General features: G+C 41.6%; 8 protein-coding genes, 9 long non-coding RNA genes, 3 other non-coding genes and 3 pseudogenes across 108 annotated transcripts, besides 82 other annotated features; 10 read left to right on the forward strand and 13 right to left on the reverse strand.

Moving 5' to 3' along the window:
* Nucleotides 390–891: an enhancer, noted in NCBI's record as "H3K4me1 hESC enhancer chr3:184463957-184464458 (GRCh37/hg19 assembly coordinates)". NCBI's record gives its function as "activates a minimal SCP1, AML or CMV promoter by ChIP-STARR-seq in primed H9 embryonic stem cells {active_cell/tissue: H9 hESC(primed)}" and the evidence as "EXISTENCE:reporter gene assay evidence [ECO:0000049][PMID:30033119]".
* Nucleotides 10,610–27,376, reverse strand: LINC02069 (long intergenic non-protein coding RNA 2069). Its single transcript, NR_110043.1, has 3 exons — nucleotides 27,201–27,376; nucleotides 19,541–19,690; nucleotides 10,610–12,874 (listed from the first exon to the last, which is right to left on the reverse strand). It is a non-coding gene; the product is annotated as a long intergenic non-protein coding RNA 2069 (long non-coding RNA).
* Nucleotides 27,377–27,480: 104 nt separating this feature from the next.
* LOC105374253 (uncharacterized) lies at nucleotides 27,481–34,965 on the forward strand. Of its 4 annotated transcripts, none has more exons than XR_924790.3 (4): nucleotides 27,481–27,855; nucleotides 30,197–30,259; nucleotides 30,388–33,740; nucleotides 34,816–34,965. It is a non-coding gene; the product is annotated as an uncharacterized LOC105374253 (long non-coding RNA). The 4 variants fall into 4 exon arrangements; XR_007096196.1 differs by having other exon boundaries at nucleotides 30,388–32,661; nucleotides 32,856–34,965; XR_007096195.1 differs by having other exon boundaries at nucleotides 30,388–34,965.
* Nucleotides 32,022–32,316: a silencer, noted in NCBI's record as "tiled region #13352; HepG2 Repressive DNase unmatched - State 12:CtcfO". NCBI's record gives its function as "represses a minimal TATA promoter and a strong SV40 promoter by Sharpr-MPRA in HepG2 cells {active_cell/tissue: HepG2}" and the evidence as "EXISTENCE:reporter gene assay evidence [ECO:0000049][PMID:27701403]".
* Nucleotides 35,330–35,830: an enhancer, noted in NCBI's record as "H3K4me1 hESC enhancer chr3:184498897-184499397 (GRCh37/hg19 assembly coordinates)". NCBI's record gives its function as "activates a minimal SCP1, AML or CMV promoter by ChIP-STARR-seq in naive H9 embryonic stem cells {active_cell/tissue: H9 hESC(naive)}" and the evidence as "EXISTENCE:reporter gene assay evidence [ECO:0000049][PMID:30033119]".
* Nucleotides 44,689–45,189: an enhancer, noted in NCBI's record as "H3K4me1 hESC enhancer chr3:184508256-184508756 (GRCh37/hg19 assembly coordinates)". NCBI's record gives its function as "activates a minimal SCP1, AML or CMV promoter by ChIP-STARR-seq in primed H9 embryonic stem cells {active_cell/tissue: H9 hESC(primed)}" and the evidence as "EXISTENCE:reporter gene assay evidence [ECO:0000049][PMID:30033119]".
* Nucleotides 66,205–66,254: an enhancer, noted in NCBI's record as "active region_20914". NCBI's record gives its function as "activates an Ori minimal core promoter by ATAC-STARR-seq in GM12878 lymphoblastoid cells {active_cell/tissue: GM12878}" and the evidence as "EXISTENCE:reporter gene assay evidence [ECO:0000049][PMID:35858748]".
* Nucleotides 66,315–66,514: an enhancer, noted in NCBI's record as "active region_20915". NCBI's record gives its function as "activates an Ori minimal core promoter by ATAC-STARR-seq in GM12878 lymphoblastoid cells {active_cell/tissue: GM12878}" and the evidence as "EXISTENCE:reporter gene assay evidence [ECO:0000049][PMID:35858748]".
* VPS8 (VPS8 subunit of CORVET complex) lies at nucleotides 66,387–306,835 on the forward strand. Of its 28 annotated transcripts, XM_047447821.1 has the most exons (51): nucleotides 66,728–67,010; nucleotides 67,966–68,049; nucleotides 70,005–71,102; nucleotides 71,343–71,665; nucleotides 78,766–79,006; nucleotides 80,384–80,452; nucleotides 86,910–87,040; nucleotides 88,870–88,963; nucleotides 92,935–92,967; nucleotides 93,919–93,973; nucleotides 97,461–97,466; nucleotides 103,292–103,416; nucleotides 104,157–104,243; nucleotides 106,721–106,788; nucleotides 108,078–108,231; nucleotides 108,335–108,394; nucleotides 109,932–110,039; nucleotides 114,206–114,286; nucleotides 117,118–117,288; nucleotides 121,097–121,171; nucleotides 122,245–122,280; nucleotides 123,167–123,257; nucleotides 123,703–123,749; nucleotides 124,937–125,026; nucleotides 140,331–140,377; nucleotides 148,924–149,146; nucleotides 152,786–152,875; nucleotides 155,142–155,193; nucleotides 167,740–167,782; nucleotides 169,202–169,274; nucleotides 169,576–169,695; nucleotides 174,348–174,419; nucleotides 179,083–179,202; nucleotides 180,815–180,871; nucleotides 182,672–182,754; nucleotides 183,801–183,885; nucleotides 184,691–184,789; nucleotides 190,467–190,556; nucleotides 194,418–194,464; nucleotides 211,595–211,742; nucleotides 218,689–218,778; nucleotides 220,892–220,934; nucleotides 225,870–225,973; nucleotides 236,787–236,868; nucleotides 237,233–237,315; nucleotides 248,204–248,284; nucleotides 250,553–250,722; nucleotides 253,917–254,082; nucleotides 278,557–278,610; nucleotides 302,700–302,780; nucleotides 306,097–306,835. In XM_047447821.1, exons 5-51 carry the CDS (start codon nucleotides 78,854–78,856, stop codon nucleotides 306,244–306,246), a joined length of 4,287 nt encoding a protein of 1,428 aa, XP_047303777.1. In that variant the 5' UTR covers nucleotides 66,728–67,010; nucleotides 67,966–68,049; nucleotides 70,005–71,102; nucleotides 71,343–71,665; nucleotides 78,766–78,853; the 3' UTR covers nucleotides 306,247–306,835. The 28 variants fall into 28 exon arrangements, 24 of the variants coding, with proteins under 24 accessions (XP_024309194.1, NP_001336221.1, NP_001336227.1 ...); NR_146113.2 differs by lacking the exons at nucleotides 66,728–67,010; nucleotides 67,966–68,049; nucleotides 70,005–71,102; nucleotides 71,343–71,665 and adding exons at nucleotides 66,387–66,446; nucleotides 147,455–147,633; nucleotides 176,650–176,704 and having other exon boundaries at nucleotides 306,097–306,825; XM_024453426.2 differs by lacking the exons at nucleotides 66,728–67,010; nucleotides 67,966–68,049; nucleotides 71,343–71,665 and adding an exon at nucleotides 66,387–66,446.
* Nucleotides 68,548–68,637: a silencer, noted in NCBI's record as "silent region_14970". NCBI's record gives its function as "represses an Ori minimal core promoter by ATAC-STARR-seq in GM12878 lymphoblastoid cells {active_cell/tissue: GM12878}" and the evidence as "EXISTENCE:reporter gene assay evidence [ECO:0000049][PMID:35858748]".
* Nucleotides 68,648–68,697: a silencer, noted in NCBI's record as "silent region_14971". NCBI's record gives its function as "represses an Ori minimal core promoter by ATAC-STARR-seq in GM12878 lymphoblastoid cells {active_cell/tissue: GM12878}" and the evidence as "EXISTENCE:reporter gene assay evidence [ECO:0000049][PMID:35858748]".
* Nucleotides 139,035–139,084: an enhancer, noted in NCBI's record as "active region_20916". NCBI's record gives its function as "activates an Ori minimal core promoter by ATAC-STARR-seq in GM12878 lymphoblastoid cells {active_cell/tissue: GM12878}" and the evidence as "EXISTENCE:reporter gene assay evidence [ECO:0000049][PMID:35858748]".
* Nucleotides 160,800–161,461: an enhancer, noted in NCBI's record as "NANOG-H3K27ac hESC enhancer chr3:184624367-184625028 (GRCh37/hg19 assembly coordinates)". NCBI's record gives its function as "activates a minimal SCP1, AML or CMV promoter by ChIP-STARR-seq in primed H9 embryonic stem cells {active_cell/tissue: H9 hESC(primed)}" and the evidence as "EXISTENCE:reporter gene assay evidence [ECO:0000049][PMID:30033119]".
* Nucleotides 161,462–162,122: an enhancer, noted in NCBI's record as "NANOG-H3K27ac hESC enhancer chr3:184625029-184625689 (GRCh37/hg19 assembly coordinates)". NCBI's record gives its function as "activates a minimal SCP1, AML or CMV promoter by ChIP-STARR-seq in primed H9 embryonic stem cells {active_cell/tissue: H9 hESC(primed)}" and the evidence as "EXISTENCE:reporter gene assay evidence [ECO:0000049][PMID:30033119]".
* Nucleotides 166,265–166,828: an enhancer, noted in NCBI's record as "NANOG-H3K27ac hESC enhancer chr3:184629832-184630395 (GRCh37/hg19 assembly coordinates)". NCBI's record gives its function as "activates a minimal SCP1, AML or CMV promoter by ChIP-STARR-seq in primed H9 embryonic stem cells {active_cell/tissue: H9 hESC(primed)}" and the evidence as "EXISTENCE:reporter gene assay evidence [ECO:0000049][PMID:30033119]".
* Nucleotides 323,641–324,141: an enhancer, noted in NCBI's record as "H3K4me1 hESC enhancer chr3:184787208-184787708 (GRCh37/hg19 assembly coordinates)". NCBI's record gives its function as "activates a minimal SCP1, AML or CMV promoter by ChIP-STARR-seq in primed H9 embryonic stem cells {active_cell/tissue: H9 hESC(primed)}" and the evidence as "EXISTENCE:reporter gene assay evidence [ECO:0000049][PMID:30033119]".
* Nucleotides 325,217–325,424: a silencer, noted in NCBI's record as "fragment chr3:184788784-184788991 (GRCh37/hg19 assembly coordinates)". NCBI's record gives its function as "represses an EF-1alpha promoter that drives an FKBP-Casp9 reporter gene in an ReSE screen in phorbol 12-myristate 13-acetate-treated (for megakaryocytic differentiation) K562 erythroleukemia cells {active_cell/tissue: K562(+PMA)}" and the evidence as "EXISTENCE:reporter gene assay evidence [ECO:0000049][PMID:32094911]".
* Nucleotides 329,337–329,837: an enhancer, noted in NCBI's record as "H3K4me1 hESC enhancer chr3:184792904-184793404 (GRCh37/hg19 assembly coordinates)". NCBI's record gives its function as "activates a minimal SCP1, AML or CMV promoter by ChIP-STARR-seq in primed H9 embryonic stem cells {active_cell/tissue: H9 hESC(primed)}" and the evidence as "EXISTENCE:reporter gene assay evidence [ECO:0000049][PMID:30033119]".
* Nucleotides 331,059–407,281, reverse strand: C3orf70 (chromosome 3 open reading frame 70). The gene is made up of 2 exons (NM_001025266.3): nucleotides 406,849–407,281; nucleotides 331,059–337,784 (listed from the first exon to the last, which is right to left on the reverse strand). Exons 1-2 carry the CDS (start codon nucleotides 407,042–407,044, stop codon nucleotides 337,228–337,230), a joined length of 753 nt encoding a protein of 250 aa, NP_001020437.1. The 5' UTR covers nucleotides 407,045–407,281; the 3' UTR covers nucleotides 331,059–337,227.
* Nucleotides 334,388–334,889: an enhancer, noted in NCBI's record as "H3K4me1 hESC enhancer chr3:184797955-184798456 (GRCh37/hg19 assembly coordinates)". NCBI's record gives its function as "activates a minimal SCP1, AML or CMV promoter by ChIP-STARR-seq in primed H9 embryonic stem cells {active_cell/tissue: H9 hESC(primed)}" and the evidence as "EXISTENCE:reporter gene assay evidence [ECO:0000049][PMID:30033119]".
* Nucleotides 334,890–335,389: an enhancer, noted in NCBI's record as "H3K4me1 hESC enhancer chr3:184798457-184798956 (GRCh37/hg19 assembly coordinates)". NCBI's record gives its function as "activates a minimal SCP1, AML or CMV promoter by ChIP-STARR-seq in primed H9 embryonic stem cells {active_cell/tissue: H9 hESC(primed)}" and the evidence as "EXISTENCE:reporter gene assay evidence [ECO:0000049][PMID:30033119]".
* Nucleotides 358,002–358,296: a silencer, noted in NCBI's record as "tiled region #10617; K562 Repressive non-DNase unmatched - State 9:DNaseU". NCBI's record gives its function as "represses a minimal TATA promoter and a strong SV40 promoter by Sharpr-MPRA in K562 cells {active_cell/tissue: K562}" and the evidence as "EXISTENCE:reporter gene assay evidence [ECO:0000049][PMID:27701403]".
* Nucleotides 406,687–406,906: a silencer, noted in NCBI's record as "silent region_14972". NCBI's record gives its function as "represses an Ori minimal core promoter by ATAC-STARR-seq in GM12878 lymphoblastoid cells {active_cell/tissue: GM12878}" and the evidence as "EXISTENCE:reporter gene assay evidence [ECO:0000049][PMID:35858748]".
* Nucleotides 407,327–407,466: an enhancer, noted in NCBI's record as "active region_20917". NCBI's record gives its function as "activates an Ori minimal core promoter by ATAC-STARR-seq in GM12878 lymphoblastoid cells {active_cell/tissue: GM12878}" and the evidence as "EXISTENCE:reporter gene assay evidence [ECO:0000049][PMID:35858748]".
* EHHADH-AS1 (EHHADH antisense RNA 1) lies at nucleotides 417,122–446,176 on the forward strand. Its single transcript, NR_038990.1, has 7 exons — nucleotides 417,122–417,205; nucleotides 431,541–431,659; nucleotides 434,161–434,230; nucleotides 434,724–434,937; nucleotides 435,357–435,907; nucleotides 437,053–437,161; nucleotides 445,908–446,176. It is a non-coding gene; the product is annotated as an EHHADH antisense RNA 1 (long non-coding RNA).
* Nucleotides 429,431–429,955: an enhancer, noted in NCBI's record as "H3K27ac-H3K4me1 hESC enhancer chr3:184892998-184893522 (GRCh37/hg19 assembly coordinates)". NCBI's record gives its function as "activates a minimal SCP1, AML or CMV promoter by ChIP-STARR-seq in primed H9 embryonic stem cells {active_cell/tissue: H9 hESC(primed)}" and the evidence as "EXISTENCE:reporter gene assay evidence [ECO:0000049][PMID:30033119]".
* Nucleotides 429,431–430,480: a biological region, named in NCBI's record as "H3K27ac-H3K4me1 hESC enhancers GRCh37_chr3:184892998-184893522 and GRCh37_chr3:184893523-184894047".
* Nucleotides 429,702–429,996: an enhancer, noted in NCBI's record as "tiled region #8302; HepG2 Activating DNase unmatched - State 1:Tss, and K562 Activating DNase unmatched - State 5:Enh". NCBI's record gives its function as "activates a minimal TATA promoter and a strong SV40 promoter by Sharpr-MPRA in HepG2 and K562 cells {active_cell/tissue: HepG2 | K562}" and the evidence as "EXISTENCE:reporter gene assay evidence [ECO:0000049][PMID:27701403]".
* Nucleotides 429,956–430,480: an enhancer, noted in NCBI's record as "H3K27ac-H3K4me1 hESC enhancer chr3:184893523-184894047 (GRCh37/hg19 assembly coordinates)". NCBI's record gives its function as "activates a minimal SCP1, AML or CMV promoter by ChIP-STARR-seq in primed H9 embryonic stem cells {active_cell/tissue: H9 hESC(primed)}" and the evidence as "EXISTENCE:reporter gene assay evidence [ECO:0000049][PMID:30033119]".
* EHHADH (enoyl-CoA hydratase and 3-hydroxyacyl CoA dehydrogenase) lies at nucleotides 444,845–508,270 on the reverse strand. Of its 4 annotated transcripts, none has more exons than NM_001966.4 (7): nucleotides 508,170–508,270; nucleotides 502,635–502,738; nucleotides 489,511–489,683; nucleotides 483,653–483,764; nucleotides 472,357–472,461; nucleotides 458,637–458,978; nucleotides 444,845–447,708 (listed from the first exon to the last, which is right to left on the reverse strand). In NM_001966.4, the coding sequence occupies exons 1-7, from the start codon at nucleotides 508,241–508,243 to the stop codon at nucleotides 446,447–446,449; spliced, it is 2,172 nt and encodes a 723-aa protein (NP_001957.2). In that variant the 5' UTR covers nucleotides 508,244–508,270; the 3' UTR covers nucleotides 444,845–446,446. The 4 variants fall into 4 exon arrangements, with proteins under 4 accessions (NP_001957.2, NP_001159887.1, XP_047303596.1 ...); NM_001166415.2 differs by having other exon boundaries at nucleotides 508,047–508,270; XM_047447640.1 differs by lacking the exons at nucleotides 489,511–489,683; nucleotides 502,635–502,738; nucleotides 508,170–508,270 and adding an exon at nucleotides 481,049–481,079 and having other exon boundaries at nucleotides 483,653–483,701.
* Nucleotides 462,571–462,620: an enhancer, noted in NCBI's record as "active region_20918". NCBI's record gives its function as "activates an Ori minimal core promoter by ATAC-STARR-seq in GM12878 lymphoblastoid cells {active_cell/tissue: GM12878}" and the evidence as "EXISTENCE:reporter gene assay evidence [ECO:0000049][PMID:35858748]".
* Nucleotides 499,387–500,788, reverse strand: EIF2S2P2 (eukaryotic translation initiation factor 2 subunit 2 beta pseudogene 2; annotated as a pseudogene).
* Nucleotides 507,431–507,493, reverse strand: MIR5588 (microRNA 5588). Its single transcript, NR_106712.1, has one exon. It is a non-coding gene; the product is annotated as a microRNA 5588 (primary transcript).
* LOC124900548 (uncharacterized) lies at nucleotides 527,789–537,078 on the reverse strand. The gene is made up of 2 exons (XR_007096203.1): nucleotides 536,131–537,078; nucleotides 527,789–534,545 (listed from the first exon to the last, which is right to left on the reverse strand). It is a non-coding gene; the product is annotated as an uncharacterized LOC124900548 (long non-coding RNA).
* Nucleotides 535,190–535,269: a silencer, noted in NCBI's record as "silent region_14973". NCBI's record gives its function as "represses an Ori minimal core promoter by ATAC-STARR-seq in GM12878 lymphoblastoid cells {active_cell/tissue: GM12878}" and the evidence as "EXISTENCE:reporter gene assay evidence [ECO:0000049][PMID:35858748]".
* Nucleotides 536,313–537,512: an enhancer, noted in NCBI's record as "BRD4-independent group 4 enhancer chr3:184999880-185001079 (GRCh37/hg19 assembly coordinates)". NCBI's record gives its function as "activates an origin of replication core promoter dependent on BRD2, P300/CBP, MED14 and CDK7 cofactors, and independent of BRD4, by STARR-seq in HCT116 cells {active_cell/tissue: HCT116}" and the evidence as "EXISTENCE:reporter gene assay evidence [ECO:0000049][PMID:35650434]".
* Nucleotides 536,313–537,793: a biological region, named in NCBI's record as "BRD4-independent group 4 enhancer GRCh37_chr3:184999880-185001079".
* Nucleotides 537,087–537,793: an enhancer, noted in NCBI's record as "H3K27ac hESC enhancer chr3:185000654-185001360 (GRCh37/hg19 assembly coordinates)". NCBI's record gives its function as "activates a minimal SCP1, AML or CMV promoter by ChIP-STARR-seq in primed H9 embryonic stem cells {active_cell/tissue: H9 hESC(primed)}" and the evidence as "EXISTENCE:reporter gene assay evidence [ECO:0000049][PMID:30033119]".
* Nucleotides 537,144–537,283: an enhancer, noted in NCBI's record as "active region_20919". NCBI's record gives its function as "activates an Ori minimal core promoter by ATAC-STARR-seq in GM12878 lymphoblastoid cells {active_cell/tissue: GM12878}" and the evidence as "EXISTENCE:reporter gene assay evidence [ECO:0000049][PMID:35858748]".
* Nucleotides 537,182–743,315, forward strand: MAP3K13 (mitogen-activated protein kinase kinase kinase 13). Of its 8 annotated transcripts, XM_047449193.1 has the most exons (16): nucleotides 537,182–537,248; nucleotides 539,738–539,864; nucleotides 545,834–553,508; nucleotides 682,718–683,277; nucleotides 691,668–691,851; nucleotides 697,666–697,857; nucleotides 702,010–702,168; nucleotides 704,121–704,279; nucleotides 705,508–705,616; nucleotides 717,771–717,880; nucleotides 719,968–720,084; nucleotides 721,047–721,184; nucleotides 727,196–727,982; nucleotides 731,547–731,617; nucleotides 734,453–734,750; nucleotides 736,576–743,315. In XM_047449193.1, exons 4-16 carry the CDS (start codon nucleotides 682,803–682,805, stop codon nucleotides 736,675–736,677), a joined length of 2,901 nt encoding a protein of 966 aa, XP_047305149.1. In that variant the 5' UTR covers nucleotides 537,182–537,248; nucleotides 539,738–539,864; nucleotides 545,834–553,508; nucleotides 682,718–682,802; the 3' UTR covers nucleotides 736,678–743,315. The 8 variants fall into 8 exon arrangements, 7 of the variants coding, with proteins under 7 accessions (XP_047305149.1, XP_016862945.1, NP_001229243.1 ...); XM_017007456.2 differs by lacking the exon at nucleotides 545,834–553,508; NM_001242314.2 differs by lacking the exon at nucleotides 545,834–553,508 and having other exon boundaries at nucleotides 539,746–539,864.
* Nucleotides 537,344–537,633: an enhancer, noted in NCBI's record as "active region_20920". NCBI's record gives its function as "activates an Ori minimal core promoter by ATAC-STARR-seq in GM12878 lymphoblastoid cells {active_cell/tissue: GM12878}" and the evidence as "EXISTENCE:reporter gene assay evidence [ECO:0000049][PMID:35858748]".
* Nucleotides 566,421–566,470: an enhancer, noted in NCBI's record as "active region_20921". NCBI's record gives its function as "activates an Ori minimal core promoter by ATAC-STARR-seq in GM12878 lymphoblastoid cells {active_cell/tissue: GM12878}" and the evidence as "EXISTENCE:reporter gene assay evidence [ECO:0000049][PMID:35858748]".
* Nucleotides 586,847–586,906: an enhancer, noted in NCBI's record as "active region_20922". NCBI's record gives its function as "activates an Ori minimal core promoter by ATAC-STARR-seq in GM12878 lymphoblastoid cells {active_cell/tissue: GM12878}" and the evidence as "EXISTENCE:reporter gene assay evidence [ECO:0000049][PMID:35858748]".
* Nucleotides 617,189–617,338: a silencer, noted in NCBI's record as "silent region_14974". NCBI's record gives its function as "represses an Ori minimal core promoter by ATAC-STARR-seq in GM12878 lymphoblastoid cells {active_cell/tissue: GM12878}" and the evidence as "EXISTENCE:reporter gene assay evidence [ECO:0000049][PMID:35858748]".
* Nucleotides 617,809–617,898: an enhancer, noted in NCBI's record as "active region_20923". NCBI's record gives its function as "activates an Ori minimal core promoter by ATAC-STARR-seq in GM12878 lymphoblastoid cells {active_cell/tissue: GM12878}" and the evidence as "EXISTENCE:reporter gene assay evidence [ECO:0000049][PMID:35858748]".
* Nucleotides 617,989–618,048: an enhancer, noted in NCBI's record as "active region_20924". NCBI's record gives its function as "activates an Ori minimal core promoter by ATAC-STARR-seq in GM12878 lymphoblastoid cells {active_cell/tissue: GM12878}" and the evidence as "EXISTENCE:reporter gene assay evidence [ECO:0000049][PMID:35858748]".
* On the reverse strand, nucleotides 671,629–673,064 carry RPL4P4 (ribosomal protein L4 pseudogene 4; annotated as a pseudogene).
* On the forward strand, nucleotides 696,440–696,540 carry LOC124906361 (small nucleolar RNA U13). The gene has a single exon (XR_007096328.1). It is a non-coding gene; the product is annotated as a small nucleolar RNA U13 (small nucleolar RNA).
* Nucleotides 706,208–706,408: a silencer, noted in NCBI's record as "peak4968 fragment used in MPRA reporter construct". NCBI's record gives its function as "represses an SCP1 promoter by STARR-seq MPRAs in K562 erythroleukemia cells {active_cell/tissue: K562}" and the evidence as "EXISTENCE:reporter gene assay evidence [ECO:0000049][PMID:32103011]".
* Nucleotides 710,824–725,524, reverse strand: LOC124906312 (uncharacterized). Its single transcript, XR_007096202.1, has 3 exons — nucleotides 721,253–725,524; nucleotides 714,942–715,086; nucleotides 710,824–713,066 (listed from the first exon to the last, which is right to left on the reverse strand). It is a non-coding gene; the product is annotated as an uncharacterized LOC124906312 (long non-coding RNA).
* Nucleotides 727,272–728,471: an enhancer, noted in NCBI's record as "CDK7 strongly-dependent group 2 enhancer chr3:185190839-185192038 (GRCh37/hg19 assembly coordinates)". NCBI's record gives its function as "activates an origin of replication core promoter dependent on BRD2, BRD4, P300/CBP, MED14 and CDK7 cofactors, with strong dependence on CDK7, by STARR-seq in HCT116 cells {active_cell/tissue: HCT116}" and the evidence as "EXISTENCE:reporter gene assay evidence [ECO:0000049][PMID:35650434]".
* Nucleotides 728,100–735,532, reverse strand: LOC101929018 (uncharacterized). 4 transcript variants are annotated; one of them, XR_007096199.1, is made up of 4 exons: nucleotides 735,439–735,532; nucleotides 731,264–731,368; nucleotides 730,705–730,805; nucleotides 728,100–730,570 (listed from the first exon to the last, which is right to left on the reverse strand). It is a non-coding gene; the product is annotated as an uncharacterized LOC101929018 (long non-coding RNA). The 4 variants fall into 4 exon arrangements; XR_007096198.1 differs by having other exon boundaries at nucleotides 731,264–734,723; nucleotides 734,944–735,532; XR_007096200.1 differs by lacking the exon at nucleotides 735,439–735,532 and adding an exon at nucleotides 734,944–734,982.
* Nucleotides 734,249–735,448: an enhancer, noted in NCBI's record as "BRD4-independent group 4 enhancer chr3:185197816-185199015 (GRCh37/hg19 assembly coordinates)". NCBI's record gives its function as "activates an origin of replication core promoter dependent on BRD2, P300/CBP, MED14 and CDK7 cofactors, and independent of BRD4, by STARR-seq in HCT116 cells {active_cell/tissue: HCT116}" and the evidence as "EXISTENCE:reporter gene assay evidence [ECO:0000049][PMID:35650434]".
* Nucleotides 743,316–743,821: 506 nt separating the features above from the next.
* On the reverse strand, nucleotides 743,822–753,256 carry TMEM41A (transmembrane protein 41A). 2 transcript variants are annotated; one of them, NM_080652.4, is made up of 5 exons: nucleotides 753,064–753,256; nucleotides 751,049–751,202; nucleotides 749,375–749,536; nucleotides 748,844–748,982; nucleotides 743,822–745,978 (listed from the first exon to the last, which is right to left on the reverse strand). In NM_080652.4, exons 1-5 carry the CDS (start codon nucleotides 753,180–753,182, stop codon nucleotides 745,758–745,760), a joined length of 795 nt encoding a protein of 264 aa, NP_542383.1. In that variant the 5' UTR covers nucleotides 753,183–753,256; the 3' UTR covers nucleotides 743,822–745,757. The 2 variants fall into 2 exon arrangements, with proteins under 2 accessions (NP_542383.1, XP_016862926.1); XM_017007437.2 differs by lacking the exon at nucleotides 749,375–749,536.
* Nucleotides 753,238–753,377: a silencer, noted in NCBI's record as "silent region_14975". NCBI's record gives its function as "represses an Ori minimal core promoter by ATAC-STARR-seq in GM12878 lymphoblastoid cells {active_cell/tissue: GM12878}" and the evidence as "EXISTENCE:reporter gene assay evidence [ECO:0000049][PMID:35858748]".
* TMEM41A-DT (TMEM41A divergent transcript) lies at nucleotides 753,370–758,965 on the forward strand. 3 transcript variants are annotated; one of them, XR_924792.3, is made up of 3 exons: nucleotides 753,370–753,991; nucleotides 757,665–757,804; nucleotides 758,484–758,965. It is a non-coding gene; the product is annotated as a TMEM41A divergent transcript (long non-coding RNA). The 3 variants fall into 3 exon arrangements; XR_924793.3 differs by having other exon boundaries at nucleotides 757,665–757,787; nucleotides 758,484–758,713; XR_007096201.1 differs by lacking the exons at nucleotides 757,665–757,804; nucleotides 758,484–758,965 and adding an exon at nucleotides 754,165–755,377.
* Nucleotides 760,483–806,809, reverse strand: LIPH (lipase H). Of its 4 annotated transcripts, NM_001438652.1 has the most exons (11): nucleotides 806,644–806,809; nucleotides 798,923–799,026; nucleotides 788,986–789,353; nucleotides 787,792–787,900; nucleotides 781,705–781,806; nucleotides 778,292–778,381; nucleotides 773,363–773,530; nucleotides 771,288–771,383; nucleotides 768,631–768,742; nucleotides 765,745–765,918; nucleotides 760,483–763,098 (listed from the first exon to the last, which is right to left on the reverse strand). In NM_001438652.1, the coding sequence occupies exons 3-11, from the start codon at nucleotides 789,271–789,273 to the stop codon at nucleotides 763,011–763,013; spliced, it is 1,227 nt and encodes a 408-aa protein (NP_001425581.1). In that variant the 5' UTR covers nucleotides 789,274–789,353; nucleotides 798,923–799,026; nucleotides 806,644–806,809; the 3' UTR covers nucleotides 760,483–763,010. The 4 variants fall into 4 exon arrangements, with proteins under 4 accessions (NP_001425581.1, NP_640341.1, NP_001424958.1 ...); NM_139248.3 differs by lacking the exon at nucleotides 798,923–799,026; NM_001438029.1 differs by lacking the exons at nucleotides 781,705–781,806; nucleotides 798,923–799,026.
* Nucleotides 791,533–791,622: an enhancer, noted in NCBI's record as "active region_20925". NCBI's record gives its function as "activates an Ori minimal core promoter by ATAC-STARR-seq in GM12878 lymphoblastoid cells {active_cell/tissue: GM12878}" and the evidence as "EXISTENCE:reporter gene assay evidence [ECO:0000049][PMID:35858748]".
* Nucleotides 806,819–806,898: an enhancer, noted in NCBI's record as "active region_20926". NCBI's record gives its function as "activates an Ori minimal core promoter by ATAC-STARR-seq in GM12878 lymphoblastoid cells {active_cell/tissue: GM12878}" and the evidence as "EXISTENCE:reporter gene assay evidence [ECO:0000049][PMID:35858748]".
* Nucleotides 809,050–809,725: an enhancer, noted in NCBI's record as "H3K27ac hESC enhancer chr3:185272617-185273292 (GRCh37/hg19 assembly coordinates)". NCBI's record gives its function as "activates a minimal SCP1, AML or CMV promoter by ChIP-STARR-seq in primed H9 embryonic stem cells {active_cell/tissue: H9 hESC(primed)}" and the evidence as "EXISTENCE:reporter gene assay evidence [ECO:0000049][PMID:30033119]".
* Nucleotides 817,168–817,781: an enhancer, noted in NCBI's record as "OCT4-NANOG-H3K27ac hESC enhancer chr3:185280735-185281348 (GRCh37/hg19 assembly coordinates)". NCBI's record gives its function as "activates a minimal SCP1, AML or CMV promoter by ChIP-STARR-seq in primed H9 embryonic stem cells {active_cell/tissue: H9 hESC(primed)}" and the evidence as "EXISTENCE:reporter gene assay evidence [ECO:0000049][PMID:30033119]".
* Nucleotides 817,782–818,395: an enhancer, noted in NCBI's record as "H3K27ac hESC enhancer chr3:185281349-185281962 (GRCh37/hg19 assembly coordinates)". NCBI's record gives its function as "activates a minimal SCP1, AML or CMV promoter by ChIP-STARR-seq in primed H9 embryonic stem cells {active_cell/tissue: H9 hESC(primed)}" and the evidence as "EXISTENCE:reporter gene assay evidence [ECO:0000049][PMID:30033119]".
* Nucleotides 836,710–837,609: an enhancer, noted in NCBI's record as "OCT4-NANOG-H3K27ac-H3K4me1 hESC enhancer chr3:185300277-185301176 (GRCh37/hg19 assembly coordinates)". NCBI's record gives its function as "activates a minimal SCP1, AML or CMV promoter by ChIP-STARR-seq in naive H9 embryonic stem cells {active_cell/tissue: H9 hESC(naive)}" and the evidence as "EXISTENCE:reporter gene assay evidence [ECO:0000049][PMID:30033119]".
* Nucleotides 838,755–839,374: an enhancer, noted in NCBI's record as "H3K27ac hESC enhancer chr3:185302322-185302941 (GRCh37/hg19 assembly coordinates)". NCBI's record gives its function as "activates a minimal SCP1, AML or CMV promoter by ChIP-STARR-seq in naive H9 embryonic stem cells {active_cell/tissue: H9 hESC(naive)}" and the evidence as "EXISTENCE:reporter gene assay evidence [ECO:0000049][PMID:30033119]".
* Nucleotides 839,375–839,993: an enhancer, noted in NCBI's record as "H3K27ac hESC enhancer chr3:185302942-185303560 (GRCh37/hg19 assembly coordinates)". NCBI's record gives its function as "activates a minimal SCP1, AML or CMV promoter by ChIP-STARR-seq in naive H9 embryonic stem cells {active_cell/tissue: H9 hESC(naive)}" and the evidence as "EXISTENCE:reporter gene assay evidence [ECO:0000049][PMID:30033119]".
* Nucleotides 839,994–840,612: an enhancer, noted in NCBI's record as "H3K27ac hESC enhancer chr3:185303561-185304179 (GRCh37/hg19 assembly coordinates)". NCBI's record gives its function as "activates a minimal SCP1, AML or CMV promoter by ChIP-STARR-seq in primed H9 embryonic stem cells {active_cell/tissue: H9 hESC(primed)}" and the evidence as "EXISTENCE:reporter gene assay evidence [ECO:0000049][PMID:30033119]".
* Nucleotides 840,106–840,155: an enhancer, noted in NCBI's record as "active region_20927". NCBI's record gives its function as "activates an Ori minimal core promoter by ATAC-STARR-seq in GM12878 lymphoblastoid cells {active_cell/tissue: GM12878}" and the evidence as "EXISTENCE:reporter gene assay evidence [ECO:0000049][PMID:35858748]".
* Nucleotides 840,196–840,595: an enhancer, noted in NCBI's record as "active region_20928". NCBI's record gives its function as "activates an Ori minimal core promoter by ATAC-STARR-seq in GM12878 lymphoblastoid cells {active_cell/tissue: GM12878}" and the evidence as "EXISTENCE:reporter gene assay evidence [ECO:0000049][PMID:35858748]".
* SENP2 (SUMO specific peptidase 2) lies at nucleotides 840,516–887,772 on the forward strand. Of its 3 annotated transcripts, NM_021627.3 has the most exons (17): nucleotides 840,516–840,735; nucleotides 844,335–844,390; nucleotides 852,633–852,766; nucleotides 853,179–853,245; nucleotides 854,986–855,076; nucleotides 860,551–860,719; nucleotides 863,468–863,571; nucleotides 865,872–865,966; nucleotides 866,828–866,879; nucleotides 867,566–867,629; nucleotides 868,785–868,961; nucleotides 871,701–871,832; nucleotides 873,520–873,723; nucleotides 876,047–876,126; nucleotides 878,219–878,303; nucleotides 880,519–880,614; nucleotides 884,003–887,772. In NM_021627.3, exons 1-17 carry the CDS (start codon nucleotides 840,635–840,637, stop codon nucleotides 884,063–884,065), a joined length of 1,770 nt encoding a protein of 589 aa, NP_067640.2. In that variant the 5' UTR covers nucleotides 840,516–840,634; the 3' UTR covers nucleotides 884,066–887,772. The 3 variants fall into 3 exon arrangements, with proteins under 3 accessions (NP_067640.2, XP_005247747.2, XP_005247748.1); XM_005247690.4 differs by lacking the exon at nucleotides 871,701–871,832; XM_005247691.4 differs by lacking the exons at nucleotides 840,516–840,735; nucleotides 844,335–844,390 and having other exon boundaries at nucleotides 852,694–852,766; nucleotides 853,213–853,245.
* RPL34P10 (ribosomal protein L34 pseudogene 10) lies at nucleotides 860,796–861,095 on the forward strand (annotated as a pseudogene).
* Nucleotides 896,318–896,536: a silencer, noted in NCBI's record as "fragment chr3:185359885-185360103 (GRCh37/hg19 assembly coordinates)". NCBI's record gives its function as "represses an EF-1alpha promoter that drives an FKBP-Casp9 reporter gene in an ReSE screen in K562 erythroleukemia cells {active_cell/tissue: K562}" and the evidence as "EXISTENCE:reporter gene assay evidence [ECO:0000049][PMID:32094911]".
* IGF2BP2 (insulin like growth factor 2 mRNA binding protein 2) lies at nucleotides 897,351–1,079,263 on the reverse strand. 38 transcript variants are annotated; one of them, XR_007095624.1, is made up of 17 exons: nucleotides 1,079,004–1,079,263; nucleotides 1,077,374–1,077,434; nucleotides 952,520–952,568; nucleotides 950,833–950,884; nucleotides 946,920–946,983; nucleotides 943,576–943,848; nucleotides 941,278–941,412; nucleotides 930,012–930,134; nucleotides 929,517–929,652; nucleotides 926,762–926,890; nucleotides 912,562–912,630; nucleotides 911,507–911,623; nucleotides 906,315–906,389; nucleotides 903,624–903,755; nucleotides 901,246–901,359; nucleotides 899,563–899,844; nucleotides 897,351–898,808 (listed from the first exon to the last, which is right to left on the reverse strand). XR_007095624.1 is itself a non-coding variant. In XM_017005557.3 (16 exons), the coding sequence occupies exons 1-16, from the start codon at nucleotides 1,079,179–1,079,181 to the stop codon at nucleotides 899,752–899,754; spliced, it is 1,791 nt and encodes a 596-aa protein (XP_016861046.1). In that variant the 5' UTR covers nucleotides 1,079,182–1,079,263; the 3' UTR covers nucleotides 897,351–899,751. The 38 variants fall into 38 exon arrangements, 31 of the variants coding, with proteins under 31 accessions (XP_016861046.1, NP_006539.3, NP_001278798.1 ...); XR_001739984.3 differs by having other exon boundaries at nucleotides 946,920–947,001; NR_138486.2 differs by lacking the exon at nucleotides 926,762–926,890.
* Nucleotides 899,986–900,873: an enhancer, noted in NCBI's record as "NANOG-H3K27ac-H3K4me1 hESC enhancer chr3:185363553-185364440 (GRCh37/hg19 assembly coordinates)". NCBI's record gives its function as "activates a minimal SCP1, AML or CMV promoter by ChIP-STARR-seq in primed H9 embryonic stem cells {active_cell/tissue: H9 hESC(primed)}" and the evidence as "EXISTENCE:reporter gene assay evidence [ECO:0000049][PMID:30033119]".
* Nucleotides 906,341–906,539: a silencer, noted in NCBI's record as "fragment chr3:185369908-185370106 (GRCh37/hg19 assembly coordinates)". NCBI's record gives its function as "represses an EF-1alpha promoter that drives an FKBP-Casp9 reporter gene in an ReSE screen in phorbol 12-myristate 13-acetate-treated (for megakaryocytic differentiation) K562 erythroleukemia cells {active_cell/tissue: K562(+PMA)}" and the evidence as "EXISTENCE:reporter gene assay evidence [ECO:0000049][PMID:32094911]".
* Nucleotides 942,690–943,889: an enhancer, noted in NCBI's record as "P300/CBP strongly-dependent group 1 enhancer chr3:185406257-185407456 (GRCh37/hg19 assembly coordinates)". NCBI's record gives its function as "activates an origin of replication core promoter dependent on BRD2, BRD4, P300/CBP, MED14 and CDK7 cofactors, with strong dependence on P300/CBP, by STARR-seq in HCT116 cells {active_cell/tissue: HCT116}" and the evidence as "EXISTENCE:reporter gene assay evidence [ECO:0000049][PMID:35650434]".
* Nucleotides 943,545–943,722: a silencer, noted in NCBI's record as "fragment chr3:185407112-185407289 (GRCh37/hg19 assembly coordinates)". NCBI's record gives its function as "represses an EF-1alpha promoter that drives an FKBP-Casp9 reporter gene in an ReSE screen in phorbol 12-myristate 13-acetate-treated (for megakaryocytic differentiation) K562 erythroleukemia cells {active_cell/tissue: K562(+PMA)}" and the evidence as "EXISTENCE:reporter gene assay evidence [ECO:0000049][PMID:32094911]".
* Nucleotides 967,473–984,008, forward strand: IGF2BP2-AS1 (IGF2BP2 antisense RNA 1). Its single transcript, NR_126326.1, has 8 exons — nucleotides 967,473–967,709; nucleotides 970,662–970,805; nucleotides 976,340–976,754; nucleotides 978,654–978,825; nucleotides 979,159–979,295; nucleotides 982,680–982,806; nucleotides 982,908–983,091; nucleotides 983,894–984,008. It is a non-coding gene; the product is annotated as an IGF2BP2 antisense RNA 1 (long non-coding RNA).
* Nucleotides 979,135–979,635: an enhancer, noted in NCBI's record as "H3K4me1 hESC enhancer chr3:185442702-185443202 (GRCh37/hg19 assembly coordinates)". NCBI's record gives its function as "activates a minimal SCP1, AML or CMV promoter by ChIP-STARR-seq in primed H9 embryonic stem cells {active_cell/tissue: H9 hESC(primed)}" and the evidence as "EXISTENCE:reporter gene assay evidence [ECO:0000049][PMID:30033119]".
* Nucleotides 981,972–982,823: an enhancer, noted in NCBI's record as "H3K27ac-H3K4me1 hESC enhancer chr3:185445539-185446390 (GRCh37/hg19 assembly coordinates)". NCBI's record gives its function as "activates a minimal SCP1, AML or CMV promoter by ChIP-STARR-seq in naive and primed H9 embryonic stem cells {active_cell/tissue: H9 hESC(naive and primed)}" and the evidence as "EXISTENCE:reporter gene assay evidence [ECO:0000049][PMID:30033119]".
* Nucleotides 982,824–983,675: an enhancer, noted in NCBI's record as "H3K27ac-H3K4me1 hESC enhancer chr3:185446391-185447242 (GRCh37/hg19 assembly coordinates)". NCBI's record gives its function as "activates a minimal SCP1, AML or CMV promoter by ChIP-STARR-seq in primed H9 embryonic stem cells {active_cell/tissue: H9 hESC(primed)}" and the evidence as "EXISTENCE:reporter gene assay evidence [ECO:0000049][PMID:30033119]".
* Nucleotides 986,044–986,543: an enhancer, noted in NCBI's record as "H3K4me1 hESC enhancer chr3:185449611-185450110 (GRCh37/hg19 assembly coordinates)". NCBI's record gives its function as "activates a minimal SCP1, AML or CMV promoter by ChIP-STARR-seq in primed H9 embryonic stem cells {active_cell/tissue: H9 hESC(primed)}" and the evidence as "EXISTENCE:reporter gene assay evidence [ECO:0000049][PMID:30033119]".
* Nucleotides 988,226–988,275: a silencer, noted in NCBI's record as "silent region_14976". NCBI's record gives its function as "represses an Ori minimal core promoter by ATAC-STARR-seq in GM12878 lymphoblastoid cells {active_cell/tissue: GM12878}" and the evidence as "EXISTENCE:reporter gene assay evidence [ECO:0000049][PMID:35858748]".
* LOC124906313 (uncharacterized) lies at nucleotides 997,497–1,010,586 on the forward strand. Its single transcript, XR_007096204.1, has 2 exons — nucleotides 997,497–1,000,814; nucleotides 1,010,063–1,010,586. It is a non-coding gene; the product is annotated as an uncharacterized LOC124906313 (long non-coding RNA).
* Nucleotides 1,004,162–1,004,456: a silencer, noted in NCBI's record as "tiled region #9603; K562 Repressive non-DNase unmatched - State 15:Elon". NCBI's record gives its function as "represses a minimal TATA promoter and a strong SV40 promoter by Sharpr-MPRA in K562 cells {active_cell/tissue: K562}" and the evidence as "EXISTENCE:reporter gene assay evidence [ECO:0000049][PMID:27701403]".
* Nucleotides 1,008,762–1,009,056: a silencer, noted in NCBI's record as "tiled region #5696; HepG2 Repressive non-DNase unmatched - State 19:H4K20, and K562 Repressive DNase matched - State 14:Gen5'". NCBI's record gives its function as "represses a minimal TATA promoter and a strong SV40 promoter by Sharpr-MPRA in HepG2 and K562 cells {active_cell/tissue: HepG2 | K562}" and the evidence as "EXISTENCE:reporter gene assay evidence [ECO:0000049][PMID:27701403]".
* Nucleotides 1,008,762–1,009,513: a biological region, named in NCBI's record as "Sharpr-MPRA regulatory region 5696".
* Nucleotides 1,008,810–1,009,513: an enhancer, noted in NCBI's record as "OCT4-NANOG hESC enhancer chr3:185472377-185473080 (GRCh37/hg19 assembly coordinates)". NCBI's record gives its function as "activates a minimal SCP1, AML or CMV promoter by ChIP-STARR-seq in primed H9 embryonic stem cells {active_cell/tissue: H9 hESC(primed)}" and the evidence as "EXISTENCE:reporter gene assay evidence [ECO:0000049][PMID:30033119]".
* Nucleotides 1,022,068–1,022,125, reverse strand: MIR548AQ (microRNA 548aq). The gene has a single exon (NR_049838.1). It is a non-coding gene; the product is annotated as a microRNA 548aq (primary transcript).
* Nucleotides 1,023,527–1,024,027: an enhancer, noted in NCBI's record as "H3K4me1 hESC enhancer chr3:185487094-185487594 (GRCh37/hg19 assembly coordinates)". NCBI's record gives its function as "activates a minimal SCP1, AML or CMV promoter by ChIP-STARR-seq in primed H9 embryonic stem cells {active_cell/tissue: H9 hESC(primed)}" and the evidence as "EXISTENCE:reporter gene assay evidence [ECO:0000049][PMID:30033119]".
* Nucleotides 1,024,028–1,024,528: an enhancer, noted in NCBI's record as "H3K4me1 hESC enhancer chr3:185487595-185488095 (GRCh37/hg19 assembly coordinates)". NCBI's record gives its function as "activates a minimal SCP1, AML or CMV promoter by ChIP-STARR-seq in primed H9 embryonic stem cells {active_cell/tissue: H9 hESC(primed)}" and the evidence as "EXISTENCE:reporter gene assay evidence [ECO:0000049][PMID:30033119]".
* Nucleotides 1,027,873–1,028,725: an enhancer, noted in NCBI's record as "NANOG-H3K27ac-H3K4me1 hESC enhancer chr3:185491440-185492292 (GRCh37/hg19 assembly coordinates)". NCBI's record gives its function as "activates a minimal SCP1, AML or CMV promoter by ChIP-STARR-seq in naive H9 embryonic stem cells {active_cell/tissue: H9 hESC(naive)}" and the evidence as "EXISTENCE:reporter gene assay evidence [ECO:0000049][PMID:30033119]".
* Nucleotides 1,033,308–1,034,205: an enhancer, noted in NCBI's record as "NANOG-H3K27ac hESC enhancer chr3:185496875-185497772 (GRCh37/hg19 assembly coordinates)". NCBI's record gives its function as "activates a minimal SCP1, AML or CMV promoter by ChIP-STARR-seq in naive H9 embryonic stem cells {active_cell/tissue: H9 hESC(naive)}" and the evidence as "EXISTENCE:reporter gene assay evidence [ECO:0000049][PMID:30033119]".
* Nucleotides 1,034,293–1,034,793: an enhancer, noted in NCBI's record as "H3K4me1 hESC enhancer chr3:185497860-185498360 (GRCh37/hg19 assembly coordinates)". NCBI's record gives its function as "activates a minimal SCP1, AML or CMV promoter by ChIP-STARR-seq in naive H9 embryonic stem cells {active_cell/tissue: H9 hESC(naive)}" and the evidence as "EXISTENCE:reporter gene assay evidence [ECO:0000049][PMID:30033119]".
* Nucleotides 1,038,312–1,039,205: an enhancer, noted in NCBI's record as "H3K27ac-H3K4me1 hESC enhancer chr3:185501879-185502772 (GRCh37/hg19 assembly coordinates)". NCBI's record gives its function as "activates a minimal SCP1, AML or CMV promoter by ChIP-STARR-seq in primed H9 embryonic stem cells {active_cell/tissue: H9 hESC(primed)}" and the evidence as "EXISTENCE:reporter gene assay evidence [ECO:0000049][PMID:30033119]".
* Nucleotides 1,040,992–1,041,883: an enhancer, noted in NCBI's record as "NANOG-H3K27ac-H3K4me1 hESC enhancer chr3:185504559-185505450 (GRCh37/hg19 assembly coordinates)". NCBI's record gives its function as "activates a minimal SCP1, AML or CMV promoter by ChIP-STARR-seq in primed H9 embryonic stem cells {active_cell/tissue: H9 hESC(primed)}" and the evidence as "EXISTENCE:reporter gene assay evidence [ECO:0000049][PMID:30033119]".
* Nucleotides 1,043,670–1,044,563: an enhancer, noted in NCBI's record as "NANOG-H3K27ac-H3K4me1 hESC enhancer chr3:185507237-185508130 (GRCh37/hg19 assembly coordinates)". NCBI's record gives its function as "activates a minimal SCP1, AML or CMV promoter by ChIP-STARR-seq in naive H9 embryonic stem cells {active_cell/tissue: H9 hESC(naive)}" and the evidence as "EXISTENCE:reporter gene assay evidence [ECO:0000049][PMID:30033119]".
* Nucleotides 1,049,518–1,052,802: an enhancer, noted in NCBI's record as "VISTA enhancer hs1976". NCBI's record gives its function as "enhancer in: pancreas[3/5]" and the evidence as "EXISTENCE:transgenic organism evidence [ECO:0001131][PMID:17130149]".
* Nucleotides 1,053,190–1,053,691: an enhancer, noted in NCBI's record as "H3K4me1 hESC enhancer chr3:185516757-185517258 (GRCh37/hg19 assembly coordinates)". NCBI's record gives its function as "activates a minimal SCP1, AML or CMV promoter by ChIP-STARR-seq in naive H9 embryonic stem cells {active_cell/tissue: H9 hESC(naive)}" and the evidence as "EXISTENCE:reporter gene assay evidence [ECO:0000049][PMID:30033119]".
* Nucleotides 1,053,692–1,054,191: an enhancer, noted in NCBI's record as "H3K4me1 hESC enhancer chr3:185517259-185517758 (GRCh37/hg19 assembly coordinates)". NCBI's record gives its function as "activates a minimal SCP1, AML or CMV promoter by ChIP-STARR-seq in naive H9 embryonic stem cells {active_cell/tissue: H9 hESC(naive)}" and the evidence as "EXISTENCE:reporter gene assay evidence [ECO:0000049][PMID:30033119]".
* Nucleotides 1,056,829–1,057,330: an enhancer, noted in NCBI's record as "NANOG hESC enhancer chr3:185520396-185520897 (GRCh37/hg19 assembly coordinates)". NCBI's record gives its function as "activates a minimal SCP1, AML or CMV promoter by ChIP-STARR-seq in naive and primed H9 embryonic stem cells {active_cell/tissue: H9 hESC(naive and primed)}" and the evidence as "EXISTENCE:reporter gene assay evidence [ECO:0000049][PMID:30033119]".
* Nucleotides 1,061,787–1,062,329: an enhancer, noted in NCBI's record as "OCT4-NANOG hESC enhancer chr3:185525354-185525896 (GRCh37/hg19 assembly coordinates)". NCBI's record gives its function as "activates a minimal SCP1, AML or CMV promoter by ChIP-STARR-seq in naive H9 embryonic stem cells {active_cell/tissue: H9 hESC(naive)}" and the evidence as "EXISTENCE:reporter gene assay evidence [ECO:0000049][PMID:30033119]".
* Nucleotides 1,077,266–1,078,129: an enhancer, noted in NCBI's record as "H3K27ac hESC enhancer chr3:185540833-185541696 (GRCh37/hg19 assembly coordinates)". NCBI's record gives its function as "activates a minimal SCP1, AML or CMV promoter by ChIP-STARR-seq in primed H9 embryonic stem cells {active_cell/tissue: H9 hESC(primed)}" and the evidence as "EXISTENCE:reporter gene assay evidence [ECO:0000049][PMID:30033119]".
* Nucleotides 1,079,069–1,079,299: a silencer, noted in NCBI's record as "fragment chr3:185542636-185542866 (GRCh37/hg19 assembly coordinates)". NCBI's record gives its function as "represses an EF-1alpha promoter that drives an FKBP-Casp9 reporter gene in an ReSE screen in K562 erythroleukemia cells {active_cell/tissue: K562}" and the evidence as "EXISTENCE:reporter gene assay evidence [ECO:0000049][PMID:32094911]".
* Nucleotides 1,079,311–1,079,580: a silencer, noted in NCBI's record as "silent region_14977". NCBI's record gives its function as "represses an Ori minimal core promoter by ATAC-STARR-seq in GM12878 lymphoblastoid cells {active_cell/tissue: GM12878}" and the evidence as "EXISTENCE:reporter gene assay evidence [ECO:0000049][PMID:35858748]".
* Nucleotides 1,079,991–1,080,080: a silencer, noted in NCBI's record as "silent region_14978". NCBI's record gives its function as "represses an Ori minimal core promoter by ATAC-STARR-seq in GM12878 lymphoblastoid cells {active_cell/tissue: GM12878}" and the evidence as "EXISTENCE:reporter gene assay evidence [ECO:0000049][PMID:35858748]".

Consider the following 1,144,803-nt stretch of genomic DNA (forward strand, 5'->3'; position numbering starts at 1 on the left):
CTGATTGTTTCCTATATCCTCTGCTGACAAGTGTTGAGGGTGTGAAATAGAGGATATCATAAAATAGAAGCAAGGCCCATTGTGAGGCGACAAACAGGACTTTCAGATCAGAAAAAGCCAGGTGCTTGCTGTCAGCATCAAGACCTCCAGAAGTAAAAAAGAAGACATTCTTGGAGCAAAAGTAGAATGGACAAAAAAAGTGCTTTAGCACACTGCTTGGAGTTTGAAAACATTTTTCTCCACTTAAACAACCCTTCTGTCATTCCTTAGAGGTCATACCTGAAAGCCAAAGAATCAGGCTGAGGCCACATCATTGGGGTTGACAGCAGGGGTTCTCAGTTTATCCCCAGGGGTACTGGAAATGAATTGAATGTTGCAATCTTGCTACCGCGGGGCCTGTAAAGCACTCAGCCCACTCCCCACCCCGAGCACCCAGGGAGAATATTTTTAGCTGTCTTTGTAATACCCACGCAAATTGTTCTCCTCCTTGTCCACTTCAACCCAGTCTCTTATTTTCTAGTTCCCACCCCTTCTTCACGCCACCTCCCCATTCCACCCCCCAGGCCAGGAGTCTGGAATGCTATGGTGTTCCAGGCCCCTGAGTCAGGTGCAGCTGCAGGGACCAAGGTAGGTTTTGGCACCTGGGGAGAGGGGCAATTCTTGATGGCTGAGACTAATGGGATTTCCAAGACAGTCATGAAGCAGAGATAGAACCAGTGCCCAAGTCTAGGTAGGACAAGCCAGGAAGGATGTACTGGAGAGCGCCTGGGGCCAAGAGGGAGCCCGTATCTGGGGCAGAACAGAGCCATGGACACTGAACGGATGAGCAGGCAGTGCCTTGTGCGCAGCTCTTCTGGCCACAGGCAGGGCATGCGTCTAGGGCATAAGGGCCAGGCCAGGGGAGAATGTCCTCAGCTGTATGACTCCCTGGCTCCACACTCTGGCCTTGATGCAACTTCAGATTCTCCTACTCCAGTAATGCACTGGAACCTGCTTTGTCGATTTGCTGAACTCGATGCACACACCTACTCTCAACTCAGTAGGTTCTTCCCTCCCTTCAAAGGGCCTGTGATCATGGTAAGAGACATTCCTGCCACCTACCTTAGCCCATTGGTGCCCCACTAGGGGGACCACCTCACCCGGCCTCCCTGCTTGGCTGGGGCAGGGGCTGCTGGACACTTAACTCGGCATCAGGCACCATGCCCATTGAGACCTGAGCTCAGACAAACAGAAGGAGGCCAGCCTCCAAAGGATGGAAACCACTTATCTGCACAGAGCCAACATTTCCATTAATTTAGTACACTGAGACCTTTTTTCAGTGAAGTATTTAAAAAGAAGATGAGGCCGGGTGCGGTGGTTCATGCCTGTAATCCCAGCCCTTTGGGAAGCTGAGGCGGTTGGATCACCTGAGGTCAGGAGTTCAAGATCAGCCTGGCCAACATGGTGAAACCCCGTCTCTACTAAAAATATAAAAATTAGCTGGGCGTGGCTGTGCATGCTTATAATCCCAGCTACTCTAGAGGCTGAGGCAGGAGAATTGCTTGAACCTGGGAGGCGGAGGTTGCAGTGAGGGGAGATTGCGCCACTACACTCCAGCCTAGGTGGCAGAGTGACACTTGGTCTCAAAAAAAAGAGAAAGTGAATAGAATCTGTTTTTTGGCTGTGTACGTTAAGGAGGCACACAAGCAAACTCCTAAGGTTTGTCTGATTGAATATTTCACTTTACAGTGTATCTTCAGGTCACACCAATCCAGTCTCTGGCAGACCACTGGTGTTACAAGGCCATAGGCCTTATTTTAAATTATTATTATTTTCTATTATTAAGCAAATTCTTATTTAATAATAGAAGCAAATAAGTGGTCTGATTCTTTCAGGCCTAGGCTTGTGAGCCTGTGTTAATTTGCATGGTTGAGTTATTCATGCTGTATTACAATCTAGTCTATCAATTTCTTTTTTTTTTTTTTCAAGACAAAGTTTTGCTCTTGTCGCCCAGGCTGGAGTGCAATGGCACGATCTCGGCTCACTGTAACTCTGCCTCCCAGGTTCAAGTGATTCTTCTGCCTCAGCCTCCCGAGTAGCTGGGACTATAGGCACGTGCCACCACTCCCGGCTAATTTTGTATTTTTAGTAGAGATGGGGTTTCACCATGTTGGCCAGGTTGGTCTCAAACTTCTGACCTCAGGTGATCCACCCGCCTCAGCCTCTCAAAGTGCTGGGATTACAGGCTTGAGCCACCATGGCTGATCTAGTCTATCAATTTCCTACACATTTTCCCCTCCAGATTGTCATTAATACAGAGTAAATTAAAACTCTAAACCCGGGGGTGGGGAAAGGGGGTTAGAATGGGATTTGAGAACTGAAGGATGATCTCTCTACATCTTGCCCCAGTGTCCTGGACCCCAAGAATAGAAGAAAGCAGACATTGCCGCTCACCACTCACTGTTCTCAACTCTAGAAGGAGAGGAAAATGGGAAGATAGCACAGATAAACACACCAACTCCACCCAAATGACTCAAGTGAAGGCGCGTCTCAGAGTCTTGTGTTTTTCTGAAACTCAAGGCCTGCACAAGGAGGAGAGCTGTCCAGCTGCCTGTGCTCGAATGGGAACTTCATAAATCTCCAGAAAGCCCCTGACCCCTTCTCTTTTCACTCTGGCTCTATTTCCTTCTTTGCTGAGGTCCCCATTTGTCAAAGCAGAAGGGAATTACATCAGTCAGTTTTGAATCAGTCAAAACAGAAGTAAGTGGACAGCCTTCTTTGGAAAGGAAGAAACAGTGGTGGGATTTTTTTTCTAACCACCCTCGACTTATTAGGCAGCACAAAGCATGCTAGAGAAGGGTAGCCAGGAGTGTAAAGTACATGAAGCGGCAGCAATATGAACACTGGATGGAAAAGGGGCTGGGTAGGAAAGCAAGGGCTGGGACTCAGCCTCATGGTTCTCCCTCTCCCCCTGCAGGTGAGAAGAGACAAGTTGAGAGTCAGAAACAGCAGCTTAGGGATGCGCAGGTGTGAATATGTGTGGCTGCTGGGGTGCACATGCACACACTGATGCAAGTAGTAAGTACTGTGTGAGCAAAATTGGCTTCAACAGAAAGGAGTCCAGGGTAAGAAAGAAAAGGTGGATGAAGTAGAACCAGAAAATACGCTGGGGCCAGGAGCAGTGGCTCATGCCTGTAGTCCCAGCACTTTGGCAGGCTGAGGCGGGAGGACAGCTTGAGCCCAGGAGTTTAAGACCAGCCTGGGCAACAAAATGAGATCCCTATCTCTACAAAAAATAAAAAAATTAGCTGGACATGGTAGCATGTGCCTGTGTTCCCTGCTATTTGGGAGGCTGAGGCAGGAGGATTGCTTGAATCCAGGAGATTGAGGCTGCAGTGAGCTGTGTGATCATGCCACTACACTCCAGCCTGGGCAACACAGAGAGACCCTGTCTCAAAAAAAAAAAAAAGAAAAGAAAAAGAAAAAGGAAAGAAAGAGAGAGAGAGAGAGAGAAAGGAATAAAGAAAAAGGAAGAGAGAAAGAAAGAAAAAATAAGGAGAGGGAGAGAAAGAAAGAAGAAGGAGGGCAGAAAGGAAAAAGAAGGAAAGAGAAAGAAGGAAAGAAAGAAGGAAAGAAAAGAAAGAAAGAAGAAAGGAAGAAAAGAAAAAGAGAAAGAAGGAAAAAGAAAAAGAAAGAAAAAAGACAGAAAGAAAAAGATATTCTGGGCAGTAATAATGATAATGATAACAATAACCATTAAGGAAAATAATTGATGAACATATGCTGCATCCATTCATTCTATATATACAGCATGTTCTAGATGCTGAGGAAATGGCAGGAAATAAAGTGTCTGCCTTCGTGGAGCTTATGTTCAGGTGTAATATATGTCAGGCATGTTACACACATTATTGCATTTATGGACCATATGAAGTGATTTCTATTATCCCCATCCTTAAAATGGTGAAACCGAGGCACAAAGAATATTCAATAACTTGGTTGAGTCTCACAGACACAACCGAGTAGCGGAGCCAAGATTTGACCCAAGTCTGCCGGACCCCAGAGCCCTTGCCTCTGACCCCTCTAGCGGGACACATCACCCCTCGCTGGCAGGAGCACACGGATGGTGCCTGTTCGGGCGTTCAAAGGGACAGACACTCTACCAAGACCACAGAGGTGTCCTAGAGCAGGGGGCATGTCGCAGAGGACCAAGACGTCCCACTTTCTCTGTGATTCGAGCATGTGGGCCAACTCCTGTAACAGAGGGGTTCTGCATCTCTCTCATCTTTCTCTCATTCTTCTCTCTGTATTTTTTTCATGTCCTGAGCTAAAGCCCCACTTGTCCTGCCTTAGTTATTAGAACTTGTTAGAAAGACCATTCTCCCTCCTGGAACCTCCGTCTATCCGTCTGTTAAAAAGCAGGATTGGATTAGTTGGTGTCTGAAATCTCTTCTGGCTCTAGAATTCTGTTATTATGGGGAAAATTCCATTTTGGTATTTCCTCCCCTCCCCTGACCAGGTGCCTCTTCTGGAGAGAATCCTCAGCTCAGCGGATGTTCCGAAAGAGGTGAATGCCCAGGGGAGCCTTTCCCACACTGGTTCTAAGGATTCCCTTGCAAGGATCCTCTGATTTTCTATGGGACCTTTCCTTTTGGGAAACAAGAGTCCTTGAGAGCCTGCAGCTCCAGAGAGAAGCAAGCCTGGGCTTGGCCTCTGGATGCAGAGGAGGGGCTGAAGTTGGGGGAGAGGCTGCTGCCGGTCAGGATGGAGCTAGTCCAGGCGCTTGCCTGTCCTCTTGGACGTACAGAGCTGGGGCAGTCCCAGAATAGTTCTAGAAAAAATGAGCCTGGGAGAAGTGGAAGGCAGTTGGGGCCAATCGGAGGCCCCAAAGTCAGCACCCAGGAAAGCAGGTACAGTTCAGGCTGCATGGAGGGTGGGTGGGGGGCACTCTGGGAGGATCCAGCGAAAACATCTGAGAGAGAAGGGACATGTTACCAAATGGTAACGTGCTACTCATCAAGGTGAGACGGGTCCCAGCTTTTCACCTTAACCCTGGCTCGCTTTGCATTGCCTCGTGGCCCTTCTGGCTGGTCAACCGTGCTAATGTGAGCTTTGTCAACTGGGAAGGTGACGCGGCCTCGTGTGATCCAGGCCGGCCCCGTGGCTAAATGCAGCCAGGGTCCCTGATAAGCTTAGGCAACTTATTAAGTTACACAGGAAAAGTCGAGATGGAATATTAATTCTGCACACCTCTTCTCTCTGCCCGGGGAACCTGCCTTCCTGGGTTTTGGTTTTCAAAGGCTGAAATAGATATGGAGATTTCGCACTTAATTAAAGGAGAAGTGTGCTCAATTCAAGTCTTTTCAAAACCATTTTGGTTCTGAGCTCAGTGGAGCCAGTGGAGACCCAGTCACCATCTGGCATGAAAGGTGTTAACTCGGAGTCTCCGGTCAACTCTAGACATCAGATCCAGAAACAAAGAGAATTAATTTCGGAGGCCCCCTCAGATGCCCCTCCTCTCCAGCCTGTAAGTTGAGAGCCTCTGTATTGACTTGCTAGGTATTAAAAAATTAGGTCTGAGAGGTCACCTGCGATGCAGAAGACCAGGTGCCAGAGCTCACCCAACAGGCCAGGATTATCTTATCAGCTAGGCTGATAAAACTCATGAAAGTCTGGCCATAAGGAACAAATATTTATAAGCCCAGCACTTTTCGGTCCACAGCAGATTAGGCACAAAGTGTGAGCAAGAGCAGAGGGGGGCTGCTTCCTGATCTGAAACTCCCGGGGTTCGTCCTGTCTCATTAAGGAGAATGCATGTTTGAAAGCTGAACTGTTTAGGGGACACTCTCTCCTCTATCACATGACTGCATGCCAGCCTGGTGAGGAGGAAACTATCTTTACCTCCATTTTACAGTTGAGGACACTGAGGTTCAGGGAGGTCAAGTGACTTGCCCATTCGCTCAGCTAGGAAGTGGAAGTTGAACACAAGTATTCTGACTCCAGGCCTGTGTGCTTTCCACAGGCCGGTGGTGGCCTGGACTGGATCTCACTTGACTGTCCTGTAAGTCAGCAGCTCCCCAGAAGGCCCCTTCATTGCCCTAGTCCCAGGGTCACAGGTCCAGCTCCCTTGGCAGAGGAGGCAGGACAGTATCTCATGAAGAGATAAAAAGAGTGACCCTCTCAGCTGGGCGTGGTGGCTCATGCCTATAATCCCAGCACTTTGGGAGTCCAAGGCGGGTGGATCACTTGAGGTCAGGAGTTCGAGACCAGCCTGGCCAACATTGGTGAAACCCTGTCTCTACTAAAAATACAAAAATCAGCCAGGTGTGGTGGTGAGCGCCTGCAGTCCCAGCTACCCTGGAGGCTGAGGCACGAGAATGGCTTGAGCCCGGGAGGCGGAGGTTGCAGTGAGTCAAGATCATGCCATTGCACTCCAGCCTGGGAGACAGAGCGAGACACCGTCTAAAAAAAACAAAAGAGTGACCTCTCCAGGGATGGTTGAGGGAAGCTGTAAGATAGCCCTGCCCCCAATGACAGGCAAACCTGGAGTCTATTCCTGGAGTTTGCAGTTGATTCCTTTGGGCCTCCAATTCTTTCCTCTGTATTTATTCTCCCTGGGAGAGGAGATTAAATGCAAATGTATTTGGATGAATGGCCTGTGGTGCCTAGGAGGCCTACTGATTGGCTTCCCTCTTGTGCTAATTGTGGAGAGGGGTTGGGTGGAAGCTGGAGGAAACCCCCTCCCTCGGGGGCCTGGGTTTTCTCCTCTGCCAAAGGAGAGGTTGACCTAGATGATCTCAGGGGTCCTTCCTGCTCTGACCTCTCAGGCACAATCTCCTGGGACTGGGACCCCCGTAGGCCCTTCTCTTTGAATCCTCAGCAACGGGAACGGAAGTGTTGTGGAGGAAGCAGCTTCTACGCTAAGAGGAGAGGCAGTGAGTAGCTGGGTCAGGAAGCAGCCCAGGTGGGGGCCTGGAGGTGAGTGCAAACATGAATATGCCAACCTTGTTGGAAGGCTGGGCTGCAAGAAGATAAGAGATGAGGCTTGAGAGATAAGCAGAAGCCAGATCCCAAAATGCCTTCTAAGGCTGTGTCAAGGAGCTTGGGCTTTATCCTGAACACAATAGGGAGCCAGAAAGGAGTAAAGGCTAGGAAGTGGCATGATAATGTTTGTGTTTTAGAATGTTTCCTCTGGTGCAAGTGTGGAGACTAGATGGGGAGGGGGGTGGGAGAAGGAGAAGGTGGTGAGAGAAGAAGGTGGTGGGAGAAGAAGGTGATGGGAGAAGAAGGTGTTGGGAGAAGGTGGTGGGAGAAGAAGGTGTTGGGAGAAGGTGGTAGGAGAAGAAGGTGATGGGAGAAGGTGGTGGGAGAAGAAGGTGTTGGGAGAAGGTGGTAGGAGAAGAAGGTGATGGGAGAAGGTGATGGGAGAAGAAGGTGGTGGGAGAAGAAGGTGGTGGGAGAAGAAGGTGGTGGGAGAAGAAGGTGGTGGGAGAAGGTGGTGGGAGAAGGTGGTGGGAGAAGAAGGTGGTGGGAGAAGAAGGTGTTGGGAGAAGGTGGTAGGAGAAGGTGGTGGCAGAAGGTGGTGGCAGAAGGTGGTGGGAGAAGAAAGTGATGGGAGAAGGTGGTGGGAGAAGAAGGTGATGGGAGAAGGTGGTGGGAGAAGGTGGTGGGAGAAGGTGGTGGGAGAAGAAGGTGATGGGAGAAGGTGGTGGGAGAAGAAGGTGTTGGGAGAAGGTGGTGGGAGAAGGTGGTGGGAGAAGGTGGTGGGAGAAGGTGGTGGGAGAAGGTGGTGGGAGAAGAAGGTGATGGGAGAAGGAGGTGGTGGGAGAAGAAGGTGTTGGGAGAAGGTGGTGGGAGAAGAAGGTGTTGGGAGAAGGTGGTAGGAGAAGAAGGTGATGGGAGAAGGTGATGGGAGAAGAAGGTGTGGTGGGAGAAGAAGGTGGTGGGAGAAGAAGGTGGTGGGAGAAGAAGGTGGTGGGAGAAGGTGGTGGGAGAAGAAGGTGATGGGAGAAGGTGGTGGGAGAAGAAGGTGTTGGGAGAAGGTGGTGGGAGAAGGTGGTGGGAGAAGGTGGTGGGAGAAGGTGGTGGGAGAAGAAAGTGATGGGAGAAGGTGGTGGGAGAAGAAGGTGATGGGAGAAGGTGGTGGGAGAAGAAGGTGTTGGGAGAAGGTGGTGGGAGAAGGTGGTGGGAGAAGGTGGTGGGAGAAGGTGGTGGGAGAAGGTGGTGGGAGAAGAAGGTGATGGGAGAAGGTGGTGGGAGAAGAAGGTGTTGGGAGAAGGTGGTGGGAGAAGGTGGTGGGAGAAGGTGGTGGGAGAAGGTGGTGGGAGAAGAAAGTGATGGGAGAAGGTGGTGGGAGAAGAAGGTGTTGGGAGAAGGTGGTGGGAGAAGGTGGTGGGAGAAGGTGGTGGGAGAAGGTGGTGGGAGAAGAAGGTGATGGGAGAAGAAGATGGTGGGAGAAGAAGGTGGTGGGAGAAGGTGGTAGGAGAAGAAGGTGGTGGGAGAAGGTGGTGGGAGAAGGTGATGGGAGAAGGTGGTGGAAGAAGAAGGTGGTGGGAGAAGGAGGTGGTGGGAGAAGAAGGTGTTGGGAGAAGGTGGTGGGAGAAGGTGGTGGGAGAAGGTGGTGGGAGAAGGTGGTGGGAGAAGAAGGTGATGGGAGAAGAAGATGGTGGGAGAAGAAGGTGGTGGGAGAAGGTGGTAGGAGAAGAAGGTGGTGGGAGAAGGTGGTGGGAGAAGGTGATGGGAGAAGGTGGTGGGAGAAGAAGGTGTTGGGAGAAGGTGGTGGGAGAAGGTGGTGGGAGAAGAAGGTGGTGGGAGAAGAAGATGGTGGGAGAAGAAGGTGGTGGGAGAAGGTGGTAGGAGAAGAAGGTGGTGGGAGAAGAAGATGGTGGGAGAAGAAGGTGGTGGGAGAAGGTGGTAGGAGAAGAAGGTGGTGGGAGAAGGTGGTAGGAGAAGAAGGTGGTGGGAGAAGAAGGTGGTGGGAGAAGAAGATGGTGGGAGAAGAAGGTGGTGGGAGAAGAAGGTGGTGGGAGAAGAAGGTGGTGGGAGAAGGTGGTGGGAGAAGAAGGTGGTGGGAGAAGGTGGTAGGAGAAGAAGGTGGTGGGAGAAGAAGATGGTGGGAGAAGAAGGTGGTGGGAGAAAGTGGTGGTGGGAGAAGAAGGTATTGGGAGAAGAAGGTGGTGGGAGAAGGAGGTGGTGGGAGAAGAAGGAGAACCCTATGAGGAGGCCGGGCGCAGTGGCTCACACCTGTAATCCCAGCACTCTGGGAGGCCGAGGCAGGTGGATCACCTGAGGTCAGGAGTTCAAGACCAGCCTGGCCAACATGGTGAAACCCTGTCTCTACTAAAAATAAAATAAAAAATTAGCCAGGCATGATGTCGAGAGCCTGTAATCCCAGCTACTCAGGAGACTGAAGTGGGAGAATCGCTTAAACCCAGGAGGCGGAGGTTGCAGTGAGCTGAGATCACACCATTGCACTCCAGGCTGGGCGACAGAGCGAGACTCTGTCTCAAAAAAAAATAACAAAAACAAAAACCAAAAAACCCTATGAGGTAGAAACTCTTATTTTACAGATGAGAAAACTAGGCTCAGAGAGGCCAGGCATCTTGCCCTGGGTCACACAGCTGGCGAGTGGTAGCACCAGGACAGGTGTGGCTCATTCCAAAGCCCCTGGCTGTGACCACGGGCTGCCCTGCCTCCTGAGATGGCCATCAGCACACACAGTCAGCCTACACTCTCCAGTGGCAGGAGGCGTTCTGTTGGTCAGCTTCCTGCAGCAGAGGGGCGTGACAGCAGTCACAGAACACGTGCCATGTGCTGCGGATCTCCTCAAAACAAGCTGCAGGTTGCATCTGGAGAAGCGTGAAGGCTTTGGGAGTGTTTGGGCTCCCAGGGCTGGCTCATCCTTGCCTGACATGGGAGGAATAGAGCTGGGTCTGGGGCGGGCTCTGGAGCTCATGACCTGCCCCATCCTGCTCTCATGTGGAGGAAGCCTTGGACTTTCATGAGCCATTTCCTAATCCAAGAGAAGCCCAGAAGTCACACTTTCCAGAGGCTGGAAAATCTACTAGTAGCTCCTTCACACTTCGCCTTTTCCTAAAGGGGAAGCAGGGCCCTGTGTGTGGGCCAGGAAGGGCTGGAGGGCATCCCAAAGTGGTTAGAGTCAGGGCAGTGCTCCCTGAAGGCTGGGCTGGAGGAGAAGGGAAGAGTCTCATCTCTGATCCCCCAAAGTCGCTGGAGATGCTCAAATGAAGTGGTAAAATTCACCTGCTTCTAGCCAGTAGTAAGAAGCAGGAAGGTTACTTTGCTGAGAGCCAAAGTGTACGCTTCTGATCTGGCACAGCCATAGGCAGCTGGGTAACCTTGGAAAAGTTCCTCCCCCACTTCCTGCACTTCAGTTTCCCCATGGGAAGAGGTGAGCCTTAATCCCCCCTTTCAGGCTGGCAGGCTTCATGGCCCTGGTCAGCCACCGGGGCCCATCCTCTGTCTTAGAGCCACTCTGGAGTGGGGCTGGTAGGTGGAGCAGCTCAGGGCCAGCACCCTGCCCCACCCCACCCTCCACCTCCAGCCTTATAAGAACACCAGCTCATCTGGCTTTGCTCTGTCAGTTGGAAGAAAGGGCTGGCTTACACCTGCAGCAGGGCACACTGATTAATTTATTTTGCATCACTTTGCATTACCTGGCTCCAGGGCCTCCAGCTTGACATGCAGATTTATGTAAAAGAGACCTGACATGCAAATGAGCCAGGCCTGTGTCTTGTTTCCGTCACAGAGAGGGCTGCATCACTGGTTCCTGGCCCAGCTGCTCTTCCCCAGGCCCACGGGTTCTCACAGCTGGTGAGGTGGAACCATGGGGCCGTTCTCCCTGTGCTGCCCCTGCTCGGAGCCCAGGCCAGGACAAACGTGCACTTGACAGTGAGGCTAGAAAAAAGGAGGTTAGAAATGCACCCTCCCCAACGAAAGTGCCTGGCTGTGGTACTTGACACAGAGATGAATAGAGAGAGAGAGAGAAACACACACAAGACAGAGAGAGAGGCAGAGTGAAGGGAAGGAGAACAGGATCCAGAGGGGGCTGGGAGTTCGGTGTGTCCCTAGAATATGCACAGAGGAGCGGGTCAGGGTGATGGACGAGCTCAGAGTCAAAGAGAATGAGAAGCCAAGGAAACAGAGGCCAGGAGGCAAGGAGATGCGGAAAGAGAGATGGGGACACGATGAGGGGGCTGCTGAGGGAGCGGGTGAGACCCAGAAAGAAACAGATTTCAGAGTTGCTGCGGAGGAATGAGTGAGGATATAGCAACAGCCTGCCTGTGGGGGGAAGTGAGGGAGGAGTTGGTGATGATGACAGCTTGACGCTTGGGAGTGGGAACCAGGAGCCACAGGCGGAAATGACGGGAGAGGAGTGCAGGGAGACACCCGAGCTGCCCTCTTGGAAGAACTAGCAGTGGCTTGGCTGCCGTCAGCGCCGCCGCCTACCTCCTAAACCCTTGATTTATATCCGTCTATCTATATTTATACACACATATCTACAGACATACGCACATGTATATAAACTACACAGGCACGCATTGGCCAGGAGAAAACATTCTGCAGCCATCAGGCTCTAGAAAGAGAGCTTAGGGGGTTATCCAGGACTGCAGTGTGTCTGTTCTAGAACAGCAAAGACTGGACTTTGCCTCTGCAGGCCCAGAGGAGAGTGCACACCCTGCCCCCTGTCTGGCTCAGCAGCCAATGCCCCTCGGTGCTAGGATGCTCCTTCCACACCTATCTGAGCCAGGGTCACCACTCTTCCTCTTACGAGACCGAGAGAACCAGCTAGTCCCCTGCATATGCACAATGTGAGCGGGAGAGCAAGCAAACAAGCAAACCAAAAGAGAAAGCAGAAAGCCCTTCTCGCTCCCCAGCCTCCTTTGTAGGGAAATTGACTTTCTGGGAGGAGGGAGCCCAGGGCAGGTCCTGGGTGGGTGGTCCTGAAGTGCAGTGGGGAGAGGGCTGGGAAATTTCTGTGGCTTTTGGATAATCTCTACTTTTCCCACCCCCCAAACAGGAGCCCAGGGAGTGGGAGGGACACATTTCTTTTTTTTTTTTTTTGAGATGGAGTCTAGCTCTTGTCGCCCAGGCTGGAGTACAGTGGCACAATCTCGGCTTACTGCAACCTCTGCCTCTCGGGTTCAAGCAATTCTTCTGCCTCAGCCTCCTGAGTAGCTGGGATTACAGGCATGAACCACCACGCCCGGCTAATTTTTTGTGTTTTTAGTAGAGATGGGGTTTCACCATGTTGGCCAGGCTTGATCTCGAACACTTGACCCCAGGTGATCCACCTGCCTCGGCCTCCCAAAGCGCTGGGATTACAGGCATGAGCCACCACGCTCGGCCAGGAGGGACATTTCTTAAAACCTAGGATGGTGGCACTGAAGGGGCCCTCAGAAACCCTGCAGGCCAGCTCCATCCTCCCCCAGGAGGGAACTGCGGCGCAGAGAGGCTAGTGTGGAGGTGGGCTGAGGGCCTTTCACTACGCAGCTCTGCTTCCTTGGCGTTAATGACCTCCCCGCCCTGTCTCTGATCCCCTGAGCTGCCCACATCAGCGCTGGGCACACTCATAGCTCCTTGGAGACTGGCCACTGTTTTCCCTCGGAGACAGATGACCTTCATACACATTGTGAAAGGTATAGGCCCAGACCCTTCTGTGCACATTTCACTGACACTGGAAGACCCGGGGCCCACCGTGGGTCACCTTTGCCGTCTCACTTGTGAATACCTGCCAGTGTCCCAGTAGATGAAGCCGACAGACAGCTCAGGCCCAGTGAAGGTGTGTCCCATGGGCCACGGGATCTCGCCTGGCAGAGATCTGCTTTAAGATGCCATCTCCAGGAGCCAAGGTCATCTCCAGAATCTCTCCCCACATCTAGAAATGAGATGTGTCTCATGTGACTGCCTGAGCCTGACCCGGTCTACTTGTTTCAGCCAGAAGTCATCTGGTGCCACTCTGGCCCACTTGTGGCGTGACCTTTGGGTCACTCTGGCCAGCCTCAAGGGTCACCTTTGTGTTAACCTCCAGCATAGTGGTTTTTAGCTTCTTGAGGTGAGAGACCCTTTGAGAACATGAATGAAGCCCCGTAATGCTGCCCAGATCCACAATACTTTGCACACAATGTCAGGAGATTCAGGGACTCCCAGAAGCCCTCGGTCTAGGACAGACCCAAGAGTCCATCTGGCATCTTTAGGCCTTGGGAAGCTGGTGTCCATGCGTGGAGGCCCCAGGACCCCACTCATTTCAGAGGCAAATCATAGCCCTGACAAGGTGGCATTCCAGGACACGTTCCACAGAAGGTCTTCTTTCCCCTTTTCTGCCTCAGAGATTCCTTTCTAAGCAACTGTTCCTCCCATGTTGAAGTCAGATCTCAGCTTCCTCCATCCCCTAGCTACATTTCAGGGCAAGTTCAAATGACATGCCATACAAAACTCATTTGTAGGCTGGGCGTGGTGGCTCACGCCTGTAATCCCAGCACTTTGAGAGGCCAAGGCAGGCAGATCACCTGAGGTCAAGAGTTCGAGACTAGCATGGCCAACATGATGAAACCCTGTCTCTACTAAAAATATAAAAATTAGCCGGGTGTGGTGGCATGCACCTGTAATCCCAGCAACTTGGGAGGCTGAGGCATGAGAATCACTTGAACGTGGGAGGTGGAGGTTACTGTGAGCCAAAACTGCGCTACTGCACTCCACCCTGGGTGAGAAGAGTGAAACTCCGTCTCAAAAAAAAAAAGCCTCATTTCTAGTTTCCCTTGGACACCCTCTCTGTGCCCCTCCCCAAACTCCCTTCCCACTTAGTCCCCTGAACCTGACTCCACTTTGCTCTGTCTCCTGCCAGGCTCAGCTGAGCACCAGGTCCTGAGCTGGCACCCACAGAAGAGCAGAGCAGATGACACTGAGAGCTGGTGAGTCCTGTCCCCTCAGCAGCCAGCACAGACGGCGGATGGCCCCATGCTCAGAAAAGGACCTCGGAGGGCACGAGTGGTGGAAGGAGCAGAGAAGCCTGGAGAGGGGCTGGGGCAAGGGGACAGTAGCCAGGCAGGGGATCCTCTCTGCGGATCCCAGACCCTGTTCCCCGCCTGCCTGCTTCCCAGGAGCTGTTGATGGAGGAAGTCGTGCACTCCAGGCTCTGGGCCTGGTTCGAGATGCTGAGAGGCCTCTGTGAAAGGGAAGACATGGGAGGGCGGGAATCTCTCGGTGGGGCAGGGCAGGGAGGGGGCATGGGAAGTTCCATGTGGAAGGCCCGGGACTCAGGGTGGGCCAGGGCTCAAAAGAGCGAAAGCAGCCCCCTCGGCAGAGAGGGGTCTAGCCAGCCCAGGGGGTGGCCCGGACATCCAAACTGCCTTGGATGGAGAAAGCTGTTTAATCTCCCTATGGAAATCAGGAAGTTGGAACCCACACAGCTGATGGCAAGGCCAGAGGAGCGATTTCAGAGGAAAGATTAAAAGAATTAAAGTCAACTCAGAAGGGAGCAGACGAGAGGGAGCTAGGGGCAGGTGGGGAGCTCAGGGGTTGTCTGCAAGGCCCCTGCACCCTGAACCCAACTGAGGGTGCTTCTAGGGGCAGGGGGTGGGGAGTCCTGCTGAGGTGCAGTCCGTGGGTAAGGGTTGACCCTGTCATCCATGGGGGATTCTGTTGGGGTGAGAGGGAATACCACAGGGGGCTGAAGATCTTGAGAGAGGTCTGAGAGGAGATAGAGAGAGGCCAGGAACACAGTCTAAGCCCAGATTTCAAGTCCAGGCAGGTCCACTCTTGGAGGCGGGGTGTGGGGAGCAGCTCTGTGCCATGGAGCCTGGTCCTCTCAACTATCCCTCTCCTCCAGGCCTGGAAACTCCAGCCCCAAACCTTCTGGCTAAGCAGGAAACGAGGGCAAGACATGCGTATGGTGGGTGGGTTTTCCTTAGCAGAATGTGTCACTGAGGCCACCTTGGGGCTGAGGGGCAGAAACAGGGGCTATTGTCCCAGAAGACCCCATGTTGAGGGACAAGGACAGCCTTCCGGGCAATGGCCTTGTATTGCTCCAGGTCCAGACCAGAGAGCCAGGGCCAGAGGGTAGCTGGGGCTCAGGCAGGGATTCTGGTGGCTCCTCTGCTCTGCTGTGTGCTCTAGCCACACACATGTGTGCACACACACGCACACACATGCACACACATGCATGCACACACAGGCACACACATGCACACACACAGAGGCACACACATGCACACACACCGCTCAACCATGCTTGCCTGCTCTCATATTCTCTCTCTCGCTCTCTCACACACACACTTAAACATACATTTAAATAACTTGCAGACGTATATTAGCAAAAACATTCCATCTGGGCTGGGATTTGTCTCATTGCTTTGAATTCCTCTGGGTCTTAACTTGAAAAAAAATAGGAAGAGGCAAAGATTTGACTAATGTTGGGTTAAGTTTTTTTTCTTTCTCCTTTCTTTCTTGGTTACTGACTGCCAAGAATTTATATTTGTAAAAGGAAAAGAATTAACTGTGTTGATTAAGAGGCAAACTCCCTGGAAATGTTCTCTCTTAACCCTTTGGTAACCTCTCAGCAAGAGATAGGAGGGTTCTCTGGCATGGGGCTTGACATCCCTGGGCTGGAGGCCCAGAACCTTCTGGAGGTCTGCTTCTCTCCCAAGGGAGCTTATAGAGCAGAGGCAAGCTGGGCCCTCTGGCGTGCGTGCAAGTGTGTCTCTAAGCAGATGCGTGGGTAAGTGGTGTGAGTGTCTGTGTGTGAGCGTGGGTACTGTGAGCTGGCGTGTGGGAGGGGGTGTGCGCATGTGTGCACGTGAGTGTGGTAACTGCCCACATGTCCCCTGGCAAATATGGGGTGTGCCAGAACTCTCCTGGGCTGCTGGCTGCAAGGTCAAACTCCAGGGAGGGGAGATAACCTTCACCTTGACCTAATTAGCGGAAACTGATTTGGCAGGAGGAGGGGACGTGTGGAGGCTTAGCACAGAACAGGTGAGCAGGCGCTGGGGTGGGGAGGCCTCAGCCAAGGAAGCAGGATCTCTCCTGACACCCAGCAGCTGTCGCCACGAGTATGCAGTGACCCAATACAGGGATCACCCTGGACGCTGGTCAGTGTCCCTGCATGGAGGGGTGGGGACTTCTCCTCTTTCTTGCCCACTCTCAGCTCCCCATCCCGTTTTCCTTCCACAGCTTCTCTGTCCCTCCGGAAGAGCCTGGGCTGCATAGCCCCCAAGGTAGGATAGGTTTTAGCATCAGAGAGGCTGAAGCCTCTAGAAAAGGGGTCTTCTGGAGCTGGGGCTGAGGGATGTGAGCAGGGAAAGGGTGTTGGGGACAGAAACAGAAGAAAAGAGGATCTTGCTGGAGGCTCCAAGCTCCCTGTGCATGCGTCCAACCTTACGGAACTACCTTTAATCCCCTGAGCCCCAGGCCCGGCCTGACTCCTCCCAGACTATTTCCCTCCACCTGGAAGGACTTTCTGTCCCTCCTTTGTTAGCCAATTCCTACTTGTCCTCCAAGTCTTAGATGCCACCTTGTCCAGGAAGTCATCCTTACCCCTCACACTTAGCTGTCTCCCTCTTGCATGACCACACCTGGGCATAGAGGCACTGTCCACACGGTGTGACCCTTATATCCTCTGTCTGTCTTTCCTACCGGATCCTGCACTCCTTGAGGGTGGAAGCACTGTCTTCTTCATCCTGAACTCCTGGTACCTAGTAGAGTGCCTGGCACACAGCAGGGGCCCAGTCAACACTGGCTGAGTTGAACTGAAGGCCTTTGACTGCTGAAAGGAGCCTTGTTAGTTGCACCATATGCTGTCATCGAAAGTGCCGTGCAGACACGCCCCCCACTAGAACACTGACCGTAGACTCTGAGATTATCTAAACATACATATATTTGATCCTCTCAAATTTTTTTTTTTTTTTGAGACGGAGTCTCTCTCTGTCACCCAGGCTGAAGTGCAGTGGTATGATCTTGGCTCACAGCAACCTCCACCTCCCGGGTTCAAGTAATTCTCCCTGCCTCAACCTTCCAAGTAGCTGGGACTATAGGCGCCTGCCATTACACCCGGGTAATTTTCATATTTTTTTGGTAGAGACAGGATTTCGCCACGTTGGCCAGGCTGGTCTCGAACTCCTGACCTTAGGATGATCCTCTCAATTTTCTGTGAGCTCCTCAGGGAAAAGATTCAGTCTTAGTCTTCCCCAGGGCCTAGCAGAGCATCAGACAAATAGCAAATGCCTAATAAATGTTGAATGAATGAAAGAAGAGCCAACACATGATAAATATCTAAGAACATACACACAGTGTGTATGTATGTTTCCACCTCTTACTGAGGCTGTAAGATGCTGTTAAGGGCTGGAGGAGAGAGAAGAAACTGCTATCAGAGCAAGGTTGAGAGGAGGGAAGAGTAACATTTGTTGAGCACCTATTATGTGCCATCACTGCCTCAGGCGTCATCCTCATCTTCATCCATGAGGAAGAGATACTTACCTCATGTTACAAGTAAGGAAATTGAGACTAAGAGAGGTAAAGTAATTGCCCAAGGTCACCCAGCTGGTGGGACAAGTTAGGCTTGGATTCAAACCCAGGTCTGTCTGATCCCAGAGTTTATGCTTCTCCCACTATGGCCACCACTACCATGTTTCATGAAGGACATAGGTACTGAGCAGAGTTTTGAATGATGAGAGGGACATGACTTTGTAAAGGAGGATCTCAAACCCAGGCAAGAGGAGAGGACCGAGAGTTCCCAAGAAGGATGAATGCTGGCTCTCTGCTTCTGTGTGACCAGGAAGCACCAACATGACAAGGAAAAAAGGCAACTGTGGAGGAAGGCAATACAGCAGAAAGCAGTCACAGAGGCCTCTCAAAAACAGACCTTAAGGCCAGGTGTGGTGGCTCATGCCTGTAATCCCAGCGCTTTGGGAGGCCAAGGCAGGTGGATCATGAGGTCAAGAGATCAAGACCATCCTGGACAACATGGTGAAACTCTGTCTCTACTGAAATACAAAAAAATTAGCTGGGCGTGGTGATGCGTGCCTGTAGTCCCAGCTACTCAGGAGGCTGAGGCAGGGGAATCGCTTGAACCCAGGAGGTGGAGGTTGCAGTGAGTCGAGATCACGTCACTGCACTCCAGCCTGGTGACAAAGCGAGACTCCATCTCAAACAAAAACAAAAACAAAAACAAAAACAAAAAACAGACCTTCAGCTCAATCTTGGCAGAAGGAGCCAGTACAGAAATAGTGCTTATTTAGTGGCAAGCACTGTGCTAAACACTTTGTTAATACATTTAACTCTTAAAACAAGGCTATGAGATGGGCCCTATTAGCCACAAATACAGATGGGGAAGTGAAGGCCCAGAAGGGTTAATAACCTGCCCAAGAGCACACATGGCTGGCTATTAGTAAACCTGGGGTTTGAACCCAGACAGTCTAGTTCCGGAGTCTATGGCCACTACACCAAGGAGGGAAAGTGTGGCTAAGGATGGCCTTCAACTGGTAGAAGTCAACATCAGTCAGCCTGGTGGGCTTGAGTTTGGGGGTGTGATCAGAGTCTGGTTGGAGGGACTGTCCCAGACCAGCTCCGTGCCTCTGTCTAGAAAGTCCAGAGGCATTCAGGAAGAGTGCAACAGCCAAGCTGTGGGCTGCCGGAAGATCGTGATCCCCACACATTGTCCTGGTCTTGTGATTTGCTTTTTGGGGGAAGAAGGAACTTTGTACCAGAATACTAAGAGATACTTTAAACCTATGTTCAAGAGAATTCTCCCTACTTTGGAACTTTGGGTCTGGCTTCCTGGGATTCCCCCAACATCTCCCCTAACCACTCCAGAGCAGCCTCCAGTCGCCACCACCACCACCACCCTCAAGCCAGAAGTCATTTTTTTTTTTTTTTGAGACGGAGTCTCACTCTGTTGCCCAGGCTGGATTGCAATGGCGCGATCTTGGCTCACTGCAACCTCTGCCTCTCGGGTTCAAGGAATTCTCCTGCTTCAGCTTGCCGAGTAGCTGGGATCATAGGTGCCTGCCACCACGCCTGGCTAATTTTTTGTATTTTTAGTAGAGACAGGGTTTCACCATGTTGGCCAGGCTGGTCTCGAACCCCTGACCTCAGGTGATCTACCTGCCTTGGCCTCCCAAAGTTCTGGAATTACAGGTGTGAGCCACCGCGCCTGACCCAGAAATCATCTTAAAACATTCCCTCAACAACCCTTTACCTTGATACAACACCTCATAGTCACCAAAGCATTCTTACATCCTCAGCCCATGGGTTCCTCCTCCCCACATCAGCCCTGGAAGGCAGGCAGCTCAGAGATTATTAAACCATTTTACAGATGAGGAAAATGAGACAAGCTTAGTGATGTTTGCAAGCCACATGGTTGGTGAGTCACGTTGGCTGCACTGTTAGATTTCAAGGCAGTGAGACCAGAAGGTAGCCTCGTATGGGGAGGGGTGGGATCTGGGTTGAGGCAGCCAAGGATTTGCATGAATTGGATGAGAGATCCCAGCTCCTCTGTGTCCAGAAAGTTTCACCTTGAGTCACCTGCCTTTCCCTCCCCGGGACACCGCACCTTCCCAACAGAGCAGTGTTGAGTCAGCTCCCCTTTTTCTGCCTCTCCGAGGTACTCTCAGCCATGCCCTCCTTCTGGCTTTCGTAGGATCTGACTCAAGATCCACTTTAGGCAGGCAGTATCTGTGGAACCTTCTCGTGTAGGGCCCACCTGTAAACAAGAGGAGGTGTTTGGAAATTATTCATGAAAGAAGAACACCATGAACAGCATTTGACCTCTTCAGAGAAAAGAGATATGCAAGTTTATAGCGGTAGTGGCGATAGTAATATCCAATGACATAACAACTTCAACAATTACACTTGCATTTCTTCCAAAGAGCTTTAAGCATTTTCGAGTTTATTGGGCTATTTGATCTCATAAAAGTCCCACAAATGGGTAGTGCTGGTTATTATTATCATTTTATAGATGAGAAAACTGAGGCCCGGAAATATGTCAGTGATTGCCCAAGACCTCGCAGCGAGGGAGGAGGGAGGTAGGGCTGAGTCTGTTTCTTCACGTCTCCAGGTGTTTCGTGTGTGGGACTCCCTCTTGGTGTCTGAATTCCTGTGAAGTAAGGTGTGGACAGAGGAGGTGGCTGGTGGCAGGCTCAGAGGATTTTTCTGCACATGGTCACTGAGAGACAGTGAGTCAGGCACCCTTATTTTGAGTTCGGTTTCCTCTTTCACTTCCCCAAACAATTTCTGGAGATGGAGTTCACTTGGCACCCGTTCTCAGATGATGAGCTGGGGGTATGTGCACAGCTGCCCCTGAAGGTTTTCGTGGTAGTGGTGATCTGGAAGGGGTGGATGCTCACATTCTTATCCTGAGACTCCTCCTGTTCTCCTGGTCTACCAATCCCCTCTCCAGGAGGGGGGTCCTTGCTAGCTCTGTCTGTTACCACGGCCTCCTCACTGTTTTTCTGACCTCAGTATCTTTCCTTTTTTTTTTTTTTTTTTTTTTTTTTTGAGATGGAGTCTTGCTCTGTCTCCCAGGATGGAGTGCAGCACCGTGATCTCGGCTCACTAGAACTTCTGCCTCCTGGGTTCAAGCGATTCTCCTAGCTCAGCCTCCCGAATAGCTGGGACTACAGGTGTGTGCCACCACTCTCAGTTACCTTTTCTATTTTTAGTAGAGACAAGGTTTTGTCATGTTGGCCAGGCTGGTCTCGAACTCCTCACCTCATATGATCCACCCACCTTGGCCTCCCAAAGTGCTGGGATTACAGGCATGAGGCACCGCGTCTGGCCTGACCTCAGTATCTTTTTCATTCAATCATCTCCATGACTGACCTTCCAAAAGCTCTCCCTCCACCTCTCAGAAATTGTCAGTAGAATCTCATTACTTCTGGCCTCAGCTTGGCACTCAAGGCCCCACCCAGTCAAGTCACAAACTACCTTCCCACCCTTGGCTCCTCCCTCTCATCCTCCTCTTGAAGCTTTATCTTCAGTTAGACTGGAGGATTTGCCTAGACATGCTTTGTGTTTTCCCAACTCCACAGTTCCCTTGGCTTGGAAAGCCACTCCCACCCCTCTGCCTGCTGGATTTCTATGCAGCCTTCAAAGCCCATGACAAATGTCACCTCTCTCATGAAGCCCTCCTTGATTCCATCATTGGAAAATGAGCTTCTCCCTCCTGGGATGTCTCACAGCACCTGGCATACAGGTCTCCACACAAGCAGTTCTCTGTGTGTTGTGGCAGTGGTGTCAAGATTTGGATGTTTGTGAAACTACAAAGACTGCAGGATTCGGCAATACCACTTGTGGGCATGTGTGTGCGTGTGTGTGTCTGTACGTGTGTGTGTGTGTGCGTGTGTGTGTGTTGGTATGAGGAGTGAGCACAGCTACATAAACAATTGTATGTCAGAAAGGGATGAGACACTTACTAGGTTTAGAGTGTGTCAATCACTTCAGTTCTGCCAATGAACAGAGAGCCAGATGTCTCTCTCCAAGGATAGAGAACACTCACAATAAAGACTATAAACACACTTGGGGGAAGAAAGAATGGAGAGAGGGAGGAAATGAACAAGTATGTATGGCTCATTTACTATAGTCCAGGCGCTGCGTTGGAGAGGAAATTTCATGTGAGCAGTGTGCTCACTTAACCCTCACCGTAGCCGAGAGGTAGGAATCTGCCCCTGTTTTGTGGTTGAGTACTGCTTTGGGCCAGGTTCTCAAAACGCAGGCTCTGGGTGTGCGGGGTAACTGGGAGCACTCATGGGCTGTCGGCATGCAGGGTAACTGGGAGCACTCACGGAGCAGCCCCGCTGGGGAGTCATGAAGGCAGGCTGGCACAGGAAAGGCTGAACGGCAGCGAGGCTGGTGTGCTGAAGCTTGGGTGGCCCTTTTAAGATGTGCCCCCATTGAGGCGATGGGATCCTTGTGCCCTCTGGGAGGGGGAAACCCAGGCAAGACGGCTCCCTTCAGCCAAGGGTGGTTCCTGGGGGGGACAGCACCCACTACACGTACACTGTGGATTAGAGAAACGCGTGCCCCCGCCACATGCAGACTGTCAGCAAGTGGAAGGGGCAGGGATGGAACTCCCTTCCACTAAGGGGGCTTCACCAGATTCTCCTGTTTCAAGGAGAAATAGAGTTTGGAAACCTCTCATTTTATAAACGAGGACACTGAGGCACAAAGCAGGGTGGTTGGTGCCTTGCCTAAAGTCATACAGATTTCATGTAACAAATTGTGCTGGTTAGGTAGGGGAGGATGCAGAGCTCACAGCACAGGTGAATACCTCCATCGCAAAGGCTGAACCAAATGCCCCGTTAAATCAGGAGACCTGCCTCTTTCAGCTTTGTTTTCTGAAGAAATCCCTTCCCAGGGGTTGAAGCCCTCAGGCTGTGTCCCGAGGCCTGGTGTGGCCTTCAGTCCATCTCCAGAAGACAGCATAGGCCAGGCGCGGTGTTTCACGCCTGTAAGCCCAACACTTTGGGAGGCTGAGGAGGATCACCTGAGATCAGGAGTTCGAGACCAGCCTGGCCAACATGGTGAATCCCCGTCTGTGCTAAAAATACAAAAATTAGCTGGGCGTGTTGGCGGGTGCCTGTAATCCCAGCTATTTGGGAGGCTGAGGCAGGAGAATCGCTTGAACTCGGGAAGCGTGGGTTACAGTGAGCTAAGATCACACCACTGCACTCCAGCCTGGGCGACAAGAGCAAAACTCCATCTCAAAAAAAAAAGAAGAAGAAGAAGAAGTCAGCCTGGTCACTCTTTGCCCATTGTGCACTGTCAGCTATGAGCGGAAGTCTGCACCTAGAAAGCTCCCAGGAAAAGAATGCTCTTCCCTCTTTCTGAAAGATTTCAGGTAGTTCTGGTATCAAATAATAGCAATGAGAAAGGCAGGTGTGGACTCTTTTGTTACTGATATTTTCTGTTACTGTCTGATTCTTAGTCACATTTTGCTTTTATTTTTATTTTTTTGAGAAGGAGTCTCGCTCTATTGCCCAGGCTGGAGTGCAGTGGTGTTATCTTGGCTCACGGCAACCTCCACCTCCCGGGTTCAAGTGATTCTCCTGCCTCAGCCTCTTGAGTAGCTGGGACTACAGGCACCTGCCATCACATCCAGCTGATTTTTGTATTTTTAGTAGAGACGGGGTTTCACCATGTTGGCCAGGCTGGTCTCGAACTTCTGACCTCAAATGATCTGCCCATCTTGGCCTCCCAGAGTGCTGGGATTACAGGCATAAGCCACCGCGTCCGGCTCTTACTTGTACTTTGGAAACATTGGTAGTGGGATCCAAGTGTGATCTTTAAAATAGTTAACAATCAGGTAAACCCCCAGGACACCGGCGTGGATGCTGGCAGTATGCTGCACCAGCGCATGCCCACTGAACATTACACCTGCTGGGCCCTAGAGGACAAGGTTGTGGTTCTCCCTGAGTGCCGCATGCTGGGGAAGAACCCTGGGAAGGGATTTCTTCAGAAAACAAAGCTGAGAGAGGCAGATCTCTTGATTTAACGGGGCATTTGGTTCAGCCTTTGCGATGGAGGTATTCATCTGTGCTGTGAGCTCTGCATCCTCCCATACCTAGCCAGCACAATTTGTTACATGAAATCTGTATGACTTTAGGCAAGGCACCAACTACCCTGCTTTGTGCCTCAGTGTCCTCGTTTATAAAATGAGAGGTTTCCAAACTCTATTTCTCCTTGAAACAGGAGAATCTGGTGAAGCCCCCTTAGTGGAAGGGAGGCAAGTGGGCCGGGCGCAGGGCCCCCTCCCCTGCTTTAGCTGGAGCGGCTCTCTTGTATTTGTTTATGCCTCCATACGGTTTCACTTAAACCCAGCATTCCTCAACTAAAAACAAAGCTTGGGAAGCGCCGAGCTGCATGTGGTATCTGAGGGCCCCTACTCACGGCTCTGCCATGCTGAGCTGTGATTAGGCGAATGCGTGAGTGAACGAATGAATGAATGAACAGACTCTGTGTTCCTAGCTAACAGAGGCTGGTTCCTGGTCACACCTGTTCTTGGGACAGATGGCCAGCAGTCTTGGGTAGTTCAGAAATCTACACAGGGCTAGACTGGACGCTCTCCCGACATCCCATCAAGTGTAGGGTTCTGTCTGTCTCCGCTGTCGCCACTGACAAGGCCTCCTCCCTTTGGGCATCTCGGATGCCACCAGGTATGAAGTGGAAAGTCATCAGCGGCGAGTCGCCCTGTGTTTGTCTTCTTCGGCTCTCCCGATGTGTTGACTCAGCTGAAAAAAGATACTGACAACAGCACCCCGAGTCACCGGCAGGCTTGGCAGAAGATTCACTGGGTTTTCTCGGTGTGTGTCCCGGGGTGTGGCACCAGGTCTGGCTCACGTCAGTTTTCTTCCATCACAGGGAAAGGGCTTCCAGTTTTGGCCTTGTCCTCCCTCCCACCACCCCTACTTCCTCCCTTCCTTGCCTCCTTCCTTTCCTTCCTCTAAGGCAGTGGTTCTCAACCTTGGCTGCACGTTGAAATTGCCCAGGGAGACTTAAAAATTACTGATGCCCAAAGATTCTGATTTCATGGTTCGAGGTATGGCCTAGGAAATAGAGTTTTTTTAAAGTTCCCTAGGTGATTCTAATACGCAGCCAAGGTGGGGAACCACTGGTCTGAGGACACGGAGTAGGGATCCTAATTTTAGCCTCAACCGTTTCCTAGTCTGCTGGGTTTGGAAAAGTGTGGGGCACAAATGTCTACTGGCAGTGGATGGAAGGAAAGGGAAGTAGAGAGAAACATACCTCACCCCCCATCCCACCTCACTACCCTGCGAGACTCAGGGAGGTCAGTCCTCTAGGGTGTCCAGTTGACAGCATATGACAGAGTGGAGAGGACACCCCAGGACACAGGGAGGCTCCTGTGTGCTGAGGGCATGAGGCCAACAGCCCTGTTCTGGAGCCTCAGGCACTGCAGTTTTGGGGTCTTCAAAAGGCAACGCCCTGGGTATGGGTGGCAGCGTTCCCACAGGGCAGGCCAGCAAACGAGGTGACCCTGGAGTGACTGTGGCAGCACGACATCAGCGCAGAGCCGCGTGGGGAGAGGGACTCTCGCTGACAGTCCTGTTCACGAACACACGCGGGGCACTCCCAAGAGGTCCTCCAAGTCAGAGTAAGCCTACAGCAGACAGAAACAAGCACAGTGAATTCTGGTCATTTCACCGATGGGAGCCCATCTGGACCTATGGATGGTGAGGTCTGGGGTCACAGATACAAGCCACAGTCATGAAACAGTCTGGTGGTGGCAGCGGTGCAGTAAGGTCCAGCAGACGTTTGCCAGCCTCCTCCGATGTTGCCTCCTCGTTGGGTCAGCCGCCCTGAACAGTTTTCATTCCATATGTTCACCAGGCAGTCAGGGTCTTCTTGACGCTAGGCTTTTCTGCATGCATGTTCTCAATGTGGAGTATTTGCTTTACTTCCTGTGCAAGTTTTCTCCCTTTTTGAAAAAATCACATTCTCTCCTAAATTAGAAAACCTCTTTAATTGTTAGCAGGAGCTGGGGTTCTGTTCCTTGCATGGACAATATCATTAAACATCGGAAAATAAACAAACTGGAAAAGCTTAAGACATTTTCAAACTCTTTGCTTCCCAGAGGGCGTCTGGGGCCCCGGGTGGGACAAGGTTCTGCTGGCCTGGGTTTATACTGTGTTGATAACTTGACCCCTCCAGCTGTGAGAAGCCACACTGACAGCAGGGTTGTTTTTCCTAAACTTCCCAGGACTGCAAACTTGTCTTGGGAGGCATAGGCACTGATTTGCACGGAGGTCTCCAGCGACTGCGCTGAGCTTCCTCCGGGGCGGAGCGCACGCTGGGAGGGGGCCGGTGGCTGTGGTGGCTGACGGCTGCTGTAAACCATCGCTGTCCTCCAGCATGACTACACAGGGCTGGGGAGGACAGGGGAGCTGTGGGAGGGGGCGGTGTGTGAGAACGTTTCTTTCTATCTTGCTGAAATGTGAGTCTAATGAAATGATGATGAGGTTGTGGCCTTTAAGCTCCATTGAGCTTCTTACGCATTGTAATTTTACCCAGAGTGGGTCCAGTTTTTGAAATGATTAAAACTATCGATTCCTAGGCCTGTTCAGCTTGAATCAGAATTCATTAGAGGCCCAGAGGTGAGGGATGTACATTTCTCCCTTGCTGAGCCAGGAAACAGACCCCATCTTGTGTGACTCTCCGGCTGGCGTGGCTGCCCCTGGTGGTGCTGGCAGACGGACCAGTAATAGGATCTGTCATCCGCAGAATAAGTCATGAAGGTCCCATCCATGAGTCCTAGCCCATTTTCTAGGGATTCTCCCTCATGTTTGAAGAGGGAGGTTCTCTATGTTTAATCTTGGCTCTATTTTCTTACAGGTATTATAAGTAAAATATCTTCTTCATGAAAAGAAACACAGAAATGTTCCAAAGTTTTGACTCAAAAGAATACTGGAAGGAGAAACTGTAGCTGGGAGGGGTGGCTGACAATGTGGCCTGAACTTGGCCTCCAGAACGCCACTTCTGTGTGGAAACAAAGAGGGGACTTTCCCTCTGATATTTGCTACCACTCTGCTGACTCCCAGGAGCACAAGATCGCTCCTTTAAAGCTCTATTCCAAGTCCTAGAGCTGAGATAGGTTAGCATCTTAAAAAGTAGCCTTCCTAGCCGGGCGCGGTGGCTCACGCCTGTAATCCCAGCACTTTGTGGGGCTGAGGCGGGCAGACCACTTGAAGTCAGAAGTTCAAGACCAGCCTGGCCAACATGGTGAAACCCCGTCTCTACTAAAAATACAAAAATTAGCTGGGTGTGGTGGTGCACACCTGTAATCTCAGCTACTTGGGAGGCTGAGGCAGGAGAATTGCTTGAACCCAGGAGGCAGAGGTTGCAGTGAGCCGAGATGGTGCCATTGCACTCCAGCCTGGGTGACAGAGTGAGACTTTGTCTCAAAAAAAAAAAAAAAAGAAAGAAAGAAAGAGAAAAGAAACATAACTATAGGGCAGTTAAGTCTATACACCTTAACTTTAAGAAGAAAGAAAGAAAAGAAAGGAAGGAAGGAAGGGAAAGAAAGAAAGAAGAGAAGAGAAGAGAAAAGAAGGAAGGAGGGAGGGGGAGAGAGAGAGAAAGGAAGGAAGGAAGGAAAAGAAAAGAAAAAGAAAGAAAGAAAGAGAGAGAAAGGAAGAAAGAAAGGAAGGAAGGAAAGAAAGAAAGAAACTCTGGGAGGGTAGGGCCTTGCTTAAGGTCACCTGATTCCCCGAGCTGGCGCCAGGGCTGCGGTGCACTGTGTTAGCTCTGAGAGGGGTGTCCCTGCCCACGCCAGCTCTGAATCTTGCAAGCCACTGCACCTTTTGAGAGTTGCTCCCGAACTGCCTCCTACACAGGTGGTTCCCAAGCGGTTCATATCAAGGTCCCTTTTATTATCACCCCCCCCTCCACCGCACCCCCAGCACCCGGGTTTGAAAGATCTGGCCTACCAAATGAACTGTAATTATGCAGTCATAATGACTCTATTTTCTCTCTCTCTTTTTTTTTTTTTTTATTAATAAAAGACATATGTGACACACCACTCAGAGCTTTCAGTGGGGAGAAAACGAGTTTCCCCCACTAGGTTAATAGAATTCCACCCAGAGGCAGACAGTTAGCAAACCACCTTCTCGGGCTGTGGCTGGGAATCGCGCTACACTTGACAGCCCTTTCCATGGGCCTCCCCGGCCCGCCTGCCCTCGGCCCCGAAGTCAGGGGAGACAGGGGCCATTTCAGCTGCTCGCGCTCGCTTGCCTTCCCGTCCCTGCCGGAGTCAGCAGACCCTGACTTCTGGAGAAGCGTTGCTGCGATGTGTCAGCTGCTCGGGGAGAGGCTGGAGTGATGGATTCCAAGAGCTGTCAGGAGAAAGGGTTTACGGTCAGTTAGGAACCGCGAGCTCCTGCCCGTGGAACTGCCGCTGGAATTTTAATGCTCTGTCTCCCTGTGTCTGGGCACTTCCTTCCCTCCTGGCCCCGCTCTTCAGGCATATGGAACAGGGCTCATGTCGGAGGGTCCCTGGGGAGATCCCAGGGCTTCCCTGGGTCCCAGTGTCACGGCCGAAAGCCAGAGGTGCGGCTCCGACAGGATGCGGCCGGCCTTCCTGCTGCGCTGGGCCTTGGCCGGGGCCCTTTGGCGAGTCACTGTCCCGGGCTCTCTTCCCCTTCATGGCAGCAGCCAGGCCCTCCCTGCACAGGCCTTGAAGGGAGAGGAAAAATGGAACGCTAGCCTGGCTTCTTGACTTCCTTCAGGCAACGAATCCATCTTGAAGGCCCACTGTGTGCCAGGCGGGGATCCAGGAGCTGGGGAAGCAGACGCGGCCCCTGTCCTCATGGCACCTCTTCCGTGCGGTGCTCCACTCTCTCCCCCACGAAAGGTAGACACGGAACAGGAAAGGGAAAAGAGTGGAGGCCGCCAGGAGGAAGATCTGCAGACCGGAAGGACCTCAGCTAAGAGGAAATGAAGGCCAGGCGCAGTGGCTCAGGCCTGTAATCCCAGCACTTGGGGAGGCGGAGATGGGCAGATCACTCGAGGTCAGGAGTTCGAGACCACCCTGGCCAATACGGTGAAACACTGTCTCTACTAAAAATACAAAAATTAGCTGGGCATGGTGGCGGGCGCCTGTAGGCCCAGCTACTCGGGAGGCTGAGGCAGGAGAATGGCTTGAACCCAGGAGGCGGAGGTTGCTGTGAGGCAAGATGGCGCCACTGCACTCCAGCCTGGGCGACAGAGCGAGAGTCCATCTCAAAAAAAAAAAAAAAAAAAAAAAAGGAGGAAGCAAAATAGAAAAACAGGATCTGAATGATTTGGGAGCCAAAAGGACACTGTACGTCCCCGGCTTTCTGATCACGGCTCACTGCAGCCTCAAACTCCTGGGCTCAAAGTGATCCTCCTGCCTCAGCTCCCAAGGGGCTAGGACTACAGGTGTGTACTACCAAGTCTGATTAGTATTATTATTTTTTCTATTCTTTTTTTTTTTTTTTTTTTTTTTTTTTTTGTAGAGACAGGGTCTTGCTATGTTGACCAGGCTGGTCTCAAACTCCTGGCCTCAAGAAATTCTCCCGTCTTGGCCTCCCAAAGTGCTGGGATTACAGGCATGAGCCATCATGTCTGACCACTTATGCCCTTCCAGAAAAAAAAAAAAATTCCCCTCAATTTTCTTAAGCTGCTTGACATTCTGCTGTCATTCCAGAGCCATCCTGGCAGGAAAGCTTTCTGTTCTTTAAGAGTTGCCTCTGAAAATGCAATATTCCCACCCCCACCATCAAAGGGCTGCTGCTTAAATTACATCCCCTAAATCCTTAGTAGGAATGCAGTCTTCTGAGAAACCGGGCCAAGAACTGGGGACCAGGGGAAACTCCAGAGGACATAGATGAGCCCCACATGCTTTCCCACCCCTGCCTGGGCTGCGCCCCAGTGGGAATTGTGCTGTGAGTGTCCTGTGGCCATTGTTAGCCACTCAGAAGTGGGATGGGGTGGAAGACCTTCCCACACAGGAAGGCGGGGCCGTGTCTCTTGCTGTCTACTGTATCCTCAGCACCTGGTGTTGAGACTGGCACCTAGTAGCTGTTCAATAAATGTTTACTGAATGACTGGAAGAAGGGTGCCTTTCTCTAGCCATTTCCTCACCCAAGGTGGCCTTTGACTATTCTAGAAGGGGCAGAAGGGAGGAGGAAAAAAACTCCTCTCCTCTCTGCTGAAGGCTTGCTCTGCCCCAGGCTCTCTGCTGTGGCCTTGTGAGGCGGGCACATGCATGTCCTCCCATCTCTTCTATGGCACTTACTCCTGCCTCTGGCTCTGCCCACTGCCTCCTCTCCCCTCACCGTCTCCTCTGACCTCCTCACCTGGCCTCTTTCCCCACAACACCACTGAAACCACTCTGACGAAGGGCAGGGGTGATGTCCTGATGAAGCTGCTGGGAAACCCATTTTAGTCCTTACTGGTGGTGTTGGACCCTGTTGAATCCTTCTTTGTTCTTGCACCTCCTTCTTTCCTTGATACTATCCTCCCCTCATTCCCTGCACCTTCTGACCTTGGCTCATCTGTCCCCAAATCTACATTTCTTGCCTAAAAATTACTCTTAAGCATCAGACCCTCTACATCCGATGATTTTCACCTGGAGGTCCCAGAGGCAATGCATCCATGACCAAACTCAGCACCTTCCATCAGCTGTTTAATTATAATATCTGATTTTCTTCTCCTTCTCCTTCTTCTCCACTAGACTATGAGCAATCTGATGCTAGTCCCGATGTCTTGGTTATCTCTTGTGTATCCAGCACCCAAGGTAAGCTCCTGGCATATGGCGGGCATCCAGGAATGTTGAAAAATGACCCGTACAACTTAGAAGATGCAGCCTCTACAGATCAGTTTCCTCGTTTTTCCCTGAAACTGCTCTCATCTGTTTCCCCGCAGGGAAGGAGCATCCCATGGCTACAACTCTCAAGCATCGAAATGGAACCTGTGAGAGTTCTTCACCCCACAGGGAACTCCTTCCACCAAACTTAGGGGAGCGAGAAAGGGGTTGTAAGGACTTGCCTTTGTATCTCCCCAGCCCCTGCACAGGGCTGGATTTGCATATGTTAATATGGAGAACTGCAACTATTTAATGAGAAGCAGTGGGCCACGTGGGTGAGCAGAATTCCTTAGAGTATTTTTTTCAGATGTCTTAATTCACTCTCTCTTTGTTGTATTTCAGCAGATCCAGGTATTTGCACTGAGTTGGTCCTGGTCCCCACTCCTGTCCCCCAAATCTCTGAAACCACAGATCTCATTAGATGCCAGGCTCAGCCTTGTGTTTGGAGGGTGATGGTGGGCGGAGTGCTCTGCCTACCTGGAAGCAATGCCAGGATGGCTGGAGGTAGCCTACTCCAGGCCAAGGAGCCCCAGCCCAGAGGTTGGGCGGGGACGTGCCTGAGGGGGGTGGGGAGGAAAGGATAGAATTCCAAAGAGGAGAACCCTAGATGGAGAGAGCCCTCTGGGCTTTCAGCCCTTCATCTGGGTTCCACTAAAAACACATTTTGCGTGTTTCTGTTGTTCTTAAGTCTGGGTTTATTTCAAGGGGAAAGTTATAAAGAGACATCTCTCCCTTTATTTCAACAGCAGCTTGTGCTTGGGTAGATTCTCATTTGTCTTGTCTGTCCTGCCTGGAGGTAAAAGGAGTAGGTTGGGGTGGGGGTCCCAAGAGGCCCCAGGAGACCAAGGCCTCAGGCTGTGCTTGCCTCCAGTGTGTTAGACCAGTAGGTCTGTCACAGGTTCTGACCTTCCAGCTGATAGCAACACACACCGCCAGATGAGAGACTTGGGGGGTTGAGAATGAAAGGAAGGGACTTGGGGAAGCACAGAACAAGGAGAGGCCTGGTGAGGTGGCCCCACCTGGGAAACATCCACAGACAGACAGGCAAGTGACCATCCCCATGGCTGTTTGAGAGCCTTCCTCTCTGAACCCAGGGCAGCATCTGTCAGGTAGCCACCCAAGTGAGGCAGGGTTTTGCCCAGGTCGGAAGCCAGAGGTAGCATCCAGTCTCCCTAAGAATTCAGGTCCCAATCCAGTCTGAGAATCCCGAAGAGGACCCAGAGCCCTTGAATCAGTCCATACCTCAGAGACACAAAGAAGAAATGTCAGCGCTTGAAAGGCCCTTAGCCGTGTAACCCACTGCCCTCATTTCACAGATGAGGAAACAGGCCCAGGGAGGGAAAGCTCCTTGCCTAGGGCACACAGTGGGTCAGCGATGGGCTGGTCCTGCAGCCCGGGCCTCAGTGTTCTCTGCACTTTTCTACTTTTCCACCCTGCTGCTTACAAGGGTAGGCAAATGGCCACGTCTCCACGGAGGGATCCAAGGGTGCTAATAAACATGCCCACTCATGGACTCACACGCATACGTGCACAGAACGTGTACACTGGCCCTCGGATCCCATCAGCTGAGCTTGCCAGGGCTCCCCCAGATATAACCTGGGTCTCTCCTCCAGGGTCATCTTGGGCATTCAGGCTCCAGGCAGATGTAGGACTCAGGACACCATGGTGGATGGTCCTGTCTGCACAGAGCTGGTGCCAGACACAAAGAGAACTTGAGGCCCAGCACCCAGGCCCTGGCCTTCACCCACCAGCGAGAAATTCTTGCAGAGCCCTCTCTTGCTCTGAGACGGGCCTCTGCAATGACTCAAGTCGACTTGCTTAAGAAGGACTTGATTGCCACCTGGTGGCCATATCTGACATCTCACCCCAGTATCACAGTCCATTCATTTATCAAAGATGTATTGAGCCCCTGCTGTGAGCCAGGGAAGAAATATTTACTCTTGTTGAATGAATGAACATCCCCTACCCCCAAGAAGAGGTCAGTCCACTGTAGAAGACTGATATGCAAAGCAACAGTTACAATACAGGCTGATTAGTGTAATTATAGAGGTGAGCTTAGGATACAATGGAAGCTAAAATAAAAGGGAGGGGGAGTGGGAGAGGGTGTTAGTCCAGCTTCTATGTAAGGAGCCTAAGGAAGATTCCACCAGGGGCGTGGGTTGACATGCTTCCCGGGGTATGCATAAGCAATCAATAATTACATTCATTTGTCTAAGAGTTTTCATTTTACCAAAAGATTGCACTTGCATTTCCCAGTTCATCCTCCCAGTAGCGCCATGAAGTGTGTATAATTGTCCCCATTTTACAAAGGAGGACACTGAGGCTTGGAGGAGGTAAGTGATTTGCTCCATGTCACTGTCTGGTATTTGATGACTATAATTCCCAAACTACTCCCAACTGAATCAGACTCCCACGGGGAGGCGGGTGCACCAGGCGAGGGTTACAGATGGAGGTCGACTGCCTCTGCCACAGGAGAGTTGGCAAGTTGGGGGTTTGGATGGATAAGCAGCTCTCTCCCATCTCCCAGACAGTGGAGCACAGTTGAGCTCTGGAAGCAGCACAGTGATGCGTGGTGAGCCTCAGCCGGCGCAAATGCAAGCTGGAGGGTCCTGGGTTCAGTGGCTATGTCACAGCCTCATCACAGACCTGAAAATGGTGGGCATGAGAGGCAGACGTGTAATTTCCTCTTTACTACCGCCAGTCATGTGATTACAGCCGAGCTCAGGAGGGCCGGGTGAGCATTGCAGAAAGGCTGTAGCTAGATAGGATCCCTAGAGCCAGAGCAGGGTTGGGGAGTGCAACTCTAGGAAAAGCTTCATTTTCCACACCCACTCCACTCCCAAACATAAGCTGAAGGTCCCAGTGAACTCCGTTAAAGAAGAATGAAAAGTCTGATGCAGCTATTTAAAAACAGGCAGGCGTCAAGTGGCCAATGGCAGTCGAGTGCAGCCGGGGCAGCGCTCGGGAAAATCATCCACCACCGTCAGCCCTGGAGAGGCAGACCTGGGGTTCCCCGCAGAAGCGGGTGCGGGTCCATGTAGGCTACCCCGTCATCTTTGTGCCACGGAGCTAGTTCATCACGGGGCCTTGCTGATTCCTTCCCCAGCACGCCTCAACAATCCCGCTGCTCTCCTGAGACCCAAGCCCTTTCACTCTTTGCTTAGAAGTCCAGCTTTGTTTCCAAACTGTTTTCCCTTTCTCTTCTCCCTACAGCCTCCCTTGACAGGGCAGCTTTAGTGTCCGTGCTTCCCAGAACCAGTGCTGCATGCTCACCTGCTGGACTCCCCCAGGATGTATAGACATCTCATAAGAGTGGGGGCTGCCTCTGGGAAGGGACTGGAAAAAGGCTAAGGGGAAGGAGCTCGGGGGCTGGCAAGCCCGGATGCGACAAAGCACCGAGGTGGGCTTGAATGTGAGTGGCTGTGGTGGGTAGACAGGTGGGCTACTGTGCACGGGAAGTTTAGGTGAGGGAGGATGTTAAGACTCTCCTGGGCTGGGTGCGGTGGCTTCACGCCTGCAATCCCAGCTCTTTGGGAGTCCAAGGCAGGCAGATCACTTGAGCCCAGGAGTTTGAGACCAGCCCAGGCAACATGGTGAAACCTGTCTCTACAAAAAAAGTACAAAAAATTAACTGGGCATGGTGGTGCCTGCCTGTAGTCCCAGCCACTTGGGGTGGGTGGGTGGGGTGCTGAGGTGGGAGGATTGCTTGAGCCCAGGAGGTCAAGTCTGCAGGGAGTGGAGATCACACCACAGCACTCCAGCCTGGGCAACAGAGTGAGACCCTGTCTGTGAGGCTCGGACTTAATCCCGCTGAATCCTCAGTGCGGTCCTCTAAAGCCATGGAATTGAGAGAGGTAAAGTAACAAGCCCACGGTCACAAACCTAGTAACAGTGCGAAGATTCCAACCCAGGCCTCTGATGCCATGTGGTGTTTTCGCAAGAGCATCTTTTGACTTTGCTAATTTCTGGACATCATGTGGAGCCTTCTATGAAAGAGTCAAATATTTGGGAAGGCAAACATCAAAGGGAGTTAGTGCAGGTATTTTATGTAAGCGGATCGCCCTGCGGTGGTGTCTGATTTTCCTGCCAGCCCTGCCCTCTCCCAGGACACACGTTCTCTGCCATGCATTCGCTTCTGTCAGTGCTCTCTGGAACTGCATTTTCCAGGACTCCGTTACTCCCCAAGCATACAAATGCCTCTCCTTCATTTTTTTCCCATTAAGCAGATTTAAAGAATGAACTCAGAATCTTGGCCACCATTAATTTCACAGCTTACAATTATTTGCATCTCCCCCGCTTTTTTTTTGTTTTTTTTTTTCTTTGCTTGAGTCATTTTAAAAAGCCCTTATGATTTCCTTTAATCCTTTTGGTAGAGCAATTCCATTCTCTTCTCTCTTAACCTCCTCTCTCCGGAACGCCCCCCCTCCGCCTGAAAGCTTTAAATAATGCAGCAAATTCTTGTTTCGTTTCCTTTTCTCTGTTTCCAGATGGATTTTTCTCCCCAGAACATCCCTGGGAATCATTTCTGTCAGATGCTTCACTGGATGTCCCTTGGTCTTTACAGCCATCTATCCTCCTTCTCCAACCCCCACCTCGAATTGCAACTTGCTATTTTAATTATAGTTTCTCTTGCCACACTTGGGTTGTTTTTTTTTTCTCTTCTCAGTCTTCTACCTCGCTTAGATTTTAATCCCTTCTTCCAGTGCAGAAAATTCATTAAGATTTCTAGATTCCTCCCAATTTGCTTCCTTGATGTTGAATAATTCTTAGTCTATGTATGATGCTGATTGTTCAGATGTTGAATTAAGTTGCTAAGCAGTGGGGCCAGGAGGCCCTGTCCAAGTGCAGACTGAACCCCACTCCGGAGTGGAGCTGGGGTGTCCCTGGGTCATCTGGTCCCTGCAGTCCTGAAGCTGGCCCTCTCTAAGACCAGACCTCGGCCCCAGTGCAACCAGCCACCTGTGCCTGCCTCCCTGGCCACCCGATGAGAGGTCCTGGGATTGTTTGTCTTCGGTTCCATGGATTGATCCTTGCAGGCTGGGCCAGGCTGGCCCTGACCATAAGCCACCTGGGTCACCTGCAGCTGTTTCCCAGGTGCCTGCTAGGCCTGCAGGCTGGGGCTGCAGTTGGAAATGGGTCTGGGCAGGAAGTGAAGGGGGAAGTAACCTGTGTGGCTGGGGAGTCAATGAGGCCATCGTGTGAGGGGAGGACTGGAACGCAGTTCTATGATGCATTCCAGGGATAAAGGCTGAGTTACTCACCACAGAGAGGAATCGCTGAAAGCTGCCACCCATCCTGTTTGGGCTCACAAACCTGTCCCTGTTCTGTCCTTTGGATAGATATATAGGTCACTACTGGTGAAGGTCATTTACTGTGGGAGCATGTCAACATCAACCTTGAGCCTGGCTCAATTAGAAACATGGGGTGCTCTGAAGTGGCCTAAAAGTCCCTGGGAAAGGGTGATCCATTTACAGCTGCTTAACCTGGGGCAGGTCACCTCACCCCTCTGAACCTCAGGGCTGATATGAGACAACGTGCATGAAAGGTCACTACGTGGGCAACGCTGATATTATGATGCAGGTGAGGAGACGCAAGAGGCGGCATTCATTCCTTCATTCATTGCTACCTTGTTGTTAGAGATTTAAGGCAAGAGACACAACTGGAAAATGGACAAAGGAAAAATGATTTTGAGGATCTAGAGGATAAGATAAGGTCTGAGATTGTCTCAAGTGGGAATAAAGGAAGTAGAAGGGAGGGTGGCCCTGTAAAGTCAGGCGACCTCTACCTCAAGGTGAGGAGGAGAATGCAGCGGAGGAGGCCCTAGAGGACCTGGTACAGGATCAGTTGGAGAAGTGGGAGGGGCAGAGGGCTGCACATTCCTAATGAGCTTGCCCGCTAATCCCAGAGGGTTGCTGCACTGGGAAAGCACAGGCGGAGACCTCCTAAGATGTCTGGAATATCAAATAACATGGCAGAATGTGAGGCAAATAAATGAGTCAAAAACTTGGACTCTTATAACTCTGCAAATAATTCTTTTTTTTTTTTTTTGAGATGGAGTCTTGCTCTGTCACCCAGGCTGGAGTGCAGTGGCATGATCTCAGTTCACGGCAACCTCTGTCTCCTGGGTTCAAGCATTTCTCCTGCCTCAGCATCCCAAGTAGCTGGGAGTACAGATGCAAGCCACCAGGCCCAGCTAATTTTTATATTTTTAGTAGAGACAGGGTTTCACCATGTTGGCCAGGCTGGTCTCGAACTCCTGACCTCAAGCGATCCACTCGCCTTGGCCTCCCAAAGTGTTGGGATTACAGGTGTGAGCCACCGCGCCTGGCCTCTCTGCAAATAATTCTGACACCTGGGAGTTGCACTTTGTATATCATGCTTTTATATGCAAAGGACTTGTTTCAGCATGTCTGTTCCACTTCCTTGAATAGTGCAAGGGCAGTGGCAGTGCCAAGGAGTGGCTTGGAGAGGTATGTTTTATGCCCCTCATCTTCATGAATCACCCCCGCCTCCCCCCCTCAAAAAAACAACTAAAAATCATGTTTTTGACATGGGCGGGGGATGTCTTCTTACTCTTATGGAAAATGTGAGTACAAGCCCCTTTAGAAAAATTACTGTAAAGCATCAGATGAAGGCCGAGTGTGGTGGCTCACGCCTGTAATCCCAGCACTTTGAGAGGCCAAGGCAGGTGGATCACCTGAGTTCAGGAGTTCGACACCAGCCTGGCCAAGACAGTGAAACCCCGTCTCTACTAAAAATACAAAAGTTAGCTGTGCATGGTGGCAGGCGCCTGTAATTCCAGCTACTCTAGAGGCTGAGGCACGAGAATCGCTTGAACCCAGGAAGCAGAGGTTGCAGTGAGCCAAGATGGCACCACTGCACTCCAGCCTGGGTGACAGAGCAAGACTCCATCTCAAAAAATAAAAATAAGATAAATCAGTTGAATTCTACCACAGCTTTGAGACAAGTCCCTGGCCCTGCTTCCAACCAGATTGCTGTTTCTAAGTTTCTCCCAGGCAGACACCCTAGAGTCCCAGCTCCAAAGGTACTCCGCAACGAACAGAGTGGCCAGGAGGTGCTGGAGGAAGGGAAAGCCCTGTGTGGTCAGGAGTTCACGGGCAGTGGGGATTTTCAGCTGAGCTGGACACAGGGAGGGCAGAGGCAGACTTCCCTCGGAGAGGAGGGCAGAGACAAAGCCTAAGGCAATGGGAGCAAGTCTGGCTGTTCAGGGAGGCCCGGGGTTGGTCTGCTCAAAGGGAGGGTGTCTGGAAAGGAGGAGTAGGAGGTGAGGATGGAGAGATGGTGGTGCCGGATCAAAGGAGGCGTAAGTGCTGGGCGAAGGAAGCAGATCTGTGTCCCTGAGCAGGACCCAGCAGGAGGCTTCCATGCCAAAGAAAGTTTGGGTGAAAATAGGATTTTAGGAACATTAGTCATATATAGAATAAACTGGAGGATGGGGGAGGACCAGTCAGGAAGGTCAGTTAGGAGGTTTTGGCTGTGAGTCCCGCATGAGATGTAAGGACCTAGCCTAGCCGTGTATGGCATAGAAATAAAAGAACAGGCCCGGTATGGTGGCTCACTCCTGTAATCCCAGCACACTGGGAGGCCAAGGCAGATGGATCACCTGAGGTCAGGAGTTTGAGACCAGCCTGGCCAACATGGTGAAACACTGTCTCTACTAAAAATACAAAAATTAGCCAGGTGTGATGGCGTGCGCCTATAGTCCCAGCTACTCGGGAGGCTGAGGCAGGAGACTCACTTGAACCTGGGAGGCGGAGGTTGTGGTGAGCCGAGATAGCACCACTGCACTCCAGCCTGGGGGACAGAACAAGACTCCATCTCAAAAAAAAAAAAAGAAAAAGAAAAGAAAGAAAAGAATAAATAAGGCCGGGCACAGTGCCTCATGCCTATAATCCTAGCACTTTGGGAGGCCGAGGTGGGCAGATCACAAGGTCAGGAGTTTGAGACCAGCCTGACAAACATGGTGAAACCCTGTCCCTACTAAAAAAAAAAAATACAAAAAATTAGCTGGACATAGTGGTGGGCGCCTGTAATCCCAGCTACTTGGGAGTCTGAGGCAGGAGAATCTCTTGAACCTGGGAGGTGGAGGTTGCAGTGAGCCGAGATCGTGCCACTGCACTCCAGCCTGGGCGACAGAGTGAGACTCCTTCTCAAAAAATAAATAGCCGGGCGCGGTGGCTGACGCCTGTTAATCCCAGCACTTTGGGAGGCCAAGGAGGGCGGATCATGAGGTCAAGAGATCGAGACCATCCTGGCCAACTTGGTGAAACCCCGTCTCTACTAAAAATACAAAAATTAGCCAGGCATGGTGGCAGGCGTCTATAATCCCAGCTACTCAGGAGCCTGAGGCAGGAGGATTGCTGGAACCCAGAGGTGGAGGTTGCAGTGAGCTGAGATCGCACCACTACACTCCAGCCTGGCGACAGAGCAAGATCCTGTCTCAAAAAATAAAAATAAATAAATACATAAGAAGTGAAATGGAAGGGACGTGGCAATAGGAGGGGGCAGCCTGAGTAGGAACACAGGAAGGTTACGAGGGGAAGAATGCCCCAGAAGCAGACAACATGGGGACTTGATGTTCCCAGATGCATTCCCAGAAGGGAGCTAGTTAGTTAGGCTGGTTAGTTTCTGCTGTCCAGTCCTTGCTTATGTGGCACAAGAGCAGCAGAGAGATTTTCCACAAACCTCCCCTAGGAGACGGCAGAATGAGGCAGGCAGGGGTTAATATGGTTTGCAAATAAACTGCAGATTAATCCTCAGTGGTACTTAATGCAGGGTAAAACGTGATAAATTATTCACATCGTACAGCGTAATAAGCAGGTTGACTCCGCGGCACCAGGCCTCTTGAGCTGTATTTTACACTTAGTTCGTCCTCTTGTTCCTCTTATTTAATCATTTTCAGAACACCTGACTTAAATAGGTGTTTCAGGTCCCATTTTTTTTCCCTGAAAAAATAAATTAGATCATAGATTCATCTCATGACATTCTGACATTTGCCATCTTCTTACATTAGAATAAACATGATTAGAGAGAAAGGAGCTCAGGAATTAGGCACAGGAGGAAGATGAAATACACTTTTCCTGAGGTTACCCCTTCTGGTCTTTGTGCATGACGGTCGTTGTGCAGAGAGGCTACAGGAAGCTCATTTGCATGTGGGATACAAACCGAATTTGTGGTTAATCTGAAGGAATTAAATCTGCTATTTAGGGCTGACTGAGATTCTCTCTCCCGTGGAGTTGGGTGTCTGGGTAAGAGGTGCTCATAGCCCTCCAGGGTGTCTGTAAAATGTATTAGATGAATGGGGCTTTTGTAGCCAAAAGCCTCCCACTCGTGGGCAAGCTTTCAATGGTCCCAGTCCGTGGCAGCCAGCTCCCCTAAACCATGACTTGATTTCTGCCCTCCCTTCCTCAGGCAGATCTCCCCAAGAAGGGCCCGAGCCCCTGGGCGTAGAAGGCTTTTGCGGAGGGACACAGATTATGGACTGAGGTGGGCAACATGCTCAGGAGGAGCATGTTGGAGGAGGAGGAGTAAACTCAGACAGCACTGAGACGTGGGAAAAGAGAAGCTCAGGAAGAAGAGGCCGTGTGCTAGCCCCATGGCGATGGCCAAAGAATCAAAGACATGGTCCCTGGAGAAGGCCAAGCTGAGGTGGAAGGTGTGGGTGCAGGGCAACAGCCAAGGGTGGGAATAAAGCTTTGGGAGAGAAAGTCAGGGATCGCAGAAAGAAAAAGGAGCCGGAAAAATGGGAAGAAGCAGAAAAGAGAATGAACGGCAGGAAGTGTAGGCAGCAGAGTCTCAGTCCCCAGCGATTCTGATGAACTAAGCTGAGCTAAGGGTAGATTAACAGCGTTGTCATCTTTCCTCTCCCAAGCCAGCTTCTTCAACAGGGTGCACGCACATGCGCGCGCGCGCGCACACACACACGTATATATAGTTTCTGATTTCTTTATTGCATCACTCTCTGTAAAGTGCTTGGCACACTCAAACTGCAAAATTCAATGATGTGCTAGGGGTACCCTCTCCTTTACTTCAAATTCCAGGCTCAGCAGGACGTTTTTGATGCTTAATTGTAAATATGAGACAGATGGGGACTAATAAGGTCTGCAAAATGCTGAGAAAGTGGTGGGCTCTTTGTGTCCCAGAAGTGAGGTTTCAGTCCCCTGGGCAGCCGATTCAGCATGTCTGGTGAGATTGGACAGTGGTTCTGACCAGGAGCTGTTCCTGTGGGATGGAGCCGAGGGCTGGGAGCCGTTTCCTGCAAAGGGAAGACTGGCAGCAAACGTTTAGAAGCAAGATTCTCATGGCTATCCAGCAATGACCTCAGACATTCCAGATTTCGTTGGGGGATGGCAGTGGCTCATATACAGTATGTTATGTAAGAAACCAGAGAGAGAGAGAGAGGAGGGCAGCCCACGTTTCTCAATGGCTATGGAAAGCTGAAAACACTCTGATTTTCATGATTGAGGCAAGAAGCATCTGATGCTGTTAACAGTGACAAGTACCAAAAAGAGTGAGAATTGCTGCAGGAAGAAACCCAGCAGTCTTTTGGGAGTCTGGTAGGCAGGTCCGGAGCTAAGGAAACATCACACCCCAGCCAAAGCTGAAGTTGCTGAGAGCACGAGAAGGGCTGAGCTGTCTGTGTGTTGCCAGGCTTGGACCCACCGCAGTCCCACTTCCGGCTTCCTGAGCAGTTTCATCAGAGCTTCCTTATTAGTCCTGCCTAGCAGTGGCTGTTGAGCCCAATGTCAGCAGCAGGCTCTGGAATATTGCCTGTCCACCATCAGCATGGAAGGGAGGCCCCCTGCCCAGACTCTCCTGGGCAAGATGGTGCTGGGGACAGCTGGCAGCGATGTGGAGGCCTGAAATGGAGAGTTCTCAGCCACGGAGGCAGAATGGCTTCCAGGCCCCCTTGCAAACACACATAGTGCAGCAGAGCCATGAACTTGGGGGAAAAGTTAAAGTTTGCACCACTCTCTCTCAGCACAGTTCTTCTGAATGTCTTACCTAAGGTTGGTCATTACTTCATGTGGTCAATCAAACGAAATCAATGTTTATTTAGCTGACATTTAAGACCAGCCCTCAAGGAGCTCACAGTCCAGAGAGTCCACTCTGAGGGACAGACAATGTAACTTATCATCTCGTACTGAGGTAAGTGCAATGGCAGATGTTTGAAGAAGGTAGAGAAATGGCGTAGAAGAGGGGAGAAGTGATATCTGAGGTGGACTTTAAGGGATACATAATAAAAACCAGCATTCCATGCTTACCACGTTCCAGACATGGTGCTAGAACCTTCCGTCAATGAACTCAATTATCAGAAAAGCCTGGGAGGTAGGTTCTGTTATTCCCATTTTACAAACAGACGCACAGAGGGCTTAGGAAAGCGATCCAAATGTACATAGCTAGTAAGACGGAAAGTAGGATTTGATGCAACTACATTTTTTTTTTTTTTTTGAGATAGGGTCTCAATCTGTAGCCCAGACTGGAGTGCAGTGGCAAGATCTTGGCTCACTGCAACCTCCACCTCCCAGGTTCATGCAATTCTCCTGCCTCACCTCCCAAGTTGCTGGGATTACAGGGGCATACCACTTACCGCCCGGCTAATTTTTATATTTTTGGTAGAGACAGGGGTTTCACCATGTTGGCCAGGCTGGTCTTGAACTCCTGACCTCAAATGATCCACCCACCTCGGCCTCCCAAAGTGCTAGGATGACAGGTGTGAGCCACCGTACCTGGCCTGATGCCATTACATTTGACTGCCTTTCTAAGATATTAAATGATGAAGGTGCCTTCCTGGGATAAGAAGTAGAGGAAAGCATGGCAGGCAGAGAGAATAGAATACGCAAAGCATGGAGGCGTGAGATCACATGGCTCAGTATTACAAGAACAGGAAGTGTGAGAGCAGGAAGGAGTGGAATGTGAGGCTGGAGAAGTAGATGGGTCTGCGAGGTTGGATTTCCTGCTCTTGTCATGGGGCATCACTGAAGGATTCTTAGAGACAGAGTCACAGGTACACGTTTAAGAAAGACCACTCTTGGCTGGGCGCGCTGGCTCATGCCCGTAATCCCAGCACTTTGGGAGGCTGAGGCAGGCGGATTGCTTGAGGACAGGAATTTGAGACCAGCCCGGCCAACATGGTGAAGCCATGTTTAGTAGAGGCCCTTCTCTACTAAAAATACAAAAATTAGTAGGGCGTGGTGGCCCATGCCTGTAATCCCAGCTGCTCGGGAGGCAGAGGTTAGAAAATCACTTGGACCCAGGAGGTGGAGGTTGCAGTGAACGGAGATCATGCCATTGCACTCCAGTCTGGGTGACAGAGTGAGACTCTATCTCAAAAAAAAAAAGGAAAAAGAAAAAGAAAAGAAAGACCACTCTTCGCTGCAGGATGACTTGGGTTGATGGCAGCAAAGGAGAACAATTAGGAGACTATCATAACAGTGACAGTGAAATCACTGGGTACTGTGCTAAGACAGTGAAAGGAGACATCTTTTTAACAGGAATTTTTGGAAGATCCAATCAACAGGCCTTGGTGGTAACTACATGTGGGGAGTAAGGCGGGGGAGGTGTAGAGGAAGAGTCCTCGGTTTCTGGCTTGGGAACTGCTATGGCCACTAGCAGGTTTGTAAGAAGGGGAAGGAAGGGAACCAGTAAGTTCAATTCTGGACATGCTGCTTTGGGGTGCCTGTGGGGCCTTCAAGTATGTGGAGAGCTGCAGGCAACTGGATATGCAGGTCTTGGTGGCCATTGGCCACAGCTCCCTCTTTTCTGCCCCATCCTGCAGACAGTCCCTCACTGGGAGCACAGTGGCAGGAAACATGAGACGCTGGGATCTGGCATTGGCACAGCTGAGTGTGATTAATGCAGAAGAAATGAAGGCGGTATTGGATGGCAACGAACCCAGACTCTGTTAGATGTGGCAGAAAGTGATCAAAGCGGATGGGATAAAGGTGGTAATGGATGATCAGAATATTCACTCCACTAGACAATGGGGATTCTTAAGTGAGTTGAAGAGAGGGGACTTCAATAAAGGCACAACTATCTTTTATTTTTAGTGTCAACCTTTAGTGTAATACAACAAAACTTGTCAAGCAGTTGCCTTATTCATTGACTCAAAGTTTATTGAACACCTGGTGTGTGCCTGGGCCTTTATAAGAGCTGAGGATACATCAGTGAACAAGACAAAAATCTCTGCCCTTAAGGAGCTTATTTCCTGGCTAGGGAGGGTGGGGAAACAAATGATAAGCAGAAGAAGAAATAAAATATATAATCTTTGGGTATCCACTGGCTTATACAACACCTTCATGCAAATTAGAAAAAGGCCACACTTGTGTGTGGGTGGAGGAAACCCTGTGCCAGGGCACACAGCTCGGCAAGCAGAGCCTGGGCTCACTCTTGCTTGGCAAGGCATCCAATCTGCACAGCTTTATCTGGTGGCCCCATATGGAACACCAATTGTCTGATGGAGAAAAATAAAGCAGGATAAGAGAGACAGGCGGTAAAGAGAGAAGGGTTGCAATTCAAAAGAAGAGGGTTAGAGAAGGCCTCCGTGAGAAAATGACATCTGAGCAAAGACACCAAGGGGATGAGGAAGCAAGCCATGTGGCTATCTGGGGAAGACTCCCAGGCAGTGGGGCCAGCCAGTGCGAAGGCTTGAGACAGGAGCATGCCTGGCTATTTGAGGAATGGCAAGGAGGCCAGTGTGGCGGGAGCAGGGAGACCAAGAGGAAGAGAGTAGGGGACTGGATGGGAAAGGCAGCTGGGGGCCAGAGAGTGCCTCCTAGGCCCCTGTAAGAACATTGGTATTCACTCTGGATGCCATGGGAAGTCTTGGAAGAATTTTGAGTAGGGAGCTACATGATTTGACTGACTTTTTACGAGCTCCATCTGGCTGCTGGGTTGAACATACTGTACAGGAGGGGAGGTGGAAGCAGGGGCTCACTGAGGAGGCCGCCGTGATTACCGAGGTGAGGAGTGATGGTTGTGCAGACCAGGGAGGTGGCAGTGGAGATCAGGAGGAGTGCTCAGATTCCAGATATATTTCGTAAAGCCAGCAGAATTTGCTGACGGGTTGGAAGTGTGGTGGGAGAGAAGGATGACTCCAAGGTTTCTGACCTGGACAATGGAAGAATGAAGTTGCCATTTATTGAGAAAAAGAAGGCTGTGGAAGGAAACACGATTGGGCATAACATCAAACATTTTAATTTGAGCACTGATTTGTGAACATGCAAAATGACCCTCCCCTGTAACAGGTTCTGACCCTGCAACAACTCATATTACAGAGGACAAAACCAAGACCCAGAACAACTTGCATAAATCTTGCCCAGCTCATAAGTGACAGAACCAGGGTTCAAACGAATCTGTCTGCTCCCACATCTGTGCACTTTGCCCCATACTGCATGGACTCAGGGAATTCCTGCTCCACTGAGGAACCCATAGAAACTAGACTGTGAGCTGTTGGGAGCCGAGGCTGTGTCTCACTCTCCTCTGTAGTCCCAGTGTTGGGATTTTGTTGGAGGAACCAGCAAATAACACTCCTCTCAACTTGATTTTGGAACCTTTGGAGAGACAGACACAGGAATCATGCAGATAGGAAGATCGGCTTTATTTGTTGATTGATTTATTATTATTATTATTTTTTGAGACGGAGTTTTGCTCTTATTGCCCAGGCTAGAGTGCAGTGGCGCAATCTCAGCTCACTGCAACCTCCACCTTCCGGTTTCAAGCGATTCTCCTGCCTCGGCCGCCCAAGTCGCTGGGATTACAGGCGCCCGCCACCACGCCCAGCTATTTTTTTTGTATTTTTAGTAGAGACGGGGTTTCACCATGTTGACCAGGCTGGTCTCAAACTGCTGACCTGGTGATCCACCTGCCTCGGCCTCCCAAAGTGCTGGGATTTCAGGCGTGAGCCACTGCGCCCAGCCCGATCGGCTTTATCTTTGATCACTCTGGGGTGGAAGATGATACCTCAGTGTGTGGCCACAGTAGGCTTCCTGATGTTCCCCTGACCAGGCAGAGCTTGGACACTGCAAGTCTCTGCCTGGAGCCTTCACCTGAAGAAGCAACGTGAAGCAGGTATCTGGCAGGCAGATTGGTTCTGAGAGAGAAAGGGAGAGGAAGGGGTTGAGCTTCTCAGGCTCAGATCTTCCTTTCAAATTCACTATCAGATAAATCCCTTCTCTTCCCATGGGGAGGAGTAGGGAGCGAGGCCAGTAGGGTTATTCTAGCTGCAGTCCTTCCCCATGGAAACATAAAGCACAGAAATGAAAGTACCCCCTCCCCCACTCCAGCACAGCCTGGCACACAATAGGTGCTCGGTAAGTGTTTACAGTTTGTGTGTGTGTGTGTGTGTGTGGCTAAAATACAAGCAGGCACTTCTACCTAGTGAACACTATAGAAGGCACTCTTTATACACATTCACTTCCCATTATTATCCCATGAGGTAGAAACTACTTTTCTTTCCATTTTACAAATGAGAAAGTGAAGGCATTGAAAGGTTTTGAACTTGACCTAGGATGGAGCCAGGACTTAAACCAGGTGGTTTATTGGAGTCAGAGTAGATAAGCAGCACAGGTATTCCCCTCACTCTGCTGTGCTGGTGATGATCCCAGGCAGGAAGGACATTATTAGACATTAGCACGAAGCGCATGGGAAAGCAGGCGAGAGAGCAGTTAATTCTGCCTAGAGCTGGGGTCGGGGCGCAGAGGCAGAGACAGGCAGTCACAGAAAGAAGATGAGAGCTGACTTGAGTCTTCAAAGACAAGTAGGGATTTGCCAAAGGGTTAAGATTAGTGGAGGGAGGAGATGGCATTCTAGGTGGAACAGCTTGGACAAACATCCTAGATCTGAACAGTGCTTGGGGAATAGTGAATGGACCAGATTGCTCAAAATACAGATCACAAAATGGCAGCCCACCCTCCAAAGTCAACTGCAGATGTGAGTTGTTTGGCGTGTACAGTATATACACATATTTAAGTTGTCTCAACATTTAAAAATTGAGTGATTTCACCAAACACTCTGGACTTTTGGCTTTTCTTGAAAAACCAGAAGATAACCCTAAGTAACGCTAGGCATGTATTCCCATATGGCCACCTTTTTTGAGCCCTAAGAAGCTGCTAGCTCCTTCAGATGAACATGTGCTCCCCAGCTGGCCTCAACCCCCACCACTCCCCAGCACTTCCATTTTCACCCATTTACTTAACTAGCCCATCTTGCTCCTATGGGCACTTGAGTTTGCAACCCTTGGGCTAGATGTTTGGATGAAGTTTTGAAGGGCCTGGTGTGCCATGCCAAAGAGGGGATTTGGGAGTCTTTAAAGGTTGTTAAACAGAGGAGTGCATGATGGGATGAGTACAGAAGATGGGATAGGTGGGAGAGAGATGGAAGCAATATTGAAATTAGTAGGCACAAGGGTCAAATGGTTTCTCCTGGAGAATTCTTCTTCAGGCAGAAGTAGTAGCAATTGTTCCAGGTGAGTCATAGTTCTGGACTGGACTTGGAGTTAGACAGCCTGAATTATTGTTTTTTTTAAAAAAAATTTTATTTCCATAGATTATTGGGGAACAGGTGGTGTTCGGTGACATGAGTAAGTTCTTAGTGGTGATTTGTGAGATTTTGGTGCACTCATCACCCAAGAAGTCTACACTGCACCCAATTTGTAGTCTTTTATCCCTCACCTGCTTCTCATCCTTTCCTTCTGAGTCCCCAAAGTCCATTGTGGCATTCTTATGCCTTTGCATCCTCACTGCTTAGCTCCCACTTATGAGGGAGAACATGTAATGTTTGGTTTTCCATTCCTGAGTTTCTTCACTTAGAACAATAGTCTCCAATCTCATCCAGGTTTCTGAGAATGCCATTAATTCATTCCTTTTATGGCTGAGTTGTATTCCATCATATATATATATGATATACCACAGCTTCTTTATCCACTTGTTAATTAATGGGCATTTGGGTTGGTTCCACATTTTTGCAATTATGAATTGTGCTGCTATAAATATGCTTGTGCAAGTATCTTTTTCGTATAATGATGTCTTTTCCTCTGGGTAGATACCAGTAATGGGATTGCCGGATCAAATGGTAGTTCTACTTTTTTAGTTCTTTAAGGAATCTCCATGCTGTTTTCCTTAGTGGTTGTACTCGTTTACATTTCCACCAGCAGTGTAAAAGTGTTCCCTGTTCATTGCATCCATGCCAATATCTATAATCTTTTGATTTTTTGATTATGGTCGTTCTTGCAGGAGTAAGGTGGTATCAGATTGTGGATTTGATTGGCGTTTCCCTGATCATTAGTGATGTTGAGTATTTTTTCATATATATGTTGGTCATTTTCATACTTTTTTTTTGAAAATTGTCTATTCATGTCCTTAGCCCACTTTTTTCTTTTAAGGAGTCTTGCTTTGTTGCCCAGGCTGGAGTGCAGTGGCAGGATCTTGGTTCACTGCAACCTCTGTCTCTCAGGTTCAAGCAATTCTCATGCTTCAGCTTCCCTGAGTAGCTTGGATTACAGGCATCTGCCACTATGCCCAGCTAATTTTTGTATTTTTAGTAGAGACCGGGTTTCGTCATGTTGGCCAGGCTGGTTTCGAACCCCTGACCTCAGGTGATCCTCTGGCCTCAGCCTCCCAAAGTGCTGGGATTACAGGCATGAGCCACTGGGCCCAGCCTGGAGGAATCTTTAGGGTTTTCTGGGTATACAATGATATCATCAGCAAACAATGACAGTTTGACTTCCTCTTTACTGATTTGGATGCCCTTTTTTTCTTTCTCTTGTCTGATTGCTCTGGCTAGGACTTCCAGTACTATGTTGAAGAGAAGTGGTGAGAGTGGGCATCCTTGTCTCGTTCCAGTTATCAGGGAGAATGCTTTCAAATTTTCCCCATTCAGTATTATGTCAGCAGTGGGTTTTTCATAGATGGCTTTTATTATATTGAGGTATGTCCCTTGTATGCTGATTTTGCTGAAAGTTTTAATCATAAAGGGATGCTGGATTTTTTTTTTTTTTTTTGAGACAGAGTCTCACTCTGTTGTCCAGGCTGGAGTGCAGTGTTGTGATCTCGGCTCACTGCACCCTCTGCCTCCCAGGTTCAAGCGATTCTCCTGCCTCAGCCTCCTGAGTAGCTGGGATTACAGGCATGCGCCACCATGCCAGGCTAATTTTTGTATTTTTAATAGAGATGGGGTTTTGCCATGTTGGCCAGACTTGTCTTGAACTCCTGACCTCAGGTGATCCACTGACCTCAGACTCCCAAAGTGCCGGGATTACAGGCGTGAGCCACTGTACCCAGCTGGGCTGCTGGATTTTGTGGAATGTTTTTTCTGCATCTATTGAGATGATCATGTGATTTTTGTTTTAAATTCTGTTTATGTGGTGTATCACATTTATTGACTTGCATATGTTAATATGTATCTGTATTAGAGGGCCTGTATCTAGAGGGCCTGAATTAAAACAGAAGAATGAATGATCCTCCTTCTTTCAAACACTGTTACCTTCACCTCTCCAGTAAGTTCCATCTGGTCTGTTTAGAAAATAAGAAAATGGGCTGGGCATGGTGGCAATCCTAGCACTTTTGAGACGCCAATGTGGGTGGATCGCTTGAGCTCAGGAGTTTGAGACCAGCCTGGGCAACATGGAGAAACCCTGTCTCTACAAAAAATGCAAACATTAGCCAGGTGTGATGGTGCACATGTGTAGTTCCAGTTCCTCAGGAGGCTGAGTTGGGAGGATCACTTGAGCCTGGGAGGCAGAGGCTGCAGTGAGCCGAGATTGCACCACTGCACTCCAACCTGGGCAACAGAATGAGACCCTGTCTCAAAAAGAAAGAGAGAGAGAGAGAGAGAGAGAGAGAGAGAGAGAGAGAGAGAGAGAGAGAGAAAGACAGAGAGAGGAAAGAAAGAGAGAGAGAAAGAAAATAAAAAGAGAGAAAGACAATAAAAAGAGAAAAACAAAGAAAGAAAGAGAAAAAGAGAGAGAGAAAGAAAGAACCAACGAACCTGGGTACCTCTGGCAAGCCACTTTAACTTCTTTGAGCCTCAGTTTCCTCCACTGTAAAACAGGAATAGCATTACCATCAATAGCATCGCATGAGGAAAGGTGTTTGAACACGTTTGTGGATGGTAGGGGTCCTAGGGAGTTAGAGGATTGCTGGGGTTGATACAGGAAGGCCCCACATGTTGGCTTGGCTCTGAGGTGTCAGACCTCTAGAGGTGGCACAAACCACACAATAGCTGTGGTTCCTGCTGTCCTGGGACTTTTAACAATGACACAAGCCACATCAAGCTGCTTGAACAAGAACATGTGCATAATGTTCTTGTTTCCACCCCATACACCCATGAAGTCAGGTGCAGGGGCAAAAGCCCAGGGTGTGGTCTGAGTTGGATTTGGCTTCTGGGTTTGGGGCAGGGCCCGGGGGATTCAAATCTCCTCTGTCCTGCACACAGCATCATGGTGACTTGGGGATGGAGGCTGCACAGTCAGCCTGGCTGTTTGCAGCCTCTCTGCTCCTCCCTCCCTTCTCTGCTCTGCTGCTCCCTCCCTCCCCCTCCCCCTCACTGTCTCCAGCCCTGCAATCCATCACAGCTCTGTGTCCCTGCCCTCTGTGACCGCGTCTCTCTGCACCACTACTTTTGCATTTTGATGTTAAAACAATATTTTACCCAATATATGACAGCACTTGGAGCCTTTGCAAAGGCCTTTCACATCTGTTATTTCATTTGATCCTCACCAGGTTGCTGTCAGGTAGGCAGGGAAGGTATTATTAGTGAGGGTGGTAGTCAAAATATTTAACAGCCCATATATGATGGGCTCAACCATCAGAGTGGATGCAGGTCTAGTGCTGGAGAGGGCCCTGGAGGCATCTTCTCTTAGTTATTGGAGCAAGGTCTGGGGGAGGGGGCACTGGCGTGGGGACCTGGAAGTCTGGGGCAGTCCAGTGTGGGTGGGGGCAGACATGAAGGATTCAGGGAAGTGGCTTTTTGCCAAGCAGTCTGGAAGCATTTCTGTTTTTTCCTTTTCTTTTTATTTCTTTTTCTTTCCTTTTTTTTTTTTTTTTTTTTTTTGAGACAGAGTTTCGCTCTTATTGCCCAGGCTGGAGTGCAATGGCGCAATATCTCAGCTCACCACAACCTCCGCCTCCCGAATTCAAGCAGTTTTCCTGCCTCAGCTTCCCAAGTAGCTGGGATTACAGTCATGCACCACAACGCCTGGTTAATTTTGTATTTTTAGCAGAGACAGGGTTTTCCCATGTTGGTCTGTCTGGTCTTGAACTCCCGACCTCCGGTGATCTGCCTGCCTCAGCCTCCCAAAGTGCTGGGATTACAGGCATGAACCACTGCGCCCAGCCTCTGTTCTTTTTGTTTTTTGTTTTGTTGTTTGTTTTTTAGCAGGATTGAACTGTACTAGTGCTTACCATGGTCTGTAATTATCTGTCCAATTGTGGTAATGTGGGAACCGAGGTCCAGAGAGGTGAGTAACTTGCCCAGGGTGCAGGATGAAAAGAGGGCCGGCGGTGAGGTCGCTGGACTCCTCAAGCAGAGGTTTTTCTGCCGCCCCAGAGTGCAGGCAGATGCAAGGGCTTTCTTTGTCACCTCCTTCTTCCTGACAGAACAGCAGCCTTGGACAATGGCGAACAGCACTCTTGAAATCTGATCCCGGACCTCACACTTCTCTCCACACTTCTGTCACCATGTCTTCTTATCTTCTCACTGTCTCCTCTGTCTCACCCTCATGTGTCAAGACTCTGCCCCTGAATTCCCTCGCTTGACTGTCTCCTTGATTTCTCCATGGACTCCCACACCATCTGCTAGTTAGTACCTTGCTGGGAGCAATTTCCAGAAACTCCCTGAGGCCCTGATTCTGCTCCTGAGCTGCCCATTGGATATCTCTCAGATGTCCTGCTAGCTACCTCAAGTCAACATGTCCCAAAGGGACCTCACCACCTTTTCCTCCCAAACCAGTCCTCCCCTGTGACCTTGCTATGCCTGTAAGTGGTACCACCGTTCTTAATCCTCCTGGACCACACGGACCACCCGCTGGCACAGTGCCCATAATGGCCATCCACCTGCTGTGGCCTAATGCTTTGGAGACCCCAGTGAAGATCAGTTCTGAAGTTGAGACTGAGGCTGGGTCTGGCTTCCTGCAGCCCTTGTCCTACCCTGAGATCATGACCCCATCTTCCTTTGCACTGGTGTGTTCATTTTTTTGTAAATATAATGCTATTTTTATTGAAATAATTCATATGTACTACTTAAAACCAAATAGTCCTACTAAGTATATAATGAAAAAACAGATTGCTCCCTGTGTCATTTCTTTTTACTTGTGATTACTACTCCTTAGAGGTAATTGCAACATTTTTTGCTGTTTCTTCAGGTATTTACCTCCATTTTTCAAATGCGGTAAATGGTAATCTTAGATTTTTTCATTCTGGACATTATCTATTGATTTTTAATAAAGATGCTGTCAATATCCCATCTGTATGCCTTAGACTAAGCTTGTCCAACCTTCAGCCATAGGCAACATGTGGCTCAGGACGGCTTTGAATGTAGCCCAACATAAATTTGTAAACTTTCTTAAAACGTTGAGTTTTTGTGTGATTTATTTATTTATTTATTTATTTTTGATGGAGTCTCTTGCTTTGTCGCCCAGGCTGGAGTGCAGTGGCACGATCTCAGCTCACTGCAAGCTCCGCCTCCCAGGTTCACGCCATTCTTCTGTCTCAGCCTCCTGAGTTGCTGGGACTACAGGCGCCCACCACCACGCTTGGCTAATTTTTTTTTTTTTTTGTATTTTTAGTAGAGACGGGGTTTCACCGTGTAAGCTAGGATGGTCTGGATCTCCTGACTTCGTGATCCGCCCTCCTTGGCCTCCCAAAGTGCTGGGATTACAGGCATGAGCCACCACGCCTGGCCTTTTTTTTTTTTTCCTCACCATCTATTGTTAGTGTTAGTGTATTTTATGTGTGGCCCAAGACAATTATTCTTCTTCCAATGTGGCCCAGAGAAGCCAAAAGTTTGGACATCCCTGCCTTAGACATTTCTAAGCAGCATTCTTCCTTACTTCTAACTGCCGGGGGCTGCATCTCTGTATCTGAAAGCTTCTGGGGTCTGCCCTCACAGACTAGACATACCTAGAAATTAATATGCCATCTCCCCCAATCCCAGCAGTCCTCAACTAATGGCTGTCAGGAGCTGGAGTATAAATACCTCAGCTCCCTCCCCCATGGGTGCGATAATTCCAAAGCATGTGTTTTGCCCCATTTCCCAGAGTTTTCCCAGTAAGATTAAGCTCCAATCGCCCACAGCTGTGCCTGGCTTAATCACACATTCTTTATTGGCTGTTTTCCCTTCCCTACATCACTTTCCCAACTCCCTGTGCAAGCTGTCCCCTGCATTTCCCAAATAAACTACTTAAGTCTCAGAGTCTGCTTCTGGGGAAACCCAAACTAAGATAACTTCCTTATAGGAAGATGAGGATTTACCTTCCTGCCAACTTCTTTCCCTGAACACATTCTCTTAATATCATTGTAGCATGGTTTTTAGTTAAATCAACATTCAGTATATACATTATTATGACTATGTAAATATTGCTTGCAACCGAGCAACATAAACTAGGATTATATTTTTTAAAAAAGCATTTCCCTTTAGAGTTAATAATACCTTCTTTCTTTTCTTTGCTTAGTTTTCTATGTACTTATCACTAATTTGTCCCCAACTCTCTTATAGAGTAGAACTCTATATAGTAAAATAAATCATGTTATCTCTATGTTCTATTATTTCCTTGGAAACCACTCCTGAAGCCTGGAGTTTTCCTGCTCCAATGTGGACTGGTTGCTTTCCTGGTTTGCTACGCAACTATTATCCTGGGGCTCCCTTCATTATCATTCTAGAAAGTTCTTTTCCCTCTCTCTCCTATATGAATTCCCCTATTGTCTGTGTCCCATGTCTTCTTTCATGATTTACTTTCTCTTCACGTCTTTTATGAGAATGGGTACATCAGAGACAAATTATTTGAAATCTGGAATGTCTGCAAATAACTTTGTTCGTGTTTTATTGACAATTTGACTTGCTAGAGAATTCTAGAAAAAAAATTGTCTCCCAGAATTTGGTGGAAATTTGTCTACTGTCTTCTAGCTTCTTCTTTTTTTTAAATAATTTTTAAAATGATTTAAAAATTTTTAAATGATTTATTTGGTAATTATTCCCCAGACTTTTCTCAGTTCCTCCTTCTGGAGCTCCTGCTTTTATTTGTTTCTATTTTACTTTACATAGTAATTTATTTCAAAAGTATATTTAATACTTACACATGTATTATTTTATTAGCTACTTTGTAATATGATTATACATTTTTGCATTTGAAATGCTTTATATATTTAATTCTGCAATTTTTTAATTTTATGAATTCTGTTTTTTACAATGTTATTGAGGTATATTTGAGTTTTATAAAATTTCCCCATTTTGAGTGTACAATTTAATGGCTTCACTGGGCGCAGTGGCACCTGCCTATAATCTTAGCTACTCACGAGGCTGAAGTGGGAAGACTGCTTGAATCCAGGGGTTTGAGACCAGCCTGGGCAATATATGAAGACTCCACCTTAAAAAAAAAAAAAGACTTTTAAATTCACCAAGTTCTACAACCATCACCACAAACAAATTTTAGAATGTTTCCATCACCCCAGTAAGATCCCTCATGCCCATTCCAGCATTTTTTCCCAGTGTATTCTGAACCCCAATCATTTGTAGGTGACCTAGTTTTTCCTCTCTACAAGGTTCTGCTCTTTATTTCTGATATGTTACAATGATGTGCCTTAATGTGATTTTTTTTTACTATCCTGGAAAATTTTCAAAGAATTTATTTGGTAATTATTCCCCAAACTTTTCTCAGTTTCTTCCTACGGGAATTCCTGTTATTCTGGCATTGAGCCTTCTGGAGTAATTGTTTGATGCTTTAATCTTTTTCTTTTATTAATTCTTTTTGTCTTTATTTGCCTTATTTTTAGGAGATTTTCTAGTTTTTTGTCTTCTAAACCTATACAATATTAAAACTTTAGCAATCTTGATTTCCAAGAGCCCATTCTTATTCTCTGAAGGTTTTTTTTCCATAGCCCCTGATATTGTTTCCTGGGTTCAATGGTTTTCTAGCCCTCTAAGGATATTAAATATGCCGTTTAAAATTGCAGTGAATTCTCTGAATTGTCTCTGCTTCGCCTGAGTTTTCCTCCCTCCCTGCCTCCCTCCCTTCGTCCCTCCTTCTTTCCTTCTTCTCCCTTCTCCACCTCTTCTTCCCCCTTTTTCTTCTACTGGGTTTTGCTTTAGATCCTCTCTTCCTTTCCTCACCATCCGTTCATATTGAAGAGTGAGGCACTGAAAAGCTCATTGAAATCTCTGTGTGTTGGGGCAGGGCTGGTTTAGTGGCAGGCCGCACCTTAAGGTTATCAGGTAGGAAGCTAATGTTTTACTGGGGATTCCCCAACCAAGGTCAACCAATGCCATTATCAACAGGTCTTTCTCTTGAGCCAGTCAGTTTACCCAGCAGGACCTTCCCCAGCCTCTTTCCTCTAGAATGTAAGCCAGGCTTCCAGAATTCTGGGCTCCCCCGCTTTCCCTTCCCATCAGAAGGAGTGGGTGATCACATTGCTCAAGAATGAGACTTCTGCCTGACCAACATGGTGGAACTCCCTCTCTACTAAAAATACAAAAAAATTTAGTTAGCATGGTGGCACGTGCCTGTAATCCTAGCTACTCAGGAGGCTGAGGCAGGAGAATCATTTGAACCTGGGAGGCAGAGGTTGCAGTGAGCCGAGATCACACCACTGCACTCCAGCCTGGGTGACACAGCAAGACTCCATCTCAAAAAAAAAAAAAAAAAAAAAAAAGAATGAGACTTTCACTTGATCATCCTGCTTTCTCTATGCTGCCTTACCTCTTCATCTTCCATGCCTGGTGCCTTCCCCAGATCCAGAATCTCTCCTTCAGCCTCTCCAGAGATTAAGCCTGTGTTTTGCAGGGTGGGATGAACAAAGCTGTTTGCCAGGGCTGGAGAGGAGAAGCTGACTTTCAGCTCATCCTTATGTTTGCAGCCCACTCCATCCCATTAACTTCACAGTTACCCATACCTCCATTTTCTAAACTCTTCCGTTCTTATTTTTTGTTGTTTTTCATGTCAAATTGGCTTCCTTTTTGAAAGCATCTCTGCCCCTTGCCTGCCCTGCAGCCAGCTTTTTTTTATCTGCTAAGTCAGTTAATACTCATCCAATGGGATCTTTCTTCCAAAATTCTTTGACATCATCCATCAGCTGTTGTCTTTTCTCTTGTTCTGATAGTTCTTGTGGGTTTAGACTTTACTACTTTACTGTCATTGTAGGAACAGAGTCAAACACATGGGCTAAATGTGCCAAGTCTAACCAGAAATTCTCTCCCTGTCCCTGCTGCCACACTCTTCAGCCTGACTCACGTTTCCAGCCTGGAATGCTTACTACTCCCCAGACAAACCCAGCTCTTCTTGGCCTCCTTACCTTTGCTGATAACGTTTCTGGAATGTACTCCTTGTCTCCTTTCCATCAAGACTCATCTTAGGGATCATACCCATGAAACCTCCTCCAATTTACCGCTGCTAGAGAAACATCTTGTCCTTTCTAAAGCTCATGTCATGTGCATGTTTCACCTCTCCTGAGGCACCTATGGTATGAACATCCATCGCTCTGCTATACAAGTTCTTTGAGGGAAGGGACAACAGCTTACCGTCTTTGAATCCTCTTCAGCCAGCAGTTGATCTACCTATCTATCTATTATAACAAGAACCATAAAAATTAAATGTCTGCCATAATGTGTACAGGCATTTTAACCACAATGGTCTCTAACACCTACAGTAATTCTACAAGGTAGGGTATTAGATTTAATTTTTAGATGGACACTCTAAGAGGTTAAACGACTTCACCAAGGTCCCATAGCCAGCCAAAGGCAGGATCTGAATTGAAGCACTGGTTTCTTTGTCTCTAAAGTCTATGTTTTTTATCCCAGCTGCTTTGTTTCAGTTATCTTTTTAATTTTAACATTTTATTGCTACCTTTTTATTTTTAACTTGGGTACTTAACATTTTTCTTTCACCTGTATATTACTCCTGCCACTCTGAAAGTGCAGGTGCAGTGTGGTTATTTTGCTCATTCCAAACTCCTGTGCCTAAAGCAAGAACCCTCAGCTTGGCCCTGTGGATCCATATCTGTCATTTATCAGGCATAATTGACATATTGGGTCAAGCAATTAGTAACAAATATGGTTAAGGGCATGGGCTCTGAAGAGAGGTTCAAATCCTGGCTTCTCCACTTACTAACTATGAGTGTGGGCAAGTTACGACCTCTCTATGCTTCAGTTTCCTCTTCTGTAGAATGGGCTTAGTAACGCCTGCAGTATATACGACAAAAGGTAATGGCGAGAATTAAATACATGTAAACTACTTAGAAGAGTGTATGGCACTTTATAAGCACTAATTGATGTTACCTATTGTAGTCACATATTTTGTCTCATTTAACTTACATTTTATACCAACCCTATGGAGTAAAAATTATTATCCTAACTTTGCAGGTGAGGAAGCTGATATGCAGATGCAAATTGAGATCTTCCTGACTCTAAAAGCATTTTCTTTCTTTTCTTTGTTTCTTTTTTCTTTTTTTTTTTTGAGACGGAGTCTCACTCTGTCGCTCAGGCTTGAGTGCAGTGGCCTGATCTCAGCTCACTGCAACCTCTGCCTCCTGGGTTCAAGCGATTCTCCTGCCTCTGCCTCCCGAGTAGCTGGAGTTACAGGCGTGCACCACCATGCCTGGCTTGTATTTTAGTAGAGACGGGGTTTCACCATGTTGGCCAGGCTGGTTGTGAACTCCTGACCTCAAGCGATCTGCCCGCCTCCGTCTCCCAAAATGCTGAGATTACAGGCGTGAGCCACCGCGCCCGGCCTAAAAGCATTTTCTTAACCACTGTGCTATACAGCCAGAGAGACAGATGATACTTGTGGACATCCTGCAGGCTGTTAAATGTTGGCGAGCCTACGAACAAGAAGACACTGGTCTGGACACTGGTCTCCAGTGCAACTCCAGAGAGGATGTGAGGGTATCATTACTGGGTAGGGATGTGCCACCCCAGGCTGGGAGTCAGGAAACCTGAGCTCTAGGCCTCCCTGTTGTGTGGACCCCCACTCTCTGTACCCTCCACTACCACCCCCAGGCCTCATTTCTCTCATCTTAGAGATGAAGGGTAGCACTGGCCTCCTGGGGCTCCTTGTAAAGGCTCCCAGCAAAACCAGGTATCTGCTGAATGCCAGCACCATCTGGTGGCCATGGGCCATAACCCAAGCCCATTGCTCCCCACTGCCACTTGGTGGCCACTAATGCCACCTTAGGTTTGCCAGGCATTTCACATTAAAAAAAGAATCATTGACATGATCACATGCTATCTTTTCAGCAACTTGAAGAGATATGTAGGATTTGGTACTATCTTTTCCTGACAGGAAGCTGGGGCCCAAAGAAATTGGGTAAATGGCATGGAGTCACATGGCAAGCTCACTGGCTGTCACAGCCGGGTTTAAAAGGCTCCGAAATTTTTTTTTGTTTGAGACAGAGTCTCGCTCTGTCACCCAGGCTGGAGTGCAGTGGCACGATCTCGGCTCACTGCAACCTCCGCCTCCCGAGTTCAAGTGATTCTCCTGCCTCAGCCTCCTGAGTAGCTGGGATTACAGGCATGTACCATCACGCCTGGCTAATTTTTGTATTTATAGTAGAGATGGGGTTTCACCATGTTGGCCAGGCTGGTCTCAAACTCCTGACCTTGTGATCTGCCCACCTTGGCCTCCCAAAGTGCTGGGATTACAGGCGTGAGCCACCACGCCCGGCCAAGGCTCTGAGATATTAAAGCTACCTATGAAATAGACTTTGCAGGCATATCGAGAATATACCAAGTGCAAGATGCATTACACAGGTCATTTAATTTAGTCTGAGCATACAACCGAGACTCAGTGAGGTTTAATTTACTCAGCATATAGGGTGTGACAGAGGCAGGATTTGAACCCCAGATTCTATGACTCTAACCAGCCCTATTTTTCTCCTCCTCAATGTCTGGGGCTGGCCCTGAAGCATACAGAACAATTAAGGCTTCTACCCTCCAGAATTCTGCAGTTCTTTAGGATTGAATCCATAAATTTTAGCTAGGCTGATAGCTATCCAGAATATAGACTTCATTTTCCTGCCTTCCTTGCAGCTAGAAATGGACCAATGGTAAGTAAGCAGGACTGGTGTATGCAGTTTCAGAAATTAAAGGGAGTGGGCACACCCTTCTTTGCCAGCAGCTTCTAAAACAACTCCCAGTGACCCTACTTCCTGGAAGTCATGCCCTTGTGTAGTTGCCTCCCCTGGAGTATGGGCTGGAGCTTGTACTTCTAACAGATAGAGGGTAGCATAAAACAATGGAAAGTAACTTCTTTTTAAAATTATTTGTTTATTTATTAGAGACAGGGCTTTGCTCTGTCACCCAGGCCGGGGTGCAGTGGCACCATCATAGCTCACTGTAACCTCAAACTCCTGGGCTCAAGCTATCCTCTCACCTCAGTCCCCAGAGTAGCTAGTACTACAGGCATGTATTACCATGCTTGTCTAATTTTCTTATCTTTTGTAGAGATAGGGTCTTGCTGTATTGCCCAGCCTGGTCTTGAACTCCTGGCTTCAAGTGATTCTTCCACCTCAGCCTCCCAAAGTGCGAGGATTACAGGTGTGAGCCACCATGACCAGCCAGAAGTCACTTCTAAGATCAACTTACAAAAGACTGTGGCTTCCATCTCCCTGACATTCTTGCTGGCTCTTCTTGCTTGCTCACTTGGATGAAGCAAGCTACCATGCTGTGAGCTGTGTTATGGAGAAGCCCATGTGACAAGGAACTGAGGGCCCTCTGACCAACAACCAGTGAGGAACTGAGACCCTCAGTCCAACAGCCTGTGGCAAACAGAATCCTGCCAATAATCATGTTAGTGATCTTGGAAGAAAATCCTTCCCAATTTGAGCCTGGAGATTTCTACAGCTTGGGCCAACACCTTGGTTGCAGACTTGTGAGAGACCCAAACCAGAGGACCCAGTCAAGCCATGCCCAGAGTCCTGACTTATAGAAACTATAAGATAATGCATGCTATTGATTCATGCCTCTAATTTGTTGGGTAGTTACACAGCAATAGATAACTAATATACCTTCTTTCTTCCTTTCTTCTTCCTTGCTAATTGGAAAATGGATGTGATAGTTGGAACAGACATCTTGGACAATAAAACAGACTTGAGGATTGAGGCCCTACATGGAGGAACAATGAGATAATAGAAGTCTGGGCCCTGACACCGTGATGATTTTGAAATGTCTTTCTTTCTCAGCTGACTTCAACCCTTCCTCTTTTTGTGTTACCCTTTTATGTAAACAAGGCTATGTCCAAGCAAAGTGGCGAAATAGGTCAAATTTGCCTCTGATATCCTAGTTGTTTCTGCATCTTCTTTACTCTTTCCTTGACATTTTCCTTGTCTAATGCTCAGTCCTCTTCAGTCCTTGTCTAATGCCCAGTCCTGCCTAGGATCCCCTTTAAAGCCCAGATCCTAGCCCTGGACATTTCTCTCCACCCTCTTCTTGCTATTGAGTTCTGGCAGAATGCCCAGTTCTAAGTTCAAAAGGCTGATAAGTGATGTGATTATTTGCTGCAGGAGTACAGGAGCAGTGGCAGGGGTGGGGCTGGAAGACAAAATAAGCAGATTTCAAATGATAACATTTCTGGAATTGTGAAATTATTAGAAAGAGAAATTTTTTTTTCTAAGGCTGAAAGAAAGAGGGATGAGGGAAGGCATTAGAATGAATGAGTGAATGAAAAGTGAAAGCCAGCCTGCTGTTGAGAATACAAAACGGTAGAGAATATAGATACTATTCCTTTTACGACTTTGGGAAGCAATTTATGATTCCTGAGTCCCTCTTTTTTTGTTGCTATTCTAGTAATGTTTGGATATAAAACATGATACTTGCTATAGGTCAGGAGAATTTGGCCTTTTGAGCTTCCATAATTTATTTCTATCATGGATCTTGTAAATGTTGTGTTTTTTAGTGTTGTCTTCCTGGCTAGGGATCAGGTACTGGCTTTCATTCATATTTGTGTTCCTGGCAACAAGCACTGTGCCTGGCACATAATAGGTACTCAGTCAATGCTGGAGTATGCTGTAAGGGAGATCTTTATTCCTCGATCCTGACTTTGGAAGCATTCTCAGGTTCATGCATGTGACACCTCCTTCACACACAAATATAGGCTGTCATTGCAGAATTTGTTCATTTATGTCACACAAATTTATGGAGCTCCTACTCTGTGCCAGGTACTATTCTAGATGCAAGGAGTACAACCATAAACGAACTAGACAAAAGTCTCTGCTCTCATAGTGCTTATGTACTGGTGGGGAAGACAGAAACTTAACAGATAAATAAGTACACATATGGTATGTTGGATGATGACAAGTACTATAGAAAAAAATAAAGCATAGGAGAGTGGTGACAGAATGTGGGGAGGATGAGAGTGGCTAGGGAAGACTTCCCGGAGGTGACTGTGGCAGGAGCCAGCTATACTCCCTAGAATTCTGTGCTCCTCTACACTCCCTGGCCTCTGTCGTAATAAAGCAGGGCTGGGTGGCTGGTGCTGGCCAATGGACTGTGAGCCGAAGGGGCGCATGTCACTTTCAGGCCAAGGCAATTCAGAGTCAGTGGGCTTTCTGCACCCCTCTCTTCTGCCTCAGAGCATTTAGAGGCCATGTGTTTAGAAAACAGTGTCACCAGATGGAAAGAAACTGGGTTCCCGAGAACTGAGTGGAGAAGAGAACTGCTCCTCATCTTCCTTGTATTTATTGCCCTGACTAATGCAGTGACATTTGAGCAAAGCCCTGAAGAAGGTGAGTGAGTGAGCCAAGTGGTTATCTTGAGAGAGGAACACCCCAGGCAGAGGGAACATGAGAGTGACAGCTGGACTAGGTTGAATCACTTACAGAGAACCAATTTTATGCCTCTCCAGCCTGCTTGGACATTTTGACTCAATGAAGTTTGCATATGTATACATGCAAACACAAAACTAAAGACTCCTGATTTTTAGATTAAAAACCCTGTACACCAGGTTTTGGTTTTGGCTTTTAAAATCATTATTATTTTCATTATTATTTATTATTTTTTTGAGACAGAGTCTCGCTCTGTTACCCAGGCTGGAGTGCAGTAGCACGATCTCGACTCACTTCAACCTCCGCCTCCCAGGTTCAAGCGATTCTCCTGCCTCAGCCTCCTGAGTAGCTGGGATTGCAGGTGCCACCACGCCGGGCTAATTTTTGTATTTTTAGTAGAGACGGGCTTTCGCCATGTTGGCCAGGCTGGTCTCAAACTCCTGACCTCAGGTGATCCATCCTCCTTGGCCTACCAAAGTTCTGGGATTACAGGCGTGAGCCACCTCATCCGGCCAAATTATTTTAATAAGCTTGATTCTTTAGAGTGATTTTAGGTTCACAGCAAAATTGAGAGGAAGGTACAGAGACTTCTCATACACTGCCTGCCCCAGGCACAGATGGTCTCCTCCACCAGAGTGCTACATTAGTTACAGCTGATGGACCTGCACTGACACATCATTACATCATTATCATCCACATCTACAGTTTACCTTAGGGTTCATTCTCGGTGTTGTACATTTTGTGGCTTTGGACAAATTTATGATGTTTCCACTATTATAGCATCATACAGAATCATTTCACTGCCCTAAAAGTTCTCTGTGCTCCAACAAGTTCCCTTTTTAAAAAAGGAAAAGAGGCCAGTTTATTTTGTGATTGTGAGCAAAAAAGAAATGACAAAGGCATCCATCTCCTATTCTCTGCCTTTTGCTCTCAGGAACAGACATTTTTTTCCTTCAGAAGAGATGTGGCTTATTCTAGATGCAGGGGTAATAGTGATGTCTGGGTCGAGGTCTGCATCCTTCACTCTTGGGGAGAGCTGGAGGCAATAGAGCCGGTGTAAGGACACCATCCAACTGTGGCAGCCCTCAGTGGCGCCCTCTTCTAGCTCCTGTGCACCCCGCAGGCCAGCCCTCACTGCTTCCCAAGGCTCTGAGAGCTCACATGCAACCTTTTTTCTCATTGGCTTAATTTCTCTTAAGACCACTTCACAAAAGCTCCATTGTAATCACTATCTGCTCAACTGCTTTCTCTTACTTACAAGTTTAGTAAACACAAACATTCTTCTGTCTAGGTCTTACTGACCTGTAGAAAGTTAACTGATGAATGGTACATTTTAAGTCAAAACATACTCTCTGAACCCCAAACATAGTAGAGCTTTTGGTACTCTTTCCAAAAAGAAGAAAATCATTACACTATTCTATATGGAAAAATTCCAATATATAAGCTGATGCAAATTTTGCCTTGCAAAAAAATCTCAATACCTGTGTTTAGATAAGTACAAATGAAACTTTAAGAAATTCCAGTATCACTGTTTCTCAAACTTGGATATCGTTCAGATCCTTTGTAAGGGGAAAAGATTCTCACAGATATCTAGAGTTAGCTTATAATTTTTTATAATGTTGCATACATATATGTGTATGTATATATGCAAACACAAAACTAAGAGCTCCTGATTTTTATAGATTTTATGCATCTATAAAACTAAAAAAATAAATTGAATACAAACAAAACTACCAAATGAGGAAATGCAAATCTACAATTTTGATTTAATATAAGGAATGATATTTTGCTGGAGCCAATATTCACATGAATATTGTAATACTGTGTGATGACTCAATTCTCCCACTACCCTTTGTTAGTGCAGCACACCACAATATAATTTGCCTATAACTTGGTGTGACCACATCATTTATTTTAAACATCATTCTCTGTTTTTTTTTCCTCACAAGTCTGTAACAATTCACTCAGTACTATTTGCAATCACAAATCCAGCAGTGAAACTGCATTCCCAGAATAATTATAAAGGGCTGATAAATTTATATAGATATTCCACTCCAATAGTAATCCCATACAGGTTAAAATGAGAGACCATTTCATCTATCATATTGGCAAATCTTTTTTTTTTTAAGATAAAATAAATGCCAGTGGGGGTGCGTGTGATGGGCACCACTGAGAGCTTCTGGTGAGAATGAAAACTGGCCTGACATTTCTGGAAGGCAGTTTGACCACGGGTATTCACAGACTTAAGAGTTTTCAAAGCCTTTGAATCAGTAATTCCACTTATAGGTTGCTAGCCTAAGGAAGGAAATAATTTTAAAATGTGGGCAAAGATAATGTGTAAGGATATTCATGGCAATGTTCTTGTTAGCAGTAAAAAATAGGAACTCCTGTATATGTCCAAAAATAGTGGAATAATGAAATACATGAAACTATATCATTAATAATTATGTAGCCATGACAAATAATATTTGTGAACAATTTTAGTGATGGTGGATAGTGCTCAAGATATAATAGTGAAAAAAAGAGGATGGATTATTAACTATATATCCTATAAATATATAGAATACACAACTAAATATTCTATGCAGTTCTATTATGTCACAAATGTAAATATACAAAGAAAAAGATCCAACGGATAAGCCAAAACTATAAGTGCCTTTTTCTGGGATGTGGGTAATTTCTGCTTTATTTTAAAATATTTCCTGAATTTTCCAAGTTTTCTACAATAAGCACACATTTTTTTTTATTATTATTAAGGCAAACAGCCCTGGAAAGGATAGCATTTGAGATTACTTCCTGCTGTGAACAGAGGTACATAAAAGGGCTGTTACTTTGGAGAGGTCTCAGAGTCAGTCTGGACCATCCTAAAATATTCTTTATTATAAGTTGAAATCTGCCTCTCTGCAACGTCCATACACAGGTCGTAGGCTTGCTTTCTTTCTACAGCTATTCAGAATAAGTCTATGAGTGTTGCAGAGATATTTCAAAAGGGTCAGTTTTTTAAAGTAATGGCAAAAACCGCAATTACTTGTGTACCAACCTAATAGCTACCTTTCCACTGCTCACCCCTATGACCCTGCTCTCCCCTACTTCTGCTAATTTCTTTTCCTCTGGATACTTTCAAAAGTTCTCTGTCACACAGGCTTTCTGGTCTCACCAGCTTGCTTATCCTTCTGTAGACAGTCTCTAGTTTAATAGCTTTACTAGAAAAATGTGATATTCAGAACCAAAGGCCGGTTTCCAGCCTTCTAAAGCACAGCTATCATCTTGCCACTCCTCTGCTCGAGTTCCTCTGGAGACTCTCACCAGAAGAGCAGAACACCCCAGCTTAGCGTGCAATGTCTTCCTGGATCTGGTCCTAGCCTTTCCAGCCTCATAGCCCACCACATCTCTAATACACACTACACCAGTGTCTTCAAACTATGGGTTGCTCTGCATCACTGAGTACTGAAATGAATTCAGTAACCAGCACTTAAAAAAAGAGAATAGAATAGAAAATACCAAGTTGCATTGTACACTCTAAGGGCAATTACTGTTTCAGCATATCTATCTATCTATCTATCTATCTATCTATCTATCTATAATGCACACTCACACATATGCGCATACTGTGTGTGTTTTTATACTAGGCCATGGCTGAAATGTATCTTTTTTTTTTTTTGAGACGGAGTCTCACTCTGTTACCCAGGCTGGAGTGCAATGGCACAATCTTGGCTCACTGCTGCAACCTCTGCCTCCTGGGTTCAAGCAATTCTCCTGCCTCAGCCTCCCGAGTAGCTGGGACCACAGGTGCATGCCACCACACCTGGCTAATTTTTGTATTTTTAGTAGAGACAGGGTTTCTCCATGTTGGTCAGGCTGGTCTTGAACTCCTGACCACCTGCCTCAGCCTCCCAAAGTGCTGGGATTGCAGGCATGAGTCACCGCACCTGGCCTGAAATGTATTTCTTACTGTGAGGGATGATTAAAAGAAGGTTGAAAGCCACTGGCCACACCACGGCTACATCAGGCCAATAACTAGTTCCCAAACTTGCTTTGTACTGCCTTTGATCCCACCCTTCCCTCAGCTAGGCATTCTCCCTGCTCTCTGCTACTGAAATCCTTCAAGGCCCTGACAAGATACCACATCCTTCCTTGAGTGTTTCACCCTTTCCCCCTGTCTGTGCGAAAATGGTGGTTCAATGTCTTTCTTTATATTACTCAAAACAGCCTGCCTTGTATTTTGTTATGTCTGTACACTGAATTCTTAGAAAATAAATACCTGGAGGACAGGGCAACACCTTCGGGTCTTCTGAAGGCCCAGAAGTCTAGTGAACCTAGCTGATGCTCAAAAATGTCTGCCCAACCGAATATTTTCTGTATCTCCTTCCAAGAGTATCTTCTGGTGTTCTTCCTCCTGTTTTCTTGACCTATATAGCCCCCAGCAGGCCTAAAATCTGTGTCCTGGGGCTAATGTTACGTACAGTGATGACTCTAGAAACCAGTCTGTTCTGAAAGCTTTCACCTTTCTTCAGGAGCGATAAGAGAAATAAGCATACGTTTTTGTTCATTTTTCAGATGTTTCCTTTATTTGAGACTATGTTTCTCCTGTATTTTTGGTGTTAAGATGTATTTTGGGGAGCAACACTGATGATATATTACAAGATAATAGTTGGTATTTTAGTATGTGTGTGCCTATTGTACTTATTTGACACAATAAATAGGCAATTCTGAGTTCATCTTTTAAAAAAAAAAAAAAGTTAAAAAAAATTTACTGGTTGCAAACTCCAAAAGGCAGGGAATCAACTTCCCTTCTGGGCTGGCTGCAAGTAAGTTCACTTTCTTAAAGGAGGAGCTTTCTCCTCTCACCTCAAGGACTGTTATTTATTTGTCTGCGCTACTCTTTCGACGTTTCCATTCTCTTGGTCCTCAAGATGTGAATCACCCATTTTTTCCGTAGGGGGGAAGACGGCGTATCTCTGGCCCTTTAAATAGGGGCGTGGTGAAGAGGCGCGGACCGCCCAGGAGGGGGAGCAGTGCGAGGAGGAAAGCGGAAGCGCTGCCCGCAGTGGTAGGTAGTGCGCGTGCGTGAGGCTAGAGCAGTGGGTGCGGTCACGTGGGCCGGCGGTCCACGGCCGGAATGGCAGCAAGCTCAGGTAACGAGTTTCCAGAGAGCGGGCCCGTGGAAGGAGACAGGATTGAGGGGCCGTATTCAGGGTAGGAGGAGAGCGCGCGACAGGTCTCTGAGCCTCGGCGTCTCCTCCCCGCGCGACAGCGGCGGGACCTCGGGGAGCGAACAGAGCAGCCCCTGACGGGCTAACCGGACCCGAGCCACGGGCCGGGCGGGGTTGATTCTCGAGTGGAGGGGCGTGTCGTACGTTGGCCCGGAACTGGGTCGGGCAATTTCCACTTACTGGTTCCAAATGAATGTGAAAATTCAAATGGGCTTAAGTAAAAAGGGATTTATTGGCTCCAAACCTGGAAGGGGCTGAGGTATCACTAAATCCAGTGACTCCGGTGATGTATTTGTGTATCTCTCCCTTTCTGCAAAGGGCCAGTAACCCCTCAGTTCCCTATCTACTTTGCGACTATAATTGCAAGCCTCATTCTGTCCTGTTACAGTCGTGCGGCAATTAGGCTGAGGGACTGGCGCGCCCGCTCCCCCGACTGTGAGCCTAGGCGGCGGGTGTCATGCCCCTCCCCACTCCCGGGCGGAACAGGTGTGTAGCCGGTCTGTCGGGCCTGGGAAACAGGTGTGGACCCCTTTAGCCTCCAGGGACTGATATCAAGGTGCCTGAGCCTGAGGCTTAGATGGGGTGTCCACCTCTTAGGATCGGTGCGCACCCTGTGAGGCTGGTTCCAGTTTGTCTCCGCGTGCAAGTTGTGCACCAGAGTGAGGGCAGCAGGGTGAAAGGTGGGCCTCTGAAGTTCGAGGCTACTCCTGTGCCTTGGCCAGTTCTTTGTGCTTGGCATCTGGGGAAGGAGGGAAACAGCTGCTCAGAGTGTCTGGGTGTACAAAATGGGGGTGCTTTACAGGAGGATAGGGTGGGAGGAGGTAGGATCGGTGAGAGGTTCCATGGCCGTGGGTTATCAGGAATAGCTAGCTGGGGAGCCTTCTTTAAATAAGCAGGCCCCCTCCACTTCTTAGATTCTTGTTAGAATGAATAGGAAGGCTTCTGGCCTCTGCACCATCCACCCTCTACCATACTCTACTTTCCCCTACTGAAAAACCCCAAAACCCAAGCAAAACAAGCATGGATGTTAGCTTGTGGTGCTAAACCTTACTCCAAATGTCTGCATTTGGGAGACAATTACATGTTAATTGTCTGTGTATGTCTATGTCTGCCTGTGTGGGTTTGAGGTATATCTAATATAAATGTGGATGGAGAATCTGCATATGTTTGTGTAAGACGTGGGTTTGCTCATGGTTAAATTTAAGCACAGAATAGGTATTGAATCCTCTGGCAATAGCTGGCCTGTTCCATAGAATATGCAATAAAGATAAATGGAAAAAAAATTCGTTGAACTACTGGGCTTTATATGGTCAAAGAGGCATTTGTGAGAAAATTCTTTCCAGAGCTCTAACAGAGTAATATGTTGATTTTTTCTTTATATTTAATATATTTGCTTCGTATCTGGACCATTGTCAGCAGATGGATGTTTTCTGTCTTCCAGAATATTGGGACATGTTGGTGATTCTTAGCTGTATCTCACTATTCCATTGACATTTCAACCAGTGTGACACAAAATGTCAGTTATGTATGTGAATGAGAAGTAAGATCTTTTGAATTTAATGAAGTATGTTTAACTTTGGATCTATTGATAGCTTTCATAGAGTTTAGATCGTATGTTCTCTTGATCCACAGCTGTAGGTGTCATCGGTACATAGTGGTAAGATCAAACTGTTGTATTCTTAACTGAATCTTGAATGAATATTTGACTTATCTTCACGCTGTATGACATTATTAAATGTGTTCTGTGTTTTAGCAAGGAAATATAGCTTTGCGTTGGATTTTTCACTGTTATGAATTTCTTAGGTTTACTGTAATAGCAATTATACTTTTTTAGTCAAAGATATTTCTGTTGCAAGTGACAGAAAATTCAAATGGGCTTAAGCTAAAAGGGATTTATTGGCTCCAAACCTGGAAGGGGCTGGGGTATCACTATATCACTAAATCCAGTGACTCCAGTGATGGAGTACTTGTGTCTCTCTCCCTTTCTGCAAAGGACCAGTAACCCCCAGTTCCCTATCTCCTCTGCAACTGTAATTGCAAGCCTCATTCTTCCTGTTACAGTCATGGGACAGTTAGGGGATATGTTCTGAGAAATGTGTGGTTAGGCAAATTTTGTCATTGTGCATGCATCATAGTGTACTTACACAAACCTAGATGGTGTAGTCTGCTACACACCTAGACTATGTGGGATGGCCTGTTGCTGCTAGGCTATAAACCAGCACAGCATGTTACTGTACTGAATACTGTAGGTGGTTGTAACACAATGGCCAAGTATTTGTATATCTAAACATAGAAAAGGTACAGTAAAAATACAGTTTAAAAGATTGAAAAATGTGAACCTGTGTGGGGCACTTACCATGGATGGAGTTTGCAGGACTGGAAGTTGCTGTGGGTGAGGCAGTGAGTAGTGAGTGAGTGTGAAGGCCTAGGACATTATTGTACACTACTGTAGACTTTTTGAACACTGTACACTTAGGCTACACTGAATTTATTAAAAATTTTTTCTTTCTCCAATAATAAATTAACCTTAGCTTACTGTAATGTAACTTTTATGTTATAAACTTTTTAATTTAAAAAAGTTTTTAACTTCTTTGTGATAAAACTTAGCTTAAAATACAAACACATTGTACAATTAGCTGTACAAAAATATTTTCTTTATATCCTTATTCTGTTAGCTTTTTTCTATTTCAAAAAATTTTAATCTTTAAAAACGAAGACGCAAACACACACATTACTCTAGGCCTACACAGAGTCAGGAAGGTCCCGGTGGAATGTCTTTAGAGGCAGTAACACATAGGGAACTGTCATCTCTTATGATAACAGTGCCTTCTGGAATACCTCCTGAAGGACCTGCCTGAAACTGTTTTACAGCTAATTTTTAAATTTTTAAATAAGTGGATGAGTACACTCTAAAGATAAAAAGTATAGGATAGCAAATACATAAACTGGCACATAGTTTATTATCAAGTATTATGTACTGCACATAATTGTATGTGCTTAGCTTTTATACTACTGGCAGTGCGGTAGGTCTGTTTACATCAGCATCACCACAGACAGATGAGTAATGCATTCATTACAACAGCTGTGACATCACTGGGCTACAGGCATTTTTCTGCTCCATTATGTGTAATGTTAGGGGACCATGGTTGTATATGTGGTCTGTCGTTGACCCAAAACGTCTTTTTGGGGCACATGACTGTATATAAATGCATAAAAGATGTGACTGCAGATGACTCCTGTGTTATGCCATCCAAGATTAAGCACCCTAGAATAAAGAGAAATTCCAGAAGTACCTTGATTGGCCACATAGGACCCAAGAATGTGATGTGCCTACTCTTCTGCTCCGCTAGCTAGGCAGATAGGGTACTTGATTGGCAGCACCACCAAAATCACATGGTTGGAATGGAGGAGAAGCAGTTGCCCTCCAGGAAAGGTGGCAGTGGTGCTGGGGTGTTTTAACCTTTGTTTTTTCCGTTGCAGTTCAGCAAGACGCTTCCAGTTACTTCCTGCTCTTAAAAAAAAAAAAAAAAAAAGAATAAATCTCTCATGACTCTATATCCTTCTTGACACCTAACCAAGAGAAATTGAGATGACAGTTAATTGCAAATTAATAAAGAAGGCCATCATCTACTCAGCCTTTACCTAAGTGGAATCCTGTCTTTTGCGCATTTAACTTACAAGAATTTACCTGCATCAGTCAGTTATGTGAAGAAGAAAAGGGAATATATTTCAGCGTACACAAGGCCCTTGTGCTTTTTAGGAGGAGTTCTTTGGAGCTGAAGTGGGTCTGAGAAGAGACATTCTCATGATAGTGGAGACAGTATTATAGAAGCTGGAAGTGATCATTTTTCTCTGTTATTTATTTCACTTATTACCTCACACACATATTGATATAAAACTGATCAATAAAGTTAGAATTTCTACATTATCTAGATATTTGTAGACTTCGTTCATATTATTGTTTTGTATATTGTGATAGGGGATTAGATTTTTCTTTTCTAGGCTGGAGCTGATTGTCTGACAATTCATAGCAGTAACTTAGCACTCACTGTATACAGGAAGGTCTTAGGCACTGTTCCTTCCCCTTACTTTTCTTTTTAACATTTTTTAATCTGTATGTACTTATGATCACTCTCCTCATTTAGACATTCACCAACAACAGAAAGAGAAACAGAGGGTTGGGCTTTTTCGTCGTGGCAGTTCTGGCACTGTGAGCTACAATTACCTAAATGTGCCTTCTTGGAAAGAAATTCCAGGGTCAAGTAAAGCAGCCCATCCCAGTATATAGTAATGTTTCTCTAAATAGGGTCTGTATCTAAATGAATAAGGTGAAAATTGAGTACCCTCAAAGTACCCCAAGAGGGAGTCATATCAGAGACTGACAAGCGGTGGGTCTCTCAGGAAGCCCCATACGGCCAGATCTTGTTTTTCCATGTTGGAACTGCATGGCGTTTGTTATTTTGAGCACAGGTGACGTGAACTGCTTGGGTGTGAGGCATGTGAGAACTGAGACATAGAACAGCAGCTGACCATCTCCTATTCTGTGCCCACTGTGAAGCAAGAAGTTATTGAGTGGAGGTATGCAGAATCATGAATCATGATTCATAGAATCATCTATATGAATCATTTCTTTCTCTCCTTCCCGTTGCTGAAGATAATAGATGAAATCCTGCAAATTGAATGGAAGTATGGTACATTTCCACTGTATTCATCTTGGCCTCTAAGCTGAATTAACGTAAAAGAACATAAAACATCTGAGATTGTGGGATTTGCATCATGTTATAAATGAGCTAAGTGATTTAAAAATATCTCTCCTAGATGCAAAGAATGGAACTTGCACAGATGGAGGCGTTTTGGAGTAGTGTAACTAACCATACTTTGTATTACGTGACCAGAACTGCTATTTGAGATTCTGGAAGCCAGTGATGCAGTCTTGCTTGGGTATTTACCTAGGGAGGGAGGGAGGGAGGGAGGAATGGGTGGATGGGTAGATGGGTGGGTTGATCAGCTGCTGTGTCATATCGGCACGGGGAATAGAATGGTGAACAAGGCAGATCTGGTCTTTGCTCTCTCATGGAACCTGCATTCCAACTGGGGGCAAGGAATGGTGGTTTAGACAATGAGGAAATCATTACAATGTGGTAAGTGTAGTAAAAGAGGAGAACGATGTTATGGGTGCATACTAACAGGAAACAGCCTAGTTGAGCAGGGCAAAAAAAGGCCTTCCTAAGGAAGCAAAGTTTTAGCCGATAGTTGATAAATATGACCTGCAGTGGTTGACAAGCTTGACTACATATAAGTAGTATTCAATTATAACTTGGCTTCTTATGGTATAGATTCCTATATGCTGTGAGTCAAATAATATCCTCTGGAGCTTAACAATTACAAGTAATAACACTGATAGATTTAATTTGCAACACAGATGTTATTCCTGTCTCTTAGTTCCTATGTTAATCAAACATTTTTCGAATGTCTACCTAGCTGTGCAAGCCAGTAAGCCCAGTGATGTGGAATATTCAAAGGAGCATGGCCCCATTTTTATTATATAGCTGGGGAGAAAAGAGTCACATGGTAAATTAACTAATGAATCAGCATGAGGAAAGAGCCAAGCCACTGTTTTAAAAGAAGACATGTTTTCTGAATTCAGAGGATGGTTAGGGAAGGAAGAGGTCATAGGCAGATCCAGTTTGAACGGTGCCCAGAAGGAAGAAAGGAAGTTAGATAAATGTAGAGAAAAAGGAAAGGAAAGGGAAGGTGAATCAGCTTGAGCAGACATGAAGGGAAAGTGGAAGCTATTCATGAAGGACTCTTAGTGCAAAAATAATAAATTCAATTGTAAGGGAAGGAGGCAGAAGGATCAGCTCGTGTGATATCTGGAGTCACAGGCTTAGAATTTGGGATTTTATCCTGGAGGCATTGGGAATCTGTTAAAAATAAGTCCACTTGTGCTGGGCGTGGTGGCTTACACCTGTAATCCCAGCACTTTGGGAGGCTGAGGCGGTCAGATGGCTTGAGCCCAGGAGTTTGAGACCAGCCTGGCCAACATCATCTCTATGAAAAATTCAAAAAATTAGCTGGGCATGGTGGTGTGCGCCTGTAGACCCAGCTACTTGGGAGGCTGAAGTGGGAGGATTGCTTGACCTGGGAGGCAGAGGTTGTAATGAGCCGAGCTTATGCCACTGCACTCCAGCCTGGGTGACAGAGGGGGAACCTGTCTCAAAAAAAAAAAAAAAAAAGTCCATTTGCCAGAAGGTAATAGAAAACTAATAGAAGTTAACCCACCATTGCATTTTATTTTTCCCTTTACAAAGCAAACCACAAAACAAAACAAAGGAATGAAGAGAAATGCTTGGATTGGGAAGGCCAAAAATAAAATTTGCATGTAATGTTGTACTATATCATGATTTTGTGATTGTTTTCTAGCATTATATAGTAAATAAAAACTTGATTCTATTTCATTGTAATGTGAAAAAGTATCTCATATGACACTTTTAGGAGGAAAAGAATGTCAGGATTAAACAGGATCATGGAGCTTGAGAACAGTTAGGAATAAATGTTTCCCAAGGTGAAAACTGGTGAAAAGCCAGGCATGGTGGCACAGGCTGGTAGTTGCAGCTACTTGGGAGACGTGAAGTAGGAGGATCGCTTGAGGCCAGGAGTTTAAGGCTAACCTGGGCGACATAGCAAGATCCCATCTCTTAAAAAAAAACTGGTGCAAGTTTAACTTGGCGTAATATAGGTCACACATTCTAGAGTTCTTATTCAGTTAGCCAGTGTCATAATTAAGTCATTGCTGTTTATATGGCGCATATCTTTTTTTAATGGTCCTTGAATCTATTAATTGGTTGGGAATAACAATTAAGAGGAAATAACAGAATTATCAAGATGTCAGATAATCTTATGTCTGAACTATTAAAATACTCATTTATCAGCACTCAGAAGAGACAGCATACTGGGTAATTATGATTCCATGACATGTATTTCCTATCAGATTAATCTGATTTCATTCTAAGAGAGACTAAGAAATCATGAAGCCTGTTTTGTTATGTGCAAGTACTCTCTGGTATGGTATCCTCTTAAGAACTATAAAAACACTAGCTCACATGATGGTTGGGTGAAGAACTAGTTGTAGAATTGCATCCCAGCAGGAATTTATGAGTGGTTCATTATCAACCTTTTACTGGGATAACATTTAAGGGATAGCTGAAGCAGGATCAGTATCAAGAGTGAAATATTAAGCATCATATAGTAAGCATTCCATCATTGGTGCATATATTGGAATGAAGGGCCTGCTTAATAAACACATGGGCAACACCAACCCACAAGGTAAGGGTTAATATTTCAGAATGTTGGATATGTGACCAGAAACAAATTAACTTATATTTATTAGTACAGTTGACCCTTGAACAATGCGGGGGTTAAGGGCACTACCCCCTCAACCAGTGGAAAATCTGAGTACAACTTGTGACTCCCCAAAAACTTTACTACTACTACCTACTGTTGAGCAGAAGCCTTACTGATAACATTAACAGTTGTTTAACACATATTTTGTGTGTTATTTGTATTTAGTTACAATAAAGTAAGCTAAAGAAAAGATATTAAGATTCTAAGGAAGAGGAAATATACTTGCTTTTCATTACGTGTAAGTGGATCATTATAAAGGCCTTCATCCTTGTCTGAACGTTGAGTAGGCTGAGGAGGAGGAGGAGGGGTTGGTCTCACTGTCTTGGGTGGAAGAGGCGGAAGAAAACCCACTTGTAAGTGGACCCTTGAAGTTCAAACCTGTGTTGTTCAAGGATCCACTGTCTATTCATTTCCTATTGTTGCCGTAAATTACCGTAAAGTTAGTAGTATAAAACAATGCAGATTTATTTTACAGTTCAGTACTTCACAAGTCTCACCCCAGTCTCACTAAAATTAAGAGATCAAGACGACTTCAGTCCTTCTGGAGGCTCTCGGAGACCATCTGTTTCCTTGTCTTTCGCAGCTTCTAGAGGCTGCCTGCATCCTTGGCTCCTGAGCCCTGTTCTCCGTGTTCAACGCCTGTGACATGGTGTCACATCTCTTTCTCTGGCGTTCTCTTCTGCCTCTCTCTTCCCCTTTCAAGGACCTTTGTGATTACATTGGACCCACCCAAATCATCCGGAATAACCTTCCTGTCAAGGTCTTAATTTAACCTGCAAAATCCCTTTTGCCATATCAAGTAACATATTCATGGTTTCTGGGGATTAGGACTGGCATTGTTGGATACCCTCATACTGCCTACCACTGGTAGATTCCCAGCTTAGGTACTTTCTGAAAAATTCACAGAAGCTGCTCATGTGAACTCTCCTTTTAAAAAAAATTTGAGCATGGTGACCTTTTGATTCACCAGGTCTCTTTGAGTTGGAAAAACTTACTGACTAAAATGAAGAAAGGAATAATTGCTGGTAAGTGACAAAAGAGGAACTTGGGAAGGGGACATAGTTGGCTTCACTAATAAAGTGTAGACTAATGTTGATGTTAAAAAAAACCTAAAACATGATTTTAGAATGAGTTAGTAACAATAAGACACTTCTGTTATAATTAAAGTTTTTATTAAGTGTCTCTGTTGCTTTGGTGGGGGCTGTACTAGTCTTAGACAAAACCCCTATCATTCAGCTCATGAAGAACTGCTGTGATATCCAGGATATCGTTCTGATATGCTTAGCACTGGCTAGACCTTTACAAAAATACTGGATTTTGTTTTAGAATCTTTAACTTTAGAAAACTTTGAAAATTTTGAGGTTTTAAATGTAATAGCTAATATCTGTTGAAAATTATGTCCAGACATTATTCTCAATGCTTTGTAATCATATCATTTGTTCCTCACAGGAGCCCTGCAGAGTAGGTAGTTGCATTTATAAGAGCCAGGACTCTCAATTTTAAGTGCTAAAAGAAAGGGGGAAGTTGGGAGAGTATATGTTGGTTTATGTAGCCAGACTGCCAGAAGGCTATGGGCAGAGCTAACTTCATAGAAGACTAGAATCTGAGGCTTGAATAATGTCAGAACTTTCTTCTCTACTTTTTTTTTTTTTTAGAGACGGAGTCTTGCTCTGTTGCCCAGGCTGGAGTGCAGTGGCGCGAACTTGGCTCATTGCATCCTCCGCCTCCCGGGTTCAAGCAATTCTCCTGCCTCAGCCTCCTGAGTAGCTGGGACTACAGGCACACGCCACCACGCTTGGCTAATTTTTTTTTTGTATTTTAGTAGAGACGAGGTTTCACCGTGTTGCTGCCCAGGCTGGTCTTGAACTCCTGAGCTCAGGAAATCCACCCGCCTCAGCCTCCCAAAGTGCTAGGATTACAGGTGTGAGGCACTGTGCCTGGCCTCTACTTCGTTTTTTTAGATAGGTTTCATGCTTGCTAGAGAATCTGTACCTAGAACCTAAGTTCTATCAATAGAGGTTCATCTCCAGTGACAGATGCTTAGTGTTTAGTTAGGTGTGTGTTAAGTGAATGATTTCTTTTCTGCAGAAGCGAGCTGGGTGGGGAATGTGGGATCTGCTCAGCCACATTATTCATTGTATAGAGAACAATGGAAATATCTCTTCCTCATCAGTTCCATTTTAATGAATCCTGGTGAAAGACTCTGGCTATCACATAATCCCTTATACTAAGGGATTTTTGACCATTAGCCTCTACGAGAACACATGGTTTGAAGGAGCCCTTCCCAGAACAAGAGACGCTGTTCTGAGCAAACAACACAAATGTCCACAATATTCCATTTTAATGATATAGAAATAGAGAGGTTCAGAAAAGGTAAACAAATTAACCAAGGTCACAGATAGGAACTCATAAAGTCCAGATTCAGACTTGATTTATTTATTTTATTTTTTGGGGGGTCAGGGGTGGGGAGAAGTGATTATTTCCTGGTCATTTCTAAGAAAAGTGGCCACAACAGCAGACCTAATAATAGACTCTTTGGCTTGTGTTCTGTCCACTTTGCCAGCACATTACATTGGTAAAAGGAGCTCAGTGAAATGAAGGTCAGAAATGGGGCAGGGTAGCTTGGTGGGATGATGTCTTCAGGGAGTGCCTGATCACCTGACACTTCTTCAGTGTGATATTGGGGTTCACAGATGCTGAATTGTTACATGGTCTTGGAACCTCTTAATAACTCCAGATATGAGATAAAAAGAGCTGGAAAAAATTGTTTTCCTTTCTGAGTTATTTTGGAAAGAGATAAAATATGAAACATTTTAGATTATTAAATCAGTTAAATATTATTTTCCTGTATGGTCTTTCCCACTATTTTTGAAAAATGTGTAAGAATAAAAGTTAATAACTATCTTTAGGAACCACTGAACGTGAATTAGATTGTGCATGTTTGTAAATAGTTGTTAAATAATTGCAACCCTTTTTGCTTAGTGGTACAAATAGGAGTTGAAAGACTTTATTAAAAAGTAATTTGTCATGAGCTAAGGTCTTTGAAGAAATGAGTATAAACATTAGTATTGCTACTGCATTTGGGTTATTGCAAAAGGAGCCCTATATTTAGAACCTGATGTTGGAAAGATACTTTAAAATGTTGCCAGGCAAAGAGTGGCCTCAGTTATGTGTTCTAGGAATGTGTTTGATAGTGTGTGTTTTATTAGGACACAACCCTATAAATAGAAAACCCATTTTCTGTAACGTGAAAGAAATTAGTCTGTATTTGGTAATATACCAAATAGTGTAATAGCTAGAAAAGTTGGTTTCAGCTCTTGAAAAGTCAGTTTCATAAGTCCATGATTTATACAAGGTAACTATTCATTTCTTTTAATATGATAAAAATGAAACATCAAAGGAAGTGAATTAATTATAGGTACTAAAATAATGAGCTTCATTAGATAAAATTGTCAGTGAATTTTTAGCATATTGTTTAAAAACAACTAATCTCAGTTCACTTTTTAAAAAATTAGTTATTTCAAGCCAGGCATGATGGCACATGCCTGTAGTCCCAGCTACTCAGGAGGCTGAGGCTGGAGGATGGCTTGAGCCCAAGAGTTGGAGGCCACGTTGACAATATAGTGAGACTCCATTTCTTAAAAGAAATTAAGTGGCTCAGTAATTACAAGTCTTTTTTTTCTGCCTTCACTAACATGCACAATCCATCTTTACTAACATACACAATCTAATTTACTAAGAGAAGCTCACTGCAGGGCAAGGGTTGGTGGTAGTGGTGTTTATACACGCTAAAGGCAGTATGTAGTTTGAAAGAGCTTTGCACTGAGAGTTTTGCCAGTTGTTTGGTACTGTGAAAAACATCTAGTTTAGGAAACAAAATGATCTTTATTATTATTATTATTAGGGCATTGTTTCTGTTTTCATATTTTTGCTTTATCCTAAACAGGTAAAGCTAATTGGACTTTTTAAAGTTGGGTCACTTGTGGCCTAATTGAAACACAAAGTAAAATCATTTAAAAGCAGACTTAATTATTAAACTTACAGTAATGTTTTCAGTATATTTTAGCTTTCTAAAAATGACAGTTTTGCAAGTAAACCAAATTATCTGTGATTTTTGATATAAGTGTGATCTATCATTTAGAGCTCTGAAATAATAAAAAGCTGTATAAGTTTCTAGTTTTCTTTAGTATTTCATTTCTCTCTGAAAATGTCCATGTTTCTCTGTGACTGGCTCTGTTTCTAGAAATCTCTGGTAGGCTATGGAGTTATTTTATCTTGGGGTCATTGTTGTTTCCTTTAATAGATCTGAACCCTTAGGTTTGCTCGTGTTGTATTAAATAGCTAGTTGTTCATCCTCAGTGTTTCTGCTAAGCTCCCAGAGACGTCTGTGGCCCTGTGCAGAGGCCAACAACAAAACTGGTTTATATGCTTATTTCCAGGGGAACTGGAGCACTACCCTGGGGTTTGGAATGTAAAGAAGGCATTAATTGCAGCTTTTGGCACCGATTTACCCTTATGCTGTTAGGTAAATAAATCTAGTTGGTACCAGGTCTAGTGGCTGAGCCTATTAAGTTATCACTATCACCAGTTTCATGACTTTGGGTGGCGGGCCACTTCCTAAAGTCCTTGAGCCCAAGTTAGCTGTTCCTCCTTTATGCTCTCATTGAAACCCTCTCCTAATAACATACCCTGTACCCCACTGTTAATTTCAGTTTGCCTGCAATCGGATGTTTAGGTGAAATCTGACCAAGTAAGTCTTTGGAATGTCCAATTGACAAGGAGGAAATCTAAATGATAGTGTTTTGTTTTGTTTTTGTTTTTTTCTTTTTTTGAAAAGAGATAATCATTCAGGTCTTCGTGAGCTAAGGCCAAACAAACAAAAAACACTTGCTTTGATGGACTGAATACTGTTATTAGAAGTAAATATGGAAAATGAACCAGACCATGAAAATGTGGAACAGAGCCTCTGTGCCAAGACGAGCGAAGAAGAGCTGAATAAGTCTTTCAATCTAGAAGCTTCACTTTCAAAATTCTCTTACATAGATATGGACAAGGAACTGGAGTTCAAAAATGATCTGGTAAAAATTTCAATTTCTGTCAAGTGATAATGTTTAACCAGTGTAGATTAGAGTATGCTTTGTGACCCAGAGACTCTAAGTCTGTCATTTTTGCATGGGTTAATAGGAGTCTGTGTATAATTTTTTTTTTTTTTTTTGGATACAGGGTCTCACTCTGTTGTCCAGGTTGGAGTACAGTGGTGCAAACATGGCTCACTGAAGCTTCAACCTCCTGGGCTCAAGTGATCCTCCTACCTCAGCCTCCCAAGTAGCTGGGACCACAGGTGTGTGTCACCACGCCCGCCTAATTTTTAATTTTTTTGTAGAGAGGGTCTCGCCATGTTGCCCAGGCTGGTCTCAAACTCCTGGACTTAAGCAGTTCTCCCTTCTTGGCCCCCACGTGTATAGTTTTATGAGATAACATTACTCTTCATTTGTATAGTCCATTACAGTTTATGAAACAATTTGATTCATGTTGTCATTTGAGCTTTACAACTCTCACAACACTCTGATAATCCATTGTATAGATGAAGACACTGGCATGCAGCTATGTAAATGACTTCTCAAAGTCACAGAGCCAGTGGTAGTTCCTTATCTTGCACAGCATTTTTTTTTCCCTTTGATTTAATATTATGTTAATGGGTTTCTATGAGTATGAGAATAACAGCATGTTGCTTGACCTAATTATCTCTCACCATAATTTATGAAATAACTAAGAAATGTGATGTCAGACTTTTGCTTATTGCTTATGACTTATGTCTAAACTTAGAAAATTAGGGGTTTTCTTAGATGTTGTTTTGTCATGTTTAAGAAAGCAGATGCAAAAGTCTTTCAACACAAGTTTTCTGGAAAGTAGGCCGGGCGTGGTGGCTCACGCCTGTGATTCCAGCACTTTATGAGGCCGAGATGGGTGGATCACTTGAGGTCAGGAGTCCAAGACCAGCCTGGCCTTATGATGAAACCCCATCTCTACTAAAAATACAAAAAAGATTAGCTGCTTGTGGTGGCACGTGCCTGTACTCCTAGCTCCTTGGGGGACTGAGGCAGAATTGCTTGAACCCGGGAGGTGGAGGTTGCAGTGAGCTGAGATCACACCATTGCACTCCAGCCTGGGCATCACAGCAAGACTCTGTCTCAAAAAAAAAAAAAAAGTGTTCTGGAAAGGGCTGTCAGGATAGTGCAGTTAGTGCATATATGTCCTTGATGGTAACTGAACGTGTAGATAGGAAAGGAAACCACTCTGTAGTCTTGACTTGATTATTACTGTGGATTTTTGAGTTGATCATTTTGGTGGTAAGTTTGTCTTTTAATTGATGGTGGTTTTAATCAACTAAAACCCCTCACAATTATAAGCAGAAAGGCATCATTTTGTGAGCACTATTTTTTTTCTTTATTTAGATTGATGACAAGGAGTTTGATATTCCTCAAGTTGATACTCCTCCAACACTGGAAAGCATACTAAATGAGGTAAGTGAATATTAATGATTACTGTCATTTTGTGTGTGGCATTCATCTTAATACTTTTTGGATTAGTTATCATACATGCACCTAGATGCGCACTTTCCAGTAGGGTAGCCACTAGTCGTGTGTGTCAGTTTAAAATTTAAATTAATTATAATCAAATAAAAATTTAATTCCTTGGCTGCACAAGGCACATTTCAAGTGCTCAATAGCCACGTGTGGCTAGTGGCTACTATATGGCTAGGGGACAGCATAGATAAAGAGTATTTCCGTCATCACAGAAAGTTCTCTTGGACAGCAGTAGTCTAGATTGTGAGCTTCTCAAGGGCATAAACCATCTCTTGTTCATCTTTAGGGTCTCTGTGCCCAGAACAATGCCTAATACTTGGCAGACTTTAAAATATATTTTATTAAGTGAATTGAGATGCAAAATTTATGTCACTTTTGAGGTTTGTATTATGTGTTGCTAATGGTTAAGTTGTCTCTACCACTGATATTCAAATAGCTTGTCCTCTGACGCTAAAGAACATCTTGCAACCTTATAATAAGCTTCATCACTCTTCTACATGAAGAAAACTAATCTTTTATAGTTTATCTTATGAATACCATTTCTAATGAAAAGTTTTTCAGAGTTTTGAAATGGTGTTATTCTTTTCTGAATTGGGAGATCAAAGGCTTTCTAAAGGGGCTCTGTGAGAGGACATGGTTGGTGAAGCACGCCTGTTTTATATACCCTGCATCTGCTGACAACCCTTCAACTCAGTCTTCATTTTTTAAAAACTTGCTTGAGACTTCCCTTGGAGGTTTTAGCTTCTAATTTGAGAAAGATCTTGCAATGTATAAATCTATTTCAAATCCGCAGTTATGTTTTCCAAAAGATAAAGACCCAAAAGTTCCCTGACAGAAAGGCCCACGTATACCAAAGCTCCGAGTGAGTTGGGCCTCTGTCTTTATTATTTCTTTGCCTATCCTGTGAGGGTTGTAGGCAGCACTTTATAGGATGCAAACTACTTTCTCTGTCAATTATGTCTTTTATTTTTCTTGTATGGCTTTTATTTCTATGTTTTACATCAGTTTGATGTTGCTGTTACTTTGAGTGTATTTTAACTTTGAATGTGTTCTAACTTCAGAAGTGTCCTATATGTTCTGTGTGAAGACTTAAGCATTTTTAGTTTTGATAAAGAAGGCTTTGGTCCATGAAAGAATATTCTGTTACAGTGAAATGTCCTTTATTTACTTTCTAATATAGAGGAAATCTTTCATTTAGAGGTGAGAAGATTAATTTTAGTCAGTTTTGTTAAAATGGCCTTAATTGCATCCTCATTTCAATTATTAAGTGTAAAATAAAAATAATCTTAGAGGACTGTGTATAAGGCCTTGTTTGTAAATTATTATATCAGCAAAGAAAATAATGCTCATGTGAATGAGCTGTGGTTCATAATGAAGGAAAACTGTTCCTGCACAACAACTTTCTTATCTGTGAGTAACAGTAAGTATAGTCATTAGTGGTTTACTAAGAAGATAACACTGTTATCATCCTCAATAGTAGTTTGAGTGTCTAGTGTATTTGGGTCATGGTGTTAGATGTTGGGGTTATAAAGTGCAATATGACTATCTCTGTGCTTGAGAAGGAAATGAGGCTGGGAACTGGCCAGACTTTACACCTCCAGGGAACCAGGCAAGTCGTAAGTGGAAGAAAACATAGTTCAAATTGTAGACCATTATGAAGACGATAAGGGGGCTGTGGGGAGTACTAAAGAAAATGACTGAAGGAAAAATGAAAAGGGCCGAAGTAGAAAACATAAATAAGACCTTTTCTCAGGATATGTGGATGCATATATTCTATAATGTTCATTAATATCAACCTTAAAGGAGACTGGGAAGAAATGGACATCCACTTTTTTTGTTTGTTTTTGTTTGTTTGTTTGTTTTGAGATGGAGTCTCACTCCATCGCCCAGGCTGTAGTGCAATGGCACGATCTTGGCTCACTGCACCCTCCACCTCCCAGGCTCAAGCGATTCTCGTGCCTCAGCCTCCTGAGTAGCTGGGATTACAGGTGCCCACCACCACGCCCAGCTAATTTTTATATTTTAGTAGAGACGGGGTTTCACCATGTTGGCCAGGCTGGTCTCAAACTCCTGACCTCAAGTGATCTGCGGGCCTCGGCCTCCCAAAGTTCTGGGATTGTAGGCATGAGCCACCATACCTGGCCGATGCTTTTTAAAGTAGAAATTTAGAGATTACTGAGACATCCTAGATCTCAGAATTTAGGACATGAAAGAATGTTACTAGGTATTGCCATCCTTTGAAACTATGCTTCTTCTGAGATTTTTAATTTTGAAATTCCATTCTTTAACTATAACCTTTTTCCCCTATTTCCTTCCATTGAAACTGTTTTTTGGCCTCATTAAGACCAAGTCTTTGACCCTTTCTAATCTCCCAGTTTCTGAGAATAGTCCTAGGTTTACTTCAATCCTGCTGTTGGATTGTGCAGCCAGAAATTTCTTTTGAACTTTTCATTGAAGTATATCATACATAGAGGAAGGTGCACAAATCATAAGTGTACAGTGTGGTGAATGTTAACAAACTGAACAACCTGTGTAACCAGAATCCAGATAAAGCAGCCGAACATTACTAGTACCCTAGAAGCTCATCTTGTGTCCCTTTAGTACCCAAACCCAGGGTAATTACTACTCTAACTTCTACCAGCATTGATTAAGTTTGCCTGCTTTGAACTTTATATAAATGGAATTATATAGTGTGTACTTTTCTGTTTCTGACTTCTTTCCCTTAATATTATGTTTTTAGATTTGTTCACATTGCTGTGTAAAATTCCTTGTGAATATACCTTTATTCATTCTACTGTTGATAGGTATTTGTGTAGTTTCTAATTTCTGACTACTATGAAGAGTGCTGCTGTAAAGTTTCTTATTAATGTGTTTTGGCATGTACATACTTACACACATTTCTGGTTTTTATCTGTTTTCATTTTGTTCTTTTTTTTGAGACAAGAGTCTCACTCTATCACCCAGGCTGGAGTGCAGTGGCGCGATCAGGGCTCACTGCAACCTCCTCCTCCTGGGTTCAAGTGATTCTCGTGCCTCAGCCTCCCGAGTAGGTGGGATTACCGGCATGCACCACCATACGTGGCAAAGTTTTTTGTATTTTTAGTAGAGACGGGGTTTTGCTATGTTGGCCAGGCTGGTCTCGAACTCCTGACCTCAGGTGATCTGCCTGCCTTGGCCCCCCAGAGTGCTGGTATTACAGGCATGAGCCCCTGTGCCCAGCTTTATACACATTTCTGTTGGGCATATACCTAGGAGGGGAATTAGTGGGTCATCAGGTATAGTTATATTCAGCTTTGGTATATATTGGCACCGTTTTTGAAAGTGGTGGTATTGATATACACTTCCAGCAACAGTATATGAGATTTCTGATTACTATATCCTTGTAAACGTTTGAATTTTTCTGTCTTTTTCACTTTCATTCTTAAAAGATTTGTAGTGCTATCACATCATGATTTTAATTTGTATTTCCCTAAAGACTAATGAAATTGGGTACTTTGACATAGGTTTTGACCGTTTGAATATCTCTTTTGTGAATTGCCTTTTCATATAATTAGCCCACTTCTGTCGTTTTATTTTTTAAGTGATTTATAGGAGTTCTTTATATATGCTAATACAAGCCCTTTATTTGATGTACATATTTTATCTTCTTTCTTTCTGTACATTACCTTTTCACTCTATTAATGGTTTCTTTTGAGGAGCACAAGTTCTTAATATAGTTCAGCTTATTAAAATTTTCCATTCGTGTGCGTGTGTGTGTCCTATTTAAGAAAATTTTTCCAATTCTGATGTTATGATGATGTTACCCTATTTTGTTCTAAAATCTTCATTGTTGTTCCTTTCATATGTAGATCTGTAATTCATCTGGAATTTTTTTTGGGTGTGATAGTGTGAGCTATGAGCCAGCACCATGTACTAAAAAGAGTATTCTCATCTGGTGTCACCTTTGTTATAAATCAGGTAATCATATAGGTGTGGATCTGAGTCCATTGGTGTGTCCATACTTGCCTCGATCTCACATTCTAGTGATTGAAACTTTATAATAGGTCTTGATATCTGGTAGTTTAAAATCTTCCAGCTTTGATGTTATTCTTCAAGATTGCCTTATTTATTTATTTATTTTTTTGCATTTTCATGTAAGTTTTAGAATTAGTTTATCAGTTCACACACACACACACACACACACACACAAATCAGCTGAAATTTGAAAGGATTGTGCAGTTTTTTTCACATCAGTTTGGGGATAATTGATACTTTTACTGTGTAGCAGTAGTTTTAAATTCAGTCTTGACATCTTCACTTCTTTTTTTCCCTTCACTTTTTCTTTCACTTATCCTGTAAGCCTGGCTTAATTCATCTGATCCATTTTCTTTAATTATGTCCCCAGGCTTTTTAAGAAAATCAAATAACATTTTGATTGACTCTCTTGTTTAAGATCTTGATGCTGCTGTATTTATTTCTGAATTATTTCCTTCCCTTTTCCTACAGCAATCGTTCCAATCTTTATAGCACTTAAGCAACATAATGTCTTATTGCCAGTCCTAACCCTCTTTTTAGAAGACCTATGTGTAGAGATATCTGGAAAGCAATGGTAAATTTGGACCTAAACCTTGAGAAATGTTGATGCTAAAGACACAGATTTTGGAGTCATTAGATAACATGGTTCTTAAAGCTATAGATATGGATGAGCTTACTCAAATAGGAAGTCCATGAAGTAGGAAGAGAAGATGAGAGCTTAGAATATAATCCTGGGGGACAATCGTATTTAAAGGTTGGGCTGAGAAGAAGCTAGCATGTGACTAATAGGAGGACACATAAGTTAGCGGAGAACCAGGAAGGAGAGATGTACCGAAAACTAAAGGAAAAGAAAGCTTCGAGATGTAGTGAATGAGCCAGGCGTGGTGGCATGCACCTGTAGTCCCAGCTTCTTGGAGGCTGGAGTGGAAGATTGCTTGAGGCCAGGAATTTGAGGCTGCAGTGAGCTGTGATTGTGCTACTGCACACCGGCCTGGGTGACAGGGAATGGTCAACAGGATTAAATGATGCCTGGAGAACAAGAACATGCTAACAGAAAGCAGGCCAGTGGATTTGGCTAGTAGCATCAGCAAGGTCGGTAGGAGCTTGTAATGAGTGGATCGAGGTAGTGAGTAGACATTAATCTCTCAAGTACATTGATTGGAAGTGGTAAGGCAGAAGGTAGTGCAGCTGAAAGAGACGGTGAGACATTGTTCTCTGATGTTTGTCACTCAGAATCAACTTGGGCAAAGCCAAGTTCCTCATCCTGCTTTATCTGCCATTTGTCTGCTTTCTAATTTCAGTGAGTAGAGTCACCTTTTACCTGGTTGTAGAAGCTGGAAACCTTGTACTCTTCTGTGACTTCTCCCTTACCTCTCCTCCCATCCGTACTCCTACTCAACCCCCCATTTCAATGGTAACCAGAGACGTTTGATTTTTTCTCCGTAATGTGTTCATCATTCCCTCTGTTGACTTCTTCTGCAGCTTCTTAGGTTGGGATCTCCCGTTTTTCCTTGATAGTGCAATAGCCCTCTTACTGGTCCTTAAAGTCTTCTTGTCTCGCCTCATCCATTCTTCATACTGCCCCACCTATCTTTTTAAAACATGGTTCCCATCATGTCTTTCCACTTCTTAAAAATGTCAGTTGCCTTCCCACTGCCTGCTATATATAGTATACTAAATATTCATTAAATGAGTACTGGTTATGTGTCAGGCATTATACTAGGCACTAGAGGTACAATGATGAACAAGATAGACATGGGCCCTGCTGCCATCTAGTGTAATGGCATATAAGGCTTTTCATGGTTTGGGTACCAGCTTATCTTTCTAGGGTCATCTCCAACTTCTGCTTATATCCTCCAGACATTTTGGACTACTACTTTTCCCATGGACAAAATCTGTATTGTGAAATCACTGTGTCTTTCTGTGCTGTTTCCTACCCAGAATGCCTTTCTGCACTGTTTCCTACCCAGAATGCCTTTCTGCTGTCTGCTTGTCATTTTTTTTTATAGTAGACTATTTATAGTCAGATGGTGTTTGTTTTCTTCAAATTAGCCATTGGCTGTTAGTTAACTGCTAAATCATCTGTAAAAGCTTGATTTTTAAGAAATATTCTACAGCTAACAGTAATCTGCATACTGCTCCTGCTTCTTCCTGCTACACGAAAGAAGTTTTGGGGTGACTTCTTTGTAGAGAGAAATAGCTGTCTAGAATTTAATACTAGTAATTCTGTATGGTTTCTTTCTGGTCAATAAGAATGCATGGAATAGAGGCGAAAAGCAGAAATAAGCACTTGTGTGCTCTGGAGAAACCCATTAATGCCTGACTCATTTCATAGAGTATTTGGATTTTGAATGTATTGATTTATCTTCTTCCAATTTAGACTGATGATGAAGATGAGTCTTTTATTCTTGAGGATCCTACATTGTTAAACATTGATACTATTGATTCTCACTCCTATGATACTTCATCTGTGGCAAGCTCAGATAGTGGTGACAGGACCAACTTAAAAAGGTAGGTATTCATGTCAATCATACTTGCTTACAGTTGAAGTATTCAATTGTTTCAAATGTAAATATTGTACTTTTTAAAGTACAATATGGTCTGTTGAAGCCTTGCATGGGAAGTAGAAGGGATATAATATCTTGAAAATTTTGGTACCATTAAGGAAGAATGTAAAAGGGTAGGTGCTATGACCACAGTCTGAACTCTCGGTAGGAAACCATAATGATAGCCAGGGACTTCTGGAAGCAGGAGAGCCCTTGGAGGAAGCACAGATTAAACCTGGCACAGTGTCTGTGGTGGAAACATGCAGCTTGGTTCACTGCCCTACTGTTCTGCCCACCCTCCCGCACCTCCCTGTCATCCGCATTCTCTAAGATCAGCCTTCCTTCATGCTCTTGGAGTGGGTTCAGAGAATCACAAAGACGATTAAAAATTCAGGAAAAGGACTTCTAACCCTAAATAACTTAAATTTGGGCTGCTTTTCACCTTCCAAGTTCTTGGAGAGACTATGAAAAGGAAAGAGAATTGGAGGAATCATACTATAAATACATTATTGAATTCACGTGTAACTTTAATATTGATAAAGTGATCTGTTTTTCTTCTTCTTCGATTTTGCCTGTGTCAATGTTCTTTTCTTTAGGTTATCTCTTATGGGATAGGGGCTGTTGCTGGATATGTTAACCTGTTCAACAATGTGTCCTTCAAATAGATAACTTAAATGTTTTTGATGATCTGGTCACTACCTGCTTAAAAGATATGGTATCATCTTGTTGCCTGCAAAATTAAGTCAGAACTCCTCTGCATGGCATCAGTCTGGGCCACGCTTACTGTTTTGACCTGATCTCTAAGCACTCACACTTCAGCCCTCCTAGTCTGTACCTTTTGTGTATGTGTACCCCAGACACACTGTACACCTTTACATCTTCATATTTCTGCCTGTGCTTTTTGCCTGACAAACTCCTAGTCATCCATCAAGGTCAAATTAGTCATCTTCTCTTTTCTATAGCTGTCCCTAATGCCCCCCAAATAAACAGAATTAAACTGTTCTTCATTTGCATTTATATGGCACTTAATTCATATCTCTAATATAACATTTATCCTTTAGAGTTACTTCTCAGCCCCTCAGCTATGAAATCCTTGACAGTAATAACTGACTTTCTTATTTTTGTATTCCCAGAGCATACTTCTAGTGATACAAAGTAGGTGCTCAGTAATGTTGGGTAAAAGTTTAAAAGTTACTTTTTGTATGAGGATGAGTAGAGGGGGAATTTGAGGAGGTGGTTGAAGATTGAGAGGGTGGTCATAGGAGAAGCAGCAGCACAGGAAAGGTGAGCAAGGGTAAGAAGGCAGTAGGGTAATGTAGACTTGCAGGCCGGAGGAGTGCTCTGTAGGCAGCCTTCTGGAGAACATGAGAACCTACTGCCGCATTCCCTAAGGTGGGCATGGAGCAGTTTGAATCGTGAGAAAGGAATGGTGATTTGATTCATTTTCCTGCTTGTGCTTCTTTGAGGTTCAAGGCGGGTTTAATACATTTTAAGGTGGGATTGTTAGATCCGTCATACCTCTTTTAGGAGATATACCTAATGCTAAATGATGAGTTAATGGGTGCAGTACACCAACATGGCACATGTATACATATGTAACAAACCTGCACATTGTGCACATGTACCCTAAAACTTAAAGTATAATAATAATAAAAGAAAAAAAAACAGATCTAACAAATTACATACAATGTTGTCTTCTGCTTTTTGTGCGTGTGTGTTTTCTTTCAAAGCTTTGGGACCTCTCCTTTTCACTATTTTTATCTGTTTTTAAATGTTTTTCTTTTTTTTTTTCAGGAAGAAGAAATTACCTGATTCTTTTTCACTTCATGGATCAGTTATGCGCCATTCACTTTTGAAGGGAATTTCTGCCCAGATAGTGTCTGCAGCTGTAAGTATTTTGTTCTTTTCCCTCAACTTTGTAACCTGCAATGGCATAATGAAGTAGGAATGAGCATAGAACAAAATACAGCACTTCTCTTGGCCCGAGGCTTAAGAAAAATAGAATCTGGCTTTCATGGTTTTTGTGTGATGATTTTTGACTTATGAGACATGGCTACACGTCTTGACAGAAATTAGTGCAGCCATGAAAATAAAGTTCTGCTCAGAGTCTAGGCTGTGCCTAAATGAAATATGGCAGCAAGCCTAAAATAAATACTATTTGCCTTTTCTTTAAATTCCTTTTCATTTAGTTGCCGTCTTGTGTATTTGTTGAGATTGTGTGCTTGTTTTTTTTTTCTCTTTTCATATGGAGAAATGATTGATCAGAATCTTTTACAACTGAATGATTTTTTTTTTTTGTAATTCACAAAAGTATTTTCATGTCCCTTATTTCATTTATTCTTACAACTTGGAAACTAGGTAAAGCTGTATTCTATTTTACAAATGAGAAGATAGGCTCAGGAAGGTGATATTAACTTGTCTTAGATCATTCTGTTAGGAGGTAGCAAGGCATTTATTCAAAATTGGGGTTTCTGGCTTCAAGTGTAGTGCCTCTATTGTGAAATGGAGGTGGCATTGGTGAATGTGGTCAATGTGTAAAATGGCTGGAACAGAGTATCTGTGGCCTTTTTTGAAAATTATGTAGAGCACTGGGTTAATGTAAACGATATTTAATGGTCCATAGACAGCAGAACTTTTCGTTTGACACTATCAGACTTTTCTTTTGACCCCAAAGCCCATAGTTTTATGTAGTCTTTCAATTTTGGTTTTCTGAGTACAATGTACAGATTCTGTATATAATGATAATGACAGATTTATACTCCAGGAAGTTTAATGTATTTTCATGTTCTTTTTGGGGCATTTAATTGGCATTTTGCATATCCAAGTTGGACAAGAAATAAAAATTTGGATTTTTCTTTTTTTTTTTTTTTTTTGAGACGGAGTCTCACTCTGTCGCCCAAGCTGGAGTGCAGTGGCACGACCTCAGCTCACTGCAAGCTCCACCTCCCGGATTCATGTCATTCTCCTGCCTCAGCCTCCTGAGTAGCTGGGACTACAGGCGCCTGCCACCATGCCCAGCTAATTTTTTGTAGTTTTAGTAGAGACACGGTTTCAACGTGTTAGCCAGGATGGTCTCGATCTCCTGACCTTGTGATCCGCCCGCCTCAGCCTCCCAAAGTGCTAGGATTACAGGCATGAGCCACCTCGTCCAGCCAAGTTTGGATTTTTCAAGAGGATGAGAGATTGATACAGAATTACAAGATACCACAATTGCACTTCAATGTTCAGGTTTATCAGAAAAAGCCCTTAGTGCAAATAACAACAACAACAACAAAAGTATTTACTATAACAATTGGGGTATCCTGACCTAGCTCATATATCATGAAGTGAATTTAAATAGAGAGATGCTCAAGCAATAGAGGAAACCTGGGCAATTGTTCTTCCTCTTTTAGGTGGAGAGTAACTCATATTTGCTAGAATGGGAACCACCTGTTGAGGATTACATTTCCATGACGTTTTCTGAATTTAATCCTTATGTAGGTGATGAAATTCATTCCTTTCAAAATCAAGATGAACCAGAACAGTCATTTGACCCACCTGTGCAGTTTTAAAAATATTTTGAGTAATGGAGACTGAGCTAAAACTCAGACTCTGAACAATGATTAGATAAATCTGTTATTTAAAAGGAGTTCTCCTTCCCCTTGAAGAGGAGGGGAAATTCTAATAAATCCCAGAGTGTTTGCATTCTGTTTTTATTTGATTGCTATGGCTGAGCTCCTTTGGTATGTTAAAATGAAAACTGCCTTTCCTGTGACAGTCATCATACGGTGCCTTCCTATTTTTGGATTACCAGCTCAATTTAAATTGCATGCTTTCCTGTGATGGTTGGTTTATTAACATGTAAAGCTAGTTATATTTTTGGATATTTCTCCCTGAATAATTGCTCAATAGTGCCTTCAGCCATGTGGTTAGTGATGTTATTAGGGCTGTTTGGGGCCTTGATCACAGTTTTGGGATTCATGCATGGAAAACACTTGGAGAGATGAAATTTTTGCAATTGTGAAGCTCATTTTTTAATTTGGGATCCTTTTCAAAGTAGTATGACATGTGACTATACTTTAAAATAATTCAAAGTAACTTTTTTTTAAGGATCTTTATTATTTTTATGATCAACTTGAAAATACTAGAGATAGCTTAGTGTAGTGTTTTTTTTCAAAATGCGTCCACTGTATAAGAATCTCCTAGGGTACTGATTAAATTGCAGATTCCTGGGGCTCACCCCAAACCTACAGAATCCCGAGCATACAGGCATCCCAGGTGATTCCCATGCATTTTGACTTTTGAGACCCACTACCCTCAGATATTGCAACACCAGTACTAAAATTCTGTAATCTCTACAATGCTTCCTAATATCTGTGTTTTTTTTAGCTTTTGAAGTCAGGTGACTTCTGATTCCATTATTCAGGTTCTATTTTGAATATAGAACAGACCTTCGAATAACATCATTTTGTTCAATGTCATTTTGTTATAATGTTAATGAAGAAAAAACAATTGGTTTAAGTTGTTTTGCTTAAAGTCAGTTTCTAAGAACTTACTGACAACATTAAGTGAGGTCTTACTAGAGTTTTTGACCTTCATCTGCTGTCTCATTTCTCTTTCCCTGTCTAGATGCAAATCAGTCATTTATTAACTATGTATTACATGCTTCTTAATTGTCGAGCATTATGTTAGGCATGTTTGACACACAGACATATACACTCAAAGTTGGATAGATGCTGCTATCCAGAGCATTGTGTGTAGCAGCCTTGCTCATTGCTTTTTTCTCCTGTTTCCATGTACTGGAGTAAGTTTAAGTGAGTGCCCAGGAAGCTCTACAGAGTTTGTTAAATAGAGTCTGTAGAGTCTGCCTTCTGAGAGATGATAATAATTGACCACGCTGACAAGGACAGACATAGAAAAGAAGATGTGTAAGTGATACAAGGAGCCTGTCCTGGGATTTGGAAGCTCTGAGTTTGAGATGTAGTTCTGCCACTTACCAAGTACCCTTTGTCAAGTCAGTTAAACTCTTGGAAATGTCTGTTTTTAAAATCTGGAAAATCAGAATAACATTGCCTGTTCTATACATCTCTCTAGGTCTGAGAATCAAGTAGTGTAATATCTGTATACGCAAGCTCTTTGCTGCTACAGTACTGTATCACTACAAACTCTTAGGGTTATTTAAAGCTATGTGAGCATAGAATTGATACTCTTACATATTTATTTGATTCTTCACATTTAATTTGATCCTCAGGACAGCTCACTGAGGTAAACAGTGCAGTATTTGCTATTTCTTTGAACAGATGAGGAGACTAATGTTCAGAAAAGTTAGGTGACTTTTCAAATGCCATGTAGTTACCGGTAAGGAGCTGGGACTAGTACTTCTTTATGTTTTAATTTCTTATGCTTGAGAACTGATTTAATATACCCTGTTGGGGTTTATTTAGAGGTTATTAGGTAATTGGTAGATAGGAAAGTCCTACTTAGTAGTAGAAACATCTTTAACATGTTTACTTTTCTCAAATCTTTATGTACTCCTACCATTTTGACCCCATAGTACTTATAGTTTATTCAAGTATAGAAAATGGAACATCTTTCCTCTTTTTCCTTTGCATTTCCATTATAATCAGTACCCTCCCTGAGGCATCTTACTTAGCAAAGGCACTTATATACTTAGTAAAATAAAACAATCCCCTTTCATGCCCTTTGTATTTTGTTGAGATATATAGCTTTTGTAATTTCTGTTAGTTGGGGGCAAAAATAAAGGTTCTACCTCTAATCTAAATTGATTTGGAGCAAGTATATGTAAAGCAAGAGCCATATACCATTTTCTGTTTTAAAATGAGAATATTTTTCAAATACTTTCTTTAAAATTTCATTTAGGACAAAGTAGATGCTGGCTTGCCTACAGCAATTGTAAGTATACTTTAACTTTTTAAAGGTAAGTTTTCTATTTGATTGGGTTTTCTTAGATTTATCATTACATTGTTCAAAATACTACATAAGTTGTTATGGTAATAAATTCACAAGTCATTTTACTGCCAGTAATCAGGTTTAACATTTATCCATGTTGAATGCTTTCTTTTTTCCTAATTTTTTGTTACTTTTTAGGCTTTTGTTTGAGAAGCAGATAATGGAGTAATATTAGCCTTCTCCAGGTTTATTTGTTTGTAGTACTACCCTGCCCAAGTAAATTTGCTTCTTCTGTGATTTGGCTCCCCTTCCACAAGGAATGGAAAGCATCATTTGATAGGATCACTTTGTGGAAAATAGTACATTTAACAGCTCTGGATTCCATTGTCAGGCTTGCCAAATAGAACTCTGTTGCAGTATTGTAGAGAACTAGGGGATATTGAAAGCACGCTGGTACTCTCTCTTCTTGTCTTCCTCCAGTGCCTTTTTAGCATTCCTTTTAGTCAGTCTTTGGTAAGGAAGTGGGTGAGTTTTGAACACTTTGGATGGCTTTAGGCCCCTGCGGATAAACTAGAGAAGTGTGTTCTCATCTCTTCCCCATGCCTCGTAGGAAGCTCTAGGTTGGGTAGCATAAGTGCCTCTTACTTTGCCTGGATCCCTGATTTTTTATTTGAAAGTTGCTTTAGAGGAAGCTAAGTGGCATGTTATTGCCTATAATGTTGAACATATGATATTTTGATAGTGTTACTCCTAGAGTAAATTTAGAGGGATTCTCAGAAATAAAATGTCCTGAGTTTCATTTCCCGTTTTGCCTCCTGGATGAAATTCTTCTTATTTACAATAGTTTGTATGTCATCTGGTGCCTAGAGGAAGGCAGGCCAACAAATTCAACTCTGATTATTTCAAGATTCTTAATGTAATGTCTTAAAACGTAATCTTCCCTTTTGTTTTCAGGCAGTATCCAGTCTGATAGCAGTGGGTACATCTCATGGATTGGCTTTAATATTTGGTAAATTTTTAAGTGCTTTCCTGCTTTTAAATATTAAGTGTCCTTTTGGGTTTTATAATGTCCTTTAATCACAGTTTATATAGTGTACTTGATTTTCTTGAACAAAACCAGAAAAACTTGAAAAGTAGCAGTCAGTATTTTTATAGCTAAAAATTATTTGCCTCACAGCTTTGTTTTGCTGCTTATTGCAAGTTTATTTTCTTCTTCATGAATTTATAAGCTATCATATCTATTGATCTCTCTGCAAACCTAGACAAAAAGAATAAAGTTGAAGGGAACCTTGGGTTATCATCTTGTCTGCCTCCGGTTGTTGGTGGTGGGGATTTTTGATTCTGAATCACCTTCCAGTAATGGGTATTCTAAAAGATCTTCAGGAAAACAGGCTTTCTCAGTAATTTTCAGGAGCTCTCACTGACAATAAGCTTTTTTAAAAAATTTCCATTGTAAATCACTCTAAACCGAATTTTTTTTGGCCTGTAATCACATTGCTTTCTTGGTTGAAAGAGAACTAGTTTTATTTGTATAGTAGAAGATAGTTGTATTTTCTCATTTTTTTCTACATGAGACTAAATGACTATAGTTTCATTAAACCTTCTTTGCTTTTGAATTCAATGTATGAGTAGAATATTTTGTTCTTTTTAAATTTAAAAACTGTTAGATTTTTGTGGCCGGGCATGGTGGCTCACGCCTGTAATCCTAGCACTTTGGGAGGCCGAGGCAGGTGGATCACCTGAGTTGAGGAGTTTGAGACCAGCCTGGCCAACATGGTGAAACCCCGTCTCTACTGAAAAAAAAATAAATAAAATAAAATTAACTGGGCGTGGTGGCGGGCGCCTGTAATCCCAGCTACTCGGAAGGCTGAGGCAGGAGAATCGCATGAACCCAGGAGGCGGAGGTTGCAGTGAGCCAAGATTGTGCCACCGCACTCCAGCCTGGGCAACACAGTGAGACTCCACCTCAAAAAAATAATAATAATAATAAACAAAAAACTATTAGTTTTTTTGGGGGGGGTCATTTTTAGTGTTCTCTTCTGGATATTAAGTCATTTCATCTCCCTTAAATGAAAGACTTGAGACACTGTATTTAGTAAGGAATCTACAGACTTCTATATGGATTACCTGAGAATACTTAATAGCAGAACCACGATTTGATTTCTGTGGGGCCTTGCATCCTTATTTACCATGGAAGTGGATAACTAGTTATTTTCTGTTGGTTTTGAATGATTTGGCTTACTATTATAAATTTTGTATTATGACAAAAGCTTTTTAAAATGTAATTGTAAAACCTAGTCTTTTCAAAGGTAATTGATTTAAATAAGAGTTTTATTGTTTGGGGACCAGAAGAGTAGAAACAAAATTATAATTCCCTTGAAGGAATTTAGAATTGATTGAAAAAGACTCTTAAAACCTATATAGTTGATATATAGTCATAGTAGAAAATATAGAAAATATAGATGAGCAAAAAGTTGAAGATATACCAAATCCTGCCATGTATTAATAATCCCTAACATTTTTGTATGTAATCTTTTAGTCTTTTTTTCTGTACCTATATATGTGTATCTATACACCCTCAAATGGGATCATGTTAATTTGTAAACTGCTTTTTATTTTAATGAATATCTTTCCATGCAGTTATATATTTTGTCTGTAACATCATTTTTAATGGCTATATAGTATTCTATTAAATGGATTCTTCCTAATTTACTTAATCATTTCCTACTATAAGACATTTAAGTTGTTTGTAAACATATAGTACTGTGATGAACATCTTCGTTACTACATTTCTGTGTCCATGATTACTTTTTTAGGACAGATGTTCCTAAAGGTGGAATTGCTTGGATTAGGAGATGAACATTAAGGACTTTTGATATGTATCATCTAATGGCCCCCTAGAAAAGTTCTGTCAGCCTGCTCTCCTATCAGGTGTTCAGAATGGTGGTCTTCCTGTGGGGCATAATTAATGTTAGATAAATAGAATTTTGGGAAAGAAACTTACGAGGTCATTTAGTTCAGTCCCCTTATTTTACATCTGAGGCTGCTGAGGATCAGAGAGGTTAAGTGAGATGCACAGAGCCAAGTTCAGCCAAGTTCATTGAGGAATGCTGAATCCTGTATAAGTGTATTTCCACTATTCTAAGCAATTCTGCTATCCTGAGAGAAAAGGAGGCAAATTCTAAGATAGGAAGAAAAGAATAAAAGAACTAAGGTGAATGAGAATAGATGATAATACATATATTTGTCAGCAGATTGCATGTTGATTTTTGGTTCCCATTTACCAGTACTCACTTCTCCTCACCTCTATCTGCTTTAACATCCCTTTCTTGTCAATGTTATAAGAATATGTGGAATGGCGTGAACCCGGGAGGCGGAGCTTGCAGTGAGCCGAGATCGCGCCACTGCACTCCAGCCTGGGTGACAGAGCGAGACTCCGTCTCAAAAAAAAAAAAAAAAAAAAAAAGAATATGTGACTGCTTATCATCAAACTCAAGTATAGCTTACTGCAAACAATTTAAAATGAATACTTTACAAATAAAAACTAGCAGAGGAAAAGAGAACATTGTCTTTTGATACTGTCTTTTTAATTTCCTTGGGCCTGGTTCCTGGTTTTTTTTTTTTTTAGACCCCAGTAGCTTTCTTGTAGATATGAGGAAATAATCTTTCATTACAGTCTCATGGAAAAGAAAGTATGTCTAAGTGAACATTTTGAGAAAGAATCATAATATTCTGGTTGTGCTTTGGGTATTAATAGTGTAGCTAATAAATTTTACTCATTACTGTTTATAGGAATCAGATGTTTGGACAACGTGTTTTATCAAATGGATTAAAATATGCTTGAAAGCCTGGCAACAAATGGCAGAGTAATAATACTATAAAGTGTCTAGAGGCCTGGGTTAGATCTCATCTCTGTTAAACATCTGTGTTGATCATAGGAGAAAGTGTAGCAAGAAGAGCTATACTTGTTTAAGTACTGAATGTTTCTCTTTGAAACAGAGGCCCAGGTCATTAAGAAAGAAACCATTATAAGTTTCTTGAAGACTGATGTTTATTGCCTCTTCTTAAGTAATTATAGGCATATAGTGTTTAAAAAAATATATTGGTACTTACCTTATACAGAGTCTTAAAAGTTCAAATCTTAATAAAGATGTTTCCCCATCCCAGGGTTCTTAGTTTTCCTCTTTTTTTTTTTGGTTATTAGTGTACTTCAGTAGATTATCTTTTTGAAATTGTTTTTGTTTTTATCTAACTTAAACATGGATTTACTTACTTTGCTCTAATGAGAGTATTATGGATTTTTTCCCATAACCCATAGCTGAGCATAATCATAAATACTAGAGGCATCACTTAATCAAATTTAGTATCATTCCCACAGATAACTAAAGCTTGTCACTTATATTCTTGAAATTTTTTACCTGCCTTTTCTTCGAACTTTTGAACTGATTTCTTGCTTTTCTTTATCTTTCTTGATCTTTTCTTCATGGATTCAAAAGGAAAAGGTATAGTAAGTAATTTTAGTTTGCATGAATGGTTTCTTTTGGTCTTTTTAATGTTGGAAGAGAATGCTACCAATTATAGTCAATGTCCTCTTACGAAATGCTTATTGAAAAAAACCCAGCTAATTGAAAAATTAGTTAAGTGGGAAATTGTGAAAAACTGTAAATATATATATACCTTCAATGTTTTAACTGAAAAATATAATTTTTAACTGAAAGTATATACATTTTCATTTTTCCTTTGATCTTTTGATGTAGTCCCAAACCTTTTCTTTGAGTTTGTATTTGCCACTTGGGTTCTGAAGTATCTTTTTTGGCATAAACTTTCATCATTAATGGGTCATGCAAGATTTGCCATTTTAAATTTTAAAAATGAGGTGAAAGCTTAAGCACCTGTGAGTCAATCAATGCATGCAAAATCCTAGATTTTAACAAAACTTTCAGTCTTTTCCTGTTATATTATGAACACCTTATTTTGTGACAGTTTTGTATAGAAACTCATCTTTACCAAGTTTTTCTAAATCATCCCATTTAATGTTCATGGAAACAACAGCTCTTTCTTTTTCACTCTGTTTCATTGGTTTATTTACTGTTTAAGTTTTAAAGTACAGTAACATTACAATGGCATGAACAGGCTTGGGAATGAATACAGCTGACTCATAGTAAGCATAAGCATTCTGGAAAATATCCAACTAGCAATGGGGATTCAGTATGCCCTGGCTTCAGTCAGTAAGCCTTACAGAGGGAAGGAGAACTTGAATTCTGTGAGTTGGTTTGCTGGAGGTCAGGTAAAAGTGCTTCTGTTGTTTTATGATCATCGATGAAAAATGTTTCCTGATTAGATCTTTTCTCCCTCGGTCCTAGAGAATATTTTAGTGTGAATAAAGGATAAGAAAAGGCTGGATGTGGTGGCTCACACTTGTAATCCCAGCACTTTAGGTGGCCGAGGTGGGCAGATCACTTGAGGTCAGTAGTTCGAGACCAGCCTGGCCAACATGGTGAAACCCGTCTCTACTAAAAATACAAAAATTAGCCAGGCATGGTGGCATGTGCCTGTAATCCCAGCTACTTGGGAGGCTGAGGTGGGAGAATTGCTTGAACTCAGGAGGCAGAGGCTGCAGTGAGCCGAGATCGTGCCACTGCACTCCAGCCTGGGTGACAGAGTGAGACTCTGTCAAAAAAAATAAATAAATAAAAAATAAAAAATAAGAAAAGAATAGTATTAAAGAATAGTGAATATTGGCCAATAAAGGTAGAGTTCCACACACACAATTAAACTGGATTCCTACTAGGATGTAGGTATTTCCTTCTTTGAGAAATAGAGGATTGGGCTAATTTTGGTATATGGAAAGAGTTAACAGAAATTCTTGAAGTATGTTCAAATTTAGATTTTAGGGCTGTTACAGACTTTGTACATTATTTGTGACTTTTCTTTGCTATTCAGCATATTATTCTTAAGTCCAGAATATGCTGAGGAGATCTACTCTAAGCAAAGTGTACTTTGAAAGACATGCTAATAAAAGATACAGATATAATTCAGGGCAATGCCAAATAGATGTGTTGTTTGTGATATTTGGCCTTCAAGTTATCTAAATTAATTGGTAAGCTATATTACTGTCATAAACAGTAATTCCTTGCATTTGTGCCATTTGGTGATTTTCTAATTTTTCATAGGCAAAACTCTTTGTCAACTCAGTGAAGTTTATAAGAAAGGTGATAGTCTCATTTCATATTTCTTGCCAGGGTAACCATTATTAAGACCCCTGCAATTTTTTTAAAACACAGATTTGACAGTAGTAACCAAATATACCTTTATGTGACTTTGTAAAGAAATTAGATATGCTGTTAATTTAATAACTTTTTCCAACTGTAGACAAAGGAGACTTCAGAGAGGAGGAGGAGAATAGAATTTTTCCTTTTAAATTCATGAAATCAAGAGTAACCTGGAGTGGCTCTCATTTTCACCTTCTGTCCAGGTCATTTTGTTCTTTACATGTATCCATGGAATTTAAGTGTTTTGAAGAGGTTTTATGTTTATTTTGGTCAAATATTTCCCAGAATTGTCCAGAATTTTCTGGACTACAGAATGTTTAGTTACTCTAGCAGGAGAAACCTCTTCAATAAGACTGCTTTCTTCTTTCCACAGAAATTCTACCTTTTCTGAATTTAGTCTAAATTATATAACAGCAAGTTTGTTAACATGGTACTATAAGGATAGGACATATGAAGAGGAGTGGCCAGGCACAGTGGCTCAAGCCTGTAATCCCAGCACTTTGGGAGGCTGAGGCAGGTGGATCACTTAAGGTCGGGAGTTCGAGACCAGTCTAACATGGAGAAACCCTGTCTCTACTAAAAATACAAAATTAGCTGGGCATGTTGATGCATGCCTGTAATCCCAGCAACTTGGGAGGCTGAGGCAGGAGAATAGCTTGAACCCGGGAAGCAGAGGTTGCGGTGAGCCCAGATCGTGCCATTGCACTCCAGCCTGGGCAACAAGAGCGAAACTCCGTCTCAAAAAAAAAAAAAAAAAAAATGTATGAAGGTACCAATAAGAGCTTGATAAATATCTTTATGGAGTCAAAGTAGATTACATTTGTTACACTGTCCATCATGTCTCTCACCATCACTGCTGTTTTTTTTTAAGTGTATATATGAATGTAATCTATAAATTAGTTTGTGATGAGCACTTAGTAATATTCAAGGGACACTGAATTGGTTCCTTTGTGCATTATCTTACTTTACTCATTTATTCCTCTTAGCAACACAGTGAGATAATGGGCATTTTCTACATTTTACAGATGAAGATAGGGAGGCTAAGTGAATTTAAGAAACATTCCTAAAATTACCAAGACATACTGTAGTTGTAAGGCTTGTAACTATCTGTGGGGTAGGGGTGGAATTAAAATCCAGGTATCTGGTTTCATAGTCATGATACCTTCTAAAGGAACATTATAAAAACAACAAATATATTGTAAAAAATCCAGAAAAAAGTTGAGAATGTTTCCATTAACAGATTTGTGGGCTGTAAATTTAATCCATATTGCAGGAATGGCTAAGATTGATAATTTACTTCCCTGTCTTAGCTAGTTGATGGTATGTGGGAACAACAGTCAGGAAAGCACAGTCATGTTTGGTTTTTAATCTACAAGTTATGTCCTTTTCCTTCCCTCATTTCATCCATTGCCACTCTTCTCTATTTCCTCTTCATGGCACCCTTATTCTCTTTGTTATCATATTCTCAGTTCTCCTGCTTATACTTCCTGTGCCTGAAATAGTCCGATTTAAAGTATGAACGTTGTTAAATTAGAAAGTAGTAGTGAGAGTCTTTAAGTATTGGTGAATCAGAACTCTGTGAAGTTTGGATCTCAAAGCAGGGACTACAAAGGATCTTCGCAGTATGCTGCTTAGACATCGCTCTGTGCCTGGAAGGCAAGCGGTCCAAACTCCAGGGTATGAAATTTCATACCAGCTCTATCTTTGTCCTCTTACTTTCAGTCCATCTGTTACCTATACATGTGACCCAGAGTAGAGGTATATATGGAATACTGTTGCCCAACCATCATATCATGACAGTTTGCAAATTAAGGTATGTGGAGAATCCACTAACTATACAGCGTGGTTCTGATGAAATAAGGATCATGCAAAACATTATTTTAGGTAGGTAGTTTTGGAAGAGCAAAATAAAATGTGATGTTATATTTAGAGTCAGGAAAATTATAGAATAAAGGGAAGTTTTATAATTTGGATTAAATCGAGGAAGGGTGAAAAAATTGTAAGGAGGAGAACAGTCAGAATGTATTGAAAAATATCTGTAGTTGTAAAATTCTAGATGTGAATAAAGACAGTAACTTTTAAAATACATCAGACCTTGTATATTTATGAGTTATTCCTTTTCAGTGTTCACCTTGGAAGGCTAAAATCCAAAATGATTGAAAAAAATAGAGTATTTTCTATGTGCTATGTAGTTATACTCATTGTTTCAGAACTCTTTTTTGGGAAGGAGGGATTACTATTTAAGTCATTTTATGAGCACAGAAAAGGACTCTTACAGTATTCACTCTGAATGGGCAAAAGGACTGACCTAATATTATTCCCTAGACCTGAGAATGAGTGACTGTGTCTGATAACTAGATTTACTTTTATAGAAGGAGAACTGGCAAATGTGAAAGCTATTCAGATGATTGTCAGATGCCTTCTAAGCACAAGGCATTAAGCAAGGTGCTTTGGGAGTGTTAATTCACTCATGATCTTAGCCCTCAGAGAGGTCATAGTGTAATAGGGGAGGTAAGACATACCCCAAAATTCACATGTAGATAATTAAGGGAGACACAAACAGTGCTGGGGAAGTTGCGAAAACTCCAAGTTGTGGAAATATGGTGTTTTTTGCATTTTTCTAAATAGTTAAATTTTGTAGGCATGCATTCTGACATTTAAATTTTTAATTTCATTGTTTTCAAGTGGGTATAATAATGAACTCTAGACAAAATAAGCATTGCCTAGGAGAAACCCTAGAGAAATTTCTTTTAATTATTAGATAACAGAATTTAATAAATATTTGAGTGCCTCCTGGAGAAATCAGAGGTGATTAAGGCAAGATCCTCGCCCTTATCACCCTTAACAAACTTAATCTAATAGATATTTGAATTGCTTGCTTTTAGCATATTTTGTTTGTTTGTTTGTTTGTTTTTGAGATGGAGTCTTTCTCTGTCTCCCAAGCTGGAGTGCAGTGGCATGATCTCAGTTCACTGCAACCTTTGCCTTCTGGGTTCAAGCAATTCTCCTGCCTCAGCCTCCCAAGTAGCTAGGATTACAGGTGCCCACCACCACACCCGGCTATATTTTTTATATTAGTGGAGATGGAGTTTCACTGTGTTGGCCAGGCTGGTCTCGAACTCCTAACCTCAAGTGACCTTCCCTTCCTCAGCCTCCCAAAGTGCTGGGATTACAGGTGTGAGCCACCGTGCCTAGCCACTTTTAGCATATCAAATTTTGATGTTTGAAATAATTTTCTGAAGCTGTTTAAATGTTTACTCTGTAATTTGCACCGTTAATTAGCTTAGTAAATTTTCTTTATGGATAATATAAATGTAAATTTCAGCCAAATTCTAAATTAAGTTTCTTGAGTTTTGAAGTTTTATAGTTATTTTAAAAGACGATGGTATTCCCGATAACTTTGCATCTTAAAAATAGCAAGAAATACAATTCTAGGATGAGACAGGTGACGGTTTGTTTAAGGAGATACAGATTACATGTGGATTTTTTGGCTTATCATTAGCATTTTTTATTATGCTTCCTTGTAGATCTTTTTTTTTTCCTGTATTCTTTTTTTTTTTTTTTTTTTTTTGAGACCATGTCTCACTCTGCTGTGCAGGCTGGAGTGCGGTAGTGTGATCTCAGCTGACTGCAACCTCTGCCTCCCAAGTTTAAGTGATTCTTGTGCCTCAGCCTCTGGAGTAGCTGGGACTACAGGCGTGGGCCACCATGCCCAGCTAATTTTTGTATTTTTAGTAGAGTCGGGGTTTCACCATGTTGGCCAGCCTGGTCTCGAACTCCTGACCTCAGGTGATCCACCCACCTCGGCCTTCCAAAATGCTGGGATTACAGGCATGAGCCACCGCACCCGGCCTTTTTTTTCTGTATTTTTAAGTGTCTAATTCAACGCCCAGCATCTGCTAGTTGCTCAATAAATATATTTAAAAATGAATGTGACTTCATTATCTGCTGCTTTTGATTCTTGTCACCTCCCAAGTCTTTGAAAGCATGCCTGTACTCGATGTATTTACTCTCTTGCATTTCCTTCACTTGACTTTAAAAACTGCTTTCTTTAGATCAGAATCAAGCTTTGCGACTCTGTCTGGGTAGCACTAGTGTTGGAGGTCAGTATGGCGCTATCTCTGCCCTCAGTATCAACAATGATTGCTCAAGACTTCTTTGTGGCTTTGCTAAAGGACAGGTAAGATATGAACCTCCTTTAATTCATAAGACAATGTTAAAACAAGATGAATTTACAAAAACTTACATCTTAGATCAAAGACCAAAATACGTGTTATGAAGTAATATGTTTGTAGAGCTAACCAGAGATTGCTGAATCTGAGTTTTGTCTTGTTCAAAATTTTACATAATTGTTATCGACTGACCCAGAGTCTGTAATTTTTTATATCCTAGTTCATGTGTCTATTTGAGTAAATAATTTTTGTAAACCAACCAGGGATGTTATATAAAATGTACTTCCTTACAGTCGTGTAAATAATGGAGGCTGCTTTTTAGAAAGATTCTGTGTTCCTGGATAACGATTTTTGCATTTCTTTCTTCTTCTGAAACTGGCATTAGATTATGGTTTTTTTATCTTCTGATTCATACATCACTAGCTAGTTTGGCAGTAAGCCTTTCCGATACTTTTTACTAGTGCTAAACAGATTGACTTATTAGAGAAATATCTTTTGTCTCTCAGTATGAGAACAACATTTAAAATCTAAAGGGAGAAGTAGGATGGGCAGGATGAAGGGTAAATGAAGATCGAATAAAGGCTCTATGCTTTAATGGATCTGCAACCTTTAGGTATGTTTTAACTTTATAGTTCTTTGCCTGCAATGTTTATAGTCAAGGAATAGATTATTCCAGCCAGAAGGCAGGATACTTAAGTCCAAAAAAAGAGCAATAAATTTGTTTTTGAAGCACTTAGTTGTCTTATAGATCACCATGTGGGATTTGGCCAGTGGAAAACTTCTAAGATCAATAACAGATGCTCATCCTCCAGGAACAGCAATATTGCATATCAAGGTAAGAGCTTTATTTTCTTTTCCTAATAATTTTTTTATTATGCCTTTGTGTTTATTTTAAAGTAAATTTCTCTATGTTGATGATCAGAGTCCAAAAAATGTATTTAACATGAAGCTGAACATTACCTTATAAATAGAATCCTCAACATTGAGCTGTCTTTTATTTGACTAGCCCAACATGATGTTTTTCCAGGTTAAAACTAGAGATGGGCTAGTATGGAAATACTCAGCTTCAAGTTGTATTGAAGTCTAATTGATACAGCGGCAAAAAGGGCAAATTGGTGTGTTGCTAGACTAGAGTTTGGCCATAAAGATGGGCAGCACCCTGCTGAAACTCATATGGAGCTCTTAAAAGGTCTTTTTACCTTTGTTTAGGTCATCAAAATTTTATTGCTGAGGTGGTGTGCTCTGTCACCCTTTTTTGGGAGTTGCCTGAGGTTCAAGGCACAGATCGTGAAAAAACCAAGGTTTGGATTATGTTTAGAAATGAATCTATTGGTTTATTTTCTTTCAGGCCTCTAAAGGGAAAGCATTAAGATCCTAGTCTTGGCTTTCTCCTTATAGGCCTGAAAAAATAAACTGACTTAGGTAACAGATTTCATTTATAAATACAATGTGAATGTTGATTCTTCCACGCTGTCAAGCCCATGTTCAGAAGCATAAAAGGTAAAGGATTATAACTAGAGAAGTCTAAAATCAGATCTTCTAGATTTTAATCATCTACACATTTTGTTGCTTAGCTCTGCAGAGCTCTGTCATCCGTAAGTATGCTTTTTAAAGTCTGCAAGCATCTGGAGTTTGTATGTCTGTATCTAAGTTAGTTACAAAAAAGTCTTCTGTGACAGAGCAGCGTTGAAGCATTTAGTAACAATAAAAACAACCAAGACAAGTAAAAGTGGAGAGAATTTCTTCTCTTTCAGAGCATTATGGCAAAGTATCTTGACCTCTTTTCATATGGCTTGTGCCAACTTCTAATATGTTATAGTTGTTTGTATATATGTCTTATCTCTCTTAGTGGATGAATGTCTTTGAAATCACAATCTGTTTGTCATTTATTTTTGTGTTTTACCCATAGTAGCTGCTCAATAAATATTTGATTGAAGGAAAAACTAGATGGTGGTGTTTATACAAGAGAAATCCTTTTGCAGAAAAAAAAATACTGGGAGAAAGAATAAGAAACAGAAGAGATAAAAGCAGAGAGAAAAGAGAAGAATGCAGTTGAGATAAATAACATATAGTAGGAGCCATTGTGTTGCTTGACAATGGTGATGAAGGTGGTACATGTAGATAATAACACTGGAGTAAGACACATAGGATTGAATATTTCTGAAGTCTTCTACTGACATCAGCCACTTGCATTTTAATACTCCTACACGTTGTTCTCCAAACTTAAGCCTGTATCTCATCAATAACAATTTGGAATTTCATTCTTTATGGATATTTATGTGTGTGTGTGTGTGTGCGTTTATATGAATACACTACTTTACTAATTTTTATGTACATTATAAAGCACGTACAAAAGAAATAGAAAATTAAACAGAAATACAAGTTCTGTTATTTTTCCTGCACTCCAGCGGACCATGTCATGCACACACCTAGGGTATATGCTTCCCACTCTGGCAACTGCTCATCGAGGCTGTAAGAGCAAAGTTGTGGGGCTTCTTAACTATGCGTGTGTTTGGGTCAAGGAAGAAGAATTTTACAGTGGCCTCCAGTACCTCAGCCATCCCTGACTGGGAACCTGAGGCGTGCTATTTAGGATGGTTCACTAACCTTTGAGTTTAGGGAGGATAGTCACTGTAAATGGTACAAGTTCAGTTTATTCCATTTTGTGTCATGCAGCATTGACCATACTTCAGGTCACCTTAGGACTGTCTGTCATTGTGAACATGACTTATTATTCTGAGTTTTCTAAGTTAGGTAGTGATAACTGAAGTATATGCTGTGGAAGAAGATCAAGGAGGTAGCACGTTTTGGGAAGAGTTACATATGAAAAGTTAAAATGTTTTAGATATAGTGGACTTACTTTTCAGCTATTCAGAAGACATATTCAGATAAGTTTATTTCTCAAAGATACCAAGTATTTTTTAGAGTCTTTATTCTTTAAAACTGGGCAGGTGTAAATGTAACCAAAGGATCTCATTTACTTAGTAATAGCAAGTTACAAAAAGTTATTGTAAGAACCCAAATAGAGAACTTTAGGGTTTTTAATCAATCATAGTTTGTATTTTTCTTTTATCGTGATGAAAGGTGGTTTTGCTTTTTGAAAGCCTCTGTTTTTTTAAAGATATTGGACCATTATTACTCTAAATAAAGGTAAGTTTGTAAGTTTAGAGTGATGAGCACTGAATCTAGTTTAGGTTATTTCAAAAGCTATTAAATGTGTATATTGTAGTTTTTCAAAATTGTATAATTTTTTCCTCCTTAATACTTGACTGTTTAAAAATGTACAAGAAAATAAATTCCTTCTCTGTTTAGTTTACAGATGATCCAACTCTTGCAATTTGCAACGACAGCGGAGGCTCTGTTTTTGAATTGACATTTAAGTAAGAGACTAGTGGACATTTGTTGACAAATGAAAAGACTAGCTCTGTTTTAATGATTTGAAATTGAACATGAAGAGGACTAGAAAGCCCCTGTAATTGAGAGTAGATTATGACTGTGTATTACAATTACCTGGGAAGGCTTATATTAATAGAACAAACAGAGTTCTGGGCCTGGTCCTCCCGAGTTTTATCTCAGTAGGTCTGAGTTGAGATTCTAGACTCCTACTCCCCAGAAGATTCTTATATGCTGTCAAGCTTGGGACCACTCTTCTGGAATAGCTCACTAATTTTGGTTTAGGCTCAAGGCCCAGTTGATTTTAATCATAATGGGCAGGTGTAAACAGGTTTTTAATTATCTTAGAATTGCCATGTTTGCTCTTTAAGAGCAAAGACTGTCTAGATACATCAAAGAACATTTAGGAAGCAGAGTTTTTTGAAAAGTAGAACATAATATTCATTGAATATTATGTCTCCATAAGTTCTTCAAGGTTAACAACTATCTTTGTTTCTTGTGTTTCTCATAGCTTCTAACAATGCTAAGTACAAAGTAATTTCTGAAAAAAACATACTTCTTATTCAGTTAATGTTTATTGAGCATCTCCTATGTGTAGGTATTTATCTAGATCCCAGAGTTATAGCTGTGAACCAAGCAAAGTTTCTGCTCTAAGAGAACTTACATTCTAGCTGCAGTAAGGGTAAGGAAACAGCAAACCAGCACGTAAATGAAATCACCTCAGATGGATGTAAGTGCTGTGAAGAAAACAAGACAGGGGATTGCACTAGGTTGTACTTGAGGATAATTCTGGAATGCCTTTCTCAGAAGGGGCAACATCTGGAAAAATAACTGAATGGTGAGCCAGTCAACAAATGCACAGATCTGAGGAAAATATTCCAGGCAGAGACCATTCAGACACAAAGACTTTGAGGTGGCCACAAACTTGGCATGCTAGAGCAATGGAAGAAAGCAGGTGTGGCTGGAGTGTGACTTTGTCAGGAACACAATAATGGGAGAGGAGTGAAGGGAGAGCCAGATCATATCCTTTTAAGACATGGGAAAGAGTTTGGATTTTATTTTTTATGTACAGTAGCAAGCCAGTGGACTGTTTTTGGCAGAAAAATAAATGAATCTGACTTGTATAATAAAAAGACCATGCTGCTGTCCTGTGGAGCTTGGATTGTTGGGGGTTAAGGAGGTAGGAGGTAGGAGGCTATGAAAGTAGTCCAGGTAGAGATAGTAGTGCCTTGGATCATTGCTAAATTGATTCTGAATTTTCAAATTGCATTTTCAGGAGAGTGATGGGAGTGAGAACCTGTGAATCTAGATGTCTGTTCAGTGGTTCCAAGGGTGAAGTCTGCTGTATTGAGCCTCTGCATTCTAAGCCTGAGTTGAAAGATCATCCCATCACACAGTTTTCATTATTGGCCATGGCATCCTTGACAAAAGTAAGTGTATTTAGAAGTTAAAACTCAGAACTTTTAGAAGCTTTGAATACCAAATATTTGAAAATTCCAAGGTCAATATTGAAAACATATTTTTCTCTTACAGATACTGGTCATTGGATTGAAACCATCCTTGAAAGTATGGATGACTTTTCCCTATGGCCGGGTGAGTACGTCCCTCCATCTTATTTGCCAAAGGAAGGACCATGTCAGGAGGTTGAGAGAGATGGCTTGCAAGGGGTGAATTCTATGAGATTGTCAGAAAACTAGACAGGATGAAAGTCAGTGCTCCAGAGATCGTTGGCTGGACTTGCCTTAAGGTGATCAAAGCATCATAAAGCTGATGACCAGCACAGTGTCCTAGGGATCATGAGTCTTGTACTTTTCCACTTTATCACTTTAAGCTTTTCTCTCATAGACAGCATACAGTTGGCTTTTGTTCTTAACCTTAACTTGACAGTCCCTGTATATTGCTGTCCTGGTACTCTGTGGTCACACCTAACTTCATGCATGGCATTTCCTAGCTTCATTCGTTGCCCTTCTGAGTGCAGTAAAATTCCCTTATCAGATTTAAAGTTGAAGGATAAGTTGATTTATTGAGTCCAAGCCCTGATTTTCAGTGTTTGAAAGATACTTGTTTTTACATGGCTGCTGTGCTGAGACAGGCTTATACTCACTGCCTGCAGCTTTGGCACTGAACTATGGATAGAGTAGACCCCACTGTAATATGCGCCATAGATTGCTATTACATGTGCTTTCCCTGGCTTCTGCCTCTGATAATTTACTTTGGAGGATGATACTTCCTAGCATGTGTTATTTATATCCCAGTTTTCCCTTTTTTTTCTTCTTGATTGTTTTCAGAGTTGTAATCTTCCAATGTATATATGAGGAGAGGTGTTGATAGGATGGGATGGAGAATGGTGGTACAGAACTCTGGCTGGTGCAGAAAGCGTTCCCTATGGTGAAGGAACTCACTTTTGTTTTCTTGTTGGTACCCTGTGTGTCTCTGGGCCCTAGGGGAAGCAGGTCTATCCTTTCAGATGGCAAAACTGGCTTAGATGGCCATTAACATTTGTTAGATTAGCTTCATTGGCGAATTGAGATTTTTTTCATGGTGTTATGTGTTTGCTTCTTTTTGTATGTTTTTATTGTTTTTTTTCAACATTTTATTATAAACATTTTCAAACAAAATTGAATTTTACATTGAATACTTGTATAGCTACCATTTAAATTCTATAATTAACATTTACTGCCCTTTATTACATATCTGTCCATCTACCCATCCCTCTGTCCACTTATCAAATTATATTTTTTATGTATTTCAAAGGAAATTTCAGAAACCAGTATTCTTTCCCCTAAATATTTAGCATGCATATTATTAGCTAGAGTTTAATACTTCTTTAGGTTTTTCCTTTGGTGTAGAATATACATACAAAGAAATGCACAGATCTTGAGTGTACATTTGCTGAACTTTGACAAATGCTTAACACTTTTGTAACTCAAATGCCTATCAAGATGTAGAACATTACCATCAACCCAGAAAGTTCCCTCATGATACCTCCCAGTTAGTTCTTGCTTTACTGAGAAATTGGGGAAAGTTTTTATCAAGGAACACTAGTCAGATGCTGTTTTTAACCATAGTTTTCTCTTTGTCCCCTTGTTTATTAACTGTGATGATTTTTTTTTTCCATCTCCCTACTTAGATGGATCCTTCCAGTGTGCCACTGCTGGCCTGGCACTTTGTAGCAGTACAAAATTACGTGAATCCCATGCTTGCCTTCTGCAGAGGAGATGTTGTTCATTTTCTATTGGTAAGTCCTAATATGACCATTAGAAAGCCTCTTACAATTTTTTTTATTCATCAGCAATTAATAATGTGTCAGAGAAATTTGTGTTACTATCCTAAGTCTTTGGAGAGAGAGTGACCTATTTAATTTTTATCTAAGGCTTTAATGATTAGCATCGGAAAATGGTGATCACTCTCAGCTACATAACTTCTCATGGTTTATTTCTCAGCTTCATTTCTTTGACTGACAAATAATTAATGGTATATGTAAATGTATAAAGATATGAATGTGAATATGTGTTAATGTATGTGCAACTACATATGTGTGTATTAATGACAGCAAGTATCATTGAGCACCTATTATGTCCTCTACACTGTGATGGGCACAAGCAGCAAAGGAAAGAAGGAAGTATACAACATAATTTCATCTTCCACACAGCTTATAATCTTGTTTGAAAAGCAAAATCAGTGTGTTCATTATTACTACAGAAAATGGTTTAAGGATTGAACTATGTGATGAAAATCAAGCTGATGTAAATTCAGAGTACAAAGTGATTAGTATGGACTAGAGAGAGTATTAATGGCTTTATGAAGGATATACTGCAACTACTGCAGGAAGGGTAGGTATGCATACTGGGGGAAGTGAGATGAACTGAAGTCACAGAGGCAAGAATGTGCCTTTGTATTAATAATCTCTTGCGTTTCCTAGCTCAGTGAAGCAAGTTCACCACTGTCCACCTAGTTTCTCCAGCCAGAAACTTACGAGTTACTTTTCAGTTACCTTTCTCTCTTCATATGTGCTCTATCACCAAGTCCTATTGACTCTACCTCCAAAAATCTCTTGAATTTCTCCTTTTTTGTCTCCCCCATTGCTGTTTCCTTAGTCTAAATCATGTACATGTCTAGCCTGGATTCTGCCATAGCTTCCTAGCTAGTCTCTGGCCTCAGTGCCTTTTACATATACTGTTGCCTCTGCCAGGAAAGTTCTGTGCTATCTTCTGTTGTCTCTGAGCTCATGATTAACATGACCTTCCCTGGCCTCTGAACTAAGTTAGTTACATGCATCTTTTGATAACATTCAGCACTTAAAAAAAAACAAAAGAGGGACGAGGTCTTGCGGGTCTCCAACCAAGGCCCAGGCTGACTCTCGAACTCCTGGCCTCAAGCGTTCCTCCCACCTCAGCCTCCCAAATATTGGGATTACAAGTGTGAGCCATTGTGCTTGGCCACATTCAGCACTTTTAAAATTACTTGTCTAATATTTTTCTTCCCCACTAGACAGAAAGCTCCATAACTCTAGAGACCATCTTTACTGTTATATTTCCAGCCACTAGGACAGTGCTTGTATATTGTAAATATTCAGTAAATGTTTATAGAATTAATGACAAAGAGAAACTTGTGGTGGAAAATATAATTGAATAGATGGGGTGGATTGATAGTAGGGGTTGGCACACTATGGCCCATGCGCCAAATCTGGCCAGCCGTCTGTTTTTATAAATAAAGTTTTATTAGAACATCCCCAATACAACATTTGAGAGTCCTATCTTTACTTTCAACTCAACACATTGAAATATTCCTTAATCATTTTCTTCCTAAACAGTATCTCTTCAAATATTTCTTGATTCTAAAATGTAAAGTCAGAAATGGGATGTTTCATTCATGTCCTTCAGTCTCTAGATCCAATATGATGAGAAGGCTTGTTTTTCCTTGAAAGTATCATCCCTTAACTCTCACTGCAACCAACCCTCTTTGTATAAACACCTTACATGTGCTTTATTATGAGAGAAAAACCTTTAATGTTTCTCCTCCCTTCTGTGTGTATTCTTTTTGCTACTTCAAGACTGATCTTCCTAAAATGTCACTTTAATCCCGTCTTTATGACTTTAATTACTTAGGAACCTGTGATGACTCCATTACCAGTCTAGGCCAATCATTATTAATCTAGATCAGGGGTTAGCAAGCTTTTTGTGTAAAGGGCCACAAAGTAAATATTTTAGTATCTGTGGACCATATATTCTCGGGAAACTGAGAAAGAGTAGGTGACTGCCCTTGGTCACACGGGTATAATAGTGGAACTTAGATATATGGCTCTAGATCCCATGTTCATTTTACCAAAAGATCTTTTCTTAAGGGAGAAGTGATTTAGTGAAGTGAAGAGGGGTCCACATGAAGGGCCCACATTAAGTGGTTTCAGATTTTTGTTAAGATATCAGGTGAGGTCACCACTGTAAGTGATGGGATCAGAAGGTAACTTAAAGGGAAAGACATCTATGATACTACTATGGGGAGTGTGCAAGAAAGCCCAGGTTGAATTGAATGCCATGAATTTCAGGTGGTCGGGTGTATCTTGTGCTTTATATTTCTTCAGTGTTCTGTTACCTTGGAGCAGAAGGGGAAGAAGCAAATTATAAGGATGACTGAGGATATAGAGTGTGTACTTATATACATATAAATAAAAGATTGACACTCAAGGTCCTTTTGGGAAATTTTGGGCTGCAAGAGTTACACAAGGGAACTTCAAAAAGTTTGTGGAAAAATGGAATTAAAAAATAAAAATAAATTTTATTTCTCAACATCAGCTTCATCTTGTTCAAGATACTTTTTAAAGTGATGATACCAGCCATATAGTCCATCCTAAAGAACTGAAGGTCTTGGGAATTTAATCATGCCAATGCAGTCTTTTTCACATTATTAACTAAAGAGAAATGGGTGCCCTTTATAGACTTTTTCTAGATTAGAAGACGAAAGTCACAAGGAGCCAAATCAGTACTGTATGGTGGATCGAATTGCTCTCAAAATTGGCCTTGTGTGATGAGAGCAATGAGCAGGAACATGGTTGTGGTGGAGGACTCTCTGGTGAAGCTTTCCTGGGCATTTGTCTGCCAAAGCTTTGGCTAACTTTCTCAAAACACACTCATAATAAGCAGATATTATTGTTCTTTGTTCCTCCAGAAAGTCAACAAGCAAAATGCCTTGAGCATCCCAAAAAACTATTGCCATGACCTTTGCTCTTGCCTGGTCTGCATTTGCTTTGACTAGACCACATCTGCCTCTTCATAGCCTTTGCTTTGCTTGTGCTTTTTCTTCAGGATCACACTGATAAAACCATGTTTTATCTCCTGTTACAGTTTTTCAAAGAAATGTTTCAGGATGTTGATTCCACATGTTTAAAATTCCCATTAAAAGCTTTGCTCTTGTCTGCAGCTGACCTGGACACAACTGTTTTGGCAGCCATCAAGTAGAAACTTTGCTCAACTTTAATTTTTCAGTCAGAATAGTGCAAACTAAACCAGTTGAAATGTCTGTGGTGTTGGCTGTTGTTTCTGCTGTTAATCGTTGATCTCTTTCAATTAGGGCATGAACAAGATGAATATTTTTCCTCACTAATTGATGGGTATGGTCTACAGCTGCAGGCTTCACCTTCAACATCATCTCCTTCCTTCTTAAAACGAGTTACCCATTTGTAAACTGCTGATTTCTCTGGGGACATTGTTCCCATAAACTTTTATTAAGCATCAGTGATTTTACATTCTTCCACCGAAGCTTCACCATAAATTTGATGTTTGTTCTTGCTTAAATTTTAGCAGAATTTATGTTGCTCTTTGGGGCTCTTTTCAAACTGATGTCTTATCCTTTTTAATGCCTCAAACTAGATCCTTTTCAGACATGTTATAACAAGTTAGTATGAGTTTATTTTGGTGCAGACAATTTTTGAGATCCATGCATAGTTTTTTCATAGTATACATTTTCCATGAACTTTTTGAGTCCTCTCATAATAATATCATAGTTCAGAAAAGTCTGGTTTACATCACTGCAGCATCTCTTTTTCTTTAATGGACTTTTGACTTCCTCACACCATGTCACCTTTCCTTTTTGTACTTTAATTATAGTCATTGATGTGATAAAGTTAGGTTGTTCTGAATTATAACAGAGTGAAAACTATGTCACAGCATTTGTCAGTACTGACAACTAGACCACCCCCAGATATGCCCTGCATTTTGGTGTAAATAATGGAACAAATAATTTTTTTTCTATTTTCATAATCATTTGTGTAATTATCAGTATTTTTGGCTTATCTACAGGGAATGGGATAATGGGTAAATGTGATACTCTAGGTGGAGTATAATTAAATATCTAAAAAAGTCCCTCAAACAGTAGCTGGTTTTTAGGTTGTTTTTATTTCATCATCAGGTAAAGAGAGATGAATCTGGAGCAATACATGTTACTAAGCAAAAGCATCTTCACCTATACTATGACCTCATCAACTTTACCGTGAGTATTATTCAAATTAAATATCCCCATTTAGTTCATGTAATTGTTCTGAATCTATGATATATTAAAGCTACCAGGATTTCTGCCAAGAATTATTACCTTTAAGATCATATGAAATATGGACAGTCCGGCACCGAGGCTCGTGCCTGTAGTCCCAGCTACTTGGGAGGCCGAGCTGGGATAGCTTAAGCCCAGGAGTTCGAGGCTGTAGTGCTCAGTGATCGCTCCTGTGACTAGTCACTGCACTCCAGCCTGGGCAACATAGTGAGACCCTGTCTCTTAAAAAAAAAAAAGTATATGTGTGTGTGTATATATATACGTATATATATGTATGTATACGTATATATGTATATATATGTATATATGTGTGTATATATATGTATATGTATGTATACACACACATACACACACACACACACACACACACACACACACAGAAAGAGGGAGTCCTGGTTATATTGAATAAACTCTGAATGTGGTGTGATGCCACAAATTATTGCCTTTCAGTCTATGTCCTGCTGAACACAGGCAGGATTAGAAATTTAATGTCTTGTTTAGCTCAAAGGGGAGTTTGGCTTCAGAAGAATTTAGGTGAATTTTTTGAGAATCATTGCCTTGCTTTCTCTGTAAAACATTTTTTGTATTTTTGAGCTTTGTCTTCATTGATTCAGCAGCTTGTGCAACCTCTTTTTTTCTTGCGGCTAAAAACTTTGCAGAGCTCTCTTTCTACCATGCATCTCAATCCTGAGTGACTTCTTGGTTTTTTTTTTTTTTGAGATGGAGTCTTGCTCTGTAGCCCAGGCTGGAGTGCAGTGGTGCGATCTCGGCTCACTGCAAGCTCCGCCTCCCAGGTTCAAGCAATTCTCCTGCCTCAGCCTCCCGAGTAGCTGGGACTACAGGTGCCCCCCCATCACGCCTGGCTAATTTTTTGTATTTTTAGTACAGACAGGATTTCACCGTGTTAGCCAGGATGGTCTCAATCTCCTGACCTCGTGATCTGCCCGCCTCAGCCTCCCAAAGTGCTGGGATTACAGGCATGAGCCACCGCACCTGGCCAACTTCTTGGTTTAAAAAGAGATTTCTTTTTGTATCAAATTTTATTTTTTCTCTCTCAAATGGTTCGTTAATTTTGAGAACAATGTAATTATAATATTTCTGGGTTCCCATCATTAATACATTTTAGCACATCAGTGTCTGGTGTCCAGTAACATTCTGTAGATGCATGAATATAGGCAACCCTAAATATAAGGCAATGCCTCATTTTTCTAATAAAAAGAATGAAAAAGTGCTTTTTCCTCAACTTGATAACTGTAATTTTTTAGGATATAGATGAAGTAAATCCTTTCTTTACATGATTTATTGATTTAGTTGTACATTACATTTTTAACTCGCAGACAGTTGTTTAGAAATAATTCTTTCTTCCATACACATTTTATGAAATAATTTTGTTCAGACTCTTAGAAGACATCAGTGTTGTCATCACCAGAACTGTCTTGTTGAATCATGTCATACAGTTTTTCAGAATTTATCATCATAATTTCTGTTTAAGATGTTTGAGATACAGTACTTTAAAAATCTGCAGAAGTGTATGTGACCATTAACTGCATTGTTTTGTAAATTACCCTTAAAAGGCTTATTTACAACAATGTCAACACTTGCAACGCTGCGGGTCTAATCTCAGGAATAATTACTAAACTTATTGAGGTTCATTTTTTTCTGCCATTCTCTTGTTTTCACCAGGTGACCTCTGAGAGTACCTAAGAACTAGCACTGATTAAGGTTGTATAAGGCTAAATAATGTGATTTTTCCCAGAAAATACTTTTTCTAAATAAAATAATTAAGAGAGCACCTTATAAGAGCTTTCTGTAAAAGATTTGCATATCAAACTCCCTGTTTTCTGAAAGATATTTTTTAGAGGAGGAGAGGGGAACAAACTCTTCCCTTAGAGTGGCTAATATACAGTAATAGAGTGTATTTTTTAGCATTTTCAACTGGTTATCTTTAATTGGACATTATGCAAATAATATCTGATGACATGGAATAGAACATACAAATACACCAGCATGAATACCAGAGACATAAAGGGCAGGGGACGCACTTCGTTCTGGCGACTTCTGAATTCTGATTGAGCAGATTTTAAGATTTATTTCTTGGGAAACGATTGGGATTGCCAAAAAAAAATTTGAAAATAAGAAATCTGATTTTATACATAACCCAAGAAATTTGTTAAAATGGCATCCTTCAGAAGATTTTTAAAGTTATTATTGTTAATACTTTTAACATTATAATAGTACTTATTAAAGAAAATTTGGGAGATACAGAGAAATAGAACAAAGGACTCTCATAATTTTAAGAGAGATTTTGAAGGAAGTAGATTGTTAAAATAGCTTCTATTTTAAAATATGTATTGTTTCAGTGCTAACAATTGTCCTCTGACCAGCTAGGTTTATCGGCTTTACTTTGTTCTTTTGTTTCAGCAATATCAGAAAAACTAGAAATGCAGAGTTTGTCATGATAATGAAGTCATTTGTGCCAATTGCTTTAAAAAATCTTTTATAAAAAACGATATGCTCTAATCCACCTACAGCTTTTAGTCTTCTTTTACACTATGAAAGTGTCATTTTAACATTTTCAAAAGTCAGTAGTATATTGTACCTACTGTTCTCTGGCCTGTCACTGAGTAGTTCTTGCTTTGATTGTGTTGCCATGTAAATTGTTAAATGGATCAAGTCCTCAATGTAATTTAATCGAGCAGCCAAGCTTTCTTCTTGACCCAAATGATGAAGCGGGTGTGGTCTCACTTTTGTTTTGTTGTGTGCTTGAATTACAGTGGATAAATTCACGCACAGTTGTGCTCTTAGACAGCGTAGAGAAGTTGCATGTGATTGATCGGCAAACACAAGAGGAATTGGAGACAGTGGAGATCTCAGAAGTTCAGCTGGTCTACAATAGCAGCCATTTCAAATCACTAGCCACTGGAGGAAATGTTAGCCAGGCACTGGTAAGGATAATCACTTATCTTGCTATCCTAGAAAATACTTTGATAAACTTGGTATTTTGTTATAGTTGTTTTAGAAATAGGAACTCTGGGGAGTTACCTTTTTCTGTCTTGAGGTGTTTCTTTACAAGCCACTAGGTTGAAGTGGGTGTGGATGTGCTTATAAGTGTTTGGGAATACAAGCTAAAACAATCATTTTTCTTCCCTTCTATTCAGAAATGTGACTTATTTTACTTAATAACAAAGAGTTTTAATTTTTATACTAAAATAATGACGTATAATGGAAAATTTGTGAGAAAAATTGTAAAAATCAAAATATTTTTAGAAAGCTTAATTTGGCAGTAATAAGCCTGATAGATTTAAGGGATAAATAACTACAGACAGGTACTCTATGAGGCTTTGGAAATATTTGGGTGATAATGGTAAAGGCTTGAACAGGTATGGTAGCTGTGGGTATTAAAAAACAAAGATGGCTTTGAGAGAAAGAAGATATTCTAGAAATAGGTGATAGATGAGATGCAGGAGCCTAGAGAGAAGGAGGACGCAACAAAGTTATGGCCTTAGCATTAATTTTATTGTATCATTAAGCAACTACAGTAATGGCCTTAAGCAATTTCCACAGATAGTTTATAGTTCAGTCACCTTGAATTGTGATCTCATGTTCCTAAACCACAAATCTTTAAGTAGGAAATTTAGACCATTGTGCGAACTTCCTTGGATAATTTTTTGAAAAAAATAGTAATGATGGTCATATTTAATGAGTGACTACAGCATGATGTGTAGGCTTTGCTCAAATCTCCTTCATATTATAACTTCAGAGCATAAAATATATATGAAAGGGTCTTCCAGCCTCCCACTTTAAAAACCAAGAAAAGTCAGAATAAGAAATGATAGTGTAATATAATTCACTAAGTGATAATAATAATTACTGTTCCATACTTTATTTTCTTGTGTTTGAATGGTATTAAAAATACTAGTGGACTTTGAACTTGTACTTTTAGCCAAGAGGGAGTTATGGGGAATCAGATTTACTCTCCTGCTTGAAATAACCCAGGAAGAGGAAGGAGAAGGAGAAGGGAGGGGGAGGGGAAGGGGGAAGGAAGAAGAAGAAGAAAAGTAAACAGCAGTTCTTAAGACACTGGACATCTGTAGTGATGGACAGCAATCTCTCACCAAATGGGGAACAAATGCTGTGAACTCTGTGATTGTCCTAGCTTCCAGCCTTGAGAGAGCATCTGGGCTGTGGAGGAACCCAAATGGAGCCTGGAAGACTCCATGATTTGAGAAGACAGAGCCAAGTTGCAGGAAGACAAAATTGGGTTGAGTTTGCAAGAGAGAGTACTGGAGAAAAGAGCACTATGAAAGAGTCCCTCTTGAGTGTTCCTCAGACTCCTAATCAGCAAATGCATAGAAGGAAATTGCCCAAGGACCAGGGAAGAGCCATTTGAAAGGTTTAGAGGGAACCGTATCTAGTGCTCACACAGGGCTGAAAACAGTGCTTGTTACACCAGCTAGAATGGAAAGCTTCATGATTCACAGGGCATTGGGTAGAGTACTTAGAGGCATCTTGCCTCATTAGGACTAGAATAAATGGCGCACTGGTCCCAGCTAACACATCTTAAAAGTAAGACCAGAAAGGATCAAACTGTTTCCAAATCACTTATCTCCTAGAAGAAAACACAAGAATATTAATAGGAATACAGAAAGATCCAGAAACCAACAAGGTAAAATTCACAATGTCTCCCATCCAATTAGAGATTACTAGGTATGCAAAGAAGAAAAACAACCTATAACAAGGAGAAAAATAAAAACTAAATCACACCTGACATAAATGTTAGAATTAGCAGACAAAGACATAGTAGTTATTATGACTATACTCTTTAGTTAAAAAAGTTAAGTAGAGACATGGAAGATATTTGAAAAGATGCACATCAGACTTCTAGAGATGAAAACTATAGTGCTTATAGATGAAAAAATGCGCTAGATGGGATTAATGGCAGATTAGGCAATACAGAAAAAACGATTCATGAATTTGAAGATACAACAATAGAAATTATACAAAATGAAACGCAGGAAAATAATTTTAAGAAATAGTATTAGTGAACTGTGAGACCACATCAGATAGCCTAATGTACGTGCAGTTAAAATCTCTAAAGGAGAGAAGAAATTGGAAAAACTAATGGTCAAAAACTTTTCTAAAACTGTAGACACACACATTTAAGAAGCTCAGTGAACCCAAGCACAACTAAAATAAACTGTATACGAATTGATCAAAATTAATGATAAGTAGAAAAATTTTAAAGCAACCAGTGGGGAAAAAAAGACACATTAAATGCAGAGGAGCAATAATTATGAGAACCCATTTCTCATCAGACAGTCAACAGTGATCTGTAAAGATTTAGAAGTGGACAGTGAGCACTTAAAGAGCTGCTCAACATCATTAGGTATTAGGGAAATGCAAATCAAAATCATAATGAGATACTGCTTCACACCCACTGGGAAGGCTATCATAAAAAAAAGAATAACAAGTGTTGGCAAGGATGTGGCGATATTGGAAGCCTCATACATTGATGGTGGGAAACTAAAATGGCGCAAATGCTGTGGAAGATAGTTTGGCACTTAATTAAAAGGTAAACATTGAGGCCAGGCGTGGTGGCTCTTGCCTGTAATCCCAGCACTTTGGGAGGCCGAGGCGGGAGGATCACCTGAGGTCAGGAGTTCGAGACCAGCCTGGCCAACGTAGTGAAACCCTGTTTCTACTAAAAATACAAAAATTAGCTAGACTTGGTGCTAGGCACCTGTAATCCCAGCTACTCGGGAGGTGGAGGCAGGAGAATCGCTTGAACCCAGGAGGCAGAGGTTGCAGTGAGCCGAGATGGTGCCACTGGACTCCAGCCTGGGGGACAGAGTGAGACTCCATCTTAAAAAAAAAAAAAAAGTTAAACATTGAATTACCAATCTGACTCAGAAGTTCTACTCCTAGGTGTGTTTCCAAAAGAGTTGAAAACACACGCTTATATAAAAACTTGTATATGAACACACATAGCAGTATTATTGTTAATAACCGAAGAGTGAAAACAATCTACATATTCACTAACTGGTAAAGGGATGTACAAAATGTGGCATAGCCATTTAATAGAATACTGTTCCACAGTAAAAAGTATGACAGCTGATACTTGGCTACAACATGGATGAATCTTAAACATACTAAGTAAAAGAAGACATGCAATAAGAGCACATTTTGTTTAATTCTATTCATATAAAATGTCCAGAAAAGGCAAATGTAATTTATAGAGACAGATGTACATTAGTGGTTACCTGGGTTTGGAGGTGGGAATGGGAGTGACTACAGGTGGGTACAAGGATCTTTGCAGAGTGATGATAATGTTCTCAAAATGGATTTTGATAATGGCTGAACAACTGTACATTTACTAAAAAATCATTGAATTCTGTGCCTAATGAGTGAATTTTATGGTGTGTGTTATATCTCAGTACTGTTGTTTAACAAAAGCAATTGACTGTTTAAAACAAAAATAATGTGTTGTGAAGTTTATGATCTATAGAAGCAATATATATAACAAAAATAGTATGTAGCGCTGGGATGTAGGAGATGAAAGTACATCATTGCAAGGTTCTTACAGTATATGCCAAATATTATTTAAATGTAGACTGAGATAAGTTACACATTGTAAACTATAATCACTAAAAAAGACGTGTAACTAATAAGTCATTAATAGTGATGAAATGTTAAAAAATATATTAAATACAAAGGAATTTTTTTACCTTTTTTGTATGTATGTTTTTCTTCCAGGCTTTGGTTGGAGAGAAGGCTTGTTATCAATCCATCAGTAGCTATGGTGGTCAGATCTTTTATTTGGGGACAAAAGTAAGCTCTTTTACTCTGTGAGTTGGTATTTGTATGTATCAGGGTAGTTGAGGCTGAAGGAGATTGCTGGTAAAGAGGGCAGTATATTGCAAAGTGAATATTGGTCAGCAATTATCCTAAACCCTTTGTGGTTAGGTAGGCATGATTTTTAGTTAATTATTTTTTTCCTCTACTTTTAGACATATTCTTTACTTTTGTTTAGGTGCTGGCTAATAGGATGCTTATTTTCTTGATTCAGAGATGTGCTTTTGTAAGCTTCCTTCACGTTTATGTTTTTATGACCAGGCAGCTACCTAATCATGGATATTTGTCATGTACTTAAGATGGCTGTTAGCTTAGATCAGCTTAGGATGCTGATTAAAATGTATTGAGGTATTTGACTTAGAATAGAATTGTTGGAATAGGAACTTTCTGTACCTCAATTTATCTCAGTTTGTTCCTGTGCTTTTTAAAAAACATGGAGAAACATTTCTTCATTATTAAAATTTAACCAAAATATTGCCAAGTCAGTAGAGGGAAATGAGCTTGGGCTTTCCTTGCTTCTTGTCCATGGAATTAACTCCTTCTTGGACTGTAGACCTTTAAATAGACTTACTCTTTAATGTGAGTTCTAGGCCAGATGCGTTGCCTCACACCTGTAATCCCAGCACTTTGGAAGGTCTTGGCGGGCAGATCACATGAGGCTAAGAGTTCAAGACCAGCCTGGCCAACATGGCAAAACCTTGTCTCTAGTAAAAATACAAAAATTAGCCAGTTGTGGTGGCAGGTGCCTGTAATCTCAGCTACTCGAGAAGCTGAGGAATGAGAATCATTTGAACCCCGGAGGTGGAGGTTGCAGTAAGCCAAGATCCCGCTGCTGCACTCCAGCCTGGGCAACAGAGCGAGACTCTGTCTCAAAAAAAAGAAAAGCGTTCTTGAAGACCCATTAGTAAATTCTAAGATATACTTCTAACTGTAGTATGAAATGTTTTACTTAAAGGGATATCAAATGAGATGTGGGACTAGGACAAATGTATCTCCCAAAGAAGTCTGTTAAGGGTGATCATTTTAATTTCCATCTCTTTACTTTCCAGTCTGTTTATGTGATGATGCTGAGGAGCTGGAGAGAGGTGAGTTCCAAGTAATTTCACATGTCAGAGTTACTGAATTGGTAGCTTCTTAACATTTCTGTTTTGACTTTTCAGAAGAAGATTATTTGGTAAGCTTCTTAATTTCAGAAGTGTACAAGAAAACCATTATAGCTGTTAGGTACTTGATTTGCTAGAACTGACAGTATAAGTTAGAATTAGGTTTGTCTACATATATTAGAAAATTCAAAATAATAGTGGCTTAAATAAGATTTCTCTGTCATGTAAAAGCACCTGGAGCTAGGTGGTCCGCAGCTCTTGTAGGAATTCCATAAGCTTAAGCGTGCTGTCCTGTTCCACCATGTTTGTCTTTGAATTCTGGTCTCAGGGCCATTTTATAATTCAGTATGGTTGCTAGAGCTCCAGCTGTTACCACATTTTAGGAAGGAAGAAAGAAAAATAAAGGCTGTCTCCTACCTCTTAAGATGACATCCCAGAAATACCAGACAACACTTCCACTTATCGTTAGCCAGAGCTCAGTCACATTGTTCCCAGTGGCTACAAGGTAGTCTTAGAAATATCCTTCAGCTGGTATATTGCTGTCTCAAATAAGCTTGGGGTTTGTTACTACCAAGGAGGAGGAAATCAATGTTGTGATAAACAACTAGCCATTTCTGCTACAATGGCATTCCAGCTATTTCCCCTTTTCATATTTAGGCCCCGTGGCTCTCTATACTAGCATATATAGTCATTATACTATCTAGTGCTTGAAGATATTATTTTTCTTTGAAACAAGATATTCACATAATTATTAAAATAATTTTAGCCACTAAGCAGCAACTTCTGGAAGGATTTTAGGTGGAATAGGAATTCTGACTGGTGACTGGTCAGACAAAGGGGCCTGGTTTCTCTCATTTTTCCGTTTTAGAGAGTGGATCATCTCCTGAAACAAGATTGTCTTACAGAAGCGTTGGCTCTTGCGTGGTCTTTCCATGAAGGAAAAGCAAAAGCAGTAGTGGGTGAGTAGGCAGAATTCCAGTGTAGTAGACGTGGTTCTCCTGGAGTAGAGGGAATGGTTAGTACTAACCACTCATAGGACACTTTTAGCTGAGTGTCGAAGTGTTTATAAACAGGATGCTAATTAAACCTTATAGACTTTCAGTTAAGAAGGTTAATGTGACAAATAATGTGACAAATAGAGGGTATAGAAATTAAAATGTCGCTTTTAAAATTATTTTGTAAGGAAATTACTATTGGAATGAAAGAGAAGTACATTGATATGCTATCCGGTCCAGTAGATTTGAGGTGTTCCTATTATGGTGTATTATCCAACATTTTGATAGCTAAGAATTGTTACAATTATACCTGTTGTTTCACATCTTATAAATATGAAACCAGACATAGTTTCACTCCTAAAGATGTGGACTAACTTTTGTTTTTTTGTTGGATTTTCCTTCTCTGCAGGATTATCAGGGGATGCCAGTAAGCGAAAGGCTATTGTTGCAGACCGGGTGAGTATTTTAAGAGGGTCTTTACTAGAATACAGTGCAGATTTGCTTTTGTCATTTGCCAGTATCTTTGGGCATGAGTAGATAAATGGCTACAATCTAGAAGAGAGTGTATTAAAAAACACACACACACACAGACACACACTTGGGGTCAGGGGTTCAAGACTAGCATGGGCAACATAGCAAGACCCCGTCTCTAAAAAAAAATAGAAAGATTAGCCAGGTATGGTGGTGTGCACCTGTAGTCCTAGCTACTTGGGAGGCGAGGCCAGAGGATCACTTGAGCCTAGGAGTTTGAGGCTACAGTGAGCTATGATTGCGGCACTGCACTCCAGCCTGGGCAACAGAGTGAGACCTGTATCTAAAAAAACAGTCAGGTTATAATTCCCTGTGTCATCTTGAATACTTTTAAAATTCCTTCTTAATCACCTTTTCTTTTTTCCCTTGCTCACTCTTTTATGAAGATAATAAAGTACATAGCCAAAAGACAGCAGGAAGGAGGAGGAAGAAAACCTGGGAATCTGGATTATTTCTGAACCAAGTAATAGCCCACAGAAAATTGACATTTGTTAGTTTTTATAAACTTACTAGTAATTATGAGAACTAGTGTATGTGCAAATGTTTGTGTTGCCCAGAACTAGCAGAGAGGATTAATGTTTTAATGTTATTATTAATTAGCATCAATATAATTGATGCTAATATTTAATATTGACCTTCTGTTCCTACTCTAGACTGGGCTGAATTAATTGACTATAGGATTCCCTCCCTTTTGTTGTGTAAATGCATTGGTAAAAATTATATTCCAAATTAGTATAAACATTTGTGGAAAACCTGGATAGAAATTGGTTACTCCTTAGACTCCGAATGATTTGCTCATCTGTGCTCTTTAGGGAAACACCTACAGCGAGGATTACTGAAGAACTTGAATGTTTCATTTCCTGAGCAGTATAGATGCCACTGAGGTCTAGAACATGGAGATATTTCTTAAGAAAGATTAGCAAATTAGTACTAGCCCTGAGACTGGAAGAAATGAGGCTAGAGTTTTAAAAAGTTGGTAAATAAAGCCACTAAAATTTTCAGTTAAATTTTAATAACAAATTCTAATTATGTATTATTTAGGAGAGCCACATACATATTGAAAAACTTTAGAGATATATTTTAATGTCTATGCCAGGCTGTTTTCCTTACAGATGGTAGAAATCCTATTCCATTATGCAGATCGAGCTCTGAAAAAGTGCCCAGACCAAGGAAAAATCCAAGTGATGGAGCAGCATTTTCAGGTACACATTGCATGTGCTTCCAGTAGACGATGCTCTGGATAGGTCTAATACTCCTCTTTTATGTTACTTGAGAATGTGACTTTCATTTTTGGTTAAACATTTTTTTAGTATTCAAAACTTTATTTCAGGGCTTGTAGAACATTCTAAATGATTATATTTTTAAGTAATGGGTATAAATGAGTAAAACGTTGTGGAGTGTTACTTAGCGCTTAGCTGCTTAGTGGCGTGTGGAAGGAAAGGATATACGTGTGAAGATCCTTTGCTGTAAACTGATACCTTATAGTGGCTGACATCCTGCTCGTCTAATATTTATGTTAACCAGGTTATTTAGTACTGCCAAGGTTTAAATTTAGTTCTCCTAGGAGCACCTATGACTTAAGAATAATAGATCAATCACAAATATATATATATATATAAAATATGATCTATAAAATATGCTAATGAAAGACCTTTAGTTTATCTTGGAACTTAATGAAAATGAAAGCCAAAGAACAATGTAGACGTGTATGTATTTATTATGCAGGTTTTACTTTCTGCAGTGCTCTCCAGTTATATTTGTTGCAAATTGCTGTTCCCCATTCCTACTACTCCCTTCCCTCTGCCTACCTCCTCTTTTAACAAATATTTGAGTGTCCAATACAGGGATCAGCAGACTTTTTCTAAAAAGACTCAGATAGCAGAGTTTAGGCTTTGCAGGCTACAGTGGTCTCTGTCACATCTTTTTCTTCCTTTCTTTTGTTTTTTGATTTTTTAAGCAACCCCTTAAAATTGTAAAGTCCATTCTTAGCTGTGAACAATACAGAAACAGGCTATGGGCAGGATTTGGCTAAAGTGTGCGTCCCGTGGTCTGATATGTACTTGGCACTGGGCAATAGTAAAATTTACATGATCTTTACTATCTTAAAGTTTGTAGTCTAGTCAAAATAATGGGTTTTTTTGGTTTACATTAATGGACATATTTAGAAGAAATCTAGGGATTTTGAAGTTCTAAAGAGTAGGCACAGGTCCTATCTTTTCATATTCTATTTGATGCTTGTAACATTGGAAGACAAGAATAGATATGGCAGTTAAGAGTTGGCTGGTATCAGAGAAGCATTTGGCTTCCTGAACTGTGCTGTTCAATGCCATGCTAGTGAGCTTCTGGTAGAGTAACTGTTATTACTCTGTTTGGCTGGATGCTTATTAAATTTATCAGTAGAGAAGGAGAAATAAGCCTAGATAAAGTTATAAAAATAAATAACTTAGGAAGAAGACATATGGTAGAAAGAAAGCATTTGGGAACAAAACTGTTTGGAAACAATACTTTATATATAAGTACTTGTGTATACCAATGCAGTATAGATAGAAAACTTAATATTTGTAACAAGAATATACCTATCACCAAGAGGTTGTAGGAACTCTGGCCTTTGGAAGGTATACTTTGTTGAAAAAAATCATCTAGTAGAAAAAGCTAGGAGGGGTGAATGGAATGAGTGTGTATGTGTGTGTGGAGAATATAGAAACCACAGTGTTGGGGGAAAACGTGGTAGAGAGCTTCTTTCTAAAAGATGAAAGGAACAAAGGTGACGTTCTGATGGAGAAATAGTAAAGAATCTCAGATACGGGAACTGTAGATGGTGGTTTCTGATGCATTCCTGTAGATGGTGGTTTCTGATGCTGACTGCAGAACGTACAGAGATGCATTACTACTAACAGATGTTAGTAGTAATGTGCTCTGTAACCATCTAGCTTCCTGTTAGAAGTCTCATTCTGTTGGTAAGAGTATCTGATAAAATTTTTGATTTTTCAGTGATTAGTCTCATAGGAGGTGAAGGAAACAATGGAGGGGACTATTTCTCTGGATTTAATTTTTACTAATGATTGGGGAAGTAGAAGAGATAGACCCTTGAGAGAAAAATTATCACTTTATTTTAACAATCATAATAATGATGAAAAATATACATAGCATGAGTCCTCTATTTCAGAAAGCAAATATCTCAGAAAAAAATATGGGCACAATCACATGGCTACAGGCTCCAAAAAAAGAATGGGTTCACAAGGAACAGGAAATTCTAAAATTTCAACCATTCAAGGAGAAAGTAATGTTGAAAGAAGGTTCTATCTGCAAATCACAGAACATCTATAAATATGGAGAAAGGCATATAACTAAAGATACATACCAGAAGTATCATGAACTTGTAAGACTGTCAGAAAGGAGAATGATATGGTCCAGACTGTGCCTACCACAATGCTGTGGAGTACAAAATAGGGATTTTTAACAAAGATTTACTGAGCACATACGATGTGCCAGATACTATGTAAAGTATGTGACATGTATTTTTATTCTCAAAACAACCTAAGGCAGTAGGTGTCATTTTTAATCCCCATTTTATAGATGAGGAAACAGGCTTAGAGGAGTGAAGTGAAGTTCCAAGGTAATATTGCAGTAAATGGTGGAGATGGGACTCATATCCAGGTCTTTCTGACTTCAAAGCCCAGTTCTTAGCTAATCATTGTATTATACTGTTATTTTAAGAGCAAGCACAGGGAGAAGATGAGTGAGAAGGGGTGATGTTAATAAATCACCAAGAATGAGAATTACAGCAAGCATCTAAACTGTTTAATACTTAACTGTGTGGCAGACACTGTTACAGACCCTTTATGCATATTTATTAACTCATTTAATTCTTATCATAACTCTGTAAGGTGGCTACTGTTACTATTCACATTTGTAAATGATGCCGAGGCACAGAGAGGTTAAATTATTTGTTCCAGGTCACAAAGCTAATAAATGAGAGAGCTAGAATTTGAATTCAAGCAGTGGGCTTCAGGGTTTACATCCAGACTGCCACACTATACCACAGAACAATGCTCCTCATTTTGACTCCATTTTCATGACCACAGAGAATGGTTTTAAAGTGGAAAAGTCCAGATAAGTGTATTAAAAAACTGAAGCCGACCATATGTAATGTGTAATATCATTATGATTGTTCAACTCTCAAGACCCAGTAGAATTATAACCCATGATACTGTTGAAACAATCTGGGCCAACATGAATAATTTGCAAGTAACTTTGCGTCAATTTTCAAATAAGGCATTCTTGATTAAGTGTGGAGTATATACAGGGAGACACAATTTATTCCATTCAGGAGGACAGTTTTCTCTGGAAAACGTGACCTTCAGTGCATTAGGATAGGTGAAGTGCATGCACCGTCAGCCACAAATCCGTTGTTTTGTTTAATCATATTTAATCATAAAATAATTATATAGGTTGACTTTTAAAGTGTTTTTTTTTTTTAAGTAGAGTGGACTTTGGAGACTATCTGCTGACATCCCCAGTGTGAATTGTGAAGGTTTTCCTTGAATTCATCTCAAAACAACCATGTTAAACTCATATAATTACCTTTTTGAAAGGAATATAAAGATAGTATATTCCTGGAATGCCTGTGACGTAACATAATTGATTTCATTAAAGCATTTGCCTAATTTTTCCATTATCTTTGTGGCTGGAATAGATTAGTAAATAGTAAATAGATTTGCAGCTAGATAAATATTTCTACCCAAAAATATTCTTTGGTGGCTTAGTATTAATTACATCCTAGGACTCTTTCATACCCAAGTTTTTATCATTGATTTGGGTGAAGATTTAGTGACTGGCCTGTCAAATCTAGGTAGCGCCAAGAATCAAGGTTCAAAGTGATCTTGACAAGAAAGTGCAATCAAAATCATCATGAGTTGAAATTTAATGAAGATTAACATCAAGACTTAGATTCATTAGATTGAAATAATCAAATTACGTGAGTACTGGATTGGGAAGATCTAGGTGGACAGGGTTTTAGTTGACCATAAACTTAGTATGAGCCAATTGTGTGTTAAGACTCAGATACAGGAAAGTACTGGTACTACTGGGCTGCCTGTTTGAAATAAAACTGCTAAGGCATTTTGTAGGCTGTTGATAAACTCAGCCACATCCCACAACTGAGATGGTGGAAGGTTTTAAAAACAACAGTTAAAAAAAATACTGGGTTGTTTAATCTGAGGAGAAAGTAAGTGGAGACATCCCTGCCTAGAGATGGTAGAAGGCTGTCCTATGGGATTAGCCGTATTGCTCCAGAGGGAAGGCCTAGTATATAGTGGGTGGAAATCAGGAGATGTATTTCAGTTTAAAATGACCTACTTATGATGTAACAGCTCTTGGATTTATGCATCTCTTATTATGGAATGTATTCAGATAAAGGCAGGATGACCAACTGATGGAAGTGTTTTTAAAACTTTTTTTTTTTTTTTTTTTTTGCTCAGTGGGAAGGTCTCAGATTCTGTATCTGTCTCAAGAAGCTATTATTGGAGACATAAGTAACCTCTAATTCGGTTAGTTGAAATTCCTATTAAGACTGATCTCTGTCACAGTCAAAATACTGAGAATTTGTGTTTTACCAGCAGGTGGCACCTCCTGCCTGCTGCCTCAATTTTAATCTTTACCCTTGGTGAGGAACCTCACCTTTTCCTTAGAGTCAGAATATGTAAGGCTATTCACTATTTTTGCTTTTCTCCAAAGATCAATCAATATTTGTCCTGTCTTAGTTATAGAAAATAACTTTTGGATCTTGTCACATTTTGGACAGGTTGTGGCTTTTATTTATCTGAGAAAAGATTTCAACCTATAATTATAATTTATTTGTATCATAATTATTATGGTAGGATAAAAAGGAATTACAGTGTTTTCTGTCTCATACATCTTGAGACTTGCCTTTTCTTCTGGCTTTCCTCATATGCGTTTATATATGTTCAAGTGTTTCCCACCCTAAAACTAAGTCAAGCAGCAAACAAATTCTTTTGTTTGCCTCACGCCGTCTCTAATATCCTATGCTTTCTTGTTCACCCATTCTTTATAGAGCCAGACATCTTACAAGAGCTGTCTCTGGCCAGGGATGATGGCTCACACCTACAATCTCAGCATTTTGGGAGGCTGAGGCGGGTGGATCACTTGAGCTCAGGAGTTTGAGACAGCCTTGGCAACATAGTGAAACCTTGTCTCTACAAAAAAAAAAAAAAAAAATTAGCTGGGAATGGTGGTGCACAGCTATAGTCCCAGCTACTCTGGAGGCTGAGGTGGGAGGTTCACTTGAGCCCGGGAGGTTGAGGTTGCACTGAGCCAAGATCACGGCACTGCACTCCAACCTGGGTGACAGAGCAAGACCCTGTCTCAAAAAAAAAAAAAAGAGTTGTCTCCATTTCCTTACCTCCTTCTCATCCCTTAACCTATTCCATGTCTATAAATTCTGTGGACCCTTTTATTTCTCATCTTACTGGTCCTCAGCAGCATTCAGCACATGAAGACTTCTTGAAATAGTCTGTCCATTTTTGGCTTCCCTGATATCATGCATTCCAGTTTTTTCCCTACCTCTCTGACTGCTTATTGATTCTCTTTGTTTATTCTTCTTCCTTTTCTTTACTTAACCAAGAAATGTTAGGATTCTTCACAATACCCTTCTATTTTTATATCAATGTTTGTCAAGATGTCTGTGTACCATTTACTTCAAAATCATTTGAAGATATTTGTTAAAAATGCTTTTTTTTTTTTAATTTCCCAGGCCTACTGAATCAGACTCTCTGGGATTGGTGACCAGGATTTGTAGTCAGCTTTCAAGATGTCCCTTAAGCACATTAAAGTTTACAAATCACTGCTTTACATTCTTCCCTAGGTGATATAGGCACATGGCTATCTAACCAGTGTTAACAACCTAGATTGCTCTTCTGAATTCTGAGGTCTATAGAGTAAGTTGCCCATTTACATTTCTGCTTGGATGTTTTGTAGGTACCTCAGACTCTGTTTCCTCACAAAGCCTTTTCTGAGGATTCCTGTGTTAGTGAGTGGATCCACCATGCACCTAATGCAAATTGGGTGATTCTTGTCTTTTACTTGTTCCTGGCTATTCTGCCTCCTGACAGTTTCTCTCATCTGTTTCCACCATGCTGTTAATTCTGCCACTATCCTAGTCTAAGTGCCCATCATTTCCCTCTTGGTATATTATAGAATTCTCCAAATCGATCTCTTTGTACACATTCTTACTGTACTTCATTTCATTTTCTACACAGCAGCCAAAGAGAAATGTATATCAAATCTAGATATGATGCTTTCCTAATTTTAAAATATTTTAAGGACTTCCTATTGTTTCTGAGGTAGAGACTAAATTCCCTAACATTTTCTAAGGCTCTGCATGGTCTACGCTTGCCTAACTGCTCCTAATTCTCTGTATTGCTGTTATACTAGAGTTCTTTCCAGTGTCTTAACATCCCTGTTCTCTCTTTACCCAGAGCCTTTGTGCACAGTGTTCTCTCTGCATAAAAAATCCTTTCTCATTTCTTTGTAGCTCAACTAGCTCTGTTTATTTTCAGGTCTCAGTGTAATTGTCCCCCAGATTAACTCAGATCCATTTCTTTCTAAAATACTATGCACTGAAGTCACTCATTCAATGTCAGTTTTCTGCAGCTAGCCTATGTATGTTTAGGGACCTGTGTAAGTTTAGGAACATGTCTGTTTTTTGTCATTGCCGTATGCCCAGCATCTGGTTCAGTGTCCTTGATAAATAGTTGTTGAGAGAATTTTTAAAAATATATGAACTTATGTTGTAGAGCTTGCTTTGAAAGCATGCTTTCAATTTAAGAGGTTTGAGCTAAGAACCAAATGTAGGACTTAGTATTTGCAACACATATGTCATAATGATGGCTCATGTGGTGTGCTGTATGCCTGATGGCTATCTTATTTAGTCCTTATAACGTACTTGAGGAGTGCTTATTATTTACCTCCATTTTCCAGAGGAAATAGACACACAAAGGGGTTGAGTAACTTGCCCAATATCATTGAACCGGTGAATAGAACCACCATAGATACACACCCAGGCTGCCTGGCTCAGGAGCCTCGACCCTGTACTGTACTATGTTTCATCCCACAGTTTATTCTTTGATAATCTCAGACCAATGTGTTGTTATGTAACTCACTTTGAAACAGAGAGGACTAAGTAATTTATGAGTTTTGGGAGGATATTGAAATATATGAAAAAGAAAATACAAATGAATTTTAGCATAACCATGGTAAATATACCTGAACAATTGACTGATTTGAGTTGCTAGCAGTGTTTTCAAACTAAGAAACCACTGCTAATCAGTTAACTGTGGAAACAGTATTTTGGGTTATTTTATTTTGCTATGCTTAATATATGTGTTTTTATTTGTTTTTGAAACAACGTAGAGGTATAAATAATGAGGCATTTTAATGCTGTAATGTGAATCAAGCTTAAAGGATTTGAAAAATAATATAATTTTAAAAGACCCTTTTTTTTTTTGAGATGGAGTCTCACTCTTGTCCTCCAGATTGGAGTGCAGTGGCATGATCTCGGCTCACTGCAACCTCTGCCTCCCGGGTTCAAGCTATTTTCCTGCCTCAGCCTCCTGAGCAGCTGGGATTACAGGTGCCCGCCACCACACCCAGCTAATTTTTGTACTTTTAGTGGAGATGGGGTTTCGCCATGTTGGCCAGGCTGGTCTCAAACTTCTGACCTCATGATCCACCCGCCTCGGCCTCCTAAAGTGCCGGGATTACAGGTGTGAGCCACTGCGCCTAACCTAAAAGATCTTAATGAAGCCTTATGTTAATCGTTACTAAGCTCTCCTTCCAGCTTCATTTCACATTTCTATGAGGGTCAGATAATTCAAGGCTATTTTTGTAGCAGCTGTAGGCATATATTTTTGCATTAAGAGGTAATGTCAAAGAGTGGACAGTGACTACAAGCCAAACACAGAGCGAGGCAGTAGGAGCTTTCCTTGTCTAACCCATACCTCCTCTGAGAAGATTTGAGGAGAGGAAAAGAGTGTTGATGTCTAGCACATTGCCCTATCCCTGAGGCTTGATTAAAGTGCTGGTTCTGAGGAGTCAGGTCTTTCCTAGATTATTTTATCATCATACCTGAAAGAAGAAAAGAAAAATACATACACACATATACATGCAGAGAGATAATCTAATCTATATTGCTGTTTGGGATGTTTGTATACCAATCCTGGGGATACCAGCTGCCTAGCTCTGGTAGCCTGTGGAGATTTATCTGTGTGTGTATATCTGTGTGTAGATAGATATGTTTATCTGTTTTGGTGTATGCGTGTATACATATGTATGTATATATAATTTTGAATCATTTTCACACAGTCAAGTTTTCCTTATCTGATAGTCTTTTAGAATATAAATTAAGAGAATTAGTACCATCGCTCCAAAAAGCAAAGGAATCTGCATCTGTTATTTCTTTTCAAATCATCCCATGAAATAGGGAAAACCAGAGATTATGTCTTCACTTCACAGATGGTAAGATAGTCACAATGCAATAAAATGATTTATTCAGTCACTCAAACCATTGACAGGCTCAAATTTAGGTTATCTGTCAGCTCAGTTTTTTATTTGTATATCCACATTGCCTTCTTTAATACATCTTAAATATACATGAATATCCGACAAGAGAAGCAGTCTTTTTTGGCCCATTATAGCCCATACATTGAAGAAGAGATTAGAGAAATAGTTACTTGTTTTCTTTTTTTTAATTTTGGAGACCCCAAATTCAGTGATTTCTTGCATCCTGCAAGCTTTTGAGACTGAGTAGAATATTCTTAATATTCTTAAAGCAGGTATTGCTCACAGTGTCTATCTCGAAAGCCCTTAATCTGTCAGCATCCTGTAGAGAGGCATATGTAGACCAGGTCTGGCTGTATGAACTGAGGGCTTTGCTGCAAGAGAAGGACTTGTTCTTTCCCATTCTGCTTTCTTTCAGGGCTCTCATGAGAGGAGCCTTCCAAATGAGTTTAGAGGGATATTATCTGAGCTTGGGCACCAGCTACTCCAGGTGGTTGTTTACTAGTCCGGGAAATGCCAGCTGCCCAGCTCTGTGGAGCAAGGCAACTCTGTGAGGATTCTGTAGGAAGTTGAGTCTTTGTGTAGCCCTTGCCAGTTGGGAGATGGAGAGCTACTGATCCCACTTAGCTCATTTTCAGGCATCTAAGAGATTGCCATCAGGGATTATCCACTGGACAATATAGTTTGTCTCTCTGTAATCTGATTCTGGGAAGCAAAGCTTAAAATATGGAAATAGATTTGGCTTTAACTAATACTCTGTTTTACTTATGGTTTTAAATGTTCTAAATTGATAAAGACCTGGCTTCTTTAAGAAGCCAGATTGAAAGTGTTAATTTGGATGGTTTTGCCTTAATTGAGTTAGGAACAGTTAGTGGCAGGCATAAAAAGTATGTGTATTTGGTTTTTTTAAAATTAGTGATTTTGTGATATTTGTAAATTCATACTCAGTTGCAAGAAATAATGCAAAGTGATCCCATACCCTTAAACCAATTTTCCCCAATAAGAGAACATCTCATGAAACTATGGTACAGTCGCATAACCAGGATATTGATATTGATAAGGTAAAGATACAGAACATTTTCATCACCACATGGATCCCTCATTTTACCCTTTTATAGCCACACCCACTTCTCTTCTGCTCCCACCCCCTCCTTAACCTCTGATACCCAGTAGTCTGTTCCTCATCTCTATAAATTATAATTTCAATAATGCTATATAAATGGAATCATAGAGTGTGTAACCTTTTGGGACTGACTCTTTAAACTCAGCATAATAATTCCTTAGTGATTCACCCAGGTTGTTGCACATATCAGTAGTTGGTTGCATTTTATTGCTGGGTAGTATTCCATAGTATGGATGAGCCACAGTTTGATTAACAATTTTACCGGTTGAAGAATATCTGGGTTGTTTCCAGTTTGGGGCTGTTAAAAATAAAGTGGCTCTAAACATTTCTGTATATGTTGCTGTGTGAACATGTCTTCTTTTCTCTAGGAGAAATGTCCAGGTTTACAATTGTTGGATCATATGATAGTTGAATGTTTAATTTTAAAAGAAACTGCCAAATAGTTTTCCAGAATGCCAGTACCATTTCGCATTCCCCTAGCAGTGTGTAAGTGATCCAGTTTCTAGTCTACATCCAGCATTTGATGAAGTCACTGTTTTATTTTAGCTATTCTGGTAGGTGCATAATGGTATCTCATTGTGGCTTTAATTTGCATTTCCCTAATGACTAATGATGTTAAACATCTTTTCATGTGTTTATTTGCCACATGTATATCTTCTTTTGTGAAATGTTTCTGCATGGGTTTTGCCTCTCTTCTAACTGGATTGTTTCTCATCATACTGTTGAATTTTTAGGGTTTTAATATATTCAAGGCACTAGTCCGTTATTGGACTTGGTTCTCCCAGTTTGTAGCTTTCTTTTCATCCTTCTTAACAGGATCTTTTGCAAACCAAAGGTTTTAATTGTGATGAAATCCAATTTATCAGCTTTTCCTTGTATGATTGTGCTTTTGAAATCAAGTCTCAGAACTCTTTGCCTAGCCTAAGATCCTGAAGATTTTCTCCTATGTTTTTTTCTGGAAGTTTTAACAGTTTTGTGTGTAACTTAAATGTGTGATCTATTTTGAGTTAATTTTTACATAAGATATGAGACTGAGGTCGAAGTTCCTTTGTGTGTGTGTATAGATACCTAATTGCAGCATTATTTGTTGAAAAGGCAATACTTTCCTTCTTTCCTCCACTCAGTTGCTTTACCAGCTTTGTCAAAAATCAGCTGGGCTTATATAGTGAATCTAATTCTAGGTTTTCTATTTTGTTCCATTGATCCGTGTGCCTATCCCACTGCCAGTACCACATAATCTTGATAACTGTAGCTGTGTAAGTCTTGAAATTGGGTAGACCGATTCCTCCTCCTTTATGAAAATTGCTTCAACTATTCCAATTTCTTTGACTCTCCATATAAATTTTAGAATAATCTCGTCTATATCTATGAAAAATCTTGTGGGAATTTTGATATAAATTACATTAAACACATCAGTTTGAGGAGAACTGATATTTTTACTATGCTGAGTTTCCTAGTTTTTCCATTTATTTCACTTTTTTTGTAATTTTTAGTATACAGGTGCTATACATGGTTTTTTAGATTTACGCCTAATATTTCTTTTTTTCTTAGCAGTTTTAAATGGTATTGAATTTCTAATTTTGGTATTCATATGTTCAGTAATGGCATATGGAATGTTTATTTTATATTCTGCAATCTTGTAGAACTCATTTATTAATTCTAGAATGCTTTTTGTAGATTCCTTGGGATATTCTATGTGGACACTCATGTCATCTGCCAACAGAGACAGTTTTTTTTTTTCTTTCCCAATCTGTGTGCTATTTTTTTCCTTTTCTTGCCTATTGCATAGGCTAAAACTTCAGCATTGTATTGAAGAGAGGTGAGAGCAGACATCCTTGCCTTGTTCCCAGTCTTAGGGTAAAAACATTTGATTTTTCACTATGAAGTATAATATTAGCTGTAGATTTTTTGTAGTTACTTCTTATCAAGTTGAGGAAGTTCCCCTCTATTACAGTTTTTCTAAGAGGGTTTTCATGAATGGATATTGAATTTTGTCAGTTGCTTTTTCTATGTAATTAATATGATCATGTGATTTTTTTTCTTTAGGCTATTGGCATGGCATATCGTAATGATTGGTTTTTGAATATTGAACCAGTCTTGCATCCTGGAATAAACCTCACTTGGTCATGAGGTATAATTCTTTTTATGTAATTGTGAATTATCATTCCTAATATTTTGTGAAGGACTTTTACATCTTTATGAAGAACATTGGTCTGTAGTTTTTTTTGTAATGGCTTTTCAGGTTTTTGTATCAGGGTAATACTAACTTAACAAAATGAATTGAGAAATGTTTGCTCCTTTTCTGTTTTGTGGAAGGGATTGTATAGGATTTGTTTTCATACTTTTTAAATGTTTGGTACAATTCTCTAGTGAAACCATCTAAACATGGAGATTTATTTTTGGGGGATTTTAAGTTATGAATTCAATTTCCTTAATAACTATAGGGGTATTCAAATGAGCTGTTTCATGTTAAGTGAGTTTTGATAGTTGTGTTTTTTGAGAAATTGGTGCACTTCATGTAAATTGTCAAATTTATGTGTGTAGAATTTTCATAGTATTCCCTTATTATCCTTTTGATGTTGTCAATGTCTATAATGATATCCTCTGCTTCATTCCTGATGTTTTCTCTTATTCTTTGTCAGTCTTGCTAGAAGTTTGTCAGTTCTAATCAGGAAGATAAAACACCTTAACTAAAAACACCAATTATATCCAAATTGCTAAACGCAATAAATATTTTTCAGATCTTGTTCATTCTCAATTCTGTATTAAATAGCAATGATTAGTTCTTCCTTCTTGAAAGCCTATATCCTGTAGATATCTGTGACTGTGTGCCCTTCTGATTTTAAACCCCAGTGACTTTTCCTGAATCAGTTTGTTTCTATCCTCTGACCATTTCATAAATATTGGTCTTCCTCAAAATGTAGTCCCTTTGTGACTGCTTTTCATCTCACTCTATTGTCCTTGGACAATTTTATTTCTATTCATTGTTTCCTCTGATAACTTAGAAATCTGTAATTCTAACCCAGATGTTTCAGATTACTATACTCAATTTCTTGTTATTCAACATCAAAGTGAAGGTGTTCCTCAGATCTGCTGTGGACCAGATTGTACTTAACTTCTTCCTTCTAACACCTCTTCCCACATTTCTTATGTCATCTTGTGACCTCTTCATTCAACCATCACTTAAACCAGAAACCTAGGAATTATAGACTCCTCTCAATGCCTTCCAAACCATGATCAATCTGTCACCAAACCCTATAGTTATAAATAATTTTGTCCACGGTTCTTTATACCTGTTGTCAGTACTCTAGTTTAGTCCACCATTTTTTTTCTTTGATGACTGTAATAGCCTTGGTTTCCAGTCTTGGTTTTTCAGATGCCCCCACCCTACAGTCACCATAGTGATCTGTCTAAATGTATGAATCTGATGATTTCACACTCCATTAAGCCCTACAGTATATCCATAGTACTTAGTACCAGGCCAGGCACTTAATTCCTTATTTTATGCCCTTAATTATTTTAAATATACTTTAAAATATAGTTTCTACCTGATAATTATATTATTTGAAGTCTTGGGGTATACTACTGCCCTTTATAGTTCCTCCAGACATTCTTGTATGGTACATTATTTAATGAAGTGTTTTCAAATTTTTTATTTTGAGCACATATTCAGTAGGACTTTATCAGTAGCTATTTTGCCTGTGTTTAGGGTGATCTCTGGGGAGTTTTTGAACTTGCTTCTTTCAAGTATCTGAGGAGTATCCTTTTTCAGGATCACTTTTTTTTATACTTTAAGTTCTAGGGTACATGTGCACAACGTGCAGGTTTGTTACATATGTATACATGTGCCATGTTGGTGTGCTACACCCATCAGCTCGTCATTTACATTAGGTACATCTCCCAATGCTATCCCTCCCCCAGCCCCCGACCCGCCGACAGACCCTGGTGTGTGGTGTTCCGCGCCCTGTGTCCAAGTGTTCTCATTGTTCAGTTCCCACCTATGAGTGAGAACATGCGGTGTTTGGTTTTCTGTCCTTGTGATAGTTTGCTCAGAATGATGGTTTCCAGCTTCATCCATGTCCCTGCAAAGGACATGAACTCATCCTTTTTTATGGCTGCATAGTATTTTCAGGATCACTTTTTATGTGAACCTCTTGGCTCAGTTGTTCTCATACTAAGGAGATAGTATAAATTCAAATCCCAGCTCTACCTGTAGACAGGGTCTTGATTACAGATTCTTGGTGAGTATAAATTTACCCCCTCTGAGCCCAGGCTAAGACAGACAAACTTCCTTGTCATCTTCCTATGCTAACAGGCAGATTTTTTTTTTCTAATTTCCTTTCATTGAGGATGTGGCTTTTTAAGAATCCCAGTTTTAGGCAGGTCCTCTGCTTCATTTCCCTCTGTTAAAAGGGTTTGAGACCTCAGCTTCTTTCTGGCATTAAAACCCAAGCTCTTCTGTGACCAGCAAACCTACACGATAGGATTGGTAACAGCTTGGAACTTACTGCTTTGGTTTTCAGTTCCCTTTTCACTTTTGGACCTGGGTATTGCCCTTACTATCTTAGGAGCTCAGCTATGTATTTTAAAAGATGTTTATTTTCTCTAGCATTTCTAGGGAAGTCCTCCTGCCACCAACTCCCCATTACCTAGCCCACTGTATTCTCAGTCAGGGTTGAGATTTGCTGTAGCTCTAACACTTTTCAAATCTATCATTTTACCTCCTGTTTTTGAAGAATCAAATCTACATGTAGTCATGAATAATATTCATAAGTAAAGGAAGCAGGATGGATCAGGGATAGCCCTATAATCCTTTTAGGATTGTAGGTCCTTCTTTAGTCACCTCTCTCTCAAATAATAAGAGTTCCTTAGTTTTGACCTTTTTATCAGACAGGTGTTAGTATGTGGAGCTCTTTTTCACGTAGTGCCTTCTCCCTCCTGATGAGATTTCTGCCCAGAACATAACCCTTCCAGGATTTTTAAAGGGAAACCATTTCCCTGTAGTCAGCAGAAAAGGAAAGAATACTGCCGAAGTTTGATGCTTGGTTACTTGACAATTTCCAGTCATAATAAGCTACTGTTTCTCCCTCAGACTCTTTCCATTGAAAAGGGTCAAAATTATGGATTATCATTTACTTGATACGTGTGTGTACATGATGAATTTAAAGCAATAAAAATATTATGAAACTGAGAAGTTAAATCAACGTTACAATAGCAGGTTTGGAGGATTGTGACAAAATATGGGCAACCTAAATCACCTGAGCCACCAGCAGGACCAACTGTATCCCGTTATCAATTTGATTTATTTGCTTATGGTTTTCTTTTTTTTGCGAGTTTTCTTTACAGATCTGTGAGACGAATGCATATTTTCACCTAGTATTTGTTTTAATGATATTGTAAACTCTTGATAAGCTTGTAAGATATATGTAGTGTTTTACTTAAATAACAAAATTTACTTATTTTCCCATGTTGTTGAATGTAATTCATATTTCTTTTTTTTTCTTTCCCATTTTCCCTTCCCCTCCTTCTTCTGCTCCCTCTGTTAGAAAGATGCAGTGAACACCTTAATGCATTAAAATAATTTTTATTCTTAAACATATTTAGGGTACATTTCCAGAAATAGAATTACTAGGTCAAAATGTTCTGTTTTTCAGACTTTGACACATAATGCCAAATTGCTTACCAAAAGCATGATATGAAGTTATATCCTCCTAACAATCTAAAAGCATCTTAAGCAGACCTGTCATTATCAGTGGACCACTGGACAGGGTTGTGGGGCTGATGCTTTCTTTATGGTTCCTCTACAGGATATGGTGCCTGTCATAGTTGATTACTGCCTTCTGCTGCAGCGAAAGTGAGTATGCGTTGCCTGTCACATTCAATTATTTTGAACCCAGGTAGCCTCTTATGTATAAGCCATTGCTAAGAATTCTATGAATTTGACTGAATAGATTTAAAAATATTAATTTATAGAAATTTGATTCTTTAACAGTTTTCAGTTCATTTACCTAATAAAATTAACTTCCCTAAGACAGATGCTATGGATATATCATTTATTTGTCTGTGTGGCAGGATATTGGAGATAAAGAACGTAACTAGCAAAAGAGCAATACTACTTAGGGGTTTTAAAAGTAAAAAGTGTATGATTCATTATATGTATATATATATACACACACACACGCATATATACACACACATATATATATACACACACACATACACATATACACACACACATATGTATACACACACACACACATTCTTCTTTTTTTGGTATATATACTTTTTTTTTTTTGAGACGGAATCTCGCCCTGTCACCCAGGCTGGAGTGCAATGGTGCGATCTCAGCTCACTGCAACCTCCGCCTCCCGGGTTCAAGAGATTCTCCTGCCTCAGCCTCCCTAGTAGCTGGTATTACAGGCATGCACTGCCACACCCGGCTAATTTTTTGTATCTTTAATAGAGACGGGGTTTCACCATGTTGGCCAGGCTGGTCTCAAACTCCTGACTTTGTGATCCACCCGCCTCAGCCTCCTGAAGTGCTGGGAGTACAGGCGTGAGCCACCATGCCTGGCCTGGTATATATGCTTTTATGAACCATCACTAGAACATAGTATTTTATACTATTCAAAAAAGGCTAGATTCATTGTGCTTATGCAGTACTATTTTTTGTTTGTTTGTTTAAAATAAATCAGTATAAATAAACTCTTGATTAGGCTTTGTTAGTTTAAATTGTAACTATATAAACTAGCCAACCTGGCTGGACGTGCTGGCTTACCCCTGTGATCCCAGCACTGTGGGAGGCCGAGGTGGGAGGATTCCTTGAGCCCAGGAGTTTGAGACCAGCCTGGGTAATATAGGGAGACCTTGTCTCTACAAGTAAATTTTTAAAAAATTAGTTGGGCATAGTAGCATGTGCTTGTGGTCTCAGCTACTCAGGAGGCTGAGGTGGGAGGATCGTTTGAGCGCAGGAAGTCAAGGCTGCAGCAAGCCATGATTGCACCACTGTACTCCAGCCTGGGTGACAGAGCAAGATCCTATCTCAAGAATAAATAAAATAAAAAATAAACCAACCAACCTGTGCTAATGCACAGGGTTTTTTTTTTCTTTTTTTTTTCCACACTAATAATGATAACCAGGTATTGTTCTAAACGCTTTACATTAATTTATCTAATTTTTGTAGCAATTTATTTTTATAACAGTGAGGTAGGGATTATTATCATCCACATTTTATATAAGATGTGCCAAAGCCAGAAAGTGATTAAGTTACTTGCCAAAACTCAGTCCCACAGCTTTTGGTGGCAAAGGTGGGATTCAAATGCATGAGTCTAGCTCCTGTGTTCTTGGTTTTAACCACTAGCTTGTACCACTTTGTAAGTGATAGAGAACAAATGTGAAGATTTAATGTAGATGCTCCCAAAACCCTATGCAGCATGACTTGGTTCATGAATTTATGTAAATTCTAGTAGCCTGATTCAGAAAAGGTTGGGTCATACTTTGAAGCATCAGTAAAGATTGTCAAGAGGGCAGTAATTTGCTATGTCAGACCTTTGATGAAGTCATAGATAGCTATATAGTAAGTTCTGCTTACTTGGGGCTCAAATTTATTCCAGTGTTTTAACTCTAGTGTTACGTAATTAGCAAAACACATCGTGTTTACAGTAGGGATCTTGTTGAGAACATTACTTTTTTTTTTTTTTTTGGAGACAGAATCTCGCTCTGTCGCCCAGGCTGGAGTGCAGTGGCGTGATCTCAGCTCACTGCAAGCTCTGCCTCCTGGGTTCACGCCATTCTCCTGCCTCAGCCTCCCAGGTAGCTGGGACTACAGGCGCCCGCCACCATGCCCGGCTAATTTTTTGTATTTTTAGTAGAGACAGGGTTTCACCGTGTTAGCCAGGATGGTCTGGATCTCCTGACCTTCATGATCCACCCGCCTCAGCCTCTCAGAGTGCTGGGATTACAGGCATGAGCCGCCGCACCCGGCCAAGAACATTACTTTATATTACACATGGTCTGCTTTATGAGGGCCTACGGGAGAAATTTCTTTCCGGTGTTAGGGCCACAAATACCTTTGTGTCTCTTGAATAGCTAGTTGACTTTTAGCTGATGGACAGTGATTGTGTAGTTAATCATTGTTTCCTAGAAAGCAAAGCGCCATGATATGTCTGCTAACCTGACCCTATCTTTTTCTAAATTAGTTTTCTCTTTACCTCACTTTCACACTCAATTCCTTGTTATATGTCCTGTATTTTTAAAGCAGCCTTAATAGGTTATGAATCAGTTTTACATATTCTACTTAACCCTCATAAATACAGTGTAAAGAGAGAAAATGTTATCCTCATTTTCAGATGAGGAAGTGGAGGTGTAGAGGTATTTCTAGTACTAATAAGTACTGGAATCAACTCTGATATTCAAATTGAGATAATTTATAAATGAGATGAAGTGAAGTGCCTGAAGGACTAAATTTTATTTAGAGTAAAACGGCTTATTTTTATAAAATGGACTATTTCTACCTAGAATGATACCTGACACAATATAGCTATCCAATACCTGATGGTTGAACTGATGAAGTAATTCTGCCTCCTGGTTTGCAGGGTGACTTGTGATCATTATCTTGAATACTAGAATACTGTCACAGTGACATAAAGTTGAAGTGGGCCTAACAGTTGTAAGATGAAAGATTATATAGGGAAAAAAATTGATTATGTTTTTCCAGAATATTTTGTTATTCCCTAAAATATTCTGGAGATAAGCTTTTCTTTTTTATATGATTTGGAAAGGAAATATTCTCTAACATTTATTTCACCTATTGACTGTCTGAGAATGCAATAATTTCTGTATTGAACCACAGCATATAACATAGAAGATAAAATCTGGTCTAGATTTTCACCAAATTAGGATCCATTTATTATTTCTTTATTTTTGTCAACTTCTTTCCTATAATTTTTCCTGATTCCTTAGCATGCTTTCTCTGTATTGTGTCAGAAACAAATACAATATTTGTTGTTGGAGATCTCAGAAATAACAGGAACAGCAGTCATAGTATATACTCCTCACCTCCAAGAGGAAGAGAATCCTTCCTCAGTTCAGCTCTTCCTGGTGCTTTTCATACCTCTTTTCTTTCTTCCTCCTCCTGCTCTTACATACACACTCTTAGGTCAAGGCCATGGACATTTTCCCTGGACCATAGTACAAAGAGCGTATGGATGGCTTCCCTTTCTCTCAATTCTGTTTTCTAACACCGAAGACTAGATTGTACTAGATCCTGCCTCTGCTTGGGAGAAGTTCCAGCATGTGTGTTCTTATTGTCTTTCTTTCCCTCCTTGTCTCTTTCCCTAATTCTACTCTTTGGGTTCTATTCTAATAGGAGAAAAAGCGGGAGGGCAGCATTCCTAGAGATGTAAGAAAGGTCGGGGCTGTGAAACTAGGCATTGGGTCAAACGCTCCCTCTTTTGTTCTAGGTCTGTGTTGTGCTTGTTTGCTTCTCACCATACTGGCTTTTCTTTTTCATCAGAATGTTAAGATTCTTCTATATATGGGCCTGAACTTAGAAGGAAAGATTGAATAAGCCGTTTGATCAACTTTAATTGTTTGCATCTAGGCCATCTTTCACTTCCCTTCTATTTCAAACATGCAATGACTAAAGATTTATTAGATACAAGAATTCTATGTTTAATTAAATAGTTCAGTCTAACCACTTAAATGGTAGAGTTTTAAAAATTTTTTTCTTAGAGTTGCCATAGATAATAAGGTTAAAAATGGTCAGTTCCCTATGCTAAATTGTAGCGGAGGATTGTCAGATGTAAGTAGCTTCATCCCAGCATAGTATTTTTTCTCCTTAAACTGGATCCTCTCTTTATACTATCCTTTTTGACATTTGGTCCTATTTATGTCTAAGGTCTTCTCTTCTGCATTTCCAAATTAGCAAAATATCTGTGACATTAACATTGCTTTAAGGAATGCTCAGATTTTGCATAATACAAACACAGTCTTACAAAATGTCATCTAGTACTCAGCTAGCCAATTTCAGGTAACTTCTTCCACTTCTAGATTCATTACTCACTCAATCCTGTTCCCCAGATTCCTTTTATATTAATGTCTTCTGATTGAGTATGTTGTTTTTATAGGCAGTCCTTTTATTTTCACATATTATATTGTTTCTTAGGTGGGTGAAATTATAAACATAATACATGCTCTGAAATTAATTTTAACTTAGTGGCACAACCATTATTACACTATAATCACTGTTACCTCATAGTTTCATAACTCAGATAATTCAGTACCCATCAGTAATATTAATTAAGCTAGTGGATATATGTATTCCTATTTATATTTAATAACACTTTTATAATGTAAAATCATTTTTACTATGTCACAGTAATCACATTTGTTTTTCTCTGTAGGGCATACTACTCAGTGTATTATGGACATCTTTCTTGGTTAAAATTTGGCATTAGAGTCTTTTGTAAATTACTTAATATCAGAAATGACAGGAATTCTGTTTTTGAAGACTTATACTTTATTTTCATAATTTGGTCTCTGTTCCACAATTTCATTTCAATTTGGTTTTGTGTATTTTTTTTTCAGTATTAGACAAAAGACACAATGTCTTAAGGCTTTTTGTGAATACTTCTGATTTGTCATTTTACCTATGCAAAATATAGGCTATATGTTAGCATATATATGGGTAGCCCTAATGTCAGTTTTACTTTGAAAATAGATCCAGAGTTTATGTAAACCATAATTATAATTTTGAACGTTGTTTAAAAATAGGGTTATGTGATTATATGTGAATTATATAGCAATAAAGCAGTTATTTTAAAAAAAAGCAAAATGGGTGCTCTATATGGATGATACCGACGACTTTGAGTTTATATCACTGTAAGGAATATCCACAGTTGTTAAGAAGCCATCGTTCCAATGGCTTGTGTTATGTATGCATCTGAACCAAAAATGTTTCTGTTAAATCCAAAGTGAACTTGAAGTAGTCTTTTAATTTGTTCACTCATGTTGTTCAACATCAGGACTATTGTTTGAGAAACAAAAAGATCTTAATTATCAAGACTTGTTGAGGAACTGGATGTTTAAAATTTTATTAGGGTGGTGCAAAAGTAATTGCAAATTTCATCATTAAAAGTAATGGCAAAAACTGCAATTACTTTTGTACCAACCTAATATCAAAGCTGGGGGAAAAAAGGCGTTTTTAATTTTATAATAGCTATATTGAGATATAATTCACATACCATAAAATTCACCCTTTTAAAGTATACAATTCAGTAGTTTTTAGTGTATTCACAGCTGTGTAAGTATCACCACATGCCTTTTTAAAGGAAATCTTTACGAACTGTGGTACTTGTATCAAAAAATAGAGCATTTTGAACATAATTTGTTAAAATTCATTTGAATTTTGCTTTTGCTTTTATAAATAAGGAAACCAGCCCACATCAACTTTGGATATATTAAATACCACTTGTATTTGGTGGGAATTTACTTGTTTGGTTCTGGTTATATATTTAGTATGGATTGGCAAGGGTTAGGATTGATGCCCTTGTTCCCCTTCACATACTTCTAAATTTGTAATTTCTTATAACCAAAGCAGCTCTTCACATTTAAAAAATTATGAAATCGATAATGTACAAAGTAAATTTAACAGTTGTCCTCTTTTTGAAGTTATAAATGATAAACTTCAAAAATACCTTTAATGTGAGTACTGTTATAAAGTGAAGTTTGTAGAAATATCTCTTTGGTCCTCTATTATTCATGATCGATTTTCTGTTACACTGGCCATAGGGAGGCTAAGCTTGAAATGGTAAACATCAATTTTGAAGTCAGCCCTTCTAGGAAACAAAGATAGCACCCTGGAGAATAGTGCCTAAATATAGAAAAAAATATGAGAGCTACAAATTTTTGTATGTACTTGTCTTTTTTTTAATTTTATTTTGAGATAGAGTTTCGCTCAGTTGCCCAGGCTGGAGTCGATCTCGGCTCACTGCAACCTCTGTCTCCTGGGTTCAAGCAATTCTCCTGCCTCAGCCTCCTGAGTAGCCAGGATTACAGGCGCGTGCCACCATACGCAGCTAATTTTTGTATTTTTAGTAGAGACGGGGTTTCCCCAGGTTGGCCAGGCTGGTGTCAAACTCCTGACCTCAAGTGATCTGCCTGCCTTGGCCTCCCGAAGAGCTGGGATTACAGGCATGAGCCACTGCACCCGGCCTAGCCTGTATGTACTTTTCTATCTCCCCTCTTTCCTGATGCACTAATAAGTATTCTCCCAGAATGATGAGAATTTGTCGTTGAATATAAAAAAAATTTTATTTTAAGGTAGAGATGCAAATAGGAGTTGCTGAGCCTTATTTTTCTTGCTTCTTTATATTATAGCTTCTGATTGGTTAAGAAAGAAACGTGTGGTTTTGCATTTATCTTAGCAGCATCACATGCTGTTTGTAAACAGGAGTGCCTTCTTAGTTAACTTTTGTAGCCTTTACTGAATTTTTAGCTCTCTTTAATTCTCTCCCCAAGGCTTTTTGTACTAAACTAAAATATATAATTATCTTTTTTAGCATGTTCCTTTTAACAACACATTACAGAGTACAAGGGCTTCCAAATCTGACATTTTCTTTGAATCATTGGTTATCTTGTTACTTTTTCTTTCTTACAGTAAAACTCCATTAATCTCTGTTTGTTTTGCTTGGCTAGTAATCGGTCATCACAAAAATATGATGAATTATTGATTCAAATGAAACTGACATGAAAATATTTTGATAAATATGAAATGGAGGGGAAAAATGATGTAAAATTACATTTGTGCATTTGAGAAAAAAATAAATGGCTGTGGATTTTCCCTAGAATGTTGCAAATGCTGTTAATTGCAGGGTGGTGTGGAGTTCTGGTGCAGTTGTAGCCAGTCTGTTTTCCATCTGTCCCCTTCCAGGACTTCAGATGAGTCAAAACCCCATCCTAGTCCTTTCAGGAGCTTCCTTGATGTTTTTGTGGAACTTGTCATGAAAGACCATACCTGTGAATAAATAAACCATTTACCACTTTCTACAATTGACATGATATACATATAAAGAAATTACACATTTAGGAAAAAGTAAATAATCTCAACAGGTAAATAAAATTCACACAGTTTTTGTATTTTTTAAAAAACAGAATGAACAAAGAAGTGAATGATACAAGGCAATACAATTTATAAATGAAAACATGGAAAATATTCAATTTTGCTGGTCATAAAAGAATTATTAAATTGTCAGGGGAGAAAAACCAAGTTTGCAATTGTCTGGTGAAACTGGTAGGATTATACATTGTGGGTGGCAGTGTCAATTGATGCTGTGATGCTTTTTGAAGATAATTTCATAGCACATTTCAAGTGCCACAGATTTTTTCATATCTTTTCACTTAAGATAAATTTCTAAAAGTTGACTGATTTAGGAATTAAGCCCTTCAAATGGGAAAGGCTTTATATGTAGATGTTCATTGTAGTATCACTTGAAATACTGGAAATAAGTAATATATCCAACAGTACAGGAATACTTAAGTATATTCTGATTTTTCAGCATATTGAAGTATTGTGTTAGACAAAATGGTAATTTTGAAGAATAAATAGCAACTTAGAATAATGCTTATCATATAATGTATGAAAACAGAATTCCGAATTCTGTCTGTGGTCAATATAACTCAAATTATTTATGGGTTGTTTCCAGAAATATGAAATAAACATTGTCGAGGTTGTTGACATTTAAAGTAATTTAAAACAATTTTTGTTTCTGCAATAAAATTGTTTCTAGGTTTATATTTTAAGGATTAAACATTTTTTTTCTTCTTCTTCCATGAATAATCACTAGCCAAACATTTTGGGATGCAAAGGGTTATAGCTAGACAAAGAAGCATATTGACTGCAGGTCAGCTAGGAATATTTAAATACCAAGAAGGAGGGAAGGATAAATCATGAGTAGTCCTTTTGTTTTTTTCCTACTTCATGATGTCCACCCAATTATCTGTTCCCATGTCAGTGTTGTCTTTAAGAAGCAATATGCCACAATAGACTGAGCACAGGATTTAGGCCGGAAGGCTGGGTTCAAAATCTGACTCTTTTGTTTGTTAGATATGTCACTATTAGCAAACAATTTATCTTACCTTTTCTGATTTGTTAAAGAAGTGTTGGGAGGATTAATTGAGATTTTATATATATGTATATATACACACGTATATATATATATATATATATATACACACACACACAAAGTTTTTGCAGTATAAAACTCTGTGAATATTATTGCCATTTTAAATAAACTCATGAGTAAGTTGAAGTAGGGAAAAGATGAGATATATTTGGGAGACTAAATTTAATGGATATTTGGCATGTTCCTAAAAGTTTTTCTCCCCCCCTTTCTGTTACAGGGATCTTTTATTTAGTCAGATGTATGATAAATTAAGTGAGAATTCAGTGGCCAAAGGAGTATTTTTGGAGTGCCTTGAGCCATATATTTTAAGTGATAAATTGGTGGGAATCACACCCCAAGTAATGAAAGACTTGATTGTTCATTTCCAAGATAAAAAATTAATGGAAAATGTGGAAGCGCTCATTGTACATATGGATATCACCAGCCTAGATATTCAGCAGGTGAGTTTATAGACAGTCTACTAACTTATGAAATAAACTTCATTCCTTTATTGATAACACTTACTTCACTGATCAGGCCTGACCCTGCCTTCTAAGAACCGTAATTATTTATTGAGCACTTTTTGTAAGATGTATTATAAACTTGTATTTGTCAATATATTTCCTAGGACTGTATTTAAGTGAAAGCTAGAATATAATTGCCTTGCAAGTCAGGGATTATGTTGTCTTCTGTTTCTTTCACATCCCCAGTAGCACTTGGTATAGAGTTTACATTTAGAAGTTGCTCTATAAATGCTTGTTAACTGATCCCTCTTTATCAGCTTGTTCGTTCACTAATATAATTTTCATCGAGCAAGTGACTTTCAACTATGGCTGCTTTCTCATGAATTGTAGAATATTTTTACCTTGAAAAATATGATGCCATTTTAAAAAAGAGCTGGTATGTATGTCCAGAGTTTTGAAATACAGAGCATGGTATATAACAGGCAAGTTATAGAACTTTTTAGCATGAATAGCCAGCCATTGTTTGATAAATACTTCCGCTGTATCTGAGGTTCTCACAATAAGTTATCTTAATTGAGTTTCTTGAAATAAGTTTCTTAATTGAGGTGCAGTATTTATTCTGGCCTAAGACATTTCACAATTTATTTTTTCCTCCTCCTGCTCCTCCTCCTCCCCCCCTCCTCCTCCCCCCCTCCTCCTCCCCCCCCCCCCACTCTCTTTTTTTTTTTAAAGACAGAGTTTCGCTCTGTCCCCCAGGCTGGAGTACAGTGGCGTGATCTTGGTTCACTGCAACCTCCTGGGTTGAAGCGATTCTTGTGCCTCAGCCTTCAGAGTAGCTGGGATTAAAGGCATACGCTACTGTGCCCAGCTAATTTTTGTATTTTTAGTAGAGACGGGGCTTCACCATGTTGGGCAGGCTGGTCTCGAACTTTTGACTTCAAGTGATTCGCCTGCCGTGGCCTTCCAAAGTGCTGAGATTATAGGTGTGAGCCACTGAGCCTGGCCCACAATTTGATTTTTTAATTCCACATTAGTCCTAATAATGAGCATGTTACTCCTGCAAAGGTGCCAAGCCCTCTTGAGCTTGAATATGGAAGACTAACAAAAGTCTTAGACCAAAAGTTTTTTGAAAGTGTGCAAAATCACATAGAAATTAAGGGTTTGGAAAAATGATTATTTTATTTCTGGAAGCTCTTTATGAATGGCTGTGAGTTTGCAAAGTAAAGCCAGATCCTGTTTTATACCTGCCTTTGTATTATATGGCTAATTTGGCATAGTCTTCATAGTCTTACAATAGGTCTGATGACTTGAGAGCATGTTGTCCATCTAGTTTTGCCTACCTATCACATACAGGAAAAAAATTTAATTTCTTCTATTTATAATACTTTATAACATTTTCAGTCTTTCCCCACTACCATGTAAATATACTCTAGTCTTTTTAATGTTAAACAACAATTTCAAAATGCTCCCCTCAGTTTCTTATGTCTCCATATCAAGACTTCTCCCCTTTTTCCTCCTAGGTTACTGCCCTATCTCACTCCTCCCAGTCACAGCTAGATTTCTTGAAAGCGTTGTCTAGGTTGCTATTTTCATTTTTTTCCCCCACTTCCTAACTCTTCAATCTTACTTTTACTAGAGTCAACAATGGCCTCTTTGTCCACTACACCAAATGGTATTTTTCAATCCTTATTTTATTTACTCTTTTAACAGCATTTGTTCGTTAATTCAAGAAGTGTTTACTGAATGTCAGGCTCTGAGGATGCTTCAGTATCCCTAGTGAACAAGGCTTGTCCTCTCATAAAGCCTAAATTTTAGCAGAAAAGTTTGACAATGAACAGATTAATGTACAAAAATCCAGAAAGTATTTCAATACAAGTATTATGTTAAAAATCAAACTGGGAAATATAGTAAAGAGATAATGTGAGGCTACCTTAGATTGGCTAATTATAGATAGTCTTTTTGAGGAGGCAGCATTGAGTCTTGGGAGCTGAATGACAAGAAGGAATCAGTAATGCAAAGATCTTGGAAGAGAAGATTGTTATAGGTAAAAGCAACAGCTAGCATTTAAAAAAAAAGGATTTTTGTCTCGGGTGTTCAAAAGGAAGCGGATCTGGAGCTTGGTACAGAGGTAGATCTTGCAGGGCAAGGTATAGATCTTTCCATTTTATTCTAAATGCTATGAAAAATCATTAGAAAGTTTTAAGCAAGAGCACCCTGTGCTTTAGGGGTAACAGAATCAGGGATGAGGGCCAAGTGCAGAGGAAGCAAAGAGGCTAGTTAGGAAGCTGGCCCAGGAGGTGATTCTGGCCAGAGATGGTAACAGTGAGATGAAGAGAGATGGCCTGATTTTGGATGTTTTAGAGATAGAATTGATTTGCTGGTGAATTGGGATATGAGGGTGTGAGAGTGTGGGAATGAGAGAATTTAAGGATGATGACTAGTTTTTGGTTTGAGAAACAGGGTGAATAGTGAGTGATTCCTTTGAGAAGATTGCAAGACTAAGGCAGGTCTAAGTTTGAGAGACAAATCAGGAGTTCTGGTTGGCCATTTTATTTTGAGATCACTACTGGACATTCAGGCGAAGATGTCGAATTAAGTAGTTGGATATATGTATGGGTTAGAGGGGAGGTTAGGGCTGAAGCTGTAAATGTGTTAGTCATCAGTGAAGAGATGCATGATCATGGTACTGGCTGAGAGGGGTAGAGAGGGAGTCGTAGGAGTCCCAGAACAGGCTTTTTCTAGAAAGACTCTCCCAGCACATCTCACTTCCATTTTCCCTCTTACCTCTCACTCCCTCTTGTCATTCTCCTTTGCCGACTTCTGCCCTTCTCCTCTTGCCACTGTTTATAGTATTATATAGCTGTCATAGGGACAGAATATAGAGTACTGTATACTCAAACTCATATCTAGTCCTCTTCCTAAATATTTTCTCTGATTTCTCTCTGTCCTTAAGCACTTCAAGCTCACTTCCACATTAGGTCCTTCATCCTCACTCTTGCTTCTTCCTACAGAATTCCTAGCTGGCACTTCTGCTTGTGGCTCACATATATCCATTCTTTAGGTCCCACCTTAAATGTTGTTCCTTTAGGGGTGACTTTTTGAATACTCCAGACCAGTTAGGTTAATAGCACTTACCACATTTGTAAATAATGAATTATTTGTGTAATTGAGTATCTTCCCCAAGTCTTAACTCACACGCCATTTTGTACCCCTACGTCCTTTTGCTGGGTGTCCAAGATCAATGTAAGTTCTATAAGGGTAGGGACAAAGTCTGGATTTATCTTATCTAACACTTTATTCCCAGTGCCTATGAGAGGGTCTGAATATGTGTTCAATAAATATTTGTAGAACTATTGATCAAAGGTAAAATGAATATAGAAAGGGGAAGGATAGAGAAGAAACAAAATTAGACACTGTGAATGTCTTAAAGTAAGCGTTGTACTATTAAAAGTAGTAATTTCACCTACAGCAGCTCTTACCCTTGCATTGTGTTTGAGTACTTGAATTTCAGTTTTTATCAGAGAAGAAACAAGAAAAATTAGGGAAGAGCATTCAAGACCTTTCCCATTCTTAAAGCATTAAGGAAAATAATTGGTGACTGAATTGTATGGACCAAGTGGCTTTTCCTTTTCACAGGTAGTTCTCATGTGTTGGGAAAATCGTTTATATGATGCTATGATCTATGTCTACAACAGAGGCATGAATGAATTTATTAGTCCAATGGAGGTAAGATACTTCCTAACTTGGATACGTAATTAATTTTGTCTACTAACTTTTTTCTCCTATTCTCCATTTGCTTTTAATAGTTTCTAGTTTTATCCAATTATTTAAAAATTCTTATATATTTATTGACCTTGAACCCATTTTAGCTTGGGGCTTTTAGATAGTCTTCAATTTTATACCTTCTGCCATTGCTTGCTTTCTTATCTAAATAAGTAGGTATTTAAATACCAGGGAACAATAGATAAAATTTAAATTAATGCTTGCTTGTTAGGCTTTACATGTTTTTCTCCTAAGAATTTTTGATACTGCAGTAACTTTTTCTAAAGATACGAAAAATTTATTTTGTATAATTATTTTATATAATCAATGTACTATTGAGTAATGCTATTTGTAGATATATTCTGCTGGGGAAGGCTCCTGAAAATGGTAGGAGGCCATTATTTGTTAATTGATCATTTTTCACTTTTACTGACTCAGAATTTTATAGCATTCATTCTAATTTTTTATTCTGCTTACCAAGAGAATCTAAAAAACATTTGGACTTACTTTTAGAAGAACCAAACCCCATATCTGTTTTCTTATTTGTTTTCAGTTTGATGGCAGAATAGTGGAGAATGAGTTGTAGACACATGTAGTGCCCTCCTAGCCCAATGCTTTATTATAGTGTCCCTCAAAAAAAGCAGGCCTCTGCCAAAGGCATCCAGTCAACCATTTAGCTAATTTATTGCTATCCAAAACTATCTTCAGTATTAAGAAGTCAGCATTCTATGATAGGTAGGCTTCTTTAAGCACATTCAGTTTGGTAGGGCGAGTACCCCTCTAATTCATAACCCTTCAGTTTTGGTTGCACCTCTCTTCTTTCGGTTAGTTTCTAAAGTTAGTCCCCCACCCTTCTACCTCTGGTTTTGGGGGTTTGGCCCTGATTGTCTGTTATCTCAAGGATTTTTTTTTGTCTTGAACACCTCTCGGCTGCTCCTTCATTAAGGTTCAGTAGTTCCCTGAAAAAGACTCATCAGCTGCCTTCTCAGTGAGGTCCAGTGCCTCCCTGCATGCCACAACTAAGCCACAATTCAGAAGAATTAATACAGTTTCTAGTTTTGCTCAAAATAATCCCTCAAAACAGATTCTATTTTGATGCATTCTGCATTGACAAGATGATTACTGTATTTCTGTTAACGTTGCTTTTGAAATGTTTGTTTTGCATGGGTTTTGTATTCCTCATATTAATAAAATCTGGTTTGCATTTATACTGATACATCTCAAATGGAACACTGAGCTATTGAGGTTACCTTGTTTTGTGTTCGAAGTGTTTAAAGTTTAGCTATTTTAGTACTTAAAGAGGTCTGAATTAAGAGAAGGTGTCCTGTCTCTTGAAATTGTCTAGATTTTTTAGAATGAAAGCGTGTCATCACATTTGAGATGACTACTATAGTCTCTGAAATCTTTCCTTTTTTCTAGTTTTGACTAAGGTAAGAATAGTGCCTTGAGTTGGGAGGAAAAACTTTTTCTTTACCAATTTAGGTCCCAATGGTGGGAGGTACAGGGAAAGGATTGAAGGCTTTGAATTCACTGACAATATACAGATTAACAGGAGAAAAGATAAGGATTATTCACATACGTGCAGGAACACTCAGTAATAAGCATCTCTGCTGAGTAGCCAGAGGTAGACGTTTATATACCAGCTTCACAAAAATGGGGGTAGCACGTAGTTAGGTCTTCAGTGGGAAAGCATGGAAAGTTCTTTTGGGCTTTTTGATGCTAATGGCAGCTGAATTTGCATTTCCTGGTGCTAAGGATCAGTTTTTTCCCAAATAGGAATCTCCCTCTGAAGGGGGAGCTAAATATTTGGGAGACTCTGCTTAAGTTTAGATGATATTTCTTTCTGTGGCTGCTGATTGGATGTTTTCAGTTTAAAATCATCTCTATTACCACTTTAGTGGGAAATCCTTTCACTTGCTTACTAGTTTTTAAAAGAATAAAGCGTTTAAGAACCAAAGGATACTTTATATCAAAATTATAATCTCAGATAAGCCCTTTATATAACTGGTATTTATTAAATGATTTTTTTCGGTGAGGAATATGACAACAGTGATTGTTTCTCAGTGAGCCTTCTAAACATTTCATGTACAGATTAAAGGTTTTCATATTTAATCTTAATGGTAAATGACTAATTCCATTAGCGAATGGTGATGAATAGCATAAGATTCTTATTTTTTAAATAATATCATTTGAGATGATGATGATTGTTTTCCTATTAATTTTAATGCAGAAACTTTTCAGAGTCATTGCTCCTCCTCTGAATGCAGGAAAAACACTAACAGGTATTTATTTTCTAAGCCTTAATTTTTTGCTTTCCTGTATTTAAGGTATTATTTAAATGTTACAAAATTGGCCAATTATATGTGTGCAGTGTGAATGTTGGTAATCATGTACAGTCATGTAACACCACCATAATCAAGCTGCAGAAGGAGCCATAGCTTCTCACACTAAAAAGTTTCCTCCTTCCCCTTTGTACTTGATCCTTTCCCCACAGCCCTGCTCTGGGCAGTCACTGATCTACTTTCTGTCACTATACTTCATGTAAATGGAATTATGTGCTATGTAACCTTTGGTGTTTTATTTCTTTCACTTTACGTGGATGAAGCATAATATTTTTGAGAGTCATCCATGTTGTTTTATGTATATTAATATTTTGTTCCCTTTTACCACTGAATGATAGTCCATGGATTGAATATACCATAAGCTGTTTAATCATTCACCACTTCATGGATATTTGAGTTGCTTTCAGTTTGGGACTACTATGAATAATATAATGCTGCTACAACATTTGTGGACAAGTTTTTTAAGGTTTTTTTGGGTTTTTTTTGTTTTTTTTTTTAGTTAAACTTTCTGAGATAATTGCATGCAGTTGTAAGAAATGGGACATAGAGATCCTATATAGTCTTTACATAGTTTCCCCAATGATAACATCTTGCAAAAATAAAGTACAATATCACTACTGGATATTCATATTGAATTCATATTGATAAAGTCAAGATATAGAAAACTTTCATTACCTCAAGTATCTCACCTTGTTCTCTTACCCTCCATTCCTGACCCCTAGCTGTAAGTTTCTTTGTGGACAAATGTGTTCATTTTCTTGGCCAAATACCTAAGGTTGGAATGGCTGGATTGTATGGTAAATATATATTTTACTTTCTAAGCTACTGCTATATGGTTTTTCCTAATGCTGTACCATTTCTCATCAACAATACTTGAGAGTTCCCGCTCCACATCCTTGCAAGCACTTGATACTGTCAGTGTTTTAAAATCTTCTTAAAACTTTGGCCATTCTAATGAGTAATGGTATTTCATTGTGATTTTAATTTTTATTCTGTGATCATTAGTGATGTTAATCATTTTTTCATGTGCTTGTTTAGCCATTCACATATCTTCTTTTGTGAATTGTTTAAATATTTAGCCCCCCCCCCCTTTTTTTTTTTTAATTGGTGGAGATGACCTGGGGTTGTCTTCATATTATTGAATTGTTAAAAGTTCCCAAGCTGGCCAGGCATGGTGGCTCATGCCTGTAATCCCAGCACTTTGGGAGGCCCAGGCAGGCGGATCATGAGGTCAGGAGTTCAAGACCAGCCTGGCCAATATGGTGAAACCCCGTCTCTACCAAAAATATAAAAATTAGCCGGGTGTGGTGGTGGGTGCCTGTAGTCCCAGCTACTCAGGAGGCTGAGGCAGAAGAATTGCTTGAACCCAGGAGGCAGAGGTTGCAGTGAGCCAAGATCGTGCCACTTGCCACTGCTCTCCAGCTTGGGCGACAGAGCAAGACTCCGTCTCATGAAGTTCATCTTATTAATTTTTTTTTGTCATTTAGGCTTTTGCTATTCTGTTTAAGAAATCTTGGAGCCGGGTGCTGTGGCTCACACCTGTAATCCCAGCACTTTGGGAGGCTGAGGTGGGCGGATCACGAGGTCAGGAGTTCGAGACCAGCCTGGCCAACATGGTGAAACCCTATCTCTACTATAAATACAAAAATTAGCCGGGCGTGGTGGCGCGTGCCTGTAGTCCCAGCTACTCAGGAGGCTGAGGCAGGAGAATCGCTTGAACCCGGGAGGCGGAGGTTGCAGTGAGCCGAGATCGCGCCACTGTACTCTAGCTGGGGCAACAGAGTGAGATGCTGTCTCAAAAAAAAAAAAAAAAGAAATCTTGGTTCAATTCAGTGTCATAAATATTTTCTCCTACATTTTCTTATAGAAATTTAATAGCTTTAACTCTTGCATTTAGGTCTATAATTCGTTTCGAGTTAATTTTTATAAATGATGTAAGGTAAAGTTCAAGGATTTTTTTCCATACAGCTATCAGTTATTCCCATAAGTCTTACCATTTATTGGTAAGATTATCTTATTTTCATTGAATTACCTTGACACCTTTATGAAAAGTCAAGTGACCATATAACTGTGGATGTGTTTCTGTGCTCTCTATTCTGTCCTATTGAGCTGTATGTCTATCCTTGTCCAGTAATGCACTGTCTTGCTTATTGTAACTTCATAGTAAGTCTCAAAATCACATATTTTAAGTCCTACAATATTGTTTTTCTTTTTCAAAATTGGTTTATCTAGTACAGATTCTTTGCCTTTCTATATAAACGTTAAAATCAGCTCATCAGTTTTTTTTAAAAAAGCTCATTTGATTTTCTTTGAGATTGCATTGATGCTGTAGATTAATTGGGAGAGAGAATTGCCATCTTAAAACTGTAGAATTTTCTAATGTATGAATGTGGTATGTTTTTCTATTTTTATCTTTTTAAAAATTAATTTTATTTTAGAGACGGAGTCTCACTCTGTCAGTCAGGCTGGAGTACAGTGGTGTGATCACAGTTCATTGCAGCCTCAAACTTATGGGATCAAGTGATCCTCCTTCCTCAGCCTCCCAAGTAGCTGGGACTACAGGCCACCATGCCCTGCTGAATTAAAAAAAAAAATTCTCAAGACAGGGTCTTGCTATGTTTCCCAGGCTGGTCTTAAACTCCTGGCCTCAAGCAATCCTCCCACCTCAGCCTCCCAAGTAGCTGAGATTACAGGTGTGAGCCACTGTACCCAGCTTATTTTGGTCTTAAAGTCACTTTGCTTTCCCCTTTTCTGCAGAAAAGGCAGCTGAGATTTTGATAAGGATTGCTTTGAATCTGTACATCAATTTTATTACTGTCTTAATATTACCAAATCTTTCAGTTCATGAACACAGCACATCTTTTCATTTTATTTAGGTCTTCATTAATTTTTTTCAATGATGTTTTGCAGTTTTTAATGTATAGGTCATATACTCCTTTTCCTCCTCCTAAGTATTTTATTCACCTTGATGCTGTTATAAATGAAATTGTTTCCTTAATTTTATTTTCAGGATTTGCTGGTGTGAAATAGATTGACTTTTGTATATTGATCTTGTATCCTACGTCCTTGCTGTATTCATTTATTAGTGCTAATTTTTAACTTCTTAGAACTTTTTAAGGAAAATATAGATGTCTTCTGCAAATAAAAATAATTATAATTTTTTCTTTCTAATATAGATGCCTTTCTTTTTATTCCCTAATTGGGCTGACTACACCCACTAATACAGTGTTGAACAGAAGTGGCAAGAATGGACGTCTTTTTGTTTTCCTGATATTAGGGGGAAAGCACTCAATATTTCATCATTAAATTTGATGTAGATGGTCTTAGCCATTTGATGAAGTTTTCTTTACCCAGTTTGAGTGTTTCTAACATGAAAGACTGTTGAATTTTATCAGATGCTTTTTCTGCAGCTATTAAGATTATCTTGTGGGTTTTGTCCTTTATTTTATTGATATGATCTGTTTAATTGATCCTGTATGTTAAGCCAACCTTGCATTCTTGGGATAAATCTCACTTGGTATATAATCTTTTAAATATGTTGCTGGATTCAGTTTGCTAGTATTTCTCAAGGATTTGTGTGTGTATGTTCATAAGAGATATTGTTCTACAGTTTTGTTTTCTTTTGATATCTTGTTATCAAAAGAATACCAGTCTTGTTATGAGTGTATCTTGGTATGTTTGCCTCATAGAATGAGTTGGGAAGTATTCTCTCTTTTATTTTTTGGAAGAGTTTGTGTAGGATTAGTGTTAACTTTTTTAATGTTTGACAGAATTCACTATGAAGCCATATGGGCCTGGGCTTTTCTTTATTGGAAGTTTTAAAATTATTAGTTGTTTTGCTCTGTTTTGTGCTGCTGTAACAGAATACCTAAGACTGGGTAATTTATAAAAAACACAAACTTACGTCTTACAATTCTGGTGCCTGAGAAGTCCAAAATCAAGGTGCTGGCACCTAGTGTCTCATGAAGGCCTTCTTGCTGTGTCCTCACATGGCGGAAGTTGGAAGGGCAAGTGGGAACAAACATTGTGTCCTCACTTGGCAGAAGAGTGGAAAAAGAGTGAACCCAGTCCATCAAGCCCTTTTTTACTACAGCATTAATCCATTCATGAGGGTAGAACCCTCATGACTTAAACACCTCCCCAAAGGCCCCCACCTCCCAACATTGTTGCATTGGGGATTAAGTTTTCAACACATGAGTTTTGGGTGCCACATTCAGACCATAGCACTAGTTTAGTTTCTTTGTTTGTTGGAGTTTACTCAGATTATCTGTGTCTTTTTGAGTGTTTCAGTAGTTTTTAAATTTCTAGACATTTGACCATTTAATCTGCATTATCTAATATGTAGGCATATAGTTGTTGATAGTATTCCTTTGTAATTCCTTTTATTTCTGTAAGGTCAGTAGTGATGTCTCTTTCATTACTAATTTTTGTAATTTGACTCTTCTCTCTTTTTTTAGTCTGTCTAAAGGTTTGTCAGTTTTGTTGATCTTTTCATAGAATCAATTTTGATTTCATGCATTCAACTTTAGTCTATTTGCTTTCTTCAGTTCTTTGGGTTAGAAGCTCTTTAGGTAGAAGCTCAGCTCTTTTTTTTTTTTTTTTTTGACAGAACAGGAAAATATTTTTAATTCTTTGGTTCAGGGCTCAATATCAATATATAAAAAGTAATAAAATCTGTGAGAAAGACTAACACCTTAATAGAAGAATAGACAACACTAAGGCAATTCACAAAAGAAACTTAGCCTGTAAACATTGAGAAAGTGTTCAACTTCATTAGTAATGTAAGAAATGCAAATTAAAATGAAGAGGTTTTTTTTTAACCAAACAAATTAATAAATATTTTTAAAAATCATACTTATTTCTTAGGGAATTGAACACTATCATAAACTGCTAGTGGGAGTAAAATTGGTTCAATCTTTCTATAGAGCAGTTTAGCACAATATATGTATCAGAAGCCTTAGAATTTTTCACACCCTTTGGAAGCTCAGCTTTTCAGGTAGAAGCTCATATTGTTGATTTGAGGTCTTTGTTTTTGTGTTTTTTTTAAAATTAAGTGTTTACAGCTACAAATATTCCTCAAAGCAATATGTTTTGATATGTTGTCTTCATTTTCATTCATCCTAAAGTATTCTGTAATTTCTCTTGTGATACTAGTGATTTAGAAGTGTGTTGTCTAATTTCCACCTATGTGTGAATTTCTCACATTTCCTTCTCATATTGATTTCTACTTTTTTTTGTGGTCAGAAAATGTACTTTTTATGATTTATATCTTTTAAGAATTTGTTGAGACTTATTTTATGACCTCATGTAAGGTCTGTTCTCTAGAATGTTCTATGTGCACTTGAGCATAGTAATGTGTTGAATGTCTTCTGTTGTTGGATAGAGTGTTACATAGATATCCGTGTAGGGAAATTTAAGCTTTCCCTCTGAAACTTTGAGTGTAAGTCTGTCGAAATGAATTAATAATAGATTAATGGGTAGAAAAAGGCATATACTTTTGTTAACATGCATAAATATGGGGTAATTGAAGGACTATGATTACTCAAAAACCCAATGAGGTACAGATGCATCCTTTCTTAGGGGTAGAAGGGAGATGGGGAAATAGGCAGTTCTTTTAAGGGGTCGTAAATGATTATTAGGGGAACAAATGGACCTGGGAGACAGAAGTTAACTTGTAAAGGATCCTCTTTGGAATTTGAATGATCCAATAATATTTGGATCATTGTTCAGAGGCAGACATTATCTTGTGAAAAAGCTTGTAGAGGTGCGATTGTATTCCTTAGGTTTCTTTTCCTCAGTAGATAAAGAGATTTCAGGGAAGGGATGGAAGGCAATTAATTGTGTTTTCTTTGGAGGGTCCGGTCTTAAGGTAGATCACATAATATCAGAGTAGAGCCTGTTAACTCAAAATATCTTTAACCTGTTAAAGTTATCTGAGACCTGTTAGGCCAGGTCTCAGTCTGTTTAGAAAGTTTATCTTGCCAAGGTTAAGGATGCACCCGTGACACAGCCTCAGGGTCCTAACGACATGTGTCCAAGATGGGCAGCTTGCTTTTATACATTTTAGGAAGACATGAGACATCGATCAATACGTTTAAGATGTGCATTGGTTCAGTCTGGTAAGGCAGGACAGCTTGAAGTGAGGGCTTCCAGGTTAGAAGTAGGTAAGAGACAAAAGGTTGCATTCTTTTGAGTCCTTGATCAACCTTCCACTGAATACACAATTTAGTCTGGCTCAGTGAATCTGCATTTTTACATAAACAATAGGGCAGAGAAAGAAATTAGATATGCATTTGTCTCCAGTGAGCCTCAGAGGGATGACTTTGAGTTCTGTCTGTCCTTTGTCCACAAGGAATTTCCTTGTGGGTAAATTGTGAGGGAGGTATGTAGCTTCTTATCTTTGTAGCTATCTTATTTAGGGATAGAATGGGATCAGGTTTGCCTGACATTAGTTCCCAGCTTGAGTTTTCCCTTTGGCTTAGTGATTTTGGGGTCCCAAGATTTATTTTCCTTTCACAAGTCTCTCCCAGCATATGCTGACCTTCAGTGACCCTTAATTTAAAATAATCTGCACACCATGGTGCCATATTTTGGGGTGAAATTCTCTGGGCTTCTTTGTCTGTTAGGTCTAGTTTGCTTATAGTTTTGTTCAAGTCTTCTTTTTCCTGTTCATCTTCTACTGATTGTTCTGTTTTTGAAAGTGGGATATTGAAGTCTCCAAATATTGTTGAATTGTCCCTCTCTCACTTTAATCCTATCAGTTCCTGCTTCATTTTATGTTGGAATTTTCAGTTCTTTGGCAGGCAGTTTAGAATTCTGCTGTAGCCTTCCCTTCCTGCTTGCACAGAGCTGCAAAGTCAGCCATGGGTTATAAATTAGGGCCTTTGAGAATTTCCCTGGGTATGTGCAAAGCCCTTTATATGCATACATCCTTTTAGCACTCCAGGAATATGTTAGAACTTTTCAAAAGCCCCGCAGATCTCCCGTTCTCCAGTTTTTCCTTTTAAGGTTTTTGGTGCACCACTTATTAGTCCCAACTACTAACACTGTCTCAGCCTGCTGTAATGTTGAACAATGGCACTGACTGTTTTCACAAATGTCCTGGGGATAGTGCTGTTCCCACAGAGTGAGTTCTGAGTTAGGGCAAAAAAAAATAAGCCCTGAAAATGGAGCTTTTAAGTAAGCTGCCAGATAGGTCAAATAGTGACAATTCGCTGAGGATGGGGCATTTGAGGGGCTACAAGATTGACACAGGAATTTTCTCTCGGTCCTTTGCCGGACTTGCAGCAGGGGCACCCTGTCTTCTTGGCCTGCTGCGCTCAGCCCCTTGTGGGAGGGAGCACATGAGCAAGCCAGTGTGGGATCCGGCTGGCCACTCCAAGTGCTGACACAGGAACAAGCTCCATGTGAGGCCCGCGGTCTTGAGGGGAATGCAGCAGCACCCAGACAAGGGTGCCCACGACCCTGAAGCCCCAGATGGGGTGTTAGTGTGCTAATTAGCTCTTTTAGTTTTACCATCCATAGCCTGATGGACGGCAGCATGTTAGCAGCTCGGTCGGCCTCTGGCCCCATTGTGTGGGGTGGCTGCCCTTTGCCAGCGAAGGCAAAAGGCCAGTGTAACAGCCTTTCTAGGTACCCACACTCGGTGGGTCCCCAGCTCTTGTCCAGCATCCAAGAAGAATGAGGATATGCTGGCAATTGAAGAGTGAGCAAGGTAGGGAGTTTTATTGAATGATGAAATGGCTTTCTGCAGAGAGGGGATACAGGGGTGGTCCCACTACCCGAAGGCGGGCAAGTCCCCTCAATGTGGTGAGTCTGGGGCTACTGTGGGCTCAGAATAGGGGAGGGGCAGGCTGTAGCAGTATTGGAAAAGGCAACATTCGATTGGTTAAAAGGCATTATTCAGAAAGAATCAACTGGGAAAGGATGTGCAGACAGAAACAGAAGTTCTCACTCCAAGTTGCAGGTTTCATCCGGACCAGTAATCTGGTCTTTCAGCCTTCAGGCTGTTTTTTGGCTTGAAGGTGGGGTTTCACAAGGGACCCGCCCCTATCTGCCTAGGCATTTGACTACCCCCTGTCGCTATCAAACCCACTGTGTTCCACTTGTTTTCACAGCTGCCCAAGTTGTAAGGCAATATTGGTTTTCAAAACTACAGTAGAGCTGGAGAAAGGGAGATGGCAATACATAAAGTTAAAACTCTAAAATTCACTGGTCTTCCTGAGATTCAGGCATTTTTCTGAATAAACATTCCTCAGATTATGGCAAATTTTTAGTTAATTTCAAGAGTTCTGAAAAAGCCAATTTGACAGTTTTTACCAGTGTTTGTATTGCTTTTATGGAGGAGATTTTTGCAGGTCCTTACTCCACCATTTCTGAGGTCTGTTTCTCTGGGTTTTGATTGTGTTCTGTTTGGTCTTTTTTCCTCTCTGTTTTTCACCTTGGATGATTTCTATTGCTCTTCCTTCATATTCATTTGCTCTTAACTCCTTCATGTCAATTCAACTGTTAAATCTGCTCAGTGATTTTTTTATTTTCAACAGTTATATTTTTCGGTCTAATTTCCATTTAGTTCTTGTTTTTGTTTTCTCTGCTGCAACTCTTCATTTATCTGTTGAAATTTTCATGCACTGAAACCATTTCTTTTGCTTAAGGATAATTATAATAGCGCTTTAAAATCTTTGCTTGTTCTCACATTTTGTTCATCCCAGGATTGGACTTGATTCACTTTTAAGAAGAATATATTTTATTTTCTTGGTTTTTCATGCTGGATAATTTTGGACTGTATCTGGATATTATGAATGTTACATTGTGTGGAGAGTATGGGTTCTCCAGTGAGTATTTTTCTCCATTGCTCTATCAGGTATTTTTCACCACTGAGTATCGTCTTCCATTGTTTTATCAGATAATTTTCTTGGTGGGCTTGAATTGCAAACCCTCTCTCTTGTGCAGCTCCAGTCTCTCCTCAGGTCATTTCTGGATGGCTGATCTGCTTTGATTCTGATCCACACGCATGGGTCAGGGGTCAGACAGTGATGAGGGTAGACAGAGTTTGGGGATCCTTCCTCTTTCTCTTTTCTTTGCAAGATTCTCCTATTTTTTTTTTTTTTTTTTTTTTGAGACGGAGTCTCATTCTTTCGCCCAGGCCGTTACTGCAGTGGCGCTATCTCGGCTCACTGCAAGCTCCGCCTCCCGGGTTCACGCCATACTTCTGCCTTGGCCTCCCGGCAAGATTCTCCTAATTTTTAAACTGTTTATGTTTCTTAACTTCACGTTTCCCTTGCCAGAAAGATTGTTGCTTTTTCTGTGATGGCCTCCAGCTCTGCTGTGCTTGCCACACAGACAGCACTTAGACCCAGGCCAAAAGCCACAGAGGTGGTAATTTACTTGTACAGCTAACTCCCTATCTCCGCTTCTCCAAGTGAAGGAACTCTCCACCAGAGCCCACGTGTTTCTCTCCTCACTCCAAAACCTTCAGAGAGGGAGCTCCATTCTTGATCCTGGTTTTTTGTCTTTGACTAAGCTGCTTTGAGTCTTTTTCCTGCATGGTGGTTTAGTAAATGGATCCACTTCAGATGTGGGCAGACAATTTGGGGATCTCTTCTTTGATTCTTTACCTTTTGGGATTCCCCAACTCTATTCCATATTCGTGGTTCCCTGACCTCACTTTTCTGATCGCCGCCGTGCCAGGAAGGTTAGGGGCCTTTCCATGCCTCCCTATGTGTGCAGTTCAGAGTACGCTTACCTCAGGGACAGGCCAGAAGGAAGGACAGTGTGGCTGCCTGTCTCTCCTCCCCCAAATGAGGCTGAAGTCCTCACCAGTTCATGCTTCTGCTCAGTCCTCAGCAACTCTTTGGTATCTTCAGGTAGTTACTTTCTGTATGATGTCCAGGTTTTATAATTTTTTACTGTAAGGGTGGGGGTGAATGAGTCATTTTATAGTCTTAACTTCCCGTACCTAATAGTAGCCCTGAACCTAATCTTTTTGAGGCAAAGTTGAAAATTGCCTTTCACATCTCTCTCTACCAGAAATGAAAGTGGAGAATTAAAACGTCTGAATGGAATTGATGATCTTTTATAATGAAAAGTTGTCTAAAAGAAGATATTGGGAAGAGAAAGGTTGTAGAAAATTAAGTACTGTGTCAGTTCATTTCAGCATACAATTTACTAATTACCTACGTATGTGCCAGACACTATTCTCGATGCTAGAAATACAGAAATGTCACATACTCTGCTCATAAGAGGCTCACAGTAGTGGAATAATGGAGATGGGTAAGTTAAACAAATACGTTTAGCTCTCTCTAGGAATATCGTGAGCTAGATATATTCTACCTGAGATTTCCAGCAAGAAAGGTGTGTAAATCAAAAAATGTCTGAGACAAGTCTCAATTTAGAGGTTTATTTTACCAAGGTTGAGGACACACTAGGAGAAACATACACAAGCTACAGTAGGATCTTCGGCCTGTGCTTTTTCCACAGAGGGTTTTGAGAACTTCAGTGTTTAAAGGGTAGAGAGTGGGCAAGAGGGAAAAGAGGAACAGTTAATTATGCATTTGTCTCATGCTCAGTGAATCTGCATTTTACAGAAGGTAATGTAATGCCCAACCTTGTTTTCACTAACCCTGTTTTTAGACTCTCCCTTTTGCTCTCGTAATCACCTAGCCTTGTTTCCACATGAATAGACTCCCTTAGCTGAGAAAGCTGGACGAGCTCCATCTGGCCCCCTTGATTTACAAGACATTAAGGACTCCTTACCCACCCCTCTTTCCTCAAGGAGTTAACCTGTGTAAGCAGATTGTCAACATATCAAAGGAGTCCAGTTAACTGATAAGGTACTGGAACAAACCATGTATGAAGTTCCCAGCATTTTGCTCAAAAGATAACACCATAAAGCCTTCAGTTTGTGTCCGGCGTAGTGCCCATATCTAACTCTTATGAAGGATTTAGAGCCCCGCACCTGGTACCTTGCTTTTTTTGTAACCATTTGTCTTTTAAATTGTTTGTTTCCCTGTAACCATTCGTCCTTTTAATTTTTTTGCATGTTTTTACTTCTGAAGAGTTGTTGCATTTAAGCTCCCCTCCCCTTTCTAAACCAAAGTATAAAAGTTAAGCCCCTTCCTCGGGGCCGAGAGAATTTTGAGCGTTAGCCTTCTCTTTGGCTGCCGGCTGAATAAAAGACTCTTAATTCGTCTCAAAGTGTGGCGTTTTTCTAACTCGCTCAGGTACAACAGTAAAGTAAACATAGAATAGAGGAAGAAGTCAAATATGCATTTGTCTTGGGATGGGCTGAGGAATAATTTATAGTCTTATCTTTGTCCAGTGCCTGTGAAGATCAGCTATTAATTTACATTGTCAGGGTGAGGGAGGCCAGCTGGGGAGACATGGCCTTCTATCTTGCAGCAATCTGTTTAGGAACCAAAGGTAGCCAGGATTTTCGTTTGTTTGTTTTTGTTTTTGTTTTTTACATGACTCAATTCCGAAGCTTAACTTTTCCTTTTGGCATAGTGAGTTTGGGATTCTGAGACTTTATTTTTCTTTCACTCGTGTTTATCTAGTTAGCCAATAAACATTAAGTTGTTATGCCATGCAGGTGGTGATCACCATGTGTCATACGAGTTGATGTGAATCAAATGACATTTGGAATGGAAGCAAAATGTAGTTATTCATACATTTGGAGCAATTCATGTTTACATGCACTAACAACATCACAGATTTTGAGTATTTGTGAAAGATTACTGATAAAGGCATACACTTGCTTGCATTATGTCCAGTATTCATATTACCAAAAATAGAAACTCCAGCTCTTCATTATTGCCAACCACAGATTCCCATCATCTGTGCGCTGTGGGCGTTCCCAGTCACTTCACCCTGTTGATGCTCCTGCTCCATTCTGTATTGCCCTTGACCCCTTGGCTTCAAACTTTGTCATATTATCTTTCTGATTTCTTTAGTCAGAGAACAGGCTCGTATCACAAGATGGCAGAATCTTACATTTTTTATGTAACTTAGAATAGAAAGGGCCCTAAAGATCATTTAGTTTAGTTCTGTTACTTTAAACATTTGGGAACAATGGCCTTTTCAGCCCTAGAGCACGGTAGGTGGTAAAAGTCCATATTACAAATAAGAAGACAGTATGGTTATGCCTTAACACTAATTAATTGGTTCTGATGTACAGTTCATCAGCTCATTGCCTGCCCTACACCTTCCCTTGGCCCCAAGTTAGTTAGGCCAACAGTACATAGATCTCTACCCTCAGATCTATTCCTTCTACATCTATCTTAGGGTAGCTTATATTGCTCTTGTGTCTGTGACAAGAATCTAATGGAAACTCAAAAGCCAATAAAGTGGTCTTAACTTCCTGTTATTTGGGAATATACTTACCTCACCTTAAATGCCAAGTTTTATTTTTTTGTTTCTACATAAAGATTATTTTTCTGAAAAGGTTTTGAGAGAAAATTGCTGAAGATACTTCTCTTTCTATTTTAGATGAACAAGTTGTTATGGGCAATAAGCTCCTTGTATATATTAGGTAAGATTGTTTTATTTATTCATCTGCATGTATGTTCTTTCTATATTTTTCCTATATTTTTAGAGATACTATGATCTCTTATCTATATAGTACTTTTAATTTTGCACAATTCTTTTATGTAGAGCAGTGGTTCTCAACCATGGATAATTTTGTCTCCTACTCCCTGGAGATGTTTGGCAACATCTAGAGACATTTTTGGTTGTTATAACTGGGGCTAGAGAAGGGATGCTACTGGTATCTAGTGGGCAGAGGCCAAGGATGCTGCTAAGCATCATACAATGCACAGAATAGCACAACAAAGAATTATCTGGCCCGAAGTATCAGTAGGGCTGAGGTTGAGAAACCTTGGTGTTGAAACCCGGGTTTTTTATGTTTACTAGTGACACCTATGTGGGATGTGTATTGTTTCTACATATGAGGGCAAGAGACTTGTTCAAATCATGAAAAAGTTAGTAACAGAGGTAAAACTAGAATGTTTATCTCCTGACTCCTGGAGCAGGGTTCATTCTAGTAGACTATGCCAGCTCAGAATTGAGCCCTGATAGAACTTTTCGGTAGATGACTATTTGTCAGGAAGGTGGCAGAACCTAGCAGAACATCATTTGAGCTCATATCTAATGTCAGAGTTAACTTTGAAACCTGTTTCACACTTGTTACATTGATTCTTTAGTGTGAAAGAAATACGCATTTACTTAGTGCTTTATCATCTGTACCTTAAACTCTTCAGGATATGCTGGTGTCCAGTTGTCTCCAGTCTAACATTGAAAATTGTAGTTTAAAAAGCTTTAAAATTTGCTCCCTCCCCGCCAAAAAATAGAAAAAAGGTAGACATGTTCAGATGACATTTGTAGTAATTCAGCTCACAAGGCAAGTCTTTAGCCATGAAGAAGGTTTGATTTGGAGGTAAAACTGTAGGGTGAATTTCTCTTCAGATTCTAATTCTCCCCGGTTTGTCCTGTCGCAGACTTCCCAGACATTTAGCCTCTTTCCCCATCTTTAATACCATTCTTAGAGACCCTGGTTTAACAGTATCTGAGAACGCCAGGCTTTTAACAGATTAATCATAGTATAATGGTGCCATTAGGCACCATCTTTCTAGACGCTGGGTATGAGGCCTTTAGAAGTCTGTCCTCATTCCTTCTTGCCCCTTTAATAGAGCATTGGTTTTTCTTAGGAAACATACGAAGAAACGAAAGCTCCCACTCAGTCACAGGATGCATTACCTCACCTCCATATCTGTTGCCCACATTTTCTAAACTGGGTGTCATCTTGACCTGCTTTGGAACTTGACCTAACTGACAAAAGCTGAGCCTACTTACAAATTGAACTAGTATCTCAAGTTTGAGAAACAATGTGTTACTCGCTTGAAAGTTATCCCCTTTACAAGTCACCATATCCATTCTCATTCTTTTCTTCTAGCTGTTGTCTAGCAGGTCGTGCCTATCCCCTTGGTGACATCCCTGAAGATCTGGTTCCCTTGGTTAAAAACCAGGTTGGTACTATTTTTATAGCCTTTTGACTGTTCTCCGTCTCTGGTTAAGACGCACTGAAGACAAATTGCAGTTGAGGCTTACACGTGGGTCAGGAGCTATCACCTGTTGCAGGAGAGAGCTTACACACTATTACTAAAGTCAATAATTAGAGCTGAGAAAGAATTTAAGAGAGAACTTAAAATACAGTAGCAATTTAAACTGAATTCAGCCTGCCTTTATTTTATCCAAATGAGAATCACTGCTTCAGCAAGATACTTTGTCAGGTGAGAAAATAATCAACATTTTTTTCCCAACTTGCAGGTTTTTGAATTTCTAATTCGCCTGCATTCAGCAGAGGCTTCTCCTGAGGAAGAAATCTATCCTTACATTCGGACTTTGCTACATTTTGACACAAGAGAATTTCTAAATGTATTGGCACTGGTAAGAGACAGTATTATTTTAAGGTGTTTTCAAAGAAGACAGAGCAATAATTTTTTGGCGGGGTGTGGTGGCTCACCCCTGTAATCCCAACACTTTGGCCGAGGCAGGCAGATCATCTGAGGTCAGGAGTTCCAGACCAGCCTGGTCAACATGGCAAAACCCCATCTCTACTAAAAATACAAAACTTAGCCAGGCATGGTGGCAGGTGCCTGTAATCCCAGCTACTTGGGAGGCTGAGGCAGGAGAATTGCTTGAGCCTGGGAGCCGGAGGGTGCAGTGAGCTGAGATTGTGCCTTTGCACTCCAGCGTGGGCTACAGAGAGAGACTCTGTCTCAAAAAAAGAAAAAAGAAAAAGCAATATTTTTTAATAGAAAAATCCCATAATTCTTATGCAGGTACAGTTTTTATGCACTAGCAGTAAGTCAGGGTTTCAAATGTTTAATTTTGTTGTGCTACCCATTTTTTTCTCTAGTTCCTTGCCTTCCTCCCTTTCCCTCTTCCTCCCTCCCTCCTTCTATCCCTCCCTCCTTTCCTCCCTCTCTCCTTCTCTCTCTTCCTTCCTCTCTCTCTAACACACACTCATCAAAAAGTTAAGGAGAACTTAGGGCCTGGCATACAAAACATGGAAGGGAGATGCTGAAGGAGATGCGGTAGTGATGATAGTAAAAATAGCTGGAGTCGAAATGGAACGCGGAAGCTTTTTGCTGAAAAAACACCTTTATACGTGTTCAATTAGAGATGAACATGTACAATTTGGGTGAGCCAGGTTGTCTGTGCAAATGCCCCTGGGGAGTAATTAGATATAATGTATCTTCTGAATTAAATGGTATTGTTGTTTTTTGAAAAGCTTTTGATATTATGGAAAATGCTTATAGTGTTTAGCGAAAGCAGCAGGCACACGAATATGCAAAACACACATATACACAGTATTTGGAGAAAAAAAGACAGGACGGAAATACACCTAAATATTAATAGTGATTAACTCTGTGAGATGAAGCAAATTTCCCTAATAAGCCTATACTACTTTTATAAATTGAATTATATAAATATAATAAACTATTAAATTATTTTAAAAAGGTAAGTACTCATGAGAAGGTTATTATCATTTGAATTGGTTTAATTTGAAAATCTGACATCAGAAGTAGTAACTTTAATTGCATAGAAAGAAGAGAGGGAGAAACTTAGAAGTCAGATCTAGTTGGTTTAGGAAATTTTAAATGTCCAGAGGGGAACATAAGGGTAGTTGGTGACTGGCACATAGGAAAAAAAGAAACAAGAAGTGATGGAGGAGGAGGTTTAGAAAGAGTGTTAGAGAAAACAAAGAACTTAATGTAATTTTTATTTCTTTAAGGGCTGTGGTAGCACCGAAACACATTTGGAATTATGCTGATGTCTGAATTATGACACTGGGATTTATAGTAAGGCTTCAAAACAGTCTCTGATTTGGTTGACAAATATTTGAGTGCATGGTATATCCCATGTATTATCTTCATTAGGGGATGCAGCCTTGGCAACAAGATATAAACTGCTTTTGTGGAGGAAGAGGATCCAGACTTGTAGATAAATAATTATAGCACAGTGTAATATATGCCTTAGGGGAAGTACAGGATGCTATAGGAACACTTAATGAGGGGCACCTACTGGAACGTTAGGGAATGTTTCTGAGATAAAATGGTGTCTACACTGAGTCTCAAAACATTAATAGAAGTTAGTCAGGGGAAGGGTAGGAAAAAACATTGTAGGCAGAGGGCTGAATATATAGAAAGGCCTGGAAATGAGACAGAGCAATGAGTATTCAAGTAATTGAAAAAAATTCAATATAGCTGCATCTTTTAAGTATAAGGAGAAGTACAGAGAGAAACAAATCCAGAGAGGTAGGCAGATACCGAGTCTTGCAACCTGCAATAAAAAATTTGGACTTCCTTCTTTTCTTCCTTCCTTCCTTCCCTCCTTCCCTCCTTCCTTCATTTTTGAGACGGAGCTTTGCTCTTGTCTCCCAGGCTGGAGTGCAATGGCATGATCTCGGCTCACTGCAACCTCCACCTCCTGGGTTCAAGTGATTTTCCTGCCTCAGCCTCCCCAGTAGCCAGGATTATAGCACACATCACCACACTTGGCTAATTTTTGCACCATGTTGGCCAAGCTGGTCTCGAACTCCTGACCTCAGGTGATCTGCCCACCTTGGCCTCCCAAAGTGCTGGGATTAGAGGCGTAAGCCACCACACCTGGCCAAAATTTGGACTTTATACTACAGCAGTTGGTAGCAATTGAAGCCTTTTAGGAAGAAAAATATATTAATTTTATACTTTAAAAAGATTCCCTTTGACTCTTGTGTCTTAGTCTGTTTGAGCTGCTATAACAAAATGCATAGATTGGGTGGCTCATAAACAACAGAAATGTATTTCTCACAGTTCTAGAGTCTGGGAAGTCCAAGATCAAGGTGCTGGCAGATTCTGTTGGTTTAGGCACACGTCCGAGAGGCTTCCCTCCTAATAACCATCACATTGGTGATTAGGTTCTCAACATGAATTTGGGGGCATACAAATGGATTGAAATGAGATAAGATGGAGGCAGGGAGATCTGTTAGTAAATTTTGTAGTAATCTAAATAGAAGATAATGGTAGCTTAAATTAGGGCAGTGGCAGTAGGGATACCAAGAAGTGTAAGATATTTTAAGAGGCAAATCAGCCTCATAAAGAAGAATCGGTGATGGAGGCCACATGTAGCCCCAAAGCCAGAAATATTTACTGTCTGGCTCTTTACAGAGAATGTTGACCCGTGGATTAGGAGGTAGCTTGCTATCATTATTTTACAGAAGCCCCATAGTAATTTTTGAAGTACTACAAAAATATTTTTTTATGTCCAAATTCACAGATGACTTACAACTTGGGTTTTAGGTCTACCTTTGTACTTCAGAAACTGTAATTCTCCATTAGTACATCTTTGCATATTATTCCTCTAGTAAACATCCATAATTAGAAGCATTTTTGTGGGATGATAATGGTCTAACAATGTGCCATTTTGGTGGCAGATGTTAACTACCACCAAAATAGTCATTAAGCATATCATAATATTCACACTGTGGTATATCACCACTTAATTATGTTCACAGAATCAAACTACCAATATCTGTTTCAAAGGAGTGACTACTTGCTGCCAAAAGGAAAATGGTGAAGGAAATTCTTTTTTACTTGCTGTCACTGCCGTAGTTTTTAAATGCATGTGTTAATTCTCCATGGTTTTGTATTTTAGTTGAATAGCATTTATATTAGTGGATGGTACCTTCCCTTTGTACCTGCAGAGTATCATCTCACTTTAGCAGGCAGGGATGGGTGTCTATGTATGTGTGTGTTTGTTGTTCTCATGAATCCGAAGATAGAACTGAGAGAGACTTTGTAGTCCGTCTTCCTATCTTCAGTCAGGGTCATATTCAACCCACATATACATCAGAATAACTTCTATTGAGCCTTCCACAGTAAGAGTTCCTACAGTCTCCTTGGTAACTCGTTTCAGCATTTCCCAGCTACCTGGCAGTAAAGCAGACTAGTTGAAAAAAAAAGTTGAGAATATTTTGTTTTTCTGTGCATCAAACAGGAGAAGGAAGGGAAGGACATACTAATAAGAGAACAGCATGAGCAAAGGTACTTTGGAGAAATTGGGGGAAATTCAGGCCCATTTAAAGAACAGTAACTACTCTTGTTTGAACAGGAGTATGATGTAGTCTTGAAAGTTCATGGCTGTGAAATTCCTTTTTATTTTTAGTCTACTGGGACAATGCGTAGTTCATTTTCTTGTTTCAAGGAAATAGCAATAAATTAGTGCTACGTGGATTTAAACATTTCTCAGAATCAAATGAACTAAGTGAAAACCATAGGAACTATCTTTAAGTCTTTCATCATTCTTATTGTTCAGTAAAAATTTTCATTTCCATTTTTTGATAGTGGACATAATCTCAATTTCTTCATATATACTATATGTACTAGGTTTTTTGTGACACGCTGTTACATATACTGACAAACAGAATCTGGTATTGTAATTTATTTTGATGCATGTTATGTTCAAAGTATTTTGGCTGTGCTTGATCAGTTACATAAAATAAAAGTTGCTATAGTTGGCAGTGTTTTGAGAATAGTAAGTAGGCTTGAGAATTTTAACCTTTTTTTTACCATAATAATTTTTAAAAATGCCTATCTTTGGACATCATTTTTCTTAATTGTCATGGAAATTGTGAAAGTTATTTTTATGACAGTTAATAAAATGTGTCTTAGTTATTTCCAAATAACAGACTGAATGATGGCTGAACATGTAGTATTTTATCCTTCTGTTCTCAAACCTTTGCTCCCAAATTACCTCTTTTCATTAGTGTTATCGCTCTCTTTTTTTTGCTTATGGACTTTGCCTTCCTTCCTTTCTCAAATTCTTATTTGTGATTTTTTTTTAAGTCTCAGAATACTGTGCAATATTAAATGCCATAGCTTTCTACTTGACTCACTAAAAATAATGTCACGCAAGGTGTATAAGACAAAACCTAATGAGGAATAGTTATCTTATTTGAGAAATTACTTGGATTTTATTAACAAGAATTTAATAACTTGTTTTCTTCTACATGTGCAAATAATAATTACTTTAAAAAATTTATTTCTCCCTTTTAGACTTTTGAAGATTTTAAAAATGACAAGCAAGCTGTGGAATATCAACAGCGAATTGTGGATATTTTGTTGAAAGTAAGTATTCAAAGAATACATGTCTTTATATTGATATTTATATTAAGATAGTTGAGCTGTTTTATAGCAGGTTATAAAATAATCTTGTTAAGTGGTTTCTTGGAATCATATCGTAAAATTTTATTACGGTGTCTTTGTTCTCAAGAGCTGAATTAAGTACTAATTATTTATTTTAAAAAATTTTTAGTGTATGTTGGCTTTAGACTGGGGACCGGAATAGAGGGCACTACTGTGAGAAAGGCATATGGTGATAATTGCTATGTTAGTATGATTACGTGTAATAATAGAGACTAACTTCAGAGTGCTTTGAGAAAACAATTAATATGGAGAATCTTCCTGTGTCTCATGCCAACTTCACTTTGTTGCTAAGGCAGTGCCGTATTCTATCATGGCACTGAGATGCTGGATGACACTTAAGAATGATTTGAGGCACACAGAAATGATCATCCCAGTATAAATCTAATTAGATTCAGGAGAAAGCTGTCTTGAGATTGATGCTGTTGCTAATGAAGAATGCAGGGAAAGGTTCTTTGCTTTTCCATCTGCATGACTTCAGGCAGGCCAGTTTCCTCTTGTAGTTGAAAGCTTAGAGTTTTTATTTTTGTTCATTTGGCTGTAAAGTGGAGGTTTCTTTCTTTTAATGTTAAATTATTTTGGACAAGACACCAGAATTAAAGTGTTTTCTAGTTGTGCATAACATCAATATGCTACATTTATAATAGTTCTGTATGTTTATATACGTTATTTCTTTTGAGCTATCAATTAATATTAATTTAACCTTGTAAGACAGGCAGTGATGATTATGAAAATAGGATTGCTGACCTGTCAGATGATGCCAGTTTGATTGAGTTGGCTAGTATGGAGAATTTTCACCTAGATTTATTCCCAGTCTTGTCCTCCTTTAATTTGTGACCTTGCCTCTCTTCTACCTAATACTCTTCCATGGCTTCCTATTGGTCATTTGGAATTGAGTTCTGCTGTGAGAGAAAACTCAAAATAACAATAGTTTAATTGTGATGGGAATTAATTTTTCTCATAGAAGTCTGGAAGTAGGCAACCTGGTTTAGTAGAGTGACTTCATAAACTCAGGGACGCAGATTCCTTCTGTCTTAGTATTACACTTAGTACGTGATTTCCATCTTTCCATCCAAAATGGCTGCTCCGGCTCCTGCTATTACCTCTGCATTCTAGCCAGCCTGAATGTAGAAAGAGATGAAGAAAATGTTCCCTCTCCTTAAGGAAACTTCTTAAAAACTGTGTAATACAATTCTGCTTACACCGTGTAAGGCCCCTTGGTTGGTGGGGGAGATGGAGAAACATAGTCTGTATTCTTGTAACCATGTGCTTAGCTAAACATGAGGAGTTCTGTTTTTCTTCTTCTTCTTTTTTTTTTGAGACTGAGTCTTGCTCTGTTGCCCAGGCTAGAGTGCAGTGGCACGATCTCAGCTCACTACTCCTGGGTTCAAGCAATTCTCCTGCCTCAGCCTCCAGAGTAGCTGCGATTAGAGGCACCTGCCACCACACCCAGCTAATTTTTGTATTTTTAGTAAAGATGGGGTTTTCACCATGTTGGCCAGGCTAGTCTCGAACTTCTGACCTCAGGTAATCCGCCCACCTCAGCCTCCCAAAGTGCCGGGATTACAGGTGTGAGCCACTGTGCCCAGCCCTGAGAAGTTCTGTTTCTAAGTTAGGAGGGAAGACTAGATGTTGGAGCATAAGTAATAGTTTCTGCCATACCCGTCTAAACTGTTGAACATCCAAGATCCCTCTATATATTCTGGTCCTGACTAGGTCTCTATAACTGGTCCCTTCTGTCATCCATCTCGTCATCCTACCCCACACACCTTGTATTAGGACCCTCAACCATATTAAATTATTAGAATTCACTAGACTCTCTGTGGTGTGTTCATAGTTTATGTTCTTTGCAAGGGTTTTCTTTCAGCCTGTCATGCCTTTTCCTTTCACTGACTGGCAAGTTCCTAATCATTTTCCAAGACTTAACTGAAATACCATCTATGAGAAACTGTTTTGAACGCTCTCCCACACATCTAGGTTGATTAGTTGCTCCTTGTCTGTGCTCAGGCAACACTTTATGCTTCAGTTAGCACACTGTAGTGTCATGTTTACATATTTTCTTATCTGTCTTATGTAGACTTGAGCTTCCTGAAGGTAGAGACTGTGAGGATTATTCTAATTATTATTATTATTACTGTTTTGGTCATTGTTTTAGCATGCCTAGAACAGATCCAGCACAATGCCTGTAACCCAGTAGATGTCAGATAAATGTAAGTTGGTTACATTGTAATTTGAGTTTAAAACTATACTAAGTTGGAAGAGTGATCCAAATGAAGAGAAAGCTCCGTAAGTATTTGACTATTTCTGTTGGTGACTTGCCATTCTTGTATGTTGTCTTGATAGTGTTTATCTTGCGTCAATGAAGAATGAGATTTTGAGATTATTTTTTTCATTTCTAGTGCTAGAGATGTGCTAATTGGTTAAAGTGTACTTGTGAGGGATCCGGTGAGAGGAGGAGTATAGGCAGTGACCAGAGAACAGGCCAGTGGATGTTATCATGTGTGCTGAATGGCTGCAGACAGAGGAAACATCTATTAATTTGTGACTTTTTACATTGCCCAGAAAATTTGTAAGCATGGTCTCTGAAATAGGCTAAAGAGAAGAAATGGAAAGGAAATGGCCTTTTGTAGGATAATAACCAATTAGACACTTGCTGAGTTGATGAGGGAATTCTCATATATATATAAGAATATATATATATGAGATAGAGTTTTTATAACTTGAAATACCCACATATTCTAATAATAAGTTTGCACTTGACAATTGATGATTACTGGACTAAAAGCAGAAAGGGCAAAAGAGAGGGATGCAAGAAGTAGGTCAAAAGCTAGGGAATGTTGTATAATGGGAGAAACCTGGTACTTTATCTTTGAATGGAGGGTGGAAGGAGGGAACTTGGAACTTTTTATAGATGTGTGAGGGTGCTATACCCTGATTTGTTGTAGAGTTGCCCCCATGAATTCAGCTCGCCCAAAACAGTACATAGTCTTCCCTCCTACACTTCTGCATTCTCTCTGTTAATGGCATCATTATCCCACCTGCCAATCAGGCTCAAAAAATGTCCTGTTTCATTGTTCCTTTAACCACATGTTTCCACACATAGGAATACTTGTCCTGTCCCCCCTGTCTCTGCCTCTTTCCATTTTCATGATCACTGCCTTACTTAAGAGCCCTTTAGTCTCTCCCTTAGACTCCTGCAGTCACTTGTATCTTGCTCTCCCTGCCTTCTGTTTCTTTCTTCTGTTAATTTTATCCCATGTACTGCTGACAGGATAATTTTCCTAAGCACAATACTGGTCATGATGAACTCCGCTGGTGGAACACGTTTAGTAGCTCCCCAGTTTTCTGTAGAATACATTCTAGATTCCTTAGGATGACATTTGAGACCTCATCTTCTCTTTTAATCTATAGTTTCCCTCTTCCTGCATGCTGCTGCATTCTAATAAATATTGTTGTTCCCCTTAACAAATGTGTTTTTCTGTGTCCATGATTTTGCTCTCACTCTTCTCTTTGCCAGGTTTGCCTTCTCTGTTGACATTTCCCCCTTGTCAGAATTTCTGCACGGGCTTTAAAACTTAGCTTAAAAGCTATTCTTCTCATTTCTTTTCAAATTCCCTCTCTAACCAGTTGAATTAAAATTTTCCACCGTGCTTCTGTAATCATTTGTGCCCTTATAATAGCAGTCATTATATTATGCCTTTTATTTAAGATGTTATGTCTTTTCCTTCTTGTTCCTAATTTTCTTAAAGACACTTATAGCATCTTACACATAGTGAGTACTTAGGAAATGAGAGCTGAGTTAAAGCCAGAGGAATGACTATGATTTGATAACTGTGTGTGTTGTTAAAAGCCTGTTATACAAAACCATGTCTTCAAGGAACTGCTTAATAGAAAGCGGAAGCCGTTCACTTCATTGGTCTGTGTGATAGCTGACTTCTCTGGGCTACCTTGACTCTCAGTTATCTTACTCTCAAACCTCAAAGCAGCTCTCTTCTTCCCTTGTTGATGGACAGATTTTTAGTAGGGCTTATTTAATTGTACAAGACCAGCCTGGCCAACATGGTGAAACTTTGTCTCTATTAAAAATACAAAAATTAACCAGGTGCGGTGGCACACGCCTGTAGTCCCAGCTACTTGGGAGGCTGAGGCAGGAGAATCACTTGAACCCAAGAGGTGGAGGTTGCAGTGAGCCAAGATCATGCCATTGCACTCGAGCTTGGGCAACAGAACGAGACTCCATCTCAAAAAAAAAAAATTAGTTGTAGAAGGATTCTCTAAGAATTACTGAGGGAAACGTGATTAATATTTCTTTGAAATACTACACTTTACATCTCTACCTCTTTATCAATTCAGGTCTCATCCGAATTGTGATAGAAATAGGCCAAAAATCACTAAAATGTTTTCCTCTCAGAGTATGCAAGTGGTTGTGCTTATTCTAAATGGCGTTGAATTCAATTGTTGCACAGTCAATAAAAGAATCTTTTTACGCGTCTTCAGTCATGAGGCTATCCCGTCTTCTAATTGTATTTTTTTTTTTTTGCATCAAACCAAATGGTGTATTGAATAAATGGTCTCCTTTGCTCTTCAGGTTATGGTGGAGAATTCAGACTTTACCCCCTCACAAGTAGGATGTCTCTTTACCTTCCTTGCTCGGCAGCTTGCAAAGCCTGACAACACCTTGTTTGTAAACAGAACACTTTTTGATCAGGTAAGTGTCTAGCAGTGAAAACTAAAAGGTTTTTTCCTGTTTACTGCGCACAGTTCCCTGGATTACACTGTTTCCTGATGTGACAGACTATTGGGTAAATACCTTATCAAGGAGAGGCCTGTTCAGGTTTTGGATCTAAGTTAGGGGGGTATGTGTATATGGGTGTATGGGTATGTTTTGTGGAGATTGGTTTACAGAGATTGTGTTCTCTCAATTATTCTGTTGCTCTGAATTGCCTAGAATTCGTTGCTCAAGAGTTTCCCAATTTAAGAATCTCCCCCATCTCACTGGTAGTAAGACTATTATGACCATCACCTGGAGAAAAGATTACTTTTGTACAATCTCAGTTTACTTACAAATGACTTTCAAGGTTTCTTGTAATCCCGCTTAAATAGCTATTTTTCCACAGGTGGCAAAGAAAATACTTTTTGTCTGGAGAAAGTAACTAAAAATGACTAACATTTTCTGAGTCTTCACAATGGCAGACATTGTTCCAAAGCTTTGTGTGTATGTTACCTTAGTCCTCTCAACAGCTCTAAAATAGGGACAGTTATCCTCCTTTTATAGATGAGGAAACTGAAGCCTGGAGAGATTAAGTAATTCATGTTAGGTCATACTTAGTGTGTTATTATTAGCAGTAAATATTAAGTCTTAATAGAGTTAGTATCCAAATTCAAGTGGCCTGACTCCTAAGCCCATGCTTTGCTAGGTCCATGGTATCGTATCAGGAAACTTAAAGTTAAGGTATATTGACAACACTGCCTTATAGTTATGTTTCTTTTCTCTCTCTATTTTTTTTTTTTTTTTTTTGAGACAGAGTCTGGCTCTGTCGCCTAGGCTGGAGTGCAGCAGCACGATCTTGGCTCACTGCAACCTTGGCCTCCTGGGTTCAAGTGATTGTCCTGCCTCAGCCTCCTAAGTAGCTGGGATTACAGGCACATACCACCACGCCCGGCTAATTTCTTGTATTTTTTGTAGAGATGGGGTTTCACCATGCTGGCCAGGCTGGTCTTGAACTCCTGACCTCAAGTGATCCGCCCTCCTCGGCCTCCCAAAGTGCTGGGATTACAGGTGTGAGCCACTGCGCCTAGCCTCTTAGAGTTATGTTGCCAGGCCGGATGCGATGGCTCACGCCTGTAATCCCAACACTTTGGGAGGCCGAGGCGGGCGGATCACGAGGTCAGGAGATCGAGACCATCCTGGCTAACACAGTGGAACCCCGTCTCTACTAAAAAAATACAAAAAATGAGCCGGGCGTGGTGGCGGGCACCTGTAGTCCCAGCTACTCGGGAGGCTGAGGCAGGAGAATCACTTGAACCCGGGAGGCAGAGCTTGCAGTGAACTGAGATCGCGCCACTGCACTCCAGCCTGGGCGACAGAGTGAGACTCTGTCTCAATAAATAAATAAATAAATAAATAAATAGTTAGCACACCTGCACCTGATGTTACATGTACTGGGTTAATCAGTTGGGAAGGTAGCCTACACCTGTGGTATTTGTTATGTCTGGGTGTGAATGAGTTGGTTATTTGAAAGGGTAGTTATTATTTTTATTATGAGAGTATTAATGTCTAGATGCTGATATCAAATAAAAAATACTTTTTCTTCGGCCAGGTCCTTGAATTCCTTTGTAGTCCTGACGATGACTCCCGACACTCTGAAAGACAGCAGGTATGAACTACTAGAACTCTTTTTGCTAAAAAATAGGAAAGAAGAGTAAGCCAGAAAGAATTCTTCTGTGCTAGACCTCACTACACATGAGGGGCAATTACTTGTGCCAAACCCTAATACGAAGTTAGAGTCAGTGGGAACCAGAAAATAGAGTGGATGATTGTTAGAGGTACATGTGTAAGAAGCTTATATCAAACTAAATTCCTAGGTAGACTGGATCTGTCTTGTATCTACCGTGACATCAAAGAAACTTCCCCTATTATATAGCAACAGCTAGGACTTCTTGTACCCTGCATTCCATTGGCATCATTAATCTGGTAACTACTGCTAGCTGCTGTGGTCCTGAAACAAAAAAGCTGCAGGGTCCTGAGTATTGACATACCTAATTTTTGAGAGTGCCCTAAAACCCCACTGCATTAGGGCTGACCATTCTGGAGACTAGAATCCACCTGTCCCTCCGCTAATTATCATGAGATAGTAACTGTTTGAGTACCACTTCTTTCTGTTCATGCCACTTTCTTGAGGTTGCCTTGAGGAGTAGGATTCTTTAAAAAGCATACCCACCATAATTGTGGGCACTAAGAGAGTCAACCCATTTTGTATTGATAGCCAGATTTTGTCAGGTAAGTAAACTACTAAAATTAAGTACCATGAGAGCTGTGCTGAAGTATGGCTTTATGGCACTGTGGTAATCATACGCAGCTGGGAAGTTGAGACTATCGGATAGCAACAGTGACCCCTTTATCCGCACAGCTATGGCCCAGTGACTGCTGCAGAGTATCCTAGGTAAAAGAACAGCTGGTAAAATTTTGGTTATCTCTTAAATTATATTGAATACAAATAGTATATGGGCCCCCTCATTTCAGCTGCTTAGTGTTGTAAAAATTAATTCTATGAGCTCCAATATTTTTGTTTGCTTTTTATTGTGGTAAAATAGACGTAACACATAATTTACCATTTTAACCATTTTTAAGTGTATACATCAGTGGTATTCACATTGTACAATCCTCATCACCATCCATCCCCAGAACTCTTTTATCTTCCCAAACTGAACTACCATACCAATTAAATCATAACTCCCACTCCCTGTTTTCTCCTCCCCAGCCCTTAGTAACTACCAGTCTCTATGAATTTTACTACCTTAGGTCCCTCACGTAAGTGCAGTCACAATACTCGTTCTTTTGTATTTAGCTTATTTCACTTGGCAGAATGTGTTCAAGGTTCATCCATGCCGCAGCATGCATGTATCAGGTTTTCTTCCTACTGAACAGTATTCCGTTGTATGCATATACTACATTTTGTTTATTCATTCATCCACTGAGGGCCATTTGGATTGTTTCCACCCTTTGGCTATTTTGAATAGTGCTGCTATGAAAAGCCCCAATACTTAATTTTTAAAAAATTAACATGTAAACATGGATACCAGCTGTGGATAGACAGATTGTAAAGAACCGTAAGACATAAAAGTGAGATAAAAATTCACTTCTTGAAAGATATATATGGACATTTTAGCTTAGCAGAGAGTCAGCTCAATGTCTAATAGGGCTTTATTTGTAAACACTGTGGCGTTCTTTCCATGTTTGGAAAGCAGAGCCATTTATCTTTTTATAGGGCTTAAATGCAGTATGATCAAGTTTATAATGTCAGTCTAACCCCTTCCATATGTGACAGCAAGCCAAAATATCATCAACTAAGAATACAAAAGAAAAAAATTAAATGTTATAGTCTGCATGGCTGAATGCACTCTTAAAGAGCTAGTAAATTCTCAAGTGTTTTTACTCATTTATTGTAAATACTCAGGTCCTTTTAGAATTGCTGCAGGCTGGAGGCATAGTTCAATTTGAAGAGAGTCGACTCATCCGGATGGCAGAAAAAGCTGAGTTGTAAGTTGTTTTGAGGCTGTATATTAGTTTGCCATAGAAATATTAAATTATATTTCTTTAACTTAAAGCTCAGTTTATTGATACATTGCTGCTTTTTTAATTAGGAAAGATTATACAAATAACAAAAAGCTAAGGGTGAAAATTTTTCCCTTTTAATTGAATTCTAGAAATTAGTAAAATTTGCAGAAATTGATAGGGCAGATATGAAACTTTTATATAATTGTTTAAACATAAAGTGAAATAGTCTTATGATGTTTTATTATTTTAGATTTTTTCTTTAATATTTCCATGTTTCATAAATTGTTGATGGTTATCTTAGATATATTAGAGACAATGCAGTATTTGACGTAGTAAATAAGATGATATGATCACATTGCTACTTACCTAGTATGCTGTATTTATATGACATGTAATTCTGAACAGAGGAACTTTATGTAAAATTTTTGTAAATTATCAATTAATATCTAACATATTCACTATTTCTTATGTGATACACTATTGTTTTAGTATTTCCTTTGTATTCAGCATTGAAATTTTTTATAAACATAATATTTAGCAGCCTCTTGAACCTATAGTTAAAGGTTAACGGCAAATACTCATCTCCCTTAGTTATTCACTGTAACTTTATTTAACAATAGAAATCACATCTACTATATTAATTTTTCTTTTTTTTCTTTTGAGACAAAGTCTCCCTCTGTTGACCAGGCTGGAGTGCAGTGGTGCGATCATAGCTCACTGTAGCCTTAACCTCCTGGTCTCAAGCAATCCTCCTGCCTCAGCTTCCGTAGTAGCTCAGATGACAGGCACATGCCACCATACCTGGCTTTTAGTTTTTTTGTAGAGACGGGGTCTTGCTATGCTGCCCAGGCTGATCTCAAACTCCTGGTCTCAAGCAGTCCTCTTGCCTCAGCCTCCCAAAGTGCTTGGATTATAAGCATGAGCCAGGACACCTGGCCCACTTTTCCTAATACTAACCTGTGTGCCAGAGCAAATGTCTCAAAAACCTCCCTGTTTGGTACACTGAAGTTTTTCCCTTTACATTCTAGCTATCAAATTTGTGAATTTATGTATGAAAGAGAACACCAATATGATAAAATTATTGATTGCTACTTACGTGACCCTCTGCGAGAGGTGAGTCAAGATACTGCTTTACTCTTTTTTCTTACTCAACTTTCCCTCTTATTGAGTACAAATAACTGTTGAGTAGAAATATTTGCGCATGTGTATGAGCCAAATACACATTGATAATTAAAACAGATACAGTTCTTGCAGTTTTGGAATGTATAATTTAGTGATGGAAACTGACAGTAAACAAAGTCAAATATGATTACAAATTGGGATAAATGCTAGGGAAGAGAAACCGAGTGCTACTTTAGAGGATGATGGGGAACTGACTTACACAGAGTAGCCAGGGAAGGAATTTCAGAGAAAGTGACATATAAACTGAGTTTTGGAATTTGAGAAGCCAGTGAAGGAAAGAGCCAAGAAGAGTGTTCCAGGATGGGTAACTGTATATGCAAGAGACCTGAGGTGGGGAAAATTGACATGTTCAAGGAGCTGAGTAGAGATCATATAGATGAAGTGAAAATCAGTATAGGTGGAGCATAATAGACAAGGGCAGGAGTGGTTTCTGCTGAAATTGGGAATGTGGACAATGGGATCCCCAAAAGCCAAAGTGTGATACTCCTTCATTAGGTCACTGAAGATTAATAAATTCAAACCAAAATTAATTAGAACTGATTTTTTGCTTCTAAGAGTCTACCCTAAATTTTAAACAATTACTCTTTATTTTTAGGGACAGAGTTTTCCATCAGTTAACTATCTCCAGATAATTTTTCATCTTCAGATAATAGATGTTTACCAAGACTGGTTCAGTTGGTAGGGACTAAATCTTGAGTGAGTGAATGAATAAATTATATTGTCTTGTGCTCTTCAGGAAGAAGTCTTTAATTACATTCACAATATCTTATCCATTCCCGGACACAGTGCAGAGGAGAAGCAGTCTGTATGGCAGAAAGCAATGGATCATATTGAGGTACTGATGCGCAAAACTTCACACTTCACCATCTGAACGATCATCTAACCCAAGTTAACTTTATGCCAACGAAGCAATGGCATGTATCATATTAAGTTGATTTAATTTAGGGTTGAAATCTTTTTCGTGTAATTATTCTACCTCATATTTGTATTCATAAAGTCTGTGTCACATGCAATCTATTACATCATGACTTCTGAAACTAGCCCATGTTCAATCAGCCAGTGACAAACTATTATTAATGCATTTTTACAAAGTTCATAGAATGATTCTGAGAGTACTGCTTGTCCTTTTTTCCTAATATGTGATGAGTGCCATTCCCTCCAATCATCTAATGGACTTTTAGAAAAATTACTGCAATGAGTTTTCTCTCTGATGTGTTTCTCTTCCTTATATAACAGGATGATGATTCTGACCTAGCTGTGGTCAGCTAATTCACTGATTTTGTTGATGCCTGCTATTTTACAGAGGATGCAAGTATTCACTTCTATTGAAACAAAAAGTTCCTATTAAGAAACAATGCTTCTAGATATACAAATAGACTACTTGCGTGATGAGGGCTGTGATCACAATGTGTTCTGAAATGGGACCCAAAAATCACTTCTTACTTTAGTTTCCTTATGTTCATAACATACTCCTTACCCCAGAATCCAACAGAACTAGCAGTTTTGTTGAAATCTCTTATTTTTATGTTTTATGTTATTTTATCTATTCTGTTTATTTCTGATGATTGAAAAAAAGTAGTAAGAAAAGAGGTAATCCTCTTTTGGAAATAACATTTAAACTGAGGTAATCCTACTTTTGGAAATAACATTTATATCTACAGAGTTGCTCTCATTCTTCTTATAGCAAGAGTCAGGTGGTGGATTTGGAGATGTAGTAAAGATACGATTATTCAACATGTTTGAACATTTTTTATAGATATGAAAAACTATAAGAAAGGATATGATGTGGATACTTTGTTTTAGTTCCCGAAGGTTGTAAAGTTTAGAAAGATCAGAGGTGTGAACAACATCTTCTTGTGAAATAACTGGCACGAAAGGTAGTATAGCCAGTCATGAGATATGTGGTCTGAAGTAATTTCCACACTGCTGTATATAGGATTGAGAACATGGAATATGTTATTTAGTGTTGTTATATTTCTGCTAACAACAAGATGAATATATCTTGGTAAAATAACCCAACAAGTCATTCTCTGATTTTGTGTTTTATATTTTTTCCCTTTAATCATTTAGTATTCTTTTTCATCCTCCTCTTTAAGTCTCCATGGTTATATTATGATTCAGTTCTCATTTCACCTCATCTGCATTATACAGTGGTTTGAGCACATGGATTCCAGACATCAAAAATGAAGCCACATCTCTGCATTATGTGAAATGTGATAAATTAATCAATGAGCAAACATTGCTCAGCAAAAAACTCAAGCTAGGGGAGCAAGAAGTATTTTTGCTACACAATAATTACTTTTGCTGACTAGTTTTTCCCACATCTGCATATTTTTTCACCTTGAACTTTTTAATCTCTTAAGGCCACAATGACAGGTGTATAAGCTTTTGTTGAAGGACTTCTGTGTCTTCAGTAATGTAAATATAATCAACATTAAATACATAGGACAAAAAGGCATCATAATGAAGTTTTCTGACAAGATACACTTAGTTTATAGCTTAGTGGTTCTTAACACTTTTTTTGAGACTCTAATGAAAGATTGATGCCTCGTAATATTGCACATGTACATAGATACATGATTCTGTTTAAAGTTTCAGGGATATACAGATCCCTGAAAGTCTTTCTTAGATGACCAATCTCTGGTTCAGATGGTTTTTTGAATATGAAAGATTTCATTAGATTGTGTTGACATGTTATATTTTGAAATTTATAAAGCATTCAAAAAAGTACATAAAACAAATGTATAGCTTAATTAAAAATGGAAAAGCAAACATCCTAGGTCCTCAACAAGAAATATGATATTTCCATACCTCCGACTTTTCCCACATATTCTTTTCTGATCACAGTTCTTTCTTCCCCCTTCCCCCACACAGCCATTATCCTGGTTTTTGTGACAGTTTCTTACCTTTTTGTATACTGTTACTGCATGTGCATGCATCCCTAAATATATGTTTTTGTTTTGCCTATTCTTGAACTTTGTGAAAATGAAATCATACTTTATTTTCTTATTTTTGCCCAGTATTTTGTTTGAGAAGATTTTACCTTTTGTTTTACATAGCTGCAGTTGATTTTTATTGTATAGTATTACATTTTATAAGTATATCACAGTTTATCCATTCTACTGCTGCTAGGCATTTCAGTTGTTTCTAGTTTTAACTATTAAGAACAGTCTGTTCACAATCATCCGTATATGTGCATCTTGAGCATAGCCACATACATTTCTCTAAGGCAGTGATTCTCAGTTTCATCCCCAAACCAACATCACAGCATCAGCTGAGAATTTGATAGAAATGCAAAGTTTGGACCTCCACCTCAGACCTCCTGAATCAGAAACTCTGGGGGTGAGGCCCAGCAATCCCCTACATTATTCTGATGTATGCTAACTCATAATCTCTGCTCTAGTGTATATAATTCCTAGTTAGTTGAGATTAATATTTTAAATTTCACTGGATGCCAGCACTGTATGAGAGTTCCTATGGACTCTATATCCTTGGCAGACTTTAAATCTTTCCCAATCTAGTGGATGTGTAATGATACCTAATTATGTTTTACATTTACCTTTCCTTAATTACTAATAAGACTGACAGCCTTTTCATATGTTTATTGGGCATTTAAATTTTCTCTTTTGTGAAGTGCCTGCTGAAGTTTTTTGCCCACTTTTCTGTTTGAAATGTCTCATACTTACTGTTTTGGAAGATTTCTTTATGTATTGTGGATGTTAGTCTTTTATCAGCAATATATATTGCAAATATCTTCTCCCATCTCCCATTCTGTGGCTTTTCCTTTCGATCTTTGTGTGTGTGTGTGTGTGTGTTTTTAAGTGGTCAAAATAATCATTTCCCCCCCTCTTTATGTCCTGCTTGCTTTCTTATTTCTTTTTAATCTTTGGCTCTGAGTTCCACCTGAAAGTAATTTTTGTGCATAGTATGAGATGGAAGTCGAGTTAAGTTTTTAGAATACAGATGCCCAATTTTCCCAGCAGCAATTATTTTTAAAGGTTGCTTTTTCCTGTTGCTCAGCAATGCTACCTTTGTGATGAGTATATCAAGGATCTATATGTGTAGTCTGTTTCTCTGGGCCTTCTGTTCCATTGGTCTGTTTGTCCATCTCTGCATCAGTACCACACTATATTTAATATTGTTGCTGTATAATGAGTCTTGATATCTTTAACAGAATCTTGGCTATTATTGACTTTTGATACTTCCAAATACATTTTAGAATCAACTTATCAAGTTCCACCAAAATTTTTTTAACTTCGTGATTATGACAGGCATTGCACTGAATCTATCAATAATTTTGAAGATAATTTGCAATCTTTACAATATTGAGTCTTCATATCTATGACTGTATGGTATAATCCTTTATTTAATATCTTCCTATAAAGTTTTATAGTGCTCTCTGTGGGGAATTTCCATCCTTTGTTTTTGTTTTGTTTTGTTTTGTTTTTTTTGAGACAGAGTCTCACTCACTGTGTCGCCCAGGCTGGAGTATAGTGGCACCATCTAGGTTCACTGCAACCTCAGCCTCCTGGGTTCAAATGATTCTCCCTCCTCATCCTCCCTAAGTAGCTGGGATTACAGATATGGCCACCACGCACAGCTTATTTTTATATTTTTAGTAGAGACAGGGTTTTGCCATGTTGGCCAGGCTAGTCTCAAACTCCTGACCTCAAATGATTCACCTACCTTGGCCTCCCAAAGTGCTAGGATTACAAGCATGAGCCACCACGCCCAGCCCCATCCTTTGTTATACTTACTGTCACAACTTCATATTTTTAATGCTGTTGTTAATGGCATTTTTAAAAATTTCATTTCCAACATAAGTATGTTTACTGTAAGGATTTTTATGGAAGTTTTCTTCTATTTCTACTATGCCAAGAGTTTCCTCATGAATGGATTTTGAATTTTATCATGTTTTCTTCCTTATTCTGTTTTTGTGTTAAATTTTATTGGTATTAAACCAACCTTGATTTTTGCAGATAAGTGCAGCTTGATCCTGATATATTATTTTTATACATTGCTGAATTTCATTTTTATTTAGGATGTTTATATCAATATTTGTGATTCAGATTGATCTGTAATTTTGTCCTATTGGGTTTAAGGTGTCAAAATGTTACTAGCCTCTTACAATGAGCTGAAGAATTTTTCTTTTTTCTATTCTCTGTTGTAAGAGGTTTAGTTAAGGCTGGAATTATTTCTTCCTTAAATGGTTGCTAGAACTTACCAGTGAGGCTATTTGACCCTACAGTTTTTCATATGGAAAGTTTTTAAACTACTCACTCAGTTATTTTAATGGTTAAAAATCAAATCAGGGTCAGACACGGTGGCTCATGCCTGTAATTCCAGCACTTTGGGAGGCCGAGGCAGGATGATCTCTTGATCCCAGGACTTCCAGACCAGCCTGGGCAACATAGCAAGACCCCGTCTCTACCAAAAAAAAAAATCAATTCAGGCTATTTCTTCTCAAGTCAGTTTATTAAATTATACTTTTTAGGAATTTATTTTGTCTGAATTTCCAAATTCTTGGCATAAATTCATTCATCGTAGCTTGTTTTTGAATGGCTACAGATCAGTAGTAGTGTCTCCTTTGTAATATTTAGTTATACCTTCTCACTCATCAGGAGTATTGCATTAAAGTTATGTAAACTACAGTTATTTGTGGCAGCTAATTATTATGAATCTACAAGTACTACCTAACACAATAATTAAGAGATACATTGTGAATGTTGCAGTCATAGTGGTTTGTCTGAGTTTTATTTAATAATACCTATTTTGGTCTACATTTGGTCTTTGTGTTTTAGCCGTGTATTGTGGTTGTGTTTGATCATAGTGTCCCCACAGAGAAGGTACAATTGGAAAGGTAGAATATTAGGTGACAGAAACCAAGTAAGAAGAGAGTTTTAAAAAGAAAAGGATAGTCAGTAGTGTCCAGGAAAGTCCAAGGGGAGGTCAAATTAAAAGTCTTATATTTGACAAATACATTTTATTAACAATGTTTAATTAAAAGTGGTCAACATTTTACTCTCATATAAAATTTAAGACCTGAAGTTTATTTCTTAAAATGCTTGCAGTTTCTAAATCCACTAGGCACCAGAAGTAAAGTTTTAAAATTCTCGGCCAGATAAATTACAACTATTCTTTCTCGTTTCTTCAAGTTATTACTTTAAGCTCCAGGGTGAAATGCATTGACAGGAAATTTGGGAAGCTTTTGCTCCTTCTGTTTCTCCTGCAGGTATCATGGCTGAAATCCAGAATTCTATAGTGCTTTCATTTTCTAAGAATTCTGAATTACCTTTCTTTAAATGAAATTTTGATTTTTTTTTTTACATGGCACATTTCTAATTTTGCTCATTTGCAAAGTGCGCTTTAAATTGAGGCCCTATATCAAGGTCTGCTGAAATGCAGCATGGAAGCTTGCGACTGTATTGAGGTAGGTAATCGTGCCTCACATCTGTGGATATGCTGTTTAAATGAGCCATTAGAGATGGCTTTGTCTTTTCCTTTAACTCCAGGAACTCGTGTCCCTGAAGCCTTGTAAAGCTGCGGAGCTGGTTGCCACCCACTTTTCTGGACATATTGAAACGGTCATTAAAAAACTTCAGGTACATATTGCAAATATATATTGGGGAAAAATATCTAGTGGAAAGACAATTATTAAATCGTCACCTAAGAAGTTTTGATTGTAGTGATTTCTTCAGTTGACATTTATTAGCAGTTTCTATTAGGTTGGTGCAAAAGTGATTGTGGTTTTTGCCATTTCTTTAATGGCACCAACCTAATACTGTGTGTGTGTGTGTGTGTGTGTGTGTGTGTGTGTGTGTGTGTGTGGTTGGGAGCAGTTGTATGATGATCTCTTAGTTTGGAAATGAGGGAGTTCATCTTTGTGCATACAAATATGAGCTTCAAAGAAGCATTTCTGGAACTATAATGTACTTATCCTAGAAATCCTAATCCACAGATCCTCCCTTCTCCCATTTTCTTTTGCTGTAGGATCCACAACCCCGTTTTCTTTTTTTTTTTTTGAGATGGAGTCTCGCTCTGTCACCCAGGCTGGAGTGCAGTGGTGTGATCTCCACTCATTGCGAGCTCCGCCTCCCGGGTTCAAGCCATTCTCCTGCCTCAGCCTCCTGAGTAGCTGGGACTACAGATGCCTGCCACCATGCCTGGCTAATTTTTTTGTGTTTTTAGTAGAGACAGGGTTTCACCATGTTACCAGGTTGGTCTTGATCTCCTGACCTCATGATCCGCCTGCCTCGGCCTCCCAAGGTGCTGGGATTACAGGCGTGAGCCACCACATCTGGGCCACAACCCTGTTTTCTTTGAGATTCATATTTATTCAAAACTTTGTCATCCTGAAATTGTGCTGTTTAGAATGTTTCTTGGAAAATCTTAACTGGAATACAGCTATATGCATGGTAAATATTGAGAAGCTCAGTTAGAAGTACTATTGAATGGACTGTTTAAGGTATTCCACTTACCACTTACCATGGCCGTGCTGATGTTGAGTTTGCTCCCTGTCATTGTAGCCACAAGTGATAGAGGCAGGGAATAGGACAATGACAGGGACATGAAGCACCACCCAGAGTCCTCAAGTGACATTAATAGTGGTTGGGAATAGCTGTGCAAGAAGGAAATCAGAGCAGTGAGTAGGAGGTAGCTGGCATGAGAGACAAAAATATGGAATTCATTCATTCGAACACTTAGTGCTGCTCTACTCTCTACCAGTGTGCTAGGCCCTAGGGACAGAAATAAGAATACAACCTTTTCTTAAATTTTTCCTCTAGAACAGAGAAGCACTTGCATAATTATAGTCCAGTGTTGAAAGAGCTACACTAGAGATATGTGAAAAGTACTGTAGGAACAAGAGAAGAGGGTGATGGATTGCGAGAAAGACAAGAATGCCCAGAGATCCCTAATCTGGTCTTGAATGCCTAATGTCAGATTTCCAAGCAGAGACTTGGGCAGGGCTTTCTTAATAAAAAGGTTCTGGGTATAAAAGCCTTGAAGGCATAAAGCAGCATGCATGTTCAGAGAACAGTCAGGTCTGTGTGAAGCATGACGTCAGCAGGGGGTGATGGTGGAAGTGGCATTAGGTTAAGCTACTAGTGATAGGCTGGAGGGGAGGAGCTAAACTAGAGGGGTTGCAAAATACAGCTTGGAGACAAATACGAAACGGTTTCACATGTGATGCTATGAAATTTAAACTGTCTTCTGTGTACTGAGAATTATTGAAGTTCTTTAAAGCTAAAGAGCAGTATCATTAGATCCATTTTACAGAAAATGAACTTCGGATAGCAGTGGGGAGAATGGACTGGAAAGGAGAGCAAATGGAGGAGAGAGAAGAAGGTCTAGGCAAAAGATGGAGAGGACTAGCACTAAGTCAGTGGCAGTTGGAGAGGACAGATTTAGGACATTTTTGTGAAGTAAAATGTATAGGATCTGGAAATCAGTTGAATGTGATGGGAGGAGTTAAAAACAACTCCCAGATATCAGGCTTGGTTGTCCAGCATGATAATGATGAGGTCCATTAACTCAAGAAAAAGACTCACCGATTAATTCAATAAATACCTGCTCTGGGCCAAAAACATTAAGTGCTGAGGATACAAAAACATGTAAGTGTGATCCTGCTCTCTAGGAAGAAGACAAATAAGCCAAAAGACAATTACAGACTAGCTTGATTGGAATGCTAATGGAGCCCAGGATACTGAAGTAGTACACGGAAGGACATGAAATCCAGTCTAGTGAGGGAGGGTAGGAGGAGGTTTCTACCAAAACTACTCTCAACCTCCAGAGCTTCTCTCCCCTTTAAAAGTCAGCACTTCTGGTAAATTTTGCCTGTGGTGGTGGCTGTGTTGTCATTGTCCTTTAAGATTTAAAATGATCACTTGTAGGATTTTCTTTTCTTTTCTTTTTTTCTTTTTTTTTTTTTGTAGTCTCTACGGATATTAAGAGACAGGCCCAGTAGGTGAATATAATGTCATTCATCAGACAAATATATAAAAGTAAAGTATGGGCGGGGCACAGTGGCTCACACCTATAATCCTAGCATTTTGCAAGGCCCAGGCGGGCAGATCGCTTGAGCTCAGGAGCTCAAGACCAGCCTGGGCAACATGGTGAAACCCCATCTCTACAAAAAAATCCAGAAAATTAGCTGGACATGGTGGTGGGTGCCTTTTGTCCCAGCTGTACGGGAGGCTGAGGTGGGATGATCACCTGAACCCAGGAGGTTGAGGCCGCAGTGAGCTGTGATCATGTCAGTGCACTCCAGCCTGGGTGACAGAGTGAGACCCTGTCTCAAAAAAAAAAAAAAAAAAAGGTCTGTTTGTGGAGTCTTAGACATTTCTTTTAAAGAAATGAAGTATTTACTTTATTGCATAGCTTTATAAATTGTGCAAGAATCCCACATAGATCTTACAAAGTACCTTTACTTTTGATGGCAAGAAATATGCCTCTGACCAATTGTTTTCAGAATTCTTAAAATGAAAAATTGCCAGAATGTTATGTTATAACTGAGAAGAAAGTCATGTAAAATAACACAAAGTGATAGTGAAAAAATAGAAAATCAGACTGATAAAAATAAATATATTTTTAAATCATATTTTATATTAATCTTTTTCATCTTTAAGAGTCCCCCATTTTTTACAGATAAAGTGTGAATTTGTCAAAAAATAAAAAAACAAAGAAAAACTAAACAATAACAATTTTTGCATAGGTTTCCCAAGAATTTAGAAATATTCATATTTTTGTAGTATTTGAAGGTTTATCTCATTTAACCCTCACTACTACCCAATGTGGAAGGCAGAGAAGATATTGCTGTCCTCTTTTTTTTTTTTTTTTTCCACATAAGGAAATTGAATTGCTCAGAGGATAAGTAACTTACAGAAAGTCACGTAAGTGAGTAAATGGCAAAAACAGAACCCAGATTTTATGGCATGTTGATTGCTAACATGTTGCAGTTTGATTGGCATCTCTTCTGTAGTTGTTGATATTCATGAACTTTTTTGGTGGTGGTTGTTAACTTGGACCTCAAACTCCCACCCTCCCTGGATGAACTATCTCACAGCAACCCATTGCCACAGGAGGACCAGGTTAAGGCAAGGTGAAACTGATCAGTGCATCCAGAGCTCAGCATCCACAGAGCAGTTCCAAGCACCTGCCACTCCGAGGGTCCTTGTGCTGGGAACAGCTCGAGGATTTGTCTCAGTAGAGGTCTGTTTTGGGCGATAATAGGGTGTTTGTGTTCCGTTTACACTGAGAAGTGAATGTGCGACAGTGATTAGAATTATTGAGAAGACATAACCTCCAGATGATTCTTTAGAATTTCTTAGATCTGTACAGAGGGCTTTGTGGAAATACTCAGATATCTGTGCATAAAGGGATAGGTTAAAGTAGTTCTTTACCATGGAATATTTGAAAAATTTGTTTTAATATTTAATTGTAATTTTTATTGTTTTTCTGTTCAGAACCAGGTTTTGCTTTTCAAATTTTTGAGGAGTCTTCTTGACCCAAGGTATGTTGACAAACTTTAGTCTTTCATTATATATATATATATATATGAGAAATAAAAGGAAATAAATAAAGTTACCAGCCCATGGTATCTAAATAATACAATTAGCTCTTAATTTTTTATATTAGTAGGAGCAACTGTTACACAGATAATGTGAAAATAGAAGATCTGAACGATAGATTATATCTTGAGATAATACTTTTCTTTCCATTTGAACATGAGCATATATGGTGAGTTCTCATGGGTGTAAATAAAATAATGAAGCCATGCCACAAGGACATGTTTCAGAAGAGTTAGCTTCCCCCTCCTGCCCTTGTTTCACTCTTGCCTACTCCTAACTTCATGTGGGTGATTGATGGTGGCTCTACTTTCCAAAGTTAACACTTGGTTCCCAGCCCACCTCTAAATGTATTACCTTTTAAACTCTGACTTAATATGTTTAGTTTTAAACAACTTCCTGATGGTGTGGGAAGGAAAGTTTAAATGTGTTTTTTCAACAGCTACTCTGATGTTTATATCAAATAAAAGCAAACTCAAGGAGATGATGAAATTAATAATGGATTTGTAGGCAAAGCAGTGCTGCATATGAGGTTTTAAAGTTTTGCTGTAACTACATAGAGTACATTGGGAGTTGAGGGCAGTAATATTTAATATCCTCTAAGATAGCTACTCTTGACTAGTAGTGTGCATCAGAATCACCTACGAAGCTTTTAAAAATTCAGATGGCTTGTCCCAACCCACAGAATCACTGGGAGTTGGAATATTTTGATGCACACCTAGAGTTAAGCATGGTTTACGTGTAATTTTCCAAGATGACATAGCTTTCATATCAGACATACAAACTTTAGGTTTCATTATAATATATGCTGGCCATTGAAAACAACTATTTACTTACGTTAGCAATTGTAATATCAGCTTTGGTTATTTCCGTGTTCTGTGAGATTTTAAAATACCAAAATACCAGTAATTTTGTTGGTTGTAAAATTTTTTTGAAAGCTCAACCATTTAAATCTTGAATAGGCTGTGGTACATTTAAATTTAGTCAAACGAATATGTATGTGTAGATGTTTACTAAAAGCAGACTGATTACAAAGCCCCCTCCACTTGTGTTCAAGACCTTTTCAAAGTATCTGTATTTTAATTCTCTGTCCTCAGATTATTACTGAGGGTAGACATCCTTTTTTTTTTTTTTTTTTTAAATTCCTATTAATCATGTGTATTTCCCTCAGAGTCAGTTCGGGCCCTTTTCTACTCCCAGAATTAACTGATGGAAAGATTTTAGAATTGGAGTTGGGAGTGGGAGGGAAGAAAGGAATGTGGGTAGAGGTAGGGAGAGCTGGGAGGGGGAGACATGAAAGTAGGGCAGAGGATGGAGCTCAGGGGAGGAGGAAGGAAACGCCAGCCCCACTTCTCAGCCCTTTCTCCAGAGCCTGCCCACCTCTTTTTCTGTGGCACAGTTCCCTCTTTTCCTCTCCCATACTTTTCCCAGTGTTAGATCCATTCACTGCTCTGCCCTTAGGATAATTTATTTTAATCAAGTCCTTTTCCTCTGCTATCCTACCTGGAGAGACTCAAGCAAGAACAACAGGGGAAGGTCAGCTTTGAACTTGGCATTTTCTCAAATGAAGTGTGGAAAGTGATGGTGACCAAGTATATTTTTTTATTTAAAAAAAAAAACAGTATTAGGTAATGTAAATATCTGTCAAAGACCTAGTGTTCTGCTTTGAGAATCCTAGTTCTTGGATTCATCATATTTTATCCTCTTACTTTATGTCTTATATAGGAGGTAGGCATTGATGTAGATTATGCTCTAAACTTTTTGAATTTGATGTTTGGCATTTCAATCATTTTTTAATAAAAAGCAAATACAAATAATATACCTGCTTTGGTATTGCGGTCACTATTTAAAATAAATATTACAAAAAAAAAGGCATATCACAAGTATCAAAGGTCTTCAATGGACAGTCTTGCTCCCTTCTTACCTATATCTAGATTTGAAAGATGTTAGTTAGGTAAGACCCTTTATGAGTGCTGTGAAAGTTGTTTTGTTCACCAGTAAACCACAGATCATTTTACTTGAGAAACAGGTATATTTTATTTCCCTAAGCTAACCCTAACCAGGATAATTACCTCTCACACATTATTCCTTTCCTGTCATATCAATTCAGGCGCAAGGTCCTTTCTTACCGACCTTGAAAAGAGTCAGCGTGCTCACAGGCCTTCCTCTCCCCTTCCCCAAAAAGTGACATGACCAGGAATGACCTCACTCTCACAGCCAAATTTCTAGCTTTACGTTTGTCTACCAGAAATTAAGAGCCTTGAAGTCACCAGCTTACCTTAGCTCTGCCTTTAAAAAGAGCTCATGTTTGTATTGATCTGCCTCCAAAGTATCAAAGACCGCGTGTTCTGCTTTGAGAGTCCTGATTCTTGGATTCATCATATTTTATCCTCTTACTTTATGTCTTCCATAGGAGGCAGGCATTGATTTAGATTATGCTCTAAACTTATTTTTGAATTTAATGTTTGGCATTTCAATCATTTTTATGTAAAGAACATTTTAAATGATAGTATCTCAAGCTAATCCATAAAAGCTTCTTTAACCCACAGTGTAAATAAATATATAATACTAGTAACATATTGAGTTCCGGATTGAGGGAGAGAAAGTAGGTTAAGAAGGTTGAGTGCCGAGGGAGTAAAGAAAAAAGAGGAAGTTCTCCCTTTCTTGCTTTGAGAGTGGTTGTTAGAAAAAGTTTTGATTTGTTTAAGGTCTGTTTTTGGTATCCTTTGAACCCTACCTCCACCCCATTCCGTTCCCTTCTTTCCAGGGATGCAGGGTACACACACTTCTTCAAGCTCTTTGCATTATAGGCACACTCAGATATAGAGTGTTCTTTATAGATGTAAAAAATCCAAATTACCTTCCTCCATTTCCCCATCAAAACTGTTTTCTAGTTGCTTTGTCAGTTTCTGTATTGTATGGCCCCTTTTACAATGAGAAATATATAAATGACATATGAAAACAATGAAGCATATAAAAGATGGGGAAAAAACTCAACACCTTTTCCTAATACAGTTGACCTCAAGGGTAAGAAGAAAGCGCAGAGCACATGGATTGGTTTATATTAGTCTCTGATTGACTAACTTCTCATTACATTTTAGCTGTTTTTTAGTGACCATGCTTGTTAACTAACCTAAAGTAAAGGATTAGAGTCTTTTCAGGTACTGGGAAAACTGAGGGAGTACAGAATACGGATATAGGGTCAAAACAACATCAAGAATAGGTAGACTGGCCCCGGCTAGCAGTTTACTTGACAGCCAACTGTGAAATATTTTTGCCTTTGTTTCTTCTCTTTTTGTTCTTTTTAAGCAATAGATATTTTTAACCTCCAGGTTTTTTCCGCCATGAAACTCCTAAAGCAGCATTATGAAAGAAAACAGTTATTTTGAGATGAGGACTGCTGGTGTGTATGTATCATCTCAGTGTTGCTTTTTTTGCTCTTGCCGCCAACACCTGAGTTAATAGGATTCTCATTCTTGTATGTATAGTTTATGCATATTTAATTTAACATTTACATGTATGGCCAGGCACGGTGGCTCACGCCTGTAATCCCAGTACTTTGGGAGGCCAAGGCGGGCGGACCACCTGAGGTCAGGAGTTCGAGACCAACCTGGCCAGCATGGTGAAACCCCGTCTTTACTAAAAATACAAAAATTAGCCGGGCGTGGTCACGCACACCTGTAATCTCAACTACTCAGGAGGCTGAGGCAGGAGAATTGCTTGAACCTGGGAGGCAGAGGTTGCACACACACACACACACACACAAACAAACATTTACAAGTATCAAGTTGTTTTTGAGGGGGTAGTTTTTATTTTGTCAACAGCATTTTTAAAAGGATAGGTCATCCAGTTGAATTTGTGTGGATATTTCTCTATGTCTTTACCCAGTGTCTTTATGTCATCCTTGTTATGTAAATAGTTTCCTCAGTCAAATTAATTGACCTGCAAAGATATTGGTGGCATCTGTACATAGAAAGATTAGGTAGTTTTAGGGGGAGAGGGGATTAATCCTCCAGAAGGAAATTACTTGCCTGAATTAAGGACAACAGCTTGGGAGAGAGGATTTGCATCCTCTTCCAATTATTTCCTTTGGGACAGCTGCTACGTAAAGCCCGACTCTACCCCCATCCCCTGGGTGCATTGCTGCTGGCCATGAATTCTCACAGGAGTTCTCCTGATGTGCTTACACCCAGCTGCAGGTTCCTTATGCAGTGGGGATGCTTAAAGGATAATACAAAAGGACACGTGTTTTTTGTGAGGCCATGAGCTGCATAAGGAGTAAAGAGAATGTGCAAGTATATTTATATTCTGAATATTTTCCTCAGTATGATTTTCCTGGTAATGTTGATTTAGCCTTTGTTAACAATATTCTGAAGGCCTCTGAAACATATAGTATGATTTTCCTGTAGGAAAAAAACACATACGTCACATTGTATCTGAAAGTCTTTAATCAAAGTAAAGTAAAAATTGAACATTGTTAAGAAAATGAGTAACTTTGTCAAGGAGCAAGATATAGATTATGGAAATGGTTATGCATTGGATTTTAGTTGAATCTGTCAGTGTTGCTGTGGATATTTTTGAAGGGACATTTTAAGATATTGACACTCAGTATTGAAATAATATATTTCAAAGTTAAAATACAAAATTAGGAGATTATATATGTTCATGAACTTTGACATATTAAAAAAAATACCTACTTCAATGAGTGCCTACAGTGGCCAAGGTGATTGTTAATTTGGCCTGGCTTACCCCTAGATCTTATATCTTTGGTTAGTATTTTGCTAGCAACTCAAAATCAACCTTTTAAATTGTAACACATCATCACCTCCTAATCACCAGTCAGCTCCTCTCTCTCTTTCTCTCTCTCTCTCTCTCTATATATATATGTTTATTACATATATATTTCTTTATTCCTTTAATCAGTACTTACCTATAATGAAATTTTTATTTATACTCACTTTTTCCAGCCTAAACCTCTTCTCTCTTAACAATTAATATCATAAACTCATTTATTTTATGTAGCAATTTACTGAGTAACTACAGCATACCAAGCACTTGACAGGCATGGGAGATAAAATGATGAATAAGACAGGGCCCTGCCTTCAGAGAATTTACATTCTAATGGAGGAAGATAGGCAGAAGCAGGTAATTATGTATAAGTATCTTAAATAAAATCCTGAGAGTGATGATCAAGTTTTCACTTTCCTTTATCCATTCCCACTCTACCTTGTCACCACACCGCGCAGAAACAGTTACCAAAATCTATAAACTCTACCTCTTCTCTGTCTCTTATATGTGATTTTTCTTCTTGTCTTTACCCCTACTGCCCTGGTTTAGGCACTCAACATCCCTCCTCTGGTTTCTTTTGCTGGTTTCCCAACTGTAATCTCCCAACAGGTTCTTCCTGCTACACGGAAAAACCAATTCACTGAGACCACAATATTACAGTAGAGAAAGAGATTAATTAACACAGAGCTAGCCACATGGGAGGTCTGGTGTAATAACTTGAGTCAGTTTCCTGGAGAACTCAGAGGCTGGGGCTTTTATGGATAATTAGGTGGGCAAGGAGCTAGGGAATGGGCACTGCTGACTGGTTGGAGATGAAATCATAGTAGTGTGGAAAATGGTCCTTACGTATTGAGTCTGCCTCAGTGGGGGCCACAGGACCACTTTAGTCATGAGTCCCAGGTCTGGTTAGAGTCAGAAGATGGCCAGAATGCAAAAGTCTGAAAACATCTCCAAAGACCAATCTTAGGTTCTACAATAGTGGTGTTATCTATAGGAGCAGTTGGGGAAGTCACAGATCTTACGATGTCTGGCCATATGACTCCTTGTGCAGCAAGGGATTATAGAAAGGCAAGCTAGGTTACAGTGGCTGGCTGCCATTTAGCTACACCTATATTTTAGCAGAATTCAGGCTCTTCCCATAATCCCAATCTTGTAGTCTTTCATTAGTCTTACAAAGGTGATTTTGGTCCCTGAGCAAGGAAGGGGTTAGTTTTAGGGGGACTGTTATCATCCTTGCTTCAAAGTTAAACTGTAAATTAAATTCCACTCATGGTTAGCTTGGCCTGCGCCCAGGAATGAGCGAGGACAGCCAGCCTATGAGGCTTGTCACAAGACGGAGTAAACCATGCTAGATTTCTCTCACCGTCATCATCTTTGCAGTGGCAGCTTCATAACCAGCCTGGCTTCCTTTTCCGTTTTTGAACAGGCAGATAATGATAATGTTCTCTGCCACTTTCTTAAAGCTCTTTCAGTTCCCATTACCTAAGGTGAAATCCAGTTTTCCTGGTATACAAGGCCCTTCTTGGTACAAAAGGATTCAGGCCCACCTGGCCAGCAGCATTTTCTTCTATCTTCCCATATCTCTTCTCTCCTTTATTCCTGAGCAGTGCTGACCTACGTGTTCATCAGGTACACTACACATTGCCATTCTTCCCTTCACATACCTGTTCCTCCCTCCTCATCCACACTGTTTTCTTGAGAGCAGTTTACTTATGTGTAATAATAGCTGTAAAGTCATTTTAGGGAAAAAAACTTTTTTTTCCTTTTCAGTTCTTAGTTTAGACACTCTACTGAAAGCAAAACTCAGATTAACAAAAGAAAAACAAGCAGAAGCTTATTAATGTGTGATGTACCCATCATGTGAGACAGGCCTCAGTTCAAAAGTGTCTCTCTCAAGGCAGTGGCTTAGAGGCTTTGCTTAAACAGTATTTTAACAAAAAGCCTTAAATCTTACATAGTGACAAGACAGGAAAGAGCAGTTCCAGCCTAGTAAAAGGTGGAGACGTGTGGAGAGATAGTAAAATCTGTTCCCAGATTCCGCTGGTACCTGCTGGTGCTTTCTCTGGGCCAATAAGCAAGTGATGTCTCCAGTAAAGAATGTTATGTCCTGCCATCAGGCAGATAGAGGCGGGAGCAGAGAGTTCCCCCACATTTTCATTGTTTTTAACAATCCTCAATATTTTGGGGAGATGTATTTTGATTGTTCTGTGCCCCCTTTGAAACTTTCCTTTCAGAAAGTTTCACATATTAAAAGCTAGGTGGGTAGCTCTGGAGAGATTTTGGGTTAGAGATTTTGACATAAGAGTTTGGCAGAGGGGAGAAAATCATAGATTAAAACAAGTGGAAAGGAACAAATTTGGGTACATTGTCCCATACCTTATTGAAACAGTCTTTTAGTCCTGAGAATTACTCTGTTCAGTTGATCAGTTATATCTTATTTCAGGAGGTGATGTTGTGGGCAGGTTTTTTTTTTTTTAAATCAAAATCAACTCTATGATATAGACAAATATATTTAGCAAGAGGCATGTCTGTGGGAGCAAAAGAAAAACAAAGGTTAATGTTTGGGGCAGTCTGTTAGCTTGTTTAATTCTGGAGCAGTCAGCTGAGAAGATTTTTATATTTGTTTTCAAAATATCTACAGTTGGAGTAAAAGTAAACTGGTGATTCTGACAGATTTTTCTGGATTGCTGTTTGCGTCAAAATTTCAGTGAACTTTTTTCCATAAATAATTTGTATGATTTCTTTGAAGTTTATATCAAGTTGTGTAACTTTAGCTTGCAGGGCTTCAGGGAAAGCACACTTTAAACTTTTAATGATTTCAAGTCAGAAAGGTAGGAGAAAAATTAGAAACATTAGTCTGGGAGTCATAGCCAGATATTGGAGGAAACTAAAAATTCAGGATTTAGTCCAGGTAATAAAAAAACTCAAAAACAGTAGACAGGTCTAGAATTTAATAACAGATGTGCTATAGTTTTCTTCTGAAACATAAGTTCTCTTTATAATTACCCCCATTCTTACTAAAGATATTTACAGTAATTACACTAATTTAATTATAAAAACCAGTTTTAGCCTTATTATACTTGGCCTGATCATTTGCATAAAGTGCAACAAGAATAGTGATTGGCCATATAGGCTCTTTTTTTTTTTTTAAATCTGCTTTGTTGGAATTTATTATAAGAAACCTCAGATTATACCTTTAAAAGACTCTACAGGCCAAGAATTCAAGACCAGCCTGGGCAACATAGTAAGACCCCATCTCTAAAACAAATAAAAATGAAAAATTAGCCAGGCATGGTAGTCACACCTATAATCCCAGCTATTCAGGAGGCTGAGGCAGAAGGATTGCTTGAGCTAAGGAGTTTGAAGTTAACAGTGAGCTGTGATTGTGCCACAGCCGTTGCACTACAGCCTGGATGACAGAGGGAGACCTGTCTCCAAAAAACAAAAAAGGGTCTTCAGGGCAGGAAGTCAAGCCACGGACTTTACCAGTAGTAAATCAGTGGCCAGCATAGTAATCAGATTTTACCAGTAGTACTTGGGTGAATTCATTTTTGCTTGGAGTCCCCAGAATATTCTGAGGTTCCTGGGCCTGTCAGAAAGTGACATTCTTTACTTACTGCAAGGCTGGGAACCATGTAGACATGGCACCAGGCTAGTTATTCTAAGGGCTTCAATGGCCCCTTAAAGTTAACCTTAGTTTCTTAAAGTAGTCTGAAAATACGACATCCCAGCCTGTATAGAATTAGAATGATTCAAATAACATTTATACCTGATGTGGTTATAGAGCTAAATTATTCCTCCTGTCCCTGAAATCATTAGGCTCTTATTTCTATTAGGTTATAAAGCTCATTTTTCCTTCCTACGTAGGAGAACAATATATACTTTCTTTTCATGACTATCAGAGAAATAACAAATTTTATTAAAATTTGAAAGATTAGTCTGGGTGAGGTGGCTCACACCTGTAACCTCACCACTTTAGGAGGCTGAGATGGGTAGATTGCTTGAGCCGAGGAGTTCAAGACCAGTTTGGGCAACACAGTGAAACTCTATCTCTATAAAAATTAGCAGGGCGTGGTGGTGCACACCTAGAGTCCCAGCTACTTGGGAGGCTGATGTGAGAGAATTGCTTGAGCTGGGGAGGTCGCGGCTGCAGTGAGCCATGATCATGCCACTGCACTCCAGCCTGGCCAACAGCATGAGATTCTGTCTTTAAAAAAAAAAAGATTTGAAAAGTTAGATTTTGGCATTTGATTATTAGTCAAACCAGGGAAGTGGAAAGTGACCAAATCCCCTACAGCCAGCTGTCTTAGATCTGCTGTTACATTAACGTGATGTGTCAGAGTCTTTGCTGTCAGGCAGTGATGAGCTTGCCTGCTTTGTTCTGTGCCTCTTAAAAGTTTATGAGGGATTGTGGCTGTTCCTATATGCGGAAATACTGTTAGCTATGTGGATCGTGGCGGTCTTGGTGGGGAGCAAAGAGACCAAGGATGCACTGGATTCCTTCTTGCCAGAGGAAAGTTTCTGTCTCAGTCAATGCTTGTCAAGTTTGTAGAGACCATTGTGTTTGTATGTTACAGTTTCATACAGATTTTATAGATACTGTCTTTACTACCTGTAATAATCACATTTAATGTATTTTTCAGGCAGATTGGAACATTCATTTATGTTTTGCTTAGTTGGCAAAACTAAGGATTACATTTGGCATTTTTAACTCACAATGTGTATGGAAAGCTGAAAGTTCAGCTTAAAGGCCTTGTGATTTGAATGACAACTATAGGGAAAATAGGGGTTTTTGTTGTTGTTGTTGTTGTTTGTTGCTGCTGTTGTTGTTTTTTAATTGAGACAGAGTCTCTCACTGTGTTGCCCAGGCTGGAGTGCAGTGGCGTGATTTCGGCTCACTGCAACCCCCACCTCTTGGGTTCAAGTGATTCTCCTGCCTTTGTCTCCCGAGTAACTGGGATTACAGGTACGCACCACCACGCCCTAATTTTTTATGTTTTTAGTAGAGATGAGGTTTCACCATGTTGCCCAGGCTGGTTTCAAACTTCTGGCCTCAAAGAATCCACCCACCTCAGCCTCCCAAAGTGCTGGGATTACAGACGTGAGCAACCACGCCCAGCAGTTTTCTGCTTTTTTTTTTTTTTTTTTTTTTTTTTTTACTCTAGCTTGTTGTGGATGATGTATTTGCATTCTCAGTCTAAAAGGTACTGGGTAGTCAAAAGGGGGCCACCACATCTAAGGACTGGATATATGGGATAGAGCAGAGAATTTAAGCAGACAGGATTTAGGCTAAGCCGAAGTGGACCTAAATTGTAAAAGCAATATATGAAGGAGATTGTGAAATCCTCTTCCTTAGAGAAATGGAAGATTAATCTAGACTGGCCTATTTAGATACAGTTTTTAGAGTGAGGGGGTGGGACTAGACTAGCCTTTAAAAAAATTCCAACGCAATGTTTATTTTCTTTGTCAAATGTTAGGAAGTCAAAATTTGAATGTTATTTATTTTTTAATTTTTATTTTACTTTAAGTTCTGGGTTACGTGTGCAGAATGTGCAGGTTTGTTACATAGGTATACATGTGCCATGGTGGTTTGCTGAACCTATTGACCCATCCTCTAAGTTCCCTCCCCTCGCCTCCCACCCTCCAACAGGCCCTGGTATGTGTTCTTCCCCTCCCTGTGTCCATGTGTTCTCATCGTTCAGCTCCCTCTTATGAGTGAGAACATCTGATGTTTGGTTTTCTGTTCCTGTGTTAGTTTGTTAAGCATGATGGCTTCCAGCTTCATCCATGTCCCTGCAAAGGACATGATCTCATTCCTTTTTATGGCTGCATAGTATTGCATGGTGTATATGTACCACATTTTCTTTATCCAGTCTATCATTGATGGGCATTTGGCTTGGTTCCATGACTTTGCTATTGTAAATAGTGCTGCAATAAACAATGTGTGCCTATGTCTTTATAGTAGAATGATTCATATTCCTTCGGGTATATACCCAGTAATGGAATTGCTGGGTCAAATGGTATTTCTGGTTCTAGCTCCTTGAGGAATTGCCATACTGTCTTCCACAATGGCTGAACTAATTTACAGAATTTGAATTTTAGAATAATTTTAATGTGGGCTAGACATGGTGACTCACACCTGTAATCCCAGCACTTTAGGAGGCTGAGGCAGGTGGATTGCTTGAGCCCAAGAGTTCAAGACCAGCCTAGGCAACATGGTGAGACCCCATCTCTACAAAAATATCAAAAATTAGCCAGCGTAGTGCCCCACACCTATAGTCTCAGTTACTCAGGAGGCTGAAGTGGGAGGATCACTGGAGCCCAGGAGGCGGAGATTGCAGTGAGTTGAAATTACAGCACTTCACTCCAGCCAGGACGACAGAGTGAGACTGTCTAAAAAAAAAAAAAAAGAATTTGATGTATGTTTTTCAAAACTGATATATATTTTTAGTCTTCCCTAGAAATGGTTCAGTTTACAGAGTTATAATTTGAAATGATTTTCACAATCTGAGTAAGAGTGGATATGTGCTCCAACCTGAATTCTGTAGTAGGCAGGGTTTGTGTGTGTGTTTCACAAGGCACACACATGCTTTCTTCTAAAACTGACAAAAGAAAGCAGTGGGTGTATTGCAAAGCAGATAGTTAATAGAAGACTAACAGATAGCTTTGGGAAATGGATATAACAAATTTATGTGCAAGACTGATAAGCAACAGTCAGAAATGGATGTAAATTCATTAATGCTCCAGCTAATTTATTAAAGTTTTGATTATATTGATGTGGCCTGATTATTTCCCATCAGACACGTTACTTCTCTCACAAATGAATCCATCAAAATCTATTCATCTGGGTGATTTGCTTGGTTTGATGCATATTCACAACTTTGTTTCTCGTAAATGGTTGTGTCAATAAATTTTCTGGAAAGAATTAAGTACTGTTATTCATACTTATGTCTGGTCTTAATTTGCTCCATAGTCTTGCATTTATAAGACATATTAACAGAAGTCTGATGTAAATGAAATACCAACAATGTGGCATAAAACACAAGCTACAATTTGGCATAAACCTCTGGAAAACACACTGGCTCATCTGAATGTGGGGAAACATTGGTTAACATTCCCATTTTCTTTTACCTAATAGTGTTCTCTTGAGACACAACCTTGATTCCTCTGATAATAAGATAAACCAGTCTGCATTGGTGACGTGTGTGGGGATTTTTCCCCACACACCAATCAAGCAGTTCTCTAGTGGGCACCAACTGGGTAGCCTACAATTTCACTCATTTCTGACACTATGTATCTGGAGTTACTGTCAGATCCTTGCCAACTGAAGAATCACAAGGTTCATAAATTTTGAAAGGAGAGCTTTATTTCAGATAAAGAGTTGCAACCTGCAAGGTGGCCATTCTACGGGCTGGGAAGTGTAGCCTCTGGCAGAAGCTGAAAATAAGCAGTTCAAGGGAGGGGTAAAGGGAATAGTAATTTACGCTGAGTAGAGTAGCTAAGTATATATATTCAGTAACCTATAGGAAGAGTCATGAATATTTATGAAAGGAGAAATAAGCACATGCACAATCAAGCTTCACGCCTTTTTGTGGGACCCGTGTTCAAAATATGGCAGCATTAGCACAATCCAAATGGGCTGTTTTCAGCCCTCTGATGTCAAAAGGTGAAGCAGATGACACGAAAACCCTCACTGCATGTCCTCTGCCATTCGGCAAAACAGTTGTGGAGGTGGTGTTTAGTGTTTAGGAAAGGATGTGTTGTGAAACTGGTGAGCTGTCACATTGAAACAGCAGAGGAGGAGCAAGAGTCTGGTCACAACCTCAGACAGTTGGCTAAAGGCAATGAAAGAATGAGCCATATGTTTTTTGTTTTCCAGAGCTGTTTTCTGTTTACTCCTTAGGAAAGAATTCTGGTTAAAGGTTAATAAGGGAGGGGCCTACTGAGGCATGTCAGACCTGCCATCCTGTCATGGCTGGGAACTCAATTTTTAAGATGGGGTCTGTTACCAAACTGAACCTGGGTCCACTTACCTGGTGCAGTAAAGCCAAACACCCACATTGAGGTTTGCAGTGAGAGAACGGAGGGCATTTATTTGCAGGGCACCAAGCAAGGAGAATTGGCAGTTCATGCTTAAGACCAGACATCCCTGATGGCTTACAGGAAGAGTTTTTAAAGGCAGGGGAACATTTCAGGAAAGCAGAAATTACAGGCCAAATTGCAAATCACTACATGGAGGTTTTATACATTGATTTGGCTTAAAAAGGTGGGATATCTTGAAGTGGGGGTCCTATATGGCATAGGTGGATTCAGAGATTCTTTGATTTGCAGTTGGTTAAGGAAGCAAGGCTTTGCCTGAGAACTTGGGGTCAGCAGAAGGAATATTAAGGTTTGGCTTGTGGGCGTGACTCTCTTCAGACCCTTTAGGAAGCAATCTAGAGCAAACAACAGCAGACAGAGCTCAGTCCTCAGGGGCCCCCTTATCTGAGTTCTGCATGACAGTGGTTGGCATTTTCCATCTGGTTGTGGTGCAGGTTTCAGAAAAACAACTCAGGGACATATGTTAAGATGTTATCTTTAATTTCTACAGGGAATCAAACATCTTGTGGCTCTAACCTACTTGGGTGGCTATTGTTGTAAGCTGTTTCTTTGTTATCAGGTTGCTCATTTACTTCTAAAGACTAGCTAGATGCCTGGAATTTCCCTCGAAGAGATTCAAGATTTTTCCTTATTTTCATGCTTGAAGGAGGGAAAGGTGTGTGGCAGGCTGCTAAGAGAGGCCCCTGCTCCATCTCAGTTTCATTAAGTTGGTTGGGGAGCTTAGGATTTTCCTTTTATTTCTCTTCCCACAGGCTTAGTCCCACAAAACTAGCCCCTACTTCAGGTGCCGAGCATAAGCCCCAGGCTGTAACCTGTGCTTCTGACCAACTAGGACTTTAAATCAGGATACCCTTGACCCTCCTCCGCAGGTTCCATTAATTTGCTAGAGCAGCTCACACAATTCAGGGAACACCTTACTTACATTTACTGGTTTATAATAAAGGATATTACAAAGGATATAGGGGAACAGCCACATAGAAGAAATGAATAGGGAGAGGTTTGTGGGAAGGGCCAGGGAGCTTCCATGCTCTCTCAGTGCACACTGCCCTCCAGGACCCTCCACATGTTCAGTGATCCAGAAACTCCCTGAACTTAGTCCTTGGGGTTTTTATGGAGGCTTTATTATGTAGACGTGATTGATTACATCGTTGGCCATTGGTGATCAAGTCAATCTTCAGCCACTCTTCCCTCTCCAGAGGTGTCAGGGCTGGGGTGGGACTGAAAGTTCCAGCTCTCTAATCACATGGTTGGCCCTCCTGACAACCAACCAGCCCTTATCCTGAGGCTGGCCAGGAGCCTCCAGCCCTCAGTCATCTCACTAGTATGTAAGAAGATAACACTTTGGAAAGCTTAAGGATTTTAGGAGCTGTGTGCTTATTATATCACAATATTATATTCCCACATAGAGAACTGCCGTGTCCCTAGATTTATCATGGGCTGCTTCTAATTTCTCCATGTAGGACTTTCCGATAGGATTTATTCCTAATTATCTCTGACTTTATAGCCCTAGTCCCTGTAGTTTTCAGCCCTCTATTCTTCGTTTTTGTGGGCGAAAGATTACCTAGGTGCCGAGGCAAGAGACTGAAGGCACAAACTGTTTCAGTATAATAAAGAAAATAGTTAAAATAAGAATAGTTATAATACAAATTAGATATAGAGATGATCATGGACAATTATCAATCATTATTATAAACATTAATCATTAGCTTTTAATATTACTCTTTGTTGCTTTACTAATATAACCTAGGAATAACCGGTGGGTATAGGGTCAGGTGTTGACGGGATATTGTGAGAAGTGACCTAGAAGGCAAGAGGTGAGCCTTCTGTCACGCCCACATAAGGGCCGCTTGAGGGCTCTTTGGTCAAGTGGTAACGCCAGTGTCTGTGAAGGCACCTGTTACTTAGCAGACCGCGAAAGGGAGTCTCCTTTCCTTGGAGGAGTCAGGGAACACTCTGCTCCACCAGCTTCTTGTGGAAGGCTGGATATTATCTAGGCCTGCCCGCAGTCATCTGGAGGCCTAAACCCCTCCCTGTGGTGCTGTGCTTCAGTGGTCACTCTCCTTGTCCACTTTCATGTTCCTCCCGTACTCCTGGTTCCTCTTTGAAGTTCGTAGTAGATAGCAGTAGAAGAAATAGTGAAAGTCTTAAAGTATTTGATCTTTCTTATAAGTGCATAGAAGAAAACGCTGACATATGCTGCCTTCTCTATCTCTGCGGTGGCTACCTAAAAGGGAAGGGCCCCCTGTCCCATGATCATGTGACTTGCTTCACCTTATCACTTAGAAGATTCATCCTCCTTACCCTGCGCCCCCTCGTCTTGTATGCAATAAATATCAGCACGCCCAGTCGTTTGAGGCCACTGCTGGTCTCCGCGTCTTGGTGGTAGTGGTTCCCCGGGCCCAGCTATTGTCTCTTTATCTCTTTGTCTTGTGTCTTTATTTATTACAATCTCTTGTCTCTGCACACAGGGAGAACACCTGCTAAGCCCCGTAGGACTGGACCCTACACGTTTTCCTCTGTTTGAAGGCAGTCCAATGTACTGTCTACATTCATTTCAGTTCAGTTCAATATATATTTACATCAGATTACTGAGCACTATTTATTATGTCTTAATGATGGGTAAACAATTATGAATGCAATACCATGGACTTTACAATGTGGTTGGGGACACACATACTTAAACATGATTTTCAAGTTGTGGGTGAGAACTAAGGTGGTGGTATACATAGGGAATGGCCAGTCACTGAACAAACTTCTGTATTAAAGGCAGTTATAAGATACAAAAAAAAAAAAGAACACTCTTTCTTTGGAATTTATAGCCAATTTGAGGAGATACTGAATTAGCCCATCAGCAAGTATTGAAAGTTCCAAGCAGCAGAATTTTTTTAGTTTATCGTTTACCCACCTCTGGTATCACAAAGCTCTTAAATTAGGGAAAATGCCCTGTGTCTAAATACAGTCTCTTTTTCTTTGACCCAAGCTTCTTATTAGTAAAAGTAGAAGCACTACTTACCATCACTTATGAATAATCACAAAATCCAAATTGTTCTTTCTGGAGTCCAGAGAGTCCCACCCTGTGGCTATTGATGTACTGTACATGGTTACAAGTGTGCCTGCAGACTGTCTCAGCTCTTGGGACAACCAGAGTCCCTTGTGAGCAATCTTACTTCACTACAGTGGACCAAACAAATATCTTATTTTCTGTGTGCCACAATATGAGAAAACCTGGAAACTACTTCTTTAGACCATGTGCTTTAACCTTTCTTCAGAACTGGGCTAGTTTTCCAAGCAATCATTGTTGTATCTTATTAACCGTATTCCAGTTATTTATATAATAATGAGCTTTAGTTGAGGAATTCCGAAGAGAAGATAGGACTCTCAGAAGGAACTAAGTTCTTTTGAAGCTAGAGAGAGGATGATTCTTAGGTCTCCAATGAACAGTTGATTTCCTAAGCAGCTACTTTCGGCCATCAGTAGTTGAGTGCTTGAGTGGCCAGTATGATGCAGTTAATACTCTACTTCCAAAACTTTTGTGTAGGCATTGTGAATAGCGGGCTATGTGAGTAGCTGGTGTACTAGGCAAATGAACCCATAAATATTGTGTATTTTAGTATTACTCCTTTATTTATTATAACAATAACCAAAAAAATTAGTCCTCACTATGTGCAAGACATTGGTTAGCTTCAAAAATTTACTACTGAGAAGATACCTGGTACCTACCCCTCACAGAATTTATAGTGTTTTAGAGAAGATAGATAATTAAAGAAGTCATTGCAATGTGATATGATTGGTGCTATGAAGAATATAAAGAAGAAACACTTACTGAGATTGGAAGATGGTTATATATAGTTACTTAGAGATCAAAGTATTAGGACTAAATTGGGTGGCTCTTGTTTCTTTTAGAATAAAACACAACTTTTGGTATGATTTAGAAGAGTTTCAACTGAATGTTACTTCCTTAATTATTCAACATAACCTGAGTAATATTACAACTTACAATGCCTCTTATGTAATGTACAGTTTGCTCAAGTAACCTAAATAACATTGAGACTTTCAATTCATATTTTTATCTGACCAGCAGGTAGTCCTAGTTTTAATGTAATGTGCTTTTTACTGGTAGCTTTTAATTATAGATGTGATTAAATAATGCTACAATTGAGTGTTCTCTTTATCTTTTATGTTTTTAGGGAAGGTATTCATGTAAATCAAGAATTACTGCAAATATCTCCTTGTATCACAGAGCAGTTCATTGAGCTGTTGTGTCAGTTCAACCCAACCCAAGTTATAGAGACTCTGCAAGTCCTTGAGTGCTACCGTCTGGAAGAAACTATTCAGGTGAGACGAACAATGTAAAAGAGACAAGAGTAAACTCTTCTTAACATTCTCCATTTGACAGATGATCAAAGACAAGGGGAAAAAATATATAATTTCTTTTTTAAACCTTATAAATTCTTAGTTGAGACATACTCCTGAAAACAAAAGTCAGATTAACAAAAGAAAAACAGAGGTTTATTGATATGTGCTATACCCATCATGTAGGAGAGACCTCAGTTCAAAAGTATCTTTCTCAAGGCAGTGGCTTAGGGGCTTTGCTTAAACTGTATTTTAACAAAGAGCCTTAAATCTTACATAGTGACAAGACAGGAGAGAGCAGTTCCAGCCTAGTAAAAGGTGGAAACATGTATGGGAAGATAGTCAGCTGTGTTCCCAGATTCCTCCCGTGCCTGCTGGTGCCTTCTCCGGGCCAATAAGCAAGTGCTATCTCCAGTAAAGAATGTATGTCCTGCTATCAGGCAGATAGAGGCGGGAGCAGAGGATTCCCCTGCATTTTCATTGTCTTTAACTTAACAATCCTCAATATTTGGGGGAAACATATTTTGGTTTTGTTCAGTGCCCCCTTTGAAACTTTACTTTTAGAAAGTTTCACATATTAAACGCCGGGTGGGTAACTGTGGAGAGATTTGGGTTAGTGGTTTTGACGTAATAGATTGGCAGAGGGGAGAAAATCATAGATTGGAACAAGTGGAAAGGAACAAATTCGGGTACATTGTCCCTTATTGAAACAATCTCTTGGTTGTGAAAATGGGTCAGTTTAGTTAAATAGTTGCATCTCATTTTAGGAGGTGGTGGTGTTGTAAGTGTGTTTCCGACAAAGGTATAGGCACATAGGCATTTAATAAAAGACATTTCTATAGAAACAAAAAGGAAACAAAAGTTAATGTTTGGAGCAGTCTCTAAGCTTGTCTCTCAGTCTGGAGGGGAGCCAGCTGAGAATATTTCAAGATTTGTGTTTAAAGTATCTATAGTTGGGGTGGAAGTAGGAAATGGCAATCGGACAGATTTTCCTGGATTGCCGTTTGAATGAGGTGTTCCAGTGAACTTTCTGTCCATAAATAAGTTGTGGTGATTCCTCCAAAGTTAATATCAAGTTGTCTAGCTTTAGTGTGCAGAGCTTCAGGAAAAGCAGTTTTAATTTCAGTGATTCCAAGTCAGAAAAATGGGAGAAAATGTTCAAATACTAGTTTGGAGAGTTGGTCAGATATTGGAGGAAACTAAAAATTCAGATTTAGTCAAATTGCAAGTAAATAATAAAATCTCAAAAACCGTGAGTTAGAATCTCATAATGTTTACTGTAGTTTTTTTTTCTGAAATAGTTTTTTCTCCAGTTCCCCCATTTTTACCAAAAATAATCAGAGTAAGTTCAATTGACTTGTAAAATAAGTTTAGTGTCATATTTGGCCTGATTATTTATATAAGTACTGCAAGAGTAGTGATTGGCCATTTAGGCTTTTTAAAAATCTCCTCTGCTGAAACTTACAAGAAATCTCAGAGTAGACCTTTAAAAGTCTCTCGTCTTCAGGCTGGGAAACGAAGCCATGGGCTTGCCATCATCAGATTTTACCTGTAGTACCTGGGTATACTCTTTTCTTGAGGCCCCCAAATATTCTGAAGTTCCTGGGCTTCTCAGGAAGTGACATTCTTTACTTACTGCCAGGCTAGGAACCCTGTAAGCACACCATCTTGACAAGGTACCAGGCCAGTTTTTCCAAGGCCTTTATTGCCTCCTTAAAGTTAAGCTTAGTTTCTTAAAGGAGTCTGGTTATATCTAAAAATAATGACATCCCAGTCAAAGCCTTGGTAATATAACCCATGTTTCCAATTTTTCTGCTACAAACAGAGCAAATTCTTACTGAACTCATGAAAATAACTATATTGCCATAGAATATGAATATTCAGTTTCTGAATTTGGGAAGGATCAGGTATAGAAAAAAGTAAATGTTTTAATTTTGCCACAAAAATATACTTTACCAAATTATTGTAATGCTATGAATAGCCACCGCCCCCCACCACCACCCCAGAAAAAAAATGTTTTCTTAACTCTGGAAAGCAACGTATAAAAAGTATCAGCAGTGTTTCAAACAAGTCATAAAAAATTTTTTCAGTCCAGTGTAATTATTCTTATTTTTCTTAATGTCAGGTTAGCAATTTTATGAGGCCAGGTTTGTTTGCTTTTTCCATTGGGGTTTGGGAAATTTTTACCCAATCCAGTGATAATATGGTGTCACAGTTGTCAGAAACCTGTATTCAAGAGTATTTGTTGCACTCTTTTTCTTTTTTCTTTTTTTTCCCTTCTATTCTTTTATTTTTATTTTTTTAATTTTTTTATTATACTTTAAGTTCTAGTATACATGTGCACAACGTGCAGGTTTGTTACATATGTATACATGTGCCATGTTGGTGTGCTGCACCCATCAACTCGTCATTTACATTAGGTATATCTCCTAATGCTATCCCTCCCCACTCCCCCCACCCCACAACAGACCCCGGTGTGTGATGTTCCCCTTCCTGTGTCCAAGTGTTCTCATTATTCGATTCCCACCTATGAATAAGAACATGCGGTGTTTGGTTTTTTGTCCTTGCGATAGTTTGCTGAGAATGATGGTTTCCAGCTTCATCCATGTCCCTACAAAGGACATGAACTCATCCTTTATTATGGCTGCATTGTATTCCATGGTGTATATGTGCCACATTTTCTTAATCCAGTCTATCATTGTTGGACATTTGGGTTGGTTCCAAGTCTTTGCTATTGTGAATAGTGTTGCACTCTTTTTCATGACCTCCTTGAAGATGCAACACTTTAGAATTTGCAAGGAGATTTCAGAAAAAAAGCGTCAAAATAAAGTAACTGTGGACAAAATGACTTAAAATGGCTGTGATTAAAGGCATAGTTGTCAAGGATATTTCGTTATTTTCTGTGGCCTACAACAGTTTAACATAATAACCCAAAATATGACTGATAACATATACCAAGACATAACCAGATTTCTAGGAATCTCATAGAATTTTGGAACACATATTAATAACACTATATACAAATTCAACTCAAAGAAACATGATTTCTTATGTCACAGTGTTTCCCATATAATTTAGCACATCAGATAAGCTGGTGTATTCTCTCTTTTTTGTATGCTTCAGGGACCCTCTGCAACATCCCAATATTAGGTTGAGGTTAAAAAGACTCAATTTTAGAATCTGAACTTTGATTTTGAGAAGCCTGTCAAACATGTCAAAGGTTTAAAAGATTGGATCAGAATAGGATCACAGTTCACTGTGAAATAATGGTAATTCGTAAGTCAAAGTCATAATTAAAAGGGAGACTCACATATGAAGTTACCTGTGTAAGTTTATACCTACTAAGTGGTAGCCCCTGAGATTGAACCCACATAGTCTGACTCTGTAGTGCATGCTCTTAATTGCTGGGATAAACTGCCTTTCCATTTATTTTAGTAAAGTCAGCTTTATAGAAATTGTTATCGATCAAGCATGATAGGAATTCTAACCAACTCAATAAGCATAGAAAAAGGAACATAGTAAAAATATTGAAAGGAGACCAAACTCTTGTTTGCAGACACAGATGATTAGTCTTGTTGTGCCATAAAACTTAATAGACTAAATAGCAGTTGAGTAAGTTTAGCACATTCATTGCCTTCATTCTCTTCCCTTATTTTCTCTTGTTTCTAAATGAAAATGTACAGACACACACGTTATTTTCTATAACAGATTAGTATGTTTCCCATTTAACATTTATTTTTCAGCTGTCATGTATCGCTTTTCCTTTGCTGTCAACACTCCTGAAACAGTTGCCTGTATTTTCTGCATCTGCCTCCTGAATTGCCCACACATACTTTTAAAAATGTTTAATTATGAAATATTTCAAATTTACAGAAATGTGCTGAATATCAATTATGTATATACCCACCAACCAAATTTTATAGTTAACATTTTGCCGTACTGGCCTTAGTTCTTTGTTATCTTATTGTTTTTGTTTGTTTATATTAAAAGTAGAGCACCCATTATCTGTCTTATTCCCCCCTCTCCCCTGAGGTCTCCACCATCCTAAACTGGTGTTTATCCTTCTGATCTATGTTTTGAATTTTTTCTATATGTGTATGTATCTATAAAATACATGCTAGTTTTATATGTTTTTAAAATTTCTATTAATATCATACAGTAGATATTTTATTATAAGTTGCCTTTTTTTTTTTTTTACCAATTTTTTTGTTTTTGTTTTTGTTTTTTTTGTTTTTGTTCTTTTTTTAGACAGAGTCTCTCTCTGTCACCCAGGCTGGAGTGCAGTGGCATGATCTCGGCTCACTGCAACCTCCACCTCCCAGATTCAAGTGATTCTCCTACCTCAGCCTCCCAAGTTGCTGAAATTATAGGTGCACACCACCGTGCTAATTTTTGTATTTTTAGTAGAGATGGGGTTTCACCATGTTGCCCAGGCTGGTCTTGAACTGCTGACCTCAAGAGATCCGCCCACCTTGGCCTCCCAAAGTTCTGGGATTACTGGCGTGAGCCAGTGCACCCGGCCACTTTTACTAAATTTTTAAAACATTTTTATACATGTAGATCTACTTCATTCATTTAATGATCTTACGGTAATCTATCAAATGAATGTGCCAATTTGTTTATTTCCCTGTTGGTAAACATTTAGATTGTTTCCAATCTTTTGCTGTTATAAACAGTGTTACAGTGTACATCCTTGTATATATCTTCTTGTGTGCCCATATGAGGGTTCTCTGAATAATATACTTGCAAATGGAATTGTTTAGACAACCAAGTAGTGTAGTTCTACTGATTGCCAAGTTGATTTCCAGATTGTTTCTATTCTCATCAGCAGTGTCTGATATTTGCTGTTTTTCACATCCTTGCTGATACCTAGTATTTTTAGTCTTCTTAATTTTTGCCATGGTGGGTATTAGTGATTACTCATGACATTAAACATCTTTCCATATGTTTGATGACCATTGGAATTTTCTTTTCTCTGAATTATTTATTCATGTCATTTGCCCATTTTTTCTGTTGAGTTTCTGTGTTTCTCTTATTGAGTTCAAGAAGTTTTTTCTGATTTCCCAGTCTCTAATCCTTTGCTAATTTTATGTGTTGGAGGTACTTTCTTCCAATTTATTATGGCACATCATTTAACTTGGCTTTTAGTGACTTCTGTTTTAGTTTACCATTCTTTAAGGCTTAAGTGTGTGTGTGTGTGTGTGTGTGTGTGTGTGTGTGTGTGTGTCTTATTTCCTTTCCTATTTTAATGGAATAAAGGACATTCTCTTTTATATATAAATTTTATAGTTCAGCTTCTTACATTTAGGCTTTTAATCCATCTGGAGTTAATTTTTGCAAGCTGATCAAAAGAAGGATTTTTATCTTCCACATGATGGCCAGTGGTCCATGTGGCATTTTATTATCCATTCCTCACTGATTTTTAATGCCATACTGCCATATACTAAACTCCCAAATATACATGACTCTGTGGGTTCCATTCTCTTCCTTTGGTTGTCTTTCCCTATATCCATACCACATATTTTAATTAATACAGCTTTTCAATAGATTTATTATTTGGAAAAAGAATCCTCCCTCCTTATTCTTTTTCTTTAAAATGCTTTGGCTATTTTTAGTGTCCTACATCTCCTAGTATTCCACATGAATTTGGAGATCACATTCTCAAGTTTCTTTAAAAGATACAAACTCTCTGGAATTTTGATTTATGAATACATTGAATTTATAGACTAATTCAGAGAGAACTGACATCTCTGTAGTGTTGATTCTTCTCTTTCAGGAAAATGTATGCCTTTTAAACTGCCTTTTCTGCTCTTTGGTGAGGTTTTATAGCTTTTATATAAGGTTCCTGCACATATTAAATTTGTTCATAGTTACTTTATAGTTTTTGTTAATATTGTACAAGGAGATTTCTCAAGATGACCTTTCTATATTGATTGCTGCTGCTGTTTTAAAATGTTACTGATTTTTGTACATTGTTTTCTATGGAGCAACCAGGAAGAATTCTCTTAAAATTCAATTTCTAGATTTTTATGACAATAAGAAGAATGGCAGTTTTATTTTAATTCCAATCTTGTAGTTTTTTCTTTCTTATTGGATGTCTAGGATCTCTAAGGTATTGGCGAATAGAAGCAGTGACAGTATGACTTCTAACCTTGTTCCTGATTTAAAAGGGAACATATCTAATATTTTACATTAAATATGGTATTTATCATAGGATTTTGGTAGATAATTTTTATTAAGAAAATGTTATCCCCCGTTTGAATAAGAGTGTTTTGTTTTTGTCATGATTCGGTGCTGTATTTTGCCAAATGCTTTTCCTGCATTTATTGAGACTATCATGTTTTTTTCCTTTGTTCTGTTAAACTGTTAATGTGTTATTTGTTCTAATAAACATTTTTTCTAACCTGTTAATCTTTTCAAAAAAGCTACAGTGGAGTTTGTGAAATCTCTCTTTGCTGTCATTTCTGTACTTTTTTCCTTTTTTCTCCCTAGCCTAACTGATACTTCTTTTTTTACTAATTAGAGATTTTGTTTATTAATTTTTATTAATATTTCACAAGTTGATTTGTAATGTTTTCATTGTCATTTTCAATTTTTTAATAATTATACTTGATCAAGTTCTAGTTTGTATTGTTAGTATGTATGTATATAAGTTAGCTTTTCTCCAGTGTGTATACCTAATTCAGGTGTGTAACATTTTTTTAAAATAAATAAATGAAAAAAATGAGTGAATTTGGTCCAGTTAGAACTCCCAAATGATCTACTATATGACTAGAAAGTCAGCTATTTGCATATTGTACTGTAAAATATCATACTAATAAGGTATAAATTCATTATTTATCATATGAGTTTTTTCATCCTCAATGGGATCTTCCCACTCCACAAATAAGATTGGTGAATAAAAATATTTATCTTTTTTATTTCCTAGATTACTCAGAAGTATCAACTTCATGAAGTCACCGCTTATCTATTGGAAAAGAAAGGAGATATTCATGGTGCCTTCCTAATAATGTTAGAGGTAACACTTTACTATGTTTCTTTCATCATATTTCTGTCTATTCCTCTATTCATTCATGAATCCATCTTAATTATGTTTCAAAGCCAGTTGCAGACCGTAATATATTTTACCCCTGAATATTTTTATCATGCATAGCATTAACTAGAGTTTAATATTTCTTTGTGGTACTTTTTTAAAAGGTAAAATGTACAACAGTAAAAAAAAGTCATAAATGTACTATTTGATGAGTTTTTGACAAGTATTTTTATATATATACCACAATCTGTTTGCCCATTCCTCCTTCAGGGGACACCTGGGCTGCTTTACCTTTTGGTTGTTGTGAACAGTGCTGCTGTGAACATGGGTGTACAAACGCCTTTGAGTTCTTGCTTTTATTTCTTTGGGATATATACCCAGAAGTAGAATTGTTGGATCAAATAGCAATTCTATTTTTAATTTTTTGAGGAATTGCCCTACTGTTTTCCATAGCAGCTATGCCACTTTACATCGCTACCAGCAACACTCAGGGGTTCCAGTTTCTCCGCATTCTTGCTAACACTTTCTGTTTTCTTGATAGTAGCCATCCTGATGGGTGAAGTGACGTAGCAGTTTTGTTTTGTTGTGTTTTTTAATATTGTCGTGTGGCTAGGAATAGATTAGGGATATCATATTTATATTTTAAAATGTTCCATATTGGCTTCTCGTTTCTTTCTAGCCATATGATTCTAAAATAAGCCAGGAAGAATCATCCACAGAGGCTTTGTGTAGGCTCTTAATCTCTTTTAATCTGTAAATTACTCCTATACCTCTTTCTTTTTCTTGCAATTTATTTGTTGACAATACCATGAACCTAGTATTAAGGAATAAATAAGAGTATTTCTGACATTGATGAGAGGAGAAACAGGAGATCTCTGTGGGGCATGAGGCCATCATTCATAAAGGTTTAGGAATACAAAGCAAAGAAGTATGGATGACCAAGAGAGTGCCAGCAGCTTCACTAGGGCTCCGCTGTGTAATATATAGGCAGGTCAGGCGAGAAACAACGGCTAGGTCCAGATTTGGACAGATTTTGTTGGACACGCTAAAGAATTGTAGCTAGTCTTCTTGTCACACAGGATCAAATAAAGGTTTTTAAGCAAGAAACGGATTTGATGTTTGTTTCATAAAGACTACGCTGGTGACTGTTGGGGGATGGAAGGCAGGATACAGAGAAGAGGGAGGTAAAACAAAGCAGACAATACTTGGGAGGCCATTGCAATGGTACAGGTATGAGTCTATGAGAGCTTGAACTGGGTGTGTCAGTGGCAATGGAGAGAAGAGGGATAGATTTGAGAAGTTATTGATCATTTGCATATGGTATGAGGTAACTGAGAGGAAGTAGTTGATGATTTTAGCTTATAAGCTTTTTACTCATAACCCAGTATATTACACCCCTTTTACTCACAACCCAGTATATTAGTCTCTTCTGTGTTGCTCTAGAGGAATACTTGAGGCTGGGTAATTTTTAAGGAAAAGAAGTTTATTTGGCTCACAGTTCTGCAGGCTGTGTTAGCATCTAGCATCTGCTTCTGGTGAGGACCTCAGGAAGCCAGGGTAAAGGAGAGCTGACGTGTCACATGGCATGAGAGGGAGCAAGAGTGGGGTTGGGGGAGGAGTGCCATGCTCTTTTAAACATCCAGCTCTCATGTAAACTGATAGAGGGAGACGTCACTCATTACCACAGAGGGGCGCACCAAGCCATTCGTGACAGATCCACTCCCATGACCCAGACACCTTTCACTGAGTCCCACCTTCCAATATTGGGAATCACATTTCAACATGAGATTTGGAGGAATCAAATATCCAAACTATATCACCCAATATGAATTGGATTCCCTTATCCAAAGTGACTGTGGTGGGATGACAGAAGCAGAGGTGGGCAAAATGAGTGCTACTTGATCTTTGGGTCCCTTTTCATACTGCTAGCTGTACTTTCTATAAACAGAAGAGTTTACTTCTGACTGACACTAAAGGACTGTTCTTAATAACCTTGTAGTTTTGAGGGGTTTACCTTTAAAATATGTTAATTCAAGTATTGGGTGGGTAGAACTATAAAGTGTTCCTTTTTAACTCCTATGTTCTTTTTATCTCCTAGAGACTACAAAGCAAACTTCAAGAGGTAACACATCAAGGTGAAAGTAAGTTCTTGAAAATAATTACAACATTTTTCATCCTTGGACCCCATGTTTTAAAAGATGTTTAATAAATTGCATTTATTATGTAATAATTACACTTGCATATATGCATAATTACTGTTTATTCATTTTAACATGGATCCAAATTTTAGCTAATTTTCAAGAGTTCACAACAGGAAATCATAGAAACCATTGTGGCTTTGTGATGTTAATTTTCGGTGGAGTTAAATATACAGAAAATTATGCACTGTTTGTTGGTTATCTTTTTTTTTTTTTGACAGGCTTTCGCTCTGTTGCCCAGGATGGAGTGCAGTGGCACAATCTTGGCTCACTGCAACCTCCATCTTCCAGGCTTAAGCAGTCCTTCTGCCTCACCCTCCCAAGTAGCTGGGACTACAGGCGTATGCCATCACATTGGCTAATTTCTGTATTTTTTGTAGAGATGGGGTTTCACCTGTCACCCAGGCTGGTCTCGAACTCTTGGCTGAAGTGATCTGCACACCTCAGCCTCCAAAGGTGGTGAGATTGTAGACATAAGCCACCACGCTAGGCTGGTTATCTTTTTGTTTATACTTTTGCTATAACAAAAGTATGGTTTAGTTATGTTTAAATGAGGTATATAACTAACATCCTAAAAATTAATGTGCCAAACAACAGCAAATCAGAGCTTCTAATTAGTAGGACATTGAACATAGCCAATGTTTCCAAACCGAATTTATACAGTTTTAACCCAAAGCAGTAAAAGTTGACAATTTAGTATCTTGAGTGGTTTTGTCCTCAGCAAATACAAAATTTTCATCATATTCCTTGATATTTCAAAAAAAATTATTTTAATAAATTGTGGTGGCCAGGCATGGTGGCTCACACCTGTAATCCCAGCACTTTAGGAGGCCGAGGCAGGTGGATCACCTGAGGTCAGGAGTTCGAGATCAGCCTGGCCAACATAGTGAACCCCGTCTCTACTAAAAATACAAAAATTAGTCGGGTGTGGTGGCACACACCTGTAGTCCCAGCTACTTGGGAGGCTGAGGCAGGACAATTGCTTGAACCTGGGAGGCGGAGGTTGCAATGAGCGGAGATTGCACCACTGCGGTCCAGCCTGGGTGTCGCAACAGAGCAAAACTCCATCTCAAAAAAAAAAAAAAAATTAAATTATGGGTAAAATATACCCTAACATAAAATTTACCATTTTAACTATTTTTGAGTATACAGTTCAGTAGCATTAAGTATATTCACGTAATTATATAATCATTACCCCCATCCACCTCCAAATTTTTTAATCTCCCAAACTGAAAATCTGTACCTATAAAGCAACAGCTCCCCTATTCCCCTCTCCTCCCAGCCCCTGGCAAATACCGTCTTACTTTCTTTTTTCACCATTCTTTTTCTGAATTTGATTACTCAAGTATCTCATATGAATGAAATTATATAGTGTTTGTCGTTTTGTGACTTGCTTATTTAACTTACCATAAGGTTCATAAATGTTGTAGCATGTGTCAGAATTTTCTTCCTTTTTAAGGCTGAATAAATGCCATTGTATGTATAGACCACATTTCATTTATTCATTCATCCTTCAATGGACACTTGGGCCACTTCCACTTTTTGTCTATTATGACTAATGCCTCTATGAGCATGAATGTACAGTGTCTCTTCAAGAGCTGGCTCTCAATTCTTTTGGGTATATAACCACAAGTGGGATTGCTGGATCAAGCATTAATTCTGTTAATTTTTTGAGGAATGGCCATACTGTTTTCCCTAGTTGCTGCTTCATTTTACATTCCCACCAACAGTACACAAGGGTTCCAATTTCTCCACATCCTTTCCGACATTTATATTCTCTTTTTTTTAATAGTAGCTATCCATATGTGTGTGAGGTAGTATCTAATTATGGATTTGATTTGCATTTCTCTAATGATTAGTGATGATTTTCCTGAGTATTTTGGCTATTTATCTACCTTATTTGGAGAAATGTCTATTCAAGTCCTTTACCCATTTTTTAATTGGGTTGTTTGTTTTCATATTCCTTGACATTTTTAAAACAGCCCTCCTGAAGATCAGGGAATCACTTGGTGGGTGATTTTTAGATTATCCTCTTTAACACACGTTTCTTAGAGACTCCTTGGTCCACGCATTTCACTAACATACCATTTCCCTAATTCTCTGTAGATTACTTACCTATATTTTTGTATTAAGGTCCTAGATGATAGGGTCTATGTTGTTTTATGATCATCAGGTATTACAGTAAATCTTTTTGGAACATCAGTGAACATTTGATTGACTTTGTTATATTGATAGTTCAACTGGACACTTAATTACCATTTTTGTACTATCAGTATGTGTTTAGTCAATTTGGTTATGTTTGTTACATTTTGTGGCAATTTTAAAATTTTAGTGTTATAAGAATAACTTTTTGTTTTTTTCTGGGGGGACGGCGTCTCGCTCTGTTGCCCAGGCTGGAGTGCAGTGGCGCAATCTTGGCTCACTGCAACCTCTGCCTCCCAGGTGCAAGCGATTCTCCTGCCTCAGCCTCCCGAGTAGCTGGGATTATAGGTGCGTGCCACCACACCCGGCTAATTTTTGTATTTTTAGTAGAGACGGGGTTTTGCCGTTTTGGTCAGACTGGTCTTGAACTCCTGACCTCATGATCTGCCTGCCTCGGCCTCCCAAAGTGCTGGGATTACAGGTATGAGCCACTGTACCCAGCCCCACCCCCCCCCCTTTTTTTTTTTTTTTTTTTTTGAGATAGTCTTGCTCTGTTGCCCAGGCTGGAATGCAGTGGCGTGATCTCAGCTCATTACAACCTCCGCCTCCCGGGTTCAAGCGATCCTCCTGCCTCAGCTCCTTGGGTAGCTGGGACTATAGGCATGTGCCACCACTCCCAGCTAATCTTTGTATTTTTAGTTGAGATGGGGTTTCACCATGTTGGCCAGGCTGGTCTCGAACTCCTGACCTCAGGTGATCCACCCGCCTCGGCCTCCCAAAGTGTTGGGATTACCATCGTGAGCCACCACACCCAGCCAAAAATAACTTTTCAAGACAATACATGAAAGACAGAAAAAAATTAAGAAGAGCATTCCCCCAAAATCACTACAATCATTTGCAGGTGGTATGTTTGCAAAGGCCAGTGTTTTGAATTCCAGTGAAAATAAATTTTCCAGAAATAGTCTCATGCCTGCCATCTACTTTCTTACTTTTTTTTTTTTTTTTTTTTTTTTTTGAGACGGAGTCTCACTCCGTTGCCCAGGCTGGAGTGCAGTGGCGCTGTCTCAGCTCACTGCAACCTCTGCCTCCCAGGTTCAAGTAATTCTTCCTGCCTCAGCCTCCCGAGTGGCTGGTGTTACAGGCACCAGCCACCACACCCAGCTAATTTTTGTATTTTTAGTAGAGTTGGGGTTCCACCATCTTGGCCAGGCTGGTCTCAAACTCCTGACCTCAGGGTGATCCACCCACTTCGGCCTCCCAAAGTGCTGGGATTACAGGCATGAGCCACCACGACCGGCCCCATCTACTTTCCTATTCAATTTTGATAGTGTGCTTAAGTATTTGGGAGGATTTGCTAATTGTGCTTTGTTCCTATGGGCTATACACAGACTACTAAAACACAGATTCCCCTACCCACTGCACAAAGAACGTTAGTCTCCTGAAGGAGACAGATAAGTAAATAAAACCTTGTAGTACCAGTAGAATGGTGTGTCATAAAAGGTACACTGAGAGTGACTAAGGTGTGTGGAAAATTACAGAACTATTTGTAACCCATAAACCAGTGAGTTTTGTGGAAAACCTTTGAAGAAAGACTTGAAGGATAAATAGGAGTTTGATAGAAGCAGGAGAAGAACCTTTTAGGCTGAGGAAAACATGAACATGGAAGTGCCTGACTAGTAATCAGCGAGTAAAAAAGAATAGGGCAACACCAGAGCTTGGAGGGTGAGATGAGCCCAAGTCTTTGCTCTGTTTACTTAGTGTCAGATCCTTACTTACATTCTATTTTTCAGAATTAGGAGTCCTTGGTGGTTTTTATGGAAGGGACTGATCTGTTTGAACTTGTGCTTAAGAGAACCCTAGTGACAGTATATAAGAGGATGAGGGAGGCAAGATTGGGATGCCAAAAGTTCAACTAAGAGACTATTGCAGTAGCATAGACGAGGTGATGAAAAGCTCCACCAGGGTAAAAGTTGTGGTCATATGCAAGCACAGAAGTAGAATCAACAAATATTCGCAAGTTATCTGAATGTGTGGGGTGAAGGAGAGGGAAGCACCAAAGATGAAGATTTATAAACTGGTTGACTTAAAGATTATGATTCCATTAACTTGGTTTGTAAATGGAGGAGGAGGAGCAGATTTGAAATGAGAAAAATAAGTTGGGTTTTGCACATATAAAGTTGAAAGTGCTTGCAGGACATCCATGTGGAAATAAATGTCTTAGGTTCATTAGAAAATTCAACCTGTAGATTTTGAATGGAATAAAGATTGGAGATGTGTGTTTGAAAGTTATGAACAAAGATATGAGAGTTGAAACAAGAATGGCTGAAATCATTGAGAAAATGAAGAGAGACCTAAAATAGCATCTTGGGGGAAATATCTACATTTAAGAAATAGGCAGAAGAAGAGATAGTATACCAAGAAAGGTGAATGATAATCTCTCTAGTAACTAATCCTTAGACAGATGATTGGGGATTTTCCATATTTCCATAGCATATTGAAATGCTAAGTGTGATGTGCTTTATCTGTCCTACGAATGTAAAACATTTCTGTGGGAAACTCTTATTTCACGGAATAATCTGTTTTTTAATCTATAAAACATTAGCATCAGGTTTTATTAATTATTATATACTAGAAAATGAAGGTGATGCAAAGAAAAAGAAGTTTAACTTTTCACAGAGGCTCTGAGATTATCAGCAACATATCCTTAAATGATGTTTACACTTTTTCTAAATCTAGATACCAAAGAGGATCCCTCATTGAAGGATGTTGAAGATACTATGGTGGAGACCATTGCTCTTTGCCAGAGAAATTCACATAATTTGAACCAGCAGCAACGTGAGGTAGGAGAATGACTGTTTAGGTATTTAAAAGCCTGTACTTGGCCAGACATGGTGGCCCACGTCTGTAATCCCAGCACTTTGGGAGGCCGAGACGGACAGATCACCTGAGGTCAGGAGTTTGAGACCAGCCTGACCAACATGGAGAAATCCCATCTTTACTAAAAATACAAAAAATTAGCCGGGCGTGGTGGCACATGCCTGTAATCCCAGCTACTCAGAAGGCTGAGGTAGGAGAATCGCTTGAACCCAGGAGGCGGAGGTTGCGTTGAGCTGAGATCGCACCATTGCACTCCAGCCCTGGGCAACAAGAGTGAAACTCCATCTCAAAAAAAAAAAAAAGCCTGTACTTGTCTGAAACTAGGAATCAGTTCTGTTTCCACTGCCCTCTCAGCCACCCGGGTTTAATTCAAGTGGATTTTAATCACTTCTTAGTGTTCCCAGGAGTAGGAGACTCCCGAAGTTACTATAAAGAGTGTGTGGCTTCTTTGTTCTCACCAAAGGCTTTATATTCATGGTTTGGCTGTGCTGCAAAACTTAAGGTGCATGAATGCTAGATGTGCCTGTTCTCTTTGGACTGAGATTTTGTGTATGCCATGTAGTTGCACCAGAGATAGGTCATCATTTATCATCGTCTCTATTCCCTGTGGTGAAAGTAGGCATGAAGAACTGGAGGAAAGCCCTCAAGGGCTACAGAGAAAGCTGAAGAAAGGTTAAAGAAGCCTATGGTGTACTAATTCTCAACCTTGGTTGCACACTAGAGTCACCTGGGGAGCTTTGAACAATTCCAGTACTCAGGCTGCACCCCAGATCAATTAAATTAAAGTCTCTGGGGATGAAACCCAGCCACCACCATGTTTTAAAGCTCCCTTCATGATTCCAATGTGCAGCCAAGGTTGGAACCACTGCTATCACAGATCCCAGATGGCACAAAAGAAGAAAACAAAACTGAAGGAGGTATCGTTGAGCAGCAGGTGCAAGGTGGGAGTTACAGCAGTGAAGCAGAAACTAAGGGGGCGAGATGTGATTTGATAGTTAAATTCTGCAATAGTTTTAAGAAGTAAAGTTGTATCATGATATGGCTTAACTCTTCGCCTGCCCTTCCAGGGCTCAGGCCTCTGACTTGACACTGGCCTCTTTCTAATGCCTGGGTTTTTGAAATGGGGAACAGGTTAATTATATATCTATATTTAGCCATACATGTTACAATGAAAACAATAAATCATGGCATATTTTCTGTTCTTCTGAGATGAGTAAATTTCTCCTTTAAGTTTTTGTCCAGAATTTTTCAAGGTCATAAATTATGAAACGTCTTTAGAATGTAAATTGTGTATAACAAGCCTAGTTACATAAATGTGATTGCTTTTCTTTATTAAAAGAAACTGTCTGTGAAATGATACATACTCATCATTTTTAAAAATCATGAAATATAGAAAGTTATGCAGAAGAATGGGTTTTTTTAAATTAAAATATATTCATCCTGTCACTCAGAAATAACCATCATTATCATTTGGTGAACATAACTTTAGATATTTTTTGTCTGCCTAGGTTGATATAATTTTAGTAAAATTGCATTAAATAATGCTTGCTTTTAAAAATATAGTACTCAAAAAATGTATGTATATTACTCAGCTTCCCATAGGAAACTTAAGTAAAACTAAAGAATGTTCTTAATTGATGCATAATAATTATACATATTCGTGGGGTTAATGTGATATTTTGATACATGCATACAATGTGTAATGATCAAATCGGTTACTTAGGATATCTGTCACCTCAAACATTTATCATTTCTTTGTGTTGGGAATATTTTGAGTCTTCTAGCGGTTTTGAAATATGCAATAAATTATTGTTTACTATAATCACCCTACTGTTTTGTTGAACATTAGAACTTATTAAAATTCTATCTAATTGTATGCTTGTACCCATTGACAAATCTCTCCTCATACCCCCACCCATCCTTACCAGTTTCTGGTAACCATTCTACTCTATTCCTCCATGAGGTCAACTTTTTTAGCTCCCCACATGTAATTCAGAACATGCGATATTTGTCTTTCTGTGCATGGCTTATTTCACATAACATTATGACCTCCCCTTCCATCCTTGTTGCTGCAAGTGTCAGGATTTCATCCTTTTTTATGGCCAAATACCATTCTATTGTATATATTTACTACATTTTCTTTATCCATGCATCTGTTGATTGACACTTAGGTTGATTCCATATTTTGGCTATTGTGAATAAGTGCCACAGTAAACAGGGGTGCAAGTGTCCCTTTGATATACTGATTACAATATATTTCCTTTAGATAAATACCCAGTAGTAGGATTGCTGAATTATATTGTAGTTCTGTTTTTAGTTTCTTCAGGAACCCCCATACTGTTTTCCAAAATGGCTGTACTAATTTACATGCTCACCAACCATGTACAAGGCTTTCCTTTTCTCCACATCCTCAGCAAGACTCATCTCTGATCTTTTCTATCATAGCTGTTCTAAGAAGTGTGATGTAATGGCTCATGATGACTTTGATTTACACTTTCTTGATGGTTACCGACGTTGGAAGATTTTTTTCATGAGCCTGTTGGCCATTTGTATGGCTGACATCTTCTTTTGAGAAATGTCTATTCATATGCTTTGCCCACTTTTTAATTGGATTATTTAGTTCTTTTTTGCTATTGAGTTGAGTTCATTATATATTCTAAATATTAGTCCCTTGTCAGATGACTAGTTTGCAAATATTATCTCTCATTGTACATGTTGTCTCTTCACTCTTTGGATCATTTCCTTGCTGTGCAGAAGCTTTATAGTTTAACATAATGCTACTTGTCTATTTTTTTGTTTTCGTTACCTGTGATTTTGAAGTGTTAGCTGTAAAATTTTTGTCTAGACCAATGTCCTGAAGTATTTCCCGTATATTTTCTTCCAGTAGTTGTATGCATGTGGGCTTTACATTTAAGTCTTTAATCTATGCTGAGTTAGTTTTGTATATTGTGAGATATAAGAGTCTAGTTTCATTCTTTGCCATATGGATATCCAGTTTACCCAACACCATTTACTGAAGAGGGTGTCTTTTCCCTAATGTATATTATTGACTCCTTTGTGAAAAATCAGTCAGCTACAAATATGTGGATTTATTTCTGGGTTCTCTGTTCTATTTCGTTGGTCTATGTGTCTGTTTTCATACCAGTACTGTGCTGTTTTGGTTATTACAGCTTTGTAATATATTTTGACATCAGGTAGTATGATGCCTATAGATGTATCCTTTTTGTTCAGGATTGCTTTTGCCATTCGGGATTTTTTGTAGTTCCATATGAATTTTAAGATTGTGTTTTCTATTTCTGTGAAAAATGTTACTGGTATTTTGATAGGGATTGCATTGAATCTACACATTGCTTTGGGTAGTATTGTCATTTTAATATTCTTCTGATCCATGAGCATGGGATGTCTTTTTATTTGTGTATATTCAGTTTCTTTCATCAGAGTTTTGTAGTTTTCCATATAAAGGTCTTTCACCTCCTTGGTTAAATGTATTCCTAGGTATTTTGTTTTATTGTTTGTAGCTCTTGTAAATGAGATTGCTTTCTTGACTTCTTTTTCAGATAGTTTGTTATTGGTATGTAGAAATGCTACTGATTGTTGAATGTTGATTTTTGAATCCAGCAACTTCACTGAATTCGTTTATCAGTTCTAACAGTTTCTTGGTGGAGTCTTTAGGTTTTCATATCTATGAGATAATGTCATTTTCAAATAAGGACAGTTTGATTTCCTTTTTTCCAATTTGGATGCCTTTTATTTCTTCCTCTTGCCTTATTGCTCTAGCTAGGATTTCCAGTACTATGTTGAATAACAGTGGTAAAAGTGGGCATCATTGTCTTCTTCAAGTTCATAGAAAAAAGGCTTTCAGCTTTTTCCCTTTTGGTATGATGTTAGCTGTGGGTTTTGTTATATATGGCCTTTATTATGTTAAGGTGTGTTCTTTCTCTGCCTAATTTATTGAGATTTGTATCATGAAGAGATGTTGAATTTTGTCAAATGCTTTTTCTGAATTGATTGAGATGATCATGTGGTTTTTGTTCTTCATTCTGTTGATGTGATGTATCACATTTATTTATTGACATGTTGAATCCTTGCATTTCTAGGATAAGTCACACTTAATCATGGCGTATTACAGTCAACCCTTGAACAACACAAGGCATGGGGTGCCAACCCCCTTGCAGTTGAAAATTTGCATATGCCTTTGTCCTCCTTCCTCATTCCCCCTCTTGTATTCATCCATATCTATTGTTCCCATCATTACGTCCATGTATACCCAATGTTTAGCTCCCATTGTAATTATGTGTATATGTTTATAATTATTATACATTTCCATTTTTATGATATGTATGATGCCATGCCAATAATGAAATTCCCATGGACTCATACTTGCTTCCTACTCTCCTCTTCACATACCTACTAATTTTAATTAATCACAGTGTTTTACCTAATGAAGGTTTATAACACATTCTTTTCTGTGTCTATAATTTCCATAGTTGTTTAACTTTTATTTAGGTAGATCATACCAGTCTTTTTGTTACAATTTTTTTATTCCTAGATTTTTATTTTTATTCATCTTTTGATTGGCAGCCTGTATTTGGACTTTTTTTTTTGTTTTTTCATTTAACTTGCTCTTTCTTCCCCCCAACTTTTATTTTAGAATCAGACAGTACATGACTTTTTGTTGTGTCTCTGCCAGGTTTTGGTATCAGAATAATGCTGGCCTTTGTTACCTAGATATATTGCATGGTGGTGAGGTTTGGAGTATGAATGAATAATCTGTCTCCCAGGTGGTAAGCATAGTACCCGATAGGTAGTTTTTATTCAACTCTTATCCCCCTCCTTCCTTCTTATATTCCCCAGTGTCTATTGTTCTCATTTTTATGACCATATGCCCAATGATTAGCTCTCACTTATAAATGAGAACACGTGGTATTTGGTTTTCAGTTTCTGCGTTAGTTTGCTTAGGATAATGGCCTCCAGCTCCATTTATGTTGCTGCAAAGGACATGATTTCATTCTTTTTATGGCTGCATAGTATTCCATGGTGTATATGTAACACATTTTCTTTATCCAGTCCACTGTTGATGGGCACTTTCTTGAGTCCATGTCTTTGCTATTGTGATAGTGCTGCAGTCAACATATGGTACATGTATCTTTTTGATAGAATGATTTCTTTTCCTTTGGGTATATTCCAAATGGTGGGATTGCTGGGTCAAATGGTAGTTCAACTCTCGGTTCTTTTGAGAAATCTCCAAACTGCTTTCCACAGTAGTTGAACTAATTTACATTCCTACCAATAGTATATGTAAGTGTTCCCTTTCCTCCGCAGCGTTGTGAATGTCCGCTATTTTTTGACTTTTTAACAAAAGCCATTGTCACTGGTGTGAGATGGTATCTTATTGATTTGCATTTCTCTGATGATTAGTGATGCGTAGCATTTTTTTTCATATGTTTATTGGCCACTTGCGTGTCTTCTTTTAAGAAGTGTCTGTTAATGTCCTTTACCCACTTTGTAATGGAGTTATTTGTTTTTTGCTTGTTGATGTAAGTTCCTTATAGATTCTAGATATTAGACATTTGTCAGATGCATAGTTTGTGAATATTTTCTCTCATTCTCTAGGTTGTGTGTTTACTCCATTGATAGTTTCTCTTGCTGTGCAGAAGCTCTTTAGTTTAATTAGGTCTCATTTTTCAGTTGTTTTTGTTGCAGTTTCTTTTGAGGACTTAGCCATAAATTCTTTACCAGGGCTGATATTAAGAATAATATTTCCTAGGTATTCTTCTAAGAGTTTTATACTCTGAGGTCTTACATTTAAGTCTAATCCATCTTAAGTTGATCTTTGTATATGGTGATACATAGTTCCCTAGTTTCATTCTTCTGCATATGGATACCCAGCTATCCTAGCACCCTTTCTTGAATAGGGAGTCTTTTTCTCATTGCTTATCTTTTTTTTTTTTTTTTTGTCAACTTTTTCAAAGCTCAGATGGTTGTGGGTGTGGGTCAGCTTTTGGATATGTTGCTGGATTTGGTTTGCTAGTATTTTGTTGAGGACCTTTGCATGTATGTTCATCAGGAATATTAGCCTGATGTTTTCTTTTTTCTTTTTTTTTTTTTTTTATTGTGTCTCTGCCAGGTTTTGGTATCACAGTGATGCTGGCCTCATAGAATAAGTCAGGGAGGAGTCTCTCCTCCGTAATTTTTTTGGAAGAGTTTCAGTAGAATTGGTGCCAGGTTTTTTTTATATGCCTGGTAGAATTTGGCTGTGAATCCATCTGGTCCTGGCCTTTTTCTCATTGGTAGGCTTTTTATTACTGCTTCAATTTCAGAACTTGTTATATTGATCTGTTCAGGGTTTCAGTTTCTTTCTGGTTCCATCTTGGAAGGTTGTATGTTTCCAGGAATTTATTCATTTCTTCTAGGTTTTCTAGTTTGTGTGCATAGAGGTGTTTATAATAGTCTCTGAGGGCTATTTTTTATATTTCTGGGGGTCAGTGTTAATGTCCCCTTGTCATTTCTGACTGCGTTTATTTGGATCTTCTCTCCTTTTCCCTCCTTCCGTCATTCCTTCCATCCTTCTGTCCGTCCATCCGTCCTCCCTCCCTCCCTCCTTCTCTTCTTCCCTCTTTCCTTCCTTCTTTTTTTGTTTTTGAGGCAGGGTCTTGCTCTGTCACCCTGGCTGGAGAGCAGTGGTATGATCGACCTCCCAGGCTCAAGCAATCCTCCCACCTCAGTTTCCCAAATAGAGTAGCTGGGACTATAGGCACACACCACCACACCCTGCTAACTTTTGTGTTTTTGTAGAAACAGGGTCTCCCCAGGTTGCTCAGGCTTGTCTCGAACTCCTGGACTCAAGCAATCTCCCCACCTCAGCCTCCCAAAGCTGGGATTACAATTGTGAGCCATCGCACCTGGCCTCTCTTTTTCTTACTAGTTAGTGGTCTAGAAATCTTATTTATTCTTTCAAAGAATTATCTTTTGGTTTCATTAGTCTTTTATCTGTTTTTTCTTGTCTCAATTGTATTCAGTTCAACTCTGATTTTGGTTGTTTCTTCTCTAGCTTTGGGGTTGGTTGGCTCTTGTTTTTCTAGTTCCTCTAAGTGTGATGTTAGATTGTTAATTTGAGATCTTTCTAACTTTTCGATGTGGGCATTTAGCACTATAAACTTACCTCTTAACACTGCTTTAGCTGTGTCCCAGAGATTCTGGTATGCTGTATCTTTGTTTTCATTGGTTTCAAAGAATTTCTTGATTTCTGCATTAATTTCATTGTTTTTACCCAAAAGTCATCCAGTAGGGTTGTTTAATTTTCATTTAATTGCATGGTTTTGAGAGATCTTCTTAGTACTGATTTCTGTTTTTTTAATGTTGTGGTCTGGGAATGTGGTTGGTATGATTTTCATTTTTTTAAATTTGTTGAGTATTGTTTTATAGCCAGTCATGTGGTTGATTTTAGAGTATGTGCCAGGTGGAGATGGGAAGAATGCATATTCTGTTATTATTGGGTGGAATGTTCTGCAGATGTCACTTAGATCCATTTGGTCAGGTGTCACATTCAGGTCCTGAGTATCTTTGCTAGTTTTCTGCCTCGATAATCTGTCTGATACTGTTAGTGGAGTATTGAAGTCTCCCACTATTATTGTGTGATTATCTAAGTCTCGTCATAGGTTTCTAAGAACTTGTATTATATATCTGGTGCCCCATTGTTGGGTGCATATGTATTAGGATACTTAAGTCTTCTTGTTGAATTGAGCCCTTTATCATTATTTAATACCTTTATTTGTCTTTTTTGTTCATTGTTGTTTTAAAGTCTCTTTTGTCTGAAATTAGAATAGCAACCCCTGCTCTTTTTTATTTTTTTGTTTGCTTGGTAGATTTTTCTCCATCCATTTTCTTTGAGTCTATGGGTATCATTGCGTGTAAGATGGATCTCTTGGAAGACAGCATACTATTGAGTCTTGCTTCTTTATCCAGCTTACCACTCTGTGCCTTTTAAGGGCAGCATTTAGCCTGTTTATGTTCAAGGATACTATTGTTATGTGCAGATTTGATCCTGTCATCATGTGTTTAGTTGGTTGTTGTGCAGACTTCATTGTAGTTGCTTTATGGCGTCAGTGGTCTATGTACTTAAGTGTGTTTTTTGTGGTGGCCAGTAATAGTCTTTTGTTTCCATGTTTCGCTTGAGGACCTCTTGTAAGACATGTCTGGTGGTAACGAATTTCCTTAGCATTCATTGTCTGAAAATGATTTTATTTCTCCTTTGCTTATGAGGTTTAGTTTGTTTGGATATGAAGTTTTGGGTTGGAATTTTTTTCTGTAAGAATGCTGAGTATAAGCCCCCAATCCCTTCTGGTTTGTGTGGTTTCTGCAGAAAAGTCCACTGTTTGCCCAATGGGGTTCCCTTTGTAGGTGACCTGCCCCTTCTTTCTAGCGGCCTTTAGTTTTTTTTTTCATGTTGACCTTGGAGATCTGATGACCATGTGTCTCGGTAATGGTCATCTTGTATAATATCTCACAAGGGTTCTCTGCATTTCCTGAGTTTAAATGTCAGCTTCTCAAGGTCAAGAACCTAGCAAGGTTAGGGAAATTTTTGTGGACAGTATCCTCAAATATGTTTTCCAGGTTGCTTGTCCTCTCTCCCTCTCTTTCAGGAATGCCAAAGGTTTGGTGTCTTTACATAATCTCATATTTCCTGGAGGTTTTGTTCATTTTTTTTCTTTTTTTCTTTGTTTTTGCCTTTATTTTTTATTTGAAGAACTGGTCTTCATTTTTTATTTGAAGAACTGGTCTTTAACCTCTGAGATTCTTTCTTCAGCTTGATCTACTCTGCTGTTAATTCTCCCAATTGTATTACATGATTCTTGCAGTGAGTTTTTCAGCTCTAACAGATCAGTTTGGTTCTTTCTTAAAATGGCTATTTCATCTTTCAGCTCTTGTATCATTTTATTAGATTCCTAAGATTCATTGGATTTGGATTCAACTTTCTCCAGAATCTCAAACATCTTCATTCCTATCCAGATTCTGAATTCTGTATCTGTCATTTCAGCATTTCAGCATGCTTAAGATCCATTGCTGGGGAACTAGTGGGGTTGTTTGCTGTTAAGAAGAAACTCTGGCTTTTTGAGTTTCCAGAGTTCTTTCTCATCCGTATAAGCTGGTGTATCTTTAATATTTGAAGTTGCTGTACTTTGGATGGCATTTTTTGCTTTTGTATTCTTTGATGCCTTTGAAGGTTTGACTGTGGTATAATGTGGGGTCAGTCAACTGTCTTCATTTCCGGAAGATTTCAGGGGGCCAAGGCTCAGCTCAGCACTACTGAGCTGCTTGTTCTAACCCTGAGTGGCTGAGACCAGGCCTATGGCTTTGTGCTCTGGCCCCTCAGGCTTATGTACTTGCTGCATTGGAGGAGCTGAAATGTTTCTGGTCAGCTGGTAGCAATGCTCCAGTGGGGGCTGCCAGCTAAAGCACTTTGTTGAGGCAGTGGCTGCAGAGTCCAGAGTCCATCCTTGTGTGTGTGTGCCAGCAGCAACAGCGGCATGACAGGTGCACATGCTTGTGCCAGCATGGACAGCAGTGGTGTGGGGTGTGCTGCACACCAGCAGAGGTGGGGTGGCAGCGTCTTCATGGGAGCAGGGCAGCAGTGGGTTCTTTTTTTTTTTTTTTTTTTTTTGAGACCGAGTCTTGCTCTTCTTGCCCAGGCTGCAGTGCAATGGCGTGATCTCGGCTCACTGCAACCTCCGCCTCCCAGGTACAAGCGATTCTCCTGCCTCAGCCTCCTGAGTAGCTGGGATTACAGGCACCTGCCACCACGCCTGGCTAATTTTTTTGTATTTTTAGTAGAGACGGGGTTTCACCATGTTGCCCAGGCTGGTCTTGAGTTCCTGACCTCAGGTGGTCTGCCCGCCTCGGCCTCCCAAAGTGCTGGGATTACAGGCGTGAGCCACCATGCCTGGCCATTCATTAATAAATATTTTTCCTAAGGTTTAGGAAGAACACAGAATTTAGAGTCAGGTAATTGACTGGCTGTGTGATCTTTGAAAAATTACTTAACTTCAGTGAGCCTCAATTTCATATCTCTAGTGAAGATAATACCTACTGTATAAGGTTATTATGAGATTGAAATGCAAAAATGTAAATGTAAAGCATTTAATAGTGATTAACATAATATAAATAAATGATAGTTTTTTTTTTAATCTCTTGACATGGTTGATCATGTTAACTGATACAGTTTTAACTTCTATTTCCTGGTCCGTGATGACTTAGGAAATACAAGATAATGCTTGATGTAGAAAAAACTTTGGATAACCTTTACTCATTTTTCTTGCTTGACATAGCTAAAGGAAATTGGGTGGGGGACAGCTAGTGGGGGTGCTTATTTCTTTATGCAGCAATAGTGTTATTTTAAACTTTGTCAGTGATAAATTTTTAATAGAGTAGATAAGAATCTAGCAGGAAGCTCTTTCCTGGCTTCTTTGAACCTGCCCTCCCCTGAGACACATAAGATTGCAGTTCCGAGGCCTAGACTTACTTAACAGTGGCCTCCTTACGTTTCCCAGGGCTTCATGATAAAGATGCCTGTTCTAGCTGTGGTTTCTGCTTTGTATTGTCTTTTTTTTTTTTTGCCCCAAATATTTCCATTTTTATTTTTTCTAATGTTTACCAACAAATGTATGTGAGAAGTACGTTTCAACCTGTAAAACATCATGCTGATGTTAGTTATTCTTTTGTTTTTCATTGTTTTCTTTGACCACTTTTCTTTTTCTTTGATTTTCTCTGACATTATAGGCACTTTGGTTTCCGTTATTGGAGGCAATGATGGCCCCTCAGAAGCTGTCCAGTTCAGCCATTCCTCATCTACACTCTGAAGGTAAGTTCTTCAGAATTCAAGTGACTGAGTCCACCTGTATCATCAGTCCAATATTTGTCTGCAGAAACTATCAGTATAATATCTTTTTCCAATAGCATATTCTTATGATTTTTCCTTAATGAAACCATATAGTATGGTTGATCTCATCTTTCATGTTTCTTTCTGATGTTCCACTCATATAATTTATCTTAAGTAATTGTAGTCTTTGTAACTTGTCAACAGTTAATTTTAAAATATCAAAGAGGCCTTGGTTAGCTAAGTTTCTAAGAAGCTATATAAATGCACTGTTTTTCCACAGACTTATAGGAAAAACTGAAAACTCTTATTTTAAACTAACCTTAATGTTAATATTTTGTTATAACAGCTCTGAAGTCTTTGACCATGCAAGTTTTAAATAGCATGGCAGCATTTATTGCCCTTCCATCAATCTTGCAAAGAATCTTACAGGTGAGTTAAAAGGGGTGAATATTAAATATTGATTTCAACTAACATTTTAGTTATATATAAATAACAGTGAATTGGGCTAATATTTAAATGGATCTCAAGCATAATGCAGCTAATTTTTGGCAATAGCTAAATATCTAAATATCTAACTTCCGACCCTCATTCTTGAATCTTTTCTGTCAGTTTTTTGGTGTGACTTTGCCTGACATAAGCTTGTGACCTTCAGTTAGGGCGTGCGGCCTTCAGATATTCCCTGTTGCCTTGGGATTCAGATATACAAGTTTCCTATTGGTTTGCTAACTGGGAGGGAGTTATCAGCTGATTATAATTTTTAGATTCCAAAAAGATAATCTAAAAATTAATACAGGAATTTCCTAAGCATTGGTTGTTATTTAGGCTTTCTAACTCATCCTAAAATTATTTTTGTCTTGAATACTCATCCTTGACTCTAAATTCTAGCTGGCTTTGTGTCCAAAGCTTTTGTAGGAAGCATTATTTTGGTTTGCTTCTTTCAACAAAAAAGCCTGAACCTTCTCGGCTTCATCAAAAGAGAACACTCAAAATACTCCAAGATATATTTTTAGAAAAAAACCTGTGAGCATTCTTGGGGAAACAACAGGAATTATACTTAGAATCCATTTTGTCTATCCTCACTTTATTCAGTATAGGCATACATGTGCATGCACCCCGCCCCCCTCCCACACACATACAAAGCAAACCGTAATATGATGCCATTAGTCTTTATAATTTTCAAATGATTTTTATTCAATGAAGAATGTTCCTGTCAGCTCTTTTAAGACTCACCAAGCTTGGCCGGGCGTGGTGGCTCACGCCTGTAATCCCAGCACTTTGGGAAGCCGAGGCGGGCGGATCATGAGGTCAGGAGATCGAGACCATCCTGGATAACACGGTGAAACCCCGTCTCTACTAAAAATACAAAAAAATAGCCGGGCATGGTGGCAGGCGCCTGTAGTCCCAGTTACTTGGGAGGCTGAGGCAGGAGAATGGCGTGAACCCGGGAGGCAGAGTTTGCAGTGAGCCGAGATCGAGCCACTGCACTCCGGCCTGGGCAACAGAGCGAGACTCCGTCTCAAAAAAAAAAACTCTACTTCCCATCTGATATTAAGCTTCTGGGGCTTTTCTGATAAAGATGACTACATCCTGTAGTCTTTGTCATTACATGGTATACTATCATTTAGAATACTTTTTTTTTTTTTTTTTGAGACAGTTTCACTCTTGTTGCCCAGGCTGGAGTGCAATGGTGTGATCTTGGCTCACCGCAACCTCCGCCTCCTGGGTTCAAGTGATTCTCTTGCCTCAGCCTCCCGAGTAGCTGGGATTAGAGGCATGTGCCACCACGCCCAGCTGATTTTGTATTTTTAGTAGAGACCGGGTTTCTCCATGTTGGTCAGGCTGGTCTCAAACTCCTGACCTCAGGTGATCCGCCCGCCTCAGCCTCCCAAAGTGCTCGGATTACAGGCATGAGCCACAGCGCCCGGCCAGAACACATTTTTACATGTATTATTTCATTTGATCTTAGCAATTATCATGTGTTGAATAATTCTTTGATATAGACTGCTTCACATATCCATTTTAAAGCTCATTACTTATGAGGTTTCTAATCATGTATAAAGTAATATCTCCATAAGGGCAGGAATACTTTTCCAAGTAAGTTATAAGAAATGAAATCATAAAGCCAAATGGGTTCTCTCTGTGCTATACATTTTGCTTTATATTGAGCTTTAACCACACATTATGATATGTAAATTATAACAAAAACATGTTTTTCTCTTGGCAAAAACATGATTTTTAAAATTTTTTATATTTCAAGACTTTGGAATCTAGAAGTCTCTTGATATTTGAAAATCTTCACTTTATTTTGAGTTATACTGGCATTCATTATAATTTTTTCTTATCATTTTCTATTTTCAATGGTTGTTAACTCCCACTAATCAGGAAGGTATGCTATTTCTTAAATTCCTCATTTGCATGTTTGTGATTACTGTAATTATGCTACCTTATATATGTACAGAGATTTTTATTTTTCAAGGTGCTTTCACAGATATCATTTCATTTGAAGCCCACAACAATCCCTTGAGGTAGGCAGGGCTACTATAAACATTTCTGCTGAAAAAAGAAGAAACTGAAGTATAGAGAAGTTGAGTTCTTAGCCTATCATTAGCAGCAGAACCTGGACCACCCCCTAAGTCTCTCACTTCCTAATTCACGTTCTTTTTTATTATGTCATGTGAGCTTTTTTTATTTGTTTATGTCCCTGGTCTTTTGAGTTCATTATTAATTAAATATATTAATTGTATGTTATGCTGTTTAGATGAAAGGCATAGTTCTGAACCCATAAGAGCTCTTATTTAAGAGACAAAAAATGTGCTGATACAACTATTCATAGGGCTCTATTCAAGTAATAGTGGCCACCTTTAGGATTATCTGCTCTGAATCCATATAGGATAATTGCCATGCCTACATTTCTATACTTAATCTGTGTAAGAGCAGAAGGAGCTGTGGGAAAGTGTGACCCTGCCTCCTGGGTCCAGCTGATTGACTCGGGGTGAGCAAATGGCCTAAACAAGGCCAATCAGTGTGCTTTCCAGGACATTTTGGAACTGAACTTGGAAAAGATCTATAAGTCTCTCGTTAAGTCTCTGGATTACATCAGGTACAAATTTCAGGAACGGACAGTTCCTGTTTTTCCATTATATGGACTGGAAGAGTGAAAAAGCATAATCTGTAGAGAGAAGGAGACGAATGTAGTAGACACTAAGAAGAGACACACAAATGGATACAATGCATAAAGAGGATTCAAGACATAGAGACGAGGAGAGGAGACCATGTGGGGAGAAAAAGCTGATGCACATGAGTCTCTCATTGTGACTCTTAAGACTTACCAGCATTCCTCTTCTTAGATCTGTGAAATACCCTAGCATCTTTACAATAATTAACTTTTTTGAGTAAGTTAGATTGAGTGGTATTTATGGCTATATATGACCAAAGGAGTACCAATAAAAGTATATACCTGAAACAGAGTAGGAAATTTGGAAAGATTTCCTGGAAGAGGAGATGTCTGAGCTGATTCTTAAAAGAGTCTAAGGAAATCAAGGAAAGAAAGGAGGTAGGATTATTCTATATACACAAAGACTTTGAGGTGAAAGCATGGTACTTTTGGAAAGTTACAAGTTTTTTAAGTGTGCTCAGAACATAGGATAAGAATAAAGAAAAATTACAGAGCTGAAATTTGAGAGATAGGCAGGGACTGTGTCTTTAATTGCTTTATAATTCATGATAAGGAGTTTGGATTTTATTCTAAAATCAGTTGTCATCAAGATTTTTAGCAGAGGAATGACTCAGACACAAGGGGAGGGGAGTAAAACACAGGGCTGAAAATGAGGATTTGGGGAAAGTCTGCTGATGGTATTCCCCGTGCTCCTCTTCCCCCTTCCAGCAGCCATCAGACGCACTCACTTCTCATGAAGGAGACAGAGGTTCATTTTCTTGAGACACTGAATGATCTCAGAGGAATAAACCCTAAACAGATTGGATGCTTCAGGTTTTCCTCAAGAAAAAGGCTGGCTAGCTGTCCTGTCACTCTCCATGGAGCTGCATCAGTCAGCAAGCCTCAGTTACACAACCAGGCCTTTCATTGAGGTTTAGTATTTCTATTATTAAGTACTAGAGCAGTATTAGATTTACAGAGAAATTAAACAGAAAATACAGAGAATTCCCTTTTACCCCTTCTCCCTCCCACACTCAGTTTTGCCTACGGTTAACATTTTTGTATTAGTGTGGTATATTTGTTACAATTGGTGAATTAATATTGATATATTATAATTATTAACTAAAGTCCATAGTTTACATTAGCAATCACCCTTTGTGTTGTACAGTTGTATGGGTTTTGACAAATGCATAATGTCCTATATCCACCATTACCATATCATACACTGCTCTAAAAGGCCCCTGTGCTCCACCTATTCATCCTCCTCCCTATGCTAATCCCCTGGCAACCACTAATTTTTTTTCTTTTATTTGAGACAGAGTCTCACTCTGTCACCCAGGCTGGAGTACATTGGCGTGATCTCTGCTCACTGCAACGTCCACCTCCCAGGTTCAAGAGATTCTCATGCGTCAGCCTCCCAAATGGCTGGGATTACAGGCATACACCACCGTGCCCAGCTAATTTTTGTATTTTTAATAGAGATGGGGTCTTGCCATGTTGACCAGGCTGGTCTTGAACTCCTGGCTTCAAGTGATCTGCCCACCTCTGCCTCCCAAAGTGCTGAGATTACAGGTGCGAGTCACCGTGCCCACACTGATTTTTTTTTTTTAACTGTCCCTATAGTTTTACCTCTTCCAGAATGTCATATAGTTGGAATCATAGAGTGCGTAGTCTTTTCATATTGGCTTTTTTCACTTAGCAATATGCACTTAAAGTTCTTCCATTTCTTTTGGGGGCTTGATAGTTCATTTCTTTTTATCTCTGTATATTCCATTGTATGGATGTTCCACAGTTTTGTCTATCCACATACCTATCAAAGAACATCTTGGTTGCCTTCCAGTTCTGAAAATTTTCAGTAAAACAGCTATGAACATTCATATGCAGGCTTTTTGTGTGGACTTAAGTTTTAGACTCATTTGGGTAAATACCTAGGAATGTGATTGCTGGATTATATAAGACTATGCTTACTTTTGTAAGAAACTGCCAAACTCTGCTCCAAAATGTCTATACCATTTTACATTTCCGCCAGCGCTGAATGAAAGTTCCTGTTGCTCCATATCTTAGCAGCATGTGGTATTGTCAGTGTTTTGGATTTTAGACATTCTAGTAGACGTGTAGTAGTCTCATCATTGTTTTAATTTGTAGTTCTCTTACAACATGTGATATTGAGCTTTTACGTGCTTTTTGAAGTGTTTGTTTTCTTGTTGTTGGGTTTTAAGGATTCTTTGTATATTTTGGATAAGGTTCTTTATCACATGCGTGTTTTTGCAAATATTTTCTCCCACTCTGTGGCTGGTCTTTTTATTCTCTTAACAGTGTGTTTCACACAGCAGAAGTGTTTGCTTTTAATGAAGTCTAGTTTATTGACTTTTTCTTCCATGGAATATGCTTTTGATGTTGTATGTAAAAACTCATCACCAAACTCAAGGTTACCCAGATTTTTCTCATTTGTTTTTTCCTAAAAGTTTTGTATTTTTGCATTTTACACTTAGAGCTATGATCCATTTTGTGTTAATTTTGGGGGAAAATATATGGTCAGTGTTGATTCATTTTTCTGCATGTGAATATACACAGTTGGAACTAGTTCCAACACTGCTTGTTGAAAGGACTGTCCCTTTCTCCATTGAATTGCCTTTGCTTAGTTTACCATATTCATATGGGTCTATTTCTGGGTTTTCTGTTCTTTTACAATGATCTATTTTCTATTCCTTCACCAATACCAACACTGTCTTGATTAGTTTTATAGTAGGTCTTAAAGTCAGGGAGTGACAATCATCCAACTTTGCTCTTCTTCATTATTGTGTTGGCCATTCCTTGTCTTTTGCCTCTCTGCTTTAAACTTCAGAAACGGTTTGTTGATATCTACAAAGTAACTTGCTGGAATTTTGATTAGGAATACATTGAACTTATAGATCAAATGAAGAACTAACATTATAACAATATCAAATCTTTCTGTTCATGAACATGAAATATTTCTCCATGTATTTAGATCTTCTTTGCTTTCCCTCATTAGAGTGTTACAGTTTTCTTCATACAAACTGTGTATATTTTATTAGACATATCTAAATATTTCTCTTAGGTACTAATGTGAATAGTATCTTTTTAATTTTAAATTCTAACTGTTGGTTGCTGGCATATTGGAAACCAATTGACTTTGTATAATAACCTTGTATCCTGTAACTTTGCTATAATCACTTAATTGTTTCAGGGTTTTTTAGACAATCATGTCATCTGCAAACAAAGACAGTTTTATTTCTTCCTTCCCAATCTGTATATCTTTTGTTTCCTTTTCTTGTCTTATTGCTGTAACTAGAACTTCCAGTACAGTGTTGAATAGGAGTGGTGAGAGGGGTTATCTTTGCCTTATTTTCTGTCTTAGAAGAAAGGCAGTTTCTCACCATTAAGTATGATGTTAGCTGCAAGGTTCTTATAGATACTGTTTATCAAGTTTAGGAAGTGTCCCTTCCTTCCTTGTTTGCTCACAGTTTGTCTATCATGAGTGGGCGTTGGATTTTATCAAGTGCATTTTCTGCATCTGCTAATATGATCATATGATTTTTCTTATTTAGCCTGTTGATGTGGTGGATTACAGTAATTGATTTTTCTTGTCTTTTTTTTTTCCTTTTTTGTGGAGAATGGGGTCTCACCGTGTTGCCCAAGCAGGTCTCACCCTGGGCTCAAGCCATCCTCCCGCCTCTGCCTCCCTAAGTGCTGGGATTACAGGCATGAACCACCACACCCAGCCCATTAATTGATTTTTAAATGTTGAACCAGCCTTGCATACCTGGGATAAATCCCACTTGGTTGTTATGTATAATTCTTTTTATACATTAGTGGATTCAATTTGCTAATATTTTGTTGAGGATTTTTGCATCTCTGTTCATATAGTTTCCTTTCTTGTAATATCTGTGTCTGGTTTTGGTATTAGGGTGATGCTGGCCTCAGAGAATGAGTTAAGAAGTGTTCCCTCAGCCGGGATGTGGTGGCTCACACCTATAATCCCAGCACTTTGGGAGGCCGAGGCGGGCAGATCACGAGGTCAGGAGATCGAGACCATCCTGGCTAACACGGTGAAAACCTGTCTCTACTAAAAATACAAAAAAATTAGCCAGGCATGGTGGCAGGCACCTGTAGTCCCAGCTACTCGGGAGGCTGAGGCAGGAGAATGGTGTGAACCTGGGAGGCAGAGCTTGCAGCGAGCCGAGACCACGCCACTGCACTCCAGCCTGGGCGACAGAGCAAGACTGTCTACAAAAAAAAAGAAAAAAGAAAAGTGTTCCCTCTGCTTCTGTTTTCTGGAATAGATTGTAGACAGTTTGTATAGTTTCTTCCTTAACTGTGTGGTAGAATTCCTCATTATTTTCCTCAGCAGTCCCTGTATTTAATCCACGTTAAATCCTCTCTACTCTGTCTCCTAGAATATTTTAGGAGTTAAGTTTTTTCTCCCTTGCCTTTCCACCCTCACTGCAGCCCCAATCACACCTGTAAATATAAACTCTTTTTGAGCCCTGCCTTCATATTAGCTTACCCCCGAGGCTGTGAGTTTTGTAAAAGCAGAGATCGTGTCTCCCTTGTTCACTATGTTACCTACAACACCCAGTGCAGTGCCTGAAACATAGTATATGCCCATTAAATATTAGTTGACTCCCTCACCTAATGTCCTTCTATAGTTCTCACCAGTTTACAAATCACTTTAGTGTTCATTATCTTCTCTGATCTCTAACTGTGCAGATTGAGCTGGGGATGTAGCAATACCTCATGTATCTCATGAGAAAAGTGCCACTCAGAAAGATCAAATAATTTGTCTTAGTTTATTCAGTTTTGAAATGGGAACCACTAGAATTAATCCAGGTCTGCTAACTTCAAGTTTTAGGGCTTTTCTTCTGTATCTAACACTAATCAAGGCGTTTCTCATACCCACCTCACTGTATCAGATCCCCACTGAAAAAAGTAGGGAGCAGCAGTTACTTAGATGCACAATTGCTCAGATGCAAATGAAAAAATTAGTTTTTCCAAAAGAAGTGGTCACATGATAAGAGGTTCTCACAGATCTTCTTGATCTTCACGTGTTTATTCAGACTGATGCCTGGGACCCAAATTACACCGTTTTTTTTTTTTTCCATGAATATTAGGTGATAAAAGAACATTTTAAAGGACCATATTTTTGTTATATACATTCTATCTTTGCTGTATGGCTGAAGTAACTTTTAGCTTCTGAGAAGCCGTTTATTACTTTCTCACTGAGGAAAGGCAAACAAATTATTTATAGACTCTCCTGTTCAGGGCATCATTCATATTTTAAAGCAGTGCTCAATTAATAAAGATTTTTATTTTAAACACCCACATACATGATACAATAGGTACCAGAAAGCAATAGGAAAAAAACATGGTCATCACATCTTTTCTAGTGTGTGTCTTGAAAAACAAATTTACCTGGGTACCCAAGTATGCTCTTCCTTCATAGTTTGCAAACAAACAACTTAAGAGAAACCTCAGCATTTATTCATTGCTGAAGAATCTAGCTGACATCTTTGGAAAATAATTTGAAGAGCTAGTGGGTTGGAGCATGCTGTGCTAGAAGCTTTGAGCTCCCTTTTGCATTCTATAATTTATATGTTGTCCCAGCATGAGGTCATTTTCTTGATTTTGCTTTTAAATTATGTATATTACAGTGAGATGTACTGATACAAATATAGAAATGACCTATAGAGATTTCCTTTTCCCAGAATTTAACCTTTTAAGACCTCTTTGTTCTCCAAACCACCCTTGTCGAAAACACATGCCAGAGCTCTGTTGTCTTATTGGATCCACATATTATAGTAAATATTATAATAGATTTTTCTAATAAGATATTGTACCATCTGTTGATATTTGACAAACGTATACTTATTAAGAACTTGACCAAAAGTATAATTAAGCATTAACAAGGGTCTATTTTTATGCAAAGAAAATAAAAAGAAAAAAATGTGCAGTGGGTATATGGCTTTGAGTTGTTTTTCTCTGAAGGACTAGTCTGAAATATCTGTATCTTGCCTTTTGGAAATGATTTCCACATATTTGACAGATATCTTTAGCTTAGTGATATGATCTCTAGCTGTGAAGTAGAAATTTTTCCTGTTAAGCTTAAGTGATGTGTTCAAGCCCAAACTTGTTAATTTGATAATTACTACACAAATACATAGTTATTTTGTGCCTTGGATTTCTTCAGCATAACCCTAGCAGTTGAAGAGTCCAGAGAAACCTCTGGCAGACAGTCTCATGCTGCTCTAGACAGACTCAAAGCACTGAAAACCAATCTTAGTTAGAAACTGCACAACCTATTCTGCAAGAGCCATCACTAGAACCCAGAAGAGAAAAGCAAATCCTGAGACAATTCTTATACAGGTTTTTCCTGCTTCCATAGCCTTTTTTCCTTCTGAACTCACAGTAACTCTTAACAGTACCAAGAGTTTAATAACCCTTACTCCCTAAGAAATAGCCAGACATGTTTCTCGTGTTTTCCAGCAATCATTAGTTTATCATTTACTTACCTATGTTAGAAACCCATATTTTCAAGCAAAAAGTAATTTATTACTTAATTTATTAGTTTTTGTATCCAGACTTGGGAGACCAGTATAGTGTGTTTATTAAAAGCGTGATTTCTGAAGTACCTAGATTCAAATCCCATCTTATCTGCTTGATAGTTTTGTGACTTAGAGAAGTTTTTGTAACCTCTCTAAGCCTCAGTTTCTTTACTCATAAAACCTGTTGAAGGAACTTAGTAATATGTTAAACATAAACTGCTTAGTACTGTACTTGGCATATGCTACTCACTTAAAGTAGCAGCTACTTTTATCATAACTGTGTAGTTGGATTCTCCTATTTGGCATGGAAAAGAGTCATTTATGTCATATATAACTTGATATTAGAGAAAAGTAATAGACTTGACTCATTTATTCACAGTTTTAAAATTATAATTATTAGTCTAGCCAAAGGTCAGTGAAGTGAGCACATACATATGCTGATGGGGATAAAAATCCTAAAATAGGTAGAGCAATTTGGCAGTATATATTGATAGCCATGAAAATGCCCTTTGAGTCTATAGTTTTCTGTCTAGAAATCTCTAAAGAAAGAATCAGAGATTCCAATTGAGATTTGCAGCCACTAGCATTTGATAATGGTGGCTGGAGTTTGGGAAAGGGGAAAAGTGAAGTGTTCAAAGCAGAAAATGAATAAAACATGATATTTTCACATGATTTATATTCTGTACCTATTAAGAAATACTTGTAATGTGTCACAAGAGTAGAGAAAAAAAAAGAAATATTTGCTGGTATGGAAAAGTGCTCACAATATACCATTGAATTAAAAAAAGATATAAAAATATTTTGTAAAATACTCAAATTTTATACACTAAAAAATACATCCCTCTTTCTCTTCCTCTTCTCACCTCTCCCAGAAACAAGACTAGAGAAATATACATCAAAATATCAACAGTGTTTACCTCTAGTTGGATTTCAGTTTTTGGTGTGGTTTTTTGTTTTTTGTTTTGTTTTTTGTTTTTTGGGTTTTTTTTTTGTACACTTCAGTGTTTCCAAAATGCACATAATAAACAAGTTACTTGGCATACCTCATATGAAATGCAGTGGAGAGAACATTGGGTATCTAGGTATCTTTTGTTTATCAGTAGTGACCTTATTGAAAAAAACTTCAAAAAACTGAGAGCTGTTTTCTCAGAACCTGTTTGTCTCCAAAACTGATGCAATTGAGTTGGTTAGGGGCAGGAAGTGGCTAAATGGGATCACAGGAGGAGTTGTTGGACAGATTCTGGGTATTCCTGAGTACACTGGTTTTAATGTAACATATATACGAGCTCAAAGAGGGAGAGTTGCTGTTTTATATGAAGGAGAGGAAGCTTCTTGCAGAAACAAAATAAAAGTAAAGTTTAATTAGATTTGTAAGGATTGTTAAGAAAGGGGCTTGGATAATTTAAATTTTGTTTTTCAAAAATATTTGAGATGGTCAGAGGAAGACTATGGTACATTTCCGGTGGAAAGTTCATGGAAGAATAAATATTTTGTGACTGTAGAAAAATACTTAAAAGCATTTGGCTTTTTCAGATAACTTACATTTTAAAGTAATTTTAAAATACAGAATTGTAACAGAATTGTAATTTTTTCCGATTAGGATCCAGTTTATGGAAAAGGAAAACTTGGAGAAATCCAGGGACTTATCTTGGGAATGTTAGATACCTTTAACTATGAACAAGTAAGTAAGCTACTTGTTACATCTAAGTCTGTCCTAAGGTAGAAAAATGCTATTTTTTTTAATTTTGTACCTATACTTAAAAAAAAATTACCATCTATTTACTGGCAGTTAGGTAGACTGAGGTGTATGTGTGTGTATTTCTTTTAGTTTTTCTCTCGCCAGGCATGGTAACTCATACCTGTAACGCCAGCACTTTGGAAGACTGAGACAGGAGGATTGCCAGAGGCCAGGAGTTTGAGACCAGTCCAGGCAACATAGCAAGACTCTGTCTCTACAAAAAATAAAAAAAAATTAGCTGGGCATGGTGGCATGTGCCTATAATTGTAACTCCTCAGGACGATCAATTGAGCCCAGGAGTTGGAGGCTGCAGTGAGCTATGATTGTGCCACTGCACTCTCCAGGTGACAGAGCAAGACCCTTCTCTGAAAAAAAAAAAAAAAATTCTCTTGACCTTAATTTGTGTACACACACACACATTTCAGAATGTAGAAATGCATCTAATTCAAATTTAGTTTATTTTAATTCATTGGCAATGAAACAAATATCTTTTTTCAAAATGAAAGTGTGAGAAACTTTCTGGAAAAATAATTTAATACAAAGCTATATACCACATGAAAAGGAAGGATCAACATGAATATAGAAAATTGTAAAATAAAATTAAATGAGTATTATTTTAAACATTCTGAAACAGATAGTTGTCACTAACCATTGTATTAGTTTGTTTTTATGCTGCTGATAAAGACATACCCAAGACTGGGCAGTTTACAAAAGAAAGAGGTTTATTGGACTTACAGTTCCAGGTGGCTGGGGAGCCCTCACAATCATGGCGGAAGGTGAAAGGCATGTCTCACATGGCAGCAGATAAGAGAAGAGAGCTTGTGCAGGGAAACTCCCCCTTATAATACCGTCTGCTCTTGTGAAACTTATTCACTATCACGAGAACAACACAGGAAAGACCTGCCCCCATGATTCAGTTACCTCCCACTGGGTCCCTCCCACCACACGTGGTAATTCAAGATGAGATTTGGGTGGGGACACAGCCAAACCGTATCACCATAAATGGTCATTAGTCTTCCCTTAACTCAAAATTGTCTTTAGCTGTAAGTCTCAGTAAGAGCCAGCTTGGTGTACGGGCTTTTTTCTTAGCGTACTGCAGAGTAACCCATGAAGCCACCTAGGAAAAGTACCATTTAGGTCTGTTGGAGACAATGTCTGCTTTTTTTTAAGAATCCGAGAGAAGAAAAGGAAAATCTGGGTGACAGCTTTTCTTAGAATGTTGTAAGAATTGCAGTTTGGTTAAGCGTAGCCCAGTGAAGCTTGATAACCCCTGCAGTCACAGATTCCAGGTTAGCAGAGGTATAGTTGTGTGCAAGGCAGAAAATGTTTGCCAATTTTGGAACTATGGAAGAGGAGAAAAAGATAATACTGATTGGAAAGAAGTAGAATAGACCATTAGAACCAAAAGTATTGCATTACAGGCAAAGTTAAAGAGTTAAGCTGTATAACAAGGAGGGCAGGCAGTACCTAGCTCTATCTTCCCCTTCGGGACTGAGAGAAAAGAACCCAAATACATAGCCAGATGATATATATGAATGTTAAGAATGAGATACAGTACAAAAACAATACTATATAAATACATAGAGCCTTAAAATGACTTAATGTGATAGCTGTTAAAATGTCTTTATGTGACTTAATGATAGATGTCATGGTCTTGAGTAGATGCAAATGACTTCTAAGTGCTGATCAGGAAAATGTGATCTCTCTGCCCAAGGAAGATGAAAATAGAGTAATGGCCATTAGCTTTACTAGTGAAAAGATATTTGAAACATTACCACGAATGCAGTTTCAGTAAAAAATCTGGGATTCAGACTTAGCTGTATTCTTTATTACAACACTCTGAGCCATTCAGAGAGCAGTTATTATATAAATGTAATAAATATATTTGGGCTTATCTAGTCATTTGAAAGCCATCAATACTGAATGAAGCTGCAGAATGGCAGAGCTCACATTTCTCAATAGAAACTAATGACAGATTTGAGAATCTTTGTAATGTATACACTCACCATTACTCTGCACATTGAGGTTAACTGCTTGAATTTGGGAGGTTTTGATGTTTTTTTGTTTCAACAATGTTATCCCTTTATAGTGTGTTTCAATTTTAGCTGTTGGTAGTTGAAAACTAAACAAGTGCTATTCACCATTCATCTCCTCTATCTCTTTCATCTTATAACCTTTTGTTTGTTTGTTTTTTGTTTTGGTGTTTCATAGACCCTGCTGGAAACAACAACCAGCCTTCTAAACCAAGATCTCCATTGGTCATTGTGTAACCTGAGAGCTTCGGTCACCAGAGGACTGAATCCCAAACAAGATTACTGCTCTATATGTTTGCAGCAGTACAAGAGACGCCAAGAAATGGCTGATGAAATAATTGTCTTTAGGTAAGAAAGGGAAGGAAATGTTACATGTATGGTACATGTACATCTGTGGCATTACCAGGCAAGAATCCACATGGATACACGGGTAGTCATTCTAGCAGTGAACGTGATAGGCAAGTTCCTGCCCTCACAGACCTTACATTCTGCATTGGGGTGGAGGTTAGGGTGCCCAGGAAAGACATAAATACAGAGGAATAAGAGCTATGGAGAAAAATAAAACACAGGACAAATAGATAGAAGGATGATGAGTTCAGGACAAGTGCTGTTGAATGAGGGAAAGCATATCTGAGGACATGACCTTTGAGCAGAACGAGAGAGGGAGGAGCAAAGGTGCTGAGAGGTGTTTGGATTCTGAGTATCCTTTAAAGGTAGGGATAACTTGCTGGTGTATTAGATGTGGAGTATAAGAGAAAAATGAATCTTTGGTCTGAGCAATTGGGTAAACATGGTACCGTTGTCTAAGATGAGGAAGAACAGGTACAAGGAACTGGGGAAATCAAGAGTTTTGTCTTGCACGTGTTAGGTTTGAAATGTACTGTTAGACATCAGGTAGGGATGCCAGCTAGACAGTTATTCAAGTCAGAAATCTGGAGATGTGTTGAGACTGGAAAATTTTAATTTAGAAGTTGTCAGCATATGATATTTAAGCTACATTGCAAAGAGAGAGGAACCCTAGTGCAGAGTGAAGGTGTTGGTCTCAGGAGCAAAGACAGCTCATCTAGAATGTATGGATAGAGGTAACATGATATGGCCGTGGATCCAAACTTCCTGACTTCAAGTCTTGACTCTACTACATGCCAGCTGTGAGACCTTGGACAAGTTATTTAACCTCTTTATATCTTAGTTTCCTCATCTGTAAATAGGATAGTAGGGTTTTGTGAGGATTGAATGAGATGATTTATATAAGGCACTTGTAACAGTGCCTGGCATGAGTAAGCACTATCTGAGTGTTACATCTGCAGGAAGATTGGTAGACTTGATGGTTGGAAGGGGAAGTAGTTCTCTTCACACAAAGAGCCCATTCAGGCAAGAAATATTTATTGAGCACCTGCTGTATGCAAGCTGCTATTCAAGGGGATAGGATACAGGATGAACAAAACAAAGGATTTGCCCTCATGGAGTTTACATTGTAGTGGCAGGGATAGACCATAAGCCAACAAGTGAAATGCCAGATACTGATAACTACCATGGGGGAAAAAATGTTAAAGGAGATACAGAGTGTTTGGTGGGGGGTGCAGATATTTTATATAGGTTGGTCAGGGAAAGGCTCACTGTTAAGGTGACTTATGAACAGACAACTTAAAAATTAATTAATAGAAAAATAATAGTTACATGAATAAAAAACAAGCTATGCTATAGAGGAAAAGGAATGTTGGGAGCTACTAATTTATAGAGTAGTCCAGGAAAGCCTTCTTGTTTAAGTGACGTTTGAGGGGATCTAAAGGAAGTGGCCATGCAACGTCAGAAGAGAGTACACCAGGCAGAGGAGCCAAGTGCAGAGACCATGAGGCGGGAGAGCCTTGGCATTCTTGAGGAGTAGTGAGTGAGGAGGCTAGTGGCACCTGAGCAGCCAAGGAAGGGGACAGTGAAAGAGACTTCAGAGGAGCAGAGGCCAAATCATGTAGGAGCTGGCCCAAGTCTAACTCATTTTTATAATGAAAGTGAGACTTTTACTCTGAGATGCGAAGCCACTGGATGGTTTTGAGGACTGGGGCGGTGACATGATCTGACCTATGTCTTAAGGATTACTCTGACTGCTGTGTTAAGAAAGGACTAGAGAGATCAAGGGGGAAAGCAGATGGACCACTTAGGCTGTTGTAGTAGCCCATGTGAGAGATGGTCTAGGTAATAGTCATGAAGTAAGAAGTGGTAGGATTCTGGATATATTTAGAAGGTAGTGGTATTTTAAAGCTATGGAACCTGGAAGTAATCTCTAAAGGAGCAAAGGTAGCTACAACAACAGAGTATAGAAGAGGAAGTTTATATATATATATATATATATATATATATATATATATATATATATATATATATATATATAGCGAGAGAGAGAGAGAGAAGGGAAGAAAAAAGAAAAAGAGTATAAAGACTATAGAAAAGAAAAGGTTTGATTTCTGGAATGTCCGACATTTTAGATTAGAGAAATGAAGATAAATCAGTGTAGATGGCTGAGAATTATTCTCAGTACTCAACTTCTGGGAGGCTGATTTGGTAATTTAGTGTAATCAATAGGGAATTTCTTTATAAGAATAGCGTAAGGATTTACTACAGCAATGACATTTTTGTAAATGTTTAATCAAATCACAACCCTTGCCTTGAATTTGGTGAGCAGACCACTCATGTTGTTATCAAGCTACTTAAATAATTATGATTTTTTCCAGTTGCTTTTTTTTTTCTTTTTGAGATGGAGTCTCATTCTGTCTCCTAGGCTGGAGTGCAGTGGAGCAATCTCAGCTCACTGTAACCTCTGCCTCCCAGGTTCAAGCGATTCTCATGCCTCAGCCTCCTGAGTATCTGGGACTACAGGTGTGTGCCACCACACCTGGCTAATTTTTTGGTTTTTGGTTTTTTTTTTTGAGACAGAGTTTTGCTCTTGTTGCCCAGGCTGGAGTGCAGTGGCACGATCTTGGCTCACTGCAACCTCCGCCTCCCGGGTTGAAGCAATTCTTCTGCCTCAGCCTCCCAAGTAGCTGGGATTACAGGTACCTGCCACCACGTCCAGCTAATTTTTTGTATTTTTAGTAGAGACGGGGTTTCACGATGTTGGCCAGGCTGATCTCAAACTCCTAACCTCAGCTGATCTGCCCACCTCGGCCTCCCAAAGTGCTGGGATTACAGGCGTGAGCCACCACGCCCAGCCCCCAGTTGCCTTTTTTTCAGATTATCTAAAAATACTATCCGGATTTCATAGTTTGAGAAATGAACAGAAGTTCAACTCATCCTCTAGGTAGTTTTTAGTCAGAGAACTGTGATTTGTTCGTACTCACAACATAAGTATACAAATATATGTATGAATGTGGATTTTTAAAAAGAGAGGACAGCAGCAAGTACATTCCCTTTCTTGTTTCTTACCCTGTACAGCCATCAGTGCATTTCTACTTGTTAGAGATTTTTATTGCTTCTAAGTACACTTACAAGCTTATATTTATGGATTTTGTGATAATAAAAAGTACAAATTGGTTGCCTTCGTTTTGCAGCTGTGGCCATTTGTATCACTCATTCTGCCTACAAAACAAAGAATGCACTGTGGAATTTGAGGGCCAAACAAGATGGACATGCTACAAATGCAGTTCAAGTAACAAAGTAGGAAAACTCAGTGAAAATTCATCTGAAATTAAAAAGGGAAGGATAACCCCATCACAGGTAAGACTTGTTTTCGTGGCAAAATGGAAATGGTCTTTTCTTACCAATGTCATTTGGGCCTGGTCTCATTTCCTTCGGTTCCATAGGTCTCAACAAATTTACCTGGTGGGTATTGGGTACATGAAATGTTCTTTTCAGTCCTATTTAGTGTTCGAAGAGCCTCTCCTCTCTACTCAGTATGGAAAAACATGAATTTGAGAGCAACAGATGACATTTTCTGCCTTTAAACGGCTTAAGATCCAGTTGGACAGATGAGGTGTACACACATGAGCCTGCTTTTAAGACCTTTTGATAGAGTAACAGCTTAGCAAGTACAGCTGAGTACTTGCAGGTACCAATGAGTACCTATATGATAAGAGTGCAGAATTATGACTTTTAAGTAGGGCTGATGATGGACAAGGTGCATACACATATGCTCTTTCACTGCCTTTGGAGTCTGACTACTGGACTAGATGATAATTTTATGTATTTTACAGCCTTTTTTTAAAGCAGACAGTGGAGCAGAGTTTGAACTCTACCGCTTGATAGTTTTCAGGAGAGCAGAGCTTGACAACATGAGGGGTTCAATGTGGAGAAGTTACTGGGACTGGGACTTGATCATTGTGCTCTACTCGGCTATACTTCCTCTTTGAGGTAGTATCATATTTTTGGCTTCCTGTTCCTTCCTCTGTGCTACCCTATCCTATAGTTGGCCTTCACATTCACATCACATAGTGAAAAGTTGGGCTTGTTACTTTTCTCTTTTCGTTTCTTTTTTTTTTTTTTGAGATGCAGTCTCGCTCTGTTGCCCAGGCTGGAGTGCAGTGGTGCGATCTCAGCTCACTGCAAGCTCCGTCTCCTGGGTTCACGCCATTCTGCCTCAGCCTCCCGAGTAGCTGGGACTATAGGTGCATGCCACCATGCCCTGCTAATTTTTTGTATTTTTAGTAGAGTTGAGGTTTCGTCGTGTTAGCCAGGATGGTCTCGATCTCCTGACCTCGTGATCTGCCCGCCTCGGCCTCCCAAAGTGCTGGGATTACAGGCGTGAGCCACCGCACCCGGCCTCTCTTTTTGTTTCATCAGCCATCAGCATTGTATTAGAAGCAGAGCCTGGGAAAACCTCCTGACTAACTTCTCTCCAGATAACAATGTAGAACTTCTACTCTCCAGTGGTAGCCTTTCCAATTATACCTTCCCCAAGTTTGTATTGAACAGTGTGATAGGCACTGTGCCAGGTGCCTGGGGATACAATGGTAGACAAGGCAAACATGGTCTTGTCTTTCAGAGTATACAGTCAACAAACTTATAAAAGGATTTTTAACAGAGTACTCTCAAGTTTTTTCTGACTCCAATTCAGTTCAGTTCTGATACTAGCTAGAGTTAGAGACTCCATGGTTTAAGGGTTCAGTCCCACACGAACAGTCCTCACTTTAGATGCCAGTCACAAACAAAGTACTCAGGCTACCTACTTTTGTCTGACTTGGCTGCAAATTCAGTGGTCCCCATGACCCCCTCTGAGGTTCCATAATTCACTAGGATGATTCACAGAACTCAGGAAACACTTTATTTACATTTACCAATTTATTATAAAGGATGCGACTGAGGAAGAGCCAAATGGAAGAGGTGCATAGGGCAAGGTTGGGGAGGGGGATGAGGAGTGGTAGAGATTCCATGCCCTTTCTGGGCCTACCACCTTCCTAGCACATCAATGTCTACACCAACCCATAAGCTCCTCAACCCCACCATTTACAGGTTTTTTTTGGAGGTTTCGTTATGTAGTCATGCCTGAAAATTATTGGTCATTTATGATTGAGCTCAATCTCCAGCCCCTCTCCCCTCTGCACAGGTTGGGAGATGGGGCTGAAAGTTCCAAACCTCTAACCATGGCTTGGTCTTTCTGGCACCTAGCCCTCATGCTGAAGCTATCCAGGGGTCTCCAGCCAGCAGTCATCTTATTCTCATGCAAAAGACACTCTCATCACTCAGGAGATTCCAAGGGTTTTAGGAGCTGTGTGCCAGGAACCTAAGACAAAGGCCAAATATATGTATTTTTATTATACCACAAGTACTTACAGATGAACTATGCTGTAAGTACAGATAATGAGTAGATATAAAATAGACATGAGGGATCATGGAAGGCCTGCTAGAAGTGCCCTGTTAGCTTCCCTTGAAGGGAAAAGAAAAGGAGTAAGCTAGACGAGTTTAAGTGCAACAAACCCAGAACTAGAAGGTAAGTAGAATGAAATTAAGAGGGTCAGAAAGAGAGTGAAATGAGGTGAGGTTCATTAGGCAAGCAAGGACCAAGTTAAGTACTCATGTGTGCCAATACTTATGGCATTATATTTTTTCATTGGTAAGTGTAATGTTAACTGTAGGCTTTTAGTCTGTAACCTTTATATCATGTTTAGGGAATTCCTTTTTATTCCAAGTTTTCTTGAGAAATTTTTCATGAATTGGTGTAAAATTTTGAAAGCCATTTACACTACATTGGTTGCCCTCTTCCTATGTTCCCCACACCTCTTGCAGTGAAGAAAGGTAATCTGTTCACTGAATTTCTTCCTACCTTCTCGAGCATCAAGAAAGGTTCGGAAACCATTTAATTTTATTTTTAAATTTTTTATTTCCATAGTTTTTGAGGAACAGGTGGTTTTTGATTACTTGGAAAAGTTATTTAGTGGTGATTTCTGAGATTTTGGTGCACCCATCACCCAAGCAGTGTACCCTATGCCCAGTGTGTACTCTTTTATCCCTTACTTTGCTCCAGTCCTTCCCCCCTCCCTGAGTCCCCAAAGTCCATTATTTCATTCTTATGCTTTTGCATTCCATAGTTAAGCTCCCACTGATAAATGAGAACATAAGATGCTTGGTTTTCCATTCCTGAGTTACTTCACTTAGAATAATGGTCTCCATCTCCATCCAGATTGTGCAAATGCCATTATTTTGTTTCTTTTTATGGCTGAGTAGTATTCCATGGTGTATGTATACCACATTTCTTTATGCACTCCTTGGTTGGTGGACATTTAGGTTGGTTCCACATCTTGCAGTTGCAAATTGTGCTGCTATAAACATGCATGTACAAGTGTCTTTTTCATATAATGACTTATTTTCCTTTGGGTAGATACCAAGTAATGGAATTGCTGCATCCAATGGTAGTTCTACTTTTAGTTCTTTAAGGAACCTCCATACTGTTTTCCATAATAGTTGTACTAGTTTACATTCCCACTAGCAGTGTAAAAGTGTTGCCTTTCTGCCACATCCATGCCAACATCTAATATTTTTTTATTTTTATTTTTATTTTTATTTTTATTTTTTCTCATTTTTTTTTTTTTTTAATTGATCATTCTTGGGTGTTTCTCGCAGAGGGGGATTTGGCAGGGTCATAGGACAATAGTGGAGGGAAGGTCAGCAGATAAACAAGTGAACAAAGGTCTCTGGTTTTCCTAGGCAGAGGACCCTGCGGCCTTCCGCAGTGTTTGTGTCCCTGGGTACTTGAGATTAGGGATTGGTGATGACTCTTAACGAGCATGCTGCCTTCAAGCATCTGTTTAACAAAGCACATCTTGCACCGCCCTTAATCCATTTAACCCTGAGTGGACACAGCACATGTTTCAGAGAGCACAGGGTTGGGGGTAAGGTCATAGATCAACAGGATCCCAAGGCAGAAGAATTTTTCTTAGTACAGAACAAAATGAAAAGTCTCCCATGTCTACTTCTTTCTACACAGACACAGCAACCATCCGATTTCTCAATCTTTTCCCCACCTTTCCCCCTTTTCTATTCCACAAAACCGCCATTGTCATCATGGCCCGTTCTCAATGAGCTGTTGGGTACACCTCCCAGACGGTGTGGTGGCCGGGCAGAGTGGCTCCTCACTTCCCAGACGGGGTGGCTGCTGGGCGGAGGGGCTCCTCACTTCTCAGACGGGGCGGCTGCCAGGCGGAGGGGCTCCTCACTTCTCAGACGGGGCGGCTGCCGGGCGGAGGGTCTCCTCACTTCTCAGACGGGGCGGCCGGGCAGAGACGCTCCTCACCTCCCAGATGGGGTCGCGGCCAGGCAGAGGCGCTCCTCACCTCCCAGACGGGGTGGCGGGGCAGAGGCGCTCCCCACATCTCAGACGATGGGCGGCCGGGCAGAGACGCTCCTCACTTCCTAGATGGGATGGCGGCCGGGCAGAGACGCTCCTCACTTTCCAGACTGGGCAGCCAGGCAGAGATGCTCCCCACCTCCCAGATGGGGTGGCGGCCAGGCAGAGGCTGCAATCTCGGCACCCCGGGAGGCCAAGGCAGGCGGCCGGGAGGTGGAGGCTGCAGCGAGCCGAGACCACGCCACTGCACTCCAGCCTGGGCACCATTGAGCAGTGAGTGAACGAGACTCCGTCTGCAATCCCGGCACCCCGGGAGGCCGAGGCTGGCGGATCACTCGTGGTTAGGAGCTGGAGACCAGCCCGGCCAACACAGCAAAACCCCGTCTCCACCAAAAAAATACGAAAACCAGTCAGGCGTGGCGGCGCGCGCCCGCAATCGCAGGCACTCGGCAGGCTGAGGCAGGAGAACCAGGCAGGGAGGCTGCAGCGAGCCGAGATGGCAGCAGCACAGTCCAGCCTCGGCTCGGCCTCAGAGGGAGACCGTGGAAAGAGAGGGAGAGGGAGACCGTGGGGAGAGGGAGACCGCGGGGAGAGGGAGAGGGAGAGCTCTTTTTTATTTTTTAATTAGGGCCATTCTTGCAGGAGTAAAGTGGTGTCTTATTGCGGTTTCAATTTGCATTTCTCTGATAGTTTAGTGATGTTGAGCATTTTTTCATACATTTGGCCGTTTGTATGTCTTCTTTTGAGAATTGTCTATTTGCATCCTTTGCCCACTTTTTGATGGGGTTGTTTTTTTCTTGCTGATTTGTTTGAGTTCCTTGTAGATTCTGGTTGTTAGTCCTTTGTTAGATCCATAATTTGTGAATATTTTCTCCCACTCTATGGGCTGTCTGTTTACTCTGCTGATTATTTCTTTTGCTGTGCAGAACCTTTTTAGTTTAATTAGGTTCCATTTATTTATTTGGTTTTTTTTGTTTTGTTTTTTATTTATTTATTTATTTATTTTTGCATTTGCTTTTGGGTTCTTGATCATGAGGTCTTTGCCTAAGCCAATGTCTATACAAGGGTTTTTATGGATTCAGGGCTTAGATTTAAGTCTTTGATGCATCTTGAGTTGACTTTGTATACAGTGAGAGTTGAGGATCCAGTTTCATTCTTCTACATGTGGCTTGCCAATTATCCCAAGCACCATTTGTTGAATAGGGTGTCCTTTCCCCACTTTGTGTTTTTGTATGCTTTGTCAAAGATCAGTTAGCTGTAAGTATTTGGCTTTATACCTGGTTTCTCTGCTCTGTTCCATTGGTCTACATTCCTATTTTTATACCAGTACCATGTTGTATTGGTAACCATACCGTTGTAGTATAGCTTGAAGTTGGGTAATGTGATGCCTCCAGATTTGTTCTTTTTGCTTAGTATTGCTTTGGCTATGTGGGCTCTCTTTTGGTTCCATATGAATTTTAGGATGTTTTTTCTAGTTCCATGAAGAATGATGATGGTATTTTGATGGGAATTGCATTGAATCTGTAGATTGCTTTTGGCAGTATGGTCATTTTCACAATATTGATTCTACCCATCCATGAGCAAAGGATGTATTTCCATTTGTTTGTGTCATCTGTGATTTCTTTCAGCAGTGTTTTGTAGTTTTCCTTGTAGAGGTCTTTCAACTCCTTGGTTGGGTATATTCCTAAGTATTTTATTTATTTTATTTATTTATTTATTTATTTATTTATTCTTGCAGCTATTGTAAAAGGGATTGAGTTCTTGATTCTCAGCTTGGTCATAGTTGGTGTATAGCAGTGCTGCTGATTTGGGTATGTTAATTTTTTATCCTAAATCTTTATTGAATTCCTTTGTCAGATCTAGGAGCTTATTGGATGGGTCTTTAGGGTTTTTAAGGTACACAATCATGTCATTGGCGAACAGTGATGGTTTGACTTCCTTTTTACCGATTGGGTGTCCTTTATTTCTTTCTCTTGTCTGATTGCTGTGGCCAGGACTTCCAGTACTATGTTGAATAAATGAAAGTGGGCATCCTTGTCTTGTTGCAGTTCTCAGGGGAAACCATTTTAAAATGGGATCTACACATCAGCAAAAGTTTGTTTCTGGGGCTATCCCATTCTGCAGGACAGGAGAGATGACCCAACATTTTCATTAACAGGAAACTTCAGTAAGATCAAATCTAGACACTTTATTGTAATTGTATGGAAGACAGAATGAGAACTATTTTGTTTTTTCTTAAATTTTCCTCTAGCTCTCTGTGTCCTTTGATTTTCTTGCATAAGATATTGTAAAAAGATCTAGTGGGTTAGGTAATATAAGAAGGAAGAGGATATGAAATTTATCAAATACATGTGTTAGATGTTTTTATGTTAAGTTAGTCTTTACATCAAGTTGTGAGGGTGATATAATCCTTATTTTACAGCTGTAGGAACTATCTGTAGCTCAGAGAGTGAGGGCCAATATTTGACCTCAAGTTTGTAAGACCATCATCACCCTGAATTATCCTACCACCAACCTGTTCTATTTTTATTCTGGCTTTATTGAAACCTGGTAAAGCTGATTTTTCAAATACATCCATACCATATTGGCAGTCCTAATTAAGATTTCTCACCATTGTGTGAACCATTCACATTTCCAGTTATAATAAAATTTAAAATGAAAATACTAATTCTACTGTGATCGTTTCTATTAAATTTTGTTATATGAAAGTTTTACTTTGCCCCCTTAATTTCCTTTAAAAATCCGTCATCCCTGGTTAAGTTCCTACACAGTGCATGGAGAGCAGCACAGGAGGGCCCAGTGACTCAGACATCAAGCTGAAACAGCCAGGCAGCTTCCGCCTGTTGCTGTCTACACCTAGAAGATGGTGAATGCATTGGAATCCCCTCACTGCCTTTGTAATGCAGTCCTTCTGTCAAATGCAGTCCTTTTGTTTCATCTCTTTCCAAGACTTGAGATAATTAACTTTTACTTCTTCAGTTTCTGGCTCCAACTCTACAGGATGCAATAGTTACCCTCAAAACTATGGTCATGGCAGATAAAGTCTTTCTTCCTGCCACTTCTGTCTCACTGCTTTTTTCATAACTGGTCAATATATACAACCAATAATTCAGACGTAATAGTTGCCTGCCAACAAGGTTACATAGATGTGTTGGGAGTTATTCCCCAGAAAGCCTGCTTTCTCTGGAATAAGCACTTTTAGTCTTCAAAAAAAGGAGAAATGACCCAAATTACTTTCTTTCCTTATCTCCCCCTCTTCCTCCTTCCCACAGGCTTACTGAAAATCAGATCTATAGAATAGGCCTTGTAACTCTATCTGATTCTCTTTCTGATTTCTCTACATATTACCCACAGGAGAAACTAATTTCAGCTGAAGTACTCAACATTCTAGTATATTTTCTCAAGAACATTACTCACTTACATTAATACAATCAAATAATTTAAATTTCACCTTTGATTATTCCTATATTAAATTCATAGTAGCAAATAACAATCTTCTTTGGCATTGATTAGCATGAGAAGAAATTAGCTTGCTATTAATTGTTTAAAAAATAATATTTGTTAGTCAACAGGTAACTTGATATAAATTCAAAGAAAAATATCTAAGATTTGCTAGATTTCAGTTAACAGGGCTTGGCGTTCTTGAGAGTAGGTAATAAGCTAACACATTGTTATGTACCAGAATATTCAAGTTGTTATTCCTTTTAAAACTTCAAACCCAAGAGCATTCTTAGACACTCAGGGAGTTTTATATGGTATTGTTCAAAACCAACTGAGTTTTTCCCCACTACTTGGAATTGGTTTTATTTCTTGGTGTTTAGTGTTCTCTAGGAAAACGTTTTGTCTTTTGGGGTAAATGTACAAATAATGCTAGGAGGAAGTATGAACAACTTCCAAGTAATTATTCAGTAAATGATATTTATGTTCACTAGCCATAATTTTCTATTAACCATTGCACATTGCTTATTTATTTTGAATTCCCACTACACTTGGAGATTCAGTTTACATGCCATTTAATGAAATAGGAACAGTGATATTAATGCCTGTTTTCATTTGTCCATTTAAAAAGAATATTAGCTCTCTGATATAAATAGGTCATATCAATACTATATTACTATAATTAAATATATATTACTATAATTAAACCAAATACTAAAAAATGAGATTTCAGTGTTCAGCAGTAGTGCCATTTTTCAAAAGAGTATATTCAACATTAAACTTATAAATTAAATGAAGATTAATATGTCTCAGAAGTACATAGAGACGATTGATCATCCTAATATAAATGCAGCATTTTGAGGAGACTTTTGCCCATTTTCCAATAATCTTGTTATTATACTGTAGTACTAAGTGATTCATTACTTCAGCCAATATTTAATGTTAAGGGATTCATTACTTCAGCCAGTATTTAATGTATACCTGCATTGAGCCAAACACTATTCTTGGTATGACGATACATTGGTGAACAAAAAAATAACCATAGTTCCCACTATCATGTATCTTGCCATCTAGTAAGGGAGCTAGACATAAATAATTAGGTAAACAAGCATTATATCAAATATATAGCTTCAAATTGTGACAGGTACATAATTGGCATAAAGGGAAAGAATAGAATAGTATAAGGGAGAATAACATGAGGGAAACGTACGTTAGGTGGTTAGGGAATCTTTATATGCAGAGGTAATATTTAAGCCAAGACCTGAAGGCTAAGGCGGTACCAGCCATGTGAAAAACATTTTAGGCAAGAAATTTCAGGCAAGAGAGAACAGCAAGCACAAAGGATCTGAGGAGACAAATGACTTGTTCAAGGAACTGAAAAAAGATCAGCAGCTGGAACCATAGTGCCTAAAAGGGAAAATGGCCAGGAATGAGGTTGAAGAGGTAGGTAGACAGGGCCTGGTTAGCCTTAAAGACCCTGGTAAACAGGTAAACAAGCATTATATCAAATATATAGTTTCAAATTGTGATAGGTACTTAATTGACATAAAGGGAAAGAATAAGGGAGAGTAACATGAGGGAAACCTACTTTAGATTAGGAGACAAATGTCTTGTTCGGTCAAGAGTTTGGTTTTTATTCTTAGGAAACATTGAATGGTGATTGCAGCTGTAGAAAATGGATAGCCAGATCTGTATTACCAGCCCAGTTCTCACTTATTTTCCAGAGCTGTATAGCAGTCAGACTTTTGAAGTTCTGTAAATTCGTACATTTCCCTTTGATGCAGAAAAATCTTCATACAGACAAAGAGAACTAAGGATGAAAGTAATACCAAGACATTGTTTTTAGTATTTTATAGAACTAAGGTTTTGATGGAAATATGAGATAAGGACATAAGAAATTCTGTTGTCCAATAAAATGTGAAAAAAATGCAATTTTACCAGTGATCAAAGAAATGCAAGCTAAATCAACTATACAATACCATTTTTTTTACTTATTAAGCTGGCAAATATTTAAAAATACATAATTAAACTGAGACACATTAAAAATACATATGCATTTACATTGATAAGGATGTGAGGAGACAGATACTTTTATGCACTACTAGTGGGAATGCATATTTGTATAAGTCCACAAGCCCTTGTCTAAGTCACTTTGGCCAGATATGTTTCAGAATTCAGAATTTTTTGGATTTTATAAATGTAATATGAAGACTTTCACTTCAGGACAAGATGCATTTGGAGTTTTTTGCGGGGGGTAGGGAAGGGGCAAAATATATAAAATAATGGTTCATAAGACATTGGACACCAGGCAGTGAAAGATAGTGACCCCTGAAAGATAAGAAACAAATGACATAAACCCTAAGATTTCTACCAAATTACTCCCTGGAGAAAGTTTTCACGGCATGACTCAGAGAGGGAGAACGAAGGCAGAGCTTAGTCTCTCCGGGTCAAGGGGACAGGGCTCAGAGTCCAGGAAAGACAAGGTGGCTAGAGTTTGCAGGGTGGAGTATTAGGTGAGAGCCATACAGAGGGCTCCATAGATCTGCAGAAGGTAACTTTTGAGTATTCAGTTGAGTACTTACCCACTTATTTACCCACTGTGTGAGGAAACTACTTCAGGTCCAAAAAAAAAAAAAAAAAAAAAGGTGCCACCCAAAAGGATTAGATTGAACAATGTCCCAGACTCACAAAGAGCCAGAAATAATGCTTGCTCCCACCAGCCAGCCTGGAAATCTTCATAAATCACAAGGTAGCATTGAGAGTACTAAGTAAGTTCTTAGCCTCAGTAGTGGGGAAAAAAATTAACTTTAAACTAACTGCTGCTTTGATCTCACCTAACAAAGCTTAAAAGCAAAAACCTAAAAAGATAAAACTATTTGCAAGTATTTTAACCATATCGCAGAACAGAGTTTAGCAATGTATTAAAGAATTATAAAAATATCCAATACCCAACAAGATAGAATCCACAATGTCTAGTATTTGATCAAAAATTACTAGGCATGCAAAGAAGCAGGAAAATACAAGCCATGATAATGAGGAAAAGAAAACAACCCATTGAAACTAACACAGAAATGACCCAGATAATAAAATTAGTAGATAAGGACATTCAAAGTTATAATTGTATTCCATATGTTCAAGAAGCTAGAAGAACAATTGAATACGTCAAATGGAAATATGGAAGTTACAAAGAACCAGTAGAACATCTAGAGATTAAAACTACAATGTCTGAGATGAAGAATATACTAGATAAAATTAATAGCAGGATGGGCATTGGAGAAGAAATGATTAGTGAACTTAACAATATAGCAATAAAAACTATCCCAAATCAAACACAGAAAGAAGACTAAACAGAAACAGGGCTTGGTACAGTGGCTCATGCCTGTAATCCCAGCACTTTGGGAGGCCAAGGCAGGAGGATCACTTGAGCCCAAAAGTTTTAGACCAGTTGGGACAACATGATGAGACCCTGTCTCTACCGAAATTTTTAAAAAATTAGCCAAGCGGGTGGCACATGCCTGTGGTCCCAGCTGAGGAGCTGAGGCAAGAAGGTCACTTGAGCCCAGAAGGTCAAGGCTGCAGTGAGCTGTGATTGTTCCATGGGACTCCAGCCTGGGCACCAAAGCGAGACCCTATCTCAAAAAAACAAAAAAGAAAAAGAAATGAATAGATCATTGGTGAACTATGGAACAACTTCAAGTGGCCAAATATACATCAAATTGGAATCCTAAAAAAAAGTAGGGACACAGAGTACAAAAAAAAAAAAACTTTAAAGAGACATAATAGAGTTCTAATTCCAGTAACAGCAGAGCAGCCTATAGTAGATGACCTTTTTGCTAATAATTATAAGCCCTAGGCAAAATATGAAAAAACATTGTTTAGAGAGCAACTGGAAGCAGGCAGAAACTATAGGGAATGCAAACCTTGAAAGAAGGGAAGCAAACTAGACGAGCTCTACATTTAACCAGCTTTTCTAGGGCACCTCTTGGCTTGCCATGGAGTATTGGAGAAAAGAGCTTGAATACCAAGTATCATTCTTACTGGGATGAAGAAACAGAGGTCAAAGTACAAGACTACCAAAGCAGCTCTAAGTTGAGGGAGAAAATCTCAGAAAGAAGCATGCCACAGAAGAGGGAGCCCCAAGTTCTCTTTGCAGTTTTCCAAATTGTGTACAGACAGACAGTGCTTCCAGAAAGCAGCATCAGGTACTAAAGAACTAAGCAGAGATTTCAGCAGCTGCCTGGTGCTGAGTTTTGAATGTAAATGTTGCTATGTTACAGGGATTGATAAATACCTCAAATTTTGTGTTGAAACTGCAGAAGAGCTATGGTTGAGGACTAAGGGATTTCCCAGGACTAAGGGCAAAAGCACAGTAAATCCTAACAAAGCCAGAGCCCAAACTATCATAGGATCAGTAGGAGGAAGAAGGAAAGTGTAAACTATAATCAAGAGAAAAAGCATCAGTAGAAGCAGACCTATGAATGACCCAGATGCTGGAATTGGCAGTTAAGGACTTTAAAATAGAAATTACAAATATGTTAAAGTATTTCGTGGAAAAGATTAACAGAATGATTGAACACATGGGGAAACGTCAGCACAGAAATAGAATCTCTGAAGTAAAACCAAGTGTAAATTGCAGAGCTAAAAAACATATCTAAAGTGAAAATTTTATTAGATGTCAACAGCATTTTTAACACTGAAAAAAATTAGTAAATTTGAATATAGTTCAATAGAAATGATAATTGTAACTGAAGCACAGAGGCAAAAATAATTGAAGAAAGTACAAAAACTCTTGGTGACCTGTGAAACAATATCTAGAAGTCTATCATATATACAAATTATAGCTATATCTATATTTTATAGATATATATTAATGTATAAATTAGATATTTATAAATTATAGATATATAATGTACATATATCTATAATTTATATATTATATAATTATATTTATAATTTATATATGGATATAATGTACATATATCTATAATTTTTATATATGATAAACATAAATATAATATACAACATATATAGAATATATATATAATTGGATTTCTGGAACATAAGGAGCAAGAGAATGGGAGCTGGGGACATTGGACCTAATAATATCTGAAATTTTCCCAAATTTCATAGCAAACATCAACCCATAGAGTCAAAAACTCAGCAGACCTCTAGCAGAATAAATATAAAGAAAACCATACCCAAACACATAATAGTCGTAGTCAAACTGTTGAAACCAAAGATGATGAAGAAATCTTACAAGGAGCCAAAGACAACAATAAGAATGATGGCTGATTTCTCATTTAAAAAAAAAAAGAGGCCAGAAGACAATAAGCTGGCATTTAAAATGCTAAAAAGTAAGTTAATATGGTGCACGTATTGTATGTGACATTCCTTGCCAAGACCAGCTAAGTCATGGAGACCCTAACCCAGTGGCACTAGAGGAATTAGACACACACACAGAAATATAGCGTGTGGAGTTGGAAATCAGGGGTCTCACAGCCTTCAGAGCTGAGATCCTCAAACAGAGATTTACCCACATATTTACTGACAGCAAGCCAGTGATAAGTATTGTTTCTATAGATTATAGATTAGCTAAAAGCATTTCCTACGGGAAATAACTAAAAGCATTTCCTACAGGAAATAAAGGGATGGGCTGAAATAAAGGGATGGGTCTGGCTCCTTACTTGCAGCAGGAACATGTCCTTAAGACACAGATCACTCATGCTATTGTTTGGGGTTTAAGAACACCTTAAGCGTTTTCCACCCTGGGTAGGCCAGATGTTCCTTGCCCTCATTCTGGTAAATCCACAACCTTCCAGTGTGGGCGTCATGGCCATCATGAGCATGTCACAGTGCTGCAGAGATTTCGTTTATGGCCAGTTTGGGGGCCAGTTTATGGCCAGATTTGGGGGGCCTCTTCCCAACATGTCCTCCTTCTTTGTTTTGCAAAGTGATAAAAGCAAAGGCAGCTTTGCATGGTGAGCTACTTCTCTTAAGAGTCAGGATCCACATCTGCAGACTATACAAAGACAACACAGATTAAAAGCACAAACATCATTGAAATCACAGACCTTCCAAGTGTTTTTATCCATTTTAATGGGTTACTAGCTGCTAATTTGTCTGCAGCTCCTTCAAGCACTCCAGTTCCTGGCATTAAGGTCAGGTGTGTCTGGGATACTTTAAATATTTGTTCTTTAATTTTGCAATAGCCGAAGACAAGTTTGTAGAGTGTCCTTCTAGATGCTTTTTTATTCTTTCCTAAATTTTGATCTTATTAAGAGCTATTCATAGTTTCCACAAATCCTTATGTTTAGCTCCTACAACGGGCCATATCATTTGAGGTTGAGGTGCCACTATACCGCCATGGTTCCAGATAATAGGAACTCTTACCGTACTTCTTACCATTTCTACCATCTGACCATTTTGTTCAGACCAGCTGAACACAGTGTGGCCATGGCACACAGACAGATGTGCAATTTAAGCTAAACATCCCCTTAGGGGACCAGTCAATAATGATTCCATGGGAATCGTTGTGCAGCACCTCTGCCTTTTCTGCAATGCAATCTTCCCAAACAAGTACATTCATTTTTTCTAACTGGGACCAGTCCTGTTTACAAATAGGTTTTTGAGGGCAGTATCTCTCACTTATAGGAATAGCTTTATTATGGTAAATCCTGAGATCAGAAAGCATGTGTAACTGTGTCATAGAGTGATTACATACAGGCATTATTGCCAGCCAAAATGGATAAATATGCCCAATAAGTATAATTGTTCTCTGTGTCAGCCCTTGTTGAAGGAATACTCACGGCAATGGTAATCACCACTATCATAGCTACCATTAAGTTACTCATTGTGACTGGTTGTCTTGCTTTCCTCAGGTTTTCTTCCACCATCTGTGACAGCTTCTTGATCTGTCCCTAAGTAGGTGGCTGTGTTCGACGGGTGTTGCTCATGACAGTTGGGGTCCTCCTCAGCATCAGTCTCGACATGGCTGCAACCAGGGGGTCCTCAGGTTCCTCCCAGAGTCTCTTCCTCGGCATCTGGCTCATGATAAGGTTTCAGGTGTCTTGATGGTATCCAAATCGGCTGTTGATTCGGTCCTGGAGAAACGCAAGCATAACCTTTATCCCAAGTTATTATTTTACCTATTTGCCAAGTTTTTGCTATCAGATCTCTCCACCAAACCAGTTATTCTGCTTCTGTCTTTGCAGCTGGTTTCTGTAGATGCTGTTCAGCTGCTGATAGCATCTGGCCTTTAGACAGGCTCAAAAAATTTAAAGTTAGTAATGCTAGATTCAGTTGCATATGAGGTGTCCCATAGTCCCTGTTTCTCCCCCCTTTTTTGTTTTTGTAACTGCTGTTTTAGGGAGAGATTCATTCTTTCCACTATGGTTTGTCCTTGAAAATTACATGGGATGCCAGTAATGTGTTTAATATTCCATGTAGAGAAAAATGTAGCTAGAGCTTGGCTAGTATAGCCTGGGGCATTATCTGTTTTAATAGAAGCTGGAATGCCCATCACCGCAAAACACTGGAAAAGGTGATCTTTAACACAGGCAGAAGACTCTCCTGATTGGCATGTAGCCCAGACAAAGTGAGAAAAGGTGTCCACACATACATGTACATAAGCTAGTCTCCCAAACGAGGGAACATGTATGACATCCATTAGCCAAAGAGAATTAGGTTCCAGTCCTCGAGGATTAACTCCTCTTTTACTGTAAAAGATGAGGAATGCACCATTTGGCAAGTTGGGCATCGCTGGATAATAGCTTTAGCTTGTTTCCAGGTAATGCTGTATCTGCGTTTGAGACCAGAGGCGTTAACATGGGTTAAATTGTGAAAGTGTCTAGCATTAGATACTAGGTGATCAGCCATTTGATTCCCTGCAGTTAATGGTCCTGGAAGAAAGAGGTGTATGAGCCCTAATGTGAGTGATATAAAAAGGGTGCATTCTAATTCTAACTGCTGTTTGCAATTGGGTAAATAAAGTCATCAGTTGTTCATCTATATGAAATCGTAACTGAGCATTTTCAATTAACTGTGTGGAATGAACCACGTATGAAGAATCAGAAATCACATTAACAGGCATATCAAAAGCAGTCAATACCTCAATTACAGCTACAAGCTCCACCTTTTGAGGTGAAGTATAGGGTGTCTGAAAAACTTTACCTGTTGATCCAGAATAAGAAGCTTTACCATTACTAGACCCATCTGTAAAAACATTCTCAGCACCTTCAATTGGTTTAAATGTAGTTATTTTAGGGAGAATCCAATTAGTTAATTTCAAAAATTGAAAGTTTTGTTTTAGGAAAAGAGTTATCGAGAATACCCACAAAGTCAGCTAAATGGGTTTGCCAAGTAAGACCATTTATAAAAGCTTGCTGTATTTCTGCTTTCCTGAGAGGGACAGTAATTTTTCCAGGATCATATCCATGTAATTTAACAATCCGAGTTCTCCCATTTCCTATCATAGTAGCAATTTGATCCAAATAAGGAGTTAGTCCGTGAATTAGTATGTGGAAGAAAAAGCCATTCCACTAAGTCCTGCTCTTGGGCAATAACACCAGTGGGTGAATGCTGAGTTGGAAAAATTAGCAAATCTAGAGTCTTCTCTGGATCTATTCTATTTATTTGAGCTTTATGGTCTTGCTTTTTGATTAGCTGCAGCTCTGCCTCAGCGTCTTTTGTTAGTTGCCGAGGGCTAGTGAGACTAGGATCTCCTCTAAGGATAGAAAATAGATTACTCATGGCGTAGGTAGGAATGCCTAGAGCAGGTCATATCCAATTAATGTCCCCTAGTAATTTTTGAAAGCCATCTAATGTTTTCAGTTGATCCCTACGTATCGTTACTTTCTGTGGCACAATGTAGTGTCATTTACTAAGGCCCCTAAGTAGGATTAAGGAATAGTAGTCTGAATTCTGTCAGAAGCTATAGTTAAACCAGTGTGAGAAATCGAATTTTGCAAGTGATCATAACATTGGAGTAATATTTCTCGAATGGGGCAGCACAAAGTATATATCCATATAATGAATAATGTAACACTGTGAAAATTTTTTACGAGTGGGTTCAATTGCTTGTCCTACATACGTCTGGCAAATTGTTGGACTGTTTAACATGCCTTGTAGCAACACTTTCCAATGAAAACGCTTAGCAGGCTGCAGGTTGTTTACTGCAGGAATTGTAAATGCAAACTGTTCACAGTCCTGCTCAGCTAAGAGGATAGTAAAGAAATAGTCTTTTAAATCTATGACTATTAAAGGCCAATTTTTCAGAATCATAGCGGGAGAAGGCAATCCTGGCTGTAATGTCCCCATTGGTTGTATGACTGAATTAATGGCTCTTAAATCAGTTAACATTCTCCATTTCCCTGATTTTTTCTTAATTACAAAAACTGGAGAATTCCAAGGGGAAAATGTTGGAGCTATGTGTCCGTTTTCTAATTGTTCAGTAACTAATTTCTCTAAAGCCTCCAGTTTCTCTTTCTTAGCGGCCATTGTTCTATCCAAATTGGCTTATCTGTTAACCATTTTAAAGGTGTAGGTTCTGGAGGCTTAACAATGGCCACCATCAGAAATGATATCCTAAACTTTGGTAGGAACTTCGTCTTTCTGCTTGAAGCGGTTCCTTCAAACCTTGTAAATTTTTTCCTAGTCTCATACCAAGGACATACCCCATTTCATGCATCATATGTTGCCTTTGAGGGCTATATAATTGTTCTGGAATTAGAACTTGTGCTCCCCATTGTTGTAATAAATCTCTTCCCTATAAACTTATAGGTACAGAAGTTATAATTGGTTGAATAGTCCAGGTTGTCCATCGGGCCCTTCACAATGCAAAATATAACTACTTTGATAATACTTCAGGGGCTTTACCAACTCCAGCTATGTTAAATTGAGCAGGTTGAATTGGCCACGTGGACGGCCAGTGCTATAGAGAAATGATTGAAATGTCTGCTCCTGTATCTACCAAACCCTTAAATTTCTTTCCCTGAATAGTTATTTCACAGGTAGGATGTTTATCAGTAATCTGATTTACCCAATAAGCTGCTTTGTCTTGTTTATTTGTGCTTCCAAATCCTCCTGTTCGTTTAATTTCACCTTTCCCCATTTCCACATACGGCACAATCAGGAGCTGTGCCATACACTGTCCTGGCTCTGCTTTCCAGGGAACAGAAGTAGATGTAACAATTTGAATTTCCTCATTGTAATCTGAATCAATGACTCCTGTATGTGTTTGCACTCCTTTTAAATTTAAACTAGACCTTCCTAAAAGTAATCCTATCGTCCCCGCTGGCAAGGGTCCACAGAGCCCTGTTGGGACCTTTTGCGGGGGTTCCCAGGCAGAAGGCTCACAGCTTTTGTGCAGCGTAAATCTACTGTGGCACTACCGGCTGTGGCGGGGGACAGACATTGTACGGGGGTGAGGGAATGGCCTGAGCCGGAAAGGTCCCGGTTTGGAATGGGGCCCAGGACGGCCCTTCATGACGTTTCCCGAAATCAGGTTCCCATCTTTATCAAACTTAGAGTGACACTGATTAGCCCAGTGTTTTCCTTTTTTACATTTTGGACATATTTCAGGCTCAGCAGTTTTCATTTTTTCCCTCAACTGGTGGCCTGACTTGCTGATTTTTTCTACATTCTTTTTTAGTATGACCATGCTTCCCACAGTTAAAACAAGCTCCAGGAAATGGAGTATTTCCTTTATCCACTCTCAGTCCTGCCATTGCCTGTGCTAGCAGAGTAGCCTTATGCAGATTACCTCCAATACCGTCACAGGCCTTGATAGAATCAACTAAATGTGCTTTCCCTTTAACAGGTCGCAGAGCAGCCTGGCAATCGGGATTAGCATTGTCAAAAGCTAATAACTGCAACACTATTTCCTGAGCAGCCGGATCTGCAATCACCTTTTTAAGAGACTCCTGTAACCGAGCCATAAAATCTGCATACGGTTCTTTCAGTCCCTGCTTTACAGCACTAAAGGAAGGATATTGTTCTGCACCTGAAGTGATTTTTTCCCAAGCCCTAATTCACACTACTCTAAGCTGCTCTGTGGCATCATCCTGCATGACCACTTGGGCATCTAAACCAGCCCAGCTGCCAACCCCCAAAAGTTGGTCTGCAGTTACATTAATTTGCGGTTGGGCCTGGGCGTTGCAAGCAGCCTGAATGGAAGTTTCATCTGCCCACCAAGTTTTAAATTGTAAGAACTGAGCAGGAGTTAGACAAGCTCGAATAAGAGCGTCCCAGTCAGTAGGAATCATCTGACTGGAAACAGCAACCTTCTTTAACAGTCCCATTACAAGAGGAGAACCTGGTCCATATTGATTAATAGCTTGTTTAAATTCTTTGAGTAATTTAAAAGGAAACGGCTCAAATGTAGCTATAATATTTCCCTGTTAATCTGGGGGGTGTATTCTAACAGGGAACTGCCAAGCCTCTAAATCACCTTCTCTTCTAGCTTGCTGAATTCCTGCCTGAATAGAACTGAGAGTGGTCGCTCGAGGCGCTGCTCGAACAGTCACTGGGGCAACTACTTTTTGCCCATATGTCCTCTGGAAAAGAAAGATCTGGAGGATCAAGCCACTCTTTTTCTTCAAAATAATGAGGGGGTGTAGAAGGGTACGGATGAACCTTATCCTCCTTTGCTGCTTTAGCTTTAGCTGGCAAACAGACCTGCTCTGTTACCTCTTCTGTTACTTCGTTGTACTCTCCTTCCTCCTCATCATTAGAGTGAAAAGGTTCCAAGGTGGAACAAACCAGAGCCCACACTTGTCCCATTGTTACCCTGATGCTCCCAAGCTCCCCTTCTTACTCACCATGGGGATTGCTTAAGAGTACTCAGTGTCCTCCAGCTTAGTTCCACGTTCTCCAACCATCACTCCGGCGACCCTTCAACCCAGGTTTGAGCCCCCATGTTTGAGCACCACTTGCCGAGACCAGCTCGGTCAGGGAGACCCTAACCCAGCGGCACTAGAGGAATTAAAGACACACACACACACACACACAGAAATACAGTGTGTGGAGTGGAAAATCAGGAGTCTCAGCCTTCAGAGCTGAGAGCCTCTAACAGAGATTTACCTACATATTTATTGACAGCAAGCCAGTGATAAGCATTGTTTCTATAAATTATAGATTAACTAAAAGCATTTCTTACAGGAAATAAAGGGATGGGCCGAAATAAAGGGATGGGTCTGGCTAGTTATCTGCAACAGGAACATGTCCTTAAGGCACAGATCGCTCATGCTATTGTTTGGGGTTTAAGAACACCTTAAGTGGTTTTCCACCCTGGGTGGGCCAGGTGTTCCTTGCCCTCATTCTGGTAAACCCACAACCTTCCAGCGTGGGCGTCATGGCCATCACGAGCATGTCACAATGCTGTAGAGATTTTGTTTATGGCCAATTTTGGGGCCAGTTTGTGGCCAGATTTGGGTACCTGTTCCCAACAATTCCTGGTATGGACTAGTCTTTATTTCATAATTAAATGCTTTTGAGAGATAAGTGAAGACTATAAATAGCGTCACTTTGGTTCAGGCCAGGTTTTGCTGCCAGATGACTTTTGGTGTGAAAAATATTTTTTAAACAATCCTTTGGTTTCAGAGCTTTTTGGATTTCAGAATTATAGGAAAGGGAGTTGTGGCCCATCTTACTTACCTGAAGAAAAAGTAGTAATATGTATTTTTAAATGGTTACACGCTTTTAAGCAGGGACTTACAAGAATCTGTCCATCTGTCCAACAGAAATTATCAAGTTTGTGTGCCAAATATTATATATGAGGATACAACATCTTAAAAAATAATTTTTAAAAATTGAAAATAACCTAAATGTCCCAATAGCCCACAGTTGATTAAATTAGTTATGGTATGTCTAGGCAGTGAATGAACTGCTTTGTAGCCATGAAAAATCATATCATAGAAGAATATTGATATGTCGAAGTAAACATTCATAATGTGCAACATAGAAAGATCACAAAGCAGTGATTCCAAATTTTAATAGCAGTTGTTGCTGTGTGATTGGATTGTGCTTTTTATTTGCTTTGTTTGAGCTGTTATATTTCTTAAATTTCTGTCACTGAACATGTATTTCTTTTGTAATCAGTAAAATTAAGGCTTTTTTTTTTTTTTTGCATTTAAAAAGGCCTCACTCTGTTGCCTAGACTGGAGTACAGTGTTGTGATCATAGTTCACTGCATCCTGGACCTCCCGGGCTCAAGCAGTCCTCCCACCTCACCCTCCCAAGTAACTGAGACCTCAGGTGCACACCAGCACTCCAGGCTAATTTTTAAATTTTTTGTGGAAATGGGGTTTCGCCATGTTACCCAGACTGGTCTCAAATTCCTAGGCTCAAGCCAACCTCCTTTTGGCCTCCCAAATTGCTGGTATTACAGGTATAAGATACCATTCCTAGCCCTATTTTAACAACAACAACAAAAGCCAGCTGTGGTGGCTCACGCCTGTAATTCCAACATTTTGGGAGGCCAAGGTGGGTGGATTATCTGAGGTCAGGAGTTCGACACCAGCTGACCAACATGGTGAAACCCCGTCTCTACTAAAAATACAAAAATTAGCCGGGCATGGTGGGGTGCACCTGTAATCCCAGCTATTTGGGAGGCTGAAGCAGGAGAATCACTTGAACCCAGGAGTTGGAGGTTGCAGTGAGCTGAGATCGTGCCATTGCACTCCAGCTGGGGCAACCAGAGCAAGACTCCATCTCAAAAAAAACCAAAAAACAAGATGATAAAGAAGATATTCATATTGCTTTTAAACTTCAGCTCAGATTGCTTCATTAAGTCAGGAATCATTTTATTAACAAAGATCACAAAAAGTTCAACATTATTAAGGCCCTAGCTTCGTATATCATCCGTATCCCCAGATCTAGTGTCTGCATACCTGGATTTAAAATGTCTCTTTTAAGCTTCATTGCCTGGGGCATTTCCAGAAGGAATCCTGTTAAATGAAAAAATAAGGCCTTTCATGAGGGATGCTGGACCACTTCCATTGCCACTTCAAACATATTCTGACTTAATCTCTAGAGAACAGGCTTCTCATATAAATTGTCCACCACCACATCTAGTTCTTGGCTTGTTTTTAAAAGTCTGCAGATTCTTTCATGAGGTCACTTTTTTAAGCTTAAATATCTACTTTGCTTTGAAAATCTGTTTTCTCCCTTTTCAAAAAGAGCATACCAGAAGTTAAAATTGGATCATTTTTAGCAAGCTACATCATACATCTGGAGTGAATTCCAGCGTATTAATGTCATGGTATGTTACAGCAAAGACTGTCAAGTCTAATTTTTGCAGATCTGCTCAATCTGAAAGGACAGTCTGGACAGCTAGCAGTTTTGATTGTTGAGCTGAGATGTGTTTTCTAAAGTTATTCTTAAAATCAGAGAGGTTAAACAAAACCTGCAACGTGGTCCTACTTGAATAGCGATGGCGACAGTGATAGGAAATAGTATATTTCCTATAGTATATATCATCTGTACTGTAGTCTCTTATAATTAGGCAGAGTTGAAAGAGGCTTGAGATCTTGTAACTGTTTACCAGCACCTCATTCTAGTCAGATAGTATCGAGTATCCATTGAACTACTTATAGTAATAATTATATTTTGCCCTTGATATGGTTTGGCCATGTCCCCACACAAATCTCATCTTGAATTGTAGTTCCCATAATCTCCATGTGTCGGGAAAGGGACCTGGTGGGAGGTAATTGAATCATGGGGGCGGTTACCCTTATGCTGTTCTTGTGATAGTGAGTGAGCTCTCATGAGATCTGATGGTTTTATAAGGGGCTTTTCCCCTTTTGCTTGGCACTTCTCTCTCCTGCTGCCTTGTAAAGAAGGACGTATTTGCTTCCCCTTCACCATGATTTTAAGTTTCCTGAAGCCTTCCCAGCCATGTGGAACTGAGTCAATTAAACCTCTTTCCTATAAATTGCCCAGTCACAGGAATTTCTTAATAGCAGCATGAGAATGGACTAACCCCTGTAAATTAATAAATAGATATTCTGGTCTCTGTATATTTAATGTTTTTGCTAGAATTCACTGCTGAAACCCTGTCGGCTAGGAATTTTCATTGCAGAAGGATGTTTGATAACAAACTGAATTTATTTAATAGATATAAGGCTATTCATATTTTCTGTTTTGGGTCCATTTTTGTAAGTTCTGTTTTTAATGAATGTATCCTTTCATTCCTTTTCATTTAATTTGTCAAGCTTATTGGCATAAAATTATTCACAAAAGGTTCTTATCATCTTTTAAATACCTGTAAATGATGTTGCATGTTGTAATATATCCTCTTTCATTGCTGATACTGGTAATTTATAGTCTCCTTTTCTTGATCAAGCTCCATAGCAGATTATCAATTTTATTTATCTTTTCAAAGAGAACCAATGTTGACTCTGATAATTATCTTGGTTGTTTATTTTTATTTTTATTTCATTGATTTTTGCTGCTTATTATTTACTTCTTTCCTACTTAGTTTGGTTTTACTTTGATCTCTTTCTAGTTCCCTAAATTGGAAATTTGGATCCTTTATTTTAAACCTTTCTTATTTTCCAATATAACATATGGGCTGTAAATTCTTTAACCACTGTTTTAGTTATATACTTCAAATTTCTTTAAATGCTTTATTGAGGTATAATAACTGATATAAACTGGACATACATAAAGTGTACAAATTTGACATATGTATACACTCATGAATCTGTCACCACAATCAAGATAATGACTCTACCCATCACCACCAAAAATTTACTTAATCCCTCTCTCCTGTTCCCTGGCAACCACTGATTATCTTTACAAATTAATTAAACAGTAGATTAGTTTGGATTTTCTCGAATTTTAGATTAATGAAACTATAAAATAGATATACTTTTTTTTATCTGACTTCTTTCACTCAGCATAGTTATTTGCATGATTGCATCATGTATTTTTAAGCTATTAGGTACATAGATGTTTAGCATTGTTGTGTCTTCCTAATGAATTGACCCCTTTATTATTATGGGATGACCCTTTTTGGACCTGATAGTAGTCTTTGCTCTAAAATCTAGTGCTATTGGCTGGACGCAGCTCATGCCTGTAATCCCAACACTCTGGGAGGCCAAGACGGGCAGTCATCTGAGGTCAGGTGATCTCTACTAAATACAAAAAATTAGCCAGGCATGGTGGCGCATACCTGTAATCCCAGCTAATTGGGAGGCTGAGGCAGGAGAATCACTGAACCTGGGAGGCGGAGGTTGCAATGAGCCAAGATCGTGCCATTGCACTCCAGCCTGAGCAACAGAAGCGAAACTCTGTCTCAAAAAATAAATAAATAATTAAAAAAAAAATGTAGTGCTATCATGGCATATTGTCGCCATCCTTTTCCTTTTAACCTATTTGAGCCTTCATATTTAGATGGTGTTTCTTGTAGGCAGCATGTAGTCAGGTCTTTTTCATTTATCTAATCTAAAATCTCTGTATTTCAGCTCTTCAAATATTTAAATATATTTCTGTACTATTATCTTTTCTTCCTTGGACTAAACATCCTCTTATTATGGTTTGGCTGATACTTTTTCTAAATCCTTCACAATTATCAAACTCTTCTGTGCATGCTTTGCTTCAAAGGGATATTACATCACAGTAGAGATTTTGAGTTGCCTTCTGCAAGAAATGCTGATCATTGTTTATTACTTCATTTGCTTAACATCATCACCAAAGATCTATTATCTATTTAATCCCTCACCATTTGGTTAAAACCAATCTAGACCCACTTTTCTTACCCAAATCATATTTTTTTCTTGGTTCACTACTGATTTTTTGATCTCCAGAAAAATTTCAAGGGGACTTAACACAAAATCTATTAATCTATTAATTTCCTCTGGAAATGTCTGTTTTATCTTAGTTATACCAATTCTAGTTGAATTATTTTGAATGTGGGTCAGACAAAACTAGACTATAACTGAAAGGGTATTAAAATGTTTGCCTTTTTTTTCCAGGTAAAAATGTCTCCATCGTATCATCAGTCCAAAGGGGATCCCACTGCTAAAAAGGTGAGTTTGTTTTAAAGGCAAAAAACCAGTTCTTCCTTCTGTATGTTTATTCTCCTATGTGGAACAATATTCTCAACATGGCAATGATTTTTAATCATCTTAATGCTGTCAAGGGTTATTTCTGATTAGATGCTTTAATGACATGTCTCCAGGCCTCCTCTTTGGCTTCTCCAGAGAAACCAAGTTGGGTTTCGACATCAGTCTCCTAGCAACTATCAGTTTCTAGAATGTCCATCTTCCAGGCATGGTATCGTGGTATCAATGAGTGGTAGTAGGTGAAAGATATTCACAGGAAAGCTATATAGTTTATCTTAATAATGTGCTTTACTTCGACTGGGTGCAGAGGCTCATGCCTGTAATCCCAGCACTTTGGGAGGCTGAGGTGGATGGATCATCTGAGGTCAGGAGTTCAAGACCAGCCTGGCCAACATGATGAAACCCTGTCTCTACTAAAAATAGAAAATTAGCTCGGCGTGGTGGTGCATGCCTGTAATCCCAGCTACTCAGGAGGCTGAGGCAGGAGAATTGCTTGAACCCGGGAGGCGGAGGTTGCAGTGAGTCAAGATCGAGCCACTGCACTCCAGCCTGGGCAACAAGAGTGAAACTCCATCTCAAAAAAAGAAAAAGAAAAAGAAAAAATGTGCTTTACTTCTAGAGAGCTGTGCCTAAAAAAACTGGCCTGAGATAGTAACAGCACATAAGAAGGTCTTCAATAAATGCTGGCAGAAGAGAGCTCTCATGTGTGCTACTTCAGTTCCTGACTGTAAGCTTTGTGACCACAGATAGGGTATGACTGACGGTTTTACACCTTATCTGAGTGATGCATAGATGATGTCAAGAGAACCACTAAAATCCTTTTCCTTTATCCAGCTGTAAAAGTGCAGTTGAAACATGGTAAACAAATTGACATTTTTGCTTGTTTCTTTCATCATTTTTCTTTCTCTAATAGTCGAAGTGTTTCTTTCCCTTGCCCTTTTTTGCCATTTCAGCCAGCATCCATATCAGTGAAGGACTGTAGAACAAAAATAACCACCTGCTGGCTCTGTTGACTAACAGGAGGTTTTAGCTTCAAAGCAATGTTCCAAAAATGGGTCCCCCTCCTCTGACTTCAGAATCCCCTGAGACTTTTTCAGAAGAGAAGAGAATAAAAACAAAATATGTTGTCTGAAAAGACCTATAACATACTGCACATAAAAATCTCTTTCACTCTTGTCAAGGCAGTAGGGGCAGGCGAGACTGAGGCAATGACTGTTGATACTTAGAACCATCACACTGTAACGCAAAGAGCTGGGGGAGCCTGTCATTTTAGTCTCACTCAGTAAGTAGACGAGGAAATGGAAATCCAGAGGGATTCCAATTTTTTGTCTTAGCTCTCCAATGTTAGCTATGGAACACACTTCTAACATAGTGATGTCAAGCGTGTGCCTTGGATACCACCAGACTTGGGTTCGAAGATTTACTCTTCTGCTTATTTATCTGAGTGACCTTGTGTAAATTGGCCCCTCTGTTTCGTCTTATGTAAAATGGTGATGCTACTCTCAGAATTGTCCTGAAGATTAAATGAAATAGTCTACTGCTTAAGAGTATAATACTATGTTTGACATATAGTAAGTACTCAAGCTGTTGTTGACACTAGTATTAAAATGCAGGTCTCCCAGCTCCTAATCAGATGTCCTCTTACTTTATCATGCTGCTTGTATAATATTGTTCATTCAGCAAGTATAGTCTGCCCTTCACATTTGTGGGTTCTGCATCTGTGGATTCAACCAACCACAGATTGAAGATATATGGGGGAAAAATGATAAAAAAAATAATGATACAACAATAAAAAACAGTACAACTATTTACATTGTATTGGGTATTATAAGTAATCTAAAGATGATTTAAAATACATGGGAGGATGTGCACTGGTTATATGCAAATACCATGCATTTTAAAGGACTTGAGCATCCATGGATTTTGGCATCCACAGGAGGTCCTAGAGTAAATTCCCCACAGATATCGAGGGATGGCTGTATTTCTTTTTTTTTTTTTTTTTTTGAGATGGAGTTTCCCTCTGTTGCCCAGGCTGGAGTGCAGTCACATGATCTCAGCTCACTGTAACCTCTGCCTCCCGTGTTCAAGCGATTCTCCTGCCTCAGCCTCCTGAGTAGCTGGGATCACAGGGACGCACCACCACACCCAGCCAGTTTTTGTATTTTTAGTAGAGACAGGGTTTCACCATGTTGGTCAGCTGGTCTCGAACTCCTGACCTCATGATCCATCCGCCTTGGCCTCCCAAAGTGCTGGGATTACAGGCATGAGCCACTGTCTTTTTTTTTTTTTTTTTTTTTTTTTGAGACAGAGTCTCACTCTGTCGCCCAGGCTGGAGTGCAGTGGCACAATCTTGGCTCACTGCAACCTCCGCCTCCTGGGTTCAAGCGATTCTCTTGCCTTAGTCTCCTGAGTACCTGGGACTGCAGGTGCCCACCAGCACACCTGGCTAATTTTTTTGTATTTCCAGTAGAGACAGGATTTCACCATGTTGGCCATGATGGTCTCAATCTCCTGACTTCGTGATCCACCCAACTCAGCCTCCCAAAGTGCTGGGATTACAGGCGTGAGCCACCACGCCCAGCCAGCTATATTTCCTTACACTATTTACTGAGATAAACAGTGGACTAGAGAAAAGAAATACAATCCTGTTCTCAAAGACCTCAGCATTTATTGAGAAAAGTAGACGGGTAAACTGATAGTTACCGAACACCTTGACACATACCATGGAAGGTGCACAGGGTTCTGTGAAGGCGCCAAGGAAAGGCCCTATTTTGAGATGACTAAGCTAACTTAGTGCAGTTTTTATGTTCTTTTTTTTTTTTTTTTTTTTTTTTTGAGACGGAGTCTCGCTCTGTCGCCCAGGCTAGAGTGCAGCGGCACGATCTCGGCTCACTGCAAGCTTCGCCTCCCGGGTTCACGCCATTCTCCTGCCTCAGCCTCCCAAGTAGCTGGGACTACAGGTGCCCGCCACCACGCCCGGCTAATTTTTTGTATTTTTAGTAGAGACGGGGTTTCACTGTGTTAGCCAGGATGGTCTCGATCTCCTGACCTCGTGATCCGCCTGTCTCAGCCTCCCAAAGTGCTGGGATTACAGGCGTGAGCCACCGCACCCGGCTCTTACGTTCTTTATGGCAGAAACCTCCATGAAGAACTTTGAGGAATCGTTAGCTGCTCCCCTACAACACTGTTATCAGAGTGAGAGCAAATTTTGCCATGTATATAGGCATTTATTAAATAAATACTCATTTAGAAATAGGTTCTGCAACCTATTTTTCAAACTGAGTAATGTCCCAGCTCTTTGTCATTTTAGGTGTCTGACATCTGTCAGGGATGTGACATTACAGAAGCAGGGTTTTGTTACTCTTAGAATCGGCATCAGGCAAACAGAAGCTTCCTAAGCCAATGACTGGACACAAGTGGCCCGGGCAGCATTCCTTTGTGATCAGATGCAGACTTATTCCTGGTTTATGCAAAACTTGGGACTATCTCTAAAATATTTTATTCAATATACATATCTCAAATGCCTTTTACTTTATCAATGAGAGTCCATTTCCAATATTCACCATGGCGGTTAACAAGTCATTTCTTTCACCAATAAAAATATTTCCATTTTTTAGCTAATGAGGCAAGTCTTAGTGTTGGTGAACATCTGAATAGCTGAAGAGCTTTTTTTAGTGGCTGTCTTGCGGAGTTCGTGTTAGCTGGACTCTCCTGAAATATAGATTCTTAATTTGGGCCATTGACCATCCCTGAGTTGAAGCCCAAAACTACATAGCACATACTTATTATCATGCTGTTTATGTCGTCTCTAGTTACTTGAAAACATGTATCACAGTGGGTCAGTGGGCGGCCATCCCAGATTAGGGGTCAGGAAAGGCTTCCCAGCGAAGATAAAGCTTGACCTAGCCTTAAGAAACAAGGGAAATGGTAACCTAGGCAGATAGAAGTGAGTAACACATTGTCAGAAATGGGAATGGTTCTGCATGTCTTCAGTATAATGTGAAAGCATGGAGAAGTCTGGTAAAAGATAAACAGGGGTTCAGACCACAAAGAGCCCCAGTCTGTGAAGTTTGCTTTCTATCTTGAGGATAAGGTTTCCAGCAAAGGTAAGACTGAAAGCAGAAAGACCAATTGGAAGAGTAAGACACTTGTCCAGGTAAGAAAAAAGATCCTAACCCTAGGCTGTGTTAATGGAGTAAAGAGATTAAATAGATTCAAATATTAGCTATTTTTTCTCTCAGAAAACCCTGACACCCTCCTTAAGTCTGAGTAAGTGTCCTTCCTTCCCTGAGCTCACAGCGCTCTGAATTAGTCCCTACCAATACCTGGGTGGGTTGAGATTGCCTCTCTACTTAATGCTCATCTCCCATTAGACGATATGCCTCATGAGGGCAGAGCAGTAACCTCATCAGTCTTGTTTACAGTTGTATCCGTAAGTGTAGAACAAAGTAGTCACTCGGTCGTTGTTGAATGAATGAGAGATGCACGAAAGAGATTTCACAGGACTTCCTGGTGGTTTATGAGAAGTGAGGGGGAAAAGAAATTTCTGGCTCTGATGACTAGAGGAAAAATAAATGAAACATCATTGCTGTTTCAGGCTTGTCTCCCAGGCATGGTCAGTTCCTTATTGAATCACCAGTACTCCGAGTGAGATTTACCTGAAGATCAATGTGAAACTCAACACCTAATTATTACTTCCTTAGTTGGGTATATATTTTTGTGTGGATATGCTTGTATGCTCATGTACATCTATGTATATATTCTGGTTCTTATCCTTGAGCTACAGTCTCTCTTCCCAAAGTTGCATTGACAGATGGAAGCAGCAGTAGTGTCTGTTGAACAGAGTGACTGCCAAAGTGACATGTGTAGGAAACACAAAGGAAGCAGCAGTGTTCTTCATTTAGCCAAAAAGTCTCTGTTGACCGATAACTGAAGGAAGTGTTTGGTGACTCTGCTGTCAATATTGGCCCTGCCAAGAGCTGGATTCAAGTGCTAAGGAAACCAGAGTCATGTTCTGTAGGACTCAGCTAACTTCCTGGGGCTTCTTTTTAGGTATTTCATGTAGGAGTCACTCTTTAGAATGTCACTGTTCCACTCTGCCGCTGCATGTCAGAGTGTGCATCACATTCCACAACATGTATCTTTTTTTTTTTTTTTGAGACGGAGTCTCACTCTGTTGCCCGGCTTGGAGTGCAGTGGTGTGATCTCAGTTCACTGCAACCTCCGCCTCCCAGGTTCAAGCAGTTCTGCTGCTGCAGCCTCCCAAGTAGCTGGGACAAGCACACACCACCACACCCAGCTAATTTTTTTGTATTTTTAGGAGAGAAGGGGTTTCACCATGTTGGCCAGGCTGGTCTCAAACTCCTGACCTCAAGCGATCCTCCCACCTCAGCTTCCCAGAGTGCTGGGATTACAGGCGTGAGCTACCACGCCCTGCCCACAACACGTATCTTTTTACTAGCATTTTGCATTATAGATATTCTTTACAAAAGCTTTAAATTGGCAATATTTATTGTATATAAAATTGGTATGTATTTACTTTATTTAAAATTTCTTCTTAGTGGGCTCTAATTGATAATTTCAGTAACGAAGTTGGAAGATACACATGGTTCCCTAGGACCTTTACAGTGTTTGATCATGTATGACCAGAAATGTAAAAATCAGGAGTCATTGCCTTCAGATAAAAATCGACATAAAACCCATTGCAATGAACTCCCCAGGATAGATCCAAATGCAGGTGTTGACAACGTTTAAGGTACATCAGGAGAGTTAGTTGGGGGCAGCATCAGACACCACTCAGCTATGATGCATCTCTTCTTGACTACCAAAGAAACACCAACCAAGAATGTTCACAGAAAAGTTGGGTCTGTTACATTTATGATAACTAGAGAAAGCATTTTGTCTTGTGTCTTGATCTCAGGTACATGGTTACCTCTCTGAGCAACCCCTGGTTTTAGATCCGCTTTCTCTGCTGGTGTGTTTGCAGAAGCTGAGGGGCCAGGTGCTCTGGCTGAAGACTATCCTCAGGCTGGTGGTGCCACTGGAAGGTCCACAGCTGTTCTCCTCAAAGTAACTTCTTCCAGTTAGGGACAATGCACAGGGAATGAGAGAGTGGAAAGCCTTTCCAATAGTTCTGTGAGTCCATTCAGTAAATATTCCGCAAGCCTGTTAGGTGCCAGGGTTCAGAGGGACAAAGGACAGTGAAGAAATACAGTTCCTTCTCTCAGCACATTTACATGTTAATGGTGACTGAACTGGTGGATATCATAGCCAAGCCTCTCAGAAGTTGATTTTCAGTTTGTTAAGTATTCAGGTACGTTATAAGAATTTGGAGCTGATTTTTGGAGTTTTTTAAGAGACGATGTCTCACTGTGTTGCCAAGGCTGGAGTGCAGTGGCACAATCATAGCTTACTGCAGCCTCAGACTCCTGGGCTCAAGCGATTCTCCCACCTCAGCCTCCTGAGTAATTGGGATTATAGGCATGAGCCACCATGCCTGGCTGATTTTTTTTTTTGGTCATTGTTCCAGGTGTTCTTATGAAGTAAGGTTTTTATAACCAATTCTCAGTCTTGCTGCTCATGTCAGCAATATAGACAGCTATACTTGCTCATAATTTTTGTTGAATTACAGGTTGGCGTTTTTTTTTTTTTTTTTTTTTTTTTTTTAAGGGAAAAAGCCTCACAAAGCCACTGTTTCCATAACAACCAGAAAAGCTGGCCCCAGTGTCTCAGCTCGCTGGCCCTAAGAATGGCTGGTTGATAGTTTCACAAAAGTCAAGGGAAATGAAGAAAGCACTGAGATAGATGCAGCATTTTCTAGCCATCATTTGATGGAAGCTTAAATAAAATAAAGATACATTCACCTTTTGATGCCTCACCCTTAACTCTTTCCTGCAAAGATGCGAGTTCTCATAAACAACAAAATGATAGCCCTTGATCGATATAGATGCTTCTTTCTCTAGAGTATTTGTCTTAATAGGACTCCAAATATGACTTCATTGCCTCTACTGAACACCACCCCCAAAAAAGGAAACAGAGAACATGATTTGGTCTTTGTTTTTGCATCGGCAGAGTTGAAAACCTCAGCAAGACAGATGCCTTTTTATGGATGTGAAGAAGCTGGAGTCTAGTTGCCTTTAGACACCTGGAGGGCAATGATCTGGAGGACACTAACTGGAAGAAAGCATAGGCATCCTTAATTGTTGAGAGGACAGAACTGGTACCTGTGGGTAGCTACTATGTGAATGGAGATGTCAGCTTGGTATGAGAATTTCATAATGGTAGAACAAGGTATCTTGAGTGACACTACATTACCTACTACTAGAGGTGTTTGGTCGGTGACAGAATATCTATTGGTCAAACTCCTGCCTTTGGTCAGAGTTTGGACTAGTTGATTTTTAGATCCCTTGAAGCATTAAAATCTTATGAGTCTATAATTGTATTAAAAACAAGTTGCAGCCGGGCTCGATGGCTGACGCCTGTAATCCCAGCACTTTGGGAAGCCGAGACGGGCAGATCACTTGAGGTCAGGAGTTCGAGACCAGCCTGACCAACATGATGAAACCCTATCTCTACTAAAAATACAAAAATTAGCCAGGCGTGATGGTGGGCACCTGTAATCCAGTCTACTTGGGAGGCTGAGGCAGGAGAATTGCTTGAACCCGGGAGGCGGAGGTTGCAGTGAGCTGAGATTGCGCCATTGCACTCTAGCCTGGACAACAGAGCGAGATTTTGTCTTAAAAAAAAAACAAACAAGTTGCATGTTCACTGATGTAGTGAATGATTTTAGTTAAAACTAACTAAACAGCCTAAACTAATAGAATGTGTTGTCTTTCAAAGAAAAATCTGAATTTATGTAAAGAGAGACTTGATTCAGAAGAATCATTGCAATAGAGGTGAGAGGGCTATTGCAGTAAGGGGAACGCTCCAACCATAAGATCTGCAAGGGTCTCAGAGATCACACAGAAAGGAAATTTATTTCATAAGATGGGGTGGGTAAACAAAGCTAGAAAGAACCAGGTATGAAGGAGTGGGTGGAGGGAATGGACAGTTGATCAGAGATGCTTTTCCTTGTGGTCAGCCGATTCTCAGAAGCAACCCTTAAAGGAGAGATTCTGTACTCTGGGTCAGGCTGAGAATAGGTCAGAGTTCAGGGTCTTGGGGAAAGGAAAGAAGCTTAACCAAAATTTGGTTATCAGTTAATAAGCAGTTTGATTTTGTTAATAATTTTTGTAATTAATAGCCTTTTTTTTTTTCTTGAGACAAAGTCTCGCTCTGTCGCCCAGGCTGGAGTGCAGTGGCGCAATCTCGGCTTACTGCAAGCTCCGCCTCCCGGGTTCATGGCATTCTCCTGCCTCAGCCTCCCGAGTAGTTGGGACTACAGGTGTCCGCCACCAAGCCCAGCTAATTTTTTTTGTATTTTTAGTAGAGACGGGGTTTCACCGAGTTAGCCAGGATGATCTCAATCTCCTGACCTCGTGATCCGCCTGCCTGGGCCTCCCAAAGTGCTGGGATTACAGGCGTGAGCCACCCCGCCCGGCCCCTTTATTTTTTAAGAGTACCGTAGTTTTAGGTTTACAGAAAAGTGGAGCAGTAAGCACAGAGTTCCCATATGTTTGCTTTCCCTCCCCACCCCCACAGTTGCCCCTATTATTAACATCTTGCATCTATGGGATACACTTGTTCTAATTGATGAGGCAATATTAATACATTATTAACTAAAGTCCATGGTTTACATTAGGGTTCACTCTTTCTGTTGTATATTCTGTGAGTTCTGATAAATGTATAATGAAATGTATCCACCATTACACCGTCATACAGAATAGCTTCACTGCCCTCCAAATCCCTGTGCTCCACCTATTTATCCTGCCTTCTCCCCAAACTTTCGGTAACTACTAATCTTTTTACTATATCCATAGTTTTGCCTTTTCTAGAATGGCATGTAATCGCATAGTATATAGGCTTTCTAACTTGGCGTCTTTCACTTAGCAGTCAGCATTTAGGGTTCCTTGGTGTCTGCATGGCTTAATAGCTCTTTTCTTTTTATCATTGAGTGATATTCTCTTGTCTGCTTGGACTATAATTTGTTTATCCATTCACCTACTGCGGGACATCCTAGTTGCTTCTATGTTTTGACAATCGTGACTAAAGCTGCAGTAAATAGCCATGTGTAGGATTTTGCATGGGCATCTCAACTCATTTGTGTAAATACCTAGGACCATGATTGCTGGATTATATGGTAAGACTATCTTTACATTTTTTAAATTGCCAAACTATCTGCCAAAGTGGCTGTGCCATTTTACATTCCCAGCAGCAATGAATGAGAGTTCCTATTGCTCCACATCCTCACCAGCATTTGGTGTTGTGGTGGTGTCAGTGTTTTGAATTTTAGCCATTCTAATAGGTATGTAATGGTATCTCATTTTCTTAAATTCACAATTCCCTGATGATATAGGATGTTGAGTGTCTTTTGACTCATATGCTTATTTTCCATTTGTATATCTTTTTTCAAATTTCATTTTAGATACAGGGTGTTTATGTGCAGATTTGTTACATGGGAATATTGAGTGATGCTGAGGTTTAGTGTGTGAATCCTGTCACCCAGGTAGTGAGCATAGTACCCCCCACCCTCTAGTATTCCACAGTGTCTGTTGTTCCCGTATTTATCTCCATGTGTGCTCGATGTTTAGCTCTCACTTATAAGTGAGAACATGTGGTATTTTGTTTTCTGTTCCTGTGTAATTTGCTTAGGATTATGGCCACTAGCTCATCTGTGTTACTGCAAAGGATGTGATTTCTTTTTTATAGCTGTGTAGTAGTCCATGTGTACCAGATTTTCTTTATACAGTCTACCATTGATGGACATTTGGGTTGATTACACGTCCTTGCTATTGTGAGTAATAGCCATCCTGATGATGTGAGATGGTATTTCATTGTGGTTTTGATTTGCATTTCTCTGATGATTAGTGATGCTGAGCATTTTTTCATATGTTTATTGGCCACTTTTATGTCTTCTTTTGAGAAATGTCTGTTCATGACCTTTGCTCATTTTTTAATTCTGTTATTTGGTTTTTGCTTATTGTTTTAACTCCCTATAGAGTCTGGATATTAGGTCTTTGTTGGATGCATAGTTTGAGAATATCTCCTCCTGTTCTGTAGATTGTCTGTTTGCTTCGTTGATAGTTTTGTTGTTGTTGTTGTTGTTGTTGTTGTTGTTGTTCTGTGTGTATTGTTGCTTTTGTTTTTGTTTTTGCTTTTGCTTTTTTTTGCTGTGCAGATGCTCTTTAGTTTAATTAGGTCCCACTTGTTTATTTTTGCATTTGTTGCAATTGCTTTTGGAGACTTAGCAAAAAAATATTTGCCAAGGGTCAATGAATGAAACCAAGACTTGATTCTTTGGAAAAGTAAACTAGATTGATAAACCACTAGCTAGGTTAACAAAGAAAAAACAGAAGCTCCAAATAAATACAATCAGAAATGACAAAGATGACACCACAACCGATCCCACAGAAATAGAAAAGACTTTCCGAACATCAGGAACAACTCTATACACACAAATTAGAAATTCTAGAGGAAATGGATAAATTCCTGGAAACATACACAATCTCCTAAGATTGAATCCAGAATAGATTGTAACTCTGCATAAACCAATATCAAGCTCTAAAATGAATCAGTAATAAAAAAACCCACCAACCAAAAAAAGTACTAGACCAGATGGAGTCACAGCCAAATTCTATCGAATTATACTTCTTTCTACCAAAAGAAGAACTGATATCAATCCTACTGAAAGTATTCCAAAATATTGAGGAAGGACTCCTCCTCAACTCATTCCATGAAGCCAGCATCAACCTAATACCAAAATCTGGCAGAGACACGATGTAGAAAGAAAACTTCAGGCCAATATCCCTGATAAACATAGATGCAAAAATCCTCAACAAAATACCAGCAAACCGAATCCACCAGTACATCAAAAAGTTAACTCACCACAATCAGCTGGGCATTATTCCTGGTATACAAGATTGGTTCAATATATGCAAATGAATAAATGTGATTCAGCACATAAACAGAATCAAAAGCAAAAACAATATGATCATCTCTATATTTGCAGAAAAGTCTTTCAATGAAATCCAACATCCCTTCATGATAAAAACCCTCAACAGACTAGGCATCAAAGGAACATACCTCAAAATAATAAGAGCCATCTTTGACAAATGCACAGCTAACATCATACTGAACAGCCAAAAGCTCGAACCATTCCCTTTGAAAACTGGAACAAGACAAGGATGTCCACTCTCACCACTCCTATTCAACACTGTATTGGAAGTCCTAGCCAGAGCAGTCAGGCAAGAGAAAGAAATAAAAGGCATCCAAATAGGAAACAAAGTAGTCAAACTATCTTTCTTCATTGATAATATGATTCTATACCTAGAATATCCTAAAGACTCTGCCAGAGGCTCCTAGAACTGATAAATGACTTTAATACAGTTTCAGGATACAAAGTCAATGTACAAAAATCAGTAGCATTTCTATACACCAGCAGTGTTCAGGCTGAGAATGAAATCAAGAACAGATCCTCACTTTCTATAGCCATAAAACAAAACAAAACAAAATGAAATACCTAGGAAGATAGTTAACCAAGATATCTTCTACAAGGAGAACTGCAAAACATTGCTGAAAGAAATCGGAGATGACACAAATACATGGAAAAACAGTCCATGCTCATGGATTGGAAGAATCAAGATTGTAAAGATGGCCATGCTGCCCAAAGCAATTTACAGTCAGTGCTATTCCTATCAAACTACCGACATAATTCTTTACAGAATTAGAAAAAAACTATTCTAAAATTCATGTAGAACAAAAAAAGACCATGAATAGCCACAGCAATGCTAAGCAGAAAGAGCAAAGCTGGAGGCATCACATACCTGACTTCAAACTATACTATAAAGCCACAGTAACCAAAACAGCTTGGTACTGTTACAAAACAGACACATAGATCAATGGCACAGAATAGAAAACTCAGAAATAAAGCCTCAAACCTACAACCACCTGATCTTTGACAAGGCCAACAAAAACAAGCAATGGGGAAAGGACTCCCTATTTAATAAATGGTGCTGTATATCTTTTTGATGAAGTCTTTAATGATTAACAGTTTTTCAGTTTTTTTTTTTAGTGGTGGCCTAGGATTTACCATATGCATCCTAGATTTTCATATTCAGCTTTTGATTTAAAGTAGCTTAATACCATTTATATATATACTCCTATATAGTTTTATTCCCTTCCCCCACTTTTGTGGTATTGCACATACCACAAAATATATTTAGTACCTCTAGTAATATATAGTGCATATATAGTTATATTGTTATATATAGTGCATCTAGTAATGTTACAGATGCAACAATAGGTTGTTGTAATTTTTACTTTACCATCTGTAGTCATTTCCTTAGCTTAGTAAAAGCTTTGTTTTCACCCACCTCCTTTGTGCAAATATGTTACACATATATTACATTTCTACATATTATAAGCCCAACATTTTATTATACACATTTTATATGACTGCTTTTTAAAATAAGTTATTAAAAGAAAAAAGCAAATATGCATTTATACTGTATTTTATAATTTCTTACTTATCTTTTGCAGTTCCTTTTTTTTTTTTTAACATGGATTTAAATTACCCTCCATAGTCAGTTGCTTTCATGCCAAAGAAATTGCATTAGTAGTTCTTATAAGTCAGGTCTGCCTATCAACAAATTCTCTCAGTTTTTGTTTATCTGGGAAAGTTTTTATGTCACCTTCATTTTTGAAAGCTAGCTTTGCTGGATATAGAAATCTTAGTGGGCAGTTTTTTCTTCAAACATTTTGAATATGTGGCCTCCATTGTTTCTGCTGTTAGTTTTATTGGGGTTCTTTGTAAATTACTAGTCATTTTTCTCTTGCTGTTTTCAAGTTTTTCACATTGTTACTGACTTTTGGCATTACATTGTTATGTACTTTCAGATATATTATTATGATGTATCTGTTTGTGGATCTCTTTGTTTTCATCCTACTTAGAATTTGTTAAGCTTCCTGAATGTGTAGGTTATTGTTTTTCAATGAACGTAGGACATTTTTAGCCATAATGTATTAAAATATTTTCACTCTCCTTTCTCTCCTCTTCTGGTCTTCTCTTTGTGCATATATTGGGCTGATGATAACTCCACATTTCTCTGAGACTGTGTTCACTTTTCTTCATTCTTTTTTCTCTCTGTTGTTCAGCTTGCATGATCTCTATTGAACTGTCTTTAAGTCACCAATTCTTCTGCTGGCTCAAATCTCCTGTTAAGCCTGTCTTGTGAATTTGTTTCAGTTGTAGTTTTCAACTCCAGAATTTTCAATCATTCTTTTTTATAATTTGTATCTCTTTATTGATACTGTCTCTATTTGATGTTATATTGTCATCATACCTTCCTTTACTTTGTAAACCATGCTTTCCTTTAGTTCTGTGAGGATATTTACAGTGACTATTTTGAAATCTTTTTCTGTTAAATCTGACATCTGTTTACTCTTCCAGGAAGTTTGTTTCCTGCTTTTTTCCCTGGGGTTTGATCATACTTTCCTATTTCTTTGCATGCCTCATAACTTTTTAATGGAAACTGGACATTTTAGAAAAATATATTGTATACCCTATGTACTGGTCCCCCTACCCCCAGGGCTTGTTATTGGTGACTGGCTAGATGAATTTAGTAAAGTCTATTTTTCTCCACAATATTAAGCTTCTGATATTGTTTCTCAAGTAGGCGTAGCCTTGGGTATGTCTGCAGTCACCCTGGAATGACAGTGGTATTGGCTGGGCTCTGGTTTTGTTGTTGTTTGTTTGTTTTTCTCTGACCATACCACACTGTTAAGCTCTACAAATTGCCTGATGATTGCTCTATTGTTTCCACTAACGCCTTAGGACATAAATTGTTTATAAACTAATCCAGTCAAATTGCAGTTTCTTTTAAGTAATAGTTTCTGGGAGCTAGTTTTGATATTTCTTCTGACCTCACAAGGTCTCCTGCAGTTGTCTTTTTCCTCAGTTATCTTCTGCAAAGTAGCCAGCCTGTAGTCTAGGTTGTATTTTCATTAAATCCACAAGTCTCTTCCCAGTTGCATTTCACCACTAACTCCACTGTTCTTAAGAACACACTTAGGATTGAAATTCTCTATATTCAGTTGCAAGTGAAGTCAGTTCCTCTGGGAAAAGATTAGGAGTTATTTATTTTAGAACCTACTTCTTTCCCAAGGAAAAATCTCTGAGCTGGGGCTCTGGAGCTGAGGATAGGGACAATGGCAGGCTTTTCTCTGAATGTCATCCCCCAGTCTAGTTGTTGAATGCTGTTGGAAGCACGGAGGGGCAGCAGCCTCAGGTGAGAGCCTAAGCAGCCCCCTGGACTGCCTCTCCTGGACTCATAATCCAGGGCAAGGGTGATCAGAGACCGAAGATTTTCAGTGCACAGCCTCCAGGGTAGAGCTTCCATTCCATGAGTAGAGGCTTCCAGAAGAAGGGAACCCCCATTACCTCTTGACTGCGCTCAGCTAGGACTTAGCCCCAGCAACATGGATGGCAGGATGAAAAATACCAATGTCCTGCTCCTACTGGGAAGAAAGCCTTCCAACTGTGATCTTGGGATAAAGAGAGCCTGCTGTTCTTGGTTGCAGTAGTGTGGAGTTCTACCTTACTGAGTTCTGAAGGTGGGGAAGGGAGCAGTCAGTTCACAAACCATAGTCATCAAAATTTCATAGTGTAGGGAGGATAGTTTCTTCATTTGGTCTTTAAATACTTGGAGTTTTCGTTTTATAGTTTTCACCAGTTTTTATTTGGAGTTTATCTTAATCCACTTGTATTGCTATAAAGGAATACCCACGGCTGGGTAATTTATAAAGAAAAGAGGTTTATTTTGCTCATGGTTCTGCAGTCTGTACAAGCAGCACGTACCAGCATCTGCTTTCGGTGGGAGCCTCAGGCTGCCTCCACTCAAGGCAGAAGGCAAAGGGGAGCCAACATGTCCAGAGATCACGTTGTTACCAAGAAAAAGGGGCATTGCTAGCCTGATACGTTAGAAGCCAACGCTATGACACTGTGGGGTTTTTTTTTTGGAAAAGAAATGCTTTTTATTATAAATTGACTAACAGGGAGACAGGAGTCCAGCTCAAATCTGTCTCCCTATGCTGGCTTTAAGGCAGTAATTTTATTAGAAAAGGTTCAGGGGGTAGATTCTGGGATTAGCAGGTGATTAGTAGAAGAAAAGAGAAGGTCTGGAAAGTCCTCAGGGATGCATGTTTATCTCTGCATGCTACCTCATGGGTCTCATGTGCAAATTTGGGAAGAATTAGTATGAAACATGCAGTAGAAATTGGGCTGGCTGTGACATCAGCGAGCTCATTCTGCACAAACTCCAGTCAGCCATGTTGCTTCTAGCCAATTTCAACCTGTTTTTTAATCTCACAAGCAGAGGAAGTTTCAGCATTTTAGCAAATTGTTCCTTATCTGCTATCTTGCAAACTCAAGAATTTCTGTTAGTCGTAGATTGTTTTTAACTCTTTGGGCATTGTTTCAACATGGCAAGAGGAGCACCAGGAGAGGGAGGGGAGGGAAGTACCAGGCTCTTTTAAACAACCACCTCTCATGGGAACTAATAGAGTGACAAATCACTCACCTCCCACCCTCAGGGAAGGCACTAATCTATTCATGAGGGATCCACCTCCATAGCACAAACACCTCCATTAGGCCCCTCCAACATTGGAGCTCCAATCTCAACACGAGTGTTGGAGGGAACAACATCCACACTATAGCAGAGCTCCTCAGGCTGTTGTGCTAGAAGAAGCCTCTCTCCTCATCCATTTTAACAAGCAGTGTTCTGCCTCTGCTTGAAAACCACCTTCTTAAGGCAGGATATTCCATCTTTGGAAGCTCTAACTAAGATAATTCTTCCTTGTAGTAGGTGATGCCAATTGATCCTGGTCCTTCCCCTAAGACCTACCAAAAATAGCTTAATCCTTCTGTTAGAGAACAGACTTTCCAGTCCTTCATGTAGCTGAGGTCCTGAATCTCCAGCCCTTGGTGGTCTCTTGTCCAGGCAGAACATCCACAATCCATTTCCTCTATCTACTCCACCCTATCATACCACATCTCCTTGAGTATTACCATTGTACTTCAGGTGAGGTCATTTTAGAACAAAATGACATCATCATCTTCCTTACTCTACATTCTGTTTCTGTAAATGGAACCAAAGCACATAAACTTTTTTAGCAGCCATTTTGCATGGTTGATTCACAGCTAACATACTGATATCAAACTCCCGATTCTGTTCACATGTGCTATTCATGCACATACCCTTGGTTTCTGGAGCCAAGTGCAAGGCATTGCTTATATTGTTTCAGTTTCTGACCCTTGGGAATCATTTTTTTCCTCCCAAGGATAGGCCTCTTTTCCCTTTAAGCCATTGATAAAATATTTGTATATAAAAAAGCCAAGGTTGGCCAGGCGCGGTGGCTCATGCCTGTAATCCCAGCACTTTGGGAGGCCAAGGCGGGCAGAATACCTGAGGTCAGGAGTTCGAGACTAGCCTGGCCAACATGGTGAATCCCTGTCTCTACTGAAAAACACAAAAAATTAGCTGGGCATGGTGGTACGCATCTGTAATCCCAGCTATTCGGGAGGCTGAGGCAGGAGAATTGTTTGAACCTGGGAGGCGGAGGTTGCAGTGAGCTGAGGTCATGCCATTGCACTCCAGCCTGGGCAACAAGAGCGAAACTCCATCTCAAAGGAAAAAAAAAAAAGCCAAGGATAGAGCCTTACAGCTCATCATCAGAGACTTAGCTAACATCATTTATTAGCTCCCATGCTAATGCAACTGAGAGCTAATGGCTGTGGGTTTTGCGCTTGTTAATATGACACTTCAGCTTGAGTAGTTGTCTGTTCCCACTCAGATTGTCATATGTGTGTCTTATTATGGGGCTGTGTGTGAGACCATCTCGGTGCCAGTAGTTCTCTATACTATCCTATGCCCTCTATGGAAGGGAACTCCCTCAGCAAAACAGGAGTTGCCTCACGGCTACCGTCTTCTTGGATGTTGAGATTATTGATCGAGTTACAAATAGGCCTTTCCCCTCCAACATGTTTCCTGATGAAGCTTTTAGGCACTTCCCAAAATACATGGCAGTTATCTTCTTTCTCTTCAGTATGTGTGACAGAGCCACTAGCAGCCTGTTACTGTGCATTAAAAGAACTCAGTAGGCCGTTCTTAATTGTGCTGTGCTGAATTATCACCCGTTTGTAAAGGTCATGGAATTTGAACAGAGCTTCGCAGATTGTGCTGCTCTAATGTGTGTGGTGTTTTCTGATGGCTGACATTCTGTCACTGCAGAGCGTAGCCTTCTGCCTGGACCTCTGTCTCAAATCAATTGTGCCAGCCCTGAAAGCTCCCACTTCTTCATACAGTATCAAACATTGGATTGGGCATGTTTGGGAAACAGTGGGACTCTCCATTGGCTAAAGCAGAAGGGAAGGAGGAGGAGATGAATGTGAAATATGGGCAGGTGCTTGGTGCAGTCTGCTGGGGCTGACAAGTCACAGCCTTGGGACTTTTATGTTTTGTTGTTTTCTACAAATATCCTAGGTGTGTTCTAGTTAGAATTTACATTTCTTCCATCCTAATATTGAAATTTTGCTCCCCGGTTTTCCATGAAATATCAACTGATGGTGGGTATTATTCCAGACATCATAACACCTCCTTAAAAGAGAGCCCCTACTCTGTGTTGTTGAGCATCTGGATTGTGTTGTCTTCCTTTAGAGACTTTTGAGGTTTTTTTCTGGCAAGCTATTACTATTAAATCAGCCACGTATTTTTGAGGCTTATTTTGAAGTTCTGCTAGGGCAGATCCCCGGAGTATCCCTTTCCCTAGTACATGCCCTGTAACAATAAATCTTTCTGGATTTTTTTAAGATCTTCCTGTACTGACAAAAGGAAAACGTAATTATGGAATGGCCACAGTATGCCACGTGGCAAGACTCCAGGTTTGCACAGGAGAGTGGCCCCTGGAAGGGGGTCAGTCTCACTGTCATCCATCAGTGTCCCCGTTTGTAATGGTCCTGCTCTCTGTCCTGGCATCTCAGGATAATGATGACTCAGGAAAATACCTCCGTTACATTGTGGGTGGCAGCATCCGGCAGTGATTTTTTAATGTTTGGGAATTTGAGCTTCCCCTGCCTGTGAAGTAGATACACTGAGATGGCCACCCCTTTCCAACCCTGTCAAGAAAACAGGAAGCCTCTCATGAATTTGACCAAGGAGCTACATTCGTTCTCTAAAAATTCAAACTGTATTCTACATTTTTTAATCCATTTTTAAAAAAATATATAATGAGATGATCAGCTTTTGTCACCACAGATTTTCCCCCAAGCTGTTGCCTTTCAAAGCAGGTTGGGCAAGGAATACCAATCCTGTGTGGGAACAGTATGTGGGTTTCAAAGACTTTAAACCAATTGGGGGACATTTTCTTTTGTGAGGGAGCAAAAACAGGTGACCAACACCAAACAGAAGATACTTAGGTTCCCTCATCTAATGACACAGCCTTCACCTAGTGCTAACCTTATGATGGCACCACACAGGATCCCGGTAGGCACTCGGGCAGATGTAGCATCAGCCCCTACAGACACAGACCAGGCAACCCAGGGTGTCCGCGAGCAGCCCATGAAACCGTATACATTCAGAGCACCTTATGTTTGTCACTAACATGTCATAGTGGGCTTTAGGGTTAGACCTGTTATCAAGAGTTACCCTGTCTCTTACAAGCTGTATTTTAATATGTCTAAACTTCAGTTTCCTCACAGGTAAATTAGAGAAAATAATTTCTCCTTCATTGGGCTAATGTATACATTAAACACAAACGCAGCTAGCAGAAGGCCAGAGACTAATGGACAACAGGAAATGAGCTTTCTCCATTTCCCTTCCCAGCCCTTCCCTCACAAGAAAGAGCCTTGTAAGGTAGGCTGTGCAGAGATTTCCCTGTTTGTAGTTGAGACAACTGATATGAGGGATATCAACACAACTAATTAGTGTCAGAGCCAAGTTCAGACTTTTTTCTGTGATGGCAGAAGGCATTCGTGAACGCCTAGTGTGTACCCAAAACTGTCATGACATTGTATGTGAAATGTCTCACTGCAGAATGAAGCTTAGTTCTTAACACTGGGCTTTGGTCTAGGCTTCCAAAGTCATTTTTAAGCAGAACACTAGTAGCTATATTTATTTCCATTAGCTGCTCTCTCGTTCTCTCTCATGGGTCTTTTGTTTATACTTTATAGAATGATGGGATGAGTTTTGAAATTAAAGCAGAATCATGAAGGATCCCCAGAAGGAGGGCAGGTGTCCGTCAGTTTCACAGGAGCTTGATTAGGCAAATTGACCCAGGCAAGTCCTACACTGCTCCTCACACAACCTTTTGGGTCCCTTGAAAGTGACTTTCGGCTGGGCACAGTGGCTCACACCTATAATCCCAGCACTTTGGAAGGCCGAGGCAGGCGGATCACCAGAGGTCAGGAGTTCAAGACCAGCCTGACTAATATGATGAAACCCCGTCTCTACTAAAAATACAAAAATTAGCTGGGCATGGTGGCATGCATCTGTAATCCCAGCTACTTGGGAGGCTGAGACAGGAGAATCACTTGAACCCAGGAGGCAGAGGTTGCAGTGAGCTGATATCGTGCCACTGCACTCCAGCCTGGGCAACAAGAGTGAAACTCCGTCTCAAAAAAAGAAAGAAAGTGACTTTCGTCAGGCTTCTTCCAGACTGCTGCCGAGAGAATGGCAGACGAAAGGCATCTCTGGAACTGGACTGTCCCAATTCAGATCTGGGCTCCACCACCAACCAGAGTGACCTTGGCATATCACTGAATCCCAGGACCTGAGTTTCTTCACCTGTAAAATAACAATAAGAAAAGTACCTACCTCGTAGGGTTTTTGAGATCATTAAATGAGATGATCCATGCTAAGTACCTGTAACAGTGACTGGCACATGGTTATTACACGATCGATAAAGTGAGCCGCTGCAGCAGGGGAGGGAGGGTTGTCGCATCTGAGAAAACGTAAACCAGTGTTTTTCCCCTGTGCTGTGAACGGTCACCATGTTGTTTCTTTTTAATTGTGGTATCGAAGGGCTTGGGTTTTTAAGGTTATTTTTCACTGAGCCTTTCAGTCTGTCTCTGTGGCCTCAAGCACTCGCCTCCCTTAGAACTGCTCATTCTAGGGTCATGACTACTACTCTAAATGAATCTCCTGCAGAGACTTTCTGCCACATTTTCCCCTCCTCTCTCTAGGCAGCTTAGCAACTTGTCTGCCTGTTGTAGTATTTCATTACCTAATTCATTATTAGCTGGGACCTACTGAGAGTTTTGAGGCATTGGAGAATGAGGGTCTATGAAGAGTCAGGTTCAATCTGAGAGCAAACTGTGTTGTGGATGGGAATTTAGAAAAGGTATTTCCTGGTTGCAGAGGGGAAGGAGGTGTGTGGCTTTTCCTTTATCTCTGAAGCCAAACTTTGATTTAGGCAAAACTTTTAACTATTAAGGACCTCCAGTGTGAAACAGCTTAGGTGGTGGCAAAAGACTGGCTGAGGCTATAAGAGATACAAGGAAAGATTTGAAAGTGAGGTGGAGGGCAGGCAGGGAGAAAAGGTGGAAATATGCTTCTCAGTCCACTCGTCCTACTCCATCTCCACCTTCATTGCCACCAGTGTCAATACAAAGTGGCCCGTGTCTCTCGCAAACTAGGTTTGATCTTCTCATGTGTTAGTGTAGAAAGATAATTAGGAAAGGAAGTGTTAGGGTTTTGATTTCAGGATCTTAGTAATTGTAGAGAGTAAGAAACGAACAAGCCGAGCTCAGGCTTCTGTGACTGTCCGTGTCTTCAAGTATGATTTGGAAGGCTTCGTGTCCAGTATCCCTAGGAGTAGTACCATCCCTGTTCTTGAGAACTTGCCCTGTAGGGTGGCAGTGGATCATGGTTGTTTTCCTATATCAGAGCTTGATATGTTTGTTAAGAGGTCTGTGACCGGGCACGGTGACTCATGCCTGTAATCCCAGCACTTTGGGAGGCCGAGGCAGGTGGACCACCTGAGGTCAGGAATTCAAGACCAGCCTGACCAACATGGTGAAACCCCATCTCTACTAAAAACACAAAAACTAGCCGAGCATGGTGGTACATGCCTATAATCTCTCCTACTCAGCTGAGGTAGTAGAATTGCTTGAACCTGGGACGCTGAGGTTTCAGTGAGCTGAGATCACGCCACTGCACTCCAGCCTGGGTGACAGAGCAAGACTCCGTCTAAAAAAAAAAAAAAAAAAAAGAGGTCTGTGGATCCTGAAAGCCCTGATTTGTTTTCTTCCTTCCAGCGGATGTAGTTACTGCTCCCACTTCCACATCTGTGAGTCACTGAGCTTTGCAATGTGCTGGCACCCCATGTTAGCCCAACACCCCTCTCCCTGGGGCTCTCAGAGATCATCAGGACCTCGTTTTCCACAGGATTTCCTTTAATGCTGAGTACTACAAGGTCATTTCCAGGGTTGCCACTGTTTCTTCCTCTCGTATTCACTACAGTTTAATTTTTAGCTCTTAACACTGGACTTTGTTACATGGGAAGAAAGAAATTTGCTCTAACAGACAGCAGCAAATGCATTTTTCCTTCTCTTCCAGTTGGAAAATCACTCCTAACCAGTTTTATCCTTGGGGAGGTTTAGTGGTCTGAGAATACTTTTATGTTTTTGGAGTGAACAGAGATTATGTTCATATTTGGTTGCTTCCCCTTTATTTTTTGTCTGACCTTAATTTGGCATCTGTAGACGGAAACTGTTACTTATCTTCAGGGCTGCCATGTATCTTTGTGACATTGCCCCTAATTTGCTTCTGAATATGCAGTAAAAGATAAAAGCCATGATTAGGCTCAGTAAACATTACTGTTTTTCTTGAAACTTTCATGCCCTAAATGCCTGTTAATCTCATGGTGCCCACCTCTTCCCTGGATGGTGGAGTGTGGCCTGAGGTGGCATTGCCCTTTGATCAATTGGAACAAAGACTCAGAGGAGAGATGTGACCTCCTCAGGTTATACAGGGAGCTGGTAACAGGATTGGAGCCCATGTTTCCTGATTTCATCCCATTGTTCTTTCTAGGGGGACACTTCTCTCTGGGAGTATAAACAACACAATCGCAGTAATTACTGCCATTGATTGAACATCAAATAGATGCCAAGCCCATACATTATGTCTAATTTTCATAACAATTCTGCAAAGTAGAGTTTTACAGATAAAGAAACTGAGACTGAGAGAAGCTAAATTCCTTGCCCAGAGCCACTCACCTAGTCTTGGGCAGAGTCCAGATTGAGCCCAAGTGTGTCAGAGCCCTGCCCTGTGTTCTTACTGCATGGCGAGGGTTGGTCACAACGCCAGTGATAAATAGTAAGAAATCAGAAATCTGCATGCCGGCCCTCCCATCCCTTCATTTGATCAGCAGATGATGACTCTGTGGCTGCTCTGTGCAAGCACAGTACTGGGCACTGGTGAGCAAGACAGAGGGAGCTGACCTTAGCAGCTCTCATTTCCATAAAGTTTTCCCTCTCACACTCGGCATACCCTCTCCTGCACATCCCCCAACCTCCTTCATTACCCAGTTTTGCCTGTGCACGTTGCTCTGATGTCCCCTTCCTTTCTGTTTCTGTAGCCACATCAGGACGAGGGCCACATGATGTTGCTTCTTGGAGACTGGCTCTGTGCGCAGTACCTGCGGGCCTTCCTGTGCTCTCTAGTTAGTAGCGCTCAGTGAGAACTTGCAGAGTCCCGTGCATCTGCTACGTGTTCTGTGTGCATTACCTTCTTGAATCTTCATAGCCACTTTATGTGATGTAGCTATAGTCATTATCCCCATGTGAGCAAAAACAAACAAACAAGCAAAAAGTACCCAACTCGGAGAACTTGCCTAAGATTATGCTGCTAGTAATTGCTAAAGCCAGGGTTTGGGCTTAGGCTGATGAACTCTGCAGTGCAGGCTCTTACCCACCAACCTGTGCAGTGCAGACGCTTGGGACAGGTTCATGATATAGGGCAAAGAAAAACGTCCTTTTACCAATCTTATACATAAACAAAAACACTTCTGAAATCAACTTTTAACTATGGGTATCTCTGAATTGTAAGAAAAGCTAGCGTATACTGAGCCCTCGCCTGGTACTAGGCAGGCGACACTTTAAATATATATCTCATTTAATTTTTGGTAATCTCAAAAGGTAAGCATTACCCCTTCCTTCCCACAGGTGAGGCAATTGAGGCTTAGAGAAGTGAGGTGACTTGCCTAAAGTTACATAGCAGGTTACTGTCAGAACTAGTATCCAGATTCTCCTCTGACTCCAAAGCTTATGGCCGCCTCCCCCAGGATCCCATTTCTTCTCTCTGCATATGAGCTGGATCAGGTCCACTGAGAGAAGAACCGCAGTTTGGCAGGTCCCACCACAATAACAGGTGGAACAAAACATGGCTGCTGTAAGAGCAGGCTAGACCGGCCCTTTTCCCAAAAGCAGCAGACGAATCTTGCAACCCCATAGGTGGCGACCAGCTTTATAATGAGACAGGGATGAGATTTTTAAATGACAGTGCGTCTCCTGTTACCATGACAGAGAAAAGCGGTATCTTTGCTGGCCGTATGAAGTGATGGACATGGGAATGCAAGGCTGGAAGGAACTAACTAGCTCTGCATAATGGTGCCAAAGAGGGATCAAGAAACCTGAAAGGAACCTATACATACGGGACATTTGGAGACTCCATTGGGAAAAGGGTCCACAGACAGGTCAACCTGCAGCCACACCAAGGAGGGATCTTAGGGGACGTGCCGATTTCTAACTCATGTTCAGTATATATCTCACTAATAGCTGGTAGCATGGATTGTTTTCAGGAGAATGAAGGAAGCACCATGTTATGCTTCAGCATCGTGTAGAGCAAGTTGAGAGGCTGCCTAGCCACGTGATGTTGTTAATCGTATCGGTTTTTATTTTTCAGGGAACCTCAGAACCTGTTCTGGATCCACAGCAAATCCAAGCATTTGATCAGCTTTGCCGTCTCTACCGAGGAAGCTCCAGGGTAATGTTTGCGTGGTTGTTTATATTTTTATTTCCCTATTTATAGTTTACTGCTTTAGACAGGCAGTGTCTTGGAACCTCCCTCTAGCCTCCTTCTAGCCTGGAAGGTGCCCTGGCATCCCTGTTATGGCTACATGGACAACAGACCCTGGCCCCAAGGAGCACTCAGAGCTTGGCAAAGAGAGCAAAGGAAGTAGAAAGCTGTCTGTCCCCTACGTACCATGAGCTGTGAGGACACAGAAGGGCCTCTGTGTTTGACCTCCCTCCAGAGAGAGCAGGCCAGAAGGTTGATCCCAGGAGGGCTTTGCTTAGGATATGGATAGGTGCCCAATCTGTCCGAAGCCCTAGACCCTCCTGGGCATCTGCACTGGTTGAATTAGTTTTGGCCATGAAAGACAAATGCAAAGTAGTAGTGGTTTAAGCAAGAGAGAAGTGTAAATGCAGCCAGCCAGGGCACATCCACGTACCTCCCTTCAGCTTTCTTCTGTCCTGTTGCTCTGCCTTCCTTAGCACATGACTTAAACTCGTATGGTTCAACATGGTTGCTTCCACTTACCTCCACTGTCTAGAATTTAGACCCATGACCATACCTCACTGCAATGGAGACTGGGAAAATTGATTTTTATTCCAAAAGACCTTGGGCTACAATTCTTGGTCTAATCTAACTGTGGAAGAAGAGTACAGACTGGAGGGCTTCTATCAGTCACTGCCACCACATCAGACCGGGTGTCCCCCAGGCACTTTGGACATGTACTCATCGCTTTCTCGACCTGTTCTTCATGCCTGGTGCCTGCCTCAGGAATGATACCTCTGTCATCCAACCACCTAGAGCAGAGACCTGGCAGCACTAGGCTCACTCCTCACCTTCCTGCCACCTGACTGGGGACATCCTGTGGGATCTTGTCTACTAATCCCTCTTTTACCACTACCCCGGGTGGGGCCTCCTTATCACTCACGGAGGCCACTGCAGGTCTTCTGATTGGCTAGAAACCCTTCTGTCCCCTCTCCATGCTGCTGCCTGGCTACCCTTTCTAAAACCAAGTATGTCATGTTACTCCCTTGCTTATAACACATTCTGGATCTCCACCACCTAAAGAATGAGTCCAAACCCTACCATCTTCTTCACTCCCCAAATCACACCTCAATTCTAGGTGGTCCCATTTGTTCCTGAGCTTGTCTCGAGCTTGTGCAAACTGCTGTGTCCTCTGCTTCTCTACCTGGGCCCCCTTCACGCACTCCCCTTTCTTAGGCAGAACCTACTAGGTTACTTGGCAGCCGGAGGAAAGAGTGGTGCTCCTTCTTTGAGAGTTGGTGTGGGCAGAGGTTGTTATTCCAGGAAGTTTCTCTAGGGGTCTCCTGGATGCAGTCCAGCAGCTTTATTGAACTGGCCTCACCCCCATCCCTTTCCAGCCTCAGCTAAGCTCTGCCCCAGGAGTTGGGTTTCTGGGCCTTCCAAGGAGGTTCTTCTGCTTCAAACTGTTGAGCCCTTATTTAAGGCTCATTGATTTCCGGATCACAAAGTTACCAAAGTGGAACACAAAAATATCTGTTTTCCTGGGAAATAATTTTTTTTTTTTTTTTTTGCAATTGATCTTCCCACCTCACAGTGTCAGGATGTGAAAGCATTGAGTTGAGCGTCTGTGGCTCATTCTGTTCAAGGCATCGTACATAACAGTCATTGCAGAGAACGTCGCAGGCTGATGGGCAACTGAGAGGGTTACGGAAGAAGGAAGTGGCACGAAGTGGACTCTTGGCCCCTGGAGTAGTGCTTGAGTCAGAGTTACTGAGTTGTGAATGAGACCATACATGTGTCTCTGGGCCAGGACCTGGACCACTTTTGATAAATTGACACTTAGAACTTAGGGGCCTTCAGATGTCTTCCCAGTTACCACAGCCACTGGTACTGAGTTTTCCACAGAAGTGACACATGGACACGTGAGCTTGTGCCACCATTGCCTGTGTGAGGGAAAAACCCTTTGCCAGAGGTCGGAGGGCACCTCGAAGACATGGTGCCTGGCGGGTGAATCCCACACCGCCACTCACTGCTGGTGACCGAGGGCAAGTCACTGTGTTGTGAAGGATGAGAAATAACACACATGTCAAGGATCTAGCAAAGTGCCTGTCATGGAAAGACACTTGATACAGTCACCAGAGGTTGTTAGACATCCCCTCGGACTCCTGGAGTGTTTGGTAGACACAGACAGGGCTGCCCTGAGGAGTCTGATGGCCCCCTCGTCTCAGCTGTACACTCCCCATGGACCAGGCTTTCACTGGCCTCCATGTGAGCCTACACAGGGTCCCTTAGAGTGTTGGTAGTGGACACAGTGGCCCATCCCACAGGTCCCAACTACTGTTATTAGGGACCATTTTGACCTGGGCTCTGAGTTCTCCTTCACATTAGCTCTGTGGGGTGGAAGTTAACTCACAATGTTCTGGGAAGCAACAGGCAAAGACCCTAATCAGGCAGGAAGTCTAAGGACCTTGGGTGTAGAATTCGTCTCTCCTCTGACCATCAAGGGCACCTCAAGAGCCAGGCTGCCAGCTCCCTACTTTCGCAGAAAGCCTCTTTAGGTGAAAGGGATGGTCCCCCTGAGTGGCAGAGCACTGGCTTCCCAACAGGCCGACATTAGCATCTCCTCCTACCCTTCTGTCCTCCTTGGCAGGTCTTCCAGAATTGAGCCACTGACAGAACGAGGGTACTGCTAGTGTCATTGGTGGGAATAAGGAAGCTGGGAGCAAAGAGGACTCACTTGAAGGAGAAGGTAGAATCCAGGGGTTCCACTCTGGAACCCCTGAGTTTGAGTTGGCAGCTGGGTGTCTGTTTGAGGCCTTCCAGGTTACAGAAGAGAGGTCAGAGCCAGTGGTCATAATTAGTCATTCACCCCGAGGAGAGTGCACCAAGATGGAGAGGTTGGAACAAGCAGAGCTGAGAACAGAGCTCCTCAGCCCAGGGCGCGTCCACAGGGAGAGAAGGGTGGCAGCAGGGCCATCCACAGCAGCTGGAGGAGCCCTCAGCACAGGGCCAGCCCAGGGTGGGAGAGCTCTCCAGTGCCAGAGAGAGCACAGTTTGAGTGCCCTTGGGAGCAAACCAGTCCAGTCTCATTATTGAATGAGGAAATTTAGACCCTAAAAAATGAAGTGAACTTGCCCAAAGTCACACTGCTCGTTTGTGATATATGGACCTAAGATTCAAACCCTGCATGTTACTACTCCTGCAACACAGCACTGTCTCTCATGTATCTGAAGCAGTGGATTCAGGAGCCTCTCTTCCCTCTGCTCCCCACAAACCTTAGCTGATGTGTGTCCTTCCTTTGCAGCTGGCTCTCCTCACGGAACTCTCCCAGAATCGCAGCAGCGAGAGCTATAGGCCATTCAGTGGCTCGCAGAGTGCTCCTGCTTTCAACAGCATCTTCCAGAATGAGAACTTCCAGCTGCAGCTCATTCCTCCACCTGTGACTGAGGATTGATGACTCCATGGAGCCTGGCCCAGGAGAACCAGAGATGATCCCGAGGCAGCTGGGGAGAGGCCCCGCCTCTGGTGGGCTTGGCCTCCACCACCTCCCACGCTTCTGAGAAGAGGTTCCAAATTGGGCTTCTGTGCCCAGAGCGTCCACAGCACCATTCCCAGTGTAGACTCCCAGTCTTCTCCACATTGCTGTCATGGCGTCAGTTCACCAGACTCATTGATTTTGTTTTGCTTGTTAAGCAAAGGAATGTCACATACCTCTGTCCAGCTTTTTAGGAAATACATTTCGCCTATTGCGACTTTTTCCATTTACCCTGAAGCCTAGAAAGTAGGTGGAACTCACACAAATGGCATTCCAGAGTCTGCCATACTCCGTCTCCTCCAGCTGCTGGATAATACAGAGGAACTTCAACTTCTACAGGGAACAGTGGTTGGCCAGGCTGCAGTATAACTGAAGCATGCCTTGGAGAGAGCAGACACTGTGGGGGCCAGGGCCATCTCCCTTTAATGTGTTCATGTTAAAACCTATTTGAGTGTAAGACTTGCCCTTTCTAACAATAAATGCTCCGTGTTTAAGTTCTGCAGGTCTCCTGGCTGGCTGGCTCTCAGTCTGTCAAGTCATGGAGGACATTTCGAGCCCTGTTGTCACAATTTTATTAGCTCAAAGTCAGGAATCCTGCCTGTGACAACCCTCCTTAATTCAGATAAGCAGCTCCATTGTCAGCTGTATTCAGAGCAGCCCAGCCACCCATATGCTCCCGTGACAGGCGCTGGGCTGCCAAAGAGAATAGTACTCAGTTTTTGGCCATGGGACTTCGTATATCATTGAACCAACTGCCACAGGAGGTCGCCACACCCAGACACCTAGGTTTCCACCTTACATACTCAGATGATCCTTTTCTCAGTGCAATGGAATCGTCAGGCTCTCATGGACTGATACTAACCAAACCCACAGGAAATAGATACATAAACTAGGTAGAAATTTTTTTTTTTTTGAGACAGAGTTTCACTCTTGCTGCTCAGGCTGGAGTGCAGTGGTGCTGTCTTGGCTCACTGCAAGCTCCGTCTCCCAGGTTCAAGTGATTCTCTTGCCTCAGCTTCCCGAGTAGCTGGGATTACCGGCACCCACCACCACGCCCGGCTAATTTTTTAATTTTTGGTAGAGATGGGGTTTCACCATGTTGGCCAGGCTGGTCTCGAATTCCTGATCTCAGGTGATCCGCCTGCCTTGGCCTCCTAAAGTGCTGGGATTACAGGCATGAGCCACCACACCTGGCCAATAGAAATTTTTAACTCTTAAATAGAAAATAGATCTTGTTTCTGCCATGTACTACGTATAATCAACAAATCAGTTAACCTCTCTAAGCCTCTGTTTCTTTATAAACAGAACTGTTATGAAGAGGAAATAATACATGTAAACATTTGCTATGTGCCATTGAGGCACATGGCAAATACCCCAGAAATGCTAGCTTAGCTTTTATTATATAACTTCTCCCAAGACCTGGGCTACAAGGGTACTGCTTCCTGATGAAGGTGTCAGGAGATAAAATTGAGGGAAGTGGTTGAACCATTAAGTCATCATTGCTTGGATGCCTGCCGCAGCTATATGACAGTCTCAACCCCAGCTGACAGATGAGAAAGCTGAGGCTCAGAGGTGATAAGTAATTTCACCAAGGTAACCTACCAAAGAGGTAGCAGAGCAGGTGGAATTCAGAGTTGTGATTCCAGAGCCAGTGATGCTACCTGCCCCAAGTTATGTATCAAAAGGTTTCTCATTGAGCCTAAAATAAGGCCAAAGGAACTTGATGTTCTCAAAGCAAAACTCAATTATTCCTTTTCTTCTTTTATAGTGTAAAGAACTAAGGCAAAGGAGTATTCAATATAAAAAAGCAAATTGTGACATCAAAAACATGAAATGTATGTGGGAAGGGTGAAGTAAAAGCAGAACTTTATGCAATCAAAATAAAGTTGTAATAAGTTTAAAATAGCCTGTTATAACTAAGATGTTGGCCGGGCACAGTGGCTCACGCTTGTAATCTCAGCACTTTGGGAGGCCGAGGCAGGCAGATCATGAGGTCAGGAGTTCAAGACCAGCCTGGCCAACATGGTGAAACCCTGTCTCTACTAAAAATACAAAAATTAGCTGGGAATGGTGGTGCGTGCCTGTAATCCCAGCTACTTGGGAGACTGTGGCAGGAGCATCGCTTGAACTGGGACCTGGGAGGTGGAGGCTGCAGTGAGCCGAGATGGTGCCACTGCACTCCAGCCTGGGGTACAGAGCGAGACTCCATTTCAAAAAAATAAGTAAGATGATTTATGTAAGCCTGATGGTAACCACAAAGCAAGAAATTATAGTAGGTAGATAAAAAGCAAGGAATAAAAAGTATACCACTAGAGAAAATCATCTAATCAGAAAGAAAGCAAGAGAGGAGGAAAGGAACAAAGGATCTACAAAACAATGAACAAAATTGCAGTGGTAGGTCCTTACCTATCAATAATTACCTTGAATGTGAATAGATCAGATTTGCCAATCAAAAGACAGAGTGGCTGATTGGATTAAAAATAAGATCTAACTATATGCTGCCTAAAAGAGACTCACTTCACCTTTAAGGACACACGTAGCTTGAAAATGAAAGATGGAAAAAGATATTCTGTGCAAAGGAAACCAAAAGAGAGCAGGAGTACCTGTACTTCAATAAAATAGACTTTAAGTCAAAAAGTGTCAAGTGAGACAAAGTTATATAATAATAAAGGGGTGGATTCATCTAGAACATAAAACAGTTGTAAATATATATGCACCCAACATCAGAGCACCCAAGTCTATAAAGCAAATATTAATAGAGCTGAAGAGAGAAATAAACTGAAATACAATAATAGGGGACTTCAACAATGATTTTCCAGACAGAGAATCAATAGAGAAACACTGGATTTGAATTACACATTAGACCAAATGGACCTAACAAACATACACAGAACATTCCATTCAACAGCATGAGAATACACGTTTTTCTCAAGTGCACATTGAACATTCTCCTGGATAGACCATATTTAAGCCACAAAACAAGTCTTAACAAATTTAAGATTGAAAATCATAACAGTATCTTTTCTGACCACAATAGTATGAAACTAGAAATCAGTAATAGGAATTTTAAGGAATTCACAAATCTGTGGAAATTAAACAACATGTTCCTAAAGAACATGGGTCAAAGAAGAAATACAAAAATTTTTAAATATCTGGAGACAAATGAAGATGGAAATATCCCATAAAAATATCATTTATGGTATGTGGCAAAAGCAGTTTTAAGAGGAAAGTGTATAGCAATGAAGTCCTACATCAAGAAAGAAGAAAAACTCCAAATAACCTATTGGCATAACAACCTAAAGAACTATAAAAAGAACAGACTAAGCCTAGAGTTAGTAAGAGGAAGAAAATAATAAAGATCAAAGCAGAAATAAATGAAATAGAGACTAGCACTAGAAAAATAATTTTAAAAAATCAATGAAATTAAGAGGGTTTTGTTTGTCTGAGACAGGCTCTTGCTTTGTCACCCAGGCTGGAGTGCAGTGGCACAATCACTGCTCACTGCAGCCTCACCCTTCTGGGCTCAAGTGATCCTCCCTCAGCCTCCCGAGTAGCTAGAACTACAGGGGCACGCCACCATGCCCAGCTACTGTTTTTTGTTTGTTTGTTTGGTAGAGGCAGAGTCTCACTATGTTGCCCAGGCTGGTCTCAAAAAACTCCTGGCTCAAGCAATCCTCCCACCTCAGCCTCCCAAAGTGTTGAGATTACAGGTATGAACCACTGTGCCTGGCCAAAAGTTGGTTTTTTGGAAGGATAAACAAAATCAATAAACCTCTAACTAGACTAAGAAAAGAAGAAGACTCAAAATCAGAAATGAAAGATAAGACATTACAACTGTAAAAAGGATCATAAGAGACGACTGTGGACAAGCACATACACGAACAAATTGGATAGCCTAGGTAAAATAGATAAATTCCAAGACACATATACCACCTACCAAGACTAAATCATGAAGAAATAGAAAACCCAAACAGAACAATAACAAATAATTAGATTGTATCAGTAATTTAAAAGTCTCCCAACAAAGGGAAGTCCAGAACCAAATGGCTTCTCCACGGAGTTCTACGTACCATTTATAAAATAATTAGTACCAATTCTTCTCAAACTATTCCAAAAAATTGAAGTAGAGGGAACTCTTCCTAACTCATTTTACAAAGCCAGCCTAACCCTGACACCAAAAACAGCAAGGACACTATACAAAGAAGAAAATTATAGGCCAATATCCCTTATGAACATAGCTGCAAAAATCCTCAACAAAATACTAGGTAAGTAAGCTGGGCATGGTGGCTCATGCCTGTAATCCCAGCACTTTGGGAGGCCAATGCAGGTGGATTGCCTGAGGTCAGGAGATAAAGACCAGCCTGGCCAATGTGGTGAAACCCTGTCTCTACTAAAAGTACAAAAATTAGCTGGGCATGGTGGTGCATGCCTGTAGTCCCAGCTACTTGGGAGGCTGAAGCAGGAGAATCGCTTGAACCCGGGAAGTGGAAGTTACAGTGAGCCAAGACTGTGCCACTGCACTCCAGCCTGGGTGACAGAGTAAGACTGTCTCAAAAAACAAAACAAAACAAAACAAAAAACTAGTTAACTAAATCCAACAATACATCAAAAAGATTATAAAGATAATACACCATGATCAAGTGGGATGTATCACAAGAATACAAGGATGGCTCAACATATGCCAATCAATATACATGATACATGACATCAATAGCATGAAAGACAAAAACTATATGATCATCTCAATACCTGCAGAAAAATCATTTGATAAAATTCAATATCCTTTCATGATAAAAAAAAAAAACTCTCAATAAGTTAGGTATAGAAAGAAAGTACCTCAACACAATTAAGGACGTGTATGGCAGACTCACAGCTAACATCATACTGAACGAGGAAAGACTGAAAGGTTTTCCTCCAAGAAATGGAACAAGACAGGGATGCCTACTCTTACTACTCTTATTCAACATAGTATGGAAGTCCTAGCCAGAGCAGTCAGGCAAGAGAAAAAAGGAAGTCAAATTGTCACTCTTTGCAGACAACATGATCTTAGAAAAACCTAAAGACTCTTATCAAAAAACTCATAGAACTGATAAATGAATTCAGTAAAGTTGCAGGATACAAAATCAACATGCAAAAATCAGTAGTGTTTCTCTAATAACACTAGCTGAATAACCAATAACAAACTAGCTGAAAAATAAATCAAGACAATCCCATTTACAACAGCTACAAAAAATAAAAACAATCTAGGAATAAATTTAACCAAGGAGGTGACGGGTCTGTACAACGAAAACTAGAAAACACTGATTAAAGAAATTGGAGGTCAGGTGCAGTGGCTCTTGTCTGTAATCCCAGCACTTTGGGAGGCCAAGGTGGGAGGATCACTTGAGCTCACAAGTTTCAGACCAGCCTGGGCAAATGGTGAAACCTCATCTCTGCCAAAAATACAAAAATTAGCCAGGTATGGTGGCACACCCCTGTTTTCCCAGCTAAAAGGGAGGCAGAGGTGGGAGGATGGCTTAAGCCCAGGAGGTGGAGATTGCAGTGAGCTGAGATGGCACCACTGCACTCCAGCCTGCATAATAGAACCAGACCTTGTATTGGGAAAAAGAAAGAAAGAGAAAAGAAGTTGGAGAAGACACAAACAGACATCTCATGATCATAGACTGGAAGAATTAACATTTCTAAAATGTCCATATTACCCAAAGCAATGTACAGATTCAATGCAGGCCCTATCAAAATACCAATGTCATTCGTCATTGAAATAGAAAAAAAAATCTTAATATGTGTATGGGACACAAAAGACCCTGAACAGCCAAAGCAATTCTAAGCAAAAAGAACAAAGTTGGAGGCTCACACTACCAGACTTCAGAATATACTACAAAGTTATAGTAACCAAACAGCATGGCACCAGCATAAGAATATACATAGACAGAATAGAGAACCTAGAAATCAATCCATGTATGTGATTTTTGACAAAGCCAACTGATTTTTGACAAAGACACCACATACACTTATTGGGAAAAGGACACCCTCTTCAGTAAATGATGCTGAGAAAACTGGATAGTCATAGGTAGAAGAAAGAAACTAGACCCCACCTCTCACTCTATACAAAAATCAACTCAAAATGGATCAAAGACCTAAATGTAAGATCCAAAACTATAAAGCTACTGGAAGAAAACATAGGAGAAACACTTCAGGACATTGATCTGAGAACAGATTTTATGACTAAGTCCTCAAAAGCACAGGCAATAAAAGCAAAAATAAATAGGATTATTTCAAACTAAAAAGCTTCTGCACAGCAAAGGAAATAATCAACAGAGTGAAAAGACAGCCTACAGAATGGAAGAAAATATTTGCCAACTGTTCATCCAACAGGAGTTGAATATCTATATCCAGAATATATAGGCAAGGCGTGGTGGCTCACGCCTGTAATCCCAGCACTTTGGGAGGCTGAGGTGGGTGGATCACTTGAGTCCAGGATTTTGAGACCAATATGGTGAAATGCTGTCTCTACAAAAAAAATACAAAAAGTTTGCCAGGCATTGTGGTGTGTCCCTGCAATCCCAGCTATTCAGAAGGCTGAGGTGGGCAGATCACCTGAGTCTAGGAGGTTGAGGCTGCAGTGGGCCGTGATCATGCCACTGCACTCCAGCCTGGGTGACACAGTGAGGCCCTGCATCCAAAAAAAAAAAAAAGAAAGAAAAAATGAAAAGAATATACAAGAAACATGTCAACAGAAAAAAAATTTTGTAATGAGCAAATAATATGAACAGGGATTTCTCAAAAGAAGACATATATAGCCACAGATAGATGATGAAATGCTCAATATCACTAATCATCAGGGAAATGCAAATCAAAACCACAGTGTGGTATCATCTCACTCCAGGATGACTATGATCAAAAAGACAAAAAATATCAAATGCTGGCAAGGAAAGATGTGGAGAAAAGGGAACTCTTATACACTGTCGGGAATGTAAACTAGCACAGCCACTATGGAGAACAGTATAGAGGTTCCTCAAAAAAACTACAAATAGAACTATCATATGATCCTGCAATCCCACAACGTGGCATTTATCCAAAGGAAAGGAAATCAGTATATTGAAGAGACATCTGCACCCTGATGTTTATTGCAGCATTATTAGCAATAGCCAAGATATGAAATCAACCTTAGGTGTCCAATGACAGATGAATGGTTAAAGAAAATGTGGTATATATGCACAATGGAATATTAGCCGTGAAAAAGAATGAAATCCTGTGATTTACAGCAACACAGATGGATGGAGCTAGAAGACATTATGTTAAGTGAAATAAGGCAGGAACAGAATGTTTAACACCACATGTTCTCACTCATATGTGGAAGCTAAAAAAGTTGATCTCATAGAAGTAAAAAGTAGAACAGAAGATACCAGAGACTGGGAAGGGTAGGGAGAAGAGGGGAATAGGGAGAGATTTTTTAAAGGATACAAAATAAATAGCAGGAGGAAAAAGTTCTAGTGTTCAGCACCACTGTAGGATGACTATAGTTAATAATGTAGTCTCAAATAGCTATAAGAAGGAAATTGGATATTCCCAAAACAAAGAAATGATAAATGTTTGAGATGATGGTTATGCTAATTACCCTGATCAGATCATTGCACATTATATGTATTGAAACATTACTATGTACCTGATATGGTTTAGCTCTGTTTCTCCACCCAAATCTCATTGAATTGTAATCCCCAGTGTTGGGAGAAGGGCCTGGTGGGAGGTGACTGGATCATGGGCATGGATTCCCCCCTTGCTGTTGTGATAGTTCTCACAAGACCTGGTTGTTTAAAAGTGTGTAGCACTTCCCTCTTCACACTCTCTCCTGCCGCCATGTGAGGAAGTTGCTTGCTTCCCCTTTGCCCTTCTGCCATGATCGTAAGTTTCCTGAGGCTTCCCAGCCATGCTTCCTGTAAAGCCTGCAGAACTGTGAGTCAGTTAAACTTCTTTTTTTCATAAAGTACCCAGTCTCAGGTAGTTCTTTATAGCAGTGTGAGAACAGACTAATACAGAAAATTGGTACCAGAGAAGTGGGGCATGCTATAAAGATACCTGAAAATGTGGAAGGAACTTTGGAATTAGATAACAGACAGAGGTTGGAACGGTTTGGAGGGCTCAGAAGAAGGCAGGAAGATGAGGGAAAGTTTGGAACTTCTAGAGACTTGTTGAATGGTTTTGACCAAAATGCTGATAGTGATATGGACAATGAAATGCAGGCTGAGATGGTCTCAGATGGAGATGAGGAACTTATTGGGAACTGGAGCAAAGGTCACCTCAAAGGTCACTTGCTGTGCTTTAGCAAAGAGACTGGCAGCATTGTGTCCCTAACCTAGGGATCTGTGGAACTCTGAACTTGAGAGAGATGATTTAGGGTATCTGGCAGAAGAAATTTCTAAACAGCATAGTGTTCAAGATGTGGCCTGGGTACTTCTAAATGCCTATGCTCATTTGCATAACCAAAGAGAACTTATATTTAAAAGGGAAGCAGGGCATAAAGTTTGGAAAATTTGCAGCCTGACCATGTGGTGGAAAAGAAAAACCCATTTTCTGGAGAGAAATTCAGGTCAGCTGCAGAAATTTTCATAAGTAAAGAGGAACTGAATGTTAATAGCCAAGACAATAGGGAAAATGTATCTAGGGCATTTCAGAGACCTTCACAGCAGCCCCTCCCAACACAGGCCTGGAGGTCTAGGAGGGAAAAATGGTTTCCTGGGCCAGGCCCAGGGCCCCCTGCTCTGTGCAGCCTCAGGACATGGCGCCCTGCATTCCAGCTGCTCCAGCCATGGCTAAAAGGGGCCAAGATACGGCTTGGGCTGTTGCTTCAGAGGGTGCAAGCCCCAAGCCTTGGCTTCTTGCATGTGGTGTTGAGCCTGTGAGGCTTAGGAACCTCCACCTAGATTTCAGAGGATGTCTGGAAACACCTGGATGTCCAGGCAGAAGTCTGTTGCAGGGTTTAGGCCCTCATGGAGAACCTCTACTAGGGTGGTACAGAGGGGAAATATGGCGTTGGAGCCCCCACACAGAGTCCCCACTGGGGTACTGACTACTGGAGCTGTGAGAAGAAGGCCACCATCCTCCAGACCCCAGAATGATAGATCCACCAACAGCTCACACCATCTGGAAAAGCCACAGGTACTCAATACCAGCCCACAAAAGCAGCCACAGGGATGGAGCTGCCCAAGGCCATGAGAGCCTGCCCCTTGCATCAGTGTGTCTTGGATGTGAGACATGGAGTCGAAGGAGATTGTTTTGGAGCTTTAAGATTTAATGACTGCCTGTTGGGTTTTGGGCTTTCATGGGGCCTGTAGTCCCTTTGTTTTGGCCAATTTCTCCCTTTTGATGGGAGCATTTACCTAATGTCTGCACTCCCCTTGTATCTTGGAAGTAACTAACTTGTTTTTTATTTTAAAGGATCATAGGCAGAAGGGACTTGCCTTGTCTCAAATGAGACTTTGGACTTGGACTTTTGAGTTAATGCTGGAATGAGTTAAGACTTTGGGGGACTGTTGAGAGCATGATCGGTTTCAAAATGTGAGAAGGACATGAGATTTGGGAGGGGACAGGGGCAGAATGATATGGTTTGGTTCTGTGTCCCCACTCAAAACTCATGTTGAATTGTAATCCTCAGTGTTGGGGGAGGGACCTGGCAGGAGGTAATTGGATCATGGGGGCAGATTTCCCTCTTGCTGCTCTTGTGATAGTGAGTGAGTTCTTACAAGATGTGTTTAAGTGTGTATCATTTCCCCCTTTGATCTTTCTCTCCTGCAACCACGTGAAGAAGTTGCCTGCTTCCCCTTAGCCCTTCCGCCATGATTTTAAGTTTCTTGAGGCCTCACAGCCTGTGGAACTGTGAGCCAATTAAACCTCTTTTCTTCATAAATTACCCAGTCTCAGGTAGTTCTTTATAGCAGTTTGAGAAGGGACTAATACAGTACTCCATCAATATGTATAATTACATGTCAATTGAATTTTTTTTTTAAAAAAAGATATTACAACTTTCATATGGGTTGTGCATCTGCTAGTGCTCTTTTCTCTCTCTCTCTGTCCCTCTCTCTCTGCCTCCCCCATCTCCCTCTCCACCCCCCTCCCCCTCTCCCCATCCTTTCCCCTCTCTCCTTCCCTCCCTCCCCTTCTTAACTCACCCAGGAGGAAGCCAGTTGCCATTTTGTGAGCAGCCCAATGTACAGGCCCATAAGGGAAAAACTGAAGCTTCTTGCCAACAACCACAAGTAAGCTGGGAGGCAGATCCTGCAGTCTCAATCAGACATCCAAGTGACTGGTGCCCCAGTTAACAGCTTGACTGGAATCTCATGAGAGAGGTTCTGAGCCAGAATCACTCAGCTAAGATGTTCCCAAATTCCTGAATTCTGAAAACTGTATGAGATAATACATGTTTATTGTTATTTTAAGCAACAAAGTTTGGGAGTAATTTGTTATGTAGCAATAAATAATACTGTTTGCTTCCTAGGGGGAAAAAATAAAAAAACAAAGCTCTAGGCATCATACTACCTGATTTGAAAACTAACTACAAAGCTATAACAAATCAGTATGGTACTGGCACAAAAGCAGACATAGACCAATGGAACAGGACAGAGAGCCCAGAAATAAATCCACACATTTACAGTCAATTGATTTTCCACAAAAATGCCAAGAACACACAGTGGGGAAATGATAATATCTTCAATAAATGGTGCTGGAAAAACTGAATATCCACATGCAGAAGAATAAAATTGGACCTTCATCTCACACCACATACAAAAATCAACCAAAGTGGATTCAAATTTTAAATGTAAGACCTGAAACTATAAAACTACCAGAAGAGGCCAGGTGCAGTGGCTCACACCTGTAATCCCAGCTCTTTTGAAGGCCGAGGCAAATAGATTACTTGAGTCCAGGAGTTTGAGACCATCCTGGGCAAAATGGTGAAACCCTGTCTCTACAAGTAATACAAAAAAATTTATCCGGGTGTGGTAGTGTGCACCTATAGTCCCAGCTACTAGGGAGGCCGCGATGGGAGGATCACTTGAGCCTGAGAGATTGAGGCTGCAGTGAGCCATGATCACGCCATTGCACTCCAGCCTGGGTGACAGAGTGAGAACCTGTCTCAAAAAACAAACACCTGTCAAAAGAAAACACAGGGGAAAAACTCCATGACATTGGTCTGAGCAAACATGTTTTGAATATGATCCTAAAAGCATTGGCAACAAAGGCAAAAATACAAACACAAATGAGATTACATCAAACTAAAAAGTTTCAGTGCAGTAAAGGAAACAACAGCGTGGAGAGACAGCCTATGGGATGGGGGGAATTATTTGCAAACCATACACCTGATAAGGGGCTCATACCCAAAATATCTAAGGAACTCCGTAGCAAGAAAATAACTCGGTTTTTAAAATGTGCAAAGGACCTGACTAAAGATTTCTCAGAAAAGACATACAAATGGCCAGCAGGTGTATGGAAAAAATGCTCAACATCACTAATCAGAGAAATGCACATCAAAACCGCAATGAGATACCACCTCACACCTGTCAGAATGCCTGTTATCAAGAAGATAAGAGAATAAGTGTTGGTGAGGATACAAAAAAAAAAGGGAACTCCTGTACACTGTTGATAGGAGTGTAAATCAGTATGGGCATTATGGAAAACAGTATGGAGCTTCCTTGAAAAATTAAAAATAGAGCTACCATATGATCCAGCAATCTCACAACGGGGAATATATCCAAAGGAAATGAAATCAATATGTCACAGAGCTGTCTGCATTCCCATGTTCACTGCAGCAGCATTCTTAATACCAAAGAAAAGGAGTCAGCCTCGGTGACCACCAACAAATGAATGGATGAGGAAAATGCAGTCTATATCCACGAAGGAATACCACTCAGCCTTTAAAAAGAAGCAAATCACACTTTGGGAGGCCGAGGTGGGTGGATCACGAGGTCAGGAGATCGAGACCATCCTGGCTAACACAGTGAAACCCCGTCTCTACTAAAAATACAAAAAAATTAGCTGGGCGTGGTGGCGGGCGCCTATAGTCCCAGCTGCTGGGGAGGCTGAGGCAGGAGAATGGCGTGAACCCAGGAGATGGAGCTTGCGGTGAGCTGAGCTCGCACCACTGCACTCCAGGCTGGGCAATAGAGCCAGACTCCATCTCAAAACAAATAAATAAATAAATAGAAGAAACAGCAGCAAATCCTGTCATTTGTGACATCATGGATGAAGCTGGAGGACATTATGTTAAGTGAAATAAGCTAGCCAAAGAAAGATAAATGCTGCATGATGTCACATATAGGGAACGTAAAAACGTCAAACTCAGAAACAAAGAGTGAAATGGTGGTTACTGGAGGCTGGGAGGTTGGGGAGCTGTTGGTCAAAGGACACAAAATTTCATTTAGGAGGAATAAGTTGAGATCTATCATGTATCTTGGTGATTACAGTTAATAATATATTGTATATTTGAAAATTGCAAATGGAGTAGATTTTGTTTTTACCATAAAAATATAAGTATATGAGGTAATACATTTAAATAGCCTCATGTAGCCATCCCACAATGTATACATATATCAAAACATCATGATGTGCGCCATAATATGTCAAATTGTACTTGTCAATTTAAAAAATAAATCAAGGCAGTTTATGGGATTATCAGGACCTCTGTTCAAACCAGGACCAGCACACACCAACAAATTATTCTTCCTCAGCCCCTTTCCTATTTTATCAGTCCCCAAGAGTTCCTTTAGTTGTCATTCAAGTCACAGCACAATTGAGTAAATTGCAGCATCTTTACATTCAGGTCATGCCTCCCTAAGCATATGCTTTGGATTGGGTTTGAAGAGCCCTCTCGTCTCATCTAATGGTAGATGAGACACAGGCTTGAGAGCTGGGCAGTGCTAGGCCCTGGGGATGTGGCAGGCCTGAGCTGAGCCCCAGTTCTTGCCATCAGGAAGCCTGACCCTGTCCCATCTTGTGGCACTTAGCGCACGTTCTACTAGCAGGTCCCTGGGAGCAAAGTCTCTTATCTGGAAATATCTTTAGACTCAGCAATAGCACCTGGTTCTGCTGATATTGACTTGGGAGCTTGGAGGATCACAGAGCAGGCTAGGAGCCAGGCCCAGGATATGAAAACAAGCAGCTGCACCTGCCTTGCTCCAGCCCCAGGGGGCTCCAGCTGTGTTTTCAGGTCACATGCCCACCACTTGGCTATGATGGGTGATAAGGAGGATCTGGGAAGACCCTTCCTATTACCATTTGGGGAAGGCAGGTAACTGGTCTGAACATTCTCCTGCCATCCTGCCCCCTGCGATGAGGAGATGATCCCTGGATAAGGGCACTGACGGGAGAGGGGAGGGCATTTGAGTTGTCCAAAAAACAGCAGTGTCCATCATAGCTTTGTTTCTCCTTTGTACCTGGTGATATGGTTTGGCTCTGTGTCCCCACCCAAATCTCATCTCAAATTGTAATCCCCAGTGTTAGAGGAGGGGCCTGGTGGGAGGTGATTGGATCCTGGTGGTGGAGCTCTGGTGAATGGGTTAACACCATCCCTTCGCCACTGCCCCCCCCAACCCAACGGCCCCAGGCTCCCTTGGTACTGTATAGGGAGTGAGTTCTCACAAGACCTGGTTGTTTAAAAGTGTGTAGCACTGGCTGGGCGCAGTGGCTCATGCCTGTAATCCCAGCACTTTGGGAGGCTGTGGCAGGCGGATCACCTGAGGTCAGGAGTTCAAGACCAGCCCTGGTGAAACCCCGTCTCTCCTAAAAATACAAAAATTAGCTGGGCGTGGTCGCGGGCACCTGTCATCCCAGCTGCTTGGGAGGCTGAGGCACAAGAATCACATGAACCCAGGAGACAGAGGTTGCAGTGAGCTGAGGTGGCACCGCTGCACTACAGCTTGGTGACAGAGGGAGAATCTGTCTCAAAAAAAAAAAAAAAAAATTAGCTGTGCACGGTACTGTGCACCTATATAGTCCCAGCTACCCAGGAGGCTGAAGCAGGAGGATCACTTGAACCCAGGAGGGGGAGGTTACAGTGGGCCATGATGGTGCCACTGCATTCCAGCCTGGGCAACAGAGTGAGACTCCATCTCCAAAAAAAAAAAAAAAAAAGTGTGTGGCCCCTCCCCACCTCTCTCTTCCTCCCATTCCAGCCATGTGAAGTGCTGGCTCCGCCTTCATCCTCCACCTTGATTGTAAGTTTCCTGAGGCATCCCCAGAAGCTGAGTAAATGGCGTCATGCTTTCTGCACAGCCTGCAGAATCATGAGCCAATTAAACTTCTTTTCTTTATAAATACCCAGCCTCAGGTATTTTATAGCAGTGCGAGAATGGACCAGTACACCTGACAGAATCTGAATGTGTAACCACCCAGTGGATTCTTCCTGCCCTCTTCCCAGAGAGAGCTGATTTATCAAGACAGGGGAATTGCAATAAAGAGTTTAATTCACCCAGAGCCGGCTGAACAGGAGATTGGAGTTTTATTATTACTCAAATCAGTCTCCCTGAGCATCTGAAGGCTAGGGTTTGTCTAAAGTAGACTGTGGGAAGGGGTGGGGATAGGTAGCCAACGGGTGCTTGCTGATGACTGGTTGGGGATGCTATCATAGGGGTATGGGAAATGGTCCTCCACGCTGAGTCGAGTGGCTTGCTAATCTGGACGAGGCCACACAAGAGGCTGTGGGTCCACGTGGGACCATTTGTTGTCAGGCATGCAAAAAACCCAAAAAGATATATCTAAAGGCCAATCTTAGGCTCTACAATTGTGATGTTACCTGCAGGAGTAACTGGGGAAGTTGCCCATCTGGTGGCCTCTGGAATAACGGCTGGCAATGGTCTATATCAACACCTTAGCAGACAGAATTCAGGCTCCTCTATCCTCCTAGCCTGGTGGTCTCTCATTAGCTAACGAGAGACCAAGTTGACTGTACAAAGGCAGTTGAGTATTGGGGAAAGGCTATTATTTAAACTAAAGTAAACATCTTCCAAAGTTAGCTTGGCCTAAGCACGGGAATAATTAAGGGTAGCTTGAAGGCCAAAGACAAAGTGAGGGTTGGCAGGCGAGATCTTCTACACTGCCGGAATTTTCTCACTGTTAACAAGTTTTGCAAAGGTGGTTTCAAATGGATGCGTCTATATCACACCTGAAGATAGTTACAGTCAATTTCCAGCTTCACGGAATTCTCCCCTGCGCCTTTTTCTTCCCTTTGAGCCTCCAGGATTGCTCAATCGTTCCCTTGGGCAAGACACTGGGCTGGCTGCGGTGAACACAAAAGGGAGCCGTACACAGCCCTGCCCTCAGGCACCTGCCGGCTGGGGAAGGACACGTTCAGCAGGAAACGCTCCCATAGCTCTTTAAGCATTTGTTTCTATTGTTATACTTTAGTTCTTAAAAAAGATGGCCTAGAGGTTCTTTGCTTTCAGGTTATACATTTGTTCAGGTGGGATGTATTGTCCCAACCTACCTCTATGTGACTTTGTTCATTTATTTTGGGCACTTTTAGAAGAGAATCTGGGCTTCGACCTTTGTGAAGATTCACTCTTACCAGGTGCTATTTGTCATAGCCTCTGTTTTCCATTCTGCTTTTTTCACATTTTATTATCCAAAGGGAGGTTTTTTGGTTTGGTTTTTTGAGACGAAGTCTCACTCTACTGCCCAGGCTGGAGCGCAAGGCTCACTGCAACCTCCACCTCCTGGGTTCAAGCAATTCTCCTGCCTCAGCCTCTCGAGTAGCTGGGATCACAGGTGCCCACCAGCACACCCGGCTAATTTTGTATTTTTAGTATTTTCACCATGTTGGTCAGGCTAGTCTCAAACTCCTTACCTCAGGTGATCCACCTGCCTCGGCCTCCCAAAGTGCTGGGATTACAGGCATGAGCTACTGCGCCCGGTCAGGTTTTTTTTTTTATATATGAAAACTCTGAAGTCCTCTTACTAGGAGCATTACCTTCCTCCTGATGGTATAAACGAGCACAGGTTTTCATGTTGCTATGGTTTGAATGTGTCTCCTCCAGAATTCAGGTGTTGAAACTTAATAGCCAATGTGTTAAGAGGTGGGGGCTTTAAGCGGTGATTAGAGTGTGAGGGCACCTCCCTCGTGAATGGTAATAAGGCCCTCATAAAAGAGGCTGCACATAGTATTCAGCTGGCTTGCCTGCAGCCAGCTGGCCCCCCGTTCCGGAAGATGCTGCAATCAGGCGCCATCCTGGAAGCAGAGAGCAACCCTCACCAGACAACTGAACCTGCTGGCACCTGGATCATGGACTTCCCAGCTTCCAGAACTGTGAGAAATTGAGTTTCTGTTCTTTATAAATCACCTAGTCTCAGATATATATTCTTGAGAGTCTTGCTCTGTTGCCCAGGCTGGAGTGCAGTGGTGCGATCTCAGCTCACTGCAACCTCCGCCTCCTGGGTTCAAGCGATTCTCCTGCCTCAGCCTCCTAAGTAGCTGGGATTACCGGTGTCCGCCGCCACGCCTGGCTAATTTTTGTATTTTTAGTAGAAACAGGGTTTTGTTGTGTTCGTCAGGCTGGTCTCAAACTCCTGACCTCAGGTGATCTGCCCGCCACAGCCTCCCAAAGTGCTGGGATTACAGGCGTGAGCCACTGCGCCCGGCCAGTCTCAGGTATTTTGTTATAGCAGCACAAAAACAGACTAAGACATGTTTTTATAGATATCTGCACATGTTTCTCAAGTTTGGGGTTTATTGAAGGGCCTGATGGGCGGTGTACGTCCAAGTTCCTGGTCTCCGTGACGTGGGCTAACTGTCCTAACATTAATCAAGAACTGAGCCAGGGAGGGTGAGTGGAGGTGGGGAAAGGGCCTCGGAGGGCTTTTCTGGCAGGAGGGGTGCCAGGCTGTGTGGTTCCTTCAGGACTTGGGGCCGCTGGCAGAGTTTCTGGCTTATGTGGCTCTCGGTCCAGGGGCATGTGGCAGGGACGGTGGGTGGGGTGGCATCTGGACACCACAACTGGCCCAGGCTTCTGCCCCACCTGGAACCCGTGTGTGCCAGCTTCTGGGTGTGTGTGCAGGCTCTGTTCAACTTGCTGGGCTTCCAGGCAGGGCCCGGGGCGAGGTTTCTGAACCAGCAGGGTTGAGAATCACTGTGGTTATCAGTCCAGCTCGGTTACACACCCCACCCGGCCTATCTGTGTGTAAATGGCCTAGACACCCTTTTTACAAGCTGTAATGAAGGATAATAGCAGCCACCAGCTGCAAACACCACTATGCACAGCCACTTTATTCTCCCCCAGTCACCTGGGAGGGTAGCTGCTATTATCTCCATTTTCCTCAGAAGGAATTGGCTTCAGAGACCTGCCAGCTAACGAGTTGTATTTGGAGCTTGGGGTGTGCGACTTCCAATTTACCTGGAATGAACAGTAAAAGCCTTACCGGGAAAGCATGTATTCCCGCAGAATGGCTGTGTGTAAGGGTGTTTAAAAGCTCCTGCCTAGTTCCCAGGGAGCAGCTCCCCACGCTCGCTCAGTGCCCGCTCAGAGGTGTGGCTGCGCAGGGGCCATCCAAGGGCAGCAGGAATCCACAACCCGCTTTCCCTGAAACGAGGCCCGCAGAACTTGTGAGAGAGGCCCGCTAGAGTGCACTGCCAGGGACCAGTTTGTAACCTGTGCTGTGTGTGTGGGAAGTCAGAGGCGCTGAGAAGGGCCTGCAGGTGGGAAAGGGCTGATTCTGCCAGACGAGGGTGCCCTGCAGGGGGTGCTGGTTGTCTAGGAGGACGCCCACCGTGGAGGGCTTCTCCTGGGCCACGTGTCTCGCGTGCCCTCTTGCAGCTGCTTTCCCAGCCCCTGAAGTGTGTGACGTACTAAAAGAAGCTGACCCCTGGGGTTATGCAGGTGCGGTCACATTCCCAGAGTGAGGACCGGGGAATCCTGGAAAAAATGACCAGCCTGTCTCCTACTCTGTTTAAAAAAAAAAAAATGTGTGTTGGGGAGGCCGGTGCTCCCCGCTGCGGGCTGCAGTGAGGATCTGCAGCCACTCTGTTGAATTCAGGCCCACAGTCAGAGCCTGTCGGTCAGTGGTTATTTCCTGAGTGCCAAGTATATGCCAGGCGCTGTCCTTTGCAATGGGGACAAGCAGGGAGTAGGTCAGACATGGTCTCCCCTCTGGAGGGGACAGAGGTGACACCCTGCCCACACAACACAGCCTGAGACATTGTGACGTGGAGGGTGTGCCGGCTGAGGGCACGGGAGGGACCTGAACCTGTGCAAAACTTTTCCTATTTTTAAAATTTGGACTCCTCCATCTTGCTTCTGATCTAATCTTTCATTTCTTTACCCAGCAAAGGAATAGAAAGAAAACAAAGTTCTCTGCAAGTCACCATTCCGCAGAAATCAGAGCAGATCCCTGCAGAAGTTGAGCAGCAGCTTAGAATGTTGGAGTCAGTGAATTCTAGCATCCAGGTGACCTCAGAGTTCACGGTGCCCCCTTCTCCCACCCAAACACAGGCACCAGACTTGGCCCCAGGGGCTGGGAAGGAGTGGGAGGGAGGCTCTGGGGTGAGTGTTCCAGGAAGCAGAGGACAGGAAGCATTCTGTGTCCAGCAGAGAGCTCTGCAGCCACCAGGGGCAGCTACGTTCTCAAGTGCTGTGTGCTCAGGGAAGAGTCTGCCCAGAGTAGAGATGGGCCCTGCTCAGCATCTGGCCGGGCATACAGAAGGCGAGGCTGAATTGGCAGGGCTGACACGGTGGGTCAGTGCGGGGACGACTCAATCAGCAGGGGAAGGGCTTCATGGAGTAGGCGGCACTGTCCTCCCCGCTGAGAAGGTAGACAGGGAAGGAGAGGCGACAGCCTGAGCTGAGCCCATCAGTGGGGAGTCACCTGCAGATGACAGGCCCATCCTGTACCCAGTCAGTTCTGACTTTACGGAACCCTTGTCATGGCGCTAACGTTGCTCTAATTCACGATTGTCCTGCTTTATTCTACGGAGCTCTGCAGGAGACATGTTTGTGGGAGAGGGTGGAGCAACTCGGCCTTCACACCCTAGCCAGTGGCGTGAAGGAGGCGGTGCTTGGAGGGACCCCTGGTGCCCCTGCATCTGCGCCTTCCTCCTGCCATCAGGGGGATGGAAACTCGCCCAGCTCTCCAGGAGGGGCAGTGTGGCCCACTGGGAAGAGCGAGGCACAGCCCCATCATGGCCCCTGTGTGAGCCGAACAAGGCACTGGGCCTCTGAAAAATACAGAACATAAAAGTGATGTTTCATCTGCAGCAAAGGTCCCAGCAACGTGTGGGAAAATGCTTTACAAAGGTCACATGTTACTTGTGGAAGAGGAAAGCCCACAGGGGCCTCATCAATGAACACTGCAGTGAATAAATCATTCAGAGCTTTGGGAATCCTTCTAGAAGCAGTGTATTTCCACTCAGCTCTGCTTGCTGAAAGTGTTTTTCCAAAGATGCAGCTCCAGAATCAGATGTCCGTGACTTGCCCAGAGCTGCAGGAAAGGCTTCCTGCGGTGCCATCTTCTGGCCAGGCGGGGCGGACTCCAGGCCCCCGGGGTGGGGGTCTGAGCTCCCAATGGGTGGCCCCAGCTGATCAGAGGCTCCATCCCAGGGGCCTCCTCTCTCAGGGCCATCCATGGCCATCTTTCTGCCACCAGTCTCCTCACACCACATCCTGGGTCCTCTCTAAAGCTTTCCCCAAGGAAAACGGCAGTTTGACACCTGTCCACCTGCTCCAGGGACACACCACACCTATGCCGAGGAAGCGAGTTTTCCCATCTCCACTCCTCCTGAGGGCAGGACTGTGTCTGGCTCACTCCTGTGTCATCCCTGGCACAGTCAATAGTTACCGAGTGCCAAGTATATGCCAGGCGCTTGGTGAGACAGAGTGCGTGTTGCTGTCCTTTAAGTCACTATCGAGTAAACTTATGAACAGAGCGTTCACAAACCATACGTGTACCACTAGCTTAACTCGCAATGTGAACACACCGGTGTCACCAGCACCCAGAGGTCCCCTGGATTCCTCCATCGCACCACACCCCTCATGTGAACCACGACCCTGATTACTAGTGTAGATCGTTGCGCCTGTCTGGAATTTGGTACCAATTGAGTTGTATATCAAGCCCCCCTTGGGAAATGGCTTCTTTCACTCAACGGTATGTCTGTGTGACTTATCCGTGTTATTCATCCTCATGGCTGAAGAGCATCCCACTGATTGGCTACACCATAGTTCATCCGTTCCATTGTTAGTGAGAATTCAGGTTGTTTCCAGTACTGGCCTGTTAATATTTTTGTTTCTGTCTTTTGGTGGCCGTAGGTGTCCATTTCTCGTGCTCAAGCGTGGCCGCTGGGTCTAAGAACTCATCTTGGGAATTGGCCTCGGGTCAGTTGTTGTTTTTTTTTTTTTTTTTTTTTTTTTGAGACGGAGTCTTGCTCTGTCCCCCAGGCTGGAGTGCAATGGCATGATCTCGGCTCACCACAACCTCCACCTCCCGGCTTCAAGCAATTCTTCTGCTTCAGCCTCCTGAGTAGCTGGGACTACAGGCGCCCGCCACCACGCCCAGTTAATTTTTGTGTTTTTAGTAGAGATGGGGTTTCATTATGTTGGCCAGGCTGGTCTCAACCTCCTGACCTTGCGATCCACCCACCTCAGCCTCCCAAAGTGCTGGGATTACAGACACGAGCCACCGCGCCCACCAGCTTGGCTCTTTAAGCAGCAGCTGCTCCGGTCTCCCTCCCTCCTACCTCCATTGGGATTGGGACCTTTGATACCAATTGCTTCCCTCAACTATTGCATGTCCTCAGTAGCATCCACTTTGGACTCGCCTCCCAGACCAGTCTACTTCAGGCGACTGTGTAGATCCTGACTGTCTGATTACCCGGCCACGACCCTCTCATATCTGCCTCAACCAGGACTCTGTGCAGTAAACAAAGGACTACATTTTCAGCCCTCATGTTTAGAAACTGCCTGTGTGAATTGCAATGCGAAAATTCACAGAGCAAATATAGGCACACCCATTTATCTGCAGAAGGACCTGGAAAAGCCATCCTGGTCCATGAGCATCACCACTCCAAGCAGTCGGACAGGACTCCGACTTAGGAATGATTTTTGCAGGGTCAGGGGGTAAATGTCATTAGTACCTTGTTGAATGCATACATGCCTGATGAATGAACAAGCCTCTACGGCTTCGGGGGCAACAGGATAGGCAAGATGGGACATGCTAGACATGTACTCGCATGCGCTCACATACTCAGTCTTTTCCTGAGCTTGACCCTAAGTGCAGGGCCTGTCATCTGCCTTCTGCCCCAGCTAGGGGTGTGGTTGGCTCTAGAGCCTGGCAGGGTCTGCTGTTGAGCTGCTAGGTGGGGCTGGGTTGGGTCCAGCCTAACTGGCCGGGTGCTCTGAGGGGACCTCAGCTTCACATTGAGGTTTTTGTTTTTTTTCTTTGAGACAGGATCTCACTGTGTCACATACACTAGAGTGTAATGGCACAATCATGGCTCACTGCAACCTCCACCTCCCAAGCTGAAGAGATCCTTCCACCTCGGCCTCCCAAGTAGCTGGGACTACGGGTGTGGACACTCGGCTAGTTTATTTTTTATTTTTTGCAGAGACGGAGGTCTCACTTTGTTGCCCAGGCTTAGTCTCAAACTCCCAGGCAAAAGCGATCCTCCTACCTCAGCCTCCCAAAGTGCTGGGATTACGGGTGTGAGCCACCACGCTGGGCTCACATTGAAGCACTTATGAGAGAAGCTGTAGTCCCCCATTCCAGACATCTGTTCCCTCAGATCCCTGTGCTTTGCCTATCTCAAAGGTCAGCATTGGGTCCTAGTAGTCTTGGGGTCCACATCCCAGCCCCTAGCAAACTTGGGCCTGATGGTTTGCCCAACCCAGCCTCTTCTTTTTTTTTTTTTTTTTTTGAAAAGACGGAGTCTCACTGTTGCCCAGGCTGGAGTGCAGTGGCATGATCTCAGCTTACTGCAACCTCTGCTTCCCATGTTCAAGCGATTCTCCTGCCTCATCCTCCTGAATAGCTGGGACTACATGTGCACGCCACCATGCCTGGCTAATTTTTGTATTTTTAGTAGAGGTACTGTTTCACCATGTTGGCCAGCATGGTCTCAATCTCCTGACCTCGTGATCCACCCACCTCAGCCTCCCAAAGTGCTGGGATTACAGGCGTGAGCCACCGTGCCCAGCCCAGCCTCTTCTCTCTAGATGAATGAGTCGGCCCATCCTCCTCCAGCATGCCCATAGCCCCCACCCCCACACCACCCCTGCCTCATCTCCACATGAGATGAGGTTTCCAGGTAACTGCCTCCCTTTATACTCACCGCTGCTGGCCTCTCCGTGACCCCATCAGTCCCTCTCTAAGTGGCATAATGTGGGCCCAGGTGACTCCCTGATTGACTCAGAAGGCACTGGATAGCTCTAGCAATTCACTGCCTGTGACCCTTGGAAATGATGATGGGGACAGCAAAAATCCCTTTGGGATAGGACTGACCTCTTTGGACCCCCAGTGATGTGAAAGGACCTCAGTGAATTCTAGCTGGACTGGCTGATCTTCCACTGGCCTCTTGGTGACTCGTCAGAGATCTCCACTGTGTGCCCCATGTTCATCCAGATATTTGGTTTCCCGAGGTATCTTCATTTGGTTTCCCCGGGAACCCCAAATATCTGACGTGCTTCCCACATACTCAGTGCAGCCTCTGAATTAGGCTGGAATTGCCTCATTATTCCAGGTTCTCAGGGAAAACACGCTCTGGGAATCCCCTGTTCAGCTCACACCTGGCCCACGGTGAACCTCCCCTCCTGGTACTGTGTGGCCTTCCCACTTTTCCCGAGAGCTCCGGAGTCCTGTCCGACCGCTTGGAGTGGTGATGCTCATAGACCAGGATGGCTTTTCCAGGTCCTTCTGCAGATAAATGGGTGTGCCTATATTTGCTCTGTGAATTTTGGCATTGCAACTCACACAGGCAGCTTCTAAACATGAGGGCTGAAATGTACTCTTGTTTACTGCACACAGTCCTGGTTGAGGCAGGTATGAGACACTCGTGGCCAGGTAATCAGACAGTCAGGATCTACACAGTCGCCTGAAGTAGACTGGCCCGAGAGGCAAGTCCAAAGCGGATGCTACTGAGGACATGCAATAGTTGAGGGAAGCAATTGGTATCAAAGGTCCCAATCCCAATGGAGGTAGGAGGGAGGGAGACAGGAGCAGCTGCTGCTGAAAGAGCCGACCTGGTGGGCGCGGTAGCTCACGTCTGTAATCCCAGCACTTTGGGAGGCTGAGGTGGGTGGATCACAAGGTCAGGAGGTCGAGACCAGCCTGGCCAACATAATGAAACCCCGTCTCTACTAAAAACACAAAAATTAACTGGGCGTGGTGGCGGGCGCCTGTAGTCCCAGCTACTCAGGAGGCTGAAGCAGAAGAATCGCTTGAAGCCGGGAGGTGGAGGTTGTGGTGAGCTGAGATTGTGCCACTGCACTCCAGCCTGGGCAACAGAGCAAGACTCCATCTCAAAAAATAAAAATAAAAATAAAAAAAAAGGCCGACCCGAGGCCAATTCCCAGGATGAGTTCTCAGACCCAGCGGCCACGCTTGAGCACGAGGTCATGCCTGTTCTCCGGACAGACTCAGATCCAGGTCAAGCCAGGCTGGCGCACAGAGTGATGTGGCACCAAGGGCAACCTCGGGCGATACCTGAGGGCTGAGCTGTAGTTCCCTCGAGGCAAGGGATGCCCTCGTGGCCTCAGCTGTGGGGCGAAGAGAAAATGGGCTGCAAAGCAGGGCAGGGTTTTGTTGCAGCGGCTCAACAAGTGGTAAAGCAGCAAGGCTGGCTTTGGAATCAGAAGTCTGGGGCTCTGACCTTGCCACTTCCTGCCGTGTGACCTTTAGAGTTAACTCTTGGCTGCTTCGCAAGAAACTCGCCAATATCCCTGCCCTGTCCACCACACAGAGTTGATGGGTCTAGCAGATAAGCTGCCATCTGGGAAGATGCTACGTAAACTGCAGGTCCCTGTTCAGACATTGTGGTGTTCTGCTGATCCACGATGCCTTGTATTTTGTCATCATCTTTGTCCTGGGAGGAATCACTGGGGTTTGACAACAGGTGACCAGCTAGGTGTCATACAGGGCCAGGATGGTCCCCCCGGATCCCAAGCTTTCTCATCTCCTATCTCGAGTCACACACAACTTCAGGCTGGGGACTGGGGAAGACAGGAAGAAATGAAGCCTCACCCCTTTCTCCAACCCACCTGGCCCATGAACTCTCCAGCCACGAAAGGGGTCACTCCTCCGTGGAGGCCCATTAGTTTCATGACGCACACTCCCAGCCCAGCTGCTAGTCTCTTCCAGCAGGTGCATGAGCAGGTTTGGCCACGGCCTCAACCCACTTTCAGGCACAGATCCAGCAAAATCAGACTCCATGTGTACTCACTGTCCTAGGAGTTGACATCGTCAAAATAACTTACTGGGTCGTTTCTGATTGTAAAAGTAATTGTATCTTCATTTCAGAAAAGTAGAAAATTTAAAACAAACACTATTAATCTTGGCACATTCCTTTTGCCTTTTTATTTCCATCAATTTCCCGTATCTCCCTGATTCCTGAAGAATTCCATCTGACCTCTAACTGCCCCTTCCTGACCCTACCGCAGGGAGGCTGAGTCCAGAGATCCTTCTTACTCCCTTCATTCAGCATAGAACTAGGGTGGGACAGTAAGGGTTAAGGGCATTACCAATTCCCAGTGACTGAATTGTAATGAGGATGAGATGCTAAATTAAAGTTTATTGCAGAATAAAAGTGTGTGCAGTCAGCATTTGTAAGAGGCTACAATGAGATGCCTTCTAGGACTTGGCAATACAATTAGGTAGAGAGTTAAAACAGTAGAGTGCACACGCAGATGAGATGCGCTGTCTGCAGGAATCACTTTAAAAGATCAGTTAGCTTTAGGAAAGGCAGAGCTAGTCTTGAATGCTAGTCAAGAGGTGATTAAACATGGAAGAAGCAATGGCCTCATCAGAGCATAGAGATATTTGCAGAGACATGGTATAGGGTGCGGGGTGGGGGGGCACTGTATGGAGGACAGAGAAGGGGACAAAGAGGGAAGCCTGTCAGTGTTTCTCCTCCACTGTGTTGGGACCAGGTGCACTGAGGTAGACGAGGCACTAGTCTGTGGGAAGGTATCTGCTGGGTTAGGGGGATGGAGTAATGCAGACAATGGGCCAAGAGTGCGGACTCTAGAGCCAAAGTGACCGGGTTCAAACCCTGACTGCCACTCATGTACGAGCTGTGCCACACTGGGTAAAGATGTGGACTTCTTGAGCTCTTTTCCTGATCTGTGAAATGGGGCTGCTTTAATCTCCCTCACAGGGTTGCTGTGGAGATTATGCATAGAAAGCTTAAGGTAGCCATTGAACTATAATTAATATTAACAAGGATTTTATTACTGATAATGACTTTATTTAGCAGTTCCTAGGAAGGTTGTTCAATAGACTCCAACCCTTGAAGCTGTTCTTTTCTGAGTATGGACTTGCCGCGCTGAGGCCTGGCCCCTGAGTCTTGGTGACCAAGCGACCCCCCCAAGCTCTGCCGGGCAGCAGCCTCCCTCGATGCCTGATCTTCAGTTAGAACTGCAGCCAACACTGCCCCACATGACACGTGTAAGCCGAACAGAAAGGCTGTAACTGCGTGTGAAATAAATGCTATTTGGTGGTGGTGGGGGGGGGGTATCAAGTTTTATTTGCTATAAACCCAATGTAGCCAGAGTTCTGGGAGTTATCATGAGTGGTGACTCTGAGTAGATACTGCGGACAGTACAGTTTATCTGCACCTCATTGAGGTCTTGTAAAGGTTTAATGGGGTAATGGCCATACGCTATTTCCTAGCACGTAGGAAAGACCTGATATATAAATGTTTCACACTTTGCAAACGTGAGTTTTGGTTTTGGGGTTGGGTACACTCCAAAACAGCAGATTTGTTCTGGTATAAAAGAAAAAAAAAATCACGTTTATTTTACAAGGCAGTTATTTTCCTAAAGTGTTACATATCAAGGAAAGTTGAGCTGTCTGTAGGAAAACAATATAATTTTAGGAAATTACAGAAGAGTCAACATTGTGCTTAAAACTTTAAAATAGTTTTTAAAAATAGCAGAGTAAGTGAATATTGCCAGGTATGAACAGCCTTAAAAAGTGAGGTGGACACAACGATATAGAAGCTCAATATTAAAGCCGCTAGTGATAAGTCGCTTTGAGAAGTGTTCAGGCTACTAAGAGAACACTGCTTCAACCTTAATCGAAAAAAGAAGTCATAGCACTAACTGAAACATGGCCTTTTCCTAGAACAGCTAACTCTCAGTTATCTACAGTAATGAAAAAGAGCAGTGACAATTTTTAAATGGTGAATAATTCCAAAATTAATGTTGAGAAGTGCCCTATTTCTGTGTTGATGTGAGAGACACTGATATCCGGGAACTTACAGCACTGACCACGTGTGTGGAACTCCCACTGGCTTCCCCCTTCTTCCCTCCTCCTCAGTGGGAGAGGACAAAATCGTACTACTGAAAAGCCTAAAATATAACTGGCCTCCTCAGTTCTGGTTCACACCTCCTCTGGAGAAGGGGACAGAAGAGAAAACTGTTAAAACTTTGTTTTCCTCATGTAAAAAAGCCAGAACGTGACCATAAAATTTTGCAAACAAGATGTGGGAATATTAAGAGCTGACTGTAGAAATATTTTAACTTGTGCTTTTTCTCCTGCCCAGTAGTATCTGTACCACTAAACTTAGATCTATGGACAGCTTTATAAATTATCCAGGTGCACCTATTACCCAAGTCAAGAATTAAATTAGCATAAAAGGGGTTTGTTATCGGTCCCAAAATACTTGTGATGGTTCAAATAGACCAAGAAGTGGAGGATTAGAAGTAAAGCCGGCCGGGCGTGGTGGTTCACGCCTGCAATCCCAGCACTTTGGGAAGCCGAGGAGGGTGGATCACGAGGTCATGAGATCAAGACCATCCTGGCTAACACGGTGAAACCCCGTTTCTACTAAAAATACAAAAAATTAGCGAGGCATGGTGGCGGGCACCTATAGTCCCAGCTACTCAGGAGGCTGAGGCAGGAGAATGGCATGAACCTGGGAGGCAGAGCTGGCAGTGAGCCGAGATCGCGCCACTGCACTCCAGCCTGGGTGAAGGAGCGAGACTCTGTCTCAAAAAAAAAAAAAAAAAAAAAAAAGTAAAGCCACCACTCCCAAGATAGAATCAAATCCAAAAAGTATTTCAGGAAAGCAACTACGTTGTTTTGTTCTGCTCTTGGTGCTTTTGTTTTTGTTTTATTTTGTATTGTATGACCTTGAATTACAAGTCTTCCCCTCCCAGGAAAGGACTGTTCTTCAGGGCTGTCCTCAGATTCTTATTTCATATCTTAAAAATGACATAGTAAAAAAGACCTAGATGTGATAGTAAACCCTTATTTTTTAATATACCAAACAGTTGTAACCACAAAAGCACTGTAATCATCATTTCTTGGAAAAGTTATAAGCATATTTGAAACTTGAAACTTCTAAAATCTTGGTTAGAGAAGAAAACTAAATTCTACATTTAGTGGAATTAAGCTTCTACCTAATAGCTTTTATACCAACTTTCCAAAAGTAGGAGTGGTACCAGGTTTCCATGTAAACCCAAGAAAGCAGTTTATCCATCCACACAGCCCAACCCTTGCTCCAATGAGCATATTACTGGGTCCAAAGTATACAGCTTTCATATCTGTCAGTCAGTGTGCAAGTGTTAACCACTTCATGTGACTGAGTTCAATGTTATAGTGCATGTTGCAGTCTAAACATTTTCTAAAGTGTCTGTAAGTACACAAATTAGCAACATAGTATCAGCGTTACAGAGAATTCCTTCACATAATATAGAACAGGCCTAGAATTTAAAGTGAAACTACAATCTGTTTCAGTTGGTTTTGGAATGCAAGCATAAAGAAACAATTCCAGTTCAATAACATATTTCAGAGTGTTATCAACAGTGCTAGGACAAAAATAAATCTTGTGCTTATTTAGAAAAGGTCATTTTGAGATCCAGGAGTGTCTGATGCTTAGAATCCAATGGAATGTCTCTAATTCTATATAGTAGATAGTAGCAAGTGAAGCTTAGCGAGTTTTTAATTATAAAGAGATTGTGCAAATACATAAGGTGATTATCAACTATTATTAAATCCAAAAATTCCATTAAAATTGTGTCTAATCAGAATGGCAGTTCAGGAGTCTAAAAAAACAGGAACCTAGACAGAAGTCTTAGATGGTACTGAGAGACGGCCCAAGCCTGCCACTGAGCCAGCTGCAGAAATGTGGCCCCGTGACCACGTATATCCATGGCTTTAGAAATCTGGTTGACTCCATTGGCTTAGTGGTGGGAATGTGGGCCTGTACGGAACATTGACAGGAACGGTGTAGAGGAGAAAGCCCCTTTATACGCCCATCTGGAGAACGGGCTCACCCACAGGGTGAATCTAGACAGGGCCCTGGTGTTGCTGTTACAAACCTGAGTGCGTGATGCATGACTGCACTGCTGTGGCCTGACACACGGCTTGCAGGCATTTGGCTTCCACACCTGCCTTCAGTGAGCCACTCATGCACGGGAGGCACCGAGAACCTCGGGCAGGGTTCATCAGATGTCCCTGTGCCACCTGAGCCATGCCCTGGCAGGGGGAAGCTCCTCATGCTCACACCTGCCTCCAACTGCCCTCTCCTGGGCCTTTCCTAGAGCTCCTCTGACCCCCTTCTCGGTTTGTCTTGTTGAATCTTTAAATTTCAGTAAGTGGAGACTTTATGCCGCATTCTCATTTAGCATAGAAAGTTTTAACTCATACTGTTTGCAAAGGAAAATGTATACTCTGCCTTCTAAACCATATAGATGTCTTGGCCATCTAAACCTAAAAAAAAGTTCTATCTAGTAAACGACTTAAATTATACATACAACTGGGAAAGCAAATTCTTCCTTGAGTAGTTTGTGAATGATGCCAAATGGAGGCTTCAGGGGAGAACACAACTTTTTCTTACAAATCCGGCCGGGCGTGGTGGCTCATGCTTGTAATCCCAGCACTTGGGGAGGCCGAGGTGGGTGGATCACAAGGTCAGATCGAGACCATCCTGGCTAACATGGTGAAAGCCCGTCTCTACTAAAAATACAAAAAATTAGCCAGGTGTGGTGGCACGTGCCCATAGTCCCAGCTACTCAGGAGGCTGAGGCAGGAGAATCGCTTGACCCCAGGAGGCAGAGGTTGTAGAGAGCCAAGATCACGCCGCTGCACTCCAGCCTGGGCAGCAAGAGGGAAACTCCATCTCAAAAAAAAAAAAATTAATGTGACGTAGAGATGTACCATAATGGTGCCAGAGCACAAGGGAATCTCAGAGCACAATGGCCTGAGAGTGCGCTTCTGGATAGTTAGGATGGAAGTACTGTTCTGTCTCCAACTCTGATGTTCTCATTAGGCCATACTTAAAATTTCCAGGATTTGAAACTATGCCTCATGGATAGAAGGTTTGGAGAAATAGCAGTTAACTGACTCACAAGAATACCTGGTATAAATGGAGAGTAGAAGTAGAATTCTGAAGAGAGCTAAATAAGAAAGAATTAGTCACTATTTTGTGCATGTGAGGGGAGAGAACACATACAACAGACAGACTGTGTGGGAAAGTGAATGGCTATTACACTGGATATTTTCTCCTGACTTAGCAGCAAACTATTTCAACTGCTTTTGCAGCTGCATAAAAATCCATGCATCACACTGAATTCTAATCCATTCCTCACTTAAACCATACGAATGCTTCATACAACCAAATGAAGCAGAATTAATCAAACCTATTAGATTCAGTCCTAATCCCTAAAGGGCTTCTGTCTGTAGCATTTCCATGCTAACTAAAACTATTAATTTATTTTTTTTCCTTAAGATGTCAGATGTGGCTGCCACCTAAATGTGATACCTATATAACTTCCTAAGAGTTTTTCCCAGACTTGAAGAACAATTAAAAGCAGAAAAATGTTGGGGAACCCACCAAGAAGCCAGCTCAAATGCTGAAACACATTCCCCAGCTAGCCCCAGCCAAGTAAACCTCATCCTTCCCCTGGGTTCCCAGAGCTTTTTGGGTGCCATGAGTTGAATGTGTCATATATAGGACTGTGGGCCCCTTCATGGTGGGAATCAGGTCTTATTCATGCTGTGTCCCCACAGCCCCCTGCAGGGGACAGGTGCTCAGCTAAGGCTGGATTGAGCATGAGACAGATGAGGTCATCTCTTCTCATGTGAATGTTTAGCTCAGCCCCAGTCACGGAGCCTTGTACAGACACTGGCCACAAACCATGGGCTGAGCTGGCCTCCAGTGACCTCCCAGAAGTAAGCCGAGGCAGCTCTGATCCAGACCCAGTGCAGGTGTGGGGAGAAGGGGAAGGGAAGAAACGGCATCTACCAGTGCACACTCAGTAGGGAGTGCTACTTGCGTAGGACAAGCAGGACAGGACGGGAGTGCCTGTGAACATGCCAAAGGGAATGGCAAGAGTCTCTGTGAAGGACTGGCTACCGAGAAAACACCGGCTCCTTCCCTTTCGGTACCTCCTCAATCTGATCCAAGATTCTCTGCGACCATCACTTCACCGCCTTCAAATCTCCCAGTGAAATTAAGGCGGGGTCACAATTCATGACACCAGATGCTACATAGAAAGTAAGTCAGGATACAAAAGAAAACTGTTTATAATAAAAAGAATGTCTTAGTTGTAAGACGGAGAGAAGCTAATCAGCATACCACTGAACTGCTACGGTTGTTGGTTGGAGCGGGGCGGGGTGGGTAGAAAATATCAACAGCATTGGAAAAAAGGATCCACCAGACAAAGGTACAAAAGCTCGGCGTGGGTCCGAGGCTGTGGCTTCCTGTCTGGACTCTCACACAGTCGTTTCTATCGTTTCAATCACTTCCAGGTCAGACTGCGAGGGGGAGAGAAGGGTGCACTCATCCGGTTCCCAGCTGCTCTCTGGACTGTAATCTTCCTCTGAACTCAGTTCTGCTCCTTCTTCTGTGTCCTCGTCACACGATTCCACATAGTGAGCCCCAATCGCATTGATCCCAGAGTCCTCAGAACTTGAGGGAGAAGAGCAGTGATCTATTTTTGGTGTATTGCTCTCTTTTGAAATTAAGGCATCGTGTGCAGAGACCTCCTCAGGGCTCATTCTGTGGGAATGTGGTGCCGGCTGCTTCTGCACATAACACATCTTCCCATTAATACATTTAACCTGATAGTTGTCAATAAAAAGGTCTGAAATCATACAGTACCTCGGTGAGTCAGGGGGAAGGGGAGGCTGGAAGACAGATGCAAATTTCAAAAAGTGTTCGGTGAGCGAGACTGAGATCTGAATGGTGTTTGTGGGTTCCCGAGGCCTGGCAGGAATCTCAGTGCTTGGAAGCTGTTCCACAGGGGTCATAGGCTGATACATGTATTTGCCTGTGAAGACACAAAAAGACACTTGAAATCTATATTACACAAACTATATTAACATGGCCATAATGGTTTCTGAGGACTCAATGTCTTTAAAAATATTTCAGTAACACCTCAAAAGAAACTAGTAATAAAATCATTCAACATTGGTATAGTCAATGAAAAAGTCAGCATGGTATATAATAATTTTCATCTAAAAGACTCAATCGACTTTCTAAATCTCAATTTATATTTGTGTCTTTCTGATATCTCTGAAGTAGGTGGATAGACACTATAATCCTTATTTTACAGACAACTTTAAGTAATTTACTCATTATACTAGAACAAAAAAGGTCCACAATATAGCATGGTAAAAAATACAAGTTGTACAGCCGGGCGCAGTGGTTCACGCCTGTAATGTGCAGATCACTTTAGGTCAGGAGTTCCAGACTAGCCTGGCCAACGTGGCAAAACCCTGTCTCTACTAAAAACACAAAACGTAGCTGGGCATGGTGGCACACGCCTGTAATCCCAGTTACTCGGGAGGCTGAGGCACGAGAATCCCTTGATCCAGAAGCGGAGGTTGCAGTGAGCCGAGATCGTGCCACTGCACTCCAGCCTGGGCGACAGAGTGAGACCCTGTCTCAAAAAAAAAAACAACCAAGTTGTAAAACAGTATAATGTACTGTAAAATTATAATTCCATGTTTATCTCTAATAATGTTTGTGTTAATGTATATATTTTTCCAGTTTTTAAATGTATGTAAGTTTATCATCAGAATTATGGGAGATTTTCACTTTCCAGGTGTCTATGTTCTAATTATAAGATACATACACCTACATATTTATTTAATAGGTAGTGGCCCACTGGATTGTCCCGGCCACCCTCAATGACTGGGGTAAAGTTTAGGGTGGGAAATGGTTTCTCTGAGGACCAAAGCTCATCAGTGGCCTAATCAGGAGGTGTCTCCCCCGCACCCCTCCCCGACACCAATTCCACTGGCACTAAGCGACCTAAGCCAAGCAGAAGCAAAGGGCAAACACACAGAGGGATGCAGAGGACACCCTGCTGGATGTTTCTAGGAAGCCCACAAGCTTATCTCCAAGCCTTCCTCTCTGCTCTGAGCCCTCAACTGTTTCCCACATAGTTGACATGGAAGTAAAACCTAAATGGATTTGGTCCTCATCCCATTTTTCATTCAACATCTAGCAAAGCCTCCCACACGCTAAGGAAATAGGGCTGAAAATATCCAATCTGTAAGTCTAAAGTGATTTCAAAACAAAAAGCTAAAGCAGGGATGGGGGCTCCTAAAAATCCCAGAGACAAGTAGCCACAATTGTGGGCATCATTTTGAATTTTTCCTAATTTAGCCAATTTATCGGTTCATGTTGTATCTTCTGCACATTGTTGACAGGGCTTTTAACCTTAGCACTACCTGCATTTTGGACCAGATAATTCTTCATCGTGGTGGGGAGGGGTGCTGTCTATCCTAGGCAGCATCCTCGGCCTCTCCCCACTAGATGCCAGTAGCAGCTCCTTCTCAAATGAGACAAATTCCCCAACGGGTGAAATCACCCTGATTAAGAACCAGTGATTTATGGTATCTTCATGAGCATCTTTTTGCAGGCGAATTACTCATGTGTATGGTACTTGCTCCTGTTTATTTCTTTGTCAGACTGGAAATCCTAGGACAGGAATCACATTTGTAAGGAAAACTAGCTTAGGTTTTATAATGTTAATGATGCCACAGGAGAGTAGCAATTTCAGATTAGAAATGAAGTAGTAAAGAGGCCACAAATCATGCAACATCAGTAATCTCTTAAGATCAATCAAGCCTGCTTATATTTTTTGTTTTTTGACTCCTGCACAAAAAAGCCACTCAGGTACCACAATTTCTTTATAACCAAATTACTCTAAAAAGACCTTCATTTTCATCCTGGGGTACCATATGAAAAAAGTACATTTAAAGTCGTTAAGCCTCTGGGTTCCCAGGGTGCTTCCAAGCCTGGACGTACCTCATGCAAACCCCGCAGTCTGATAAAAACGCATTGAGAAGAACCCAGTCACACCTGCCTGGGGGAACTATGTTTAAAATATACCAGGCGTCTTCATTTCTCCAGCTCTTTAAAAGGTAATTACTACTTGTCAGGCAGAGTTAAAATCAGGTCAGATGTAAGAGGTGGTATGGTAGGACCTCTGCCCCTAAGCACTGTGGACACTATCGGCTGAAGGGCTAAAGAAGGCTGACCTTTAAGCCTCCCTCCAGACCCTCCAGCCCCAGGATTAGAGCAATGTATGGGCACGGGATAGAGAACGGACTTAGAGAACCTGGGGAACTACTCTTCTGTCCACAGAGTGGTAAATAAAACGCGGAATGAAGGTTTCGTCTTTTTCATTCTTGGCTGGTAGTTACTGAGCTCAGGAGGCTGTGGAAGGCAGGCAGTCAAGATGTGCTTGTTGTATATGCTGATTAGGTTCATCCTGCCCTAAGTAACCTGTGGTTTAGTTATCCACTGTCACAGCCACAGGAGGATCCTCGTAGTTGATTCATGCCTTCCAGAACCATCCTCAGATCCAGAGGGAACAAGGCTTTATTTGTCCAAAGATAGAGGGAAAAGGTGAAGCCCGGCTTTGGGACTTTCCTCACTCCATCTCTTTTTTTTTCCTTCCCCTCCTTTATGCTTCTTCATAATTTCTTTGCTTTCTTTCCTCTTGGTTCTACTCTTTCTCTGGTCCCCACTCATCCAAAGCTCTGTTTTTCTTTCTTGAAAGTGTAGTGCTGTGGACTGAATGTTTGTATCCCCACGAACTTCATGTTGAAACCCTAATCCCCAGTGTGATGGTATTTGGGGGTGAGGCCTTGGAGGAGTACTTAGGTTTAGATGAGGTTTAGAAGGTGGAGGCTCTAATCATTGGTTTAGTGCCCTATGAGAAGAGGAAGAGACCAGATCCCTTTCTCCTCTATGTGAGGGTACAGCATCTGCAAACCAGGATGAGCGTCCTCATCAGACACTGACTTCTGCCTCACTCTTAGAATTCTCAGCTTCTAGACTGTGAGAAATACACGTTTGTTGTTTAAGCCACCCAGTCTGTGGTATTTTATTATAGCAGCCCAAACTGACCAGGACATGTAGTAAGAGAGAAATGCAGCTGGGTGAGGAAGATGTGAACCAGATTCCACTTCTTTCTACAAGGTACGTCTATTAAATGTGTTTACTCAGAGCGAGGGTGAGAGCCTATTATCTGGTGATATGGGGATGCAAAGAAAGAGAGGAGGAAAATAGTAAAGATGGCCACATAAAAAAACAACCTTTAGTAATCACCTTTGAAATATCAATCATTACATAATACTATATTGTTTATAAACACAGAAATAATTAAACTCAAAGATATAGTTTTATAGGGCTGTGAAGGGTTAGTGCTTTGCTCCAGTCCCTGATAACTTATATCCCTGGGGTATCCTAGGCCGAGAATCCATGTTCACATAGCTCCGAGGCACTGCAAGATCCTGAATTATCAGATTCAATTATGTTTACTATGAGAATAAAATGAACACACTTCTTCAACAGCAAGGATTGAAACGGGTTTCTGGCGATTTAGCCAAGAAATTCAATAACCACTATATTCTCTGAACAATCGTAATTAAGGGTTTACTGTGTTAAAGAATAAATGGATGAGAACTTTTAAAACCTAAAGCTCTAAAAGGAAAAGATACTCAGAGTGAGGGCTCAGAGAAAAAGAGAGCAAAAGGAGCATCAGTTTGATCCAGCAATTCCACTTTTGGGTACACACCCAAAAGAATGGAAAGCAGAGTCTCAGGGATATTTGAATATCCATGTTCACAGCAGCATCACTGGCAATATGCAAAAGCTGGAAGCAACACAAGTGTCCATGATGGATGAACAGATAAACAAGAGGTCATATACACGTAAAATATATTAGCCTTTAAAAGGAAGGAAATCCTGACCCATGCTACAACTAGATGAACCTTGAGGACACTATGCTAAGGGAAATAAGCCTGTCACAGTAAGACAAATACTCTGATTCCACTTGCTTGATGTATCTAAAGTAGTCAACTCATAGAAACCGAAAGCAAGAGTGGTGTTTGCCAGGGACTGGGCATACGGGGGGATGGGGAGTTGTTGTTTAATGGGTAGAGTTTGAGTTTTACAAGATGAAAAGAGATGTGGAGATGGATGGTAGTGATGGTTGCACAATATAAATGGACTTAACACCACTGAACTGTACACTTAAAAATGGTTAAGATGGTAATTATGTATATTTTACCAAAATTTACCAAGAAAATGAGTGGCCTGAGGTAAACTGCATGCATAGTTCAGTTCTTTGACTTTATGTATTTTAAATTAGTTTTATACATTTTTTTTTTTTTTTTGAGATGGAGTCTCTCTCTGCTGCGCAGGCTGGAGGGCAATAGCACGATCTTGGCTCGCCGCAACCTCCGCCTCCTGGGTTCATGCGATTCTCCTGCCTCAGCCTCCCGAGTAGCTGGGATTACAGGCATGCGCCACCATGCCCAGCTAATTTTGTATTTTTGTTAGGGACGGAGTTTCTTCACATTAGTCAGGCTGGTCTCAAACTCCCGACCTCAGGTGATCCACCCGCCTCGGCCTCCCAAAGTGCTGGGATTACAGGTGTGAGCCACTGTGCCCGGCTATACTTTTAAATTAGTATAATTCACTGTATTAACAGACTACAGGGAAAAAACCCATATGATCTGGAATATTTAAAGAATTCTTGCCACTCCATAATGAGAAAACAACCCAATTTTCTTAAAAAGGGGTGTGGCTACATAAGAGTAAGACTGAGGTATCTTTACAGTGATGGAAATGTTCTGTATCTTGCCTGTATTCATGTCAACACCTTGGTTGTGACACTGTACTACTGTTTTGCAACTTAATTGCCATTGGGGGGAACTAGGCAAAGGGCACATGACGGCTCTGTATTTCTTAAAATTTTATATAAATCTATGATTTTTTTTCAAAATGTATAATCTAAAACAACAGGGAAATAATCACCATAGATGTGATGACACACCCTTTTTTGGTGTATTGTATTAGGAGGTACATGCTGTTGATAAACTTCGTTACAGGTGATGTTTATTAACTTTGTGGTGCCTGTCTAGGTTTCTTCATTATAAAGTTACTATTTTTCTCTTTGTAAGATATTTTAGGACTGTGCAAATATCCTGTTTGTCACCATACTTTCACCAATTTTAGCATGGATAGGTGGCTCTTGTCTGCAACAAATATTACTGTGGTGTTTGCCAAACTGATTTTTTTTAAACCACACACCATGATTCTTCAGATTTTCTATTTACGTCATTCCTTCTACATTTATTAATTGGAATTCTATGTGTGAAATTGAAGATACTGGGATGAAATCACATCTTGTCAGACCCAAACAAACTTAAGCCAGCAGAGCCTGAAGAGGGGAGGGTTTGTGCTATGTCTGAGATAAAGACTTGTCTCAAGGACTTTCTAAAATAACTCTAAGAGATTCTTTCTTTAGGACTGCAGCAATTCGGATAAGATGCCCACGAAAGAACACCTGCCCAGTAACGGCATCTCCACTGATAAACTGAGGCCAACTTGCGTTATAATTCCCAAATAAATTCAACATATTTGGAGACTTTTTTCCTCATTTTTTTTTTCTTGGTTGACACAAGCACCAAAAGCTGCTCCTTCTCCCTCATTTATTTATTTATTTATTCAATTATTTATATAAGCATGGACCCACAGATATTTATTCTGTGTATTGCTACCTGTTACTATCATTTATTTTGTTACTTATATTGTTCCAGATTTAGCTCGGGACCTGTGTCCTTTCAACTATTCCCATCCTTGACTGAAGACTTCTTTACTTTCTGGCAGTAGAAGACATTACTCGTTTATTTGTACTTTATCTGCAGCCATTTCTCCAAGGAGCCCTAGTTCCTTTTATTAAGAACTTACACACATTCTTCAGATTGTTGTTAAAATACTCCTGTGAAGTGGAATCTTAGTTTGCTAATGACTCATTCAAACCACTCTCAGAGCTCATCCATAGGAAAGTGAAGATAATACCTTATTATAGTATCCAGTACCCATTTTAAAAATAATATAAAAATATCACAAACTCATTAACTTATCTTTAATCTTTTTAAAGGGAGCTGAAATCACTTTCTCAATAATGGAAGTGATCATACAACATGACTAACACAAAAACCAACTGTGACCAGAAAATGAAAAATAAAATTTTTTGAGGGTGGAGGTACATGAATCAATACTGTCAGTTGTTTTTCAAAGGCCAATCAAACCACAAATAAGTAACTTCCACTATTAAAGTTTTGATTCATAATATTTATGATGTTTTCCTTCTTTGCTGTTTGGCAATAATATGCCTTTTCACAATGCCTCAATGAAACACTAACAAAGATTTATATTCTCATCCTGGCTCTTTGGTTGAAAAAAGAAACAAAGAGTTATTACATTCTCAAACTCTTATAACAAGATAGGAGTCAATTCTTAGACTCAGCCTTGAGACAACCCTGTATTCTTTCCTCAGGAAGATACCCATTACTTAATGAGGTTTAGATCATGCTCTATTAGTTACCCTGTCATTCTCTGCCCTTAACTTCAGCTAACATTGCAATTTGCAGCACTGTATAATTACATAGCAGATATAATTCCTTGAAGATGTTTCTTTCTCTTGGTTGTAGAGCACAAAGGGAATGAAAAAGAAAAAATAAACCCAAACAAATATAGAAAATAAAATAAATGTATAAGCCCTGCTAAGCTACTGTGTGTACCTTGCTCAACTATTTGATCAGTTGTACGCTTTGATTCTTAAAAAGCTCCTTTGGGGGGAAAATGAGCTTTTTGCTTTTGCAGATAGTTTTATGGTTGTTAAATGTGTGTCCTCCTTGACACAAGAAGTATACTGCTCTCAGGGAATGCAAAGTAATTTAAATATTTGTGCAAGCAAAATATAATTAGAAAGGTAAATCTACTGAAAAAAAATGAGTGGCCTGAGGTAAATTGCATGCACAGTTCAGTTCTTTGACTTTATATTTTGAATTATAATTATGTTTATTTTATTCCCAAGGGCATTCATTATTTTGAAAGTAATGCTAAATATTCTAATTTAGAAATTTCTGGAAGGTTCATTTTTCACTGAATAGCATATCACAAACCAAAAGCAAATGAACTTAGTATTTATTATAGCCAATATTTTTTGTGGCCTGGCCCTTCATTCTGCCCCACTGGCAGTCAATACACCAATATTTTTGTACTTTGAGCTGTGAGGACGCTAAAGTTTGCATATTTCCCAACAAGCTGAAATTCTCAATCAGAAATATATGCAAGATCCTAGTTCCTTCATTTTAAAATTGCATGTATAACTTCTTTAGTGTGGCGGAACATATTGTAAAGCAAATCTAGTGAGACAGACCACCAGACGCATGGCTTATTTACTCAGCTAGCAAATCCTTATTGCATATCTACCATGTTTATGCTACTAAGTCAGATGCTATGGGGAAATAAGATGAAGTAGAGTATGTAGTCATGCTTCTATAGGAGCTTTCAGATAGATACAGAAGATAAGTAAAACAAGAGTTGAATAAGACTATAGGCATATATGCAAGGGCGTTCACCAGGCAGTGGAACAGGATTCCAAGTTTCATTGAAGGATTTTTATATGGATATTAGAAGACAGAGACCGGTATTGTAGCAAGCAGAATGGCTCCAATGTATCAGCTCTGCATTTGGGGTTAGACAGTCGATCAAAAGGGCAAAGGAGGATAAAGTTTCTGAGGAAGACTGAGGCTGGATGGGGCTTGGAATGCTAAGCCAAGGGGTTCAGATTTGGGTAGCAGTGGTGAATGGCTACAGATTACTGAGGAAGCAAGTAATGACAAAAGGAGGGCTCTAAGAGAATGTGGTCTGGTAAATGTGTGCTGATGGACTGGAAAGAGAAGAGATGGGAGTTAAGAGGCTGCTACAGATTTTTAAGCATGAGGTTCTAAGTCCCATGGCTTAGAAGAGGAGGAGACACATCTTGTGAAGGTGGCAGAGCCCAGGGGAGTTAGGACAAAGACTGTAGAGTCAGACACACCTGGATATGAATCCCAGCTCTGCTGCTTGGAGCCATTTTACTTTTTTTTTTTTGGAGGCAGAGTCTTGCTCTGTTGTGCAGGCTGGAGTGCAGTGGTGCAGTCTTGGCTCACTGCAACCTCCGCCTCCCAGGTTCAAGCAATTCTCCTGCCTCAGCGTCTCAAGTAGCTGGGATTACAGGCACTTGCCACCACACCCAGCTATATATGTATTATATTATATATATATATATAATATATATACACACATACACACACACACATACATATATATATATATATATATATATATATATATATATATATATATATATATATTTTTTTTTTTTTTTAGTAGAGACAGGGTTTCACTATGTTGGCCAGGCTGGTCTTGAACTCCTGACCTCAGGTGATCCACCTGCCTCGGCCTCCCAAAGTGCTGGGATTACAGGCATGAGCCACTGTGCCCGGCCTGTTGGACATTTTTGAAATTGTTTATCTCATATTTTCAGTTTCCTCTAGTAAAAGTGATTAATGATATCTACTTCAGAAGGTGGTTGAATGGTTAAACATGAAAATGCTTTCAAAGCAGTAACTCAGTATCTGGTGCACTGTAAACATTCTGTTATTCTTGCTGCTTACAGAAGGCAAGGGCTGCCTGGAGGTGTCTCCAAGCCACTCTAGAGCTTTTCTTGGCTGCATTTGGCCATCCCTGCCCAAGCCCAGGGCCCTCCCATTCCTGAGTTTCTGGTACCCAGCTTCCTGATTCAGTTGCTTCCATAAACTCCTCTCTGTCCAGATCTCTGCCACCTACCTCACCTCCCCCCAAACCCTAGAGTTTGCTTTCACTCTGTTTTTCAAACTAATATTTATTGAGCCTCAATTATATGCCAGGCACTGAGCTAGGTTCATGGGGTAAAAACAGCAGGCAAAACAGACAACCCTGTCCTCATGGAGCTTACACTCTAGGACAGTATGCATACTTCAAATCTCACATGAAAAGATATAAATGATTAAAACCAATAAAAGTGATAGGCAAAAAGTGGTAAGAAAGTAAAGTCAGTGATTAGAAATTATATATTTGGGGCCAGGCACGGTGGCTCATACCTGTAATCCCAGCACTTTGGGAGGCCTAGGTGGGCGGATCACGAGGTCAGGAGATCGAGACCATCCTGGCCAACATGGTGAAACCCCGTCTGTGCTAAAAATACAAAAATTAGTTGGGTGCGGTGGCACATGCCTGTAATCCCAGCTACTTGGGAAGCTGAGACAGGATAATCGCTTGAACCCGTAAGGTGGAGGTTGCAGTGAGCCAAGATCGTGCTACTGCACTCTAGCCTGGCGACAAAGCAAGACTCCATCTCAAAAAAAAAAAAAAAAAGAAAGGGACAATGTATAGTGCAGGTTGAGTATCCCTTATCTGAAATGCCTGGGATCTGAAGTGTTTCAGGTTTCCCAAAGCACTAAACTGACTTCAGCAATCAAGCCACCAACCCCCTCCCAGTATCATGCTGATATCTGGATTTCAGTCAAGTAAGAGAGAATGGAGGTGGTGGAACAAAGTACCACCAAGCAACCTGTACAGGGCAGGAGCCCTTTACCAACAGATGTCTACAAGCTACACTGCTCCAGGCCACACTCTGACACCCTCAAGTATGGGCAGCTTAACCCTGAGACCAGCCTTAAAAATAACATTTCTGTAAGTGCCATAAATCTAAAATAGAGAAGCTGTTTGCCATACTTAGGAATTCACAACAGCCAATCTGAAAATTAGAGATAATGAAGGCTCTACACTTTTTAACCACATTTAGTCCTACCTGAAGCCAAATCTGGTTTAAGGGACAGATATATGCAACAAATTATTGTGTATTTTAACAAGCAACCACCAGTGAACAACTAGGGGGAAAGAGAAGTGTAGAATGCATCCCCCTTACAATCCAGTTTGGGTCACATAAACATCCACGGACACCACAAGAGGAAATATAAGTATTAAGCTGTGGGTATAGATGATACATGGTGTAGAAGTTAGAGAAAAGTGAGGGCTGGAAGGGCTAGAAAAGGCTCCACAGAAAACATGGAATGTAAATTTAAAAAGAGCGAGGACCTGAACAAAAGAAAGTAAAGTGATATGCCTTGTGCAACAATAATGGGGGGCGGGGGGACGTATGGGATGCCTGAGGGATGGTGAGGTGACTGGCCTGAATGGAGCTCTCCTATGACCTGAGACCAGTCTCTTTACCTAGATACAGTCATCCCTCAGGATCCTCAGGGGATTGGTTCGAGGACCACCCCACCCCAACAGAAATCAAAATCCAGATACTCAAGTCTCATATAAACGGCATGGTATTTTGCATATAACCTATGCACATCCTTCTGTATATTTTAAATCCTCTCTAGATTATAGTACCTAATACAAAGTAAATGGTTTGTAATGAGTTATACCCTGGGGTTTTTTTTTTTTTTTTTTTTTTTGAGATGGAGTCACTTTGTTACCCAGGCTGGAGTACAATGGCATGATCTGGGCTCACTGCAACCTCCACCTCCTGGGTTCAAGCGATTCTCCCACTTCAGCCTCCTGAGTAGCTGGGATTACAGGCATGAGCCACCACACCTGGCTAGTTTTTATATTTTTGTAGAGACTGAGTTTCACCAGGTTGGCCAGGATGGTCTCAAAATCCTGACCTCAAGTGATCTGCCCACCTTGTCCTCCCAAAGTGCTGTGATTACAGGCGTGAGCCGCTGCGCCCGGCCTATTTGTATTTTTTATTGTTGTATTGTTATTTCTTAGTTCTTTTCCCAGGTATTTTTAATTAATGATTGGTTGAATCCCCGGATGCAGAGCCGGTGGATATGAAGAGCCCACTATAACGTGGTAAGAGCAAAACCCTTCCCTTGCCAAGGGAGACGGGATACAGTAAGAGCTATTCTGCTGAATAAACCAGCACGATGGAGCCCTTGAACCTACAGACACGGCTAATTCCAGTTGAGAGAGGCTCCTTTTACGGCCAGAGTTTTTAGAAACTTCTGGTAGATTAAAAAAAAAAAAAATCTCCTAGGCTTCCAGTTCCTATTAGGTGGCCAAATAAGGGTTTCATATAGCGAGTATGTCTGCCTGTTTCCATGTAAGTTGGAAAGTCATACTTATCCACCTGGAGCTATTCTGCAGAGCTAGCTGAATACAGTTATTGGTTAGAAAAGAGAGCTGAGGGAGCCTTCTCACAAGGAGAGGTCACTGGGGGTGAGATGAAGCATGAAAACCATATGCTCAGAAAAAGGACGGCTGCTGACAGGGCACACACAGACTCAGCCCGTCTGTATTAAGTGTCTGCACTCTGCAGTGTAGGAAAACAGTGCAGAGAAGTGTGATGCGGGGAAAGAGGCATAAATAGGGGAGTGGCTGACTGCAGAAGCTACTGTTGTTACAAGGAGAGAAAAACTGCATGGGTACCACTGCTTTTCAAATCTAAAGATGGTTCTTAATGTCTTTCATTTTCATTACCATTATTATCTTTGATATTTTAATAACAAGGCTTGACCTTATGGACATTTTATGAGACCATCTCAGCCTCCTGTCCTTCTCTGCAAAAATCACTAGTGCGTGGGTTGAGTTACTAGACTGACCAACAGATTTCTAAAATTGCAGTCTGAAAAAATCCATTTTGAGAACAATGAAATCCCTATCGGGGGAGGGGCAGCAAAGTAGAGCCTGGAACACGATGATTCTCGTGTAGTTTCCTGCCATTGCTCTAGCACACAGCTGTAGAGTTCTACAGATACCAAACAAGTTATTAGCAGCCATTAAGTCAATGGACAGATACTGCTAACAGAGTAAGCTAAGGGAACCAGTAAAAGACATCTGTCACATTTATTTATTGATAAGGGGATGAAAAGTTCAGAAAATTACAAGAAAAGGGTGCTAACAAGTCAGCCTGATTTAAGAAAAAGAAGATCTTGAAGCATCTGTGCTCAGCACAGGAACTCAGAGACTCAACATGTTTACTGGTTTTTTAAAAGATTAACTTAGTTAAAACTTTTGTAGGGGAACGTGTCTGTATATTATTCAAGAACCTCATTTTCAATATAAAACAAGCCAATATAGCATTCTGAAACTTTTTTTTTTTTTTTTTTTTGAGACGGAGTCTTGCTCTGTCACCAGGCTGGAGTGCAGTGGCACGATCTCGGCTCACTGCAACCTCCACCTCCTGGGTTCAAGCAATTCCCCTACCTCAGCCTCTCGAATAGCTGCGACTATAGGTGCGTGCCACCACTCTTGGCTAATTTTTTGCATTTTAGTAGAGACGGGGTTTCACCATGTTGGCCAGGATGGTCTCGATCTCCTGACCTCATGATCCTCCTGCCTCGGCCTCCCAAAGTGCTGGGATTACAGGCGTGAACCACCGCGCCTGGCCAAAACTTCATTTTTTAATAACCATAATAAACACATTCAAGTATCAATGAGCTATTATTAACATATACATGAATTATAGTTCCCAATGTAATCAAAGAAAATATACTTCTGTTTTTTTCTTTAATAATTACCTCTCATTTCTCCTGAAACTGTAGTTAAACCAGCCAATTTCAAAATTGGTGCCACTGAGGAAATCCAAAGCATTAGGGGAAGTAATGAGTTTAATATTTACAGGTAACTAGTGTGTCTACTTCATTGTCTGTCTAACTACTCCTGAATGGGGACAAGAAAACTAAGATGATGGTACCAAAATTCAACTTGAAGCTTTGTTCCTGAACCACCTCTTCCTTACAATAGTTGGGTTGTAAAATCTATAAAGGGAGTCATTCCACAGTAAGCATTAAACAGTAAAGAGAAAAAAGGGGTCCAGAGTACAATAAGACTATGAATGTGCTAGCTGTCAATTCACTGCCACTGAGCTCCAAATTTTGCCTTCCATATATGCTCTGCCGTAATGGACAGAATTGCTTTACAGTGAACGTGATGACACTTTCTTGGTGGAGGGTGCGGAGGACTCTGCAGGAGGAAGGGGCTCTGCCGCTGCTGGCTGCTGACAGTGTGAAGGGTCTGCGGGAGGTCTGCTCCAGCCATGCACCCAGAACGTGTGGTTCCTTGGCTCACTTACAGTCTTGGCTTGGCCTAGTGATAACCTCCCCATGCCCTCTCCACAAGGCAACCAATATTCTGAAGACCTCCTGCCCACACTAAGCTTCTGCTCCCTCTACACAGCCACACCATTAGTTGCTGATTGCCTGTGCCCACCTGCACTGCAGAGGGCCGCTTCCTGCTTGCCAAGCAACTGCAGACCAGTACAACCTGGGGAAGCAGTGCGTTTCTCTGCTGTCCTTTGGGCTGAACCCCCAGCCTTGGTGAAAGGACCTCCTTCCCACTTTGTCTTTCCTTGGGTATTCTCCCAAGGCCCTGGGGGACTGCATAGAATTTCCTTAATTTCTCAGAGTTTAATAATACTCTATATTAAACTTCCTCCCCATTTAATCCACTGTGTGGTTTCCATCTCTTGTTTGGTCTTAAATTGATTCAATGACCAAGGTATGGGATTTCTTACAGTAGTAATTTTGATTGTCTACTGAGAAAATAACATTAAGAAGTAGTTTATATATTTGGAACCTATACTAATAAGATAATAAATGTCATATATTAAAATGCTACTAATTCTTTAGATGTTTATAACTGGACATATTAACAAGTTTAATATTAACGGAGGAAGACTTTAGAAGAATGTATACTAAAACCTATTTTTTAAAGAACATTGTCTTTGTTACTTGAATATTCTATCTCAATAATATCAAAAATAACTAAGTGAAGCCAAGAGAGCTTACTGAATATCCTTGATTATTCGCCCCCAAAGGAATGGCATATAAAACTACTGAGTTAAAAGTGCTTTTCCTGAAAGAACAAGCTTAGGAAAAGAACTGTGAATCCAGTCTTCATAATAGATGAACACATGTTAATCTTAATTCCAGAGTGAAAAACTTTAGCAGCTAGGTGACAGTAACATTCAGTAGCCTTATGAATGAGAGCAGAGCATCATGGCTGGCCAAGGATAATACAGCTCTTTTCCCAGGAACCTGGAATAAGCCCTTGAAGAGAAAAGAGACAGGGAGGAAGCACCCCTGCCTATAACGCATGTGGAACACAGAAGGCAGAAACAACCACGTGAGAAAAGAAATGCTGATTCACATGTGACGTTCTAGACAAAACTGGAGCAGTATGTAAAACCTAAGACATTCGGCACTGGGTTGGGTGCTGTGGAGCTTTATACCTATTTGTCCACGTTATGTGTGTAGAAACTTACAATTACAGCAGATAACTTTATGGTTTTAGCCTGATAATATCAATGAGATTGGGTAATATGACAATGTAGGTTTTCAAGACCAAATAAGATTTCCATGCATGATGGGGTTTTTAAGATTATCACTTGACAATATAATGGATAAAAGGTACCACCAGCACAAACATAACCCTTGCAGAGAGACAAAGCCATAAGCCTGCAGGGGAAAGGCTGTGGCTAAAAAACACTGCCAGAGACGCCAGCCCCACAGCAAGGATGAAGCCTGTCCAGGTACAGCTGTTCTGGATATGCCTAGGCTAAAACTATCCTGGGAATTATCCATGCAGATGGCTGGCTCAAAGAGGTCCCCAGCTGTTCTTAACCTATACTAATAGATAATAAATGCTATGTATTAAAATGCTACTAATCCCCAATTGGGGAATACATTTAATGTTGCTAATAAAAACCAAATAGAATTTCTGTGAATCCTTTACAGACTATGAGCCTAAAATGCCAGATGAGATCTCATGGATGGTTTCAAAGACATTAATTAGGATTTCATTACTTTGGTCTGGAATACAAGCAGGGCACATTTCAAACAAGTAGGTCCTAGAGCCTATTGATTAATGCTAATAACTCAGAAAATCTATAGTTTTCCCATAAAATCTCAAAGGATTACAAAATGTGATGAAGGCAGAAAGCATCTCCCTTTACAGTTGATATTTTTATGAATCCACAGAGAAAAAAATGTATTCATATATCATACTGTCTGAGAACTAATTTCAAAACTACTCATTTTACTGTGTGGTAGATGTGATGGTTAATTTTATATGTCAACTTTGAGGGTGCTTTGAATGAGATTAACATTTAAATCAGTGAAGTCTGAGTAAGCCAACTGCCCTTCATAATGTGGGTGGGCCCCATCCAAACAGTTGAAGGCCTGAATAGAACAGAAATACCAGCTTCCCAAGCAAGAGAAAAATCTCCAGTGATTTCCCGTGGGCGTCATCCACACTGTCAGCTCTCCAGGGTCTCCGGCCTGTCTGCTGGCCCACACTGCAGATTTGGACTTACCAGTCTCTATAATCACGTGAGCCAATTCCTTACGATCAGCCAATACCCATCTATCTCTGTTTCTCTGGAAAACACTAATATAGTGGAACTCATTTTACCTGCAGTGGTAAGATATAGCCATAACACTATAATCCAATATGACCAATTTTAATTTTAAGACATGGGGAGAGTGTAAGCAACATGGAAAACATAATTCAGGATATCATCCGGGAGAACTTTCCCAAGTTAGCTATAGAGGCCAACATTCAAATTCAGGAAATGCAGAGAACCCCAGTAAGCTACTTCACAAGAGGATCATCCCCAACACACACAATCAGCAGATTCTCCAAAGTTGAAAGAAAAAATGTTAAAGGCAGCTAGACAGAAAGGTCAGGTCACTTACAAAGGGAAGTCCATCAGACTAACTGTGGACTTCTCAGCAGAAACTCTACAAGCCAGAAGAGACTGGGGGCCAATATTTAACATTCTTAAAGAAAAATTCCAACACAGAATTTCATATCCAGGCAAACTAAGCTTCATAAGTGAAGGAGAAATAAGATCCTTTTCAGACAAGCAAATGCTGAGATAATTCATTACCACCAGATCTGCCTTACAAGAGCTCCTGAAGGAAGGAGTAAATATGGAAAGACCATTGCCAGCCACTACAAAAACACACTGAAGGACACAGACCAGTGACACTATAAAGTAACCACATAAACAAGTCTAAAATAACCAGCTAACAGCATGATAGCAGGATCAGATCCACACATGTCAATACTAACCTTGAATGTAAACGGGCTACATGCCCCAATTAAAGGGCACAGAGTGGCAAGCTGGATAAGAACCAAGACCCATTATTATGCTGTCTTCAAGAGACCCATCTCACATGCAATGACACCTACAGGCTCAAAATAAAGGCATGGAGAAAAATCTACCAAGCAAATGGAAAACAGAAAAAGCAGGGGATGCAACCCTAATTTCACATAAAACACCCTTTCAACCAACACAGATTTTTAAAAAGGGCATTACATAATGGTAAAGGATTCAATTTAGCAAGAAGACGTAACTATCCTAAATGTATATGCACCCAACACAGGAGCACCCAGATTCACAAAGCAAGTTCTTAGAGACCTAAAGAGACTGAGACTTCCACACAAGAATAGTGAGAGACTTCAACACCCCACCAACAGTATTAGATCACCGAGGCAAAAAATTAAAAAAGATACTCAGGACCTGAACTCAGTAGTGGATCAAATGGACCTGATAGACATCTACATTACCTCTCCACCCCAAAACAGAATATACAGTTTTCTCATTGCCACATGAAACATACTCTAAAATCAATCACATAATCGGACATAAAACACACTCAGCAAATGCAAAATAACTGAAATCAAAACAACCACACTCTCGGACCACAGAGCAATCAAACTGGAAATCAAAACTAAGAAATTCTGTCAAAACCATACAATTATATGGAAGTTGAATAACCTGCTCCTGAGTGAATTTTGGGTAAATAATGAAATTTAGGCAGAAAAAGAAATTCTTTGAAACCAATGAAAACAAAGATACAACATACCAGAATCCCTGGGACACAGCTAAGACAGTGTTAAGAGGGAAATGTATAGCACTAAATACCCATATCAAAAACTTAGATCTCAATTTAAAAACCTAACATCACAACTAAATGAACTAGAAAACCAAGAGCAAGCCAATCCCAAAGCTAGCAGAAGACAAGAAACAACCAAAATCAGAGCTGAACTAAAACAGCTTTAGACATGAAAAACCATCCAAAACCTCAATGGGTCCTGGAGTTGGTTTTTTGAAAAAAAAAAATTAACAAAATAGATCACTACCTAGACTAATAAAGAAGAGAGTAGATCCAAATAAACACAATTAGAAATGGCAAAGGGCATATTACAAATGAACTCACAGAAATACAAATAACCATCAGAGAATATTATGAACACCTCTACACACATAAACTAGAAAACCTGTAAAAAATGGATAAATTCCTGGACACATCCTCCCGAGACTGAGCCAGGAAGAAATGGAATTGCTGAATAGACTAGTAACAAGCTCTGAAATTTAATCGGTAATAAATAGCCCACCAATTAAAAAAAGCCCAGGACCAGAGGGATTCACAGGCAAATTCTATCAGATATATAAAGATGAGCTGGTACCATTCCTACTGAAACTATTCCAATAAATTAAGGAAGAAGGACTCCTCCCTAACTTATTCTATGAGGCCAGCATCATCCTGATACCAAAACCTGGCAGACACAACAAAAAAAGAAAACTTCAGGCCAATATCCTTGATGAACATCAATGCAAAAATCCTCAACAAAATACTCGCAAACCAAATCCAACAGGACATCAAAATGCTTATCCACCACGATCAAGTAGGCTTTGTCCCTGGAATGCAAGTTTGGATCAACATACACACACAAATCAAAAAATATGATTCATCACATAACTAAAGACAACCACACAATTATCTCAATAGATGCACGCATTCATCCATTCTTGCACTACTATAGAGAACTACCTGAGACTGGGTAATTTACAGAGAAAAGAGGTTTAATTGGCTCATGGTTTTGCAGAATGAACAGGCGTCTGCTTCTGGGGAGGTCTCAGGAAACTTACAATCATGGTGGAAGGTGAATGGGAAGCAGGTACATTTTCACATGGCTGGCAGGAGAGAAAGTGATGGAGGAGGTGCTATACACCTTCAAACAGCCAGATCTGGTAAGAACTCTGTCAACGAGACAACACTAGGGGGATGGTGCTAAACCATTAGAAACCAGCCCCATGATCCAATCACCTCCCACCAAGCCCCATCTCCAACATGGGGATTACAATTCTACATGAGATTTGGGTGGGGGCACAGCCAAACCATATCAATGCAGAAAAAGGCTTTCAATAAAGTTCAACATTCCTTCATGTTAAAAACTCTCAATTAACTAGGTATTGAAGGAAAATACCTCAAAATAATAAGAACCATCTATGACAAACCCACAGCGATCATCATACTGAATGGGTAAAAGGTAAGGCATTCTTAATGAAAACCAACACAAGACAAGGATGCCCTCTCTTACCACTCCTATTCAACATAGAATTGAAAGTCCAGGCAGATCAGGCAAGAGAAAGAATGAAAGGGCATCCATACAGGAAGAGAGGAAATCAAACTATCCCTGTTTGCAGACAACACGATCCTATATCTAGAAAACCCCACAGTCTCGGCCCAAAAGCTCCTTCAGCTAATAAACAACTTCAGCAAAGTCTCAGGATACAAATTCAATGTACAGAAATGATTAGCATTCCTATATACCAAAAACAGGCCAACAGCCAAATCAGAAACACAATCCCATTCACAATTGACACAAAAAATTAACCAGGAATATAGCTAACCAGGGAGGTGAAAGATCTCTCCAAGGAGAACTACAAAATACTGCTCAAAGAAATCAGAGATGACACAAACAAATGGGAAAACATTCCATGCTTGTTATTAGAAAGAATCAGTTTCATTAAAATGGCCATACTGCCCAAAGCAATTTATAGATTCAATGCTATTCCTATCAAACTACAAATGACATTCTTCACAGAACTAGAAAATCTATTTTAAAATGCACTGGAACCAAAAACGAGCCCGAATAGACAAGGCAATGCTAAGCAAAAAGAACAAAGCTGGAGGCATCATGCTACCTGATTTCAAACTCTACTACAGGGTTATAGTAACCAAAACAGCAAGACACTGGTACAAAAACGGACACACAGACCAATGAAACAGAATAGAGCCCCAAAATAAGGCCACACACCTGCAACTATCTAATCTTCTACAAAGTTGATAAAAACAAGCAATGGGGAAAGGAATCCTTATTCAATAAATGATGCTTAGATAACTGGCTACCCATATGCAGAAGACTGAATAAACCCCTTCTTTACACCATATACAAAAATTAACTCAAGATAGATAAAAGACTTAAATGTAAAACCCAAAACTATAAAAACCCTGGAAGACGGCCAGGCATGGCAGTGGCTCATGCCTGTAATCCCAGCACTTTGGGAGGCTGAGGTGAGTGGATCACCTGAGGTCAGGGGTTCGAGACCAGCCTGGCCAACATGGTGAAACCCCATCTCTACTAAAAATACAAAAATTAGCCAGGCGTGGTGGCACCTGCCTGTAATCCCAGCTACTCAGGAGGCTGAGGCAAGAGAATCATTTGAATCTGGGAGGCGGAGGTTGCAGTGAACAGAGATTGTGCCACTGCATACCAGCCTGGGCCACAGAGTGAGGCTCTGTCTCAAACAAACCCTGGAAGACAACCTAGGCAATACCATTCTGGACATAGGAACGGGCAAAGATTTCATGACAAAGACACGAAAAGCAATTGCAACAAAAGCAAAAATAGACAAACGGGATTAATTAGAAAGCTTCTACACAGCAAAAGAAACTATCAACGGAGTAAACAGACCACATACAGCATGGGAGAAGATTTTTGCAAACTATACATCTGACGAAGGTCTAATATCCATCATCGAGAAGAAACTTAAATTTACAAGAAAAAAAAAACCATTAAAAAGTGGGCAAAAAACATGAACAGACACTTTTCAAAAGAAGTCATACACGCAGCCAACAAGCATATGAAAAAAAGCTCAACATCACTGATCATTACAGAAATGCAAATCAAAACCACAATGAGATACCATCTCACACTGAGGGAGAAGAAAAGGAAAAATCATTTAGGTAAACAGTTAAGACTGGTCCTCGGAGAAGCAGCCTGCCTGAAAAATCATGGCTACAGGCAAAAATAGAGCAGCCTGGGGAAAACTCAGGCTGCACCTGCAGAGATAAGCAGGTAAGATCCAACACAGAAGCCTTTTGTTCTTTGTGTGATTAGTGGGCTCCCAGGAAAAAGGCTCCTGTCCCTTTCAGGCATATACATGGTGGGCTCTGTGGGAACCTGCACAGGGAGGAGGGGGACTTACCTAAAAGAAACCCACAGTTATACAAACAAGAGAAAGGGTGCTTTGTGCATGCCTAGAGACATACGCACAACTACACAGATAAGGGAGAGTTATGCAGACAGCTTTTCAGATAAGAGAAGTTACTCAAACAGCTACAGAGATGACAGGAGTTTCTTATAAAAGCTTTTGAGTTCAACTGTAAAACGGCAATCCACTCTGGCTCCCCCCTCCGCTGTGGACAGCTTTCTTCTTTTGCTTATTAAACTTTCCCTCCAACCTCATCCTTTGTGTCCATGCTCCTTAATTCTCTTGGTTGTGAGATGATGAGCTTGGGTAACACCTTAAGACAACAAGACCAGTAACCCTGACCTGTTTCAACACCAGTCAGAATGGCTATTATTAAAAAGTCAAAGAATAACAGGTGTTGGAGAGGTTGCAGAGAAAAAGGAATGCTTATACACTGTTGGTGGGAGTGTAAATTAGTTCAATCATTGTGGAAAACTGTGTGGCAATTCCTCAAAGACCTAAAAACAGAACTGCCATTTGACCCAGCAATCCCATTACTAGGTAAATACCCAAAGGAATATAAAATCATTCTATCATAAAGACACATGCATGCATATGTTCACTGCAGCACTGTTCACAGTAGCAACAACATGGAATCAACCCAAATGCCCATCAATGATAGACTGGATAAAGAAAAAGTGGTACACATACACCATGGAAAACTATGCAGCCATAAAAAAGAATGAGATCAAGTCCTTTGCAGAGAGATGGATGGAGCTGGAGGCCATTATCCTTAGCAAACTAATGCAGAAACAGAAAACCAAATACCGCATGTTCTTAGTGGAAGTGAAATGATGAGAACACATGGACACATAGAGGGGAACAACACACACTGCATACCAGAAGGTGGAGGGTAGGAGGAGGGAAAGGATCATGAAAAATAACTAATAGGTACTAGGTTTAATACCTGGGTGATGAAATAATTGGTACAACGAACTCCTATGGCATAAATTTACCTTTATAACAAACCTGCACACATACCCCTGAACTTAAAAAATAAATATCCAGCAACTAACAAGGTAAAATTCACAATGCTGACAACCAATTAAAGATTACCAGACATATCAAATAAGGAGAAAATACAACTAATAATGTAGAAAGTATCAATTAAAATCTACCCAGAACTGACACAAATGTTAAAATTAGCAAATATACTAAAACAATGACTACAACTGTATTCTATATGTTCAATAGGTTAAGTAGATGTTAGGACAACTGGATATCCACATGTGTTGGGAGCAGGCCCCCCAAAATCTGGCCATAAACTGGCCCCAAAACTGGCCATACACAAAATCTCTGCAGCACTGTGACATGTTCATGATGGTCATAACACCCATGCTGGAAGGTTGTGGGTTCACGGGAATGAGGGCAAGGAACACCTGGCCCACTCAGGGTGGAAAACCGCTTAAAGCCATTCTTAAGCCACAAACAATAGCATGAGCGATCTGTGCCTTAAGGACATGCTCCTGCTGCAGTTAACTAGCCCAACCTATTCCTTTCATTCGGCCCATCCCTTCATTTCCCATAAGGGATACTTTCAGTTAAGTTAATATCTACAGAAACAATGCTAATGGCTGGCTTGCTGTTAATAAATATGTGGGTAAATGTCTGTTTGGGGCTCTCAGCTCTGCAGGCTGTGAGACCCCTGATTTCCCACTTCACACCTCTATATTTCTCTGTGTGTTTTTAATTCCTCTAGTGCCGCTGGGTTAGGGTCTCCCCAACCGAGCTGGTCTCGGCAAATGGCATCCATCGTGGGGGCTCGAATCCAGGTTGAAGGGTCGCTGGAGCGATGGTTGGAGAATGTGGAACTAGCTGGAGGACACCAGAGTACTCTTAAAGCAATCCCTGTGGTGAGTAAGAAGGGGAGCTTGGAAGCGTCAGGGTAACAATGGGATAAGTGTGGGGTGTGGTTTGTTCCACCTTGGAACTTTTTCACACTGATGATGAGGAGGAAGGAGAGTATAGCAAAGTAACAGAAGAGGTTACAGAGCATATTTATTTACCAGCTAAAGTGGCAAAGGAAGGAGAGGTTCATCCCTATCCTTCTGCACCCCCTCATTATTATTTTGAAGAAAAAGACCCTCCATATCTTTCTTTTCCAGAGGACACTGGGTGAAAAGTAGTTGCCCCAGTGATTGTTCGAGCAGCGCCTCGAGCAACCGCTCTAAGTTTTATTCAGGCAGGAATTCAGCAAGCTAGATGAGAGAGTGATTTAGAGGCTTGGCAGTTCCCTGTTAGAATACACCCCCCAGATCAACAGGGAAATATTATAGCTACATTTGAGCCTTTTCCTTTTAAATTCAGGAAAGCACATTTAGTTGATTACATCAAGGCCTGTGATGGTATTGGAGGTAATCTGCATAAGGCTACTCTGCTAGCACAGGCAATGGCAGGACTGAGAGTGGATAAAGGAAATACTCCATTTCCTGGAGCTTCTTTTAACTGTGGGAAGCACGGTCATACTAAAAAAGAATGTGGAAAAAATCAGCAAGTCAGGCCGCCAGTTGAGGGAAAAAAAGAAAACTGCTGAGCCTGAAATATGTCCAAAATGTAAAAAAGGAAAACACTGGGCTAATCAGTGTCACTCTAAGTTTGATAAAGATGGGAACCTGATTTTGGGAAACACCATGAGGGCCCGTCCCAGGCCCCATTCTAAACCGGGGCCTTTCCAGCTCAGGCCATTCCCTCACCCCTGTACAATGTCTGTCCCCCGCCACAGCCGGTAGTGCCGCAGTAGATCTATGCTACACAAAAGCTGTGAGCCTTCTGCCTGGGGAACCCCCCGCAAAAAGTTCCAACAGGGCTCTGTGGACCCTTGCCAGCAGGGACGATAGGATTACTTTTAGGAAGGTCTAGTTTAAATTTAAAAGGAGTGCAAACACATACAGGAGTCATTGACTCAGATTACAATGAGGAAATTCAAATTGTTACATCTACTTCTGTTCCCTGGAAAGCAGAGCCAGGACAGTGTATAGCACAGCTCCTGATTGTGCCGTATGTGGACATGGGGAAAAGTGAAATTAAACAAACAGGAGGATTTGGAAGCACAAATAAACAAGACAAAGCAGCTTATTGGGTAAATCAAATTACTAATAAACACCCTACCTGTGAAATAACTATTCAGGGAAAGAAATTTAAAGGTTTGGTAGATACAGGAGCGGACATTTCAATCATTTCTCTATAGCACTGGCCGTCCACGTGGCCAATTCAACCTACTCAATTTAACATAGCTGGAGTTGGTAAAGCCCCTGAAGTATATCAAAGTAGTTATATCTTGCATTGTGAAGGGCCCGATGGACAACCTGGGACTATTCAACCAATTATAACTTCCGTACCTATAAATCTATGGGGGAGAGATTTATTACAACAATGGGGAGCACAAGTTCTAATTCCAGAACAATTATATAGCCCTCAAAGGCAACATATGATGCGTGAAATGGGGTATGTCCCTGGTATGGGACTAGAAAAAAATTTGCAAGGTTTGAAAGAACCACTTCAAGTGGAAAAACAAAGTTCCTGACAAAGATTAGGAAATAATTTTTGATGGTGGCCATTGTTAAGCCTCCAGAACCTACACCTTTAAAATGGTTAACAGATAAGCCAATTTGGATAGAACAATGGCCACTAAGTAAAGAGAAACTGGGGGCTTTAGAGAAATTAGTTACTGAACAATTAGAAAATGGGCACATAGCTCCAACATTTTCCCCTTGGAATTCTCCAGTTTTCCTAACTAAGAAAAAATCAAGTAAATGGAGAATGTTAACTGACTTAAGAGCCATCAATTCAGTTATACAACCTATGTGAGCATTACAGCCAGGATTGCCTTCTCCTGCTGTAATTCCAAAAAATTGGCCTTTAATAGTCATAGACTCTAGATTTGCTAATTTTTTCAACTCAGCATTCACCTACAGGTGTTATTGTCCAAGAACAGGACTTAGTAAGAGTGGCTTTTTCTTCCACATACTAATTCACGGACTCTAACTCCTTATTTAGATCAAATCGCTACTATGATAGGGATTCGGAGAACTCAGATTGTTAAATTACATAGATATGATCCTAGAAAAATTATTGTCCCTCTCACGAAGGCACAAATACAGCAAGCTTCTATAAATAGTCTTACTTGGCAAACCCATTTAGCTGACTTTGTAAGTATTCTTGATAATCATTTTCTTAAAACTGTTTCAGTTTTTGAAATTAACTAATTAGATTCTCCCTAAAATAACTAAATTTAAACCAATTGAAGGTGCTGAAAATGTTACAGATAGGTCTAGCAATGGTAAAGCTTCTTATTCTGGCTCAAAAAGTAAAGTTTTCCAGATGTCCTATACTTCAGATCAAAAAGCAGAGCTTGTAGCTGTAATTGAGGTATTGACTGCTTTTGATATGCCTATTAATGTGATTTCTGATTCTTCATACGTGGTTCATGCCACATAGTTAATTGAAAATGCTCAGTTACAATTTCATACAAGTGATGAACAACTGATGACTTTATTTACCCAATTGCAAACAGCAGTTAGAATTAGAATGCACCCTTTTTACATCACTCACATTAGGGCTCATACACCTCTTTCTTCCAGGACCTTTGACTGAAGGGAATCAAATGGCCAATCGCCTAGTTGCTAAGGCAATATTTAATGCTAGACACTTTCACAATTTAACCCATGTTAATGCCTCTAGTCTCAAACACAGATACAGCATTACCTGGAAAGAAGCTAAAGCTATTATCCAGTGATGCCCAACTTGCCAAATGGTACATTCCTCATCTTTTAAAGGAGGAGTTAATCCTCGAGGACTGGAACCTAACTCTCTTTGGCAAATGGATGTCACACATGTTCCCTCGTTTGGGAGACTAGCTTATGTACATGTATGTGTGGACACCTTTTCTCACTTTGTCTGGGCTACATGCCAATCAGGAGAGTCTTCTGCCTGTGTTAAACGTCACCTTTTCCAGTGTTTTGCGGTGATGGGCATTCCAGCTTCTATTAAAACAGACAATGCCCCAGGTTATACTAGCCAAGCTCTAGCTACATTTTTCTCTATGTGGAATATTAAACACATTACTGGCATCCCATACAATTCTCAAGGACAAGCCATAGTGGAAAGAATGAATATCTCCCTAAAACAGCAGTTGCAAAAGCAGAAAGGGGGAGACAGAGAATATGGAACCCCACAGATGCAACTGAATCTGGCATTATTAACTTTAAATTTTTTGAGCCTGCCCAAAGGCCAGATGTTATCAGCAGCTGAACAGCAACTACAGAAACCAGCTGCAAAGACAGAAGCAAAACAATTGGTTTGGTGGAGAGATCCGATAACAAAAAGTTAGGACATAGATAAAATAATAACTTGGGGTAGAGGTTATGCTTGCGTTTCTCCAGGTCAAAATCAACAGCTGATTTGGATACCATCAAGACACCTGAAACTTTATCATGAGCCAGATGCCGAGGAAGAGATTCTGGGAGGATCCCAAGGACCCCCCGGTTGCAGCCATGTCGAGGCTGATGCTGAGGAGGACCCCAACTGACACAAGCAACACCCGTCGAACACAGCCACTCATCTGGGGACAGATCAAAAAGCTGTCACAGATGGCAGAAGAAAACCGGAGGAAAGGGGGACAGTCAGTCACAATGAATAATTTAATGGTAGCTATGATAGTGGTTATCACCACTGCCGTGAGTATTCCTTCAACAAGGGCTGACACAGAGAACAATTATACTTATTGGGCATATTTATCCATTTTGGCTGGCAATAATGCCTGGATGTAATCACTCTATGACACAGTTACACACGCTTTCTGATCTCAGTATTTACCATAATAAATCTGCTCCTATAATTGAGGCATACCACCCTCAAAAACCTATTTGTAAACAAAATTGAACCTGGCCAGAAATAATGAACGTACTTGTTTAGGAAGATTGCACTGCAGAACAGACAGAGGTGCTACACAACGATTCCTATGGAATCATTATTAATTGGTCCCCTAAGGAGATGTTTAGCTTAAATTGCACCTGTCAGTCTGCATGCCACGGCCACACTATGTTCAGCTGGTCTGAACAAAACGGTCGGATGGCAGAAATGATAAAAAGTATGACAAGAGTTCCTATTATCTGGAACCATGGTGGTATAGTGGCACCTCAACCTCATATGATATGGCCCGCTGTAGGAGCTAAACACAAAGATTTGTGGAAACTATTAATAGCTCTTAATAAGATCAAAATTTGGTAAAGAATAAAAAAGCATCTAGAAAGACACTCTACAAACTTGTCTTTGGCTATTGCAAAATTAAAGAACAAATATTTAAAGTATCCCAGGCACACCTGACCTTAATGCCAGGAACTGGAGTGCTTGAAGGAGCTGCAGACAAATTAGCAGCTAGTAACCTGTTAAAATGGATAAAAACACTTGGAAGCTCTGTGATTTCAATGACGATTGTGCTTTTAATCTGTGTTGTTTGTCTTTGTATAGTCTGCAGATGTGGATCCTGACTCCTGCGAGAAGTAGCTCACCATGACAAAGCTGCCCTTGCTTTTATTGATTTGCAAATCGAATAAGGGGGACGTGTTAGGAGCAGGCCCCCCCTCAAAATCTGGCCATAAACTGGCCCCAAAACTGGCCATAAACAAAATCTCTGCAGCACTGTGACATGTTTGTGATGGCCATAACGCCCATGCTGGAAGGTTGTGGGTTTATGGGAATTAGGGCAAGGAACACCTGGCCCACCCAGGGCGGAAAACCGCTTAAAGCCATTCTTAAGCCACAAACAATAGCATGAGCGATCTGTGCCTTAAGGACATGCTCCTGCTGCAGTTAACTAGCCCAACCTATTCCTTTCATTCGGCCCATCCCTTCATTTCCCATAAGGGATACTTTTAGTTAATTTAATATCTATAGAAACAATGCGAATGGCTGGCTTGCTGTTAATAAATATGTGTGTAAATCTCTGTTCGGGCTCTCAGCTCTGCAGGCTGTGAGACCCCTGATTTCCCACTTCACACCTCTATATTTCTGTGTGTGTGTCTTTAATTCCTCTAGCGCTGCCGGGTTAGGGTCTCCCTGACTGAGCTGTTCTTGGCACACATGCAAAAGAAAGAAAATTAGATCCCTGTCTCACACTAAGTACAAAAAGCAACTCACAATGCATCATGGAACTAAACATAAGAGCTAAAACTATAAATTTTTAGAAGAATACATAGGAATAAATCTTTATGATCTTGAATTAGAGAATGTTTTGTTAAAGCATAAGCAATGAAAGAAAAAGTAAATTTGATTTCATCAAAATAAAAAATCATTGTGCTTCAAAAGATACCATCAAGAAAGTGAAAAAAGACAACCCACAGAAAGAGAGAAAATATTTGCCAGTCATATATATGGCAAAAGATTTATATCAGAATATATAAAGAACTCTTAGAATTCAATAAGAAGACAATCTAATTTTAAAATGATCAAAAGGATTTGAATAGATATGTCTTTAAAGATGGTCAATAAGCAAATGAAAAAATGCTCAACACATCATTAGCCATTAGATAAATGCAAAACAAAACCGCAATGAGCTACCATTTCACCCCCATTAGGATGACTTCAATAAAAAAGACAATAAAAACGGTTGGCAAGACTGTGGAGAACTGGAACTCTGATAGTGGGGATGTAAAATGGTATACAGCTGCTTGGGAAAACTATTTTGAAAAACAATTTGGAAGAGTTGATAGAGGACCCCAGGATCTCTGGCCACACTGATTGGTGAAGGTGCAAGTCCAGTCAGTAAGGACTAGGAGAGGGTTCTCTTCTATCTAATATGTAGACATCAACACAGAGAGTAAAGGAAACAGAATCAGGCAATGATGTTTTAAAGGAACAAGATAAATACCAGAAACTGACCCTAATGAAATGTAATTATATTATTTGCCTGACAAAGAATTCAAAATACTGAACAGAAATGCTAACTGAAGTCAAGAGAACAATGCATAAATGAAGTAAGCATTTAAACAAAGAGATAGAAAATACTTTTAAAACACCAAACAGAAATCATGGGGCTGGGCCAGGCGTGGTGGCTCATGCCTGTAATCCCAGCACTTTGGGAGGCTGAGGCAGGTGGATCACCGGAGGTCAGGAGTTCGAGATCAGCCTGACCAACATGGGGAAATCCTGTCTCTACTTAAAATACAAAAAAATAAGCCAGGTGTGGTGGGCGCCTGTAATCCCAGCTACTTGGGAAGCTGAGGCAGGAGAATCGCTTGAACCTGGGAGGCGGAGGGTGCAGTGAGCCAAGATCACACCACTGCATTCCAGCCTGAGCTATAGAGCGAGATTCTGTATCAAAAAAAATAAATAGAAGTCACTCGTGGCCCATTTTCTGACTATATTCTGACTGTAACAAGAAACTGGTTGAGTGACTGGTCATTTGCCACCTGGTTCTCATTTTCCTATTCCCCAGCAAGCATAATTTCACTAGTTTTGCTTTCTCCCATCCATTTAGACTTGAAACACTCTGCTTCTATTGCCAAATAATTCCACGATTTTCAAATTTCACTAGAAAATTTATTTAAGCCAAGTTTTTCAACAAATCATATCAGCATTCCTTGATAGGCTAAAAATTACACTTATGCTGTTTGCACAACCTATATTCATTTATTTTTACCATTAAAAAATTATGAAATATCTTTCTCACACAAAGGTATATAAGTTATTTTTGTACTCTATGTACTTCATGTACCCACCATCTAGTTAAAAGATAAAACTATCAATATAGTTGAAGTCTCTGCATATTCATACCCAATCTAATTCTCCTCCCTCCTCCTACCCTATCACAGTAAGAGGTAACCTCTATTTTGAACTTTTACCTAATGTATTTTTCACTATATCCCTGGACTTTGCATGTCTAAACTAATTAATATTTTCTTTTTTTGAATATTACATGCCACCAAACTCTCAGTATACAATAAATAATAACCAATAATGCAAGTTCAGTAAAAGTTCTCATGACATTATTTCAAACTTGAGTCACTGAACATGAGTTAAATTTTTAACATTTTTATTCCAAAATAATAATTGCCATTTGACATGCACATAAATCCCATAGAGATTTGCAATGAAAATAAAGTAGGACCATCTAATGTTTGCCTTCAAATAGAAGTTTTTATCTATACTAAAGAAAAGATCTACAATATGTAGAAAGTTAATGGCAATGTAGGGCCAGGCATGGTGGCTCAAGCCTGTAATCTCAGCACTTTGGGAGGCTGAGGCGGGCAGATCATGAGGTCAGGAGATCAAGACCTGGCTAACACAGTGAAACCCCATCTCTACTAAAAAATACAAAAAAGAAAAAAAGAAAGTTAATGGCAATGTAAAATAAAACAGATGAGACTTGTAAAGAACTAACTGTGCCATACCTTTTCTGGATAGAATTCTAAGAATAGAGGCTGAAGGAAACAAGACTGCTTAAAGAGCATTTTCCTTTTCTTCGAACATGGCTGAAAGTAAGTGTCTGGATTCCTGCCTCACCTGAGGTTTATTCAGGAAGAAAAAGTCAGGAAAACTTATCCGGTCATAAAATAATGAACAAGCATAGAAGGACCTATAAATAACTAACACTAGTAAAAGCATTTCTTGAAATAATCCTATTCATTAGTCTTAGGGCTTCTATTATAACTAATTGCTAGATAGTGCCAAAAGTAAAATTCCAGTTGTGATATATATGAAAAAAAGACACAGTGGGCTATTAATGCCAGAATATAAAATAGTAAATAAGCCAACCAAAATTTATTATATACTTCTTAAGTGCCAGAGACAGAGCTATGTGGAACAGGGAAGGGGGAGGTACATGGCTTAGTACCTGGAATATAATAGGTCCTGTCCTTAGAGTCAGAATCTGTAACAATTTAAATTAACAACTTAAATGTCAAAGAATACTTTCTAAGTTGATTGCTCTAAGAAAATAACCAAATGGGCCGGGCGTGGTGGCTCACGCCTGTAAACCTAGCACTTTGGGAGGCCGAGGTGGGTGGATCACCTGAGGTCGGGAGTTTCAGAACAGCCTGACCAACATGAAGAAACCCTGTCTCTACTAAAAACACAAAATTAGCCGGCCATGGTGGCACATGCCTGTAATCCCAGTTACTTGGGAGGCTGAGGCAGGAGAATTGCTTGAACCTAGGAGGCACAGGTTGTGGTGAGCCGAGATCACGCCATTGCACTCCAGTCTGGGCAACAAGAGCAAAACTCCGCCCCCACCCCCCAAAAAAAGAAAATAACCAAATGAACACAAAAATAACTGAAATACCATAAATGGTAACTTTGTTTTGTTATATGTTGAGAAATATTCAGAAATATTCAGATTAAATTAAAAGGAGTCAAGTAATTATTCAGATATGTGAACATATCCACACTTGGAAATATCCAAGAATTAACAGCATTTTTCCAGATAGTCTCTATCATGTAAATATGTTTTTAGAGTCCACATCTTCAGTAAATTAATGAAACTAAGAAGCCCAGCTCAAGGTATTATAATTTAAATAGCAGTAGAATCTTGATTTTAATGATTAAAGATTCCCCATCAGAAACCTATCCTAAAATGTTTCCATTAAAAGGAATGAATGTAAATGAAAGCACCTATCATCATTCTTGCTAGACAGTGGATTCTTACTAAAAATTAAAACAACAATTAACCCTAAGGAGCAATAAAGCTCATTCTTTATATTTGAAACCATAGAAGCATAGGGTTTTACTGACTGAAAAAACCTTGGAAATGCTCTAGTCTAATTCTTTAATTTTAAAAAAGAAGGAAAATGAGGCCGAATGACTTAATAAGCTAACACCAGAATCAGATTAAAATCCAGATCTCCAGACGTAAGACTATTGCTTTTGCAAATTCTTTTGTTGAACTAAAATTATGGGGAAAAAAAGGGAACTCACTTTGTTTTCAATAAGAAGCCCTAAACTCTGAGGCAGAAGGCCAGATTCTTACTCTAACTTTCACTAATTACAGCCTCAGGCAATTCACTCAAACGCTCTGGTTTAATTTTTTATAAAATGAGAAGGTTAGAATAGATCAGTGATTCTCAATCTTGGGTGTGCAGCAGAATCCTCTAAGGGGTATTTTACAAAATAATAAATGCTCAGGTCCTACTTCCTCCCACCTAAGATTTTATTTTACACGGTCTGGGATGGTACTCTGGCATATATTTTTTTAAAAGCTTCTCAAGTGACTCCAATGTACAACCAAGACTGAGAGCCAATACACTAAATAATCTTTAAGGTCCCTTTTATAATCTAAAATTCTAATTAATTTTCCCCTGTTTTGGCTGTAGTCATTTGGCTACTGGTTAACTGATGGACAGATTAGACACAATAAAAGTACACAAACCCAGAAAAAAAATAAACTGATATTCCCCCTGTAGACTTTACAGTAGATTCTACATCATAATCTGTCAGCATTTATTGGGACCCATTATGGAGAAGGCTTCCTCTCCTTCCCTGATGTATCCTTCCATATGGAGAGAGCTCAAGTGGCATAAAACTCTTGGCCCCTCTCTATGCCTTTCCTCCCTATGGTCAAGGAGAGAGAGAATAGCTTCTTGGCTGGCAAATTTGGAAAAAAACAAAACTACATATGCTTGGCTCAGCACCCTCCTTTTGCCTCTTGGGAGTGAGCCAACCAAAGGTAATGCAAGTTCTGACCTAGTTCTCTAAAGACAGTGTCTTAATCACTTTAGGCTGCTATAACAAAGCCCCATAGCCTGTATGGCTTATAAACAAAAGAGATCTATTGTTTATAAGATCAGGTTGCTGGCATGGTTGGATGCTAGTGAGGGCCATCTTCTGGACTGCAGATCATTGACTTCTCATTGTGACCTCACACGGCAAAAAGAGCGCTAAAGAGATCCCTGGAGTCACTTTCATAACGGCACTAATCCCATTCATGAGGACTCCACCCTCGTGAACTATTACCTCCCAAAGGTCTCACCGCTCCTAAAACCATCACATTGGGGATTAGGATTTCAATATATGAATTTGGACGGTGGGGGACCAAACATTCAGTCCCTTGCAGATGGTCTCTGCAACGGAGCTTGTCCCAGTCCAGTGCTGCTATGCCTAGGTGGATAAGTCTTCTGAGGTGCAGAATTTGGAAGCCCATATGCTAGCAAATACAAGCTACATCCTCTAATTCAGTGTTTAGTAGACAGACGGTAATATTTTGGCTTGCAGATGAATATTCTTATTTTATTTCTCAACTGGCCCACAACTCAGCAAAGGAAGAATGCTATTTATTGGTACCCCTCAGGGATCTCAACACCACCTACTCTGTATTAGATAATGGCACATGGAATACGAAGATGATGTGTTTAACGTCATTTGGCAATGTTTAGAATGAATGAGTGAACGAAAAAACAAATATTATAGTACAGATAGAATGTCATATCTACTCAAGGACTATATATTAACCAAAGGTAGTCTTATCAATCTTGCCTTAATTCAGGGTTTCTGTTATTATTTACGTTTTAGGCTGGACAATTCTTGTGAAGAGCTATCCTCTACATTCTAGGATGTTCAGCAGCATCCCTGACCTCTTGCTCACTAGAAATGAGTAGGCAACTCTCCAGTTGTGACAACCAAAAATGTTTCCAGGCATTACCAAATGTCCCCTGGGTGGCAAAATTATCCACTGTTGAGAACCACTGCCTTAATTTGTTGTGTCAGTACAGCAAAGCAAAGGTATGTATCTATTGAAAAATGACCTGTTGAAAAGCAAACACAGAATCATAGACTATGATAGAAAGGTCTTTAGAGGTCAGTTAGTCTAACCCTCTACATTTTTTTTTTTTTTTGAGACGGAGTCTTGCTCAGTGGCCCAGGCTGGAGTGCAGTGGCGCAATCTCGGCTCACTGCAAGCTCCGCCTTAGGGGTTCACGCCATTCTCCTGCCTCAGCCTCCCAAGTAGCTGGGACTACAGGTGCCCACCACCATGCCCGGCTAATTTTTTTTGTATTTTTAAGTAGAGATGGGGTTTCACCATGTTAGCCAGGATGGTCTCGATCTCTGGACCTCGTGATCCGCCCGCCTCAGCCTCCCAAAGTGCTGGGATTACAGGCGTGAGCCACCGCGCCCGGCCTGACCCTCTACATTTTCAAGTGAGAAACCACATTTATGGAAAATCAACATTTATTACCAATTATTTATTTAAACAGAACCTCTATCTTACTTTTAAAATCAGCAACCTTGTCAATAAAAATGCAAATAGCACAATCTAGGAATTTCCCAATTGTTTTTTTTCTACTGAAAACATCAGTTAGTATTATTTATTTCTGGGTAAGTGCCATATCACTTTAAAATATGTAAAATATATTTCCTCCAATTCAGTTATTGTAAGATCTGTGAGAAATCTTTAGAAGCCATGCCCATCACTTAGGGTAAAAACCCTGGTTCTCACCATTTGTGTACCACACACATACACACACACACACACACACACACACACACACAGAAAGAGAGAGAGAGAGAGAGAGAGAGAAAAGCCACTGATATGGCAGAACTGAAGGAACAAAAATATGGTATTAAAATTTAAAAACACAGAACCTATCATGTATTACTTAGCAAAGAAACAAGTAGATACAGCCTTGCCTTCCACAGTAATCTTTCTCAAGAAGATCCTTCTAAAACACAAATCTGATTATGTTTCTCCCAGCTTGGCTTCAAATCCTCAAATGGTTCACAATATCGATCACCTTCAAGATAAAAGGCAATTTTCCTAGAAAGGTATACAAGGCTTTCCATGATCTTGTTCCTGCCTACTTCTCCAGCTTGTCTTTTCCTTCTCCCACATGTGCGCTACGTTCTAGCTAGACTGAACTCATTGAAGATCTTGAAAGATACCCAAGAACCTACATTTTCTAACAGTAAAAGTGAAATCAGTACAATTTTGTATAATCTTTGTTTATGGACCCATCCTTCAGTTGTCAGGTTTAGTGTTACTTCCTCAGGGAATACTGCCCCAATCCCCACTCTATTACACATTCTCACAGCACCCTGGACTTCTCCTTCACTGCATTTATCACAACTATAGTTTTTACAATTTTTTGTGATTATTGTATTATTCTCTTCATATGCCTAAAAAGGCAGGAGTGTGTCTAGTTCTATGTTCTAATATGTCCCCAAGGCAGTATTACATTGTATATGTCTGGCATATAATAGATGCTCAACAAATGTTTGTTGAATAAATGAATAAATGAATGTTCTTTCATATCTGCAAGTCTTACTGGAGATGGGACATGATGGTTCTTTCCTTCTTTAGCCAATTCCTGTTTTCCTTTAAGCTCGGGCATCCTCCGTTCTAGAAGTCTTCCTGATGCCCTAAGTCTTAGATACTCTGCTTCTGTGCTGACAAACCATCCTGGATATATTTTTATACGGCATATATACTTGACTATAGTTTTTACTTTACTTATCTGTCTCTTCCACTAGACTATGGGCTCCTTAATGACAAGGGCTGTGTCTTTCATCTTTATATACCTTGTTGGTAGCACAGTGCTTAATACAGAGGGGGTACTCAGTAAATGCCTGAACACATATGAATATACACATATTGCACTTTGTAACACAGCCTCACTACTTTATAGTGAAAACATTATAAAGATAAAACTTGACATAAAGCCCTAACATTTAAATTACACTAAAATTTTTTCAGAAAAGACAATAACCTAAAAAAAATTGCATACTTTTTTTAAACTACTATTTTCCTTGTCATGCTTCCAGGGTTAAATTTAAAACAAGTATCAGAACACTAAATAAAAATTTTAAAACAATTTAGATTCATGTATGACTTCTAGGAAAACAGAAAAGTTGAATATTGTACTCTACGCAAGTTAAGTCATTTTAAAATAATATGATCTCAAGAACCACTCTACCGTGTTACTCTACTACTGAAAAGACACTTAAACTTAAAAACTCCCCCTGCAAATTACTTTGTCCCTTTACAGACGATGGTAATGATGTCTGTAAATTTCTCCTGGATTCCCATATTGAAAGAGAGGAGTTGGTTGCTAAGGCAACTTCCATTTTCTTAATACATGATCTATCCCTTCAGAGTTTTGAAACATTTAAATGTTTTTCCAATGAGTCTTTAGTGGGCATAATTAAAACAATATCAGGATGGAAGCTTATGTTATTTGTTTGCTTCCATCACAGCTCACAAATGACTACACATTTGCCCACATTTTAGTACTATGAGGTTGCCTCTCCTAAACCAAGAACATACCAAGTTTTCAAGAAACAAATTAATGACCAATAAAGGGTACAAACTTGCAGTTTTAAGATGAGTATGTTCTGGGGACTTAAAGTACAGCACGGTGACTATAGTTAATAATAATATGTTATATATGGCACTTGAAATTTGTGCTAAGAGAAGCCGGGCGCGGTGGTTCACGCCTGTAATCCCGGCATTTTGGGAGGCTGATGTGGGCAGATCACGAAGTCAGGAGATCAAGACCATCCTGGCCAACATGGTGAAACCCCGTCTCTACTAAAAATACAGCCATTTTAACAGAGCTTAAAGTTAGTCACCTAATGTTAAATTTAAATAGTATACTATATCTCATTACATATGTAAATGTGAAAATGAACTGAAAAGGCATGTCTAAATAATAAAGCTTATGTTGGTCTTTCAGTTAATCTCCGAATTTTTCAGAAAAGTACATCACTAATCTATTTTCAGTTTAATGTTTCCTCATTTTACCTGCATCTTAGGGAATTTGGGGTGCTTTTAAAAAAATGAAAAAGGGCTGGGTGCGGTGGCTCACGCCTGTAATCCCAGCACTTTGGGAGGACAAGGTGGGAGGATCATGAGGTCAAGAGATCGAGACCATCCTGGCCAACATAGTGAAACCCCATCTCTACTAAAAATACAAAAATTAGCTGGGCGTGGTGGTGCATGCCTGTAGTTCCAGCTACTCGAGGTTGAGGCAGGAGGATCGCTTGAATGTGGGAGGTAGAGGTTGCAGTGAGCTGAGATCGTGACACTGCACTCCAGCCTGGGCAACAGAGCTAGACTCTGTCTCAAAAAAAAAAAAAAAAAGAAAAAGAAAAAAGTGTCTTACAAAGATCATATACTTGGTCATATAATAATAACAGCACTACAAATCACTTAAGATATGTATATGACTGCTAATGGGTAAAGGGTAACTTCGCAAGTATAAATACATTTCTGTCTAACGGTGAAAATGTACAAGCATGTAAGACTATGTAAGTCCTAGAAAGAAGCAAATTTTGAAAATTATTCATTTGGTCATTCAACAAATATGTACTATCTGCCAGACACTGTACTACTGAATGCTAGCCATTCAATAAAGAACAAGACGGACAAGATTCCTTTACCTTCATAATGTTGGCATTCTAGGAGGGGAAAGTAGACAGTATAGTAAACAAATAGATATGCAGGGCAAATAAAGAAAGATGAAAATAAGCAGAGTAAACAGACAACCTACAGAGTTGGAGGAAATCTTCACAATCTATACACCCAACAAAGGACTAATACCCAGAATCTACAAGGAATTCAAATAAATTAGCAAGGAAAAAAACAATCCCATCAAAAAGTGGGCTAAGGACATGAATAGACAATTCTCAAAAGCAGATATACAAATGGGCAACAAACATGGAAAAATGTTCAACCTCACTAATGATCAGGGAAATGCAAATCAAAACCACAATGCAATACCACCTCACTCCGGCATGAACGGTCATAATCCAAAACTAAAAAAAAAAAAAAAAAAGATGTTGGCATGGATGCGGTGAAAAGGGAACACTTCTACACTGCTGGTGGGAATGTAAACTAGTACAACCACTATGGAAAACAGTATGGAGATTCCTTAAAGAACTAAAAGTAGAACTATCATTTGATCCAGCAATCCCACTACTGGGTATATACCCAGAAGAAAAGAAGTCATTATACAAAAAATATACTTGAACACACGTTTATAGCAGCACCATTCACAATCGCAAAAATATGGAACCAGCCCAAATGCCCATCAATCAACAAGTGGATAAAGAAAATGTGGTATATATGTATACGATGGAATACTGGTCAGCATAAAAAGGAATGAAGTAATGGCATCCACAGCAACCTGGATAGGACTGAAGACTATTATTCTAAGTAAAGTAACTCAGGAATGGAAAACCAAACATCATACGTTCTCACTCATAAATGGAGCTAAGCTATGAGGATGCAAAGGGGTAAGAATGATACAATGGACATTGGGGACTTGAGGGGAAAGGGTGGGAAGGGGATGTGGGATAAAAGACTACAAACTGGATTCAGTGTATACTGCTCGGGTGACGGGTTCACCAAAATCTCACAAATTACCAAATTACCACCTGTTCCCCAAAATCTATGGAAATTAAAAAAAAAAAAAAAAGAAGCATGATTCTGTTAGAAAGAACAGGGAGAGCCTACTCTAGATAGCATAGCCAGGAAAGGTTTCTGTGAAGAGGTAATGTTTAAGAAGAGACATGACAAGAGGACTATTTATTATAGCATGAGAGGCTGAAAGGGGGAGGATGGCAGATGCCACAGGGTATGAGAACACTCAACGCAGAGACAATAGCAAGAACAATGGTCTTGAGCAAGAATTTCACTAGTTCTACAAACTGAATTAAGGTTAATCTGATGGGAGAAGAGTAGAGGAGAGAGAGTGTAATGAGACATGTGAAGTTGGAGAAGTAGTAAGGCTAGGTCAGACAGGACAATCAAAGAAAGCCATGATGTCAGACTGTATAAAAAAGCAAGGCCCAATGATAGGCTATCTACAAGAAACCCTCTTTGAAAATAAAGAAATAAATTGGTTAAAAGCAAGAGCATGGCCGGGCATGGTGGCTCACGCCTGTAATCCCAGCGCTTTGGGAGGCCAAGGCAGGCAGACCACGAGGTCAGCAGATCAAGACCATCCTGGCTAACACAGTGAAACCCCATCTCTACTAAAAATACAAAAAATTAGCCAGGCATGGTGGTGGGTGCCTGTAGTCCCAGTTACTAGGGAAGCGGAGGCAGGAGAATGGCGTGAACGCAGGAGGCGGAGCTTGCAGTGAACCGAGATCGTGCCACTGCCCTCCAGCCTGGGTGACAGAGCGAGACTCCGTCTCAAAAAAAAAAAAAAAAAAGCAAGAGTATAAAGGAAATATACTATGCAAACATTAATCAAAAGAAAGCTAGAGTGACTATATAAATATCAAAGTAGATGATTCCAGAACCAGTAATATTACCAAGGATAAAGAAAGACATTACATAATGGTAAAGGGTCAACTGACCAAGAACATATATAAGCCTAAATATGTATAAACCTAACAATAGAGTCTCAGAATACCATTGGCCCTCCATATCCGTGGGTTCTGTACCTGTGGATTCAACTGGGTTTGGATCACAATCTCAAAAGACAACCCCAAATGCCATAATCCCAAATGTTGAAATCTTAAAAGATCAAAATCCCTAAAGTCGAAAGCCCCGAGTGTCTAAAATCCTGTAAATCACCATCCGAGGATAGTTGCATCACGGAAAGTGGAACTATTACCTTGTTATTGTCTTTATTTGGAAATTAAGTATGGTTTAAGGAGATGCATATGGGTGCCAAGGTGATGACAGATGGGCTTATGGACTTCCCATTAGGGATCAACTTGATTGGATTAAGCAATACCTAGAAACATGATAAAGCATTATTTTAGGTATGTCTATGAGGGTGTTTCCAGAAGAGGTTAGTGTGTGAGTCTGAGTAGACTAGGCAGGAAGATCTGACCTCAATGTCGGCAAGCATCATCCAACTGGCTGAGGGCCAGGAAAGAACAAATACAAAAGGCAATTGGTCTCTGAGAGCTGAGAAAGGCTTTTCTTCCGCTCCTTGGACATCAAAAAATTGACTCCATGGGCCAGGCGCAGTGGCTCATGCCTGTAATCCCAGTACTTTGGGAGGCCGACGCAGGTGGATCACCTGAGGCCAGGAGTTCAAGACCAGTCTGGCCAACATGGTGAAATCTCATCTCTACTAAAAAAAAAAAGAAAAAGAAAAAGAAATACAAAAATTAGCCAGGCATGGTGGCACACACCTGTAGTCCCAACTACTCAGGAGGCTAAGGCAGGAGAATCGCTTGAACCTGGGAGGACAGAGGTTGCAGTGAGCCAAGATCGCGCCACTGCACTCCAGCCTGGGTGACAGACCGAGACTCCATCTCAAAAAAAAAAAAAAAAAAAAAATTCACTCTGTGAAACTGCATTATCACAATGTTGACTGTGTGTGTAAGCATAAAAATGCTGAAACTTAACAAATAAAAAAAGTCCTTTTTTTACATTTGCATTTGTGAAAGATAAATTTCTTGAGATCTCGGCTCTTTGAAAGAGGACATATGTAGTGGTGACCCATCGTGGTTTTTGATATATCTCATCAAAACACTTAGATTGAACATCATGATATTTTGGGTGACTACAGTTACAAAGCTGGGTACACACAATTACCAACTATAGTGCCTTTATACATTTCACTTTTTGATATATTTTTCTTTCCTTTTTTTTTTTTTTAAGAGATGAGGTCTCACTACGTTGTCAAGACTGGACTTGAACTCCTAGGCTCAAGCGATCCTCCCCCTTCAGCCTCCCAAGCAGCTGGGATTATAGGGACACACCATGGTCCCCATCTTTATGACCTATTTCTTTATGAATATGGTTTGTCTGCTCATAATTGTGATACATATGTGACTGTTGTTACTATACCTGAATATTTATGATTACAAAAATATATATTATTGCCTATTTTATTGTGTAAACTGGCCTATGAAGTATTCTGTCATGTTTTTACATGTTTCTCAAATAAATCCCACTTCTAAATGTAAACAAATGTCCTTTGAAGAATTTTAAATTATTTTTTCCAGAATTATATTTTCAGGATTTTGATCTTTCAGAATTTCAACATTCAGGATTACACTGTCTGGAATTTTGTCTGTCAGAATTATGACAGGCTCCTGATTCAACAACTGTAGACTGAAAATATTCGGGGAAAAACTGGATAGTTTTGTCTTTACTGAACATGTATAGACTTTTTTCTTGTCGTTATTCTCTAAACAATAAAATATAACAACTGTTTCCATAGCATTTACATTGTATTAGGTATTATAAATAATCTAGAGATTTAAAGTATACAAGAGAATGTGCATAGGTTACAAGCAAATACTACACCCTTTTATATAAGGAACTTGAGTATCCACAGATTTTGGTATCCACGGGGGGATCCTGAAATCAATCCCCCATAGGTACCAAGGAATGACTGTACATGAAGAAAAAGCAAATCTTTCCAAATTGATACACAAATTCAATGCAAGTGCAGTCCAAATAGAGAAGCTGATTCTAAAATGCATATGGAGACAAAGGAATTAGAATGGCTAAAACAATTTTGAAAATGAACAGTGAAGTTGGAAGACTCGCACTGCCTGATTTCAAGACTTCCAATACAGCTATGGTAATTAGGACAATGTGGCACTGGTGAAAGGATAGACACAAATTTGTAAATAACAAACTTTTGTAAATAAAGGAGTCCTAGAAATGAAGGAGTCAGAGACGTAAACATGAAACTTACACTATAAAATTTCGAGAAGAACATATAGGAGAAAATCTTTGTGACCTTGGATGAGGCAAGTCATTCTTAAACAGAACACGAAAAGCATAAACCGTTAAAAAAAAATGTTAAATTGAGCATCATTACAATGTAAAACTCCTCACTAGACAGTGTAAGAAAATGAAAATCCACAGACTGGGAGAAAATATTTGCAAACATATGTCTGACAAAGGTCTGATATCCAGTATATAGAAAGAGTTAAAAAAAATTAAAAAGTTTTTTTAAAAAAGTGAGCAAACAATTTGAACAGATATTTCACCAAAGATTATACAGATGGCAAACCAGCACATGAAAAGATGTCCAACATCATTACGTTAGAGAAGTCCCATTAAAACTACAATGAAATACTATAACACATATATTTAAATTGATACTTTTTTTTAAGCGCTGACATTGTCGAGTGCTGGCAAGGATGTAGAGCAACTGGTATATTCATTCATTGTTGGTGGGAATGCAAAATAAAACCACCACTTTGAAAAACAGTTTGGCCGGGCGCAGTGGCTCACGCCTGCAATCCCAGCACTTTGGGAGGCTGAGGTGGGTGGATCACCTGAGGTCGGGAGTTCGAGACCAGCTTGACCAACATGGAGAAAACCTGTCTCTACTAAAAACACAAAATTAGCCGGGTGTGGTGGAGCATGCCTGTAATCCCAGCTACTTGGGAGGCTTGAGGCAGGAGAATCGCTTGAACCCGGAAGGCAGAGGTTGCGGTGAGCTGACACCATGCCATTGCACTCCAGCCTGGGCAACAAGAGTGAAACTCCATCTCCAAAAACAACAACAACAACAACAACAACAACAACAACAACAACAACAACAAAAACCAGTTTGGTAGTTTTTTAGAAAATTAAACATAAACTTTTGTGACCTAGTAGTCCCCATTCCTAGGCATTTACTCAAGAGAAATGAAGACATACATTCTCACAAAAAATGCATGCAAATATTTATAGCAGCCTTATTCTTAACAGACAAAATAGAAACAATCCAAATATCCACCAGCTGATGAATGTTAAACAAATTGTGGTACATCCAATGGAATGCTAAACTGCAAAAGAAAAGAATCAACTACTGATATACTCGACAGCAGGGATGAATCTCGAGATCCTTATGTTAAGTGGACAAAGCTACATGCTACACGATTCCATTTATATAACATCCTGGAATATTATAAAAAGTATAATAAAAAGGTTGCATATCATATGATTCCATGTATAAAACATTCTGAAAAACACAAAACTCTAGGGCATAAAAACAGGTTAGCAGTTACCAGGGATGGGGGTGAGATGGGAATACATGACTGACTATAAAGTTGAAAGAAATTTCTTGGATGATAGGAATATTCTGCACTTTGATGATATGATAGTTACACAATTATATATGTTTGTTAAAATGCACAGAACTGTACAAATAAAAATGTGTGAATTGTACTGTATGTAAGTTATAATTAATAAGCCTGACTTTTTAAAAAAGAAAAGGATCATGGCAAGTACAACAGGATGTCGATGAAAAAATGAAGGTAAAAATGATAAATCGCTAACAATTCTATAATGTTCAACTTTTCTAAGCAGTTTTTTATATATAATTTCAAGCCTGCTCTTTAACTTAATTGGTCTCTTGAATTTAACAAGTATCAAACGATATAGTGTCTAAGTTCAGGCTGCCAATGTCTTTGTATAGCTAACAACTTATGACAGCTGAAAGCTCTAGGCCTATTTCCTAGGTAAAATAGCCTAGAGAAGTTGTTGCAAGATGATAGAAAAGGATGTCAGTCACAGACTGAAGGATCTGACTTCTCAGACAAGTGAAATTCAGGGATATATGACAAAACAGATATAGAACAGCATCATTACTGTCAGTACAGAGTCCCAAATAACTTCCCTGGGTGCCTCTAGATACAAGCAGCCAGGAAGAAATACGTGAGAAATAATATAAAAAACAGAAAGTTACAATGCATACTGAGGAAACTCAAAATGGACTTCCGACTTCCACGTTTTAATTCGTCTTATCATAAACCCAAGAAATAGATATTATCTTCATTTACATTAATGACATGGGTTTCTTTGCTTTAAGTGAAACAATCATGGGGAAAAAATAGGACTGACTCCATTGCTGGGTCCTAGTGCAAAACGAAAATGCTGGCCCCTTGTTCAAAACTTACAGAGCACATGGCCCTTCTAAGAGTGGGACCTCTCCAATCGCACAGTTGTATGGCCACAAAACAAGCCCTGGAGAGATGGTACAGCCCACTGACAAATTTTAAACATGCAAGAAATCACTTGTCCATTCCCTTACTGCAATGATAATCACGTGATAAAAATATTATTCAAAATCTTCACATTAAAATCCCCAAAGGAGATTCTATAGCTTTTTAAAAATCCACTTTACTGTCTCAGCAAAGATCTCCAGTTAATCTGTTTTCCATCTTTTCTATTGATATTCCCCAATTCCCTTATCTCATATCCAGGAAAATCTGAAAATGTCGTTCCACTGCCTCCTGTAAGAGGTCCCTTTTATATGCCTGAATATCATTTTGGGCTGTCTATCTAGAACCATAGGATGAAAAAGTAAAAGTAAAAAAAACTAATTCATTTTGACAGAACTAAAATAAGCTAACAGCTGGGAAGATATTAATCAGTTTAAAGACTGGGCCTAAAAATGAGATAAATAAGGTGTTACTGAAAAACTAAATGTTGTTGCAGAACTGTAAACTTTTTATAATTTTATCTCAACTTTTAAGAAAAAGTCTAATTTCTAACTCCCTGAGAAGATATATGGTATAGATTAGCTTGAAGAAAGGAACTAAGACCTAGACATTCATTCTTTTTTTAAATTATTATTATTTTTTGAGATGGAGTCTCATTCTTGTCACCCAGGATGGAGTGCAGTGGCGCGATCTCGGTTCACTGCAACCTCTGCTTCTGGGGTTCAAGCGATTCTCTTGCCTTGGCCTCCTAAGTAGCTGGGATTACAGGCACATGCCACCACGCCCAGCTAATTTTTGCATTTTTATTAGAGATGAGGTTTCCCCATGTTGGCTAGGCTGGTCTCGAACTCCTGACCTCAGGTGATCCATCCGCCTCAGCCTCTCAAAGTGCTGGGATTACAGGCGTGAGCCACCATGACCGGCCACTATTTGTTTTTTTAATGTCCGAGTAAACCGACTCCCTCAAAAAGAGCAAATCCATATAATCAACATGTGAACAATCTAGAGTAGATACAACAGCTTTAAAAAATTGAGACGTTGAAAAACAACTTTTATGAGTTAAGGTTACAGGATGATTTGGCCCAGGAGATTTTCCCCTCAAGAACAGCTTCAATTTTTTCATTAGTGTGGATTCACTAAAACAAACACAAAGTTAAGCATAAACCTCTTATGCTTATAGTTCTTATACAACTGCAAAGCAGAAACTAATTTTCAAATTAAATACGCAAGCAGCAAAGCCAATAATCATCAAATGGGCAACATTAATTTAGTATGACAAATAATGCTGATTTTTAGACAGTTAACTGCTGCTTGAAACCTGACAATGGTCCTCACTGCTACAGCATAGATTCTTTAAGGATGGTATCAGCCCTGAAGACTTTAGTGAGTGCTTTTGTAACATAACAAAACCACCAGGTAAAAAGTGAAAATCGGCCAGGTGTGGTGGCTCATGCCTGTAATCCCAGCACTTTGGGAGGCGAGGCGGGTGGATCACCTGAGGTCAGGAGTTCGAGGCCAGTCTGGCCAACATGGTGAAACGCCGCCTCTACTTAAAATATAAAAATTAGCCGGGCATGGTGGCACACGCCTGTAATCCCAACTGCTTGGGAGGCTGAGGCAGGAGAATCGCCTGAACCCCAGAAGCAGAGGTTGCAGTGAGCCGATATCGCACCACTGCACTCCGGCCTGGCTACAGAGCGAGACTGTTTCGGAAAAAAAAAAAAAACAACAAAACCCACTAATGAAATCAGAGAAGTTTTTGAGTTTTCTAACTCCTTTTCTGAAAATAAATGGATTTGTATCTGATTAACCTTGAAGGCTACTTAGTCCAGAAAAACATAACTTTGTTTTATGATAATGTTGACAATTTCTTCAGTTTCCTCATTTTATGTAAAACAGATAAACAGATGCCTGATTGAAGTAGAATGGGGGACCCAGCACAGGTCACTTTCACTGTGAATTTCCTTCTATCAAACGCGCTTCTGTGAAACTCTGTCTTCGCATAATTTGAAAAACTATGAAACAGACGATCTCAAGGTGCTTTCTTTCTTAAGTTCTAGAGAACTTAGAGGTAATTTCTATCACAGCATGAATGTATGGATTTAATCAAGTGATTAATATCTGAGTTTAATCATTAATAACAAATATTCCTTGAGTGCCCAGCATGTTGATAATTTTAAAAATTCAATTATCTATTTCTCTTTAAAAGCTCCTATGAACATAAATTTTAAATTATTATTTTTTTCTGTGAGTCAAAGACAAATACTATTAAATACATTAGACATGACTTTTTAAAATTACAGTTTTTATTTTAGATACAGGGTACATATGTGCAGGATGGTAACATGGGTATACTGCACCCAGGTAGTGAGCACAGTACCCAACAGGTAGTTTTGCAATCCTGGCCCCCCTCCGTCTGCCCTCTAAAAGTCCACAGTGTCTATTGTTCCCATGTTCATGTCCATGTGTTTGCATTGTTTAGCTCCCACTTACAAGTGAGAACATGCGCTATTTGGTTTTCTAGTTTTTGCATTCATTCACTTAGGATAATGGCCTCCAGCTACATGCATGTTGCTGAAGAAAACATAATTTTGTTCTTTTTTATGGCTGCACACAATTCCATGTGGGTATGTACCACATTTTCCTTATTCACTCCACCACTGATGGGCACACGTAGGTTGATTCTATGTCTTTGCTATCGTGAATAGTGCTGTGGTGATCACACGAGTGCATATGTCTTTTTTCCTTTGGGTATATACCCAATGGTGGGACTGCTGGGTCAAATGGTAGTACTATTTTTAGTTCCTTGAGAAATCTCCAAGCTGCTTTCCACAGTGACTGAACTAATTTACATTCCCACTAACAGTGCAGAAGCATTCCCTTTTCTCTGCAGCCTCACCAACATCTGTTGTTTCTTGACTTTTTAATAGAAGGCAATGTTAAACTTGTCCCATTACCAAAATATTTATATTCAAACAAAAGAAAATTATAACATGCTTATTCATTTTGAATTAAGAGCAGATTGTAACACAGCATCCAAAAAGTAAAGCCTATATTACAATAAACAGACTAAAGCATAAGTAATATTTTCACTATGGTTAAATAATCAAAGGTAATCACTGACATTTTGGCTTAGAGATATTCTCAAAATAAGCAACTAAAATAACAACCAGGCTTCTGTTCCAGTGTATCTCTTGTAATATAATCCTTTAAATTAAGGTGAAATAGTATTACTTCTTTCTATTTTTCCTGTTTCCTTTTCTTCCTAGAAAATTATTCCATGTTTTGTCAATTATTCACAAATTCATCCTATAAAAATATTTTACTAAAGTTTGGGCTAAAAATAAATATATTGGCCGGATGCAGTGGCTCATGCCTGTAATCCCAGCACTTTGGGAGGCCGAGGCGGGCGGATCACAAGGTCAGGAGTTCGAGACCATCCTGGCTAACACAGTGAAACCCTGTCTCTACTAAAAATACAAAAACAAAATTAGCCAGGTGTGGTGGTGGGCGCCTGTAGTCCCAGATACTCAGGAGGCTGAGGCAGGAGAATGGCATGAACCCGGGAGGCAGAGCGTGCAGTGAGCCGAGATCGCACCATTGCTCTCCAGCCTGGGCTATAAACTATTCTTCATATAATTTTTATTAGTATGACCCACATACCATAAAATTTATCCTTTAAAAGTATATACTCAGTGGGTTTAGTATATTCACAAAGTTGTACAAATACCACTACCATCTACTTTCATAACTTTATCACTGCCCCAAAAAGAAACCTCTTGGCCACAGCAGTCAATCCCTATTCTCCCCTTCCCTGGTCCATCGCAACCCCTCATCTACTTTCTGTCTCTACAAATTTGCTTATTCTGGCCATTTCATATAAGTGGAATCATACGATATGTTACTTTCTGTGTTTGGCTTCTTTCCTTTAACATGTTTTCAAGGTCCATCCATGTTACTGAATGTGTCTGTATTTCATTCTGTTCCTTTGCATTGCCAAATAATAGTCCATCTGTGTATTTTCCATACCTTGTTTATCCATTCATCAATTAATGGACTTTTGGGTTCTTTCTACTTTTTGGCTATTATGATTAATGCTGCTATAAACATTTGTATACAAGTTTTTTTATGGACATATGTTTCATTTATTTTGGGTTATCTAGGAGTAGAATGGCTAAGTCATATGGTAACCCTATGTTTAACATTTTGAGTAACTGCCAAACTGTTTTCCAACGTGGTTACACCATTTTATATTCCCACCAACAATGCATGAGGGTTCTAATCTGTCCACATCCTCACCAACACTTATCTTTCTTTGTGATTACTGCCATGCCAGCTGGTGTGAAGTGGTATTCATTACGGCTTTAAAATGTAATTCTTAAATGGTGCAGTCTAAAAATAGTAAACAATTAAAAGAATATCCACCTTAGCCAAATCAAACTAATTTTACAGAAGCTGTTGTAATTTAACCTGTACATTAACTGTCAGAACTCTATGACTAGGTGATCATTTCTGCAGTGTTTTGAATGGAGGTGCTTACCACTCAACAAAAAGTAACCAAGTGGTAATATCTTGTTATAATAGAGTTTGCCTGAAGTCTGATATCCGGTTAAACAGAGTATTAATATATTTATTGTCTCTTATTTTACTGAATTCATATGTACATGTATTTATATTCCATGTTGTTCAAAACAAACTTTGAAACAACTTTTTAAAAAGGGACATACAATATAGCAGGATTTTTGTAACAGACTTTTTTCTGACCAAATGGTATACCAGGCAACCTGAATAATCCTTCTGCAACTGAGAAATGCTAGAAAAAAATTGTAATATTCCTCACTACATTGATGAACTGACAAAAATAAGGAATATTCAGGCAGAAACCCAAGTAAAAGTAGAAATTCAGAAAAGCAAGTGGAAAATTGAGCATAATGTTTACTTTGAGGATATTTGCTGGGATAGGTAAACTTTGGCTTTTTGGTTTCTGTAACCTTTTAGAAGGTCAAGGTTCATGAAATAAAGCTTAAGGCTTCCTACAGATATTGTAAAAAGAAACTCTCCAAAAAGTTATCATCAGTGTAAGAGTAAATTACAAATAAACCAACTCCTACAGGGGTTTTACATAGCTTAAACTCAGGACACATGAGGAAAGAGGGGAGGAAAAATTGTAACTCACAAGCAAAAGCTGTCCTTCCACAGATTCCAGCCAAACTTCAGACTTCCAGGCTGGTCCAGGTATGTCAAGCTATTTGTTTAGTCTAAAGCAATCCTGTAGTAATAGTGTCCCTAGGCATCTGGAGAAAACAAAAGCAAATCCGATCTGAAGGAATTCCATGGGATAACATTCCACGGGATAAACTGGAGCTCACAGTTAAAAATTTGTGAAACATAAAAATGAGCAAGGCATTTAGTAAAATCCAGTGAATCAGATCTGCAGAGATTCAAATATTGGAACTATCAGAAACAGAACATAAAACAAGTATGTTTCTTGTGTTCACAGAAATAAAAGAAAGTGAAGATATGAGTAAAAACAAGTAACTATTAAAAATGAGGAAGTCTTTTTCAAAATGACTATTTGAAAAGAATCAAATAGAAGATCTGTAAAATACCAAAAAAAAAAAAAGATTAAAAACTCAATGCATTAAATATTGCCTTCTGGACAATTTCTTCAGATATGCCTTCCACTTTAGTTTGTTCAGATCTGTGAACAAAGCAGAAAGCATATCCGAAGAAATTCTCCAGAAGGCAGTATAGAGTGACAAAGAGATTCAATATGAAACAGACAATATAAAATAAAGGTTAAAAAATGAATGACAAAGTGAAAACGTATAATACATATCTAATCAAAGTTCCAGAAGAAGAAGACAATGAGAATGGGGAAAGGACAGTATTTGAAGAGCAGGTGGTCAGGTATTTTCTAAAATTGATGAAGGACATCAATGCACAGATTGAAGAAGCTAAATTAATTCTAAACAGGATACATCAAAAGAATTCCAATACAGACACACAGAGAAATGTAGAACACCAAAAACAAAGATACTATCTTAAAGGCAGCTAGAGAAAAAAGAGACAGATAACTTTCAAAGGAATGGCAAAAGAGACAGATATCTTTCAAAGGAATGACAACTGACAGCTGACTTCTTCACAGCAACAAAGAAATCCAGAAGATGGTGGTATGATCTTCAATATACTGGAAGTCTATCATACTGTCACAGTCAGTGAAAATATCTTTAAAGAACAGTTAAAAACAAAAATATGCTCAACTTCATTCATAATACGAGAAATGTAAAATTAAAACCACTGAGATACCATTTCTCACTTATAATCATTGGCAAAAACTCAAAAGCTTGACAATACACTCTGTTGGTGAAGCTATGAGAAAACAGGCATTCTTACATGTTGCTGGTGGGAGGGCAAATGGTACAACCCATATGAAACAGAATTTGGCAATATCTAATAAAACTACAGATGTATTTATTATTTGGTCCAGCAATCCCACTTCTAGGACTTTAAAGATGTACCTCCCCAAATATATCTTGACAACAGATGCACAAGTTACTCAATGAAACATTATTTGTAAAAGTAAAATATGAGAAACAAACAAAATGCTCAGCAGTAAGAAATTGGTTAAAAAACCTATTACACAGGCCAGGCATGGTGGCTCATGCCTATAATCCCAGCACTTTGGGAGGCCGAGGCAGGCGGATCACCTGAGGTCAGGAGTTTGAGACCAGCCTGGCCATCACAGCAAAACCCTGTCTCTACCAAAAACACAAAAAAATTAGCCAGGCATGGTGCACACCTGAATCATAGCTACTTGGGAGGCTGAGAGAGGAGAATCCCTTGAACCCTGGGGTAGAGGTTGCATGCAGTGAGCCCAGATCACACTACTGCACTGCAGCCTGGGTGACAGAGTGAGACTTGTCTCAAAACAAAAACAAAAACAAAACACATCTATTACACATATATGCAACAAAGTAGCATGCAAGCATGAAGAAATGAGAAAGAAGCCACCTGTAATCCTAGCACTTTGGGAGGCTGAGGTGGGCAGATCACTTGAGCTCAGGAGTTCAAGACCATTCTGGGCAACATGGTGAAATCCCATCCATACAAAAAACAGAAAAATTAGCTGGGCTTGGTGGTGCATGCCTATAGTCCCAGCTACTCAGGAGGCTGAGGTGGGAGGATGGCTTGAGCCCAGGAGTTCAAGGCTGCAGTGAGCTATGATTGTGCCACTGCACACTCCAGCCTGGGTGATACAGTGAGACTCTGTCTCAAAAAGAAAAAGAAAAAAAATACATCATATATATATAGAGGAGATGGATTCAAATGCAGTAGAAGATATTGGGATACAAATGAAACTTTTTTAGTATTCTTTTTTACATAGGTTGACTTTTTATTCTGGTGACAGTAACACCAAATAGTTTGACTTTTGAACCATGAAAACTTTTACCTATTCAAAAATTAAAGTCAAATAAAAAAGATGGAGACTAATATTTCCAGGAAAATGGAATAGATACTTTTCCCTATTCCTCCCCACTAAGTATAGCTAAATACCTTAGACATTACATATAAAACAAACAGAAAAAGACTGAAAGGTGGGGAGAAGAAGCCTGACCAACTAGGAACCTCGGGGCCCAAGCAACCACACGGTAGTGAGTTCCCTGGTATTTTCTTGTGTATCTTTTTCTCCTCCTATTTGCCAGACTTGGGGCTAAAAAAGTTGTCAATCAGGAAACATAAATGGCAGCAGACAAAAGAAGCCCTAAAAAATGCCTGCTCTCTCTAGCCAATGGACCAGGGAAGGAGCAACCTAAAATGACAAAAAAAACTTTCAGAGAATAACTGCTCTACTCCAGCCAAACATCAGAGAAAAAATTGTGTACTTTACCCCAGCCAGTAAAGGCTGACAGCTGGGGCCAAAGATGAACTTCCACCCTTGAAAGGCTCTAAAAAGGTACCTCAATACTCTAGCCAGGAAGTGTCAGAGGCCTTGCAGAAATCAGGACTCAGTGGTACTGAGGCCCCCCATGGTGGTATCAGTGGAGGCCTAAGGGAGAGCAAAAACTCCCACTCCCACCCAGAGATACCAACGAGCCTCATCTCCAGGGTGTCCGTGGAGGACAAGTGTGGAATCTGGACTTCTAGCTCCATCTGGCAATAATGAGGATGCAGCCCCTTCCCCTGCCAGAATGGTATCCCAAAAAAGCCAGCAAAAACAGAAGGATCTTATTTAATTAAGATTCAGAGTCTCTTCATATAATGGAAAAATGTTCAGATTTTAATTGAAAATCATTTGTCATAACAACAAACCAGGGAGAACTCAAACTAAATGAAAAATAACAATCAACAGATGCCAATACTGAGATACAGAGATGTTAGACTGATTTGACAATAAATTTAAAGCAACCATGAAAAAAAAAATGCTTCAGTGAGCAACTGCAAACACACTTCAAGCAAATGAAACTGTAGAAAGCCTCAGAAAAGAAATAATCTTGGCAAAGACAAGAAGTATAAAGAACCAGGCCAGGCGCAGTGGCTCATGCCTGTAATCCCAGCATTTTGGGAGGCTGAGGCAGGCAGAAAACCTGAGGCCAGGAGTTCAAGCCCAGCCTGGTCAACATGATGAAACCCTGTCTCTACTAAAAAATAATAATACAAAAATTAGCCAGAGACTGGGAAAGATGTGGGGAGGGGATGAATAGAAGTTGGTTAATGGGTACAAACATACATTAGACAAAAGGGATAATTTCTGATGTTCGATAGCAGAGTAGCGTAACTATAGTTAACAGCAATGTATTGCACATTTCAAAATAATTAAAACGGAGAACTTGAAATGCTCCCAACATATAGAAGTGATAAATACTCAAAGTGATGAATACCCAAAATGCCCTAACTTGATCACACAGTCTATGCATGTAACAAAATATCACATGTATCCCATAAATATATACAAATATGGTGTCAATAAAAAATTAAATCGAATTTTTAAAGAGATACACAAAGAAGACATTCAAAAATATTAGAGATAATTCAAAATGGAATTCAAAAAAATGTTCAAATAAATCACATGAAGGCAGGAAAAAGAAAAGAAAAATAAAAAACAAGAAAAAAATAAAATATAAAATGGCAGACATAATCTATAACTCATCAATAATCACATAAAACATAAATGGTCTAAAAACATTAATTAAAAGAGATTGACAGAATGGCTTGCAATTCAGGACAAAAATATGTTGTGTACAAGAAACTTCCTACAAATTTAACAGTATAGTGAGGTTGAAAATAAAAGGAAGGAAAAGATACATCATGGGAACATTAACCAAAAGAAAGCAGTTATGGCTATATTAATATCAACTAAAGTCAACTTCACAGAAAAGAAAATTACCAGATACAGAGAGGGACATCAGATAATGAAAAAAAGGGTCAGTGTAACAAGATATCAGCAATCCCAAATGTGTATGCATCAGACAAAAGAACTACAAATATCTGGCCAGGCATGGTGGCTCACGCCTGTAATCTCAGCACTTTGAGAGGCCAAGGCAGGTGGATCACCTGAGGTCAGGAGTTGGAGACCAGCCTGGCCAAAATGGAGAAACCCTGTCTCTACTAAAAACACAAAAATTAGGCCAGGCGCGGTGGCTCACGCCTCAATCCCAGCACTTTGGTAGGCCAAGGCGGGTGGATCACAAGGTCAGGAGATCGAGACCATCCTGGCTAACACAGTGAAACCCTCTCTACTAAAAATAAAAAAATTAGCTGGGCCCACAGTGGTGGCGGGCACCTGCAGTCCCAGCTACTCGGGAGGCTGAGGCAGGAGAATGGCGTGAACCCGGGAGGCGGAGCTTGCAGTGAGCCGAGATCGCGCCACAGCACTCCAGCCTGGGCGACAGAGCGAAGACTCTGTCTCAAAAACAAAACAAAACAAAACAAAAAAACCCACAAAAATTAGCCGGGTATGGTGGTGCACGCCTGTAATCCTGGCTACTCAGGAACGAGGCAGGAGAATCGCCTGAACCCAGGAGGTGGAGGTCGCAGTGAGCCGAGATTGCGCCACTGCACTCCAGCCTGGGTGACAGAGCAAGACTGTCTCAAAACAACAACAACAACAACAACAACAACAACAACAACAACAAACTACAAATATCTGTGGGTAAACTAACAGACTTGAAAAGACGAACCCACAATTTACGTAAACCCCTCTGATATGGTTTGGTTGTGTCCCCACCTAAATCTCATCTTGAATTCCCACGTTTTGTAGGAGGGACCTGGTGGAAGGTAACTGAATGTCTTTCCCGTGCTGTTCTCGTGGTAGTGAATAAGTCTCACAACATCTGATGGTTATAAAAAGGGGAGTTTCCCTGCACAAGCGCTCCTCTCGTTGTCCACCGCCATCCACGTAAGATGTGACTTGTGGCTCCTTGCCTTCTGCCATGATTGTGAGGCTTCCCAGCCACATGGAACTGTACATCCCATTAAACCTCTTTCTTTTGTAAATTGCCCAGTCTCAGGTGTGTCTTTATCAGCTGCGTGAAAACGAACTAATACACCCTCTTTCAACAATTGACAGAACATATAGACAGAAAATAAGCAAGGATATAGAAGAACTCAACAACAAAATCAATAAACAGGATCTAAAAGACATTTATAGAGCACTTCATCCAACAACAGCAGCATACCCATTCTTTCCAGGTGTCCATGACACTTGACCCATATCCTGGGCCATAAAACAAACCTCAACAATTTCAAAAGAATTAAAATCATACAAAGTAGAATCAAGCGAGAAACCAGTTAATAAAAAGTTAGAAAAATCTCCAAACACTTGGGATAATCTATGGTCAGAAAGGAAGTTTCGAGGGAAATCAAAAGTTACATGGAACTGAAAGAAAATTAAAATAAAACACATAAAAATTTATGATACACAGCTAAAGCAGTGCTGAAAGGAATTTTTACAGTAACAAATGCATATATTAGAAAGAATAAAAGCCTCAAATCAGTAATCTAAGCTCCCACCATCAAGAAGCTAGAAAAAGCACAAAATAAACCCAAAGTGAGCAGAAAGAAGAGCGTAATAAAGATGAGAGCAGAAATCAAAGACACATTAAACAGAAAAACTGACAGAAAGAAAATCAATGAAACAAAGAGCTGCCTCTTTTAAAAGGTCAATGAAGCTAACAAACCTCTAACAAGACAGACAAAGAATAAAGACAAACAGCACAAATTACCAGTATCAGGAATGAAGCAGAGGATGTCATACATACCATGGAGACAACAAAAGTATAGTAAGGAACTACTATTAACAACTCTACAAGCATAAATTTGACAACTCAGAATGAAATAAACCAATTCCTGAAAAAATGCCAATGATCTACATTCATTCCTTGATAATAATTTGAATAGCCCTATAATAACAAGAAAATTGAATTAGTAATTTTTAAACTCAAAAACAACAACAACAAGAAAAAGAAACCTCCAGGCCCAGATGGTTTTACTAGAGCATTCTACCAAATGTTTAAAGAAAATTTAATACCAGTTCTGCACATTTTCATCGAGAAAATAGAAGGGGAAAAACTTTCTAATTCATTGTATGAAGTTACAATTACCAGACACCAAAACCAGACAGACAGTAATAATAAAAAAAAAAACTATAAGCAACACCTGTCATAAAGACATAAAAATATTTAACAAACTATTAGCCAATAGAAATCAACAATATACTAAAATAATTACACCTTAATCAAGTGGGGCTTATTCCATGGATGCAAGGCTGGTTCAATACTTGAAAATAAATCAATATAATCTACCACATGAACAGGTTAATGAGGAAAAATTACATGATCCTATTAATTGATTTTAAAAAAGCATCTGACAAAACTTAATACCCATTCAAGATTTTTTTTAAAACCTCTCAGAAAATAGGAATAGAGGAGGAACTTCCTCAACTTGATAAAGAACATCTACAAAAAATCTACTGCTAACATTATACTTAAAGGTGAAAGATTTGGCTGGGCGCAGTGGCTCACACCTGTAATCCCAACACTCTGAGAGGCCAAGGTGGGAGGACTGCTTGAGCCCAGAAGTTTGAGACCAGCCTGGGCAAAATAGTGAGACCATGTGTCTACAAAAAAAGTTTTTTAATTAGCTGGACATGGTGGCATACACCTGTAGTTCCAGCTACTTGAGTGGCTGAGGCAGGAGGATCATTTGAGCCCAGGAGGTAGAGGCTGCAGTGACCTATGATCACACCACTGCACTCTAGCCTGGGCGACAGTGAGACCCTGTCTCAAAAAAGGAGAGGGAGAGGGAGCAGGAGGGGGAGCGGGAGGAGGAAGGAGGAGGAGGAAGGAGGAGCAGAAAGGAGGAGAAGGGGAGAGGGGGGAGGAGGAGAAGAGGAAGAAGGGGCAAGAAAGAAGACAATGACGACGAGAGAAAAAGTGGGAAAAAATCAGTCTACCCAGCCAGGCTTGGTGGCTCACGCCTGTAATCCCAGCACTTTGGGAGGCCAAGGTGGGCAGATCACCAGAGGTCAGGAGTTCGAGACCAGCCTGGCCAACATGGTGAAACCCCATCTCTACTAAAAATACGAAAATGAGCCAGGTGTGGTGGTGCACGCCTGTAATCCCAGCTACTCAGGAGGCTGAGACAGGAGAATTGCTTGAACCCAGGAGGCAGAGGTTGCAGTCAGCCGAGATCATACCACTGCACTCCAGCCTGGGTGACGGAGCAAGACTGTCTCAAAAAAAAAAAAAAAATTCAGTCTACCCAACTAAAGACTTCTTATACAGCTATAGTAGGCAAGATTGTATGGTACTGGCAGAAGAAGAGACATGAAGACCAGAGGGACAAAATAGAAAACCCAGAAATAGACCCACACAATATGATTTTTGACAAGGGTACAACAGCAACTCAATGGTGGAATGATAATCTTTCAACAAATGGTGCTGGAGCAACTGGACATCCATAGGCAAAGAAGTGAATTGTGATCTAAGCCACACCTTATAAAAAATTACTCATAATGGATCATGGAATTAAATACGAAACTTAAAACTATAAAAATTTTAGAAAAAAAATAAAAATATTTGAAATCTCAAGCTTGGCAAAGAGTTCTTAAAAGCATCAAAAAGCACAATCCATAAAAGGAAAAACTGATAAACTGGACTCCATCAAAATTTAAAATTTTGTATCTCAAAAGACTCTGTTAACTCACCAAATTATACACAGTCATCCCTCAATATACACATTGGATTGGTCCAGAGCCCCCACCTGAACATACTCAAGTCCCACAGTTGGCCCTCGGTATTCATGGGTTTCACACCCTGGGAATACTATATTTCCAATCCACATTTGGTTGTAAAACCCAGTCATACGTGGACTCATGCAGTTCAAACCCATGTTGTTCAAGGGTCAACTATAAACTAATCATGCAGTTTTTTGGCATATAAATAAAGGTGGGGGAAGCCTCTGCTAAGAGGATGAAAAGATAAACTACAGAGAAAATATCTGCAAACCACTAGACAAAAGTCTAGTATCTACAATAAAGAACTCTCAAAACTCAGTTTAAAAAATCCAATTAGAAAAGGAGAAAAGACATGGATAGACATTTCACTAAAGAGGATATATAAATGGCAAATAAGCACGTGAACATTAGCCATTAGGTGAATGCAAATTAAAACCAAAATCAGTCATCAATACACACCTGTTGTGGGCTGCATGTTTGTCCCCCAAAATTCATACGTTGAAATCCTAATCCTTAATGTGAGGGTCTTAGGAAGTGGGGCCTTTGGGAAGTAATAATAGGTCTTGAGGGTAGAGCCCTCATGAATGGGATTAGGGCCCTTATAAAAAAGACGCCAGGGCCAGGCGGTGGCTCACGCCTGGAATCCCAGCACTTTGGGAAGCCCAGGCGGATGGATCACTTGAGTCCAGGAGTTTGAGACCAGCCTGGCCATCATGGTGAAACCCCGTCTCTACTAAAAAAAAAAAAAAAAAAGAAAAATACAAAAATTAGCCAGGCATGGTGACCTACACCTGTAATCCCAGCTACTTGGGAGGCTGAGGCAGGAGAATCGCTTGAACCCAGGAGGCAGAGGCTGCAGTGACCCGAGATCGTGCCACTGCACTCCAGCCTGGGCAACAGAGTGAGACCCTTGTCACCAAAAAAAAAAAAGAAAAAAAAAGAAAAAGACCCCAGAAAGTGCTCTATCCCTCTTTCCACCAAGCGAGGATATGATGAGAAATCAGCAATCTAAAACCCAGAAGACAACCCTTCCCAGAACCCAAAGATGCTGGCACCCTTATCTCAGTCTTCCAGCTTCTAGAACTGCAAGAAACAAACTTCTATTGTTTATAAGCCACCCAGTCTCTGGTACTTTGTTATAGCAGCCTGAACTCACTAAGACAAAAGCTATCAGAATGCCTAAAATAAAGACAGTGACAACACCAAATGCTGGTGAGCATGTGGTAAAGAGGCTAGGCCAGTCATACATTGCTAGTGGGAATGTAAAATGGAATAGACCCTCTGGAAAACAGTTTGGCAGTTTCTTAAAAAAAAAAACGAAACATGTAACTACCATACAGCCTAGCACTTGCACTCTTGAACATTTATACCAGAGAAATGAAGACTATGTTCAAGTAGAAAACTGTATAAAAATGTTTACAGCAGATTTATTTATAATAACTAAAAACTGAAAATAGATGTCCTTCAATAGGTGAAAAGTTAAACTGTGGTACATGTATACCATGGAATACTACTCAGCAATAAAAAGGAACAAACTACTGATATATCCAACAAACTGGATGGATCTCCAGAGAGTTATGCTGAATGAAAAAAGCCAATCACAAAAGGTTATGTACTCTATGTTTCCACTAACATTCTGGGAATAAAATTATAGAAATGAAGAATAGGTTAGTGAGTATTATGATATATCAGAAACCAGGGTTTTACTGACAAGGGAGGTACAAGTATGCAGTGGGGAAATGCAAAGGAAACACACACACACACACACACACACACACACACACATTTCCTAAATTTGTCCACTGAAAAGTCCTAAATGCAATAATCTCTTAATAAAAATAAGCAGACTCAAAACCCAGATAATGGTTTCCATACCATTTCTCATGAAAAGGAACTCGGTTTCCTTAGAAAAATGATTTCTGATCTGGGGCAGGGAAATCATTAGGTAAGCCTGGGACATCTTGTGCCAGAAAACTGGGAAATGCTCAAATAAATGTTGAGATATATGAAAAAGACATAGAAGCCAGCTTGCAGGCATTCTCACTGGCCAAATTTAAAGACAATCTGAACATCAAAAATAATTATAATACTTGATTATAACACACTGAAAAAAAAAGAATCAATTTGGCTGGGCACAGTGGCTCATGCCTGTAATCCCTGCACTTTGGGAGGCCAAGGCAGGCATCGCTTGAGCTCACACGTTTGAGATCAGCCTGGACAACACAGTGAAACCCCCCTCTCTACAAAAATAAAAAAATGAGCCAGGCATGGTGGCATGCTTCTGTGGCCCCAGCCACTTGGAGGCTGAGGTGGAAGGACTGCTTGACCCTAGGAAGGTTGCACTGCACTCCAGCCTGGGTGACACAGCGAAACCCTGCTCAAAAACAAAGAATCAATTTGTCTACAGTAACATGAGGAAGATGGGGTACAGTTAGAGAACCTCTTCATTATAAAAGATGTCATCAAATGGTAGAAGGAATGACAAAATTTGAACATCGCTGTTTTGCAACCACCAGCGTAGTAAGTGATGCACGCAAGGATCTTCAGCCAATACTAAAATCACTGGGTTAAAGTTTGTTAGGGAACAGACTATTCACTCAGCATCAAAGTATCACCCCACAGATCACTCATTAAAAACCAAAGGGAAAAAAAGCAAAAGGCATCTTTATAATGGAAAGATGTGGCAGTTACCACCTTAGCCTTGGCAGAACAAGACACATGATGTGTTTTCTCATGTGATGCTGTGAGAAGGGCACAATATCACTCATGTAATAATGTGACAAAAATGTTTAATCTAAATCTAATCACGATGAAACAATTAGGCAAATTCAGAATATAGGACATTCTCCAAACAGTTAACTTGGACTCTTCAAAAAATTCAAGTCATCAAAAAAAAAGTGTGATTGCTTTAGAGTGATTAAAAGTGGCTAAAGTTACCTAACAATAAAATGCGATATATGAATCTTGATTGACCCCTGGATTTTTTATAAAGTCATTTTCTTTACCATTAAGAAAACTATGGTAGACTGAATTACTGTTAATTATCTTAGGTGTGAGTACAGTATTGTGGTTACATAGAAAAATGTCCTCATTCTTGAGACAGGCATACTGATATATTTCTCTTTTTTTGGCATACCGATATATTTTGGTATGAAGTGTCATGATGTCTGCAACTTTCTTCTAAATGTATTGGGGGGAAAGGCGAGACAAGAGGAAGAGAGTGTGTAGTCAGAAAAAGGGAAAGATAAAGCAAATGAGTCCAACAGATAAAATTTTCCATGAAATACCAAATTGTTATATTCTTAGTGCTTTTATTTCACTAAACATCCATTAAAATGAGATAGAGATATACAGAAGTACATCTGTATTACACCAAAACACCCAGTTTTAAATGGACAAACAAGCACTAGAGAGGTTAAAGAATTTGTCCTACTTGGGAAGGCATTGTACAGATACAGCTGGGGGGGTGTTTGTATTATACATTGTTGGCACTCCAGATATTACACATTTTTGGCAGTATGCTTACAAAATACTCTTAAAATATCAGAAAATTGAAGTATAAGAGAAAAGCAAAGGAAAAATCCTGTGAATTTGAGTAAAATAACTTGGAAGGGCTGCAATTAAGTTTACTGGCCCAGCATTCTAGCAACCAGGACTCCTCTATTAACTAGCATTCTTGCCATTTTTCAGTACACACTGATGAGACTTCTAAAGCACCAAAGTTGAATATGTTCAGTTTCACTTTAACATAGGATGAGCTCTATAATACTTGAATCCTTTGAAACTTGTTAACCCATGTGTGATATATATGATAGCTCTCTATTATTTGGTATATTTGATTAACCAGAGCTGTCCATTGCTTAACAATGGAGGAAAACAGGATGAAGCTGGGGAGTAAGAATTGGAGCAAAATGTAAGATTCTATGGTAAACACACACACACACACACACACACACACACTCAACACATAGGAACTATTACAAAATAGAACTTTCCACAATGAGAATAATAAAAAAAATCCAAGTGTAATATTCAAAACATGTATTTTTATTCTTTGTTGTTTTTCAGTGTTTAATTGAACAAATCAGTACGGTCACAGGGTAGATTCCAGATTAACCAGGACATTTGAGGAAGGGGGAAAACAATTGCCGACTTTGACAATCACAACACCAAGAAGCTGGTACTATTATCCCCATATTAACAACATGAAAACTGAAAGACGGGTTAAGTAACTTCCCCAAACCATGTAACTATTAAGTAGGGAGAGCTCATTCAAACACGAAGTCTGACTCCAGTGCCTGCCATCAGGACATCTACATTACCTAGTATTTCCACTGCTTTTTGCTTTTTTTGGAGGAGGGGCTGATCCTTCCCTTTACTGAATACTTGCACTAAGTACTTTGCTTGCAATATATTGTTTATTTATTTATTTATTTTTGAGACAGAGTCTCAATCTGCCACCCAGGCTGGAGTGCAGTGGCACAATCTCGACTCACTGCAACCTCCACCTCCCAGGTTCAAGCAATTCTTGTGCCTCAGCCTCCCAAGTAGCTGGGATTACAGGCATGTACCACCATGCCCAGCTAATTTTTGTATTTTCAGTAGAGACTGGGTTTTGCCATGTTGGCCAGGCTGGTCTTGAACTCCTGACCTCAGGTGATCCGCCTGCCTTGGCTCTCAAAGTGCTGGGATTACAGGCATGAGCCACCACGCCCAGCCACAATATGTCATTTAATCTTCACAACAACTCTGTGAGGTAGGATTTCTTTAAGAGATGGGGGTCTTGCAATGTTGCTCCTGGGCCAAAGTGGTCCTGAGTAACTGGGACTATAGGCACCCACCATGGCGCTTGGATGAAACAGAATTGTTATTCCTAGTTTTCAGAAGAGTACAGTGAAGCAACAGGAGGTTTAGTAATCTACCCAAAGTCACCCTGCAAACAATAAGACTCACAGTTCAAACACAGGTGCTCTTTGCTGGACTATACTCTGCCTTCCACATTCTATGTGTATACGATTCCCTATTTTTTAAGAAAACAAATCTTCTACTAGACAACTTCTGGTTGCCGAAGGCCTGTGTTCCTATACTGATTTGGAATTAATAACACAATTTCCCTAGAAACATTCTTTCCTGTAATTAATGAGATCTATAACATGAAAGAACAAATTCGGATGAAGTGAGGATTTTGTAATGTGGGAAATTATAGAAAGGCCCTCAAAAGCCATGTGGTTTAAATCTCTAAGTTCAACAGGCTTGGAAGCCAGTAATAATTAATGGTGTGTATACAATTCTAAAAACGGCTTGTGCCAGTCAGAGATTAGCTGAGGATAAGACATGACTGAAGCTTCGTATCATACAAATAATAAAAACTGCCTAGTCTTTTTTGCCTCTTATTTTAATTTTATTTCATTCAAATACATTATTGTTTTTGAAAGCATGGTTTTATAGAGTTCACAACCATTCCAAAAATATTCATACTGCATATAATTGCCCTTCTCTTAAACTCAGAAAGCATTCTCAACATGCTATTTCCAAAAGGAATTTAAAACAGCTGAAATCATCCTCACTATACCTTCAGTGGAACCAAGAAACCGACAGCCCTGGTTGCCAGCTGGTTTGTAAGATTTTGATATACATTTGCCACAGGCAGCTAGGGGTACTACGCGTGACCTTGGGCAAATTTCCTAATCTTAAAAATGAAGATAGTAACAGTACCTACTTCACAAGATTGTTGTGACGTTTAAATGAGCAAACACATACGAAAAGATTACAAAAAGTTATGTGCCTGCACATAGCCATGATGTGTGTTATTTGTTATTGTTGAAGTTTACGTGCATCCATCATTGAAGCACCAGCTACACAGAAAGACACCTATCAGCGTTCTCTATCTCTGGAAGAACCTATCAGCATTCTCTATCTCTGGAAGAACCTATCAGCTTTCTCTATCTCTGGAAGAACCTATCAGCTTTCTCTATCTCTGGAAGAACCTATCAGCTTTCTCTGTCTCTCGAAGAACCTATCAGCTTTCTCTGTCTCTGGAAGAACCTATCAGCTTTCTCTATCTCTGGAAGAACCTATCAGCTTTCTCTATCTCTGGAAGAACCTATCAGCGTTCTCTATCTCTGGAAGAGCTTTGAGGAAACTCACTCAGAACTTCACCTCACAGCTCTCCTCTTAAAATCTGTATCCTCTTCCTTCAATCACTAGACAAAGTTACAACTCTCATTTTTTTTTTTTTTTTTTTTTTTTTTTTGAGAGGGAGTTTCGCTCTTGTTGCCCAGGCTGGAGTGCAATGGCGCGATCTTGGCTCGCTGCAACCTCTGCCTCCCGAGTTCAAGCGATTCTCCTGCCTCAGCCTCCCGAGGAGCTGGGATTACAGGAATGTGCCACCACACCCAGCTAGTTTTTGTATTTTTAGTAGAGACGGGGTTTCTCCATGTTGGCCAGGCTGGTCTCGAACTCCTGACCTCAGGTGATCCACCCGCCTCAGCCTCCCAAAGTGCTGGGATTACAGGCGTGAGCCACCATGCCCGGCAGAACCCTCATTCTTAGAAAAAAACTTTAGTTGACTTTTCCAACCAAACTACCACTCCTTATTTTTGTTGTTGTTGCTAGTTTTCATTTATCAAACTTCTTAAACACGTTTTTTGTAGCTATTGTTATTGATATGAATCAGAAGTCCTTTAGGAAAACCAGGTGGCATTTTCCCGTGGAAGTCAGAACCTGATTTTGTGAGTTTTCCTAGAGTTGTATAGAAGCACAAAAACAGAATAGAACAACACAAAATCACAATGCTAATTTACTAACGAAAAGAAGTATATTTGCCCCAAAGTCCTGACAGTTGAACCCTCTAATCAACTCCTTCTCTCCCTACAGAAAATCTATAAACAGGAAGCCAAATGTGTAACCAAACATTTGCTGCGATAGCGCAGCCATAAGGACCAGAGATATTAAACTCTCTAGACAGCATAACATCTTCTCTGAACAGTCTTGAAAAGCACTCCCAAATTCTGGTTCTCCAACTCCCATTTGTCTCTATTTCTATGCTGCCCATCTACCTTTTGCTGTGACAGTCTTTCTTTAGATATGCTAATACCACCTATTAGACTACATCAAGTCCCACTCTTCCTGCTTTCAACCTGAAACAGAATCTTTTAAGATTTCTTCTACAGAAAACTGAGCTTATGTGATATTCTTAAGCCAACTCTGAGTTTGGCTGGTAGCACCTACATCATACCACATCCACCCACTCAGCCCCACCTGTCACCTTCTAATTACTTTCTCTTCCTTAACCCTTAACTTGAATGTCACTTCCTATCACATACAGTGACCTCTTTACAGTTCTCATTCTTCCGGATTTAACTACTGCAATTGATACAACTTGCCACCCATTTCTTAAAAACTTTCCCCATCATTGGCTTTAATGGAACTGAGCTCTGTTGGTTCTGCTCACTAATTTTAAATTGCTCTACAGTGCAATGATGGTTAAGAGTCCGGGTGTAGAATCGAACAGAGCTAGATCCGAATCCAGGCTCTACTCCTTACTATGTGCCCGTGGAAAAGCTCTAAGCCTTCTTCCTCAACTGTGAAATGGACATAATTACATAATTGGCTATTAAGTGCTCAGCATAATAAGCTTATTCTGGTACAAAGTAATCACTCAGTAAATATTAACAATTGTCTGTGTCCTAATTCTTAGCTCCTAACGCTCTGTTCTCTTTTGCCTTCAAGAGCCTCCAACAGCTTTGACTAATGCTTCAATTAAGTATATTCCTGAAGTCACTGTTGCAAGACTAAACCTTTCACCCTCTTCTCCATAATAATGAAAATCACTCTTTGTGTATTTTACCAATATCTAATAATTAGCCTGCTGAAAACTGGTTTCATCTTCATACTCTTTCTTGAAACACTAATTTCCCCTGGCTTCTGCAATACCATATTTTCCAGATTTTTCTTCTCTAGCCATCTCTTCTTAGACTCCTCTGCCAGCTTATCCTCTTGTACCCAGACTCTGATGTCCTAAAAGAAAACACTCTGGTGTTGTAAAGGGAAAGCTTAATGGTTTTCTTTACTTCTCACGCTACAGTCTCTCCCTTGGTGCTCACGCTTCATCACAGCTACAACTGCAACCTATAAGTAAGTAAATTACTTACATATTATTTCTAGCCCAGACCTCTCCTCTGAGTTCTACATCCCTGTATCTAATTGCCTACCGACATCACCATGTGAGGACAAAGGCAGCTTAAATCCTACAGATCCAAAACTAGATTCATGACCTTCCTCCCAATCCTAGTTACTCAGTATTTCGTTGTTAGTGAATGGCACCACCATCCACAGCTGCATAAAGCAGAATTCTAGAAGTTAACCTTAATAATCTTCCCCTCCCTTCCCGACCAAATTTAATTAACCCTATAGATTTCACCTCAAATATCTCTCAAATACACTCTTATCTCCACCTCCACCAATCTAATTTCTTATTCTAAGTATTCTAAGTAGCCACAAAATTCTACTTTACAATACCTACATATGATTTCTTTCCCATCCCTCCTCTCTCGCGAAGCCATGTATTTCTTTCTCTCTCAAAACGCCTCTTGAAAACCTTCACTCGTTAATTCAAGCCAATATCACTCCTTACTGGGAAAAATTAAGTTACACATTCAGATTCATGGTTTATTCAGCTTAATAATCTATTTTTGACAGTGATACCAACAGAACATATGATGCTTTCCTCCCAGGCAACATCCTCAAAAATGCGCCATTACCCAAATACACATTTCCTTTAATAATGCACCAAGCACTGAATCTGTGAATGTATATGTGCTTTATGTCTTTTATGGACATGTACATATTTTTAAGCTTTTTCTATTTTATAAGTCTATATATTTCACAAGATTAAAATCAACCACATAAAACTGAACTTCCTTGTTTTGAATCTACCTTTTTCAAGCATCAGGATAATCCTCTCATTTTAGTATTCTCAGATTTGGCAAACAAACTGATAGTTTTCTCACTTCTATCATTTGTGATTTTAAAAGAATTACAAAAGTAAATACAGTATGGGCTGGGCATGGTGGCTCATGCCTGTAATCCCAGCAATTTGGGAAGCCAAGGCAAGCGGATCACCTGAGGTCAGGAGTTCGAGACCAGCCTGGTCAACATGGTGAAATCCCGTCTCTACTAAAAATATAAAATTAGCCAGGCGTGGTGGTGCATGCCTGTAATTCCAGCTACTTGGGAGGCTGAGGCAGGAGAATCACTTGAACCCGGGAGGTGGAGGTTGCAGTGAGCAGACATCGCGCCACTACACTCCAGCCCGGGCAACAAGAGTGAAACTCTGTCTCCCAAAAAAAAAAAAAAAAAACAGTAAATACAGTATGATTGTGTCCTTAGACTCTGCATATAGGGTCCATAATGGTCCATATGGGGTCCAGTGTGGTCCAGCTGTATTCATATTTTTATTCTGAGTTTCCAAAATAATGTCTCATAAAGAGAAGGTGTTCAATATATGTTCAACAGAATTAAAGGAATTCTGCTTAGGACTGATACTGTAAACTCCATGAATACCAAAAAGAAAGGAGAACTTCTCAAACATGTTAACTCTGCTTATTTTGGGCTAAAAAGCATAGAGAGAATTAATTCCCAGGATAACTGAGGAGATTGTAACAGAGCACCTAGCTGCTTTAAATGAAGTCAAGCTTTTAGTGAATGGGATCACTGAGCTGCTGCCAGTGGAGGAAGTGTGGAGAACCGGAGGACTGCCAAAGACTGGAAAAGAACAAATAACTGTAGTCCTGATTTTTTAAAAAACAGAAACAACTGCCAACGACAGTCCAGTATACTTGACGTCAATCCTTTTCTAAATTCAGATTATTTATTTTAAAACAGTTTCTAACCATTTAGAAAAGAAAATGGTAACCATTTGTGGAATCAACCTGAGTTTTACCAGATTAACCTAATTTCTTGTTTTTTTTTAAAAAAAGAGTGTATGTACAGATAGGTCACAGATCAAAAAGAGGCAGTAAAAACAGTGTGTTGGTAGGATTTCAATAAGGTATTTGACCAGGTTTTCATTACACCCATATACAAGATAAATATAAGATGGATAACAGTGCAACTAGGTGGCTAGGTAATTGTTTGAACAATCATAACTAACAAGTGCTCATTAATGAATTGCTATCAACCTGAAGGGCAGTTCTACCCGCAAGCTTCAGGACTCTATCTGTGGCTTTCTCTTGTTCAACAATTTTATCAGTAACTTTTATGAACATGTACTGTACTACTGTTGGTATCCAGTATGTGGATGACATGAACCTAGGACAAACAGCTTATAAATATATTAAGAAAGAGCCAGGATCTAAAAACACACACACACAAAATTAGGCTCATTCTAATGAAATGAAATTTAATAGGAAAAGATATCTAAGGGATCAGTACCTGTGTCCAAAAATATAAGTGTGAGATGGGCAAACAGTGGCTTGTCACATATGTTAAAAAAAAACAAAACAGCTCAATGGCTTTGATGGCAAGCTTAGTTCAATCTGACAGCAGCAAGCTCAGTATGTGATGAAGATATCAGAAAAGCTAATGTGATGCTAGCTGCAGCAATAGCAGTATCTCGAACATGGGAGGTAGTGGTCTTGTTCAACTCTAGACTGATCAGACCACAACTGGAATATTGTCTACCTTTCTAGGGGCCACAGTCTTCAAAGGATCAAAACCACCTTGGCACATGTTCAGAAGAGAACAACCAAGATGCTTAGGAGCCTGAATACTATTCCATAAAAGGAAAGGCAGAAGGGACTGGAAATGTATAAATAGGACAAAGAAATGCCTTAAGAGAAAGATGATCACTAGCTTCATTCAGTCATTCAATGAACATTATTGTTAAACCTATTTCAGGAAAGACATTGTGAGAATGGCCAGGGATACAGAGAGAAGACAGTCCATATGTGCAAGACATTCATATGTATATTCAGCAATGTATATATGAAGAGTTGAAACAGCCATGATCTAAAAAAGGATTCAATTGTTCTATATGATTTCATAAGGCAGAAATAGGAGCAGAAGAAAGAAGTTAGAAAGTAACTGATTTCAGCTCCATATAAGGAAGAGTATTTTAAGAGTCAAGGCTAATGAAGGGAGAAGCTGTCTGAGAAAACTGCAAGGTTCCCATCAGTAACGGTGTACTTAGAGAAGACACTGTCAAAATAAGACAGACAGTAACCTGGACTATCTTGAACATTCCTCACATTTTACACAACGATTCTATACTTTCCCACGAAATGAATGAAAGTCCAGATTCTACTTGTGCACTTCAGCATCCCAGGTTTCCTAGAGTTGCTACTTCCAACTCGGTACCCTGTCCCACCGTGAAGCAATGCTTTATACTAACAAAAGAGAACAGATCTGAGCACAACAGGAATAATGAGAAATAGGAAGAAACTGGCCCATAAGCAAATGGAACACCAGAAATCAATACTGTTCTATGTGCCTGGAATTTGTAAAGAAAATGATCCTCTATCCTTGAATTCATAAATTCGATTTAAAATATTCATTTATGTTCGATTAATGTAAATAAGGATTTGTTATGTACTGCATTCCTGGTTGTCAGCTATTTTTTTCTCAACAAAGAAAAATTCATTTTAACTTAAGATCACTTGGAAAATGTCCTAAATAAGCACTCCAAAACCCTCTATTACAAATATATGTGGAAACTAACTTTAGAATATATTTCTTAAAATGAATGATTCATCGGATATAGTCCAAATACTATTAGCTAATCAAATTGTGAAATTCTAATTAAATGGCTACTTAAGTTTAATCTATTTAAAAATCACAGGCAGGAGGCTAAACACAGAGAAAGGGTTTAGACCATTTGGTTCTAGCTTTTATAAATTGGTTTAAGACTATTAAGCTTACTTTCACTCATTTTATTTTGTAATTTTATAAGTCTCATTTATTTGGCTCTAAATTCTACATCTGGGTATTTAAGGAGCTCGACCTTCCAAACTGTTAATATTAACTTCTTGGAAGCAATCCCTCCCACATTAGCGCTTTTTCTCAATTTGGGTACAATCAAGGGGGAAACAATTGGATATCCAAGGGCTCCTTCTTTTAAATAGCAGCCCAGGAAGACAAAAGTGAGAAAGAAAAAGAGGAGCATCTTTAACCAGCAACCTTGAAAAAAGGCATCCCCAACAGCTGTCGCCAACTCAGCTGGCTCGCTCCCATTTCTCAAAACACCGCCTGGACGCCTTGGTCAAAAAAAGAAAAAGAAAAGAAAAAAAACCAGATTCCCGCTTCCCTGGGACAGGGAGCTCCCTTTTGTAGAAGTAGCTAAAGAAAGCGAGGCGCCCCACGGGATTTCATCTCGTCGTCAAGGCAGCGCCAACCCCAGCCGTCCGGCGCAAGGAAAGCTCCGGCGGGCCCGGAGCCCACGGCGGCCCCAGCCTCCGGCAGAGCAGCCCCGGCAGAGCCCGGAGCCCCGCGGCCGCAGAGTTCCGGCAGCGACCCCGGACGGCCCGGCGGGCGTCCCCCGGACCGCGGCGGAAGGCGGGAAGACGCGGCTCGACTTACAGTGACACCATCCTAGGTGACAGCACCAGTGCAGCTTGAAGCACTTGCCATGGCTGTGCGTGGCACAGATAGACAGCCCGTCGCACGGCTGGAAGTCGGGTCTGCGGGCGGCGCAACTCCGCGCCAGGGCCTGAGCCTCATCTAGTTTCTCGCTCTTCCAACCCCGCTCCGACGCCGGCGAGGCCGCCGCACTCATTTCCTCTCCCTCCGCGCGGAGCCGACACCGGGAGCCCGGGAGAAGCGACGTCTGGGTGGGCAGGAAGCCGAGCCGGCTGCGGACGCGGGAGGGCGCGGCACGGGCCGGGAGTCACGCCAGCACGCGGCGGCGGCGGGAGCGCGGCGGTCCCAGGCTCGAGGAGGAGCCGCCCCGGGCGCTGCGACCGGGTCCGGGCTGGCAGCCTCCCTCCCTCCGGCGCGGCGCGCGCCGCGCCCCACGCGCACACGCACGCGCACAGGCGCGCGCCGGTCGGCCCCGCGCGACGTTCCTCAGCGAGCCCGGCCTTCTCACACACACGCCGCTGGGGAGCTTGGCCGTCGGCGTCCCCGCCGGTCACAGCGAGGTCCTCCTCACATACTCACTCCTTCCTCGGAGAAAGACCCCGACGGAGGGCCGTGGTGAACACACACTCCTCGGCCGCTTTGTACTCACATGCACGCCAGCCTACATATGCACTTCCCCCCGAGTGACACTGGCCACCGAGAACTGACACACGCGTCCACACGCTCCACGGAGGGCTGCGCACACCTGGCCCACGCCCACCCGAACCTCCTAGTGGCCCGGGCCGGGTGCATCGCGTAGCGAGGATCTCACACACACAGCCTGTCCCCACAGGCGTCTCACATCTCCCTCGTACACACCTCCCCGTGTCTGGGCATGGAGCCCCTGGGAGGCGCGCACACGCTCGTGCACACGCGCGCACTCCCCCCACCCAGGGCGGGCCTCCTGCCCCAGCGCGGCCACAGGGCGCGTCAGGGGCCAGCACCGCCAACCCCTGCCCGCCTCGCCCCAAACCCCAGGCCAGTGCGCCCGGGCCTTCCCGCGCCCGCCCCAACCTTCGCCGGGACCGCAGCCCCTCCCCCTTCTCCTCCCACCCCCGCCTCCGTTGAGCGGGAAAGCAACAAAGCTGGGTGCATTGATGTGTGTGTGTGTCTGCGTATGTGTAGTTTGGTGTGCATGGGATGTGTGTGTTGCGTGCGTGTGTATGATTATTTGGAGTATGTATGGTGGGTATGCGTGTGTGGTTGTGTGTGGTTAGGTGTGTTCATGGTACATGGTGGGTGGTATGCGTGATGCAAGTGACTGGTGAGGTGTGTGTATACGTGTGTATGTGAAATGAATGTTATAACTGAGGTGGAGTGTGGGTGGTGTGTGTGTGGTTGAGTGTGTGTGGCGTGCAGAATATGTATATGTGTGTAGTTGGACGTGCATGTGCTTGTGCACGTGTTGTGGGGGTGGGTATGCTTAGTAATACAGAGTGGTGTGTGTATGGTATATGTGTGGCAGTGCAGTGCGTGTATCTGGCATGTCGAGTGTGCACATGGCATATACGGATCAAATCGGGTGTGTGTGGTACATAGGAGTGGGTGGGCACACAAACAGGACTCATGTATGCGGAGGACTCTGCCTTTCTGTGTTAGCGCCTGCTCTGGCCAGCAGGTGTGACTGACCCTGTGGTGGCTGCGGCTTCCCCACACAGTTGGCTCGCACTCTTCCCTCCTGGGGACAAGTTGCTCCAAATAGATTTTCCATGCCAGGCTCTGCTGCTGAGAACCGACCCCAGGCTGGATTCACTGAAGAGGAAACAAACCATTTGCTCCCATGGTGCACTGCTGGGAATTAGTGTTTCCCTGCAACAAGGCCAGAACCCAGCCTTGAACACAGAAGAGGAGGGGACACCCCCTCCTTATTTGCCAAACGCACAGAAGAATGCTTGTTCAAGGAACAAGGCTTTCAGCACAAACACTGTGTGGGAACATGTTTATGCCCAGGTCCACTTTCTCCTTTATGCCTTTCCTGCTTTGCACTGACAAGAGACTCATCATGGTTTTGAAACAACCAAATTCATCCTCAAGCTTGAAAATCCTTGCTGCCATAAGCAATCTTTCATAATTTTCCCTTTTATGTAACCTTGGCTTGAGAAGGGAAATGTAATTTGCATATATCTGACTCTGGTGAAATCTTCATTTATTAGGGATTGGGGAGAGACTCAATTTGGCAGCAAAAGTATTTTCCAGAAAGGTCTGAATCAAAATCACAAACTCTAGTTCCCCCATTAACCTAACATTGAAACAGTTGCAAACATGAAGAATCATCTCATCAGCTTCCACCCCAACTGCTCCCCGCCTCAAAAAAATCCTAAAGGAATACATCTCTGACACAAAATCTATGCACCCCTGCTGTTAACTTCACAGTCTGACCTACCTCAGAATAACGGAAGTAAAAGGCAGAGAAATCTTAATCAAAGAAATCCATACTCCATTATTACTGCAGCAAGCCAACCAACAATTTTTCAAAGGGGACTTTCCATCTGTTCTACCCTATTTTTCTCTTTCTCCAACCTATAACTCACTCTAATACTGCCCCTATCATAGAAGGCCTTATGACGGCATCCTCTCTGTATTTCAGTAACTAATACTTGTATGGGATCCTTCCCCTGACTTTTACCCCAGGGTGAACCATGTGGTAAGATTCCACAATATATGAAATAAACCATCTCAGCTAGTAAAAAATGAGCATGAGAAAGCATGCAATATAGCACTTTAGCTAGGAGGCAAGATGAATTATCCAAACACCTTATTTTAGGTTAGACACGTGATTTGAAGTTGAGAAGCCTTTACATTTTCTGTACCATGAAACTCATTCCATCACCTTGCCCTAAAGACGTTATTGATTTCTACTGTCTGGTGTGGAGCGGGAGGAGGTAATTGCTGTGACCTCTCAAATATATACACACAGCTTTCAGGATGTGTTGTTGGGATACGATTTTTAAATTTTTTATTATGAAACTTTCCAAAATATACAAACATAGAGAGATGAAGATAACCCCCCATGTACCCATGTACCCATCACCCAGTTTCAACGATTATGAACTCATTTAGAAAACCTTGTTTCATCTACAGCGCCACCCACTCCAGGCCCCCAACCTGTCCACTGGATCATTTTTAAGCCAATCTCAAACATCAAATCGTTTCATCCATTAATATTTTGGTGTATATCTCTAAAGGAAATTTTAAAATCTCTAACCATAATTATTGCATAATAGCATACAATTTGATCATAAATATGAACTTGTCCTGTAGCTGCTGACCACCTCTCCAGCTCCCCTTTAAGAATGCTACTCCCTGCCAGGCACAGTGGCTCATGCCTGTAATCCCAACACTTTGGGAGGCCAAGGCGGATGGATCACCTGAGGTCAGGAGTTCGAGACCAGCCTGGACAACATGGTGAAACCCCATCTCTACTAAAAATACAAAAATTAGCTGGGCATGGTGGTGCGCACCTGTAATCCTGGCTACTCAGGAGGCTGAGGCAGGAGAATCACTTAAACCCGGGAGGTGGAGGTTGCAGTGAGTCGAGATCGCACTGCTACACTCCACCCTGGGCCACAGAGTGAGACTCCATCTCAAAAAAAAAGGAATGCTACTCCCTGCCAGGCACAGTGGTTCATGCCTGTAATCCCAACACTTTGGGAGACCAAGGCGGGCAGATCGCCTGAGGTCAGGATTTCAAGACCAGCCAATATGGCGAAAACCCATCTCTACTAAAAATACAAAAATTACCCGGGTGTGGTAGCGCGCACCTGTAATCCCAGCTACTCAGGAGGCTGAAGCAGGAGAACCACTTGAACCCGGGAGGCAGAGGTTGCAGTGAGCTGAGATTGCACCACTGCACTGCCTGGATGACAGAGTAAAGCTCCGTCTCAAAAAAATAATAATAAAATAAAATAAAATAAAAAAGAATACTACTCCCTCTGCCTGGAATTTTCCTCTGTCCCTGACTCTTAATCCCCCATCTACCTCTTCAGATTAAGTGCCATTTTCTCTGACTAGTCCAGACTGAGCTATACACGCTGTCCATTCAGGTCACTTATCCCAATTGTAAACAAAAATTAAAGAAGGAATTCTTCAATTAATATCTTTCCCTGTGTCCCTTCCCCGACACAAACTGTACGCTCTTTGAGGACAGGAACATTTCCATCTTGTTTTCAATATTTAGGGCAGAGAATAAATAATTGTTGAAATAGTGAAAATAATTTCATCTCCGGTTCTAAAGGGCTGGAAAAGATTCATCTTTGGTAAATTGTTTGCAAGTATGTATAAATAATTCATATAATTACTGTTCTTATAACTGTACCCTTGGATAGTCACCTCCCACACTGACTCTGAGCTTAGCTGTGTGTATTAGTTATCTATTGCTCTGTAACAAATCACTCCCAAATTAAAAGAACACACAGTTTCTGTGAGTCAGGAACCCAGATGTAACTGCAGTAGGTCCTTGGCTTCTAAGTCTCTCACAAAGCTGCAGTGAAAATATGGGCCAAGGCTGCTTTCCCATCTAAAGGTTCAACCAGGGAAGAGTCTGCTTCCAAGCTCACTCACTCACTGTATGTTAGCAAGATTCAGTTCCGTAGGAACTGTTGTTTTTCACCGGTTGTTAGGATCTCCATGGACCTCTCCATAGGACAGTTCAGACGTGGCAGCTTGCTTTATCAGAACAAGTATGTCTTTAAGAAGAGTCAGAGAGAGCACCACAATCCTTTATAACCTATTCTCAGGAGTGATATTCCATCAATTTTGTCATATTCTACTCATTAGAAGCAAGTTGCTAGGTCCAGCTCCATGCAAGGGGAGAAGATTATATGACGGCAGGAATGCCAGAAGGCAAGAATCACTGAGAGCCATTTCAGAAGCTGCCTGCTACACCATGTGACTTGCTTTAGCCAATGAAAGAGTAGCGAGAATGGTAAAGATTTGCAAACAGCATTCTTATTGGGATTTGCCCTTTCCTTCTGTGTTGGAACCCTGAGACCACCATGTGTACAAGTCTGAGCAAGGCTGCTAAAGGATAAAATGCTTTGTGAAGGAGAATGAGGTGCTCCAGTTGGCGAGCAGCTGATCCCCAGCCAATGGTCTGTCAACCACTAGAACTATGAATGGGGCTATGGCAGATCATGTAGACCCACCAGCTGGTCACAGAAGCATGAGAGTCCAACAGAGATCTGCTGAGCCAGTCCAGACCAGGACAACCACCATGATCAACCACAGAATCATAAGCTCCATAAAATGGCCGTTATTTTAGGCTGCTAGGTTCTGGGTGGTTTCTTACACAGCAAAAGTTAACTGATACATCCACCAATCCTTTCATGTTGTAGACAAAATAATTGAGGATTCAAGAGGCTAAGTGACTCCATGTCATGGTGCAGCAGGCATGGTAGGAAAACAGCATCAAAACAATGCAAATAGTTCAAGTCTAAGCTCCGGCATTTTCTGGCTGGGAGACCTTGGCAAATCCCTTATGCTTTCTAGGCTTCAGTTTCTCTATCAACAAAAAAGAGCCCAGAACTTTCTCTAGAACATCTTTTAGTGTTCAAAGTTAAGACTTGTCCACTTGGCTATAGAGCTGGGATTAGAATTATTTTGGTTCAGCTGTCATTTGTGAATAGTCAAATACTCCCCCACTATTCTGTTGCATATATTGGTCTAACACTAATATGAGTTATATATGTGCACACCAACCATTTGGAACAGTTTGATAAATCGAGTCATTACAATTCAGTTACTTTTTGGTTGCTTGATTGAACTAAGCAACTAATTCCACCATGGTTATAAATAACCTGCTAGTAATTGGTCAATTTGTCATATTAAAGCAATTAGAATGATGAAGTGGATGGAGAAGCTTCCAAATGAGGTGAAACTAAATTAAGAGTCTTCTGTTGGGAGGGAGGATGCCTCTTCAGTGTTGCTGACGGCAGAATTCAGACCCTCATCATCCCCTCAAATGGAAAGAAAAGAGCAGCAGCTTTGGAATCAGACAGAGTGGAATCAAAGCTTAGGTCGACAACCTCCTAGTTGGGTGATTTGGGGCAAGTTATTTAGCCTCATCTCTTAAATGAGAATTGTAATTCCTACCTCATACACTTGCTGTGAACATTAAATACAATAACTTATTTGAAGGGCCAAACCCTGTGTCTAGCACATTGCAGATGCTCAATAAATATGAGTCCATCTCTTCCCAGCACCTTCAAATGCCTCCATGTCCACAGACTCTCCTTGCTCCAATCCTTCCTTCATGAGGCTGAGAAGAGATCTCCCTAAAACATAAATCTGATCACATTATGCCTGGGCTTAAAATCCTTTGATGCGTCTCGTTGCCTACTTGAAAAAATGAAGGTCCTTTGTAGGATATAAAAAGCCCTCCCAACTTCCCCACCTCTTCTTCCCTACGCCTCCGTATCTGGAAACTCCCTGGATTATTGTCTTGTTTCTGGATATGTAATATCCTCTCCTGCCTGCCTCAGTGCCTTCTCTCATCCTATTCTTTTTGCCTTGAATTGCCCGGCCACCCACTTTTACACGTGTGGAATCCTGCCTTTCCTGCAAGTTCTGGCTCAAATGCTTCTTGAAGCCTTTTCTTAATTCACTTTCTCCTCCATACTTCAGGACTCTGCACCTACTACTTCGTGCCTCAAGTAGTGAGGCAGGGGTGCACAGACGATACTCAACAAATAGTTTTGAATGGATGCATTGAAAGATTTATGACTGAAAATTCACAAATAGGATGGAATTTGTTTTTCAAATTCCTGTCTTGCAAACCTTAGACCCTAAGCATGAGGAGATTCCTTTGAAGTCTTTGAAATTAAGAAGAAGCCTAACTTAAACAACTGGCTTGTAATCTTACTGAATATCTTACCTCTATAGGTGACCCAGGCTGAAATAACCACAAATTCAAAGTGGTATTTTATTTATTTATTTATTTATTTATTTATTTATTTAATTTTTTGAGACAGAGTCTCGCTCTGTTGCCCAGGCTGGAGTGCAGTGGCACAATCTTGGCTCACTGCAACCTCTGTCTCCTGGGTTCAAACGATTCTCCTGCCTCAGCCTCCTGAGTAGCTGGGATTACAGGTGCCCGCCACCATGTCTGTCTAATTTTTGTATTTTTAGTAGAGACGGGGTTTCTCTGTTTTGGCCAGGCTGGTCTCAAACTCTTAACCTCGTGCTCCACCACCTTGGCCTCCCAAAGTGCTGGGATTACAGGCATGAGCCACCACACCTGGCCAAAGCGGCATTTTATACATTGCATGAATGACAGACCCATAGTGGAGAAATATTCATGGTTTCCCCTCTAACCTTTTGATATTGCATCACGAAGGCCAGCTTTCCCACAAAACATATCATTGTGCCACCATCAAAGGCAAAATAGAAAGCCACCCAACGCTAAGCCAGTCCAAAATTGCATTTCTTATATTTTTTAAGTGGTGGATTGTGGATCACCTTAATATGAATTTTTAAAATTTGCCATTATCTCCCTCAGCTGCTCTTTGAAAGGAACACAGCAGTTTTGTATCAATTTGTTTTATCAACTGGAGAAGTATTTTTATCTATGAAAATGTTTAGTGGAAAAATGAACCTCCAGAGTAGGTTTTGAACATAGAAGGGGAAGGCAAAAAGGCCAGTCTTTAACCTCCCAACGATCTGGCCCCTGGTGGGCCTTGGTAAACGCTCTCAGTGTTCGTGCTCATCGGGACCAATAAGCAGAGAGCTTCTCTTAAGTGATGTGATGTGACAGTAGTAGGTGTAGGATCAGGTCGATTTTGTGCTCCACACAACACAACCCAGTTTTTTACTCTTCAACAGTCCGCACCTACTTCGGGAAGCAATGGATCTCTCGTCATTTTGAAACAAGAACACTCTTGCTCCTTTTAATGGTAGGATAACATACACATTCTACCATTTTCATTTTTTAAAAAATATTTTCTCTTGATGATTAGCAATTAAAATAGTTCAGGTTTATCTCATTTCAGGAAGCAGCTAGAGGCTGAAATGACAGTGGAGAACAATCTGGAATACAATGACTGACTCATGGATTATAAATGAGGCAGCTGAGGTTCCATGTGCAAACTGTGAAGATGCGTGGCTGCGGTCAGCCCTCCAAGCACACCCAGGGCCCCGTGCGCTCAGAGAGCATCTTGCTCACAATGCTGGGCTCATTCATCCACTCCACAAATAGCTAGTGAGTGTTTTCTATGTGCCAGGCCCTAGGCTGGATGCTAGAGAAAATTTCGAGGGAAGACATAAACCAACCATAGGAATATAAAAGGTAACTGCTTTGATTAAGGGGTTTAAACAAAGCACTATAGGAGAATGAGGGAGAAACATGTCTGCCTGGAGCCATTTAAAAACATTTCCTAGGAAGGATGCGTCGGCACTGGTGACGCAGACAAGCTGGGGTGGGGTATAATGAAAGAAAGGCAAGAAAGGCAAAGGCTGCTGTGTGGATCTGTCTTGCCTGAAAGTCATGTGGGAGCAGTCAAACAAGAGGCGGAACTGGTAGGCAGGGGCCAGATCACGAAAAGCCTGGTAGAGTTTAGACCGAGTCCTCTAAACCCATAGTTTTTGTATATCTTTCAGCTGGGCGCACTTTGTTCAATTAAAAAACTCATCAGAAATCATAAATGAAACATCTGTAAAGTCCAGCTGCTCCAGCTGAGGCTGTTGCGTGTTGCTGGGGTAAGGCTGGAACCCCGTTTGTTTGTAATCCCCACAACACCAGAGCAAAACCACTGGGCAACCTCTAAGATGGCTCCCGCTACTTCCTTGTGTTAATTCGCTCCCCTGGAGTATGGACTGGACTTAACAATCGTAAAAGTAGTGATGGGAGTTGTTTCCAAAATTAGTTGACAAGGAAAGTGACTTCTGTTGTGTTGGTCTCTCTCTTTCTCAGGGACTTCACTCTAGGGGAAGCCAGGAGCCATGTTGTGGGTGGCCCTAGGGAAAGGCCCACATGGCAAGGACCTGACACCTCTGGCCAACAGCCGGTGAGGAGCCAAACCCTGACAACAACCATGTGAGTGAGCTTAGAAGCAAATCCTTCCAGTAGAACCTGAGATGAAACCACAGTCCTGGCCAACACCTCGACTGCAGCCTTGTAAGAGACCTGGCCAGCGCAGCTGCACCTATACTCCTGACACACAGAAATTGTAAGATCATAAATATTTCTTGTTTTAACTTGTTAAGTTGTGGAGCAATTTGTTCTGCCACAATAAATAACGAGTACAGGACCCACTGAGGAATGCTGAGCCCAGAGTGACCGGATCAAATGGGCATTTTGAATGCTGACTCAGGAAAGACCCAGGAGGATACATTGAATGGAACAAGACCAGAGATAAGGCAACTGCTAGTCCAAGAGGGAGACGAAGAGGGTTGAATGATGGGGGTAGGAAGGAGGGGAGAGGAATGGTAGATATCCTGGGAAGGTAAAATCAGTAAGTCTTGGGATTGTTTCTGGGGAGGGGAGGAGTTTCAAGGACAATGCCAGTCATTAGCTAGGGAACAAGGACAGAGGAACATATTTGGAGGGAAAGAAAAAAATGTTCCATTTGGGATGTGTGGAGATCATAGTGGCTGTGAGTCACTCATATGAAGCATGCAAATAGTCAATACGCAGTTCAAAGCAGTCTGAAAGAAGAGACTGCGTAAGAAGTTGCCCTTATACATTCAGGTTGCTTCACTCACAGAGGCTGCAAACTCCAATGCCTCTGTGCCAAGAAAATAACATCAAGGAGTGAAGGGTCCTGGGTGAAGGGTCCTGCATTCAGGAGCTGCAGGGACCGTGTTGAATTGCACAGTGCCTGCCTTCCTTAGGGGTACCAAAGCCACACATGTTTGAAACTCTGCTGTCTGCGACGCTCATTTCAGTTTCAAGAGAAGCTGGCTTGAGTGGCACTCCTTAGGGAAGTGTCAAGCAGAATGAAAAGGACAAGAGCTTTGGAGTCAGACAGCACTGAGTTCTAATCTTGCCTCTGCCACGTGCTAACTGGTATCCCTGGGGGAGTTAATTATGCTCTCTGAGCCAGCGTTTCTTTGGCTGTGTAAGAGACTAATAACACCAGTTTTAGGAAGGTTGTTGTGATTAAATGAGATACTGCTTGTTAAATATCAAGTACAGTTCCCGGCACCAAAGAGGTGCTTGAGAAGTGGTAGCTGACATTCTGATAGTGATGCAATAATGGCCGTCATCTCCACTGAAGGAGGCGAGACTCCAGCACACAGCGAATGTCCTCGCCATTCTATTCAAAGAGAAGAGTCATCCTGGAACAGCCGTGCTGGAACTCTCAGAACTCAGTGTGCTTGAGGGGTATGTGGATCTGTCTTTTGGTTGTGGGTACTTTAAGTGATGAGAAGTTTAATGTCAGGAGGCACATGGCGCAACAGGAGACTCCAAGAACAAAAGTCACAGTACATCCAGGACTCCAGGAAGTGGGGCTGGATCCAAGGCAGCCTGAACTGGCAGCAGCAGAAGTTAATGCGGCTTCACTGGTATGCTCCAGAATATGTGATTTTGCTGTTACCCACGTGTAGGTATCCCATATCACCAACACCGCTATTCTTCCTATTTTGTCTTTTGTCTACCTTGTAGCTTCTATTTACACATAGTATCAGTCTGTTTCCTTCTACTCTGACTTCCTCTAATCCCAACTCCATCTTGTTCTTTTCCATTATAAATCTTTTCTAATTCAGCTCTCGATATGACCTGCATTTTCCTCTTCCCTCCCAGATTAAATTCCCGAGAGTTAGAATTTGTTTCAACCACTATCTCAGCAGTCATCCACAGCTGAAGGAAGAGAAGGCACATCATGCGATGTAAATAAAGGCCACCTAAACTGCTCCTTTAGCAGGAGCTATGAGAGGACAATTTCCCATAGAAGGGACTGGGTGAGGAGGCCCTATGATTGACATGCCTCGGATAGTGCATATGTGTGTGTCCAGTGGAGGCCAGGAGGCTGGGAGTGGTAAGGCACATCAGAAATATGATACTCTTGGGCCGGGCATGGTGGTTCACTCCTGTAATTCCAGCACTTTGGGAGGCCAAGGCAGGCAGATCACCTGAGGTCGGGAGTTCAAGACCTGACCAACATGGAGAAACCCTGTCTCTGCTAAAAATACAAAATTAGCCAGGCGTGGTAGTGCATGCCTGTAATCCCAGCTACTCGGGAGACTGAGGCGCGTGGCTGTAATCCCAGCTACTCAGGAGGCTGAGGCAGGAGAATAGTTTGAACCTGGGAGGCAGATGTTGTGGTGAGCTGAGATCGCATCATTGCACTCCAGCCTGGGCAACAAGATCGAAACTCCATCTCAAAAAAAGAAAAAGAAAAAAAGAAAAGAAATATGATACATTTATTTATTTATTTATATTGAGATGGAGTCTTGCTCTGTTGCCCAGGCTGGAGTGCAGTGGCACAATCTTGACTTCAGCTTCCCAGGTTCAAGCGATTCTCCTGCCTCAGCCTTCTGAGTAGCTGGGATTACAGGCGCAGGTCACCATGCCTGGCTAATTCTTTTGTAATTTTGGTAGAGACGGGGATTCACCATATTGGCCGGGCTGGTCTCGAACTCCTGACCTCAGGTGATCTGCCCATCTCGGCCTCCCAAAGTGCTGGGACTACAGGTGTGAGCCACCGTACCCGGCCTTATTTTAAATGTCAGTATGAAATTGTTGCAGGAAGATGACATGTAACCAGTACAAAACCAGAAGCTTCCTCCAAAAGTCCCTCTCCCTTTTCCTGATATTCAGGTACAAAGGACCATCAAAGCAATTAGCTTCAACCGTAATGTCAATGATGTCAATGGTGCTAGGTTCTTTACATAGCTATCTGGAAAATGAACCCCTTTCCTGCCCTGGCTTCAAAGCACAAGGATAAGCCTTGCTCTCTTTCTCTGCTACTCACACCTACTCGGCCTGGGTGTATACCTGTGTAGGATTTGGGTGCACTATTGTTACCCTAGTTCAGAACAAAGCTAGTTCACCTGGGGTGAAATGAGGGTGGAACCAAGGCTTCTTCTCCCTCCCTTGCAGCTGGCTTCCCCCAGGGAGCTGCTATCGGGGAGAGTTTCATCTCTGCTTCCTGGAGGGAGAGAGCTGAGCCCCAGTGACAGCTGTTGTGATTTCCAGGAGGCACAGGGCTGGGGACTCCCCTCCCTCCTCACTTCTCCAGTGGGTATCCAAATGCATATGTTCCTTCCTGAAGCTCAAGGTGTAAATAGCTGTGAAACTGACGGAGAGATTTGTGGATTCATAGAGTAACATGACTGGTTAAGTAAAATGTCCCTTTTATTATTCAGGAAAGTGGAATCACAGAAAGGTGATAAGGTTACCTGCTCAAGGTCGTAAAACCACTCGTCCCACAATCTGTTCCTGGTGGAGAATGAAAGAGTCCATATTTAGTGATTCCAAAGCCACACTGCTCTGCTTTCTCCCTTAGTGGTATGAAGGGAAATTGGCTGATGCTTGTACACATTTTCAATCTTGATGACTCCTTTTCACTCCCTGCCCATTGTTGGTCATTAGGGTGATATTTTGAGCCTGTGCTATTATAGGCAAGGACCCAGCAACACCCTAGCCCTGCTTGCCACACCCTTCTCCCCTTCCCATTAGACCCCCAGGAAGCTAAGCATAATAAATGATCGTAGATTGTGAAACAGGTACTTTTTTTTTTTTTTTTTTGGAGACGGAGTCTCACTCTGTCACCCAGGCTGGAGTGAAGTGGCACAATCTTGGCTCACTGCAACCTCTGCCTCCCGGGTTCAAGTGATTCTCTTGCCTCAACCTCCCAAGTAGCTGGGATTACAGGCATGCACCACCACGCCCAGCTAATTTTTTTTTTTTTTTTTTTTGTATTTTTAGTAGAGACGGGGGTCTCACCATGTTGGCTAGCCTGGTCTTGAACTCCTGACTTCAGGTGATCCGCCCACCTTGGCCTCCCAAAGTGCTGGGATTATAGGAGTGAGCCACCACGCCTGGAAGAAACAGGTGCTTCTTTATTAAGAAGGTCCGAGCACCTGTACCTCAATGTAGAGCTCACTGGTGAAAGAGGTAGGGGCCTCCTACCTCTCGGGATCTTCCTGCTCTCTGACCATATGCAAAGAGGAGGAGGTCTAAGAAACAGGGGAACTGTGTGGCCAGGATTGCATAGCAGGCCTTGGCTTATTTGCTCACCTAAATGCATGTTAGGGGGAAAGTAGAAGAGAGAAGAAATGAGCTAGGCCTGATCCACCTAGAAATGATATACGAAGCACAAGAAAGAAGCATATAGGGCCAAGCGCAATAGCTCACAACTGCAACCCAAGCATTTTGGGAGGCTGAGGCGGGAGTATTGCTTGAGTCCAAGAGTTTGAGACCAGCCTGGGCAACATAGTGAGACCCCATCTCTACAAAAAAAATTTTTTTAAACAGCCGGATGTGGAGGTGCATGCTGGTGGCCCCAGATACTCAGGAGGCTGAGGTGGGAGGATCGCTTGAGCCCAGGAGGTCAAGGCTGCAGTGAGCTGTGATCGCATCATGACGCTTCACTCAGCCTGGGTGACAGAGCGAGATCCTGTCTCAAAAACAAAAACCAAATCCATAAAAGGGAAGCATATAGGTTCACACCCTTTAGTAAATGCATCTTTTGGTAAATGTGTTATTTCCCTAGCGCTGCATAACAAATCACTCTAAAACTCAATGGCTTACAACAATAATCATTTATTATCTCTTGCAGTTTCTGTGGGTTAGGAATTCACACAAGACAGAGCAAAGATGGCTTTTCTCTGCCCCACCATGTCTGGAGTCTCAGCTGGAAGACTCAGAGGCTGGGAACTGGACCTGCCTGAGGAAGCAGTCACTCACACGTCTGGTGGCTGGCTGTTGCTTGGCACACTAACACATGGGCCCTCTGTGTGGCTTCCTCAGAATACAGGAAGGGTCCTGAGAGAGAGCCAAGTGGAAGTTATATTGACTTTTAGGGCCGAGCCTCAAAAGTCAGGCAGCATGACAGGCCAGGCGCGGTTGCTGATGCCTCTAATCCCAGCACTTTGGGAGGCCCAAGCTGGCGGATCACCTGAGATCAGGAGCTCGAGAGCAGCCTGACGAACATGGAGAAACCCTGTCTCTACTAAAAATACAAAAAATTAGCCAGACATGGTGGCGCATGCCTGTAATCCCAGCTACTCAGGAGGCAGAATCGCTTGAACCTGGGAGGCGGAAGTTGCAGTGAGCCGAGATCGCGCCATTGCACTCCAGCCTGGGCAACAAGAGCGAAACTCCCTCTCAAGAGAAAAAAGTCAGGCAGCATGACTACATTGGATTCGTTGAGGCAGTTACTAAGGTCAGCCTAGGTTTGGAGGGAGACCCCACCTCACAACAGAGACGTGTTCGCATCACATAAGAACAGCATGAGAGATGAGATGATTTTGGAAAATACCATCTGCCATATAGCCCAGTCGATGTGTTGGACTCTGACCATTCAGATTAGAAACTTCTTATTTATTTATTATTTGTTTATTTTTCCTCAAGACGGAGTCTTGCTGTCCCCAGGCTGGAGTGAAATGGTGCGATCTCAGCTCACTGCAACCTCCGCCTCCCAGGTTCAAGCAATTCTCCTGCCTCAGCCTCCCGAGTAGCTGGCATTACAGGTGCCTGCCACCATGACCAGCTAATTTTTTGTATTTTTAGTAGAGATGGGGTTTCACCATGTTGGCCAGGCTGGTCTCGAACTCCTGACCTCAGGTGATCCACCCTCCTTGGCCTCCCAAAGTGCTGGGATTACAGGGGTGAGTCAACGTGCCTGGCGCAGAAACTTCTTCCTCACTGAGGAGGTAGGAAGGACTGGGCCCTGAGGTACACGTGGCCAGGAAGAGTGCCTAAAATTTTATTTCTCATACCACCCCTACCTTTTTTTTTTTTTACAGTTATTCATTTAGAGACTCCTTTCTACTCCACTCTTTTTAACTTCCTTTCCTTCCTTGACCCATGACAAAAATTCAAACTGTTTTTTTTCTGTTTTGTTTCTGGGGGGAGACAGGGTCTCAGTTTGTTGCCGAGGCTGAGTGCAGTGGCACGATCAGAGCTCACTGTAGCCTCAACCTCCTGGACTTAAGTGATCCTCCCGCCTCAGCCTCCCCGAACAGCTGGGAGCACAGGCGAGAGCTACCGCACCCGGTTAATTTTTTAATTTTTTGTGGAGACAGGGTCTCACTATGTTTCCCAGGCTAGTTTCAAACTCGTGGATTCAAGCAGTCCTCCTGCCTTGGCCTCCCAAAGTGCTGGGATTACAGGCATGAGCCACCGTGCCTGGCCTGCAAACTCTCTGGTTTTGGTATTGAAATAGGACTAGGTTGATGGGTAAGAAGGTGCGTATGTGGATCCTCTAGAAAGACCCCTACCCAATCAACCATCTTCCAAAACAAAATAAAACAAAACTACAATCTAACATTTCATTTTACTATGCCATAAAAATCTGCATGAAAGTTAAATTTGTCTTAAAACTGCATCAAATGCTAAATTCAAATAAAATAGAAGTGCTATCTTATGAATCATGTATTACCTTAGTGGAAATTCATCTGGGTTTGAAATGGGGGAAAGGGTGACTGGCGATGGAGTTGAGAGGCTATTAAGGGACAAGGTAGAGGTGAAGAGAAGAGCAGAAACAGCGGAAGCTATAATCACCCGGAACACCGCCTGTGTTATAGTTGACCAAGAGCTGGTCTTTGTAAGCAGTTTCCATGCTTTTCCAGGTGTAAACCCACAGTATCAGCTTGGGGGTCACAGACCGTTTTGCACCCCTCACTCAGAGACCAACCGCCAAAGCCAAGCCTTCTCTTTCATGCTGCTGCTCACTAGAAATGCCCCTTTCTTCTGAGTCCTCCTACAGATAATTCATATTTTCTAATTAATAACAATGACAACTAATATACTAACATTTGTTAACAGCCTACTATGTGCCAAGTACTATGTTAAAAGCTCACTTTATCTCACATAATTTTTATAAAAATAATCTATGAGGCAGATCCTGGTAACTACCCCTACTTCACACATGAGGATGCTGGAGGCACAGAGAGGTTAAGGAACTTGTCCAAGGCAGCATAGCTAGTAAGGCCTGAAGCTGGGATTTGAACCCAAGCAGCCTGACCCTGGTACCCATGCCTTTAACCATTGCATTATTGTATACTTATTGTGTTAAAAGAGCATCCTAAATACTTTTTTCAAAAATTATTTATTTATTTATTTTATTATTATTATTTTTTTGAGACGGAGTCTTGCTCTGTCACCAGGCTGGCGTGCAGTGGTGAGATCTCAGTTCTCTGCAGCCTCCAACTCCCTGGTTCAAACGATTCTCCTGCCTCAGCCTCCCGAGTAACTGGGATTACAGGCGTCCACCACCATGCCCAGCTAATTTTTCTATTCTTAGTAGAGACGGGATTTCACCATGTTGGCCAGGATGGTCTCGATCTCCTGACCTTGTGATCCACCTGCCTCGGCCTTCCAAAGTGCTGGGATTACAGGCTTGAGCCACCGCGCCCGGCCAATACTTTTATTAATTTAAAAAAACGGTAAACATGATGAACTTAAAGTCCACTTAAAATATTTAGTGGGATAAAAGTGGTTAGTCTAAAGTAGGAAAAATAAAACAAGATTATATGTAAATAAAATGAGGAACAAAACCAGACTAGTATATTGAAACAGTAAAAAGTAATTTTTCTACAAAAGACTATTGTCTCCGTCAAAACAAAAAGAAAGAATACATGTTAATAAGATGTAAATAACACAAAGTAGACTTGGCATTTAAAAGAATATTATTTCTATATATGTATATATAAGTAAATTTTGATACCCAAATATGTACTTGCTGATAAAAATATAAAGCACTGTGACAGATGAAATAACCAGAAAAGAAATACAAGAAATTACACCCCAAAAGATGCCTGGTCCTTATGGGTTTACAAAAATTTTGTAAACTTTCAAAGAACAAAAAAAATTCCTGTTATACAAACTTTAAATGTATGTGAGTGCTTATGTGTGTTGTACGTTACCCAGCTCATTTCGTGAAGAGAAAATGATTCATTTCAAAATCTGAATAGGAAACTGAAATCAAATCTTATTTATGAACATTAATATTAAGATTTCAACTTGGTAGAAAAAGAGAAAAATTATTAAACACAAGTTGATTTAACTTATAGCAAGGTTTATTTGGAGTACATTATACTTTATTCTAAAGACACAAAACTGGTACACAGAAGAAACGATAACATAACATATCACATTGACAGGAAAAACAAATATATGTATACATATAATAATTATCCAAAGAGATTTTTTTTTTTGAGATGGAGTCTTGCTCTGTTGCCCAGGCTGGAGTGCAGTGGCGTGATCTCGGCTAACTGCAACCTCTGCCTCTGGAGTTCAAGTGATTCTCCTGCCTCAGGCTTCTGAGTTGCTGGGATTACAGGCACACGCCACTACGCCTGGCTAATTTTTGTACTTTTAGTAGAGATGGGGTTTCGCCACGTTGGCCAGGGTGGTCTCGAACTCCTGACCTCAAGCGATCCGCCTGCCTCAGCCTCCCAAAGTGCTAGGATTACAGGTGTGAGCCACCGCACCTGGCCATCTGAAGAGATTTTAATAAGGTATTTGCTATAATTCTCATTCTCTTCTTGATGAAATTCTAAAAAATCAGGTGTTAGTAATTTCGGGATTGTTTTTTGTCTTATGGGATTTACTTCAGTAATGCACCAGAAATGCAGCTTGCCTGGTCTGCCTTGTTCAAGCCCATTTTTCTTATATGACAATATATCCTTTACTCCCAGAGAAGGAATAATCTGTTTTGCAGATGACATGACTACAAACCTAGAAATCTAAGGAAATCAACTGAAAATTACTGAAAGTAATGAGCTCAGTTGCAGGACTAACCTTAATACCTCTAAAACATTTGTATGTACATACATGTGTGTATGTGCGTGTATCTATTATATATTCTATGTACGTATACTGTTTTATGTATATATGCCAATATGAAACTGATATCTAATAAGGAAATACAAAAAATAAATTTTATTGTTGCTAGTACAACCAAAACAGATTAAACACATGGGGTTGATTTAACTTATAGTAAGGTTTGTTCAGAGAAATTACAGAGGACGTTGTTAATAAATCAAGTTCCATATCTGATTAGAAAAGTGAATAAAATAGTATTTCCTAGGCAACATGTAGATTTACCAATTAAAGCCTCGGCAGGTTAACTTCAAGTGTCTAACAAAATAAGAGGGCAATTCAGCTGGATAATAGCAAGAAGAATGCCAAAGAATACTTATTTTAGAGGATGTAATGATTATTGATTCACACTATTGTATATTTTTGGCTGTACTAAATTTTAATATATGTTACAAAGTCATCATTATAAAAGCAGTGGAGCATTAAATTAAAAATAGAATAAGTTACTGAATCTGAAATAAACAGATTTAACACATTAATTCAAACGCTAAGAGCTTAATATATGACAAAACAGAAGGAGTACAGTATGGAAAAGAATCATGACAAAATGCTATTGGTATAAAGAAGCATTTACATATATATTTATACATATATGTGTATGTGTGTATATATATAGATAGAGAGAGAGAGAGAGAGTGCAATTAAGAACAGTATTTTGGACTCAGATAGTCTTTGGCAAGTTCCTTAAAATTTCTGTCTCCTTTTCCTTAGTGGTAAAATGGGACCCATAATACGTATCTTGAGGGTACTTTTGCAGAATAACTCAGTTATTGTACATAAAGCACTTAGCATAATGCCAGGAACATAGTAAACAGTTATTATCATGAGTCAGAGTGTTAAATATAAACTAGAACCAACTGGTTAAATGCTCTAGAAACACAAACAGGAAAACATGTTCCCAGTGGAAGAAGGGAAACAAATTTCTGATTATGGAAGCATGCAGGGCAGTATCATAGACAAGATGGATGTTCAAAATGTTAAAAAAAGAAGAAGAAAAAACTTATAAACAAAACATATTATTGAGAGTAAACACAAATTGTTGAGCTCCTAAATGAAGTAGTTTTGGAAACAGCAGTGCCAGGCCAGTGGAGATGGGCTAAGTTTCAGGATGGCCTGAAATCTCCCTATTTGTCAAACAGCCCTCCCAGAGCTGTGCCTGAGAAGGAAAGTTCATGGACCTTTCATGTGACCCCAAAGGCAATCAATCCCAGTGAAAGTGGTCCTCCTTCCCATTCTATCATCCTCTTGGGCTAGGTCTGTCGAGAGCCCTGTGGCCCCTCCTTCTCCAGCTTGGGATGCAGAGGCGCTTCATCTGGGCTGGATGGACTTGTGGTTCTCACTGGTCACCCAAGAGCTGTGCCATCACCCTCTGCTCCCAGGGCTGCTCCTCTGGCACATTTCCAGCCAGTCCAGCTGCCCCTTTAGCTTGCCCCATGGTCCAATGTCTCTTTACTCCTTTACATTAGCTGATGAATGTTCATTGCCTCACTGTTTTTTCGTTCTACTAATCTGGAATTTCATGTCATTCCCACAGCCCCAGCCCAGTCAATACACTCAATGCAATATCGTAATTCATATCCCTAAACCCCACTTTTCCTTTCTTCATCTGGATAATTACTTTATCCTGTATGACTCAAGTCACTCCAGGAGGCTTTCCTTGACACATCCTAGCTGAGCTCAGAGTCCCTCTTGTAAGAATCATGGCAGCCGGTACACCTTGATTAGACTGTAAATTCCTTGTGTGCCAGCGACAGTCAGAGCTCTTAGGCATCTTTGTTCCAAGCACAGTGCCTGCCCCACGGGAGTCCTAAGAAAGATTTGTGCCATTTGCTGCTGTCTCTCCCACTGCTGGGCACTAGCTTTGACTCCACTGTCTGTCCTACTGAAACTGCACGTACTAGTTTGGGCAGTGGTTCCCCAACCTGACTGTACATTGACACTTCCTGAGGAGTGCATAAAAATACCAGTTCCCTGGGCCAAGTCAGTCAGAATCTCCGGGGTAGTATTTTTTCAGAACTCCCCAGATTGTTCTTCTGTGCATCCAGAGTTGAGAACCACCAGTTTAGGACATTATTCAGAGCCCAACTAAGAGATTTTAATTCTGAGTCTGACTAGGGCACATGGGAAGCGCACCCCTGCTGACATGGTTGGTTGCTACGCAGAGCCTAGGGGAGTCAGGAAGCATCCCAGCTCCCTCTCAGTGCCCCTCTCTCCACACCCCCACCCCCATGAGGCTGAATACTTAGTGCAATCACTTTCACTTCTCCTTGGAGGGTAGCTGTTTAAACCCTTTTTCTGGGAACTGGCTCTGAACCTGCCTCAGCAATTCACATGCACTCCCATCATTGGCTCTAATCAGAGGGGCGGGGCACTTTACCTGTCATTATAGTACCTCGTTTCTCAGATATTCCCTTTAAGTGGAAGCATAGCACAGCAGTAATTCGGCGGATCCAATGAGAACCTGACAGGTATATAATTTTAGGGGCCCTTTTTAAGGAAAAGAGTACAAGATTACAAATCACAAAATTGCCAGGGCCTTCCTGAAGTCTTGGAAAGAGCCCCTGCCAAGAGCTGTAAGCTTTGCTAGCTTCGGAGTAAATCTGCTTCTGAGAATAATGGCTGCCATTTATTGTGTCAATATGTATCCGAGACTTTTTATATATAGCTGTGCTTACAACAAACAAGCAAGGATGTATTATCCTCCTTTTACAAACAAGGAAACTCAGGCAGGGAAAAAATTCGTTGTTTATTTCAGGTCGCATATGTGAGACTAGAATTCAAACTCATTTCTGACTGGCTTGTGAACTCAAAATCTTTCCACCACACTAACAAATTCCAGCATCTACAAAGGTTATGCACGCCGGGGACCCAGAAGAAGCAAGCAAATCCATATATATACTGAGTATTCTACGTAGACTGAAAAATTAATGTGACTTGCATATGTGTGGGCCACTTTTTACATTATGTAGGTGCCGCTGTAATTAATCAAGTCATTTGAAAGCACGTGTTACTCAATAGCTTCAATTATAGTGTCTTTTCTCAATCAACAGATACAAAAGGTACAACCCCCCCTTTTTTTTTTTTGAGACGGAATCTCGCTCTTGTTGCCCCGGGTGGAGTGCAATGGCACGATCTTGGCTCACTGTAACCTCCACTACCCGGGTTCAAGTGATTCTCCTGCCTCAGCCTCCTGAGTAGCTGGGATTACAGGTGCACACCACCATCTGGAGCTAATTCTTGTATTTTTAGTAGAGACGGGGTTTCACCATGTTGGCCAGGCTGCTCTAAAACTCATGACCTCAGGTGATCTGCCTGCCTCGGCCTCCCAAAGTGCTGGGATTTCAGGCGTGAGCCACCACACCCGGCCTAAAGGTACAACTCTTATATGAGCATCTGCAAAACTTGGTTGTGTTAAAAAGGAAGCATGGTGCTGGAAAGTATCGGAAGCTCACTGTATTAATGGTGAAGTGGTACAGCTCATGTTCCCTGAGCCTGTCGTGGTCAGGCTCTTTCCACAGGGCTCCAAATTCTCAAACAGTGGTCTCTAAAATGGGGGATTACAAGACAATCTATTGGAGTCAAGGAAGAAAATATCAGAAATTATATTTATATTTATTTTTAACATTGCCTTTTAAAATGTCCGTATATGTTTGTGTTTCATGAGGTATATACTAATGTTATTACAGTAGCATATGTGTGTGATTTATAAATAAGTACAAATTGCATAGCATAATAATTAGTAGCATAGACTCTAGAGCCAGATTGCCCACGTTAAAATCTTGGGTTTATCACCCAGAGACGGGTTGATAGGTGCAGCAAACCACCATGGCACATGTATACCTATGTAACAAACCTGCATGTTCAGCACATGTATCCCACAACTTACAGTAAAAAAAAAACCAAAAAACAAAAAAACAGCTGGGCACAGTGGTGCATGCCTGTAATCCCAGCACTTTGGGAGGCCGAGGCAGGCAGATCACGAGGTCAAGAGATCGAGACCACCCTGGCCAACACGGTGAAACCCCCATCTCTAAAAATACAAAAATTAGCTGGGCATGGTGGCGCACACCTATAGTCCCAGCTGCTCAGGAGGCTGAGGCAGGAGAATCACTTTAACCCAGGAGGCGGAGGTTGCAGTGAGCCGAGATTGCGCCACTGCACTCCAGCCTGGCAACAGAGCAAGACTCCGTCTCAAAACAAAAACAAAATCAAAAACAAAACAAAAAACAAATAAACAAACAAAAAACTTGGGTTTATCTCTGTGTGTCCTTGGAAAAGTAATCTTTCTGTGCTTCAGTTTCCTCATCTGTAAAACGGTGATAATAATACTGGAATGCCTACTGCATAGGGGTATTGTGAGAATTAAATGAGTTAATACAAGCAGAATATTTAGAATGCTGCTCTGCAATATTAGGGGTGGTGTATGTTTTTTCAATGATAAATACAGTGATCCACAGATGATGAACTTGATGGGTGGACAGAGAGAGTGTGCTGTCCTGTTCTGATTTTAGGAAAACAAAAGAAAAAAGGACAATTATTATTATGCATATACACATATTTTAAGGTATATTAAAGATGCATTTTGTGTCTGTCTCTTTCTCTCGTCTGTCTCTCTTTAACCCAAAAACGGTGTGGTTTTACACATTTGGCAATTATGGCTCCAAATATTCTACTAACTAGAGGCACAAAAACAAACAGCTCTGGGGCATCAGAGCAAGACCACTCCCCAAATTGCCCCTTTCGCTTAAGCCAGCCTCTAGCCTTGGAATCTGGCTAGCACTGCCAGGTTGCCTAAGTCCACAAGCAGTAAAAGAGGGCCCTAGTATGCTGGGGTTATTTATCTTGGTGTTGTCCTCTGGCCCAGCCCTGCCCAGGAACAGGAGACAGACGGCCACACAGAGCCTTGCCTCTGATAACTGGGGGGTGGAGAGGTTGAGAAACAACGCTTCACTCAGCAACTTCCTGCTCCCTCCGAGGAAGAAGAAAGGGGTGTCTGTGCTAGAGCCACTCCCTTGCCAGCAGCCCAGCAGAACAGCTGCTGATCCTCTGCATCCCCACGTCCCGGCGGAGGCCCTGGGAAGTGGGAACATCAGCTGGAGAGAAAAGGAGAAAGCAGTACATTGAGTGTTGCTTAGGCCGCCTGCTTCGCTTTCTTCTCTCGCTCTCCCCAGAGACAATCTCGTGGCCTGTGTTTCCCCGCAGGCAGGCCCCAGCGCCCTCAAGCCCAGATGTCTGCTGTCCACGCTCTTCTGACTTCCGGAAAGCTAACATCTCAGATTCCCTCTCCCTGAAGGACCTTTGGGAAGTCCCAACCCCCACCCCAGGCTCTTCACTCCCCCCGGGTCTGCTTCTCATTCTCTCAGATAGATTTATAACTTATGTAAATAAATGTACATGATTAGCCAAGTGATTATGTAAATGGCGCCTTCCTTTTCTCGTCCCAATTCTGGTGACAATAATGATTAAAAGATGGAAAATAGAGTCAACATGTAAAAGGTAAAGAAGCTGGAATTTAATCTGAAAAAGCAAGTGTAATGCCTATTTCACGGCAAGGTTCCATTTGCACAAAGGATAAAATAAAAGAGGTCACTGACTCTCAAATTTCCATGAAAGCTCTAAAACGGTAGCAAATCAGGTAAAATCTGACTACCTATATTCACTGATTTTCTCATTAAAATTAGTGGCTCTTAGGAAATGGCCAGGTAGACTAATTGCTATACTGTATGAATGGCTCGTACTATGATTACAGTGATATACAGTATATAGCATACACTCAAAAAAATCCCTGAATTTACTAATAGACAAAATATCTGTGTAGAAAGAGCCACAAATCCAACTGTTAAATTATTATTTTTAAAATTCTTGCCCATATTTTAAAGAATTAATAAAGCTAGCTTTTCAGGAACCATGTAAGAATAAGCAATTGGATTTTAAAAATTGAAATGGTATTATTATGCTCACTCTTGTAGGCTGAACAAGAGCTACAAAAAATTGTGTACATCTTACATAATATTTTAACTCTGGGAAGCCAAGTACATAATGATCATGAAAATCTACTAATTTCAAATGCTGCTGCAGCTGAAATTCTATCTCCAATTTCCACCGACTCACATTGCCTATTATTTATGAAACTGACCCGCATCCCACCCATGCACAAGTTCCAGGAGCCTACAGAACATTTTGTCTAAAGTAATAAAAACAATATTAGAGAACCGCTATTGAACATAGAAATTATATTCTATTACTTAGTTAATAGTTGACCCCGAACTCAGAATTTTTAAGAAAACTTCTCAACAGCACCATCTGGTGGGCAGTGCAGCAAAAACACAAAACAAAACACAGCAAGACGAAACCCACACTCCATACTTTGAGTTCTTGGAAGTGATTATCAATTGCGCTTCATTAAGTTTGTTTTATTTTCCAACGTAGAGTCTACATTATGAGATGTTTCCGAGGGCCAGTTGGGTAACTGACAATTTAGTGGTATGGCCAAGACGTTTTCTGTAACAGTTCATATTTCAAATACTCATACATTCTAATAACAAATATTCTTGAGTTTTATATTCTTTGTTATGTAATATTATTGTCTCGAAAAAGTGGATTTGTAAATTGTACAATGAAATGTAATTTGATTTTTAATTCCTTTAAATTTTTTTTTTTGAGGCAGAATCCAGGCTGGAGTGCAGAGGCATGATCTTGGCTCATGGCAACCTCCACCTCCTGGGTTCAAGCAATTCTCCTGCCTCAGCCTCCTGAGTAGCTGGGACTATGAGATTTTTTTTTAATGTAAGTCACAAATCATCAAACTTTTTTTGGATCATTTGTTCTATAATTAGGGGTGGGTAGACAAGGCGAAAGTTAGGTTACCAATGGAAATTTGGCTTTTACATTTCTTACGTTAAGCTGTGCCAGGTAGTTTTGAGGCAGATGATGGATGAGCAATCTTTCTACGGCCTTCCTTCAGTGTTCTAACATAGCCTGGGCTAATCTCCAGCATGCAGAACACAAGGTGGGATCTTTTAGAATGGCTAGTCTAAGACAAGGTATAAACTAAGATTTTTATTTCTTCAACAAATATATTGAGCATCTCCGATGTCCAGGCACTGGTCTAGGTTCCAGACACAACAACAAACAAAACACCAAAAATGACTGCTTGTAAGGAGTTGATATTTTAGAGGGGGAAGCATAGAAAGTATTGTCAGACAGTAACTGTGCTATGAAGAAAATGCAAGATCAAGGAGACAGGGAATATTGGGGAAGGGAATGGTTGCTGTTGATACGGAATCATCAGAGAAAGCCCTTCTAACAAGGTGACTTCAAAGCAGAAGGAAAGAAGTGAGGCAGAAATCTGTGCAATAGCTGAGGGAAGTGAGTTTCAGGTAGACAGAATAGGAGGTGCAAAGGCCCTGGGGTGGGAGTTTGCTTGGCATGTTCAGAAAATACCAAGGAAGCCACGTTGGCTTGGACAGAGAATGAGCAAAACATTCAGAAGGTGAGGTCAGGGAGCTAATGGGGTTAGATCATGTAGGGTCTTGTAGCATTGTAAAGGCTGGTTTTTACTCTAAATAAGATAGAAAACCACGGACTATTTTGAATACAAGAGCTATTCTGGCTGTTGTGTTGATATGGTTGTAGTAAAACAAGGGCTGAAGCAGGGAGTCCAGTTAAGACACCATTGCCTCAGAGGAGAGGCAATAATAGGTTGGACCCAGTGATAGCAGAGAAGGCAGTGATAAATAGTTGTATTCTGAATATATTTGCTGGTAGAGCCACCGAGATTTACTGATGGATTAGATGCGGAGAGTGAGATAAAGAGAAGAGCTGAGGATGACACTAAGGTGTATGTCCTGAGCAAATGGCAGAATGGAGCTATCACTTACGGAGAATGGGGCAGATTTACAGAAGTCTGTTTTGGGGGAGGACTGGAAGGGGGATGGAGAATATCAGGAGCTCAATTTGAACATGTTAAGTCTTAGATATCCACTAGACATCCTAACATAAATGTCAAATAGACAAACAAGGGAGAGGTCTAGGCTGAAGGTACGAATTTAGGAGTTCTCTGTGTACAGATGATATTGAAAACCACGAAACTAAATGAGATCACTGAGACAGCAGGTATGGAGCATGAAAAAAAGAGATTCAAGGCCTGGGCCCTGGGCTCTCCACTATTTAGAGGTGGGGGAGATAGACAACCAGTAATGGAAACTGAGCAGGAGACCAACGAGGTGGAAGAAATAAAGAGGCTGGTGAAGTCCTGGAATCAGGCAAAGCAAGCTTTGTAAGGAAGAGGGAATGATCGATGAGCTAAGTGAGATGAAAACCAGGAATTGATCACTGGATTCAGCAATAAAAGTGTCACTGGTTGGCCATGCGCGGTGGCTCACTCCTGTAATCCCAGCACTTTGGGAGGCCGAGGCAGGTGGATCACGAGATTAGGAGTTCAAGATCAGCCTGGCCAAGATGGTGAAACCCCATCTCTACTAAAAATTAGCTGGGCATGGTGGTGAGTGCCTGTAATCCCAGCACTTTGGGAGGCCGAGGCGGGTGGATCACGTGGTTAGGAGTTCAAGATCAACCCGGCCAAGATGGTGAAACCCAGTCTTTACTAAAAATTAGCCAGGCATGGTGGTGAGCGCCTGTAATCCCAGCTACTTGGGAGGCTGAGGCAGAGAACTGCTTGAACCCGGGAGGCAGAGGTTGCAGTGAGCCAAGATTGTGCCACTGCACTCCAGCCTGGGTGACAGAGCAAGACTCTGTCTAAAAAATAATAAAAAAAAAAGTGTCACTGGTGGACTTGACAAAGGCAGTATTGGTAGAGTGGTGGTGATCAAAACCTGACTGGAGTAGGTTTAAGGAAGAATGAGAGGAAAAGATAGGAAACAATGAGAAAAATCAGTAGAGAAGTTTTGCTGTGAAGAAGAAGCAAGCTGGTAGCTGGAAGGGGAAATGGGATCAAATTTTTTTAATAGAAAAAGGATTTTTAAACAAGATTTTATTTAAGATGGAAGAAAGTACAACTTTATGTACTGATTAGAAAGAAGCTGTAGAGAGAGGGAAGTTGATGAAGCAGAAGAAAGGGGAGAGAATTGCTGGGACCAGGTATTTGAGTAGGTGAAGGGAGATGGTATCTAGAATATAGCAGAGGAGCTGATTTTTAATAGATGGGCAGATAGTTTATTTACAGAAACAAGAGGGAAGGCAGAATATGTGAGCACAGATGCAGGGAGGTGGGTAGATGTGTTGGTGGGCACTTGAGGAAGCTCTCCTGATTGTTTCTATTTTCTCAGTGAAAGAAGCAAGGACATCAGCTGAGAAGGAGGATGGAGAAGGAGGTGACAGAATCTGGAAGAATAGGAGGTACGAAAGAATCATCTAGAGGAATGGGGGAATGAATGGTCTAAAGAAATGTGGTAGCATGGCCTCCTTAAGGTTAAGGAGCATACATTTTTTAGTGAGTACATTCTTCTCTGAATTCCAGTATTAACATTCTACATCATTCATTTGGCACTTGACACTCGTTACATTCAATTATCGATTAACTGTTCTTGAGAGTTCTATCTCCCTCTTTTTCCTGATTATACCTCACTTGTTAGGGCCTCAACTAACATGCCATAAGGAATCATTTAAAACCACATAACTGAGGGCTTCAGAAAATGTGAGAACATACGTGTGGCCCCTTGCTGCTGTGACTGTGCAGGGCGAGCCATCTAATTCTCCAGGGCAGTGTTATCAAGTCCATGGGGTTAATCTACATCAAACCACATCCTCCTGCCTGTCCTCTGTCTCTAGTAAAGGTGCTATTTTGGCCCCCATAGTTACTTTTTGTTTTATTTTTCAATGTATTCAAAAGGTGGCTGATGCAGTCATTTATTAGAGACCCTCTTGAAGACCCCAAGGAGATACAGAAGTGTTCAATACACATTTGAGACTAGAGGACATGCTAATGCAAATGTTGAGTTTGAGAGGACTCAGGAGAAGGATTTGGAGAGTTGAGAAAGATCAGACATCAGATTAGATGCCATACAATGAAAAGAGTCCACGGCCACACAGGGATGAGTGTCCAGGTGAGGAGGGATGCTGGGAGTTGCAGGTTTCTTGAGCAAATTACAAAAACAGGAGCTGAAAGTATAATGAGAGTGATTAGAGCAATAGTGAAGGTCTACAAGGCAGAGCTCTTTGATGCTGTGCCGCGCCGACCAGATTCCCCCAGCTGCTGCGAGTACTGGCCGTAAGGACCTGAATTGATCCCAGGATACTGATCTTGGCTGATGGTATGTCCAAGGCTATGCCTTCCTCCCTAGGGGCAACCCACAGCCAAAAGCAAGTCAAGGTTGGGGTACAAAGGTCCATCCCCCTTGCCTTAATTTAGGATCTCTGAAGGACTATCCAAGCCCCTGACCTCCCCATGGGTCCACTGAAGCCCCTGTTACATCTGTATCAACCCATCCTTCTGCTCAATCCTGTTTCCTTCACTCCCTTACAGCTGTTGTTGCCAAGAGCATTCACCAGTAGACCTGCATGGAAATCTCTGCTTCGGGTCTCCTTCCCATTCTATGGCAATTTTAACAGAAGAGGTCCTAAGAGGCAAACCGTTAAAATGGAATTTTGGAACTGGATCATCAACCAGCCACCTGGCAATGAGGACATCATCCCTCGTAGTAAGTGGAGTACTGATACCACCTGGCGTGCTGTGGCTGCAAAAGTTAAAACTTTTACCCGTGCAGAAGTTGTGATGGGATATCGGTAGGAAGTAATGAAAGCAATATCTCAGGCATTTGAGAGGCCTATCGAAAATTGTGATTATATGGAGTCAGATAGTGGTTGCTGGAGGCTATTGCTGCACTGCAGAAATATAATAAAAGATGTGAAGGTGATTAATTACCAATGTAAGATGATCTGTGAACATCACGGGACTTCCTTGGCAGCATATGAAGAAGCTCATCTCCTGTAGTCACAGGGGAGAAAAAGCAGAGGATCAGGCCAGGGACTTCATTATAAGGAAAGTGGAGTTCTGCAAAAGGCTGAATTTTCATGGTAAGTCCACTATGATAAGGTTAGGGCTTTGATTAGGAAGAAGTGGGACCCTGTGACTTGGGATGGGGACATCGGGTCAATGAATCTGAAAATCTCAAATTCTGAGATTCCCCTAAATGCTCTGGGCCTGCAGAAGTGACCTGCCTTTCCCTGCTAAACACTAGTGCTCCTCACTTGCTTGAAGATAAGAGGCTTCTGTCCTATAAGACAACACATGCCCAGCTCAGAAAATGCCCCTAGAACAATAATTAGAGTTAAGTCACGAAATAACTCATCCAGGGAGGTGTTGAGATCACTAGGGGAGAAAAGGGATCATACCCTTAAGGTGCTGTAGGACGTAGCCAACACCTATCAGCAGAAGCGAGGAGAGCATGTGTGGGACTAGACCTGAGGTTGCTAGATCAAGTGAGTGGCAGAACATAAACTTTGGTAGGTAGAGTTTATCCACATGGAAACACTCTTCAAGACACAAGATTCAACGCCTAGGCACTCTAGGAGACGTTGTTAATATGCTGCTAGGTTAACCATTGAATCTGCTATGGCAGATGGTTGAGGAAGAGATCCAAAGTCTCAGAGAAGTAGCTTGAGGTAAGGATATGTGGGCAATGGTAAACAGCTTGGATGATTGGTCAAGTCCTAGAAGGAGGAATATTGGAAGTCAGGGGACAGTGAGAACTAGGGAACTTAGAGATGGATGACCTGTGGGAGTGGGTGTGAAATGTGAAAAGCAGTGTATCACATATTAATGACCTCCAGAGAACACCTACTACAGAAGGTGAATTAAGCAACCAAGTAGACAGAGCGGCCAGGCTAGCTGACATCAGCTAGTCACGATCACTGCCCACCTTAGCACTGGCATGACTGGCCCATGAACAGAGTAGGCATGGTTGTAGGGATGGAGGCCATGCATGAACCCAACAGAAGGGGCTCCCACTCACCAAGGCTGATCTAGTTGCTGAATGTACAATTCACTAGCCAGAGACTAGTAAATGCTGCACCCCGGGGGCTGGTACTCAAGGATACCAATCAACCACTTGGCGGTAAGTAGGCTACATCAGAACTCTTCTACTCTGGGAGGATCAGTGATCCATCTTGGCTGGAATTGACGTATATTCCAGATATCGGTTTTTCTTTTCTGACTACAGGGTTTCAGCACCATTCTCCAAGGACTTAGAATCTGAATCAGTGGTACAAGACCTCACATAATATTGCATCAGGGAAAAGGACATACTTTGGAACAAAAGGACAAAAGAGGTATAGAAGTGGATGGACGACTATGGGATCCTCTAGTCCAATCACATATTGTACTACATAGAAGCCGCTAGCCTTCCTATTAGAGCAATGGGATATATCTTTGCAGGTACTGTTGAGGTGCCAGTTTTGAAATGATGCCCCGTGAAATGGGGTATCACTCTCCAGGATATAGTTCATACTCTAAATCAATAATCACATATGGTGCTATGTTACCAATAGATAGAATACAGGGTTATAGACACCAAATAGTGGAAGTAGAAGTGGCCCCCTTGGGGAATTTTATTTCCCGCAAAAGCAACTAACACTCTTTATCTAGAAGTCCTGGTTCCTAGAGGGGAAATACTTCCACCAGAGATAGAGTAAGAATCTGTTAAGCTATGACTGCCCCCCAGTCACTTCTGGCTCTTTGTAACCATCCTGGCATGGGTAATTGACCCTGCTCATCAGAAGAAGGTAAGATTACAGATAAAACATAGGCAAGGCTGTAGAGAAAACTAGAGTAACATAATTAACAAGCTTGATCTAATAGTAGAATTCCATATTCATGAAATAGAGAATGAAAATTCTAGCACACATAGAATATTTATGAAAACTGATGGCAGGTGAGATCAAAAGAAGTCTATTAAACAAATACTGAAGAGTTGATGGCTTGTAAGTTGACTATTGCTAAGCATTTTTTTTTATTTTTTTTGAGATGGAGTCTCATTTGGCGGCCCAGGCTAGAGGGCAGCAGCGCGGTCTTGTTTCAGGCAACCTCCACCTCCCTGGTTCAAGCAATTCTCCTGCCTCAGCCTCCCAAGTAGTTGGCATTACAGATGCACACTACCATGCCTAGCTAATGTTTTGTATTTTCAGTAGAGACAGGGTTTTGCCATGTTTGCCAGGCTGGTCTCAAACTCCTGACCTCAGTTGATCCACCCGCCTTGGCCTCCCAAAGTGCTGGGATTACAGGCATGAGCCACCAGGTCCGGCCTGCCAAGCATTTTTAATCATGCACCTTCACTGTTGTAGGTTAGGTTTCCTGGGAAGCAGACTCTGAGACTGAGATTCATGTGCAAAATTATCAGTTATAACCCAAACCTTGGCATCATGCAATATTCCCATGTAACAAACCTGCATGTGTACCCCCAATCTAAAATCAAAGTTGAAATTATAAATAAATAAACAAATAAACAAAAAAACCCCAAAATGTTTAGGGAGTGATCTCAGAATTAACACCATTGAAAGAGAGGAGAGAGAAGCAGGAATGAGCAGAGGAAGAAGTTGAGGAGCATTGCAGGATGAAGGAAGACCCCATTCCAATCAATGTGACCCACCAGGAGGAAGACCCCATTCCAATCAATGTGACCCACCAGGAGGAAGACCCCATTCCAATCAATGTGACCCACCAGGAGGAAGACCCCATTCCAATCAATGTGACCCACCAGGAGGAAGACCCCATTCCAATCAATGTGACCCACCAGGAGGAAGACCCCATTCCAATCAATGTGACCCACCAGGAGGAAGACCCCATTCCAATCAATGTGACCCACCAGGAGGAAGACCTCATTCCAATCAACGTGACCCACCAGGAGCTCTAGACTATGTCAGCCCTGCAGAGCTGGGGTAAGGGGACGCCTGAACGGAGCAAATTACCTTTGGAAGAAGGTGTGACCTTGAGCAAGGCAGTCCCTAAAGAAGGCCATCTTCTGGCAGCACTTCTGGAAGCTGGGAGAATTAATCAATCTTTCATTCCTGAAAGAGGATCTGGGTAGCACACCACAGAAAATTTTAGTATATATATCTAATATGCAGAATGCTTATTGACTTACAAATCATATACTTTTCCTATTATATTGATATACATGTACATTATACAACACAAAAAAGAAATTTATAAGTGATTAGATATTGATTAAATAATGTATTAAAACACGTTACTAATATGTGATGGTTTCATATTATTATTAGCTAATATCAGACAGTATACTTTTAGGGCAAACTTCACTATTTATGGCAGGTACATAAATACTTCTTTTTTAAAAAAATTATTTATTATTATTATTTTTGAGACGGAGTTTTTCTCTTGTTGCCCAGGCTGGAGGGCAGCGACGCGATCTCAGCTCACTGTAACTTCTGCCTCCTGGGTTCAAGTGATTCTCCTGCCTCAGCCTCCCGAGTAGCTGGGATTACAGGCGCGTGCCACCATGCCAGTTAATTTTTGTATTTTTAGTAGAGACGGGGTTTCACCATGTTGGTCAGGCTGGTCTTGAACTCCTGATCTCAGGTGATCCACCTGCTTCAGCCTCCCAAAGTGCTGGGATTACAGGCGTGAGCCACCACACCCGGCCATCGATCAAAATTTCTAATAATCTTCTTGATAATTTCCATTTTTTTTGGCCAACTTCTTGCGAGATTTGACTAACTCATTCTACCTTGTAATGCAGCTGACTAAAAGCTGACACCAGAACTGCCAGCTTTGCCATTTTCTCGTTGCTCACCTTTGCTTGCTTTGTTTTATCTTCAATTGTGCTTTCTTTGAAGGAATCCTTTTTTTTATAATTTTATTTTTTAATTAACAAATAATAGCTATACATATTCATGGGGCTTATGGCGATGTTTTGATACATACACTGTATACTGTTCAGATCAGGCTAATTAGCATATCCATCAGTTCAAACATTTATCATTTCTCTGAGTCTAGAAAATTCAATATTCTCCTTCCAGCTATTTGAAACTATATAATATATTATTGTGAACTGTATCATCCTACAGCGGTATAGAACACTGGAACTTATTCCTCCAATCTAGGTGTAATTTTGTATCCTTTAACAGACCTCTCCCTCTCCCTCCTTTCCCCTTACCCTTCCCTGCCTCTGGTATCCTCTGTTCCACTTTTTTCACTTCTATGAGATCTGCTTTTTTTAGCTTCCCCATATGAGTGAGAACATGTGGTATTTAGCTTTCTGTTCTTGGCTTATTTCACTCAGCATAACATCTTCCAGTGCCATCCATGTTGCCACGAATAACAGGGTTTATTCTTTTTTACGGCTGAACAATATTCCATTGTGTATGTGTACCCCATTTTCTTTATCCATTCATAAGTAAATTTTTTAAGAGGGCCTCCCTTCAAGGAATTTTTTGTGACGGTTAGTTTAGTTAAATTAAATAATTTAGTCTGACTATCCACTTACCCCATTACATAGAATCTACAATATTTCTCAATACGCTGAAAGCAAATGAAAGTGGGAGGATACCACTGTCGGCCTCTGCATTTTGGATGTCTCCTGCTTTGCTCAGGACACCTCACAGCTGTCTGAGATGCAGCCTGTTGAGGGCAACAGTGAACATCAGCACACAAAATATTAATCAAGATTAAGTTCTTATTTTGTAGGCAAAAATAAGTAGCAATGGTAGTTCTAGTATCTTCTGCCTGCACCTCTGTGGAACATTTTTCATGCTCTTTTGGGTAGCGGCACCCCATTTTGGAGATCTCTGATCTAGTGAGCAGAAAGTTTATGTACCCCAGATTTAGTACTTTTAGTCAGTGCTGAGAGATGCTGCTTTTCCAAGTTTTCTTCTTTTCCCTTATGCTATTGTTAATCACTTCTCCTTCTGTTAATACATATTTTCTTCATGAATGTTTTTTATTTCTAATTAAGTAATAGTCAAGCTGAGGTTCAAGTAGGCCTGTGAGACTATTTCCTACCAAATGTTTATTTACAGCCCTATTCTCAGGTTCTTAGTGGGCATCTCCGTCTGCCCACAACAATTATATGTGAAACATATACAAATTTCTGAGTAATTAAACATCAAGTTGAAAAACACATCGGACTGGCAAAAACATTTTTTTAAAAAACAAATTTTATTTAATGAGACTAGATTCTTAACACTACCTGTGTGGCCAAGCCTGGTGGGTCATGCCTGTAATCCCAGCACTTTGGGAGGCCGAGGCGGGTGGATCACCTGAGGTCAGGAGTTCGAGACCAGCCTGGCCAACATGGTGAAACCCCGTCTCTACTAAAAATAGAAAAAATAGCTGGGTGTGGTGGCACATGCCTGTAATCCCAGCTGCTTGGGAGGCTGAGGCAGGAGAAGTGCTTGGACCCAGGAGGCAAAGGTTGCAGTGAACCGAGATCGTGCCATTATGCTCCAGCCTGGGCGACAAGAGTGAAACTCTGTCCCAAAATAAATAAATCAGTAAAACTACTTGTGTATCAGAATTGCCTATAGCACTGAGAAAACAAACAAACAAACAAAAAACAAAGAACCCCAAACCGTACTAATTCTTGGATCCCACTTGCATTCATTCAGATTTTAGGGTCAGTTATGAGTAAAGACTTAAAAATAACACGAAATTCTCCATGATACGAGTTGATTGCTCTCTCACATAAATGACTGCTGGAGGTAGGGTGGCAATGCTGCTCCATGAGCTCCTCAGGGACCCAGGCTCTTTACTGCTCTTCATTCCTGCTCTTCATTCCAGGGCCTGGCCTCTGTCTTCATGGTCTAGTCTAGTGGCTGCAACTCTGGCCATCACATCTGTGTTCCAGGCAGGAAGATGGAGGAAGAGACAAAAATGAAATGGGCAAAGGCTGTACATCATCTGACTGTGAAGGCCAGTTCCCAGAAGCTGTCATGTGACAATCCCTCTGACATCCCATTGTCTAGAAGTTAGTCACATATCCACAATTCCATATAAGAGAAGCTGACAAATACGTTGTGTATTCTGGGCAACTATATGTTTAGCTAACAATTGGGACATTTATCCCTACATAAGAAGAGAAACTTTGGGGGACAGCCAACGGTCAATTTCCAAATCAACAACACTCTAGGCCTTGGCCAGCTTTGGAAATCCATGTGCATTTAGGATCTGGTTGGAGAAGGTTTTGCCCTAAGCTCATGCTAGGGATATCACACTATGGCTAGAATTAGCAACTGTTTGTGTGTCGTCTTAGAGAATGTGGAATTGCCCTAATCTCATGCTAGGGATATCACACTATGGCTAGAATTAGCAACTGTTTGTGTGTCGTCTTAGAGAATGTGGAATAGCCTAAGTACAGTGAAAATGTGCGCATGAGCGACTGCATTAGCTCTGCTCAGGTCATCTTATGAGATGCTTTCAGGCACTCATTCTGCCAGGCTACTTTCAGTTTGGGTGCAAAAGAAGAAATAAATATTTCAATTGAAATGTGCAGGGGGACCAGGTGCAGTAGCTCATGCCTGTAATCTGAGCACTTTGGGAGGCTGAGACAGGAGGATCACTTGAGCCCAGAAATTTGAGATTAGCCTGGGCAACATAGTATCTATAAAAAATAAAAAATAAATTAAATGCCCTGGTATTCTTTGGACAAGAGTTTAAAGTTCTGTTCATCTCTCTCATATTCCTCTTTCTCAGGGTGCTAGGAAAAAAATATTAAAAAGAACAAACAAAATGCAATCATTTTGTCCCATTTTGTCCCAAATTTGGTCCCATTGGTGATCCAGTCTAAACAGAGGTTTTCTCAGCCACTTTTGTCAACTATTATTTAGAAAGATACAGCAATAACCAGAAGAGTTTTTGGCTTGAAACTGCCACACAGAGTGTCCTGGAAACAAAACTAGGCATTATACAATTCCTGGGGATGTCATTCATATCTTTTCTATGTGGATGACAACCCCTTGGTACACAGTATGAATGGTGTCCGCTGGAGTTGTGAATGCTGCTGTCCTGCCTGGAAGCAGTGTAACTTGTCTGTTAATCTCAAAATACGTATAAGCTGGTAAGATAAGCAGATGGCACTGACAGTCCCAAGAATAGTCAAGAACTATTCTGTTCTTGCAGAAAGCTGCTTTTAAACATAGTCCAGAGAACTTGATTTAATCTTATCAATGGCTACCAAAAAGGTTCAGATAATCTAGTGAGGCTGCAATATTTCTGATTTCTAGGTATCTGTTTTAAAGACAAATCTAAGACCTTGAAATTTTAGGTTCCTACAGTGCAGTAGAGTGTGATTTGCATAAAGAATTCTGTAACATCATTAATCAGGGGAATTTAGGATTCCTCACTTTAATTGCTCTCATGCACACCTGTTCCTGCTGAAAGTAAATAGAGAGCAACTGCAGCTGCATGGTGGCTTTACTGATTTAAGTACTATCATTAAGAGCATCTTTCAAGCTGGGAGTCTTACAGCTTCAAGGGTGTTTCCAATATATAATTCCCATCAGAGTCAATGATCATTAGAACATATTTTTTAAAACAAAATCCAAAGTTTTTTTTTTAAGTTTTAAAATTATTAACAAAATCAGCCATTTAAGCAAGTATATGTTCAAGGACAGGAGAGGATATCCTGAAAATTTCATCATATTAACTACTATTATATGTGGGACCCAGCAAATTCGAATTAGTTTGGCTTCATTTGATGTAAAATAAGAAGGAATGAACTCATATTTTCTTCTTCCTGTTTTCTTTCTCATTTTTTTTCTTGAGATGGAGTCTTTCTCTGTCACCCAGGCTGGAATGTAGTGGCACAATCTTGGCTCACTGCAACCTCTGCCTCCCGGGTTTAAGGGATTCTCCTTCGTCAGCCTCCCGAGAAGCTGGGACTAACAGGCATGCGCCCCACGCCTGGCTAATTTTTGTATTTTTAGTAGGGACGGGGTTTCACCATGTTGGCCAGGCTGGTCTCAAACTCCTGACCCCAAGTGATCTGCCTACCTTGGCCTCCCAAAGTGCTGGGATTACAGGCATGAGCCACCTTGCCAGGCTGCTCTTGCCATTTTCTATTGGTCCTTAACCTTTACTGGGTCATGATACTTTTTTTTTTTTTTTTTTTTTTTTGAGACAGAGTCTCACTCTGTTGCCCAGGCTGGAGTACAGTGGCATGATCTCGGCTCACTGCAACCTCTGCCTCCCAGGTTCAAGTGATTCTCCTGCCTCAGCCTCCTAAGTAGCTGGGACTACAGGTGCTTCTACCACACCCGGCTAATTTTGTGTATTTTTAGTAGAGGTGGGGCTTCACCGTTTTAGCCAGGATGGTCTCGATCTCCTGACCTCATGATCCACCTGCCTTGGCCTCCCAAAGTGCTGGGATTACAGGCGTGAGTCACTGCGCCTGGTCGGGTCATGATACTTTTTAGAATATGATGTGAGATATGGTACCTTTTCCAAGAAATGTACTCAGATACATGTACACAAACTTTATCATAACATTTCAGGGGTTATTGACTCATAAAACCTATTCATAGACCCTCTAGTTTCAAAATCTCAATCTAGGCCAAGCGTGGTGGCTCACGCCTGTAATCCCAGCACTTTGGGAGGCCGAGGCAGGTGGATCATGACGTCAGGAGATTGAGATCATCCTGGCTAACATGGTGAAACCCTGTCTCTACTGAAACATACAAAAAATTAGGCAGGCGTGGTGGCGGGCACCTGTAGTCCCAGCTACTCAGGAGGCTGAGGCAGGAGAATGGTGTGAACCTGGGAGGCAGAGCTTTCAGCGTGCTGAGATAGCGCCACTGCACTCCAGCCTGGGCGACAGAGCAAGACTCCAGTCAGAAAAAAACAAAAACAAAAACAAAAAAACAAAAAAAACCCCCTTAATCTAGAGGCCACTGTAGGGTGAAAATAAGTTGTAAGAACTCAAAATTAATTCCAGGTTTGAAGAAAAAGTTAGTGGGTTTTTTTTAACACTGATTTGAAAGCAAGTCACTTTGGAGACAAAATTACTACTTTCAGGAATCATTTTTATTGATGTCTTTAATTTCACAAACCAAATTATATAAAATTAAGTAGTACACATTTCAAACATAATAATTGTGCTCTGTACAATTCAAGGCACACTTGGATTTTTTGTTGGTTTTTTGTTTGCTTTTTAACAACGGAAAACTTATACTCCATTCAAGATTTTTCCATCAGAACTTTAATCATTTTATTTGGGTTCACAGGTGAAAATATTGTGAAAGTTCATTTACACCACAATGAAGGATAACATCTTCAGCCCCATTTATTTACTAACAACTTTATTGAGATATAATTCACATACCATATAATTCACCCACTTAAAATATACAACTCAATGGTTTTTAATATATTGTTATGTGACCATTACCACAATAAGTTTAGACCATTTTCATGAACCATAAAGAAATCCTGTACCCATTAGATGAATCCTGTACTCCCCATTCATCACCCCCAATTCTAGCCTTAGGCAACCACTAATGTACGGAAAGTATTTTTTGTAGAGACAGGGTTTTGCTATGTTGCCCAGGCTGGTCTCAAATTTCTGGCCTCAAACAATCCTCCTGCCTCAGCCTCCCAAAGTGCTGGGATTACAGGTGTGAGCCACTGTGCCTGGCCCTTTATTTCTTTTTATGGCTGAATAATATAGTCCATTGTATGGATATACCAGATTTGGTTTATCTATTCATTAGTTCATAGACATTTGGGTTGTATTCAGCTTTTGGCCATTATGAATAATTCTGCTATAAATATTTGTGTACAAGTTTTTGTATTGACCAGCCCCTTAATTTTTAACTACACAAGGCAAAAAGTAAAAAGAGAAGAACTCTTACAACAAAATCATACAAAATATGTTTTGCAACAATTTTAGATTTTTCAAGATTCAACCATTTCCATATGTAACATCACAGAGGCTTGTCATGACAGGAAAACTGGTGTCATTACTCTATCACAGAATTGGGAAATCCTAGAAGGTTAGATGTTCTCTAAGACCCTTCTTACACTAAGTTAACGACTTACTACTTTCTATTATTTCTCCATAAACAGAAGAGGAAAGACCAGAAGAGGAAAGGCTTGCCACACTAACCTAAGTTCCCTGTGCTGGTTTGAAGTACTCAGTTCCCTTACCAATTTCCAACTGTCTTTTTCCTACAACTTTAATGTTTGTTGAGTGTATGTATGATTCATAAGATTTCTGATCAATACTATGTGTGTGACATTGAAAGGAGTCAAAATGAATGTATGACTTAGCTGCATTTATCATTTATTAATTGATGACACATTTATCCAATGATAAAAGCATTTGAGAATCTCAACTTATGCCTGAGCCTCTTTCATTAGCTATTATGGTATTATATTCACACAAGTTCATGCATTGAATTTATCTGATAAGGACAGATTCAGAGGCATAGGAAGCACATTCCTAAAGATTTGACCATTAGAGTCGTTACACAGAAGATTCTAATGATTATTTATTTTGCTTTGTATTTCAGAACAATCTTACTTTGGATTTTTGATTTAATTTCACTGAAATTCAGTCAGCATTACCTGATGCTAGCATGTGAGGCATAATCTGGAAGACTGAATCACAATTTACTGCTAGGGGAGCCTGCCAAGCTTTGCCATTCTTTCAGGGGAGGGTTTCCCTGAGAAGCCAGTTTTTTTAGATAGTCACTTGGCTCCAGTTGGGGAATATCAGGGTTCTGCCTGTAATATTTCTGCAATTTCTCTAGAACTGTGGGCAACCCAACTGTGGAAGCATAGAACATGGGCCCGCCCTTGTGCCTTGGCCATCCATATCCATGTAAATAGACAACATCAATGTGCTCTGGGCTAGCAGCTATCCCTTCTCCCAAGATACGGAATGCTTCATTGATAAGTGAATATAAGCAGCGTTCAAGGATCTCATCCTGGCTAATGGTACGTGGTTCAATGTGATGGGTTTTTCTATACCGTGATAGGAATTTGGAAAGCCAGGGATCAGGTTTGTGAATCCTACCCAATGGCTTGTCATATTGATACCAACCCTTACCTGTCTTCTGGCCAAATCGTCCTAATTCACAGAGCACATCAGGAATTGGGCAGTACCTCCTATTACCCCTTTTTCGGGCAGGAGTTCCTGGAAGCAATGTAGGTCCAGTAAGACCTTGCCCCTTTCTAGATTTCCAGCCCACATCCAACCCAGCAAGATCAGACACTCTAAAAGGTCCCATTTTAAAACCAAACTCTTCCAGCACCTGATCTACCTCCTCTGGTTTGCTGCCTTCTTCTAACAAGAAATATGCCTGATTGTAGTAAGGATTCAACATTCGATTCCCCACAAATCCAAAACAGTTGCCTACAACGACTCCAATCTTTTTAATCTTTTTTGATAAGTTCATAACAGTGGCAATGGTAGTGGGGGAAGAGTATTGGCTGGGAATAACCTCTAACAACTTCATGACATGAGCTGGCGAAAAGAAGTGGGTGCCAATGACCAAGTGAGGACGATCAGTGGAAGAAGCAATCTCATCAACATCCAGGGCTGAAGTATTAGTGCACAAAAATGCTTCTGGTTTGCACACAGCTGAGAGTTCAGCAAAGACCTGCTTCTTCAGGCTCATTTCCTCAAATACTGCTTCAATGACTAAATCTACACCACCAAGCTCCTTCACAGATGAAGTTAACCTGGGTTTTGGTCCTGACCAAGGGTGGCCGCTCTGTTGCATTTTGGAGGCTTCTTTTTCCAAGACAGAGGTTATCATCTTGTTTGCAGTTGCTAGCTGGTTTTTGTCCGAGTCTACAGCAATCACAGGAATCCTGGCCCTTGCAAAAGAAATGACAATGCCTCGGCCCATTGTTCCCAAGCCTGCAGATAAAAATCAAAGGAGAAAAAGAATGATTCAGTGGTATTGGGAACTGATAAATTATTCACTGGATGGAAGGCTTATGTGACAATGTGGCATTTAAAGAGATTGAGTCAAGAAACACAAATGGATTGAGTACTAGTTAAGACTCTGCACTCTCTTAAGTGTTTCAGAGGATATAAAAATTAGTCAGATTCACACACACAAATAGAAGCTATACAAACTAATAAATGAGTCCAACGAGATTGTAGGTACACAATTGATATACAAAAATCAAGTATATTTCTATATATTAGAAATAAACAATCTGAATATAAAATTAAAAGAAACAATTCTACTTACAATAGCATCAAAAAGAATAATACACAGGAAGAAATTTAACAAAGAATAGGAGGATTTGTACACTAAAAAGTACAAAACATTGTTAATAGAAATTAAGTAAGACCAAATAAATGGAAAAACATTAAATGTTTTTGTATCAGACAACTTAATATTGTTAAGGTGGTAATACTACCCAAATTGATGTGAAGAACCAACACAATTCCTATAAAAATCCCAGCTGGTTTTTTGCAGAATCAATAAGCTGATCCTAAAATTCACATAGAAATGCAAGAAATCCAGAAGAGCCAAAACAATACTGAAAAAGAACAAAGTTGGAGGATTCACTCTTCCCAATTTCAAATTGTATGACAAAACTATTCAAGGTTGGGTGAGGTGGCTCGTGCCTGTAATCCCAGCACTTTGGGAGGCCAAGGTGAGAGGATCACTTGGAACCAGGAGTTTGAGACCAGCCCAGGCAACACAGTGAGACTCCAACTCTATAAAAAATTAAAAATTAGCCAGGGGGCCAGGTGCAATGGCTCACACTTGTAATCCCAGCACTCTGGGAGGCCGAGGTGGGCAGATCACCTGAGGTCAGGATTTCAAGACCAGCCTGACCAACATGGAGAAAACCCGTCTCTACTAAAAATACAAAATCAGCTGGGTGTGGTGGTGCATGCCTGTAATCCCCACTACTTGGGAGGCTGAGGCAGGAGAATCACTTGAACCCAGGTGGCAGAGGTTGCAGTGAGCCAAGATCGCACCATTGCACTCCAGCCTGGGCAACAAGATTGAAACTCTGTAACAACAACAACAACAACAACAACAACAACAACAACAAAAATTAGCCAGGCATGATGGTGCATGCCTATAGTCACAGCTATTTGGGAAGCTGAAGCAGGAGGATATCTTGAGCCCAGGAGTTTGAGGATTGCAGTGAGCTATGATCACACTACTGCACTCCAGCCTATGTGACAGAGTGAGACCCTGTCTCAAAAAAAAAAAAAAAAAAAAAAAAAAAAGAAGCCTATAGTATTTAAGACAGTGTAAGATAGTGGTCATTGCAAAAGGATAGACATATAGATTAGCAGAATAGAACTGATAGCCAAAAGCAAACCCACACAATTATGGCCAATTGATTTTTAACAAGAGTGCCAAGAACATTCAACAGAGAAAGTATAGTCTTTTCAACAAATGATGCTGGGACAACTGGATATCCACATGCAAAAGAATGAAGTTGGACCCTTACCTCACACCATATACAAAACTAACTCAAAATGGATCATAGGCCTAAATGTAAGAGCTAAAACTATAAAATTCTTAGAAGCAGATCTTAGGAGTAAGTCTGATGGATGGATACATCTTTGTGATCTTGAATTAGGCAATGGTTTCTAAGACATGACACCCAAAGCACAAGCAACACATGGGTAATAATCACATGAAAAAGTGTTCAACATCAATAGTCATTAAGGGAATGCAAATCAAAACCACAGTGAGATAATGCTTCAAACCCACTAGGATTGCAATAATGAAAAAGACAGACAATAACAAATTTTGGTGAGGATTTGGAGAAATTAGAACTCTGATACATTGCTGGCAAATTTTTTAAATGGTACAGTTGCTGCAAAAAACAGTTTAGCAGTTACTCAAAATGTTAAACATGGAGTTACTTTATGATCCAGCAATTCCACTGATATCTAAATCTCCAAGAGAACTGAAAATACATGTCCACATAAAGCTTGTACATGAATGTTCAGTAGCAGCATTATTCAAAATAGCCAAATGCAGCCATAAAAAAGAATAAAATCACACACTTGCAACAACATAGATGCAGCTGGAGGCCATTATCCTAAGCAAATTAACACAGAAACAGAAAACCAAATACTGCATGCTCTCACTTATAAGTGTGAGCTGAACACTGGGTACACATGGCCCCAAAGATGGGAACAATAAACACTGGGGATTCCAAAAGGGGGAGTGAGGGAAGACGGAAGAGTTGAAAACCTACCTATCGGGTACTGTGTTCACTACTTGAGTGAACATTAGAAGCCCAAACCTTGGCATTACGCAATACATACACCCATGTAACAAACCTGCACACGTACCCCCTGAATCTAAAATAAAATTAAAAAAATAATTTCAGAAACCCTGAGCTAAGGCTGGATCCAGAAAATTGTGTATATTACCTGTACACAGAATGTATACACATCTTTCTTATCTCCTCCTTAAGAGAAATAGATCAGTGGCTATCAGTACTTGTTAATTAAACTAGGGGGCATTATATCTTCAACAGAATCAACTGTCTTCCACAGAAATGGAATATTCCAAAATCTGAGATACGATGAGACATTTTAAAATGAAATCTATTAATTTAGTGTAGTTCTCCTGCTTTGTGATTTTCCTGTATCAATGTCACTTGGCATTTTTTAAAGCTTTAAAATATTTTCCTGTAAATTTTGCATTTATACAATAAAAATAAATTTCATTTTCTCACGTTAAAAAATTAGCCAAAAAATAGAAGCAATTTGAATGTTCATCAACTGGTGTATAGATACACAAAATGGAGAATATTATTCGGCCATAAAAAGGAATAAAATACGAGGCGGGTAGATCACCTGAGGTCAGGAGTTCAAGACCAGCCTGACCAACATGGTGAAGCCCCATCTCTACTAAAAATACAAAAATTAGCTGGACGTGGTGGTGCACACCTGTAATCCCAGCTACTTGGGAGGCTGAGGCAGGAGAATCGTTTGAACCTGGGAGATGGAGGTTGCACTGATCCGAAATCACGCCGTTGCACTCCAGCCCGGGCAACAAGAGCAAAATTCTGTCTCGAAAAAAAAGAATAAAATAATGATACATACTATAACATGAATGAATCTTGAAAGCATTATGCTAAGTTAAAGAAGCCAGGGCCGGACACGGTGGCTCATGCCTGTAATCCCAGCACTTTGGGAGGCCAGTGCGCAAGGATCATTTGAGCTCAGGAGTTCAAGACCAGCCTGGCCAACACGGCAAAATCCTGTTTCTACCAGAAATGCAAAAATTAGCCAGGTGTGGTGGCATGTGCCTATGGTCCCAGCTCCTCAGGAGGCTGAGGTGGGAGGATTGCTTGGGCTCAGGAGGCAGTGGTTGCAATGAGTTGAGATTGTGCCACTGCACTCCAGCCTGGGTGACAGAGTGAGACTCCATCTTGAAGAAAAAAAAAAAAAAGCCAGACACAAAAGGCTACATATTGTATGGTTCCATTTATATGAAATGTCCAGAATAGGCAAATCCACAGAGACAGAAAATAGATTCGTGGTTGCCAAGGGCTGGAGGGAAGGGTGATGGAGAGTGACTGTTGATGGGTAGAGGATTTCTTTGGGGAGTGATGAGAATGTTCTAAAATTGATGTGACAATGGTTGCATAAACTCTGTCAATATCTAACAACCATTGAATTGTATTCTTTTTTGGTGATATGCTTACTATGCATTTTCTGATTTTTAAAAATTGTGGCAAAATACACATAAGGTTTCCCATCATAGCCATTTCTAAGTGCACAGTTCAGTGGCATTAAATGCATTCACAAGGTGTGCAACCATCATCAGAACTCTTTCGAATTGCAAAGCTGAAACTCTGCACCTACTAAATGATAACTCCCCATTTTCCCTCTCCCCAACCCTGGCCAACCATTCTATTTTCTATATCTGTGCATTTGACTACTCCAGGTACCTCATGTAAGTGGAATTATGCAGTATTTGATCTTTTATGATTGGCTTATTTCACTTAGCAGTATGTCCTCATGGTTCACCCATGTTGTAACATGTGTCAGAATTTTCTTCCTTTTTAAGGCTGAATAATATTCCATTGTATGTATATACCAAATTTTATTTACCCATTCATCCTTCAATGGATACTTGGGTTGCTTGTACTGTTAGGCGATTGTGAGTAATGCTATTATGAACATGAGTGTAAAAATATCTATTTGAGTCCCTGCTTTCAATTCTTTTTTTGTTTGTTTGTTTGAGATGGAGTCTCTCTCTGTCACCCAGACTGGAGTGCAGTGGCGTGATCTCGGAACACTGCAACCTCTGCCTCCTGGGTTCAAGCGATTCTCCTGCCTCAGCCTCCCAAGTAGCAGGGATTACAGGTGTGCACCACCACGTCCAGCTAATTTTTGTATTTTTAGTAGAGATGGGATTTCACCATGTTGGTCAGGCTGGTCTCGAATTCCTGACCTCAAGTAATCCACCTGCCTTGGCCTCCCAAAGTGCTGGGATTACAGGCGTGAGCCACTGTGCCTGGCCCCTGCTTTCAATTCTTTGGGGTAAATATCCAGAAGTGGAATTGCTGGATTATATGGCAATTTTTACCTTTTTGACAAACTGTCATGCTGTTGTCCATAGAAGCTGCAACATTTTATTATTTATTTATTTGTTTATTTTTTGAGATGGAGTCTTGCTCTGTCACCCAGACTGGAGTGCAGTGGTGTGATCTCAGCTCACTGTAACCTCCGCCTCCCGAGTTCAAGCGATTCTCGTGCCTCAGCCTCCGGAGTAGCTGGGATTACAGGCACCTGCCACCATGCCTGGCTAATTTTTTTGTATTTTTAGTAGAGACAGGGTTTCATCATGTTGGCCAGGCTGGTCTCGAACTCCTGACCTCAGGTGATCCACCCACCTTGGCCCTACAAAGTGCTGCGATTACAGGGGTGAGCCACTGTGCTCAGCCGCAGCTGTACCATTTTACATTGAATCGCTTTTAAAGGGTGAATTTTGGCCAGGCACAGTGGCTCATGCCTGTAATCCCAGCACTTTGAGAAGCTGAGGCAGGTGGATCACTTGAGGCCAGGAGTTTGAGACCAGCCTGGCCAACATGGCAAAACCCCATCTCTACTAAAAGTACAAAAATTAGCCGGGCATAGTGGCACATGCCTATAGTACCAGCTACTCAGGAGGCTGAGGCACAAAGAATTGCTTGAAACTGGAAGATGGAGGCTGCAGTGAGCTAAGATTGTGCCACTGCACTCCAGCCTGGGCAACACAGCAAGACCCTGTCTTCAAAAAAAAAAAATTTAAAAAAAGATACATACATAAATAAAAAGGTGAATTTTATATGTGAGTTACATTTCAATTAAACTGTTATTAAAAAAAAACATGAAGAGCATCAACCTTCAGGGAGCTTCTGATTTAGCGGTGGAAAGAGGAATTCACAATATCCATTCCATATGGTAAAGTAAATGATGTGAAAAGTTCAAATTTCTTTGATTCAAAGGGAAAAAATTACATTCAGTTGGATGAATCAAAAAAAGCTTCAAGACAAAGACATTTGAAATGGACCTTAAAGGAAGATTAGACTGTAATAGGTAAAACTGAGGAAGTTGAACCATCCAGGTCGAGGAAGGGAAAAACATAGGGAGAAATATTTTAAGCAAAGGCAAGAAAAAAATGGAAAATGAAGAAAAATTATTTGATGAAAAATGTTGTTTGTTCCCAACACCAATTCATTTTCCTGCCGGCACACAGAAGACTGTACTTTCTAGATCCCTTGCATCCTGTTAGGGCCTGTGAGTAACTGTGGTCAATGAAATACGATGGTGGTGATTGGGGGAAATGTGGGTTCTTGGATTGGCTCCTAAAATCTCCCACAAGATCCTCCATTGCCACCCAGATGTAGAGAATGCAGAGAATGACTCTGAGGCCTTGCAGGAGGCCTAAAGTAGGTGATGGGGTAAACTGTGGCCTGTAGGCCAAACCCCGCCCACTGCCGATTTTTGCACTGCCTGCAGGCAAAAACATGTTTTTACATTTTTAAATAAAAAATTTTAAAAGTACCATTTTGTGGCACATGAAAAATTATATCGTATTCAAAATTCAGTGTTCATAAATAAAATTTTATTGGAACACAAGGTTAATTTGTTTCCATATTGTCTATGGCTGGGTTTTTGTTTTGTTTTGTATTTTGTTTGTTTTTAGAGATACAGTCTTGCTCTGTTGCCCAGGATGGAGTACAGTGGTGGCATCATGGCTTTCTGCAGCCTCTATGCCCTGGGCTCAAGTGACCTTCCTGCCTCGGCCCCCCTAGTGGCTGCAACTGAGGCATGTGCCACCATGCCCGGCTCTATGGCTGTTTTTGTGCACAACGGTAGACGTGGGTAGTTGCAACAGAGACTGTATGGCCCACAAAGCTTAAATATTTACCATCCGGAACTTTACAGAAAAAGTTTGCTGACCCTTATCATGGAGAATGGCAGAGCCACTAGTGGGAAAAAACCCTGGTCCTAGAATGACCTTATGGAATAAGCATTAAATAAACACTTATTGTGTTAAGCTACTGAGATTGCTGGGTTACCTGTTACAGTGGCAGATGATGTGTTGCCTAACCAGCCCACTGTGGATGAAAACAGCTTTGTGAAAGCCACTTATATATTACTCCTCTATACTTTGTATTTACTAGCATGGAGGATTGGTTTTGAAGATAGGATGTATCAGTCATCAGAAATCACTGATTTAGTCTCTCTAGAACATATTTAGTTAATTTTCCAAGTGTATTAAATTACTCAATACTATATAATAAATATATTAAATTATTAAGAACACAGTTTTCCAAATTTATTAACCCCCTGCACTTCTCTCAAGAACAAGAAGGTTGAACAGCTCTCACTTCTATAGCAACTTGTATCCTAAACTTTAGCTTTGATAAAACTTTTCTACATTAAAAGGTAGAATGTGGGGTTTGAAACTCTGGCCTCCTAGCTATTGGTTTCAAGCTTCATATAGTTCTCTAATTTTGCCTCACAGATGCATATAGACAGGGGCAAGGAGTCCTGCTCCCCTGCCAAATTACTGCTTTTGACTGCCATGGAATTGAATTTGATCAGGAACCTCTTCTACTCAGAGAAGTAAATACCAAATAAGGATGTTTTAAATGTTAGTTTTGCAGTTTCTGATCAACTACATTCCCCTGTCCTGACAGGCCTGGGAGCCTGGGTGTGGTGTGAGAACGTGAACTTGCAGGGTTACTAATCAGAACTGCGTCTCCTGCGGGGCTGAGAAGCCTGGGCCTGGGCTCATGGAAACAAGCCAAAAATTGAGATCATCAGGGTTAGGATTTTGCGGGGAGCACAATGGAAGGGCAATGAATCATGGAGTTTGGAGACTTTGGCCCGAGAGTGGCTGAAATGATAACTCTTAAAATTAAAGCTGAATAGAGAAGAAAATAAAGATAAGGGGAGCTGATCAAGTAATGGATGTAGTTGAAATAACCCATTAAGAAAGATACAAGGAAAGATATGAGGTGGTGGTGGTAGTGAAGAGAGGGGTTTCAGATTTTGGAAGTGGAGAAATATTCAGGGTAACGACAAGACCTGTGGAGAAGCGAGTGTGGAATGTGGAAGTGAGGTGAGGTGAATGTCCCTGAGTCTGAGGAGGCAAAAAACCCAGATGCTACAAGGAGGGAATGATTGTCCATAGAGACGATGAGGACAACCAGGATGGCAGCAGGGTTTGGGCCAAAGTGGGTAACTGTGAGCCAGGTACTAAAGTGTTCAGCAAATGGAAGGCAGCCATGACAGTAATGAAAAGGGATAGAACGACAAGACCACAGTGCAGGACCACAAAGGACAGTGTCCCATAAAGCGCAATGGTCTGAGAAGTGACCCAGCTGTCCATGGAGTGTGGGAGAAGCGGCAGCATTCCCTGGAGAGGGCAGCAGATGCAGGTCCTCAGGGTAAGCCGGGTTTCAGTCAGGAGGCAGAGGAGTGTCATGGAGTCTGTCAGAGGACACGAGGGAGCGGTGGAAGGTTGCATCACGAAGATGAAACGCATGGCAGTGTAGCAATACACATGAAGAGGGCAGAAACGTCCAGATCCTCTTACTTGATTTCTATCTACGTGTCTTTTATATATTTAGTACGCCCTTTCCAATATTTTTCAAAACAATGTGGATATCATTTTAAAAAAATACTTCAAACTTTTACACATTATATGCCAGAAACAAACCTGAAGGCTTTTAAAGAAAGGTTCACAACAAAATCGGGAAATCCTCTCAAACAGTGGTTGACAAACACAATACTGATACACTTACCAGCTTGCTATTATTTGCATTAATTATTCTTGACTTGAAGGAATTGAAGGAGAAAGAGGTTAAGTGCACAACAACTAGAAATAAATATTGGTATTGCTGAAATATTTAATAGTACAAAAAGAGGAACAATCATAGTTCTTTGTCACTCTACTTATCCATCTTCTTAAAAAATCACAAGTGAGGCTGGGCACAAAGGCTCACGCCTGTAACTCCAGCACTTTGGGAGGCCAAGGTGGGCGGATCACCTGAGGTCAGAGGTTCAAGACCAGCCTGGACAACATAGTGAAACCCTGTCTCTACTAAAAATACAAAAATCAGCCAGGCTTGGTGGCGCAGCACCTGTAATCCCAGCTACTTGGGAGGCTGAAGCACGAGAATTGCTGGAACCTGGGAGGCGGAGGTTGTGGTGAGCTGAGATTGCGCCACTGCACTCCAGCCTGGGTGACAGAGCGAAACTCCATATCAAAAAAAAAAAAAAAAAAATCCCAAGCGAATCAAGGGTAGACCTCAACAGAGTCAGAGCTGAAAGGAGCACAATGTATTTATATTAGAGACAGATTCTTTGATACCAAAGTTGAATTGAGAGAACAAACAGACTGAGAAAATGTGGAGTGAGATCTTTGCCTCCAAGTTGGGTTGGTGCTACAGCAGGGGTCGCCAACCTCTGGCTGTGGACCGGTACCAGTCCGTGACCTGTTAGCACAGCAGGAGGTAAGCAACAGGCTAGGGAGCATTTCAGCCTTGACCTCCGCCTCCTGTCGGATCAGTGGTGGTATTAGACTCTCACAGGAGCGCGAACCCTATTGTGAACTGCGCATGTGAGGGATCTAGGTTGCATGCTCCTTCTGAGAATTTAATGCCTGATGATCTGAGGTAGAACAGTTTCATCCCAAAACCATCATCCCCCAATCCGTGAAAAATTGTATTCCGTGAAACTGGTCCCTGGTGCCAAAAGGTTGGAGACCACTGTGCTAGACAGCTGGGCAAGGGTTAAGAAAGTTGATGCTTTTACACAAAAAGGCAAATATCATATGTTCTCACTCATATGTGGGAGCTTAAAATGTAGATCTCATAATGATACAGGGTAGATTGGTGGTTGCCAAAGGCCAGGAAGGGGAGGGGGGGATGGGAGATGAAGGGAAAAAAAAGGATATAAATATATTTATTACTACTGAACTGTATACTTACAAATCGTAAAGATGGTTAAAAAAAAAGAAAAAAGAAAGAAAAATCAGAATAAGGGCTATAGACTAAATAATAGTTCTTTATATTAATTGCCCTGTTTTTTAAAATAAATTATACTGTGGTCATGTATGAGAATATTAATTTTAGGAAATACACATAAGTCTGTAACTTTTTCTTAGGGTTCAGAAAAGAGAGAGGGAAATAAAACAAATATAGTAAAACGTTAACATTTGGAGGATCTGGATAAAAAGTATATGAGAATTTTTTGTACTATTATAACTTTCCTGCATGTCTTTAATTATGATTAAAAAAACTTAAATATAAGAAAAAAAGAAAAGAAAGAAAGTTGATGCTTTTAGTAAACTATGGACCCTCTCCCCAGAAGATTGTACCTAAGCTGGTGCAAAGAATGCTTCACTTACCATCTCAAGGGATTTAAAATCCACCAAAGACCGTTCTTGAGCCGAGACTAAGAGCAAGTGAAGCTTAGGAAAGTGGCCCAGAGAAGCCAATCAGGGAGCTAGCATCTGAGGAAGGAAGATATTTTGTTTGGGAAAATTCCAGAGGGAAAAAAAGTAAGGAAGCCATGGTTTCAGGGTTAAGATGGATTTGAGGATAGTGGTTTTGAACAGGTGAAGTGAATGGATCGGGGGACGGAAAGACAGAGACTTGATTGCAAATACCCAGCTATGAGAGTGACAGGCCACACCTTGAAATGTGGTACAAATCATCATCATCAGGAAATCCAGGAATGAGAGATTCATACAGGGAAGAGGTAGCATAGAATAAAAAATGCTAGGCCAGGAATGGTGGCTCACACCTGTAATCTCAGAAATTTGGGACGCTAAGGCAGGTGGATCACTTGAGGCCAGGAGTTCGAGACCAGCCTGACCAACATGGCGAAGCCCTGTCTCTACTAAAAATACAAAAATTATCTGGGCATGGTGGCAGTAGTCACAGCTACTCAGGAGGCTGAGGAAAGAGAATCACTTGAACCTGGGAGGTGGAGGTTGCAGTGAACCGAGATTGAGCCACTCCACTCCTGCCTGGGTGACAGAACAAGACTCTGTCTCAAAAAAAAAAAAAAAAAAAAAAAAAAGAATAAAACATTCCCAGTCTGGAGTCAGACCTAGGGTCAGACTTTCACCCTACTCGTGTTTAGCTCACCATTGAGAAGGCTGGCGTCTCTAGGCCTCTCATGTTAAAGAAGAGAGCTCATGGGGTGGTGTGAGAATTAGCTTAGCTAACACAAGTAATGTGTCTTACGTGAAACCTAGCATCCGGTAGCCCTAAGCAAATGGTAGCACATTACATGAGCAGATTTGGAGGATTCCATTCATTACCCCATGGTCTTACCAACAACACCAACTGAGGAGACAGGCCGCGCTGATGCTGTTTTCCACGATGCTCCGGAGGGAGTTGACCACTTATTTGCTTTCCTTTCAGCGAAGAAAGCATATTGCAGGGCTCTAGCCTGCCCTGATTGCAAAAGATATAGAAACAGCTCCTCCTCCTTCTTGATGCCCACTTCATAGGGATACTGCACAGCAGCCTGGACTGCACGGACACAAGCCTCCTGTGCAAGACACCCAGGGTGCTGCCTCCGCATCTTCAAGAGGGCCTCACTAAAAATGCTGTCCATGTTGGGCAAGCTCTGAATTGGCTTGTTGCAGAGTCTACGGGATTCTAGAGGTTGATCTGAAAGGAATAAGAAGGATCAGAGCTTTGGAAATGTTACTTGTACAAAGGGAATGTGAATATATAGTAATAACAATAACCTGTTCAAATTCAAAGCACAAACTAAAAGCTATTCATTAAGACATTTAATGTACACTAAACATATGTACACTAACATCTCTGATATCTTTGCAACACAGTCCTACAAGATAGAATTTAGTAGACTCAAAGCAATTTTAGGTTACCTAGTTTAGGCATAAAAGTTGTATTTTCTTTTTAATCCAAGACCAAGACAATTTTATAATAGATTAATGATTAATTAATTAAATTAATCAATAGATTAATATTTAATCTGTAATTAATATTAATATATTAAATATTAATGAGTCTAAGGAAAACGGTTCTGAGTTAATATTTTATTTATTAATTTTTAAAAATTATTTCAGCTTTTATTTTAGATTGAGGGCATACATGTGCAGGTTTGTTACATGGGTATATCACACGATGCTGAGGCTTGGGATATGAATAATCCTGCCACCCCAGTAGTGAGCATAGTACCCAGAAGTTGGTTTTTCAACCTTTGCCATCCTCCCTCCCTTCCCCTGTAGTAGAGACTCTAGTGTCTATTATTGAGTGAATATTTTAGATTCAAAATAACCTTAACTCCGTTCCTAATAGTAACAAAAACTTTAAAATACCTAGAAAAGGAGACAGCGTGGTATTGATGCAAGGATAGGTATATATATCAATGGAAGAGAATCGAGAGTTCACAAATAAACTCTTACAATTATAGCCAATGATTTTCAACATAGGTGTCCAAACAATTCAATGGAAGAAAGGAGAGTCTCTTTTTTTCACATTCAGAATTTTTATTTTAAAACAAAGAATCGGAGCAACATTAACAACAGAAAATCCATATGGAAATATTCACAATCTGCTCAGTGAGAAATGGGAAAACAACTTTCCTGCCTTACTGCCAACCTACTGTTTGAGGAGCCAGAAGTTGACGTGAGGTTGGAAGGTCACCTTTTCCAGCTAAATCCCACTGAATAGGTGTGTGCATTTTTATTCAAAGTCTCCGCAACCAGAGGGAACAGAACTGAGAACAAAAATACTGTTATTGGCAAGGGTTTGGCTAAAGGGTCTGGCTAAAGGGTCTGAGATGTGCAAGCACCAAGAAGGGATAGGGAGATTGAGCAACACATGAAAAGAGGGGCTGTAGGAACAAGCACCGAGAAAGTAAGTCAACTATAACCTACTTCCACCCAGAGCAAAGTGACTGTGCACATAAATCCACACTCTCAAGTGTGGGCTACACTGCACGCTGACTCATACGATCTCAAACGTGGTTTATTGGAAAGATTCTAGTCCCCTAAGGGCACTCAGCGAAGGACCACAGTGACATGGTAACAGATGCACACAAGCATACTGTGACCCTAAAGCAACAACACACTTTAGATAATAATCGTTCAGAAAAAAATCCTCAAAAGGAGAATCTTTCAACAAATCGTAGTGGGATAATTGGATATCCACATGCCAAAAACAATAAAAAAAAAAAAAAATTTAGGTCCTTACCTAGCACCATATATAAAAATCAACTGAAAACAGATCACAAATCTAAATTGAAGAACTAATACTATAAAAATTCCTAGAAGAAAATATAAAAAAATTTTCAGGACCTTGGGGTTAGGCAAAGTATTCTTAGATACAACACCAAAAGCATGACATACAAAAGAAACAAGAAATCAGACTTCATAAAAATTAAAGACTTTTGTTCTTCAAAGGATATCAATAAGAAAATGAAATGACAGCCAGGTGCAGTGGCTCACGCCTGTAATCCTAGCACTTTGGGAGGCCGAGGCGGGTGGATTGTCTGAGCTCAGGAGTTCGAGACCAGCCTGGGCAACATGGTGAAACCCCATCTCTACTAAAATACAAAAAATTAGCTGGACATGGTGGTGTGCACCTGTAATCCCAGCTACTCGGGAAGCTGAGGCAGGAAAATTGCTAGAACCTGAGAGGTGGAGGTTGCAGTGAGCCGAGATCATGCCATTGCACTCCAGCCAGGGTGACAGAGCGAGACTCTGTCTCCAAAAAAAACAGAAAAAAAAAAATGAAATGACAAGCCATAAACTAGAAGAAAATACTTGTGTGGTAGTCAGAATAACACCCCCCCCACCAAATGTTCATGTCTTAATTCCTAGAATCTGTGAATGTATAACCTCACATGGTAAAGAGATGTATAGGTGAGAGTAAGATTAAAGACCTTGGCTGGGCACAGTAGCCCACGCCTGTAATTCCAGTACTCTGGGAGGCCGAGGTGGGCAGATTGCTTTGAGCTCAGGAGGTTGAGACCAACCTGGGCAACGTGGTGAAACTCTGTCTCTACCAAAAATACAAAAAATTAGCCGGGCATGGTGGCGCACCCCTGTGGTCCCAGCTACTCTGGAGGCTGAAGTGGGAGAATCGTTTGAGCCTGAGAGGTTGCAGTGAGTGAGCCAAGGTCGTGCCACTGCACTGCAGCCTGGGTGACAGAGTGAGACCCCATTTCAAAAAAAAAAAAAAATTAGACATTGAGATGGGGATATTACCCTGTGTTATCTGATTGAGTGCAATCTAATCATATGAGTCCTTAAAAGCAGAGAATCTTTCCTGACTGTGGTGAGGGGGATTCAACAAGGAAGAAGGGTTAGAGAAATGCAACATGCAAAGGACTCGACCTGTTGGCACTGATGTAGCTTTGAATATGAGGAAAGGAGACCAAGAACTAAAGAATGCAGTGTTCTCTAGAAGCTGGGATTGACCTTTAAGGTTTACAAGGTCGCAAGTTTGCAAGCAAGAACATGGGGACTCTGATCCCACAATGCAAAGTACTGAGTTCTGCCAACAACCCAAATAAGCAGGAAACAGTTTCTCCCCTAGAGCCTCCAGAAAAGAGTGCACCAGCTGACACCTGGATTTTAGCCCAGGGAGACCTCTACAATACTTCTAGTCTACACAACTGTAAGAAAATAATTTCGGATGATTTAAACTGCTAAGCTTGTGGTAATTTTTTAGCACAGCAATAGAAAATATAATTGGCACATCAAATATCAAATAAAGAACTTGTTTCCAGAATATGTAACAAACTCTTATGACTCAATAATTAGGTAAACAATGTAATTTCTTAAACGGGCAAAAACTTGAGCAGTTATTTCATCAAGGAGCATATGTGAATGGCTAATATGCACACAAAAAGATGCTCGACATCATTAGTCATTAAGGAAATGCAAATTAAAACCGCAACAAATGTGGTAGACAGACTCTAAGTAATGGGCTGTCATTTCTAGATTAGGTTACAAAAAGACTCTGGCTTCAGTCTTGCTCATACTTTCTTGCCCTCTCAAATTGGTCACTCTGATGGAAGCCAGCTGCCCTGTTGTGAGCCACCCTATGGTGAAGCCCACGTGGCAAAGAACTGAGGGAGGCTTTCAGCCCACAGTCAGTGAGGAACTGAGGCCCTCAGTACAACAGCCCATACGGAACTGAATCCTACCAACAACCGCTTGAGTGAGTTTGAAAGCAGATTCTCCCCCTGACCCCTAATCAACCTGAGATGACTACAGCCACAGACAACACCTTGATTGTAGCTTTGTTTGAAATCTGAAAGCCAGAGGACCTAGGACACTTGGATTCTGGACCCACAGAAATTGTGGAATAAATGTTTGATTTTAAGCCACTAAGTTTTGGGGTCATTTGTTATGCAGTTAGACTTACTAGAATGACTATAATAAAAAGCCATCACTACTGAATGTTGGTGATGATGTAGAGAAACCAGAAGCCTCATACGTTGCTTCTGAGAGTGTAAAACAGCACATTGCTTTGGAAAACAGTTTAGTTGTTTCTTAAAAAGATAAACATAAACTGATTGTTCAACCCAGCAATTTCACTCCCAGGAATCTACACAAGAGAAATGAAAGCATATGCCATAAAGAAAACTTGTCTACAAATATTCATGGCAGCATTATTTATAATAGCAAAATCTGGAAACAATCCAAACATCCATCAGCTGTTGAATGACTAAAGAAATTTGATAGAGCCATGCAATAGAATATTATTCAGCAATAAAAAGGATCAAACTGTTGATACATGCTACAATACAGATACAGATGAGCCTCAGAAACATTATGCTAACTAAAAGAAGCCAGATGCAAAACATTACATATTGTATGATGCCATTTAGATCCAAGGTCCAAAAAATGCAAATCTATAGAGACAGAAAGATCAGTGGTTGCCTAGGGCTGGGGATGTGAGTAGGAGTTAGTGTTAATGGGCATGAAGAAACTTTTTGTGGGAGTGGACAAGTCTTAAAATTGATTTATGGGGATGGCTGCACAATCTATAAGGCAAATCACGCCTCATTAAAACTGTTAAAGTGTATCTAGAAATGAATTTATCAAGAAAGGTACAAGACCTTTCAGAAGATAACTATACCATTTTATTGAAGAACATAAAATAAGACCTTAATAAAAACAGAAAAGCACCATGCTTCTGGATATAAATATTTAATAGCATAAAAATATATTTTCCATATGTATTATATATGAAATTTTAATAAGAATCCTTATGGTACTATTTTAAAAAATAACTTTACAGAATGATTCCAAAGTTTTCATAAAATAATAAATTCATAACAACTTACAGTTACCAAAACTTCAGCTATACCAGAAGTTGTTTTCTATAATGTACTGGCATCTCTTAAAAAATAAAACCATTTTATCAAAAATGTACATCTTAGTTATTTAGACAGAAAGCCTACCAGGGCTTATACCAGAGCAGTTTCACCATAAAAAGACATATGAACATAAGCGCATCTGGCATTGAGCCCCTCTGGCATTGGTGTGTTAGGCGTGTCCAAGGGAACGTGAGTAAGGTTTGGATGTAATCATGTGCACATGGTAATATAGATATATTGTATAATCTCAGCCTCCTTTTTAAATCAAAGAGACAAGAATATTTTCTTAATGCTTGATTAGTAAGTAGTGTTGGAAAGAATGAGTTTCTGAATTAATGATTTCCCATATGATGTTAAAGAATAGGATTCAGGAATGGAGAGAAGACAGTGGTTATAGGCATGTGGTCCCTCTCACCCTACTACTTTGAAAAAACATGAACCGTATCCAATAGGCCCACCAATTACTTGCTCAATTACCCAAAGAGTTAGCCCAATCCTCAATTTAAGGGAAAGCAAACTCAGCAGAGAAGAATGGGGACTCCCCCAGGGTCTACAGATGATTTAATGTGCCGGTGACCTAAAAGGAAGACAAGAATGGACAATGGGGAGAGGAAGGAGAGAACAAGAGCATGGAGGCACAAGCGGAGGAGGAAGGCAGGCTGGGCTGCCGGTGCAATCTATGCCATGTAACAGGGCATAGACAGCGCTGGGATATCTTAGAGTTGGATCTCTGTCTTGTGATACTACCTCTGTTCCCAGCATTCCTGGGGGTGCTTCTCAACATCATAGCACACATCAGATTTATTTGAAGAGTTTACGAAGTTCAGATGCCCACATCATACCTCAAAATTAACTGCTGAATTTTTTAAGAGTAGCCATGCCCAGGCCTCACCATAGATTCAGTTAAGAATCTTTGCCGGGCACAGTGTAATCCCAGCACTTTGGGAGGCCGAGGCAGGTGGATCATGAGGTCAGCAGTTCAGGACCAGCCCAGCCAAGATAGTGAAACCCCGTCTCTACTAAAAATACAAAAATTAGCCAGGCGTGGTGGGTGCCTGTAGTCTCAGCTACTACTCGGGAGGCTGAGGAAGGAGAATCGCTTTGAATCTGGGCGGCAGAGGTTGCAGTGAGCCGAGATTGTGCCACTGCACTCCAGCCTGGGCGACAGAGTGAGACTCTGTCTCAAAAAAAAAAAAAAAAAGGGAATATTTAAAGGTGGGGCCTAGTAAGACTATTCTTGAAAAGTTCAGAAGCTGATTTTAAGGTATAGCCTCTGGGAGCTCCAAGAGCAGAGAGTGTTGTCCGCCACTGAATCAAGGACAGCTGCAGTTCCTGGCAATTTCATTTTAGGCCAGAGATTGAAAAGAAAAGATGGGAAAAAAAGAGAGGAGAGAACAAAACTGAAATGAAAAGAAAGCCTGCTTAATGGTGTGCAGTAATTAGTTCTGATCAGCATAATCCTATTATCCCGGGGACACTGAAAACCTCGCAGACTGCATATGGGCATTTTGGGAGCTATCCAAGGCACTTGTCTAGACCAGTCCTAGGGCCAAACTAAGCATACCCACTGGAAAATTTTGGATCCGGGCACAATCATAGATGGTTTTTCCCTGCTCAATTTCCTATCTCTTTCTTGCTACAGCTATAACTAAGGATGCTGTTATCTTACAACTTCAGTTATAAGATATTCAGAATTTCCCCTTTGGGTGTATAAGTACAGTTGTTTTCAAAGTGTATTTCTTGTATACTTGGTAGTTTTCAAGTCACTCAGCAGTACCTATACAATAAGAGAGGCAAGTGTCAGTATGTCAGCATCAGCATTGGCTGCCCAGGGAAATGGGGAGGAAAGGAAGTAATCAGTGATTCAAATATACTATTAATTGAATTCTTTCCTTGACCCATTCACATTTTTTCTTAGTTCTATGAGGTATTCTATGACATTTTTGATAAAAAAGATAAGTGAGTCACGTTTCTGAAGGAACAAAAGGAGGTGATTATTTTCCCTTCTTCTTCTGCTGTAATGGCAGGAAAAGATTTTCTCTGCCTAGGCTAAAGAGAGACTCAACATGCGGTTCACGGAAATCGTGAACACAGACATCAAGGAATCTGTCTCTCTCTCTCTCTCTAACCCTGATAAACAGAAAGCTGTGTCCATCATAAAAGCTTTGCAAAGGACAGACAGAATAACTGCACATTAACAGGCTTCAAGAAGGTGACCCACAGAACTTGTCTAGCAGGTAAAAAGGAAGCTCAATTTAGACATGTGCGTAGGCCTCCTATGTAAGGCAGGTCACTCTGCTCTTTTGAAACATGTTCATATAAATGTTCACAGCGGGTAAAAATAAATTACAAAGTGAAGAAGATAAAATGAAGAGAAAGACAAATAAAACCACTAAGGTTTTTTAAAAGCCACAACTCCAAAAGAACAAATAGACCAAGGTCTTTAGGCAGAATTAGAATTGTTAAAAGTGGCTAACACAGCCCAGCACAGCCACAGGAACAGGACCAGGGTTCATTACAGAAAGGAAAACGGAGCATTAGGTTCCAGAGTTGACACTCCCAGCTGGATAATTCCCTGTGCCCATTCCAGCTGGGGAAGGTAGAGAGAGAGAGAGCCTTTAGTCTCTTGGTCTTTGAATAACAGCACACACATTCAGCATCATGCCAGAAACATGCACATGAGAACAGGAGTTCTTAGTTCAGAAACAGGCAGGCTGCTAGCCACATGCATGTGCAAATATATAGCATTTTATAGGATGCTCCCCTCCCTAGTTTAGCCAATGCAATCTGGTTTGGCCAAGTAATTCTGCATTGCACTGCTAAATCCATTGCACTGCAGTAGTCTGGGAGGCTTCATAGAATACGAACATTAAAATGCATAAAGCTAATGAACTTCCACAGTCAACTCACCAGGATACAGTGTTAAGTTTGTAGAGAAATGTGCCGCTAAGTCCCAAATTGCGTTTTAGGTATGTTAACCTTCTACACTCCCTTCCCACTCGTAATTGGTTCCAAAAGTGCTGATTGGAACCTTGACCATTGGAAATTCCCTTTTCTCCCTCCTTTCCTATAAGAAGTAGAAACTAAATAAATGTTCTTCATCTTCTTCTTTCGTTGTTGTTGTTGTTTTAAAGCAAACATTTGAGCAGTGGGAGTGAGAATAGGCTGAATAATTGGAATATGGTTACAAATGGGAAAAGGGAATACAAAAATTCAACATGTATTTTTTTAAGACAGAGACAGACTTTGCATACCACAAAAGTCACCACTTTAAAGTGTATAGTTCAGTGTTTTTCAGAATATTCACAAGGTTGTGCAACCATATGTGTATGCATTTTAACCATGCCTTTCATAACTGATTTACAAAAATATCTTTAAGACTATAGCAGCTGGGTGCGGTAGCTCACGCCTGTAATCCCAGCACTTTGGGAGGCAGAGGCAGGTGGATCACTTGGGGTCAGGAGTTCGAGACCAGACTGGTCAACATGGTGAAACCCCGTCTCTACTAAAAACACAAAAATTAGCCGGGTGTGCTGCCTTGTGCCTGTAATCCCAGTTACTTGGGAGGCTGAGGCAGGAGAATTGCTTGAACCCAGGAGGCGGAGGTTGCAGCGAGCCAAGATTGCACCATTGTACTCCAGCCTGGGTGAAGAAGCAAGACTCTGTCTCAAAAAAAAAAAAAAAAAAAAAAAAAAAGACTATAGGTAGTGTTTGCGTGTCAGGTGTAAAAAAAATCAAAACTAGCAAAAATTATCTCCTTTCTTACCCTTGTTCTCTGTATATCAATGGTTCTCAAAGTGTGGTCCCCAGAACACAGCATCAACATCACCTAAGCATGTTTGTTAGAGATACAAATTCTTGGGCCCCACCCCAGATTTAATGAATCAGAAAGTAATGAGTGGGGCCCTGCTAACCGTGCTTTAACAAGCCCACCAAAAAGCAATTTTGATGCACAGTGAAGTTTGAGGACCATGGCTCTAGATCAAGACAATTGCTCTAGCTTTCCATAACTATAGATTTCTAATAAATGCATATATATTTAATGTAATTAACATATTGAATTTTTGTGGAAACTTTCCTTCAAGTTAATCCATCAATTTTGTTCTGCTAAATGACCACACACTAACCACTGTATTTAAAACAAAGAGGCTGGGTGCGGTGGCTCACGGCTGTAATCCCAGCACTTTGGGAGGTAGAGGCGGGTGGATCACCTGAGGTCAGGAGTTCAAGACCAGCCTGGCCAACATGGTGAAACTCCATCTCTAATAAAACTACAAAAATTAGCTGAGTGTGGTGATGCATGCCTGTAATCCCAGCTACTCCAGAGGCTGAAGCAGGAGAATCAATTGAACCTGAGAAGAGGAGATTGCAGTGAGCCGAGGTCATGTCATTGCACTCCAGCCTGAGCAACAAGAGCGAAACTCCGTCTCAAAAAAAAAAAAAAGAAAAAAAGAAAGAGAAAAAAGAGGAAAGTGGGGAAGCACAAAAAGAAAAGATAGGCACAATACCTCAAATGAAAATGAAAGGCAAATAAATAGGCCTCCTTAAATTATAAATTTGGTAAGAGAATAAATGGCAAATGTTGACAAGATTCTGAGTTAATCCTTGGTTGATCTGTCTTTTTCTCTACCTTGATCTCCAGCGTTTGTCTATTACAAAGCAGCACCAAGAAATCATAGGATTTCAAACAGTGGAACTCATTTAAAAAAGAAAAAACAGTAAAAGTCCTAGGGTTTCCATGGGATTCTAATCATTAAACCCCAAAACACACATTACACCCCAAAACCTTGCTTGAGTTGTTGCAAGGACAAATAACTAAGCACCCAACCACTGTAGCCTGTGAGGTCTCAGAACATGATTTGAAACCAGCTAATTTTGTTGAACCCTTTCTTTTACCAATACATAAAACAAAGCCCCAAAGATGATTTGTTAAGGTCCCGTAGCTAAAGCTGAGACCTCTGTCTCTCCTGACCTCCAGTCCTGAGCCCATTTCTCTAACAGACTGCGTCCTTTCCACACTGGCCTCCCAAAGTCATCCATTTTTTTGGGGGAGGGGGTAAATTTAATGACTTAGATATTAGGAAAAGATAAATTTTTTTTCAAATCAAGAGTCTAGATTACCTACCACCCAAGTACAACCACTACTGAAAATTTGTTACATCGCCTTATAGTTTTTTCCTTATGCAGGTACATATAAGAACACACGCACACACTTGTAAAATTTTCTACCTGGCTGTTTTCTTCTTAATACTATATGTAAGCAATTTTCCAAGTTCTTCAACTTTCTTTAAAAATGGAAGTTGTAATAGCTGAATGGAGTCAGTTCATTGAGATTATCGTTTTTACATAATTAATTTCCCAGAACTAAATATTTGAGTTGTTTCCAATATTTTATGATAATCTAAAAGCTTTAGTGAGTATTACTGTATACAAATCTTTGTGTATTTATGTGATTATTTCTCTATGGTAAATTCCTAAGAATAGAAAAACTAAGTGAAAAGGTATGAGTAATTTTAAGCCTCTATAAGTGATTGTCCAGCTGCCTTCTAGACAGGATGTATTACAAGCATTCTAATGAGAGCTTATTTAAACTCAGTCTCACCGTATTTGTTCCATCTGTTCTGATCTGCTTGGCAAAAATTAGTGTCTTTTAAATCACTGATTTTTTTATTAATAAATTTTAAAAAGCATTTAAGAGTCAAGCATACACTTATTACAACCCAGCAATACTATTCTCAGGTATTTACCCAAGAAAAAGGAAAAACTATGTCTACAAAGACTTGTGTAGGCCCAAAGTGGAAACAAACTAAATGTCCATCAACTGATAATGGATAAACAAATTGTGGTTTACCCACAATGTGGAATACAAGTCAATAAAAAGGAACAAAATATTAATGCATGCAACAATAGGAATGGCTCTCAAAAACATTATACAAAATAAAGCCAGCCACAGAAGACTATATACTACTGCATGATTTCATCCATATGAGATTCTAAAAAAACCATAAAAGTATGACAGAAAGTAGGTCACTGGTTGCCTGCGGCCAAGGGGAAGAAAAAAGGATTTATGGGAAAGGGGTATGAGAATACTTTTTAGGGTGATAGAACTATATTTTGATTGTGGCCATGGTTATACAACTGTAAACAACTACCAAAATTCACCAAACTCCCCCTTAAAATGCATGAATTTTATCTGTAGAAATTACACCTCAATACAGCTGGAAAAAATAAAAACAAAACCAAAAATAATTTAGAAATGTTTGAGAAAACTAACTTATCCTAAGCTGGAGAATAAAACAAAACAAAAGCAAAAATCACTTAAGAAATTTTGGAGAAAAACTAACATTTTCATTTTTGCTTATTTCCTTTCCATTTGTATCTGTATTCATACATACTCCAGATAATGATCATTACTCTATACACGATTATATACTGTATAATTGCAAATACATGTACATTTATATTCTACACATTTTTATATCACAATTTTACATTTTTCTATATAGTTTTCATGATTATAATTTAAAATAGTAACACATAATTGTCTAAAGCCCTGAAGTGTTAAAAGGTGAATTACAGGTTTAAAGCAAATGGTGCCTCAATATTTGGATGCCACCAAGTGGACAAACTGTATAATGTCGTTGAGATGAAACACTATTTTGTAAGTTTTATAAAGTAAAAATGCTTAATTTAATGTTTACAATTAATTTTAAATTGTGAATAAATTAAAGTTATAACCAGACCATTTTAGAAATGTAGCTAAGGTTGAGACCTGGATCCAGGTCTCCTAGATCATGAACCTCAACTATTTCTTGAAGTAACTTAATTCTCAAATCAGAATCTAGGGAAATCACTTAAGGAAAAGAACTTCCTGTTGAAATTGAGACCTTTACAAACTAAAACTACAGATGTGAATGACAGACACGGGTCTACCTTTAGCAAACCAAAGAATCATTTCGGGACCTCCAAATGCAAATAGCCTTTGCTGTGTGTCTGTCAAGTGACTTCTAACAAAACAATAAGCCCCCTCGGGAAGCACAATGATGAAAACACAGTGAAGGTTGCCTGAAAGGCCGAGAAAAATAGTAGGAAATTTATTTCTATTTGGGCAAGGACTTGCTGATTCTCTTTAGGGGTCTCCATTATTTTCTCCCCATCGTTCCTCCCCTCTCCAGTTCAAGCTTTTACTTTCACATTGAAACAGTAACTGGCTAGAGCCACAAAAAAGAAAGATTATTTCAGGAAAGTGTTTGGTCTCTGCCAAGGTCAACAAAAGAATGACTCCTTCAAAAGAATGCCTTTGAATGACACTGGGCCATTGCCTGCCACCAAGCGGGAGACCAGCACTCTGTTCTGCCTGTAACGCAATACTCTTCCCAATTATTTTTTTCTGGCTATTTTTACCCTCTCCATCTTGCTCATTTAAAGATGACAACATCCATAGACTGAAAAGAAACTGTGAAACAAACAAAAAAACCTCTGTGAGTGCCACTGAAAGAACTCTGAAAGGAACATCCCGAGTCCATAAAGTAAGAAACCACTGAGAGAAGGACATAACTCAGTTTGCGGAGACAGAAGTTCTCAAGGCCCACAGTTTTACTGCGGTAAATTATAGAGCCTGTGATATGGTTTAGATGTGTGTCCGCTCCAAATCTCATGTTGAAATGTGGTCCCCAGTGTTTGAGGTGGGAGCCTGGTGGGAGGTTACTGGGTCATGGGAGCTGATCCCTCAGGAACGGTTTAGTACCATCCCCTTGGTGATAAGAGAGCTTTCACTTAGTTGATGAGAGATCAGCTTGTTTAGAAGAGTTTGGGGCCAGGCGCGGTGGCTCATGCCTGTAATCCCAGCACTTTGGGAGGTCGAGGCAGGCAGATCACGAGGTCAGGAGTTCGAGATGAGCCTGGCAAACATAGTGAAACCCCGTCTCTACTAAAAATACAATAATTAGCGGGGCATGGTGGGCGGACGCCTGTATTCCCAGCTACTTGGGCTGCTGAGGCAAGAGAATCACTTGAACCCAGGAGGCAGAGGTTGTGGTGAGCCAAGATCGCGCCACTGCACTCCAGCCTGGGCAACAGAGCGGGACTCTGTCTCAGAAAAAAAAAAAAAAAAAAAGAGTTTGGGACCTCCACACTTCTCTCTTGCTCTCTTGCCATATGACGTGCCTATTCCTGCTTCACGTTCAACCACGGGTAAAAGCTCTGAGACCTCACCAGAAGCTGAGCACATGCTGGTACCATGCTTGTACAACCTGCGGAACTGTAAGCCAATTAAATCTTTTTTTCTTTATAAATTACCCAGCCTCAGGATTTTCTTTTTTTTTTTTTTCTCGAGACGGAGTCTCGTTCTGTCGCCCAGGATGGAGTGCAGTGGCGCGATCTCGGCTCACTGCAAGCTCCGCCTCCCGGGTTCACGCCATTCTCCTGCCTCAGCCTCCCGAGTAGCTGGGATTACAGGCGCCCGCCACCACGCCCGGCTAATTTTTTGTATTTTTTAGTAGACACGGGGTTTCACCGTGTTAGCCAGGATGGTCTCGATCTCCTGACCTCGTGATCCGCCCACCTCGGACTCCCAGAGTGCTGGGATTACAGGCGTGAGCCACTGCGCCCGGCCAGGAGTTTCTTATTTAAATGAACATGTATCCTGTTTACAGTCTTTGGCTATTTTTATTATTATCTTCTTACCTGAAACTCTCTGAGCAAATCTGATTGCTTCTTCAACCGGGTCTGAGTTTACAACTTTATCTAGAATGCCCAGCTTGAGTGCTTCATCTGCTAAAATACGTCTTCCTGAAATAAACAACAACAACAATAACAACAAATCAAAGAGCGATGTAAGATTAAAGCAAAAGCATTACTCTCTCTAGTAGGAAAGGCTGTCTGTCTGGATATAAATATCTATTATTGAATAAAATAAGTAAGAACCACACTCACTGAAAGAATAGAAAGATCACCACTGAGGTAACCAGGAAACTTGGATTCAAGCTCCAGCTCTAGTTTCCACTATTTGTGTGACCATGAAGAACTGCACCAGGACCACAATTTCCTCATTGGCAAATGGCAATAATTATGCTTATCTCAGTAATTCTGAGTATTAAGTGAGAATAACAGATTCTCTTTATATTCTATAAATCTCTATAGAAGTACTTTATGAACTACAGATCTCTATAGAAATGTGAGATGTTTAGTTTTTTATAATAATAATAGAAGTAGCAGCAGCAGAGTAATATATAGTATCTACCTTATCCCTAGCACACCCCATTGGCTGTGGATGGTTAAAAAAAAAAAAGGACCGGGCACGGTGGCTCACGCCTGTAATCCCAGCACTTTGGGAGGCCAAGGCGGGTGGATCACCTGAGGTCAGGAGTTCGAGACCAGCCTGGCCAACATGGTGAAACCCTGTCTCTACTACAAATACAAAAATTAACTGGGCATGGTAGTGGGCACCTGTAATCCCAGCTACTCAGGAGGCTGAGGCAGGAGAATCGCTTGAACCCAGGAGGTGGAGATTACAGTGGGCTGAGATCACACCACTGCACTCCAGCCTGGGCAAAAGAGATAGACTCCATCTCCAAAAACAAAGAAAAAGAGAGAGAGAGAAAATTTAAAAAAAAGATAGTCCCCAGACATAAATATAGTTAACTCAATGAGAAAAAAATTAAGTTGACATTCTATAAGGTATAATTAAAATTACCTAGGACAAATGGGATGGATTTCTGCCAGTTTTTGGCTACCCAGCATCTCAGCTCCTCCCTTAGTTTGTGGAATTGCTATTGTGTGAGCTTTGAAGCCCTGCCTTCTACTACAGAAGCTGAAAAGGACACAGATGATTAGACAATTGACAATTTGACTGTGGCAGCTGGAGTGTGGCCCATGACCCCAGTTAGTGAACTGAGTGCTCTGTTGAGGGTTTTTAGCTTGGAGTTAGTGACACTAAGCAGCAGCGACAGGTTAAATCTCATTTCACAGGTGCCAATATCTAGTGTCTGGCAGTGGTGGTGCTGGTATACTTAGCATCCAATCATGCCATTGGCATCCTCCAGTACAGAATGTCAGCAATAGGAGATATAGAAGTTTGATGAGGGTTTGCACCGTTCCTAAATTTGCCTTGACAGTTCTTCACCAGTTGTAAATATGCAATTTGATCTGCATATTCTGAGGTAAGAGGTAGGGGACATCAGCATCCCCTACCCCAGGGTCAGAAGGAAGAAGACAGTGACACATCGCTTGCTTTCTTGCCAGTACCATCTTGCCTTCTGAAAAGCAACCATCAAATCCATCTTGGTGGCAACAGTCCCACAGTCTTCACTGCACTTACAGTGTTGGTGGATGCCATCGGAGACAAACCCTCCATTCCTGGTTCTTATTATTGCTTCAGAGAACTACAAATGAGTTTTCTTGATTGGATAGAAAGTTCAGTGATTTTTTTTTGGTAGGTCTCTCTTTGAAAAGCAGTATTTGGGCAGTTTTCTGGAAGTATCTCTGAAAACAGGCTTTCAGATCTCCTTCTGGAGTAAGGAGTAGGGTAAGAGGTACATAAATGGTTTCTGTACATAAGTATCCTGTGTATAAAATCACTTTGGTAAGGAGAGAGTGAATCAGCCTACCCAGGTTAAGGGAACCAAGCAAACACAAAATGGGACATGGAAACCTGGATATTATTATAAAAGGATTTTGAGGTCAACTAAGCAGGGAGAATGTGAGCTACTCCCAGATAGACTAAAAATTTCTCTAGCTGTAATGATTTCTTCTGGCTTGGATTTCACAAAATTGGAAGAGTACCACTACTATTCTAACAGAGTCAATGGGATTCCAAGTACAGTCATATGCCATATAATAACATTTCTGTCAACAACACATATATGATGGTGGTCCCATATGATTACGATATCATATATTTACTGTACCTTTTCTATGTTAGATGTGTTTAGATACATAAATACTTTCCATTGTGTTACAAATGCCTACAGTATTCAGTACAGTAACATGCTGCACAGGTTTGTAGCCTAGGAACAAGAGGCCATACCATATAGCCTAGGTGTGTAATAGGCTATACCATCTAGGTTTGTGTAAGTAAACCATGATGGTCACATAACAACAAACTCGCCTAATGATTTCTCAGAATATATCTCGTTGTTCAATGATGCATAGCTGGACTTTTATCCTGTATCAAAGAACTAAGGATCTAAAGACATGGCTCTGTATATCCAATCCAGATTCTTAGGCTGTAATTTAAAATTGTTTTTTCTTATGACATCGTAAGTGTAGATGACAACCACTGTCCAATGGGCTCTAATAAGAACCCTGTGTGCCCTAAGGGAACTGAGGTTGAGAGTTTCTTCTCCAACCTGAGTAATCTCAATTTTTTCCAATTTTCTTGATAGCTTCTTTTCTAACCTTTACAATTTTTTTCCACATGGAACTCTTTCCAAATGTCATATTCAAGTTTTCCTAAAATTGTGCAGACTACTTAAAAAGACAGGTGTATAATTCTAATGTTAGCTTTCTTCTAATTCACTATGACCTTTTCTATGCAAATCAAAACCCCATCATATTCTTACTGTTTTTACCTCTTTTCTGCATGTTAAAAATAGTGATGTTTCTTTAAGCAGTGCTTTGGGAAAAGGCCAATCCTAGTTCATTTTATTTCTTTTTGTCAAAGCCAGTTTTCCTGATTTCTTCCAATAATCTTGGTTTCAGGCAATACTGCAAATAGGGCAACAAAATTATTCAATATTCCCCCATATACTTTAAGTATCTGTAAACCCTCAAATTTACAGACTCATTTTACACTATTATGATTTCCTCCTATATTTTAGGCTTCTTTGCTTCCTATTTTGTCTTTTGCACAATAAATTGTCTCATGTGCTTTGAATCCTGTAGTATGTTGGATCCTAAGCATCCTTTTATGAATTTGACATTACATACTTAAAATAGTTCACATTCTTTAAACTGTATTTATTATACCATTATAAATTAAAACTATCTAACTTGATTTATTGAAGGAAATAAATGTCATATTTCTGGTCTAACTCTCCTTTTATACACTACAGATTTATAAAATCATCCCCCCATTTAAAGGAAAAATCCATTTTTAATGCATATAGCCTCATGATATTTTTTTTTCTTTTTTTTTTTTTTTGAGATGGAGTCTCACTGTCACCCAGGCTGGAGTGCAGTGGCGCAATCTCGGCTCACTGCAACCTCTGCTTCCTGGGTTCAAGCGATTTTCCTGCCTCAGTCTCTCGAGTAGTTGGTACTACAGGCCCATGCCACCACCCCCGGCTACTTTTTTGTATTTTTAGTGGAGATGAGGTTTCACCATGTTGACCAGGCTGGTATCAAATTCCTGACCTTAGGTGATCCACCTGCCTTGGACTCTGAAAGTGCTGGGATTACAGGCATGAGCCACCGTGCCCGGCCCGCCTCACATTATTTTCTAATTTGGCTAATGTATACACAATTTTATATCATGGTTTCTATACGGATTTCTACTAGCAGTTATCAAACGGGTCTTAGGACCCCTTTGCACTCTTAAAAATTATGGAGAACTCCAAAAAGCTTGTGTTTATGTAGGTTATATATATCAATATTTACTGTATTAGAAATTAAAACTGCAAGCTTTTGTCTGGGTGTAGAAATCACAAGGCCGGATGTGGTGGCTCACACCTGTAATCCCAGCACTTTGGGAGGCCAAGGCAGGAGGATCACCTGAGGTCAGGAGTTTGAGACCAGCCTGGCCAACATGGTGCCCCCCGCCCCCTGTTTCTACTAAAAATACAAACATTGGCTGGGTGTGCCACGAGCCTGTGGACCCAGCTACTTGGGAGGCTGAAGCAGGATAACTACTTGAACCTGGGAGGCGGAGGCTGCAGTGAGCCGAGATCGTGCCACTGCACTCCAGCCTGGGTGACAGTGGGAGATACCATCTCAGAAAAATAAAAATAAAAAAAGAAAAATCACTGCAAGCTTTAAAAATGTTTCTTTATTAGTTCATTTTAAAATAATAAACTCACTGCATGTTAGCATAATGTTTTTATGCAAAATAATTATATAAAAAATTTAAAAATTAGGGAGAAGAGTGCAATTGTTTTATATTTTTGCAAATTTATTTACTGTCTGATTTAACAGAAGACAGCTGCATTCTCATTCTCCTATTGCTTCTGCATTCAATCTGTTGTGATATCACAAGGCATATTACAGTCTCTGGAAAATTCCACTACACATTTGTGAGAAAGGCAAGTAATGTCTTATTATTACGAAAATAGATCTGATCTCAAGGACTCTGTAAAGGTCTTAGGCCACACCCGAGAGTCCCTGGACCACACTTTAAGAACCCTGAGATTTAGATCATCATTCTTCATAAATATTACATAGCATCCTAGCATGTGAATATTCCACAGCATTTACTTGTGGCTGGTATAATTTTAGTTCCTTTGAAAGTAACCTTTCGTTTTATTTGTTTTTATCCTGGGGAAGCTTGCAGGATTCTATTTTCTGGAAGTTTAAAATCTTTACCAAGACACATCAAAGAATTATCTCCTCATCAGTTTTTCCAGGAAAATGGCATGCTTGTTAAAGTACAATCTCTGATGCTATTTAATGTCTGAAGAATTTCTTCTATTTTTTCTTTTGGTTATTGCTTTCATTTTTTTTGCCTTGTGCTTTGGGAGCACGTATTATTCAAAGCAGAGACCTCTGTTATGTATCTTCCATGTCTGCTATCTTCATTTACATTTTATTTATCTTTTTGTTAAATTCTTCTGAATTCTTTAGATGTGTCTCTTTTTATCCTCTATGTTGTTGATTCTGTAATCTATCCTACCACATCTTTTTATTGCTTCAAAAAGAAATTATTTTGGCTAAGGTTTTGATTTTAAATACGGTGTTCTTATTTAACAAAATATTTTCTTTTCTAGTTTAGAATAATGTGAGTTTTCTAAAATTTTTTGTTTTCTTTAATGTTTCAGCAGACTGACGTTTATGTTTCTTTTTTTTTAAGTCATAAAATATTTTCATAGGTTTTAGAGTTGCAGTTGTTTTAGTTTTAAGAATTTTTGTGTGTCTTTCTTTTGGTCATAGAACAATATTTGCTGATATTAATTATTTCTGCCTGAGAGCCTTGAGGTGCTAGTACTAAAAAATGTATAGCGAAAACCCACCTGGACCTACAGCTAAAAGGCAGGCAGGATAAAGATGTTACTCCCAATTCCTCTTTCCCCCCATAGTATTCTGGGTAGTAAGAGGTATCCCACCAAAGTCTAGAGCTCAAAGCCTGTCCTGTGAATGAGTATAGAGAAACTCATCAGGGCTGGGGCCAAGCTTTATGAGAATACAGCAGAGCTTTCTATGCTTTTCTGTGAACAAAGGGGACAGCACCTAGAAAATAAAACAGAAAGAGGAGCAGGACACTGTAGTCCTGTCAGTTGATTGGACAGAGAACATCAGCGAACGAACTGCAATATGATCAGGCATATCCTTTGTGGTTACTGCTAAAGATTCGTTCATTTTCAGACGGCATTCTAAGGAAATTGTGGAGAAGGTTGCTGTTGTAATCACTCTACTTTCCAGAATTACCTGTCTTATGGATTTCAGAAGATCAGAAAGGGTTAGCCACCTAAATCTATTTACTTATTAATTTCCTATGGGAACAGTGCCTACAAAGTTGGCACTTTTTTTCCTCATTCACATCAGTAGGGAATCTTCAACTTTCACAATTTAACTAATCTTTTTCTTTAACACCCTTTCTTAGAAAAAAAAAAATTTCGGCCGGGCGCAGTGGCTCACACCTGTAATCCCAGCACTTTGGGAGGCCGAGGCGGGTGGCTCACTTGAGGTCGGCGGTTTGAGACCAGCCTGGTCAACATGGTGAAACCTTGTCTCTACTAAAAATACAAAAAATTAGCCGGGTGTGGTGGCACGTGCCTGTAATCCCAGCTACTGGAGAGGCTGAAGCAGGAGAATCACTTGAACCCGGGAGGTGGAGGTTGTGGTGAGCTGAGATCGTGCCACTGTACTCCAGTCTGGGAGACAGAATGAGACCCTGTCACCAAAAAAAAAAAAAAAAAAAAAAAGAAAGAAAAAAATATTTTCCAAACCAAAGCAGGATTCTGAATATCGTGATTACTAATAGCTTTTGTATTAGTAGTGTATTACTGCTGTAACAAATTACCACAAACTCAGAGGCTTAAAACACACATTTACTATCTTATAGTTTAAGATGTCAAAAGTCTAAAACAGGTCAGCAGAAGGTGTTCCTTCTGGATGCTGTAAGAAAGAATGTTTTCCTTGTCTTTTCCACTTCTAGAAGCTGCTTACATTACTTGGCTTGTGACCTCTCCTGCCATCTTCAAAGCCAGCACATAGTGTCTTCTCTCTTCTCTGACCTTCTGCTTCCCTCTTATAAGGACTCTTGTGATAAAATGGGCTGAGCTAGATAGTCCAGGGTAATCTCCCTCTCAAGATCTTTAATGTAATCACACGTACAAAGGTTATTTTGAATGTAACATAATATATTCACAGGTTCTGGGAATTAGGACGTGGACATCTTTGGGGGCCAGATACCGTTTATGAAATGTGGTCTGTTTAACAGGCACTATATCAGAAGCATGTCATGTTATTTCATTATTCCTTAAAACAACCATGTGGTTGTTTACTGATGAGAAAACAGAGGCTTAGAGGAGTTCAGAAGACCTCTCTCTCCTAAACCCCAGGCCTGTCTATCCAATTGTCTATTTGACATCTCCACTTGGATGTGTAACAGGCCTCTCAAACTTAACATGTCCCAAATGAAGCTCTTGTGATACTTCCATAAAACCTGCTCTATCAGCAGAAATCCCAGTCTTAGTGATGGCACCATCCTTCCAGCTACTCACTCTGGCCATTAGATCATCCTTGACTCTCCTCTTTCTCTCACATCTCGTATCTGCTCTGTCACAAAATCCTGTTGGCTCTACTTTCAAAATATCTCCAGAATCTGACCATATCTTATGATTTACATTGCCACTACTCAGATCCAAGCCCCCATCATCTCTCCCTTGGATTATGATAGCAGCCCTCAGTCTTCCTGTTTTTGTCCTTGTCTCCAATTAGTATATTTTCAACAGCCAGAGTGATTGTTTGAAAAACCTAAGTGAGAGCATGTTACTCCTCTGCTTGAAACACTCCAATGCCTTTCTTCCTCATTCACAAGAAAAGCCAAAGTTCTTTCTATAACCTTCCAAGCCCAAAAAGATATGACTTCATCCTCTTACTACTTTTCCCCTGACTCATTTCATTCCAGTTACATTGACCTTCTTGCTGTTCTTTGAACATTCCAAGCATGTCCCTGCCTCAGGTCTTTGTACTTGCTATTTTCTGTATGTGGGATTTCTTCCTCCAGATATTGGCATAACAAGCTTCCTTACCTTCTTCAGGTCTTTACTCAGATGTCATTTTGTAGAGAAACCTTTTCTAGCTACCCTACCTGAAATATTAATTCACCTCCCATTCCTAACATTTTATATCTCTCCCTTTCTGTTTTGTGTTTTCTTAGCACTTATCTCCACCTGTCTATATCTATCTATCTATCTAAATTATATAATAGGTAGGCATATGTGTGTGCATACAGTTGTGGTGGCTAGTCTCCAAAGTGACCCCCAGCAAGTCTAACCACTTGGTATTCAAGCTTCTTCCCATACTGAATAGAGAAGACCTGCATAGCCAATAGGAGAGTTTAGAAAAGATGGCATGTGACTCTAACGGTAGGTCATAAAAGACACTGTGGTGTCTTTCTGGAGGAAGCGAGCTGTCACACTGTGTGAATACTCAGGAAGCTCTATGGAGAGGTCCCCGTACATAGGAAAGGAAGCCTCCTGCCAAGGTCAGCACCATCTAGTCATCCATGTGACTGGGTCATCTTGAAAGTAGATCCTCCAGGCCGGGCACAGTGGCTCACGCCTGTAATCCCAGCACTTTGGGAGGCTGAGGCAGGTGGATCACCTGTGGTCAGGAGTTCAAGACCAGCCTGGCCAACATGGTGAAACCCTGTCTCTACTAATAATACAAAAATTAGCCGGGCATGGTGGCGCATTTCTGTAATCCCAGTTACTCAGGAGGCTGAGGCAGGAGAATCACTTGAACCCAGGAGATGGAAGTTACAGTGAGCCAAGATTGTGCCACTGCACTCCAGCCTGGGTGACAAGAGTGAAACTCCATCTCCAAAAAAAAAAAAAAAAAGAAAGAAAGAAAGAAAGTAGATCCTCCAGATGACTACAGCCCTAGTCACAGTGTCTTGACTCCGATCTCATGACAAACCCTGAGCTATATCCCAAGTAAGCTGCTCCCAAATTCCTAACACAGAAACTAGGAAAAAACTGTAAATTAAACCATGACTTACAATGAATCTGAGAGTCATCTCACTTTGAAAGCTGTGGGGAAAAGGACATTTTTGAATTAATGAAATATGACAATGATGATTATTGTTGTGATTATTGTTCTGTTCTTCATACAATCTCCATGAAGGCAGAAATTTTTGTTGGTTCATTTCACTGCTATAGGCCTAATGCCTAGAAAAGGGCCCAGCATATGAGAGAAAATTAATAATTGCTGGATGAATAAATAAAAATTAAGTTGCACAAGGCATATTATTTATATGTGGTAGAGTTGGGATTCAAAGCCAGGTCTTTGATTCTAAAGCTTGTGCTCTTTTTATGGCCTGTTCTTCAGCATATAGTCTAATACCAAGATCTTCATCTCACTTTTCTTCAATTTTCCTCTTTTACTAAAAAAGACAGATCTTTGGGTATAATAATATATACCTGGCTGGGCGCAGCAGCTCACGCCTGTAATCCCAGCACTTTGGGGGGCCAAGGCAGGCGGATCACCTGAGGTTGGTAGTTCCAGACCAGCCTGACCAACATGGAGAAACCCCGACTCTACTAAAAATACAAAATTAGCTGGGCGTGGTGGTGCATGCCTGTAATCCCAGCTACTTGGGAGGCTGAGGCAGGAGAATTGCGTGAACTCAGGAGGCAGAGGTTGCGGTGAGCTGAGATCGCAGCATTGCATCCCCGTCTGGGCAACAAGAGTGAAACTCGGTCTCAAAAAAAAATAGGTCAGGCCCAGTGGCTCACACCTGTAATCCCAGCACTTTGGGAGGCCGAGGCAGGCAGATCACCTGAGGTGAGGAGTTCGAGACAAGCCTGACCAACATGGAGAAACCCTGTCTCTACTAAAAATACAAAAATTAGCCAGGTGTGGAGGTGCATGCCTGTAATCCCAGCTACTTGGGAGGCTGAGGCAGGAGAATCGCTTGAACCTGGGAGGCGGAGGTTGTGGTGAGTTGAGATCGCGCCATTGCACTCCAGCCTGGGCAACTAGAGCAAAACTCCATCTCAAGAAAGAAATTATTAATAAATAATAATAATATATATCTAACAATTATGGAGTGATCACCATGTGTGGGGCTGTCCTAAGGACATTGTACGCAGTAACTTATCCGATTTTCGCCACATCACCCTATAGTAGGTGCTATTCCTAGCTACATTTATAAAGAAAATAAGGCACAAAAAAGTAAGATGACTGACCTAAATTCTTATTATTAGTTATATCTGTTTGAAGTGTATTGTTGCATATGTTCTTTCTTCTAAATTGACCTCAACTGAAAGTCTCTTTAATGTCTTACAAACAAATATATGGTAAACCTGAGGCAGGAGAATCACTTGAACCCAGGAGGCGGAGGTTGCACTGAGCAGAGATCACTCCACTGCATTCCAGCCTGGCGATAGAGTGAGACTCCGTCTCAAAAAAAAAAAAAAAAAAAAAAAAATATATATATATATATATATATGGAGAGAGAGAGAGAGAGAGAGAGAAAGAGAGTAAATCCAGGGTCTCTAAATGTGGTCTAGTGTTGTAGTGTTCACATTCTCTATTGAGAAAGAACAACTTATAAAGCACCGGGCTGGCCGGATGTGGTGGCTCACACCTGTAATCCCAGCACTTTTGGGAGGCCAAGGCAGGTGGATCACCTGAGGTAGGGAGTTTGAGACCAGCCTGACAAACATGGAGAAACCCCGTCTCTACTAAAAGTACAAAATTAGCTGGGCATGGTAGCACATGCCTGTAATCCCAGCTACTTGGGAGGCTGAGGCAGGAGAATCACTTGAACCCGGGAGGTGGAGGTTGCCGTGAGCCGAGATCATGCCACTGCACTCCAGCCTGGGCTACAAGAGCGAAACTCCGTCTCAAAAAAAAGAAAATAAAAAGAACAACTTGCATTTCTAGCTGATATCTTAATACTTGCCAGTGAAAAATTTAGTCATTTTCATATTAAAATTTGAAAACATACCTTGAAAATTATGGTTTTCTCATTTATATTACAATTTTTTTTTAGATGAGTCTCGCTCTGTTGCCCAGGCTGGAGTGCAGTGGCGTAGTCTCAGCTCACCGCAACCTCCGCTTCCTGGGTTCAAGCGATTCTCCTGCCTCAGTCTCCCGAGTAGCTGGGATTACAGGTGCCTGCCACCATGCCCAGGTAATTTTTTTGTATTTTAATAGAGATGGGGTTTCACCATGCTGGTTTCCAACTCCTGACCTCAAGTGATCTGCCCATCTCGGCCTCCCAAAGTGCTGGGATTACAGGCATGAGCCACTGCGTGCGGCCTATATTACAATTTCTAAATTAGTTCTGAATATAATGCAGTCTATGTGAACACCAGTGTTGATGAATAGTCACTTGAACTGAAATAAAATCCTAAATTTGATTCGCTCTTTGCATGCACTTTCATTTAAAAGGCTCTCACATTTGATCTTCACGATAACGTTTGAGAAGCTCAGAAAGGTAGTTCTCCATATTACAGATCAGAAAATCGAGAGGCCAAGAAGTTCAAGAATCCTTTTATGGTTACATAGGGAGTAGGTGGTCAAGCCAGAATTTTTCTAAATCCTAGTCCAATTCTTCACACTAATCTAGACAGTTGTTGCCAAGGTCTATACTGACCTGAGGTAATTAAGTCAAGTGCAGCAGGAACTCCAGTGAGTCTGGGGAGAAGCTGGGTTCCTCTTGCACCAGGGAGAAGTCCCAGTGTAACTTCTGGTAAGCCAACTTGAGCCTATCAAAGATTGAAGGCATAAAGGCCATTAGCATGAGATGGTATGTTCAGAGTTAAGGCAAGCGTTTCCCTGGATTTCCTGTATTCTCAAAAGCATGGTGTCACTGAATTCAGCAAGATTTCTACAGGGCAAATTAGTGCACATCCTTTTCTTTAATTAACAGCATAAACAGAGCTGTGCTGTCCCTAACTCTTCATGTTGAAACACATTTTTAGCTTCTTACACATTTATTCTCTGACTGTAATATGACCTGTCTCAGCCAACAAAAATAATTTTCTCTGGAAACAACTTTCTGGAGTCCTGCAAGAATCAGGAAACACAAGAAAGTGAAAAGACAACCCACAGAATGGGAGAGAATATACATATCTTACAAATTATATATCTGATATAGGATTTCTATCTAGAATATATAAAGAACTTTACAAATCAATAATAAAAGACAAGCAACCTGTTAAAAATGGGCAAACGATCTGGATAGACATTCCTCCAAAGAAGAGATACAAATGGCCAGTAAGCACTTGAAAAGATGCTCAACATCATTAGCCATCAGAGGAATACAAATCAAAACCACAAGGTAACACTTTATACCCACTAAGATGGCTATTTAAAAAACGACAGACAATAACAGGTGTTGGAGAGGATATGGAGAATACAGAATCCTCATACATTGCTAGTGGGAATATAAAACAGAGTAGACACTTTGGAAAACAATCTGGCAGCTTCTTAAATGTTAAACATAGAGTTACCATATGACCCATCAAATCCATTCCTGGGTATATACCCAAGAGAAATGAAAACATATGCCCACAAAAATCCTGTATACAGATTTTCATGGCACCATGGTTCATAAAAGCCAAAAAAGTAGAAGCAACCCAAATGTCCATCAATGATTAGTGGATAAATGAAAGGTAGTACATCCATACAATGGAATATTATTCAGCAAAATCAATAAAGAACTGATTCATGCTACAACGTGGATGAACATTGAAAACATGCTAAACAAAAAAAGCCAGTCACAGGAGACCACATATCATATGATTCTGTTTATATGAAATATCCAGAATAGGCAAAACATGCTAAACAAAAAAAGCCAGTCACAGGAGACCACATATCGTATGATTCTGTTTATATGAAATATCCAGAATAGGCAAAACATGATAAACAAAAAAAGCCAGTCACAGGAGACCACATATCATATGATTCTGTTTATATGAAATATCCAGAATAGGCAAAACATGATAAACAAAAAAAGCCAGTCACAGGAGACCACATATCATATGATTCTGTTTATATGAAATATCCAGAATAGGCAAAACATGATAAACAAAAAAAGCCAGTCACAGGAGACCACATATCGTATGATTCTGTTTATATGAAATATCCAGAATAGGCAAAACATGATAAACAAAAAAAGCCAGTCACAGGAGACCACATATCATATGATTCTGTTTATATGAAATATCCAGAATAGGCAAAACATGATAAACAAAAAAAGCCAGTCACAGGAGACCACATATCATATGATTCTGTTTATATGAAATATCCAGAATAGGCAAAACATGATAAACAAAAAAAGCCAGTCACAGGAGACCACATATCATATGATTCTGTTTATATGAAATATCCAGAATAGGCAAAACATGATAAACAAAAAAAGCCAGTCACAGGAGACCACATATCATATGATTCTGTTTATATGAAATATCCAGAATAGGCAAAACATGATAAACAAAAAAAGCCAGTCACAGGAGACCACATATCATATGATTCTGTTTATATGAAATATCCAGAATAGGCAAAACATGATAAACAAAAAAAGCCAGTCACAGGAGACCACATATCATATGATTCTGTTTATATGAAATATCCAGAATAGGCAAAACATGATAAACAAAAAAAGCCAGTCACAGGAGACCACATATCATATGATTCTGTTTATATGAAATATCCAGAATAGGCAAAACATGATAAACAAAAAAAGCCAGTCACAGGAGACCACATATCATATGATTCTGTTTATATGAAATATCCAGAATAGGCAAAACATGATAAACAAAAAAAGCCAGTCACAGGAGACCACATATCGTATGATTCTGTTTATATGAAATATCCAGAATAGGCAAAACATGCTAAACAAAAAAAGCCAGTCACAGGAGACCACATATTGTATGATTCTGTTTATATGAAATATCCAGAATAGGCAAATCTATAGAGACAGAAAGTAGATTAGTAGGTGCTTAGGATAGCAGAAGGTGATGGAGGATTACTGCTACAGGATACAAGGTTTCTTTTTGGGGTGATAAAATGTTCTAAAATTTACTGTGATAATGGTTGCACAACTCTGAGAATATACTCATATACCATTGAATTGCACACTTTAAATGAATGAATTGTATGGTATTTAAATTACATCTCCAAAAGGCTATTTTTTTTTTTTAAAGTCAGACAGTAATCTCAGTCCAGACAAGAAGGGGAGCTTGAGTCCTTTATTTTATTGCCTTTCTTGGCCCATTCCATTTAAAAGTGGCTGAGGATCTGTTAGCCATTTACAGGTATAAGGGTGAGAGGAGGGTACTTAAATGCGGACTGCCATTTACCCAGATCGTGATTCTAGCAGTTCCAAAATACCTCACATATGTGAGGCCTGTCTTACATGAGGTTTTCCTAACAGTCAATCACCATTCTTTCCATCACTGCCCATCTCTACCTCTTTACTTATTGCTAGTAACTCAGATCTGCACTCAGGGTACAGGTTGTGGTAAGAGGGACACAGAAAAGGAGCACTTAGGACATATATGTGTATTTATTTGTAAGCATTTATAAAAATTAAAACACCATTGGGAAATGGTTAAATAAATTCTGGTATAGCCATATGATTGAATATTATGCCGCCACTTATAATGATTTTTTTTCTTTTTTTTGAGACAGAGTTTAGCTCTTGTTGCCCAGGCTGGAGTGCAATGGTGCGATCTCGGCTCACTGCAACCTCCGTCTCCTGGGTTCAAGTGATTCTCCTGCCTCAGCCTCCCAAGTAGCTGGGATTACAGGCATGTGCTACCACGCCCAGCTAATTTTGTATTTTTAGTAGAGGCGGGATTTCTCCATGTTGGTCAGGCTGGTCTTGAACTCCTGACCTCAGGTGATCCGCCTGCCTTGGCCTCCCAAAGTGCTGGGATTACAGGCGTGAGCCACTGTTCTTGGCCTATAATGATATTTTTAAAGAATATTTACCAGAAGAGTAACATGATTTCTCCTCAGCCACAGAGGCCAGAAGGCATGAAATAACATACACAAAGTGCCAAAAGAAAACAACTGTCAATCAAGAATTCTATATCCAACAAAACTATCTTTTGAAAATGAAGGCAAAATTAACACATTTCCAGATAAAGAAAAACTGATTTTGTTGTTAGTATATTTGCCCTATAAGAAATACTTCAGGCTGTAATGAAAAGGCACTAGACAGTAACTTGAATTCACATGAAGAAATAAAGAACACTGATAAAGAGTAACTTCATGGGTAAATATAAAAGACAGTAATAATGTATTTTTCATTTGTAATTCCTCTTTTTCTTATCTGATTTAGGACCACTATGTAAAGCAACAATGATAAATCTATGTTAAGCAGTACATAATGTATGAAGATATAACTTGTGACAATAATAGCATAAAGGGGCAAGTAATGGAGGCTACAGAGGAGCAAATTTTTTGTATATTATTAAAATTCAGTCAGTATTAATCTGAACTACATTGTCATAAATTAAGATGTTAATTGTAATCACCAAGTTAACCACCATTAAGAAAATAACTAAAAATATATATAGTAAAAGAAACAGCAAGAAAGTTACAAGGGTATACTTTTACATTTAACACAAATGAAAGCAGTAATGGAGGAATTGAACAAAAAAACCAAAAAGCATAGAAAACAAATAGCAAAATGGCAGATGTTCTTCCTTATCAGTAATTACATTAAATATAAGTGTATTAAGTTCTCTAATTAAAAGACAGAGATTGGCAGAATAAAGAATATTTAATTATGGGTTAAATATTATAGTATAAAAATAGAGTATAAACTAAATACAAAAAAAGCCCAAATGTGGTTTTTTTTGTTGTTGTTTGTTTTGAGATGGAGACCCGCTCTGTCACCAGGCTGGAGTGCAGTGGCACGATCTCAGCTTACTGCAACCTCCACCTTCCAGGTTCAAGTGATTCTCCTGCCTCAGCCTCCCGAGTAGCTGGGATTACAGGCGCCTGCCAGCATGCCCAGCTAATTTTTGTATTTTTAGTAGAGACGGGGTTTCATCATGTTGGCCAGGATGGTCTCGATCTCCTGACTTTGTGATCTGCCTGCCTCGGCCTCCCAAAGTGCTGGGATTACAGGCATGAGCCACCATGCCCAGCCAATGTACTTTTTTTTAAAGGACATTTTTCAAAGGAAAAAGAATCTGTAAGAAAAAATTACATACAAAAAAAGACTAGAATGAAATAGAATGTTAATAGTGGTTATTTCTGAACTGTGAGTTTATGATGATTTTAGTTTACATCTGTATACTTTCTTATGTTCTCTAGTTTAGTAGAATGAATATTATTTTCATCATTAGAAAAATATATTAATTACAAAAATGCCACCATTATATATACTGTGATACACAGTGGTATCACAGACCTCATCTGACATGTCTAACAGCCTAAATTAAACCTATTTCCAGAAATTTCCCCATATTTACTAGTTTTGTGCTATTTTCCAATAGAAATTTGTCTTATTAGGTACTGATAATTATAAGGGACCATGAAACAGAAATCTTTGAGTTATCAAAGAAGTATTTAAATGTATACTTAGAAGTGACAGCCAACATATTTAATACTCATACTGCATGAGCACTGCATCAGTGAAACCTGATATGGGTCATAGTACTGGAGGTAGAGTCTCGGGGCTCTCTATTGACTCAGGAGTTCCCCTGTAGCTGATGGATCAGAGAGAGGCCCTAGGGCTAAGGTTAAGGGAAACAAGATCATAGAGAGGCCCTAGGGCTAAGGTTAAGGGAAACAAGGAGTTCCCCTGTAGCTGATGGATCAGAGAGAGGCCCTAGGGCTAAGGTTAAGGGAAACAAGATCATAGAGAGGCCCTAGGGCTAAGGTTAAGGGAAACAAGGAGTTCCCCTGTAGTTGATGGATCATAGAGAGGCCCTAGGGCTAAGGTTAAGGGAAACAAGGGAAACTAGGGCTCAGAGTAGCAGGTGTTTACTTACCAGAATGGAAGTGAAGTATTTGAACATTTTAACAATTAGTACCACTGTACTGGCACGTAACAGCTGAAGTCGTTAACCAGTAAGCTAACCATTCAAAATTATCACCTCTGGGCCGGGTGCAGTGGCTCATGCCTGTAATCCCAGCACTTTGGGAAGCCAAGGTGGGTGGTCACCTGAGGTCAGGAGTTTGAGACCAGCCTGGCCAACATGGTGAAACCCCGTCTCTACTAAAAATACAAAAATTTGCTGGGCATGGTAGCATGCCTGTAGTCCCAGCTTCTTGGGAGGCTGAGGAAGGAGAATTGCTTGAACTCGGGAGGTGGAGGTTGCAGTGAGCCGAGATCACACCACTGCACTCCAGCCTGGAAGACAGAGTGAGACTCCATCTCAAAAAAACAAATAAATAAAATAATCACCGCTGATACTTATGACTACATTTAGAGTTTGCCCTAAAGAAAAGCCCCACACACCAGCCACTATATAGAGCCTTGGTTGTTACCTCTGCGTGGGCAATCCTATAGTGACAGCCCAGGGCCAGCTCTAGTCCCCCTCCGAAAGCCATGCCTTGGATTGCTGCCACCACGGGCTTCTCATTTCTCTGTATTTCATCTACTACATGTCCCAGTGTAAGGCCAAATGTCCTAGGAGCACTGAAGCCACGAATATCAGCACCTAAGGGCACAAAGACAAGGAGAAAACAGAGTTGAGAAATACATGGGCATTGTTATATAACAGTAAGTTACCTGATACTCTTTAAAAAATTAATTTGTTTTATTTATTTCTTAATTTTTTTTAGAGTTCCTGATGACTAAAGTCTCAGACCTCTTTGGGCCCTTACACTTCATCCTTGGCTGAAAACAAGTATATTGGAGAATGTAGAATGCTATGAGAGAAAATCCTTGAATCTTTACCAGGAATTCTGTAATTTTCTAAAATCTATCTTTCCATATAATAAGTAGTAAGTCTATATTTAAAAAAATTAAAAATCTCAGAAAAGGGGAATAGGGACTCTCCTCCAAAGATCATTATTCTGAGATTGAGTCAGCCCCTCTCATTTTTGTATGTGTGATACTGTTAATCAAGTCTATTCACAGCAACTTAGCTCCATATCTTTGTTAAGGGCATGAGTCATCACAATATAAAATATCAGGGTAACATGTATACATATTTATGAGTTATATGTTAATCAAGCAGCTTAGAATTATGTTTTTGTAATAGATTTTTATCTTCAATAAAAATAATATTTATTGCTTTTCCTGATTATAAAAATAACATGTATTATGGAAAATTTGAAAACCACGCAAAATTAAAAAGAACATGAAGATCACCCTAAATATCACTATATAGCCATAATTTAATATTTTGAGGAGTTCTTAGTTTTTTTCCACATGTGTGAGCGAGCATTACAACCTGAGCTCTGCCTTCTGTCAGATCAGTAGCGGCATTAGATTCTCACAGGAGCGTGAACCCTATTGTGAACTGCACAAGTGAGGGATCTAGGTTGCGCTCTCCTTATGAGAATCTAATGCCTGATGATCTGAGGTGGAACAGTTTCATCCCAAAACAATCCCTGCCCCCCCACCCTCCCAGGCCTGCACCCCCACCCACTACCCCTGTCCATGGAAAAACTGTCTTCCATGAAACCAGTCCCTGGTACCAAAAAGGTTGAGGACAGCTGATTTAGAGCATACCATAAAATCATTTTTATATTTTCCTGTTTTCATATAACATTATACATAGTAAGCTTTTTCCTACAGCATTATCTATTCTTTGAAAACACTAAGCTTGGTACAAGTTTTAAAAATTAATTATTTTATATCTAGCCTATTCATCTTTTTTTCCCTTTTTGCTACCTGTTCCTCATCTAGCATCAATCCAGGAGTTAAGCTTTTTTCTCACCAATTCATTATATTTCACTCTCTAGTCCAGTGTTTTGTTTCGTGTTTTCAATTCCTTTTGGTTCTAGAGAAACAAGATCAATTTCAATCCAAGTCTCAAGCCTATCATTCCTGTAGCTTTAGATTGAGATAGTTTTTTAGATAATAACAGAAATGAACAATTATTGGATAAATGCATCAAGCACTGTGCTAAGCAGTTTCATATACTGTGTCATTTAATTTTCATAACACCTAAGTTAAGCAGCATAACAATTCCCATTTTACAGGTAAGGAAGTTAATGCTTTGAGACAAGTGACTACTTCAGACATATGACTAATAACTGGTAGAATAGGGATTTAAACTTAGGCAATTTGACTACAAACCCCACATTCTTAAAAGCTATACTATATTCTTCTACTTACAGCATAAGGTTAGTATGATTATTATCCCAGTTTCTGAAAAACCAAAGCACAAACAGTGTAGTGATTTCACTTTTTAATTATTTCCAGCACATCAAAATCTAATTAATATTGGGATATTGATTTTTATACCCAGCAAAACTGCTAAATTTTCTTATTAATTCTAACAATTTTTTAATAGATTATTTTGATTTTTCTACAAACATTATTGTATCTTCTGAATAATGAAGTTTTGTTTCTTCTTTTTCATTCCTTATATCTTTTGTTTCTTTTACTAGCTTTACTGGTTTATCAAGAACCTTGAATACAATGTCAAAAGAAATAGTGAGAGCAGTCAGCTTTGTCTTGTTCCTTTCTCATAAGGAAAGCTTTCAATTCGCCATTTTGTTTGTTTCCTGTAGATTTTTCAAAATGGATACCTTTTGCCTGATTAAGGCATTTTCTTTTTGTACCTCATTTACTAAGAATGTTTCTTCTTAATGCACGTCAAATGTTATAGAATGCTTTTTCTACATCTCGACATAATCATATAATTTTTCTTTTTAATCTTTTAATGGGATGAATTTCATTAATCTAGTGTTCAACCAATCTGATATTCCTAGGACAAAAGTGATATATTATGCTTTTTATATGTTGTTAGATTCAGCTTCACAGTACACTAAGATTATTTAAAATTATTTTTATAGATTCGGGGGGTACATGTACAGGTTTGTTACACAGATATATTGCATAATGGTGAAGTCTGGGTTTTTGGTGTGCCTATCACCCAAACGGTGAACATTGTACCACTTGGTAACTTTTCAACCCTCACCCCAACCTCCTTGCCCTTTTGAAGGTCCCTATGTCTATTACTTCCCTCTGTATGTCCATGTGTTCCCATTGTTTAGCTCCCCCTTTTTTTCCCTGACAATTATTCCTTCATAATAGCTCCCACTTATAAGTGAGAATATGCGGTATTTGATTTTCTATTTCTGAGTTATTTTACTTAGGATAATGGCCTAAGGAAAGACGTAATTTCATTCTTTTTTATGGTTGTGTAGTATACTATGGTTTTCTTTATCTAATCAACCATTGATAGACCCTTAGGTTGATTCCATGACTTTGCTATCATTAACAGTGCTGTGATAAACATATGAGTACAGGTATCTTTTGATATAATAATATATTTTCCTTTGGACGGATCCCCAGTAGTTGGATTGCTGGGTCAAATGATAGCTCTGTTTTTAATTCTTTGAGAAATCTCCATACTGTTTTTCCATAAAGGTTGTACTAATTTCCATTCCAAATAACAGTGTATAAGCATTCCCTTTTCTCTGCATCCTTGCCAACATATTGTTGTTTTACTTTTTAATAATAGTCACTCTAAGTGGTGTGAGATATCTCATTGCAGTTTTGATTTACATTTCTCTGATGATTAGTGATGTTGAGAATTTTTTCATATGTTTATTGGCCACTTGTATGTCTCCTTTTGGCAAATGTATATGTCCTATGTGTACTTCAAAAAAAATTTTTAAGTATATATAACCAAAAGACAATGTCCACTTTTTAATGGAGTTAATTGGTTTTTCCTTGTTGAGTTGTTTGAGTTCCTTATAGATTCCAGATATTAGTCCTTTGTCGGATGCACAGTTTGCAAATATTTTCTCCCATTCTGTAGGTTGTCTGTTTACTCTGCTGATTATTTCTTTTGCTGTGCAGAAGCTCTTAATTAAGTCCCATTCATCTATTTTTGTTTTTGTTGCATTTGAGGTCTTAGTCAAAAGTTATTTGCCTAGGCCAACGTCCAAAAGAGATTTCCTAAATATTCATCCAGGAATTTTTATGATTTTAGATCTTACACATAAGTCTTTAATCCATCCTCAATTAATTTTTGTATATGGTGAAAGATAGGGGTCCAGCTTCATTCTTCTGCATATGGCTCTCCAATTTTCCCAGCACCATTTATTGAACAGCATATCCTTTCCCATTGCATATTTTTGTTGACTTTATTGAAGATCAGTTGGTGTAGGTATGCGGTTTTATTTCTGGGTTCTCTATTCTGTTCCACTGGTCTATGTGTCTATTTTTGTATCAGTACCATGCTGGTTTGGTTACCATAGCCTTATAATATAATATGAAGTCAGGTAATGTGTTGCCCCCAGCTTTGTTCTTTTTCTTAGGATTGCTTTGGCTATTTGAGCTCTTTTTTGTTTCCATATTAATTTTAGGATTGTTTTTTCTAATTCCATGAAAAATGACATTGGTAATTTGATAGGAATTGCATTGAATCTGTATATTGTTTTGGGCAGTATGTCCATTTTAACAATATTGATTCTTTCAATGCATGAGCATGGATGTTTTTCCATTTGTCTGTGTCATCTATCATTTATTTCATCAGTGTTTTGTAGTACCCCTTGTAGAGATCTTTCACCTCATTGGTTAAATGTATTCCTAGGTATTTTATTTTTTTGTGGCTATTGTAAATGGGACTGAGTTTTTGATTTGGTTCTCAGCTTGAACGTTATTGGTGTATAGAATGCTACTGATTTTTGTACATTCATTTTGTATCCTGAAACTTACTGAAGTCATTTATCAAGTGTAAGAGTCTTTTGGAAGAGTCGTTAGGATTTTCTAAGTATAAGACCATGTTATCAATGAACACAGGAAATCTGACTTCCTCTTTTCCAATTTGGATGCCTTTTATTTCTTTCTGTTGCCTGATTGCTCTGGCTAGGACTTCCAGTACTATGTTGACTAGGAGTGGTGAGAGTGGGCATCCTTGTCTTGTTCCAGTTTTCAGGAGTAATGTTTTCACCTGTTCCTCATTCAGTATGATGTTGGCTGTGGTTTTGTTGTATATAGCTTTTATTATTTTGAGGTATTTTTTGATGTCTAGTTTGTTGAGGGGTTTTATCATGAAGGGATGTTGGATTTTACCAAATGCTTTTTCTGCATCTATTGAGGTGATCATGGATTTTGTTTTTTAATTCTGTTTATCTGGTGAATCACAGTTACTGAAGCATCCTAGAAACCCTGCAATAAAGCCCATCTAATATTGATGTAATATCTTTTTGAAGTGCTATTGGATTTAGTTTGACAGTATTTTGCTGATGATTTTAGCATTTATGTTCATCAGTTATATTGGCCTTTAGTTTTTGTTTTTTTTTTTTCTTGTGTCCTTGCCTGATTTTGGTATCAAGGTGGTACTGCTTTCATAGAATGATTTAGGGAGGAATCTTTCCTCCTTGATTTTTCAGAATAGTTTCAGGAAGATTGGTACCAGCTCTTCTTTGCACATCTGGTAAAATTTGGCTGTGAATCTATCTGGTCTTGGGTTTTTTTTGGTCAAAAAATTTTTTATTACTGATTCAATCTCATAACTCAGTATTGGTCTGTTCAGGATTTCTATTTCTTCCTGATTCAGTCTTGGGAGGTTGTATGTTTACAGGAATTTATCCATTTTTTTTTTTAGGTATTCTAGTTTATGCATGTAGAGATGTGCACAGTAGTCTCTGAGCATCTTTTGTCTTTTTGTGGAATCAGCTGTACTGTCACCTTTATAATTTCTAATTGTGTTTATTTGAAACTTCTCTCTTTTTGATTAGTTTAGCTAGCAGTATATAAATTTTTCTCTTTTCAAAGAACCAACTTTTCATCTCATTTATCCTTTGTATCTTCTTATACTATATTACGAACTTATATTTGTAATATTTTCATAAGTATATTTCTTTTTTCTGTTTTTATTTTTATTTTTCCATAGGTTATTGGGGTACAGGTGGTGTTTGGTTACATAAGTAACTTCTTTAGTGGTGATCTGTGAGATTTTGGTGCACCCATCACCCAAGCAGTATATACTGCACTGTATTTGTAGTCTTTTATCCCTTGCCCCACTCCCACCCTTCCCCCCCAAATCCCCAAAGTCCATTGTATCATTCTTATGCCTTTGCATCCTCATAGCTTAGCTCCCACATATCAGTGAGAACGTACAATATTTGGTTTTCCATTCCTGAGTTACTTTACTTAGAATAATAGTCTCCAATCTCATCCAGATTGCTGCGAATGCTGTTAATTCATTCCTTTTTATGGCTGAGTAGTATTCCATCGTATAAAAATACCACAGTTTGTTTATCCACTCGTTGATTGATGGGCATTTGGGTTGGTTCCACAATTTTGCAACTGCAAATTGTGTTGCTGTAAATGTGTGTGCAAGTATCTTTTTCGTATGACTTTTTTCCTCTGCATAGATACCAAGTAGTAGGATTGCTGGATCAAATGGTAGTTCTACTTTTAGCTCTTTAAGGAATCTCCACACTGTTTTCCATAGTAGTTGTACTAGTTTACATTCCCACCAGCAATGTACAAGTGTTTCCTTTTCATCGCATCCACATCAACATCTACTGTTTTTTGATTTTTTGATTATGACCATTCTTGCGGGAGTAAGGTGGTATCGCATTGTGGTTTTGATTTGCATTTCCCTGATCATTAGTGATGTTGAGCATTTTTTCATATGCTTGTTGGCCAATTGTGTATATTCTTTTGAGAATTGTCTATTCATGTCCTTAGCCCACTTTTTAATGGGATTTTTTTTTCTTGTTGATATGTTTGAGTTTGTTGTAGAGTCTGGGTATTAGTCCTTTGTTAGATGTATAGATGGTGAAGATTTTCCCCCACTCTGTGGGTTGTCTGTTTACTCTGCTGACTGTTCCTTTTGCTGTGCAAAAGCTCTTTAGTTTAATTAACTCCCAACTATTTATCTTTGTTTTTATTGCATTTGCTTTTGGGTTCTTGGTCATGAAATGCTTGCCTAAGCCAATGTCTAGAAGGGTTTTTCCAATGTTGTCTTCTAGAATTTTTATAGTTTCAGGTTTTATATTTAAGTCCTTGATCCATCTTGAGTTATTTTTGTATAAAGTGAGAGATGAGGATCCAATTTCATTCTCCTACATGTGGCTAACCAATTATCCCAGCTGTGTCCAAGCAGAGAATCAAATCAATAACTCATCCCCTTTTAAAATAGCTGCAAAAAAATAAAATAAACTATTTAGGAAGCAAAAGATCTCTACAAGGAAAACAACAAAACACTGCTGAAAGAAACCTTAGATGATGTTAACAAATGGAAACACATCCCATGCTCATGGATGGGTAGAATCAATATTGTGAAAATGACCACGCTGCCAAAAGCAATCTACAAATTCAATGCAACCCCCATCAAAATACCACCATTATTCTTCACAGAATTAGAAAAAGAATTCTAAAATTCATATGGAACCAAAAAAAGAGCCTGCATAGCCAAAGCAAGACTAAGCAAAAAGAACAAATCTGGAGGCATCACACTACCTGATTTCAAACTATACTATAAGGCCATAGTCACCAAAACAGCATGGTACTAGTATAAAAATAGGCACATAGACCAATGGAACAGAAGAGAGAACCCAAAAAATAAACCCAAATACCTACAGCCAACTGATCTTTGACAAAGCAAACAAAAACAAAGTGGGGAAAGGACACTCTTTTCAACTTTCACTGGAGTCATGTACCTAAAAGGATTATGGCTGCCTCTGCCGAGTCATGCAGGTTGTAAGGAAAGTGGGGGAAAGCTGGCAGACTCAGGCCTCACCCAGCTCCCACACAATCCAAAGGGCTGGTCTCACTCCCCATCTAACAGCACTGAGTCTGTTTCCAGGCAGTGGGCAAGCAGGGCTAAGAACTTGCCCCAGGCTACCCACCTCCCAGCTGCATAAGGGCTTTAGTTCTTCCCCTGCCTGTGAAGTCTGCACTCCAGATTCCCACCCTCCCCCGAGTTCTGGCCAGGAGGCTTCTAGACTGGTTCAAATTGTTACAAAGTTCAGCTGCAGACTTTCGTCTCCCTGTGGTGTTTTCCCCATGCCTCTGGCCACCCTCTCGAAGGATCTCTGTGATGCTAGGCAGGAATGGCCTGCCTGGGGACCCAGCAAGCTCCCAGGGCCTTTCCTGCTGCTTCCTCCACCCATGTATTTCACATGGCTCTCTAAATTGACTCATCTCCAGGTAAGGTCAGAATCTTCTCCCACAAACTAGACCTCCAGTTTCCCCAGTGGGGGTGTGTGTTCCAGAATGGAGGATCTCCCTCTCCCATTTCCGCAGTTTGGGCACTCACAGTATTTGGGATGTCTCCTGTGTCCTGCAGGAGCAGTCTGCTTCCTTCAGAGGGTCTGTGGGTCCTCTTGGGATTCCTGATTTATTCCAGTAGTCATTCTGGAGCTAAAATTCACGACATGAGCCTCTGCATGCTGCTCTGTCCATCCAAGTCAGAGCTGCAATCTAGTCTGTGTCCCGTCCACCATGATGATCCTTAATCCTCATTATTATTTTTTTGTCTTAATCTCATTTAGTTCTGCTCAGATCTTTGTTATTTCTTTTCTTCTGCTAGCTCTGGGTTTGGTTTTTTTCTTGTTTTTCTAGTTCCTTGAGGTGCAACATTAGGTTGTGACTTTAAGATCTTTCTATATTTTAAAAAAATTTCTGCCTTGATTTCCTCATTTACCTAATGAACATTCAGGAGCAAGTTGTTTAGTTCCCATGTATTTGTAGAGTTTTGAGAGTTCCTCTTGCTACTGATTTCTACTTTTATTCCACTATAATATGAAACGATACTTGATATGATTTAGATTTTTTTGAATTTGTTGAGATTTGATTTATGGCCAAGCATATGATTTATTTTGGAGAACGTTCCATGCACAGAATGTCCCATGCACAAATAGAAAAATGTGTATTTTGCGGTTATTGCATAGAATGTTCTATAAGTGTGTCTATTAGGTCCATTTGGTCTAAAGTCTAGTTTAAGTCCATAGTTTCTTTGTTGATTTTCTGCCTTAATCATCTGTCTAGTGCTGTCAGCGGGGTTTTGAAGTCCTCCCTTATTATTGTATAGCTGTCTATCTCTTTTATTAGGTTGAGTAGTATTTGTTTTATAAATCTGAGTTGTCCATTTTGGGATGCATATATATTTAAGACAGCTATATCTTCTCCTTGTATTGAACCCTTTATTATTATATAATACATTCTTTGTCTTTTTACTGTTGTTGATTTAAAATCTGCTTTATCTGATGTAAATATAGCTACTACTGCTCATTTTTGTTTTGTGTTTGCACAGTGTATCTTTTTCCACTCCATTGAGTTTGTGGGTGTTTTTACCAAAGGGTGTCACTTGTGGGCAGAAAACGATCAGGTTTTGTTTTTTAATCCAATTTGCCTGTCTATATGTTTAAGTGGAGGATTTAGGCCATTTATGTTCAGGGTTAATATTGATATATGAGGGTTTGTTTCCGTCATAATATTGTTACCTAGTTGCTTTGTTGTCTCAATTTACACTACGATTTTTATATCTACATTTATAAATGAAATTAGCCTGTAATTTTTCTTTTCCATACTGTCCTTGTCAGGTGTTAGTATCAAGGGTATGCTGCCTCAAAAAATGAGTTGGGAAGTGTACTGAGTTGAATAGTGTTTACCCAGAAGCTGTGAGTGTGACATTTGGAAAGAAGGTCTTCGCAGATGTTATCAAATTAAGATGAGGTCATGCTGAGTTAGGGTGGGCCTATAGAAGATCAGGAAAATTTAGACATGGAGGAAAGAAAGCCATGTGATTAAAGTGAGACTGGAGTGATGCATCCATAGGCCAAGGATTGCTAGAAACCATAAGAAGCTAGAAGAGGCAAGGAAGGATTCTTCCCTAAAGAAAACAGAAGAAGAATGACCCTGCTGATATCTTGATTACAAACTTCTATCCTCCAGAGCAATGAGAGAATAGATTTCTGTTGTTTTAAGCCACTTGGTTTGTGGCAATTTGTTATGGTGCTCTAAGAAACTAATAGAGAAAGTGGCCCCACTTTTTTGATTCTCTGAAATGTTTATGTAAAATTGGAATATTTTCCTTGACTTTACAGTAGACCTTGCCAGTGGAGTCTTCAGGGTCAAGTATTTACTTGGTGAGATTTCTGATTACTGATTGAATTTCTTTAATGATTACAGAACTATTTGGGTTTTCTATTTCTTCTTGAGTTAATTTTGAGAAGCTATTTTTTTTACATGTTCATAATATTTTCATTATCTTTCTTTTTTCACTGTTACAATAACTTTAATTTATCTTGTATTTTACAGAAGTCTATGAACGATTTTAAAAAAGCACCTCTTTACCCCATATCATGTTTCTCTGACAGTTGTTAAAGTAGTCTATACATATGTCAACAGCTTGAGCATCAGCATCTTGCAAGGATTTCACACCAACCAGCCACTAGCCAAAGAACTTGGCAGCTTTTTTATCTTGCTTTTAATACAATGGTATATCCACTCTGATGGCAAACTGGTTTAGCCACATATCCACAACACGCTTTGAAAAATCAGTGATTAGCAAATTAGTTAGCTTTGGCACAGGGCTGTGCTCGCTTGCCCATGACAGTCTGGAAGCCAGTTTTGATACTGGCAACAGAACATCTAGAATGACAAGTTTCACACTGTAGGAAATAAGAGTTGCATGTCCTTCTGCAGGATTGTGTCCAGTGATCAGCATGTGTGACAAGTGACATACTCCTTGATAAATCTTAAGACATTTTCTATCTGTTTTTGTTGGAATCTTCCTTTACAAGTTGGTTATTACCATCTATAGAACCACTTGTACCCAATTCAACCAACAAAAATGCAAGTGTGCTGACAATATAATAGTTTACAGATATCTGTAAAGTTGACAGAAGAAGTTTTCTTGGTTCCTACTCAGACGACCTGTGGAGGTTGCATAACGAATTTCTTTTTCTCCCCAGCAACCATATCTGGATTCTTTTCCCTCATGATGTTGAACACACAATTCAGCAGCTCCTCTTATGTGTAGTCTCCTTCTGAGCCTGCCCAAGCAGGGCCTGTCTGATTACTGAATGAGATACCATCATCTTTTTTGCTATCTTCATCTTCTAGAGCTTCATCTTTCTCTAGTAGTTCATCCTCATCTGGGAACTTGACATTCTTCTTTTTCTTCTTTTTATTCCAAGCATAATGTCAAGGTCATCCTCTGGTTCAGCTGGTTCTTGAACATCACTTTCAATCTTAAGATCCTTTACAACTTCTTCAGCTTCATCAATATCAAATATCTTTTTTGTTTTTTTTTCTTTTTCTTTTGATTAAAGAAGTTCAAGTCATCTAGATCATCAGAAGCATCGTTTTTCCTACTGTCCTCATTGTCAGCTTCCAAATCTTTGTCCTCAGTTGGCTCTGGCTCCAGACTTTTGTTTCTGAGGGCTGCGTTTCCTGTTTGAGTATCCCCTTCCTCATCTAACATAAAAGGCTTCTTCTTCTTCTTTTCTTCTTGCTCACAGTAGGATCAAAAATCATCTCATCTCCAGATATGGATGCGATTCCAGTGGGCTCCGCATGGATGGGAAGTCAGACAGGTCAGCCCCCAGGCCCCGTGGCAGCGCTGCTCCTGCTGATACCTCTCCCACCACCGCACTAGGCTCTTGCATCAGCCAAAGGGCCATTATCTTTCTTAAAGGCTACAGTATCTGCAATGATATCCCTTTCATCATTCTTTATATGCATTGCTTGGTGCCTTCTCTTCTCCTTCAATCTCTCCAGAGTTTGTCAATTGTATTAGTCTCAAAAAACTAACATTGTTGTTCCTCTTGATTCAAATGTTTTCTATTTCATTAATTTCTCCTCTTTATTATTTCCTTTCTTCTACTTGATTAGGGTGTATTTTACGGTTAGTTTGTCAGTTCCTTTACATAAATACTTAACTCATTATATTTCAGCCATTTTTCTTTTCTAATATATATTTTTAAAGCTATAAATTTTCTGATAAGTTTTACTTTAGCTGCATCCCTCAAGTTTTATATTATGTTTTCATTGCCATTCAGTTCCAAATTTTTTCTAAATTCCATTATTTCTGTTTTTACTCAGAGGATATTGGAAATTAACTTCCAAACATATGAGAATTACTAGTTATATTTTTGTTATTGATTTCTAGCTTAATTGCATTGTTGTCAGATAATGTATTCTTAATGAAATTTATTTAGATAAGATTTTATAATTCAGTATCTGGTCAATTTTTGTAAATGTTCCAGATGTATTTCAGAAGAATGTATATTCTCCCATTTTGGGGTGCATTGTTCTATGTAAATGTATTAAGTCAAGTTTCATAATCCCTAATACTTTTTTAGAAGAATAATTTTTTCTGCCTCCAAACTCTAATTACATTCTCTCATCTACCTTCTTTCTTACAAAGAAATATCAAGTTCTTTATCATTCTGAGCACTCTTCCCATGCATCATCGTCATCATCTTGGGTGACAAACCTTAAATTTCCAAACAGTGAGTAAGCCATTTAATAACTGGTTAAGGTTTGGGACATTATATTAATCTCTCCCAGGCTCAAAATCTCTTCTTACCTGTAAATGAGGATTGTAGGACTAACTGAGAATTAACATATAACATGTTTAAAAATACTATTATTTTTATTATTATTATTTAATAAATAACCTACATGGTACTGGCATATAACAGGCAAGATAAATGGTAATATTATAATGATTCACATTTTTATATTTATTTATTGCCATGATTCTAACATCTGTGTCTTTTCAGACTACCATTAACACATATTAAATTTCTCTGGCTACAGTAAGGTTGAATAGGCCCCCATATCCATGTGACTTTTGTCAAAGGGTATAATGTATGAATATTAAGGAAAAGACGCCATATATGCCATTGAATAAATCACCATTTCAGCATACTTTTGCCATATTTTGTCAATAATTTTGCATCTTCACACAATAACCCAATAAAGCAGTGCCATGGTCACTGAGATGGGTGACTATCGGAAGAAAAATGAATTCTATTATAAGACTCTGTGTGAATTAAACAATAACATTTATTGACCATCTTCTTTGTGTAGGTACTGTAGTAGAGGCTTTCAGATATGTTATCTCGCTTAATGTCACAAAAACCCCTTAAAATAGATATTATTGTTCCCACTTTATAGATAGAGAAATTGAGGTTCAGGAAGTTAAAGAGATTTGCCCAAGCCCACATATGGTGGAGATACATGCAATGCAGGTATATATCAGCAGGTGTATAACAGCCATCAAGTCTGGAACTAAATATACTCTAAAAGCCCAATCCACAATAAAAGAGACTAAGCCCTTCTCTGGGTCTCTCTTGTAATTCCTGTCCCTTTCTCCACAGTGTTACTCATTCTCACTCAAGTCTGCCATATCCATTACCTACACTAAGTTATTACCAACAAGCACAGCTAATGCAGTATTGGTCTCAGTCTGTGGCTGGATTCCAGAGATGGTGGGAGAGGGTTAGACTTGAGTTACCTGCAGAAAATTTGCCCTCTGCTCCACAAATCACAATGGCTTTTATTGTATGGTCTATTACAGCTTTCTGTAGTCCTTCTTTTATGTCACGGAGTAAAGTCGTACTAAAAGAAAACAAAATACATGAAGTAAATCAGTCAGAATTAAATTCCTACCATTCAGAGTGTTTTCCTTTCCTAAAAATGAAAAATTAAACACACACATAATGGATAAAAACTGTAGATACTTCTCAATAAAGCTTCCAACAAATAATATGTCTACTATGACTATTAAATTTCTTCTACAAATAATATATATGCCTATGATTAATTAAGCACTGACCAGATTAAATTAATCCACTTTTTAAAAATGTAATTTTCCTGCACTGTGCTTTCACTTTGACCGCTTAAAATTGACACCAACCAATTTAAAAATATTATTACATGTCTTCTATATATTGTACAAGGAGTTATCCAATACTTGTACATAATTTATCATGTAAGGCACACTAAGATATCTGAGTGCTGTAATAAAGGTACAAAGAAAAAGTGATGTTGAAGTTCAGAGAAGGGTGAAATTACTTTCAGTTTTTCATATTGTTAAAATATAAGAAAATTAAATGAGAAACAGTCTAGGAGCTGTGGCGGGGGCTGTGAGTTACCTCAAATATCCATTCCTCTCCATCGTCTTCATAGTATTAAAACACTTGGTTTTTACTTGAATATATGTGATATGGTTTGGCTCTTTTTTTTTTGAAATGGAGTCTTGCTCTGTCACCCAGGCTGGAGTGCAGTGGCGCGATCTGGGCTCACTGCAAGCTCTGCCTCCCGGGTTCACGCCATTCTCCTGACTCAGCCTCCTGAGTAGCTGGGACTACAGGCGCCCGCCACCACGTCCGGCTAATTTTTTGTATTTTTAGTAGAGACGGGGTTTCACCGTGTTAACCAGGATGTTCTCGATCTCTTGAGCTCGTGATCCACCCACCTCGGCCTCCCAAAGTGCTGGGATTACAGGTGTGAGCCACCGCGCCCAGCCTGGTTTGGCTCTTTATCCCCACCAAAACTTCATTTCAAACTGTGATCCCCACGTCAGGGAGGGACCTAGCGGGAGTTGATTGGATCATGCCAGTGGTTTCCCCCTGCTGCTGTTCTGTGAGGGAATTCTCAGGAGATCTAGTGGTTTATAAGTTGCAGTTTCCCCTGCACTCATGCCTCTCTCCTGCCACCTTGTGAAGAAGGTACTTGCTTCTCCTTTGCCTTCCACCATGATTGTAAGTTTCCCCAGGCTTCCCCAGCCATGTGGAACTGTGATCAATTAAGCCTCCTTCCTTTATAAATTACCCAGTCTCGGATATGTCTTTATAGCAGTGTGAAAATGGACTAACACAAAAATATGGTTGCCCAAAATAAAGACTATATTTTCCAGCCTGCTTTACAGTAAGGTCTGCACAAGGAACTAAGTTCTAGCCAATGGGATGGAAGCATATTTGGTATATGCAACTTTGGGGAAGAGTTCTTAAAGATTTGGGTATGCTTTTCCCTTTTTCTTTCCTCCCTATTCCTGGCACCAGTGATGGTTAGATCAGGAGCAGCCACCTTGGATCAGGAGGTAGAAGCTATGTATTGAGGATGGTAGAGCAAGAGATAGACAGAGAAAATAATTGAGGCCCCTGTTGATTGTGGAGCAGCTGTATCATTCCAGGGCACTGCTGTGAGAGAAATTAGCTTTTTATTGTCTAATTCACTATTATCTTCACTATTCTGTCAGTGACAGCCAAGCGTAATCTTAACTAAGATAAGATATAAAGGCAAGATAGTGGAAAGATAGGGCATGTAGCAGATTTTGCCAAGTTTTAATATATGAGGAAGTCATCTGCAGAAGAGATAGCTAAAACCAAGACTGAATGAGTCTACCAAAGGAAAAGAGAGCTGAGGGCAGATCCTCTGGATATATCTTCATTTAAGAAGTGGGACAAGCTCAGCAGAGTGATTCAGCAAGTGAGCTCAAAGTCACAAAGACCAAGAGAGAAAATTTGTGAAGAAGGAGGGGATTAATAAGTACCAAGCAATAAGAGAATCTAGGGCAAGTGGTGAGGAACTGCTTAAAAGGAAAAACCACAGAACCAGATTCCAATCAGTTTTGCCTTGGAATTCCAAGTATTCTGAGTAAAATCTCTGTTCTTTAGTACACAGGGTTAAAAATAAATTTTAAAACAAAACAAACAACAACAAACTTCTGTAAAGGCCATATTGTTAAGACCAACAACTATTAGTTAAAACCCCAAGAAATAAAAAGGATACTTGCCCTTATTTATAATGATTCCCTTACACCTAATTACTTTTCACCTCTTAACCTAGATGAAATCAGACAAAACCTCTTGGCTTCAGCTGGTTAATTAGAAGCCAAATCTGACCATGAAAAGCAAATTCAGAACCATTATATAACATCAAAAAGTCCAAAAGGCACACATTTCCTTCTGAATAAACAATGCTTACAAAACTAGCCAAAATTAGCTCAATCAGTGCCACTGAGGAGAAGAAACCAGCTTTTCCCATTTCAACCTATCTTCCTTTTTTATGTTCATAATTTTGCAAATATCAAAAACAGGAAAAAAATGAAAATAGCTATAACAGATACGCACTTTACTAGATTCAAGCTGACAGAGAGAGTCATAGCAATGTAAAGGCCGCAGAAGTTATGAAATTATTTTCTCCTGTTAATACTGTCAGGCATGAAGAAATAGAGTCTGGAGTAGAGACAGCATTTCATGACTACTGACCAAAACTCTTCAGCTTCTTTGACTATAGAAGGTCTTTCCTTTTTTTTTTAGACAGTTTTTTTTTTTAAACCAAAAGTCATCAAATCAAGTTTGTGGCTTGTGACCAGGATTTTTTCAAAGAAAAAGAAGAGATGAGAAAATAGACTATATCAAACAATATACCAAGTAAGGATAGGTTTTGTTTTAGGAAACTGCTTTCGGTTACGTGTTTGTATGTAAGTGTGTCTTGAATTGCTACGTAAAAACGTGAGCTTTCTTACTCTGTGGATTACAGTAAAGCAATCGTGTGAAAGCCATTGTTCTGGGAGACAGGCCTATTAATCAGGCATGTCCTATACTTATAAAGAGGGCTGGTGTTTATCTGAATGGAAGCAAACATGGCTGGCTAAACTAGCAATGAAGGATTTAAACTATTTGTTTTGGGGAAAAAATTTATATGTGTGTGTGTGTGTGTGTGTGTGTGTGTGTATTACACTCAAGTAAGAATCTCTCAATCAGCTAGGAGGAGACGACTTCCCATATAAAATTAGAAATAGGAAGGGGAAAAGGAAGAAAGGGAGGAAAGAAAAAGTGTAAGAAAAAAATTGAGGAATCTGTTAAACTTGAGGAACTCCTAGGATGTCCATTTCTACCTAAAAAAGTTCAGAAGACAGACAAAAAAGGGCAGAGAAGTACTTATTCCCAAGTGGAGAATATCTTCTTGATGAAACTGAAGTGGGTCCTGAGTAGCAGGGCCTGTTTTTGGGGCTTGAACAGGTCTTCTGACTAATAGGAATAACTAACATCTATTAAATGCCACTTCATAATTTCCAGCTGATTTAAACTTCACAACTTTATGAGGTAGGCCCTAACATTTCTCCTGCAAAGAGGATGGGGGTGGCACAGGTGGTTGCATGGGTGGGCAAGGAGAGCAGGTTAAATTCCAGAAATATTAAAAGCAATTGTCAGAGGCTGGGCACGTGGCTCATGCCTGTAATCCCAGCACTTTGGGAGGCCGAGGCAGGTGGATCACGAGGTCAGGAGATTGAGACCATCCTGGCCAACATGGTGAAACCCCGTCTCTACTAAAATACAAAAAATTAGCTGGGCGTGGTGGCACGCACCTGTAGTCCCAGCTACTCGGGAGGCTGAGGCAGGGGAATCACTTGAACCCGGGAGGCAGAGGTTGCAGTGAGCTGAGATCACGCCACTGCACTCCAGCCTGGCGACAGAGCAAGACTCCGTCTCAAAACAAGCAAATGAGCTTAAAAAAAAAAGAAAAAAAAAAAACAGTTGTCAGAAAATATTCCTAGTCATGGGTATTAGAGTATGGAACTTTTCCCCCTAAGGTCCTAATATCTAGCAATTCTAATCAGTATATAGACCAGTCCAAAATTGACATGTAATCATATTACTTACATTTTTCTTTGTCAAAACCAATATAACAGATATTTTGCTTTTTATTCTGGGAATGGCAAGTTAGTAGACATGTCATCCTTATGTGATTTTAGTCCTGCATTTTTTGACATTATTAAATGCAATAATTCATAATGAATTAATATTAATACTAATGATAAATCAAATCCAATGACAGTAGGATTTTTAAATTCTATTAAAATTAGCAGGTCTTCTCATTTCAGTCTCTTTGCTTCAGCAGCATGTTATAAGAATTTTGACCAAAGACCTTTCTCTCTATGCTTTATATATTCTTGATAAATTATAATTTCCACTAATCTTATTCCCTGTGGATAGGTAATTCTTTTTCAAGGCTGACATATAATTATTTTTTTAAGAGATGTAGAAGGACCAAACCAAATAATCATTACTTTTCAAAAAGGCAACATTGATCTCACTTTTTAATGTTTAAAGTGCACCACACAAGGCAAATACTCCCCAGTGAGAAAAAGAAGATAAGGTGCAATTTTTCAGAAAATGCTATTGCATAGGCTTAGTCTGATGTGAGTCTTCCTTGGAAGCACCAAAGTCCTGAGGTTTAAACAAATCAGGAGAAATAATTTTGCGTTTCCGGGCCAGGGCAAAATTCTGCTTTAATCACTGAGCTGGCATTAGTGGGACTTTTAACATTAAAAAAAAAAAAAAAAAAAGTCCCACTAATGCCAGTGATTGCCCTATTCCTAAAGCCTTTAGCCAAACATTGTAAGGACAGCCTGGACTCAAAGAAGGGGAGTGAGGCTGGATCAAAGTCCAACATCAAACTAAGTTAAGACCTTTGGATTAGAAAGTCGGCCTGCACACTGGGACCTGTTGTGGGGTGGGGGGAGGGGGGAGGGATAGCATTAGGAGATATACCTAATATTAAATGACGAGTTAATGGGTGCAGCACACCAACATGGCACATGTATACATATGTAACTAACCTGCACGTTGTGCACATGTACCCTAAAACTTAAAGTATAATTAAAAAAAAAAAAGAAAAATAAAAAGTCGGCCTGCAAAGCCAAAGTTGCAAGTAAGCAGGAGGGCTCCGCATGAAGGACAGGTCGAGGCCAACTCCCTAAGTGTTGATCTGTCTCAGCCTCAGCCTCAGTTTCCTTATCAGTAAAACGGGGACGAGAGTTCCCTGCGAAGATTAACCAAGCTAATCTAGGTTAAAAAAAAAAAAAAAGAAAAGAAAAAGAAAGAAAGAAAAGAAAAAAAAAGTTCCTGGCATGTACCAGTTGCTCAACTCTTGAGTGTCCTTCTCGGTTTAAACCGACGGGGGAGAGTCAAAGCCTCCGGAGCCAGAGGGCGGCTAAGGCCCGCACGGTCCCCGGGCTGGAGGCGACCGAGCCCGTTACCTGATCGCGTTGACCGGCGGGTTTCGGAGGCGGATTAGCGCCAAGGCGTTGTGCAGCCGCGTATACTCGGCCATGTTTCCTCTATCACCGAGGGCACCTCTGCCTCTCGCCGTCAGGCAAACCACTTTTCCGGGCGCGCCCGGCCTCCTCCAGAGGAGGGACGCCGGCTGGGCCAATGCGAGCCGGGGCGCCGCCTCCCGCCGCGCCTCTTCCCACCCAGCCCTCCTCTCCCGAGACCCCACCCGGCGCTCTACAGACGCTTGTCGCTTTCCCTTTATTAACTCCCATGCTGCTCCCACCAGAAGGTACAGCAAGGAGAATGATGGAAAACAGCTGTAATTGCCGGCAAGTCGAAGTTTGTAACCCCTTGGCCCATAGGGGCTGGCTACTGAGGACAAGTTCTGAGTTCGCTGAGACGGGCAAGCTGTCCTCATCGCGGTATTCATCTTCATGATCTTTCTGAACAGGGACAGATACCTGGGGCCCTCCCTGACAGTTATGTGATATTGATACACATCTGGAACACATAAAATACACATTGTTCATTTCACCTAAATGAGTAGGGTACTAATGAAACAGCCTTTGCAAAAATTCTAACAGTGAGAAAATTATGGCAGTCAAAGAGATCTGATTTAACCAACCCCATCTTGCCTTTAGCTGCCCTTAATTATTCCTGAGCTTAGGCCAAGTTAACTTTGGGAGACATTTGGTTTATAGTTTAAATGATAATAGCCCTTCCCCAAAACTCAACTGCCTTTGTAAAGCTAACCGAGAGACCACCAGGCTAGGAGGACAGAGGAGTGTGAATTCTCTCTGCTAAGGTGTAAACATAGACCATTGCCAGCCATTATTCCGGAAGCCACCAGATAGACAACTTCCCCATTTACTCCTGCAGGTAACATTACTATTGTAGAACCTAAGTTTGGCCTTTTGAGATATTTTTTCACGTTTGCCTGACACTGATGGCTCCACCTGGACCAGTCAACAGCTCCTGTGGCCCCACCCACAAGCAACTCAGTACAAGAGGATAGCTTCAACCCCTATGATTTCATCTCCAACCCAACCAGTCAGCATTTTCCATACCCTAGCCCCTGCCCACCAAACCACCTTTGAAAAACCCCTAACCTACTAGCCTTCGATGAGATTGATTTGAGTAATAACTCCATGTCCCATGTGGCGTGGCCAGCCTCACATCAATTAAACTCTTTCCTTACTGCAATGCTGTGGTCTTCCTGAATTGATTTTGTTTGTGCAGCAGGCAGGAAGAACCCATCCAGTGATTACTCTAACATCAACCAAATACTTATATAACATTGTTACTAGAGGAGGGTCTGGACTGCAAGTTGTCCAGGTTCTTGGCGTTTTGAACAAAGAATTGGACGAAACACACAAAGCAAGGGAAAAACAAAGCAACAGAAGCGAATATTTATTGAAAACGAAAAGACACTCCACACGGTGGGAGTGGGCCCAAGAAAGAGGCCCAAGGGACCTTGTTACAGAATTTTCTGGGGTTTCAATACCCTCTAGAGGTTTCCCATTGGTTACTGGGTGTACGCCCTATGTAAATGAAGAGGACGAAGTGAAGTTACGAAGTCATTTACTCAGTGTACACCCTATGTAAATGAAGAGAATATTTCCTGTCATAGCTGAAGTGTTTCCATTTGATTTAGTTCTAGAAAGTCTTTAGGTTCCCTGCCTTCAGGCCCTATACTCCTGCCTCAACATCTTTTTTTTTTTTTAATTTTTATTTTTTGAGACGGAGTCTGGCTCTGTCGACCAGGCTGGAATGCAGTGGCGCGATCTCAGCTCACTGCAAGTCCGCCTCCCGGGTTCACACCATTCTCCTGCCTCAGCCTCCCGAGTAGCTGGGACTACAAGCGCCCGCCACCACGCCTGGCTAATTCTTTGTATTTTTGGTAGAGATGGCGTTTCACCGTGTTAGCCAGGATGGTCTTGATCTCCTGACCCTGTGATCCACCCGCCTCGGCCTCCCAAAGTGCTGGGATTACAGGCGTGAGCCACCGCACCCAGCCCACAACATCATTTTTATTTGTCTTACAATCACATGCAACTAGCGAAACTGTTATGGGTGGACGGTGTCCAGGTTCTTGGCGTTTTGACCAAAGAATTGAAAATGCAAAACAAAGCAAGGAAAGAATGAAGTAGCAAAAGCAGAGATTTATTGAAAATGAAAGCACACTCCACAGGGTGGGAGCAGGCCTGAGCAAGTGGCTCAAGGGACCAGTTACAGAATTTTCTGGGATTTCAATACCCTCTAGAGGTTTGCATTGGTTACCTGGTGTATGCCCTATGTAAATGAAGGATGATGGTTGGGTGCAGTGGCTCACACCTGTAATCCCCGCACTTTGGGAGGCCATTGTGGGCAGATCACAAGGTCAGGAGTTTGAGACCAGCCTGATCAACATGGTGAAACCCTGTCTCTAATAAAAATACAAAAATTAGCCCGGCGTGGTGGCACATGCCTGTAATCCCAGCTACTCAGGAGGCTGAGGCAGGAGAATCACTTGAACCTGGGAGGTGGAGGTTGCAGTGAGCTGAGCTTGCACCACTGCACTCCAGCCTGGCAACAGGCGAGTCTCCATCTCAAAAAAAAAAAAATAAATAAATAAAATGACAATTTAAATGTTTAAATGGCCCATCAGGTAGCCAAATGTACCTGAAGCTTTGATTGTAAACCAAACATTGGTTATAAACTATTTTAGCAATTTATAAGTCAGCAAACCAGTATATATTTAATCTGGATCATTTTATCTTTTCCATGATGAGTCACGGAATGCAGAAACTTTAATAACAAAAGCTTTAAGGACTCAGGAAGAACAAGGTGGCCATCTTGGTTTTCCATGAGTCCATGCTTAACACTGGACTTATGTCCTCTTGAATACCAGTTGTTTCTCCAATTTAGGTGCATAGCACTGATAACTAATGGGTTTTCATAGCTGATTTGACTTAGACCATGGAGTTCAAATGACTTTAAATAGTGATAGTTAAAAACACTATTGACAAGGAGATTTGGTTATTTCTGTGGTCTACAATAACACAATAATTATGATTGATAGCATATACTCAGACATATTAGAATTTTAGAAATTCCATACAATTCTGGAACATATATTAATATCATTCACTAATATATAACCTGAAGATGATTAAACATTATTTTTTATTTTCACAATGCTTCCCATGTAACTAAACATATCAAATAATCCTGTTTACCTCTCTTTTGGATGGTTCACGGGCCTGCTGTAGCATCTCAAAGTTTGAGGTCAGAAAAGACAATTTTGAAGCTGCAATTTGATTTTGGGAAGCTTGTTAAATGTTTATAAAAATTAACATTCTCATGCCTTCTCATTATATTTTACCATTCATTCAACCAGTTTGCACAAAGAGGGGCCAGAAGTCCAACTGGTAAGAAATTCTTACCCTTTTGCCGGCATGTCAGCTTTCTTGAGTTCTCTCTCCATGAGCAGCCCTAGTGACCCTGCTCAACTGTATGCAAACAAACACATTGCTATGAATTAAGAATATTCACAAACAATTTACAAATTTTGAAGAAATTAGGCAGAGAGAGAGAAATATGACTCAAGTTCTATTTACAAAAGTATACTCAATATACTTAAAGTATCAGGAAGCCTAATATCCAAAAAGTTAGTTTAAGGTTAAAAAGCTTAGTGTGCTCCACCAATTCCTGTGAGCTCAACAAAGGTAGCCTAGGAATTCCAGATAAATGGAACAAATGATGACTTGGTAGAAATGCATAGAAAATAAAATAACTATTCACAGAACCAAATAAAAGCCTTCCACTAGAAACTAAAACAACAAACAAAAAAATGGTTTTCTATTTATGCGACCACAAGCAAAGCCTGGAGGAGAATAAACAGCAAACAAATGAAAATTAGAAGCAAAAACAAACAGGAACCCCACCCTAAATTTTTCCTACTCAATCTACCCTGGAGGCTACAGTGTTACTCAGGGCCCCCAAACACCCATATAATGAATATTTTATTCCTGATACACCATTCAATATCCTTAAGTCCACCAATATCATCATACATCCTGTACAATCAAGAAATTCACTCTAGGCACATGACCAATAAGTACTCCAGTGCCAGCACTATCCATGCAAAACAGTAAACGGTGTGAAGCAATGCATGCATGTATGTGAAATTTAGCTCCATACTTAACCAGCTTCATGCTTAAGTATATTAAAAAATATACTTATATTTCTTATTTTACTTTAGGCAAGACTAAGAGCTCTAACTATGAAATGTTAATTAGTCAAATTTCTCCAATTTTCTATCAGGTTTTAAGGAATATTTTATTATCTAAACTTTTTTTTTTCACATTTCTCTCCCCTACTTACTGGTTCCTTACTACATTGTTTCATAAATAACCTTTTCTTTTTTTTTTTTAATTATACTTTAAGTTCTAGGGTACATGTGCACAACGTGCAGGTTTGTTACATAGGTATACATGTGCCATGTTGGTTTGCTGCATCCATCAACGCGTCATTTACATTAGGTATTTCTCCTAATGCTATCCCTCCCCCAGGCCACCACCCACCGACAGGCCCTGTTGTGTGACGTTCCCCTCCCTGTGCCCATGTGTTCTCGTTGATCAACTCCCACCTATGAGTGAGAACTTGTGATAGTTTGCTCAGAATGATGGTTTCCAGCTTCATCCATGTCCCTGCAAAGGACATGAACTCATCCTTTCTTATGGCTGCATAGTATTCCATGGTGTATATGTGCCACATTTTCTTAATCCAGTCTATCATTGATGGACATGTGGGTTGGTTCCAAGTCTTTGCTATTGTGAATAGTGCTGCAATAAACATACGTGTGCATGTGTCTTTTTTATTATTATTATACTTTAAGTTCTAGGGTACATGTGCACAACGTGCAGGTTTGATACATAGGTATACATGTGCCATGTTGGTTTGCTGCACCCATCAACTCATCATTTACATTAGGTATTTCTCCTAACGCTATCCCTCCCCCAGCCCCCTACCACCTGACAGGCCCTGGGGTGTGATGTTCCCCGCCCTGTGTCCAAGTGTTCTCATTGTTCAATTCCCACCTATGAGTGCGAACATGAGGTGTTTGGTTTTCTGTCCTTGTGAGAGTTTGCTGAGAATGATTGTTTCCAGCTTCATCCATGTCCCTGCAAAGGACATGAACTCATCCTTTTTTATGGCTGCATAGTATGCCATGGTGTATATGTGCCACATTTTCTTAATCCAGTCTATCATTGATGGACATTTGGGTTGGTTCCAAGTCTCTGCTATTGTGAATAGTCCTGCAATAAACATACGTGTGCGTGTATCTTTATAGTAGCAAAATTTATAATCATTTGGGTATATACAGTAATAGGATTGCTGGGTAAAATGGTATATCTAGTTCTAGATTCTTGAGGAATCACCACACTGTCTTCCACAATGGTTGACCTAATTTACACTCCCACCAAAAGTGTAAAAGCATTCCTATTTCTCCATATCCTCTCCAGCATCTGTTGTTTCCTGACTTTTTAATGATCACCATTCTAACTGGTGTGAGATGGTATCTCATCGTGGTTTTGATTTGCATTTCTCTGATGACCAGTAATGATGAGCATTTTTTCATATGTCTGTTGGCTGCATAAATGTCTTCTTTTGAGAAGTGTCTGTTCCTATCCTTTGCCCACTTTTTGATGGGGTTGTTTTTTTCTTGTAAATTTGTTTATTTGTAGATTCTGGATATTAGCCCTTTGTCAGATGGGTAGATTGAAAAGATTTTCTCCCATTCTGTAGGTTGCCTGTTCACTCTGATGATAGTTTCTTTTGCTGTGCAGAAGCTCTTTAGTTTAATTAGATCCCATTTGTCTATTTTGGCTTTTGTTGCCATTGCTTTTGGTGTTTTAGTCATGAAGTCTTTGCCCATGCCTATGTCCTTAATGGTATTGCCTCAGTTTTCTTCTAGGGTTTTTATGGTGTTAGGTCTTACGTTTAAGTCTTTAATCCATCTTGAGTTAATTTTTGTATACCGTGTAAGGAAGGGATCCAGTTTCAGCTTTCTACATATGGCTAGCCAGTTTTCCCAGCATAATTTACTTACTAGGAGATCCTTTCCCCGTTGCTTGTTTTTGTCAGGTTTGTCAAAGATCAGATGGTTGCAGATGTGTGGTGTTATTTCTGAGGCCTCTGTTCTGTTCCATTGGTCTATATATCTGTTTTGGTACCAGTACCATGCTGTTTTGGTTACTGTAGCCTTGTAGTATAGTTTGAAGTCAGGTAGCGTGATGCCTCCAGCTTTGTTCTTTTTGCTTAGGATTGTCTTTTAGATAACTTCTGAATTAGACAAAATTATTCTTTTTCTCATAAACAACACAACTTTTTCAGGCACATTTTGTATACAGAATTATGTGTTAACTAGAATTCTTATCCTTAGTAACCTAAAACTTTAATGAAATCCTAAAAAGCAAGAAATCCTGAACTATCAGATATGGGCATTTTTAGATAAGAACAATTATACAATTATACATATTTCCCCATATCACAAACCTTTCTTAATTGGAAATGACCCAGATATTCAATGAACAACCCAAATAATTTTAAGATTTTAATTTACATAAAAAGTTTCCCTAAAACATTTATTCCATTCACTGCACTCAGTTCATTCCCCTTTTTGTTTTTTGTTTTTTTTTTTGAGACAGCGTCTCACTCTGTTGCCCAGGCTGGAGTGCAGTTGTATGGCCTTGGCTGACTGCTACCTCCACCTCCCAGGTTTGAGCAATTCTCCTGCCTCAGCCTCCTGAGTAGCTGGCATTACACGCGCCTAGCCATCGCGCCTGGCTAATTTTTGTATCTTTAGTAGAGACAAGGTTTCACTATGGCTGGTCTCAAACACCTGACCTCAAGTGATCTGCCCACCTAGGCCTCCTAAATTGCCGGGATTACAGGTGTGAGCCACTGTGCCTGGCTAATTCTTTTACTTTTTTAACAGTTTATCTAGATTACTTCTGTAAACTGAGGTATTAGACATTATCATTTAAAGTTAGTTGTTTCCTTGTTAACCATGTTTTCAATAGCCAGTGAACATCAGGTGCTCACCTAAACCTAAGTAAGAGCCTCAAAGTTAAATACATTGGTATTTTTACCAGTAACTCAGAAGATTTAGCAAATAATATTAAATTACTCTCATTTGTCAAAAAAAAAAAAAAAAAAAGGCACTCAAACCAAGATCATTTTGTTTTGGCTGGGTTATAGTTTTATAACCTTCTATGCCAAACACTGACATCTCAAAGTATCTAGCAAAGACAAACATAAAATCCAGACCAACATGTATGCTGACAGTTCTGAAGGCATACCTATTTTTATTTTATCAATAATTTTAAAACAAACTTGTTTAGTAAATTATACTTAAGTCACATGAATTTGAAATTGCTTAGATTTATTTACTTAATATATGAGTGCTCTTTTACTTATGTCAACTTGGTAGACATCATATAACAATAAGTGTACATACAAATAACCACATCTAGACATGTATACACACACACACACACACACAAAGATCCGATAGCTTGGAATGCTAGCCATGAGATAGCAATATAGGCTTGCCAGTTTTACTTTGTTTGCCCCAATAGGTAATACAATGCTGTGAACCAAAATTTCAGGTAAAGCAGTTTTCACGGCAGTTTGATATTTAAAGGCCAAACCTCCCCAGATTCCAAAGAACACTGGGGCCGAACAGCACCAAAGAGAACCTCACATACTAACCAGTCCTGACCCTGCTTAAAACAGCAGCCCAAAAGCCTGGATACATGCAACTCCATTCCACTTTTCCATTCAACAGCGAACTCCAGATTCCAAACAATATTGGGGCCAAACAGTATTGCAACTGCCAGAGAAAATTCTAAGCAGGGCTTAGTACTAGGCCTCAGAACCTCTGCCGAGGGTGTTTCCTTTGGAGAGGTTGAGGTCCAGAGGATCCCCCGGGGCACCCCCTTTGGGGTCCAATCTGAGTGTCAGACATCTCTGACTTTATGTGGGCACAGGTGCTGCTTTGCATGTTTTCCTTCCAGAGGCAATGCCCTACTCTGAGCTTTCCTTTGGTTCATGGGTATAATCCCCGACTTTTAGCATCCTTATAATTTGATAAGTCTGCGCTTTCCCATGCTTCCCATTCCACGAGAGTGATAGCCATGAACTGTAATGATAGAACTGGAGGCTGGGTGAGTTTCTCTTGTCCTCAGCTGAATAGGGTAAGGGAAAAATTTAGCATAAGACAAGAAGGGTTGGCCAGGTGCGGTGGCTCACGCCTGTAATCCCAGCACTTTGGGAAGCCGAGGCGGGTGGATCATGAGGTCAGGAGTTTGAAACCAGCCTGGCCAACGTGGTGAAACCCCATCTCTACTAAAAATACAAAAATTAGCCAGGCGTGGTGGAACACACTTGTAGTCCCAACTACTCAGGAGGCTGAGGCAGGAGAATCACTTTAACCTGGAAGGTGGAGTTTGCAGTGAGCCAAGATCACGCCACTGCACTCCAGCCTGAGTGACAGAACGAGAATTCGTCTCAAAAAAAAAAAAAAAAAAAAGAGGGTTTAAGTCACCTGAAACACATTCGAGTTCACCCTGCGTTGCACCACACATAGTTAGCTATAATTTAAAGGGAATTATTTATAATAGTCTTTTAAGATTGGTCCCCTATATTAAAACAAGATTTTCCTAAGGTATTGATTTGCTCTTACTGAAATTAGAAAAAATTTTACTTTCAATTTTATAATCTATTTCCTTTATTTATATTATTTATTTTTTTAGAGACAGAATCTCGCTGTGTTGCCCAGGCTGGAGTGCAGTGGCACAGTCTTGGCTCACTGCAGCCTCCGCCTCCCAGGTTCAAGCAATTCTCCTGCCTCAGCCTCCCAAAGTACTGGGATTACAGGCGTGAGCCACCACACCTGTAATTAAAATTAAAATTAAAAATTTTTAATTAAAAAAAATTTTATTTATTTATTTATTTTGAGATGGAGTCTCGCTCTTGTTGCCCAGGCTGGAGTGCAGTGGCATGATCTCAGCTCACTGCAACCTCCACCTCCCAGGTTCAAGCGATTCTCCTGCCTCAGCCTACCGAGTAACTGGGATTACAGGCATGCACCATCACGCCTGGCTAAATTTTGTACTTTTAGTAGAGACGAGGTTTTACCATGTTGGTCAGGCTGGTCTTAAACTCCTGGCCTCAAGTGATCCCCCCGCCTCAGACTGCTGAAGTGGGATTACAGGCGTGAGCCACTGTGCCTGGCCTATGTTTTTTTTTTTTTTTGGAAATGGAGTTTTGCTCTTGTTGCCCAGGCTGGAGTGCAATGGTGCGATCTCGACTCACCACAACCTCCACCTCCCAGGTTCAAGTGATTCTTCTGCCTCAGCCTCCCGAGTAGCTGGGATTACAGGCATACGCCACTACGCCCGGCTCATTTTGTATTTTTATTAAAGATGGGGTTTCTCCATGTTGGTCAGGCTGATCTCGAACTCTCGACCTCAGGTGATCTGCCTGCCTCGACCTCCCAAAGTGCTGGGATTACAGGTGTGAGCCACTGCGCCCAGCCTGCCTATTTCTTTTAAAAACTCAGAATCACATCTCAGAAGTTCAACTTTTGCCAAGTTTTGCTGCTCTCAGCTTTTTTTCTGCTTGAGAAGGCCTGAGATGATCTTTCCTTCAGCTTTTTTGCCAGCTCCTGTAACTTTCTTTCATTTCCTCTAATTCTAACTATTATGACCTGATGCTAAAATGTATTATCTTGAAGGTCTAGAAAAGCAATGTTTTCCTGTAGCATAACCTGATTCTGTACTTTTGGCTTTTCTTGATATGCCAAAATTTTCAATGTAATCAGAAAACTCTTCTTTTCTTTCTCTTTTTTCTTTTTTTTGAGACAGAGTCTCACTCTGTCGCCCAGGCTGGAGTGCAGTGGCGTGATCTTGGCTCACTGCAAGCTCTGCCTCCTGGGTTCATGCCATTCTCCTGTCTCAGCCTCCTGAGTAGCTGGGACTACAGGCGCCCGCCACCACGCCCAGCTAAGTTTTTGTATTTTTAGTAGAGACGGGTTTTCACCATGTTAGCCAGGATGGTCTCGATCTCCTGACCTTGTGATCCGCCAGCCTTGGCCTCCCAAAGTGCTGGGATTACAGGTGTGAGCCACCACATCCGTCAGAAAACTTTTCATACTATTCCTTAGAGTCATGTATTCCCCCTGCTATCCTCATAACCTTGAACACACTCTTTCTGTGTCTGATTAAATTCAAGCACTTTTATCAAGTTTGACTTCCAGGTTATCTAAATGGGCTTCCCATAAGTAGAAGCAGTCACGCTGCAATAGGTTTTTCTTTGTCTTTTTGGTAACCGGCTTAAGAAATAAGATTTTATCATTCCTATGCTGTCTTTATTAGGTTTTTGATTGCTAAAACAAACAAACAAAAAACAAAACAGGCCCAGCACAGTGGCTCATGCCTGTAATCCCAACACTTTGGGAGACCGAGGCGGGCAGATTACCTGAGGTTGGGAGTTCGAGACCAGCCTGACCAACATGGAGAAACCCTGTCTCTTACTAAAAATACAAAAGTAGCCGGGCATGGTGGTGCATGCCTGTAATCCCAGCTACTTGGGAGCTGAGGCAGGAGAATCGCTTGAACCTGGTGAGAGAGGACTAGCTGGATTTCCTAGGCTGACTAAGAATTCCTAAGCCTAGCTGGGGAAGGCGACCGCACTCACCGTTAAACACGGGGCTTGTAACTCAGCTCACACCTGACCAATTAGGTAGTAAAGAGGGCTCACTAAAATACAAATTAGGCTAAAAGCAGGAGGTAAAGAAATAGTCAAATCATGTATCGCCTGAGAGCACACAGGGAGGGACAATGATCGGGATATAAACCCCCAGCATTCGAGCCGGTAGGGGCAACCCCCTTTGGGTCCCCTCCCATTGTATGGGGGCTCTGTTTTCACTCTATTAAATCTTGCAACTGCACACTCTTCTGGTCCGTGTTTGTTCCGGCTCGAGCTGAGCTTTCTCTCGCCATCCACCACTGCTGAGTGCCGCCGTCGCAGACCCGCTGTTGACTCCCACCCCTCCGGATCCGGCAGGGTGTCGGCTGAGCTCCTGATCCACCCAGCAAGGCGCCCATTGCTGCTCCCGATCAGGCTAAAGTCATTGTTCCTGCATGGCTAAGTGCCCAGGTTCGTCCTAAATGAGCTGAACACTAGTTGCTGGGCTCCATGGTTCTCTTCCATGACCCATGGCTTCTAATAGAGCTATAACACTCACCGCATGGCCCAAGGTTCTATTCCTTGTTATCCATGAGGAAAAGAACCCCAAGTCAGAGAACAAAAGTCTTGCTGCCATCTTGGGAGTGGCCGCCACCATCTTGGGAGCAGCCGCCACCATCTTGGGAGTTCTAAGAACAAAGACTCACCCTGTAACACTGGGAGGCGGAGGTTGCGGTAAGCCAAGATCATGCCATTGCACTCAGGCCTGCGCAACAAAAGCGAAACTCCGTCTTAAAAAACAAAAAACCATCTGATATTTAAAAGGGTTACAGTTTTTACATCCATTTAACTTTCTGTATTGCCTTTGAGGTTTTTTAATTATCACTTATCACTCTTGGTTAAATGTATGACTTATTTTACAATAACCTGTGATTCTGTTTTAATCAAATGTTTTGAGCCTGTTTACATCTTAAACAAATGTCCTCAAAATCAACATCCTAAATTAAGTCTCTCAGTCTTATTACCGGGGCTTATTGAGGCTACAAAAATTAATCACTGCAAGGCTGTAGAATCTTTCTACAGCTTCTAGTCAGACCATGAACTCCAGTATCACCACCTTAAGCCTCATAATTACATATGCTGGAAGAAAACCAGTTAAAGGACTCCTTCTTGTCCCCTTAAAAGGGTCCTTATCAGGTGTTATTAATTAATCCTTGTGCTATGTTACAGGGCTTTGACTCCTGGGTACACATATCTCATCTGAAGAAGACATTGAGTCCTGCCAGTATCTCACACCAAACCCAAGTTAACCAAAGCCTTGTCTTTAGACCTGAGCAAAAGTGGCAAAGTAAACTGCTTTTTTTTTTTTTTTTTTTTTTGAGACGGAGTCTCCCTGGCTCTGTTGCCCAGGCTGGAGTGCAATGGCTCAATCTCGACTCACTGCAACCTCCGCCTCCCAGGTTCAAGCAATTCTCCTGCCTCAGCCTCCCAAGTAGCTGAGATTACAGGTGCTTGCCAGCACGCCCAGCTAATTTTTGCATTTTTAGTACAGATGGGGTTTCACCATGTTGGCCAGGCTGGTCTCGAACTCCTGACCTCAGGTGATCTGCCCACCTCAGCCTCACAAAGTGCTGGGATTATAGGCGTGAGCCACCTCGCCCAGCCATAAACTGCTTTTGTGAGACACAGGGACAGACCTGTATTCAAAACATTAAAATTCATTTCATTTAATAATTTTGCCTTTATCTGAAATTATATAATTTTTTCTATGCCTTGATACTAAATAATTTAAATGTTTGGCTACCTATGGGCTTCCTTTCCTATCATTCTTTAGAATTAGGCAAGGCCTATGACCTTTTGTTTAAAACGTTGCTAATTTTTAAATATTTTGTTTTACCTACAGAATTTAAAACTATTAAATCCCTCCAGGCGGCCCAGGGACTATCACATGAGATTGTTAGGGCTGGTCCTGAGGGATAAAATTAATTCAGACCCTCCTAATCGAGGCCAGGTGCACAGATGCCTATGCAGCTGAAAAAAAAAATGCTTGTGTCTTGTATAGCTAATTGCTAAAGCCAAGATTACAATAGATCAATGCATAGAATTTATAGAAAAGTCAATTTTATGACCTTTGTTTTTGGCTCGTAGGTTGCTTAAAAGGGGTTTTAAGGGTTGATGAATGCCTGTCCATCTCCATTCCCATCTGGCCTGTAATGTTTAATTGGCTATAAATCTTTTGACTCTAAGTCCCTTGCCACAGGGTTCCCACTGAAGGACATGATGGACCCGAGGCAGGTGGCAAGTCACCCCAGCATCAATATGGGACAAAATAAAACTTGGCTATTGATACTGCCTCTTTCATACCTTGACAAAAAAAGGAAATATATGAACAAAAATAAAATCCTAAGCCCCCCAACAGAATGAACACCCCTCTTGGCCAAAAAGAATAATAAAAAAAAAAAACCTGAAAAACTAGTTCAGCCCATGAAGGAAATGGGGGGTTGGACACACCTTGCTATACTCCCCCCACCACCCCTTGGAATTCAGGCACAACTGACCAGCCTTAATATTAAAATAGAGCTTATAAGACTGACAGATTCTTCATGGCAATAAAATATCAAATTATAAACAGAATCTAAGATTATGCCAAGGAAGGCTTAATTCTCCACCCCAAGGTAAACAGTCATATGTTACTTCCGTGTTTGTTCAATATACATGCATCAGGACCATTTTCATAAATATTCGTAGCTTCCCTGTTCAACCAGGAGACTTAGTCTTATTAAAAACTTGGAGACAAGGATTCCCCGAAGATCAATTTTAACCAAAATGGAAGGGCCCCTATCAGGTGTTGCTAAGCACTTCAACTGTTGTTAAATTTGAGGGAGTCACTAGCTGGGTATACTTGCCAAAGATTAAACCTGTTTCTTATAAGGCCCCACAGGCACCTGAGAAAGACACCGTGACCTACACTTGTGAACCCCTAGGACACCTAAAGCTGTTGTTTTGCAAATAAACACATAAGTAACAGCCTTAGTCCCTCCTACAGGTACTCAGCCTTCTTAACAACTCCTATCCCATACAGATTTGCACCCCCAATGGATATCTATGGCTATGTGGTCACCCGTTCAATCAGCCTATAAATAACTTGTGTTTCGTTTGGGATCATAAAACACATGGTTACCAGGATATTGATAATGTTTGGTTTCTGGATCAATGTACAATAGGACAAGCAGAGCCCCCTAACATACAATTATATGACATCACTCACCTGAGCGCTACGTGGGCAACTGGACTTATATTGGCTAGGGTTGGAGCTCGTTGGCCCCATGGGGCAACTTCTCATTAAAAGTGCCCTCCCAAGTCTTACTTGGTTTTTGCCCTTCCTAGGACCTTTGATGGCTATCTTGTTATTACTAATCTTTGGCTCTTGCTTGTTTAACATCTTGGTGAAATTTGTGTCATCTAGATTATAATAATCCCATATAAAGATGATGCTGGCACAAGGCTTCTAACCTGTCCTATCTTCTGAGTTGGGAAATAAAGACATCCTGCCTTTAGGCCTCTTAGATCAGGCATCCAGATATTTTTACTCCTCCTTTACTAGGCAGGGCTATGCTCATAAAATCAGCAGGAAGAAGTTACAGAAGAATGACTTTTGTCCTTCATCTCTCCTTAAGATTAAGGGTTCTCTGATAAGCAAAGGGAGGATTATGTTAGGGAAATAGAAGCATGGGAGACCCAGGGTAACACCATTTTAAAATCAACTCCATCTTAAAACTAGCAAGGCACATCCCTTGCCAGTGATGACCAGCAGTCATAAGATGTTTAAGGCTAAGGAAACAGCTTAATAATGCCTGCAAGGATCAGTTCCCAAAACAGTGGGTCACAAGACCCCACTGATAAAGACAGGAGACAGTAAACAACAGGTCACATGACCACACTGATAAGACAGGAGACCGTAAAGAAACCAGCCTAAACCAGCTAGAAGCAAGATGGCAAAAAAGCAACCTTCAGTACTCATTATATGCTAATTATAATGCATTCGCATACTAACAAACACTCCCACTAGTGTCATGATAGTTTACAAATGCCATGGCAACATCCAGAAGTTACCCTGTATGGTCTGGATGGGGGAGAAACCCCCAGTTCCAGGAGCTCCCAGAAAACTCATGAGTAATCCACCCCTTGCATAGCATATAATCAAATAGCTATAAAATAGCCAGCTAGCATCTCCCTCAATGCTACTCTGCATATGGGGTACCCTGCTCTGCTTATGGAGCAGCCACTCTTTTATTCCTTTACTTTTTAATAAACTTGTTTTCACTTTACTCTGTCGGCTTGCTCTTTTTTTATTATTTTTTTAAGACGGCATCTCCCTCTTTTGCCTAGGCTGGAGTGCAGTGGCGCCCTCTCGGCTTACTGCAACCTCTGCCTCCTGGGTTCAAGCAATTCTTCTGCCTCAGCCTCCCGAGTTGTTGGGGTTACAGGCACGCGCCACCATGCCTGGCTAATTTTTGTATTTTTAGTAGAGATGGGGTTTCGCCATGCTGGCCAGGCTGGTCTCGAACTCCTGACTTTCAGATGATGCACCCGCCTCAGCCTCCCAAAGTGTTGGGATTACAGGCATGAGCCACTGCTCCCAGCCTGTTGGCTTGCTCTTGAATTCTTTCTCGTGTGAAGCCAAGAACCCAATTGGCCTCGTGAGCTGAACCTAAATTTGGGGGTTTGCCTGCAACACTACTACTGTAACTGGGTCACTTGAGATTTTCAGCACCCCAGCATTTTTCAGTGACTGAAATAATGAGAATTCTGATCAGGACCTTGCTTGCTTGCTCATGTTAACCACTCGCTTTTTACCCAATATCCGTTTTTCCCACAATATAACTATAAACTTCTGATGTGCTGTTTCTTTGTCAAGTGGGAGGAGATAACTTCAGGGTCACAAAAGGTGTTTGCCGAAGGAATGAATGCATTGAAAGCTATTGCAACCAGCTGCTGACGCCCAGAACTCTGGTTGTTCAAGGTGTTATGTGGGACTGAAGAAACAGACTTTTCACCTTGATTCCCTAAAACTCTCCCTCCTTTATTCTCTAGCCACATAAAAATTCCCTGCTTTTTCTTTTTGTTAACATGGATTTGAGACATCTTGCTTTCCTACCTTGTTGCTTTGGCCAAATAGAACAAACCTTCCTCTATCTCCAAACTGCTATGTGTCAGTGTTTGGCATCAATTGCACATCGGGTACAAGAGCCTGAATTTGGGCTTCTACTAGAAAAGTACTGACTGCCTTGAAGCCCTGGTAACAGTAGCAGTTGAGACCCCATTCAATTCAGCAAGGACAACTGCCTCAATGGTCAATGACAATGTCTCGATGACAGCCAATCATAAACAGTCCTAAGCACATGCTTCCGTGTGTTGACAATCAACAACAGCCTCATCACAGCAATCACCTTCTTACAGGTGAGATATCAATCTCTAACACCTCTGCAAATTCGCTGATCCCTGAACTCCACTGTGCCCTAAAACTCTATGTAAGATCAACAGCTTGTTCTGCTTGGAGAGACTGTGCATAGCCAGCACAGTTTTCCCTTACTATAGCAAGCAATAAATTCAGTCATCTTGCTTCAGATATTGGTCTTTAGAGGAACAACCCTGCCAGGGTGTTCTAGCAACTTTGAACATCTCCACAAAGGCTAAGTAGGCAAGGCTTCACAGCTCTGAATAGCCTGAAATTCCTCCTGGAGCAAGGCGAGATAATGAGCATGGTGCGGAGCCACTTTGAGGCAGGCTCTCCTCTGTCTGGTAGGAGTCTGTCACAGGCCATTTCTCATTTATCCTCCTAGTTTCAACTGAATGCAGAACTTTCTGCCTTGTGCCCCCACCTAAGGGTTCGGCTGCAAGCTTCTGTGAAGATCTATAAAAATGCTTCGCAGTAGTTTAGGGTTGGCTCTTAACAGGGCAGGGACTAGGGTGAGGCAAGAAAGACACCTAGTGGACAAAACTGGGGGGCACAGTAACAGGGCTGTGCAATGCTGATCCTGCCCTGCTCCTCAGCAACAGAGCAACTCACCATTCCTGACATCTGTCATCTGGTTCCTCTGTTTGGTGTCATGCTGTGATACTAGGGATACAGGGAGCTGACACCATGCTGACTTTCTTTTCCAGTAAATACTAAACTGTCTAAATCCATCTGGGCTTCTTACTTGCTGAGTCTATGGAAGACAAGCCAATTTAGCAGCTGCTACCATGCTACTGCTTATAGACTGCTTGACCACTTGACAGTCTCCTTATCATTGTTATGATCTGATATATTCTTAAATTATCTCCTCATTTAATTTGTTTCAGTAATTGCTACTTAACAGGATGCTGGTCCTCTTGGCTAATGCACTTCCACACCATTTTCATGTTAGTGCTTTTGCTTGTTAAATGCGTTGGTTGGGCTTGTTGTCATTATGTCGCATTATATCCCTAATTCACAAAAGCAGATCAGTTCATCAGAAGTGGTTCATTAAAGCTTAAAACAAAGATAAAAGAATGGAAACACTATAATTTAGCATAATGCCCAGAAGGCAAACGGTGAGCTGGATTTCAATGCAAATGCCGAGCTTTTGCCTGCTAGAACATGCAAATCTATTGTCATAGGAAGAACAGAAATGGCTATCTAAACCCAGCTTTCCCTGCAATGGTGATCTATTAGCCCTGGAACCCAGGGTGCTGCATGTGAAATGTCATTCAATAGTGACACGAAGCCATCAAAACTGACTTCTCTGGTAAACCAATCAGGTTTTTCTGGAATAAACAAAATAATGCTTTCCAGTCTGGGTGATTAAAGACTGTTAAGGAAGCAAGAAATAAATTTGAGTCTGTTTGTTAACAAATTTTACCCTGCCCTAAATGGGCACTGGGTACAATCTTCCAGGGTGAAGTTGGCTGACATTCAAGGAAAAAAGCAACTCACATAAATGTTTGAAATGAGAAATAGGATGGCCAGGCGTGGTGGCTCACCCCTGTAATCCCAGCACTTTGGGATGCTGAGGCAGGCGGATCACCTGAGGTCAGGAGTTCGAGACCAGCCTGGCCAACATGGTGAAACCCTGTCTCTACTAAAAATACAAAATTAGCCGGGCGTGGTACCACACGCCTGTAGTCCCAGCTACTCGGGAGGCTGAGGCAGAATCGCTTGGACCCAGGAGGTGGTGGTTGCAGTGAGCCAAGATCGCGCCACTGCACTCCAGCCTGGGCAACAGAGTGAGACTCCATCTCAAAAAAAAAAAAAAAAAAAAAAAAGAGAGATAGGATGAAAATAACTTCTTCACAATACCAATGTGAAAGTTGTCAATCTCAAGATGGAGTCACTCATGTCAAACCCAAACAAAAAAAGAGTCAGGTTAGAAAGGGAAAGCCCTCCTGCACACATGCCTATGATAAGAACTATAACAAAGACTCTGAAAGTCTCTTATGCTCTTATGCACATATGCCTGTAACAAGAACTTTTGCCAAAGACTTTCTAACCTGCATCTTGCTTCATGAATCACAGGACAGCTAGCCAAATGCGCAAGAATGCTTGCCTGGTACACTGTCTCCACTAATGAACTGACATCATCTTCTGTGATAAGCCACTGTAACCAATGTTCTCTTTGTTTCAAAACAAATTATGTGTACTTCTTTTGCCTTTAAAAGTTTTCCCTTACCTCAACCTCCTCAAATATGCCCACAGTTTACTATGGCCCCAGTGTTCTGGATTGCAGTTCTTCTGCTTATTCCCAATTAAACTCAATATTTTTAGAGAGTCTCTCTGCTGGTTTCTTAGGTTGACACAAAGAATATCAGTAATGATGATTTATATAATTTCAAGTGGCTTGTTCAAGTGTCAAGTGTTGAGCCTTGGAGATATACATATATTCATTATATTAATGTTTAATAGAAGCCGTCAGGATTCCTAAAGAAAACCCAATTGTGGCAAAAATGACTCAATCGCGTGTTATCTTCATCAGGTGAAATTAGTCAGAGATCAATGATGTATTATTGAGCATATTTAAAGTTCACAGCCATATGCTGCAACCAAATCTGAGCTGAACACAGCCAAAAATTGATCTGAGAATGCATTCACTGCTATTTCTCATGTTTCAACTTCTCAGCTTTTCAGTGAGCCTGGCTTATCGCTTTAGGTCTGCAGGTAGTTTTTCATTACATATGTCATCTCTGTCAGCTTCTGAACTGAAAATCATACAAGAAATGTCGCTTTTCAACACCATAAGCACCTTTTATGACATCTCGGCATTCTCCAACATCCAATTTCATTTCGTGTTGAAAATGCAATTAGGCTATCGTTCGCAGGTCTCTCTCCCAATTTCCCACTGTATATCATTCTTTTCAGAGAATATTTCATTTGCCAATGATCATTCCTTTCAGCTTTTCTGACAAACTGACCCTAGTAAGAAAAAGGCTACATACATATATGTTGGAGATATGCCCCAGGTAACTTACGTTGTGTATTCTTTCTAATACAGGAATGCTTTACCACCATTCCTGGCAAAAGATAAAAGATTACTCATTCCCCTGAATGCTTCCAGTGATGGGGAGCACAGTACTCTTCATGGTAGAGTTCTGTTTACTTAAAAAAAAAATAGTCCCTATTCTATTCCCTGTGACCTTCCCCTACATGATTCTACTTTTGTTCTCAAGAATTATATATTAAATCTCTCTTTAATAGAATGGTCTTTCATCAAATATTTAAAGATACTAACAAGTCTGCCCTAAGCTGTTCCTCTTAGGGGCTTTCTCAGGGACTACCATGTCTCATATGGTAAGGTATTTCTAGCTGCTATGGTGGTTGTTCAGAATACTCTTTGAATTCGTCAATGACTCTTTTTTTAAAAAATTTTTTATTATACTTTAAGTTTTAGGGTACATGTGCACTACGTGCAGGTTTGTTACATATGTATACATGTGCCATGCTGGTGTGCTGCACCCATTAACTCGTCATTTAACATTAGGTAGATCTCCTAATGCGATCCCTCCCCGCTCCCCCACCCCACAACAGGCCCCAGTGTGTCATGTTCCCCTTCCTGTGTCCATGTGTTCTCATTGTTCAATTCCCACCTATGAGTGAGAACATGCGGTGTTTGGTTTTTTGTCCTTGCGATAGTTTGCTGAGAATGATGGTTTCCAGCTTCATCCATGTCCCTACAAAGGACATGAACTCATAATTTTTTATGGCTGCATAGTATTCCATGGTGTATATGTGCCACATTTTCTTAATCCAGTCTATCATTGTTGGACATTTGGGTTGGTTCCAAGTCTTTGCTAATGTGAATAGTGCCTCAATAAACATACGTGTGCATGTGTCTTTATAGCAGCATGTTTTATAATCCTTTGGTTATATACCCAGTAATGGGATGGCTGGGTCAAATGGTATTTCTAGATCTAGATCCCTGAGGAATCGCCACACTGACTTCCACAATGGTTGAACTAGTTTACAGTCCCACTAACAGTGTAAAAGTGTTCCTATTTCTCCAAATCCTCTCCAGCACCTGTTGTTTCCTGACTTCTTAATGATCACCATTCTAACTGGTGTGAGATGGTATCTCACTGTGGTTTTGATTTCCATTTCTCTGATGGCCAGTGATAATGAACATTTTTTCATGTGTCTTTTGGCTGCATAAATGTCTTCCTTTGAGAAGTGTCTGTTCATATCCTTCGCCGAGCATCCATTCCCTGTATTCTGTACCTCTCATCAATTGGGCCATATTCGTGTTTCCTTAACTCATGTTTGCTCTCTCTTTTAAAACTATAAAGACAGGGTTTTTCCCCCCTTTCAAACTTCCAGGAAAGTGTTTTTTTGTTTGTTTGTTTGTTTTTGAGACAGAGTCTCGCTCTGTTGCCCAGGCTGGAGTGCAGTGGCATGATCTTGGCTCACTGCAACCACTGCTTCCCAGGTTCAAGCAATTCTCATGCCTCAGCCTCCTGAGTAGCTGGGATTACAGGCATGCACCACCATGCCTGGCTAATTTTTGTATTTTTAGTAGAGGCGGGATTTTACCATGTTGGCCAGGCTGGTCTCAAACCCCTGACCTCAAGTGATCTGCCCACCTTGGCCTCCCAAAATGCTGGGATTACAGGCATGAGCCAACGCACCTGGTGTGTTGTTTTTTTTTTTTTCTTAAAAGGGATAATTAATTTTTTATTGAGGTATAACTCATATACCATACAATTCACCCTTTTATTTTATTTTTGAGACAGGGTCTTCTAGGCTCGAGTACAGTGATGCACACGGCTCACTGCAGCCTCAACCTTCTCGGCTCAAGTGATCCTCCCACCTCAGCCTCCTGAGCAGCTGGGACTACAGGTGTGTGCCACCACATCTGGCTAAATTGTGTATTTTTTTTGTAGAGACAGGGTTTTGCCATGTTGCCCAGGCTGGTGGCAAACAATTCACTCTTTTAAAGTATAAAACTGAGTGGTTTTTAGTATATTCACAAGGTCGTGCGACCATCACCACTCTCTAATTTCAGAACATTTTAATGACTTCAAAAAGAAATCCTTTATCCATTAACAGTCCCTTACCATTCCTCTTTCTCTCTATTCTTGGCAACCACCAATCTACTCTAATAGACACACTAACCTGTTTCTATGGGTTTGCCTTTTCTAGATTTTTCAAATACAGGGAATCACATGACATGTGGCCTTTGGTGTCTGGCTTCTTTCTCTTAGAATAATGTTTTCAAGTTTCATCCATGTTGTAGCATGTATCAATACTTCGTTTCTTTTTATGGCCGAATATTTCATTGCAAAAATAAACTGTATTTTGTTTATTCATTCACAAGTTGATAGATATCTGGGTTATTTCTACTTTTTGGCTACTAGTATATGAATATGTATATGAAATTTTTCATGAACTATTCATTTCATATACAAATTTTTGCATAAATTCTCTTGAGTATATATCTAGGAGTCGAATTGCTAGGTCATATGGTAACTCTGCTTAACTTACTGAGGAATTACCAAACTGCTTTCTTGCTTTCTTCATTTTTTTTTTTTTTTTTTTTTTTGAGATGGAGTCTCGCTCTGTTGTCCAGGCTGGAGTGTGGTGGTGCGATCTTGGGTCACTGCAAGCTCCGTCTCTCAGGTTCACGTGATTTTCCTGCATCAGCCTCCCAAGTACCTGGGATTATAGGTGCATGCCTCCATGCCTGGCTAATTTTTGTATTTTTTTTTTTTGTATTTTTAGTAGAGACAGGGTTTGATCATGTTAGCTAGGCTGGTCTTGAACTCCTGGCCTCAAGTAATCCGCCCACCTCAGCCTCCCCAAGTGCTGGGATTATAGGCATGAGGCACCATGCCCAGCCCCAAACTGCTTTCTAAAGTGGCTATGCCATTTGACATTCACACTAGCAATGCATGAGGTTTCCAATGTCTCCATAACCTTGCCAACACTTGTCAGTTTTTAAAAAATTACTAAAGTATTTGTTCTTAGATATATCTTTCTTTATTACCAAGCATGGTCTTCTCCCTTTTGTGAGAATACATATTTAGAATTTGTCTGGCTTATGGAAAGCACTCAATAAAAATATTCATATTGTTAGCCATTATTAGTGTTATGTACCTTTAAGAGGAATCAAATTGAGTTGCCTTTTCTCTAATATTACGTTTCCATCTGCTTTGAGTAGCAAATAGAATACACCTAATATATGATGCATTGTTGAGTTCAAGGCAAAACAGGTTGATATAACTCAAATGTTCCAGCAGTTGTTATTTCTTTCCAGGTTTCCCTAACAAAGTGCCTTGATTTTAAGCCTGGGGATTCAGCCATTGTGGAGCAGGTATGCCGCCCCTACATGGGGGATGAGGCTTCTGATGTTGACACTGGCCAGGGCCTTTGCAAACAAGCCAGGCCAAAAAGGTTCAACAGTTACAGCAGGTGCTTTAATGAGGGCATTGATCTTCTCTGTGATGGTCACCTCATCAGCATGCAGGGTGAGGGTCAAGTAGATGGAGTGGAGCTTGGAGATGAAGACAGAGGCCGTGGTGTGGGTAATGCAGGGCTGTCTCTGCCAGGCGCGGTGTTAGTCACTGAGTGAAGTGGGCCTCACCCCAATGCAGCTTTAATTTCTTCATGACAGAGCACCTTGGCGACAGATGAGAAAAGGGAGCAATTTCTTAAGACAACAATAAAGTTTGCCACATCAATGGATTCTTCCTTTCATGAAACACTCCTCTGTATCAGGCAATGCTGTTTGGTAGCATTTTATCCACAGGAGAATTTCTTTCAAAATTGGAGTCAATCCTCCCGAACCCTGCCGCTGCCTTGTCAACTAAGTTTATGTAATATTCCAAATCATTTGTTGTCATTTCAACAGTGTTCACATCTTCACCAGAAGTAGATTTCATCTCAAGAAACCACTTTCGTTGCTCATTCATAAGAAGCAACTCCTCATTCCCTCACATTTTATCATGAGATTGCAACAATTCAGTCCCATCTTAAGGCTCCACTTTTAATTCTAGTTCTCTTCCTATTTCTACCACATTTGCACTTTCTTCCTACACTGAAGTCTTGAACCCCTCAAGTTATCCATGTGGGTTGGAATCAACTTCTTCCAAACTTCCAAACTCTTATTAATGTTGATATTTTTACCTACTCAAGCATTATACATTAAATTTATCTTTAATAGAATGGTCTTTCATCAAATATTTAAAGATACTAACAAGTCTGCCCTAAGCTGTTCCTCTTAGGGGCTTTCTCAGGGACTATCATTTCTCATATGGTAAGGTATTTCTAGTTGCTATGTTGTTTGTTCAGAATACTCTTCAAATTTGTCAAATATTCTCATTAGTCACAAATGTTCTTAATGGCATCTAGAATGGTAAATCCTTTCCAGAAAGTTTTCAATTTACTTTGCCCAGATCCATCAGAGGAATCACTATCTATTGACAGCTATAGCTTATGACATGTATTTCTACTTCTTTTTTTTTTTGACAGAGTCTCGCTGTGTTGCCCAGGCTGGAGTGCAATGGCACGATCTCGGCTCACTGCAACCTGCACCTCCTGGGTTCAAGCAATTCTTCTGCCTCAGCCTCCCGAGTAGCTGGGATTACAGGCATGCGCCACCATGCCCAGCTAATTTTTGTATTTTTAGTAGAGATGGGGTTTCACCATGTTGGCCAGGCTGGTCTTGAATTCCTGACCTCAGGTGATCTGCCCACCTCGGTCTCCCAAAGTGCTGGGATTACAGGCATGAACCACCATACCTGGCTGAAATGTATTTCTTAAATAATGAGACTTGAGATTTGAAATTGCTCCTTGATCCATGGGCTGCAGAATGGAAGCTGTGTTAGCAGGCATGAAAATAACATTCATCTCCTTGTATACCTCCATCAGAGCTTTTGGATAACAGATGCATTGTCAATGAGCTGCCATATTTTGAAGGAATTTTTTTTTTTTTTTTTGAGACCGAGTTTCGCTCTGTCACCCAGGCTGGAGTGCAGTGGCGCAGTCTCGGCTCACTGCCAGCTCCGCCTCCCGGATTCACACCATTCTCCTGACTCAGCCTCCCGAGTAGCTGGGACCACAGGTGCCCGCTACCACACCTGGCTAATTTTTTTTGTATTTTTAGTAGAGACGGGTTTCACCGTGTTAGCCAGGATGGTCTCGATCTCCTGACCTCGTGATCCACCCGCCTTGGCCTCCCAAAGTGCTGGGATTACAGGCGTGAGCCACCGCGCCCGCCCGGAATTTTATTTTTTAAAGCAGCAGATCTCACCAGTGGGCTTAAGATATTCAGTAAATCATGCTGTAAACAGATGTGCTATCATCCAGGCTTTTTTGTTCCACTTATAAAGCACAGGCAGAGTAGATTTAACGTAATTCTTAAGGACCCTAGGATTTTCAGAATGGCAAATAAGCACTGGCTTCAAGTTAAAGTTACCAGTTGCATTAGACCCTAACGAGAATCAGCAGGTCCTTTGGAGCTTTGAAGCCAGACACTGACTTCTCCTCTTTAGCTATGAAAGTCCTAAATGGCATCTTCTTAAAATAGGAGGCTGTTTTATTGAAAATCTGTTGTTGTTTAATGTGGCCACCTTCATCAATAATCTTAGCTGGATCTTCTGGATAACTTGCTACAGCTTCTTCATCAGTACTTGCTGCTTGACCTTGCACTTTTATGTTATAGAGAAGGCTTCTTTCCTTAAACCTCATGAATTAACTTCTGCTGGCTTCCAACTTTTCTTCTGAAGCTTCTTCACCTCTCTTAGCCTTCACAGAATTGAAGAGAGTTAGGGCCTTGCTCTGGATTATGCTTTGGCTTAAGGGAATGTTGTGGCTGGTTTGATCTTCTATCCAGATCAATAGAACTTTCTCTATATCATCAATAAAGCTGTTTTGCTTTCTTATCATTCGTGTGTTCACTTAAGTAGCACTTTTAATTTCCTTCACATTTACAACTTGACTAACTATATGGCACAAGAGGCCTAATTTTTGGCCCATCTTGGCTATCTATATGTCTTCCTCACTAAGCTTTACCATTTCTAGCTTTTGGTTTAAAGTGAGAGACATGTGACTCTTCACTTCAACACTTAGAGGCCATTGTAGGATTATTAATTTGTCTAATTTCAATATTGTTTTGTTTCAGAATAGGGAGGCCCTAGGAGAGGGACAGAGATGGGGGAAAGTCCCATTGATGAAATAAAATATACACAATATTTATCAATTAAATTTGCTGTCTTAATGGCATGGTTGATGGTGACCCAAAACAATTACAATAGTAACACTAAAGATCACTGATCACAGATCACTGTAACAGACATAATAATAATGAAAAGTTTGAAATACTGCAAGAATTATCAAAACGTGACAGAGATATGCTGTTAGAAAAATGGCACTGACAGACTTACTCTACACAAAATTGCTATAAACCTTCAATTTGTTAAAAATGCAATATCTGAGCAGCACAAGAAAGTGGTGCACAATACAATGAGGTATGCCTGCACTGAACGTGTGTCCATCCCCTCAGGGTGTGTACAGTGTGTAGATATGAACACAAGCTGCTAGAGCGATTTTGCCATCTCAAGGAAAGCTGGCCGTAAGTGGAAGCAGATGCTACTGAAGGCAGAGCAAGACAGAAACAAATATGGGTCCTGGATGATATCGTCGAGTTGCTGAGGCAACCAACCCTGATGCCTGTCATAATACTCCAGTTATAGAAGTCAAGATATGCCCTTATTGTTTAAGCCAATTTGTGTTGCATTTTGTGGAAGATGCAAAGATACGCTGCCCAGATTCCCTTTCAAGGAAGCACTTGCTGCCCAGGTGCAGGGAATGCGGTTAGCAGGCAGCCCCCAGCTATTTTCTTCAGGGTCTGCTTCTGCTGCAGAAGGCCACCTTGCTTGAGATTACACCCTTTCTAGGGCAGACAGCATCTAGCATAAGGGGCTGGCTATTTTAGCCTGACAACGATACTCTTGATGGGCAATACTTACTCTAAAGCTCCCTCCCAGGATGGCTGAGGATTTGCTGGACCTGAATAGCAGTTCAACTACTTCCTCTGAACAATCCTGCTTCCACTCCATTCCTAACAAAAATCTTCTCATCTCCAATCTGGAATACTCAATCTGTGACAAGTTTTCTGTAACATCAGGCAAAAACATCCTGAGATTCAGTGGGCTAGTTTGAATTCAATCTTGTCTATAGAAAGAGAAATGCACTCATGATCTCTTATTTTTGACTTTGTGTTAAGGAAGATTTCCAGCATGCACAAAAAGAGAGACAAGAATATAATGAAACAACAATATCAATATATGACCAATAGTTATCATCTGATACCCTCGTGTATTATTTTAAAATAAGTCCTAGACATATTATTCCATCCAAAAATACCATAGTGCACCAATGTTTACTTTGAGATGCAATACAATGTCTTCTTCTCCGTTCTCCTCCTAATCCAACTCCTCTTTATGTTATCTCATCTTTTCTTCCTCTTTCCACCACCATAGCTTTAAAAAGAGGAACTGTTTTAATAGAAGGGGCAGGGGTGGCAGTAGTAAGGGATAGATGGCCCAGAACAAATACTGGAATCCTTTCATTCATTCAACATTCAACATTCATTCATTCAACATTCTAGAGAGTATCCTCTCTCAAAGTCTTGGGATACTCAATCATCACTAGTATAGGCAGTTGTTCAGATAGGTGGTACTGGACAATGACGTTTTTGTTTAGCCAGAAGGAAGCAAGGAAAAGAGTCCCTTAACACCTGCCATCTAGTGGTCACAGTGATAAGTAACATGCATGTTTTCTACTAAACAGATTAATACATGGTTTGTTCTATGGAACAAACAGGAAATTAAGGCCAGAGGGGTAAAGTGATTTAAGGTCATATGGCTAGTTAATAGCAGGGCTTGGCATAGAACCCAAACAAGTTGACTTTAAGACCTGCGTAAATTGTGATTGTTTGAAACGTAAATATGTCATTCAAATGATTTTAAATTTGATTAAAGTATCATCCTGTTTTGTATTTAGTTGTATTAAGTTATAGTATATTAGTATCAAAGGAGAAAAAGTGCCATTGGTTGAATGAGGGAACAAGATGGGCCTATGAGATAATATTAACATTGAATTATTTTCCATTACATGGTCCCACTACCAACATTTCCATAATAATAATAATAATAATGCCTATGCTAGCTCTGTCATATTCCTAAACAAAGGTTGAATAGTTATTAAGAGAAATTGCTTCCAATTAAACTAAATGCAATTATGCCACATCATTGACCGTACATTCAGAGTCTATGTTACCTTCTGGAGTTTGTTGGATCTGTTACTTATTCCTGTCCAGCCAGTTAAAATTGAAGGTAGAGCTCACAGGAGCTGATACTTTACTCTTTATTTCTGGGTAAATATAAGAAGTTTGCCAGGGGAACGGAAATACTGTGTTTCAAATGAATGCAATGGCCACACCAAACATTCAGATGTTCATCACAATTAGGCGGCATCTAGGTTACATTGCCCTTGTCTCTCCAGGACTGGGATTTTCCTAATCCTTTTCACTTGAGAGGGAAGGATTTAAAAGTGAATCTACCCTTACCTTATTAACATTTTGAGGCAGATTTTGGGAATGGGAGAGGTGGCAAGCATTTTGAGACTCTACTTTTGGTGCTAGCATTGAAACTCATTGTGTGACATTTAGACGCTTCTTTGGATCCAATTTTCCTTACCTGTAACAGCAAGAGGTTGACTAAGTGATTGCCTCTAAAAGTTCCTTTCAGTTCTGTCATTCTGCGAAATTTTTGGGCAAAGATAAATCTTCAGCTCAGCTGGTCCCTTCTGCTTTTTCCTGGGTTGACTTCCTTCCTCCCACTATCATTTATTGAGTATCTCCACGTTCTTGAGGGTAGGGCCTGGGTTTTATTCAACTTTCCCCCATTAACTAGCACAATAACTAAGCAGGTTATTTCCAGCAGGGTTAAAGTTGTTTTCTATATAAGATTCCAACTTTGTCTGGAGGGGCTCACAGTTCCGAAGAGGGTGCCAGGCATCATCAATTAATTAAAAGCCGAGTATCCATAAACATAAAAAAAAGTAGGGGGGACATAAAGGGTAGCAGGAAATCTGGTTCCAGTTGTCCTTAAGCACAGGTATGTTCCAACAGGGAATAAGAGTGCATAGTAGTGCAAAAAGTAATGGTTAACACTCATCGAATGCTTTCAATATGCCAGTGCTTTCCACGTATTATCTCAAGTAATACAATCGTCCTATTTTCTAGGTACTAGTATTATGTTTCACACTTGAAGTGGGCACAGAGAGGTTAAGTATCATGCCCAGGTAACACTGTTAGAAGTGAGAGGCAGCACTTGAAACCAGATAGCACAACCTCACTGCCTGCACTCTTAGCACTCCACTAGGTAGATAAATAAGAAAAATCATAGTAACAATCATGATTTCTCCAAGAGGCCAGGTGAATTTGACCAGTGATGAGTCCAAGCTACAGAAGGAGCAGAGGGAAGTGGCTGCCGAAAAGAAGGCTAAAGAAGTTTGCAAAAAGATAACATGCACTTTTCCAGGCTAGATACACAGGCGGAGAAGCAAACCGGCGAAATAAAATCCGACAAGCAAGATCTGGAGCGCATCAGGATGCCAGGTGAACTCAAAGACAGGTCGGAAGTGACGTCACTAGCCGAGTCGGGCGCTCAGCGGGACTGCGGGTCCGGTGGAATTCCGGCCGGACGTGGCGCACAGGAAGTTACGCACGGGAGGCGGTACCTGGTTGTGGAGGGTGACGCCATGGGTGGGGCGGAGCGTCTGGGATGCGCTGGGAGCCTAGGATCCCCGACAGGTAACCTGCGGGCGGATCTGAACGGGGGGCGAGGGTGGCAGCTGGAGTTGATGGCCTAGATCGCTCGGGGCCCTAAGCGCGGGTGGACACAGGTTAGGTAATGGACAGCATTAGGTGGCGGCTGAAGAAAAGGCTCCTTGGCATTAGACTCTCTGAGGGGTTGAGGATATGGAGAACTCTTGGGAACTTGGTCTTGGGGCCCGAAGTCGTCGAGGAAATACAGACAGGTTGAGTCTTCTAGGAATCAGACATGGCTGGGGGTCATGGGTTTCCGATCACTGGCGCTTATGTTGGAGAGACGGAGCCTGGGGCACTGAGATGAGTTGACCTAGGGTTCACCTACCCCGACCTGTTCTGCTAATAGGGGACAGGGACCTCGACTTTTTGTCTCTTAACTCGTAGCATAGTGCCTTGCGACAAGTAGGCATGCTTTAGATGTTGTCGAAGGAATGAATGAATGAATGAATGAATGAACCAACCAACCTGTTTCTGGCTTCCCGGCAGAACCTCTCCCAAATTTCAGTATTCTAACCTCTGAATGTAGAAATGACTCCAGTTTAGTTTGCTAACCAGGGGTTTATGAGGATGCTGGTGCAGGAGATACCCAGTACATTGTTGGTTTTTGTTAGTTTTGTTTTTTATGGTTATTGAAATTCAGAAATGTGTCTTAGTATTCTTATCCGGGTGGAGAGGATGAGTCATTTACTTTGGCTTCTTTCAGGTTCCTTTACTTTTCTGGGAAGAACTTGTAGGGAAATGATACCAGGGAGGAGTTGGACCGTTGTAAATAAACTGCTGTTGTAGCACTGACTGTTCTTAATGCTTTCTTTTAAGCAAAGTAAACTTACTTTCCTTTTTCTTTCTTTCTTTCTTTTTTTTTTTTTTTTTTTCTGAGACGGAGTCTCGCTCTGTCGCCAGGCTGAAGTACAGTGGCGATCTCGGCTCACTGCAACCTCCGACCCCCTGGTTCAAGTGATTCTCCTCCCTCAGCCTCCCGAGTAGCTGGGATTACAGGCACGCGCCACCACCCCCAGCTAATTTTTGTATTTTTAGTAGAGCCTCGGCCTCCCAAAGTGCTGGGATTACGGGCGTGAACCACTACGCGCGGCCACTTTCCTTTTTCTTAATGTTTTCTTCCTTATCTTATAAGTAAGTGTACTACTTACATTTGAGATGTGAGAATTTTAACTCACTAAAAATATGTTATAATTGAGAATATATCTTATATTTTCCATTATAAAAATGAAAATAGTAATTTATAAAAATCCAGAGATTACAGCTGGTGTTTATAAGTAAGGTTAACTCCTTCTGAACAGTTGTATTAATAGAGGGTCCCCAAAAGAAGATTAAACTGTTTCCTTTGTTGGAAGTACTTGCTTAGGTGTCTTAAATGTGATAAAGTGTGGGGCCGGGCACGGTGGCTCACACCTGTAATCCCAGCACTTTGCGAGGCCAAGGTGGGCGGATCACTTGAGGTCAGGAGTTCGAGACCAGCCTGGCCAACATGGTGAAACCCCATCTCTACTAAAAATATGGAAAAAATTAGCCGGGCGGGGCTCGAGCCTGTAATCCCAGCTACTTGGGAGCTGAGGCGCGAGAATCGCTTGAAGCCGGGAGGGGGAGGTTGCAGGAGCAGAGGTTGTGCCACTGCACTCCAGCCTGGGCGACAGAGTTAACTCCTCAGGAACTATAAATAAATAAATATAAAATATAAATAAATAAATAAAATTTAAAAAATAAAAATTAATTTTAAAAATGTGATAAAAAGTGGGCAGGGACCTAAAAAACAACTACTGTAACCAGATTGGTTTTGGTTGTCAAATGGAAAAAAAGTGCAGATGAGACTGTCGTCAGGCTATGTAATGAAATCTTGGCATGAATTACTACCTAGTCCAGTGAGGTGAATGTTGATGGGCTACATAATGAGATAGCAGCTCTGGTTTCAGAATCTTACTGTTAGATGGGGTATAGTGGGGTAGGAAACCCTGAATTTATGTCATACGGGTGTGTGTGTGTGTGTGTGTGTTTTACAAAGATGAAACTCGTAAGCATTTTTTAGATGTAAAAATCTAAGATGTTCTTAAAATAGGCTGAAAACTCCAAAAAGTTGACATGTAAATATATTATTGCACTATTTAAATTTTAAGTTTACATACCCTTAAACCTTGTGTTCCCGATTTCTGGAAAGTGCCCAGAATCATGCCCATTTGTGTATACTGTTACCGTGGTGCCACCCTTAGAATACATAAAATTATGGTACAAAGTCATGTTTTGAGATCCTGTAGATTTATGTTAATATTATTGTCTTACTTAAAAATGCAGTCTAATTTTGCTACCTCAGTCTCCTGTTCAGTGTCAATCTGCTGTTCAATGTGATGTCCACTAAATTTTGGACATCTAAATGTCTGTGTAGTATAACTTTTATTCATAATGAGTTGGTATCTCAGTGGTACCTTAGGTCTGTACATTGACATTCTTGAGGTTTTTAGTTTTGCAGAACACTGAAATCTATGGACTCTAAAATGGACTTCATTTAAAGAAACCCACGGACCATTAATGGACAAAAACATGAGTCAATATGTATTGTGGCATTCAAATCCTAGCACTCTGGGAGAGGTAAGTAGTTGACTGTGTTTTATGTTTGGTGAGATGGTAGACCAATCTTAAATTTGCCTAGGAAATTATAGGATTGTAATTGAAAAGTACAGTTCTTAATCTCTTTATGTTTTAATCAGGACCTTCCAAAGAGAGGTTTGTTTTGTATATATGAAGCAATTGTTCTTATTTTCCTGTAAAGTTGATAAGAAATTTAAGATTGGCAAGCTATATTTATATTGTTCCTGGAAGGCTACTGCTCTGCTTTCTTTTTTTAGGGGGGAGCTTCCTTTCAACACTTTACATCCGGGTAGAAATAATTTAATCTGTGGATCCCGTGTAGAAATGAGGCCTCAAATAGTCATTTAAATTATCTTGCATCCAAGTTTCGCTGTGTAATAGTATATGTATCAAATCTACTGATTAGTTTTATCTTGTGCCTCAGGTTTAAGCAAGAAAAGAGGCCAAAAAATGTCTTCGTTTCTTTATTCTGCCTTATTTATACTATTTTATTTTTTCTTTCTTCTTCTTTTAAAAAAAATTTGTTAGGTGGTTGATTCTCCAGGCCTTTTATCTTTCTGTCTCAAGGGGGCAAAATTTCTTTTCTCCCATTTTGCCTTTTTTAATTGATCAGTTTGTTCATTTTCAGAACCTAAACTTCTAACTTTATGATAATATTTGTCACCTTTTAATCACTAAACATTAAACTTACAGGTTTTTGCTGGTCTCCTTTGTAGATACACTGGTTTCTTGTTTAGAATTTGTTTAATTCTATAGCAGGCAGTACTTCTAGGAATTCATCTTTCAGATCTATTTGGCCTTACACACAGAAATTTGCATACAAAGATTTTTTTCACCATATTGTTTGAAATTAAAAAAAAAAAAAATCAACCTGCTAGAAATAGCCTGTGCTTCAACAGAGGTCTAGTTAAATGACTGCCTTTATACAGAGTAATACTTTGCAGCTCTTAGGATAAAGTAGGTGCAGAGATGCAGATATGGAAAAATCTCTAATATACCTTATTAACTGGGAAAACAATAAAAAGAACTTTACATATAGTATGTTTTCATTTGTGTTTATATAGAGCATACATTTATATACATACATACAAAACTTCTTCAAACCAGTGTAAGGAATTATTGACAGATTACCCTGGGGAATGAGACTAGAGGCCTAGAGTAGGAAGAAGAGACTTACATCTCACATTTTTTCCATATACTATTTCTGCTGGGTTGATTTTTTTTTTTTACTATGAGCATGTTTGTATTTTCATAATGCTAGGAAACAAACAGCAAGGCTTTAGGATAATTTAACAATTATGAGAGCCTTTTACTATTCCCTTATGACTTTCTGTTCTTATAATACTTGGACTATTTAGAAGAAGTAGGGTTACACAAATGAGTTAAGTTTTTTTCAGAGCTGCAATCTATTCCAGTCCATTGTAATATATTTTAAACCTTGACGTTAGATTGTTACTATTAAGATCTTAAGAATACTCAGTGCTTAGTCTTGCTGAATTCAGTATTCATTTACAGTATATTGCATGTTGCTGACCTGACCAGGTGATACCGTGGGTGTTACCTTTGTTTGCAAGCTAGGTTAGTATTGCAGTGGCATAGTTCTGAACTTCACAGTATTACTGAATAGGATGAACTTTGTTTTATTTGAATTGCTATTTAGGGACTTTTTAAACAACTCTTATTATTTTACTTTGTTCTTGATGTTTAGAACTGGCTTAAGGCATTTCGAAGAATAGCTTGTTCTGTTAGTAAAATCAGCAAACCAGAAAAATAATTTATATAATTGGCAATCTCATTTTGTATTACTTTGAATTGGCTGATTATCTGCCTTGGGAATGCAGCAGAAAATTCTGGTGACTTTTACTTCGATAATCATTTTTGTCTTCCCACACTTTTATTGTAGGATATTTGGAGTAGTAGTAATAGATAAGTAAAATTAATTATATGAAAATTTAAATAATAATCTTTATTTTTTAATAGAGATTTTATTAGAAACTTGCTTGAGAATAGGCTTTATAAGATACATACCTATATGATACCACTTATTGTGTGTCTGTTAAAATTAATAATGAAGGCTGCTAACTAGGGGTTGAGTCATGATTAGTAGAATAAAAGAAGTTATAGGCTCATGCCTGTAATCCTAGCACTTTGGGAGGCCGAGGCAGGCAAATCACCTGAGGTCGGGAGTTCGAGACCAGCCTGACAACCATGGAGAAACCCCATCTCAACTAAAAATACAAAAAATTAGCTGGGCATGGTGGCACATGCCTGTAATCCCAGCTACTTGGGAGGCTGAGGTAGGAGAATCATTTGAACTCGGGAGGCAGAGGTTGCTGTGAGCCAAGATCGCGCCATTGGACTCCATCCTGGGCAAACTTGGCAGAGTATTTTGCATATAGTCATTTCTGTTAAATGATGCTTTGTTTCCTAATGTCCTTGGGATTAATCACTATCATCATGAAGGGGAAATCAGTGAGTGGGATGCCTAGATTAAGACTCCTTATTCTTGCTAAGTGAATGGATAGCAATGAATTGAATCCAAGGACAGATTCTTTTCCTAAATCAAGAGGATAGAATATGGTAAAGGTGACATGGAAAGAAAGGAGATGAACCTGAATGTAAAAGTTACATGTAGAAAACACAGAAATGAGGAAAGCTGCTTCTGTATGTGTGTGTATATATGTGTGTACATAGATACATAGTATATTATACCTACATCTATGTATATTACATACATATATATGTTCCAGAAATATATATATTTATATAGAGAGAATATATATATTCCAGAAAAATATATATAATTTATATAGAGAGAATATATATATTCCAGAAATATATGTGTGTGTATATATATAGAGAGAGAAAAAGAGAATATGTGTGTGTGTGTTTGTGTGTATATATATATTCCAGAAAACCAGATAGGAAGTTATTGAGTTAGTCAATGAGAAAAAATAAATAAATAAATAAGTGCATTAAGGCCTTAGAGCTGGGCCTGTCATAGGCTAATTGATGATTTTGCGAGTAGCTTAAATAATTTTCGAAGTTTTAAGATTATTCACAGAGTCGAAATGACAGGAAGGCAGACCTAAGCCTAAGTGAGAAAATTAAAATGTAGCAACATAAATTATTATGTTAACCATATCTTTTGAGATTCTGTTTTGTGTTGTTTTGGGGAGGGCAGAAAGAAGAGAGAACTCAAAAATTTATTGCTGTTCAATTTGAATTGAACTAGAACATAAGTCTTTCCTAGCATTCCAATTGTTTATGATCAAGATTAACCAAGATTAAACAGATCACTTTAACCTGTAAAACATTAATACACAAAAACAGATTTGATTACCTTGCAGAACAGGAGAACTGTTTTTACTCAACGTTTTGATCCTATAAAAGGGTAATTGTGATGATCTAGATTGAGGGGACTGGGAATTTTTAGAAGACTTTGGAAGGGTTGGAGAAACTCCATAGGAAGTATGCTTGTTCTCTGTTATTTGAGGCCAAATTTCATTCAAAATAAGAGAAAGTATAGAACTATTAATAGTTAGCAGTGAAGCAGACTGTGTTGAGAGGCAGTGAACTCCTGGTAATTAGGGTTGCTTAAGCAGAATTTGAACATCAGGAACATTGTAGAGGGAATTTTTCATTGTATGGGAGAGTGTACTAGATTATTCCGGAGGCCTCTTTCAAATCCTAAAAACTTTTTTATAGTGTAATAAAGTGATTTATTGTCGATGGGTTTAATCTCTTATTCCTATATTTAAATACTGATAGCTAACATATCCACTGGTCACTTATCCACCAACCTTACCTCACCCATAACCAGGACATAAATTTTAAATTACTTGAACTTCAAATTATAAGACATAAAATTAACATGCTTTTCTCAGGTCCTTACTCAGTTTACTTTTATTTTAGACACAATTCTGATAGGCTTAATTAGCTGGCATCTAACTCCATGAGATATTAGAAGTAACAAACCATGAAGAGTCCAGGTGCTTCTATTAGAGGCAAAGAAAAAAAGAAAAAACCATAAAGCAGACCAGCTAATTTAAAATTGTAGCAACCTGAGTCCTTTTGATAAGATGAAAACAGCTCTATATTAATGGATATTCAATATGATAACCCTGACTGAACAGAAATAATTTATGTTTGGTATTTTCTATTGAAGAAAGGAAGAATACCTGAATTTTAGAAAGATCTCTTCAGTGTGTTTAATAACAAAAGACAGTCGGACAGATATTTTGGCATTTGGAGAGGCTGCGTTGTATAGTGGAAAGAGCGCAAACTCTAGAGTAATACAGACAGATTTGAATCTGGGCTCCAGTCTATTAATTAAGTTTTATTATTCATTTCAAGCCTCAATTTCCTCAACTGTAAAAAGGAATTTGCTGAAGGTTAATGTATATAAAGGCTTGCCTAAGTAAAAATAGCTATTATTATTATTTCATTATTACCATAAAGCTTACTTTATCTTGAATAACGTTTTTTTTGGCTATTCAAGTAGAGCAAGAACAAACTTATCTAATAGTTTTAGCGTAAGTTCAATATATATAATGCCAATAATGGTGATGGCATGCTTGAAAAAACTTTAAAAAAATTATACAAGTAATTCATATCCACTTTACAAAAATTAGGTTATAGAAAATATACCTAAGCAAAAAAAGGAGTAAAGTTGTCAGAATCCTTTATCACTATAATATTTTAGTGCGTGCTTCATTTTTAAACTGCTTTGACATTCCCACAGGGTGTCACTTCTGAGCAGTGACTGCTGAAATGGATTCTATATTACTCCTGTTGGGGAATTTACATTAGTCACTGTGCTTTCTAATCATAACATGAAGTGAAAGATTGTGACATGGCACAATGCTGATTAAGATAAAGCCCGGGTCCTGGTAAATTCTGTTGTATTGAAACCAATTTTGTAGAGTGGTGGGTGTTGCTTTCTGTTCTGGAGCCAGAGAGCCCAAGTTTGAATCCTGTCTCTACTATTTACCAGCTCGGTAATTACCTGAATTTCTTAATTTTTTTGTACTTCAGTTTCTTTATCTGTAAATAGGAGACATTAGTAGTATCTAATTCATGGACTGTTGTGAGGATTAAAGGAATTAATCTACATAAAGTGTCTAGAGCAGTGCCTGGCACAAAGTATAGATTCAGTAAATATTAGCTGCTATTATTATTAGTTTTTAGGCAGGTTTATACAAGCATATAAGATAAACAGAATGAGCACAAAATTAAGTCAGTGAGATTAAAAACCTCTTCTGAAAAAGAGAAGGGAGAGGTATGGAACAGAGGCTAGTATACCCTGAGGGACAGAGGCCTCTGATAATTATTTACTGTGCTGAAATTTCAGAGGGCTATAACCTGTCTTTTGTTGCATCATGCACATGTTTACAATATTTTTACTATGTTTTTCATTTGAACCTTGCAAAGGGATCTGAATTTTTCTATTTGAAGGCATTGTTTCTTTTTCTCCCTGTTTAAATATTACAATATTTTTGAACCATAATACTTCCACATCAGTTTATTTCCCTACCCCACAAAGTGAACATCATTTTATGCTATCTCTTCCAACAAGCATTTTGGCTATGCTTTCAGAGATCAAAAGCTCTTTAAGACAATTTGATATCATGGATAGAGATCAAAGACATACAATAAATTATCATCAAATCAGTGTATCTGACTACAGCCCCAGGGAGATTCTGTAAGAACTTTAAATTCTGTTGCAATTTTCAGTGAAGGGTATTAATCAAAGAGATAAGCCAATGAACATATTCAGCCATTTTGTCTACTGTACCTTTTCAAAAAAATTTTTTTCCTTTTCTTTGTTTTTGATTTTCTCCTTTTGTTCTTTCAGCATGGTATCTAGTAATCTGATTAATTACTGACCCAAAAGTAGTTTTTAATTTCCCTTAAAAAAATTATTAGACTTGTAGTAGAATTTTTTTGTGTTTTGTTTTGTTTTCAAGCATCAAGTACCACGTTTTTGAAGACCATGGCCTATCATCATTATGCATTCAAGATTTGAGTTTGAATAACCTCATCAAGACTTAGATCTTCTTCAGAAGCTTCAAGTCTCATCTGCATTAAAGCTCTCCATTGAACCCTCTCACAAAAGTACAAGCTTAAAGGGGCTAAAATCCATTAATACATTCCATTTTATATCCCTTCCTCTGACTTCTCTTCAATTTCCTTGGCCTCTAGGGTCCTTCATATTGCTTACGTTCCTTTAGACTAGAGCCAAGGAGACAGTGCTTTCCAAAAAAAAAAAAAAAAAAAATGTGTTCTGTGGCCATAAGTTTTCATTGATAGAGAAGCATAAATTTGGTGAATTTAGAATTAGGTCTTTTATCATATCCTATAAAAAGTTGAGTTAACAGGCTGGGCACGGTGGCTCATGCCTGTAATCCCAGCACTTTGGGAGGCCAAGGCAGCTGGATGCCCCAAGGTCAGGCATTTGAGACCAGCCTGGCCAACATGGCGAAACCCCATCTCTACTAAAAATACAAAAATTAGCCAGGCATGGTGGCAGGCGCCTGTAATCCCAGCTACTCGAGAGACTGAGGCAGGAGAATCACTTGAAACCAGGAGGCGGGGGCTGCAGTGAGCCAAGATCACGCCACTGCATTCCAGCCTGGGTGACAGAGCGAGACTCCGTCTAAAAAAAAAAAAAAAGTTGAATTAACAATAAGGAAATGAGGATGAAGCGGTAAAAATGTTTTGGGTTACATTATACTCTCAGAAGCTATGTGGTTTAGAGAAAAGGGCCCCCAACCACAAAAGTTAGTGGTTCTTATTCTGTCTGCTTCGTACTAGGTATATGGTAACTGAGAAAGTCACTTAACCTCTCTGAACCTTAACTTCGTCATCTATAAAGTGAATCTAACATTTTCCCCCCGGCCTACCTCACAGGGTTGTTGTGAGGATCAAATGAAATAATGTACATGAAAAGACATATATAAAATGTATAATACAGACAAAGGGTCCTGTTACACAGTTGGAAGTCATTCCCTCAGATTTTGGGCCTAGGAAGGTAGGTGATTTAAACTCACTGAAAGCATGTACCATGTCCAGGTTGGATACATGGCAACAAGGCTATGTTAAATTTTTTTTCTCTGAGTTGAGTCCCTAAAATACTATCATGGGCTAATTCTAAGAAGGAGCACGAATATATATTCCCCTAAAATTATAGCTTAGCATTGTCAATGCTTTAGAGCAGTTATGGGAGTTATAGATTATAACATATTAGTGATTTGTGAAACTTTTTTACTAAAATGTGACCCTCATTTTTCTTTACATGAAAGAACATAGAATATTTCACAATGCATCCCACGTGGTAAGAATAAAAAATTGTTTTAGTTATATGTACAAATGTGTGTGTGTGAACGTGTGTGTACTTGGTCATTAAATAAAATGTACTTTTTTTTTTCCTGTGAGTTGCACTTGCTGTTCTTTCTTTCTTTTCCTTTTCCTTTTTCTTTTTCTTTTTTTTGAGACAGAGTCTGGCTCTGTCACCCAGGCTGGAGTGTAGTGGCGCAATCTTGGTTCACTGCAACCTCTGCCTCCTGGGTTCAAGCGATTCTCCTGCCTCAGCCTCCCGAGTAGCTGGGACTACAGGCACTCGCCACTGCGCCTGGCTAATTTTTATATTTTTAGTAGAGATGGGGTTTCGCCATGTTGGCCAGGCTGGTCTCAAATTCCTGACCTCAGGTGATCTACCTGCCTCAGCCTCCCTGGGATTACAGGCGTGAGCCACCATGCCTGGCCTCTTTTTCTTTTTGAGACAGGGTCTCACTTTATCACCCAGGCTGGAGTGCAATGGCACAGGCTACAGCAGCGGCATGATCATGGCTCACTTCAGCCTTGACCCACCAGGCTCAAGTGGTCCTCTCACCTCAGCCTCCCCAGGTAGCTGGGACTACAGGCACATGCCACCACACCCAGCTAATTTTTGTATTTTTTGTAGAGATGGGGTTTCATCATGTTACCCAGGCTGGTCTTGAACTCCTGAGCTCAAGCGATCCACCCGCCTTGGCCTCCCAAAGTGCTGGGATTACAGACATGAGCCACTGTGCCCGCCCATCAGTTGCTGTTCTTGGAGTACCATTTTGGCACTAATGCCTTCCTACACATTTGGATTCCTAGGAGACTCAGCATTTTTTTTCACTTTATGCTACTACTCGTGACAAAGAATTTAATATCAATTTGACTTATGGTGTAATTGAAATATTTTTTATTTTGTAGCACAGAGAAAGCCTATATGCCTTATGGATATTTAATATTTTAATATCTATTCTGATAATAGCATTTAAAAGGTTGCTTCAACCTCTACTAGCAGAAGGATTGTGTCAAATATTTTGCTTTTTAATTTTTTTTTACTTGTATCTTTCTGGCCTAATGGCAAACAAAACCCTCCTTTTAGCATTACTTGAGGACTAAGTAGAGAGAGGCTATCGAGAATGTAGTTAGCATGACTGGGAATTTGATGGTCTCTGGAAAAGAAAATGCCATTTCTTTTCTTTCTCTGAGTAACTAGGTTTATCTTTAGTTTAATGATTTAAGATAAATAAGTCACTGACATTAACTTGTTCAACTGTTACTCCTAAAAATAGATATCTCCCTCTTTGATGATAGCATTGGTTAGGTTAGCATAGGTGACTTTATTATAGTGTCCGTGAACAATAGGGCATGGTTGTGCTTTCCAATTCATTGATGAAGAACTAATTTTTTAGTGCTTTAGTGTACTGAAATGCTGTCTTTAGTGCCCTGGAATTACTTATTTAAACTGTGATAGAAGGTTGTACAAGGTATTACTTTTCTCTGCTTATAAATTATATGAATGTACATAGTCCTAGCAATATGAATATTTATCAGAAGATGTATAATGTAGAATCCAACTGCCTCATTCTTCCTGAACAGCCATGGCCAAACTTCTTGCATTAATGGAGACAGAATGAATTGCAAAGGTTGTATAAATCGAGGCTGTTATGTTTATGACAATTGGCAGCTGTGGCATAAAAGGCTCATTACTATATGTAATTGACATTTTGTTGTTCCTTCTTCCTCCACTCCTTTGCCAAAAAATGGCATTGGTATTACTACCTCTCCATGTAGGAAGTAGGATCTACCTATGAGAAAGTTCAAGAGAGTAGTTAAGCAACTTCAGCTATCCCTGACCTTCTTCCACAACCCTCATGAAACTAATCCATTGCAAAATTCTGTCTTTTCTACTTCCTAAATATCTTTCAAATTATTCACCTGTTTCCATGTCCATCCTTATTTATTTTATCATCTTCGCCTACATTTTTGCAATAACTCTTCAATGGTTTTTTGTATTTACTCCTCCCCCCTCTAATCTCATTGCTTTTAGACTGATTTTTAAAAATACAATTCTAATCTTTTTGGTCCTCCAATCTAAACTCTTATTATCTTATTGCCCTTAGAATTCAGCCCCAAATCTTCAATCATTCTTTGTCTACTAAGCTCAAGCCATAATGGTCTTCCAATTCTCTGACAATGCCATTTTTTTTTCTTCAGGGTATTTGTTGTTGTTTTTGTTGTTGTTGTTGTTGTTGTTTTTGAGACGGAGTTTTGCTCTGTCGCCCAGGCTGGAGTGCAGTGGTGCAATCTTGGCTCACTGCAACCTCCGCCTCCCAGGTTCAAGCAGTTCTCTGCCTCTGCCTCCCAAGTAGCTGGGATTATAGGCGCCCGCCACTATGCCTGGCTAATTTTTGTATTTTTAGTAGAGATGGGGTTTCACCATGTGGGCCAGGCTGGTCTTGAACTCCTGACCTCGTGATCCACCCACCTGGGCCTCCCAAAGTGCTGGGATTACAGGCGTAAGCCACAGCGCCCAGCCTTCTTTAGGGCTTTTGCAGAGCAGATACTTTCTGCTTGGAATGCCCTCCTCTCTCCTGTTCCTCTTCACATAACCCACTTCTACTCATACTACCAGTCTCACTTTAAATATTATTTTTTCCAAGAAGCCTTCCTCCATATCTCAGACTAGATTAGACCTCCCTTCTCTATCATTCTGTCATAAATCACCCATTTTTTTCTCACATCTAGCATAGTTGTAATTATTTCTCATATATAATCATTTATTAATAATCTTACAAGACAACCTTCAGGAGGGCAATGACTGGTGCATGTTTTATTACACTGTATGCCCAGTGTTTAGGAAATTTCCTGGCAAATAGTAGGGATTCAGTAAATATTTGTCAACTGATTCTTCCCACAGCCACCACTCTTCACTTAGATATTTCAGTACTGTAAGTTCTGGGTTGTTTAACTTCCTCTGTTCAAAACCCTCCTCTTGACTGACTGCAGTGCTCACGACTGCAATTCCAGCACTTTCGGAGGCCAAGGCAGGAGGATTGCTTGAGGCCAGGAGTTCAAGACCAGCAACACAGTGAGACTCCAGTCTCTACAAAATAAAAATAATTTAAAAATGAGCCGGGCATTGTGGCACACACCTGTAGTCCCAGCTACTCAGGAGGCTGAGGTGGAAGGATTGCTGGAGCCCAGGAGGTCCAGGCTGCGGTGAGCCATGATTGTGCCACTGCACTCCAGCCTGGGTAACAGAGCAAGACCCTGTCTCAAACACACAAACCAAAACCCTTCAGTTGCTTCTCATCTCACTCCAAGTATGAGCCCAAGTCCTTATAATGGTCTCCAGGGCCTTACCTGATATGCCTCTGCTCTCTCCTTACCTCTCTACCATCTATTGGACTACCCAGCCCAGATCTCTTAGCTGATCCTTAGAAATGCCAAGCTTCCTTCTGCCTCAGGACCTTTGTACTTGATATTCCCTGTGCCTGGAATACCCTTGCCTTAGATATCTATCTGGTTTAATCTCTCATCTTCTTTAGGCCCTTCAGGTTATGTGACCTCAGTGAGGCCCTCTTTGACCATCTTATTTAAAATTGTAACCTCACTACATGGCATCCCTAGTCTTCTCTGCTTTACTGTTCTCCATTGTACTTATCTCTGATTGGCATTCTCTTCATAGGTATTTTCCCCAGTGTTGAGAACAGTGACTGACACATGGTGGGCCCTTAGAACTTATTTATTAGTTGAGTGAATTTAACCTGTACTCACAGAGATGCATATTTGGGACAATGAGACCTGTAGCCCAAATTATGAGGACTTAATATTTCAAGATGATTTTACAAGATGAATTAATTAAATTTATTTATATCCTGCCTTGTTCTAAAAAATATTTTAAAATGCATATAGTATGTAGGATGGGGACATAAAGAGAATAAGACAAAGCAAATGTAATAGTATTAAAGTGGGTAAAGTTAATGTACAGAAGGTCCTGCACAGTGGCTAAAGTCATGTTATAAATTTGACTTATTAGAGAGTTAGGTTGCTCAGAAATGATTGAACTGGAATCAAGAATTTGTTCTCTGGCACAGGTCACAGATATTTGAGTCTTACATAGAAACCCAGAAAACCTATTTAACTATAAGACATTGTGCAGTTACTCTTCTAAAAAAAAACTTGCTTTCTGTATTAGGAAATTTCCTATTGGCATAAAATGTACACAGTCTGTCCATTACAAAGGCTCTGCTACATTTGAGAGATGGTAGTCACAGCTACTACCTCTGCTTATGTCATGTCCAGGACATTCCCAAGGTTGATTTAAACCTAGTAATTGGATATTTTTGAAAGCTGTGAAAAATACCAACCAGCACATCAATTACCCCAGTTTCTCCTCCTCTAATCATGAGGTAGCATGAGAGTCCAGTGGTTGTGGCTTCCTTCCTTTTGAGGTAGATAATTGGCAACTTAGAAATAGGTTATTGGCTGGGCGCAGTGACTCACACCTGTAATCCCAGCATTTTGGGAGGACAAGGCAGGCAGATCACCTGAGGTCAGGAGTTCGAGACCAGCCTGGCCAACATGGTGAAACCCTGTCTCTACTAATAATACAAAAATCAGCCAGGTGTGGTGGCACATGCCTGTAATCCCAGCTACTCGGGAGACTGAGGTGGGAGAATCTCTTGAACCCAGGAGGCGGAGGTTGCAATGAGCTGAGACCGTGCCACTGCACTCCAGTCTGGGCAACACAGTGAGACTCCGTCTCAAAAAAAAAAAAAAAGAAAAGAAAAGAAAAAGAAACAGGTTCTTATGTAGTCACAACTAAACAGGGTAGGAAGATTGGGAGTTAGATGAATTAGACTTCAAGAAATTTTTCACCAATACAGTAACCAAAATAAGAGCTACTCTCTCTCTCTCTCTCTGTGTGCATACAATTAATAGATATTGTACAGTACATGTCTTTCTGTTCATGGTATGTATAGTTTCCTAATTCTGTCTTTTTTTTTTTTTGTCTTTTAAAACTGAGTCTGAGAATTATTGCCATGTCTGCAGGCCAGAGATAAAGCAGGGAACGTGGCGACGGACTACAGGCCTTTCAGTAAACTCTGCAGTACCTCACTAAACAAAGCTGGTATTTTTGAGGCAAAAGATAAGAATATTTAGCTAAATGGTGTTCCACTTGCAAAATGTGCTAGTTCTTATTTGATTTTTTTCTTCTTTCTTAGAAAGCTTTCTCTTTTCTATCTTTTACTTAGAGATAAATATTACATTTGAAGTCACATCTGTCCCACACCATTTTTTTCAGGGTTGAAAGAGGAAAACTAAATGAACCATAGACTTAGGGAAATAATGGAAATATGTATGTTTTAAAAAAACCATTTATGTTCCACGTATTTCAAGGAAAGGAAATGAGGAGAAACATTAAGAACACCACAGAACCATTAAAATGGACAACTCAAAGGGAAAGTATTTTACCAAAAGCATTATGTATAACATGTTGCTGATTAAATTTGTGTTGTTATATTTAATGTGTAAGTATACATTATCCTAACTAATTTAAAATATGTTTATTGAATTTACTTTACATATTTTATTTATTTGATGGAACTTTATGTTCATTTTTTAAGAAGTCAAGTATCTCCTCATTTTGGCATTTGATGAGTAACGGGAGAAAACCTGAGAAGAGACAGAAGTAATGCAAAGGTCACCGTATCTTCCAGCATAAGTGATGTAGAAACAGAAAGATCTTATTTTCAGTCAAAGTGGTGAAGTGGCAGAAAGAAAATATCCCCCAACTGGTTTGCTGACACTAATTTTGCCATATAGTGAGGACAAAAAAAACATGTCTAGGCGTTTAACTCATTATCTCCTAAACTATGGTACACAGAATGTCTGACACAACTGCAAGAGATTTTGTAAGCCAAAAGGGTTCTGTAATGACATGTTTGGAAAATGTTGCAGTCTTTTTTGAAAGTTTATAGTGTATCTTAACACGTTCCAAACGTGTAATCACAATTCTTTTTCGCTCATAAAATCTATTAATAACCCTTGGAATCATCTTTCAGGAAATGCTGAAAATTTTGCTTCTGTTTAGGATGTAGAATGTTGCAAGAGAACATTGTTCCCATCATAACAATGAGAAAAATCTTGATAATCCACAAAGTCATGATGCTTCTTGAGCTCATCAGAGAGTTGAGGTCACAAGGCAATCAGATGAACTGAAATTCCAAAGAGAGGCAAGCCCTTTTGAAGAGAGACAGGACACAGAAACTGTGTTACCTTTGGCAGAGCATAGGAGGAAGAGAAGGCACCGTAAAGGTAGGTAAGAAGAAAGCAGCTAAAACTGTAATGAATTCTTAAAGGCTGAATGTGGGCTAATGTAACATTTCAGAATAACGGGAAGCCCCAGTCACAAAAGGAGCCTGCACTCACTTGCAAGCTTTCTTCTGTGGGCCCTTGTGTTACTTTCCTAGGGCTGCCAGAATGAAGTACAGCAATGTGCTGTGTAACAACATTTCAGTCGATGACCCCATCTTCATATTGCTATCTTCTCTGTATGTCTGTCTGTTTTCTCTCTCTCTCTCTTTTTTTTTTTTTTTTTTTTTTTTGAGACGGAGTCTCGCTCTGTCGCCCAGGCCGGACTGCGGACTGCAGTGGCGCAATCTCGGCTCACTGCAAGCTCCGCCTCCCGGGTTCACGCCATTCTCCTGCCTCAGCCTCCCGAGTAGCTGGGACTACAGGCGCCCGCCACCGCGCCCGGCTAATTTTTTGTATTTTTAGTAGAGACGGGGTTTCACCTTGTTAGCCAGGATGGTCTCGATCTCCTGACCTCATGATCCACCCGCCTCGGCCTCCCAAAGTGCTGGGATTACAGGCGTGAGCCACCGCGCCCGGCCCTCTCTCTCTCTTTTTAAAACAATTTTTAAAGATACAGTACAGTAGTGTTAACGGTATATATATTGTTGTGAAACAGATCTCTAGAACTTCTTCATCTTGCAAAACTGAAACTCTGTACCCCTTGAATAACTCACCTTTTCTCTCTTCCCCATTCTACTAGTAGCACCATTCTACTTCCCATTTCTAAGAGTTTGACTATTTTTGATACTTCACATAAGTGGAATCATGCAATATTTTTCTTTTTGTGGCTGGTTCGTTTCACTTAACACAGTGTCCTCAGAGTTCATCTGTGTTGTAGCATATGATAGGATTTCCTTCTTTTCTTTTTTTTTTTTTTTTTTCAGACAGAGTTTCACTCTGTTGCCCAGGCTAGAGTGCAGTGGCACGATCTCGGCTTATTGCAACCTCCGCCTCCCCGGTTCAAGCTATTCTCCTGCCTCAGCCTCCCGAGTAGCTGGGACAGGCACCCGCCACCACGCCCAGCTAAGTTTTTGTATTTTTAGTAGAGATGGGGTTTCACTTGTCTCGAACTCCTGATCACAGGTGATCCACCTGCCTTGGCCTCCCAAAGTGCTGGGATTACAGGCGTGAGCCACCACGCCCGGCCCTATTTCCTTATTTTTTTTTTCTTTTTTTTCTTTTTCAGATGGAGTGTAGCTTTGTTGCCCAGGCTGGAGTGCAATGGCGCCATCTCGGCTCACTGCAACCTCCAGCCTCCCAGGTTCAAGCAATTATTCTGCCTCAGCCTCCTGACTAGCTGGGACCACAGGTGCCTGGCATCACGCTGGCTAATTTTTGTATTTTTAGTAGAGACAGGGATTCACCATGTTGGTCAGGCTGGTCTCAAACTCCTGACCTCAAGTGATCCACCTGTCTCAGCCTCCCAAAGTGCTGGGATTACAGACATGAGCCACCACGCCTGGCCTACCTTCTTTTTTAAGGCTGAATAATATCCATTGTGTGAATATACCAAATTTTCTTTATTCATCTGTTGGTGGACATTTAGGTTGTTGGCTATTGTGACCAATACTGCAATGAACATGAGCGTGTGAATATCTCTTTGAAATCTTGTTTTGAATTCTTTTGGATATATACCCAGAAGTGGGATTGCTAGGTCATATGGTAATTCTATTTTTAATTTTTTGAGGAACTTCCCTACTGTTTTCCATAGCAGCTGCACTATTTTACATTCCCACCAACAGTGTACAGAGACTCCAAGTACTCTACATCCTTACCAACACTTATTATTTTTATTTATTTATTTATTTTTAATTAATTAATTTTTTAACAGTGGTCATCCTAATAGGTATGAGGTGATACTATTCTGGTTTTAATTTCCCTTTCCCTGATGGTTATTGATGTTGAGGATCTTTTCATATGTTTGTCGGTCATTTGTATCTCTTCTTTGGAGAAATGTCTGTCAAGTTCTTTGCCCATTTTTAAATTGGATTTTTTTTTTTTTATTATTGAGTTGTAAGACTTCATTATATTAATATATTCTGGATTTTTGTCAAGTTCTCTTGAGAAACTTTTTAAGGTTGCCTTTTCACTCTTAGATTATTTCCTTTGCTGCATGTAAGTTTGTAAGTTCGCTGTAGTCCCATTTGTCTAATTTTTGCACTTGTTGCCTGTGCTTTTCATGTCAATATCCAAATAATAATTGCCAAACCCAATGTCATTAAGCTTTTCCCCTGTGTTATCTTCCAGGAGTGTTATAGTTTCAGGTCTTACAGTTAGGCCTATGATCCATTCTGAGTTCATCTTTGTAGTCAAATTTTATAGGACCTTTGTATGGCAAGGGTCCAACTTCATTCTTTTGCATGTGGACATCCAGTTTTCCCAATGCCATTTGTTGAAGAGACTGTCCTTTTCCCATTGTGTGACCTCAGCACCCTTGTCAAAGATCATTTGACCATATACATGAGGGTTCATTTTGGGGCTATTCTGTTCCATTGGACAATATGTCTGTTTATGCCAGTACTATTCTGTTTTGATTACTAAAGTTTTGTAATATATGTTGAAGTCAGGAAGTTTGAGGCCTTCAGCTTTTTCTTCTTTCTCATATTTTTTAAGGCTATTCAGAGCCTTTTGAGATTTCATATGAATTAAAAATTTTTGTTTTCTATTTCTGCAAAAATGTTGTTAGGATTTTGATAGGGATTGCGTGAATCTGTAGGTCACTTTAGGTAGTATGGACATTTTAATAATATCTGTAGGTCCCTCTAGGTAGTATGGACATTTTAATAATAAGTCTTGCCAGGCGCAGTGGCTTACGCCTGTAATCCCAGCACTTTGGGAGGCCAAGGCGGGTGGATTACTTGAGGTCAGGAGTTCGAGACCAGCCTGGCCAACATAATGAAACCCTGTCTCTACTAAAAATACAAAAAAAAAAAAAAATTAGCTGAGTGTGGTGGTGCACACCTGTAATCCCAGCTACCTGGGAGGCTGAAGCAGGAGAATTGCTTGAATCTGGGGGGCAGAGGTTGCAGTGAGCTGAGATCCCACTACTGCACTCCAACCTGGGTGACAGAGCGAGACTGTCTGAAAAAGTAAATAAATAAATTAACAAATAAATAATATTAAGTCTTCACTCCATGAGTATGGGATGTCTTTTCATTTATTTGTGTCTTCTTTAATTTCTTTCAGCAATGTTTTATAGTTTTCAATGTACAAGTCTTTTCCCTCCTTCTTTACATTTATTCCTAATTATTTTATTCTTTTTGATGCTATTATAAATGGGTTTGTTTTCTTAGTTTCGTTTTTCAGATTGGTCATTGTTAGTGTATAGAAACACACTGATTTTTGTGTTTTGTATTCTGAATCATTGATTTTGTATTCTGCAACTTTGCTGAATTCATTAATTTTTTGTGGAATCTTTTGGTTTTTCTACATATATAATCAAGCCATCTGTGAACAGAGATAATTTTACTTCTTTCTTTCCAATTTACATGCCTTTTATTTCTTTTTCTTGTATAATTGCCCTGGCCAATACTTCCAATACTATGTTGAGTAGAAGTGGTGAAGGTGGGCATCCTTCCCTTTTTCCTGATATTAAAGGGAAAGTTTTCAGTATTTCACCATGGAGTGTGACATTGGCTGTGGACTTTTCATAAATGGCCTTTATTGTATTAAGATAATATCCTTCTATTTTTAGTTTGTTGGGTGTTTTTATCATGAAAGGAGATTGAAGTTTATCATGCTTTTTCTGAATCAGTTGAGACGGTCATATGGTTTTTGGCCTTCATTGTGTTAATGTGGTATATTATATTGATTGATTTCATATGTTAAGCCATCCTTGTGTTCCGAGAATAAATCCCACTTTATCATAATGTATAATCCCTTTAATATGCTGTTGAATTCTGTTTGCTAATATTTTGTTCAGGATTTTTACATCAGTGTTCATCAGGGATATCAGTCTGTAGTTTTCCTAGAGTATCATTGTCTGCTTTTAGTATCAGGGTAGTGGTAATTAGTTTGGAAGTGTTTTATCCTCTTCAATTTTTTGAAAGAGTTTGAGAAGGATCAGTGTTAATTCTTCTTTAAATGTGTGGTAGAATTGTCCATTGAAGGCATCTGGTCCTGGCTGTTTTTGTTGTTGTTGGGAGGTGTTTGATTACTGATTCACTCTCCTTACTAGTTACAGGTCTTTTCCAATTTTTTTTTTTTTATGATTCAGTCTTGGTAGGTTGTATGTTTCTAGAAATCTATCATTTTTTCTATGTTATCCAATTTGTTTGCATATAATTATTCATAGTACTCTCTTACAATCCTTTTTATTTCTGTGGCATCAGTTGTAATGTCTTCTCTTTTGTTTTTAATTTTTGTTATTTGAATCTTCTCTATTTTTTACCTTAGTCTAGCTAAGGATTTGTCAATTTTGTTGCCTTTTTTAAAAAGACAAGTTCTTAGTTTTGCTGATTTCTTTCTATTATTTTTCTATCCTCTATTTTATTTATTTATGTTCTATTTTTTATTATTTCCTTCCTAATACTAATACTGGGTTTAGTTTATAATTTTTTTTTGGTTCCTTGAGGTGCAAAATTAGGTTGTTGATTTCAGATCTTTCTTCTTTTTTATTGTGTGTTTACCACTAATAACTTTCCCCCTTAGTACTACTTTTGATGCATCCCATACCTTTTGGTATGTTGTGCTTTTGTTTTCATTTGTCCTCAAGATATTTCCTAATTTTTTGTGATTTCTTGTTTGACCAATTAGTTATTGAGCATATTGTTTATTTTACACATATTTGTGAGTTTTCCAGTTTTCCTTTTGCTGTTGATTTCTCGTTTTGTTTCCTTGTGATTGGAAAAGATGCTTGGTATGGTTTCAGTCTTCTTAAATTTGTTAAGACTTGTCATGTGGCCTAACGTGTTATCTGTCCCAGAGGATGTTCCATATGCCCTTGAGAAGAATATGTGTTCTGCTGTTGTGGAGTAGAATATTCTGTACGTCTGTTAATACCAATTGGTCTGTAGGGTTGTATAAGTCATCTGTTCTCTTATTGATTATCTGCCTGGTTGTTCTATCCATTATTAAAAGTGGGGCATTGAAATCTCCTACTATTATTGTGTTACCATCTGGTTTTTCTTTCAGTCTGTCAATGTTTCCTTTATATATTTGGGTGTTCTGCTGTTACAAATATAAATACATATTTATAATTGCTATTTCTTCCTAGTGAATTGACCCTTTATTATATAATGTCCTTCTTTGTCTCTTGACAATTTTTTTTAATTTCAAGTCTCTTTTATCTGATATTAGTGTGGCCACTTATGTTCTCTTTTTTTTGAGACAGAGTCTCTCATTGTCACCCAGGCTGGAGTACAGTGGCGCGATCTTGGCTCAGTGCAACCTCTGCCTCCCGGGTTCAAGCGATTCTCCTGCCTCAGCCTCCCGAGCAGCTGGGACTACAGACATGCGCCACCATGCCCAGCTAATTTTTGTATTTTTAGTAGAGATGGGGTTTCACAATGTTGGCCAAGATGGTCTCAATCTCTTGACTTTGTGATCCGCCCCCTTCGGCCTCCCAAAGTGCTGGGATTACAGGCGTGAGCCACCGCACCCGGCCACCCCTGTTCTCTTTTGGTTATCATTTGCATGGAATATCTTTTTCCATCCTTTCACTTTCAGTCTATGTGTGTTCTTATATCTAAAGTAAGTTTCTTATACATAGCTTATAGTTGGGTCTTTCTTTAAAATCCATTTTCTATGTCTTTTGATTGAGAGTTCTGTTTACATTTGAAGTAATTATTGTTAGGGAAGGACTTACTATTGCCATTTTAATATTTCTTTTCTATATGTCTCGTAGTTCTTTTGTACCTGTTTTCCTCTCTTGCTGCTTGCCTTTTTGTTCTGTTGACTTTTTGTAGAGAGAGACATGCTTTGACACCTTTCTCACTTTCTCTCGTGTATCTTCTAAAGGTATTTTCTTGGTGTTTACAATGGGGATTACATAAAACATCTTATAATTGTAACAATCTATTTTAAACTGATGTCAGCTTAATTTAAACCATGTACAAAAACTCTACTCCTTCACATATCCTCTACTTTATCAATCTCACAAATTATGTCTTTTATACTTTGTATCTAGTAATATAATTTCATAGTTATAGTTTTTTTATGCTTTTATCTTTTAAATTCTACATGGGAATTAAAAGTGATTTATGTGCCATCATTACAGTATTACATGATTCTGTATTTACCTGTGTATTTACCTTTACAGAGAGCTTTACGTGTTTATATGCTTTCAAGTTGTTATCTACTATCCTTTTATTTCAACCCGAGGGACTTCCTTTCGCATTTCTTGTAAGGCAGCTCTAGTGCTGAACTCCTTCAGCTTTTGATGATCTGGAAAGGTCTATTTTTTTCCTTCATTAAAATTTTTGAAATTGTATATATTTATTTTTATAATTTCAACTTTTATTTTAGATTTAGAGGATATATGTGCAGGTTTGTTACATGGGTATATTGCATGATGCTATGGTTTGGGATACAGTTGATCCTGTCACCCAGGTAGTGAGCATAGTACCCAATAGTTAGTGTTTCAACTCTTGTCTCCCTTCCTCCCCTTCCTCTCCTGTCTGCTAGTCCCCAGTGTCTACTGTTGCCATCTTTATGTCTATGTGTACCCAATGTTTAGCTTCCACTTGTAAGTGAGAACATGTAGTATTTGGTTTTCTATCCTTGTGTTAATTCTCTTAGCATAATGGCCTCAAGCTGCATTCATGTTGCTGCAAAGAACATGATTTCATCCTTTTTTTATGACTGCATAGCATTTCATGGTATACATATATCAAATTTTCTTTATCCAATCCACCATTGATGGGCACCTAGGTTGATTTCATGTCTTTGATATTGTGAATAGTGCTGTGATGTACATGAGTGCATGTGTCTTTTTGGTATAACAATTTATTTTCTTTTGGATGTATACCCAGAAATGGAATTGCTAGGTTGAATGGTAGTTCTGTTTTAAGTTCTTTGAGAAATCTCCAAACTGCTTTCCACAGTGGCTGAACTAATCAACATTCCCACCAACAGTGCATAAGTATTCTCTTTTCTCCACAGCCTTATTAGCATCTGTTGTCTTTTGACTTTTTTGTAATAGTCATTCTGACTGGTGTGAGATGGTATCTCATTGTGGTTTTGATTTGCATTTCTCTGATGATTAGTGATGGTAAGCTTTTTTCATGTTTGTTGGGCTGCATGTATGTCTTGTTTTGAGAAGTGTCTGTTCAAAGTTCCTTTGCACACTTTTAATGGGGTTATTTGACTTTTGCTTGTTGAATTCTTTAAGTTCCTTATAGATTCTGGATATTAGACCTTTTGGTGGTTGAATAGTTTGTGAATATTTTCTCCCATTCTGTAGGTTGTCTTTTTACTCTGTTGATAGTTTCATTTGCTGTACAGAAGCTCTTTAGTTTAATTAGGTTCCACTTGTCAATTTTTGTTTTTGTTGCAATTGGTTTTGAGGACTTAATAATACATGCTTTACCAAGGCTAATGTCCAGGATAGTGTTTCCTAGGTTTTCTTCTAGGATTATTACAGTTTGAGGTCTTATTTAAACTCCTTCAGTTTTGAAGGACAGTTTTGCTGGCTACAGTATTTCTGATTGGCAGTTTTTTCTTTTAGCAGTTTGAATGTATCATACCACTCTCTCGTCTGCAGTGTTTCTCCTGAGAAATCCAATAATAATCTCATGCGAGTTCTCTTGTATGTGACAAGTCACTTTTCTCTTGCTGCTTTCAAGATTCTTTGTGTCTGGCTTTTGATAGTTCGGTTACAATGTGTCTCTGTGGGCCTCTTTGGATTCATCCTAGTTGGAGTCCTTTCAGCTTGTTCAATTTAGATTTCCATTTCTTTCTTCATGTTTGGGACATTTTCAGCCATTATTTTTTCAAGTAACCTCTCTGTCCTTTTCTCTCTCTCTCTCCTTCTTTTGATAATCCAGTTAATGCATATATTGGTCAACTAGATGGTGTTCCATAAGTCCCTTAGGCATTCTTCACTTTTCTTCATTCTTTTTACTTTTTGTTGAATTATCAAGCAGGAGCTGGATAATTCTTAATGGGTTTGCTGATTTTGTCTTCTGTTTGATCAAGTTTGCTGTTGAATCTGCTTAGTGTAATTTTTAATTCAGTTTTATATTCTTCAGCTCTATAATTTCCATTTGGTGCACCACCCCCTCCCCCGCCACCCCGAGATGCAGTCTTACTCTGTCGCCCAGAGCTGTAGTGCAATGGTGTGATCTCGGCTCCCTGCAACCTCCGCCTCCCAGGTTAAAGCAATTCTCCTGCCTCTGCTGCCCAAGTAGCTGGGATTACAGGCGCATGCCACCACACCCAGCTAATTTTTGTATTTTTAGTAGAGATGGGGTTTCACCATGTTGGCCAGGCTGGTCTTGAACTCCTGACCTTGTGATCTGCCCGCCTCGGCCTCCCAAAGTGCTGGGATTACAGGCATGAGCCACCACACCCAGCCTTTAAAATAGTTTTTATCTCTTTGTTGGTATTTTCATTTTGTTCATGTATCATTTTCCTGACTTCCTTTATTTGTCTATCTGTCCTCTTGTAGTGCATTGAGTTTCTTTAAGACAACTATTTTGAGTTCTTTGTCTGGTGATTCATAGACTTTCATTTCTTTGGGGTCTTTTTTTTTTTTTTTTTTTTTTTGAGACTTACTTTGTTCCCTTGGTCGGGCCCTTATTTCTTTGTATTCTTGATTATTTTTTGCTGGGATTTGCACATTTTTAAAAAACAGCCACGCTCCCAGTCTTCTGGACTGGCTTCATACAGGGAGGAAGAGATGTTAAGACTCTCTTTAGCCCAGCTATAGAGTCTTAGGGCCTCTCAAACCTTTAATGGGGTTGTATCTCCTCTGAACTGTGCCTGTAATTTCCCAATTACAGAAGTTTGCTGGTTTCTTTTTTAGGCACTTGCTCCCTCTGGTGTCTTTCCATGGTACTGCTGGTTTTCTGGTGTTCCTACAAGCTGCCTAGGTCTCTTTTGTTCTCAGCAGTTCCCAGGCATGCAAAAGTTGCCAGTTCTGTCAGCATTCCAAGTCAGGTAAGACAGAAAGCCATCTCTTAGGCAGTCCCCAGAAAAGCTGAAAGGTTGGATATACTTTCTACTCTTCTCTTTTCTTCATGAGAGAAAGGCCATGAGTTGGGCATTTTCTCCCAATAACACTGAGTTCTGTTGTCTTCTGTCGGCTGTGCTGCAGGTTCTCAGGTGCTGCAGTTAGCTGCTGAACTCTCCGCTGTTCTCAGTGGACCCCAAGCATCCAAAGTATTCTGGTTCTGTCAGTGTTCCACATCAAGCTGGACAGTAACCATTCCCTTGGGCACTTCCCTAAAAAGCTAGAACTTTGGATGCACATTCTATCCTTTTCTTTCCCTTCTGATGAGAAGATGCAAGTTTGGCATTTACTTGCAATTATGTAGGGCTGGACTGGCTTGGGGAAGGCCTATTATGGGTGAAATGCATTAGCTTTTCTTGCCTGTTTCAATGTGGCTGTTCTTGGCTTTGAGCTTGCCTGGGATACTGTGACTTTTTAACTGGTTTCTGGAGTTCTCATAAAGTCTTTTTGGGCCATATGTTGTTGTTAAGTCAGTATCTCTGTGGGGGAATGAGGTCTGGGGATTCCTATTCCACCGTGTTTTCTCTTCTTATAAGGATGCCAGTCATGTTGGATTAGGGCCGCACACTATTCCAGTGTGATCTCATCTTAACTTGATTATATCTGCAAAGAGCCTATTTCCAAATAAGGTCACATTCACAGGTGCCAGGGGTTAGGGCTTTAACTTATCTTTTAGGGGTACATAACTGAACCTACAATAACTTCCACCACTGCTCATAAAAAGATTGAGGCTGGATGCTCACTCTGTGATCCCAGCACTTTGGGAGGCCACAAGGTGGTGGGTGGATTGCTTCAGCCCAGGAGTTTAAGACCAGCCTGGGCAACATGGTGAAACCCTGCCTCTACAAAAAGAAAAAATAAATTAGCTGGGTGTGGTGCCACATGCCTGTAGTCCCAGCTACTCCAGAGGCTGGGAGGTGCGAGGGTCGCTTGAGCCCAAGAGGTCAAGGCTGCAGTGAGCAGAGATCACACCACTGCACTCCAGCCTGGTGACAAAGCGAGACCTTGTCTCACAAAAAAAAAAAAAAAAAAGAAAGAAAAAAGAAACAAAAAGATTGGGGCAAGTCAGCAGACTGAAGAGAGCCACTCTTTAGCGATACATAATTACATACCCTGCCTAAATTATCAGCTATTCTCTCATATGGAGCAAAAACTTTAAATGAAAGGAAACCCTTTTGTCCTCAGTCCAGGCAAAGATTCACTGATTATGGGGGCAGGGTAGAAGCAAAAGCTGCCTGCCCTTAGGGAAGGCACAGAACATTCTCCAGCAGTAGCTGCTACTATTTTGTATTTAGTGTGATCCGTGGGATACTGGAGGGTTTTTGTTTTGTTTTGTTTTTACAGTGTTCCTCCACAGATATAAGGCAAAATTTCATTGCCAAGAGGTTGGGGTAGGGGCACAGAAAGCCGCATACCCGAGGCCTAGGTGCACAGGGCCTAGCTAACACTGAGATATCAGGAGAACAATGAGTTCTGTTAATAGACTGGAGTTAAAAACAGCTGTAGCCTACTGCTGAGGGAGGGACAAGGATGGAGAGAGAGAACCCCCTCTATGGCACAGATATGCAGTGACTGCTGAAAGCTGAGATTGGAGCAGGAACACTGAGTAAAATCCCTTGAACACTGTAGACTCCACATGAAGCACAAGATAGTAGCTGCCCACTGCTAGAGGAAGGTGCACAGAAGGTAACTACAGCAACAGGGAAACAACATCTCAACCACTGACTAGATTCTCTCTCTTTGGAATTTGTTCACCTGGTTGCCTGACAGAATAGGCATCTCCATTTCCAGGAATAACTATTCTTTCCTTCAGTTTATACTGTTATTCTATGGACAATATTTGGAATTCTATAAAAAATTATGAAATATATGAAAAAAAACACAACCATTTTCAAGAGATAAAGCAATCAACAGACCCAGACCCAGAGATGACTCAGATGTTGGAAATACCAGATGAGGACTTTAATTATGATTGATATATTACAGGAACAAGTAGAAAAAGTAGGCCTCATGCATGAACAGTTGGGGAATTTCAGCAGAGAAATGTAAACTCTAAAAAGAGTCATATGGACACACTAAAATAAAAAAACATGATATCTGGGATGAAGAACTCTTTTGACAGGCATTTCAACAGACTGGAAAGAGGTGAGGAATGAATAAATAAATTTGAAGGCAGATCCATAGAAGTTATTCAAACTGAAGCACAAAGAGAAAAAAAGAGTGATATGGAAAGGGAAAAAAAGATATATGAGAAAGAAATGAAAATAACTTGATATAACTCTTCAACTATCCATTTATTCCTGTGATAGGCAGAGGAGTCAATACCTGCCACTATGCTATCATTGCCATTTTTCTTTGTTCAATTCTGTATTCCTTAGTGCTTCTCTGTTCTTGCTGTTTTCTGCTTTCAATATTCACAGTGATAAGCAAAGGTCGTACTCACATTCCAGAACACATCCAGGCTCTATGGTGGAACTTAAGACAACTTTGCAGAAGTTGAGTCAGAAGTCACTTTGAATTAAGCTATTTTGTGTTTCTCTAAATCATATGTCTCTAAAGCACTCAACAAGTGGTATGTTGATTTTCTTTTATTATAGAATGAGTTTCCTAGGAATATTCCTACTCCAAGTCATAGTAGCCTTTGTTTCCTCCTTTCGTAGTTAATCCTGTGTATTAGTTCATTTTCATGCTGCTAATAAAGACATACCTAAGACTGGGAAGAAAAAGAGGTTTAATTGGACTTACAGTTCCACATGGCTGGGGAGACCTCAGAATCATGGCGGGAGGCAAAAGGCACTTCTTACAGGGTGGCGGCAAGAGAAAATGAAGAAGAAGCAAAAGTGAAAACCCCTGATAAACCCATCAGATCTCATAAGAGATTATTCACTATCATGAGAATAGCATGGGAAAGACCAGCCCCCATGATTCAATTACCTCCCCCTGGGTCCCTCCCACAATGCATGGGAATTCTGGGAGATACAATTGAAGTTGAGATTTGAATGGAGACACAGCCAAACCATATCATCCTGTAATCTCATGTGTCTACCATAAGCCCCAACCCAGAATCACCTTTACTTATTTTCTTGGCAGCCTGGGGAGGTCCTCAGGCTCATCAAGGTTCCCTGATGTCTCAGAGTCCCCCAAATTGGTATGTAGACCTTTAGTTATTGTCTAGGCTCCCCTCTCCTTCTCATTTGGCTATTTTGAAAGAACTACATTTTTGGTTGAAAGCAAAGTGGGCAGATACTTAGGCACATGTTTTAGAAAATATGGTAGTCTTTCATGCTTACCCAAGTAATCTACAAAAATGTTCATTGCATTACTGTTTTAAAAGAAAAAAAAGGAAACAGCCTACACAGTCATCAAAAGGAAAGTGAATGAATGAGCTTTGCTGGACTATTCATTCATTGGAATAAAATTTAACAATGAATTATAGGGCTTCACGTATCAACATAGATCAGTCTCAAAAATCATGTTGAATATAAGTTGTGAAACTTATTGGCCTTGTAAGAGCCTAAATGTTATTTAGAAAGGCATTGGGTAAATAGCCACTGTGTCTTTGGTATCATGAGTGATTTCAGGAAACTGGGGAAACAGTGGGATTTTTGAATTCCATTTTTCCACGTGAAGAGGAACTCCTTCCTCTACTGGGTATTCTGAAAACTGACTAACCTTTGCCCCAGGCTGCAAGCCAAGGAGAAGTATTTACTTGTATACTTCTGACTGGTAGCTACCTCCTCCAGTCAGGTCACATGACCCTCCAGAATTACTGCTGCTTTTCACTCTCCAAGATGCAGACAGAAGATAGAAGCTCGGATATCAGTTCCAATTTTGTTTCTTTGGCTGTGCTGTTATGAGTCTATCCATGCATGTGTGTTTCAAGGGTCACGCAGAGAGATGCTTGGACAGAAATTGGGGATTACCCCTCTGGTTCTATCTCAGCAGGATTCTGTTGGGGATTTTAATGTTTTGAGGGGCAGGAAGGATTCATATTATCTTGGCAGAGAGTTATCCAGTGAAGAAGTATTTGGGGTTATACAATGCAGAGATTTCCCACTTTGTGCTGCCCTAGGAAGGGGATTAAATGCAATCGGGGCACTTCTAAACAAATTAACATTTATCAAGTAATTATATATGAGATATCAATTGTGGAAATATAGTATGCTGAAATCAAAAGCATCTTGATGCAAATAGATTACATAATTATATGCAAACTATCAGTGTGGGATGATATTTTGAATAAAGTAGAAATAGATAATAAAGTTCTCTAATGAAAATGCCTGACAGTTTATAAAGCAGCATGATTATTAGAAGGCCTATCCCCTGTTGATAGCCATTGAGAAAAAGTACATTTGAAAGTATGTTAGATGAATATAAAATTCTAACAGTACATACGGACATACTTTCTGAATTTCATAATAAAAATAATAAAGAAATAGAAAATTAGAAAAATAGCTAAGGCAGGCAGATCATCTGAGCCCAGAAGTTCAAGACCAGCCTACTCAACATGGCAAAACCCTGTCTCTACTAAAAATACAAAAATTAGCCAGGCGTGGTGGTGTGTGCCTGTAGTTTCAGCTCTCAGGAGGCTGAGGCAGGAGAATCACTTGAACCCAGGAGGTGGAGGTTGCAGTGAGCTGATATTGCACCTTTGCACTCCAGCCTGAGAGACAGAGTGAGACTCCATCTCAAAAAAAAAAAGGGGAAAATGTAGAATAAAACAAATTTCAGAAGCATTTCATATTTTCACAAAAATGAACAATAGTACAAGTTTTTTTTTTTTTTTTTTGAAATGGAGTCGCACTCTTTCATCCAGGCTGGAGTGCAGTGGCGTGATCTCGGCTCACTGCAACCTTTGCCTCCTGGGTTCAAGCGATTCTTCTGCCTCAGCCTTCTGAGTAGCTGGGACTACAGGCGCTCGCCACCATGCCCAGCTAATTTTTTGTATTTTTAGCAGAGACGGAGTTTCGCTGTGTTAGCCAGGATGGTCTCGATGTCTTCACCTCGTGATCTGCCCACCTCGGCCTCCCAAAGTGCTGGGATTACAGGCATGAGCCACTGCACCCTGCCAATAGTACAATTTTTATTTGGAGAGGTAAACACCAAATTCAGAATAGTGATTAAAGTATTAGGGAGGAGAATATGAACTTGGAAAAGTACAGTTTCCTTTCCAAGTTTGAAAAGTAAAAATTTTGTAAAATACCTGATACAGACATGAAAAACATGAAGTAGTGGTGAAAAAAAAAAAGAAGGGTGAATTATTGTGAAGTTAATGATAGATTAGAATTGGGAAGCTCTTTGGACCCTTTGGTAACCCAGAAACTGGCTACCTTCTCTACTTGTCTCTCACGGCCTCTGCACTCTAACCAAGGAGGAATGACCTTACTGAGTTTGTTAATCCCTATCTGATGGGGAATGCTGCTCTGGCAATGCCTCTGTTTTGGGCTTGGATCCCTGGGGTTTAGGGCAGCAGAATGTGTTGCCAAGAAACAATGTTTCTCAGAAGTAGAGTGCAAGATTTTCTAAGAGATCCAGATTCAGTCCTTGACCTACTGCAGTTTGCCCCTCCTCTGCACGCTGTGCACTTCTGTTGCTGTATTACCAGCTGACATTGCGAATCCTGCATTTCTGCCTGTCTTCCTAGGCTATTGGTTATTCAAGCACTCATTCTTTGGCCATAGAGGGTGCTTAATAAATGTGGAATAAATGCAAGTGAGTGCTCCCTTGTAAGACATGGAATAAAAGTGGTAAAAAAAAATTGATTATACCGCAATACATGAAATATGTGGCTAAATGAGAATTTATTTGTTTTATTTAGAAACAAGTTCTCATTCTGACTGGGGGCAGTGGCTCACGCCTGTAATCCTAGCACTTTGGGAGGCCGAGGTGGGTGGATCACTTGAGGTCAGAAGTTTGAGACCAGCCTGGCCAACATGTTGAAGCCCCATCTCTACTAAAAATACAAAAATTAGCTGGGCATCGTGATGCATGCCTGTAATCCCAGCTACTCAGGAGGCTGAGGCGGGAGAATTGCTTGAGCCCAGGAGGCGGAGGTTGCAGTGAGCCGAGATCACACCACTGCATTCCAGCCTGGGTGAGAGCAACTCCACGTCTCAAAAAAGAAAAGTAAAAAAAAAAGAAACAAGATCCCACTCTGTCACCCAAGCTGGAGTACAGTGCTGCAATCATTAGCTCATTGTAACCTAGAACTTCAGGGCTCAGGTGACCCTCCTGCCTCAAGTGATCCTCCTGCCTCAGCCTCCCAAGTAGCTAGCACTACAGGTACACACCACCACATCCAGCTAATTTTTAAACATTTTTTGTAGAGATGGGGGTCTCATCTTCTTGCCCAGGCTGGTCTCAAACTCCTGGCCTCAAGAGATCCTCCCATCTCGGCCTCCCATAGCACTTGGATTACAAGTGTGAACCACCACACCTGGCCACAATTTTTAAAAAATAACTGATACATGTTGGCCAGGTGCGGTGGCTCATGCCTGTAATCCCAGCACTTTGGGAGGCTGAGGCAGGCGCATCACGAAGTCAGGAGTTTGAGACCAGCCTGACCAACAAGGTGAAACCCAGTCTCTAAGAATACAAAAAAATTAGCCAGGTGTGGTGGCATGCACTTGTAATCCCAGCTAATCGTGAGGCTGAGGCAGGAGAATTGCTTGAACCTGGGAGGCGGAGGTTGCAGTGAGCTGAGATCGCACCACTGCACTCCAGCCTGGGTGACAGAGCAAGACTCCAACTCAAAAAAGAAAAAAAAAACTATAAATATATTACACATAGAACAATGGTCCTCAAACTTTAGTATGCATCAGAACCACCCTAGAGGAGTAACTTAACAAAAAGGGGAGAGAATGTATGTGTGTATGTCTTAACAAAAACAGATTGCTGGGTTCTACCCTAGAGTTTCTGATTCAGTAGGTCTGGTTGGGGTCTGAGAATCTGCATTTCTAAGAAGCTTCCAGGTGATGCTGATACTGCTGGTCCAGCGACCATTAATTGAGAACGACTGCATTAGAAAAATCATGGGAAAAAATATGGAAATACATAATGAAAATAACAAAATCAAATATCCCTTTCCTTCAAGTATCATTCCTTTGGGAATGGCTTCCAAAGAAATCCAAAACAAGCAAATTGTTTCACTATAACACTTAACAAATTTTGTTAGTGTACCCTATTGCAAATGGGATATTAACCACCTTTACTTTCAGGGACCTAATCTGTAAAATGAGGATAACAGTGTATCTTTTAACTAGAAATATCTCACAGGGTTGTGAGGATTAAATTATCAAGTGTTCAGAACAGTGGATTAATATATATTGCTATTATTATATTAATATTTTTGGTTAAGATACATCAAAACTAACCACAGAAAAGTGAGAAAGAGAGAAGTTCTGAATAGGAGATATTAATTTATGAGTCATTAAGGTATAGAAGATCAATTAGAGAAAGCCCTGAACAGAAAGGCAATATATTTTTGCTTACTTATAAAAATGAAATTGTATCTTAGAGGGCAAAGTGCGTCTTGATTTTGCATTTGAGAGTTTACTGTTTGATAGATAACTTCACATAAAAACCTTTGCATTGAAAAAAAATTATTTTATTGGAATTTTTTGGTTACAAATATATTTGAGCTAAAATATGTAAAAAATAAAAGAAGAGATGTTCTTGAAATTCCACTCCCCACCTCCTGGGATGCCAACATTTTTATTAATATCCTTTCAGACATCTCTCTATATTGCAATAACTTTTAAAGAAAGTGTTTGGGAAAGTAAAGGTTAGGAAATAGTTACAAATTCTTTATGTTAAATATTTTATTAATATCCAAAATAGCATCATCAAAAGTTCTTTTTTGGCTGGGTGGGGTGGCTCACACCATTAATCCCAACACTTTGGAAGGCTGAGGTGTGCAAGTCACTTGAGCCCAGGAGTTCAAGACCAGGCTGGGCAACATGGCGAAACCCCGTCTCTACAAAAAATACAAAAATTAGCTGGGTGTGGTGGCACATGCCTATAGTCCCAGCTACTTGGGAGGCTGAGGCAGGAGGTTCACTTAAGCCCGGGAGGTGGAAGTTGCAGTGAGCCAAGATCACACCATTACACTCCAGCCTGGGTGACAGACCTGTCTCAAAAAAGGAAAAAACAGTTTTTTTGTTTTGCTGACTAGATGGGAGTAGGGAGGTAGGAATGGAAGAGAGAAGTCCTTGGGAAAAAGCAATTTGATTATCTAGTCTTTTCTCTCCCTCTGTCCCCAACCACAACAATTTAATTCCAGTTTTATTTTAAAAATCAAGATTGCGGTTATATGTGGCATTAGTATCCCATCCTAAATTGGAGACGATAGGGATAGGAAACATTGTGAGCTTGGGCAGGAAGGACGATGACTGGGTTTTTAATTTGATCCTATAATTATTATGATGTCATGTTAATAGTTTAAACATTCTTGTTAAAAGACTTGTAATATTGAAAATATTCCAGCCACTGTTATAAAATAGTGTATTGAAATATTCTAGGAAAAATATTAAAAAGCAGTGCTTCCTTTGCTGGATTTCCCTGATACTCCACTCTTTCTCCATTCACTCTTGTGTGCCCTTCATGTCAACTTCTGAAACACCAATATGTTCTGTAGAAACTCAGATTATGAAATCTGAGTTACGTTTTTTCAGCCCTGAAAACAGCTTTGGAGAGGAAGCTAGATGACTAGGCTAAAATTCCAGAGCAATCTTTATTGTTCTTTCGCCTTCTGAAAATGGGGGAGAGAAGTGCCAAGGGTGAAACTAGAGGTGTGGCCAGGTCGGGGAAATATTTTGTTTCTGCTCTAAATTGTCCTTCCTGTTGCCTATGACTGGAATGATCTTCAGTGCTTTAGGGTTAGTTTCATACTTGGCTCATGCTGGAAAGGAAAGGTTTCCTGAAGCCTTTTCATAGTTTATCTGAAGTGATTTCTGTCAGTGAAAATAGGTATCTTAGAAATTCTAAAGTAAAACAAAAATGATAAATGCTTTATATTATCTAGACTTTTAGGTAGTTATACTAAGGTCACAGGAATTACGTATGGACTCAGATTCTAACTTTAGCATGATATATTAAATGTCTGACAGACTTGAAAATAGACCTGTCTTTGAATAACTTAAAGCCATATCAAGAGTAAATTTCTTGAAGTGGGTAAACGTGAAGTTTTCTATGTATAATTGACCCTACATCGTGATAATGTCAAATATATTTATACTTGATCTCTTCTTAAATGGCCTAAGTGGGGAAGGGAAACCTTTCATTTTGTGTAAAGTTTATTGATTCATCTGTGGTGTAACATTCAAGTTCAAGGTATTGAGACAGATACTACTTGGCATACCATTCTAATGCCACTTACAAAAGTGGTTTCTATTTGAAAGTTCCAAATAGATACTCCAGAACTGACAGGGGAATTCCAGCAAGGTCATTCACCCATTAAAACTTTAAAGAAAAAAAAAAAAGCGAAGGAAAAAAATTGCCTTTGTGTAAACATTAACCTATCTGCTTTTAAGTGGTTCTTTTTGTTTAATTTTTTTAATATTAAAGGGAGAGTTCAAACTGGTTTTTTAAATATTTCAAATCACAAATAATAAATTTAATTAATTTAGAAGTTAAGTTTATACCTTTGTGGTTTATTATATCTCTTCTGGGTTGGCAAAATATCCAATGCTTTAAAAAAAATGGCTTCCCATTGTGCAGCCCACAAAATACAAGAGACAGAGTACAGGCAGGAAGGAATTCTTAAAGCGTCTGTGGTATGTTATCCTTGGTAGTTATATCAGTTGAAACATACCAAGTTCTTGCTCTTGCAGCTTTATAAACCTGCCTGACAGACAGTCATTTGACTAAGCAAACATTGCTGGAAATACATGATGAATTAAAGTATTGTCATTCTGTAAATGTCTTTTGTGAGGTCTAGATACACAGTGAAATGTTGACTGTTTAGAAAATAGCAAAAGCAGTTATTCATCCCTAGGCTGGCAGTTTATTCAGTCCTGAATCTTGAAATTCATATTTCATTTAATGTTAAAATTCTCACATATGGTGCCTCATAAAATGATAGCACATTGAATTTAGTTTTAATTTTAATTATGTTGGTAGCTTTCAAATCTTTTTTGTTGGAGTTGTGTGAGTCTGTAGGGGCTTCTGTGAAAGTTTCTATATAATTTATGCTTTCAGTCCCTCCTGTTCCACAGACTCATACTGCTGCAGAGATGGCAGATACATTCATTGTCTACTTTGGACAAAATAGAGCTTTTAAAAAATGTTTATTAAATGTTGAGTAGATACAAAATATTTATAAAACATCTGTAAGGCTTATGGAATAACTATACAGAGAACATTTGTGTACCTACAGCCTAGTTTAAGAAAGCAATATTACCATTACTTCTAGTGTCTCCTGTGGGCTCATTCCTGATTCTATACTTTTCTTGTACCCTCAGAAGTAACCAGAGTTTTAAATTTTGTGTTAATAATTCTCTTGCGGTTCTCAATGGTTTTATCACATTTCTATATATCCCTAAACAGTATATTGATTAGTTTTTCATGTTTTTGAACTTTATAAAAATGAAATCCTATTGTATGTCTTTTTCTGGGACATGCCTTTTTTTAAAAAAAAATCTACATTATAGCCTTAGATTTATCCATGTCAACGCTTATAGCATTCCTCATTAGTTTTCACTGCTGTATAATGTAGCATTGTAGGAGTATTACAGAATTTCCTAGCAGATGAGTTGATGGATGAGCATTGTGATGTTTCAGTTGTTAGTTATTACAAACATTGCACCTAAGTATACATATATTCCTGTGTTTGTATCTACCGCATATATGCAATCATTTCTCCATCAATGTTCCCTAACCTTTCTTGTGTCACGGCACACATAGAAAATGATAGATGATATGTGTGCAATACACCAGGTTAAAGAAGTAAAGCTATGTCCTGGCCTGGGGGCTTCTGCTGAACTAGAGAGCTGAGTTCCATATCTGGGCACACCTGTCACCCATTCATTGCATACTAGGGTGCCTTGGCACACCAGTTGGGAAGCTCTGCTAGTGTGTGTGCCTGGGAGTAGAATTGCTGATTATAGGTGAATGCTTCTTCAGTCCTTCTAGGCTAGATACCAAATTGCATGGTGGTATTAATTATTTCACTTAACTGACATCTAAAGTGTTTGTATCAATTCACGTTCTCTAAATATATTTAAATCAACAAGATTTGAGAATTCTACCAACCTCCTAATTATGAATGTTAAGTAGGAAAAGAAATAATTATTCCCTAGGATATCAATTCAGATTTGCTTTCTCGAAACATGATAATATCAAAATTCTTTGACAATGTGACAGCAGAGAGTTGTAGGTAGTAGGCAATGTTAAAAAGTGACAACATGCCCCGTAGTTGTTATTAATTGTGAAAGCCACAGCTTAAGCGAAATGAATTACTTATGAGAGCTGTAATTCTGTCTTCCAAGTTGGGTATTGCATTGGCTTTTTGTTTCTTAGCCTCAGGGACTGTTTTCAGATAATGTATACAAGATGGAGTAATGAAAACTATTTGCTATGTAAGTAACTTTTTTTTTTTTTTTGAGAAGGAGTCTTGCTCTGTCGCCCAGGCTGGAGTGGAGTGGTGCGATCTCAGCTCACTGCAACCTCCACCTCCCGGATTCAAGCAATTCTCCTGCCTCAGCCTCCCAAGTAGCTGGGATTACAGGCGCCCGCCACCACGCCCAGCTAATTTTTGTATTTTTAGTAGAGATAAGGTCTCACCATGTTGGCCAGGCTGGTCTCAAACTCCTGACCTCAGGTGATCCACCCACCTCAGCCTCCCAAAGTACTGGGATTACAGGCATGAGCCATTGTGCCCGGCCTAAGTAAGTGACTTTTAGTGTAGAAAGGCAAACCTTAAGAAACGAGCTAGTTTATCTTGACTACTCTTAAAATTGGTTTTCTTTTAAACAGTAGAGATCTCAATCAGAATTACATTAGGTTAATAAATGATAATAATTTCTCCATTCAAATGACATCAGACTAGATGATTGATTTTAGAAAAATTACAACCTGACATAGGTTTCCCATGGCATTTTCAAGAAGCTTCTGGACATTACCTCCACGGTTACCATTCTAATGGCTTGCTCATAGACAAATGTAAAAGAAATTTTTACTTGGTGGGAGTATTACCTTCCGGCTTGCAGGCTGAGGATATTTTAAATTAGATGGAAAATATGAGAGCAAAGATTTCAAACTCATGCTTACCCTGGTTTATGAAAATCTAATGCCAAATTTGTATTTTAATTTATTTGGCAGAGATTAAACTGCAATTTAAATACAGATTAAAACTGCATTTTCATTTTACTGGTATACTGTGTACTACACTTAAGTCAGGGTCTCAGTTGTTTTTATATAAATTAGGATTGGAAGCATAGTACCAATTCTGGAATTAACACCTATAGTATGTGACAGTAGTGCATGTGTGTGTGCGTGCATATATACATGCATGTATATATACATATGTGTGTATATATTATATGCGTGCACACATATACACATGCATGCACACACATATGCGTGCACACATATACACATGCGTGCACACACATATGCGTGCACACACATATACACATGTGTATATTACATATATGCGTGCACACACATATGCGTGCACACACATATACACATGTGTATATTATATATGCATGCACACACATATGCGTGCACACACATATACACGTGTATATTATATATATGCACACACAGATATGCACATACCATGCTCTCGTGTTTTACATATGTATGTGTGTGTATAGTATTGATTGAGGCTCAATGCATATTCAACACTATCAAATAGCATTCATTAAGCATCTGGTTATAGTCAGTTCTGTAACTTCACTCTCAGCATGTAGCTAAGCTCTAGCTACAGACATATAGGATACATAATAAATGAGACTCAATAGCAAAATAGTGGTAAATATGAACGATACATTCAAGATTTTTTTCATTATTTTTCTCCTTTGAATACAAAGTGTTTATTGTGATTTGCCACATGTGGCCATATTCTTATTTTTTTATTATAAGTAACCGAGTTTTTTGATGTTTGTTTGTTTGTTTGTTTGAGATGGAGTCTCACTCTGTTGCCAAGACTGCAGTGCAGTGGCTCAATCTTGGCTCACTGTAACCTCTGCCTCCTGGGTTCAAGCAATTCTCCTGCCTCAGCCTCCCGAGTATCTGGGATTACAGGCATGCGCCACCATGCCCGGCTAATTTTTGTATTTTTAGTAGAGACAAGGTTTCACCATGTTGGCCATGATTGTTTGGAACTCTTGACCTCAGGTGATCTGTCCACCTCAGCCTCCCAAAGTGCTGGGATTATAGGCGTGAGCCACCACGCCCGGCCGTGACTGAGTTTTAATAGCAAGTACACATTTTCCTATAGCTGGCTATTATATAAGTGCTTCTTTAATTTCTACCCAAGTATCCCCTTACGGAAATGGTAAGTCAATTTATAGCCCTAGAAATAGGAAGATGACCTCCTGTAAGAACATTCTATGCTTGAAATGTCAGGATTTGTCTTTAAAAGCTCATGTAAAATTTGCATTTTTCATTCTGTTTCAATATATTTTCCCCTATATAAAGTTGATACTACAGAAAGATCTGTTCTGCGGCTTCATATACCCCAGTTTGAGGAGCACGTTAAGTGGAATTCTATTTGCCAAAGGCCTTTAAATCAGAAGGGCTTTCTTCTAGGAAAATGTTGACTTCTGTAATCTGGGTTCCGTTTAGGCTTCACTGAAAGTGAAAGAAGTTTCTTGGGTGACTTTGGCCATCAGTGGTCTCTGTCTCTTTTTGTGATCATCTTGTCATCTTTTGTGTATCTTTGTTTCTTAGACAGTGCATTTGATGGAACCCTTTTTCCTAGATCTTTCTTTTGTCTTGGTTGCCAGGAAATTACACCATCCTGCTCCTTTTCAAAATCCTCTGTCCATCCCTACTCTGTTTTCCATGCTTCTCTGGTATTACCCTGTGTTTATATTTCACAGCTCAGTTTTGGCCGCTCCTTCCTCACTCTGTATAATCTTTCTCAGTTATCTCAGTTCTGTTCTCTCATACTGTGTATCCAGATGCCTTTTGGACAATTCAACTAGGACATTTTAGAGTCACTTCACACTTTGCCTTTATAAACTCACTCTCACATCCCCGGTGCCTTGCACAGTAGGTACCAACAAATATTTATTGAATGAATGAGTTAAATGAATCTCACTCCCTTCATCTCATTTCTGTCTTTTGTCACTGGTGTCACTGTTCTGATCTCTCTTTGATATTGCAAGTATTTTTTATTTTTTCTTTTGAAATACATTTTATATTTGATTATTTTCACTGTAATTTCATTATCTTTACCCTAATGTAGGCCCTCGTCACCTCATGCCAAGATTACTTCCACAGTTGCCCATCTGACCTTTTTGGTTCTAACTTCTCCTTTCTCCAAGCCATTTTCACTATAGCTGTTCTAATAATTTTTAAAATGTTTGTTTATTGGGAAAAAAGTCTATCTATTGTTTTAATAAACTTTTTGTTTTTGAAATAGTTAGAGATGTATAGAAAATCTGCTAAGATAGTACAGAAAGTTCCTGTAGAAACTTTACCCACCTTCTCCTGATGTTAACATCTTACATAACTATGGCTCATTTATCAAAATTAAGAAATTAACATTGGTACATGACTATTAACTAAAAGCCAGACTTTATTTGGTTTTCACCAGTTTTTCCATGACTGTAGTTTTTCTATTCCAGGATCTAATCCAGCGTACCACATTACATTTGGCATACCTTTTTTTTTTTTTTTTTTTTGAGACGGAGTTTTGCTCTTGTTGCCCAGGCCGGAGTGCAATGGCGCGATCTTGGCTCACCGCAACCTCCACCTCCCGGGTTCAAGCAATTCTGCCTCTGCCTCCCGAGTAGCTGGGATTACAGGCATGCACCTCCACGTCCAGCTAATTTTGTATTTTTAGTAGAGATGGGGTTTTTCAGTGTAGGTCAGGCTGGTCTCGAACTCCCGACCTCAGGTGATCTGCCCGCCTCGGCCTCCCAAAGTGCTGGGATTCCAGGCGTGAGCCACCGTGCCTGGCCACAGTCACCTAATTTTTAAATTCCAGTATCCTATTAGATATCTGTACTATAATTTAATTTACCAGTTCCTTCCTGATTTCCATCTTTTTCTTTTGCCAACAATGCTGCAGTTAATATTCACGTACATGTGTATGTTTTTAGTTATTGCTGGGTGAAAGTGTATGTGTTCATAATTTGATTGCCAATTTGCTCTTCAGAGAGGTTCTATCAATTTATCCTCCATTATTTTCCCATAACCTCACCAACATTGTATCTTATGAAACTTTTTTAACTTTGCCAATTTGTTAGGTGAAAATATAGGTTAAGATGACGTCATTGTACTTTTAATTTTGATTTCTCTTATAATGAGTGAGGTTGAGTGTCTTTTTATTTTTATTTTTATTTATTCATTTTTTTGAGACGGAGTCTTGCTCTGTCGCCCAGGCTAGAGTGCAGTGGTGCGATCTCAGCTCACTGCCAGCTCTGCCTCCTGGGTTCACGCCATTCTCCTGCCTCAGCTTCCAGAGTAGCTGGGACTACAGGCACCCGCCACCACGCCCGGCTAATTTTTTTTTATTTTTTATTTTTAGTAGAGACGGGGTTTTACCATGTTAGCCAGGATGGTCTCTATCTCCTGACCTCGTGATCCGCCTGCCTCGGCCTCCCAAAGTGCTGGGATTACAGGCGTGAGCCACCGCGCCCAGCCGAGTGCCTTTTTATATATTTAAGAGCCATTTATATTTCTTCTCTGAACTGTTCATGTACTTTGCCCACTTTTCAATTAGGTTGTTTATTAAAGCACCTTTATTATTTTATTTTCTCGCTTTAAAATCTTTTGATTCCTCCCATTTTCTGATATTTTAATTTTAAATCCTAGTCCCTTTTTCTAGACTTTACATTCTATGTTTCAATTCCGATTTCCCAGTACTTTTCAACAACCACCCCTGCTATGACCAGCCTGGTTTCTTCCCTCTCCCAGGGGCACACCGTGCTTGCCCCTTCCGCCATGCTTTCTTTTCTAATGTTCCCCTACTTTTCTCCTCCACTTATATCTCCTATTTTGAGACAGAGATTCATGTCATTTCCTCCATTTGTGTAAACTTCCTTTTAACCTCAAGGAGACTTCTAGAAAAAAGAATTAACTTATAGTTTGTAAACTCTTTAAAAAAATGATAATCACTAAGAACCGGCACAATTAAAAAAAAAAAAACTGCTCAAACAAACTACATCTTCATTTCCATTAGAGTTTGACAAGATTGGGATGCTGTGGACATGTCTTTACTTACAAGGTATTTTGTTCTCCTGACATATTTGAGGAACTACAAAAATATAAGCTGTATGAGAATAGGTGGTTTTGTAGCTGATCAAACATGTGCACCCAAAGAATATTGATTTATGGATCAGTATCAAACTAAAGGTCTCTAATAACATGTTTCAGAACTCTATTCTCAATCTTGACTGTTCAATGTTTATTTACTAATAATTTGGGTGAAATCATGGTCATTAAGTAGACGTAGTTAGGCTGAAAAGGTTACTTACTATGACAGAGGACAGCCAGCATGATTCAAAATGATCTTAATAATTTGGAAAAGTGGGCTAAAACCAAAATGTGAAATGTAAAAAGGTTGTATGTAGGACCCTGTGTTTCATTTCTAAAATTAACTGAGAAAAGAATGAGGGGGTTCTCTCACAAGGACAGGTCATTGGATTTAGAGCCCACTTAGATAATCCAGGATGATCTCATTTTGAGATCCTTAGTCACATCAGCAAAGCCTCCTTTTCCAAATACAGTCACATTCATAGATTCCGGGGATTTGACATGGGTTCTTTCTGAGGGGCCACCATTCAGCCTACTACAAAGAGGAACTTGCAGCCGTCACGTGTGTCGCTTTGCATCCCTTGCTCTCTCCTCCTCATAGACTGCTACCTTGGCTCAGTGTCACCTCAAAACTGCCTATTTGGTTTTGGGAGGTAGAGGGGTGGTTAAAAGCTGAGAAGGTAAGAAGGACCAGGTATGATCAGACTGGCTGTGAAGGGGATTCTGGAACTTGAAGCAGAGGCTTTGGGCAGGACCAGCTTCCTGTCAGGTTCAAGTGTTCCCTTGTCAATCACATTCTGTCCTTTGGCTGCTGAAAACCTTCCCATGGCATCTCAGTGTATGAAATCCAAACCTCTCCCCACAGTTACAGGGTCCCTGACTACTTTTTTGGGCCTCACATTTGGTCCTTGATCTCTGCTTTGGCCACACTGGCCTTCGTCCTCTTGGTTCTTGAGCAAGCCAAGGTCATTCTTGCCTCTGAACCTTTACATTGGCTGTTCCTTTGGCTGAAACACTGTTCCTTTCTACTTGCTTCACGCTTGGTTCCTTCGCTTGAAACACTGTTTCTTCCCCTCACTCCTCAGTTCATGTTCCTCTCAGCTCAAACTTCCCTCCTTCTCAGTGAGTCCTGAATATTGAGTTTTCCCCAGTCACCCTGTTCTCTTATCATCACAGTACTTGGCACCCCATGAAATTTCCTGGTTTGTCTATTCTCCACCCTCCTGCTGGAATGTCCGTCCCGGGAGAATAGGAGTCTTGTCAGATGGATTCATTGCTAGCACAGTGCCTGGCAGGTAGCAAGTGTTTACTTTGCAACTCCAGGGGAAAGTGGGATTCTCAGACCCATGAAATCCAACTAGGATCAGCTCAAGCCCTTTCCACATATACTTAAAAGCCTCAAACCCCACCACGCCCCCAGGATTTTAGCAGAATCTGGAGTGGCTCCTGTTCTCCAGGGCACCTCTGCCCTGGAGCAGCTTATCTATTGATCCAGACACGAATCTTAGCCTGTTCCTCAGCTCCCACAAGAAAGCCCGTCCTTACAGTAGCAGCTGACATTTACCCAGCAGTTACTATGTTCCAGGCACAGGTCCAACTACTTTGTATGAGCTACATCACTTCATCCTACCTAAAAAGTAGGTGAAATATTGTGCCCGTTTTACAGATGAGTCAGCTGAGACCCAGAGAGGTTAAGCAAATTACCTAAAATCACTCAGCAAGTAAGGGATAGAACCAGGATTCACACTTGGGAAACTTGTGTGTGTTTGATCCCAACACAGGAAAGAAAAAAAAAAATGAGGGTACAGCTAGGCACTTGGTTTAATGTAGCTCATGGGCCAAAGACTTAGGAGGCCACTAAGTTAAGAGTATAATGCTTTAAAAATTTGAAATAATCTTGATTTGCATTTATAAAAGTACAGCACCCAGATTAATGAATTTGATAGTTCCACAACTTTTTTTCTGCATCAGTTTTCATTTGCGTATTCTGTTCAGTCTTGAGTATTATATTTTAAAGGAGCTTGAAATTAAAGTACCTGTATTATTTTTCTATTGCTCCCATAACAAATTATCAAAAACTTTGTGGTTTAAAAACAACACAAGTTTATCTTATAGTTCTGTAGGTCAAAAGACCAACATGGGTCTCACTAGGCTAAACCAGGGTGTCATCAGGGCGGACACTCTGGGGAAAAATCAGTTTCCTTGCCATTCCTAGCTTCTAGAGGCCACCTGCAGTCCTCTGAGGCCCCTTCCTCCATCTTCGAAGCCAGCGAGAGCTAGTCAAGTCCTCCTATCACATCTCCCTGACCACAGCTGGGAGGGAAAAGTTCACTGCTTTTCAAGGATTCATGTGACTAGGTTGGACTCCTCCGGATAATCTCCCCATTTCAAAGTCCTTAAACGTTAATCACATCTGCAAAGTCCCTTTTGCCATGGAAGGTAACATATTCACAGGTTCTCAGGATTAGGACATGGACATCTTTGAGGGGTGCATTATTTTGCCTATCACGGTGCTTGTTGCAGAAGATCCCCAGGATAGTGAAGGGGTCAAATTGGACTCAGAGAGTCAGACTGAAAAGAATTAAGATGATCTCCAAATTTATTGCCTGGGAGAGAATAAAATAATGTTCATAAAGTGATTAGTGCAGTAAGTATGTAATAAATGGTTGCTGCTTCAAAGGCTAATGGTAGAAATTACAAGGCTGGGCGCAGTGGCTCACACCTGTAATACCAGCACTTTGGGAGGCCAAGGCGGGCAAATCACCTGAGGTCAGGAGTTTGCGACCAGCCTGGTCAACATGGTGAAACCCCGTCTTTACTAAAAGTACAAAAATTAGCTGGACACGGTGGCGGGCGTCTGTAGTCTCAGGTATTCGGGAGGCTGAGGCAGGAGAATCCTTTGAACCTGGGAGGCAGAGGTTGCAGTGAGCCAAGATCGTGCCACTGCACTCCAGCCGGGACAACAGAGTGAGACTCTGTCAGAAAAAAGAAAGAAAAGAAAGGAAGGAAGGAAGCAGGAAGGAGGGAGGGAGGGAGGGAAGAAAGGAAGGAAAGAAGGGGGAAGGAGGGAGGGAAGGAAGGAAGGAAGGAATAAAATAAAGAAATATGGTAGCTCAGAAGGGAAAGAAGCTTAGGAATGTGGCAAGAGATGAAGCAGTATCATATTTTATCTTGCAAAGAATAGAATTTGGGATCCATGTTCTCACTTTACATCAGATCAGCCGGTGGTTTGAATGTCAGAAAATACTACGTTTACCAAGAACTTTCTTTCACTAGTAAAAAAGTCAGGGAGAATGGAGATGGGGGAGGACTATAGTGGAGAAACAACTTTCTGGCCCTTTTCTGCCATGATTGTACAATGTATAGCTTCTGAGGAGGAAGGGAAAGTTGTCTTTTTGTTTTTTGTTTTTTGAAATGGAGTTTCAAAAAGGAGCCTCAGCCTCCCGAGTAGCTGGGATTACAGGCACCCACCACCACACCCAGCTAATTTTTGTATTTTTAATAGAGACAGAGTTTCACCATGTTGGCCAGGCTTGTCTTGAACTCTTGACCTCAGGTGATCCGCCCGTCTCGGCCTCTCAAAGTGCTGGGATTACAGGCGAGAGCCACTGCAGGTGGCTGGGAAAGTTTTATGAGAGGAAAGCAAGATATTTGAAGCTCAGAGGACTATCCTTTTCTTTTTTCTTTTTTCCAGGAACATATGGGAAAGAAATCCCCTCGGAAACCAAAGCCCAGCCATCGGAGATTTTAAGATTTTTCAGGCTTTCCTTATAATCTTCCTTACATTTGTCTCTTTAAACACATTTAAGTCGACCTTTGAGAAGTTGCTGATAAGCAGTTATCAAACAAGAGTTAGAGTAACAAACCCTCCCACCTCGCTGTGTTGGTTGGTAGCTTCCAAGGCCACTGTAAATGTGTATCAGTGTGAACCTGATCCAGAAACAGCCAGGAAGGGAGCAAAGTTTAGTTTAGTCTGTGAGGAAACTGGCGGCTGCTGGTAGTTCCATGCTGTCTGTTCAGACTTCAGCTTGGTGTAAGTAGTTTTTTTTAAAAAAAACTATTATGACATTTTCATATAAAAAGGATTGTAAGAATAATTTCCATCAAAGATTAAATCAAGTTTCTACCTGGCTCTAAATCTTAGGGATTAGAACTACTGAAAAGAAAGTTTCAGCACTCAGCAGTAGTTTTATTTTTTTTTAATGGAAAAGAAAGCCGTGAGGTGTATCAGCAAGTGTGCTGCTAAAACAGGTCCCGTGTGCACGAAATGATTTCTAATGTCTTATGTTGAGTGCAAGTGTTTACAGTTAGAAAATAAAAGTGAGTATGTACCTAGTGCCGAGAGATTGTTTCTAAGCAGTGCTTAGATTTATCCTCATGTTCTTTCCAGTTGCTTTTCCTCTGGTTTAGATTCATAGTTACAGATTCATGTCAGCAAATATTTAGCAGTCTCTCAGATCATTAAATTGGAGGTTTTGATGTTCAAAGAAATTAAAAGAATGAGAATAAAGTAGAACTTAATATCCTGTAACAAGATGTTGGGATCCAAGATTTAAGAGCAGCAGAATGTATTTTCAAAGAGGAAGAACTTTGTAAAACAGAAGTGGCAAGCAGCCTGAGGTTTCACGCAACTTCGGAGAAATCTGTTTTCTTAAGATTTGACATCTGTATGGATTTTTCAGACTAAATTCCCAGTACTATGGTGCGTAAAATGAGTTTCATATATGAAATTAGAGTTGCCGTGTTTCAGCTCTTCTGTCTTGAGATTAGGATCCAGGAACTACACATTGTTACACAAACATATTGACTTTATTAATGCAGCCATGAGAATGTTAAGGTCGCATGTGGTGTTGGAAAGGTTGGTATTTTCTATTTCCCTTTTACCACAATGCATTTTTAAAAAACCTGGTACATGACAATTATATGACTTTTAACTATATAAAAGGTCGAATTAGCCAGTAGCCTTTTTTTTTTTTTTTTTTTTTGAGACGGAGTCTCGCTCTGCAGTGGCACAATCTTGGCTGACTGCAAGGTCCGCCTCCCGTGTTCAAGTGATTCTCCTGCTTCAGCCTCCCAAGTAGCTTGGATTATAGGCGCCCGCCACCATGCCTGGCTAATTTTTTTTTTTTTTTTTTTTTTTTTTTTTTTTTTTTAGTAGAGATGGGGTTTCACCATGTTAGCCAGGATGGTCTCGATCTCCTGACCTCGTGATCCACCCGCCTCGGCCTCCCAAAGTGCTGGGATTACAGGCGTGAGCCACCGCGCCCGGCCTAGCCAGTAGCCTTTCAAATCACTGGAGGAGTGCTCAGAAGAGAGATTATTTATATAGACGTTCACTGGGTTTCCCCTTCCTCTGTCTTCATCTCAGACCTCAGTCTGTTTCTCTATCCTGCTTCTTGTTTCTGCTGTACTGAGCGGGAGCTCAGATCATGGTGCTGGGCCCCAACTGAATCTCGGTGAGATGGAATCCAGGACGCGTTGTCCTAAGGCTCTAGGGCTACAATGAACTGAAAACCTTAACTCACCCTCTAGCTTTCTGAATCTCGTGATTCTAGCCTCTTGAGCTGATTAACTTCTCCAAGTCAATAGCTTCTGCTGGGCCAAGTTCCTCATTTACTTGTTGGTTGAGGAGAAGGAGTGGAGGGCTGGGGGGTGTCCTGGGAAAGAAGCCAGTGTGGCAGGTAACATTGTTACTAGGGAAGCAGCTATTTTTCTCATGGGACTTGAAATGTTTCAGTCTTTTAACAACCTGGAAGGCCATACAGGTGTGTACTAGCCGCATGGTAACAAGCCCCTTTGAAAACAATGTTTTTAACCTCCAGTAGGTGCCCATACCATCCAGACCACTGCTCGTGCCCTACAAACCAGCCCTCAGGATCTGGCTTTCAAGCATGTGTTTTACATCATTGCCTGCCATTGTTCTCACTCAGGTTGCTCTAGCTACAAAGGTGTTTTGCTTTCTCTTGAACACATCAGACCTGCTCTTGCCTTAGGGCAGCTGCTGCCTAGAAAGCTCTTCCCCCTCATTGTTTCTTCCCAGCCTTCATTCGGGTCTCTATTCAAATAGCTCCTCCTCAGAGAGGCCTTCCCAGACTACCCTAACTAAAATGGCACCCTACTCCACTTCCACCATAACACTTTTTTTCTTTTAACCTAATTTACCTTTTTTTTTTTTTTTTTTGAGACGGAGTTTCACTCTTGTTGCCCAGGCTGGAGTGCAATGGTGGGATCTCGGCTCACTGCAACCTCTGCCTCCCGGGTTCAAGCGATTCTCCTGCCTCAGCCTCCCCAGTAGCTGGGATTACAGACATGCGCCACCATGCCCAGCTAATTTTGTATTTTTAGTAAGGAGATGGGGTTTCTCCATGTTGGTCAGGCTGGTCTCGAACTCCCGACCTCAGGTGATCTGCCTGCCTTGGCCTCCCAAAGTGCTGGGATTACAGGCGTGAACCACTGCGCCTGGCCTTTTCTTTTCTTTTCTTTTTTTTTAAGTAGCCACCTGGCAGTATTTATTTTATAAATTAAAAAATGTGTGTACATATATGTATGCCTGTGTGTGTATGTGTGTGTGTGTTGTGTTATGTAGGATATATATTTGGTCTTTCCCTCTAGAATGTAAGAACTTTGTCTTGTTCAGGGCCATATTGTCAGTGCCTAGGATAGTGCCTGCTTGACATGTAGTAGACACTTGGTAAATCGTTGTATGACAACTGGTGTCATTAAAATTTATTTCCAACCATAGGAATTTTTTGAATAGATGATATATTCACATTTCCAAGACCAAAACATATCAACTTCCCACTCCAGCCAGTTCTCCATCCATTCAGCTCCCATTCAGGGTCCCCAAACCACGGCTATTATTTTTCCATGTATCTTTCCAGAGTTTCTTGATATATGTAGTAAGGAAATATAAAAGTATAAATAGATTCTTATTTCCCTCCTTTTTACACATAACATTATACGTAATGTTCTAAATGTTTTCAGTTGTAATATATGTTGAATCTCTTTCCATGTAAGTACATAGAGAGTGTCCTCATTTTTAAATAGCTGCCTACTAATCCATTGTACGGATGTACTGTAATTTATATAACCAGTCACCTGTTGATAGACATTTTGGTTGTTTCCAGTGTCTTCCTATTGTAAACAATGCTGAAGTTCATAGCCTTGTACATGTATCATTTTATACATGCATACAGTATATCCATATGACTAAATTCCCCAAAGTAGAATTACTGGATCAAAAGGTATCATAAATATTGCCTAACTGCCTTCTTTAGGGATTGTACCAATGTGTACTCCCCCCCCCCATTATAAGAGTACTGTTTCTCATATCCTTGCCAACAGAATCATCAGACTTTTGGATTTTTGCCAGTTTGATAGGTTAAATAATGGTTTCAGCATAGTGTTTGTTTTTTAGAATTTACAATAAAATTTGTGTTGAAGTTTTAAAAACTAATTTTCATTTTTAATTGTGGTTAAAAATCCTATAACATAGGTAACCATTTTTAAGTGTACAGTTCGGTAGTGTTAAGTATATTCACGTTCTTGTGCAACAGATTTCCAGGACACTTCTGTCTTGTGAAACTGAAATTCTATACTCATTAAATAACAACTCTCCACTTCCTCCTCCTGCTAACTCCTAGCAACTACCATTCTACTTTCTGTTTCAATGAATGACTAGTAGCTATCTCATGTAAGTGGAATCACACAGTAATTATCCTTTTGTGGCTGGCTTATTTCACTTAGCCTAATGTCCTCAAGGCTTATCCGTGATGTAGTATATGGCAGGATTTCCTTCATTTGTAAGGTGAACAATATCCCATTGTATGTATATGCCATGTCCTGTTTATCCATTCATTCATCAATAGATATTTGGGTTGCTTCTACCTCTTGGCTATTGCGAATAAGGCCTCTGTGAACATGGATGTGCAGATATCTCTTTGAGGTCCTGCTTTCAGTTCTTTTGGCTATATACCCAGCAATGGGATTGTTGGATCATATGGTAATTCTATTTTTAATTTTTTGAGGAACCACCATACGTTTTCCATAGCAGCTATACCATTTTATCATAGTTTTAATTTGTATTTCTTTCATTATGAGAGGGGTTGAGCATCTTTTCATATTTAAAATAAATGCCTTTTTCTTCTGTGAACTCTTCATATTCTTTGCCAGTAATGGAATTTTTTTCCTATTTTTAATTTGATAACATTTTTTGTTCTTGTGCCCTTGAGTTTTCCAAATTTATAAGCTAGTCTAGTAGTCGTACATACAGGTATGGAATAAGACTACCTGGGTTTGAATTCTAGATCTACTAATAGCTGTGCAATCTTGATTGGACAAGTTACTGAACCTTTCTGAGCCACATTTTCTTATTTGTTAAATTGGAATAACATTGGATTGTTGTAAAGATGAGATGATGTATATTAGATACTTAGTATAGGGCTAGTATGATAAGGCAAAAACAAAAAAGGAAAAAGAAATTAAAAGACCTAAAGTGCAGAAAAGAAATAAAACTGTCATTAACAGATGACATGATTGTATGCATAAAAAACCTTATACAATCTATAAAAAAAACTTGAACTAATTAATGAACTTAGTAAGGCCACAGGTTAGAGTCAACATAAAAATCATACTAGAAACAACAGCTAAAATAGGTGAAAATATCACCATTAAAAATATCTGGCTGGGCACAGTGGGCTCAAGCCTGTAATCCCAACATTTTGAGAGGCTGAGCCCGGAGGATCACTTGAGGCCAGGAGTTAAAGACCAGCCTGGGCAACATAGCAAGACTTCATATCCATTTAAAAAAATTAAAAATATGAAAAAAATAGAAAGAAAAAGAGGCTGGGTGTGGTGGCCCATGCCTATAAACCTAGCACTTTGGGAGGCTGAGGCAGATGGATTGCCTGAGCTCAGGAGTTCAAGACCATCCTAAGCAACATGACAAAACGCTGTGTCTACAAAAAATACAAAAATTAGCCCAGCATAGAGGCACGCACCTGTAGTCTCAGCTACTCAGGAGGGTGAGGTGAGAGGATCGCTTGAGCCCAGGAGGTGGAGGTTGTAGTGAGCTATGGTCATGCCACTGCACTCCAGTCTGGGTGACAGAGTGAGACCCTGTCTCAAAAAGAAAGAAAGAAAATAAGAAAAAATACCTAACACACAGGAATAAATCTTTCAAAAGAGCACAACACCTCTATACTCAAGACTGTAAAACATTGCTGAGAAAAACTTAACAACTCAGAAATAGAAAGTGCAATATATATATACCATGATCATGGATATAAATTGTTAAGGTGCCATTTCTCCCTAAATCAGTCTGTAGATCTAATGCATTCCCAATCAAAATTTCAGCAGGCAATATTGACGAAATTGACAAGCTATTTCTAAATTTTTTGTGAAAATACAAAAGATATACAATAGCTAAAACAATCTTGAAAAGTAACAAAAAGGTAAATGACTTATAATACGTGACTTGAACACTTAACTCTGAAACAATAATCAAGACAGTGTGATATTGCCTTGAGGACAGGCAGATTTGTCGGTGGAACAGAATAGGGAAATCAGAAATAGATTCACACATATAAGGTCAATTGATTTTTGATCAGGTGGTGAGTCAGTTCAATGAAAAAAGAGTAGTTTTCTTTAACATGTTGCTGAAACAATGGATTTTCTTTTTTTTTTTTTCTTTTTTTCTTTGAGATGAAGTCTCGCTCTGTCACCCAGGCTGGAGTCCAGTGGTGCCATCTCGGCTCACTGCAATCCGCCTCCTGGGTTCAAGCAATTCTCCTGCCTCAGCCTCCCGAGTAGCTGGGATTACAGGTGAGTGCCACCACACGTGGCTAATTTTTGTATTTTTAGTAGAGACGGTGTTTCACCATGTTGGCCAGGCTAGTCTCGAATTCCTAACCTCAAGTGATCTGCCTGCCTCGGCCTCCCAAAGTGCTGGGATTACAGGCATGAGCCACCTCGCCCAGCCAACAAATGGATTTTCTTATAGGGGGAAAAAATTTCATGCCTCTCTCACTCTACACAAAACTGCAATAGACATGGATGTACTGATAAATAGACATGGATCATAGATCTAAACATAGAACCAGAAACCTTAAAAAAAAAAAAACAGCAATCTTGGGTTATGCAAAGATTTCTTGAGAAGGACACTAAAAGCACTAACCATAATAGTACATTAAATACAATTAAATGAACTTATTGCAAGAACTTCTTAGGACCTTTAATATGTTAATGTTTCTAGTAAGAGGACCATGCAGCATTTTCTAAAGTGTTTGATCACAGAATCCTTTATTCATCTGGAACATGGAACATACTTGGAGAAGTGTTGCTTTGATTCTCTCCTCAAAATATAGTATTTTTGAGAGCTATAATAAGCCCCCTCTTTGATACAAAATAATGTAATTGGATCCCCTTCCCTTCAACAACTCGAGTAAAGAAAACCCTTCTGCCCAAAGAGCTGTGATTACACCCCATCCCCTATTTGCTGGTTGGCCAGCCAACTGTTGCAGTTACTCTAGGCTAATGTCACATTACAGCAGAATTCACCCTAGTAAGAGGGGCAAAGAGTGACTAAAGGTGCAAAGCATTTTTCATTTTCCTTGCTGCAGGTTCCATATATATTGTCCCTCAGTATCGGTGGAGGATTGGTTCCACGACCTCCTAGGGATAACAAAATCCAAGGATGTTCAGATTCCTTATATAAAACCTATGTAACCTATGCACATCCTCTCATATACTTTAAATCATCTCTAATTATTTATAATACCTAATGCAATGTAAATGCTATGTGAATCATTGTTATACTTTATTATTTATGAAATAAGAAAGCCTATACATGTTCAGTACAGATGCAATTTTTTCCCCAAATATTTTCAATTTACAGATAGTGAGGAGGATAAGGAGGGCCAACTGTACTGGCTTGGCCTGCTCAGCCCTCCTCTCTCACTGCCTAGCAAACTCCAGGTTATTAACCCTTTGCTTCTCTGTACTCAGCTCCTATAGTCCTAGTTCCTAATGGCTTGAAGGGCTGTAGACTGACAGTCTTTATGCATTCTAGATTCTGTAGCATGCCTGGTCTCTGACTCATAGTTTACTGATGAATCAGATTCCCCTACCTGCTGTTGCTGCCCATGAACTGAAGTTTTATGGAATATGAGTTGTCACATAAGAAGTAGGAGAGGAACCAGAAGAGAGAGTAGAGGCCAAACTTCACCTTAACCAGAATTTGACCCAAGGCCCATCCTGTTCAGGAAAATAAATCTCAAAAAGAAGTCAAAATGGAATGTAATGTCAGAATAAATATAAAAAGAAAAGAAATTGGCTGGGTGTGGTGGCTCACACCTGTAATCCCAGCACTTTGGGAGGCTGAGGTGGGCAGATAGCTTGAGGTCTGGAGTTCAAGACCAGCCTGGCCAACATGGTGAAACCCCATCTCTACTAAAAATACAAAAATTAGCTGGGCATGGTGGCACATGCCTATAGTTGCAGCTACTCAGGAGGCTGAGGCAGGAAAACCACTTGAACATAGGAGGCGGAGGCTGCAGTAAGCCGAGATGGCGCCATTGCACTCCAGCCTGGGTGACAGAGTGAGACTCTGTCTCAAAAAAAAAAAAAAAAGAAAAGAAAGTTTAAGGAATAATATTTCTGGATTGTATTTTTAAAATTGAACTACTGTTATAGATATCAGTTTCTCCTGAATGTGGAAAGCTAATAATGAGATATGGAAATGTCATCAATGTCATCTGAATAGGGCTTACTAGATAGACTATACATGACTGGAAGTTAAAAGGCTTTAACTTTAGATCTGCCACTAATTTGCCTTTTGATAGCAAAATATACTCTTTTAAAGAAAAAAATTATTGCCCTCCCCTTATTACAAAAAAAGTATGAATATATGTGTGTTTATGTCTGTATCTATGTACATGTACACCAGGATCTGTCCTAGATACTTCCTCATGTGCCATCTTATTTAATCATCTGTCTGTGTCTCAGCTCCTCAACCTGGAAAATGGGATAATAATATCTCATTCTGCCTTCCTCACAGAACAACAAACGTGATTATAATGAAACAATAAAATATACTACTTTGAGCATGACTCTGTAATTTAAAGACTAAATCTTTTTTAAAAAAAATTTTAAATAAAAATAGAGATGAGTTCTCACTATGTTGCCCAGGCTGGTCTTGAACTCCTGAGCTCAAGTGATCCTCCCACCTCAGCCTCCCAAAGTGCTAGGATTACAGGTGTAAGCCATCGCAGCCGGCCTAATGACTCGGTCTTTAATGCCATGTTGTGAGATGCGTAGCAGTGGTTTCCATAGCAAAATGATGTGATGAATCCTGGTAAAATTCATTTCAAAATACACTTGCAATACAAACTTAGAAGAAGCAACTTACACAGGATGTTTCACAGACACTCACAGAACACCTGGAAAGTACAGCAGCCTTTTCTCTAATTTTCAATAAAGGCAACACAAAGTAAACACACGCTTTACGGTATTTTATGACACATCTCATCTAAGAAAAATGGGCAAGAGAAACACTTAGGCAAATAAGTGGAGGCAGAATGCCAACGCAGATGATAATGAAAAGAATTTCACATCAGAACTTGAAAACTGATTTCGGGCCTGTGTTAACATAAAATGGGTGTTTAGAAGATGAGAAATTCCACAGAAGGCATATAGGGGGTTGTAGGAGGTGAAAGGAAAGAGGCTTATATAACTCTAATACTTATTAACCTGGACCTAGTCACTGAAACTTGATCTCTTTTCTAGCAACCTGATTCTTTATTATTTATAATCAGAAGGTTTAAGAACTACTGGGCCTCACCTCTAGGCTGTCTTTCCATTGTCTGTCCAGTTTTCAGAATTTAATAATATGGTGGGGGTGGGGAGGGGACACAATAGCTCCCAAGTATCTAGGAAACTACAAATTTTCCTCACTAAAACTCCCTAAAATAACTAGGTTAACACAAACTAGGAAACAAGCTCATCAAGGAAAGACCATAAAAAGTCATTCACTGAAAAATTGTAAAGGGCTGCCTGTATAAACTATTATCTGAAAAATGATTTGATAATGAGACCCATAGGAATAAACATGAAAAGCAATGGCCAGTCGCAGCGGCTCACACCTGTAATCCCAGCACTTTGGGATGCCAAGGCGGGCAGAAAACTTGAGCCCAGGAGTTCGAGACCAGCCTGGCCAACATGGTGAAACCCCGTCTCTACTAAAAATACAAAAAATTAGCTGGGTATGGTGGCGTGCTCCTATAATCCCAGCTACACGGGAGGCTGAGGCAGGAGAATCTCTTGAACCCAGGAGGCAGAGGTTGCAGTGAACCAAGATCGTGCCATTGCATTCCAGCCTGGGTGACAGAGTGAGACTCTCTCAAAAAAAAAAAAAAAAAAAAGACATGAAAAACAAGTGGCTCATATGGGTGTTTTAAGAAACTGTAAAAAAGAAAATAATTTTGCTAGAACTTTTCCCAGTCAAAAGGCTCAAGAATCAAGTGTTCAAACAATGTACTTAAGAAATTATACAAGAAATGACTTAGAAGCCATAAGTAGCAAGTTGGAAATTACTAACATATAAGTGGATGTTAATAGTGCTGGTTCACTGAATAAGGAAAATATTATGAAAACCTTACAACTTAGTACAGAAGTTGCCTTCATTATATAACATTACCCCTATGCCTATCAAATTAATTCTTCAATTTTGATATTTTTTATTTCTAGCATTTCTTCTTGATTCTTTTTTATACTTTCCATCTCTGTGGTCAACTTCCCCATTTGTTCATGCTCCCCTTTCCTGCTACATCCTTTAACAGAGGGAATAATTGTGATGGCAGTTACATGAATCCACATATAAGTTAAAACTCTTAGAACTATACACCATAAAAAGTCAATTTTACTTGTGTTAATTTACAAAGAATGAGATTCTGGCCTGTTTAAAGCAAAAATAATAACAATGTATAATAGAGTTAAGAGTGTATAAGGAAGTAAAAGACATAATAACAAGAGCACAAAAGGTGGAAACAAAATAGTGTGGTATATGAGGTATAATAAGTGTAATAAGTTAAAATTATAAAATGCTATCTCTAGGCTGGGCGTGGTGGCTGACACCTATAATCCCAATACTTTGGGAAGCTGAGGCGGGTGGGTCACCTGAGGTCAAGAGTTTGAGACCAGTCTGGCCAACATGGAGAAACCCCGTCTCTATTAAAAATACAAAAATAGCCAGGTGTGGTGGTGGGTGCCTGTAATCCCAGGTACTGAGGAGGTTGAGGCAGGAGAATTGCTTGAACCAGGGAGGCGGAGGTTGCAGTGAGATGAGATCGTGCCACTGCACTCCAGCCTGGGTGACAGAGCGAGACTCTGTCTCAAAAAACTACTAAACTAAACTAAAATAATGAAATGAAATGAAATGAAATAAAATGCTATCTCTAGAACAGTGTGTTCTCGAAGTGTGTTCTGCAGACCAGCAGCATCAATATTACCTGGGATCTTGTTAGAGATGAAATTTTTGGGCTCCACCCCAGGCCTAACTGAATCAGAAACTCTGGGGGTATGGTACCATGATTTGTTTTTCTGTGACTGTGATGCATGCTAAACTTTACAAAACATTGCTTTAGAGCAGGGGCTGGGAAATTTTTTTCTATAAAGGGCCACATATAAATATCTTCAGGTTTTGTGAGCCATGTAGTCTCTGTAGCAACTACCTAATTCTGCCATTGTAGCACAAATGCAGCTATAGACAATAAATAAATGAAGGAGAGAGGCTGTGTTCTAATGAAGTGTTATTTGTAAAAATAAGCAGCCAGCTGGATTTGGCCCGTGGGCTATAGTTTGTCTACCTCTGCTTTACAGCAACTATTCACACACAGATACAGCTAAAATGGTGAAAAGAAAATAAAAGGAAACATTAAAACATACAGACAGCCCTCACTTAGTTATATGGGACTCTAAAAATGATCATGCAAGCTGAAACTATGCAAAGCAGTTTTAATAACCAATGGGAAAAGTTATTATTGTTTTGTGACCTTTAATTATTTCTTTTCCTTTTTTTTTTTGTCAAAATATATTTGGTAAGGGGTGGAGGGGAGGTGTCTTATTGACTGGAAAGATGCACCAGGGAACTTTCTAGAGGTTATAAAAATGTTTTAGGTCTTGTTTTGGGTGGTGGTTACATGAATGTATAGCATTGTCAGCATTATACTGAGCACGAGATTATGAGTTTAATGTATGTAAAGAATATATAATCAAAGATTTTTTAATGATACAAAAGGTGTGGAATAAAGTATGCAGTTCACATTAGGTGACATTCTTATTGCAAATAAAACCTGATGTAAACTATGGGGTACTTCCCTGTATCCAAGGAAAAGAGGCGACAGGGCACTGTAGGGAGAAGAAGCAGTGAGGCCATGCAGCCTAATAGGTTGGGAGAAGGAGCAGTTGCATTTGACTAGAGTGAATATTAAGGAAGTGGCAGGAAATGAGGACAGAGAAGTTGCTAAAGACGCATCAGGAATGGCTTTAGGTACCAAGTTAAGGAATGTGTACTTTATCCTGAGGATGATGAGAAACTTCCCTAAGATATTTCAGGGCTTAAGTGTCCCTTTTCTTTTTATAAGGACACCAGTCACTGGATTTAGAGCCCATCTGATATGGTTGGCTGTGTCCCCACCCAAAATTTCATCTTGAATTGTAATCCCCATAATCCTCACGTGTCAAGGGCGGGACCAGGTGGAGGTAATTAGATCACGGGGGTAGTTTGCTCTATGCCGTTCTTGTGATAGTGAGTAAGTCTCACAAGATCTGATGGTTTTATAAGGGTCTGGCATTTCCCCTGCTGGCACTCACTCTGTTCTGCCATGCTGTGAAGAAGGTGCTTGCTTCTCTTTTGCCTTCCACCATGATTGTAAGTTTCCTGAGGCCTCCCCAGCAATGCGGAACTGTGAGTCAGTTAAACATCTTTCCTTTATAAATGATCCATTCTCTGCTATTTCTTCATAGCAGTGTGAGAAAGGACTATTACACCATCCTATCCAGTCTGACTTCATATTAACTTAACTAATGTAATACTTTATTTCCAAATAAAGTTACATTCTGAGATTCTGGGTAAATGTGAATTTTGGGGGCATACTATTCAACACACCACAACACCAAATAGTGTCCCCCCAAAATTCACGTCCACCAGAACTTCAAAATGTGACCGTATTTGGAAACAGGCTCTTTATAGATGTAATTAGTTACATATGAGGTCATAGTAGTTAGGGTGGACTCTAAATCCAACAACTGGTATCCTTATAAGAAGAGGAGAGGACACACAGAGAAATATATAGAGAAGAGGACCATGTAAAGACAGAGGTTGAGACTGGAGTGAAGAAGCTATAAGCCAAGGAGCATCAAAGATTTCCAGGAGCCATCAGAAGCTATGAAGAGGCAAGGAACGGTTTTTTCCCAAAGCCTTCAGCAGGAGCATGGGCCTGCCAACACCTTGATTTTGGAGTTCTAGCCTCTAGAACTGTAAAAGAAAAAATTTCTGTTGTTTTAAGCCACCAGTTTGTGATAATTTGTTGAAATATGCCCGGGAAACTAATGCAACGTTTAACCCACATTCTGCTTTCTGTGTTAAGCCTGTGGTAGTGATTTTAAGGCATGTCTAAATTTTCTTTTTTATTCCTCCCTTTAAGAGGTATAGCCTAATTCCTCTCCCCTTGGGTGTGGGCTGGACCTAATGACTAGCTTCTAATGAATAGAATAAAGAAGGAGCAAGAGGCTTCAAGTTTCCAGCCTTGGAGACCAGGTCAGAGATTGGCAAACTATAGTCCACAGGCTGACTGCCTATTTTATAAATAAAGTTTTATTGGAACACGCCATGCCTATTTATTTGTGTATTCTATGTGGCTGTTTTTACATGACAACAACTGAGATGAGTAGCTGTGATACAGACTATAAGGCATACAAATCTAAAATATTTACTATCTAGCACTTTAAGAAAAAGTTTGCCAAGCCCTGAACTAGGTCATAAGAAGCACTGCAGCTTTTTGCTTGCTGTGAATAACTTGCTCTAGGGGAAGCCAGCTGCCTTGTCATGAGGAGACTCAGATGTCCCTGCAGAAAGGCCCACGTGACAAGTAACCAAGGCCTCCTGCAAACAGCCATGTGAGTGAACAATTTTGGAAGTAGTTCCTCCAGCCTTCAGGTGACTACATCCCTGGTCAACTGCTTGACTGCAACTTAATGAGAGACCCTGAGCCAGAACCACTCACCCATGCTGCTCCGAGATTCCTGCCCCTCAGAGACTGTATGAGAAAATAAATGTTAGTTGCTTTGAGTTGTTACGTTTTGGGGCAATCTGCATGCTGCAGTGCACAAGTAGTATACTCATCTGTCCCTTCTGCAGTTTTCAATGCAACCTGCAAGCTGCTCTGTCTGTCTTATCTATGCCACAGGCTTTTGCTATTTTAGAAACATACTGGAAAACGAGACTTTTATATAAAGAAACTCCAAGATGACATAGACAAGACTTTTAGGAAACAAAGGACATTGGAAGGCAAGAATATTTTCATAATTCTCTATCTAATACAGTACTAGATATGATTATTGCTACTGATATTAGGTCTATAAATCATGCTTGAGTCACCAGGCAAGATGTTTGTTATGTTACTCACTATTATTTATACAAAAAGGAGTATTAGAGTATGCCATTATAATCTTTATTAGGTGCTTTTTGTAAATGTTTCCTGTAAATGTAAAGCAAGTTGTCTCTAGATGGAATAGTGTGAAGTTCTGTAGGTGTATTAATTTTCTCTTACTGCGTAACAATATAATCACAAACTCAGTGGCTCAAAACAATACACATTTGTCACCTCAGTTACTGGGCATGGCCTAGCTTTGTCCTTCTCTGAGGGTCTCACATAGCTTCAGTCAGGGCTGCGTTCTCTGGATGCTTAACTGGGGAACTCATAGACATAAGTTATTAACACCATTCACTTCCTTGTGGTTTTAGGGTGTGGTTGTAGTACCGAGAACTACAGTTTTTTTTATTTTGTTTTTTTCTCCCTGTTGGCTAAAGTCTGCCCTTAGGTCATAGAGGCCACCCACATTTCCTTGCCATGCGGGGTTCCCCAACATGGCCACTAGCCTCCTTATAGCTAGCGAGGGAAGGAGAGACTCCAGACAAATGCTCCAGTTTTATATAGCATATTCACATATTACGTGCACGTAATCATGTTCATCCCAGCACCTTTTCTGTATTATATTGATTGGAAGCAAGTATTACACTCAAAGAGGGGAATCACACAAGGGTGTGAACACGAGAAGGTAAGGATCATGAGGGGCACCTTAAGAGTTTGTCTGCCATAATGGGCCTGGAGATTACACAAATCCTACTTGCAGGGTGGAATTAATGCCTTATCAAAGATGGTTTCTGTACCTAAAAAGGCAACGGAGTGCCTTGTTTTTATTTTTTTCCTCCTCTGTGCTGCAAACGGACGACTCTCAGCAGGGTATGTTTATTTATTTATTTATTTGAGACGGCATCTCGCTCTGTCGCCAGGCTGGAGTGCAGTGGTGTGATCTTGGGTCACTGCAACCTCCACCTCCCAGGATCAAGTGATTCTCCTGCCTCAGCCTCCCGAATAGCTGGGACTACAGGCACGTGCCACCATGCCCAGCTAGTTTTGGTATTTTTAGTAGAGATGGGGTTTCACCGTGTTGGCCAGGATGGTCTCGATCTCTTGACCTTGTGATCTGCCCGCCTTGGCCTCCCAAAGTGCTGGGATTACAGGTGTAAGCCACTGCGCCTGGCTGGATATTTTTTAATGACTAGAAATGGAATAATAAAAATCAGGAGGGTAAAAGATATACATGATCCCAAAACATACCTTCAAACTGGAATGTACTGTAGTTAGAAACAGCTTGGCATGCAGCTAACTAGATTGACCTAAGCAAGGGCTTCCTGCCTGTAAGGAGCCAAAGGTGCTATTTTTAGGAGCCTAAAGGGAACCCATTTCCAGGAGATCAAAGATACAGTGGAAAAACATTTCTTATTTGTTCCAATAAATGTGATGGATCACAAATCTACCTTGCTATAAGATATGCATGTGTTCATTCATTTAGAAAATTGCTATTGAATGTTTCCCATACACAAGGCCCTTTGCTAGATGCTACCCAATTTTGCATATGTTGATGGAGTATGTCTGTGGGAAAGAGTGCCACCATCTACTGTCTATACCTGCTATGGGTCTGGGAAGAGGCATAGAGGCACATGTGCCTAGTATCTGCTAGTCCTGGTATATAGTGTTTTTTCAAGAAGTTTGGTGGTAAAGAAAAGGGGAGTGAATAGATAAGTCAGAAGGAAATTTTGAAAAGGAGAGACATGGACGGGCTTATAGGCAAAGGAGAAACCCAGCCAATAAGAAGAGACTTGATGATCTGTGACAAAAGAATCTGTTACATAATAGGTGCTCAGTTAATTATCTTACCCCTCTCCTTACACAGTTTCTCCTCACTTCTTTTTTCTTAAACATATATTACCCTGCTCTGCTATACACTATACATGGCAGTAGATACCAAACTGAATATGCACTTGACCCCTTTCCATTTATGCCCCATCCAACTTGGAAATATCATTAGCCATTTAATAATCACTTCCGCCCCCCTTATCAGCCTTTGGTCCTTCCTCCTCTGACTATGCCCAACACAGAGTACCGCCTTAATCGTATTTTCAGCTACCACGTTGATTGCTTTGCATCCTCAGTTAGGCCCTCATGGCTGATTGGTGGCCTTTCATTTCTAGCGACTGTTTCCCACAGTGGCTGTTGAAACCTCTCTTGCTCCATAGAATCCCAAATCTGTCACCTTTTCCTTTCACCAGGTGATCTGCCTTCTATAATGTTATTGGAAATGGGATCTCGCAACTTCATTTCTACTAATCTCATAATTTATTTTTTTTTTTTGAGACAGAGTCTCGCTCTGTCTCCCAGGCTGGAGTGCACTGCAACCTCTGCCTCCCAGGTTCAAATGATTCTCCTGCCTCAGCCTCCCAAGTAGCTGGGATTACAGGCATGCGCCACCATGCCCAGCTAATTTTTGTATTGTTAGTAAAGACAGGGTTTCACTATGTTGGCCAGGCTGGTCTTGAACTCCTGACCTCAGGTGATCGCCTGCCTTGGCCTCCCAAAATGCTGGGATTATAGGCATGAGCCACTGCACCCGGCCCCATTTCTACTAATCTCATCATCTTTTATTGCCATCTGCACTTTTCTGTTTTCTCTCAAAAAAGTATACACACACACATACACACACACACACACGTAAACGCATACACCTTCTTCCGGTTAAGGCTTTTCATTCCAAATCCTCCCACCTCCTCAATGTATATCTCAGCCATGACCATCCCTCACTCTAGTGAAAAGACACACTATCTATTACAGCATAGTGCAGGGGTCCCCAACCCCCTGGCCACTGACTGATGCTGGTCTGTGGCCTATTAGGAACTGGACTGCACAGCAGATGAGCAGCAGGCCAGTAAGTAAGCTTCATCTGGTATTTACAGCTGCTCCCCATCACTTGCATTATTCCCTGAGTTCCCCCTCCTGTCAGATCAGCGGTGGCATTAGATTTTCATAGGAGCAGGAAACCTATTGTGAACTGCACATGTGACAGATCTTGATTGCGTGCCCTTTATGAGAATCTAATGCCTGATGATCTGTCATTGTCTCCCATCACCTCCAGATGGGACTGTCTAGTTGCAGGAAAAAAAGCACAGGGCTCCCACTGATTCTACATTACTGTGAGTTGTGTAATTATTTCATTATATATTACAATGTAATAATAGAAATAAAGTGCGCAATAAATGTAATGCACTTGAATCATCCTGAAACCACCCCCTCCCATCCCGCCCCCTAAATCCATGGAAAAATTCTCTTCATGAAACCGGTCCCTGGTGCCAAAAAGGTTGGGAACTGCTGACATAGTGTATTACAGAATCATTTTCAGGCTATCTTGCTTAAATTAGAAGGGAAAAAATTGTAACAAGTTTTGTTTTTGTTTTACCTCACATACCTATTATTTATTTGTGGTGAAATATTTAAAATCTATTCTAGCAATTTTCATGTGTGGAATACATTGTTATTAACTATAGTCACTGTGTTATACAAGAGATCTCCTGAACTTATTCCTTCTAACTGAAATTTTGTATCCTTTGACCAACATCTCCCCAAAACCCCAATAACGCGTTTTCTTAAAGTTAAAATAATTTGGTTAAAATAGCAGTGAACTTTTCTTATCTTATCAATTTTTGTAACTTTTCCCAAAAGCAATACATTTGTACTTCACAGATAATCTAGAAATTTATACTAAAAGAGAAGAAAATAAAATCACCAGTCTCTCTATATCCAGAGATAGGCATGATATATGTATGATCTGTATCCTTCAACCTTCTAGTCATCTATACATGTTAGATCACCTGGTATCTATTATTGTGTGGACTGCCTTTTTTCACACTTTGTCATGAATATTTTTACCTGTTCCTATACATTTTAGTATACAACCTGTAAAGGTTTTAAGTGTTCTATTGAATAGTTTTATCATAATTTATTTAATACCTTCCATTGTTAGGAGTATTATATTATTCCCAGTTATTTTTGTTTTAAATAATTATGTGATGAAGTCCTTGTAGCTAGATCGTTTTGCAAAGTACTGATTATTTATTTAGAATTAACTTCTCAAACTTGAATTTTGGGTCAAAAGATATCTACATTTTAAGCCTACTGATACCTATTGCCAAATTGTACTTCAAAAAAGATGCAGCAATTATTTAGCCATCAGCAGTGTATAAGAGTATCTATTTTGCCTTACCCTTTCCAAAGGGTGCAAGATTTTTTCTGTGAATTGCTTGTTCATGACCTTTTCCTCCTCCTCCCTCTGCCTTATTAGTATGCTTATCTATCTACCTTGATAATTTTTGAACTCACATTTGTTCAAATTAGTAAAAGTGCATTTTGCACTACTTTTGAACTGAGGTGTTCATAGCACAAAGGAAGTTTTTTTTTTTTTTTTTTTAGACAGAGTCTCACTCCATCACCAGGCTGGAGTGCAGTGGCGCAATCTCGGCTCACTGCAACCTCTACCTCCCGGGTTCAAGCTATTCTCCTGCGTCAGCCTCCTGAGTAGCTGGGATTACAGGTGTGCACTACCACACCCAGCTAATTTTTGTATTTTTAGTAGAGACGGGGTTTCACCATGTTGGCCAGGATGGTCTTGATCTCTTGACCTTATGATCCACCCACCTCAGCCTCCCAAAGTGCTGGGATTACAGGCATGAACCACTGCACCTGGCCGAGATTTGCTTTTATATATTGGACAGACTACAGATTATGTATACAGATACAGATATATCAAGGTGTAGCTTTACAAAGCCATTTAATACTGTTCTGTGTAGCTTAATCTATTTCTTTATACATCTCTATTTACTCTATTTCTTATACATTGCCTTATTGATCATCATTCAGAGGCCTGGAATAATTAATAGTTTAGTTAAAAGTAAAGCATGACATTGATCTCGGTCTACTTGTCCGACTTATAAATTATTCTTTAATACTAGCCCATTTTCTCTTTCACATTTTTAAAACACATTTTTTAAGTTTGCAGTAGATGGCAGCAGCAGAAAGCATTCTTTCATTCGATTGAAAATGTCACCAGGCATTTTGAGGGAACAATACAAAAGAACTTGCCCTAAATGTGAAGAACTTGTAATGGAGGCGATTTCAGAAATATCAATGTAGCCAGGCGTAGTGGCGCACACCTGTAATCCCCGCACTTTGGGAAGTCGAGGCGGGTGGATCACCTGAGGTCAGGAGTTCGAGAACAGCCTGGCCAACATGGTGAAACCCTGTCTCTACTAAAAATACAAAATTAGCCAGGTGTGTGTGGTGGTGCACACCTGTAATCCCAGCTACTTAGGAGGCTGAGGCAGGAGAATTGCTTGAATCTGGGAGGCGGCGGTTGCAGTGAGCCGAGATTGCATCATTGCACTCCATCCTGGGCAACAAAAGCAAAACTCCGTCTCAAAAAAAAAAAAAAAGAAAGAAAGAAAAGAAAAAGAAATATAAATGTAGCATGAAATTGGCGACTATTTTATACTCCAACTAAGCAGTGAGCTCCAACAAATAATCTCCTGGGGAAAATGCATTTAATTTTTCAAATGTTGCATTGTTTACTAATTACAGTATATTTTACTGGTTTTCTGGAATTCTACTTTTTCCTCCTACCTCTCTTTATATTTACTTATAGTGGAAGCCACTTCAAGACACCAGCCTCTTTTCTAGACAAATGGCCTTTTGAAGATGACCATTTATTATGGAGCCTCGAGTAATTTAATGAACTAAAAACACATCTAAGAAAATGTGGCCTTTTTAGGCCACTGCTTCCATTTTGAATGATATTCAATGGAGCTTCATTTTGCTCATTTTGAAATTTAGGCCCAATACATCTCTCGAGTATTTATAATAGTTTTCTCTAGATCATAACATTCCCCCTAAAGTTAGACAAGCATTTTCTGTAATTCACTCATAACAGGAGCAAGCAACACTACCATAGGGGACCTATGGACATGCTGCTTTTCTTTCCAAACTATACTGACAGGTGGATATTCTGTCCCCTAGACCACGAGGAGTGGCTATAAGATAGGCCTGGCCAGGCATGGTGGCTCACGCTTGTAATCCCAGCACTTTGGGAGGCCGAGGCGGGTGGATCACGAGATCAAGAGATCGAGACCATCCTGGCCAACATGGTGAAACCCTGTCTTTACTAAAAATACAAAAATTAGCTGGGCGTGGTGGCGGGCGCCTGTAGTCCCAGCTACTCAGGAGGCTGAGGCAGGACAATCGCTTGAACCCAGGAGGCGGAGGTTGCAGTGAGCTGAGATCGCGGCACTGCACTGCAGCCTGGCAACAGAGCGAGACTCTGTCTCAAAACAAACAAACAAATAAATAAATAAATAAATAAAAGATAGGCCTAGTGGTTATGGGTTTTGAAAAGAAAAGAGGAGCACTTGGTACTCTGGCCGGTTGAAAGCTAATGGTGATTTCAAAGGCAGAGAAATCAGATTGTTCTGAACTAGGAACAAGCAGCAGCTGTAAGCATATGGTACTGTAATCAAAGGCTTCCATTTCTACTTATTCTTTTTTTTTTTTAATTTTAGATTCAAGGGGCACATGTGCAGGTTTGTTACATTGGTATATTGTGTCATGGTGGGGTTTGGGCTTCTATTGAACCCATCATGCTAATATTGAACTTAATACCCAGGAGATGGTTTTTCAGTCCTTGCTCTCCTCCCTCCCTTCCTCAATGTCTCTTATTTCCATCTTTACGTACATGTGTCCCCATTGTTTAGCTCTCACGTATAAGTGAAAACGTGTAGTATTTGGTTCTCTCTTTCTGCATTCATCCACTCAGGATAATGGCCTCCAGCTGCATCCATGTTGCAGCAAAGGACATGACTTCATTCTTTTTATGGGTCTGTGGAATTCCATGGTGTATATGATCTACCCAATCTTAAGACTGTCTCAAAATGAGAAAGAACAGATTGGGATTCAACTAACTGAAGATGGTCTGGAGTGGTTTTCAAAAACTGTATTTTGGAATGAATAATTTTTTCACCCTTAATTCCATCCCAGCCCAAATTCTGTATGTGAGACGTATTAAGAAAGGAAACTTTCCAGTTCTAGACTGTAAGCTTCTTCAGGGCGAGGACTGTGTGTTTATCATCAGATCTCAGCTCAGTGCTAGCACATACCAAGTGCTCTGAACTGTCTCCTGAATGAATAAATGAAGTTAACTGCTTTATGGTGACTCTTTCCTTTCATGTCTCCCTAAGACTCCCCTTCTTTTCATATGCTCTTAGCATGCTGTGTGCGTACACTGCAGTAGGCAGGAACTCTTTCTCTTCAGCAAGGACACAGCTTAGAAGACAGGTTTCTAGTAAAGAATGTCTATTGTTGGTTAGTCAGCACAAGGGAGACCCTGGGGCCAAAGCCTTCTGAGGTGGTTTTTAAAAGATTAAAGCATCAAAATTTTCCAGGCCACAGAAAAATAGAAATTTTTATAAGAATTTAAAATATATTTCCAGACCCTAGCATGTTTTATTAGGTTCAACAGAGCACTTATGAATTGATCCAAGGATTCTTGAATCGTATTTTCTATATTTCCAAAGCACTTCTGTTATCACAACTGCTTCTATGACACTTTCTCTTTTTTTGAGATGGAGCTTTGCTCTTGTTGCCCAGGCTGGAGTGCAGTGGCGCGATCTCGGCTCACGGCAACCTCCGCCTCCCGGGTTCAAGCGGTTCTCCTGCCTCAGCCTCCTGAGTAGCTGGGATTACAGGCATGCATTACCATGCCTGGCTAATTTTTCTTATTTTTAGTAGAGACTGGGTTTCACCATGTTGGTCAGGCTGGGCTCAAACTCACGACCTCAGATGATCCACCTGCCTTGGCATCCCAAAGCGCTGGGATTACAGGCGTGAGCCACTGCGCCTGGCTTCCTATGACACTTTTATGACCATTGTCACTTATATCTTGTTGGATCTCTGACTATAATTGCTTGGGTCCATGTTTCTTGTTTGTTCATCCTTGTTTTAATCATACTATATGGTATGCTAGTATTTTCTCTTATGTTACATTTCAGATACTTTTGAGACAAAATGTGTGATTTTTCAATAAGATACCATCTCACACCAATCAGAATGGCTATTACAAAAAGTCAAAAAATAACAGATGCTGGCAAGGTCACAGAGAAAAGGGAACGTGTATACACTGTTGGCAGGAATGTAAATTAGTTCAACCATTGTGGAAAGCAGTTTGGCAATTTCTCAAAGAACTTAAAACAGAACTACCATTCGACATAGCAGTCCCATTATTCTGTATACACTCAAAGGAAAATAAATCGTTCTTTCCTAAAGACACATACATGCATATAATCATCATAGCACTCTTCACTATAGCACAAACGTGGAATCAACCTATCAACCGTAGACTAGATAAAGAAAATGTGGTACATGTACACCATGGAATACTACACAGCCATAAAAAAGCATGAGATAATATTCCGTGCAGCAACATGGATGGAGCTGGAGGCCATTATCCTATGTGAACTAATACAGGAACAGAGCACTAAACACCACGTGTTCTCACTTATAAGTGGGAGCTAAACATTGAGTACACATGGACAATAGACATCAGGGCCTATTTGAAGGTGGAGGATGGGAGGAGGATGCAGACTGAAAAACTACCTATTGGGCACTATGTTTATTACCTGGGTGATGAAATAATCTGTACACTGAACCCCCATGACACACAATTTATCTATATAACAAACCTGCACATATATGCCTGAAACTAGAATAAAAGTTTTTTAAAATGTGATTTTAAAAATCTTGTTGGCTTTCCTTTAGAATTGAGGACAGTTTTCTATGTCCCAGGATTACCGAGTGAATGTTAACTGACTCTGCCAAAGAAAGAGGCAGTGTTAGTGGTCACTGTTATCCACAGATGGGATGATGTCATGCAAAGAAGATCCCAGGAGACTGGTAATCAATTCCTGGCTCTGCCATGAATTCCAAGACTATGGACAAATCTCTGAACTTGCATTTATTCATATGTTAAAAAAAGGAAGACAGAGTAGATTGAGTTTTAAGATTTCTCCCAGTATCTTGGTTCTCTGAGTAACTAATTCTCAGAATGTCTAGAGCAATCATTTACTTATCTCATTTAATGAATAGCCACGTAACACCAAGTAGCAGGATATATTAGTGGGGTAGAGTAAGTAGCAGTAACAGAGTCTCAAAAAATTTGGTGCCTCATAAAAGGAAGAACACTCATCATTAGCAACCCTAAAGCAGGCAGGTAATTCAGGACAGATAGACAGCTTTGATTCATTAGAATATTCAAAGCCCAGGGTTACTTCTATTTGTTCTGCCATTGCCTAGGGTGTTGTCATCATCTGCATGGTACAAGTTGACTCAGTGTGGCAATGAGGAAAAAGAGTCCAGGACAGCAGCTTCATCTCTAACAAGACCCGGAAGTTGCAAACATCACTCACTCACTCACATCTCATTGACTAGAACTTAGTCATGTGGTCACGTGTACAGCCAGGAAAGTACAGAACTATTTAGCAGAGTGGCCACGTACCCACCTAAAACTTTAAAAGTAAGAGTGGGGGCCGGGCGCGGTGGCTCACTCCTGTAATCCCAGCACTTTGGGAGGCCAAGGCGGGCAGATCACCTGAGGTTGGGAGTTTGAGACCAGCCTGACCAACATGGAGAAACCCCATCTCTACTAAAAATACAAAATTAGCCGGGTGTGGTGGTGCATGCCTGTAATCCCAGCTACTCAGGAGGCTGAGTCAGGAGAATCACTTGAACCCAGGAGGCAGAGGTTGTGGTGAGCCAAGATCGTGCCATTGCACTCCACCCTGGGCAACAAGAGCAAAACTCTGTCTAAAAAAGAAAAAAAAAAGAAAAAAAGTAGGAGTGGGGATCAAGGATTCTCTTACCAAAAGGAAAGAGGAAAGATTGGATATTCGAGGACAATCTCTACCACTCTACCTTCTGTTATAATTTTAAGCCACTAAAACAATTTTTATTTTCCTATTTATTGTGTTTCTTGTCTAGTGAAATAGGCTGAGATCAGGCTCTGTGATTTATCCCTCTGTGTAAATACACCAGCATATGTTATCTTGAACATAGATGGCATGCATTAAAAAAATGTATACTTGATTTATATATTGATGTTCAGAGTATCTAAAAAAGCACTATGGCCAGCCCCCTTCCTCATTCCTATATTCTCCTGTATCTACTTATTACCTGTTTAATGAATGCTACCTGTACAGCTTTAATTCTCAACCTAGTTGAACAGACTGGATTGGAACCTATGAAGTAAAAGTTTAAAAATACAATATAAATTGATTGATTCAGGGCAGGTTGCTGCTAGTAGCAACTACTATCTTTTACTACTTGAGGTAAAGATATTACTATCCTATCTTGAGGTAGTACAATTACACGTAATGGAAAACCAAGAGCTTTCCAATGCGGCTTCATTATTTAATTGTAAGTGTATTTCCTGGACATAACGTATAATTACATTCATGAGTACACTTTAAAACAGAGTTTTTCCCTGAAAGATTTTTGAGTCCTTCCCCCTCTGTCCCCTTCATCAGTGTTTATAGTAAAGAGATGACTATAGTGCTGGGTATTGTTAAAAACTTCAGCCAAATTAAATTTAAAGGAGTTTAATTGAGCAATGAACAATTTGTGAACTTGGCAGCCCCCAGAATCACAGCAGATTCAGAGAGACTCCAGCACAGCCATGGGATGGAAGAGGATTTATGGACAGCAAAAGGAAAGTGACAGTACAGAAAACGGAAGCGAGGGGCAGAAACAGCTGGGTTGGTTCCAGCTCAGTATTTGCCTTATTTGAACATGGTTCGAACAGTTGGCTACATTTGATTGGCCAAAACCCAGTGATTGGCATAGGTGTGGGCTACGGTCGGTTTACACCTCTACTTGTTACAGTTTACAATATACAGAAAAATCTTTAGGCCAAACTTAAATACATAAGGAGGCAGCTTTAGGCTAAACTTGACTTAACAGTATGACTCTACATAGTATGGACCTGTTTATGGATGGTCATATAAGGCTCATTTTAAAACTGACTTCACAATTTACTGATTCAGTGTTAATATCTTATCATCTTTGACTTCTAGTTCTTCACTTGCTGTACTCACACACTGTAATCTTATATTAGAATGAAAAGTACTAATGTATGCCTTACCAGTTTTACATTTGATATGGACCTTGGGGGAATTGTCCCTGCTCTCTCATATCCAGTTTCCCCAAATCCTTCCCCTTCAAGGTCTACCTCCTTGTTGAAACTGACCATAACCACACCCCGCCCCCGCCAACCCCAAATGGTCATTCCATCAAAGAGAAGAAAGACTTAATTCAAGCTCTGGGTAAGAGGGTGGCAGTGCAGACTGGGACTAGTAGAGCAAACTGCAGCATTAGACCAGGCTGTGTTTGTGTAAGGACAAGCCTTTATTCCCTTCACAAGCGTGCCAACTTGCCAAAGATAAGTAAATCGTAAGTATCGGCTATCATCTGGTCTAGGAAGAGCGGCTCTTGGCCTTGACTCAGCCTCACTTCACATTCCCAGAGCTCTTGATGAGCCTCAACTTGGGGCATCTTTGTTCTTGTCATATTTGTCTCCAGGGGACTTAGATGTTTCCCTAAGGGACAGGACATATCTATCTGCTAAGGGTCTGCTCCTACCTCTCTGTGTCAACAGAGGGCAGCAGAGAGCATCACCCGGTAGCCTAACCTGTAGGCTTCAAACCGGGGCAACGGCAATCCAAGTGCCTAGGGAAGCAAATGCCTGGGGAGTGTACGCATTGCCCCCGTTTGAAGCCTATAGGTTAGGCTACCGGGTGATGCTCTCCGCTGCCCTCTGTTGACATAGAGAGGTAGGAGCAGACCCTTAGCAGATAGATATGTCCTGTCCCTTAGGGAAACATCTAAGTGCCCTGGAGACAAATGTGACAAGAATAAAGATGCCTCAAGTAGAGCTCATCAAGAGCCTCAAGAACAACACTGGGACTGTTATAAGTATGGGGGGGGGGCAGGGTACTAAATGTGTTGCTGTGTGTAGGATGGTCCCATTCAAGGAAGTCTATTCTTGCCCCCAAATTTCAGTTACCTTTCTTCTAGTATTGTATCCCAAATTCAAGTAAAACATTCCTGTCTACCCCACTAATTTAACATCTACACCATTTTGTATTGTTACTCATCTCACCAAAGCTCCTTGATACTTAGAAACTGGCTTTTTAATCTTTGCATTGCTACTTCTTAAAAATTTATCCTTAATTTTACTCATTGGATGATGAAAAACAGGTCTTTAAAGGGGGAGGGTTAACAGGTAATGGATAGAATTTAAAAGTATAGTCAGTTTCAATAGATAACAGAGTTTAGATAAAAGCTATATTAGACGAGCCAATCTTCCCGGGGCCCTAATTTTCTCACAAGTAAAATGGAACCAACAACTACCCTATTTTAAAGAAAGTTGTAAACTGTAAAGTGCAGTATAAGATCGTTTACAAAGAATGTCTAGGACCAGATTTGCTCCCAATTATTATTTCTGGAATTTAGATATCTGAAACTCCAAAAGAGTGTAATATAATGAAGATACATTAAGGCCGGGCACGGTGGTTCATGCCTGTAATCCCAGCACTTTGGGAGGCTGAGGCGGGCAGATCACTTGAGGTCAGGAGTTTGAGACTGGCCAACATGGCGAAAACCCATCTCTACTAAAAATACAAAAATTAGCCTGGCATGGTGGTGCGTGCCTGTAATCCCAGCTACTCCAGAGGCTGAGGCAGGAGAATCACTTGAACCCGAGAGGCGGAGGTTGCAGTGAGCCAAGATCGTGCCACTGCACTCCAGCCTGGGTGTCAGAGCGAAACTCTGTCTCAAAAAAAAAAAAAAAAAATTAGCCGGACATAGTGGCGTACACCTGAAATCCCCAGCTACTCAGAAGGCTGAGGCAGGAGAATCACTTGAACCTAGGAGGCAGAGGTTTCAGTGAGCTGAGATCACGCTGCTGTACTCCAGCCTGGACGACAGAGTGAGACTCCGTCTCAAAAAAACCAACCAAACAAACAAAAAGCAAAGAGAACTCAGAATTGACTTTAAAATGAAGGTCAGAAAAAGGATAGGTCACAGGAAAAATACACTTTTATAACCTTTGAATAGAGAGAAATAGAAAAAAAAATTAAGAGATTCAAAGTTATAATCTGTCAACCACAGAATAAGAATAACCTAAGAGAAAATGCATGAAATTCAGAAATATAAAATATGTTTAGTTATAGTTTTGATTATGAGGTTATTGAGTAACATAACTAACATTGTTTACCATGCTGAGGTGCTGTGCTATACCTGTAATTACTTCCATTTTACAGTGAGTCATTTAAGTGAACATTTAAGTAACCTTGCCCAGGGCTTCAGAATTAATGTATCTTAAAGCCTGGATGAATTGAGATAAACGGTAAAAAGATTTCTGTGAAGGTCACTGACTTCAAAATATCAAAGATACAGCTTGCTATTGAGAGGAAATACTGGGTCTTTAAAATGTCGAACTTTTGATGGTGACAAAGATAATAATAATAAAGTGTAAACACCATGTGAGAGTTAGAAGACAGAATTTGAAAGTTAGTCTACCAATATATTGAAATTATTAATGTCAGAAAAGGAATTCTATAGTACAGGGAATCTGATTTTAATTTGGTTTTCTTGAATAGGATGAAAGAGAATCAATTAATGACATTGTGTTAATAAGTACTCTTTTGGCTGCAAGTGACAGAAACCTTTATCAAACTTGTTTGTTTGTGTGTTTTTTAAAGGGAGTAAGGAGGGAGGGATTGATTGGCTTATGTAATTGGGAGGTCCAGCAGAGTAACTGGCTTCAGACAAGACTGAAGTTAGATGTCCAGTGGCCTTTTTCAGGAATCTGTCTTCTTTCCTTTATCTCTGGTCTGCTTTCCTCTGCCCGATATATGGATGGAGACGACAGCCCTCTGCCTACTTGTCCTTACAGCTAGTATCCTGATGAAACAAATGTTCAGCCCCCACCCAGCCAATAGTTGTCAAACATCCTGGGGATGACTCAGATTATGCTTATTGGCTGGCTTGGAGGATGTGTCTATCCTTTCACTAATTATTACGACCAGGGAGTTGAGTTGGCCATCCTTGTGCCACGTGCTCACTCTTGGAGCACTCGCTTCAGATGGGGTCATCCCTATCTGAACCATATGGACTAAAAGTGGGGGAGAGATATTTCCTTCAAATGGGGATGATACAGAGGCAGACTTCATGTATGTATGTATGTATGTATGTATGTATGTATGTATGTATGTATTTATGTATTGAGACGGAGTCTCGCTCTGCCGCCCGACTTTAAAAGGCAGATATCCACTACTCTGATGTTTTGGTCTTTAATTATATTGCATGCAATGTGTGGCTACAGTGGAAATGCCAACTTGTGTCTAGCTAAAGAAGGGGAGAAATTAAAACAGAATCAAAGAATAGAAGTTAGAGAGTTAAGAAGTTTTTTTTTTTTCTCTCTCTCTCTCTCTTTTTACATGAGCTCTAAGAAAGTATTATGAATTCTAGGCCGGGTGCAGTGGCTCACGCCCGTAATCCCAGCACTTTGGGAGGCCGAGGCGGGCGGATCACCTGAGGTCAGGAGTTTAAGACCAGCCTGGCCAAAATGGTGACACCCCATCTCAACTAAAAATACAAAAAAAATTAGCTGCATGTGGTGGCGGGCGCCTGTAATCTCAGCTACTCAGGAGGCTGAGGCAGGAGAATTGCTTGAACCCGGGAGGCGGAGGTTACGGTGAGCCAAGATCGCGCCATTGCACTCCAGCCTGGGCAACAAGAGTGAAACTCCATCTAAAAAAAAAAAAAAAAAAAAGAAAAAAAGAAAAAGAAAGAAAGAAAGTAGTATGAATTCTATGTGGATGAGTAAAGTAATCTATAAAGTCTTCTTTTGCTCTTTCAGTGTATAAAGTACCTTTGCAAACTCAGTATATTATTTTTAATCCTGCAAAGGTTTGGTTTATGGTATTTTGCCAGAATTTGTATGTTATGGAATGGTGTATTTTGGGGATGGTAAATATTTTATTAATTGAGAAATCCATCTGCTTTTGATTTGCTTCAGTACATTTGTGTTATCAGTCAGAGAAGAATCTTATATCCCTCATTGGTAATCATCCTTTTGACAGGAATAACACATTAAAGCTTCATTAAGCTGTTAAGACTTATTCTGAATAGCACATAAAATCTCAAGCAATTGCTTTTCTCCAGCTGGCTAGATATTTTATTATCCTTTAATTAAAAATATTGAATAGTTAAGTCTAATTAACTCACAATATTCTTTAAAGTTTGCCATAATGTGTACCTTTAATATAAAGATGACTGTAGAATTTAACATGAGGCTTTAATCTTCTTAAAAGTTTACAGATATGTATTTAGTGCAAATTTTTATTTATAGCATACCTTTTCAAAAAGTGTTTGAAGTGCTTATCATAAAAAAGAATGTATATAATAAGGTTAACCATAGAGTAATCCAACCCAAAACAAGGAAGAGAAAGCAAGTATGCATGTAAATATATACTTTTGTGCTTAGCTTATTTTAAAGCATATGAATTTTAAAGTTGGCTCTGAGCTTCCCAGCAGCAGGGTCGAAAAAATGAAAATTCAGTGGATTACACTGTTATCATCTAAAAGGTAGACAGACACCTAATAATTCTTCAAGAACAGAAAATTTTTCCTTCATATTAAGTTGTAAAACAAATTCTCCATGTGAATTCCTTACATGGGAGATATCATTCAAGATAATGGACAACACAGAAGCAATATGAATCTTCCTTATAATAATTTTTAATAAAAGCAAGACCACAACACTCAATGATAGTTATTCTTCTAAGGGGTATTAGGCTAATGATATTTAGATAGCATGTAGCTTTCTGATGATCTCCCTTGACACAAGGATAGATTTGAGTGAACTTATAAGAATGTTTTTCCTTAGATGTTTCTTAAAAATCACTTTCTCAGATAGGCATTTAATGGGAGCTGGACAGAGAAAAATGGCAGTATTAATAATAATCTGCTGAGGTCTTTGAATATTGAAATTCAGTTATTGACCAAGGCTCCATATACTTTGGAGTGGAAATAGGGTTAACATTCTGATATGAAAGTGGAGAATTCTGACCAGTATTCCCAACTAGGAGACAGATTGTTTTCCAGATTAATTCACATCATTTTATACAAACTACATCTTTATGTAGAAAAATGTAGCTGCTTTTTAAAAACAATGAATAGAGCTCTTGATCAGCTAGCATAACTACCTGAAGGTTCCCCTGATCTGTTTCAGAACCCCAAAGATATTCCCCAACCACCTGAAGGAAAATGACTTGGATGAACTTCCCTTTGGAAGTTGGGTCACTAATAGATATTTTTAGAATTTCCTGAAAAGATTTTGTATTAGTCTGTTTTCACGCTGATGATAAAAACGTACCTGAGACTGGGCAATTTACAAAAGAAAGAGGTTTAATTGGACTTACAGTTCCACATGGCTGGGGAAACCTCGCAATTATGGTGGAAGGCAAGGAAGAGCAAGTTATATCTTACACGGACGGCAGCAGGCAAAGAGAGAGTGAGGAAGATGCAAAAGTGGAAACCCCTGATAAAACCATCAGATCTTGTGAGACCTATTCACTACCATGAGAACAGTATGGAGGAACTGCCCCCATGATTCAATTACCCCCCACCAGATCCCTCCCACAACACATGGGGATTATGGGATTACAATTCAAGATGAGATTTGGGTGGGGACACAGAGCCAAACCATATCAGATCTGTTCAAGATTTATTATAAGCAAAATAAAGATGTTGTATTAGTTCCTGTGGTTCTGATTCCTGGATCTGCACAGTTGTTGAAATTTCCCTTGTTGAGAGAGTAGCAGGGTCTCAATAACAAAATAAAACCAGCTACCAGTATCATTTACTGAGTAACTTCTGTATGTAGGTACTGTGTGCAAATCTTTACATGTGTTATAATATTACTTTAACCTTCACACAATAATATAGGCTATTATAATCCCCATTCTAATAATGAGAAAACTGAAACTCAGGTTTACCTGAATATTCATAACTAATAAGTGGCAGAAATAGGATTTGAGCCCAGATCTCTTTACCAGCTTTTAACCACTACACACTTATCTGTGAAGGAAATTTGAGTCTCCACGTATTAGCATTTGAGATCACTAAACTCTTTCTTTTTCCTGGTATTTCTGACAAAAATTGCCCATGGGTCATGATACTTTGGACTTCGATTCTGGCTTAAATGAGTTGTTTTCCTTTTTTAAAAACACATTTTTTTCCTCAAAAAAAAAAAACTCCAAAACAAGAATAGCTTATATTTTATAGCAGAATTATTGTACCTTAATTTCTATATATAGATTTTTATCTAATAATGAGTTTTAAATATCTTCTTGCATAATGAGACTAGAGTCATTTTCCAGTTATTACTGAAGTTTGAGGAGATTCATTTGGTTCTTAAAAGAGCTTACTCACCTTGATAATGGCTTTGCAGTCCTCCACACTTAGTATGCCCATGTGCTGCAATTAAAAATTACTTATAATGATGGGACTTGGCTTGATATCTCTAGAGTTGCATTGTTGCATACCATAGCCACCAGCTAAATGTGACTATTTTGGAGTTAAATAAATTTAAATCACTTTACATTAAAAATTCACTTCCTCAAGAACACTAGCCATCTTTCAAATCTATGGAATGCTCCATAATCACAGCAAGTTCTCTTGGGCTGTACTTCTCTAGAGTGTACATTTTTCATGCCTCTATATCCCTTCCTACCTTCTGCTTCTAAAATGATAATGACTTCCTCCAAGACTGACTTCTATATCTTCCATAATTTGGTGAGACAGCTTATCTTTCCAATGATTTCCCATGATAGTTGACATGGAGGAGTCTTTGTTGGCCTAGCTGATGTTCCTGTGGTACAGGAAGCATGCTAACTGAGGCCAAGTTTATCATCTTACTGAAGTGGCAAGTCCATAAAGCCCCCAAGTTTTTATTTTCCAGGTTATATATTGAGCCAAGAATCTTAGGTGACTGTTATTAGAAGCATTTATAGACCCTGTTTTGTTGAATTGCTTCAGAGACTACTCCCATCCATAGTGGACTTATTAGTAATTTTGTTGCTGTCAAAACTTACAGAAAAACTTCTACAACAGCTTTAGCTTTTTTTTTTTTTTTTTTTTTTTTTGAGAGAGGGAGTCTCACTCTGTCACCAGGCTGGAGTGCAGTGGTGTGATCTCAGCTCACTGCAACCTCTGCCTCCCAGATTCAAGCGATTCTCATGCCTCAGCTTCCCGAGTAGCTGGGATTACAGATGTGTGCCACCATGCCCAGCTAATTTTTGTATTTTTAGTAGAGATGGGGTTTCACCATGTTGGCCAGGCTTGTCTCAAACTCCTGACCTCAGATTTTATATGTATATGTGTATGTGTATATATATATATGTGTGTGTGTGTGTGTGTGTGTGTATACACACATATATACATATACATATATACAGATTTTATATGTGTGTGTATATATTATATATATATATACACACACACACAAATTGATGTTTCTTGGCTATTTTATTGACATAGTCCACAAAAAGTTTGCCTCTTTCCATTAGTTAGTCTGTATTGTTTTGGAAGAAAAAAATGTTTTCCATAAATCTGATTCTTTTAATGTATCCTGATTGGCTTTGGTTGTTGTTAAATAGAGATGTATATTCTTCAGCTTTCCATTTGTTCGTTTTTTGTTTTTTTTTTTTCTTTTTTCTTTGAGACGGAGTCTTGCTCTGTCACCCAGGCTGGAGTGCAGTGGCAAGATCTCGGCTCACTGCAAGCTCCGCCTCCCGGGTTCACGCCATTCTCCTGCCTCAGCCTCCCGAGTAGCTGGGGCTACAGGCGCCCACCATCACGCCCGGCTAATTTTGTTTTTGTATTTTTAGTAGAGACGGGGTTTCACCATGTTAGCCAGGATGGTCTCGATCCCTGACCTCGTGATCCGCCCACCTTGGCCTCCCAAAGTGTTGGGATTACAGGCATGAGCCACCGTGCCTTGCATGTTCGTTCTTAAATAATGTGGTACACTGAGGCCTACTGGGCGTGTACCAATGCCGTATTTGCCTTGAGCACTCCCATGTTACATGTGTAAACTTCTTTGGTCTATCTTTTTTGTAGTGATATTCCACAATAAGCTCCTTTAGAGAAGTTTGTTAACTATGTTGTTTGCCAACGATATTCTATTGCTTCAATATAGACAGTACACTGAATATCTTTGCTGTGTGTAAAATTATCCTGAAAAGTTTTCCTTTTCCAAATGAGCTAAGAAGTGTGCAATACTTACTAGTGGTCAGGTTTAGACCCTCCAGAACCACTTAGAAACAGGCCACCACTTTCCTTCTCTCACAGTTGTATAAATAATCTGATTGAGAAATAGAGCAGATCTCTGTTCAGAATGTTCTTGGTCACTGGACACCTCATAACTGAGGCTTTATATTAACCACGATCGTTCTAGTTTCAAGGATTGAGGCCATTTCCCAAGTTCAGAAAAATCATGATCAGTATTTGTCAAGTATTAGTCATTGTGAAGTGTAGTGATGGGGAGTAGGGACAATAAATATATTCATCTCCAATTTTGTATAACTGAAAAGTGTAAAAATAAAGAAGAAAGAGATGCCTCTTGAGTGAATTTAATACAGCTGTTTTTGCTGTTAATAATAAAACATCTTACTGAAACCAAAATTTGTTCAAAGTTTCATTAAGTGCCCTTTTGGAGCTGTGTCTTAATCGACTGCCAGAAGTTGAATAAACCAATGAGGAAACACTGTACCCTACTTAAAAGTAGCAGTAAATTTTTCTTCCATATCCACTTTTGATACATCATGAAGGTCAGCAAGATGTTACTGCTGTGCAAAACAGCTACATTCGTGTAATATTATTTTCCATATGTCTGTTTTCTTAGTTACTAGATTATTGTTCCCATGCGTTCTTCCCGACAATTTTGCTTTTACAAGTCCCGACAATTTTGCTTTTACAAGTCGTGGTGAGCAGGGCATACATGTCCACTAGTCTGCTAGTTTTAGAAATGGTTTTCCTGACTTTGATTTGTTTTGATCGCATCAGGCATATTGCTGAACAGTAAGAAAAGGGTTGAAGAAAAGAGTTCTAATGAATAAAAGATGGGATTTCTTCTATATGCATTTTTGTTATCCTTGATTCCACAGAAATTCTATTTTGATTCCTTCATTCAATAACAATAATAATGTTTTTATGACTATCACAGCTTGAAACACACACACACACACACACACACACGCACACACACACACACACACACACACTCAAGCTGCCAGTCTGTCTTAAGGCAGTGGCAGATGCCTGATTGGCGGGCTCTGTTTATTCTGTGACCAGATTCCTTCTAAAAGAAGGAAGGCCATGTCTGCCTGAAGCCTATTGGCTGGGCCTACTCTGGACCCGCCCCTCTTTTTTTTTTCATGACACACACCACAGCGAAGTCTGTGCGGAATCCTAAACCAGCCCAATTTACATCCATTCATGAATCTGTGACGTCAGCAAGCCTTTGGGCTCCTTTGCGGTGGGCTGGAGGATTGTGTGGGTGGAATCCCCCTCCCCTTTATTTTTCCAATTCTGCAAGGCTTTTAAAATTCACCTTACATCTTTTCAAAGCAAGAAAATGGAACAGCATGTGTAGGAATTCTTCGTTGTTGTGAGTATTGCACTCTGTTTTTCCTGTTTCTTCAGTATTTATTTCACAAGGACAGACAGAGAATGTGTGATTTGAGGTGATTAGAAAGCTGATATTATTGAGGGCGACACCGTGAGAGAGACAGAGAGACAGAGGCGGAGAGAAACCCGAAACCCCGTTACAGCTAGGAGCCTCTGAAACTGACAGCTGGTTTTCCTTTGCTTGTCTGCCTGCTAGACGTGGACATTTTTCATTTACGGTTCTGCACGTTACCTCGGATGCCTGCTTGGCTTTCCTTAAAGGGAGATTCATTTCTCTGAGAGATGATGTGGATGGTATTAGCAGAAAAGCCCAGAACACCAGAAAGGTGCTGAGAAAAGCGGGGCCCGCAAGACAGAGCAGGTTCTATCCTGTGGGGCACTTGTCTTCCTTGCGACCGTCCTTTCTGCCGTTCCTCACCCTTCACCTTGCCTTTGTTTCATATTGTGTAACAGTCAGTATCTTGCGATTGCAATTTGGTGAAGATGAATACTTGTTCAACCATTTTTCAAAAGCTCTTATGACGGGAGCCATAGTGGTGTATTTATATATATTCATAGCTCTTCTTTATGTCACTCTCTACACTTTATAGTGTCAAAAACTTAAAAAGCTGCATTCGAGGGAAAGGGGGAATTATCCTTAAACTTGGGTTTTTCAATATCCTCTAATGAAAACTAAGAAGTGGTTACAATGTTCCACAATTATATTGCATAGAAATGCACATGAGTGTTTTCCTAAGATGAACTTATTAGCTGAAAATAGTTTATTCCACTGTGTTGGGGAAACATGGAAAAGTTCTGATATGTTCCATGTATAAAGTTGGTTTGGTAGTTTGCTACTGTAGTTTTAACAAAAAGTTACTATTTGTGATTGAATTTGTTTTCCAAGGGTCTGTTTATTCTGGTGAAAGTTGTGAGAGTAAAGAAGAGGGATGTGACATTGTGACATGTTCTGCCCCTGGGGCAGCTCCTCAACCCGAATAATCTGACAGCATTTCCCAACTGCTTCACTTTGAGCGATTTATATGCCAGTCTGCAGCATGTACCCAGTTGTTCTTTCTCCTGAGAAAGCAAAATGCCTGATATTTCTTATAATCCAGGCTGCCATGTTTACCTTGTAAAATCAATACTTAATTTTTAGATTTTTATATTATCTTTTCTCGTGAAGCAAGACTTCTAAATTATGGCTATAATATCTTTTGAATTGTTGTTCTTAATGAATCTTCCAACTGTAAACTCATCTAATTTCAAACTTATCATACCTGAGGATGTAACATTGTCTTTTGTTTCTCATCTTGATATTACCGTCAATCATTTTGTATTTCTGAGTACATTTGAACTTGCTGGAGTAATAGAGGGAAAACCTCTGCCTGATTCTAAATCAGATCTTTGTCCTATACTCGGACAATTATGGTTTCATATTTTATTATTTTTTATTTTCTGGGTTTAACAAATGAGATAACATTTTAGACATAATATTTGTAAACATCTTGACTTATTTCAGCATTTTCCTTTTTTGTATATCTTCAGAGAGTTTGTTGAAAGTAGCAATTTCCAAGTAATTTTAAATTATTGAAGTCTACTAGCACGAAAGGTCAAATTCTTAGGATATTTAAAAAATGTTGTTTAATAATCAAACTCATCTTAAAAAATGTTCATCAGACTCTGTCTTTGATGCACATTTTGCCAAAAGAGAGCCTTATTTCTGTGAAAGAAATACAGTATGTACTTTGGATTTACTAAAGTAAAACTGTTACTTTAAGGCACAGAGCAGATATAGAATCCCCCTCTCTCCCCACTCCTAGTGACTGTATTCTACATTATATTTATCTTCATGTATAGTGTACTTGTAGGGAAAAAAACAATAACTCTTAATTGTTTAATATCAAACAATAAAATCCTGTGTATCAGTGACTGTCAATAGATGGCTTTCTGTTTAAAAACTGAAGCTACTCCAGAAGTAGGAATTAATTTATTTAGTAAACAAAGTCAGTCAAACCAGAGCCATGTCCTGGGGAACTGTCAAAAGAATGGTTCCTAAGGGCCAGAGGCCACATCCACTGGTAGATGACAGAACAACCATACTTCAGATGGCAAAACCGGTCAGTTTGGTTTGCGTTGTGTGCCTATCCTCTTTCTGTGTGCTTCAGCTGAATTAAGTGCTTGGAGAGCTCAAATAGTTCAAGATAGCCAAGATGACCAATTCTGCCAGGTGGCAGCCTGATCTTGCAATTTTGATTAAAATAAAGAACATTCCCCAAGAACAGTTTGTTGCAAAAAAATAAAAATAAAAAAATCACACCCTTGCTCTGTGTTACTATTCTGTAAGAATATGGGGGAGAAAAAAATTTAGAAAATGCAGTCTTTACTCTGAAGGAATCTAGAAAGGAAAATGCCGGAAATAAACTTCAGTATTAGAATTACCTGTGGAACCTTTTTCCCTTCCCTCCCTACCTCTTTCTCCCCATCCCCTCCCCTCCCCTCCCCTCCCCTCCCCTCCCCTCCCCTCCCCTCCCCTCCCCTCTCTTCCCCTCCCCTTTCCCTTCCCTCCCTCCCTCCCTCCCTCCCTTCCTTCCTTCCTTTCTTTTCTCTTTTCTTTTTTCCTATTTAATGGTTTTTAGTATGTTCACAGAGTTGTACAATCATCACAATCCATTTTAGAACATTTTCATCATCACAAAAAGAAACCACATACCCATTAGCAGTCACTCCTCATTTCTCTTCACCCCCCAGCCCTAGACAACCGCCAATCTGCTTTCTCTATATATAGATTTGCTCAGTCTGGATATTTCATGTAAATGAAATCATACAGTACATGCTCTTTTGTAACTAGCTTATTTCACTTAGCATAATGTTTTCAAAGTTTGTCCATGTTGTAGCCTATATCAGTACTTCTTATCTTTTTATTCCCAAGAAATATTCCAGTGCACCATATTTTACTTATCCATTCATCAGTTGATAGATATTTGGGCTTCCGCTTTTTGACTATTAGGAATAATGCTTCTATGAACATTTGTGTACACATTTTTGTGTGAATTTGTTTTAATTTCTCTTGGGTATATACCTGGGACTTGAATTGCTGGGTCATTATGATTACTATATGTTTAACATTTTCAGGAGATGCCAAATTGTTTTCCAAAGTGGTTGCACCATTTTACATTCCCATCAGCAATGTATGAGGGTCCAGTTTCAGCACATCCTCTTCAACACTTGTTATTATCTATCTTTTCTATTAGAACCATCTTAACAAGTTTGAAATGGAATCTCATTGTGGTTTTGGTTTATATTTCCCTAAAAGTGAATGATGTCAAGGATCTTTTTATGTGCTTATTGGCCATCTGTATATCTTCTTTGGAAAAATATCTATTTAGACACATTGTCCACATTAAAAATTAAATTATCTTTTAATCCTGACTTGCAAGTGTCCTTTATATATTCTGGACACAAGCTCTTTATCAGATGTATACTTTGCAAATATTTTCTCTCATTCCATAGGTTGCCTCCACTTTCTTGATAATATTGTTTATGGTATAAAAATTTTTAATTTTGATGAAGTTCAGTTTTATTTTCTTTTGTTGCCTATGCTTTTGGTGTCATATCTAAGTTGGCTTTGCCTGACTCAAGGTCATAAAGATTTACTTCTATGTTTTCTTCTAAGAGTTTTATAGTTTTAGCTCCACATTTAGATCTGTGACTCATTTTGAGTTATTTTTTGTGTGTGCTATAAAGACAGGGTTCAACTTTATTCTTTTGAATCTGGATATTCAGTTGTTTGAGTAATATTTGTTTAAAAGACTATTCTTTCCCCCATTAAATTGTCTTGGCACCCTACCAGGGAACTTAAAAAAAATACTGATGCCATGCTTCCACCTCCAGAGATTTATATTTAATTGGTTTGTGATGGGACCCAGTGATGATGTATTTTTAAAAAGCTTCCCAGCTGAGTCTAATGTGCAGCCGGGCTTGAAAACTATTGACATGCAGGGTCTTAGAACAGAAGAGAGAGAGAGACTTTCAGAATCAGGAAAGAAAATGAGCGAAAACATAGCATTCTGATATGAAAAGGAGGGAAGAAAGGAAAATTAAGAAGATTCATACCAGAAAGCTTGAGTTTTCTTGTTATTCACTCAAAGAGTGAGGGTATCATTGGAAGTTAATGAAATATGTTAAAGAGGAGGAGCTAACATTTATTAAGCACTTTCTACGTGTCTGTAAATTTTTTTTTTTTTTAAACAAGGTCTCCCTCTGTTACCCAGACTGGAATATGGTGGCTTGATCACAGCTCCCTGCAGCCTCAGCCTCCTGGGCTCAAGCCATCTTCCCACCTCAGGCTCCGAATACCTGGGCCCACAGACACATGCCACTATAGCTGGCTATTTCTTAAATTTTTTATAGAGATGAGGTCTCCCTATGTCACCCAGGCTGGTCTCAAACTCCTGTGCTCAAGTGATCCTCCTGCCTTGGCCTTCCACAATGTTGTAATTACAGACGTGAGCCACTGTGCCCAGCCTACATGGCTATAAACCTGTTGGGAGCTTTTATATACATTATTTTATTAAAATATAATCTTCATCCATCCTGGGCAACATGGCAAAACCCTGGGTCTACAAAAAATACAAAAATTAGCCGGATGTGGTGGCACACGCCTGTAGTCCCAGTCACTCGGGAGGGAGGCTGAGGCATGAGAACTGCTTGAACCCAGGAGGCAGAGGTTGCAGTGAGCCTTGATTATGCCACTGCACTCCAGCCTGGGTAACAGAACAGACCCTGTCTCAAAAAATTAATTAATTAAATGTAATCTTTGTGATATGAAGTAGGTAGTAGTATTCCCACTGTACAGATGAGGAAAAAAAGGCTCAGATAGGTCACTGACTTAACCAAAGACACCAGGTAGTATATGTTATATCTAATTTTCAAACCCAGCTTTAATTCCTAGTTCTGTTCTCTTTCTTCTGTTTACTATGGATTGTGAACATTAAGTATTGCCATGAATTGCTCTCGGTCCAGTCCAGCATGAATTTAAAATCTTCTGTAGCACTGCTCTGGAATGGGCAAAGAAAGAGTAAGGTAAGTTAGATGTTGGGGGTTATATAGGGTTAAGTGTTGGCACAGCAGGTGCAGTGGAAGGTAAGAAGTTGGAGGTAAATGAGGATTATCACATAATAACCATGGAGCCTAGACAGGCTATACTCTCCCTAGACGTAGCTAGCAGAAAAAGCCCTAAGAGGGTGGAGGGCCCATGTACCGGGCATGAGAGAATGATTGAAGGGAATGATAGAAAAGATGAACTTTCAGGTGCGGTGGCTCACACCTGTAAGCCCAGCACTCTGAGAGGCCAAGGCAGGCGGATCACCTGAGGTCAGGAGTTTGAGACCAGCCTGACCAACACGGAGAAACCCTGTCTCTACTAAAAATACAAAAAAATTAGCCAGGCATGGTGGTGCATGCCTGTAATCCCAGCTACTCGGGAGGCTGAGGCAGAAGAATCACTTGAACCCGGGAGGCAGAGGTTGCGGTGAGCCGAGATTGCACCACTGCACTCCAGCCTGGGCAATAAGAGTGAAACTCCATCTCAAAAAAAAAAAAAACCAAGTAGAATTAGCAAGTATAAAGGTGTTGTCATCATTTTTCTATTCATTTAATCAACAATATTGATTGAGCATTTACTATGAGTTCTAAGTATTAGGTACGCAGCAGTGAATAAAACAGACAAAAATTGTTGCCCTCTTGGAACTTAGTTTAATCTAATGAAAGGAGATGAACAGTAAGTAAGTAAATTATGTTTAGACAGTGATAAATGTTAAGGAGAAAAATAAAGATGGGAGGGGAATAGAGCGTGCTGGGAGTGGGGTAAATTTAAAATGGGACTTTTGCATTGTATTGTTTATGTGCGGATATTGATTCCTCAAAGAGATGGTGAACCATCAAACAAAGGGGTCAGTGGTTGACCTAGTCAGGCACCCTGAGATGTAAAGAGAGTTTCTTCTAAGTCCTAAAAGTCAAAGTGAATATTCAGTATTAACTTTATTGTATAAGTGCCATTTTGGGGAGATTAGTGATGTTTCTGTTGGGTGAAGAACAGGGCAAGGGTGGTGCTTGGAGAGCTCTTTTAAACTCGCATGCTTCTCTATTAGAATAGATCCTCCTACATAAGTGTGTGGATGCAGATGTGTGCCCTCCCATAGTATCACCACTGAGAATCACTGCATAGTAAGGCATAGTTAATGGGTGGGATGTGTTCTGCTTCTCAGATGAATTGGGCAGAGAACCACTGATGTAGGCAATATTGAAAACACTTAAATTTCTTTTGCTTTTAAAAACACTTTAGCAGGAGTTTCACACTCACCACCTTGAACAGAGGTTGAATTGAACCCTTGGTGTATAGTAAAGTTTTTAATAAAGAGGTTCTATCATTCATCCATTTACCTGCCTTCTTTATCTAGAAGATTCTTACACTAAAATGGATAAAATCAACATGTTTTCTCTTTACCTACTGCAAGGCATGAGGATGCAATGGAAAAAGAATTGGACTAAGACTGTAGGAGTCTATGTAGCAATCAGGTCGTCCTTACCAGGTCATCCTTAGCAAGGCAGTTACCCACTTAGCTTTTTAAAAATTTTCCTAAGCTTTGGTTTTAACATGAGAGATGAAAAAATTGTTCTTAGTGATCTCAGATGTTCTTTTTAATGCTAACATTGTAAGATTCTTGGAACCTGGATGTTAATTAACAACATTAAATAAGCAAGGGACAATTTCTAAGGCAATCTGGCTAAAATCTACTTTTATTCCAATTCTTTCATAGTATTTTTTGTTTTTTGTTTTCTCGAGATGGAGTTTTGCTCTTGTTGCCCAGGCTGGAGTGCACTGGCGTGATCTCAGCTCACTGCAACCTCCGTCTCCTGGGTTCAAGCGATTCTCCTGCCACAGCCTCCTGAGTAGCTGGGATTACAGGCATGTGCCACCATGCCCAGTTAATTTTTGTATTTTTTAGTAGAGACAGGGTTTCACCATGTTGGCCAGGCTGGTCTTGAACTCCTGACCTCAAGTGATCTGCCTGCCTTGGCCGCCCAAAGTGCTGGGATTACAGGCGTGACCCACTGCGCCCGGTCCTTTCACAGTATTTTTATAGAAATTTAGCCTCCATGGCATGCTGCGACAGCTGGGGAGGAGGAGAAAGTGTCAGAATTGTTCAGATGGAGACATCTAGGTGATGGATTATAGGTTAAATCACCTTCAGATTTGCCCACGCACTTTCCTTATAAGCAGGAAATAGATTCCTGATCAGTTATGACTTCAACACCTTTAGGCATGCCCATTATAAATGTCAATTGTCTTGACCATTGTTCTCTGTAGTCAAAAAAAAAAAAAAAAAAAAAAGCTTCCATTAGACTAGTGATTTGGTGATCTGGGCTAATAGGGGATGTGGCTACCGATAATCCAGTAGCCTCAGTTTGGTTGTACGTTGTAGCCTTTTCCTGAAATAACCTTTGTTAGTGCTCCTAACAAAATTCATCCTATTACCTCTTTCTGCCCATCTCTCACTACCTCCTTTTGTCTTCTAACTCGAGCTGAAGTTAGATGAAGGATGAAGACTATATTAAATTGAAAAAATGAAGACCCACTAAATTCATAAATATTATAACCAGCCTTTGTAAAAATAAGATATTATTCTGTATGATAATTGCTAGCTTTTGAAAATTGTTCTTTCATAATTTTCCCAATAACAAGTTGGTCGATAGATTGGTATTTTAAATTTGTAGATTTTGTCAAAAAAAAAAGATAAATTTTAAAATTACAAAACAAAAAACTCCCTTTTCATTTGTATGTTCATTTCATCAGTTTGGAATTTTTCTTACACCCTTCTTCATTTGTATAATTGTCAAGCCAAGAGGGCTGATGTCTAGTCCTAACAGCTATAATAATTTTCATATAGCATTTTCATTTAGTAACAATACATATCTGTGTAGCAGTGTGGTAAAAACATCTTACAAAATGCAATCATGTGTTGCAGGGCAACCCTAAGAGAATGTGCAGTAACTGTACAATTTTAATTGTTTAAAAATTTTCAGGAAAAACAATGTAGAACATCCTGCTGACAGATGGTGATTGTCTTCAGTGTGCTAATTTGCATTGTGAATTCCTGGGCTGGGGTAATAGTAGAATTGAGCAATTCTGAGGACATTTTAGTGAAATTCTGGATTCACAAAAGGCCAGAGAAGTGAAAGAATGAATTGATTCAAGGTTAAGGTAGCCAAAGATGAAGGACTGGAGAAAGATGACAGAAAAAAAGGAGAGCAGAGCCCAGGGAGACGGTAGCTCAGCTGATGAGGCAGGTGGCAGCCAGGACAGCCGTTTCCACCTTAAACAGAAGGGAGTGGATCTGGGACTCAGACTGAAAAAGACTCTTTGGAGTCCTAAAGGGGGGCTGTCACAGTTGCCATTACTAAAGAGGGCTCAATTTGCAAAATAAGCCCACTAAGGCTCCTTATTACCCTGAGGCATTGTGCCTGCATTTTTAGTAGCTGGCCTGCCTGCCTTTAATGGGACACATTAGGCTATCTGCAGGCTTGGATAACCATGGATAATTGAGACTAGTGAGATAAAGCTCACCAAAATGCAAAGCCATGATTGCTTTTTCCAGGGAAAATAATCTCTTGATTAAAGTTAGGTTAAGCATTTTACTAATTACTCACCAATTATTTCCTCTCCCATAACAAATTTAGATACTATGCACACTAAGAAGGAACAGATGCAACATACCTTTGGATATTTCCAGCCACTGCTTCCAGACCTAAATTACAGACCCACTTTCATTTTTGCTAAGCATAGAAACTGCTGGGAAATACTCACCTGATGTTACAGCCATTAGGGCTCAAGAGCCCATTTACAAAGACATTTTACGACTTTGCCAGGTTCTCCCTTCCCCTTCCTCCTCCTTTTTCTGGCCATTTTGGAGTAGGATTCCTTCCATCTGTTTGTCTAAGAAAAAATAATAGATCATTTGCTTGTGTTAATGATTGAAGCTATGCCCCAATCTAGTCTTTTAAGTATTCTCAAAGACCTAGAGACAGACTAGACCAGGTTTCTTGGAGAAAGAAAAACAGTCACATAATCTTTTATATTTTCTGTAATAATTTCTTTTCTCCAATCAGGGCTTCCACCATAACACATTGAAAAGTACTCACTCATCATCTGCTCTCCTTTGATTAAAAGGTTATCTACATTGATGATAAGGATTTCTTTTAACTGAATCTTAGACCTTTGATACCAGATTTTGTTAAAGCCAATCTGCTTTTGTCACAAATTTTCTTATAAACAGCCCTTATCTTTTTTCTGCTAACTATTTAATAGGCTATGGAATGGCTTTAAAAACAAAGAAGAGCCAACCAGTTCTAATAGACTTTGACCATATCTGAAACGTAAAGAGAGATGATAAGATAACCTTATTATTAATGCAGAGCAAAGAGGACCCTAAGATAAGGTTCCTCTTTTTCCCCTGCCAGGAAAAGGAAGTCACTCCAAGGGAATACCTGTACCTGAGACTGTCCTGCTAAAGCTTCACCAAGCTCATGAGAAATATGAAATGATCATTTTGATCTACCTGAAATACATAGAACTTGTACCCAGAAATTCTTTACATTGACAAATAGTTATGGACTTGAATTGGCTGTGTGCTGGACTTGAAGTTTTGGGGTAAGGAAATGATAGTCTTGAGAGTTCCATGTTCTAAGAAATCACTTCTGGTTTATTCTTGGGTAGTGATAGCCAAGGATTTGTCAGAGACTGGGAAGCTAAGCTTCTGGGCCTTGTTTTGGACCTGTGCTTTCATAGCTGTATATTATTTTTCATCACAGGAAACTGAAAAAGTAGAAACAAACGAACAAAAATGTATCTTTGATACTTTTTCCAAATTCCTCAGATTCTCCTATTTTTGTATGTAATTCATAAAATATAGTTTATGAAAAACTACTCAATGTTTTTCAGCTGGCTCACGCTTGTAATTCCAGCACTTCAGGAGGCTGAGGCGGGTGGTTCACTTGAAGTCAGGAGTTCGAGACTAGCCTGGCCAACATGAGGAAACCCCGACTCTGCTAAAAATACAAAAATTAGCCAGGTGTGGTGGCATACGCCTGTAATCCCAGCTACTCAAGAGGCCGAGGCACTAGAATCACTTGAACCCAGGAGGCGGAGGTTGCAGTGAGCGGAGATCATGCCACTGCACTCCAGCCTGGGTGACAGAGAGAGCCTCCATTTCAAAAAACAAACAAACAAAAAGAATATTTTTCTGATACTTTAATGATAGAGTGTGCCTAAATAACAAGAGAACAAAACTTTTTTTTCTATTTCTGTTTCTCAATTCCCATCCATATTGCCCTACCCCTGCCAACCATGACATGTTCTCAACCTGGTTAGCCTGGTCCTATACAGTGAAAAGGATTTTTTTTTTTTTTTTTTTTTTTTTGAGCAACAGCGGCTGTTTATTTCACCTGGGTGCAGGCGGGCTGAGTCCGCAAAAGGAGTCAGCAAAGGGTGGTGGGATTATCATTAGTTCTTATAGGTTTTGGGATGGGCGGTGGAGTTAAGAACAATGTTTTGGGGGCAGGGGGTGGATCTCACAAAGTACATTCTCAAAGGTGGGGAGATTACAAAGAACCTTCTTAAGGGTGGGGGAGACTACAAAGTACATTGATCAGTTAGGCTGGGGCAGAAACAAATCACAATGGTGGAATGTCATCAGTTAAGGCTATTTTCACTCCTTTTTGTGGATCTTCAGTTACTTCAGGCCATCTAGATGTATACTGCAGGTCACTGGGGATATGATGGCTTGGCTTAGGCTCAGAGGCCTGACATTCCTGTCTTCTTATATTAATAAGAAAAATAAAACAAAATAGTGGTAAAGTGTTGGGGTGGCGAAAATTTTTGGGGGTTGTATGGAGAGATAATGGGCGATGTTTCTCAGTGCTGCTTCGAGCGGGATTAGGGGCGGCGTGGGAACCTAGAGTGGGAGAGATTAAGCTGAAGGAAGATTTTGTGGTAAGGGGTGATATTGTGGGGTTGTTAGAAGAAACATTTGTCATATAGAATGATTGCTGATGGCCTGGATACAGTTTTGGATGAATTGAGAAACTAAACGGAAGATACGAGGTCCGAATAAGAGAAGGAGAAAAACAGGTATTAAAGGACTAAGAATCGGGAGGACCCAGGACATCCAATTAGAGTGTCCAAGGGGGTCCAAGCGGGGTTAGCGTAATTACTTACTTGGTTGGCAAGCTTTTAGGCTCTATCTTTGAGTTTTTTTTAATGTCGTCATATACCAGGCCAGATTGATTTAGGTAAAAACAGCACTCTTCATTTAAAAACATAGAGTCCCCCTTTTTTTTTAGCAGTGAGTAAGTCAATACCTTGGTGATTTTGGAGGAAAGAGAAATACAAAGCCAGCAAAAAGGATTAGAAATGGCTAGGAGAGAGTGACTGAGATTGATAGTGTGGTGGAGATAGCTGGAGAGAGGTAGAGGGTGGCATAAGAATGGGAATGAGAATAAGAGTAAGCATAAAAGTAAAGAACAGGACTTCATCAGGGTGAAACTGTTGGAGGGTACTTTGTCACTGAAGATCTTCTATCCACTTAGAGACTTAAGGGTGGCAGTTTGAGGTAAAACCAGGCACCACTGAATACCAAGAGCCTGAGAAACTGCTTGGGTGATTTGACTAGTAAAGGCTGGTCCATTATTGGACTGTATAAAGGTGGGAAGCCCAAACCGAGGAATTATGTCTGACAGAAGGGAAGAAATGACTGCAGTGGCTTCTTAGACCCTGTGGGAAAGGCCTCTACCCATCCAGTGAAAGTGTCTACCCAGGCCAAGAGTTATTTTAGTTTCCTGACACGAGGCATCTGAGTAAGGTCAATTTGCCAGTCCTGGGTGGGCAAATCCCCGAACTTGATGTGTAGGGAAGGGAGGGGGCCTGAGAAATTCTTGAGGAGTAGTAGAATAGCAGATGGAACACTGAGAAGTGATTTCCTTGAGGATAGATTCCCACAATGAAAAGGAAATGAGAGGTTCTAAGAGGCAGGCTAGCGGCTTGTAACCTACATGGAAGAGGTTATGAAATGACAACAGAATAGAATGGGCCTGTGAGGTTGGAAGGAGATATTTTCTTTGGTCCAGGAACCATTTGCCTTGTGCGGGAAGAGATAGGTGGAAGTTTCAGCGAGGGAGTAGGTGGGAGTGGCCCGATGAGAAGGAGAAAAACTGCCGTGAGGGATACAAGTTGGAACGCTAGCTGCTTTTTTAGCTATCTTATCAGCATAAGCATTGTCCTGAGCAATGGGATCTGATGCCTTTTGATGGCCTTTGCAGTGAATGACTCCATCTTTCTTTGGAAGTAAAGGGGCCTTGAGAAGAGTTTTTATTAAGGAGGCATTAATGATGGAGGACCCTTGCCTAGTGAGGAAATTTCTTTCTGCCCATATAACAGCATGGTGGTGCAGGATGTGAAAGGCATATTTAGAGTCAGTATAAATATTGACGCATAGTCGCTTTGCAAGAGTGAGAGCTCAAGTTAAGGCAGTCAGTTTGGCTTGCTGAGAGGTAGTGGAGGGGGGCAGAGCGGTAGCCTGAATGATACTATAGCATAGCTTGCCTTTGCTGGTGAGTGGTGATTAGGCCTGGTAGAACTGCCATCAATAAACCAAGTGTGATCAGGGTGATAAACAGGAATGAAGGAAACATGGGGAAATGGAGTGGATGTCAGGTGGATCAGAGAGATACAGTCATGGGGGTCAGGTGTGGTATCCAGAATAATGTGTGAGGCTGGAATGAAGTCCGGGCCAGGAACGACGATAACTGTGGGAGACTCAACAAAGAGTGAGTACAGCTGAAGAAGCCGGGGAGCAGAAAGTATATGTGTCAGGTGTGAGGAAGAAAATAGATTTTGGAAGTTATGAGAACTGTAGAGAGTGAGTTGAGCATAGTTTGTGATTTTGAGGGCCTCTAAAAGTATTAAGGCAGCGGCAGCCACTGCACGCAGACGTGAGGGCTAGGCTAAAACAGTAAGGTCAAGTTGTTTGGACAGAAAGGCTACAGGGCGCAGTCCCGGCTCTTGTGTGAGAACTCCGACCACACAGCCCTGCACTTCGGCTGTATGTAATGAAAAGGGAGTGATGAGTTAGGGAGAGCCAGTGTGGGAGCAGCTTTTAGGGCTGTTTTTTAAGGAATGGAAAGGGGAGTAGGGAAAGGATTTAGGATCTGTGGGGTCAACTAGGTTTGCTTTTGTGAGTTTATATAATGGTTTAGTCAGGATGGCAAAACTAGATATCCAAAGGCAGAAGTACCTAACCATGCCCAGGAAGGAAAGGAGTTGTTGTTTTGTAGAAGGGGTTGGGGTTTGGGAGATTAACCGGACGTGATCAGCAGGGAGAGCACGTGTGTTTTCATGCAGAATTATGTCGAGATAGGTAATGGATGATGAAGAAATTTGGGTTTGACTAAAGTAATGGGGGCTGTCTGTGAAGCCTTGTGGAGTACAGCCCAGGTAATTTGCTGAGCCTGATGGGTGTCAGGGTCAGTCCAAGTGAAAGCAAAGAGAGGCTGGGATGAAGGGTGCAAGGAATAGTAAAGAAGACATGTTTGAAATCCAGAATAGAATACTGGGTTGTGGAGAGGTTGTGGAGGGAGGTATTGAGGATAGGAGAGTATATGGCTTTGGCATCATGGGGTGCATAGGCAAGACAATTTGGTTGATAAGGCACAGATCCTGAACTAACCTGCAAGTCGTGTCCGGTTTTTGGACAGGTAAAATGGGGGAACTGTAAGAAGAGTTTATAGGCTTTAAAAGGCCATGCTGTAACAGGCGAGTGATAACAGGCTTTAATCCTTTTAAAGCATGCTGTGGGATGGGATATTGGCATTGAGCAGGGTAAGGGTGATTAGGTTTTAATGGGATGGTAAGGGGTGCATGATCGGTCACCAAGGAGGGAGTAGAGGTGTCCTATACTTGTGGTTTAAGGTGGGGAGATACAAGGAGAGGATGTGAAGGAGGCTTTGAACTGGAGAAAAGGGCGGCAATGAGGTGTGGCTGTAGCCCAGGAATAGTCAGGGAAGCAGATAATTTAGTTAAAATGTCTTGACCTAATAAGGGAGCTGGGCAGGTGGGGATAACTAAAAAGGAGTGCATAAAAGAATGTTGTCCAAGTTGGCACCAGAGTTGGGGAGTTTTAAGAGATTTAGAAGCCTGGCCGTCAATACCCACAACAGTTATGGAGGCAAGGGAAACAGGCCCTTCAAAAGAAGGTAATGTGGAGTAGGTAGCCTCCGTATTGATTAAGAAGGGGATGGACTTACCCTCCACTGTAAGAATTACCTAAAGCATCTGTGATGGTCCAGGAGGCTTCCGAGGCGATCGGGCAGTGTCAGTCTTCAGCCGCTAAGCCGAGAAGATCTGGGAAGGGGCCTTGGGCCAGAGTTCCAGGGGCTCTGGGAGTGGCTGCCGGGCGAGTTGGACAGTCCGATTTCCAGTGGGGTCCCGCACAGATGGGACATGGCTTGGGAGGAATCCCGGGCTGCGGGCATTCCTTGGCCCAGTGGCCAGATTTCCGGCACTTGTAGCAAGCTCCTGGGGTGGGGGGAGGTTCTGGAGGAACCCCTGGCAGCTGCGGTTCAGGTGTTTGGAGTTCTTGTGTGCTGGAGATGTGGCTGGGGTTTGTCTCACAGTGGAGGCAAGGAATTACAACTTAGAAATACATTGCTACTTGGCTGCCTCTACTCTATTATTGTACACCTTGAAGGCGAGGTTAATTAAGTCCTGTTGTGGGGTTTCATAATTTTTGGAGCTTTATTTAATATCGGGAGCAGATTGGGTAATAAAATAAAATGCATATTGAGAATAAGACGGCCTTCTGACCTTACAGGGTCTAGGGCTATAAAGCATCTCAGGGTTGCTGCCAAACGGGCCATGAACTGGGCTGGGTTTTTATATTTGATGAAAAAGAGCCTAAACGCTATCTGATTTGGGATAAAGAAAAAAGAGCACTAACCTTGACTATGCCTTTAGCTCCAGCCACCCTTTAAAGAGGAAATTGCTGGGCAGGTTGGGGAGGGCTAGTCACGGAATGAAACTGTAAGCCAGACCGGTGTGAGGAGGGGAGGTGATAGAAGGATTATAGGGTCGGGGAGCAGAGGCTGAGGAAGAATTGGGACCTGGCTTGGCCTGGCGAGGAGCAGCCTGGGGAGAAGGGGAGAGGTCACATGAGTCCATAGAAAAGAAGGATTCAAAGGACTCAGAGCTTGGGGTGGAGACTGAAGGAACAGACAGGAGAGAAAGAAGAAAGATTTGGGATGAGTCGCATTGGGAGCAGAGACTAGGGAGGGACCGACGTGTAAAAGAATGCCTGGATGTCAGGCACCTCAGACCATTTGCCCATTTTTTGACAAAAATTATCTAGGTCTTGTAGGATGGAGAAATCAAAAGTGCCATTTTCTGGCCATTTAGAACCATTGTCGTGTTTGTATTGGGGCCAAGCAGTGTTGCAGAAGAAAATAAGACGCTTAGATTTTAGGTCAGGCAAGAGTTGAAGAGGTTTTAAGTTCTTGAGAACATAGGCTAAGGGAAAAGGAGGAATGAAGGGTGGAAGGTTGCCCATGGTGAAGGAGGCAAGTTTAAAGAGAAGGGTAGAGACACGGAGAAAGGGGGCGGGCAGCAGCCCCAGGCTGCAGCGTGGGTGAGCAGCCAAAGCAGGTGTCCCTGCAATTGACTTGCCACCAAGGGAATGTGGGTGAATGACCAAGGCAGGCGTCCCTGCGGAGATCAGACACCAATGGAACGTGGGCGAATAATCAGAGAGGCATCCCCGCAGTGATTAAACACCAAGGAAAGGCTGTCTTCCCGAGTCCGTGACAGACGCCGGAGTTTTGGGTCCACGGATAAAAGGTGTCTCCTTTGTCTCTACCAGAAAATGAAAGGAATTGAAATTAAGAGAAGGGAGAGATTGAAGGATGGCTCCAAGATTGAAAGGAGAAAGAGGTTGAGGGATAGTGAGAGAGGTTGGAGAAGAGAGTAAAAAGAGGCCACTTACCCAATTTAAAATCAGTGAGATGTTCCTTGGGCTGGTTGGTCTGAGGACCCGAGGTTGTAGGTGGATCTCTTCATGGAGTGAGGGTGAGGACAGGGGACTGGTCTCCCGAAGGAGTCCCACTGACCCGGGTCTTTGGCACCAAGTGTCTCACGTGTCTGTGTGAAGAGACCACTAAACAGGCTTTGTGTGAGCCACAAGGCTGTTTATTTCACCTGGTGCAGGCGGGCTGAGTCTGAAAAAGGAGTCAGCCGGATTTCTTTTGATGAGTTATACATTCATTATTTTTTTCCCTCCATCTCACCAAGAAAGATGAATTAGCAATTTAAAAACATCAACTCTGCAAGAGACCTACCCATGAACCAGCTAAGGCTGTGGTTCTCAAAGTGTGGTCCGGGGACCAGGACCATCACCATCACCTGGGAACTTGTTAGAAGTGCTCATTCTTGGCCGGGTGCAGTGGCTCACGCCTGTAATCCAAGCACTTTGGGGGGCCGAGGCGGGTGGATCACCTGAGGTCAGGTGTTCAATACCAGCCTGGCCAACATGGTGAAACCCCATCTCAACTAAAAATACAAAAATTAGCCGGGCATGATGGCAGGTGCCTTTAGTCCCAGCTACTCAAGAGGCTGAGGTGGGAGAATCACTTGAACCCAGGAGGCAGAGGTTGCAGTGAGCTGAGGTTGCGCCATTGCCCTACAGCCTAGGCGACAAAGTGAGGCTCCGTCTCAAAAAACAAAACAAAACAAAAAAACAGAAGAAGTGCTCATTCTCAGGCCGGGCGTGGTGGCTCAAATCTGTAATCCCAGCACTTTGGGAAGCCAAGGCAGGAGGATCACGAGGTTAAGAGATAGAGACCATCCTGGCCAACATGGTGAAACCCCATCTCTACTAAAAATACAAAAATTAACTGGGCATGGTGTTGCGTGCCTGCAGTCCCAGCTACTCAGGAGGCTGAGGCAGGAGAATCGCTTGAACCCGGGAGGCAGAGGTTGCAGTGAGCCGAGATCACGTCACCGCACTCCAGCCTGGCGACAGAGCGAGACTCCATCTCAAAAAAAAAAAAAAAAAAAGTGCTCATTCTCAGGCCACTCCCCAGACATTCGCAGTCAGAAATGTTGAGGGTGGGGCCCAGCCATCTGTGTTTAACAAGCTGGCTAGGTAATGCTGATGCGTGCTAAATTTCAGGAATCCTTGATTTATAGCAGAGTTTCTCAGACTTTTAATGTGCCTAGAAATCACCTGCAGATTTTGCTAAAAAAACAAATTCTGATCGCTTGGCCTGGAATGATTTTTGTCAACATTTCTAATTAGCTCCCAAGTGATGCTAACGCTGCTGGTCCTAGGACCACATTTTGTGAGTAGCAAGGATCTGAAGAACTGTCATAAGGCAGGCACTCCAAGAACTACTACGAGAAGCAGGCTGTATCAAAATTCTAAATTTCCCAGTAGCTCCTAGGAAATACTCCTAAAAGAGGAAGAAGGTTTTTTTGTTTTTTTTTTGTTTTTTTTTGTTTTTCTTTTTGAGATGAAGTCTCGCTCTGTTACCCAGGCTGGAGTGCAGTGGCAAGATCTCAGCTCACTGCAACCTCCGCCTCCCAGATTCAACTGATTCTCCTGCCTCAGCCTCCCCAGTAGCTGGGATTACAGGCGTGTGCTACCACGCCCGGCTAATTTTTCTATTTTTAGTAGAGACAGAGTTTCACCATGTTGGCCAGGCTGATCTCGAACTCCTGACTCAAGTGATGCACCCACCTCGGCCTCCCAAAGTGCTAGGATTACAGGCATGAGCCACGGCGTCCAGCCAAGAGGAAGAGTTTCATGCATAGAGTATTGATCATAGCATTTATTTTAATAGAAAATAAATAGCTTAACTGCTCAATAATAGGGAAATATAGTTAGTTAATCCTCGTTATTCACAGATACTATATTTGCAAATTCACCTAGTGGCTAGAATCTATTTTTAACTCCCAAATCAATACTCCTGGTGCTTTTAAAGTCATTTGCAGACATGCACACAACAGCAAAAAAACTGAGTCACCTGACATAACACACTCCCAGCTGGGGTCGAACAAGATGAGGCTCTGCCTTCTTGTTTTAGCTCTCCTATTGTAAACAACTGTCCTTCTTGAGGTCTACTTAGTGCCCTGTTTTTTGCATTTTTGTTGGTGATTTCACTGTTTAAAATGGTGCCAAAGCATAGTGTTGAAATGCTGTCTAGTGTTCCTGAGCCCAAGAAGGCTATGATGTGCCTTACAGAGAAGTTCCATTTAGGCATGAGTTATTGTGCAGTTGGCCATGAGTTTGATAATAATAAATCAACAATATAGATTATGCAAAGTGTCCTTAAACAGAAGCACACATAAAACAAGGTTATGTATTGATCAGTTGACAAGCATGTTGTGACCAGAGGCTTACAGAAACCTAACCCTATACTTCCCCTAGGAGCAATGGCTCAATATTCACTAGTTCAGTGCTCACTGAGGCTTTATAGAATGTAGCTATTATGAATAACAAGACTTAACTGTAGTTAATAATCAATATGCTGCCATTTTAAAAGGATGATGATGAAGTCTATCCAATAATATAAAAAATGTACACTAGTCCCCCCTTATCCATAGGGGATATGGTTCAAGACCTCCCAGTAGATACCTGAAACTGCAGATAGTATCGAACCCTATACATACCAGATATTTTTCCTAAACATATATACCTATGATAAAGTTTAATTTATAAATTAGGAATAGTAAGAGATTAGCAACAATAACTAATAACATAGAAAAATTATAACAATAGACTAATAAAACTTTGTGAATGTGATCTCTTTCTCTCTCTCAAAATATGTTACTTATCCAATATCTTACTCATCAAAATATCTTACTCATCTATTTTCGGACCATGGTTGACCAAGGTAACTGAAACTGTGGAAAATGAAACTGCAAATAAGTTAAGACTACTGTATATGATGTAGTGATAAGAGACAAGAAACAGGAGAAAAATTGTCAAGTATATTACAATTAGAGTTACATTTAAAATTTTTTCAGGTAAGAAAATTGAAGGTAGTATAAAACTACAGATTGGATGTTTGCCCCTCCAAACCCATCTTGAAATTTGGTCCCCAGTGTTGGAGGTGAGGCCTAGTGGGAGGTGTTTGGGTCATGGGGGCAGATCCCTCATGAAGAGCTTGGCACCATCCTCATGGGAATAAGTGGGTTTTCACTCTATTAGTTCCCACAAGAGCTGGTTGTTAAAAAAGAGCCTGGTACCGGCCGGGCGCGGTGGCTCATGCCTGTAATCCCAGCACTTTGGGTAGGCCGAGGCGGGTGGATCACGAGGTCAGGAGATCAAGACCATCCTGGCTAACACGGTGAAACCCCATCTCTACTAAAAATATTTTTTAATTAATTAATTTATTATTATTATACTTTAAGTTTTAGGGTACATGTGCTCAATGTGCAGGTTAGTTACATGTGTATACATGTGCCATGCTGGTGCGCTGCACCCACTAACTCGTCATCTAGCATTAGGTATATCTCCCAATGCTATCCCTCCCCCCTCCCCCCAACCCACAACAGTCCCCAGAGTGTGATGTTCCCCTTCCTGTGTCCATGTGTTCTCATTGTTCAATTCCCACCTATGAGTGAGAATATGCGGTGTTTGGTTTTTTTGTTCTTGCGATAGTTTACTGAGAATGATGATTTCCAATTTCATCCATGTCCCTACAAAGGACATGAACTCATCATTTTTTATGGCTGCATAGTATTCCATGGTGTATATGTGCCACATTTTCTTAATCCAGTCTATCATTGTTGGACATTTGGGTTGGTTCCAAGTCTTTGCTATTGTGAGTAATGCCACAATAAACATACGTGTGCATGTGTTTTTATAACAGCATGATTTATAGTCCTTTGGGTATATACCAGTAATGGGATTTTACTAAAAATATTTTTTAAAAAATTAGCTGGGCGTGGTGGCGGGCACCTGTAGTCCCAGCTACTCGGGAGGCTGAGGCAGGAGAATGGCGTGAACCCGGGAGGCGGAGCTTGCTGTGAGTCAAGATCGTGCCACTGCACTCCAGCCTGGGCGACAGAGTGAGACTCTGTCTCAAAAAAAAAAAAAAAAAAGCCTGGTACCTTCCACCTCACTCTTGCTTCCTTTCTTGCCATGTAATTTCTGCACATACTGGTACCCCTTCACCATCTGCCATAAGTGGAAGCAACCTGAGGCTTTCACCAGATGCCCAGCCTTCTAGCCAGCAGAATCATGAATCAAATAAACCTTTTTTCTTTATAAATTACCCAGTCTCAGGTATTCTTTTATGGCAACACAAAGAGACTAAGACATATACCAATAGTTTTTAAAATTTTTAAGTATACATAATAATTACACACTTATGGGATACATATGATATTTTAATACATGTATATAATGTGTGATCGTATCAGGGTATTTAGGATGTCCATCATTGAACAATTACCAGTTTCTTGTGTTAGGAACATTTCAAATCTTCTTTTAGCTGCTTTGAAATATACAATAAATTGTTGTTAACTATAGTCACCCTACTGTGCTATCAAACACTAAAACTTATTCCTTCTTCGTAACAGTATGTTTGTATCTGTTAACCAGCCTCTCTTCATCCCCTCTTCTCCACTCTTCCCAGCTTCTGGTAACTATTGTTCTACTACCTACCTCCATGAGGTCAACTTTTTTTTAGCTCCCACATATGAATGAGAAAACCTGGTATTTGTCTTTATGTGCCTGGCTTATTTCACTTAACATAATGACCTCCAGCTCTACCTCTGCTGCAAATGACTGCATTCCATTCTTTTTTATGACTAAATAGTATTCCATTCTGTGTGTGTGTGTGTGTGTGTGTGTGTGTGAGACACATTGTCTCTATCCATTTAACCATTGATGAATACTTGAGTTGATTCCATATCTTGATATTGTAAACAGTGCTGCAGTAAACATGGGGATGCAGGTATCCCTTTGATACACTGATTTCCTTTCCTTTGGATAAATACCCCATAGTGAGATTGCTGGATCATATGGTAGTTCTATTTGTAGTTTTTTGAGAAACCTCCATATTGTTTTCCATAATGGCTGTATTTATTGATGTTCCCACCAACAGTGTATAAGAGTTTCCCTTTCACCACATCCTCACCAACTTTTGTTATTTTTTTGATAATAGCCATTCTAACTGCGATATATCTCACTGTGGTTTGATTTGCATTTCCCTGGTAGTTAGTGATGCTGAGCATCTTTTCATATACCCATTTGCTATTTAAGTCTTCTTTTGAGAAATGTCTATTCAGATCCCTTGCCCACTTTGTAATGGGATTATTATTATTAGTTTTTGTTGTTGAGTTGTTTGTATATTCTGCATATTGGTCCCTTGTTGGATGAATAGTTTGTACATATTTTCTTTCACTCTACAAGTTATCTCTTCACTTGGCTGATTGTTTCCTTTGCTGTGTAGAAGTTTTTAAATTCAGTGTAGTCCTGTTTTTCTATTTTTTGTTTACTGTGCTTTTGAAGTCTTAGCTGTAAAATCTTTGCCTAGACCCATGTACTGAAGCATTTCCTTGATATTTTTTTCTAGTAGTTTTATAGTTTCAGGTCATAAGTTGTCAATCCATTTTGATTAGTTTTTTAATAAGAAAAGCCCAGGACTGGTGGCTTTACTGCTGAATTCTAGCAATCTTTTTTTTTGGAGGCAAAGTCTCACTCTGTCTCTCAGGCTGGAGTGCAGTGGTGCAATCTTGGCTCACTGCAACCTCTGCCTCCCGGATTCAAGTGATTCTCCTGCCTCAGCCTCCCGAGTGGCTGGGATTACAGGCATGCACCACCATGTCCAACTAATTTTTGTATTTTTGTTGTTGTTGTTGTTGTTGTTTAGTAGAGATGGGGTTTTGCCATGTTGGCCAGGCTGGTCTCGAACTCCTGGCCTCAAGTGATCCACTCACCTCAGCTTCACAAAGTGCTGGGATTGCAGGTGGGAACCACCATGCCTGGCTGAATTCTACCAATCTTATAAAGAAGAACTAACACGAATTCTTCTCAAACTATTCCAAAAAAAATGAAGAGGAGGGAATTCTTCCTAATTCATTCTGTGAGGCCAGAATTACCCTGATATCAAAAACTAGGCAAGAACACAACAAAAAAAGAAAACTACAAGCCAGTATCTCTGATGAACATAGATGCAAAAATCCCCAACATAACACTAGGAAACCAAATCCAACAAAACATCAAAAAGTTAATACATGGCTGGGTGTGGTGGCTCACGCCTATAGTCCCAGCACTTTGGGAGGCCAAGGTGGGCTGATCACCTGAGGTCAGGAGTTCGAGACCAGCTTGTCCAACACTGCAAAATTCTGTCTCTACTAGAAATACAGAAATTAGCCAGTCGTGGTGGTGGGTGCCTATAGTCCAACGTACTCAGGAGGCTGAGGCAGGAGAATTGTTTGAACCTGGGAGGCAGAGGTTGCAGTGAGCCAGTATCACACCGCTGCATTCCAGCCTGGGTGACAAAGCAGACCCTATCTTAAAAAAAAAAAAAGTTAATATGCTTAATACACATGATCAAGTGGAACTTATTAAGATGGATCAGCATATGCAAATCAATAAATGTGATACCAGCAAAAAAAACTGTCAACAGAATAAACAGACAATCTACGGAATGGGAGAAAATTTTTGCAATCTATGCATCCAACAAAGGTCTAATATTCAGCATCTATAAGGAGCTTAAACAAATTTACAAGAAAAAAAACAAACATTCCCATTAAAAAGTGGGCAAAGGACATGAACAGACACTTCTCAAAAGAAGACATACATGTGGCCAACAAACATATCAAAAAAATCTCAACATCACTGATCATTAGAGAAATGCAAATCAAAACCATGATGAAATACCACCTCATACCAATCAGAATGGCTATTAAAAAGTCAAAAAACAACTGATGCTGGCAAGGTAGTGGAGAAAAGGGAATGCTCTGATACTGTTGGTGGGAGTGTAAACTAGTGGAAGATAATGTGGCTATTCCTAAAACACGTAGAGGTAAAAATACCATTTGACCCAGCAATCCTATTACTGGGTATATACCCAAAGGAATATAAATCACTCTACTCTAAAAACACATGCACGCGTATGTTCATTGCAGCACTATTCACAATAGCAAAGACAGGGAGTCAACCTAAATGCCCATCAATGATAGATTGGATAAAGAAAATGTGGTACATATACACCGTGGAACACTATGCAGCCATAAAAAGGAATAAGATCATGTTCTTTGCAGAGACATGGATGGAGCTGGAGGCCATTATCTTTAGCAAACTAATGCAGGAATAGAAAACCAAATACCACATGTTCTCACTTATAAGTGGGAACTAAATGATGAGAACACATGGACACATGGTGGGGAACAACACATACTGAATCCTGTCAGAGGGCAGGGGGTGGGAGAGGGAGGAGGATCAGGAAGAATAAGCTAGTGGATGCTGGGCTTAATGCCTGGGGAATGGGATGATGTGTGCAGCAAACTACCATGGCACACATTTACCTATGTAACAGACCTGCGCATCCTGCACATGTATCTCTGAACTTAAAATAAAAGTTGAAGAAAGAAAGGAAAAATAAATAAATGTGATACATCACATCAACATCAGCAGAATGAAGGACATATGCCATAGTTTGGATATGGTTTATTTGTTCCCACCAAATTTCATTTTGAAATTTGATTTTCAGTGTTGGAGGTGGGGCCTAATGGGAGATGTTTGGGTCATGGGGCAGATCCCTCATGAATATACTAATGCTCTTCCTTTCGGATCAGTGAGTTCTCACTCTATTAGTGCCTGTGAGTGCTGCTTGTTAAAAAGAGCCTGGCACCTCCCCACCTCTCTGTTGCTTCCTCTCTCTCTATGTGATCTCTGCACAAGTTGGCTTCCCTTTGCTTTCCACCGTGAGTGGAAGCAGCCTAATGCCCTCACCAGATGAAGATGCCCAGTCTTGAACTTTTTGAGGCATCAGAATCAGGAGCCAGGGAAACCTTTTTTTAAAAAATAAATTACCCAGCCTCGGGTATTCCTTTTTAAGAACACAAAATGGACTAAGACACCATATGATCACCTCAATAGATGCAGAAAAATTATTGATAAAATTCAACATCCCTTCATGATCAAAAACTTTCAACAAATTAGTCATAGAAGGATCATACCTCAACATAATAAAGACCACATGAGAGAAACTCACAGCTATCATCACACTGAATGGGGAAAGGTGAAAGCCTTTCCTCTAAGAACTAGAACAATATGGTCACTTTCACCAGTCTCATTCAACATAGCATGGGAAGTCCTAGCCTGAGCAATCAAGCAAAAGAAGGAAATAAACAGCATCCAAATTGGAAAAGAGGAAGTCAGATTTTTCCTCTTTGCAGATAACATGCTCTTATATATAGAAAATCCTAAAGACTTCACTAAAAAACTCACAGAACTGATTAACAAATTCAGGGAAGTTGCAGGATACGAAAATCAACATACATGAGACAAGAACTTAGGTGGTTAAAAAAGTTTAAAAATCAGTGCACAAAAATCAGTAGTTTACACAAAATATATACCAACAACAAACTAGCTGAAAAATAATCAAGAAAACAATCCCATTTACAATTGCTACCAAAAAAAAAAAAATCCCAACTAGGAATAAATGTAACCAAGGAGGTAAAAGACTTATACAAGAAAGCTACAAAACACTTATAAAAGAAATTAAAGAGGCCAGGCACCATAACTTATGCCTGTAATCCTAGCATTTTGGGAGGCTGAGGCAGGTGGATCACTTGAGTCCTGGAGTTCCAGACCAACCTGGGAAACGAGGCAAAATTTTGTCTCTACAAAAAATACAAAAAGTAGCCGGATGTGGTGGCATGCACCTGTAGTTCCAGCTACTCGGGAGGATGAGATGGGAGCATTGCTTGAGCCCAGGAGGCCGAGGCTGTAGCGAGCCATGATCACAGCACTGCACTCCAGCCTAGGTGACAGAGTGAGACCCTGGCTCAAAAAAAGAAAAAAGAAGAAGAAAATTGAAGAGAACACAAACAAATGGACAGCTATCACATGCTCATGGATCGGAAGAATTAATATTGTTAAAAATGGCCATATTACCCAAAGCAATCTAGAGAGTCAATGCCATCCCTATCAAAATACCAATGATGTTCTTCACAGAAATAGACGAAGCAATCCTAAAATTCATACGGAACCACAAAAGACCCTGAATAGCCAAAGCAATACTGAACAAAAAGAACAAAGCTGGAGGCATCACAAAACCTGACTCCAAAATACACTACAAAGGCATAGTAACCAAAACAACATGGTATTGGTATAAAAACAGACACACAGACCAATGGATAGAATAGAACCAGAAATAAATTCATTTCTCAAATTTTCATAATATTGTTACATTGTTTTTTAAATGTTACACCTTAAAATTTGTGTCATATTCGTTCTTTCAGAGGTACCTCTTTTTTACTTCCCTGAGCAGCAGAGGCAGTACATTCTGGTTAGGGAGTTGACCTTCTTAGAAAAGACCTTTTAGACATCAGTGTATGAGAGTATGTTCTCTGCGTTAAACAAAATAAAAGTTGCTCTAATTGACAATATGAACATCCAAGAGTCATTCAGAATTACAAACCTCTGGTAAAGGTAAACTAGGTACTTAATAGATACTATGAGCACCATGCTTTGTAAATGATTTGTCTTGCCTAATCATAGCCTTCCAAATTTCTGTACACAATCCCATTCTTTCAAAGGGGTTACAAGTTTGGCCTCTAAAGTGAGACAATGCTAGTTGAGTCTTAGTATTTCCATTTATTAGCTGTATGCCTTGGGTAAGTTATTTAAAGTCTCTAAGTTTCTCCTATGTATATAATAGGAATAATTACAGAACCTAACAGGGGTTAAATGAGATAAGGTACATAAAGTCTGAGCATAATGCATCACAAATACTAAGCCCTGAACAAATGATAGTTGCTAATATATATTAGCTTCTTTCTTTTCATTTATTGTCTAACCATGTAAAAAAGACTGCCAGTTGATACCTGGGGGAAATTTTTTTTTAAAAAAAGATAGAAAAGAAAAAGAAAAAAAATACAATAGTATTCCTGTCCACAAGAATTCACAGTCTACTTGGAGAGATTGACACATACGCCGTATTTTAGTCGGGCAGCAATTCTCAAACTTTTTGGTTTCAGGACCGATAAAAAAAAAAAATGAGGACCCCAAACCAAAGGGCTTTTGTTTATGTGAGTTATATCGTCTATATTTACCATATTAGAAACTAAAACAAAAAATTTGTTAAGTATTTATTAATTTATTTTAAAAATAATAAACCTATCATACAGTAACATAAAGAACATTTTCTTTCATGAAAAAAGAACTACAGTTTCCAAACCTTCACAATTTTTTGTGAGGAGAGTGGTATTGTGAAAAGAGGTCTTTGCAAATGTCTTTAATGTCCGACTTAATAGATGATAACTGGATTCTCATATCTGCTTCTGCTTTCAATCTGTTGTGATATCAAATGGTATATAGTGGCCACGGGGGATCTCCACTGTCTACTTGTGAGAGAATGTGATAAACAGGAAAATAATATCTTATTATTATGTAAATAATTCACAGACCCCCTGAAAGATCTCAGAGGTCCCCAGGAGTTCCCAGAGCATACTATAAGCACCATTGCGTAGGGTGTGAGTAATAGCTAATATCTCTATTGGATTTAGTGTGTGCCAGACACTGTTCACAGTGCTTTACATATTTAATTCTCACAGCAGCTCTGTGTGGTGGGTGCTATTGTTATTATCTCTAATTTCCAGTTGAAACCAAAGCACAAAGAGAGTAAATTCATCAAGGTGGAGTCAGCATTCAGTTTCAGACTGTCTGGCTTCAGGGTCCAAACTCTTTTCTGTGCCACTGCGCAGCCTCCCTCCTTGGCAAGTGAGCACAGTTTCATAGAGAAAATAACATTTTTCTTAAAGGCTACGCAAAGATGGAGGTTCTAATAGACAACCCTTAGAGAATAGTTTATTGTTACTCATTACAAAGCAGGATTTTATTCTTGTGAATGTTTTCAACCTTCAGCTTTATCTCCTAAGTTTCTTTGAAATCACTTTACAGTCAGAATTTTTTTTTTTTTTTTTTTTTGAGACAGAGTCTTGCTCTGTCGCCAGGCTGGAGTGCAGTGGCACAATCTCAGCTCACTGTAACCTCTGCCTCCCAGGTTCAAGTGATTCTCCTGCCTCAGCCTCCTGAGTAGCTGGGACTACAGGCGCCCACCACCACGCCCAGCTAATTTTTGTATTTTTGGTAGAGATGGGGTTTACCATGTTGGCCAGGATGGTCTCGATCTTTTGACCTCATGATCGGCCTGCCTCGGCCTCACAAAGTGCTGGGATTACAGGCGTGAGCCACTGCGCTGGGCCGATATTTTCCTTTCTTATACCTGCATCAACAGCACCATCCTACACATCCCGGTCTGTCCAAGGTTCATACCAATAGCTGCCAGTTACTGCAATTTCAATACTGAAGGCAGGATTTTGCCCTTTCTTTTTTTGTTATGATAAAATACCCATAGCATAACATTTACAGTTTTAGCCATTTGAAGTGTCCAGTTCAACGGCATTAAGTACATTGATGTTGTTGTGCAACCATCACCACTGCCATCCATCCACAGAACTCTTTTCATTTTGTAAAACTGATACTCCGTACCCATTAACCAGTAACTCCCCATTCCCCCTCCCCACACACCCTGGCAACCACCATCCTATTTTCTGTCTCTATGAATTTGAGTACTGTAAGTACCACATATAAATGAAATCATACAATATTTGTCTTTTTGCAACTGGCTTATTTCACTTAGCATAATGTCTTCAAGACTTATCCATATTGTAGCATGTGCTGTCACTTCCTTTCTTTTTAAGGCTAAATAATACATCTCAAGGATTTTGTCTGTTAAGGATAAACCGTAAACACAGGACCTAAATAAATATCAGTTAATTTCAAAAACAAATATAAAATAGTATAAAGAAAGGAACACAGAAAGGACCTCTAATGTACTGTTTCTGTGCCTTATTACAAAGTTACTGTTTTCTACATTTATTCTAAAACTCATGATATTACTTGGTTGAACATAGGAAATCAACAGATTTTTTTTAATGGTTGAGCAACAGCTGGAATCCATCATATCTACTGTAGCCATTTCATGTAATTCTGACCTTCTTTTCCTTTTCTCCTGCTTTTTTCTGTTCCCAATCCCTTTTCCCTATCATAAAGTAAAACAAAACTCTGTTTCATCTCTCCTAGGATGGCCATTCTATGGAACTGTTCACAATTAAAAAGCAGATAGGTTAGATATCTGTAAAATAAAAACCTAAATAAACTGAAGTACATTCTATTTAAGTATAACCTGTGTTTTGGGGTGCGGGTGGGGGAGGTGAGCATGGGTAGGTGGGGTAGGTCATAGTCCTTGAGAAGGATTTTTATAGTGAAGTTTCTATTATTATCCTGGGACCATATAGAGAATTCGACTTTCAGAATATGTTCTTGCATGACTTTTACATGCTATGCTATGCCCTGGGGATGTAGTGGTAAACAATAGCAGGTTTGAACATGTTGGATATAAGATAAAATTTATGAAAGACATTATATATTGGATTATGGCCTAATGAGTTCAAGGATTTACCCCAGATTATACAGCTGCTTAAGTAAGGATTTCAGGATTCAAACCTGAACATGGCACCTGCCTGCACAGAGCTTAAAGACTAGCAGAGGAGATCATTAAAGAGCAATTATAATACAGCGTGATATGTGCTATTAGGGGAGGAGGTAAAGGGCTGACGGAATACAGGCTCCACAGGAGGACATAAGTGGAGCATCTAACCCAGACTAGAGAGAGGCTTGCTGAAGGAAGTGGTAACAGAGATGAGCCCTAAAGAACAGGCAAGAATTGGGAGAAGAGAGGCATGTGGAGTGTGTTGCATGCAAAGCAATTGCAAGTACTTTATTCTAGAGGTGACAGAGGAGGCAGTGAATTCAGAGAACTGAAATGAATCTGACTGAGAACTGCAGGTCAATGTCACACATGAGGCTGGAGAAGCAAAATCGGCCTAGAGGGCTGCACTTTGTTCTGGGAGCAGGAGATTTTATGAAGTTGAGTGGCATGTTCAGAATTACATGCTGAAGAAATCACTCTGGTTATGGAGATCATGGAATAGGATAAAGAGACTACAGACAACGGTACAATTAGTGAGAATTAAAATAATCTAGGCTGACCGGGTGTGGTGGCTCATGCTTGTAATCCCAGCACTTTGGGAGCCTGAGGCAGACAGATCACCTGAGGTCAGGAGTTCGAGACCACCCTGGCCAACATGATGAAACCCTGTCTCTATAAAAAAAAATACAAAAATTAGCTAGGCCTGGTGGTGGGTGCCTGTAATCCTAGCTACTCGGGAGGCTGAGAGAGGAGAATCACTTGAACTCAGTAGATGGAGGTTGCAGTGAGCCGAGATCACGCCACTGCACTCCAGCCTGGGTGATGGAGTGAGACTCCATCTCAAAAAAAATAAATAAGTAAAATAAAATAATCTAGGCAAAGATGCTAATGACCTGTGCTAGAAGGGGTTATTGGGGTGGGGAGAAGTATGCAAATGTAAGAGATATTCAGAATGTTAAAGGATGCTTTTTATAAGAGAAAAATAAGTCATACACACATAAAATGAGTCAAAGATTTTATTTAACTCATTAATTAATGAGGAAACTAGTAAGATGTTATAAGAAAAATTCAAAGCATATACGCAATCAGGAATGCGGAAATGCTGCAATTAATGTATAATTAGGGGCAAAACTAGTCAATATCCACAGGGCAATAACCAATTACATTCCGCCAGAAGGCACAATTCAGTTGCATTTCTATGGATAAGAATCAGCTGCATTACTATTTGCTATATTTACAGAGTTGTAAGTATCTTTTTTTTTTTTTTGAGACGGAGTCTCGCTCTGTTGTCCAGGCTGGAGTGCAGTGGCGTGATCTCAGCTCACTGCAAGCTCTACCTCCCGGGTTCACGCCATTCTCCTGCCTCAGCCTCCTGAGTAGCTGGGACTACAGGTGCCCACCACTGCACCCGGCTAATTTTTTGTATTTTTAGTAGAGTTGGGGTTTCACCGTGTTAGCCAGGATGGTCTTGATCTCTTGACCTCGTGATCCACCCGCCTCGGCCTCCAAAGTGCTGGGATTACAGGTGTGAGCCACCGCGCCCAGCCGTAAATATCTTAAAAACAAGGAAAGGCTCACAAAAAACTGGGAGTCATGCCCTGGGCAAGAGTACTCAATCATCTTTTTTTAACCTATTTCCTTAGGCAGAATACCCAGTCATTTTTTCTGCCCATTTCAAAGTCTTTCAATCTTCCCTGACAAGAAGATATCAGCAAGATTTTGGTGATTAATTGGATGTGATGACGGTTAGCAAGGAGGAATGAAAGAGAAAAGTCAAGTGTGGCCACTTATTCAAGGAGGTTGAGGGGGCATTTAGCCAAGATGTGGATGTTGGAACAGGAGGGTACAAGGGGAAAGTTTTGGAGGCAAGGGAGAATGAGAGGTGGGGTCAGGGAAGAGGATGCCTGAAGAAATATAGGGTTGAGACTAAAAACCAGAGGGACTTACATCTTTGGAAGTAACAAAGGAGAACAGGAATGTGATGCAAGGTGGGATTAGCTGGCTATAGGTTTGAAAAATTATTCCCAGTAGTCCTCTGATTCACAGGTGTCAGTGACTTCTCATTTAGAATTTTTGTTTTATCCTGTGTCCCTCTGGGTACAAGTCCCTGAGTACCTGCTTGCTTGGAGTAGAAACGTAAAAGAATGATGTTGATTAAGAAGGTAATTTTGACTTAACTAAGTCGATTTAATGAAAATAAACTCTAAGTATAGAGAAACATGTCTCAAGCATCTTTCTATGCCTGGGATGTTTAGCATAACATCCAGCAATTATATTTAGTACATATATAGAATGAAAGACGTATATGTTGGATTATGGCCTAAAGAGTTCAAGGGCTTACCCCAGATCATATAGCTACATAACTATTCCAGGGTATACTACGTAAGTATACCAGTTCTTATTACTCTAATGCTCAATCACTAGGATGGGGGAGTTAAATTCCAACATCTCATGGAATTTTCAGCCTTCCATTTATTAGGAAAGGTTTTTAAAGTATTTCTTTATTTCTTAATTTATCATGTTTCCAGTAACTAAATATAACTGCAAAATTTGGATATATTTCCGCTCTAAGGAGAGGAAACTTTCTAGAAAGACCTAATTTGAAATCAGATGGACTGAACAAGCAATCTACTGACTGTGTAACATTAGAGAAGTTATTTAACCTCTCTGTACCTCATTATCTCATCTATAAAATGATGATGATACTGACATAAAGACTAAATGAGATAAACTATAGAAAAATGTAAGCATAATAGATGACTTCATGGAAGTTGATATTTTTAATTCTAAGGTATAAAGTTTTTGCATGCCAACTTTATATCAAAATATGTCTTTTTTTGAACGTGGGATATATTTAGTACTGATCTCCTTTGCTTAATTCTTGATAAATCTAAATGTAGTTTTTTCAATATAATTTCTGCAGAAAGATTCTTGTTTCTTGATATAGGTATCATGAGTTTCAAATACTTTGCTTTTCTCTCTTTCTTCCCAGTCTATTGACTTTTCTTTTTTCTTTCCACTATACCAAACTACCATTGCATGCTTCCAGAATGACATCGCTGTATTATAACTTAAATTAGGTTTGTTTTGTTTGGTCCCCTTTATTATTTCTCAGATGCAACAGGCATTTCTAATTCAATATTATTTCTTTTTTTTTTTTTTTTTTTGAGACGGAGTCTCGCTCTGTCGCCCAGGCTGGAGTGCAGTGGTGCGATCTCGGCTCACTGCAAGCTCCGCCTCCCGGGTTCACGCCATTCTCCTGCCTCAGCCTCCCAAGTAGCTGGGACTACAGGCACCCGCCACCACGCCCGGCTAATTTTTTGTATTTTTAGCAGAGACGGGGTTTCACCGTTTTAGCCGGGATGGTCTCGATCTCCTGACCTCGTGATCCGCCCGCCTCGGCCTCCCAAAGTGCTGGGATTACAGGCGTGAGCCACCGTGCCCGGCCTTCAATATTATTTCTAATTCATCTTTTATTTTTATTTTTATTTTTGAGACGGAGTCTTGCTGTGTCACTCAGGCTGGAGTGCAGTGGTGCAGTCTCGGCTTTCTGCAACTTCTGCCTCCCAGGTTCAAGCGATTCTCCTGCCTCAGCCTCCCAAGTAGCTGGGATTACAGGCACGCATGCTCGGTGAATTTTGTATTTTTAGTAGAGACAGGGTTTCGCCATGTTGCCCAGGCTGGTCTTGAACTCCCGAGCTCAAAGCAATCTGCCCATCTTAGTCTCCCAAAGTGTTGGGATTACAGGCATGAGCCACTGCGTCTGGCCCTAATTTAGCTTTTAAAAACACCATTACAATTTGAGATTATTACTGGTTTCCTTTTTTGGCCATTTTCTGAGTATATACAAATATACTGAAATCACAAATAGGTATATTCGGCCAGGTGCGGTGGCTCACGCCTGTAATCCCAGCACTTTGGGAGGCTGAGGCGGGTAGATCACTTGAGGTCAGAAGTTCAAGACCAGCTTGGCCAACATGGTGAAACCCCGTCTCTACTAAAAATACAAAAATTAGCCTGGCGTGGTGGTGCGCATCTGTAGTCCCAGCTAGTCAGGAGGCTAAGCAGGAGAATTGCATGAACCCGGGAGGCGGGGGTTGCAGTGAGCCCAGATTGTGCCACTGCACTCTGGCCTGGGTGACAGAGGAAGACTCTGTCTCAAAAATAAATAAATAAATAATTAAAAATAGGTACATCCTTCCAGACCTCTTGGTGATAAAAGCATTTGAAGGAGTTGGAAGTGATAGAATAATGATTTGAGCTGTTTCCCATTGTTAAGGAAAGGGTAATACACCTCAATTTTCCTCAAAGAAAGATCAATTATACCTGCTCTGTCCACCCTACATGGCTATTATGAGGCTCAAATGAAATTAAAATGTATGAAATTACTTTGGAAATGCAACTCAATATACAAATGTAAGATAACAGTGATTACTGTTATTTGCTGCTGTTTTGATACATTGTTCCTAAGGACATAGGCCGATGGAGCACACCTGCTGTAGGGAGCATCTAGTTGTCCCCAAACAAATGAGAGCTGACTGTGATCCTCTTCCCTCCTTCCCTTATTTTTTCTGACAGTCAGAAGGGTCGGTGTGGTGAAACCCTATGTGCTCAGTCTGGAGTGACTGAAGGCATGCAGACCTTTTCATTGCTGGGTGTTGTGTTTGCAGTTATTTACACCACCCAGCAACCTAACCCAAGGTGAACAGTCCCTATTAGCAAAGCAGTGACTTGCTATACGTGTCATTGTTCTGTTAACATAACATCAAACATTTTCTATACCTAGAGGATGACATTTCATCCCCTGCTTTTCGTATTCATTCTTGTTTGTTTTTTTTTCATGGTTTCCAGAACCAATTCATAAGATAAGAGAATCTTACAATTGAAAGACATAGGAGAGGTCATTCGGTTCAATCCTCTTTCCCAAAGCAAAAATCTTTTGTGCAATTTATCTGATAGATGTGCCCCACATTGAGCATTTCCAGTGATGGAGAGCTAATCAATTGTGAGATATCCTATTCCATTATTGGATTGTTCTAATTTCTTATATTCACAGAATGTTTTTTCTAATTGCTTATAGGACCTTAGAGATCATTCTAGTCCAATTCCTTCAGTTTGCAGATGAGGAAATTGAGGCCTGGAGAGGTTAAGTGACTTGCCCAAGGCCAAACAAATAATTTATGGCCCAGCTGGGACTCCTGGTTCATGGTAACTTCTTTCAAAATCATTAAACTACAAAATTGTTGAATTCATAAATATTGAGTAGCATTAAATGCTATTATGCAGTATATAAATGCTTTAGTATGTAGCATATTTTAGCATAGAAAATACTTATGTTGCTCTATAGATAAACTTATTTCTATTTCGATGGAGAAAATGTGACTATTTTATTAATTGTTTACAAAGATCTCCTTAAAGCTCTCTGAGAAACTCCCTCCTTTAAATAGGACTGTTTTTTTCTTTCCTTTCCTTTTTACAGGGGGGAGAAAGAAGTAATCAGTCTGACCCTTATAATATATCTAGGATGTCTTATTGTTAGAAGAGACACAAAAACACATTTCTCTGCCTGCCATGAGGGTTGTGGGGTGGACCGGAGCCAGGGGCTTTTTTATATTCCTGTCAGGCGTTGGTTCCCGGCCTGTCAGTGGCCGTGTGGATGAGACTGGAGCGGAGCCTGCCCATATGCCAGTAAGACTTTGAAAGGTCGCCTGGTCTGCCCTGCCTCCTGGAAGGGCTGCACATAAAGGGAACTGGCAACCTTTCTGTCTTGTGAAATTACTTGCTGGAAGCTTTAGGGTCACCCCTGGCCCTGTGGAGTGGGGAGAGCTGGTGGCAAGAAGGGGACAGTACACTGATGGGCTATGATGAGAGAAGCCTACAGACTCTGGGAGGGTTTTGAGGTATTGGACAGACTTGTGGGGGTGAGGAGAGGAACATTCGAAAGAGTGTGACCTGAAGAACTGACAAGCAATGCTGTCTGTTCTGAGAAATAACCGAGAGCCTAAGAAAGGGAACCTGATACTGTCTTTGCATCTGTGAGCCAGTAGCCCTAATGCCTTTTTAGTTATAGATGTGAAAATATTCATTTAGGGTTTATCAGATGCACCAGAAAGAAAGACAGTCCTCCACAAAAAAAAATTTCAAACTTTTGATCTCCTATCCTGTGAAGGCAGATGAGCAGCCTCTTATTCCCCAAAAGCAGAAAGAGTAATCTCTCTATTCCTATTGAATCTCACTATACTTAGTGCCTCTATAGCACAGTCTCCCTTCATTAGAACTAATTGCGTTTGTGGCTATCTCCCCTACAAGATATTACCATATCCCCTACTAGGTTAGACTTGAGTTCTGAAGAGCAGGGACTATTTCTTTCTTTTTAAAAAATTATTTAGTATGTCAGGCATACCAAAAGATAAGGAAGATGTTATCTTTACACCATTACAGCCCCATATGGCTTCTGAGAAACATGGTGCCTAGCATGTAGCAGGCACACAGGAAAGATTTGCTGAATTGTGGTACCTACTTCCTTCTTATACGTATGCACTCATTTCTTCTATTCCTTGCAGATTATGTTGAATCAGACTCATTTTCTCTAGATGCTAAGTGCTCAGAGTCAATACAAATATACTCTGATATCCATGGAAATAATAGCTGGTCTGAAATGCCTTTGGAACAGTGGTGCCCACGTTAGACAGTCCTGTTGATTGTCATTACAGCTAAGAGGTAGCCAAGTGTCCTATTCAGAAGACTTAAAGGTTAAAGAAAGCAGTGAAACAATAAAGCTATATGTAGCTAATGGGAATATGGATTTGGGCTTTGATGCTAGTAGTTTTTTTTATGTTCACCATCGCATCCTTTAGCCATCAGTGATTTATTGAGCAAACCAAAGTGTGACTCTTGGAAGACAGAGGGTTTCGAAGAAAGGAACACTGTTGGGTTGAGGAAAGGATAGGAGGAGATTATTCATGTGTATATTAGTGTTAGTGAGGGGAGGAAAAAGAAACAAAGGAAAGTGACAAAATTACCCTTGAGAAAAAAATGCTGATCACCAAGCTGAGGATAAAATGGGTCCATAAAATTTGTAACTCTCCTGACCTGAATATAAAAATGATATGATGCCAGGTGCGGTGGCTCACGCCTGTAATCCCAGCACTTTGGGAGGCCGAGGCCCGCGGATCATGAGGTCAGGAGTTCCAGACCAGCCTGGCCAACATGGTGAAACTCCGTCTCTACTAAAGATACAAAAAAAATTTTAGCCGGGCGTGGTGGCACGTGCCTGTAATCCCAGCTACTCGGGAGGCTGAGGTAGGAGAATCTCTTGAACCCAGGAGGCAAAGGTTGCAGTGAGCGGAGATCACACCATTGCACTCCAGCCTGGGCATAGGGTGAGACTCCGTCAGAAAGAAAGAGAGAGAAAGGCGGGGGGGGGGGGGGAGGGAGGGAGGAAAAAAGGAGGGAAGGAAGGAAGGAAGGAAGGAAGGAAGGAAGGAAGGAAGGAAGCTTTTCCTTGTATTCATCTCTCTAACAATATTTGTAGTTCTTTGCCCCAGTTACAGTTTAGCTAGTTCCTTATTTCCCTCCCTGCCTGATGGCGTATAGGAAAGGATAAACCCTGGCTCGTTACCTCCTCCCTGCAGCTCCTCCGCCCTGCACCCCCTCTGCTGGAGGTCCTGCCTCAATTAGTGGTAGCATTGAATCCTCCACACCAGAAAACCCTCTGTCACCATCACATCCAGCCAGTCACTCTATCCTGTTAATTCTGTCTCCAAAGTGTTGCTCAGATTCTTTCCATTCTCCCTAGAGCTCTTTCCACACCCCATTCGCCCTCCCTCCATTTTCTACCCTGAAACAGAATCATCTTTCAAATCGAATCATGTCACCTCCCTTCACCTCTCCATAGTTCTCTGTCCACAGGAGAAAAGAAAAAAATCCTCGAATCCACCTTTCCAGCCCTATTTTCGACATCTCTCATCACCTCTCACCAGCCCTGCTGATGTTTGTGCGTCTCCCCAAACAACCACGTGATTTCCTTCCCGCCTCCCTGCGTCTGCGCACCCTGCCCCTCTGGATGATATTCTCCATACCCCTTCCCTGGTCATCCTGGATGGGGATTTTTCCCTTCTTTGTACTTCAATAATTTGTACCCATCTCCCTTAGAAAGCTTCTCACATTACATGGTAACTATTTATTCATCCATTTTTCCTCTAATAGACTCCTCTAGAGCAGGGGTCCACTGTTTTGTTCATCTTCGCATCATCGTTATTGCTTAACACAGATGATTAACATAGATGATTAACATAGCATTTGTTGAGTCAGTGAGCAGAATAGCAAATATCTAAGTGACCACTTTCCTCACAGAAATGGGAGTTTTTAGGTGTAGCCTTGTGATTTCAGTAGCAAATCGGATGGGTGCTTTTCTCACAGGGCTGTGGTGAGAACTGATGTGAGGACGTCTATAAAAGTCCTTGAATATTTTCAAAGACACGAAAGATCTAAATTTTAAGTATTTAAGCAGCATGCAAGAAAAAAACAGTTGTTTTAGCACTTCTAATTATATTATCTTTCTAAGAATGATCTCAAGTGCTTATAAGGCTGCTAGGTGTTTTTTTTTTTTTGACTTGTAATTTTTGATTGTTTCAATAAACTTGATTTTCTGCACTGTTTCTCTTCTTATTAGGATAATTCTGGGTGTTTGTTTGTTTTTTTTTTTTTTTTTGTCTTCTTTTGATCTGCTAATACTGTCTTTAACATTGTTATATTTGGGAAATAATCCAAAGCAGCTAAGCTTACCTTGCTGCAAGAGGCAGAAGAGAATCATGGGCCACTAGGGCACCTTGTTTGGGGGCTCTGCAGGTTTATACAAGCTCATGCGTGCAGGTAGTGCTGCCTCTTGCCAGGTGAACACATCATCAGCAGTTTTCATTTGATGGTAAATAATATCACCATTTTCTTTTCAAGTGATATTTGCAAGTTAACAAACTATGGATGAAGCAGCCCTAAGCCTATTACTTGTTTTCTCTCATTTGAGGACTTTATTTGCCCAGGGCTCTTTGAATCCTAAATTACCCTCTAATTGCCAAAATGTAAAGGGGGAGCATTTTCCCTATAATTTCCTGAATTGATGAGTTCGTGTGGGAGCAGGTGAGTGAGAGTTGCTTTTGAAAATCTGACAGCACTGTATCCTGCTGCTGGGACAGGTCCCCTCCCTGTCTGGGCTCAGGGCTGCCCTTGTCTTCAGCCCCTTCTATGGATGGCTGCACTGATAGATGGAATCTCCTCGGGGAGCTTCATGGATCAGCCCTCTGTCCATTACCATGTAGCAGGATTATAATTTATAGCCCCAGATGGTGACTCCCTACCCCACCACTCCCTATTTACTTCAGTAAAGCGGCAGAGGCATTAACTATTAAATTGCTTCCCTCTTTTTAAAATAATTGATGTCATTTGCAAAGGGCTTTATATAAAAATACACGTACTTATTAAAACATTTTAGTAAGTAAAGTTTCATCAGTATATGAAGAACATTATGCATTGTAATAAAATATAAACAACCACATGGTCAGGCTTATTTTTCTTGGCATACTTCCATGTGGAAATGAGGTTTTGAGGCACGATTTCTGGTGAGATTCCTGGATTTTCATAGGAGAGTGTCAGCTCTTTCTTTTTGGTAGATTATTAAAGCTTATGGAGCGACCTCTTACCTGGAAACCCGGATTATTTGCATCCCAGGGTCCTACCAGAAAATATAACCTATAATTTTTAGTTACTCAATATTCTTGAAAGCTTGAGTGTGATAAATGATGCTCAAGGAAGAGTTCCCGAAGGAGATGCAATCCATCCCCTTCTGGATTAAATCAGATTTTCAAGAATTATTTACTTGGACTCTCCCTACTATAAGTGTTGCTTTTCTGGCATTTGGGGAATCTCACCTTGGGTGGACAGGTGCTCTTAAAAACGGTCCTAGGAAAGACGCCACTGTATTTGCTGGGAAGCTATTGTTGAGGCTACTTTATCCTCATTCTGGGTATATCAATGAAAGAAAAGCCTCTCGGGCCTTAGCACATACAAATTATTATTCATGGTAGTAGTATCACAATTTATTTATTTATTTATTGTCAGGGTTTTTTTTCTACAAATTATTTTTATCTACTGGTTTTTGCTTTGGGTGGTTTTTTAAAACATTTTCTTTGTGTTGTTTCTTCACCTCTTTACCTATTACCATGTACATCTTTGTCTGGAGTCTGTGTCCTTTCTTCTAGTGTGTACTTTTAAAATTTAAGTCTGTTTAAGAAGTCAAGCTTATTATATCCAGTCTCATTATAAAATCATAATGTTCTCGCCTTTGAATTTTAGTATTTATTGTCTGTGCTGTTGAATTCTTAAGATCTCTAACATCTCCACGGTGTGAACCATGGACAGCATTTATTAGGACGTAGAGGCCAGATGATGCCTGGAAATCTTACTGTGTAATTTAATCCTGGGCGCTGTGTTGTTTGGCTTCATTGGACTCTGAGTGTGCATATATAATTATGTGCGCATGTGTAAAAAACCCAGCCCTGATAGGAAAGAGAGGGAGGAACATCATTAGCAGAGATTAGATTTGTCTCTCCAGCTGGGCAATGTGCCTCTGAATTCCAAGGGCTTTCCCCAGTGTAAATTATTAGACTGACTCAGCTGCTGTTCAATTCCCCCCTGGCTGAACTGCTTTTGCTAATACTGTTAAGCTGTGGCCCAGGAGACAAAACGTCCTGAGGTACTAGATATATCTGACGCATGCAAAAGGCAAAACCTCCCTATTTCTCATATTTAGAAGATACTGGTATATAGTCTTCCCAAATCAAAAAATAAAAGGCAAAATGGAGATAAGAAAAACCGTGCCAAACCTCAGCTATACATAGAGTGCTTTGGAAATTGTTAGTAGACTGAAATAATTTCTATCTAGCTAAAGTAGATAGGCGTAATCTAATCAAAAGAGTTTAATTCAGATCAGTTGAGAGTATCTGACTTTAGATCTGCTGCTGTTCGGAAATTGCTGAAGTCTAAACAAATTAACCCCACTCTGAACCAACATACATCTCCTTGATTGATTCAGGGCCACAGAGTGGTCTTTTCTGAATTTCTTCAGAGGTGATAATACACTAACATTTATGAAAACTTGAACTTTTTAAATATAGCATGAAGCATAAGGCACAACATAATGTACATACTTATTAATTGGTTGAATAGAATTTATGGCTATAGTAAATGCTCTGTTTTAGTTTTTTTCCATTCACAATTAGGACTATGTGTATGTTGTACTAATGTAATTCAAAAAGATATGGTGAGGTGATGGATATGCTAATTAACTTGATTGTGGTAATCATCACAATGTACATATATCTCAAAACATCACACTGTACAATTTTTGTCAATTTATTTTTTACTGTAAATATAATTTTTATTTGTCAGTTATACCTCAGTAAAGCTGGAAAACAAAAACAAGAAGACATGATATCTTTCCTCTATGGTTTTATTACCGAAAATGGCCAACTTATATATACAGATAAACCTAATGGCTGGTTTATCCATCACAGGTCAGGAGAATAAATGAAATGCATAGATAATATAGAAGCTGTAATCAGGTAATTATTTATATCTTTCTTTAAAAAGTCACAGTTTTGTTATCAACTCTATTAACAAGTAGCAAAATTATCTGACCTAAGGTTTGCTTTTTTCCCCCTCCTTCCTTTCCTTTTACTTTGGAGAAGGTGCTGAAGAATAGGACTAAAATATAAAGAACAAGGACATCAGATAACAATGGGATCATTTAATGATCAATTTTTAGGACTGTAAAATGCCCAGCACAGTGCCTAGGCACTCAGCAAGTGATACCTGCCACTACCACTGCCATTAACATTATCTGCAGCAGTAGCAGCCATACTTACACTCTGCATAAACAGTAGCCTGGATAGTGCGTGAGTGTAAGATTAAATACTGGAAATAGATAAGAACTTATTACCTTACCTGTGATTAGTGAAGACTTTATAAAGAGGGGAAATTTTAAACACAAAAGATCAAGGAAACAAAACCTGTTTTCAGTAAGCAGAAAATAGCATTGTAAGAACAGATGAAGGTGTCAGCATTTCTCTAAGAGGAACTCTTTTGTGGTCCCCACTGCCAGTGAAGGCAGGGAGGAAAGCACAGTGATGGAGATGAGATCAATTCTGGGGGCAAATTGATGGCAAAGTTTACACTTGAGCGTGAGAGCTGGTTTACATACGTCAGGCTATGGAAACGGAATGGATTGTCCTTAAAAGTTGGGGTTGGCAATCAGACCAGCTTCATGGGTATGTAACCTATGCAGTTGCACAGGGACCCACGCTTGGTTTAATTTTTTAAAAATTTTTTCAAGATAGAATCTTGCTCTGTCACCTAGGCTGGAGTGTAGTAGCTTAATATTGGCTCTCTGCAACCTCAGCCTTCTGGGTTCAAGTGATTCTCCTGCCTCAACCTCCCAAATAGGTGGGATTACAGGTGCCCGCCACCACGCCCGGCTAATTTTTGTATTTTTAGTACAGATGGGGTTTCACCATGTTGGCCAGGCTGGTCTCAAACTCCTGACCTCAGGTGATCCGCCCGCCTCGCCTCGGCCTCCCAAAGTGTTGGGATTACAGGCATGAGCCACCGCGCGCAGCCCTATGCTTGGTTTAATACTCTGTTATCTCCATCTTGAAATTCTTAATAATTCTTAAACAAGGGGTCTTTCATTTTTTAGTTTGTACTGGCCCTGCAAATTTTGTAGCCCATCCTACTGGCAATGTATAAAATTGTAAGTTCTTAGTTGATGTTCTCACTAGCAATGCATTTCAGTACATTGAATATTTCTTGTGTCATGCCTTTTTTTGCTCTAAGGCCAGCATGCTTATTTCTACCTGACTACTGTTAGATTTCTAGAAGTGGTTCTGAAGAATGTGTCCCTGCCAATGAATGACTTAAGAGAAACTCAGCCTCAATTTTATGCCATCAAACAATGTTATTTTGCTATTAAGGTATATATGCATTATTTAATGTAATCGCATAAATTCAGAAACTACACATTTGCACATTCCAATTACTGTGGTCTTGAACAAAAGCTTTCTGATCATTGCATAAGTAATGAGTAATGTTTTCTATGAGGCCAAATTCTTTTGATCAAAGAAAAGAGACTCGTTAGCCCAGCATTCAAAACCTTTTATGATGTGGCACCACCCTATAGTTACAGCAGTGCTGATCACTGTTCTGTATGCACCTTATGTTCCAGCTCTTCCAGACTGTTTGCTATTCTTGGAAAATGCTATTTATTTTCTTGCCCTCCATTCTTTTCTTTGCGCAGTTCTTTTGGCCAGAATATATGTCTTCTTCCAGACAGCAGCCTCATCTCTCTCCATCCTTCACTCGTTCTTCACTGGTGTAACTCTGATTCTTTCTTCAAGGCCTCACTTTCTTGCTCAAATGTCTCTTTTTCTGTGAAGTTTTCTCTGGTAACTCAATCATAGTTGCTGCTTCCCTTGCTGTGCTTATACTGTGCTTGAAGGCTAAAGTCTGCCTTACATTGTACTTGCTTACTTGCTTATCTGACACACTAGTTTGTATGCTCCTTGAGGGTAGGACTATCTGACCGGGTCTATTCCATCATCCATGGCATCATAACGTGATGTCTGGCACATGCTCAATACATGTTTACTGAGTGAGGGAACTGGAAAAGCACTGAGTGTTAATTCTCTAAAGTGAAACAGCTAGTTGACGTCAGTTGATCTTGTTAGAAATAGTTTTGACTTTTAGAAGCATTTTTGTAAGAGAGAAATAATAAAAGCAGGGCTGTCAGTGGGAATGAGGCCCCCTAGAATTATACAATGTCACGACCCTGGGTGAAAGAGTAGTAAGAGTTCAATATCAGAAGAGTTTAAAAGGATTGGAAGGTCCCAGAGTAGCCAGGAAAAATTACCTAAAACAGTTTGAAGTCAGAAAAACAGGAAGCCCAGGGTGCCACTTGACTCTTAATTTAGCCCTTCCTAGCCGGCAATTTAGTTCCCAGCCATTCTTTTTGTAGCACCTTCCTTAATTAAATTGTACTGCCATGTCAAGAAAAGCCTTGAAATAAAGCCAGTAACATGGAAGGCATATTTAGAAGTATGCTAAGTGCATTTTTATGCTAACACTTTAACTCTCAAACTAAATTCTAGCTATTGTGCAATTTAAGTCTTCTCTCTTGATTCTTTTGTAAGAAAGAAAGAGGGAATAAATCAGAATCTGAATCTGAATCTACTGGGATTAAAAAATAATCAGACTATTCTCTGAGCTTGTCTGTAACCACAGCCAAGCATGCCTTCTAATTTTGTCAAATGGGATTAGACATATGTAGGCTAAGGGAAAAAGCCACTAATCCCAAAGCCTAGATGGTACAAAGTATTGTAGATGGCTTAATTTCTAAGATTTTGGTACTATTCTAGCCCTATTGTCATTTCAGTTATTATGTGAAGAAGGTCATTTAACAGACTATATGTAAGGATTTTGTGATTTTTCCCATAGGTATTTAATAATGACTTATTTTCATATTTTAAATTTTGGTGCTCAATTCATTTTCGTCTTCTGAGATTGAATGGATGCCCTATTGCAATAACTATTCTCACTAATGAACCGGCTTGTTTTCATGCTAGGCAAGTAAAAAGGGGATCTGTGGAAAAAAGCCTTGAAATGAAAGCCAGAAATCATAGAGTGGGGCTGGATCATTCCAGAAGAGATGTGGGGTATATTCTCACAACATTTTTATCCAGTAAAATAAAGATTAAAATTTTATATTAAAAGCATGCCTAGAAAGAAAAGAAAATTACAAAAGAACAGTAGAAACTCTAAAGATTATATGGGAAGGACACTCTAAGTTGATTTGCCTCAGTAAATGACGGAAATTGTACATGAGCTGATTATCTATTTGTCTGTGAACCTTGGATATAAATAATGTTTCTTTTTTAAACCATTTTTTGCCACCACCAGACCCTAGATCTTGAGCCTTAACCCACCTCCACTTTCTGGAGTGGGAATCTCTAAGGTTGGCTTTCAGATTCTAAAGATATGTAATCGTGACTGTGCTAAACTCTTACCTCATTTTGCTGTCTAGACCTATGATTATTAATTTTCATTTGGAAACACTCAGGGGTACCTCTGTCTCAAATGGTGCTAAAGGATTCTAAATACAAAATTAACTCTATATACACAAAATAGAACGTTATAACTATAAAGCAGAGTGACTGCATTTTAACAAAGTTTGCCACACCATGCGCAATTAAATGGATTTTGTCAAAGACTTCTTAAGTGTCTTTGACAAAGTATCAGGAAAAGTATCAGTGTCCAGCAGCTTGTTGATGCCTTCTGGTGATTCTACTATTGCTCAGGACAGCGTGGGGACTTTAGCTTCAGAGTGCGTTTTGCCAATTTCAGCGGTGGAATTAAGGGGGAAGAAAGCTCAAGTGTGTTCCCTCTTCCCCACACCTTGCCCCTATTAATCAGTTCCCACACCTGGCCCCTATTATTTGGTTTCTGTCCTTATAGTGTTGTCTTTTCTGTAAATGGATTTCATATAAATGGAATTATACAATATGTAGCCTTTTGTCTTTGCTCATTTTAGATTTCCTTGTAGAATTTTGAGAATTTTTTTTTTTTTTTTTTTTTTTTTGAGTGTGGGTCTTGCTTTGTCACCAAGGCTGGAGTGAGGGGGCATGGTCATAGCTCACTGTAGCCTTGAACTCCTGCGCTCAAGTGATCCTCCCACCTCGGCCTCCCAAAATACTGGGATTACAGGTGTGAGCCACTTTTTTTTTCTGCCTTACTTTTATCTTAGTAGCGTCTGGCATGGGCAGAGCAGAGATAAAATGTTTATGTTCAACCTATCACATTTAACTAGAAATCTTGTTTAATAGTTTTACAGGAAAAAAATCAGAAAGTGGGAGTATAGAGTGAAATCTTCCAATTTTGCAGTTGAAATCAAACTTATTTCATGAGAGAAACCATTTGAAGCTTTCAGGGTCTTATTTATGGTAAGCTCTCAATAAAATGCCAATTCGGCCAGGTGCGGTGGCTCACACCTGTAATCCCAGCCTGTAATCCCCTTGGGAGGCTGAGGCGGGTGGATCTCTTGAGGTCAGGAGTTTGAGACCAGCCTGGCCAACATGGTGAAATGCCATCTCCTCTAAAAGTACAAAAATTAGCCGGGCATGGTGGCGCATGCCTGTGATCCCAGCTACTCAGGAGGCTGAGGCAGAAGAATCACTTGAACTCTGATGGTATAGGTTGCAGTGAGCCGAAATCATGCCACTGCACTCCAGCCTGGAAAACAGAGTGAGACTCCATCTTAAAAAAAAAAAAGAAGCCGATTAGTTTGATTTGCATCTACAACAACCCCAAAAGGGAGGTTTAGTATATCCTGTATACAAGTGAGGCAACTAGAATTCAGAATATTTACATAACTGTCAAAGACTTCACAGCAGATAAGTGGCTAGGAATCAAACAAGGTATTTCTGATTTGAAAACCTGCACTCTTTGCAATTACAGCACATCATAAGCATTATGTAATAAACATGGGACAACAACTATTTATAATATACCAGGCTTCATTACGATCTGATTTATTACAGTCCTAGGGCAACCTTGCACTAATGGGAGGTTAGTCATGAAATTTGCTCTGTGTGCTGTTTTTGGCCAACTCACTACCACATTGGGCATCATCAGAAGGCGTCTACCAATGAAATGTATAAATAAATAAATATATATGTATATAAAAAGGTGGACTAGAGTTGGACATAGATCAAACAAGGGCAACTGAGATGATTCAAGGAGCGTGTGTCCTGCCTTAGAATTGCAGACTGGAGGCCAGGCCTGGTGGCTCATGCCTGTCATCCCAGCACTTTGGGAGGCCAAAGCAGGCAGATCACTTGAGGTCAGGAGTTCAAGAGCAGCCTGGCCAATATGGTGAAACCCCGTCTCTACCAAAAATACAAAAATTAGCCAGGCGTGGTGGTGTGTGCCTGTAGTCCCAGCTACTTGGGAGTCTGAGGCAGAAGAATTGTTTGAACCCAGGAGGCGGAGGTCACAGTGAACTGAGGTCACACCACTGCACTCCAGCCTGGGCTACAGAGCGAGACCCTGTCTCTAATTAATTAATTTAAAATAAGCTTAATATCTCTGATTATCAGGGAAGTACAAATCAAAACCACAATGAGATATCATCTCACCCATTAAAATGACTATTATCAAAAAGATAAAAACATAAACGCTGGCAAGGATGCATAGAAAATGGAACTGTTATGCACTGTTGGTAGGAATGTAAACTAGTACAGCACTATGGAGAACAGTATGAGCGTTCCTCAAAAAAACACACATAGAACTGCCATATGGTCCAGCAACCCCACTACTGAGTATTTACCCAAAGGAAAATGAACCAGTATACTGAAGAGATATCTGCACCCCTATGTTTATTGCAGGACTATTCATGATAGCCAAGGTATGAATCAACCCATGTCCGACAATAGAAGAATGGATAAAGAAAATGTGGTATATGTACACAATTGAATACTATTCAGCCATAAAAAAAGAATTAAATCCTGTTATTTGCAGCAACATGGATGAGCCTAGAGCAGCAGTCCCCAACCTTCTTGGCACCATGGACCAGTTTCGTAGTAGACAATTTTTCCACAGACTAGGGATGTGGTGGGTGGTGGGTGGGAATGGTTTGAGGATGAAACTGTCCCACCTCAGATCATCAGGCATTAGTTAGAGTCTCATAAGGCGCGCACAACCTTATGAGATCCCTCGAATGTGCAGTTCACAATAGGGTTTGCCCTCCTGTGAGAATCTAACGCTGCTGCTGACCTGATGGGAGGCAGAGCTCAGGCAGTAATACTCGCTCGCCTGCTGCTCACCTCCTGCTGTGCAGCCTGGTTCTTAACAAGCCACAAACCAGTACCAGTCTGCGGTCTGGGAGCTGGGGATCCCTGGCCTAGAGGACATTATGTTAAGTGAAACAAGCCAGTAACAGAAAGTTAAACACCACATGTTCTCATTCATACGCAGAAGCTAAGAAAGTTAAACTCATAGGAGTAAAGAGCAGAACAGAGGATTCTAGAGGCTGGGGAGGATAGACAGGGAGGGATTTGTTAAAGGATACAAAATTATAGCTAGATAGGAGGAATAAATTCTACAGCTATAGCGTCCCACAGCACTGTAGGATGACTATCGTTAACAATAATATATATTCCCAAATAGCTAGAAAAGAGAATATTTTAATGTTCCCAACACAAAAAAAGATAAATGTTCAAGATGATGTATATGCTAATTACCCCAATCTGCTCACTATGTATTGTATGTATTGAAACATCACTATGTATCCCATAACAATGTACAATTATTATGTGTCAATTTTTAAAAATTAAAAAATAGGCCAGGTGTGGTGGCTCATGCCTGTAATCCCAACACTTTGGGAGGCCGAGGTGGGTGGATCACCTGAGGTCAGCAGTTCAAAACCAGCCTGGCCAACATGGAGAAACCCCGTCTCTACTGAAAATACAAAAATTAGCCAGGCATTGTGGCGGGCGCCTGTAATCCCAGATACTTAGGAGGCTGAGGCAGGAGAATCGCTTGAACTCAGGAGGCAGAGGTTGCAGTGAACTAAGATCACACCGCTGCACTCCAGCCTGGGTGACAGAGCAAGACTCTGTCTAAAAAAAAAAAAAAAAGGTTCAGCATATGAATAAGATTCTTTCATGGAATATTAAGAGAAGTAAGTGATGTTTATGTTATACCCATTCCTTTTGTAAACAGATGTCACAAAAAACAATGACTCCCCCTTCAAAGCTATCATCGGAAGCAAAGTGTTAGGTAAAAGGGCCCTTGGTTTTTCCTGGCTTCTTCAAGTAGAGTTGTCTTTTCTTGTCCTTACTTTATGAGATGTCCTAACTGTAGATTATACCATGATTCAAGAACAGCTAGACATGCATACACATGAATTTGCAATCAGTTATTTAGAACACAGAAAAAAAAATCAGAAAATGAAGGGAAAAACATTTGCACATAGCCAGAATGTACGTCACAAAACCCATGTACAAAACCTCACAGTTTACTCATATGAAGAGTCATCAAGCCTTTGTACAAAATCTTATTACTGTTATTTTGCACACAGTTCTAACATGTTTGGGCACATGGTTTCCAAGCCCATGACAAATACTGACTTCTCAGGTAGATTTGCTGGACATACCACCTACTCAGGGAAATTTATTGAGAGCTATGAAATTGACATTTAATTAAACAACTAATACCAGACATTGAAACAACAGAAAATTCAAATTAAGCAAACAAGTACAATAATAAAACAATCATTAGCATTTCAGAAGGATTCTTCATTTTGCAAGTAGATTTATCAGTGATACTTCAAATAGTAATTTCTATTAGTGATTTTTAAATGTTATTTTAAAAATGTGATTTATATGCAACTTTTTAGGAGCACTTAATGAAACCATGTGCACTTGTAATGAATTCAAATTATGATTCCTAAAGGGAGGCAGTTATGTCTTTTTTTTTTTTTTTTTTTTTGAGACAGAATCTCATTCTGTTGCCCAGGCTGGAATGCGGTGGCATGATCTCAGCTCACTGCAGCTTCCACCTCCCAGGTTCAAGTGATTCTCCTGCCTCAGCCTCCCGAGTAGCTGGGACTACAGGTGTGTACAACACGCCCAACTAATTTTTGTATTTTTAGTAGATATGGGGTTTCACCACGTTGGCCAGGCTGGTCTCGAACTCTGGACCTCAGGTCATCCTCCCACCTCGGCCTCCCAAAGTGCTGGGACTACAGGTGTGAGCCACCATGCCCAGCCTAAATATGTCTTTAAATTCTACCTTTGTAATATTAACCTTTGTATTGAGGGACTACATATTGTTTTCTGTCACAAATAGTTTATTATTTTGCATTTATTTTTCTTTCCATTAGAACTGTCTTATATATTTATCATTTGTATTGAGAGACTACATATTGTTTTCTGTCACAAATAGTTTATTATTTTACATTTATTTTTCTTTCCATTAGAACTGTCTTATATATTTATCATTTTTTAGCACTTAGAATCAATAATTAATATTTATTGATGTTCTTCCTTGTCATCCTCATTTTGGACAGATGGGATTTATCTAGGATCCTTTAGCAGTCTGCAAATTTCAGCTATATATTGGGAGTAGAAATTGAAACTACCCTCAATGAATAATTAAACAATGGGTATGGATTACACTCTAGCACAGAGTCATTCCAAAACAGTGACATAAGACAAGTGAAAAATGGCCAATCTTTGACAATTTCAAATTTCTATTGTTGGTAAAGCTCAAAATGTTCTATCACACATTTTCTAGAGTATCATCTTGATTGAATCATTACTTTAAAAATTAAAGCTCAGGACTACTTCTGTGAGCAAAAACAACAGTAAGTCACAAGAAATGTAAAAGTCTAAAACAATAGGATCTCTCACTAATTTGGCTTTAGTTACTGCTCTATTAAAATTCGACATTGGATCCAGAGTCAGGAGTGCTTTGTTCATCCTGGAGCTTTTGTCCTGGTTATCTGTAATACAGTCTCCTCTGAGAAGTGACACATACTTCTGGTGATTTGGTAAAACTTCTGTTCCTATTCACCTTTTCCTCCATTAGCCCTCCCCTAGGTTTCTGCCTTTCACCTACACTAGTGCTATGATTAGGAGCTTCAAGGAATGATGGTAGCAGTAATCTAATTTCATTTTTTAGATTCTCCACAAATGAACCTACTTAGATATTGAAAATTATTCCTCTGGTTCCTTTTAGACACACAGCTATGATTCCTTGGACAGTCTTTTAAAAGATAAAATCCCCAATTCAGTTTGATCCTGATGAACCATCATTAGAATGAGCTATACTTAAATCATTCACAAATATTACTAAAACATGGTTGCAAACCTGTCATATTAAAGAAGGTAGTGGAGTACTGTGCAGTTAGCAAATCCCCATGTACGAAGGGAGCCACAATGTTGGTTAATCCTTACAACAGACCAATCTATTAATATGAATAAAGCGCATAGAGCAGCACTGTCCAATGGAACTTCCTGTAATGATGGAAATGTTCTTTTTCCCAGTCCTATATGGTTGCCACTAGCCACATGTGGCTAGTGAATACCTAAAATGGACTAGTACAGCTGAGGAATGAAATCTTTATTTTATTTAATTTTAATTAAAGTTAAATGACTACGTATAACTAGAAGCTATAATATTGGATGATGCAAGTATAGAGTTTTAATGTTAAAAACAGAATGGGGCTGGGCGCGGTGGTTCACACCTGTAATCCCAGCAATTTGGGAGGCCGAGGTGGGTGGATCAACTGAGGCCAGGAGTTCAAGACCAGCCTGGCCAACATGGTGAGACCCTACTTCTACAAGAAATGCAAAAATTAGCTGGGTGTGGCAGCACGCACCTGTAGTCCCAGCTACTCGGGAGGCTGAGGCAGGAGAATCATTTGAACCCGGGAGGCAGATGTTGCAGTGAGCTGAGATTGTGCCACTGCACTCCAGCCTGGGCGACAGAGCGAGATTCCACCTCAAAAAACAAAAAACAAAACAAACAAAAACCAGAATGGAGTAAACCCTACAGAAAGTGAGCATATTTTAGAATTCTCCAATTATCTTTAGTTATTGCTAAGAATTCATACCTTTCATCCAAGTTTGGAACCTAAGTTCAAGGTAAAATATGAGCCTATTCCATATTTTTCTGACCTAGACCTTTTTTAGTTAAACAGAAGCCCATTATAATATCGACAATACAGTGTTGTGGTTAAGGGCTCAGGCTCTGGTGCTGGAGTGGAACTGGGTTCAATTCCTGTCTTCGCCACTTAGTAGCTGTGAGTCATTTAGCCTATCTGTGCCCCAATTTTTCACCAATTATTGTCAAGGGGTAATAATAATACCTTTCCCAAAGGGTTGATGTGAGGATTAGATAAGTTAATATGGGAAACGTGTTTAGAGCGGTTTCACATAATCTCAATAAATGTTGTTAATACGTTATCACATTGCTATGTGTGAGTGTAAAGTCTTCTCATCCAAAAAAATTGAATTCCACCATATTATATCAGGTTCTGCACTAGGTGCTGAGGCTAGACGGTGGGAAAAGAAAAAGGACAAGGTACAGAGATAAACAATGTTTGATTCTACTCTTACAAACTTATGAGACTTAGTTGTTTATCTTGAAAAATAGAAGGCATGGCCCAGTCACTGCTCCCTCCGAACTTGAACCATCTATGATTCTACCATTCTTAAGAAAGGCCTGAAAAAGCAACGCAAGGATAGCAGAAGGACTTTGGATGGCCTCTTGCCTACCAAGTATATCTAGGACTTGCCCAGGAACAGGGTGTAGAATCTGCAGCTTTGTGAGAACTTTCATATATGTCATTGGAAGTCGAAGTCTGTTACTGATGCTCTTCAACAGCCCTAAATATTAAACTGGCAATGAATTATTTGATTTTAATGTATAGTATAAAATAAGTATAGAATGTATTATATATTAATATCTCTAGTTATATTTTACTGTCCAACTAAACAATCCAAATACTGACAATGAATTTAATGAGAAAAGAAAATTTCCATAATATAATTTCATTCAGAAAGATTTTTTGGCCAGGCGTGGTGGCTCATGCCTGTAATCCTAGCACTTTGGGAGGATGAGGTGGGAGTATTGCTTGAGGCCAGGAGTCCAAGACCAGCCTGGGCAATATAGTGAGATCCTGTCACTACTCTTAAAACACTTTTTTAAAAGACTTTTCCTCCTTTCTCACTTGCTTAGAGTCATGAAGCTCCTGAGAGCAGAGCCAGTCTATTCTTACTAAGCAGCACACTATCCATCACTTCCCAAGTGGCATATATTTTTTATTTTTATTTTTATTTTTATTTTTTTGTGAGACAGGGTCTCACTCTGTCTTCCAGGCTGGAGTGCAGTGGCGCGATCATGGCTCACTGCAACCTCTGCCTCCCGGCTTCAAGAGGTTCTCATGCCTCAGCCTCCTGAGTAGCTGGGACCACAGGCATGTGCCACCATGCCTAGCTAATTTTTGTTGTGTATTTTTAATAGAGATGGGGTTTTCTCATGTTGCCCAGGCTGGTCTTGAACTCCTGGGCTCAAGTGATCTACCTGCTTCAGCCTCCCAAAGTGCTGGGATTACAGGTATGAGCCACCATGCCCTGCCCTGGTCTAATTATTCTTATGTTTAAAGCATAAGCAATGTTTTCCTAGAGATATTTTCTTGAATCAATGAAATCATCTCCTAATTTAACATCACAGTATTAAAACCAGAAGGGTTAATTTCTTTTTTTTTTTTTTTTTTTTTTTGAGACAGAGTTTTACGCTTATTGCCCAGGCTGGAGTACAATGGTGCCGTCTTGTCTCACTGCAACCTTTGCCTCCCGGGCTCAAGAGATTCTCCTGCCTCAGCCTCCCAAGTAGCTGGGATTACAGGCATGTGCCACCACACCCAGCTGATTTTGTATTTTTAGTAGAGACGAGGTTTCTCCATGTTGGTCAGGCTGGTCTCAAACTCCCAACCTCAGGTGACCTGCCTGCCTCGACCTCCCAAAGTGCCGGGATTGCAGGTGTGAGCCACTGCTCCCGGCCAATTTTTTTCTCCCAAATACTACAACTACGTAGTATTAATATTCTCCCAAATATTATAGCCATGTAGAACCTTCCTTTTTATGTGTGCAATTTAATTAAAACCTAGAATGTAAAAATAACTGCTGTAATTAAAGACAAAGGAAATGAAATATGAAAAAGAAGTTGCATACATTTGGGATTTTTGTCTCCTATTTTCCATCTTGCTTTCACCCTTTTGATCTGGTATCTCACTGTTTATTGATTCTTTGTGCTTTCATTTATAATACCAAATGAATGTTACAAGCTCAGCTTGCCTCAGTTTCTATATATATCAACCCGTTCCCCTCTTCTTAGCTCTCTTTTCTCATCTTATCACTTTCCTAAGGAAAAGCTTACTTGTCTTTTCCTTGCCCTTCTTTTTATTCCCCTTGATTTCACATATATATTGAGCATATTGACATATATCTGTTTATTCTAATTTTTCTAGTTAAAGATTTGCATAGCTAACAAATATTGAGGGTAAATGTGTTTTTTTATATATACTATCTCGTATAATCATCTACTCTATGAGGTGGATTCTGTTGTTACTACTAATTATAGATGACAAAATTGAGGCTTAGAGAGAGTTATGGCGAGGTTAGTGATTACAATTTGAATCCAGGTCTATCTTCCTCTAGTGCCTTCTCTCTTAAGCCCTTACAATATTGCTCTCAATATGATGAAGTACATCTGAATACAGACTGGACAAGAAATAACTTTAAAGTGTATATAATAGCACTATTTTTTTGAGACGGCCTTGCTATGTTGTTCAGACTGGAGTACAGTGGCGCAATCATGGCTCACTGCAGCTTAGACCCTCTGGGCTCAAGTGATCCTCAGCCTAGTAAGTAGTTGGGCCTACAGGCACATGCCACCATGCCCAGCTATTTTTTTTTTTTTTTTGTAGTAACAGGGTCTCACTGTGTTGCCCAGGCTGGTCTTGAACTCCTGGGCTCAAGCAATCCTCCCACCTCAGCCTCCCAAAGTGCTGGGAGTACAGGCATGAGCCACCTTGCCCAGCTATAAACCAAATTCTTTAAAAATAATTTTATTTTTATTTTTTCTTTTAAATTTTGGGTTTAATAATAATTTTTAAACCATTTCAATTCTTGTTCTCCTAAACTATGTATCTTAGGAGAGTCCTAGAGTTCCAAAAAAGAGAGGAAATGGTTACAAAATAAAAGGAAAAGAAAAGAAGGAAAGAGACTAGCATTTAATGAATGCTTACTGTATACTTAGCATCTTGTCAGGGACCAACTTAAGTTCATAGTTCCACATATTCTGTAATCTTCCTTTTTAAAAAAATAGGGTATTTCTTTATCTTCTACTTTTCCATGAACAACTGTCTTGCTCATAGTTCCTGAAGATAATTATTTACCAAAGGTTGTTTTTGTAATCCTAAATGCAAGAGTTTTGATGCCTTCACATGTAATTCATCTGGACCTTAGAACTTGGAAATAATCAAAACACTGATATATGTTCTTTTCTTTTCTTTTCTTTTCTTTTTTTCCTCACTGCCTGTATAATCAGGTCTTTATTCAAAAGAAGCTGTCCAAAATGATTTGACCTTTATGGAATAATCAAATTTAAGAGTTTATGCAGCAGGCTTCTTTTCCTCTGTAGTAGGTTTCTTTTCTGCAGGCTTCTTTTCAGGGGCTGGTTTCTTGGTAGCTGCTGCCTTTTTTCCCACCAGAGGCTTCTTCTGCTTCTTAACACCAACAGCAGCCTTCTTTCCTTTCTTACCTACCACAGGCTTCTTGCCTGCAACCGCCGCCTTTTCATCTGATTTGGCTGGTAGTGCTGCTGCTGCAGCAGCTGCCTTATCCACCCGGAGCTTGTGATTCCTGGCCTGGCGAAGAATGGTGTTCCGGCGCATGGTCTTTGCATATGGGTTTAGCTTCAACATGATTCTCAAGTTTTTCAGTGGGTTCTTCTTTAGGACTCTGCGATGAATCTTCTTGCGTGGTGCTCAAAGGGCTCTTTGGATCTCTGGGCTTTTCAAGATTCTGCTAAGATCTGTATTAATCAACTTGTGCATGGGAAGATTGTAGTTACTCTTGAGGGAAGCGGCTTTACGCCAAGTGCCATACAATTCATCTAACTTCCGGAAAGCACTTTCAGTCCAAATGCAGAAACGTCCCACATGCCCACCAGGAGCAAGCTTCAAAATGTTCAGCTTGCTTACATTAAGCAGAGTAATTCCAGGGATGTTTCTGAAGGCCTTGATGATACCATTATCCTCATTATAGATGATGCACAGGCCCCTGCGCTGGATACGGCGACGGTTTCTCATTTTGCCTTTGCCAGCTCTCATTCGCTGAGAGGCATAGACCTTTTCGATATCATTCCAGGCTTTAAGTTTCTTAAGGAGCAAAACAGCTTCCTTGGTCTTCTTGTAGCCTTCAACTTTATCTTCAAATACCAAAGGAAGTTCAGGAACTTCCTCAATACGATGACCTTTAGACATGACCAGTGCTGGTAGGGCTGAGGCAGCCAGGGCAGAACAGATGGCATATCGTTTTTGGGTTGTGTTCACTCTACGATGCCAACGGCGCCAGGTTTTGGTTGGTGCAAACCTTCGGCCTCCACGACACATGTTTCCAAAAGCACCCTGGCCAGAGCGGTGAGTCCCACCACCTCGAACTCTGGGAATTCGAGCCATAGCTCTGCCAGTACCCCAAGACTCAGCACTGGTCTGATGACCTGCTAATTCACTGGCAGCGTAGGGCTGTCTGTTGTTTTTGCGCAAGTTGGTGTGAACAAAGTTCACAATATCTGGTCGAATAGGAGCCTTGAATACAGCAGGCTAAGTGACATTTTTGCCAGATGACTCCCCCTTTTCGGAGTACACCGATATCATTGGGCGAGCACACGCCATGGCGGAGAGAGGAGACAGCCACGCTCCTCTCAGCCCGGCTGCTGCCACAGGAAAAGCATGTTCTTGTCTTTTCATCTGTTTTGGGTTTCAGTTCTCTTAATCATGATCATTCTGCCTTTTCTAGAATCAAATGTGAATCTCATTAGTAGAAAAGGTAAAAACAAAATAGGAGTCATTAACTTTTGTTTGCTCATTGTCGTCTTTTTAAGTTCACTTTTATTTTCATTTTGAATTTATAATTCTTTTTTTTTTTTTTGAGACAGAGTCTCACTCTGTCACCCAGGCTGGAGTGCAGTGGCGTGATCTTGGCTCACTGCAACCTCTGCCTCCCGGGTTAAAGCAATTCTCCTGCCTCAGCCTCCTGAGTAGCTGGGACTACAGGTGTGCTAATTTTTGTATTTTTAGTAGAGCTGGGGTTTCACCATGTTGGCCAGGCTGGTCTCGAACTCCTGACCTCAGGGGATCCTTCCACCTTGGCCTCCCAAAATGTTGGGATTACAGGCGTGAGCCAGCACATCCGGCCTATAGTTCTTTTTATGCCTGTTTGCAAGCCTCAGCACACAGTGACAATTAGCTTTCCTGACAGTATCCTTAACATTTCACATCATTTTTCATATCTGAAAATATAGTGAAGTGGGCCCATTAATCTGTGCGTTTAAAGCAACAAGGATTTGTATTGAAAACCTCTGATTAAACAAATAATGCATGCTAATGGTAGAAATTTGGAAAAATATAGAAAACTTCAAAGAACAACAGTAATAACCACTGTTGACCTTTTAAACATAATTTCTTAAAATGCTTACTTAATTATACACATTTTAAATTTTTATGCCTATTAATATTTATATATTTAAAGGTACATATATGTCTGTATCTTATTTTTAAAACATTTAAAGTTACTGATTTTATCATTCATATGGCAGCTGGATTTAGGTCAGAAAATGTTGAATATTAATACTTAAAATACCATATATTATTTATTAAAGATTTATGGAGATAGCATTTATGATATGATTTATGGATAAATCATTCCTTTGGTCAAGATGTTTCACCTTTGACTTAAGGCATTTTTGAAGCCTCACAAGTTTCTATTTCTTGATAAATTTATAGACTACTACTCTGAAAATGAAGTATCTTTATTCATTTTAAAGCCTACAATAAACTTATTTTAACTGTAATCACAGTTGCATTTATAGGTACTGGTATTCAAAAGGTAATTTGTCACCATGGAGAATTTGCTTCTTTGTAATTTTTATTTTTTTGATGTCTCCAGCATACTTCAAGATTATTAAACATTCATAATCTTAACCGAAAATATAGGTACATGGTAAACATGGAATCAATATTTTTGAATGCATAATTGTTTCATGAAATATTATAAAGAAGATGAAAAGAGGTAGGTCAGTGGATTTTGTCGATTTGAGTTTTTATTGTTCCTTCAAATAGGCGTTTCAGGAGATGGTCCACAGTTAAGAGAGTAAGTAGGGATAAAGGCACGATTGTAGGCCATTCTTTTTACCTGATTTGAAGTCACATACTTCTAATCACACAACTCCATTCGAAGAAGCTAGCTAATGTTTTCAAAGTTCAAATTAAGATCTGGGTGACAGACCTCTATCCTGGAAAGATCATTTTATGTTATTACTATGCACAAGTAAAGTAATCTAAGTTTTAAAATGGGATTGATGCTCCTAGAAGCAGAAATTATTTTATGTTCTCAACTGCTATATGAATTTTAGAGAAATGACCAGAAGACTAAGATGGCAGTGTTGTATTCATTTTTAAAGATAGGCAAGAAGACGCCAAGTAAAGAGAAGATAGCTTAGAAAGAGCTCAGTGTCAATCAATAAATCTTGTAGCAATAATGCTTACTTTAATTTTTTATTCAATTTTAGTCACATCAAAAACTTTGTGGGGCTAAATTGTCCAAAATCTTTGATTTATTCATATTTATGATATAAAATTTAAAATCTGATCATTATAAAAATCCTCAATTAGTAACATGGGAAAAATTGTATTCTATGATAGAAATCCAAGAATTTAAGGGCCATTTGGCCACATTACCTCCTCCATTCCTCTTTCTCTCTACATTGCATCCTGGGATCTTGGCACAAAACCAAGGTAATTTCCAGAAATTGGCAGTGCCCTGCCAAATGCACAGCTGCTGCTGTCTCCAACTCTTGCCTACTAATTTTGCACAAACCACTTCCTCCTCTTGGGGCCAAGAAACTCAGAAGGTAGGGAAAGTGTTCCTCAAGGGCAGATACGGGAGCACTTCCTGCACCCTTTGCGGATCGGGACCTGTTGTAAGGGCGGCAGTAGCATCACCTCACCTACAGACCTTCCCGGAGTACTTTCTTTTTCTTTTTTCTTTTCTTTTCTTTTCTTTTTTTGTTTTGTTTTGTTTTGTTTGTTTGTTTTTGTTTTGTTTTCGAGGCGGAGTCTCCCTCTATTGCCCAGGCTGAAGTGCAGTGGCAGCATCTCGGTTCACTGCATTCTCCACCTCCTGCCTGGGTTCAAGCAATTCTCCTGCCTCAGCCTCCCGAGTAGCTGGAATTACAGGCGCCTGCCACCATGCCCAGCTAATTTTTTGTAGTTTAGTAGAGATGGGGTTTCACCATGTTGAGCAGGCTGATCTCGAACTCCTGACCTCAGGTGATCTGCCTGCCTCAGCCTCCCAAAGTGCTGGGATTACAGGCATGAGCCACCGCACCTGGCTCCCATAGTACTTTCTTTTGATAAGGGTGCCATTCCAAACTTGCCCTTTATCCCTCCAATGTTCCTTGTCTTTTTCCCTTTGACTCTCAACATTCAAAAATCTTGCCCCACTTCCTTTCTGTCTCCTTCTAATTTATACTAGTTTTGATTTCTTATGAATTGAAAGGACCAAACAATCAGTTCCCATGAGGGTACCTGAGCCAGATTTGCACAGGGAGAGAGGAACTGAGAGGGCAGAAGACAGCCAGAGATAGTGGAACCACCTGTGTTCCCGCAGTTTCCACCTAACAGTCTCTTCACTGTGCAGTGGCAGCGTGTGGGTGTGCATACAAACACAGGTAAAACTTAGGTATTTTTAGCTTCCTACACTCTTCTTAAATGTAGAGTCAGCTCTGATCATATTTGAATATAGCCATGGTGATGATTTTTCTTTCCCTTTGTTCTTGTACCTCTCTATTTCTCTGCCTTTGTTGGGACCCGTTGGACTAGATATTCTTGGTGAGCATGAGGGAAGCCTATTTGACTACACATCTTTATACACCCTTGAGGTTTACCTCACCTCTGCCTACTCTGAGAGCAGTCAGTGGGTAGCCTCCTGCTGGCCTGTGGATAGGCGCAGGGTCACCCCGCTAGGTAGGCACTAGTGTTTCCTTGGGAATAGTTTTAGTGCATCTAGAATAGCACTGGGACTTGCTATTGTTTTTGTCATCAGTGGCCATGATACCACGGCTATTTGTTTCTCTTCAAATAAACAAACAACCATGCTAGTGGAAGGAGCTGGGCTGAGGAAGGAGGACTCATCTCAGCTCTGCCACTGGTCAGATGTTATATTAAGCAAGTCGACAATCTCTCTGAAATTTGATTCTCATATGTGAAATAAGTAGGTTGAACCATATTCCTTGATTGTCCTGTTTTCCCCTGATCTCTTAAATATCAAACGCGTATGATGACTGTGATTAGACTCATTCTCATGCCAATGGGAACAGGTCCACTTTACATTCATCCTTAACCTGTTAGAGATAGGAAAAAAATTACAAAACAAACATGTGTTTTTCTAACTTTCTGTGTATGAGCCCATCCTAACATTATGTATTGGGCAGAAGTTCGGGATAAAAAATTGACAAAGTAGAAATTTACGAGGAATTAATATAAAGTCTGATAGTTTGATTCAAAAAAATAAATCACACAAGTAAGTGTTTGGCTGAAATTCACATATATATTTGGGTATGCAATTCATGTGAGCCAATAGCACGTAAGACTTGTGCTGTATAGCAGGGGTTCCCAACCTCCAGGCCATGGTCTGGTACCAGTCTGTGGCCTGTTAGGAACTGGGCGGAACAGCAGGAGGTGAGCAGCAGGTGGGTGAGCGAGCAGAGCTTCCTCTGTGTTTACAGCCACTCCCTGTCACTTGCATTACCACCTGAGCTCCACCTCCTGTCAGATCCATGGGGCATTAGATTCTCATGGGAGCACAAACCCTATTGTGAACTGTGCATGCGAGGGATCTAGGGATCTAGGTTATGTGCCCTTTATGAGAATCTAATGACTAATGATCTGTCACTGTCCCCCATCACCCCCAGATAGGACTGTCTAGTTGCAGGAAAACAAGCTCAGGGCTCCCACTGATTCTACATTATAGTGAGTTGTAGAATTACTTCATTATGTATTACAATGTAATTATAATAGAAATAAAGTACACAATACATGTAATGCACTTGAACCATCTTGAAACCATCCCCCCTGCCTGGTCCGTGGAAGTAGTGTCTTCCACAAAACTGGTCCCTGGTGCCAAAGAGGTTGGGGACTGCTGCTGTATAGGATAACCAAGAGTCCTGGCAGCCAAGGCAGACCGGAAGTAACTGCTGAGTCACTGGCTAGGTCAGATAGTATGAAATCAGCAGTCTTAAAAGAGATGAGGCAGGGCAAGGTCAGAGAGGCCAAAGGCAGGAGACAGCTCAAGGTTGTGGCAGGTGATCAGCCAGAAAGTATAATGAGGAGATCAGTAATGTCAAAGCTCAGAGATGAGCACGAAAAGAACAGGGGAGGGGAGGCTGGAGTGGGTGGAATGGTGTCTGTAACAAAGGGCTCCAGTTTTTCTTCTTTCTTCCCCCTGCCCCAACCTTATATTCCCAGGGAGCTTCTCAAGGCCTAGATTTCTCCATACCCTATAATTTAAGTGCCTCTTAACCTAACCCCGTCCAGTTAAAGTGATCTCTCTGGTTTGTTAGGAGGGAAGAATCACCTGCACTGTATCGTAAGCTTTCAGAGCCCACGTGTGGCAGCAGGAGTTACCCTTGCTGCACACTGCTCCCCCACATTAGCCACTGCTGTTTCTGGGTCAGCAGCCCCATCACGCACGCTCTGGTCATTCCCGCTTCCCTGCCTCTGCCAGTGCTCTTGTTCGCCCCTGATTTCCTTCCGTCTGTCACACGCCTTACCTTTAAAGGTCCATCTCAAATCCTACCTCTTTTAGCATTGTTCCCATCTCTCTTGGCTCTGTAGAACGGAATATGGCTCACTTGTCATGGGGGATGATGGCAGGAGGTTATTCCTTCAGTGTAATTATTAGTTCCGTAAGTAGTCTGTGAGCTTCAACAGGATAGGAACCATGTCTTCAGAGATTGCCTGGTACAGGAGAGAATGTCATGATTAGGGAAAATAACCCGGTATTTCATCCCGGCTCTGTGACCTTTAGCATCTACCTCTTTGTAGGCCTTCATTTCCTTCCATGAAAAATAGGGATAATCATTCTGTGTTCTGGATTCCTTACCTAGGGATCAAAAACTTAGATCAAATGATCACAGATAACAGCATTTTTTAACCTGGAAAGCACTCTATGAAAGTGAGGAGTCATAAAATGTTCCATCGTGTTGTAAAAAAGGCAAAGGATTTGGGGAATCTGAACTTTGAGCTAGATTTTAATTCCTGCTCTATTACTTACTGAGTATATTACTTTAGAGAAATTTCTTCTCTTGTGAAATAGAAATGACATTATTACAAGGATTATGGTGCTGGAGCTGGCTTATACACCAGCTTTTAAGAGCCAATTGTCAAATATTTAGAAACTTTGCAAGCAAGTTGTTAAACTTTTATTAGCTTGAAATCTGCTGTGGTGGGAATATTTACACCAGGGAAATGAGCAAACACTACAAACCAGATTGCTGTTGTTTTGGAAAGAGCTGATTTACCAGTATATTGCTGATTATGTAAACAGCCTTCTGTAAATTGTAAAGCACTTTGTCTTACTTATTATTAAAAATAGTAATGGTAACAGTAACGTTCTATATCCACAGAATCTAGGCTAGTGCATGGCACAATTCTCAGTATATATTCTTTTTTCTTTTTTGAGACAGGGCCTTGCTCTGTTGCCCAGCCTGGAGTACAGTGGCACAAACACAGCTCACTGCAGCCTCGATTTCCTGGGCTAAAGTGATTCTCCCACCTCAGCCTTCCACCCAAGTAGCTGACACTACAGGCGTATGCCACCATGCTTAGCTAATTTTTGTATTTTCTGTAATTTCTGTATTTTTTGTAATGTTTGTATTTTTTGTACTTTTTGCCATGTTGTGCAGGCTGAGTATATATTCAATAAACACATTTTGAATTTAGCTTTATGATTTGGAAACTTCTGCCCCTGTGATAAATGAGCCCCATCTTTATCTTTCTTCCAATCTCTCTCTACAAAGTGTCTTTTTAAAATCAGATAGCATCAGTAAAAGCCTAGCTCCCTAGCTCAGTGCATGATGCATAGTAGGCCTTAAATTCTGTATGTCCATAGTTGAGCTAATCGTCTTCTTTCCCAACCTTTCTTTCTGGCATTTCATATCTCAGTTATTGACATTGTCTGTCTATTCATTATTCCAAATAAGTGATTTGAAAAGTCTTCCTCTCCCCTTTTTCTTTACCCACATCCATGTCTAATCAATTACTAGATCTTACTAATTCTACCTCTTAAATCTTTCCTGTTCTCTTCACTGCCATTGCTAACTGACTTATTCAGGTCCAAGTCATTTCTTTTTGAACTGTACCTTCTAACTGGACCTTTAGTCTTTCCCTTTGAATCTAACCTCTACTTCTATAGACGTGATTTTAATTTATCTGACCAGATTACTCCCTTGCTTAAAATTCCTTAATGGCTCTCTGTTGTCATGAGGATAAAACCCCAAAGATTTAGCTTGTCATACAGGCCTACCATAATCTAGCCTTTGCCTACTTTTTCTAAGAGTTATCTCCTGCTGTTTCCCCATACTACCTGGAATGCCTAGTCTTTCTTTCCTAGTGACCATTAATTCACCCCTCAAGACTCAATTCAAGCAAAACTTCTTCTTATAACATCTCTAGACACATTTTATATTTATTTTTCTGAGCTCCCATTGCATCTTTTACATATCTTTGTCCCATATCTAACTATGTGGCCGTTATCTATCGGTCTTTCCTTCTGGATTGTGATTTCCCAAAGGGTAGGAACCTATGGACCATTTACTAATGCCTAACACACTGCATACCATGTAATAGGAGCTCAGTGAATGAATAAGAATTCAGAGGAAAGGATATTTTCCTCTCCCTCTCCCTCTCCCTCTTCTCCTTCTTCTTCTTCTTCTTCTGATGGAGTCTCACGCTGTCGCCCAGGCTAGAGTGTAGTAGCGCAATCTTGGCTCACTGCAACCTCCGCTTGCTGGGTTCGAGCAATTCTCCTGCCTCAGCCTCCTGAGTAGCTGGGACTACAGGCATGCACCACCATGCCCGGCTAATTTTTTGTATTTTTAGTAGAGATGGGGTTTCACCATGCTGGCCAGACTGGTCTCGAACTCCTGACCTCATGATCTGCCCACCTTGGCCTCCGAAAGTTTTGGGATTACAGGCGTGAGCTACCACGCCAGCCAAGGATACGATGTTTTCATTGGTTCACTAATACAAGCTATTCATGGGATATGGTAATGAATAAAAGGCTTAAAATTTAGGTCTCAGTTATGAAGATAAGAAAATAATAAAATTGAGAGGGTCTATTTTAATCCATAATCCGCAATATAAGATACTATGGCTCCCCATCACCTTCAGTATAAAATCTCAAACTCAGCCTGGCATGCAAAGCTCCTTATAGTCTAGTCCCTACCTATCTGTCCATTCATGTCTTTCTGCATGCACTTATATATAGCCTACATTCCAGCCACTTTGGATTTCTCATCTGTTCTATAGTCTTTCAAGCTTCCATGCCCTCCTTCACAGTTTCCCCCACACCTGTAATACCTTCCCCCTCTTCCTTCACTCACACCTTCCTGACTTGCTTAATGAATGCCTACACTTCCTTCAAATGGATCAAAAGTTACCACCTTTGAGCACCTTTCCCTGAAACTATTCCTCCCTCTTCTGTGCTCTCAGAGCACTTACTTGATTGATTATAAGCACTGTTCTGTCATTTTTTGTTGGTCTTTCTTTTACCCCCTCTGCAAAATGAGGTCATCTTCATACCCTGACCTCTAGCATATTCTAGATGCTTAGTACAGAGTGAAGGAAGGAATGACTGTTACAAAGGGATTTAAAAAGAAAGTACATTTCTGATAAGAACATACTTTGGGCTGGGCGCAGTGGCCCATGCCTGTAATCCCAGCACTTTGTGAGGCAAAGGCAGGTGGATCACCTGAGGTCAGGAGTTTGAGACCAGTCTGGCCAACATAGTGAAATCCCGTCTCTACTAAAAATACAAAAAAAAAAAAAAAATTAGCTGGGCGTGGTGGTGCGTGCCTGTAATCCCAGCTACTCAGGAGGCTGTGGCAGGAGAATTGCTTGAACCTGGGAGGCGGAGGTTGCAGTGAGCCGAGATCACACCACTGTACTCCAGTCTAGGTGACAGAGCGAGACTCTGTCTCAAAAAAAAGAAAAAAAAACATACTTTGAATAAATTTAAGATTGACTATGCGTGATCTGGCCAATCTAGAACAAATCTTCACTTTTAAAGGTTAGGTGGCCACAAGAAATGGTGCTAATGGACAGATCAGAAGCAAAGAACAAGTTTAAAGAGCTAGGGCTTAGTTGTGTTACCCCAGATTTGGTGCAGTATAATAAAAACAAATTTTATATCTTAGAAACTTGTCTTGTCACAGACACATGACATTTATCTCCATGACTTAATGAATGCCTTATAAAGTGACGCAGTGCCCCAGTGGATAAGACACGAAAGCAAAGAGAAAAGATGAGTAGCAACTTATAACACAGGATGTAGTTTGTACTAAAGATGTGTATATCAGAACAACTAAATTTCCCTTGTAGAAAGGGAAACATTCTTTTCTGATTAAAAAGATAGGCCGGGCACGGTGGCTCACGCCTGTAATCCCAACACTTTGGGAGGCCGAGGGGGTTGGATCACCTAAGGTCAGGAGTTGGAGACCAGCCTGACCAACATACAGAAACCCTGTCTCTATTAAAAATACAAAAATTAGCCAGGTGTGATGATGCATGCCTATAATCCCAGCTACTTGGGAGGCTGAGGCAGGAGAATCACTTCAACCTGGGAAGCGGAGGTTGCAGTGAGCCGAGATCGCGCCATTGCACTCCAGCCTGGGCAACAAGAGCAAAACTCCGTCTCAAAAAAAAAAAAAAAGATAATAGATATTAAAACAGAATGCTTAGAATACCTTGAAAATCACAACAATATAAACCTCCCCCAAATCTAACCACCTAAAATTAACTGTTGTTAGTTCCTTGGATTTTTTCCTTGAAGTCTTTTTTCTTGTATGTATGTCCTTTTAAATAAATTTCTAAGTTAATGTTGTATATATTGTTCTAACCTGTTTTTTATATTAATGTGTCATGGATATTTTGTCATGTTCATAAATACTCTTCCACAGCATAATTTTTCATTGCTGCACTCATTTCCATCACATGGACTAACCCACAGGTTAACCAATCCCCATTGTTTCAGTTTTTTTTAATGCAAACAGAAGTGTCGTAGTGTGCATACTAAAGAAAGGATGATCTCTTATCTCCCTCCTGTTTTTCTCAGGTTTTGGAGCCCTCTCTTAAGTCAGAACTCTGTCCCAAAAATCTTCTGAGTGTCATCTCAGGACTTTGGTTATACTCATGGCACGATGGCCAACTTTCAGGAGCACCTGAGCTGCTCCTCTTCTCCACACTTACCCTTCAGTGAAAGCAAAACCTTCAATGGACTACAAGATGAGCTCACAGCTATGGGGAACCACCCTTCTCCCAAGCTGCTCGAGGACCAGCAGGAAAAGGGGATGGTACGAACAGAGCTAATCGAGAGCGTGCACAGCCCCGTCACCACAACAGTGTTGACGAGCGTAAGTGAGGATTCCAGGGACCAGTTTGAGAACAGCGTTCTTCAGCTAAGGGAACACGATGAATCAGAGACGGCGGTGTCTCAGGGGAACAGCAACACGGTGGACGGAGAGAGCACAAGCGGAACTGAAGACATAAAGATTCAGTTCAGCAGGTCAGGCAGTGGCAGTGGTGGGTTTCTTGAAGGACTATTTGGATGCTTAAGGCCTGTATGGAATATCATTGGGAAGGCATATTCCACTGATTACAAATTGCAGCAGCAAGGTAAGCTAGAATATGGACTTGGAAGATATTTCTTGTGTAAACACACCATCACCACCACCGTCACCACCATTAGCTGGATAACCTATGACCTTTGGGCAAATTAAAGAACTAGTGACAGATGAATACCTCATTTCAGTTTCCAGTAGACCAGCTGAAGGGAAGAGATTCACATTTGGTGGGTCTTTTTTGGTTGTAGCCCATCTTTTGTGGTCATCCAGTCTAGCGGTGTCCAAAGTACAGTACATATAAAACAATCCATGGGATTATAAGAAGAAAATATTAGAGATCATGTTTATCTCATCATTTAAAATTTCTATTTTCATACATTTTCAGATATATTTCATATTTTAATATAGCTGTGCAGATATATAATACATAAAGAAATCATGCAGTGGCCACATATTTAAAATTTTTTGCCAGGTGCAGTGGTTCACACCTATAATCTCAGCACTTTGGGAAGCTGAGGCAGGAGGATTACTTGAGCCCAGGAGTTTGAGGCTACAGTGAGCTATGATGGTGCCACTGCACTTCAGCCTGGGTGACAGAGTGAGACTGTTTCTCTAAAATAATTAATTAATGGATAAATAAAAATAAATTTTAAAAAGTTTACTGATAACTTATACAATCAAAAAAATCTGATGGCTGCTGGACCAATTTAAAACCAGACAGAAGCCACATGGTAATGCCCCTGAAGATTGTAGGGCTTAGATTATAGTAAAACTTAGATTATAGTAAAAAGGAGTTATTTTCTTACAATAAAGGCATAGAAAGCTTACATTTTGAGGAAATGACAAAATATCTAACCAATCTTGAGAAGCATTATTATTTCTAGATCACACAGCTTTTAAAAAAAGGAAGTTTTGTTGGGCGTGGTGGCTCAAGCCTGTAATCACAGCACTTTGGGAGGCTAAGGGGAGCGGATCACCTGAGGTCAGGAGTTCAAGACCAGCCTGGCCAACATGGTGATACCCCGTCTCTATTAAAAATACAAAAATTAGCTGGGCATGGTGGTGTGCACCTGTAGTCCCAGCTATTTGGGAGGCTGAGGCACAAGAATTGCTTAAACCCAGCAGAGGCTGCAGAGAGCCAAGATCGTGCCACTGCATTCCAGCCTGGTTGATACAGTGAAACTCTGCCTCAAAAAAAAAAAAATTAAGTTTTTAACTCCCATCATTGTGTAACAATATATTCAATATTCTAATTCAAATATTAATATTACACTTTTGAAGCCCTGGTGTTCTTTATAACCTCATTTTTTTAAACTTTTATTTTAGGTTCAGGGGTACGTGCGCAGGTTTGTTATATAGGTAAACTTGTGCCATGGGGATTTACTGTACAGATTATTTCATCACTCAGTATCCAATAGTTATTTTATCTGATCCTCTTTCTCCCCCCACCCTCCACCCTCACGTAGGCCCCAGTGTCTGTCATTCCTCTCTTTGTGTCTATGTTTTCTCATCATTTAGCTCCTGCTTGTAAGTGAGAACATGTGATATTTGGTTTTCTGTTCTTGCATTAGCTTGCTAAGGGCGATGGCCTCTGACTCTGTCCATGTCCTCGCAAAGGACAAGATCTTGTATAACCTCATTAATATTCTTCAAAGTAACTTTTTTTTCTGATAACAAAAGTAATATACGTATGAAATTTGGAAAATACAGGTAAGCTCCAAAAAAATTTTAAAATAATCTATGATCCTCCATCTCCTGAGAATAACCATTAATGTTTTCATTATATATTAGGTTAGTCTATTTGTGTATGTGTGTGTATACTTTTAAAAAATGGAGTCATACTGTATTAATCCATGTTCACACTGCTCTAAGGATCTACCTGAGACTGGGTAATTTATGAAGAAAAGAGGTTTAATGGACCCACAGTTCAGCAGGCTTAACAGGAAGCATGGCTAGGAAACCTCAAGAAACAGGATCATGGCAGAAGGCGAAGGGGAAGCAAGAAGGTCTTACCATGGCAGAGCAGGAGACAGAGAAGGGGCAAGGGCCACACATTTTCAAACAACCAGATCTCGTGAGCACTCACTCACTATCACCAGAACAGCAAGGGGGAGATCCGCCCCATGATCCAATCACCTCCCACCAGACCCCTCCCCTGACTCGTGGGAATTACAATTCGAGATGAGATTTGGGTGGGAACACAGAGCCAAACTATATCACATATTGTTTTGTAATATTTTGTCACTTCATATTGTGAACATTTTCCATGTCTTAAGTATAATTCTTCAGCATCATTTTTAATGGCCACATAATATTAAATGATGTGAATGTGCCAATATTTTTAAGCAATCCCCTAGTGCTCAACATTAATTTGTTTACATTTTTAGCTATTATAAGCCATACTGCAATGACCATTTGTCTACTCCTTTACTTTTGCATATATCTTTGATTAGTCCTTGGGATAAATTCCTAGGAGAGGAATAGTTGAATTCAAAAGATGTGTTGTTTTAAGACTTTTGATACATATCTTTGTGGCCTTATGTAAATGATTAAATTTTTATGAGTTCTCTCACCAAGAAATTCTGGAAAGGGAAAATATGGACCAAAAATGAGATTCTATTTATTTTATAACTGAATTTTAGACTCTGGGACCCTCCCCTAAAAGTCTGTTCATCTCTTTTAGTCAAGACTGTTGACAGCTTTTCCACAACAGCCAGCAGACTTCAGTTACCATTATCCACTTTTTTCATGCATTTTATTTCCCCTGTTTCTGCAATACATTCCTTAAACCAAATACCAACTCCTCCCTCTATACCTGTTTTCCATAACTATATTGGGATTACTGGTATATCTATCACTTCCAGGTCCTTTTCAGGACTTGTCAACCATATCATCTATTCTTGCTCCATGCAAAAATTCTTCGTCAGTCCCTGGTTTTATGTATGTGTATCTCTCTCTCTCTCTCTTTCATACATACTCCGACACGCTACACATTCTGCTTTCATTTTCCCTCCACCCCCTGGCCCCCATGATTTCAAGGTTTTAAAGGAAATTAGTTGTTTTTTGCTAACAGCATTATTATGTTTTACATTGGAAATAAATATAAGCAGGAAAATAAAATAAAGAAGAAAATTAAAATCACCTGTCTTTCCACAATCCAGAGATAACCATTTCTAATTGCTTTTTTTTTTTTTTTTTTTTTTGAGATGGAGTCTTGGTCTGTTGCCCAGGCTGGAGCGCAATGGGTGTGATCTTGGCTCACTGCAACCTCTGCCTTCTGGGTTCGAGCGATTCTCCTGCCTCAGCCTCCCGAGTAGCTGGGATTACAGGCGTGTGCCACCACGCCTGGCTAATTTTTGTGTTTTTAGTAGAGACAGGGTTTCACCATGTTGGCCAGGCTGGTCTTGAACTCCTGACCTCAGGTGATCTACCTGCCTCGGCCTTCCAAAGTGCTGGATTACAGGCATGAGCCACCACGCCCGGCCCTAATTTGTTATTTTTTAAAAGTTCCCTGTTCTTTGGTTGGACACAAAACCTACTGATAGCTGCATAAGTGATCGAGTACATTTGGTTTTTAGGGTCTCTGCTTGTCCAGTCTTAGACTTACTTTTGGTGATAATTTGAAGATCTCAGGATCCAAGTGCATCACTGAGGTTCAGACTCAGAATGAGGGGCGATTCACCCAGCCCATATGTTTGTCAAAAGGAGGTTTTAAAATTTTTTGTTATTATTCTGTAAACTAGTATTTAATTTGTTTTCCAACTGATTATGTGACTTTCAAAAGGGTTTATTTCACAAATAAATAAGAAACAGCCCTGGTCAGCTTAAGATTCTGACACAGGCACAGCAGGTGCCTGGCCTTTCAGCAGATTGCAGGATATCCTACTGAGGGCTGGTGTTGCTGTGCACCATGAAAGGGTTTCGCTAGCCAGAGACTAGCAAATTTCCTTGTCAGGTCTGGGATCAGGGAGCCAATCTTCAATCCTGCATTGCAGTCAACCGAAGGCTAACACATATCACAGATGTGTCCCTACATTTGGTACTTATGAGGAACTGTCACTGGATTTTTAAAAAATTTTAATGATGTCCTCACCTCCCTTTGAGTATGTTGATAGTGAGCCCAAGTAAAGTAGCATGCAATTTAATCTTTTATTGTCAAATAGTTTCCAGTCTCAAAGCAAGTACTGTCATGGCCATGTCTGAATAAACAAAGGAGAACTGTTGCCTTAAAGTGGGTGGGCATGTGTCTTTTTCTCAGTCCTAAGGATTCTGGTGGATATTGGAATTAAGATCATAGTCATTGGGAAGATAAAATTGAAGATAAACGCTGGGGAAGAGTAGCAGTGGGACAGACATAGAAGCAACGAAAAGTTTGGGACTAACTCTAGAGAGAGTGTAGTCAGTTCTTCATTATTATGAGATTAGTTATCTCACTCATCAATTATCTAGGCCCTTAATTTTGTGCATCCTTATCACCAATTTCCTTTTTTCTGCCATTTTCCCATTTCTGAGCTCTCTGCTCATTATTGATAGGGACTTTGAGACTGGTCAAAGAGTGCTAAATTCATATCAATCGATTTTACTTCTGATAATTAGTTTCAGTAAAAAGATGGATAGAAACATTGTTGAAGCATTACTTTCTTTATTTTACAATCTGTGTTCTTTCATTACCAGTACTATCCACTTTATTTTTCTATGGATAATCAAGACTTGGCTGAACATAGTTGAATAGCACAGGCATGAGGTAGAGGTTGGTAGAGGATAATTTTATTTTTTATTGCAATACTCGGAATACTTTGTATTTGAGTGCCAAATGTATTTGTATTTTAGTAATTAGTCTGTTTATCATCTTATAAAAATACTAATAGGCATTATTTCTAAAAAACATAGTGAGTTACAATGTAAGTATCCTAAAGCAATATGAAAAGAAAGGATTTTTAAACAAATTATTTGGGAATCATTAAATAGCAATGTGGAAAAAAATAATTTATATCTGTCCTCATACCATACACCAAAATAAGTTTCAGATGAAAGTAAAGATTAAATTTTTAAAAATGAACTATAGATAACTTTTAGAAGGTAGACTAGGCAGTGGAAGAAATTACAAAGGAAATAATAGACAATGATATAGAATACTTTGTTCAAAAATAATAAAATTAAAAGAAAAAGGCTTATAAAAATATTCTCATTTGTATCAAAGAAATATAGAAGGAGTTTCTTCAAGTTTATGTGAACAATGGAAGGCTAATAGATAAATGAACAAAGGGGTTTTGACAATTCATGCAAAGCAGATTATGAATATTAAACAAATGTGAGCACCGGCAGTTAAACTAGTGCAAAGTTATAAAACACTAAACTAAAATAGAACCAAAAAAGAATTGATAACACTTACTGCCAACATGTTCATACCTTGCTATTGTGAGCGAAACTATCAAAATCCTTTTGGACAGAATTTGGAATGTATGTATTCCTGGAGCCAGGAAACTGTCCTCTTTAACCAAGGAACTGAATCTGGGGATATACTTATGCAGAACAGGTAAGAGGGTACAGAACAACTATTAGAACTTATAATAAAAATAGGAACTACATGAAGGATACATGATATGTGAAAAAGTAGAAAAAATTAGACATCACCTGCCATTTTTACACAGCTGTAAACATGAACACAAACTAGGAGGGTAGATGGCAAGTGGGTGTGGGATGAGCTTTCACATAAAATCTGTGTTTTTCTGACTTTTCTGATCTTTCTCTAATGTTTCCAATGTTTAACAGTAACTAAAGATTGAGTAAATAGGGTAAAAAAGACACCCAAACAGTCTAATTTTAGTAGTTATTTTATTAAAAATTAGGGTAATTTGGGCTTGTGTAAAGCTGTTCAAAGACGTACTGCTCAGTTATGTTCTTGCCCCAGAGTCCAGTAATAATACTTTATTCAGCCCCCAGAATTGTCAAAATGACACTGAGGTTTTTTTATTTTTGTTTTTGTTTGTTTGTTTGTTTGTTGTTGTTGTTGTTTTGAGACAGAGTTTCGCTCTGTCACCCAGGCTGGAGTGCAGTGGCGCATTCTCAGCTCACTGAAACCTCTGCCTCCCGGGTTCAAGCAATTCTCCTGCCTCAGCCTCCTAAGCAGCTGGGATTACAGGCCTGCACCACCATGCCTGGCTATTTTTTTTTTTTTTGTATTTTTAATAGAGACGGGGTTTCACCATATTGGCCAGGCTGGTCTCGAACTCCTGACCTCATGGTCCACCCTGCCTCAGCCTCCCAAAGTGCTGGGATTACAGGCGTGAACCACCACGCCTGGCCAATGATACTGTTTTTGTCACTGGACCCCTAATGAGGAAAACTATCTTACAATATGCCATCGATATCTGTGTACCACGTGTGCTGCATGTATGAGCCCATGGAGGTGAAAGTGAGATTTCATGAGCCACTTATTAATACTTGTCCTCTATAGAAACCCTAAAGATAGTTAAAATAGCCAACGCTATCACTTGCTGTTTCCTCCCAAATCTCACTTGGTATCATGTGTTTCTTGGGTGATTTTAAATTTGTCAGCTATTTGTATTTGAGAGAGATTTGCTTTTATCTAGCATTTATTCAATTTCAGTAGAGTGGAAACCTTTAATACTGCTCATATCAGGAGAACGGGATGAAGGCCCACGGCATAAACCACCCTCATTTTATATACTTTTTGCTCTATGTAGTTATATTTTGAAGGTTAGGTTTTAGCAATTGTAATGAGAAAACATTTTATTAAGAATCTACAGGATTTCTTTTCTCTTAAGGTAGAGAAAATTAGAGAAGAGGGAAGTGTAGCTCACTTCTAGAGGCAGATAAATTGTTTCATCAATGCAGTGGATGGTGAGTTGATTTGCTTTCAAGACCAGAGTATCTTTGAAGCTAACTCAACACTACTTTGTTCCATGTTCTGCAAACACTGGCTTTTGAGTGATCTGAGGAGAATCTCTCATGACCTTTCACACTGGCATCATTTTTCTCACTCCGTGGGGCTCTTAGCTCTTTGATATTTGTTTCTTACCTGTGATAATACTCTGGTAAGAAGGGGGAAAGGAGAAGCCTCAATGGATTACATTCTTTTTTAAAAAAGTTTCATGAGATTAAAGCACATATTGATTGAATTTTTGAAGTGCTTTATTTAAAATAGCATTTTATTCATTATAAAAGTGATATAGGCTTATGGTAAAAATAGTTTTTAAGACAGAAAACAATAGAGAATATGAAGCACTAATAATGCCACCACTTAGAAATGACCCTTCTTAAATTTCTGGTGCAAAAAAATATTCAAACTCTAAGGAAAAAGAAACTTGAAAATACTACAGCTATATAAGTAAGCATATCATGACTAATGACTAATGGCTCTCTCAATTACTTTTGAGAGGCAATGTCATATAGGAGAGAAAGCACTCTTCGTAAAATTGGCCAATCCTGGGATTCTAGGCCCAGTTCTACCAGTTATCAGTTATATGATTTTAGGAGAATTTACTTAACCACCCTATGCCTTAGTTTTTTCATCTTTAAATAACTATAATAAGGCCATACCTGTAGGGTTGTTGTAAGGATTGAACATATGATATATGTAAAGTACTATGCTAGTGTATGGTATATAGTAAGTCCTCAATAAAAGGTAAATATTAATGTAAGTAGTATGCATAATGAAGTTCTTAGGAGAGTATCATTAAAAAATTCATTAGCAGCCCGGCGCAGTGGCTCACACCTGTAATCCCAACACTTTGGGAGGCCAAGGCGGGTGGATCACCTGAGGTCAGGAGTTCGAGACCAGTCTGACCAACATGGTGAAACCCTGCCTCTACTGAAAAATACAATTAGCCAGACATGGTGGCTGGTGCCTGTAATCCCAGCTACTTGGGAGGCTGAGGCAGGAGAATTGCTTGAACCCCAGAGGCAGAGGTTGCAGTGAGCTGAGATCGTGCCATTGCACTCCAGCCTGGGTGACAGAGCAAGACTCTGTCTCAAAAAAAAAAAAAAAAAAAAAAAAAAAAAAAATTAGCAAAGATTCACTGAGCATCTGCACCAGAAATTAAAAGAGGAATAAAATAACACCGATAGTGGGTGATGGGGTAGGGATAGTTGCATAGAGACAGACGGGTAAATTGACTGACATGCAAGCTTAAGGTGAGGAGGTAGGACTGCAGGAGTGGTAGGATATGTTTTATTTGGAGGAAGGTATATTGGAGGCTTCTGCTCTGCTTTATTTCAGTGATTTAAAAATTGATACAAACTAATGTTTATGAATATTTGATCTATAGTTCCAAGGTACATAGGAAGGTTCTATCTTTTGCCGGGAGACAGAGGGTAAGGGTCATCCTGGGTGACGATGAAGTTGGTACCTTCAGAATGGCCTTGTAGAGTGGTCCCTTCTGAGATCTCTTCAAGCTTATTTCTTGCTTGTGTGCCTAGATACTTGGGAAGTGCCATTTGAGGAGATCTCAGAGCTGCAGTGGCTGGGTAGTGGAGCCCAAGGAGCGGTCTTCTTGGGCAAGTTCCGGGCGGAAGAGGTGGCCATCAAGAAAGTGAGAGAACAGAATGAGACGGATATCAAGCATTTGAGGAAGTTGAAGCACCCTAACATCATCGCATTCAAGTAGGTCAAGGCTTTTTTTTTTTAAGAAGTAGACCTATTTTCTTTCCCCCAATATATACACACAAGTTTCTGCTTTGAGAGATATTTCAAAAGCATTCTCTAGACTTAGCACTGTGCTAGGTGCTTTGGGAGGGTATCAAGGAACTATTAAATTGGAGTTGTGTCCTCAGGCATCTTATAATCCAGTGGTTCATTTTGCCGAAGTATGTGCAAAGTACATGGAAGTACATGGAAGGGGCATGCACATGGGGCAGGAAGGGAAAATGTGGGTTCCTGCCAAGCAGTCAGATCTGCTGCATCAACCTCATTTATCAATGGGATAACAGAGGTTACTTCAATATCACCTGAACAGCCTAAGATTCACTTAACAAAACAAAGTTGGCCGGGCGCAGTGGCTCATGTCTGTAATCCCAGCACTTTGGGAGGCCAAGGCAGGCAGATCACTTGAGCCCAGGAGTTTGAGACCAGCCTGGGCAATATAGTGGAACCCTGTCTGTAAAAAAAAATTTTTTTTAATTAGCTGAATGTGGTAGCACAGGCCTGTAGTCCTACCTACTTAAGAGGCTGAGGCAGGGGGATTGCTTGAACCCAGAAGGTTGAGGCTGTGTTGAGCCATGTTCATGCTACTGCCCTCCAGCCTAGGTGACAGAGTGAGACCCTGAAAAAAAAAGGAAAGAAAGAAGAAAGAAAGAAAGAAAGAGACAAAGGTAACATCTGAAGTGATCAAAGAACAATCAATCCTTGTGTAGTAGATACATATTTTGTATTAGGTTCTGTTAGCATCCCTTCTTAAACATTAACGTGTAATGGCAGGTACCTTTAGAGTATAGCCTCTGGTTTTCCTAGATCTCCTTCCAAGCAATGTCAAACATTCAGCTTTCTTAACCTAATGATTGTTGAGTTATTGATAGTAAGTCATATGTTATATTCATTTCACAAAGTGATTGTTTTCAAGAGTCTGTGAACATATTTTTCTAGCCTAGATGATTCTTTTCATAATATTGCCTGGGATCCCTAACAGAAGGAGGAGAGTCAAAGTTTAAAGGGTGGAAGTGCTGAGCTCTAAATAGATATTATCTCTTCTGCCTGAATCTTTCCCTTGAGTTCTCTCCCTCACTAGCCTTTTAATGTTGCCCTAGGCTTAAACAAATAAGTGGTAAGTGGCTTTAGAGGAAAGAAGGTGAAGAACAGGACAAGTATCTTTAGGTAGGATGAAAGTTTAGAAACTGGAGCTTTGTGATATATTTGATATGTATTTTGCATTCCTGGAAAACAGTATGACCAATGAGGCTACAGCTAAAAGTGGAATAACTTACAAATCCCCCTCCTAAACTAGGAGGAACTAGGATCAGAATGGATCCTTCCTTGATAAAACTCTGATTATAAAGCTAAAAATGTCATGTGATAAGTCTTAATTGGGATCACATCCACAAAGTAAGGAAGGTAAATCTTGGGTACAGGTTTTGTAGAATGGGTTTAAATGAGTACTGAAGTTGAGTTTTGATTCCCAAACAAGACCCCTTATGGAAAGGGAAAGACCTGTGAAAAAAAGAGAAGCATTCAACCAGGACACTAAGAGACAGAAAGAAGTACTTGGATTCATTTCCTTGGGGAAGGGACATTCATGCAGAGGGCATGGGAGAAAGCTTCAATTGCTGCAGTTAATTCTATCCTTGGTTGACCTAGTAGGGCCAGGAGGATGTGTGACTAAAATGAAATGCTGCAGAGACCAATTATCATCTTTCCAAAGAGGATAAATTTCAAAAGACAATGGGGAGATTATTTCAAGCAGACAGACAAACAGAGACCCTCTTCTTTCTTTCCTTCATTTTACTACACTGAGACCATCTTCACTTCCAGTATGCTACACCCTCCTAAATGGAAGGAAGGGTCAAAAGCTTTTAAACTTAGATCACTAGGACGCTGGGTTTGAGACACAGAATGTCCCGTAGATGAGTATGGCCTTTTGGCCTCTTGAAGTGAATTAGGCTGTGTGTTGCAGGTAAGAGGGCTTTCCAGTAGGGTACCCGGGGTCACTGAAAGTAGAAATGTGTCCTAATAGGATGGTGTTGTGAGAAGCTTTATTTTTACTTCCTTTCTTTTGCTTCTTTCTCTTTCTTCCTTTTTCCCACCTCTCCCTTCTGACTCTCCTACCTGCATATGCAGTTTTCAGCACTGCCCTGCTAGTGCCCAACTCTTTAGGCTGAAGACACTTGAATAGTATTTACCTCTACATGGAAAACAATAGTGAGACTGTGTTCCTGGCCCATTACACCATGCTCTTGGGCATTGTGCAGTGTTATGTTTGCAGCCATCTGTGCCATGTGTTGCTTGGCCAATGAATCCCATTCAGGACCGTCTGGAAGATATATGAGAGAATGATTAGATTTTAGTACATCTCTCTGGATACTGATTTCTGTGCTTACAGCTTCTTTTGAAGTTAATAAAAACCACATACAGAAGGGGAAGTACAAGATAAGAATGCTATACTCTTTTTGCATCCAATTTTTTTGTTAATCTTTTAAGAAAACTCAACCTGACTGTTCCTAATGGAATTCAGTGCCAAGGGGAAGAAAAGGTAGCAATTAGAAGTGATTATAGAGCTGTTATTTATAGCTACTAAGAAACCTTGTCATAGTACAGGGATGATGGAATGATTGCTCCTCGTTCGTCAGTCAAGAGAAATAAAAGGTGCGTAAGATCACTGTTAGACCGTTTCTATGTGGAACAAGTTAAAACATAGTCGAATAGGAGGCTGAGTACCTTCAAAAATGTTTATGTTGATATACTTAAGCATATTACATTATACCTGCCGTATTTATTAGTTCTCTGTAATGATAATTAATCATTTGTTTGTAGCTGCCAGACACTTGGGTTCACCAAGCTTTCCTAAGAGACATATAACCGGAACTTGAAAAAAAATTATTAAAAATCAAGATAAGAATTCTCTGTAGCCTAGAAAATGATAGGAGAGTAATAGAAATAGCTTTGTGGCATTTGACAGGCACATCAGGGCAGGGGAAAATGAAGACTAATTATACTTCTTCATAACCTGCTATTGTTATAAGATCATCATCACCTTCATATGATCAGTGCCGTAAGCCATGACCTCAAAATTCTTTCATCACTTACAGCAGCTGAAGAGATAGGCATGGGTTGGTAGCTGGCTGAAGGCTTTAACTGGATGTCTTACAGATACTCTGCTAACTTCTCTAGAAAGTTTCAAAGGAAGGCATGTATACCCATAAGCGATAAGACATAGAGAATTACATATAGTAATTTTTCTTCTCATCTTGAGAACAAAACAGAAGTAGAGTTACTATGATCATTCCCTTTTATGAGATAATGGTGTTAACACAAGAATTCCCAATGTGCTTGTCTAAACAGAAGTTAAAAAGCTAAAAGGGAGGCAGTATTGTACAGAGTGGAGTGGGCATGGACTTTCAAATTAGGCAGACTGAGTTTGAATCCCAGCTCTGTCACTTATTAGTTGTATGATCTAGTTGTGATTAGGACAAGTCACTTTCTCACTCTGAGCCTTCCTTGTAAAAATGGAAAAGGTAATATTTATCTTATGGTAATTTGGGGCAGATTAAATAAGACAAATAAACATGGAAATGTCCTTGAAAAATAGAAGAGGTTCTTTCATGTTAGTCTCCTTCCTCCTCCTCCAGGCCTCTGCACATGTTATTTGAAGGCTTTTTTAGTCAAGAAGGTTGAGGTGAAGTTAACGAACATTTGCTAGAGACTTGCTGTGAACCTCTAGGCGTTGAGGTAGAGAGAAAAGAACTTGAAGACCTTTCCCTTCAAGGAGCTTACAATCTATATGCAGAGAGAAAAACTGCATATAAAGAACTAGTGGCTGTTGTATATCATAGGAATTTAGGGAAGAGAAAGATCTTTTTGGATTGGAATAATTGGAAAAGGTTTTCATGGATGATGTAGGAATTGATGCAAATAAAGGCTAATAGATATATAATATGTTGTATAGGCTGGATGCAGTAGCTCACGCCTGTAATCCCAGCACTTTGGGAGGCCAAGACGGGTGGATCACTTGAGTACAGGAGTTCGAGAGCAGCCTGGGCAACATGATGAAACCCCGTCTCTACTAAAAATAAAAAAAATTGGTGGCCAGGAGCGGTGGCTCAAGCCTGTAATCCCAGCACTTTGGGAGGCTGAGGCAGGCAGATCACCTGAGGTCAGGAGTTCAAGACCAGCCTGACCAATATGGTGAAACCCTGTCTCTACTAAAATACAAAAATTAGCTGGGTGTGGTGGTGGGCACCTGTAGTCCCAGCTACCCGGGAGGCTGAGACAGGAGAATTGCTTGAACCCGGGAGGTGGAGGTTGTGGTGAGCCAAGATTGTGCCACTGCACTCGAACCTGGGTGACAGAGCGACTCTGTCTCAAAAAAAAAAAAAAAAAATTAGCCTGGCGTGGTGGTGCACACCTGTAATCCCAGCTATTTGGGATGCTGAGACAGGAGAATCACTTGAGCCTGGGAGGCAGAGGTTGCACCACTGCACTCCAACCTGGATGACAGAGCGAGACTCTTTCTTAAAAAAAAAAAAAAAGTGTATATTTTCATATTCTTTTGTGATTCATAAGCATGACTGGGTGTTCCCACTCACGGGTGAGATGTGCCTCCCTCCAACCTTGTTACGACGTCACCACATTACCTGTCTGACATGAAAAAAAAAAAGAAATGTTTTTCAAAGATTATGTAAGATGGAAAATTGAGTCGTCTTTGGGTCCTCAGTCTAGTTAGTTATTTTTAATTTGAGTAATTTAAAATTCAGCAAATAATATTAAAAGTAGAAGTATTTTCTCTGAATTATCTTCCTGTACACTCATAAAACCCTCTAAAACTTTAAAAGGAAGAAATTTTAAATTATTCCTTTTTTTTCTTTTTTTTTTTTCTGAGACAGAGTCTCACTCTGTCACCCAGGATGGAGTGCAGTGGCACGATCTTGGCTCACTGCAACCTCCTTCTCCCAGGCTCAAGTGATTCTCTTGCCTCAGCCTCCCGAGTAGCTGGCATTACAGGCATGCACTACTATGCCCAGCTAATTTTTGTATTTTTAGTAGAGACGCGGTTTCACCATGCTGGCCAAGCTGGTCTCGAACTCCTGACCTTGGTGATCCACCTGCCTCAGACTCCCAAAGTGTTGGGATTACAAGCGTGAGCCACCGCGGCCTGGCCAAATTATTATTATTTTTTATTTTTGAGAGGGAGTCTAACTCTGTTTCCCAGGCTAGAGTGCAGTGGTGCAATCTCGGCTCACTGCAACCTCCACCTCCCGGGTTCAAGCAGTTCTCTGCCTCAGTCTCCTGAGTAGCTGGGACTACAGGCGCGCGCCACCATGCCCAGCTAATTTTTTTGTATGTTTAGTAGAGACAGGGTTTCACCATCTTGGCCAGGCTGGTCTTGAACTCCTGACCCTGTGATCCACCCGCCTTGGCCTCCCAAATTATTCTTAATGATCTAAAACAACACAGTATCCAGCCTGCACAAACTTCAGAAAAGTGTGCTCTTTGTCCCGGAATGGAAGGGTCCCACAGAAAAGGCACCAGACACAGCACAGCATATAGATAGCCAGAGTGAACAAAACAAACAAAAATTGTCTATGTGCATCATAGAGAAACCTGTAGACTAGAGAAGTTTCCATGCTAATTTGAGAATCAGGAACTATTATCTATACACATTTTTAAAATAATTCGGGTATAGAATTGGTTTTTATTAAATATTCTTTAAATATACATATGTATACTTGTATGTGTGTATTGATGTACATGTTTATGTTTTCTTGGAAGGGGTGTTTGTACTCAGGCCCCATGTTATTGTATTATCATGGAATACTGTGCCCATGGACAACTCTACGAGGTCTTACGAGCTGGCAGGAAGATCACACCTCGATTGCTAGTAGACTGGTCCACAGGAATTGCAAGTGGAATGAATTATTTGCACCTCCATAAAATTATTCATCGTGATCTCAAATCACCTAAGTGAGTTCTGGGGCTAATGTTTCAGCTATTTTGGTTTGTTGTTTTGAAATACAGAATTTTTATCAACCTCAGTTGACGTTTTCAGACATCATACCTTTAGTTCAGTTTCAATCAGCACAGTGGGTAATTCTGTTTGCGCATCTCTTGGGTTATTGTTGACCTACCTGGTTACCTGTAGGGCAGATACGTCCAGGTATCTGAAACCACTTTTCCTTTTTGGTGCTTTTAAATCATACAACTGTGAAACAAAATTCATTATTATCTGAAGTATTCACCTTCTGTCATCTCAGATAGCTAATGCCAGACCTTCCCGCTAGAAGGCTTGATTTGTTGTTTTCCATGTGTTCAAAAAACTTTTTAAACTGAGTTTCAGAAATGTATACAACAGGATAAAATGGATAAATAAGAAACAGGCTAGCTGGGTGGAGTGGCTCACGCCTGTAATCCTAGAACTTTGGGAGGCCAAGGTGGGTGGATCACTTGAGATCAGGAGTTTGAGACCAGCCTGACCAACGTGGTGAAACCCTGTCTCTACTAAAAATACAAAAAATCAGCCAGGCATGGTAGCAGGTGCCTGTAGTCCCGGCTACTTGGGAGGCTGAGGCAGAAGAATTGCTTGAACCTAGGAGGAGGAGGTTGCAGTGAGCTGAAATCACACCACTGTACTCCAGCCTGGGTGACAGAGCAAGACTCTGTCTCAAAAAAAAAATAATAAAAATAAATAAATAATAAAAATAAAAAGAAGCAGAGGCAAAGGAAAAGTAAAAACATTAGAACTAAAAATTGTTCACAAATTATATGCCGTAAGATTCTGTAGACGTGGATTACAGATTTGGCTTTGAGCTTCTAGTGTCTAAGCAAAGGAGGAAATAAACAATTACAAGGTTCACAATGGCCATAGGAAAAATAAACACTGGCTATGTAAGAGAAGCAGGGCTATTTCTAGTAATCTCTGTTTTCAAAATGATTTCTTGGCTACCAATCACTTTAAGAGGAGTGTGTAGTTAGTTCCCCAAATTGAATGAAGAAAGAAATTGATAAAATGATTTATTTCAGTATAACTCCTATTTTTAAACATTATTTTTATTATTTATCATCACATTTTGGGTTAGATAAGCAAAGGATTAATCTCTTTTCAAAATATATTTGTAGCCTGGGCAATATAGTGAAAACCCATCTCTACAAAAAATTTAAAAATTAGCCAGGCATGGTAGTATGAGCCTATAGTTCAAGCTACTCAGGAGGCTGAGGTGGGAGAATCACTTAAGCCCAGAAGGTCAAGCCTACAGTAAGCCATGATCACACCACTGCACTCCAGCCTGGACCACAGAGCACAACCCTGTCTCAAAAAATAATAAAAATTTAAAAAAACTATATATTTATTGTATATACACACACACATATATATATTTGCATAGTGTTTTCATGGTTTATAATATCTTAGGGGGAATCCATTATCACATCTTTGATCCTGGCAAAAACTGTGTGGGATACGTAACAAGTATTGTTATTTTATGTAAGGAAAACTAGAGATTAGCCCAAAGTCATGGGGCTAGGACTCGAACCTAGAATTTCTGAACCAAAGGTTACTGCATTCTACCTCATTATGTGAAGGTAGGGGACTCACAATGAATCCTGCCTTTCCTCCATGGACGGTATAAATCAATCCTTCATTATAAACTTCAAAACAGCTCTTATTTATCACCATCATTCTCAGCAATATTTATTACAGTGCTTAGTTGACTGAACAACCTCCTCCTTGCTTTACTTGCAAGTAAACATGATTGTGTAGTGTTCATTTCTTCCGTTCACATTCTTACCCTGTTGCTTTTGCCATCCAGTGCATACATGTAAAGGACATGAACTACCTGAAGGCCTCTCTGAATGGTCTCCTTTTTAACCAACTTGTTCTCCTTATGAATTAATCTTAGAGGGAAGGAGTCAGGAAGCCGTAGAATAGAGTAGTAATTGGGTTACCCAGTAAGCCTTTCCCTCTATTAGCAATAACACTCCCAACCCCAGCAGCGTTGGCTTCTTTAGGTTTCAAGCTGACTTTGGGAAGACAGAGATCAATCTGACTTGCTGTAACAAGAGATCTCATTACTTACATTAAATCTGCAGGCTCTGTGACCACAACTTTGTCTCAGAGAAGATTTCAGAAAAATTCTAATGTTATATTTTTCTAGTCTCCTCTCAAGTCCATCCTCTCTTGTCACACCAACAGAGGCAGAGAGGAAGTTCCCATAAAAAGTTCCCTCTTTTAGGGGCTTACTGCCTACTCTCACTTTCCTGGTGTATGATATCAATTCTCCAATTCTCTCATATATCCCATAATATTTTAATCCTTATGCATTTTCACTAAGACTAACACTGTTAAATCAAAACTCCTAAGTTATATAAATTTTACATATTACGTGCAAAACCAGGGCATGGAGGATGGTATTCAAAAGCAATTGTAAGCTCTGAGCTATTTGGTAAATAGCCATTGGTGTTGGGGTTGTGAGCATGGTAAATGTGAAGGAATCCCTGGTTCAAATGGAGAAGCAAGGGGATAGAGTCAGATGCTTTCTGCCTTACAGCCTCCTCAATTCTGATACTATTTGAGGATGAAGCCTCTTATCATTTTTTTTTTTTTTTGAGATGGGGTCTCGCTCTGTCGCCCAGGCTGTAGTGCAGTGGCACAATCTCCACTCACTGCAAGCTCCGCCTCCCGGGTTCACGCCATTCTCCTGCCTCAGCCTCCCGAGTGGCTGGGACTACAAGCGCCCGCCACCACGCTCGTAAGCCTCTCATCATTAAACATAGGTCCCTAGATCATTAAAGCCTCTGAAACCCTAAGTCTTTAATTTTCTAAAGTTCTGAACAGGTTATTGCAAGTGAATTCGATCTAATGTGAAGCTGTCAATTTGGTACCGGATTGTATTCATCTTCAAGGCTGGCAGAGAGCACTTTGCCTCAGGCCACATTTTCAGATAACTACTATGACAAGTAAAACAGGACTGGTGTGGAATTTACTTAAGCTTGGATTTATTTCTGCTTTTCCTTATCAGCACTAGTGAAATCCCAGCATATATATTAGCCTTTTAATGTAATGAATCCCAAACATCATGGTCTCATTCATGATATTAGTTGGCTATCATTTAAACAGTGTTTTAAAAGAAGTACTCTTTTTAGTGGCCTGGCTAAAGCCAGCAAGGATGGAAACCAATATTTATTGATAACGGTGCCTTATGTATCTTACCTCATTTAATTCAAATGAAAATTCAGTGAGATTGTTATTACAGGTCTATCATCCCTTATCCAAAACTCTTGAAGCAAGATATTTTCAGAAAGGTAGTGCACTACCTTAGACATCCAGCGAGGTCTGGAGCAGCATCCTAAAATCAACCACATTAACAAATCTGCAGCAAAACCTATTGTTCACACAAAATGGGATGAAGAAAGTGAGTTTGCCTTATACATGTGAAAAAAATATAAACTGGTTGAGAACTTTTTGCATTTTCAATTTGTGAATAAGACCTGAAGAGTCTCCATCCTACACATGAGAAAACTGGCTTAGAAGAGTTAAGTAAGGCCGGGTGCAGTGGCTCATGCCTGTAATCGCAGCACTTTGGGAGGCTGAGATGGGTCGATCACCTGAGGTCAGGAGTTCGAGACCAGCCTGGCCAACATGGAGAAACCCCATCTCTACTAAAAATACAAAAATTAGCTGGGCATGGTGGCAGGTGCCTGTAATTGCAGCTACTTGGGAGGCTGGGGCAAGGAGAAAATCCCTTGAACCCGGGAGGCAGAGGTTGCAGTCAGCTGAGATCGTGCCATTGCACTCCAGCCTGGGCGGCAAGAGTGAAACTCTGTCTCAAAAAAAAAAAAAAAAAAAAAAAAAAAAGAGTTAAATAACTTGGCAAAGGTCACACAGCAAGTAGAAGAGGCAGAATAAGACTAGGTGTTAAAAGCCCATTACGCTAAACTGCCTCACAAGTATGAATGATGCTATTTCTAGTGTATAGCCAATGCCCCAGTGACATTGGAAACTGCAAGCTGAATGCTACAAGATAGGAAGTAGCAGATAAAGTCTTCAGTTTCAGCCATTTAGAATCATGGTTTTCGTTAGTACTAATGATCCAGATGTTTTCTTTTTATTTCTTTTTAAAGTGTTTTAGTGACCCACACAGATGCGGTAAAAATTTCAGATTTTGGTACATCTAAGGAACTCAGTGACAAAAGTACCAAGATGTCATTTGCTGGCACGGTCGCATGGATGGCGCCAGAGGTGATACGGAATGAACCTGTCTCTGAAAAAGTTGATATATGGTGAGTGGCGCCACCAGTTGTGCCAACTAAAAAGCCTTTTCCCACTTTCGCCCTATTAGCACTGTCTTCCTTCAGCACTTACTTTTCCAGAATATTCTTCAGTGTTGCTCACTTTTGGTTGATTTCAGCCTCATATTTTCTGAGGTACTTCCCAGTATGGTGATATATGGGGAGAAGGATTAGGGGGAATTAGGGTGGCTATCTACTCAGTAAGTCACCAGTTTGGGGGACCTCAGAGAATATGCTGAACTTTCTAGGAAACTGAAAGTTTACTTCAAATGATCATTTAGTATAGAAGTCTTTCTGAAATGTGTTACATAGTTCTCACCTTCTTGAGTAAAGTACAAGAGCTTACCTAATCTCAATGACTCAGGTCATCATTACACATATCAATAATGTACCTTGCTATGATACAATTATGTTCTCTAGACATGTTTGAGATGTAGGAGGTTGTTTTGCCCTTTTATTGAACAGCCTCTATAGGCTATGCTTTAAAAAAAAATCTCTGTAACCTTTCCTCTGAGGTTATAAGTCTTTTCTATTAACAGTATTTTTCCCTGTAATAGCTTTTCTTTTACCCTTAAAATTGGCAACTAGTAACTTCTAGGCTTAAAACCAAAATAATAGCACATGTCAAAATTGCATGTAATACCAGAGCAAATAGGAAAAAGTAGAAATGTGGGGTCATTCGTAATTTAGATAATCATTACTAAAGTACCCTCCTTAGGGATTACTAATTGATGTTCCCACCAGAAATATGTAAGAGTGTTTTCTCAGTCTCACCAACAAAATGTGCTAAACTCTTGGATTTTTGCCAATCATATAGGTAAAAAAACGGTATCTTGGGTGCATTCCTCTTAGGATAAGTGAGCCTGTACTTTTGTTCATATGTGTTACAGCCATCGTATTTGCTTATTTGTGAATGACTCATAATCTTTGCTCAGCTTTCTGATTTTTACTCATAATTTATCAGAGTATTTTATGTATTAAGGAGATTCACATTTTGTGTAAATTGTAGATACTTCACATTTTGTTATTTTGCTTATGGTATTTTTTTCAGTGTCAGATTTTGAAAATACAGTTTAATTTCTCAATTTCTCCTTTTATGGCTTTTAGATTTCATGGTTTAAAAAGTCTTTAAAAGCCAGGCGCAGTGGCTCACACCTGTAATTCCAGCACTTTGGGAGGCCAAGGCGGGTGGATCACTTGAGGTCAGGAGTTCGAGACCAGCCTGGCCAACATGGTGAAATCCCATCTCCACTAAAAATACAAAAAATTAGCCAGGCGTGGTGGCACGCACTTGTAATCCCAGCTACTTGGGAGGCTCAGGCAGCAGAATCGCTTGAACCCAGGAGGTGGAGGTTGCAGTGAGCCAAGATCGCACCACTGCATTCCAGCCTAGGTGACAGAGCAAGATGCTGTCTAAAAAAAAAAAAAAAAAAAAAAAGTTTTTAACACTCCTAGATAATTTTTTAACTCCTTATTTTTTAGAAGATTTTTATGGTTTCATTTTTCTATTTAAATCTTTGATTCATGTGAAATTTATCTTGATTTATGGTGAGTTATAGATTTAATTTTTTTCCTAGCTGTTCCAACAACATTTATTAACTAATCAATTTTTCCCCACTGGTTTTTGATGTCACTTCTATCATACATTCAATTCCTAAATGTATTTGGTTTATTTCTGGATTTCTTGTCCAGTCCATTATGCTGGTGATCTGTTCACACACGGGAGTTAATTATTCAGGTTTTAATTTCTGGTAGTGTTGATTACCCCACATAGATTTTTTTTTTTTTTTCAGAGTTGTCCCAGATGTTTCTGTTTTTCTTATAGCAGTATTAGAATTTTAAAACTGGGTATATGTACTAATTTGATTTCAATTAATAGAGAACTAAAATACAAATCAGTCTTTCTGAAACATCTTCTGTCCATGTTCCCGGCGCTACTGTAGGTCTTTTGGAGTGGTGCTTTGGGAGCTGCTGACAGGAGAGATCCCTTACAAAGATGTAGATTCTTCAGCCATTATCTGGGGTGTTGGAAGCAACAGCCTCCACCTTCCAGTTCCTTCCACTTGCCCTGATGGATTCAAAATCCTTATGAAACAGACGTGGTAAGAATATTGTCTCTAAAACAATAGGGAGGTCTCTAATGTGTATTTGGAGTAAATATCCTGGTGGTGGAAAGAATAGGAGCTTTGGAGTAGGAGAATCTTGGGTTCAAATACTAGCTCTGCCCCTTTCTATCTGTGCAATTTTGGGCACGTTATTCAATATCAGTTTTCTCATTTGTAAAATAGAGACAACACTGACTCATAGAGTTATTGTGTTGTAATTAATTAAAATTTAGAAATAAAGAACTTGGTGTTATTATCTCAAAATAGTAGGCCTTGGTCAATGATAGCTACTATTTCTTTGCTAGTCCTAATGGACTATTATTAAATAGGTCACTAATCCTAGATTTCCATTTCATCATTAGACGTATCTCATAATTACATTTTCCTTTTGCTCTTCAGTATATCAAAACTGTACTGCAGGGCAGCCAGGCACAGTGGCTCACACCTGTAATTCCAACACTTTGGCTGGCAGAGATGGGAGGATCACTTGAGGCGAGGAGTTCAAGAGCAGCTTGGGCAACATAGCGAGACCCCATCTCTGTGTTAAAAACATAAAATAAAATAAAATATAAATAAAAAACTGTACTGCAGGGCCAGGCATGGTGGCTCACGCCTGTAATCCCAACACTTTGGGAGGCCGAGGTAGGAGGATCACTTGAACCCATGAGTCTGAGATCAGCTTAGGCAACATAGTGAGACCCCGTCTCTGAAAAAAAAATAAAAAATAAATTTAAAGAAATGTTAAGGGCCGGGTACGGTGGCTCACGCCTGTAATCCCAGCACTTTAGGAGGCCGAGGCGGGCGTATCACGAGGTCAGGAGATCGAGACCATCCTGGTTAACACGATGAAACCCCGTCTCTACTAAAAATACAAAAAAATTAGCCAGGTCTGGTGGCGGGTGCCTGTAGTCCCAGCTACTCAGGAGGCTGAGGCAGGAGAATGGCGTGAACCCAGGAGGCGGAGCTTGCAGTGAGCTGAGATTGCGCCACTGCACTCCAGCCTGAGTGACAGAGCGAGACTCCGTCTCAAAAAAAAGAAAAAAAGAAATGTTAAAACTGTACTGAGATACAATTCAGTTATGCTATCCTGATATAATGGAGTACAGCTGGTTTTACTCAGATATAGCCATTTTGAAGTAAACAATCTTCTTCATAAAGTAAAATAAAATCTTCATTCTCCTGGATACAACTTCTGAAATGCACAAACTGTCTTTTTCACTTTTAGGCAGAGTAAACCTCGAAACCGACCTTCTTTTCGGCAGACACTCATGCATTTAGACATTGCCTCTGCAGATGTACTTGCCACCCCACAAGAAACTTACTTCAAGTCTCAGGTAAGTTGGGAAACTTCCTACCAGGTGCTACTAAACAGATAGAGAACTCTCAATGAAACAGAGTAACTCTTAGAAGGGCCCATTGTGTTTGTTATAATAGTTATATAACTCCATTCATTGTGACACAATAAATATGATACTTCACACATATGACATCTTAAGAGCTTTTAAAGCACTTAACATTATTATTAACTCATTTGAAAAAACACGTGTTGGCCGGGTGCACTTTGGGAGGCCGAGCCAGGCAGATCACCTGAGGCCAGGAATTCAAGACCAGCCTGGCCAACATGGAGAAACCCCCGCTTCTACTAAAAATACAAAATTAGCCAGGTATGGTGGCGCATGCCTGTAATCCCACCTACTCAGGAGGCTGAGGCAGGAGAATCACTTGAACCCGGGAAGCGGAGGTAGTGTTCAGCCGAGATCATGCCATTGTACTCCAGCCTGGGCAACAAGAGCAAAACACCGCCTCAAAAAAAAAAAAAAAGAAAAAAGAAAGAAAGAAAAGAAAAAACACGTGTCAGAATATTATCCTTATAGTGGCTCCTGGTAAAACTGCTGAAGAGAAAAGAGAAAAAGAAGATAAGAAAGCTGTAATGTACATACACCTGAATTAGGATTACTGCTGACCTTCAAGAAAGTATTATCTTCTTTGAAGTAGAAAAGCTGAAGTACAGACGTGGGAGGTTAAATACCACAATGAGCCTATGATAGAACTCAGCCTAGAGAGAACCTTTTCTCTAAGTGTGTCACCTAGTAGCTCCAAGTAAGTATAATTTAATGATTCTGTTAGCCTCTACTGTACTACAAACCATCTCAAAACTTTTATTTTTATTTTTATTTTTTGAGACAAGGTCTCACTCTGTCAACCAGGCAGGAGTACCGTGGTCTGATCTCGGCTCACTGCAGCCTTCACCTCCCGGGCTCAAGCAACCCTCCCACTTCAGCCCCCCAAGTACCTAGGACTACAAGCATGCACCACCACACCTGGCTAATTTTTGTTTTTTGTTTTTGTTTTTTTGGTAGAGATGTGGTTTCACCATGTTGCCCAGGCTGGTCTCAAACTCCTGGGCTCAAGCGATCTCCCTGCCTCGGCCTCCCAAACTGCTGGGATTACAGGCATGAGCCATTGCCTGGCCCCATCCCAAAACTTATGGCTTAGAACAGTAAGCATTTATGTGTATGTAGCTCATGATTCTATGGGTTGGCAATTTGGGCCAGGCAGTTCTACTGGCTTTGACTGGGCTCACTCGTGTGTCTGTGGTGAATTGTCAGGTCAGCTGGGAGGCTGGCTGGTCCTAGGACGGTCTCATTCACGCACCTGACCACTGGCTGGCTATTAGCTAGAGCACCTTGCTTCTCCTCCACGTGGCCTCTATCCCTCCAGCAGGCCACCTTGGGCTTGTTCACATAGTGTTCTCAGGGTAACAAATGTAGCGAGAGAGCAAGTCCCAATGCACAAGTGATTTCCAGGCCTGTGCTGCATTATTCCTGCTAATGTTCCATCGGCCAAGCAAGTCACAGGCCAACCCAGATTCTCGGGATTGAGAAATAGGCTTCACCTCTTGACAAGAGAATCTGCCACAGCACATCATAAGGGCGCAGATCTGGAGAGGGGAAGAATTGGTGGCAATTAAATTAAAAGGGTGCAAATGTCATAAGGATTGGTCATCTAACCACTATCAATGTGGATAAGGGGGTGGTGAGAGATGAATTTTTTATAAGGCCCTTATCCCTTCCAGACCCAGGCAATATCAAAAGGAATGGAACTATAACTTTTGAAATAAATGTGATGATCCTGAATTATAGCTGTATGCTTATAGAACATAACAAAATTACCTAATTTCTCATTTCTCATATAGCTTTATCTCACTTAATGTTATTGTGCTTCAGAAATGAATTTTGTAAAGTGAATCGCATCTCCCCACTGACTTCCAGTAGCATTTCAAAGATTCAGTCTCAGAAAAGACATTTTACTAGCAATTGGCATTTCAGCCTCCTTCTCATAGCCCCCCATCCCTGAAGGGCGATGAGTTTACCCACCAGGAAAGTGTCTGATGAAAACAGTCCTGAACTTTTGGAGGGGCATCATCCCTGGGAGCTGAACAAGTCCTTAAATATGCTTTTCACTTTGGGAGGCCGAGGCGGGCAGATCACGAGGTCAAGAGATTGAGACCATCCTGGCCAACATGGTGAAACCCTGTCTCTACTAAAAATACAAAAATTAGCTGCACGTGGTGCTACACACCTGTAGTCCCAGCTACTCAGGAGGCTGAGGCAGGAGAATCACTTGAACCTGGGAGGCGGAGGATGCAGTGAGCTGAGATCACGCCACTGCACTCCACCCTGGGGGACAAAGCGAGACTCCGTCTAAAAAAAAAAAAAATTATATATATATATGAGATATATATATATGATACATATATATGAGATATATATATATGATACATATATATGAGATATATATATATGATACATATATATGAGATATATATGTGATACATATATATGAGATATATATGTGATACATATATATGAGATATATATGATACATATATATGAGATATATATGATACATATATATGAGATATATATATGATACATATATATGAGATATATATATGATACATATATATGAGATATATATATGATACATATATATGAGATATATATATGATACATATATATGAGATATATATATGATACATATATATGAGATATATATATGATACATATATATGAGATATATATATGATACATATATATGAGATATATATATGATACATATATATGAGATATATATATGATACATATATATGAGATATATATATGATACATATATATGAGATATATATGATACATATATGAGATATATATCATATATATGATATATATGAGATATATATCATATATATATGAGATATATATGAGATATATATGATATATATGAGATATATGAGATATATATGAGATATATATATGAGATATATGAGATATATATGAGATATATATATGAGATATATGAGATATATATGATATATATGAGATATATATATGAGATATATATGATATATATATGAGATATATATGATATATATACATATATATGAGATATATATGATATATACCATATATATGAGATATATATATGATATATACACATATATATGATATATATGATATATATATGATATATAGATATATATGAGATATATATGATATATATATGAGATATATATATGAGATATATATATGATATATATATGATATATATGAGATATTTATATGATATATATATGAGATATATATATCATATATGAGATATATATGATATATATGATATATATATCATATATATGAGATATATATGACATATATATGAGATATATACATGATATATATGAGATATATACATGATATATATATGAGATATATACATGATATATATATGAGATATATACATGATATATATATGAGATATATATATGATATATATATGAGATATATATATGATATATATATGAGATATATATATGATATATATATGAGATATATATGATATATATATGAGATATATATATGATATATATGAGATATATATGATATATATGAGATATATATGATATATATGAGATATATATGATATATATATGAGATATATGTGAGATATATATGAGATATATGTGAGATATATATATGAGATATATGTGAGATATATGAGATATATGTGAGATATATATATGATATATATGTGAGATATATATGATATATATGAGATATATATGATATATATGAGATATATATATGATATATATGAGATATATATATGATATATATGAGATATATATATGATATATATGAGATATATGAGATATATATGAGATATATGAGATATATATATGAGATATATATGAGATATATATGAGATATATATGATATATATGAGATATATATGATATATATATGAGATATATATGATATATATGATATATATATCATATATGAGATATATATATGAGATATATATGATATATATGAGATATATATATGAGATATATATCATATATATGAGATATATACATGATATATATGAGATATATACATGAGATATATATGAGATATATATGATATATATGAGATATATATGACATATATATGATATATATGAGATATATATGACATATATATGATATATATGAGATATATATATCATATATATGAGATATATGATATATATATGATATATATGAGATATATATATGATATATATATGATATATATATGAGATATATATATGATATATATATGAGATATATATGAGATATATATGATATATATATGAGATATATATATGATATATATATGAGATATATATATGATATATATATGAGATATATATATGAGATATATGAGATATATATATGAGATATATATGAGATATATATATGAGATATATATGAGATATATATGAGATATAGATGAGATATATGATATAGATGAGATATATATGATATAGATGAGATATATATGATGTATATATGAGATATATATATGATGTATATATATGATATGTATGAGATATATATATGATATATATGAGATATATATGAGATATATATATATATGAGATATATGTTTTTCTACCTGCCCCTGCTGGAGGCTTGGAGTACTTCTGTGGTGTCTGATACACAGAGAGACACTCTGCCTGTCACACAGATATTGAGGAATATCTTAGTAAAGGCATAGGTTTTTGTTGTTTTGATTGGAGTTCCTAAGAAATGATAAATCAGAGACTCCTGTCCTGTTACCAAAGTTCTAACACACCCTCTCTGATCCATAAACTTAGATCTCCCCACAACTGTGTCTTTAAATAGTCAGGCTTGCCCCTATTGTTTGTTACTATTTCTAAGAAATTATTATGTAAGTAAAGTGTTTGCTTTCAGAGGAAATAAGATGAGGTAGGAGGTTGACTTCATGGCATTTCCTGCATTCTTTGATACACATTCAGATCAATTCCCTTAGCACTATCGCCCATCTGTTCAGATACATGTAGGTATCGGGGCACTGGATGAGAAATCTTTATCTTCTGTTAGTAATCAGAAAAAACACTTAACCCTTTTGTGAAATGAAAGAGAATATAGTACTCGCTAGGAAATCTTTCGAACTTTAAGATATGGTTGCAATCACAGCTTTGCTTCTCCTTTTTTTTTTTTTTTTTTTTTGAGACGGAGTCTTGCTCTGTCTTACCCAGGCTGGAGTGCAGTGTCGCAATCTCTGCTCACTGCAGCCTCCACCTCCCGAGTTCAAGCAATTCTCCTGTCTCAGCTTCCCGAGTAGCTGGGACTACAGGCGTGTGCCACCACACTCGGTTAATTTTTGTATTTTTAGTAGAGACAGGTTTCACCACGTTGGCCAGGCTGGTCTCGAACTCTTCACCTCAGGTGATCCACCCACCTTGGCCTCCCAACGTGCTGCGGTTACAGGTGTGAGCCACCGTGCACAGCCAACTTTGCTTCCTTTACAATAAAACTGTACGTAGCATAATTTTGAAAAGCAATTTCTGATGATGGTATTAAGTCACAAGCCATTAAGACGGTCAATATAAGTTTACATATTTGGAAAAACTTCCAGTTCTGAACAGATGTTACTTAAGTCCTCCTAAAACGTCACTTCTGAAGCCAGTCACACATTTTGAGAACCTACCACTTGCAGAGCCCTGTGCAGGGCAGCTAAGTTGCCACAGTCGGGTTCCTCACCTGAACCGCTCCCAGATTATCAAGACACCCATAGCATGGAGCATTAAAACTGAACTCAGAAAAGGTTGTCTTGGGAAAAGAATAGGAAAGAAAAGGAGAGGAGAGAACAGGAGAGGAGGTCAGAATAGGAGAGAAGAGGGGAGAAGAAAACTGAGTACATTAAGCATCTATCTTAGCTCAGGCTGCTACAACAAAATGTCACACACTGGGTGGCTTAGAAACAGCAGAAGTTAGTCTCACGGTTCTGGAGACTGAGAAGTCCAAGGCACCAGCAGAGTTGGTGTCTGGTGAGGGCCTGAGTTCTGGTTTATAGGTGATGCCTTCTCACTGTGTCCTCACGAGGTGGAAGGGTGAACAAGCTCCCTTGGGCCTATTTGATAAGGGCACTTTTCTCATTCATGAGGGCTCTGCCCTCATGACCTAATTACTTCCCCAAAGCCCCACCTCCTAATACTGTCCCTTTGCAGTTAAGATTTCAGCATATGAATTTGGAGGGAACACAAACATTCAGACCATAGCAGCATTTTTTCATATTCACTTCTTCTTCTTCCACATTTTTCCCAACATAAAATTTCTCTTCTCCTTAAATAGCTCCAAATCTGCTATTTTGCTACCTCCTAGAATTTTCTCGGTATTTATAAGTCAATTTGTCTCTGGATCTGAAAGTGAGACTACCTCTAGCTAATATGAACTGGCTAGTGAGGTACTACAAATAGTAAGAGACCTTTAGTCTAAACTCCATCCTGTCACTTCATACTGTGTGGTCTTGGCTAAGTCACTCAGTTACACTAAACCTCAGCTTATTCACCAAAACAATGAAGATAATCCTATCTTCCCTTCCTTAGGGAGTTTCTGTGAGGAGCAAATGAAAAGATAAAACTGCAAATGCATTGTAGACCATCAAGAACAGTTGATTGTAAGATGTCATTATTCTTGGCTGGCCACAGTGGCTCATGCCTGTAATCCCAGCACTTTGGGAGACCGAGATGGGTGGATCATTTGAGGTCAGGAGTTCAAGACCAGTCTGGGCAACATGGCAAAACCAAGTGTCTACTGAAAATACAAAACTTAGCTGGGTGTGGTGTAATCACCTGTAATGCCAGCTACTTGGGAGGCTGAGACACAAGAATCGCTTGAACCCAGGAGGCAGAGGTTGCAGTGAGCCAAGATCGAGCCACTGCACTCCAGCCTGGGCAATAGAGCGAGACCCCATCTCAAAAAAAAAAAAAAAAAAGATGTCATTATGTCATTATTCTTGAGTTGCGTACGATAGCATAAAACAAAAACAAAGGTGCCATTATTCACCTTAATTTTTGTAGCTTTGTACTAAGTACAAAAATTAAGCCTCCTTTGGGTTGTTAGATTCTGGATTCTTTTTCTGATGAACTCCTGAGATGAATAAGATGGCAGCCAGGGAACTCCTATTGTGTTTGACTTTATCCTGCCCCAGTAGGGAAGACCTGGCTTTTTGGCAGGCACATTCTCTTTCTATAGTCCTCTTGTACCTGAGGCCTTGCCTCCTCCTGCCTGCTAAGATCCTCTCAACGTCAGTTATCAATCAATAGTTGTTAGCACCTGGTCTCCACTTTCCACCAAAACTTCGGTCAAGAGGTGCTGCCAAGAGTCCAGCTGACTCCTTCCTGAGAAAACGCGGCATTTGTTTTTCGTCAACAGCACATGTATAAAGATGTAGCCTATATGGAGCAGATGAACAAAGCAACCGATTTCAATACAATGTTAGATTCTGCCAAAGCTATAGCTTCATTGCTAGACAATCACCCATTTCTCCAAATAGGCAATTACTGTTCCTGGTATTCAATTACATTTGACATGAGTCTTTAGAAAACACTGTCACCCAATTCCAGATCCCAGTTGCCAGGTGGATCGTGTGCCTGGCTTTGAAGCTCTCTCACCCTGCTGCCTTTGCATCATTCTAGTGTTCTCTTGAGTGCCATTGTGACCGCCCAGAAATGCAGGGACTGGGAGTTGCGGAGACACCCCAACTGTGAGGTTAGACTCTGCTGCCTTAAAAGTAATCTTGTGAGGGAGCAGATACGTATGCAGAGGCTGGACACTCACATCAGGAGAGGAGTCGTGTGCCCAGAAAGGGTTGGACTGGACCCCACTATGGCTTTTCTGATCCCATCTGATTTCCCTCTAATAAGCCCCCCAAATCTTGCTTCTCTACTCCTTAAGCTAGGCTGGAACTGGCTCAATTTCTTTTTTGTTGTTGTTATTTACTTTTTAAAAAGTGTGGTAAAATAAAGATAGTATAAAATTTGCCATTTTAACCATTAAAAAAAATTTTTTTTTGAGACAGAGTTTCGCTCTTGTCACCCCGGCTGGAGTGCAGTGGTGTGATCTCAGCCCACTGCAACCTCCACCTCCCAGGTTCAAGCTATTCTCTCCTGCCTCAGCCTCCCACGTAGCTGGGACTACAGGCACCTGCCATCATGCTGGCTAATTTTTTGTATTTTTAGTAAAGATGGGGTTTCACCATGTTGGCCAAGCTGGTCTCGAACTCCTGACTTCAGGTGATCCACCCGCCTCAGCCTCCCAAAGTGCTGGGATTATAGACATGAGCCACTCCACCCGGCCGATTTTAACCATTTTTGAATGCATGACTCAGTGGCATTAATTACATTCACAATGTTGTGAAATTGTCACCACTATCTGTTTCCAAAAATTTTCATCACCTCATTCAGCAGTAACTCCCCATTCCCTCCTCCCCACCACCCCCGGTAATCTCTATTCTACTTTCTGTCTCTATGAATTTGCCTATTCCAGGTTATTTCATTTAAGTAGAATAGTACAATATTTGTTCGTTTGTGCCTGGCTTGTTTCACGTGGTGTGTTTTCAAGGTTCACGTATTTTGTAGCACGTGTCACAACTTCATTACTTTTTATGGCTAAATAATATTCCATGGTATATATACCACATTTTGTTTATCCGTTTATCTATTAATTTGACTTTATTTTGACATCTATACAGTATTCCCCACTTATCCGTGGTACATTCCATGACCCCCAGTGGATGCCTAAACCTTGAATAGTACGGAGCCTGACTGCTGTCCATCAGAACACGTTTCTTTTCATATCTTCCACCCACAAATGTAATGTCTCTTCTATCTTAACTAAGCTCTGTCTTTACTTTTTATTTTATTTTTTTATTTTTTGGAGCAACCCTATTAACTGATTAGCCTCTTATCAATACTGTGGACAGCAGGAGAGCAACGCTGGTTCTGTTCCAGGGTATCTCAGGCCTTGTAGTGAAACGATGGGAAATGCCCCTCCACTCCTAGGAAGGTGGCTTTGTCACAGGTCAGGCTCATGCAGGACTCCTCCCACCCTTAGCCTTCTCTCTCAGAGCTTCCTCGATAGCTGTGCAAATTGGCTGTGGGCTTGCCCATCCTCCCTTTCTTCATATGTGCCCAGACATGGCTGAATTGCAGATTAAGCTCAAATTGGAACTCCTTTTCCATGAGATTCTAAGTATATAAAATGGAACTCGAAATCAACAAGTGCCAGGAATAGGATACCTTCGGGGGAAACACATTATTCATCAGTACCTGGTGTTTTCCCATACGTCCTTTTTTCTGTTCACAGGAGGGAACTTCTTTTCTGGAAATCTACTTTCTTACAGATTTCAATCTTCAGAAAGTTCTCCTTGAGTTTCCCGTAATTATAAGCTAGATGTCAGGAGATTTATTTCCTCTAGAATTAAAACAAATCTCATCTGTGATATAAAATTCCTCACCACCAGAGGGAGGTACTCCTTTTCTCGTCCCTTCTTGGAGTATTTTAGTAGGATACAGTGACAGTTTTGCACAAAAGAGGATACTTCAAGACACAAATCTGACCCTCTTATTCTTTTTTGGTCTAACTACTTTCACTTGTCATTCTTTCGCCTCCTAAGGCTCAAATACTCCTCCTGCTCCATGACTTTGATCTGATGATTGAGAGAATAGCATTAGCAGGGGCTCAACCAAACTTTCGTTTACAGCTTAGATGCTGTCAAAGGCCCCTATCAAACAATGCAGTAGTGTATTCTGATGAGATTGGGCACGTTCAGGGTGGTATGGCCATAGACTGCAGTACTGTATTCTGGATCTTGGCTTTCTAATGGCATTGTTGGATAGATTTGCTGCCTGAAAGTCAACCAACCAACAGAAACTTCTCTCCAGTGTTCAACCTATATGTGGGAAAATCTAGCATATTATAGAATGATCATTTTTTGCATGATTAAAATATAATTTCCTCTATAAAAATAGATGAGAAACAGCTAATTTGGGGAAAACCTTCTATAAATCCACAATTACTTAAGAATAACTACTTACTTGATCCAGAAAGATACTCTTTCTATTATTGTTGTACACTTAATGAGAGCTACTGTCTTTTATTTTATTTTATTTTTTTAATTTTTTTTCTGAGATGGAGTTTCGCTCTTGTTGCCCAGGCTGGAGTGCAATGGCATGATCTTGGCTCGCTGCAAGCTCTGCCTCCCGGGTTCAAGCGGTTCTCCTGCCTCAGCCTGCCGAATAGCTGGCATTGCAGGGGCAGGCCACCACACCCAGCTAATTTTTGTATTTTTAGTAGAGACAGGGTTTCACCATGTTGGCCAGGCTGGTCTTGAACTCCTGGGCTCAAGCAATCCTCTCACCTCAGCCTCCCAAAGTGCTGGAATTCCAGGCATGAGCCACCACACCCACAATAGCAATTAGGGATTGCTATTATTTTTTTTAATTTTAAAAATATATATAGGCAAGGATGTAGAGAAACTGGAACCCTTATACACTGTTGGTGAGAATGCAAAATGGTGCAGCTAACATGGAAAACAATAGGGAGACTCCCACCAAATTCAAAATGGAGCTACCTGACGATCTGGAGAGATACTTTTTAACATGAATCTAAAGGTAGTAGAATAATTTCAGGAGAAGATTATATAGATACATTTAGTTACAAATCTAGCCTTCACTGGAAATTATGTCTCACTGGCTTCTGGAGATGGAAGATAGTCTATACATAATATGAGGAAACTTATTTTCACTGTTTGTTTCTCTCTGTGGCCTATTGCCTGTAGGCCATATTCCAGTAGTGGTTTTTTTCTACCCCCTAAAATTTAGGTAAAATTAGCTTGAAATTTCATGCCCTGTGGAAAGCTCAATGTCCTTTCTAATACTTCTGTACATTTCTGGGAGAGTGATAATTTCATGGCTGCTCTGCCTCTGCCTTCCTAAAATTCTTGGTCCCCACCCCTGCTGCCTTGTGGTTGTGCCTTTATCTTTGTCCTATATTGACCAAACATTCAATTCAGCACCTTTCTTTAAAAAACAAAACAGGGCCGGGTGCGGTGGCTCATGCCTGTAATCCCAGCACTTTGGGAGGCCAAACTGGGTGGATCATTTGAGGTCAGGAGTTCAAGACCAGCCTGGACAACAAGGTGAAATCCCGCCTCTACTAAAAATACAAAAATTAGCCGGGTGTGGTGGCACGTTCCTGTAATCCCAGCTACTCAGGAGGCTGAGGCAGGAGGATCACTTGAACCCGGGAGACAGAGGCTGCAGTGAGCCGATATCACGCCACTGCACTCCAGCCTGGGTGACAGAGCGAGACTCCGTCTCAAAAATAATAATAAATAAATAAACAAATTTTTTTTAAAGCAGTCATTCAAAGCCTAGGTGAATGTCAGAGACCTCACTGAAAGTTTAGAAAATTTAAAGAAGTTTACATTTTGAACAACTTCAACCATGTATTAGACATCCATCCCTGCTCTAAAAATTTTGTCAAACTACTAGATTGCTTGGCCATACTCTCTCTTTCCTCCTCCTCCTTCTCTCCTTTCTGTTATTTCCCTCAACTCCAAATTCCCGTATAGCTTCTTATATTTCTATTCTAATTTCCTGCTGTTCATGCCTGTAGGGTCTTCTACTCTAGGTATTTTCTCAAGATACTTTCCCAAACAAAGCCTAGGAGGAATTCTGGGCCCAAAAAGATGTTCGTAATCTCACATGCACACATACGTTTCCATGTGGTTATCAGAGCTGTTTTTTTCTGGCCAGGCGATCTCAGCCACCATCTTGCCTTAAAGTGAACTCTTTTATTCCAAAAGTGATGGCCAGCATGCCGGCTGTGATGTTCCTCATAGCCAGTGCTGGAGGAAAACTCGGAAAAACACAGCATCATATATTGGAGTAGAAATATAGAAGTGGGCTGGGGCGTGGAGATATAGTAGCAGGAGATATTTTGCTATTAATCAAATCATATTTATTGAACATCTATTCTGAAAAAGGCTCTTCAGTAGAAGCATGCAGGGAAAAAAAATCTTGTACGTGACTTTATGGATATATCAGGGATTGAAACTCCTGGAATTTATCAAAATCTAATTTGTCCTTACCCAGGCTGAATGGAGAGAAGAAGTGAAAAAACATTTTGAGAAGATCAAAAGTGAAGGAACTTGTATACACCGGTTAGATGAAGAACTGATTCGAAGGCGCAGAGAAGAGCTCAGGTCAGCTCATCCCTCCTTCCCCACCTCCCTTCATCCCCAGGTCTTCAGATGTTAACAGGCACCCTTATCATAACCACCATTTCACTTTCCACACACCTTTCACCTCTGCTTTTTATTGTTATGCTCTTTAAAAGTTGCCCCAAAAGTTAGCCTTCCTTTGTATCTCTTTCCTATCCTTTCTTCCCAACTCCATTATCCTCTTTTATTAGGTCTCTGCAACAAAGATTCTTGAAACAATGCTATTTAATCATTCAGCCAGTGTCCTAGGTGCCATGCAATTCCAGAAATTTATAAGATTTAGTCCCTGGCTTCAAGATGCTTATAATCTATTAAGAGATATAAGGCCAGGTGCAGTGGCTCACACCTGTAATCCCAGCACTTTGGGAGGCCAAGGCAGGCGGGTCACTTGAGCCCAGGAGTTTGAGACCAGCCCGCCCAGCATGGCAAAACCCCATCTCTACTAAAAATACAAAAAATTAGCTGGGTGTGGTGGCGCACGATGCCTGTGATCCCAGCTATGCAGGAGACAGAGGCATGAGAATCACGTGAACCCAGGAGATGGAGGCTACAGTGAGCCCAGATTGTGCCACTGCACCCCAGCCTGGGTGACAGAGTGAGATTCTGTCTCAAAAAAAGAGAGAGAGATAAGACATGTTCACGAATAATCACTGATATGGTTTGGCTCTGTGTCTCCACCCAAATCTCACCTCATATTGTAACCCCCATAATCCCCATGTGTCAAGAACCAGGTGGAGGTAACTGGATCTTGGGGGCGGCTTCCCCCATGCTGTTTTTGTGATAATGGGTGAGTTCTCAGGAGATCTGATGGTTTTATAAACATCTGGCATTTCCCCTGCTTGCACTCAATCCATCCTGCCGCCCTGTGAAGAAGGTGCCTGCTTCTCCTTTGCCTTCTGCCATGATTGTAAATTTCCTGAGGCCTTCCCAGCCATGCAAAACTGTGAGTTAATTAAACCTCTTTCCTTTATAAATTACCCAGTGTCCAGTATTTCTTCTAGCAGTGTGAGAACAGACTAAGACAATCACAGCTGAGTCAGTTCTGAATGCTATAACGAACTTTAGACTGGATAATATATAAACAACAGAAATGTATTGGTCACAGTTCTGGAGCTGAGAAGTCCATAATCAAGGTGCCAGCAGATTCAGTGTCTGGTGAGGGCCCATTCTTCATAGATGGCACCTTCTATGTGTCCTCACACCGAAGAAGGGCAAAAGGGCTCCCTCAAGTCTTTTTTATAAGGGGACTCATCTCATTGACAAGGGCAGAGCTCTCATGACCTAATCACCTCCTAAAGACCCCACCTATTTATTTATTTATTTTGAGATAGTCTCTCTCTGTCGCTTAGGCTGGAGTGCAGTGGCACCATCTCAGCTCACTGCAACCTCCACCTCCCAGGTTTAAGCGATTCTTCTGCCTCAGCCTCCTGAGTAGCTGTTGCAGGTGTGCTAACCATGCCGGGCTAATTTTTGTATTTTTAGTAGAGACAGGGTTTCACCATATTGCACAGGCTGGTCTTGAACTCCTGACCTCGTGATCCACCTGCCTCAGCCTCCCAAAATGCTGGGATTACAGGCATGAGCCACTGCATCTGGCCAACCCCACCTCTTAACATTATCATCTTGGGTGTTAGGTTTCAACATATAAATCTGGGGGGCACAAACATTCAGACCATACCAACCACTATATCACACAGGGTCTGGGCCGTGGCTAAGTGTAAATGAGTGATCATGGTGTTGGCTTTAACTGCATATTTCCATTAACATATGAGTCTATTCTACTGTATTCTTATTAAGATAGTGACAAATTATAGACAGATTTTTATCTGTGGCCCTCTTGGCTATTCTATATGGCTCATGGGCTCTTTAGGATAAACCAGGTGGAGAGCTTAGATTTCCCACCTCCCGTTCCATTTTGTCTGAGTTACTGCACTGGACAAGGGAGGCTTAAAGTAAGAGGGCCTTGGGCAAATGCTTTTGTGATCAATCATCCTGTTTCTTATTTCATCAAGCGGACTTTTTTCTCCCGAAGTTGGTTGGCTGGGCTGACCCTGTGTTTTCTCTGACAGGCATGCGCTGGATATTCGTGAACACTATGAGCGGAAGCTTGAGCGGGCGAATAATTTATACATGGAATTGAGTGCCATCATGCTGCAGCTAGAAATGCGGGAGAAGGAGCTCATTAAGTATGTATCCAGACTAGTGTCTGTTCTTACTGATTTGAGTCTGTCAATCAGCAGAAACATACTACCCTTCCATGTTGCTGCTACTCAGAACTGGCAGATATTTTATTCATTCACCCAACATTCCTTCCGGGATGTGCTATGCACAGGTCCCTGCCCCTGGCGAGGTATACAAATAAGTGGAGTTGCCACAGAGCAAGTTATAGGAGAACATGCACTTGGCAGTCATTTGCTGCATAGGGAAGGGGTCCCCATTTCAAGAAGAGCACGGGGTGAAGACCGGGGAGCCGATTGCCCCCTGGGGAAATGTATTGGCTGCTGAAAGTGGTGTAAGGTACTCCTGATGGTGGCAAGAAAACCCTGGGAATCCTGACCAAATAAGCAGCTACTGAAAACAAGCAGGACTTCTGTCATTGTATTATGTTGGGGAAATGAAAGTGAGTATTAGTGTCTCAGTGCATGAGCTGAAGAGCAGAATGAAGTCAGGTTAATTTGAATTTAGTATTTCCTTTTTTTTTTTTTTTTTTTTTTTGTGAGATGGAGTCTTGCTCTGTCACCCAGGCTGGAGTGCAGTGACATGATCTCAGCTCACTGCAACCTCCGCCTCCCGGATTCAAGTGATTCTCCTGCCTCAGCCTCCTGAGTAGCTGAGACTACAGGTGCATGCCACCATGCCCAGCTAATTTTTGTATTTTTAGTAGAAATGGGATTTCACTATGTTGCCCAGGCTGGTCTCGAACTCCCAACCTCAGGTGATCCACCCACCTTGGCCTCCCAAAGTGCTGGGATTACATGCCTGAGCCACCGAGCCCGGCTGTTTGTTTGTTTTTTAAACCTGAATAGCAGTCTTGTTATTCAAATAGCTAAATGTGGCAGAATCTGTGGTAGAATTAGCCGGTGAAAATATTCTGCCTATCCTTTCTGTCTGCAATGACTGAGGTGTGGCTTTTGCCTTTATTCTGCAGGCGTGAGCAAGCAGTGGAAAAGAAGTATCCTGGGACCTACAAACGACACCCTGTTCGTCCTATCATCCATCCCAATGCCATGGAGAAACTCATGAAAAGGAAAGGAGTGCCTCACAAATCTGGGATGCAGACCAAACGGTGAGACACCTGTACAAACGCAGTATTCAGATAAATAGGGAAAGACCCACCCACAAATCCATTCTCACATGATGGCGGATGTGGCCTCTTCTTTAGCTCATCAGATGACTGTAGAGATACTCAGTACTCTAGGTAAAACAGAGTAAGAAGGTGAGGGAGTATCACAAACTTTAGGAATCTAGCTTTTACATCTGTGGCATAAATATTTATTGTCTTAGCATGGAAAGAGAAATAAACTGGGGGCCAGACAGACCTGGATGCAAATCCTGGACCTGCCTTATAAGCTGTGTGAGTTGACCTCTGTCAACCCCAGTGTCCTCATGGATAAAATGGTACAATTACAGCACATGAGATTTCTTTTTATTTTTCTGACCTCTAGGACACAGAATTGGGTTAGTCATAATTCTTGATTTACAACACAATAGACCATGCATGGCTTACTTTTATTCACACATTTAGTTCGTTCTTTTTAATAATGTGGAAAGTACCTGCAAACTCACTGTATTAGTCCCTTCTTGCATTGCCATAAAGAAATACCTGACTGGGTGCGGTGGCTCACGCCTGTAATCCCAGCACTTTGGGAGGCCGAGGTGGGTGGATCATGAGGTCAGGAGATCAAGACCATCCTGGCCAACATGGTGAAACCCCATCTCTACTAAAAATACAAAAATTATCTGGGCGTGGTGGCACGTGCCTGTAATCCCAGCTACTCGGGAGGCTGAGACAGGAGAATCACTTGAACCAGGGAGTCGGAGGTTGCAGTGAGCTGAGATCATGCCACTGCACCCCAGTCTGGTGACAGAGCGAGACTCTGTCTCAAAAAAAAAAAAAAAAAAGAAATACCTGAGACTGGGTAATTTATAAAGATAAAAGGTTTAATTGGCTCATGGTTCTGCAGGCTACACAGGAAGCATGACAGCTTCTGCTCAGCTTCTCGGGAGGCCTCAGGAAACTTATAATCATGGTGAAAAACAAAGGGGGAGCCAGCGCTTCACATGGCTGGAATAGGAGGAAGAGAGAGCAAAGCAGGAGGTGCTACATTCCTTTAAATAACCAAATCTCATGAAAACTCACTCACTCACTATCATGAGAACAGCACCGAGGAGATGATGCGAAACCATTCATGAGAAACTGCCCCCATGATCCAATCACCCCCTCACCAGGCCCCACCTCCAACAGTAGGGATTACAATCCGACATGAGATTTGGGTGGGGACGTAGACTCAAACCGTATCACTCATCATGGAAACAAAAGCAGGGCCTTTGATAATTACCTATATCTAACCATATGGGTTCCCCTCATTGTACCCTAGCATGGGAGTTTTGTGAAGTTTAAATATGATAACATGTATAACATGTGAAATCATCTATCAAATCATAGGTGCTCGAAAAATGTATTTTGGGATAGTTTAAAAAAAGATTGCCCTTTCCCCTTTTTACTACATATTTGCCTTGTATTAGTTTAATCTTGGAATTCTCTTCCTCTCATTTTTCCTTACCAAACTCTGTAGAGACTCATTCCTCAATAACAGAGGGTTGGCTCTCTCCTAGCTAAGTTAATGTAAAGGGAAGGAAGGTCCCTAAACCTAGGGTATAGACCTAATAGTGAGATGTGAGTTAAATGCAGTAAGAATAGAGCTAATGAGAGAACACAAACCAAGAATGTATTATGACTCTATCAGAATGGCAGTCATTCTACCATAGCTGGACTAATAGGTACCTAACTTCTAACGAGTAACTACACGGACTAATTCCAATTTTGCTTTTACCTTCTGCCCCAACCATCTAATGGTCAAGTTCTGAGAAACTTTTTTCAGATTCCACCTGACACAATCCTTGGGGTTGGGGGAAATCCCAACACCCCTTTTCTTTTGTTGTACTAATTAGGGACAGAGTCTGCCCGATGGCTGCTCCCTGCCTTCTGCCTACAGTTAAAACTAAGAGCGCTGGGGGAGAAAATAGAACTATTTAGCTTTTTCAAATATGAGCTCATGTTTGCTTTTATTTTGGCTATGAGAAATGTTTGAAAGAGTTTGACAACACAAGTAGATGCTTAGTCAATGAGCTAGCTGAACACGAGGAAGGCAACCTGCAAAGAGCTGTACTGTCAGCTGATTGTCCCTTGAAGGACTTCCGTTTCAGATGATTTGGACAGTCCAATGATTACCTAGTGAGAAGTCTGGAGACCTTGAAGGAAATTAGAGAGGAGAAACCATTCAACCATCCTTAAGCCCAGGTTTCAGTTTATGTTTAGTTAGAGACTAAAAAGAGTGTCAAGTTCAGTCATGGACATTTCCAGCCTGTCATAAGTGAGTACAGTCCAAAAAGATAGTCTAAATACCCTGTAATAATGAGAGGCTTGAAATGGGGAAGAACTATGCCTTGGGGTCAACGGACTTGGGTTCAAGTTATGAGTTCTGCCACTTGCTGGCTTTGTGATGGATACAACCCAGCATAACCTCTGATCCTCAGTGCACTTCTCCATCAAATGGGTATTGTAATAGTAGGAACAAAGTGCTTTCTGCAGTACAAATTGGCCAGCTGACCACAGAATTTTGAATCTGGGACAGGAAGCTGCCAATAGCAGACAATACCCTACCCACCTTATCATAAACCCTTAATACCTGGAACTTCCATGCTAAGACAAGTCCTTAACTGTACTTTTCCTGTAAACGAAGAAAAACCCATCTCCTGCTGCCTGCTGCCTACTTATGAGCTGTGGCTGTTCAATGTGTGGCCTCACTTTAGCATCATCTGAGAGCTTGTTATACTTGCAGGCTCTTAGGCCCCACCCCAGACCTACTAAATCAAAGTCTTCGTGTTTAACAAGCTCCCCGGGTGATTTGTATGTGCCTTCAAGTTTGAACTCTGACCTTCAATAAACCAGATTGAAAATTAGGAGAGACTTTTTGTCTGGATTCTACCACTAATGAGCTATGAGAGCATCAGCCATTTTGGCTGGGCTGTGAGCTCTTTGTCACATATGGTGAAGACAGGACTGTACCTGTGGTTTCCAAGCAAAGCCTGGAACACCCAAGGGCTTGTACAGAGGTTTCTCAGAGGCTATTGCAGGGGTAGGAAGGACAAGGAGGGGGAACCTGGGAACTCTGCAGAGAAGGGCTGCTGCTCTCCACTTCAACCGGTTCCACTATACCTTTTTTATTTATTGCATTTCTCATAATAATTCGAGAGGATTCTGTTGTTAAAAACAAAAAAGTCTGGGCCCATCACCTGTAAAATTTCATGCTGACTTGTGTCTTTCTGGTCCAAAGAAGGGTAAGGCTACTTGCTGGTAGGAAGAAAGCAGTGGTTCTTCCTGGTAATCCTAGAGGCTCTGCCCTGAATCAGTTCATCAGTTTAGAAACCATTTATTGTTCACCTGCAGGCCTTGGAGTCAGTGTGGGCAAGGTGTAACTTCAGGCCTCTGATTTTCTTTTGCACGTAATCTTCACAACTGGCCCAGTGAAGACTTGAAAACAGGACTGTGAAAGAACTCCCTCCCTTTAGGATCAAAGTGAAATGCCAGTGTCACTCCGCACTAGCCCGTCTCTTCCTGCTTCTACTCAACCTCCTGCTGAGCTCTGTCTTTCCTCCTTCTCTGACCCCTCCCTTCCTTTTCCTTCCTTCAAGCTTCTCTGAGTACTCACTATAAACAAGAGTCCTTGCTTTCTAGGGTGAGGTGTAGGATATAATACAGAAGGAATAACAGAAATCCTCTGTAAGTGGACATGTAGGTTGTTTCCAGCTTTTTGCTATTTCAAAAAATACTGTAACATAACATCATCAAACATGTATTTTGATGCACATATGAGGGGACTTCAAAAAGTTCATGGAAAATGTAATTATAAAAGATAACAATTAAAAATATAAACTTTACTTCTCAACATAAGCTCCATCAAGGTTAAGATAGTTTTGTAAGTGATGATATCAGCCATTTAATTCATCCCTAAAGAACTGAGGGTCCTGGAAATGTATCCATGTCAATACCGTCTTTTTACATTATTAACTGAAGAAAAAATGGATGCCCTTTAAAGGTATTTTCAGATTAGGAAACAAAAAGAAATGAGAAGGAGCCAAATCGGGACTGTAAGGTGGATGCTTAATGATCTCCCATAGAAACTCTTGAAAAATTGCCCTTGTTTGATGAGATGAATGAGCAGGAGCATTGTTATGGTGGAGGAGGACTCTCTGGTGAAGGTTTCCTGGATTTTTTTCTGCTAATGTTTTGGCTAACTTTCTAAAACACTCCTATAATAAGCAGATATTGTCATTATTTGGCCCTCCAGAAAGTCAACAAGCAAAATGCTTTGAGCATCCCAAAAAAACTGTTGCCATGACCTTTGCTTTTTTTTTTTTTTTTTTTTGTAGAGATAGGGTCTTGCTATGTTGCTCAGACTGGTCTCAAACTCCTGGCCTCAAGCAATCCTCCTATCTTGGCCCCCAAAGTGCTGGGATTACAGGTGTGAGCCTGTACCTGGACGACCTTTACTTTTTTTTTTTTTTTTTTTTTTTTTGAGATGGAGTCTCACTCTTGTTACCCAGGCTGGAGTGCAGTGGCACGATCTCAGCTCACTGCAACTTCTGCCTCCTGGGTTCAAGTGATTCTCCTGCCTCAGCCCCCTGAGTAGCTGGGATTACAGGCGCCCACCACCACGCCTGGCTAATTTTTATATTTCTAGTAGAAATGGGGTTTCACCATGTTGGCCAGGCTAGTCTCGAACTCCTGACCTCAAGTGATCCACCTGCCTCGGCCTCCCAAAGTGCTGGGATTATAGGCGTGAGCCACCACGCCCGGCCGACCTTTACTCCTGACCAGTCTGTTTTGACTGGACCAGTTCCACCTCTTGGTAGCCATTGCTTTAATTGTGCTTTGTCTTCAGGATCATACTGGTAGAGCTGTGTTTCATCTCCTGTTACAATTTCACTTATGCAAAGAGATGTTTGAAGATCTTGATCCCAAGTGTTTAAAATTTCTATTGAAAGTTCTGCTCTTGTATGCAGCTGATCTGAATGCAACAGTTTTGGTTCCCATTGAGTGGAAAGTTTGTTCAACTTTAATTTTTCTATTAGAATTGTGTAAGCTGAGCCAAATGAGATGTCTATTGAGTTGGCTATTGTTTCTGCTGTTAATCATCAGTTCTCTTCAATTAGGGCATGAGTAAGATGAATTTTTTTCCTCACAAATTGATGTGGTTGGTCTGCTCCTGTGGGCTTCGTCTTCAACATCATCTCATCCCTTCTTCTTTTTTTTTTTTTTTTTTTTTTGAGACAGAGTCTCACTCTGTTGCCCAGGCTGGAGTAGTGTAGTGGCACCATCTCGGCTCACTGCAACCTCCGCCTCCCAGGTTCAAGCGATTCTCCTGCCTCAGCCTCCTGAGTAGCTGGGACTACAGGCATGCACCACCACGCCTGGCTAATTTTTGTATTTTTAGTAGAGACGGGGTTTCACCATGTTGGCCAGGATGGTCTCGATCTCTTGACCTCGTGATCCACCCTCCTTGGCCTCCCAAAGTGCTGGGATTACAGGCATTAGCCACCGCACCCGGCCCATCCCTTCTTAAAGAAGTTACCCATTTGTAAACTGCTGATTTCTTTGGGACGTTGTTCCATAAACGTTTCATAAAGCGTCAATGTTTTCACCATTCTTCCACTTAAGCTTCACCACAAATTTGATGTTTGTTCTTTAATCGTAGCAGAATTCATGTTGCTCTGATAGGGGCTCTTTTCAAAGCGATTGTTCTTAGTGCCTCAATCTAGATCGTGCTTAGAGATGTTACCGATAAGTTGGTATGAGTTTATTTCCATGCAAAAAATTTTGAGATCCATGCATAGTTTCTTCATAATATGCATCTTCCATGAACATTTTGAAGACCCCTCATACGTTATCTCTATTGGATAAATCCTGATGACTGCTGATTCAAAGGCTCTGTGTATTTTAAGTCTTAGGATACATTTCCCCAAACTTGAATGTGTTTTCATGTGTTTCAGATTAAACCTGTTCTTTCCTCCCAGGCCAGACTTGTTGAGATCAGAAGGGATCCCCACCACAGAAGTGGCTCCCACTGCATCCCCTTTGTCCGGAAGTCCCAAAATGTCCACTTCTAGCAGCAAGAGCCGATATCGAAGCAAACCACGCCACCGCCGAGGGAATAGCAGAGGCAGCCATAGTGACTTTGCCGCAATCTTGAAAAACCAGCCAGCCCAGGAAAATTCACCCCATCCCACTTACCTGCACCAAGCTCAATCCCAATACCCTTCTCTTCATCACCATAATTCTCTGCAGCAGCAATACCAGCAGCCCCCTCCTGCCATGTCCCAGAGTCACCATCCCAGACTCAATATGCACGGACAGGACATAGCAACCTGCGCCAACAACCTGAGGTATTTCGGCCCAGCAGCAGCCCTGCGGAGCCCACTCAGCAACCATGCTCAGAGACAGCTGCCCGGCTCGAGCCCTGACCTCATCTCCACAGCCATGGCTGCAGACTGCTGGAGAAGTTCTGAGCCTGACAAGGGCCAAGCTGGTCCCTGGGGCTGTTGCCAGGCTGACGCTTATGACCCCTGCCTTCAGTGCAGGCCAGAACAGTATGGGTCCTTAGACATACCCTCTGCTGAGCCAGTGGGGAGGAGCCCTGACCTTTCCAAGTCACCAGCACATAATCCTCTCTTGGAAAACGCCCAGAGTTCTGAGAAAACGGAAGAAAATGAATTCAGCGGCTGTAGGTCTGAGTCATCCCTCGGCACCTCTCATCTCGGCACCCCTCCAGCGCTACCTCGAAAAACAAGGCCTCTGCAGAAGGTAAAGTGTAATGATGAGAGTGGCCTGCGTCACTGCCTTCAAAGAATGCCAGAGCCTGTCATGTTATACACATTAGAGAGCATATGTAAAAAGTATACATTTTGTAAAAGGACAAGATAACAGAAACATAAATAGAAATTTATTTTACTTTAAATTCGTTCTTTCCACACTGTTTAAGTGATAAACTACGGAATACACTTTAGCAACTACTGAACCAGAGGACTGAGTCAAGTGTATGTATAATAACTTATTTATAGATAACTATATACTGGGGATATGGGCTGCACATGGTGGCTCACGCCTATAATCCCAGCAATTTGGGAGGCCAAGGCAGGAGGATCACTTGAGGTCAAGAGTTCGAGACCATCCTGGCCAACATGGTGAAACCCTGTCTCTACTAAAAAAAATACAAAAATTAGCCAGGTGTGGTAGCACACACCTGTAATCCGAGCTACTCAGGAGACTGAGGCATGAGAATTGCTTGAACCTGGGAGGCGGAGGTTGCACTGAGCCGAGATCACACCACTGCACTCCAGCCTGGGTGGCAGAGCGAGACTCTGTCTCAAAAAACAAACAAACAAAAAAACTATATAGTGGGGATATGTAATCAAAATAGTTTGGAAACTACTATGCTACAGCTCTAGTCCTGAGGGATGTTATGGGAAGTAAAGAGCCTGTTATAGAGTAAGTTTAAGAAGCACAGTATTCTCTCATCCCCTCATACAGATTCCTAGGGCACATTAACAGTCCTCTGCTTTGAGAAATCCTGCAGTAAACTTGTTTAACCGAGCATTTCCCTCACCTATTTGAACATACAGCCTTTTTAAATTAACATCTATTAATCCCCTGAGGCACTAGCTTTCTTCACACTTTGGAAAACATTGCCTTAATTGACAGGCATCGTGACCCAGATAGTTCTTAATCATTGAAACCTGTTTCTCTCCTCCTTATCCACTGGCTGCCTGGGATTTGTTACCTGGGAAGCAGACTACCATAGCAGTTAAGAGCATGAGCCTAGGAGTCAGACAGACCTTACTTTAAAGCCAGGCTCTTGGCCAGGCACGGTGGCTCATGCTTGTAATGCCAGCACTTTGGAAGGCCGAGGCAGGTGGATCATGAGGTCAGGAGTTCAAGACCAGCCTGGCCAGCATGGTGAAATCCTATCTCTACCAAAAATACAAAAATTAGCCAGGCGTGGTGGCAGGCACCTGTAATCCCAGCTACTCAGGAGGCTGAGGCAGAGAATAGCTTGAACCTGGGAGGTGGAGGCTGCAGTGAGCCGAGATCCCGCCACTGCACTCCAGACTGGGCGACAGTGTGAGACCCCATCTCAAAAAAAAAAAAAAAAAAAAGCCACGCTCTTCCATTTAGTACCTCTATGGACCTCAGTTTCCTTGTCTATAAAATGGGCCTAATATTGGACTCTGCCTCATCAGTTGCTATAAAGACTACATGCATAAATACATATAAAGCATTTAGAACAGGGCCTGGAACGTAGCACTTTTCCAAAAGTATTAGCTCTTCTTGCTATGAGTCAAAAAATAAGATTATGTATGAAAAATGTTTACAACATGGTAGACACCCACCCAATTCTAAGTATGGTTTCATCTCATCATCATTGTTCACCAGGAATTTAGCTGAAGGAATGAAAGGGTATAAAATGTAATGAGTATGTTTGGTCAACTAGGCATTGAGTAGAAAAGAAGCTGAAGCTGAGGGCTGTCATCTGGGAACTGCATTTCCCCCTCCACCTACATTGCTGCTCCTATACTGACTAAGCAGTCCCAGAGATTAAATTGTGTTTCAGGGGGTGGCCGCGGTGGCTCACACCTGTAATCCCAGCACTTTGGGAGGCCAAGGCGGGTGGAACACCTGAGGTCAGGAGTTCGAGACCAGCCTGGCCAATATGGGAAACCCTGTCTCTACTAAAAATACAAAAATTAGCCGGGCATGGTGGTGCACTCCTGTAATCCCAGGTACTCGGGAGGCTGAGGCAGGAGAATCAGTTGAACCCAGGAGGCAGAGGTTGCAGTGAGCCAAGATTGCACCACTGCACTCCAGCCTGGGCAACAGAGCAAGACTCTGTCTCAATAAATAAATAAATACATAAAATTGTGTTTCAGCTGGTGCAGTTGATTTGGGCCGATCCATTCTCTCCTCTTCCAACTCCGATGGCCAGTAACTTGTATTTTTTGATAACTTCTTTATTAAGATATAATTTGCATACCATACAGTCCTCCCATTTAAAGTGTATAGTTCAATGCTTTTTATCCACAGAGCTGTGTAACTATCACCACGACCAATTTTACAACACTTTTATCACCCCAGAAAGAAACCCCACACCCTTTAGCAGTCACCACATTCCCCAGGCTCCCCCAAATAACATGTATCTTTGAACCTTTCTCATGCCATTGTGATACCATCTACGGGTCTTTAGGCCATAGAACACACACCTTGTACATTTGGCTTCATTGGAACCTCACTCCCACAGAGCAGCTCAACTTTTCTTTACCAAAACATAGTCCCACAGGTCCTCCTAGGGTAAACTGCTCATCTCAGCAGTCAGGATAACTTCATCTCTGTCTTTCCTATTTTAAAAAAAAAAAAAAAAAAAAGCATATCAGAATACAAATGAGTAAGATTCATGATATTTTAGAACTGACTTTTTAAAAGGTAAATTATTCTCAATATTTGGTACAGTTCCTTGGACCCAATTACCCACCTTACAAGCGATTGGGTAATCCAGCGTATCATGATGCTGTGGTTAAGGACAGTTGATCTTAAGTGTGGCTGCTCCTATGCCCTTGGTGTGAGATGAGTTCTCTGTAAAGGAAGATCACCTCAGTCAGGACACTTACCCCGCCTTCCAGATCAACCATGGAGCCCCAGCAATCACGGGGACTCAGGTGTCCCAGCCAGAGCTCCCTTATTGCTGCCAACATGCTGACTCAATAAAAATGCATTAAGCACTTTCTTTTAATTGACAAACAATAATTATATATATTTATAGGGATAACACCAATTTTGTATGCAGTATTGTATTAATGGAGTGAGGCATACAGTACAAACAGGATATAGTCTGACCCTCAAAAATGTCTATCTAACTACATAATATTAGTGAAAAAGGGATTGGTATATAAAAAGGGAAAAAGTAATTGTTCGGCTTTGAGGATTTCAAAGATCAATTCTATAACAGAGCCTGGAACCACTAGTGACAATGATTACAAGAGACTGACCCCAAATCCAAGACCTCCTCTCCAACTTCCCTCTCCATCACTCACCTCTGGACACTTTAATAGAGCCATCACCTCTCTGAGGACAAAGAAAATTTCACTCAGTTCTACACGTCTTCCAGCATCTCATGCAGGCCCGCCATCATAGGTACCCTGGAAAAGTTACTAAATGAATAATGAGGACATGTATGTTTAAAGATGACATTCAGCAAGCTACTACTAAATGAATGACTTTTGATGATAATTACATTTTTTACAGTTAGTGGGGATGGGGTGAGAGAGACAGAGTGACACTAAAATAAATAAAACTCTTAATCCTTGTTCTCCTCAGAGTGGAGATGACTCCTCAGAAGAGGAAGAAGGGGAAGTAGATAGTGAAGTTGAATTTCCACGAAGACAGAGGTAAAACCAACAAATGCACACGATTGCTTTTAGTGGAATGGGGAAAAAAAATCCTAAGTTTGCCACACCTGCTCTTCAACCACAGGTGATTCCCTGGCAGCCACCTTATAGGGAACTTTGAACTCACTGTGTTCATGTTTTCCTGTTGCTACATTTTGGCAGTTGTTCGTGCACAGCAGATCCTAGTTCATTAGCATTCATTTTACAGCAACTTCATGATGAGGAGCATGAATACAGATTCAAGGTTACAACTGAGAATACAGTGGGCAGTTTGTGACAGATGGCCATGCTGTTTTATGGGTAATTGTGTTGGTTTCTAGTGTGCCTCCCTGTGTTGGTCTGCTCAGGCTTCTGTAACAAACTGGATGCTTAAACAACAGAAATTGATTTCTCACAATTCTGGAGCTGGGGAAGTTCAAGATCAAGGTTCTAGCTGACTCAGTTCCTGATGAGGGCTCTCCTACTGGCTTGCAGACAGCCACCTTCTTGCTGTTTCCTCACATGGCAGAGAGAGCTCTTCCTTCTTTTAAAAGGTCACAGTCTTATTGGATTAGGGGTCCACTCTTATGAACTCATTTAATATTAATTACCTCCTAAAGACCCTATCTAGAGGGTCTATCTAGATACAATTATATTGGAGTTTAGAGCTTCAACCGATGGATTTGGGAGGAAGGCAATTCAGTCCATAGCATTCCCCATGCCTTAGATTTTATATCTCAAGTTAAATATGATTAGATAAGTTGAATCCACCTTCAACCCAGCCTTAGAAATAGCTTCTTGCTTAGATAGCGATAATAATATTCCTGCTAGGAGTCAATAAGGGCCATCTCCCCTTACTTCTAGAATAAAAGCTGCCTCTAATGTAGAGAATAAGATAGTTTTCCTACCAAGAGGTCTTTTTCTGCTAATGGACATTCTGTTCTTGAAGAGTAATGCTCTAAGAAGTCTCCCCAGGAAGGTTTGTGTACCTGCCTGGAAACAGGAATTCCCTACAAACCAAAGGACTCCTGGCCCTTTGATAAGTTATATCCTGGATCCCTGCATTATACACAAAATTGAAATCTGTTCTCATTCCCTGCTATTCCTGGACTCTTTATGACCTCTTCTTATATATCCATGATCTGCCCCCCTGACCCCCAACCAACTCACCCCATCACCTGTCCTGGGCATCAGCCAGGCCTAGGTCATATGGCATAAAATCTCTTTGTACTAGGCCGGGTGCTGTGGCTCACACCTCTAAACCCAGCACTTTGGGAGGCTGAATCAGGAGTTCAAGACCATCCTGGCCAACACGGCGAAACCCCGTCTCTACTAAAAATACAAAAATTAGCCAGGCATGGTGGGGCATGCCTGTAGTCCCAGCTACTCAGAAGGCTGAGGCAGGAGAATTGCTTGAACCCAGGAGGCACAGGTTGCAATGAGGCGAGATGGCACCACCGCACTCCAGCCTGGGCGACAGAGTGAGACTCTGTCTCAAAAAAAAAAAAAGAAAAAAACAAAACAAAACAAAACTCTTTAGACTAAGAAATACAGAAAGATCAGACAATGGCAAAAGAAAAAGGAAGTCTTTATTATTTGTTTTCTTATGTTTTTTTAAGCCAGTGTAAGCTAGTAACATCCTTATTTACTAAGCTGCTTATAAACAACGGGAAGGAACTGAGGAACTTTTGCAAATTATCTCCCCAGAAGCGTTGGCTCATCAGAGCCAAACTCAGATGTTAACTGGAATGAGCTACTAACTAGCTGGGCAGTACCCACAGCTGCAGAGTGAATGTTCCTTCCATGCTCATTTCTGTTGAAGGTTGGTCAACAGAGGTAGTGAAAGCACTTGGGCCTCCAGGGCCACCATGCCCAGTGGACACTGGGCTCTGGGAAATGAAGCTGGGGTGGATTGACAGGGAGGTGAGGGATGGAGGTTAGAGAAGGACACTGATCAAAGTGTGTGTAGACCCAGCCCAAGCCTCAGCTCTGCCTTTTCTCATGGTGTGGCCTTAAACAAGTCACTTCCCTTCTCTGGCTCCAGTTTTCTCATCTGGGAAATGAGTTAGTCCAGAGATTCTCCAAAGTCTCTTTCACCTGTGAGAATCTATGACTCTCTAAATAAGAGGCATAATTTCAATTTGGACATTCCATACTATGCATATATGTACATAACGTGATTAGACAAGCTGATGTTTTTCAAAGGCCAGTCATAGCCATCAGCTTGGAGTGTAGTGTTTAGTCACATAAATATATAAACCAAATGAAAGGGGAAATTAAAATTTCCTTCTTGTGTTAGTCACCTTGGGCTGCCATAACAAAATACTACAGATTGGATGGCTTAAACAACAGGAACTTATTTCTCAAGTTCTGGAGCTGGGGAAGTCCAAGATCAAGGTGTCAGCAGATTCAGTTTCTGGTGAGGGCTCTCTTCCTGGCTTGCAGACAGCCACCTTCTCTGTTTCCTCACATGGTCTTTGCCCCGCACATGAATGTTGAAAAAAGGTGGGAGGGAGGAATGGAGAGAATCTCTTCCTCTTTTTATAAGGCTGCCAATCCTATTTGATCAGGACCTCACCCTTATGATCCATTTAACTTTATTTACTTCCTAAAAGCCCTATCTCCGAATACAGTCGCACTGGTATTAGGGCCTCAACATGGAATTTCATGGGGGATAAAATTCAGTCCATTGCCTTAATGTTAAAAGTTAAATAGTTTCTACCTATCTTGATTTCTTAGGCCTCCTTGATGGCAGGGAAAAAACTAGATTATCTCTACCACTACTATGAGTGACAGATAAGGAAAGAAAAGCAGTTGTTCCTCTGACTAAGTTCTCCTGGTTCTTCTTGGTTCTAGGCCCCATCGCTGTATCAGCAGCTGCCAGTCATATTCAACCTTTAGCTCTGAGAATTTCTCTGTGTCTGATGGAGAAGAGGGAAATACCAGTGACCACTCAAACAGTCCTGATGAGTTAGCTGATAAACTTGAAGACCGCTTGGCAGAGAAGCTAGACGACCTGCTGTCCCAGACGCCAGAGATTCCCATTGACATATCCTCACACTCGGATGGGCTCTCTGACAAGGAGTGTGCCGTGCGCCGTGTGAAGACTCAGATGTCTCTGGGCAAGCTGTGTGTGGAGGAACGTGGCTATGAGGTGGGGGCTTCTCCCTTCTCCTCCCATCACTGTTCCCTTTTTTGCTCTTTGGGGTTCAAGTCTCTAGGGCCTTTACAATTTTCATTTAATAATAAGATACAACAGTGGCCTTGTATTAGTCTGTTTTCACACTGCTATAAAGAACTACCTGAGACTGGGTAATTTATGAAGAAAAGAGGTTTAATTGACTCACACTTCCACAAGCTGTACAGGAAGCACGGCTGGGAGACCTCAGGAAACACAATCATGGCAGAAGGTGATGAGGAAGCAAGCATGTCTTCACATGGTGGTAGGAGAGAGAAAGCAAAGGGGAAAGTGCCACCCACTTTGAAACCATCAGATCTCATGAGAACTCACTCACTATCATGAGAATAGCAAGGGGGAAATCCACTCCCATGATCTAGTCACTTCCCACCAGGTGCCTCCCCCAACATTGGGAATTGCAATTCAACATGAGATTTGGGTGGGGACAGAGAGCCAAACCATATCAGGCCTCCAAGAAGTAAGTAGACGTACAGAGATCAACAGAGCTCCCAGAAATGAGGGCAGTTTCTCCCAAATGACACACACACATTGAACTGCTCAGGAACCCTTCATGTCAAGATTTAACTCAAACATCACTTCCTCCCACTCCTATCTCCCAACACGGTTAAAGGTCTGAGCCCAGGTCAGGTGTGGTAGCTCATACCTGCAATCCCAGCACTTTGGGAGGCTGAGGCAGGAGGATCACTTTAGGGTCAGGAGTTCAAGATCAGTCTGAGCAACATAGCAAGACCTTGCCTCTACAACAACAACAACAACAAAATTTAATTAGCTGAGTTTGATGGTACATGCCTGCAGTCCCAGCTACTCGGGAGGCTTGAGGTGGAAGGTTCTCTTAAGCCCAGGAGTTTGAGGCTGCAGTGAGCTATGATCACACCACTGCACTCCAGCCTGAGCAACAGTGAGACCCTGTCTCTGAAAAAAAAAAATTATTTTAAAGGTCTGAGCCTCCCCACTCCATACCCTGACTCTTCCCTGGATGATGCCATCATAGGACATATAGCACTTTATTTCATATTCAGGACTGCCTTTGGAGAGGCAGGCTAGCATAGTGGTTCTAAGTGTAAAGCCTGGAATCTGACTGCCTGAATGCAAATTGTAGCATTCCACTTACTGTGGGACCTGGCAAGCCACTTAACCTCTCTGTAAAATGGGGATGATAATAGCATCTGTCTCATAGTGTTATCATGAGGACTAAATGGATTAACAGATGTATTAATAAAGTACTTACCACCGGGCGCAGTGGCTCATGCCTGTAATCCCAGCACTTTGGGAGGCCGAGGCAGATGGATCACAAGGTCAGGAGATCAAAACCATCCTGGCTAACACAGTGAAACCCTGTCTCTACTAAAAATACAAAAAATTATCCGGGCATGGTGGCACGCGCCTGTAGTCCCAGCCGCTCAGGAGGCTGAGGCAGGAGAATCGCTTGAATCCGGGAGGCGGAGGTTGCAGCGAGCCAAGATCGTGCCACTGCACTCCAGCCTGGGCGACAGAGTGAGACTCCATCTCTAAATAAATAAATAAGTAAAGTACTTACAACAGTGCCTGGAGCATAGTAAACGCTATATAAGTGGTTGTGTGGTGGGCACTGTTTTTATTGTCGTAGCAATCATAATCATCATGTGTTTTCTTTCTCCATAAGTCCCACAAGGACAGGACCTGGTCTCGTTTACCTTTGTAGCCCCCTTACCAAGCACAGTGCCTGTTGTGTGGGAGGTGTTTGACATATATTTACTGAGTGATTATCGAAATGAATTAAGGTTTTGTCTTGCCTTTGCAGAACCCCATGCAGTTTGAAGAATCGGACTGTGACTCTTCAGATGGGGAGTGTTCTGATGCCACAGTTAGGACCAATAAACACTACAGCTCTGCTACCTGGTAATGAAGGAATACACATCCTGAAGATCTCGTGACTATACTGGCATTTCAGATCCACCCCACCCCCAGACTCATCCCACTCTCTCCCAGCATTTTGTCTGGGAAGAGAGACTACCCCATCTTTACCACCCCCTAGAAATGAGCTGCAATAACAGGAACATGAGACTTCGCAAATCTCTGGAAAATAATATCCAAATGAAATTAAGTCTCACTGAACATTTCAATCAAGAATGGCAGGGATCTATTTTATTGAATATTCTAGCTACTGTAACATTGATATTTATTTTTGTTTGACATTTTAACACTTTGTACTGCAAAGAGTGAACTATATATGAGATAGAGAGACAATAATTTCTTGCAAAAAAAAAAAGAGATAAAAGAAAGAACAGAAAAAAAGAAATAAGTGGAATTTAAGAGCAACATCCTTGGGAATTTGTGGGGCCGGGAGGTATTATTGCTGCTTGAACAGGGGACCAGGTCTTTTGGCCATAAGTGACTAAAGAAGAGCCAGAGCAAGACATTGAACATTTTAGAACACAAAGAACAGCAAAAGAAAAGCAATTCCAGGCAACTTGTGAACAGACCATATTCACTTCAACCAGCTTGTCCAGGTGGCTTACGGAAATGACCTAGAAAAGTCTGGTGACCAGATACTTGCACCCAATGTCTTCAAGGGCATGTGCTTCCTCTAGGAGGGAAAAACAGACAAACAAACAAACAAACAAACCTGTGTATGTGGAAGCTGGTTTCATTTTTAAATGTTTAAGCAGCAGTTGGTAGTGAGGTTTACAGATAGTGTCAAATCTTGTTTTTGGCAAATACGTCCCTTTTTAGTGCTGTCACTGTCATTACCTTGGCAAATGTGCTACCTTGACCCAACGTGTTGATCTTTCATACTCAAGTGCCATTTCCTTGTAGCTCATTTCCTTTCTGCCTGCTGACCACTTCCTGTAGGAACAAAGGTTGGGGGGCAGTACTGAGGAGGAGAAAAGGGTGAGAGAGGAAGAACATCTACAGTGGTGTTAGGAAAACGAACGTGGAATTTATAAAACTCCATTCTCAGGATCACTCAGTTCAGCTACGAGGAGAAGATGGAACCACCCCTCTCTGGAGCCAGGTTGCTTGTCTACTTGAGTCATATTGATTCAAGCAGGAGAACAGACTTTGAAGGCAGCTAGGATGTATGTGTGTCTATACAATGTCTGAGCCCAAACCATCCCTTTGTTTTTATTCAATAACTCATTCTATCTTAGAAGTTCTTTTTTTTTTTTTTTTTTTTGACAGAGTTTTGCTCTTTTTGCCCAGGCTAGAGTGCAATGGCACAATCTCAGTTCACTGCAACCTCCATCTCCCAGGTTCAAGCGATTCTCCTGCCTCAGCCTCCCGAGTAGCTGGGATTACAGGCGCCCGCAACCACGCCTGGCTAATTTTGTATTTTTAGTAGACACGGGGTTTCACCATGTTGGCCAGGCTTGTCTCAAACTCCTGACCTCAGGTGATCCGCCTGCCTCGGCCTCCCAAAGTGCTGGGATTACAGGCATCAGCCACTGTGCCCGGCCTATCTTAGAAGTCTTAATGACTGGCTACCACTGTCAGAATAAAAGCAAAAACAAGCAGCTTGCAAAAGGCAACTCCTCTCCCAGCACAATAGCATTTTTGTTCAATGCTACTTGTAAAATATCTTTTACTTCACTCCAAATCAATGCAGTTTTAAATAACTGGATTTGAACATTTGTGGAAAGAACAAGGGATGCTGAGCAGGGATAGGAAGGATTTTTACATTGCCAAAAGCATGAGGTCCTGCCTGTCTCCAGGGTCATGGGCTCTGAAAAGCATTCCAAGGTACTTCATGGTGCCTTGGCCTTAAGGAAAAATTTTTTTAGAATTTTATGTACAAATAGGTGTTGACCTAGTACCTGTCCCTGTCTCCAAGACAGATTACCGTCAAACAACCTCTCTAGATTCACTGGACTCTTTGACACTGCATCATGTTGGACGTTAGGAAATACTTGCACAGACAGCTGTTAAACCATTTCCAATGCACATGAAAATGTTGCCGCTCCTCTGGGTTTTACTGATTGCATCAGCCAAAAAGGAAAGGCAGGAGGGAATTTAGAGTTCCTTTTGCTTGTTTGATCCATTTGTTTACACTTTATGTTGATACATTGATTTAAAATGTAGTGTCTGTGATTTATAGCTCTTAGGATGAAGGAAAATGTTTAATTTATACAAAGAGCAGTATTGTTTGCATTAATTTATTCCATTTTGTAAAAATTCTGTAGCTGGACTACATGAAAGATCTTAAGTTATGGCATTATTATCATTGTTATTTTATTTTATAATATTATCATTCTCATTTTCTGTCGATCAGAAGGTGTGATTTATGATGTGGCACAATGGTTGTGTTTATTGCTAACCAGGAATTATTATGGATTTTATGATTTTAATGAAGGAATGAAAATGGAATTCCCATTTGGGAGCTCCCTGGTATTGATCTTAGCTGTGTTCCCTAATTTTCTGTGTACAACAATCATCTGAGGACGCATGTTCTGCCCTGAAGCCCAATGGATACATTGTGATTTTGACTTGATCATGAAAGCTCCTGGGTGGGCCGATGACCCCCAGGATGTCAAATAGTGGATGGACATATAGTTAAAAAGCTGTAAACTTTCTAAAGTTTCTTAGGAAATAAATTCATGGGACTATATTAGAAATAAAAAGAGAATGATTTAATGTCCTGAGAGGAACAGACCTAGAGGGTTTCCGCACAGGGCTCATGGATTCGTTTCAAGAATTGACAACATAGTTTGCAATCTCCTTCCTGCCAGACCCCTTTGTTCTCCCACCTTTATTCTCCTAGTGGAGAGTAGCAGGGAGACTAAAAAAAGAAATGGTATACAGTAGTCCCCTCTTACCCATGGCTTCATTTTCATGGTTTCAGTTACGCTCAACAGCAGTCCAAAAATATTTGATGGAACATTCCAGAAATAAACAATTCATAAATTTTAATTGCACAGCATTCTGAGGAGCATGATGAGATCTTGCCCCTTGCTGCCCTGGAGGTGATCCTCCCTCTGTCCAGCATATTCATGCTGCTCATCCATTAGTCACTTAGTAGCAGTCTCGGTGATCAGATCGACTGTCTCGGTTATCAGATGACTGTATCGCAGTGCTTGTGTTCAAGTACCCCTATTTAATTAATAATAGCCCCAAAGGGCAAGAGTGCTGTGCCTAATTTACAAATTAAATTTTATCATAGATATGTAAGTATAGAAAAAAAAACATAGTATATATAGGGTTTGGTACTATCAGAGTTTTTAGGCATCCACTGGGGGTCTTGGAATGTATCCCCCAGAAATAAGGGAGGACTACCGTATATACATGTAGGGCATGACATAAAATGCCTAACTGTGATGTCATCCTAGAACAAGACTAAAGAACTTTAAGAAGGAGGCCTGGTCACTTAGAGGACCAACGACTGGAAAAAAATTCTTGAAAGGCTATATTTTCCATCCTCTTGACTTCAGATCTCACTGTACTGTAAATCTCTCTGGTTCATTATTCCTTGGAACAGAGATGCTACAACTCTATGTCTTCTTTCTATCCAACATAAAACACTGGCAGTTTTGTCCAATTCTTGCCCACCTTTAGTGGCAACAGAGAAACATGAGGGTCAGCTTTTATCTTACATCTTTCAGTGATGGTCTTCCTAGAAAACCTACCCCTGATACCTCGTAATTTTGATCAGTTTTTTTTGAATTCTCATCTTGATTATCTGTTATGCTATTGTCATCATACACCTTATGTGGATTAACTGTTATGAGTATGTTAGGGTAGTACGTAGTGGCTGAATCTCAGTCATTCATTGTATAGTCGAGAGTTGAATAAAGTCCATATTGAACACATTTTTTTAAGTAGAATTGACTAGAGGTTTCAGAGGAGAATAAGGTCCTTAGTGGAGGTTAAAAAGGGAAATACCTTCTCTAGCCCAGCCTGGTCCTTCGCTGCCTGCCTTGTGATAACCGGGAAAATCTTGAATTGATGTATGTTTCTTTGAGAACGACTCCACAGTCATCTGAAGAGTGTTGAATCAAGAGCTCAGGGAAGTTATGAGCTAATTCTTCAGTCCTGACAAGTGTGTTACAACAGTGCTTCCAGGAACCTCACAAGACTGTGATTTCAAGCTGCTTCATTGATGGAAAGTTTCACCATCTTGGGATGAATGTCCATGTTCCGTTAGCGTCTGTTTTTAACTGACTGCAAGATGATGAGTTTTAATTTGGGTTGCAGATGAGCATTTGGTTCTGATTTTCATCTATTTCAAGATCATATCCTCTGGATAACAGTTCCTTTTAAAATTGCTTTGCAGAGGGGCTGAGAAGCCTGCATCTACTTTGAAATTATAATGGACCTTACCACCACTTAAGTTTAGACCTGTTTGCAAGATGGTGGGGAGCTCCTACTGAGAAAGATGAAGATGCTAGCTCTATTGTAAACTGGCGTCTTCATCTAGCTACTTGAAGTTGAGATACTATATTTTAAAATGTTGGCATCAAACAAATCTATCCTTCTAGAAGTAAAGACATTTTGAGTAGGATTTAGTAAGTACTGGACATCTCCTGTAGAGCTTCATCATGCTAAATTATTCCCCTCTCCTTTTCTAAATAATAGATGTGCTTGGGTTTGGGATTTACCTGGCACCAACCCAGACTTTTTTTGGGGGGGGGTGAGGGCGCAGGATCTCACTCTGTCACCAGGTTGGAGTACAGTGGCATGATTATGGCTCACTGCAGCCTCAACCTCCTGGGCTCAAGTGATCCTCCCACCTCAGCCTCCTGAGTAGCTGGGACCACAGGTGTGTGCCACCATGCACAACAATTTTTTTTTTTTTTTTGTAGAGATGGGCGTCTCCCTGTGTTGCCCAGGCTGGTATCGAACTCTGGGCTCTAGCGATCCTCCTGCTTTGGCCTCCCAAAGTACTGGGATTACAAACGTGAGCTGCCATGCCCAGCCTCCAGACTATTTTAAATGCCCTCTCCCACTGTGGAACATTGGCATCCTTTAAGAATAAATGCATCCTTTTTGATCAAATGATTTACTCTTTTTTTCTTCAATGTCCTCATGTCTCAATTTTTTTTTCCTTTTCTTAAAACAGTCCCACTTGAACTTCCTGGAACTGAATTCTCCAGAACATAATATTTATAATCCATAGAATTCCTGCCCTGCTCTGCAGTAGAGTGTGCTATGTTTTGTTTTCCCACTGAGCCAGAAGCCGAAATATTATACTACCACTTACCACCATCTACCACCTCCAAGACCAAGACCAACATTATGTATTGAGCATCGTATCTTTCCTACTGAGCCTAGACACAGCCTCAGAACCTCTCAACATAGCACTTGGAGCAACAATTGCCGCTTGATTGGAATTGCCATTTGAGCTTGAGTTAGCCCCAATGGCAGAACGACAGGCTCGCACTAGTGTCCACCTGTGGCTGTCAGGGGCGGTACCACAGAAAGGGGAAAGGCCACTTGCCTCTACCCACTGCCCTTTTGGACAACAATTCCAATTGAAGGAACACCAATCACTGATGGATCCCATTCCAAAATGTCTCTTCATTCACATCATTTAATTCTGTTGAATGAATATGTTCCTCCCTCACCTTTTATAAACAGAAAATTAATATAAGTCCCAGTTACTTGCTTCTTAGACTCTGTGAGACTCATGTACCAAAACAATGTGACATTCTTTTCGAGACTTTGACTTGTACGGTCAGTATGAATTTAGTGCCTTTCCAGGCAGCAAAATGTTTCTTCTTTGCTGATTTCATAGGACAAATATCCTAGCATACTCACACCACCAGTGTCCCACCCTCACAGACTGGCACATTAGAATCATATTAATCTGCTTGTTTGCATGTTACAACTGATACTGCAAAAGCCTATTCAAGTCGGACTGAACTAGGCTAAGCAGAGGACCCTTGTGGAACCTGGAGCATTTCTCAGGGACAGGTGGCTAAAGAGGGGAGCTCTAAAATCACTGCTCTGAGAAACAGGAGGTGGGTTAAGGCTTTTGTTAACTGTCATGTGGCCAGGGTACGATGGCAGGACTTCACAGAGCAGAGCCCTAAGCAGATGGCAAGGCCACTGTAAGGAAGCTCCCGGCAGCATCCCAGGTCTGCTCTCCAGAGCCACTTCACAGCACTCAGGGATCGCTGGCTCCCGGCCCTAGGCTGCTGTCCAGTGACCAGGTGGACAGGGTCCTCCAGTGACTGCAGGCCAAGGGAACCCCAGCCAGCATGTGCAAGCTATTAGGAAGATGTCCCATCTTGCCCATATCACCCCAGTGGCTCTTCACCTTCAGAGTGACCACTTCCCAGACTCTGGAAGTGGGAAGACCCTCTTTGACGCTTTATTACAGTAATTTGAGCTCCTATCGACTTGGAGCGAATGAATTTCTCTTTTGTGGTTAGGTCTCCAAATGAACCTCCTTACCTGGCTCCCCTCTGGTCTCCTGTACTGTCAGTCCCCAGCTCCCAGTGTTGTTTTCTGATGCCGGCTCCCTCTCTGTATTGAACGGCAATGGGAACAAGAATGACTATCAAAGCAAACAAATGCATGGAATTAAACAAAAAGTGTACTTCACTGTTTTCTAGTCCTGTCTTTTTCTAAATGTACTGTTTGTGCCCTGAGAGCTGCCTTAATAATCTCAGCATTTGTCAGAACTTGAGGGAAAGGAAGACTTTCCATGACTGGGTTTCCTGCAGCCACAAAAAGCAGGTAATGGAGAAAGCTAGTTTCTGCGATTCTTGTATTTGACACAGCCACGAAAGGAAGGGGCAATCATCATTTTATTTGGTGACAGCCTCTTCTTGAGTATTCTGTAAAAGCTAGACTGGCACTCTGCTTCTTCCCTATGCTTTCCTGCTGCCCATCCGGTAGCTACTCCTGTTACTACTGACCCCACTATACAGGGAGCAGAGAGAGAAAATGAAGATGAAAATCTGGCTTCTGAGAAATTATTTTGGTAAGAAGCATTGAGAGTGGAAAGCTTAAAACACCATTTTGGACTGTCCAATTTTCAGCCAATCCTAATTCCCACTGGCAAAGGTAGTTGAAAGTTAGCAACATGTTCAAACAAGCACCACACAGAACACTTACATCCATTTATTTGGGAAATTGCTTCACCTGTAAACTCACAACTGATAAGGCACATTATTGCAAAACTGTCGGGGTGGAGGGAGGGAGGCAACTCTAAGGATCCTGAAAAGGGGCAAAGGGCACACACTTGCGATGATGTGGAAAACATGTTTCTCCTTCCCTCCCCCTACTCCAGAACACCAAAGGCCACAGTCTTCAAAGTCTGCTGCCTCCTTCCCCCACTCTCGTTATCAAGGCTTCTTTTAAAGAAACACGTTTTAAACAATGAAATCCTCGGTGTGAAAGGATCATACCATAACCAAAAACCATCACCTGGGGATGCACTCTTCCTATGGAACGTGAGTAATTCCCAAGAATTCATGTAGAACAAGAGGCATAGATTAAAGTCTTGGCAAGACTCTTGGCCAAACCAAATCATCAACCCAGCAGATGATGCCCAAAAGCAGCAGTCTGGTAAGTCCTGATGAGTTACTCCTGTGGGGTGCAGGATCACAGGGCTGGTCAGTTTAGGTGCCAAGGTCCTTCTGTCTTTGGAAGCATTAATCCAGGTCTGTAACAATTCTGTACTGCAGCTACAGGAAGTAATGACAGCTATAGGCCATTAAGATACAACACAACAAAGTTATCAGAAGCCAAGGTTTCCTCTTTGAATTAAAAGATAAATTAAAAGATACAATTGTTTAGTTACTCTAAGCAAATACAACAATGAAAAACATTCAGAGGGTATACTGCCTGATGGCCCCATATACTGAACCCATTCTCCTAGCATGACACAGAACGGATTCCTGCAGAAAGGACAGATAAAATGTTTGCCTGGTCATGATTCAGGTGAGTCAAGGGCCCTGCCCCATCCAGATGGGTAAGAATTTCTCCAGAACATATCCATGACATACAGCGTTTGCTCCATTCATATTTAATAGTCTGTTTGCAATCAGCTTAACTGTCAGGACATGCGATCATAAGGAGGTCTGACATACATGGTAATGTCAGTGTGTCTGAACACAAGAGCGTGACAGAAATCATCATGTATGTGAGCAACACGTGGAAGTCCTAGGCAGTTCGTCAACTTGTTTCACTTGGCTTATGAAGAGGTAGGTCATCAGCAAAGAAGTACAAAAAAATGCTCTTCAAGAGACTAACAGAAGATGAAGAGCGGTGTCAGTGATGTGAGTTCCCGTGTCATCATTGGTACTAAACATCCACAAAGATGCAACAGGAGGACATCTGTCCCAGCAGCCTGTCACTCTGCAAAAGCAGTACTCTGGACAAGGACAATCAGCATCTTCTCCCAAGGCAGCTCAGGGGCTGGCATGAGGCAAATACAACAGGCTATCCCGAACTCCTTATTAGACCACAAAATACAAACAGCATTTTCTTTTTTTCTCTTTTTTTTTTTTTTTTTGTCAAGACAGTGTCTCACTCTATCACCCAGGCTGGAGTGCAGTGGTGTGATCTTGGCTTACTGCAACCTCTGCCACCTTGGTTCAAGCAATTCTCCTGCCTCAGCCTCCCGAGTAGCTGGGATTACAGGTGCCTGCCACCACGCCTGGCTAATTTTTGTATTTTTATTAGAGACAGGATTTCACCATCTTGGCCAGGCTGGTCTTGAACTCCTGACCTTGTGAATCACCGGCCTCGGCCTCCCAAAGTGCTGGGATTACAGGCGTGAGCCACCGCGCCCGGCCACAAACAGCATTTTCTAGGAGGCATCTGTTGCAGTGTCTGCTACACCAGGGCTGGTTTGAAAACCTGATGTAATACACCTTCAAGAGCAGAGTGTCCTTTCTGAAAAGACACTGCACATTGATGCACAGTGTCCACATCACCTATAGAAGGCAATCAAAAACAATGAGGGGCTTTAGAGGACCACATCCATTACACAAATAAGCAACTGAGTCCAGGGATGTGGCAAACAGAAAATCCAGATCATGTGTCTTTTCTACTGTGTATATGATTAGCAGTACTTGTTTCATTCAATTGCAGATGTTTCTGACTAAATTTTTTAATGAGGGTTCCAGGAATTAATGCCACCATGGCAATGGCCAACAGCTTAAAGACAGTGTCCCAGGAGAAAAGAGCATCCAGAGAGGTTAGGGTTGACAGGATGGACCCTGTCTGCACACAGATGAAATTATATGGGATCAAACCTGGAAGAAGAAAAGGACAAAGCACCTGTTACAAGCAGCAGCAAAATTAAGAAAATAATAATTCAGAATGTCACCAGGAACAGTGACTACGGTTTTTTTTTGCTTGACTCTTGACCCTTATACATATTAACTCTTTCCCTTCTTTCCTTCTTTTCTATTATTTTCCCTCCTTTCCTCACTTCCCATATATGCCTGTCTTGTTCAACAAAAGAACTTGAGATATTTACACAAATAATACATGCTACTATAAGACAATTTTAAAATAGGGCCAGGAATGGTGGCTTATGCTTGTAATCCCAGCACTTTGGGAGGCCGAGGTGGATCACCTGAGGTCAGGAGTTCGAGATCAGCCTGGCCAACATGGTGAAACCCCGTCTCTACTAAAAACACAAAAATTAGCCGGGTGTGGTGGCATGTGCCTGTAATCCTAGCTACTCAGGAGGCTGAGGCAGGAGAATCACTGGAACCTGGGAGGCAGAGGTGGCAGTGAGCCAAGATCTTACCACTGCACTTCAGCCCAGGCGATAGAGCTAGACTCTGTCTCAAAAATAAATAAATAAATAAATAAAATTTTAAATAGGAAAAGCAAAATGCGTGCAGAAGAATACAAGACATCAGGGAGTACAGTTAGTAAAAAAATGCATAAGGTTCACCTGTTTGCCAAAAGTGGGCCCCAAATTTGGTTCTGAGTACCCAACAGCCAAAGTAAAGAGAGAAGTGCCATTGTTGACAAACAGTTTTTTAAAAGAAGTACTATTCACATTCTGTACTGTCTCAAAGATGTCATCAAATCCACTGGATTCCAAAAGTCTGGCTGGCTGAACAGGCTGGCTGCAGAACAATCAGCTGGTGACATTGTTAAAAAACCACATCCTTGGGCTCCACCCCAGAAATTCTGGGTACTTGGTTCTGGGGTAGTGCCCAGGAACCTGTATTTTAAAAGCCCCTTCTCCACTCCCACCCTGAGATTCCGATTGGTTTGGAACACTCTGATAGTCCATTTCTCTTCTATAGGAGAGGAAGTATACAGGAGATGAAGATCCCAGACCCCTCAGGGTCACACAGCTTGTGAGACAGAGGACAGGAAGCCTGGTCTCCAGAATCTTGCCAAGCCTCATGCCACCTAGGTAATTAGAAGCAGCAAACCCCCACTAGCTGAGGGCCTGAGGCACTTTGTCTGAAAGCCAATATGACCAAAATTGGCCGTGGTAGATCTTGCTTCTATTTAAGATCTCCATTTCTCTCAGGTATCTCCTATGAATAGCAGCTGCTCAACCACAGATTTGCTCTGTTTGACCTAGAAGCCCTGAATCGTCTTTCCCTCTAGGATCTAAGGGAGGTTTAAGAGAAGAGATCCTTGCCTTAGGCTTAAGGAGGGTGGTTTTCTTCCAGTATGGAGAAAGTAGCAAACACTGATTTTATAGGATGTTAGCACTTTACCACTCTGATAAAGGTGGTCCAAGGCCCATACTTCAAGAAACACTGCTCTAGTCCCAGCCCCTTATCTGGACGAGTAGCCCGTTCAGACTAAGTAGCTCGCTGCAGGTCATATAATTGTCAAAGGCAAGGAGAAACTTTAGATATCGTCTAATTCAGTAGACTGCAAAACTCAGGATCCAGCGGAATCCCTTTTAGGGACTAACTACTTGCATCACCTGGAAAATGTTAAAAGATCCTGATCCCTGAGTCCTACCCCAGAGATGATTTAGTTGATGTGTGGTGTAGCCTTAGCTTAGGGATTAAAATCTCCACAGGTGATGTTTTGTTGTTTTGTTTGTTTTTGTTTTTTTGCTTTTTTTCTTGAGATGGAGCCTCACTCTGTCACCCAGGCTGGAGTGAAGTGTCATCCTCTCAGCTTACTGCAACCTCCGCCTCCCAGGTTCAAGCCATTCTCCTGCCTCAGCCTCCCAAGTAGTTGAATTACAGACGCACACCACCATGTCAGGCTAATTTTTGTATTTTTAGTAGAGATGGGGTTTCACCATGTTGGCCAGGCTGGTCTTGAACTCCCAACCTCAAGTGATCCACCCGCCTCAACCTCCCAAAGTGCTGGGATTACAGGTGTGAGCCACTCAGCCCGGCCTCCAAGTGATTTTTAATAGGTTTGCAGGCGATTCTTAATAGGTTTGCAGTTTGAGAATGACTGGGTTTGCAGTTTGAAAATGACTGACTAGGAACTGGATTAAAATGCATATTCCCAGATTCCACTCCCAAGATTCTGATTCAGTAGGTCTGGAGTAGGCCCCAAATCTAGATTCTCAACAAGCCCCCTGACCCTAACAATCTGATGAAGGTGGCCCAAAGCCCACACTTTGAGAAACACTGCTCTATTCCTAGCCAGGTGGTCCATTGAGGGTAAGTAGCTTGCTGCAGGTTGTGCAATTGTCAAAAGGCAGGAAGGAACCACACTGATGCCAGCAATTCCTAAGGCAGAACTTAATCAAAACAGGGGCCAAAAACCAGACAGGAAGTCCCTTGCTCTGCTCCTTTCTTCTGTCCCCACTCAAAACTCATGGACACACACCCTCATTCCAACCCTGCTCTTCCTGCTAGCATTTACTGAGTACTTACTATGGGCCAATTTGTATACTTTACACAGACCATCTCTTCTAATCCCAGTGCCTAGTGCATACAGCCATGCAATGGACAATCTTTATTTAGTCCAAAAGTATTTTTATGGGTTTTCATGTTGAAGCCTGAGCAGATCTGAAATCAGGAATCATTTCTTTAGATCATAAGGCTTGAAGTCACACTTTGTGAGCCTGTGTTCTCAGAAGCAGGCACATGCTCACGTGGCCAATAACCCAGGGCAGACCCCCAGCGTGACAGCTCTGAAGACTCAAACCTACCCCACTAGCATCTTACCGATAAGAACTGAGAAGAAGAACTGCACGATGGGAATGTTCAGAATTGGGGCCGAGAGGTTCAAGAACCAGTTTGGTGTCATGGGGAAAAGTCTCAAAAACAATAAGAAAAAAAACAAGCTGTTTCTGTTCTCCTCCACCTGTAGCCAAAGAGAAGAAAGCTGTTAAGAAGCAGAAAGGGTCTCCAGGTGTTGAAAACCTGCTGGTGCCAGGCACTGTTCTAGACACTTTACATAATCTGTTCCCAATTCTTCCAACAACCCTCCAGGGAAAGACTGTTTTCCTCATTTTAAAATAGACATGCTGAGGATCAGAGAAGTCAAGAACTTGCCCAAAGTCACAGAGCTGGTAATGATGGAGCTGGGATTTGATCCCAGGTCTATGTCTCCTGAAGACATCAAAAGAACCCCTAGGACCTCCTGAAACAGCGTGGAAGAGTACTGTGGGAAATCCCTGCCACTCGCTTCTCTCAAGGCCATGCACGTAGCGACTGTCTGGGGTCCCAGCTCTCAGATGTGACCCCTCCCCTTACCTTTCTCTGCAGCAGGGCCACTTTATCAGGAAAGTAGGACACCACCAACTGTTTGCCAAAAATACTGGAGAGCAGGTAGCAGCATGTGGCACCCACCGAGGTCAACACACAGCACAGCAGAAGCCCCAGCCATGGCCCAAACAAGGCACCAGCTAAAACATTCTGCAAATAAAACAAACCCTCAGGCATGTGAACATCTGGCAGCTACCAGGCACGTCATCTTGGAGCCTGAGAGTCATAGGTTCCCTCCTCCTTCACTGCTTTTTTCCAGCTAAAACCCAATTGCGTTATTTATTTATTTTTAAGAAACAGGATCTCGCTCTGTCACCCAGGCTGGAGTACAGTGACATGATCATAGCTCACTGCATCCTCGAACTCCTGGACTCAAGCGATCCTCCTGCCTCAGCCTCCCAAGCAGCTAGGACTGTAGGCACACACCACCACATTCACCCACTTTTTAAAATTTTTTGTGGAGATGGGGTCTCACTGTGTTGCCCAGGCTGGTTTCAAACTCCCGGACTCAAGTGATCCTCCCACCTCAGCCTCCCAAAGTGCTAGGATTACAGGCGTGAGCCACTGCCCCAGGTCCCAATTGCCATTTAAAGAGGTGAATGAAAAATTATGAAAAGGCTGGGAACTACACCTGCCGTCAGTCTCTTCACCTTGAAAATGAGGATAAGGATAAAAGCCTCAGGGGGCAGGAGAGAATGAAATGGGATCTGTGGCTGTGGTAGATTCTGCAATGACTGGGGCTCCAAGAAAGTAGAAATGAAACTCACGAGTTATTTTTACTATTTCAAAAGATGAACACAAACCATGAATTTTCCCTTGGTAAGACCACACAAGCTATGTAAGATGTCTTGTTTCTTTGCTTTTTGCTGGAATTACATCTATGCAGTATGTTAATACCGGGGTTCCATGTTGACCAGAGCTCTAGCAGACATTTGAAGATGTCTTGGTTTAAGAAAAAGGGAAAAGTGAACCAATACTTCCTAAATGCATTTTGGTTGGTAGACATCATCCTGACAAAACATGGGATCCAAGAGAGAAAGTAAAAGGAAGCCTTGGAAGTGGGAAGCTGGGGAGCCGCTAAGCACTGTGTTAAGTGCTTGACTACATGTCCTGTGTAATCCTCACTACATCCCTGAGTCATGCCATCCTTGCCCCATTCTACAGGTGAGAGATTAAGTATCCTCCCCAAGAGCACAGCAGGCAGAGTCAGGGTTCACCCTCAGGTCTGGATGTGGAGCCCCCACCAAGCAGCAGCTGGCTCTCTGCCCTGAAGAGGGATCAGTTCAAGACAGAAGACAGACACAGGGCAGCCTCAAGGAGTCAGCCCCTGACCCCGAGCCCCACACACCTCCCCTGCCTCTCTTGGACATGTTTGCTTTTCTTCTAGTTTCCGACAAGGAAACTGTTTGAGCAGGTCCAGCCTCAGCCTAGAGGAGAGAAACAGGCTGGGGTGGGAGAGGGAAGCAGTACAAAAGGAAGCTGTCAGTGTCTCCCACTTCGGTGCTCAATCCCTCCGTAAGTGCTGAGGGCCACTGTGTGCCAGCCCCGATACACCCACTGTCACTTTTAATCATCCCCACACAACAATCCCATGAGGTTACAGGGGAGTATCCAAATTTTACAGATAAGGAAACAGGGTTGGAGGGAGGGCAGGACACTGACCAGGAAGCTGGAGCCGGGGATGGCAAAGCCCTGTTTGTAGAGGTAGGCGCCGCAGAAGAGCAGGAACACGTAGGCCTGGTGCTCCTTCCGGTACTCTCGAAGGACCTCAGAGAGCTCCCGCAGCTCTGCCAGGTCGGAGGGGAACCACAGCGACCTGGGGATTTGGAAAAGCAGATGGAAACATGAGTTCAGATCAGTCCAGTGCCCATGAAAGTCACTCGCTGTGTCTTCTTTTCAGAGTAGGTTTATAAATATGCCCATCATCTGATCTGCTGGGAACACATACACTCCCAATGACAGATGACCTGATACGACGTTGCGGAGACAGACAGGAGAGCCCTAGTTTGGAAGCAAGAGACCTGGGTTAGCATCCCAACCCTGCTACTTTCTGTTTTACGTCCTTGGACTAGTCCCTGAGTCTCTTTCCTTATCTAAAAAGTGAGAGGTTGGTGCTAAACAGTCATTAAGTTCCCCTTTAGCTCTGGGATTTTAGAATCTGTTCTTAAGAGGCAAATGGATTCATTTCCAGGCAAGTTCTAAATGTCTCAAATTGCCTTCCTTTCAAGGACACTGCCTCCCCCACAAACCAAGAACAATTCAGACTTCAAACTGTTCCTGAGGTGCCAAGTAAAACGACTTTTTAGCATTCACTATAAAGCCAATTAGAGATTCTTCAGGAAAGTATATCTATCCCATAGGATAAATGTAACTTTTTTGATAATATGTCAGGCTTGAATCGAACCCTTTCAAAGAGCCTACTATTTAACTCTGCTCTTAATCTGGTCCTCAATGCACTTTGAATCCTGCCCAAGGGTTATAGTAGCAAGGCTATCTTGCCTCTGCCATCTGAACAGTCCTTGAATCCATCACTGATTAATCATGAGCAAACCCTCCTACTTCTCACGAGAGTTTCTCTCGGTATGTCCGACACCCACAGCAGAGCCTTCTTAGCTACAGCAAAAGAATACAGTAACTGAAAACAGCTGCCTTAATAGTCAAATATCAGTAATTCCCTTAACCACGCAATGCTGTACTAGGCACACTTCCATGCACTTTATAAAGAGTATGCAGCACTCACAAAAACCGGCCAGGTAAGTATTGCTCTGCCTCCTGCCTCGACCAGTCGTTCATTAGAAGGGGAAAAGGAGGCCAGGCGCGATGGCTCACGCCTGTAATCCCAACACTTTGGGAGGCTGAGGCAGGCGGATTACCTGAGGTCAGGAGTTCGAGACCAGCCTGGCCAACATAATGAGACCCCCCCCCCGCGTCCCTACTAAAAATACAAAAATTAGCCGGCCGTGGTGGCGCGCGCCTGTAGTCCCAATTACTTGGGAAACTGAGGCAGGTGAATCGCTTGAACCCGGGAGGAGGAGGTTAAAGTGAGCCGAGATCGCGCCACTGCACTCCAGCCTGGGTGACAGAGCAAGACTCCGTCTCAGAAAAAAAAAAAAAAAAGGTAAAAGTAGAGACAACCAGGAAGACGGGCAGAGTCGATAATTAATTCGTGAATAATTTAAAGTTGTCTATGCAATATTTCTCCTGAAGATCTAATGTCTAAAGTCTCAAGGGCAGACCTGACGTAAGTGGGGTGGGGAGGAGGAGAGACAGTTGAAAGTGGACTTGAAGAGGCTGGGGGCCCGCACGGGGGCGAAGGTGGGCTGGAAATGGGGCCCAGGGCTGGGACTGGGAAAGCAACGGCGCGGGCAGGCTCAGCGCCGCGTCTCCCTCGGCAAATCCACCCAACCAAAGGCACCGCGGCGTGACGCCCTGCACACCCTGCAGCCAGCACCACACAGGTCCCAGTCAGGCCCGGAGCCGGGCTCCCATCCACCCTTCTGTCCGAGACCGTGCGGACGCGGGCCCGGATACCAGACCCGGATTCCAGTCCGATAAGTGAACCTCAATTCCCAACGCCTCCGATACCGGAACCCGAATCTCCGAATCTCCGATTCCCAGCCCCGGTCCTCGGACCCGGCTCCCTTCCTCTGACCCGAACCCGGATTCCCGCCACGCACCTGCCTCCAGCCTCCTCGGTGGAGCCCAGTCTCCGCCCGCGGGGCAGTCGCGTCGACAGCAAGTACAAGGCGAAGGTGCAGCCGGCGAAGACCAGAAGGAGGCCGAGAAGCGGGCGCATGTCGGCTCCGCACCCCGGCCCGCGGGGCAGCCGAGAAGCTCACTTGCACTCCGGGACGCAGCGGCGGGCGGACTGAGCCCGCGGAGCACGTTCACTGACGGACCAGGGAGGGGTCCGCGCCGAGACCCGCCTCCGAACCAGGCCCCACCTCCTGAGCCAGGCCCCCGCCCCCGATTCTGACTCCGCCCTCTCTGTCCTTCGGTGGAGACTCCGGGAAAAACCTGCCTCCCAGTCTGCCCTCTCTCCGTCTGTCTGTGCTTGTTTTTCTACGTTTATCCCTGTCGCTTTCCCCACTTATTCTGCAGGCATGGCGCGCCCCCAGTGCCGGCTTGGTGCCAGGGCTGGGAGATCCGGGGGTGAATCGTGAGCCCGGCCCACAGCGAGCTTGCAGTCTAGAGATCAAGGCAGTCTTGTCCACAACCTGCTGTCACATAAAGCAAATGTAGCTGGTGTAGCACCAGGGGCTGCAATCAAGTGCGGTGGGGCGGCAATAGTGACCACGGAAATAATCAGAATTGCTTTTAATTCAGCTCCTACTATATTCCCGCATCCCTGAGCCTCACAATCATCCTCCAAGGTAGGTATTTTTGTCTTTCTCTAACAGATGAAAACTCTGAGTTTCAGAAGAATTAAATGACATCCCCCCAAAAGAGAGACAGTATAAGAATCCAAGTCAACCTGAGTCCAAAACCAGTGGCCCTTAACACTGTGTGGCTTTATGGAGGACATGGAGTTTAAGTTTACCTTCAAGGATGAGCAACACTTTTCTTCAAGCAGAAAAAGAAGGGAATGGGTGAACACGGTCCCAGGTAAGGCACCAGAATCCAGTTTCAGTGAAGCCTAAGGTATATGAGAAATAAGTGAGAATCTGGGGACAAACAAGAGTGCACTGAAGGCAGGCTAAGGAGTTAGATTTTTAATAATGTAGATGAGACACCAACAGAGGTGTTTAAGTAAGAGAATGATTTCGTTCCTGTTTTAGGATGTTCGCTTTGGCAGATGATTAGAATACGTGCTGACTTGATAGCCACAACTGTCCTGATAAGAAAGTACGCCGGCCTGGCTGGGCATGGTGGCTCACGCCTGTAATCCGAGGATTTTGGGAGGCCCAGGCGGGCGGATCACTTGATGTCAGGAGTTCGAGACCAGCCTGTCCAACATGGTGAAACCCCGTCTGTACTAAAAATACAATAATTAGCCGAGCATGATGGCATGTGCCTGTAATCCCAGCTACTCGGGAGGCTGAGGCACGAGAATCGCTTGAACCTGGAAGGCAGAGGTTGCAGTTACTTTCCCGACATTGCACCACTGCACTCCAGCCTTGGCGACAAGAGCGAAATTTTGTCTCAAAAAAGAAAGAAAGAAAGCACTCAGGCCTGACCCAGGACCACAGCAGTGGACATGGAGGGAGGAGGCTGGGGGTAGTTGGATTGGTATGATATGTCACTGAGTAAACGAAGGAAGGGACAGAAAGAGAACTCCAAAGTGTCAAAAGCCTGGACAACAGAGAGAAAGCATCCTTGTCCTATCATTTAAAGCACCTGTTGGGCCAAATAGGGAGCACCTTTCAGAATCCATGTGCACAAGATCTCAGCAATTCTACGTCCAAGAATGTAACCTACATCCAAGAATGTACTGGAATTTAATTCCACATCCAAGAATCCCCATAGGTAGCAAAGATGTATATTTAAGGGTATTCTCTCAGCTTTGTTTTTATGTTAGGAGATTGGGAACAACCTAAATGCCCATCAGCTGGTGACTGGCTAGGTTAACTATTCACAAATGGAATACTAGGTAGCCTCCTAAAAGAGGAAAGCAATTCTACATATCCTGATACAGTGTGGTCACCAGATAGATGGCTAAGATACAAATAAAACAAACAAGTTGCAGTGTTAGAGTATGCTATGTATCACTCCTTTTTAAGGACAAAAAGAGGATATACTTTAACTTTTTAAGATACCAAAGTATTTATTTATTTAAAATTTTTTTCACAGAATTGTTATAGCATGTAGAACCAAAAATTATTTACAAATGAAATTATTCAATGTCTGAGATTTGTGTCAAAATAATGGTATGGGGGTTTAGTGAGTAAGCATGTAGGTAGAACAAGATTGTCCATGAGCTGATAGTTGTTGAAGCTGGGTGATCACCTGGGTGTTTTATACTATTTGGGTGTTAAACTATTTTTTTTTCTATTCTTGTGTATGTGTCAAATTTCCACTTAAGAAAATGGGGGAAAATGGTGTCAGCCCTCCATTCCAGCTGAACACACCATGTTAGTTCATGCCCCATCACACCACTCTTCTAGCCATCTGTCAATCTTCTCTGCCTGGCAAATTTCTACTCTTTCATCAGGACCCAGGATAATTATCACCTTCTCTGAGAGGGCTTTTCCAACCCCTATAGTCAGAATCATTCCTTCTCTATGCTTGGGGCCCCCTGAGAAATGTCTCTAATCCTGTCACAAATACATATTCCAGTGTCATTATCCATCTCCCTAGTAGACAGTGAACATTTCCATCAATGAGACAATGTCTCAACTATCTTCTTTCTGTCTCAACCCTTAACCCTGGCACTTAATACTTGTTTGTTAAATTCATGGGTCAGGTCTAGTGAAGACAATGATTAGTTGTTTGGTTTGATACATACTGACCTTGAGAAGTCAAAGGGATATAGGAGGAGAGAAAGTGAATGAGGAACTGATGTTACTGAGCCTGTGCTAGGAGACTGCTGGGGCAAGGAATAGAGTGAGGAGAAAGGAGGCAAGGCTCCTGCTGGCAAGGACCTCACTTTCATTTCAGCTGGGGAAGAGCATGGAAAGATGTCATTCTAGAGCATGGTAAGTGCCATGGATGAAATAGACAAGGCAAAACTTATTCCACTTCAGCAAAGCGAGTGTCAATATTCTACTTATGGATGAGTGGATGAACACATGTTCAGATGAAATCACTTGTGCAAAGTTTACAGCTGTTAGTGCTGAACAGGAACAAGCCTTTGTCTGCCATCATGTGCGGCCATGCTTTTTCCTCTGCCCTTCACTGCCATTCGACATGCAGGTGACACTCTGGAGCTCGGACCGAACATTCAGATTTGGAGGTCATTCTACAGGAGATAGTTGAAATGAGGGGAGGGGAGAAGGTCTCCTAGAAACCACAAGAGAGGGAAAGTAACAGCAGCTGACTTTCATTGAGTACTTAGTACACTCCAGACCCCATACTAAGCATTTTTTTTTTTGAGATGGAGTCTCGCTCTGTTGCCCTGGCTGGAGTGCAGTGGTGCAATCTCGGCTCACTGCAACCTCCTCCTCTTGGGTTCAAGCGATTCTCCTGCCTCAGCCTCCCAAGTAGCTGGGACTACAGGTGTGTGCCACCACGCCCAGCTAATTTTTTGTATTTTTAGTAGAGCCAGCATTTCATCGTGTTAGTCAGGATGGTCTTGATCTCCTGACCTCATGATCTGCCCGCCTCAGTCTCCCAAAGTGCTGGGATTACAGGCGTGAGCCACCGCACCTGGCCCATACTAAGCCTTTTACACTTTTAAAAGTAAAAGTGAAATCACTTTGCACAAGTGATTTCATCTGAACATGTGTTCCTCCACTCATCCATAAGTAGAATATTGACACTTGCTTTGCTGAAGTGGAATAAGTTTTGCCTTGTCAATTTGTTTATTTATTTATTTATTTATTTATTTATTTATTTATTCTATTATATATTTATTTATTCCATATAACAACCCTCATTAAGTAGGAACTCTTTTTTGAGGGACAGGGTATTACTGTGTTGCCCAGGCTAGTCTTGAACTTCTGGCCTGTGGTGTTCCTCCTGCCTTGGCCCCACAGAGTGCTGAGATTACAGGCTTCAGCCACCATGCCCGGTCTAAAGTAGGAACTCTTAACAGTCCCACATTTATAGCCTGGGAAAATGAAGCTTAGGAAGAATGAAGTCAACAGAGCAACAGAGGTCACACACCTCGCAAACAGCAGAGCCCAAATGTCTTACCATGCACTACCCTTTTGAGAAAGAAGACTGAAATCAGGAGCCTGGTAAGGAAATGGTGGAAACAGTGAAAGAGAACAAGATGCACTGTTTCATTTGTGAGATGAGAAACAGAAAAAAAGAAATGTCCTGAGAGCCCAAGAAAGACTGTTAGGAAAGGAACTGGGGCAAGTGTCAGAGTCCATGGAGAAACCCAGCAGGGAAACCTGAGGGTCATGGCAATTGGCCAACACGAGGCGATAAGGGACCTTTGATGGAGCTATTTTTGGTGGTGCTAACCTTCTTTGCTACAGGCTCACAACTGGAGCATCTGCTTGCTTCCTCTGACCTGCCCCCTGGACTCATGTTGTCATTCTTCTCGCTCAACCTGTCTGCCTAGGGAAGAAGCCCTGGACTGTGTTTCCCCAATCTCAGTATTCCCAACCCTCCTGGCCCCCAACCCAGTACCTGCAGAGCTGACTCTAACCACCCAGTGCACCTCCCGCAGGCTGCAGCAGCCCCCATCGAGGCCACTCATTTACAGCACAGGCCCACACAGTCTGACAAAGGACAGCTGCAATCCTCTGTCAACTGCAGTCCTTTCCCAGGCACATGCTGGATTGGGAAACAGGTGGGAGAAAAGAACAGGTAAGACGTTCCTGTGGGAGTGAGTTAGCCTGGCATTTACTGTGCCTCTTTGTGAAGAGCAGCCAACCTTTTCTGGCTTAATCAGACTTGCCTAGAGCACTTGAAAAGAATAGCTCTGAAGTCCATGTGATTTTGCTTCCCCACCCCCACCCCAACCATGACTGATTGGAACTGGATAGATGTCTTCCTCAGGAGGAGGAGCCAAGGGCTGTTTCCTGTCCCTGGACTTTGGAATTGGGCCACCTAGTCAGTGAGTGGCCAAGAACCCAATGAGGCTGCCCCATGAAGGGAGCTGAGCTCAGTCAAAGAGATTCATGGCAGAGCACTAGGGTTAATAAAGGCCCACGAACTCTTGTTGCTGAAGGCTCTAGGGCTGCCCCATCCCTGCCCTTCCTGAGATTTGGTGGATCACCTCTTCCTGGGTTTCCACAAGTCCTCTCTCTCTCTCTCAATAACCTATTAAATTGGGGTGTGAGTGGATTCCTGTCCCTTGCATCCAAAGTCTCCTTGGCTATAATGGAGTTCTATAGGAATGAGAGCAAGGGGCAGGAGCCCAAGGGTAGGAGGTTCTAAGTTTAGGACTTTAGAAATAACATTGTTAAGTGTGTTGATGTCTAAGTCAGAATGGAGGTGATTCCCTCAAGTTTCTAAGCATCATCCATTCCATTCTGTCCAACAGACATTTATCAAGCACCTACTCTGTGCCTAGCATTGTGCTAGGTGCTAGAGAGCCAAAAATAAATAGCAGCTGCTCTTGTGGAGGTCACAGTCTTGGAGGAGTTAAAGACACGGAAACAAATTACAACACAGCGTAACAGCAGTGACAGAAGCACGTATGATATGGTTTGACTGTGGCCCCACCAAATCTCATCCTGAATTGTAGTTCCCATAATCCCCACTTGTGGTGGGAGGGGCCCAGTCGGAGGTAATTGAATCATAAGGGTAGTTTCCCCCATGTTATTCTCGTGATAGTGAGTTCTCATGAGATCTGATGGTTTTATAAGGGGCTTCCCCCTTCACTCAGCTCTCATTCTTCTCTCTCCTGCCACCATGTAAAGAAGGATGTGTTTGGTTTCCCTTCCATCACGATTGTAAGTTTCCTGAGGCCTCCTCAGCCATGTGGAACTGTGAGTCAATTAAATCTCTTTCCTTTATAAATTACCCAGTCTTGGGTATTTCTTCATAGCAGCCTGAGAAGGGACTAATACAACATACGAAGTTGGCAGCAAAGTGAGTGGTGGAAAGGAGAGTCATGGAAAAGCAAACAAGGGAGGGTTATAACTACAGCTTGGCATCCTCCACTAATGTTGTAAGGTCCTGGAGCATTTTGGCAATGGTGCTAAAATGAGGATGTAAGGACAAAATCCCCTAGATTTTCGACAGGTGAGCTTGTGAGGTGTTGGGACCACCTGGAAGATGTGATAAGAAGTGACAAAGGGGCAGGGTGTAGTGGCTCACACCTATAATCCCAGCACTTTGGGAGGCCAAGGCAGGCAGATCTCCGGAGTTCAGGAGTTTGAGACCAGCCTGGCCAACATGGTGAAACCCTGTCTCTACTAAAAATACAAAAATTAGCTGGGCATGGTGGCATGTGCCTGCAAGCCCAGCTACTCGGGAGGCTGAGGCAGAATAGCTTGAACCCATGAGGTGGAGGTTGCAGTGAACTGAGATCAGGTCACTGCACTCCAGCTGGGCAACAGAGCAAGACTCCATCTCAAAAAAAAAAAAAAGTGACAAAGGAGCCAACTTCTCTCTTTTCCAGGAAGTCTGGGAAATGGGCTATTGGCCTCCAAAGATAATGGAGACAATAGTAATGAAGGTGTCTGGGAGAAAAGTCTAAGGCACAGAAGGTTAGGCACCCTCATGGAAACAGACTATGGCTAGGGTGGAGGGCAAGTCTTTACTCACAACTGAACATGGTTCCATGGGGCTCAGAAAATAACAAAGAGTGTTCATTTAATAAATGTTTCCTGAAAGCAGACTATATGGTAAGCACATGGCTCCTGCCTTGCAGAGCAGTCTAGTGGAGAAGACAGATATTTATCAAATAATCAGGCAAATAAAATAAAAAAAACAGGCTGGGTGCGGTGGCTCACGCCTGTAATCCCAGCACTTTGGGAGACCGAAGCAGGCAGATCACTTGAGGTCAGGAGTTTGACATCAGCCTGGCCAATATGGTGAAACCCCGTCTCTACTAAAAATACAAAAATTAGCTGGGCATGGTGGCACTGGCCTGTAGTTCCACCTACTTGGGAGGCTGAGGCATGAGAAACATTGGAACCCAGGAGGCAGAGGTTACAGTGAGCCAGGATTGCACCACTGCACTCCAGCCTAGGTGACAGAGTGAGATTCCGTCTCAAAAAAAAGAAAAAATGTTTAAAAATACAACTAAAAAGTGCTATGAAGGAGAGGTACAGTGTGGAACCTCTCTGTATGGAAATAAGGTCCAAGAAGACTCCCTGAGGAGGTGGCAATTGAGCCACGATCCAAATGATGAGTAGGAGGTCACCAGTGAAGAGGGGAGGGAAGAGGGTAGACTGTAATTTAATTGTGCTTTGAATTTGGCACTCAGACAGATATATGGTACTGAGAAAGAGAGGGGAAGAGAAGCAAGGATAACAAGAGACAGTCAAAAGTTCCAGGGGCCCTTGGAAGAAAGATTCTGAGAACAGAGTGGCCACAGTTATAACTGCCTTTATTTCTCCTGATCACTGTTACATGAAACTTACTGAAATTCATCTCCTCTCCGGTGAACAAACTTCCTTTCTTTATCCATTCATTCACCCATCTACCCATCCTACAGTGAGCCAGGTACTGAGAGCTAGGAGACCCACGAGCCTAGAGTTTACAAAGTAGTAGAAATTCTATTTCTGGCATTTTCTTGCTATTGTTTTGACTCCCTGCTTACCAGGAAAGAGAACAAAAAAGTGACTGTGCTGATCAAAACACAGACCAATAAAACTAAGAAGAAACCAGGGCTGCCGGGTACGATGGCTCACACCTGTAATCCCAGAACTTTGAGAGGCCAAGGCCAGTGGATCACAAGGTCAGGAGTTCAAGGCCAAGATGGTGAAACCAGGTCTCTACTAAAAATACAAAAATTAGCCAGGCATGGTGGGGGCGCCTGTAATCCCAGCTACTTGGGAGGCTGAGGCAGAGAATTGCTTGAACCCGGGAGGCAGAGGTTGCAGTGAGCCAAGATCGTGCCACTGCACTCCAGCCTGGGTAACAGAAGGAGACTCCATCTAAAAAAAAAAAAAAAAAAAAAAAAAAAAAACCAGGGCCTACAGCACACTGATCTCTCTATCCACAATTGCTGAGGAAATGTGAGAAGGAGGAGGAAGGATGGTAACATGTCCAAGAGCTTGTTCCACTCAGAGTTCAGTCATCCCTCACTTAAATAAAACAGACTCTGTATTTGCTGCAAATGTAAATCTGTAAGAAGATGTGCCACACAGGAATACATTTATAGATTTCTTTAATTTATGACATAGAGAATCCATTTTTGGCCGGGTGTGGTGGCTCATGCCTGTAATCCCAGCACTTTGGGAGGCCGAGACGGGTAGTCACCTGAGGACAGGAGTTCGAGACGAGCCTGGCTAACGTGGTGAAACCCTGTCTCTAATAAAAATACAAAAATTAGCCGGGTGTGGTGGCACATGCCTGTAATCCCAGCTACTCAGGAGGCTGAGGCAGGAGAATCAATTGAACCTGGGAGGTGGAGGTTGCAGTGAGCTGAGATCGTACCATTGCACTCCAGCCTAGGCAACTCCAAAAAAAAAAAAAGAGAGAGAGAGTCAATTTCTTCATAACAAAGGCTATTTTCACAGATAGCAGTTGAAGGAGCAATCACTTGGGTGAAGAGGAGGTGACTGGGCCTGTCACCTCCTTTTCACAGACCTTCCTGCAGTGGCCACAGCCATGGGACAGATCATGCCTCCCCTCACACTGGGCATCTGGCCCCAGGGATTGTCCTCCCTTCTTTCTGGCCTTGGCCTGACAGGACCTCTTGACTGGACTCCTGCTGTCATTCTAGATTTGCAGACAGCATCTACCTCCAGGGAAGCAAAGGATTCCTCAAACTGGAGTCTTCAGATTCTCCAAAAGCAAACCGGTTCATGTTTTGAATTCACGTGTTGGCAAAATAGGTGACAGCCTTGTTCCAAAAGGCTAACATTAATTACCTCTAATAGGATCGTGGACAGTATTTTTTTTTAATTTTGTATCTACGCATTTTCTAAATTTCCTTCAATAATCATAGATTACATTGGTAATAAAGAAACATAAACATTTCTTAAGGGTTGCTTAAAATGAGCGTTGCCTGTAAAGTGATCCTTCTCCACCTTAGGTGAAAAATAAGCTCTGCTTTTCCTTCCCTTGCCTCATGCTCCATCCCCTGTCCCCATGTGAAGAGGCTGCCCCACGGCTTCCTCGTCCTTCTTTCTTCATCCACTATCTAGTCCCAGCAGCCGCCCTCTTAGCTGTCAGTCCATCCCCATCTCCTCCAGCTCCTCCATGCTCCAACAGCACTTTAGAGAAGGCAGAGGGCCAGCACGTGGCTTTCTTGCCTTCCCTGAGCAAACAGCCCGAGAGAGAAGCTGGTGTTGATAGAGAGAGGCTCTCTTATTGCAAATTAGATAAGCCCAAATGTAAAAGCATATTCACATTTATCAAACATCTCATAGATGTGGCACCTATGGGATTTCAAAAAACCCTTCATAGATTTTTGCCTCCCAAACCCACACAGCAGCCCCATGAGGTAGACGTCAGTTTCGTTCCCTTCTACGTGTGGGAACTGGAGGAATGTGGCACGGAGAATGCAGAGTTGAGTCCACGGTGAGGCCTCCAGTCCGTCCTTCCCTTGAAGATGCTTGACCCGCAGCCGCGATGGGCAGAACCACCCGCGTGACAGGCAGCAGAATTGACAGGTCGGAACAAGGGAGGCCCCAGGACACAGCAGACACAGCGCTGCGCTGCTGCGAGCCTGGCTATTTCTGACTTGCCCTAGTTAGGGGCTCCTTCCCAGGATCGTTTTATAATCACAAGGTTGTTTGATGTACAATGTGACATCCATAGGACGCTACTGAAAAAAGCCTTGGTTTTTTTCATACTTTTTCTGCCTTGCAGAAAGGTGAGGTGAAGCTTTCAAACAGCCTGTGGTTGTAGCTTTCTTTCTATTATTTATGGCCATGTGTCCTGGCAACAGTTACAACTGCAACTCTGGGCAAAGAATAGGTTGGAAGACTGTTTCAACGTTTTCCATCAGGACAAGATCATACCGACACAGCTGAGGCCTGGGAAAATAAGACAAAATATCCTTGTAAATGAATTTATAAAAATGCAATGGTCTAGTAAATAATATTATATCCTTAAGATACAAAATTATTTAGCAATTGTTTTTAATATAGAAAACACTTACGGTGGCCAGGCACGGTGACTCATGCCTGTAATCCCACCCAGCATTTTAAGAGGCCGAGGCGGGCAGATACTTGAGGCCAGGAGTTCAAGACCAGCCTGGCCAACATGGCTAAACCCCGTCTCTACTAAAAATACAAAAATTAGCTGGGTGTGGTAGTGCGTGTCTGTGGTTCCAGCTACTCAGGAGGCTAAGGCAGTACTAGAGCCCAGGAGGTGGAGGTTGCAGTGAGCTGAGATCACGCCATTGCACTCTGGCCTGGGTGACAGAATGAGACTCTGTCTCAGAAAAAAAAAGAAAGAAAATGCTTATGGTAAGTAAAACACCAAGGAGAAAGCAAGATATATGGCCAGGCACGGTGGTTCACGCTTGTAATCCCAGCACTTTGGGAGGCCAAGGCGGGTGGATCACCTGAGGCCAGGAGTTGGAGACCAGCCTGACCAACATGGTGAAACACTGTCTCTACTAAAAATACAAAAAATTAGCTGGGCGTGGTCGCGTGTGCCTGTAATCCCAGCTACTTCGGAGGCTGAAGCAGGAGAATTGCTTGAACCCAGGAGGTGGAGGTTGCAGTGAGCCAAGAACGCGCTACTACTGTACTCCAGCCTGGGTGACAGAGCGAGACTCCGTACCAAAAAAGAAAGAAAGATGTAAAATTGTATTTACCATGTAAGTTCAGCTTTAAAAACAATAAAAGAAAGGAAGATTATATAGAAATAACAATAAATATTAGCAGTGGTTGCCTCTGAATAATGACAATATGGGTGATATTTTTCTGTTTCCTGACAATTTCTGTACTTTCTAGATTTTGTCAAATAAACATATATTGTCTGATATTCAGGGCAAAAAAAGTATTAAAAAGTTTTAGGATGTAATGACTATCCTCTTAGGAGAAACTTGTACTATTAAATGTTTTAAGGTACCCTAAACTTTCTTTTTTTGTTTTCTTTTTTTTTTTTTTTTTTGAGACAGGGTCTCACTCTGTCACCCAGGCTGGAGTGCAGTGGTACGATCTCGGCTCACCACAACTTCTGCCTCCCAGATACGAGCAATTTTCCTGCCTCAGCCTCCCGAGTAGCTGGGATTACAGGTGCACACCACCACTGCCCAGCTAATTTTTTATATTTTTGGTAGAGACGGGGTTTCACCACATTGGCCAGGCTGGTCTAGAACTCCTGACCTCAGGTGATCCGCCCACTTTGGCCTCCCAAGGTGCTGGGATTACAGGCATGAGCCACCGTGTTCAGTCCCTAAACTTTTAAGAAAAAGGAATTCACAAAGTACTAACTACTCACATCATTTCCTGTCTCCCTCTCTGTCCACAGGTTAGATGCTAGGACTATATGGTAGACTGGCATTTGTCACAAAACATACATGTCAACACAGCTCTGTACTTAAATAATAATTCTTTCTCTCCTTCTCGCCCTCTTTCTCTGTTTCTCTCTCTTTCTCTCCCCAAACATACATTGTTTATTTTTTCTGGCACAATTGAGAATAGATTGTTTACTCCTTAATACTTCATTGTATATTTCCTAAGAACAAGGACATTTTCAGTGCCATTATCAAATTTAAGAAATTCAATATAATACTTTTGTACTGTCAAGGGTACAGTGGCTCATGCCTGTAATCTCAGCAATTTGGGAGACAAAGGCGGGCGGATACTTGAGGCCAGGAGTTCAAGACCAGCCTGGCCAACATGGCGAAACTAAAAATACGAAAATATTTTTTTCTACTAAAAATACAAAATCACAAATACAAAAATTAGCTGGGTGTGGTGGACGTGCCTGTGGTCAAGGGAATAAAATGTTCCAATTTTCTGTACCTTTTTTTATACTAGGCTCTGTTTAATCAGCTTGCCAAATTATCCAAAGCTTTCTTTTCTACAACAAATTACCAGCTTACAAGCAGTGTGGTAGTTAGGGAAGAACTGTATAGTTCTAAGCATATAACAACATTATTTCCTTGGATTACTAGGCCATCTACCTTATCTACCTTTAAGTACATGCAGTATAATTTTCTTGGATTACTGGGCTACCTGTTTTTATTTTTAAAATTTTTTATTTAATTTTTTGTTTTTATTTTGAGATAGAATCTTGCTATGTTGCCCAGGCTGGACTTCAACTCTTGGGCTCAAGTGATCCTCTCACCTCAGCCTCCTGAGTAGTGGGATTACAGTCATGTACCATCAAATGCAGGTGGGCTGGGCCACTTGCTTTCTGTTTTGGGTTGTTTTTTTTTTCTTTTTTTGTAGAGACAGGGTCTCCATACGTTGCCCAGGCTGGCTAGAACTCCTGAGCTGAAGCAATCCTCCCAGCTTGGCCTCCCAAAGTGCTGAGATTATAGGCTTGAGCCACTACACTTGGCCTGGGCTACTTGTTTATAATAAAAACTATTTTTGGAAAACCCATCATGTCCCTCATTGTGAATAATAGAGTCTTATTAACACATCAGACCAAGCAGATTGGACAGGATCCAGCAACATCTTTGGAAAACAGCGTTTTGTCAAACCGTACCCTCAGCTCACCTCTCCGGATGGGCAAGGGACCTTAACTTCATTCGGAGAATCCTGAGCTTGTACCTTGGGCCTATTAGAGATCCTGTAGAGAACATCAAGGAAATTGCAGCCACTTTATCCAGATCTTGATTAAATCTTGCAAGTAGACTCACTTGGTGATATTTCTGAAATGTGGTGGGTTCACTGGAAGGAAGAAGTAATACTGAAAAATGGATAAAGACTACTAATGAGAGAAAGCAGTTTTGAAGCCTGCAAGTCACTGGTAAGCTGGTAACTATTTCACCCCATAGCCTGCACCAGCTGACTTTTTTTTTTTTTTTTTTTCTGAGACAGGGTTCACACTGTTGCCCAGGCTGGAGTGTAGTAACCACCCAAGAACTAGTCAACTTTGATGGGCAAAGTCTGCTGACTCCAAAGGGCGATGTAAGTGACCCAAAATGACATTAGAGAGGCACGATGCTAATGACTGCCTAGTACACACCAGATGATGTCCTTGTCTCTCGACTCATCTCTCCAACTCCCCAGAACATTCCGCAAGGGGGGCATTATTCTCCTCATTTAATAGACAGAAATAGATGCTTACAGAGATCAAGCTCCCCAGGTGACAGGCCTTATATGTAGCAGTGAAGAGATTCCAACCCAGTTCTGGCTGAGTTCAAAGTTATGATCTTTCCGTTAAACTGCATCCCTAGATGCCTAAGTATATCTTTAGCCAAAATAGATGCTAACTGAATTGTGCTGTAGCATGTATTTTTTTTAGTTCTCCCTCTCAAGATGAACCTTAAAAAAGGCAAATCCAGAGTCTGATCCTGTTATCCAAGTGTATAGAGATGTTTTCTATAGGTGGAAAACCAAATTGAAGGTAAGGCATATCACTGGAGAGGTTCAGCTCACTCACTGTCTTTCTGGGGAGGTGGAAGAACCATGGAGCCCCTGGCTTTGGGAACAGAAGGCTTGCTCTAGACATTAATCCTTTTTTTTTTTTTTTTTTTGAGATGGATTCTTGCTCTGTTGCCCAGGCTGGAGTGCAGTGGTGTGATCTCGGTTCACTGCAACCTCTGCCTCCTGGGTTCAAGTCATTTTCCTGCCTCAGCCTCGCGAGTAGCTGGGATTACAGGCACCTGCCACCCCTCCTGGCTAATTTTTGTATTTTTAATGGAGACAGGGTTTCACCATATTGGCCAGGCTGGTCTTGAACTCCTGACCTCAGGTGATCCGCCTGCCTCGGCCTCCCAAGGTGCTGGAATTACAGGCATGAGCCACCGAGCCTACCCAACATTAATCCTTACTTTGGGAATGGGGTAATCGTGACGAGGTATCTGTCACCCCACTGGGATCATGTCTAAGTCCCATGGAGTACAGAAGTGCCACAAATAAAACTAATCTAAGAGGTGCCCAGATTTTGTTTTCTTAACACCATCTCTACTGAAAGAAACCAGAGCTCCCTGGAGAAATGGTTGATTCCATGGCTGGGGCAGGAAACGTGCAAAGTGATCCTGGAAACCCGTGTGCCAGAAAGTTAGTAAGTGTTTTAAACAGTGATGGAAGCCGGGCACGGTGGCTCATGCCTATAATCCCAGCACTTTGGGAGGCTGAGGCAGGCAGATCACAAGGTCAAGAGATCGAGATCATCCTGGCCAACATGTGAAAACCCGTCTCTACTAAAAATATAAAAATTAGCTGGGCATGGTGGCTCACGCTTGTAGTCTCAGCTACTCAGGAGGCTGAAGCAGGAGATTCGCTTGAACCTAGGAGGTGGAGCTTGCAGTGAGCCGAGATCAGGCCACTATACTCCAGCCTGGTGACAGGGCAAGGCTCTGTCTCAAAAAAAAAAAAAAAAAGATGTAAATGTTCAAAAGACACAGAATCATCTCACACCCATCCAGATGGTTAATATCAAAATAATAGAACATAACAAATATTGGTGAGGATGTGGAGAAACTGGATCCTGTATGCACCATCAGTGGGATTGGAAAATTGTGCAACCATTAAGGAAAACAGTATAGTGGTGTCTCAAAAAATTAAAAAGAGAACTACAATATGATCCAGAAACTCCACTTCTGGATACAAGTCCAAAAAAATTGAAAGCAGAGTCTCAGACATTTGCACACCCATGTTCATAGCAGCACTAGTCACAATAGCCAAGAGGAGGAGGCAACCCAAGTGTTCATTGATGGAAGAATAAACAAAATGTGGTATATGCATATAATCAAATATTACTCAGCCTTAAAAATGAAGGAAATCAGCCAGGCGCGGTGGCTCACACCTGTAATCCCAGCACTTTGGGAAGCCGAGGCGGGCAGATCATGAAGTCAGGAGTTTGAGACCAGCCTGGCCAGCACGGTGAAACCCCGTCTCTACTAAAAATACAAAAAATTATCTGGGCATGGTGGCATGTGCCTGTAGTCCCAGCTACTCAGGAGGCTGAGGCAGGAGAATCGCTTGAACCTGGGAGGAGGAGGTTGCAGTGAGCTGAGATGTTTTGATGTATGTATACAATGTGGGATAATTAAATCAGCATATTCATTTGTTGTTTAAATCCTTTATCGAAAACAAGGATAACTTTTGTATTACATGTTTAATCAAAGGAAGTAAGGAGGAGAGGAACAAAGGGAGAAAGAGAGGGAAAGAGGGAGGAAAGGAAGGAAAAAGGGAGGAAGCAAAGAAAGGAAGAAGAGAAGGAGGGAAGGAAAGAAAACCCTTGCACCAATCCCATTTGTAAAGACCCTGGGAGATCAAGAACCAGGGAAGCAACTAAGCAATAGTTCCCCTTATATCTTTTATAGAACAAGGAAAAGCATAGATCTATAAATAAGAAAGTAGGTGGATTTGTGATTTAATTTCTCTGAGCAAAAAGGGAAATAGCGCACTGCAAACAATTGTAACTCAACTTACTGATTGATTTTGGATTCTGTGGTGTTTCCAGCTTTGTCTCTCAATTTGATGGTAATGTCCCCTCTTCTTACATTCTTGTTCCATGTTATAATATCCACAAAGTAATGATACACTGCAAAACAGAGAGAGAACACGGTAAGAGAGAGATACTACCAACTGATCCCCTGAAGGGCTGGTTCCTAAAAACTGAACCTCCCTAATCACTGAGTCTCTTCTTCTCTTTCTCTCTGGTTTCTCTGCAAAGATCCAGGGCAGAAGTTTCTAATATTCCCTTCTCTTCTCTTTGGTAAAGATGGCATGAGTGATAGCAGAGTTCATTGGTTTCCAGTCACCATGGTCAGGCATCATCGTTGAACCAGTGTTTCCAGGTATTGTGAAGTCTTAGGGCTTATGGCTGAGTGTGGTTCACATCAATTCCTGCCCATTTTAGACTCAACCAACTAAGGGGCCATTCGGAGACCCTCCAGGGCTGAGACGGTTTTCCACAGTTTGGGCCAAGTCCACCAGCCTACTCAGCCTTCCTCATCCTTCTCCCAATCATGCTCCACCACCTGCACTCCCTGCACTGTGAAGGCTCCTGGGCCTTCACCCACCTGGGCACGCTTACTTTGCCAGCTCTGTGAATCCACCTTTTAGGTTTCAACTTAATGTCATTCCTCCAGAAGGCTTTTCCTGACCCCCAGACTAAGTCAGGTCTCCTTTCTTGAAGTTCCTGCCATACTCTGGACTCTCCCCATTATTATTCAGCACACTTTCCTGTATTTACAAAATGCAAGAAAGGGTGATAATAAAAATAAAGTGGCATTCCCTAACCAGCAGACTCAGAGAAAAAAAAAGTGGTGAATATGTGGGTACATCTATACAAATGTTACCTGAATAATGTCTTATGGGTTTTTTTAAAAAAAAAAAAGATAAAATTAAAACACGCTACAACAGGAACTAATCAGGGAGATGACAGTCCCACGAAGGAATAAGGTCAGTCCTGGATTTGCCATTTTATGGCCCAACTTGCTCAGGGGCTTGCCCCATACAGACCAGGTAGGTGCCAAATCCTGGGCTGCCACACATGGCTCCAAAGAAAGAGGGAAACCCAGTGATCTGCAGGCTTTTTTTTTTTTTAAAAGAATCTCTCTGTGTTGCCCAGGCTGGAGTGCAGTGGCGTAATCTCGGTTCACGGCAACCTCTGTCTCCTGGGTTCAAGCAATTCTCCAGCCTCAGCCTTCTAGGTAGCTGGGATTACAGGCAAGCACCACCACGCCCAGCTAATTTTTATATTTTGTTTTTGGGGTTTTTGTATTTTTAGTAGAGATGGGGTTTCACCATGTTGGCCAGGCTGGTCTCAAACTCCTGGCCTCAAGTGATCCGCCCGCCTTGGCCTCCCAAAATGCTGGGAATGCAGGCGTGAGCCACCATGCTTAGCCTCCAGGCTCTTTTAAAAGAGTTGCTCACACCTGGCATGGAAGTTCACACCTGTAATCCCAGCACTAAGGCAGGAGGATTGCTTGAGCCCAAGAGTTCAAGACCAGCCTATGCAACATAGTGAGATTCTGTCTCTAAAAGAAACAAAAAAAACAGTTAGCTGGGCATGGTGGCGCATGCCCGAAGTCCCAGCTACTTGGGAGGCTGAGGCAGGAGGATTGCTTGAGTCCAGGAGGTTGAGGCTGCAGTGCCCCATTATTGTGCCACTGCACTCCAGCCTGGGTGACAGAACAAGACCCTGTCTCAAAAAAAAATTAACATAGCCTGGGCATGGTGGCTGATGCCTGTAATCCCAGCGCTTTGAGAGGCCAAGGCAGGCAGATCACCTGAGGTCAGGAGTTTGAGACCAGCCTGGCCAACATGGCAAAACCCCGTCTCTACTAAAAATACAAAAATTAGCCAGGCATGGTGATGCACACCTGTAGTCTCAGGTACTCGGAATCCTGAGGCAGGAGGATCGCGTGAACCCAGGAGGCAGAGATTGCAGTGAGCTGAGATTGCGCCACTGAACTTCAACTTGGGTGACAGAGTGAGACCCTGTCTCAAAAAAAATAAATAAAATGAAATAAAATAGTTGTTCCCAAGGAAAGTGAAAATGGGTACAAGACTGTAGGAAAAACACATCTGCCCAAGGAAATTCTAGTTGCTTCCCAAGGCGTCTAATCATTGGCTGCCCCCTTTAATTCCCATCTGGAATACTCAACCTCTCGAGGCCTTTGGGTCATCATGTTTGCTTTAGAGCTGGAACTGACCTGTAGATATGGCTGACACCTGATTTTTCCTAGTCTTAATTTTATGTCTTTTGGGGAATCAAGCAATTTTCTGGAAGATCTTAGTGATTAGAATGGTCATCCAGTGAAACTAACAACTCTGATTTGTTGAGATTTTATTAAATTAATATTTTTAAATGGCATCAGATTAAACCTAATATCCCAGAATACAGGCATTATTACCCCCATTTGACCAGTCAGGACATTGAGACTCAGAGAAGTCAAATGACTTCACCAAGGTCCCACAGCTATTATGTGGTAGACTCAGGAGTCAACCGAGGCCCTTCCAGCTCCAAAGTTGATGCTTCATCATGGCTCTTATTTGCCAAGAAGTAGCCAGGAAGCTGAGACTCAGCCATCCCCAAAATGAGAGTTAGGCAAAAGCCAACAACCACATTCACCACTCACTGCAGAATGGGCTCTCCTCAGCTGTGTCAAAGAATGCCTTCGTCATTGGAGGATCTTTCCCCCTTAGATGGTCTTTCCAATTATCAGCATAATAGCCTATGAAACAAGTTTAAAAAATTGTAAGATTAATATGTATTATACAAACATAAAAGCAACTGAGGTAGCAAGAACATTGAGTTTGACTGTATCCACCACTTCTGAGAGAAACTCCATCCCACCTCCATCCCCCATGGTGAGGGCCTGCAGGGTGACCCATCTTGCTGGCCAACCCTGTCCCTAAGAGCTGAAGGGCAACAGGACCCTCCAGTTGTTTTCCCCCTTTACTGGTTCTCAGTAGCAGGGTGGAGAGGTGTGGGGTGTGGCACACACTGGTGTGGACTAAAAATAACACTGACATTTTTCAGTAATACATTCATTTTCTAGATTAAAACAGATTCAAGTTCATACCTAAAATAGCATCACTCTTGAAAACCAATATGCTTTCTTGAAGAACTACAATGGGGCCCCTAAATTGCATAGACCTGGGCTTGCCACATGACTGACTGTGTCACTAAGCAGGTGAGTGTCCTCCTTTGTTTTTGCTGTCCAGAGGGCCCTCTTTCTCTCCTCTGTCCCTAGCCCTAGAGAATGGCCTTCACATTCTGCCTTAATTGATCCAGGGTGGGACCCAGGCATCAGTATTGTGTTAAAACTCCTTAGGTGATTCTAAAGCACAATCAAGGTTGAGAACCCCTTGTCTATACCATGCCCTGTTGTTAACTTGGATTTTTCCTTTTGGAAAAAAAATAGAAAATCCTCATGACCATCCAGTTTCAAAGTCCTAACCACCTAGAATATCTGTACTAATCCCTAGCGAATATCCAAGCAGCCTCCACAATATCTATTACCTCACTCCACCTGCTGTACGTGCACACAAGAGCCAGAATGTGGAGTGAGGGCATTTACATAGACATGAGTCTGTGAAAAAGTTCACTTGTCAGGAGAGTCTCTGGGCTCATTGTGGACCCTCTCCCAGCAGAGAGGTTGTAAGCACAGAAAGGGTATTCCTGTCCCCACAGGAGCAGGCTACGTAGAGTGACTGTACCCTGGGTAAGCTTGGAAACTCTTCTGTAACCTTCTTTTCCATGCTAGAATAGAGGGTCCAGGGAGGCTGTACTGCCTTCTGGATGGAATACTCTACAGTTGCTTTTCTTTTCTTTTTTCTTTCTTTTGTTTGTTTGTTTGCTTTTTGAGACGGAGTTTCACTCTTGTTGCCCAGGCTGGAGTGCAATGGCGCGGTCTCAGCTCACTGTATCCTCCGTCTCCCAGGTTCAAGTGATTCTCCTGCCTCAGCCTCCCAAGTAGCTGGGATTTCAGGCGCCCGCCACCATGCCCAGCTAATTTTTTTGTATTTTTAGTAGAGATGAGATATCACCATGTTGGCCAGGCTGGTCTCAAACTCCTGACCTTGTGATTCGCCCACCTCAGCCTCCCAAAGTGCTGGGATTACAGGCGTGAGCTACCATGCCCAGTCTACATTGCTTTCTAACACTGTTTATTAGTAGGAGACTAGAGTAGTTCAAAGAACAAATTGGCTAGAAAAAGCTGACTAGAAAAAAAAAGTCTATTTTTAAAATTTTTTTCTTTTTAAGAAATTTTTTTTTAAATTTTAACCTTTTATTTATTTATTTTTGGAGACAGGGTCTTGCTCTGTGACCCAGGCTGGAGTGCAGTGGCATGATCTCAGTTGACTGCAGCCTCAACCTCCTGGGCTCAAGTGATCCTCCCACCTAAGCCTCCTCTCGAGTAGCTGGGACTACAGGCACGCACCACCACACCCGGCTACTTTTTGTATTTTTGTAGAGACAGGGATTCACCATTTTGCCCAGGCTGGTCTCAAACTCTTGACCTCAAGTGATCCAGCTGCTTCAACCTCCCAAAGTGCTGGGATTACAGGCATGAGCCACTGTGCCCAGCAGAAAAACAAGTTTTTAATACAATTATGGGGCCAGTTTTTACATGATAAAGTGGTTCTGGGATTCATACCAAAAATTAGTTCTTTGTGAATCAGAGAGGAAACTGCTGGTTAGACTTACCCAGAAGGGGACAGGACTCTTTTTGTGACGTGCCGCAGCTGACACACTTGCCATTCCTATAATCCTGGTAGGAGTCACAGGGATACGCAGTGATGGTGCAGCTCTCTCTCAGGGAAGACAGGTACAGGTATACAGACCTCTGGTGGTCACATTTAAAATACTGAAATCCTTGGTTGTAAAAGAAGTGATGAAAGAGTAGAGCGGTTGAAGCATTTAGTAATACTATATCACATATTCTATACACACACAATTTCTCATCTGGCCCTGCGCTCTTTCAGTGTATTTTATTTCATTTAATCTTTATAAAATCCCATAGATAAGAATTCATGCTGGCAAGTGGGAGGAGAAAAGATGAAATCAAATTAAGGTTGTGGCAAGAATTAGAGCAAATATGCTTTGGTGAAAGACCCAGGGCCAGGTGCAGTGGCTCACGCCTGTAATCCCAGCACTTTAGGAGGCCGAAGCAGGTGGATTGCCTGAGGTCAGGAGTTCGAAACCAGCCTGGCCAACATGGGGAAACCCCGTCTCTACTAAAAATACAAAAATTCGCTGGGCGTGGTGGTGGGCACCTGTAGTCCCAACTACTCAGGAGGCTAAGGCAGGGAGAATCGCTTGAACCTGGGAGGCGGAGGTTGCAGTGAGCCGAGATTGTGCCATTGCACTCCAGCCTGGGCAACAGAGTGACACTCCATCTCAAAAAAAAAAAAAAAAAAAAAAAAAAAAAAAAGACCTTGATTGCTCACGTAGCAATCGAGGTATCTTTCACTGTCATCCAATGCTTGATCCATAGATTGCCTGCATCAAAATCGTGCTTATTAAAATACAGAGTTCAGGTCCACCCTCAAATATTTCTAATTCAGAGGAGGCGCAGGCATCAGTATTTTAACAAACACTGTCCCCTGTCTTCCATGCGGTCCTGAAGCATGTAAGTTTGAAAGCCCCTGGTCTAACATTGCAGGGCTACTTCAGACTACAAAGTTGCTGTGTCTGCTCATCAAGCTGACATGGTGAGGGTGCTTGGGTCCAAGGCCAACTTTCCCCAGGTCATGGAGAATCAGAAGGAATTACCAAAATCGTTATCATAAAAGTAAATTGCTGGCTGGGCATGGTGGCTCACGCCTATAATCCCAGCACTTTGGGAGGCTGAGATGGGTGGATCATGAGGTCAGGAGTTCAAGACCAGCCTGACCAACATGGTGAAACCCCGTCTCTACTAAAAATACAAAAATTAGCCGGGCATGGTGGCGCGCCTGTAATCCCAGCTACTTGGGAGGCTGAGGCAGGAGAATCGCTTGAACCTGGAAGGCGGAGGTTGCAGTGAGCCGAGATCGAGCCACTGCACTCCAGCCTGGGCGATAGAGCAAGACTCCATCCCAAAAAAAAAGAAAAAAAAAAGCAAATTGCAAATCATTAACTAATTCCTCTTCATTCTGCCTTTTCATATAATATATTTACTTAGAGAAAGGTTGAAAAATGCAAACAACTAGCTTCAGTCATGGAGCTCTCTCACTCCCCTGCCACATTTATTATGGGAATTTTCAAACCAGGCACAAAAATCGAGAGAAGGATACAAAGAACCCTCATGCCCATATCATCCCCGCTCCAGTAATTGAGTAATTATCAAAATTCTCCCATTCTTATTTCACTTACTCTCCAGCATTGTGGCATTTAAAAACCAATCTTTCACTGTTAAATATCACTATTAGATCTAATCAAGTACTAGCTTCTATCTTTTTTTTTTTTTTTGAGATGGAGTCTCGCTCTGTTGCCCAGGCTGGAGTGCAGTGGCATGATCCCGGCTCACTGCAACCTCTGCCTCCTGGGTTCAAGCAATTCTCCTGCCTCAGCCTCCCGAGTAGGTGAGATTATAGGCTCGTACCACCACTTCCGGCTAATTTTGTATTTTAGTAGATACAGGGTTTCACCATGTTACCCAACCTGGCCTTGAACTCCTGACCTCAGGTGATCTGCCCACCTCAGCCTCCTAAAGTGCTGGGATTTCAGGCATGAGCCACCATACCCGACTGAGTACTAGCTTCTATCTTGAATAGAATAACTTTGACTCTGCTTTTCTCAATGTATGGACTTTACCTATTTAGTTCACCATGGTAGTTTAACTATTATGCTGTTCTGAACTGTTATACTATACTGAACTGTTCTCCTTTAGTTCCAGATCATAACACAGTGCCAGACACATGGCAAATTAATAGGTATTTGTTGGATGAATGAATAAATGCAACCTCTAGTGGGTTCCGCTGTTTGCTGAAACCCCTCTGCTTTATTTCTGCTCGAGGGTTTAACTGGAAGCCTGGTTCTTATGAGCTTCCTCGGTCTGGTACTGTTCAGTGCCAGTAATCCCAACAACTGCCAAAAACTCAAGAGCAAGAGTCATTCAGATTCCTGCCACATTTTTCATTCATGTCAAAGGCAACGGGGCCTGGCACTGCACAGAAACCAGGCAGGCAATCAAGAGAGACATGGCGGACACCTGCCAGATGTTGAGGGTCATTGGAAAATACAACTGCTCAGTAGTTCCAAAATGCTAGTAAGTTCCAAAAAGTCCAGTAGTTCCATTTCTGGACTAGTGCTGGTTTATGACAATGTGTTCACGAGTCTGTAGTAGAGTATGGGAACCACACAGATGAGACAGTGACTATTTCATTAAGCTAACTGCAATTAATGTAAAGTTCTGCATGCTCTGGATTTATATCCTTTCTTTTGTTGGGTGTATGTGTTAAAATGCCCTTTATTTTATGGAAATAGATGTATTTTTGTGGTTTAGGATTTTTTCCTAACTCAGCAAATTAAGTATCCCAAAGTTGTTTTCAAATATTTTAAAACCAGTAATGTATATATTGTACTTATAACTGCTGAAATAGAACCATCAGAAACACTATCGACAGCCAGGAATGGTTGTTTGTGCTGGGCCCCTGTTGACTTCAGTAAGGATGACACCAGGTTCAAAAGGCTAAAGAAGATACCTAGAGCCAGTGAACAAGACCTACAGCTTATTGGAGGAACTTACATACAGGGACCGTCCAGTGACAACAAGCCGGACATAAGAACTGCAACCACTTGTAAAAAGCATGCAGTTGTTACAGCATCTTCACTTAGCACCCTCACCCTACCCAGCAACCTCCACATGGCAACCCTCATTACTGAAGTGTTGTTGTCAGCTGTGTCTGCCGTAAGGGTCATTCTCAGGGTATGCTGACGTTATTGCTGTCAGGTGTAGCTCACACCTGTAATCCTAACACTTTGGGAGGCCAAGGCAGGAGGATCGCAAAGAAAGAAGAGAAAGGAAGGAAGGAAGGAAGAAGGAAAGGGAAGGGAAAGGAAAGAAGGAAGGAAGGAAAAGGAAGGAAGGAGGGAAGGAAGGAAGGGAAAGGAAGGAAGGAAGAGAGGAAGAAAGGAAGGAAGGGAATGAGGGAAGGAAGGAAGCAAGGAGAGAGAAAAAAGAAGGAAGGGAGGGAGAGAGAAAGAAAGAAGGAAAAGAAAGAGAGAAAGAAAAAGAAAGAAAGAAAGAAAGAAAGAAAGAAAGAAAGAAAGAAAGAAAGAAAGGTGGCCGTCATATTCTGTCAGTCAGCTCACTTTTATGTTGCCCTCTAACTCCCCATTTATGTTTTAGAGTTTTTTCTCATTGTAAAAGTAATATAAAATTATTTGAAAAACACAAAATGATAGGAAATAGTGATGCAAAAACACCTAAAAATCTGATATCAACAGATTGCCAGTAATAATTACTTGGAGCATTTACTTTTAGTCTTTTTATCTATATTTACATCTGTACAAATACAGATTCAAAAAATAAATTGGCATCATATTATATAGTTTTGTCTTTTCACTTATCACACTAAGAATTTTTATTACTCTCTGAAAATGTGACTTTTAAGAATTACATTTTTTGTGAGCATACCATAATTCATTTAATACTTTTTGTAAGCTGGCCATTTAAATTATTTCAAAAGCTCTAATTATTATAAATAATGTATGTTGAACATCTTTGCACTCTAATTCTTGTCTGCATTTTCCATTATTTCTCTAGGAGCAATTTCCAGGTGTGGAATTTCTAGATCAAAGACATACCTTTTCAAGAGAGAGAAATAATTCATAATAGCTTTCAAACATGTGGCTATAGTTTTAAAAGTAGTATATTTGAGTTATAATTTATAATTTATATTTATACTACCTGTATCTTCTCAGGAAGTTTGTTTTCTATTAAAAATTACTGCACGTAGAATAATGTCAGATTTTAAAGATATGCCTTTTTCTTTTCTTTTTTGAGACAGGTCTCACTCTGTTGCCTAGGTTAGAGTGCAGTGGCATGATCACGGCTCACTGCAACCTCTACTTCCCAGGCTCAAGCAATCCTCCCACCTCAGCCTTCTGAGTAGCTGAGCCCACAAGCATGCCACAACACCCAGCTAATTTTGTTTTTATTTTTTGTAGAGATGGCATCTCCCCTCTGTTGCCCAGGGTGGTCTTGAACTCCTGGGCTCAAGCAATCTTCCCACCTTGGCCTCCCAAAGTGCTGGGATTACAGGTATGCACCACTGCACCTGGCCAAAATATGCCTTTTTTTTAATTTTTATTTTTTTGAGATGGAGTATCACTCTTGTTGCCCAGGCTGGAGTGCAGTGGCGTGAACTCGGCTCACCGCAACCTCTGTCTCCCAGGTTCAAGAGATTCTCTTGCCTCAGCCTCCCGAGTAGCTGGGACTACAGGCATGCGTCACCACACCTGGATAATTTTTTGTATTTAGTAGAGATGGGGTTTCACTATGTTGGCCAGGCTCGTCTCAAACTCCTGACCTCAGGTGATCCACCCGTCTCGGCCTCCCAAAGTGCTGGGATTACAGGCATGAGCCACCATGCACAGCCTCCAAATATGCCTTTTTATACCACTATTTTACAAAATATAAAGGCTTACCTCCCAATATTGTTTTGGGGCAGCCAGGTTGATCCAATCCTCCATTTGGGTAGAAGTCTATGTTTCCTAATGGCTCCTTGTAGCCCAGTGCTAAAAGAGAACACATTCTGCTTTTATACTCCTTTGAATTTTTCCTATCTCACAGCTCATTTGCCTGCCAGGTATAAGCAGGAATTGTATTATTATTGTTGTTTATCATTATTGTTATACCTATGTAAGAGTTTTGCCCAAAGTCACCCAGCTAGTTAGTTAGAAGGCAATGATTTCCAACTAGGTTAACTGTGAAGATGGTAAGGAATTTACTTCCAATATTTCTAACAACCCTAGGGAGTTTAGTCACTCATCCACTGCAAGGCTAATAAAATGATACATTTCTTCTCTTTTTTTTTTTTTTTTTGAGATGGAGTCTTGCTCTGTCGTCCAGGCTGGAGTGCAATGATGCAATCTCTGCTCACTGCAACCTCCACCTCCTGGGTTCAAGCGATTTTCCTGCCTCAGCCTCCCGAGTAGCTGGAATTACAGGCATGTGCCACCATGACCAGCTAACTTTTTGTGTTTTTAGTAGAGACGGGGTTTCACCATGTTGTCCAGGCTGGTCTTAAACTCCTGACCTCGCGATCTGCCCGCCTCGGCCTCCCAAAGCGCTGGTATTACAGGCATGAGCCATTGCGCCTGGCCCCATTTCTTCCTTATGTTTTGCTGCAACCCTTTAATTGCCTGGTGCTTCTGAGCCTCTATTTGCATTTGTATAACTAATAAATAGGATACAGGAAAAAATGAATGTTTACTTAGTAGATAAAATCTTTAAATATTTGAGAGCTAGGATGGTAAAAAGATTGGAACTACTTCTAGAAAATGAGGACCTAGAAATGTATATATAGGTCGGGTGCAGTGGCTCACCCCTATAATCCCAGCATTTTGGGAGGCTGAGGTGGGAGAATCGAGGCCAGCCTGGGCAAAATGGCGAAACCCCGTCTCTACAAAATATACAAAAATTAGCCAGGCATTGTGGTGTGTGCCTGTAGTCCCAGCTACTCAAGGGGTTGAGGTGGGAGGATCACTCGAGCTAGGAGGAGGAGGGTGCCGTGAGCCAAAAGCGCGACTGCATTCCAGCCTGGGTGACAGAGACAGACCCTGTCTTAAAAAATAATAATAATAAACATTTTTAAAAGTATATATAGATTTAATAACTGTTTACTGTCTTTATTAAACCCCCAATCAGTAAAGTGCTTGATTTAATATAAATTAATTTAATGTAGGTGTACATACATATGCACATGTATATACATAATGCATCATAGTAATAATAATAATAGTTATTATATATTGAAAACCCACATGTGTCTCTGGGCATGGTACTAGGTGTTTCACAATGCAAAGTGGCCACTGGTAAATTCAGATGAAACAACTTAAGTGAAGATATGGGACCAGGCATGGTGGCTCACGCCTGTAATCCTAGCACTTTGGGAGGCCAAGGCGGAAGGATCATTTGAGCTCAGGAGTTTGAGACCAGCCTGGGCAACATAGTGAGACCTTGTCTCTATCAGTGAAAAAAAAGGAAGCTCAGAGGACTTAAGGAACTAACATGACATCATTAGAAAGGGCAAAACCTGGGATCTGAAGCTACATCTGTCTGATGGCAAAACTATACCCTTTCCTTCAAAATTCACTTCCCAAAAATAAATTGCTCTATCCTACTCCACCAAGCATTAAAATGTACTTTGCAAACTTCATAGTAAGAATGCCACTGTTTCACAAAGAGACAATTTCTTTCAAGGCAAATAATTGTTGGACACCACACCAGAATGCCGATGAGAGATGGCAAGGGTTTTTTTAGGTGGTTGTATCATGAAGAGAATGTCCGATTAAATGACCACTCTGCTGTTTCCTCAATCCTCCCCAAGTTCCTACTCCAGCTCTTCTCCCAGACATCTGGATATAGGTACCCATCCTTGAGTATCACCCAACCCCACATGACACGTATCCAATCCCAGACACAAAAACAGCACCGTGAAAGACAGAAATGGGCCAGCCACAGTGGCTCAAGCCTGTAATCCCAGCACTTTGGGAGGCTGAAGTGGGAGGATCGATTGATCAGCCTGGACAACATAGCGAGACCCCCATCTCTACAAAAAGAAGATAAATTTAAAAATTAAAAAAATAAAGATGGCTGGGAACGGTGGCTCACACCTGTAATCCCAGCACTTTGGGAGGCAAAGGCGGGTGGATCACCTGACCTCAGGAGTTTGACACCAGCCTGGCCGACATAGTGAAACCCTGTCTCTAGTAAAAATACAAAAATTAGCTGGGAATGGTGGTGAGTGCCTGTAATCCCAGCTACTTGGGAGGCTGGGGCAGGAGAATTGCTTGAACCCAGGAGGCAGATGTTGCAGCAAGCCAAGATCACGCCACTGCACTCCAGCCTGGGTGGCAGGAGTGAAACTCCGTCTCAAAATAATAAAATAAAATAAAATAAAATAAGATAAGATAAGATAAAATAAAATAAAAATAAGATAAAATAAAATAAAATAAAATAAAAAATAAAATAATAAAATAAAATATAAAATAAATAAAATAAAATAAAATAAAAAATAATATAATATAATATAATATAATATAAAATAAATAAAATAAAATAAATAAAATAAAATAAAATAAAAATAAAGACAGCAATGGCCAAGAAGATCTGCAGAGAGCCAGAGAGCTGTAGTTGCATCAGAGTGACTCTGTGTGGAGAGATTTAACACCTGCAGCTCAAGAAAATAAAAAGAACCAACAACACTAAGAAATCATGCATGCAAACCCAGTTGCACATAGGAAAACACTTATCTTCATGTTGAAAAAATTAGCCTGTCCTTCATTGAGCATGATGATTCCTTTAAAAATATGCCGGGCGCGGTGGCTCACGCCTGTAATCCCAGCACTTTGGGAGGCCGAGGCGGGCGGATCACAAGGTCAGGAGATAGAGACCATCCTGGCTAACACGGTGAAACCCCGTCTCTACTAAAAATACAAAAAATTAGCCAGGCGTGGCGGCGTGTGCCTATAATCCCAGATACTCGGGAGGCTGAGGCGGGAGGATGGCGAGAACCTGGGAGGCAGAGCTTGCAGTGAGTCGAGATTGCGCCACTGCACTCCAGCCTGGGCGACAGAGCGAGACTCTGTCTCAAAAAAAATTAAAAAAATAAAAATATGAAGAGACCGTGGGATAATCATCCACGCTCTAGCACAAGGTCCTGGGTGCCTACATTAAACCAGCTTCCCTTCAATATTTCGGTGGATTTGGAACCCTGCCTGGAAAAAAAAGTTAGAATCTAGAGGAACCTGATCTGCTCCTACATGATTATCTCTCCCCAGGGGACACTCTTTAGGAGCCTGGCGGTGTCACTGACCCACAAGGAAAGGAGCGTTACCATCAGTGTCGGAATGGATGACATCAACAAACTGCGCATCACTGGGATCTAATCTGTCTTGGTGAGGTTTCCCGTTGAATAAAGGGCCTGCAGGGTCGAGGCCTGGAAGGAAAACAGAGTCACTTGGCAGCCCCACACCATGAGTCACCTGCAGCCGGGCCTTTGATCCTTCTGGATGAGGGTGGCTCCCAGGCTGCAGGGCACCCTCAGGTGGGTGAGCGCTCACACTCCCGTCCCACTTGGCCAGGACTCCTTTCCATGGCTCTGCAGCTTGTTCCCACAGTGGAGACGGTTACCCTGGCTGTGCCCCTGAGAATGGCATCCAGACTCCATCAGGGGCATGTGTCATGCAGAGCTCAACAGTAGGGAACGTACACGTGTATGAGGTTCAAGGGGTGGGGATAAACGGGCGGTCCCCAGGAAAAAAGCACCAAAGGGCACATTAAAGAGAAAAGAGCAGCCTGGGCGCAGTGGCTCACACCTGTAATCCCAGCACTTTGGGAGGCCGAGGCAGGCAGATCATGAGGTCAAGAGATCAAGACCATCCTGGCCAACATGGTGAAATCCCGTCTCTACAAAAATACAAAAAAATTAGCTGGACGTGGTGGTGTGTGCCTGTAGTCCTAGCTACTCGGGAGGCTGAGGCAGGAGGATCGCTTGAACCCGGGAGGCAGAGGTTACAGTGAGCCAAGATCATTCCAGCCTGGCGGCAGAGCAAGGCTCTGTCTCGAAGAAAGAAAGAGAGAGAGAGAGAGAGAGAGAGAAAGAAAAAAAGAAAGAAAGCAAGCAGATGCTATACTCATCTTTATCCCACTTTAGATGAGGAAGAAAGAAAGAAAGAAGAAAGAAAGAAAGAAAGAAAGAAAGAAAGAAAGCGCTATACTCATCTTTATCCCACTTTAGATGACCGAGAAACCTCACTCAGCCCTTCCTTTTTGTTGTTAATAAATAAAGAACTTCCACTCTTATTCATATATGCTAGCCCCTTTGATCCATGTTGCAAACCTGTAAGGGAGGCAGGGTAGCTATTATTATTTTCCAGATGAATGAACTGTGATTCAGGAAGATCAAGAGCCTTGATCAGAACACAGCCTCTTAATGCAACCACTTCTATCTGTTGAACTCTTGGTTTCACTGCCCTGAGTTTAGCAAGCTCGGCAGGAGAGGGCGAAACTCACTGGTCAGGCCAGGTATCAGGCTAGGTATTGAAGAGGGAAACCAAGTGGGTGTCAATCCCTGCAGAATTAACCCGCTCTATAAATGCCTAAACCGGTTTCTCACCCTTGGTCAATGTTATTTGGGTGTTCCTCACTATCACTACGAAGCAGCTGGAAAAACAGGAGAGAAGCTCCTATGATGTTGTAACCACAAAATAAAGATTAAACAACAACAAGAAAAAGCTGGGTGTGGTGGCTGACCACTGTAATCCCAGCACTTTGGGAGGCCGAGGTGGGCGGATCACGAGGACAGGAGATTGAGACCATCCTGGCTAACATGGTGAAACCCCGTATCTATTAAAAATACCAAAAAAAAAAAAAAAAAAATTAGCTGGGTGTGGTGGCACGTGCCTGTAGTCCCAGCTACTCGGGAGGCTAAGGCAGGAGAATTGTTTGAACTGGGGAGGCAGAGGTTGCAGTGAGCCAAGATCGTGCCACTGCACTCCAGCCTGGGTGACAGAGCGAGACTCCGTCTCAAAAAAAAAAAAAAAAGAAAAAAAGAAAAAGAAAAAGAAAGAAAAAAGGAAAAAAAAAATCAGCAGCTCCAAAAGGTCTGGTTTACCAGATCCCTACCTGGAGTGAAGAAGGCTTCAAGGGAAGTCTCCCTTGAAGTTTTTGTCTATGAATGTCATTTTATATCTCCTATCCCCTGGTGTTACATATAAAATGCAAGAGTGTCTTTGCCTTTATTTCCTAAGTTCTAGCCTTTTTCTTTTTCTTTTTTTTTTTTTAATTTGTGGGGGTAGGGGAGGAGAGCCGGTTGTAGGGGCACTTGCTATGTTGCCCAGGCTGGTCTCAAACTCCTGGACTCAAGCAGTCCTCCCGCCTCAGTTTCCCAAAAGGCCGGGATTACAGGTGTGAGCCACCACACCTAGCCTACCTGGTTCTAGCTTTAATCCCTCCATTTCAGCTGGTCGCAGTGGCTTACATCTATAATCCTAGAGTTTGGGAGGCCAGGGCGGGAGGATTGCTTGAGACCAGGAGTTCGAGACCAGCCTGGGCAACATACGGAGACCCTGTCTCTACAAAAAAATTAAAAATTTGTTGAGTGTGGTGGCTCATGCTTGTAATCTTAGCTACTCCGGAGACTGAGACAGAAGGATCACTTGAGCCCAGAAGTTCCAGGTTGCAGTGAGCCATGATTGTGCCATTGCCCTCCAGCCCAGGCGACAGACCAAGCAAGAGAGAGAGAGAAAGAGAGAAAGAAAAGAAAGAAAGAAAGAAAGAAAGAAAGAAAGAAAGAAAGAAAGAAAGAAAGAAAGAAGGAAAGAAAGAAAGAGAGAGAGAGAGAAAATAAGCAGTGCCTGGCGCGGTGGCATGCGCCTGTAGTCCCTGTAGTCCTAGCTACTTGAGGTGGTGGGGAGATGGAGAGAAAGCTGAGCTGAGAGGATGGCTTGAGGCCGGGAGTTTGAGGCTGCAGTGTGCTGTGATTGCACCACTGCACTCCAGCCTGGGTGGCAAAGTAAGACCCTGTCTCAAAAATAAATAAGTAAATAGGCTGGGCACAGTGGCTCATGCCTGTAATCCCAGAACTTTGGGAGGCTGAGGTGGTTGGATCACCTGAGGTCAGGAGTTTGAGACCAGCCTGGCCAACATGATGAAACTCCATCTCTACTAAAAATACAAAATTAGCCAGGCGTGGTGGCAGGCACCTGTAGTCCCAGCTACTCGGGAGGCTGAGGCATGAGAATCTCTTGAACCTAGGAGGCGGAGGTTGCAATAAGCCGAGATCGTGCCACTGTACTCCAGCCTGGGCGACAGAGTGAGACTCGGTCTCAAATAATAATAATAATAATAAATTAATTTAAAAAATACAAAAATTAGCTGGGTGCGGTAGCAGGAGCCTGTAATCCCAGCTACTTGGGAGGCTGAGGCACGATAATTGCTTGAATCCGGGAGGCAGAGATTGCAGTGAGCCAAGATCGTGACACTGTAATACAGCCTGGGTGACAGAGTGAGACTGTGTCTCAAAAAAACAAAAATAAATAAATAAAATTAACAGAGCTTCAGTTTCAGAGCTCTAGATTCATGATGAATAAAACATCTGAACCAGGGCAATTTTCAGAGTGATAAGGATGCTATTAATAAGCCTGGGAGTTTGAGGCTGCAGTGAGTTGTGATTGCACCACTGCATTCCAGCCTGGGTAACAAAGTAAGACCCTGTCTCAAAAATAAATAAATAAATAAAATTAATGGTGAGAGCCTCAGTTTATAGCAACCTCCAGATTCATGATGAATAAAACATCTGAAGCAGGACAGTTTTCAGAGTGATAACGGTGCTCTTAATAATTACACCAAGACAAAGGTATAAACTGAGACTGTCACAGGCAGGCTTGGACTTGGGATTTCCTTAGTGATAAGCCATAGCAAATGATTAGCTTCCAGTGTCAGAAAAAAATTATAGTAAAAGCTGCATACTACGTGTGAGCGGATAGATACGGAGCCCCAAACCTAGCGCTAACCAGCTGTGTGCCCTTAGGCAGGTTACTTAACTTCTCTGAATCTCAGTTCCTTTAATTTATAAAATGGAGGTAGAATTAATAGCTACTTCAGAAGACTCATAAGTTCAGGTGCGGTGGCTCATGTCTGTAATCCCAGCACTTTGGGAGGCTGAAGCAGGCAGATCGCTTGAACACAGGAGTTCAAGACCAGCCTGGGCAACATGGCGAAACTCCATCTCTAGAAAAATTCAAAAATTAGCCAGGCATGGTGGTGCACGCCGGTAGTCCCAGCTGCTTGAGAGGCTGAGATGGGAGCCTCAGAGGTGATCACCTGAGCCCAGGGAGCATCAGGCTGCAGTGAGCCATGATCATGCCACTACACTCCAGCCTGGGCGACAGAGTAAGACTCTGTCTCAAAAAAAAAAAAAAAAAGAAGAAGACTTATAAAAGGACTCCTAAGGCCAGCTGGTGGCTCACACCTGTAATCCCAGCACTATGGGGGACCACCGCAGGAGGATTGCTTGAGCCCAGGAGTCCAAGGCCAACCTGGGCAACAACATGAGATCCCATCACTAAATTAAAAAAATTAAAATAAATAGATGGCTCCTGAATCTAAATCCAGAACATTCTGAGATTATTGTGGAATACAAACAGAATGTAAAAAGTGAGATTTCCTTTTTTGTTGTTTTGTTTTGGTTTTTGTTTACTGTTTTTTTGAGACAGGATCTCACTCTGTCACCCAGGCTTGAGTGCAGTGGCACGATCATAGCTCACTGCATCCTCAAGCTCCTAGACTCAAGCGATTCTTCTGCGTTGGCCTCCCAAAGTGCTGGGATTACAGGCATGAGCTACTGCACCCAGCCAAAGAGCTTTTTCTTATTGCTCTAAGATCACCAGAAAAATGTTCAGATAAGAATCCTTGGCTTTTACTGCAGCCTTAACTGGTTTGAGAATTTGATGAAAATTCTGGACCCCTCCCCAGGACAGACACCCAACATTTTGCATGCAACTTCACGGCCTCTTACTTCCATACCCGAGATCAACATAAACTCTTGAAGGAAGTGCTGTCCAACAGAAATACAACATGAGGCCGGGCACAGTGGCTCATACCTGTAATCCCAGCACTTTGGGAGGCTGAAGTGAGAGGATTGCTTGAGCCCAGGAGTTCAAGACCAGCCTGGGCAACATGGTAAGACTCCATCTCTACAAAAAAATTAAAAATTAAGCAGGTGTGGTGGCACACACCTGTAGTCCCAGCTACTTGAGAGGCTGAGTGGAGGACTGCTTGTGCCTGGGGGGGCGTTGAGGCTGCAGTGAGCTGCATGCCAGCCTGGGCAACACAGCGAGACCCTGTCAAAAAAAAAAAGGCTATGTGCAGTGGCTCATGCCTGTAATCCCAGCACTTTGGGAGGCCGAGATGGGTGGATCACCTGAGGTCAGGAGTTCGAGACCAGCCTGGCCAACATGGCGAAACAATGTCTCTACTAAAAATACAAAAATTAGCCAAGAGTGGTGGCGCATGCCTGTAATCCCAGCTCCTGAGGAGGCTGAGGCAGGAGAATCGCTTGAACCCGGGAGGTGGAGGTTGCAGTGACCCGAGATTGCACCACTGCACTCCAGCCTGGGTGACAGAGTGAGACTCTTTCTCAAAAATAAATAAATAATAAAATAAAATAAAATTTAAATTAAAAATAAAATTAAAAACTTGTGGCCCTAAAAGTTTACCTCCTAAATGTAGTTTTAATCATTTACCTCTCCCCTTTTTCCATCCACTTCTACCTTTTCAGTTTCCATAGATTTAAAATAGCCATCTAGGTATGAGGATGGATTCTGGGAAAGGAGAAATGGGAGAGGCTTTGAGACTCTGAAAGAGAGAGCCGCTGTGGAAAGCTACTAAGCCCTAGGCAGGAGATTCCAGCAAAGGAGTCTTTGTTTGGGATCTGACCTACTGCATTTCTGAAGGTTTTCATTCAGTGTTGGCCCGAAAGCTGATATTTAGAGAATAAGCCCCAGCCATCAAAATTCCCATCTCGTTTTCTTATGAGACTCCAGCTGTGCCTGGGGACTGAAGCGTATTAGGTTTATAGTTCAGGGTCTCCTGGATTAAATAAAAGGAAGAGGACTAACTGTTTGCGGCACACAGATTTGAATGGGACATAGCTGTTTTTCCAGCCATAATAGAAATAAAGTCACTACTCATCTTTTCTATAGTATACACAATTTACAAAATGCTTTACTTATGTTTTATTACATAATAGCCTGAGGTCAATATTATTTTGATCTTCCTTTTGCATGCAATGACCCACACTCAGAGAGGTTAGGTAATTGGAGCTGGCTTTGAACCCAAGGAGTTGGATTGGCCTACATAATACTCCCCCAGTGAACACCCTGCCCAGGCTACCAACCCATGCCCATTCACAGGCACTTACCTGTAATTCTCCCCAGCCATCCATCGTACATCTCTCCAACAAACCCAGATATGTGGGCTCCTAGACTTACTCCGATCATGTAAATGTCATCAAGAGAAGCTCCTTCTGCCTGGAATTTCAAGAGGTCCATCATTGTAAATTGTAAGGGGCCAAGGAATTAACATTTGTAGAAATTTCCTGGCTGTTGACTTTGGAGAAGTAATTCTAAGCACCTTACATCTATTATCTCATTTAAAAGTCACAACATCCATGCAAAGTAAATACTATTCTTTTGATTATGCAGATGAGGAAACTGAGGCCCTAAGCTGAAGTCATCTGCCCCAGATCAGGCAGCTGGGGAGAGAGCAGAGCAGGATTCAAAATAGTCTGTCTGCTGGGCCCAGTGGCCCACGCTTGTAATCCCAGCCCCGTGGGAGGCCGAGGCGGGCAGATCACCTGAGGTCGGGAGTTCGAGGCCAGCCTGACCAACATGGAGAAACCCCGTCTTTACTAAAAATACAAAATTAGCCGGGCGCAGTGGCTCACGCCTGTAATCCCAGCACTTTGGAAGGCCAAGGCAGGTGGATCACGAGGTCAGGAGATCAAGACCATCCTGGCCAACATGGTGAAACCCCGTCTCTACTAAAAATACAAAAATTAGCTGGGCATGGTGGCGTGTACCTGTAGTCCCAGCTACTCGGGGGGCTGAGGCAAGAGAATCGCTTGAACCCGGTAGGCAAAGGTTGCGGTGAGCTGAAATCACACCACTGCACTCCAGCCTGGTGACAGAACGAGATTCCGTCTCAAAAAAAAAAAAAGAAGTTGAGGAAGCTCTAGGCATTTAAACCAAGAAATCCTAGACAGAACCTCTCCTACCTGTAAGACACCTTTATTGTGAGCTAGAAAAAAATGCCCCTTCCTCAAGACACTTTGTCATCATCTGGTGGAAATTTATCATAATAAATATATAAATCTATAATGTCACAATGACAAGGGTGCTCCCTCAGATGGGTGCCCTGTGCAGTGCACAGCCTAACAAACATACCTATGGACATTTTGCACAGCCCCTCATCCCACCTTCCCTGGGGCTTATTCACATTTGCAAAATGTTGCAATATAGGCCTCCTGCTCACTGTAGCTATCTCTTGGCTTTAAGCCCTCAGATAATGGGCCAGTTTCAACTTAGCTCTGAATCATCTAAGAGAATTCTCTTACCAACATCTGGTCAATAAATTCCTTCAAGACCATGGCTACTTTTCTGGTCTTACTAGAGGCATGGGTATATATTAAAGTTGTAGCTCCTCGATTCCAATCAACAACAACTACGTTCATGTCTTCAACAGAGAGCAAACCCTTTACTAAGTCATCCATCCAAACAGGAGGGGAGCCTGTTGGCCTGAATCCATGGACAATGAAGGTGGTTTTCTTGGTCACATTCAAGTTCCCAAAAGCTGAGGAGTTGATGGTTTGTGCGCAGGTCAGGTTTTTCCTTGTGTAGAGCATCAGCCTCACATTTAGTCCCGTACCAACCACTGCACTGTGAAAGCTCAGCCTGGTGAATGAAGGACATGTTTCTTCTGCGTCTGAAAATAAAAATTAGATGGCATCACGACAGGTCTTTCCTTAGCTGGGCATCAAGCAAGAGTGCTGTTCTATATTTGTAGGAGTTCTTCTTATGTTCCTGATAGGACCTGGCTAAGGGCTGGATCCAGTTGAATGAAGTTGCAAAATCATATATACATACTTTGAGACAGGGTTTCACTCTCACCCAAGCTGGAGTGCAGTGGCGCAATATCAGCTCACTATAACTTCCACCTCCCAGGCTCAAGCAATTCTCCCTCCTCAGCCTCCTTGAGTAGCTGGGACTACAGGTGCATGCCATCATGCCCGCTAATTTGTGTATTTTTTGATAGAGATGGGTTTTCACCATGTTGGCCAGGCTGATCTCAAACTCTTTTGACCTCAAGTGATCCACTCACCTTGGCCTCCCAAAGTGGTAGGATTACAGGCCTGAGCCCACCACACCTGGCTGCCAAATCATATTTGTTTTTTTGTTTTTGTTTTTGTTTTGGAGACAGAGTCTCACTCTGTCGCCCAGGCCGGAGTGCAGTGGTGCAATCTCAGCTCACTGCAACCTCCGCCTCCCGGGTTCAAGTGATTCTCATGCCTCAGCCTCCCAAGTAACTGGGATTACAGGCATCCACCACAACACCGGGCTAATTTTTGTATTTTTAGAAGAGATGGGGTTTCACCATGTTGGCCAGGCTGGTCTCGAACTCCTGACCTAGGGTGATCTGCCCACCTCGGCCTCCCAAGGTGCTGGGATTACAGGCATGAGCCACCGTGCCCGGCCAACAAAATCATATTTGATCCAGAGCTTGTAAGTAGTGACCTCTTGCTTCAGCAGAAAGCCATTCTTCCAAATCTTATCCTCCTTCAAGATTTAACTCAAAAGCCACCTTAATGAAGCCTTCTCTGACCCTCCCAGCTATAAGTACTATCCTTTACCCTGGAACTCCCAAAACTCCCTTTATGCACCTTGTTGACGACACAATGAAAACCCACTTTCAGGCACACATTATAGATATCTATGTACATATGTGTCTATCCTGCTAGAACACAATCTCTTTGAAATGGCAGCTCATTACTTGTATATCCCTCACAGTGCCCAGCACATGGTAGAGGACTCAATAACATGTGGAACAGCAAGTCATCCCCAGCTCCAAGTGGGAGATGATGAGTATCTTCTGTAAGATACTCAGAAGAGGCAAGGCACTACCGATGGCCATTCTTGGTGGACAAGAGCAGAAAGGGAAGGCTGTTAACATGCAGTGGGCCAACAGAAGACAAGAGTGCCCTGGGAAACATCTGTCTGACTTCCTCCAATAGGAATTCAGGAAGCATTTGCTCTGGGTCCCTGTTCTCAATGAATCTTCATTTGCACATCCAGGAAGTATTCTTCATTCTAAGCCTCAGAGTAGCCTTCATCTTGGGGTCCTTGCCCATCTTTAATAACCTGAGTCTGTTCAGTTATGCATTTATTGAAACTTTTCAAAAAGGCTCTGGTACTCAGGAGTGAGTGAAGTTTCATAATAGAATCAGCACAAAACCAACCCCCCCAAATAAATAAATATGTAAATAAATAAATAAATAAAAATTAAATGAACTTAAAGGAAATTTACACGTGGCTAGATGTTACTTGTTGGTTACACTTAAATTCATGGTTTTTATCGTTACTTAACAATTAGTGAAATTTGTTCCCAGAAAACACCGTCTGTAGGATTTCTGCTTTCATGAAGTTAAAGAGACTTATTTAGGACTAAAACCTTGCCATTTTATTTACTTATTTATTTGATATGGAGTCTTGCTCTGTTGCCCAGGCTGGAGTGCAGTGGTGCAATCTCGGCTCACTGCAAACTTCATCTCCGGGATTCAAGCGATTCTCCTGCCTCAGCCTCCCAAGTAGCTGGAATTACAGGCGCCCGCCACCATGCCCAGCTAATTTTTGTATTTTTAGTAGAGACAGGGTTTCATCATGTTGGCCAAGGTGGTCTTGAACTCCTGACCTCGGGTGATCCGCCTGCCTTGGCCTCCCAAAGTGTTGGGATTACAGGCGTGAGCCATCGTGCCCAGCCAAGCCTGCCATTTTAAATAATTTTTCTTGGTGTCTGAAATTTATCTGCATCCTCTGTTTAGTGCTCAAAACTGCGGTTAATCAGGTAGATAAATAATCAGTGAGACTCTAGCTCTTAAAAAAAAAAGTTAAGGAGGCTTTGAAATCCCTCATCCTAGAAAACAGGTGGTTAATGTTGAACCTCAAATGCGCGCGTTCCTCCTTTTACTCTGCTTCATCAAGTAGCCTGTGTAGCGAGGCGTGCTCGTGATTAAGTATTTTCTCCATCCCTTGGCCTCTTTCATTTCCTCTTCCTGTAAGTCGCATGCTCCTGGGAACATGCACTTGCCCAGTTGTTTGTAGAGCAAAACCCAGAGCAAAGAGTTGCCTGTGTAATTAGTCATCTTCTTATTGAACAGGAAGTGTCTTGGGGTAGGGCTGAGCCTCTCCTTCTTAGCTATCAGTAAGGCTGGGTTTTGTTCCTGGTTGTGCAACTGACTCCCCAGGTGGCCTGGGGAAATTATGTCATCTTTCACTTGCCGCCTATCTGCCCAAGAGAGGAATCCTGGGGAGACTAATTCTGAATGAGATCATACTTGAGAAGACAGAGATTACTTTCCCAAGAAGAGGATTGTTTAATTGTCTGGTTTTGTGTTTTGTTTTGAGACAAGGTCTTGCTCTGTCACCCAGGCTGGAGTGCAGTGGCACGATCTCAGCTCATGCAACCTCTTCCTCCTGGGCTCAAGCAGTCCTCCCACCTCAACCTCCCAAGTAGCTGGGGCTACAGGTGCACATCACCATGTCTGGCTAATTTTTATATTTTTTGTAGAGACAGGCTTTCGCTATGTTGTCCAGGCTAGTCTTGAACTCCTGGGCTCAAGTGATCCACTTGCCTCGGCCTCCCAGAGTGCTGGGATTACAGCATGAGCCTCCACGCCCAGCCCTACATAATTTCTTTTAAGTCTTAGTTATTTTTGTAATGGTACTGTCCCCCGGAGAAGTCCATCGTAAGTATTGAGTGAAATAGATTTCCTTGTTCCTCTAAATACTAAATATTATAAAAGCTTTACATATATTATCTCTCATCCTCAGAGAATATGTGCAATTCATTCCAAAAGAATCTACTCTATCCTAGATTCTATGTCAGGTGGCATTTTAGAGGAAGAATCAGTCAGTAATGAAATAATGCACACAAATAAGTATAAAACTGCTACCTGTGACATGTGTCATATAAAAGAGATAGAGTGTAAGATGAAAACTTAAATAGGGAGCTTGGTCTGGTCTGGGGATCAGGAATCTTCTTTCTCTTGCATCATCTGAAAATAATGAGTAGCTAAATGCCAACAATGGGGGATTCTTTTCAAAGAATAAAAACATAACATCAAAGTACGATAATAATACAGTTGGGCAAATTCAAGTTACCCAAACTATTAAGCTTTATTTTTGTAGATTTTTTCTTTTATTACCTATGCTTAATGTTTCAGGTGTTATGTCCTTTTTAATTTTAATATGCCCCTTTTACCTTTAATTCCACCAAATATATATTCCACCAAATAATATATGTACATATATATACATATATGTACATATATATACATATATATGTACATATATACACACATATATACATATATACACACATATATACATATATACACACATATACATATATACATATATACACATATATATACATATATACATATATACACATATATATACATATATACGTATATACACATATACACATATATACACATATACACATATATACATATATATACATATATATACACATATATATATTTTTTTTTATTTTATTTTTTTGAGACAGAGTCTTGCTCTGTTGCCAGGCTGGAGTGCAGTGGTGTGATCTCGGCTCACTGCAACCTTCACCTCCCAGGTTCAAGTGATTCCCCTGCCTGTCTCCCAAGTAGCTGGGACTACAGGCGCGTGCCATCATGCCCAGCTAATTTTTGTATTTTTAGTAGAGACGGGGTTTCACCATGTTGGCCAGGATGGTCTCAATCTCTTGACCTTGTGATCCTCCCACCTCAGCCTCCCAAAGTGCTGGGATTACAGGCGTGAGCCACTGTGCCCAGCCTCAAATGATATTTTTATCATAACTGGGCTCTCTTGTTGTCAGCATTTGCCTACTGTGTCTTTATCCTTTTCACCTTCTGAATCCCTTTATTTTACAGATCTTTTTTTTTTTTCCTTTTTTTTTGAGACAGTTTCAGTCTGTTGCCCAGGCTGGAGTGCAGTGGCGTGATCTTGGATGACTGCAACATCGGCCCCCCCGGGTTCAAGCGATTCTACTGCCTCAGCCTCTTGAGTAGCTGGGATTATAGGTGCCCGCCACCACGCTAAGCTAATTTTTGTATTTTTAGTAGAGACGGGGTTTCACCTTGTTGGCCAGGCTGGTCTCGAACTCCAGACTTCAGGCGATCCACCCGCCTCAGCCTCCCAAAGTGCTGGGATCACAGGTGTGAGCCACCACGCCCGGCCGCATTTTACGGATCTTATATATAGGATCAAATTGGGTATTATTTTATGACCCACTCTCAGATCCTTTAAAAAAGATAAATGAGTATATCTATTAACATTTATTGGCATAACATATACTTGGTGTGGTGCCCATAGAAGTGCCTAAGACCTGCCTTTCAGAGAAACTTCTGGAGGAAGCACAGCTGAGTTGGCCGATAGCCTCCAGCTGCCCCACAGCATTTACATGAAGCCATGGCTCCCCATGCTGCTCCCCACCAATCACTGAGCCAGACCAGGCAGGTCATTCCTGCCCATGTGGCACTCTCTAATTGGAAACTTTGGCTCAAGGACTCCCCATCAGTCTGGCTGAAATATTCTCAGAACTGTGCTGGGGTCTGAGGCTCTTCCTACCCAACTTTTCCTTTCTCCTCTGCTTTCTCAGGTGCCAAACTGCCTGCATGATGGTGTGAAGCCTCCCTCTGCCTATTCCCACTCCCTCCTCCTTTATCCTTCACACTTCCTGAAATAGATCTCTTGCACATCCCTCCCCATCTTCTCAGAGGTCCCACATGGACACGACTGAACTGAATTCGGCAATGCTATGTTTTCCAGGGTTAGTGCCTTCTAGGTTCACTATCTTTTGCTTTATGGATTGTCCTCATGTTTTTTGTTTTTGTTTTATCAGGGGTTCTTTTGTATGTATGTGTTCTTTCTCATATTGGGAAGTTTATAGCTTGCTTTAATTCTTCTGGTAAACACCTTGATAACTCTATATGAAATATTTAAGGCTGGGCCTGGTGGCTCACTCCTGTAATCCCAGCACTTTGGGAGGCCAAGGCGGGTGGATCACCTGAGGTCAGGAGTTCAAGACCAGCCTGACCAACATGGTGAAACCCTGTCTCTACTAAAAATACAAAAATTAGCCAGGCATGGTGGCGTGCGCCTGTAGTCCCAGCTACTCAGGAGGCTGAGACAGGAGAATTGTTTGAACCAGGGAGGCGGAGGTTGCAGTGAGCCGAGATCTCACCACTGCATTCTAACCTGGGCGACAGAGCAAGACTCCCTCTCAAAGAACCAAAAAAAAAAAAAAAAGAAATATTTAAAATCCTTTTTCATGGAATGTAGATGTGTGACCTCTATGCCAGAAGTAGACTACATGCAGAACTGTTCCATACTGAAATATATCTATCCACACTTAATTATTCACCAATGTGCAACCCCTGGCAAGGATTTCTGGGCATCTGGAAACTGGATTTCCGACTCGGAGTGCGCTGCCGACTTCTGCCATGTGTTCTGCTGCTGATCTTTGTCAGAACAGCTCTTTCCTGACTCTACTCTTGTCCTGGCGTTAGTGCCTTGAGACAATATCTAATGTTTCTTTGTTATATGTGACGAGGACATTAACACACTTAATACTTCTCCCCACTAACTGGACTTCTACCTCCTGATTTTTATTAGTTATAAAATTATTTTTGGCTCATCTGGTGATTCCTTATATAGTTTCAAAATAAATGTTTAAGCCTCTGTGTATTGATGTATCAGTCACAGAGTTTCTGTTCTATTTACTGTATCTGTTCTATCAACTCATTCTCTACCAAGAAAAATGAGAAAGTTAATAGACCTATATTGCCTCTCAAATGCTCCTTGATCCTTCCTTCAGAATATATACATACACCCCTGGAAGCATGCAGTCTCTTCCCATTGTCAAATACAGTCGATTCTCATTATTTCTGGATCTTTCTTTCTTTTTTTTTTTTTTTTTGATTGTTTGTTGAGACAGGGTCTCACTCTGTCACCCAGGCTGGAGTGCACTGGCACAATCACAGCTCACTGCAGCCTTGACTTCCTAGGCTCAAGCAATCCTCCTGCCTCAGCCCTGAAATTGTGTGAGACTACAGGTGAGTGCCACCACACCAGGCTATTTTTTTTGAATTTTGGTAGAGATGAGGTCTTGCTATGTTGCCCAGGCTGGTCTTGAACCCCTGAGCTCAAATGATCCTCCTGCCTCAGCCTCCCAAAGTGTGGGATTATAGGCGTGAGCCACCCCACCCAGCCATATTTGTGGATTTCTTCTTGGTTTTTGGTGTTTTATTTATTTATTTATTTATTATTATTTTTTTTTTTAGAGACAGAGTCTCACTCTGTCAACCAGGCTGGAGCGCAGGGTCATGATCTTGGCTCACTACAACCTCCGCCTCTCAGGTTCAAGCAATTCTCCTACCTCAGTCTCCCGAGTAGCTGGGATTACAGACGTGCGCCACCACACCTGGCTAATTTTTGTATTTTTAGTAGAGACAGGTTTTCGCCATGTTGGCCAGGCTGGTCTCGAACTCCCGACCTCAGGTGATCTGCCCGCCTCAGCCTCCCAAAGTGCTGGGATTACAAGCGTGAGCCACCGTGCCTGGCCATATTTGTGAATTTCTTATGTGCAAATTTATTCATCACCCCAAAATCAATACTTGAGGAACCTTTTCAGTCATTCATGAACATGTGTAGAGTGGCGAAAAATTTGTGTTGCCTGACATGCATGATCTCAGCTGAGGTCAGAGAGAGCAACACTCTGCCTTCTTATTTGTTTCAGCTCTCATACTCTAAACAGGTGTCCTTTTCATGAACACTTAGATGACAGTCACTTAGTGCCACGTTTTTTGCTTCCTGTGCTTTTTCTTTTTTCTTTTTTTTTTTGAGACGGAGTTTTGCTCGTCGCCCAGGCTGGAGTGCAGTGGCGAGATCTCGGCTCACTGCAACCTCCACCTCCCAGGTTCAAGCGATTCTCCTTGCTTCAGCCTCCCGAGTAGTTGGGATTACAGGCGGCTGCCACCACGTTCTGCTAATTTTTGTATTTTTAGTAAAGACAGGGTTTCACCATGTTGTCCACGCTGGTCTCGAACTCCTGACCTCAGGTGATCCACCCACCTCAGCCTCCCAAAGTGCTGGGATTACAGGCGTAAGCCACCACACCCAGCCACTTCCTGTGCTTTTTCTTGGTTATTTCACTGTTTAAAATGGTGTCCACTCATAGGTTTATTGCAGCACTATTCACAATAGCAAAGATATGGAATCAACCTAAGTGTCTCTCAACAGATGATTGGAAAAAGAAAATATGATGTATATATACAATGGAATACTATGTGCTCATAAAAACGGATGAAATCATCTCTTTTGCAGCAACATGAATAGAACTTGAGGCCATTATCTTAAGTGAAATAACACAGACACAGAAACACAAATACTGCATGTTCTCACTTATAAAGGAGAGCTAAATAATATATCTAGGGCTGGGCATGGTGTCTCACGCCTGTAATACCAGCACTTTGGGAGGCCAAGGCAGGCAGATCACTTTGAGGTCAGGAGTTCGAGACCAGCCTGGGCAACATGGCAAAACCCCGTCTCTACTAAAAATACAAAAATTAGCTAGGCATGGTTGTACAAGCCTGTAATCCCCGCTACTCGGGAGGCTGAGGCAGGAGAATTGCTTGAACCCGGGAGGCAGAGGTCGCAGTGAGCTGAGATCATGCCACTGCACTCCAGCCTGGGCAACAGAGCAAGACTCCATCTCAAAAATAAATAAATAAATAAATAAATAAAATGGTGCCCAAGCATAATGCTGAAGTGCTGTCTAATGTTTCTAAGCAGAAGAAGGCTATGATGTGCCTTAGAGAGAAAATACATGTGTTAGGTAAGCTTCATTCAAGCATGAGTTAGAGTGCTGTTGGCCATAAGTCCAATGTTAATGAATCAACAGTATATATTAAATCAGATGCCTTTAAACAGAAACACACAGAAAATTATGTATTGATCCACTGACAAAAATATTGTGACCAGAGGCTTGCAGAAAACTAACCTTGGACTTCCCCTAGGAGCAATGGTTCAGTATTTGCTAATGCAGTGTTTGAGGCCACTTAATGGGACATAACTAACACAAATACTGAGAACAGGCTGGATATAAAAATTATCTTCTGGACTTACGCCTGTAATCCCAGTGTTCTGGGAGGTCAAGGCAGGAGGATTGCTTAAGCCCAGGAGTTTGAGACAGCCTGGGCAACATAGCAAGACTCCATAACTATTTTTTTGTAATTATCTTCTGAAACCATACTTCTCCAGTTATGTAGTTTTAGTTCTATAAAGTACATGTCCATTGCTCACTGAGTCCTTTTCCTAAGCTTCTCCCTTTACCACTAGGTGACTGGCTCTTGCTTTTTTTTTTTTTTTTTTTGATGCACGGTTTCTCACTCTTGTCCCCCAGGCTGGAGTGCAATGGCATGGTCTCGGCTCACTGTAACCTCCACCTCCCGGGTTCAAGTGATTCTCCTGCCTCAGCCTCCCATGTAGCTGAGATTATAGGTGCATGCCACCACGCCCAGCTAATTTTTATATTTTTAGTAGAGACAGGGTTTCACTGTGTTGACCAGGCTGGTCTCGAACTCCTGACCTCAGGTAATCCACCTGCCTCCGCCTCCCAAAGTACTAGGATTACAAGCTTGAGCCAGCATGCCTGGCGCTCTTGCTGTCTTTCAAGGAGGGCTCATGGTTCATATAATGCCTAAATTCATTTGTATCTGGGAATAAATTCCTTAGCCTAAATAATGACCTGGCTTTGAACCATACTCTTTCCTTCAGGAAAAATCAATATTCTACTATTTTCTTGTACTGAATTCTACCCTGGAGAATGGAGAATTTTCCTCTGTTGTTTTTTTTTGTTTTGTTTTGTTTTGTTTTTTGAGATGGAGTTTCGCTCTTGTCACCCAGGCTGAAGTGCAATGGTGTGATCTCCGCTCACTGCAAACTCTGCCTCCCAAGTTCAAGTGATTCTCCTGCCTCAACCTCCCCAAGTAGCTAGGATTACAGGCGCCCACCACCACACCTGGCTAATTTTTGTATTTTTAGTAGATATGGCTTTTCGCCATGTTGGCCAGGCTGGTCTTGAACTCCTGACCTCAGGTGATCCTCCTGCCTCAGCTGCCCAAGGTGCTGGGATTACAGGCATGAGTTACTGAGCCTGGGCGAGAATTTTCTCCTTTTTATGTCACTTGCATTTTTTCTGCAACATACCTGAAGCATTATTTCCTTTTTCCAGAAAAACTCCCCACTGATGTAGAAGCTCCAGGATAATTCATCTGTTCCACCCGTTGTATTCTCAGTGCCAAGAACAGGGCCTGGTTCAGAGTTAGCATCAATAAATGTTGCTTGAACAAATGAATATCAACCTGCTAGCATGTTCTGCAGACATCAGATCCTCCAAAGTGTTGGGATTACAGGTGCAAGCCACCACACCCGGCCTCATTCTTTAAATATTCATTTCTGTTGGTATTTCTAAAGGCATCAGATACTTGTATGCCTTCAGAAAGCAAAATCCTTTTGAGTTATGTTATTGTTATGGTACAAAGTCAAGGTTGTTCAGAGGTAGAGCAACAGAGCACATATAACCAGTGACCACAGAACATGTTAAACTGGTTTTTAAAGCTTAACTTCTTCTATTTGAGTTTATCTGAAACAGGAGAAATTTTGCCTGTCCTTTTCAGACTACTCTGAAATTCAATTACTCTGAAATGCCATTTCCTGTTGACAGTTGGAAAATTACAGTTGGATGAGTGGTGTTTCCAATATCCTTTGATAAGGAATTCAGACTCCTATTTAGAGCAGGCATGATTATCATGTATTCCCTTCTATCTCTTAAAAGAAAAGAAACATATCCAAGTAGGATACCAGGGCAATCTCACTGTAACTTCTTTAGCATAATTGTGCCTGAGATGTTTTCTTGCAATTTAATGCATGGTCGCCTGCAGGTCAAACCTGGTCATGCCCATTTATATATTGTCCACGGCTACTTTCCTGCTCTAAAGGCAGAGCTGAATGGCTATGACTAATGGCCCATAAAGCTGAAAATATTTACTCTCTGGCTCTTTACAGAAAATGTTTGCCAACCCTAGTCTAATGTCCTAAATACAAATACAGGCCAAGTGCGGGTGGCTCACACCTGTAATCCCAGCACTTTGGGAGGGTCCCTTGACGTGAGGAGTGGGAGACCACCCTGGGCAACATAGTGAGATCCCATCTCCATAAAACAAAAAAACAAAAAAACACGTCTTTGGAAACAGCATGAGTTTTGGAGTCAGACCTAGGTTTGATGTCCAACTCCACTGCCTATTAGCTATGTGACCCCTGGTAATTAATTGCCTAACCTCTCTGGGCCTCAGCTTTGCATCTGTAAAATAATCATAATAGGCCAGGCACAGTGGCTTACGCCTGTAATCCCAGCACTTTGGGAGGCTGACGCAGGCAGATCACCTGAGGTCAGGAGTTTGAGACCAGCCTGGCCTACATGGTGAAACCCCATCTCTACTAAAAATACAAAAAAAAAAAAAAATTAGCTGGGTGTGGTGGCACATGCCTGTAATCCCAGCTACTTGGGAGGCTGAGGCAGGAGGATTTCTTGAACCCAGGAGGCAGAGTTTGCAGTGAGTCGAGACCCAGCCACTGCACTCCAGGCTGGGTGACAGAGTGAGACTCTGTCTCAAAAATAAATAAATAAAAATAAATAAAAATACAAAAATTAGCCGGGTGTGGTAGCGCACACCTGTAATCCCAGCTACTCGGGAGGCTGAGGCAGGAGAATCGCTCGAACCCAGCAGGTGGCAGTTGTGGTGGGCCAGGATTGTGCCACTGCACTCTTAGCCTGGACGACAGAGTAAGACTCCGTCTCAAAAAAAAAAAAAAAAAAAATTCTAAAGCTGGGCATGGTGGTGCAGGCCTATATAGTCCCAGCTACTTGGGAGGCTGAGGCAGGAAAACCACTTGAGTCCAGGGTTCAAAGCCTGCCTGGGCAATATGGCAACACCCATCTCTTTAAAAAAAAAAAAAATTTCCCACTGGGTGCTGTGGCTCACGCCTGTAATCCCAACACTTTTGGAGGCCAAGGTAGGAGGATCACTTGAGCCCAAGAGTTCGAGACCCGCCTGGAACAATAAGGTGAGACCCTGTCTCTAGAAAAAATCAAAAAGTTAGCTGGGCGTGGTTGCACATGCTGGTGGTCCCAGCTACACTGAGCCTGTGGCAGAAGGTGGCTTGCACCCAGGAAATCAAGGCTGCAGTGAGCTGTGAGCTGCGATCACACTACTGCACTCCAGCCTGGGCAACAGAGTAAGAACTTGTCTAAAAACAAACAAAAAACAAAACAAAAAAAGCCTGTGCTGTCTCAGCTACACACTCAGCTCTGGCTTCTTCTACCTCATTTTGGAGGAATTAATTTTATTTCCCATATTTCTGACTGGAGAAAACCCTCTTCAAAGAGAGGAGACTCCTCATTCATATCCAAAGAGGCATCTGTGAAAAAAGAAGACAGAATTATGGACAGAGGCGAGGAAATTCTGAGATTCTACGATAGTCAATAAGCAAAGGTGGGAATTGTTTGAACCCGGGAGGCGGAGGTTGCAGTGAGCCGAGATCACACCACTGCACTCCAGCCTGGGTGACAGAAAGACTCCGTCTCAAAAAAAAAAAAAAGAAGGTATCTCAGACCCATCTCAGACCTTGATGAAGGTGCCTTGGACCCTTTGGTCCACTGACCTCCAAACCTACATTACAGAAGTGAAATTCTGTAGGACATGTAGAAGTGAAATTCATGTAGGACATGACAGAATTTCATGTCAATTTCACGTCCTACATGAAATTAACCTTGACGTGTAGTGCCCAGTCAGGAAGTAAAACAGCCCTGACTCATACTGCTTTTTTATCTCGAGTTTTGGTTTCTAAGGTGTGCTTGAGCTTTCTTCCCCTCCACCCCATCCCCAAACGTGACATAGATGTATATTAATAACTTCTTTAGAACAGAGGTCCACAGTCAGGTTTACTGACTTGATGCTGCCTGAAAGTATTTACTGAAGGCAGGGCACGGTGGCTCACGCCTGTAATCCCAGAACTTTGGGAGGCTGAGGAGGGTGGATTGCCTGAGTTCAGGAGTTTGAGACCAGCCTGGCCAGCCTGGCCAACATGGCGAAACCCCGTCTCTACTAAAAATACAAAAAATTAGCCGGGCATGGTGGCAGGCACCTGTAATCCCCAGTTACTTGGGAGGCTGAGGCAGGAGAATTGCTTGAATCTGGGAGGCAGAGGTTGCAATGAGCCGAGATCGCGCCACTGCACTCCAGCCTGGGCAACAAGAGCAAAACTCCATCTCCAAAAAAAAAAAAAAGAAGAAGAAAGAAAGAAAGTATTTACTGAGACCCAGATAAAGATTAACAGATACATTTTCAAGTATTCTGCATGCTTGGCAATGGATGTTACTGTCTGGGATACAAGCTCATTACACGTTGATGCCGTTGATGCCAAAATGTTCACAGTAACCTATGCTTGAGCACACTCTTATGCTTGCCTGAAGACACTGTTCTGAAGGAATTTCCAAAAGTCCAAGAAATAAAAATCTGAAGTTTTTTTAGGCCAGAAACTTTGCCTTCCTCGTATTAGAAAATGAGTTGGGGCCGGGCGCAGTGGCTCAAGCCTGTAATCCCAGCATGTTGGGAGGCCGAGGCGGGCGAATCACCAGGTCAAGAGATCGAGACCATCCTGGCCAACCTGGTGAAACCCTGTCTCTACTAAAAATACAAAAATTAGCTGGGCGTGGTGGTGGGCACCGGTAGTCCCAGCTACTTGGGAGGCTGAGGCAGGAGAATTGCTAGAACCAGGGAGGCGGAGGTTGCAATGAGCCAAGATCGCGCCACTGCACTCCAGCCTGGTGACAGAGCGAGACTCTGTCTCACATAAAAGGAAAAAAAAAACAACAAAAAAAAACTCATCCTAGGTCAAGCACGGTGGCTCACACCTGTAATCCTAGCACTTTGGGAGGCCGAGGTAGGTGGATCACCTGAGGTCAGGAGTTCGAGACCAGCCTGGCCAATATGGTGAAACCCCATCTCCACTAAAAATACAAAATTAGCTGGGTGTGGTGGCACATGCCTTTAGTCCCAGCTACTTGGGAGGCTGAGGCAGGAGAATCACTTGAACCTGGGAGGCAGAGGCTACAGTGAGCCAAGATCGTGCCACTGCACTCTAGCCTGGGCGAGACAGAGCAAGACTCCATCTCAGAAACAAAACAAAACAAAAACAAAACAAAACAAAACAAAACAAAACAAAACAAACCGCATCCTGAGCCAGGCTGTGAAAGGATTACAGTTGGACAGGGTCAAACCTGGTGAAGCATTTGTTTTGCCAGGCATGGTGGCTCACACCCGTAATCACAGCACTTTGGGAGGCCGAGGCAGGGGGATCACGAGGTCAAGAGTTCAAGACCAGCCTGGCCAAGATGGCGAAACTCCGTCTCTCCTAAAAATACAAAAATTAGCTGGGCGTGGTGGTGGGTGCCTGTAATCCCAGCTACTTGGGAGGCTGAGGCAGAGAATTGCTTGAACCCGGGAGGCAGAGGTTGCAGTGAGCCGAGATCGCACCACTGCAGTCCAGCCTGGCAACAGAGCGAGACTCCATCTCAAAAAAAAAAAAAAAGAAAATATTTGTTTCTTTTTTACCCTGGGCGGAGACAGGCAAGAAGCATATGGGCAGGATGCCCTCTTGATTGGAAGGACATGCCTGCTTTTAACCACTGGCTGTGTTTCTTTAGGATGCAACCGAGAAAATAAATGAGATGCCAGATTTTCTCATTCTCATTTCTGAATCATGTGCATAAATATGCACATTCACACCCCCTCATTCACCTTTGCCAACTTGTTAGAGAAAGATGAGTCACCACACAGGCACAGTTCCAAATCATTCTAGAGGATTGCAAATATCTGAGGAAATAATTCTGGTTTTGGCATTAAACAATTTTTTCTGGGAAAATATCTATCTAGTTTTACAGTTGCTATGGGCCAAAATATCGATAGCAGAGTAACTTTTAAAAATACTTATGTCAAGCAGTCTTAATTTAGAACAATATTTTAAAACCTATGTTTGTTTCACCACCTGCAGCTGAAAAACCCTGAGGAATTGTTAAAAATGCAGATTCTAGGCCAGGCACAATGGTATGTGCCTGTAAGTTCCAGATACAGACAGGGCGGGAAAATTTTTGAGACAGGGTCTTGTTCAGCCAGGCTGAAGTGCAGTGGCTACTCAGAGGCACAGTCATAGCTCACTGCAGCCTCCAACTCCTGGGCTCAAGCGATCCTCCCACCTCGGCCTCCCCAAGTGCTGGGACTACAGATGTGAGCCCCTAGGACCAACCAAAAAAATTTTTTAAGATGTAGATTCCAGGATCTCACTCCCAGATCTACTAAGTTTGGATTTTTGGAGGTGGAGTCTGCATTTTAATCAAGCCCTCAGGGGATTCTAGTGTACTTTAGTTTGTTAGCCATTGCTTTGTTCACTGGTAAGATTATGGCAAACATTCCTAACATTATTTCACAAAGATTAGAAAACAAAACAAACATTTCTGAAACTGAATGACTTGTATCCTTGGGATTTCTGAAGCCCATTTTAATGCTTGTTAATTTTTGAACTGCAAGCAGAAGGGAAAAACAAGAAGTCCATGTATTTGAGATTAATAATGTCTGCTACCAGATGAATATTATTCAACACCCTCCCTAATGAAAGTTCCAAGTTTATGGTTTCCTAGACACTGAGAAGACTAGAATTAGCTTACAGCTATACTATTTTTTTTCCTTCTACCTACAGAAGTTTATTCTTGTGTGTCTCTGTCTGCTGAGATTCTATCATGCAGCAGTGACAGTCTTCTAGAATCTAGCAGTAAAACAAGACTTTACTTCTGAGAAGATGCTAAGGAAAAGGAAGGTCACAAAAAAATTAAGTTGCCATTTTTTTCAACTTTATAAATGGAGATACATAATGAAAGACTGGAAGAAGGTACCCACAAGCCATCTTGTGTTTTTGTGTTAGGGTTGTCCCTGACCCATTTAAGATACCTCTACATTTATATTATTATATATTTTTTTTGAGATGGAGTCTCACTTTGTTGCCCAGGCTGGAATGCAGAGGCACGATCTTGGCTCACTGCAACCTCTGCCTCCCAGGTTCAAGAGATTCTCCTGTCTCAGCCTCCCGAGTAGCTGGGATAACAGGTGCATGCCACCAGGCCTGGCTAATTTTGTATTTTCAGTAGAGATGGGGTTCACCATGTTGGCCAGGCTGGTCTTGAACTCCTGACCTCAGGTGATCCACGCGCCTTGGCCTTTCAGAGTGCTGGGATTATAGGCATGAGCCACTGCGCCTGACCATTTATCTTAATTTTTTTAATTTAAAAATGATAATAGGCCGGGCGCGGTGGCTCACACCTGTAATCCCAGACTTTGGAAGGCCAAGGCGGGTGGATCACAGGATTGAGACCATCCTGGCCAACGTGGTGAAACCTCATCTCTACTAAAAATACAAAATTAGCCAGGCGCAGTGGCGCACTCCTGTAGTCCCAGCTATTTGGGAGGCTGAGGCAGGAGAATCGCGTGAACCAGGGAGGGGGAGGTTGTAGTGAGCCGAGATCACGCCACTGCACTCCAGCCTGGATGACAGAGCAAGACTCCATCTCAAAAACAAACAAAAAAAATAATAAACATATACTTTAAAATATCGAGTTCTCAGTTAAAAATATCATCATTGGTATGATTTTAACTTACTAGAAAATCAACTTCAAAACCATATATAAAGAAAAATTTATAGGCCAGAAATCCTAATACTATTTTTCCATTTCCCTTCTAAACTTCATTCACATATGCATACATACATGATTTTAACATAGTTGTAATTATAGTTTACCAACAAATTTAAGTTCTACTTTTTCTACTTTGCATTACTTTAAAAATGTTTGCTTATTTCTGCATATCATCAGAATCAGTTGAAAGGCTACTTTAAAAAAATTAAGTTGATATACTGTCTTTTATCCATTCCTGTATGTAGAAACATTTTGGTTATATCTAGTTTCAAGTTATTGCAAGTAATATAGTTAGACTTATCTCTGCATAGGAGGCTTTTTTCTTTTAAAAGTTATGCATTTAGAATAAATTCCCAGCAATGGTTTTACTAGCTTAAAGTATATGAACATTTTTACAAGTCTTAATATATAACATATTTACCCTTTGCCCTTCAAAAAAATTATATCAACCTTCATTACCACAGCTATCTGAAACAAAACTGAATACCTAAAAAGGTTGCAAAGTGTTGAATTTTATTTTTTTAAGCATTTCACTTTATTTTTGTTACATTATCTGGTACATTAGGGTTTTAATTTTGATTTCTTCATTATGATTAATAATTTTTAAGTTATAAGAATGCCAGGAACCATTCCAAGGAGTTTATCTATATAAAATTATGTTTTCTCTAAGAATAATTTAAATAAACTCTCAATGCATGAAAATATAAAAACCAACCCTTGATATATTAAATATAAGATAGATTTTTATATTTCCAGAAAATAAATCATCTCATTTCACAGAACTAGAAAGGCACAGATAAATAGGCTAAGAAAGAAAATAAGACTTCTAGATTTTTCAGCATATTTGATTGTTGTAAATAAGAAGAAATTAATTCAAAGACATAATAGCTTCTTTTATTATTGAGAAATTTTTTTCAGGATGAGAAAGTTCATCTAACCTGTATCTTTTTTTTTTTTTTTTAAGGAAATGTTAAGGAAATGATACAGGCTTCCTATATCTTTTTCCTTAAAAACGACTCTATGGACTTAAGTTCACCGAAGGAAGTGGAATGATGACATGCAAAATGACAACACAACTAATTCTATTTTTTAAGCAGTTAAGAAAACCAGTTTGTAAATAACCTACCTGATCTTGACAAGCACAACAAACTGATGAATAAGTAGAATCTCAACATATGGAAACTGGAGAGATCGTGTGTCACATTCACAAGAATGATTTACTTCGCAGAGGCTTAAGAGTTTCCACTGTGGGATTTTGCTCACAGTGAGCTCAGACGACTCAGAGGTGTGGTGACAACAGGAAGTTCCCTAGGGACTGACTGCAGGCAGTCCCAACCCTTTCAGGATCTTTGACTCCTCCTCTTTTCAATAAAAGGTCACTCATTGTCTACTTTATACAATTTTGTGCATATCTTAATATTATAATCTGCATCTGCAGAATGACGAGTTCAGAATAGTTTCATTCTTCGTGGGCGGTTTATTAGTTGTTTGGCTTGGTGTGTTGAAACCAAGTGTGACTTGAGATCTTTTCCCCTTGGTTCTTGTGAATGAAATAACAAATCCAGTTTGTATCTGTTGGCCTGTATATACAAAACCAGTTTTTATGTTAATTCATACACTCATTCATCATAGGGCAGTCTTTAGATTTTAAGAACATTTCATTAGGTCCAATTATACATCTACATTTGCCAAAATATATGTATGCTTCAGATTAAAAGAAACTTTTTTTGGTATTATATATCTTTATTTGTATTTCTTCCTACCGAGAATTTCTACAGCTCTAATAGGTCTTTTTTAAAAAAGAAAAACAGGCCGGCACGGTGGCTCACGCCTGTAATCCCAACACTTTGGGAGGCTGAGGCGGGTGGACTGCTTGAGGTCAGGAGTTTGAGACCAGCCTGGCCAACATGGCGAAACCGTCTCTACTAAAATTACAAAAATTAGCCGGGTGTGGTGACACGCACCTGTAATCCCAGCTACCTCAGGAGGCTGAGGCACAAGAATTGCTTGAACCCGGGAGGCAGAGGTTGCAATGAGTCCAGGTCACATCACTGCACTTCAGCCTGGGCGACAGAGTGACTGTCTCAAACAATAAATACATAAATAAAAAGGAAAAATAAATGAAAAACTTTCAAATAGAACCCCATGCCAGAATCTATGTATCTCAGGGATAGAGGTAACTAAACTTGTGCTTCATAGCTCCAAGGTAATTTAATTCCCTTTCTGGCGAGAGTGCTTGCAACACTAACTCAGGCTTCTAGTGGTCTGATGAGCTTAAAAATCAATTAATAAGCCGGGCGCGGTGGCTCAAACCTGTAATCCCAGCACTTTGGGAGGCCGAGGCGGGCGGATCACGAGGTCAGGAGATCGAGACCATCCTGGCTAACACGGTGAAACCCCCTCTCTACTAAAAATACAATTAGCCGGGCGTGGTGGCGGGCGCCTGCCAGCTACTCGGGAGGCTGAAGCGGGAGAATGGCGTGAACCTGGGAGGCGGAGCTTGCAGTGAGCCAAGATCGCTCCACTGCACTCCAGCCTGTGCAACCGAGCGAGACTCCGTCTCAAAAAAAATAAATAAATAAAAAATAATAAAAAACATTAATATGCTGGGCGCGGTGGCTCATGCCTGTAATCTCAGCACTTTGGGAGGCTGAAGGGGGTGGATCGCTTGAGCCCAGGAGTTCCAGTCCAGCTTGGGCAACATGGCAAAAACCCATCTCTGAAAAAAAATACAGACATTCTTTAGTGCACCTGTGGTCCCAGCTACTAAGGAGGCTGAAGTGGGAGGATCACCTGAGCCCAGGAAGCAGGAAGTTGCCATGAGCCAAAATCATACCACTGCACTCCAGCCTGGGTGACAGAGTGAGACCCCGTCTCTAAATAAATAAATAAATAAATAATAAAGACGCAACTTAAGAAAACATTTCATCCAAAGCATCAGGCAAAAGCAATTAGTCATTTAGCATTGTCTACCTGAAGTATGGGTTTGTGAAGTAATAGTACCGCTCATATAAGTTTATCTATTAGTTCTCTTCATGTTCCCACCCCATTTGAGTAGCAGGAGATTCCTTTGCAGGAAGTAGATTCTAGCAATGCTTCCCAAGAAGTCAGTAAGTCAGAATCACCTGGGGGCTTTTAAAAGTACTGTGTGCAGATTTCTGTGTCACACATCAGACCTAATGAATACCAAGACTGCCTAGGGCTGACTTATTATACTAACCTGAGTTCAAATCCCTTGTCTTCCACTAGCTTAGTTGTGTAGACTTAGGCAAAACATTTAAGTTCTTTTTTTTTTTTTTTTTTTTTTTTTTTTTTGTGAGACGGAGTCTCACTGTCGCACACGCTGGAATGCAGTGGCGCGATCTCGGCTCACTGCAGGCTCCACCTCCCGGGTTCACGCCATTCTCCCGCCTCAGCCTCCCGAGTAGCTGGGGCTACAGGCGCCCGCCACCACGCCCGGCTGATTTTTTTGTATTTTTAGTAGAGACGAGGTTTCACCGTGTTAGCCAGGATGGTCTCATCTCCTGACCTCGTGATCCGCCCGCCTCGGCCTCCCAAAGTGCTGGGATTACAGGCGTCAGCCACCGCGCCCGGCCCGCCGCTTTCTTTTCTTTTCTTTTTTTTTTTTTTTCAGACAAAGTCTCACTCTACCACCCAGGCTGGAGTGCAGTGGTGCAAGCTCACTGTAACCTCGAACTCCTAGGCTCAAGTGATCCCCCTGCCTCAGCTTCCCTAGAACTACAGGTGTATGCCACCACGCACGGCTAATTTTGTGATTGTAGAGGTGGGATACTTGCTACATTGCCCAGGCTGGTCTCAGAACTTCTGGATTCAAGTGATATTCCCACCTCAGCCTCCCAAAGTGTTGAGATTACAGGCATGAGTCACCGTGCCTGACCCAACATTTAGGTACTTAAAGTCTGTTTTCTTAGCTGTAAAATGAAGATAATAAAATCACACATTTCACAGGGTTGTTATACGGACTAAATGAGATATTACAGCTAAAGTCCTTAGCACTGCGCTAAGGTGAGCGCTCTGGCAGCTTGATAACTGTTGTTATTATCTAGCTGGCCACACATCTGTACCTTTCCTATCCAGCAGAAGGCAGGCTGCACAATGTTGAGAAGAGAGACTTAGACAGGACTTTTAGGACTGGGGGCACCCTAAGTCTTGGGTCTTCAGGTGAGAGACTTCAGTCACCACTTCAGCCTGTTTTTGGTTTTGGTTTTGTCTCCTGCTTGGAGAAATAAATTAAGGAACTGTGAATAAGTGAAACCAAATAGGTCGGGTGTGATGGCCCAGGCCTGTAATTCCAACACTTTGGGAGGCCAAGGCGGGCGGATCACCTGAGGTCAGGAGTTCGACACCAGCCTGGCCAACATGGTGAAACCTCATCTTTACTAAAAATACAAAAGTGAGCCAGGCGTGGTGGCAAACGCCTATAATCCCAGCTACTTGGAAGGCTGAGGCAGGAGAATCGCTTGAATCTGGGAGGTGGAGGTTGCAGTGAGCCAAGATCGCGCCACTGCACTCCAGCCTGGGCGACAGAGTGAGACTCTGTCTTGACAACAAAAAAAAAAGAAAAACCAAATAGATGGCCTGTTAGCCTGTCTATTTTTCGCTCAGCTTTTGTTTAGTTTAGAGAAAAATTTGCTTTTATTGCTGTAAGCTTTACTAATTTGAAAACAACTGCCCTCTGGAACAAATGGAGACTTGTTTCACATCTCTTTTAGGAACCTGTTAGGGAATTCCTTGCTCCCTGTTCAATCAGTGTACTTGCCTGATAAATATTTGTTAGGTCCTGTGAGTTTTAAGTACCATGCCAAGTGCTTATCTACACAGAGCTAATGTACATTTTCCTGGAAACTATCCAATTATAGGAAAGGGAATCATTTCTGTTGGGAGGATTCTTTGTGTTACTTTTTGTTGTTGTTGTTGTTTTTGAAACAGGGTCTCACTCTGTCATCCAGACTTGAGTGCAGTGACTCCATCACAGCTCACTGGTCTTGACCTCCTGGGCTTAAGGGATTCTCCCACCTCAGCCTCCTGAGGAGCTGGGGTCACAGGCACATGTCACCATGCCCTGCTAATTTTTTAATGTTTTTGTAGAGATGGTGTCTCACAGTGTTGCCCAGGCTGGTCTCAAACCCCTGGACTCAAGCAGTCCTCCCGCCTTAGCCTCTCAAAGTGCTGGGATTACAGGCATGAGCCACCGTGCCTGGCCTCTTTGTGTTACTATTAACGATTTTCCTGCTGGTGGGCACAGAAGGTCTCTAACTTCTTAACGTGCTCCTTTCTATTTTAGGCTTTCAGAACAGCACAAAAATCGATGGGAGAATCTGTCCCTTATTTTTTTGCAATAGTGAGAAATATCAAATATAAGAAAACATAAAACATTCCCGAGAATGGGGAGAGGAGAGGCAGGGAGGAGAGGAGAATGGGTTTGACTGTAGAAGAATCTTTTAGTTGGCCAGGCTCATGCCTGTAATCCCAGCACTTTGGAAGGCCGAGGCAGGTGGATCACCTTTGTCAGGAGTTGGAGACGAGCCTGGCCAACATGGTGAAACCCCGACTCTACTAAAAATACAAAAGTTAGCTGGGTGTGGTGGCAGGTGCCTGTAATCCCAACTACTCGGAAGGCTGAGGCAGAAGAATTGCTTGAACCCAGGAGGTAGAGGTTGCAGTGAGCCGATATTGTGCCATTGCACTCCAGCCTGGGTGACAAGAGCAAGACTCCATCTTAAAAAAAAAAAAATCATCTTTTAGTGATGAAATAATTGTGTATCTTAATTGTGGTAGTGGCTATGTGGTGGTGGACAGGTGATAAAATAGCACAGAACTACACACATTTACATGTGAAACTCTAAATGAGATCTGTGGATTGTCAACCAGGGTCAATTTTTTTGTTTTGCTTATTTTTATATTGATTTTTTATTTTTTTGAGACAAGGTCTCACCCTGTCACCCACCACAACCTCCAACTCTTGGGCTCAACTGATCCTCCACCTCAGCCTCCTGAGTAGCTGGGACCATAGGCACAAGCCACTGCACCTATTTTTGTAACTTTCTGAGAACCAATAATTATTTTTATTTTCTTTTAGTTTTCTTTTTTTTTTTTTTGTGACAGTCTTGCTCTGTAGCCCAGGCTAGAGTGTAGTGGTGCAACCTCGGTTCACCACAACCTCCGCCTCCCAGTTTCTAGCTATCCTCCTGCCCCTCAGCCTCCTGAGTAGCTGGGATTACAGGCATGTGCCACCACGCAGAGCTAATTTTTGTATTTTTTAGTAGAGACAGCGTTTTGCCATGTTGGCCAGGCTGGTCTCAAACTCCTGGACTCAGGTGATCCACTCTCCTCGGCCTCCCAAAGTCCTGGGATTACAGGTGTATGCCACCAGGCCCGACCCAAAAATTATTTCAAAATAAAGTTTTCCAGGCTGGGCGTGGTGGCTTATGTCTGTAATCCCAGCACTTTGGGAGGCTGAGGTGGGTGGATCACCTGAGGTCAGGAGTTCGAGACCAGCCTCACCAATATGATGAAATCCCGTCTCTACTAAAAATACAAAAAAATTCACCAGGTGTGGTGGCTTATGCCTATAATCCCAGCTACTTGGGAGGCTGAGACAGGAGAATTGCTTGAACCCAGGAGGTAGAGGTTGGGAGGCAGAGGTTGTGGTGAGCTGAGGTTGTGCCATTGCACTCCAGCCTGGGAAACAAGAGTGAAACTCCGTCTCAAATATACACACACACACACACACACACACACACACACACACAAATTAGCTGGGCATCGTGGCAGGCGCCTGTAATCCCAGCTACTCGGGAGGCTGAGGCAGGAGAATCGCTTGAACCCGGGAGGTGGAGGTTGCAGTGAACCGAGATTGCGCCACTGCATTCCAGTCTGCACAACAGAGCAAGACTCAGTCTCAAAAAAAAAAAAAAAGAACTTTTCCACAATTTTAAAAGATGAGTCAACTCATAATCATTTGAAATAATTTATTCAAAAGTATTCTAAGAAAAAGCATTTCTTCATTTCCAATCAGTTAATTACTATTTTCTCAATTCTATGACCTCCTGATTACAACTCAAGAATACCACAGTTTTCCTAGTTTCCAATCTAGAAACCTATGGGTTTTTCTTCTTCTTTATTAAACCTAGAAGTCACTTGCTACAGAGAACATATTTAAAAGGTACAGGCAAGCTTCCAAACGCATGGACAGGAAAAACAGGTATGAAGTGTAATGGAACTAAGGGGTGGAGATTTTATAACTCTCATTTGTTTCAACAGCCAAGAAAGGTGACCTACGTCCCCACCCGCCCAGGTCTAGGGCTCCAAGCTGGTATATGACTCACTATAACACCCTTTGGTCTTCCCTTCCACATCAGTGACCCTGCCATTTCTCACTTGCAGTCCAAGTTTGGAAAGATAAGTGGGTTTCTTCAATTCATATCCTGCAAAGAGATAAGGGTAACTTTCCCCAATTCCATTTATTTGTTTCATTTCATCATTCCCTCATTTATGGAACATTTCTGGAGCTCTCAGTACAAGAAATAAGGAAGAAATAGAACATGCTCCTTCCCTCAAGAAGATAGACACATTAACAATGAAAATGGTAATAATAATGCTAATATAGGCCAGCATGGTGGCTCATGCCTGTGATGCCAACTGTGGGGGGCGCAAGGCAACATAGTCAAGCTTATGTACAAGGCATTTGAGGTCGGGGCATGGAAAAATACTGAGGCGCTGTGTGTATGTTATTTGTGCATGAGAATGAAACTCGACCCTGAAAACAGGACAGGGAGTGGAGTGTGTGGTGTGATAAGGAACGCTGAAAACAGCCTCCTGAGAATGCAGTTTGAGTGCTTTTACAAGGCCACAGGTGCCTCACGACCCGACCTCAAAAACGCCATCTAGTGGATGTTTGTGGTTTAACAAGCCCTTTCAATAAATACTTGGCGGACGGATGCCGGGGCGGACTCTCTTAGAAGAGCTACCCCGCAATGCCGGGCGCGGTGGCTCACGCCTGTAATCCTAGCACTTTGGGAGACGGAGAGGGGTGGATCACGATTCAAGACCAGCCTGGTCAAGATGATGAAACCCCGTCTCTACTAAAAATACAAAAAAATTAGCCGGGCGTGGTGGCAGGTGCCTGTAATCCCAGCTACTCGGGAGGCTGAGGCAGAGAATTGCTTGAACCCAGGAGGCAGAGGTTGCAGTGAGCCGAGATCATGCCACTGCACTCCAGCCTGGGCAACAGAGCGACTCCGTCTCAAAAAAAAAAAAAAAAAAAGAAGAGCCACCCCCCATTCTAACTGGCGTGAGATGGTATCTCATCGTGGTTTTGATTTGCATTTCTCTAATGACCAGTGATGATCTTTTCTCGTGTCTGTTGGCTGCATAAATGTCTTCTTTTGAGAAGCGTCTGTTCACACATCGGGGCCTGTGGTGGAGTGGGGGGCTAGGGGAGGGATAACATTAGGAGAAATACCTAATGTAGGTGACGGGTTGATGGGTGCAGCAAACCAGGGCACGTGTATACCTGTGTAACAAAACTGCACGTTCTGCACATGTAACCCAAAACTTAAAGTATAGTTAAAAAATAAATAAGAGCTGCCCCCCGCCCCGCTCAGCTGGAATTGTCTGAGAACCCATTTCGTGGCATTCATTGTAAACTATAAGCTCTGCAAGTGGTGTCCCCGACATGATCGCCTTAAAGTTACGTGTGAAGGAGGAGAGCTCATCAATTTTCGGTGAATCTCCACCTGAAAAGAATTCAGAAGATTTAAAGGGAGAGATTCCTGACTCCTATCAGGAGGACACGACCCACACGTAAAATATCAGGTGTTGAGTTATCATGGGTCAGGAAATGACCAAAGAACAGAAAGTTTTTTTTGTTTGTTTGTTTGTTTTGATATGGAGTCTCGCTCTGCCGCCCAGGCTGGAGTGCAGTGGCGCGATCTCCGCTCACTGCAAGCTCCGCCTCCCGGGTTCACACCATTCTCCTGCCTCAGCCTCCCGAGTAGCTGGGACTACAGGCGCCTGCCAGCCTAGTAGAGACGGGGTTTCACCGCGTTAGCCAGAGTGATCTCGACCTCCCGACCTCGTGATCCGCCCGCCTCCGCCTCCCAAAGTGCTGGGATTACAGGTGTGAACCACTGCGCCCGGCCCAGAAAGTATTTTTAAAACAGTGCAACAGCTATTTAAGGCTGTCCAGTGCACTGTAGAGCCTGGAGCTCTACACAAGCTCATGCTTTTAATTCGGCAGGAATGTCCTTGGTTTCCTGATCAAGGAACCTTAGATTTAGAGCTATGGGAGCAGGTAGGTCGCTGCCTGAAAAGAGGATATGAGCAAGGTCATTTTACTAATTTTACTATTTTGACCACCTGGGCGCTGGTACACTCTGCGTTGTATCCTCTTTATCTGCCAGATCGCGGTTAGACGGCCCATTATCTCCACCTGAAAATAATTCAGAAGATTTAAAGGGAGGGATTCCTCTCTCCACTTCATTCCCTTCTATGGGGAATAAGGAAGAGATTTTTTCTAGTGAGGAAAGACAGGAACCAGAACAGCGGGGGCGGGGCAGTGCTCCTCTCTCTACTTCATTCCCTTCTGTAGAGAGGCCTAAGGAGGACATTTTTTCTAGTAAGGATAAGGCGACCGGAGCCTTTTCCTCCCCCTATAGAAAACCCATTGCCCTCCTTTCCTCCACCCTTCAAGGGACCTGCGTTTGTTGGCCCCGTTCGTTCGGCCAACAGCACCTCCCATCCCCCTTAAGGAGACTAGAGGCCGCCCAAGGGACAGTTCTTAGATAAGACCCCCTGGTCAGCGAACATCGGTATGATCGGGTGACCACGTCTCTCAACCAACTTCCCTGCTGGAGGGGTGCCTCCAGGAGGGAAGGAAAGTGGCTGATTATGATTGTCCTCCTAATATGCAAGTTCCCATTTCCTATTTCCAGCATCAGCCTTTCTGGCCTTGTCTTTTTTCTGTTTTTCTGGAGTACGAGGGGAGTTTGCATGCTGCCTCCTGGGTTTTATTCCAGCTAGCTGTAGCTTTCTTGCTGCCTACAGAGGCCTGGGGCAGGAGAGTTGCTAAGATGCCAGGGAGTGCCCATTTGGTCACTGGCAGTCTGGGCAGGTTACCCCTTTCTGGGTTTATGGTGACGGAGGGGAGGCCAAAAGGCACAGAGCAGGCAGCTCCAGCCAGGTCCTGAGGATCCGCCTCACCACGGTCACGTGCCTTAGTAACTGTGCCCAGGAAGTGGCCTGCTGCTGCTTTTCCTACTTCTGCCCTTCCCTGCCACCCCTCGCATGTCTCAGTTGACAAGCAATTTGTTGTCTTCCCTGGCCCCCTAGGGAAAGCGGTAAAAAACAGTCCATGTGCACCCCAACCTTACTAGCCTAAGGTGGGCAAAGGAGTGTGAAGCAGCCTAGAGTACAGAGCCCTGGGGGAGGAGCCCGCTAATAAGGGGCGCTCTCCTGTAGCCATATATTAAATGCTAACTAGGCTAAGGTGGAGGAGCTCTGCCAGCTGCTGTCATCTTCAGAAGACAGACACAGCAGTAAGGAATGTTTGTTTTGCTTTTTTATAAAATGTTTAAAAACACTGTGGCTAAGAAACTTCAAAGCAGACCCTGTGCTGCATGTGTGCTCCTCCCCTAAGCCCCTCTGCTTGGGGGTGGTAAAAATAATAAAAAGAACATTTTCAGTACCTTACCTAACAGGGTTGGCTCCAGGCGTAGGTGGCCTAGAAGATAAGGGGAGTGGTTTTCTCCCAGCCTGTTACTCTCTTGCCTCCAGCCTCCGCGCTTACACACACACTTTACCACCCTGTCATTCTCTAGCCTCTTACTGCCACTTGTAGTCTTCCTTCCTTCCTCTTAGGGTAAGGACAGCAACAAGTGGCAGGCTATTAAAAATAGAAGCTGCCTAAGGAGCCCAGAACGAATAAAAAGAAACCAGCCACAACCCTACTTTCCCGAGCTCACTTCTAAGACATTCCAGCTAAAGGCTGATGCAGGAAAATGGCCAACACCAAAGGACATTTTTTAAAGTTTTTTTTTTTTTTTTCTGTTTTCTACACACTTAAGCTAACTCAATGCAGGTTTATTATCCTGGCGACTTGCAGTCACATTCTAATGACTTTCAAGGGCCAAAATATAGTAAAAATCACTTAAAATATCCATCCCTTCCATGCCTTAGTTTAACAGGTAGGCTTTATCTTTTGCCATTTCTGTATTTTATGTTATGTACCTGTAGGGGTGGGTTGCCCCTACACACCTGTGGGTGTTTCTCGTAAGGTGGGACGAGAGATTTGGAAAAGAAAAAGACACAGAGACAAAGTATAGAGAAAGAAAGAAGGGGACCCGGGGAACCAGCGTTCAGCATATGGAGGATCCCGCCAGCCTCTGAGTTCCCTTAGTATTTATTGATCATCTGTGGGTGTTTCTCGAAGAGGGGGATGTGTCAGGGTCACAAGACAATTGTGGGGAGAGGGTCAGCAGACAAACACGTGAACAAAGGTCTTTGCATCATAGACAAGGTAAAGGATTAAGTGCTGTGCTTTTAGATATGCATACACATAAACATTTCAATGCTTTACAAAGCAGTATTGCTGCCCGCAGGTCCCACCTCCAGCCCTAAGGCGGTTTTTCCCTATCTCAGTAGATGGAGCATACAATCGGGTTTTATACCGAGACATTCCATTGCCCAGGGACGGGCAGGAGACAGATGCCTTCCTCTTGTCTCAACTGCAAGAGGCATGCCTTCCTCTTATACTAATCCTCCTCAGCACAGACCCTTTACGGGTGTCGGGCTGGGGGACGGTCAGGTCTTTCCCTTCCCACGAGGCCATATTTCAGACTATCACATGGGGAGAAACCTTGGACAATACCTGGCTTTCCTAGGCAGAGGTCCCTGCGGCCTTCCGCAGTTTTTGTGTCCCTGGGTACTTGAGATTAGGGAGTGGTGATGACTCTTAAGGAGCATGCTGCCTTCAAGCATCTGTTTAACAAAGCACATCTTGCACCGCCCTTAATCCATTTAACTCTGAGTTGACAGAGCACATGTTTCAGAGAGCACAGGGTTGGGGGTAAGGTTATAGATTAACAGAATCTCAAGGCAGAAGAATTTTTCTTAGTACATAACAAAATGGAGTCTCCTATGTCTACTTCTTTCTACACAGACACAGTAACAATCTGATCTCTCTTGCTTTTCCCCACATTTCCCCCTTTTCTTTTCGACAAAACCACCATCATCATCATGGCCCGTTCTCGATGGTCGCTGTCTCTTTGGAGCTGTTGGGTACACCTGCAGACTAACAACAGACAAAACAGGCACACAGGGATTAATATGAGATTTATAATCGTAGTACTTCCAATGGTCTTAACCCAAGTGACAGGGTTAAGATTTTCGAGGCCATCAGCAACTCCTGCAATTGCCTCAGTTCCTGGCACCAAATTTAAATGGGCTTTTGATGCTTCGAAAATTTGTTCTTTTAATTTGGAAATGTCTAAAGTGAGATTATCTTCTCTTCCCTGTAGATGGTGTCTAACCATGTCCCAGTGATGCTCAGACTCATTATAAATTTGGGGTGTAATACAAAAATCTGATGTATTCCAGTCACACTGTAACTGGAAACGATGTTCTAAGCTCATGAGCCTGTCTCCCATCCAAATGACAGTTTGTCTAAGATCATTAATTTGATTTGCCAATTTTTGATCAATACTAGATTGTGAATTCCACAATCTTGTAGAATTTTTTTGCCAATGATTAACAAAGTTTACTGACTGAACAGAAGAGTGCAATGCAACTCCTGCTACAGCAGCCGTAGCTGTGACTGCAATTAATCCCATAATCACTGCAATTAAAGTAAAAATGAATCTTTTGGATCTATTTAAAACACCTTTTAATACTTCAGTCAAAATATGGACGGATGGTGAGGCCTCCCACGGTCGGTCCATGGACACAGGGATCCACACGCCCTCTCTTGCTCTCACCAGCAGAATACGGTGTTGCCAATTAAAAGTTGAATCAATGCAAGTAAGCAATCTACAATTTTCACAGGTTATAGTTTGAGAGTCTGGTTTAATAACTATATTTCCTACAACTAGCATATAAGGGGGCTTTACGCAACTTTGTAAAGGAACTGTTAGACTGGAATTTAGGTCGACAGTATAAAATGGCTTACGATCTCTTGTTTCTAAAGTTTGATTTCCAGACCAAATTCTAATGTGGTGTGAGGCCACAGTAAGCCTCCATAATTCTGGATGTTCAGGACCAGAAACAGGACTTATTATTTTTGGTCTTGGGGTAGAGATTCCTTTTTCTCCCCATTCCCAAGGGTAGAAAGACTGCAATTTTTTATGCTTATGTTTGTCTAAACTTTCTGTTAAGTCGCTATCAACAGCTGGACTCACTTGTGCACTTGGACACGACTGAGTTTGTCCTGAGCAATTGTGGTAGAATTGACCTCGAGGTACCCAATCTATAATAGTTCCGAATTCATTGTTTTGTAATATCACCGCACTATTGGCCACACATTCTTCCCAAACTAAAACTTCTGTATTTTTTGATTCTTTGGGAATTTCCTTGGGGCAAGGTTTCCCTTTAGGTCTAAATTTTAATGATCTTTGATAAGAAAAGTCTTATAAATAATTTACCCGTGGCCTGAGTGACATCCCGCTTACCATGTGATAAGTGAATCTACAGATGGGACTGACAATAGGTACTTCTACCAACCAATTTTGGACTGTGGGCATTAAACATCCTGGTGCTCTCCCTAGGCAAATAGGAGGATAACGATACCCAATGGAAATATTTATCATCATCCCTTCTTCCTCAGGTTTGGCAGGGCAGCGATCATCTGTGGGGCCAGGTACCCATACACTATCATTAACATATACTTCTATAGGATTATCCATCCATGTGACTGGTGTTACCATCTCCGTGGAGGCCCTTTTCTTTGCATCTCCGATGGGTTCATTGTAGAACTTCAAATGTCTAGTGGGTATCCAAACAGGAAGCTGATTTTCTCCTGGTGAAACACAAGCAAAACCTCTCCCCCACGTTATCACCTTCCCTATTTCCCATGTCTTATTTTTATTATCTTTCCACCAAATTAGTTTTCCTTCATGTGGGCTGTTCTTTTTACCAGTAAGATGTTGTTCTGCAGAAGTAGTAGTCTGATTTCTATAAATGTTTAAAAAATTTAAAGTATAGAGTGCTAGATTAAGTTGCATCTGAGGAGTGGTACACTCCTTACTGTCTCCCCCTTCTTTTTGTTTAACTAATTGAGTTTTGAGTGTTCTATTAGTTCTTTCAACTATGGCCTGTCCTTGGGAATTATAAGGAATTCCTGTTGTATGTGAAATTTTCCACTGACTTAAGAATTTTTGGAAAGCTTTACTACAATATCCTGGTCCATTGTCAGTTTTGATTTTTTCTGGAACTCCCATTACAGCAAAACAAGACAATAAATGTTTTTTAACATGGGAAGTACTTTCTCCTGTTTGGCAAGTTGCCCATATGAAATGTGAATAAGTATCAACTGTTACATGAACATACGATAATCTTCCAAATGAAGGTACATGCGTGACATCCATTTGCCATAATGCATTAGGACACAGACCTCTGGGATTAACTCCTGCCTCTTGAGTGGGCAGGTGTAAGACTTGACACTGGGTGCAATGTTGTACAATATCTTTTGCCTGTTTCCATGTGACATCAAATTTGTTTTTTAATCCTGCTGCATTTACATGAGTCAAAGCATGAAGTTCTTGTGCTTTTATGAGTGCAGATGATACCAGTAAGTCAGCTTCTTCATTTGCTTTAGTCAAAGGCCCTGGTAAATTAGTGTGTGCTCGAATATGAGTAATATAAAATGGGAAATTTCTTTTTCTTACAGTTTGTTGTAATAAATTGAATAGCTGGTTTAACTGATCATCCATGCTATATTTAATTAGAGCTGTCTCAACATCCCTTGTAGCCTGTACTACATAGGCAGAATCTGATATAATATTGATAGGTTGGTCAAAATCTTGTAACACTGTAATGACTGCAACCAACTCTGCTCTTTGAGCAGATTGATATGGAGTTTTGATTACTCGTTCTTTCGGCCCTGTGTAAGCTGCTTTTCCATTGCTGGAACCATCAGTAAATACTGTTAGAGCATTTTCTAAAGGTTCACGTCTGGTAATTTTAGGTAGAATCCAAGTAGTCATTTTTAAGAACTGGAAGATCTTTGTTTTTGGGTAATGATTATCAATAATTCCCACAAAATTAGCAAGACCAATCTGCCATGCACCAGAATTGATAAAGGCTTGTCTAACTTGTTCCTTGGTTAAAGGGACAACTATTTTGTCTGGGTCATTTCCACATAATTTTATTATTCGTAATCTTGTCTGACCGATTAATGTAGCTATTTGATCCAAGTACAATGTAAAAGTCTTAACTGTACTGTGAGGAAGGAATGACCACTCCACAAGATCAGTATTTTGAATAATGATGCCTGTTGGAGAATGTGCAGTGGCAAAAATCAAAAGTTGGAGTGGGGCTAAGGGATCTATTCTATTTATTTGCGCTGACTGAATTTTTTCTTCCACTAATTTAATTTCTTTTGTTGCCTCTGGGGTTAATATTCTTTTACTATTTAAGTCTGAGTCTCCTCTTAATATAGAGAACAAATTTGACATGGCATAAGTAGGAATGCCTAGAGTTGGCCGAATCCAATTAATATCTCCTAGTAATTTTTGAAAATCATTTAGTGTTTTTAATGTGTCTTTTCTTATTTCTATTTTTTGTGGCTTAATTTTTCTATTTTCTATCTGCATCCCTAAATAATGAAAAGGAGTAGAGGTTTGGATCTTATCAGATGCTATTGCCAGTCCAGCATTGGCAACCTCTGCTTGCAGAAATGTATAACAGTCAATTAATTTATCTTTCGTTTCTGCAGCACATAAAATATCATCAATATAATGAATAATATAACAGTCTGAAAACTTTTCTCTAACTGGTTGAAGAGCTCGACCTACAAAAGTCTGACAAATAGTTGGACTATTAAGCATTCCCTGAGGTAACACTTTCCACTGAAACCTGGTGGCTGGTTCTTTATTATTTATGGCTGGTATAGTAAAGGCAAATTTTTCACAATCCTGCTCTGCCAGAGGGATGGTAAAAAAGCAATCCTTTAGATCAATTATAATTAAAGGCCAATCTTTTGGGATCATGGCCGGAGAGGGCAACCCGGGTTGGAGAGGCCCCATGGGTTGAATTACGGCGTTTACGGCCCTTAAGTCAGTTAACATACGCCATTTGCCTGATTTCTTCTGAATTACAAACACAGGAGAATTCCAAGGCGAGAATGAAGGCTCAATATGACCCTTTTCTAACTGTTCATTTGCTAATAAATGTAAAGCCTCCAGTTTTTGTTTTGGTAGCGGCCACTGATTTACCCACACCGGTTTTTCTGTTTTCCAAGTTAATGGTATGGGTTTAGGAGGCTCTACAGTGGCCGCCCCTAAAAAGGATACCCTATTCCTTCTCTTTCTTGATTTATTTTAGCCTCAACTGGAACTTTAATGCCATCTTCATTTTTCCCTAGTCCCTTTCCTGGTATATATCCCATCTTGGTCATGATTTTTTGACTCGTGGGGCTATATAATGGAGCGGGCATGATTTCCGCACCCCATTGTTGTAATAAATCTCGACCCCACAGATTAAGAGGAATTGAAGTAATCATTGGCTGAACAGTACTTTCTTGATTATCTGGCCCTAAGCAATATAAAATCTCCGTACTTTGATACACTTCTGAGGCTGTGCCTATGCCGACAAGTCCTGTAACAGCCTTTTGTTTAGGCCAATTTTTTGGCCACTGATTTAAAGCAATGATAGAGACATCTGCTCCAGTGTCTACTAACCCTTCAAACTGTTTTCCTTGAATAATGGCCTTACACACAGGTCTGTTCTCTGAGACCTGACTTGCCCAATATGCAGCCTTTCCTGTTGGATCAGTGCTTCCAAACCCTCCTGTTCTTTTTATCTCACTATTTCCACCCTTAATATATGGCAGGAGTAATAATTGAGCAATCCTGTCTCCTGGACTGGCACTCCAAGGAATTGAAGAGCTAATAACCAACTGAATTTCGCCTTTATAGTCTGAATCAACCACACCAGTATGAATTTGAACTCCTTTTAGATTTAGACTTGATTTTCCCAAGATTAGTCCTACAGTCCCCTCAGGCAGGGGGCCATATACCCCTGTGGGGATTTTTTGTGGGGGCTCCCCTGGAAGCAGAGAGACTGCTTGTATAGTACATAAATCTACTGCTGCACTGCCGCTTGTGGCGGGGGACAATTGTTGTATTGTGGTAACTGGCTTATTCCCTGAAACACTTGGGACAGGGAGGGGGGGTTTTTGTCCCTGAAAACCCTGAGGAACAAATGGCTGAATTGGGAATGCCCCAGTTTGTTGTGGGGCCTGAGGCTGGCCCCTTTGCTCGTTTCCCGACAATGGTTGCCCATTTTTATCAAATTTAGAACGACATTGACTAGCCCAATGTTTTCCTTTTTTACATCTTGGACATAAGTCAGGTGGCTCTCTACCTGTTGTGGTAGTAGCTTGAATAGTTATATTCTGTTTATTTAAGACTGGGCAATTCTTTTTTAAGTGACCAATTTGACCACAATTATAACATTTTCCTCCAAATGTTCTAACTTGTCCTCCTAAAACAACTCCTGTTATTGCTTGAGCCATAAGCATAGCTTTATGCATAGCTCCTCCGATTCCATCACAGGCTTTTACATATTCTGAGATTACATCTGATCCTGCAGGAACCTTTCCTTTTAATGGCTTAATGGCTGATTGACACTCAGGATTGGCGTTTTCATATGCCATCAACTCCACTATGACCTTACGGGCTTTTTCATCGGCAATTGACTTTTGAGCAACATCTTGGAGCCTTGCCACAAAATCAGGGTAGGGCTCTTTCGAACCTTGTCTTACTGTATTAAATGAGGGGCAGGTACTTCCTGGGTCTTGGATTTTTTCCCAGGCTCTAAGGCAGATAGCTCTAACTTGCTCAATGGCCTCATTTTGCATTAATGCTTGTTGACTAATAGTACTCCAATTTTGACCTATTCCTAATAGTTGATCTGCATCTATGTTAACTGGAGGATTGGCAGCCCTATTTCTTCGGACCTGTTCTTGTACCCCATCAATCCACCAAGTCTTAAATTGTAAAAATTGAGAGGGTGAGAGAGACGATTTTGCCAGAATCTCCCAATCATAAGGAATGAGTCTATGTCCATGAGCAATGGAATCTAATAATGTCCTCATATAAGGGGAGTTGGGTCCATACTGTTTTACTCCCTCTTTCATATCTTTTAGCATTTTTATCGAAAAAGACTTGTATCTGGCCTCAACTGTGAGAGGCTCTCCCTCTTGGGCTCCTTCTCCAGGTGGCATCGGTTCTAACGTTACTGGGAATTGCCATGCCTCAGTATCTCCTTCCTTTCTTGATTTATCAATAATTTCATGTAATTCACTACCCTGTCTACTAGGTGGTGCCGTAGGATTAAGTCTCCTAGTGGGCGGCTGAGGGTATGGCGCCCTGCCCTGTGGTGCTGGGGGCATTCCTGGATATCCATACTGACTTTCTGGGGGTGGCCGATACTGAAGTTCAGCCGGTGGCCAGTATTGATAGGCTACTGGCGGTTGGGTCTTATTTTCTTTAACCTGCGTTTGAGGTTGTAATGTTACAGGCACCTGACCTGCTGGAAGAGGACTTGTGCCTCGTGGTTTAGACTCTGATGGCCCCACTAATTCTGGACCTTTTCCTTCTAATTTTAACGTTTCAGGATATATCACCTCCTGTAATTGATTATAGTCAACATTTTGCGTTGACTGAGTCATTACCGGCTCTGCTACATATTCGCAATGTAAACTTTCGGTTTCTTTCTGGGATTTTTTCCTTGTCTTTTCATTACAATCTATTATACAGCTTCCAGTGGCATCAGAAACTGAAACGCTATCTTCTGTTTGAAATGGTTCTAAAGCTGCTTTAATAATGGCCCAATCATTCCATACTGTAAGTGGAATGATATTACCCTTCCTACCTGCTTGTTTTAGTTCCTTACCAATTCTTTTCCAATCTTTTAGATCTAAAGTTTCTTGTTCTGGAAACCATGGGCAAAATTGTTCTATTATTTGAAATAGCTTGATTAGATTTTTTGTAGATACTTTAACTCCCCCTCTTTTTAAAAGAATTTTAATAAAGCTGAGATAAGAGGCATATTTACTTTTAACTTTACTTTTAGTTTGCCCCATTATCACCCTAGCTTCTTCCGAGTGCACAAGCTTACCGTAAGGCTGACTGTAGAAGTACTCGGGATCTCTCGTCGACTTGTCCTCAATGACCACGCTCGAGCGTACCTTCACCCTAGAGAAAAGCCCCACGTTGGGCGCCAGATGTAGGGGTGGGTTGCCCCTACACACCTGTGGGTGTTTCTCGTAAGGTGGAACGAGAGATTTGGAAAAGAAAAAGACACAGAGACAAAGTATAGAGAAAGAAAGAAGGGGACCCGGGGAACCAGCGTTCAGCATATGGAGGATCCCGCCAGCCTCTGAGTTCCCTTAGTATTTATTGATCATCTGTGGGTGTTTCTCGAAGAGGGGGATGTGTCAGGGTCACAAGACAATTGTGGGGAGAGGGTCAGCAGACAAACACGTGAACAAAGGTCTTTGCATCATAGACAAGGTAAAGGATTAAGTGCTGTGCTTTTAGATATGCATACACATAAACATTTCAATGCTTTACAAAGCAGTATTGCTGCCCGCAGGTCCCACCTCCAGCCCTAAGGCGGTTTTTCCCTATCTCAGTAGATGGAGCATACAATCGGGTTTTATACCGAGACATTCCATTGCCCAGGGACAGGCAGGAGACAGATGCCTTCCTCTTGTCTCAACTGCAAGAGGCATGCCTTCTTCTTATACTAATCCTCCTCAGCACAGACCCTTTACGGGTGTCGGGCTGGGGGACGGTCAGGTCTTTCCCTTCCCACGAGGCCATATTTCAGACTATCACATGGGGAGAAACCTTGGACAATACCTGGCTTTCCTAGGCAGAGGTCCCTGCGGCCTTCCGCAGTTTTTGTGTCCCTGGGTACTTGAGATTAGGGAGTGGTGATGACTCTTAAGGAGCATGCTGCCTTCAAGCATCTGTTTAACAAAGCACATCTTGCACCGCCCTTAATCCATTTAACTCTGAGTTGACAGAGCACATGTTTCAGAGAGCACAGGGTTGGGGGTAAGGTTATAGATTAACAGAATCTCAAGGCAGAAGAATTTTTCTTAGTACATAACAAAATGGAGTCTCCTATGTCTACTTCTTTCTACACAGACACAGTAACAATCTGATCTCTCTTGCTTTTCCCCACATGTACCTGTCTCATAATCCCCTTAAACATATGCAAAAGACTACAGATTTAATAGCTTCTCTTCTCATAAAGGGATGCCAACGTTGCGTCCAGCTGTCAGGATATGACCCTGCTATTCTTTTCCTACCTTTAAGCGAGGAACAATCTCATACTCTCTTAGTTTGTGATCTTGATTGGCAAGTAGCAATGACTGACTTTATTGGTAATATCAGCTTTCATTTACCAGCTTCTAAGCTCCTGAACTTTTTACAAACTGTGCCTGTTAAATTTGTATCTATTGTTGTCTCTGAGCCTTTTACTTCATGCCACCACTGTCTTTACAGATGGCTCAAAAAAAAAAAAAAAATGGAAAAAGCAGCTATAGTGTGGCAAGATGCCATGCAGAACTGGCAGCACAAAATCCAGGAGCATTTTAAAAACTACACAACAGGCAGAGTTAGGTGCCCTGATATTGGCCTTACAAACTTTTCCTCACCAAGACATAGAGTTAGTGATTCCACTTATGTGGTGTATAGTATTATTCATTTACATCTTGCACATGTGAAGGGCATTACTAATAAACCATTATTAGCTTTGTTTCTTGTGGTGCAAGAGCTCCTCTGTGCCTGTCGTCACCCCCTTTACATCACAGATACCCACTGTCATTCTATTCTGGGCTACCTGGTCCCTTATCAGAAGGGAACACTCGAGCTGCTACTCTGGTATGACCACAGATGTGGTTTGCAAATTCTCCTGCTTTTTGCGAGCTCAGGCTGATCATGCTTTTTTTCATTAGAATGCCCGCAGTCTTAAACAACAGTTTCATTTGACATTTATTCAAACTCGCCTGATTATTAAAACTTGTCCTGATTGCCAATGGCATTCTCTTTCCCCTTTTTCCTTAGGCCTTGGTGCCAACCCACGAGGTCTGCCTAATGCTATTTGGCAAACTGATGCTACTCAGTATCCACCCTTTGGACGTTTCAAATTTCTCCACGTTACCGTAGACACGTATACAGGCCTGATACATGCTACCCTCCAGACCAGAGAAAAAACTAAAGATGCAGTTGCTCATTTGTTTAAATCTATTATAGCTCTAAGCCTTCCACACACTAGAAAAACTAAGAATGGGCCAGGCGCAGTGGCCTGTAATCCCAGTACTTTGGGAGGCCGAGGCGGGCGGATCACCTGAGGTCAGGAGTTCGAGATCAGCCTGGGCAACACGGTGAAATCCCGTCTCTACTAAAAATACAAAATTAGCTGGGTGTGGTGGCAAATGCTTGTAATCCCAGCTACTCAGGAGGCTGAGGCAGGAGAATCGTTTGAACCTGGGAGGGAGAGGATGTGGTGAGCCGAGATGGCACCATTGCATTCCAACCTGGGCAACAAGAGTGAATCTCTGTCTCACCAAAAAAAAAAAAAAAATTATAATTAATAATGGACCTTGCTATCTTAGTGCTTGATTTGCATATGCATTGCAACTTTGGCATATACAACACAAAACTGGTATTCCTTATAACTCAACACAAAACTGGTATTCCTTATAACTCAACCAGTCAGGCCATTGTTAAATGAGCTCATCAAACTCTTAAAGTATATCTTAATAAACAAAAAAGGGGGAATATGGGACTCTCTTCTTGAGAACAAGACCTGTTGTTGGAGAACAAACTGATAATGATGGTGATGATTCGGAAGCACCTGACATTACCTGGGGACAGCTAAAGAAATTGGATCAACAGGCATCTATTCGGCTTGCAGCCATGGAAGCCCCTGCAACTGCAGAAAATCGGTTTCTTATGTATCTGGCGGTAATTGGGGAAACTTCTGAGAAAGTAAGACAGACATGGATGTTGGGGTGGCTGGTAATTCTTGTCCTTTGTTAAGTGGGATCAGCTCAAGAACATGTTTATTTGAGTCATGTTCTAAATCCCCGTTTTTAATGTTATTACATGGTGGGATGCTGACCTGCCTTTGTCATCTAATGATATTTCTTGGACAGGAGGCCGATGGATGCCCCTGTGTTACCCCTTAACTGAAAATTTGGGATGGATTAAACTGAATGACTCCTTGATTTTATTGTCTAGTAATTCCCTTCTTTGTTTTTCCACAATAGCACATAAATGTGTTACTCTCATCCCTCAGGAGTATCTTTACTATCAGCCTAAAAGGGATGCTAAGCTTGCAAACTTGACCTTTATTTCTACTATTACCACTAATCTTATCAAGGTCTCTAATGAAGCTTCACAAGTGCCTGATCTTCCTATATGCCATCCGAGTAGGGACTGGAGACATAAGTTTGAGGCCATCCAGTGGTTGCCGTGGAGACAGCCTACACCGTGTCAAGGGCCTCTGTTTGATAATGGCACCTTACTTGATTGGGGTCCCCATGGAAATCTTATGTCTGCAAATCAGGCTATTAGACTTAGGAGTCCCTCCAATAGTTCTATTACCTAGTCAGAATGTGGGCTTTCAGGACCAATATTACAACTGAAAGGGAAACAATCTTTAAGCCCTGCTCATACCCAAATTTGGAGATTAGGATTTCTCTTTTTGAACCGGTTATTTCACTTGGTGAGTATATTACTAGCCGTGGCAACTATACCCTCTCTTTGCATAATAATGTTACTGACACAGTCCTGATTTGTACTATGCACCCTTATATACTTTTGTTTAGGCAGGGTGTTCCTAACATAGAGCAGAATCAATCATTTTATAGTATTAAAGTCTCTTCCAGTAGTTGGTATGCTGCATGCTTGTCTCACCGAAACGTTACACAGTTGAATACAACCTGTCATGATCTTAAAATGGATTTTAAGATCCATTGGATCTTAAATTGGATCCACAATTGTGGAATTGTGGCTGCCTGTAAATTTAACCCCGAGCTGGGAAGTAGATTCCACCCTGCAGCTATTTAGAAAAGCGCTTCTCATACTCGAAAAAAAAGAGATTTCTGGCCACTTTAATTACCTTTTTAGTCTCAGCTATTATTATATTAGCAACTGCTGCTACTGCAGCTGTTTCTCTGGCAGAATCTATTCACACCGCCTCAGTGGTGAACCACATGGTATATAATGTAACCCATGAATTTCAAGAACAGGTGAATATTGATAAAACTATTCTGTCTCGCCTGAAGGCTCTTGAAGCTTCTGTTATGTAGCTGGGGAATCTGCAGCAGGCATTCATTACCCGTCAAAATTTACACTGTGATTGGCAATATAATTCTATCTGTATCATACCCCTGCCATATAATAGCTTCCAATATAATTGGGAGAGAGTGAAAGCACATCTGCAAGGGGCTTATCACGACCATTTGTCTTCTCAGATTTCCACTCTTGAGTGTGAATTAAAGAAACGACTTGAAGAATGGTCGCAGTAATTACAAACAAGTACCCTTCAACAATTACAAGAAGGCTTTCAATGGTTAAACCCGAACACTTGGTTGTCTGGGTTAAATATACGCATTTGGATGATGGCCGCTGTACTTATTCTTTTTTGTATCTGTTTGCTAGGCATTTGCAGAAGGTTCTGTGCTGCCACCCGATGCATCTATGACCAGGGAAGAATGATACCAGGGAAGAATTACATTGCATGGGATGACCAGCAAGCTCTAAGAATTAAAGAAGGGGGAGATGTGGGAGGCACATGGCCACATATTCAAGCTTATGTACAAGGCATTTGAGGTTGGGGCATGGAAAAATACTGAGGCGCTGTGTGTATGTTTTATTTGTGCATGAGAATGAAACTCGACCCTGAAAACAGGGCAGGGAGTGGAGTGTGTGGTGTGATAAGGAACGCTGAAAACAGCCTCCTGAGAATGCAGTTTGAGTGCTTTTACAAGGCCACAGGTGCCTCACGACCCGACCTCAAAAACGCCATCTAGTGGATATTTGTGGTTTAACAAGCCCTTTCAATAAATGACAGACGGATGCTAAGGTTGACTCTCTTAGGAGAGCTGCCCCCCGCCCTGCTCAGCTGGAATTGTCTGAGAACTCATTCTTGGCGTTCACTGCAAGCTATAAGCTCCGCACCAATACTTTGGAAGACCGAAGCAGGTGGGTCACCTGAGGTCAGGAGTTTGAGACCAACCTGGCCAACAAGGTGAAACCCCCTCTCTACCAAAAATACAAAAATTAGCCGGGCGTGGAGGCAGGTGCCTGTAATCCCAGCTGCTTGAGAAGCTGAGGCAGGAGAATTGCTTGAACCTGGGAGGCAGAGGCTGCAGTGAGCCGAGATTGTGCCACTGCATTCCAGCCTGGACAACTGAGACCCCATCTCAAAAAAAAAAAAAAAAAAAAAAAAGTAAAGAAAAAAAAAGTGAATATAGAGACATGGACACAAATTCTATAGGAGAACAGGGGGGAAAGCAATGAGATACAGGGAATCCCAGACCCTGGAAGCATTGCAAAAGCCTCACGGAGGAGGTGCCCTTTGGTCTGGGTTCCAAAAACTAGGTAAGTGTTCATGAGGTACAGAAGGTGGGGGAAGGGCATTCCAGGCAAAGTGAAAAGACCAGGAGACATGAAGGCATGAAAGAAGTGCAGCTTAAGGGATTGGTGTGTATGAACAGGGAAATGATAAAGTAATTTGAAGATAAGCTGTGAAGAACTTCATAGCCATGCTTAAGATATTGGATTTTACCTTCAAGGTGGTAGGAACCTGACCATCTTCTTGTTAACTCATTTATAAGTTAATATGTTTTATTATATAATAATACAAATGAATATAATAATACATAATATATACTATACTACATAATAAATATATCTATATGTTAACTTATTAACATTATTACACACACAGAAATTTTGGTCATTTATTACAAAACAAGAAGGAAAGGCTGGGCATGGTGGCTCATGCCTGTAATCCCAGCACTTCGGGAGGCCGAGGTGGGTGGATCACCTGAGGTCAAGAGTTCGAGACCAGCTTGGCCAACATGGCGAAACCTCGTCTCTTCAAAAAATACAAAAATTAGCCTGGCATGGTGGCGTGTGCCTGTAATCCCAGCTACTAGGGGGCACTGAGGCAGGAGAATTGCTTGAACCCAGGAGGTAGAGGTTACAGTGAGCCCAGACGGCGCCACTGCACTCCTGCCTGGGCAACAAAGGGAGACTCTGTCCCAAAAAAACAAAACAAAACAAAACAAAACAAAAGAGGCCAGGCACGGTGGCTCACGCCTGTAATCTCAGCACTTTGGGAGGCCGAGGCAGGCGGATCACGAGGTCAGGAGATCGAGACACCATCCTGGCTAACACGGTGAAACCCCGTCTCTACTAAAAATATAAAAAATTAGCCGGGCGTGGTGGCGGGCGCCTGTAGTCCCAGCTACTCGAGAGGCTGAGGCAGGAGAATGGCGTGAACCTGGGAGGCGGAGCTTGCAGTGAGCCCAGATCGCGCCACTGCACTCCAGTCTGGGCGACAGAGAGAGACTCTGTCTCAAAAAAAAAAAAAAAAAAAAAAAAAAAGAAAAAACCGAAGGAAAAATCTATTTAAAATTAAAATCTGGCTGGACGTGGTGGCTCACGCTTGTAATCCCAGCACTTTGGGAGGCCAAGGCAGATGGATCACTTGAGGTCGGGAGTTCAAGACCAGCCTGGCCAACATGGTGAAACCCCATCTCTACTAAAAATACAAAAAATTAGCTGGCTGTGGTGGTGTACGCCTGTAATCCCAGATACTAGGGAGGCTGAGACAGGAGAATCATTTGAACCTGGGAGGCAGAGGTTGCAGTGAGCTGAGATCATGCCATTGCACTCTAGCCTGGGTGACAGAACGAGACTTCCTCTCAAAAAAAAAAAGAAAAAAAGATCAGCTAGGCATGGTGGCTCATGCCTGTAATCCCAGTACTTTGGGAGGCCAAGGCGGGCGGATCACCTGAGGTCGGGAGTTTGAGACCAGCCTGACCAACATGGAGAAACCCCGTCTCTATTAAAAATACAAAATTAGCCGGGCCTGGTGGCCATGCCTGTAATCCCAGCTACTTGGGAGGCTGAGGCAGGAGAATCGCTTGAACCCGGGAGGCGGAGGTTGTGGTGAGCCGAGATTGCGCCATTGCCCTACAGCCCGGGCAACAAGAGCAAACTACTTCTCAAAAAAAAAAAAAAAAAGGAAGAGAAAAAGAAAAAAGATTAAAATCTGCTTAAAAAGTATTGTTCATGGCATAGAGCTACCATGACTTCTTTACAGACAGTGTATCAAACACAATCAATGCAAGTCCACCCTGTCACTTACTGCTTGTATTCAGAGTGCTGCACAGAACATTTCAAGGAGAGATGGCTCTAACAAGGCCAGTATGCACACTAATAAGACAGAGACAAAACACTTTCTCTTATTGAAAATTTATTTTTTATTTTTATTTATTTATTTATTTTTTGAGATGGAGTCTTACTCTTGTTGCCCAGACTGGAGTGCAATGGCGCGATCTCGGCTCACCACAACCTCCAACTCCCGGGCTCAAGCCATTCTCCTGCCTCAGCCTCCGGAGCAGCTGGGATTACAGGCATGTGCCACCACACCCGGTTAATTTTGTATTTTTAGTAGAGATGAGTTTTCTCCATGTTGGTCAGGCTGGTCTCGAACTCTGGACCTCAGATGATCCACCTGCCTCGGCCTCCCAAAGTGCTAGGATCACAGGCATGAGCCACCGCGCCCGACCTTTTTTTTTTTTTTTGAGACGGAGTCTTGCTCTGTCGCCCAGGCTGGAGTGCAATGGCGTGATCTCCGCTCACCGCGATCTCCACTCACCGCACCTCCGCCTCCTGGGTTCAAGCGATTCTCCTGCCTCAGCCTCCCAAGTAGCTGGGATTACAGGCGCCTGCCACCACGCCCATCTTATTTTTTGTATTTTTAATGGAGATGGGTTTTCACCATGTTGGCCAGGCTATTCTTAAACTCCTGACCTCAGGTGATCCTCCCGCCTCAGCCTCCCAAAGTGCTGGAATTACAAGTGTGAGCCACCATGCCTGGCCTAAAATTTTAAAGTAGAGATGGGGTCTCACAATGTTGTCCAGGATGGTCTTGAACACCTGGGCTCAAGCAGTCCTCCTGCCTTCACCTCCCAAAATGTTGGAATTATAGGTGTGAGCCACTACGTCCAGCCTACTAATAGTTATTTTTTTTAATTTAATGCATCCCACTGAAAAAAGTTTTTTTTTGGTTTTGTAATTTGTTTGTTTTTGTTTTTGTTTTGAGATAGGGTCTCACTCTGTCACCTAGGCTGGAGTGCAGTGGCACAATCTCGGTTTACTGCAACCTCCGCCTCCCAGGCTCAAGTGATCCTCCCACCTCAGCCTCCTCAGTAGCTGGGACTACAGGCCCGAACCACCATGCCCAGCTAATTTTTTTTTCTTTTTTTTTTGAGATGGTATCTTACTCTGTAGCCCAGGCGGGAGTGCAGTGGCGCAATCTCGGCTCACTGCAACCTCCACCTCCATGGCTCAAGCGATTCTCATGCCGCAGCCTCCTGAGTAGCTGGGACTACAGGTGTGCACCACCATGCCAGGCTAATTTTTCTTTTTGTATTTTAGTAGAGATGGGTTTCACCATGTTGCCCAGGGTGATCTTGAACTCCTGAGGTCAGGTGATCCACCCGCCTTGCCCTCCCAGAGTGCTGGGATTATAGGTGTGAGCCACTGTGCCCGGCTGCTAATTTTTGTATTTTTAGTAGAGACTGGGTTTCACCATGTTGGTCAGGCTGGTATCAAGCTACTAACCTCAGATGATCCACCTGCCTCAGCCTCCCAAAGTGCTGGGATTACAGGTGTGAGCCACCTCACCCAGCCATAATTTTTATTTTGAGGTGGAGTCTCACTCTGTCACCCAAGCTGGAGTGCAGTGACGCGATTTCGGCTCACCGCAACCTCCGCCTCCCGGGTTCAAGCAATTCTCCTGCCTCAGCCTCCCAAGTAGCTGGGATTACAGGCACACACCACCATGCCTGGCTAATTTATATATTTTTGGTAGAGATGGGGTTTCACCATGTTGGCCAGGCAGGTCTTGAACTCCTGACCTCAAGTGATCCTCCCACCTTGGCCTCTCAAAGTGCTGGGATTACAGACGTGAGCCACCACGCCCACCCTGAAAAAGTTTAAATACATAAATAAATAAAAATTTGAGGGAAGTGTGCAATATTTCCATAACTTTCCATTGGTACCACATAATTTTAAATGTACTTAGATCTTAAACTGTTATTTTAAAATATTATTCTTGGGGCCAGATTTCTGTTTTTATTTTTACTTAACTGGCTTCCCAAGCATTGGTCATGAAACTGGGAGCCTTTATCAGACAGTTGTTTCCTGTAGCATGCATGAAGAGTTGTCTCTCCATGTGAGAAGCAACTCTACGGAAATTTCTGTAATCTGGAAGGTTGATCCTTGTCACCTTTCTTGGGCCATCATTTAGAACCTTCATGAACCATTTAAGGGGTTCATGCTGTTTCACTCTGTAGGGCATTTCTCACTTTGAGGAATCCCTGTCTTACGGCTGCTCCTAAATTGCAGCTGCTTGCAGAGATGCCTGTCTCTTTTTTCTAGGCTCTCCCCAGGGCCATCCGAAGTTAATTTTAGGGTTGGCCGGGCGCGCTCGCTCATACCCGTAATCCCAGCACTTCGGGAGGCTGAGGTGGGTAGATGGGCTGAGCTCAGAAGTTCCAGACCAGCCTGGGCAACGTGGCAAAACCCCGTCTTTACTAAATATACAAAAATTAGCAGGGCATGGTGGTGAGGGTGCCTGTAGTCCTAGCTACTTCAGCTACTTGGGAGGCTGAGGAGGAAGGAACGCTCAAGTCCGGGGAAGTCGAGGATGCAGTGAGCCAAGATCACTCCATTGCACTCTAACCTAGGTGACAGAGCAAGACCCTGTCTCAAAAGAAGAAAAAAAAATTTTTAAGGTTGCCATATGCTCTATATTTTAAGTCAGACCACTCCAAACAAACCTCCCAAATTTGGTGAAAATCAATCCAACCATTTTTAGTCATTCGATAATAGAAAAAGATAGAAACTTAATTTATAAATTTACCTTTCTTAATAAATAAGAATATAAAATTTAGTTTCTTAACAACAACAGAAGAACAAAAGACAAAAGACAACAAGAGAGATCATCCTGCAAACAGCATAAGTTAACAAGATGAAAGGTAGAAGCAGAAATGTCTATTGCAACCGTGAGAAATGATCAGCCCCTATAAAAGACTGTAGTGCGGTAGGTGGCTCACACTTGTAATCTCAGCACTTTGGGAGGCTGAGGCGGGTGGACCACTTGAGGCCAGGAGTTCATGACCAGCCTGTCCAATATGGTGAAACCCTGTCTCTACAAAAAATACAAAAATTAGCTGGATGTGGTGGCGGGCACCTGTAATCCCAGCTACTCGGGAGGTTGAGGCAAGAGAATTGCTTGAACCCAGGAGGCAGAGATTGCAGTGGGCCAAGATCGCGCCACTGCACTCCAGCCTGGGTGACAGAGGGAGATTCTGTCTCAAAAACAAAAAGGAAGGACTGTAGTTCTGATAGGTTTGGAAAGAGGAATGAACAGATCTGTGAAAAATGTAGGATACAGACCAGGCAAGTTAAGATTTATTAGATATGAGAAGGAAGGAGAGGCAAGAGAAATGTTAAGCAACAGTTAGCTGTGCTGGGCACTGAATAGGCCCTTCATCTACATAAACACTTTTCTTTTTCTTTTCTTTTCTTTTCTTTTTTTTTTTTTTTTGAGAGGGAGTCTTGCTCTGATGCCCAGGCTAGAGTGCAGTGGCACGATCTCAGCTCACTGCAACCTCCGCCTCCTGGATTCAAGCGATTCTCCTGTCTCAGCCTCCAGAGTATCTGGGACTATAGGCGTGCATCACCACGCCTGGCTAATTTTTGTATTTTTTTAGTAGAGACGGAGTTTCACCATATTGGCCAGGCTGGTCTCAAACTCCTGACCTCGTGATTAGCCCGCCTCGGCGTCCCAAAGTGCTGGGATTACAGGCGTGAGCCACCGCATCCATCATCTTTTCTTTTTCTTTTTCTTTTTTCTTTTTTTTTTTTTGCGACAGTCTCCCTCTGTCGCCCAGTCTGGAGCATCGTGGTGCGATCTCGGCTCACTACAACATCGGCCTCCTGGGTACAAGCAATTCTCATGCCTCAGCCTTCTGAGTAGGCGGGATTACAGGCACCCACCACAATGCCTGGCTAAATTTTTGTGTATTTTTAGTAGAGACAGGGTTTCACTATGTTGGCCAGACTGGTCTCGAACGCCTGACCTCGTGATCCACCCGCCTCGGCCTCCCAGAGTGCTGGGATTACAGGCGTGAGCTACCGCGCCCAGCCCTCGTCTGGTACTTAAGAAAAACCTGTAATCCCAGCTATTCAGGAGGCTGAGGCAGGGGAATCGTGTGAACCCGGGAGGCGGAGGTTGCAGTGAGCCAAGATCGTGCCACTGCACTCCAGCCTGGGTGACAGAATGAGACTCCGTCTCCAAAAAAAAAAAAAAAAAAAAAAAAAGTACCAGAAGAGTTGGTACCTAGAAAGAAATTAATCTACAGAGTGGTGAATTATGTTGGATTTTAGGCACATTAGGCCTAACCCGACACAACCTCCTCTAGGGGCCCTTACCCTTTCCAACAAATGGCCTAGAATTCTTTTCTGTCCAGGGGTCAGGAAAAACAAAGTTGAGAAGAAGTTTGTTAAAGTTCTCTGAATGCTTTAAAAGGGGAAATTTGCAAGACTAAAGAATGGATTGGAGGGGAGGTAGGTTTGGAGGAAGAAGGGGGTGGGGCCCTGAAAAGGCTTCAAGGAGCTGCTCTGAGCTGAAAGGGGATAAGGATCTTCTTGGAGAACTGGGGCATCTGATTGGAACACCTGCGAAAGCTTAAGCGATGAGGTTGTGCCCCTCTTGCAGTACAAGGCTGCAAATTATCCAAGCCAAGGGCAGAAATCTCAATGTCCTTGTTACTCCATATGGCCTTGGGATTCTCCCATGGCCCTCCAGTAAAGCGCTGCTAGGTCCCGGAAAGGCTGTGGCAGTGGTGGGGTTGGGGTTAAGGATAATCCCACTCCTTGGCCAGTGGATGGACAGTCACCCATGTCTCTACTGTGGACCACAGGACAGCGAAGGCACCAACTGGCAGACAAGTCCCAGGTGGGAGCGAGTATAAGGATGCGTCTCCTTTTCTTCCTTCTAGAGGGTAACTAGGGGGATATGGAGGGAGCATGCACGGTGGGAGGCTGAGGATTGCCACATTCGATTCATGAGTTATTGTTTGCTGATGGGGTCCTGAGATTCTGACTGAGATCTGTAATTCTGAAGCCTTCTCACTCTTCCTGGCAGATGGCCAATGTTTCAGTATTGAGTTTGTAAGGGTGCTATTTATGAGGCAGGAAAAGAAAAAAAAAAATGTGTTGTTGTGTTGCACCGCAGGGCTATCAAGTGTGACCCCAATATATTTCTTTCTTTTTCTTTTTTTTTTTTTTTTTGAGACTATAAATCTCACTCTGTCACTTAGGCTGGAGTGCAGTGGTGAAATCACAACTCACTGCAGCCTTGACTCCCACCTCAGCCTCCCAAGTAGCTGGGACTACAGGCACATGCCACCACTCTTGGCCAATTAAAAAAAAATTTTTTTTAGAGACAGGTCTCCCTGTGTTGCCCAGGCTGGTCTCAAACTCCCTGGCTCAAGTGATCATTCTGCCTGGACCTCCCGAAGTGCTGGGATTACAGGTGTGAGTCACCACACCTAGCTTACCACAGTATTTCTTAAATCTCAGTGGCCAGACCTGGGATAAGTTGCTATTCAAAAGCAGCTTGTAGGTTTTTTGTTTTGTTTTGTTTTGTTTTTGAGACAGAGTCTCGCTCTGTCGCCAGGCTGGAGTGCAGTGGCGTGATCTCGGCTTACTGCAACCTCCGCCTCCCGGGTTCAAGTGATTCTCCTGCCTCAGCCTCCCAAGTAGCTGGGATTACGGGCACGCGCCACCACGCCCAGTTAATTTTTAGTAGAGATGGGGTTTCACCATGTTGGCCAGGATGGTCTCGATCTCTTGACCTCGTGATCCGCCTGCCGCGGCCTCCCAAAGTGCTGGGATTACAGGCATGAACCACCGTGCCTGGCAGAGCTTGTAGTTTTCTGATTTATGTGTGTGTGTGTTTTTTAACTTGGAAAAAAAAATTGTTCTCTTAGGATGTATGATTCGTGTTTAAATGAAGACTGCTCTTTTATTTGGGAGAATCCTCTCCCAGTACTTGAGCGGGCTTCTTGGTTTGGCAAAGGCAAAGCCCAACTCTCAATAGTGAGTGGAAGGGACAGACGTAACTGAACTGCTTTGCACAATAATGCCAATGACTGTCTTTTGTTAATAGGAGTCCTGACTCTTGATTACATTTACGGGGAGTCCAGCCTGAAATAGTCGGGGTAGAGGTAGAGGGAAAAGTCCCTTCTGTTGGCAGCTTGCCAAAGGTGTTACGAGTAAAGGGATGGCCTTGAGGTGAAGGGAATTCCTTTGCGAGACAATAGGCCAGGGACTATAGATGCTACATAATCTAATAGCCACTTCTAAGTCTTCTCAGCTTTGTAATGCCCCAAACTTTCAGCAACAGCCTGGTTGGTGTTTGCTATGCTTAGGGGAATAAGGGAGGCGGGTGTGTCCACACTTAGGATTTGCTTCCATCCTCTAGGATATGACCCCAGCCCCCGAGGCCAGAGTGGTGGTAGCTTCAGGTGTGTGGCTGGTGATTCTGAAGCTCTAGGGGGTGGCTTGCAGCACAATTCTGGAATGCTACATATATATATATATATATATATATATATATATATATATATATATACACACATACACACACACACACACACATACACACACACATGTATTTATTTTATTTATTTATTTTTTGAGACAGAGTCTTGCTCTGTTGCCTAGGCTGGAGTGCAGTGGTGCAATCTCCGCTTACTGCAACCTCCACCTCCCAGGTTCAAGCGATTCTCCTGCCTCAGCCTTCCAAGTAGCTGGGATTACAGGAGTGTACTACCATGCCTGGCTAATTTTTGTATTTTTTTTTTTAGTAGAGATGGGGTTGTCTCACCATGTTGGCCAGGCTGGTCTTGAACTCCTGTCCTCAAGTGATCCGCCTGCCTTGGCATCCCAAAATGCTGGGATTACAGGCGTGTGCCACCACACCCGGCCTGGAATGCTGTCTATTGAGGAAAGGAAGAGGCTGTACTGGGGAGTGCCAGCGTTGAAGTTCAAGCAAGTGTAAAACTCTGGCCTTAACTGAATCACAAGTAGGAAACAAGTTAATCAGGAATGGATTTGTGGGGCATGAAAACCTTTGAGGATTCTTAGGATTGTTTGGAAGAGGGGACTGGATTTTCTATCACTAAATAGGGTGGGATTTGTTTTACAGTTGATAATTTTTTGATGGGGTGCGTCAGGGTCCCACTCTGTCACCCTGGCTGGAGTGCAGTGGCGTGATCACGACTCACTGCAGTCTCAACCTCCTGGGCTCAAGTGATCGTCTCACCTCAGCCTACCAAGTAGTTGGGACTACAGGTGCGTGCCACCACACCCGGCTAATTTTTGTATTTTTTGTAAAGATGGGGTTTTACTATGTTGCACAGACTGGTCTCAAACTCCTGGGCTCAAGCTATCTGCCCACCTCAGCCTCCCAAAGTGCTGGGATTAAAGGCAGGAGCCACCGCGCCCGGCCTATAGTTGACAATTAACTAGAAGTGTGACATTGGAATTATAGAGGGAGAGTAACGAGACTCATTACTTACTAGCCCAGGGTAGGAGACATTAGTGGGCCGCAGGTTTCATCCTTAAATTTCTGTGAAGCCTTTCTTGAGGACATCTGCCCTTTCCTTCTCTCCCTCAGTGTGTGGTTTTCCTTTCTCTGGCTCCCACTGCACTCTGCACATACCTTTATCACAGCAACCACTTACGGTGTATTGTAATTTGTAATTATCTATGTACATGTCTCCAAGTAGACTGACCTCAAGGGCGAGGGACTGGCGCTGGTACTCAGACCCCGGGTTCAAGTTCCAGCCACGTCTCTAGCTAGTTTTGTGATCTTAGACAAATAACTTAATCGCTCTATGCCTCAATTTCCTTGACTTATAAAACTGGCTTAAGACTCTCTGTCACACGCCATTGCTGGGCATATTAAGGTGACAATGCGTGAAAAGTACGAGGCAAAAGGTAAGTGCAAAATAAAGGGCGCCTAAAACGGTAAACGTGTGTTAATTAACCTGATCTACCTTTACATGTGCATTCAGCAAACACTGAGCACCTAATGTCCTCTGGGACCCCGGAACGCCTCCTCCGGAGTGGAGCAGCCTCACATGTGGCCTGTGGGCCTTGTCCCACGGGCCGGCTCCGGATTGGCTCCGCCGAAGAGAAAACCCTGCCGACAGCCCTTCCGATCTCGTCAGCGATTGGGCCGGGACCGTCCCACAATTACTCTTGTTGCTGGGCTCGGAAATAGGGAGCGGTGCTAGGTTGCGCGTGCGCAGATTGAGAATGGAGCTTTCCGGTCGGGCGGGAGGAGGTGACGTCAGGAGTGGTGGCGGGCGGGGGCCTCTGGTAGCCCTGGGGACGCTGTATCTGTGGGCTCTTGAATCGCGTCACAAATCAGCGACCGAACTCTGGCGGTGGTGGTTAAGACGGCGAAGGCGGCAGCGGCGGCGACAGCTCTGGGGTTTGCGTCTCGGGGTGTGTCGGCCGCCGCTGCTGCTTGGGCCTGGTATGTACAGATGGCTGGTTAGGATTCTCGGCACCATTTTCCGTTTCTGCGACCGGTCGGTGCCCCCTGCCCGGGCCCTCCTGAAGAGGCGGCGCTCAGACAGGTGAGACGAGAGGGGGCTGAGCGCCAGCCTGGCCTTACCCCCTCCCCCACAGCGGGCTCCTCGGCCGTGATAGCTTTGATTCAGCCAGGCTCACCCGAAACAGGTCGCCGGGATCCTAGTGACGTAGTCGCTCCCGCCAGGCTGTAGGGAGGCAGCTCCTGATGAAGGAGGAGCTGGTCGTCTTCGTAGCGGCCGGTGATGGCAGGGTCTTTGACATTCTTGTCAGAGGCCAAGCTGGTTGCTGATAACAAATGGGGCTTTGCCGCTCTTAGGCTGAACACTAACATTGAAGGAATACTGTCTTTGTTGTGGCTCACTGTTTACAAAGCACCCTCGCAAGTGTCATCTGCAGACATTAAGTGCAGTTGAAGTGAGATTCATAGCTTGCCCAAAGCCGTTTTGACTGCAAGTACTGTCCTTGCAGCAAGAAACAGCACCTGTTTTGTTCCAAAACAGCTGTCAAACAGTCTGTGTGTTTGGGGCCAGAAGGGTTTTGTGCTTTAGAATTAGTGAATGAGTAAAAAGGCTTAGGTGCCTCACTCCTTTAAAACAATCACTAGTCTGTACTCTTAAATTCGGTTAAAATTTGGGGGAAACGCAAAGCTATTCTTTTCTTTTTTTCTTTTTCTTTTGGTTGAGACGGAGTCTTGCTCTGTCGCCCAGGCTGGAGTGCAGTGGTGCGATCTCGGCTTACCGCAACCTCCGCCTCCTGGGTTCAAGCGATTCCCCTGCCTCAGCCTCCCAAGTAGCTGGGATTGCAGGTGTGCACCACCACGCCTGGCTAATTTTTGTGTTTTTAGTAGAGATGGGGTTTCACTATATTGGCTAGGCTGGCCTTGAACTCCTGACCTCAAGTGATCCGCCCACCCCAGCCTTTGGAAGTGCTGGGACTGCAGGCATGAGCCACTGCACTCAGCCCCAAAAGCTATTCTTATTTAGCATCTACTCTTTGGAGTGTCCCATTTTATTGTATCGACCTCCTTACCTAAAAATCTGGAAAATAAAATACTATACAAATTCTATGCCCCCTCTTCAACTTTAGTGATCAAGTGTTAATTTTTTTTTTTTTTGAGAAGGAGTCTCGCTCTGTCCCCCAGGCTGGAGTGCAGTGGCGCAATCTCGGCTCACTGCAAGCTCTGCCTCCGGGAGTCACGCCATTCTCCTGCCTCAGCCTCCCCAGTAGCTGGGACTACAGGCGCCCGCCACCATGCCCGGCTATTTTTTTTTTTTTTTTTTTTGAGACAGAGTCTCATTTTGTTGCCCAGGCTGAAGTGCGGTGGCACGATCTCAGCTCACTGCAACCTCTGCCCACTGGGTTCAGGCGATTCTTCTGCCTCAGCCTCCGGAATAGCTGGGATTACAGGCGCCTGCCACTGCACCCGGCTTATATTTTTTGTATTTTTTTTAGTAGAGACGGGGTTTCACCATCTTGGCCAGGCTAGTCTTGAACTCCTGACCTCGTGATCCACCCGCCTCAGCCTCCCAAAGTGCTGGGATTACAGGCCTGAGCCACAGCGCCCGGCCACTACCGGCTAATTTTTTTTTTTTTTTTTTTTTTTTTGAGGCGGAGTCTCGCTCTGTCGCCCAGGCTGGAGTGCAATGGCGCGATCTCGGCTCACTGCAACCTCCGCCTTCCAGGTTCACGCCTTTCTCCTGCCTCAGCCTCCCGAGTAGCTGGGACTACAGGCGCCCGCCACCACGCCCAGCTAATTTTTTGTATTTTTAGTAGAGACGGGGTTTCACCGTGGTCTCGATCTCCTGACCTCAGGATCCGCCCGTCTCGGTCTCCCAGAGTGCTGGGATTACAGGCGTGAGCCACCGCGCCCGGCCCTCGCCCGACTAATTTTTTGTATTTTTTAGTAGAGACGGGGTTTCACCGTGTTAGCCAGGATGGTCTGGATCTCCTGACCTCGTGATCCACCCGCCTCGGCCTCCCAAAATGCTGGGACTACAGACGTGAGCCACCGGGCCCGGCCGTTAATTTCATTTTTTAAATTAAGCCTCAATATCAAGAAAAGTGGAAGAAGTGTTCATTTGTGGGAGCTTGAGAGAACAAGATGTCTAATACATTAGTCTGAGAATGCAGGTTATTGATGAGATTGGTTGTTGGCTAAATTGCATCGTGTGTTCCAGAGATACATGGTTTTGCCTTATTTTTCTCTCCTATCTTTCCGTTGGGTTGATATAAGGATCATTTGAGAACGTGGTGTAAAGTGCCTAAACTGATGCTTAATGTATATAAGGGTAGTATTTGTCTGTCCTACTCTGGGGCCTTTTGCAGAGTCTGGTGCATGATAAGCACTTGGTCCCTATTTATGGAATAAGGGAAAGCTAATTTCCTCTCCCTTGTCCTCTCCTTGATGTGAATCCCTGCTAGTCAGTGGAACATGGTTTGGCGATCAAAACCTTGATCTTTACTATACTTTAGGTGTTCACATCCTTAATCCAAAACAACACTTCTCAGTGTAAACCAATTTTCAGTCAAAATGAAGCCCGGCAGGGCTTGTTGGAATGTATAAAGTTATGAGCTGAATGGAATCCTGGGATCTCATTCTATTCATTTTTTTTTTTTGCATGTGTGAATATAATTGATCATAAGGGTTCAGAGAGATGATGAGTAATATACTATGACCCTTTAGCATTCTTGACATCTGGGTCCTGAAACTTTCCTCAATTCCAAAGTTCTTTATTACCATCATAATGTAGTTTGCGTGATAAAAATGAAGTTAAATATAACACTTGATTAAGATTTGTCTTTTTTAAGTTGTAGAACAGTTTTTTTTAACTCCCTTACACACACACAAAAGAAAAAACAGTAAAAAAGAATTGTCTTTTAAGGCTGTTCATATTAATACTGTCACCTAAAGTAAAAGATGGCTTTCTTTGGGGATCATTTTCAAAAGGAAATTGCTTGTTTGTTGTTTTTAAATCATTTCTGGAGCGAAAGAGAAAATACTGTCCTAAACTCTTACCTGGGTTCATTTACTAGCTAAGTGACTTTGGCCAGTTTTAAGTTTGTACTTTAACCAGATGGCAAATTATTATTTGGTAAGAAGTTTGTTTCTCTCTCAAATAGTTGAAACTGTAGCAGTAAGTCTTCGCATGTGAAAAGCCTACTATAGAATAGCATTCTCTCTTTTGTTTTGCTTTTATTTTTAGTTTTATTTCTTTTTAAAACAAGGTCTCACTCTTTTGATTAGGCTGGAGTGCAGTGGCATGACCTGGGCTCACTGCAGCCTTACTTCCTGGGCTCAAGTGATCCTCCTGCCTTAGTGTAGCTGGGACCACACTCACTTACCACCAAGGCTGGCTAATTTTTTATTTATTTTTTTATCGTAGAGATGAGGTCTTACTTTGTTGCCCAGGCTGATGTCAAACTCCAAGGCTCAAGCGATCCTCCCCCTTGGCCTCCCAAAGTGCTGGGATTACAGGCACGAGCCACTGTGTCCCACCAGCATTCTCTTTTAAAACATCAGTTGGATCTCATTTTATGACAAAGTGATAGAAGGGGGATGTGTTATATGAATAGTAAGTTTACTTACAGAAATGAATGTGTGTGTAAATCTATATATATATATTTTTTTCTTTCTCTTTTTCAGCACTCTGTTTTCTACAGTGGACACTGATGAAATACCAGCCAAAAGACCAAGATTAGGTACTGAATATAAATTTTAAAAATTTTTAGTTTTTAAATAGGAAAAATATATGCATGGAACAAAATTCAAAAGGTAAAAAGTATCTGGTAAAAAGTAAGTCTTGGCCGGGCGCAGTGGCTGTAATCCTAGCACTTTGGGAGGCCAAGGCAGGCGGATCACCTGAGGTCAGGAGTTTGAGACCAGCCTGGCCAACATGGCAAAACCCTGTCTCTACTAAAAATACAAAAATTAGCTTGCTGTGGTGGCAGGAGCTTGTAATCCCAGCTACTCGGGAGGCTGAGGCAGGAGAATCGCTTGAACCTGGGAGGTGGAGGTTGCTGTGAGCCAAGATGGTGCCATTGCACTTCAGCCTGGGGCGACAGAGCAGGACTGTGTCAGGAAAAAAAAAAACAAAAAAACTTAAGTCTCTTTCCTGGCCCGACGTGGTGGCTCAAACCTTTAATTCCAGCACTTCAGAGGCTGAGGTGGGAGGATCACTTGAGGTCAGGAGTTTGAGACCAGCCTGGCCAACATGGTGAAACCCCATCTCTACTAAACATTAAAAAATTAGCCAAGTGGTGCACGCCTATAGTCACAGCTACTCGGGAGGCTGAGGCACGAGAATCGCGTGAACCTGGGAGGCGGAGGTTGCAGTGAGCCAAGAATCTGCTACTGCACTCTGCACTCCAGCCTGGGCGACAGAGCGACACTCCATCTCAAAAAAAAAAAAAAAAAAAAAAAAGAAAGTCTCCTTTTTTTTTTTTTTTTTTTTTTTGAGACAGAGTCTTGCTCTGTCGCAGGCTGGAGTGCAGTGGCGCAATCTCGGCTCACTGCAAGCTCTGCCTCCCAGGTTCACGCCATTCTCCTGCCTCAGCCTCCCGAGTAGCTGGGATTACAGGCACCCACCACCACACCTGGCTAGTTTTTTTGTATTTTTAGTAGAGATGGGGTTTCACCGTGTTAGCCAGGATGGTCTCCATCTCCTGACCTCGTGATCTGCCCGCCTCGGCCTCCCAAAGTGCTGGGGTTACAGGCGTGAGCCACCGCACCCAACCCAAGAAAGTCTCTTTCCTATCCCTTTCTTATCTTTTCTAGAGGTAACTACTGTTACCAGGGACTTGTCTAATCCTTGCAGGTAAATAAGCCTAGGTGTAGACTGTGCATTTTAAAATTCTAAATCATTCTACAAAGAAAAGATACTTCTTATTTATTTATTTTTTGAGATGGAGTCTCGCTCTGTCACCCAGGCTGGAGTGTAGTGGTGCAATCTCGACTCACTGCAACCTCCACCTCCCGGGTTCACACCATTCTCCTGCCTCAGCCTCCTGAGTAGCTGGGACTACAGGCGCCCGCCATCATGCCCGGCTAATTTTTTGTATTTTTAGTAGAGACGGGGTTTCACCATGTTAGCCAGGATAGTCTCAGTCTCCTGACTTCGTGATCCACCTGCCTCAGCCTCCCAAAGTGCTGGGATTACAGGCGTGAGCCCCCGCGCCTGGCCCTACTTATTTTTAAGGAGGAAATGTTGTAAATGTTTCAAACTGAGGTGACTCTAGTTCAGATGGCTGAGGGAACCCATCTTTTCTATTTTTTTTTTTCGAGACAGGGTCTCATTCTGTCACCCAGGCTGGGATGCAGTGGCATAATCATGGCTCACTGCAGCCTCCACCTCCCTGGGCCCAGGTGATCCTTCCATCTCAGCCTCCCAAGTAGTTGGTTGGGCCTACAGGCACGTTATCACACCTAGCTGATTTTTGTATTTTTTTTGTAGAAACAGGGTCTTGCCACATTGTCCAGGCTGAAAATAGGCAGCAGTGGCATTTTGAAAGAATACTCCTGTCTTTAAGAACCGGTAATATTTCTTTTTTTTTTTTTTTTTTTTTTTGAGACAGGATCTTGCTCTGTCTTGATCTTGTCATCAACAATTTTTTTTTTTAATTTTGTAAGAGGCAAGGGTATCACTGTGTTGCCCAGGCTTCAGTGCAGTGGCACGATCGTAGCTCACTGCAGTCTCAAACTCCTGGGCTCACACAATCCTCCTGCCTCAGTCTCCTGAGTAGCTGGGACTATAGGCCCATACCACCACACCTGGCAAATTATTTTGTATGTGGATACTGAGTCTCCATATGTTGCCCAGGCTGATCTTGGAACTCCTGCCCTTCCAAAGTGCCGGGATTATGGATATGAGCCACTGTGCCCAGCCAAGTCTTTTACTTCAGTATATCTGAATGGATAAAGAAAATAAAAGTAGATTAAAGGAAAAAGGCATAGTAAAATGCTATAATAATATATTCCTCTTTCTCAAAAATGATTATAAATTTGGGTCTACCTCCAGATGTGGTAATTGAGTGTGGACATATTTGTGTTAATATTTCGTTTAAATTCAGTGAGTACTTATTGAGCATGTCTCAGTGCTAACCAATGTGTTAGGTTTTACAGAAAATACAAAAATTAGTAAGACAGGGTCTCCTTTTTTTTTTTTTTTGAGATGGAGTCTTGCTCTGTTGCTCAGGCTGGAGTGCAATGGCACATTCTCGGCCCACTGCAACCTCCGCCTCCCAGGTTCAAGTGATTCCCCTGCCTCAGCTTCCCAAGTAGCTGGGACTACAGGTGCCCACCACCACACCCGGCTAATTTTTGTATTTTTAGTAGAGACAGGGTTTCGCCATGTTGGCCAGGCTGGTCTCAAGCTCCTGACCTCAAGTGATCCACCTGCCTTGGCCTCCCAAAGTGCTGGAATTACAGGCGTGAGCCACCGTGCCCGGCCTGGGTCTCCATTTTTAAGGACCTTATATGATAATATGGTAGGGGGTATAAGACAATCACATAATAATGCTAATGTCAATGAAAATATAAAAAATAAAAAAACAAAGATAGTAACAAAATCCTATCCAATTTTCAGCTCATCGAGTCTCAGTAAATGTTTGCGGGAGTTAGTATGAGTTAGTATGTTAGCCCAGGTCTTGAAGGATGGATAGGATATCAAAGGAGAGCAATAGGAAGGAAAAATATTCTAGGCAGAGGGAATAGTATGGGAAAGTTGTGTAAATTCAAGAAATAGTGAATAGAGCTCAGGGAAAAAAAATGGCTGAAGACAGGTAGATCAAATTATCGTTCTGTTTTGTTTTGTTTAGTTTTTTAATAGAGACAGGGTCTTGCTATATTGCTCAGGCTGATCTCGAACTCCTGGGCTTAATTAAGTGATCCTCTCACCTTGGCTTTCCAAAATGTTGGGATTACAGGCGTGAACCACCATCCCCGGCCAAGGATTTTCAAATGACAGGAATTTATACTAAATTCATTAGAACAGTATTTCCCAAAGCACAGGATAGATACCAATTTAGGAAATGATTTTAGGGGATTCAACATTCACAGCATTATGTAACATTTGAATGATGATTATGTACTAAGAAAGGTGTATCCTTTTCAGTTATTTATTTGAGGTGCTCACATCCTGTTTATTTCACACAGAAAATCTTGATTTAATGCTAGTATATCTTCAATACTTGTCTAATATATGCTAATCTCCCATTTTTTAACAGGCCCAACTAGAACTTAGTATTATTGTGTTTTCATTTCTTTTTTTTTTTTTTTTTGAGACGGAGTTTCTTTCTCGTTGCCCAAGCTGCAGTGCAATGGTGCGATCTTGGCTTGTTGCAACCTCCACCTCCCAGGTTCAAGTGATTCTCCTGCCTCAGCCTCCCGAGTAGCTGGGATTACAGGCGCCCACCACTATGCCCGGCTAATTTTTGTGTTTTTAATAGAGACAGGGTTTCACCATGTTGGCCAGACTGGTCTCGAATTCCTGACCTCAAGTGATCGCCCGCCTCGGCTTCCCAAAGTGTTGGTATTACAGGCGTGAGCCACCTCACCCGGCTGTGTTTTCATTTCTTTATAAGGCAGGTGATGTTGGCTTTACATATACAGTAGTAATTTAAAATTATCTTTTTTTTTTAAGCCAAAAAAGGAAGTCAGTTTTAAAGAAAAATATAAATAGCTTGTACTTGGATGTGGTTAAAAAAAAAAAACACACACAAACGTTGGTATTACAGAAGGTTTCTGACTTAATTATTTAGGACAATCATCTGTTTTATGGATTCTATGTTAAGGATCACTTATTGCATCATTCCCATTAAATATGTAGTATGATTTTCTGAATGGCAAATTGTAGAAGGGAATCTAAACCAAAGGGTAAGCGGTGGGTAGCAGAGTTTGTAAAGGCCTGTAAAGTGCTGCCCAAGAGAACTTCCTGCAGTGATAACTGTTGAGCACTCGAAATGTGGCTAGTTCAACTGAGGAACTGAATTTTAAACTTTATTTGATTCTAATAAAACTTTAAGTTAGGTAACCATATCTGGCTACTAGCTACTGTGTTGGACAGTACAACTCCATTGGTTGCTTTTGAGAGAAAAAAAAGCAAAGCAAGGGTAAAAGAAAAGAAAGAAGACCTCAGAATTTCAGGCTCATGATCTTTTTTTTTTTTTTTTTGGGACAGAGTCTCGCTGTGTCACCCAGGCTGGAGTGCAGTGGCACAATCTCGGTTCACTGCAACCTCCACCTCCCAGGTTCAAGCGATTCTCCTGCCTCAGTCTCCTGAGTAGCTGGGATTACAGGTGTGCACCACCATGCCCAGCTAATTTTTATATTTTAGTAGAGACGGAGTTTCACCATATTGGCCAGGCTGGTCTCGAACTCCTGACCTCAAGTGATCCACCCTCCTTGGCCTCCCAAAGTGCAGCTAATTTTTGTATTTTAGTAGAGACAGGGTTTCACCGTGTTGGCCAGGCTGGTCTTGAACTCCTGACCTCAAGTGATCCACCCACCTTGGCCTCCCAAAGTGCTGGGATTACAGGTGTGAGCCACCGTACCTGGCTCAGGCTCATGACCTTAAAGGTGAAAGAGATTTTAAGAGATCTATGTAGTCTAGTTTCAGGGAAGTAAGGTGATCTTTTCCCCATTTTACAGATGAGGCAGGCCTTCTGTTTTTTAAAAAAATCAGTGAGATCTTTTGACATAATCTCAGGGGCATACCGAGATTTTGATAACATTCGTAGGAAAATAAATATTATGATATTGTTTAGTAGCCACAATTTGCTATGTTACCAAGAGGCTTCTTGTCCTCTAGAGTCTGGATGACAGACTGTGGGTTAAGCATCAATCGCTAAAGCTCTTCTTCTCCTCCTTAGAAAGTGCAGCAGAGTGTGTACTATCCCTCAGCACTATTAGAAGGGGATAACCTGGAATTCTCTGATTCCTAAAATGAAAAACAACTCATTTGCATAGTTTGGTACTTATAACTATTAGCAAATTTCTCAAATTGGATTGTGCTTTACCTGGCCATTACTTTTTCCCTTTTGTTTGTTATTCCCCTATGTTTCTGGAAAGTAGTTTACATGTTCTGGAGCACTGCTTAAAAGCTACCATTGCAGTCTATCTTTCTCTAAAGCAGAATGGCTAATGTGATGTTCTGTTTTTCTCAAACTAGCGTCTTCAAATACCCTTAATTAGGACATAGGATATTGTAGAAAGCTTACATCAGATATATAGAAAGTGAGAAAGAGGTAGTGTAATAAAAGGAGGAAGTGAGGAAAGCACTGAAACCTACCCTTTCCTTTTATTTTTGGTGGCAAGGAAGGGTGAGCCTGAGATTTTTTTTTTTTTTTTTTTTTGAGACAGGATCTCCCTCTGTCACCCAGACTGGAGTGCAGTGCCGTGATCTCACCTCACTGCAACCTCTACCTCCCGGGTTCCAACGATTCTTCTGCTTTAGCCTCCCAAGTAGCTGGAATTACAGGCATGTGCCACCAGGCCCAGCTAATTTATTTATTTATTTTGAGATGGAGTCTCACGCTGTTGCCCAGACTGGAGTACAGTGGTGCCATCTTGGTTCACTGCAACCTCCGCTTCCTGGATTCAAACGATTCTGCTGCCTCAGCCTCCAGAGTAGCTGGGATTATAGGTGTGTGCCATGACGCCCAGCTAATTTTTGTATTTTTAGTAGAGACGGTTTCGCCATGATGGTCAGGCTGGTCTTGAACTCCTGACATCAAGTGATCTGCCCGCCTTTGCCTCCCAAAGTGCTGGGATTACAGGCTTGAGCCACCGTGCCCAGCCTAAGATCTTCTAACACATCTCCACTAGAGGGATAGTCTTGTTCTATCTTAGATGTTTAAAAGCTGCATATTTTAGGCCAGGTGCAGTGGCATACACCTGTAATCTCAGCACTTTGGGAGGCTGAGGCAGAAGGATCACTTGAGCCCAGGAGTTCCAGACCAGCCTGGGCAACATAGTGAGACCTGCCTCTACCAAAAAATCAAAAAAATTAGCCAGACATGGTGGTGCATGCCTGTGATCCCAGCTACTCAGGAGACTGAGGTAGGAGGATCACTTGAGCCTGGGAGGTTGAGGCTGCAGTGAGTAGTGATCATGCCACTGCACTCCAGTCTGGGTGACAGAGTAAGACCCTGTCTCAAAAAAAAAAAAAAAGCTGCATATTTTATACTTTACTTAGCCAAGCTATAATACGGGCTTAGTAAATAGTTGTTTAGGGCAACTACAGTATATTGTTACCTGCCTGGGAAGTAAGGACAAGCTAGTGAGACTATGACAGTGCTTCCTGTAGAATTCTGCCGTACTCGGTGGCTATATGCTCCTTGTTGTTTAATCATGCCCTCACCTCTGTGGTAAAAGTTTATTTATTTATTTATTTGTTTATTTTTTGTGAGACGGAGTCTCATTCTGTCATCCAGGCTGGAGTGCAATGGCACGATCTCAGCTCACTGCAACCTCTGCTTTCCAGGTTCAAGCAATTCTCCTGCCTCAGCCTGCCAAGTAGCTGGGACTAAAGGCGCACACCACTGAGCCCAGCTAATTTTTGTATTTTTTTTAGAGACGGGATTTCACCATGTTTGCCAGGCTGGTCTTGAACTCCTGACCTCGTGATCTGCCTGCCTCGGCCTCCCAAAGCGTTGGGATTACAGGCGTGAGCAACCACGCCCAGCAAAAATTTATTTTATATATCCTGGAGAACTCTGCTTAAAAGTTGTCATTTCAGAACATTTTGAGTGTGTGTGTGTGTGTGAATCAGTATGGATTTGCTAAAGTGATGGTTTTATGTTTTTATATTCAGATGTTTTATTTAAAAAACACAATTACAATACTGGTATTCCAGTTATTCAGCTAGAAAAATATTATTTATTTGTTTATTTATTTATTTATTTTGAGATGGAGTCTCACTCTGTCGCCCCGGCTGGAGTGGAGTGGCGTGATCTTGGCTCACTGCAACCTCCGCCTCCCAGGTTCCAGCGATTCTCCTGCATCAGCCTCCTGAGTAGCTGGGACTATAGTCGTGCACCACCATGCCCAGCTAATTTTTTGTATTTTCAGTAGGGACGGGGTTTCACTGTGTTGGCCAGGATGTTCTCGATCTCCTGACCTCAAGTGATCCACCCACCTCGGCCTCCCACCAAAGTGCTGGGATTACAGTCAAGAGCCACAAGTCTGGCCCAGTTTTTTTTTTTTGAGATGGAGTTTTGCCCTTGTTGCCCAGGCTGGAGTGTAATGGCGCGATCTTGGCTCACCACAACCTCTGCCTCCTGGGTTCAAGCGATTCTCCTGCCTCAGCCTCCTGAATAGGTGGGATTATAGGGATGCGCCACCACGCCCAGCTAATTCTTTGTATTTTAGTAGAGATGGGGTTTCTCCATGTTAGTCAGGCTGGTCTCCAACTCCTGACCTCAGGTGATCTGCCCACCTTGGCCTCCCAAAGTGCTGGGATTACAGGCGTGAGCCACCACACCAGACCTAGGAAAGGATTATATTGATAAATACCTTTTTATTTCAATGGTTGAAAATAGGACTTTTTTAAATTTTTGTTTTTCAGAGACAGAGTCTCACTCTGTTGCCCAGGCTGGAGTGCAGTAGCACAATCACAGCTCACTGTAGCCTCAATCTTCTGGGCTCAGGTGATCCTCCCACCTCAGCCTCCCAGGTAGCTGGGACTACAGGCGTGTGATACCATCCGCAGCTAATTTTTTGTACAAATGGGGTTTCTCCATGGTGGCCCAAGCTGGTCTCGAGCTCCTGGGCTCAAGCAATCCTCCCACCTCAGCCTCCCAAAGTGTTGGGATTACAGGTGTGAGCCACCACACCCAGCAAATAGAACTTTTGATAAAAATTGAGAGAGGCTCTTTCCAAGATATCATTTTATTTTTTAGCTGGAAGTTTATTACTTTATATTTACAGTTTGTTGACACTTTCTAGATTGCTTTATTCACCAAGTGAAAAACAGTCTCTACAATGCTGCCAGCTTATTTGGATTCCCATTCCAGCTGACCACAAAGCCCATGGTAACTTCTGCTTGTAATGGAACACGGAATGTGGCCCCTTCAGGAGAGGTCAGTGGGGATGAGACTCCATTAGGAATACTGATCTTTATACTTAATCATTATATTTTAGAAAATTCTCTCTTCGAGAGTTAATGTGTATAATTACTTTTTTCCAGAAATATCTGTATCTTTATTAGCTGTGCTATAAAGGCCAAGAAATTAAAGGTTAATAAAATGAACATTTAAAACATGTTTACAAAGAGCTAAATATTATTACATATGCTTTCTTATTTAAGGATGTACAAAGAAACTAGAATTGTTATTTCTACATCATTTTGTGAGTCTTGACAAGTTAAACCTTAGGTCTTATTGATGGTATCTCTTCTGTGAGCTACCTAAGAAAAAGTTATCTTTTCATAATAGAAAGTTATTTAGGTGACAAAATTTAGATGCTACAGAAGTGATTCTGTTTGATTTTAAGGTATTTTCGAACTCTTCATCTTGTGAACTGACAGGTTCTGGATCCTGGAACAACATGCTGAAACTGGGTGAGGTGGTCAAAAATATTTCTGTTTCCCGCTACCTCCTTCTGCCCATTTTTTTCCTACATTTTGAAAATATGAAAGGAAAACACTGATTTGAATTGGGATGAGAAAGACATTCTTTCTACCGTTCTAAAAAGCAAATAGCTTTTCTTCAGAATTGTTGTCTTTGAATTTACTGTTGTTTTTTGTTTGTATTATCAGTGTCCTCAATGTGACTTAGATCAAGGTCATATTAAAAAGGTTCATTCATTTAAAAAAAAACAAAAAAGCAAAAACATTTCCTGAGAACTTACTCTGTGCCGGGTGCTGTGCTTAAGTTATCAAGAATAACAAAATAATAAAACCTTATTCATGTCCTTTAGGAGTTCATCATCTAGTTGGGGAGCAGCCTTAGGTTCCCAGTTATCACAGTTTTATGGACTAGGGACTTCCATGTCATCCTTAGATCCTGAAGTGGAATTGTCATTATTATATATATGCACTATACAAAATGCTATGGTGGGGAAAAGTAGGAAGAAGCCAGAATCCTGCGAAATAGTTGTGATGTCTGCCACTCAGGAAGGCTTGTAAAGTTGGGGGGGAAGGAAGTTAAGGAAAATGAGCTTAGAGAAGTTGTAGGTTTAAAATTCAAAAGTGGAAGAAGATAAGGAAATGATAAAAGCCTTAGAGTTGTGCTTTTCAAACTGTTTTAAAAAGTACCTCTAGGAGTAGAGAAGAGCAAAGGAGAATAAATACATACCCCTGTGTCTGAGAAGCTAGTTCCTAAAAACTTGATATTTCTTTCTTTCTTTTTTTTTTTTTTTTTGAGATGGAGTTTCGCCCTTGTTGCCCAGGCTGGAGTGCAATAGGGCGATCTCGGCTCCAGCTCCTGGGTTCAAGTGATTCTCCTGCCTCAGCCTCCCGAGGAGCTGGGATTACAGGCATGCGCCACCACCCTGGCTAATTTTGTATTTTTAGTAGAGACTGGGTTTCTCCGTGTTGGTCAGGCTGGTCTTGAACTCCCGACCTCAGGTGATCCGCCCACCTCGGCCTCCCAAAGTGCTGGGATTACAGGCGTGAGCCACTGCGCCCAGCCCAAAGATGATATTACTTTGAAGCCTTTTATTTCATTTAAAAAGTTAATATAAATTGAATTTCATCATCTGTTTGGAATATTTGTTTAGAATTGTTTACCGTTAAGATTGACACATATGAAGGATGGTAGATTTGTGCCTGAGATGCTGGCACTACTGTGTTTCTGTGAGTTTTGTGTAGTCTAGTCAGAGAAGCCCAGGTATTCCTAGGGCAGGTTTCTTGTGTAAAGAGGTCCATAATCGGTTATCTGCAACCCCTGGGAGCCAGATGTGTTTAGGAATTCAGAATTTTTCATATTTTAGGTATGTTACCGGCCAAACATACGGCTGGTTTGAATTTGAATAATTTACTCCAATTGATTAGATTACAGAGAGTTATAATCTTTGAGTTCTTCATGGCCTCTTAACAGTCCCATCAAGCAAAACAAGCAAAGCCTGCCAGTGAATTCTGTTATTACCTATCTGAGATCAAAAACAAACTAAGCCCTATTGCTTTCCTTTAACGTCTACAAAATTTGTGCTAGACTCCTGTGCTATTAATAGAAATTGAAAAACAAGATGTTGATTTAGCTCTATGATGTAGGTTGCTCACAGATTTTTTTTCTTTCCTTATGCAGACTGTTTGCAAGTGATTTTTCATTTTACAATTACAAATGCATTTTTTAAATAGGTAATAAATCTCCTAATGGAATAAGTGACTATCCAAAGATCAGAGTGACAGTTACCCGAGATCAGCCACGCAGAGTCCTGCCTTCCTTTGGGTAAGTGTTAAATTCTTTCTGTAAATGGAAACTTAGCATTTATTAGGTGCTCACTCTTGCTAGGCAGTCTCACTTTTGTTGTATTATGTAGTCCTGCTAAGCGCTCTGAGGTTAGTAACTTGCTGAATGTCATGCAGCCAGTGAGAGACTTGAACTTAGGGGTGTGTTATATTTTCTTTTCTTGTCTTTTTTTTTTTTTTTTTTTTGCGATGGAGTTTTGCTCTGTTTCCCAGGCTGGAGTGCATTGGTGCGATCTTGGCTCACTGTGACCTCTGCCTTCCAGGTTCAAGCAATTCTCCTGCCTCAGCCTCCTGAGTAGCTGGGATTACAGGCACCCCCACACCATGCCCGGCTAATTTTTGTATTTTTAGTAGATATGGGGTTTCGCTATGTTGGCCAGGCTGGTCTCGAACTCCTGACCTCAGGTAATCCACCCACCTTGGCCTCCCAAAGTGCTGGGATTACAGGCATGAGCCACCGCACCTGGCCTTACATTTTCTACTGTATTATATGCCCATAGCATCTGATTTTGAAAATTGTTTTAGAAAGAATTGCCACTTACTTTATTCTCAACTTAAAAATATAATTATGCATACAGAAAAGTGCTGAAATTATAAGTGTACGTGGCCTGGTTAATTTTCATACACTGGTCATATCCATCAGTTGTAAAATGTTATTATTAATAGTTTTCTTACTTTCCTTTGTAGAATTTTTATTGCTTGGACATTAGACCTTCTAGATTGATCTAATTTTCCCATACATTCTCTCCTTTTGTTGTTCTTGCTTTTTTTTTTTTTTTTTTTGAGATGGGGTCTTGCTCTGTCACCCAGGCAGTTTGGTGGCACAGTCTTGGCTCACTGCAGCCTCCGCCTCCTGGGTTCAAGCAATTTTCCCACCTCAGCCTCTTGAGTAGCTGGGCTTACAGGGGCGTGCCACCATGCCCAGCTATTTTTTGCATTTTTAGTAGACACAAGGTTTCACCATGTTGGCCAGGCCAGTCTCAAACTCCTGACCTCAGGTAATCCACCCACCTCAGCCTCTCAAAGTGCTGGGATTACAGGCGTGAGCCACTGCGTGCGGCCTTCTTGCTCTTTTTAAAAACATTTTTTACTAATTCTTTTTTGACTGTCAGTTTTTAAGTTAGAAAAGTTCTCCCCCTGCCTATTCCCAGTGTTTTTTTTCTTTCTCTAAGCATCTTGTTCTTATAAGGATGCAAAATCTTTCCTTATCTCTCTAAAGCTGTTTATTATTTTAAAATATGTTTTGAGTGCTCCCTTCTGGTTTATGCCGTCTCCCTCCATGTTTGTTTATTTTGGTCTGATCTTTGAAGTTAGAGTCTTTATTCAAGTACTTGGTACTCCTTGGCTATCCACTTATATTTAGGAATGAGAAACTAAAAACTAGCGCCCTCTGGAATTGAATAAATGGCTGATTGTAGGGCTAGGAAAGAAAGTATAAAGTGAGTCTGAACATCTTGTGCCAGAAAGTAAAGGAGTGTTCAAAAACTGGGCATGCCACCCTGACAGAGGAGGAGATTTCAAAGGGGCTTTCACTGGCCAGATGGGATAATTTAAACATCAAAATGAATAAAGACAGGGACTCAGATGCTAATAAATAAATATATAGTGTCGAGGAGGGAAAGATCTTTATAGTAGAATGCCAACTAGTAAGTGTGGAAGGAATGATAAAATTAGAAAATCACCATTTTGTAACTGTCATGGTAATAACTGATATGGGCAGGAATCATCAATTGAGCCAAAACTAGTAAATACAAGTTTGCAGCCTGGCCAACATGGCGAGAAATCCCGTTTCTACTAAAAATAGAAAAATTAGCTAGGTGTGGTGGCACACACCTGTAGTCCCTGCTACTTGGGAGGCTGAGGCAGTAGAATTGCTTGAACCCGGAAGCAGAGGGTGCAGTGAGCTAAGATTACACCACTGCACTCCAGCCTGGGTGACAGAGTGAGACTCTGTCTTAAAAAAAAAAAAAAAAAAAAAAAAAGTTTGATGAGGCACTGGTATTTACATAAACTCAAAATATCTCCTTACACGTTACTTTTTTTTTTTTTTTTTTTGGGATGGAGTCTTGCTCTGTCACCCAGGCTGGAGTTCAGTGGCATGATCTCGGCTCACTGCAACCTCTGCCTCCTGGGTTCAAGCGATTCTCCTGCCTTAGCCTCCTGAGTAGCAGGGACTACAGGGACATGCCACCACGCCCAGCTAATTTTGTATTTTTGGTAGAGATGGGGTTTCACTATGTTGGCCAGGCTGGTCTCGAACTCCTGACCTCAGGTGATCCAACCGCCTCGGCCTCCCAAAGTGCTGGAATTACAGGCGTGAGCCACCACGCCCAGCCCACATTACTTATTACTTACAAAAGGAAAAATAAAGTGGAGAAGCACGACTGACACCACCTTAACCAAAAGATCAAAGTGAAGTTGCCAGCAGTTGGACAAACTGACATCATGGCATTCAAATGTATTGCACTGAGAAAGACATCATAACTAAATGCAGCATTCCTGCAAAAACGATAGACTCTAATCATGAGAAAGCTGGTTAAACTGAAATTAAGGTCCATTCTACAAAACCATAGGCCTGTATTCATTAAAAAGATAAAGAAAAGCTGAAAAATTGTTTCAGACTGAAGGAGATGAAAGATACCTGGTAACTAAATGCATGCAATGTGAGATCCTGGATTAGATTTTAGATGGGACAAAATTGCTATGAAGGTTATTTTTTAATAGCTTCAGAGATATTTGAATACGGGCTACATATTACATTGTACTATTGCAAAAGTTCCTGAATTTGGTGATTATATTGTGGTTATATAAGAGATGCCCTTGTTCTTAGGAGATACACAGTTAGTCAGGGGTGAACTTATTTTCTAAGCATTTAATGCTGTTTCCCTGTAAGCACTGCTTAGGTGCATTGTCCACATTTTGAAATGTTGGTTTTCATTTTCATTCAATTTAAAATATTTTCTAGGCTGGGTGTGGTGGCTCACACCTGTAATCCCAGCACTTTGGGAGGCTGAGGTGGGCAGATCACTTGAGGCCAGGAGTTTGAGACCAGCCTGGCCAACATGGTGAAACCCCATCTCTACTAAAATACAAAAATTAGCTGGCCATGGTGGCACACACCTGTAATCCCAGCTACTTGAGAGGCTGAGGGAGGAGAATCGCTTCAACCCGGAAGGCGGAGGTTGTAATGAGCTGAGATTGGGCCACTGCGCTCCAGCCTGGGCGACACAGTGAGACACCGTCTCAAAAAAATAAATAAATAAATAAGTAAATAAATATTTTCTAATTTCTATTTTACTTCCTCTTTGACCTGTGATTTAGAAGGATAGAAATATGTTGTTTAATTTCCAAATATTTGGGACTTTGCAGATATCTGTTATTGATTTCTAGTTTAATTCTATTATGGTTAGAGAATATGCTTTGTATGATTTCGTTTCTTTTAAGTTTTTTAATGTTTGTTTTCTGGCCTAGAGTATGGTCCAGTTGGATGATGTTCCATGTACACTTGAAAAGAATGCATATTCTGCTGTTGTTGGGTAGAATGACCTAAATGTCAGGTCAGGTTGGTTGATAATATTTTACAGGTGTTAGTGATTTTTCTGTCAACTTCTTTATTGATTGATGAGTCAGGAATTGAGTTTTCTACCACAATTGTGGATTTCTCTATTTCTCCTTCAGCTTTGCTAGTCTTTGCTCCATGTTTTTTTGTCTCCATATATTTTGAAGCTCTATTAGGCAAATAACCTGACCTAGATTCACCAGTTGTCATTCTGTTACATTTGCTTTCTCATTCTCTCATATATACATATTGTTTTGAACCATTTAAGAGTCTTTGATTCATGTCCCTTTAATCCTAAATACTTGAGTCTGTTTATTTTTTTTCTTTTCTTTTTTTTTTGAGATGGAGCCTTGCTCTGTCTCCCAGGCTGGAGTGCAGTGCCGCAATCTCGGCTCCCTGCAACCTCCGCCTCCTGGGTTCGAGCAATTCTCCTGCCTCAGTCTCTCGAGTAGCTGGGACTACAGGCATGCACCACCACGCCCAGCTAATTTTTGTATTTTTGGTAGAGTTGGGGTTCCACCATGTTGGCCAGGCTGGTCTTGAACTCCTGACCTCGTGATCCACCCGCCTCAGCCTCCCAAAGTACTGGGATTACAGGCGTGAGCCACCGCGCCTGGCCGAATCTGTTTATTTCTTAAGAATAAGGGCATTCAAGACTGGGCGTGGTGGCTCACGCCTGTATCCCAGCACTTTGGGAGGCTGAAGCGCGTGGATCACCTGAGGTCAGGAGTTTGAGACCAGCCTGGCCAACATGGTGAAACCCCATCTCTACTTAAAATACAAAAAATTAGCCGGGCGTGGTGGCAGGCGCCTGTAACCCCAGCTACACGGGAGGCTGAGGCAGGAGAATTGCTTGAACCTGGGAGGTGGAGGTTGCAGTGAGCCGAGATCGTGCCATTGCACTCCTGCCTGGAGGACAAGAGTGAAACTTCGTCGAAAAAAAAAAGAATAAGGGCATTCACTTACATGATCATGGATTACCAACATCAGGAAATTAACACTGATATAATACTATTATGTAATCTACAGGTCTTATTTAAATTTTTCTCTTATAGCTTTTTCTTTTTCCTAATACAGGATCCAGTGCAGGATTGTGTATTGCACATAGTTTTCATGTCTCTTTGATCTACTTTATTCTGCAACAACTCCTTGCCCTTTCTTTGTGTTCATTGGCATTAATATTGTAATTTTGTCTGATATTTACTGATGATTTGTTTCAGATTATGCCTTTTTTTTTTTTTTTGAAACACCACATAAGTGATATTCATTTCAAAAGCATCACCCAAGGAAGGAGGGGCATGATGTCAGTTTGTTGCATTGTTGGTAATGGCAGGAAAGGCAGATTTGTCACCAGCAGCTGTGACTGGGTGGGAATTCCAGGCTTCAGTTCCTTTAGTGTTTATTAATTTAGCATTCAGCAGATATTTATTGAGGGCCTTTTGGCTTAGACCCTGTACTAAGATAACAGTGGTGAAAGGATGTAATCTCTTTTCATGGAATTTAAAGTTTAGTGTGGAATATAGACATTAAACAAATAATCATACCAGTAATGAATTTCAGTGGTTCCAGGTGACTAAAGGAAAAATGCAGTATCAGAAGGGGTATATGCAATAGGAGAGCTAAATCTAGAGTTGGGGTTGGAAATGGGCATGAAGAGGAAGGCAGAGACTCTCTTTGTGTGGCAGCTCTAGTTTAGAAACAGACATTCCATAGTGGAATGCTGCGGTGCCCTGTGCTCTAGGGATAGATCTAACTTTTGCATAATTGTACTTGTCTGACTTGCCAGGAGTAAGCTTGACCTAAAGCAACTTAATCACAGGATGGTCTGGGAGCTTAGATTCCAGCAATTTAAGCAGCTTGGTGATACTTTTTTTCTTTTTTTTTCTGTTGCTCAGTTTTACTTTGAACTCAGAAGGCTGTAATAGAAGACCAGGTGGCCGTCGCCATAGCAAAGGTAATCCAGAGAGTTCTTTAATGTGGAAACCTCAGGAACAGGCTGTAACAGAGATGATTTCTGAAGAGAGTGGCAAGGGTCTGAGGCGTCCCCATTGTACTGTGGAGGAGGTAAGCCTTTTCAGCTTGATTTCTTTAAAAAAAATTTTACAGCTCTTCCCAAGGATGCTGCCTAGAGACACTCAGAATGGTTCAACGTTTGACATACCATTGTAGGTTTTCCTACAATACAGCCTCCAACAAAATGAGGCTGTCTTAAACCCAGATGCACCAAAAATCTGCATGCAGCATGTGCCCAGGCAGACTTTGAGGGGTTCATGCTATGAGACCTAAAGTTCTTATGAGATTGTCCAGATCACATTAGCAAGGCCTATAGCGGCCACGTGTGCTCAGTGAGTCTGTGACAGGATCAAGCATGTTGCTTATCGAGGAGCAGAAAATCGTTGTGAAAGTATTGAAGGCACAGACACAGAGTCAGACAGCTAAATTTAAAAATGAAACTTTTTTCAGAAATAAAAATTAAAAGACTAAAAAGAATTTTTAATGAATATTTTTGGGAGCAAATAATATATCTACTATGTTATATATTTCTTTTTTCCTTTTTTTTTTTTGAGACAGAGTGAGACTCTTGTCACCCATGCTGGAGTGCAGTGGTGCCGTCTTGGCTCACTGCAACCTCTGTCTCCCACGTTCCAGCATATGTTACATATTTCAAAAGGTACTAAAGTATGTACGGTAACTAAATTTCTCAGACTCCCTTCCATACCTGGCTTCCACCACCATGTTTACTTCTAAGCAAGTAACCTCTGATACCTATATGTATTCTTCTATAGATATTCTATATACATATAATTTAGTCAATTTTTAGATGTGGTTATTTTTATTATAAGGAAGAAGAAAGAGTCATATTAGGAAGAGATAAGATTAGATTCTTTTTTTTTTTTTTTTTTTTTTTTTTGAGACAGAGTTTTGCTCTTGTTGCCCAGGCTAGAGTGCAATGGCGCGATCTTGGCTCACTGCAGCCTCCACCTGCCAGGTTCAAGTGATTCTCCTGCCTCAGCCTCCCAAGTAGCTGGGATTACAGGCATGTGCCACCACGCCTGGCTAATTTTTTGTATTTTTAGTAGAGATGAGTTTTCACCACGTTGGCCAGTCTGGTCTCAAACTCCCGACCTCAGGTGATCCACCTACCTCAGCCTCCCAAAGTGCTGGGATTACAGGCATGAGCCACTGAGCCTGGCCAAGATTAGATTCTTTTTGGGTACCTGAATTAGTCTAACTTGCTTTTTTAAAAAAATTTACCAAGTTTTTTTTTATATATAGAGATGGGATCTCGCTATGTTGTCCAGGCTAGTTTCAAACTCGTGGGCTCAAGCGATCCTCCAGCGTCAGCCTCCCAGAGTGCTGGGATTACAGGCGTGAGCCACCGCGTCCAGTCATAACTTGTTTCTTTTTATAAACTTTAGTAACTGTGACTAAGGAAGGGAAGTAAATGGTGTGCATCTCTGCTTTTTCCTTCACCTTTCAGAACACTCAGCATGATGAAGAGTCAATCTTTTTACTTTCCTTTTGAGGTTTTCTTTTATTCCAGGAAAATTTAGAATTATTCCTGTACCTGGCACTCCCGAGGACCATCTGCTATTTCACTTGCCAACAGTTTTCTGAGCCACTTGTTTAATTTAGTTCATCAAAGAAATATTTATTGGGGTCCCAGGTACTGTGCTAGTTGTACTGTGCTAGCAATTCAAGATTAAATGAAATGTGGTTTCTGCCCTCTACGAGCTTATACATAAATAGTTGCTATTTGATAAGGAGGCAGAGAGTAATGGACCATATCCCTGAAAGGGGTTTTAAGATGAGGTGTTAAATATTTCAGTCTCTTAGATGAGAAATCAGAAATGGGACTGAGCCAGTATCTACAGGGGAATATGCAGAAGATATACTCTAGAAATATTGGTAGGTAGTATTAGCAAGGACGTTATCTGTTGATTAAGTGTGATCTAAAGTAGATAGAAGGGTCTGAGTCCCAGATTTCAGTTTTGGGAATCACTATGTGTCACTTACAAAGATAACCCTATGTTTATGGGGAAGATGATGACTCCAGTCTTGGACATTGTTTAAACTCCCTGTGAAACCCACAAGAAAACCTCTCCTGGAAGCTCGTGGATATATGTGATGGAAATTTTGAGGAGACACATTTCTGAATCTTTAACCTGTTGGTGTTATTTAAATCAAGGGAGCTGATGAGATTATTCAGGGAAGGAATGTAGTGCAAGAAGAGATACGGGCAAACCATCAGTATGATGTAGGCAGAAGGAATAATCTCCAGTGGAGACAGAGAAAAAAGAATCAGAAGAGCTTATTGTCTAGGAAAGCAAGGCAGGTCAGCAGGGTGAAATGCTGAAGAGAGATCAAGTAACATAAGGACTGGAAAAGTGTCTATTAAATGTAGCCATAGAGGTTACTGGTGATGTTGGTGAGGCCAATTCATTTTGGAAACTGTATATTCTCGTTATGCAAGCAGATGATTTCTGCTGAGTTTTTTTGTAGTTAACCTAATTCTGTTCAACCCAGTTCTGTCAAAAACCTAGATGCCATCAGAATTTAGCAGATAACATGAATAAAGTGGGCTGGAGAGCAGTGGCCCATCTAAATGGGATAGCCCTACATATAGATTGTGGATTCAGTTGATCAAAGGAGGCTAGATTATTTTTAAAAAATGTATAAAGTTAGTAATTAATTCAAAGAAATATTAAAAACATAGTGCTGGCAAATAAAACACACCTATGGTTTACATTTGGCCTTTTAATTATAAATTTAATGTGCTGGTACTTATCTAACATGCTTTCTTTTATTTAGGGTGTTCAAAAAGAGGAAAGAGAGAAGTACCGAAAGTTATTGGAACGACTTAAAGAAAGTGGTCATGGAAACTCTGTCTGTCCTGTAACTTCAAATTATCACAGGTGACAGTGAGCTAACAGATAATGCTTTGCTAGGCATCTTTTGTTTGTTTGTTTTTGGAGAAAGTATTGGTGGGAAGGGCTTTACTGAAAGAAGAGGTTAACCCTGAGAGAACTAGCTCTGTCATTTGCCTGGATATTTATCTAGTAATGGATAATATGTAACAGTGGTTTTGCAAAGTAAAATTTTATGTTACCTTTAGGACCTTTTGTTCAAGTAAACTTTTACTTGAAACTCTTATATTAAAAAAGTGGATCACTGGTTGAAGTAGGGCTCCCAAGAGGCAGAGAGTTTCTTCAACCTCCCCAGCATACATTTCCCACAATCTCTCTCTCTACCTCCCTTCCCCACCCCACTCCTGCCCCTCTCTCCATTTCTCCCATCTCCCTTCCTTCCTTCCTTTCTCCTTCACCTCCTCCTGGTCTTTCTTTTTGTCTTTTTTCCTTCCCCCTGCCTCACCCCTACCCCATGAGACATACCTAGTCCCTGCGGCATCATAGAGATTGAATCTTAGCACATTTGGAAACCCACTAGAGACAAGATTAAAGTCTCCCAGGTCATAACAATTTTCCTTATAGGACAGCTTGTTAATTAAATAATGATTTAAGCAAATATTAATAGATGAGAGTGGCAGAAGGAAGTGATATTTGGCCTTGTATTTGCCTGTGAAAGGAGGACAAAAAATGTGTGAGCTCAGGATTGAGGTACACTAGGTAATTCTAACAAGTGGTGTGAGAAAACACAGGGATCCCAGAAATTATATAATAGCAAATCGAAGATTAAAAAGTCACAGAATATTATCTAGCTTTTTTTTTTTTTTTTTTTTTTTGAGATGGAGTTTCACTATTGTTGCCCAGGCTGGAGTGCAGTGATGCAATCTCAGCTCACTGCAATCTCCGCTTCCTGGGTTCAAGCGATTATCCTGCCTCAGCCTCCTGAGTAGCTGGGATTACAGGCGTCCACCGCCACGCCCAGCTAATTTTTTGTATTTTTGGTAGAGATGGGGCTTCACCATGTTGGCCAGGCCGGTCTCGAACACCTGATCTCAGGTAGTCCACCAGCCTCAGCCTCCCAGAGTGCTGGGATTACAGGCGTGAGCCACCGCACCCGGCCTACTATCTAGCTTTTGAATGCAGAAATAACAGATTGTTTGCGAATAATCAGTTGTGAACTTTAAAAAAAAATTCTTTTGGTTTAGTCAGAATGTCAGTATTTTCTCCATTTTGACCAGCCATATGTTGGAAACAGCAGTATGTTTAACGAACTCTTAACTTTGTCATGTTGGCGAAACCCTCAAACTATTTTTGCTTTTTAAAGTTGCTGCTTTGGCTGGGCACAGTGGCTCACACCTGTAATCCCAGCACTTTGGGAGGCCGAGGTGGACGGATCACGAGGTCAGGAGATCAAGATCATCCTGGCTAACACGGTGAAACCCCATCTCTACTAAAAAATACAAAAAATTAGCTGGGCATGGTGGCTGGCACCTGTAGTCCCACCTACTCGGGAGGCTGAGGCAGGAGAATGGCGTGAACCCGGGAGGCGGAGCTTGCAGTGAGCAGAGATTGTGCCACTGCACTCCAGCCTGAGCTACAGATCGAGACTCCGTCTCAAAATAAATAAATAAATAATTAAAGTTCCTGCTTCTGGCTGGGTGTGGTGGCTCACACCTGTAATCCCAGCGCTTTGGGAGGCCGAGGCAGGTGGGTCACTGGAGGTCAGGACTTCGAGACCAGCCTGACCAACATGGCGAAACCCCATGTCTACTAAAAATACAAAAATTAACCAGGTGTAGTGGCGTGTGCCAGTAATCCCAGCTACTTGGGAGGCTGAGGCAGGAGAACCACTTGAACCTGAGAGGTAGAGATTTCAGTGAGGCCATGATCACACCACTGCACTCCAGCCTGGGCGACAGTGCGAGACTCCGTCTCAAAAAACAAAAAGTTCTTGCTTTTAATGTATTGTTTCAGGATCCATTTAAATACATAGCTTAAAAAGTTTTTTATCTTTTAATCTGAGTTTTATCACACTGAGATTTTTCAGTTAGTGCATCACTGGGGATTCAGAACCTCTGATTTTACAAACAGAGAAACTGGAGGTTAGGTGACCTGGCTGAAATATTATTAGAATCATGATTAGACTCCTTTTATCCTAGTCCCACATAGTTGCTTCCTTTCTGTTGTAATTTGATATAATAGTGTAATCAATCACCCCTATTTGGAGAAGCTTGCTGGACAGAGATAATGCATATTAATGGTAGACTTTGCTTTTGTATCTGATCTCCCTCACTTTTTGTGTTTCTAAGTTCTCAAAGAAGTCAGATGGACACATTAAAGACCAAAGGCTGGGGGGAAGAGCAAAATCACGGAGTCAAAACAACTCAGTTTGTTCCAAAACAATGTGAGTTCCCAGATTTAGCCTTGTCTTAATATATTGACCTTAGTTCATGCTACAGTGTTCATATGAGGTAGAAAATTGACATTCAAGTGTAGATGGTGTACCAAAATACTGTCAAATCTCACAGCATTGGGCCGGGCGCGGTGGCTTACGCCTGCAATCCCAGCACTTTGGGAGGCCAAGGCAGATGGATCACCTGAGGTCAGGAGTTCAAGACCAGCCTGGCGAACATGGTAAAACCCCATCTCTACTAAAAATACAAAAATTAGCCAGGCATGGTGGCACTTGCCTGTAATCCCAGCTACTCAGGAGGCTGAGGAAGTAGAATTGCCTGAACCTGGGAGGTGGAGGTTGCAGTGAGCCAAGATCACGCCACTGCACTCCAGCCTGGGTGACAGTGAGACTCTGTCTCAAAAAAAAAAAAAAAACCTCACAGCATTGACTGGGGCTTATCTAGGAATTTAGTAGAAAAGCTGTTTCAGGGTGAAGTAGATTCATAACATGGCTCTGGATTATTATTCCTAAGCTGCTAGATAGTAGCAACTATTTTGTGAGCTGAAATTTTATTATATTCCTTATATAACAATTTCCTTATACTTCTCCACTTACTGTCCACTAAATGACAGCTTACCAGATAAGCAGATATCACTCAGTTTATAGTAAAGATTATATTTAAACAGCAAAGATATGTATGCATTTTTTTAGGCAACTTAGTATATAGGGAGGCTAGTGTCTTTGGAATTCACTGTAGCATTTCAATGTAGAGGAATGTCTTGATGTTGTGGAAACTCTGTAAGCTGAAATTCTAACTATATTATTCATCGATGAAGGAAACATTTAATCTTTTCTTTACCATCCTCACAGATAGACTTGTTGAAACAAGGGGACCTCTATGTTCATTGAGAAGTGAAAAGAGGTACGTACATTCAGTTCATTCTACACTTTCTTTTAATATATATTTTCTTACTTTATAAGCTGTATTTATGAGTAAGCAGTTCTGAGGAATTGTGAACTCTCTTGAGTTCTGGTAGTTGGTCAGCATATAGGGTAGATAGGTAGCTAGCTGTTGTGTCAGATGCCCACCCTAGCCTGGTGGGTTGAGGGGGGTGCCCCTTATCTCCCAGGCGTCAGGGGTTGGGAGAAACACATGCTTCTTAGATGGGAGTTTGGTTGGAGTGGGGATGTCTAGTGTCAGTGTCTTTAGGATAGGAACAGTAAAGGCAGCTCTGCATGCTTTAGGATTTTGGGATGATGGTTTATAGCAGAGTTTGTAAACTATGGCCCATGGGCCAAATCTGGTCTACTTGCCTATTTTTGTATAGTAAATTTCTATTGGAACATGCGAATTCATTTACATACTGTCTGGCTGCTTTTAAATTACAGTGGCAGAGTTGCCACGATGTGCCCAAGACCATAAAACCTGCAAAGCCTAAAATACTGTCTGTTCCTTTTCAGAAAAGTTCGTTGACTCCTGGTTTAGAGTATTATGTAAACTCAACACAATTTTTATGTACAAATTACGAAATCTTATTTCTAAAACTAGGATGTACTAGGTTTGAATCATCTAGCAGAAGTCTATCATCTCTCAATTTTTTTCCTTAGGTGTTCAAAGGGGAAAATTACTGATACAGAGACGATGGTCGGAATCAGATTTGAAAATGAAAGTGTAAGTAAAAATCCTAGTTACATTTGATACCTGTTTACTTATGTAACTTATGTTTTGGTGCCCATGAAAAGCAAGAAAAAGTATATATATATAACTTTGATTGTTAATTCTGTTGTTTTTCTTTAAAAAAGCAGCAAGCCAGCCAGTCACAGTGGCTCATGCCTGTAATCCCAGAACTTTAGGAGGCCAAGGCAGAAGGATCACTTGAGCCCAGGAGTTTGAGACCAGCCTGGGCAACATAGTGAGACTGTCTCCACAAAAAAATTTAAAAGTTAGCCAGGCATGGTGGCATGTCTGTAGTCCCAGCTACTTGGGAAGCTAAGGTGGGAGGATTGCTTGAGCCCAGGAGGTCAAGGCTGCAGTGAGCTGTGATCACACCATAGCACTCCAGCCTAGGTGACAGAATGAGACTCTGTCTCAAAAAAAAAAAAAAAAAAAAAGGCAGGAAGCATTGAAAATACACAACTTTTTTCTTCCTTCTGAGTTGTTGGAGTTTTGCCTCTGTACAGTAGCCACCTTTGTTTATGAGAGACCAATCTGCCTCCATACCAACATGTTACCTACATTTTATGGCTTCTTAGGGAGAATTTCTTAAAAATCATACATCTCTGGAAAGAGATGATATGTTCTGGGTTGCTGGCAGAATTCTATTTGTTTACTACAATTGTGGTTATATAGGTGTTCATTCAAATTAAGTGGTACATTAATGTTTTGTGCATTTTCTGTAATATCAAATGACTTTTTTCAAGGATAAACTAGAACCAAGTTGAGTTACTATAAAGATAGTAGGGATTTATTCTGAGTGATGGGATTGTGGGTCATATTTTTTGCTGTTTAAAACTTTCATAATATCTTTTAAACATACTAATTTTAATTGTGATAGGAGAACTGAAAATACTTTTCTTGCTACTTCCAGGGAAGGTGGTGAGTGTTCTGTTTGATGGTTCATAACTGAGGGTCCTGTGAGGCCTAGGTCTGGAGCTTTTTTTGCTCCCCCTTGCAGGGACAGACAGATAGGGTAAATCTACTCACTTGGGGGATTTGCTAATTCTCTTTTCTTTCACATTAGTGGCAGTTTTATATTTCATGTGTAATCTGTGTTTATATTTGCAAGTATCAAACATGTCAGTAGAATTTAGATAATTTTTTGATCAGAGGAGGGGATACCAACTGGAGCCTGACCTATCAGAAGAAGTGTCGGCCCGACTCCGCCTGGGCAGTGGAAGCAATGGCTTACTCAGGAGGAAAGTGTCAATAATTGAGACAAAGGAAAAGAATTGCTCAGGCAAAGAGAGGGACAGAAGAACGGACGATCTCCTTGAACTTACAGAGGTATTGTTCTTTGTATTGATCCTAAAAAGAGGCATGTCTTTAAATAACCTCAGTTATTCTAACTTGAATGTTTTGTTTTGAGGACTTTCTCCAGGCTAGGGGTGAATATATGAAAACATGTCAGGTCCATGGTCTGTTGATTCACTTTGACTACATTGATCTTTAGTGAGGCATGATCATTAGTGGCCTAAGGGATCAGATTGATATTCAGCAAATGGGGAGTCGACACAGTCATCTCATATCTTGGAATACAACAGATTCTTTGTAAATTCTAACCTTCAAATATGTTGAGTTATATAGTATGGGTTTGGCATTAAGAATAAGTTCATTGCATTTTTTTTTTGAAAGTTATTATAGTTTACTAAAATGCCCCCTTTGTTGATTATTGCATTTGAAAATAGTAAAAACTTACAGAACATAAAGAATGAAGGTAGTTAAAATTCTTATTTTAAAGATGTGCCCACATCTTGGCTTCCTCCACAATGTTGCCCTAGTAGGCAAATCTCTTGAATACTTACTGTTATATTGGGCATGTAGGTGGAGAGAGAGATCCATAAAATGGTGAAGCTGTGTGCAGTGGGAAGCAGCATATATTTAGAAGAAAATAATTTCTTTTTTTTGAGACAGAGTTTCGCTCTTGTTGCCCAGGCTGGAGTGCAATGGCGCGATCTTGGCTCACTGCAACCTCTGCATCCTGGGTTCAAGTGATTCTCCTGGCTCAGCCTCCCTAGTAGCTGGGATTACAGGCACCTGCCACCATGCCCAGCTAATTTTTGTATTTTTAGTAGAGACCGGGTTTCACCATGTTGGCTAGGCTGGTCTCGAACTCCTGACCTTAGATGATCTACCCACCTCGGCCTCCCAAAGTGCTGGGATTATAGGCGCAAGCCACTGCCCCCGGCCTAGAGGAAAATAATTTCTATTGGGTTTATAGATTTAGTTTTGTATCTTAAATAATGCATTTATCTGCATAATTCTTTAGTATGATGAAGCCATTTATTCCATAAGGAGTCAATTGCTAGACTGCTGGGTGGTTTCCAAGTTTCTGCCTGTTTGCTTATTCTCTTCATGTCAAAAAGGATGGTGTGACCCCTTAGATGTCCTAATCTTATTTTGATGTTTTATTTATTTATTTATTTTTGAGATAGAGTCTCGCTCTGTTGGCAGGCTGGAGTGCAGTGGCACAATCTCAGCTTACTGCAACCTCTGCCTCCCAGGTTCAAGTGATTCTTCTGCCTCAGCCTCCTGCGTAGCTGGGACTACAGGCGCGTGCCACCACGCCCAGCTAATTTTTGTATTTTTAGTAGAGATGGGGTTTCACCATGCTGGCCAGGCTGGTCTCGAACTCCTGACCTCATGATCCGCCCGTCTTGGCTTCCCAAAGTGCTGGGATTACAGGCGTGAGCCACCACACCCAGCCTTTTTTGATGTTTTAAAAGTTTAAAGGCGAGAATGGGCGTGGTGGCTCACGCCTGTAATCCCAGCACTTTGGGAAGCCAAGATGGGCGGATCATGAAGTCAGGAGTTCGAGACCAGCCTGGCCAGCATGGTGAAACCCCGTCTCTACCAAAAATACAAAAAAATAGCTGGCATGGTGGTGTGCACCTGTAATTCCAGCTAATCAGGAGACTGAGGCATGAAAATTGCTTGAACCTGGGAGGCAGAGGTTGCAGTGAACTGAGATCATGCAGCTGCATGCACTCCAGCCTGGGTGACAAAGTGAGAATCTGTCTCAAAAAAAAAAAAAAAAGAAGGGCCAGGCTGGTGGCTCACACCTGTAATCCCAGCACTTTGGGAGGCCGAGATGGGCAGATCACGAGGTCAGGAGATCGAGACCATCCTGGCTAACACAGTGAAACCCCGTCTCTACTAAAAATACAAAAAATTAGCCGGGCGTGGTGGCGGGCGCCTGTCATCCCAGCTACTCGGGAGGCTGAGGCAGGAGAATGGCGTGACCCCGGGAGGCGGAGCTTGCAGTAAGCCGAGATGGCGCCACTGCACTCCGGCCTGGGAGACTGAGCGAGACTCCGTCTCCAAAAAAAAAAAAAAACGTTTAAAGTGGAAATCAGGAGTTTACTATTATGAAGGGAGCAAAGTCCAGGAAATTAGATGCACCTGGGTTCAAATCTTCTTCTACCTTTTAATAATTATATGACTTTGAATATGTAAAATAAATTCTCTGGGTTTCAATTTTCTTCTCTATAAAATGATAATAATGTCTTCCTCACTAATATGGATCAATGATGTGCTTCAAGCATCTAACACCATGTTTGACTCATAGTGGTTAATACGTAGTAGTAGGAAAATTGAGACTATACTTTAGATGTAAATATTATTATTAAATTATTGTTTCCACAAGCTAATAAGTGAACCAGGATTTGTTGTAAGTATTACTTACAACAATTAAGTAAGGCTGCTTTGTAGTTATAAGTTAAAATATTTTCAGGGCTGGTGCAGTGGCTCATGCCTATAATCTCAGCACTTTGGGAGGCCAAGGCAGGTATTGCTTGAGCCCAGGAGTTTGCAACCAACTTGGGCAATATAATGAGGCCCCATCTCTATCACTAAAAATAAGAAAAAAATGTTTTCCTACTGTAGTTTAGTAGGTCTTTGATAGTATATTTTTCTCAAGAGTCAGGTGTTGCCGAGATGAAAAACTTTTTTCAGTCTCGGAGTTTTCAATAACTGATAATGAATGGTTCTATATTAAAATAGCAACTTCTGAACTTTCTAATTCAGGACATGGAAAAGGAAATCAGTAATGCCCTAGGCCATGGCCCACAGGATGAAATCCTAAGTAGTGCTTTCAAATTGCGAATTACTCGAGGAGATATTCAGACATTAAAGAACTATCACTGGCTCAATGATGAAGTAAGTTGTATTCCCTCCCCCTTTTGGCTATCATTAAGTTTATTTATTTATTATCTATAATCAAAGTGACTCCTACCCAGTTATAATGGGTTGGTAATGCAACTCTTAGTTATAATTAAAACAAAAACATTTTAAATCTTAAAAAGATGGTTAGTTCTGATTTTCTGCCTTTGATTAGCGATGTTTCCCTTTTCTGCGTCTGTATTTTATTGCATCCACCACTTCATTTACTGGTCTTCAATAAACCCTGGGTACAGCTGATAAACGGGAGGAAGCAGCAAGTGATACTGTATTTTAGGTGAATTCTTATAGTAGCTATTTTTTTGTTTTTGTTTTTTGGTTTTGTTTTTGAGACAGAGTTTTGCTCTTGTTGTCCAGGCTGGAGTGCAATGGCGCAATCTTGGCTCAGCGCAACCTCCACCTCCTGGGTTCAAGCAATTCTCCTACCTCAGCCTCCCAAGTAGCTGGGATTACAGGCATGCGCCACCATGCCCGGCTAATTTTGTATTTTTAGTAGAGACAGGGTTTCTCCATGTTGGTCAGGTTGGTCTCAAACTCTGGACCTCAGGTGATCCGCCCGCCTTGGCCTCCCAAAGTGCTGGGATTACAGGCGTGAGCCACCGTGCCTGGCCTGTTTTATTTTTTGAGTAATAAAGGGATATATTGATCACTATATACTATGTGTATTTTTCTTTGAGTGATAGCTGAAAAATTTTGCCTAACTTGTCATCTTGTATCCTTAATACATTTAGCAAAAGCTAACTCTTAAGTTCTTTGACAATTTTCTGGTGGGTTCTTCCCCGAACTGCTTAGCCCCTGCATGTTCTCTCTTTGAGGGAAGTCCCCTATGACTAGTTACTTATAAACACATTCTTTGAAAACAGGAATGTTTTGTTTTACATTATAAATGTAATTTGTTTATCGTAGAATATTTGGAAAATACAGGAAAAGTAAAAAATATTACTGTTCAAAAGTACCACCACTCGGCCGGGCGCGGTGGCTCACGCCTGTAATCCCAGCACTTTGGAAGGCTGAGGCGGGCGGATCACGAGGTCAGGAGACCGAGACCACCCTGACTAACACGGTGAAACCCCGTCTCTACTAAAAATACAAAAAAATTAGCCAGGCATGGTGGCGGGTACCTGTAGTCCCAGCTACTCGGGAGGCTGAGGCAGGAGAATGGTGTGAACCCGGGAGGCAGAGCTTGCAGTGAGCCGAGATCACGCCAGTGGACTCCAGCCTGGGCGACAGGGCAAGACTCCGTCTCAAAAAAAAAGTATCACCACTCAGAGATAAATAAAATATTATTTTGGTGTATGTCCTTCAAGTTAATATTTTAAAATTGAAGTCTAATTTATATGTAGTAAAATTCACTTACTGTTAATATTTCTGCGTATTTTTGGTGTGATACAGTTATGTAGATCTTTCCATTATTGCACAGACTTTCTTCCTGGATTCCTTCTTCTGGCTGTTAAGTGTTACTCACATGCCTTAAAAGTACAGTTTCATTTCATTTTCATGTGTCCCATTTTGCACTGATCACTTTTTTCCCTGTCTTCTACTATAGACAGTCTTTTTATCCTCTTCTTTAGTACCTTACCTTCGAATTCATCCTTATTCAGGTAGAAATTTAGTTTTGATAATATGTTTGCCATGTTCCAGCTTTTGCTCCCTTGGTATTTTGTAGGTCATTAATTTTTACATGAATCTTCTGGTGGAAAGAAATAAAAAGCAAGGCTATCCAGCACTTCATGTATTCAGTACTTTCTTCTATCCTAAATTAAAGTCTGGGGGTTACCAAGCAGTGAAACGATGGACCAAAGGGGTAAATCTCTTTGAACAAGAAATTATTCTGGTGCCTATTCATCGGAAGGTACATTGGAGCCTGGTGGTGAGTAGAGAGGGTTAATGGTTAATTGTTGGACTTGGATAAAGGCCATTTTTTAAAAATAATGCTGCCTTTTTCTGCCCTGTGTATAGAGGCCAATAGTATATATTATAAGCATACTCTGCAGAGTCTCTTTTTAGTTTTTTTTTTAATGTCCCATCCTTCACCCAACCCTTTTAGTTCTTTTTATTTATTTATTCTTTAAAAAATTTTATGTTTATTTTATTTTACTATTTTTTAAAATTACAGACCAGGTCTCGCTCTGTTGCCCAGGCTGGAGTGAACTGGTGTGATCATAGCTCATTGCAGCCTGGAAGTCCTGGACTCAGGTGATCCTCCTGCCTCAGCCTCCTGAGTGACTAGGACTACAGGCATGGTCCACCATGCTTGCCTAATTTTATTTATTTATATATTTGGAAAGATGGAGTCTTGCTATGTTGCCCTGGTTGGTATCCAACGCCTGGCCTCAAGTGGTTCTCCTGCCTCAGTTTTTCAAAGTGTTGGTATTACAGGTGTGAGCCACCATGCCTGGCCTTTTTTTCTTTTTCTTTTTCTTTTTTTTTTTTAAATTTTTATTTTTAGAGACAGGGTCTCATTCTGCCACCCAAGCTGGCATGCAGTGGCACAACCATAGCTCACTGTAACCTCCACCTCCTGGGCACAAGTGATCCTTTCACTTTAGCCTCCCAGGTAGCTGGGACTACAGACATGCACCACTATGCCTGGCTAATTTTTTTTAATTTATTTTAATTTTTTTGTAGAGACAAGAGTCTTGTTTTTTTGCCCAAGCTAGTCTTGAGCTCCTGGCTTTAAGCAGTCCTCCCACCTCAGCCTCTCAGAATGATGGGTGAGATGCCGCACCTGGCCTCCTTTTTAGTTCTTGAGTTGAACAACTTTTAGAAGGCTACAGGACGAAGTCCTTGTACTTGAGGAGCTTTTTTTTGTTTGTTTGTATGTTTTTGAGATGGAGTCTTGCTCTGTTTCCCAGGCTGGAGTGCAATGGCACGATCTCGGCTCACTGCAGCCTCCGCCTCCTGGGTTCAAGCAATTCTCCTGCATCAGCCTCCTGAGTAGCTGGGATTACAGGCACGTGCCACCACCATACCTGGCTAATTTTTGTATTTTCAGTAGAAATGGGGTTTTACCATGTTGGTCAGGCTCGTCTTGAACTCCTGACCTCGTGATCCGCCACCTCAGCCTCCCAAAGTGCTGGGATTATAGGCGGGAGCCACCGCACCTGGCCGAGGAGCTTTCATTTTTAACAGGAAAGAGTCTTAGTATGCATAAGGGTTATTTATATTTATTTAGTTTTGTTTACAAGATAGTACAGGTTTATTGCAGAAAAATGCATTTATAAGGCCAGGTGTGGTGGCTCATGCCTATAATCCCAGACTTTGGGAGGCTGAGGCAGGAGGGGTTGCTTGAGCCCAAGAGTTTGAGACCAGCCTGGGCAACATGGAAAGACCCTGTCTATACAAATTTAAAAATTTGCTGGGCGTGGTGGTGCACACCTGTGGTCCCAGCTTTGTGGGCATGGTGGTGCACACCTGTGAGAGGCTGAGGTGGAAGATTCCCTGAGCCCAGGAGGTCGAGGCTGCAGTGAGCCGTGATCACACCACTGCACTCCAGCCTGGGTCACAGAGTGAGATCTTGTCTCAAAAAAAAAAAAAAAAAAAAAGAGAGAGAGAAAGAAAGAAAAGAAGGAAAGAAAGATACAGATATAAAGAAAGCAAAAAAAAAAAAAAAAGTCTCATCACTCTGAGAGGACCACTAATTTTTTAACTTAAAAACACACTTTTTTTACTAAAGATACGTAAGACACATTTTTAACTAAAAAAAAAAAAATACATGTACCAATATAAGTGGATATCGTTTTTCTTTTTTTTCTTTTTTTTTTTTTTTTTTTTTTTGAGACAGAGTCTCGCTATCACCCAGGCTAGAGTGCAGTGACACAATCTCGGCTCACTGCAACCTCTGCCTCCCGGGTTCAAGTGATTCTTCTGCCTCAGCCTCCTGAGCAGCTAGGATTACAGGCGCGTGCCATCATGCCCGACTAATTTTTGTATTTTTAGTAGAGACGGGGTTTCGCCATGTTGGTCAGGCTGGTCTCGAACTCCTGACCTCATGATCCGCCCGCCTCAGCCTCCCAAAGTGCTGGGATTACAGGTGTGAGCCACCATGCATGGCCCATAAATGGATTTCTAAGATACATAAAAAATTTATATTGGTACATGTATTTTTTAAAAGATGCTTTTATTTTTGGAAGTAAAATTCTCACTCCTCTTACATTTAAGATGTTTCTGGATGTTATCTTTTTCCATTATAGGTGATTGACCTAAGAAAAAAGTGTCTTAAATATCTGGATTCTATGGGACAAAAGGGCCACAGGATCTGTGAGATTCTCCTGTAAGTAAAGGTTGAAAACCTCACTACCCCCTGTTGAGGTGATCTCTCTTTTATCTCATCCTAGGAAGCTGTGTGGATGGTAGTCTAATGTGTAGTTAAGGCTATTTCAGGACTTAGCATGCATTTTATTTTTAAAATAATAGCTGATTTCAACTGAGAAAACGTGTTTAGTAGCATCACTGGAAACAAGTTTGTCATGTATTATGATGTAAAATAGATCTTATTAGAATCCTGTGACTTGCATTAGATTTCTTTGGCATCGATACGTTATTCTGAATGTTCTTAGGAACTGTTAGTTGGGGAGTGCTAGTCCTCTCAATTCTTAAGCCCATTTGTATCTTTATGCTTTCCATGAGAGTTGGGTTTATCTCAGAACCCAGGGGCAGTGTTTAAAGTGTGTGGTTTGAGGAGACTGTTTCAAATAGTAATTGCTATAATAGAAACCAATCTTTAAAGCATACCTACTTCTTAGCTAGGTAAAGTAGTGACATGAGTTGAGTGAGAAAACGCATCAGTAAGATGGGTCCATTTTTCCTTTTCTGCTCACTAGAAGCAATGAAGTTCCTTCTTTTAACTTTACTAAGGACAAATGAATCTTGTGAAGAAAAGTTGTTGCTAACAATAATATTGTTTTAGTATAAAATATTATTTTTATTTATGGTTGTTTATCTTGAATAAAAAGCATAGAGAAGAAAATTCTAAAAATCATAAGATACACCAATTGTTTATAAAATGGTTCTCTTCTAGTCTTTTCTTTGTAAGATGTGTATAAATTGTGCGCACATACATTTGCATTCATATGTATACATATATTATCCCATGTATAGAAATGTTCTTACTGGGATCATACAGTATAGTTTGATGTGCTGCTTATACCAGGATTTGAAAATTCATACTTTATTACATTCATGCTTTTTTTTTTTTTTTTTTTTTTTTGAGATGGAGTCTCATTGTGTCACCCCATGCAGTGGTGCAGTCTCAGCTCACTGCAACCTCTGCCTCCTGGGTTCAAGTGATGCTCGTTCCTCGGCCTCCCAAGAAGCTGGGAGTACAGGCTTCCGTCACTATGCCCGGCTAATTTTTGAATTTTTAGTAGAGACAGGGTTTCTCCATGTTGATCATGCTGGTCTTGAACTCCCAACCTCAGGTGATCCGCCCGCCCCAGCCTCCCAAAGTGCTGGGATTACAGGCGTGAGCCACCGTGCCCGGTGGTCTTTGGCTTTTTATGTTATTTATTTATTTGTTTGTTTTTTGAGATGGAGTTTCACTCTTGCTGCCCAGGCTGGAGTGCAATGGCGTGATCTCGGCTCACCGCAACCTCTGTCTCCCGGGTTCAAGAGATTCTCCTGCCTCAGCTCCCAAGTAGCTGGTATTAAAGGCTTGTGCCACCACGCCCGGCTAATTTTGTATTTTTAGTAGAGATGAGGTTTCTCCATTTTGGTCAGGCTGGTCGCAAACTCCCGACCTCAGGTGATCCATCCGCCTTGGCCTCCCAAAGTGTTGATATACAGGCGTGAGCCACCGCACCCGGCCTATGTTATTTTTTGTATCTTAATTTTGGTGGGGGCATCTAATGCTTATCAACCTGATATATATTTCAACTTTTAAAAACAAGCATGTACAATTTTTATAAGCAGACCTCCCCAAATTAAATAAAAAATCCAGAAAGCCACTTTGGGAGGCTGAGGCAGGCGGGATCACAGGCTCAGGAGATCGAGACCATCCTGGCTAACACGGTGAAACCCCATCTCTACTAAGAAAAATACAAAAAATTAGCAGGGCGTGGTGGCGTGCTCCTGTGGTCCCAGCTACTTGGGAGGCTAAGTCAGGAGAATGGCGTGAACCCGGGAGGCAGAGGTTGCAGTGAGCCGAGATCGCGCCACTGCACTCCAGCCTGGGCGACAGAGCGAGACTCTGTCTCAAAAAAAAAAAAAAAAAAAAAAAATCCAGAAAGCAGTCACGTTTTTAAAAAGCTAATGAATATGGATTTGAGAATGGCATATCTGTTTAACATCAGAAAGCCCTATGTAACCATAATGGTTAATTTCTTTAGGGATTTATTGATGTATTCCTTCTTTGTTTTGCTTTTTAGTCAGTATTTACAGGATGAAAGTAAGACCAAAAGAAATAGTGATCTGAATCTTTTAGAGTGGACCCATCACAGCATGAAACCACACGTGAGTGACGATCATCTACATGTGACATACTTGGTTGCATTTACTAATAGTATATTATCTAGATTTGGCTCCCTTCCTGCCCTTCCTCCCTCCCTGCATGCTTTTAAAGTACACATCTTTTTTTTTCTTTCTTTCTTTTTTGTAGAGATGGGATCTTGCTTTGTTGCCCAGGCTAGTCTCGGGCCTCCCAAAACAAAGTGCTGGGATTACAGGTGTGAGCCACCATGCCTGGCCAGAGTCTACATCTTAAGAATGATCTGCTTCTAAATCTCTAGCAATTAATCTAACTAAAATGGGTGCTTAGCTTTCATCTTCTTGTCTAAATGTAAATATTAACATATGCTTGCATGTCTCTCACAGAATTGGGAAGAAACCCAATACATTGAAGTTGGCTAATTTCCCGGTTGGTGCTAATGAAAGTTTACATTTCTTTTCCAAAATTTGGGAGTTTGTTTAAGTCTTAGGATCCCATGCCAAAAAAAGCATTTTAATTTCTAAACTGAAAAGTTTGGGCCAGGCGCGGTGGCTCACACTTGTAATCCCAGCACTTTGGGAGGCCGAGGTGGGCAGATCACCTGAGGTCAGGAATTTGAGACCAGCCTGGCCAACATGACAAAACCTTGTCACCACTAAAAATTAACTGGGTCTGGTGGCACGTGCTTATAATCCTAGCTATTCAGGAGGCTGAAGCAGGAGAATCACTTGAACCCGGTAGGCAGAGGTTGCAGTGAGCCGAGATCGCACCACTGCACTCCAGCCTGGGCAACAGAGCGAGACTGTCTCAAAAAAAAAAAAAAGAAAAAGAAAAATTTGAAGGATAAGCTTTGAAATTTCCTAAGGAGAGCACAGATACAAGGAAGAGTCTGTTAGGATGAATACTGTGTTCTGGTATGGGAAATGGAATAAAGAAAACAAACTGCCTTTCTTTGTATATTGTAGTCTCTAGTTTTGTCCATTCTGTGAGAGATGCTAGGCTTGAGAGAAAAGTGTGAGGTATATGCGTATGTATGGGTGGTATGTATTTAAGCAAATTTTTTTTTTTTTTTTGAGACGGAGTCTCGCTCTGTCGCCTAGGCTGGAGTGCAGTGGCGCAATCTTGGCTCACTGCAAGCTCCGCCTCCCGGGTTCATACCATTCTCCTGCCTCAGCCTCCCGAGTAGCTGGGACCACAGGCGCCTGCCACCACGCCTGGCTAATTTTTTGTATTTTTAGTAGAGACGGAGTTTCACCATGTTAGCCAGGATGGTCTTGATCTCCTGACCTCGTGATCCGCCCGCCTCTGCCTCCCAAAGTGCTGGGATTACAGGCGTGAGCCACCGTACCCGGCCACTAGGCAAACTTTAAAAATCATAATCAACTTCATTTCTTTGAGTAAAAATTGAGCTATTGTCATCTAGTGTGTTTTCCAGCAATAACTTGCGCTAATTGTGACTGACAGCCAGAGTGTGTCAGGGACTGCCAAGATTAGGGCAACACAGGCCTGGAGAAGGTGTGAGCTCAGTGGGGTTAGAATCCACCACCTTTGGCTTATTATGCTCTTAGTGCTGCTTGTACCAAGTGTTTTTGCCTTACGGCAGAACTGATCCATCAAGGCAAGATCCTAATTGGTTAAAGCCTATCCAGAACTTCTCTCTGTCCACCTTGAAGCTGTAGGGTCCAAAGCAGTAGTCTTATTTTCTTAGCTAGAGAAGTTACATTTCCGATTGACCACACTTGGCCCTTTTTAAAATTGATAAATGCTTCTGAAATAATTCTGACTAGCATCCCTGGTAGTAAACCTCCTTTCAGTTTGGTTTCTTGGAATGGGAGCTGAGAGATGCAACTCTCACTTTGTGTTTTTCTCTTCTGAAAAGCATTTCCTGTGGGGTCGGGTCATGCACTCCATCTCATAGTTAGGGTTTCCAATCAAATGCAGAGCCATGGAGAATTAAACAGAAGAACAGAACAGAAAGGAAAAGCAGTATTCACAAGTTACATCTTAGACCTGTGGCTTCAGTTCTCACAAGGCCTGTTTTTCCCTTGCTATGATCTATGTTTTATACCACATAGAGTAAGAATAATTGTGTTTTTTGTATATGACTGTGTGTTTAGGTAATACCTGATTTAATATTTACCTTTATAATATTGTTTACAGCAATATTTAGAAAAAGTCCAAGGAATTTGTATTTAATGATGTTTTACCCTTTCCTCTCTTCTTTTTTCTTTGTAATTTTAGGAGATTCCTCAACAGCTGAATGGGAGTGATTGTGGAATGTTTACTTGTAAATATGCAGATTATATTTCTAGGGACAAACCTATCACATTTACTCAGGTGAGTGAAGACCCTCTTCATCCATTTACTTGTTACTAAGCAAGATAAGGCACTTGGCCAGTGCCTGGCACACATTCAGCTCTCAATAGTAGTAGCTGGCCAGGCGTGGTGGCTCACACCTGTAATCCCAGCACTTTGGGAGGCCGAGGCGGGTGGACCACCTGAGGTCAGGAGTTCAAGACCAGCCTGGCCAACATGGTGAAACCCCATCTCTACTAAAAATACAAAAATTAGCCAGGCGTGGTGGTGCATGCCTATAATCCCAGCTACTCAGGAGACTGAGGCAGGAGAATCACTTGAACCCAGGAGGTGGAGGTTGCAGTGAGCCGAGGTCGCACCAGTGCACTCCAGCCTGGGTGACAGAGCGAGACTCTGTCTCAAAAATAAATAAATAAAATAAATAGTAGTAGCTGGGCTCATGCCTGTAATCCCAGCACTTTGGGAGGCCGAGGCAGGTGGATCACCTGAGGTCAGGAGTTCGAGACCAGCCTGACCAACATGGAGAAACCATGTCTCTACTAAAAATACAAAAAATTAGCCACGTGGTGGTGCATGCCTGTAATCCCAGCTACTAGGGAGGCAGGCTGAGGCAGGAGAATTGCTTGAACCCGGGAGGTGGAGGTTGTGGTGAGCCGAGATCGTGCCATTGCACTTCAGCCGCCTGGGGCAACAGGAGAGAAACCCTGTCTCAAAAAAAAAAAAAAAAAAAAAAAATAGTAGTAGCTGTGCTATTCTTATTGCTGTAAATCTTGGTTTTAGCCCTACTCCTGCCAGAATCAGGGTTATTTTATCTGCTCTCAGGTTTATCCTAGTCTTTGGTGACACAATGGGCACAATTTGCAAATCTCTGAACTGTGGCATTCATTGGTTCCTGTGTATTATTATTTCTAGCCAAAGAAAGAGGTATGTCAGTGTTTAATAGCAAGGGAAAAATCGGCCTGTGAGAACTGAAGCCACAGGTCTAAGATGTAACTTGTGAATACTGCTTTTCCTTTCTGTTCTGCTCTTTTGTGTTTGTTTTGTTTTGTTTTGTTTTTGAGATGGAGTCTCGCTTTGTTGCCCAGGCTGGAGTGCAGTGGCACGATCTCAGCTCACTACAACCTCTGCCTTCTGGGTTCAAGCAATACTCCTGCCTCAGCCTCCCCAGTAGCTGGGACTACAGGCATGCGCCACCATGCCCAGCTAATTTTTGTATTTTTAGCAGAGATGGGGTTTCACCGTGTTGGCCAGGCTGGTCTCGAACTCCTGACCTCGTGATCCACCTGCCTCAGCCTCCCAAAGTGCTGGGATTACAGGCGTGAGCCACCGCGCCTGGCCTGTTCTGCTCTTTTGTTTAATTCTCCATGGCTTTGCATTTGATTGGAAACTCAAGTATGTTGGGAATTCTTGAGAATTTGTAACAGTGGATTCTCAACCTTTTTACAACTGAGGACAACCTCATTAAAGAATATTTTTCATCCACAGACCTTATTTTGATAGATGTTGTCTACCAAGCAAACTGTATGTATTCCATGAATACAAACTGTAATACAAACTCTATTACGTGAAGTAACTAGGACTCCCGTGCTGAATTAATATAATTCCAGTAAAAAATAAAGGCATTTATTGCTTAGTCTCAGCAGTTTTACTAAGAGCAAATGTGCAGTTTTTACTAGATGTTTTGAACTATTTAAAATAATTTAAGAATCATGTGTTAAGACTTTTTAGCCCCCACCCCTAGGGAGGACATCACTAGTTTATTATTATTATTATTATTATTTTGAGATGGAGTCTTGCTCTGTTGCCCAGGCTGGAGTGCAGTGTGGTGTGATCTTGGCTCACTGCAACCTCCCTCTCAGGTTCAAGCGATTCTTCTGCCTCAGCCTCCCCAGTAGCTGGGACTACAGGCATGTACCACCATGCCTGGCTAATTTTTGTATTTTTAGTAGAGACAGGGTTTCACCATATTGGCCAGGCTGGTCTTGAACTCCTGACCTCAGGTGATCCACCTGCCTTGGCCTTCCAAAGTGCTGGGATTACAGGCATGTGCCACCACGCCCGGTGACATCACTAGTTTATAGTAAGGGACATCCAACTATTTATAATGATACATCAGGAGTGCCTCAATAATGTGAACTTCTTTTTTTGTTTGAGACGGAGTTTCGTTCTTGTTGCCCAGGCTGGAGTGCAATGGCGCAATCTCAGCTCACTGCAACCTCCGCCTCCCGGGTTCAAGCAAGTCTTCCGCTTCAGCCTCCCAAGTAACCGTGATTACAGGAATGCGCCACCACCCCTGGCTAATTTTGTATTTTTAGTAGAGACGGGGTTTCTCCATGTTGGTCAGGCTGGTTTCGAACTCCTGGCCTCAGGTGATATGCCCACCTTGGCCTCCCAAAGTGCTGGGATTACAGGCGTGAGCCACCGCGCCTGGCCAAGAATGTGAACTTCCGTATACACTAGAAGGACTAGTTGTACTACGGGTAATTTTGGAGTTGCTTTTTGTGTTGCTGCTTTGCAAATTGCCCATGTAGTGATTCTCAGTTAAAGCAGAATCATTTATTAAGCAAAACATCTCATTGTTTCATGTTGCCAAATAGCAAAGCAGTTGGCTGTTCTCTGAACCTAATAAGATGAGATTTTAAAGGGAGAAGTTGCTGTTTGAACAGAATTGGCAATGTACAACGCCTGGTAGAGCAGAAAGAAACTTGTAGATTTTGTTGTTTTTTATTTAAATAAATACGTTTTTCTCATAAAAAAACAGAATATGTTCATTTTAGAATGTTTTGAAAATTCATATAAGTAGAAAAGTTGCCTATTGTGCCACCACGTGGATATTTGCAGGACTGTGAAGTTGTACTATACTGTATAATTCTACATCCTGCTTTGGTTTTCCTTAACATATAAAAATGCTTATGGTAGGCCGCCTGTGGTGGCTTTTGCCTATAAATAATCTCAGCACTTTGGGATGCTGAGGCGGGCGGATCACCTGCAGTTAGGAGGTCAAGACCAGCCTGGCCAACATGGTGAAACCCTGTCTCTACTAAAAATATAAAAAATAAGCCGGGTGTGCTGGCACATACCTGTAGTCCCAGCTACGCTGGAGACTGAGGGACAAGAATCGCTCGAACCCAGGAGGCAGAGGTTGCAGTGAGCAGATCGCGCCACTGCACTCCAGCCTGGGTGACACAGCAAGACTCCATCTCAAAAAAAAAAAAAAAGTGCTTATGGTACATATCATGTAATTATGAACTGTTAAAAATGGTTTTATAAGTATGTTCCATGATGTAAAAATGTCAACACTTAGAAAAAGCACATGGACATCCTGCTTTATTACATGATTACACCTGAAGGTTGTGCTGCCATGCACATTAATATGTAATGCGGGCGTTGTTTATGGGGTTCTTTGCAGCACCAGATGCCTCTCTTCCGGAAGAAGATGGTGTGGGAAATCCTTCATCAGCAGTTGCTGTGAGAAAACTTTGCCTGGTCCCTCTAGCTGCTGGTGGTTCTTTCACAGACATTTCCATATACCTCATGCATTGTGGGTTAAAAAGTCCCTGCATCACTTCTGTTCTCACAGGTACTGAGCTGTCAAAAGTGCATGAAGGCCTCTCACTGTACTCTAGTCCTGACTTGGGGTGCAGAGGGCTGCTTGCAATCCTGTTTGTAAGGCTGTGCCTGCTCAGAGCTTTGGACTGTTCAACCCACACAAGAACAAACGCTAACTAATATTTTTTTTAAGAGATTCTTTTCCCTATGAATGTGGGAAATGCAGGATTTATTCTGTGAATTGTTTGTTTCTGTGTGTTTGTTCAGCGTATTCATTCACTCACTCGTTTGCAAACATAATGGGCAGTGGTCATTTACTGCTGCTCTTTTACAGTTAGCTCTAAATTACTTGTTTGAACTATTTATTTCTGAAAGGAATGTTACTCAAGCTGCCACTCCCTGCTGAAGAGCAGGAGGGAACTCTCACTGGGGGCGGAAGGAAGTGGAGCTGGAGCAGTAACTGCCAACATGAAGCTGGAGGGTTTGGGATTTTTTTTGTTTTTGTTTTTTTGAGGCTCAAAAAATGCTGGGAGAAATGAAAATGCTGTGGGATAGGGCTCCTGTTGCCTTTCAGAGGAAGTCTGACACTACAGCGTTGGCACAGTGCCGTGAACAGTGGAACTGTGCCCAAGGGACTCTGATTATCCAAGCATCTTCCGAAGAGTGTTGTGGTCACCTTAAAGAGACTTCCCCTTCTGGAAATGTGGTGACTTGGCTTAGTCTTCAAACTGGATTCATGGATTTGAAGTAACTGTAAACCCTAAATCTTCATTTTCATCCCAGATCTGGTTGAGTATAAACCTCAGAATTGTAGGGGCTGGCCTGAGCTGTTTATTTCAAAAGATACTATTCAATTTAAAGCTATTTTTCCTCAGAGTTTTTGTTTTCTATATATTAAGTCTAAATTAAGTTTTCTACTCATTAAGACTAACATCTCCCCACTCCATCCCCACTGAAATTTGTGGAAGAAAATTTAGTACTTGGCTCTGAGGTTGCCAGTTATACAATAATCTATTTTGCATATGAAAGTTTGTATTTAACTTTTTTGTTCATTAAAAACCTTACTGATATGGTTATAACTTCAGACAGTTTAGAGTTGGTCAGAACATATTTTGCAAGATCTAGTGCCTAGTGTTGCTTTTCTGATGTAATAAAAGGTGGTCTGGCAGAACCTAAAAAAGTATATGCTGAAATGATTTCTAACCCTCTCCCTACTTAAACCTCCCAGACTTGTTCTGGTTCATAAAAGCAAGAGGTAAAACTGGAAAAATTGTGCACGTGTTACCTATGAATCTACACGCCTGCCATTTGCAGTGCTCCGGCTGCTGGTCCCAGAGGTATACTGGTTACAGCTATTGCAGCCAGTTCCCTGAGACTTGTAAAACTCCTGGTTTAGGACATGGGGCCTGTGGTGTGGATGGAAAATGCTGGGCCTACTGGATGGTCAGCCAGAGGCCATGTGGTGGGTGATGACTGAAGCGGGAGCAGGTTGTACCACACCTCTCCCCCCCCCCTCCCACTCCCCCTCCCTCCCTCTCCCCTCCCCCTCCCTCCCTCCCCCCTCCCTCCCTCCCCCCCCTCCCCCTCCCTCCCCCTCCCTCTCTCCCTAACACCCACCCTCCCCCTTTCCCCCACCCTCCCCCCTTCTCCCCTTTCCCCACCCTCCCTCCCCCCTTCCCCCTCCCCCCCCCCCCCCCGCAGCCCCTGCTCCTTTCTCTGGGCTCCTGGCATTGTGCCAGTGAGTGCTGGGACCAGGTAATGAGCACAGCCAAAAAGGCCAGAGGTTCACTAGGTCAGCATCATACCAAACGCCTGGCTTTCACCAGGCATCAGTGTGCTTCACTTGAGAGTTTGGTACCATGGTTAAGATCGAGTCCATGCTAGGTAAGTCCTGTTAGGAATGTCAGTTTGTATTCCGCCCACGTGAATGATGCTGAGCTTAATGTATTATTTTGAGGGGCTTCTTCAGAGCAGTTCTCACTGAGCTTTCCATTAACCTACACTCTTCCGGACGGCTCTTAAAACTTGCAGGACATAATGAAATTGGGAAGAGCAGAGTGTTGAAGTCTATAGCATGGCCTTCTGCTTGACCCTGAGTTCCTGAATTGAATGTGGGAGACCACAGGCCATACTTCTCTAGGCACTCACATGTCTCCCTTGGCATAAGGAAACATGTTAGTAATATAGTTTTTTAGATCCAAACAGTTTATTTGGATCTAAAAGTTTAAGTGTTCAGTTGAAAAACAGCTATTGATTTTATTAGTAGCAAATTATCACCATTAAAGCCAGTGGTTTTTTTTTTGTTTTTTTTTTTTGTTTTTTTTTTTTTTTTTTGCGACAGAGTCTCTTGTCGCCCAGGCTGGAGTACAATGGTGTGATCTCAGCTCACTGCAACCTCCGCCTCCCAGGTTCAAGCGATTCTCCTGCCTCAGCCTCCTGCGTAGCTGGGATTACAGGTGCCCACCACCACACCCTGCTAATTTTTGTACTTTTAGTAGAGATGGGGTTTCGCCATGTTGGCCAGGCTGGTCTTGAACTGCTGACCTCAGGTGATCCACCCGCCTCGGCCTCCCAAAGTGCTGGTATTACAGTCATGAGCCACCTCACCCAGCCTGTTTTTGAGACGGAGTTTCACTTTTGTCGCCCAGGCTGGAGTGCAATGGCGCTATCTCAGCTCACTGCAACCCCCACCTCCCAGGTTCAAGCGATTCTCCTGCCTCAGCCTCCCGAGTAGCTGGGATTACAGGCATGTGCCACCACCCCTGGCTAATTTTGTATTTTTAGTGGAGACGGGGTTTCTCCATGTTGGTCAGGCTGGTCTTAAACTCCCGACCTCAAGTGATCTGCCCGCCTCGGCCTCCCAAAGTGCTGGGATTACAGGCGTGAGCCATTGCACCTGTCCCTGCCAGTGTGTTTTTAAAATAGTTTAGGGGGTTGAGAAAAGATGCAGTGAGCCATTATTCTCCTTTAGCAGGTAGTCTCTTAAAAATTGATGTGGATTTTAAAAATATACCATTGAGAACACGTATCTTTCTCAAACTTGACCTTGAACAGAGCTGGATGGGGGTGGGAGGGAAACAGATTTGGGGCATATGGAAGATATTCTTGGGAGCCCCATATTCTACCTCAGTTACCGAAGGCTATTAGAACCTCTGAATTTTTCCTCCTCTGAAATCCTAAGCACAACTTCAGAAAACCATGTCTGATAGCGGATGTCTTCCTGCTGTGAGGAGCTGCTTGATGTGGGGACCAAGGTGTGGGTGTGGGCGGAATGTATCCTAGTAGAAACAGTGAACCTCAGATATGAATAAATAAGCAAGAGACCGAAAGTTAAGTGTGTGACAACCTCAGTACTGTAGTTAAGCTACATTCTTTAAATTAGCTTTTGTGAACTGATTGGGAACCTAATCTCTTTTGTAACTGTTTGAGAAAAACTCTGAAGCACCTGATATTCAAACAAACTTATGGTACTTACTAACTCATTTGTAAATTGGCGATGTAGCTGGCTGTAGTATTGCTTTGATAATTTTTTTCTTTTAATTTACCTAATATATATAAGGAAGGGGTTTGGATATATTAAAATAGGTGTTAATTTTATCTATTTACCAATAAATTCATCTCTTTAATTCAGTGGCTTTCACTTGTTTTTTATTGCAACTCATAGGAATAAGTATTTTATGTTGTGACCACACACACACACACACACAGTGTGATTGTATATGGACACAAACAACATTGCACATACACTTTTGTGAAGTAATACATATCCTTACTATGATGATAGTTTTATTTCAGTTTTTAAAAACATTTAGGTTGTAACCACCAAGTTGATTTCTCTGCCCACTAATGGACAGATAATGCAGAGAAGGAAAATACTGCTCTAAGTGACCTGACCGCGAGGCAAATGATGTTTAAAACCATAAAGCCTGAGACCAAAAAATACCATATATATTATAAATGTGAGGCTGTTTTGAGATGACTCCATCTAAATCTAGGAAAACAGACTAGCAGCTTTGAGACTTTTGATGGAAATATGTGGTGGAAACAATCTTTAGGTTCTCAGATGGGCATTTCCTAAAATGTGTTAAGTAGAAGTCTTGTAACTTGTATAAAAAATATGAAATCCCAGCACTTTGGGGGCCATTGAGGCAGGAGAATTGCTTGAGCCCAGGAGTTTGAGACTAGCCTGGGCAAGATAGCAAGACCTCAGTTTTTTTTTGTTGTTGTTTTTTTTTGTTTGTTTGTTTTTAAAGGATATAAAGCAAAGGGTCTGTGGGCCAATGAATATGTGTACCATGTCCTTTCCTCCTGGGGATGTATAACAAACATCATAAGAAGTTTGATATGAACGAGTTATGTCTTAACCTAGCATTTCCCAAAACTTGGACATTGAACCCTTTTCTATGAGACACCTGTGGAACTATTTTTTGGAATACACTTCTTAGGAAAGTGCCAGGAGAAGCAACAGAGAGAGTTCTTGGCAGTATGTACTTTAAGAACACACTGGGCAACCTTACCACTCCCCTTCCACGGCCTCCCAGCAACACCCCCCTCCTCATGGTGATCATAAAGTCTGATCCCACACTACCACCCTGTCTCCTTTTATTTTTATTTAATTATATCAGTAATAGGGGTTCATAGAAAATACCGATAAGGTAAAGAAAGTTAATTCTGCAAATTCACAACCAGAGTTAATACCTCTTAACATTAACATTTGGGGCGGGCGCGGTGGCTCACACATGTAATCCCAGCACTTTGGGAGGCGGAGTTGGGCCAGTGACGAGGTCAGGAGTTCAAGACCAGCCTGACCAACATGATGACACCCCATCTCTACTAGAAATACAAAAATTAGCTGGGTGTGGTGGTGGGCACCTGTAATCCCAGCTACTGGCGAGGTTGAGGCAGGAGAATCGCTTCAGCCCGGGAGGCGGAGGTTGCAGTGAGCCGAGAGCACACCACTGCATTCCAGCCTGAGACTCTGTCTCAAAAAAAAAAAAAAAAGTGGGTATATATCCTGGCCTTCCCCCTTCATGGGTGTGTGAATACATGTACAGGCTTGTGTGTGTATATAACTTGTTATTAACAACAAATACAGAATTATATAAACGGTTATATAACTCCTTTTCCACTGGAACATTTTCACATCAATAAATATATCATTTTAATGGCACAGTATTCCACTATATGGCTATAACATTTATTTAATCCAGTATTACTGAATATAACATCTTGCACAATGTTTGGTTTATTCTAAGAAACTCTTAGCATTACAATTTCTGGGTTAAAAATTATGTATATTTTTAAAAATCAGGAAAAAGATAATTACCCATTGGTATTTTGACATTTCTTCCAGCATGGGATGATTGCGTCTCCACTGATTTAAGTTTTATAACATTTTTCATGTGTAGGCCTTCAGTTCATTTGAGGGGATTTAATATCATTTTAGTCAACAATTCTTTCTTTCAACTACTTTACAAAAAAAACTTTTCTTGTGGGGATTTCAAGACTTAGGCAAAATGGAACAGTACAGAAACCCCCCTACCTGTGGTTTTGCTTTCCTTGTTTCAGTTACTCTTGATCAACTGTGGTTTGAAAACATTAAATGAAAATAACAGAAATAAACACTTTGAAGTTTTAAATTGTACACCATTCTGAGTAACATGATAAAATCTCTCACTGTTCTGCTCTGTCCTGGGTGGGACATGAATCATCCCTTTATTTTTATTTTATTTTTGAGACACAGTCTGGCTCTGTCTCACCCAGGCTGGAGTGCAATGGTGCAATCTTGGCTCACTGCAGCCTCTGCCTCCGGGATTCAAGCGAGTCTCTTGCCTCAGCCTCCTGAGTAGCTGGGACTACAGGTGCCTGCCACCACACTCGGCTAATTTTTGTATTTTTAGTAGAGATGGGGGTTTCACCATGTTGGCCAGGCTGGTCTTGAACTCCTGACCTCGTGATCTGCCCACCTTGGCCTCCCAAAGTGCTGGGATTACAGGTGTGAGCCACCGCGCCTGGCCTGCAATTATTTTTATTCTTAGAATATATCCCACTAGAGACCCGCAATGAAAATAGTTTTAAAATTAAAATAATTTTTTCTCTGATTATGCTGTCAACTTGATACACAGTTGGATTCATTTTTTCTTAGTGTTTAGGGACTTGCTTTTTGCTTTTGTTTTGTAGTTCTGTAAAATAAACACCAGTCCAAGAGCAAAAACTACACAAATGCATTCACAGTAGTTTTGCTGGCTTCACCCTGTTTCTTGCCCTGTGTAGGTAATGTCTTATTCACCTACAACCTTTCCCCCTTTTTTTTTTGGAGACGGGCTCACTCTTGCCTGTGCTGGAGCGTGGCGGCGTGACTTCAGGTCACTGCAGCCTTGACTTCCTGGGCTCAGGCAATCCTCCCACCTCTGCCCCCCAAGTAGCTGGGATTACAGGCGCACACCACCACATCTGGCTAATTTTTGTATTTTTAGTAGAGACGGGGTTTCACCATGTTGGCCAGGGTGGCCACAAACTCCTGACCTCAAGTGATCCACCCACCTCGGCCTCCCAAAGTGCTGGGATTACAGGTGTGAGCCACCAGGCCCCCCAAAAAACTATTGAAATAAAAATAATTATTTGAAAAATTAGCCAGGTGTGGTGGTGCATGCCTGTAGTCCCAGCTACTCAGGAGGCAGAGGTTGGAGGACTGCTTGAGCCCAGGAGGTTGAGGCTGCAGTGAGCCACGACTGTGCCACTGCACTCCAGCCTGGGCAACAGAGGAAGACCCTTTGTCCAAAGGGAAAATAAAAAGAATATAATTTTGTCTATGAGGTTTTTCCCTCGTGCCAGCTGTTTCTGAGAGAGCAAGAGCTGTTAAGAACACTCAATTAGGGTTTCTAGAGACAATGACTTTATGTGGCTGATATGAGTTAGATTAGAAGAATGGGCCGGGCACGGTGGCTCACGCCTGTAATCCCAGCACTTTGGGAGGTCAAGGCAGGCAGATCACTTGAGGTCAGGAATTCGAGACCAGCCTGGCCAACATGGTGAAACTCCGTCTCTACTAATAATACAAAAATTAACCGGGTGTGGTGGCGGGCACCTGTAATCCCAGCTACTCGGGAGGCTGAGGCAGAAGAATCATTGAACTTGAGAGGCAGACGTTGCAGTGAGCAGCGATCACACCACTGCACTCCATCCCCAGTGACAGCGAGATTCCGTCTCAAGAGAAAAACAAAACAAAACAAAACAACAACAACAACAAAAAAAAAAACAGAAAATTAACCTGTATGGGATGCATCTTCAATTTCTGTTCCTCAGTGCCTTAAGCGGAGGAAATAAAGGGCAGCAGCAGGAATTGACAGTGACCATCCGGGGAATTTGCTAGCAGTGTTGTTAGTCGTCGTGGTAGTAGGTCAAAAAGTCTCCAGCAGGCCCCAAGACACAGAAGTTTGGATGCACATATGACTTGGGCTAGTTTCTAGCCATCTGGAGTTGTGGGCTCCTTTCATAACAGAAACATGGAGATACCTCTGTGGCCCACATCCTTCCCCAGGGATGCAGGGGTAAGACTAGGCCAGATACTTTTCATATTCTTCAAGTCTTTCTCCCTTCTCTGTCTACTCAGCCATTTGGATCCCAATTGGTGCAAGGTTATTGATCTTCTCTGCCTGTCCCTAGCAGCCCAGTGTTCTCTCTCACCCTTGCCTCCCGTCACTGTCAAGATGCTGTCTTCCTGTCTACGGCTAATCCTTTCCTTTGGTTCTTTGTTGAAACTCCTCTAAACTTCTATCAGTTCTCCTTTTCTCCTGTTCTAAATTCTCCCTCTACGCTGGAATCCTCTTCTGATCTGCAGCCAGCCTGTATCAGACCTTCCTTTCCACACCTTCTCCATGTTCGAGGAACCAAGAATGGCACGGGTCAGAGCTAGAGGGTGGGGGGACAAACAGGACAAAAGGGATGTTCAGGCTTAGATTAACAGACCGCCACGCATCACAGATCTGCAAGGGGTTCCATCTAAGGCGGTAGGAAGGGGCTTTTGGAGTGATGTTGGCTAATGAATAAAACCTTTGTGGTTAAGCTAAATCTCCATTTAACAACTACTATTTTAGTGTAAAATCATGTGCAGTTAGGACTTTCTGGGATGTCAGACTGTCTTGTCAAGACTGGGATTTATAGTTGAAGAAATTAATACGACGATTGTAGTGGTCTGAGCCCACATGTGAACAGTTCATCAGAGCCCAGTTCACACGCATGAAACTGTTCTTCCTCACTGTAAGGTGGAACAGGACGCCATCCCGTAAAGGATGGTCTCATGCTGGTGCTGCCCTCAGAAAACTCAAGAGAGTTGAGCCCAGTTGCAAAATAATCCAGTACTTGGGTTTCCTGGAAATGGGCTGCTGGGAGAAAAGTCCTTGCTTAGGAACAAAGCTAGCTGGTCTTGTTCCTGTCTTCTCCCTCTTCACGTGGTCTCCTCTTCATTTTTGCAGCCCAGACACTTTATGGGTGCTTTGTACCAGGGCAAGTCAGACATCATGTCAGCACCCTTTTCTCTTGTCTTTCTTGCACATATTCATAGACAAATAGTTTGGAAATGGGCACTTTAGAAGCTAAACCTGGAATTCTGCCACCTGTAATACAGGCCAAGCAATGAAATCTGATAGGTGGAGTCAAAGGGGTCCACTTTTGGAGGTTCCTGTGTCACTTCTCCCCCTCCCAGATGTCTCCTCATCCTGAGTGTCATCACCAAGTTCTTGGGCCTGTACTTAAAGCCCTTCCTTCAAAGATCTGCTGTTCTAGGCCGGGCACAGTGGCTCACACCTGTAATCCCACTACTTTGGGAGGTCGAGGCGGGAGGATCACCTGAGGTCAGGTGTTTGAGACCAGTTTGGCCAACATGGTGGAACCCTGTCTCTACTAAAAATACAAAATTAGCCGGGCGTGGTGGCACATGCCTGTAATCCCAGCTACTCCGGAGTCTGAAGCAGAAGAATCACTTCAACCCGGGAGGCAGGGGTTGCAGTGAACCCAGATCGCACCATTGCACTCCAGCCAGGGCAAAAAGAGCGCAACTCCACTCAAAAAAAAAAAAAAAAAAAAAAAAAGTGCTGTCCTACCAGGGGCGGTGGCTCACGCCTGTAATCCCAGCACTTTAGGAGACTGAGTCAGGTGGATCACCTGAGATCAGGAGTTGGAGACCAGCCTGGCCAACATGGTGAAACCCTGTTTCTACTAAAAATACAAAAATTAGCCAGGCATGATGGCATGCGCCTGTAATCCCAGCTACTCGGGAAGCTGAGGCAGGAGAATCACTTGAACCGGGGAAACGGAGGCTGCAGTGAGCCAAGATCGCACCACTGCACTCCAGCCTGGACAACAGAGCGAGACACTATCTCAAAAAAAATGTGTTCTTGCTCATTTGCCATGGATACCTCAATTAGGGAACAGCTTTCAGTAATGACGGTGGTTGCCAAGAATCCCCCAGCTTCTCTTGGGCTGGCTGGCACCTATGGCTTGTTTCTACCTTTGTGAGGGCAGTGGGCTTGAGTCCTAAATGGGGGAGGGCAAAGGTGAAGCCACAGGTGCAGGGGCTTCTACTGGCCACACGAAGGGCCAGCCTGTCCCTGTCCATATTCATGCCAACCACAGCAGTGAGAATAACAGTAGGGGGGACAGCTGGACAGCTCCATGCCGTAAAACTTCAAAAGTCAAGTCAGCATCACTGAAATTGGAAATGAGAAAATGAGTGAGGACATCAGTGAGGAACACATTTTACATGGTACAGGGGGAATGTGGCTGCTCTGGAATCCCAACAGTTCACCATCAACTGCCCCCGCCGTGCTATGAACTGTTATCCCAAAAACCTAACTGGCTACCTCTGGCAGTCAGTGTTAACTCTTTATTCCTAAGATCGCTTGGACGCTTGGCAGCCATCTCTCATAGGCTCCCCAAGTCTATGAACACAAGCTTAGAAATGGAGCATGGCTTTTCTTGTCCAACCTTTGCACAGCACGTTGGTGGGAGGGCCAGGTCCAGCACCCACTCCTCAGTCCAAGGCTGATCCTGCCCTCCTGAATTCTCAGAACACAGGCATACCCTGTTTACTGAACTTTGTTTTATTGCACTTGAAGATACTCGTTTTTTACAAATCGCACATTTGTGACAACCTTGGGTCAAGCAAGTCTACTGGCATGTTTCCAACAGTGTGCTCACTTTGTATCTCTGTCACATTTTGGTAATTCTTGCAATATTTATTTCAAACTTTTTCATTATGATATTATCTATTATGGTGATCTGTGATCAGTGATCTCTGATATCACTTTTGTAATTCGGCACCACAAACCATGCCCACGTGGCAAACAATCTATAAAGGTTGTGTGTGTTCCGACTGCTTCATTGACCTGCCATTCCCTATCTCTTTCCCTTTCCTCTGGCCTTCCTATTCTCTAAGAAACAATATTGAAACAGGCCACTTAATAACCTTGTAATGGCCTCTAAGTGTTCAAGTGAAAGGAAGGGTTACACATCTTTTGTTTTAAGTCGAAAGCAAGAAAAATGATTAAGCTTAGTGAGGAAAGCATGTTGACAGTTACGACAGGCTGAAAGCTGGGCCTTCTGTGCCAAACAGCCAAGTGAATACAAAGGAAAAGTTCTTGATGGAAATTAAAAGTGCTACTCCAGGGAACAAAGGAACAGTGACAAAGTCAAACACCCTTACTGCTGATAGGGAGAAAGTTTGAGTGATCTGGATAAAAAATAAAACCAATCACAAGATTCCTTTAAGCCAAAGCCTAGTCCAGAGCAAGGCCCTAACTCTCTTCAATTTTATAAAGGCTGAGAGAGGTGAGGAAGCTGCAGAAGAAAAATTGGAAGCTAGCAATGGTTGGTTCATGAGGTTTAAGGACAGAAGCTGTGCCTGTAATACAGAAGTGCAAGGTGAAGCAGCAGGAGCTGTTGGAGAAACTGCAGCAAGTTATCTGAAAGATGTAAGATCCTGGATGAAGGTGGCTACACCAAACAACAGATGTTCAATGTTGATCGAACAGCCTTCTATAAGAAGATGTCATCTAGGACTTTTATAGCTAACGCGGAAAAGTCAATGTTTGGCTTCAGAGCTTCAAAGGAAGGCTGACTCTTAGGGGCTAATACAACTGGTAACTTTGCTGAAGGCAATGCTCATTTACCATTCTAAAAATCCTAGGACCCCTAAGAATGAGGCTAAATCTACTCTGCTTGTGCCCTAGAAATAGAACAACAAAGCCTTGGTGGCAGCACATCTGTTTACAGCATAGTTTACTGAATATTTTAAGCCCCCTATTGAGATTCAAATTATTACTGCTGACAACGCACCTGGTCACCCAAGAACTGTACAAGGAGATGAATGTTTTCATGTCTGCTAACAACATCCATCCTGTAGCCCATGTATCAAGGAATAATTTCAACCTTCAAATCTTTTTTTTTTTTTTTGAGACAGAATCTCACTTTCTTGCCCAGACTGGAGTGCACTGGCACAATTTCGGCTCACTGCAACCTCCACCTCCCAGGTCCAAGCAATTCTCCTGCCTCAGCCTCCCAAGCAGCTGGGATTACAGGCACGCACCACCACGCCTGGCTAATTTTTGTATTTTTAGTGGAGACAGGGTTTCACCATGTTGCCCGGGCTGGTCTCGAACTCCTGACCTAAGGTAATCTGCCTGCCAAAGTACTGAGATTACAGGCGTGAGCCACAGCACCCAGCCTCAAATCTTTTTAAGATATACATTTTTAAAAAAATTGGCCGGGCATGGTGGCTCATGCCTGTAATCCTAGCACTTTGGGAGACCGAGGCAGGAGGATCACTTGAGGTCAGGAGTTCAAAACCAGCCTGGCCAACATGGTGAAACCCTGTCTCTACTAAAAATACAAAAAAAGTAGCTGGGCGTGGTGACAGGCACCTGTAATCCCAGCTACTTGGGAGGTTGAGGCCGGAGAATTGCTTGAACCTGGGAGTGGAGGCTGCAGTGAGTAGAGATCAGGCCACTACACTCCAGCCTGGGTGACAGAGCAAGAGTCCATCTCAAAAATTAAAAAAAAAAAAAATTAAATTTCATAAGGCTATAGCTACCACAGATAATGATTCTTCTGATGGATCTGGGCAAAGTAAATTTTAAAGCTGGAAAGGATTCACCATTCTCGGTGTCATGAAGAACATTTGTGATTCATGGAAGGAAGTGAAAATATCAACGTTAACAGGAGCTTGGAAGAAGTTGATTCCAACCCTCACGGATGGTACTGAGGGTTCAAGGCTTCAGTGGAGGAAGGAACTGCACATGTGCTGGAAACAGCAAGAGAACTAGAAGTGGAGGCTGAAGCTGTGACCGAATTGTACAATCTCATGATCAAACTTGAACAGATGGGCGGAGCCGCTTCTTAAGGATGAGCAAAGAAAGTGGTTTCTTGAGATGGAATCTACTCCTGGTGAAGATGCTGTGAACATTGTTGAAAGGACAACAAAGGATTTAGATTATTACAGAAACTTAGCTGATGAAGCAGCAGCAGGGTTTGAGAGAACTGACTCCAATTTTGGGAGAAGTTCTGTGGATAAAGTGCTACATCAAACAGCATCGCATGCTACAGAGAAATATCTTGTGAAAGGAAGTCAATTGATGCCCCAAACTTCATTATTGTCTTATTTGAAGGAAGTGTCACAGCCACCCATACCTTCAGCAACCACCACCCTCATCAGTCAGCAGCCATCAACATTGAGGCAAAACTCTTCACTAGCCAAGAGTACAACTTGCCTAAGGCTCGGATGATCGTTAGCATTCTTTAGCAATAAATTATTTTTAATTAAGATATGTACACTGTTGGGCCGGGCACAGTGGCTCACGCCTGTAATCCCAGCCCTTTGGGAGGCTGAGGCAAGCAGATCACGGGGTCAGGAGATTGAGACCGTCCTGGCTAACACAGTGAAGCCCCGTCTCTAGTAAAAATACAAAAAATGGCCATGTGGGGTGGCACATGCCTGTAGTCCCAACTACTCGGGAGACTGAGGCAGGAGAATTGCTTGAATACACGAGGCAGAGGTTGCAGTGAGCTGAGATCGTGCCACTGCACTCCAGCCTGGGCGACAGAGCGAGACTCTGTGTCAAAAAAAAAAAAACAAAAAAAACCCACTGTTTTAGACATAATGCTATTGTACACTTAATACAGTGTAAACATAACTCACATGCAGTGAGACACTAAAACGTGTATGACTCATTTTATTGCAAAGTTCGCTTTACTGTGGTGGTCTGGAACTGAACCTGCGACGTTCCTGAGGTATGCCTGCACTTACTAGTGAGCTTCCCGTGGAGGCGTGAAGTGCCTCTTCCCGGAACTGCCGGGCATATTATCCTCCCCCTTTCCTCCACTTAAAAAGCAGCTTTGCCTGGCCAGGCTTGCAGTTCCTTAAGGATAGACTGGTCTTCTCTAGCTTGACATGCAGTCGATCCATCCCTCTAGCTCCGAGGTTCGGAAACTTCAGTGCGCACAGCAATCACCCAGAGGCCTTGCTGAAAAGGTTGCTGGGCCTCACCCCCAGGATTTCTGATTCAAGGTGGACCCCAAGAATCTACATTTCTAACAAGTTCCCAGATGATAGCTGATGCTGCTGGTCTGGGGACTACACTTTGACCACCGATCTAGTTTAGCTTCTCCCAAAGACTTTCCTGGGCAAAACCAGCTTTCTCAGAGTAGCTGTGTGGATCCAGGTCACACCTACCGCCTGTCTGCCCAGGTCCCTCAGAGCTAGGACTCAGCTGACACCTGGGATGAGGCAATGCCTAGTAAAATAAAACACCAAGACACCAGGATCTTGTTAGCTGGATATATTTCTGTTTTTTCTTTTTTTTTCTTTTTTTTTTTTTTTTTTTTGTCACAGAACACTGTTTGCAGTAGAGGAAACTGGCATTGCAGTCTGGTGGTATAATGGCTTGTCCACATAAACCAGTACATGTTCATCCTTTAGCGCAAAAAGCCCTAATGGCGCGTACCCTATTAAAATTCAGGACATCTCCAATATTCTCTCTCTCTGTTTTTCTTTGTCATCTTTTTTTTTTTTAAATAAACATTTTCAAGGTTTGTCCAAAAGAAGGCCATATAGGTTCTTGGCTAGCGGAAGACAATTCAGAACAGCTGTTGCACACTTGGACTGTCACCTTCTCCAGGCTGGCAGTTGATATCTTATTTTTTTTCCAACTCATTTTTATTAAAAAAATAAAAAAATGCTCCAACTATCAGCTTTACAAAATCTCTAAGGGAAACACAAGAGCAAGGTGCTGAGGTAAAAACACCTGAGGTAGCTTCTTCTGTGTGTTTTTCTCGTTAAAAAAATCTGTGAATTTAACGCCCTGGGCCAACAACCTTGGTAAATTTCTACTTTCCTCCACATTTTTTTTTTTTAAAGAAAGGAATCATTTTGCTGAATATTGATGGCTTATACACCAAAATGCAAAAAGACAAAATACATTCTTTCATTGTGGAATTTTTTCTTTGTTTGGTTGATTGGTTGGTTTGGTGGGTTCCTGTTTTCCTCTTCCAAAACGCTAGGACAAGTACCATTGACTCTTGTTCTTTTGAGTAACCAAGTGTAAGTTGAGGCTGGTTTGTGTGTTTCGCTTTTGTTCCTTTTGTGTGATGTGATACTCAGAGCACTGCTTTGCCTGGGGGGGGGGGGGTGCGTAGATACGGGATTGAGATGGAGGGATGAGGAAATTCAAAAGAATGGAGATGGAGAAGAAGGGGAGGGGAGGGAGGGGAGAGATAAACAGAGAGAGACAGAGAATTATATAGCAGTATGCAAAAAACCAGTTTAAAACCTGTGAAGCAAAGAGAAATGGGTGTATGAGCTAGACAGGCATGAGGAGTGACAGAGTTTCCTCTTCAAGGAGACGGTATCCCTTCTGTTGACATACACAGGTGATCCAGAACTGCCGTGAGTGTCCTTCCGACGAGATTTCCCTCTGGGTGAATTTTGTGCGGGTGGCCTCAAAGCTCCTCTCTACACCGTGAGACCTCCCAAAGACTTTATTCTTTAAAGTCTAGAAAAGCCTGCTTTCTCTTTAAAAAGAAAAAAAAATTAATAATTGATTAAAAATTGGAGTTAGTTGAGTTATTTGATATATTATTTCTAAAATATATTACCGCTGCAGGCACCCTGTGTAACCCACAGGCCACATATCTTAACATCTTCCCTTTCTAATATGTACACACATGTACAGAGACGATTTGCCACAGAAAAAGGGTGTGCATTTTGCTTGGCTTTGAACACGTTCACCTATGTTAGTTCAACTAAAAGGGATAGCGTCGTGGGAGTTCAGGAGAGATCCGAGTGGATGGTGAAGTGGATGGCTGAAGCCTGCAGAAGCCCTGGGGGGCGGGAGGCGGGGCTCGGTGGTTCTGGCAAACCTGGCTGACCTTCCCCGCCCCTCCTCGGCCCCTGGGGTTCTCAGGGCCTCGGCAGAGTCCCTGGCCGCCTCCGCAGACTTCTCATTCCTCAGATGGTCTTTGGTTTGCTCCCGATCTGGCTGGCTGCGTTTGGTCTCATTCTGTCAGGTGTTGGAAGGGCTACATTCATCCGTTGTTTTGCTGGTGCCTGTGGGAGCCTCACTTGCTGCGCTGTGAGGCGACTCCCTGAGGGTATTTCTGCTCCTGCTGCTTCACCTGTTGTACAATTTCCCTGATCTTGCGCTGTGCAGTCTGCAGCAAGGGAGAGAAGGGAGAGGAAGGGACAGGGGAAAAAAGGAACCCAGTTCTGAGGACAAACGGCAGGGGAGGCTCTGGGGCTTGGGGATGAAGGGTGGAATGCTCAGACAAGCATCATCTACCCACCCCCGCACGTTACTCCAGGCCCTTTTCTGCCTGGAAGTAAGTGGCAGAGGTCCCCCCTCCACTCCCACCCCAAGGTCCAGGGTAAGGGGATGGGACTCCGGCAGCTTCCAGTTCACTGCTGGACGGACAGGCCAGGAAGCAGAAGCAGGGCGCCAGCAACTGGGGGCCGTGCAGAGTCAGATGCTACACTTGGGCTCCCGTGCTGCTCCCGCCCCCGTTCTACAGCGGCTAGGAGGGCATGAGTGTGAGGGACAGGGGAGGGAGGGAGGAACTGAGCCCAGATGCTCTACCCTGAACAGCTGGAGCACACACATGAACCCCCACCTGTCCCCTCACCCAGCCTAGCACTGTCCCTGCAGGCAGCTCCCTGCAGACTGAACTCCTGTAGGAACAGGCTGTTCAGACACATTCCCAGGGCCCTGAGGAGCTGAGCTGGGAGACAGCAGACAGGGGCGTGGCCAGGGACTCTGACTGCAGAAGACTCAAGTGAGAATTTCAAAGGGCACTGGGCGGGGGGTGCGTGTGTGGGTGGCGGGGGATCCACAGTGTGGCAGCTGCCCTTTCCTGGACCATCAGGTCTCAGCACAGGCACAGGTGTTGGGAGAGCAGGCTGACAGCTTAGACAAACCTTCAGTGTCTGCTTACACCAAGTACACTGTTTGTCTTCACTGGTTTAGGACAAAGACCAGGAACGCTCTCCCCAAAACTCAATTTACAAAAGCATCAAAGAGAAAGAGGCCAGGTGCTGGCCTTTCCCAATGAAAGAGAAGCGGCTGTGTGGAGGTGCAGTATTTTGATAGGGTGGGTTGTGGTGAGACCGAAGAGGAGGAGGAGAGAGAAATGCCGTGAGCATGTAGTCTTTCACAGGGAGTGCTCAGGCTTTCAGGGAGGAATCCAGAGGGTGGGCTTGCCTGGCTCCCAGTGGGGAGGCTGGGACTGAGGCCTGAGGAGAGAGGGTGAGGGAAGCTGAGGCCATGCCCTTAAACACTGCAGGGGGCTTGGAACCACATGGCTTTGCTTAAGCGCTTAACTCTTCACTCTTCCCCAAGCTCCTAGCATACATACCTCGGGGATGACAGTGGAGAGAAGTGTGAAACAATGTCCCCTGCCCCGGGGGCCATCCCTAAAGAGCCAGGAAGAACCAGGGAGAGGTTCCATCTTGGCGTGGATTGATGCTCAGGGCCTGTGGCCACCTGACAGGCCACCAGCAGCTTAGCAGAGAATTGAAAAGAGACTTGCAGGAGAGACAGGGCCCTCACAGCACAGTACCTGGCTAGCAAAGAAGTGCCCGATAATTCTGACGATCACTTCCTCATTTTCATCTGGCGTTTGGTCACGAGGCACGATGACTTCTGCACTGGTTAAGTTCTGCAGTTCGTTCACCTGTGAAGGGAGAAACGGCAACGGGTTGGATAGGTTCCCTCCCCGTCAACGTGGTGGGCTCAGGACGGAGTGAGGGGCCAAGAGGTGGAGCAGGGGAAGGAGGGGGGCTGGACTCTGCTCTCCTTTCCTTTTATCAAGGACACCCCGGGGGCTCCTCTGCCCCTGAGCACATGGGGCCATGTTGGTTGGGCCCTGACAGGCTCAATGACAGGGAGAGGGAGTCCAGCCACAGATTCCTGGGGCTGCTTCTGAGGCGAAGTTCTCTTATTCTGGAGTTCCCATCAACGCAGGCCTGCACATGCTCACAGAGACCCCAGGCTTTCCCATACCCCCCCACTCCCCACCCCTACCCTGTAAGATCATTCCTCCTGGACATGCTGTCCTGGGTGCTGACCACGAGCCCAAACCTCCTCTTGGTTAACTTTCCCTGCGAATCAGCCCTGCTGTTCCCTCCTCCTCGTTTTCACTCCTGCCGCCAAGACTTGCTCATGCTGTTCCTACCCTTGGATTGTTGTCCTCTCTCCCGGCCACTGGATCCCACCCCAGGCCCACCTCCATGAAGCCTCCAGCCCATGCTGAGCTCCTCGTGTCTCCAACCACTGCCTGCATTGTTCATCCTCCCCGCTGCCTCACTGGGCCTGCTTCCCAACAGGACTGCACGCTTCCTGAGGGCTCAGACCCCGTCCTCTGGCCCTCTGGCCTGATGCCGAGCTCACAGGCGGGTTCAGCATGTGCTTTAGGGGAAACCTGAAAGTCTGGAGGATGCAGAGAATTCAGTGACTGGTTCTGAAATAGCTAAACAGGACACCCAGGGGCTCAGGATTCTACTCCCTGCTGATCCATCTGCTTTCTTTTGCCTCCTACATTCCAGCTCCGCCTAAAGCGCAGTGTGTGCCCTGGAGCGCCGACTGCATTCTGGAGACGGGGAATCCTTTGATTCCACACCGCTTCGTTCTTTCGTATAAAGCTGACTCATTACATCTAGAACTTGGTTTTGAATTCCGTTTAAGAGTTTCTATGTAAAGAGCTTTACAACAGCTGGGTGTGGTGGCTCACGCCTGTAATCCCAGCACTTTGGGAGGCCGAGGCGGGCGGATCACCTGAGGTCGGGAGTTCGAGACCAGCCTGACCTGACCAAAATGGTGAAACCCCGTCTATACTAAAAATATAAAAAATTAGCTGGGCATGGTGGCGGGCGCCTGCAGTCCCAGCTACTCAGGAGGCCGAGGAAGGAGAATCACCTGAACCAGGGAGGTGGAGGTTGCAGTGAGCACAGATGGCACCACTGCACTCCAGCCTGGGTGACAAGAGCGAAACTCTGTCTCAAAAAAAAAAAAAAAAAAGCTTTACAAAAACAGCAAATAACACACATATACATATATACACATACACACTCAGGACTCAAGAGACCCCCGCCTCCCCGCCAAGTTCCTGCCACCCAACACTGCTACTTTGCCAGCAAGCCTGCACTAGGCTCTACTGGAACTTCTCAGTGGTCATCTCCCCACCCAGGTCAGTAAGTCACATTCCAGAACATACCTGGGTCTACAGACCACCTGGCTCATTCCAACAAGCTTCAAAGTTAACGCTCTGGCACTTTTCAAACTACACTGTGTTTGTTCCTGCACCTTCCAGTAGAAAATGCAGATGATCTTTCAAAAAACAATCTCCTCCTTGCCCACCCTCCTACTGCTAAACTAGCTCCCCTAGAGCCATGTTTGGGAAACAGCCAGAAGATAGAGCCTGTGGAGGGGGAGTTAGGGACTGGAGGCATCTGTCAGGAGGGCTGAGAGTCAGAAGAGAGTGCAGGGCACAGGCCTGAGTGAAATCCAGGGAAGGTGGTGGTCTGCCAAGTGGGTTAGCATCTCTCTCGGTGGGAATCCCCCCTTTCCAATTTTAATGGCTGCTACATGTGGGTATAAAGGGGGCAGAAGACAGCCTCTCTGTTTTCAGGGAGTGGAGGCCTTCACTGACCATGGAGTCAAGATGGGTATTACTGGGCACAGGACTGTGGTATTTTTGGTGCTGGGCTTACAGCACCACGGATTGGGGGCCCTAAGTTGTGGAGTGAAGCCGATGACATTTTTGTCCTTGGGATCCTCATGCCTCAAAGGGCTCAGATGCCAGGAGAGCCTTAGTTTATCTGCCAAAGACCCTGACTGTACATTGGGACAGAAGGCGCCAAGGGGAGACTGAGGGAACTCAGGCAAGGCCAGAGCGGGGAATCTGACCCAGGTGATGAAGCGAGCCCGGAGCACACTTACGGTCTTGCCACCTTTGCCAATCACCCGGCCAGCTGTGGAAGAGGGCACTCTGATATGCGCTTCCAGCTTCACTTCTTCTTTGGGGTTAAAGAAGTTTTCCTCTTTCAGTTTCCCAAAGATCCGTCCCTGGGCCTGAGAGAGCAAGACATGACTAATGACTCTCAGTCAGCCAGCAGCCGGCCACTTCATCAGTGCTGCGAAGGGCACTGGAGAGTCCAGACAATGGGTCAGTCCCATTCCCACACTCCCTGGGACACACAGGAAGCTGCGTGCCCCAGCCTCCGCTCACAGACCTGGGGGGCGCTGCTCCCGCCACGTCAGATGGCTGCACTTTGAAAAATGTGGATGGGCATTCATGTTTTGGTGGTTTGCACAAGACTGCCTCCTCTAGGGAGCTTTCTGTGTGTCAGGGCTAAGGGGATGGGTGAGGGGATGCAACTCTATGTCTTATTTCCATATTATCACCTATAAAGATTTGCTTGATTGACTGAATTTGTTCAGGGGATTCTTATCCCATCACCACAGGGTCATACCCCTGGTTAGTAAGGATGGAGGTGATGGTGGTGGTAATGGGATTTGAGGAGCCTGATATTGTTTTAATTAAAAAAATTTCTAATGGAGAACAGGGTCTTGCTCTGTGCCCAGGTTGGAGTGCAGTGGCACGATCATAGCTCATGTTTTCATTCTTTTTTTTTTTTTTTTTTAGAGATGAGGTCTATGTTGCCCAGGTTGGTCTTGAACTCACGGCCTCAAGTGATCCTCCCACCTTGGCCTCCCAAAATGCTGGGATTACTGGTGTAAGCCACTACATTCAACATAATCTTTCTTTTTGATGTCTAACTCCAAAGGCAGAGGAGCCAAGAACCTATCTTTCTTTTTTTTTTTTAGTGAAAAAGAACCACAGCTTACAATGTTCTTTTTTTTTCTTTACTTAAAATACTGAGATATAACTTACATAATCTGAGAGTCACCGTTTTAAAGTATACACTTCAGTCCAGGCGTGGTGGCTCACACCTCTAATCCCAGCACTTTGGAAGGTCGAGGTGGACAGATTGTTTGAGGCCAGGAGTTCAAGATCAGCCTGGTCATCATGGTGAAAACCCATCTCTACTAAAAATACAAAAATTAGCCAGGTGTGGGGGCATGCCCCTGTAATTCCAGCTACTCAGGAGGTTGAAGCACGACAATCACTTGAACCCGAGAGATGGAGGTTGCAGTGAGCCGAGATCGCACCACTGCACTCCAGCATGGGTGACAGAGGGAGACTCCGTCTCAAAAAAATAAAAACTGAAAAAAAAAAAAATATATCAATTTCAGTGGTCAGTATGTTGTGCAATCATCACCATTATCTATTCAGAACATTTCCACACTATTCCCCCAGATAAAAACCTCATAACTATTGGGAGTTAGTTCCAACTCCTCCTATTCTCTGGCAACTGCCAATCTACTTTCTGTCTCTAGGGACTGGCCTATTCTGGACATTTCATATGAACGAAATCACTTCACACGTGGCCTTTATTTATTTTGAGACAGTCTTGCTCTGTCACCCAGGCTAGAGTGCAGTGGCATGATCACAGCTCACTGCAGCCTTGAACTTCTGGGTTCAAGTGATCCTCCTGCCTCAGCCTCCCAAGTAGCTGGGACTACAGGTACATGCTACCACACCCAGCTACTTTAAAATTTTTTTTGTAGAGATGGGGGTCTCACTGTGTTGCCCAGGCTGGTCTCAAACTCCTGGGCTCAAGCAGCCTTCCTGCCTTGGCCTCCTAAAGTGTTGGGATTACAGGAATGAGCCTCCACACCTGGCCTATATGAGGCTTTTGGTGTTTGACTTCTTTTACTTCGTGTGATGGTCACCCATGTTGCACCATGCATCAGTACTTCATTCCTTTCTGTGGCTGAATAACATTCTGTTAAATGGATATTCCACATGTTGTCCAATACTGAGTTGAAGGGTTACTGTTTTTTGTTATCTTTTCCTTTTCGTTAGAGATGAGGTCTTGCTCTATTGCCCAGCCTGTTCTCAAACTCCTGGGCTCAAGGGATCCTCCTGCCTCTGCCTCCCCAGTAGCTAGAGCTACAGGAGCATACCACCACCTGCTGCCCCTGGCTGAGGCTATTGCTTTTGAGTGGTTCCACATGTGTGAATTTCCTCTTCTCAGCTAAATTTTAAATATTTTTAATGATAAGGATTGTACTTTTATAAATAAATAAATATGTGTTTCTCACTTTTAGAAAGCTCGAGTTATAATTTTCCTAGGGAAGAAAAAAAGGCAAAAACAAAACAAAGCAAAACACACCTCACCAAAAAACCTTCCAACAAACCATGCTACTTCCCCTTACACCTGTGTTAGTCCTCCATAGCTTGAAGGGTAGACATGACTAAATGAGCCGGAGACATCCATCCTCAAAACCAGGGCTAAGGGATCAGAGGTGCCAGAGCAGGGGCCACTCGAACTGGGCACCAACAGATGATCTACTTTTCCATGAGAGGGAAGGGAAAGAGGGCTTCCCAGCAGAGGGCAAACATGCAGAAGAACAGCCAGGGATGACAGGGTGAGCCTGAGCTTGGTGGGCAGCAGCAGGGAGGGAAATGGAGGCTGGGCCTCCAAAGAAGAGCCTTGAATGTGCCTCTGAGGTGGCTGCTCTGTGCCCAGAGCCTGCAGGGCTGAGGTGTCCCTTGGCACTAACCTTGAACTGGGCTTCCGGTGGCCCGGTGATGATGACCATCCTTTCGCTGACGTCTGGGCCTTCCGCAGGGGCAATCTGTGGTTCACAGGAGAGGAAAACGCTGATGCTCGGCTGCATTCCCCAGCCCCTCTTTCTTGTCTAAGTGGACGGCAAGCATACCAGCAGGAGGTTCCAGGTCTTGCTTCTGCCGTTACCCCTGGTTCTGTCTGATGCCATGCTGCCTCCACCCTGGTCTTAGGAAGTCATGACTGTAATGCCCAGTATCAAATTTGGGTTTTTGGCCACCCAGGGACAGTCAGACACAGGCCAGTAGTTACTGCCTGTCCCTGTCCTGAGCACCAGCTGTGATGGGCCTCCTCTCATTGAGCCAAGTTTTAGGAAATAACCAGGGAGTCAAAAGCTCTAGGAAGAGGGATGTGTAGGCTCTGCCAACCCACCTAGGGCCCAAAGGGAAGGAAGGGCAGGTCCACCAAGGTGTTAAATTGGAGTCGAGCTTGCAGCAAAGGTATCTCTGGTTCTAATTCTCAGCTCACAAGGGTAGTCAGCTGGAAGTGACAATTGAGTTAGAGTATGTGTGGTCAAGACCGCTTCCTCCACGGCAAGTGGGTCATAAGTAAAACAGCAGCAGAGCAGAAATGGAGGCACGTTGGTTCTAGTCCTGGCTCTGAAAATTCCTCCCCTCGCTGTGCCTCCATTCCCTCATCTGTGAAACATAGGGGCTGGGCCCACCAAGCTCCAAATCTCCTCTCACTTTCTTGCCCAGGCTGGAGTGCAGTGGCGCGATCTCAGCTCACTACAACCTCTACCTCCTGGGTTCAAGCGAGTCTCCTGCCACAGCCTCCCAAGTAGCTAGGACTACAGGTATCTGCCACCACACCCAGCTAATTTTTGCATTTTTAGTGAGATGGGGTTTCACCATGTTGGCCAGGCTGGTCTCAAAGTCCTCCAAAGAAGAGCTCAAGTGACCTCAAGTGATCCGCCCACCTTGGCCTTCCAAAGTGCTGGGATTACAGGTGTGAGCCACTGCGCCCAGCTTCCTTCTCTCAGTTTCTGTGAGTTCAGGTTCTCTTGTAACACGACTCAAACCCTGGGCTGAGCAGGCATTTTTGTTAGAGAGATCTTTGTTACATATTTGTTTCTGCATGCCCTGCTTTATTAAAAAAAACTTCAGCTAAAAATAAATACAAAATTAAAACTTATTAACACATTGTAGCAAAATTAAATGTCATTAAAAGTAAAATGAGGCCAGGCGTGCAGTGGCTCACACCTGTAATCCCAGCACTTTGGGAGACCGAGATGGACAGATCACCTGGGGTCAGGAGTTCGAGACCAGCCTGGCCAACATGGTGAAATCCCATCTCTACTAAAAACACAAAAATCAGCCAGGAGTGGTGGCGCGTGCCTGCAGTCCCAGCTACTTGGGAGGCTGAGGCAGGAGAATCACTTGAACCCAGAAGGTGGAGGTTGCAATGAGCCGAGATCAAACCACTGCCTGGGTGACAGAGCGAGACTCCGTCTTAAAAAAAAAAAAAGTAAAATGAGTGCACATCAGGCATTTAGGATTGTAAGGATGAGCCAAGACCGAGGTCAGAACACACACATCTCATAAGGTCCTACACACCTGCCCCAGGTTGGCCACAGATGCAGTTCTAAGCTAAGAGCAAATACGAAACAAGAAACATGGTCAATGACAGGGACATCATGTTCTAAGGCAAAACCAAAGTAGGGATTCAAGGGAGGCACCAATCCTGAGTCTAGGTCTCGAGAAAGATCTGTTTAGTGAAATGGGATTTACCCTCGGTGTTGCATTTGTGCATGGATCACCTCTGGACCACTGTGTCACTTGAGATCCTCCGGGAAGACCTCCACCTCCAGAAGGTTCAATTTTGTTTCCTCTCAGTGTGTGCTATAAGCCAGCTTCCATCCATGGGCCTCAGGATCCAGGGTGGCTGCCCCTGCTTTATTGTGAGTACATAGCCAAGACATGCTCAGACCCTGTCCCGCTCTGGAAGGAGGGGCCCCTTCATGGGATCTGCAAAGAGTTCTCTGGCTGTGACTCCTTGGTGGATGCGGATAAATGTGAGACTCAGGTGATCAACAGCTGAGCTTCCTGGGGGACTTCCTTTGCTGTGGGCAGCCATTTCTTGGCAGGGCCTCGGCCGAAAAACACGGATCTGAGTGTGTCCAGGGGTCTGACACCCTCTGGCAGATCACACAGAGCCTGGCCATTGAGACTTCTGGCAGGATCCCTTGACTCTACTTTGAGATCCATACCTGGCATTAAACCTGGTCCTTATCTCTGAGTAAGCAAGAGAGAGCAGATCATGGCTGTGTGGTTCCCAGCTCCTACCACCACCCAAACCGAGAAGGGCGAATGGCTGATTCATGATTCACGCTGACCAAATCAGTTCTGCCATCACCGTCCACTTCGTAATGACTTGTGGCTGCTTTGCTCAGATTCTGAAAGAAACCTCCGAGGGCTCTACTGCCTGGCACTGGCCAGCCTAGTCCAGAAGTCGGAGGGCTACTTGTGCACTTGTGCAGTTTTGGAATGTCATTCCATGCACACACTCCCTCTAAAGGGGCAGGAATGAGGACCCCATCTTATGACTGAAGCAGATGGGACCCAGAGATAACTGCCAAGATCACAGGGTAAGCAGGGCTGGAGTCAGGATCTGGAATTAGGTGTCACTGGCTGAATGAATTTTGTGCAGCATCTGGAAGCCTGTTCTACAGGAAAGGCAGGTGACGGGAGCTCAGCTCTCACCTGCAGCCAAAGCATCTCTTGGAGTGCATCACCCAGATCTTAGCTCAGCCCACCTCCTCTGGGCGCTCTCCTCCCATGGATGAGTGTGAGGCTCTCTCCCTGCCCAGCAGCATCAAATGTGCCCCTCATTGTGGCCCCCAAAGACTGGCAAAGTAGAAACTAGGGGTGGGAGAATCTCTGGAGTTAGTGAGATCATCCATCTTGCTTTAGAGACAGATGTTTTCAGGGACCTGTTGAGACAAAGGGAATCTAGCAAAAACCAGATTGATTTTTTTACTTTTATTTTTTTGAGACAGAGTCTTGCCCTGTCACCAAGGCTGGAGTGCAATGGCGTGATCTCGGCTCACTGCAACCTCCGCCTCCCAGGTTCAAGTGATTCTCCTGCCTCAGCCTCCCAAGTAGCTGGGATTACAGGCACCCGCCATCATGCATGGCTAATTTTTATATTTTTGTAGAGATGGGGTTTCACCCTATTGCCCAGGCTGGTCTCCAACTCCTGACCTCAGGTGATCCACCTGCCTCAGCCTCCCAAAGTGCTGGGATTACAGGTATAAGTCACCACGCCCGGCTGACTGATTTTAAAAATTTGGAAATTTCCTTCACAAATATTTGGCCTCCCTGGTTTATGCTATGGAGCGAGGCAGGGGCTGGGGAAGTAGAAGGTTGCTGGAAAAGATTGTTGGCCCAGCATAAAAAACATTGTCTGGACCTTCCTAAGCTGTAGAGTCCATTCTGTCCTCCTGACGCAGCACTGCTGTCTTTGCCCATCACAGAGGCCAGGAGCACAGTGACACGTCACCATTCGACCTTGCTGGGACCTGGGACTGTGGGATGCAGCCCATGCGACTGATCTCTTCTTTTCCTAAAGGCCCTGCTGGGAATGATTCTGGCATCACAGTTAGGTTGATATGGTGGAAAAACACACTAGACCAGAAACAGGATAACCTGGGCAAATCTTGGCTCTCTCATTCTTCAGCTTTGTGGCCTTGGACAAGCCAGTGAAAACTCCCTAGGCCCCAGCTCCTCATGGGCAATAGTAAATGAAGAGGCGCTGTAGTGGTGAGCCCCAGGAGGTGCTGGATATCCCAGAAGTCAGCAGAATTTCCATCTCAGAGGCAGCCCTGCCACATGTGTGCCTTGCCCATGTCCCGGCACTCTCTGAGCCTCACTTTTCTCTGCTGAACAAGACGGGGATTGGATGAGATGGTCCCTCAAGCCCCTTTTAGTTGAAACGGTCCTTTCTCCTGCCGGCATCTCAGACTGCAGGACTGAAAGCTGGGCAAGGCCCAAGGGCTGCAGCCAGCCAGGGGGTCTTCCACACTTTACTCAGCCCACCCTCAGGGGTCAGGCCAGCACCTGCCTATCAGTGCCTAGGCCGGGGTCTCACCTGCAGCAGGACTGCTGGGCACAAGGGCCCCCACACCTCAGGGCTCTCATCCTGTCTGTCCACTCTGCAGATAAGATAAATGAGGTCTGAGAGGGAAAATGATTCACCAAAGTGAAATTCTCTGATGGTCTCAGTGCAACCCTTGTTCTGTACTACTCAGAATATTTTGTTTTTGTTTTTCCTCTAGCACACTTGCTGTGGGAGAAATTCCAGCTCTTCCTGGGGAGAAAGTGTAAGCATTCTTTCTCTCCAAGTCATGAGACTTCTCATTTGGAATTCTGGGTTGTCCCATGGTAGCAAATTATTTTGCGTAACAACAAAAACTCTGTTTCCGAAAATGTTTCATGAGGCTTGGGACGTGCTCAGCATTCTGCCCGTGAGTCAGAGCTGATAGCTGGTCTTGGAGCAGGACCAGGGGCAAATAATCCTCCCCTTTCAGCTTCTCTGATGATTCTCCACACTGTGCTCAAGGAGGCAGGATGTGGGCCTGGAGCTGCAGCCACGTCTGCATTCGCAGCCTTTCCATAAGTCAAGGACCGTCCTTCCTGAGTTGCTATGCTCAGGCTGGGTTGCATATCGGGTTAGACCCTCAGCTTTTGTTTATGATTTTATCATTGCTTTTCAAAGAGTTTTTTATCCACATTATTTTCTGGTAGTTCAGGGCCTGTGAAGTGGAGACTCATTAAAGCACCGCATACTGGTACCTGCTAAGTTATCACTTCACCGCAGTCCCTTCCCTTAGCTTGGGAAAATCCTCAACCTTTCTTTATCTTCTTGAGGACAACAATGATAAAACAAAAAGGACTGGGTTGGGTTGTCTGCTACTATTTTTTTCTAATTCAGTGGTTAGCTGAACAGTAAAGGAATAAGAAAAGGAAAGATGAGAGCGGACGGGAATAGTCATGGGGCAAATGTTCTAGATCTCTGTGGGACTCTGTCTCTGCATGGTGTGGCGCTGCCTGGGACTGAGAGGGAACAAGGGCCGTGGGATGAGAGGAGGTGGTAGAAGGGCCACAGGGCCGTCAGGAGCAGCCTCACCTTGATAGAGGCTCCGGCGAATCTCGCCAGCTGTTTGATGTGTGCCCCCTTCTTCCCGATGATGGCGCCCACAGCCTGGGTTGGGATGAAGAGATTCACAATCTCCTGCTCTGGATACTGGGAGGGCGAGACAAGAAAGAAGACATCATTCCAACCAGGCTTTCTCCTCCAGGCACTCAACAGGTACCAAGCACCTTACCATGAACCCCATGGTGGGAAGGCCCCGCCACCCAAGGAAATGGCCAAAATGGTGCACAGGATCCTTCTGCGGCCTGCGGCTCTGCAGGTGTGAAGCCTGAGGAAGGGACCTGAGCACAGGCAGCGCTAGTGATAATCAAGGGCATCCTCCTCTTGAGCTTCTCAATTTGTTGGATTCCAAAAGCTGTCTGATCGCAGGTTTTCTGTCTTATACAAATGTGATCTGTATCTCTCCTGTGTCTTCACCCAAGAAATGAAAACAGCTATTAAACATACCTGGCCTGAAGACGGCCCCAAGGCATTCTGTTAGAGGGAATGGAAAGCTGCCCAACACATCTGGTATCCGGAGAAGCATTTTCACAACTAAACTTGACCTGACCCAGCTGCACGGTGACTGGCTCCAGGAAGATGGGGTGAACCATCCCTCCTGGGACCCTGTGACAAAAGGCAGAGGCTCTTGGGCAAGGCTGCCAGGGGTCCTTGCAAGTGGGGTCTGTGCAAATGACATTCTCATTTGCTAGACTTTGTTCAAAGATCTTTGGAAACTCTGCTATTCAGTGCCAACAGCACGTGCTCATCTGGCCTTCTGCTTGCCCATCTGCAGCAGTTCCTGCGACCTGTGAGGTGTGCGAGCATCCACAGGTGCAACAGCAACGGCCTAGGCCTCTGCAGAACCTCAAGAGCACTCGGGTGCTGGGGAGTTTGGCGTGCTCAGGCTTTGAGGTGTGTCACTCCCAGGACAAACCAGAACCACAGGAGACAAGATCTGCATTGTGAACATTCACTGGCCACCAAGGGCCAAGTGGGCCTAGCCCCAGGAGAAGTGGCAGGTGCGGCTGAACTGAGGGGGCACTTACAGAGTGATGATGCGGGAACGGGCCAAACTGGTGATGGGGGTACAGGCTGGAGAAGTATCCGGAGTGGGTCTGCAGCATGAGAGAAAGAGTCAGTGGGCGGGTGCTCTCAGGGACTGTCACTGGCCTCAGGGAGGCCAGATTCCCAACATGCGACACAGGCTCTCTGTGGCATCAGCTGGCTCCACTGTCGTGTCTACACGCCTGTCCCTCTGTGTCTCAGATCTCTGCTCCACTTCTCCCACTCAGACCACGGAATGCTTGGCAAGATGTCCCCTGGTTGCAGTAGCTCTCTGGGCTAAATGTTCATCATTTCTAAGCTGAGTCATGCCTGAGGCGTCCTAGGAACATACCATGGGTGTGAACACACACATACACACATACACCCACTGGCACTTGCACCCATACACTCTTAACCTGCCCTCGGGTGGAGAGGCGGGGCCAGTGCCTTCCGTTTTCTGGAGAATGATGAGTCGTAGATGAAAAAGAACAGAGTGTGCTGGACAATACCCAAGAGTTATTCAGAACAAGCAAATGTGTTCCTGGGCAGATAGATCAGTCAGCTCCATCAGAGAATTCTAGAAGGAATGGAAAGAATCCTGAGAAGGGAGAAATGTCAAAGGAGACTGAGCTTTGGGAATCTGAAATGGGAGGATCACTTGGGTTCAGGAACTTGAGACTAGCCTGGGTGACACAGAGAGATCCCATCTGTATAAAAAATAAAAATAAAAAATTAGCTGGGTGTGGTAGTGTGCACTCTGGTCCCAGTTACTCAGGAGGCTGAAGTGGGAGGATCACTTGAGCCTAGGAATTTGAGGCTGCAGTGAGCTATGATTGCACCACTGCACTGGTGCTATGCCTGGGCGACAGAGCAAGGCCCTGTCTCCATAAGAAAAAAAAAAGAGAGAGAGTGACTGAGAGAGGAGAGAAAGAAAATGAATGTGGAGAGAGAGGAGCAGGGAACAGGAGGGCAGATATGGACAGAAAAAAAGTAGAGCTATTAAGAAAATAGAAATTTAGAAAGTAGCTGCTTTTATTTTATTTCTTTATTTTTGAGACGGCATTTCACTCTTTCGCCCAGGCTGGAGTGAAGTGGCGCGATCTCGGCTCACTGCAACCTCCGCCCCCGCAGGTTCAAGCGATTCTCCTGCCTCAGCCTCCCAAGTGGCTGGGATTACAGGCACCCCCCACCACGCCTGGTTAATTTTTTGTATTTTTAGTAGAGATGGGGTTTCACCATGTTGGCCAGGCTGGTCTCGTACTCCTGACCTCAGGTGATCTACCCGCCTTAGCCTCCCAAAGTGATATGATTATAAGTGTGAGCCACTGCACCCTGCCAAGTAGCTGCTTTTTACTGAATAGGTACTGTGTACTAGATACTAACATAGATATTTTGTGTCTATTCATAAACTCTTTTAATCCTCACAACAGTCCTATGAGAAGGAACTATGTCTGATTTGATACTTTTTTTTTTTTGAGATGGTGTTTCACTCGTTGACTAGGCTGGAGTGCAGTGGCGCAATCTCGGCTCACTGCATCCTCCACCTCCCGGGTTCAAGCGATTCTCCTGCCTCAGCCTCCCAAATAGCTGGGATTACAGGCATGTGCCACCAAGCTCAGCTAATTTTGTATTGTTAGTAGAGACAGGGTTTCACCATGTTGGTAAGGCTGGTCTTGAACTCCTGACCTCAAGTGATCCACCCGCCTCAGCCTCCCTTTAAAGTGCTGAGGTTACAGGCGTGAACCACCGCGCCCGGTCTGATATATTCTTACAGGCAGAACGCTGACCTGAGTCAGCAGAATTGCTAGCTGTGCTTTACACAAGGCTGGGTCAACACTGACATTGCTGTTCCAGGAAAGGAAGTGAACAGCTCTGGGCACCATGGAACCAATTCCCACAGGCCCACCCTGCAAGATAGTCCTCCAGGAAGACGATTCCAACAGTGGTCAGACGTGGCTGAGGTTTGGAGTCTGGTGACCCAGCTTTCACTTGAGGATCCCTGAGCAAATCTCACAGTGACAGGCAATGCCCTCCATCCCCCGAATCTCCTGAAGGTTAGGATTTTGCCTTATGACCCATTAGGGACAAAATGAAACCGTTGCCCTTTTTGAGCTTGGAATGAGAAGGCAGAGATGTGAACAACTTGAGGAGCTGCTCCAGGGCTGCTGTAGGTTACCAGCCACGCCTGCCGGCGACAGAGCTCCACTTAACACGGCTGTAGTGAGAGCCTTGCTTTGACTTGGAAAGGGGCTGCAGCAGCCCCTCATGCCCACAAGAGGGCGCTATGAGATCAGCAGTCTCTTGGCAAGCTCAAGTTTTGCAGGAAGGTGGGTGAAGCAGTTTCTCTCTCTTGGCTCTGCTTCTAAGGACCCCCTGGAAAGAACATCAGCTCCAGAGCTTTCTCTGCAGGTCCGTGTCCTGGGCCATGAAGAGCTGGGGGAGAATTCATGCAACTCTTCTGCACAAAACTCTAGTCTGGGAAAAGAGCACTTCAGCCCTCCTCCCGCCTGAAGAATCGTTCCTTCAGGTCTCATGGCAGAAATAATTCCTTTGAACTATGATTTGCCATTTCCTTACAAAACTCATGTGAGGCCGGGAATAGACAAGCCACAGTGTGGCTCCTATTCTGGGTTCAAATACTTCTCACATAAATACTATCAAATTTAGACTTCCTAGGAACTCAGGGTAAGAAAGAGATTTTTAAAATTAGCTGTCAAAGGATAAAAAGGACAAATTCTCTTTTATTCATGAGTAACAGCTGAAAAATTGTCACAGGGAAAGAATCTTGAACTTGCAATCAGGAGCTTGTTTCTAGCGGAGGCTCTGCCATTAGCCCCTGTATATAGAAGTTAGTTTCTGGTGTCAGAAGATCTGAGTCTCTGAATCACTACCTCTACAAGTTGGAAAAAATTATTTAATCTTTCTGAGCCTTATCCACAAACAGACTCAAATAATATCTAGTTCTTATAGTACTGTTGTGAGGGTTTGTTCATTCATTCATTCAAAAGGCATTTGAGGCTGGGCACGGTGGCTCATGCCTGTAATCCTAGCACTTTGGGAGGCTGAGGCAGGCGGATTATTTGAGGTCAGCAGTTCAAGACCAGCCTGTCCAACATGGCGAAACCCCATCGCTAGCAAAAATACAAAAATTAGCCGGGCGTGGTGGTGGACACCTGCAATTCCAGCTATTCAGGAGGCTGAGGTGGGAGAATCGCTTGAACCCGGGAGACAAGAGGTTTCAGTGAGCCGAGATCATGCCACTGCACTCCAGCCTGGGTGACAGAACAAGACTGTCTCAAAAAAAAAAAAAAAAAAAAAAGGCATCTGAGCACCTACTCTGTGGGAGGCATTGACCCGGGTCCCGGGTGCTGGGGACACAGTTATTAAGACAGTAATGGTCACTGTCAGCATGGAGCTTGTGTTCTACCGGGGAGGCAGGCACAAAAGAGAACTTCAAGTACTGTGAAAGAAATGAACAAGAACAGGCAAGGAGCAGGTGTGGAGGTGAGTGGTCTGGAAAAGACTGCTGCAGTCAAGACCCAGGGAGGAGATGGAGCCCCAGAAAAGGCACTGGGACGGAGCATTCTAAGCAGGGTTCTAGGAGGTCCAGAGCTAGAAAAGGGGTTGGCCTACTGGAAAACAGAAAGGAGGGCAGTGTGGTGAATGTGAATGAGGGTTAGCAGGATGTGGCGGGGGAGGCAGCACCAGTGGGCTACAGACTTGACACTCAGCAGGACAGACGCCCTTGACGGGTGCTATGTGGCATTCAGTGAGGTCACAGGAATGAAAGATCACTGGGCACTGGATGAGCTAAATTAATTAGTGATAAATGAGTGCTTATGTATAATGAAAGGTCTGGCCAGACGTGGTGGCTCAAGCCTGTAATCCCAGCACTTTGGGAGGCCGAGGTAGGCAGATCGCTTGAGGTCAGGAGTTCAAGACCAGCCTGGCCAACATGGTGAAACCCCACTTCTACCCAAAATACAAAAATTAGCCAGGCATGGTGGTGCACATCTGTAGTTCCAGCTACTTGGGAGGCTGAGGCAGGGGAACTGCTTGAACCCGGGAGGCGGAGGTTGCAGTGAGCCGAGATCATGCCACTGCACTCCAGCCTGGGTGACAGAGTGAGACTCCATCTCAAAAAGAAAAAAAGACAAAAAAAAAAAAAGTGTCTTATCAGAGCATACTATTTCCCCTTCCCATACTTTTTTTTTTTTTTTTTTTTAAGATGGACTAGCTCTGTTGCCCAGGCTGGAGTGCAGTGGCATGATCTTGGCCCACTGCAAACTCTGCCTCTGGGTTCAAGTGATTCTTCTGCCTCAGCCTCCTGAGAAGCTGGGATTACAGGTACCCACCACCACGCATAGCTAATTTTTATATTTTTAGTAGAGATGGGGTTTCACCATGTTGGTCAGGCTGGTCTCAAACTCCTGACCTCAGGTGATCCTCCCACCACGGCCTCCCAAAGTGCTGGAATTACAGGCTTGAGCCACTGCAGCTGGCTAATTTTTTTGCATTTTTAGTAGAGACAGGGTTTCACCATGTTGGTCAGGCTAGTCTTGAACTCCTGACTTCAAATGATCCATCTGCCTCGGCCTCCCAGAGTGCTGGGATTACACGAGTGAGCCACCACACCCAGCCCCATTCCCATACTTTCTGTTAGGTGATGTCTACAGCCTCAAATGGAAGGGGGCTTTCAAATCTTGCTTATTTATAATGGTCAGAAAAAGTAACTTGGCAATGACTCAAATAACTATTTTAATGGGAAAGCAGGTTGTAGTCATCTGACATCTGGTTCAAGTCCCTGAGGGATAGGGAGGTTGGTAGGGAACCCTGACCCCAATGTGGCCATTAGACTCACTGTCCCAGTTGGAGAGTCCCACCTATTTTATGACGGAGAAGCTACTTTATTTTTGAGTGTTTCAAAATCATTTTGGCAGTGGGGAGGGGGAAAGGAGGTGTGGTGAAGGCACTCCTGCCAGGTGTGTCCTCACTCCCTCACCTCCCACCCACTAACTGAGAGGCAGAGGGAGATGGGTAATTGTTATCCACAGGCTTGTTTCAAACTCTCAACTTCAGGAACACTGGTGTCTGCCTTTTCTCTGAGTTTGACTCTTCTGGGGGGTAGGTAGAGGAGCATATATAAAACACACTTGTGAAAATTAAAAAATGGAGTTATAAACAGCAGGGCCTCCTTTTCCTGGGAGAACTGCAGGGTTCAAGCTGCGATGTGTGACCATCTGATACACAATTTAGGTGATATTCTGAAGCATGAAGAAATCAGGGGGTGGGAGGAGTGAAGGGTGGGAAAGGTGAGTGCAAAGCGCAAGGACCAGGCATAGGAATTATGTTTAATTGATCTTTTGTACTGTATTTTTCATTCCAATTTCATTTATTTCCACCCTGATCTTTATTACTTATTTTCTTCTACTAATTTTGCTGTTGATATGATGTATTACAATGATTGATTTGCATATGTCAAACCATCCTTGCATCCCAGGGATAAATCCCACTTGGTCATGATGAATGGTCTTTCTAATGTACTGCTGAATTTGGTTTGCTGGTATTTTAAGGCATATATATGAATTATGTTCAAATATTTAAATAGTTTTAGTGTGATGATAGAGTGATACCAGACTGCAAAGCTGGCAGGTGCTCCCTCTGGGCACCAGGGACATGGGCCTTAGGAAGGGGCGACGACTTGGCCGGAGGGTTCAGTGTTGTGGACATAGCTTTCTAAGATGCAGAAGGTGCACTGCTCTATGCCAGCTTGTCAAAGTGTCTCTTTACATGGAGCTGCCTGTCCTGCTCTGTGTGTTCTCATGGGACAACCTTAGAAGCTGGAGGGAGCTAGGAACTCGTGAGCCAGCAAGAGGTAGAGCTGAGATGCTAACACAGATCTCTGTGTCTGCCTCTGCAGCCCAAGATCTAAACCACTGCACTCACTGCTGCGCTCACCTGGGACATTCTGAACTCACTGGTTCAGGTGGGGTCTGGGGAGCATGCTAAGAAAAAGCTCCCCTAAGGATTGTAATTATGCTCTCTGTTGAATGCATTTAAATATATAAATGGACAATTAAAATCCATTAGACATATATAAAGAATCACCAGCATGAAGGAGAGAAGCCCAGCTGCACAAGACAAGCAAATGACCCGAGTGAATTAATGGAGGGAGAAGGGAGAGCTTTTTACAAAATTGTGATTTGATCTCCTAGTGAGATTCAGCAGGACAGTGCTTCAATAATTTGTATATAGACTGCTATGAGAAATGAACAATCAGAGAACCAGAGTGACCCTGGATATGAAAAACATGGTTAAGTAAAAACTCAGTAGAGGATGTACAAATAGTAGGGAAGACACTGCTGAAAAGCCCATCAATGCACGAGACTGTTAAACCACACAAAACCAAGACAAAGAGTGGGAAGTGGACAGACACAAAGAGTAGAGTGAGGTTTGCTATAACTTTCCTCTTCTGGAGTGGGAACTCCAGAAGGAGAAAATAAAGTGGATGGGAGAGAAGCAACGCTAAAATTAATTATGGAAGGAAAACATTCTCCTGAGCCAAAGAAAAACACGGATCTTTAGATCAAAGCACTCAGATTCAGATTCCTGAATTCCAAGGGTAAAGGCAAATTATTATAAAAGGCAAAAAAACTTATAGATACCGGGGGGGAAAAACAGACAGGCGTGTTGGTGTGCACCTGTAGTCCCTGCTACTCAAGAAGCTGAGGAGGGAGCATCACTTGAGCCCAGGAGTTCGAGATGGCAGTGAGCTGGGATCACACCACTGCACTCCAGCCTACTAGGTGACAGAGCAGGACCCTGTTTCTTAAAAAAAAAAAAAAAAAAGAGGAGAAGAAGGAGAAGAAGGAGAAGGAAGAGGAGGAGGAGGAGGAGGAGAAGGAGAAGAAGGAGAAGGAGGAGGAGGAGGAGGAGAAGGAGAAGAAGAAGAAGGAGGAGAAGGAGAAGGAGCAGAAGGAGAAGGAGGAGGAGGAGGAGGAGGAGAAGGAGGAGGAGGAGAAGGAGGAGGAGGAGAAGGAGGAGGAGGAGAAGGAGGAGGAGGAGAAGGAAAAGGAGGAGAAGGAGAAGGAGGAGGAGGAGAAGGAGGAGGAGGAGGAGAAGAAGAAGAAGAAGAAGGAGAAGAAGGAGGAGAAGGAGGAGGAGAAGGAGGAGGAGGAGAAGGAGGAGGAGGAGAAGGAGGAGGAGGAGAAGGAGGAGGAGAAGGAGAAGGAGAAGAAGGAGAAAAGGAAGAAGAAGAAAAGGAAGAAGAAGGAGGAGGAGGAGGAGGATATCTACAAAAGAAACAATTCTAGAAGTAACATTTTTAGAGTTCTAAAGGAGCTATGGGCTGGGCACGGCGGCTCACACCTGTAATCCCAGCACTTTGGGAGGCCAAGGCGGGCAGATTACTTGAGGTCAGGAGTTCGAGATCAGCCTGGCCAACATGGCAAAATCCCGTCTCTACCAAAAATAGAAAAATTAGCCAGGTGTGGTGGCACATGCCTGTAGTCCCAGCTACTTGGGAGGCTGAGGCATGAGAATCGCTTGAACCTGGGAGGCGGAGGTTGCAGTGAGCCAAAATTGCACCAGTGCACTTTAGCCTGGGTGACAGAGCGAGACTCTGTCTCTAGATAGACAGATAGATAGATAGGTAGATAGGTACATAGATAGATAGATAGATAGATAGATAGATAGATAGATAGATAGATAGATAGATAGAGGAACTATGACCCTAGAATTTCTAGACACCCAGAATTCATTCACGTGTGAAGGAAAAAGGACACTTTCAGATACAGAAAGGCTTAGAAATTATACTCGTGCTATTTCTGTTAAAACTTGTTTGAGAAAATACTCCAGACAAACAACAACAAAAAATTCAAATAAGTAACTCAAAAATTGATAGGGTGTGGAACACAAGAAGCTGTTTGTAGTGAGCAATGAAACCAGTAAAAGTTTAGTTAATTCTAAACAACTGGATTATGCGGTTGTGTATTTATTAAGAACACAAGCTTAGGCCGGGCATGGTGGCTCACGCCTATAATCCCAGCACTTTGAGAGGCCGAGGCAGGTGGATCACCTGAGGTCAGGAGTTCAAGGCCAGCCTGGGTAACATGGTGAAACCCCGTCTCTACTAAAAATACAAAAATTAGCCGAACGTGGTGGTGGGCATCTGTAATCCCAGCTGGGAGGCTGAGGCAGGAGAATTACTTGAACCCGGAGGCAGAGGTTACAGTGAGCCGAGATTGTGCCACTGCACTCCAGCCTGGGCGACAGAGCAAGACTCCAACTCAATAAATAAATAAATAAATAAATATTTTTAAAAAAAGAAATTGAGAGAAATAACCACAAGTTTGGATATTTAAAAGGCAATAATAGTCTGTTTTGTATCACTTTATATCAATACACATAAAAAGAAAAATTAAGTGGAAAAAAATGTGTATTTTCATAGGAAAATATAAATCAACAAAATGAAGTTAAAAACTTATAAGAAATTGAAAAGGTAATAATCAGTCTTTCTCCAAACAAAAGTTGGTAGGCCCACATGTTTTTTGATTGAATTTTTACCAATTCTTCAAGGAAGAGAAAATTCCAATCTTTTCTTTGATTTTCCCAAGCATAGTAAAAGTTGGCCACCTTTCCAGTTCATTCTTTGAGGAAAAAATAACATTGCTGTTAAAACTGTCAAATAGTATAAAACACACAGAATCTGCTGTGTAGACAGAGACAAACGGAAGGGAATAGAGGCCAGAAATTTGATTTAGTGAATGAGATTCTATGTTGGCATTCGATGAGATTCAAAGTTAGCATTTTAAGTTCAACGATAAAATGGTGGATTACTCAATAAATGATTTTGGGAAAATTGAATATCCATTTCAAAAAAAATAAAGTTAGATCTGTATCTCAGTATAAGTCAAGATAAATTCTCCATGAATTGCAGACATACACAATCCCCCAAAACCAACAACTAAAAATTAGTGTAAGAAAACACGGGCCAGGTGCGGTAGCAAGTGCTTGTAGTCCCAGTTATTGAGGAGGCTGAGGTGGGAGGATTGCTTGAGCCCAGGAATTTGAGGCTGTAGTGTGCTATAATTGTGCCTGTGAACAGCTACTGCACTCCAGCCTGGGCAACATAGCACGGTCTCTTAAAGAAAAAGAAAATAGGGGAGGATATTTTATTTTACAGTCTTGGATGGAAGAAGGCTTTTTTCCTTAGCATGACGTCAAAGGTCAGAAACTCCAAAGGAAAATATCAATTATTTAACTACCTTAATTTTTAAGTTTTCTGCATGAATTCTGGTGGAGAGAAATCTGTGAATATTTAAAATGCATATACCCTTTGACATAATAATTCCAGTCTTAGAGAATTTACTTACAGATATACTCACACACTTGTGCAAAGATTTATGTAGAGGCACACCTCATTTTATTGCGTTTGGCTTTATTGAACTTTGCAGATAATCGTGTTTTTTACAAACTGGAAGGCTTGTGGCAACCCTATGTCACACAAGTCTATTGGTATCATTTGTCCAAATGCGCGTGCTCACTTTGTGTTTCTGTGTCTGCATTTTTTAGCAATAAAATATTTTTAAATTAAGACATGGATATTGTTTTCTCAGACATAATGCTATTGCACACTTAGACTACAGTATAGTGTAAACACAGCTTTTATATGCACTGGGAAACAGAAAAAAAGTGTAACTTGTTTTATCATGTTATTCACTTTACTATGGAGGTCTGGAATATAATCCACAATATCTTCAAGATATGCCTGTAAAGATATTCATTTTGACATTGTCTATAATACAAAAAACTTGGAATCAACCCAAATGCGTAAAACTAGTGTGCTGGTTACAAAAATTATGATAAACTCATTTAATGGAATATTATGCAGCCATTAAATCAAACTAGGTCTAGTTATAGAAAGATGCCCATAATAAGTAAAAACAAAATTTGTAATTCACTGTGTACAGCATAATTTCATTTGTATTTTTGAATAATATGATTGTATATATGCCGAGAAAACTTTTTTTAATGTGTAAACATAACTACTACACTTCTAGGGCGGGGGTATTGGGTGAAATTTGGATAAAAGAAGAAAGGCTGAAGGGAAATGTTTACATTTAACTTCAAACAAAAGTTCATTTGTTCGAGAGAGAGAGAGAGAGAGAGATATATATATATATATATATATATAGTGTACTACATATATAGTTAAGTGGGAATTCTGTGTATGACAAAGTTGGCATTTTAAGTTGAACTATGAACTATTGTTCACTATAAATGAACATATATATAATTATATACATATAATTATTTATGACATAAGACACCACAAATAAAGCAAAGAGAATATCTGTTGAAAATATTTACAACATGACAAGTGGTTAGCAGCCTTAATATGTAATTAGCTATGACAAATCATTAAGAAAAAGATGAAATAAAAAGATGATAACAGCAGCTATGATTTACATAGCAGTTACTGTATGTAGGTTTTAACTTAATTACCGTTATAACAATCCCCTAATGTAGGTACTATTATTAATCCCAGACCTGAAGAGCTTAAGTCACTTGCTCAAAGTTAAAAATAGCAAGTGACAGTGTAGAAATTCAAATGCACGCAGTCTGCTCTAGAACCTAAGCTATAACTGAGGGGCCAAAAATACAGAAAGCAACTTATCAGAGAGAACAAAAATGGCTAATATGAAATTGTTTAGTCATATAATTTAAAAAAGCATATATTTTAAAACATCAGACTGCGAGGAATTGGTAGTGGTGGTATGGAAGAAAAAATCTTGCTCCGTTACACACACTCTTGATGGGAATGAAAAGTAATATACCTTTTTTTGTATCAAAATTATATACTATGTATCAGCATAGAAAATGTACAGATTCTTTGATTCTACTTCCAGGAAATTATTCTGAGGAAATAATTGGATAAATGAATCAAGATGTATACACACAAGGATTTCCATTCCAAGAGTGAAAATTTGGGGGAAAAATATAAATCATATATAAATATACACACACACACACGCACATACCTACACAGAAACACTGGTTATATCTAGGTTAAGGAAAAACTTGCACGTTCTGCATTTCTGTATTATTTGCTGCTTCTTTTTTAGGATCAGAGAAATGTGTTTTTTGGGAAATTCAAAAGTACATACTCCCTGCTTCTTAAACACTATGCACATATTACTATTATAACCAGAAAAACAGTAAAAAAAAAAAAAAAGGGGGGGGGGTAAAGTTTTCCTACACACACATATGCATTAAAAATTCCAGAGTTCGGAAACCAACCTAGGTGTGGATGAGCCAGTTATAAGGAGGGACACAGACTCCCTGACCTTTGGATGCTAAAAGCAAAAGCATCAGAACTTTGTGATATACAAAAGCAACCAAGAAATATCTTAGTTCCTTGAAATTTGAATGCCTATGTGACAGGAAAACAATACTTTAAGTATTTAAAGTATCTCCACCACCCTATGCTGCTGTTCTCAGGAGTCCTGGGCCCACCAGGGAAGCCCACAGGTCTGCTGGGCCCACCAGGGAAGCCCACAGGTCTGCGGTGTGGACTCTCCAGGTATCACTCCAGGAATAGCCTAGGTCCTGCACAGGTGGGCAGTGAGGGCCGCCTCCATGCCATTGGACCTGCACTTCTGCAGCTGCATGAAGGAGATGTCTGCAGAAGCCATCATGTCTCAGTCAGTCAGTGTACTGGATTAGAAGCTACTCTAATATTGACCCATGGAATCAAGATCAGAATTACCTGGTTGTTTTTGTTTTGTTTTTAGTTTAACAATTTTTTATTTAAAACCTATTTTACAAATAACAGGAAACACATATTTTAGCAAAATGGTTATTCTACTATTTTAGTAAAAATCTGAGATATAAAGGAAGCTTTCCAACTAGCAAAACCTATTTTCAAGTTTAGAAAATATTCTGCTATTAAAAGAAAAATTCTCTCCTTGTTAAATTTAGTTCAGGGGTCAGCAAACTTTTTCTGCAAAGGAGCAAATCATAAATATTTTAGGCTTTGTGGCTCATGTGATCTGTATGTATCTACTCAGCTCTGCCACTACAGGGGGAAAGCAGGAATAGATAATATGTATATAAACAGCCATGGCTGTGTCCCCTAAAAAACTTTATTAATGAAAATAAATGGTGAGCTAGATTTGGCCCTCAGGTTGTAGCATGCTGACTCCTATATTTGAGATTACCAATTTATTTATTTATTTATTTATTTTGAGACAAAGTCTCACTCTGTTGCCCAGGCTGGAGTGCAGTGCCACGATCTCAGCTCACCGTAACCTCCGCCTCCAGGGTTCAAGTGATTCTCCTTGCCTCAGCCTCCCAAGTAGCTGGGATTACAGGCGTGCACCACCACACCTGGCTAATTCTTGTAGTTTTAGTAGAGACGGGGTTTCACCATGCTGGCTAGGTCAGTCTTGAACTCCTGACCTCAGGAGATCCACCTGCTTCAGCCTCCCAAAGTGCTGGGATTACAGGCGTGAGCCATCATGCCCGGCCTAGATTACCGATTTTAGAATTGGTCTAATTTATTATGCCCTTTTTCTCTCCCCACTTATATTACCTATACTAAGAGGGTAGCCTAACGTTTGAGGTTATCTTCTGTGGGGCTGTATGTACAGCCTCTCTCCCAAGAAATGATGATGTGCCTCAATGCCACTTGGTTGTACCTCATTGGGCCATTCTCAGATCTGACAGCAAAAATACAGAGATGTGAAACTCCCAAGCTATTCTTACTGCTTGGCGCAGCCATGTGACTGACAGCTGCCACAATCCCTCATACTGCATCTTCAGGCTACTCAACACACAAGGCTCAGTGTCAGTCCCCTCCTTCAGTTTAAGGGGAAATGATATAACTAAAGAGGTGGTATGAAGAGATTTAGAAATGACTCAGGGGGCTGGGCGTAGTGGCTCCTGCCTATAATCCCAGCACTTTGGAAGGCCGAGGCAGGCAGATCACGAGGTCAGGAGATGGAGACCATCCTGGCCAACATGGTGAAACCCCTTCTCTACTAAAATTAGCTGGGTGTGGTGATGCATGCCTGTAATCCCAGCTACTTGGGATGCTGAGGCACGAGAATAGCTCGAACCCAGGAGGTGGAGGTTGCAGTGAGACAAGATCGCGCCACTGCACTCCAGCCTGGCGACAGAGCAAGACTCCATCTCAAAAAAAAAAAAAAAAGAAAAAGAAAAAGAAAAGATTCAGAAGAGCCATATATAAGCAAGAATGCAGAATGTGTGCATATATGTGACTCAGCATGTGGGTGCCAGTTTGTGTCTGCATTTTGTTGGCAGGATGGCACAGGGGATTCATCCTGTCTCTCTACAGATAACCCAAAAAGCTACTGGGAATTCACACAATGTGAAGCCTACCCCAGAAAGCACTTCTCAAAAGAACAGAATGGCTGAGGCAATGTTCACCCACCTGATTCTTCCCATTTAAACAGCATAAACATTGGGGGAAAGTTTGCTTTTAAAAATAAGCAGTCTGCGTAGAGAAAAATTAGGAATGAAAAAAAGCTGTCAAGTATCCTGAGCCCCCAATTTGGTAATGTACTGATCTTGAATAATGCTTGTGAATGAAAGCAATAAGTAAAACACTCACAAAATTCACATTTCTTCTTCTGTTGTGAACAAATACTTATTGAGAACTTACTAAATACCAGGCATTGTGCTAAGTGTTTAGACATAAACAATGTATGTAATATTTTCTTTTAAAAATTGCCTATTAATAAGACAATACATTTGACTTGTAAACATAGGTAGAAACTGCACATGTATGTATGTAGATATATATCTCTCTTCAAGAATCATCCAGGTACCCTATATATTTTAATAAATTACCATCACTCATGAAATGTTCTTATTTGAGCTAACAAGTTCTTTTCTATAATAAATTAGCTTCTAGTTGATGAATTTGCTATGAGTTTCTTTCTTTGCTAGTTATGACATACTATATTTAAGAACACGTGTTTAGAGGATTGGTTTAATATTAAGTTGCCCATTAGGAAGAAGTCCTAAGAAATGTTGAGTTCAACCTACATTGGATTCATCTCTACTCGAGCATGGCCTTTAAATGAAAGCTTCCGTTCTGATTCCACACAGCAGAGGCATGCTGCTGCCTGGAGGTGCCCAGCGCATAAGCAAACCTCCACAAGCTGAGCTACTTACAGTGAAGGGGTGGTAGGGGGCAGCGGGGGGAGCTCCGCGGGGCCCTGCTGGTGGAGATAGCACGGACAGTCCTGTTGAAAAGATGCCAAGTGCGCTGAGGTTCAACCCTGGGATCAGATTGGCTTGTTGCTGGGAATAGAAATGGAGAAAAAAGATGAAGGGAGGAGACCAGAGAGGCCCGCACGCCTGGGTCAACCTCCCTCTCTTGTCTTAATGGCACCAGCGTCTCCTAATCAGCTCTGCCCAGGCTCTTCCTACCCTGTATCAGAGGTGGGTGCCACATCTTAACCTGACCATGGTGTTCCTTCAAGGCTTCTCTGCCACACTTGGGCATGTCTACATATCTTGTCATGGAAAATGAGGCTCTTCCTGGGGATGGCAGCCACCTTGCCAGCCTCACTCCTGCTAACCCTTCATCTCCAACCTGGCCAGTCCTGTTTCCTAAATACCTCTGAGCCCCTTCACATGCTATTTATTTCCTAGGCAAGGAAGTGCTTTTCTCCCTTCTCACCTGGCTAAGTCCTACTGACCTGTGGGTTTCACCTGAGCATAGATTACCCCTCATGCAGGAAGCTTTCTTTCATCCCAAAGATCAGCTCAAATGCCCTGTCTGTGCTCTCCAGCATTCCTGTTTCCCTAAGACAGCACTCATTACATGGTATGTGAATAGCCTGTTTAGTTACCTCTTCCCCTTTCAGACTAGAATTTCCTTGCAAACAGAGAATGTCTTACTTAGTGTCGTGTTCTCAGTGCCTGGTATATAGTAAGTACTCAATAAATATTTGTTGAATGACTGTTTAAAACAAATTGGATTAACAGTGTTTTCCAACTCTATCCATGGAGAGATCAGATTCTTCACATGATGTAAATTCCCACATACGTAAACTCCATTAGCCAGGTTCGGGATGGTTTACAACTTTGTCTCTTTACTATTTAGTTGTCGGCTTTGTGATCATCTTGCTTGCTTGCTTATCTTACATTTCTACATGGGGATGGTCACACAGACTGGGGGTGGGTTTAGCCACACAGCTCTTCAGAGGCAGAGGAACGTGGTCACCCATTCCAGGCTGTGTCCAACCTGCTTCCATCTTTGTCTCCCTGAACATGAAGCAATTTCCTAACATTTTCTAATCTTTGTCTACATTCACACTGTAACTTGCCTTTTTCTTTTTTTTAGAACTTTTGGAATAGCAGTGCTCGTATCCTTCATCTTTACCTCATTTTGTCTATAAGATGTAGTAATTTTGTTATTCACCTACCAGTGCGTGACTTTGGCACAGACATGAATGAACCTAAGTGGTAAGCTCAGGTGAAGATGTATGAATCACTCAGGCCCTTCTGTAGCTTTTCCAGGTGTTCACAGAAAGAGATGTTTACCACAAGATGTCAAGAACCCACAGGAAGAAAATGAGATTGTCAGATGATACTTCCACAAATATATCCAAACATGGGGAGAAGACACCACTGCAGTCTCCTGCTCTAGCTCTTCTCATCACACCTCATAATTGTCATGTGACGTGGGCTGCTAAGGTGGGGGTCGGGGTGAGATGGGGACAGATTACTGCCTGGAGTATAGAGGGTACAACAGAAAGTGCTGCAGTGAGGGACCTGGGTTTAATCTAAAGAGTGCTTTGTCGACATTTATTTCTCTAAGAAATATTATCAGGTCTGAGATTTGCTTCAAGGTCATCCAACAGGTATGGAAAGTGGATGTGGATGAGGGTTTAGAGGAAACAAAACAGGTGGTGAGTTGATAACTGCAAAAGGTGGATTATGGGTATATGAGGACTTATTGGAGCATCCATTCACTTTTGTATACATCCAAAAAAATCTAATTAAAAAGTGAAAAAAATTTACTCCTCTGAGCTGAGCTGGACTTTTGCTGATGGCCAATTATTTTAAAGGTTTTTGTTTGTTTGTTTGTTTTTTGAATGCCGGATCAGTGTCTCCCCATTAAGAGTAAAAATTAGGTAGCAATCACAGGAAGGACAAACCTAATGAGTCTGCTACAAATATACAGTAAAGGCTCAACTGGTTGACAACATTTATCAGGCAATCTAAAAGTGCAGATCAGCAAGCAAGGGAGGAAAATCAGAAGTTAACTTTAAAGCATGCATTTTTAAAATTTAAAAAGTAACAGGACAATATTATGTAAGGTTCAGAAGGCTACATACATGGAAAAAATCCCACTTTTCTAATGTGCCAGCTATTTTCATTTTTGTATGTAGCCTTCCAGTCATTCTGATCCATGCTGTTTTACATAATTGTAAATTTACTTATATACTTTTATATCTTGCTTTTCTTATTTAGAGATGGGGTCTCACTCTGTTGCCCAGGCTGGAGTGCAGTGGTGTAATGCCAGCTCACTGTAGTCTCAACCTCCTGGGCTCAAGTGCTCCTCCTGCCTCAGCCTCTTGAGTAGCTGGGACTATAGATGCATGCCACCACACCCAGTTATTCTTGCTTTTCTTTTTTTTTTTTTTTTTTTTTTTATTCTTGCTTTTCTTAATAAACACTATATCATAAGCTTTTCCTTATTTCAGTCTTCAAAGTTATAATTTTAATGTCTTCACGTGATGTTGTCCAGCGCACTTATCATAATTTACTAGTTGGTTTCCTGATTATTTTAATGCTTTTATCCTAGGAAGTCAGGAAAAACTCTGCATACCTATCCTAAGGCACTTCCTCATTAGCTGAATGGCAAGTATTTTTAGCCTAGTGAAAACCAGCGGAGAAGAAAGCATTAGGGACTTACGTTAACAGCCAGCATATCATTTTCAAAGGCCTCACGCAGCTTCTTCATAATCTCTATCTCAGCACTGGCACAGGCCTCAACTGTGCCCTTCACAGTGATGGTTCTTTCCGGGTTGTATATGCTCAAATCCTGCAAACTGACCCATGAGAAGAAAAGAGAAATTTTGTTTTCAACGGGAAAAATAAAATGCCCAAAAAATAAAAAAATCACAAACAAGTTTTGGCGGAGAGAGAGAAGACTCAATTCCCTCCCAACACACTGTGGTGGAGAATCCCTGCCATCTTATTTCAAATCTTACCAGTGATTTAGATCACATCCATAGTGAAAAATGTCTACCTGGTAAGTATTTATGTATTTTTTTAAAAGATGATGGAGATAATTGCATCACTTATGATTATATTCCCATTTTAGGGAAAAGTAGATGAATGAACTAGACGTATCGAAATGCTCAGGTGTTCCATTATTGGGCATGAGTAATCTGAGTAAGTGGCTTACGATGAGATTGTTATCTTGGTCCCTGTTTCATGTTCAATTTTCTTCAAATTTCTGCCTTCTTTTCCAATCAGTCTTCCAACCAAGCCATTGTGTGCCAAGATTTTCAGAGGAATCTCTTCGGCTCTAAAAGAGACAAGCAGCAAGTTAACACTTCAGATACGTATAACGGTTGTCTCCCAAAAACCATTACCTTGCTTTTTTCTTATAAATGGAAGTCATTTTGTTCAGGTACCAAGTGATGATGGGATTTGGGAGAGGTCAGGTCCCTCACCGACCCCAGTTCATGAATTTTGATTAACATAAGCCAAACCATGGTAATTCTACTCCCTCGTAGTAGCTGGTTGGAAGTGGATCCATGAGGCTGATCTGGCCAATGAGGGTATTACAAGAACTCTATTGGGTGAAGAATGTTCTCCTTGCTCTTAAAAAAAGGTACAAGGGAGAGTGACGTTAGCAAGATGGCAGACTAGGAAGCCACAGGTCTCTTTCCCCCTCACACACACCTCAAATTAACAAGAGATAGACCAGAACACCTCTGTGAGAACTCTAAAGATCAGCTGAGAAGCTATAATATGAAGTCCGCTGTAAACTAAAGAGGAATTCCAGGCCGGGCGCCGTGGTTCACGCCTGTAATTTCAGCACTTTGGGAGGCCAAGGTGGGCAATCGCCTAAGCCCGAGAGTTCAAGACCAGCCTCGGCAACATACTGAAACACTGTCCTTACTAAAAACACAAAATTAGCCAGGCATAGTGGTGCATACCTGTAGTCCTAGCTACTTGGGAGGCTGAGGTGGGACTGCTTGAGCCAGGGAGGCCAAAGCTACAGTGAACCATGATCACACACTTCTGCACTCCAGCCTGGGCTACAGAGCAAGACCCTGTCTAAAAACAACAACTATATATATATATATATATTTACTGGAGATATATATATATGGAGATGTATATATATATATATTTACTGGAGATATATATATATATGGAGATATATATTTACTGGAAATATATATATATTTACTGGAGATATATATATATGGAGATATACACTTACTGGAGATATATATATATATTTACTGGATATATATATATGGAGATGTATATATATTTACTGGAGATATATATATGAGATATATATTTACTGGAGAGAGAGACATATATATATGGAGATATATATACATATGGAGATACATATATATGGAGATATATATATATGGAGAGATTATATATATGGAGAGAGATATATATATATATGGAGATATATATATATATATATATATATAGAGAGAGAGAGAGAGAGAGAGAGAGAGAGAGAGAGAGATGTATATATATCCAGTAAAAAAGGTAAGAACATTCAGTGTTTTCAAGGCCCCACCCGCTACATGGCATACTGAAGAGCAAAGGGGAGGAAACCCTAAAGGCTGGGCTCCTCCTTTGGGACAGAAACAAAGACTGGATTATGCATACAACATTTTGGCTTGTCTGGAAGGTGCCAGAAAAACTGGTTTTTGTGTCACTGACTCAGAGCACTGAAGGATCAGCATTAGAGTTCAGAAGCTGCTGAAAACAGAGGCAAGCAGCATTTAAGAACTGCAGTTCTACAGTCAGACACCAGAGGGATCAAGAGATTAGAAAAGGTTTGAGAGGTCCTAGAACCTCTAGCTAGGCTGATTTCAGGTCTTCCACTGCCCAAAGCCAGTACACAGAGACTGTGAGAGGTGGTTGTTTTTTCAAATGCCCAAATCCCAACAAAAAAACTTACTAGGCATACAAAGAAACAGAGAAGCATGACCCAATCAAGGGACCAAAATAAAACTCCAAATACTGACTCTAAAGAACACAGATCTACATGCTCCCTGACCAGTAATTAAAAATAATTGTAAAGATGCTCAATGAACTAAACAAGAACACAGACAGACAACTAAATAAAGTCAGAAAAATTATGCATGAACAAAATGAGAATATCAACAAAGAGACAGAAACTATAAGAAAGAACCTAACAAATTCTGGAGCTGAAAAATACAATTGAACAGAAAAATTTGTTAAAGGAGTTCAACAGCAGATTTGACCAGACAGAGGAAAGGACCAGCAAATTTGAATGTAGATCATTTGAAATCTTCAAGTTAGAGGATTAAAATAAATAAATACAGTGAAGAGAGCCTAGGGACCTATGAGACATGCCAAGTAGATCAATATAAGCATAATGGGAATCCCAGAAAGAGAAGAGGGAACAAAGGGGCATAGAGCTTTATTTGAAGAAGTAATGGCTGAAAGGTTCCCAAATATGAGGAACAAAATGTACATACAAATCAAAAAATTTAAAGAACTCCAACTGGGACAAATCCACAGAAAACCACACTGACACACATTATAATCAAACTGTCTAAAGTCAAAGATAGAGTATCTTCAAAGTGGCAAGAGAAAAGCAATTGTGACATACAAAGGAGCTTCCGTAACACTATCTGCAGATTTCTTAGCAGAAACTTTGCAGGCCAGAAGGGAGTGGGATGATATATTTGAAGTGCTGAAAGAAACTGCCAACCAAGGACACCATGTGTGGTAAAACTGTCCTTCAAAAACAAAGGAGAAATTAAGATTCCCAGATAAATAAAAACTGAGGGACTTTATTACCACTTGACAAGCTCTACAAAAAATGCTGAATTCTCTTAATTTTCCTTGTGCTGCTGATTTCTGGTTTCATTCCATTGTGATCAGAAAAGATACTTTGTAGTATAATTTCAATCTTCTTGAATTTTTTAAGATTTGTTTTGTATGTTCTCTCTCCTGGAGAGTTCCACATGCATTTGAGAAGAACGTATATTCTGCCATTGTTGGGTGGAATGTTCTTGTATGTCTGTTGGTCTATAGTGTTGTTCCAATTCTATTTCCTTATTGTTCTTCTGTCTAGTAGTTTTATCCATTATTGAAAGTAGGGCACTTAAGTTTCCTACTGTTATCATGTTGCTAATTATTTCTCCCTTCAGCTCTTTCAAAGTTGACTTCACATGTTTAGAACTCTGAGGTTTGGTGTGTACATATTTATAATTGTTGTATCTCCTTGGTGAATTGTTCCTTTAACATTGTATAACGTCCCTCTTTGTCTCTCGTAACAGTTTTGTTTTTAGTCTATTCATCTGATAATAGTATAGCTACTCCTCCTCTCTTGTGGTTACCATTTGCATGGAGTATCTTTTTCCATCTTTTTACTTTCAGCCTATATGTGTCCTTATATCTAAAAGGAGTCTCTTGTAGGCCACATACAGTTAGATCCTGTTTTTAATCCATTTAGCCAAGAATGGGGAGTTTAATTCATTTGCACTTAAAAGTAATTACTGATAGGGAAGGACTTACTTTTGTCATTTTCATTGTTTTCTGTATGTCTAGTAGCTTTTTTGTCCCTTCTTTCCTTTCTTCCTGTCTTCCTTTATGTGTTGTTGATTTTTATTATAGTGATGTGCTTTGATTTTCTTTTGTGCGTTCTCATAGATTTTTTCTTGGTGGATACTATTGCAATTACATAAAACATCTTAAAGTCATAGCATCCTATTTTGAACTGATAACAACTTCACTTCAATTGCATAAAAAACTCTACTTTTTTACCCCATCCCCAAATATCACAAATTAACATCTTTATATGTTTTTATACCCATTAACATAGATTTATAGTTAAAAAAAGTTTTTGTCATTTAAATTCTATGTACCAAAATTACTACAGTACAGGTTACTATATTTGTTAATATTTACCCTTACCAGATAACTATATATTTTCATATGGCTTTGTGTTGCTGTCTATCATTCTTTTATTTTATGTTTTATTTTAACGTTTTTTCGTTTTCTTTCTTTTTTTGAGATGGAGTTTCACTCTTTTTGCCCAGGCTGGAGTGCAATGGCATGATCTCAGCTCACTGTAACCTCCACCTCCCAGGCTAAAGTGATTCTCCTGCCTCAGCCTCCTGAGTAGCTGGGATTACAGGTGTGTGCCACCACACCCGGCTAATTTTGTATTTTTAGTAGAGATGAGGTTTCACCATGTTGGCCAGGCTGGTCTTCAACTCCTGACCTTGTGATCCACCCACCTCGGCCTCCCAAAGTGTTGGGATTTATAGGCATGAGCCACTTCACCCGGCCCCATCCTTTTATTTCAACTTGAAAAGAACTAAACCCAAAACCAGCATAAAAACGGCAATAATAAAAATCAGAGCAGAGATAAACAAATACAACCAACAAAACTAAGAGTTGGTTCTTTGAAAAGATCAACCAAACTGACAAATCCTTAGCTAGATTAAGAAAAAAAAAGAACATTCAATAACTACAATCAGAAATGAAAGAGGGAACATTACTACCAATACGACAGAGATAAAAAGGATTATAAGAGAATATTATGAAGAATTGTATGCCTACAAATTTAATAACCTAGAAGAAATGGACCAATTTCTAGAGGAAACACACAACCTACCAAGATTGAATCATGAAGAAATGGAAAGTCTGATCAGACCAATAATGAGAGAGATTGAATCAGTAATCAAAAACCTCCCAACACAGAAAAGCCCAGGACCAGATGGCTTCATCGGAGAATGCTACCAAACATTTAAAGAAGAATTATCGCCAATCCTCCTGAAACTCTTCCAAAAAAATGAAGAGGAGGGAACATTTCCAAGCTCATTCCATGAGGCCAGCTTTACCCTGATTCCAAAGCCAGACAAAGACACCACAAAAAAAGAAAACTTCAGACCATTATCTCCGATGAATATTGATGCAAAAATCCTCAACAAAATACTAGCAAATCAAATTCAGCATATGAAAAGGATTATAAGCCACGACCAAGTGGGATTTGTTCCTGGAATGGAAGGTTTGTTCAGCATACAATTAATGGGGAGCTGGGCGCAGTGGCTTATGCCTGTAATCCCATCACTTTGGGAGGCTGAGGAAAGAGGATTGCTTGAGGCCAGGGGTTCAAGACCAGGCTGGGAAACGTAGTGAGACCCCATTACTATAAACATTTTTTAAAAAATCAATCAATACAATAAATCACATTAACAGAAAGAAGGGGGGGGAACTACATGATCATGTCATTAGAAAAAGCATTTGACAAACTTAACACCCTTTCATGATAAAAAACACCCAACAAAATTAGGAATAAAAGGAAATTACTTCAACATAAGACCATTTATGAAAAGCCCACAGCTAACATCACACTCAACGATGAAAGACTGAATGCAAGGCTTTTCCTCTAAGACCAGGAACAAGGCAAGGATGCCCACTCCTGCCCATTTCTATTCAACATAGTACTGGAAGTCCTAGCCAGAGCAATTAGGTACAAAAAAGAAATAAAAGGCATTCGAATTGGAAAGAAAGACATAAAATGATCTCTATTCACAGATGACACGATTTTATATGTAGAAAGCCTTAAAGATTTTACAAAAAAGGTTAGAATAAATTCAGCAAAATTGCAGGATACAAAAATCAATCAACATGCAAAAATCATTTACATTTCTATACACAACAATAAACAATCTGAAAAAGAAGTTAAGAAAACACTGCCACTTACAATAGCATCAAAAAGTATAGAATACTTAAGAATAAACCTAACCAAGGAGGTAAAAGACTTGTACACTGAAAACCACAAAAGGTTCCTGAAAGAAATTTAAAGGCACAAATAAATGGAAAGACATCCTGTGTTCATGGATTGGAATACTTAATATTGTGAAGATGTTTATACTACCGAAAGTGATCTACAGATTCAATATGAGCTCTATCAAAATCACAGTGGGCATTGTTTGAAGAAATAGAAAAATTCATATGGAATCTCAAGGGACCTTGAATAGCCAAAATGATTTCAAAAAATAAGGAAGTTGAAGGGCTCAGACTTCCTGCTTTCAAAATATATTACAAAGCTACATAATCAAAACAGTGTAGTACTGGCATAAAAACAGATAAATAGACCAATGAAATAGAATAGAGCCCAGAAATAAATCCTGCGTATAGTCTCCGATGATTTTTGATAAGGTGCTGAGACCACTAGATGGGGAAAGAGCAGTCTATTCAGCAGATGGTGCTGGGGAAACTGGACACACACATAGAAGAATGAAGTTGAACCATTATTTTACACCATATACAAAGATTAACTCAAAATAGGTTAAGGACCTAAACAGACCTAAAACTATCAAACTCCTAAAACACAGGAGAAAGCTTTATGATATTGGACATGGCAAAGACTTCTTGGTTTCACCATGATACCAAAAGCATAGGCAACAAAAGCAAAATTAGACCAGTGGGAGTACATCAACTTAAAAACTTTTGTGCATCAAAGGATATAATCAACAGAGTGAAAGGTCAACCCATGGGATGGGAGAAATATTCACCAATTATTTATTTGATAAGGGGTTTGCTATGGTTTCAAATTCCCCTCAAAACTCATGTTGAAATTTAACTGCCACTGGAACAGTGTTGAAAGATAGGACTTTTAGGAGGTGATGAGTTAATCACCTGCATTAATTAATTAATTAATCATGAATGGATTAATGCAGTTATCACAGAGTGAATTAGTGGGTTGAGGGATAGTTTGGACCTATTTCTTCTCTCTGTCTCTTGCACTTGCTTCTGCCTCAGGCCTTCCACCATAGGATAACCCTCACCAGATGCTGACATCACGCTCTTGGACTTCCCAGAACTGTGAGCCAAATAAACTTTTGTTCCTTATAAATTATCCGGTCTTTAGTATTCTGTTACAGTAGCACCAACTGGACTAATATATAGTTAATGATCAAGAATACATAAAGGACTCCTGCAACTCCCATAACGAAAGAATCAAATATCTCAATTAGAGAATGAACAAAGGATTTGAATAGACATTTCTCTAAAGATGATATACAAATGGCCAATAAATATATAAAAAGATGCTCAATATCACCAATCGCTAATCATCAGAGAAATACAAATCAAGACCACAATGAGCTGTCACCTCATACCTATTAAGATAGCTGTTATCGAAATAACAGAAAATAACATGTGTTGGAGAGAATGTGGAGAAACTGAAACCCCTGTGCACTGTTGGTGGGGTTGGAAAATGGAGCAACTGCTATGGGAAAAAGTATGAAGGCTCCCCCAAAAATTAAGAGTAGAACTACCATATGACCCAGCAATCTCACTTCTTGGCACATATCCACAAGAATTGAAAAGAGGGTCTTGAAGAGCTATTTGAAAACCCATGTTCATAGCAGCATTATTCACAATAGCCAAGAAGCAGAAGACCTCAAAATGTCCATCACCAGATGAACAGATAAACAAAATGTGCTATATACATACACTGGAATGTTATTTGGCCATAAAAAGGAAGGAAAGCCTGTTACATGCTATAACATGAACCTTGAGGACACTATGCAAAGTAAAATAAGCCAGTCACAAAAGAATAATAGTATATGATTCTACCTATATGAGGTATGTAGAGTAGTCAAATTCATAGAAAGAAGTGGTGATTACCAGAGGCTGACGGGAGAGGGAAAAGAGAGTTGTTTAATAGGTACAGAGTTCCAGATTTACAAGATGAAAAGGTTCTGGAGATCTGTTTCACAGCAATGTGAATATACTTAAGACTACTGAAAAGTACACTTAAAAATGATCAATAATTTTTTTTTTTTTCTGAGATGGAGTCTTGCTCTGTCACCCAGGCTGGAGTGCAGTGGTGCACTCTCGGCTCCCTGCAACCTCCGCCTCCTGGGTTCAAGCGGTTCTCATGCCTCAGCCTCCCAAGTAGCTGGGACTACAGGTGTCCACCCCAACACCTGGCTAATTTCTGTATTTTTAGTAGAGACGAGGTTTCACCATGTTGGCCAGGCCAATCTCAAACTCCTGACTCAAGTGATCCACCTTGTCTCAGCCTCCCAAAGTGCTGGGATTACAGGCATGAGACACCATGCCCAGCCAAGACAGTACATTTTATGTTATGGTTGTTTAACCACAACTTTTAAAGAAGTTTTCTGAAAAAAGGACACAAGGAAGGGATGCCCTCTCCCTCAATTTGTAACTTTTTTGTGGGAATGCACATCTGAAATCACTATAGTCATCCTATTATAACCAAGGGAACGTGAGACATGCTGAGGAACGTAGAGCAGAAAAATGTTCTGGGTCTCTGGGCCCATGATTCAACTGACCTTGGAGCCGTGTGCCTTAGGACTTCTTGTTATGTGACATGACATCCTTTTCTTATTGGTTATACCACTTGTATTTTCTGTTGCTTGAAGACCAAAAGCATCTAACAGATGCATTACTACTGCCTCAAAATAAAGAGGGTGCTTGAAGAAGCTGCATTAGAATGTAACTTTCAGAGGATGGGCATTTTTGTCAGCTTTGTTCACTGCTGAGTTCCTGGCACATAGAATAGTGTCTGGCACATAGTGACTGCTCAATAAATATTTGGTAAATGAACAAAAAGAAAGTTTAGGATCTCTGTTCTCCTATATCTTCTACCTCTTATTCAGTCCCTTCAGGGCTCTGTCACCTACACAGGGAGGCATTCTCTGAAACCCCCAAATCCTTGTCCCCCTAAAACCCTCATTAGGACCTTCAGTTACATGTCATCATTGGATACTACATTTTTCCACTGTAGAATTTCTTTTTTTTTTTTCTTTTCTTGTTTTGAAATGGAGTCTCGCTCTGTCGCCCAGGCTGGAGTGCAGTGGCGCGATCTCGGCTCACTGCAACCTCCACCTCCCAGGTTCAAGAGATTCCCCTGCCTCAGCTTCCCAAGTAGCTGGGACTTCAGGCGTGTGCCACCACGCCCAGCTAATTTTTGTATTTTTAGTAGAGACAGGGTTTCACTATATGTTGGACAGGCTGGTCTCGAACTCCTGGCCTCAAGTGATCCGCCCGCTTCAGCCTCCCAAAGTGCTGGGATTACAGGCGTGAGTCACCACATCCAGCCTCACTGTAGCATTTCTTATAGCTGCACTTAATTACTTATTGGTGTAATTACTCATTATTTGTTTAATGAGTGTCTCTCCCACTGGACTGCTCCATCAAAGCAGGAACCAATGGGTGAAAAAATGGTATGTGGGGAAGGAAAAAAAAAAAAGCAGGAACCAAGTCCTGCTCATGGTTGTAGCCTCAACCTCCAGCAGTGATTAGCACAGTGTAGGCACTGAAAAATTTTTTTTCTAAGATATTCAAACTCTATCTTGGCTCTACATGAAAACATAAAAGCCCAAGTTGTAAATTAGTCTTTTTGACTAATTTAGAATTTTATTAAGTTGTTTGCACCTAGGTTGAAGAATCAAGGAAGGTGGCTGGGCGCAGTGGCTCACACCTGTAATCCCAGCACATTGGGAGGCCAAGGCGGGTGGATCACCTGAGGTCAGGAGTTCGAGACCAGCCTGGGCAACGTGGTTAAACCCTGTCTCTACTAAAATTACAAAAATTAGCCAGATGTGGTGGCAGGCACCTGTAATTCCAGCTGCTCGGGAGGCTGAGGCAGGAGAATTGCTTGAACCCGGGAGACGGGAGGTTGCAGTGAGCCAAGATCATGCCATTGTACTCGACAAGAGTGAAACTCCGTCTCAAAAAAAAAAAAGGAATCCAGAAAAGTATTATTTACTAAGTTCCCAGGAACTTGGATGAGAAATGTCTTTTTCAAATTAAACTGTGGCATTTGGGGGATTTCAAAAGCCCAAGTAGAATAAATAATTCATAATAGAAAGGATAGAGTCTCTTATGAAATCTAAGAATAGATTTGTAATGTTCTTCTTTTAAGGACCATTTTCATCTTGGTTTTGGAACACTCATGTTTGACATTATTTGATTCACCCCTCACTACTTCTCTATAAAACTGCCACCGCTACCCACAAACAGATTTTGCCAAACTGAAAATCTACTTTTTCTTTTTTTAGGGACAGGGTGGTGCTCTGTCACCCAAGCTGGAGTGTGGTGATGCAATCATAGCTCATTGCTCAAATTCTTAGGCTCAAGCAATTCTGCCTCAGCCTCCTGAGTAGCCGAGACTACAGGTATACACCACCATGTCTAACTAATTTTTTAAATTTTTTGTAGAGATGGAGGTCTCACTATGTTGCCCAGCCTGGTCTCAAACTCCTAGCCTCCGGCGATCTTCCTACCTTGGCCTCCCAAAGCACTGAGATTATAGGTATGAGCCACTGCACCCAGCATGAAAGTCTATTTTTATTGTATTATCTATTCCATCACCACTCATTCATTTATAATACAAAGTTAATTTGTTTGGTAAGAACTGTATTTGTCATTCAAACTGGGACAACCCTCATTACACTGTGGAATCCTATAATTACTTCATAAAATAAGGGGAAAGGGCTGGACATGGTGGCTCATGCCTGTAATCCCAGCACTTTGGGAGGACGAGGTGGGCAGATCATTTGAAGTCAGGAGTTCGAGACTAGCCTGGCCAACATGGTGAAACCTTGTCTCTTCTAAAAGTACAAAAATTAGCTGGGCATGGTGGCGCACGCCTGTAATCCCAGCTATTCGGGAGGCTGAGGCAGGAGAATCACTTGAACCCAAGAGGCGGAGGTTGCCGTGAGACAAGATTGCACTACTGCACTCCAGCCTAGGGCAACAGAGTGAGACTCTGTCTTAAAAAAAAAAAAAGGAGAGGGGGGTAGTGAGGAGGAAGGACAGATAGAAGAAAAAAGTGGAAGAAGAATAAAGCAGCCATGTGTAAACTAGTTTCTACTACTTAAGGAAATGTAATCCAATGTTAAGAGTGCAAACAATTTAGAAGCATGGTGGGAGAAATCTTTTCCAGGACAATAAATGATAGCTTTGGTGACAACATACTTTCTACACTTGCACTGTCCAATTCAATGGGCATTAGCTATACACATGGCTACCAAACTCTGAGTAAAAAAATAAAACACTCAGTTCTTCCACTGTACTAGCCACATTTCAAATACTCAATAGCAACATGTGGCTATTGAACAGTGCAGATATAGAACATTTCTATCATTGCAGAAAGTTCTATTGGACAGCATGAGTCTGTATGTTCCTCCCAATAATTACTATCAATGGGTGATAGAAGCATCAAAATCACCGAGAGACATGCAAGTGAAGAGACAGCCATATGTAAATGCAAAAGATCTACTTCCCACTGTATTCTACTTGGGAACAAATTTCTTAAACACAATCCCTCCCTGCCTCTGTTACTGAGTAACAGATTTGGAGTTTTTAAAAAAAACCTCTTGGGTTAAATGAGGGAGAATCTACTCTTTTTCTCTGTTGAGTGATCTGGGCATTGCATGCAAACTTACAGTTTGGTCTCATCTGCCTCTTTCTGCATGATTTCAAGAATCATGCGGCATGCTTCAGAAGTCCCCTCTGGGGTGGCATGGATGGTGACAGGCTTCTCTGCAGCTCCAGAGTTCTCTTTTCTATGGATATCTACCCTGTAGGAAAAGAATCAGGAGCCATGATTACAAGGTCATCTGGATAGGACCCTAGCCCCAAGAAAGCGTCACACCAACCCATGTACAGCAAGGACACAGACAGACAAGGAGGCGTCATCAGCACGTTTGCAATCAGTGCCATTCTCCAAGAAGGAGGCAAGCAGTGCAGGGGGTCTTGTGCCAAATTTTAATTATTTGCAGCTTCATTTAGAAGGGAACGGTTCTTACAGGAGTGCTGTAGGACAAAGGCACTAAGCCAACTCAGTAATGAAGCCAGTTTGGTAAATGAAGTATTTTGTGTAGTCTTTCAAATGACTGCAGAAGTGAAGAGTAAAGTGAGAAGGATAATACTGCACATTGGCACAGTGCCGGTCTCTGAACTGATTGCAGCTTTTAAAAGCCATATGTTAATCCAAATCCGAACACCAAATTCAAGCAAGCTTTATATATTTGAGTGTGGATAGAAAACAGAGGCATGCCCTCTCTCTGCCTAAGTTTTTGGTTTCCTTTCCATTGGCAGCCTGCCATTAAGACTAATGGCTCAAAAGCTTGATGACTTTATCAGACTTCTTTGGGTAGTTGTGGTCCTACCTGTTTTTGTTAACTTTCAAAATTACATAACTGATTATATCCTTTTTACTTTGGTTGTTAGAAAGCCTAGAGCCAAGTCTTTGGTTGACGTCTAAAAAATGGGCACACACTTTGAGAGCTAACCCCACTTCTATTTAAACTTGTTACATTTTTTTTTCAAGCCACCTTACACAATTTTTGCACAAAAAGACACAAATAAAAGTCACTTTCGCAGTGAACTTGGAGGAAAAGCCAGGGCTGATTTTAAAATAAAAGGATACCAAACAGTAACTTCCCTCTCTATTTCCTCACTTCTAAGATGTGGCACTCCAGACTCATCCATATCAGTGTCTATTATTTGGGGATAAATAAGACATTCTGAAGAAAATAGCATTTCTCTTTCAGGTTACAAGACACCCACTGAATGACCTGAATAAAGTGTACCAGCCCATGTAAATAATTATTATGTGTCAGTAATTGGGTGCTTTGCAATTTAAGTACTTTCATATTAATTATTTCACTCAATCTCCCTGATTGTGCTAATTGTCATAATAATCCTGGCAAAACAGACAGGAACCCTCTATTTATTTATTTATTTAGAGATGGAGTTTCACTCTGTTGCCCAGGCTGGAGTGCAGTGGCGCCATCTCGGCTCACTGCAACCTCCGCCTCCTGGGTTCAAGTGATTCTCCTGCCTCAGCCTCCAGAGTAGCTGGGATTACAGGCGTGAGCCACCACAACTGGCTGATTTTTGTATTTTTAGTAGAGACAGGGTTTCACCATGTTAGCCAGGCTGGTCTCGAACTCCTGACCTCAGATGATCCCCCTGCTTCAGCCTCCCAAAGTGCTGGGATTACAGGGATGAGTCTCTGTAATACAGAGGGTGCCCAGCCAGAACCCTCTTTTTATAGAAGAGGCAACTGATGCTCAGAGAGGTTAACATCTTTTCCAAGATCACAAAACCATTTAAAGTGCTACAACTTGAACGTAAGTCTTTGTTTTCAAGTCCCGAGCTTGCTTTATTACATCATGCTACAGTCTTAGGAAGATACAAAAATCAACAATTCCATAAGACGTTTTATTCACCAACTCTTACAATCAGTTCAGTCTCCTTGAACAGGGAGGAAACTAAACAGAAGGCCAGTGTGCTTTATTTCTTGCTTGACGTGGCAGTGACTCACCCACTTCTTTGTGAGACTACCTATGTTGTCACAAGAATGGCCACCCCCAGGGCTCTGACTCAGGGGAAGAGGAAGAGCTATGATGAGTGGGTTCTAGGATCCCGCAGAGCTCCAAACCTCTGCTTTTGTAGAAATCAATGCATCCATAAGCATTAGTTCGCTTACAGGAACAGTCCTGGCTGTGAGGTTATCAGTACCCTCTTTATGAACTTTTAGCCTCTCAGCATGAAAGCTTGTCACAGCCCCCAGCTTGATGTTAGTCTGTTAGTAGTCCTGTTGAAAGAAGCCACTGTCTCTTACAGCACAGCCCCCCACTGCTGATGTAAGCAATTGTGACCTAAGAGTGGCTGAGACCCACCAGCACGCAGGGGACCCCTCAGAAGGAAGCAAAGGAAGCCCCACAGGCACGTACCGGGACTGGGTCTGCTTAGTGATGTTCTTTATGGTCAAGCCCTCCTTTCCGATGATGGCACCAACAAACTGGGTGGGGACCAGGATCCGCAGCGGGAAATCAATCTGTCTGGCCTGAGAAGTGCCCCCAGGGGCGTGGCCTTGCTCCCGGGAAGAGTGGTCCCCACGCTGGGCTCGCTGAGGGGGCGAAGGGGAGCTCACCTCTTCATCCGGGATGTAGGAAATCTTGAAGGAGTAGTTCTCAAACTGATGCCCGCTTAGCTTCTCCATGGCTCTGAAATGCAGCAGGACAGGGGAGCTTCGTCAGAAACCAACATCAAGAAAGACCCTCCCGGCCGGGCGCGGTGGCTCACGCCTGTAATCCCAGCACTTTGGGAGGCCGAGGCGGGTGGATCACGAGGTCAGGAGATCGAGACCATCCCGGCTAAAACGGTGAAACCCCGTCTCTACTAAAAATACAAAAAATTAGCCGGGCGTAGTGGCGGGCGCCTGTAGTCCCAGCTACTTGGGAGGCTGAGGCAGGAGAATGGCGTGAACCCGGGAGGCGGAGCTTGCAGTGAGCCGAGATCCTGCCACTGCACTCCAGCCTGGGCGACAGAGCGAGACTCCGTCTCAAAAAAAAAAAAAAAAAGAAAGACCCTCCCGCAAGACTGGTTCATTCACTCCCATTTAATAGGTGCCTATATGGTGCCATGCCAGGCACTGAACATACAGTGGTGAGCAAGACAGACACCATCTCTGCTCCCTCAGGGCTTACGGTTAACAGTTAAACAAGTAATCACAACGCATCAGCCTGGTCAGGCTTCATATCCAACATTACAGCCTGGTTTCTCCACCACTCAAGGCCATTTCCCCCTTATCAAAAACTCTTATAAATATCAGTATAAAATTATGACTCATTTTTTTCTCATTTTAATCATCATACATATTATTGAAAATTCAGAAATATGTAAGTGCAAATAAAATCCTAATCCACTATCTTTACTGTCTTTCTTAAATATAAACATATTATTGCTTATAAAAATGGGTTAATATTGTACATACTATGTTCTAACCTTTAAAAAAACAGTTAATATTCTAAAACATTTTTCAATGTCACTAAGTACCTTTCAGTATAATTTACACATGACTCAACTGCAGTATCAGTATAATTTTTAATGACTGTTTAACATTCTATTGATTTACCATAGTTTTTGCAACTGATCCTTTATAGTTAGATATCTGTTGTATCCAACCTTTTACAGTTACACACACTGTCACCATTGGCATCTTTGCAACTACAACTTTGCACACAGGACAAATTCCTAGTAGAATTGTTAACTATTGCCCAGTGGGCCCCTGGAATGGTTTCAACATTTATGATCCCATAGCAGTTTAGGAGAGAGCATTTGTGTCCTTGAATCTTCAAATGCACAGAGCGCTGTTATTTAAAGATATTTATCAATTTGATAGGGGATAAATGATATACCACTATTATATTCTTAAAATGACACACGAAATACACTATCCTTTTCACATATTTTTAGTAGCATTAACCCAATTTTACTAGGTTAATGTCTAGGACTTGTAAATTTATTACAAAGCAGCACCTTTTGAATTTAATAAAAGCAATAGAGTAATATCATGTAGAGAGGTCCACCCAAGCAGCAGCTAGATAAGGGCTGTGGAGTTGAGTTGTTGGTGTATCTCCACTTACAAATGTGTACAAGGTAAAGTTAACACTAAATGAACTATTACCTTTTTCTTTTTTTTTATTTTTTTCGAGACAGAGTTTCGCCCTTATTGACCAGGCTGGAGTGCAATGGCGCGATCTCAGCTCACTGCAACCTCTGCCTCCCAAGTTCAAGTGATTCTCTTGCCTCAGCCTCCCGAGTAGCTGGGATTACAGGCATGCGCCACCACGCCTGGCTAATTTTGTATTTTTAGTAGAGATGGGGTTTCTCCATGTTGGTCAGGCTGGTCTCGATCTCCCAGCCTCAGGTGATCTGCCCACCTCGGCCTCCCAAAGGGCTGGGATTACAGGCATGAGCCACCACGCCTGGCCTGAACCATTATCTTTTTCAATGCAAAATTAACATTTTGAAAACTAGCAGTATGAAAATGGGTTAAATATCTTTGTATGTTGAAAAAGAACACTATAATCCTGGGATATATAGCCAAGGTTATGCCACACCCATAAAGCAAGACCAAATGTGACCATAATTCTAGTTATAATGACCTGACAGGCACTTTAAGGACCTCCTACAAAAAAGGAACTTGTTTTTGTTGTTCTTTTAAAGATGGGGGTCTCATTATTTTGCCCAGGCTGGTCTCAAACTCCTGGCTTCAAGTAATCCTCACCCTCCCAAGTAGCTGGGATTATAAGCATGTGCCACCACATCCGGCTGTTGTTGTTTTGAGAGGCAGGGTCTTGCTCTGTTGCCCAGGCTGGATGGTAGTGGTGCAATCACAGCTTACTGCAGCCTTACCATCCTGGGCTCAAGTGATCCTCCTGCCTCAGCCTCCCAAGTAGCTGGAACTACAGGTGCAAGCCACCATTCCCAGCTAATTTTTAAATTGTTTTTTTGTAGAGACTGGGTCTCCCTATGTTGTCCAGGTTGGTCTCAAACTCCTGGGCTCAAGCAATCCTCCGGCCTTGCCCAAAATGCTGGGATTACAGGCATGAGCCACCATGCCTGGCCTCATTGTTTTTTAAGAGACTTGATCTCATGTCCATTAACAGCTAAGCTCAAAATTAACCATCCCTGAAGTAATGAATGGGCACTGGAAAGAGGATGGGGATTGGAGAAAAGAACCCAAACCAGGTGCTATTGAGTAACCACTCTCAGACAATTCTCTCGGCTGCTGCTCTCACTGAGGTGGATTCCCTCCTAATGTTACACACACAAAATTGATGTTTTGGTATAGGCTTGTGCTGCCTCTTCACAGTGCATGGAGGAAGCTCTAGGTAAAAGTGGTCCCAAGTGTTTGGCAAAGCAGAGTCTAGGAGACACAGTGTCACAGGTATGGTGCCCTCTATTCCCGATCATGTCAAGACACAGCTCCCATCTTGGTTTTGATGCCAAGGCTCAACATTTTTCAAGTCTCTACACAATCCACAAATATCCCGGTGTGAATGTCCTGGAGCTCCACTGACATGTCAAAGATGGCAGGAACACCCTGGAGCTCTACCAATATGTCAAAGGTGGCTCAGATGCCGTGGAGCTCCATGGGTATGTCAAAGGTGGCACATATCCAGCTCAAAGATCTGCATCTTTTTAGAAAACATTTAAAAACACAGAACTCAATGGAATTCAAATATAAAAACAAATAAATTTAAACAGAAATAAGCCCAAATCTGCTTACATTTTTGCTTCTTCTCTTGTTGCATATGTGACGTTGACAACGGCGGTTTCTGTGTCTGTGTTGACTAGGGAAAAGGCAAAAACTACACTGTCATAGGAAAAAGTGCTGTCACCCTCTGGCTTAATGTAAACAGACAAACTTTAGAGAAAAATGCATAAAACCCTCATCACACTGGCTCCACAGTTATCTGCATCTCTACGTTTATTCATCTGAGTTCACAGTAATTTGTAATCAATTGTATATAACACGTTTGTAATCAATCGTATGAACAACTCAGAACTATATTTTCCACATATTTTATAAACACTTTTATATGAGTATTTTGTATCAGTACATTTTCTTTGTATTTTTCATTTTTAATGTCTATATAAAATTGCAGTGAGTCAAATGTACCATGACTTGCCTAACCATTCCCCAATTGTTGGTAAGTAGGCTGTTCCCACTATTTGCTAGTCTAAATAGTGTTGCTAAAAATCACCTTTGTTGCAAACATCACTGGATTGTGTGTTCTTCTGAATTACTTCTTTAGGCTAAAATCACAGAAGAAAAGTAATGCAGTAAAAGAACATGATGCTTTTTAATGCATATTTTCAGACTGGTCTCCTAGAAGTTTGTATCAATTTATTACATCACTATCAAGGTATGAGTTTTAATTATAATTTGCATTAATTCTTAAATAATTGGATATACATATAAAACAATAAGAAAATATTTTAATTTAAATTATTCATTCACTGACAAGGTTGAACCATCACTATTTTTGTTTCCCTTTGACTGAACTCTTTGACTGTGTGGGTTAAATCTAATAAATAAAACTGACAATTCTAATTACTTGGCTAAAAGAGAAAGTATAAACTCTATGATTGGCTAATAAGGGATTACTCTTGTGAGTTGTCTTGTCTTAGATCATAATTTCTTGCCTCTTCTTCTATAGTTAGAAATTAAAAATAAATTCAAATGCCAGAGAAAACTTTCTCAATCCAAGCCAGTAAACTTAAACACCAAAAATATATGTTTCCCAAAACAAAGGTGACTAGATCAATTCTTCCCTTTAAAAGATTTAAGCTGTTGGGAGTTTGGAGTTAACAACAACATTAAGTTAAAGATAATTCAAGAAAATTATGATAAACCTGCTGTCCAAAGTAATAATAAAACTCTATAATATACGATTCTTTACACTGGACCCATGCTTGAGCTTCAAGAATTCTATAAACCCCTCCAAAATGATTCAAACTTGTAGAAATGTGAATTTTTCTTGTTATTTTACAAGATTTGCAAAGGGACCTGAGACCCCGAAAAGCTTAAGGACTACTGTTAAAAATACTGTTTGTTAAATAACTTTAAAGCAGCTGCAGCCTTTATGGGTTGCAGGGAGTTGTATGTAATGCTCAGAAAGAGCTGCCACTGAGAATTACATGTAATAAACCCGAGCCCAGCTCTGGCCTTGGCCTGGAGTGTTCATAGCACGCTTTAATTCACACTTAACCCACAGAAGTCCTCACAGTGCAAAACAGGGGAGGTGTAGCACATTACTGTCCTCTCTCAGTGCTGACACAGAGAATGCTAAAAAGGTTTCATATTTGCTGCTTTCTAGTGCTACAGATAAGGCTGTAGACTCCCAGAAAGGGCTGGGTTTGAACCTCCTGAATAAAGCTATCCATTAGGATTCTCAGATTCTGTGCTCACTTCTTAGTCATATGCTCTGTTCTTCAAAGATGTTAGTCTTCAGGAAATCAGGCAGTTCTTTGATTCTGTGACGAGCTAAGCTCCATTCAAATAATTTATTTCACTGGGCATGAAAGTTCTATAAAGTTGCCTAAAACTCTACTGAAAATATTTTCCTGCTGAATCAGGAATCACTCATGTAACAGGACAAAACAATAGCCCAACAGTTCTATCCTGTTGTTGTTAGGCAGCTGGAAACTGGGGGGTCTCCAGCACACAGCTGCCCTAGGACCTATAAACTGCCCCAGGGACCTGGAATATATTTTTCTTGCGTAGCATTGTCCTCAGTTTATAATATAATCTTAACTAGTAACTTTTACAGGTTCATGTCTGCAAGACCATCTTGCCTACAACACCCAATCATTAGAATGTCTTCTTTTCTGCCGGGCACGGTGGCTCACACCTGTGATCCCAGCACTCTGGGAGGCCAAGGTGGGTGGATCACTTGAGGCCGGGAGTTTGATGCCAGCCTGGCCAACACGGTGAAACCCTGTCTCTACTAAAACTACAAAAATTAGCCAGGCATGGTGGCGCTCACCTATAATCCCAGCTACTAGGGAGGCTGAGGCACAAGAATTGCTTGAACCCGGGAGGTGGAGGTTGCAGGGAGTAGAGATCATGCTCCTGCACTCCAGCCTGGGCGACAGAGTGAGACTCCGCCTCAAAAAAAAAAGCAGGGGGAGTCTTCTTTCCATGTCGAAGGAAATAAGAACTAAGAAATAGAATCCTTATAAATCATGTCTTCTTTCTGAGCTCTTTCCCTTCACCTTTGGGCATGGGCAGGCAGCAGCATAAACTGAATAATATCTGAATAATTACTGCTTTAAAACTATTAATTAAACTAGCAGAATAGATCATATACAAGAAAATGGGTTGTTTGCAATTTTTCCTAAGTGAACTTGAACAATCCCTTCAGCTTACGTATGACTCTGCTGTCTACAAATGCCTTATACAGGTTCTCTTTGGGTAACACAACTATCCAGTGACAGAGGAAGGGTAGAAATTTCTCTCTCAATTTGACACTTGTGCATACTGAGTCAGTGAGGTTATTTGACTTTTTCAAGGGTTCGCAGTCAGTAAATGACTGAATTTACATTCTGTTTTCTAGGTCAAGGCAAAAATAATCTTTATCATGTATTATTGCCTGTCACATCAGGAGTTTGGAATCTACTTTTCTGGGACTCTTAAAGAGCTAGATAAGATATCAGCTTTAGGTACCACTGTTTTCCTTTTAAAAATCATAGTATTTCATGCTTTAGAAGATAAAAAAGAGGTTGGCAGGAAGAAAAGTATCTTCTGGGCATTTGCAGCACTGCTCCTGAGACAGGTGTTCTCAAACTTGAGTGTACACAAAAATCACTTCAGGGTTTTTGTTTGTTTGTTTTGAGACAAAGTCTCACTCTGTCACCCAGGCTGGAGTTCAGTGGTGTAATCTCGGTTCACTGCAACCACCTCCCAGGCTCAAGCGATTCTCGTGCCTCAGCCTTCCAAGTAGCTGGGATTACAGGCATGCGTCACCATACCTGGCTAATTTTGTATTTTTAGTAGAGATGGGGTTTTGCCATGTTGGCCAGGCTGGTCTTGAACTCCTGGCCTCATGTGATCTGCCCACCTGGGCGTCACAAAGTGCTGGGATTACAGGTATGAGCCACCACACCTGGCCTCGGGTGCTTTTTTAAATATAGATTCACGAGCTCTTCCCTGCAAGACTCTTACTCAGCAGGTCTACAGTAAGCCCTAGGAGTCTGCAATTCACAAGCACTTCAAGGGATTATTGGTATAGGAGTCCTATTCATTGGGTAACACTCAGTCCAAGACATTAGGGATCTGTTTTTCTTATCCAGGGAAAGGAAAGTAGCAACCGTGTAAATCCAATTACTCCTAAGTGAATTAAGCTTACCCTAGCCTGACAGCGTTTGTCAGTGCTTGAGCACACTGCACAGTATATGAGAAACAGCTTGTAAATAATATTCCTCGAAAAGGCAAACTACATAGACATACATAGAAAGAGACAGATATCTCTCACATCTATGTAAGATACATCTTACATAGATGTAAATACATATACTCTAGGAAGCTTATTTCAAAGAAATATGAACTTACTATTTCTCCCTGGAGTTGACCTAACCTATAAGAAATAACAGATAATATCTCTCTCCAAAACCCAAAAGGCTTCCTCACTTATTACCTTGTTCCACATTCTCCACTGTCCCATATTGAGCCAAAAGTCCATCCAACACCTAAAAGAGAAAGCTTCCATGTCAGAATGGGAAGGCAAGATCATATGTACAAAAAATACTACAGTGATATACCCCAGCAAACAAATTAAAGGAAAAAAAAGATGGTTATAGGAATAATCTAATTAAATTGATATCTCAGGTCTTCCATAAAAACAGTTAGAACTGAACAAATATATGGGACCTACATTGGCTTATTGGCTCCCAATTAATCTGTTCACTAAGGTTACACAGCAGAATTTCAGACTCTTAGTAACTGTTAACAATCACATTCGTCATGATGGTTGGAACACACTACTCTTACAATGAGAAGCAGAATAAAGTACAAGACTCACTCCACTTTCTTGAAATATTTAACAATTCTTTTACAAGGATCTCTTCATTTTACAAGGTAATAGGATGTGTATGTTTGAAATGTTCCATAATAATCAGGTTTTTTGTTTTGTTTTGTTTTGTTTGAGATGGAGTCTCCCTCTGTCACCCATGCTGGAGTGCAGTGGCACCATCTCGGCTCACAGCAACCTCCATCTCCTGGGTTCCAGTGCAGCCACTCTCCTGCCTCAGCCTCCCGAGTAGCTGGGACTACAGATGCCTGTCACCATGCCTGGCTAATTTTTGTATTTTTAGTAGAGACGTGGTTTCACCATGTTGGTCATGCTGGTCTCAAACTCCTGACCTCAAGTGATCCTCCTGCCTTGGCCTCCGAAGTGCTGGGATTTACAGGCGTGAGCCATCACGCCCAGGCAATAATCGTGTGTTTTTTTTTTTTAAAGTAATAAAAACATTAGATAAAACATTGTTTCCTTTAAGGCACGGTGTTTTCTTTGGGTGGGGAATAAAATATGAGGCAGTTTGTTTTTAAATCACAATAAGGCCACTCCTCATATTCTTACTTTATTTTAAGGTAGAAATCTTATAAGCTTTACAACTCTGAAAACATACCTTAACTGTCACAGCAACTAATTCAAAACAAACAAAAAATTCTGCTAAAACCAACAAAGACCTTTCTACTTTTGTTGCCTTTTCATTCACTTTTTTTTCCAAATTATAATCTGGAAAGATAAAAATCTTTTTAAAAATCATGAGATACAAGGCAGGTGGATTGCTTGAACCTAAGAGTTCGAGGCCAGCCTGGACAACATAGCAAAACCTCATCTCTAAAAAAATACAAAAATTAGCCGGGCATGGTGGCATGCATCGAGTCCCAGCTACTCAGGAGGCTGGGGTGGGAAGATGAGGTAGGAAGATCCCTGGACCCGGCTGCAGTGAGCCATGATTGGGCCACTGCACTCCAGCCTGGGTGACAAAGTGAGACACTGTCTCAAACATACAAACCAACAAACCATGAGATACAAATCACAACCAGGTATATATTTTGTTTCTTGGCTTATTTGCTGGTGCTTGGTAGCATGGTACTTGAAAAGACAGAACATGAGGGATCAAAGTACACATTCTATGAAAGAAACAAATACGACCCCAAACTCATTACAGATCACATACATTAGGGTACTGAAAAGAAAGAGGCAGGACCCAGAAGCTTTGTGGGAAACACTGAGGCCCTCTAATTCCTAAATGTAAAATGGAACTAAAGAAGGGAGAAATGTCTCATCAACCCATTAAAAATTGACACTGGCTTACCTCCCACTGCAGGTGAGGAGGGATGTTTCGAATCTGAATTTTCCTGCTCCTGTAAAGATAAAACCACAGACTATAACACTTTCTCCAGGACACAAACTACAGCAAATAATAAAAACCGGCTTAAACCCGTCATTTGAATTTGTTTTCTCACTGTGTTCACCATGGCATCAACAAAAAATTCCTACTGTGAATCATGAGCATAGTTTTTTTGTTGTTTTTTTTCGAGCCAGAGTCTCGCTCTGTCGCCAAGGCTGGAGTATAGGTGGTGCGGTCTCGGCTCACTGCAACCTCTGCCTCCCAGGTTCAAGCGATTCTCCTGCCTCAGCCTCCCAAATAGCTGGGATTTTTAAGACAGAGTCCTGCTCTGTCATCCAGGCTGGAGTGCAGTGGCACGATCTTGGCTCACTGCAACCTCTGCCTCCCGGGTTCAAGCGATTCTCCTGCTTCAGCCTCCCGAATAGCTGGGATTACAGGTGCCCACCACCACACCTAATTTTTGTGGGTTTTTTGTTGTTGTTTGTTTGTTTGTTTTTTAAGAAGGGGTCTCACTCTGTCATCCAGGCTGGAGTGCAGTGGTGTGACCTTGGCGCACTGCAACCTCTGCCTCCCAGGCTCAAGTGATTCTCCTGCCTCAGCCTCCCAAGTAGCTGGGATTACAGGCATGTGCCACCACACTTGGCTAATTTTTGCATTTTTAGTAGAGATGGGAGTTCAACATGTTGGCCAGGCTGGTCTCGAACTCCTGACCTCAAGTGATCCGCCTGCCTCGGCCTCCCAAAGTTTTGGGATTACAGGCGTGAGCCACCACACTGGCCTCATGAGCATGTTTTAAGGTTTTCAATTACTTTGGAAAAAAACAAAAAACAAATGAAAAACCCAAGAAATCCCAACAAGCTAAAATAATAATAATAATAATAATTTAAATACAGACTCATCTTTTCAATTTCCTACCAAAGTAGTTAGAATTTAAGTCATCATACAGATTCTATTTATACAATTATCCCCTTCTTCCTCAAAATATATTGGCCTGCAACTGACCTGACCCCAAAGTGTACCTAGGCTCAAACAGGACAGGTGAGGTCATATAGTGGGCTTCAACAAGATCAGATTTAGTTGCCCCCTTACCTAACAAGGCAAAATGCCATTTAAAAATATTTTTATTTCTGAATAGGTACTACAGTCCTAATTCAAAAGTTAAAACACTATAAAAAGTTATACTGTGAAAAGTCTCACCACCCCCTCTTTCACCAGAAATACTTTCTACATGTTATTTGCGTATCCTTCAGATTCTTTATGCAAATAATAGCAAATGTGAATATATATTCATATTTTCACCCTTTTCTTAGAGAAGTATCTGCATATTCTACACATTCTCTGCATCTTGCTTTTTTCACCTGACAGTCATATTCTTGAGATCTTCCTCAAGGTAGAGTTAGAGAGCTTCCTCACTCTATTTCATAACTACATAGGTATCCTGAAGTATATTTAATCCATCCCCTACTAATGGACATTTGGGCCTTTTCATTCAGAGGCTTTCCCCAAGACATCCTGCTGGTCTGAAAGCTTTGAATGACTTAGATTGTTTCTTGTTTTTACTTAAGCAATTAAAATTAGACAGAAAAAAGAACAGTATAAGTTATGTAATTTTTTTTTATCTTTGAGAACATGCTGGATATCCTGGAAATAAAGCATTTAAATGTTAGAGACGTTGTTTTAATAGAAGAGCTTGACACTGAAATCCTATAAATACTCATTTTGGGGGGTTGCCAGAAAAGAGATGTGGTGTACCACCTTGCGGGGTCAGAGGTACTAAACAGTGGCTATACACAGTCACATGTTTCTCCAGGGCTTTAATCTGGGCAACAGCCCCAGAGAGAAATGTTACAACTCAAGCAGAAAGAGAAAAGGAGAGACACACACACAGAGGTACAGAGATGGAAACAAATGGGGAAATAATGAATTAAATGAGGGGCTCTAGTTTTCTCAGCTCCTTTTTATGAAATGTCACAGGGGCAACCCCACCATTCTAGCTCCCATATACTACTTCAGTCTTGTCTATCTTTTTTTAAATATTAATGTATTCGTGCCTTACTAGGGCTGCTTTAATGACTATACAGAATCACTAATTGTGTATCAGGACGGAAAAAGAATCAAGAACTAATTTCTACCTCTATGCTGTGAAGGCTAATTCCCGACATGGCCTTTGGCAATAGTTCAGAATAAAACTGCCAGCACCATCCCATACAGTGGCTACATGGAAATTCTCTATGGAAGATGTCACCAAGCCTAACAGTCTGTAGAAAGGGCATCAGAATTCTCAAGAAAATAAAATATTTCTAAAGAAAAATATTTTTGTTATTTCCAAATACAAACATTGACTCCAACTGCTAACCAACAATTTACTGGTAGATATTCTATTGGAAGAAACTCACGAATGAGCACAGAGAGATGTGAACAAAGACAGCAACTGTAACATTATTTGTAACAGAGTGCATACAATCTAAATATTTACCAACGAGAGATGAATACATATATCATAATACAGCTGAATATAGAATATTATACAGCTCTTAAAAATGAAGTTGACAAGCATGCACTGTCATAGAAAACTCTCCAAGGTATGCTGTTACAAGAAAAGAGGTAATTACAGATTAAATTGATCCTGCTTTTAAAAAGCACAAAACCAAACTACCTGTTATTCAATGTGTATGTGTGTAAATGCACAGAAAAAGGCTGCACCAAGCAGATTTAGTTGGTAAAAGAATACTTTTAGCTACTAACTTTTTTATATTTTTTTAAATTATTAAATTTTTAATAGAGATGGGGTCTTGATATATTGCCTGCTGGTCTTGAACTCCTGGGCTCTAGTGATCCTCCCACGTTGGCCTCCCAAAGTGCTAAGATTAAAGGCATGAGCCACCATGCCCACCCCTTGTTTACTTTTTAAAATTGAGAATATATTCATGTCTTATCCTACAGGCTTTAAAAAACGAACAATGAAAACTTCTATTAGGGTTGCCTTAATATACAAGACTTATTTTTTTTAAAGTATACTGGAACCTGCTAAGTAAAAAAAAAAAAAAAAGAAAGAAAGAAAGAAAGAAGAAAAAACCAAGCCTCATTTTCTCCATAATTACACTAGGTATTCTTGAAATCTTATTTCTTATTCTTGAAATCTAATACAAGTAAAAGTCGTTTCTCATCCTCACTGCCACAGAACTATTAATGTATGTGGCAAACACTTCACGGTGCAAAAGTAGGAAAACTCCGCCCAATGCTGATTACCCCAAATACTAACTGAATGCATCTAAAACAATGGCATTTCCCTGTAATAGTTCAAGTAAACACTACACATAAGTTCAGTAACTGGGAATGTCCTGCTTTGTTAAGCCAGACACTTGGAGGAATAATCTCTTAAAAGCTGGACTGTCGCACCTCTGATCTCAGATCAGGATGGAAAGGAAGGAACTGAGAGCTAAAAAGAGAAATGGAGATCACTACGGTAGAACCAACTAACCTGGAGTTCAGCCGGTCATTTGGGAGACTATCCTGAGGGATTATCTTTTGGGGTCATGAGCAATTAGGATCTCTGAGATCTGCTGACTCCTGTGGCATCATCTGGACAGTATGCCTTCTCATCAGGGTACCCAGGAGGCCTGTCCCCTCCTTCCCCGGGAGGGACTCTGGCATGTCCTTCAAAACGCAGCTCACACATAATCCCTGCTGAGCTTTCCAGAATGTCTCCAGAAAGAACTGTTTCCTCTGCACTTTTCGGTTGTTCTGGTAGCTCACTCTTCGCCATAATTACTTATCTGCTAGTGCTGTGTCCCCTCAACCCCCGCGGTGATTTCATCAAGGACAGGTTCCTTGTTTACTATTCCACCATCTAGCACGGGGTCTCATACACAGGGGCTGAGAAGAGCACTCCTGCTGCTGGCTGCAGTCTGTTCATGATGAAGATCCTCCTGACCCCACCCAGGAAAACGAATTGTCTATTTTTTCTTTGCCAGGAAGTCAACAGGAGAGGGAAGGAGGTGTTCGTTTCCCTCCTTCCTTTAGACAAGAAAGGAAAGTATCTGGCTCAGTCTCAAATGAGAGTATCGATCTTTCTCCCTGAAACTGTGCCCTGCTTTAAAAAAACCAAACACACAGTAACTTAGGAAAGTGATTGGTAATAGGAAAATAATTCTTTGTCCTTTAAAATAATAATTTCACAGTTCCAATATGTTAAAGATGAAACCAAGCTTCTCTAATTACAGGTAAAAGGCATTTTTCATCCTCACTCACAGAGCCACAGAACTATTACAGCCGTCTCCCAGCTGGTCCCTCCATCTTTGGCCTGCACCTCCCCCTCTCCCATCCACTCCTCACCTGGCTGCCAGTCACTTTTTCCACACACGGAGAGGGCTACTCCTGCCTTCCTTGACTCCCTGCTGCTGCCTCCTCCCCATCTCTATCTTTAAACACTCCTTCACACCAAGCCCCTCCACCTGCAGTTCACAAGTGTGCCAGAATGAGCCTTCAACTCCCTCAGCTCACCCTCAAACAGAAGTAAAAAGAGCAGCAGGAACATGTCTTTATTTCACCTTCATTTTAACTGGAAGCAGAATAAGACCTGAAGTCAAGCGAAGGGTGCTCTTTAATACAAATATATAGGCTCTTTCCCTGTGGCTTTCGGATTCAGGAAGTTAGAACTTCCCACTCTCAAATTCAAGTAAACTAAGTGTGTGGGAAAGGGCCACCTACCAGGAAACGAGTAATGCAGCCCTGGAGCCACCCTGCTTTGCTAGGGAACTGGCTACCTTCACCGATTCTGGACTCTGGTCAATTGATTATAGCACACATGTGTGGACTATCAAACTGTAAAGAACTACAGAATAAAATATATGTAATCCCAGCTCATCTAACTAATTTATAGTTGACGGGTTCCAAGGACTTTCAACATATAAATGCCTCAGCATACATTTTATAATCTGTTATATTTATAATACGTTATCTTTGGCTGTAGATACCCAGAGGTAACAGAAGGTTCCAACTGAGTGAATTTCAGATAAGCTAGATGTCCATTGTTATGAATTTCAAGGGCCTGGCAGAAATTATTTAGTTACGGTAGAATTTGTTGCTTAAAGTAAGGAGGCAATCAGCTGGGGAAATAAAATCATATTTAACTATTGAGGAACCTCGTGAAACTGAAGAACCATTTCATCTGTATTATTAAAAAAAAAAGTTGGGAGGCTGAGGCAGATGGATCACTTGAGGTCAGGAGTTCGAGACCAGCCTGGCCAACATGGTGAAACCCTATCTCTATCAAAAACATAAAAATTAGCCGGGCATGGTGGATGGTGTGCACCTATTGTCCCAGTTACTCAGGAGGCTGAAGCAGGAGAATCACTTGAACCTGGGAGGTGGAGGCTGCAGTGAGCCGAGACTGAGCCACTGCACTCCAGCCTGGGGGACAAGAGAGAAACTGTCTCAAAAGAAAGAAAGAAAGAGAGAAAGAAAGAAAGCAAAACACCTGCTTTGGTGTGAGGAGGATAATGCCATAGTTTTCAGGCATATGGTCTATTAGCCACAAGTCTATCAGCTACCTTGAGAACTCTAAACCAAGCCTTGGTTATGCTGTGGGTCTGACTAGAGAACAAATTAACATGAATTGTGAGAACCCAGCTTGTAGGATTCCAGCTTCCATTGGAGAATTAGGCCAACTAGGAACTGGAGGATTCCCAGGTAACTTTTGGGCAAGAGAGGCAACATAGAGGGCCTTGTGAGAGCGTCCTTTGGGGCTCCATGCGGGATTCTACCCAAATACGTCCCATCTGTTTCCACAACATTTCTGAGCTCCATCAGATGATAAAAGGGATTTCCTCATGTGCATTACCTGTAAAGAGAGGCAGGTATGCTAACCGGCCCCGAGCTGGGACAGAAACCACCAGCGCTCCCAGCCCTCCTCCCCTTTAGCGCTGCAGTCAGATTCCAGTCTATTGCACGCGCTCATTAGTGTGTCTTTCCTATTCCTCATTAGTTTGAAAGTTCCCCTAAAAACTTCTGGTCACTCTGTACAAGGGACATCCTGTGCTAAACTGAACTAGGACCTAGGGCTGCTCAAGGAAGCAAATAAATCACCAGTGATAGCCAAGTCCAACCCTCTACCCAACTGTCTCTTTTTTTTGAGACACGGTCTTGCTCTGTCACCCATGCTGCAGTGCAGTGGCGTGATCTCAGCTCACTGCAGCCTTGACCTCCCCGGCCCAAGTGACCCTCCCACCTCAGCTTCCTGAGCAGCTGGGGCTACAGGCCCAAGCCACCATGCCCAGCTATTTTTTGTAGTTTTTGTAGAGATGGGGTTTTGACATATTGCCTAGGCTGGTTTTGAATTCCTGGGCTCAAGCAATCAGCCCACCTTGTCCTCCCAAAGTGCTGGGATTACAGGCATGAGCCACCACGCCAGCCCAACTGTCTCTTAAAGTTCTCTCTTTCTCTCAAACCCAGACACCACACGGGAGGATCACAGAGACTGATTAAGAGTCAATGAAAAAAAATTGTTTAGTCACTTTCTTTGTTGCAAAATGACTAAGAACAATTGCCTCCGCCTCTATGGAATCCAAAATAAAATAAATGCATTAGGAAACGAAATGTGTTCAACATAAATAAACTGTTGAAAATGAACACAATGAACAAAAAGCAGTTTGGGGTATTTTTTAAGAGAAAAAACAAATGATAAGCACAAATCCCTATGAATATTGGTAGTGTTATGAGCCAAATCATAAGAGGATTAAATTAAATACTGTGGTGACCTGCTGCAAAGGGCTCCCCCGCAAGACGCAGTCTTGCTCTGTTGCCCAGGCTAGAGTGCAGTGGTGCGATCTTGGCTCACTGCAACCTCCGCCTCCCAGGTTCAAGTGATTTTCCTGCCTCAGCCTCCTGAGTAGCTGGGACTACAGGTGCGTACCACCACACCTGGCTAATTTTTGTATTTTTAGTAGAGACAGGGTTTCACCATGTTGGCCAGGGTGGTCTCGATCTCCTGACCTCGTGATCCGCCTGCCTCAGCTTCCCAAAGTGCTGGGATTACAGGCATGAGCCACTGTGCCCAGCCCTGCAAAGGGTTTTGAGCCAGGAGAACTGCAGTTATGAACCCAGTAACTTCCCTGGCTCTATAAACTCATGTTCACAAAACCATAAGCCCCAGAACAGCCCTCATAACTCATGCTTCCTGGGCAATTCAGAGACAGAAACTCATGGAAGTTCACTGCTTGAATGAAACAGGAAAAAAAAAAAATCACTTAATATGATGTATCTTGGTCTGTTTGGACTACTATAACAAAACTCCATAGACTGAGGTTATAAACAGAAATTTATTTCTCACAGTTCTGGAGGCTGGGAAGTCCAAGATCAAGGCACCAGCAGATTTGCTGTCTGCTGAGGGTCTGTTCCTCATAGAAGGCACTGTCTAGCTGTGTCTCTGGATGGAGGAAGGACTAGATATCTCTCTGGGGTCTATTTTATAGAGGTACTAATCCCCTTCATGAGGGTTCCACCTTATGATCTAATCAACTCTCCAAGGCCCCTAAATATCACCACCTTGGGGGTAAGGATTTCAACATAAGAATTTGGGGGAGACACAAACTTTTAGACCACAGCAAAAAGCAATAGTCTGAGATTAATTCATTTATCTCCCCACAGCCCTCTCAGAGCCTACTAGCTCACAAAAAGACCTAACACAATTCTAGATTTCTCTTTTGAGGAAGCCATCAAAGATTCTTAATTGTTTCCTGTTGAAAGGAGTGGAGCCGGACGTCGTGGCTCACACTTGTAATCCCAGCATTTGGGGAGGCCAAGGTGGGAGGATGGCTTGAGTCCAGGAGTTTGGCACCATCCTGGGCAACATGGCAAGACCTCATCTCTACAAAAAGAGATGGTGGATAATTCCATAATACTATTCATTTTTTAATTATTAGCCAGGTGTGGTAGCACATGCCTGTAGTCCTAGCTACTTGGGAGGCTGAGGTGTGAGGATCACTTGAGCCTGGGAGGTCAAGGCTGCTGAAAGCTGTGACTGTGCCACTGCACTCAAGCCTGGGCAACCGAGTACCGAGTGAGACCCTCTCTCTCTAGCAAAAATAAAAAAGAAGTGGAAGGAGAAAAGTCAGTGAGTCAACGGATCATTAGATGATGTTTAGATGTCTGTGAGAAGACTGGTTTGACGGTTACTCTTGGACAAGATGGTGAAGGAATTCCTCTATTGGGTTAGAGTAGAACTTGCATGAAATGACCATTATGTTTCATTCCACCTTCAGGATTCTATAAATCTTTTGGACAGAATTGTAACAGGAAGGTTAAAACCATTTCCCATTAAAAAGAAATTAGCATGCTTGTTTACAGATTGAAACCATCACGCACTGTTCTAGTGAAATAGATTATCAGATTTCTCAGAGATTCCTTCTTTTTTTTTTTTTTTTGAGACAAGGTCTCACTCCAGTCACCCAGGCTGGAGTGCAATGGTGTGATCTTGGCTTACTGCAGCCTTGGTGTCCTGGGCTCTGGTGATTCTTCCACCTCAGCCTCCCGAGTAGCTGGGATGACAGGAGCGCACCACCACGCCTGGCTATATTTTTATATTTTTATTAGAGACAGGGTTTCTCCATGTTGCCTAGGCTGATCTCAAACTCTTGGGCTCAAGAGATACACCTGCCTCAGTCTCCCAAGGTGCTGGGATTACAGGCATAAGCCACTGTGCCCAGAGATTCAGTATTTTAGTTCTTTAAAAAGGACATCACTTAGTCAGATGTGGTGGCACACGCCTGTAATCCCAGTTACTCGAGAGGCTGAGGCAGAAGAATTGCTTGAACCCAGGAGGTGGAGGCTGCGGTGAGCCAAGATCGCATCACTGCACTCCAGCCTGGCAACAAGAGTGAAACTCCATCTCAAAAAAAAAAAAGACATCACTATCTAAAATTCTGCTTTTTTAAATTTATATTCAGTGTGTAACGAAGGGGCTTTTTTTTTTTTTTTTTTTTTTTTTTTTTTGAGATGGAGTCTCACTCTGTCACCCAGGCTAGAGGGCACTGGCGCAATCTTGGCTAATCACAACTTCCCGCCTCCCAGGTTCAAGCTATTTTCCTGCCTCAGCCTCCTGAGTAGCTGGGACTACAGGCGCCCACTACCATGCCCGGCTAATTTTTGTATATTTAGTAGAGACGGGGTTTCACCAAGTTGGCCAGGATGTTCTCGAACTCCTGACTTTGTGATCCACCCTCCTTGGCTTCCCAAAGTGCTGGGATTACAGGCGTGAGCCACCGAAGAGCCTACTTTTACTGGAATAGTGGTGAATAGCTCAACTATGTGAACTGAAGGAAGACTAAAAATCTATATAATTATTCCAAGAAACATGATAATTTTTTGGGAGGAGGGGGTCAAGGACCTCTTTCGGAAATCAAACAAAAACAAAAACCCTAACACAAAAAAATGGTGATTATCCTTATCAAGGTTTGTATACAATTCCCTACGATAATACCATCTCTCCCTTCCACCATCCCTCTCCTCAACTCATTCTGTGCAATGTAGAGAAAGAAACGTAGTTTTAGCTCAAGTTTTACTAGAACTTCTCCAAGGGCTTCGCTGAACACTATCTTTTCCCCGTTTCTCAATTTATTTTATTTGATGAAGTCTAATGTTTCTGAGGTAAACCCAAAACATTCTTCACAGCGTGTTTGGCATGAAGGTTTTCCCAAATCACCATTACTACTGACATTCATGGATGCTAAGTATCTCATTTAAGCCTTACCCTTTTGAACTAGGTGTTGTTATTCCCATTTTTCAGAGAAATACACTGAGGAGCTGATGAGTCCCTTGTCTGAGTCTCACAGTTAGGGATCATGGTTAGGGAGTGGTATTTTTGACTTGTGGTCTCTATATATTTAAAGTTTTGCTCTTCAAATGTCACTGGAATTATTAATTCACCAAAAACAAAATTTACATTTCAGGCATGTATTTTAGTTCAATGAATTTTGGTCAAGATGTCCCCCTCCACTGGCAAACCTTAAGAAAACGTGCCTTCGGAAGGATGTCCAGCTTTTCCTTCTCAGCATCAACCGCAACGTAGAGTCACTGACCAAAAACATCTCCAGGAAGGGTTATTTTGGAAACTTCACTGTGATAGCTCACTCTTTGCTCCTCAAAAGGATTTACTTAAATATAAATGCCCTTTAGAGGGGTGATAAAGGTATTAACTGTAAACTCCTTCATGAATTAGCCGACTTCTGGTTGATGGTCAGGCTCCCCTGGCGCACGGCGGGGTGCAGCACATACATGGAAGGGCCTGAGGGTGGAATGGTGACACAAGAAATATCTGCTTATCCCTGGCTCCAATCAGGGCAGTGCCCAGCCTCATGGGGCCAGATCAAGTTTGAGAACCTTCCTCAAAGCATGGATTGCTCTACAGGGAAGGGCAGAGTGAATCCCAGACAGCTAGACAAAGTCCTCAGAAGAGCAAGAACATTCACGTGTGCTTGAGTACAAACATGCATTTGGATTCAGGAAGGTGAGACTTTGAGATGTAAGGCTGAGTTGTTATGAGCCAAACATCTGCATGCCTGCTTTCAGTTTTTCAAGGTCTAAACAGAGTAAAAACCAAAAGCATTTTCCTTAATGTTTTAATTCTGCTGTGATGAAGATTCCGGTTAACAAAACCAAATTGTGTTTTTAGAGAAGTGATTAGTCACCCTTACATGGTCCTCAACTCATTATCTGTAATTAAGACTAACGAGGGTAAAAACAAATATTTACACATCATCATTTGAGCTCAGATAAATAACATGTACAAACATGATACAACACAAGTTATAATCCAAGTATATAAATGTTTGCTTTGTGTGGCACATGGTAAATACAAAACCATCTTTGTAAAGGCCAAGAGGGTCACATGCCCAAACACCAACTGTGCCATCCTTTCAGCATCTTGTCAATTAGTTTCCAAAAAATTGTTCTCTTTGGTTCTCCAAACAGCACTTGAATCTGTCCCTTTCCTTCCTCCCCTACTACCTGTGTCTGTTTTTTCCTTCCTCTTCAGCCCAAGCAGTGTCTGGAGCACAGCATGTGCGCAGCAATCAGCAAGCTCCCCAGGGGCACTTGCTGCTGGGCGCTGGCTTCTTTTTCCTGGCCCACTCCATCCCACATTCTGTCTTTCGACTGTAAGAGGAACACGTGCTTACTAAAGACACTGGTCTTCAAACAAGCCAATTTCTTTCATTTCCAGTTTATGAGTGTTAAAGTGACAGCAGTTTACTTCTGAAAAGAAGAAACTATTCCCACCAGTTATAACAGATGTTGATCTTATTCATGATCGTCATGGTGATGAAGGAAAATTAAATTCATCTATAATATAGCCCTAAATCTACCAAGAGAGCAGGAAACACAGGAGAGGGTTGGCCAAATCACTTGCTCCTCCCTCAAAGAGGAACTCCTCCCTCTTTCCATGTAAATCAAAGAGTATCTCCCATTTCACACAAGAGAGCACCATCTCACCTAACTGAGGGTCAGGTGGAATGAACAATCCAAACCCCCTCTACCCAAATTTTTCGACTGGAGGTTAACAGACATTTCACCTGGATTCTGGAGAATGGGATGATCTCTAAGATTAAACTAAAAGCTTTTCCAAATTCATTCAATAAATGTTTACTAAGGACCCATTATAGGCTAAGCACTTATGTTAGGTGTTGGGGTACAGTAGTGAACAGAACAAAAATAGGACAATATTGATCTCAGCAATTCTGAGAACTTAATTTCAATAAAACAATAAAATTAGAGTTGGTTACTCAATCCAACTCCTTGCCTTTTCCTAGCTCGTAGTTTTAGATTTTTTTTTTTTTTTTTTTTTTTGCTAAAAGTGAACCTAATATCTTTAAATGCCTATTTCTGCACAGTACCTTTATAATGTAATAGCAGCTAGGAAATGGTATCATAGAGTCACTGTTTCCACAGACTGTGGGCAAGTTAAAGATGGGGTAGGTATTGTGTGCATAACAGCATGGGACACCTCCATTGCCCCAGAAGGGTGTCAGAACAGCTTTTCCCAACACGCAGAGTCTGCCCCTTGGCCCCTGAAGTTTCCTCTGTTACAGGAAGGGATATGCTGAAGAAAGTAAAAAAAGACTGGCCAGGAGCGATGGCTCACGCCTGTATTCCCAGCACTTTGGGAGGCCGAGGCGGGCGGATCACTTGAGATCAGGAATTCAAGACCAGCCTGGCCAACATGGTGAAACCCCGTCTCTACTAAAAATACAAAAATTAGCTGGGCGTGGTGGAGGGCGCCTGTAGTCCCAGCTACTTGGGAGGCTGAGGCACAAGAATCCCTTGAACCCAGGAGGCAGAGGTTGCAGTGAGCCAAGATCGCGCCACTCCACTCAAGCCTGGGCAATAGAGCGAGACTCAGTCTCAAAATAAAAAAAAAAGAACAAAACAAAAAACCTCGAGTGATTCTGGTTACTTGCTCCAGAGAGGAGGAGGAAAAGGAAATTTTTTACGCTATAGGAAAAGTTATTTATCAACAAGGTGAGGGTAGCCAGAAAAATAGCTTCTTACATAATACCAATAAAAAAAAAAACCACTTCGTAGGATACAGTGAAAAACAAATCAGTGAACATCATCATAAAATGCTGAAGAATATTATTAGCTCTCAAACCTAATGTCACGTGATTTAAATACAATAAAAACTACTTTTTAAAACCTTGAATAGCCAACTTTAAAAACAGATGAACAAACTAGGGAAAAGGAGCATATAAATTATTCTTATTATTAAAAGAACTTATCATCTTATCAAGGATTCATCTGAGGATCCCTTTGAATCAGTTCTGTAAAGGGGGAAAATTAGGGCAGAGATAACTTTAAATATGCAAATTTGATTTATAACCAATTTTGGGAGACTAGACTTTTGCACAAATAATTGTTCCAGTGGTGCTGATAGAAATCCAAGATTTCTGACCTGTATCTTTCCTGAACTATGCAAATCCTATTCCTATCCCTGCACACCCACAGCTTCTAGGCTAGTGACATGTGCACCGCAGTCTCTCAGTGAACCTGATGAATGAATGAACATGACAGGGTTAACATCTCTGGTGCTTAAACACAGAATTCCTTCCAGCGGCTGATTCACACTATCTTCTGAGTTCTGTGTCCTACAAAGACAATGAACAGCATCTGTCTCGGTTCCTGAGTTTTCATCACTTCCTGAGTTTTCATCGCTTCCTCTCAAGACAGCACCATTAGCTGAGCAGGCTCCAGCAGGACCCACCAGCAGAGAGGTGCACATGGGAGTCAATACCTGAAGTGAATAACGGTGAACGACCTACCTGGCTCAGCAGGTGGCCACAGGCAGTCCCCGCTACCACAGCTTCAAATTCCTTTTCCTACCTCTTTTTCCTTCCCTGGACGCAGCCCAGGAGTGCCTCCTACTTTCAGGACCTTTCCTTGCCTAGAGCCTTGTCCTTAGCAGCATGATTGAGAGAAGGAAGAGAGCTGAGTAGGTGCCCTCTCCTTTGCTGTTCACAGGGTCCCAGTCACCATGGTAGATAAGCTCCTGCCCTCTCCTCTCACTTGGCTTTCATCAAGCCCCAGGATTATGAGAAAGTACTCCACAAACTGCAAACTCTACAAACACCAAACTCCCCTTTCCCAGCTTTGGTCCTGATGTGCTCAGGAGAGTTGGTGCCTGGTTTTCCCATGAAATGTGAATGAATCTGGCAACTAATTAGAAGGCATGACCTGGAGCCAGCACTGAATCAGGAGAGAAACTATTAAAGTTATACAGAGTCACCTGTAGATTCAGCTAAAGACCTAGTTCAGGATGGTTTCAGAAGCTGAGAAGTGCAACTGTCAAACCAACAGATTATGCTTATTTTTTATTTAATAGCACCCTGATTACCATACTTACTAAGAATACCTTTTTTCCTTGGTGTGAAATGTAAAATTTGCAATAATCAATCATAAATACTTATGAAAATGCAAACATTTTTATTTACTAGTGTCTATAAGCAAAGAAAAAGCCTTGATTTCCTAGGGAACAATGACGTAAGAAAAAATACAAATTTTAAATATATTCCCTAGATTTTCTAACACCATAATTCTCCCCACTCCTAATAAAACATTTTATTGTTACCAAAGGCTGCCATTATTCCAACACAATAGAGAAGCAGAGTGAGAGATATGCCAAGTGGGAACTGGAGATACGAATTTGAATCCCAGCTCTACCACGATGCTGAGTCAGTCATTCAACCTCTCTAATGCCTCAGCCATGAGACAGAGAAGATTCTTTCTAAATCTATGATTTACCTCATTTTGACAGCAAAACAGAACTGTTGCAAGGAGAAGGTAAGGAGCAGAAAGAAGAGGTATCCCACATGGACCTTAGGCTACAAATAGATGCTGAATTTTGGAAAAAAAAAAACAATAATCTCAACAAATCTTGAATTTTGTTTGGGTCACAATTTTTAACATCCCAATAAATAAGTTAGGTGACAAACTCCACTGTATTTTATAATTGGATGGCTTACAAATCAAAAAACAATGGGTTTGTGACTCTACTTGTGTCATGACCCTACAGCCTCCATTTACCCATTTCTTCCCTCTCCTAAAACAGGAAGCTTTACGCTTACACTTTCATTACTGCCAGGATACTCTTGTACAATATCTGGTGTCCAGATTTTGAAAGTATAAGGTTATTTCATGAAATTTACTATGAACAGAATAGAGGGTGTTGCATAGCCTGCCCTACAGATATGTATGTGTGTGTGTGTGTGTGTGTGTGTGTGCAAGAGACATATATGTGTGTGTGTGTGTCTTGGTGTAATACTGTGAATGAGAAGACCAGAACTGCACCCAAGGAACTGTACCACTGTCATAAACCACCAGGTCAAAGTTCACATTTTCACTGCATAGAAACAGAACTCTGGCCCATAACTCAGATGTTGGTTAATTAGTAATATAGGGATACTCCACTTGTTATTGCGACTTTGATCTAAACAGCTCTGTAAAGCCCATTTTCACATTTTTAAAATAATATGCTTTAGCAGCAGGTGAGGAAAACTTAAGGCATGGCACATTTATTGGAAAAGCAGCAGTGGGCGGCTTGGTTTAATGGCAACACCACTAGATAACTGTCTAAGGCCCTTTCCAGATCCAATGGTCAAGGTAACAGGTAAGTAAGATAGACTCCAAAGGCAGGGGTTTGAGGGGAGTGGGGAGTGCTGGTGAGACATCAGAATGAAAATTGTTTATTTCACATGGAGCTCTTTCTCGTTATTTTTAACATTGCGATTCTGTGGATCTCAGCAAATCTGAACAGCTATATCTACCACTCAACTGGTATATTTGAAATAAATTTATATTTTAGAAGTAAGTGCTACATACTCTTTTTCATTTTCTTTTGAGATGGACTCCTGCTCTGTTGCCCAGGCTGGAGTGCAGTGGCGCAATCTCAGCTCACTGAAACCTCCACCTCCTGGGTTCAAGTGATTCTCCTGCCTCAGCCTCCTGAGTAGCTGGGATTACAGGCACCCACCACCACACCCGGCTAATTTTTGTGTTTTTAGTAGAGATGGGGTTTCACCATGTTGGCCAGGCTGGTCTTGAACTCCTGACCTCAGGTGATCCGCCCATCTTGGCCTCCCAAAGTGCTGGGATTACAGGCGTGAGCCACCACGTCTAGCCCAAGTACTGTATATTCTTTGCACAAAATTCAAAATGTACCAAAGAATAGAATAGAAAAATTCTCTCTTCTACATCTATACTTCAGTCCTCCAGGTCCCATTACTCATTTTTTAAAAATCCTTCCCGTGTAGTCTATACATAAGCATATATGAATACATTCCTTTTTTTTTTTACCCAAACACAAACATTAATGCTCTGTATATGCATTTTTTCACTTAGTATAGGGTAGTATTATTCTTTTTGACAGCTGTATAATATTCAGTTTTATGAATGTACCATAATTAAACTGGTCTTCTACTGATGGACACAAGATGTTTCTAATCTTTTGCTGTTTCCAAAAAGTAAGTAAATGCTGCAATGAATATCTATTCATCTATCATCTAGCTATCCATCCATCCATCCATCTCACTTTGCACGTGTGAGCATATCTTGGAAGATAAACTCCTAGAAGTGAAATCCTAAAAGTGGAACAGTTATTGGGCTGTGCATTTGTAACATCAACACACAGTGCAATGCTGATTTCCCCATGTATCTGAAACATGGGAGCTGAAAACATGGAGCTATCAAACTTTTGATTTCTGCCCATCCATAGGTGAAAAATACTATCTTGTTTGCATTTTAATTACAAATGAGGGTGATCATTTTTCATATATTAAAGAACCTATGGTTAGGTGCAGTGGCTCACACCTCTAATCCCAGCACTTTGGGAGGCCAAGTCGAGAGGATTGCTTGAGCCCAGAAGTTTGAGCCCAGCCTAGGCAACGTAGCAAGACTCCATCCCTATCAAAAAGCAAAGCAACCAACCTATCCCATCCCATTCACTCTGGGAAACTTCACAGAATTCTTCCTTGCTTTTTCTCAGTATTCAGGCAGGTGACTATTGGCTTTCTTAATTTCATTTCACTTATTCCACAGACCCTTACCAAGCATTTACTATGTTAGATACCAGAAAGACAGCATGAACCACCTGCTCCCAACCAGGAGGCTAGTGGGCAGGGAGTGCACCTCACATGCCGCACTGCCAAGGGACAAGCCTGCACCATGATGGAGGGTGCCTGAGGGGCAAGACAGACAGGAGGGGAAACCTGGCAAGGAACCAGGGGGAGGCAACACCTTAGCAACGCTCTGAGGAATGGAAGGCAGAATACGCCAATGGGAAAAGTGAGAGCATAGAGGGGTCGGGAAAGATATTCTAAGGGAATGAGGCACACAAAGGCATGGCAGCCAGAACAGGAATTTGAGGAATCTCAAGTCCTCTGATTTGAGAGGAGCAGAGAATGCTTCCAAGGAAAGGCAAGAGAGCAGGCTGGACAGGCTGGCAAGAACCCATGGCAAAGACTTCCTATTTCCTGAGTTAAACCACGAGGGTGATAAACCTTTCACCAAGACTCAGACACGAATCATCACGCCCCACACAGAGTCAGTACACGCCAGGTAAACACCGGGAGGCAGGTAAGCACAGCCAGCAGCACTAACTTTCTTCTCAGAAGATATTTTCTTCTTATTGACTTTTCATCCTCAGAAAAGAGAACTCTACAGCTCTGAAATGTGCGGTGCAAGTGTAATTCGACCCTGTTCTGTGGCTGTCTATATCCCACCATCAGGACAGTCTTCTGATGATACGTCATTTCTTTTTTTCTTTCTTTCTTTCTTTTTTTTTGAGATGGAGTTTCATTCTTGTTGCCCAGGCTGGAGTGCAATGGCATGGTCTCGGCTCACTGCAACCTCCACCTTCCAGGTTCAAGAGATTCCCCTGCCTTAACCTCCCAAGTAGCTGGGATTACCAGCACCCGTCACCACACCCAGCTAATTTTTTTGTATTTTTAGTAGAGACGGGGTTTTGCCATGTTGGCCAGGCTGGTCTTGAACTCCTGACCTCAGGTGATCCACCTGCCTCAGCCTCCCAAAGTGCTGGGATTATAGCTGTGAGCCACCACGCCCAGCCTGATTCCTCACTTCTTTTTGACATGTGGCTGCCAGGTCCACTTAACCAACAAATTAAATGCCTCTTTATCTCAAAATAAAAGCATCTCCACAATTACTATTCTAATACTCTTCTGTTTTTAACAGGTATTTAGCACACTTCTTGAAAGCATAACAAATAGATCCATTAAATATATTAGGAATGTTTTAGGTTAGTAGAGGGTATGATTGAATAACATGATTAAAAAAAAAAACACCAGAACTTTTATTTTTTTAGTACACACGAATAAGGCCTCCATCAAAGTAATGCTCTTAGAAAAGTATTTACTTATTCCGACAATGATTCCTCTGCCCAGCATATTTTTGGAATTCTTTTAATGATATTTTCTGCAGCATTTATCCAATAAACACTGACGTAACTGATTTGCCTTTTGGTCTACAATACAATCTTATAAATATGCTCTGTGTTAAAACAGAATATCCCTCTTTTCTTTCCCCTCCCTCTTTCCATATTCAGCAGAAACAAAGAAAATCTCAGAGGTCTCTTCTTATGTCTCTGCTAACAATAAAAAGAACAGCTTTTGGGGAAGTGGGCTGCTTTATCCTGTAGCCCTCCTCAGATGCCAAGACTGCTGGGCTGGCCACCAGACTCACGTCCTCAGTAAGGAATTTACCTCCTACTTTTCTTCGGGGGCAGGTAGGGAAGCACAGCACCAGCCCTCAGCTGTCTTGGGCTCCCTGATCTGGTTAAGGAGAGTGTATTTACTCAGGGCCATGGTGGTGCATGGAGGAAGCCAACCCTGTCAGCGCTGGCTGGTCATCAGAATGGAAGTGGGAGGACATCCTTCATTTCCAGGTCATGCCTGGTTAACATTTCACCTTAACTGAGGGGCCAAAGAGAGGCTACGCAGCCTGGATCAGAGCTCCGACAGCCCTTACCTGGTGGCTTGTTCGTGGAATTTATCACATCCTGTTGTAACGCTCTGTTTACATCTCTGCTGCCCAGCCAGACTCCGCCTTCTGTGATTTTCTCATCCCACCACCCAGTACTGTACATGCTCAATGGATGACTATAAACAAGTGAACAGACAGCAGGAGTGGCTGCCCTTATGCCCATGGAACTGGGCCTCTCAATTCAGCTCATGTTGGTCATTTCAGATCATCTGAATGTAAAGGGTCCTCTCTGTCTCTGACCAGGCTTCTTGCAGGCCTTTGGCAGCCGTGGAGCTCTGAGAGAGACTGGTTTCCTGAGGGCTGGGCACCCCGGTCTATTTATTGGGAGGCCACAAACAGAAAGAGTGGGCATCAGGACCAACGGGCACATGGCCACCACCCAGATACGTGACTCTGGCATGTATTTCACTTCTCTGGGGCCAGATGGCCTCTTCCTAAGATTCTCCTCAGTGCTGAGAGTTCTTCAGTCCTGCCTGCTGACTTCCCTCCAGGACAGAACAGATGCCTCTTCCTCCCATAGATATGATGCAAGAACTGAGCTGTCCAAGCAAAAAAAAACCTTTGAAGGAAGAATTTCTGTGCTGTGAGTGGTTTACTCTGAGAATAGGACTCAAGTTTTAGAAATCTTTGTTCAATGTCAGAGATAGAGCGACTGTAATCTGTGAGCCAAGAAAAAAGGTTTGTAAAGGCTAGAAGAAAAGAAGCCCATGGCTAAGAACTTGTAAAAACATCTACAGCAAACAAGAGTTCCAAGAGAAAGACTGTGAAACAGCAGGCCCACAGGAGCTGGAGAGCGAGCTTTGAAACGATACAAAATTAATTGTCTAAGGGGCAAATAAATGGTGCAGTACACAAATGCAGGAGGTGACACAAACGCACCTGGATTCAACAGAGGACAAGTAGACACATCTATGTCCCAGGCTGCACTAATGAGGAAAGTCCACCAGGTGGGAAGTAGGTACCACTGAGAGTTTATAAGGCTAAAAACCCCAGTCTTGGGATGCGGAGAAGGAGGGAAGGAAGTGAGAATGAACAGGAATGGCATATTCTGTTCACTTCACTGACAGCTTTGCACTGTGCATTCCCAGCTGGGCATGTCCCAGACATGATCTCTTGCATGGGCTGTACTAACGAACATCAAATATTCAGGCTGGCAACCAGTTACATGAACCGGTGTCAGGAGTGCACATTAATAGGCATCTGACTAGGGCAGGGCTGGGCAAACTACGGCCCCTGCGCTACATCCAGCCTAAAGCCTGTTTCTGTAAATAAAGTTTTATCAAAACACCCAATTTGTTTCCCTATTGTACACAGCTTTTTTCATGCTGCATTGGCAGCGCTGGGTAGTTGTGACACAAACCATATGGGCCACAGGGCCTAATATATCTGTAATCTGGCCCTGTACAGAAAAAATGTGCTGAACCTTGGACTAGTGGGGCAGATAGTGAAGCTGAGAAGATTAAGACCAAGGGAGTAGTGGGATGTGGTTCCAGGGCTAAAGCAGTAACTCTATCAGAAAGCAAGTCAGGCTCGGGGGCGGTGGCTCGCGCCTGTAATTCCAGCACTTTGGGAGGCCGAGGCGGGCAGATCACGAGGTCAGGAGATTGAGACCATCGTGGCTAACATAGTGAAATCCTCTCTACTAAAAATACAAAAAATTAGCCAGGCGTGGTGGCACGTGCCTATGGTCTCAGCTACTCAGGAGGCTGAGGCAGGAGAATCGCTTGAACCCAGGAGGTGGAGGTTGTGGTGAGCTGAGATCACACCACCGCACTCCAGCCTGGACAACAGAGCGAGACTCTGTCTCAAAAAAAAAAAAAAAAAAAAAAAAGAAAGTCAGAAACTCCCTCCTGGAACTGGCAGATGGGTAGGGTTAAATCTGAGTGGAAAATGGAAGCAGGGAAGAGCAAAGCCACGATCAAAACCTGAGAAACTGAGAGGATGAACACAGCGCAGAAGTGACACCAAGGTAAGATCCTGTATCTTTTGGAGTCAAGAACCACCATTTTGATGGGCTATTCTGGGCTTCCCAGACCTTCCCAAGAAGCTGCTCCTTACAGCTTACAGGACCACATTCTTGGGAAGCCACAGACCCAAATCATGCCTTGCCAGGTGTTATTCAGTGTGGACCGCGGTAGGACTATGATGGTCAGAGATGACCTTGGGTGGGGAGAGGAAGCAGACAGAGGAAGAAACAGACTGTGTTTGGACAAGAGAAAATAGGGTACATCTAATGGAGAGACAGATGAATACTAAGTGGGGATAACTGCAGAGGCCTTATTTAATAAGGTGAAGAGTTTGCACTGATACAGTAGGCTATGGGAGATCACTGCAGGGATTTGCACAGGGCAGTCATTTGTGATTCCAGTTATTTGTGAGATAAGGATAGTGGGGCATGACAAAGCTCTACAAAACTGTAAGACACTGCATATCTTTGATGAACAGTAGTATGAAAGACAAAACAGATTGGATTTGCTAGAATAAAGGTGCTAACAAGATGGCTGTCACTAGCAATCTGCTGCAGCAACAGGCTCAAACACCCCTACGCAGAGCTCTTCCTTCATGTGCTTCATCTTATTTGCATGAACATTCCTAGGAGTTAAGCAGAAAAAAGGCAGGGATGAGCTTGGAAAATGACCAGGAGTGTTGACTGGGGAGTGAATATTGGAGTACAGGCTGGGTGTGGTGGCTCACGCCCGTAATCCCAGCACTTTGGGAGGCCGAGGCAGGTGGATCACCTGAGGTCAGGAGTTCCAGACCAGCCTGGCCAACGTGGCGAAACCCTGTCTCTACTAAAAGTACAAAAATTAGCTGGACGTGGTGGTGCACACCTGTAATCTCAGCTTCTTGGAAGGCTGAGGCAAGAGAATCACTTGAACCTGGGAGGTGGAGGTTGCAGTGAGCCGAGATCACGCCACTGCACTCCAGCCTGGGTGACAGAGCGAGACTCTGTCTCAAAAAAGAAAGGAAGGAAGGAAAGGAAGGAAAGGAAGGAAGGAAGAAAAGTTGGAGTATAAAGAAGTGAGCCTTGATAGAAACAAACTCAAATGAGAAAAGCAAGCCACACTGAATCCAAGGGCCATGAATAAATACAAACTCAAACTCTGGTGTGGAAACAGCTGCAGATGTACAATTGTGACTGTCCCTTCTAAAGTGAAATCCCCCGGAAAGTGGGAAAATATTCTCCCCCAGGCAACCTTCCATCAACAAGGAGCTTGTGGGCACTGAGCGTAAAGCAGTGCATTGAACCTGTGCCCTGCCTTCCAGGAGTCTTCAGTCTCTGGCCGTGGTCTATAAGAAAGGGCTACCAGCTAAGTGAGAGCACTAGAATAACAGATATATCCAGTGCTATGCTGGTAAATATTTAAAAAACGGCTCTTGCAGGGGGAGATAAAGCAATCTGTAGTTTTTGCCAATTTCTGTGGTGTAAATACTCTCACCAAAGCCTATTTATTTTATTTAATTAATTAATTAATTTATTTTTTAGATGGAGTGTTGCTCTTGCTGCCCAGGCTGGAGTGTAATGGTGCGATCTCGACTCACCACAACTGCGCCCGGCCCCTTTGGGAGCCACCGCGCCCGGCCCCCAAAGCCTATTTAAAGCTACTAACATGATATCACCAAAACGGAAATTGGAAAGGATGCACACAATTGGCTCTGGTGAGCCAGGGGAGCCCTCTAGCACAGCACTGGAAATGAAGCTTGTTGCTTGTAGCAGCTCTTAACTGGATGTTGGTCTGTTGTGATATCTAAGGACACTGACAGGCCACTACGAAGGCATGCTGCTGAACCCACTCCACTCACCCAGTTATTCAGAGGCAGATCTTACAGCTGACATTCTTCAAAGAAGAACCTCAGCTTCAGGCTTTGGAAGAAACTCATTTTGCAGATTAGGAAACTGAGGTCCAGAGCTGTTCTCCTTGAGCTGCATGTGAGGGCTGGTGTCATTATGCTTTACATAATCAGTAAGAAATTCTGAAACCAGACAGTAACTGCTGTGTGAGAAGGTAGTCGAAAACAGTCAACTCCATTACAGTGCAGCAGACACAGGGAAACGTCCTTCAAGGGTAATGTGGTCAAAGGAAAGACAGAAAAGACATCTGGATGCCTACAAGTTGTGTGTGCACACGCTTGCACACATGTGAGTGGGCAGATGTCAGGAAGCACTCATAAATGCCACCTCCTGTGTACTGTCAATAGAGTAAGAAGCCCCAGGCGTCTTAATTAAAGGAACAAAAAATTAGTGTGTGGATTTTAACCAATTAATGAATGACACACATGAAGGAGAGGCTCATACTCTTCTTCTTCTTTTTTTGTTTTTGTTTATTATTATTATTATTTGTTTTTTGTGAGATGGTGTCTCGATCTGTCACCCAGGCTGGAGTGCAGTGGTGCAATCTCAGCTCACTGCAACCTCTGCCTCAAACAATTCTCGTGCCTCAGCCTCCCGAGTAGCTGAGATTACAGGTACCCACCACAATGCCCAGCTAATTTTTGTATTTCTAGTAGAGACGGGGTTTTACCATGTTGGCCAGGCTGCTCTCGAACTCCTGACCTCAAGTGATCCGCCCGCCTCGGCCTCCCAAAGTGCTGGGATTACAGGCATAGCCACTGCACCAGGCCCACTCTTCTTTCAAGCAGTTTTTTTTCTTTTCTCTTTTTAATGGTTAAAACTTTTAATTTTGCTACCTCCTCATCTCAGCAAGTGAATTATGTATTTAATTGGAAATCAAGTCTTTGTCTAAAAACTGTACTTTCATGCTGGTTTCCTCCAGACTAATAAAACACTGTTTATCAGTCTAAGCCTCAAGTAGGTCTCTCATGTACCTGTCTTCCTCTTCTCTGTCTACCACCTCCCTCACTCTCATCTGAAAAGTCATGAACCAGCCCACCTAGTGAGTTCCTTTGACATCAGGGCTAACACGGCCTGGGTAAACTTCAGCAATGTTGGCTTTCTTCCTGGCTTTTTCTGCTTGAAAAGAAGTCTCTTTCAGCAAGTCAGGGCAGTGTTTTCTGTTTATGAGGTGCTTTTCTTCTGGGTGGCAGATATGTCTTCTATTTACCAACCATTCACTTATCACTAACCAGCATCCTTGGCAGTTCTTAGAAACTTTCAGGTGGCAAGTACTTGTTTTTTTTTTTAATTTTATTGATATAAGATCACGGGATCTTCCTGCCTTAGTCGCCTAAGTAGCATGCACCAACCACATCTGATTTTTTTTTTCTTTTTTTTTTTTGTAGAGAGAGTGTCTCACTATGTTGCCCAGGCTGGTCTCAAATTCCTGGCCTCAAGCAATCTTCCCACTTCAGCCTCCCAAAGTGCTGGGACTACAGGCACATGCCACCATGCCCAGCCGCAAGTGTTTATCCCCATTCCATAGGGGGTGAAACTGAGGCACAAAAAGAGGAAATCACCATCAGGATATGCCACTGCAGAGAGATATAAGATGAGAGTAATTCAGCTTCATGGGTTATTTTCAAAAAGTAAGGAAGAAACTGCAACAAGAACTGAATCACGCTTTACTACAGCATTGCCTTCTACTTCCTCCACCAGCCAACTGGGAGATGAACTTTTATGAGGAGCAGTATTGATGGATTTAAGTTTTCAATTTTATGTCATTTTGTGCTTTCTGGAGGCGGTACAGTGAGCTTGGAAGTAAGTGATATGGTGGGAAGGTGGGAAGGTGGAAACAGGGAAGGTAAAATGAGAGGCTTGTAGGATCCAGACCTGGGATAATCAAACTAAGAAAAATCAATCTGGTGGAGGTTACACAGAGACTCTGGGAAATGACACCTCAGCTGCTCACAGCTCACTGGAAAACTGTAGGAACAGCCCTTTCTACGTCAGGGCTGGCGGGTAGAGAACTCTGGCCTGATGCTATGTTTTTATATAGTTTTATAATTATATAAACAAATACACAAACACACATATACATATACACAGTACACATATATATGTGCTATAAACATATAAATGCACAAATGATACATAATTATGTAATTATAATTGAGTTACAAGAACCCACTATGATAGAGTGTTTTCAAAATCAGCCTTCATTTTAATATAGAGAAAACTCTTGGCCATAAAAACATGCTTTGTTTTGTTCCCAAAGGGGTATGTCATTTTGTTCTGCCTTTGCTAAATAAGAGTTGAAAACTGTTGAAACGTTTCTCGTTGGCTAAGCTGGAGAGAACCAATACAAATCAACAGAGACTTTTACGTCTTCAGAATTGAGATCTGCTGAGGTTTATGTGGGAAGTGGGAAAGGTTTGTGAACATGTTTATGATTCCATCAAATCCAGTCGGCCACAGCTCCACATTAGGGGCACAATCAAAATTACGCAAACAGCTAAGTTTCTATCCCTTGGAAATCATGATATTGATTTCTATCCCTTGGAAATGATCATATTTCCAATACTTAGAACTCACTGCTTGGGTCCACAGCAGCCTACAGTCAAAAGCTTATCAGATAAAGTCATTTTCACAGGGTATTAGGGCTGGGAAGATGGTTAGGCCAATCCCTTCACTTCATAAACAAGGATGCTGCATCCCAGAGAAGTGATTTGTTCAAAGGCAAACAACAGTATTTAGGATGAGAAGCCACATCTTCTGAGTCTCCAGATCCCTGAACCTTCTTCCCACCCCAGTGTCTCTGTTGGTGGCATCCACCCCAGTCAATCCATTAACAGACAGGAACTAGCACAGGTGTTCCAGCACTGGGCCAAGCCCCTCAGGAGGACCGAGTGTTTTTGATGTCTAGCTCTGAACAGGCGCTGAGAGCTCCAAACTTGTGTATGACACACAGTTTCTTCCTTACTGGAGCTCCCAGGCTAGTGAGGGTCCCATGGAACTAAACAACAGGTGAGTATGGAATGGGGTGAAATCATTCCAGAAGAACAGACAGCATACGATGGGAGCTCAGAGGAAAGGCTATACCTAGCCTTGAGGGAGGGTGTAGGAACCAGAAGGAAAAGTAGGCATCATCCAAGTAAAGAAGAGGACAAAAGACAGTGATCCTGCAGAGAAAACACCATCGAGCAAAGTTGGGAGGCAACCGAAGCGGGTAAGCAGGTTCGGTCTGGGCAATCCCAGGGAAGCCGAAGGAGACAAATCCAGCGCCAGACTATGCAGAGACAAATTTCGGTAACTCTACGTGGGGCTGCAATGAGCATGCGGTCACAGCAAACACATGCTTGGGCCAAAAAGTCCTAAGTGGCACCAGGACCCAGGCAGGAATGAACAGATAAGGAGAGAACCAGAAGAAGAGAGCCTTCCAGACAGCACGTGAGCAAAATTGCCCGGCTAAGATCTGAAGAGGCAGACACAGTCACTGAGATCATTCCCTGGGCTCTTCTTGTCCACTGGAGCGACATGTGGTCTGAAGACTAAGGTAGCTTGATCTATCAATCAGCCAACAACAGTCTTGTTTCTGTTGAGTTGTAAGCTTTCTAGGACTGCAACTAGACAAGTGGGGAGGTCAGAGTCTAAATTACAACTAATTCCTAATAGGTTTTATAACTGCTATCCCTTTTTTCCCTCTCTCCCTGCACCTAGGTTTTTGCCCTGGTAGAGGTGGAGACGATATAGCCCAGAAGTTCAGACTGGAGTCAAAGGTTCCGAGTTCAAAGCCCACCCAGCTACTTATTAACTGAATGACCCTTAGCGAAGTTGCTTTAACTTTCCTGATTCAGCTCCTTCATCTAAACTCTCAGAATTGTTAGATCAGGTAAGAATGCAGAAGTTGCTTTCAACATGGCACCTGGCACTAGGAAGGGTTCTGTGAGTGACAGTGTTCTAGTGTTCTAATTAAAAGGCAAGGTAGGCCAGATTTTAAAGGAATCCCCATATCACAGTCTGGACTTTGTTTGGTGCATTGTATTTCCCAAAAAGGAATGCATCAGAATCTTGCCTATATGCTTTCCTTATGGTGTGACTTTGACACTCCTCCCATTGAAAGACGGAATTCTGTATTTCCTCCCCCTTGATAGTCATGCTTCTGAACATGGTGACAGTGATAGTTTGTGACTGCTGAAACCAGATCATAGCATGCCTTTCTTAGGAATGCTTGCTCTTGGAAGCCAGCCACCATGCTGTGAGGAAGAGCAAGCAACACATGGAGAGGCCACTGTTCCAGCCAACAGCCCCAGCTGAGGTCCCAGCTGACAGGCCGCATCAAATCGCCAAGGATGTGAACAAGTAAGCCTTTAGATGTCAATTCACCCCAGCTTTTGAATATTCCCAGCAGAGGCCTCAGACATAACAGGGCCAAGACAAACCATCCCACTGTACCCTTTCCAAATTCCTGACCCACAGAATCTGTGAGTCTGATAATATGGTGGTTATTTTATGCCACTTTGTTTGGGTTTGTTACATAGCAACAGATAATCAATATAATTGTTTTAAGGCAACAGATGGCCATGGAAAGGTTTGAAAGTGGTGAAAAAGCAAGATGTACGCTTCCAGAAGGCTAACCTGATTGCAGTGGGCTGAGGTTGTCGGCAGGGGACTCAGTAGGAGAGCACTGATACTATGTGATGCAAACCTGAATATTAGGGCAGGTGGAGGGTGTTAAAGGTCACAAATTAGATGTGGGGGGTCGACAAAAAGAAAGAACTTCAAATGACACCAAGGTTTGAACTACTAGCGGAACTTGACATAATTAGGTTCATCCAGAAGGGACTAATATTGTTTTTTTCTGGTGGATAGTCGGGGTAGAGGAGAGGAGGTAAATTCCATTCTAAATACATGGAATTTGCATGATGTCAGTATAATCTAAGAAGTATCAAATGAGAAGTTACAAATTCAGGACTAGGCTGGCTGTGGTGACTCACATCCGTAATCCCAACACTTTGGGAGGCCAAAGCAGGAGGACTGCTTGAGGCCAGGAGTTCTAGACCAGCCTTGGCAACATATTGAGACCCCAATCTCTATAAAAATTTTTTTAAAAAATTAGTCGGGCATGTGTGCTTGTAGTCCCAGTTACTTGGGAGGCTGAGGATCACCTGAGCCCAGGAAGTTGAAGCTACAGTAAGCCATGAACATGCCACTGCACTACAGCCTGCACATCAGGGTGAAACTGTCAAAAAATAAATTAATAAATTAATTACTTAATCCAGGACTAGAAGCTGAACACTGGTGTTGGTTAAAACCTTGAAAATGGATGAGATCACCTCTCAGATCATGCCTGTATTTAGGAGAACAGGTGAGCGGGACCAGGGTTAGCCAGTCACAGATGCAGAATTCTGAGAGTATAATTTCACGAACAAGTTTTGGAAAGGTGCGATCATCATTAGTGCCAAATGCTACAGAGAGGTGAAAGAGAAGAAAGATTGAGAAAAGGGACTGGAACCCAACAGGTAATAAGGAATGGACCCAGGGTCAGAGGAGGAATGGACCCACGGTCAGAGGAGGGCCTCTCCATCCCTGACCAAAAATGAAACAAGACACACAAACTGGGGAATGAATGAAATTACAAACCCTGCTGGGTACACATCAGAATGTTTTCAGTCTCCATTCAGATGGAAATTTCCTGTGGGTCTGGAAGCGGGAAGCAGTAGGAACTGCTAAAATGAGATGGTGAAATGCACATTCCTAAAGGTATAAAGTGGGCACAGGAACACCTGCCACTTATCTACCTCACAAAGATAAAACACAAATTAGATTCCTATAAAGTGCTTTGAGTTCTCTGCCATTGTAATAGACCCAATACCTATCTTTCAGCCTTCAGAGAACAGTTCTTAACATTTGCTGAACTCTCCAGCATTCCTGGGAGGTAGATATTATCGTTGGATGAGGAAACAAAGGCCACACAGCAAGTCAAAAGCCAAGGCAAGATTAGAACAGGGCCTGCCTTCTGTGTGGGGAAGTCCAGTTGGCTAGATTCCTTTTGTGTCAGTAACAGGTTCTTTGATCTGTAATACAGAAGAGGCTTGTTTCTGGGGAGGCTGTGAAAATAGATACATTAATGACCACAAGGTTCTCTGAAACTTACCAAGGGGGTTGTGGGAAAAAAAGGTGCAGCCAGCCAGATTCTGGAAACAACAGAAGAAATTACAGGAGGCCGAGCACGGTGGCTCACGCCTGTAATCCCAGCACTTTGGGAGGCCAAGGCGGGTGGATCACCGGAGGTCAGGAGTTTGAAACCAGCCTGGCCAACATCGTGAAACCCCATCTCTACTAAAAATACAAAACTAGCTGGGTGTGGTGGCAGGCACCTGTAATCCCAGCTACTCAGGAGGCTGAGGCAGGAGAATCGCTTGAACCTGGGAGGCAGAGGTTGCAGTGAGCTGAGATCATGCCACTGAACTCCAGCCTGGGCGACAGAGAGAGACTCCGTCTCAAAAAAAAAAAAAAAAAGTAAAAGAAAAAGAAAAAGAAATCACAGGAGCAATGGAGATCGTTAAGAACAGCAAGGGAGACGCAGAGCCCTCCGGAAGGTTAGTCTGGGCAGATCCAGAGGCTGTGGGGAGGGGCCTCACAGAGCGGGCTATGCACCAGCCTTAGCCTCCTCACTTGGGGCAGACACAGCATGAACATGGCTGGCTTGGACTGAGGCTCTTGGCCTCAAAGACAGAACAGTAATTGGATTACTCACAGGTTGAACAGGTGAACAAAAAGGTAGTGCTGTGGATGAGAACACCTCAGGGGGCCCCAGAAACAGTGAAGAGGAAGAGTAATGGTTTTGTGAAAAAGACTTTACTTGAAATCCCTGGAGAAGCAGTAGCATCATAATCCTTCCTCTTCCTATATTTACTTTTTTCCTAAAAATTCAATTTCTTAATAAAACTAAAAATGCAATCATGACACTGTTTGAATATTATAAATTAGATGGAGTGGAGGATAAACAAAGTTGGCACAGGGAAGGCAAGAGGCATTTACTGAATGTCTATCATATGCCCTCTCAATATTTAGAATCCCCTCATGAGATACTGGCAGCCCATTTTACACAGACTAAACAGAGACTTAGAAAGGATAAATCTTTTACCCAAGGCCATGCAGCTAGTCTATGATGGAGCCAGGATTCCAGCCCTGACATGCCTCATTCCAGAGCTCTTGTTCTTTTCTGTATACTGCACTACCTACATCTCAACAGTCGTGAGTTCAACATTAATCAGGTCTGAACTAATGAGATTTACTATAATGCCCCGGAGATGACTGTACCCTACAGCTGGAGAATGCATAGGGAGGGGCACTTCCGTTACGTATACCTGAACTATGTTTGCGATTCACACAAAATAAAGAATTGACCAGGACCAACCCCAGCCTATGAGAGGCAAAGTTACTGCTGCCCGCTTTACCCCACCCTAGAGCGCCCTCTGATCCACACTCTCACACTGCCTTCCAGCTTTCCCACGGCGCCAGACCCTTGCTGCTCCTGGGCCCCTTCCCCTTGCTCCCTTCATCAGGCGCTCTCCGCTCCTCCAGCCCATCAGCGCCTTGACTCGGGTGGCAAGAGTTGGTAGGTTAACCAGATTCACCAATCCCTGTTAAGTCGCTCACTCACATGTTACCCTTCTAGGATATGGGCTTTTTGTGTTTTTGTTTTTTAACTCAGTTAACATGTACTTTACCACCATAAAGGTAAAATGACAATGGTGGACGTCTCATTCATCCTGGAAGACTGACAGAGGAGACAGCTTCAAGGCAAGCAGGGCTTTGGCCATTTCCCCAGCCCATCAACCAGCCAATCACAAAATCAAAAAACTAGGTGAGTCTTATAATTTTCAAAATACTAATTAATATTTATGGTTTAACTATTGAACAGATTTGCTTAGTGAGGTAGGTACTATTATGACATCCATTTTACAGAGAGTACACAGTCACGAAAAGGTCCAATAACCTCCCAAAGGCTCACAGCTCATAAGCAGCAGGAGCAGGATTCAAACGCAGGCAATCAAAACCCCGAGTCATGCTCTTAACCACTACGCCACGAGTTCTCAAAGCGTGACCTGCACACCCTTGGAATCCTCAAGACCCTTTCAGGGGTTATTAGGTAAAACCCATTTTCCTAATCATACCAAGATGTTATTTGCCTTGTTTATCGTGTTAGTATTTTCACTCATGGTGCAAAAGCAATGGCGGGTAAAACTGCCAGTGCCTGAGGCTGCATGAAGGCAGTGGCTCCACACTGCACCAAGTCGTACGCTCACTGTTGTGTACTCTTAGTGGAGGAGGGAAAGCCAGCTTCACTTAAAACTGTCCTTGACAAAGCAGTAAAGATTACTGCTTTTTTTTTTTCCACAAAAATTTTGACCCTGGAATGCAGATCTTTTAAAATATTTGGTGTGACAAAATGGAAAGTATGCAGAAAACACTATTGCTGCATCCTGAAGTAAGATGTCTCAGGAAAGGCAACTGTGTGATCATTTGAATTGGGAGCTGAAATGGCCACTTTCTTCCTGGGTATGTCATTTGTACTTGACAGAACAGACAGACAGTGATGACCATTCAGATCTGGGTAGCTCTCACACATTTTTCTTGAAATGAATAAAGTCCGCCTGTCACTGCAAATAAAACAACTCACAGTATTTGTTGCCAATGATAAAATTTGACCTCTTAAGAACTAGAATTTTGGAATACTTTTATTTACTATTATGAGCTTGCAGCTTCCCAATACTCGTCATGATAGTGATGAATGTAATTTTTTGGTATTGTATGGTGCAACATCAACATCCGGAAGATCTGAATAACCCAGTGACTCAATATTTTCCAAATGACTAATGTATAATGCTACAAAACCCTGCATTAGTAAAAAATTTTAATGTAACAGAATATTAACGTTCATATGCTTTCAGATACTACATGGCAACTAACCTTTAAGAAACTACTGCTTGTCAAATTTTGTTGTAGTATCAAAGAAGAATATCCATAATTATCTGAAAAGGCTATTAAAATACTCTTTGCCAATTACATATCTGGATGAACCCAGATTTCCTTCATATTTTTCAACCAAAATAATGTATTGCATCAGATTGAGTGCAGAGGCAGACATGCGAATATATGTATCTTCTCTTAAGCAAGGCATCAGAGAGATTTGTAAAAACAAAAAGGTAAAACAATGTATCCATTCTCGCTAAGATTTTTAGACTTTAGAAAAAATATTGTTTTGGTTTTCATGTCTCCAGGGGTATGTGTGCAGGTTTGTTACGTGGATATACTGCATAATGAAGTTTGGGTTTCTACTGAACCCATCACTCAAATAGTGAACACTGTACACAATAGTTAATTTTTAGCCCTCACCCCACTCCCACCCTTTCCCCTTTGTGTTCCCAGTGTCTGCTATTTTCATCTTTATGTCTATGTGTAGCCACTGCTTAGCTCCCACTATGAGTGAGAACATGCAGTATTTGAGTTATTTCACATAAGATAATGTGAAATACAAATGGTGCTGCAAGAGAAATAATTTCATTCCTTTGTATGGCTGCATAGTATTCCGTGGTATATTTATACCACCTTTTCTTTATCCAATCATCAGTTGATGGGCACCCAGGTTGATTCCACGACTTTGCTATGGTGAACGGTACGATGATAAACATACAAGCGCAGGTGTCTTTTTTTTTTTTTTTTTTTTTTTGAGACGGAGTTTGACTCTTGTTTCCCAGGCTGGAGTGCAATGGCACAGTCTCGGCTCACCACAACCTCCACCTCCAGGGTTCAAACAGTTCTCATACCTCAGCCTCCTGAGTAGCTGGGATTACAAGCATGCGCCACCACGCCCGGCTAATTTTGTATTTTTAGTAGAGACCGGGTTTCTCCATGTTGGTCAGGCTCGTCTCGAGCTCCCGACCTCAGGTGATCTGCCCACCTTGGCTTCCCAAGACACCAGCCCAGGTGTCTTTTTTATACAATGGTTCCCTTTGGGTAGATGCCCAGGAGTGAGATGATGGTAGTTCTATTTTTAGTTCTTCAAGAAATCTCCGTACTGTTTTCCATAGAGGTTGTACTAATTTACACTTACACTAACAGGGTATAAGGATTCCTTTTTCTCTGCATCCACCCCAACATCTGTTGTTTTTTTTGAGTTTTTAATAATAGCCATTCTGACTGGTATAAGATAATACCTCAATGTGGTTTTAATTCACATTTCTCTGATGGTTAGTAATGTTTAGTATTCAGAAAATATAGTTATTTTAAATAAACTGATGTTTACATTAAAATGTAATTTTTTAAAAAAATGAATGAATAAATACTTTAAAACTTCCTCGGTTTTAACTCCAGATGTGGTAAATATCAAAAGCTCTTTGGATTCCTCAGTAATTTTTAAGAGTATAAAGGGATACAGAGACCAAAATTTGAAAATCACTGCTGTACAGAATGGAACCTAGAAGGAGAGAAGACAAAGAGCAGGCTGTGTAGCTGCATCACTTTCTTTTTTTTTTTTTTTTTTGAGATGGAGTCTTGCTGTATTACCCAGGCTGGAGCGCAATGGTGCAATCTTGGTTCACTGCGGCCTCCGCCTCCTGGGTTCCAGTGATTCTCCCGCCTCAGCCTCCCTAGTAGCTGGGATTACAGGCATGTGCCACCACTCCAGCTAATTTTTGTATTTTTAATAGAGACTAGAGATGAGGTTTCACCATGTTGGCCAGGCTGGTCTTGAACTCCTGACCTCAGGTGATCCGCTCACCTCAGCCTCCCAAAGTGCTAAGATAACAGGCGTGAGCCGCTGCACCAGGTCTGCATCACTTTCTAGGTGACGGAGGGGAGCCATGCCTAGTCACTATGAATTTTACAGACTTCTCGGCAAGTAAGTTTCAAGGACCCAATTTCTTATCGGTCTTTAAGGCTTAATGACAATAAATTTTAAAGATCAGTCTTGGCCAGGCGCAGTGGCTCATGCCTGTAATCCCAGCACTTTGGGAGGCCGAGGCGGGCGGATCACGAGGTCAGGAGATTTGAGACCATCCTGGCTAACATGGTGAAACCCCATCTCTACTAAAATACACACAAAAAAATAATTAGCCGGGCGTCGGGGCGGGTGCCTGTAGTCCCAGCTACTCAGGAGGCTGAGGCAGGAGAATGGCGTGAATCCGGGAGGCAGAGTTTGCAGTGAGCTGAGATCATGCCACTGCACTCCAGCCTGGGCGACAGAGCGAGACTCCGTCTCAAAAAAAAAAAAGATCATTCCGGACTTCTTGTGGTTTCCGGAGCACGTTCAGCTCCTGCCTCTAGTCTTGTGCACTCGTTGTTCTCTCTGGTCCATCTGGGAAACTCCAACCCTCCTTCAAAACATATAGTGCCAGCCTCTCCTCTCTGCCCCCGGGAACCCTGTATATCCCTTTTCTATACACTAAGCACATGGCTCTGATGTTTGTTTATGTGGCTTTTTCTCTATTGGGAGTGTGAGGCCTTGAAAGCTAGAATTTTTTCTTAATCCTGGTACCTTCCTCAGTACTTGGCATGCAGAGCGAAACTCAGAAAAGATCTGTTGGATTAATAAAACCAAGCAACTCCCTAACATGCACCAACCAATCTTTCAGCAGCAATGTGGCTTCTCCAGGGAAGACTATGTTGACCAGCTGGGAGAAACAGTACAGGATTTTTAGTATTTCTCAGTATGATAAACAACTGACATTTTGACTCACTAGCAAGTCTTGATATAGTTAAGACTGGTGTGAAACCTGAAACTGTAAAACTGAGATCCAAATCTGGGACTTCAAAACCCTCTAAGGCAAGCACCCCTTGCCCAGCCCCCAACATACTACAAGGACCCTCCCTAGGGAGACGGCTGGCCTCCTTCTGCAAGACCCATGTCTCAAGCTCTCTAAAATCAAAACAATGCTTTTAAGCAACCAGGTTGGAAAGAGAAATTTTTAATAAAATGAAGAGTATATGAAGACAATTATAAAGTCACTGCTGTAGCTTGAACTGCTACATGACCAAGGACTTCATAACTCAATTAGAGAAAATATTTTTTCCCCAAATTTAATGTAAGCAATGTGTGGGAATAAAGGATGTTGAGTTAGATAATCCCCTGTAGGCCTCACAGATAATACCATGTGTATACGTTTTGAAAAATGTTCACATACCTCAGGATGTTACAGCTTCTTTCTGGAATGTTGCTACTGTCCTGTTAATCCCTCCCCCAACCTGCCCACCACAATGTTCTCTTATCCTGTTGTTCATCACCCCACTTCCCTTCCTTCCACTATACTGCATTCTCCTGCTTCCCCACCCTATTCATCTAGGAACTAGGGGAGGATACAATAAAGCTGATAGTCATAAGACATTTCACAGACTAGGCTCTGCCAAAGAACACAATCATCTGATTCCCTTGTCCCTACAAAGTAAGAATCTTGGAAATCATCTATTCTCATTCTTATTTTACTAAAGAGGAACCTGAGAAAATGTAAAGTGATTGATAAGCCATATTTTCTCAATCCATTTCCGTATATTTCAGGAAGCTTGATCCCAAGGAAAAGAGGGTGCTCCACAGTCAAAGGGAGAAGGAAACTGAGGAATGGTTAAGACTGTCAGTACCCACTCATCATCATTTACTGAGCATTTACTAGATGCTAAGCACCAGAAGTCCTATGTTAGCAAAGGCAGACAAAGAAAGCCCTATGTGTTTAAAATTTAACAGATAATAAATCAGAGCCAGACTGGGCGCGGTGGCTCACGCCTGTAATCCCAACACTTTGGGAGGCCGAGGCAGGCGGATCACCTGAGGTCGGGAGTTCGAGACCAGCCTGACCAACATGGAGAAACCCCATGTCTACTAAAAATACAAAACTAGCTGGGTGTGGTGGCGCATGCCTGTAATCCCAGCTACTCAGGAGGGTGAGGAAGGAGAATCGCTTGAACCCGGGAGGCGGAGGTTGTGGTGAGCCAAGATTGCACCATTGCACTCCAGCCTGGGCAACAAGAGCGAAACTCCGCCTCAATAATAATAATAATAATAAATAAATAAATTAGAGCCAAAAATAAAGTAAATGCAACAAGCACATTAAAAACAAACAAACAGTAGTTTAGGAAAATGAAAAGTTTAGCAAGTCTCTCTATGAATGGAACAGGAAAGACATGAAGAAAAATTAAAAACTGGGTAAGGACTAAATAATTCACTCACCTTGCAATTTAAGGATTTGTTTAGAAAGAGTGTGTACATTCATTACTGGGAAAGTATTTCTGGTGACCAAAAAAATCCCACAGTAACAACACTGAAGTATTTTTCACAAGAACCCTTAACCCCCTTACTTCGCCACAAGAGGGTGCACATTTCCTTAGGAATACAGTAACCCAGGGAAACCTGCTCAAGTTCCTCTAGGCAGCTGCTCACCTCTGCTCCGGCACCTCTCTCCCTAGCCATGGCAGTAATGAGCATCTGCACATAGTTACATAGGTGAAACGTGTTCACATACTTTATCTCATTCAATTCCAACAACAGCTCTGTGAGGGCGGGTTGGGCAACTTATCAACCCCATTTTATAGAAGAGGAAACACACTCAGAGGTGAAGTGACTTGCCCAAGGTCAGAGAGATCATAATGCTAGAGCCCAAATGCAAACTCACGTTGTCTAGTTCCCAAATCCTGTATACATTTTCCTTACCTCCCTATTAAAGCATAATCAAAAATTCCACAATCGTTCAGCGTCTCTGTTCATCCATTCTACTTCTTCTGAGCAAAGAATCATACACTGGGCAGATGAGAAACTGCTCACTTTTGCATTGTTAAAAACGAGTGAAAGCTGGTTTTTAACAAGTGTGTGTTAGCACCTGGCAATTATCTTTATAGGTTTCCAATGAAGTGAGAAGTACGCTGAAACTTGTCTACAGTATTTAAGGCAGCAGTAACGTGGAAAAAAATAATTTTAATTTTCCTGCTTACAGCAGGGAAATTAATTGTAAGCTCAACTTTCTTTGGACAGATCTTATGAGACTCAGGCTAAAACCTAACTCCAAAACCCTCCTCCTGTCAGAAACACTAGAGTATAGAGGTCAAGGATTTTGGAGTTGGATGCCAGGCTGCCTGGGTTCAAATCCAGGTTTTCCCACTTACCATTTGACCTTGGCCAATTACTCAACTCCGACGTGCCTCAATCTCCCCTCTGCAGAGTGGAGATAAGAGCAGCAGCTCCCTCACACTGTAATAGCGAAGACAGCGTTGTAACATGAAAGCACACATAAGTGCTCAAGCTACAAAAGGCAGTCCTTACTCTAAAAGGCAGATGAGATTATTAATGTTACAGACTAAAGAAAATATATTAATTTTATGTGCATTTTATCAGTGAATTACATTTTATGACAATATCAATGCTTGAAAATACATTTAAATCCTTTTTTTTTTTTTTTTGAGACCAAGTCTCGCTCTGTCGCCCAGGCTGGAGTGCAGCGGCATGAACTCAGCTCACTGCAACCTCCGCCTTCCGGGTTCAAGTGATTCTCGTCCCTCAGCCTCCCGAGTAGCTGGGACTACAGGCATTAGCCACCACACCAGGCTAATTTTTGTATTTTTAGTAGAGATGGGGTTTCGCTGTGTTGGCCAGGCTGGTCTTGAACTCCTGACTTCAGGTGATCCACCTGCCTCGGCCTCCCAAAGTGCTGGGATTACAGGCATGAGCCACTGTGCCTGGCCTTACATCCCTTAATCTATGTGCACAGCAATTATGTCTATCTTAAAGGATTTACAGCATAAATATAAATAGCTAAGAACAAAGCTCTCATATCTTTGCTTTTATGACAGTGTTTGGCATTATCGATGGTCAGTCTCATGCCAAGTCCTTGGTCAAGAAAAAAGAGCTAAATTACAGAGTTCCTCCGGGAGGAGATAATAAGCTTTACACAGCAGAGGGGAAGGCTCCTTACCCCAGGAACCTGAAGACCCAGGCTGTACTTACAGCTCTGCCACTAAATAGCATCTCCTAATCCCACATCCATAACTCTTAAATATTTCTAAAAATATACCTTTTCATTTCCATCACCATGATCTTAATTCATATCCTTAACAGCATGGACTCCTAACTAGCCACAGAAGTGGAGCTCATTAAGTTTGTTGAATGAGTGAATGAATGGGGGGTGGGATAGTGACACCAAAGAAGACCACAGAAAACGGGGGAGAAGATTAGTTTATAAACTATATGCATACACTTTGTTATCTCAAGTCCTAGCTCAGCTCTGATTTCACAGAATGCTGGACCACTCCAGTAAGGCTAACCAGAAGGAATCCACCCTCCCTCTCAGAGTTTTTTCTTAGTGGTAGTGTCACAGGCCCCAAGGGGTCCCCCAGATCACCGTTTCAGTCCAGTTTGTTGGATCAAATCCATCAGATCCTTAAGGCCAGCAGCTCCTGCACCTGGTTGAAGCTGCCTTGGCACCTCTAGGTCTAAGGGGGTACTGGGCCAAGGTCACGGGGACTCGGAGGTGGGGGGGCCACTCTTTCACAGGGTCTGAGTGCCTTCCAGCTCCTTCCAAGGGCCCCAACAAACCCTTCCATTCCAAACACCACACTCCTCCTTTTAAGACTGCCCTCTAAATTCTGATTTAGTTTGAAGGACATCTCTGTTGCCTAACTCCTATGGGGTAGAGATAATTCCATGGCCACATCTCAATCCAAGGTGAACACTTTTTACAGCTTTGACCTCAGATTTTGACACTGCCATGGGTTCGGCTCCCCTTCTTGGGGACATGGCTTCACACACACAATATGTGCACCATCATTCCCTACCCATGCGATGGCAACATCTTGGGGATGACATTTCCTCCACTGGAATAGGCCCACTTGCTTACCCAATGTGGCCGTGAATTAAACAATAAGAGAACATCTCTGCATCTTGCTCACAACCTGAAATTCCCAGCAGGGGACACCATGCAGGTGGGGAATCAGTCATCTGATGGCAGAGTTAATGAGCTCAACACTTAGGGTTTCAAGTTAGGCTTCACGGGCAGTCTCTGCGATGTCGGACTGCACAATGTTGGGGACATGCCTGAATTTGGCTTCCACAGATTGTAACAAGAGTTTTCCTTTTGACCCTGATACGCAAAACTGTGCCATCAGTACTGGGTGGCAAATCTATGCTAGGAAGGGACATGATCTCAGCCATCAAAATTAGAAATGGAACAGCCCTCCCCAAATCTAGGCAGAATAACTTAGTCCTAAATGTCTTAGAAGGGCTTTTGATACTTGTCTTGGGACTCTAATTTACAAGCTAACAAGTGTCACCATGAAAATGGCTTTTTGTGATGTTTCGCATTAATTTGTATTTCTTTTTATATACTGCTTTGATTGATTCTAAATACATTTTCTCTTTCCATGATGTTTACATCCTTCACATTCCTAGGGACTGTTATCATATCCCCTTTAATCATCCGTTGGCCAAGCTATACATATTAAATTCCTTTCATCTCTCCTATGTCCTTCCTTCCAGCAGCGTTGGCTCCTCTTTAAATTCCTTCCAATCTGTCAACATCTTTCTGGAGCTGATGTACACCCTCCCTTAATAAACATTCTAGGTGCTCCTTGTTTCCTAAGAGTTCTCCAAAGACTCCTACTGTGAAAAAATATTGGACTGGGAGTCAAAAGTGGTAGTTCTAGTCCTGGATCTGCTCCAAGCCTCAGTTTTCCCTTTTATAACATGGGAGTAACACCTTTTTTGGCTTGATCAAAAGAGAGTATAAAATATAAAATCACTTTGCAGATTATAAAGTAAATGTGCACAAAGAATGTGTGCATATAGTATTTGCACAATATTAAAAACATAAACAAAAAAATTGGAAACAAGTATGTCAAATAACTTGTTAAATCTGATAGTGGCATTCGCAGTAACAGTTACATTATTCTATACATTGAGTGCTTTACATTTCAACTTCAAAGAATTATTTATCCATTTACTACAAGTATTTACTTAACTTCTACTCTACACAAGAAGACAGACTAGACAATGTGGGAGAACATGAAGCAAAGACCTCGAGAAGTTATGATGGTCATCCCCAGTTCTTAGACACTCAGTACTTGGTTTGGATCACAGAATATCAGGAAGCTGTTCCTGCTGTCTCTTGGATTATGCTTTATAACATTGTGGTGATCTCTTATTATTTCTTTAGAGTAGATTCTGAGAAACAGAATTACTAGGTCAAAGGGTGTGACCATATTTAGGCCTCAAATTTCCAAATAGTTTCCCAGAAAGAGTGTGCCAATTTCTACCCTCACTGCCAATGTTTAACAGTGTATTACCAGGCCATTGCCAACACTGGATATTATCTTTATTCCAAATCTAATGAATTGCTTTTAGAATTCATAAATAAAGGCATGAAAAAATCTAAAATAAATTCATTTCTACCAAGATTAAGTATCCTCACTTGCTATCTATTTTGATGTCGCCTTGTGGTAAGTATTCAACAGAATCTTTAGTACTTCAAAAGACATTAACTGAGTGCCTATTATTTTCCAGGCAATAAAACTGGGGGTTAAACCACAAAGATGAAATAGTCCCAGATCCTGCCTTTAAAGGGCTCATAATCTAGTGTAAAAGATAAACACTAATAATTACAGAACTAATTATAGAGCACTGTGGGCAGAGGTCCTTCCTTGAGAACATGAAAAGTATAAAAGCAACACAGAAGACGGAGGCAGGAACAGCCTAGGGGAGTCAGGAAGGGCTTCAGGGAGGTGGCAATATCCGAGCTGGGTTTTGAAGGATGAGCAAGTCTTAACCAGAGAGGGGAGAACGAAAGAGATGAATCCAGGCAGAGGAACCAGTTGTTGGTCTTTGCAGCCACTACCATCCTCTCTCAGAAAATGTTTTATTATATGAAGGTTTAGCAATTCAGGGCTAAGCCTCACTGGGCAGTTTTATTGTTTTAATCTCTATCATTTACAGTTGCATTTCTGTCCCTGGAGAAAGCAATCAGAAAATATTCCTGGTACTTCATCCAACAAAGGGCACAAGATCACTGCTGCTTCCTTCACAGAGAATGCTGTTTTATAAAAACAAGTATTAAACAATAATTTTGCTAAATACAAACTTTAAAACTTAGATTGTCAAGCTTGAAGAGGACCTTTAATCCTTAAAGATCCTTAAATACTTTCTCAGGTAAAGTGGGAATATCTATAAGTTAAGATGAATAACTTTCCTTTCCACTCCTACAAAATTAAATCAATTGGAGCTACAAAAAAAGTCACAAAACCCAGTTTAAAAAATAGCACAAGAAATGATTAATGACATCAGATCAATTTTCAAATAATAAAAATATTCCTAAAAGCTGCCCTTTTATATGTGTTTTCACATATCTTTGGTGGCATATATAAATATCCATGTCTGGGATTTAGCAGCGTTCTGAAAAATATACTCTTGTGGAATAGGGATTACAACGGTGGACTTAAAACAAAACGAAACGGCCATTGCAACTGTACTAGGTTACAAGCCTCTAACCTGTCCTGGAATTTTCAAAGCCCAAACATCACTGCTGGTCTCTAATCCTCAGTGTGTTTAAATTGCAGGGCATTTAAACAGAATTGGCAGAAAAACACATACAAAGGGGCCTCTTTATAAACTGTAAAAAGATAGCATTCCAATTACTCTGTCAATTATTTTCTTTTAAACTAAGTCCTTCAAATTGTGCCGTATGGCTCAAATGTCTTCCTAAACCCTTCTGTTATCAAAAGGCAAATAGATCTTCCCTTGAATCTAAATGACAGCCTGGCTTTCTCCTGGCTCCTCAGGAATCACTACCACCTGCCGGAATGCAGCTGAATTTGGCCAGGAGCAGACACACTGATGCTGTCCCGTGATGAGGACAGATTCTCTAGTCAGGGAGCTCTAAGGGAAGGCTATGACCAGGAGTCCAGGTACCCAGACACGCGAAGCTTCTCTTTCTGTCTAGCCCCACAATGCAACCCAGATCTCGGCGGAGGTTCCAGACCATCTGCCACCGTGCTTAAGACTCAGGTCAGCCTACGTTCAGATATTGAAAATTACCATTTATCTCCATCTTTATTAAAAATAAATATACCATCAAATTATGTCCTTTTTTTCCCTCCCCCCCACCCCCCCTACCCCCCACCCCGAGACAAGGTCTCACTCCCATTGCCCAGGCTGCAGTGCAGTGGCACAAATGCAGGTCACTGCAGCCCTGACTTCCCAAGTTCAGGTGATTCTCCCACCTCACCCTCCTGAGTAGCTGGTACTACAGGCGTACACCACCATACCTGTCTAATTTTTAGTACAGACGGGGTTGTGCCATGTTGGCCAGGCTAGTCTCTAACTCCTGGGCTCAAGCAATCCACCCGCCTCAGCATCCCAAACTGCTGGGATTAAAGGTGTGAGCCACCATACCCGGCCTTTTTATTTCCTTCTCAATTGTTGAAAAGCAAAGGGGATCTTTACACAAAACCATGTATGTCCACACAATTGGACTGGCATGAAAAATAAATGTTTGTTTGCATATTTAGAAAGATACATATCATACAAGGTGAAGAATAAAACACTAAACCATTCATTTACCATTTAATCAACAGCACCTACTATGTGCCAAGCACTGTGCTGGGCTGAGGACACTGAAATCAATAACACACAGTTTCCCATTCTCAAAACATTCACAGTCTAATACAGACCAGTACTATTTTCTCCTTCATATTAAATGTCTACCTGCTGAGTTTCCAACAGAACTAGCCAAGAGTATCAGATTTACTCACCTCCCAACCTTAGAAGTATAGTCATTTGAAGTCTTTTTGTTCTGTGTTATGCTAATAATCATAATAGTTAAAACTGATTGAATACCTACTCTATGTCAAAGGTCAAACTAACCTATTTTCTTAATGTTATCAAGAGTAATCCTTTGAGCTACTCTTATCATTGCTTCTTCACAGGTGAGGAAACCAAGCTCAGAACCATAGGTGTCTTACTCATAGCCATATACCTAGTAAAGGTTAGAGCCAGGATGTAAGCTTGAGTCTGCCCAAACTGGACTTATGCTCTTAATTACCAAGCTTTGTGGTCTATACTCACTCAAGGGACTGTCAAGAGTAGCTGCAAGTTGAGGAAATGTTTGCATATTTTCTTTTTTTATTTTATTTTACTTATTTATTTTGAGACGGAGTCTCGCTCTGTCGCCCAGGCTGGAGTGCGGTGGCGCGATCTCGGCTCACTGCAACCTCCGCCTCCCAGGTTCAAGCAATTCTCCTGCTCAGCCTCCTGAGTAGCTGGGATTATAGGCACATGCCACCATGCCCGGCTAATTTTGTATTTTTAGTAGAGACGGGGTTTCACTGTGTTAGCCAGGATGTCTCGATCTCCTGACCTCGTGATCCACCAGCCTCGGCCTCCCAAAGTGCTGGGATTACAGGAATGAGCCACTGTGCCCGGCCGCATATTTCCTTCTTGAGAAATTGTTCTGTCAAAGGCACAAGGGTAAAATACTCCAATAGCATATAAAAATCCTCTCAGAGATAAGTTCAGCGAGTTATTGATTTTCAAACCTCTTGCCAGCCTACCGATAATTTTATAAATCCAACAGAACCATATGCAGAATACCTTGCTGCAAGCAGAAGTACAATTTTGAAGCTACTGGTTGTCAATTTTGATTTTTATTGAACTTCATAAATCTCAAAGCTGACCTTTCAGATTCATTTCTTTCCTATTCAGGATCCATGGGCTAATTTGACCAATAGACACAAGATAAAAGAATGAATGGGTATCAGTGGTGAGTGGCACCCTGTCCCATGAATAACTGCTATTTGTCATTGTCAAAAACCTGGAATTCGCTCTGAACAGAGAAAAATTCCAGGTCCCATGGGATTACAGATAAGGAGAACTCAACCCAGAACAAAAAGCCATGGAAAGGGTGACAACAGTAACTGGCCACTGTCATTACAAAAATTACAACAGTCAGGGCTGGCTTCATGGGTGAGCTCATTTGATGCCCAATGAGTACGGGATTTTGGTAGACCCACCATGAGTGGGAGTTCCACAAGATGCAGAGCAAGCACGAGGTAAGCATGTTATATCTATGACTGAGTATGTGTGGGTGCAGCCCAAGAGACCACACTTTCTACTGGAACTAGAATTTGCCTTGAATGTAGAAAGAAGGCAATGGCACTCTGAGAAACATGAACAACCCCTCTTACTCATGTTACTTCTTCATGTTAGCCAACCACTTACACTAAAAATGGTGTTGTATGTTATAGAAGGAAAAGAAGAGATAATTCATAGTTTCTTTTCCATTAGTTTTCCATAGCTCCATTATTCATTAGTAAGCTGAAGGTGGAGAATATTGGTAAAATGTGCATATATTAAGAAGTGAAATAATAAATGATAAATTTTTTTAAAAAGTGAAATAAGTTTGAGACCAGTCTGGGCAACACAGTGAGAGCCCACCTCTTAAAAAAAAAAAAAAAAAAATTAGCCGGCCAGGCACAGTGGCTCACGCCTGTAATCCTAGCACTTTCAGAGGCCAAGGCAAGTGGATTACTTGAGGTCAGGGGTTCGAGACCAGCCAGGCCAACATGGTGAAACCCCATCTCTACTAAAAATACAAAAAAATTAGCCAGGCATGGTGCCGGGTGCCCGTAATCCCAGCTACTTGGGAGGCTGAGGTAGGAGAACTGCTTGAATCCAGGAGGTGGAGGTTGCAGTGAGCCGAGATTGCGCCACTGCACTCCAGCCTGGGCAACAGAGTGAGACTCCATTTCGAAAAAAAAATATTAGCCAAGCGTAGTGGTGCACACCTGTGATCCCAGCTACTTGGGAGGCTGAGGTGGGAGGATCACTCGAGCCCAGGAGTTTGAGGTTACGGTGAGCTATGATCACCCCACTGCACTCCAGCCTGGATGACAGAGTGAGATCTCATCTCAAAAAAAATAAAAATAAAAGTGAAACAAAAACAGCTGAGTTAGTTTAATGCAGCATTTCCACAATTTTGGTTAGAACAATGTGTGAAGTACAAAATATGAACTGCATGATTTCAGTGATAACAAGCTAAATGCTCTCATATTTGCATTTTAAACTGCATTGCGGCCAGGCACAGCGGCTCATGCCTGTAATCCCAGCACTTTGGGCGGCTGAGGCGGGCAGATCACGAGGTCAGGAGTTCGAGACCAGCCTGGCCAATATGGTGAAACCCCGTCTCTACTAAAAATGCAAAAATTAGCTGAGCATGGTGGTGTGCACCTGTAGTCCCAGCTACTAGGGAGGCTGAGACAGAAGAATTGCTTGAATCTGGGAGGCGGAGGTTGCAGTGAGCCAAGATCGTGCCACTGCACTCCAGCCTGGGCGACAGAGTGAGACTCCGTCTTAATAAATAAACAAACAAACAAACTGCATTGCACAATATAAAGGCAAACAATAAAATTCATACTAATAATTACATTTTTTTTTTTACTTAGAGTGACTTTAAGTAACAAATAAAACACACCATGACAAGTCAGGAGAGAGACGATGGAAGAAAGGAAAACTTTATATTTTAATTTTTTTATTTTTGTTTATTTTTTGAGACAGAGTCTTGCTCTGTTGCCCAGGCTGGAGTGCAGTAACACGATTTTGGCTCACTGCAACCTCCATCTTCCAGGTTCAAGTGGTTCTCCTGTTTCAGCCTCCAGACCAGCTGGGATTACAGGTGCGTGTCACCACGCCTGGCTAATTTTTGTATTTTTAGTAGAAATGGGGTTTCACCATATTGGCCAGGCTGGTCTCAAACTCCTGACCTCAGGTGATCCTCCCACCTTGGCCTTCCAAAGTGTTGGGATTACAGGTGTGAGCCACCACGTCTGGCCTATATTTTAATTATTTAATGATACTTTTCCTGTTTTTTGAACAAGGGACCCCACATTTTCATTCTGCACTTGGTCCAGCAAATTAAACAGCTGGCTTTAGTTATAGTATCAGATAAAATTATTAAATTATGACCAATCCATTGCCTCTTTTGAACCAAACCTCAAATCACGATGTAAAAGACTAGATAATTCAATAACAAAGCAAACAAAAACTCCTGCTTGGAATTCTGGCTTTGGTGAAATCAACGAATTAACACAACCTCCTTCCACCACACGCAACAATCCAGGGATCATAGAAAATCAAAGGTAATCCGCACAAAATGTAGGAAAGAGGTTTTTAACACCCAGTCAGTCCTAGCAGTTCTCCCAGTGTCTAAGTCTACACCTAAAGGGTTTCCTGGGAGGGAAAAACTGCAGATAGTGCAAGTGGCACAATTGATACATTTTTTAGTGCAAATCTCTGTATGACACAAGCAGCCCCAGACTCTGGCAATGACTTACTGCTTATGTGCACCTGTCATCTTTGGCACCTGAGAGACGAGAGATAACTTCTAATGTTTGATGGAAATTTTAAGGTTTGAAAAATAAAGCACTTTCCTATACAGTCTTATTTTATTCCTACCATAGCCAAGTGAGGAACTCAGGAAAAGTATTTTTCAATAAAATTTTTATTGTTAGTATTCCAGTGATAAAAAGTAATGCTGCTTTTATGTGATTGATCTGGGTAGTAGCTACATGGGTATTCACTTTATACTCATTCATTAAACTGTATATATGTGTTTTGTGTACTTTTGTGTATGATATAGTCTGCAAAAAAAAAGAACAAAAGGTATAAATGTTCATTGTAGGAAATCAGAAAAGGAGGTTTAAAATCTCCCATAATCCCATCAGAGGAAACTACTATTAATTTGACACCTTCCTTTCTTAGTTTTTATAAAATTGGAATTATCAGCCAGGTGCCATGGCTCACACCTGTAATCCCAGTACTGTAGGAGGCCAAGGCGGGTGGATCACTTGAGGCCAGGAGTTTGAGACTAGCCTGGCCAACATGGTGAAACCCCATCTCTACTAAAAAATACAAAAATTAGCTGGGCGTGGTGGCCGGCGCCTGTAATCTCAGCTACTTGGGAGGCTGAGGCACAAGAATAGCTTGAACCCTGGAAGTGGAAGTTGCAGTGAGCTGAGACTGTGCCATTGCACTCCAGGCGGGGAGACAGAGTGAGACTCTTTCAAAAAAAAGAAAAAATTGGAATCACATTTTCCACATTTTGTATCTTTTTCTTAAACTCAGCATATCATGTTTTCATACGGCATTAAAAATTCAACACTGCTTAATAAAGATAAACCTAGTTTTTTTAACCAATTCCCAACTGTTCGATGTTTAGGTTGTTTCTAAATTTATTTCCGAAAGGACCAGAGGGCCTTTATTTCTATTTCACAGAAAGTAACATCGTGTGGAGGCATGCCCTTGCTGCTGGTGTGCGGCAGAGCCAGGAGGAGACATGCCTCCCTGCACTTGGAGGCCTCATTCCCCTCCACACGCTGCTTTGCACTTCCTCTGATCACACGGGTTTAACTTGACAGATTAAAGGGAAAAACTGTGAAAGACAATCTACCCCTGACCCTTTCCCATGAACTCTCTGCAATCCTAAATAGAGGAATGGTCGACCAAGTTCAAGGTTAAGATCAGGAAGCACAAGCTTCTCTGGTACCTGGCCTGCAGATGAAGGGGTACCAGTGCTGTCCGTGTGAGGTATACTGCTGGGCCCAAATAGTTACTTGGGAGGCCAGGGAAAGAGAATAAACTTTTCAAAAGTACAGAGTTGCAGGGTTCGAGGTTAGTAGAGAGGTTTTATAAATATTTACTGAACAAAACTCTGCCTGTTAACTGGCTGACACAGAGCAAGGTGTGGTTTTCCTTCCCACCCCCAGAGGTGGCTGGGAAAGTTGGTCTGACAAACCAGTGGGAAATGCTGCCCAGCCAAGATGGAACCAAGAGACGGCAAGAATGCCTAAGATGATTCAGGAAATGAGTCCAACCGTCTTCTGTCTGTCCTCTTCCCTCAGCCCCCACAACTCCCACTTCTATTCACTGAAGCAGGAAACCATAGAGAAGACACTCACAAACAAAACACTGGCTGCTGCAATGAGCGCCTGCAGTAGCTGGCCAAACAAACAGCTCTGGTCACAGTGCACAGCATAGCTGCTGCCCAACAGGTTGAAATATCACTCGCACCATTTCGTATTGTGAATGCCACTGGGTGGCAATAAAAATAATGAGCTGTGGGAAGGTTGTACATAAGAAAAAAAAAAAAAGTCCTAACCTTCCTCTGGTTTGGTGGGTGGTCTGAAAGTTTTCTTCTTGGCAAGGTCATGTCCACTTTTTCACACTCCTTGCTAACTGAAGTAGCCAAGAACCTAGGTTTGGGAAGACAACCTTTCTTCAGATAAAACCACAAGTAAACCAGACCAGACTTAAGAGAATCTACCTTATTATAAGGACCCCAGAGATAGTAATTCCAAAAGCTACTGAAAAGAAACAAAAATGTTTAGTTACTGTTTACTGGAAAATCTCCCCAACACATATATACAAATTCAATTCTAATCCCTGATTTTAAAAATAAGCCTGTTATACAGTCTGCCTGGCTTGACAAATTTGACTTGGGGGCACCTTGAGTGGGCGGAGGGCAATCAAAGTGATAGGAAGTGATGTCCCAGCGCCACTAAAGCCAAGACACCACCTAACTGCTCACAGCGACCATGGACATAAAAGCAGCTGGTTCCAAACAGCAGCATTCTCAAGGGCAGGGGCTCCCAGTGGCAGGGCAATTCACGTGAGCAACTCCATGTTCTCCCAGTAAAAGCAGGGACGGATCTACTTAACGATTATTTTCCTATGAGCAAAACCGTGGAGGCCACCATCCTAATTCAGAAGGACTGGCCTTTCTATCACTGGAACACGGGTCCAAACTGAATGTCTCTCGCTTCTGGATCAAAAAAGCCAGCTCTCACTAACAGGTAGGAGACACCATTTAACTTATAAGCTTTGTGTACCTTTATGAGGAAGATTATATATGAGGGCGGAGCAAAAGTGGGGACAAAGCCAACAGGAAACATATATCATATTATGCAACCAAGATACCTATTTATAACTTTTATTAAACTTCCATTTAAATGGTAGATTCTTGAGCTAGGGATTCCTGTAGAAGTTATCGGAGCTATTATATAGCAAAAGAGAAAATGCTCTTATGTTTGGAAGCAGGACCAGAAAAAGATCTCTTTGCTGCTTTAAGCAAAGTTGTAAAAGTAGGTCTGTAAAGATCTAGGTATGCAAATGTGACCCTGCTAAATTTTGAGTGTGGGCTCTTTTTCATTCCTGGCCTGCCTTCTTCTGGAAGTGTGATTGGACAAGAGGCAAAATCAAAAACAAAGGCAAAAACCAGGCAAAACAGAAAAATAAGCCAGAGACCTAGAAAACTCCAAAACGAACAATTTCCAAGTCACTAGGAGCTGAGGATAATTATCCATCTACATATCAATGGAATTACTATGTTTTAACTTTCTAGGATCTTTGTTCTTCCTAAATTATCCACTTTCAGCTTCTAACTTAACAATTTATAAATAGCTACCGTTTTACTGCTATGAAGAAATTTAGATTTTTAAGATGTTAACATATTTTAAAGCTCTGAAAACTGGTAACGCTACGATTTATCACTTTTTCTCACTATCCTTATGTTATGGTACTGTCACCAACCCTGGACTTTAAAGTCTTTGGTATTTAGGGTCTAGATGGTCTGTTATTACGGGTTTTAAAAAATATAGACTGGGTGCAGTGGCTCACACCTGTAATCCCAACACTTTGGGAGGCCAAGAGGGGTGGATCACCTGAGGTCAGAACTTCGAGACAAGCCTGACCAACATGGTAAAACCCCATCTCTACTAAAAATATAAAAATTAGCCAAGCATGGTGGCACCTGCCTGTAATCCCAGCTACTTGAGAGGCCGAGGCACAAGAATCACTTGAACCTGGGAGGTGGAGGTTGCAGTGAGCTAAGATCACACCATTGCACGCCAGCCTGGGCGACAGAGCAAGAGTCCGTCTCAAAAATAAATAAATAAATAAAATAGTCCATATATATTGTTCATATATATATGAACAATGACTATTTGGTTTCTTTAGTAGACTGAGAATGTCCCAAACATGGTGATCAAAGGTGCCTTCCTATCACGATTTTATATTTTATTTTATTTTATTCTACTCTACTCTACTCCAATTTTATTTTATTTTATTTTATTTTGAGACGGAGTCTCGCTCTGTTGCCCCGGCTGGAGTGCAGTGGTGCAATCTCGGCTCACTGCAACCTCCACCTCCCAGGTTCAAGCGATTCTCCTGCCTCAGCCTCCCGAGTAGCTGCGACTACAGGCGCCTGCCACCATGCCCAGCTACTTTTTTGTATTTTTAGTAGAGACAGGGTTTCACTGTGTTAGCCAGGATGGTCTCAATCTCCTGACCTTGTGATCCATTTCACCGTGTTAGCCAGGATGGTCTCGATCTCCTGACCTTGTGATCCACCCGCCTCAGCCTCCCAAAGTGCTGGGATTACAGGCGTGAGCCACCATGCCCGGCCACCTATCACTTTTTAAAGGGCTCCCATTTAGACTACCTTCACAGGAGCAAAGAGGTAGAGGAAGGAACTGGGGGGTTACATAATGGATACACTACTAGGTATGCGATATACTGCCTGCCTGTACTCAGTGTGTCAGTGAACAAGTACTACTGTGTCTTAATATCAGAAGTAGCAACTGGAAAATAGAAAAATATGCCACAAAGCCTGCTGCTATTCCTATTGTGGGAAGTCAAACAGCAACCTTTTCAAACTTCAATTTTCTTTCCCTCCAGTAATAGGTTACATAGAAGTTCTCCTCCAAGTTTTAGAATGTACTTCTAAAAATTCCCAACCAGCAAATTGTAGACCAGCAGTAGAAACTGCTAAGGCATAATATATAACAATCATTATAGACTGAATTCTTCGACTCTTGATTTAGAATATACCAACTGCCATCTCACCCTACCCAAACAGCCTGCACGGTGGCAACCCTGTCCCAGAAAATCTGGCTGTCCCCACAGCATTCAAAAGTCACCCTGGTAAGTCTCATTTTGCAAAATCTGTTCCCCAAGTTCCTGACACAAAGAACTCCAATGCCATTGATAACCTCAGAAATTCTACAAGGTCCCCTTATCAGCCATTAAAATTGTTTTAAAGTAAAAATCATTTTACTTAAATTTAGTAATCTAAGAACTTCTTGGCTGGACGCAGTGGCTCATGCCTGTAATTCCACCACTTTGGGAGGCCGAGGCAGGCTGATCACTTGAGGTCAGGAGTTCAAGACCAGCCTGGCCAAGATGGTGAAATCCCATCTCTACTAAAAATACAAAAATTAGCTGGGCATGCTGGCACATGCCTGTAATCCCAGCTACTTGGGAGGCTGAGGCAGGAGAATTGCTTGAACCTGGGAGGCAGAGGTTGCAGTGAGCCGAGATCACGCCATTGCATTCCAGCCTAGGTGAAAAAGCGAGACTCCGTCTAAAAGAAAAAAGAAAAAAAAGAAAAAAAAATTCTCTCTTTTCTGGCTTGATTTTACTGAGAACAGTAATTTAACCTACACATATACATGTCAAGGCTCTGTTGTAAAGGATAATTGTCTACTAGTTTATTTATCAGGCTCCTGGCCTTAAAGATAAATGTCTAGAGGCAGAAAAAAACTGAGAAGTTGGGGTCATCACTTGAAGATTCAACTCACTTAGAGGAATTAAAATACACAATCAATTGTTGATTAGACAGTAACAATTATAATGAATGCTAAAGTCCAAGTTCAAACAAGCAATTAAAGTTGATACAAGAAGTATAAACAATTCATGAATGAGCTAATTGCTCTTCTGAGTAGGAACTGGCCTCTAGTCCTCACACTGTGTCAGTCTATCCCCAAATCTATCCCTGAATCTCTCTGGTAACTCCCATGACATTTCCTCCCAGGTGCAGCAGCACTAATATAAGCTTCTCTTTTCTGGACATAACTTCTTCCGCTGGGTAATTTTGAGAAAAAACTTGTTTTACTACCCAGTGTAAAAAGTTAAATAGGACCTGCAATCAGACTTGGAATTAGCCAGGATATGATCTCTCATTGAAAGGCACTATTTCAATTAACAAAGTTGCAGTGTGTTAAAAAACGTCCTTGACACCAAGCCAAGAGCATGAATTAGGTTGGCCCAGAAAGAAATGAGCCTGTGCCTGAGAAAAATCAGGCAAACACACATCTTTAACAAAAATTAAAAGTACACCAAAAATACAATGATATCTGGGCATTTATCACCCACGCGGACTTACTGCAAGAATAGAAGCTCTTTGTAGGTAAGGACTATCTCCTAGCTCAGTTGTTTTGAACTTTAGCACACTTAAGAAGTCCCTGGAAGACTTGTTAACAAGCAAGTTGCAGGAACCACTTCCAGTATTTCTGGGTGAATCTGGGGTGGGGCCTTAGAATTTGCATTTCTAACAAGGTCCCCATTGACAGTGAGAGGACCACACTGAGAATCACTGTCCTGGCTTATCTATTATGTAGTGTGAACAAAGGTCAGAGAATGCTTACCTTTCTGTGGGGAACATCCCCTCCAAGGCACTGGAAAGCCGCATTGTGAAAGGATCCTTCAGGAAATGCCCCATTTTGCCTTGACACTGGGAATTTATTATCTGTTGATCTTTAATCTATAAATTATAAACCTCTCTAGACATTGACACCTTCCAAAGAAAGGAGAGAAACTCCCCTAGCCTAGGAACCATCTCGCCTGGAATAACACTTGTCCCATCCCCTAGAGGTACAAATTCTAGAGTAAGACACACCTGAGTATCTAAAGCTCTCAGCCAGAATTCATAGAAAACTCAGTAAACATCAAGGCTATCATGCCTGGTCCTTGCTAAGGACTTCTACAGTTCTCTACGTAGATCACTTGTAATCCAGGAACTCTTCCTCCACAAACTCCTACCTATCCAAGATTTCTCAACAAGATGTCAAGACAAGACAGAAAGGCTTCTCTTGGGAAAAGATTACGTGCAATCCTCTGGGATTTCTTTGTCTTCCTGTATCCCTGTCTCTGCTCCAATCCAGACCCCCCTCATATACTGTCATAGCCCCTTCACCTGTGTACTTTTACTCAAGTTCAAAAATGTCTTTCAGAACCAGGATAGGTGCCAGCCATCATAAATCAGCCAAAGATAAGCAAACCGTCACACCACTTGAACACGTGTTTCCTCTGAAATTTATGTCCACTCACATTCTCTTCTTTTAAAACAATTGCTTCCTGGCTGGGCGTGGTGGCTCACACCTGTAATCCCAGCACTCTGGGAGGCCAATGTGGGCAGATCACCTGAGGTTAGGAGTTTGAGAACAGCCTGGCCAACATAGTGAAACCTCGTCTCTATTAAAAATATATTAGCTGGGCGTGATGGGGTGTGCCTGTACTCCCAGCTACTAGGGAGGCCAAGGCACAAGAACCACTTGAACCCAGGAGGCAGAGGTTGCAGTGAGTGGAGACTGCGCCACTGCCTCCGGCCAAAAAATTGCTTCAAGTAACATTATAAAATCATACATATAGAAATTAGAAAATTAAGATATTAGTGATTCTATCACCCAATGATAACCACTGTTAATAATCTAATGAAGGGGTCGGGTGTGGTGGCTCATGCCTGTAATCCCAGCACTTTGGGAGGCCGAGGCAGGCAGATCACCTGAGGTCGGGAGTTCGAGACCAGCCTGACCAACATGGTAAAACCCCATCTCTACTAAAAACATAAAAATTAGCCAGGCATGGTGGCGCACGCCTGTAATTCCAGGTACTCAGGAGGCTGAGGCAGGAGAATTGCTACTAGAATTCTCCTGCTGAGGCAGGAGAATTGCTACTAGTATTCTCCTGCTGAGGCAGGAGAATTGCTTGAGGCAGGAGACGGAGGTTGTGGTAAGCCAAGATCACGCCATCGCACTCCAGCCTGAGCAACAAGAGGGAAACTCCATCTCAAAAAAAAGAAAAGAAAGAAACATAATCTGATGAAGAGGACAGGCACAGTGGTTCACACCTGTAATCCCAGCACTTTGGGAGGCCGAGACGGGCGGATCACGAGGTCAAGAGATTGAGACCATCCTGGCCAACATGGTAAAACCTCGTCTCTACTACAAATACAAAAATTAGCTGGGCGTGGTGGTGGGCGCCTGTAGTCCCAGCTACTCAAGAGGCTGAGGCAGGAGAATGGCAGGAACCCGCAAGGCAGAGTTTGCAGTGAGCCGAGATCGTGCCACTGCACTCCAGCCTGGGCAACGAGGGAGACTCTGTCTCAAAAAATAATAATAATAATAACAATAATAATCTGATGAATGCTATTAGTTGTGTAGGTATTTATGAAAATGGGACCATACTGTTTATTACTCTTCTGCAATCTTCTTCACTTAGTATATTGTACAAGTCTTTATATATTCTTCTACAACATTAATTTTAGTGGCTACAAAGGGTTTCATGGCATAGGTGGACAATAATTTCCTTAACTCCTTGGAGTCTTTCCTCTCTCGCACATGTTATGTCTACTTAGGGTCCAGCACAATGACACATCCATTTACAACCCCTACACTCCATCACTAGGCCATGTGCAGGAACAGGCCATTGCAGGAGTAGAATCATTGGATGATAAAGCTAGAGGAATTATTACCTAATAAATTTGTGAACAGACTTTCTTAATCAGAGAAAAAAACATTTAAATTACTTAAAAAGCATTTCTCTTCATTTCTTCACACTGTAATATTAGGTAGCAGGTGGTCCATAAAGCCATTCTCTTTTATACTCCAATACAGCTGAAACATTTCCCCCTAATTTTGTTTTAATGGGAAATTTAATTGTCAATGAAATTAAATACAACCTGAGTACACTTTACACACATTCCCCAGGGCCTAAAGGTAGTAAGAGCATAATTTTAAACTTTTTTTTTTTGGAGACAGTGTCTCTCTCTGTCACCCAGGCTGGAGTGCAGTGGCATGATCTTGGCTCACTGCAACCTCCACCTCCCGGGTTCAAGCGATTCTCCTGTCTCAGCCCTCAGCCTCCTGAGTAGCTGGTATTACATGTGTGTGCCACCACACCCAGCTAATTTTTGTATTTTGGGTAGAGACAGGGTTTCACCATGTTGGCCAGGCTGGTCTCGAACTCCTAACCTCAAGTGATCCTCCCACCTCAGCCTCCCAAAGTTCTGGGATTACAGGCATGAGCCACCATGCCAAGCCCAATTTTAAACTTTTAAAAAAATAAGTAAGAGGGAGAAGTAAGACATACAAATTATTTACTATGTTTTCATTCACAACAGAGAGAATGCAGGGGGCTGAGGGTGGTAGTAGGGGAGACAAATCTAAGCCTTACAAGATACATTTTAATTAGTTAATATTGTTAAAGAATCAAAGACCTTGTGTGAGATCAAGTTCAAATCTTTCCATTTTACGCTGTGCTTCTCAAAGGATTCTCATAAAACCAACTACTGTGAGTGTCAGAATTACCTTTCCAATACCAAGCATTCACCTCTAGAAACACATACAATTGTGGCCTCCACTGCTTTCTCTGGTGTTAGAGGTGATATAACTCCTGGGAACTGTACTTGCGGAACGGGGTGCTCTCTGCCTGTAAGGAAACCTTCTGCCCCCTCTACTCAGCCCCTCCAAGTCTGTGTCTTCTGCTTCTCGTTTCTCACCTCAAAGCATGTGGTCTTTCATCTTGGGAGAACCAACGTTACAGGGAAAGATGCAGAAAAGATGATATATGACATACAGGGAAAAAATCAACTCATATATCCCTGTGAAATATTATTTATCACTTCCCAAAACAAGTCATACCTGGGGTGGCCGAGTCTGCCTCTGTGTCACACGAAGATAAGGCAACTGCGCAATCCAAAGAGACCAGCAGGCCACAGCCATCACTTCCTGCGGCTAAGTAGACATTTCCTCTTGATGTCCCAGTATCTCAAATTTAAAATCTCTTCAAACCCACCTCCCCCTTCTGATTTCCATTTACATTTAATAAAACAATAGCAGCATCCTTCTCCCAAGATCTGCATTTCAGGATCTGATATGGCTTGGATGTGTGTCCCCTCCAAAGCTCATGTTGAAATGTGATTCCCAATGTTGGAGGTGGGGCCTGGTGGGAGGTATTGGATCATGGGGGTGGATCCCTCACAAATTGCTTGGCACCATCCCCTTGGTGATAAGTGAGTTCTCACTCAGTTAGTGCATGCAAGATCTGGTTGTTTAAAAGAGTCTGATGCCAGGTGCAGTGGCTCACACCTGTAATCCCAGCACTTTGGGAGGCTGAGACAGATGGATCACTTGAGCTCAGGAGTTCGAGACCACCCTGGGCAACATGTTGAAACCCCATCTCTACAAAAAAAAAAATACAAACATTAGCTGGGTGTTGTGGTGTGTAGCTGTAGTCCCAGCTACTTGGGAGGCTGAGGCAGGAGAATTGCTTGAGCCCAGGAGGCAAAGGTTGCAGTGAGCTGAGATTGTGCCATTGCACTCTAGCCTGGGTGACAGAGCAAGACCCTGTCTCAAAAAATAAATAAAATAAGAATACGGGACCTCCCCCATCTCTCTCTTGCTCCCATTCTTGCCATGTGACATGCCTGCTTCCCCTCACCTTCTGCCATGACTAGAAGCTTCCACAGGCCTCAACAGAAGCCAAGCAGAAGCAAGCACCACGATTTCTGTACAGACTGCAAAACTGTGAGCCAATTAAACTTCGTTTCTTTATAAATTACCCAGTCTCCGGTATGCCTTTATAGCAATGCAAAAACAGACTAACACAGAAAATTAGTACTGAAGAGTGGGGCACTGCTATAAAGATAAAGAAAGACGTGGAAGCGGCTGTGGATCTGGGTAATGGGCAGAGGATGGAAGAGTTTGGAGGCTCAGAAGAAGACATTAAGATGAGGGAGAGTTTGGAACTTCTTAAAGACTGGTTAAATGGTTGTGACTAAAATGCTGATAGAGATATGGACAGTGAAGTCCAGGCTGATGAGGTCTCAGGTGGAAATGAGGAAGTTAATGGGAACTGGAGTAAAAGTCACCTGCATTACATCTTAGCAAAGAACTGAGCTGCACTGTGTTCATGTCCTAGGGATACGTGGAAGTTTGAATTTAAGAGTGATGACACTTAGGGTATCTGGTGGAAGAAATTTCTAAGCGGCAAAGCAATCAAGATGTGGCCTGGCTGCTTCTAACAAACTACAATCAGAATTGGGAACAAAGAAATGACTTAAAGTGGAACTTATATTTAAAAGGGAAGCACAGTATAAAAGTTTGGAAAATTTGCAGCCAGGCCCTATGGTAGAGAAAGAATCCAAGTAGGTTGTGGAGCAGCCACTTGTTACAGAGATTAGCATGACTAAAAGGGAGCCAAGTGCTAACATCCAAGACAATGGGGGAAAAAAGCCTCAAAGCCATTTCAGAAATCTTCCAGGTTACCCCTCCCACCACAGGCCCAGAGGCCTAAGGAGGAAAGAACGGTTTAGTGGGCCAGGCCTGGGGCACCAATGCCCTGCACCACCTCAGGAGGCTGCAACCCCCATCTCCACTGCTCCAGCTCCAGCCACGGTTCACAGGGCCCCAGGTACAGCTCGGGCTGCTTTGGAGAGTGCAAGATACCATAAACCTTGGTAGCTTCCACATGGTGTTAAGCTTACAGGCACAGAGAGTGCAAGAATGAATGAGGCTTGGCACCCCCTGCGTAGATTTCAGAGGATGTACAGGAAAGCTTGTATAGGAGCCCCCACATAGAGTCCCCACCAGGGTACTGCCTAGTGGAGCTGTGGGAAGAGGGCCACTGCCCTCCAGACCTAAAAATGGTAGAGCCACTGGCAGCTTACACCCTCAGCAAGAAAAAGCTACAGGTACTCAGCTCCAACCTAAGAGAGCAGCCATGTGGGCTGTGCTCAGGGAAGCCACGAGGGCAGGGCTGCCCAAGGCCTTGGGAGTCCACCTTTCAAATCAAGATGTGGGACATGGAGTTAAGGATTACATTGGAGCTGTAAGATTTAATGCCTGCTCTACTGGGTTTCAGACTTGCATGGGGCCTATTACCCTTTCCTTTAGGGCAATTTCTCCCTTTTGGAATGGGAATGTTTACCCAATGTCTGTACCACCATTGTACCTTGGAAGTAAATAACTTGTTTTTTATTTTACAGGTTCAGAGGCAGAAGGAAATCGGCTGTGAGTCTCAGATGAGATTTCGGACTTTGAGTTGATGCTAGAACAAGCGTTTTGGAGACTATTGGGAAGGGATGATTGTATTTTGCAATGTGAGAAGGACATGAGATTGGAGGGGCCAGAGACAGAATGACATGGTTTGGATGATGGCCCCTCCAAATCTCATGTTGAAATGTGATCCTCATTGCTGGAAATGGAACCTGGTAGGAAGTACTAGATCATGGAGGTGGATCCTTCATGAATGGCTTAGTGCCATACCCTTACTGAAGAGTGAGTTCTCATATGGTTTATGCAAGATCTGGTTGTTTAAGGGAGTCTGGGACCTCCCCCTTCTCACTCTTGCTCATGCTCTTGCCATATGACACGCCTGCTCTCCCTTCACCTTCTGCCATCATTGGAAGCTTCCTGAAGCCTCACCAGAAGCCAGGCAGATGCTAGCACCACACTTCCTGTATGGCCTGCAGAACCGTGAGCCAATTAAACCTCATTTCCTTATAAATTACCCAGTCTCGGGTGTTCTTTTATAGCAATACAAAAACAGAGTAACACAGGATCACTGAATGATCTTTGATTATTCCTCTTACCTTTGCCAGGCTTCAATATCCAGTCACTAACTCAACAAATCATGTTTCTTCTCTCTGCACAATATTTCTCCCATCTGCCTCTTTTTTTTTGGCTTCCTCAACCAATATCCTAGTTCAGGCTCTTATTACCCAACACCTAAACATATCTATAAGCTCTTAACTGGCCTCCCATACACATCAATCCATTCCATCTATGGCCACGTGTTTTGATAATCTTTCTCTGCTGATCAGAAACTCAGGAGGTGGCCGGGCGTGGTGGCTCATGCCTGTAATCCGACACTTTAGAAGGCTGAGGTGGGAAGATTGCTTGAGTCCAGGAGTTTGAGACCAGTTTGGGAAACACAGCAAAACTCCATCTCTACAAAATTAAAACAAAAATTAGCCAGGCATGGTGGTGAGCATCTGTAGTCTTAGCTAGTCTAGAGACTGAGGTGGGAAGGTGAGCCCAGGAGTTTGAAGTTTACTAATCTATGATCACACCACTGAACTCCAGTCTAGGCAACAGAGTGAGATCCTGTCTCTAAATAAATAAATAAAAGAAACTCAGGAGACTACAGAATAAAATCTTAATGTGTTCTTCCAACACTCACGATACTCCATGGTTCTAGCCGTATCTCTATCCTAGCAAAAGTGGTCTTTTCTACTCCTGGGACACATTATGCACACTTGTGTTTCCAAATTACCCTTGAAACCTTTTCCTGCACTTTGAATCACCTTCCAACTCTTCTCCTCTTCCTTGAATTCTATTTATACCTGAGTGTTCAGCTCAAATCCAACCTCTTCTACAAAGCCATCAGAAAAGCTACTAAGCACTTGCCTCTGCATTCTCATTCATTCAAAAAGTATTTACCTACTAACTTCCTATGATGTGCAAGGCACCAAGTTAGTTGCTGAGTAGAAAATGGTGAAAAAAACTCCACACAAACAGGGTTGTTGTTTTTATATTTTCCTTTCTCCATGAGTCATATCTGTACCAATTAAGTATAGCCCTTGGAGAGACTATATCTCATACTTTTTTTTTTTTTTTTTTTTTTTGAGACAGAGTTTTGCTCTGTCACCCAGCCTGGAGTGCAGTGGCACGATCATGGCTCACTGCAGCCCTGACTTCCCGGGTTCAGGTGATTTTTCCCACTTTATCCTCCCAAGTAGCTGGACTACAGGTGTGTGCCACCACTTCTGGCTAATTTTTGTATTTTTTGTAGAGATGGGGTTTCGCCATGTTGCCCAGGCTGGTCTCAAACTCCTAGCCTTAAATGATCCACCCATGGTCTCTCGAAGTGCCGAGATTACAGATATAAGCCACTGTACCTAGCCTATAGCTCATGTATTTTTAAAAAATCTTTCAAAGCTCCACTCCTAGTATAGTGCCAGGCACATAGCAAATGCTCAGTAAATGATTGCTGATTGATTTCTGATTGGTGGTTACAGATCCAGTCTATCCACACACATACCTCTGACCTGCCCGTGACAACAGCTATTTATATAGCCAAGTCAACTGGCTCATATCTGAAGAGACTAACCTTTATTAACACTATGCTCCAAAATCAACTGGGCCAACTGGCCACCTGACCAAGAACAATAATTGTCTTTTTCATAGAGAATGTGCCAGTTTGCCTTAGGCACTGAGAGCACTTTGTGAAACTCTGATCACAACAGGACAAGGTGTACTTCTGAATGGCAACAGGAGATGATATAGGCAGTCTCTGCCTTCATACGTTCATGCAACAAAACATGGGTACTGTCAAAGAGTCCCACTCAATTAATGCCTTAGAGACTTATAACCATCTCATCTCATATAGCCTTAGGAGGTATGCAAAATGCCTGTCAAGCATCCAAAGTGTATATCAATTAAGCAAATATTTACCAAACACCAAGAAGAGACAACACCCAAGAGAAAGCACAGGCTTCGGAACTAAGAAAACCTGGGTCTGACTGCTGGATTTAGCACTAGTTATGTGGAGAGACGTCTGATCTTGCTCAGCTTTGGTTTCCTTCTCTGTAAAACAAGGACAGGACCACCTACCTCACAGGGTTTGCTTTGAGGATTAAATGAGATAATGCATGTAAAGTACATGGCACGGAGTAGATGTTCAGTAAGTGGTAAGCTGTTGCTATTGCTGAAGGAGAAGGTAAACAGGCAGTAGTGATATCTGTAATGTTGGGCACTGTGTTAGCACTGCTGCATATCCAGCAAGACAATCTCAAGGCAGACCTTTCGGGAGAGAGAAAAATAAGAGAGGGAGACATAAAACTATCTTATGCCTTAGAACACGTATCTATCACTAAAGGCTAGGTAATGTGGAAACTCAGATGTTTCACTGACATCATAAGCAACATTATCCCAAAGCATTTAAATACAATACTCATCTCCAACCACCCTCGTGTCATGGTCACTTGTTGCTTTCAGCAATTCAAACTGCTTGGGGTGATAGAGCTCCACGGTAGGAGATTTAACTGCAGTCCTTTACCTTGAGATAAACAGCTTGTAAACTCCTAGAAGGCCACTACTGCTTTTAAAACCAATGTTTGTTCTTTAGGTAAGGTAATGCTGAGAATCCAAAACCAGTGTAAGAATTCAGCTCCCATGCAGGCCACTGTGAGGGGGACACACCTAGTAGACACACAAATGTTTGCTGAACACAAGAATGAGTTTCAGTTACAATGGAACTCTGTATCCAATGTAATATAACACCTGGGATACCAATGCAATACATGTTACTATGAATAAGAGTGCCAGTCTTCACAATCAGAGAAGGAAATGGAGCAAATACAAATGCCCAGTTTCCATCTCTCCTGAGAACAAAGAGAAACGGAAAAAAAGTATTGAACCAGAAGCTGGCATTCACTCTCAAACATGTACTACTGTCTGCTCTACCCATTTCTGTCCAGTCTTAAAGGTGTATGTGCATAGATTAGTTGAATGTGTTTCAAGTTCATAAAGGAAGTCAAGGAAAAATGCCATTCTTTAGCACCTTGCTAAAATATATAGCCTCTGTAAGATGACACTAAATGTAAGTATTCAGCACTCACATCTTACTGAAGAGAAAGGAGAATCAGGAGAAAATGAACTGTAAAGGGCGAAACTACGCTTAAGAGGTAAGAGTCCAGCATTCTCTGCCTTTCTGTTAAGAGTGGCAACCATCCCTTCCACAGCCCCATGCAGCAGTATCTGAGAAGCACACGGAAGGCTGAAAAAGCTGTGGATGACCTTACTAGAATTTCATGCTTACTTATACATGTGACTTAGAGCCAGCACCCAGGCTTCCAATCTCTCAGAAGTCGCCCATAAATCAGCCAATGAGACAAGTGCTGCAAATAGCATAATTTCTCATGAGCAAGGACTCTGGCTATGTTGCTAGATCTTTCTGTAGTTAACAGCGAAAGATAATATCCATTTTAACATTTTATTATGAAGATTTTGAACTTACACAAAAGTAGACAGATGTGATGAACCCGGCTTTAACAGTTACCAACATATGACAAATTTTGTTTCATCTATACCATACCCACTGGATTATTTTAAACTGAAACCCAGGTATCATAGTATTTTATTTATAAATACTTCAGTATATAAAAGATAAGGATTTTTTTAAAAATCACAATACCATTACCAAACATTAACAATGAAAAGCCATTTCCTTATACTAGCAAATATGTCCTTACAATGTTCAAATGTCCCCAATTGTCTTATAATCCCATCCTCTTTTTACAGTTAGCCAATAACTGAATGTTCACAATGGAAAGAAACTTAGGGACTGCACATTTCAGTTTCTACCCACTATGACCCAAACTCCCTCACAGCAGTGCCTCGGTTATGACACGTCCCCTGAGAAGTGTGCATTTTGTGGAAGACAAGAATATTAGACTCATCAGTTTTTTTTTCCCTTCAGTATGTTACTCTCTTTTGTAATTGCATACTTAAGATTTTTTAACAGCTTTATTGAGATGTAATTCACATCACAAAACTCACCCATTTAAAGTGTACAGTTCAATGATTTCTAGCATATTCACAAAGCTGTGCAGTGATCCCCACTATTTAACTTCTGAACATTTCTATTAACCCAAAAAGAAACTCTGTACCCATGAGCAGTCTCTCCCTCACCAGCCTCGCCCCTTCCCGGCCCCTGGCAACCACCAGCTGGCTTTCTGCCTCTGTGGATTTTGCCTTTCCGGACATTCTTACTCCACTCTCACACTGTGTAAACTTGTTTGGGGGTCTGTCCTCCAACCCCCAGGTAAGGCAGTAACTTTCCTGGGAGATACGAGGAATATCTGGCCGGCATTCATGGAGTAAGATTCCCTAGCAGGCTCTCCTGGCTCCTCCCTAATCTGGGAGCAGAGGATCAGCTGTTTCTTTTTGCTATGGCTGTTAGAGAGTTCAGGCTTAAACTTGCTGCCCAACTTTAATAACTGTGTAGCATATTATCACATACATTTCTCTCACCAAATTTCCCTCTGTCCTCACTTTAGTATTCAACCTTAATTTTCCTTTTGTTTTGTTCATTTGCATTTTTCTTATATTTTCTTATACTTCAAATATTTTGTACTTAAATACTTTTTTTTGAGGGGGGGAACCAGTAAAGAATGAATGCATAACATTTATCTTCAGACATTCTGGTACTATCTTATCATGTCTTAAAGCCCAGGAAAATATCATTTGATTATGATTATTTCTGATGATGGACACCTAGGCTGATATTCCCAAAAACATGGTGTTAGGCTCCAACGAAAGGATACAGAAGAAAAAGAAATGCCTCAAAGACGACTTGGGTGAGGATGTGTGAAATTTACTCCTGTACACACAAAAAAAGAGGTGTATGTGTGGGGCAGGATCAGTGAAGGAAATGTTAGTGATTCAGCTTTAGTTTAGAGAACTAAACGTAACAGACTTGATGGTCAGGGGAAATAAACAAAAGGAAGAAAACAGACATGGAAGGTATCACTCCGGGGCCCTGGGCTGATGCCTCCATTAATATTACTGCATTCACTGTGAAGTGTACGTGTCAGCATCAGAGAACAAGAACTACGGCTTCACTGCCAGGAGTGTGAAGAACCATCCCCATCCCAAGTGCTATTTAAGACATTTTACTGGGGGTACTGGTTGCTTTACTCTTGCCAAAAGAAAAATATCCTGTAAGGAGAAACATTAAAACCCAAGCTTTCTCCAGGAAAGACCTCACAGGCAGAGGATATTAATTCCTCCCCTGATAGAGTTCAACAAAACTCTTCCTGCACCCCGGAATGCAATGATTAATCAACTAATCTGGACCCAAGCTTTGTTTATATGTTCCAACCCTAAACATTAATTGAAATATTTCCATTGCAACAAAAACACTTTGGTTAGGATTTAAACACCACTGCATAACAACATGCAAGTGTGCTTCAGAACGTGAAAGCACAATTTAGCAAAATAACAGTCCCTGCATTCGATCCAAGGGGGCACGGAGTGAAAAACGTGTTATTCTAGGGTCCGTGGTTACTTGACAGCTAGACCAAGGGACACGAATTTCCTTTCCCATGTGATAAACTGCTGTAGATATTCTACCATGCTTTGTACTATTAGAAAAGCTTGCATAAAATTTTTTGCTTGTTAGTATTTGTTTTGTTAGTGTTGGGTGGTGTGGGTGTTAGGTTTTAGCATGTGAAAAAGAGACCCAAGGCCAGATGCGGTGGCTCACGCCTGTAATCCCAGCACTTTGGGAGGCCGATATGGGCAGATCACCTGAGGTCAAGAGTTCGAGAGCAGCCTGGCCAACATGGTGAAACCCTGTCTCTACTAAAAGAAAAATACAAAAATTAGCCAGGCACGGTGGCTCACACCTGTAATCCTAGCACTTCCGGAGGCCAAGACAAGTGGATCACCTGAGGTCAGGAGTTCGAGACCAGCCTGGCCAACATGGTGAAACCCAGGCTTTACTTAAAAAAAAAAAAAAAAAAAAGCCGGGTGTGGTGGCAGGCGCCTGTAGTCCCAACTACTCAGGAGGCTGAGGCAGGAGAATCGCTTGAACCTAGGAGGTGGAGGTTGCAGTGAGACAAGATCATGCCACTGCACTCCAGCCTGGGTGACAGAGGGAAGCTCGGTCTCAAAAAAAAAAAAAAAGAAAAGAAAAAGAAAAAGAGACACAAATTTGGGAAATACCATGTTTGAGAGACAGTGTGTTTTGATAGTATTTGAATACAGGTCAAATCCCTTGAAGAAGCTTAGATATAATAATAGAGGTGAATGCAATAATAGAGCTTATACTGGCTGCAGTCTACTTCAGTTACTGCTCTAGGAAGAAGCAGCCTTCAAGAGGGGAGAAAAGTCTGGGCAATTGAAGAGGCACAGATGAGTTTCTTAATAATAGCAAATGGATGAATTTTATCCAAGTGCTTTAAAGTACATTTAACACAGAACAATCTGCAGCAGCTATTCTCACCCCCACCAAAACCTCCCTTCCTCAAGATGAACCAATCTCCTGGTTTTTTCAACAATATGAGAAGAGCAAAATACTTACTTTTTATTTGTTAAGAAGGTTTATCTGCCTAGAATGTGATTCTCAAGCCTGGATACAGGGGATCCCAAAACAGGGATTCATTAGAATCACCTGTATAGATGTTTTTTTGTTTTGTTTTGTTTTTAACAACAAAAAATAAAGCAGCTAAGCCCACCCAGAGATTCTAATTTAACTGGTCTGGGATTGGATCCAGGCACTGGTATTTTTTTTAAAAAAACTTCCCAGTGATTCCAACATAAACCTGGGTTGAGAATCAATGGTCTGTACAAACACCTCCTCTTTCTACACCAAGTCCTATCTGTGGGGTTTCTGTTTTTGTTTTTTCCATTTTAAAACAAGCTTTTTCTCTCTTCAAGGCTGAATCTCCTCCATGTACTGTACCAAAATTACCCTACCTTAGTAGGTCCCTGGTCATGTAATTGTTCCTGACACTCCAAGGTTAAAGCATTTGTATTTCTCCTGCGACTTAAGCATTTATGGATATACTCAGCATTATATTCATAATGTAACCAGCATGTTTATGTTTGTTACTATGGTTTGTGCTTAAGTTACAAGCTTGTCTTATCTCCCTTGTTTGATTCAGCAGATGATTTTGGAATGCATATTATGTGAATGTCACTGTGCTCAAGGCCTGTGGAGGCTACAAAAATGTAAAGCCATTCTTGTAGCTGTCAAGGAACTTAAAATCCAGAATGGAGATAAGACAGAAATAAATAACACCACCATATAGAATATAAAATCTGTAACAGACAGCCAAGGTATACTAGACTACTCTCAGCTGCAGAACAAAGACATATATCAAAATGCTAACAGTGGTTATCTCCAGGAAGTGGGATTAAGAATGTTCTTTGTTTTTGCGTGTTTTTTTTAAGTCTTTTACAGGATGTATGTTATGGGAAACAGTCTCTAAAGAAGGAGAAATCTGTTTGAAGGATGGAAAGTTGACGGGTGGAGAAGGGGCATGAGCAAAGGCAAAGCACCAAATGTATTTGGTGACAGTGGGTAACTCCGTTCTGCTGCTGTTTCTTGGAGTGAGGGCAGAGAGAGAAGAGGGTGAGGTCAGAAGGATTGTAGCAGTATTGCCAAAACCTTGAATGTCATAGAGAGGATTTTTAATTGGCAAATGGGAGCCACTAAAGGTTTTTAAATGGTACTTTTCCTTATTATAAAAATAACACTTTTCTTAAAAAATACTATTATATGTCTATTATATAAGTAATTGGAAAGGAGTAAAATCCATAAAGTAAATAAAAATTATCACCAGAAAGCTCATCACTCAGAAAAAAAAAATTGCTAATATTTTGGCACATTTCCTTTCAGTCTTTTCTGTCTGCAGTCATGAAAGATTTTTTAAGCAGGAATGTGACCTCATCAGGGCTATGCTTTAGGAGGCTGGGTTATGAGATGTCCGAAGCACAAAGTGGCTTCCTCACACACATTCTCTACTTCTTCTGCTTATGTTTTTGCTGCAGATCCACAAATAGGTCCCAAGGGGCAAGCAGAACCTGAGGGGAAAGCCCAAGGCTGAAGCCTAGGGAGAAGCATTCCTAATATTCAGTGAAACAGACAAGAAGCCCTTGATGGAGGTGAAGAGACCAATCTGCAGAGCAGCAACAGGTTATCAGGAAGGGGAGTCTTGTCTTGAGAAGGGAGGTTGTTTCACAGGACCGCAGAGAGCTTTTCTAGAGATCATCTTCACCATGATTCCCAGTGGGGAGATTCCTAAAAATAGGCAATTACCACATCTTGTATGTGATAATTATATTACGATAAAACAGCTCATAGTATGACAGCTACTGCCTGTGAGTAAGAAATCGTGTTGCCTCTGAGATCACAGCTTCAAGAAGGGGTTGACCTGTGTCAAAATCCCCTGACAGGCTTTATTTGTCAAGTCAGTTCTCACAGCACTCAGCCTTGCCCCCAGCTCTGAGACAATGGGGCTCTGTGTAGGAGCAGAGGCCAAAATCTGGAAGGACACTGGCACGCCTCTTCTACCCCCACGAGGTGTTTATTATTTTGCTTGCAAACAGGCTGGGTCCAGTGTTTTACTTTCTTCCCCCTTCTTCCCTTTGCTAATTTTATCTCAATTTCAAATTAGTATTTTTCAAGAGATAATTTACTTAATTCCCAGCCCCTCCTACCCGTTTATGACTTAGGAATGAATGTAAGCACAAAACATCTTGTGATGGCCTCAAAATAGAAAGCAAGTTTAAAGTTTTATTTTTCTGTCCCAAAGCTGCCAAAGCTCTGGCGTGTTTTAACTTCTGCTCTACACACTGTTTCCCCCTCCGTCCCTCCCATCCAGCTATATTTAGTAAAGCCCAAATAAAAGGGATACATACAAAGCAAAATTAAATATAGTTTCTTTCAATCAGTAAACCTGAGTTAAAGCTCATACAAACATTCATATACTAAGAAGTACTCTCCTCCTCCAAAGACAGCTCACAGCCTCACCTGTCTCACACCAAGTAGCAGGTGCGCCTAGAAAGGCAAACACACCACCTCCCCTCCTTAATCTCAGACCACTCCTTCCCCCCTTGATCCCACACTGCCCTCCTTCAGTGCCACCCCCACCTCTATGCTCTCCATTTCTAGATGCCAGTGTACCTACATCACACTCTACACTCCACCTGCACCTAGAGGGAAAAGAGGAGAATTGAGAAAGGTCCATCTATTAATACATGAAAGGCACGCAGAAGTGCTCGAGGACCAAGGGAGTGTAGACCAGGCTGCTCCAAAGCACACCACTGCAGCAGCTTCACCCCACATCTTCATCTCCAGTGACTGATGTCAAACTTATCTTTGACTTTCATTGGCTGAAAGAAATTCTATGGGACTTGGGTGCAAGGAAGACACTCTGATTCTGGTTTTCTAATAGGGATGAAGATATTATAATGGTAACAAGATTTTGGGGGGAAAATTCTTGTCCACAAGGCAGCAAAGCTGTAAAGCTAAATACGGAACATGCCAAAGAAGGGAATGAGGCAGGTTTACGGAGGAGAGTTTGTGGGCATGGGTATGGGAATGTCTCCAAATGCAACTTTTCCCATAAAAGAAGTATCTGACTGCCCCATCCCTTTTCCAAAACCAAAGGCACACATGAAGATGGGAGAAAATGTGGAGGTTCTAAGAACCCGATGGCTGGGTAGCAAACTCATCCTTCTCGGGATGCTTTCACCTAAATAAAGCCCAAGGTGCTATACACGGCCACTAAGCATATTTAATTCTACTATCAAAGAGGAAGCTACTACCAGGTCCAGTGAATAGCAATAAAACTATTTAGACAATATCATCAAAGCCCCAAATTTATTTGCCACTACATTAAGGCAAAACAATTTAAAATATTTTAAATTTAAATTTAAATACATTTTAAAATATTTTAAGTATAATGATCTAGAACGTGGACCAACAAACTACGGTTGATAGGTCAAATCCAGCCAGCCACCTGTTTTTGTATAGTCTACAAGCTAAGAATGTTTTTCCCTTTTTTTAAATGGTTGGAAAAAAAATAAAAAGAATATTCCGTGACATGTGAAAATTATACAAAATTCAAATCTCAGTGTCCATAAATAAAGTTTTATTGGAACACAGCCATGCTCATCCATTTACATATTGTCTATGGCTGCTCTTGCAGAGTTGAATAGGTACTAAAGGGATAGTATCATCTAACAAGCCAAAAATATTTACTAGCTAGTGCTTTACAGAAAAAGTTTGCCAACCCCTGGTCTAGAGACAAACCTGGGTTGTGAAAAATACTTTTTACTGATTTCATTTAATACTTTATAGTTTTCCCTGGTATATTCACACCTATTACTTTCATTTTATCTTCACTCCAAGTCAGTGAGTTATATCCTGTTTAGAGATGAGATCGCAAGTTTGAAAGTGGACTTGCCCAAGGTCATGCAGCAGTTAAGAGGCAAGGCCAGGGCTACACCCCAGTTTTCTGACCTATATCCCAAGGTGTTCACAACACACAGCTGTCTTCTTGGATGCCTGCTAATTGTAGCTGCCGTCTTTTAGACATTCTCTCCACATTTGATAGTTCACCTTAGTGTAAAGTCCCTCCTTCCTAAAATAGGACTGAAAACAAACTGCCCAGCCCCACTTCCTGCTAGGATAGAGACACACAACTGTGGACCCAGTGGCTTCCCAATCTGGCAGAGGCAGTTGTGGGAGAAGCTTCTCGATGGTGGCATAGGCAACAGCTCTCTTGGCAGACCAGTTCTGCAGACTATCAAGAAGCTCCACCTGCAGCCTGTTTCTTCAGCCTGTCCGACAATTCTGTGATCTATCTATATACCTCAATGCATTCTTTTGTGCTTAATCTAGCTACTCTGTGGATTCTGTTCTCCACAACGATGACCAGAGACCAACACAAGTTCAGAAGAAATCCTTATAATACTACAGTGTTTCCTAAAACCTTCCAGAACAACTTCCCACCATCATTACTATCTTCTAAAATCCAATCCCATTTCCATAAGATGTTAAAGGATTCTGTAGTTATGTAAATAAATTATAAAACATCAAGTTAAACAGATTTCTTTACTACAGGACTTCTCAGAGCCTTAAAATGCATGTGTGCTTCACAAATCTCCAAGAAAGGGACAAGTATACAACATTTGAAAAATGTATTTGACCACTGAACCATTTTTTAATATGTCTTACCAGTACAGTAATATATTTGGGGAAATATTGATCAACATACCTTCTACTTGGAAAAAAAAGTTTATAATTATAAAATATTTTAAAATAAGGCTGCTGAAATGAGGAATACAATTCTGGAATATGTTGGGTGAAATTATGGAATGTATTAGGGTTGAAAATGATTTCATGTACTGTTCAGGGGATATATTTTAGTGCAGCCATTTTGGAAAGCATTGGCAATGATTATTTTAGGTTAATGCAAAAGTAATTGCAGTTTTTGCCACTGAAAGTAATGGCAAAAACAGCAATTACTTTCACACCAACCTAAATAGCAAGTGTCTTAATCCTTATATTACTCTTTAATCCAATTATACTTCTAGGAATATTTCCTTAAAAAAATCTGAAATGTGGACAATTACCAGATCCTCAGCCCTTATATACACTTTTGTGACTTTATGCAAAAGAAAAAAATGTTCTCACTTGAGAAAAACACAGAAGGGTACTGCTTTGTCTTTCTATTCAGGTCATAACTTCCTTATGATTGAGGGAAAAGAGACAAAGGGGCTGTTATTTTCTTAGTGGCATCATGACACTATATAAACATTTATTTAGCTCTTTACCTCCTACAGAAAAAGGAAAAAGGAAAGTTGAGAACTTTCCCAAGAGTATCTCTATTGTTAATTAAAACATCCTCAGCCAGATGCATGGCATCCCTGTAAGTGAAACAGTGAAGAACCTGGGCGACATGAGTATGTAGTTAGAGGTGTCACGATGCTGAGCTAACCCGAGGGCTGATGATGAACTACAAACCTTCAGGATAGATTTTTTTCTGTGGGATTCAGTTTAACTTGGTAAAGAATATGATAATGATAAAGAACTGCATGTTAACCCTTTTAAGTCAATCTAAGTATTTTTAAAAGGTCCTTTAATACTACTTAAATATTTAAATTATATTTTGAATATGTATATACTTAATACATATAAAAATGATATAAATTTTCTGTCTAATTCTGTGGAGGACTGAAGGAAGCTTCAAATTCAGCAATTTGTAGATTCAGATCATGTGACTAGGACAGCACTGCCCTCTAGTGGTGGAGTATCATGCTTTCACTTTGAAGCTTCTGATAGATCAATAAGCACCTTTAAAAGGTTGAATCTAAGCCAGGCGTGGTGGCTTTTACGCCTGTCATCCCAGCACTTTGGGAGGCTGAGGCGGGTGGATCACCTGAGGTCAGGGAGACTAGCCTGACCAATATGGTGAAACTCCATCTCTTCTAAAAATACAGAAATTAGCCAGATGTGGTGGCATGCGCCTGTAGTCCCAGCTACTCAGGAGGCTGAGACAGGAGAATTGCTTGAACCTGGGAGGTGGAGATTGCAGTGAGCTGAGATTACGCCACTGCACTCCAGCCTGGGCGACAGAGTGAGACTCCGTCTCAAAACAAATCAAAACAAAAAAAAGGTTGAACCTGGGCGGGGCGCGGTGGTCCACGCCTGTAATCCCAACATTTTGAGAGACCAAGGTGGGAGAATCACTTGAGGCCAGGCATTTGAGATCAGCCTGGGCAACACAGCAAAACCCCCACCTCTATAAAAATTTTTAAAAATTAGCTGAGCATGGGGAGGCTGAGGAGGATGGGAGGATGGATTAGGCCAAGGAGTTGAGGTGGAAGGAGGACTTGGCCCCTCGAGTTTGAGGTTGCAATGAGACATCCATGATCATGCCACTGCACTCCAGCCTAAGAGACAGAATGACACCCTGTCTCCAAATTTTTTTTAAAAAAAAGGTGAATCTATTGTTTAAAACGGAAGTTATAAAGAGACAGCAAACACTCAGAAGAACCTGTAACTCTTAAATAGTGAATGCCATAACCAAGTAAAGGTATTCAGCTCAAAGGCCACTCTTCAATTTGCTCTCAAGTGCATTTTACAGACAGAGAAATCATGGTCTCCAAAGATTAGAAATGGCCTGGCACGGTGGCTCACGCTTGTAATCCCAACACTTTTGGAGGTTTGAGGCAGAAGGATAGCTTGAGCCCAGGAGTTCAAGACCATCCTGGGCAACATACCAAGATCCTATTTCTACAAAAAATTTTAATTAATGGTGATGCACACCTGTGGTCCCAGCTACTCAGGAGGCTGAGGTGGAAGGATCGATTGAGCCCAGGAGGTCAATGCTGCAGTGAACTGTGGTCACTGCCACTGCACTCCCGCCTGGATGATAGAATGAGACCCTGTCTCCAAAAAAAAAAAAAAAAAAAAAAAGAAACAATTTCATCTCAGTCACAAAACCACATGAACCAAGAGGTCTGTGTTTCTGTCATGCTTACTATCTATTAGGCAAAATCCACAAACCATCTTTTCACATTTTATCTCTAAAGAAGTGCCAACTGCCTATAGCAGCAGCCACTGTATCCCTCTTCCCAAAGTTCGGCCCCTGGGGACCAGAGGCCCACACAAACCCAATAAGATCTGGGAACCCCTGGAAGGGAAACGAATCCTGAGCCTTCTCTCTATGTCCTCAAGGAAGCAGAACTGGGGGATGGTCTCTCTCTTAGGCTCCTATGTCAACAGAATCTACGTCTCATAAGAAGGGATGTGGTGGCGGGCGTGTAATTTACATCAGAAAAATGAAGTCTCTACCCTTGCTCTGTCATAGCACACCACATAGTTAGGACTCAGGACTGGTCGAGCAGGACCGGCCAACCCGAGGGAGCATATCTGGTGATTTACGGGAAACTCCAGTTCTCTCAAGGAAAATGGGATGTGATAGGAAAAGCAAAACCAACGAACAGAGATTCACCATGTCAGAGTGAGAAAGAGTAGTGGGTTATATTTAAAAAGGATTTTATACATTGGAAAGTATTTTCACAAGCATCTTATTTGCTCCTTTGGTTATGACCCCATAGGCCTTTATTCCAAGGCACCAGATTTTAAAAAGACTGAGAAGTTAAATGGCTTGCCTGTGTAATCTGGAAAATTGGTAACAGACTCAAGACTCACCCAGAGTCTGTTATGTTTCCCATAGCACCTGTGACACCCAAGGTGGAGGTGCCTTAATTACCAGCACATACAAATTATGAGAGGAGGAGCCCCTCTAGGCAGTCACAGTCAGAGCAGCACAAAGAGACTGTAATAGATGATCTTGTGGAAAGGTTTCTGTTCTATTTGTCTTTTAGTTAGAGACAGGGTCTCACTGTTGCCCAGGCTGGAGTGCAGTGGCACAATTATAGCTCACTGCAGCTTCAAACTCCTGGGCTGAAGTAATCCTCCCACCTCAGCCTCTCTAGCAGCTAGGACTACAGATGTGCATGACCACATCTGGCTAATTTATCCTTTTTTGGTAGAGAGGGAGACTCACTATGTTGCCCAGACTGGTCTTGAACTCTTGGCCTCAAGCAATCTTCCCACCTTGGCTACCCAAAATGCTGAAATTATAGGCATGAGCCATGGCACCCAGCAAACGGCTTTTAAAAATCCAAAGAACAGTCACAGAACTTAAAAAGTAAACAAGCCTAAGACTAGAAGAGGGACAAGGAGGCCTACAAAACTTGAAAAGAGCCTAAATGGGCCAGGCATGGTGGCTCACGCCTGTAACCTCAGCACTTTGGGAGGGCGAGTTGGGCCGATCACTTGAGGCCAGGAGTTCGAGACCAGCCTGGCCAAGATGGTGAAACCCCTGTCTCTACTAAAAATATAAAAAATAGCCAGGTGTGGTGGTGCACGCCTATAATCCCAGCTACTTGGGTGGCTGAGGCAGGAGAATCACGTGAACCTGGGAGGTGGAGTTGCAGTGGGCTGAGATTGAGCCACTGCACTCCAGCCTGGGCGAAAGAGTAAGACTTCGTCTCAAAAAAAAAAAAAAAAGAATCTAAATATAATCACTGTTTTAACTGTTTTACAATTAAAATATGTTTATGAGACTCTGCTAAAACATGTAGGTAATGAGAAATCCATTTTAGAAAGACTGATATCCAAAACTCCTAAAACATTTGCTTAAGGAGGTAAACTTTCCACTTTCCAAAAACTTTCTAGATAACCAAGGCTCTGGCTGCCGTCGCTTCTCAACAATTTCAATAAATTAGTGAATCTCTTTCTCTTCTTCCTATGGTCTCATTTTTCCTTACAGTTTGAATAAGTAGTCTTGTCCTCTGAGTTTTTTTTAATGGTACATTTCAAATACTATGAGCTTACTTGCATTGCAACACTTAGTCTTGGTAATGAAAGAAAACAATGGAACTGGAAAGGTCTGGGGTCTATAACAGACCCATTTTTGAGGCTATGCAGCTCACACGGCCTCTTTGTCACAGAGGTGGGCTTCTGGAGGCGGTGTTTATATCCTGGAACCCTGTCACTGTGGCCATATCTGGTTAGGTCAGAAGTAGGCATCTCTGCCCCAAACAGAGCCAGTCAGAAACTCCTTCACAGCAACTCCTTTTGCTTAAGCTAGCTTGATTCTGTTTCTATTACTCAGAACCAAAAGGCTCTAGATAATACATTTTATGTATTTATTTGGTTTCTTTTCTGCTTGTCCACACTAAATTGTTTGCTCTACAAGGGCAAGGATTTCTGTCTGTTTTGTTCACTGTTCTAGCTCAAGTGCCTAGAATAATGCCTGGCCGATACTACAAAAATGTTTAGATACTCAAAAATGTTTGCTGAATAATGAATACTGTGAGCCTTCCTTAAAGAGTTTTCCCTACTGTAAGTTTTATTCAGTGGGCTGTTCTATTTGCTGAAGAGAAAACGCTAGGCTCTGTAGAGCTTGGTCTTTACCAACCTTCCACACGATATCTAAATATTTTCAAATTTATCTTTTCCCAAATATCTACTCCTCATGCTTCTGTATCTGAAAGATTCTCATCTCTCCTTCACAAGTTAGCAATTCAGTACTACAACGGCTGTACATAGTGTATTATATCACTATATCATCATCAATCATTACAATGGGATAATCCCTATACAACTCCTTTTCTTCCCTTCTCTCTCTTTTTTTTTTTTTTTTTTTTTTGAGACAAAGTCTCGCTGTGTCGCCCAGGCTGGAGTGCAGTGGTGCAACCTCAGCTCACTGCAAACTCTGCCTCCCAGATTCAAGCGATTCTCCTGTCTCAGCCTCCCAAGTAGCTGGGACTACAGGCATGCGCCACCATGCCCAGCTAATTTTTGTATTTTTAGTACAGACGGGGTTTCACCATGTTAGCCAGGCTAGTCTTAAACTCCTGACCTCAGGTGATCCACCCACCTCAGCCTCCCAAAGTGCTGGGATTACAGGCGTGAGCCACCGTGCCCGGCCCTTTCCTTCTCTTTCGCCCTTCTAAATGTCTGCTCTCAATAATGTCATAGCCTGGGCCATCTATTAATGAATGGGCAGAAGACTTCATCCCTGCTTCCCAAGCTCCAGGATTTAAATGGTGTCTGCAAGGGAATATAGAGGTGCTCCAGGAGGCCTGATAACTAACCCCATCAGGGTACCAATTAGGTTCCCAAGAGCAGCAAAGCACGTGACTGCTACCCAGGAGGCTAAATAGCACAATACCATTCCAAATCTCTTCACTAAGGACCAGGTAAGCAGACAAACCAAAAAGATAGCTGGCCACATTTTTATACCTCCTAGGTGCTATTCTAACTCCTATTACTGAGCCATTTACCTGCTCTGTGTGTTGATTAGTAAAACAGATAATTCCTACTTGTCTATATTGTTAAGGAGGAATAATCACTATTATAACACTATAGACTATAGAACTTGAGCTTTTGGCTAAGACAGAATGATCTATTAGACCTTCAAATAATTTAACAGGCGGAAGTACTAAATAAATATAAATTGTTCCCATACAAAGTTTGAGTGCAGATTACACATTCAAATGGAAATATACATGAATAGATAATTTTTAGAAGTAGGAAATTTTCCCCAGATATATGGTTTTAAAATTCAGTGTTTATGCTTAAAACTACTTAGTTAAAAACAGAACAAAATAGACTTTAGGTAAGTTTAAATTTCCTACATAAAAACTAAGTTAGGAAGGCCAAGGAGGGGTTTATTTATAAGGTCAAAAGAAACATGATCAGTTGCTCATAGAAAAATGAGCAACTGGCCTTATCCCTACAGTACTTTACAATTCCTTTGATCAACTCATCTTCTCATGCCACTTTCTTTTTCTTGCTGAAATTTCTCAGTGTAACTTCTTAGGCTTAAATTCTCACAATTTTCTTTTCATTAGCTCAATTTTACTTGCAGTCTGAATACTCGTTTAAAAACAAGTGCTCTAAAAGCCCTTGTGCCACATTTTTAACGTGCTGAGCACACTCATGCAAGTGATCTAACAAAGACAAATACTTTCTCAGCTCCTTCGCGGAGATCTTCTCACTTCTGGCCCTCCCTTCCTGGAAGTCCTGACTTCACTGACTGAGAGGAGAAACAAATCTCTTTTGATCTCTGGCTGGAGTGAGAGCTGCCTGCTGTTCTCTACCTCTCCTTAACACAGTGCTGAACACAATTTTCTGGAGGAGTGCCAGAATGTGTGCCTTTCTGGAAGGGCAAATAATTATGGCCTCATCCTTACTCCAGTTCATACAATTGAGGCGGGTATGGACAGTCTAGAGCACAAGCAAGCAGGAGGGAGACGGTTACACAGGGCTTGCATGGTTTCAATGACTTTCACCAGGTTTCAGATGTCTGCTTGTTTTCCTCTACTACTGCTAAATCACGGACTAAGAAAGTAAAAACAGGCCGGGCATGGTGGTTCCCGCCTGTAAGGCCTGCACTTTGGGAGGCCGAGGTGGGCGGATCACGAGGTCAGGAGATAGAGACCATCTTGACTAACACATTGAAACCCTGTCTCTACTAAAAATACAAAAAATTAGCCAGGCATGGTGGCAGGCACCTATAGTCCCAGCTACTCAGGAGGCTGAGGCAGGAGAATGGAGTGAACCCTGGAGGCAGAGCTTGCAGTGAGCTGAGATCGCGCCACTGCACTCCAGCCTGGGCAACAGAGCGAGACTCTGTCTCAAAAAAAAAAAAAGAAAAGAAAAGAAAGTAAAAACAACTTCAAGAAACACCAGTGGGGCCAACTCCTGCTTTCCCATTGATAAATAAGTCTCACAGACAGTATATGTGACAGTTAAGAGGCGGCTGGGGACGGGCGTGGTGGCTCACACCTGTAATCCCAGCACTTTGGGAGACCAAGGTGGGCAGATCACAAGGTCACGGCAGATCACAAGGTCAGGAGTATCAGACCAGCCTGGCCAATATGATGAAACCCCGTCTCTACTAAAAATACAAAAATTAGCCGGGGATGCTGGTGGGCTCCTGTAGTCCCAGCTACTTGGGAGGCTGAGGCAGGAGAATCTCTTGAACCTGGGAGGCGGGGCTTGCAGTGAGCCCAGATTGTGCCACTGCACTCCAGCCTGGGCAACAGAGTCAGACTCCGTCTAAAAAGAAAAAAAAAAAAAGAGGGAGCTGGGTTCAGATTTTGGCTCCAACACTTGTCTGGATGAACTCTAGCAAGTTACTTAAGCTCTATGGTCTCAGTTTCTTTATTTGTAAAAGAATAATAACAGCACTGACCTCATAGGACTGTTCAGAAGTTATATGAGAAAAACATGCAAAGCATTTACAACAATACCTGCCTTGTGAGAGCTCAGTAAATGATGGCAGTAATAACTGTTGATGTGTGATTAATACCCATATTACTGGTGTTGTTTTGTAAAGGAGTTGTTCCAAGAATTGCAGTGCCTTCATTCAGCAAACATTTCAATGAACACTTATGATATCTTATATGTGGCTAAACTCTGGAGACAGAGACTCAGAAGCCGCAATCTGGACCCTCCAAACAGCATCCAATCAAGTGGAAGATGATCATTTAAACAACACATCACACAATGGTAAGAGCTAGAACAGAGATGTACATAGGATCTTGACAAGCCAAAGAAGCAGCCTGAGAGTTCCAAGGAAGGAGAATGATCCAGAGCAAGGAGAAAGGTGAACTGGAGTGCACCAACAGAATAGGAGAGGGAACATCATTCTGAGCAAGGTTGGGGAATGGCAAAACATAAGACTAATAAGCTTAGCAAAAGCAATGTATGAAAGGTCTAAGATATTTGAACTTTAGCTTGAAGAGAAATGGAGATCACTGACTGTAGGACAAAGGATGGGCTGGGTTAGGGAAATAAAAGAAGATGGCTGAGTGAAGATTACTGCAATAATAAAAACGCCAGTCCAAGCACTAATAAAATGTAAAGGTATAATTTAAGAACTAGCAATTCCACTTCTCAATCCCTACCCTAGAGAAATACTTATATATAAGCGTGAATAATAGGATATTACAAAAATGTTTATTGCAGCATGTTTGGAATTGGAAACAGCCTAGCAATAGGCAAATGGCAAGGTGGCTCAAGCCTGCAATCCCAGCACTTTGGGTGGCCAAGGCGGGATAATCACTTGAGCCCAGGAGTTTGAGACGAACCTGGACAACACAGTGAGGTCACGTCTTTATAAAAAACTTAACAAATTAGCTGGGTGTGGTAGTGCACACCTGTAGTCCCAGCTACCTGGGCAGCTGAGGTGGGAAGATCACTTGAGCCCAGGAATTCAAGGCTGTAGTAAGCTACGATCATGCCACTGTACTCCAGCCTGTGTGAAAGAAGTGAGACTCTGCCTCTAAAAAAATAATAAATAAAAATAAAATAAAAACCCCAAGGTAGGCAAGGATAGATTAAAAACTCCAAAGAGCCTTATAGGTAGTATGGAGTAGAGAGAACAGATCCACAACATGTTTATAATTTAAAGTGACAGGTCTTAGTTGTGGATTGGATGTGAAGGATCAGAAAATGGAAAAAGTAAAAAGTGAGGACCGGGTTACTGACTGGAGAAATGAAGTTGATGGTGGTGCAACTGAGATCCAGGCAGAGAGGATCTGGGGGAAAGGATGCTGAGCCTCGTTTTGAACGTGTTGAGTTGAGGGACTTAGGGACATTCAGATGGAGCTATCCAATAGGAAGGAAGTCAGAAATACAGATCTGCATTTGTGAATCCAGGGTGAGGGCGGAGATAGAGAAGACTCCAGAATGCAGCCAAAGCCACAGCAGGGGTGTCATGGGAGTTGAAGGTAACGAAGATGGACCACCCCAGGAGATAAGAGTGCAAGGGAGAAAAAAAGAGCAGATGCCACAGCAACCAACATTTTCTCAGAACTACACTATTTTCATCTTCATCGGTCTTGTCAACAACAACTTTCTCAAACATTCCAATGTTCTTTATTTATATACCATCTGTTTCACAAATATTTGAGGCAGCTTATGGTAAAGACATACAATAAAACAGTGCAATATAAATGAAATGAATACATCAGGGTAAGAAAATAGGAAATTAGATTAGGAGGTCAAGACAGAAGCAGACTCAGAAAGAAAGTAGGGTTAAAATACAATTATTCAGTTCAAAAGGGTACTAAAGAGTTGCTACATTAGAGCTATGAGTTTGGCTCTGAGCTTCCTAGTGGCCAAAGTGAAAAGAGAGATAGTTGCCTCCAAAAGAAGAAACTACAGGAAGTCCTCACTTAATGTTGTCAATAGCTTCTTGGAAACTGCAACTTTAAGCAAAATGATGTGTAACAAAACCAATTTTACCATAGGCTAGTTAATATAAAGAAGAGTTAAGTTTTTAAGGTATATTTCTGGTCACAAAACCACCAGCCTGGGCAACATGGCAAAACCTTGTCTCTAAAAAAATAAAAGATTAGCCAAAACCAAAACCAAAACAAAACAAAAAAAATTAGCTAAGCATGGTGGCTCATGCCTGTAGTCCCAGCTATTCAGGAGGATGGCTTGGGCCCAGGAAGTCGAAGCTGCAGTGAGCCAAGATCGCACCACTAGCCTCTAGCCTGGGTGACAGAGCAAGACCCTGTCTCAAAAAAACAACAACAATAACAAAATCACCAAACTTCTAAAAGAAAAACCCCAAAACACTTTCAATTTTAAACATTTAAATAAATGAGCTATGCACACATCTAAGAAATATTCATAAAAACAAGTAAGATCATTATTTACCCAATTTTCAGTGAATCAGTGAGTGATGTCAGTCATAATGGTGGTGGGTTAAATCAAGGAATAAATGTTTGCAAAGCTAAAATTGTAAGGAGCATCTCCTATCACCACACAGTTCAAAAACCATCACAAGGGCTGGGCACAGTGGCTCACACCTGTAATCCCAGCACTTTGGGAGGCCAAGGCAGGCAGATCTCCTGAGGTCAGGAGGTCGAGACCAACCCGGTCAACATGGTGAAATCCTGTTTCTACTAAATATACAAAAAAATTAGCCCGGCACAGTGATGCACATCTGTAATCCCAGCTACTTGGGAGGCTGAGGCAGGAGAATCTCTTGAACCCAGGAGGTGGAGGTTGCAGTGAGCCGAGATTGCAAGAGTGAGACTCCGTCAAAAAAAAAAAAATCACAAATGTGGAGGCTCGCTGAGCATTGTTGTGCTGTATCACTTACTGTCATGCATTTGTACTACCATCTACTTTCATTTTACAGTAATTTATATTCATTCATTCATTCATTTTCCAACCTGCTTATTCCAATACAAAGTTGAGAGTAGCTGGAGCACGTCTTGGCAGCTCAGGGCACAAGGCCAGAAGCAACCCTGGACAGGACACCATTCCATCTCACGGCACTCACACACACCCCCACACTCACTCAGACAGGGACAACTTAGACACGCCAATTAACCTAATGTGTGCAACTTTAGAATATGGGAGGAAACTGGAGTACTCAGAGAAAAGCCACACAGACAGGGAGAATGTGCAAATTCTACACAGCGGCCTAGCCAGGAGTCAACTTTTTTCTCATCAACATTATAATAAAGCAACATAAAACTGAATGACATTATTTGGGACCTGCTGTATATTCCCTCTCAGGATTAACTGATTTGCCCAAGATCACCTAGTTAAAAGGCGAATAATGCCTTCCCCTCTACCAAGTTGCTTCAACATGCAAGTACTCTACAGCTAGTCACAGTCTCATTATCAGGATGGCACAGCAGGAAGGGAACTAGACTCGGAATCTGGACACCTGGTTCTACAGGACTAGCTCTTCTGCTAACCATGAACCCAAGACAGGTCATTTACATTTTTGGTGTCTTGTTTTCTCAACTATAAAATAACTACTTTCACTGAACCAGAGTCAACCAATACATGCTATTTGTGCTACAATTCTCCAATCCAGCACACTCTGACCAACATTGCTAGTTAATCACAGAAATCTTTTCTGTTGAACCCAGATGAGACCTCAAAACCTTACATAACAGTGTTCAGGTGATCACCAATAAGTCAACATGGGCACTCTGGCCTTAGAGGTTCCTTCTCTAAAGTGCCTCCAGAGCTAACACACTACCATGCAGTGATCATGGTGTATGCCGCTCTATGGCATCCTCTCTTGAAAAAGGAAGGCTGAGGGTGATTTGACTGAGCTGCTAAGGTAGGCAGATATGGAACAAAGCTTTTTTTTTTTTTGCAGTTATTTTTAAACTTCTAAAAATACTTTGATATGCTAAAATTAAAACTCATGAGTCAAAATACACTACTGATTAAAATAAAACACTTCCAAATCATCTACCACAGGAAATCTAGGAAAGGCATGGCAGCATGTACCAAGCTGAAAATCTTTAGGAATAACTCAAACTTTAAAGGGATCTTTCTTCTATTTTCAAAGTGTATTGTGAGCATTTCCACAGAATTCTCTGCACAAAAGTAGAGACATACAACAGATCTACAGCACCCTTCACCCAGTTTCAATCACCATCAACATTTTGCCATAAATGTTCACAGTATCTAACTTTAAAGGTCAAGATGACTGGGGGCTATGGTCCAAATTCTGGCAAAACATAGCTTCCTAGGAAACATGCTTGTGTCCATGAGTTAATACATGGGCACACACACCCATAAAATAACTTCCACACAATGCTAAAAAATGAACTGGAGCAAGATTCTTGCTATTCCAAGTGTGGTCCCTGATCACCAACTGGGAGCTTGTTAAAACTACAGACCCCCAGGCCTCATTCCAAACTTACTGAGTCACAATTTACATTTTAACAAAATCCCCAGGTAATGAGTCTGCACGCTAAGGTTTACAAAAGCACTGGTCTACTCTAGACCACCGTAACTGTCCTCTGAAAGCTTCTCCTATTGCCATTCTGAAAAGCTGGGCAAGAAACCAAAGTATAAAATACAGTGTTCATTTTACTTGGGAGAGTTATTTGCCATTAAACAATAAAATGTAAAGGTATATGATTTAAGACTTAGCAATTCCACTTCTCAATCCCTACCCTAGAGAAATACTTGTATATAAGCGTAAATAACAGGATATTACAAAGATGTTTATTGCAGCATGTTTGGAATTGGAAACAGCCTAACCATAGGCAAATGGCAAAACAAACCAGTACAGACAGTAAACGGAGGCTAAAGTGAATGAGCCAGATCATGGAAAGTTCTAGACATGTTGCGTGAAAAAAGCCAGTTGTGGAATGTTCCACTTAGTATGACAGTTGTTTAAAGTAAAAGAAAAGAAACACAAATGCCTCATTATATATTCTCTCTGGATACATATACGCATATGTAAAGGAAGAGAAAAGGTCTGGAAAGACAGATAATGAAAGGAAATAGTGGTTACAACTGGGAAAGGAGGAAAGGGACCAGGATTAGGGATGGGAGGTTAAAAGAGGATTATGATGTTCTATTTGCTTATTAATTGAAAGGAGAATACATCACTTATCACCTGTGGGACAAATATTTTTCAAGTAGCTATATAGTTCCTTGGCCAAATGAGTTTATGGAGAGAACATATGTTCAGGATAAGGCTGCAGAAAGATGGACAGAAAATTTAAAGATCTTCAGCAAACTGCGGGTATTTGGTACACTGGCACAGACCATTTTTTCTCGCGTTTTCTCCCACATACACATTCAGCTGCTACTGCGTATATTCTGCGCTATTTAAAAAGGTCTTCAAAAGTGGTATGATGTTGGTTTTTCTGTGTATACACAGAAAGGTAGCTTTTTTCATTTGTCTGTGAGCTACCTGAAAACATGTTATATACGTGATTCCTTCTGCTACTGCACATTCCCACGGATGATATGAATTCTACCTAAATGAATTACTCACCAGGCTATGTATAATCATAATAATATATTTTTAAGATCCCTAAGAAGTGCACAGAGCACATATCGTCCCCATTTTATAGCCGAAGAAACCAGCTCAGAAAGGTTGCATGATATGTCTACGGACTATCTAACCAGTAAGTGGCAAAGCTAGACCTTGGCTCACATCTTGTGATTCCAAGTCCTCTATCATTTCAATTACACCACATTTGCCACACTGTCATATTTAAATATAATACCTATCCACATTTTAAGGCAGTTTTTTGGCAGCTTCAGGTTGGAAATTCTCAGGAGAAACATTAGAATTCAAATAATATGTACACTTTGGGGCTCTCAAATCTAGTTATTTGAGTTTTTTAACTTTTCCAATACCTTGCCTTGAACAACCCAAGGAAATAAGGCTGCAAAAAAATACTACTACCCTATCCTCAACATAAAGTAGATTAAGGATGAATTCCAGCTATTCTGCATTTTTAAAAAAATTGTCTGTTTTTATTGTGGAAAAAACTCAACAAATACAAAAGCAGACAAATACTATGTATCCATCTCCCAGCTTCAGCAATGATAATCCATTAGAAATGTCATAGTGAGAATGTCAACAGTGTTTGAGGAGCTGGGAGGAAAGGAAGAATCTAGTTGTCTGTCCCGAATAATAGGCTGAAAAATTCCATTTCTAAAGGTAAGTGACACCTGGAAGCTTTTCATGTGAAATATTCTCAATCTGACTTATAGGCTTTGTGAAGTTAAACTCTTTTTAAAGGTTTGGCGTTAACAGGGTTAAAAGGTTACAGTGGATCCTGGATATTAAATAATAATATTAAAATAATACAACTGACTTCTTGAAGTCGGTTTAAGCATTGTGACTAGAGAGATACAACTCTGGACATATATGCATGCCTTTATTTATAGCAGCAAGCACCAAGTCTTATGGGAAAAGCTCCTCAATCATTTAAAAATCAAACTATTTTAAGCACCTCACAACTTTCTAAGAATTTTGTTTGTTTGCTTTAACATTGTTCCCAAAAGTTGGGTCATAAGTTGTTTGTGTTTGTGTGTGTGTGTGTGTGTGTATGCATGAGTGCGTTTGCTTTGGGGAAATGTGCAAAATGGGGTTAGTGGGTTTGAAGCATCAAAGGCTCTTTGAATAGTTCTAACCAGGGCTGCATTTGTGGGATAAGGTCCTGGGAGTTCATAGTATGACTAAGAAGTGAATTAGCTACTTGAAATATTTTTTTTTAGAATTGGGCAGAATATATATATTGTTTAAAAAATATGAATCAAGCACAGCTCACTTCAAATAGAAGGCATATTTCCCATAACCATTTAAAACATATGTACTGGTTCTGAGATCTTGCTAAATTTAAACCGTGACTCAGTAGAGTAAGACAACTCCTTCCTTCTTCGTTCAGAAAGAAAAGAGTGAAGAGATGGCCCTAGTAGTGAGTACTGCTAAAAACACCCTCTTTGTGCCAGGAACTTAATGTGCCAGGAAAATTTTAATGATGTAGAGAATTATTAGCCCCCAACTCCCTTTTCTTAGATGAGAAAACAACAGGTTGAAGGTATTTAAAACTCGCTTAAAATCACACGGCTAATTTCTAATATTGGTCCATTTGACTCCAAAATCTACCCCTTTTCCTCTGTATCACATTGATATTCAACTAGACTAGAAGCATCATGTGTTTGCTTCAAATAGTCTTGAAACGTTTCACCGACTATCTCTGCTTGGAATTAACCTTTTGGGCATGGTGTTCTCTAATTTACCATGTTCAAGAAACTCACATTCGTTTACATAGAAAGTTATATTACCATCCACTAATTTTGAGACCCTTTGAAAAGGGCTTTCCACTATACCATGGCACTTACAAGGTGGTCACCAAAAAATAATTATTCCTAGTAATTTTATTCCATCACTGGGAGCGCAGACTGTCAATTAACAGGCATACCTACACTGGTCTTACCTGAAAATAGCTACATAACTGTGTCCACACAGTGACTAGAATAAGTCAAAGCATGAAACTCACAGGGTACAAGGCTCTTACACAGAGAAGAGCCGGCATGAAGTTCACCAGGATCCCAGGGTGGGGACTGGGAGGTGGAAGTCGCTGGCTTTCTGGCATGGTCACCAAGTAACACCCACCTGAGATGTTCTCCCAAAGTCTTGTGGTGGTTATTGTTTTCAACTCCATCTTTAAGAGCACATATGAAGAAGTTATGTAGTTGGGATTAACCACCTGTCAGCTGTGGGCCTTGTGTTATCAAGTTACTAACACAATTAATAGTTCTAATTACATAGTTTTTAGTTCAAGTTTAATTCCACTAAAGTGTCATGGTGAAGCTAGACCAATTATGAAGGTTTATGGATAAAAGGATAGTGATAAGATTAAAGGTTATCATATATATGATTCACAGTTGAGACACACAAGATACTTGCAAACCAAGAGTGGTCCTTCTTGTTCTACGAACAGCAATAAAAGTAAATGTGCCCCTCACCTATACAGATTTCTAAACATCTGGACTCTTACTGAAAATAGATTGAAGCCTCTGCTCTGAGAAGGTCATGGAAGGCCTAACTGCACAATGGCCCTCAGGTGGGAGAGTGGGCTAGGCCCTCCAGGGTTACAGGGAGCTCTGCACAGGGGAAGAAGGACTTAAGGTGGTAGAAAGCCACTGTGATTGCCAAGGTCAGCAAAAGTGGAGTTCTCACCCCTGAGGGCAGGACAAAGAGTTCCCAAGATTCCAACCCAGGAGGTGTTTACAAACTTAGGGACATAAACCAGGGAAAGTCTATGAGAGCCGTTACTTGGTCACCAGCCAAAGGTCATTGCCTCTGTACCTCATTGTCTTTATCACCTTATGTAAAAACAGACCTCTACTTCCAAGACCTGACTGGCCGAAGTGGTTAATACCTATTTGTGCATAACCAGTAGCTCAGCTATGCTTCCCCATCTATGATGTAAATCTTCCCAGGGATTCAGAGTGATGGGGTGGGGATACAGAATGGGTGTAGTCCATATTTTCCCCAGTTTATTATAAAGGATATCACATTTTTGTGGAATATCAACCCCTTGTGAAGTTTTAAAATATTTTTTGATATTTTTACGTTAAAGCAAACATATAGTAGAGTACCTTGACAGAAAGTTATTATACATACATACGAAAAATATACACAATCTTTGTTAATATTTTAAAATAAAAAACAAAATTAAATAAACAACAGCCTGGCGAGGTGGCTCACGTCAGTAATCCCAGCCCTTTGGGAGGCCAAGGCAGGCAGATCACCTGAGGTCAGGAGTTCAAGACCAGCCTAGCCAACATGGTGAACTTCGTCTCTACTGAAAATACAAAAAATTAGCCAGGTGTGGTGGCGCATGCCTGTAGTCCCAGATACTTGGGAGGCTGAGGCAGAAGAATTGCTTGAACCCGGGAGACAGAGGTTATAGTGAGCTGAGATCGCACCACTCCACTCCAGCCTGGGCGACAGAGTGAGACTTTGTCTCTAAATAAATAAACAAGTAGATAGATAGATAGATAGACAGACAGACAGACAGACAAAGTTTTGTGTTTACAGAGGTCACTTTGATCGAAACATCCTCCATCCCCTCGGGCATCCTGCTCTGAAGAGAATTTCAGTAGAGATATTTGAGGAACACTGACCTGCTGGATCTCTAGGAAGTTCCCTCAGCACTCAGAATGGAATGGCTCATCCCACCCGTCAAAGGCCACCTCCAGCACAGCACAGCAGGAGGCACCAATCCTTTACACTGCTCTTTAGGGGCCCTCCACACACTACCCTCTGAGCAGCTACAGAGCTGGGTACTACTGCATCAGCACTGCTCATGCTATGAACACTTTCCCCATGCAATGAATGCTGTTCCAGCGATCCCCTGCTATTCATCATCATCAAACCCTGCAACGGCAGCAAAAAGGTCAACTGGTAGTAGAAACCAAGTCAAACTGTATGTACAGAGATGGGTCTGTGAGAGGGCAAGCTGGGCCAAAGAAAAATTGTAAGGAGAACTCAAGGGTACAATGGGCATTTGCAGAAGTATCACCAGTACAGCCAGTCCCAGAAGCTCATTCACTAACCACCTACTATGTGCAAGGCAATGGGGATACAGAGATGCCTAAGACAGTCTTTGCCTGTGAGGCAAGTCAGGATGACCTAAATTCCTGACATTTCAGTGGTGTGCTGTCAAAATTTATATATTCTAAATCAGACTTAATTTTTTCAGGGAAAATAATGAAATGCCTGTGTTTTCTTTTCAATTAACAGCTGACGTGGGACAGGCACGGTGGCTCATGCCTGTAATCCCAGCATTTTGGGAGGCAGGGGCAGGCAGATCACTTGAGGTCAGGAGTTCCAGACCAGCCTGTCCAACATGGAGACACCCAGCCTCTACTAAAAATACAAAAATTAGCTGGGTATGGTGACGCACACCTGTAATCCCAGCTACTCGGGAGGTTGAGGCAGGAGAATCGCTTGAACCTGGGAGATGGAGACTGTAGTGAGCCGAGATCACGCCACTGCACTCCAGCCTGGGCAACAGAGTGAGACTCCTTCTCAAAAAAAAAAAAAAAGAAACGACATGATTGCGAAGAGCTTATATGGAGCTTTCGGGGTAGAGACCGTTATGCCCCAGCATTTAGACACTCATTTTACTGTGTCAATAACGAGTGTTAAAAAAAAAAAAAATGGAATTCTGGTCTAATAGGCAAGAAGCATCTGTCTGATATATCAGGGAGACTTAAGCATTTGACAAACTTCTAAAGGATTTAAAAGATGTTTTGAAATTAAAATGTCCACAGCATGGTGGCTTGTGCCTGTAATTCCAGCAACTTGGGAGACCAAGGTAGAAGGATCACTTGAGGCCTGGAGTTTGAGACCAGCCTGGGCAACATATCAAGACTCTGCCTCTAAAAATAAAAAAAATAATAATAATTAGCTGGGCCTGATGGCATATACCTGTAGTCCTAGCTACTCAGGAGGATCACTTGAACCCAGAAGTTTGAGACTACAGTGAGCTACAATGGGGCCATTGCACCCCAGCCTGGGTAACAAAGGGAGACCCGCCTCTTTATAAATTAATTAATTAATTCCAGGGCATAGAGTTCACTGTGTAAACCATTTCTAGACTGAATTGGTCATTAAAAGTAGATCTAAGGATTCTTTCATTCAACTACAAGATAACAAATTAAATAGACTGAAGAAAATGTTCTCAAGTCTCTGCTAAATGCAGGTATATTCAGAGGTTGATAAGATACATGTCCTGTCTTCCAGAATTCAGTTTTAAGCAGTGTTTTTCAAACTTATCTTTCATTATCGCTCCCCTAATGAGCTAATTAAACTTTTTTTTTTTCAAATCGCTCCATTACCACCCACTACCCCCGCCAAGAAATTTTAATACCAAAGATAAACTATGTATCTGTTGATGTACTGCGTCCCTTTGAAAGGCTGCAAGTCATTACAACAGCTAAGATTTCACTCCCCCCAAGAATCAATGTTCACTCCCCTGGAGGCAACATGGCCCCACTGAGAAATCCTGGTGTAGAGAAAATGTTCGTAGAACCTGTCAGGCCTCTGAGCCCAAGCTAAGCCATCGTATCCCCTGTGACCTGCACGTATATGTCCACATGGCCTGAAGCAAGTAAAGAATCACAAAAGAAGTGAAAATGGCCGGTTCCTGCCTTCACTGATGACATTCCACCACTGTGATTTGTTCCTGCCCCACCTTAACTGAGCAATTAACCTTGTTAAATTCCTTCTCCTGGCTCAGAAGCTCCCCCACTGAGCACCTTGTGACCCGCCCCTGCCCGTAAGAGAAAAACCCCCTTTGATTGTAATTTTCCACTACCCACCCAAATCCTATAAAACAGCCCCACCCTAGGTCCCTTCGCTGACTCTCTTTTCGGACTCAGCCCACCTGCACCCAGGTGAAATAAACAGCCTTGTTGCTCACACAAAGCCTGTTTGGTGGTCTCTTCACATGGACGCGCGTGACAGAACCCTCTTAAGATACGTGGAAACCTACATATACATTTTTTTTCATCAAAATCTGAAAGGACTCCCTGATCAAAAAAGATTAGATCTACAGCAGGGGTCAGAAAACCTGTTCTGTAAAGGACTGGATAATAAATGTATTTTAGGTTTTGTGGGCCACATACTGCCTCTAAGGCATATTCTTCTTTATTTTTTGTTTTGTTTTCACAACCTTTCGAAATGTAAAAGCCTTTCTTAGTTCAAGGACCCCACCAAAACAAATTACTGCCCAAATCTGTCCTGTGGGCTGGAGTCTGCTGACTCCTGATCCAGAGGAATAATAGCTAACATTTTTTGAAATCTTAACATTTATAAAAAAGTAACCATTTGTAGAATGGTGATGGCCGGAGGCTGGAAGGGGGGCAATGGCGAGTTACTGTTTAATGGGTATAGAGTTTCTGTTTTACAAGACAAAGACAGTTCTGGAGATAGATAGTGGCGATGGCTGCATAAACAACGTGAATGTAGTTAACGCTCCTGAGTTGCACACTTAAAAATGGTTAGGGTGGTAAAGGCGATGTTATATGTATTTTACCACAATGAAAAAAATCACTTAAAGAAATAAAAAATATGTCATTTAAAAAATATTTAACGTTTGTTCAATACCCACTAAAAAAAAATGAGTAGATATTTTCATTTTATAACTGAAGAATTTGAGGCTAAAAGAGCTCTGACAGGCCGGGCGCGGCGGCTCACGCCTGTAATCCCTGCACTTTGGGAGGCCGAGGTGGGCAGATCACTTGAGGTCAGGAGTTCGAGACCAGCCTGGCCAACGTGGTGAAACCCCACCTCTACTAAAGATACAAAAATTAGCTGGGCGTGGTAGTGGGAGCCTGTAATTTCTGCTACTCAGGAGGCCGTGGCCCGAGAATCACTTGAACTCAGGAGGCAGAGGCTTCAGTGAGCTAAGATCACACCACTGCACTCCCGCCTGGGCAACAGAGTGAGACTCTGTCTCAAAAAAAAAAAACAGTTTGCACGAGTTACAAAGCTGCAAGTGGAGTGCTGAGATGGGAAGCTGTAAAGACTGAGCTCTTAGCCAGGATGGATGCTGTTTTCTCAGCACCAAGAACTCCTTTCACTTATTTTCTCCAACAGATCAACATCATTTGTTAATAATTTGTTTTGTTTTTTTAAACAATTACTTAAAGGTAATATAGACAATCAGAGCTTCAGATTCATTCGTGGCAAAAATCAAAAAGAAATTAGGCATTCTAGTTAGCACGTCAAGATTTTCTTCATGTAAATCTAAGTTGCATGAAAGCAAGGACTTTCCTTATCTGTCTGTTTCATCAAAGTACCCTCTGTTCCTACAACAGGGCTCTGTATTTAGAAATGTGAAAAAAGTGTTTACCCTCTTTTACTGCTGGGTCCTTAGTATTTGGGAGACCCCACATTATAACTGAAACTACTGAAGGCAGGTGGATTCTAGGATCCCTGTCATCTCTAAAGTTGTATGTTTCAGCCAGGTACAGTGGCTTATACCTGTAATCCCAACACTTTGGGAGGCCGAGGTGGGCTGATCGCTTGAGCCTAGGAGTTCAAGACCAACCTGAGCAATATAGGGAGACTTTGTCTCTATAAATAATAAAAAATTAGCTGGGCACACACCTGTTGTCCCAGCTACTCAGGAGGCTGATGTGGAAGGACCACTTGAGCCTAGGAGCTAGAAGCTGCAGAGAGCTATGATTGCGCCACTGCACTCTCAGCCTGGGCAACAGAGCAAGACCCCATCTCTAAAAGTAATAATAATAATAAAGTTGTATGTTTCAATGCCTTGATATGTTTATTTCACTAGTTCAGTCAGTCAACCATAGTTTTTGAGAACACACTACAGCATAAGTGCTAGTCTGGGTTCCTGTGGAAAAACAAACAGAGTAAAATAGAAATGTAATCTCAAGTCTACTGGTTGTAAAGTCCAAAACTGACAAACGACTTTTTTTTTTTTTTTTTTTTTTTTTTTGATAGAGTCTCACTCTGCCCAGGCTGGAGCGCAGTGGCGCGATCTCAGCTCGCTGCAGCCTCCACCTCCTGGGTTCAAAGTAATTCTGCCTCAGCCTCCCGAGTAGCTGGGATTACAGGCACTGCCACCACACCCAGCTAATTTTGGTATTTTTAGTAGAGACAGGGTGTTCACCATGTTGCCCAGGCTGGTCTCAAACTCCTGACCTCAGGTGATCTGCCTGCCTTTGCTTCCCAAAGTGCTGGGATTACAGGTGTGAGCCACTGTGCCCAGCCTCATTCTATTTTTTTGAGACAGGGTCTCACTATGTTGCCTAGGCTGGAGTGAAGTGTCTATTCACAGGCCACTGCGAATATTCGATCCTCCCGCCTCAGCCTCTTGAGTAGCCGGGATTACAGGCACCAGCATCAACAAAGACTGTAAAAGATTTTCAATGAATCAAGGAAAGAATCTTAACTAGTTGTTTGAGCTGAGTTCCATATGGACTAAAAATGCATGAAAACTGCTGTATCTTAACTGTTTACAGCAGTTCCCTCAGGGTATCATCTGTGTGACCTCCCTGGGCATGTGACACAAGCTGAGCCTATCACGCACCCCTTAGAACTGTCACAAACACATGACCTAGGCTAGGCCAGTGACCATTCTTCCCTGGGATTTGTCAAACTTAAGCTGGGGGAAAAGAAGCCTGTTTTCTCTCAGATCACAGCAATAAAGATGTCTATAGATGGGCAATGACCACAGTCATATCCCCTTCCATGTAGAGGAAGCCCACCAGCAGCAAGACAAAAATTAACGCAACACTAAGAGATAAAAGGTGAGGAGAGCACGGAGCCACATAGGGCACACAGCTGTGTTTCAAGTCCCTGGTTATGAATGTCCTTAAAACCCACCTCATTCCAGCTCTTCCTGAAATCTAGTTAAGTAAGCAAAAAAAAAAACCCCTTTTGCTTCAGCTAGACTATGTGAGTTTCTGTTACTAACAACCAGGAATTTTTTTTTTTTTTTTTTTTTTTTGAGACAGAATCTCACTTTGTCACCCAGGCTGTAATGCAGTGGCACAATCCTGGCTCACTGCAACCTCCAACACCCAGGTTCGAGTGATTCTCCTGCCTCAGCCTCCCAAGTAGCTGGGATTACAGGCGTCCGCCACCACATCTGGCTAATTTTTGTATTTCTAGTAGAGATGAGGTTTCACCATGTTGGCCAGGCCAGTCTTGAACTCCTGAACTCAGGTTACCTGCCCACCTCAGCTTCCCAAAGTGCTGAGATTACAGGTGTGAGCCACTGTGCCCAGCTGCAACCAGGAATCTTAATGCATGGGCTGAGGAGGCTGACTGACCTAGACGACAATGTGCATCATCCCAGAAGTAGGCTAAAGGTAACCAGCTCCTCAGCTCACCCTGGACTGCTTCCTCGTCCTTCCTCCACCTCTAGTTTTCATCTGAGAAACTAGGTTAAACCTCTTTGCTACCAGGTGTGCTCAAATCCCTTAAACAGGCAGATCTGACATAAAGTACTGTTTAATCATTTTTGCTTCTAAACAAAATGATTGGGAAGTGAGTCTCCCAAAGTCCCCCAAATACAATAATTTTTATCTTAAAAGTGCCTTTACATTGTCTAGATCAAACACTCAAAAACAAGTGGGAAGAAGTGACTGGGCTTCAGGATATACATAACAAAGAGCTTTAAGGGAACCACTAAGAAGGTAATCTCTTCAAACAGCCCACGTAAATTATACTAATCTATGGAAAGAAATCTTCCATCACAAAGAGAATAACAAGAAAAATTTCACTTTCTTCCAACCCCAGCCACCAGCCAATCACCCTTTACTTCGCTGATTTCTGTATTATCATGTTCCTACCTTTCCTTCCTAAAATTGTTTTTTCCGTGTGAAACTAGAGGAAGCTATTCATGTTAAATCTGCTCAATTCTACCTAAGATTGGGGAGCTATGAATAGAAACAGTATGCATCTGAATTAGTCACCAGCCACAAGGAAACTTGATGTTTGCCTTAATAGAAAACTCAGAAAATTAATAATTTAGTAGCAGAATATTCAAAAAAGAGTGTTACCTTTCAAAAATATCTCAAGTTACTATAAGACTTTATTTGAAAGGAAGAGAAGTAAGAATTACTGTCTAATCAAAGACTACGTAATGGTAAACTGCCCACATCATGTTTTTCATTAGTTTATTGTTAAGGACAATTCTGAATAATTTTAAAAGTACTTTTTCATCACTAGCATTTAAGGAAAGAAAAAGATATTCTGCCCCCAGAAATGGCTTATTCAAGGTCAGCTTATGCATTTCTAAAATAGCAGGAGTTTCTAGATGACAATTGACCCCAGACCTGGCTAGTCTAATTATGGTCCATATTCTCCCACCAGGCTGTCTAAAGGGTAGGCACTGGAACTGTATTGGTCCACTGCTGTGTTTTTAGTGTCTGACAGTGCCTGGTGTATCACACATAGGTGATTAACAAACCTTTGATGAATAAGTACATAAAAAGATCAATAAATAAATCCAACTGTATGTCCTACTTCCAGCTCTGACGAAGAGTTCGACATAAATTCTTGAGTTTCACATAAGTTCTAGCTGTAATCCCAGCTACTTGGGAGGCTGAGGCACGAGGACTGCTTAAGCCCAGGAGCTTGCGCCCAGCCTGTAAAATATGGCACAAGAGCCTGTCTCGAAAAAGACATTTCTTGAGAAACTGCCAAGAATGGAAATGGAGAAAGTAAAAGTTTTTCTTTCTTCAACTCAACCAAATTCAACAAGGATCTCTGGGCGTGTCCTCTGTGCCAGGCACTAGGCTAATAATACCTGCTGACACCCAGATAAAGATAAGAGAGCCCCTTCCTCCAGGTGTGCATCACAGTGAGCTGACATCACCTGGAGGCCATCTTTCACAGGGCCTATCTGCTCATCAAGGGGGTTCATCTTTAGTAGGAAGAAGAGAGAGAAGACAATGGAATACTTTGATTTTGAAATATGCTTAAATATCCTAACCAGCCACTGACTGCTTATAGCATCATGTAACCTATTATTCATTTAACAGTGTTTCTACACAAAAACACATTCTAACAAAAATGCTACAGTTCCAGGGATGAACCCCCACATTCCTAATTCTTCACTTCTTCCACTACACCTCTGCTAAGGCAGAGCTGGAGGGAAGGAGAAGGAATAAAGGGCCACTGTGACAATGGGGGATCTTCTAGGACGGTAACATATGGGAAGGAAAGATGGGAGGTGTAATATTCCCATATTTGGCATGGATCATGCAAGTATTTGAAGACAAGAGGGGCTGTTCCTTTATTTCCAAACCTCACTAAATCCAGAAGCATCTTCTCATACTGAAATCCATCTTACTAAAGATATTACTACTACTGCTACCATCGGCTTGAATACATGATCACAGACAAATCATCAAGTTACAGTAAATCCTGTTAAAAAGTAGATGATTACTTAATGGGTTCAGGTACCGTCAAATTATGGCCCCTCCAAAAAAGCAGCTATAAAGAATAAAGTCCAACTAGTTTTGAAATTGAGTATCTGCTTTTCTCCTCAACACAAACAGTTTAAAAACAGGGCTGGGCGGGGTGGCTCATGCCTATAATCCCAGAACTTTGGGAGGCTGAGGCAATTGGATCACTTAAGGCCCAGGGTTTGAAACCAGCCTGGCCAACATGGCGAAACCCCGTCTCTACTAAGAATACAAAAATTATTTTTTTTTTTGTAAAAAATAATTTTTACAGGCGCAGTGACTCATGCCTGTAATCCCAGCACTTTGGGAGGCCAAGGCGGGTGGATCACGAGGTCAGGAGTTCAAGACCAGCCTGGTCAACATGGTGAAACCCCATCTCTACTAAAAAATACAAAAAAGTTAGCCGGGCCTGGTGACGGGCAACTGTAATCCCAGCTACTCGGGAGAGTGAGGCAGAGAATTGTTCGAACCCCGGAGGTGGAGGTTACAGTGAGCCGAGATCATGCCACTGTACTCCAGCCTGTACAAGAGAACAAGACTCCGTCTCAAAAAAAAAAAAAAAATACAGAGGTGCAATCAAAATAAGAATATTTGGTCATATCATCATCATTCCCCAAAGGTACCACAGAGAGACCTGCGAAGAACTAGTAGCACTGGACTCCCATGACAGTTCCCACACCACACAAGACCCTCTCATGAGCAGCCCACAGCTCTTCCTCCTCTATCTCAGCCAGAATATTCTACTGCCTTAGCACACAAGGGCACACAAGAGGCACTCAACACTTTGCTCATGGTGATCACAAACACGGCTCAACATCTTCAAACTATTCAGATCTCAGCACATTACAGGGGTGGTTACAAATGTGGTTGGCTACTGATTCTATTCTAGTCTTCTGGAATTATCTTACTGCGCAATTATATGGCTTCCTACATTAAGGAGTGTTTGCAGTCCAGCACACTCTGCAGGGGAAAAAAGGTGTGGTGTGGCAGAAAGAACACAAGTTTTGCAGTTAAGATAGTTGTTAAATTCAGATCCAAGGTTTGTCACCTTTCTCGCTGGTGGCCTTGGGAGAGTGGCAATCTGAACCTCAGTCTCCTCTTCTGAGGAATAAGGCTGCCACACAGGGATGTTGGGAGATCAGTGATAGCCCACATAAAGCACCTAGCCCAGTAAAATGGTCTCTACTTTTCACGCCAAGCTGCCTATACCTCCTCTCACCCAACATATCCACATGCTGACCACAATGGCACTGTGCGTTTCAACCTGACAGTCTGTGTGTGTGTGTAACAAAAGCAAAACTCTGCTAACATGAGCCTACATGAAACCTCAGGGGACAGATTAACTTGGTACCAAATTACACGCTCCAAACCAAAAAGAAACAACTTTGATATAATTGACACATCAGCCTAGGTAAGAGAGACTCTTTTCTATGGGTTGCTGAAAACAAGGAAAACTTGAGAGGAACAGTTACGGCCCATCCTGAGGCAGTAAGAAACTGATTTCTTCTGATAACACAACTGCTCAGTCTAAAGCACTGAGAGAAACAGCCCTGTCTCTGGGCCTGGTGTCAAAGCAGGTTTGGAACCCTGGAATTCCAAGATTCCCAGTCTTGGAATCTAACAGCTCTATGGAGTTTTGGCCCTGCCTGGGGAGCAGTAAGGTAGGATGGACAGTAGATTGAAGATACTGATTGTGTTTGCAAACATGCCCCAGATAAGGAATGGTCAAAGCAGATTCCTTTTTTTTTTTTTTTTTTTGAGACGGAGTCTTGCTCTGTCGCCCAGGCTAGAGTGCAGTGGTACAAACAAACTCACTGCAGTCTCAACCTCCTGGGCTCAAGCAATCCTCCCGCCTCAGCCTCTCAAGCAGCTGAGACTACAGGTGCATGCCACCACACCTGGCTAATTTTTTTTATATGTATATTTTGGGAGAGGTAGAGTCTCACTACATTGCCAAGGCTGGTCTCAAACTCCTGAGCTCAAGCAATCCTCCCAGCTTGGCCTCCCAAAGTGCTAGGATTACAGGTGTGAGCCACCACACCTGGCCCAGAGCAGATCCTAGAGACCCGGGCTGCCCTCATATCACAGGTGTGTCTGGCTCCTTATCCTCACACAGGCAGTTGTTCCTAAATATTTCTTTGCTAAGGACTTAATCATAGACTCACAGAATTCTAGAACAGACAGGAAGGTTGAGTATCAACTAACTTACATCCTCGCATTACTGATGAGAAAACTAACAGCCCAATGGGGGATCACAGAGCTGGTTAATGACAGAACCAGATGAGATAGGACTCAGGCCAGTATTCCTTACCCTAGACTTTACCATCTCATTCAAGTGTCCATGCACATCCAGAGTTCCCTTCCCAACAGTGCTTCTTTTTAAGCCTTTCAAAACATTGGCTTTATTTGGAGGTCACATCTTTTTTTTTCATTGTGATAAAAAAAAAACCCATAAAATTTACTATTTTAACAATTTTCAGGTAAACAGCTCAGTGGTGGTAAGTACATTCATGCCATTGTGTAACCATCACCACCATCCATCTCCAGAACTTCTTTCATCTTGCCAAACTGAAACTCTGTTCCCATAAAACAGAAACTCCCCATCCTCCCCCTTCTCTAGCCCCTGGCAACTACCATTTTACTTTCTGTTTCTATGAATTAGACTACTCCAGTTATCTTTTCTTTTCTTTTTTTTTTGAGGCGGAGTCTCACTCTGTCGCCCAGGCTGGAGTGCAGTGGCGCTCTCTCTGCTCACTGCAAGCTCCACCTCCCGGGTTCATGCCATTCTCTTGCCTCAGCCTCCTGACTTGCTGGAACTACAGGCGCCCACCACCTCGCCCGGCTACTTTTTTGTATTTTTAGTAGAGACGAGGTTTCACCATGTTAGCCAGGATGGTCTCGATCTCCTGACCTCGTGATCCACCCACCTCGGCCTCCCAAAGTGCTGGGATTACAGGCATGAGCCACCACGCCCAGCCTCCAGTTATCTTCTATAAGTGGGATCATATAGTGCTTATCCTCTTGTGACTTATTTCATTAGCAAAATGTCTTCATGGCTCATCCATGTGGTAACATGTGTCAAAATTCCCTTCTCCCTTAAGGCTGAAAATATTCCACTGTATGTCCATACCACATTTGTTTCTCCAGGCACCTGGCAATGGACACTCGGGCCACTTCCACATGTTGACCAATGCAAACAATACTGCTTTAACATGGGTGTACAAATATCTGTTCTAGTCCCTGCTTTCAATTCTTTTGGGCACACACCTGGCAGTGAAATTGCTGGATCTCACAATGTATCAGTGCTATTTTCAAATGTGTCTTGAAAGAGACAAAGAGGAGACAAAATCATCTGGGTTGGTGAATTCTTTAAGAAAATGAAGCCAGAAGCAGTGGGTCAGTCTGTAATCCCAGCAATTTGGGAGGCCAAAGCATGTGGATCACCTGAGGTCAGGAGTTCGAGACCAGCCTGACCAATATGGTGAAACCCTGTATCTACTAAAAATACAAAAATTAGCTGGGTGTGGTGGCGCAGTCCCAGCCTGTAGTCCCAACTACTAGGGAGGCTGAGACAGGAGAACTGCATGAACCCAGCAGGTGGAGGGTGCAGTGAGATGAGACCACACCACTACACTCCAGGCTGGGCAACAGAGAGAGACTCTGTCTCAAAAAAAAGAAAAGAAAAAAGAAAATGAAAAATACTGTTTTGTTCTTAAACTTAGCTTTACTTCAACACAACAAACTATATGAAAAAATTTTTAGAGATTGTATGATGTAGAGGAAAAAACACAGCACTGAGGAGGATAACTTTCTAGTAATATCCAACATTAACACAGGACATACTTTTTGATGTCCGAGTATGAATTTCCACAGGCAGGGGAGAGTGGAATAGATAATCCCTAAGGTCTATGGATTCTGTGGGTTCCATGAAAAAACTTATTTAAAGGATTACTATGTCTTTTAATCATTTTTTCTTTTCCTTAGATCCAGTTTGCATATTAGAACTTAACCATTTCTGGCTATAGAATCTAGTGTATTCTTGAAATAAGAGCTCCAGGGATAGGCGGGGCATGGTGGCTCACGCCTGTAATCCCAGTACTTTGGGAGGACGAGGAGGGCGGATCACTTGAGGTCAGGAGTTTGAGACCAGCCTGGCAAACATGGTGAAACCCTGTCTCCACTGAAAATACAAAAATTAGCTGGTCATGGTGGCATACGCCTGTAATCCCAGCTACTCAGGGGCCTGAGGTAGGAGAATCACTTGAACTCCCGAGAGGCAGAGGTTGTAGTGAGCAGAGATCACACCACTGCACTCCAGCCTGGGTGACAGAGTGACATTCCGTCTCAAAAAAAAAAAAAAAAAAAAAATTCCAGGGACAAGAACAATTCCTGAGCTAGGAAAAAAAAAAAAAAAAAGAGAGAGAGACTAAGGTAATACAATAGACAACAATTTTCCTACCAGCACATTTATTTGTTAATTGCTTTAGGATGTCCAGAGTGTAGTACCTGTATACTCTGAGTCACGGTTTACTCTGAGTCACTGTGAACTTCTGTTTACTTTGTAGTAGTCACTATAAAACTATCAATGCACACTGGGCTCAGTATCAACAGGGCATACCTGCCAAGAAAATTTTGCTACAATAGTTTGGTTCAAACAATCTTTCAGTTACTGAGCAACATACCGTTGTCATCAAGATTCCTGACAATGCATTCTGAGTCAAAATGCACATCAGATTCCAGGTACGAAACCAACAACACACTCCAAACCCCATCCACTCTCAGGCCTCCCAGGAAGATCTGCAAAGTGAGAAACGCACTGCCCCACCCTGTTTCTCCCCACTTCCCCAGAACTATTTCTGCTTAGGTATCTACCAAAAGCAGGCTTTCTACTCCAGGGACAAGAAGGATAAGAGACAGAATTCTCTATGTTCACTTCACCAATCAATTATTTCAACTACTTATAAAAAGCTTCCTATGCTGGGTACAATGATACACATGAACCTACTCAGCCCTTACAATTCTTCCAGGTAGGTGTGTTTGTGCTCACAATGTAGGAAAGTGAGGTGGACGCTCAGGAGTGTCCTATCCAGAGCCACACAAGCAGTAAGGAGTACAGCTAGGCTGGACCAGGTCTTCTGATCCCATGTCCGGTACTCTTTTGGCCATATCATTTGTTTACACTCTTACAAGCCTATGCTAATTTGGACACCCCAAAGAGAACATCTGAAGATCCTCTCCTAGAAAGCAGGACTAATGATCTAACAACTAATGCCTGGTTTTTCAGTTAAGAGCAGAGTTTGCTGGCTTCACTCTTTCACCTTTATTTCAGCTGACAGGCAGAGCTTTGAAGAAACTCAAGGAGAAACTGTGCATCAGTCCCTTCACTTAAAAATGCTTTTCACAGGCCAGGAGCAGTGGCTCATGCCTGTAATCCCAGCACTGTGGGAGGCCAATGCAGGCGGATCAGCTGGGCCCAGGAGTTCGAGACCAGCCTGGCAACATGGCAAAACTCTCTCTCTACAAAAAAAACAAAAAAATTAGCCAAGCGTGGAGGTGCATGCCTGTAGTCCTAGCTACTGAGGAGGCTGAGGTGGGAGAACCACGTGAGCCTGGCGAGGTCAAGGCTCCGGTAAGCCAAGATCACTCCAGCCTGAGTGACAGAGTGAGACCCTGTCTCTTAAAAAAAAAAAAAAAAAAAAAAAGCCGGGCGTGGTGGCTCATGCCTGTAATCTCAACACTTTGGGAGGCCGAGGCAGGTGGATCACCTGAGGTCAGGAGTTCGAGACCAGCCTGGCCAACATGGTGAAATCCCATCTCTATTAAGAATATAAAATTAGCCAGGGGTGGTGGTGCCCACCTGTAATCCCAGCTACTCATGAGGTTGAGGCAAGAGAATCGCTTGAACCCAGGACATGGATGTTGCAGTGAGCTGAGATTGCGCCACTGCACTCCTGGGCAGAAGAGCAAGACTCTGCCTCAAGAGAAAAAAAAATTGCTTTTCAGGGAAAAACACGCCCACATTCTCACCACCTCCAATAATGACAGACAGTGACTGGGCCCCGGTGTTTTATTCACCTCCAGGTTTACTCCCAGGAAATCTACAGTGGAAAAAGGCATCCACTAAAGACTTCCTTCAACATTTTTAGAGACTTAGGCTATCCAGATCTTTCCTCTCCAAATTCTACGAGTACAAATAGTGTTAATATTTATTACATAATAGATTCAGGAAACTGTGTTTCTATGACCACATGAATTTTTCTTACACAACATTCATGCCAATTTTATTGGACTTGGAGTATATTATTTTAAATGACTATGGAGGTTTGTAATTATTGTATTGTTGATTTTATGACACATTATTGGTCCCATTCATGATTTATTTGATGCCAAGGCCTTGATCAGGACGTTAACACCCAAATATAACATTTTTCCTGTGGGAAAACACCATTTGCTTTAAAACACCTGCTTTTACGAGGGAGTTTTTTATTAATGCAACATCATAAGAAGCAGACAGTACCTGTTCAAGAAAACCCTGAGTAAGCAAAATATAACTAAGTTTTTCTTTTTTCTTTTTTTCTTTTTTTTTTTTGAGACAGAATCTTACTCTGTCATCCAGGCTGGATGGAATGCAGTGGTGCGGTCTTGGCTCCCAGGCTCAAGCAACCCTCCCACCTTAGCCTTACAAGTAGCTGAGACTACAGGCACACACCACCACGCCTGGCTAATTCTTGTATTTTTTGTAGCAACGGGTTTCACCATGTTGTCCAGGCTGGTCTCGAATTCCTAGGCTCAAGTGATCTTCCCGCCTCAGCCTCCCAAAGTGCTGAGATTACAGGCGTGAGCCACTGTGCCTGGCTCTAAGTTTTTCTTTACTCAACATTTAGGAGAAAGAAGCTGCAGGCCGGGCACAGTGGCTCACGCCTGTAATCTCAACATATTGGGAGGTCAAGTCAGGCAGATCACTTGAGCCCAGGAGTATGAGACCAGCCCAGGTAAAATAGCAAAACCCCATATCTACAAAAACAAAAATAAGCCAAGGTGTGGTGTCATGTGCCTGTAGTCGCAGCTACTTGGGAAGCTAAGGTGGGAGAATCGCTTGAGCCCAGAAGGCGGAGGCTGCAGTGAGCAGCTCCACTGCACCACTGCCTTCCATCCCTGGGCAACAGAGCAAGACTGTCACAGAGACAAAACCACAATGACATACCATCTCACGCCAGTTAGAATGGTGATCATTAAAAAGTCAGGAAATGCCAGGCACGGTGGCTCACGCCTGTAATCCCAGCACTTTGGGAGGCCGAGGCGGGCGGATCACGAGGTCAGGAGACCGAGACCATCCTGGCTAACACGGTGAAACCCCGTCTCTACTAAAAAAATACAAAAAAAATTAGCTGGGCGTGGTGGCGGGTGACTGTAGTCCCAGCTACTCGGGAGGCTGAGGCAGGAGAATTGCTTGAACCCAGGAGGCAGAGCTTGCAGTGAGCTGAGATTGCACAACTGCACTCCAGCCTGGGAGACAGAGCGAGACTCCGTCTCAAAAAAAAAAAAAAAGTCAGGAAACAACAGATGCTGGAGAGGATGTGGAGAAATAGGAACACTTTTACACTGTTGGTGGGAGTGTAAATTAGTTCAACCATTGTGGAAGACAGTGTAGCAATTCCTCAAGGATCTAGAACTAGAAATGCCATTTGACCCAGCAATCCCATTACTGGGTATATACCCAAAGGATTATAAATCATGCTACTATAAAGGCACATGCACACGTATCTTTACTGTGGCACTATTCACAATAGCAAAGACTTGGAACCAACCCAAATGTCCATCAATGATAGACTGGATTAAGAAAATGTGGCACATATACACCATGGAATACTATGCAACCATAAAAAGAATGAGTCCATGTCCTTTGCAGGGACATGGATGAAGCTGGAAACCATCACTCTCAGTAAACTATCACTAGGAGAGAAAACCAAACACTGCATGTTCTCACTCATAGGTGGGAAATGAACAATGAGAACACTTGGACACAAAGCGGGGAACGTCATAGACCGGGGCCTGTCGGAGAGTGGGGGACTGGGGGAGGTATAGCATTAGGAGAAACACCTAATGTAAATGACAAGTTGATGGGTTCAGCAAACCAACATATGGCACATGTATACCCATGTAACAAACCTGCACATTGTGCACATGTACCCTAGAAGTATAATAATAAAATACAATAATAAAAATAAAAAAAAGTACTTGCTGATGTCGTGGCTCACACCTGTAATCCCTGCACTTTGCAAGGCTGAGGCAAGGATCATTTGAGGTCAGGAGTTCAAGACCAGCCTGGCCAATATGGTGAAATCCCATCTTTACCAAAAATACAAAACTTGGCCAGGCATAGTGGCACATGCCTATAATCCCAGCTACTCAGGAGGTTGAGGCCAGAGAATCACTTGAACCCAGGAGGCGGAGGTTGCAGTGAGCTGAGAAGTTGCCACTTGGTGACTGAGCCAAAAAAAAAGAAAGAAAGAAAGAAAGAAAGTACTTGCTGAATACCTGGGAGTAAATGATAAAAGAAATCTGGAAGGTAGGACATAGGCATGTGCAAAGATTTCATGACTAAAACACCAAAAGCAATCGTAACAAAAGCCAAATTTGACAAATGGGATCTAATTAAAGAGCTTCTGCACAGCAAAGGAAACGATCATCAGAGTGAACAGGCAATCTACAGAATGGGAGAAAAATTTTGCAATCTAACCACCTGACAAAGGTCTAATATCCAGAATCTACAAGGAACTTAAACAAACTTATAAGAAAAAAAAACAACTCCATAAAAGAGTGGGTGAAGGATATGAACAGACACTTCTCAAAAGAAGACATTCATGCAGCCAACAAACATATGAAAAAAAGCTCATCATCACGGGTCATTAAAGAAATGCAAATCAAAACCACAATGAGATACCATATCAAGGCAGTTAGAATAGCGATTATTAAAAAGTCAGGAAACAGCTGGGCACGGTGGCTCACGCCAGTAATCCCAGCACTTTGGGAGGCCGAGGCAGGTGGATCACTTGAGGTCAGGAGTTCAAGACCAGCCTAACCAACATGGAGAAACCCCGTCTCTACTAAAAATACAAAATTAGCCAGGCGTGGTGGCACATGCCTGTAATCCCAGCTACTCAGGAGGCTGAGGCAGGAGAATTGCTTGAACCCAGGAGGCGGAGGTTGTGGTGAGCCGAGATGGCGTCATTGCACCCCAGCCTGGGCAACAAGAGCAAAACTCCATCTCAAAAAAAAAAAAAAAAAAAAAGTCAGGAAACAACAGATGCTGGCGAGGCTGTGGAGAAATAGGAACACTTTTACGCTGTTGGGAGTGCAAATTAGTTCAACTATTGTGGAAGACAGTGTGGCAATGCCTCAAGGATCTAGAACCAGAAATACCATTTGACCCAGCAATCCCATTACTGAGTGTATACCCAAAGGATTATAAATCATGCTACTATAAACACATGCACACTTATGTTTACTGCAGCACTATTTACAACAGCAAAGACTTGGAACCAACCCAAATGCCCATCAATGATAGACTGGATAAAGAAAATGTGGCACACATACAGCATGGAATACTATGTAGCCATAAAAAGAGTGAGTTCATATCCTTTGCAGGGACATGGATGAAGCTGGAAGCCATCATTCTCGGCAAACTAACACAGGACCAGAAAACCAAACACCACCTGTTCTCACTCATAAGTGGGAGTTGAATGAGAACACGTGGACACAGGGAGGGGACCATCACACACCAGGGCCTGTCAAGCAGTAGGGGGCAAGGGGAGGGAGAGCATTAAGACAAATACCTAATCCATGTGGGGATTAAAACCTAGATGACGGGTTGATAGGTGCAGCAAACCACCATGGCACATGTATACCTATGTAACAAACCTGCATGTTCTGCACATGTATCCCAGAACTTAAAATTAGAAAAAAAAAAGAAATCTGGAAGGTAAACCTAATGCATCCCAGAGGAGCACACAGGTAGAGAGGTTCTGATCACTAGTCCTTTGCTAAGTAGCATCCTCATTCCAGCTTAACACATGAAGTGTTCTTGACTAACCAAGACATGTTCTTGACTAATTACGGTAATACCTAAGGCTGGTGTTGGAATGGTAAGGTGGAAAAGAAGCAGTTTGCCCAAGGTTTCTTTCTGCAAATTTGGAAATAACAGAAGATTCCTCAGAGCCGAGTTCATGAATGCAGGGACAGAGGGTTGGCCTCTTCTGTAACCTGTACTCTAGCTCCACTCTGGCTAATGCATCGTAGTGGGTGCTGAAGTCATGCTCTTCCAAGTTGAAATAATTTGTTGAATTCATTACTGGGTCTTGAGAACATTTTTTAAATTATTCACACATAATTTAGCATTCAGCAATTAATACAGCTGAGGAAACTGAGAGCTGGTAGGCAGTTAATTTCAAAACCCAATGCAGCATTACCAACTAGGTATAAAATTTCTCTTACACACCCACCAGCCAGCCAAAGCACCATCAAGAAAGTTTAGGTCTCTAAAAACCCTTGAGAGAGAAAATATTCAGAAGAAAAAGCTTTTCTCAAGATGAGAACATCCACAAACACTTTCCTGTTGTTAGAAAGACTTAAATAAATGCAGAAGTGCTGAGAGTAGCCTTTGGAGTGCTAATGTAGCAGGGGTAAGCCACCCGCCCGGCCAGTTATCCTATTTCTGACAAATGTAGTTTGCTAGACTCAATCTCAGAGGTTACCCACAGCACTTCTTTTTAAACTAAAATGTATCTCAATTTTATTTTTAGAGGGCTGAATGAAATGTCAAGTGATCAAACATTAAAATAGCCCCAAATCAGGCTGGGCGTGGTGGCTCACGCCTGTAATCCCAGCACTTTGAGGCCTAGGCAGGTGGATTGCTTGAGGTCAGGAGTTCAAGACCAGCCTAGCTAACATGGTGAAACCCTGTCTCTAATAAAAATACAAAAAGTAGCCGGGTGTGGTGGCAGGTGCCTGTAATACCAGCTACTTAGGAGGCTGAGGCAGGATAATCACTTGAACCTGGGAGGCAGAGGTTGCAGTGAGCCGAGATCATGCTACTGCACTCCAGTCTGGACAGCAGAGCAAGACTCCATCTCAAAAAAATAAACAAAATAAAATAGCCCTAAATTACAGTATTACTGGTTACTGGATTCTTCCTGGTAAATATTTCCCAAATAAAAGTACTGAAAAAAGAAGTATTTCCATTTTCTTTAATTGTAAGTATTCTGATCAAAGTTATTTTCACTTTCTGTTGATTAAAGAATACTGTATTGCCATGATTTAAATTAAACGTTTTTGAATGGATGGATTTTTTAACCACTTTCTGTCACATGAAAGTAATTAAGACATCATCCTAACTTCTTCTAGCATAGGGTGGCACCCAGATATTTGTGTCTCAATGGCACCAGAAACCTAAAATGAATCAAGATTGTAGTTCACTGAATAGTGAAATATTATTAATTCTAATTGTAATAGGACAGAACTGAAATTAATCTTTCCTTTAAAGGGGGGTAGGGGTACTCATTCAACAAAGGAATCAATATAAACAAGATCATAAAAGGGAAATAAGCTATTTAAACACATTTCAGGCTGGACGCAGTGGCTCATGCCTGTAATCCCAGCACTTTAGGAGGCCGAGGCGGGTGGATCACCTGAGGTCAGGAGTTTGAGACCAGCCTGGCCAACATGGTGAAACCCTATCTCTACTAAAAGTACAAAAATTGGCCAGGTGCAGCGGCTCACGCCTATAATCCCAGCACTTTGGGAGGCTGAGGCGGGTGGATCACGAGGTCAGGAGCTCAAGACCAGCCTGGCTGAGATGGTGAAACCCCGTGTCTACTAAAAATACAAAAATTAGCCAGGCGTGGTGGCATGTGCCTGTAATCCCAGCTACTCGGGAGACTGAGGCAGAGAATCACTTGAACCCAGGAGGCAGAGGTTGCGGTGAGCCGAGATGGCGCCATTGTACTCCAGCCTGGACAACAGAGCAAGACTACGTCTCAAAAAAAAAAAAAAAAAAATACAAAAATTAGCCAGGTGTGGTGGTGCACGCCTGTAATCCCAGCTACTCGGGAGGCTGAGGCAGGAGAATTGCTTGAACCCGGGAGGCAGAGGTTGCAGTGAGCTGAGATCGCGCCACTGCACTCCAGCCTAGGCGACAAGAGCGAGACTTTGTCTCAAACAAAAAAAAAACAAAAAAACACAGATTTCAGAAGTATTGATATATAACTGATAAGCTGAATATAAGTCATTTTTTCTATTCAATGAGAAGGTCCAGTAGGATTGTTTTTTAGTAACATTTTGTTAGTTTCCTCAGGTTACAATATTTAATTGAAAACAATATAAATTTTTTAAAATCTGCCCATTCAGGCATTCTACTAATTATCACTGCTCTTCCCTTTACCGCAACTAGCTTGAATCAATGAGGCCTCAATGTATTTAATTACAATCATAGGCCAGGCACGGTGGCTCACGCCTGTAATCCCAGCACTTTGGGAGGCGGAGGTGGGCGGATCATGAGGTCAGGACATCGAGACCATCCTGGCTAACACAGTGAAACCCCGTCTCTACCAAAAATATAAAAAAAAATTAGCTGGGAGTGGGTGGCGGGTGCCTGTAGTCCCAGCTACTCGGGAGGCTGAGGCAGGAGAATGGCGCAAACCAGGGAGGCGGAGCTTGCAGTGAGCCAAGATGGCGCCACTGCACTCCAGCCTGGGTGACAGAGCAAGACTCCGTCTCAAAAAAAAAAAAAAAAATTACAGTCATAACCTCAGGCCACGAACTGAACAACATCCACCAATGTGATGGAAAATGCTCAACCATTTTCATTCCACTTTACGTAGATCCTAGGCTCTTAGGCACACACAGTGAATGTCTGAGGTTCAAGTATCAATTGTACTGGCCCAGAAGTATTTCTGAAAATCCAGTAAACACAGGTTTTACTGGATTTCTGAAAATCCAGTAAACCAAAGGCTGACAACCATACAACTAGAGTTAGCACATATCCAGGGACCCTCAGAGGAGTGTGGTGCTAACTTGAGCTGTGGAAAGACTCTGTGATGAGCTTTTGTAGGTAGAGAGACCTATGAGGCTTTCTCAGGAGGGCTGGGAAAGACTGCCTGGTTACCAAGTAAGAAATGTTCTCTTTTTACCCCAAATGGTGCTGTTCTTGACTTCAAAAACAAATCAAATGAAGGGCAAATTAAGGAGGAATAATCAAGACTGTGTGAGACCTGAACCGGTCACTGGAGGTGGTTTGGCCCACGATAAGGCTTCTGATTTTCCCTGCTCCCTTTCCCCAAGGCCGAGATTATACAAAGAAAAAAAGTTGTTGAGGAAAACTGAGAAAAAAATACATTTCTTTGGGTGCATATCCACAGGCAGCCAAAATATTTTAAAAACCAACAAGGACATAGAGTTATAGATCACATTTGATCCTCTGTGCTCACGGAATTCCCTGTTCAGGCTCACTTTTAACCTCTTAACTCGGGAAGATTACAAAAATGTGAAGTAAATCTTTTTTTTTTTTTTTTTTGAGACGGAGCTTCACTCTTGTCACCCAGGCTGGAGTGCAGTGGCGTGATCTCGGCTCACTGCAGTGTCCGCCTCCTGGTTCAACTGATTCTCCTGCCTCAGCCTCCCAAGTAGCTGGGATTACAGGTGCCCACCACCCCCCACCCCCAGCTAATTTTTGTATTTTTAGTACAGACAGGGTTTCACCATGTTGGCCAGGCTGGTCTCAAATGCCTGATCTCAGGTGATCCACCCGCCTCAGCCTGATCTCAGGTGATCCACCCGCCTCAGCCTCCCAGAGTGCTGGGATTACAGGCATGAGCCACTGTGCCCGGCCAAATGTGAAGTAAATCTTAAACTCAGTCTGCCCACTGAAGACAGTCAGGGAGTTCTCTCTAAACTCCCTGAAGCAGAAAAAAAAAGTTTAACTATTATCATTTGACTGTTTTGTGAAAAAATATTTCAAGATTTTAAACTACAGAGAGGTCAGGAAGTCACTTAAGAGCACACAAAAGAGGTGGGAAAAAGATAACTTAGCATCTATTCTGGTTGACTAAAATATATAGACTATATAGAAAATTATATTTACCCGTAGTGTTTTTTAACTCATAAAAAAGCATCTATCTATCCTAAAGAGTAAGCACTCCTAAGGGACTCTAATATTTTCTAAGCCTCAGTCTACACATTCGAAAGGAAACAACCAAAATAACTTTTCACTTCACATAACTATCATGTTATCAGAACCTTTCAAAGAAAAGGTTACATGGGCTATGGGAATATGTAATGCAAATAAAGCAAGCACTGAGATTCAAAAAATTTAAAAACTTGACTATTATACACTATACTTGACTGAAGTCAAAACAATGTAGGACATTCTATAGGCAAAATTCAGAGGTTTGCCTAAGTTTGGCAAAATGCTCACACAGAATGAATCATTTAACATCAACATGGATATGCTTGACATCAAAAACAACACAAAACACTATCAAATTTCTTCAAGAAAAGAGTTTCAAGTACCATTATAAATATTTGCAATATTTTTCTAATATATAATAAAGGTAAGTGCAAAAGATCTGAGGGCCTGATGCGTTGTAGTTTTAGCAGGGGAGAGAACTGGACATATTTGATATCAATATGAACACTTATTTTGCCTAAGATTTACTCATATTTGGTATAGTAAATGGCGCATTTCTTAGAAAACCAATGATTTTAAAGAAGGATAAATTTATTTTCCTCTTGTAGATCATGGCTAACCACAGTATGGCACAATTCTGGAGCAATCGGACCTCACCCAGATACAAAAATAGCAAAAAGGACTTTTGCTGCTGGCAGAAAAGTAACAAACAACTTTATTGATACTAGAAGGGCAGTGTTTTAAAATTTTCAATTAGGCACTGAAAAAAATCAGGTTTCTGAGATAATACAGAAAGGGAACAATTAAACTGTATTTTATAAAAGGTGAAGTAATTGAATCACTCTTCAGGGGAAAGAAAGGTGAAGAAAAAGAAAAAAAACCTGAGGTTGAATGCTAAAAATGTGACCCCACCTAAAGCACTGAGAACAATTTAGGCCTTAGTTCTCTAATTTATGAAATGGGGATAACAGTATCTTCCTTCCTCATTCTACAAAATGTTGTGAAAATTCAGTAAGGATCATAAAAGAATTCAGTAATCAGTAATTATTACTACTGTTATAAGAAATTCCAGTTTTACTCCAAAAGAGGTTAATTATAAATGTAAGGGGATTATTACTTTTCAGTATATGCCCCAAATTAAGTATCGTTTCAATTTGTTGACTTTTCCTAATTATTAAAAACCAAGATGGCTCCCGAAGATTCTCATCTCCTGGTATTCAACTTATTGAGTAATCCTTTCCCATAGAGTATGGGCTGGACTTCATGTCTCATGTTTAATGAACAAAATAAGGCAGACTCAGTGACTGCATCATAAAAGAAAAGGTGATGTCACTCTCCTTGGCTTTCTTGTTTTATTCACTCTGGGGGAAGACTATTGTCATGCTGTGAAGAACTAAGGCCTCCAGCCAACAACCACATGAGTAAGCTTAGTAGCCAACCTTCCAGCCCCAGCTGAGCCATCGGATGACTGTAGCCACAGATGGCAGCTTGACTGCCATCTCCTGAAAGATGATGAGTCAGAACAATCCAGCTAAAGTGCTGACATTGTCCTGATCCTCAGGAAACATGTGAGATAATAAATGTTTTTGTTTTAATTAGCTGGGTGTAGTGGTGCATGCCTACAGTCCCAGCTATTCAGAAGGCTGAGGTAGGAGAATAGCTTGAGCCTGGGAGTTCGAGTCCAGCCTGGACAAGATGCCAAGACCTCGTTTCTTTTAAAAAAAAAAAAAAAAAAGAAAGAAAGAAAGAAAGAAACAAACAAACAAACAAAAATGTTTTAAATTGCTAATAGAGGCCGGGCATGGTGGCTCACACCTGTAATCCCAGGACTTTGGAAGGCCGAGGCGGGTGGATCACCTGAGGTCAGGAGTTCAAGACCAGCCTGCCAACATGGTGAAACACTGTCTCTACTAAAAATACAAAAAAAAAATTAGCTGAGTGTGGTGGCAGGCACCTGCAATCGCAGCTACCAGGGAGGCTGATGCAGGAGAACTGCTTGAACCTGGGAGGCAGAGGCTGTAGTGAGCCAACATCACACCATTGCACTCCAGCCTGGGCAACAAGAGCTAAACTCCGTCTCAAAAATACTAAATAATAATAATTTTAAAAATTAAATTGCTAATAGATTACTAACACAGAGCTTTTTTTAATTTTTACTTTTTTTCTTCTGAGACAGGGTCTCTCTCTCTCTCTCTATTACCCAGGCTGGAGTGCAGTGGTGCAATCTCAGCTCACTGCAATCTCTGCCTCCCAGGCTCAAGTGATTCTCATGCCTCAGCCTCCTAAGTAGCTGGGACCACAGGTGCATGCCACCACACCTGGCTATTTTTTTTTTTTTTATCATTTTAGTAGAGATGGGGTTTTGCCATGTTGGCCAGGCTGGTCTCAAATTCCTGGCCTCAAGCAATCCACCTGCCTCAGCCTCTCAAAGTGCTGGGATTACAGGCATGAGCCACCGCACCCAACCTAATAGAGAGCATTTGACAACATTCTGCTTTGCATTTAAAATTTAGTCAGTCACTTCCTTGGTTATATATGAATTACTTTGTCCATTGGTAGGTATTGTTAGACTTGTCTGGTTTTTTCACAGTAACTTTAGATGCTGTCTGCTTAATTTATTATAAACAAACATATCTTAAATCCGATTCTTGTATCCACCTATTATATTGCAATAAGCGAATAGCTAGTTGGGTTTTTTGTTTTTTGTTTTTCTTTTCTTTCTTTTTTTTTTCAAATAGGTTTTTCTTCTGTGATTCCCAGTAAATTTTTAATGGAATTTGACTTTCAGGGAGAAATACCTATAAGGAAAATTATATTTTCATGTAATCACACTGAATCTTATTCTAAAACTAACCCATTCTTACCTTATTTGTTAAAAAAAGAAAGAAAAGAAAGACTGATTTGCAAAACCTATTCTGGTTCCACCAACTCTAAAATTTTGCTTTCCAATGTTCATTTTGAAGCCCTGTGCAATTGTTCTTTGCAGCCAGCCTTATGAAGGTTTAAAGAACCTTCATACCTAAAATGCCCATGAAGAAATGTTATTCCACTAAGGCCAAAGATTCACTCGCAAGTTTTAAAAGGCTGGGTACAGTGGCTCATGCCTGTAGTCCCAGCGACTCAGGAGCCTGAGGTGGGAGGATCACCTGAGCACTGGAAGATGAGGCTGCAGTGAGCCATGATAGCATCATTGCACCCTAGCCTGGGTAACAGAGTGAGACCCCCTGTCAGAAAGAAAGGAAAGAAAGAAAAAAGAAAAAAAATTTTTTAATAAAGTAAAAAGTTTTAAAAACCCATTCACAAAAAAGCAAAATCTTTTAACCACAATTTTCCCCCTCCATTCTGAAAATACAGACGAAAAATAAGAGGAAAAGGGAAGAAGAAATAAAAGTAAATTTTTATTGATATTACAGCTTCAATCTTAATTTATCCAAAAATATTTCATGAACAGCCATTTCCACTATTCAAGGCACTCAAGGTGCACCTGTCCAAAGAAAAAACAAGACCCAGCTCTCATGGAACTTCAAATTTTTTAAATTCAAAAGACCAGTCCAGAAAATAGAGTTGGCTATTTTTGCAGAAGCGTTAAGATCCATCACAAATGAGGGGAGCCAAATATTAATAAAATCCTGAATTCCCAGGCTCCTGTGTGCCACTCTTCTATGCCCTACCATCTATGATTTGCTAACCTAAGTTTTCTAAGACATGCGCTTTACCTGACCATTATAAAGTGATTACTAATGAGTTATTTCATTCTGCATGTAAGTTACACATTTTTTTAAATGCTAATGCCAACTATCAGAGTAGTCTGAGGCTTTTTGTTTTGTTTTGTTTTGTTTTATAAAAAGGTCCCTTAGGCAACTCGAAGTTTCCTTTCGTTTAGCCTTAATGATTATTTTCTGCACCCAGGGAACAGAAGCAGAGTCCATATGGCCTTCAATTTCCTTAACTTAAATACAGAAAAGTGCAGCAGTAACCAAAACACTTTTCAAACTATTTAAAAGCACCACTTTTCACCACTATATTTTCCTATGGCACACTGTGTGCTTTTAAAACCATTTGCCTTATATCAGACATTTAACAGGCAGAATGGCCAGGTGCAATGGCTCATGCCTGTAATCCCAGCACTTTAGGGGGCCAAGGCAGGCAGATCACCTGAGGTCAGGAGTTCAAGATCAGCCTGGCCAACATGGCGAAACCCCATCTCTACTAAAAATACAAAAATTAGCCAAGCGTGGTGGCGGACACCTGTAAGCCCAGTTACTCAGGAGGCTGAGGCAGGAGAATTGCTTGAACCCAGGAGGCGGAGGTTGCAGTGAGCCAAGATCGTGCCACTGCACTCCAGCCTAGGCAACAGCGAGACTCTGTCTCAAAAAAAAAAACAACAAAAAACAAAAACTAAAAAACAAACAAAAAAAACAGAACTACTCAAGTTTTTACTTTACAACATGTTTTCTGGACATATGAGAATCAAATTTTCTTAGAAAGTGGCTTAAAACATTATCTATAGTTGGCTTAGTGTTTAATTGGAGAGGGTATAATTTAGATTGATGTGGAAACCTGCTCCTCCAATTATATGAAAATAGAGGCTTATTTTTTTCATAAACATGTATTATGAAATACTACATAAACTTATAGGACAGTCACATATTCAGCATATATATACATATTCTACATTTACAAAAGAATTTCAGATGGTTTGATATAACAGAAACACAATAAGATCATCACATAAAGATAAAAATGTAGGGTACTTTATAATGGAAAAAATAATTATTATTTTATTAATAGGTAAAATAATAACTGATGAAAAATGGCTACTGCAACTAAGACCTAATTTGATTTTGAGTTTCCAAACAGCTATCATCATTAGATAAGATCCATACGAGTTAATCCTGCCTATCAAGAAAAGGACTTTTCCCTCTCACTCATAGACAAGCCTATGTGTAAGGGATACTAAACATAAAGGACAGTGTCTTCAACAATGTTTTATAGAAGATACAGATTTTCATGTGGCAGAGACTGCAAACTGGCAACCCGTGGGCCAGATTCAACCCACAGCTGTCTTTTTTTGACCTTCAGTGTCCATAAAAAATTTTGAATTGTTGCCAATATTTAAAACTTCAGATATTTAACATAAGAACTCTGACTTCCACCTCCTCTTGAAAAATCAGATTTGGGAACACTGGCCCTACATTTCCAAATGGCAGCAGTTGGCTGGAGCTAACTAATAGCTGTCCCTCCTGCACTATCCAGAACACCCTTGCCACCACTTACATCATCTACCCCTGTAAACATACGGTGATCTCTTACAAAAATCTTACTACAAAAGTTGTGTGCAAAATACGAAACCATGGGTCTCTGAAGGCCAGTCTGTGGGAGGCTACAGTGATGGAGCACATGGCAGGGGACGGTGCTCAGAGTAGGGTGTCTCTCTCTCTCTCTCTCTCTCTCTCTCTCTCTCTCTCTCTCTCTCTCCCCCTCTCCCTGCCTGGGCATCAGAACCTCTCAGGGGATCTTTAACAACACGTAGCTAAATTCCAAGGACTTTCAGGACTTTCCAAGAGTCCTTGGCCATAGGGGAAGAAATCACTGAGAAAACAGTATTTTTACTGTTTTAAAGTAATATCCTGTTTTTGAACAAAAATCATGTATGTAGGACTGATACTGAGGGGGTGTGTATTAAAGTATCATGGCTTGTGACCTAGCACATTTGTTCGTTCTAACCAACTGAAAATGTTTTGAAGATCACTCCTGTGTTCGTGGAGCCCCACCTTACACAACAGATAAGAGGAGGGCTGCTCTGCCTCAAGAAGGATTAGCAAGCCAACCCTGCTTCCACCTCCTGAAGCAAAAACTTGTTTTCGATGAATGAATGGGTCCCGTGTCACCATGCCCATCACTCTTCAAAGGCAGTTGACTCTAATGGCTCTGCCAAGAGCCAGAGCGCAATCACTGGCCAAGGAGCTCCCTGGAAAGTTCCTGAAGGGCACGCATTCTATGTTGTTGACTATAGAAAAATCCATAGATTTAGTAGTCTGGCATGCAGCTGGCAAAGCAGATACTTGTTACCAAAATGAAAGTGACAGGAAATAGAGGGCTATTCCATGGAAAGCAGATGTAGGAGTAACAAGGGCAGGGTCTAAACTTTCCTCAAGAAAGGGCTTTGGGTCAAATCAAGGAATGAACTGAAGACTCAGAATTACACACTTTACACACTGTAGGGTGGGTGCTTACAAACTGTGTTTTAAAGCAGCAAACCCCTTTTCTAAACCAAATCTTAGACTCAACTCCAATTCTGTATATAAAACAGCAACAAATGCAGTTGTCTTCGTATTGGGCAGTGGGTAAGAAGCCAGGATTCCCATGTACGTACATCCATTCGTCCTTCCCATAAATTTGGCATCTCCTTGGAATCCTAAGGCTCTATGGAACAGTGTTTAATAAAAACTGCCATAGAGAATAAAAGATACAATGTTGGCCTAGAAATTTATAAGGCAGGTATTAACACCGTGACCACAATCGATACTTGTGAACTAAAGCCACTGATCAATTTCAATATCTAAATCATTTTCTTGAAACCATTATTGAAATAGACACAACATACCATTAATATGCAAATCAGTGAACAAAGAGCTAACTCTTCCCTGGCAACACTCTCGTGATGTAGAAATAATTATATTAGAACCAATCACCTGTTCCTGGGCCCTTTGTAACTCTTAAAATGCCTTTTCGACTTACCTACTTTACAAATCTAAATCTCTGTCTTCTTTAATTCAAATAATTGAGTAACCAGTACCTTTGTCATCTCAAATATTTTAAGAAGAAAAATATATAAACATTTTAAAAAATAATAAACAGCCAAAAATTTTAAATATTAAGCAACTAGTATCTTGTTCTCTATTCCTTAAAAGGGAGAATCAATTCCACATTTTTCAATATCTGAGCTTAAAATTTGGTTTCTCAGATCCTTGATTTCATCATCTTTAGTGGTGGCACAACTCAGGGAGTTTTACAAGGCTTAGTTTACAAATTCAGTGTCCATGACTTGAAGACATCACTATCAGCTCGAAAAGAAAGGGGTAAACAGTAGTACAGCTGGATCCAGGAGACAGGCCAGATTATTTATGTATCCACAACATTATTTTCTATCCGTCAATGGTTGAAAAACAAAAAATAAAGATGTTTTCCCTTTCCAAAGAATAAATACAACTGCACTTCAGGGGAAAAAAGTAACCCAAATTTTCAACCACTTACAAAAGCCTACAACGTTAGACCCCTACAACCATCGAAGCTCATGTGTCTGCTGCACATTCCAAGTAAGTGTATGCCACAGAACCCATACATTCCAACACATTGAGCAAGCACACACATGCCTCCCCAGCTTCCCCAACCCTCGGCCAACCAGGGGGCAATGGGGCTGCAGGCAGGCCTACACACCAGGCACCACACTGCCAGCCCTTTCCAGCCATCCCCAAGGAAATGCAAAGGAGAAGGAGAATGAGAGAGGAAGTGGCCGGTGTGAGGCCTTAGAGAAAGAAATGCAAAACCTTTTTTGGGGCAGGGCAACCACATACTCAGAGTTTTTAAGTGTCAAAGAAAAGAATATGTTGTGTGAGACTCCCAGTCCTGCTGTCACCGTTGGAATCACTTACTATCTTCCACACACTATCAGTGAGGACCAGTCTTTGCCACGTGCTCTGGAAGTATAGAAAGAAAATGCAGAAGATGTACACATGGTTTAGTCACCTACACTTCTATGGTCTCCTCCTTTCTCCTCTCCTCCCTCCCTTTCCCTCCTCCCTTCCTTCTTTCTTAATAATTTAAGAGGCTCAACTGCATTTTTTCAGTGTTAAACTGCTTTTATCATCTACCTCTGACTCTCTTAAATAAAGGGGCACAAAACATTGTACTTCAAAACCTTATTCATACAATGATAAAGAAAAACATCCACTGAAATTTCGAAGTATGCATTGTTAAAAATCACAAGGATCAGTAGGGACCAAAGTAAAAGGTCTCCATGTAATCCAAAAATACTATATAGCCTATCCTCACATGAGCTTTTTCAAAAACACCCTCTATTTAATGAATTGGTATGAGGTTAACCTGTCCAAAGAATCACCACTCGATTTTTTGTTTCATTTTTCAAAGAGAAAGAAAAGATATAGTAATAAAAATGTCTTTCCTGGTAATTTTTAAAGCTCTATTAGAGGTTCTTGACTGAGGAAAGTAATTATTTTATCTCATAAATTATATAAAATTATGTTCTTGTCAAAAAGCATGGCGTCTATCTAGAAGAAAACCTCTTATATATCTCATTTCATTGGTGGTTTAACTGTATCTTAAGTCCTATGTTACTAAACCAAAAAAGTAACAAAATGCATGAGATAAAAGTAACAAATGCATAAGATACTTAAGTATTGTATCAAAAAGTGCTTTCACTGACTTTTTCACGTGTCAAAGAGGTTTAAAATGTTCTGTTAATAAGGTGAACCATTTTCTAAAAAGCAATTTACAAAAATTCCATTATTTTCCTTCTCTAAGACACAGATATTTTTAAAAATACATATAAAAATGAAAGCATGCCAATCTTTGTGCAACATTCTGTATCCTAAACAAAAAAACCTCAAGTTTTTTTTCAGGATTTGAAAAAATATATATATCTGGGTCAAAGGCATGGAACAGGCCCTCCTCCCACACTGCATACATGTATGTTTTTTACACTTAACTGTCAACCACAATGATTTTTAAAAAAACCTCTTTCTCTTTATATAATTATAAATGCTTCTACTATAGGACTACTTCAAGGAAGTTCTTTCAAATTATGACTAACACTTTTAATTCTTTTCAATTATATTAAATTAAAAATATACTGAACTTGAGTTCCTAATCTTTCTCAGCATAGGTTTTATATATGGAAATTTTCTCTTATTCTAAGTTAGGAATAATATACAAAGTTACTTTATAGCCTGTATACATATTATCACAACTTTCTACTTCATTGCTAAGGTTCTGTTGCAGTATTCAAATGAGATGGACAACAAGCCACTGCCTTCTGAAGTTCTGGTCAGGAGCAAGGAGTTATTTTAGAGTCTGAAGCTTTAGAGCCCTTTGTGTAAGAAGGATAAAGACGGATCTCTTCAGGCTGTGGGGAGGATAAAACAGGAAGCCTAGTCCAGTGCCTAGCACGTAGCAGCCACCCAGTATTAGTTAACTCTCTTCCTCTCCCCCATCTCCTGAGTCAGAATTCCACGGAAAATGCCATATCCCACTCTGGACTGTACTAACTCAAAGAAATGCATGGGGAGTTGGAAATAACCTTCTTTCACCTATTTTTTTTTCCTTGATAATTCCTCTCTCCCTCCCACCAGCACCATAAACAGTCCATAAGAGTTAAAGGAAACGAAGATAAATGCAGGAAAAGTTTACAGTTGAGGGGAAATGAACTGTACTTCACATGCTTCATTATTTAGCATATTTTTTTGTGCGATTATAAAATTAATAAAGAACTCAGAACTTTATGGATACTATCCCTATTAACACTCACCCCATAGTCAAGACAGTATGAGAGGCCCAAGGCCTTATTCAGTACAGAAAGTGACGTAGAGAAAGATACCACCTCTGGGAAAGACCTGGCAGTTCCTACCAGGGAAACACGTAAACCACAACACAGCCCTGACCTTTGCAACAGGCTGTCTGAACCCCGTGAAGAACCCACCCAGGAGATTCCTTGAGCTAGACTTTCATTCACCACATGGCACATAGTCTTGACCCGGGTGACAGTTCGCTGTCTAATCTGTGTGGCTCAGATGTTGAAAGAAATGTTTGTCTTGTTATGTCAGGAACACAACTGCCGAAAAAAGCAACATAACAACAACAACAACCCCACAACCTGCTTAGGTATATTCCCCACTTCTGTCTGTGGGCAAGCACAGAGATGGGAAGACGTGCAATGCTACCTTTAAAATTACCTCTATTTCTAACTATTTTTTTCTAAAAACTATAGCAAAGTACAGATCACTCAGACTGATGTAGCATCATTGCAAAGGTTCAATTCACAAATGTATTTTCATATATTTCTACCACCCTCGAACAGCATTCTTCGAACTTTACAACACATTCAGCTGACTTCTTTAATGTAAAACGTTAAATGGGGAGGAAGTACAGTGGAGCGAGACTCAGGGACCTCAAAAGACCTGGGTTCTAGCCCTACTACTTAATTAACAGTCATGTGGCCTAAACAAATTATTAAGCTTGTCTGGGGCTGAGTTTCCTCATCCAAAAAAAGAGATAGTATCAATTGTCCTATTTTTCACAAAATTATTATTTGGAATAAATGAAATAATGTGTCAAAGAGGCTGGAACAGCATCAGTACTGTATGAATATTAAGATGCAGGCAAAAAATACTCCTCCCTGAGATAATACTACTACCATTGTTTAAATATCAATACATGAAATCATCAACCTTTCTGATCACATTTAAAACAAAAATTTAAAAATTCAAGCTTCCCACTACAGCAAATCCTTACTTTGAGACACATTAATTACATGACAATAAGAAAAACTGAAAATATAATTCTTATTGCAATGTTCCCATACAAATTTTTCTGGTCATTAGATGCAACATTTATTTTGATATGGGTAAATAAGAGAAAGCTCAAAACATACATCAGAACTCTTAATTTTCATTTATCAGACTTATTAAAATATCTGCTTTATTTATGAAATGTCCTTGACACTAAACAGAATGGGAAAATCCTATCTGAATGTTCACATTTTAAGAAATAAAGTGTAGAACAGATAAATAATGAGGAATAAACAAAATGTATCTCAAAAATACAGATATTATTTAGTGAAAAGCAGAGGCTTGGGGAGGAGACATAACTATCAAATGATGGAACAGGGCTAGCTTTTGGGCTTGAATGCCTCCTATTAATGCAAAAGCATCCATTTTCACTGTTGTACTTATTCTATCTCAATATACCATCAAACTCTAAACCAAATTAAAGAAATAATTATTGTATTCCTTCTTCCCTTTGGCAGCCAAGCAACAGAATCTGAAGTTTTCTACAAAAGAAAATAATTTTTCTTCACTATTTTATGGAGAGACCAGACTAAAGTCCATGATCAAAACAGGAAAAGTAAAACCTTAAAAATAATGCTCTGAGCACTCTGCAATTTTGCTGCCTAAAATAGAACCCATAGAGTCCATGCCACCAAATGAAAATTATAAGTTTGTAAGCATGAAGTCAAATTATAAAGTAAAAGATTTAAAATGTTTTAATGGTGATGATAAATGGGAGGAAAGACTTATCTTCATTGGTAGGTGTTTGCTGTTTATTTGCTATTATTTGTTCAATGATACTGCTTTTGAATGAATACCCAAAATAATTTGAACATGAATTTGAATATAAGAAGGATAAAACTTTACTAATAAATTCTGGGGGCATGTTTTGTTAAACAGAACACTCCCATCTCTCAATTTAAGAAGTTAATCATAGCTTTTGAGAGATAATGCTTTTGACTGAAAGTTTTAGAGCATGAACTCTTTAAAAATTAGCTTAGCCAAGCCCACTAATTTCTAACACTGAAAAGAACACTGAAGACTTTTGTGATGTTTAAATATAATTTTTAAAAATATATTTTGAAATGTATAATTCAACATTTTTAAGTCTCCAAAGAAACTATTTCAATATAACGCTTCTTCTAATGAAGTTTACTCACTGAGAGCACTTGTGTTATGCAAAATACCATATTGCTTTTCAAAGTATAGAATTTCTAAATGGAAGTGCATATTCAAATCTTGAATTTTCTGACACTTAAAAAAATGGCTTATAACATCATCAAAGCCTTCACAGAATCTTTTGTGACAGGGGATAGCCAAGTGAAAAGGAAGGAGGGAAGATGCTGCACTGATGGTCCTTTCAGTAGCATGCTCACTGTAAAACCTACTCCAGGTACCTGTGACTTGGCTTTCACAAGGTTAACCACCTACAAGAGTTATTCATCACTCAAGGCAAATATCACTGCACTGGATTCCCTTTGCCACAGGTTTCAATCACCAAGCAACTTTCTTGAGCCTTGTCAAGACTGAATTCCAGAGCAACTGTTGTTCAATTAAAGATCTCCTGCTGCCTCTTCATACCATCTACCTGAAACTGTCCCCAACAAAAAACATATACACACACTTGCACATACACCACTGAAACAGAGAGAGGAAACATTTAGCTCAAATAATATCCTCTAACAATTCTGACCAATTGCTCATCTACTTTTGAGGGTTTCATAGAGGACTTGGAAGAGTGATTCAGCTACAGACAGCAAATATTTAGAAAAGCTTGAAAGTATCAAATATATAAACAGTTCCTGTAGAAATCTGGTTTTCATAGCTTTTCTGACTTTTAATAAATGTGCCTAAGTCACTATCCTTTTATGCATAATTCAAAATCATTTACATTTCCTCAACACAGTACTTGAAAATCTGGAGCAACCTCCACACATTAAAAAAACACAAAAACCATGTGTTTACTCAAAATAATTGTGAAATGATAATTCTGATATGCAATTTGTTCTAAATCTTCTTTTAAAAATATTTTAAAAGTTAAATGCTTTTTCTCTTAAAGAAAACATATTGCACTTTAGATCATCAAGTATAAAAGGCTTTGTACAAATATTACTAATATCCTCTCATCTTCTGTCTACCAAACGATAATCTCAGGTTAACATAATAAAAAACAAAATGCTTAGAACATCTCTTACTGGTCATCTTATACCTGGCCATAAGTATAAGGAAACACATGAAAAGCACCATTTGACAGCTGCACTACATATCACAAATCACCTTTTGGAATTAATGTTTAGGTGTTTAGCCATTAAACAGTTTTATAAATTGTTATATTACAATTTAAAATTTTTATGTATTTGGTGAATTGAAAAAAAGCAAGCAAACCATAAAATCTATTTTGATGTATAAATCTCATTGGTTTCTAATATTTAATTAAATGATTTAAAAGCATCAAATAACCAGTCTTTTAAAAATGTAAACTAGAATTTTTAACCAATATCACCAAGTTCACTTTTTTCTGTATTGCTTCTATTTTAACTCTAATACTTATCTCTTTGAGGTTACAATATGCAACTCTCTAGGGTATTACCTAGCACCATGTGAAAAAATTACTAACTTTTTTTTTTCCTGGGAAACTAAAAGTTTAACTCCAAAGCCAAATCAAAAGTAACCTTACAGTTTAATATATATTCTGTGTTAATATATGTTATATCTACACATGGAATCTATGTAAGTAAATGCAGGTATTAATTTCTAAGTCAACAAATTCTTGAAGTAGGAAGGTACCACACAATTTTAACCTAATAAAAGTCATTTCTGTTTCTAGAAAATTAAAAATTGATGCAGCAAAAGACTGCAGCAGGGAGGGCCTGAGATTGGATGTTTTTTTCTTCTTTTTGGTATTTAATTCAACCATACACAATGTAGTACATACAAGCAAAATACAATTGAGATACTGTTTTCTTTAACATTCCTATAGGAGACCAAATTCATTTGCATTGGAGTGAACACAATTACTGATTTTTAACTCATGAAAGACAAATTCATAGCTTTTTCCTACACTATCTCATACTATTCACACCATCTCAGTGAAAGAATGTCTAGAACCACTTAGTTACTTCCTAGAGGTGGGCAGAAACTGCATTTTTCAAAGTTTTGTTTCTCACAGAATCATTCAACTTGAGGTACAAAAGCACATTCAAGTTAGCATGTCTTAGTTCAAAACAAGGCATGCAGTATGTGTGTGTGTGTATGTGTATATATACACATACACACACACACACACACACACACACACACACACACACATAATTTTTAAGTTAACCTTCAACAACACCAAAAATGAAATTTCTGTCAAGGAAGTTTCCAAAACTTTTAACAGCATTTTAAAGCTTACCAGTTTTTTCCTCTTTAATAAACATTTGACCATATGTACTACCAAGAAATATTAATAGAGAAAAAAAGATTCAAACACTTTTATTCAACAGAGCCTGAAACCAACTTACAAAGAGAAATAAATGCTTTATGTGCGGTTGACATTAGAATAATTTGCATTTAATAAGAATAAAACATACGCTGCAAAAAGAAAAGAGTTTTCTATTTCTAAGTGACCCTGAGAAAATAATGGCATCTAGTCTATTATGCTATTATAAAATGATGCCAGAATATTTAACAAAAGATACAACTGGTAAGCAAATGGCATGCCAATAATTTCATAAGATAAAAACATCTCCTCCCAAACTATCATTAACCTTAAAAAATCTATTTGAGATACAGATAATCAAACTAATTCTTGAGAAATCAAAGAAATCACTACAATACAAAGAAAATGCACTCAATTGTTGAATGATTTTTAAGTAAGCAAGCAATGAGGATGAACTATTTTCTTCCCATTTTCATTTCAACTAACACAAAAACCACATATAGAATTGACTTAACACTGCCAAATTTACTTCTAACTTGTTAATATTCACAGAAATGCAACACAAGAACACCAAAATAGTCTCCATATAACATAAAAGCTTTGGTTTCAAATGTCACAGTACCCTGGATTTAGAAAGCCATCAACGTGGTAGTGTCCAGGACATGAGAACATACAGCTGCTTCATCCCTGAAGTCTGATCTCAGTACACAATACCGGTCATTAGCTATCTCTCCCTTAGCCTGCAGTACAAGTAGCTAATTTCTGCATTTAAACTAATAAAGGAAAGGAAAAAAAAATTAAAACCATCCAATCAGAAATGATGTAACTCCTCTAGAGCAGCAGCTTATGCATACATTTGGAATGTTAAACATTTTCAGTGTAGTGAATCATACACAGCGCATTTTAATCTACCTCCTGGGTATTTCACATCGCCCACATGTTCAAAGAAATCATCAACTAATAGGGCTGTATAAATCCTAGATTGCTCTTTATTTAACTTATACTAAAAACTGGGGACATGCCTTCAATTCTGAACTCTTAAACAGAACAAAATTACTTAAATGACACTCCGGCTAACAGCAAATAATCTGCATTTTGAAAGAAAAAAGATAAAAAGTAGTACATTTGTGAGAAGTTTTAGGAGCTGTTAATAACTTTAGATAAACCAGTATTTCACATATACCACAAAATTAAATAATGCACACTGCAACATGAAATGAGACACCAACTAAGATAAAATTCTAGTAATTTTTTTTTTTACTAATTATAACCCCCAAAAGTATTCACAACCGCAAACAGCCAACAGAATTAGACATTTATAGAAACATACTGTATCAAATACTTGGGGTAGTTATTTCACTGTTCAATATATTCATTCTGCAAATTTTCAAGTGTTGTGAGATAGTAATTTATATTTGTTGTAAATAGTTAATATATCAGAAAGCTTCAACTTGGATTTCTCAAGCAAAAAATATTATTTTAAAGAAAAGTATACAAATTTAGAATACCTTATTGAAAACCAATTGGTTACACGTTACATCTTTCCCAATAGAGGAAAGAACTAGCTTAATATTACACATGAAACTGCAAATCATAACTCACCTTTTTTAAATTAAAAAAAAAACAGGATTTAAGTAATTTTCTCATATGCCACAGAGATTATTTGCAAACAAAAGTTATTCTGTTGCTTACTTAAAATAAAACATATCTGGAAATGTGGCACACAATTTTTAAAAATCCCTTCAGCAACACATCTAAGTATTTATAAAATTAGGGTAGTTTGTTTTAAAATCTACTCAATCCTGACAAAAATCAGGTGGTTAAACTATTGACTGATAAACTGTAAAGGTGGTCATCAAAAACTTCATTGAACAGCTCCAGTCCAGCTACTTAATGACTAATGGTGAAGAAATGTATGTGAATGGGATATAAACTAAGTTTCGACACACAGCAGAAGAAAAAAATTTAGAATGAGTAATAAAGGGCCCAAATTTAAAGTCCACAATAAACTTTAAACAAAGATGTTTTCTCTTCTCTTCTCATGTTAGCAAATCACTGTGGAGAAATCCAACCTCCACAAAACTTGTTACTCCGTCATTAACAACAGTGCACTTAAATATAACTATAGATTTCACAAGGGTATTTATTTTAGCCGCAAACATTTCTTACAAGCAACAACAACAAAATGCTCAGAAGCTATACTCAGTAGTCTCAGTGACTGAAAAAGTCCGGCTTTTAACTGCCATCCAATCCAAACAACCCACTTCTTTAGAAAGCTATGCAAAATATTGACCCCTTACTGAATTATTTTACTATTCAACATTAAACTATCTAAAAGAGAAAAGTAATTAATCGCTAAGTTTAGTTAAGCAATTTAGCTGACATAGTAAATATTTACTCTTCACATCTCACAGGAAGTCTTGACAAGCATTTGCTGCTATTCTGCTGGGGGTAGGGGCGGGAGGTGGGGGTGGGAGGCAATTTTTGATAAACAAGTTACAGGGTCCCAGCGAACTGAACATAGCTGGTGTTCGCCACCCCGACCCCCAATTAGGCACCAGATATTTTCCAAGAACAGTAAACACCTTATATAATGAAAGTAAAAAAAAAAAAAGTAGCTTTCTAAACTATGTATCTCCACTAACAAAACAAACAAAAGCCCCTTTAAAAACTACCAAGAGCACGTTTTTTAAAGCTGTGTGTACGTTTTTTACTTATACGTAAGGCCAATCGCAAAAAAAAAACTAAGCAAAGTATATTTACCTTAGCTTTTTAGAGACTGAGTAATCAACTTCCATGATTTTCCCATGCAATTCCACTTTACCTTTAAAACAGAAATTAAAGCACTCAGAACCTTGCTTAGATCAAGCCCGCGGGGGTCTAGGGGGGGCACGCACGGAACTCCACGCTCGGGCTCCGCCTTCGGGCGCCCCCAAGGGGTCTCCTACCCGGATCGAGCTGGGCGAACTTGGTTCCCAGTAGAAAGAAAGGTGGGCGCCCCGTGTCTCGGGACAAGGCGAGGAGGGTGCGAGCCCGGGTCGGACCCCAGGTATAGCCGTGGGTGGCATTACCGGAAAAACAAATTTAATAAAGAGCGGCGCCAATTTGAAAGGATGAGCTCATTTGAAACTCAAGCTGCAGGGCTGGCGCGGCCCCGCTGCTCTCCCGGCCCCCACCTCTCCATTCCGCTAATCCGGGGCCCGAAGGCTCCACCGGGCTCCCCTCCCTGCCCTCTCCTCCCGGTGGCCCCGAGAAAACGAGCCGAAGCCCCCCGGAGTCCGCCGCAGCGACAGCCCTGTCCCTGCCCGCTCCTGGGTGTCACCTTGGCCTCGCCGCCGCCCCGCCCCCACTCCACACGCCGGTGGGGAAGGGGCTCCCGCCGGGCCGGGGTTCGGGGGGCGCCGGCCGGGGCCCGGGGGCCCGCGCGGCTGGGAGCGGAGCGTGTGCTGGGGAGAGTTGGGGAGTGCGCGCGCGCGAGTGTGTGTGTGTGTCGCTCTCCGTCTCCTGTCTGGGCTCCAGCGCGCTCGCGGGCCCCCCGGTCGCCTCTTTCCCGGTTCTCAACCCTGGCCCCCACCGAGTTGAGACAGGGCACCTCGTAAAAAGGTGCTTCTGGCCGAGCGGGAGGCGGGGGGACGGGCGGCGGAAAGCCCCCAGCCCCGAGTTCTTCTCAATAAAATCGGACAAAAAATTCAGAGAAAAATAGGAGCGCTTGAGAGAGCAAGCGAGAGGGGACTGAGGTTCGGGAAAGGACCGAGGGGATGTGCCGTCGTGCGAGGGCTGGGGCTGGGGGAGCCCCGAGATCTCGAAGGGGGTCACCAGGGTGGCGCCGAGGGGGTGCCAAAAGTGGGGGGCCGTGGGGCGAGGTGGGGAGGGGGCTCGAAAGGAGAGTGCGGCTCAGGAGACGCCAGAGGGCGAGAGGTTCTGGGCACGAGGCACTGGAAGAGAGAAGGTCCGGCCGGGGGAGGAGGAAGAGACGCTGGATTTGGGGAAGGGGGGACCCTGACAAAGGGGGTGACAGGAAGGTCAGGGGAGAAGTGAGACAGGGGACGCTCAAAGGGTGGGGGGCGGGGAAGCTCAGAGCAGCCCGGGGCGCCAGGCGAACGAGGGGTGCCCCTAAGGAGCCGGCGAGCCTCGGGAGCCTTCGGAGCGGCACGGGGGGCGCCCCAAGGCTGCGGCCCCGAGGGCGAGGGCAGAGTCCAGAGCTGTGGGGGGAGGGGAGCGGGCCGTCCCAGGAGCGGGCCGGCGGCGAGAGTTGAGGGTCTGGTGCGTGGAAGTGAGCGTGCGGGCGCGGGAGCCGCCGCCGGGCGCCGCCCGCCGGACTCGGCCTCCCTCCCGGCGCCGTCCCGGCCTGAGCGGGGCGAGGCGGGGGGAGGGGGCCGCGCTGAGTGCTCACCCGAGAGGGTCTCGATGGCGCGGATGGCCCAGTTCTGGTCGGGGTAGTCCACGAAGGCGTAGCCGGACTTCAGCAGGACCTGTCCCGCCAGGGGCAGCTTCCTGTCCCCAAAGAGCTGCCGGAGGTCGTCGGCGGTGACGGCGGGGCTCAGGTTCCCGATGTAAAGCTTGTTCATCATCCGTCTCTTCCCCGAGAGCCCGCGGCTCCCCCGGCCCGGTACCCGGCGCTCCTCGCCTCCTCCGCTGCCCTCGTCTCTCCTCCTCCTCCGCCCCCCCTCCCCGCCCTCCGCCCGCCCGCCACCCACCCCCACCCTCAGCCTGGCTCCCCCCACCGCGGCCGGCCCGGCCCGCCCGGGGGCAGAGGCGGAGGCGGGGACTCGGCGCGGCTGCCTCCTCGGGGCAGAGTCCCGGGCCGGGCGGCGGCGCGCGGACAAAGCGCTCTCTCTGCCTCCCTCTCTCTCCCTCTCAAGGCGGTGGCGGGAGGAGGAGCAGCGGCGGGCGGCGGCAGCGCACCCCGCGTGTGTCTGTGTGAGAGTTTGTACGGGCGTGTGCGCAGCCGAGAGGGAGCGAGCGAGCGCCCCCTCCCCGCCCCGCGCCGCTGCGCCCCTCGCCTCGCGCCCACCGCGCTCGGCAGTGGCTGCTCGGGCTCCGGCCCCGCGCCAGGCGGGCGGAAGCGGGTCGCGGCCCCGGGCTGGGGCTCCGGGCGCCGGAACCCCGGGCGGGCGCGGCGCCGAGGCCGGGCGAGCGGCGGGGCGGGGAAGGCGCGCCCCGGGCGCGGGTGGGAGCGCGCGAGGGGGCGACGGGGAGCCGCGGGCGTGGGAGGGAGAGGGGCTGCGAGTGAGCGCGGAGAGGGGTGTGCGCAAGGTGGACCGGATGTGAGTGCGCTGCTGCCAGGGCAAGCGGGAAGGTGTGTCCCGGAGGTGAGAGGCGAGGGCAGGCTGGGAGACAACAACTTTCGCAGCGACTTGGCCGGGGCTGGCGCCCTGCGCGTTCCCGGGCCGTGCGCTCGCTCTGAGACCCGCTCCCCGCCACGCTCTCTGAGGTGACCGAGCGGCGCGTGTGGTCGAAGGATCGCGCGCGGGAGTCGGGACGCCTAGGACCGGGGTTGGCCGGGCCCTCGCGGACCGTGCTCGCGGGGAAGTGGTTCCCGGTCCCGGGCCTCAGTTTCCCGACCGGGGAGGGAAGGCGGAAGGCCAGCGCGGAGTCACGTCCTCTCCGCCCAGACCCCGCGTGTCCGGAACCCCGCGGCAGGCGGCAGCCTGACGTTGGCAGCTGCTCTCTATTCTGGGAAGTGCCGAGGGCTTCCCGGGCGGCGGCGGCGAAAGCCAGGTGGCGGGTGGGGAAACGAACGCCGAGGGGCCAGGGACTGCGGCGAGGCCGGAGCGCTGGGGTCAGCGGCCGGGGGACGGATGGTCGCCGCCCGGCTGCGCGGCCGGTTCAGCTCCAAAGCCAGGGTGGTGGGAGGCGAGGGTGGCTGGAAGCGGAGGAGCGCAGGCTGTGTAGGAGTTCCCCGAGCACTGGGAAGGGCCCGGAGAGGAAAGAGGTCCTTCCAAGCGGAGGAAACAACGTGACCGACGGAAGAGGCAGGGTTGGGATGAGAGCAGGCTGGAGCCGAGGGGCTCGGGCAGGAGCCAGACAGGCTAGAGCGGGCTGCAAGTTCCGGGGCCCGGCTGGAAGCCTGATGGTTAGAGCCTGGTCCCAGCCAGGAAATGAAATTCTACAGGAGGGAGAAGAATGGCGGGATTCAGAGGTGAGGAGGCAGAAGAAGATTCCAAGCTCTGGACCTCTGGGGGCCACTGGGAGAGTTGAAGGTTTGATCGCGGATATGTTGGGTTTTGTGAAGGCGTTGGGGCGCGGGTGCGGGGAGTGTCCTTGGGTGGAGAAGTCACGAATGTAGGAATGGAACAAGTTCGGGTCTCCTGACTGGGTCGTGAAGTAGTATTGTCTTTCCCAAGCTTTCCTGTTGATGAGCGGCGTGGAGAGAATGGGGCTTGCTGGATTTTGTATTTTCCGCAAGTACTCCCAGGTGATTCTGGTCTGGTAAACACTGTTGGAGTGGAAGGCCTATCTGCCCCGGACTCAGACCTTCTCTCTGCCCCCATCTTTGTGCCCTGAGATGTTCCAGCATTCTCGAGCCTAAGTTTCTTCATCTATAAGGAGATAAAATAACCAGTCCTCGCAGGGCTGTTGTGAGGGCTACAAGAAGGATAACTGCCTAGCGTGTTGAGACATGGGTGGTCAGACACTTAATGCCTGTTTCTCTTCTTTCCCCCAGGAATTCATGAACTTTTAAAATACTTTATTCTACAGAAGGAGATCTTCTTAACTAATTAGGTATCCAGAGGAGAAAGTAATGAATCCATTTTCACCTAGATATTTGCAGTTATTTGAATTCTGGCTTTTGTCTCAAGTATTCACATATTTTTTTCTCTCTCTAGAAAAAGAATCGGATTTTACTGCTCCAGGAGTTGAGAATGAACTTGGTTACTAATCCCCAAAGTAATAGATAAACTAGGTGTGGATGCTTCTTTACTAAATTGTATCAGAGAATCACAAATGAACATGACTTGTGCATGCATAAACCTCAGCAGACTGAACTAACCATCTTTAGATTATTTACACATGTGCTCCTAATTGATATGGTCACCTTTATATTATAGGACAGCATATTTGCTTATTATTCACAGGTACATGTAAAGGAGAAACGAGAGTGGCAGGAATAGTTGGCCTCATTCCTCTCCAACAGGTCAGAAAAACTTGTTGTTGTTGTTGTTGTTGTGTAGCATTTTAGATACATCAATTATTTGGTCTTACTGTGAGACGAAAAACACATTAGACAATGTACAGATTCTTGGCAGAGGTGGTGTATCAGTCCATTTTCATACTGCTCTGAAGAAATGCCCAAGACTGGGTAATTTATAAAGAAAAAGAGGCTTAATGGACTCACAGTTCCACACGGCCCAGGAGGCCTCCTCATAGCGGAAGGTGAAGGAGGAGCAAAGGCACATCTTACATGGGGGCAGGCAAGAGCACGTGTGCAGGGGAACTGCCCTTTATAAAACCATCAGATTTCGTGATACTTATTCACTATTGCAAGAACAGCATGGGAAAAACCCACCCCCATGATTCAGTTACCTCCCACCGGGTCCCGCCCATGACATGTGGGAATTATGGGAGTTACGTTTCAAAATGAGATTTGCGTGAGGACACAGCCGAACCCTATCAGGTGGCTTCTGGTGAACTCTTCTTACCCTGCTTCACCAAGTCACTTTGAAATTTTTTTTTTCAGAGAAATAATTGCTCTTTGCTGCAGTTGTCAGCTGTCCTGCTGGAATTTTGGAAACAGCAGGGCTGCAGAAGGAGGGCTTGAACTGTAAGTGTGATGGAGGGCATGCTTCCACTACACCCCTGGTTTGCAGCATCTACAGTGCCTTATCTTAGAATGCAGAGTTATTTTTCACATGATAGAGAAGGGGTTGGGGACCTTTGAAGACAATAGGGGACAGCCTCCAAGTGCAAAGTCAGAAATTCAGAGGCCTTGCTCCTGCCAGGCAAAACTTATTTTCTACCTGTTTTCTCTCGAGTTCCCCTACTTATCCCTCCCCCAGAGAGCTGAAACAGAGACCATCTTGATTGATCTAGACTTGGTTTACACCTGATAAGCCAAGATTTTATGAATGTTTAACAGAGGTCAGAAATTTGGAGAAAATCTTATAGTAGGCATATTACCTTTTAAAGCATGAATTAACTAATGTTTTCCTCAAGAGTTTCAAAGGCAGTACAGATCCTCATTGTTTCCCAGCGATTCTTTTGGGCAAGACAGTGATAAGGTGGCTGGGACAAGCTTTCTTAATCCTTCTTTTCAGGTAAGAAAACTGAAGCTCAGGAAAGTATAATTTTTTCTTAATCACATGGAGGGCCTGAAACACACCTGGAAAAAACATTTTAGTCTAACAACAAAGAGTTCATAAGTGTTAAGTCTTTTTCTTTTCTTTTTTTTTTTTTTTTTTTAAAAAAAGTCTTACTGTCACCCAGGCTGGAGTGTGGTGGGGTGATCATGGCTCACTGCAATCTCAAACTTCCAGACTCAAGCAGTCCTCCCACCTCAGTCTCCCGAGTAGCTGGGACTACAGATGCATGCCACCATGCCCAGCTAAAATTTTTTTTAAGAGATGGGATCTCACTGTGTTGCCCAGGCTGGTCTCAAACTCTTGAGCTCAAGCGATCCTTTTGAACCTACAAAGCTATAGCGGAATGTTTTTTTGCTCAACTGATAATGTAGTCAGTATAACCAGTGTCTCTAGATAATGTGAGAAGTTGAAAGAGAAAGTGAAGCCTATTTGCTGGAAGGCTGAGGCAAAGCCAACATTTGGAGGTAATTCTTAGAAGGTCCTGCACCTGCCTGTGCATCAGGAATGATTTGGTAGTAGGGTAATGTCCCTTAGACCAGTAGTCCCCAACCATTTTGGCACCAGGGACCGGTTTCATGGAAGACTATTTTTCCACAGACAGGTTGGGGGGTGGTTTCAGGATGAAACTTCTTCACCTCAAATCATCAGGCATTAGTTAGATTCTCATAGGGAGCATGCAACCTATCCTCACATGCGCAGTTCAAAATAAGGTTCAAGTTCCGATGAGAATCTGATGCCACCGCTGATCTGACAGGAGGTGGAGCTCAGGCAGTAATGCTTGCCTGCTCCTCACCTCCTGCTGTGTAGCCGGGTTCCTAACAGGCCACAGTACCAGTCCATGGCACCAAGGTTGGGGACCCCTGCCTTAGACACCTTTTCTTGAGTTAGCATAAGATAATTGCCTTATGCCAGTTACTTCATCTATTTGAGCTTCAGATTCCTCATTTGTAAACTAGCCCAATTGTTTCCTCACTATAAACTCTAGCCTACCTCCCCCTGCAGTTTCATATTATGCAAATGCTAGGTCATTTCAGAATTCCGTCTTTTTGCACATTTGTTCTCTTTCCCTGGAATGCATTTCTTCCCCTGGTAAACTCCTGTCTTCCCCTGACTTGGCCCCATGATACACACAGCACTTCATACAGATAAAAAATATTTTGTCTAGTGATAGTTGTACAACTGTGAATATATTAAAAACCATTGAAGTGTATTTTAAGTGAGTAAATTTTACGGTATGTGAGTTATATCTGAATTTTTAAACATGGAGGATGGAGGGAAGCCTTCCCTACTACATGGTGGGTTTCTGGAGGAATAAGATCTTCTCATTTTCCTGTTAGAATTTCCTTTGGCCCGTATGAAACCTGGTCCATAATAAAGGCTCGGGTAATATTGTTGAATAAACAATGACCATCTGAGGTTTGCTCTAAGGGATTAAACGAAGATGTATGTGATGGTATTTATCTTGCACAATCCCCTTGTTGAATTCATTTATTCATGGCACTGTGTAGTGCTAAGCACTGAGGATACAGAATAAATAAACATCATCCTGATCTCAAGGAATTTATGGTCAGTGGAGGAGGCAGATATATAAACAGACCATAGCATGGCATTAGAGGTGCCACAGTAGACTTTGTGAGCATACAAGATAGAGCATCCCATTCAGCCCAGTGTTGGGGAAGGGAACATCAGGAAAGAATTGATTTTGGTTTTGAAGGATAATTAGGGATTTACTAGAATACAAGACGTAAGAGAGGAAATACATCCTAGGCAGAAAGAATAGCATATGCAAAGGCACAGACACACAAAGTATCTGTTCCACATTTGAAATCCAATCCAAATGTTAACTCAGAAATGTTTGAGAACAAGACAGAAGAAATAATGCAAAACAAAAAAGATTCTCAGAATCAAAGACATGGATCTCCAGATCAAAGAGTTTGCAGAAGGCCCAGCAAAATGAATGATAGAAGATCTAAAAATCACATCATCATGAAATTCTGAACTCAAATTATAAAAGCATCTGGACAAAATAGGTCGCATACAAAGGAGTTGGAACAGGAATGAGAATGTATTTTCCTAAAACAGGAAACTAGGGAGTCAATAGAGCAATGCCTTTAAAACTGAGTGGAAATTATCTTCAATCTAGAATTCTAAACCTAGTGAGACCATCAGTTTAAAAAGATATGCAAGAATTCAGACATGCCCGTTTTGGGGAAGCTACTGGGAGATAAGTGCCAGCAAAACCATGGAAGAAGATTACATGGGATTTGGGAAATAAGGAATCCAACATGGTAGACTCTGAATTTAAAAATCCAGAATGCCTGCAATGCAGCCATCCCACGAGCAACCAGCACAGATTGGAACAAGAGGATAGATGGCTCAGAATGAGGTCTTCAAGGAACAACAACAAAATGGAACTCATTTCTGTGAGTGCATAATGATTATTTCTGATAGGATAGCAGACATGTTGGAGCATTTGGAAAAAATTAATCACAAGTATATGGAAAGCCAGACAAGTGGGAAAACAAGGAAATCATTAACTGAAGGAAAAATACGTGGTCATACAAGAAAGGAGCAATGGTCATAGGCTCAACAGTGAAAATGTTTGTACAGTCATAGTGTAAACACTGATGTATTATCCAAGCTGCATAAAGAGATCTTATAAATCAATTAGAAAAAGACAACCATTGGAAAAACGAGCAAAGTGTATGAATGGGCTAATTCACAGAAGATGAAACTCAAGCTCAACTCATGAGTAATTGGGGAAATTAAAACTATTCACTGGCTGGGCATGGTGGCTCATGCCTGTAATTCCAGCACTTTGGGAGCCTGAAGCAGGAGGGACTGCTCGAGGCCAGGAGTTCAAGACCAACCTGGTCAATGAAGTAAGACCCAGTCTCTACAAAAAAAAAAAAAATTAAAAATTAGCAGAGTGTGGTAGTACATACCTGTAGTCCTAGCCATTCAGGAGGCTGAGGCAAGAGGATTCCTTGAGTCCAAAAGGTTCAGGCTACAGTGAGCTATGATCATGCCACTGCACTCCAGTTTAGGTGACAGAGCGATACCCTGTCATTTATACATACATATGTACATAAAATCAAATTGACAAAAATCTTAAAATTCTGATGGTTCAAGGGTCTTAGTGAGGGTATGGAGCATCAGAAACAGTCATCCACTGCTGGCAAGAGTATACACAGGTACAATTACTCTGAAGAGTAATTTGTCAGTATCTAGCAAAGCTGAAGATACAGGCCCTGAGTACGGCCTGGCAGTCTTTCTCCAAGATGGTTATTTCTTATCTCACTTTCAGCTTCTAATTGATCATCTCCACCCAGGGTCTCAGCTGATAACCCTGCTTTCTATTTCACTGAGAGACTAGAAGCAAGCAGAAAAGCACTTCAAATATTTGCCCACATACTTGCATCTGTGCCCATAGACTCCATATTTCTTAAATTATAATGGATGACTATGCATGATTTAGAAGAGAGGTAAAAACTGATGACTCCAGAGAAAATAAACATCCACACCCTTTGTGGAAGAAACATATATGACCATTCATTGTAGCACTGTGATGGTGAAAAATTTAAATGTCCATCAACAATAAAACTGGTACATTGTGGCATAGCTATAAATTGACTACTATATATTGAGTCAAAGGGGACACATGTTTATTCATTTTCTCTGGAATCATTACTGTTTCCTCACTTCTGGATGAAATAAAATAGGCAACGTGTCAACATTAACCACCTAAACAAAAACAAACATATGCTAAGTGAAAAGTTATAGAAGGATGTTGGTTATACGAAGTTTTCTTTCTTTCTTCCCTGCCCCCCAGACCCACCGGAGACAGGGTCTTGCTTTGTCACCCAGGCTGCAGGACAATGGCATGATCTCAGCTCACTGCCACCCCTGCCTTCCAGGCTGAAAGATTCCTCCCACCTCAGCCTACTGAGTAACTGGGACTACAGGTGTTCACCACCACAATGGCTAATTTTTTGTACTTTTGCAAGAGATGGGAGTTTCGCCATGTTCCCTATGATTGGTCTCGAATGCCTGAGCCCAAGCTGTCCATCCTCGTTGGCCTCCCGAAGTGCTGGGATTATAGGTGTGAGCCACTACAGCTGATCTCTACAAAGTTTGAAAACATGCAAAGCAATTCTGTTGTTGATATGGACACATTTGTGTGGCATAATTGTACAAAAACATGCATGGGAACAGCAAACTCTAAATTGGGGATAATGATTACCTTTAAGGAGGGAGAAAAGGGAATAGGGGGAGGTGGAAGGGCACAGATAGAATTTCTGTTTTTTTAATTTAATTTTTTTTTTTACACGGAGTTTCACTCTTGTTGCCCAGGCTGGAGTGCAATGGCGCAATCTTGGCTCACCACAACCTCTGCCTCCTGGATTCAAGTGATTCTCCTGCCTCAGCCTCCCGAGTAACTGGGATTGCAGGCATGCACTACCATGCCCGGCTAATTTTTATATTTTTAGTAGAGAGGGAGTTTCTCCATGTTGGCCAGACTGGTCTCGAACTCCCGACCTCAGGTGATCTGCCAGTCTCAGCCTCCCAAAGTGATGGGATTACAGGCGTGAGCCACCAAGCCCTGCCAATTTTTGTTTTTTAAAAGTAGGTGGCAGGTACATGGATGTTTAGTTACATTTTTATTACTTCGAGACAGAGGTTAATTCTTGTCAGATGTGCATTATAATCACCAAGAAAACCTTCAAAAATACAGATTCCCAAGACCTACCATGAGAACTCCTGAATCAGAATTTTCAGGGTAGAAGCCCACGAATCTATTTTTCTTTTGTTTTGTTTTACAGTACGTTCTTAATATGCTTACCCAGAATCTACATTTAAAAAAAAAGTATATGTGTGTGTATATATACACAATAATATTACAAGAAGTCCCATATACTCTTTACCCAGATTCCCCAAATGTTAACATTTGTTTTATCTTTTATGTTTCTCTGAATCATATGCCTAAATACCTCAGTTTGTATCTGCTTAAAAAAAAAATTAGGCCGGGCACGGTGGCTCACGTCTGTAATCCCAGCACTTTGGGAGGCTGAGGCGGGTGGATCACCTGAGGTCAGGAGTTCGAGACCAGCCTGGCCAACATGGTGAAACCCCGTCTCTGCTAATAATACAAAAATTAGCAGGGTGTGGTGGCGCGTGCCTGTAATCCCAGCTACTCGGGAGGCTGAAGCAGGAGAATCACTTGAACCCGGGAAGCAGAGGTTGCAGTGAGCCAAGATCACGCCATTGCACTCCTGCCTGGACACAAGAGGGAAACTATGTCTCAAAAAAAAAAAAAAAAAGAAAGAAAGAAAAGTCTATTCCCAGTACAATGATAAAAACCAGTAAATAAACATTGATACTGTAATCTGCAGACTCTTCAAATTTCAAATTTTATGAATTGTGTCAATATTATTGCAAAAGAAAATCCCAGGCTGGGTGCGGTGGCTCACGCCTGTAATCCCAGCACTTTGGGAGGCCGAGGCTGGCGGATCACGAGGTCAGGAGATCGAGACCATCCCGGCTAAAACAGTGAAACCCCGTCTCTACTAAAAATACAAAAAATTAGCCGGGCGTAGTGTCGGGCGCCTGTAGTCCCAGCTACTTGGGAGGCTGAGGCAGGAGAATGGCGTGAACCCGGGAGGCGGAGCTTGCAGTGAGCCGAGATCCCGCCACTGCACTCCAGCCTGGGCGACAGAGCGAGACTCCGTCTCAAAAAAAAAAAAAAAAAAAAAAAGCCCAAATCATTTGTTGTGTATGGTTACCTAGTCTCTTTACTCTCCTTTAATTTGGACAGTTCTTCAGTCATTGTTTGTTTTTCATGACATTGATGTTGATTACTACGGGCTATTTATTTGGTAGAATGCCATTGAATATGAGTTTGATGTTTTCGTATGATTAGATTTATGTGCTGTATTGTCTTGCAGGAATGCCACAGAGGTTATAATTGTGGTCAGATAATGTGCATTGTGTCTGGAAGCACTTGTTGATTGGTCCCATTATTGGTGATGTTAACTTTGCTCCCTTGGTTAAGACAGTGTGTCAGTATGTATCAGGTTTCTTCATTGTAAAATTACTAAGTATCTCTTGGGGAGATACTTTGAAACTATGTAGATGCTCTGTTACCCATCAAAATTTCAACCACGAGTTTTAGTATCTAGTGTTGAGTCTTGCTTGGATTATTATTAGGGTTGACAAGCGGTGATTCTGATTTAATCATTTCTTTTATATTTATTAGTTGACTTTCTACTGTAAGAGCTTTCCCTTCATCCCATGTATTGTATCACTGTGGACAAATGGATTCTTTTTTTTTTTTCCTTTGTTTGTTTTATGATGGAGTCTTGCTCAGTCTGGCTCTGTCACTCTGAACCACGTTGGCCAGGCTGGTCTCAAACTCCTGACCTCAGGTGATCCGCCCACCTTGGCCTCCCAAAGTGCTGCGTGAGCCACCACTCCTGGCCTGGATTCCTATTGTATTTAAAGTGACATCAATGTTTACTATTAGTAAGTATTTTGATGCTCAAATTGTCTCAGATTTGGCCAGCAACAGCCCCTTCAAGCTGGCACGTGTGAACTTCTGTTACTATTTTAGGTTTGTACTTTATCTGCCTTGCCTATAATCAACCACTTATCCAAGGAGTCTAGGTACTTTTTAGTATTTATAAACCAAGATCTGCATGCTACATATGCTCACTGCTACAGGAATATCATTGATTCTACACCCTCTTAGTTGAAGGAGGTAGGTAATAGATTATATACATAAACACACACATAGACCTACACCTGTCTATTCTGGCTAGTGCTGTATTAAAAATCACAAGTTTGGGCTGGGCACAGTAGCCCACGCCTGTAATCCCAGCACTTTGGGAGGCCGAGGCAGGTGGATCACAAGGTCAAGGGTTCAAGACCAGCCTGGCCAAGATAATGAAATCCCGTCTTTACTAAAAATACAAAAAAAAAAAAAATTAGCTGGGCATAGTGGCAGGCACCTATAATCCCAGCTACTTGGGAGGCTCAGGCAGAGAATCGCTTGAACCCGAGAGACAGAGGTTGCAGTGAGCTGAGATCATGCCACTGTACTCCAGCCTGGGTGACAGAGTGAGACTCCGTCTCAAAAAAAAAAAAAAAAAAAAAATCCCAAGTTCACGCTAATACTTTCTTTGTTTTGTTTTGTTTTGTTTTGTTTGTTTTTTGAGACAGAGTCTCACTCTGTCACCCAGGCTGTAGTGCAGTGGTGCGATCTCAGCTCACTGCAACCTCAGTCTCCCGGGTTCAAGGGATTCTCCTGCCTCAGCCTCCCGAGTAGCTGGGGTTATAGGTGCCCACCACCACGCCTGGCTAATTTTTGTATATTTGTTTATTTAGTAGAAACAGGGTTTCACCATGTTAGCCAGGCTGGTCTCAAACTCCTGACCTCGGGTGATCCACCCACCTTGGCCTCCCAAAGTGCTGGGATTACAGGCGTGAGCCACCACACCCAGCCCACACTGATACTTCTGATTCCAGTGAAACACTGTAAGATTCTCCTTCCCACTTTTCATATTTGTAACTCTTGCCTTCAATAGTGAGAAACCTGGCTCCCATTATCTACAATATATTTACTTATTCAATCTTACACACTTAAAATTGGATTGATTCATTTGCTTCTGCTGTTTCTTTTCTTTTTCTTTTCTTTTTTTTTTTTTTTTTTTGAGGCAGAGTCTCACTCTGTTGCCCAGGCTGGAGTGCAGTGGCACAATCTTGGCTCACTGCAACCTCCGCCTCCCAGGTTCAAGCAATTCTGTCTCAGCCTCCCAAGTAGCTGGGACTACAGGTGTGCGCCACCAAGCCCAGCTAATTTTTGTATTTTTAGTAGAGATGGGATTTCACCATATTGGCCAGGCTGGTCTCGAACTCCTGACCTCGTGATCCTCCTGCCTCGACCTCCCAAAGTGCTGGGATTACAGGCGTGAGCCACCAGGCCAGGCCGCTTCTGTTTTTTCTACTTTATTTCCCACCACCACCGCCCCCCCCCCAACCCGCCGCCATCCTAGTTGTTTTTCTTTTTGTTGTTAAGTAAAATATTAACAAGATTGCAAAACACAGAATGTATAGTCAGAGGAATTCCATCCCCTCCCCATTCCTTCTATTCTGTCCAGTTCATTTCCACCCAATCCCTGAGGGTAAACAATTGTATTAACTTCTGGTTTCTCTTTCCTGTGTTTCTTTTTTTCTTTTTCTTTTTTTTTTTTTTTGAGACGGAGTCTCGGTCTGTCGGCCGGACTGGAGCACAGTGGCGCGATCTCGGCTCACTACAAGCTCCGCATCCCGGGTTCACACCATTCTCCTGCCTCAGCCTCCCGAGTAGCTGGGACCACAGGCACCCGCTACCACACCCGGCTCATTTTTTTTGTATTTTTAGCAGAGACGGGGTTTCACCGACTTAGCCAGGATGGTCTCGATGTCCTGACCTCGTGATCCGCCCACCTCGGCCTCCCAAAGTGCTGGGATTACAGGCATGAGCCACTGCACCCGGCCTTTCCTGTTTCTTTTTACACAAATGAACATATACATGCATATTTCCTCCTTTCCTACAAAAATGGTAGCATATTGCCAATACTCTTTTCCACTTTGTTTTCTTCCTTTAACAAGAGATCTTGTATCAGTTCATAGAAATCTTTCTCCTTTTTTAAACAGCTGCATAATACTCATATGCCATATATATGGGCATGTCAGTGACTTCCAATATATTGTAATTTTACAAAAATGATGCTATGAATAACCTAGTATGTATGTATTGTTGGAGGTTTATCTTCAGGGTAAATTCCTAGGAGTAAGGTTGCTAGGTCAAAAAATAATACATGTGCACTGTGCGTGTGTATGTGTGTTAAATATTTATTGTGAAATTCTCCATAGAGATTATACCAGCTTGCATTCCACCAGCACTGTATGAGTGCCTGTTTCCCAACAGCCTGCCAACAAACTCTGTGATTACGCTTTTTACTTTTTGCCAATCTGATAAGTGAGAAATTGTATCTCAGTGTAGTTTTAATTTGTAATTCTCTCATTATGAGTGAAAACGAACTTTTTTTTCATGTGTTTAAAGATCATCTTTTTTGTTGTTGTTGGGGATACATTCTCTGTTCATGTCTTTTGCCCATTCTTCTATTGAAGAGTTTTGATCTATTTTTCTTCTCAACTTTTATGGTTATTTAAATATTATGGATGTAAGGTTTTTATCTGAGATACGTGTTACAAATATTTTCTCCCAGGTTTTAATTGTCTTTTTACATTGTTCATGGTGTTTCTTCCTATGCAAAAGGTTTTACTTTTATGTAGTCAAGTTTATCAATCTTTTATTTCATTTTATTTAATTTTGAGTTATAGTTAGAATGCTTTCCCCTACCCCAGATTAAAGAGAAATTTACTCATTTTAAAAATAGTATGTGTATGGTGATAGATAGATACATAAATAGATAGGTAGGTAGGTAGGTAGATCGATCGATTCTTTTTTTTTTTTTTTGATCGATTCTTGATCCACTTGGAATTTGTTCTTGTCGATGGTATGAGGTATGGATCTCCTTTTACCTTTTTCTTCTAAGTACCTAATTGTTCCAGTACCATTTATTTTAAAAATCCTTTTGGCCCAGGTGTTTTGAGACACCATCTTTATTACATACTAAAGTTCCATATGTACTTGGTCCTACTTCTGGACTTTCTTTTCTACTGGTCTATCCATATTACCATACTCTACTGTTGTAAAGGCTTTATGGTATGTTTTCATGTCTGGTAGGCCAAGTCCCCCTTGTGACTTTTTTCTTTTCTTAGTATTTTCCTGGCTATTCTTGTATGTTTGCCTTTCTGTATGAAGTTTAGTATCAGTTTCTTAAGCTCCATAAAAAGGTTGTTGGTGCAGCCATAAAAAAGAATGAGATCATGTCCTTTGCAGGGACATGAATGGAGATGGAGGCCATTATCCTTAGCAAACTAAATCAGGAACAGAAAACCAAATACCACATGTTCTCACTTATAAGTGGGAGCAAAATGATGGCAACACTTGTACACAAGATGAGAACAACAGGCTGGGCGCCGTGGCTCACACCTGTAATCCCAGCACTTTGGGAGTCTGAGGCAGGTGAATCACTTGAAGCCAAGGAGTTTGAGACCAGCCTGGCCAACATGAGGAAACCCTGTCTCTACTAAAAATACAAAAAACCAGCCAGGCATGGTGGCGCACACCTGTAATCCCAGCTACGCAGGAGGCTGAGGCATGAGAATCCCTTGAACCCAGGAGGCAGAGGTTGCAGTGAGCTGAGATCGCGCCACTGCACACCAGCCTGGGTGACAGACTCTGGTTTCCAAAAAAAAGAAGAAGAAGGGAAAAACACACACTGGGGCCTTTTGGAGGGTGGAAGGAGGGAGAGGATCAGGAAAAATAAATAACTAGTGAGTACTAGCCTTAATACCTCATGAAATAATCTGTATAAACAAACCCCATGACACAAGTTTATCTATATAATAAACCTGCACTTGTACCCTTGACCTTTGTGCGATTGACTTGATGGGAAGTTAACAGATAATGGCTAAAATTGAAAAATCTAAGAATGGCATAAGCAAATTAGTTAGAAATACATAGATAAATACCTAAAGAAGAAAGAGCTTCAAAAGTGAGGAGACTTTATTTTTTATTTTTATTTTATTTTATTTTATTTTATTTTTTGAGATGGAGTTTTGCACTGTCACCTGGGCTGGAGTGCAATGGCGCGATCTCGGCTCACTGAATTCTCTGCCTCCTGGGTTCAAGTGATTCTCCTGCCTCACCTCCCAAGTAGCTGGGATTACAGGCACACACCACCAAACCCGGCTTTTTTTTTTTTTTTTTTTTTTTTGTATTTTTAGTAGAGACGAGGTTTCACTAAGTTGGCCATGATGGTCTTAAACTCCTGACCTCATGATCCACCCACCTTGGCCTCCCAAAGTGCTAGTATTACAGGCGTGAGCCACTGCGCCCAGCCAAATGAGGAGACTTTCTTTAAAAAAATAAGGCTTTTAGTACATGTATTAGTCAGGCTCCTGGTAGGAAACAGATGGCTAACTTAATCAGGGTGATTAAAAATCTCATAGAAGTATAGTAGGTCTTCTGTGTCCTTGGATTAACCAGCCATGGATTGAAAATATTCAGAAAACAATAAAAATAACAATATAACAACAAATAATAATAGAAATAGGTCAGGTGAGGTGCCTCACATCTGTAATCCCAGCACTTTGGACAGCTGAAGCAGGAGGATTGCTTGAGACCAGGAGATTAAGACCAGCAACAAAGTGAGACCCTTTCTCTACAAAAAAAAAAGAAAAAAAGTTAGCTGGGCTTGGCTTTGCATACCAGTAGTCCCGGTTATCTGGTAGGCTGAGGCAGGAGTATCACTTGAGCCCGGAAGTTCTAGGCTGCAGGGACCTATGATCACACCACTGCATTCCAGCCTGGGCAACAGAATAAGACACCATTTAAAAAATTAAAAATAAAAAAAGATGCAAATTTTTAAAACAATATAACAACTATTTACTTAGTATTTACAGTGTATTAGGTGTTATAAGTAATCTAGAGATAATTTAAAGTATATGGGATCACTTTGGGAGGACTCACTTGAGGCCAGGAGTTTGAGACCAGCCTGGCCAACATGGAGAAACCCTGTCTCTACTAAAAATACAAAAATGACCAGGCGCAGTGGCTCATGCCTGTAATCCCAGCACTTTGGGAGGCCAAGGCAGGTGGATCATGAGGTCAGGAGATCGAGACCATCCTGGCCAACATGGTGAAACCTCATCTCTACTAAAACACGAAAAATTAGCCAGGCATGGTAGCCCGTGCCTGTAGTCCCAGCTACTCAGGAGGCTGAGGCAGGGGAATCGCTTGAACCTGGAAGGCAGAGGTTGCAGTGAGCAGAGATTACACCACTGCACTCCAGCCTGGCAACAGAGCAAGACTCCATCTCAAAAAAAAAAAATACAAAAAATACAAAATTAGCCAGGTATGGTGGTGCACCCCTGTAATCCCAACTACTCAGGAGGCTGAGGCATAAGAATCACTTAAACCCGGGAGGCAGAGGTTGCAGTGAGCCAAGATTGCGCCACTGCACTCCAGCCTGGGCAACAGAGCGAGACTCTGTCTCAAAAAAAAAAAAAAAAAAAAGTGTATGAGAGGATGTGCACAGGTTATATGCAAACACTACACCATTTTATGTAAGGAGCTTGAGCATCCATGGATTTTGGTATCTTCATGGGGGTCTTGAGATTCCGAAGAGGATACTGAAGGACAACTGTACTGTTTAGAAGTGTGGGTGGGCTTAAGGGACATAAACATGGGTTGGTGAAGCACCCTGCCACTAGAGCCACAGGGAGCAGTTTCAACTCCTTGGCCTAAAGGGTGACAAGAAGTACAGCTTAATGGAACAAAAAAAGCTATGGAAGAGGACTACCCAATAGAAATCATGGACTTGAGTAGAACGTAAGTCACTACTTAGTGCAGCATGACAGGTTGGGAACTGCAGAATAAACATTATCTTACTCTCCTCCCATTCCTGCCAGGGGCCCCTAATGGCTAAACTGAAGCAGAGGTGGAGAGCAAGGAAGCCTATTGGTGCCATTTATAATGAGCAGCTTCCAGAAACAGTAGGGCAGGAAGGGGTAGAGAGTGAATTTGCAGGTTCACATGGAAGAAATCCAAGCAGTACTATAATGCATTTAAATATATAAATGTACAGCCATAATAAAACAAAAAACAGTGGAGAAGATCAGGTATGGTGGCTCACACCTGTAATTCCAGCACTTTGGGAGGCCGAGGTGGGCAGATCACCTGACCTCAGGTCTCACCTAGCCAGCATAGTGAAACCCCATCTCTACTAAAAATACAAAAATTAGCCAGGCATGGTGGTGCATGCCTATACTCCCAGCTACCTGGGAGGCTGAGGCACAAGAATCACTTGAACCTGGGAGGCGGAGGTTGCAATGAGCTGAGATCGTGTCACTGCACTCCAGCCTGGGTGATAGCAAGACTAAGTCTCAAAAAAAAAAAAAAAAAAAAGTGAAAAAGCAACTTTTGTCAATGAATCTATGGTCTAAGGGCACATGAGTCAATTATAACAAAGATGGAAAGGTGGTATATGCCTGAGGAGAGATTGGAGACACTCCCAGTGAGGAAAACCAACAGATTCTCTGGAAATGGTGACCTTTGAGCTAGGGATCTAACTTATATCATCATATAGCAGCTGGGTGATGGATACTGGTCTATTCTTATGCAATAAAACATCTGTAGGAGAACTGAAGAAATCCCTCAAACCTCATGGTTTCCATTGTCCTGCTTCCTGTGGATATTTGCCTTTTCACATTTTTAAGGTTTTTATTGTTATAATTTTTCCAATCTATATTTTATATTGATGTCCTCAAGATGGAATGACTGATTTTGTACTATGCCCCTGGTATAGTGTTACGGACTTTAGATGCATGAGCTCAAACAAATATGAGGTTGATCTTATTATACCCATTTTACAGAAAAACTGTGGTTTGGAGATAAGTAACTTACCAAAGGACAAATAACTAGATCGAAATCACAATAAAGGTTTGACTTAACAGCTCCTCTTTTACCAGCATTCTAAATTGCTTCTCAATGTAGGGATTTCTGGCCAGATGTGGTGGCTCATGGCTGTAATCTCAACACTTTGGGAGGCCGAGACAGGAGGATCGTTTCAGCCCTAGGAATTCAAGACCAGACTGGGCTACATAGTGAGACTTTGTCGCTACAAAAAAATTTTAAAAATTAGCCAGGTGCAGTGGTGTGCACCTGTAGCCCCAGCTGCTCAGGAGGCTGAGGTGGAAAGATCACTTGAGCCTGGAAGGTTGAGGCTGCAGTGAGCAGTGATTGTGCCACTGCACTCCATCCTGGGTGCCAACCAGTCTCAAAAAATAAAAACAAAAATTGGATACAATTCCCAGGTTGCTTTATTAAGGTGCAAATAAGTCCATTTCTTCCTATTCAGTTTTTAACTCTTTTTCTCTCAGGGAATGGTTGAGCTAACACAATGAAGCCTTGGTTGTGCCTTGTCTAGTTATTTCCCTTGGATTTCAGATACCAACCCCTACCAAGAAAGAGTAGTTTAGAAACTTCAATATGCAGGCCGGGCGCGGTGGCTCAAGGCTGTAATCCCAGCACTTCGGGAGGCCAAGGCAGGTGGATCACTTGAGATCAAGAGTTCTAGACCAGCCTGACCAACATGGAGAAACCCTGTCTCTACCAAAAATACAAAATTAGCTGGGCGTGGTGGCGCATGCCTGTAATCCCAGCTACTTGGGAGGCTGAGGCAGGAGAATCACTTGAACCTGGGAGACGGAGGTTGCAGTAAGCCAAGATCGCGCCATTGCACTCCAGCCTGGGCAACAACAGCGAAACTCTGTCTCAAAAAAAAAAAAAAAACCAACAACAACTCATATTCCAGGGTCCCGCTCCTGGGGTCATCTAGACTTAAGGAACCCAGAAGTCTGTGTTTTTACTAGTGCCCCACACAATCCTGGCAGGTGATTCATAGACCATATTTGAGAAGTTATGGTGGAACCAAGTGTGCCCAGACTTGCTAAACATTGAGCATTGGAGAGTGGGGACAGAAAGGAAACTTGGGTTTGGGTTGTAAGCTGACTCATGGAAGGTACAGCCCATCTTTTCCTCATGGGTACTCTGGGCTTAAACTGTGAGGAATTTTACAGCATCTCAGACCAGAGACGACTTTGTGGTGGGCCTTAGAGAATGATCAAGGCAACATGTTCTAAGGTCTTGATGGCAGAAGCACCAGGAGCCTATTGTTTAATAATTAAATGTCTATTATTGGGACAGTGGCCTGTCAAACTCGGCATGTAAGTAAACACCCCCTCCCTGCCCACAGACCATGGGAGTTTCATCTTTAGTTCATGGCTTCTAATTTATACTGTACTTGACTTCCCTGACGTTCTATCCCTTCTCCATGCTTCTTGCCTCCTCCCATTATACACTGCTCCTCTGAGAAAGGAAGACATAGTGAAAAGTGCTGTAATGAAGCCAGCAGTCCTAACATTAAGTTCTCTTTCACTTACTAGCTGTGTGACTTTAGTAAAGTTACTTAGCCTCTCTGAGCCTTGATTCTCTTTTGTAAAAGGAGAATAATACCTACCTCATTAAATTGCTATAAGAGTTAGAAATGCCAGATGGGGCACAGTGGCTCATGCCTATAATCTTAGCACTTTGGGAGGCCAAGGCAGGATTGCTTGAAGCCAGGAGTTCAAGACCAGCCTAAGCAAAAAAGCAAGACGCTGTCTCTAAAAAGAGAGATGTTTTATGTCAAGTACCTGGCACAATACTTGTCACTCAGTAGGTGGCAGGTGGGGATATCACTGCCCTACTGCAGACTGGGGCTTTCCCTCCTCCTGCTGAGGTTCTTGACTCAGAGCACTTCAGCATTGCTACAATGGGAGTTGCTCTCTTGGCAATTACTTGAAAGTTTCTAGACAAAGTTGGAAAGGACTTTCGCAGTCATCTGGTCCATCTGGCCCAGTGGATGCAGGAGATCCTGGCACAGGCCTCATGACAGATGGGCACCCCAACTCTGCAAGTACCAATGGAGAGCTCCCTCCTGAAGCTGACTGTCATCGGAAGATTCGTTGATTGGAAGAAAGCTTTTCCTTGAATTGATCTGAAATCATTTCCCCACTAATTATAGACTCAAAACCAGTTACAGCTAAAAGACATCTTCAAGATCTTCAAACCCACCCACTGATTTTATGAATGAGGACTTGGAGGCTCAGGGAAGTAGGGTGAGGTGCTGTTCACGCAGAGCTAAGCAGACCAGTGTCTCCTTCAATGTCACTGATTCACATGGCCTCTCAGTTCTTACAGTGTCTCCCCCACCCACATTCCCTCAACTTTCCTCCCACGAACCAGGATCCACTCTTCACTCCTCTGATTACCCACCTTTGCATATGCAAGTTTGTGATGCCAAGAACTATGCATAATTCTTACCGTGATCTGGCCCTAGCAGAGCAAAATGGGACTATTTGAGAGTTAGAGCTGGGGCAAGATAGGAATTAGACCTGGAAAGGTCAAGAACTTAAACTACACAAAAGCAGCAGGTTAGTCGGGCTCAGTGGCTCACACCTGTAATCCCAGCACTTTGAGAGGCCAATGGGGGACGATCACCTGAGGTCAAGAATTCGAGACCAGCCTGGCCAACATGGTGAAACCCCAACTCTACTAAAAATACAAAAATTAGCGGGGTATGGTGGTGGCCACCTGTAATCTCAGCTACATGGGAGGCTGAGGCAGGAGAATCTCTTGAACTCAGGAGACGGAGGTTGCCGTGAGCTGAGATCACACCATTGCACTCCAGCCTGGATGACAAGAGTGAGACTCTGTCTCAACAACAACAACAACAACAAAAAGCCGCAGGTTCCTTATAGAAATGTGGGTGGTTGTGGTTGTTTAGTTGTATTCAGCTCCTCTTCACTGACCTCTTAGAATTTGTTGTAGACACTTTTGAAACATCTCTAACAGGCCCAAGGAAGGTACTCAGTGAAATTTGCTAAGTTAACATAAATTTAATTTTAACTTTTTTTCTACCGAATTTAAAAGGAAGGGGTGGAGATAGAAGAAAGTGTCAAAGAAGAAATTGACCTGTTGTCTCAAAACCAGTTGTAAATTTGTAATTTTGCCTAAATGAAGAGTGGGACCTCACACATGATTTTAAAATAAACCCAAGCAAAATTTCTGTAAGTCTAGTGTTGGCATTTTCTGGAAATGTTAATAGAGATCACACAATAAAGAATTGCCTGGTCTAAGATACAATAAAAATTGTGAGACCTTTTGTTCAAAGCCATTCAGAGAAATTATCTTGGAGATTCTCACATTTCTGAAAGGAGGAAGGAGGGGGCATGGCTGAGAAGATTGCCGTATTATTCAACTGAACAATCCTCAGGGAAGGTATGTGTTTTATGAAATTGCTGTCACTGTCAACATATTTAGCAATATGGCACTGCCTCAGTAGTTTTTTAAGACCAATATTACATCTAGTTATTGGATTTTGAGACTTTCTAATAGTTGGCATTATTAGAATGGAGAGACTAAATGTTAGTTTTAATAGGAGTTATCCATGTATCTATCCCAGGTACATCTGGTGTGGTTTTTTAAAATTTATCTGTAATTTGTTTCATTTTTAGACAAATTAGATATATGCTCTCCTAGATAAAAATTTATAAAAATCTCATTCCTTTATATGAAAGACATCTTTAGCACTCACACCAGAAGTGATCTCAGAAGCAGCTGATCTGATTAGCTAATTCTTGCCAAAAGAACAACCAAATAAGTACCACACCAAAAGTAAAATTGTTGTTTTTGTCAGAAGTTTTCCATTATTCAAATAGGCAATTTTAAATAACACACATTCAGCTGTTACAAGCAGTGTGTGGTGGGGGGAGGGTAAGGGGAGTGTTGGTGCTATTTCAAAAAGAACAAGAGCTATTTGGAGCCCTCACGAGGTCAAGGAAAGAAACCATTTGCTACTTCTGTAGCGCACTCCAAGAGAGACCGTCCTGAGCTCAAGCTAGACTAAAAGACTAAATGTAGGCTGGGCATGGTGGCTCACGCCTGTAATCCTAGCACTAAGGCTGAGGCGGGCAGATCACCTGAGATCAGTAGTTCGAGACCAGCCTGGCCAACATGGTGAAACCCTGTCTCTACTAAAAATACAAAAATTAGCCGGGTGTGGCAGTGAATGCCTGTAGTCCCAGCTACTTGGGAGGCTGAGATAGGAGAATCACTTGAACCCGGGAGACGGAGGTTGCAGTGAGCCAAAAGTGCGCCACTGCACTCCAGCCTGGGCAACAAGAGCAAAACTGTCTCAGACACACACACACACCCCCACACTTCTTGTAACAGCTGAATGTGTGTTTATTTAAAATTGCCTATTTAAATAAAGGGGAAAAAATCTTGTTGATTTCTTAAATAGTATTTATCTTACGGTGAAGCCTTTTTTCTGTGATAAGCCATCATCAAATTAATAATGGAAGTTAGTGGGAAATGATTCCATTTTAAAATTAGCATTATTCCCAACTGTTTACGCTTTTTATTATATATGTCTTTTCTGAGAGAAGGAGGAGACGTATGGATGGGTAATCTACAAGGTCTATGATGCTATTCAAGTCAGCACTTCTCTGATCTTTAAAAAATCCAGCAGTACCTAATGCTAAATGACGAGTTAATGGGTGCAGCACACCAGCATGACACATGTATACATATGTAACTAACCTGCACATTGTGCACATGTACCCTAAAACTTAAAGTATAATAATAAAAAAAAATCCAGCAGTAAGGAATTTTGATAGTCTAACTCAGTTACTCCTAAAAGCTATTGCCAAAAACAAAAGGAATAAAGAATGGTGACAAAGATTCTGCTTTTGATAACAGACTAAAGCAGGCTGTCTGAGGTAAGTTATTAACTCATATCAGAAACAAAAGAGTGGCACAGCTTTAGAAATAGAAAACCTGGATTCTGGTCCTCACTGCTTCTTTTTTTTTTTTTTTTTTTGTGGTGGAGTCTTGCTCTGTCACCCAGGCTGGCTCCGCCTCCCGGGTTCACGCCATTCTCCTGCCTCAGCCTCCCGAGTAGCTGGGACTACAGGCGCCCACCACCACGCTCAGCTAATTTTTTGTATTTTTAGTAGAGACGGGGTTTCACTGTGTTAGCCAGGATGGTCTACGATCTCCTGACCTCGTGATCCACCCACCTCAGCCTCCCAAAGTGTTGGGATTACAGGCGTGAGCCATGGCGCCCGGCCTCTCACTTCTTTACCCTATGGCCTTGGGGTAATTTGTTTAATCTCTGTGCGGAAATCACTTGCTGCAGGCAAAGTGCTGGATCTGATCATCTTTTGGGGGTGTCTTTTAGTGGTAAGATCTATTACCAGAATTCTTGGGAAAGTAGCTGTCTTTGTTTCAGGAAATACCATGATAAACCCCGAGGGCATAAGAACTGGCTAAGGCTCAGGAACCAAAAAAAGGCCGAAAGGCTGCACTTGTAGAAGCAGGAAATTAATTTTTCTTGGGGGTCAGAGGTGGGGGAAGGTGTTCCCTATAGGGTGAAGGAGTGAGGAGAGGGGAAGGGAGGGCTAGAAAATTGTTGGGCTAAGGGCCCTGCATGAAATAAAGATCAGTGAGAAACCTCCAGGACGGAACGATCAAAAGGACTCTTGAGAACAAGAAAGCCTAAAATGCAATTTTACGTGGTTTGTGGTGTAATGGGCAATGTGACCCTTCCCCGTGACCCCTACATCTTAGTGAACTTGAATACACTAACGTGCTGTTTCAATGGGGGTTTATTGAAAGAGGAGTAAGGAACCGTATGGACACACTGCAAAACGAACACAGCCTCAGAAAAGCTGGAGCCAGGGCTCAGAGAGGCCCTCCGCAACGCAGGCTCTCCTGAATCAGCAGAGGGTTTGGTAGGATTTCCAATCAGACATGAAGGGTCCCGGGGAGCCCGGCTGCCATTTGGATTGCCCCAGTGATGGAGCGTCTGCAGGCTGCCTGCCCTCTGAGCCCCTCTGCTAGCTTCCTTTTCCGGGTTTTTGTCCTTTTCACATTAGTGACAATTTAAGGGGTGACTTCAGAGTCTGCTAGGATCACCTCTAGCTCCACTATTTTGGTTTGAACATAAAGCATTTTCCTTTCATGTTGTTTTGCCCCTCAATGGGTTTCTGAAACCCCTTTGTATTGTTCTTAAATAATTTTCTAGTTTTAGCACATTTTGTCATTTTTGTTTCTTCTTTTTTGAGACAGGATCTCGCTCTGTTGCTCAGGCTGGAGTGCAGTGGTGCAATCTCTGTTCACTGCAACCTCTGCTTCCCAGGTTCAAGTGATTCTCATGCCTCAGCCTCCCAAGTAGCTGGGAATACAGGCACCTGCCACCACACCCAGCTAATTTTTGTATTTTTAGTAGAGACAAGGTTTCACTATGTTGGCCAGGCTGGTCTCGAACTCCTGGCCAAAGTATTGGGATTACAGCATGAGCCACCATGTCTGGCCACTTTTCCTCTTTTTTGGGGGGTTTGCAGGGTGGTAGTCTCGCTCTGTCACCAGGTTGGAGTGCAGTGGCGCAATCTCGGTTCAAGGCAATCTCTGCCTCCTGGGTTCAAGTCATTCTCCTGCCTCAGCCTCCTGAGTAGCTGGGATTACAGGCACCTGCCATCATACCCGGCTAATTTTTAGTAGAGATGGGGTTTCACCACCTTGATCTCCTGACCTCATCATCCACCTGCCTCAGCCTCCCAAAGCACTGGGATTACAGGCGTGAGCCACTGCGCCCAGCCTCCTCTTTTTATTAGAAGTAAATCAATAGAGATTCTGGTTTTTTTCCTCTTGTTAGAAGTGAATTGACAGATTCTGGCTTGTTTCCTACTCCTCTTTTTCATTCGTCATTCAGATTTTTCTTTACTTGGAACTCTCATGGTTACCTGAAGGGCTCCTTTAGGAACCATTTGTAGTTTACTTTCTGTAAGCATTATTGGATATGACATCAATTTTTAGCATATTTAATGAGTTAGATCATCTTTCATATTGAAAAGTTGTATTGCTTCTTGCAACTTCAATTTTTAAAATAAATTTATCTTTACATATTCCCCATTCAATTCTATGAGAGTTTCACTTTTCTCACCCTAAGTGAAAATAATCACTTTGGAGTTCCAAATAAAAGCATTAACAACACCACCTAGGGCCGGATGTGGTGGCTCATGCCTGTAATCCCAGCACTTTCGGAGGCCGAGGCGGGAGGATCACTTGAGGTCAGGAGTTTGAAGCCAGCCTGGCCAACATGGTGAAACCCCGTCTCTACCAAAAAATACAAAAAATTAGCCACGTGTGGTGGTGGGCGCCATAATTCCAGCTACTCGGGAGGCTGTGCCAGGAGACTCACTTGAACCTGGGAGGTGTATTTGCAGTGAGCCAAGATTGCACCACTGCACGCCAGCCTGGGTGACAGAGCGAGACTCCATCTCAAAAAAAAAAAAAAAAACACCTAAAGATTATGCCAGTGGAAGAATACATCAGTATAACCTTTCTGTCAAGCAATTTGGTGGGGAGCCGTAAAAGTGTTTATACCCTTCAGCCCAGTGATCACAGTTCTCGGAATTTTTCCACTGGAAATAATAAAAAACGTGGTTCAAGATTTACGTACAATATGTTTATTGTAACATTATTTATTTGTGATAGTGACAAATTGGAAACAGCCAAAGTGTCCAGCAAAAGGAAAATAAACGGTTACATCCATATGATAAAAATTATGCAGCAATTAAAAACTACACTTTTCCTTGAACCTTGTAGTCAGTTAAAAGTGTTTGGACAACCTCTCTGAGTGTACATGACTTCCATGATGGAAAGCAGGAGTGGCTTAGGTCTCTTTAACGCTCTCCACTGACTGTGAAAATCAGTCCATCCTGAAGTGGGCACAGAGAGTGAAGGGGCTTATTCCAAAGGTCCAGCCCCAGAGGTTCTGTCTTTGCAAGTCTCGGGGCCTTCAAATTTAACGTTTTTTTTTTTTTTTGAGACGGAGTCTTGCTCTGTCACCCAGGCTGGAGTGCAGTGGTGCGATCTCAGCTCACTGCAAGCTCAGCCTCCCGGGTTCACGCCATTCTCCTGCCTCAGCCTCTGGAGTAGCTGGGACTACAGGCACCCGCCACCACGCCCGGCTAATTTTTTTGTATTTTTAGTAGAGACAGGGTTTCACTGTGTTAGCCAGGATGGTCTCGATCTCCTGACCTCGTGATCCACCCACCTCGCGGCCTTCCGAAGTGCTGGGATTATAGGCATGAGCCACCGCGCCCAGCCAAATTTTACATTTTTTACTAAGGTTTCCATGTGATTCTGACATGAACCCAGCCTGAGATTACCACCTCACCCCCTACCCATACACCAGGTGGCTGGATTCTTTTTTTTTCAGATAGAGTCTTGCTCTGTCGCCAGGCTGGAGTGCAGTGGCGCGATCTCAGCTCACTGCAACCTCCACTTCCCGGGTTCAAGCGATGCTTCTGCCTCAGCCCCCTGAGTAGCTGGGACTACAGGCGTCCACCATACCCAGCTAATTTTTGTATTTTTTTTTTAATAGAGAGGGGGTTTCACCATGTTGGCCAGGATGGTCTCAATCTCTTGACCTCCCTGCTCCCGGCCCAGGTCCTGGATTCTAATAAGAACTGAGGAGGGGAGTAGAAAAGAACTGTTCTTTCAAGAAATTTTTACTATTTGGGGAAACGCTATGTGGAAGTAAGATTTTTTTTTTTTTTAAGACAGGGTCTCACTCTGTTGCTCAGGCTGGAGTGCAGTGGCACGATCATAGCTCATGATGTCAGAATTTTTAATAAATTGTATCATTCAAAGTTTATGGGGGAAATTAATATATGCTTAGAAAAATAAACATGCCAAAATATTTATAGAGCTTATATGTGAGTAATAGAATTGTGGATGATTAATGGGGAACCATGAGAAGCCCTGATTCAGAGAGGTGAGGTAATTGCCCCAAGTTCTCGTAGCCAGCAAAGTGCTGGAGGGAGGATTCAAACCCAAGTCTGCTTCACTATTAAGTCTGCTCTCTAACAGCTGCTGAAATGTTACTTAAATTTTAAATATATACATAAAATAAATACAGGCTGGGTGCGGTGGCTTATGCCTATTATCCCAGCACTTCAGGAGGCCAAGGCAGGATGATCGCTGGAGCCTGGGCAAAACCAGCCTGGGCAACATAGTGAAACCCCATCTCTACAAAAAAATTTAAAATTAGCTGGGCATGGCCAGGCGTAGTGGCCTCACACTTGTAATCCCAGCACTTTGGGAGGCCTAGGTGGGCGGATCACGAGGTTAGGAGTTCGAGACCAGCCTGGCCAACACAGTGCAACCCCGTCTCTACTAAAAATACAAAGATTAGCTGGGCTTGGTGGCGGGCGCGTGTAATCCCAGCTACTTGGGAGGCTGAGGCAGGAGAATCGCTTGAACCCGGGAGGCGGAGGTTGCAGTGAGCCGAGATTGCACCACTGCACTCCAGACACTGGGCGACAGAGCTAGACTCCATCTCAAAAACAAAAACAAAACAAAACAAAAAATTAGCTAGGCATGATGGCATGAACCTGTAGTCCCAGCTACCCAGAGCGCTGAGATGGGAGAATCGCTTGAGCCCTGGAGGTTGAGGCTGCAGTGAGCCATGATCTGCACTCCAATCTGGGCGACAGAGAGAGACCCTGTGTGGAAAAAAAAAAAAAAAAAAAAGAAATACAAATACAAATATGGCATTCTGAATGTGGTAGATTGAATTATTTATCCCAATTCTTCCATGCCCTGTGTAATTATTTTATATTCAGGCCCTTGCTGTGGCCTCATGATGGACAGGATATAGTCTGTGCACCTTGATTTGGGGCTTGGCCATGTGACTTGCATTGGCCAATAGATTGAGGGTGAATATAATGAAAAGGAAGACTTAAAATGGGCTAGCACAGTTGGGCCTTTTCTTTTGCATTCCTGCTTTTTGCCATGAAAATAACATGCTTCAGGTAATCTGTGGTACAAGGGAGATGAGAAATATGTGGGGGCAAACATGGACCCAACCTGCAACTGAAATCTTAAATATCAGCCAACCTGAAAACACACAAGGAAAAATAAGTGATTATGGTTTTAAGTTATTGTGTTATGGATTACCTTAATTTGTGTAGAATTATTATGGTTGACATAATAAAGCATAAAGATGTTTGCATTAAGTCATAGAAATTAATCTCTTGGTCTATCAATACAGGTCCAAATTTGGTTATGCAAATGATCTAGTGTCTATAGGTAATCAACATCTGGGAAAAGGATATAACAAGACATTTTATTTAATACAAATTGCTTCATTGCATAGAGATATGAGTCTCCAGTGAGGAGGGAAATATTTACATAAGGAATACATGATATTCAGTGGGGAAAAAGGAACACAAACCCCAAATCTCTAGAGGCGAGGGTTGGGAAATACAGTTTATGTGAGCCAGGCCCAGGGTAGAGTATGAACAATGAGGAAATAACAAATAGCCTGGCCTCTAGAGCTCAAAAGAGAGTCATTTTCTTTTAAGGGCGTGGAAGTACATTCTGCCCATCATGAGGCCATAGCAAGGGTATGAATGTAAAGAGTGGAAAATTCTAAACTCGACAAGCTTTGAGGTTGGAGCTAGAAGGCCCCGAGACCCACTGTGGGCACCCTGTGGGAGCTCTGGACAATGATGACTCAGTCTGTGAACTGCACTCCTGGAGCCTAAGCACTGGTTCTACATTTTACTCTCCCCACCTTTTTGTTTTTTTGCAAAAATGAGATTATGTCTCATTTAATCAACTAATTTTGCAGTATACCTGAACTATTTTTCAAATTATTAAATATTCTTCTACAATTTCTTTTCTTTTTTTTTTTCTGAGACAGAGTCTTGCTCTATTGCCCAGGCTGGAGTGCAGTGGTGCAATCTCTGCTCACTGCAGCCTCCACTTCCTGGGTTCAAGCAATTCTCTGCCTCAGCCTCCTGAGTAGCTAGGATTACAGGCGCCTGCCACCATGCCTGGCTAAGTTTTGTATTTTTAGTAGAGATGGGGTTTCACCATGTTAGCCAGGTCGGTCTCGAACTCCTAACCTCGTGATCCACCTGCCTCAGGCTCCCAAAGTTCTGGGATTACAGGTGTGAGCCACTGTGCCCGGCCTACAATTTCATTTTAATGTCTACAAAGCATTCTCTTCTATGGTCCACTGTCCTAGGGCATTTGCTTATTTAGGATGGGAAATCAGATAGAAACACTTTTCTCCCACGTTCTATCCTCCACCTTTTTTTTCTTTTTCTTTCTTTTTTCCTTTTTTTTTTTTTTTTTTGAGACAGAGTCTCACTCTATTGCCCAGGCTGCAGTGCAGTGGCGCAATCTCGGCTCCCTGCAACCTCCATCTCCCAGATTCAAGCAATTCTCCTGCCTCAGCCTCCCGAGTAGCTGGGACCACAGGTGCATGCCACCACACCCAGCTAATTTTTGTATTTGTAGTAGAGAGGGGGTTTCACCATTTTGGCTAGGCTGATCTTGAACTCCTGGCCTCAAGCGATCCACCCGCCTTGGCCTTCCAAAGCTCTGGGTTTACAGGCATGAGCCACTGTGCCCAGCCTGTTTTTTTTATTTGTTTTGTTTTTTGTTTTTATTGGAGACAGAGTCTCACTCTGTAGCACAGGCTGGAATGCACTGGCATGATCTCAGCTCACTGCAACCTCCGCCTCCCAGATTTAAGCAATTCTCATGCCTTAGCCTCCCAAGTAGCTGGAACTACAGGCATGCACCACAACACCCAGCTAATTTTTTGTATTTTAGTAAAGATGGGGTTTCATTATGTTGCCCAGGCTGGTCTCAAACTCCTGAGCTCAGGCAATCCACCCACCTTGGCCTCCCAAAGTTGTAAGATTACAGACATAAGCTACCACTGCACTCAGCCCTTCACCTTTTTTTCTGTTTTTTTGGTTTTTTTTAAATATGAATCTAGGCCAGGTGCGGTGGCTCACGCCTGTAATCCCAGCATTTTGGGAGGCCAAGGCAGGCGGATCACGAGGTCAGGAGATCAAGACCATCCTGGCTAACACAGTGAAACTCCGTCTCTACTAAAAATACAAAAAGAAATTAGCCAGGCATGGTGGCGGGCACCTGTAGTCCCAGCTACTACTCGGGAAGTTGAGGCAGAAGAGTGGGGTGAACCTAGGAGGCGCAGCTTGCAGTGAGCCGAGATCGCACCACTGCACTCCAGCCTGGGCGACAGAGTGAGACTCCATCTCAAAAAAAATAAAATAAAATAAGAATCTATACCCAAAGCAAACATGCTAAATAAAAACATCAGAAAATAAGTTAATTGGAGAGAAAAATCAAAGAGAATAAAATACATGAAACATTTTGATCAAAACAATGAAACAGGCCAGGCACAGAAGCTCACACCTGTAATCCCAACACTTTGGGAGGCCAAGGCAGGTGGCTCACTTGAGGTCAGGAGTTTGAGACCAGCCTGGCCAACATGGTGAAACGCTGTCTCTACTAAAAATACAAAAATTAGCTGGGTATGGTGGTGGGCACCTGTAATCTCAGTTACTTGGGAGGCTGAGGCAGGAGAATCGCTTGAACCTGGGAGGTGGAGGTTGCAGTGAGCCAAGATTGTGCCACTGCACTCCAGCCTGGGCAACAGAGTAAGACTCTGTCTCAAAAAAAAAAAAAAAAAAAAAAAAAAAGCTAGGTGTGGTAGCTCACACCTGTAATCCCAGCACTTTGGGAGGCCAAGATGGGCAGATCACCTGAGGTCGGGAGTTCGAGACCAGCCTGACCAACATGGAGAAACCCCATCTCTACTAAAAATACAAAATTAGCTGGGCATGATGGCACATGCCTATAATCCCAGCTACTCGGGAGGCTGAGGTAGGAGAATTGCTTGAACCCAGGAGGCAGACTTTACGATGAGCTGAGATTGTGCCATTGCACTCCAGGCTGGGCAACAAGAGCGAAACTCTATCTCAAAAAACAAAACAAAAAACAATGAAACAAGAAATAAATAGGCTGGGAATGGTGGCTCATGCATGTAATCCCAGAACTTTGGGAGGCTGAGGCTGGCAGATCACTTGAGGTCAGGAGTTTGAGACCAGCCTGGCCAACATGGTGAAATCTCATCTCTACAAAAAATACAAGGGCCGGGCGTGGTGGCTCACACCTGTAATCCCAGCACTTTGGGAGGGTGAGTCGGGCAGATCACGAGGTCAGGAGATCAAGACCATCCTGGCTAACACAGTGAAACCCTGTCTCTACTAAAAATACAAAAAATTAGCCAGGCGTGGTGGCAGGCACCTGTAGTCCCAGCTACTTGGGGGGCTGAGGCAGGAGAATGGCGTGAACCTGGGAGGCGGAGCTGGCAGTGAGCCAAGATTGTGCCACTGCACTCCAGCCTGGGCAACAGAGCAAGACTCTGTCTCAAAAAGAAAAAAAAAAAATTAGGTGGGCATGGTGGCATGCGCCTATAGTCCCAGCTACTCAGGAGGCTGAGGTAAAAGAATCACTTGAACCTGGGAGGAAGAGTTTGTAGTGAGCCAAGATTGTACCACTGCACTCCAGCCTGGGTGACAGAGTGAGGCTCTGTCTCAAATTAAAAAAAAAAAAGAAAAAAGAAAAGAAAAGGAAAGAAAGAGAGGGAGAGAGAAAGAGAGAGAGAAAGAAAGAGACTTAAAGGACATTCTCTAAATATTAATATTTAATAAGAAATAGCTATGAGCAAGCATACCATGAGACATAAAATTTTATACATTTTAAAATAAATCCAAACCCTGGATATTTATTCCAAGCATATGATTCAAAACAAGAATAAACTACAGAATGTATGGCTAAGTGGCTCCTAGCAGACACAGTTCTTGCACAGATTACTGTAAAACTCCAGACAAAATACAACACAAAACTTTGAAGGCATTTTAGAATAAACAAAAGCAGGCAGATTCTGGAGAGGAGTCAACACTCAAGGAAAAAAAAAAAAAAAGGAACATCACAGGGTAAATTATCCATTTATAGAGCTTTTTTCCTGAAGTCAGACCATAGTCAGCACTGCATGTAGTGACTACAACAGACAAAACACTTGCTGAAAAACCACCAGACAAAATTCAGGGAATCCTCTGGTGCTGGTGAGGGGAAGGTAGAATCCCAGAAAGAAAAGACTCATATTGGAAGGGTAATAAATTTTGTATATAAAGTCTGTCCAAATTTCTGTTCGACCCCTGAACCACATAGGCATGAGACAGATGTGAGCTAAGAACAAGAGAATTTGAGCTGCCATCAAAGATATGGAGTTTACAGTTTAAGTTCAACTCAAATTAGTTCTCTGTTTTTAAATTACCCATGTTCTTTAGAGAATATAAAATAATTCAGAATCTCTACAAGATAGCATTGACAAGGTCTAGGATACAGTCTGAAGACTCAGGAAAATATGACATCAACAGAGACCAATGGTGAGAACACTCAAAACTTAAAATTAGTAGATAGGGATTTAACAGCTATTATAACTATGTTCAAAGAAGTAAAGGAAAATATGCTCACAATAAATGAAAAGATAGGGAACCTTAGGGGGTAAATAGGGACCATATCAAATAACCAAATAGAAATTTTAGAACTGAAATATACAATTTCTGAAATTAAAATCTCACTGGATGATTTTAACAGGAGAATATAGATGACAGAGGAACAACCCAGGAAGCTTGAAAAAATCCAATCTGAATAACAAATGAAAAATATTGAAAAAATAAACAGAGCCCCAGAGACTTGTGGGACAATATAAAATGTCCAATATATCTATTATCAAAGGAAAGACAGAATGAAGCAAAGAGAAAATTTTAGAAAACAGCCAATTTTTTTTTATTTAGTGAAAATTATAAATTTACAGATTAAAGAAAGTCAGTGAAATCCAAGCCAGAAACTCTAAAGAAAATTATGCTTAGAAGCAGCACAGTCAAAATTCTGAAAAAAGATAAAGGGAAAATCATGAAAACATTACATACAGGGGAACAATGATTTAAGTGACTAATTACTTTTAGTAGAAATTTTATGGAGACAGTAAAACAATATGTTTTAAATTCTGAAAAATAAATCATCAACCCAGAATTACATATTCAGCAAAAAATATATTTCAACAATAAAAGTGAAAGAATTACCTTTTCAGATTAAAAAAAAAAAAAGCTAAGGTAATTTGTTTATTAACAAGACTATACTATAAGAAACACTACACTTTGAGAGGCCGAGGCAGGCAGATCACGAAATCAGAAGTTCGAGACCAGCCTGACCAACATGGTGAAACCCTGTCTGTACTCAAAATACAAAAATTGCCTGGGTGTGGTGGCTCATGTCTGTAATCCCAGCTACTCAGGACCTGGGACAAGTTCACTTGAACCCGGGAGGTGGAGGTTGCAGTGAGCTGCGATCGCACCACTGCACTCTAGCCTGGGTGACACAGCGAGACTCTGTCTCAAAAAGAAAAAGAAACACTAAAGGGGCCCATCCCAGTAATCTCAACACTTTGGGAGGCTGAGGCAGGTGGATTGCTTGAACCCAGGAGTTCGAGACCAGCCTGGGCAAAATGGTGAAACCTCATCTCTACAAAAAAATACAAAAAATTAGTCAGGTGTGGTGGCATGCTCCTCATGTAGTCCCAGTTACTTAGGAAGCTGAGGTGGGAGAATCACTCCAGCCCAGGAAGTTGAGGCTGCAGTGAGCCATGATCATGCCACTGCAGTCCAGCCTGGGTGGCAGAGTGAGAATCTGTCTTTTTTTTTTTTTTGAAACAGGGTATCATTCTGTGGTCCAGGCTGGAGTTCAGTGGTGCAATCTCAGCTAGCTGCAACCTCCACCTCCCAGGTTCAAGTGAGTCTCCTGGCTCAGCCTCCTGGGTAGCTGGAATTATGGCACCCACCACCACACCTGGATAATTTTTTGTATTTTTTAGTAGAGACGGGGTTTCACCATGTTAGCCAGGCTGGTCTTGAACTCCTGGCCTCAAGTGACCCACCCACCTCAGCCTCCCAAAGTGCTGGGATTACAGGCATGAGCCACAACACCCAGCCTGAGTCTCTCTTAAAAAAAATACTAAAGGAAATTCTGCAGGCTGAAGGCAATTGATGCTAAAATGAAGATAATTTTCAGGAAGAAATGGAGAACATAAAAAATGGCAAATATGTGGGTAAATATAAAATACTTTTTCCTCTTAATTTATTTAAAAAGGACTGTTTAAAGTAAAAATTGTAAGAGGTCCTTGTAGGATTTCTAATGTATATGGAAGTAATATATATGACAAGTGTTGCATAAAGGAATGGTGGGGGTGGGCAGACTAATGAGGTTTCAAGGTTCTGCCATTTATTTATTTATTTAGACAGGACCTTGCTCTGTTGCCCAGGCTGGAATGCAGTAATGCGATCTTATCTCACTTCAGCCTTGAACTCCTGGCCTCAAGCCATCCTCCTGCTCAGCCTCTTGATGAGCTGGGATTACAGGTGTGTCCCACCATGCTCAACTCTACCTTTTATATAACATGATACAATATATGGCCAGGTGCGGTAGCTCACGACTGTAATCCCGGCACTTTGGGAGGCCGAGGTGGGCAGATCACCTGAGGTCAGGAATTTGAGACCAGCCTGGCCAACATGGTGAAACCCCATCTCTACTAAAAATACAAAAATCAGCCGGGTGTGATGGTGTGCTCCTGTAGTCCCAGCTACTCAAGAGGTGGAGGCAGGAGAACCACTCCATCTGGGAGGCAGATTGCAGTGAGCTGAGATCACGCCACTGCACTCCAGCCTGGGTAACAGAGCAAGACTCTGTCTCAAAATAATAATAATAAAATAAAATGATACAATATAAATTCTAAATTAGGCTGTGAAAATTTAAACACGCATACTGTGATCCCTAGAACAAGCACTAAATGATGCAGGAAATATAGTGAAAAAGTCAATATATAAAATATTCAAATAATCCAAAAGATAGAAAAGGATGGAAAAAAACACCAAACTGAAGTAATTAACAGAAAGCAGTGGTTTTCCTTTGGCTCCAGGACAAAAATCCATGAGGCCTCCATGGCCTGACTTGGCCAACTTTGCCAGCCTCATCTCTCTAGTCCACTAAGCTTTCTTCATATTAAGCTTTCTCTTCTTCTCTCCACTATCTCCTGTCATCTCCTGCCAGAGAAACTTTCCAGAGTCCTTTCACCTGTCTAATTCCTTCCTCATTCTCCAGGTCTTAACTTAGGTGACACTTTCTTCAGGACGCCTTCCTGGGCCAGCTTCTTCCTCCTGTGTGGTGTATTGCACCCCAAACATCCTCCTTTACTTCACTCATCTGACCACTCTGAAATTTCTGGTTCAGTGCCTCTGTTTCCCTAGACTGAGCTTTAGGAAGGCAGGGATATGGCCTATTTTGCTGAGCATTCTATGCTGTGGCTTGGCATAGAGCTCAGCACATAGTAAATACTCAGTAAACATTTGTCAAGTGGCTAAAAAGTGACTAAGTGAATGAGTAGAGAAGGAAGATATTGATTAGTCCACCTCGGGAAGAATCCCTATACTGGAATGTTGAAAGTTGCCACAAAATATAGTAGTGAGAGAAGCTGAAGGAAGTGAGGAAAACCTGTCATAAAAGTGGCTAAGGGGGCCGGGCAAGGTGGCTCACGCCTGTAATCCCAGCACTTTGGGAGGCCAAGGTGGGTGTATCACCTGAGGTCAGGAGTTCAAGACCATCCTGGCCAACATGCTAAAACCCCATCTCTACTAAAAATTCAAAAATTAGCCAGGCATGGTGGTGGTGGATGCCTGTAATCCCAGCTACTCAAGAGGCTAAGGCAGGAGAATCATTTTAACCTAGGAGGTGGAGGTTGCAGTGAGCCGAGATCATGCCACTGTACTCCAGCCTGAGTGACGGAGCAAAACTCCATTAAAAAAAACAAAAAAAAAAACAAAAAAACAAAACAAAAAATACACACCTACAACCAACTAATCTTGGACAAAGTCAACAAAAATAAGCAATGGAGAAAGGACTCCTTATTCAATAAATAGTGCTGAGAAAACTGGCTGAGCATATGCAGAAGAGTAAAATTGGACTTTTTCCTCTTACCATATACAAAAATTAATTCAAGATGGGTTAAAGATTTAAATGTGAGACCTCAAACTATAAAAATCCTAGAAGAAAACCTAGAAAATACCCTTTTGGACATTGGCCTAAGCAAATAATTTAAGGCTAAGTCCTCAAAAGCAATTGCAATAAAAATAAAAATTGACAAGTGGGATCTAATTAAACTAATGAGATTCTGCACAGCAAAAAACCCATCAACAGAGTAAAACAGACAACCTACAAAATGGGAGGGAATATTTGCTAACTATGCATTCAACAAAAGTCTGATATGCAGAATCTATAAGGAACTTAACAAGCAAAAAAAAAAAAAAAAACTCATTAAAAAGTGGGCAAATGGCCAGGTGTGGTGGCTCATGCCTGTAATCCCAGCACTTTGGGAGGTCGAGGTGGGCAGATCACTTGAGGTCAGGAGTTCAAGACCAGCCTGACCAACATGGTGAAACCCCATCCCTACTAAAAATACAAAAAATAGCCAGGTATGATGATGGGCGCCTGTAATCTCAGCTACTTTGGAGGCTGAGACAGGAGAATCATTTGAACCCAGGAGGTGGAGGTTGCAGTGAGCCGAGATCATGCCACTGCCCTCCAGCTTGGGTGACAGATCGAGACTTTGTCTCAAAAAATAAAAAATAAATTAAAAAGTGGGCAAAGGACATGAACAGACACTCAAAAGGAGGCATACAGCCCGGGCATGGTGGCCCACACTGGTAATTTTGGCACTCTGAGAGACCATGGCAGGAGGATTGCTTGAGCTCAGGAGTTGGAGACCAGCCTGGGCAACGTGGCAAAACCCTGTAAAAATACAAATAATTAGCTAGTGGTTGTGGCACACCCCTGTAGTCCCAGCTACTAGGTAGGCTGAGATGAGAGAATCACCTGAGCAACAACAACTACAACAAAAAGAAGACATACAAGTGGACAACAAACATATTTAAAAATGTTCAGGCCAGGCATGGTGGCTCACACCTGTAATCTCAGAGCTTTGGGAGGCCAAGGCTGGAGGATCATTTGAGGTTAGGAGTTTGAGACCAGCCTGACCAATATGGTGAAATCCCATCTCTACTAAAATACAAAAATTAACCGGATGAGGTGGCAGGTACCTGTAATCTCAGCTACTCGGGAGGCTGAGGCAGGGGAACCACTTGAACCCAAGAGGCAGAGGTTGCAGTGAGCCAAGATCATGCCACTGCACTCCAGCATGGGCAGCAGAGCGAGACTCTCTCTCTCAAAAATAAAAACAAAAAATAAAAATGTTTAAAATCACTAATAATCAGAGAAACACAAATCAAAATCACAACAAGATACCATCTCACACCAGTCAGAAGGGCTATTATTAAAAAGTCAGAAAACAACAGATGTTGGTGAGGCTGCAGAGAAAAGGGAATGCTTATACATTGTTGTTGGGAATGTAAATTAATTCAGCCACTGCGGAAAACAGTTTGGAGATTTTCAAAGAACTAAAACAGAACTACCATTTAACCCAGCAATTCCATTACTGGGTATATACACAAAGGAAAATAAATCGTCCAGGCTGGGCGTGGTGGCTCATGCCTGTAATCCCAGCACTTTGGGAGGCCAAGGTGGGCAGATCACCTGAGGTCAGGAATTTGAGACCAGCCTGGCCAACATGGTGAAACCCTGTCTCTACTAAAAATATAAAATTAGCCGGGCTCGGTGGTGGGCACCTGCAGTCCCAGCTACTTGGGAGGCTGAGGCAGGAGAATCCCTTGAACCCAGGAGACAGAGGTTGCAGTGAGCCGAGATCACACCATTGCACTCCAGCCTGGGCAAAAAGAGCAAAACTCCATCTCAACAAATAAGTAAATAAATCGTCCTATGAAAAAACACATGCACTTGTATGTTTATTGCAGCATGTTCACTATAGCAGAGACATGGAATCAACCTAGGTGCCCATCAACAGTGGATTGGATTTATTTTTATTTATTTTTTTTTTTTTTGAGATGGAGTTTTGCTCTTGTAGCCCAGTCTGGAGTGCAGTGGCGCGATCTCGGCTCACTGCAACCTCTGCCTCCTGGGTTCAAGCGATTCTTCTGCCTCAGCCTCCTAAGTAGCTGGGATTACAGACACATGCCACCGTGCCCTGCTAATTTTTGTATTTTTAGTAAGGATGGGGTTTCACCATGTTGGCCAGGCTGGTCTCGAACTCCTAACCTCAGGTGATCCACCTGCCTCGGCCTCCCAAAGTGCTGGGATTACAGGCTTGAGTCAACATGCCTGGGCCCAGTGGATTGGATTTTTTTTTAAATGTGGTACATACACACCATGGAATACTATGCAGCCATAAAATAGAATGAAATCATGTCCTTTGCAGCAACATGGATGCAGGTGGAGGCCATTATCCTAAGCAAATTAACAAAGAGAAAACCAAATATCACATTTTCTCGCTTATAAGTGGGAGCTAAACCTTAAGTACACACAGACATAAAGATGGAAACAATAGGTACTGGGGACTCCAAAAGCAGGGAGGGAAGAAGGGAGATAATGGCTGAAAAACTTGCTTTTGGGTACTATTGGGCACCATGTTCACCATCTGGGTAACAGGGGCAATAGAAGCCCAAACCTTAGCATGATGCAATATACCCTTGTAGCAAACCAGCACGTGTACCTTCTTAATTTAAAATAAAAAATAAGAATCTAACGCAAAGTTCTGAGTTAAAGTATCTGTCGATTTGAAAATGCTTACCTAGCTAAAATCTTTTCAAGATTGAGGATAAAATGTGAACAAATTTATACAAGTAATATAAACTAAGTTTACTTCAATTATTTACATCTTTAAGAAATCTAGTAATATTTTAAATAAAATGCGGTTTCATATTTTTATAAAACACATATTATATACCTTAAATATGTACAATTTTTATTTATAAATTATACCTCAATAAAACTAGGGGAAAAGAGCCTTAATAAAAAAAGAAAAGAATGCCAAGGTATATCATTGAATGGAAAAGCATAGAACAGTGTGGAAACTATGCTGCCATTTGTGTGATATATGGGCACAGTCTGCTTGAAAGACATACAAGAAAATGTGTAACAGTGGGTTTCATGGTGGCAGGAACATCTTTTTAATTGATATAATATTCAAGTACTGCTCATTTAAAATAAAGAAAATTGGCCAGGCGCGGTGGCTCACACTTGTAATCCTAGCACTTTGGGAGGCCAAGGCAGGCAGATCACTTGATGTCTGGAGTTCGAGGCTAGCCTGGCCAACGTGGTAAAACCCCCATCTCTACTAAAAATACAAAAATTAGCTGGGCGTGGTGATGGGTGCCTGTAATCCCAGCTACTCGGGAGGCTGAGGCAGGAGAATTGCTTGAACCCAGGAAGTGGAGGTTGCAGTGAGCCAAGATTGCACGATGGCCCTCCAGGCTGGGAGACAGAGTGAGACTCCGTCTCAAAAAAATAAAATAAAATAAAGAAAATTAAAGACAAAAAGAATAAGTTATAGACATAAAGACCTGGCCAGGTGTGGTGGCTCACACTTGTAGTCCCAGAAGTTTGGGAGGCCGAGGCAGGTGGATCACTTGAGGTCAGGAGTTCGAGAACAGCTTGGCCAACATGGTGAAACCCCATCTCTACTAAAAATACAAAAATTAGCAAGACATGGTAGCACACCCCTATAGTCCCAGCTACTCAGGTGGCTGAGGCAAGAGAATCACTTGAACCTGGGAAGTAGAGGTTGCAGTGAGCTGAGATCACTGCACTCCAGCCTAAGCAACAGAGAGAGACTCCATCCCAAAAAATAAATAGGCCAGGTGCAGTGGCTCATGCCTATAATCTCAGTATTTTGGGAGGCCGAGGCGGGTGGATCACCTGAGGTCAGTAGTTCAAGACCAGCCTGGTCAACACGGTGAAATCCTGTCTCTACTAAAAATACAAAAAATTAGCTGGGCATAGTGGTGCGTGCTTGTAATCCCAGCTACTCGGGAAGCTGAGGCAGAAGAATCGCTTGAACCCGGGAGTCGGAGGTTGTGGTGAGCCAAGATTGTGCCACTGCACTCCAGTGTGGGCAACAGAGCGAGACTTTGCCTCAAAAATAAATAAATAAATAAATAAATAAATACAGACGTTATGTGCACCAGCATAGACAACAAAGTGAGACCCCATCTGTATAAAATATTTAAAAATTAGCCATGTGCAGCCGGGCGCAATGGCTCACACCTGTAATTCCAGCACTTTGGGAGGCTGAGGCGGGCAGATAACAAGGTCAGGAGTTCGAGACCAGCCTGGCCAACATGGTGAAACCCTGTCTGTACTAAAATACAAAAACTAGCCAGGCATGGTGGTGCATGCCTGTAGTCCCAGCTGCTCAGGAAGCTGAGGCAGAAGAATCGCTTAAACCCGGGAGGCTGAGGTTGCAGTGAGCCGAGATTGCACCACTGTACCCCAGCCTGGGGGACAGAGCAAGACTCTGTCTCAAAAAAAAAAAGAAAAAAAAAATTAGCCAGGTGCAGTGGTGCTCACCTGTAGTTCCAGCTACTGAGGAGGCTGAGACGGCAGGATCACTTGAGGCCAGGAGTTCAAGGTTGTAGTGAGCTATGATGCTATGATTGCCCCACTGCATTCCAGCCTGGGCAACAGACCAAGACCCTGTCTCATAAAAAAAAAAAAACAAAAAACAAACTTTATGTGCAGTTCTAGCCATAATTGGAAAAAACTGTAAAAAACAACCTACCTGTCTATAATAGGGTTCTCAAGAGAAACAAACAGGAAATCAGAATATATATGCATATATACATATATATTCTCTATATATACATATATAGATATATATAGAGAGAGGGAGAGAGAGATTTAATAAAAGGAATTGGGTCACATGATTATGGAGGCTGACAATTTCTAAGACCTGCTGTGGGTTAGCAAGCTGGAGACCCAGGAGAGCTGATGATGTAGTTTGAATTTGAAAGCTGGCAGACTCAAGACCCAGGAAGAGCTCGTGTCTTGGTTTGAGCCAGAAGGCAGGAAAATGCCAGTGTTCCAGTTGGAAGGCAGTCAGGCAGGAGAGATTCTGTCTTACTCAGGGGAGGGTTAGGCTATTTGTTCTCTTCAGGCCTCCAATTGATTGGATGAGGCCCACCCCTCTTAGGGAGGGCAATCTGCTTTACTTGGTCTACTGGTTTAAATGTTAATTGCATCCAGAAGCACCCAGAATGATGTTTGACCAAATCTCTGGTCATCTTGTGGCCTACTCAAGCTGACATATAAAATTAAACATTGCAATGTCCTACAATAGGACAACAGGATATAATGCAGCCATTAAAATGTTAATTTTGAAGGCTAAGAAAAATAAGCATGGTAAGGAGCTGAGTAGAAAAATAAACCACAGAATACCAGATTATGCCTACAATTGCACCAGTGAAATGTGTGCACACATGGGTGAAGAATAGGTAGGAATAGGAAGAAATAAGAATAGCTTTTGTGCTAAGCTGTTGAGATTACAGGAAAGAATTTACCTTTTTCCTTTAATTTTTAATAATATAATTGTTTAAAATTCAAGAAACTGAGAATCCTAGGTGTAGAGTTTCCAGGAGGAGGGAACAGTAGCTGCAAGCGGTAACTGACACATCATCTACACTCAATAGCTGTTGAATAAATGAATAATTGCTACTGTTTTCTGCTGCATTCCCCCAGAAGCACATTGTGATACAAGGATTTTTTTTTTTTTTGAGACAGAGTCTCGATCTGTTGCCCAGGCTGAAGTGCAGTGGTGCGATCTTGGCTCACTGCAACCTCTGCCTCCCAGGTTCAAGCAATTCTCTGCCTCAGCCTCCCCAGTAGCTGGGATTACAGGCATGCGCCACCACGCCCAGCTAATTTTTGTATTTTTAGTACAGACAGGATTTCACCATCTTGGACAGGCTGGTCTTGAACTCCCGACCTCAGGCAGTCCACCCACCTCGACCTCCCAAAGTGCTGGGCTTACAGGCATGAGCCACTGCACCTGGCCTGTGATACAAGGATTTGAGGGCAAGTTGTTTATTTGGGAGGTAATCACTGGTAGGAGAGTCGGGGAGTGAGGCTGGGAAGAGAAAGAAGCCAATATAGGGCACTTCAATGAGGTTACCATTGAAGGTAACTCCACGGGACCTCTGGGAGAATGTTGGGAGTAGGCTTCAGGTTTGTCTCGCAGAGGACAAGAAAGAAGGAGTTTTAATCTCCCAACTCTCATTCATCTTGGTTGAAAGGGCTGCTCCTGGGGGCATTACCTCCTTGGCATTTTCAGCCTGCCCCAAGCAAGGGTCCATCACACCTCTGTGACTAGTGAAAGCCTGCAGGCAGAGAGTCACAGGTGCTTGCAGTTAGAAGCTGTTGATTGTATGGGAACAGTGAGTGCTGCAAGGATAGGGTGGGGCACTGAGGACACTTGCAGAGTTTATCATTATTGAACACCTGCATGATTCAGGCACTTAGAGAATAGTTTCTCTAATTCCCACAACAGGGTTATGCAGTGAATATTATTAGGGAAGAAACAAGCTCAGAGAGGTTGTGACTTGCTCAGAGTCATGCAGGGCAAGGTACAGAATCAATTAAGTTATTTGAACTACAAAGATTTCTTTTTCTCTTCCTCTTGCTACCTCCCAGTTAAACTCAATGCTTTCTAAATAAACTCACCAAAAAAAGTAAAATGATGACATCTGAGAGGTAACAACAATTCAGTAAGATCAGCTTTAAAACAGCATAACTATTTAGGTCCAATCACATAATCAACAAGTATTGAAATCTGTAAGAGAAAGAGAAAGTCAGCATGGGGAGGAGGGCATCTACCAGGGCAGAAGTACCAATACCAGCTGACTGAAGCCAGGGTCAATAAACCCACACCTACTGCTTTCCAAGAGATTAAAGAAGAAATTATGACCATGAAAGGAAATATGTAGGTACTATGAAAACAGCAAATCTGTTTGTCATTCCCTCCCTCAAAATTCTTCAATGATTCCCAATTTCTTTCAGTATAATTCCCTTAGTAGAACATGTAAATACTTTGAGATTTGGCCCTTGCTAACCTCTCCATGCTCATCTTCTACCACTCACTCACAGCCATATGCAACTACTTAAAATCCTCAGAACAGCCCATCTCTGTCACAGCCCTGAGCCCTTGTAAGGGCTGTTTCTGCTACCTGGAATTCCATCTTCCTCTCTTTTCCACCTGGCTAATTCCTACTTGTTATTCAAGGCTTAGCTTGGTCATTACCTATTATAGTGAAGTTTCTCAATCTTTTAAAAACCATACTGCTAAATAATATATACAAATATCTCATACCAGCCTTCCCATGAAACTCTATTTCCTTTTGAGAATTACTGATAAACAAAATTTATAATCTACCTTCTGAATATCTCCACCATCTGAGATGATTTTATATTTACATTTTTTTTTTTTTTTTGAGACAGAGGACTCTGTCCCCCAGGCTGGAGTGCAGTGATGCAATCTCAGCTCACTCCAACCTCTGTCTTCCAGGTTCAAGCAATTCTTCTGCCTCAGCCTCCCAAATAGCTGGGATTACAGGTGTGTGTTACCATGCCCAGCTAATTTTTTTATTTTAGTAGAGACAGGGTTTCACCACATTCGCCTGGCTGGTCTCGAACTCCTGACCTCAGGTGATCCACCCACCTCAGCCTCCCAAAGTGCTGGGATTACAGGCATGAGCCACTGTCCCCAGCTGTTTTTTTTTTTTTTTTTGTATTTTTAGTAGAGATGGGGTTTCACCATGTTGGCCAGGCTGGTCTCAAACTCCTGACCTCAAATGATCTGACTGCCTTAGCCTCCCAAAGTGCTGGGATTACAGATGTGAGCCACCATGCCCAGCCTATGTTTACTTTTTATAAATTATTAATTATAGATTATGAAAAGTTTTTTTACTTCTCCAAATATAAAAGTCTCATAATATTGAATTTTTTTCAGCCTCTCCCCTTCAGATTAAAGATTCCCCACAGCAGCTTCTGTATCCCTGGCCCCTCCACTCATCCCAAGATGAGAATTGCTATTCTATAGGAAATTTTTCAAGATGCCAGGCTAAGGTAGGTACCATCTCTCTGTTCACCAAACATCTAATACACATGACTTTATATTAAGTCTTTCACATTGTTTTGAATATGTTGATTTAATTAACTTTCCACTGAATTCCATAATTAAAGGAATAGATGTGTATTAAGCCTCTACAATCAGTACAGTTCCAGGCACTGTACTAATTTTGTGAGGTATTACCATCCTCAGGAGGAAAAAGAGGACAGGGGCTATGAAATCTATCAAGTATGGATCCAACTAGTAAGTGATGAAGCTAAACTCCAGGCTCCATGTGCCTGACCTCAGAGTCTGTGCTCCTTTGCTAAAGAGTGTTTCCTGCCTGAGGCAGAGGCTGTGCAGAGCTATGTATCCATGTACTCAGCACAGTGCCTGAAACATAGTAGGCATATCATATGTTGGAGGTGAACAAATGAGCCAAAGACATCAAGAAAAGCAATAAAAACTTGAATAGATGTCACTGGGCAAATAAGTGATTGAGAAGAAACATCAAGCCAGAAACACAAATCACAGGGCATTTGCACAGAGTGATTCAAAACAAAACCAAAAAGGCACAAAACAATGTAAGAAAAACTAAAAGACTTAGAACATAGATTAGAAACATTGAAGTGAAAACAATAAGGAAACTATAGGAAATAGAGAAGGCTGACAATGAGGAAGCCATCATCAGAGAAATAAGGGAAGAAAACATAGCTGAATAGAAAAAAAAAAAACAGCACTCTTTTTGTGATCATCTGTTTACTCTATTTCCCTTTTAAGATAGTCGGTTTCAGCCGGGTGCAGTGGCTCACACCTGTAATCCCAGCACTTTGGGAGGCCAAAGCGGGCAGACCACAAGGTCAGGAGCTTGAGACCAGTGTGGCCAACATGGTGAAACCCCATCTCTACTAAAAATACAAAAATTAGCCGGGTATGATGGCGGGTGCCTGTAATCCCAGCTACTTGGGAGGCTGAGGCAGGAGAATCACTTGAACCCAGGAGGCGGAGGTTGCAGTGAGCCGAGATCATGCCATTGCACTCCAGCCTGGGCGACAAGAGCAAGACTCCATCTCAAAAAAAAAAAAAAAAAAAGAAAGTCGGTTCCATGAGGGTAGGAATCATCTCTCTCTTGTTTGTCACTGCATCTTCAGTGTTTGACACAGTGTGTGACATAGGTAAGAGCTCTGCCAATATTTTGTTGAATGAAAGAAAGCCAAGCACAGATCATGAAAAGACATGTAAAACCCCATCAAAGAAAGATGCCTCTGGTGTTTTTAAAGCATTGCCTTAAGAGGCGGAGTCTATGCTTTTGAATCTGGGGAGGAATTATGAGTTCTTTAGTCACAGAATCTGACAGAAGCACTGCGATGTAACCTCTGAGACTAGGTCAAAAAGCTGATGATGCTTCCACCTGGTTATCTTGGACTACTTATTCTCCAGATATTCCCTCTAGGAGCCCACTCATCACACGTCGTTTGGAGAGGCCCTACGGAAACACACCAGCTGACAGGCAGCTTCAGTTATCCCAGCCCCACACCAGACATATGGGGGATGAAACCCCCAGATGACCCACCTTCCAGCTATGTGGGTCTCCTCTTGCTGAGACCCCAGACGTTGTGGAGCAGAGGCAAGCCAATGACCCTGTGTCCTCTCAAAATTACTGACCCACAGAATCCACAAACATAATAAAATTATTGTTATGCCATCAAATTTGGGATGGCTTATTAAGTAGCAATAGAATGATCAGAACAATATCCACCCTTTCTAAAGATATCTCTTTGTTGGGTGTTTAAATTTTTATTTATTTATTTTTTTATTTTATTTTTTATTAGTATTATTATTTTTGAGATGGAGTTTCGCTCTTGTTGCCCAGGCTGGAGTGCAGTGGCGTGATCTCGGCTCACTGCAACCTCCGCCTCCCAGGTTCAAGTGATTCTCCTGCCTCAGCCTCCCGAATAGCTGGGATTACAGGCATGCACCACCATGCCCAGCTAATTTTTTGTATTTTTAGTAGAGACAGGGTTTCTCCATATTGGTCAGGCTGGTTTCAAACTCCCAGCCTCTGGTGATCCGCCCGCCTCGGCCTCCCAAAGTGTTAGGATCACAGGCGTGAGCCATCGCAACCGGCCTAAAAAAAAAGATATAATTTTTAGAGATCCAAAGACAAGAATGATCTTAAGACTTGCTCCTGAGATGTTGTATAAGAGGAAGACTTACAAGGAAATCTACAAGAACTGAGGTCTTGTCTCGTCAGGTTGACTTTTCTCTTTGAAGGCAGCAGAAAATCATGTCATGGGCTATAAGCTCACACACACTGATAATTTCCATAATGTCCCTGCTCTGTACAGATCACTATGAGGAGCAGTGGAAATCAAAGAGCACAAATACAGAGAATAAAAACAAAGATACGGCCAGGCGCAGTGGCTCACGCTTGTAATCCCAGCACTTTGGGAGGCCGAGGCAGGTGGATCACGAGGTCAGGAGATCGAGACCATCCTGGCCAACATGGTGAAACCCTGTCTCTACAAAAATACAAAAAAAAAAAAAAAAAAAAAAAAATTAGCCGGGCATGGTGGCGTGCGCCTGGAGTCCCAGCTACTCAGGAGGCTGAGGCAGGGGAATCGCTTGAACCTGGGAGGCGGAGGTTACAATAAGCCGAGATCGCGCCACTGCACTCCAGCCTGGTGACAGAGCGAGACTCTGTCTCAAAAAAAAAAAACAAACAAAGAAAGATATAGAGACTCAAAAGAGTTAAGTGAATTTACACATTAACAAAGAGGGGGGAAATTTTTATATTGTAAATATAACCCACCATGGGGTAGTGGTTTTCAAATTGCAAGGTCACAATTCATTAATGTGTCATGAAATCAAGTTAGTGGCTCTCAACCCGCTTTTTTTTTTTAAATGAAATAGAATATACTAGAGTATAATGGAATAGAAAACACCAGAGTTCATCATAAGGATGCTTAGCCAAAACTTCATATCCTCTGCCCATCTGTAATGAGTGGGGATAGAGATGTGGAAAATACATGAACTAGTTAGGATTTGGTCTTTTTTCCCCCGGTGTATGCTGGTCAATTGGATTATCATTGTAATGGGAGGGTTAATGTTACAGGGTTGCAGCTGAAGTTGAAGCAAAGTTATCGTATCTGCTGTTGGCAAAATTGTTGAGACTTTCTAATGAATTTAGATAAGAGCTTTTGGGGCATTGCAGCCACTAATGCCTGTAATCCCAACATTCTGGGAGGCCAAGGCAGGTGGATGGCTTGAGCCCAGGAGTTCAAGACCAGCCATGGGCAACATGGCAAAACCTTGTCTTGGCTGGGCTCGGTGGCTCACACCTGTAATCCCAGCACTTTGGGAGGCCGAGGCAGGTGGATCACCTGAGGTCAGGAGTTCGAGACCAGCCTGGCCAACATGGTGAAGCCTCATCTCCACTAAAAAACACACAAAAAATTAGCCAGGTGTGGTGGTGGGCACCTGTAATCCTAGCTACTCAGGAGGCTGAGGCAGGAGAAAAGCTTGAACCTGGGAGGTGGAGGTTGCAGTGAGCCGAGATCTCACCACTGCATTCCAGCCTGGGCGACAGAGTGAGACTCCATCTCAAAAAACAAAAAAACAAAACAAAAAAAACCCAGTCTCTAAAAAAAATACAAAGATTAGCAAGGCATGATGGTGGGTACTTATGGCTTCAGCTACTTGGGGGGCTGAGGTGGGAAGATCACCTGGGCCCTGGAGGTCAAGGCTGCAGTGAACTGTGATCATGCCACTGCACTCCAGCCTGGGCGACGGAAACCCTGTTTCCAAAAAGGAAAAAAGAAAGAGTTTTCAGTCTTTTTCAGAAAAGGCGTTATTATCAATGCAATACATTTTGAGTCTGTGACAATTTATTATACAAAATACTTTAAAATTTATTATTTAATAGAATAAATACAAAGGCAGGTTCCAGTTTAACTGATGGATCTGAAAGTATAAATTATGACAAATTGAGAAAAATACTTATTCTAATAAGCTGAATTTGATCTTACATTCTAAAGAAAAAAAAGTAAATGTAAGACAACATAATAAAAGTTATTTAAAATATGGTTATATCAAACATTCAAAAGCCAAACCAATGAAAATGACAATGTATTCTTTTTTTTTTTTTTTTTGAGATGGAATCTCTCTCTGTCGCCCAGGCTGGAGTGCAGTGGCACAATCTCAGCTCACTGCAACCTCCACCTCCTGGGTTCAAGCGATGCAACTCTCCTGTCTCAGCCTCCCGAGGAGTAGCTGGGATTACAGGCACGTGCCACTATGCTCAGCTAATTTTTTTGTATTTTTAGTAGAGATGGGGTTTCACCATGTTGGTCAGGCTGGTCTCGAACTCCTGACCTCAGGCGATATGCCCACCTTGACCTCCCAAAGTGCTGGGATTACAGGTTTGAGCCACCACCCCCGGCTTTTTTTTCTTGAGATGGAGTTTCGCTCTGTTACCCAGGCAGGAGTGTAGTGGCATGATCTCGGCTCACTGCAACCTCCACCTCCTGGGTTCAAGTGATTCTCCCGCCTTAGCCTCCTGAGTAGCTGGGATTACAGGTGCTCACCACCATACCTGGCTAGTTTTTGGATTTTTAGTAGAGACGGGGTTTTGCCATATTGGCCAGGCTGGTCTAGAACTCCTGACCTCAGGTGATACGCCCACCTCAGTCTCCCAAAGTGCTGGGATTACAGGCATGAGCTACCGCGCCCGGCCTGACAATGTATTCTTTGGTATTGGTGTTCTCGCAAATGAAAACTTAAAACCTTCAAAATAAAAATGATTCTTGGAAACACAGCATACAAAATGTGGTGATAATCTCCTTGAATATTTAAGAAGAAAAGAAAGAGATCTAAAGTTACCTGCACAGTTTCTTAGTCATTCTATGACAGTCAGAAAGCATCATTGTCAGCTTATTTTAGGTGCATATTGTGTGTGCTCCCATGTTCAGTAATTAAAGTCAGTAGAAAACTACAACCAACCCAGCCAGGCAGGACTGCTAACAGACCAGACTCTTCAGGAGCAAAGGGTTGAGTCGTCTTACCAGTCAAGGAACCTTAACCAGCTGTTTTGTACTGAGAGCAAATGAGAGACATAATGGCTAATGGATGAAAGTAGTTATAAATTCTGGCTACGAACCTATGATCGGTTGTGAAAATAAGGACTGTAATAGTTAGAAATATTTCTTCCTTATTTTGATATGAAACTATTTGTGTTTATATTAACCAATTTTTCCTTCTCCCAGCCAGTCCCCTACCATATAATACAAGAAATGTTGTTTTTGTGGTGTTTTTTATTTTTGAGACAGAGTCTCGCTCTGTCGCCCAGGCTGGAGTGCAGTGGCGTGATCTCGGCTTACTACAACCTCCGTCTCCTGGGTTCAAGCGATTCTCCTGCCTCAGCCTCCCAAGTAGCTGGGCTCACAGGCACATGCCACCACGCCTGGCTAATTTTTGTAATTTTAGTAGAGATAGGGTTTTGCCATGTTATCCAGGCTGGTCTTGAACTCCTGACTTCAAGTGATCCGCCTGTCTCAGCCTCCCAAAGTGCTGGGATTATAGGTGTGAGCCACGGTGCCTGGCCAAGAGATGTTAAAGGTAGCTAACTTCCTATCTCAGTATTTTAATGACAGTATATCAAGAGGGAGTATACCTAGCTGGAAGAGGAATAAACTCCCCCACAGATAAATAAAGGAACTTTGTGAAGTGGCCTCATTTGTCTGGGGTAATACCCGAGTTTCCTTGCCTCATGCCAAGAAAATCGACGACGCGGACACACACAAGGAGTAAGTTGGAGAGCAAAGGTTTAACAGGTGAAAGAGAGAGAAAAGAGGCTCTCTCTCCTTCAGAGGAAATGACGTCAAATTTACATAGGGCACGAGAGATTGCTGAGACCAGGTGTGCCATTTGCATAGCTCACGAAGAACCTGGCCATCCCACCCTAGGCTTTTATTATTTTGGATTTGCAGATGGGGTCTCTACCTGGTCAGAACCATGTTACCTGCTTTTTTACTGCACATGTGGCGACAAAGAAAAGGGAAGAGGGAACCTCCATGTTGAATATTCCTGGCTTCCAGGTATCCCTTTTCTATTAGCACAGCTGCCCGCATTTACCTATGCAAGCTTTTAGCTTGCTTATCTATGCTTGCAGCTTGATTTTTCAGGTTGCTTTTTGTTAGAAAAGAAATTATTTCGGGGCTGCTTTTTACTACAAGGAAACCTTACTGAGGACTCTTTTACCCTCACTCTTTGCCTAAATAATTTCTTTCTAGCTCCTGTATCATTTGTATAGTTTTTTTGGGAAAATGTTAGCATGTTTTTGTTTGAATGAGGGATAGTTGCATTGTATTAGGCAGAGGCATGATTTTGTTACTTTCTCCACTTGGAAGCTAAGTATGACTAGTATGATTAAAAGAGGTATGTAAGGCCAGGCGCGGTGGTTCACACCTGTAATCCCAGCATTTTGGGAGGCCGAGGCAGGTAGATCACTTGAGGTCAGGAGTTTGAGAACAACCTGACCAACAATGGTGAAACCCTGTCTCTGCTAAAACTACAAAATTAGCTAGGCGTAGTGGCTCATGCCTATAATCCCAGCTACTTGGGAGGCTGAGGCAGGAGAATTGCTTGAACCTGGGAGGCGGAGGTTGCAGTGAGCTGAGATCACACCATTGCACTCCAGCCTGGGCAACAAGAGTGAAACTCCATCTCAAAAAAAAAAAAGAGGTATGTAAGAGTGCCAAGTTGACAAGAGGTGACTGTGGTGAATTTGTATTGTATCAGCTTAGCTAAAGTATATATATATATATGTATATATATATATACGTGTGTGTGTGTATATATATATGTGTATATATATATATATATTTTTTTTTCTTTCTTTCTTTTTTTGAGCAGAGTCTCGCTCTGGCACCCAGGCTGGAATGCGATGGCATGATCTCGGCTCACTACAACCTCCACCTCCTGGGTTCAAGTGATTCTCCTGCCTCAGCCTCCTGAGTAGCTGGGACTACAGGTGCCTGCCACCGCGCCCGGCTAATTTTTGTATTTTTAGTAGAGATGGGGTTTCCCCATGTTGGCCATGCTGGTCTTGAACTCCTGACCTCAAATGATCCACCCACCTCGGCCTTCCAAAGTTTTGAGATTACAGGAGTGAGTCACTGTGCCCAGCCATGTAGTGACACTTCCAATTCAAACTCAGGAATACAGGATTTTTTCTTAACCTCATCTACCTTAATCTACTTCTTTTCTTCCTCCACCAAAAAATCGGTATAACCACGCTGTTGCTTTATCTCAAAATGCACACACAACAATCTTAGAATAACAGCACTGACATTAACACAAACATGATTGTTAAAAATGAATTTGGATTTTTTTTTTCCAATTGTTTTTATCCTTAGGGTATATCCCACTAAGAATATACATTCAAATTAGAGCATTTTAAACTCATTTGAAATAATTCATATTTGTATGGTTATACCACCAACTCAACATACATAAATTAGGGTTGTTTATCTCATTTTGCTTTTGATATTTTGGAGTTTTTTTTTTTAAATACATATTTTGGCTGGCATAGTGGCGCACACCTGTAATCTCAGTGCTTTGGGAGGATCACTTGAGGCAAGTTCAAGGCCAGCCTGGGCAACATAGCAAGACCTTGTCTCTACAAAAAAAATTTAAAAATTGGCCGGGCATTGTAACTCACGCCTGTAATCCCAGCACTTTGGGAGGCTGAGGCAGACAGATTGCTTTGAGCTTAGGAGTTCAAAATCAGCCTGGGCATCACGGTGAAACCCTGTCTCTATTTAAAAAAATAAAAATAAGCCGGGTGTAGTGGTGCACACCTGTAGTCCTAGCTACTCAGGAGGCTGAAAAGGGAAGATTGCTTGCTTGAGCCCAGCAGGTTGAGGCTGCAGTGACCTATGGTCATGCCACTGCCCTCTAGCCTGGGCAACAGAGTGAGACCCTATCTCTGAAAAAAATAAAAAATAAAAACAAAATACATATTTTATGCTTATATAAAATGTTTACATGATTCCATGGTCAAATGTGTAAAACAAGATGTATTCGGAAGGGTTTTTCGATCCCTGTCTCCTCTATCCTTTCCTTCCCTCTAGCATACCATACACAGTTTTGGGGGTTTCTTTTTTCATTTGCTAATATGTCCAGAGCACCTATACTATATATACTGCTATATATACTATAGCAGTATATATAGGTATTCCTTATTGCTTTTTTTGTTTTTTTGTTTTTTTGGTTTTTTTTGAGATGGAGTCTTGCTCTTGTCACCCAGGCTGGAATGCAGTGGCGCAATCTCGGCTCACTGCAACTTCTGCCTCCTGGGTTCAAGTGATTCTCCTGCCTCCCTAGTAGCTGGGATTACAGATGCCGCCACCATGCCTGGCTAATTTTTGTATTTTTAGTAGAGATGGGGTTTCTCCATGTTAGCCAGGCTGGTCTTGAACTCCTGACCTCAGGCGATCCACCTGCCTTGGCCTCCCAAAGTGCTGGAATTACAGACATGCTCCACCATGCCCGGCCCCTCATGGCTTTTTACATCTGCGCAGTATTCTATTATATACCATAATTAATTCCATCAGTTCCCTCCTAAAAGATACTCGGATTCTTTCTAGTCTTTTGTTATTATACTTAATTAAGTACTGAAGTACTGATCTTTTCAGATATTTTGTTGAGATATTGGAGCTACCCATACCCAAGTTTGTTGGCTGTCTTCAGGGAAAGTACTAAGCAAGTTGTATGGACCTAGAAACAAGACTCGATACTCACTTTTTTTTTTTTTTTGAGGCAGAATCTCACTCTGTTGCCCAGATTGGAGTGCAGTGGCGCGGTTTCAGCACACTGCAACCTCCGCCTCTCAGGATCAAGCGATTTTCCTGCCTCAGCCTCCCATGTAGCTGGGATTACAGGCATATGCCACGACACCTGTCTAATTTTTGTATTTTTAGTAGAGATGGGGTTTCTCCATGTTGGCCAGGCTGGTCTCCAACCCGTGACCTCAGGTGATCCACCCGCCTTGGCCTCCCAAAGTGCTAGGATTATAGGCGTGAGCCACCGTGCCCGGCCTTTTTTTTTTTTTTTTTCAGTAGAGATGAAGTCTCACTATGTTGCCCAAGCTCATCTTGAACTCCTGGCATCCAGGGTTTCAAACGTGCTCCTCCCACCTCGGCCTGCCAAAGTGCTGGGAGCCCAGCCCACGTTTTTATAATCACAGTGTTTTCCAATTTTTGTTTTTGTAGTGTTTATTGAAAATTCTCTATATTGTATTTAATATACAATAATAAGCTTCATTTTTAAAAATTTTTAATTTTTTTTTTTTTTTTTTTTGATACAGAGTCTTGCTCTGCCTCCCAGGCTGGAGTGCAATGGTGCCATCTCAGCTCACTGCAACATCTGCCTCCCAGCTTCAAGCGATTCTCCTGCCTCAGCCTCCCGAGTAGCTAGGACTACAGGCATGCATCACCACGCCTGGTTAATTTTTGTATTTTTAGTAGAAACAGGGTTTCGCCATGTCGGCCAGGCTGGTCTTGAATTCCTGGCCTCAAGTGATCCACCCGCCTTGGTCTCCCAAAGTGCTGGGATTACAGGCGTGAGCTACCACACCCGGCACATTAATCTTTTTTTTTTTTTTTTTGAGATGGAGTCTTACTCTTGTTGCCCCCGCTGGAGTGCAATGGCACGATCTTAACTCACTGCAACCCTCGCCTCCCAGGTTCAAGTGATTCTCCTGCCTCAGCCTCCTGAGTAGCTGGATTACAGATGCCCATCACCACGCCCAGCTAATTTTTGTATATTTAGTACAGATAGGGTTTTACCATGTTGGGCAGGCTAGTCTCAAACTCCTGACCTCAGGTGATCCGCCCACCCTCCCAAAGTGCTGGGATTACAGGGGGAGCCGCCGTGCCCAGCCAATCTTTTTGTTGTTGTTGTTTTGAGATGGAGTCTCACTCTGTTGCCCAGGCTGGAGTACAGTGGCACGATCTCAGCTCATCAAAGCCTCCACCTCCTGGGTTCAAGCAATTCTCCTGCCTCAGCCTCCTGAATAGCTGGGATTACAGGCATGAGACGCTGCGCCTGGCTAAATTTTGTATTTTTAGTAGAGATAGGGTTTCACCATGTTGGTCAGGCTGGTCTTGAACTCCTGACCTCAGGTGATCTGCCCGCCTCGGCCTCCCAAAGTGCTGGGATTACAGGCATGAGCCACTGCGCCTGGCCTCTGCTAATCTTTAATACAAATTTTGATATATTTTTACTTTGTCACACATAGCAACATATATTCTTTTTGAAAAATTTGTTTCTTATGTATTTTTATATTACACCACAATGTAAAAATATATTTCTTGTGAGTCATAGTCAAATGATACAATCTAAAGAGGATGGAATATCCATAAGTATCGATAATTTAGGATTTTTGTTTTATTTTGTTTTCAATTCCTTAACCCCAACCCCTCTGAAGCTAGAGGCACTGACCTTCACACTCCAAGAAATCTTGTTCTCTGCTCTGCTCCAGGCTTGGTGTCCTGCTGCCCGCCCAGTCTCCTGCGGTGCCTGCACAGTCTTCTGCACTTCCACCTGCACTGTGCGTGGACAGACTGGCTGTTGCAGTCTGTCATCTTGTCATTCCTGTGGCTGATGAGGTGGAGGAAGGACTTCTCCCACAAGGTCTGTAATCTTTTAAAGGGACAGTAAGATACCACAGTCTCGCCCCCTTATTCCTTTTGGCATGTCAACTATTACAACTCTGTTTGTTAAAACATTCACGTATCCCAGGCTGGGTGCAGTGGCTGATGCCTGTAATCCCAGCACTTTGGAAGGCTGAGGTGGGAGGATCACTGGAGGTCAGGAGATCAAGACCAGCCTGAACAACACGGTGAAACCCCGTCTCTACTAAAGATACAAAAATTAGCCCGGTGTGGTAATGCGCACCTGTAATTCCAGCTACTCAGGAGGCTGAGGCATGAGAATCGCTTGAACCTGGGTGGCAGAGGTTGGAACCTCAGGCGTGAGCTGAAATCGTGCCACTGCACTCCAGCCTGGGTGATAACAGTGAAACTCCATCTCAAAAATAATAATAATAATAATTAAAACAAAAAAACCAGGCCAGGCGCGGTGGCTCACGCCTGTAATCCCAGCACTTTGGGAGGCTGAGGCAGGAAGATCACGAGATCAGGAGTTCAAGACCAGCCTGGCCAAGATGGTGAAACCCCACCCCTACTAAAAATAAAAAAACTAGCCGAGCATGGTGGTGGATGCCTGGTATCCTAGCTACTCAGGAGGCTGAGGCAGAGAATTGCTTGAACCTGGGAGGCAGAGGTTGCAGTGAGCTGAGATCTCGCCACTGCACTCCAGCCTGGGTGACAGAGCGAGACTCCATCTCAAAAAAAAAAAAAAAAAAAAAATTGACCTGCGTTCAAATTAGCCCTGATTCTGTGACAGAAATAAAAGTACGTCTACTTTACTGAGAAGGCAAAGGCGGAGAGACCACTTAGGAGATTGTTGCTGTGTGTCCAGATAAGAAGGGGTGGTGGCTTGCGCAGTGTATTGGCAGAGAGGGGGCGCAATGGACCCATTCACTAGGTATGTACAAGATGGACTCAACAGAACTGAATGACTGAGGGGATGAGAGGCCAGGGGAGAACAGAAGTTAATGATACTTCTAGGCTTCCAGGTAAAACATGTGGGAGAGGGAGGGGGACAAACACAGAAATAGAGGATGTAGGCGGAGGAGCCAGTTTGGGGAAGAAGCTGGTGATTCAGCTTGAGCACAGTGAGTTTTAGATGCCAGGAAGACATCCATGGAGGGAAGCCCTGTGGCCACCTTCATACATAGACCTGAAGCTGGGCATACAGAGAAGGGAGCTAACTGCTAACTATGACAATGGAAGCCACAGTCAGAAATTAGCATGTTTCAGGAGAGGGTGAGAAGAGAAAACGGCCTCAGGCAGAACCCTGAGGGACGTCATATTTACAGGTGGATAAAAGGAGAATCCAGCTAGAGCCATCCCTGGTCTCTCTCGCTAGTGTTTGCTATTCCCTGGCCCACCTTTCTAGCTCTAGCTGCGTACAGTGTGCCAGGATGCACTGCGCTTATGTGCTGAAGATATCAAGACAAATTAACTATATTTAAATCTTTTGTCCTACAGACCTGCAGAGGAAGGTGACGTATCAATAAACAAGTACATGTTTGCGTAGTGTTCTGAACCCTGGCATATGGAATATACAGTAGTGCCTCCTTATCTGCAGGGGATACATTCCAAGATCCTCAGTGGATGCCTAAAGCTGCAGATAGTACCGAACCTGATAGTAATGTTTTTTTGATTGATAGCCAAGACAGCTACTAGGTGACTAATGGCTGGATAGTGTTTACAGCATGGTTATGCTGGACAAAGGGATGATTCGTGTCCTGGGTGAGATGGAGCAGATGGGTGTGAGATTTTATGCTATTCAGAATGGTGCACAACTTAAAATTTATAAATAAGCCAGATGCGGTGGCTCACGCCTGTAATCCCAGCATTTTGGGAGGCCGAAGCAGGCAGATCACCTGAGGTTAGGAGTTTGAGACCAGCCTGGCCAACATGGCGAAACCCTGTCTCTACAAAAATACAAAAAAATTAGCTGGGCGTGGTGGCATGCCCTGTAATCCCAGCTAATCGGGAGGCTGAGGCAGGAGCATCGCTTGAACCTGGGAGGCAGAAGTTGCAGTGAGCCAAGATTGCGCCACTGCACTCCAGCCTGGGCGACAGAGCGAGACTCCATCTCGAAAAATAAATAAAAATAAAATAGCATTTATAAATAGTTTATTTCTGGGGTTTCCCATTTAATACACTTACTATTTTGAGACCACAGTTGACTGTCAGTGACTAATACCGTAAAAAGTGAAACTGAGGATGAGGAGGGACTACTATATTAGTCATGCCTTTTTATTTTTTTGTTTCTGATGGTTTGACATCTGGGGCCTGACCCTAGAGAGACTTCCCCTCCCAAGGGGAGGCGATTCCTAGAGATGGTAAAGGTGCTTGGGGCAGTTGTCCAGTTCCTGTGTCTGTCCTCCAGCCTGTGCCCCTCACAAGTGACCAGGTGTTCGAGTTGGTACCACCAGGAATCTAGTACCTCACTCATGTAATACTTAGAATCACTGTTTTGGGTCAGTGGAATGGGTATCTGCACACAGACAAGAGGTGTCCTCAAGGGCTGAGCAGAACAGGAAGAGGGAGAAGACGGAGTAGATGGTCAGAGAGGGCCAGAGGAATCCGAGGATTGATGTGATTATGGATCATGGGCTATGAGGGACTGGTATCCTGGGTGATGGCCCCTCAGGTAATCTAGTTATCTGACCTATTCGTAGTGTAGTCCCTGAGGTCCTCCAAGAACTGAGAACACACGGTTAGGGTTCTTTCTGTTCTAGCTTCCAGAAATAAGGAAATGTTGAGTGGTACAGGGGGTCATGACTACCCACCAATACATGGAGCCTGCAGAGGCTGCCCGAGCCTGCCACTTGGCAGATAGGGCCACTAAACAGGTAGAGACTGAAGTGGTTCCTGGGCAGTGGTGGGCTGGGTTTGGGAGAAGAACCTCATGATCCTCACCTCCCACCCCTAGCCAGGAAACAAAAAATGTGATTTCTCAAATTTCTCCACAAACCTATCTTATGTTTCTGCAAATGGTGAAATCTTCAGAGGAAAACAGAACAAAAACCAGGCTGTCTAGAGGAACCTCCAGTTAATTGTCTGGCGGGGGAAAATGAATGTCTGTGAGAAGAGTATCTCTAGCTACGCTTCTAGCTTTCCCTGCCGCACTCAGGGTGCCCAGAGGGGGGAGGGACTGCTTTCTCTCCTGACCCCCAACCAGTGCCTTCTTGGCCCTAGAAGTCCTGACTGGTCCCAATAACTGTGCCTGATTCTTCTCCCTGGCAGGCCCTCCTTCCGTGTGAGGGGATTCAAGGAGGGTTTTTGGGGTGGTATTCCTGAATACCAGAAAATCTGCTGATAGAGAAGTAGAGGTAGAGAGCATGTAAAATGGAGCCCATATGAAAGCTCTTTATGTAAAAGAATTGCTTGAATTTAAAAAGTATGGGGCCGGGTGCAGGGGCTCAAGCCTGTAATCCCAGCACTTTGGGAGGCTGAGGCGGGTGGATCACCTGAGGTCAGGAGTTCCAGACCAGCCTGGCCAACATGGTGAAACCCTGTTTCTACTAAAAATACAAAATTAGCTGGGCGTGGTGGCTCATGCCTGTAATCCCAGCTACTCGGGAGGCTGAGGCAGGAGAATTGCTTGAACCTGGGAGGTGGAGTATGCAGTGAGCTGAGATCATGCCATTGCACTCCAGCCTGGGTGACAGAACAAGACTCTGTCTCAAAAAAAAAAAAAAAAAAAAAAAGTATGGGGGGATGAGCCACCACGCCAAACTGGATTTCCTAACGAGATATAAAAAACACAATCTCAAAGAAAAGCTTATATATTTGTTAACATTCAAGATTTTAAAATTTTGTTTAACAAAGATCATGAGAAAGAAAAGTAGATGGAAAAAATATAAATGCATGTAACAAAGACTGAAGAGTCACAACAAATCAATAAGAAAAAGACAATCTAATATGAAAATAGCCAAGGAATGACAGAAAACTTACAGAGGAGGAAATCTAAAGTGGCAACAAATACATGAAATATGCTCAACCTTCTTGTAATTAGGAAGAGGCAAATTAAAAACCACAGTGAGTTGCCATTTTATACCTTTTTTTTTTTTTTGAGACCTTCACTCTGTCACCCAGGCTGGAATGCAGTGGCACAATCATGGCACCCTACAACCTCAACCTCCCAGGCTCCCGAGTAGCTGGGACTACAGGTGTGTGCCACCATGCCTGGCTCATTTTTTGTAACTTCTGTAGAGACAGGGTCTTGCCATGTTGACCAGGCTGGTCAACTCCCAGACTCAAGCAATCTGCCTACCTTGGCCTTCCAAAGTGCTGGGATTACAGGTGTGAGCCACCACACCCGGCCTACACCTTTAATGTAGGTAAAATGTAATAAAACCATATGTTGACAAAATGTGGGCAAATGGGAATTCTCAGGTCCTACTAGTATGCGTGTCAATTGGACAATGGAACAGAAATTTAGAACTATCTATCAAATTTGAAAAACTGTATACCATATCACCCAGCATTTCCCCTCTGAGGTGTAGAGCCCATAAAAAACCTTGCTTATTTGCATAAGGAAACAAGTACAAGAAAGTCATTGTAACATTGTTTACAACAGAAAAAAATGGAAAAACCTAAATGTCAAGCAATAGAATAGATAAATAAATCATGCTTTATTCATATAATGGAATACTCAATAGAAGTTAAAATATGTATCAGCCTCAAAAAACATGTTCAGGGCCGGACGCAGTGGTTCATGCCTGTAATCCCAGCACTTTGGGAGCTGAGGTGGGTGGGTCATCTGAGGTCAGGAGTTAGAGACCAGCCTGGCCAACATGGTGAAACCCTGTCTCTATTAAAAATACACACAAAAAAAAATTACCCAGGAGTGGTGGCAGGTGCCTGTAATCCCAGCTACCTGGAGGCTGAGGCAGGGGAATTGCTTGAACCTGGGACGCAAAGGTTTCAGTGAGCTGAGATTGTGCCACTGCACTCCAGCCTGGGTGACAGAGCAAGACTCCGTCTCTAAATAAAAATAAGCCGGGCATGGTGGCTCACACCTGTAATCCCAGCATTTTGGGAGGCCGAGGCGTGTGGATCACGAGGTCAGGAGTTTGAAACCAGCCTGGCCAATATAGCGAAACCCTGTCTCTACTAAAAATACAAAAATTAGCCAGGTGTGGTGTCGCGCGCCTATAATCCCAGCTACTCGGGAGGCTGAGGCAGGAGAATTGCTTGAACCTGGGAGGCAGAGGTTGCAGTGAGCCGAGATTGTACCACTGACTCCAGCCTGGGCGACAGAGCGAGACTCCGTCTCAAATAAATAAATAAATAAACAAATAAACAAAAGACCTAAGATTAAGATCTAAAAAAGTTCTAAAAGATTAACAGCTAACTGGGGCATGGATGCTCATATTTTTTTCACTGTATCTTCCTATATGCTTGAAATATGGCCAGAAAGAAAAGGAAAGCCAAAGGTGAGGAAGTGGAAAAAGCAAGGATCTTGGCTCTGAAGTCTGAGAGAGAGGGTAGGAGCTACAAAAGGAAGAAGGGCCAAGACTGCTAAATGGAGCCACAAGTTTTGAAATGCTGACAAGTCAGAGGCCAGACCTTGTCTTTTCATTTTTTATTATCCCCTTCCAGTTTGACAAATAATACTTGGCAATTAAGTAAGCACTCTATGACTTTTGTTGAATGGATGAATGGAGTTAATAGAAACAGTTGGCATCAGTAGGACATATAGTTGAACATTCCTTTTTCACAAGGTCGCTCAGACTTTACTGAATAGATTCCTCTGGGAACAATTGCTTCCCTCTGAAAAAAAAGCCATCTCTTCTGACTAAATGGAGATTTCTGCCAGCTTCCTAGCACTGATTACAATTCAGCATCCTTTCTTGATTAAAACCCTAACATAATTAGGTATCTATTTTAAAAAAAAAGGCTTTATTGAGTATAATTTACACATTCAGCCATTGTAAGTGTATAATTCAGTGACTTATAAGAAATGTGTGGCTGGGCGCGGTGGCTCACGCCTGGAATCCCAGCACTTTGGGAGGCCGAGGCAGGCGGATAAACTGAGGTCAGGAGTTCGAGACCAGCCTGGCTGACATGGCGAAACCCCGTCTCTACTAAAAATACAAAAAAAGGCCAGGCGCAGTACCTCACACCTGTAATCCCAGCACTTTGGGAGGCCAAGGCGGGTGGATCACCTGAGGTCAGGAGTTCGAGAGCAGCCTGACCAATATGGTAAAACCCCGTCTCTACTAAAATTTAAAAAATTAGCCAGGCGTGGTGGCACGCGTCTGTAGTCCCAGCTACTCTGAGGCAGGAGAATCGCTTGAACCCAGGAGGCAGAGGTTGCAGTGAGCCGAGATGGCACCACCGCACTCCAGCCTGGGCGACACAGTGAGACTCCATCTCAAAAAAAAAAAAAAAAAAATTAGCCAGGCATGGTGGTGGGCACCTGTCATCCCAGCTACTTGGGAAGCTGAGGCAGGAGAATCGCTTGAACCAGGGAGGCAGAGGTTTCAGTGAACCGAGATCATGCCATTGCACTCCAGCCTGGGCAACAAGAGCGAAACTCCCTCTCAAAAAAAAAAAGAAAGAAAAAGAAATGTGTAAAGTTGTACAATTACCATCACAATCCAGTTATAGAACATTATTATTACTCCAAAAAGTCACCTCATGCAGTTATTCTCTCCTCCCACCCCCAGCCCCAGGCTACCACAGATTTGCCATCGGTTTCTATCAATTTTCCTCTCCTGGACATTTTATATAAATGAAATCATATAAAATATAATGGTTGTGTCTGGCTTCTGTCACTTGGTATAATGTGTTACTTAACATAATGTTTTTGAAGTTCATCCATGTCGAAGCATGTATTAGAATTACCTTCATTTTTATTGCCAAATCATTTTCCATTATATGGATATACCACATTTTGTTTTTTGTTTTTTGTTTTTTTGTATTTTGTTTTGAGACAGAGTCTCACTCTGTCGCCCAGGCTGGAGTGCGGTGGTGCAATTTCAGCTCACTGCAACCTCTGCCTCCTGGGTTCAACTGATTCTCCTGCCTCAGCTTCTGGAGTAGCTGGGATTATAGGCGTGCGCCACCACGCCCAGCTAATTTTTGTATTTTTAGTATAGACGGAGTTTTGCCATGTTGGCCAGGCTGCTCTCGAACTCCTGACCTCAGGTGATCCACCTGCCTGGGTCCACATTTTGTTTAACTATTCATCAGGAGCTGGACATTTACGTTGTTTCCAGTTTTGAGCTATTAGGAAGAATTCTGCTGTGAACATGTGATTGCATGTTTTTTTGTGTGTGGATATATGTTTTTATTTTTGTTGGGTACATTCCTAGAAATGGAATGGCTGGGTTTTAGAACAAACTTATATTTTAAAAACACTATCTGGCTGAGTGTGGTGGCTCATACCTGTAATCCCAGCACTTTGGGAGGCTGAGCTGGGCAGATCACAAGGTCAGGAGATCGAGACCATCCTGGCTAACACGGTGAAACCCCTCTCTACTAAATACAAAAAGTTAGCTGGGCATGGTGGTGCACACCTGTAATCCCAGTTACTTGGGAGGCTGAGGCAGGAGAATCACTTGAACCTGGGAGATGGAGGTTACAGTGAGCTGAGATTGTACCACCGCACTCCAGCCTGGGCAAGAGAGCAAGACTCCATCTCAAAAAAAAAAAAAAAAGAAAAAAGAAAGAAAGAAAAGAAAAGCCGGGAGCGGTGGCTCACGCCTATAATCCCAGCACTTTGGGAGGTCAAGGCAGGCAGATTACAAGGTCAGGAGTTCAAGACCAGCCTGGCCAGCATGGTGAAACCCTGTCTTTACTAAAAATACAAAAATTAGCCAGGTGTGGTGGCGGGCACCTGTAATCCCAGCTACTCAGGAGGCTGAGGCAGGAGAATCACTTGACCCCGGGAGGCAGAGGTTGCAGTGAGCCGAGATCACACCACTGCACTCCAGCCTGGGTGACACAGCGAGACTCCATCTCAAAACAAAACAAAACAAAACAAAACCTACCTGTTTTCCAAAGTGGCTCTACCATTTTTGTATTTCTGCCACCAGTACGTGAGGGTTCCAGTTTCTCTACTTCCTCACCCACATTTGTTCTTTTCTGTCTTTGTAATTATAGCCATTTTAGTGTGTGTGAAGTGATATCTCATTGTGGTTTAAAGTTGCATTTCCCTAGTGACTAATGATGTTGAACATATTTTCATGTGCTTATTAGCCATTTGCATGTCTTTTTTGGTGAAATGTTTATTCAAGTCTTTTGCCCATTTTTCAAATTGAGCATTGTTTGTCTTATTATTGAAGTGTAAGAGCTCTATATATTCTGGATACAAGTTCTTTATCAGATACGTGATTTGCAAATAACTTCTCTCAATTGATGGCTTGTGTTTTCATTTTCTTAATGTTATCTTTTGATTCCATTGTCACAGATGTCAGCCTAAAACTGGAAGTATTTAAAATTTAAATTGAAGCAAGATTTTACAGTATATGATAAAAATTCATTATATTTTTCTCTTCTATTTTCATACAGCAAAATGCAATATAAACAGTTTTTCACAATAGTAATAAAAATTTAATTGACTTGATTTAAAAGCAAAGATATTGATTTAAAAGCAAAGAAAACGATAAAACTATAATGTGATAAAGGAGTATATGAATATAGAAGAGATAATCCTTGCTTGAGAAGGATCAATATCGTAAAGATGACATTTTCACAGTGAATATATAAAGTTCCATTCAACAAGCATTAAAAAAATTTCTTTAAATTTTTACTTTTTTTTTTTTTGAGACAGAGTCTCTCTTTGTCACCCAGGCTGGAATGTAGCGGCGTGATCTTGGGTCACTGCAACCTCCGCCTCCTGGGCTCAAGCAATTCTCCTGCCTCAGCCTCCTGGGTAGCTGGGATTACAGGTGCCTGCAACCATGACCGGCTAATTTTTTCTATTTTTAGTAGAGACAGGGTTTCACCATGTTGGCCAGGCTGGTCTTGAATCCTGACTTCAAGTGATCTGCCCTCCTTGGCCTCCCAAAGTGTTGGGATTACAGGCGTGAGTCACTGCACCCAACCTCAACAAGCATTTTTAATACTTATTATATGTTAATCATTATATTCAATGCTGTAAAAAAATATATGAACAAGACATTCTGACATTTACAGGTACTGAGACACTGGAGTCACTATGTGGAAAGGAATTAGCTTGGATTTTTACCTTATCTCTTACAATGTAATGAGCCCCAGGTGAATCTTCCATTTATTCCCTCTGTTCTCTTTATGTATTACTGCATAACAAATCACTCTCAAAACCTAGTGGTGTAGAACAACAGTAATTTATTTTGCTTAAGAATATGCAACTTGAGGAGAGCTTGACAGGGATAACCCTTCTGTGTTCTACAATGTCTAGGGCCTGCATTTGGAAAACTCAAATGGATGATAGTGAATCAAATGGCTGGAGGCTGGAGTGCCAAGAGGTATCTTTGCTCACAAGACTGGTCCCTAGACTAGGAAGGGCCTTTAGAATAAATATCTCTGAAAGAAGCAATGAAAGTGACTAGGAGAAGAATGGAAACCTTCAGGAAGAGCTGTAGAGTAGGCAACGGAAAATTAAGTCTGGGCTGGGCACGGTGGCTCACGCCTGTATTCCCAGCACTTTGGGAGGTCGAGGTGGGCGAATCGCAAGGTTAGGAGTTCTGGCCAACATGGTAATACTCCCTGTCTACTAAAAATACAAAAAATTAGCTGGACGTGGTGGTGGGCGCCTGTAATCCCACCTACTTGGGAGGCTGAGGCAGGAGAATCGCTTGAACCCAGGAGGCAGAGGTTGCAGTGAGCTGAGATTGCGTCACTGCACTCCAGCCTGGGAGACGGAGTGAGACTCTGTCAAAAAAAAAAAAAAAGAAGAATATATCCAAGTGGCCAATAATATTGTATAAACTCGGCCGGGCACGGTGGCTTACGCTTGTAATCCCAGCACTTTGGGAGGCCAAGCTGGGTAGATCACCTGAGGTCAAGAGTCCAAGACCAGCCTGGCCAACAAGGCGAAACCCCAGCTCTACTAAAAATACAAAACAGCTGGGCATGGTTGGGAGCACCTGTAATCCCAGCTACTTGGGAGGCTGAGGCAGGAGAATCACTTGAATCCAGGAGACAGAGGTTGCAGTGAGTAGGGATTACACCACTGCACTCCAGCCTGGGCAACGGAACGAGACTCTGTCTCAAAAAAAAAAAAAAAAAGAATTGGAGAAACTCAGATTCAATGACCAATAAACAATGGAGAAATATAAATTAAAACCACAGTGGTATACCACCATACACCCACACTAATACCAATTATTGGTGAAATTATGGAGCAACTAGAACTCTTATACATTGCTGGTGGGAGTGTACATTGGTTCAGCTACTTTGGAAAAGTGTCTTACAAGATTTACCAAAACCGAACACATGTATGTAGTAACCTGGTAATTCCACTCCTAGTTATACACCCAAGTGAAGTGCATATGTCCACCAAACAATATGTTCAGGAGTATTCATAGCAATCTTATTCATGGCAACTTCAGGCGGGTGACAACCCAAATATCCATCAAAAGGAGAATGGACAGGCCCGGCACAGTGGCTCACGCCTGTAATCCCAGCACTTTGGGAGGCCGAGGCGGGTGGATCACCTGAGGTCAGGAGTTCGAGACCAGCCTGGCCAACATGGCGAAACCCAGTCTCCACTAAAAATAGAAAAATTAGTCGGGCGTGGTGGCGCATGCCTGTAGTCGCAGCCACCTGGGAGGCTGAGGCAGGAGAATCACTGGAACCCGGGAGGTGGAGGCTGCAGTGAGCCAATATCATACCACTGCACTCCAGCCTGGGCAACAGAGTGAGACTCCATCAAAAAAAAAAAAAAAAAAAGAATGGACAAATAAGTTGTGATGTACATAGAAAATGGAACACTGCACAGTAATGAAAAAGAACAAACTACTGCTACATGCAACAACATAGCTGAATCTTACAGATAAATTGAGCAAAAGGAGCCAGACCAAGAGTACAAAAAGAAAACTGGCTAGGCATGGTGGCTCATGATTGTAATTCCAGCACTTTCGGAGGCCAAGGTGGGCAGATCACCTCAAGTCAGAAGTTCGACGACCAGTCTGACCAACATGGTGAAACACCGTCTCTACTAAATACAAAAAATTATCTGGGTGTGGTGGCGGGCACCTGTAATCCCAGCTACTTGGGAGGCTGAGGCAGGAGAATCACTTGAACCTGGGAGGAGGAGGTTGCAGTGAGCTGAGATTGCACCACTGCACTCCAGCCTGGGCAACAGAGCAAGACTCCATCTAAAAAAAAAAAAGAAGAAGAAGAAGAAAAGAAGCTGTGGCTCACGCCCGTAATCCTAGCACTTTGGGAGGCCAAGGCAGGCAGATCACCTGAGGTCAGGAGTTCAAGACTAGCCTGGCCAGCATGGTGAAACACTG

Source organism: Homo sapiens, chromosome 3 (assembly GCF_000001405.40).
Source record: "Homo sapiens chromosome 3, GRCh38.p14 Primary Assembly".
Classification (NCBI taxonomy): Eukaryota; Metazoa; Chordata; class Mammalia; order Primates; family Hominidae; genus Homo; species Homo sapiens.

Coding starts and splice junctions, on each gene's coding strand:
- C3orf70 (NM_001025266.3), bottom strand. CDS start 407,044: ATGAGTGCGGCGGCCTCGCCGGCGTCGGAGCGGGGTTGGAAGAGCGAG. Junction 337,785..406,848: donor TCACCTAGGATGGTGTCACT/GTAAGTCGAGCC, acceptor GTGTCTTCACAG/GCAAATACATGTATCAGCCT.
- LIPH (NM_139248.3), bottom strand. CDS start 806,692: ATGTTGAGATTCTACTTATTCATCAGTTTGTTGTGCTTGTCAAGATCA. Junction 787,901..788,985: donor AATTTATTGACCAGATGTTG/GTAAGAGAATTC, acceptor TTGAAATTCCAG/GCAGAAGGAGCTTCTCTTGA. Junction 763,099..765,744: donor TCCCTTGCCCATCCGGAGAG/GTGAGCTGAGGG, acceptor TTATTTTCCCAG/GCCTCAGCTGTGTCGGTATG.
- VPS8 (XM_024453426.2), top strand. CDS start 78,854: ATGGAAAATGAACCAGACCATGAAAATGTGGAACAGAGCCTCTGTGCC. Junction 174,420..179,082: donor TTGTGGATATTTTGTTGAAA/GTAAGTATTCAA, acceptor TTTGCTCTTCAG/GTTATGGTGGAGAATTCAGA. Junction 250,723..253,916: donor GATGAAATAATTGTCTTTAG/GTAAGAAAGGGA, acceptor TTCGTTTTGCAG/CTGTGGCCATTTGTATCACT.
- SENP2 (NM_021627.3), top strand. CDS start 840,635: ATGTACAGATGGCTGGTTAGGATTCTCGGCACCATTTTCCGTTTCTGC. Junction 844,391..852,632: donor AGCCAAAAGACCAAGATTAG/GTACTGAATATA, acceptor GACACTTTCTAG/ATTGCTTTATTCACCAAGTG. Junction 866,880..867,565: donor TCATTGAGAAGTGAAAAGAG/GTACGTACATTC, acceptor TTTTTTCCTTAG/GTGTTCAAAGGGGAAAATTA.
- MAP3K13 (XM_047449193.1), top strand. CDS start 682,803: ATGGCCAACTTTCAGGAGCACCTGAGCTGCTCCTCTTCTCCACACTTA. Junction 683,278..691,667: donor TTACAAATTGCAGCAGCAAG/GTAAGCTAGAAT, acceptor TTGTGTGCCTAG/ATACTTGGGAAGTGCCATTT. Junction 721,185..727,195: donor TCTGGGATGCAGACCAAACG/GTGAGACACCTG, acceptor CTTTCCTCCCAG/GCCAGACTTGTTGAGATCAG.
- TMEM41A (NM_080652.4), bottom strand. CDS start 753,182: ATGCGCCCGCTTCTCGGCCTCCTTCTGGTCTTCGCCGGCTGCACCTTC. Junction 751,203..753,063: donor ACCGAGGAGGCTGGAGGCAG/GTGCGTGGCGGG, acceptor CCAAATCCCCAG/GTCGCTGTGGTTCCCCTCCG. Junction 748,983..749,374: donor TGGCCCTGCTGCAGAGAAAG/GTAAGGGGAGGG, acceptor CTTTGGCTACAG/GTGGAGGAGAACAGAAACAG.
- EHHADH (NM_001966.4), bottom strand. CDS start 508,243: ATGGCCGAGTATACGCGGCTGCACAACGCCTTGGCGCTAATCCGCCTC. Junction 502,739..508,169: donor CCGCCGGTCAACGCGATCAG/GTAACGGGCTCG, acceptor GTTTTCTTTTAG/TACGACTTTACTCCGTGACA. Junction 447,709..458,636: donor CTCCTCAGTTGGTGTTGTTG/GTAAGACCATGG, acceptor TTTTATCTGCAG/GCTTGGGAACAATGGGCCGA.
- IGF2BP2 (NM_001291869.3), bottom strand. CDS start 1,079,181: ATGATGAACAAGCTTTACATCGGGAACCTGAGCCCCGCCGTCACCGCC. Junction 903,756..906,314: donor CACCGGAAGCCCAGTTCAAG/GTTAGTGCCAAG, acceptor TTGCTCTCTCAG/GCCCAGGGACGGATCTTTGG. Junction 901,360..903,623: donor TTGGCAAAGGTGGCAAGACC/GTAAGTGTGCTC, acceptor CTCCCTTCACAG/GTGAACGAACTGCAGAACTT.